The sequence below is a fragment of the Cynocephalus volans genome, chromosome 1 (assembly GCF_027409185.1).
Source record: "Cynocephalus volans isolate mCynVol1 chromosome 1, mCynVol1.pri, whole genome shotgun sequence".
In the NCBI taxonomy this organism is placed as follows: Eukaryota; Metazoa; Chordata; class Mammalia; order Dermoptera; family Cynocephalidae; genus Cynocephalus; species Cynocephalus volans.
Genome location: NC_084460.1, coordinates 120,717,980 through 121,870,871, shown reverse-complemented (window position 1 = coordinate 121,870,871; position 1,152,892 = coordinate 120,717,980). Strand labels below are relative to the sequence as shown.

General features: G+C 42.7%; 10 protein-coding genes, 2 non-coding genes and 3 pseudogenes across 27 annotated transcripts; 6 read left to right on the top strand and 9 right to left on the bottom strand.

Annotated features, from left to right (window-relative positions):
• Nucleotides 1–104,954: 104,954 nt before the first annotated feature.
• CCDC14 (coiled-coil domain containing 14) lies at nucleotides 104,955–138,679 on the bottom strand. Of its 3 annotated transcripts, none has more exons than XM_063105860.1 (13): nucleotides 138,571–138,679; nucleotides 132,127–132,182; nucleotides 131,737–131,809; nucleotides 131,231–131,300; nucleotides 131,018–131,140; nucleotides 125,724–125,960; nucleotides 125,519–125,613; nucleotides 123,967–124,234; nucleotides 121,494–121,635; nucleotides 114,013–114,095; nucleotides 111,471–111,689; nucleotides 111,263–111,395; nucleotides 104,955–105,945 (listed from the first exon to the last, which is right to left on the bottom strand). In XM_063105860.1, the coding sequence occupies exons 1-13, from the start codon at nucleotides 138,598–138,600 to the stop codon at nucleotides 105,012–105,014; spliced, it is 2,463 nt and encodes an 820-aa protein (XP_062961930.1). In that variant the 5' UTR covers nucleotides 138,601–138,679; the 3' UTR covers nucleotides 104,955–105,011. The 3 variants fall into 3 exon arrangements, with proteins under 3 accessions (XP_062961930.1, XP_062961928.1, XP_062961931.1); XM_063105858.1 differs by having other exon boundaries at nucleotides 138,095–138,659; XM_063105861.1 differs by having other exon boundaries at nucleotides 125,528–125,613; nucleotides 138,095–138,659.
• On the top strand, nucleotides 124,647–124,721 carry TRNAI-UAU (transfer RNA isoleucine (anticodon UAU)). The gene has a single exon. It is a non-coding gene; the product is annotated as a tRNA-Ile (tRNA).
• Nucleotides 138,680–145,634: 6,955 nt separating the features above from the next.
• Nucleotides 145,635–157,857, bottom strand: ROPN1 (rhophilin associated tail protein 1). The gene is made up of 5 exons (XM_063079916.1): nucleotides 157,742–157,857; nucleotides 154,349–154,466; nucleotides 152,869–153,030; nucleotides 146,232–146,407; nucleotides 145,635–145,701 (listed from the first exon to the last, which is right to left on the bottom strand). Exons 1-5 carry the CDS (start codon nucleotides 157,855–157,857, stop codon nucleotides 145,635–145,637), a joined length of 639 nt encoding a protein of 212 aa, XP_062935986.1.
• Nucleotides 157,858–218,334: 60,477 nt separating this feature from the next.
• Nucleotides 218,335–839,565, top strand: KALRN (kalirin RhoGEF kinase). 12 transcript variants are annotated; one of them, XM_063076704.1, is made up of 60 exons: nucleotides 218,335–218,407; nucleotides 400,194–400,268; nucleotides 407,174–407,288; nucleotides 433,263–433,455; nucleotides 436,690–437,202; nucleotides 465,467–465,589; nucleotides 491,865–492,056; nucleotides 495,835–495,966; nucleotides 499,185–499,415; nucleotides 513,847–513,969; nucleotides 542,304–542,495; nucleotides 559,941–560,149; nucleotides 563,475–563,649; nucleotides 574,691–574,886; nucleotides 590,218–590,384; nucleotides 597,457–597,576; nucleotides 604,406–604,624; nucleotides 607,678–607,827; nucleotides 610,375–610,489; nucleotides 613,918–614,033; nucleotides 614,541–614,663; nucleotides 622,587–622,769; nucleotides 623,989–624,107; nucleotides 626,794–626,860; nucleotides 627,412–627,521; nucleotides 639,871–639,940; nucleotides 642,340–642,429; nucleotides 646,053–646,145; nucleotides 650,536–650,647; nucleotides 652,499–652,689; nucleotides 653,107–653,208; nucleotides 654,438–654,580; nucleotides 657,552–657,654; nucleotides 717,307–717,553; nucleotides 770,708–770,991; nucleotides 772,205–772,306; nucleotides 775,588–775,683; nucleotides 784,634–784,764; nucleotides 788,293–788,359; nucleotides 790,428–790,531; nucleotides 790,719–790,788; nucleotides 791,136–791,222; nucleotides 792,123–792,215; nucleotides 792,972–793,022; nucleotides 793,906–793,983; nucleotides 796,996–797,181; nucleotides 797,557–797,728; nucleotides 801,449–801,687; nucleotides 806,168–806,421; nucleotides 809,860–809,983; nucleotides 811,106–811,165; nucleotides 824,612–824,639; nucleotides 825,148–825,319; nucleotides 826,898–827,019; nucleotides 827,692–827,823; nucleotides 829,338–829,502; nucleotides 831,312–831,390; nucleotides 834,465–834,665; nucleotides 837,764–837,902; nucleotides 838,478–839,564. In XM_063076704.1, exons 1-60 carry the CDS (start codon nucleotides 218,335–218,337, stop codon nucleotides 839,021–839,023), a joined length of 8,964 nt encoding a protein of 2,987 aa, XP_062932774.1. In that variant the 3' UTR covers nucleotides 839,024–839,564. The 12 variants fall into 12 exon arrangements, with proteins under 12 accessions (XP_062932774.1, XP_062932790.1, XP_062932781.1 ...); XM_063076707.1 differs by lacking the exon at nucleotides 218,335–218,407 and adding an exon at nucleotides 285,289–285,355 and having other exon boundaries at nucleotides 772,202–772,306; nucleotides 801,449–801,685; nucleotides 806,163–806,421; nucleotides 838,478–839,565; XM_063076720.1 differs by lacking the exons at nucleotides 717,307–717,553; nucleotides 770,708–770,991; nucleotides 772,205–772,306; ... (22 more) ...; nucleotides 837,764–837,902; nucleotides 838,478–839,564 and adding an exon at nucleotides 681,245–681,307 and having other exon boundaries at nucleotides 604,433–604,624.
• LOC134386628 (pancreatic progenitor cell differentiation and proliferation factor-like) lies at nucleotides 309,018–309,435 on the bottom strand. Its single transcript, XM_063108850.1, is given in 2 exon segments — nucleotides 309,018–309,265; nucleotides 309,303–309,435. Coding segments are annotated over 2 exon segments (381 nt in total).
• On the bottom strand, nucleotides 781,794–783,462 carry LOC134361768 (elongation factor 1-alpha 1-like; annotated as a pseudogene).
• A 7,468-nt stretch (nucleotides 839,566–847,033) lies between the features above and the next one.
• Nucleotides 847,034–859,559, top strand: UMPS (uridine monophosphate synthetase). 2 transcript variants are annotated; one of them, XM_063104132.1, is made up of 6 exons: nucleotides 847,034–847,211; nucleotides 849,594–849,747; nucleotides 851,730–852,401; nucleotides 854,055–854,230; nucleotides 855,839–855,953; nucleotides 858,977–859,559. In XM_063104132.1, exons 1-6 carry the CDS (start codon nucleotides 847,056–847,058, stop codon nucleotides 859,144–859,146), a joined length of 1,443 nt encoding a protein of 480 aa, XP_062960202.1. In that variant the 5' UTR covers nucleotides 847,034–847,055; the 3' UTR covers nucleotides 859,147–859,559. The 2 variants fall into 2 exon arrangements, with proteins under 2 accessions (XP_062960202.1, XP_062960207.1); XM_063104137.1 differs by lacking the exon at nucleotides 855,839–855,953 and having other exon boundaries at nucleotides 858,977–859,060.
• A 5,934-nt stretch (nucleotides 859,560–865,493) lies between these two features.
• LOC134386901 (fasciculation and elongation protein zeta-1-like) lies at nucleotides 865,494–875,747 on the bottom strand (annotated as a pseudogene).
• Nucleotides 875,748–889,201: 13,454 nt separating this feature from the next.
• ITGB5 (integrin subunit beta 5) lies at nucleotides 889,202–994,241 on the bottom strand. Of its 2 annotated transcripts, XM_063086906.1 has the most exons (15): nucleotides 994,161–994,241; nucleotides 980,947–981,032; nucleotides 971,514–971,718; nucleotides 962,907–963,156; nucleotides 957,351–957,519; nucleotides 939,624–939,785; nucleotides 938,089–938,184; nucleotides 936,299–936,388; nucleotides 928,414–928,548; nucleotides 921,136–921,565; nucleotides 898,564–898,786; nucleotides 894,452–894,552; nucleotides 891,795–891,914; nucleotides 890,355–890,521; nucleotides 889,202–889,691 (listed from the first exon to the last, which is right to left on the bottom strand). In XM_063086906.1, the coding sequence occupies exons 1-15, from the start codon at nucleotides 994,228–994,230 to the stop codon at nucleotides 889,596–889,598; spliced, it is 2,400 nt and encodes a 799-aa protein (XP_062942976.1). In that variant the 5' UTR covers nucleotides 994,231–994,241; the 3' UTR covers nucleotides 889,202–889,595. The 2 variants fall into 2 exon arrangements, with proteins under 2 accessions (XP_062942976.1, XP_062943061.1); XM_063086991.1 differs by lacking the exons at nucleotides 936,299–936,388; nucleotides 938,089–938,184; nucleotides 939,624–939,785.
• Nucleotides 973,489–974,707, bottom strand: LOC134370094 (alpha-enolase-like; annotated as a pseudogene).
• LOC134386812 (putative uncharacterized protein ASB16-AS1) lies at nucleotides 994,229–1,009,154 on the top strand. Its single transcript, XM_063108971.1, has 3 exons — nucleotides 994,229–994,581; nucleotides 994,707–994,875; nucleotides 1,009,098–1,009,154. The coding sequence occupies exons 1-3, from the start codon at nucleotides 994,229–994,231 to the stop codon at nucleotides 1,009,152–1,009,154; spliced, it is 579 nt and encodes a 192-aa protein (XP_062965041.1).
• Nucleotides 1,009,155–1,009,705: 551 nt separating this feature from the next.
• On the bottom strand, nucleotides 1,009,706–1,042,431 carry MUC13 (mucin 13, cell surface associated). Its single transcript, XM_063108872.1, has 10 exons — nucleotides 1,042,416–1,042,431; nucleotides 1,026,198–1,026,317; nucleotides 1,024,845–1,024,951; nucleotides 1,021,318–1,021,373; nucleotides 1,018,542–1,018,708; nucleotides 1,015,384–1,015,503; nucleotides 1,014,886–1,015,009; nucleotides 1,014,214–1,014,251; nucleotides 1,012,157–1,012,241; nucleotides 1,009,706–1,009,907 (listed from the first exon to the last, which is right to left on the bottom strand). Exons 1-10 carry the CDS (start codon nucleotides 1,042,429–1,042,431, stop codon nucleotides 1,009,706–1,009,708), a joined length of 1,035 nt encoding a protein of 344 aa, XP_062964942.1.
• Nucleotides 1,028,334–1,028,407, top strand: TRNAI-GAU (transfer RNA isoleucine (anticodon GAU)). The gene has a single exon. It is a non-coding gene; the product is annotated as a tRNA-Ile (tRNA).
• A 60-nt stretch (nucleotides 1,042,432–1,042,491) lies between the features above and the next one.
• LOC134386593 (NEDD8-conjugating enzyme UBE2F-like) lies at nucleotides 1,042,492–1,043,035 on the top strand. The gene is made up of 2 exons (XM_063108832.1): nucleotides 1,042,492–1,042,600; nucleotides 1,042,680–1,043,035. Exons 1-2 carry the CDS (start codon nucleotides 1,042,492–1,042,494, stop codon nucleotides 1,043,033–1,043,035), a joined length of 465 nt encoding a protein of 154 aa, XP_062964902.1.
• Nucleotides 1,043,036–1,058,393: 15,358 nt separating this feature from the next.
• On the bottom strand, nucleotides 1,058,394–1,134,075 carry HEG1 (heart development protein with EGF like domains 1). The gene is made up of 18 exons (XM_063108915.1): nucleotides 1,133,757–1,134,075; nucleotides 1,109,945–1,110,238; nucleotides 1,108,007–1,108,306; nucleotides 1,102,196–1,102,534; nucleotides 1,100,936–1,101,271; nucleotides 1,097,472–1,097,678; nucleotides 1,095,422–1,096,768; nucleotides 1,093,046–1,093,162; nucleotides 1,092,284–1,092,403; nucleotides 1,088,452–1,088,555; nucleotides 1,085,693–1,085,751; nucleotides 1,085,306–1,085,466; nucleotides 1,081,068–1,081,202; nucleotides 1,076,007–1,076,049; nucleotides 1,075,842–1,075,879; nucleotides 1,068,947–1,069,034; nucleotides 1,065,790–1,065,964; nucleotides 1,058,394–1,063,697 (listed from the first exon to the last, which is right to left on the bottom strand). The coding sequence occupies exons 1-18, from the start codon at nucleotides 1,134,073–1,134,075 to the stop codon at nucleotides 1,063,548–1,063,550; spliced, it is 4,332 nt and encodes a 1,443-aa protein (XP_062964985.1). The 3' UTR covers nucleotides 1,058,394–1,063,547.
• Between the last annotated feature and the right edge of the window lie 18,817 nt (nucleotides 1,134,076–1,152,892).

The window sequence follows — 1,152,892 nt, the reverse complement described above, 5'->3', positions numbered from 1 at the left end:
AAGGAGGCAGGCTAGGCAAGACTTTCTACCTTTGGGGACTAGATGGCCAAAAAGAATCTAAGGTTACAGAATGTCAGAGAAGGGGGAGCGTTTTAAGATTCTCCAGGCCAACTCCTCTGTTTGTGACTGAGGCCCAAAGAGGGTGAATCGCTTGCCAAAGGAGGCAGAGCAAAATGATGCCATCACTGGCGACAGTACCTCAAGCCCTGACTCCTGGTCCAGGGCCTGGGGGAACTGCACAAGGTATAAATGGGGCTGGCAAGGTCAGCTGGAACCAAGGGGCTGACATGAGAAGTAACAGATGACTATCCACTGTAGCCACATTCAACTCTTCCGTGAAGTTTAATTATTCTCAACTTTAAAAATGTTTCATTGTAAGACCTGGAAAATACCAATATGTAAAGATAACATGATATTTATTGAACACCCACTCTGTTTCAGACACTGTACAATACACTGGATACACTGTCTCATTTGTTTTAATCCTCAGAACAACCCCATGAAATAGGTTTAGACATCATTTTGCAAATGAGAAAGCTGAGCTCACACAGGTGAAATCACTTGCCCATTACACAGCTACTAAGTGGCAGACGTGAGAGTTGAATTCATTTATCAGGTTCTAGAGCTCTTTTGGCCATGCTACACAGCCTAAAGGAAAACATGTGGAAATATCCCTAATTTTATTGCACAGAATGGTGGTGCTTCTCCCTCCAATTTTGTTTCTACAAATATAGAAAAATGCATATTTTACATGCTTGAGAGCATACTATATATCAGTTGAAAAATAGGAATATTTTTCCCCATAAATTTTTTTAAAATAAGGGGAGAAAATTGCTTTTAATCAATTTTATTTTAAAATATTCCATCATACGGATATATGACTTATGTAACTATATTCCCATTGCTGGACATTTGGACAGTTTCTAAATCTTTTAATAAACATTGTGATGAGCCTATTTGTACCTAAATCTCCTGATGATTTCCTTAGGGTTGATTCCAAAATGAAATTATTACAGGTATGAACCTGAGTTCTTGGTTGCAAACAACAGAAACTGACTCTGGCTCTCATAAATAGAGAAGGGATTTGTTAGGAAGATGCGGGTTGGGGGTGCTTCCAAAATCCATAGAAAAGGCTAGAAAACCAGGCTGGAAAAACAGGCTGCAGTCAAGAGAAGCTGGGTGGTCAGACTCCAGTCAAAGTCATTGGACAACCACTGTCACCTGGAATACCTCCTAAGAAACACTGCTTCCAGGTTCCAAGTCCAGGAGGGAGACTTCCTTGGCTGGGACAACTCCAGATTGGGGAATACATTTTACTCACCATGAAACCCCTGGTACCTGACACATTGGAGGCATATGACAAACATCCGCTAATCTGAAGAGAAAGCCAATTCCTAGCTTTTGCTTTCCTGTTTATTTTCTTTGGATATTCAGTTACACTCTTTAGTCCCATGCTGTGAGTCAGGTAAACTGACACAAATAAACTGTGTTGTCTCTGGGGCATGTAATTAGTCTGCTTACATTTAACAATATCTAACAAAAATAAAACAGGGAAACACCTTTTGAAGTTCAAGTTAAAGTAACAAAGTGACTAGTTTTGTTTACAGCAGGGCACATCCCCTGCTTGACAAGCCCAGCTTTCTCTTTCACTGATAAGGTATTAGCTTTGCAAACAAAATGTCTTTCCCAATAGTAAGACTCACAGGCTCACTGCAGTAGGTAGCAATAAAAGCAAATACTTATGTAGCATTTACTATAAGTGAAGAACTGTTCTAAGCACTTTACAAACAATAAATAGCTCATTTGCTCCTCACAACAACACTATGAGACAGATAAGCTCATCATGCTTATTTTATGGACTAGAAACCTGAGGCACAGTGAGAAGAAGAAATTTGTGCAAGGGCACACATTTAGTAGGGGAGAACCGGCATTTGAGCCCAGGCATCCAGCGTTAGAGCCCGATGCATAACCACTGGGCCCTCTTGCCTTCCAGAGCTGTCAGAGTTGGCTGGTGGGAAGGGGATCTGCTGTTGTGACAAGGGAAAAAGCTGACACCTGCTACCACAGACATATACAATTAAGATTTTTCTGTATGTCAAAACATACAATCAATGACATTAAAAGATGGATAACAATCTGGGATAAAACATTTGCAACAAAAACAAAGGACTCAAATACATACAAGAACAAAGCAGCCTGACAGATAAATGGGCAGGGGTTATGAGTTGGACAGTCTACGTAAAACAAATGACCAGGAAACAAATGAACACTGCCTAGCCCCAGTAATAATCCAAGAGTGCAAATTACAAACAAGCTATTATTTTTTTAAACTAACCAAACTGACATTCAAAAATAGAGATAACATGTAATGCTGCCGAGACCATGGTGATGAGCATGCTCATACCCTCCGGGGGGGGGGGGGGGGGCGGTGAATTGGTACAATCTTTCTGAACGCAATTTGGCAAAGAGATTCTGAAAAAAAGCCCATCTCTTTTCCCAGTAATCCTGCATTCAGAAATATGTTATTGGGAAAGAATCAGAGATGCAGCCCAACTTTTATATATAAGAACACTAATTGCATTATTTATAGCAAAAGCTAATCATATAAAAAAAACCCAGTTACACATACAACAGTGAGAATTGGTTTAATACAGTAGAACATGAGGCAATTACATGAGTGTATATTTACAAAGAAAATAATGACATGAAAGTAATTATATACAAATTTTTAATTTTAAAAAATTTTATTACGGAAAATTTCAAACACACAGAAAAGTACAAAGAATGGTAAAATAAGCACCCCAAATACCAACCACCTAGGTTCAGTAACTAACATTTTGCCATATTTATATCAATGTGTTTATATGTGTGTTTGTAGAACCATTTCAAAGTAGTCATAACAATTTTAATGGCAAGAATGGGGATATACCTGAGCCACGGTGCGGGGGGGGCTGAGGGCCTCAGCCACGGCCCCCCGACACCCGCAGCCAGCCCAGCAGCGACCACTGAGCCTCCACAGGAAGTGCCACAGGCTCTCCTGAGCTGGGGCAGTGGGGAGCTGAGGGCTTCGCCATGCCCCCCCGACACATGCAACCAGCCCAACAACCACCACCAAGCTGCAGCAAGAAGGGCCCCAGGTTCCTGAGCTGGGACAGTGGGGGGCAAGGGCTTTTGCCACACACCCCTGACATCTGCACCCAGCCCAGCAATGATCAAGCCCCCGCTGGAAGCCCCCCCATCACCCCTGTGGGAATGAGGGGGGTGCCACAGGCCTCAATCCCACCCCTCCTCCTTCCTCCTTCTTCCATCACATTTCCTTCCCCTTTCCCCTCTCCCTCTCCCTCCCAACTGCTCTGCAACATCATAGATAGTAAAACAATAATATTAATAAAATTACCTTTTCTAAAAAAAAAAAAAAAAAAAGGAATGGGGATATATTCATTCACTCAGTTGAAATATATTTACTGAACATCTACCATGTGCCAAGCTAGATGCTAGGTATATAGTGGTGAGTCAATTACATGTGTGTGTTGTGTGCGTGTATGTGTTTGTGTAATGAGTGTGTTAATACAGGGGTAAGGAAGGAATGGGGCTCTTATATCCTGCAAAGCTAACCAGAACCACATCTCAGAGGGAACACTGTTCTCTCTGCCCTCCTCTGCTGACACTGAGAGGTGATGGATACACTCTCAGCCAGGGCTGGAGTGGAGGAGGGGGGCAGGTATCATAGGATCAGACTTTTGTGACCCTGCCACAAATCCAGGGGCACTGCCACTTTACAGCTGTGGGCTGGGTAAGATGCTTCCATTCTCTTGGCCTCAGTTCCCTTTTCTGTGAAATGGGAGTGATAATGGGAGGATTTGAATGACAGTTCAGCATAAAAGGCACTCAATAAGCAGTAGCTGTCAACATCATCATCATCATTCAGTTCCCAAAGGGAAGCCAGTCTCCCCACTCTGAAGACACAGACCCTTCCCCAAGAACAGCAAGAAGCCCAGGCCGGCCCATTATCTTCAGGTAAGGGTATGTGAGTGGGATTTCTGGATAACAGCAGCAGGAGATAGATGGCAGAATTCCCTGAGAAGGTGGGGAGGAGGGATTGAGGCCCACCAGCAGCTTCCTGCAGCACTGTCCTGTCCGCTCTAGCAGTGCCACTTAACAACAAGGTGTATGTGCCTGACATTGTGCTGGGCACCAATCTCACCCAATCCCAACAGTCCTGCAGGGCGGTTCTAATCATCCCCCTTTGACAAATGAGGACACTGAGCTCAGAAAGCCAACTATCTATGTTGTCCAAGATCACATTGCTAAGAAGTATAAACCAAATCAAGATCTGATTGCAAAGTCATATGCTGCTGGCTTCCTAGAGGCCCCCCCATGGCTAAGAGGAGGCACTTCCTGCCATCCCCAGTAATGGGAGATGCAATGAGCAGAGGCTTGGGAGTAGAGGAAGGGGGCAGGGAATGTGCCTCCCCCTTCTGCCCTCAAGCCTGCCTTGGAAGACACAAGACTCTTCTCCACCTCTGCTTTCAGGGGAGTTGGAAACTAGGAATGGTGAGATCAGGCTCAGGACCTTTTCTACAAATCCTCTTGATCAAAATCTCCTGAAGGCCCCAGATGCTCTCATAAAAAGGAAACTGCTCATTCCCAAGAACACAGAAGACAGGACTAGTCCATTCCTAGGAGAGGTCTGGTTTCAGGTTAGAAAAGGAATGGTTAATCAATACAGCAAGGAAACATCTAGTCCCCTGTAAGGTAGTTTCTAGGGGAGAATTACTCAGCTATCACACAGGCAGAACCACGGCCCAGTCCCAAGCTGGCCAGTCACACCAAATTGTTCCGCTCACCCTCAGCCAATCGCCCCGCCCACTGCCATCATCAGCATAAACAGATTCCTGCAACACTGACAATTAATGGTTACTGACATATTTGGAATGCTCTGTCAGAAAAAAATTAATAATAAATCAAACCAAACCATCCTTGTTCCCCTCTAATCCTTCATGAAACCTGGTGACCACATTCTAATCGAGAAAACCCGAGAGGCTGGGTGATTTATACAATAATTTTTCTATCAGCAGAACAACACTCAGTGGCTAGAATTAAGCACACCCTAGCTGGGGGATTCATTTAATACCAGTTAAACACAGATCAAAGGACAGAGAAGTAAGAGAAAGAAACAGGGGTGGGGGTCAAAAAGAGCACTGGTCCAAGAGCTGGAAAATCCCCCTCTCCTGAATGCTTGGGCCAAAGCCCACCTCCAAATAAGATTTTCACAAGTAACATAATTTGTTAGTCATTTGAAGTAGTACTGAGTTAATTTGATTTTCTTTTGATCAAAAGCTCTTGAAATTGTCTCTTGAACCTAGAAAAGAACACTTTCAACTATAGTCAAAAAAGAATACAACTCTGAGGCAAAAAGACTCAAAAAAAAAAAAAAAAAAGCCAAAAATCAGAGATCAAATTATATGGCAGAATAAGTTTAGAGAAACCAGTTGTCTCTTCCCTATCCAAAGTGTACACATTTTCAATGGTCATTGTCCTTAAGCACCCGATCAGTCTGCCAGGCATCCTGGAAATACCATACTTTCCCTACGGGGAGGGGCTCCCAAGCAGGCTCCACAGTCTGCTATGAATCTACCCCTAACCGGCACATATTAGAGGTGGCAAAACTACCCAAGTCTCAAGTGCAAATGCCCCAGGCACTGACAGCTCCACTCTCCCCACCTTAATCCTCTCTGCAATGCACTCAAATCCTGACAAATACCCTAACTGCTCCTAATCCCAGAATGAGCTGCTCCTCAGCTATGCCAGGCTGACTTATCGTGACCCACCGGAGCAAAGTGGGGCAGGGCCACACACCGGTGAATGGGACATATCTTACCTGGCCTCTTCCCTGGAAGCTCTCACATGAGTCAGGGCACGAGGCAGCCACGCTTCACCACTGTACTACAGAGATTCCTGTCCAAGGTCCGGCTGAGAATGCAGAGTGAAGGAGAGCTGAGATGCCACAGAGCCCAGGGCCAGACTGAAAAAGTTAAGGGGCTTTTGTTCTGACTCTGCTCGCAGATGTTGCAACTTGTCTTCCGCTGGGCAGCCAACTTTAACCGGTCTGGGAGAACTGTTGTTCTTATCCGCCCAGCTGGGGTGACCTTTGAAACCTCTGGCTGCCGGCTGCAGAGGCTCTCAATGGAGTCCTGAAGAAACCAGGGGTGGAAGCTCACAGGTTTTTACTTGTTTGGAGCCGCAAACTCTGAGTGTGGAGCCAAGGGAGGACCCTGTCAAGCAGAGAGCTGAGCCCTTGGATGGGCCGGGCACTCTCCCAACTGCACATCTGGCCTGGAACACCACTGCAACCCCTTGGCACATCTGGCCTGGGATTACCACCCAGGACTTACAAGACATTTGCCTCCTAAAATTCAGCTCTTTCTTCCTTAAGCTGAAGAAGCCCTGTTTATGATCCTTCGAATTGATTGAGAACTCTTGTGCTGTGATTCTCGTGAGGAATTGGGCTGAGATTTGAGACAGGTTCCACAGACTGTGTTCATGTCGAGCACAGCACCTTGCAGTACTGGTCCAGACCCCTGGAGAGCCTCAGGAGCTATACTTGGAGCACACCTCTAAAATGCAGTAGCAAGGTGATGCCCAATGCAGACCTTCCTTCACCTCCAGAGGAGAGAAGGTATTTTCATAGTTCCCCCCAAAATTGCTCATCCTATGCAACTCACACCTTGGGATAAACTGTAGACATCTGAACTGGATCATGTCTGATTCTTGAGGAGTTGATATTCTCCCAACACCTAGAAGACCTTTACCCTCTAGCTCAGCAGTTCTCAAACTCTTTGGTCTCAAAATAGGCCCCTTTATGCTTCTAAAAATTATTGAGGACACCAAAGAGCTTTTGTTTGTGAGCTATTGTTATTAATATTTATTGTATTGGAAATTAAAACTGGGAACTATTAATTCATTTAAAAACATCAATATTTGCCCATTATGTTAACATAAATAATACTTAAGAAAAAAAAAGTTTTCCAAAACAAAAAGTTTAGTAAGAGTTGTTCATTTTTTAAAATATCTTTAACATCTGGCTTAATAGAAAACAGCTAGATTTTCATATCTGCTTTTGTATCCAGTCTATTGTGACATCACAGTATTTGCAGCCACTGGAAAACTACACTGTATACTTAAGAATGAGTAAAAAAAAAAAAAAAAAAAAGCAAATGGCATCTTCTTACAAAAATAATTTGGACCTCAGGGACAAAAATAATCGAAAGAGTCTCAGGGATCCCTAGGGCACACTTTGAGAACTGCCACGTTAGCCTATCTCCCTACTCTCTCTGTTACCATCTACTTTCATTTCTGTCCTTAAAATACATAAGTGGAAAGGGAAAAGTAGTTTTATCGAGTAGTGGCGTGTCGCTTTAAAGGACAGGTGAGGAAGAAGGTGAATCAATACCTAACGTGATTCCATCTTTTCTTCCAAAGAGAATGGCTGGACACCACGGACCAGAGAGATGTGAAGCCTAAGACAAATACTGATGAAGAGAACACCTTTATGTCAACTAAGTCCTTGGCCAAGTCTGAATATACACCCCAGACTCTGGAAGATCTTGCACATGGAAATATTAGAATACTTTATGGCTAATAAAGAAGACATAAATTCAAAAACAATGCTGTTTAACACCGAGGAATGGAGGTGAATCCAGATCTAAGTTTTCTTTAGACAGAGGTCTCTGGTGGTGGGGAAGAGGACTGGAAAGTTATGTAGAACTGGACAGAGCCAAGAACAATGATTCAGACAAAAACACAAAAGGAGCATCTATCAAACCTGTGGATTGCACTAAGCAAATAGGAACAGCTAACATGTTGGATGTTAAATATAACCCTGAAAGATCAGCAAATGGACCAGAGTTTGAGAGGAAGTTTAAAAGAAAAACAATTTTTTAAAATTTCTATACTTTGGCTCAAAAACATACAAAAAAACACAATTGCCCAAGAACAAAATGGCTGATTAGAAATATGGAACACAGACTTTGGCCCCATTGAGATTATGCCGTGTCCCATGTTAGGAGTCAAGTCCTTTATGTTTTTTTGCCCTACACATCACAGTTGGCAGTCATGTTGGCATGTGGTCATTTGGTTTATATCTGTCTCCCCCACTGGAACATAAGCTATAGCTTACCAGATCACAGGTCCCATGTGTTTCACTTACCACTGTATCCCCAATGCCTAGAATATTGATAAGCACACAGTAAGGTCTCAATCAGCCCTGGTGGAATGCATAAATGGATAAAAATGGGTTAAAAAACATAAAAAGTCACTTCCAAACTATGACACCACTTAATTTTGTTGTACAAGGAATCTTGTGAGCATTAGAGAGATGTAAGGAAAGGTGCGGGTGAACAGATCACAATGATACCAAATCTACCTCTCTGGGGCCTACAGGTACTTGGCTCCAGACACATGGGTGCCAGTCCCAGCACTAAACCTGTCATGTAACTCTTGCATCCTTTCTACCCTTTGTTTCTTGGTCTTCCTGTCTGTGAAATGAGCATAATCACATCTTGCCCTGGCTACATTCTCTGGGTTTCTGGCTGGCATCCTTAAGTGACTTTGATCCAAGTCCCTAGGTTCCCAAGTGAAAGCATGCAAAACCAGCCCACTCTGTCCCCTACAGCTGGGTTCTTTCCTGAGCCACCAGGCAGCCACTCCCTTCACATGGCTTCCTGGGCCTTTCCTCTCGGAAAAACACATTAAAGGAGGGGCTAGGCTTCTTCAGGCAAACGAGCTGCCCACGTCAGCCAGGCCACATCACCAGAGCAGCAGACCATGGTGGGAGGAGCACGTCTGCTCAGCAACACAACCCCAAGTGCCCACATCTTTGGCAGAGAGTTATTTTTAAATCGTCTTAAAAGAGGACACAACACACACACACGCACACAGATCAAATCAAATAAACACACCCAACCGCACACACAGTGTGAATGAGTGAGGACTAGTCTCCTGGAGCTGCTCTCTTCCCGCTGGGATTCTTGCTTTATTGGGGACTTAATGAGAACAGGCTGAGAGAAGCTTTCCACAATAAAAGCCATATGAAAAAGAATCAAAGCCAGAACCAGAACCCTGATTATAACTAAATTAGCAAAATGCAATTCTAGCAACAATCCTAAAGTTCATGCCTTTCATTATTCGGTATCACCCTTATAAAAGTGAGTTTGGGGTAATGAGTGTGTTTGTTGAACTCCTACCATCACCATCCCCTTCTGAAACACCATGCCTCCTCCCTCCATTCTGCTAAGCAGAATTATGCCTGGTCGTTTAAACTGCAGGAGATGAGCAGTGTGAATACTCAGGTAGGGGCAGCCCCACCCCCCTCAGCCCACTGGAGCCCAGGAACAGCGCTCATGGTTTCCACCCAAGGACACCAGGTAGGGCAGAAGGACTGCTCTGTAGGCAGACAAGTTGCATTCTCCACTGCTAAACTGTGGGACCTGAGAAAAGTGACAATCTCTGAAAAGTCTTGGTTTATTCATCTGTAACATGGGACCACTACTAACACTCACTTATCTGCAGGACTGTTCTGAAAGTCAGCAGTGTGTATAAGCAGCAGCTCCGGCCTAGTCTCTGGCATAGAACAACAGTTCAATCCACAGCTGCTGCTACCATTAATATTGTTGCTGGTTTTTTATTATTTTAACATTTCTGTCAGAAGTTCAGAGGATAAAGGCAGCCCTGGTCAAGGAGGGGTCCACAGGAGAAACTGGGAGTTGGCACTGGAGAGTGCAATAGCTCAGGAGAGTCAGCAACTCCAGTGCTCATGACGGCTCCACCCCAACCAGCTCTGTGACCTTAAGAAAGTCCCTTCCTTGCTCTGGTCCTCTCTCCCTACCTGGCCTGAAGGGTCTCTCGGGACCCTTCCTGCCCTAGTGCACCTGTGTGTGTGTCTAGCACTATTGCTGGCTCTCTACAGGACACGTGGGCAGGTAGGAAAGGTTCTAGCAGGGAAGCCAAGCCCAGAGCAGGGACAAGATACTGTGGGACACTGGGAGAGCAGGCAAAGCCCTCCCTACCAGCAGAGACTTCTGCTTAGACCTAGAAGTCTTGCACGGTGTCCCATGCCAGGCAGCCAAGTCAGGCAGGTGCACCTGTGAGACACAGCACTGACCATGAAGACTCTGAGGATGGGACCAGTGCCAGGAACAGTCACCTTTGCAGTTACTCTAATCCCCAGTCTCTGGCCAGCTCCTAGATCGAGCCCTCTGATTCAATGAGGTCTGACCAAAGAAGGGCCAGGGCACACCCCAGGGAAAAAAAAGGAGAAAAATGACAACCAATAATAGTTACTGTTTTCTGAGCACTTGCTATGTATCTGGCATTGGACTAAGTTCTTAAGGTGACTTAGCCTACTTAATCCCTTACCAGAGTGGCAAATATCAACAGCAAAATTAATGGGGCAGGGCCCTGAAGAGTATTACTTGCTCATAAAATAAATGTAATATATTCCTTTTCTTTCAACCATTTCATTCTTCCTCCCCTCCCCCAATTCGGCCAGCATTTAGTAATTTGATTTATTATGAAACAGGAATCTTGGAGGGAAGAGCAGGTGGAAGTGCTAACAGGTAGGTTTAGGCAGCCCACAGCAGTAGGGTGGGCTGTTGGTGTTATAGTGTCAGAGGATTAAGGGGAGACCCAGAAAGAGGAAGGAGAGGGAATAAAGAGAAGGGTCACCTCTCTGTGCCAGGAGTATGTCCTGCCCCTCCCTCCTCTCAAACACTGGTTGTTAGTGTAGGTAAAGTAAAGATAAATTGGTCAAGATCCCTCAAGGGGTTCGGAATCTTGGCGAGCCTTTGATGTAAATGTGCATGAATGCCCAGGTGTTCCTTAGTTATTGTCTAATGTAATTGCGTATGTGTGCCCAGTTGTCCTGGGTTACGGACTTAAGTATAAAGGACAAGCAGCTGACACACAGAGCCCCCTACCCCCCAGGGGGGAGGGGGATCACTACTGCTGGAGGCTGTTGCTGCAAGCTGTTGCTGCCAGGGACCCCAGGACGCTCTGAGAGGCTGCTGCTGCAGCTGAGAATGCTGAGGACTGAGCTCATGCTGTCCGCCAACGGCTCCCAGGATCTTTCCCAATTACCTAGCTCACAACCTGCAATGTGAGGGGTCTGATCCTGGCATATGAGGAGTCTGGTGACCCAGCCAGGCATGTGAGGGGTCTGTGACCCAGTCTGTATCACCCTTCTGAAGGGTCTCTGAGCCCTAGCCCCACAGCTAGAAAGCCCACTTTGGAAAAGAAGGCCCAGGAAGGAAGAGACCCTCATGATTTTGCTGATCACACCTCTCCCTAGAGGGGGCTCCAGGCCAATTCTCTAGCTCCAGACTGGCATGTCCCATTCCTTCTTTCTGTGTGGGCCTGAGGCACATGCTGCTCCTCTGCTTTCTGCAGGGAGCTGACCCCAGGGGATGACGTGAAGGGACAGGTCCAGAGGGTACTGTGTTATGGGGGCCCTTAGATACTGAGGACATGGATGCAAGAGAACTTACCTAGGCCCAGCTCCTAAACGTGGCCCCTTCTCCTCTCCACATGGCTTAGCGGAGATGCCAGCATCCCATGGGCCTGTTTCTCCTGGGAAAACATTGGCTCTGTGGCTGGAATAATGCCTGGCTGACTGGAGGAGACAGAAGGAGGAGGCCACTTCTGTGGGCATCCTGCCCTTCCACGTGAGAGCCTCAGGCACTCAGCTGGAACAGGTTTTCCAAGGAGAAGGGGAGCAGAACACACTGCTGACTGAAGAGGCTGCAGCGATGGGGACGCTGGTGAGAGCCAAGGTGCATGAGAAGACGGTCACCAGCCACAGACTGTACACAGCTCCTGCTGGACCCCAGGCAGTTGCCTCATTACCGTGCTCTAGCACATCCATGGTTGGCTCAAGCTTCCCTTGCTGAGAGGCCTGGGGATGCTTTTCAGAATCTTCCATGTGACACAGAAAAGGGAAGTCAGGCACGAGCCAACCTGGCTTATCAACTCCTACAGGCTCTGGAATTTGAGAGGCAAGTTTGCAGTTGTTTTCTAATTATTCCCAGCAACACAATTTGCCTCCTCTCAACAAAGGCAAAGGCCTGGCAAACAGTGTTAAAGCTTTCTAGTTTTCCTTGCATGCTTGGCAGCATGGAGAGAAGAGGGCAAGTTCACAGACAGGGGAATGAGGAGGGGACCAAGAGTGGGTGTCTCCAACATGCCAGAGGAGGAAAGGTGTTAAAGCCAGGTGGGGTTTTCCCCATACAATTTTCAGGTTGGCTGCCTTTGCTAGAGAGAGAAAGGACCAATTTCTATTCCAGGGTCAAGTCCAGAACTGTATTATAAGCACAGGTGGGGTAACCACCACTCCCAGGTCAGTAGTAGTAATACACTGACAACCTAAAAGTAAGCTAGATGGCGACCACAAGGCTGTGGACTTCAGACATGCCTGGACTTGAATCCTGCCTCTGCCACTGAGTGGCTGGATAACCTTGGGTGATTTTCCTAACCTCTGTAAACCTCAATTTCCCCATCTGTAAATCTGCTTTCCAGGATTGTGTGATTAAAGGCAACTTCAAGTATTTAACACCAAGTAGATACTCAAAACACTCAATACATTGTAAATGCAATATGCAAAGTAATTTCTAGCAATGCTTGGAATATAGCAAGCACCCAACAAATGGTAACTATTTGATAACAGCCAATTATGATAAAAAATCAGAGGTATCACTTTTCACTTCAATGTTCTAGTTCATTTAAATACTGCTATAAACACTGCCCTATCTAATACAAAGAACTGATTAATTCTTGCCCTTAAATTGACTTATTTTTATATCAGTTACTTATAATTGACAATATGTATTGCTCTCATCCTCCCAAATTCTAGCTTACCGTTAGCACACTGGAAAGTGGCTGGCTTGCAGAATGTCAGGCTAGAGGGGAACATAAATCATCTAGTCCACTCCCTTATTTTACAGGAAACTAGGGCCTTAAGTGGATCAATGTATTCTTAAGGACCAGGGCAAGGATCTCTGAAGTTTGTAAGGCACAGAGAACGGGCCATGGTGATCCAAGCAGGTGAGCCCTACAGTACAGAGCTGATCCGGGGAGATGTGGGGCATGTATGAAAGAGCAAGAAACTCATTTGGTAAAGGGATGATCAGGGGAGTTCTGAGACATACAGTCATTGAATTGATTGAGACTAGTCTGTGGAGGGCCTAGAGGAGAGCAATGATCTTAGCTAATGTTACCAAAAGGGTATTTACTTAAAATGAACATCCAGCTACTGATTTAACAACTTAAGAAATGCTTTCCTATTCAAGATCTCACTTCAACTTCACAACACAGTGAGATACTTTATAACTATTTTATTGATGGAAAATTTGAAGTTCAAAGTCCAAATGACTCACATAAGGTCACATAGTTAACAAAGCAGGACTGGAATCCAGTCCATTTGAACTCCAAATCCTGGCTCAATTTGGTAGCATGCTCAGGAAGGTTTTATAAGGATGTTAAATCTTATTGTAATAAACACCATGCCCAAAAGGAAATTTCTACTATGACAAATTTATTGATATTCCTTTATATTTTATTGTCATAATATCTGACAAGGACAAATTTGACTAATGCAGTAGATCCCTTGCCCAAGGAAATCCCCATGTATTTGTCCTAAACAAATGGGTGACCTCATTTCAATCTGTCATGCTGGAGGAAGAGACCATGTATACTGGCTACTCTCTGGTGAATCTGTGCAAGGCTAACACTACCATCAGTAGACAGCCTCTCCCCACGCACAGCCATGTTCTCAGACTACATTTAGAGATCGCTGTCTTTCCATTCACAGGTCAGAAATCTTTGTGTTCTACCCCAAAGTGTCTGCCCTTCTCACGGCTCCCCTGGACTGCATCAGAACTGCCAGGAGGTGCCTTGGCAGAGTGACAAGCACTATGTTTCCACATGCCGTCCACCCCTGCTCTCAAGCCCTCCTGTGATATGAGGGCTCCTCCCCAGGACAGCCTCCCGCTGTGGGTGAGAAACAATGGCTTAGTGTTTCCTGGAAATTACCTGGGGTAGTGGAGGGCTGCCAACCCAACCCAGCCAGTTTTATCAGCCCAAGGGCCGAAGGGCAGGCTGAGACATAGCCCTGCTCCTCCTCCAGCCTTCCTCACTCTTCACTCCAGGGGGCCGCATCTTTCCCCTCCTTCTGCTAGTTCCACCCCCACCTAGCTCTGTCCAGCCCACCAAGGGCAGGAGCCCAGGGATCTCATCTCTCTGATGTTCCTTCTGGATTCTTTGGTACCTCCTCCTTTGCGGAGGAGACTCACTTTTTCTAGAAACTTGGAACCTCAGAGCTGGGCATGACCTTTGAAATGCTCCAATCCCACTTCTACCCTAGAGGGATGCAGCTGTGTGCCCTCTGGAGATATGTGAGGCCACCCCATCCTAAAACATCAACATTACTCAAAGATTGGGGGGAAGCATTTTCATATTAAAAACCAACACATTCACATTATTGTACAGACTGCCAACCGTAGCTCTTCCGATCAAGATGGCAGATTAGACAGTCGCCAGCATCACTCTCTCCCACAAATCAACTAATTTACAACTATAAAAAAGCAATGACAGCCAAGCTGGGGCCACTAGAGCTCAGGGGAAGAGGAGAAGAGACCTATGGAGTGCATGAAGGTGGGAGAAGCCACAATGAGAAAGAAAAAACCACTCCAACTGTTTTGAGCTCCAGCCACTTCCAGGCTGGAGCTGCTGAGCACACAGAGCAGGAGCTGGCAAAAAGCCACAGCTGTGCCTTTTGGATGAAGTTACTTGGAGGCAGCAGGGGAGAAGGCCTTGGTGGCCCCCAGGCCAGCAAGACCACTAATAGGGCTCCCGTGGACCCACATAGGAGTGAGGAGCCAGAACAACTGAAAAAAAGGAGCCACTCAGAGGCCGGTGAGTCATCGCAAGGGACAGGTGCACAGCCCGTCCCATGGGAAATGTTTGCAGCATAGGCGGTGGGGGAGATGTGTCCACTGGGAGAACAATGGGGCACAGCAAGGACAGCTGATCTGCCCCCCAATCAGAACACAACCATTCAGAGGAGACTGGACAGGAATACAGAATTGCATGGGGTGCAGTTTGATGAAAAGACTCAGGCCCAGATCAGAGCTTCTACCCAACCCAGGTGCACTGGATTTCACTAGACCCAGAAGTACCTACAAAGTCAACCATTAAAACCTGAGCTGCACAAAAAGCCTTCCCTGGGGAATCAGCAGCAAATCAGCAATTTAACTAAACCACACAGTTCAAGTAGTGGTCCCCACAGGAAGTTCCCCCATTTTAGAAGTAAGCAAAGGACAACAAATTAGTTCCAGCACAGAGTTTAATTGGTGGGAACAGCAACTAATCCAACACAGAACTGAAAGAAAAAACAGAGTACCCACAACCAGAGACAAAGTTTGATATTAACTAGTAAAGGTCTCATTTGACCAAAGAACACTTATAACACCTAGAAGGACCAGAAGTCCCCTGGGCTACCAAGCCAGAAAAGGGGGAGGGTCGGGGGCCTCAGCAATGCCCCCTGACACCCACACCATTCCCAAGGGGGAGGGCCTCAGGCCTCGTCCATGCCCCCACAACTCGTGCAACAAGCCCAGCGACAACCACCAAGCTGCCGCAAGAAGCACCCTGGGCTCTCCCAAGCTGGGGCGGTGGAGGGCCAAGTGCCTCGGCCACACCCCTCCGACACCTGCAGCCAACCTAGTGACAACCACCAAGCTGCAGCAAAAAGAGCCCCAGGTTCCCAAGCTGGGGTGGCCAGACGCAAGGGCTTTTGCCACACACCCCTGACATCTGCACCCAGCCTAGCAATGACCAAGCCACCACTGAAAGACCCCCAGTCTCCCCTATGGGAATGAGGGGGGTGCCACAGGCCTTAATCCCTCCCCTCCTCTTTCCTCCTTCTTCCATCTCATTTCCTTCCCGTTTCCCTTCTCCCCCTCCCTCCCAACTGCTCTGCAACAACATCCTAGAATGTAAAAAAATAATATTAATAAAAAAAAGAAATTAAAAAATTAAATAAATAAAAGATTGCCAACTGTAAGTAGATTTTCAAGTAAATATAGGATTTCAAAGAAATACTAAGCTTTCACAAGCTGCTTCAGGCTACACCCCAAGTCTCTACCCCTAGAATACATACATGCTCTTTCTCCCCCGCCTTTGGGGATGGCAATGTCAGAGAAGCTGGGGTCCAATCCAACCCTCCTGTTTTACAGAAAGGAAACCTAAGGTCCAGATGAGTGAAGTGACTGCAGTATCTATTGTCACTAATAAAAATAACTCATTTATTGAAAGCTTACTGGGATCTAGGTACTGTACTGAGGGTTTTACCTCAGTTCACTTTAATTTTCAAAGTGACTCTATAAGATGGGTATTACTTTCATTTTAAAGATAAAGGAAGGACTCAGAAGTTGAGCAATACAGTCCAGGCCTCAAAGCTAGTAAGTAGCAGCTAGTTTAGTATCAGCTGATTTGAACCCAGGTCTCTGACTCCAAGGTTCAGACAGTTGGTGACAATGTCACATTGTTAGAGATGCCCAGGACAGGAGCTGGGAGTGGACTGGTGTCCAGCATCCTGGTGTCTTGTCCCGGCTCTGCCACTTGATTACACTCACGTATAGAACTAAAAGAGACCATAGCTCAACTTCTCAGTCTATATATAAGAAAACTGAGGCCTAGGGAGAAGGGACTGGTAAGGCAGAGCCACCAAATTTCAGGGGCAGGATCTGCTAACAGTGTGGCCCTGGGGAAGTGTCCTAATCTCTCTGGGGTTAGACCTCTAATGTCCCTCCTGGATTTACAACATATAATGTCAGGTTCAGATCCTACCAGCCACTCTGTGAGCTTGTGTACCTGTGGGGCTGCTCACACACTTTGCTCTACAGACAGCAGCTCAAACTATCCTAAACCTTTTGCTGGTGAGCAGGACAGAGTATGCTAAGGGAACTGGCTTAACCATCCCAGTCACTGTGCTGTTGAGACCAGCTTGTCAGTCAGCTACTGATGAGCTAAGCCCTGTACACCGGGAAGTAGAATGTACACACAGTAGCCAAAAGCCACAGCCACAAGCATGCACACCCCTCTCAGCAAGGAAATTCCAGAAGTTCATTAATTCCTGTGGTTCGCATGTATACGAGTCTTTTTCCAGATCCCCACTTGTTAGGCCACTGAAGTTTGTCTAAAAGATCTACTTCACAGCTAGTCAAAAGCATTCTGAGAAGATGCGACTCTCTCCTGACTGCTTAGAACAGTTTACGTTATCGTGGTTCCTATACTGATCACTTGCGCCAATCAAGCCAGGTTTACCAGGTCTGCACTCTCAGCACAGCAGGAAGAACTAGGGCCTAAGGCTCAGAACACAGTCTGTCCACACGCCTGTCACTGTGTGTTTGCTGAGCACCCACAGTGCCCACTATGGGCATAAATAAGGTGAGAGGTTAAACAAAGTGTGACAACACTACATCTTCCCAATACAATCTACCTAGTGCTAAGGAAGAGCAAGGCCACACCCCTCCTCCTCTCGTCTGGAGCTGGTATCTGCCAAGCCTGGGACTCTCTGAGCCCCCATCTCAGGCTTGGGCCCAGTGCCTCAGTGCTCAGCCCACTGGACTTCATTTCTGACACTCAATAGAATAATTTCCACCACCCCCACCAAGGGGGAGCAACTGTGGAGCTGTGAGAGGACAGATTAGAGGACCTGGAGCTAAGGTCAAATACAAAATGAGGAAGTGATCATTGCCTTCAAGCACTCACCAAATACTCAAGCACCTGCTGTGCCAATCTAGATTGTGGGCTCCTGTGGGGACCAAACCAAACTCCATCCTGGTGAATTGGGAGGGAGAAATATCAGCATTATAGGATGAAGAGACAGGAGTTAGAGAAGGGAGACAAAGTTGACACTCAGAAAGCAGCCTTGGAATGGTCTGCACCCCTCACTTTGGCTCTGAGAAAGCCCCCTGGACATCAGGAACCCTCTACCTACTGGAGAAGAGGCAGACTTGAGAACAGAAAAGGGGGCCTATGGCCATCTATCTCCTCCCCAGCCCAGCCCCTCCACTTCCGCCCACACTCACCTGAGCAGATCTGCAGGTCTCCTCTAGCCTCAGCTCCCGAAAACTGAGCTGCCTCAAGTCCACACAGCCTTTACCTGGTGCTCTTGCCCTCAACTCTGCTCCCCTCACACTTAGTACTCCGGGATGGAGGCCACTCCTTCATGGGTTCATCTTTCTTCGTTTCTGGGCCCAAGAGAAAAACTGACTTCACTACTGATAACACCTGTTCCCTGTGGCATGGCTAAAACCAATGAGAGGAAGGTCAGAACCATCTTGCTTACACCAGTTTCAGTTTAAGCTTCACGGTGGTACTTTTTCACCCATTAAAAGGTCCTCCCCCGACCACTCTAGGAAGCTACAGTGTGGCATTAGCACACACCTGCTCAGGCATCCTCTCCACTGGCCTTTATAGCTGCTGTCAGATCTCCATGTGACCTGGCCACCAAGGCAGAGCGCTTCTCTGTGTGAGGCAATGCTTCCCCCTTGTCTCTTAATGAGAGATGCAAAAGAATACCCAGGTGCCACAGGTAATTTCTTGCTTCATACAGGCAAAGCCAAAGAGAGCTTGCCCCAACACTCACCACCTGAGCCCCTCAACCAAACAACAGGACAAAACAGCTACAAAAAACCTAGATATCTCTTTATCTGAACAATCCCTGAAGCACACACCTGTCCCTGTACAGTCAGCTGCACGCATCTGACATGTCAGTGGACTGGGAAGCCCTCTGAGCTGAGACTGTCTGCGAGGAGATGCTGCCCAAAAAAGGTCTTTTACCTCCTCTCCTGCAGTGCTCCCAAGATGTCCAGGCAGGCATGTTGGGGCACTCAGGGTCAGACCAGTCCTCCTTGGGCACGAAGGAGGGGGCCTCCTCCACAATCCCACCCCATTTTTCTTGCAAGCTGAACCTAGGCCTAGCTCCTAGGCTGGATCACTGAGAGGGAACCTGGCACTCTGCTCAGTGATGGGGTTCCCATCAAGCCTGCCCTGACAGAGACAACAGAATAGAAGGTAGATACCAAGAAGTAAACAGAGCCCATCCAGGCCACGTAACCAGCAGAGCAATTACCATCAACATCAGAATGTCTTCCTCCCTCCTTTTCAATAATTAGGGTGACCACATAACATATTATCCAAACCAGGAGTCTTGAGAATGGAAAGGGGTGCTATTAATACTTATGCTGGGACTGTCCAGGGGAACTGAGATGCATCTCTGGCCACACTAATCATTCTCACGGTCTCCTTAGATGCAAAGACGTCTTCTCTGGCCACCTTTGCCCTATTCTGAACAAACTCGTGCTTCACGTGCCTCAGTCCAGGCAACTGTGTTACCTCACTCACTGGGTTATATCTGGACGTGTTCTCGTATCTGTCCTTGCTCCTTTTCTAGACAGTGTCTTGGTTGCTGACTCTTTACATGATCTTTGAACTCATACCAGTTCCTTTGTTCCATCCTGTTTTGTCATTGCACATAAACAAAAAATACTAGCTGAAAGTTTGGTTGTAATGATTACAAATGACTTTTTTCCCCAAAATAAATACTATCATATATTCTTCCAGTCTTTTTTCTGTTTATGTACTTTTTAAAACAAAATTATGTATACATATTATCATTGTCTTCATCTTTCATGCTTTTCTTTGAGCTAAATCACAATCTTTTTCCTGGATATGGAATGCTCCTCATAAATCTTATTTTCAATGAGTATATATAATATTACATCAAGTGGATAAACTGTAACTTAATCATGTCCCTGGTATTCACCATTTAGGTTACTTCTAATTTCATTAAAACAAACAATACTGTAAGTCACAGTATCATGGACATAACTTTTCCTTTCATCTAGATTATTTCCCCAAGATATATTTCAAAAATTTCCATTGCTGAGTCAAAGTGCATGAAATTTTTATAGCTGTTGAACATGGATCTTCTTGATTTCTGTCAACCTTCCTGATGCTGACTCATGACACCCCAAATATTCTACTCTCCTTCCTCAGCTCCAGTGTGAGCTTGATCTCCTTGACCTGGTGCCAGGGCTCAGGTAAGGTCCAGGGATTCCCACACAGGTTGCAGAGCTGTGCCCTTGGATATCCAACCAAATTAGGCGAAGCTTGGGAAGTGAGGCAAGTACTGAGTAAAACAGGAAACATTCCAAACTCCAAGGGATCATGAAGTTCAAAACAACTGTTGTTATCAAGCAAAACATGAGGCCTTCTGCCCTCTCCTATATATTCCTGCCAGTGGGGGCAGCTCTGGAATGCCTCCCATGGTCTTTTCCACCCAGTGTAATCCTACTCTAACCTCAAGGTCCACTGCTTCTCTAAGGCCTTCCCAGCAGGACTTACGAGCTGCTAAAGCCCTACCCATGATATGGATTCACAAGCACCTATCCATGACAAAGTCCCCAGCGTCCCATGAAATGTAAGAAAAATGAGGACAAGGTGGGGAGTTTTTCATACAGCTCTATGTCTGCACTGCCAAGCTTTGGTGCAGGACCTTCAGCAAATTCTTTAATCCCCCTTAGTCTGCATCCTTACTTGTACCATCAGAGGATGGTAACTAACACTTGCCTCTATAGGGCATGAGGATTGCTCTTAACACAGTGCTTGGCACACTCCTTAAATGTGACCCAGTTGTAGTAGTACTGTAGTGCAACTGGGTGCTAAATAAACCAGCTATTATTAGGTGACTCTGTCAACATTTAACCAGGTGAAAAAGTCCACAGCCCAGAGAACCAAACCAAAATTGAAGATGCATTTGGCTGGCCAGAAAAGTTAAAGATATAAGAAGGAAATTTTCATTTGTACATAAAGGAGGAGAAAAAACTAGACAGACTTTCTCTTCCTTCTTAACCAATGCCAGTAATAGAAATATGGTGAAATGTTCTTGCCAAATCCAGGTTTCTCTAATGACGGGTACATACCAATCTCAACCACAAAAGGCCAAGCTGAGTTGGGAGCAGAATTGGGGGATAAACATACACAGTTCAGAAACCTTCCTGAAGTATGGACGCTCCACAGACAGATAATTTCCGCTGTCAAAGAGATCTTTGGATTTTAAGAAGTCTGAGGGAGGGTGGGGAGGAAAACAAAACACTGGCCACATCCAGTAGAAGCACAAAGGCCCAAATTTGCAGAAGTTGCTCTTAGTTCTGAGATTTAAATGGAATGCTGTGCAGATTTAATATCAGTGGTGCAGATAAAATAATGTCAGCAGACTGGATAATTAAAGCTTTTTGGCTCACTTCTTCACTCTCTCACTTTCTGGAGGGATGATGAGAGGGATAGGATATGGGTCCAATAAAACAAAAATTCCTCAGAGTTATAAGTGTATTTTTAGTTCCTCCTGACATCTGAGATAGCTGAGACATTATTTCAGGATCAGAGCCTTACCATGTCCTTTACACTGGGGTTAAGCATCATTCTCTAAAACCCTTTGATGAAAATGTAACTCTTTCAAAGATATGCACAGGCTAATTAAGACCACATCTGGGGCGATTTTAGCTTCCAACAGAGGCTGTTTCTGGCTGAGTGGAACAGATGCCATTGAGCCACCACTCCTGTTCCTTACAACCTCCCCAAATTCCTTTCCCTGCTTGCCCAGGATTTGTCCCTGGACCTGCATCTGGACCAGATCAGCTCAGGACTGGAGCTTCCTGAGACCAGGGAAGTGACCATGGGGCCACAGCCAGGTCAGCACAGAGCAGTGCTGGACCAAACCACCTATTCCAACCTGATTTTTAAAGCTTAGGCTACTTGACAAGGAAAGAGTGAACCACAGAACCACAGATACAGTTAAGAGACCACAGAGATCTGCTAATTCAACCTCCCATCCAGTAGAGGAATCCTGTTCTGTCCCAAACCGGGCAACAGTAGATCTGGTATGTGCATGGAGAATTGCTGGGGTATGGCCGAGCCATGAAGCTAGTGATTACAGGCTGGCAGTAGGGCTTGGTCAAGATCCTGGAAGTTCCCCCTGTGAAACAGAGCAGGCAGGCCTGAGAGTGCCAGGAGCTGCAGCTCTAGGGACACAGCTGAGACTAACTCCTCCAGGCCGCTTAGGGTGGGCCTGTAACAGTTTGGGTATGTTGTCCCTGACAAAGCTCATATGGAAATCTGATCCCCAATGGAAGTGATGGAGGTGTTTGGGTCATGGAGGTGGATCTGTCATGAATAGATTAATGCCCTCCCTGGGGTTGGGGGGGAGTGAGTTCTCCCTCCACTGGGTCCTGCGAGAGTTGGTTGTTTAAAGGACCCTGGCATCTCCCCCATCCCTCTTACTTCCTCTCTCGCCATATGTGATCTTGCACCCACCAGCTGCCTGCTGCTTTCCTCCATGAGTAGAAGCAGCCTGAGGCCTGTGCCAGATGCAGCTGTCCCAGAATTGTGAGTCAAACAAACCTCTTTTCTTAATAAATTACCCAGTTTCAGATATTCTGTTATACACAACAGAAACAGACTAATACAGGAAATCGTGGAGTCAGAGAAACCCCACCAAGGCCATACCTAGTAGAGCTGTAAGAGTGGGACTGCTGTGGAGACCCCAGACGTGTGGAGCTACCAGCATGCAACACCAACCCGTGATTGCTGAAGCATCACCTGAGACCAGGAAAGCCATAGAAGTGGAGCTGCCCGAGGACTTGGGAACCCGACCCCTGTACCAGCGTGCAGAGGAGGACATCAAACATGGAGTCAAGGTACTTGATGTGCAAGCTTTGAGATTCAATGCCTGCTCTGCTGGGTTTCAGACTTGCTTAGGACCTGTCACCCCTTTCTTTTGGCCTATTTCTCCCTTTTTGAATGGGAATATGTACCTTACGTTTGTCCCACCATTATACCTTGGAAGTAGATAACTTACTTTGAATTCATAGACAGGATTTTGAACTTTGGACTTTTGAGTTGAAACATGTTAAGACTTTGGGGATGGAATTAATGTATTTACCTGTGAGAAGGACATGAACTTTTTGGTGGAAAGCTGTGGATTGATTGAATTGTGTCTCCCAAAGTCCATATATTAGCCACTGTGACTGTTGAGGGTAGGAAATCCTATTATGGTAATAGGATTGAAGAGGTGATTAAATTGTTTAATGGTGGTCGTGAGCATGGTTCTGAGGACTTTAAAAGGAGAGCACGTGAGTGTCTGTCTCTCTCTGCTCCACCATTTTCTGCCATGTGAGACCCCTGCATTGCCGTAAAGCCACCACCAAGAAGACCCTCACCAGATGTGTTCCCTGGACTTTGGACTTCCCAGCCTGTGAAATTGTAAGCAATAAATTTTGTATTCTTTATAAATTACCCAGTTCCAAGCATTTTGTTACTAGCAACAGAAATGGACTAATACAGCCTAGATTCCCCAAAGGTAAGGCACACTCCTCACAACTGCAGGAACCCTCTCTGTGCATGTCTGACAGACAAGAAGGCCTGAGGCTCCAAGAGGGGACAGACGAAGGAGTTCAGGTCACTTTCTTAGCAGGGTCACTTCTCTTAGGAAAGGTCTAGAGCACCTCATTAGGGCCATTCCTCTATTGCTAAGCTCTTGTAGAGAGTAGGAACAGAGGTTCTTATTTTGGGGACCTTAACAGATCCCAGCCAGGACTCCCTGAAAGATAATCACTCAGAAAATCCTGTGAGAGGAAGTTCTCACGCTCACGAGTAGCCCATTCCCATACAATGTCAGGGGGTGCTGTTTACTAGGGAAATTATTTTTGCTGAGCTATGGTATGCCTCCCACTAACTGGACCCAATTCTGTCTCCTGCAGTATGCAGATTAAATTCTCTCTTCTAGAAAATCTACCTACAAATATTTGAAGACAGTCATCATTTATCCTTTAAACTTCTAAACACTCAGCACCTTCAATTATTCTTTCTTGGCATGGTTTCCAAACCCTTCCACATCCTCTGGGCACACACTAATTCAACTGTGACCCCCTGCTGTGACCCTGAGGACTGAAGAAAGAATACAACAGCACAGTGGTTAAGTTCACAGGTTTGAATCCCAGTTCTACTGTCCACTGGGCCTCACTTACTGTCCCTCATTTTCCTCAGCATCGTCTGATAATCTTAGTGGTGAGAATTAAATCAATCAACTCATGGAGAACTCTTAGAACTGTGTTTGGTACCTGATGAGCATCCAATTAACTTTTAGCTATTTCTTGGCACAGTGCTTAGCATATAAGAAGTACATAATACATACACAAATCTTCCAGCTGGATATTCCAGTTCCATTACTCACCAGCTTCCTTACTGTTAAAACAACAATAATACTACCACTGATCAAGATTGCTCTGGAGCTTTGATAAGTCAAGGAATGAGAAGACTCCTGCTCAGAGCTTGGTGCACAACAAGGATGAAATAAACATTACCTTCCTCTGTCTTTCCACTGATGCAAGAATTGGGAGACCATTCTCCATGGGTCTCTCACTGTCCTGCACATCTTGCAAGTGGAGGCACCGGCTGCCTTTGTACTAGACTCTCTTTTGAAGAATATTTGTAAAGGAAACAGCCTTGGAAGAGAAAAATAGTGTCTCCTCTGGATGCAGCAACGTGTAGGCACCCTTACTGTCCATTATAAAAGATTCGAGTTCCCTAAACTCAAGATTTCTCTCCATTGTGTGTGCAGGTGTCACCTGGCCACCTTTGTGTCAACCAGTGGGGTCTGGAGCTCGAAGAGCCAGTGCAGAAAAATGCAGATACTCTAGTTACTGTTATTGTTGTGAATTATAAAGTCCTTTATCTCTAACACACTAGTATCGCCTTCTGCCAGCATCTGTGAAACTGCAGCAGGTTAACTCCTCAGCTTGCAAGTAGGTGAAATCTCAGACCCTTCAACCTATAGAAAGGTAGTAGCAAAATACACTCCTTCTACCCAGTCTTTATATCACATCCTGTCCACGTGTAGCTGATTTTTTAAAAATTCTAAGTAAAGGATTTTTCCTTATTTATTTCCATATTTATTCATGCTGATTTTCATCTTCTTTGATTTTAGCCCAAAGTTCCATTCACTTGGGCCGGCCCCGTGGCTCACTCGGGAGAGTGTGGTGCTGATAACACCAAGGCCACGGGTTCGGATCCCATATAGGGATGGTCGGTTCACTCACTGGGTGAGCGTGGTGCTGACAAAGTTCCATTCACTTGAGATCCTTCTAAAGCGTTTTTTTCTTTTTTTGCAGCGGGGTGGGAAGACATCTTTTGAACTTGAAGATCCTCCTTTTAAGTTCCCTTGTCTGAGATGCACAGACCACTGTCTCTCCTCCCATTCCATTTATTCCTCCCACCAGACCTTATTTCTAAATCTAGATTCTCAACCACACTGTCAGACACCAGGTTTGTATTGTATAAAACTCCCAGCAAGTTTACACCTTCATTCAGTTTGTGGGCAAAAGAACTGCAGGTTCTACCACCATCCCAGTGTGCTCTTCTGCTCTCTCCTCACCCCTCACCAAGAGCTCTGAGTGGGCCTCTCACAGTAACAACTCCCTCCCCCCAAAAGGTGGGGATGCATGACCTGAAGGACACGACACGGCTAAAGGCCAGCAGGACACCAGCTCACACAGTTAGACAAAGGAGGTAAGAAGAACAGCTATGTCCTTCCAGGAAATCAGCCTAGACCCTCTAATGCTGTAACCACAGCAAGCCAAGAAAGACCCAAGAATGCATCTGTATGAATGGGGGCAGGGAAATGCAGGCACTGCCAGACTCACCTCGGGTGCTAGGACTAAAGGAGGGACACAGATAGGGTTTAATGTTATGAGATGCCCAATACAATTGCCACTCACCCCAGGCACCTGAGAGGGAGGCTGGTAATTACAAAATTGTCAGTAACTCCATATCTTCCTCATTTAGGAAGATATGGTAACCTTCTTACCATTTAGATGGTAATGAATTAATGAGACACATCTTCACTCTATCTCCTGCCACCACCACTACCACTGTTACTCATCTTTAGATCAAGGATCCATGTGCATGAATCTAGCTTGTAGACACCCACTGACCCTTCAGCTAAGCTACCAGTGCTTTGCATAGTTTTCTCCCTTGGGTACTTCCTTGCATTTTATGATTACCCTCCCTTCCCACTACAAAAAAATCTGCTGTTAAATTATAACTCATGATTCCTTTCAAAAATAAATAAAAATAAATAAGCCAATAAAACTCTTGAACTATAGTGCTTTGCAATTATTCGTCTTTTCAATATTTTGGGTTTTATTTTTAGATTTTACTGTCTAAAGATTTCTCACAATGTTTCTAAGCATGGCAGGGTATCCCAGACTTCAACATCTGGTCATAAGTTACTTGCGTAACTGCAGCATACTTTTCTTTTGAAAAATAATTAATCTGTGATGGTTTTAATGGATAGCAAATGAATAAAAACAGCTTTTACCTTAATAAAGTTTTAGCTAAGATTAGACTTTATCAGGCCCCTTGATCAAGGATTGCCTGGAAAAATTTAGTAATTAGGTTCCAAGAATAACTCCAGGGGATGGACCCTTGGCCTGTGGGCTTAATACCAGCTTAAACTTTGCAGGGCCAGGGGTCCACTCTCATCCCACACCCAGGTCTCCTTTGTGTTGTAGATGACTCTCAACTGCTGGTCCTGCCTTCCCAAGATGGCCTTCCATCTCTTCAAAGATCTCACAAGTGCTCCAACCAAACACTGTTCCTGTGCTTTCTATGATACTATGGGTTCTCTGGTATTACTATGTCCATGTAAGAGACAGGACAGGATCCAAATCTTATCCCAATCTCCTGATTGCCAGAAAACCTATCTCTCTCCCTATACAGATTAACTCCCAGTTTGCCCAACCTGGTAGGGGTCTGCTATGGTTTGAATGTGTCCCCCAAAGTTCATGTGTTGGAAACTTAATCCCCAATGCAACAGTGCTGAGAGGTGGGACCTTTAAGAGGTGATTAAGTCATGAGGGCTCTGCCCTTGTGAATAGATTAATATCATTATTGCGGGAGTCGGTTTGTTATTTCGGGAGTAGGTTTGTTATCGAAGTGAGTTTATCCCCCCCTTGCACCCTCGTGCTCTCTGGCTCTTCCACCTTACATCATGGGATGATGCAGTAAGAAGGCCCTTGCCAGATGCTGGCCCCTTGATCTTGAACATCCCAGCCTCCAGAGCTATGAGAAATAAATTTCTGTTCTTTATAAACTACTCAGTCTGTGGTATTCCGTTATAGCACACAAAGACTAAGACAGGGGTCTTCAAGGCTGTTTTACCACAGATACTGCCCCTAGTCAGAAACGGCAAGACCCTCAGGCCCAGGTATTCTTTCCCCATGGATACAGACTAATGAAACCTGGTCAAGGCAAGAGGCCTTGTCTGTCCCAAAGCACTATCCATACGATTCCTCCCCAGGCACAGGTCCCACCAGATTCTCTGTTCTTTGTAAGGACCTGAACTGGTGATTCTGAGCAATATACCTCTAAGGGAAGCTGGGACGGGCTCCTCTATTCTTCTCCAGCCACAGCAGGGGTCGCATATACTATGCAGAGAAGAAAGGTGAAGAATGCCACTGCTGCTTCAATCAATGGATGTCAAAGACCCTGCAGTGCCCCCTCTTCCTCAGGATGGAGCCATATGCCCACATTTAGGAGGCTGACAGTTTCTTCTGTCAGGAATCTGACACTTTCATGTTTCTTTTCTGTTCCTTCTATCTATCTTCTCCTCTGCTACCCAGTCCCTTCTACTCAAAGTTGGGATATCACCAGCTTCTTCTACCCAGGGTGAGACTAGTCCCGGCCCTTCCTCATCAGCACTGTCCCCACAGCTCTCTGATGGACAACTCCAAAAGTAGATCCTAGAAGGAAGTGTCAGTCACCTCAGGCCTCAACCTCATGCAGCAGAGTTTTTCGAAGGAGGACATTAAATTACAGATCTGTGTAAGTGTAAGCAGCAGAGTAACATCTTTCCTGACTTCTGTGAGTTTCCAGTCTAATGGGGGAAGACAAGACCCACCTACAAAACCAGGAAATTACCAAGAGAGCATTATTACTGGCTTGATAATGTGTTTAGTACCTCTCAGTTCACTGGCACAGTTAATCGCCCCTCCTTCTTAACAGACTTTCTCCCCTTGGTTTCTGAGATGCTGCACTCTCCTCTTTTTCCTCCTACATCCTCTCCCTGGCCTCTAAACGACTGGCATGCTCACTGCCAAGGTGATTACATCCAGTCCTGTGGTTTTATACACCATCTAGAGGCTAGTGATTCTCAAACACATTTCCTACCCCAACCTCTCCACTACCTCCAGAATTTTATATCCAACTGCCTACACTCCACATCGCCACTGGTTCATCTAACAAGACATAACAGGATCTCTCAATTTTCTCCGGCCAAATGTGCTCCTCCTACAGCATATCCCACCCAGGCTAAAGGCTCCACCATTCACCCAAATGCTCAGGCCTAGGCGTCACTCCTTGTTCCTCTCTCTCTCTCTCTCTCTCTCTCTCTCTCTCACTCCACTTCCCTTCCATCAGCACTCCCGCTGGTTCCACCTTCGCTCTCATCACTCCCCACCAGCTCCACCGCCACAAGCCACCCAACCATGCTTTCAGACCACAGCAGCATCTCCTCTCTGCATCCCCAGCCAAATCTTGACTCCCTAGTCTATTCCCATACCACAGTCAGATCATGATCCTCCCCATGTAGCACCCTCCAATGGTTGCCCATCACATGTAAAATAAAATCCAAACTCCTTACCATGGCCTATAAGCCCCACACCCACCCCCAGCTCCAAACTCTGCTGCTGTTGAGCTCTGCCTCACCCCTCCACTCTTGCCCTCACTGCTGGCCTGCTTGCTGTGCCTCCAACCGCACCAAGTTCACTCATGCCTCAAGGCCTTTGCAGTGGCCAGTTTCTCTGACTTGAACAGAGTTCTTCCTCCAGATCTTCTCAAGACCCACTTCTTTCTGTTCTCTGCCCACATATCACCTCCACAGAGAGGCTTTCCTGACTGCTTGACCATTCTACGTAAAATCACCCTCCATTCGATCCCTGCTGTCTCCCATGCTGCTGTTTTTCTTCACTGTACTTTAAAGGCACTGCTGGACATTACTGTCTTCATCTCCCACTGGAATGAAAGGTGCACAAGAACAGGGACTTTGCCTCACTCGTTGCTTAAGGAGTTCACATCTGGTAGAATGTCATGTCATGTTGACCACACTGACACGGGTTACATTCTTTTCTGCGGAAGGAGGCTGAATTTCTCATACAAACAACAGTATGAGAGATGGTTACAATACTGATCAAGGTCCTAATGCCCACCTTTTAAAGAGATATGATCAAACCCCATATTTTAATTACAAGTTATATATGAAGCAAAATAAAGCTCTCTAAACTACATGTGCTTTCATTAGAAAGAGAATGACAATCAAGCATATGTAAATATAATGTGATATGATACAGTATCACAATTCCTTGTTCAAAGTTATCATATCTAAAGCAGAATGAACATCTTCATTAAGGTCACAGAATTCAGATAAAAGATTTTCCATAGGCGTCTCTGAAACATATATAGAGGAGACTAAAGATCCCTTACTCTTGGGAGACATCTATCAAGAAATGCTTGTGTCTTTTTTTTTTTTTTTCTTTTTTCATAATATTTTTATTGTGCTAAGATACATATAACATAAAACTTGCCATCCTAACCATTTTTAAGTGTACAGTACAGTGGTATTAAATGCATCTATAATGTTGTTTGGACATCACCAACGTCAACCACAATAAATTTTTTATCTTGTAAAACCAAACCTCTATACCTGTTAAACAATAATTCCCCATTTTCCTGTCCCATCAGCCCCCAGCAATCATCATTCTATTTTCTGTCTCTATAATTTTGACTACTCTAAGTACATCATATAAGTGGAATCATTTTTTTTTTTCTCTTTTTAGACTGGATTATTTCAAGAGATGCTTGTGTCTTGCTAAGGGTTCTTGCACTGCTGTGAGCAGCCATCAGCTCAGACTCCAAGGGACTCCAAAGAAGGGCACAATGCTAGACCAACTCCACACAGCCCAGGCGCTCTAGGGCACTGCTCCCAGGGCTGCTTCCTCATCACCCGGGGAAAGGAGCACTGGCTGATTCCTGCAGGTCCCTTTGCCACTGGGTTTTATAAGTGAAGTTTTGCCTCACTTTCACTTACTTCCTTTCCTCACTGCAAATCTCCCTGTCACAAGCATAGAATTGGTGACTAAACAGAGAGGGCTTCTGGCACAGCCATCACCAGTACCCGAGGCGCTACCTTCATCCTGATTTCAGTCCAGGCAAACCTGCCTTTAAAATAAAGGGACTTGCATTAATGTCTCCATCCTTTGATCTTCTACATCTGCTGTTTCACGGTGTCGGAAAGCCTAAGGCTTTCTTTAAAGGAGCCATGCTTATACACACTGTGTTCTCTTTGCTCTAGTCTACCCCAAATCCTAAAATAAAGCCCCCCATCACAGCTACAGTGCTGTATTTTCTTTCAGGCAGTAATAGGATACTGCTTTTCCCTTTTATTGGCCACTTTAGAGTCCAATCTCACAGTCACTTTTTAAAAAATTCCTTCAATGTTATAGGATTTATTTCCTTAACAAAAGAGCAGAAGCTACATACTTAGTTTTGTCTTTGAAAGTAGTCTAAGAAGCTGTTCTCTCATGTTAATGATGAGGCCACAGTTCAAAGCAGTCTTAGAACTATGGGGGAAATAATCAGTGTTATTTTTTTAAAAATCACAAGCCACACTTACTTTTACTAATTCTTGACCCCCCTACCCCCGACCCCACCCTCGACCCCTATCCTTCTCACTTTCCTTGCTCCACTGGAATTGGTTCTGGCCCTGCCAGCCTCCTTTGCAGTGACAGTGAACAGACCCCACCCACCCACCTCAGGCTGACATTGGCTAAGGACCCCTGAAATATGGGCAGCAGAGGGAAACCACCTTCCTCACCAGCTAAAGCTATAGAAAGCAATGGAAACATCCCCCAAAATTATGCATATGAAATCATAAAAGATGACCCACAATTTTAAAATATCATTGAGAATATTTACCATTGTGTAGCTGTCCAAGGAAGGCAGCATCTTTGTTAAGCAGGCCCAGTCTACGTTCATTTTCACCAGGGACTTCTCACTGGCAGAATGAAGACGACTATGTCTGTGAAGCAGTGCCCATGGGAGCCCTCAGGAGCTGGAACAGCCCGGTCCCACGAGACTAGCTACAGTTACAGGTCCAGGTAAAACCGAGTTCTATCTGTGCTTCAACCCCATTGATGCCTGCTTGCTACAGAACCACGGAGTCAAAGGGGAAATCAAACCAAATGGAGTTAATCAGAGCAGCCTTGGAACAGCAGCACTAGGAGGTTGTCAGCCAGTTTGGAGGATGGGGTACCACAGTTTGGCAGTGTGAACAGTTTCTAGCAGAGGCCAGGGCGCCCAGCAGGCCTTTAACCTTATTTCCTGGCTGGTTCCAATGACAGTTCCCACTGACTTCACCAGTTCTAGAATCCTGACCGGCTAAGCCAAGGTCAACAGATAATGCTAAAGTATGCCGCCTTTGCCCAACCTGCCTGGACAACCGGCCAGGTGTCATCTCACCTTGGGGGCACCGGTCTCTCCTGGGCACCCAGGAAGACACACAGTTCCCCTCTCTGTAGCCTCCCCAGGGAGGACTGAGGAGGAAGGGTCAACAGCACAATTTAAACTCTCCCACTCACCAATGTCTTCTCTGCTGCTTGTTGTGGCAACCACACTAGGAGGACAGGAAAGTCTCCCTGGAGATCTGCTTCCCTCAACCAGGAAGCTCCTGAAGTTGTTCTGAACTGAGAAGAGCCACCTGGGTAGGAAGGAGGAAAAGGAAGCCAAATCAGAGACAGACATGCAAAATGGATGTGGGAGTGACTGGGAGGAGCACATCACCCCTGGATAGGTGGGGTGGAAACAGGGAAACATTCCAATGGTGACAATAATTGGCATTTGTTACTGGCGGGGGGGGGGGGGGGGGGGGTTATAGGTTAAGAGTTCAGGAACCAGAGTTACAAGGAGAACCAGAACGAGGTGCTTTCTTCCCCCACAGAGGACAGATGCAGGAGAATTGTGAAGGGCAGTGTTCAGGTTAGGTTGCAGGGCCTGGGGAGAGATGCTGGCAGGGGTGAGAGAGGAAGGCCGTGGGAGCCACCTCCCTGCAGGTGAGAAGCAGTGCAGATAGGTGGCTGTTAGTGCCTTCTGGAGGGAGCTGGCTCTTGGGCAATCAAGGGCCTGGCTTTGGTGACATGGCCAGGGGAAGAAGGGGCTGACAGGGCAGGAAGAAAATACACCCTGAGAGAGGACTGTCCTAAGAGACAAGTGACTCCCTTACCCTCACTGTCCCCAGAGCTGAGCCTTCCCCCAGAACCCACACAGAAGCCCACAGGGGCCACCCACTCAGCCTGGCCCACACTCCTGAAGTTCCATCTTCTCCCCTTCAGAAACCTATTTCCCTCTGAGGGCAAATCTCGCTTACTTCTTAAGAGAGATAAACACCTATAGTAAGTAGTAAATTCATTTTCCCAAAGGTACAAATGACATATTTCTGAGCCTTATATGGGCTACCCTTCAGAAGGTGTGTTGATTTATAAAGGTCAGTTTGCAAACCCAAAAGAAATCAAGTTCTCACAATGGCAATTTGCTATGATTTGAATGTTTGTGTCCCTCCAGCATTCATGTCTAAACGTAATCTCCAATGTAACAGTATTAAGAGATGGGGCTTGTAGGAGGTGATTAAGTCATGAGGTCAGAACCTTCATGAGTGGTATCAGCAACCTTATAAAAGGGCTGGAGGGAACTAGCTAGGCCCTTTTTTACCCTTCTGCCTTCTGTCATGTGAGGACACAGTAGAAAAGGCATCATCTCAGAGGCAGACAGCAGTCCTCACCAGACACCAAATTTGCTGGCACCTTGATCTTGGACTTCCCAGACCCCAGAACTGTGAAGAATAAATTTCTATTACTTATAAATACCCATTCTCAGGTATTTTGTGATAGCAACACAAATGGACTAAGACAGCATTTCAACAGGGAGACTTTTCAGATTGAAAGGTCATTACACGATCCCTTAGTAAATCACACAGGAGACATAAAGGGTTGAAACCCTCAGTTTAGGGTGCTGGTATCCCCCATACTTTTTTTTTTTTTTTGGCGGGGGGTAGTGGCTGGCTGGTGCAGGAAACTGAACCCTTACTTTGGTGTTACAAGGCCATGCTCTAACCAACTGAGCTAAGCAGCCAGCCCCTTATTTTTACCCCCCACACTTTGAGGTACACTTTGAAGAGGAGATAAGAGCAACTGTGCTGTCAGAGGAGAGGAGGGGCAGGATGGGGTGAAATTCGCACCCATTACAGTCCCATGGCTAAATGCTCTTTTCCATCTGGACAGGAGCATCAGCAGAAAGCTGACCCCAGGAACACCAGCCCTATGTGCACCCAGTTGCTCCCAATAATCTGTTTGGCCACAAGACCAAGTAGGAACTAAAGCAGAATGGATATTTCAATAAGAAATGGTCTCCACAGTTCTCACAGGCTAAATCAGGCAGTTCCAGCAGGGCTTCTCTTGACCTTGAAGAGAAAGGTCAAGCTCAGTCCATCTGCTGCCACTCTTCTCAGTGATTCTGCATCCCTGCTGAGGGCTCAGGGATACCTGTGGCCTCTTAGTTCCTTGACTCCATCTCCAGTGTGAGTATATGTGGTACCTCTTCCTCACCAGCCACCTTCCACTTTCTGCCAGCCACAGGAGCCTCCTCACCTGCCACTCCTCCTATCACCCTGCCCGGTGCCCACATGTGACCCCTGGGTGCTATGCCATTCCCACGCTTTTGCCCAGCTGATTAGGCCACTCCTGGCTATAATCATTTCACAACTCACCTGTACCATGGACACGTTATACCCCTCCTGCCCCTCAAAGGACTTGAAGTCACTCACAAGAAAACACAAAATTATTAGATTCGGGGAGGACTACTTAAGATGGTGCCACCCAAAGATACTCAAAAAAGTGGTTCCCACCCTATGAGACCTCCCCATAAAATAAAAAGACAAAGGAACTCCTAACTGCAACAGAACTCCATGCTATTGGTCTCCTCTGAAACCCTACTTTACATACTCAGGGAACCAATAATCATAAAACTAAAAATCACCTAATTAACGTAAGGCCTCAACAACTCCCACTGGATATTTCGTTTAACTCCTCATTAACATAACATAAGCTGTGGCCAATCAGAACAACAAAAGTCACCATAAGAAGAAATATAAGCCCGACCCCTGGCAGGGAGGGCGGACTAGGACTGGCACCTACGCCTCCACCATGCAGTCTGCATGGGGCCCCATGCTGCTGCCTGTGCAAATAAAGCCTTCCAAGCCTGATTTCTCATCTTGGTACCAGTCTTTGCTAATCGCTGACCTTTCAAAAATTAAGCTACTGATTATTTAAAAACGAAAACTGCATAATTGCTGATAACATATGCAAAATGGTTTTCTAAGAAAATTTTGCAACCCTATCAAGCATTACATCTATCCCTGAGTTCCCTGGTATCTATGGCAAAAAAAGGAAAGAGGATGGGTCACATTCTTCTCTTTGTCAGATGAGGACGCAAAGCCACTTCATCAGGAAACAGGGCCCTCCAGTGCTAACGTCCAAAAGATCTCTCTATAGAGAGAGGACTGAACATCACGATGGACAATTCCACCCAGAGGCTTTTCAGGAACATTCACCATTTGGTCACTTTTTAATAATGACATTTGGTAAAAGCAAGGAAAACATTAAAACACAACTTGGGATTTTTTTCAGGGATCTAAGGCATGGCTTGGGCAGGAGCTGCCTGACAGCTTAATACAACGTCTCTGTGGTTCTCAGTGGAGAGTTGTGCTATCCTCACCACCCATCCTGCAGGGGTGGACAAGGAGGCCATGGGAGTGTTTAGAGCAGGGGAGGTGTAGGGGCTGAGGAGGCACTGGGATGTGTGGTGGGATTACTGACTGTCATAATGACTTGAGGACAGGGGGAAGGGGGCTGAATGTCCTGTATCAAACAGAATGCACATAATAAAGAATTGTCTCGCCCAAAATGCTAATAGCACCCCTGCAGAGAAACACTGGAAGGGGAATCAGTAATTAGCATGATTCTTCTAATGCCTCCCCTTAAACATCAATTAAGCCTTCACAGGGAGTGACCACAAGAAAGTCTACTCTGGGAAATATGGATGAAGGGGAGCCAGGTTTCTGACGTCAGTTCTGTTGGTGGTAAAGTGCATACTGTCTTGTGAGCAGGAAGGAGTCTGACGGGTATTGTTGGCTGCACAGAGAGCTGGACAATGGTGAGCTACAGGCATGCCCATGGAAAGAAACACACCTCTCCTAATTTTTATTTCTTCATATGTCTAAGTGAGGACATAGCAGGGACATCAAAACTGCACATGAACATATCACAGGAGAAACTCTTTTAGTCTAGATCATTGGTTCCTGATCTGTACTCCCCAATTAGCATCATCTAGGAACTTGTTACAAATGCAAATTCTTGGGTCCTAACCCAGACCTGCTGAATCAGAAACTCTGGGGGCGGGGCCAAGCAACCTGTGTGTCAACAAGCCCTCCAGGTGCCTCTGATGCACGCTCAAACTTGAGAACCACTGGTTTACAAAGTCTAGGACTAAACATGGCAACCAATCACGAGATATTTTTGACATGCTACCTCATCCCTGCACAGAGTTTCTACAAGACTGAGAGAGGCAGGGGGAGGTTTGCACATGTCTGTTGCAGGCAGATGATCAGGGTTGGGGGCCTGAAGAGGGAAGACCAAAGTGATGAAAAATAGGGGCAAAGTGTAAATTATCAAGGGCCAATCTAAGTGTCAGGTTTGATTAACCATCCTAGAAGGATTTTGTTTTAATTTAATTTGTATTTCTCTTTGAATAGCCAATATATTCACATATGGTTCAAAACTGAAAAGACGCAAAAGGTATAGGGCGAAAGGCTTTCACTCACCACTCCTCCTAGATACCCAGTGCCAACTTCCCCTCCACAGAGTCAGCCATATCATTATGTCTTCTAGAGATATGTTATAAAAATAAGTATAAATCTCTATCCCCACATTTTCTTAAATACAAATGATAGTGTAGGGGCGAAAGGAGACTTCCCCTTCAGCCTCCTGAAGGTTCACTGAAAAAAAAACACTGATCATTGGGAAAAAAGACATAAATTTATTTGATCACAGTTTTATGAGACACAAGAGCCTTCAGAATAAAGACCCAAAGATACAGGGAAAACTGTCCATTTTTATGCTTAGGTTCTATGAAGCAGGAATGGCCATGCAGAAACATGATTAGACAAGAAAAGTATGCTCTAATGCTAACAGACTGAGTAGGGAAACCCAACAAGGCCTGTCTGTTCAGAGCCTTCTCGGCCTTTCCGCGTAGCATTCCTTCCTCCAGGGTATGAGGCTAGACCTTTTCTGGAATGGGGATCTTATGATCTACAGTCAGATAAGGTATGTCAGAAAATTTCTTTATGACCGCTCTACGACAGAAAGGAGGGTGGGATTAGAGTGTATTTTTAGCCCTTATGGCTGGCTTTGGGGAAGGGGTTCTGGTTTCTATGACCACCTTGGGGAAGGGGGATTCTAGTTTCTATGGCTGGCCTCAGGGGAGAATGAACTGAGGGACAGGAGGGCAGAAGGTCAGAGAAAGATTTTGCTTTTGAGGCTGCTTCTAAGGTCTTCAATTTGGTGTATCACTTTCCAAGCTCCAACTTTAACATATTACACACACTATTCTACCCCTTGCTTTTTTCACTTAACATATTTTGGGGGTTATGCCACAACAGAAACATCAAGAACCACCTAGCAGAGTTCTAAGAGTTTGAAACATACAACATCCAGGGCATGGGTATCTTCCCTGCAGAGAAGGAGCATCTGCTAGGCTACCACATGATGCTTGTGGATTTCTTAGTGAACCTCTTGCAAGAAAGCTGTTCTGAAATTCTCAGTTTGAACTCTCCACAGATCCTACTTGTATGATGTTTTGTAACAGAAGGAAGTAATACAGAAACTCTGAGCCAGGTCATTAAACTCTAACAGTAACACCACCAGATAACACCAACACCCAGTGGGTCAAACATCCTAGGACACACAGTGGAGAGGAGCTTGAACACCAGTGAGAACTCAAAGCAATGAGGTGACTTGGAGCATTTTATCTATAAGACGAATAACTACAAATCACTAGGAATTAGCAAAATACATGAAATGATAAAGAAGTGAACTGATTAAGAACATTTAGTACTTAGTAGAGCCAGTTTCAGACACTTAGAATCAACTATATAACACAGAATGAATTAATATGTAAAATCTCTATTCTTCCACCAGCTTCAGTTATAGTAACATTTCCCTCAGAATTATTTTGCTCTGTCTGTCCTTCAGCACCATCAGTGCTTCCACTTTAAGAAACTAGAAAAAGAGCAAATTAAATCCAAATCAATCAAAAGGAAGGGAACAATAAAAGCAGAAACCAATGAAACTGAAAAGAGAAAAAAAGAAAATCGATGAAACCAAAAGTTTGATCTTTGAAAAGATCAATAAAATTGATGAACCTGTAGCCAGGCTGATCAGGAATAAAAGACAACACAAATTATAAATCTCAGTACTGAAAGAGAGAATATTATTACAAATATTACAGACATTAAAAAGATAAATATTATAAATGATTCTATGCCCATAAATTTGACAACTTAGATAAAACAGACAAATTCCTTGAAAGACAAACTACCAAAACTCACACAAGAAGAAATAGATAACCTGAATTAAAGAAATTTTTTGAGGCCAACATCAGTTGATATGAAAATCAGATAAAGACATTACGAGGAAAGAAAACCACAGACCAATATTCTTCATGAATATAAACACCAAAATTCTCAACAAAATATTAGCAAATCAAAGTTAGCAATATATTTAAAAATACATTATCATCACGTGGGGTTTATCCTGGAAATGTAAAGCTGGTTCAATATTTGAAAATCAGTCAGTGTAATTCATAATATCAACTGACTAAAGAAAAAAATCTCCACAATCATTTAGTCAGAAACAAAAAAGAAAAGCATCTGACAAAATTTACTTTCCATTCATGGTTCTGGGAAACTGCTTTAGTTGGAATGCAAAAAATTGGGGTGCCTTGTTTTTAAAAAACACAAGCTTCATGAAAGACCCAGAAATTCTCTCATGACAAAGGTTTCAGGTGATGTTAAAAGACGGGGTGTGAGGGGACAGATACATGGTGGAGACTCCAATTATGTAATGGTATTACACTCATGATATGTTTTTCCAGAGAGCTGGTTACATGTAGGGAGATTTTTATTAAATAAAAGAAAAGCTTTAAATTATCAGACCTCTGGGCAAAGGCAGCTGCTTCCCACTTGAGGTGGTAGATTCTTAAAATCACAAGTGTTTAAAAGGTCCTTGACAACTATCTATCTGGGATGCTGTAGAGGGTCTCCTACCTTAGATGGGAATATGGACATGATGACATTGAAATTCTTTATAGTGCTAAGAAAGAATAAAAAAGAAAATCCAGTTAGCTTAACTAATGTTTACTAAGAGCCAGGTAAGGGATTATAAAATCAATCTACATTTTAAAAAATCATATTATCTTTATGTTGTTGACACTAATAATTTAGTAGAGGTGTATATATCTATAGCACACCCTGTGAAAACATTTATTTCTGTATATCTCTCTCTACCTGTTACTCACTCTAAAGAGACTGATAAACAATAGCTTAGTCCTTGCTCCATTAACATCTTCAGCCATTTGTTTTCTGCCAGTTCCTTTCTCTGTCTCCAAACATCCATTCTTAAAAAAAAGACCCTCAATTAGACCTACTGCTCTTTCCAGCTACCACTCTATTTCTAGCCTTCCTTTCCACTCACATGTTTTTCAGTGAGTCATCAACATCGCCCACCACAATTTCCTTTCTACCTACTGCCTCCTTAACCCCCAGCAATCAGCCCAGTTCTTTTATGCACCACCCACATGGTCAGAATGCTACAGGTCAGAGAGGCTGAGAGTGTCATTGGGAGGACACAACAATGCATTCAAGGAGCTAAGCAGACAAATCAACCTAAAGCATCTATATATCTACTAAGCAGAGACTGGAGACAGGGGTTGGAAAGGAGAACTGACACTTACTAGGTATTTTCTTATACACTGTTATGATAGATTGTCTCCCATGATGCCTTCAACATTTCTTCCATCCCTGTACACTCATGTCACTCCAACATGAACTGTATCAGAAAACACAATAAATATAAATGGACCAAATTCACTGGTTAAAAAGTAGATTATAGGGGCTGGCCCATGGCTCACTTGGGAGAGTGTGATGCTGATAACACTAAGGCCATGGGTTTGGATCCCTATATAGGGATGGCCGGTTAGCTCACTTAGGACAGCATGGTGCTAACAATACCAAGTCAAGGGTTAAGATCCCCTCACTAGACATCTTAAAAAAAAAAAAAGGTAGATTATGTATTATATAATATAATATATAATATCTATCTATATCTATATATTCCAGTTATATACTGTTTACAAGATGAACCTATAAAATGCAAAGGCACTGAAAGAAATGAATGGAAAAATATGCTAGGCAAAAACTAACCATAAGAGAATTGAAATAACTAAATTAATATCAGACAAGATAGACTTTAATATAATTACTCAGGAAAAAGAGTCAGGACATAATGATAACAGGAGTGAGATAAAGAGGTACAGAATATCCCTGGTATTGGTTTTAGGAACAGGGGTCCAGGAACTGCATCCCCAATATAACAGGTCAGAATCAGGCTAATTCTGCTCAACTTAATTCAGTCTCACAATTATTTGTGTAAAAACTCCAAAGTTTGTTACCACGGACAAAAAAGCTAGATGTAACACATATAGAACCCATAATTACAGAATACACATTATCCTTTACAAGCACATAAGAAATATTTTCAAAAATTAATCTCCAAGAGGCCATAATGGAAGTCTCAACAAATTCCAAAGAACCATATAGTTAATATCAATAGACAAGATCAACTTGTCTGTTGGTTTCCTCTGCCAATATGTGATCTCTCTGAAACTCCTCTAATCATTGTTGTACTTCTCTCTTTTGTCATTGTACATGGACTTTGTATCCATTCATTCATTTACTTAACACATTTTTATTAAAACTTAAATACCAGTCACTGATCTAAGCACAGGAGATACATTAATGAACAAAGCAAAAGACAAAGATACCTCCTTTGAGGAACTTGCATTCTACTGTCACCTCTATCACCAAACTGTAAGCACCTTAAGGCAGGGCCATGTCTAATGCAGATTTAGCTGACTCCCAGTGTGCTGTTGGGCCAGACACTATGTTGGCTCTGGCAAGGCAGAACCTATATACTCTAATACTGAAGACAAAGGGTTTGGTGGGGCTTAGGACACAGTCTTCGAATACTATGGGACATGGTTCATCAGGCAGGGACTTGGGACTAGCAGGAGTGACAGAATCTAGACACCCTTGACCACCCCCCTATTGGTAATTCAATAGCTCAAGTCTCAGCAGTCCACAGGTCAAAGAAGGCCAAAGACTAGAAATCAGACTGTCAAGGCAGAGATGTAAAGGCCAGATGCCAAAGTTACTAGAAGCAATGAAGTCAGGCAGATTAGAAGGAATAATCACGTCTCTCAATATGTTCTTGCAAATTGGGGTGCAGTTTAAAGAAGCCAGACGAGCCAAGTGACCAATGAAGTAACCACATCCCACAGGTCAGCTTGGTTGTAATGGCCCTTTTATACTTCTCTTACCAGGTAGGAAGGAACAGCCAGCCCTGAGGACATCTGAGCTAGGGAGCGGAACAAGAAGGAGAGTATGTGTAGTTTGCTGCAAAAAGATTCATGTTCTAACAGGAACAGGAGCAATGTGGCTGGCTTTACAGAGAACGCTGTTAAGTTCTAGAATGGTGAGCTGAACAGTGTACTCAAGAAAGAAAAGTGCCTGAAGAAAAGAAGCCTCCAGTTTCTGACACAGGTTTAAAGGAAGACTAGTTCCTTCTGCAGGGAGACACCCTTTCCAAAGGCCACATCGGTCCAGAGAGAAAAACCAAAACAAAAGCCCCACAGCAAGAGACAGGAAGGAAGGGAAGCTATTCAAACGTCCTGTCCCTCTCCTCCATGGCACACAATATCTGGGACCTCTACTGAAGAATTATGGCTCCAGAAGAATCCCTCTGACCTGGTGTTTTCTGGTGTTTAAGCTTCTGTTTGAGCACTGTCACTACAGCAACAAGGCTGGGATGCTCTGCTCTAAGTGAAGGGGCTTATCCCTTCAAATATGCTTCTTGAGTTAGCAACAAAGGAATTCACTGAACCTCAACTAATCTCATATTCTCCTGTGAGACCTCTCTCAAAAGGCACTTTGCCTCTTTGCTCCCACAAACCTCCCAGGTTTACTCTGTGATCAGCCAAAAACCACATTTACATAGTGATTTAGTTTACTTTCACACACAACAACTCGATCAAGTCCTGAGGTATCCTCTTGAGCCTCCCCCACACCTACTAAACAGAAACAAAGCAAGGACCTTGGTTTGTGGGAGGCTCCCCAGGAAGGCTAGCAGACATACCCGCCCCCCTTCCACCGCCCTGGCTGGAAGGGACAGAGGAAGGAGGGGTGGGAGGAGCAGGGCACCAACCCACATAATTTTTCTTTTCCAGAGGAAAGAATGTGCAGTGGCTGGTAGCCCTGGCAGGCCTGATGCCAGCCCCTGAAGCTGTGCTCAACCTGCCCCAGACTGGCTGTTCCATCTTGGCTCATATTCTACATCATTCCTAGTCCCAGCTCCTCTGAGAGTGGCAGCTGGCTCTGGGGAATTCATCCTCCTTGACTTCAGAGGGGCTTTCCTTAGTCATGAGTTCTTAGAATCAGCTCTTGCTTCCTATATTACAGGCCTATCTCTCATTAGTTTTATTACCTTGGAGAAGAAATTTAATCTGTCTAAGCCTGTTACCTCATCTGTAAGATGGGAGCAGTTGACCTATCCAGAGGGTTGTGATGAGAACTGAGGGACACAGGTATGTTCTACAGCTTAGTTCCCTCCTCCTCCAGCCCACCCTTCCCTCAGGGGTAGGCAGTCTCTAATCCTAACAAGGTCTATAAGCAAAGAGATGAAAAGATGCACCAAGTTCACCTTGACCCCTCTTTCCAGCTCCAGTGCCTTCTGTCACCAAAGCCATTTCTGGGCAATATGTGTAACTCTTCTCCACTGGTTTTCAAAACAAATGAAGACGGGAGGATGTTCAACCTCATTTGCCTTTATTATGGAGACAATGAGGTGAGAGCAAAGACCATCCTAGGGAGAAAATTTCTGGGCTCTAGTCCATTCTGCTCACTGAGTTCCTTATCCTCCCTGGCCTCCAGGTGCCTTACCTTACCGTGAAAGGGGGCTGAATAGGGTGCTCTATTAGGGTCCCTTCCAGCTCTAAAATCTCTGAATCTTAGGTGAGTATCAAGCAACCCATGAAGTTAAAATAAATCAGACTTTTCAGAGAGATTGGTTTTGGCCTCTAGGAGTGTTCTAAAACAGGGCAGAGAGATGTACAGGGCACAAAAATTAGAAGCATTAAACCCAGGAAATATTTGCCACAAAGACCTGTCAGGAGCAAATCCACCCCAAGGACAGAGGTCAGGGTGGAGAGTGCTGAGGGAGGGGATCGGGGGAAATAGCTGTAACAGCCATTGTTAAAAAATATAACCCACCCCTTTCCCCCTACTGTTTAAAGTAATGTTTTATTTGAGAATAACTTCAAGTTTTTAGAAAAGTTGCAAAGATGATACAGAGAGTCCCTATATATTCTTCACCGACTTTCCTCTAATGTCAACCTTCTACATTTCCATGGTACATTTGTCATAACTAAGAAATCAACATTACTATATTCTAAACTCCAGTCTTTATTTTGATTTCACCAGTTTTTCAATTAATGTTCTTTTTTCTGTTCCAGGATCCAATCCAGGATACCTCATTGCATTTAGGATAAAACACCTTTTAATGGTGAAAGATTTCTATCATAGACAAAACAGATCCTTAATAAGAACACCAGATACATTTGAGGATCTTTGTGAACCCTCTCTTCCCATTTCCATGCCCTTTCCTCCCTAAAGATAGCACCATCACAAAATCATTGTTTATCATTCCCAGGCATGTTTGTATAGATACTTAAAAAGACAGTATAAGCCTAAACTCTACATAGCATTGTTTTCCAGGCTTTATAACTCACATAAACACTATTCTTTTCATATCCTTCTGTAACTTGCTTCTTTCATTCAACCTTGTTTTTGAGATTGATCTCTTAAGAACCATAGCTTACTGCTGTATATAGTTTGCACAGTATTTCATTCTATGAGTACACTACTATTATTCATTCTCCTACTGATGGGAATTCAGACTATTTCCTATTTTTTTCCTTCAATGAACATTCTAACACATGTCTTCTGGTGTACACATAAAAGATTTTCCATCTAGGACTGAATTAAAGGGTATAACTGAATTGCTTCCTAAAGCTGCTGTACTGATTTATACTCCTTCCAGGAGTATGTAAGTCTGTTGTTCCACATCCTTATCCATACTTGAAAGTCCTTTTAACTTAGGAATTAATTTCTGGAGAACTGGCACATTTATAATGAGTCTTCCTGTTAATGAGCACAGCCTTTTTCTTCATTTATTAAGAATCTCTCAAAAAGCATTTGATAAAGTTCAGCACTCATTCATGACAAAGACCCTCTATAAGTTAGGTATAGAGGGAAAGTATCTCAACATAATTAAAGCAATATATGCCAAGCCCAGTGCCAATATCATCCTGAATGGGGAAAAGCTGAAAGCTTTTCCTTTAAGAACAGGCACTAGACAAGGATGCCCACTCTCACCACTCCTATTCAACATAGTGTTGGAAGTACTAGCCAGAGCAATCAGAGAAGAGAAGGAAATAAAGGGCATCCAGATTGGAAAAGATGAAGTCAAACTGTCCCTGTTTGCAGATGACATGATCCTATATATCGAACAGCCTAAAACCTCTACAAAAAAACTCTTGGAATTGATAAATGATTTCAGCACAGTAGCAGGATACAAAATCAACACACAAAAATCAGTAGCATTTCTTTTCTCCAATAGTCAACATGCAGAACGAGAAATCAAGAAAGCCTGCCCATTTACAATAGCCACCAAAAAAATAAAATACTTAGGAATTGAGTTAACCAAGGAGGTGAAAAATCTCTATAATGAGAACTACAAACCACTGCTGAGAGAAATTAGAGAGGATACAAGAAGATGGAAAGATATCCCATGCTCTTGGATTGGAAGAATCAACATAGTGAAAATGTCCATACTACCCAAAGTGATATACAAATTCAATGCAATCCCCATCAAAATTCCAAAGACATTTTTCTCAGAAATGGAAAAAACTATCCAGACATTTATATGGAACAATAAAAGACCACGCATAGCCAAAGCAATGCTGAGCAAAAAAAATAAAGCTGGAGGCATAACACTACCTGACTTTAAGCTATACTACAAAGCTATAATAACCAAAACAGTATGGTACTGGCATAAAAACAGACACACTGACCAATGGAATAGAATAGAGAATCCAGAAATCAACCCACACACTTACTGCCAGCTGATCTTTGACAAAGGCACCAAGCCTATTCAGTGGCGAAGGGACTGCCTCTTCAGCAAATGGTGCTGGGATAACTGGATATCCATATGCAGGAGAATGAAACTAGATCCATACCTCTCACCGTATACTAAAATCAACTCAAAATGGATTAAGGATTTAAATATACACCCTGAGACAATAAAACTTCTTAAAGAAAACATAGGAGAAACACTTCAGGAAATAGGACTGGGCACAGACTTCATGAATACGACCCCAAAAGCACGGGCAACCAAAGGAAAAATAAACAAATGGGATTATATCAAACTAAAAAGCTTCTGCACAGCAAAAGAAACAATTAACAGAGTTAAAAGACAACCAACAGAGTGGGAGAAAATATTTGCAAAATATACATCTGACAAAGGATTAATATCCAGAATATATAAGGAACTCAAACAACTTTACAAGAAGAAAACAAGCAACCCAATTAAAAAATGGGCAAAAGAGCTAAGTAGACATTTCTCTAAGGAAGATATACAAATGGCCAACAGACATATGAAAAAATGCTCAACATCACTCAGCATCCGGGAATGCAAATCAAAACCACATTGAGATACCATCTAACCCCAGTTAGGATGGCTAAAATCCAAAAGACTATGAACGATAAATGCTGGAGAGGCTGCGGAGAAAAAGGAACTCTCATACATTGTTGGTGGGACTGCAAAATGGTGCAGCCTCTATGGAAAATGGTATGGAGGTTCCTCAAACAATTGCAGATAGATCTACCATACGACCCAGCTATCCCACTGTTGGGAATATACCCAGAGGAATGGAAATCATCAAGTCGAAGGTATACCTGTTCCCCAATGTTCATCGCAGCACTCTTTACAATAGCCAAGAGTTGGAACCAGCCCAAATGCCCATCATCAGATGAGTGGATACGGAAAATGTGGTACATCTACACAATGGAATACTACTCAGCTATAAAAACGAATGAAATACTGCCATTTGCAACAACATGGATGGACCTTGAGAGAATTATATTAAGTGAAACAAGTCAGGCACAGAAAGAGAAATACCACATGTTCTCACTTATTGGAGGGAGCTAAAAATTAATATATAAATTCACACACACACACACACACACACACACACACACACACAAACCGGGGGGGGGGGGGGAGAAGATATAACAACCACAATTATTTGAAGTTGATACGACAAGCAAACAGAAAGGACATTGTTGGGGGGGGGAGGGAGAAGGGAGGGAGGTTTTGGTGATGGGGAGCAATAATCAGCCACAATGTATATCGACAAAATAAAATTAAAAAAAAAAAAAAGAATCTCTCTTTTTTTCTTTCCAATAATTGCTTGTAATGTTCTCCAAAAACATTCTTGTACATTTTTTGGTTAGATATACTTATGGGTATATTGAGGCTTTTGTTACTACAGGTAATCTGAAAACCCAAAATCCAAAATGCTCAAAACTCTGAAACTTTTTGAGCACCACCATGTTGCTCAAAGGAAATGCTCAGTGGAGCATTTCGTTTTTCAGATGTCTGGATTAGGGATAAGTATCTGCAAATATTCCAAAATCCAAAAAAACTTCTGGTCCCAAGCATTTTGGATTAGAGATACTCAACCTGTAGCAAAAATGGGATCTATTATCTATTAATTTTTCTAAATGGTTATTACTGGTGAATAGGATTTTGATATGTGGACATTGTGTCTAGGGAACTTGACAAGCTCTTATTCTATATTTTCCACGTAAGAACTCCATGAAAATCTTATTGTATAAAAATAGATATTTAAAAATTTCTTTTCAATACTCATATTGTTTTTCTTATTGCACTGACTAGAGCCTCCTGTACAATGCTGAACATGAATGGTGATAAAAGGCATTCTTGTGTTTTTCATGACTTTATTGAATGAAAGAGAGCCTAGAGTCTTATTGTTCAGGATAGCTTTTTGCTGTGCTATTTTGATAGATGCACTTTATCAAGTTAAGAGAGTTCCCTTCTAGTCTTAGTTTGCCAAGAAATTTGTCTCAATCATGAATGAGTACAATGACTAAATTCTGACTATTGCTTTTTCTGTCTAACAGATTATAGGTATTATTAATCTGTTAATATGGTTTATTACATTAACGTATGTTCTGATGTTGAATCATCCTTACCTTCCTTGCACAAACTCAGTCAGAATGTAAATATCTGAAATAGATTTGAAAATATTTCATTAGCACCTATGTTTGTAAATGAGATTGGTCTATAATTTTTCTTTGTTGTATTATTCTTGTCTGGTTTGCATATTTAAGTTAGACTATTGTTGCAAAAGTAGATAACATTTTAAAATTTTCTGTTCTTAAGCAGTTTGTACAACATTAGACTTATCTGCTTCTTAGAAGTTGAATAAAGTACAGACGTAAACCATCTAAGCTTGATATTTTTTGGCAAAGAAGTCTCTTGATTATCAGTTTACATTCTTTAATAGTTGTTATTTTATTGGAGTGTTCTGTATCTTTTGAAGTAGTTGTGGCAAATTACATTTGCTTAAAAAATTATCCATATCTTCTCCCAATCCAAATTCTGACATAAAAATTTCCAGCATATATAGTCTTTTTTAATATTTTCATATCTGTAGTTATATTTCCCTTTCATTCAAACTATTATTTGTGGCTCATTTTTGAATAGAAAAGAAAAAAAAAGTCTTACTAGGGATTTATCTATTTTATCACTTGGTTTTAGTCCTCCAAATTGTTTTCTATTTATTTCATTTGTCTTTTTGCCTTTGTTTCCTTCCTTCTACTTTCCCAAAGATTTTGTTCTTTTTCTAGCTTCTTGAGAAGGACATGTATAGTAGACAATAATAGTTCCCTACAAAATATTTATTCGCTCTTGTTCCTTACTAACATAACCCCTATTTAGCTTGGGAAGGCAATGTGCCACACTGAAAAATAAACTATACTTGCCAGGATTCCTTCCCCTTAGGAACTGCCATACAACCCAGTTTCAACCCATGACATATGAGCAGAAGTTACTGCACAGGGCTTCCATGAAAGTTGTTTAATAATAGGCAGGAGATTCACTTGGTATATGCCTCTTTCACAACCTGTCTTTTTTCTCCATCATGCTTAAAATGCAGATAAAAAGTTGGAAACAAAGCAGACATTTTGCAACCAAGAGGTAGCAAGCATGAGTATGAAAACTAAATTTAGATGAATAGAAAGTTAGAAGAGCCTGGAACCCTGATGGTGTCAGGGAGCCTCCATGGACTATCTACCTCCAAACTTCTTGTTATATTACAAATGTCAAATCTTTAGGTCATTTAAGCCATGGTCATTTAGATTCTCTTTTACACACAGCCAAATATAATCTTAAATAATACAATATAAACTTACATTTCATATTTTAAATTTTTAATAAATGCATTTAAGGACATAAATTTTCCTCAAAGAATAGCTTTAGCTGCATCTAATAAGAAATTAGCTATGCTGGCCCGGACAAGAAAGACCACCTAGCCAACCCACAGAATTATGATATAAATAAAAATGGCTATAATTTATGACTCTAAATTTTGGGGTGGTTTGTTAAACAGCAAAAGCAAACTAATACAGAAACTGATTTCGAGGGTGGGGTGCTGCCATAACAAAAACCTAAAACATGTGGTGTTGGCCTTGGAATGGGATGGTGGCTAGAAAAACAACAAAGAAACAATTGCAAAAGCTAGAACAATGGAGAGGAAACTGCTATCTTGGGATGGAAAAATAATTACTTGTGTTAGGTTGAGAACAACTGGTAAAACTGATGCTTGCAATAACTTGAGAGATTAAGAAATAAAAAGAAAGAACCCAATGAACTTCCAGTTACTGCTAAGTAAGTAGATCTGACAGAATTTTGAAAGATCTGTTGGGTGCTCTTAACAGAATATGATAAAGTATGGCAAGACAAAGATGAGCTAAAGAAGGAAATGTTCAGTTTACAACCAAATTTAGGTGAAATACAGAAGGCCCAGGATTTGCTGTACTGGAAAATAAAACAGTTTCACATGTCCAGTCCCCCATATTTGATAATCTTTGAGTCAAAGATTTTCCGAGTAAAAGGAGGCCTTAAGACTAAGAACAAATCAAGAGTAGGGCTGTATGACCATTTGTTAGGACTGCTGAAGGATTTAAGGAAGCGCCTAATACACTTTCTCAGCTAGACAAAAAAGCTTCTAAGAATCTTAAGGCAATGACAGAAGCTAGTCTCAAATTGCTGTGAATAATCTAGAAAAAAAAACCAATTGTGGGTATAGGTTTCATCAAATGAGTTGACTAAAGTCTGTTACAAAGAAAGCTCAACACATTTTTTTTAAAGTGTACCAGCAAAAGCATCATCAGCTTGGACTAGAAGAGACTAAAATTTATTAAACTGCTAAGAAATCTCTGGGCTCTCAACTATCTATGGGCAGGAAACCAGATGAAAAAGCAACTCAGCTGTTAATATGGGCCATTTCTTACGGAAAAGGAAAGATTTTTTAAGGGGGAGCAATAAGAGACTAGAGAACGGGGTCAAGAGCCTTGGAGAACAATGGACTGGGAAGTCACTCCCAGGGAGCAGAACAGAGCCCTAATCACGGGCTATGTTTTTCCCCTAGAGTAGGGAAACCTGGCAAAATTTTCCCAGGGGGAATTTTAGACTTGTTACAGATCAGTGACTGCTATTTTCCTTTTGTTCTTCCTCTTTTGGAAGGGAAGTGTCTATTCAAGTTATCCTGTCCCTGTCTCACCATTGTACATTGGGGTTGTAGGCAGTATATGACTTATTTTTAATTCTGGACCAAGAGGAGCCATATTCAAGGACCTATAGATAAGAAGCCTCATTCACATCCAGATATAAGATCATGAAACCACAGACTTCCAGCCCAATGTTATAAGTAGCATGACACAAAAAATCTGGGATGAGGATTAACATATTTTGCATGTGGGAGAAATGTGAACAACTTATGGCCAAAGAGCAGACTGTGGTATATTCCAAACACAGCCACAAATTCTTTTCCTCCTACCAAGAGGTGGAGTCATATTTCTCCACCTCTTGAATCTGAGCTTGGCCATGTGACATGCTTTGGCTAACGGGACATTAACAAATGAAACACAAGCAGAAGTTTGAAAAGTGTTTGCACAACAAGGCTTGCTCTCTTGCTGCACTTGGAAACCTGGGGCTTCCATGTGAACAGCCCCAAGGTAGCCCACTAGAAGATGAAAGGCAATATGGAAGAGAACTAAGGCATCCCAGCAGACAGACAGTCAACCTCCAGACATATGAGTGAGGCTATCCTAGACCATCTAGCCAGCCAAAACCTGACCATAGAAGTGTGATAGAGTCCAGTCAAGATTAGCTGAGTTGTCCTAGATTTAAAAAGCTGCCCAGCCAACCCAAAGAATTGGAAGGAAGCTAAATAAAATGATGTTTGTTTTAAGCCACTAATTTTAGAAGTGGTTTGCTATGCAGCAAAACTCAACTAATACAATAGATGACTATAGTTCTTTCTTACAAAGTCTATAATTATCATCCTTCTGACTCTGAATATGGCTTTGACATTTTCCTCCTGAATAGCCTGCCCCATCTTGCTATTGTTGCATCTTCCTTTTAATCATGTTTTTTAAACAACACACACTTACAAATTATTTGCATGGCCAGCAGCTAAATAAATATAAATATATTTTATCAACATTTGCATTCACCATGTTTTCTTACATTGTGCATCTTTTCTCATTGTTTAATTTTTTTCTTTCCAAGTATATCTTTTAATAGTTCTTTTAGGAGGGTCTATGCATTTATACTCTTGATCTTTGTTTTGCTCTCATTCTCCTAGGATAGTTTATCTAGGTTCAACACGTAGAAGTTACTCCTATGTCTTTTTACCACTCCTGCTGCTGCTAAAACATGTCAGTCTGTCATTTATTTATACATAATCCATATTTTTAAACTCTGATTTTCAGGTTGATCTTTTTTTCTCCCTTGATATTCTCAGTTTCACTACATCTAAATGTGGGCAAACTTTTATTTAACCTTCAAAGTATTAGGAGACACTTTTAATCTGAGAAATCATGTTTTTACTCAATTCTACAAAATTACTAGCCATTTATTTAAATATTGATTTTCTTTCATACCCTCTGTTCTCTCTTTCTGTAACTTTTATTGAAGAATGAAGTCTGTCATTCTTCTTCCATATCTCTAAACTGTCCTTTTGTGGTTTGGACACTTTATACTTCTGTGCTGAAACCAGGCTAAATTTCTCTGTACTATTTACCAAGCTGTTAACTCATGCTTCAATGGTTTGCAGTCTCCAGTGTATCCTATCTTGCATTTTTATTTCAATAACTATATTTTTCATTTATACATTAAAAATTTTTCTTGATATTATGTATATATATCTGATCTTGTTGTATTTACACTTTTTCCATAATTCCTTATTTTTAAATGAAAGTTATACTTTTTGCACATCTACTTTTTACAAAAAAGTCTTTTTCAGACTATTCTCTAAAACAAATTTCATTTGAGATAATTTCCTATTCTTATAGTTGATTCTGTTATCTATATTTCTTGATTTGTTATTTGCAATGCTGGACTTGCAAGCTCCTTTTCAGTATGTTCTTCTCATTTTGTTAATTTATTATTTTATTTTTTATTATTACTTTTTAATTTTTATGATTTTATTTATCTTATTATTTTTGTTGTTGCTGTTATTTTGTTATTTTTTTCTCCCTCGCCTCATTCCCATGTCTGCTTGATCCTCAGGGCCCCCAACCCAGAAGCAGGTTGGCTATCACCGCCCCATGGGAAGATTGGGAATACAGCAGACTCAGTGGCAGAACCAGCAGGCAGCTGGGCTCAATTCCTGGTAGTGAGGCTATGTACTTCTTCCTTGCTTTCCTTGACCTACAACCTCTGATTGTCATAGTCTCAATCAGCACATTGACAGCCCTCCTATCCTCCCATGTCCAGGCTTCTTTCATGAGTTAGAGAGCTCCTCTTCAGCCCTTGGCTTCAAACCTGACTCTGGTTTCTCAACTCCTGCAGAGCACTTTTTCTCTCAATATTTCATAGAAACCAAACTCTCTGTAGCTACTGCCTCCCTCCAACCCAGAGCACAGCAAACCAATAGCTTCAGCCCTGATTTCTTTTTTGCAATTCTCTTCTTTTATGATCCACAGAGATGGTTACTTTGTACCTGAGGCTGGTTATATTGTTTTTTGGTGGTTTGTTTTCCTCTTTCCTTTTGTACACCAGCCATAAGAGTTTGAAGCAGTGGTAGTTTTCAAAATATAAACAAAATGTAAATTATTAATCTGATCTTGCTTCCCAAAGTTGTAAGTGCCCCCAAAATGGAACTTAAAAAAAAGGAGATGGGAATCATTTGTGAATGTCAACCATTTCCAACTGGAACCAGAGAAGCATCATAACCTCACTAAAGCCTCTTGCTCCAAAAGACAAGCCTGATGACCAAGGCAAATAGACCCTGATCCTGCTCTCTACCACCATCACCTGTCCTAAAGATTTTTACATTTAAGCTATTCACTGATCAAGTCAACTAGAGCAGAGGACTTTGGTGAGAATTAAAAAAACTAATATAACCTTTCCCACTCATTTGAATGTAAAAATTTCAGGTAGAAAGAGTGGGATGGAAAGAGGAAACAGTGAATACTGTGATGTGTTATATCTCAAAACTACGAGTCCATTCTTTCCAGTACAGAAGATGGTACATTGGGGCCTGGGCAACTGAGTCTCCAGGGTTTGTGATGTTGTCCTGAATTACTGCACAAATAAAGAGACATAACTTAGGAGAACCTACAACACTTAAGTAGTTTCCTTTATCTTTTCCTAGAAAAGGACTCTTCCGTGCCTGTGAGCATGGAAGCAGAAAATTAGCTTTCGATTGGAACTTTTTCCTCTGTAACATACCACTACGACTCTCTCATCGTGTACCCACTGGGATCTTCCCAGAATTGGTCTCCCCAGGGCCCAGGTTGAATGAGACACATTAATCTCAGTGATAACCACCAGGGGGTTATTTTGTATGTGTGCTTATTTTTATTTTTGCCAAGTCTATCCTAACACAGCCAGTTTTTCATTTAGCTACACTACCCATTCAAATATTTATTGAGCACCTATTCACAACTACAACTCTTATTTAATGGGGACCTTCTTTATGCATTACAATGTATTTTACATACCTATTTAATCTTCATAACATCTAGGTCATGTTAAGTATACAATGTTATCTTCATTTTTCAATAGAGGAAACAAGCTCAGAGAAGTTCAGTGATTTCTGAAAGTCACACAGGCTGGAGTTTGAATTCAGGCATGACTCCAAAACCCATACTGTTTTTATTCTTGCAATCTGAGGACACCTGTTCTTTCATGTAAAGAAATGTGTGTCATGGGCTATGGCCCTAAGTTTTCCACCCTTGGGCAAAGCCAGCCTAATAGCTTCTGGTGGGCTGGTCATCCTGGCCTGTATGTATTCATTTTTCTCTTCCACCTCAACTCTTCCATTTGTGCTTCTAAGGCTTATGGCTGATGACTCTCAGCTACAGACATGATGCAGACAGAGGAACCAAGGACTTTTGGGTTCCCACTGGTACTAGATTCTGGGTCCTTTTCAGTGCCCTGAGGCTTGGTAGTTTTCTTGCTGCTGCTGCTGCTGCAGAGGCCCTAGGGAGCTGTCTGCTTGTTGAGCTTATTTTTATCACTTGCAATGGTGCCCAGATCCTGTGGTATTGTCCTTGGCCCTGAAGATGGTATGTTAAGCAGAAAAATGCAGAGTATAACTTGGGAAAACTGAGAGGTCTCCATAGTGGGACAGGCCATAAAGTACCCAAGAAAGTAAAGCTGGAGCTGGTTTTCCAGAAATGTGAACAGATGCTAACCTTTCACCCACTCCTTTTGTCTCAGGTAACTCCCTGGACAGCCTGAGATACCATAGGCTTCATTTCACCAAAATGCTTCTCCTCACCCATATTGAAACCTCTCTTCCAGCCAAACTGGCTTCACATAGCTTCCTTCAATGCTTCACTTGACCCTATGATATCGGCTGGACAGGGGATACCAGCTCCATTTTAGTAAGACGCAGAGATACTGAGGAATTAGCTAATTAGCAGCAGAGCTAGAACTAAAACACTGTCCTCCTGACCTAATCCAGTGCTCTTGTTGCTCAAACAAAGATGACATTATTTATCATCCTACCTCCAATCCAATCCTCACCTCTGTTAACACCTCTACAAGTGTTTTGGATCAGGGCCTCATTTGTCACTTGAATTACTCCAACAAACTTATTAGTCCCCCTATCTTCAACCCAGCCCACCAGCACCCTGTCTCCAAGTCTTTCTCCACTTCAACCAAGGGATCCTTCTAAAAAGCAAATCTGATGTTGTCACTTCCCCATGTAAAGTCTTTCCACGGTTCTGTACAGTCTGCAGGATGAAGTCCAAATTCTCCAGAACAGTGTGATGTGGCCTTTACCCAAGACTCTGGTCCCATCTAATGCCACATCCTCACATTCCCTGTGATCCACACAACTTCTCCCCTCTGTACCTTTTGCTGATCTACCTGGAACAGCTTCTTCCCACTTGATTTCCTGAAATATTCTTACCTATATCTGCGTGACCTGTGTTAAGCTAGGTTTTCCCAGAATGCCCTCTGCTCATCTTGTTTATAACACTCTTAAAGAAGCTTTCTTATATATCCCATCCATTTCTGTGAGTTATTTGAGGGCTGTTTACTGTTCATCTGGGTCCCCAGAATGCAAAATGCACTGTACGGTGGTAGGTTAAAAATGACATCTGGCTTAGGTCTAGGCTTCTGCCCTGCCTAATCCTTGTGTCCGTGCTTTATATGAAAGCTCAGGTTTGTCTCTCCCAAACCTTTAGGCATTTGATGCAGGTCTTCAGACAAAATCAACACAATCTCCAATTCACCCCTTTCTGATAGGCTTGCTAACACAATTATTGGAAATTCTGGTTGGAGAGTCCAGAGTAAGATTAAATCAATACGCACTGGCCACCTACTGTGTGCAAAGAACCCTTCTGTCTCCTCAAACTGAACAGAAATCCTAGAAGACAATGTGTGGAAAGGTCAAAGGGCATAGCCCTTTCACTAGTCAAAATACAGTGTTGATCAGTCACAACCCAATCCCCCCAAATCCCAAGTCCTATAACTAGCTATTTATGTACACATACAAATTTTATAACCATCTTTTCCAGATTTTACTATGAGACTATTTCTATAGTAGTTTAGAGTACAGCCTCTGCATCAAACTGCTTGGTTTCAAATCCTGGCTCTGCCATTTACTAGCTGTGTGTTATGAGTAAATCATAAAACTTCTCTCTTCCTTGGTTTTCTCATCTACAAAAGAGATAACAGTGCCTACACCTCATAGGATGTTGTAAGGATTAAACATCCTTACAAACATTTGAAATAATGCAGGCAAAGCACTTAGCATACTTGGCACATAGCAGCCACTCAATAAATGTTAGCTAGAGTAGAAACCCTTATAAGTAACCTCCACTTACCAGAATCACTTGTTTAGCCAACACTTTCCATTCCCCCTGTGCAAGATACTAACTGATGCCACACCATGCTGTAGGTTATTCTCTAGTTCTCTAGCTTACCTGCACATTTCTGCCCCTCCAGGTGAGTTGTATGCTTACCAAGTCAGCTGGCTTGTCCCAAAAACTGTTTATGACAATTTTATTTATTATTGAAATTGTACAACTAAAATTACACATAATTTAAATATTATATAAAGTGATTAAATATGAATATAAAGGATTTATTTCTGTAAAAATTAAATGATAAAGATTAATTGTTTGGACATACTACCCAAAGTGATATACAAATTCAATGCAATCCCCATCAAAATTCCAAAGACATTTTTCTCACAAATGGAAAAAACTATTCAGACATTTATATGGAACAATAAAAGACCACGAATAGCCAAAGCAATGCTCAGCAAAAAAAATAAAGCTGGAGGCATAACACTACCTGACTTTAAGCTATACTACAAAGCTATAATAACCAAAACAGTATGGTACTGGCATAAAAACAGACACACTGACCAATGGAATAGAATAGAGAATCCAGAAATCAACCCTCACACTTACTGCCATCTGATCTTTGACAAAGGCACCAAGCCTATTCACTGGGGAAGGGACTGCCTCTTCAGCAAGTGGTGTTGGGATAACTGGATATCGATATGCAGGAGAATGAAACTAGATCCATACCTCTCACCGTATACTAAAATCAACTCAAAATGGATTAAGGATTTAAATATACACCCTGAGACAATAAAACTTCTTAAAGAAAACATAGGGGAAACACTTCAGGAAATAGGACTGGGCACAGACTTCATGAATACGACCCCAAAAGCACGGGCAACCAAAGGAAAAATAAACAAATGGGATTATATCAAACTAAAAAGCTTCTGCACAGCAAAAGAAACAATTAAAAGAGTTAAAAGACAACCAACAGAGTGGGAGAAAATATTTGCAAAATATACATCTGACAAAGGATTAATATCCAGAATATATAAGGAACTCAAACAACTTTACAAGAAGAAAACAAGCAACCCAATTAAAAAATGGGCAAAAGAGCTAAGTAGGCATTTCTCTAAGGAAGATATCCAAATGGCCAACAGACATATGAAAAAATGCTCAACATCACTCAGCATCCGGGAAATGCAAATCAAAACCACATTGAGATACCATCTAACCCCAGTTAGGATGGCTAAAATCCAAAAGACTATGAACGATAAATGCTGGCGAGGCTGCGGAGAAAAAGGAACTCTCATACATTGTTGGTGGGACTGCAAAATGGTGCAGCCTCTATGGAAAATGGTATGGAGGTTCCTTAAACAATTGCAAATAGATCTACCATACGACCCAGCCATCCCACTGTTGGGAATATACCCAGAGGAATGGAAATCATCAAGTCGAAGGTATACCTGTTCCCCAATGTTCATCGCAGCACTCTTTACAATAGCCAAGAGTTGGAACCAGCCCAAATGCCCATCATCAGATGAGTGGATACGGAAAATGTGGTACATCTACACAATGGAATACTACTCAGCTATAAAAACGAATGAAATACTGCCATTTGCAACAACATGGATGGACCTTGAGAGAATTATATTAAGTGAAACAAGTCAGGCACAGAAAGAGAAATACCACATGTTCTCACTTATTGGAGGGAGCTAAACATTAATATATAAATTCACACACACACATACACACACACACACACAAATCGGGGGGGGGGAGGGAAGAAGATATAACAACCACAATTACTTGAAGTTGATACAACAAGCAAACAGAAAGGACATTGTTGGGGGGAGGGGGGGGAGGGAGAAGGGAGGGAGGTTTTGGTGATGGGGAGCATTAATCAGCTACAATGTATATCGACAAAATAAAATTTAAAAAAAAAAAAAAAAAAAACATTACTAAGTAGAAGAAGTCAGAAAAAAAAAAAAAAAAAAAGATTAATTGTTAAAAAATTACTGCTGAATTAGGTATGGATGTGACAACTGTGAAAAGTTGAGGGAAAAATTATGAAAACTAGGGGAGTTCATTCTGATGACTTTCAAAGTGCCTAAGTTCTACTCCACACTAAAAAGACTCAAAATGGAAAGTGTAGAAAATGCCTCACAGACATAGTGCAAACAAGAAAAATAACACAGATTCCCATTAGTGGATCCACAGGCAAAGAAAAGGTATTGGCCCCACGATGAAAGTTTGGCAACTAAATGTTAATATTATATATTTTAAGTTAACTGGTTAAGATATGTTTGTATGGAATTTTCATCAGCTTTTCAACTAGTCAATCAATCACTAGTCCTAATCACACCTTCAACACAGTCTATCCCTGATTGTATCACACTCCAAGTCCATGACAGGCTTAAATTCTTCCAAACATATGGTTACTAAAATAACACTGCTAAAGTCAATTGAGCCTGACTCAATCGTGTCACATGTCATCCACTTCCAAAAATCTAATCCATGTTCAAAAGGTGAAGCTGTGTCACAACATGAGATAGTAAAAGGACCATCCAAGTAACACTACCATATGAAGGGCTTCTATAGCTTGAAAAGAAAAAGACAAATAGTTTAACAGAAACATGAGCCAAGGACAAGAAGAGACAATTAACTCACAAATACCGAAAAAACATGGAAACATGCCCAACCTCACCAGAGGTAAGTACCAATTAACAATGAGATAGCATTTACCCATTACACATTGACAAAAGTTTAAATGACTGATATCATCTGGTTTTGGTAAGGTGTGGGCTACAAATTGTTGCCACTAATTTCCCCACTAGATAGTAGAAAGTGTTTATTTATCATGGGTCTTCAAAAAACTCATAGAGGGCTGCCCGGTTAGCTCAGTTTGTTAGACCGTGGTGTTATAACACCAAGGTCATGGGTTCGAGCCCCCATATCAGCCAGCTGTCGAAAAAAAAAATTCATGGAAAGATTTGTATAATCTTTTAATTTCATTTTTTACAACATTTTTGAACTGCTCTCGTACATATGTAATTTTTAAGTGATGAGTTCTTCAATATTATCAGATGCAGTAAGAAAAAGAAAAGCAAAACTCCCCTTCAGAAGGAAGGAAACTTTACTAAGCCTTCAACACAATTCTAAAATTAAAATTTCAAAAACATTTTGAGCAATAGCAGTATCACTGGAATAAGAACGTACTCTTTGAAGAGGACTATTTTGAAGGATATCGTGGACTTGGATGATGCGTCTGGTTAAGACACTCCAGCTCTGCAGACGGCAGGGCAGCGCTCCTGCCTGGCAGGCCCAGCGCAGGCAGGGCTGCAGACCAGAGGCCCAGGGGCAGCCACGCAGCCGAGCAGCCAGCATCCTCCTTCTCCTCCACTTGTGGTTCTTCCCCCACTCTGGGCGCAAGGCCTGCGTTGTTCTGGGGTGAGCAGTTTGCCTCTCACATTCTTTGATCAAGTCATTGCTATGTCTCCAACCTCGCTTGAAACAGACTTGCTGGTATTTGAGCCCTTAGGACACCCAGAACCTGCAATAAAATAAAGACCCGGCTTCTCTGGAGGATCACTGAGCCAAGGACATAGTGTTCCCTCTATACAATGAAATGCAGATATCCCAATAAAAGGCAAAATTCTTGACTTCGGAAGGTTGAATAGAATGGAAAAGAATTCCAGCTGGCTAAATTTATGGCACTGAAAAAAGCCCTGTCTGAGAATAATTCTTGTGTCTGAGCCCAAGATGCTGTCACCTCGCCATGGATTGTTAAAATACTCACTCACAGTATGCTCCCGTCCTCAAAGCTGTGTCCTGAGACAGTCTAAATTGGTCAATAAACATAGCAGTTCAGTCTTGCTGCCTCCTCTTCTGAAATCAAGAATACTTTTGCTGAACTAGTGCCAGGGCAAAATGTACAGGAGGCATATTTGGGTAAACACTGGATGGACACTGTGTGACTGCATGTTAAAATCATGAAAAAAATATCAATAATCCTCCTTCCTGCTCTATATTTGAAAGAGAATTGGCATAAAATACTAGCCAGTCAGGCTCCAAGGGCCTTCCAAGGTGGGTTCCGGAGCGAGACTGCTGGCCAGCTACGTGTCTGTGTAAATCTGCAGATTCCTTGTCTGAAGCATGGAGGTACTAACAGAGCTCACCTCATAGGGCCATCATAAGGGCAGCTGTATTAATACATTTACAGTGCTGTCTTCACAGCAGACACTCAAATGCAGGTTACTACTATTGGAAGGGAGAAGGTAGAGAATTGAAGAAGATGCTGAGGCCTGACTATCCACCACTGGTTTGACAGCCCATATAGAAGGCATTTATACATAGGCTCTGCCCAAGCTGTCTTTGCCCATTTCATGTTTTTGGCCATTTACATCTGGCACTTAGCATGCACCTCTGTGTGAGTGTGTTATCTCCCTAACTAGATCATGAGCTCCTAGCAGGCAGGAACGGTGTCCTAACCCGGCACAGAGTCTCATACCCAGCAGGCACTCAACAAATACTTGATTAACTCTGATTGCTGTCCACATGTGGAGTGGACTGGACTCAAAATATCAGTCCTACAAACTCCATTTTAACGTGCTTTTCTAGACGTGCAGCTAGATCTTTCAGGACATGTTCTTCAAAACCAGAGACAGATATGGGTTTCTGTGATTCATCTGGGCAACAACACACTACAGGGGTGTCCTCTGGGAGCTCTCTGCTCATGCTGAGCAGGTGCATCCTCCCTGCCCACTCCAGAGCTCCAGGTCTGTGGGGACCTCATCCAGAATATGTGCCAGCAGTCAGTGTCCTTCCTAAGGTAGTCTCTAAGGCCATGTTGGCTCAGCACCACTATCTGGGCTGCCTCCTGAGCCACTTGAGTATTTAAGAGGCCAGCTATAGTTCATGATCTTAGCTTCTTACTCTAACTTCATGGCCATCTGTTCTAAAACTGCCAAGTTATGCAATTTAAACTGGAGACTTCTGTGTCTCTGGAATTCATTTATTCATTCAGCAAGCTTTCCTGAGGCCCTACCGTATTCTAGGCCGTGACCACATTCTTAAATACTGAAACTTAAAATAACACGTCATTACTGAATATATGTGCCAGATACTATGCTAAGTGTCTTGAATCCATTATCTAATTTTATTCAGTGAGGTAGGTGTTACTGCCATTTTACAAATGAGAAAAAGTGAGGCACAGAAATGACATAACTTGCCTAAGATCACATAGTGAGCTGCAGGGCCTGGATTAGGACCTGCAACCAGGTTTGTCTGACATAGAGTAGGCACTCTAATCATGAAGCTTGCTGACTCACCCTGCCCCTACTTAATCTATTTCTCTTCTTTGGCTTTACGACTCTTGCTCATATCACACTTACCACATAGATTCAAAAGACCTAGACTAACTGGATCTCGCCTATTTCATGGGCTCTTCTGGACCAGGGTTAATGGGACAAGATACCAATCCCCTGACACTAAATGAAAAAGGTGAGGTCCAGGTTAGGCTTAAGGACATCCCCTTTCAGTAGCCCTTATCTCCCTCCTTCCTTTTTTAGCCATCCTCCCCACCTGTTCTTCCAAGTTCTTCCCTTTTTTCTATCTTCTCCCCAATGTACCCACTCAAGTATCTCCCCAACTCAACCCTAAACTGAACTCACCATCCTGCCTGACTTCTCTGCCAATGCTTTACACGAACTGCCTAGCACTCAAGTTGAAAACCTCAGAATCATCCACATGAAAAGGAATATACAGCACAGTAATTTAAAATATAGGTTCCGCATTCAGGCTGCCCCAGTTCAAATTCTGATTCTGTCTCTACCATTGTGATTATTTAATCTAGCTCTGCTAAGTTTCTTCATTTGCAATATGAGGATGAAAACAGTACCTAACAAAAAGGAAAGAGTTTTTGCAAGAAAGAGGGCTGGAACAATCAGATATCTACAAGGAGGAGAAAAGAACTTTGATTGTTACTTCACACCAGACCAAAAATTAATTTGAGATAAATGACAGATCTAAACATAAAAACTATAGCTATAACACTTCTAGATTAAAAACATAAGAGACTATCTTTGTAGACAAGTTACAAATTAGGAAAAATATTTGCAAATCACACATCTGACAAAGAACTGGTATTCAAAATAAAGAATTCCTACAACTCAATGATAAAATGACAAAAATTCAATTTTTTAAATGGACAAAATATTTGAATAACACTTCAGAAAGAAAGATATACAAATGGATAGGTACATGAAAAAGTGCTTAATATCAATAATCATTACAGAAATGCAAATTACAACCATAATGGCTAAAATTAGAAAGTCTAACAACACCAAATGAAATTTACTGCTTACAGTTTCAGAGGCTGGGAAGTCCAAAATCCAGGGAACACATGTGGTAAGGGTCTTGGTGGTAGTGACAGTGATGGCAGAGTAACACATTACAAAAATGGTGGAGCAGAGAGAGAGAAAAACTCTTCATGTTCTTTCCTTTTAAAGCCCTCAGAACCACACCCCTGACCACCATTATTAATCTGTTCACTGTGGCATGGTCCTACAATCTAATCACCTCTTCAAGACCTTTCAATTACCACAATAGGATTTCTTGCCCTCAACAGTTAGTAGTGAGGATTGAGTTTTAGGGGGACATTCAACCCAAGGTATAGTCAAACCAGATTACTGCTTATTCCCTAACACACCACATGCCTTCTATCTCCATACCCATGTCTCCCCACGGGAATCCATTCCTAATCTGAAGCTTCTAGCAGTTCAGAATATAAACAGAAGCTGGCTAGAAAACTTGAGCATTAATAGAGAGGAGTTTCAAGTCCTCCTATAGATACCCCACAGTGCTAAGCCAGCCACAGAAAACACCTGCTCCCTTTGTATATCCATCCACTCATTCTGTAAGTACTCATTATGTGCCAGATAATCTGCTAGGTTCTTCAAAAAAGATAAACATGGCAGATCCTGCCCTGAAGAAGGTCAATTAGTGAAGATGGAGGTAGAGGACAGTCATAGTTCACCATAAATTCTGGTCTGAAGGTGGCAGATTCACTGAAGGTTCACTCCAGATTGAGATTGGTGAGAACATGGTAAGATCCCTGTGGCAGTTGTAAAACGTGGCTTCAAAATCTTTGACACTCCTCCCATAAAGGTGGCGAGAAGGGCTATGTCCCCACCTTGAGTGTCAGGAGGCTTATGACTGCTTTGACCAATAGAGTATGACACCATGTGACTTCTGAGGCCAGGTAATAAGAGACCAGACAGCTTCCACCTGGCTCTCACAGAATGCCCCCTCTACAAATGCTCCCTCTGGGAACACTCCCCCTAGGAACTCAGCCGCCAAGCTGTGAGGAAGCCCAATCTACATGGAGAGGCCACACATAGGCATTTTGGCTACATGTGTCCCAGCAGAGCCCAGCCTTCAGGTCATCTCAGCCTAAGGGTCAGAAGGTAAGTGACGAAGCCTCCAGATGACTCCAACCCCTAGCCGTTTGAGTTACCTCAGCCACCCAGGTCTTCAAAAGCCATTCCCACCACATCCTGTTCAAATTCCTGACCCACAGAACTACTCAAGCATAATAAAATGATTGTTGTTTTATGCCCCTACGTTTGGGGGTGTTTTGTTACCAGCAATCAATAATTGGAACAATCCCTACAGGCACAGGTGCTGCTTATGGCAGGGCTCTGGGCAGTCTAGGCTGGGGGCTCAAGCTGACAAAGAGTGACACCCTTCAAAGATTACAATTGGTATGTCTCTTTAAATCCTATTTATAAAGTTTATAACAACTTCATTTATTCAACATTCAGCAAATACGTACTGAGTGCCTTATGTGACAGGCACTATTTTAGTATTGGATAAAAGTCCTTGCCCTCAAGGAGCTTACTGTTTACTGGAGAAAACAGGCAAAAAGTGAGACAAACAAGTAAAATATAAACTGTGTTGGATGAAGTTGAGTATAAGAAGAAAAAAAATAAAGCTGAGAGAGGGGACATGAAATATCAAGGGCGAGGTTGAAATTTTAGAGAGGGTGACCAAGAAAGGCCTCATGGAGAAGGTGACTTGAATAAAGTTCTGTTGGAAAGGCCTGAGAAGGGAAATACCAGACCCCACCTGGTTGTCCCCTCTTCAGCACCCTTTCCACATCAGTTGCTCGCACCCTGTCACCAGACACTCCTCAGGACAAGAGCAAAGAGCTTGGGCATCTCTGAAACATCAACTCTCAAATAAGAATTATGTGATGCCAAAGCAGGAAGGGACTTCAGAAGCTATCCAGTCCACATCTCTCAGTGGGGAAACTGAGGCTGTGGTGTTCCAGGTAGCCTAAGGTTGAACATGAGACCTGCATGTCTGCCCAGTCCCATGCTATTTCTATTGTTCTCCACTGGCTCCTAGGACACCCCTCTTCCTCAGTAACTAAGCTCTTTTTCCTTTGGCTGTAGAAGTACCTAATCCTCTGCCTTAGCCACTAGACATAGTTTCATGACAAATCCTTGGGGCAGGAAGGCAAAGAATAGAAGCAGCACTGGCCCTAGAAAACTGTCCAGCATTTCCATCAGTAGCGGCACTACCACTGCCCATAATATCTCCATCACCAATACCTCCACAGTGCAGTCTGTGATAAGGAAAAATGGACATTTTCTGTCTTCTCTTCCAACCCACACTGTTGTGGGCTGAATTGTGTCCCCCAAAAAGTCATGTTGAAGTCCTACCCCTGGTAGCTGTGAATGTGACCTTATTTGGACATAGGGTCTTTACAGATGTAATGAAGTTAAGACGAAGTCATACTGAATTAGGGTGGGTCCTAATCCAATGAGTGGTGTCCTTAAAAGAAGAAGAAAATTTGAACATAGACAAATGGAGAGAACACCATGTGAATATACTCAGAGACAGAGGGGAGAAACCCACATGAAGATGGACACAGAGATCAGGGTGATGCGTGTATAAGCCAAGGACTGACAAGGACTGCTGGCAACCGCCAGAAGCTGGAAGAGCCAAGGAAGTGTTCTCCCCTAGAGCCTTCAGAGAAAACATGACCCTGTTGACACTGTGATCTCAGACTTTTATCCTCTGGAGCTGTGACAGAATACATTTCTGTTGTTTTCAGCCACCCAGTCTGTGGTACCTTGTTACAGCAGCCCTAACAAACCAATATGCTCTCCTATATGAAAGTTCTGCAGCCACCCATGGTCTTCCTCCCTGCAATTCCAGGTGCAGAGCTCAAAAGCACCTCCCACCTGCCCCAACACCACTCCTTCATATCTACCTGCAGCGCACATGCAGAGACCTCCCACAGAGCCCTGCAAAGAGTGAGGTGAGAAGCCAGCTAATTCTAGTGGTTTTAGTATAGTTTGCTGACCAGCCTGGCCTGTGTCTTGCTTCAACACACCTTATTTTATAAGGTTTGGCTCCGAGCAGTCTAGGATCCGTTGGTCTTTCTGGAGGGTGTTTATTACCCTCATTAAGAATTCCTGGGCCGAGCCCGTGGCGCACTGGGGAGGGTGCGGCGCTGGGACCGCGGCGACGCTCCCGCGGCGGGTTCGGATCCTATATAGGAATGGCCAGTGCACTCACTGGCTGAGTGCCGATCACGAAAAAGACAAAAAAAAAAAAAAAAAAGAATTACTGATGGGCTGAGAGGCTGCAGAGAAGTACCACCCATGGGAGATGAACCACTCACTAATGGGCTGTTTGGCAATATAGAACAAAAGCAAAAAAAGAGGGTCATACCTTTTGACCTAGTAATGCTTTTCTTGGAATATAACCCAAGGAAATGATACAACAGAAAAAAATAAATCATTTGAACAAAGATAATCACAGCAGCATTACTAGTAACAGTGGAATAAAAACTGGAAACATTAATTGTGGAACAATTAAAAGAGAGTATCATAATAACACGTAACATCTTCTGAGCACTTTCTACGTGCCAGGGACCATGCCAAGCACTTTGCTTGTATTCTCTTGTTTAACCCTGACAAAAACCTTACCAGGTAGCTGTATTATCCCTGTTCCTTTTTAGATTAAAAAAAAAAAAACTCGTTCAAGTTCACACAGCAAGGAAGTAGCAAGTGACCATTATTTTATACCCTCTGCTTAGTTTGAGTAGTGACTTTACTGAGGACATCTGATCTGGGTAAGTTCCTTTTAACTTTCCTAAGCCTCAGGCCATCAACTATAAAATGGGAAGAAGAACAATCACATAGGATTGACAAAGATTAAGTGTAAAATGTATGAGAACAATTAAGTAAACTGTAAAGCATTCTCCAAAAGCAAAGTATGCACAGCCACTCCAAGGATAACTCTGAACATGTTATGTGGTAGTCCTACTAGTATCCTATTTTACCTGCCAAGTTGAATACTTAAAATTCTATCTTTTACGCAGCAGGGGTTAACATTTTTAACTAGGGGTGTTACAAGATGTTTTATTGTTGTTCTAAGGTAAAATAATACAAAATTATCTCACAATGACAAAATTGGAACTTTATCTAATTCCCAATCCTCAAAATGTATTATGAGATCTCTAGTAAAAGCATGATCTAATTGTTCCAGAAGGCAGTGAGGTCTTGGGCTGGGCTGGGTAGCCTAGAAGCATCAGTGTCCTTAACTCACTGACTTTCTGCGGGAAAGGCAGGGTCCTCATCCCCTAACAGCTGTGCCTAGGAGTCTGGAACCTTGGCAAGAGGAAAACGGAACCCCAAAACACAAAGAGGTGGTGGCGTTCTGAAGGCAATCAGAGATGCCTCTCCTCATTCCTCGCTTGCTGGGTGGTCATAAGGAGGGTTAATATTGTTGCCAGGTCCTTGAGGGCTAGCACCATTAAATCCCAGGCAATTGTACAATTGGTTCCACTATACAGGGATTGGTGCAGCCCCAAGCTCCCATCTCAGTGAACCTCACTGAATAACTAAAGACAGAAGGCCTAAACAACCCAGGACATCACACAGACCTGGTAGTCAGCTCTTCCTGCTGCAGAGTAAAATCAAAGACTTGGCCTTGAATCACTCATGCTCACCCTTCAGTCAAGAAATGTTTGAAGAGGGAGTAAGTGACCAGCACACACTCTCCACATCCTAGTCTGCTAATGGATGTTCCCATCATGTTTTCAATTTGTTTTGCACTTCTCCCTTCAGATCCCCCAGCCTAGGAGAGTGGGGGGTTTGATGTAATCCTCACAACGATAGGAGGTTGTGAGCATCTCCGTTGTATAAGTGATAGGAGTGAAGTTCAGAGTATTTAAATAATGTGCCCAGGTTCCCCATCTAATAAGTTTTGAGCTGAGATTTAAACCCAGGTCTATTAGCTCCAGACCCTTCCCACCAACCAAACATCCAGCCCTCCCAAATAATGAGGGCAAGTAGCTGAGATGGAGGACACAGTGTACCTGTCCAAACTCTGGTGTGCTGTGTCACCATGGCTCTATCTGGCCCACACTCCATAGACATGAAGGTCATTCAGGAGCCAGCTGAGCCTGGTCCCTCCTGCTCCGCCTCTTCCTACACACAGGCACACCCCTCTGAAAAGAGAACCACAGCCCTGAAAAGAGGTCAAGGCCTTTCAGACACCAGCACTAGGCTGGCATCTAGGGGCCTAAGTTCCTGGGCCTGGCAGCCACAGTGCCAACCACAACTCTCAGGAAAAGGAGAGAGTAATTAGAAAGCATTGCCCCAAAGACTAAACTTGAGTCATGCTTCCAAAATGGAAGATCAGTCTGGGGCCCACAGTGCCAGCATTTGAGCCCAACTCCTCCACATACCTCCATTTCCTCTAGGCTCCTGAGGGGACCCAAAAGGGAACTGCAGCAGAGGTGCCACCAAAGTACACAGTTGTTTCCATCCAGCCACAAGTGTGCACTAGCCAGCCACTATATGCTTAACGGAAGATAAGAGGTGGTTCTATGTGGCCCTGCCCCTGAGAAGCTCACTGCTAGGTGACAACACAAGCTGAGAAACAAAGACAGGGCCAGCACAGACCAGATGCTCTATACCAAGTGGAGTTTATCTTGGGAATACAACGTATCTAGTTCAACACTGAAAATCAATCAATGGAATTCACCATATTAATAGAATAAAGCAGGGATAGGCAAACTATGGCCCACAGGCCAAATCCAGCCTATTGTCTATCTTTCTAAATAAAGTTTTATCGAAACACATCCATGCACATTCATTTACATATTATCTTTGATTGCTTTCATGCTACAATGGCAGAGTTTAGTACTTTAACAGAGATGGTATAGCCTGCAAAGGTCACAATATTTACTATCTTGCTCTTTACAGAAAAAGTTTGCCCACCCCTGTTCTAAACTATTAGGAGAAAACCCTTTCATCCATAAAACTGCAGCAACTCCAACTCCCTTTGCTCTCTGTTCTACAGACCATGTTGGGAGGCAGATGGGCATTAGGGTCCTAGACTGTCAGGGCTGGAAGACCAGGCCACTGCTTCCCATGGAGAAAACAGTCTACTGTATGACTTGTGTTTTTCCTTCGCTCTGGTCCCAACCCCAGGCAGAAGCCTCGGGGCTCTCTAAAAGAATATGGCACAGGCTTTTACTAAAGTTCTTCTTAGAGGTAGGAGAGCTGATTCTATACTTCCATGTCCCCCTTCCCAACCCTGTTATCCCAGAAAAGGAGAACTCTGGAGATTGGTTATAAGAAGAAAGATCTCAAGTCAACGATCTAAGCATTCACTTTAGCAAACTAGAAAAGGAAGAGCAACTAAACCCATAACAAACAGAAGAAATAATAAAGATAAGAGAAAAAAACCAATGATACTGAAAACAGAAAAATAATAGAGAAAAATCAAGGAAACATGTAGCTGGTTCTTTGAAAGGAACAACAAAATTGACAAACTGCTAGCCAGACTAAGCAAGAGCAAAAGAGAAGATGCAAAGTATAAATATCAGCAATGAAAGAGGAGACCTCATTACAATTCCTAAAGACATAGAATGGATAAGTAAATATTATGAACACTTATATATGTTCTACTTTTTAGAACAGACAAATTACTCAAAAGACACAAACTACTGAAAATCACTCAAGAAGAAACAAATAATCTAAATAGTGATGTAGATACTAAAGAATCTAACTTCTTGTTAAAAACCATCTTACATAAAAACTTCAGGCTCAGATGGCTTCACTGCCAAATTCTACCAGAAATTTGAGGAATAAATAATAACAATTTTATACAAACTTCTCCAAAAAATAGAAGAGGAGGGAAGACTCTCAGCTCATATTGTAAGGCTACCAATACGCTAACACCAAAATCAGACAAGGGCATTACAAGAAAATAGACAGACGCACACACACAAAAAAAATTCAACAAAATGTTAGTAACCTGAATGCAGTAATATATAAAAAGATTAATAAATAATAAATTAATTAATAAATCAAGACCAAGTGGAGTTTACTCCAGGAATCTAAGGCTGGTTAAACATTCAAAAATCCATTACTGTACTTCAGCTTATCAATACACTAAAGCAGGGTCAGCAAACTATAGCTGTGTGAACTATGACCAGGCCAAATCCAATCTGCAGCCTGGTAAATAAAGGTTATTTTGGTAAATAAAGGTTAGTGAACACAGCCACACTCATTCATTTATCTATTTTGTCTACAGCTGCTTTCATGCCACAATGGCAGAGTTGAGTCACTGAGTAGAGGAGATTTATGAGATAGGAGTAGAGAGTTGAATTAAGGACCTTATGTTGAACATTACATATTGCACACAGGTAGTGATATTCAACTCTGTACCCCACAGATATGTATAATCAATCAACTATGTTACAATAAAATAAATATATAAATAAATAAAATATTTTTAAAAGCCCTTATGGCTCACAAAGCCTAAAGTATTTACTATCTGACTACCATGACTGTTTTGCACTCCCACAGCACTTCTAACACCAAATGTGTGGGTTTTTTCCCTCATACCAACCAGGTCTCTAACTCTCCAGACAACAAGTGGGTGCCCTACAATTTAACTCAATTCTGACACTGTCTCCCTGGAGTTAGTGTCCAGTCTCACAAGTTAAGGGCTCAGTACCACAAGACTGTCCCCACTTCTGATGCCACTTGCAAGTCCTGAGCCTCCTATATTTCTGTCTGACCAGGTAAAAGTCAGGGGTTGCCACAATCCCCTCCTTAGATTCAACAATTTGCTAGAATGGCTCACAGAACTCAGATACACTATTTATATGTACCAGTTTATTAGAAAGAATACAACTTAGGAACAGCCAAGTGGAAGAGATGCATAGGACAAAGTATGTAAGAAGGGGTGTGGAGCTTCTGTGCCCTCTCCAGGTGCACCACCTTGCCAGCATCTCAATGTGTTTACCAACCCAGAAGCTCTCCAAACACTTCATTTAGGAGTTTTTATGGAGGTTCCATTATGTAGAAATAATTGACTCAATCAATGGCCATTGGCAGTTAATCTTCAGACCCTTTCCCTACCTTGGACATTGGGGAGTGGGCTGAAAGTTCCAACTTTCTAAGCACATGATTGGTTCCTCTGACAACCAACCCCCATCCTGAAGCTATGTAGGGGCTCACCAAGCATCACCTCATCAGCTTAAATTCAGGTATGGTTGAAAGGGGCTTGTTATGAATAAAACCAAAGACACTCCTCTCACCCCATCACCATTTCCTATCACTCAGGAAATTCCTAGTGTTTTAGAAGCTCTGTGCCAGGAACCAGGGATGAAGACCAAATGTATATTTCTTATTATATCACAATATCACACTGACTCTTTACAAAACAGTTTGTCAACTCATGGACAAAAGAAAAAAAAATCAACTCAACAGATCCAAGAACTTGAAAAAAATCATTATCCATTCATAATTAAAAAAAAAACAAAAAAACAGCAAACTAAGAGTAGAAGGGAACTTCCTCAACCTGGTAAAAGACATCTACAAAGAACCTATAGCTAAGAACATACATAATGACATAGACTGAATGCCTGCCCCCTAAGATTGGAAATAAGGCAATGTTGTCTGATTACACCTTTCCTGTTCAACATTATTCTGGAGATCCTAACCAGCACAATAAGGCAAGAAGAACAAATAAAAGTCAAAAGAATTGGACTGGAAGAAATTAAACTGTCTTTATTCAAAGATGACATGATTATCTATGATTAAAATCTCAAAGAATCTACAAAAAAGTTACTATAACCAATAAGTGAGTTTAGAAAGGTAACAAGATAAAAGATCGATAAACAAAAATCAGTTGTTTAAAAAAATAAAAAAGCTCAGGAAAATAAGAGGCAGATAAGGGCCGAAAATTGGTTCTATATCCCAACCTCTTAAATTGTTTAAATCACGTATTTGTATTTGTTGGTTAACTACAAAAAATTAGATACAAATTATATTAGATTTCCAAATCCTGTAGGTAATATTTTGCTGCACTTTATTCTAACTTAAAAATTTTTTTAATCCATTAAAATAATCAACTAATTATATTTATAAATACTAGCAATAAGCAACTGAAAAGCAGAATTTTACTAAAAGCACCATTTAAAATTGTGCTAAAAACATGAAATCCATAGCTATAAATCTAACAAAATATGTTCAATATTTATATGCTAAAAACTACAAAATATTGATGAAGAAATGAAAGAAGACCTAAATAAGTAGAGAAATGCAGTTTATTTATGTACTGGAAGACCCAACATTGTTAAGATGTCAGTTCTTCCCAAACTGATCTATAGATTCAATGCCATACCAATCAAACTTCCACCAGAATTTTATGCAGAAGCCAACAAAACGATAGTAAAATTCACATGAAAGTCAAAAGTTGCAGAATAGCCAAAACAATTTTGAAAAGGGAGAACTAAGTTGAAGGACTCACACTTCCTTATTTAAAAACTTATGGTAATGCTACATAATCAAGACAGTGTGGTACTGCTGAAAGGATAAACACATAAATCAGTGGAACAGAATACTCAGAAATAGACCCACACATATATGCTCAACTGATTTACAACAAAGGTAAAAAGGCAATTCAATAAAGGAAAGATCTTTTTGCTACAGTACTAAAACAACTGGACATTCATATGCAAAAAAGAACCTCTATACTTTGCACCATGTACAAAAGTTAATTCAAAATGGATCAGAACTAAATGTAAAACTTAAAACTATAAAATATCTCAAAGAAAGCACTGGAGAAAATCATAATGATCTCATCTTTGGTAAATATTTCTCACACCAAAAGCATAACACATTTTTGAAAACTGATAAATTGGACTTATAAAAATCAAAGATTTCTGCTCTGCAATAACAGACATTAAGAGAATGAAAAGACAAGCCACAGACAGCAAGAAAAGATTTGCCAAACCTGCACCTGATGAAAGACTCAAGTCCAGAATATAAAAAGAACTCTCAAATCTCAATCACAAGGAAACAATCTAATAAAACCCAGGCAAAAAGACTTAAACACTTCACCACAGTCAATACATGCTTGGTAAATAAGTACAAAGATGCTCAATATCATTAGTCACTAAGGAAAATCAAATTAAAACCACAATATGATAAAACTATATTTATTAGAATGTCTAAATTCTTAAAAGTCTGCCAATACCAAGTGCTGAGAAGAATATGGAAACTATAAACCCCATGAAAGTTGTCAGAATCAAAACAGAGTCACTTGTGTTAAAGATCTGACAAAGGGAGCTAGGGAAGACCACAAAGAGAGGGTTCTCATGTAGGTATGTCTGACAACGAGAACTATCACAAAAGATTCTGCAAAAACCACAATCTTGCACAATGGCCACCGCAACCTTACGCAGAAAGTACTTCTGCATAGATGTCTATCCAGCAACTGCCTGTCCAACCTTGGACTGATGCCACTCTTGTTATTGATCTCTATAGCCAAGGGTAATTGATTCAAAACAATTTATGTAATCCTCCTCATTTTGCCTTTAAAAACTTCCCCTTGCTTCAAATTCTTTGAATATGCACATAGTTAATTATGGCACGTGTATTCCCATTGCAATGCTACTACCGAATAAATACTATTTTCTTTCAGTCTCCCTTTCTGTTTGTTATTTAGCTTGACAACCCTCATACATTGCCAATGCAAATGTAAAATGGTACAGCCACTTTGGAAAACAGTTTGGCATTTTATTATAATACACTTACCATATCACCAAATAATCCCACTCTAGGAATTTACCCAAGTGAAATGAAATCTACGCTTACATAAAAACCTGTATATAAATATTCAGTGAATTATTCATTATCACCTCAAACTGGAAACAACCCAAATGTCCTTCAACTAGTGAATAAACACGTTGTGATACAGCCATACAATGAAATAATACTTAGCAACAAGAAGGAATGGCCTACCCATATACCTGACAACATGGATGAATCTCAAACACATTATGCTAAGTGAAAGAAGGCAAACTAAAAAGGCTACATACCATATGACTCCACTATATGTCATTCTGAAAAAGGCAAAAACTTTGGGAGAGAAAACAGATCAGTGATTGCCAGGGTCTATGGGTGGTGGAAGGGTTGACTACAAAAGTGCATAGGGCAATTCTGGGGGGTGATGGAACTGTTCTGTATCTTGATTGTGGTGGTACTTATATGACTATATGTTTGTCAAAACTCAAAATTGTGCACTAAAATGGGTGAATTTTACTCTACATAAATTATACGTCAATTTTTTTTAAATGAGAAAGAAAAATGTCTTCAGAAAAATAACATGATGATGCAGTACTGAAAAGAAAAGTTCTTGTGTACATGAAAGAATGTCTATCATTTGTCAAGCAATGGAATCAAAAGGCAGTAGAAACTACCAAATTTACCAGAATTGAGCACACCTAGGAAAAGTTGGTGTGCCAGGTTCATGTGCAACAGATGATCAGTTGGATACTGAATATTTATTTTTTCAAAGCTTCCAGTTAACTTTCTGAAGATATTTAACTTTTAGCAATATTATTTACTTATAGAAAAACCAGAACTATAAGTTTAACCTAAAGAAAATACAGATAAAACCCTGGTAGACTTTAACATTCCTCAGAATTATCCTGTTAATCCTGAAGGTGCTGAAGGTGTCAAAGTTGTGGGCACATACAAAAATGGCCAAGGGAAGCAAAGACAATTAATAGTTCCATCTCAGGACCATAGATGCAGAAAGTCCAAATAAAACATTATAAAATCTAAGCCAGCAGGGGATTTTTTTTCAAAGTACACATTGTGACCAAGTGCATTCCCAGGAATGCAAGGATGGATCAACATTCAAAAATCATGAGCACAGATTACGAAAGACAGCATTTCATCTCGAAATCGTGTATAACTGATAGACAAAAACGGTTCAGAAGGATCTTTGTATTCTGATTGTGACAGTGATGAAGAAAGTGATGCATGCAATTGTATGAATAAGGGCATACTTTAACTTAGAAAATTTTCTAAAATTGTGTTTATTAAAGGAAGTGCCTTTTCCCCCAAGAAACTGTAAAATGATATGAATCTTACAGTCTATGGTAACTTGGAATCAAAAAAATTTGCTTTTACCACACAACTATTACTTTTATTTTTTCTCTTCAGCCAGCCTCAATTGATGTCTGTTAATTTTGAGGAATCCTTCCTAATACACAAATCCAAGAAATAATTACATAGTGAAAAATCAAATCTGGCTGATATCAGAATCACCTGGGGAGCTTTGTAAAAATAGAGATTCCCTAACCCCACTGATGGAGTCTGAGCTGGGGACTTGGGAGGCATGGATTATTTTTCAAACAAGGCTCTCAAAGGGATTTTGTGATCAGCCAGTTCTAGAATCACTGCTATGAGGAATATATCCCTTCCTTGAAATTTTTTCAATGTAGTTATAAACATAAGCTTTTAACATAAAAAAATTAAAAGATAAAAACATTCCATAATAATATGTTGCTTTTGGGCTGGCCCCATGGCTCACTCGGGAGAGTGCAGCTCTGGTAGCACCGAGGCTGCGGGTTCGGATCCTATATAGGGATGGCCGGTGTGTTCACTGGCTGAGCATGGTGCAGACAACGCTGTGCCGAGGGTTGTGATCCCCTCACCAGTCAAAAAAAAAAAAGTTGCTTTGCCTCATACAGATTTGTCACCTTTCTTCCCCTGGGTGACGGAGCCACAAAAATGATTACTCAAGGCCCATTTCTTCTGAGCAGTGAGACACCCCAAAGGGGCCAATCTCCCAGAACCCTTAAGAGAGAGGCATTATTTCTTGGGAAATTGACACTGAACTGGGGTTCTGTCTCAGTATTTATTCTCCAAGCCAGAAAGTTACAGAAAAGGAACATAGGTGAAGTTATGAGTTAAGTATAATTTAACAATAGAAACTGGTAACATCAGTGAAATAACAAAGTGACATTCCATAATGCAATTTGCAAAAGGTTAAGTGATCCACCAACAAAAGCTTGTTCTTAGCAAATACTGTGTTCTCCTACAGCAGATTCCTCAGTATTTTTACATAACAATAAAGCAACTTTCTTAACATATCAATCAGTAGGTTAACCTGCTCTCAAGGGCATCTGTCCTTGAGCCAGAACTTGGCTGTGTTACAATTCTATATCCACAACAGAGACTTTATGGGGAAAGTTTCCTGTCTTTTGCAAGGTTAACATTTCTATATGTAATTTTAAAAGGTTAGGTTATATGTGAAACTACGGGGCTTTGGAAACTAGGCCCTGTGAAATACATTTGCTTTATAAATGTTTATATACTCCATAATAATATATAACTTATCACTTTAAAAATAATTTTACAGGGACTAATTACAGAAGTTGAGCCTGAGGATGTCAGAAGCAGCCTCTGTTTGGGGTAGTGCCTTACAGGTGTTAGGAATTCATTTCCTGGACAAATATTTAAGGATAGATCTTGTCAGTCAAAAAGGCAAATGAAGAATATTCCAGCAGAGAATGAACTCATAGTCAAAGCCAGAGAGACAGGAAAGTATAAACTGGGTTGAGGGGCAAGTCTGGCTGGAGTAGGATCAGGGAGTGCTGGGTGGCTGCTGTGAGACTGGTGTGGAGGTCAGATTATGGAGGCCCTTGAACTTCAGGTTAAGGTTGTCCAATGAGAGATAGGGAGCCACCGAAGATCTTTAAAGGTGACACAGTCAGACTGTGCTTTAAGGTTTACAAAGCAATCAAGGGTATAATGTGTCCAGGCCACAGAGAGGCCATAGTTAATACTCCAAGTATGAGCTAGTGAAGGTCTGGTCTGGAGAAATAGTAAACTCCAGGGTTTCGTTGCCTGGGATAACCAGAATGCCCACAAGGGAGCAGCTGAGGCCCTAGGTGGCTGCCCAATTGCAATGAGAAGCCTGAGAACTCCCTAAAACACCACAGGCTGCAATGCAATTGGGTAAAATCAGTAGAATTGTGTTAACTCTATTATGCCCACCATGAGTCACTGCTATAAAGACAGAGAAGCATTTGGTAGTGATCAGAGGCAAGTTATAAGGTAAGGAACGTGTTCCTCCAAACTCTGTAGAACAACCTGCTGCCTCCTTATTAACATTAATTTCCACAAGGTTAGCAAATAAGTGACTACAAAAACATCACTCTATTGACACTAATAGGAAAATACCAAATGGGAACTAACCTTGAATAATGGTGAAGGTTAGGAATAGATCCATTTTAGGCATGTTCTATGAACAAACTCAGTACTTAGCTGAAAAGATGCAAAAGTAACAAGAGAAAAATTAGAATGAGGTTACACCTAACCCTATAGGAGACGTAGTTGAGGAACAGAGGTAAATTACTGGAAAGTGCCTTCTCGTGGAACAGCAGGTAGCAAATCCCTTGGAATCATTTTTTGAGGGTCTCTATTTACACCATTAGCCAGTCCTTCAAGCCTGATGTACCAAGCACTGGTGGCATGTCAGGCTATGAGTAAGGACACAAGATGAACCCCAGCCTTTGACTTCCAGGAGCTCATGACCTCATGGGACACCACCCCTTACTACTGCAGTACAAGTAAAGGTTACCAAGCACTTGTTCCTCTGTCCACAGCCTCACCAGTGAGTAGAGAGGGACTCCTCCAGCTGTGTGTGCATTTACAGATGCACACACAGAGACCTGGAGAGCTGAAGTCACATAGCAGGAGACAGTGCTGGAGCTAGGCACCAAGCCCTGGGCCTCTCCTGGTTTTTCAAACTGCATCTAGTCTATCCCTACAAAAGAAGAACAGCAAGGTTGCAGCGAAAAAGGAATTCATACATTGTTGGTGGGGCTGCAAAATGATGCAGCCTTTATAGAAAATGGTATGGAGGTTCCTCAAATAATTGCAGATAGATCTACCATATGACCCAGCTATCCCACTGCTGGGACTATACCCAGAGGAATGGAAATCATCATGTCAAAGGGATATCTGTACTCCATTGTTTACTACAGCTATATTTACAATAGCCAAGAGTTGGAACCAGCCCAAATGTCCATCATCTGATGAGTGGATATGGAAAATGTGGCATATCTGCACAATGGAATACTATCTGCTATAAAAAAGAATGAAATACTACCACTTGCAACAACATGGATGGACTTAGAGAAAATTATATTAAGTGAAACAAGTCAGGCACAGAAAGAGAAATACCACATGTTCTCACTTATTTGTGGGAGCTAAAAATCAATAAATAAATATACAAATAAACGGGGGTGGGGAAGAAGACATAACAATCACAACAATTCCTTGAACTTGTAAGTGAACAGATATGATGTTGATGGGGGCAGGGGGGAGAGAGAGGGAGGAAAGAGGAATTGGTAAAAGGACACAAAAATCAACTGCACTGTATATTGATAAATCAAAATATTTTTTAAAAATTAAAAGAACAGCATATCTTCCAGGGTAGGTGGGGACAGCCAGAGCCTCGAAATGTTCAGAAGAGTGATAATTCCTGTGAAGGAGGATGCATTCCAGAGCCAAGGATGACCTGGAATACAGTATTGGTCACAGGTACTGAGTCTGGATATTAAGTGTGAAGGGGGTTAGGACTTCAAGGGCGGGACCAAAGGCCCTGGAGGCAGACAAATGGCTTTGATCACAGAGCCAGGCCAGAGAAAGGAAGGGGCATTCACCCCTGTTCCCTACAGCACTCTCGATTAAAGAGGACAGCCATCAAAGACTCTAGAGAACCAGGTGGAGCAGATGATGGAACAAATTTGTATGCATTCCCCTGCCCTACGTCAGGCCATTCATCTTCCCACCCCCATCGCCATCCTCTGATGGGACAGATAGGGCAATAAGAACTTGGTGGCTGATTCTGGCTCTCCCACTTGGCTCTTTAGACCAGACTTTCCTCCTTAGTCCAATGCAAAGGGCAGGTGGACTTGTCTCCTCTAGTCCTAATGCCCTGCAAGTCCAGAACTAGGAAGTGAGCTACAAATAAATGAGGCATGAGGAGAGAACACAAAGCCCCAGAAACCCAAAATTCTCCTACAGAGCTGGGCTTTCACTCTGGCCACAGAAATGCATCTCATTACTTTTGATTCAGTATAAAATTAAAATAAGTCTGTTCCAGGAATATTCTGGGAAGCAGAGGGAAAACAAGTCCAGAATGAAACGCACCCCCAAAATAAATCTCAGGACAAGTGGACCTGCATGGTTGGGAGCTCCCCACAGGGCCCAAGGTGTCACACTAGGCTCCAGCAGAGGAGGAGCAGAGAGCCTTCCAAAACCACAGCCAACAGTTCCTGCCTTCTTCTCCTGTCAAATGCCCACTCACCCTTCCTCTTACTCACCTTTGAGGCCTTCCCCATCCATCACTCCAGCCCCTGAGTTTCTTGACATTCTTTAATTCTCTTAATTGAGTGTGTACCACAGAACTTGGAAATTACGTGTTGTCCCTGTTTTCTAATTACTTTATACGTTTTAGCTGTTTCCCCACATAAACCTAATCTCTTGGGCATACTACCTTTGTTTTATAATTTTCCACAGAGCTAGATGGAGAGTAGCTACATAATTAATGTTTGTTGGCTGATTTATCTGTCATTCCACAGACATGGAGAACACTACTCAATATGTATAGGAATAGCTATTCCTTATTTTGTGCCTACTATTTATATTCATATATTCATTTAATTTTTATAACCACCTTCATTGTCAAATGAGAAAACTGAAGTCAGCTCACAGAGGTTAATCTCCCAGCCAGTAAGTGAACAGAATGGATCTGAACCCAAGTTTAACACCAAAGATCACATTTTACCCTGCTGCTTCCTCCTGCCAGAAATCTAAAGGAGAGTTACTCTGTACTAGAAATCCTCAATCTCTGAGAACAAAAAAGATAAACAGCATCAACTATGGAAGCTCCAAATTGTAGGTGTTTGGTTCCCAAAAGATTATGAGAAACAATTTATAAGGTCCTGGGTTAACAAACCAGCAATAGATTTGAGGGCCCAGAGCAGAAAAAGAAAAATATCAAGAAGCAGATCTGAAAGAAAAGGAAATCCTCTCCTTAAGCCTTTTCTTTTGTCTCCAGAGGGGCTTTCTGTCTCCAGAGGGCTCTGCACTCAAGACCCAGGGAGGAGTGGAGGAGGGGTGAGTAGAAAGGGAGGGCATGGAAGTACCAACTGTAGGGGGATGGGGAAAACATCGGGAAATCTGAGAAGCCAGATTTACACAAAAATTCCTACAGCTCCCTAGTGAGGTGCCCGTTGTAAGCGTTCACCCACAGACACCGAGGGACAGTGAGCAAGAGGGCAATGAAAAGAAGGTGGTGTGACACCTGGAAATCCAGCCTCACCCTCAGACCTCCAGCTTCAAACAGGGAGCAAGTCTTACTGGCCCTCCTCCTGCCCCAGCCCCACTGGGCTGGCTGTCACAGTAAATGTCACAAGGGCTGCAACCCTGGCACACCAAATGTGTGCAACAAGGCAGGAGGGATGCACCTGCTGGTCTTTAGTGACAAATGCCCAGGTCCATCCACTTTGAGTTTGTAAGAAGAACTCCATTTGTTCAACCTGTTGACTTCAAACAAATGGAAAAGTTTGCAGACAAAACTCTAGAAAGAATTTCTAGAAAGAGAATTCATCTGCGCAGTTGCGCAGGAGGGAGAAGGGTGTGGCTTGTACAGCAGATTGCTGCTCAGCACCCTCACGTTTCTGTGCTTGCGGGGCAAGAGGCTGGGGGAACCAAGGAAAGGAACAGAAGTCACATGGCATGGGAGCTCATCGCAGTGACATTGCTCTGGCCTCACTCTGGATTACTGCTGGATGGCTCCTTGATTCCACGCCCCCACACGACCCTATAATCCCTGCTTAAAGCACAGCATCTACCTGTATGTTTTCCATGCAAATAGCCCTGCCTCATGTCCTCTGCATGCACCATCTGTTGGTCAGAGGAAAATGACTCAGTACTCAAGTTGGGTGAAGACAGTGTCTTCTGTTGGAAAAGGTCACTTTTAAGGGGTTTTCTCTAAATTTCACTACATTTGCAGAAAGGATAGAACAGGAAGCTTTTGAGAATGAACATGTGTGGGTTGGTTTGAATTGGGGGAGGGGCAGCTGGGTTTCCAAGTGATCTTGGCATATACGAGGGTACTTCAAAAATTTCATGGAAAAATAGAATTAAAAGGTAATATGAATCTTTCCAAGAACGTTTGGAAGACCCGTCATGTTTCCAGAATACCAAGAAATGTTCTCAGAAACATACTAAATAAGACTCCCCATATTCACAGGGACTCTGGACTCTTGTCCCCAAGCAGGACTGCATTCTCAAGTCCCTATCTTATAAATCTCTTAAAAGGCAAAGAGACAATAAATCAACTAGTTGTGCTGCACAGACTCTAGGCTTATCTTATATTTTGAGGATAAAAGCAAGGGGCCATTCTCATAGATACTGAGTTCATGGTGACCCCAGTGCATTCACAGTCCATGCTTCCGAGGCCAGTGAAGACCTCCCGGCCAAGATCAAGATCTCTCCTCCACCTTTGGCACTGCAAAGGCCTCTCTCCTCTCTGCACCATCTGGGGCCAGCCTCCTTCTCTGACAAGCCCTCTCAGCAGACTCCTCCATTACCTGCCAGGCAGTAGCAACTTCTCCATTGTGACTGCACCTGTCCATCTACTATACTCCAGGCAGCAGGTGGGTCCACCTGACTTTATCAATGAGACCAGGAACTTCTTAAGGGCCTAGTCTGTTCTATGTATGTTCCCTAAGATCTGGCTCCTGGGAAAACAGAATCCTGCTGAAGGGGTCAGCAAACATCACACAAAGAAAAACTACTCCAAGGCCCCAACTACCTTCCTCCTCAGCTAGCCAGTTACTGCACAAAGTAACTGAACAAGGAAGATGGACCAGTACAAATCCTTTTCCACTGTGGGATGGTTCTCCAAGATCATGCCTAGTTGTTTATGAGGACCAGCATCCTTTTGTATCAACAGTGAATGAAGGACATGCCTATACATCTTAGTGAAAAGGCTCTTGTGCATGTCCCCAGACTACCTACTACCTAATCCAGCATCCAGAGTCCAACTACTCCCTACCCAGGACCAACTGCTCAGGCTCCTACCTGCCCTGACTCAAGGATCTTGACCATTGAAGGTGGGAGACAAAAGGGCAACCTCACTCTGGGCACCAGCGGGGAGCGTTCCACACTGCCCTGGGGTGCTGTGGTGCCAGCAGCATCACTCTCCACAGTCCCCTCAGTGTGCAGGGCAGGGAAAGAGAGTAAAAGGATGACAGAAGAGAGAAGAGAAGGAGATCAAATATTTAGGAGAAAAGAGATAGTAGAAGGGAAGAGGGAAAGACAGAAAAACAAAAACATTTGTGCTAGAACCTGAATGTCTTTCAGAAACCCAATAAGGTTACCAGAAGTACCTATACTTCCCCCAGAGACCTGTGTTGCAGATACCTGAGGCTTTAAAATGTTGGGGGAGGGAGGTTCCCCAAACGGTCCTCTTAAGTCCCCCATTTGGAAATAATTTATTGACAAGTTGTGCATTTTGACAAAAAAAGGATTCCACTAGAGCAGAGAAGAACACAGCCCCTCTGGAAGGGGGATGCCCAAAGGCTAGGGAGTGGGGACATTGCAGATACTCTGCTTTTTGCACTTGGGGAGAGAAGGGTTGGTGAAAACCAGGGGCCTGAGGACTGGCATCATGTCCACTGCTCAGGTGTACCCCCTCCCCGCCCCCACCCAGCTCCCTGAATCACAATATCGAATTTTACTCCCTCTAGATCCCAATGGAGCTAGGTCGTTTCCCTTCGGTTAATGATGTAAAAGGTCTCCCCCCTCTTCCTCCGTCCCACACACACCAATTTTTTAAAAATCCTAGAAACCCTCTTCCGATCAGCCCATCTTCGCATCTGCAACAACACTCCTAGAAATTCAGTTCTTTGCGTTTTGAACGGTTTCACTTCCACAAATTCCAGGGAGGGGCTCTACCTCAACCACTGACAGCTCAAACTTTTTGGAAATTAGTTTACCCAAAACTTTCCAACCTCAATGGTTGTAAACAAGGTCCCTCAACAACTGCACCCCAGTTAAAGCGAAGGAGGCAGAGCGACGCAAGGGCCTTAGGTGAGGAGTACAGAGTAAGAACAAGTCTGCAAAGTCCGTGCCCCAGTTTCGCCTGGGGCGTCCAGCTGCCTTCACTGTCCTACCTTCGCAATCACATTTGGGCTGGGAGAGCCTTCACGTGGCACCCCCGCCCAGCGACAGTCCCCGAGTCCTCCTGCAAGGGGCTGGGGAGCTGGGAGAAGAGCCCGCTTCTCCTGCTTGGGGTCTCGTGGCGATTCGCACCCCTCAAATCAAAAGCACCCCTTTCGGATGATTCCTAGGGTCAATCGCATCACTGCCCCCAAGAACCTAACCTCCCCCAGAGAAAATGGGCTGCCTAGAGTCACTGGGGCGTCCCTGACACCCCAACTCCTCGCCACAACTAGGAGCCCCTCTCCAACAGGGTATTCTGTCGGCACCAGCCTTAGGAGAGTCCCGGCTCCCACCGCGACTCCCCACCCCTCGGAGACTTGTCTCCCAGTGGCCGCGGCAGGACAAAAGCGTGGGACCAGCTCACTCACCCGCGCGGCGAAGGCGGCCCGGGAGCCGAGGTACCCGCGCTCGGAGGGGGCGCACCGGCCACAGCGCGCAGCGCAGGCTCGGCGCTCGCTCTGCTCCCGGCTGCCGACCGGCGGAGAGTCCCGGACGGGGAGGGGCGGGCCGGGGCGAGGGTGAGCGACCCGGAGAGACAGCGAGCAAGTAGGAAAGCGATGAGCGAACGCCCGCGGGTGCGAGAGAGTGAGCGCGCGGCGCGCCGGGGTCCGGACTCAAACTGAGGACTACAATTCGCACGAGCTAATTTGCATGTCGTTTGCATAGCGCTCCGGGAATGGACCTGCGGCCTTTCTCGCCACGCCCATCCGCGCCCTTCCTCGGAGTCAGGAGCGGAGAATCCGCAGCCAAACCGAGAGCCAGACGCTGGTCCCCCTGGCCCTTGCTCCGCAGCGCTCCAATTCCTCCTCCCATGCGGGACTGGATATCGGTCAGCGTGGTTTTTTTCATTTTATTTTTGTATTTTCCCCTGGAATACCCTACATACAGGACAAAATAGTACCATCCAATGGAAAAAATGCAGCGCAAACCTTAATTTTCTTTCTCCTTGATGTATCTATCCAAAACAAGGTATCAAGATCTCCCCAAACTGATGCAGTTTGGTTTTTTGGACAAAGTGTAATGTAAAATTTAACTTGCTCACTTGCAAAATTAGAAATAAGTTACATGGGGCCGGCCCGTGGCTCACTTGGGAGAGTGCGGTGCTGATAACACCAAGGCCGTGGGTTCGGATCCCATATAGAGATGGCCGATTAGCTCATTGGGTGAGCGTGGTGCTGACAACACCAAATCAAGGGTTAAGATCCCCTTACCGGTCATCTTTTAAAAAAAAAAAGAAAGAAAGAAGTTACATCTAATTTTGTTCAACAAATGAAGAAAAACAAAATTATATAGGCAGGATAACATACTCCTTTAAAATGCAGGCTCTGGGGTTAAGACCCCTACCTCTTACTTCCTAGCTGCAAAACGTTGGGCAAGTTACTTAACATGTCTGATAGTCGGTTTTCTTATCTCTAAAACGGGGATAATCTAAGTCCTTCATAGGAACGGGAGGGCTCAATAAGATACAGCAGGCAATGCTCTTAATAGTAATATGCAGTTACTATTAGATCTTAAATGGGCAAGTACAATCTAAATCTATTTACTTGAGAGGCACCCAGACAGAAGTGAGGCAAAGAGAAGGGAGAGGAGCGGAAGAGGTTGTAGACGGCAAACAGAGATTACCACGACAGAAGAGACAGTCTCCAGAAGGATGAGACCAGTGTTTCCCACCCAACTCCAGGCTAACCAGGCCCAGCATTTCTGCAGCTTCTTTCTCCCCAGAAGATTCAACTGAATGCCTTCTTTGAAATGTCATCTTGGTGATGTTCTGCAGAGAGATAACGTGTTCAACTCAGTAATTTCTTGGAAGGAAAGGGGATTGGGGAGGAGAGAGAGAAAGAAAATGAGAATTATTAACGTGCAAAAGAAGCTAAGTGTGTACTGTTTTAGATCCGGTTCCGATACTAGCTTTGTGAGCTTGCATGAGACATTGGCTGTCTCTGGGCCTCAGTTTTCTAATCTGTCAAGTGAAGATGTCAGTGGAAGATTTGGAATATTCTCGATGGCATGTTTTTCACGGTTCCTCTAACATTTTCCTTTTGTTTTAATGATCGCTTGTTGGTTTGAAAGATACCTAAAGTTCTTTTTTTAAAAAAAAATAGGGTGTTTTTGGTTTTGGGTTGCCTTACATTTAGTTTGCACCCAATATGAAATATTTCATAGAGTTTCCTGATCTCTTCACTTGGACCCTCTTCCGCCTCCCTTTTTAAAACTGTTTACTTAGAGTTTTTTTTTTTTTTTAAATAATTTTTATTGTAAAATACAATATAAGCACAGAAAACAAATATATTGACTAGTGAATTATTATGAAAGAAACATCCTTATAATCACCACCCAGGTCAAGAAATAGAATTCTGCCAGCCACCCCAGAAGTCTCTCCAAGTGCCCCAGCCCAATCACAGACCCCTTTCTCCCTCCTCCCAAAAGTAACCACTAATCTGACTTTTACATAGTTACTTCCATTAATTTATTTACCAGTATTATCTCCCAAAGGTGCATCTTGCCCATTTTTAAAAAACTTGTTGTGCCTTTCAAGTCTTTTCCTTACTATTATCTGTTGAAGAACTTAAGCCCTTTGACCTGTGGAGTTTCCCACAGTCTGCGAATTGCACATTCATGGGGTAGTTCAGCTTGTTTCTCTGTCCTCTGTATTTACTGCAAATTGGCAGCTGATGTAGAGTCTTCATCAGAGTGAGGTTTGATACCTTCTGTAAGATTATTAGTGCTTGTGAGTTCTTTCATCAAGAGACACAAGATGTCTGGTTTTTTGCTCTTTTTTGAGGTTAGCAGCTGTTGATGATCAATTCTTAGATCCATAAACTAACTGAGGGTTTCAAAATAGCATTATTCTAATAATTTTGTTTTCATTTACTAGTTGAATAGGTTTATAAAAAGATGCTTCCCCTTATCTACTATTTGATTACCCTGAGACAAGATCATATAGAAAAGGCAGAATAAATACTTGCTTTTTTCATTTAATTTATCCAAGTTTCATGGTAATGAATGGGTTCTCATCCTCAGAAGTCGATTTATTAGATTCTTCATTAATACCATAAAATTATGAATTTAAATATATTTTATAGGTTCCAATCTACTACAATTCTAATTTTAATTAAATCTAAAATTGTCCTACCATTGGCCAGCAGGAGTCGCTTCAAAATGGCTCCAGGGTCCTTTTGGTAAGACTCTAGCAGTCTTTGATAGCTTCCTTGCTATCTGATATGACAAGATGTTCGAGGCATATTTTGTACATTTGCCACCTCAGACCTGGAATTAGCCATTTCTTTGAGAAGCCCTAGTTTCTTTCATTGATATTTCAAGATGACAATATGGGCACTAGTGGTGTTCATTAACACTAGGTTAGTAACTGTTTGTAGGACTTTTCACTAGAAAGAGCTACCATAGAATACTTCATGGGTTCATATAAATATTTTCTTTATGAGTTCATATTAATACTTCCAATTTAATTTCAGGACTATAGGTTTTTTACTTAACATTCTATATTACATCAGAATCTCCTTTCTTCCATGTAGAGAATTCTGGTTCTCAAAGATAAAGGGGATAATGAAATTAAAATATCTCAATTTACTAATTTGCTTTATTTCACATTAAACATATAATAATCTCAGAATTACAATATTAATACTACCACCACCAGTTATGATTCTCGAAAAATTATTTTTGCATATATTATCCATTTTATTATAATTATACTCTATGTAAATTGTCAGCTTTTATACCTTGCATACTATAATCTTTCCTATTTAACCCTCATTTAGTCTTAGTTCTATAGGTAAATACATACAAGGGTACTTCAGAAAGTTCATGGAAAAATAGAATTAAAAGATAATATAAATCATAAACTTTTTGAAGTAACCTCATATTTAATATTTACCATTAGTTCCTTATGTTTATGTATCTCTAGTCTAGTCATTATGGTTGTCTGAAAAACTGTCCACTAGTAGACTCCTTAGGAAGAGCTTTTGGAAATAATATGCCCTGAGTTCTTGTATGTTGCTTACAGTTTGTCTAGCCATTTACTACCATGTACTTGAAGGTAAATTTTGATGGTTATAAAATACTTGGTGTCTTGGTCTGTTTGGGCTGCTAAAATAAAATACCATAATCTGGGTGGCTTATAAATAATAAACATTTATTTCTCATAGTCTGGATCCTGGGAAGTCCAAGATCAAGGCACCAGCAGATTCCATATCTGGCAAGGTCTCTCTTTCTGGTTCATAGACAACACCTTCTCACTTTGCCTAGATGCCCAAAGAACTTTATCTTTTTCTTTAAAGTCCAATAATCTTACTAGAATGTCTTTTGATAATTCTGAGTTGATCTCTCCCAGGTACACAGTATTTTCTTTCAGAATGTAATTTCAGGTACACCTATATTTTTAATTTCAGGAAAGTTTTCTTCAATTATAGCTTTCGATATTTGTTCTGTTTTGCACTGCTTTAGATTGTTTCCCCAGGAAATTTATTATCTTTATGTTAGACATCTTTTGTCTATCTTCTATATCTGTCACTTTCTCTCAAATCTTTTTAATCTCTTTCTTTATTCCTTTTTGATTTTATAATTTTCCCTCCTTTTCACCTTTATTTCATTTAAGATTTTATTAGTTATGTTCATTTGCTCTTATGTTCCTTGTAGTTTAATCTTCATTTCTCAAATGCTTTTTTTTTTTAAAAAAAGATGACCAGTAAGGTGATCTTAACCCTTGACTTGGTGTTGTCAGCACCACGCTCAGCCAGTGAGCGAACCGGCCATCCCTATATGGGATCCGAACCCGGGGCCTTGGTGTTATCAGCACCGCACTCTCCCGAGTGAGCCACGGGCCGGCCCTCAAATGCTTTTTTAAAATTCTAATTTTTCCTTGAGTTCTCTTTCAATTTCTGAGATTCTCTAATTCTTATGAACATTGTTCTTTCATGTCTTATTGTCACTTTCTTAATGTCTATTAACTCTTCTTAAAAATTATAGCCTTGATTTGTTTTTTGAGCATATCTTTCTGACAGGTTTTCATTGTAAGTATGTTATTTTGATCCTTATTTACTTTTTTTATACTAACTTTGCATGAGTTGACCTCAGTATTTTTCTATTGATCGTTTTATGTGAATTTTGTTTTCCTGAACTTTCAGAAGGAGGTTTGATCCAGATAACTTTTATAACTTCACAAAGCTCCACCTTTTGTTGTTTCTGAGTAATGTTAAAAAAATATGACAGCTGAATTTCTGAGATTTCCCGGCTCTGTTCCCCTCATCCACTTTTATCTGGCTCTTCTTTTTCCTTCAACTCTATTTTCCCCGTCATGTTATTTCCTCCACTTTTTTTTTTATTGTGGCAAAATATACATAACCTAAAATTTACCATTTTACCCATTTTTAGGTGTACGACTCAGTGCCATTAAGTATGTTCACCATGTTATGTAACCATCACCACTATTTCCAGACCTTTTTAATCATCCCAAACAGAAACTCTATACCCATTAAGCAATACCTCCCAGGTTCCCTTTCCTCCATCCCCTCTATTCTACTTTCTGTCTCTAACAATTTGCCTATTCTAGATACTTCATATAAATGTAATCATACAATATTTGTCCTTTTGTGTCTGTCTGATTTCATTTAACATGTTTTCAAGGTTCATCTAAGTTGCAGTATCAAAACTTCATTCTTTTTTTATGGCTGAGTAATATTCATATATACCACATTTTGTTTATCTATTCATCTGTTGATGGACACTTGGGTTGTTTCCACCTTTTGGCTTTTGTGAATAATGCAAAACATGAATACTGTCATACTATTATCTGTTTGAGTACCCGTTTTCAATTCTTTTGGAAATTGCCAAGTCATATCCTAATTCTCTTCTTAACTTTTTGAGGAACCACCAAACTGTTTCCATAGTACTACTTTAGCGAGCGCGTTGGTGGTATAGTGGTGAGCATAGCTGCCTTCCATAGTACTACTTTACATTCTCACCAGCAATGCATAAGGACTCCAATTTCTCCACATCCTCCTTAACATTTATTATTTTCTTTTTTTAATAATAGCCATCTTAGCAGGTGTGAAGTGGTATCCCAATGTGGTTTTGATTTGCATTTCCCTGACTAAAAAGATGTTGAGCATCTTTTCATGTACTTTTCTGTATATCTCCTGTCCGTATGCCAGTATCACACTGTTTTGATTATTGTAGCTTTGTAGTAAGTTTTGGAATCAGGAAGTATGAGACCTCCAACCTTGTTCTTTTTCAAGATTGTTTGGGCTATCTGGGGCCCTTTGAGATTCCACACGGATTTTAGGATGGTTTTTTTCTGTTTTTGCAAAAACTATCATTGGGATTTTAATAGGGATTGCACTGAAACTATAGATCACTTTGGGTAGTATTGTCATCATAACAATATTCAGTCTTCCAATCCATGAACACAGGATGTCTTCTACTTATTTAGGTCTTCTTGAATTTCTTTTTAGCTATATTTTGTAGTTTTTAGTGCACAAGTTTTTCACCTCCTTGGTTAAATTTATTGCTAGGTATTCTTTTTTTAATGCTATTGAAAATGGAATTGTTTTCTTAATTTTCTTTTCAGATCGTTCATTGCTAATATACAGAAATACAACTGATTTGTGTGTGTGGGTTTTGCATCCTTTCCTATTATGTAAATTTTATTCCACTTCTAAAAATTTCTCCTTGGTCTGTAGTATTGTCCTGAAAAGGAGCCTTGGCTGGTCAGTTTTAAGAGTTAACGGGAGCTAAATTGCAGTGATCCCTCCAAACTTGGCTAGTGACTAGAGATTAAGAGGATATGCACAAAGTTCTAGAAATATATCAATGTACCTGAAAAATACCATTGTCCAAACACACAAACCTAGCATATGATATCTATGTCAAGACAAAATAAATCTGCTCCAGAGACAAACTTGTCTGTTCCCTTAGGTGTCCTGAAATAATACAAGTTAGCCCCACTGCCCCAAAGCAAGACACTAGTTGTAGAAAATATTCCTTTGTTTGATAAGGATGGGGTGCCTGTTTATTTTTACTGCCTTCCCAACAAGTTTAACCTGCAATCCCTGGCCTCCATCTGTGTACATCCTCTGTACCTCCTTCCTGTCTCTGGATCTTGACCTGGCCCCTTTCACTGCTAGGTCCTTGTTAGGAAAGCCAAAGGAGAAGGAATGGGAAGAAAGAAAAGGTAAAATATCACAATTTATCCATCTCTCATTAGTGTTGAATAATTTATAGCTCACCTTAGTTTGTGAATGTATTAAATCCACCTAGATCAGCATTAGTCGGTGTATTAGTCCATTTTTGTTGCTTATAACAAAGTACGCTGAACTGGGTGATTTATAAAGAAAATAAAATTTATTGCTTACAGTTTCTGAGGCTGAGAAGTCCAAAGTGCATCTGGTAGAGGCAGCAGGGACCCAGGGGTCTCACACTGTAAGATGGTGGAAGCAGAGAGAGAGAAAGACACAGACTCTCCTCTTCTTTTAAAGCCCTCAGAATCACACCCCGACCACCATTTTTAATCCATACACTACTGCATGGTCCTACAATCTAATCACCTCTTCAAGGTTCCACCTTTCAATTACCATAATAGGATTTCCCACCCTCTTAACAGTCACAGAGGGGGCTATGTTTCTAATACATAAAACTTGAGGGACACAATTCAAGCTCCGGTGAGTTTTGTGGGGACATAATTCAATCCACTACTGTGGGTTAAGGCTAAATCCTGCTGGTTCGGAAGTCTGGCTGCACAATGGACTCACGTGTGGAGCTTTTTAAAAACACTTATGCCTGGGTGTTACCCCCAGAAATTGATTTAATTTGTCTGGGATGGGCCTTGGAATGACTTTAAAAAAAAATTCCCCAGTAATTCTAACATTAGATGAGTTGAGTACTACTGATAGCCTAGGTGAAACCCCAGGCCAAAAAATAATAATAATAATAATTGCAAATTAGACAACCATGCTCCTGTTTGCTCATTTGTTCTATAGGCTAATTATTTGTTTAAAGACCAATACCTTGTGGAGAAAAGGGATCACTTGTACACCATTGGTGGAAATGTAAATCAGTATAGTCATTATGAAAAGCAGTGTGGAGGCTCCTCAAAAAATTAACAACAGAATTACCATATGATCCAGCAATCCAACTCCTAGGTATATATCCAAAGGAAATGAAATCAGTATCTCAGAGGGATATCTGCACTCCAGTGTTCATTGTAGCACTATTCACGATAGCCAAGATATGGAATCAACCTAAGTGTCCATCAATGGATGAATGGATAAAGAAAATGTGGCATATATACATAAAGGAATACTATCAGCCTCAAAAAAGGAAATTCTGTCATTTGCAACAACATGGATGAACCTGGAGGACATTATGTTAAGTGAGATAAGACAGGCACAGAAAAACAAATACCACATGATCTCACTCAAATGTAGAATCTTAAAAAGTTGAACTCATAGAAGCAGAGAGTTGAATGGTGCTTACCAGGGGCTGAGGGGTGGGGGGGTGTTGTGGGGAGCAGGATTGGGGAAATGTTGAAAGCAAAAAAAAAAAAAGAGAGAGAGAGAAAGACCAGTTTCTTGAGCAGAAGTAATAACATATGAAAATACAGACATAACAAACTCTCGAATATGATTTGTGGGTTTGTTCCTGTAAATTGATTTTGTGTACTTTGTTTTTTGGTGGCTGTCCAGTATGGAAATCCAAACTCTTGATCTTGGTGTCATAACACCATGCTCTAACCAACTGAGCTATCCAGCCAGCCCTTGATTTTCTGTACTTTGAATCCTATTATCCTATGCATTATCATTATATAATTGAAAAAGTTAAACTTTAGGAAAAATATTTGCCCTCAAGTCATGTGGGCAGGGGAAGGGAAAATGTATTACGTATCTAAGTACTAAGTCTTTACAGTTGTTATCCCTTTAGATCAGCACACACACAAAAATCCTGTAAAATAATTACCATTACTCCCCGCCCCCACTTAAAAGGTGATAAAATCATACAGCTGGTAAGTGATAGCACTGAGATTCCAACCATGGCCTCTTGTTACAAAGCCATTAATGAAACTATAATTCTAAATTCCAAAAACATTTAATTATTTTTTAACCATAAAAGTCATAAATTTTAATCACTAAAAAAAAAAAAGAAAAAGAACTGTAAAGGACGTGTAAAATAAAATGTATCCATTATCTCCCCCACAGCCACACCCTGCAATCCCCCAAGTAACCTCTGAGAATTTCTTGGGCATCTTTCAAAAAAGGACTGTTTTACTAGAATTATTACAATAATAATTCTAAAATTTAGCCCCAAAATTTTATTTTAAAGTTCCTATGGTTATTATTATGTTAGAAACAAGTTTACAGTCCAATCAGTGGTTTCAAGCTGCAGAACCCCAGGACTCCAGGGAAGTGATTGCGGTAGATGGAGTGGATATTGGGACAAGAACTCAGGTATCTCACTCCTTTCTTGTTCATTGAAGCTCTGCTTTTCTCTTTTTAAGATATTGGACTTCTGTGTAGGACTTTGCAGAAAATGTACTTTCAAATTTTTATTTATTTTTTTGACAATACAAATGAAGCATTTATTTATTTTCCCCTCTCCTAGTTGGTTTGCTTTATGCCAACTTTCTCCTTCTGAGGGGTTCTCATGCCTTCCTTTTTCTTTGAAGTGCATTGGTTAATATTTTATTTTTTTTAAAGATGACTGGTAAGGGGATCTTAACCCTTGACTTGGTGTTGTCAGCACCACATTCTCCCAAGTGAGCTAACCAGCCATCCCTATATAGGGATCCAAACCCGCAGCCTTGGTGTTATCAGCACCACACTCTCCCAAGTGAGCCAGGGGCTGGCCCTTGGTTATTCATTACAGATTTAACAAAGCCTTTGCAGAAAATTTAAATCCATTGTTTTAAATAGTCTGAAAGAATGGCAACAACAACTTAAATGAAATATGAACTCAAGTGATTACTTTCTATTATTTTACATTCTATCATCCCTCTCTCCATATTCTACTTATAATCTATAGGCTCTCTGTTTACTGCTGTCACCAACCCCCACCTCCATTCCAAACACATTGTTGAGGGTTATCTTTGAAATGACAGTGATATAGGATGGAGGGGCTGGGGAGTGGTGCTATAAAAACCCAGCACAGCAAAGACCACATTTATGAACAAAATGAGCACATACAAATCATGGCTGAGAAATCCATCAATTGTATAAAGCAAATTACGGAGCATTTTATAAGTTAGACCTCTGATTTATAGAAATTCTGTAAAGTCAATTTAATGCATAATGAGAATAGACAGCCAGATGATACCATCTACAAAAAAATCTAGTTTTGCAGAAGGAGAATAGAGGGTAGAGGGTAAGTCATATATTTCTACCTCAAATTTTTTGTGTGGAGAGAGTATAGTGGTAAGATCTTCTGAATCAACCACTTGGTTTGCATTGAAGCTTTGTCATTAACTAGCTGTGTGACCTTGGACAAGTGACTTAATTTCTTCTGGGACTTAATTTCGTAATTGTTAAAAAGGAAGTTGCAAACCAAATATACTGCAAAGCACATTAGCGGAGTATTTGACACAGAATAATTGTTCCACAAATGGTGACTATTTTTCTGTGGAGTATCATTACTCAATCATCCATGACAAACTCAATACTCTGGCCCCCAGTGGGCTAAAACTCCTTCCCTTATTCTGTGCTGCCTCCTATTTGGTAACCTCTACATATGTGGTCTTCATTCAGGGCCAGGTTGGAGAGACTCTGAACTGAGATGCAGGGTCCCAGGCCAAGGCTGACTTGAGGGGATGGCACCAGGAGAGGTGGTACAAACAAGGGAACCCACCGGTGAATGAAGGTTGAAGTGACAATACAGACTATTTACACCTGGCAGAACCTGATCAGGTACGAAGTGAAAAACTTAAGTTCAAATTTATAGCACTTGTGAATATCCAAATGTTTTCATTCACTTTTAACAGCTGTTTGTTAATGAAGTCAGAAGTTATTTTAATAAATAGTATTGTAAGTATAAACAGAAAGAACTCATTTATCAATTTTTCTCTTTAAGACATGTTTATTAGTTTAGCTTCTGAATTAAAAACTAAACAAAGGCTCTAACAGTACTTCTGTTGTAGAAAGCATTCATCTGTCAGTTTAGGTCGTCTTCGATAACTACTGTTCTTGGTATGTAAGAATGTGAAGTAAACCTTGAGTACTCCATCCTTGCTCTACTTCTTTCCTAACCGTCTCATCAACTCACATGGCTTTAGCTGCCACCAGTGATCTTCAAATGCAGATCTCTAGTCTCTCTCTTCTAGGCTCCAGAACCCCACCCAGCTACTGGACTTCTTCATCCGGATTTCAGGTTCACTATTGGCCTCTCCCCCTCATCACTGGTAAACTTGCTCAGCCTCCTGGCTCACGGGTTAACAACACTGACACCCATCCAGCTATCCAGGCCACAAATCTGGGTCCCCTCATTCCCTGTGCCTCATCAGTTGCTGCATTAGTCCGTTTCTGTTGCTTATAACAAAATACATGGAACTGGGTAATTTATAAACAACATGAAATTTATTGCTTATGGTTTCTGAGCCTGGGATGTCCGAAGTCCGGGGAACACATCTGGTGAGGGTCTTGGTGGTGACTTCAGTAACACAGGGTATCACACTGTAAAATAGTGGAGTAGAGAGAGCAAAGAGTAACCTCTTCATTCACTCTCTTTTTAAAGGCCTCAGAACCAGGCCCCTGACCACCATTATTAATCCATTCACTACTGCATGGTCCAATCCAATTACCTATTACTGAAAGGCGGAGCCTTTCAGTTACCGTAATAGGATTTCCCACCTTCTTAACAGTCACAGAGGGAGCTATGTTTCTAATACATAAAATTTGGGGGACACAATTCAAGCTTCAGTGAGTTTTGGAGGGACATAATTCAGTCTAATACAGTTGCCTATCAGATTTTCTACCTATGCAGATGGCAAATTCCTCTGCTCCCTCAGTTTTCACCACTTGCCTTAGCTGTCCCTTAGGCTGTTGTAACTAACCTTCCAACTGGGATTCCTGCCATCAGGCTCACTCCTCTAATCCACAACGCACACCACTTATTGACAGAATAATTTTCCTCAACATAAATCTGTTCATGGAAGTCTCCTCTGTAAACAACTGCAGTTCTAAACCAACCCCCTGATCTGTTTTCTGGGTTCTTCTCTAGCTACTCATCATAACATCAACTCCAGCCATGGTAGCACCTCACCATTCCCTGAACATGCTTTGCTAGTTCAGGACTCATTAGTCTTTGCCAAGCTCTAATGACCATTTATCTGTGAAACTGACCAAACCCCACCAGTCTGATTTTAATCTTTCTCTTCTGTGCTCCAGTAACATGTGCCTCATACTGAGTAATCTGTGTATCCCAGATGGACTGCAAGCCTTTGAGGTTGTCCTGGAAAAGACTGGGTCTGGCTTTCTACATATCCTAGCAATGGGCAGAGAGTTTGACCCAGTCAGTACACAAAGCGAGTGAATAAATATGTTTATTGTACTACTTATCTGTGGAAATTTAAAAAAAGGTATTAATTGCAAACAAAACAAAACAACCAAACAATATAGTAACAACAAAGCGGAATTTTTGAGAGAGAGAAAAAAAGAAATTCCAAAAATCCTTTTGGAAATTTTTGCTCTGGATTATCTCAGCATATTTTTATAATGGTCTCCTAAACATCTATCTACCCACTGGAAAAACCGGCTGATTAAGTTAAGAGACCTCACACATCAATAGAAGCCTGATATTAGAAGCTTAGCTAAAACAGCAATGTTCCAGATTTCTGTTCTTTGTAGGTCTTCCAGGGCTCATTTGGTCATTCACCCTACCTCTCAGCAAGACCATGCCTAAATGGTCTTAGAAAAGGTGCACATCCACTTTCCCTCCTGGTAATATGAGAGGGATTCTTTTTTTTTTTTTTTTTTTTTGGTCTTTTTTTGTGACCGGCCCTCAGCCAGTGAGTGCACCAGCCATTCCTATATAGGATCCGAACCCGCCGCGGGAGCGTCACTGCGCTCTCAGCTCCGCACTCTCCCAAGTGCACCACGGGCTCGGCCCATGAGAGGGAATCTTTAACTCTGTTATGATTTCCAGTGACTGGACATTCTGTCTGGAAAGTTCTTTCCTATGCTTATGTAATTATTTATGCTGCTAATAAAAATCTATTCATATTACAACAGTGAGAAAAATTCTAAATACTTAAAACAAAAATTGAATAAATTGAAAGTCATATCATCTTCCTGGAAGGAAATATTTAGTATAAGACTGTTAATTCTAGAAATTTTAATATATAAATTTAATGCACTTCCAACTGGATTTTTATTGGAATTAGATACAATGATTCTAAAGTTTATAAAGAGAAAGAATGACAACGAGTAGCTAGTAAAACTATAAAAAATATAAGAAGAGAGAGGGAGTGTGTAGGGGGACTTATATTTGTAGAACAAAATAAACAATTGATAATTGTATTACAGTAGTTATTAGAAATGTTTGCATGCCAAAGTGGTAGTTCAATGGGAAAAGATGAAGTTTTTTTTTTTAAGTGTGCAGACACAACTGCCTACCTATCTGAAAGAAAATAAACATGGTGAACTACCATCCTACACTAAATTCAAAAATAAATGCAAATGAATTAGAGATTTTTATGTAAAAAAATTGTTTTTAACTTGAAGTAAAACATCTAGGAGATTACATGTACAATCTATGGTTTGGGGAGACTTTCTTTACTAAGAACCAAGGAACTACAAAATAAAAAACAGGCATAATTGACCATAAGCAAATAACTATTTTGGGGTATGGCAAAAGGTACTATAAACAAAGTTAATAGCAATTAACATGTCTGAAAAAATGAGCTACTATAGTTACACAAAGGATTACTTTCTACAAAGCACCCTTAAAAATTGATGAGTTAATGACCAACAACTGAATAGAAAATTGTGTAAAAGATACAAACAATTAACTAATGAGTAGTGCCAAAAGGCTATGAATATGCTCAAAATCATTAGAAATCAGGGAAATAAAAATGAAAGTAAAAAATTGCTTGCAATCCACCCTCACACTGTCAAACAGAAAACCATCCATAGCAAAGCTTTCACTGATCAAACATGGGCCCATATAAGGATCAATAAAAATAATAACTGTAACAGACTGAAACACATCAAATAAGTTTAATCCATTACTTCACAGTAATACTAAAAAAACAAGTCATCATTGAAGGATGCCAGGGAATCAGTTCATTATTTTGAAAACTGGTAAACAATGGGAAAGAATCAAGCATTTATCTTGCCTTATATATATGAACTGTACTACTGGGTAACCAAACAGAGGTGAGGAACTTTTTCTTTATAGACACGTTCCACCTCATAAATGAAAAGGGTAAATTTAGATTATCACCATTTTGCATCCCTAATGAACTAATGGATGTGGACATGAGCATCAATGGTTGCTAACATCACAAAGGGGCAGACAACCAGACATTATGTGACTCTTGATGGAGGAACAGGCACTGCCTATGAATTGTTCTTGCCATAAAGGTCAAACCTGAATCTGATCAAGTCTTTACATTCTACTACCAATTTACAGGAAATAAAAATATTCCACTAACATATAAGGATTCAGTTTCCCTGGGCTTGGGTTTCAGAACATCCCTTTGGGTCTCCAGCCACTCTCTGAGGTCTCTGGTCCCCTCCTCTAGGCTCTCCCCTGGAGGAAAGTTACTGTTGCCAGTTAGACCTATTTTCAGCACCAGCGAGGGGAAAATGAGACCACAAGGGCCTGTTGTATGTAAATCCAGTGGCTGGGCATGCTCAATAGAGAGCACATATTCTTGAATATGCCTGGTGTATGTCATAGGGTCTGACCAATGAACATGCTCCAGGAAGGGACCCACTGAGCAGGTACAAGACTAAATGTTACATAACTGGGAGCCACCCCCTTAACTGAATATTAATTAAATAGAGAAAATATAAAAGCCAAATCCCAGCATAAGGTAGGGTTGTTGCTCACTTTCCCAGAGGCAACAAACACTTCTGGCTGAGGTGTGTATACTTTGTATCAAACTTACACTCCACAAGCAGCTGACAATTCTTTTGAGCCAGCCTGCATTTTGTACTGAACTTTAATTATGTTTTTCTTGCTTTTGTGTTAGACTCCATGTCTGTACTGAATTTAAACTTTTGTGTTAAACTTGGTTCGGGCCCTGCTCAGTCTCTGGAGCTATGCCGCACTCTCTCTGTGGAACCTATTTCTCATCTGTTAAACTTGTTCTCACTTTCTACTGTGACTCTGCCCTTGAATTCTTTGCTGAGGTGGAATCAGGAACCTGGTAAGAGGACTGTAATGAAGTAATGGATTGAGGTGGATTGAGGCTGATTGTCAGGCCCCCTGGACCTTACCTCCGACATCATTTCAACAAATAAATTGTATGGAAAAAAAAAAGATGACAGGAGAAACTGTAAATCAACAGAGACATAAAAGACTTTGATCAATTCCAATTTGTGGATCTTTATTTGAATCCTTATTCAAATAAAATGTAAACACTGTCTAAACACTGGCTAAATACTTAATGAATAATTATAGTTAACTTTTTAGATATTATAACATTGTGTTTATCTTGTACAGATACATTTATACTTATACCTATGGATGAAATATATGGTGTCTGAAACTTTCTTTAAAATAATATGAAACGGGGAAGTGAATGGGGCAGGATTGGCCATGGGTTGTTGGTTGTTGGGCTAGCTGATGGATACGTGGGTGTTCACTAGACTATTTGCCTGCTTTATGCATGTTTGAAATTCTCCATAGTAAAATGTATAAATTCTCTCTCTTGCACGCGCACACACGCGCGCGCGCGCGCGCCATAGCACCTATTGCTGATTGCTGGCAGTATATATGAAGAGAATTCTCACACATTGCTGGCAGAAATATTAAGTGTTACAACCTTTTCAGAAGACAATTTGGCAAGATCTGTCTTTAAAAATACATATATCTTTTGACCCAGCAATTCTACTCCTGGGACTCTATTCCTGAGAAATAGAAGTAGAAACACGTGAAGCCACATGAAAAGTACATTTACTGTGACACTGTTCATAGGGGACCCACAAACTGGGAACAAAGTAAATGCTCACAGCAGTAGATTTGGTAGACTAGCCCACTCTACCTCTAGTTAGCCCCTTTTCTTATGTATCTATTTTGCAGAGGCTAGAAAGCGAGACATACTTCCCAGTCTCCCTCAAAGTCAAAGTCCTAGATGCACTAGTGCAGATCTGACAGACACAATGTAGGTCTGGAGTCAAAAGTTCTGGTGGTACCTTCCTGATAGCCAAGTTGCAGGTAAGGTAGGGTGATTCTGGAGCCAGCAGCTGGAACAGCAGCTTTCCAAGTGTGACAGAGGTAGCACTTCCCTTGGGGAGCAGGTTCTGTAGGTCTGTTGTGGGCATGATTCCTGGAGGCCTAGCTTAGAGCCTGCTACTTGGGCCCCTCCAATGATTTTGTGAGTCTTGAATTTCCTATATTAAATCCCTTTCTACTTAAAATAACTACTTCCTGTTATATACAACTGAACAAAATGGTTAAATAAGTTGTGTATTTCATCTCTATATCATGAAATATTAAGCAGCCACTGAAAAGAATTAATTAGATCCATACCGGAATACTTGCTAGTCATCTGGAGGGATTTTTAGGAGATACACCTAAGTGAGAAAATAAAATATGGAAAAGTAGTAGAATATGATTCCATTTTTGTCAATTACAAGCTCCCTAAAGTCTTTATAAATACATGGATCTAGAAAGCTACCACTGCTGTGTGAGCGGGTGGCAGTGAGAGCAGGTGGTGATGGACCTGCATCACAGGTTGTAGCAGAAGTTTTCAATGTTTCTATTGAAACTTCCTTATCTCTACCTGCAAGAGGAGCCCCAGAGCCTCATCTCTGTAATAGCTATCATGTCCTGAGTTCTGGCCAGGATGGCAGAGTGAACGGTCCCCAGAGTCACTCTCTCCCACAGATCAACCAATTTACAACTATGGAAATGTAACATCAGCCAGGCTGGGGCTGCTGGAGCTCAGGGGAAGAGGAGGAGAGACCTACGGATTTCATGAAGGTGGGAGAAACCACGGTGGGAGAAGGAGGGGGCTGCTCTGAGTGTTTCGGGCCGCTTTAATGCCGGAGCTGCTGAGTGCACGGAGTGGGAGCCAGCAGAGGCTGCAGCTGTGCCCTTTGGATGGAGTTGCTTGGAGGCAGCAGGGGAGAAGAGGACTTTGGTGTGTCCCCCCAGCAGCAAGACCACTAATAGGGTTCCAGTGGACCCACAGAGGAGCAAGAAACCAGAACAGCTGAAAAAAGGGAGTCGTTCAGAGGCTGGTGAGTTAATGCAAGGGACTGGTGCAGGGCCTGTCCCTTGGGAAGTGTTTGGACCATGGGCAGTGGGGGAGACAGGCCCACTGGGAGAACACTGAGACACAGCAAGGACAGCCAATCCACCCTCCAATCAGCGCAGGACCATTCAGAGGAGGCTGGTTGGGAATGCAGAACTGCATGGGGTGCAGTTTGATGAAAAAACTCAGGCCCAGATCAGAGTTTCTACACAACCCACGTGCAGCAAGTATCTGGAGAGCCAGAAGTGCCTAAAAGGTCAACCATTAAACCCTGAGCTGCACAAAAAGCCTTCCCTAGGGAAGCCGCAGCAAAGCAGCAATTTAGGTCAAAAACACAGCACAAGTACTGGTTCCCGCAGGAAGTTACCCTGTGTTAGAAGTAAGCAAAGGACAAAAAATTAGTTCCAGCCCAGGCACACCACCAGTGCCTTAGGGCCTGCCAGGGGATATGAGGCATGGAGCCGGGGACAGGACCCCCACCCACAACCACTCACACCACCAGCGCCTTGGGGCCCACCCAGGAGCCCGAGGCTTGAAGCCAGGGACCGGACCCTACTCCTACATCCAGGCACACGGCCAGCACCTTGGGGCCCACCTAGGGGCTGGGGGCATGCAGCCAGAGACTGGACCCCCCTCCCACAACCAGGCACACCATGCCAGTGGGGGGAAGACTGAAATGGTAGAATATAGCTCACTGCTCTAAATAGTGAAGACCTACTTATTCAAATATGTATTTATTGACTTGCTCTAGTTTTTGTCTCATCTTCCACCACTCCATCTCCCCATCCTAAGACAGCAAGTCTAATGATGCTGACTGACCTAAAAAAAAAAAAAAAAAGGAAAAAAGATGAATTTTCTCTCCATCCATTGATGCTCTGAGTTTGAAAATTATTTCTTCATTCCTTTCTTCTTGCCAAACCACAAACAATTACCCTCCAAGCAGTTCTGTTCTACTTGTTTTGGAGCTGCTGACTTTTAAATATTTGATTCTAGTCTCCTACCCCACTCTGGGCCCAGAGTTCATAGCCAAGTACAGAATAATCCAGAAAGGATGGTAGAATGAAAATGTGTACCTTGGCTGTATGCTCTCTTCTGAGCAGCTGACATCATTCCTTTTTATCGATGTGAACAAATGTGTACACCTCCTGCTCCAAAGGGGACCAAGTTTTCCTCCTGGATAGTTTGTTATACTTCTGCATGTCTCCTTGAGATCTTGTCCAACAGGAATCTCAGATCCTTCTCCCCCTTCCTGTGCAATTTGTGAGTCAGGTAATTGAAAGAAGACCCTGGCAGCTTTATACAAGGTGGACATACTTTATTCTTCAGATGTGAGCTTCACAGACATGCTTTATTCCTCCAGGACAAGCTCAGGCTCTACTCCACTGACCCTCCATGCTCTGCCCTGCTCTGTGCTCTGCTGAACAGCGGTTCAGAGCAGTTATCTTTTTACTTTTATATACAATAGCAGCCACAAGCCAAGCATTACATAATTACAGCAATCATGCTGAATCAATAAATGGGCACACATACACAGTTACACTACTTTTATAACTTGTTTCTAGTGAATGTGCTGAATCTTGCCCATTTGTAACAGATATAAGGCGAGAGAGTCTGACTAAACTTTTCTACTCTCCTTACAGATCTCTATGTAGAAATGAGCCCTCTTAGACTCAGACTCAGCAGAAGATAGTGCTAAGGTCCTGGAAATGTCAGAACTCACCTTGAATGTCAGTATCAATGGGAGAAAAACCCATCTACTTTAAAACAAGTTTCAATAATGACTTTTGATGGAATTGGCCAAGTAACAGGTGGGAAAATTGTTTTACTAGCATTGCATACTTAGACACATGCTAGTAAGAGATTTTAAGAACACCATGTGCCTTTCATAAAGCACAAGTAAAATCTTAAGTGTCTAGTACAGTGCATACGTGCATAAACACAGACCAACTACCTATAATCAGTAATCATTATCATCTATTTAGTGCTTACAGCTCACAAAACATTTCCACACCTTATCTTATCTCTCATAACAAATCCCAGAGAGAATTCCTAACTATTAGATCACGCTGGTGGAAAGAGAATGGCATAGAGCTAAGTTCTGGTGACAGATTTGGGGCCCCAAGTGGTAATGAGATTTAGCTGTCATCAGAGAGACAACATAATAAAGTATACTGAGAATCACAATATGTTATTGAGGGTGTTAGGTTTATGGCGTTGAGCAAGTATCTTTAATATTTTTTGGTTTCAATTTCCATACTCTCATTTACTACTTCGATTCTTTATATTCTCTACATGCAGACCTGGCTTCAAGAACAAGCACTTTGATCTTGTCATAAATATGAGCTCTTCCTTCAGGGGCAGCTGAAACCACTTATTTGGTCAGAACCTCAGTCTTTCAGGAAATGCTCATCTCTAGCTAGACAGGACCCTCCGAGTTGCCCTAACATAATGCCACTCAGCACTAAGAATGACAATGTGAATATTATCTGAAAACTACCTACAGCCCTAATACAATCTGAGCATAATATGATGGCTAAGACAGCCAACTCAATCTTTGTCCATTTTAAAACAACTGTAACAAGATTACAGAAAACAATAATCTAACTGTCTTCTGCTTGATCAGATCATATCTAGAGTTCAATGCTCATTTCTGGATATAAACTTTAAGACAGTAGTCATTGACAAACTGGCAGACATCAGAAGAGGATAAGCAGGATGGTAAGGGGTCTTTAAATGTCGTCATAAGTCACAGACTGTGCCCTAAAGTTTTCAAGTACATTGCCTATATCTATCCCTCCCACAAATTGGTGAGATAAACTGGTAAGGTAGATTACTTTGCATTGATGACATGGTTAAAAATTGTCTGTCCTATCTCCCCTCCTAAATATTTTAAGAAAATCTGTGGCTTCTCCACAGCACAAACAATAGAGTGCAAATGTTTCCTAACACGTGAATTTTGCTTCAGAAGTTATTAATAGAAATAAAAAATAAAAGTTACAGGGAGGCTAATGCTAGGAACTTAGTTATGTGTAATAAAGCTATAAACAAGCTGTTTCATGAACTTAACCAACACCAAGAGAAAATCAAATGACACAGTGATTACCATTTGTCAGGGATTTAGTTAAGTCCAACAATAATTATTAAATGCCTATTACACAATAATCACCAACTGTCACAGGGGAGTTAAAGATGAATAAACTCTGGCCCCTCCCCTCAAGAAGCATACAGGGTAGAAAGGGCTGATGAGTAAAGTGATACATCCATCAGTAAAAGTACATACAAGGCACAGAAGTAGTCCTGTGGGTTTGAAGAATGAATAAGAATTTATCAGGAGGAGACCAGACACAAGGGTAGTCTAGGCAAAAGGAATACCCACGATGTGCTTAGGATCTTCCAGTAGTAATTATCACTATACAACAGATTCCTTCTTTGGGTATAACAGTGAGATAGATAACTTCTAAAGTCCTTTCAAAAACTCAGCTTTTAAACTCTCCATACATCTCTAAGATCTTACCATCTCTGGTAATTCTCTGGGAGGTACAGCTCAAGCCAACTGCTTTAAATAAAAATGTCCAGTTCTCTACAAGTGGTATATAAGCGTACTTCAAAAAGTTCATGGAAAAATAGAATTGAAAGATAATACGAATCTTTCCATGAACTTTGTGAAGTATCTTCACATTAAAACATCCAGAAAAGATAAGGGGTATTGCAGTGTGTTTGTAAGGTGTGCTATAGTCTTAGAACCCACTTGCTTAAGCAATGCTGAACAAAAGGAAACCTTTAAGGGGGTGTTAACTCACAAATCAAATCCAACTTTCCCTTGTGGTATTCTTAAATTCTGTACCCTTAAACACAATTGAGAAGGGGCCTCTTACTCTAATAATTAAAACTTAAGCCAACTCTGTCACTTTTTGTCCCCTTACCTTGCTTTGTTTTTCTTCACATCACTTATTACTATATGCCCCTTTACTGTGTCCCACTGTAATGTAAGCTCCTTGAGGACAGAGAATATCTGTTTTGATCATTGTTGTATTCTCGGAGCTTGTAACAGTAACTGGCACATAGTAGAGCTTTCATTTAACTTCATTCATTGAATGAATGAATGAGTCTTTACTGATAGGATCACCCCACAATGTGAGCACTAGATATATACTAGGTCAGGTACCTAGGTAGGCTTTGCAGTTCTGCCCTATTTTTCATGTAGTTGAAGTTGGCCTTTAAGCACTTGACATAAAATACCACCATTAGTGAAAAGTAAAGATTTCTGGGAGATTCACTAAAATCCAGGGGTGGCGGTAATAAGGGAAAGATATGTACCAATTACTTCTTTGGTTCTTTAGCCCTGCCCCTAGGATCTCTACACTTGATCAAACAGAATCAGATTCTTTCATCTTCAGTGGTGTTCATGAATACTAAATCCATTGTGAACAGCTTGTGTATTACCTCCACAGATCCAAGAAAGGACAGTAAAATAGTGACAAAATGCTGGAGGATGGTTCCTTCCCATTCAGCACCCAACATCTATCAGGAGATACTAAATTCACACTCTGGCACATCTGGAAAAGGCTCTGCGAGAGGACTGCGATTTGGAGCTAGACCGACCCTTCTGAGACTATGGTGAGGCAATTAGGCTGATTCAAGGTGTGATGATCTAGAGGGCTACTGAGAATGAGCACTCTTTCTCCCCTTTTTATCTCACTCTCCATTACCGGGACTGTCATCAAGACTTAACTGGGAACTTGTTAACTTGAAAGTTAACCAAGAACTTGTCAGCACCACGCTCACCAAAGTGAGCAAACCCGCCATCCCTATATAGGGATCCGAACCTGTGGCCTTGGTGTTATCAGCACCACACTCTCCCAAGTGAGCCATGGGCTGGCCCCCTAACCAAGAACTTGATTTTTTAATTTTAGACACTGCTCAGTGTGTCTCAAACTGATCAAATTGGAAAACTTGGAGTCATCTCTGATTTCTCCTTCTCTTTAATTTCCTATTAAGTCACCAAGCCTATTGAAAAATTTCCTTCAATTTGTCTCTCCTTTTTCACTATCATTGCCTAAGGATAATGAATTTATGTCTGGACTACTGCAACAGCTTTCTAAGTGGTCTCCAGTCTCTCCCTCCTCTAATCCTTCCTATTCACTGCCACTCTGTGAAATTTTAAGAACACCCAATTCCATCTGGTGAACCTCAATTAAAAAAAAAACCCACCACCAAAGATAACCAGACACTTCAGTGACTTCATTTTTAATGGATATTCCTCAGCCTGGAGCTCAAGACATTCCACAGCTAACCCTGACTCTTCTATGTTACCACCATTTATTATACCACTTCCTCCACCCCTGTATTTCAAGTCAGGTTGGCCTACCACCATCCTCTTAACATACCGTATTTAAACCAATCCCCACATTCTGATGATAGTGACTGTACATGGGGTAAACATCAGTTGTCAATTTCTCAGTTGTCAATTTCTTAAGATCACTTGTTTTTATAAGCTCCACAGTAACAATATATTCCAATAATAAATTTATTATTCATGCAATTTATTATTTCACACATAATATAAAACATTATTTCTCTAAGGAAACTTAAAATATACCTTCAATATAGCCAAGTTCTTCTATTCTTAAAAAGAAGCACTCACTTAAATTTTCTTCTGAATTCATTTCTCCAGAAGACCTGTCCTTAAGGCCTTCTGAAGTCTAGCTATGTTGGCATCTAATGCTGCAAGGCCATTTCTGAAGTCTTGTTCATCACGAGAAGTGAATGTTGAAAAAGAAGAGATGCTCCAGTCAGACATCAAGTCAGAATTTAAAAAACTACCATCAGAGACAGTATTGCCTTTCACTTGAATGCTGCTGCTGTGACAAGCTGCCTGGCTGTGACATACAGCCTGTTCCTCCGGATCCTCAGTGGCAGCAGGGATCTTACCAATGGCTTCCTTTATTTTCTTGAGGAGCTGTATGTCCTCCATGTCAGCAGTTCTGGAAAGTTTTTCAGGTGCATCTTCTGCTTCCTTTTTTGAAGAACAAACTACAGATGCACACAATTTATTTTCTTTTTCAGAGACAAAAAGTCCACTGTTGCTGACTAGCTGTGTTGCAGCTACATTTATCTGAGGCTGGGGGGATATTCTCTTAGAAAGCGGTGATTTCTTTTTGGAAGTGCTTCTAGCAAAAGGAATGTAAATTGTATTATCCAAATTACACTCATCTCCTATTAAAGTCATAGTTTCACTCTCATCAAAACCCGGTTTTGAAAGGGTAGAAATAATTCCAGGTGTGGACACTTCCTCCATGTCCTTAGTATTACTGTGCTGAGGGCCTTTGGAGAGCAGGACATTTTCATAAGGTCTGTCTGGCTCCATGGTTTCCTCATTTTTAATTATAGAGAGTGGCACTGAATGTGTAAAACTGTGATTTGTTTCTAACTTATTTAGATAGCTCATTATGGAAGTGTGAGCAGGGGAGGGGTCCTGTTGAAGTTGTTTATCATAAATGTTCAGAAGTGATTTGGTAAGGTTATTCCCAGGCTTGCTGCGAGTACTGTCCATACTAAGATCTGAGAGAAGCTTTGCCATACTTTTCTGTAAAGTTCTGTTAAGAAGAATTTAGCACACTAATTATTATTATTACTATTTTTACCTGTTTCTTTCATCCATTTATTTATAGCTCCATCTTTGGGATCTGAGTCAAGTGCCTGCTTCTTAACATGAAAACAAGCAACTAAAAGCACAAAATCATCAAATATGTTCTGGCAAGAGTAAATTAAAATAATGAATGATAAAAGATTTTGGTCTCCATCAAATCTACTATTATATCTAAAAATAGAGGCTCAGAAATATTTTTCTTTTAAGGTATGGAGATGCTTCATTCTTGAGCAACACTGGAAACTAAGCCAGAGTGAAAAATTAGCCTAATATAGTAGGCTAAGGTACAGAGCAAAATGGAAAATACACTACCCATTTGGTATGGATTAGAAATTAAGTTAATTTCCTCCATTCAAAACATACATACAAAGGACACTGGAACAATACTAGAAAAAAAAGGATGGTTAGAGAGAATTATCTGGCATAATTAAGTAAACGTAACAACTAGGTACCAGAAAACTGTGATGTAAGGAAAACCACATAGGATTTGAAGTTAGAAATGGAATCAAATCCTAGTGCCATTAGCTGTGATCTTGGGCAAGTCACTTAACCTTTCTGAATCTCAATTTCCTTAATTCTAAAATGAATAGACCTGCTTCAGAATTATAATGAAGATGAAATAAGATAAAATAATAAGATATAATGGTGAAGTGCTTAGCATAGTGTCAGCCTAAATATTTGTTGATGGCAGCTTTTACTGGTTGTCCCATTAAGACATTTTATACCAAACCTTTAGTCCATTTGCATTGAATCACATATGTTTTTACAAATCAATAACAAAAAGATAAACATAACAATTTAAACAAAGATACAAACAACATCTACACTTAAGAAAAAAATGCAACTAGCCAATAAGCATGTTGTAAATGTTCAAGTTTTAATCAGATAAATTCAAATTTTTAAAATGTCCTTTTTTTTTTTTTGCTTATCCAATTAACAGTAAAATAAGAATAATACCCATTTTTAGAGAAGCTTAGAGAGGCAGGTACTACTACTGGGAGTGTACACTCTTATCTCTTTTGGAGAGCAAACTGGCAATACAGAAGCCTTAAAGATTTGTATATTCCATACCCTTTTGGACCACAGAACTGAGAAAAGCTCCATTAGAAGGGTAAAAGGAATGGTTTCCTCTGTGTTGCCCATCTCCCAAGGTGGCCCAGCATCACACAGAAAGGACTCTCCTGGGCCCACAGTTTCTACAGTGGGAAGAGAGCTGCAGGTGGACATTCAGCTCTCCCAGCATTCTGGATGCTTCGCAGGAGGCCCACTTCTGTCTCGCTCCACTGTAAACACTGGGGGTTTTGACAGGGCACAATGAGATATCACCTCACACCTGTCAGAATGGCTATTATCAAAAAGATGAAAGATAACAAGTGTTGGTGAGGATGTGGAGAAAAGGGAATGCTTGTACATTTTTGGTGAAAATGTAAATTAGTACAGCCATTATGGAAAACAGTATGAAGGCTCCTCAAAAATCTATAAATTACAAATCTATAAATTATACAGGACACAGCTAAACACACTGATTTTTAATGCTTAGAGAATTGGCACATTTTCATAACAAGAAACTCAGGGTTCTTTCTAGGCTACTTATAAAAATATACTAATTTAAAAAACTATCAACAATTGTAAGAGTGTTCCTTAAAGCTATTAGAAGAATATTCACTACTATTTTCTGAAAATATATTAATTTTCCTCACATTTGAATGGTTTTATAACGTGTTGTAGTAAATTCTGAAAAAAAAATGATAAAGGTGTATTTCAAAATCACTGAAATTTGGAGAAGAAAGAGAAAGATGGCTTAGGATATTTGTCTAGACCTTGTATGTGTATCTTTCAGTCCCTTTATTCCTCCCCAAAAGTCTGAGAAAGGCATTCAGAAATTTAATGAAATCTCTCTTCTAAGAGATTATTTAAAAGACACATACAAAAAACATACACTTATCTGACTAAGATGTATGATTATAGGAAGAGGGATAGGGTAGATGAGCATACAGATTTATCTGTATTGCCAAATGCTGCTGCTTTACCCTCTAATGTTAAAAGTAAAATTAAAGTCATCACAGCAGCCCAGCTGTAGTACTAGAGTTGCTCCTAACTGATTGAATTGCATAGGGTGTCACCAAACATATTATAAATCACCAATGTGGATGAATTTAGATACAGTAAAGCTCAAAGACTATGTTTTTGTTTTATTTTTTAATTTAAAGAACAAAACAAAAATTGACATCAATAGGTATACTTACCATTTTGAAGCTGTTACTGAATCTTCAGAAAATGTAGGGGTAGTACTAAACTCTGCAGCACTGTGCTAAACCTTCCCACCATGTTTTTCCAATCATTTATAAGAATGCAGTTAATCTGAGTAACAGGTGAGCTAGTAGTCATGAGGCAGGATTTATGCCCAGCATAAAAAGAAAAAATGCTTACAAAATGGAAAACAACTAACAAGAAAAGTGGAGTGTAAAGAAAAGGAGAGCAAAAATTTGTATCTAATATTTTAGACATAGTCTTTTTTTAAATTTATTTTTTAGATATAGTCTTTTCTAAAGACAGGTAGTATACAAGAGTTGATAACCTTTTTTCAGTTCCTATACTTCTATGTTACGGTAAATGCTAAGAAAAGGAAGCCTCTAATTACAAGTGAACCCTACTTCTTTCCTCATAAACACTGGAAAAGGCAGACTATGTGTTATTTTGAAAAAATGAGCAGACACAAAGGTATCTTTTACAAAGGTAGAATTCCTCAATAATTGGTCATCTTCACTCGGAGACAAGCTGTCCACTTCAAAAAAGGAAGCAAAGCTAAAGAGGGAATTCAACCAGGTACCAGTCCAGGCATCAACTAGCTGTGAAAGTCAGGTAAGTTCTTTCATTTCTTGGGGCATCCATTTCTACTAATTTCTAGAATAGTTATACTATTACTTACTCTGAAAGGCTGTTGTTATGTTTTTGCTATCAACTTTCTTAGTAAATGCACTGCATATGTTGAATAGTATTTAGTAAAGATTATCATTAAAAAAAAAAGATGTATCTCTCTACATACATCAGTAAAGCACTAAAGTATGTTTTTTGCTTGATGATGTGGATATTTAGCAACTAAAATGATTAAATATTTTTATGTACATTTCACACACATATATTTGGAACATAATATATAATGAACGAATAGGCAAACGAATCCATCTACTCATTCATCTGTCTCCAGGGTAAAAAATGCTAAGGTTTATTTACACTAAATTAGGCATGAAGTTGTTACCAGAAATGAACTATTTTAGCAAAAGCCATGCCATGTGTGAGAGGGCAAGGAAAGAACTTGCCTGCCTCAGTTTCCCCACCTGTGAAAATGCAGACATTAAAATCTTCCTTCCATAGATGAAGACAAATAAAATAATAGATATGGGAAAGAGAGGACTTAGAAAAATATCAAAGTGATTTATACATAAATGATACTAGCTCGTGATTTCGTACCCATTAAGGAGCTAGATTTAACAGTATGAAAAAAAAAAGGTTGGTTCCAAGAAAAAAAGAAAACTACCAGGAAACTAACTAGATCCTCTGCTTCTTCATATTTTCTGCTTGGGGCTGAGAATCATAACTCTTAGAATGGGGAAGGAGATGCTTGCAATAATACCTAAGCAACCTTTCATGGCACTTGAGCATGCTGACTGGCTGTCCTTTTTTTCTTTTCCTCTCTTTTCTTTTCTAAATGAACCATATACCATATATACTTTTAAAAAGATGGTTTATTGAGATATAATTAATATACCATAAAATTAACCCCTTTTAAGAACACAATTTGGTAATTTTCAGTGTATTGATAGAGTTGTCCAAATGTCACTACTATCTAATTTCAGAGCATTTTCATCACCCCAAAAAGAAATTCTATACCCATTAGCAGTCACTCCCTTTTGCCACCCCCACTCGACCTCACCTCCTCTTCCCCCAGTCCCTGGCAATCACTAAACTACTTTGGATCTCTATGGATTTGCCTATTCTGGACATTTCATATAAATGGAATCATACAACATGTGGCCTTTTGTTACCGGCTTCTTTTAACGTAAATACTTGACACTAATAAAGTTCTCACCCCAAAATTACTCCTCAGAAAAGAGGAAATACTTTTCTTCAGAGACCTTACAAAGGCTTCCATAAGAAGAGACATTCTCTCTATTACTTCACTTTGAATAAGCCAACGTTTGGAAACTTTGCTTAAAGCCTATCAATTATAATTCTACATAGATATAAGAAATGTCTTTTGCTTTTTCCACCATTAAAACTAAATAATAAATTAAATAGTACATATGAGGGGTCTTCAAAAAGTTCGTGGAAAGATTTGCATTATCTTTTAATTCTATTTTTTCATGAACTTTTTGAAGTACCTTGTATATACTACTGTTCCATCTATTTCTCTAAAAGCTTACACTTCAAAATGGGGGGAGGTGAGAGTTTACAATTCAAAGTGCATCTTTTCTCTGGAAATAAAAGGGAGATTATTTTATATTAAGAACTGCTTTATATTTGAAACAATGAATTTCTAGGATCATTCAATGGCATGGTCAGATTGGATGATCTTCAGGCCTAAAATAACTGCTTTCTCTTCTAGGATTTTAAAAAGCAGTTGAAAGTTCAATTCTTAGAAAATGTCCCAAAAGACAACTGAACTTTGTAAGGGCATATCATATAAAAGCTAAGTGAAGTAATTTTATTTATTTCAGAGAAGACCTGATAGGATACGAAGGAATCTTAGAGGCTACTGCCAACTCCCTCATTTCACTGATAAAACGAAGAAAATGAGGCTCAAAGAGGTTAATGACTTACCCAAGATTATATGGCATGAGGGCTTACCATGCTAAGTACTTTTCATGAATTATTTCTTAGTCCCCCAACAACCCTATGCAAGTCCCCACTTTACAGTGAGGTTTAGACAGGTTAAATAACTTGCTTAAAGTTACTCAGCTAATACATGGCAGAGCTGGGATTCCATTCATTTCTCTCTGTCTTCAGAGCCAGAGAGCTAAACCATTTTGCTATACAAGTCTCCAGCTCCTCATCAGAGCCCTTTGCCTGGAATCAGATGGTTTAGAAAAGCATTTAGCCAGGTTTGGAATTTGTACACTAATTTAATTGGAACAGAAGAAAACATCATTAGAAATTAGCAAAAACACTGGCAAAATAAGAGAATGACATAAGGGAAAGAGAGCAGCTCTGACATAATTTTGAATTATAAACACATCTAATAAAAGAAAGGAAGTCAATTTTACCTGGTTAATTCTCTCAGTCGAGTCACCTCAGCATCACGCTGACGTAATGTTATTCCTAGTATCTGATTCTCCTTTTCAGCAGTTTCTAATTTAAACCGGGAGCTTTTCACATTGACTAAGGCTTCCTCCAATTCTAAAACAACCAAGAAGTTTCAGTTACTTTATTCTTTTTAAAAAATGTGACTATAACCACAGTCTAAATACATACCAATTTTTATTCTTGTTATCTCAATGTCAAATTGCTGTTTATTTTCAAGTATAGTTTGATCTTTGTCTTTAAATATGTTAGTAAATTTTTTGTTTTCCTCTTTCTGATTTTTAATCACTTTTAAGAGCTCTTCATTTTTATTCTGTAGCAATTCCTGGCTCTTTAGTGACTCTTGCAATTGATTTTGTAGTGATACATTCAATGACTGAAGAGAAAACACTGTAAAACAAAACAAATCAAATACTTGTTTCTCCAATTTTAAAAAGCACAAACCTGAAAAAGATTTGTTTTTAAAAAAGAAAGGCCTGGAACTTATTGGTTTTGCTTAACAATTACTATGTGCATAAATAGTTCTATCTATATACTACATGTGTTTTTAAAAATTGATTAGAAGTCGTGCCTTTCTTCTCCAATTGCTAGTTTGGGTATTACTTTTTTTTTTTTCCTTATTTAATGAAAAATAATACATGTACAAAGTTGAAAAATTCAAGCACCACAAAAATACCAATGATACCAAATGAGTCTCAATAAAGTCTCCCTCCACTCCACTTCCACTCTCCCCAGAGTCAATCTCTATTAATTTTGAAAATACTTTTGCATATAATAATTTTTACTTATATATACATATATATATATATATATATATACACACACACACATACACTCAAGGGCATTTCAAAAAGTTCATGGAAAAACATAATTAAAAGAGCACAAATCTTTCCATAAACTTTTTGATGACCCCTTATATATATTTAAACATAAAAGAATCATACTATCCCCACAGTTTCTGTGTTGTTTTTTTTTTAAAAGACTGTTATGTATCAGCCCACAAATCTATCACACTCTTTTTCATGGCCATAAAATTATGTATGTATTTGGCACCATTCATTTAGAAAATACAGCCTTGAGTGAATGCTTACTATGTGTGAAGCACTATATTAGAATCTGGATATACAGAGGTGAACAACATAGACACGGTGCCTACTCTCATGGAGCTAATAACAAGTAATTATAAATACTAATAAATGCTCCCAAAGAAACAATAAGATAAGACTGGCTGGTTAGCTTACTTGGGAAGAGTGTGATGCTGATAACACCAAGGTCAAGGGTTCGGGTCCCCATACTGGCCAGCCACCAAAAGAAAAAAGAAACAGTAAGATAAATAGAGAATAAAGACAGAGAAGCTACTTAGACCACTGATCTAATTGCCTTCTTGGTCTCCTCTCTCCCTCCTTCTCTCTACTCTCATCTTTTGTTCACAGTGGAACCAGAGTGATCTTTTCCTGAAATTACTTTGAGACAATGAACACATCTATGAAGTGCTCATTCTGTTGGGTGCTCATATGAGGGTACTTCAAAATGTTTGTGGAAAAATGGAATTAAAAGGTAATATGAATCCTTCCACAAACCTTTTGAAGATCCCTTATATTTTTCTTTGAAAATTGAAAAAAATTTCTGGGGACCTATTTTATTAATCTGTTCCCCAGTGGCATCTGGGTTTCTGTCAGGCTTAAGAAAACTCCCAAAAATACAAACAACAACAACAACAACAAATCATCTTTTCTTCTATTACTATTACAGTTTTTTTTCTTTATTAAACTCTGTGATACATAAGGACAATTTGGCAATATCTGTCAAAACTGCCACTGTATATAAGGGTACTTTAAAAGTTCATGGAAATATAGAATTAAACGATAATATGAATCTTTCCATGAACTTTTTGAAGATCCCTCGTTATACCCTTTGTCTCAGCAATTCGGCTATAAATCTATCCTATAAAAATGCTTACATATGTGCACAAAGACACATGTACAAGGATTTTCACTGTAGCACTGTTTGCGTTAGGAAAAAAGGCAAAAGTACCTAGATATCTACCAGCAGAGGACCTTAAATATATTACGGTAGAGTTGCATAAGCAGAATACCCAATTAGTTCTTAAGGAGAAAGAAGCATATTTATGAATTTTGATTTAACAAAAATGTTCACTATATATTAAGTAAATAAATGCAAGCTGCATAACAGTATATACAATGCAATCTTATTATTAAAAATGAAAAGGTACATATGTAGTTCTATTTGTGCCTGGCACATAATAGGTATTCAGTAAGTATTTGTGAAACAGATCAATTACACATGAACAGAAGATATGTAAAAGGAAAAATAGCCTTTTTCTTTTATATAGAGTGTGTATTATTTGGAAAATAGCATGGATCTTTTATTTTTGTGTTTCCCTTTTTTTTTTTTGGTGGTTGGCCAGTACAGGGATGATCAAACCCCTGACTTTAGTGTCAATCAGTAGTATCATGCTCTAACCAATTGAGCTAACTGGCTTGTTTCTGCATTATTTTAAATTTTAATAAAAAGCATTATTCCTATTTTTTTAAAGTTGATTAAAAAAAAAAAGAAAATCCACCTAGACAGAGTAATTAAGAAAGTTCATTCTTTATTAAAGAAAGTTTATTCTTTATCAATATTTCCAGAGCCATATAGAATTTAACATCAATATTTAAAGCTTTTTTTTTTTTTTTTTTTTTTTACCTACATTCAAGATTGCATTCCATAGTACCAGATGCCTTATGAGTTTTTTCTTGTTCTCTAAGTTTCTGGTTCAAAATTCTCAACTGCCTAAAGGAAATAATAAAGAATCATGAATGCAAAAATCCCAAGCCTATTTAACAATGTACATTTGACAGCCTATCAAAAAAAGACAAAACACAAACAGTGTTATCCACTAGCCACTAGAACTACAGAAATCCATCTCACCTTCAAAACAAAAGACAAAAACTAAACAAACAAAACAACAACAAAACCACACTACTGCTATCATTATGGGGCCTGACATAATTTCTAAAAGATTGCCTGGGACAGCAGAAAACCACCCCCCTCACCAGATAAAAGTTAACTTCTCTTTTTTTCTCTTTCTTTTCTTTTCAGTGCTTTCTTTGGTTTTTTCTGTCTTTCCTTTCCTATCTCCTCTTGCTCCTTTCTTCTGTCTTCTTTCCCTGTGTCTTCATTACTGCATATAATCACCTACTTTTTAAAAGATCTGTCATTACTATGAACTAGATTACCTGCAGGCACTGGCTTCCATCAGATATCTACTTGATGTCTGTCACATGCTGAAAAAATTGGAAAACACAAATCTATGCTTCTAATAATTAGATGGAGAAGTTAATGGACTTATTTAAGTAACAAGAATGTTAATAAGCAGCAAATTTACCCTACAGTGAACTTCACAATATATAGCTGCTTCACAAATAAGAACATACAAGTGTTTTCTTCTAAGTTACTGCTTAGAAAAAAAAAGTTATCTCCATTATCTTTCCAGAATTACTTACCTGAAAATATTTTGCAATAAAATATTTATTTTTGTTACTGAATCTAAAACAACAATACCCTACCTCACATTATTCACATGTATTACTTCTGGGTTGATAAAATGCTAAACATAAAATATACAAACAAACAAAACCCAACTCTACAAGTTGTAGGGGGAGATTTACATAATCTTGAAGTGGGGAGCACATTCCTAAGCAAAACTGAAAATTTATCAACCATCAAGGAAAAGCATGAAGTATTCACATCAAAATTTTAAACCTGCTCAATTAACAGCCTAGAAGAAAATACCTGTTACTAAAAAGGGTCCATATCATTTAAAGAGCTCCTACAGATCAGTAAGAAAGACAACCTAGCAGAAAGTGACAAAGGATAAGAATGAGCAATTCACATAAGAAATAGAAATGGCCTATAAGCATATTTTAAAAATGCCCAGGGCTGGCTGGTTAGCTCAGTTGGTCAGAGATAGTGTTACAGCACAAAGGTCAAGGGTTTGGATCCTCATACCAGCCAGCCACCAAAAAAATTTAAAAAGTCCAGTGTCACTAATATGAAGACCTGCAAATTTAAAACAAGATTTTTTAAGCCAGAGGATTGACAAAGATAAAAGGAAATAACGCTTGTTGGTGGTGATAATATAGGAAAATACAAAATACATTCTAGATACAAGTCCTTTATCAGATACATGTTTTGCAAATATTTTCTGTCTGTTGGTTACCTCTTCATTTGCAGTAATAGTATCTTTTGAAGATTAAAATTTTAAATTTTGATGAGGTCCAATTTATCCATTTTTTTCTTTTCTAGTTTATATTTTTTGTTTTATATTTAAGAAATCTTTCCTAACCCAAGGTTACTAAGATTTTCTCCTATGTTTTCTTCTAGAAGTTTTGTAGTTTTACCTTGTGGATTAAGATCTGTGATTCATTTCAAGAATTAATTATTATGTATGGTGTGAAATAAAGGTTGAGGTTCATTTTTTTAAAAATACGGCTCTCCAGCTGTTTCAGCACTATTTATTAAAAAGATTATTCTTTCCCCATTAAATTTTTTTGACATCTTTGTCAAAAATTAATTATCCATATGGGTGAGTTTGTTTCTGGACTCTATTCTGTTTCAATGATCAATTTGCCCACCTTTACACCAATGCAATAGTCTTGATTACTAAAACCTTATGTCTTGAAATTGAACAGTATCAACTTTGTTCTCCTTTCCCAAAGTTGTCTTGGTTATTTTTGGAGATTCTTTGAATTTCCATGTAAATTTTAGAATCAGCATTCAACAAAAAAGCCTGCTTGGGTTTTCAGTGGAATTATATAGAATCTATAGATCAATTTGTGGAGAACTGACATCTTAACAATATTAAGTCTTACATCTAAGGACCTGGTTTATCTCTCATTTATATACGTCTTCTTTAATTTCTCTCAGCAATAACTTGTAGTTTTCAGTGTATGGTCTTACACATCTTTTATCAAATTTTTGATGCTACTGTAAGCAGTACTGATTTTAAATTTATTTCAAATTGTTCAGAGTATACAGAAAGATAATTGCCTTTTGTATACTGATCTTGTATCATGCTAAGCTCACTTATTAATTCTAGTAGCTTTTTTTGTAGATTCCTTTGGATTTTCTGCAGACTATCACGTCATCTGTGAACAGACAGTTTTACTTCTCTCCTTTCCAATGTGGCTTGCTTTTATTTCTTTTTCTTGCCTTACAGCACTGGGAACCTCTAGCACAATGCTGAATAGAATAATCATTATCTGCTGGATATCATTTATACATTTTCTAGCACATATAGAGACAAAAAACAAATAGCTAAAAAGAACTTTTAAATAATGGGATAATATTACAAATACTATTTAAAAATATGATGTATTGAATTAAGGAAATAGGATATGAAAAATGTTGAGTTTGGAATTCATATTGTCAAGATTACTAACACATTCTATTCTATAACCACAATTTCCATAATTGTCTCAGTTCTATGTATGCACAGATTCGATATTCAGTTCTAGTCTACTCCTTTACTTGAATCCATTTCTTGGTTGACTGGACTTTGCCATTCAAGAGTTTTTGTTTCTTTCTTAAAGGAGTCCAAGGGTACTGTATTTCCTACGTTCTTGCATACCTGAGAATATGACTGCTGTCTTTATACTAAACTGACAGCTGGACCACATAAGAGATTCTTGGAGCATACTTTCTTTCCCTTAGAACTTTGTAAATGATGTTCTATTATCCTTTGGCAATGTGATCCGATATCACTAGGAGGGCTGAGGCCAGCCTAATAATTTTCTACTTCTACATGATTTTCTATTTCTTTTTAGTGTTTCTAAAAATTAATTTCTTTTGTCCTTAAGGTGTAGTAACTTTACCAGCACATATCTTGGTATTGATCATTTTGCATAGTTTTTCTGGGATCCTGTATGTCCTGTTGGTCTGCTGACACAGATCTCGAGATTAGTAAATGTCCCTTTGTTTATATATCTTTTAATATTGTATTTAACCCATTTGTTCTGTTTTCTTTTTCGGGAACACCAATTTTGCATCTCTTTTATTTCTTTTCTGTATGCAACGTATTCTTTTAAATAATTTTTAGATCATTCTTTTTCTATTTTGCTTTGTGTGATTTCTTCAAGCTTCTCTACCACCACGTGGTCATTTAATAAATACTTCATTAGAGTAAGTGCTAGGCACAATGCCCAGCACCAGAAATATAGCAGCAAACTAGAGATTAAAAATTCAGCCTTCTCAAATTCATAGAAAATGAAAGGAGAATAGAGCTTACCAGGGGCTGAGGGAAAGGAGAAGGGAGAATTATCGTTTAATTGGTACAGAATTGACATTAGGGATGAAAAAGTTTTGGGCATAGATAGTGGTACACAGCATTGTGAATGTATTTAATGCCACTTAAATATACACTGAAATGGTAAAGAGAAATATTATGTTACATATATTATACCACAATAAAAATAAATAACTTTTTAAAAAAAGGTTTGGTAAGAGAAACAAACTAAGGCTGGTAGGAGACACTGAACTAAAATTTAGTAGCAATTAAAACAAAGACTTGGCAGAAAAAAAAAAAAAATACAACAAAACAAAACAATTCAGCCTTCACATTGTTTAAGTTCTAGTGGACTATAAAATCCCTGACTTCATGTTTGTTTGTTTGTTGTTAATTATTTTGTTTCTAATAGGGCTTTTATTTTTGTAACTTTCTTTTCTCTTTTATTTTTCTGACTTACCTAACTCACGTTTCTTTTCCTTTTACTGTTTTTTTTCCCTTAATCTTTCTCTCCCTTTCTCTCAATCTTTCTCTCCCTCTAAGAGAGATTCTATTATCTCTAATTTCCTTTCGACTATGGGACACTTTCAGGTTTTCCTGGATAGTCTTTGGGTGATTTGTTTTGTGAGGTTTATTCTAGACCTACCCTGTTGTCAGTTTGTTTATTTTGAATGTTACACAAAGATCTCTCTTTCTATAAACTTTTTCTTCCCATGGTGTTTGTAATGTCACTCTTCTCTAGTTTTCCTGCTACTTCCCTTGTTGCTCCTTCTTAGCTTTCATAGGCTCCTCTTCTGTTCTTTCCTTACAAAGCTGTTATTCCCTAGCAATTCATGCCCTGTTGTGTTCATATTCTATGCCTTCTTGGTGAATTTACCACTTATATGCTGATAACAAATCACTTACTTTTAGTCACCACTGTCTCCAGTGCCTATAACAGTGCCAGACCTATATAGTAAAAGCTCAATAAAAACATGTTCAGTGTTTAACTCTCAAGTCTACATTTCTATCCTGGATCTTGTTCCTCTGCTCCAGATTTATATCCTATGTATCTCTAGATAATCTAAATGATACATTGAGCATGTCTAAATCTTAACTTACTGGCTCTTCCTTACCTCTCCTAACTCAAAAATAAAATGAAATAAAAAACAAACAAATCTATTCTTCCTCCAGTAGCTCTCATCTGAAGGAACTATGTTATCATCTGTCAGATTATAAAGATAGAAACCTGAATGCCATCCTTAATTCCTCCCCTTCACTACTATTTCATTCTTTTATTCTGCATGGGTACATAATGGTCTCATATTTGAGTATAAAATTAGGAAGTGGTCATGAATTCTAACTTTCCTTATAAATATTAAGGTATTCTCTAGTTCAATGGTTCTTAAGTGGAGGTAATACCCCCAACCCCCACAATCTCCATCCAGGAAATTTGGAAATGTGTTGAGGCTTTTGGTGGTCAAAATGAATGGGGCACTACAGACATTTAGTGGATGGGGACTAGGAAGGATAAACATTGGACAACTGTGTCAGAGTCTCATGTAAAAATTGTCCAGCCCAAATGCCAAAAATGCTAAGATGCCATAAAGCAACGCAATGTTTTTTTTTTTTTAAACCACAAATGGCAATAAACTCTAAGAAAGTCCTACAAGATCACTTTTCTGGCTAAAAAGAAACATGTAGTTTCTGATTGTCTAAACAGGAAAAAGGTTTTTTTAAAAAAAATGGAAAATGATAAAACGAACACTTTTAAATGAGACTATATGCATTTCAAGTTTTATTTGTAATGGAGATGATGATGCTTTTCAAATAAAGATTATCAAGTGGCACAAAAATTCCTACACCACTGCTGGGAACTTCATTTTGCTAAAAGAAGTGTATCTGACAAATTCTTCATTTTTCAGTAATTTCATCTTTTAGAAGGTCAAGTATACAACAGTGGTAATAAGATGCCATATAATCTTTGTCCTCTAAAGACAGACAGCCAAAAAGTTCTAATGCCAAGTCTGAAGACTTAGGTCAGACATCAAATTGATAACTTTTTAAAATATTAGAAATAAGCAGTAACCCATAAAATAGTAAAACTCATTTTCTTCAGTGGCTTATAAATTAGTTCCTAAGGCAATTCTAAAATGTTCCAAGGAAAGAAAATAAATATGAAGTACTGATATTTCCCATAGTGACAATGTTAAAATAGGAAATATATTGTGACTAAATTCTGATATATTTAAGAAACCAATTATTTGACTGTCATTCCTTTAAAAAATATGCTTGTTTTGAATGACTTACAGTATATTCTTTTGTTCCACAAAATACACCTAAATAGTAAAGTGTAAATAAGTCTCTACCTCCTAGCGGAGACAGTGTAGAAGTCTACAAGTTAAGATCATTGCACTCAAAAACCAAATTGCCTGGGTTTGAGTCTTGATTCCAAAACTTCTTAAATATGTGACTTTGGGCAAGTTACATAAACTCTTTGTCCCTTGGTTTTCCCATCTGTAAATAAGAATGCTATAACACCTACTTCATTGAGCTGCTGTGAGGATTTACAGAGATGACACATATAAAGGACATTAGCTTGGCACATAACAAGCATTCAATAAATGTTAGCAATATTTGTAGTTCATTATCATTACGATTATTTAGTCTTGTTTTGGTTTTGAAAAATTAATGCTGCTATAGGGATCCCTTAGGTTAGAATTGAAAACAATATTATTAGAATTTAAACACAGCAACCCCATTTTATATCATGTATCTAGAGACTAACGATCTTTAAAGAAATAATCCTAAGCAAGTATATCTCACTGGATATGCCTTTGCAGGCTCCAGATCTATACATTTAAGCTACTCTCCTATTTTACTGCTTTCCAGTCTCTTGAAAAATTTGTTCAGGTCCTTGCAAGTCCTATCTTGTACAATGTCTATCTTACGCAACTGAAACACTCTCTGAGGGCACATTCACACTGTGGAGTGCTGCAAAAGCACCTGAAAATATACTTCAATTCTCTGCAAAGTATGTTAATACACAGACACTGGAGTGTTGCCCTTGGTGGTCCTCACTGGAACATTCAAAGTTAAGATTAATCTGATCATACAAGTATGTGGGTGTTTTACTCTATATTTCAAAATGAGATGCCAGGTTTACATCTTTCCTAAACAAATTAAGAATATAATTCCAACAAGTTAAGATGACCAAAAGAAAAAATATCTAAGAATTTAAATGAGTTTTTTTCTCCTATGTCTAAGTGTGGTGGGGCTACTGGTGCTCACCCATATAAGGTTCTCTTTTCCTTCCTGGGTATATGGGGAAATTATACATCCCAGACCTCTATATTAGGCAGGGCCATGTGCCTTGTTTTAGAGTACAAAATATAAGTAGTAGTGAGACAGTCACTTCTGGGCCGGGACATGTGAGAATGCCCTGTTGCCAGTCATATCCATGTTCTCCTTCTCCTGGAAAACATACTGAGACAGTGGCTTCATAAGATGGAGGGAGCCTTGATCGTGAGTCATAGGATGAAAGACAGCCTCCAATGACCCATGCTGGTCTTGGCATGAGGGAGAAATAAACTTTTGCTGTGCTATGCCATTGAGATTTAGAAGTTTATTACTGCAGCATAACCTAGATTAGCTTGATAAATACACTAAAATAGTTCATTTTCCTGTCTACACACTACCAACCAAGCTATAACAGAGGTAAAAGAGATGGGAGAAACTATGTACTAGTGGGCAGAAGTAATGGCAGTTAGAGAATGCCAGAAATGTTTGGGAAATGGGGAAGAAAAAGAAGAAATAAGACAGCAAATCTATTTTCCTTATGGAGTCCTAGATATCTCATTTGCCACCTTTGTTCTGGCCATGGGACATCTTTGCATAGACAAAAATGGTCAAAGAGCAATTCTTACCTTCGTAACTGAGCATTTTCACTTCTTAATGGTTGCATGGCCAGTGCTATTTCAACTTCAATATCTGTGCTTACACTTACTGCTGGAAGCATAGATACACATGCCTCCACTTCTGTAATCAACCTCTGAATTTCTGAATCCTCTACCAAAGGCAAAAGAAATGAGTAAAATCAATATTGTAAATTGTTTTTGAAAAAGATTATTAGAATATATTACTAAAAAAGAAAGTCTTTCTAGATATGTACATATACTTGCTATAAATAAATTCAACTCAGTTATTTATGAATTTATTATACAAATCCCATTTTCCTCTTTCCTGCTGCCTGCATTTGCTTACTCAGAAGAACTATAAAGAAATTAAGTTCAGTAAACTAAAAAATCACTAACATAATAATCCTGTGATTTAAAATCAACAGAAGATTAATCTGTTATCTTATTATTATTACATTAGTGACTTTTTTCAGTTAAAGAGTCAAGTAGGAAGGTGGTTTACACATATCTCCTAGTATATACTTACCAAAGTACTATAGCGGACTCCTGTGATTGCTGTAAGGTTTCCTAAAATTGGTTACAGTATTAACATTTACAACACAACCTTTGATCCTGGCATAAGAAATAATTTACTTTAGGTGATTCATTTGGCAAAATATTGAATGAAGATCTGCTAAGTTTTCATTATTTAATTTTATAAAGCAGATTTAACACAACCAGCCACACCTCACTTGATGTGACATCAAAAGGAGTACCATTTTTGTTACTAATTGTGAAGAGTGGATATTTTTGGATATGGCAAACAGACATAGGTAGAAGGGAGATATTAGACCTTTTGTCCTTTTATTTTTGTCCCCTCATTCCCATTCAAATTTCTGTGGACTGAAAATATTTAAAATTATATATTAGCTGTTTGATATCCAAAAGAAGTTGAAAGCACATTCTAAATTATAAAAATTAATTCAATTCCACATTAACATTCTGATGAAAAGTACAAGCACATAGTAAACAACTGTGCCCAATTACTGAGCAATCTTCTACCAATGCTTTGTACAGTAGTTTTGCTCATGGGCTTTAGAGGTGGAGACTTTGGCTCCACCACTTTCTAGAAATATAACCTACTCAAACTACTTAACTCTCTGTCTCTTTTTTTTTACAATTAAAAGTGACAAAAATTGTATATATTTACTGTGTACATGTTGTTTTGAAATATATATACATGGTGGAATGGCTAAACCAAGCTAATTAACATATGCATTACCTCACATACTAATTTTTTTTTGCAGTGAGAACACAAAATCTCCTCTAAGCAATTTTCAATAATACAATACATTGTTAACTATAGTCACCATGTTGTACAATAGATCTCTTGAACTTATTCCTCTTACCTAACTGAAATTTTGTATCCTCTGACCAACATCTAAATTACTTAAATCTTGAAGCCTGGGTGTTTTCATAGTTAAATGGAGATAACAACAGTACCTCACAGGGCTGCTCAGAATATTAAATGAGATACTGTTCTCCAAGCCTCAGTTTCCTCATCTGTAAAATGGGGGCTGTAGTAGTACCTTATAGGGTTGCTGTAAGGATTAAATATGACAATGCATATAAAACACTTAGCACAGTGCTGAGCACATGATAAGTGTCCAATAAATGATAGCTATTATTATTATATTATTATTATTGTTACCATGATTTAAGTATTTGGTTATGAGAATGGTAATAAGTTGAAGGTCTGAAAATAGCTATTTTACTATACTAAACCTTTGGCTTAATGGTGCTATATTCCTATAGCATTTTAAGATTTTTTTTGTCAATTTGCAAATGTTAGGTATTCAATCATTCTACAATCAATTACTGTGTTTTCCAAGATAACAAATCTGTAATTCATTCTAAGCAAAAGCCATTATTTTAGAATATATATACAGAATGAAAACAAATGAATACAACCTGGCTCAAAGACATTTTTCTAGATTTAAGAAAAAAAATCCTAAAAATAAACTGAGAAGGGTATAAAAAGTTTTTGGTTACTTCTCAAAGTGAGATTTGTTAAACAATATAACAGTTGGTTATTAGGAACTCTGCATTTTTTCTAAATAGGAAAAATAGTCTATTCTAGGGAGTTAATCATCTCTAGGGGTCTTCTAATGACTAAAATTTTATCTCTACGAATTTTCTTTGGTTGAATCTTTTCGAGGTCCATTATTAAGCAGAATGAACACACACTTGCAAGTGAAAGACTGAATGTCTGATATTCACTAGCATGTTTCAAACCTACAGGAAACAAGAAGGGATCAAAGCCTCAAAAATTAAGAATACAACAGGCAGAGTTCATTTCCTTCTTAGCTTAAGACACAGTTCTATGGAAAATATCACAAACTCCATGTCAATTAGTCTAAATTTAAATGATGGATAAATAGTATGACACTACTATTAGTATAACACCATGCCACAGAAAATTATAAAGAAAGTACTCATCTACCTTGTTCTGCTACCAGGGCCTTCAGTTCCCCCAACAAATACTTTAAAGTTCTAACTTTTTCAGTAGTCTGGTTCAAATTTTTTGCCTTTTGTATATCCTTGACTATTTTTGCATCTCGCACATGTACATTTAAATCCTTTCCTTCACTTGTAGCCTCTCCAATTTGTTCTCTGGCGCATTTTTCTTCATTAGTGGCCAAGAAAGCTGGCAGTGATTGAGTGGGGCTTTGGTGTGTCTTGCTATCTGGATGAGTTTCTTTTCCATGAGACTGAAATAGACACATATATGTTTGAAAACACTTTAGTAGGTCTGCTTCCTTAGGAACTTCTAGTTGTGGTAGAATCCCATTACTAAGGCCCAGCTGCTAAAATGTTGGAATAGCTGATTTGTCAGTTTTGGGCAGGCTACGTGGAACTCTAGGACTGGTATTAGACAAATTTCTTAGAACATCAGTATAGTTCACAGGAATTGTTATACTTTGTGATATAAAATGGTTGTTACCATCAGTTTGAACTTTCTACAGAAAGGAAAAAAAAAAAAAAAAGTGAAGCCTTCAAAAGTGTGAGCACTCACTTATAGGCATTAATGATACCAAACATAAACCAGAGATATTAGAAACTAACTTTCTAGTATTAAAACCTAATTTTCTAATATTTTCAAATTAAGAGTATGCTAGGGCGGGCCAGTTAGCTCAGATGGTTAGAGCATGGTGTTTATAACACCAAAGTCAAGGGTTCAGATCCCCGTACTGGCCAGCTGCCAAGGAAAAAAGAAAAAAGGTGAGTAAGCTGGATTTCCCCTCAGCATAACAAAGATTCTATTTTTAAAAGTCTAATTAATTCACTTTCCAATATGGGACATTTTAAGGCCAGGACTAAAGTAGATTGTTAACAAATGCCACACCTGGTTTAAAGGCATCAAAAATTAGTCCACTTTGGGACAACAACAACAAACATTTTCACTTGGGAAATTGCATTTTAAGAAAATAAGCTCAAACATACAAAAAGCTTCCACACAAATATACTTACAGAAATATTACAGTAGTGAAAAACTGGCTATTAACTTAAATATCTAACCATAATGGAATAGTTACACACACTATGGTATATCCACAAAATACAGTATTAACCACTTATTAAAAATTCAAAAAAAGGTAAATATTAATAGAAAAACATGTCAAAATGTCAAGTAAAAAAAAAACAGTATATAAAACTGTATAGCATTTAATTATAACTCTATTTTTAAAAGAATCCAAACTTAACTAATAAAAACCAGAAAAAGAAACCTACACAGAGAATTCAATTATTGGAAAGCACTCTATCAGTTTGTTAACAGCAATTGTGCTTGGGTGGTGGGTATGGTTGATTTCTTTTTCTACTGATCTCTTTCCCTCTCTCTCTTTCATGATTGTTCTTTTCTAATTAAAAATAACTTGAAAAAATTGGTCTTTACATTGTAGTGCATTAAAATTCAATCAGTAAATTAAATATTCCCTAAGATGACAATTTCTATTAGCAAATAATTACTTCTGTAGTATACAAACTATACCCACGGAATGAACCTTTGGAGGGCAGGGTGGTGGCTGAGGTGACCAGACTGGGGTGGAGGTACATAAACCAGAACTAGAATGTGGAGTTGTCTGAGATTCTAAAAGATAAAAGAAAAAAAGTCATTCATATCTCATACTGCTTAAATAATAACTAAGCAATTTAATTAGAGCTTATATTCATACTTTTTAAAACATCATTCATACTAACCAGAACCAGACACAAATTGGCAAGGTACAGCAGGAATTCCATTAGGGCTGTTCTTTGAAGCCAAGTTATTCATCAGTGACATTTGAGTTTGTACATGCTCACAGAGGGCTTGATATATTATGGGTGAATACATTCTATCATGATCTTGCAATGGCCAATTCTGTGCTATGTCTGACGTGTCTCTTTCACTTCCAGCAGAAGCTTCATTATGTATCTGTTTCTTATTATCTGAAGATACTAATGTGGAAGAAGGAAAAAAAGTTCTTGAAATACGATTCTTCAAAAACTTTTACCATAAGATCTTAGGAGAAAAAAGGACTCTAAGAAGTAGTCTAACTCATCATTACACTTCACAGAAGGGCTTTAACCACGACCACCTTCCTAAAGAAAATCACCTCAAATTCTGTTTCAAAGAATCTAATGAATTAAGTTTCCCCAGACAAAAAATCATCTATATTAACTCTTTGAAATCCTATTTAAAGGCTATTTATAAAACCTTTCCTCAATTATAGCACTTAAGGGTGTTATATTTTCCCTAGAGTTCAATAAAACTCCTTTACCTTTCTCCTTATTCAGTTCATGCTCTCTGGGGAAAATTAAATAGGAAACACAGAATACTTTGTAATAATATAGTGTAAAAAAAAAAAAAATTCAGAGCTATAAAGTCAGTAAGAAAAGTGGACTTAATCTACACATTGGCCCCTCAAAAAAAAAAAAAAAATCTAAACCTGGCATTTAAAGTTTCCCAAAGCCTGACCACAACCTACTTTTCCAACTATCTTCCCATCACTCCCAATTCAAATTTTTCATTCCAGCCAGGCCAATTTAGACACCAAACAAGCCTTTCTCACCTTCCTGTAACATTGCTCATGATGAACCATGCCTTCCAATTCCATTTTACCAACTAACCAAGGCTCATCTGAAAATGTCCCCTCTTTCAAGCCTTTTCTGACCCAATCATTCCAGTCCAGTGACTGCTCTTCACCATCCCAGAGCAATATTGTCTATACAAATCATATACCACTGACATATTGCCCTATACTGCTTATCTTTATTCTCTTATCCCTCTGACTAAACTATACACTTCTTTAGGCAGGGCTGTATCTTATACTTAATTATTTTCTCTCACAGAGCCTGGTTTTCGTCGATATACAAAGTAGAAAGCAGTATTAATAAAACTAATGAATGAAAAACAACAAAGTTTTCTACATAGCACTACCCTATAGATTGGTATAAAAATTTGAATTCTATTTCGATGTCTAATAAGATTCCCCTTCCCAAATGTTTTTAAAACACTACTAACAGAAATAAGGATGTTCTGGTAGGTATAGGTTATCAGGGTACAAAATAAATTTAGAAAAATATATAGCTTTTAGTAGTACCTACCAAAGCTAACCATATATTCTATAACACAACAATTCTACTCTTAGGTAGTATATACGTAACAGAAATGAGTGCTTATGTCTACTAAAAGATGTGTATAACTGTTCACAGAAGCTTTATTTGCAGTAGCCAAAAACTGAAAACACCAAATAGCCACAAATATTAGAAATGGACAGACTGTGGTATACTCAGATGTTGGAATATTATACAGCAATTAAAAAAGAACAAAGTACTGATATATACAACTACCTGGATAAATTTAGCAGACATCAGGTTAAGTGAAAGATGTCAGACATAAGAATACATAGTGTTCAACTGCATTTATATGAAGTTCAAAAACAGGCAAAACTAGCAAATGGAGATAGGAGTCAGGAAAGTGGTTAGCAGAGATGAGGATCTAGGTGGTGGTGAGGTACTGAGCATATTTGTAAGATGCTAAAAGTGTTCTATATCTTAATCTGGGTGGGGACTATATAGGTATACACATATGCAAAATTTTATTGAGATTTACGTACTTTTAAAGTACTTAGGAAAATTATTCCTTACTTTCTTAAAAACTGAAAAATATTTAATTTTAAAAAATGGTATGAAATCCACCAAATATATAAAAATATAAGTTTACTGAAAATAAAAACATTGATAGAAGCATAAATCTTACATGTTAAAGCAAAAACAGAAAACGTTAAAGGCAGAATACATATTATAACCAGTGAAAATAGAAAAAAATTTTTAAAGAAAAAGACTGTTAATATTTGAGTATAAAAATGGTTGGAGATATTAGATGATTCCATTTTGACTTGGGGTATGCTTCCTTCTAGAATTATCTATTCCTATAAGTGTACTTTTCAGGCCTAAATATGAGCTTTAACACTTATTAGCTGAATAATCTTGGGCAAACTACTTAACTTCTTTTTACCTCCTCTTCCTCATTAGAAAAATGGTGATAATAATACCTACTTCATAAGACTGTTGTGAGAAGTAAATGAGATAATACTTATAAAGTTCTTAATGTCTAGCACACAGTAAAAGACCAATAAATGCTATATCGCCAAATAGCTGCAAACTCTTAAGATGGACAAGAAAATATTTCATATCCATAAATCTTGCTATATGATATTAATAATATATACCTATGAACATGTCCCCTCTGAGGTGATTAAAACCAAAAGCAATAATAGTCATATTCACTATCTGAACAGATGAACTGCCACAAAACTGGTTAATAGGGCTGGCTGGTTTAGTTGGTTAGAGCGTAGTGCTGATAACACCAAAGTCAAGGGTTTTGTCTGATCCCTGTGCCAGCCAGCCGCCAAAAAAAAAAGTTCATAAATTTCTGTAAAGCTAATATTATTTCTTATTGGAAAAACAATTTTACAATAAATCAAATAGAAAAGTACCCTCTAAATATTTTAGCTTTGAAACCTAAAATGATGGAGGGCAAGATTATAGTCCATGGCTGTCCAGCACATTGCTATCCTCTTGACTTCTGAGTCTCTCTTCTGCTCTTGGATTTCCTTTGGTCCCTTAAGAACTGTTTGGTTTTGAGGAGTTCTTGGATTTTACACTCACAGGTCCCAGGCATTGGCTGTCATTCACTTTCATTTCAAGGGGTAGTTTTGGCAGTCCCTGAGAAAGCTGACTTACAATATTATGCATCTGCCAGCAGATGTCATCATCCAACATAAATTAATAAATGCCAAACGTATTTCTTAAAAATCAAATCCTTAGAACATCATCCAACACAAATTAATAAACAACAAACATATTTCTTAAAAATCAAATGCTTAGAATTAAAATGACTTACATGACCTTTATATACATGACCTTTATAAACTCAGTCCATATGAAACTCTACCAATAATGTTGAATATTTGTATACAAGGTACAATAAAGTCTTAAAGCAAATTATCCAAGACAAGTTAGAAATCATAAATAGATATAAAAGGAAGACTGCATTTATATTTATATTACAATTTTAAAATAAAACAAACCAACAACAAAATGTGCCTGTTATGACAAATAAAGTATATCTTCTTGTTCTTATTAATTACACCAAAGCACCCTACATAAAAATTTTATCTAGCAGATCAAGGCGGCAATATGTTTAATTGATGTCAGTTGATAAATAGAATTCATGAAAGGGATGTATTCACCTATTCAGTCTACGGAACTTTTTCAGTCCTTGAATTTTAGCTGTTTGAATTTTAGTGTACAAGCACTGGCTGTTGCTTAAGATGGACAAGCATTGTATGACAGATAAGTTATTCCTGCCACCAAATATAGAACAAACATCTAGTACAGGTAAGAGCCAGTGGATGCCTATTATAACTTGAAATATAACAACATCTGGCCTGATGGGGGCAATCAATGCTCAAGGGATTCTGCCTGTGGTGGTTTATTTCCCCAAGATGAGGGTAGAAATATATGTATATGTTACTGACAGTAGAATCATGAAAGCATTCAACACAGTTATCAAATGTAAAAAGTTGCTTATTTAAAAAAAAAAAATTTTAATGTCAGAAGCTCTCTCAAGTAAGCTCAATACATTTCTGGATCTGCCTCTCTGCCTCCTTACTCCCAGAATGCATCAAAGTGGGCTTACCTGACTCCATACACATTTAATGATCAGTTAGGCTGCAGACAGAAAGTACATAAAGAGGCCATGCCCAGAAGACAATTAACACAAAATAGCAAGAAAATGTGTGTTTAGTTCATAGAAAGACTCGTATTATCTTTTAATTCTATTTTTCCACAAATTTTTTGAAGTACCCTTATAATTTATACAAAATGCATCTCAATCTGAATGGTAAATTTTCATCAGAAGTATTTGATCTGTATTTAGATTTAACAAAATTTGCAGTTGAAAAAGTAGATTCACACAAACATCCTTAAAAGTTTTATAACTGGATCAGTTTTCTAATTTAAATGTAAATTAATTAAAATTAAATAACATTAAAAATTCAGCTCCTTGGTAGCACTAGTCATATTTCCAGTGCCCAAGAGCTACATGTGGCTAGTGACTACCATCTTGAACAGTGCAGGTCAAGATAATATGAGGCTAATGTGATTACCCAAGATGGGTTAGGAAGGACTGAAGTAAGTTGTTTTGCCTGCCTTAGTTCTCTAACTCAGGACCATCTGGAACATCAACCTTGAGTCCTATGAATGCTCTACCTTCACTTTCTCAGTCTCTTTGCCTGGATCCTGATCTTTTAATATCCAGGGCTACTACCTTACATAGTTTTCTGACTTCACACCTTGCCTAAGCTGAAACTACGCATGCACTGCAGTGCTGACATTTCTTGCCCACCTGAACTGTGAAACTAGCTAGTCCAATTCTTGTCCACCTGAATTCCTACTGTGGACTTTTTCATTTCCATTTTGGGCTACATTGTTCTATAGACTTTCAAGAAATAACATAATCAAAACTTGCTTATTCTAAACTGATTGGTAAATTATTGTACTTAATTAAGTCAGCAAAGTTAACTGTGACGATGTAAGATTCCCTTGGCTACATTCATCATCAGTCAGTGGCAGGCTTTCTTTCCTTATCTATCCCATTTGGAATTTTACCTTCTTATGTACCATTTATCCTAACTGCAGCTCAACAAGTTGAGATCTCGAGCCAACTTATACACATACAATCATTTTTAAACAATTGCTATCTATAAGTAGGCACCTGAAATACAACCAATTTGTGATTACCTATGAGAACAAGTGACAGAGGAAACAAAGATAACTCTCTATACCTCCCAAATGTCATTCTGAGTTTGAACCTCTTTTCCTACAAAACACAGAAAGCAGTCTCTTTTTCTACAACATAATGAAAGACAACAGCATAATCCTGATAATTTATCAAAATCCCCAGAATTAAGGATTATCTTTAAATAAATAAGAGAAAAAATGCTTACATATTTCTTTCTGGATTACTAATGGAACAGTATGTTTTTCATGTCCTTTCTTTTTAGATCCATATCTTTTTCTTTCTAAAGGTCTGGGATTGTGTCTATTTTCTGAATGTGCTGTTTCTGAACCTATTAACAATTAAAACAAAAATTTGTTAACATTAAAAGTACTTAATTGAGAAAAGGTGATCAGAAAATAAGCATTCAAAAAAATAAAACCTGAATCTTCATTTCTCAAAATGTCCCACAGCAAAGACGCACAACCATCAAGTCCCTGTATGGTTTCAGTCTGCAAGGAGAAATTCACTTAGAATACATTTTTATACAAAATTTTAGTGAAGGTAAAAAAATATGTAGTTTTAAAATTTATTCACAAGCAATTTATTATTGGTAAAAACATATAAATACATATGTTTTTTTAAAAAGATGACCAGTAAGGGGATCTTAACCCTTGACTTGGTGTTGTCAGCACCACACTCTCCCAAGTGAGTTAACCGGCCATCCCTTTGTAGGAATCCAAACCTGTTGCCTTGGTGTTACCAGCACCACACTCTCCCAAGTGAGCCATGGGCTGGCCCTGGTAAAAACATACTTTAAAGCAACAGCTTTTATACTATCTTAGGGCAATTAATACTTTACCTTTGCATTTTATTCCCAATTCTTGCCTTTAACCTGAAAACTAATTAAAATAGACCGTGTATTATATTTATTCAGTTTAATCTTACCCGACTTTCGAAATCAGAATGGATGGGATTGCCAGAATCTTCATCAAAACGTGATATTTTTCTTAAGTGGGTCCTAGAAAACAAGCTCATTAATATTCTTCAAATAATACAAATATTTTTTCCCAAAATATATTAGTTTTCCAAAGAAGGTTAGACAAGAAAGCTTGTTTAACCATGTATAAGATAGATTTATATAGGATACTATGAAGACTGTAAAGACTGTTAAAACTGTAAAATGATTAACATGGGCAGATATGAAAAGTTACTACCCAGAGCTTGTGAAAGTAGAGGCCCATCTAATTCTCTGGGGTTGGCAAAAATGTAGTCCAGCCGAAAGACTTGAAAAATTTCTTGAGATTTCCTCAAGTTGTAAACTTTTTAAGTACTTACCCTTTCTTTCCATTTGTTAATTTAGCAGGTCCGGTGTGCCTTCCTGAAGGTAACACCTATGACATAATGCATTATATTATAGTAGATATACAAATATTTTTCTATTATACTTTCAATATGCTATCTTGACAAAACCTGAAATGTCATTTATTTTATTTATTTTATTTTTTCATATGCCCAAACTAAAACTTGGTACTGATCAAATAATAACTTCCCATCCCCTCTTTCCCCCTGCCCCTGGTGAGCACTATTCTATTTTCTACAAATTATTAGTGCAACAATACAGTATTTGTCCTTCTGTGACTGGCTTATTTCAATTAGCATTATGTATTCAAGCATCATCCGTGTTGTAGCATGTGTTAAAATTTTCTTTCCTTTTCAAGGTTGAATAATATCCCATTGCATGTACGTATCATGTTACTCATTGTTTACAAATGTGATATATCCTAAAAATCTACAATTATCATTTAACTCTTACACCGTAAATTTGTTCTATTTAGAATGTCAAGCAAGCAACACATGTATTTGTTCTGTAAGTATATTTAAGCTGAAAAGGAAATTGAGAGATTATTCTAAACAAGAAGTACTACAGTAAGTGTGGACTATACTCAATCCCTGAGTATATTCTACATTCCCCAATTTCTTCCAAACATAAAAGTTAATTCAAGATATAGGAAAGTGTTCATAACAATGGTTCCATTTATCCATGTCCTTTAGAATGCCTGACAAGACCAGTACATCAAAACTCTACCATTCCGCTTTATCTATATCTCATTCTCTCAATCTTTTTTTTTTAAACTCATATAGCAAGTTTTCTAAAAAAACATAAGTGGGCTACCTTTTGTGTAGAAAAAAGGAAAAAAATATGCATTTGCTTTTATATGCACCCAATATCTTGGGAGTTATGCAAGAAACAGTTAATTGTAGTTGCCTTTGGGGAGGGAAAGAGTATCTGGGGGACAGAACAAGGAGGATGACTTTGCATGGTACGCCTTTTTGGATCTTCATAACTTCATATTAGATAAATATAATCTCTATTCAAAATATAAGTTTAGAAAGACACAGGTTAAAGTCCCTAACTCCACCCCCTTAATTCTACCCTCCAGAAGTAGTTACTCGCTGTTGGCAGTTTCATTTATGATTTTTCCTGATGTTTACATATTTCATCCAAAGATACCTTTGAGCAGTAACTACCAAACTTTCTGAAATTATATAATATTCTATTATTTGTTTGAATATGTGCTCCTTCCTTCTAAGAGTGCTACTGAGAAAACATTTTTAAAACTGGGTTGATAAGAGATATACTTCTCTTTGAGATAACTTGGAATATGTCGAGGGTCACGAAGCTTCTCTTTGAGATAACTTGGAATATGTCGAGGGTCACGAAGCCAGCAGTGAGAACCTACATTGTAGGAAACAAGACCTTGTGCAATATATTTCCACCGGTCTCTGCATCACACTGTCAGGGTCATATTTGGTTTATCTATGTTGGTGTCTTGACTGGAGTCATAATAAAAATCCAAGTCATGGTGCTGCTACGCCCCAGATCAAGTCCAAAAACAACCACAATTTCTGTCTCTCAAAATTTTTTTTTAAAAAAGTATATAGATAAATGTATGGCATAATTGTAAGCTTATATATGATATTTCTCTGAAAAATATACATATAAGGCTCTATTACAGAAAATCTGGTAAATTACCCATGATAAAAGCACTCTGAAAGAGTAACTATTGTATTGGAACATTTTCTTCCAATTTGTTTTGTATTTTTTATTTTGAAATAATACCACAAAGAATTCCTGTAAACACTTCACCAAGATTCCACAAACCTTAACATTTTGCTTCATTTGCCATGTTCTCTCTCAATATATATATACACGGCATTGCTTTTTGTCTAAACCATTTCAGATTAAATTGCAGACCTAATACACCTTTACTCCTAAATATTTCCTAATAACAAGGCCATTCTCTAATATAACTACAGTTTAATCATCAAACTCAGGACATTAATATTGATGTAGTATTATAATCTAATCTACAGACCCTATTCACTTGTTGCCAATCATCCCAATACTGTCCTTTTATAGAACAACGATAAAAAACCCTCTGGTCCATGTCCAATCCAGGATCACATGTTACATTAAGTTGTCACAGCTCTTTAGTCTCCTTTAATCTGGAGCAGTTCCTCAGGCTGTCATTCATTTGTCTTTTATATCCTTGACATATTTAAAGAGTACAGGACAGTTATTTTGTAGAACATTCCTCTGGACATTTAGATTTGTCTGACATTTCCTCAGAATTACCCTTAGGTTATGCATTTTGGGCCAAAATACCATAAAAGATATGTTGTGTTCTCATACAAGTAGATGCATGATATCAGTTTGTCCCAATACTGGTGATACAAACTAGGCTTTTCACCGAAAGGCTACTACTTTCACCTTTGATATCATTAAGCATTTTGTGGGGAGATACTTTGAGACTATGCAGATATTCCAGTCACCAAACTTTAACCCAGTAGTTTTAGCATCCATTGATGATTCTTGCCTGAATCAATTGTTAGTCAAATGGTGATTTTCTAACTACATCATTCCTTTTACATTTATCAGCTGGCATTCAACTTTAGGGAAGCACTTTTCTTTCTTCCTTGTTTACTTTCTAGTAGACTCATTGATTTCTATTTTAGTCAGTGGGTTATGACCCATTATTATCACTTTCTATTTTGATGCTCAAATTGTCCCAGATTTAGTCAGGGGGAGTCCCTTCAAGTTGGTTCCTGTATCATTTAAATACGTTCCCATCATTTTTTGAGATGTTCCTTATTTTTTGCAACAAGTAATAACAAGCAGGTGCTCCAGGCTTTTTTTTTTTTTTTTTTATTGTCATAAGAATATTTAACATGAGATCTACCCTCTTAATACAGTATTGTTAACCATAGGCACAATGTTGTACAGCAGATCTCCAGAACTTACTCATACTACATAACTGAATCTTTATAGCAGTTGAATAGCAACTCCATTTCCCCCCACCCCCCAGCCTGACAACCTCCATTTTACTCTCTGCTTCTGAGTTTGACTATTTTAGATACCTCAGATTAGTGGAATCATGTACTATTTGTCCTTCTGTGACTAGCTTATTTCACTTAACATAATATCCTCAAGGTTTAGAAAAAAACACAATAAACAAAACAAAACATCCTCAAGGTTCATCCCTATTATTGCATATGGCAGCATTTTCTTCTTTTTTTAAGGCTGAATACTATTCTATTGTACGTATATACCATATTTTCTTTATCCATTCATCTCTAGATATTTAGGTTTCCACATCTTGGCTATTGAGAATAATGCTGCAATAAAAATGATAGCGCAAATATCTCTGAGATTTTTTTATTTCAATTATTTTGGATAAATACCCAAAAGTGGGATTGCTGGATCACATGATAGTTCTATTTTGAATTTTTTGAAGAAACTCCATACTGTTTTCCATAGTGGCTGCACGGTTTTATATTCTCACCAACAGTGCACAGGGTTCCAACTTCTCTACATCCTCAACAATAGTTGATTTTTTCTGATAAGCCATCCTAACAGGTGTTAGGTGATATTTCATTGTAGTTTTAATTTGCACTTCTCTAATTAGTAATGTTGAGCCTCTTTTCACATACTTGTTAGCCATCTGTAAGTTTTCAAATCCTTTGCTCATTTTTCAATTAGGTTTTTTATTTTCTTGCTTCTGAGTTGTAGGAATTCCTTACATGAGGACACATCAAAAAGTTCCTGGAAAGACTCCTATTATCTTTCACCCATTTTCTTTTTTTTTGGCAGCTGGACAGTACAGTGACCGAACCCTTGACCTTAGTTCACACTCTACCAGCCAACCAGATTCATATTATCTTTTAATTCTACTTTTCCACAAACTTTTTGAAGTACCTCTGTATATATTTTAGATATTAACTATCAGATATATGGCTTGAAAATATTTTGTCCCATTCTGTAAGTTGTCTTTTCACTGTTAATCATTTCCTTTGCTGTGCAGATGCTCTTTAGACTGAAGCATCCAGGCTGATCTTACAATTCCCCTGCCTCAGCCCTGGAGCTGGTCATTTCTCTAAGAAGCCATTCAATGGACAAGATTTAGGCATTACATCTGCTCTTTGCTAGTGAGGATGCCAATATTTTTTCATATGCATTTTTACTTAGTCATAATGCAATTTTATATCTTCTGTTTTTTTACTTTTAAATCTTTTTATGTATTAATATTCAAAAAATTTTAATAGTTGCATATTTCCTTCAGTGGAAGTAACATAATATACCCTTGGCTTGCTTCATATTTTTCACAATTGAAAAAACAAACCTGGAATAAACCTTTCTATATACTGAAAATAGACTTTTTCTGTTTAGGATTAAAAGCATAATTACTTGGTAAAAAGTTATTATCAGCTTAATGGTCCTTGAAACAAACTGCAAAACTGCTCTCCAAAAAAGTGTGTCCCAAATCACAATACAGGAGGGAGTCAGCTTGTTTTATCTCACACTTACCTCCACTGGGTATTATCATTAAACTTTTTATTTTGCTATTTGAGAATATAAGCATTTCTTCGTAGTCATATCTCCTACCAACCAGTGCAAGATAATATTACCCTTGTAGAATGATTTAGTGTACTAAAGCCTTTCATTTCCACTTAAACTGCACCCTGTGAGCTGTCATTATTTCTGTGAGGTGGGAACCTAAAGTTCAGAAGGGTGGCTTGTTCAAAGTATAGTATAATGTACTACTAAGTATAGTATAATGTTTAAAAAAAGAATGGACTCTGACACCAGCTATGTGAGTCTGAATCGTTTCCACAGCTAACCAGCTGTGTAACTGTTGGGAAATTATTTGAACTTTCCAACCCTGAATTAAAACACTGATGGTAACACATCTGCCTCATAATGCTATTGTAAAAATTAAATGAGTTATTATACATAATATATAAAATCACTTAGTAGCTGTCACACAGTAAGTAAATGTTAGTTGCTATTATCATCAAGATGGTAGCAAACTAAGTGTATTTAAGGGAACTAAATTTTGTTGCATGTCAGTGCCAACAATTTGACAGATGTTTTACCAAGTTCTCTCATTTAATCTCCCCAATTCTTTGAGACAGAATTTTGAATCTATTGGTACCTATTTTATAGCTAAGGGATAGGAGACTCGGAGAGGTAAAAAAAAAACAGTTTGTTTACCATCGCTACAACAGTAGTGGCATAATTGGAATCTGAATCTGCGGGTGACTATAAGTACAAAAACGACGTTTTTCTCTTTGCTGAATGCACATTGTCTGAGTTCATTCAACATAAGAGAGTTATAAAAGTGGGGCGGTCTGAAAGTATTCATGAAGAATGTTAGTCTCCAGCCAGGTCTTGAAAAAAAGTCTAAGGTTTACACTAATGAAGAAGACAGCTTTATAGGTGTGTTGATATGTGAAGGAAGGGGAAAAAAAGAGCTGCATATATTAAGGATAGAAAGATCACTCTAAGTAGGGAGTCTATGGTGAGAAATAGTTGATTCATTCCGTGAAAATCTACCATATGCCAGGTGCTGTCCTAGGCCTTGAAGATATACAGATAAAATAGTCTAGTAGCAGAGGCAGATAATTAGCAACGCCTTTCGCCTGAAAAGTGATTTGATAAAGGTTATTACAAGGTGCAAAACGGGGATTGAGGGGCACCCAACCAATAGAGAGGTGAGGGTGCTAGGCAAGCCTTCTAGAGATGGCCCTTCAGCTGAGGAACAGGAGATGCAAAGTAGCAATATCAGGCACAGAAGGGCATTCTGAGCAGAAGAGTGCAAAGGCATGGAAGCATAAGAGGGTGTGGAGCACCCAGGGGACTGCAGGGCAAACAGGTAAACAGTGCAGGACATGACTGGAATACAAGCGGGGGCTGAAAAGGATCAAAAATGGCCGTGTTGCCAGGCCAAAGAATGAGATTTACCTTGAAAAAGACGAGTCGGATTTTAAGCTGAATCATTTAGCTGCAACGAGGGGCAGGCATTTGAGAGGAGTAAAGCTAAAGGCAGAGACTCTAATCGGCAAACTTAAAAAAAAAAAAAACCACCAGCAATAGTGACGGAAGATTCGTAACAGCGGCGCTGGTGGAGGAGCTGGGAAGCTGGATTTGTTGCAACGATGCACTGAAGCTAGGAGACGTTAAGCCACTCGACCGAGCGGCGACGGCTGGGGCTCGCCCCGAAGCCAGCGCTCTGCAGGGTGACGACGATTTAAACGGACGGAGCGGCTGTGTGAGGACGGGAAGATTGTCTCCCCACTCCCCCTGTCCCAGCACTTTTAATGCCACCGCATTCTCTGTTTTTATTTTTTTCAAGCAGAGTTTTACACGCCTCCCGGGCCAAAATCCCTCTCAGTCCTTTTCCGGCCGCATAGTGCACCCCTCAGGTCCGCAGCCCTCACCTGGCCCGGTCGAGATCCGGACCTGACCATCTCCCGCAGCCTCAGAAAAGCCCAGACGTAGGGAAGAGAAGCCACACGGCAAAATGAATTAACGGCCGTGGATTCCCGGTCCTCCTTGGCCCGTCCCCCGAGCTTCCGCTTCCGGGAAGGAGCCCGCCGAACACCGCGCTTCATAGTACCGGCGCGCCGTCACGGCTTTTCTCCAGCTCCCGGCCCGGCGCTCTGGGCGTGCGCAATAGGCCCCTCCCGCTCCCGCGCTCGTCACACAAAGGCGGAGGGTGCAGAAGGCCGAAGAACGGGGCGGGGCCAGGAGCCTAGGCGCTAGGCTGGGCGGATCCCGGGCCCTGAACATTTGAAAGAACTGAGTTTGGAGTCCTGTTCAGAGGGCTTGTGATGGAGGACTGCTGGGGGGACCAGGTCCCGCCAGCGCCAGAGGAAGAGATTGGGGTAGAGACTGACGAGTTCTTGTCAGGAGGAATTGCGCTCGACTCTTGGGTGTTAGCTCTTCATTTTTAGTTCAGAGTTTTGTACGCCTTTTGAATGATTTTGTTCTTGATATTCAATAAAAATCAAACTTTGGGATTGTTATCTTTATATGACTCTGATGGCGGGTTCAAAATTGTTCACTGTGGCCACTGATCTTAGAACGGTGCCCATTAACTGCGACTATGGTTTTACTTCCATGGTACTTCTGTCTAGGGAGTTACTGTTAATGAAGAATGACAGTATTCTCACCATTGACATGCTGCACTAATTTTAATGGGGATTAGACATTGGTTATTAAGGCCTTTAGTTTTGGGTTAAATTTTAACTCAAATTGGGGAGAAATTAAATAACTCAGTTGATTCTATTTTTTAAAATAGGAAAAAGAACTACCTTTAAAAAGTCAGTTACAATTAATAGCAAAGTTCAGGAACTAAAATCTATTATAGATTACAATATATTACCAATATATTACACATTCCACCGATATATTACACATTCATACTGAGTGATTTTAGGAAACTGAGTATTTATTAGGTAAATTTAGTTTTGAGTTAGATTAAGCTGTGAAAACCTCTTCTTTCCTTCCCCATCCCCCTCATGAATTTTTAACATATTAAATTTGTAAGAAGGCCGGCCTGTGGCTCACTCGGTAGAGTGCGGTGCTGATAACACCAAGGCCACGGGTTCGGATCCTATATAGGGATGGCCGGTTAGCTCACTTGGGAGAGAGTGGGGCTGACAACACCAAGCCAAGGGTTGAGATCCCCTTACCGGTCATCTTTTAAAATAAATAAATAAATAAATAAATAAATAAAATAAAAATAAAAATAAACTTGTAAGAGCCCACAAGCAAATAGTCATAGATAATTAGCCTTAGAAGAGCCAGTTTGCAGCATACAGCTTTAAGCGTACTGCTAGCCATAAAGAAGTCTTTTTCTAACTTTGACTTACAGCATAGCTCATGGGAAATTGGTGCAGAATTTAGTGCCATACAGCTTGTGGGGACCAGATGACACCCGTGTTTCAAGGATAAGTTGAAGAGTTGCAGGACTGACCATGAAATAATGACTAGCGCAGAGTCTGCAAGGCTGCACTAGCAGCTACCTGATGGGAATAACCTTCCCCTCCCCTCCCTACACTTTTCCCTTTAAAAACCTTGCTGAGGCCCCTGAGCTTTTGAGACCATTTTAGTTTGGCTGTCTGCTCAGGCACCTGATAATAATCCTTCTATCAACATCAGACTTTCGAGTCTTTTGTTTTTGGTGAAAGGGCAGCCAAACTTGGTGCCTGTAACAATGTGAGATTCCAGAGTTTTTTCCTAAATAACTTGATTTTTTTAATTTTTATTGGTTTTTGTTAATTAATGCATGTTTATTTTAGAAAAGATAGATAAACAAAAAGAAAAAATCATCCATAATCCCACTACCCAGGGATTACCTCTCTTAACAGTTTGGTGCATTCCCTTCCATGTTTTTTCCACCCGTATATATGTATAACAATATGATATGATACATATTACTGTGACATGAGTGTTTTCTCTTAATATCTCATCAACATTGTTCCTCATTAATCTTCAATGATAAAATGGCTACCTGGTGTTCCATTATCCATTTCCCTACTGTTTAGAATTTTATGGCCCCCCCCTTTTTTTGGTTTGTTATTTGCTATTATAAAATAATGCTGCGGTGAACTGAGATCTGAAAATGAACTAGGTGGAGTGTGGAGAGAAGAGCATTCTAAACATGTGGAGACAGCATGATATAAAGTAAGAAGAATCGTGAGAGGGCCTGTGGCTGCCGTATAGACAGTGTGGTTGGAAATGTATGTAGGGGTCAGACTATACAGTCCCCATAGGCCACATTTGGGTTATTATCCTAAAGGTAATGGGAATGTGTAAAAGTTTAAGCAGGTAGCACCATGAACTGACTGGTGTTTCACAGTGATCGCTGGCTGTAGTGTAAGCGGGAGTCCGAAGTCTACAGTTTCTGGCCAAATCTAGTCTGCCGTCATTTTTTGGTACAGTCTGTGAGAAGTTTTTACATTTTCAAATTTTTTTTTTAAACTTAAAAACAATATTTTGTCACGTATGAAAATTACATGAAAATCATCTCAGTGTCATAAATAAAATTTTATTGGAGTACAATCATACTCATGTTTATTTATTGTCTGTGCTACAACTGCAGAATTGAGTAGTTGCAACAGAGACCCTATGGCCTGCAAAGTTGCCTTCCAGCTTTGGATTCAGTTTGGTCAGTAGAAAAGGAGGAGAGAGATTGGGGTACTCGACCCATCTCAGCACCAGTGGCCCTCTGCAACAACAGCTCTCAGGGGAGCCTCTGGGGCTCCAGTTCTCTCCAGGCTCCAGTAAAACATTTCCTCCCCTTATCCCTTCAGTTTTAGGGATGATAATGGTTTGCCAGTCCCTGGGTGCCTCAAGACCCCTTGTTGGTTTCCTTGTTCACACCTCTGTAAACCTTTTTAAAATTATCTTCAGAATCTCAGCTGAGTGTCTTCTGTTTCCTGCCGGGACCAAACTGATAGGAAGTCCGGATGAAATATGAGGAGGTGGGTGGAGATGGGGGAAGTGGGTGGGGATTATAAGGAGAGATGAAGAGGAGAGATTCAAGGGAAGCATAGGAAGTAAAATGGATAGGACATGGTAATAGATTTGGGAAGTAAGGCAAGGGGAAGGTATTTACGTTTACTATGAAAAAACTAGGAAGCCATTTTGGGACATGTTGAATTAGGGAGTGCCTTGGAGTCGTCCACGAGGAGATATCGGCTACTGGATATTTGAGTCTGGAGCTTGGCAAAGAGGTGTGGGCCACAGATGTACATTTCTGAGTTATCTGTGGCAACCGACGCCATAGGCTTCTGAGTTTGCTCTCAGCCTACTTCCTCAAGAAAGCCTTTCCTTCCACTTCTCTATCCTACCCCTGCAAACTAGGCCATTTGCCCCTGGACTATGATGTAATAGCACCATTTCTCACAATTATAATAGTGTGTTATGTAATGTTTGTCTTCCCAAGTAGAATTTAATCTCTATGAAAGAAGGGACCTTACCTTGTTCAGAGCAGTATACCCAGTGCCTAGCAGAATGCCTTGCTCATAGTAGGAATTTTAAAATCATTTGTTGGGTAAATAAATGAACCAACCATTGTTTGGCCTGCTTTGGTACATTGGGTCTGACAGCTAGCTGAATGCTTGAGACTCAGGATCACCCAGTACTACCCTTTTGAGCCTGATCTGGAGGTTTAGTCCCTCTAGTATCATGCACACAACTCTGCTTGGTCTATCCAGTCTTTTTTAATGCAGCACACTGGACCAATGACTTTTCCAATTGGCTCACCAATTGCAGGGCCCTGGTTATCCTGAAAGCTGGTGGGTTAACTAGGGATGGTAGGTCCCTAACCAAACAGCATCAAGGAGGGCTTGGAGCACAGAGAAAGATGGAATTGAGCCATAATCTTTGCATTTCCCACTGAAGCTTTAAATGTATCTGCAGTCTTCACTTTAATCAAAATAGCTTAATTTAGGAGAAAGAGAACCCACTTCTTTTTCTTTATAAAATCCTGACTTTATTGCTTCCTGAATGTTTTTCTTTTTAAGGGAGAAATACAAACCATATATTACAAGGGTCTCAGTTTGACAGCTTAATTGGGATCACGCGAGGATTCAGATATTGCTGATCATGATAGGAAGGCCAGTGGGATGGGTCTGTTGGCAGCAAGGATCAAGAGAGCCCCTTTGGAATGATCTCATGGCAAGGAAGAAATAGTTGTTTGGGGACAATGTGCCAGGTGTGTGGTTAGGTGTGTCTTTTGATAACAGCACAATGTCAGTCACTTACTGCCCTGCAGCCCCCATGGACTTGTGTTTGACCCAAGGAGAGAAACATTCATAGTGATTAAAATATCAGAAATTTGTTTTATTAAAATCTCTGTAAGGTATTCAAGCAGATCCTGTTGGCCACTTATTGTGAACACTTACGACTTCCTGCCTGAGAGACTTTTTTTCTGCAGCAAAAGGAGCAATACTTTTTTTCTGCCAGAAATGTAGAAAGTTAATGCCCCTGGAAGCAGCCCTCAGTCAACGACAAATGGGGATTTGGTGAGGAAGCAGCCCTTAGCCAACAATGGGTGAAGGGCTTTCTCACCCCTGAGACTGGAATAACTTTGAGACATGTTCTATACTGTCTCCCAGAGTTCCCCAGCAGTATTGAGGTCCAGGGGTAACTGGATGGATAATACATCCTTTATTGGCTTTCTTCCCATTACTATCTTATTCTTCCTACTCCCTTTTCACTGTTCCTGGGATTGCCTTCCAAATAAACCATTGGCACTTAAATCCCTGTCTCAGGGATTGTTTCTGGGGAGAAACCCCATACCTAGACAGGCATCGAGCATATATACAAGGTGGCACAGGTTTTTGGAGTTAGACCTGCACCCAAATTCTTTCTCATCAGTGACATTGAACAACAATTTCTCTGTTTCCTCATCTATAAAATGGGGATAATGACACTGACTTTGTAAAATCAGGTTGTAGAGAAAAATTTGAGAATGTGCGTAAAGTATTGTACAGAGTGGCTCACATATAGCAAGTGCTCAATAAATGTTGGCTAATATCATTAATATAGTATTTATAATATTGTTAATATGATATAGCCCAGGTGGAGGGCAAAGCCGTTCTCCACCTTTGGGCTCACTGCTGAAGCAGGCTGATTTGGCAGATGTGCTGAGGAGGCTGTGTCTCTGGTGAGCAGCTGTGGCTTAGCAATGCCAATAAATTAGAAGGAAGCACTGTGCAGTGAACCAGAGCAGGAGAGGAGGAAAACGGTGGACACCAAGTGGTGGCTTAGAAGAGGAACAATTGGCAGTGTGACAACAGTATTGCTGATTGTGCTTAGTCTCAATAAGCACAGATAGCTACGGTACCACAGATAACTGCATATCTGTGTCCAACAAACACTTCGATGGCTGGAATTTCATTAGCCTCACTCTTGAGGGATTATGCTCAGGGCTACTGAGATTTAGTTTCTGATTTCAATCTGTTTTCTCAAATGCACCAAAGACCCTTTTGCTTTTGTTATGTTTACGAACTTTATTATTTTAGTGTCTTTCAAATTGGGGCTGCCCTCTCTTCCCTCCTTCATGCTCTACTCCCAGGCAAGACCATATTTCAATTCTCTGGCCACAATGAAAGAAATTGAGAGACACCAAGAAACTGAGGTAGGCTAAAGGATTTTACTCATTTTCTAGTCCTGATTAATTACAGTGCCAGGTTTCAGTTGCAGTGCTTTAGCCTTTTCAAACAGCCTTAAGTCCTAGCGTGGATATAAATGATGGGCCGCTTTGGCTAGGAAGGCAGACAGCAGGCAGGATTAGTTGTTGCCCACCCCCTGCAGGTGCAGCCCAGTGACTGTGGGGGGAAGAATTTGTTTTACCTTTTTATTGTTTCACTCTAGGCAGAATTCAAGGGCCCAAAGTGACATCCAATCACAGCCTCCTTTTACTTTATTTAGACACTAATTCAAAAGAGTTAGCCCAATTTATGTGGAGAGATAAATGCATGCAAGCTAATATGATTTTTGAGCAAAAACAACTTTTAAGAGGGGATAGTATTTCAAATACGAGGGACTGATCCAGCGACCTCGGCATACCTGGCGTTAAGAATAATAATCACAGCCTGTTAATCTCATCTGCTTCCTTTGAAGAAGAAAAAGATTTTTAAGACCTTGTCAGATCATCTCAGGCTTATGCAAGGGATTTTGCCTAGAGGGTTCCATTATGCCTGTGTACAGTTTCAGAAAAATCTGTTGACACTGATATTTTAATAATGATTTCTGAACTACTCTGTTAGTACTTCTCATGGCTGCTGGCATTAAAGTGATTTATGTTCATGTCTGATCTTAGAGTTAGACTATGAGCTCCTTGAGGGCAGAATTCAGAAATGATTTGTTTGTATATGCCCAGAAGCCAGCATAGTTGCTGGCTAGGATTGCCAGGATTACTGAAAAACAACAACAACAAAACAACAAACTCTAAAAAATTTATTTGTTGTTTATCTGAAATTTAAATTTAACTAGATGCGCTAAATTTTATTTGGCAACCCTATTCCTGGCACATAGCTAACCTCAATAAACATCGGTAAGTAAATGAATGAATGACTTGCATAGTACCAACAAACGGAGAAATAAACTGGTAAAAACATTGATTGACCATGTAAAAGATACTCACCTAAATTACACCTAGCAATCACAAAATTGTCTGCTTAACATTCTACCTTTTCAAATCTGAAATTTTGGCTTTGACTTGAAATGTGTTTTCTGTCCATGCTTCCTTAGATATTTTACTCAGTGTCCATGAGGGAAGAATACTAATCTCCTAGTAACGTAGGTGTTTCATTCCAACAATTTTACATCTTAATTCCATACATTTCTGATTTCACATGTTTGCCTAATTGTTTATTAGTGTGTACCAGTTGTACAAGAAAACTGACTTTGGATGGTATGTGGGGATTCAGTCATTTTGAAGTATAATCATCTCTGTATCTTCTTTTAAATTGCCAAAATTGTGCTTTTACTCCAGCCGAATCCTGGGGTTTTGGGTAAAGTCATTTACCTTGATTAAACCATCGGGACCAATTCTGTTTGGAAAAATATATATCTGGGGTTAGTTCATTTAACAATTAGTCTTAAGAAAGACAATATATAAGCAACTCTCTCACTACCAACTAGTTCTGCCGCTGCTCCTGCCCCCATCCCCTTCTTTCTTTTTCTCTTCACCCTTGACTGCCTGCTCCTCCTCCTCCTCCACTAGTATTCTGCTAGTCAAAACCAAGCATGAGTCAGTCACCTGGAGGGCTTGCTAAGACTCAGGTTCCTGGGTCTCACCCCAGACTTCTTGATTCAGCAGGTCCAGAAGGCAGCCTGAGAGTTGGCATTTTAATCATGTTTCTAGGTAATGATGATGCTGGTCTCAGTAGCACTCCAAGAATCACTGTCCTATGCTATCCTTTACCTTCTCCTTGCCCTTCCCTTTCTGATAGTCTTTTATGTTCGTCACAATATTTCTCTGTTCCCAGAACAGAATAATATAGTAACTTCACTAGATCTCGGTTTGCTGGATTTGCTTTCCTGGTATTCTTTTACCCCCGCTTGGTAAAAGTTTACTTACATTTCCTGTTCAATGTAGTTCAGCATTCTGCTGACGTGTGAAGCTGAGATCTCCCCATCCACTTCAGCAATGTATGTGTAGAGAAACTGGAAGGTGCTGAAAGGCATCCGGGGAGGTCCACCATCACGGTCAGATGATAAAACTTCACACACTATCTTGAGAGTTTTGGCAACGGTCTATAAAGCAGCAAGATGAAATGAGGAGAAAGTCACTTTTTCAGGCTAGATTCCTGAGATCAGTTTAGAAAAAAAACCCCAAAATATTGCTCTCATAAAATGAAGTGGGAATGACTTACAATTCTAGAAAGCTTGAAATTTTAAAATTCAAATGTCACTTAATTCATTCTAAAAAAATATTGAGTATCTACTAGGTATCTTTTTTCTTTCTTTGTTGGAGGGCTACTTCCAAGGAATTAAGTTTATAAACTGCTGAATACTTTAATGTAGTTGTTACCTTAATCAGAATAACCTCACTAGAGGAGGGTAATTTATTTTGCATTCTATAAAATTAGGATGATTTCTTACTATTATTGTCCTCCAATCCTATCTCTGAAGAGTTGAGGTAATTAGTCTAGTGTACATACTTCAGCAAGATACTTGTCACAGTGCCACAGTAGGGAAGAAGGTAAGAGAAGGGTAATGTCCCTAGGAAGGTAGGAGTCCCAGATGCTGGGAATATGGTGCTGCACATCAAGATAAAACTCATTCTTCTAAAATATGTGGATCCATCTAAATAGAATCATCTCATACTTAATATTACGTAATACTAACCCTGTTGTTGCTGAGAAAAAATTGGTAAATGATGAGTGCCAGAAGTTTTGACAGAAAGGTTGCTACAGAAGTAAACACTCCTTATAATGGAACTTGAACATTACAGAATCATGTTCGGATCCTATGTCTTTAAATGAATCTGCCCTTTGCATAAATTTCACCAGTTGAAGAGTTGTGAAATGTTGGGATGAAGGAAAGGAATAATTCAAAGAAAGGACGGTTTAGCTCTGAATTAGCAGAAATGGGTGGGCATACACAGGCATACTTCATTCTATTGTGCTTCACTTTGTTGCACTTCACAGATTCTGTGTCTGTGCTTTTTACAAATTGAAGGTTTGTGGCAACCCTGTGTTGAGCAAGTCTATTGGCGCCATTTTTCCAACAGCATGTGCTCACTCTGTGTCTGTGTGTCACATTTTGGTAATTCTTGCAATATTTCAAACTGTTTCATAGTTATACCTGTTATGGTGGTCTGTGATCTTTGATGCTGCTACTGTAATTGTTTTGGCACACCACAATCAGCACCCATATAAGATGGTGAATTTGATAAATGTGTGTGTTCTGGCTGCCCCACCAACTGGCCATTCCCCCCATCTCTCTCCCTGTCCTTGGGCCTCCTTTTTCCCTGAAACATGGTAATATTGAAATTAGGCCAATTAATAATCCTACAATGGCCTCGAAGGGTTCAAGTGAAAGGAAGAGTCGCATATCTCTCTAAATCAAAAGCTGGAAATGATTAAGTTTAGTGAGGAAGGCATGTAGAAAAGCTGACAGAGGCCCAAAACTAGGCCTCTTGTGCTAGTTAGCCAAGTTGTGAATACAAAGAAAAAGTTCTTGAAGGAAATTAAAAGTGCTGCTCCAGTGACACACAAGTGATAAGAAAGTGAAGCAGCCTTATTGCTGATATGGAGAAAGTTTTAGTGGTCTGGATAGAACCAGCCACAATGTTCCCTTAAGCCAAAGCCTAATCCAGAGTAAGGCCCTACCTCTCTTCAATCCTTTGAGAGCTGAGAGAGGTGAGGAAGTTGCAGAAGGAAAATTTGAAGATAACAGAGGTTAGTTCATGAGGTTTAAGGAAAGATGCCATCTCCATAACATAAAAGTAAAAGGTGACGCAGCAAGTGTTGTTGGAGAAGCTGCAGCAGGTTATCTAGAAGATCTAATGTGTTAGTCCCTTTCTGTTGCCTATAACAGAATATCTAAAACTGGGTAATTTATAAAGGACTGAAATTTATTTCTGACGTTTTGTAGGCTAGGAAGTCCAAGGTCCAGGGAACACATCTGTTGAGGGCCTTCTTCTTGGTGGTGACTGTCTACAGTAACCCAAGGTGTCACTGGGCAAGAATGGCCTGAGCAACAAGCTAACCTTTTCACTGGCTCTCCTTATGAAGTCATCAGAACCATGCCTATGACAACCCATTAAACCATCAACCCATTACTCCATGAATGGATCAATCCATTCATGAAGGCACAATTCTCATGATCCAATCATCTCTTAAAAGCACCCACCTTCCACCACCATATTGGGGTACATTCAAACCACATCATCTAGTTAAGATAATTGATGAAGGTGGCTACACTAAACAACAGATTTTCAATGTAGATGAAACAGCCTTCTATTGGAAGAAGATGCCATCTAGAATCTGCACAGCTAGAGAAGTCAAGTCAATGCCTGGCTTCAAGGCTTCACAGAACAGACTCACTCTCTTGTTAGGGGCTAATGCAGCTGGTGACTTTAAGTTGAAGCAAATGCTCATTTACCATTCCGAAAACCCTAGAACCCTTAAGAATGAGGGTTCTCCACATATGCTCTATAAATACAACAACAAAGCCTGGATGACAGTGCATCTGTTTACAACATGGTTTACTAAATGTTTTAAGCCCTCTGTTGAGACCTACTGCTCAGAAAAAAGATTCCTTTCAAAATATTACTGTTCATTGACAATGCCTCTGGTAACCCAAGAGCTCTGATGAAGATGTACAAGGAGATTAGTTTTGTTTTCATGCCTGCTAACATAACACCCATTCTACAGTCATGGATAAAAGAAGAATTTCAACTTTCAAGTCTTGTTATTTAAAAAATAAATATTGTGGGCTGAGCCCGTGGCGCACTCGGGAGAGTGCAGCGCTGGGAGCGCAGCAACGCTCCCGCCGCAGGTTCAGATCCTATATAGGAATGGCCGGTGCACTCACTGGCTGAGTGCCGGTCAAGAAAAAGACAAAAAAAATAAAAAAAATAAAAAAATAAAAAATAAATATTGTAAGGTTATAGCTGCCATGCATAGTGATTCCTCTGATGGATCTGGGTGAAGTAAATTGAAAATCTTCTGGAAAAGATTCACCATTCTAGATGCTAATAATAACATTTGTGATAGGAAGAGGTCATAGGAAGAGGTCAAAATATCAACATTAATAGAAGTTTGGAAGAAATTTATTATTACCCTCATGGATGACATTTGAGTGGTTGAAGACTTCAGTGGAGGTAGTAACTGCAGATGTGGTGAAAATAGCAAGAGAACCAGAATTAGAAGTGAAGCCTGGAGATGTGACTGAATTTCTGTAATCTCATGACAAAACTTTAGCAGATGAGGAGTTGCTTCTAATGGATGAGCAAAGAAAGTGGTTTATTGAGGCGGAATCTACTCCTGGTGAAAATGTTGTGAACATTGTTCAAATGAACACAAAGGATTTGGAATATTACGTAAACTTAGTTGATAGAGTAGCAACAGGGTTTGCGTGGAGTGACTCCAATTTTGAAAGTTCTGCTGTGGATAAAATGCTATCAAACAGAACCACATGCTAAAGAGAAATCTTTCATTAAAGGAGGAGTCAATAGATGTGGCAAACTACATTGTTGTCTTATTTTAGGAAATTGCCACAGTCACGCCAGCCTTCAGCAGCCACCACCCTGATCAGTCAGCCATCAACATCGAGGCTAGACCCTCCACCAGCAAAAAGAGTAGAACTCACTGAAGGCTCGGATGATTGTCGGCATTTTTAGCAATAAAGTATTTTTTTATTTTATTTTTCACAAGTTGTTCTTTATAGTCTGGCCAGCAGGCTCCAAAATGAGATGTCATGATTTCAGTTAATAAAGTATTTTTTAAATAAGGTATGGACATGATTTTTTAAAGCATAAATGCTATTGCACACTTAGTAGACTATAGTGTAAACATAACTCTTATATGCACTGGGAAACCAAAAAATTCATGTGACTCATTTCCTTGTGATATTCATTTCATTGTGGTGATCTGGAACCAAACCTGTAATCTCTCTGAGATATGCCTGTACATCTTGGTGGTTTACTGAAACTGATGATGTACAGAACATCTTTACACACCTTCCAGGGATCAGTGAAAAATCAGTCCTGGTGAACTAGGCGTGGCTGCGTGAATGAACAGTAGCTGCTATGTCTCCCCACATGGCTGGCCAGATGAGACTCGATCTTCCTTGGCAGTTGATGTTTGCTGTTCTGCTCTCATCCTCTCCCTCAATAGAATGAGTGTCTAGATGGTGCTCCTTTAACTGTGGTGTGTGTTACCCAGGGGTGTACATCTGTATGTCAGGAGGTATAGGAGGATGTGAATAAATTTGGCCCATCTTCTGGAGTGACAGTTTTACTTGATGACAAATAATGTAAACACTATTTGCATTAATTAATTACTATTAATTTTGATTGAGTTAATATTTAAATATTGCATATTTACTTTTAACAAAAGTTGCTGTTTTATGGCTGGCTGGTTAGCTAAGTTAGTTAGAGCACAGTATTGTAACACCAAGGTCAAGGGATCATATCCCCCTACTGGCCAGCCGCCAAAAAAAAAAAAAAAAATGCTATTTTATGAAATAGAATCTTCAGTAATTTTAAAACTAATTTAAAAATAATAAAGCACATGACGTTAAAGAAATTTTGGGTTTGCAGCAGGTCACTTTCATTTACTCTCTCTTGCTACTGGGGCTCTCTTATGGAAAGCGTTGTGGAGCACTGCACATGGCATCATTCTAGAGGCTTCCACGTAATTCAAAGGGGGTGGGAGGGGGGGCAGACAGGAGGCTGTCAGGAGGATGGGAAGGTACGCATGTGAGATGAGGTCAGCATGAGAATTGTTTGGGGTGGATTTGCAAAAATGAGCGTGTGCACGGAACGTCATAATTCCTCATCCTCTCTGCTTCTCTCAAAACTCTGTTCCCCTTCTGCTTTTGTTCTGTTGCCCTTTTTCTTGGGGTGCTGTTATGAGCTGAATTGTTGCCCCCTCCCCCAAATTCATTTGTTGAAGCCCTAATGCCCAGAACCTGAGAATGTGATTGTATTTGGAGATAGGACCTTAAAAAGGTAATTAAGTTAAAATGAATCATTAGGGTGGGCCCTAATCCAATCTGGCTGGTGTCCTAGGGTCACCCCTTTCCCTATACACTCAACTGCCATTTCAGAGAAAAGGATGTGGTGAGGAGAAACCTGAGGGATTGGGCAGTTTATCTTTATGCAGCTTCAGTTATTGTATCAGACTAAAAAATTCCTGGATTGGATCAAGGGGTGGGGTAGATCAAGATCAGAATGAACTACAGATAAGATAAAAAGGCATGTTTCCCCCCCAAAACATCTTTGAATGTGGTGTGAATAAATTTGTAACCCTGTGAGAATTTAATAAAATGTGTCAATTTTTTACTTTCCCTTTTGTGATTTGCTCCAATCCTCGAGGCTTTTTTTTTTTTTTTTTTTTTTGTCCTTTTTGTGACCTGTAAGGGGATAGCAACCCTTGGCTTGGTGTCGTCCACACCGTGCTCAGCCAGTGAGCGCACCAGCCATCCCTATATAGGATCTGAACCCGCCAGCGCACTCTCCCGAGTGCGCCACGGGGCCGGCCCGAGGCTTTTTTAATAGAAGTGAGATCAGTCCTGATTGACAACTCACCTGCCTCTGCTGTGTTTTCCTGTCCTCTTTGGAGGATAGTAATGTATTCATTGTAAAATGTTGGTATAAAAGACAATGAAGAAAAAAACCCAATAACCACAAATGGCCTCTCCTTTCCTTCTCTCTAAAGAAGGATTATGATAAAGGTTGCACAGGAAACCCACAGTAAAGTTGGACTACAATATTTCTGCTAAATTTTCTCAGAAACAAAAGTGTCAAATATGTATTCCAAGCATATTTGAAAAGAAAGAACAAGATTGTGTTTAGATATGCTGAATGATTCATATATATATATATATATATATATATATATGAATATAAAAACTGGTTTCAGTATCTTTTTCTTCAACACAAGAAAATGGCTTTTTCAGTTGTCAAACAAGTCAAATTTGGAAAAGGCATGAATTTGTATGAAATCCTGGATCCATGGTTATATCATGACTGTAAGTCTAGAAATAGCCTCATTTCTTTTTTCTTGCTTCCTTATCTCTGATTTTTGCATACAATTATGTTTATTAAATAGGAGTTTTCTATAAGGCTGCACCTCTTTTTAAGTCTTTATTGGTATATCTTCTAGGTGTCTGGAACCTGCAAAGAAGCAAGTCTTATTCTAAAGCTGGCTCTTGGTCATCTCTAGCAATATGAATGGAGGCAGGGGAGTAGAGGGAAAATAAATCTGAGGGCAATGATTGAAATTCATAAATAGTCCAAAAGCCACACTTTCATCAACTCTCTCCAGAGCCTGATGATAATTTTTCCCTCTCTCTTCTCCTAACTCCTGCTTCTGGCTGATGAGCACAGAAATTACCTTAGTTCAAAAAAGAGAGGGAGGAGACAAGGAGAGGCATGCCCACCAGCAGCCCTGGAGAGTTGATTGTGTGTGCGGATGTACTGCCCTTCCAGGTCCAGAGAGAGATTTTACTTTAAGGAACAAAAAACAATAAAGCTAACTTACAACTCCGAGAGAGCTGCAAGCAAGAGCTAAAAACTTGAGCCACTCGATCTCCTCCGTGAAGCGACCCACATTCATCACACTATTAAACAGATCTGTCGGGAGGTTCAGCACCTTCCACATCTGGGCCAGCTCCTCCGCATGGATGATCAGTCTGCCACCAACCTGCAGGGCAGGAGACAGACATGACACAGAGGATGAGGGAGAGGATGAGAGAAGGCCTGAAAAACACCTCCCCAGACTGAGCCCCATGTTCTCCCAGCAACAGCAAGAGGCAGAGGGGGATGTTAGGGAGGTAAAAGAGGACTCTCATTGGCAGTTCTCTGTGCAAGGTCTAGTGAAGAGAATGCTGAAAAAGAATCTAATAATGTTTAAACTTCAGATTTCAGGATTATGGGAAAGATACACATTTTTATTACATTTTGGTTTTTTTCTGATGCTTTTATTATCTGCTGTTTTATTTCTAGGTTGTCTCTATATGGCAGATGGGACAGCCTGAAAACAAAACTAAGGGCAGACGACTTGCCTGAGACCGCTAATTAGTGGAGAAATGAGAACAAGACATTAGGTCTCTTGCTTCCAGACTCCACTGAGTTCTTTGCACTAGACCTCAAATGCACTCTTCATGCTTTCACAGGAATTATTTGGGTATACAAATGACCTCCAGGGGTTTGGTCTGAATGCCTAATGTTGCTTGATCCCAGGTACTTTAAAGCTCTGCCATGTTCACTGTACAAGGTACTTGGTGATTAAAAGGAGAAAGGGATAGTATGGCTGGCTGTTGGCCAACAGTGTGATAAGGGCACAGATGCCCCAATGAAGCACTCCAACACCTTTCCTGACTCTCAGATTCTAGTGAAATACTAAGCCTCTGGGGCCAGGGTAGTTGGACAGGGCAGCCCTGAATCACTCCAAACCTCTCTGTCCTGGATCCGAAAGCAGGACATGGTGGTGCTAATCCATATTTCCTGGGCATTGGCCAAACCATAATCTTTCTCAAGCCAGACCCTCCTCACCCATTCACAGGGCAGCTTCCAGGATGATGTGATTATGAAGAGAGTCAGAGTTTTCCCTAAAATCTAGGCTACGTCTGCACCTGGCATAGCCGGGGAACTACAATACACCCTTTCTCAGTCAGTGACTGGTGTTATATTATGGTCTTGATCAGAAAGAGAGACACCGTCAAGGGACTGTGGACCTGCACTTTTCTGAAGAGAAGGGATTAGTACTGCACTGAGCCCCTGAACATTCCGTTAGTTTCAGGGAAATCTGCAATGACCCCCTGACAACTTAGCCTGCAGCCTATTTCATGATTATCCCTGTTTCCCCAAGGAAGATTTACTTTCAGTACACGGTTTAGTATATTTTAGGGTGGTGCTATGTGGCCAGCTGACTGGCAGAGGGACAAGTGGGCTTTTGTCTGTACCCATCCAGCCTCAACATTGTCCCCACGTCACCTTTGATGCTGCAGTAGGGCCCTTACCCGAGAATGCAGGATCTTTAACAGCTCGGGGGTCAGCTCTGCCCAGTTGGACAAAGCAACTCGCTCAGACCTCTCTCTCGCTGGAGGAATCTCTCCACGGGACATGGCCCCAAAATAACTACAAGAAAAAAAGTTAGAATGGTGGGGGAGCATCCCATACTCCAGTGGCCTCTGGATGCTTTAAGAATCCTTCCCCCCCTTTTTTTTGAGGGCAGGGGGTACAGGAAAGAAAATTTAAGTGGCTTCTATGTGCCAGACACTGTGGTTAGTTCATTAACATACAGGAAAAGGCTGAATGTGTTACTTTCCACTTAAAGTATAGAGAAGGCTTAGGGAATACAAAGATTTGTTCCTCTCTAAGGATGAGGAATAACCAGCAAAAGTTTGGTATGCAATTCCCTTAAGCATAATGGGTCCAGGTATTTTTTTCAATCATTCATCCTAAGTGTTTTACACACACACACACACACACACACACACACACACACACACACACACACACGTACATCACAGGTTATGTATATATGTATCAGGTAGTGAGTGAGAATATGCAATCTTGGGAAGAGAAGTTGGAAGAGAACTAAAGTGACTTGCATCAAGAAAGGGGAGGAGACAGAGATGCTCCAGAGGCGAGTCAGGAAGGGTTTCTGGCTGGTGTCAGTGAGGTTTGGGGCTTCAACAGGGAAGGGAGAGAAGGTTGATAGGGTACCAGTGGAGGCTCAGGAGAGAATACAAGCCGAAGAAGGGTTTAAGACAGCCTTATATAATATGGTGTGTGTGCAGCAAAACCCTTTTCTATTTCCCTCAAAAATTTCAGTAAAAACTGTTTGCTCCCCAATGCTTTATGGACAGACTTTGTTTTCAGGCAATGTGGAAAAAATACTGAGTGCTGTTTCAGGATTGGCATCAGATGAAAGAGGCTGCCTGTACCAGGGGATGGACTGATCGGTTGACATGTGGGTCACCATGATATATGGCAGGGTCTGTCTCCATCACAAGCCTTGTTATTGACTATCCCTGAATGACAAACTTCTGCCTCTCCCTGCTTTGTTTCCCCCCATTACTTTCTCCAGATCGAGGTAGTACAGAAAGAATACAGAAGGAATTCCGTAAAAGCCCATTTTAGGGTCAGAGCCATACAATGATGGGGTTAACCATTGCCTGTCAATAAGCCACAGAGCAGTTCAGAGCTAAAGCTACATGGACTAAAACAATACTTCCAGTTACCCCTTGGAGGTCATCAGCAGGAAGGGCAGAAGAAAAATATAAACCGCCTTTAACAATGAGCATGAGAAATCTCTGCAGACACATCAGTGTTGGGTCAGGTGTGGGCACAGGGTGAAAACAGAAGTGGAGTGTGTCCTCAGCCTTCATAACCAGGCTTGAGTGATGTAAATGGGAGGGACGGAGACACACAGTCCCTCATTCTACAGAAGAGGCTGCCCAGATAATGAGTGACACTCAGCAGCAAGGTTTTCTGGCTTTTTAGCAGAATTGGTTAGAGAACATGGAAATGAGGCTGTAATGACAAATTTATTTCTCTGTGGGTTGTTGAGCTTCATTTGAAAGTGAACAATTCCATAGTTACACACATATATTGCAAATTTGTTTTGTCACAGATACCAACCACAGGACAAACAAGTATATGTCCTGCCTGGTAGGTGGTTTCTTCATTGACAACACATATGTAAGGAAATTCTCATTTGATAATCTAAATACGTATTTTGTCTTAGAAATACTTTGTGGGGTTTTATCCACTAAAATGCCTGTAGGTTTGTAAGTCACACAAAACCATCTGATAACGGCTTTTCCTGTCTGAATAGGATGGAGAATGCTCTTAGGTCATGCTCTCCTTTTTCGTTGTAGTTAAACTACAAACTGATTTTTCATGGCTGTCTGAAAAATTTATAGCACATGATACAATATGGGAGCAAGCAGGCTACAACAGTGGAATGTTTTCTTTCATAAATGTCAGGGACAATACCAAGAAAAGTCATTTGTCTTACTATAAAACAGCAGCACAAGAACAATAAAATGGGGTTTTAAACTATCGTATAGCATCAAACAATGTCTGTCTATGCCAAAAGGAATTAGTCTTCTGACATTAAAGTGCAGTCTTAGAGGTAATATATAAAATGTAGAATGGAAAACTACACAGGGCTCATTATGAGGCAAAGCAACCCCATTTATGTCTCTTTTTATGAGCACTACTGTCTTGTCATCTTTCCATTTATACAGGCTTCATCCTAGCCCAGCCCGGGAGCACGAGAGCACTGGCTCAGAGAGCACCGGCTCTGCAGGGTCCCTCTCATAGGTGTCCGCACCTTCTCTCCACCTCAGTACCCCACTCACGACCTCAGGCTGAGGGCATTCTCCCTCCCGCATCCCACTGCTCCCTCTCAACAGCCTCTCGTTCTCCTCCTTTCCCACTGAAACACTGCGAAGGACGTCATCATCCAACAGGACAAACAGCCTGGAAACGGTCCGGCAGGTCTAGTTAGTTCCCAACGCCTGCCCCCCAGCCCCGGCTCCTCAGTTGTAAGCCGGTCAGTGTGTAAGAAGCAATTCCATAGCGGAGAGGCTTTTTGTTTAGAGCTGCTTCAGTCTAGGCCAGCGCTACTGCCGTGTAAGCGCCACCCACGGAGCAGCCTCTGGAGGCCTCTCCTGAAAGAGGGTCCCTGTGTTACAGGCACACCGTCTCCAGCAGGGCATGACCTCTTTACGTTGCTTCGCCTCCTTTCTCCAGAATGCGATGTGTACTGCGTGAGCATCTTTATGTTGAGGGGAAAAAATCAGTTTAAAATTACAAAAATTTCCCCAATGACATGATACAAAGTGTCTTCGGTTGGGCACAAGAGTTTTGACAGCAGTGGAGTGGCCAGCTTGGACGGATCCCACCCAATCCACCCCAAGGCCATAGCGTCGCTCCCCCCACGTGCACTGCTGCCATCTAGTGGTGAGAGGGGAGAACGCGGTCCTGGTTGAAGCAAGGGAAGAAAGACAGGCTAAGTAAGCCCCAGCACAGATTCCCAGCCCTTCTTTCCACTGGGACCGAGGCGGGAGGGGGGAGAGGGGTACCGCTGGGGTGGGTGTGCGTGTGCTGGTGCGATGTGGTAATCTAATTCTTGCTGTTTGCCCCAGGACACTTGGGCTGTTACCCTGGCGTCCCACTGCTCGGTCTGGCTCGCTTAAGCGAGGGCATCCCAGCCTCGCCCGGTTTGGTGTCTGTGTCGATTTTAAAGCACCAAAGCAACGAGAGAGCTGAAAATCACAAAGGTTATGCTAATCATCCCGACTCCCTGGCTGCAGCCATGACAACCTCCTCAGTTTTCCACGACCCACTCTCCCCACCCCCACCCTCCGAGGGTCTGGAGGGGAGAGAGGAACCCGTACTCTGCAGCCCACTGGATGAGATCCTGCGGCTGGGTCCGAATGGCGGCTTTGGAAAACTGCTTCAGCAATTCTGGCAGCTCCGGCGGGATGCATATTTGCTTATCTGTCTGAGGCATCGATGGGTTCACCTATTCGCAGAAGAAAAAAATAAATAAAATGGGAATCCTCGAATCATAAGATGACAGCAATCCTGGGCAGGAGATCACCCAGCCTCTGACACTCTCAATTTTGAGGACTCCACCACCCCACAAGACAGATGCATTCTATTGTTACACAACTCCAAGTTAAAAAGCGGTTTTGTTGTAAATAATTGTAGAGATCAACAAGAAGTAAACAAAAATGTCTCCTAATTATATCACCCCGAAATACTGGATACATCCTTCCAGAATTTTTCCAATATAAATATGTATATGTTTGTATAAACAAAAAATGGGGTTATACAAAACAGTTTATTTATTCAACAGCATTTCATGAACATCTGTCCATGTCTCTCAACTCTTATTAGCTGGGTAAGAGTTGTAGCAAAATTCATTCTGTGGTTTGACAGTAGGTTATTTCTGAATAAAAATAATCATTAAACAGCCATTTGATGAACATCTCTGTTTGTAGCTGCTTGTTCTTATCTATTCTAATTGTAGGAAAGAAAACTTGTACATTTTCACTCAAAAAGTTCCAGGACAAATTGAAACAAAAAGTGAAAATCCATAAATGGTATACAATTCTATACACAAGTAAACAACAGATGAAAAGATTTTGTCTGCTTTTAGTAGAGAAAGGGACCGGCTAGATATGCTAATAAGCTTTACCTCTTTAAAACAAATCTCAGCAAACATACCTTTCAAATTGCTTTGCTGAGATTGCAATAAAGTGAGAGAAATCTTCAAGTGCCAAACTGAGTAAAGCAGAATCCGGAGTTGTGAGTAAATGAAGAAATTAGGGCTGACATGGAGGATAAATGTAGATGCCAGGAACTTGAAACTCTGAGATAAATGGCCAGGCAAGGAGGGAAAAAAACCAGGGCTTAGGCCCACAGAAAGCAAATGGCTGAAATAAAGGACTCTCCTTCTGGACTAAACTTGAGACCCTCTCCAAGGGACTACCCTCAGCGTGAAAAGGTGGGACAGAAAATATCTGGCTACAGGCAGGGGTAAACAACAAAGAAATCATCTCCATTGCTGCTTCTAGGTTGGGGGAGAAATAGCCCCCAAGAGTCTGCAGCCACAGGCTAGGTCTAAGTTTCAAATTTATATCAACACAAGCTTGGTTGGGAAGTCTCAAGACAAGAAACAAAAGTGGTCTTAGGTTGGTGGTGGTCCTCTACCTTTTACTTTATGTTCTTTTATTTGGAGCAAGGGGGGATATAGATAATGATTAACTTTAGACCTTATAAGAAGTCAAGTATGCATAAATTTTGCTATGAATACTTGACTCTTTACAAAGTATTATAAAAGTAATATTATAAAAGTAATATAACTGCCAATCCTGTAGAGAGGAGAAAAGGAAAACACACCACACAATAAAAATACCTTGATCAATCCAAAAGAAGGCAAGAAGGGAAGGGGGAAAAGCATAGCAAAAGGGGACAGAGAACATGATAGGAAATAATTCATACATATCAGTAATCATAGTAAACAGAAATGGTCTTATTATGTCAAGTGAAATAAGTCAAGCACAGAAAGATAAACACCGCATATTCTCACTCATATGTGGCAGGTGGAAAAAAAAGTTGAGCCTATAGAAACAGAGGGTAAAATTTTGGTTACTAGAGTCTAGGAGGGGAGGAGGGAGAGGGGATAGGGAGAGGTTGGTCAACAGATAAAAAATCACAGCTAGACAGAAAAATAAGTTCTAGTGGTCTACAGTAGTGCTAGGCATCAGTTGCTTTGCGTTGCTGCGCCCCCCATGGATTTGTCACCCCACTTCTCCTGGGTGACAGAGATGCAAAGGATTACTCAAAGTCCATCTCTACTGAGCAGTGAGAGGCCCCAAGTGGTTAATCTCCCTTTGGGTCGCTCAAGCTAGAGGCATCCCTTCCTTGGGAAATTAATGCTGAATTGGGGTTCTCTCCCCACATTTACTTTCCAGACCAGGAAGTTACAGGAAGACAACAAAGAAGGGGTTACAGTTTAACAATATAGGCTGGTAACTTTCAGTGAAACAAGCCAGATGACATTCCAGTAAGGCAATTAAGTGGTCCTATCAACAACAGTTTGATCTTAGCAAACATTCCTTCCTACAGCAATTTCTCAGTATCTTTACATAACAATCAGTAACTAGTCTGTCTTTGAGCCAGCAACCTGCTGTGCGCCAATTCTTATCTTGCAACAGAGACTTATACCCTGAGGGAAATCTCCAGTCCTCCGCAAGGTCAATATTTGAAACTGCAAGGCTTTGGAAAATCAGGCCCTGTGAAGTACATATGCTTTTTAGTATATTCCACATCTTTTAACATTAAACACTCAACTCAGAATCAACTATTTTACTGACCATTCCGGAGTTTCAACAATTGCTAATTATACCCAATTCACAGCAGCTGGAGTGATGCCAGCTGCAGCCGCCCTGAGATGATGACATCACCAGTCCTCACCTGAAGTAAATTGAAAGGACTTGCCATGCTAATTGATACTAACTTTGCTTTAACAAAACGCTTTTTTGTCTTAACTATGCCAACCTGATCTATAACTTGCTTTTTCTTTTAAATAAATAAAACGGGGGATATGTGGAATATACTATAAAGCATATGTACTTCACAGGGCCTGATTTTCCAAAGCCTTGCAGTTTCAAATATTGACCTTGCGGAGGACTGGAGATTTCCCTCAGGGTATAAGTCTCTGTTGCAAGATAAGGATTGTGGCACAGCAAGTTGCTGGCTCAAAGACAGACTAGTTACTGATTGTTATGTAAAGATACTGAGAAATTGCTGTAGGAAGGAATGTTTGCTAAGATCAAACTGTTGTTGATAGGACCACTTAATTGCCTTACTGGAATGTCACCTGGCTTGTTTCACTGAAAGTTACCAGCCTATATTGTTAAACTGTAACCCCACCTTTGTTGTCTTCCTGTAACTTCCTGGTCTGGAAAGTAAATGCGGGGAGAGAACCCCAATTCAGCATTAATTTCCCAAGGAAGGGATGCCTCTAGCTTGAGCGACCCAAAGGGAGATTAACCACTTCGGGGTCTCTCACTGCTCAGTAGAGATGGACTTTGAGTAATCCTTTGCATCTCTGTCACCCAGGAGAAGTGGGGTGACAAATCCGTGCAGGGAGAAGCAATGGCATCTATAATTAACAATAACTTACTGTATGTTCTCAAATGGCTAGAAGAGAGGAGCTCAGGTGCTCTCATCACAAAAAAATGTTAATTTTTTAAATGATGCATATGCTAATTACCCTGATTTGATCATCACACATTATACACATGTATTAAAATATAACTCTGCACCCCATAAATATGTACAACCAATATGTGTCAATTAAAAAATAAATAAATAAAAAGAAATGGTGTGAATGTGCCAGTAAAGATACGGAAATTATCAAACTGGATTTTAAAAAATCCAGGTATAGGCACATCTAAAAAACAAAGACGCAGAAAGACTGAAAGTAAAGGGATATAGATACCTGAAAGTTGATGTAAACGTACCAATACCAAACAAAAGAGACTTTAAGGCAAAATTCACTATCAGGAATAAAGAGGGTCACTTCATAATAATAAAAGCTTCGATTATTGAGAAGATAGCATGATTCTCAATGAGTATGTTATAGACATCACCATGGAGGAACCTCGCAATGCTGAGTAGAAAAGTAATTATTGTTTGGAGTTACATATCAATGTTGTAATACTATAATAAAGAGTAAGGGATGATAAACACAAATTCAGGATGGCAGTTACCCCTGGTGAGGGAAGAAGAGGGACGTCATCCAGGAGATGCAACAGGGGTCTCAACATTGTTAGGAATATTCTGTTTTAAGAGAACAGTTTGTTTCATTATTTTTATACCTGCATTTACATTACACATTTTATTTTGTATGTATAAAGTATTTCACAATTTAAAAAGTTCCTGTTACAAGTCATTTCGTATGACTTTTCAATCCATTTTATCTAGCAAAGGACAGTGCCTTATTTTGCTCATATTATCTGCATATATATTCTTTTATTACGGTAAAAATATAGAACCTAAAATTTAGTACTTTAACCATTCTTAAGGGTACAGTTCAGTGACATGAAGCACAGTCACACTGCTGTGCAACCGTCATCACCATCCATCTCCAGAACTTTTTCATCTTCCCCAGTTGAAACTCTGTACCCATTAAAAACTAACTCCTCACTCCTTCCTTCCCCTAGCCTTTGGCAAACACCATTCTGCTTTCTGTCTCTATAAATTTGATGATTCTAGGTAACTCGTATAAGTGGAATCATTAAACATTTGTCGTTTTGTACCTGGCTCATTTCACTTAGCATGAAGTCTTTAAGGTTCATCCATGTTATAACACGTGTCAGAATTTCCTTCCTTTTAAAGTTTGAGTAATATTCCATTAGATGTACCACATTTTCTCTATCCATTCCTTTGTCAATGGTCGTTTGAGTTGTTTTCACCTATTGTGAACAATGCTGCTATGAACATGGGTGTACAAATATCTTTTTGAGTCCCTGCTTTCAATTCTGTTGGTTTTTCTACCCAGAAGCGCAATTGCTGGATCACATAGTGATTGTATTTTAATTTTCTGAGGAACTGTTACTGTTTTTCACAGTGGCTGCACCAGTTTACTCTCTTTGTTTATTTTGACAGCACCCTTCATTGTTGTACAATTAATTGCTTGATTTCTATTCTGAAGGCTCAGATAAACTTATATAAATGAAAAGATGGCTCAACCCTAATTAAAGATGCTTCCATGACAATAACAACAACGATAACCCTCAGTCAGTACAGAGCAAACTTAAGCAAAGCCTTTACTTTATCCCATTGCCTTTTCTAACCACTGTTCTGTAGCTTCTTCATTTCTGGGCAAAGAATATCTAGAAAGTTCTCCATATCTATTGTCTTTTCTCAATGCTCAGTCCTTCTTTAACCCCTTGTCATTTTTTCTCCTCTCACTATTTTATTGTTCCCTTAAAAGTCATCAATTACATCTATTAACTTCTTATAAGTGCCAGTTACTGTGCAGTATTCTGTATACATTTTCTCATTTAATCCTTGAAATATCTCTATAAGGTAGATTATATTATCGTCATTTTACAGATGATGAAACTAAGAAAGAAGATGAAACCTTTGCAATGACGTATAACTAGCAAGTGACAGAGGCGGGAATTGAACACACACACAGTCTGATGTGGGAGGTGGCCTGGTAGACATGTCCCTTCTTGACACTTGCTCCTGCTTTGCTGGCATACACCTTTCTTGTGTTTCTGTTTTCCTTAACTCTGCTCTTCTGCCTCCTTCTATAACTCTTTTTTCCTCCTTCTTCCTGCTCGGCAAGAGTTAGCCGTCTTCCCCAAACTCAGTCTTCAGCATTCTGAGCTTGTACTCTTTCTGTTGCTCCTCTTGGCAAGCTCACATCCTCCTCACGGCTTCATCTATCACAAAACTGTGTTGATTGTGCTTGTTTGTTCATCTCTGACCTCTCTCCTCTGCTTTCAGTTCACACTTCCCATTGCCTCCAGGACACTTCTCCACTAGAATTTATTGTCCATCTCCCAACTAAGTCCCTCTCCCAAATTCTCTTCTGAACGTGGTGCAACTGTTCTCTCAGTCCTTTGGCCTCCAAGCCCGGGAGTGCAGCCTCCTAACAGGTCTCCCTGCCTCGGGTTACCCTCTGGTCTATCCCATCCAATGTGTCCAAGATCTATCTTCTATGCTGCTTTCAAGAGGTCAGAGAGACCTGCTTACAAAATAGCAATTGTGTCCTGACTCTCAAGGCTCTCCATGATTTATACATATCACTTTAAATGATACATTTTCTGCTACTATTTACCAACACAAATTTCCAAGACAGTCTATTCTAGCCACTTTCCAAGAAATGATATATCCAGAGTTTAACATTTTCTCACCTATTGTTAACAGTACTCAATCCTGCTTTTTTCTCTTTCCCTCAGCATGTTGCTAATTCTAGCTGGCCTATTTGAAGTGCCCTTGTTCTTTCATCTGTTCAAACCCACTACATCCCCAAGGTTCATCTCGAGTTCATACTGTACTGTGAGCCTTCCTAGAAAACTTGGGTATCATCAAATATTCTTTGTGGTACACATTGTATCATTTCATTTAATCCTATTCTGCCTCTTATAGCTCTCTAAAGCTGAGATCTCCACCAGTGGCCTTGGCAAGAACGGGTTACAGGTGTGCCATGAGAGACTGATGGTTGCAAACTTCATAGGGACGAAAAATTTACAACCATTTTACAACCATTCACAAATTTACGACAGCTGAAATTATATTTGGATACTTTTCGGCATAGTCAGTAAACTTCCAGATTTCAGTAATTATTGTTTCTGTGCTTAAGGTTTTATGCGTAACACCTGCTGCCAGAGATGCTTGTATAGGGCTTTCCCTTTCAACCAACCCCTTAAAAACATCCCCATAAGTCTGATTATTGCTTTAACTGCAATCTATTTATCAGTGATAATCTTTTGTTCATATGAGTTTCAAACACTTAGGTCTTCCTTTGATTTAATTTGCTCTTAATTTTCACATTACTTTTTCCCCAACAAAGAAGGTATATGATTTGTATTCATTATCATCATTATCATCATCATCATCACTTGTTCCCAATAAAACAATTGATTTTGATCATTTTTTAAAACTGTGACTTGATTTATGTATTTGTTTTGACTTTTGATGTTAATATCTAAAATCTGATACTTAATGTGCTTTCATAATGACTTATTGTTCGTTTATAAATAAAAAAACAATGTTTGCTTATAAAAACAAATAATAATTGAAGGTCAAGGGTTCAGATCCCTGTATTGGCCAACTACCAAAAAAAAAAAATAATAATAATAATGGAAAATTTAATTGATTCAGTAAAGGAGAGTGTAGTCCTTTAATATCTTATAAAAATTTTATGTTTTGTGGAAAATTCATAATTGTAATTTTTAAATAAAATAATAGTTCTGAAATTCTCCCTTTACTTACTAAATGCTTGATTTTTTCAAAAATTTTGTGATTGACTTAAAAATACTATTTAAAAAGGGAACCTAATTTTCTTTGAAAATTGGTTTGTTGTAGTCAAAAAGGCCAATAGTCTCCTTAAGTACTTTACGTATGTTATTTATTTTCCACCATAAAGAATAATTTAAAATTAAATATTAATAAATTTTATTAATATCTAATTATGGTTTAGTACTTCTTAGAGATTCACAAGACATACAGTAGTCAAAAATATAAATTTAAATCACATATTAGGTAATAAAGTGAGGATTATTTCAAATTTGTATTTGTTTGTTGCAAGGAAAATGGAGACAGACTGTTCAGGCTCCCTCACTTCATATACGGCTGAGCATGGCTCAGCCTGTCGGATGTAAATACGTTAACTGCACATGTGTGCCCAGGTGTGTTCCTTGGTTATCTGACTCTAGTATAAAAGACAATGGAGCTGATCTGCTGGGGCTGAGCTTTCCTGAACAAAGCATGTCAACTTTGCCAGCAGCTCCTAGGATCTTTTTCCAATTACCTAGCTCGTGATCTGCATATGAAGGTTCTGTGACCCAGTCTGCACAGGACAGGTTTGAAGGGTCTGTGACCCAGCCCGACATTTGCTGTGATCATTTTTTCTTTCCCTAAATATCTTATTTGCATGGAAAACTTATCAAATAAAAAAAATTATGCCAGGCCCTTCATAGAAAATATCTAATACTATACAGATAAACTGTCTCTTCTGAGAGTGATTCTTAACGTTTTTGACCTCAGGACTCCTTTACATTCTTAAAAATTATAGAGGACCCAAAAAGCTTTTGTCAATGTGGGTTATATCAATCAATATTTATCATTTTAGAAAATAAAACAGGAAAATTTAAATATTTATTTTTAAATAACAATAAATATTTTACATGTTAATATAAATACCACATTGTACATTCTTAAGAAAAATACAGTGAAAATGCATTTAATGTATTAGTATTATTACAAAAATAGTTTTAATCTCACAGACCCCTCCCTCTCCAAAATCTCAGGTACCTTCAGAAATCCCTGAAATCACACTTTGAAAACCACTGCTTTATGAAACTGTTTACAAAAGCATTTACAAGTACTCTACAGTAGTAGTTTACATCATACTGGGCTCAAGGAGCTAATTAAAAGATCACATAATTAAGAACTAAAGCCCAAATGCTTCCCACAATTGCAGAATCACTTATTTTACCAACCTTCCTGGGAAATGACCACATGTCTGGAACCAAATAAAGCAAAGAAAATAGAAAAAGGGCTACTTTGGAATAATTCTATTAGAAGATGCCCTGATAACACTCTCCACAAGACTAATGAATCACTGCATTCCCTTGCAGTGTGATGAATCTACAGATGTCAATACAGTGTTCAGTTAATAGCACTAGTTAGAATCCCTGGAGAGTGGTGCTTGGAAGAAAATTAACTGTTCTGCCAAAAAGTACCAAAACAAACTATTCAAGATGAAATGTTTGGAGTAGTAAGTAAATACTTTAAAACAATTGAGATTTTCTGTATATCATTCAAGCACAAGGGTTTCTGTGCTGGAGGGAAAGCTGTGATGACAGGATAGTATGAAGGCTCTAGATCATGTTTGTTCTCCATGTTGTGGACACTGAGGTACAAGTAAAACATTGTGTTGCTCACATAGACACTCTCATCTGTACAATAACTGCAGATGTGAATTCCACCTTAGAGGATACAATTTATAAAATCCAGACCACTTAGATTCCATTTATTTTCAACTGTATGGGAAGAAACATTCTCTTGCTGTTTCCGATCAAGAAACCTACCAAAGGAAAAGGTTTCCTTCTGGAGTTTGGAAGCAAAGAGAGGAATTGAAAAAGAAAATATCAATCTTTACATTGAGAGTTGTTGAGAATTTATTGACTTCAAAAACTGGCTTATTTGACACTTTTCAACACCAGAATGAACGTAATCAAAAATCACAAGGAGTGTATGAAAATATAATGTATACTAACAATGTTCATGGATTCATAGGAAAACTAAGGTTAGAAGTGAGAAATCTAACTGGTATTCTAACTTCAATCCTAAAGAAGACTAGTAGAAAAACATCTGCTAAATGTCAGATTACTTGGAAATAAATGACGTAAAAAAGCTCAAGGGTATTAGAAATCCATTCACATTAAAATAAAAATTTCAAAGAAAGGAGAGAACAAATTATCCAAATTCTGCTTAATGGTGAGTCAAGAGCTTCTGTCAATTAGAGAAAAAGCAATATATATCCTTCTCCCATTTGCTAAGACCCATCAGTGAGGCAAACTTTCTCACTGATGGTGACTACAAGAATTTGCAGAGAACATTCAAAATGTTTGATCAGGAGTTGCATGTGGTCATTTTAACACAAAACTTGGTATAAAGATAAAGCAAACTCTGATAAGAAAGTAAGCTTGATTTTTTTTTAAGTTAAAAATGTTTATTTGGAAGTTTTATTGAAATTAGGCATTTAATATCTTTACTATTACTCTGTATTTTACTTTTTACCATAATTATGTAATTAAAATATATTGGATTTTTTCAAAAGTCCTCTGTGAACCTCCAAAGTACCTTACCATTTACCCCACCGTGCTTTTTTTTTAAAGAAAATGTAATTTTATTAATTTTTTTTTTATTCGAGGATGTTTTTGTGGAGCAGTTGAAAGGGGAAAGGGGAAGGAAATGGGATGAAAGAAGGAGGAAGGAGGAGGGGTGGGATTGAGGCCAGTGGCACCCCCCTCATTCCCACAGGGGAGACCAGGGGGCTTCCAGCGATGGCTTGGTCATTGCTGGGCTGGGTGCAGATGTCAGGGGTGTGTGGCAAAAGCCCTCACTCCCCCACCATCCCAGCTCAGGAACCTGGGGCTCTTCTTGCTGTGGCTTGGTGGTTGTTACTGGGCTGGTTGTGGGTGTCGGGGGTGTGTGGCCAAGGCCCTCATCCCCTCCACTGCCCTGGCTAAGGAGAGCCCGGGGCACTTCCTGTGGTGGCTCAGTGGTTGCTGCTAGGCTGGCTGCATATGTTGGAGGTGTGTGGCCGAGGCCTGAGACCCCCCCACCACCCTGGCTGGGGAGAACCTGGGGTGCTTCCTGTGGCAGCTTGGTCATTGCTGGGAGGGCTGTGCATGTTGGGGGGTGTGGCTGAGGCCCCTGACCACCCACAATCAGGATTGGTTGCAGGTTTTGCGGGACATTGCTGAGATCCCTGGCCCTCCCCCCTTTCTTCCTTGGTAGCCCAGGGAACTTCCAGTCCTTCTAGGTGTTACAGGTGTTTTTTGGTGAAATGAGACCTTTACTAGTTAATATGAAACTTTGTCTCTGGTTGCAGGTACTTTTTTTTTTCTTTCAGTTCTGTGTTGGATTATTTGCTGTTCCCACTATTTAAACTCTGCACTGGAACTATTTTGTTGTCCTTTGCTTACTTCTACAATGGGGCAACTTCCTATGGGAATCAGTACTTGAGCTGTGTGGTTGAGCTAAATTGCTGCTTTGCTGCTGATTCCCCAGGGAAGGCTTTTTGTGCAGCTCATTTTAATGGTTGACTTTATAGGTACTTCTGGCTCTCAAGATGTCTGGTGCATCTGGGGTGTGTAGAAACTCTGGTCTGGGCCTGGGTCTTTTCATCAAACTGCACCCCGTGCAATTCTGTATTCTTGACCAGTCTCCTCTGAGTGGTCCTTTGCTGATTGGGGTGCAGATCAGCTGTCCTTGCTGTGCCCCAGTGTTCTCCCGGTGGGCCCATCTCCCCTACCACCCATTCTGCAAACACTTCCCATGGGACAGGCCGTGTGCCAGTCTCTTGCGATGACTCACCAGCTTCTTAGTGGCTCCTTTTTTTCAGTTGTTCTGGCTCCTCACTCCTTTGTGGGTCCACAGGAACCCTATTAGTGGTCTTGCTGGCCTGGGGGCTACCAAGGCCCTCTTCTCCCCTGACTCCTCCAAACAACTTCATCTGAAGGGCACAGCTGCAGCTTTTGCCAGTTCCTGCTCTGAGCACTCAGCAGCTCCAGCCTGGACACAGCCGAGGCTTGAAACGGCCAGAGCAGTTTTTTCTTTCTCTCATCATGGCTTCTCCCATCTTCATGCACTTTGTAGATCTCTCCTCCTCTTCCCCTGAGCTCTAGAAGCCCCAGCTTGGCTGTCATAGCTTTTTTATAGTTGTAAATTGGTTAATTTGTGGGAGAGAGTGATACTGGGGACCATCTATTCCGCCATCTTGACCAAAGTCTCCAGTGTGCTTTATAAGTATTTTTTATATGTGCCATGACATGCAAAAGGTTGGAGAAACTACTCTAAAGTCAAGTATCAAGTACTTCTGCTTAAAACTTTGAAGTTTTGTTTCAGTGTTTTAAGATGATGTTTTATAGAAGAAATTCTGGTGACTATTGAAATAATTTCTGGTAAAAGCTGAGATTTATGCTGTATGATTTAGAAATAATGTTCATTAGAAAGCAAACTGTAAAAATACTGGTTGTTAAAGGAACGATTAGCTTCTAACTTCCATTACTCAAGTAAAATATTGATAAGCCAGGGAGAAAGTTGGAGACAAATTAGCAAAACAGATAAATATCTTTTGATTGCAGAGAAATAGAGTTCACAGACTATCACACAGGCCAAGGACACCTGGTACTTTCTAAAGAAAATAGGAGACAAGAGAAGGAAATGGGAATATCCAAGTAACCACTGGCAGAAACTACCTTAACAGAGGAAGCATTGTAAGACAATGCAATTTTGCATTAGTTCATAAATAGACGGCTTGGTATTCCCTCATGAGAATTGAAGTTGCTTTCTGAGATTGGAAGAGGAAGGATTTTCTAATGTTTCTGGTCCCTATTAAATTTACAAAACCACAAAAGCATGAACAAATTTTGAGATGGTCATGTGATTCTAAGATTGAGATAAGCTGGATGAGTTTGAAAGAACCAGTATAAGCCTACTTAACATAAGCCTACTTATCATATCAAGTAGGCTCATATCAAGTTAGGCTTAATTGGCAATCACATTTTGACCTGGGTTATTCTTTAAGCCTTGCTTTATTTTTATTTTATAAAGCAATAACAACATAATAATACTATTTACAGTATCATCCTCTGTAGCACACTCCAATCCTGCATCACTTCTACTATCTAGGTCTTTCACTACTGTTTCTTCATTGGTCTTTGCCATTCCCTGACAACACTTAAATCTGTTTCTTAATTTCCAGCCTGCATCCCACCCAACTATTATTCTCACTCTCAGAAGATGAAGTCACTTTATACCTGAATGAGATCAAGGATGTCAGAATGAATTAACACTGCCATCCTCTTGCCAACCTCAACATATCTCTTTGATCTCCTATTCTTTCCTCTACGATTTGAGCTCTTCATTCTCATCCTGTCCAAGACCTGAGGAACCAGACTATGACAGTTATCCCTTCACTTTCTCCAGAAAATTTTGCCACCTCTCTGGCACCTTCTCCTCCATCAAATAGGCACAATCTGCCCTTCTCTTTAAAAATTGTTTTAATCTTATTACCTTTCCAATGATATAATTCTCTTTTCATTATCAGACTTCTCAGGTTCCCTAAGGACTGACTCCTTTTCCTCTCTACTTGATGCCTTTACTTCTTGGATCATTATAGTACCTTATAACAATTTAACTCAATATCCCTCACCCACACCCCTTGTACTATTGTTATTATTTGTTTCTACATATATTTGATTACTGTGGACATATGACATTATTGGTATTTTTTAAAAGCCAATATTAAATTATTTTGTTTATTTTTTCACCCTTATGTTCTCTTTTCCTGAAGGTCAATGTTTCTCTCCAGGGTCATTTTCCTTCAATCTAAAGAACTCTAATGTTTCTTATGGTACAGGTTTGCTGGGGAAGAAATCTCTCATAGTTTGTTTGTCTAAAATGTATTTGTTTTGCCTTCCTTTTTGAAGGATATATTCACTAAGTATAGAATTTCTAGTTTAGCAACATTTTCCTTTCAGCACTTTAAGTAATCCAATTGTCTTTTGGTTTCCACAGTTTGTTTAAAAAATGAGAAAAATGTCTTGTTGCTCCATTGGAGGTAATGTACCTTTTCCCTTCTTGTTTTTATGATTTTCTCTTTATTTTTAATTTTCAGCAATTTGATTAATTATGATGTGCTCAGACATAATACTCTTTCATTTATCCTGCTTGGGGTTCACTGAGCTTCTTGGATCTATAGGTTGATGTCTTTCATCAGTTTTGAAGTTATTGAGGATTACTTCTCTAAATATTGACTCTGTCCCCATTCTCTCTCTCCTTACCTTCTGAGGGTCTAATTATATGTATGTCAGGTCATATGTATGTTAGGTTTTTTCCATTGTTTTTCCATCCTTAATTCTGTTTGGATATTTTCTGTAGACCTGGCTTTGAGTTTACTAACTATGTCTCCTGCTGTCCAGGCTGCTTTTAAACCTATTCAATAAATTCTTAATTTGATGTTGTATTTCATGTTCTAGAATAGCTATTTGGATATTTTTATAGATACAATTTTTGTACTGAAACTATCTTATTTTTCAGCTATTTATTAATCTTTTCCCTTAATTTTCCTGAACATATTATTTTTAGTTATTCTAGTTATAGTCAATGTCTGATCATTCCAATAGTTGAATTTATCTGTGGCTGTCTTCTGTGATATCTATTTTTCTTCTTTATTACTAGAAACATTTTCCTGCTTTTTGTTTTGTTTTATTTTATTTGGTGTGTGTGTGTGTGTGTGTGTGTGTGTGTGTGTGTGTGTGTGTGTGTGGGTGGGTGGGTGGGTGTGTGTGTTTTGCATGCCCAGTATTTTAAAAATTGTATGTCAGACTGGGCCGACCCCGTGGCTCACTTGGGAGAGTGCGGTGCTGGGAGCGCAGCAGCGCTCCTGCCACAGGTTCGGATCCTATATAGGGATGGCCGGTTGGCTCACTGGCTGAGCGTGGTCACAAAAAAGGACAAAAAAAGAAAAAAAATTGTATGTCAGACATGCGTAAAAACTAAAGTGTGTTTGGGGCACTTTAAAGTCTAATCTGTCATGCCAGCACTGTTTGACTACTAAAATCCATGCTGGTTTCTCTTTCTCCCAGTAAAAACACTCTCTGCAAGGGCAAAGCATAATTCTCAGTCTATACCCAAAGTTGGCAAATGGCCTCAGGGAAGAAAATGGCTTATAACCATTAGTTCACCATGGAGGGGTTTCTCACCCTGCTGGAATTTCAATTAATCCAGTGTTTATTGCTTCTAAAGTTTTTTGATGTCTTTACAATGTTTTTAAAAATAATTTTTCTAGATTTTTTAAATTGATGTGGTAGGAGCCTTGAGCTACTTCAACCTCTGTATTCTAGCTGGGAGGTAGATGCCTACTTTTGTTGCTTTAACCAGAACTCTATGCTGATTTCTCTCAAATCTGCAATTATAAACTCTCAACCATGCTACAGTCCTATCCACTAGCTACTTACTGTAGAGTTCTCCTTTCCCATAAAATTATTCAAAACAGACTTCTTTTATTCTCTCAATTGCCTTGTCAGACCCATCATGGCCATTTTTCATTCATTCTTTTCTTTCATTCCCCACGTCAATCCCTGATGGATTTTTTTTAAAAAATCTTTAAGAAAATAAAAAGGAACACCCTTAAAAAATGATGGGTCTTAACTTGACTCAATATAGTTCAATATTTTCAATTTACAAATGAGAGAATCTCTGTAGAAAGAGGTTAAGTGATTGGCACAAGGTAACAGTCTATCTTGCAGCTGAATCAAGAACTTAGGTCTATTTCATTGCTTTTTCTACACTATGCCATAATGCCTCTCTCTGAATAAGGCAATCACACATCAAAGATTTTCTCTAGGACAACCTTAATTTTAAATATTATGTCCTACTGTCCCCATAAATCACTGAAATATCCTGGATATTCCTACTTGTATCATGAAAAGTTCATTTTTAGCAACTTGAAGTGGAACAAAAATTATTTGTCAGAGTATGTCCTAATTTTTTGTCCTAAAAATATGGTCACTATCTCTTTAACAATATTCTATACAGTTGCTAAAAATAGAAGGATGCCCAGGACAAGACAGGCTTAAGAGTAGTCATTGCACATTCATTACCTCATTTAATCCTTACAACAACCTATGGGTATGTAGGTTCTAATATTATAATCATTTTTCCAGTACCAAGAAGTTGAAGGTTAGTTTTGCCAAATAAAATGTTGGGTTTTTTTTTTTTTTTTTTTTTTTTTTTTTTTTTTTTTCTGATCAGTAAGGGGATCGCAACCCTCGGCAGGGTATTGTCTGCACCACACTCAGCCAGTGAGCGCATTGGCCATCCCTATATAGGATCTGAACCCGCAGCCTCAGTGCTACCAGCACCGCATTCTCCCAAGTGAGCCACGGGGCTGGCTCTTTTTGTGGATTTTTTTTGGTGGCTGGCCAGTATAGAGATCCAAACCCTTGACCTTGGTGTTACAACTAGTTAAAACTGCTTAACCATTTGTGTTATCACATCAGTCTCAAAAACCTTCAGTGGATCTTCACTTCTTATCAGAATGATGCTCTGTCTGGCTTTCAAGATGTTCACAATTTGTCTTATTCATATTAGCTTTGTTTCTTCAACTTTATTTCACAGAAGCCTGGATCTTTTTCTACCCTGAGCCAAAGCCATGGTCAAGCAGGCCAGCATTTGGATGCCAACAGTAATATTGCTCAGAGCAGTCCTACTTGACCTTGTCCTTTTTTGTGAGCAGTGGTTTTTGGCTCTGTTATTAGAAAATTTTCCAAACTAGCTTATACATCCTGAGAGTACCACCCTTGAAAGTCATGAATTCCACATGTTTAAAATTTAACAAGTAAACAGGAACCTCTTTTGATTTATCCTAACTTAGCCATGTTCATATTTCAAAGATTTCCCTCATGTTCACATCATGGTCCACAATCCCAGGGACACAGGACTTGTTTACAGACTGCCATGTTAACTGTGCTCCCTAAAGTTGTGCAATATGGTCCCTGATTTGGGGATCTGGTGGACACACTCAGGGTCACCTTAGTTTTGTCTTGTATCATACAAATGTATGAAAGTGTATCAAAGTATTCATCTTTAAAGATGGAAGTGTCAGAATACCCCACACCATTTTCATCCTTTTACTTGGCCTCCCTACCTCTGATTTCATTATAGCATTCTTATGATTCAGGGACTCAAAGCGTCACACAAGGGCTCTGGAAGTCCTATGATTCAGAGACTCAAAGTGACAAACAAGGGCTCTGGAAGGTGAATGTGCCATAGTTTTCAATATAAGATCAGGGCTGTGTTTCTCTTCTGTTTCCATAAAGATTCCTGATGATATCCAACACTGGTCTTTTTCAGCACAAAACGCAGGGCTGCCATCCTTCATAGCTCAGTGTGGCATAACACCCACAGGCCAGGTGAAGCTCTAGTGAAGCAGCACTCTTGACTGTAAGGCATGAGACCAGGATGCTGGTCCTGGGCCTACCTTTGACTAATTATGTGATCCTGGGAAAATCATTAAGCCAATAAAACTGATGTGTTTTACTGGAATTGTGCTTCATACTGAGATACAGAAGTAAATGTCACACACCCTGCCTTCATGGAGCTCACAGGCTAGTGGAAGAGATTGATAGGAAAATCAGTGATTAAAATAGGGTGTGATAACTGTCAAGAAGTCTGCACTAGATATAGGAGAACAGAGGAGAAATTCCCAGATGAGACATATAACTTATCCGGAGGCAGGAGAAGGTCAGAAAATACTTTCCAAAGAGTGGTGATATTTGAACTGAGACTTGGGGAAGCCTGGTTTGTTCACTGCTGCATTCCCAGCCCCACAGAATGGTGCCAGGTACAGGGTAGGTATTCAATAAACACCCATTCACTGATGAGAGTAAGGAGGGAATTCCATGGGGCTAGGAGGACTTAGATGTGGAAGTGTCAGAAATATGGTGAGTTCAGGGAACTGTGCGTAATTATGGAGTGCTAGAGTGGACAAACAGGGAGCGTTTGGGCCTAAGGCTGGAAATACAGCCCAGGACCAGATATAAAAGGCCTGGTATACCTGATAAGGCTTTTGAAATTTACCTTGAAGGTGTGGGAGCCACTAAAGGATTTAAGCATTAGAGTCACACTATCAGATTTTGATGTTAGCTTGGTGTGCCAGCTATGTATTGCCTCTCAGCTCCAAATCCACCCTGCATTGCCTCCTCAGCAAAAATGGAATTACATCTTCTATTTCTCCTTTGCCAGCTATCATAATGTCAAGCTTTGTCAGTACAGGGCACTGGAGAGACACTGGAGGAGGAAGGGATTTCTCTTGTGGGTTCAGGTGTGCTCCTCTTGCTAGGCTCCAGGAACTTGCAGCTAGTTTCTCCAGTGCTGGGATCCTGCAGTGCACAGCTGCTCCAGCATCTGGTTCATGCAGCATGTGGTCTCTTGAGCGCCCAACTGCTGTAGTCCAGGGTGGCCATCAGTGCCCAGAGGCTAGCAGCTTCTTCTGGCACCTCTCTTGGGAAGTTTTGTAGCAGAGTGCTGCCGGTGAGTCACCTTCTCAAGAATGGCTTCTATGGTATCCCAGAGAGTGGATTCTGCCTGCCTGGTACCTCAGCAATTTCTCTACCCTCCCATGTACTGTGGCCATACCCTCTGCAATAAGCTATGGGAAAGATCTCTTTCTTGGGCAATCTATCTCAAGGATAGTGATTATTCTTATATCTGTGATTCCTGCATAGGAATGAAGATACCTTAGGTTTCTCCTTACATCTTACTAGCCAATCCTCCATTACTCCAATCCTATTATCATTAAAAATTCCTTATATTGAACTTTCCTTTTTTAGAATTACTGTATTACTGATTTCTTTCTCTTTGTTGGACTCTGAAACACACATGGACTAACAACTGTGTAGATGGGCTGAAGGAAGTGGGGTGAAGCTTCAGGCAGGGAGCCTGGATAAGAGAATATGGCAGCACTTTTGGCAACAACTCTTGAGAGTTTCATTGCCTTGGGAAGTAGCTGTGATAGAAAAGGGAAAGGAGAGACAGGTATGTAGGAGATAAGATCAACAGCACTTGGTAACCACTGGGGGAGGAGGATAAGAAGAGAGAAGAGCCTGGTGTGACTACTAGTTTTCAAGTTTGGATGACTGGGTGCATGGTGGTAGTACCATTGTAGAAATGAACACTGAAGGAGGGTCAGGTTGAATTCTCCTCCCATGTTCCTATTTACACTCAGGAGTTCCACACACTTTTGAGTCACAGACTCAGAATCATAGACTGGTTGAGTTGGAGAGGCACCAAAGCCCAACTTTTCTGCCCTTAGGCAATACGGGCCATTTGTTCACATCAGATAAAAGAAATAGGGGAAAGGTCCATTCTATCTTAACATCATATGATTCCAGCATTTTGTAAAGTCCCTTTCTATTCTCAAAGCTCTTGGTACAGTAGGTCTTCTTCAATTATTTATTCCAGGGCTTACCCCACCCAACTCTTACAATTCAATAAATTTCCTCTTAAGTGAAACCTACATGATTCCCAATGTAGACTGGCGGGCCAACACATATTTGCTGAATGCTGAAGAATATAGGTCTTATCAAATATAGACTATAAGCTTGTTTCTGAGGTTTCTCCCTTGGTTTTATCGGCGTGGGCTAAACAGGGCTGCAGTTACATAAACAAAAGACTCCAGTTACATGATGAAAGGCTCCAGGCACCAGACTCTCAGAGGCAGTTTTTATGATCAGCTTTTGAAATCAAGGACCAGGCAACTGTACATCCTTGTTTGGGTTGAAATAGAAGGTTTTGGCCATGTGGTTTCTCTTACTTGGAATGTACTCTCCCCCTTTTCACAGGTTAATTCTTCTTCAGAGCTCAGCTCAACCTCCCCTGACCCCCCTGTCAGTTCTATACTCTTATCAGAGCATCACTTACCCACCTCTCCCCGGCAGCACTTAGCTCTAATCTTACATCATTTGTTTGATTCTTTATCCCCGAATAAGACTGTAAACTCCAGGGAAGGAATGGACAGTTTCTGCTCTCTATACACTTCCAAAGCCTAGCCCTGTGCTTGGAATTTAGCCAGAGTTCAAAAGATATTGGTAAAAGTGAATGAATGATAGCGGTTTAAAAAGTGCTAGTTTTGCCCATCGGTCCTCATGACAATCCCCTCAAAGGTATTCTTATATTCACGTTACAGATGAAAAAGCAGGGGTTTGGATGGGGGGCGGGGGGCAAGGGAGACTTTGATTCTGGGTTCTGCTGTTTCCAAATCAAAATCATAAAAAAGTAGTGCCATCCGCCTAACAATCCCCGCGCCTTGACCTTGCTCTGTGAACAAGGAGGGGCCCGTCGTGCAGGCCGGTCCCTCCGCTCGGAGCAGCCCTCAGCGCTCTGGGGGCGCTCCCCTCCCTCCACGTCCCCTCGGGGTGGCTACCTCAGGCTCGCTCCCAAACAGGCTGTGTGACTTCAGGCGACGCCTCGCTCCCGGCCTCAGGCGGGAGGTGTGGGGAGAGACCCAGTGCCTCGCACCCTGGGCAGGAGGAGAGCAGCAGAACTGGGCGCTGGGCGGCACCGGCCAGGACGCGCGGGAGCGGGGGCGCTCCGGGCTTTGTGAGCGCTGCGCCTTCGCCTGGCAACCCGCGCGCTGTGCGCTGCCTGGGCCCCGGCCCCGGGGCGCGACGTCACAGAGCCCCCGCTTGCCCGCCACCTCTGCTTCCCAGAGTCCCGCTGGAGCGCCGCGGACGGCCTGGCGGGCTAAGGACGGGGCTGGGGGCCTTAGGAAGCCGGCGGGAATGGGCAGCAATTGAGAGTGGGCTTTTGTAGGTTGGAGAGTGGAAGCGGAGGCGCTTCAAGTGATTTTCTGGCTTGTGGAAGGTGGGCAGGTGAGGAGAAGCCCTTGGGGATGATTGTAGCAAACGCTTCTTGCAGTGCCCTTTTTTGTGCTGGGACTGCTATAGGTACATTACACCAATTAATGTGTTTCATCCTTACTGCCACCCCAATGAGGCAAGTACTATTATCTGCATTTTTACAGAGGAGGAAACTGAGCAGAGAGTGGAGAAGTAACTTGCCCGAGAAAACAATCAGCAAGTGATTAGTCAGGATTCGAACCCAGGTTGCTGTGGTTCCAGATTCCTCACTCTTAACCTCTAGAATGCTAAGACAGGAGGATGGAGTTAAAGTGGAGAGGAACAGAGTCTGAGATGGTTGGGGACAACGGAAAAATAGAAAATATTCACGTGTCGCCGAGCCCGTGGCGCACTTGGTAGAGTGCTGCACTGGCGGCGCGGCGACGCTCCCGCCGCGGGTTCGGATCCTATATAGGACTGACCGGTGTACTCACTGGCTGAGTGCCGGTCACGAAAAAACGACAAAAAAAAAAAAAAAGAAAATATTCACGTGTAGAATGTGGTCACTGGGCTGGGGACACATTTACAAACATAACGGCGTCAAAGTCTCACAGTAACTCTGACAATAGGTATAATCTTCATTTTGTAAATAAGATACAGGCTCAAAACTTTGAAGAACTTGCCTGTGATCAAACAGCTGGCTCTAGAGCCAGATTTGACTCTAGGTCAAATCTGATTTCAAGATTTTTTTTTTAAGTGTCCAGGGAAGCAAGAAAAGCCCCTGTCTTTCTCTGCTGTACCCCTTGTCACTTCATACCCATTTTTAAGGGGCCCATTGCAGCATCCAATCTTTCAGTCCATTTACACAGCAGTGTGTATTAGTCTAAATCAATGAGTTAGTTCACCCAGGCCTTCAAAGGTTTCTCTAGTTGTGGGATGAAAGCTGTTGTCTCTCCTTAAAGCAATTTAAAGCATCAGTGAGCAAGAGGGGGAACCGCAGTTTTTGGTTTATGTATGCATCGGGCTTTTCACAGCCTGCTGTCATCCATTTGTAAAGGGCCAGCTCTGCTGGAATTTGTCAGAATCCTGCAGGTCCTTGCACACCTGGAGAATCCTGGATGATCTGGGGATGGCCATTAGCCCACAGGCAAGATCTGGAGATGAAAGAAATCTAGTCACTGGCTACCACGTGCCTTCCTGAGGCCTCTAAGGAGGTACTGCCAGATGTTGGCATAGACACCTGACCCACAGGGTGTGCTTTTGGATGGGATGGGGAGGCTGGAGGTTTGAGGGCTGCAGATTCATCTTTCAAGAGAAAAAGAATGTTTTGGCCACTAGGGTCTGTTCTGTGTATGCAAACGGGGAGAAGGCGTGCTGTACTCTCCCTGCTTTCATGCAGAGTAAATAATATGGACAAGAATGAATAATAATGATCTTAGTGCAGAAGAAGGGGTTTTTCAGGCAAAGCAATATCCAGCTGAAGATAGAAAGTGTAAAAATGGAGTTTTAGTGTGGCGGGTTAAACATAAGATAGGAATTTTATGATACTGTCTGACTGAGGTGGTCTGATGTCTGTCTGTAGGAAGCCAGGTTAGGGGGTAGTGGTCAGGTTATCCTTGATCTATCAGTCAATAAATATAGTAGGATATAGCAAAGAGAATATGACATTACAGGGAAACAATCATCACAAATTTCAGGAAGTTGCTTTCTTCTAAGGAGAAGCAGGGGTGTAGAAGAGGGAAGAGCACATAGATGGGATTGGTGGTGTCTAGCTCTTGGAGTCAGGGCTAAGTTCGTGGGTGTTCATTATGTTTCAGAACTTACATGGACTGTTTTATATGTTTCAAATATTACATAAAAATCTTAAGTAAATCCATCGAATAAGTCACACTGTTTCCCTCTGTTTTCTTGTGTAACTGACAATTGAACACTAGCATCATCCCTTCCAACTCCTTCCTTGCTTTACTATCACCACATACTACGTACTTTTAAAATTTTTATTAATTTGTCTATATTCTCTCATTGGAGTGCATGGGATTTTGTTTGTTTCATTCACTGCTCTATTTCTGGTATCTATAAGAAGACTGTGCACATAATGGGTACCATAAATTTTTTTTTTACTGAATAACGTTCTCCCTTTCTTCTCTCCTTCCACCCATCTTCCCCTTCCTTCTTTCCAAAAGACCCTCCTGAGAAATGATACTTCAGTGTCCATTCAGCATTGCGGGTTCAGCATCTTAGAGGCTAAAGTTATATCTGACCAAGTAATGACAGGTCTGGCACCAGAGGGTAGGAATCCTGACTGGCCTTAGTGCCACTATCATCCCATCTTCATTATAAATATCAACTGTCCCACACTAGCTATGAGCTCAGAAAGTAAGTTCCCTCTATCCTGTGTGGTTTATATTGTGGCTCACTTTCCTCAGATTGTAAGAGTGCCATTTCATAGTTGGAAACGAGAGTGACTCTGTCCTACTTGCTGCTTGGATCACGGTGCAGCTGGGAAAGAGCAGTGGTGATGGTTACACCATAGTCAGGACCTGGGCTCAGGTCTGGCTCATTTCTGGGATTTAGTCATGGGGTAGGGTTGTCAGTCTCCTCATGAAGCCGGTCCACCCTGTGTGTACATAAACTCCCTTCACATATGCATTAGTTTTCTTTTGCTGCATAGCAAATCACACAAACTTAGCAGCTTCAAACAACATAGATTTATATGATCTCAGTTTCCACAGTCAGGAATTCGGGTAAAGGCTCACTAGGTCTTTTGCTAAGGATCTTAGCAAGCTAAACGTCACTGCTGGGGCTGTGATCTCACATGAGGCTTAGGGTCCTCTTCTGAGGAGTTGTTGTCAGAATTCTCACTGTCAGTGTTCTCACTGGTTGTTGGCAGAATTTAGTTCCTTGCAGTCATAAGACTGAAGTCTCTGTTTTCTTACTGGCTATTGGCCAGGGATTGCTCTCAGCTCCTAGAAGCCACCCTGAAGTCCTAGTTACATGACCCTTTCACAGCAGTTCACAGCATGGCTGTTTGCTTTCTTCCAGGCCAGCAGAAACATCTGCTGTTGCTTCTTTTCTGTTTTAAAGGCTCCCCTGATTAGATCAGGCCCACTCAGAATAATCTCCCTTTTGATTAACTCAAAGTCAACTGATTAGGGACCTTAATTACATCTGAAGATTCCCTCTTGACACATAATTTTAATCATGGGAGTGAGAACCCATCATATTCACAGGTTTACCCACACTCAAATGGATGAGATTATACAGGGCATGTACACCAGGGCGTGAAAATCTTGGGGACTATTTTAGAATTCTGCCTACCATCATATGTCTCATTGTGAGGGAAAATAACAAGAAGATCCATCATCTCTCTGCAGAGAGAATCACTGAGGCAACAAGCACAGCTACACTCTGTGGTTCTGGATGCATCCTCTTCCTGCAACCTCTGTGTATAGCTTTTTCTTCAGAATCCTAGGACAGCAACTCCTAAAACCACTCACTTATAAAGAACAAACTGTTTATTCAACACAAGTGAAAATGTCCACCTAATCAAAGTCTACTTCTTTAAGGAGTTGATAATAATAATAATAATAATAATAATAATAAAAGGAGAACATTAGCCATTGGGTGGTGGGGTAGGGGATGTGAAGAAGGCTTCCCCCTTCTTGACACTTGTGTCTTCTGTGGCTGCTTTGATTCTCCTCGGACTGCCCCCAGCCTATATGGCACCTTTGCAAAAGGTTGTCCATTGGGGCAGGCATAGCCCCTTGGGCATATGGCCTGGCAAGTGGGGCAGGAGCTGGACTTCAGCCCACTCTAACCCCTCAGAAAACTGCCTGGTTTCCTGCCTCCAGAGCCTTCTACGTCTATCCCACATTATCCATCTTCTTTTTTTGTTTTTTTATTGAATCATAATTGATTACACATATTTTTGGGATTCAATGTTGACATGTTGATCAAATCAATATTACTAGTATATATAGTGTTACAAATCGTACTTATTCTTTATGCCCCTTGTCCAATCTCTCCCTATCTCCCTCTCCCTCCCCACTCCCACCATTGATAACCCTAGATTTCTTCTCTTCCTTTGAAAGAGTAATGGTTATTCTGTTGATTTTTTGCCTAGATGATCTGTCCAATGCTGAGAGGTGTGTTCAGGTCCCCCAATATTATCATAGAGCAGATGCTTCTTCTGTCACTCTGGAATGGGCTTTGTGGAGAGAGACATCCTCTACTTTTTTTTGGTCTCTGCTGGTGACTCTCTTTGTGTGAATGCACTCCAGTGGCTGGCAGACCATCTACTTGGTGGTTGTGATTTCTAGCCACTTTTGTGGCAGCCATGGTTATTGCGGTGGCTGTGGTGGGCCACCCACATGGAGGTGATATTTTTGGCATGCTCCTTGGTGCTGGGGGGTGTGCCTGGTTGGGGGTGTGCCTGGTTGTGGGTGGGTGGTCTCGTCCCTGGCTCCATGCCTCAGGTCCACTGGCTGGCCCCAAGGCACTGGCAGTGTGCCTGGGCCTGAACTAATTTTTTGTCCTTTGCTTACTTCTAAAATGGGGAAACTTCCCGTGGGAACCAGTACTTGGGCTGTGTGGTTGAGCTAAATTGCTGCTTTGCTGCTGTTTCCCTAGGGAAGTCTTTTTGTGCAGCTCAGGGTTTAATGGTTGACCTTATAGGTACTTCTGGCTCTCCAGAGACCCGGTGCACCTGGGTTATATAGAAACTCTGATCTGGGCCTGAGTCTTTTCATTAAACTGCACCCCATGCAATTCTGCATTCCTGACTAGTCTCCTCTGAGTGGTCCTGTGCTGATTGGGGGGCAGATCAGCTGTCTTTGCTGTGTCCCAGTGTTCTCCAGGTGGGCCCGTCTCCCCCACCACCCATGTTCCAAACACTTCCCATGGTATGGGCTGTGCACTGGTCCCTTGAGATGACTCACCAGCCTCTGAATGGCTCCATTTTTTCAGCTGTTCTGGCTCCTCACTCCTGTGTGGGTCCATGGGAGCCCTATTAGTGGTCTTGCTGTCCTGAGGGCCACCAAGGCCCTCTTCTCCCCTGATGCCTCCAAGTAACTCCATCTGAAGGGCACAGCTGCGGCTCCTGTTCTGAGTGCTCAGCAGCTCGAGCCTTAAAGCAGCCCCGGCATTAAACCCTCAGAGCAGCCTTTTCTTTCTCTCATCACGGCTTCTCCCCCTTCATGAACTCCGTAGGTCTCTCCTCCTCTTCCCCTGAGCTCCAGAAGCCTCAGCTTGGCTGTTGTTACATTTTTATAATTGTAAATTGGTTGATTTGTGTGAAAGAGTGACACTGGGGACTGTCTATTCCGCCATTTTGACCAGGACTCCCACATTATCCATCTTCTAAATATCCACAACACTCCCTATCTCTCCACACCCACCCACCCACCCCCCAAAAAAGAAAAGAAAGCCTCAGTTCTTGGTTTTCTCTACCTTCCCTTCATAAGAACTCCTATCCTCCTATGGATAGTACTTCTCTAGCCGCCCCTGTGTGGACGACTCAATTCTACACCTCTAGTCCCAGCCTCCCTCCTCAACTCAGTCCCTGTCTAAATGTGCTCTACTCCCTTCTAACAAGTTCACAAAAGATGCATCATCTTTCCCCAAGGCCAGCCTCAGACCCACTCTCCCTGCCTCTCCTCTCACAGTTTCACAGACTGTCTGCTCCTCATCTGCAGGGTCTGTGCTGTTTGTCCTTTTCTTGCCAGTCTCACTGCTCCACACTTGTCTAAGCCCTGAGCAGCTCATGTGTGTATTGTGTTTCAGCGGTTTTCTGATCATGGTCTCCTTTCTTTCCTTTCCCAGTGGTTCTCGACTTGGGGCAGTTTTGTACCCCCAGGGGACATTTGGCAATGTCTGATGACATTTTTGGTTATCACAACTGGGAGTGGGCTGCCATTAGCATATAGTGGGTAGAAGCCAGGGATGCTGCTAAACATCCTACAAAGTACAGGACAGTCCCCCAAACAATTATTCAACCCAAAATTTCAGCTGTGCTGAGATAGAGAAACTGTGACCTATGTTCATCCCTCCAAACTTCCTGAATGTTACAGTCTGACTCTTCTTAAGAAAATGCGTTTTGCATATATTGCCTCCTTGCCAAAAAAATATTTCCCATTTCCTATATGCACATGTCTACTTCTGCCTAAGATGACCTCCCCCTTCCTTTTCTATGCTGATAAATCTTCCTGTTGTCTTAAGGCCTGTAGCAAGATCTCCAGCCTCTGTGCTGGGCTAGTCTCCATTTGTCCCTCTAGGTGCATGCTCTGGTTTTCTCTGTCCTGTTCTGTGCCCCAGAATTGCATCTCCTGGGCTCCCTTGCTCTCCAGTATGTGGTTGGGATTGATCTATGGGAGGTATCAGCGGGTGTCCAGAGGTTGGGATTTTACTCCCCAACTCACAAACTGAGCTTTCTGCCTTGCCTGCAGCTCAGCTCCTGTCCAGGATCCCCTCTTCCATGGCACCAATCTCATGGGGCTCCAGTGACATCGTGCCTTCCCTTGCCCTTTCAGGCCTAGGGGTGGTAATGTCTTCCCATTGTTGCTAGTCCCTGAGTTCACCACTGTGATTAATTTGCTTAACTTCATCCATTCAGTAAATACTTCCTTAGTTAAACTCTCTTGAGTGTGCCATCTGCTTCCTGCTGGATCCTTAATGTCAGTCAGTCAGTTGAGGATTCTCTTCTCTTGGCTCCCTTGCAGAATTTACACTCAGGATCACTCTGTCATTCAGCATGTTACACCCTGATACTGCTGTGATCCATTTACATCTAGCATTTCGTGTGTCTCTCAATGACTTCACAAACTCCTGTAGTTATTTCTGGGTTATTTCATACATCATTTATGCTCTCGGCATAATACCATGCTCAATAAATGTTTATCAGTGAAAATTGTGATAAAATATATTGAAAAAATTACCTGATTTCATAAACAAAGTGAATTTAAATTAGTTGTTTTCTTCTGTGCCACAGTTATTTGAAGTGATTTGAACTCAGTAACTTTTCCATGGGCTTTGTGCCATGAGTATGGCTGCTAAGGTGCTTTGTTTTGCTTTCTTCCTGGTTCTTGATGGTATTCTATGTCTTTGTGGCTGCTAAATAAGGGACTTTAAGTAAGATTGGGGGTTTCTGTACTGGCTTCCTCCTTTGAAACCAATATTCTCTCCCTTCAATGCTCTTTGCTGTATTATTCTACTGCTAGCCTATAGGGAGCAAATGTTCTACTTGCGCCCTAAGTCTAAAGCTTGGTGCCGCATTGTGCCCAAACTTGTGCTTAATAAATGCCATTTTGTCCCACGATTCACTTCAGTGAGTTTTTACTTAAATATTTAATGATGTAGAAATTGGTGTAAGTGCCTCCTTAGGGAATCTTGGGAAAGTACAGGCATGTAATCAAATGGTTTGCAAATTGCACTTATTTATTTATAACTCTAATTTGAAAAGAAGAACCAGAGTTAGGAAAGGGGATGTTCACATTTCACAGAAACCTTATCTGAAGGAATGAGGGGAAGTCATTTCTAAGAAAAGACGGAAATGCCAAGTCATTTCCTAGAGTTACAGCTTCATATACTTCTGGTGTTGTAATGGTTATTTGTGTGGGCAATTAAAAAAGCTATTTCTTCTACTCTCTGCTAAATATGTCTCCATCTGCCTAATTCTGCCATGGAGTCTCAGTTTAAACTGTGGCTCTGGTTATTTTCACACCCAAGTTCTGTTTCCTCTGAACCAGAATGAAGAAGATGAACAGAGAGGAACCATGGGCATTTTGGTCCACGATCCACCTTGATGATTTCATGTAAGAGATTGGAAAATATGAAGCAGATTTAGGCTAGGTGACCTCCTCCATTAAAAATATAAAAACTTATGTTTTACAACTGTGTTGACAAAATGACAAATATATTAATATTATATATTATAACATTTTTGTGGACCCCTAAAAGTATCTTGGTCCCTAGGCACTGTGTCTCCTGTGCCTAAAAAATGAGTTGGCCCCGTGAATAAGCAATGGGAAAAGAAGGTAGTTTAACTCCTTTTTCAGTGTCTGAAGATACCTGGGATCCAATCTGTTCTCAATGCTGCCTAAATTGGGATGTTATGATCATAAATAAGGCAAATGAATGTTCTTCCTTTGAGAGGCTTAAGGGGCTTTGGAGGGATGGGCAGCTGTGGACCATAAGGCTTGGCCACCTCCCAGATATGGGCTGCTTGTCTCTTTACCTTGTCCTAAGGTGACATCACCTTCTTCAGATGACAGATGGTGTTACAGTCCCACCCCGGGAGGGCCCAGGGTGATCGTCCCACTTCACAGATGGGGAGCCTAAGGCATGGTGAAATGAACCTGGGTGTCTTGTTCTTCTGCAGTTGGTTCAGATTCTAATGCTTTGCCGCTTTCTCAGCAGCAGAAAGACGAAACATATTTAAAATATTTTCTTCTGACTGTAAAAGTGATCCTGGTTTATTATGAAATTTTGGAAAATATAAGAAGCTGACAGATTAAAACCACAACTCCTTTAATCCTATCTCCCAGAGCCACCCACTGTCCACTGGTTCATGAAGTTGTATAAATGGGCTGGCCAGTTAGCTCAGCTGGTTAGAGAACAACCTTATAACACCAAGATCAAAGGTTTGGTTCCCCATAGCAGCCAGCTATCAAATAAGTAAGTAAAGAGGTGAACCATACCACGGATGGAACAGGGCCTTTTGACCTCTCGGGAGCCATTAAATAAATAAATACATACATACATACATACATACATAGGTGAACCATACCACGGATGGAACAGGGCCATTTGAGCTCCCGGGAGCCAGCCCAGCAGAGCCTGCCATTGCTGCTGTTTCCGCCTGATGTCTCCCTCAGCTGTAAAATCGCTGGATTTTACTACAACACTCTCCCCTCAAGTGCTTATAAGCTACAATGTTAACTGAAAAAGGCAGATTACAAAATTTATATACAGTATGATCTCAGCTGTGAAGAAACACGCATAAAAGTTTGAGAAAGGCAATAGATAATTATATCAACAGTGGCATTAGTTGTTGCGTAGCCACAGAAGCTTATGTGTGGGTTAGGGAAAGCTTTTTGGGGGGACAGCAGCTTTTCAGCACCACATAAACCTTTCCTGAAAGGCAATTTCCTCATCTTCCTATAAATTACGTTGTTTCTGTTTATACTCCTTAGAAGAGGGCAAGAGGGGCGGTGATCGCTCCATGCCTAAACCCCAGACTTTTGGAGGTTGTTGTCCTTTCTCATCTCTTCCCTGTGCCCACCATGCAGCAGCAGTTTCTGCAGGCTCCTATTTATATTCGAGGCTGGCAGTGGGATTTCCCAGCTATCCTCTTCGTAAGATAATTCTATTCTCTACGTAAGAGCAAAGATAAAATTAAAGCTACGCATCATAGAGCAATCAAGGGGACTAACAACTCCATATTATTATGGAGAGGATGCTATTGAGCAAGGGCATTTTCTGCAAGCAGCCCCTTCTTACTGCTGCCACAAATGCAGAAGAGCGGCTCCTGGTGCCTGTGTAGCCGCTCCAGTCTGGCTCATTCCAAAGACACAGGGATCTGCAGACCAAATATCTTGTCTCCTTCAGTGGTCTGGTCCAGTGTCTTACATTGTTTGCCTTAGCTCTTACCTAAATCTGGCCTGTTAAGATATCCTCCCATGTCTGTTTTCCTTGATGAAGACAGAGAACAACTCATGCATTGCCATCTGAAAATCTTCCGGAGCCTGATGCTGGGCTTCTTCCAGTGGGTCTGTGCCCTGAATATAGACTAATACCAGGTTAAGAAACTTTGAATATAAATGGCACATTCAATAATTTAATTCAACAAATATTTGAGCACCTACTATGTGCCAAGCAGGAAAGAAATAGTCAAGAGGAACATAGACTGAACCAGAGCTCATCAGCATGTGCTATATCAGGTGCTGTTCAAATGTTCCAACTCTTCTTTTGGTTTTTAAAGTGAGCTTTGAAGTCACATAAACTTGGGTTGAATCCATTTTTTGCTACTTACTGCTTATGTTCCCAGGGTAAGCTGCTCACCTTCCTGAGTCTCAGTTTTGTTACCCACAAAGTAGGGATAATAATACCCATTCCAGAGATTACAGAATAAATAAAATCATTTAAGCAAAGCACAACTCCTAAAGTGGAAGGTACTCTGTAAATGTTGCTCCTTCATTTAGATTTTACAATGATTTGGTGATGGGAACCTCACAGATACTGGGTGTAATAAGACATTGGTTTTTAATTTTAAAATGTGAATTTTTACATGTATTGTTCACTTTGTGGGTATAATTCCAAATTATGTTCCTACGAAGTCAGTTTATGACTTATTTAATATGCCAGCGTTCATTCATTCACCCAACAAATACTTCTTCAGAATTTTTTATGGCACATCCAATGTATGTTTGGGGAATAAAAACCATCTTTAATATAAGCTTAGTCCAGACATGATCAGGAAAGGAAATCTTCTGGAAAGAAAATCCTGCATGGAAGGAGTTTCCAGGACAATGGGAGCTGGGCTCAGAGAAGCACAGCTGCCAAATGTTGGCAGAAAAAATCCTAATGAACGCCTGACTGCAGAAGAATCCTGGGAGCCTGGACTTGCCTCTCATTCTTGAATTGCGTTTATTCTGGGAACCAAGCAGAGTGCTGTGTCAATCTGCTATGAGAGAGGCAGAATTATAAATAGAATATGTGCTGGAAATAGGAAATGAGATGAAAGATGGCATTTTGGGCTTTCACGGCTTTCCCCCTCTTCAGCAGAGAGAGAAAAGCTATCCAGTTTTGGTGGAGGCAGGATATTCAGGAGCTATGTTCCAAGAGAAGTGGAAGGGAAGGTAGGAAGTGGAAAGTATGAAAGTGATGAAAAGTGGAGAGGTGGGAAGATTGAGTGAGATGTGAACAGCGAGGTGGGAAGGTGAGCTGGCCTCCTGGGCAGATGAGAGGAATTCAAAGAAAAGAACCCAGTGCTAGGACAAAGAGTGAAGGTTTACCCAGCTGCAGAGAAATATGAAATAGTGAGATAGTAATAAAACATAGTCAGAAAGAGAGTTTGGGTAGGAAAAGAATTAAAAAGCTTACGCCATAAAAGTGAAATGAGGTGGGATAATGACCATGAGATAAAAGATCCAAGTCTGATCAGTAGCATTCAAAAGTAGCTCCTTTTACCCTTTCCCCCAAAGCAGATCTTGGTCTTCAGCTCTCAAGATGAGTATCTTCAAAGATATTGTTGAATCCACAATGGGGTGTTCTTCCATCATGGGTGGGAAAGGGTATTCTAGTTGTGGTTGAGGGAGGCTGTAGTAGGAAAAAATCTTCGAGCTGGAGGTGGGTTCTAGTCCCAGCATTGCCATCAACTAGACATGTGACCTTGAACGAATCACCTGGCTAACCTCTGTGATTTGGGTTTGAATATAGACTCTGCCATGAACTGCTTGTTTGATCTTGGTCTATTTACTTTCCTTATCTAGACTTCATTTTCTTTATCCATGCAGTGATGGATTAAGACTCAGTGTCTTAAAAGCTGCTGCCTAGTGTAAAATTCTACCCTTTAATACTCAGATGAATACTCAGGGTGGGAGAGAATAGTAACCCCTAATTTAATTTGTTCTACAATAGGAAACAGCTCTCATAGAGGTCATCCAGCTTAGATGCTGATGAATTGATAGCTTTAAGTCCTAGTCTAGCTAGAGCTTGGCTCCCTTTTGTATGGCAGGGATCCATGCCTTTTACCATCTCTCTGTATTGCAGGGGTGCCAAGTCTCATTCTGCACTGCTTGAGTCGGGGAGCTCCAGCAGTGTTAGGCCATACAAGAGTTTTTAGCAGCTACCCACTTAGAATAAGGTGGGAAGGAGGCCTATAGGTGGCATAAAATGGAAGTTCCTCAAGGAATCCTTGAAGAAAACATTACAACAGCACTCTGCCAAGGAGATGAGATGCACCAGTTATTTTGTAAGTAGAAGGTATGGACTGTAGGTATGGTTCTGTTTTGTTGCCCCAAAGTGATCAGTCTTCCTGAGATGAAAACAAAGATTTGGGGAAGTCATAGCTCAGAGTACACCATAGCAAATCAATATTCAGAAGTGTACTGTGATGTGGTACTGCCCAAACTCATTAATCAGGAACAGCTTCATGGTATGTATAGGTACCTGCACTCTTTTACCTTATATATTACATCATCAATTCATCTTGATGCAGTAATGTGTTCTCCCATTGGTCCTTGACCTTTACTCAGGTTGTTTCATTGGCCAGAGTTCCCTTGAGGTCTGTATATAGATTATCCAACTTACCTATGAAGATTCTGCTGCTTCTACTCTGCCCTCCTGCTCATCTCTTCCTCACCCCCGAAAGTGCAAAACTCCATCCCCACGAGAAAGGTAACGTTGGATTTTATCAGCCTTTCTTACTTCGTCTGTTAGGAGAATCCTCAAATAGCTCAAGTAATCTGTCCAAATATATTACTGATTTTGCCACATCTTACACATTTTCAACAACAGGTGTGAATCCAGATACTGGGCCACTGGGTCACTGTTTGGGGAAAATAAGTCTTGGATGTTTGGAATCACTAGCCAAAGAGATAGGAGATTCACTGTTATATCAAGGATTGCAGACAGCACACTCCATATCTGGGGATGATGTGTGTCTTGGTCAGAAATCATCCTTGTGGGAAACCCAAGGCCATTACCAGTTGGCAGACTGTCCCCTTTGCTATAGGTGTTTTGTCACAGTGACAAAGTGTGTTTTGGACTACCATTGCCTCTTAGGGCAAACCCATCATAAAGACTTGTTGGTGACAGTGTCAGACTGACTATTGCTTAGGATGAAAGCTCAATGTGAGCAGGGCCTTGCTTCTCGAACTGCAGTCCTGGACAGGCAGCATCAGCATCTTCTGGAAGTTTGTCAGAAAAGCGGAGTCTCAGGCTCCATACCAGACCTACCGGATCAAAATGGCAATTGACAAGATTCCCAGGTGATTTGTATGCCCATTAAAGTTTAAGAAATACTGGGTTAGGATGATCCTTTTAAAAATAATGTAAATGTCTTTTCTAGAAGATGGTCATTAATTTTGTAATTAGAAGAGATTAATAAGATTACTTCTCACTTATCCCTTAGCTAAAATAAGCCAGAATGGAATTTTGGTTGAAAGGGAGAGAACATCACCAAACCCTTGATTCCTGATCCCTACTGTAACTTCAGCCCTTATCATGGGATCTGGCACATTGTAGGACTCAACATAGTTTTTGTTATTTGGCTGAACAACTGATTCTCAGTAAGAAGAAATATATGGTTTTGTGTTTCTCACTGTTTGCCATATGTTCAGGTGTGGTAGGCAGAATAACAGACCCCCAAATGTCCATATCCTAATTTCTAGAACCTGTGACTATGGTACCTCACATGGCAAAGGGGAATTAACATTACAGATAGAATTGGGTCACTAATTAGCTAATTTTAAGATAGGGAGATTATCCTGGATTATCCAGCTGGATCCAACACAAGGGTCCTGAAAAGTGGAAGAGGGAAGCAGAAGAGAAGGCCAGAGTCAGAGAAGGAAATGTGAACAGGACTAGACCTGCCCTGTTGGCTTTGAAGATGGAGGAAGAAGGCTATAAATTGAGTCATGTGAGTGACCTCAAGAAGCTGGAAAAGACGGAATAACTAATTCTCCCCCAGAGCCTTCAGAACAGTCCTGCCTTCATTTTAACCTAGTAAGACCCCTGTTGCACTTCTTACCAACAGAACTGTGATGACAAATTTGCGTTGTTTTATGCCACTAAGTTTGTGTTAATTTGTTATAGCAGCAATAGGAAACTAATACACTAGGGGAGTTAGTTCATTCATTTTGAATATGAAGAACAGATGAAACACATGAACTATGTCTCTTTCTAATTTTTTTCTTTTTTATATCTTTTGGAATTCAGGTGCACATGCTTGAGGTTATCCTGCTCCTCAGTTTATGGAATATTATCATCTATCCATGGAAGGACCTTTCTCTTTTTAAAAAGACTTTTAAATTTTATTATTTTTTTCCTTCATCTACCATTCCCAGTCCCACTGCCCTCCTCCCATAGGCATCCAATCTAATACATTAAAAATAGTCCTTCCAATCTATCCAACAGATGTTTATTTAGGTATATGAGCACCCTTACAAAAAGATACAAGGCAGCTTTGTGTGTGTGTTTGATACATAAATGGAATTGTTCTATAAATCTCATTCTGTTTTTGCTTTTTTCTCTTAACTCTGTTTTTTGAGATCAATCCAGGTTTCTAAATGGAAACATAGTTCATTATCCTGTTGTATACATGCACCATGTTTTACCTGTACATTCCTTAGAGATGGACACCTAAAGTCTCCCCCAATAGGGCAGCAGTGAAGCTCCTTAGGCACATCTCCCTGTTTTCCCTGGGAAGAAGTTCCCTGGATGTATACCCAGGAGTGGGCTTGATGGGTTTAAGGTACTCGATTTTCCTTCAGAATAGCTGCACCAGCAGTGGGGTAAGGGTCCTTTTTTCCTACCTCTTTGCCAATGCTTGGTAATATCTGGCCAAAAAAGCAATATAGCTATGGGCAACAGCTATGAAAAGAAGTACTGCATAGATGAGTTAGTGGAAATCATGCTGTGAATGCAGAATGGGCAGAGATAAGTTAGAAAATAATTCTTTGAGGAAGAGAGTCTTACAAAAAGTGGCAGATGTGGCTGGGAAGGGGAAAGCCCTCCCAGCAGGAAGGGCATGTGCGGGGCTCACGGGGGCCCTGACTGCTCACCACTGAGTGGCCCTTATGGGCAGGGAGATCACTCTTCTCCTGACTATAGCTATTTGACACTCAGTCCAGTCTGTTTCTATCTTCCTGCCCAAGGAAAGAGGTATTCTCTGAATTTCCCTTGGGATGTGAGGGGCTCTCTTGACTCTCCTTTCCAATTCCTTCTCTTCTTTAATTCCCTCTTTGCCACTTTGCAGATTTGTAAAATTTGATGCTTTGACAGATGCATACCCATGGGAAACCACCACAGTCAACACATAGAACTTTTATATCTGCTATTTACCTATTTACTTCTTGAGGGAAATGTGCATTGTTTTCTGTTTTGGGTTATTATCATTAAAGCTGCTATAAATGTCCATGTATAAGGTTTTGTGTGGATGTATGCTTTAATTCTCTTGGATAAATGCTTAGGAATTCAATGGCTGGGTCATAAGATAGGTGTATGTTTAACATTTTAAGAAACTGCCACACTCTTTTTCAAAGCGGCTGTACCATTTTACAAGGGGTCTTCAAAAAGTTCATGGAAAGATTCATATTGTCTTTTAATTCCATTTTTCCAAGAACTTTTTGAAGTATACTCATATTCTCAACAGCGTTGTAGGAGAGTTCCAGTTGTTTCCACATCCTTGTCAGTGGTTGGTATGGTCAGTCTATTTAATTTCTTGACATTCTAATGGGTGCATAATGGTATTTCACTGTGGTTTTAATTTGCATAATGACTAATGCTCAACAACTAATCATGTTGAGTATTTTTCATGTGCTAATTGTCCATTCATAGATCTTCTTTAGTGAAGAGTCTTTTCACATATTTTGCCCATTTTAAAATTGCATTGTTTGTGTCCTTGTTATTGAGTTGTAAGAGTTCTTTATATATTCCAGATATAAGTCCTTTGGCAGATATGTGAATTGCAAATATTGGCTTAACTTTTAATTTTATTTATTTATTTATTTTAGATAATTTATTATATGTACATGTGGGGTACAATGTTGATTTTCAATAATTGTGTACAATGTGTGATGGTTAGATCAGGATAGTTAGTTTATTGATCATTACAATACACAATCATTCTTTGTGTCCAGTGACCAACTCCTCATTAGCTCCCCTCTCCTTTTCGACCTCTAATTTTCTAAAACTTCATCATATTACTGTGATTGTTGTTTCTTTCTTTCTTTCTGACTGTCTCTCTTTATTGTTCATTTGTTTATTTATGGATTCACTGTTCTTGGATTGGAAGAATCAATGTAGTAAAAATGTCCATGCTACCCAAAGCCATCTACAGATTTAATGTGATCCCCATCAAAATACCAAGGACATTCTTCACAGAAATAGAAAAAGCAATCCTAACATTCATATGGAACAACAAAAGACCCTAAATAGCCAAAGCAATCCTGAGCAAAAAAAGTAAGGCCGGAGGCATTACACTTCCTGACTTCAAACTATATTATAAATCTATAGTAACAAAAACAGCATGGTACTGGCACAAAAACAGGCATGTGGACCAATGGAACAGAATAGAGAACCCAGAAATCAACCCATTTATTTACAGCCAACTGATCTTCAACAAAGGCACCAAGAACACACATTGGGGAAAAGACTGCCTGTTCAATAAATGTTGCTGGGAAAACTGGATATCCATTAGTAGAAGAATGATACTTGATCCTCACCTCTCACTGTATACCAAAATCAACTCAAAATGGATTAGAAGCTTTTAATTTTTAAACAGCGTCTTCCAAAGAACAACATTGAAAAATTTTGATTAAGTCCAATTTATCAACTTTTTGTTTCATTGTTCGTACTTTTTGAATAGCAAGAAATCTTTGCCTACACCCCACCCAAATTGTAAATATTTTCTCATATGTTTTCTTCTAGAAATTGTATAATTTTAGGTTTGACATCACTTGTGCATATTCTTAACTTCCTTCTTTGATCTCTGGGATCCTTGGGACCTGGGTCATTTCTGGAAGGGTCAGAAATATCTCTTTTTACCCATAACGGGAACAAACCTTAAAACATAGCTCAAGTCCTCAGATTAGATCATCAGCCATTTGGGCTCACAACTACATAAACATACAGAAGAAAACTTAAAAATTCCACTGAGTAGTTTTCTCCTACTTAAGTACTGTAATGTAGAATATGACTAGTTGTCCCACTGGGAACCTAAATGGGATTCATACCCTTCTGAAGAAAAGTGAGTGGGGATCCCAGGAGCTGATTTGGCTAGAAAAAGAGAGGTGTTCTTGCTCATGTACTTGGGGAGAAAAGGGGGATCAGGAGGGAGCAAGGTGTCTATCCTGTATATTTATCATGAGCTGGTTCTAGTGACTCAAGCAGAAACTGAAAAATGTGATTTCACAACTGAAATTGTGAGGCCAAGGAGCACTCACAGAGGTGTTACCTTGGCACCTGGGGGAAAGAGCCCTACAGATAGGAAGAAGACCCTTTTCCCCACTTTCCTCAGACTTGGCATGGCTGTAACAGGGAAACACTGGGGAGTTTAGAACCACTTTGGCACTGTGGGAATTTGCAACTCTGGTGTCTCCAAGAGCCACCAGCCTTGGCACAGACGTCAGTGTGGTTACAGAAAAAAGAAAAGAGATGAAAAACAAGAGACAGTTTCTTCAGCATATGAGAGACTCCCCTTGGGAACTCTCATAAATTCAGAAGCAGAGGCTACAGCCTAAATCTGGGTTATTGCCAATAACAAGACAGAAATGAGGCCTGGGTAAGCTTTAGGTACAGTTGCATTGGCAATGACTGGCCCAAGTAAGAGCTACTGATTACTTACAGCCACTAAGAGGGAGGACAGGCAGAAAAGGCAGGCAAGTCATATTCTCTGACTGTTGCAGCCACCAAAAAGTCAAGGGCTACAAGGGCACGAGCTATCTGAACTGTCATTCCTTGCAGGATCATACATGTACAGTCTAACCCATTGATTGTTATCCTTAGTGTTGTTCTGTGAAAATTTCTCGAAGAGATCTAACCAGTGTCAAATCTGGTGATATTTGAGAAGGTATTCTGATGTGAAAGTATTATCTCACAAATTATTCAGAAATTGCAAGAGAAAATGTATGCCAGATCAAATTTAGCATCATTAATAGTAGGGCAACTAGAGATTATATGCCAATCTTATGAGGTATACAACATCACCTATGAAGTATTCTTGCCAAAGGAGTTTAAACTGAATCTAATTAAGCTTCTAGGCCAGAACTGTCCAATAGCAATATAATGTGAGCCACATGTAATTTTAAATTTTCTAGTAGCCACCAAGGCACAGGCAACAAAAGAAAAAAAAAGATAAATTGTAATATATCAAGATTTAAATCTTCTGTGCATCAAAGGACATAATCAACAGAGAGAAAAGGCAATCTACAGAATGGGAGGAAATATTTGCAAATCAAAGGATGATCCTTCAAAAAGTTCATGGAAAAATAGAATTGAAAAATACTATGAACTTTCCATGAACTTTTTTGTAGTACTCACATATATCCGATAAGGGGTTGATACCCAGAATATAAAGAATTCCTACTACTCAACAACAACGAACAACCAGATTTTTAAAAAATAGGCAAAAGACTTGCATAGACGTTTATTCAAAGAAGATATACAAATGGTCAATAAGCACATGGAGAGATGCTTAACATTACTAATCATTAGGGAGATGCAAATTAAAACCACCATGAGATCTCACTCATTAGGATAGCTATCATAAAAAAAAAAAAGAAAGCGACAATAAGAATGGGTGAGATGTGGAAAAACTGGAACAGTTGTGCATTGCTGGTGGAAGCGTAAAATGTGCAGCTGCTGTGGAAAATGGTATGGCTATTCCTCACAAAAATTAAGTGTAGAATTACCATATGATCCAGCAATCCCACTTCTGGGCTTATACCCGGAGGAAGTGGAAGCAGGGACTCAAACAGATACTTGTACACCCATGTTTATAGCAGCATTGTTCACAATAGCCAAAAGGAGGAAGCAAACCAAGTGTCCATCAATGGATGAATAGATATGCAAAATGTAGTATATACATATAATGGAATATTATTCAGGCTTGAAAAGGAAGGAAATTCTGACACATGTTACAACGTGGGTGAACTTGAAGACATTATACTAAATGAAATAAGCCAGTCACAAGGGGACAAATACTGTATGATTTCACTAATGTGAGGTATCTAGAATTGTCAAATTTATAGAGACAGAGACTAGAGTGATGGTTGCTCAGGGCTGGGGGAAGTGGGTTTGGAGATGACTGGTGGTGATGGTTGCCCAACAATGTGAATGTACTGAATGCCATTGAACTGTACACTTAAAAATGGTTAAAATGGTTATTTTATGTTACATATATTTTATCACAGTGAAAACAGTTATAAAAAGCATTCTTGGAACAGTTGGGGTATTTGATATTCTGGAATTATTATTACCTTTCTTAGGTGCAATCATAGTATTGTGGTCACAAAAGTTGTATAAGAACAGGACAATGTCCTTATTCTTAGCAGATGCATTCTGAATTATTTGGGGATAAAGTGTCAAGATATCCAAGACTTACTTTTAAACGATTCAGCAATTTAAATATAACCAAGGAACGTAGCTCTTCACTGAGCTCGTCTTTGAAAGCTAAGTGCCTCTCTGTTAGGTGGCCTAGAGCACATGGCCTAGCCCATAGGCTTACCTGTGCCTCTCCTCGCTAAATGTGAACTTAAATTTGAGGACCTTCTTCATGGGACAAGACTCCCCCAAATGAAAGAACTGCAGCAAGCATGAGAGAAGAAAACACCCTCTTCAGAAATCTGACACCCTCTTCAGAAATCTGACACCCTCTTCAGAAATGCAGAGGGAAAAGAAAGAAAGGAGAGTGGCAGGGGAAGGGATACACACTTTACCAAGCAATGCCTACTCAATGTGTGAAATCTCTGCATTGAATTGGCATGACCTCTTCTTGAGGTACAGAGTGAGGCGTGGCACGTGGGGAGAAAGAAAGCTGGCTTGAGTTTCTTCTCTTCCCAGAAGCAGAGGGTGGATGGATCAAAACCCTTAGATAGTCAACATGTGATAGCCATCCTGCCCCTGCCCCCACTTTAGCACAGCCATGAAGGATGTGGGGGCCACTCTCTTTAGAGGAGATGCAAAAAGGAGAAGTCATAACTTGAAGAGGTCAGCATCAGGCACAGCATATTGTTGCCACCTTCCCTGAAGCTGTGTCCAGCAACAAAGACCTCAGGCAGAAAGAGAAGGAGATTTGAGTTGAAATGCTTAGAACTTGAAGGGAAAATTGTAAGCACCAATGATGACTTTCATTAAGGGCCAAAGAATTATGTAAAGTTAGTAAAAGAAGCACAACTTGCCCCAAGGAATCATCTACTCCTTGACCTTCCAAAAATGCTACCTTACCTTCTCTTTAACTCATTTTCCATAACCTGACAAAATAGAGATTCAAACCATAGGCATAATTCAGGTCCCGGAACTTGGAATACTGTGGAGACAAAGTGAGATCTCGTACACCTTCTCAAACAGCTGCTGAGAATCACTGTTGGCAATGAGAAACATTACTGGTGTGGAGCCAGAAAAATGTCTGACGGCCACTGCATCAGGGGGATGAGAAGGAGGTGGTCAGATGTGTCCTTGGCCCAGATATTTTCTTGACCCAGGACTATGAACTTAAGCTCATGTGCAGCATGGCAGGCACTACATCTCAAAAATACCTGAGACAGTTGTTCAGGGAATAGGGATACAATTAACTTCCTTCCAACTTAGACTTTCCCATCTGGAAATATGGAGAAAGCATGAGAGACACTGAAGAAGACCCGTATCCCTCACGCCGTACAATTTCAGTGTGTTCCAAACATCTTCCAACTGCCAGTATCTGCATCTTGGTGCTTGAGGACTTTATCTAAAACCCGGCATGGTCACCAAGCCTAGGATACATGGCAGTTAAGAAGTGCTAGAAAATTAACTGCCCTATCCCTCAGGAGCATCTTTCAACCAACGAATGATGGGAGATGATGTATAATATCCCAGAACCTCATCCCTTGGGTGGGTTAATTCTGAGGTATATGTTTTATACTGCTTCCCAGTTTCCCTGCGTGATTCAGCTGTAGTTGTCCACTGTGTAATTGGGTTAATAATTCACTTTTTGTTGGCTGTCTTCCCCTCCCTGACTCACTTCCTCACTCTCTTGCTGGCATTTCCTTAGATTATCTCCCAAAGAAACCACTTGTTCTCAGATCCTTGTTTCAGGGTCAGTTTCTGGAGCACCTCACTAAGACAATTCTCTAGTATTCTCTAGTATAGGTTAACATCATTAAACACACATTGCTGGAGAACTGCTGAATGAGAGAGAAAATTTCTTTTATTCCTCCCCCTTCTCCTTCAAGGAAGTGGGGGGAAGTTTGGGAATGGATGCATGTCTTTCAATCATGAATGTTTTGAAATGAGTTCTGGCCTCCTTCCTGGTGGCCGAAGTATCTACTCCTGCTCTTCTCTGTGAAGCTAGACTTCAGTGGGACTTTTACATCATCATGAGACCCAGCCATTGCCTGGCCTTTGCGGTCTCCAGACTGCTTTCCCACATGTTAACCCTCACAAAATCTCTAAGGATAGGTCTTATAAACCCTTATTTTATAGGTGAGGAATCTAAAGTTCAGAGGTTTTCCCAGTGTCACTTGGTGGTACATCTCTGCAAGCCAATTAGGATTTAAAGCAAGTTATACAAACAAGGGACTCTTATTTTCTCTATGTGGACTGAACTTTAAGTAAAGATTTAGTTAACATAGCAGACTTTTCCAAGACTTTGGGGTTTGAAAAGGTCATTGGACCAGTCCAGGAAAGAGGCGGAAGAGAACATATCAATTTTCAGAGTGTGATATGTGGAATTCTTCTAGATGATCTGTGAGTTGGGTCTGTCGTACCATAGTGGGTAGATGGCATCCTGGATAACATCAGGGCTTCCATAGCAAACTCAGGGTTTGATTTTTTTGCTCCACCACTTACAACCTGTGTGACTTTGGGTGAGTTACCTAAACAATCTGAACCTCAGTTTCCTCTTCTGTAAAACAGTGACAAGAATATTTCTCATGGGGCTGCTGTGAGGGTAAAATTAGATAAACCTAAAGCTCTTCACACGGAAGGTACCTGGCATGTAGTAGGAATGAAAAATAAAATATACCTATTATTAGTAGAATAGTATTCATAAGTTTTATTTTTTGCCTAAATTAATAATTAAAAAAGAAACTGACATCATTTTTGTTTTGCCGTACTAGAACCAGTGCTGTTTTCTAATGACTTCAGCTAGTAGCTTATTGTTGTTTTTTTCTTTTTGGTTTCATTTTGTGTAAAATAGGACTAAATGAGATAGGCCTTTGCAATTTTTTTCTTGCCAGCTAAACAGCACCCCATGCAGCCCCCCCCCTAAAAAAGGAACAAGTACAAATTGAGAACTTACAGAACTACAACACAGAAACCTGAGTGTTTCTCATTTCAGCCTTTCCTGGAAAAATTTGATGAAAAGCCTATGCCATGGTTTTAAATGGCATTAGGATGCCCATCTCCTGTCACTACCCCTAAGCTCCTGAACGTGATTTATATTTCCCTATTTTAAGCTAGTGCAGATTTATGAGACTTTAAACATCATGGTTGAAGTTATCGAAGGTTTAAATGGATTAAGTAGGTCCTGCAGCACCTGAAGGTTATAGGTTGTTTAAAAGATTTGTCAGCATTTCCATGTTAAAACCCACTTTTCAACGATTCTTATAGCCTGGGTCTGATTCTGTTTACTTTGGGCAGAGGAGTAAATTTTTAGGATTTTTTATAAATGGAAAAAAAATCCATCTTCGATTGCTTCTTGCTTTGTTTCTCGGGCTGTGTCTGTGCCCCTCACCTCTTCTTTCATGTCTGTCTATTTCTATCTTCTCTGGAGTTTCTCTTCTCTCTGCTCTTGTCCTCTCTCAAGTAGCTGATCTCTTAACGTTCCTCCATGTTCACGTATTCACAAACCCAGCCTCTGACCCATGAACCTTACAGCATCTGGAGAGAGCCTGACGCCTCCTTCCCTGCTCTTGGCTCCTTGCTGCCAGGGGAGGGCTGCGGTTGGTGGGAATGCCTTGTGGTGTGGGGTGACAGATCTCCATGTTTACACCAGAGGGAGCAGTGACTCCATGGCTGAGAGGGGCTGGCTAGACTCCAGGGGGTTCCAAATAGTGTCCATTCAAGGCAAAGTACACATAATTCCTAAGCAGTTAGGTTTAGGAGAAGCTGTATTGAGCGACCTTGAAAATAGGTTCAGGGCACAAGGTGGGCACACACACATTGTCTTATTCTACCAATGCTGGGAAGAGCCAACATTCTTCTCACTGCCAATAATTATGCTCATCAGCCTCCATGTCTTGCCTCTCAGGTTTCTTCCAAGTCCCAGCTCTGCCCACCCTGTCAAATCAGTGTGGGTGTAGGGAACATGAACTTATTTTAATATCAGACTGAACCAGCCATCAGTGGGAAGGAAATCAGAGAAGCCATTCCAAAGTCAAGTAAAAATAACTTTTGTGAGTGCATACTCTATGATTCCATTTATGTGAAACCCTAGACAAGACAAATCTAATCTATAGTGACAGAAAGCAGACTGATGGTTGCCTGGGGCCAAAATAGGGGCAGATTGAGATGTGGCACAAGAGAACTTTTCGGAAATGCTGGAAATATGCTATGTCTTGATTGTGGTGATAGGTGCACAGGTATATAAAATTGTAAAAGCTCATTAAAATGTAAAATTAAAATGGTTGTAAAGTATACCTTCATTGATAAGAATGTGTCTGCTGTGCACCAACACTCCTTTTTGTTTCCATTAGCACAGACAATAAAGAGATGAGTATAAATCTTATAATGCTTCCCGATCCATGGGTGGTTGTTCCACCAGCCTATGCCATGTATCCATACAGGGCATGGATAATCTGAAACAGTAGATCAAACACCTAATCAGTTATAATTGACTTCAGAATGTTTTCTGTGCATTTACATTCCCTGTATAACCTGACTGACGGGCAGGGGGGAGCAGGCAGCCAAGAAAAGTGGTAGAAGAAGCCAGATTAAATAATTACAAGGGAGAGAAAACAGAAGGGTGACTGACCACACAGATGATAAGAGTTGTTGACTTTGTAATGTGAACTGCGTATCGTATAAAAGTGCAGAGGGATTGGTGAGTGGGGCAGATGCTCATTAGAAGTCAAATCAACCGCACCGTACGGTCCTGGCATCTGTATAACAGGAGGTCTTCATCAACTCCATCTTTTCCATTATTTCTAATTAAAATTTTGATATTACTTAAGTCAGGCACAGTGCCCTATTCATTCTGGCATCCAAATAACCATTTTAAAGTTGGCTAGGGTCACCCAGAGGATGATGTAAATAGATCAAGAGATGGAGTTAAGATTTAGAACATTGGATATTTGTCCTTGCTGTGTGACCTTTAGAAAATAATTTGTTTTGTTTATTTATTTGTCCTTTATTCATTTATTTAATAAAATTATTGAGCACATACATTAAAGCAGGCAGTCTGCAAGACACTGGAGATACATTGCTCTAGGCTTTGCTTTCCTTATTTGTAAATGCTCATCTGGGATCCCTGCACCATCCTGACCAATGTGCCGGTGCTTGGTGTGGGTGGTGACGTGGTCAGGCTCTGAGACCCTCAGCACTGTGCCTCAGTGATAAGACTGCCTAGAAGGTATAACAAAGATAAGACTCCCCAACTTCTCTGGGCTGTATCTTTTCAAAGGGTAGTTAGCTCCAGGCCACTTAAGTATCTTTGCCATAAAAATTCCATGGAAATGAAATTAAGCATTTTAGTTTTGTTTGTTGAAAATCTGCCTTTAAAAAACCTTCTAAGGCGGTTTTAAAATTAATTCCTTATTGCTTCAAAGCACAAACTCACATATAGTTATAAATTAAGTTAACATTTGATCTAGTGCAGGGCTCTAGACCAAGGTTTTTGTCAAGCCTTTCTCTCTGATATGCAGTGTTTCCTGTCCCACCCACTCCCTCCCCGAGCAAAATTTAGAATCAATAGACACAAAATTGCTTCTTTTCTTGAAGTCCTCCTCACATTTATTCTCAAGCATTCAAGATCTACAGGTTCTTTTCAAGCATACAAGATCTGTTCTCCTCCAGATCCTCAAACCAACTCTCAGAAAAGAGCCTGATAGAGTGGGGTTTAAATTCTTCTCTGTCCATTTATAATGTGTGACCAAGGGAAAGTTCCCCAACTTCTTTGTGCCTCAGTTTCTTCATCTGAAAGTGGAGATAACAATATCTACTTTGAATTGTTGTGTGATTTAAAATAAGATAATAGATATGAAAATACCTAGCATGGTGCCTAGCAATAGTAGAAAACCAATGGTGACTGTTATTAAAGTCTAGCAGAGATGAAGGCTGGAGATTGAGGAGAAAAAGTTCCTCATAGAATAAGAAGTAGTCCACTGATTCTTGGAATGCAGGAACCAGGACCTTCAGCCTTTTTGTTGAATGGGTGGCTACTAGGGTAGTGGGTGGAGCGTGGAATAGGATCTTCAGGTTATTAAGCTAGGAAATATGTATTATCTATCTGGGAGGATCGGCATTCTAAGAGGTGAAAGTCATCCATATGTTCTTCACACGAGAATGAGGTTTTTTGTTGCTGTTTTTTTTTTAACCCAGCATCCAGCAATAGGAAAAATGTGTATGGAATGATGTTGGAGAAAAAGTCATTCCCCAGCCAGCTGTGATGGCCATATCAGCAGATGTCACAGTCAGATTACCTCCACATTCCCTCTCCAAAAGATTGACATCTCCTGGCCCTTTCCAAAGAAGGAACTGTTCCACCTAACAGGTCAAAATTAGTGTTACAAAGAGGGCTGAGACCCTGAAGATGGAGCATGCCTGCTGATCCAAGAACAACAGACAACTGGCTCAGGCTGTGATTAAAATTGGTTGAAATTCATAGTCAGCAGAACAATGACCACATTCATGAAATGAACTTCTGCTTACTCTCCTGTTCCAAAGTCCTTCATCTTCTCTTCACACAGACAGCCAACTGTGCTGTGAGATTTGTGGTGTTAGCACCTGGAAGTGTTGGATGGACTTGATTACCGTGTAATAAAATCTAACATGAATTATCTGAAAATATAGTTACAAGATGCAAACTTGTATGTAAATACTAGAAATCCCAAATAAAAACCCATTAGATTGTAGAGCTCCACACGAGCAGAGACCACATCTATTTTTTTGACTGCTTTATATCCACTGTAAAGCTTCTTGGGTAACTAATCACCCTGATTTGCCCCGGACTCTCCTGGTTTTAGCACTGAAAATTCCTGTGTCTCAAGAAACCCCTCAGTCACAGGCAACCTGAGATTGTTGGTCACCCCAGACTTGGCACATAATAGATGGCTGATAAATTTTTGTCAATCCAAAGAAATACATTAAATAAACCGTAGAAATGTACTGGGATTATGATGCAATAAATTAGATTAATTGGTATAAATAGAAGTCTACATCTAACAGATATTGATTTGAAGTTGAGTTTGGTGAAACCAGCATACTAGTTTGATGATATATAGGCCCAGATTTGGTCTTTTAATACCTTCTCGTTTCTGTACCTACTTATGACCTTAGTTTATGTATCTGGGCAATTAGTCAGCAACGGATTGCACAGTTTTAAAAGTGTCAAAACATGACTAGGATTTCTAAAGTCTATATGTTCCTAATGATTAAGTTTCCTACCCCATCTACATAGAAGCCAGATATTTGAATATGATCCGTAATATACACTTGGGAAGAGAGAAGCATTTATCCAATCAAAGAAATTCAGCAATCCTTTATTGAGTGACAGCTCTGGGCCCTGTGCTAGGTGCTCCACGGCATGTAAAATGAGTGAAATAGGGTCCTTGCCCTTCGCAGCTTTCAATCTGGGGTGGGGGTATGGTAAATAAACGTACACGAATATTTATGACATGAAGCAGACTGGATAAATGTATGCTATTTTAATGATTTTAATTGTGTCCCTTCTCACTCTCATGTTATCAAACACCTTGGATAAATGTATAAAAAAACACCACTTTCAAACCTGTACCCTCATGTCAATATTAGAAGATGTTGAAGGGCCGGCCCCGTGGCTCACTCGAGAGAGTGTGGCACTGGTAGTGCCAAGGCTGCAGGTTTGGATCCTATATAGGGATGGCGGGTGCGCTCACTGGCTGAGTGTGGTGCAGACAACACTGTGCCGAGGGTTGCAATCCCCTTACCAGTCAAAAAAAAAAAAAAAAGATGTTGAAAATGCTAAATGTATTTTCTTTTCCTGAAAATCACTTGTTGTTTATATTTAAATTTTATATTGTTATTCATATATTAATCAACTCCTTTATTCCCTTAGGTACCATACCATGTCAACCCTTTCATCATGAACAATTGTGATTTTAGTTTTGCTAAATACTAATCAAGAAAAGAAATGTATATACAGAAACACAGTACTAGTCAGAAATATACATATATATATATTTCTATGTATGTATTTCTGATTAGTATTTAACAATGCTAAAATCATTGTATTTTACACTCATACATCCTCCCCCCCTATATATTTCTCATCTGTAGCAGTGTTTTTGAAAGTCAGATTTACTCCATAGCTTTGTAATTTCTTTTGTATCTTGGGTCAGTTTTACTTTGGTCACTCTCTAAGCTACAGCTCTGAATAATTTTCCCATTGCTTGTCTCCACCCTTGGTTTCTTTCAGAGCAATAGTTTCTGAAGACAACTTTAGGCATAAAGAATAGTTGAAGAACCATGAAGAGCTTATTAGTATCAGGGGAAATTATAACATTGTTACTATTCTAAGTCAGGGGTCAGCAAACATTTTTTAAAGTTCCAATTAGTAAATATTTTCCACTTTGCAGGTCACATGATCTTTGCTACAACTATTCAACTCTACCCTGTAGCAGCCTTAGACACTAAGTAAACTAATGGGCATGGCTGTTGTATTAGTCCATTTCTGTTTATAACAAAATACTTGGTACTGGGTAATTTATAAAAAACCAAAATTTATCATTTACAGTTTTGCAGGCTGAGAAGTCCAAAGTCCAGGGAACACATCTGGTTAGGGTCTTCTTTGATGGTGGCTTTATAGCAACACAGGGGTCTCCCATGGCAGAAAATGTTGGAGCAGGGAGAGACTCTCATGTGATCTTCTTTTAAAGCCCTCCAAACCATCCCCCTGACCACCATTATTAGTCCATTCACTGCCGCATGGTCCTACAATCTAATCACCTCTTCAAGGACCCACCTTTCAATTACCATAATAGGATTTCCCACCCTCTCAACATTGTCACAGTAGGGGCCAAGTTTTCAATATCTAGAACTTTGGGGGATACAATTTGAGCTTCAATGAGTTTGGGAGGGACATTCAATCCACAGCATTCCACCCCTGGCCCCCCAAAACTCTTGTCCTTTTCACATACAAATACATTCATTTCATCCCAAAGTCTTATGCTTGTTTCAATCTCAAGGGTCCAAAGTCCAAAGTCCCATCTGTGAAAGTAAAACAAGTTATCTATTTCTGAGGTACAATGGTAAGACAAACAAAGGGTATATATTTCCATTCAAAAAGGGAGAAATAGGCCAAAAGAGAGGGGTCACAAATCCTAAGCAAGTCTGAAACCCAGCAGGGCAGGCATGAAATCTTACAGTTGGTGAATCATGTACCTTAACTCCATGTTCGACATCCTCTACATGCTGTTGTGAGGGTTGGGTCCTCAAGTCCTCTGGAAGCTCTGTGTCTATGGCTTTCTTGGTCTGAGGCCATGCTTCAGCTCTCACAGGCTGGCATTGCATGCTGGTAGCTCCACAATTCTGGGGTCTGTATGGTGGTCCTGCTCCCACAGCTTCACTAGGCATGGCCTTGGTGGGTTTTTTCTGTTGCAGCTCTGACCCCACATTTCCTCTTGGCATTGCTCTAGCAAAGCCTTTGTGTGGTGAATCTCCCCTATGACAGATCTCTTCCTGGGCCCCCAGGCTTTTCCATACATCCTTTGAAATCAGCTCTGACATTCTGTGAGTCTGCAGACCTAATACCACGTGGATGCCACAAACACTTCTGGCGTGTGTTTTCCAAAGCTTCAGGTCAAGCCACACCTGGGGCCAATTTAGCCATGGCTGGAGCAGCTGAAGCAGCTGGGGTGCTGGTGTAGGGAGCAGCATCCTGAGGTGGACCTGGGCAGCAAACCTGTGGAGGGCCCCTCATGCCTGTTCCCCAAGACCATTCTGTTTCCCTAGGCCTCTGGACCTGTAATGGAAGACACAGCCTCCAAGATTTCTGAAATGCCTTCAAGGTCTTCTTTGCCTTCTCTTGATAATCCCTTTGCTCTGTACTAATCTGCTCAGCAAACCCTCACTGGGCTGCACCATTGAATTGTTCTCCTGAAAATGCTCTCTGCTTCTCTACCACATGGCCAGTCTGCAAATTTTCTAAATCTTTATACTTGGCTTCCCTTTTAAATTCTGACTTTACGTCATGCCTTTGCCACCATAACTCAGTGTAGGCTGTTGCAAGTAGCTGTGCAGCTTCCTTAATGCTTTGCTGCTTAGAAATTTCTTCTGCCAAATACCCTCGATCTGCACCTTGAAGTTCCACATTCCATAAAACTTTTGGGCATGAACAGAATGCAGCCAAGTTCCTTGCCAATTCATAGTAAGAGTGATCTTTGCCCCAGTTTCCAATACATCTGTTCTCATTTACATCTGAGATCTTCTCAGAATGGCTTTACTGTCCATGTTTGCATAAGCATTCTGGTCAGCACCATTTAATCAGTCTCTAAAATGTTCCAAACTTTCCTCACCAGCATTTAGGCTTTTCCTAGACTATTCCTCCAAAAATTTCCAGCTTCTCCTCAACACCCAGTTCCAAAGATGCTTCCACATTTTCAATTATTTGTTATGAGCAATGCCCCACTCCCAGTACCAATTCTATGTGTTAGTCTGTTTCTGTTGCTCATAACAAAATACTTGGAACTTGGTAATTTATAATAAAATGAAATTTATTGCTTACAGTTTTGCAGGGTGGGAAGTCCTAGGTCCAGGGAACACATCTGGTGAGGGTCTTCTTTGATGGTGGCATTATAGCAACACAGGGGTCTCACATGGCAGAAAATAGCAGAGTGGAGAGAAAGAGAGACTTTCATGTGCTCTCCTTTTAATGCCCTCAGAACTATACCCCTAACCACCATTATTAGTCCATTCACAATGGCATTGTCCTACAATCTAGTCACCTCTTCAAGACCCCACCTTTCAATTACCGTGATACAATTTCCCACCCTCTCAATACTGTCACAGTGGGGGCCAAGTTTCCAATACCTGGAACTTTGCAGGGCATAATTTAAGCTTCAATGAGTTTGGGGGGACATTCAATCCATAGCACCTGTATTCCAATAAAACTTTATCTACAAGACCCTTGCTCTAAGTGAACAGCAGGAGGGGATTCTCTCCTTTGCTCTTTCTCTCTTTCTCTCTTTTCGTTTCCTATGTTGTTGTCTTATCACCATCTTTCTTTCACCTTTGTTTTTATTCCTTTTTCATCCTAACCTTTCTGTTTCTCACTTTCTTTCCACATCTTGATTTCTTTCTTGTCACTAGCCACTTGTGATGGAATCAGAAAGGAAGCTTTACTCTTCCTTGATGACAGGGAGGCTGCTGGGCTGACTGGATTGTATGTCTGGCCACTTCTTAAGCACGTGTAACTCTTTGTGGGTAGGTTAAGATATGTTTTAGTTTATTAGCTGTGGTATTCCTTCTGGCTTCCTTGGACCTGAATTTCTGAGATGACTAACAGGGTCTTTCTCTTAAATTGTCGGTGGAAACTGAGGTATATGTGAATGTTCTTTAGTCTTTTTTACTCCCATCTCTTCTGGGTAGGTGAAGGCTGATGGGGTGTGGTGTGGTGTCTATAAGAGCAACTTCCTCAGGATCTGTAGGAAATCCATATTACTTTACCACTTGCAGATTTCCCCTTTCAGGCAGGTTTTCAGTCACCACATGCTTCCCCCAAAGACAGGATGAGAGGGAATAGGCTTCAACTGCGGCAGGAAAGATTAAGAGTAGAGGTCAGGAAGAACTTTGGGGCTGTCACAACTGTACATCAAGCAAGGGGAAGTTTTGGCGTTCCCTTGGAATTGTTAAAAGAACAGGACAGATTACTTCCTATCCTCACTCCAAACAGAAAATAGTGTGACAAGGGAAACAGCTTTCTGTTAGAAATTTCCTGAGTAGTATGGGCTGAGGGCTGGGAATCAAGATTTGAGGCCCCAATATCTTCCACCAGCTTCCTCCATGCAGACCAATGTTCAGGACGCCAGCTGCTCACAGCAACAGGGGTGGCCACCCACCCTTGCAGTTTCTGAGTGACATTTGATAGTCTTCCAGCTTCAGAATTTTCTGTTGCTTTCTTTTTCTCTCTGCTATGTCTTTCCTCCAGCTTTTAAACTATGCGTAGCTAGCTCCATTTGGGAAAAAACAAAACAAAATAAACATTTGGAAACTTGACCATCCTGTGTAGCTACTGTCTTATTTTCTTTTCTCACTGCCAAACGTCGTGAGCAGCTGATTTCGCTCTGCTGCTTCCATTCCCTCAGCACACACTGGCTCCTGTCTTGCCTGCAGTAGAGCTCTATCCTCTGCTTTGCTTCTTCACCATATACTCTCTCCCACAGTCAGGTTCTACTCTCCTCTTTCTCAGTTGAAGTTCTCTTGTAACCTGCCACTTACCCAAATCCTGTTCCCATATCTCAATTCTCACTTCCCTGTGGCATCTGACATTTTTTTTACCCCTGTCTGCCTCCTGACACCCTCGTCTGGTCTTCCTGGCCAACATGTTCCTGTGACTTGTCTGTCTAGCCTATCTTTTCTTTCAGTCATTGGCTTTGCTTCTCCACCTTGTCTGGGGAGGCCAGTTGGCAAGCTGTAATAGAAATTCAAGATCACTGAGCTGAAGGCTGGGCTAGGATGGCATTAGAGGGAGAAGCGGGCAATGGATAACCTTTCAAAGGAGAACACTGGCTTAATGACAGCACGGGTGTAGGAAGCAGAGGACCGGGAGGACCCACCAAGTCTCTCAGGTTGCAGTAGGTGAAATTGGAGTGATGAAGTAAGGAAAGTGGGAAGAGGTGCCGGTTTTAAGGCAAATTTGATTTGAGTAGAAAGCAGGACATACAAGTGGATAATTCATCCAAAGAGGAAAGTTAATGGAAATGGATAGGAAACCTTTTATCTCATTTGCTCTTTCTGCTTCATCCAGCTCCTAGCTCTTTAATCAATATTTCCAGCTCCCAAGCTCTCTCCCAGAATCTATGTTGACAGTTCTAATTGCCATTTGGACATTACCACCTGTATGCACATCATCACTTCAGCCTCCTCAGGTAAGAGAGGAAATGTAGTTACAGGAAAACAGCATGGAAACTGGCCTAGGACTCATGAATTCTGGGGTCTCCTGTGTGACTTTGGGCAAGTCACTTTACTCTCTAATTTACAATATTCTCATTGATGAAATGAGGGATTAGATTAAGTATGATCTTACCTAATCCCTTTCCCATCTTTTCCAAGATTGGTTTCTCCTCTAGATATTTTTTTTCCTGTTAGTCATGCCACCATTCTCTTAGTTACCTGGCCGAGCCTAGGAGGCATCTTGGACTCCTGCTCACAACCCTTCTCTCTTTCCTGCCCACACCTGTTCCACTCTATATGCAAGCCATCAACACATGCTATTGCTTTTTCCTTCCTATTGCCTTCCATTGCTTTCCATTTCAGTCCTCAGCCACAGCATCATTCAGGTGCTTAGCACCTCCTCCTAAACTATGTCTGTGGACTCTGAATTCCTCCTTCCAGTCTTCTGGGCACATCTATGCTCCTAAAACACTTCTTCCATCCTGTCCTCTCCCTCCTTAAATCTTCAAAGAGAGGTGGAGAGGAGGTGTCTGTCAAGATTACTTGAGAACGTTTTCTAAATACGTGTACCTGCACATCTCTCTTCTTTCTTCCACCCTGACGCTCTTACGCACCCTTTGAAAAAGTTTCCCCAGGTGATGATTTTTCTCTCTCTCACCATTATGAAGAATCTACATTATGAAAATTTAAATGTTTAAATATTACATATATATTTTATAGGCCATGAAATCCCCTCGAGATAACTGGTATATCCTTGTAAGTAAATATAGCCTTACCCCATTTATTTTTTAAAAAAAATCTAAAACAGCTTTATTAAAGTATATTGGTAAATTGCATACATTTAAAGTGTAAAGTTTGATCAGTTTTGTCATAAGTATACACCAATAAAACCATCACCACAGTCAAGAACATATCCATCACCTCTAAAAGTTTTGTGTTCCCATTTGTAATCTTACCATTTTACCTCTCCCCTCCCAGTTCCTCACTCTGGTCATTTCCAGATAACCACTGATATGCTTTCTGTCAGTGTAGATTACTCTGTATTTCCTAGAATTTTATAAAAATGGAATCGTTTAGTACGTGCTTTTGTCTGACTTCTTCCACTCAGCATTATTATTTTCAGGTTCATGCAAAATCTAAGTAGTATTCCATTGTATGGATATATCATAATTTGTTTAATCACTTGATGGATTTTTGGATTGCTTCCTGTTTTTGGCTATTACAAATGATGTTGCTGTGAACATTTGTGTACAAGTCTTTGCATGGATATGTGCTTTTATTTCTTTTGGGTAAATACCAAGAGTTGAATGTCTGGGTCACATGGTAGGTACATGTTTCACTGGTTAAGAAACTGCTAAACTGTTTTTTTTTCAAATGTTTTGTTTTGTTTTTATTGCTTATGAATATTCATGGGCACAAAGCAAACTTTCACCACTCATGCCTAAGATGTGATGGTCAGATCCATACTGGCATGCTAAACTGTTTTCTGAAATAGTTGGACTATTTCACCATCCTCAGCCAAATTCTCACCACACTTGATATGTTCAGTCTTTCTAATTTTAGACATTCTAATAGATCATGGTATCTCATTGTGATTTTAACTTGCATTTCCTTAATGACTAATTTTCTCAAATGCTTATTTGCTATCTATATATCTGCTAAAGTAAATGTCTATTCAAATCTTTTGCCCAATTTTTTAAAAAATGAGGTCATTTGTTTTCTTATTATGAAAGTTTGAGAATTCCTTAAATATTCTGGACATAATCCTCCATCACATATGTGATTGTCAAATATTTTCTCCTGGTTCATGGCTTTTTTTTTTTTTTTTTTTTTTTTTGTTCTATTGACAGTGTCTTTTCAAGAGCAGAACTTCTTAATTTTGGTGAATTCAAATTGATCATTTCTTTAATTTTAGGAATTATGCTTTTGGTGTTATATTTAAGAAATCTTTGCCTACCCTATGGTCACAAAGATTTTCTTCAACGTCTTCTAGAGATTTTATAGTTTTAGGGTTTACATTTAGGTCTATGATCTATTTGGAGTTAATTTTTGTATATGGTATGAGATATGGATCTAAATTCATTTTTTTGCACAAGGATATTATGATAGGCAGAATAATGGTCCCCTCTCAAAGATGTCTGTGTCCTAGTCCCTATAACCTGTGAATATATTAGATTATATGAGCAATTAGGAATTAAGGTTGCAGATGGAATTTAGGTTGCTAATCAGTTGATCTCCAAATAGGTGGATTGCCCTGGATTTATCTGGGTAGGCCCAATGTAACCACAGGGCTCTTAAAAGTGGAAGACAAACTGAAAAGAGAACCAGGGAGATGGCAATGTGAGATGGACTTGGTCCAAAGTTGCTGGTTTTGAAGATAGAGGAAGGAAGACATAAGCCAAAAAATGCAGGTGGCCTCTAAAAGCCAAAAATAACAAAGAAGTGGTTGCTCCCCTAGATCTCCCAGAATCCCAGAAAGAACACATATCTGCTAATTCCTTGATTTTAGCTCAGTGAGACTCATTTTGGACTTCTGATTTTCAGACCTCTAAGATGATAAAATGTGTGTTGTTTTAAGCCACAAAGTTTGTGGTAATTTGTTAAAGAAGTCATAGAAAACTAATACAGATTTTCAGTTGTTCTAGCCCCATTTGTGAAAACTATTATTTTTACACAGAATTTCCTTGGATCTTTGTTGAAAATCAATTGATGATATACATATGGTTCTGTTTCTTTTCTTTTCTTTTTTTTTTTTTTTTACCTGTGTGACATTTCATGGGTACATCTAGAATTAGACTCAATGGCTGTGATATATGGGTCTGTTTCTATACTACATTCTACTCCATTGATCTGTTTGTCAATCTTTACACCAATACCACATTGTCTTGATTACTGTAACTTTTTAGTAAGTCTTGAAATTGGGTAGTGTAAGTCCTCCAACTTTCTTCTTTTTCTTAGTTGTTTTAGGTTTTCTAGTTCTTTGCATTGAATCAACTTACCAATTGCTACAAAAAAGCCTACTGGAATTTTGACTGGGAATGCATTGAACCGACAGATCAATTTGGGGAATATTGATGTCTTAAGAATTTGAGTTTTCTGATCCATGACACAGTGTCTCTTCAACCATGTATTACAGTTTACAGTGTATGGGTCTTACGTATTATTTTTATCAGATTAAGCCTTCTTAGTTCATATTTTTCCATGCTAATATAGTTATGTTTCTAAATTTCAAGTTCCAAACCTTCACTTCTAATGTATAAAAATACAATTTATTTTTTGTATTGGTCTTATATCCTGAAGTTTGCTAAACTCATTATTAGTTCTAGCAGTTTTTTTGATAGGGCTCATGGAATTACCTAAATAGCAATCATGTCATCTATGAATAAAGACAGTTCTATCTCTTCCTGTCTGGTCTGGATGCCTTTAACTTCTTTTTCTTATTGCTAGAACATCCAGTACAATGTTGAATAGGAGTGAGAGTGTGCACCCTTGCCTTGTTCTGATCTTAGGGGGAAAGCATTCAGTCTTTCACTACTAAGTATGATGTTAACTATAGGTTTTTTTGTAGATGTCCTTTATTAAGTTGAGAAAGCTCTTTCTATTCCTAGTTTGCTGAGACTTTTGGTCAGAAAAGGATGTTGGATTTTGTCAAATGCTTTCCTGTACCTATTTAGATGATCATATGGTTTTTCTTTTTAAATATGGTATACTAGTTTCCTAGGGCTACTGTAACAATGTACCACAAACTGGATGGCTTAAAATAATAGAAATTTATTCTATCACAGTTCTGGAGGCTAGAAGTCTGAAATCAAGATGTCAGCATGGCCAAACTTCCTCTGAGACTCTGGGTAGACTCTTTGCTTGCCTCTTCCTATCTTCTGGTGGTGGCTGTGAATCCTTGACATTCTTTGGTTTGCAGCTGCATCACTATGACCTCTGCCTCTGTCGTCACCTAGTGTTTTCCCTGTGAGTCTGTCTTCACATGGAGTTTTTTTCTTCTAATAAAGACACCAGTCATATTGGATTAACATCTACCCTAATGACCTCATAAAAGCTTGATTATATCTGCAAAAACCTTATTTTCAAATAAGGTCATATTCACAGATACCACGGGTTAGGACTTCAACATATCTTTTTTGGGGGACACAATTCAACCCATAACTTATGGTAAGTTATACTGATAGATTTTTCAAATGTTAAACCAACCTTGTATCCTTAGGATAAACCCACTTGGTCATGATGTATTTTTTTTTTTTAATAAACTATTGAATTTGATTTGCTAAAATTTTATTAAGAATTTTGTATTATATTCATAAAGGATAGTGCTGTATAATGGTTTTTTTTTTTTTTTTTCCCCCTTATATGGCCTTTGTTTAGTTTTGGCCTCAGAGTAATGCTGGACTCATAGAAATAGTTGGGAAATATTCTCTCCTCTTCACTTTTCTGGAAGAATTTTTGTTAAATTGGTATTATTTCTTCCTTAAATGTTTCATAGAATTTACCACGAAGCCATATAAATCGAGGTTTTTTTTGGGAAGCTTTTAAGCTATAAATTTAATTTATTTAATATATGTATTAATGAGGTTACCGGTTTCTTCTTGAGTGAACTTTAGTAGTTTGTGTCTTTTAAGGAATTTGACCATTTAATGTAAGTTGTGAAATGTATTGACATGAAGTTGCTCATAATATTCCCTTATTATTCTTTTTACATTTATGGAAGTCTGAGTGATGTCACCTCTTTCATTCCTGCTGATAGTAATTTGAGTTTTGTCCCTTATTTCCTGATCAGTCTGGCTAGAGGTTTATCAGTGTTATTGACCTTCTCAAAGAACTCACTTTGGTTTCATTGATTTTTCTCTTTTGTTTTCCTGTTACCTATTTCATTGCCTTCTCCTCTGATCTTTTTCTTCTTCTGCTTTGGTTTCATTTGCTCTTAAGGTAAAACAGGAGGCCACTGAATTCAGACCTTTCTTTCCAAAGGAGTATTTAGCACTATAAATTTCCTTCTAAGTACTGCTTTAGCTACATCCTAAAGATTTTTATATGATGTGTTTTCGTTTTTATCTGCTTTAAAATTCTTTCTAATATCCCTTTTGAATTCTGAGTTGACCATAGCATATTTAGAAGTGTTATTTAATTTCCAAATATTTGTGAGGTTTTCCAGATTTTTTTGTCATTGATATCTAATTTAATTCTATTGTGGTCAGAGAACATACTATGTATGTTAAAAAAACAGCTGAGGTATAATTTTTACACCACTTTGCATGATTTTAATCCTTTTAAATTTATTGAGACTTACTTGAAGTTGATACGACAAGCAAACAGAAAGGACATTGTTGGGGGGGGAGGAGGGAGGGAGGTTTTGGTGATGGGGAGCAATAATCAGCCACAATGTATATCGACAAAATAAAATTTAAAAAAAAAAGAGAAAAAAAATTTATTGAGACTTGCTTTATGGCTTAATATATGGTTTATCTTGATAAATGTTACCTGTGCACTTGAAAAAACATGAATTTGCTGTTATTTAGCATATTTTATAAATGTCAGTTAGGTTAAGTTGGTTGATAGCACTGTTCAAGTCATCCATGTCTTTACTGATGATTTGTCTCCTTACTCTATCAATTACTGAGCAACACAGATTTCAAACTCTTTGACTATACTGTAATTATGAATTTGTCTATTTTCCCTTGCTGTCTTAACCATTTTGCTTCATGTATTTTGAAGCTTTTTTATTAGGTGCAAACACTTTCAGGATTGTTATGTCCACTTGATGAATTGAAATGTGCCTTTTTATCCCTTTTAATATTCTTTGTCCTGAAATCTTTGTCTGATATTAATATAGCTATGAACATTTAACATTTTAATAGAAATTGCCAAATTTCCTCTCAAAAAAAGCCTGTGTCATTAAATAAGGTGTTCCCCTATTCTGGTCCACATCTATTGAGATTTTGATATGAACCTCTTTCTAAACATGTAATGTTTCTTCTGAATTGGGATAAGCTAACATCTTGCCAGGCCTCTGGTTCTGGCAGTAGTCAATAGCAGCTCTCCCATCATGTGCCTGTGTGTGTGTGTGTGTGTGTGTGTGTGTGTGTGTGTGTGTGTGTGCGTGTGCGTGTGCGTGTGCGTGCGCGCGCGCGCGCGCGCGCGCGCGCGCGCACAGACCAGGGGTTAGACATGGTGTTAAGGGGAGGGCGAGATTTAGAAAAGACAAATGAGAAGTATTTTCACTGGCAGGGAAGGTAGTAGGTAAGGGGGCATCTGGCTGCTTTAATCCAGCTCAAGATACCAGGGACAGGTGATTAAATCTCATGGCAGTGAATTTGTGATCTCAGAGTTACTACTGGGTCTCAGATATACCCAAGGTTGGAGACAGGTACTTTTTTTTTTTTTTATGGGTGAAAAATAGATAATTTGTGACATTCAGTAAAGAAAGTGATGAGTAAAAGGGAGCCAGAGAGTGTTCACTAAAAACTTTAACTCATTTTATTTGCTGCTAGGGTTACCCAGTTGGTGGATCTGGAAAAGTCTCAGGTGCTTTGGCCCCAAGAGAGGTGGAACCAAATAGGTTGCCAGAAACAAAGAGATCCAGGAAATTCTGGTTGATTGGTAGCAGGACATCAAGTTTAGACCAGCACTTGGTTTTTCTATTAGGTGTGTTTTAACATTAGGCCAGGCCACCACCTTTCCCTCTGCTTGGGTGAGGCTGCAGCAAATAAACATCACTCAACACATCACATTAAGTACTCAGGTCTAAATACCCTCTGTTTTGTGGCCTCTGCAGTCACTAGAACTATAAACAGACTACTGGCTAATTATTGTTTAATTATTGCTTAAAAACCGATTGGCACAATACAATCACTGCATTAATTACCCCATACAGCATCTGCTTTCTTTTTTGCCATCATCCCCATTCCTTCCCAGCCCCTCTCCCCACTTTAATTGAAATTCAGCTTGCTGTAACACCTCCTTTCTCCTAGCCAACTGGATCTCTCCATTCACACAAGGGAGAAGAACAAAACAGAGAAGGCCCCAGGGATTAGGGAGTTTTGACAGCTGTCCAAGAGGAGCGCTGAGATACCGGCCAAGTACGGAGGCAGGATAGAGACAAATGAGAGACAGGAGAGAGAGACAGAGGGAGGGAGAGAGATAGGCAGGGAGGCATCACAAGAGGAACAAACTGGACAAAGAGTCGCAGAAACAGGCAGAGATGTTTAAAGGGGTGCTGAAAGGGTGAAAAGGAAGAGAAAAGCTAAAAGGAAAGAGAAACTCTGGAAAGATGGTGAGGAAGATGCGAGAGGCTCAGGAGGGCAGTGAGGCAGGAGAGAGCTTGTCAGGACCGAGGGGAAGAAAGGCCAGCCTCTAGGGACAGGTCAGTCCAGCGTGGGGACCGGTGTGAAGATCTGAAGAAGGCGGGCAGGCAGCTTGGTGTCCCCATCACACACCTGGGGTGGGGTGGGGCGGAAGAGGTGGCCGCGGGGCTGGGAGGAGCACCGACAGCGCCGGGGGAGAGGCCGAGCGCGCAGAGCCGGGGCTCAGATCCCCGTGTGCCAGCCCGGTGTGCGCCCCGCGGCCCGGGACTCGCCCGGCGGCCCCGCCCCCTCCCCGGCCGACTCCTCGGCCGGGGCTTTTCCTGCGGGGCTCAGGAAGCCGGCCTAGCACCGCCACGAACAATAGCTCGGGGCTCGGGCTGGGCTCCCGCAGAGGCCGGCGCGGGGCCGCGGGGAAGGGAGGTGTCGGCGCCGTAGCGGGCCCTCCGCGAGCCCTCGGCCCGGGCCGGAGCTTCAGTTCAGCTCGGCGCTGCCCGGGTCATTGTTGGCCGGGACTGAGGGAGCGGGAGCCGGGGGAGGAGCCGGGGAGGCGGCGGCGGCGGCGGCGGGAGCCAGAGGGGGAGCCAGAGAGCGAGCGAGCGAGCGCGCGAGGGAGGGAGGTAGGGAGTGAGCGAGCGAGCGCGCGAGGGAGGAGGTAGGGAGACGGGGAGGGCGGGAGGGAGGAGGAAAAATAAAGAGGAGAGAGCGGAGCAGGGCTGAACAATAGAGACAAGCAGACGGGCGAGGAGGAGAGCCAGCTGCCGCTGCAGGGGGACAGCGGGCGCCCAGGCAGCCCGGACCCCGGCCCCGGGCCCCCGCCCCGGCCAGACAGCAGGCGGCCAGCGCCCCGAGGAAGGGGCAGCATGGGGGAGCCGGCGGCAGGCGCCCCCAGCCCGCCGCGCGCCTCCGCCTGAGGGAGGCTCGGCGTCCTCTGCCCCAGCCCCGCCGCCCCAGCGCTCGCCCTCGAAGCCCCGCGGCCGCCGCGCCCCGCGCCCTCCGCCCACCGGGCTCCGAGCAGCCCTCGGCTCTAGGCGTCGCCGGCCGCCGGCTGCCCGCGGACGCCCTCTCTCAGTCATGAACCCCCCGGAGGGGGCGGCGGAGGAAGGCGGAGCAGCCGACTCGGACGTGGACGCCTTTTTTCGGACAGGTAAGCTGGGCAGGGCGCCGGGGGCCGGGGCTGAGGGCTGCCGTCCTGACCGCGGCGTCTCGGACAAGTTTGGGGAAGGAGGGCTGTTGCCGAGGCGTGCGTGTTGGGGGGCAGTCCCCCCTCGTCGTCGGGGCAGGAGTTGCCGAGATTCCTGTTGTTACGGCGGTGCTGGTTGCGTTTGGGGCGGGCGTGGGGGCTGGGAGCTCGGCGCCCCTCGGCGCTCACCCCACTTGCGGGAGTCTTCTGGTGAGGCGGGAGGCGGTCCCCTCGGGCCGCCTGCTCCCGGAGCGCGGGGATGGGGCGATGTTGGATCACTTTGCAGCGCGCCGCTCCAGCTACCGGTGTCCCCGGCCCCTCCCTAAGCTCCCCCACCCCGGGCCTGTCAGCAGGACTCCCGGCCGCCCCTGGCCGGCACCCCTCCTCCCGGCCTGGGATCCGGGGCCCTTATGAGTGAAGAGGAGCAGTGGGCACCCGGAGACGCACAGGCTGCAGACTGACAGCCAGGAGTGGGGCGGACCGAGGTCGATCCTGCCTGGTGGGTGTGGGGAGCCAGCATCGCAGACTTGAGGGGCAGACCCGGCTCGGAGGGCGGTGGGCGCCTCGGACCTCCTCGTTCTCCTCCTGTTCTGGGAATGGGGGAGCTTTTCATAAGAACCACTCATTCCTGGAAGTGTGAGTTTGCGTCCCCCTCACACACACCCACCAAATCTTTGCTTGCCTGTGATGTGTAGAACCCTGAGATGTCTTTGCAGCTTTTGCGTCCCTGCCACCTCCCATGCCCCAGGTCTATAGCTCCTCCTGTTCCCTGGCTACACAGTCCCTTCCCTTGAACAGACACTGACCACTCTCCTCTCCCACCACCTGTGGCCCTGTTTCTCTGATGGCCGGGAATTCCCCCTCTCCCCTGTACCTGTGGCTTCCACCAGCTCTGTATGTGTAGCTACCCGTCTCCCCACGTGTCTGGAACCATTTTGTCTGGAATCTTTGTCCCAAGGATTCCAGCAAGTTATGGGGTCCCTGTGCATCTGCCCTCCCTTTCGGAAAGTTGGATTAGAGTACATGAACTGGTGGGGTCAGGGGTCAGGTTAGCTCTGGAGGCTCTCCGCACATCCATCTGTTTCCTAACCCCATTGCCTTGCCCTGGAGGTCATCTCTAGGGAAGGGGGTGGGGCACTTTGTTGGGGAGACTTGTGGCTTTGGAAGTAAAGACTTGATTGGTCCACATGTTCATTCTCTAGTTGGTGTGGAGAGGAAAGAGCTGGAGGGCAGGAGCTGATGCCAGGGCCTGAGGAAATCAGAGGGAGTCCCTGTCATTCTGTACGGCTTCTCAGGGCTCAGCCTCCCGTCCCTCCCTCCTTCCTCTCCCCCAGACATAAATTCTATATTCTCTCTCACAAATGTGCACTCACACTCTTTCTCTCCCCCCCCCCCAAAGCATGGATTCTAAAGAGGTGCCTGACCTCTTTATAACCTGGAATCTGGGGAAGAAGTTCTGGGGGCTAAGTGATACCCACAAACACCAACCAGGACGGCCCAGCTGAGCCCCCGTTGCCTCTCAGCTGGGGCAAAAGTCTGCATTTTATTAACTCTGGGGGAAAATCTTGAAATATGAGCCTTCCCACCTTCCCTTTCTGGATCCCACTTTCCTCTTTTGGCACCCACTTCTCCTTCTCCTTTCCTACCATCCAGGCACTAGGTCCTGTCCATTCTCTGTCCCAGGCCCCTGGAGCAGAGCTCAGTTTCTGGAGGCTTGCTTTTTTCTGACAAATGGGTTCTCACAGTGTTGATGGTGTTAATTGCCTATAGTGGTCCAATGTGTTACTTTTTCCGGGGCCTTTCAAAACACAACTTGTGGCTTACATTGTCTAGTCTTGGCTCAAATCACAGTAAATAGCAGACTGGGGTCAGTCTCCCATGGGACTCTTTTTGGGAATATTCTCCTTCCTTTTTGGGCAGCCCTGTAAACAGGGCTGATGTGCACTTAGAATCAGAGAGGTTAAATCCTTGATGCATAAGGCTGGAAATGACTGACAACCTGTAATAAGTTGCAAGAGGGAGTAGGTCTAGGACCACCACCTAACCTGCATGGACTTCTATGCTTTTTTTCCTTATCCTCACCCCATTTCCAGTCTCTATCCTAGGCTCTTGATGGGGATTCCTAAGCCTGGAAAAGCTGTGTTTCTGAACCTTCTCCCTTCTGGTTCCCCATCTCTATGAAACAGTAGTATGCCTGGTAGGCTGGATAGATTATACATTTGTTCAATTGAGCAATTGAGAAAACTTTAAATAAAATTTCAAAGTCCCTAGCACCAGGGTTACCCCCTTCTTTCTCATGGAAAATTTTGCATGCACACAGACCAGAGTGGCATCGCTTTGTCAAAACCCTGGCATACTATGCCTCTAATTAGGCATGTTTCAAATAATATGTCATTTTGGTTTCTCAGTTCTCTTCTGATTATTTTGATATTTCAGTTCTCCTGATTATGTAGATTTCCAAATCTCATTTCCCTGCATATGTATTGGTACGTACACACACACACACACACGCACACGCACACGCACACGCACACGCGCACACGCGCACACACACACACACACACGCACATATACCCACAGAGTACTACTCTTATAGAATGGTAGACTCCAGATCATCTTCCTGGGAATTCTCTGTTCCAAGCCTGAGAAAGTGTGTTACGATAGTTTTATTGATCATGGTTATAAGGCAGAGGAGGAACTCAGAACTGGGAATAGAAACTGATTGACCAGTCAATCAACAAGGATTTTTCAACTCACTAGTAGGAACCTTCTGCTATCCAGGATGCTGTGGACCACGAGAAAAATATTCAAAGTGATTGGTCTCTGCCCTCAAAGAACTTTTGGAAGATTGACAATTACTACTCAATTAAAGATTAATTAATTGCTAAGCGTTATGATGCTGTAGGTTAAAAAGTTGACAGAACAACAGAGGAGGTGGAATCTAGGTTGGTCCTTGAAGAGTGGGTGGAGAGTGGGAAATGGGGGGTTGGGGCATTGAGGAGTCTGGGCTGACAGGGTGGAAGGTGTAGGTTAGTGAGGAATGGGAAACAGGGTTGGATAAGTAGGGCAGGGCCAAATAGGGAGAGTCTTAAAAGCCCAAGAGAGGAGTTTGGATTTGATTCAGGGTTAATAAGGAGTCATTATAGGTTTTTGAGCAAGGGTACATCATGAAGAAAGTTGTGTTTGGAAAGGTTAATCCGGGAGTAATGTGATTGATAAAGTGGAGAAAAAAAAAGATGGAATCCAGGGAAAGGCAAAAATGATTCAGAGCTAAGGGGTGGGGATAGAGTTTGGTCTGGGTTGGTGACAGCAAAGATGCAGAGTCAGGGACAACTCAGAGAGAACATTTTTAGCGGTAGAAATGTGGGGATTTGTTGACAAACTAGTTATAGGAGAAGAAAATGAAGCACATGAGGAAACTGAAGTAGCTGGGTTGAGATCCTAGAGGACTGGCAGCATCCTAACTGATTGACATGGTGTGATTAAGGACAGGAGGTGGTTTTGCAGGGCAGATAATGATATTAGCTTTGGACATGAAGAATTAGAGGCAAATGAGGGACATGCAGGTGGAGTTGTATTGTCAGGAGTTGGAAATGTGGGACTCAGGACAGGAGGATGGGCAGGAAGTTAGGGCTGAGGATGCTGATTTGGAAGGCTAAATGCAGCTGAAGCTTTGTGAGTGCATCAGCTCTCAGAGGGAGGGAGCAGAGGAATAAGGGGAAGGGCTAAAGTTAGATTCTCCAGGAGAAACTCTTATTTCAGAAGCGGCAGCAAAGGAGACTTGATCCTGAAGACCCCAGGGAGTCAGCATGGGCTCTGATGTGATGACAGGCTGCAGACAGCTTGAGCAGGAGGAGTGCTGGGCCATGATAAAAAGAAGGCCCCTGCAAGCTCTTGGGAGCACAGGATTAGAAGAGGCATTCAGAGTGGGGATTTGGGGTGGTGAGTGGGAACCAATTACTTGCAGAGTTTATCAGTGAAAGGAGAAAGGTGTGTGCTGGTCAAAAAGGGATGTTAGTACAAGAAAACAAGTTTTTGTTTTCTGTCAGAACAGGTTTGCATGTGAAAGGGAGAGAGCCTGCAGGGAGGAAAAACTGAAGATGCTAGTATTAATGTTGAGGTAGATACCAGAAGTGGTGAGATAAGAGTAGGTTCCCTAACAAAAGTAAGAGCTTAGCTTTGGCGAGCAGAGGAGAAACCTCTTTCTTTAAGACTCAAGGGCAAAAAAAAAAAAAAAAAAAAAAGACTCAAGGGACAAAATTAAGAAGATAAATGAAGAGAGATTAATGTGGAAATATCCTCTACCTCTATCTTACTGTTGAGCTTTATTTAGTCCTTTGAATCCAGACATTTTTAACTGGTGTGTTTGCTCTTACTTGGGCTGAGACCAACCTAAACTCAACTCTTTCCAGCTCACCAAACTAGCTCTGTCTCTTCACTTGTTTAATTCTATAAGTGGTTTCTTAACTCTCCCAGTCATGATATTTAAAACCTTGGTGCTGTCTTTGAGGAATGTCTCTCCTGTAACAAACCCTGTTGGATTATCTTTCATAGTTAGCCTTTGCTGTTCATCCTCAGGGCCACTTCCCCAGGTCAGGCCCTCTTATGCCTCCCATGAGGCATTGTCCTCATTCTTATCCCTTGGAATCTGCTCCCTTTTCCCCACTCCAAATTGCACCTGCAGGCAGGTTACACTTCCTAAAGCACTAACTTCATCGCATCACTCCCTGGTTTATGAACCTATAGTGACTCCCTAGTACCTTCAGGGTCAAGTTCATACTTCACAGCTCAGCTCTAGCTAGGATGCTCTTCTCACTGTCCCAGGGCATCTCGACTCACATTCTCCTTCAATCATCTGCCCCTGCACCATCATTCTCCTAATTTAGCTTATTCTTTAAAACTTGAGGCCCACCTTCTGGGAGCTTTCACAGCTCACAATGACCAACTCTCTAAAACATTCACTCAACAGTTGTTTTCTCACTTCATCAGTGGTATTATATTGTTATTTGGCCCTTTCATACATGGAGGCCTTGTCTCCCTCATTGAAGTTATTTGTTCTTTGGAGCTAAGGAAAAAGATCTTTAAAAAGCTTGTGATTCATCAAAAAGAAAACCAAACCAAACCAAAACATACACACACACACAATACCTGCCCCAAACATAGATAAAGCAAACATGGCAGTTGTTGAATGTAGGTGATATTTTTGTATTCATTGTACGATTGCTTAAACTTTTCTCTCAAATAAAAACCCCATCCCACCTGGACAGAAGAACTGAGACTATGTCATCACATCCAGATCACAGAGAAGGGAGATTTTGGAAAAACAACCTATGTTAATTCTTTGAGTAAATTATAACCACCCAGTCTGCACATTGCCAGGCACCTAAAAACGGAGGGATCTCTTACCTCCTGAGCTTCTTTTTGCAGCAAGTTAAAAAATATCTCTTTTTAACATTATGTTTGATACTCCAGAATTTAAATATGATGCTTAATTCAATGCTTATTGTCCCTTCTTGATTTTTCTCCACTCCTACCCAACATGAATTGGGCTTTTGGTCACACCTTTTTCTAGGAAATTCTGGGGGAGTTTTGAGAGGACTGTGGTTCTGGAGAGGGAATGTTATTAATATTTCCAATATTCTATAGCCTAAATGGGCTATTTCTACATTAATATATTTTAGAACATGTTAATCCACACTTTTTTTTTGCTCTCTACTTATCTGAACGACTGGGCAAGTGACATTAACATCTGTGTTAGATGAGGGTTATAGTCTCCCAGCCCTTCCTTCTCTTATCGAGCTGTTGAGAGACTCAAATAAGATACTGTATGTGAAAAGTCTTTATAAGTTGTACAATGCTATCCAAATATATGTAGATAGTTCCTTCCAAATTGAACATTCTATTACTCTAAGAGATGCAGTCCTTCTCATTTTGGTTTCCCAAGGGGACTGGATGGGGCACCCTCTTACAACAGGTTAATCCACGAAAGTATAAAAATGCCAGCTCCCCAGCCCCTGCCCAGGCCCTGGGCCACATAACCTGATGCTATTTGGAGGAGCCCAGCAAAAAGGGAGTTCTTGCTTTTTTGCTTCTGCTGAGCTTCAGGTGGGTGCAGGGAATCAGTCCCTTCCTGCTCCTTTTCTGTCTGCATGCAGTTTAAACTCCTTCTGCCACTCCTTTGTGTGTAAATGACTGGCAGCAAAATAACTAAGAAATGACTGACAGCCACAGAGCTGTTGGATCAATAGAGCTGCTTAAAATCATGTCTGCCAAGGAGTGAGGGAACAGAAAGAATCAGCTGGAAGAACAGAGGAATTAATTCAGGGAAGTAAAGAGGAAATGGTTGGAGAACAAGCTTTGTTTCCTCCCTGTCTGCCCCATGGCACTATTAGAAAGGAAGTGGACACTAGCTAGAGAGCAGGGATACAAGAGATAAACAATTAGAAGAGTGAAAAATGCCAGATGAGCAGTTCACTTAAAGAAGTGGTTGCTCCTCTTCGAGTTGAGACTTGAAGGATAGATAGGATTTGGATGGGGAAGACAGAAAGTGTTGCATTCCCAGGTTGGAACGTCATTAGAATGTAGTGTGAACATTCATGGCATATTTGGGGGTGGTAAATAAATATTCCAGTTATGTGACTCAGAGGATGCAGGTAGAGGATCAATGGGAGAAGAGACTCAGAGAGGATGGTTGATTGGTTGCTTTCTTTGTCTAACATTTATCATAATGTTAGATAAAGACTCCTAGATCATAAAGGCTTTGAATGGAAGACCAATGAGTTTGGTCTTTCTGCAATTGTCTTTGGGGGAGCCACTAAAATTTCTGAATGGGGCATTGACATAATCAGGAAGATAAATCTGGAAGGCCTGTGATCATTGACATGATCAGGAAGATAAATCTGGAGGTCCCTTGGAGTCAGGGAGGAACTGCTAACCAGTGATGGATTGGGAGACCCTGGTGATAGGTTAGGAGGGTCTGAACCTGTGATGCCACAGTAGAAATGGAGAGGAGGGGATGGATATGAGGAACTTTGTGAAGGCTGAGTCTATAGGCACTGGCAACTTGGATGTAGAGGGGTCGAGGAAGAGGTAGGAATCCAAGATTACTCCAAAGTTTAGAGCCTGAGTGACTGGGAGGATGGAGTTACCCTTAATGAAAATAAGGAGTTGGGAAGAGGGGGAGCAGCTGTGGGGAGGCAGGAGAAGAGGGAGGCTCTGGAGAATTTGCTTTGGGACATGTTGCATTTAAGGTGTCATTGGAATAGCTAAGGGAGGTGTAGATTCAGTAGGCAGATAACGAAGGGAGTCTGGAGCTTTGGAGGGAGGCCAGAGCCGGAAATATGAATTTGGGAGATATCTGTAAGAAGTTGTGGCTGGAGCTATCAGAGCAGATGAGATAATAAATGAAAAGCGTATACAGACTTAAGGGCAGAGGGCCAAGGACAGAACTGTAGATTCAAGGGAATGGCTGGAGGAGAACCAGGAGGGAGCAATACTTGGAAAAAAACAGGTGATCAACAGGGTCTAACGTTGCAGGGAGGTTGAGGACGATAAGGACCGAGCAAACACCATTGGTTCTGGAAACTGGGAGATCGTTGGTAACCTTTGAAATAACAGTTTAAATTTTATATGCGTATGAGAGGTGGAATTCAAATTGCAAGGGGAATGGGGAGTGAGTGGATGGGGAGGAAGTGGTGGGAGTGCATATAGATGACTCTTTGCAAAGGTTTGGCTGTGAGGGAAGGTTAAAAATAGGTGGTTGGAGACGGGGAGCAGAGTGGAGGGGAGGCTTTTTTTAGGTAGGGAAGATATGTGAATTCCCAGGGGTGGGGAAGAGGGAGAAGGCAGGCATGAGGAAGAGAATGAATATTTAGGAAGAGAGGGAGCAATTGATACAGATGAAGGTCCTGGATGAGCCTGGAGGGGTGGATCTCAAGGTCAGCTGAGGGGTCAGCCTTGGGCCAGAGGAGGATGCTTCTTTTTCTGAGACTGTAGGGAAGGCAGACTTCAGTGAAGTAGCTGGCTGGCAAGACCTGAGAGCACAATGTGCCTGATTGACATCTCCAGGAGAGAGAGCATCACCTGACTGGAAGACTCAGGGGCTAATGGTGCCATGCTTGGGGAGGGTAGTACAAGCTGAGGGCAGCTGTGAAATGGGTGGGCTGGGTTGGCGTGGCCCTAGGAGACCACTGGGCAGGGAAGCTGAGAAGCAAGGCTAGCAGATCCAATGTTAGTAGAAATTTTAGAAGTGCTGGTGGCTTCCTTTTGCAGGCTGAGATGGGACTGCTTTAGGCTGTTGTGGGATCTGCATATAGAGCATACATCAGAAAGGCAAGTGCGGGAGGCAGTGAGTGAGATGAGGAGAGAGGGAGGGGAACTCAGGCAAGAAGGTATCTGGGCAGCCTCCTGGGGAAGGGTCCATACTTGGCCATCAAGGTACTATGTCTACCAGGGATGGGATCTGCTCATGAATTTGCAGTTTCCTTAATGCCTCTGGAAGTCCTAGAAGAAAGTAGAGCAGAGTAGAGATCATGGAGGAGCTTCTTTCCCCATTCTTCTCCATGAAGAGAAATCCCTCACACTAGAGGGAAGATGCCGTACTCTTTCTGTTGTCCCCAAAGCACTCCCTTCATCTTTCATTTTAGTGGCAAACGCAAGAACTGTCATCAAGTGAAAAATCCCATTTCATCAAAGTCTCCTCTGGGGCCTCATGTGGCCCTCCAGAGGTGTGGGGAGTAGGAATCTCGGGGCTGCTGGTACCTAAGGGTAGGCTATGGGGGCTGAGCTTATCTTCCCTAGAGAAGAGGAGGTGGGAGTTTCCTTAGGTGTGGACCAGTCCCAGAATCACAGAATCTTCAAACAGACAGGAACTTACTAGCTTGTGACTTTATGCAAGTTACGGACTCTCTGAGCTTTAGTTTTTTCATCTGTAAAATGAGTAAAAAACATCCTTGCCTCTCAGGATTGCTTGATATTTGTAGATATATATATATTGTGATAGTTGTATTCATATTATACATAGAAATGGGATTATATTACTAACAATATAATATGATTATATATAGTATATTACTACTATGACTATATTTCATATATAACATTATAATTATATTACTAGTTAGATGAATCCATTTATTTTCCAAATCATGAAAATTACGATGCTTCAAAAGGTTCTTATGATGCTTTTTCCCTCCCTCCCTCCTTCCCTCCTTCTCTCTCTCTCTCTTTCTTTCTTTCTTTTGAAATAGTGTAGAGCTAGTTAGGGATATGATTTTTAAACTTGCATTTATAATTATTCCAGGGCATGAAGGGCAGGGACTAGGGATGTGGATAAAATCTCCACCTTTTACACTCTTACCCTGCACCCAGGGACAATGAGCGTCTGTGGGGAGGGGGCATAGTATTGAGTTGGCAGCTGGACAGTGGGCCTAGAAGGGGACCTGGGAGACTGACAGATGGTTAATTGGATGTGACAAAAGGGGCCTGGGAAGAGGGGTCTGGGGCTCCTAAGGGGATTCATGTTTCTGACGACTTACTGTCCTGGAAAAGAGACTATGGGGAAAGGGAGGAGAGACTCCAGGAACAGTTGGGGAAAAAGATTGGCAGGACTCCATGTCAGGAGGGTGGCAATGGAAGAGCAGAACACCATTGCGAGTAACATCACAGCTTTAAGTCAAAGGGAGAGTGCAAGATTTGAAGTCTCTTCTCTGTACCCCAGTGCCTTGGCACACAACATGCTCAGATACTTGAATGTAAAGAGATACTTTAACCAATACTAGAACAGTACAATTTTCTACTCCTTCTTCATGATCCTAACCACTGAGTTTTGATAGTTAAATGTCATTACTTTTCATGAGAACTGGACAAAGAACTAATCAATTTTAGCAGAGTACTGGATTTCAGTGAGTGGATCTTTTCGTTTATTTTTACACTCATTTATTTGTGTTAAATACCAGCTGCGTACCTACTAAGTGACAGGCACTGGGGGTACACAGACAAGTTAAAAATAATCTTTCCCACAAGAAGGATAACAAGTCTATGAACTTGTCTTGCCTGACACATAAACAGATGATTGTAGTGTAGTATAATAAATGTCATAAAGAGGACTGCATACTGTATGATGAGAATGTAGAGGAAGGATCAATGACCTTACCTGGATGGGCATGGGGAGGATTCATTAAAGAGGGGATGCTTGGGCTGAAATGGATGAGGAAGTGGTGAAAATGAAGACAGTGAGTATAGACCACTATTCAAGAAGTTTGGTAATAAAAGGAGAAAAATAAGGTAGTAGCCAAAAGGACATTTTGGGTGTAACTGACAGTATTCTGTTTCTTGATCATAGGTGTGTTCCATTTGTGAAATTTTAGTGAGTTGTAGACTTGTATGTGCAATTTTATGCATGCATATACTTCAAGAAAAAATTTTAAAAGGTTATCAGGTCCAGTGAAGTTTTTTTTTTCTTTTTTGCCCCAAAGAGAGGAAAATCTTTGAATGTTTGAAAAATTAAATGAGGAGACAGTGGTAGAGACTGAAAGTGTTAAATGGTGGTATGTGTATGGGCAGGGTGCCAGGATGGGTTCCAGCTTACTCAAAAATCAGAAAAAGATGAGATTCCCAAGCAAAAATTATCTCTGGAGTGAATGGTCACCTCTTCTGTGACTGTGGGAAAAGATCAGGTGGTTTTCAGGTTGGATGCTAGCAATACTACTAAGCTGACCTCAATCTTCTTAGTGAATAGGTGCCAAGGTCATCTGCAGGCATTGAGAGAGGAGAGGAGACAGACTAGATCTGTTCCCTGGAGAATGACTGAGAATTTCATAAAGGAATGATATGTCCAGTTGAGTTCAGGGAGGTGCAAGTATACCAGGTTCTGCATCTTGCTCAGCCTGGAGGTTCCTGAGTGGGGGTGAAAACAGTCGACTCCTGAGTTCTTGGGTGGTGACTTGGACGAGATGTCTGGGGTGGGGATGAAGTATGTACCAGACCTGTTTGGACACTATCCTCTTCCCAAAACCTTATTGAACTTTGGTGGTTGTATGGCCTTTTTGAGGCTCTGCCTTGGGAAATGTTCGTGTCTGGTTTCCCCAAGTAGACTGTACACCCCTTTTGCTTTGGACTTGTTTGTATTCTTCTTAACACCCCGTTCAGTGCCTTGCAGATAATACTTACTCAATTAGTATTTGTTGGCCTGATTTTTTTTAAAAAAAGAGCTACTTACTTGTGTGTCGGCCACTTGAGAGTTTATACTGAAACACTGTTCCAAGGAAATGAATCATTTTTTTGTGGATAGGCAATTCTACTTAAACAAAAAAACCTATGAAATCAACATTAACTGTGAAATATAGTTATCTGGTGAATCTGGATTAATCAAAGGGAACCCCTATTATCACTTGCTTATAAATATTTACATATTTCATAGCTGGAAAAGTAAATAAAGATGCATTCTTCTTTTAGAAAAACCCAAATAGGAAAGTTCAAACATGCAAATGCATCAACTAATCAATATTGAGTGAGTGTCTGCCATGTGCCTAGTATTATGCCAGATACTAAGAGGGCTGCTGAAAATGGGTAACACATGGTCCTTGTCCTCAAAGAGTTTATGGCCTTGTTGGATTACGAAAAATTGGAGATCAATCAGAAAGGGAGTTTCATTCATTCATTGACTCATTTAATATGTATTTATTGTCTGTAAGTTCAAAGATAATTTAAATAAGTGGTGAAACGAAGTTTCATTTATAGAAATTCAGTTTTAGGTATATCTTCATAGAACACTTGCTTTTTATTTTGAAGTTCTTTTTATTACAAAGCATTATTATAATACCTGGTTCACTGTAGAGCATTTGGAAAATATGATGAATATAAAGGACAGAAAAGCTACTGTAATCCCATTACCCAGAGAGAAGCCCTGATTGCTAATTTGAAACATTTCCTTTTGGTCTTTTTTCCTATGTGTATTCTCTCCCTTGATCCATGGTTTATTTTTTGATTATTAAAGTTAAAAACAAAAGGGGGGGTAGACTTTTTCCTAAATGAAGCTATTTTTTCCACGTATTTTAAATGTATGATACACTAGTTTATCTATTGAGCAAAGTGAGACATTCACAGCCAATTAACTTTTATGTGGGGGTAATGTAGGAAGACAGAAGACCCATTGGTTGTTTGGGGAGGTAAAGACATTAACACTTACTGTTGTAAAAAATATTTATACAAAACAAAAGTACAGGATATATGGTCAAAAGTGAATAGTCTTTCTCCCTTCTCCTCCCTAACATTTAAATAAATTTAACAGATATACAAGGGTACTTCAAAAAGTTCATGGAAAGATTCATATTACCTTGTAAATCTATCTTTCCACAAACTTTTTGAAATATCCTTGTGTGTACCTGTTGCATATACAAGTTCATGTTTATACAAATGCATATCTTTCTTATTTTGTTTAACAAAAAAGAGGATCACGCTGTACCTGTTATTCTGCACCTTGCTTTTATTACTTTATAATTGTGGACATTTTTCCATGTCAGTACATATAGCTTTACCTCATTCATTTTAAGACTTGTGTTACATTCTCTTGTGTGGATGTGCCATATTTTATTTAACCATTCTCCTAAGGATAGACAGTTATAACCCAGATTTTCTGTGCACCAGTATTTGTTCTGGGACATTATTTGGTCCAAAGAGTAGCAGGAAGGGCCACTCATTTTTTTGATCCTTTTCAAAGGTGACTGTAGGACAACTGTAGGTTCAGGATGTTTTCTCTGCTTTCATCCTCCGGAGAGAGGGAGAACAGCCAGTTCCTGTTCTCTGAAGGATAACTTTCTGTATAATATTTAAGGACACTTTTGTTGGTGTTATTTAAATAAATGGTAGAGGCCATTCTTGGCCTCTTTTGCTGTGTGCTTTTTAGTGAATTAGAAGCCAGATTTGCTATCACAATTAGCCAAAAAAGCCACTTGCGTCGTATGGGCTTGAATGTAAGTTAATAACAATGCCACAGTTAGGTATGGAAGCGCTTTAAGTCGTGTGTGCTCAAGCCATTGTCTGTGCTTGACTGGAAGAATCCAAGGATGTGATTCAAGAGACCTTGGTTTCCAATTCTGTCCACCACTAAATAGCTCTGTGACTTGGCTACGCCAGTTAATATGCTCGTTTTTACAGATGGGACCTTTCTTTCCAAATCTGAAGAAAGAGGTAAACATACTTGCCCTGTCATAACTCATAGGAGTAGTATGAGATAAAGTGAGATAATAGAAGCAAAATGCTTTAGAAAAACAAAATAGTTGACTAAATGAAAAGGGATTTTGTCAGCTGCTTCCCTGAGGTCTCATTCAATTTTGAGTGTGGTTGAAAGCTGAGGTGGGGGACTTGGACGGGAGTGACAGACCATACTGCACTTGAGGACTGTACGTTTTTTCATGTCTGGTAGGAAGTTGGCAGCACTAGAGATGGAGTGAAACGTTTCATGATATGTTCCATTTGCTTTTGGAAAAGAGATGTGCGTACAAGAGTAGAAGAGTAGCTCATCTGTCTGCTCAGAACAGCTGAGGTTTTCTTTCTGATGGGTTACAGTGTAGTTCACTTGCACACTTCTTATTACTGAGATGTGCAAAGAAAATGTAGCTTTAAAATTTTTCTAAAGTGTAGCTAATCCGTGAGCCCACATCCCAATTTTGCTAGTTTATAGTACTGTACATCATTATTTTCTGGATTGGCCCCTTTGGGATGACTGTTTTAGGTAAATTTCTCAGTTGCTCATATTTTTCTCCCATTCCCCTACTTCTGTTCAGAATGGGATCCGGGTGCATGGAGGTGCTCATGTGAACTTATGTTCGTAATGGTGGGAGCAGCGGGAAAATGGTGCTTAGAGCCAAGGCGTGATGGTAGATTCCCCTAGTCTTTGCCTTGTGGGGGCTGGTTTGGTCTGACCCCGTGTGGGTGTTTGCAAAGGTATGGCTAGGCCTACCTTTCTTTTTGGAGTATTGTGCTGGTATCCAGCACTAAAATTCATGTCCTAACTATTTGCCACTGTGGTTCAAAGTTTCTATAGAGCCCCTCAGTTCTGCCTCCAGGCCTTTGTTTGGTTACCGACTCTGAGTACCATCACCAAGGAGCACAGAAATATGTGGATCCTCAGCCTGCTCACTGCAGCTGTGAGAAGACAGAGCCTCTGCAGCTGGCTCACCTAACTGGATCCCCACCTTGGCCAGTGCTGTGTTTTCATCTGCTCACCACCATCCTCTCCCCTCCCCACCACATTGATCATGGTATTTGATGGAAAGGTAGACAGTCTCCTAGAAGACTGTAGCACCTCAGGAGTGGCTTTATTGTTCTCAGGTGCTGTCACATCTATTGGGATATTTCTAAAGCTGTCCTCCTCAAACCCTGGATGGGCCTTGAGGTGGGTGTATATATAGTAGGAGGCTGAGACCCTGGTGTCTGTTCTAGACAGAATTTTCCCCATGTTCCCCAGATGCTTGAGGGGGAAGTCTTTCCCGCTTTTCCTTGTGGCAGGCATCTCCCCTGTTTAGGATCCTCAGTACTCTTTACCTCTGATTTAATTTCAGTGGTCAAGTCCACCCAAACTGGATCTTGATATGTTAATGGAAGCTTTAGTATTCAAGCTGCATACTAAAAAAATTCTATCCTGGGTGTCAACAGCTGAACATTGACGCTTTCTCTTTGCTTGCTGCTATAAGTATCCTAAACTTCCCGGAGGCAAATAGATGATTCTGGCAGAGTAAGGGGTAGGTTAAATATATGTAAGGACATGCAAAAAAAAGAAAGTACATTATACTTTAAAAAGTATTGCCCTAGTTAAAACAATAATTTTGGGGAACAGAGGCTTAGAGATGAGGCTTCTAAGATTACCTTCATTGAGATTCCATCTATATACATGTATGTGTTAGTGTGCATGTAAACACACAAGGGTGTGGTGATGTTGATTCTTCCAGCAAGTATTTAGTGAGCACTTGCTACATACCATTCACAGAAGGGTGTAAGGCACATCTGTGTCTTCAAGGAGCTCTCAGTCTTAGGAGGGGGATGGAGTGGAGATGGATTACACACAGAGCTGCACTGCTGAATCCTGCTTTCTGAGAGGTTGGCCTTTGGTTCTGGTAAATATGACTAGTGTTTGAGGTAGTAGCCTTCAATGGGTCTGGTTTCCCCCTTACCTTACAAGGATCTGCTTTCCAAGTCTCTTCAGCCTTCTACAAGGACCAGTTCCAGTTTTGCTTTTTTCAAATAAAGCTAATTCCTTTAACATCAGTCTAACTTTTCATGAACATATATGCTATAGAAAGGATGTGGTAAATAAGATCAGTTTTAATCAGTAATAAATAAATAGAAAAATGAAATCCAACTCAGGGCTGCTGCTCTGCTGCTTCTGTGGTAGTAGAGTTGTTTGTTTGCTGTTGTTTTTAATCAAAATTCTTTCACCTCTTTTAACACAGGAAAACTTTTGTATTTTATGCGCTGTTTTCTCTCCAGGGCTCTGGAGTTCAAATAGCACTAGAAACTATGAGCAGTATATCTAATTTAACTGGAAAAAATGAGAACTGTGTGTCCTGTGAAGGTGGCAGAAACTGGGAGACTGGCAAGCCAGGCCAGGCAAGTACAGAGCAGAAATAAAGCAGCAGCTAAGTGGGGTGTCACATGGTTGGGTTCTAGTGCAAAGAGCAGTGGGCTGGGCATCAGGAGAATGTGTTGATGTTGCTAAGCTTAGACAAGTCCCTTTCCCTCTCTGTGGCCAAAGAGAGAGTTGAGCTAGATAGCCTTGAATGCATCTTCCTTCTACAGCATTCTGAGCTAAATGGACAACAAGTGGAGAGCAGGGAAGCCAAGGGGGATAGGAATCAGGTGGTAATAGGTCTCAGGAACTTTATGCCCTGGTTCTCTGGAGACTTTTCACCCTTTGAGGCCTTCTGTTCTGCAGCTCGAGGATGCTTGGTCAGTCCTCTCATGCCAGGGCTCATAGGTGACCCAGCATCTTTGCTTGGTGAAGAGGGGCACTAATCCCCTTGGGGAGAATCACCCTAATGGTCAGCAAGTGGCCTCAAACTATTTTGGTCCTTAGAATCTTTTGAAAGAAAGGACACGTTTCTGGGATTTCTGGGCTTGTGTTGAAAAGCCTACACTTCCTTAGCCCATTCCTTTGGATCCCAAGTCCATACTTAGGGATGAGCCTAAACCCTTGGTAATGCTTTCATCAGGGACTGCCTCTGCTTTCTCTCCAAAGGTATGAGTAGGCCTAACTTATTGATCTTCCTGTCAGTCCATGTCCTTGAACTTTTCTTTTTTTTGAGTCAGATAGAGAAGATGGTGAAAAGCAATCCAAAAATCTTCTTTTCCTAGGGCATGTGGAAACCCAGCCCAACCCCATCATCTCAAAAGGAGAAACACGGTAATTGAACTGATGACTTGGCTTTCTTCTACATTTTCTTCCTCCCCAACTCCGTCTTCTTCCCCCTGCATTTTCTAGACTTTCAGAGAACTCAGGTTTTGGTAGAGGAAAACATAATAGATTTCTAAAAAGTACACTAGAGCATTCTAGGTATATGATAGGATTATACTAGTGGATAGCAGAGACATAAACAGGAGTGGTGGAGCCTATTTTGGCAGGTGTGGTGGTGGCCACAGAATGGGAGATGCTTGAATGGCATTTGGAAGATGGGCTCATTATCCAGAGTGACAGGGTGGGGAGGGTGATTCTGGGCAGAGGGAGATGGGTGGGCAAAGGCAGAGATGGAGAGTTAGAGGATTGTAGGGGGAGAGGGGCTAGAGATGCACATGTGAGATCTTGGATTTTATATTCCAGGATTTGGATTTTATATTCCTGGATTTCAATGTTATATTCTAGGATTTGGGTTTTATCTTGTAAGCAGTGTGTAGTTTTAAGGGGTTTTAAGTATTAAAGTGATGAAATAAAAATTATAATTTAAAAAGCCAGTGTTGAAAGGGGTAAAGTTGGGGATAGGAGTTCTAGTCAAGAAACTACTGAAACATAGTTGATGATACAGGAAATGTAATGGTGGGGGGAGTCTACAGGATTTAATGTCTTTTTGATGTGGTGGCTGAAGGAAAGTTTGAAGTCTCAGGTAGTTTCCAGGTTTTGGCTTAGGCTGCAGGTAAAGGGCGATGGTGCTTTCAGCAAGCATGGCATCACAGGGATCACATAGGAGTCATGGTAACATTTCACAAGCTACTATAGCTTTCTCCTGTAAAGGGGTTTTGCACTACTCCATTCTTCAAACTCTAAGCATTTTGAATACAAAACAAAACAAAAAAAGCAGTAGCTGATGGTTGGATAATTATATACTTAGATGACTTTTCCCACGAGGATGGTAAGTCTGTGTGCCTGTGTGTGCACATATATGCTGTGTGCATGCATGAGATATTATTGCTCATGCTTTGTATGCAAATGTGTGTGCTTCTTTTATTGTACTGCATTCTTGACACAGTATCATTTTTCAGTATTAAAATTCTGATCATCTCCCAGAAGTGCTCCCTTTAGGATCCATTTCTGCTTGGCTCTGTGTGTGCAAATATTCCAGTGAAATTGATTGCATGTGTCAAATTAATTTTTTCCCTTCCCAGGAAGACTGTCTGACATGTACAAAATGGGGAAATCCCCAGACCTCTAGCCAAGTGCAAAGCTAAGATAGAGGGTAAAGTTAGACTTGGGTCAAGAATTGGCCTAAATAACCCACAGAACCTGCACCTGGATATGTCCTTAAGCAAACCTTCCCAGCATGCTTTGTGACTGTTCCTAGGCAACAGGAAAACTCAAGGCTGAGCAGAGATGGCTGCGTATGAGAGGCTCGGGTTTTTTCAGCATCAGCTGCAGTACCACTTCCTCCTCTATGCTCCGTCTTCCTATAACTGCTTTATTCGAAAGGTTGCATAAGGCTTTGCAGGCTGAATATCCTCCTTTCCCATCCAACTGCTATGTCAACTTCACAGAGCTCTACTGTAGTTTTCCCTTTAGCCCCAGTCCTGACGTTTCCCTGTAAGCTTTGGCAGACCCTCAGAATATACTTCATAGGTCTTGCCCTAAGCAGGTACCCCCCCTAGCTTCATAATGCTCAATCAGCCAGCCTTACCACATTTTGCTTGACTCCAGACACCAGACCAGGGATCATCAGACTGTCTTTCCCACAGTTGGAACCATTGAACGACTGACCTGTGTACAGCAGGGTGGTCTAGATTATACTGTCCACTGATGAACTAATTTGTATCTTGACAATAGGAGCTTCGTGAGATGTATGATAAAGTCTTCCTGAAAATGGTTATGCATTCTCTTCCTATAATCTGAATTTCTGGAAGTCCTGATTAGCATTTATTCATCTTTGAATGTAGCACTCTGTATTCAACTTTGTGGATTGTGATTATCAGTAGTTCCAACCAAACTTTCTTTCTTTCTTTTTTTTTTTTTTTGTCTTTTTCGTGACTGGCACTCAGCCAGTGAGTGCACCGGCCAGTCCTATATAGGATCCGACATATAGGATCCGAACCTGCGATGGGAGCATCGCCGCGCTCCCAGCGCCGCACTCTCCCGAGTGCGCCATGGGCTCGGCCCCCAACCAAACTTTCTGTAGGAGTTTGTCATCCATAGTCTAGCTGAATACAGCTTTTTAGTGGGGGTTATGACACATAGCTTATTCAGTTAACTATTAACCTTCAGGACCTTTGGAACTTTTAAGAAGAAAGCTGGTGAATTCCTCATCCCAAGGTAAAATGCTAAACTTTCACAGTGTCTGGTGTAGTAATTACTTTTGGTGGGGGGAAGGGGGTTTGGATTCTATTTGCCCAAAACTTTCATATAAATCGATAACAGAATTAGATTCTGTAATGCATCACTTCTAGCAGGGGGCACTCATCGAACTTGGTTATACAATTTAATTCTCTGTAATTCCTGTAGAATATGATTGTAATGCCTGGTTTTTGAGCCAGGACAACTGTACTGCTGGAGGAATGCAGGGTTCACTGTTAGCCGGAATGTTTCCTTTTCCCTGTTCTTGATGTCACCAAACACGTCTCTTGAATCTAAAAGGAGGTCATCTAATTTATCCTCTCTACCCTGGCCCAGTTTCTCTTACAGCCATTCACTCTGTTCTATCTAGTTTGTTTTAAGGTATTTATTTGGTTTGTTATGCAGAGAGGTAATTCTTTGGGACATATTTTCAGACCACCTTCATTACTCCATTTAGCGTGACTCTAGGCATTGAATAAGGATGTTTATGATTTTTTCCCTTAGGTTTTGTTTTTTCCTGTGAGAAAGACCAAAGCAGCCCCTTGGATGAGGTCTTCTCTGACAGACCCACGGCTGAGCAAGTGATCATGTGCTACTTTAGGTTTCCTGGAGGCCTTAGAGCCACACAACTGTAGGCTTTGTAGGACCTGACTACTGAAATGGCACCATCAAATCCAAGCCTAAGTCTCTTTAGCATAGAAAGGCAATCCCTTTCCAACTCTGTGAAGCACTCTGGCGGATGCCATTTTTTCTATGCCAAGTCTTTCCCATTCTTATGTGTATTAGTCCATTTCTGTCACTTATAACAGAATACCTGAAAATGTGCCATTTATAAAGAACTGAAATTTATTTCTTACAGTTTTGGAGGCTGGGAAGACCAAAGTCCAGAGAACACATCTCTGCCTTCTTCCTGGTGGAGTGACTCTCTACAGCAACTCAGGGTATCACATGGTGAGAATGGGCTGAGCAAGAGAGCTGACCTTGTCACTCACTGCCCTTATAAAGCCATCAGAATCACTCATTACTCCATGAATGGATAGATCCATTCATGAGGGCACAGTCCTCACAATCTAATCACCTCTTAAAGGCCCCACCTTTCACATACCATAATTGGATTTCCCAACCTCTTAACATTGTTATGATGGAGATTAAGTTTCTGATACTTGAACTTTTGGGGGACCCATAGCATTATGCATTTGGTTCTGCATCCACGTATATGCCTTATTCATTCCTTCCAGGACCCTCAGTACTGAAGCTTTATCCTTTGGGATGTTTCCATTTCTGGACTGTTGGATTTAATTTGAGCTTTGCATATATCAGCTTGAATGGTGAGAGCCTTGTGAATTCCTGGAGAGACTTTGTGTAGGTTAAAAACAAAGGGGGCAATTTATCTCTTCAAGTGTCAGGACTTTTAACCTTACATTTTTAATTCTCTTGTTCAGGGTTGTTTAACTTTTTTGCCAGCCCTTTGTCTTGTAGGACATGTGAATGCTGCAGTTGGGGATTTACTTTTCAGGCATTACTCAGCTTTTGAAAGGGAATTTGTGTGTGTTTATCTTTATTTTGGTGGGGAGAGGGGATGAATCCCAAAAATATGATCAGTGGGAGTCTGCCCTTCTTTGGATGTCAGTAGGGACTTTCTCAAGTCTTCTGGCTGACTTGTGTAATCTGTGGCTACAGTGTGGTACAAAGGGACATGTCCCCAGTCTGGAGTAGGAGCCCTATTTGCTGCTCTCAGCCATGTGCTGGCTTCCTCTGTGATCTTGGGCAGACCACTGTACTCCTCTGGGCCTGATTTTCTTCACTGCAAAGTGAAGGCACTGAAATGGATGATTGCTGAGATTCCTTCAATCTCTAAGTCATTTTGAAAGTCGATGGGGTCTCCTTGGGATTGTACTTAGGAGAAAGTCCTCCTCTGCTTATCTCAACTCTCAGAATATTCCATTCTTATCAAGATTTTCTTATGCCTGGGAATTTCTGTTCTCAGACATGACACACAAACTTTACAATAAATGGCCACTGGCTAGTATCTGTCCCTAGCCATTAGAAATCCAGCAACAACAAATCCCCAGCCTTGCCAGTCTCTGGATGAGCTATACAGGATAAATTCAGAGCCAGTTACAGCATCTTTAGTTTATACATTTATTGGCCCTGCAAAATATTTATGGGCTTCCCAAGAAAGTGCAATCAACAGTTTTGGGGTAGCCATAATCTGTATATAACAACTACTCTTAAAAATGATTTGTTTCCTCTCCTGGTCTATAAAGAGGATTTTTTGAAAGGAGAAAAGTTTTGTTTGAATTTTCTCAGAATCTCCAAGTTCTTTAAATTGGATATTTGGCAAATATTTTTCCCCAGAGTTTTCCATCTTGGCTGGCCCTGCCGAATCTTTTCCCTCTCTCTTAGAGGGAGACTTAACTTTCATTGATTTATTCCTTACCTCATTTGGCTTTGTGAAGAGCAGGTGGGAAGGATGATCCTCAAACTGCTTCTTCCTCTGGATATTAAGCCTTCAGGACCACATCCTATTCTTTTTCTAAGAATTGCTCCCTTTATACCACCCTCTCTTCTGCTACTTTGCCTTCATGTATGAGTACATTATTCTGGAAGCTGGGCAGAGAGTCAGGAACTAGGATTGAGAAATCAGAAGCAAGGTTTTCAGGTCAAGAAATCCACAGAGTTTATGGAATGACCAAGAGTCAGAACCAGAGGAGGAAGCCAGGGTTCAGGAAGGTAGATAAAGGCCAAGAAGATGAAATGGTGAAAGGTCAGTGAAGGAAGGCAGTAAAAGATCCATTCAGCATCCAGGGTATCTGCAGAAGCCAAAGGAGCAGGAGGAGAGGGGGAAATGGATTTGCATGCCAGCTATAGAAGTTCTTATTGATTGAGGAACCTCCCTGCGTTGGCCCTGCCTGTAGAGGTGCAAGTGCCAACTCCAAAGCAGGAGGAGACTGGCACTGGTAGTGGAGCCCATCAAGAGTTCTTGGCTGAGGCACAGTTTTTGATGTCATCAACTACTATCCCTATACCTCTCTCTGGATTATATCATCCCCTAAGGCTCTTCTGTTTCTGCTGCTCATGGGCCCTCTGGCCTCTCCATTCAGTGAGTCTGCAAGTGTCCAGGTCTATACCCTAAGTCTGGGGTTTCAATTTGAAGGTTCAAACTATGTGACTACATTAAGAAAGTGAGACATTGGGCATCCAAATTCCCCACAAAATATTCTTTAGCCTGAGGTTCTTTATATATGTAATTTCCCCCCCCTCAATTCATGATAACAGAGCTACTGTATGTCTTTCTCTGTCTCTTTGGCTGATGCCACAAATCTTTGTGTTCCTGGGTCCTTGGGTTAACTCATTTTGATGTGTGGGCCAGATGCTCTACCTGGCCACAAATAAAACAGGTTGTAAACTGAAGAGGCCCATTTATCTTTGGCTTTTATTCTGTAACCAAGGGAGGCTCTAACTCTCTTCCAGTTACCTTTTTCTTCCTTCTCAGGCTTGAAAGTTTTGAAGCCAGATATCTCCCTTTGGTGCCAGAGAGCATCAGCCTTATCTGTGGCTTTGCTCAGCACTGCAGGCTTCATAGCCTTGACCCGCAATTGGATTGTTCTGGGAGTTTCTTATTGGAATTGACCCAGCCCAATTAAATCAGTGGGCTTCCCTCTAGTATCTGTCTTTCCACCCTTTACTCGTGGACTTAACATCTCTTTCAACCTTTTCCAAATTGGATCTTTCATCCTCCAGGCCAAAGAAGAAAGGGTCTGGATTTATTTTATATATATAAAACATCCAGGTTAAAGTTAGAATTTTGGAAGTAGCTTCTTTAAATGTAATGTGAGAAACATCGCTCTTCATTGATTGTTGATTTATACTTGGTTGGATCCAGCTCTGATTCCACTGAGTATGTGCCCCTTGTAATCGTCCTCCTTGTCCTCCCCTTCCAGAGACTTTCATTATATAAAACAAAGGAATTGTATAGTACAGAGGTCCCAAACTTTCTCAGTTCACAGTACCTTAGCATCTCAGTAATTTTTCCATGGCACCCTTAGGCCAAGCAAAATACTGAATAGTTCTGTTGATTAAGTAATTAGGTCCAAAAACTTAATAAGTACTTATGTTCTAACAGTCTAGTAACCATTTGAAAAAATAATGCACATAAATTGGAATAAAATTCTTTTTTCTTTTTTTCTTATTTTTTATTGACAAAAACTGAATATATTTATGGTATACAAATATGATGTTTTGAAATACATTTACATTGTAGAATGGCTAAATTAAACTAATTAACATACGTATTACTTCACACATTTATTTGTGGTGAGAATGCTTAAAATATACTCTTTTAGCAATTTTCAAGTATATAATATATTGTTATTAACTATAGTAACCATGTTGTACAATAGATCTCTTGAACTTATTCCTCCTGTTTAACTGAAATTTTGTATCATTTGACCAACATCTCCTCCCATCCCCCCAAGGAAAATATTTCTGTTTCATTCTTAACTAACCCCTGTTACTTACTAATGAGACATGTGTGCTTGTTGGGTACTGCACAACTTCTCAGATGTTGGAATCAGATTAGATATTGCTCCCCTCATTTCCTGTTCTATATTGATTTTCATGCTGTGCTTGCTTTTTATCATAGCAACTGCTTGAAATCTAGTTTTGCAAATATATGATGTCATTGAAAGGAATGAAGTACGATTTAATGTTGACACTGAGAACCATCTTGTGCTAGTAGCTCATGTAATGTTTGACAGATGCCAGGCCTTGATGTGTTTCCCTCAAAAATTTAAACATCCACAGAGCCCCTGTGAATTTACTGTGGTGCCCCAGGGTGCCTTGATGTATAGTTTGAGAACAATGGAGATAATGGAATAAATGTTGGGAAATCTTTTCTGGGGGTGATTTTAGTTTTTTTAATCACCTCACCCTAGTTGCCATTCTCTAGGTTGACAGACCTGAGAATTCCTCAGATTCCATGAGGCCTTGATTCTCAAGGGACTCTTTCTCTCCATTCTGCATTGGCTTTACCAACCATTTTTGAGGCTGACTGGTACTTATTAGAGTCTATGTCGGGGATTCCTTTTATAAGAAAGGGTTAGATTTTGCTTCCCCAAACATGAGATGAGGGGGAGTGAAAGCAGCTCAAAGTAGAATAGTTGGGGTGGGGCTGGATGTAAGCACCAGCTCCATAATTTGCAGGGCCCAGGTCAAAATGAAAATGTGAAGCCTCTTGTTCAAAAACAGGAAAAAAGTACTATTAATGGTGATTAATATAGAAAGTCTTTTCCTTTTTTCTACAGTCTCTCTCTCTTGACCTGTCATGGTATTTTTAATTTGCTATTTAATGTTGTGCTCCCTTAGCACAGGACACTGGGGGTCCAGTGCAAACCCTTATAGGTTCTGGGTTCCCCTCTCACCTTGTGAGTTGGTGCACATGGCCTACTGGCTGCTGTGTTCCCCTTCCCCCCCAGCTGCAGGATTGACCCCTGGCCAGCAGCAGATCAGTTGATCCAGGGAACTCCCCTTCCCATGGGCCCACTGCCTCAACCTAGAGGGAGATGACTTCCAGGATACTGCAAGTATGAGACATGCTAGCTACCTGGATTGCAGGTGAGCAAGAGGCTTGTCCCTGATGGGTTGCTGAGCATGCTGTGGTGCTGCCAGCCCTGGGGGAGGGATGGCTACCACTATGCCCTGCCTGGAGACACTGTGGGGTGTATGTGCCTGACCTCTACTTTTCCCATGTTTCTGTCCAGCCCCCTGCATGTGACCCCTCCATCAGGGATGGAGCCCAGATGGGCCCAAGGAGATGGGGGAATGGTTGGCTGAGAACCTGTCCTGGGTGGGTGGCTAGAGGTGGACTCTACATAAGCCTAGGTCCCAACCTCCCAGTACATGCTACATTGTTTGATCAGACTTCTCTTATAAAACACAGATTCAAAGATTAAATTATTAAGAATTTTGAGACAGGGACCACAGAGCATTAAATCCCAAATTCAGGGCCTTCTGAGTAGAGGGCCCTGCGCAATTACACACCTAGGATGCCAGCCCTGCTGATAGTGAGGCTTGCTAAGGGTAGGGTAGCAAATACCCAGACATGGCCAACTGCTCCTATCACAGACCATGCTGCCTTGGGGAGGCAGATACACTAGAAAATTCTACCTTCTGACTGATCAAGTTGAGTTCCCTGTGGTTGAAGAATTCACCAAACTGTGGTTCATTGGCTGCACTCACATCTCTGGTAATATTTGTAGTCAATTTGTATTGAATGCCCATCATGATGTGTGCTTTATCTGTAGTAACTCATTTAATTCTCATAATAACCCCATATTACAGATAAGAAAACTGAAGTTAAATGATTTGCTCCAAATCCCATGGCATTTAAGTGATGGAGTCGAGTGTTGAAGCCAGGCAATGTGGTGCCAGAGCCCACCTCTGAGCCAGGATGCGCTTCTCCTTCTGGGTGTCATCCAGCTTTTGTTCATAATAGTGGCAATAAATGCATCTTTATTTCCTAATTCCAAATAAAACCCTTTTGTTTGGTTCTACTATTTCCAGACAAGGACATTTATTTTTAATTTGAAGGTTTTCTTCCAAATAAAATAATCTAATTTTCTATGTATGTTTTCAAGAACAGTATGTGGCTACATCTTTTTAAATCTCCAATTTTCATCATCCCATCACACTTTTCATCATGGGTGTTTCAGTAACAGGGTCAAGGTTTGAGGTGAGTGAGCACCCCTGTTTTCAGGACCTCAACTCTTCTGGCTGTCAGCCAGTGATTAGTGGGCGGAGCCCAGAGGCAGTGAGTTCACTCACTTCACAAGGTGCAGCTGAGGACACCAGGAGTAGACTGCTTTCTGGGGCATTAGTGCTTGTTGTGAAGAAATAGACCATTTATTTAGAACAAGAGAAGAGCAGTTATTTTACTTTCTAAGACTTGCTACTCAAAGGGTGGAGCAGCATAGTCCTCACTTGGGAGTTTGTTAGAAATGCAGCATATCAGGCCCTTAACTTGCCGAATCAGATTCTGCATATTAAAAAGAGCCTCAAGCAATTCATTTGCACGTTAAAAAAACTGTTTTAAGAGTGTGTGTGTGTGTGTGTGTGTGCGCGTGTGCGTGCGTGCTTATTTTGTTTACTACTTTTATGGACAAAGGATCCTTTGTCAGTTAGGTTAAATATTCTGCCTTGGACTTGTGCGGCCTTAGGTAGGCAGCTAAACTCCTTTGGGCTTCGGTTTTTCTTCCGTCAAATGAAGAAGTTAGCCAGAAAATCTCTGAAGTCTATCCTGCTTCTGTGGTTTTTGTAAAAATCCCTAAGCAACAGAGCTTTGTAACAGTTTAGTGCTGCTATTTCAAGCCACCTTTGGGTATTTACACATTTTTAGCCCTGTCTGCTTTATCCTATACCCAACTGCTAAAACTCAGTCTTTCCCAGATTGTGACTTGTGCCATGCAGGGACATCATTAAAATGCAGATTCCTGGGCCCCAGCTTGGCCTTCCTGAATTGGAGTCTCTGGGGGTGGGTCCTAGAAATCCACATCTTTAACCTCTGCGTTATTGTAGGTGTTAAACTTTCCTGCTACTTTCCAAATGCAAAAGTCTCTTCTGGATCTGTTCTCTGATTGCTTTCTTTCTTTTCTTTTCTTTTTCTTTTTTTCTTTCTTTTTTTTTTTTTTTAACATCACACACTTCCTTGGTAGCTTAGAAAAATGGACCCACAATGGAAGAAAGGAGAGTGTTGGGATAGGAAGCTAATTTGGAAAGGGAGGTAATGAATTTGCAGTGACCTCTGGTGATTCAAATGCAGTTGTCTAGAAAACATTTCAGGCTGTGGGACTGAAGTTTACAGTAGAATACAGGGGTGAGCTATGGGTTTGGGGATGCTTGATGTAGGATGGGAACCCAGTCATCTCAGGGCATTGAGGGATATAAAGGAAAAAGAAGGAAATACATTTAATTGTAAGAAGATGTTTCTGAATAAAGCAGCAGAGTCTTGCCAGGAGTGGGAGTGTATGGGGAATGTGAAGAGAGAGCCGCATGGAGGACTTAAGACTTCAATTTGAGGACTGCTCAGAGTTAAAGTGGGGGAGGGAAAGAGGAGTCAAGAAGAAGAGCTTGGGGAGCAGGAGGAGAGCCAGGAGAGCACAAGTTGAGCACACCAGGAGAGAAGAGCGAGGAGGTGGTCAACAGTCAAATGCCAGAGACCCATCAATCTGTCTCCAGAAGGACTCATGCACTTGGAGTGGGGGTTCAGTGTCTTTAATTGTGTCATGCAGCCAGATTATGTGATTTAAGAGGGCATGGGGGGCGGCTTCCGGTCAAGATGGCAGAACAGACGGTTCCCAGTGTCACTCTCTCCCACAAATCAACCAATTTGCAACTATTAAAAAGCAACAGCAGCCAAGCTGGGGCTACTAGAGCTGCGGGGAAGAGGAAAAGAGACCTACGGAGGACATGAAGGCAGGAGAAGCCATGATGAGAGAAAGAAAGGACTGCTCTGACTATTTCAAATCCTGGCTGCTTCAAGGCTGGAGCTGGTGAGCACATGGAGCAGGAGCTGGCAAAAGCTGCATCTGTGCCCTTCATATAAAGTTGCTTGGAGGTGGCAGGGGAGAAGAGGGCCTTGGTGGCCCTCAGACCAGCAAGACCACACTAATAGGGTTCCTGTGGACCCACACAGGAGCGAGGAGCCACAACAACTGAAAAAAGGAGCCACTTAGAAGCCAGTGAGTCATCACAAGGGACTGGTACACAGCCCATCCCATGAGAAGTGTTTGGAGTGCAGGGAGTGGGGGAGATGGGCCCACCAGGGGAACATTGGGGCACAGCAAAGACAGCTGATCTGTCCCTGAATCAGCGCAGGACCACTCAGTATTGACTGGTGGGGAATATAGAACTGTAGGGGATGCAGTTTACTGAAAAGTCTCAGGCCCAGACCAGAGTTTCCACACAACTCAGGTGTACCAGAACTGACAAAACCCAGAAGTACATGCAAGGTCAACAATTAAAACCTGAGCTGCAGAAAAAGCCTTCCCCAGACAATCAGCAGCAAAGCAGCCATGTAGCTCAACCACAGGGCTCAAGTGCTGGTCCCCAAAGGAAGTTCTCCTTTTTTAGAGGTAAGCAAAGAACAACAAATTAGTTTCAGTGCAGAGTTTAAATGGTCGGAACAGTGAAATAACCCAACACAGAAGTGAAAGAAAAAACAAAATACCTAGAGACCAGAGACAAAGTTTGATATTAACTAGTACAGGTCTCACATCACCAAAGAACACCTATAAAACCTAGAAGGAGCAGAAGGCCCCTGGGCTCCCAAGTCAGGGAGGGAGAGGGCCAAGGGCCTGAGCCATGACCCCCGAATGTCTGCAGCCAGCCCAGTGATGACCACTGAGCTGCTGCAGGAAGTGCGCCGGGCTCCCGAGCTGGGGTGGTGGGGGGCTGAGAGCATCAGCCACACCCCCTTGACATCTGCAACCAGCTCAGCAATGACCACCAAGCCACTGCTGGAAGCCTACGGTTTCCCCTGCAGGAATGAGGGGGATGCCATGGGCCTCAACCATGCCCCCGTTCCTCCTTCTCCCACCCTATTTCCTTTCCCCTTCCCTTCTCCCCCCCCCGCCACAACTGCTCTGCAACATCTTAGAATGTAAAAAAAAAATAAATGAATAAATAAATAAAGTTAAAAAGAAAGAAACATCTTTCACCTAAACTCTTCTTGACACGTAAACCTCTAAATTTTGGAATGTTATTTAAAGAATATTAAATTTAAAAAAAAAGGCATAGGAAGAGAAAAGAGGAAGGGAGTGTTACAGGGCCTGTGATTGGGGTGATGGTGCTGTTGGCACTTTTGCAGGAGAGAACCAGTATGTCACTTTGAGGGGCCTGGCCTCCTCAGTGGGGGGTGAGTATTTGCCCTTGGTGCCCACACAGTGCTCACATGGTAGTGCCTGCAAAGTTGCCAGTTCGGGAAGGAAGGAATGTGGGTGTGATGCAGAAAGATGGTTGGGAAAGACACAAATATTGTCGGCCAGTTGGCAAACATTTGAAGTAGCAAGCTGGAGGCAAACAGATGTCCATATTTAACAAGATGTTAGGACATTTTGGAGGTAAGAAAGCCCTTCTCAGCCCACTTCAGGAGGGATTGGTAATTTTCTTCCTCACTTGAACTTTGTTGGCTACTTAACATAATTCAAACACACTGTGGCTATATTTGGCAGATGGTCAGCTTCTCTGGGGAGCTTGGATCATGGACACATCAGGTCAGTTTAATAGGCATTTCTCAAGGATGTGCCATATGTAAAGCACTGACTTTGGTTGGTGAGGATCAAAAACGGCTGGGCCAACCCTTCAGGAGTCATGGTTTAAAGGGATTGACTTAGAAAACTCTAACGAGAGGCAGACTTACATTCTCAATACACAACAGATGCAGATTTTCTGCATGTGTGTTGTTTTCTGGTTAATTTGGTTATCAAGTGAGCTAATGAGAAGCAGTTGGGTTCTTTTTTTTTTTAAAGTAAAGAAAAACATACACTCTTGCGCCATTAGACAGACAGAGGGTGGTTTTGGAAGAAGTGTTAGAATTCAGTTCATTTTGACTAACATTTGTTAAATGACTATGGTTTGATAGGACCTGTATTAAGGATTGAGGATACTGAGATAAACAAGACGTGATTTTGACCCCAAGGAGCTCGGAGTCTAGCAGGGGAAACAGCCAAGGAAACAGGTAATTACAGCTCATCCTGAGACATCCTGCAATTGGGCCATCGCTGGGATGCTAAGGAAGCATAAATAAGGGGACCAAACTCAGGAGGTGATTTTGATTAGGCCTTAGAGAACAAGTGGGAGTTTAAACTGCTGAGAGACTTAAAAATCAGTGAGATGATGTGATTCCTCTCTGGTAGCCTTTTAGAGGCAAGATGTGGTTTTGGTGCTTAGAGGTATGTAAGGGACTTTGAGCAGTAGCAGAATGGAGATGATGCCTTCTTCTCTGTGTTCTTCTTCCTCCACTTGTTTTTCTCCTTCATCAGAGAATTCTGAAGCGAGAATAATAAAAACAACAGTAATGACGACCCATTCCCCCTTTTTAACTCCCCACTGCATACACTGCCCATTCCAGGGGTGGGGAGAAAACCTAAAGGTTTTTGAGAGGGTGCCCAAATGACATCTGGCCAGTGTATGAGGATTAGCTGGGCACTGAAGAGAAGAACGTGGTGTGTATGTTAGGACTGCTTTTTGGTTTGGGATCTAGAATCTCAGAGGTGGCTACTTGTATCTGGGAGTGACCCAGCCTTGTTTCCTTTTCCACCTGATACCACTTGAGCAACACACACACACATTTTTTCCAGAGCAAGAGTGTCTAAGGCATAGACATGGACACATTTTGACAATTTCCTCCCCTCATGGTGAGACTACTTACTCCAAGAACACCTCCCATCTCTGTCTTTGGGAGCTCCTCCACTTTTTCCTCCTTCCTTGATTTGCTCCCAGTAGACATAAACAATGCCATGTCTTTTGAGTGTGGTTCACTTGTGTCTTTCATGTAGCCATGTGCTGCAGTGGGGCAGTAGGGAAATTAGGAAGGTGAGTCTTTTCCACTCAGGAAAGACCAGTTTGCACTAGATTCATACCAGAACTGAGTGGAAGTAGAACTTGAGTAAGAAAGAAGGTTTTACATTTTCAAAGACTATTTAAGAAAGAAAAGCATGGCAAGGAGCATATCGCATCTTGATGATGGGGTGGGTGCTGTTGTGGCTTTGGCAGCAGCATATGCTAAAACTGGAACAATTTGGACAAGATCAGCCTTGCTCTGTGCAAAAAGGATGTGCAAATTTATGAAGGGCTCCGTATTTTGGGGGAATAGTTATGGAAATTTGAATATAGGCTGGTTGCTAGAGTTTAAGAAATTATTGTTAATTTTGTTGGGTGTGATAATGGTATTGTGGCTAAGAATGCCCTCATATTTGAGATGCATATTGTAGTATTTACAGGTAAATGTCATGATGGCTGTAATTAACTTCAAAATAATTCAGCAGAAATGATGAAGCAAATATAGCAACAAGCTAATAATGGTTAAATCTAGGTTATGGGCATATGGGGACTAGCTATACCATTTTTTTTCTACTTTTCTGTATGATTAAAACATTTCAGAGTAAAATCATAATCATAATAAAGAGTGCAGGCTCTGGAGCCAGAGTGCATGGGCCCAAATCCTGGCACATGGTTTTTAAAACTCTGTGTGCTATTTTCTCTTCATTTAAATAGGATGGGATGTTAAAGGTTCCTACTGCATAGGGTTGTGTGAAGATTGAATTGTATAACATACAAAATGCTTAGATTGAGGTCTGGTACATGAATACTCAATAGTTGTTTTATTATTACAATTACTACTAAAAAGAAATCATCTCAAGTAGTTGAGAGGTCCAGCTTAGTCTGGGTCTGAGAGAGAACATAATTTTTCCTACAGCCAGACAGAGGCATGCAACTTGGATCATCTTCCAGTTTGTGGTGAGTCCAGGGGGACAGGGGCTTGATGGGAATCCAGGATCCCTGATGACACCCTTTTCCCTGGTTGGGCGGCTTGGATATTGTCAGGGAGAGGCTTGTGAGCAGGGTGAGGCTGCTGTGAGGCACGCAGCCACGTCGTCTCCAAGAAGAGATGTTGAGTCACCAGGTGAGGTAGTAGAGCAGATTAGACAATGACATGAACGTAGTGCTGTGCATCATGCACAGAACTGAGGTTTTTAGCCACTGTGATGCTTTTTTTCTTTTCAAATGGAACAGGAAAATTTGCAGGTAGACATGAAGAGGGCTGCAGAGAAAGGAGACAATTCAGCCTCTGTCTGGAAATTCAGCTGCACGAGAGAAAGTCCTGAATGTGTTGAGTTGCATAGTGCAGAGATTTTCAGAGTGAATCCATTGTTCAAAGACAGCGCTGGGGAGAAAATGGGTTCATTAGCTGTAGCAGTCAGGGTCCCAGTAGGAACAGATGGCCCAGCCATGCTGGGTAATCTGAGGAAGGTTTAATGAAGGGACTCTTTTCAAAGATAAGGGCAGGGACTGGTAGTGGGGAGGTTAGTTTCTCTAGACTTAAGGGATTGAGGGAAGAAAGTGGCTACCAGAACTTGGAGACACAGGGTCTAGGTGAGAGAGCTATCCTCAAAAGGAGCTGTGTCTTTGGGTCAATGGGTACAGCCAGACCATTAGGACCCCACAGCAAGATTGTGGGGAGGTAGAGGACACCCCAGCTTCACCCTCCTTGCTTCCTCTGATGTCTTGCCAAGGCTTTTTAATGGCTGAACTTGACAGGGTGCCAGACGGTGAGGGAGCCATGATGGTTCCATACAGGTCAGCTTCCCAGGCAGAGCAGGCTGGAGAAAGATGGAGGGGGTACGTAGAACAGGGTGGATGGAGAGTGATGGAGGGGCAAACAGGAGACATCTAGTCCACTAGGAGAATTTGAAGCTTTTAGGAAAAAAATGTTTTCCAACCTCCCTCTCAGTTACTTCCCCACTGCTGATATAGGAGCTGGGTGATCTCTACTCTACATAAGCTCCAGGGGCTTTATGTAAACACTGCTTTCTAAGGATGCAGTATTAGCTGTGGTGTGCAGGTTGGAAGCAGACTTTAAGTCCCAAAATGGGAGATCCAGAGGATCCAAGAGGGACATTAGAGATAATTTAGTCTATCTACTTCATTCCTTCAGATAAGAAAACTGAGTTCCCAAGAGGCAAAGTGATTAGTCAGTCCACAGCTTCTTAGTGGCAGAGCCAGAAAGAGGATGCTGATATTCTGGCTGTCAGTAAAACAATCTTTCCTGCAGGCCCTAGTCCTACTCTGACCTCAGACATGAAATTAGCACTTTTGTTTTCTTTCTACATCCCCGACCTTGACTGTTCTTTCCTACCCCACTCCACTAGCCCCTGTTGTGATGGGAAATTATCTGGATGCAATGCTGACCTTTAAGTGTACTTTACCCGTAGTTGACACCCTAAACAGAGGTCATGGAACTGAAAGCTCACAGCCAAATTAGGGTGCTCAGGTCACATGGTTTATTGAATCAATTTAAAACACACAGGAACCCCCCCCCCCCACAAAAATCCAAACAAACACGAGAAGAAAGACATGGAATAGATTTGTGCACTTAGGATAGGGTAAAAGTGGGTAGAAGGACCACATCCGTGACGTCTGTGTTGTATACAGGGTCATATGTCCTGTCTTTTCTTCTACCACGTCTGCCTTCCCCACTGACGTGGTTGTGGAAACCAGAATTGAGAGTGAGCGAGAGGGCACAGAAGGCAGAAGGTGCCTGTGCCCAACACATATTTGCTTTTTTCAGAGACATGCTGGGCCAGGTATGCCTGGCCAGGACAGTAGCTCACCAGTTAGCCTGATGAACAGCTATGGGTTCTGTGTGCATGGCTTGGGTGGAGGACTGGTGAGGCCTGAAGGGGGTCATCAATGAGCAGTCGATGTCTGGCATGAATGTTAGGTGTCTACTTGGTCCTTTCCTCCCTTCCTGGCTTCTCTACAACGCATGCATGCTGTGTGTATTTTATCTACGTCTAACTTATCTCATGAACTACTTGTTTACTTATTGCCAGTACTTAGTTTTATCTATCTTCCTTTTGTTTATTTCTCTTGTTTTCTATATAGAAGAATCGAACATTCTTCATTAATAGAGCAAAAACACATTATAGTCTCTGTATCTAGGCTGAAGGTTTACATTTTGTAATTTTGTACCTCAGTTTCTAAGCTTTGGAGATTAAACAAAACATTTGAGGCCACTTCTTTTCCTTCCAAAGATAAATGGAGCTACAGAGCCCTAAGTGACTTTTTTCCCATTGAAATTACCCACTTGCCCGTTTTCCTGGCTCTCAGATTTGTATAATTACATTATCTCCAATTAACTATGAGATATGAAGACACAGCTTAAGAGGCTCCTAACATAGTCTGCTAACTACCCACCTGCCTCCTGATGTACTGCTTGTGTCTTCTCAGGACCTGTGCTGGTAGCTCAGCTGGTTAGCAGTGGCATTAAGGAGGTCAAACCATGAGTCTGATCCCTACAGGGCCCAGCTATTTTTGCACAGAAGAAAAAGTGTACTCCCCTGGGTGCCTATTCTGAAAATTTCTTTATTAAAAGGGAAGGACGACAAAGTTTGGGTAGTGCAACTCAAACATTCCAGTTCTTGGATCGACACGGTCTTCCTTCTTGAAGGAAACTACCCACTCCATCTGCGGAACTCAAGTGTACTTGCATGGGCCCTTATCCTCCACCTGGTGTAAGCTGCATCTCCACAGGTGGCAGTTTCTGTGGCATCCTGCCAGGTTGCAGTGCAGAAGCACCCAGACTGCTTTGTGAAATTAGTACTAAAACCAAGAAGGTTGGTTTGGCCAGTGATAGCCCTGAATGCACTTACATTTTGAATCCCTAAGAGACTTTTTTGCTGAGTATGCCAGAGTGTGAGATTTCACTTTTAGAGTTCATCTAGTACTACCCCCATTTCCACCTAACGCATTTGATACCTGTGTTTAGCCCAGAGACACATATATGAGGCAACTAGAGAAAACCCCCCTTCCTCACCTGTGTCTATTACTAACGTAAAAACCCCACCCTGGCATGTCTGGAGATGATAGAGAATCCTGGTGGATTTTATATATTCATTGATTTACAGTCTTTCTCCAACAGTTGGATAATACTTATTGATAGTTGGGACATATCATTTTTACAAAAGGAAAAATAAATCATGGAGCTTGGAGGAGTTGGGGAGGGGTGAAGAGGAGCCCTCACTGAGTGATGGTCTGAGGAAGGAGCAGTGTGGCATCTCCCACTTCATGTATGAGGTAGCAATGTGACTTGAGATGTGAAAAGGGCCTCCAGGCCCTGGAGTGCCAGTGTTGAGACTGGGGACCACAGGTGTGAAGTGGGAGTCTGACCTCCTGCTTGGACTTTCAGGACATGAAAGTATAAATAACAACAAGGATGATAATCATCAATAATCATACCTACTATTTATTGAACAGCTTCCACATGTTTGGTATAAGGCTGAACATTTTCACAAATTTCTCATTTAATTTTTAAAATAAACTTTGTGGTCTCCATTTTTGAGGTAAAGAAACAGACTCAGAGAGGCTTGGAACTTGCCTAAAATCACACAGCTATTAAGTGTTAGAGCTAGGATTAGAACCAAGAAGTCTGTATGTCTACTTTCATCATTCATGTTTGATAGTTTGGATGTGTTGTCCCCCCAAAACTCATGTGAAAATCTGATCCCCAATGTAGCAGTGTTGGCAGCTGTTTGAGTCATGGGGGCAGATCCTGCATGAATGGATTAATGCTCTCCCTGGGGGGTGGGGGTAGTGAGTGGTTTCTGGCTCTGTTAGTTCCTGTGAGAGCTGGTCGTTTATAGGATCCTGTCACCTCCTCTCTCTCTGTCTTGCTTCCTTTTGCCATGTGATCAGCTTGTACCTGCTGGCTGCCTGCTTTCTACCGTGAGTAGAAACAGCCTGAGGCCCGTGCCAGATGCAGTTGTCCCAGAATCATGAGCTAAATAAACCTCTTTTCTTTATAAATTACTCAATTTCAGGTATTCTTTTATAGCAACACAAAAATGGACTGATACAATGTTCTTTTCATTGCACCAGCCTCGGGGAAAAATAAATTCATGGAAACCTAGGAGGAGGAGGAGGAAGGAATATTGAGGGAACATAGTTAAAGTGTCTGAGAGACTGTGGATTTTCTAGAGCTGTGTCTATGCATGTATCCCTCTATATGGTGGGCAGCCCAGGGACAGTGCTGTAGAGAAGCACACAGAATCTGCTGCTCCCCTTTTATTTATAGGAGGGAACAGGGCATGCTTGAGGAAAGCAGGAAGTTTGGATTTTTAGGTGTATAAGACAAAAACAGGAAAGCAAATTAGAGGTAAACTGGTAGTAAAGTGAGGGAGTCCATTGTACAATGGGGAGCCATCGAATATTTTTGAGTGAGGGAATGACGTGATAGAACTGCTTTGCTTTAGCAAAATTAATTTTTTTTTTTTTAAGCACTGTATAAAGTGGATTACAGTGTGGAATAGTGTAAGTGCTGTAAAAGTAGCACATACAGTTGAAGCTTGGAGGGGAGAGTGGTGAGTTTTTCCTGGGAGGGTTAGGGAGTGACATTTGGTTTAGGCCTGGAGGGATGAATTTGGAGAGTGATGAGGGGTTGTGGGGGGTGGGAGGGTATCTCTAGAGGAGATACTGGAAGAGCCTCTCTCATTAGGCTGCTGTGCAAATGGGCTAGACTAGCAGGCATGTATTTAGATACCATCTTGCTTCAAAAGGAATTATAGCAAATTATAAAAAATATGGAGTACAACAAGATAAAGAAAAATAATGACATGATGAAATAGGGGCAGAGGGAAAAAAGTGAGATGAAGATAGAATTAAGGTTAGTACAGTTAGGTGGACTTGAGTCCTATTTTCTGGGGACTTGCTCTCCAAGGCTTATGGACAGAGACCACTTTAGAATATAGCATGTGTGGAGTGAAGGCAGAGTCTGAAGAGGCTGTGGCAACACACATGTCAGCCCTGCGGGTAGCACCAAGAATAGCTGGATAAGCTTTTTTGGAGAGCAGGGATGAGGGCTGCTGTAGTGATGGAGTGGTCAGAGCCACACCTGTGTGTGCATGCATGCATGCATGCATGTGTATGAGAAACTTGCAGTCCTCAAAGACTCTGTTTTGAGTACCAAACTATATGACCCATGGTAAGAGGTCCAGGAAGCATCCAGATGTATAGTAACTGGGTCCTGCTGGAGTTCTCTCTATACTGGCTTGAGAACATACCGTGCTGAGTCTAGACTGCAAGACTTTGCTTCTGCTGGAAAGTTTGCTTGAATGTCCTTTCCATCCTAGCCATGGTCTATTCATAGTCTGTCCATTTTGTGAGGCTCTAACATGTCCCACTACATGTGGGAGAGAGGTCTTATATGATATCATTCTATTCCCATCTGTGATCTCCCTGAACACATTCAATTCAAAGATTTGTCATCACAAACCTCCTTTGATTATTGTTGTTCCATTTGCTAGGTCTTTTCTCTCCAGCTCCTGGAGGACAGCTGGGAAATTCTTTCCTAAGTCTTAGTGCCTATCCCAGTGTTGTTTATACAGTAGCAGCTAAATAAACATAAGCTTGACCTTCCCTTCCTCTGTGTCTTGCCTCGTGTGTGAATTTCTGTGGCTCTCTGCAGTGTGGGATAGTGAATAAAGCCCTCAACCAAGTCAGAAGATATTGGTTTTAGGATCGATCTGTCATTGACTTGGATCTGTCCTTTCTCCTTTCTAGGTCTCAGTTTTCCCACCTGTAAAATGAGAGGGTTGCACTGAATGATTGCTTTTATAAATAGAATAATTGTGGTTGAAATTGTCTTAATTAGGGATATTTTCTGCCTTGTCCTGCCCTCTCTTTTTTTATTATGTGCTGATGTCTGTCATTGAAGGGTTTCTATTCATGTTTAAAACTCATATTTAAGACTTGGGAGGGCAGCATTTCCATGCGAAAGGTGACCAGGAAGGGGAGGGAGGCAGCCTTGTGGCTGGCTGGATGACATGGGTGGCATGGTCATGCATTCATGCCTATTTAGGTGTGCTGGGATGCTTGGTGATCTGAGCCCAGTCAGATGTTACCTGGCAGGTGACTTTTCTAATAGTGCCATCCCTCTTAGGTGCCAAATTTGCTGGAAAGTCACCCATAATAAAAGCAGTCATTGACTAAGCACTTTCCAAATGTCATATCTAGTCCTCCTAAGAACTCAGAAGGGTAGTGATTACTCCCGTTTATAGCTAAGAAAACAGGCTCAGAGAGGTTAAGTGATTTGCCAGAAATTGTCAAAACCAAGGTGTCACTTAAGGCCATATGGCTCCAAAGCTTGGGCTCTTTTCATCAACATTGCCTTGCAACTTAGACTCAAAAGAAGAGAGCACAGAGACATCTGTCTTTTTTTTTCATTTGTGGTGCTATAACAAAATACTTGAAACTTGATAATTTATAAAGAACAGAAGTTTATTTCTCACAGTTCTGGAGGCTGGAAGTCCAAGATCAAAGTGTGGGTAGGTTTGTTATCTGGTGAGTGCTGTTCTCTGCTCCCAAGATGGCAACTTGAATGCTGCATCCTTCCAAGGGGAGGAATGCTGTGTCCTCAAATGGCAGAGGGCAAAAGGGCAAGCAAGCCTAATCCTATGTGAAGCCTCTTTTATAAGGACCTTAATTTTACCATGAGGGGAGGAGCCCTCAAAATCTAATCACCTCTTAAAGGCCTCGCCACTTAATACCATCACATTGGCCATTAAGTTTCAACATCTGAATTTTTCAGGGGATACATTCAAACCATAGCTCTTTTCATCAACAATGCCTTGCAACTCAAATCCAGAAGCAGGGAGCAGAAGGCATCCGTGCCACAACTGTGTAGGAAGGCAAGAATCTCCCAAATGGCAAGGTGTCTCCTATATTATTAGAATTTCCCTCAGATCAGTTTTTGAGGCAGAAGCCTTTCTGAAAAACCTCTTGAAGGTCTCTTCCAGCTTAAGGAATCTGAGATTTGAGGAAAAAGACATATTTCTATGCCAGGCTCCAAGTTTCTTTCTTCTAAGGACTAAAGCTGAGTGTTCTTCCGTGGGCTGTTGAGACACCAGAGAAGAAGAGGATATTGGCCAGGACTTACGTAGTGGAAGAGGAGCTGTTAACTTTTTAAGTTGTGGATATAAATTTTCTAAATACAACCTGGGAACATGTTACACTTCCTTTTGTAAGTCCTTGTAAAGACAGCAGCTTGATGCACTTCTTCCTGGACTTGTTCTGTTCCGATCTACTCCCTGAATCTACTCTCATTGTCTTTCTCTCTCCCTCTTTCCAATGAATGCTTGAAAGTGGTCTCTTCCTGTTGATAAAGCAAACAAATGTCTGCAACTTCACCTACTAAGTCAATTTATGCTATTGATGAGGTGCCCACTGCTAATAAATTTCTGTTCTACTCGCTAAATAACCATGAAATAAATAGAAGATGGGAATCATGGCCTGGGGGAATTTTGCCCCTAGAGGTTTTAGGGAGGTAACAGTGAAGCCCACCCTTATCACTCCCAAGGAACCTGGAAATAATAGAAATGAAGCTACCTCTGAGTGTTAAATTTGGTTCATCCATATATCCCACATGGATGTGATCTACTGTCTACAGCTGTGGACTGGGAGATGGCTGAAATGTGACTGTAATTTAGTAATATGTTCTTCAAAAAGTTGATGGAAAGATTCATATTATATTTTAATTCTATCTCTCCACAAACTTTTTGAAGAACTCTCATTTGAAACCTAATCAATTGCTCTGAGTGCAGTCTGGGGAAAGATTGTATAGAAGGTGATGGTCAGCCAGGGCACTTCTGAAAGGCAAGTTAAAGAAGTAGAAACTGATAGTGCCCATTCAGGCTCTGGCCACAGACTAGGTCCTTTGGTTATCAGCAGGTCCAGCCCTATTCTTGGGATGGGCACATCATCCCATCATGTCCTGCTGCCAATGAGCCATGATTTGTTCTGCAGATTCCCCTATCTTTGATTACATGCTCACTACTCAGCTTTCTGATGATGGCTTGGCTTCCACAGTACATCAGCCCACACTGATCATGCTGACCTGAGCACTCTAGGGTCCTGTGGCAGTTCTATTTTGTTGTTTTTGGAACCCAATAAATGAAGCTTCTGGCTAATGCATCAGCCACGTGAGCTTGGTTAGTGTGAATCTTCACCTAATGATAGATCTACTCTCAAAGTACTGACATAGTCTAGTTTCAGAGTTTATACTTTTATCGTGGTGGGCTAATCAAAGACAGTGTCATCTATGGAGCCTCTTGGAAGCAGTTAATGGCCCACTCCTGGTAAAACTGCAGGCTTGCTGCCTGTTTCTATGCAAACTTTACTCAAGAACAGGCAACAATGACATTGTTACATAGAAGGGACTTCACAATTTATAAAACAATATATAGACAGGTCTAAACAAATACTTCACAAGAAGACAATATAGGGAAAACTGAGAGCCAACGGGTTGTAGAACAGAGAGAGCTAGCATCAGTCACCTTCTTAAAAAAGTGTCCTTTTAAAAGCTACATTTATGATTGAGGAGAAAATCAAGAAAGGAATGGATCTTCTGTTTAGGAAGATGTTGTTAGTACTAGCAAATATTTATTGAGTACTTACTACGCACCAGTTACTGTACGAAGCTCTTTATAAGCATTACCACAACTGATCCCCAGAACTGCCTTTTGAAGTAGATAAACATTGTTATATCCGTTTGACAAATGAGGTTATTGAGCTCTGAGTTCATTCAACCAGTATTTAGGAGAGCCAGGATTTACATCTATGCATAAAGGCACTTTATTATATTAGAACAAGCTTTAGCAGGTGACACAACATAGAACTCTTTTGTTTCTGCCTTCAACAAGGCACTGACCTTAAGCCTAAAACGACACAGTGAGTTTCAAGGTCCCCTGATGCTATGGGATGACTGGTGGGGCGGGGGGAGTTGTGTTGCCCCCAGGTTTGAAGGAATAAATGGACTTGGGTAAGCAGAAATAGATGCTGAGAAAGTGTTACAGGGCCTCTTACCATGTTCGAGGCAGTAGGAGAAGCAGAATAGGTGGATAGGACAGATTAAAGGGGACAGTGGGGCCAGGTAGGGGATGTTGAGCTTACTCAGGTTTGCATTTGTACAGTCAGCTCCCTACTATATGCCCAAGATATAGATGCAATGACAAAAATTAATCTAAAGGAATAGCTAAATCCAATCATACTCTCTTGTTTTAGAATTCTTGGTTCATAGCATCAGATTGACTTTTCTATGAATGTCTGCCCTGGATTTATAAATCTGGAGTTCCATGTATTGAATGGGCACTGCAGGTGAAGGAAGAAGGGCTGGCCCATGGTGGGCCTGACTGGTAAGGGTTTAACCAAATGCAATGGACAATCTCCCTGATGGTCTAGCTGGAAGCATTTTCTATGAGTTAAACCTGGATTTGTTCCTATTTTCCAGGCATATGTTAGTTCTGGAGCCCACAATCATAAGGTCCAGGGAACAGAACCCAGAATTCATATTACTTGAGGAGAGGAGACTAGGGAAATATCATGAGGTAGATCCCATCACTCTGAAACTCAGTCACCTCTTTTACATCAACTCTTAGGAACTGAAAAGACCTTCCTATCATTTCTCTTCATCAACATTTCTTTTTCCTGCCTGGAAGAGTGCAGACCCATAGAATAGCTCACTGTTAATTCTCTCCTACAGATTATAAGAATGTTCTGTAAGACGAGTTCTAGTGTTGATGCCCATAAGAACCTTACTTTTTTATTTTTTAAGTTGAAGAAGGGTCAGTTTTTTTTTTTTTTTTAATTTTATTTTGTCGATATACATTGTAGCTGATTATTGCTCCCCATCACCAAAACCTCCCTCCCCCCCTCCCCCCCAACAATGTCCTTTCTGTTTGCTTGTTGTATCAACTTCAAATAATTGTGGTTGTTATATCTTCTTCCCCACCCCCCCCGGTTTGTGGGTGTGTGTGTGTATGTGTGTGTGTGAATTTATATATTAATTTTTAGCTCCCTCCAATAAGTGAGAACATGTGGTATTTCTCTTTCTGTGCCTGACTTGTTTCACTTAATATAATTCTCTCAAGGTCCATCCATGTTGTTGCAAATGGCAGTATTTCATTCGTTTTTATAGCTGAGTAGTATTCCATTGTGTAGATGTACCACATTTTCCGTATCCACTCATCTGATGATGGGCATTTGGGCTGGTTCCAACTCTTGGCTATTGTAAAGAGTGCTGCGATGAACATTGGGGAACAGGTATACCTTCGACTTGATGATTTCCATTCCTCTGGGTATATCCCAACAGTGGGATGGCTGGGTCGTATGGTAGATCTATTTGCAATTGTTTAAGGAACCTCCATACCATTTTCCACAGAGGCTGCACCATTTTGCAGTCCCACCAACAATGTATGAGAGTTCCTTTTTCTCCGCAGCCTCGCCAGCATTTATCGTTCATAGTCTTTTGGATTTTAGCCATCCTAACTGGGGTTAGATGGTATCTCAATGTGGTTTTGATTTGCATTTCCCGGATGCTGAGTGATGTTGAGCATTTTTTCATATGTCTGTTGGCCATTTGGATATCTTCCTTAGAGAAATGCCTACTTAGCTCTTTTGCCCATTTTTTAATTGGGTTGCTTGTTTTCTTCTTGTAAAGTTGTTTGAGTTCCTTGTATATTCTGGATATTAATCCTTTGTCAGATGTATATTTTGCAAATATTTTCTCCCACTCTGTTGGTTGTCTTTTAACTCTGTTAATTGTTTCTTTTGCTGTGCAGAAGCTTTTTAGTTTGATATAATCCCATTTGTTTATTTTTCCTTTGGTTGCCCGTGCTTTTGGGGTCGTATTCATGAAGTCTGTGCCCAGTCCTATTTCCTGAAGTGTTTCTCCTATGTTTTCTTTAAGAAGTTTTATTGTTTCAGGGTGTATATTTAAATCCTTAATCCATTTTGAGTTGATTTTAGTATACGGTGAGAGGTATGGATCTAGTTTCATTCTCCTGCATATCGATATCCAGTTATCCCAGCACCACTTGCTGAAGAGGCAGTCCCTTCCCCAGTGAATAGGCTTGGTGCCTTTGTCAAAGATCAGATGGCAGTAAGTGTGTGGGTTGATTTCTGGATTCTCTATTCTATTCCATTGGTCAGTGTGTCTGTTTTTATGCCAGTACCATACTGTTTTGGTTATTATAGCTTTGTAGTATAGCTTAAAGTCAGGTAGTGTTATGCCTCCAGCTTTATTTTTTTTGCTGAGCATTGCTTTGGCTATTCGTGGTCTTTTATTGTTCCATATAAATGTCTAAATAGTTTTTTCCATTTCTGAGAAAAATGTCTTTGGAATTTTGATGGGGATTGCATTGAATTTGTATATCACTTTGGGTAGTATGGACATTTTCACTATGTTGATTCTTCCAATCCAAGAGCATGGAATATCTTTCCATCTTCTTGTATCCTCTCTAATTTCTCTCAGCAGTGGTTTGTAGTTCTCATTATAGAGATTTTTCACCTCCTTGGTTAACTCAATTCCTAAGTATTTTATTTTTTTGGTGGCTATTGTAAATGGGCAGGCTTTCTTCATTTCTCGTTCTGCATGTTCACTATTGGAGAAAAGAAATGCTACTGATTTTTGTGTGTTGATTTTGTATCCTGCTACTGTGCTGAAATCATTTATCAAGTCCAACAGTTTTTTTGTAGAGGTTTTAGACTGTTCGATATATAGGATCATGTCATCTGCAAACAGGGACAGTTTGACTTCATCTTTTCCTATCTGGATGCCCTTTATTTCCTTCTCTTCATTGATTGCTCTGGCTAGTACTTCCAACACTATGTTGAATAGGAGTGGTGAGAGTGGGCATCCTTGTCTAGTTCCTGTTCTTAAAGGAAAAGCTTTCAGCTTTTCCCCATTCAGGATGATATTGGCAGTGGGTTTGGCATATATGGCTTTAATTATGTTGAGATACTTTCCCTCTATACCTAACTTATAGAGGGTCTTTGTCATGAATGAGTGCTGAACTTTATCAAATGCTTTTTCAGCATCTATAGAGATGATCATATGGTCCTTGTGTTTGAGTTTATTAATATGGTGTATCACATTTATTGATTTGCGTATGTTGAACCAACCTTGCATCCCTGGGATGAATCCCACTTGATCGTGATGAATAATTTTTCGTATGTGTTGCTGTATTCTGTTTGCTAGTATTTTAGTGAGGATTTTTGCATCTATATTCATCAAGGATATCGGCCTGTAGTTTTCTTTTTTGGTTATATCTTTACCTGGTTTTGGTATCAGGATGATGTTTGCTTCATAGAATGAGTTTGGGAGATTTGCGTCCGTTTCAATCTTTTGGAATAGTTTGTAAAGAATCAGTGTCAATTCCTCTTTGAATGTTTGGTAAAATTCTGCTGTGAATCCATCTGGTCCTGGGCTTTTCTTTGTTCAGAGCCTTCTGATAACAGCTTCAATCTCCTTTATTGTTATTGGTCTGTTCAAATTTTCTACGTCTTCACGGTTCAGTTTTGGGAGCTTGTGTGTGTCCAGAAATTTATCCATTTCCTCCAGATTTTCAAATTTGTTGGCGTATAGTTGTTTATAGTAGTCTCGAATGATTCCTTGTATTTCAGATGAATCAGTTGTAATATCGCCTTTTTCATTTCTAATTTTTGTTATTTGAGTCTTCTCTCTTCTTTTTTTTGTTAGCCATGCTAATGGTTTGTCAATTTTATTTATCTTTTCAAAAAACCAACTTTTTGATTCGTTGATCTTTTGAATTGTTTTTTGGTTTTCAATTTCATTCAGTTCTGCTCTGATCTTAATGATTTCTTTCCGTCTGCTAACTTTAGGATTGGATTGTTCTTGTTTTTCTAGTTCTTTAAGGTGAAGTGTTAGGTTGTTCACTTGCCATCTTTCCATTCTTCTGAAGTGAGCATTTAATGCAATAAATTTTCCCCTCAATACTACTTTTGCAGTATCCCACAGGTTTTGGTATGATGTATCATTGTTTTCATTAGTTTCAATAAACTTTTTGATTTCCTGCTTGATTTCTTCTTGGACCCATATGTCATTAAGTAGAATGCTGTTTAATTTCCATGTGTTTGTATAGTTTCCAGAGTTTTGTTTGTTATTAATTTCTAGTTTTAATCCATTGTGGTCTGAGAAGATACATGGGATAATTCCAATTTTTTTGAATTTATTGAGACTTGATTTGTGACCTAATATGTGATCTATCCTGGAGAATGATCCATGTGCTGATGAGAAGAATGAATATTCTGAGGTTGTTGGGTGGAATGTTCTGTAGATATCTGCCAATTCCAATTGGTCTAGAGTCTTGTTTAGATCTTGTGTTTCTCTACTGATTCTTTGCCTAGATGATCTGTCTAATATTGACAGTGGAGTGTTCAGGTCCCCTGCTATTATGGTATTAGTGTCTATTTTCTTCTTTAGGTCTAATAGAGTTTGTTTTATAAATCTGGCTGCTCCAACATTGGGTGCGTACATATTTATGATTGTTATGTCTTCTTGATGGATCAGTCCTTTTATCATTAAGTAGTGTCCCTCGTTGTCTCTTTTTATGGTTTTTAGTTTAAAGTCTATTTTGTCAGATATAAGAATAGCCACTCCAGCTCGTTTTTCTTTTCTGTTTGCATGGTAAATCTTTTTCCATCCTTTCACTCTTAGTCTGTGTGAATCTTTATGGGTGAGGTGGGTCTCTTGTAGGCAGCATATAGTTGGGTCCTGCTTTTTGATCCAGTCAGCCAGTCTGTGTCTTTTAATTGGGGAATTTAAGCCTTTAACATTAAGAGTTGTTATTGAAAGGTGTTGATTTATTCCTAGCATTTTATTGGTTGTTTGGTTGTCTTAGGTGTCTTTTGTTCCTTGCTTTCTGATTTACTGTTTGGTTTCTTTGTTTGTTGGTTCCTTAGGTTGTAGATAGTGTTTTTGTTAGCTTGTTTTCTCTTCATGAATGCCATTTTTATTGTACTAGCGGGTTTAGATTTTTCTTAGGTTTTTATGGCAGTGGTAGTTATTTTTCAGGAACCAAACCCAGTACTCCCTTGAGGATTTCTTGTAAGGGTGGTCGTGTGGTAGTGAACTCCCGCAGTTTTTGTTTGTCTGAGAAATATACTATTTGCCCCTCATTTCGGAAGGATAGCCTTGCAGGGTAGAGTATTCTTGGCTGGCAATCTTTGTCTTTTAGTATTTTGAAAATATCATCCCATTCCTTTCTAGCTTTTAGGGTTTGTGATGAAAAGTCTGATGTTAACCTGATTGGGGCTCCATTATAGGTGATTTGACGCTTCTCTCTTGCAGCTTTTAAGATTCTCTCTTTGTCTCTGAGTTTTGCCAATTTGACTATGACATGTCTTGGAGAAGGCCTTTTTGGGTTGAATACGTTTGGAGATCGTTGAGCTTCCTGGATCTGAAGATCTGTGATTTTTCCTATACCTGGGAAGTTTTCTGCCACTATTTTGTAGAATATGTTTTCAATGGAATCTCCATTTTCCTCCCCTTCTGGAATACCCATGACTCGGATATTTGAGCGCTTGAGGTTGTCTGATATCTCTCTCAGATTTTCTTCCATGTCCTTGATTCTTTTTTCTTTCTTTTTGTCTGCTTGTGTTATTTCAAACAGCCCATGAAGAAGGGTCAGTTTATTCTTTCATTTTGTTTCTGGCCTCCAAGTCAGTCCCTTAAAAAGTGTTTTCCATAATTATATCATTATTTAATTACAAAAAGTTTTTGCTATAGATTTTCTTTAGTTCACATTCATATTTACTCTTTCAAAAACTCATATACATGCTCTGCTCTTATAAGAACCATACTGTCTTTTCCTCGTATAGGTCATGCTTGCTTACATGCTTAGTAGGCCTGTTCTTAATATATATTCTTCCTACTTTTCTGGTATGAAAATGAGAATTCTCCCTGGATCCTTTCTTATGAAGGGAGGCTACTTGGGCACTCTGCCAGTTCTAGAGCATGAGTGACTTTGTAATCAGAGGTTATACCGTTTGGGCAACACCTCCACAGTTTCACCCCTAAATTCCTTTGGACTCTCAGGTGGGTGCCATATGGTGCTGGTGATTTATTTACACCTCATTTGTCAGTCAGGTTCCCGTGCACTCACTGCATTTTCAACCTTGCCCTCTCTCTTGTCCCTTGGGGAGGGCAAATTGGGAGGGAATTTTATTCTCAAGGACACCTCTTGAACTAGGAGCATCACCATCTGGTTCCACTGATTCTCCATCTTATCATCTGCTTTTGGTGGAACAAAATAACCTTTGTAAATGACCTTGGCTTTGGCATCCCTCAGTTTCATTTTTGGCCAGATTAATTTCCTGGGGGGTTGTTCCATTTTATGTGCCATTTCTTCTTCTACGGTCTCTATGAAATTTCTATCTAGTCATGCAGGGATGCTTTCTTCTTTGAGGGTCTGCTATTTTGGCCCTGGCTACACCTCATCTATCCTGGGATTCTAATACTGTATTTTAAAATAATGGACTTGTGCCTTTAAAAGCTTTTTTTTTTAAATCTCCCCATATCAACAATATTTCTTTCTCTGAAATTTGGCATTTGGGTAGAGGGTACAGCTTGAGAAAGCACTTGGAGGCAAGAACAGGACAGGCTGGGTGAGGGAAGCATTGTGTGCTCTTACTGAGAGGTCCTTTGGTGATGCAGATGGGGAGCTGAGCATGCTGTTGGGTCAGGGCAAACAGTTCCTGAGGCTTGTTCTCTGAATCTGGATCGGCATCCAGGTGTCCCAAGGCTGCCAGCCTTGTGAATGGACCCATTTCTGCAGAGTATCCTATGTGCAGGCTTCCCTTCCACATCCCATTTCCCAAAGGGCCAGGGAAGTGACTGACTTAAGCATACTGACTGGCCTGACATGCTTCCTGTGATAAGGCCAGAATCTCTGCAGAACAGACTAAATCTGAAGTGGCAGCAGGAGAAACTGATTTTAGACACAGGGGAGAATTTCCAAGGATCCCAACTGGGATGCTCAAGGAGAGGGCGGAACATCTTTGGAGATATTTAGAATATCTGTCTGTGTAAGCGGGAGATGCAGGCCCAGGCTAGCAAGGGTAGTGAGGGTTGGGCGGGAGGGACTTCCTGAAGCTTCTAGGCTGACGCTGCTGCTGATCAGGATCACTTCTCTGCTCCAGCAGCAAGTGCCTGACCAGGGTTGTTAAGCTAATTGTTAAATTAGAGTGGCTGGGGAAGCAAATTGCTTCATGATGGGGTTTCTCTGACTGTGTCCAAGGCTGATGTCATCTGGCCTTGTGCCTTATTGATGGTGCCCCATTAAGGGGGACAGCAGCTACTCAGCTCCAGCTGATTGACGCCAGGTAGGAATGTGGGTCCCATGTTGCCAGATCTTCCTGTTTCCAGAGGACTACAAATATGTACTTTATTTGTGAAACGGCCTGACTTTCAAATGCTGAAGCTAATTGAATTAAAAGATACTGTGTCGGTCAAACAAAGTTAATTTGCAGGATGAGTTTGGCCTGTGTGCCTCCAGTTTGCAACTTCTGAGTCTGGTCCAAACTCCAAGTTTTTCAGATGAGGAAACAGATCCAGAGAAGTTAAGCCTCTGGTCCGAGTTTATAGGGAGTCAGTGAGGAAGTCAGAATTACTAACTGGGGACTTTAACTTCTGTCTGGCACTCTTCCACTTCTTGGTGCTGGTTTGGGAGCAGGCATTCTCCGTGCTGGGGCAGGTCAGCCAGAGGGGAGTACACCTGAGTGGGCGTAATTGTATTATGCCTGTGTCACATTATTGCTACTTTGCTTTTGTGAGCTGGGGCTCAGGTGCTCCAAATGGTTAGGATGGCCAGGGGAATTCGGGAGCCTTTTGCAGGTAACAGCAATGCTTAGAGAGATGTGGAGAGTAAGAGGATTTAGGCTGCCCTTTGGTTTGGAGCTCCCACCCATTCATTCCTACCCTTTCCTGTGGAATGCACATATGGAGAGCCATTTCCAAAAATCCATTCTCCCAGTCACTTGGGTACAGACCTTGGGATCATCCTCTACTATCCCCACGCTTCCTCTGGAATTCCTCAGCTCCAAACTTCTTGCCAGTTCTGCTGCCACTCAGCCAGTTCATTGGGACTATTGCAGTGGGCTTCAAGCCTGACTGCTACCAATCCATTCTTCCCATTAGTATCTGATAAATCTTCCTAAGCACAACCTTTGACCTTGGCATGCTCCTGCTCTAAGTGGCCTTCTGTTGGATAAAGTAACAACTCCTTAACTTGGCATCTCAGGCTCCAAAGCACTATAGCATTGTTGCCATAGTCATCAGGCTGGCCTGGGTGTGCATCCCATCTCTGCCACTTATAAGCTGTGACACCTTAGGCAATTTTCTTGGCTTCTCTGAGCCTGTTTCCTTCTTTGTGACAGTAGGGTTACATAGAATTGTTTCAAGGAATAAATGAGATCATGAATGCAAAACACTTAGTCTGGCACATACTGACTAGTCAATTAAATTATTATTCAAGGACTTCCAGGCTCTGGCCCCAATATTACCTGTCCTATAGCCTTAGCTCCAGTCACTTGAACTACTTGCTGACCTCTGTGCCTTTGCCTCCATTTTTCCATTTTTTAATATCTATCTTTTTTTGGCATTCTTGTGTATACTTTGTATCATAGATATTTGTGTACTTCACTTCCTTATTCAATGTGTGCTCTTTGAGGGCAGGACACGGGTTTGACTCATCCTGTACCATACCTGGCATAAGAGATACTTACGAAGTGTTTGTGGAATGAATATTAACCTCAGTGAAACAGCTTCCTGGACTTTAGCTTCACATTAATTAGTTAATTGATAATACATATGTTTATAATAGTCTCATGGATATTTATTGGGTCTTAGTGCATTTATAGAATTCGTTGGTAAAAGCACTAAATATAGTCTAGGTCTTCATAGATCCTGCAGTGTAATGGGGAAACAGACTAGTAAAGTTGCCTTTAAAGTGTGTGTGGTAAGAATGGTGACAGGACAGGTGCAGGGCTGTGGTAGGAGAGGTGCAGGGTGCTACTGGGGAACATAGCAAAGGCAACAAGCATAGCCCTTATAGCCAGAGGGCTTCCTGGAAGAAGAAATGTTTCACCTGAGACCAGAAAGATGAGTAGGACCGTGAGTCAGGTACCTGGTTTATTATGATGAAACTGCTTTAAATTTCAGTTTTAAAAGTCTTGTTTTATTTGCATTCACTTGAAAGCTCTTACAGAAATACTTCTTGAATACCAGGTTTTCTGAAGTGATCTATAACCAGGCAATTTTTAACAGTTGAAGGTTTCTAGGGACTGGGACAAAGGTTGTTGATTGTATTCAAATTTTAAGCAACACCCAAGCCCACAGCTGTGGCTGGGGAAGGAAGTTTTTTCTTTAAGAGCAGGTGGGAGATTACTCTCTTCTATCTGGGAAAAGATAATCATATACTTTCATACTGTCGGGGTGGGGCCTATTCTGTTTTTGTTTGTTGCTTGTTTTGTGGCTTCAGCTGTGTAGATATAGGGCAGGAAAGCTGGAAGCAGGAAATGGCTGGGATGTTTCTCTGACCCTCCTGATAGTTCTTCTCCTTGGGCTGCGAAGAAAGATTGTAGTAGCAGACGTGGTCTACAGCTGCAGAGGAAGCAGAAGGGATTTTTTCATCAAGAGGAGACACAAGGATCAGGAACTGTACATAAGTCAGGAAACTTGACATTAGAGAGAGGAGGCCGCAGAAGATAAGGGGTCTCTGTAGACCCTGTACAAAAGAATTGTGTTAAGAGGAAAGCCAATGGATTAAAAATCATTGTGGTGGAATAATCAGAAAGATTATTAATTAAACCTACATGTTTCTTTCAAAGGGGCTTAATGCTTTCATTCTGTTTTTTTATTTTATTTTTATTTTTGAAAAATATTGGGAAACTGCTAATTTCTTTTTGACCACACCTAACATTTAGGACCCAGAGTCCAAGGCATCTACTGCCATCTGGTGGCAGAGTATACCACCTGTGGGATTTGGAGTTGATGGGGGTGTACAGTGATTGAAAATTGATTCTCTAGCCAAAATATGGAATCATAGAATATTGTAGTTGTTAAAGGGCTTATAGGTTACATAGTTTCACTTAAAATGAAATACAGTATCTTTTTCTATACAGTTTCTTACTTGAATACTTCCAATGACCAGCAGCTCATGGTCTTGCCTGACAGACGATTTTGTTGTCATTCATACTTATTATTTGTATCTTTCTTCTTTTTATTTATTTTTTAGTAGAAAATATTACTTGTATTTATTTGTTCTTGCTTTTACCTCTAGAAAAACCCATAATAAGTTTGCTGCTTCATCTACACAATAACCCTTCAAATATTTGAAGGAACTCCTTTGTCTCCCCATAGTCTTCTTGAGGTTGCACGGTTGCAGTTCCTTTAATCATTATTCTTATGTCATGCTTTTCAGAATTCCCATGGTCATTTCCTCTCATTGCTTTCTACTCTGTGATGCCCTGCTGTGAGAATTGGGTCCAACACAGTCCTCCAGACATAATCAGCTTTTGTGATCCCTGCTACATGCAGGCTATCCAAACACCAAACTTCTAATGTACCCTGTATAGTATGACTTAGCTTTTTGAGTCTTTCCACAATGCTGACTCCTCTTAGATTTGTAATTGAAAAACCAAGAATTTGTGCCCGCCCCCATTTTTTGAACTTTTTTAAAAACTAAAAGCAAAAGCCCACCAGTTAGCTCAGTTGGTTAAAGTGTGATACTGATAACACCAAGGTTCAGGGTTTGTTCCCTGGACTAACCAGCTGCCAAAAAACAAACAAACTAAAAGCAAGGCTTTAGTTTAAAAAGAAAATTTAATTACACAAGTTTAACACAAATCCATTCTGACTTTCAGATGCTATAGGTAATAAAGCCAAATTCCTTTTGAACTACACACCAACTTAGTTTCTCCGTAGAGGTAGATCCTGGTATTGTTATTAGGACTCCTTCCAGACCTTTCTATGTCTTTACATATATATCTGCAGAAATTTGTGCATGTGTGTGTGTGTTTATTGGAGGTTAACATATCATGCTTTACATGTCTTTTTGCAACTTTTCTTCATGTAACAATATGTCCTGGAAATCTAATGCACAGTATATTTTCTCAGTGTGGATATTCCACAGTTTTCTTAGCAATTCTTCTATTGTTGTTTCTGCTTTTAAAAAACCATTATAAACAGTGCTGTGGTGAACATTTGTGAACAAGCACATCTCCTTGTGTATATGCACCAGTGTTTCTATAGAGTAGATGTAAAAGACTGGGTGAGTGATATGTATATTTTTATTTTAAAAGGCAGATCTCAGACATAAAATTTGCCCTTGTTAGTTTTGACCTATTGTTCAAATCTGCTGAGATAATATTACATCTTGATTTTGGTCATCTATTATAGTGTGAAGCCCACTGTACAGGTTTTATATCATCTGCCCCTATTATAAGCATATCTTTGATCTCATCTTCTAAGGAAATGATTTTTTAAAAAGTCAAACACAATAGTCAAGAAAGGAGCTCTATGGCCACCACCAGAGACCTGCATCCCTCCAAATGCTCACTGTATTCTCCTAACAAACACTCTTTGGGCCATGCAGTTTATCTGCAGCGTTCATCCAACTATACTCTCATCCCATTCATTTTGCAAGATCTTATTTACAAGAATATCGTGGAAGATACTTGTCAAAGGCTTAGCAGAAATCTAGACACACATTCTCTGACATTCTCTTGCCCATCCTAGAGGGCCTGTCATGGAGGGAAATCAGGATGGTACACATTGCCCCAGGGCGAGTGTCATGTGAAATGGATCCTGGCAACACTTTAATGGGCAATATGTGTATGTATCTCCATGCAAGAGGGCATTCAGTCTCAAAGATATCAGGAAAAAATAAGCTGTCCACTCTCAGTTGCCCTTCATACCTATATGTTCCAGTCCAGATGGGAAACTGTGTCTGATGGCTGTGACACAGCTGCTTTAGTGTCAAGCTGAAGGGTTATATTTCCAGTGTATTCAGGCTAATTTGTCCTGCTCCTGACACCATGTACAGAGGGATATTCACACAGACACACCCACAGGCCCATGTACATGTATATGTGCATTGACAAATAGTCATCTCCACATTTTCTGTGTAAACATGATAAAAAAGACATTCTCTGAGTCACAGGTCTTACTGGCTTACTTTGCATTATCTGTAAGAAGAAAAGCAACGATGGGCAGATAATTTCTAGCTCACTTTTGGCTGGCTTTGAAATATGTTATAAGACATGCCACAGGTGACCCTCAAAACGGTAGTGATGGTGGGCCCTGAGTCCGGGGGTGGGTGGTGGAGGATGGAGGCAGTGCAACTCTCCCAGAATCCTCCTCCAAGACAGGTGAGCACTCACATGCTGCAGCTGCATAGGGCAGCTGTGCTCTGGAGTCCCCCTGCTTCCTGGGCTGGGGTTCGAGAGCACCACTGCCCTTCTGGAGGTGGCCAGTCTTGGACTTCTCATTGAGGAAAAGATCCCCTATTCCCTCATTTTTAGTGCAACCAGAATGGAAAACATAACCTCAAGTATCTATGATGTAATCTCCAAGGGAAAAGTTGCTTCAGGTTTTTCTTACTATAAGTAAAAATCCTGTTTCCTTTTTTTTCCTTCAGTGAGCCTGAGCTTTCAAAGGCTTCTGGCAAAGTTACAGGCAAGTAGATCTTCTTCAAAATCCCACAGCCGTCTTTTTCTGAGGGGGGAGTAAGTTGGTGGTGGTGCCAGTTCTGCTTCAGAAGAGAAAAGTAGAAGATATAACAAATACTTCTTTAACTCCTGATGTTTCTTTTTTGATAAGCTAGTAAGCAAAATAAACCTAGAGAACATAGTGAGGAATGCAGAAGGGAAGAAATGATACAAAATGAGTGAAGAGTTCTCCTTTTGCATTCTGCAATGTTGCTTTACTCTGGGCAAGGCACTATGTTACGTGCTTGATGCCCGACAGCAGGCATGAGGAGGGATATCAAGACACACAAACTATGAGTTCTATCTATAGGAGTTTACATTCTGATGGCGACAGTCTGCAGATGGCGTGGATACCATGACTTGACCAGTGTTTCTCTTGAAAGAGTTAGGTTGACACTTGGGTAAATAAACTACCCTTATAAAGAAGAGTCCACCTTTTGTTTTTTGTTCTACAGATGCATGGATCATAAGCAGAATCAAGGCTTCTGCTGCTTGGTTCAAGTTAAATAGACCCACCGTAGGCAAACCTGTATTCCCCCCTGAGAGCCACCCCTTCCTTCTGGCATCTGCTTGATCTCCTGCCTTAGGCAAGGCTACACCCATCTCTTTTTCTTGAGTTACTGCTAGAAGGCAGAAACTTTTCACATCAGACTGTGAGCTCTTGGACAGCAGCCTGGGTGTTCTGTTCCTTCGCATATTTTCAGGCATAGTCCAGGTGTGACACAGAGTAGGCACCTAGTAAATGCTCTTTGAATGAATGAAAGCTAAGCTGCTTTGACGATTTTCTACTCATTCATTCATTCATTCCTTCAGCACATATTTATTGAGAGACTTTTCTGTGCCAAGCACTAGGTACGCAGTAATAAACAGGATCTGGCTGGGGAGGCAGACATAGACAACTGGAATGTAATATGGTACTGAGAGAGTACAGGATGTGATGGGTGCATATGCAGGGATACCCAGCCTAGCTAAGTTGGCCAGGGAAGGCTTCCTGGAGACCTGGAAAATTAGCATAGATAGCTAGATGAAGGCAGGTGAGAAATGATGTTCGGAAGCTTAGGAAGAGCATATGCAATGGTCCAAAGGGAAGAGATGCATGGAAAGTGAAGGCTGGCCACATAATAATAATGATAGTCATAATCACAGTAGTCCCCCCTTATCCACAGTTTCAATTACTCACGCTCAACCACTGAGAATACGTGAGTACAGTACAATAAGGTATTTTGAAAAAGAGAGAGAACACATTTACATAAGTCTTATTACAGTATATTGTTCTATTTTATTATTAGCTATTGTTGTTAATCTCTTACTGTGCCTAATTTATAAATTAAACTTTATCATACATATGCACGTATAGAAAAGACATAGTACAGTATAAATTAGGTTCGGTATATCTGCAGTTTCAGGCATCCACTGGGAATCTTGGAACGTATCCCCTGCAGATAAGGGGGACTACTATATATTGTTGAGCCTGCTTTTGTCAGGCAGATGATGAGATCTTTCCTTTACTCAGTGGATGGTTTTGTTGTCCTGTCCTATGTGAACAGACTGTAGGGAGGATGCCAGCCAGTGAGAATGGACTTGGGGAAACAAAGTACAGTTTTACTATTTATAACCAATCACATTTTCCACTGTAGATTCCCATCCCTAAATAGGGAGGAGGAGAAGGGGAAATGATTTAAAGACTACTACCCAGAAACTGACCAACCTCTTCTAGTGCTTGGCCACTGGGTGTGGTTGTTGGGACTACAGGTTGTGAGGGATGGGCAAGGAAGAAGAATATTTTGGTTGATTGCCAACTTGGTCCCTAGGAAATGAGCCTGAAAAGGTTTCCTCCCAGTTTGGAGATGGTAATCCGACCCAAAGTCTTCAGTGCCCTCACAGGAATTGTGCAGCCCCTCCCTGTGGCAGGTCATGGTGACTGGGCTTTGGCCCCTGCCTTCCAAACTCCCATCCTTCCCCCAAGGCTCACATGACCTCTCCTTATGAACTCCTCTGGCTGCCACAGGCAGACCAGCATGGAGGGGCATCTTCAGCAGCTTTGTCCCCTGCCTGCTGCCGCTCGCTTGGGGAAAGCACACGAGCTACACATTGGTGTTTGGAAAAACTAATGCTTTCAATATGAGCTCCACAAAGTCTTAGCACGTCTGTCTCTCTCTCTCACACATGCTGAAAAGAAAAGAAACATGCTTAGACAATTACTCCCCAAGGGAGTCCAAGGACTGGCTTTGTTTATTGAGTGTTTTTAGTTACAACACGTGAAGTTCTGGGATTTTTTTAGCTTTGGATTTTTTCCTGTTTTTGGTTATGGTGATAGGGCAGATGAGTGAATTCCCAATTAATAGGGCACTTTGAAGTTTCAAAATTGTGAAAGACATGTTCTTACATGGGCAGAATTGCTGAGTCTTCAAGATAAGGAACTTGGTGAGACATGACAGATGGAACCCAGGCTCAGGGCTTACCTCAGGCCAGCATTGCATCCAGAAGTTGAGAGCATTCCATCTGCAGCTGTTTGGAGCCACATTTCTACCTGTGAGGGACCACTTCCTCTTCCTCAGACTCTCCACATCTCCATACTGTCTTCTGATAGATGCACCATGTAGTGACACAATCAGCCTTACCCTCCCTTCACCCTGTGCTGCCTCCCATCACCTTCAGCTCTCCCACCCAAAGCACAGCACGCTAAGTGGAGATGGTGGATTTTATTTATTTTTTTAGTGGTTAGATCAGTATAGTTAGCTTATTCATCATTACCATATGTAATCATTCTTTGTGTCCATTGACCAATTCCTCATTAGCTCCCTTCCTTCTCCACCTCTCTTCCCCTTTTCCACCTCTAGTTTTCTAAAAGTTCAGCGTATCGCTGTGATTGTTGTTTGTTTGTTTCTTTCTCTCTCTTTATTGTTCAATTGTTTATTTATGGTTTCAGCTCCCAGTTATGAGTGAGAACATGTATTTCTCTTTCTGTACCTGTGTTGTTTCACTTAGGATAATTTTCTCCAGGTTCATCCATGTTGTTGCAAATGGAAGAACTTCATTCCTTTTTATGGCTGAGTAGTATTCCATTGTGTGTATATACCACAATTTCCTTATCCCTTCATCCATCGATGGACATTTAGGTTGGTTCCATCACTTAGCTATTGTAAATAGAGCTGCAATAAACATTGGAGTGCAGGTATCCCTTCAACCTGATGTTTTCCAATCCTATGGATATATCCCCAGGAGTGGGATTGCTAGATAATATGGAAGTTCTATCTGTAGTTGTTTAAGGAACCTCCATACTGTTCTTCATAATGGCTGTACTAATTTAGAGATGGTGGATTTTAAAGTGTGAGTGTTAGAGACTCAGAGCCTTTTGTACCAGGGCAGGGATGGCTGACTCAAAAGCCCATGCGTCAGCCTCTTCCCACCTTGTCTTTGGCAGACGTCACTCATTGGATGGTGCCACGCTTTCCCTATCCATTCTGCTTGTGGCCTCAGAATCTTTAACAAAAAGCTGTGGACAGTCACTGCCCCTCGGTTGGAACTGGAACTTGAGATAAACATAGTTGCCATTGCTGACCAAAGTCCCTTAAGGTGTCTAAGTGGCCAATAAATGAATGGTCTGAGAAGAGTCGAGGTTCTTACTGAATGCTCATTAGCACTCACGAAGAGCCCATCAGACTCTTGTGGAAAGTAATGGATGTGGAACAAGTGGGATGAGTTGCATTTTCTTGTGATGTGACGATGGACTCCATATGCCGGCCACTTGAACAGGTGGATAAGTCTGGGGAGTTGGTTATTGCTGCCTGTGGATTCTCTGGAGACCATCTCACATTCCAGATCCTATGAGTAGTGAAGTAGAGAAGGAAATGGCTGCCCTGACCCTGAGGGAGTATTTTTCAGAAAAGATCTGAGCTACTACTTTAGTCAGCCTGAATACATGCTTTGAAAATTACCAAAGTAACAAATGCTTATGGTAAAAAAATTATAACAACATAAAATATTATAAAACACAATTCTCAGTTCTCTAACCACCTTCCCCCATCCCCCAGGGATAACCACTGTTAACATTTTGGTGTGTATCCTATCAGAACTCTTTTGCTATGCACGTTGAAATACATACTCATAGTGTGTTGTATATATTTATACATATCTGTTTTCACAAAAAAATGGGATAATACAAATTACTGTATTTCCAATTATTTTGCAGATTGTATTCTCACCCAACAATAGATCATGGAATTCTTTCATGTCACTACATATAAAACTGCTTGTCCTTGTCAATGATTTTCAAGTGTAATATATACAGTGTCATAATTTATCTTACTAGTTCCTCATTACTAGACATTTGTTACCTACAGTTTTTTTGTTTTTGTTTTGTTTTTGCTATTATAGAATACACTGCAATGTGTTTGTATTTCAGTAGGTGAGAGTCTTAGAAGTGGAATTGCTGGGTTGAAGGCTGTGCACTTTAGAATTGATGGGTACTGCCTAATTGATTTCTAAAAATATTATATCAGTTTACTCTCCTACCAGGTTACATGTTTTTTTGTTTGCCAGTCGAATAGGTAAATGGTGGCATGTTGTTGCTTTAATTTGTATTTCCCTGATCATTAATAGTGGTCAACAGCTTTTTACTTTTTATCAATCATTTGTATTTGTATCAATCATCTGCGAATTGCCTGTTCATAATCTTTATTTTTATACTGGAGTGTTAACATTTTCTTACTGGTTTTTAGGAGCTCTTTGTAAGTTAGAGATATTAACCTTTTGTATGACATATTGTTGCAAGTGTGGCAAATATTTGTCTCTTCGGTTATCTTTTAACATTGTGCATGTTTTTGCAATTCTGTCCATTCTTTTTTTTTTCTGTGAGGACTTGCAACATATGCAAGTATAATACACTCACAGAGTTCAAAAATTAATACAGTATAAAAAGGTCTTTACATGACCCCTCTACCTGTCTACCATGTCACTTTTCTCATAGATAATCATCAGTATTAGTTTCTCATGAATCCTTCCAGTGTTTCTTTTTGCAAATATAGGGTCTTCAAAAAGTTTGCGGAAAGATTTGTATTATCTTTTAACTCAATTTTTCCATAAACTTTTTGAAGTACTCTCATATAAGCAAATTGTAATCCATATTCATTTTATCCCTTTCTTATCAAAAGCAGGTAAATACTAACTACTGTTCTATGCCTTGCATTTTTAACCCTACAGCATGTCTTGAAAATTTTTTCGTATCAATTCATAGAAAGCCTCATTATTCTTTTAACAGCTGCATAGTATTCTGATATGTGGGCATATAATAATTTAGTGAACTTCAGACTTTTTCTTCTGTGTGCCCTAAAAGAATATTGAAAACTGTGTACCCCTTCACACATTTAAGTTAACATTTAACATTTTTTTTTTACCATAAGTTTGAGTGGTTGCAGATAATGTGTTTTCTAACATGTTGCATATTGTATATAGACTTTAAATATATTTTCTTCAAAATCCAGAAGCTTTATATGAATTGGAAAAGGCAAGTCTCATCATCAAAGCAAGCAGCCAGATCAGACATATTTACTTTCTGTCAGAAAAAGTCTGACTTCTTTTTACAATTCAAGCAAGCAGATTAATTAGACACTCTCTGCAACAACTCTGTCTTCAGAATTCTAATTCCAAGATTCCTAGTTAAATATCTGTGGTCCTGAGACTAACTGTGCTTTTTTCCTTCTAGATGAAATAAGGCACAATCCTTTTCAGTACTTCCTTGGTGATCTCATTCAAACTTGTGGCTTTACCTACTCTCCGGGCACCAATAACTCCCTGGTTCATTTATACCTTACACTTTAACAAGCCACCCCAAATCTTAATAGCTTAGAACAACATTTTATCATTTCTCATGATCATGAGGGCTGACCAAGCAGTTCTGCTTCGTGTGGTGTTTGTCAGGGTGCTGGGATGGCTGGAAGCTCCAAAATGTCCTTACAAACTTGGCTGGCAGTTGGTGCCAGGTGGGGGACTGGACTAGATGGGAGTCTCAACCAGCATCCTTGGTTCTTCTCCACATGGCCTTTTCATGTGACTTAGGCTTATCACAGCATGGCAGCTAGAATCCAAGAAAAGTTTTATTTATTCTTGACTCCACTTTCTTAAAATGCCTTTTAGAAAGTTAGGTGATACAGTACAAAGATCAAAATTCAAAAGGTTTATAAATGTCCATTGATGGATGATTGGATAAGGAAATTGTGGTATATATACACCATGGAATACTACTCTGCCATAAAAAAGAATGGAATTCTCTGCAACAACATGGATGAGCTTGGAGAAACGTGTTGAGTGAAATAAGCAAAGCACATAGTAATAAATACTGCATGTACTCACTTATAAGTGGGAGCTAAGAGATAAAGAAGGAAGGAAAGAAAGGCCACAGTGGTGTGTTGGACTTGCAGAGGGAGAGAGCATACCTAGGGATACGAAGTAGAGTGGGGGAAGGGGGAGGCGGAGGGAGGTTGGGGATAATTGGGTGGGGGAGACCAGGTACAATGGCAATTTGTGTAATGGGTATGCTGCCAGTATGGATCTGGCCTTCATATCTAGGACATGAGGGGGGACAGTTAGCCTTGTATCTCATGAATATTCATAACCAATAAAAAAATTGAAAAGGTTTAAAAAAAATCCAGTGAAAAGTAGTCCTTTCACTGCTGTTGTCCAGCTGCCTATTCTCCTTAGATGACTTGTGTATCCTTCCAAAGATGTTTTAAAAAATGCATATACAAGCCAATATGTTGAGTTTTGTGTATTGCTTGGGAAACTGTCCCACCCTAAGACTGTAAAATTTCTTCTTGAAGTTTTATAGTCCCCCGCTCCCTGCCCCTCGTGGATATCTTTAACTAGGCTTTATTGTGTGCATGGACTTTTAGGGATGCCAAATCGTTGCTGTTTAGTATGTGGATCCTCCAACCGGAGCTTCATAGACTATTCCATCTCCTCAGTGCTGAGGGTCATCAACATGGTTCCTAAGGACACAGTCAAAGGAATCTTCATAATTGAATCTCTCCGGCAACTTTCCAACCTATGTTAGGGCAGAAAGAGGAAGCCAGCTGAATTGGGGCAGTTGGACATTTTTTTTCCTTTAGTGAGCAGGGGTAGGTGGGTTCACAGAAACTAGAGGAGAGGTAAGCTCTAAGAATCTGCCCCCTCCTGCAGGGCAGGTAGGGAAGCCTGGGTGACTTGGAGTAGTGCCTTTTCCCTAACTCAGGACTTCATATGGGCTGGTTGGCTGTCCTCAGTGGCAAAACTGATGCTGTTTTTTAACTGGTTCATCTGTCTACTTAGGTCCCAGGAACTGAGGCTCGCAACCTGACCTGAGCTTGTTTTCTATTGTAGGAGAATGCACTAACCTTTATTAAGGATCCACTATCTATAAGGTATAGCGATTTGTATTTAAATATGTTATTTTGTTTTTTTCCTCATGAAAGTTCAAGTTTTATAGGATCAGCCTTATTGTCATCCAAAAGATGAAGAAACTGAGATTTAGGGAAGTTAAGTGATTTGCCCCAAGTTACTCAGCTAGAAAAAGATTTAGAATTTGAATCCAGTTGGTCTGATTCCAAAGTCTCGACCCTTTCCCAATACCCCGAAGGCTTGCAAATTACCAGTAGAGGTATAAAGAAGTAATAAAGAGATTTATAGAATTCATGGGACTCAATTATTTTTAAGAACCATAGCAGAATTCATTTGCTGAAAAGTAAAGTGATCTTTGTAACTGATTCTTTTATTCTTGAAAATAAGAGCCAGGGAAGAGAGAATTCACCTTGGCTAGTATGCAGCTCATTTCATTATCCAGCTTGGTGTGTATATGTGTGTAGGAGTCAGGGCATTCAGGTGAGTCAAATATTCTGATTTAATATGGTTTGCCCTATGGAACAGACACAGATGATAAATTTCCCAAAAAAGAAAAAATGAAAATACAGGAGGAAAAAAAAGTTTAGCTCTAGCTATATGCTAGCCAAAATTTAACATTTCTTTGATGATAGCAGTGGGCTCTTTTTGATCCTGTTGAACTTCACATTCAGTATTATCAACCCCCGTCCTCATAGTATGGTGCCTGCTTTTACTGGCAGACATGTCAAGGGGACTTTTTGGAAAAGTTCTTGGCATGGATGGAGAAAGGTGTGGGATGAAGAGAGAAGGGAGACATTCTCCACTGGAGGGTTCCACCTGGGCTGGGCTGAGGTTATGAGGTTTCAGCTGTGGTGACTGGCAACTTAAATTTTCCTGATTCTCCGATGGTTTGAGCTTAGGGGACTGAGAGGTGTGAGCAACACTGAAGAGAAACCAAACCTCCAAGGGTTCGATGTGCCCTCAGCTCATTGACTAACACCACTGCCTTTGATGGATGAAGAAGCTGCTCTTAGTGAAAGTGAGCAGAGGAGCCGCGTTGCTGGCTCTGAGGGAAATGTAGGAGGTGATTATGAACTCTCTGGACTGCCTAGGCCTCTTAGCTCAGATTCTCAGGTGGTCTCTCCAACTATTTGCTAGCTTTTTTTTCTTCAAGAAGAGCTACTTTATAATTTAGGTGCTCTGGGGAAAGGCATCAATCCAGGTGGTCATGTTCGAGTAGGAAATGGGGGATCAGGGAGTGAGTCAGGGAGGGTGGAAGAAGCACTAGCTCCTGTGAATTGCCTGACAAGGAAATGCCTATGAAGCTTAGGGAAGAGAGTCATGGATCCTGCTCCTTCACTGCAAATACCCCCCCCCCACCCCCCCCACCCCCCCCCACCCCCCCCCCCCCCACCCCCGCCACTGCTTACCTAAGGCCTAGGCTTCCACTTGCCTTCCTTTGGCCTAAGGCTTTATCTTTTGCCAAAACGTGAATATTTCCTGAGGGCCTAAATATTAAACTCTCATCATGAATACCTCAGAGGGGATGAGGTTATCATACTTTTCACAGGACTTAGTCCAGAGGGAAGGGGGCCCAGGATGGGTGAGCTTTAAAAGGCAGTGAAAGAGGGGAGGGGCCTGACCTTGGGGTGGGGCAGTGGGGGGTGTTGGGGTGTCAGGCTGTGGTTGGAGATTCAGTGCAATAAGGGGTTCTACTGACTGCGTGGGAAGGTAGAAATCCTCAGGGAAAGAGTAAAGGAAAGACTGAGTTTTCTCCATTTAACAACGTGGTTTGGTGCTTGGTGTAGTGAAAGGTTGTGTGAAGTCTTCTATCAGCTGGGCCTCCCTTGGCCAAGGAAGAGTTAAAGATCTCCCACAGGTCGGAGGTGAGCAAGGATGAAAGCTACACAGAAGCTGGGGCAAGGCAGGCTAATTAGCTCCCACCTTTTCCTCCTGCTGCCCGGCTTGATATTTGAGGTGACATTTAAAGCCGTTGTACAGGTGTGTGGTGGATCCACAGCACAACTAATGCTTTCTGGAGCCTGTGGAGAGATGAGGCTGATTTCTCAGCTTGCTGGCTGGCAGCTTCTCAACTCCTTCGTGTGCCCTCTACTGGACCTGGAGAGGAGGCGGAACCTCCTTTTACCTTCCAGGTGTGCCTTGTCTAATGGGGGACTCAGAATCTCCCTTCCTACTGTACTCAGCATGTGCAAGGAGATGAGGTACATTAAAATTTTTAAAAAATGGTGAAATGAAGTCAGTGCTGAGGGTAAGAGAGGGGAGCAGGGACAGAAGCAGGTAGATCTCCGTTTCAGAATCATCTGGGGAGCTTGTTAAAAATGCAGGCCTCTGGGAGTGAGGCCTAGTTATCTGCATGGATAACCAGCTCTAAGGTGATTCTGCTGACCATTAAACTTTGAGAACATCTGAGATAGAGAATGTGTGAGGTTAGCTGGAAAAGGCCTCTAGGGAGAGGTAGACTTGAATTTCAGTGTCTAGGTGATACTTGTTTCAGATCTTGTCCTCAGGTGTGGACCTAAGGAGCCTGTTCACCTGGGGACACCAGGCTCTCCTAGGAGAGACTGACAGGTGTCCTTTTCATCTCCTGAATGGTGTTGGTGAGAATGTTTTGCCACAGGCTTCACTTTACCGCTTGGGCACTAATTGCCAAGGGGACAGAACTGGTGTGGGAGGTTTCTGAGGATGGTGTCTGCTGGAGTGTTTGATTCATGTTGCAACAGAAGCACAGCTTGCTTGCAGTGCAAAATGGCAGCCTGGTGGAGTGCACTTCCTGGGTGGGGTGCGAGGAGAGCACCATGTCTGCGGACAGTCTTCACTCCCATTTGCAGTACCAGCAGCTCTGCTACCTCTTGTGTGGCCTCACTTGATAGATATTTCCATGTGTCCAAGGGCTGGCCAGTGCTGCTGAGGGAACAGTGGTCATTGTTATCTCAGCAGATGAGTGGGAAAGATTTGGGACATGATTGGTTCTCTTCTTCCTCAGTGCTGTTTGCCTTCTGCTCCACACACTTGTGCTTTATCTGACAAGGAACACAGCGTTTGCATGTTGGGGCAGATGGAGAGAGGAAGAAAGAACAGTGCCAAGGAAAGAAGAAGGAACATCGAAGAGAAAGGAACATGTCTGTGTTACGACATTGAGTGACTGGTGAACATCAGCCTCTGGAGTGGATGAGCTCTTGCTAGCCTGGAGACACTGCTTGCCCCTGGAGATCATGTCTCTGTGGCCAGCTGGGTGGGCTGGAGGAACCATGCCAACAGAAATGGCTGTGCTTTCTTTGACCATGATGAAAGGAGGAGCCACTGTGGAAGCATTGTTTAAGGCAAAACAACGACAACAACAAAAACCTAATAAGGCTCTGTCTTGGCCAATAAACTGTTCTTTCTAATTGCACTGCAGCTAACTGGCAATGTTGACAGTCTCTTGGAACATTTTATTCAACTTCTGGAGGGGCTGCTTTTAAAGTAAGGCTTATGAGGCTCTGTGGGAGTTGGAGAAATGAGCAGTGGTAGGCTGGGGAGTTCCAAGGAGCCCAGCTTGATGGGTTGAAGCCAGTCTTGAGTGAAACTCCAGGCTGAATGGGTTCACCCTGGGCCTGACCCAATGGGTAATGCTTATGTTCTTAGGTTCACTGTTTGCGGGGGAGGTGCTTGCACCCATATTGTTCTTTAACAGTCATTATTTCCTTTCTGTCTGAAAATGAGGCTGTGTGCCATGTCTTGCTCTTGATTACTAGAGGGAGGGGAACAGGGCCAGCTTCTTTCTTCAGGCCCAAGAATGGGACATGGACTAGTAGCATTAACACCATTAGATCACTTTAGTTTAAACAGCATACACATGGTCACTGGGACTTTCTGCCCCACAGTCAGATAATCTTCCCACAGCCCCTCTCTGTCTAGGGCTCCTGCCATGGTGGGAGCCTCCTGTTTCAGATTTCTCTGGAGTTATGTTAGAAAAAAGCTACTTTGGCATTCTTATGTGCAGATGCACTCTCTCTGCAGCCGTAAGCCAGGGCCAAAGAAAAAGATGAAAGGCTCTTAGTCAATAAGTGGCCGCAGCAGACCCTCTGCTCACCCTGTGAGGAGCCTCCCTCAGAACTCCTGCTGGGAAACAGCCATGTTTTCCCAGGTCCAACCCTACTATGAAGGCTTCCACTTCTTAGTGAAAGATGTCACAATTCCCCAGGGAACAATCCAGTGCCCCAGAAACTCTCTTAGGGAGGAGACAGATGGCACCTATTAGTCATTTGACCTTAAGCAAGTCATTTAACCTCTTGGAACGCGTTTTTTTCTTCTATAGATGAGAGAATGTGATTCCCATCCTATAGACCTTGCAGGGTTGTTAAAAGGCCTAGAGGAGGTGATGGATGTGAAAGTACTTGTGAACTACAAAGTACAGGCCACATGTGAGCAAAGGATTCTTGTTATTCACAAAAGGGGAGACTTCGGGTCACTTCTCTCTGGAGAGAGGAGGAGGGGTTTGCATTCTTGTGTTAACTACACACTGGAGTCTTGTCCATTTATGGTAATAAGAAAATAATGCTAACAGAGCCTGAAAGGGAGCTCCTTGGGTGGTGGTGTCTGCCAGTGCTTCCCTTTAAGAAGGAACCGCTAGACGGTGGTTCTGCTGGGGCAAGGGCAGGGGCAGGTGGCTAGGAATGGCAGCTCTGCTTGCTTTCTCCCTCTCCCTTCTAGGTCCTGCCCTCTGGACATGCCTCCTCCCCAGTCTGAATTCTTTAGAAATCTGTCTAAAGCATGTCTCATCTTGGAGGCCTGGGTCCCCAGGAGGAGCAGATGCTGAGGAAGGCCTGTGCCTGCCAGCTGCCTGATGGAGACCAGGAGGCCTGGGAGGCCAACATTTCTGTTAGGACAGTGAGAAGGTATTGCCAGTATGGCCCAGGCTGAGCAAGAGCTGTGATGGATGTGTGCATGGCTGCTGGGTAGTTTTTAGGTTTGAGAATAAGATTGTCCTAGACCTGGGGTTCCCTCAGGTTTCATTTCTGTGAGCAGGACTCCCAGTCACCTGGAGCATAGCACCTGGGTGGCCCACTGTAGCAGGGATTTTGAACAGGGCAAGGGCTGGGAAGGCCTTAGACATTGCTCAGGGACAGAGGCCCCCACAATGCATCCTTCTCTCTGCCATAAAAACAAAATTGTATGGGGTACCCAGACTCCTTTCCTTGTTTATTCATTGTTAGTGTTCACTTGAGTACTTGTGAAGTTCAGAGCCTTGTGTTAGGTGCTTTGGGAGACATGAAGTTGATTGAAAAGCAGATCCCAGCTTCATGGAGTTTATGGTCAAGTAAGAGAGAAAAGTCACATATGAAAGAGAAAGTGAAATGAAAAAAATGAAATATGAAGGAGGGAAGATTAGGGAAGGCTGCCCAGATTCTGTGCATTTGAGTTAAACGTTGGAATAATTAGGAGGATTTGGACATGATGAGGTGGAGGAGTGGGGAGGGCACGTGATGGGCAGGAAGAGCTGGAGCAAAGGCATGGAGGTAGAAACCATGGGATGTATGGACATGGGGAACTGAGAGTCTGGCAAGAGAAAGAGGACTTAGAAGGTAAGGGAGCACCTTCTATCTGCTGCTATCTACCAGGTGCTTATAAGAAACCTTATATTCTTCCTTTGCTTTGAGTCTCACAGTACCTCTGTGGGGCAAATATTGTTCTCTCCAGTTTACAGAGGAGGAAGCTGAGGTCTAGGGAGTTAAAGTAACTTGATCAGGGGCAGACAAGTATTAAGTAGTAGCCAGAATTGGAATCCTTGCCTGTGTGACTCCAGAGCCCACACTGTCTCTACTATAACAGAGGATCCATGAGGGACATAGGAAAAAGGATCTAGCCATCTTAGGCAAGGAGTACCTGTGGTCTCCACAGTGAGGCAGGAAGGCTCCCAGTCTTCTGGACTGGGCCTGAGGGTCCAGGATGGCTGATCTTCTGGCTTGCCACCACCCATCCTATTGGAGGAGCCACTGGCCTCTGGTGTGGGAGATGGGGAAGCCAGGATGGTAGGAGATACTGGAATGAAATTGAAATATGGTCTCGACTGTGGATTTTCATTCTGAGGACCACCTCAAACCTCACTTCTTTGCGAAAGCCCTTCCTGACTCCCTCCCCCGCATCTCTGACTTCCCCTTGGGTCCATGCAGGTTCAGTCTGCACACGGCGTGGTTCTGCACTTGTTCCTTTGTTGCTGTGAAACAGGCTCCCGGCACAGTCAGCTTCTGTGTGGGAGGACTGGTGGCTGTCCTTGCATCAGACATTTGCTTAGAGCAGGTTGCATGTGAGCCCAGCGTCAAGTGATTCCGGCCTCCTTGAGTCAGCGGTGGTGGAATGAGGCTCTGCCGAGGGGACTGGCTGTGAAGGATGAGTTCAGGGTGGGATGACGGACCGCTTCTGGGACCAGTGGTATCTCTGGTATCTCCGCTTGCTCCGGCTGCTGGATCGAGGTATCCTGAGTGTGTATATGCTCGTGTGTGTGTGTGTGTGTGTGTGTGTGTGTGTGTGTGTGAAAGAGAGAGACACACATAGAAAGACACAGCAGAGAGGGAAGTGGGGAGCAAGAAGAGAGAAGAAAGAATGCAGCTGAGGTGAGTAGAAAACCCATGGAAAGTAAAGAAAGGCTGTTTTTCTGGGGACATGGGAGATCCAGCTGGAAAATGGGAGCACAGGGCCATTTGGGGAACATCTGTATAACAGGGTCTTGATTTTTGCTGGGTTTTTCATTGAGCTCAATACTCCAGTCAAAGACAAGTTAAGCTTTGTCTTGCAGGGCTCTCAATAGAACACTCTGAGAAACAGTGCAGGAAGGAGAATGGTCCCTGCAGCAAGAAGCTGGGGTCAAAGAGACAGACTCAAACCTCAGTTCTGCCACCAACCAGCTTTGTGACCTTAGGCTGATTTATGTGTCTTTCTGAGCTTGTTTCCCCATCTGTAGAATGGGCATGGTAAGACCTATCTGCTAGGGTTGTTGTGGAGTTATTTGATTCATGCATGTGAAAAACATATGTCTGGTCTGCACAGTAGGTCCTTAGTAGCTACTAAGTTCTCCCTGCACACATCCCTTTTTCGATGATCTGTATATAGAGCCAGTACAGAATTTGCAGTCAGTGGAGAGGACAGGGAAAGGTAGTTTTATTCCTCAAGTTAGTCTGACCTTAATACATTTCACCATCAAATATTAATGTGATTAATATCTCCTGGTAATGTGACAAAAATCCAGATATTCTGTTGTAAGGAAAAGCCACTGTCAACTTTGTTTAGTAATTGATTTTTTTAAATGTTGAATGTTATTTTTAAAAGCTTTGACTTCTTTAAGAGGTTTTGGCAAGAATGAGATCAAACACCTGATGGAAAAGATGGTCCTGGAGAAGCCCTGGAAGTCAGTACCAGGTGGAAGCAGAGAGCTTTACAGAGCAGGTGAACCAGGGCCCTTATCAGGGGAGAAATCAAAGATGGAGGCAACCAAACCAGCACATAACAAAGAGCAGTCTCTTACTAACACCGAGAAACAGGACAGTGGGAGCCTGACTTGAGATGAGATGAGGGTGCTGAGGAGGGATCCAGAACTTCATACTGGTGGAGATCATGGACTGGGGAAGGGAGAGGAGACCACTAGATGTGAATCCCCCGTACCTGTGTGACCTCAGGCAGGTTACTTAACCTCTCTCTGCCTCTTTTCTTTCATTTGAAAAGAAGGGTGATGATGGTAATAGTCGTACCAATTCAGAGAGTTGCTGTAGGGGTTAAGTGAGAAACTACAAGTGAAATGCTTATCCCCTGTGCCTGGCATAAACAAAGTATCCCTTAAATGTTAGTTTTCATTACCAAGACAGTTGATTCTCACTCTCCTGCAAACATCCTGGGAAAGACAGGAACAGGTGGTATGTAATAACTAGTAGATGAGAAAAGTCCAATTAAGAATTGTTAGTGGCTTAGAGACAATTTATACTTATGTGAATTAAAACAAGACTCAAACTAATATGATACTAATTATAAGAAGAAACTAGATGGTAATGTATAAGCTATACTAATACTAATTTATTTTTAATTTTTAGAAAATGCTTGAATCTATGAATTGCAAACTTAGGTTTGAGTTCTGGCTCCATTGCTTTCTAAGTGCCCATGATAAATGGTTTATCCTCAGTTTGTTAATCTGAAAGATGGGAATATTAATAATAATAATAATGCCTACATCATAGAATTTGGGGAGAATTTATTGTTAGTGCATGTAAAATTATCAGGCACTCTTGGAAATGTCCCATTAATGGATTTGTGGATTGATAGATTAACCTGTTTTCCTGGATGGCAAAAGTTGGTTGCCAGAAATATAAGTTCTTCCATGCATGTTTGGTCATCATGTATAGCTGTAATTTGAAAATTTATGGTCTTTCATAAACAGTGTATCTACGGTTTTCTTTAACGTGAAGCTTTAGCAGCCCCTGACTGTGCATGGTGTCTGATTTCCAGGGTTTTGGGGGTTGGGTGTTAATTATGTTGCCCAGTTCTGGTTAATGAATTAATATTCATGGTATTACACATGGTATTACACATGTACATGTGTGTATACCCACATCCATATTCAAACAGAATTTTTGGATAGAGTAGCTTTCCTCTTGTTAACTAATGTTAGCTTAACATTGCATAAAAAATATCATGCTTTAAAGTGGTGTGTTTGACTTAGCTAGCTCATGGGAGATGCTCAATAAATATTTCTTGAATGAATGAATGAATAAATGAGTGAGTGAAAGATGAACCTACCCTTCTGGACAGTGAACAAAATTCTCTTAGATCTGATTTTTCTCTAGTGTAACAGAATTTAACTCCCTTCATCTGTTTTAGGATCTTATGTCATTTCATCCTCATCACTGTTGTGCCTTATGTCATCTTTAAAGTAACAGGCCTCAAGAAAGTAAGGAGGGAATAAGAAATGAGAAGTGGGAATGATGAGTTTAGCTCAGGAAATTGAAATAATCAACGAGCTGTGTGCTGGCCTGAGTCATTCACTTGGCTATGGACTGGAGGATAAATGAATCTGTGATTTGAGACACCTAGGAAGAGGGAAGAAATGTTAGAACACGTCCTGGAGCAGAAACAAACTACAAAGAAACAACAGTGTATGCTTGGTGGTTGCAGACTAATCTTTTGTCTCCCCCATCATTGTTTAGCTAAGGGTAAGGATTTAAAAAATAAAAAATTATTGTTTTCTAGGGCTGTACTTAAGTGTACACAAAGATTTATATGATAATGAACTGCCAGCTTGCTCAGACATTATTATTTTGATGATTTATTCTCATTAATAACAGATGTTGTTCTTGTGGTGTTTGTTACTGGGTGCTTGTCACCTCTGCTGGTTGTGTTTTGTGCTTATAGACGTTGACTAAAGAGATGGTTCTCATGATGGGGACTGTCCATCAAAAGAAAGGAACACATGCGGATAACAAACGTGAATTGTATAAAAGAGAAGTAACGTTGCTTTTTGTTGTTGAGTTTTGGTGTATCCATGTGGACCTGGCAAGTAAGGTGAGGGCTTACATTCCTTTGTTTACATGTAATTATTTTTTGGTAGTGAAAGGAGAAGAGTGAAGGACCGATGCTCTTTATTCATAGAGCATTAGGCAGTGTTTCCCAGCATGTGGCAATGTCTACCACTGGTAGTACTTGAGATGATTTTAGGTGGTTTACAGATGTCACTTGAGCTTCTCTTGCTTGTCACTGCCTGGCACAGTCTAGAAGACAGTCTGTTCTGCCCAGTGCCTGCTACTGCTGGGCTGTCTACCCTCTCCTCCCACCCCGTGCAGAGCAGGCACTCCTTAGCCCTATCTATCCCTCAGCTCTCCCTTCATCACCACCTTTAGCCTTCCTTTTACCTTTCCACCAGCTCTGCCTGGGCCTCAAACTCTGCCCTCCCTTAATTTCTGGCCCCAGATGTCTGCTCCTCCAGCCTCCCAGTTCCCTCAGCCCCTGCCCTTCATACCCTTCCTCTCTGTCCCTAGTACCCTTCAAGGCACAGCCTCACGCTACCTGTAACCCAACTTGCTGGTGTTCCTCTATCATTCTCCAATCCACCTTCAAGCTTCCATCCTTTCTCACCCTTATGCCAGGCCAACTTTGCCCTGTGGATCCTGGGTCTCCAGCCCTGCCCTCCACACCCCCCAGTCTTCCCTGCCCTCTAACTCTGAGTGCCTTTTCCTCTCAGGAGCCATCATCTTTTCTTCTTTTGCTCCTGCCTTTTTATATCACTTTGCCATTACTTCCAGTCCACTAGTTTCTTTTAAAAATAAATTTAAGTAAAAAATTGACTTAAAACAATATGAAGGAAATAACAGTATAGGAGGCATATGGGTATGGTGAAATTGGTGATAGAAGTACAAAAGTGACTGATGTTTAGAAAACTTAAGTGATATGTTGATTTTACAATATAGGTTTTAGGCTGCTAATTTCTTCTTGGTGCTTTGTCCACATTCCTGTAGTTACCACAAAGTGCTTTGGATTCTGGACCAGAAACCAACTGATTTTCACCTCTTGAATTATATACATTAGAATCATCTGAGAACTCTTAGAAAAAGCACCATGTCTAGTTCCTCTTTTCCAATCCCCGACCCTCCAGACAATTAAGTTAGAATGGCTGAAAGGGGGCTGGAAACTGGCATTATTAAGAGCTGTGCAGGTGAGTCTAATGGCAGCCGGGGCTTAGAACTGTTCCTTGCCATACTTTAATATGGATGACAGAGAGTAAACGCAAAAATGGTTCTTCAGCAAAATAACAAAACAAATGAGAAAATCAGTCACTATGTGAGAATAAACACTGGAGTAAACATAGGAGTGTACTAAGGAACAAAATGTAAAAGAACATGTCCTTTGGGTACAATTCAGGCAACTTAGAGAAACTTCAACTACAACCCTTTTCTATCACTACCTAACTAAACCTTGACTTTCCTTCATATTCCCAGGAAAAAAAATTAGTTATGCCCCAGGAGGTTGTCTGGCCCCAGCTTCCTTTGGGTTTATTGCTCTCAGTTCTGGTTGCCTAGGGTTTTGGAGATAGGGATGGTGGTTTTTCACTGCAGATGTCAAAAACCTTTCCTTACCTGCTTAGCATAACATATCAAGCAACAGGTGGGCACTGCCAATATTCTGCTAGAACTAGAGAAAGAAAAATCCCTTTTTTTCCTTTAGGATAGATGTGAGGTGAGAATAACTGTCCTCAAGCCTTCATGGTGTTGTACTCTTCTTTGGCTGAGAATCTACTTGGATTTTTTACTAAAGTTCATTTCTTCCTGACTGGCCATTCTCTGTTGTCTCAGCCTTCAAATCTCCCAAATATTCTAATCCAAATATTGATTCTGCCCAGGTGCAGTGCAGGATCACGAGGCAGCTGGACCTCATGGCCTGGGTTGTCAAGACACCCTAATCTTTGTGCATGCTTCCTCTTTGGTCTCATCCTTACCATGCCTGCAGCATTCTTCCTGGCCTTTGGTTTCCTGTCACTGACAGATGCTTGCCTTTGGCTTGCTGCTCAGTTATCTTCTCAGCTCTTGCCCCTGACTGGGTCAGACTTGGTATCTCTTCTTAGGCCATCTGTTTGTGACTTCTCCCTAGTCTGCCACAGACTCTGCCCACTTTGGTATGGCTTGCCCATTTCTTTTAACTGTTGCATATGTGTGCCCAGCATGATGTGTGGCTTCTTTGTGCCAACTGTTATGACTTGTTCCTTTCCTTCTATAGTCAGAGAAAAAAAGGAGAAATTTGTACCAGCATGTGCATAAAAAGTACATCTGGTGACCTCCTGTGCTGGGGTTTTTTAATTAGAAGAGTTTAGGTTGTAATCACCTTCCCATTTGAGCTGAATATTCATGTAATACATAAAGAAGTTACTTTAACTTGGCTTTTAAAGTCATAACTATCTATCTATTATAGTTATTTAATTGGCTTTTGGCACAAGATCACTTTCCTAAAGGGACCAGGCCTCTTGTCTAATAAACAGTTTGAACACAGGACCATTTGAAACACCAGCACAGGACAATTCCCTGTTGTTTCACACCAGAGTCTCCTGAGCAACCTTCACATTTTTTTGTGCTTCCTCTTGAAATGCCTGAAGCCTTCCCTTTTTACAGTTAATCCATATTCTTCCCCTTCCAAACCTCTTAACCCTTAAGTCCTCCAGAAAAATTTCCCCTGACTAATCATACCTGGTTCTGTTCAGAGACACATGGGCACTTAGGTGCAAGGCCAGTGTTCTGTGATTCTCAATGTACTTCTGTGGGTAGTGATAATGCACACCTCATGGGGTTGTTGTGAGCATTGGTGGAGTTAATATGAGTGACCAGTGTCTGGTACCAGTAAGTGCTCAGTAAGTGTGTGCTTGTCCTCCCAGATTTCTGAAGCTATTAGGGAGCCTCATTGCTTCTAGCGGGTCATTTCCCTCCATTGAGAGTGGAGCTTCCCTGGGGTCAGGACCTTGTCCCCATCATCCCTTTGTATTTTTACATAGGCACTTAGTTCAAGGTTATATCCTAATAGGAAAGCTAATAAGTAACTTTAGCTAACAGAGTATCTGAATGCTCCAGGGAACAGTGGACAATTATGGCATTGTTAAAGAGGAAAAAAGAAAACTGTAGTGATTTGATAATTCCAAATATCTTATCCCCTTTGGTTCTCATTATGCCTTTTTTAGATAGGTCACATCGAATTCATTTCACAGGTAGGAAACAGTCTCTTAGAAGTTAAGTACTTTGCAAAAGTCACAGAGCAGCTAAGGGAAAAGTCAAGATCTAGGACCCTGACTCCTATCTAGGATGGGTTGTCTCCTACACCTGCAGACGTATAGGTTGGGAGACCTGCATCCGTCTCTCTTTCCAGTGTGCATGTTAAACTGGGTGTCCAGCCACCTCTTCTGTCAGCAGATAGCAGAGTATATCACTGGTGTGTCTTGTCTAGTGTGAGATCATCAGACAAGATGTATCTAGGCCAAGTCCTGGGGGAAGGACACTGATAGCTGCTCTGTGAGGTCCTGGTGTGGTGTTTCCATTTGTGGGGTGGAGGTTGCCGTGATGTGAGAACAGTAAAGCAGCACTTCCCTGGGGATGGCATGGCCTCCCAGGGCCTGTTCTTTTGTTTGACATGTTCAGTGATTGCTGAAAACCGAGGGGCAGTGGGATAGCTGTGTCCCTGGATGGTCGGAAAGCCAGCTGGATTCCCAGCGTAAGTGATGGGTTTGCTCTTCACCTTGTGCATGGGGATGACTTGTTATCAACGAAACTGTCAAGGCAATAAAGATTGTTGCTATATTTAGTGGCAGTAGTAATAGTATCTACTAAAGGCCCAGGTGGAGCAGGGCACATTTAGGGGTAGGAGGTAGGATTTCTGCCTTCAGGGAGTTTACAATTCAAATTCCCAAAAGATTCCTGAAAGATCAAGAACCAACAGTCACTTCTCTCAGTCTCTGTTGGCCCCTCTATCAAATGAAGTATTATTATAAGAGGGATCTCTTCTAGCTCTAACATTTCATGGTTCCATGTGGACAATGCCTGCAACACCTACAAAATATATACCTACAACACCTTCAATATATCTGTGTGATGCCGCAGGTATTATTTCATGTTGAATTGCTAAATGAGTGCTATGAATTCACAAAAGGGAGAAATAATTCGATCTGGGTGAAGGGGGAATTGCTCATTCATTCAGCAAATATCTTCTGAGGACCTACTATGTGCTTTGCCCCATTCAAGGCTCTAGGAATAGAGTGCTGCAGAAGACAGTGTCCTTGTCTTCATGAAGCTTTATAGTATAATTGGGTAAATAGTCTAATTGGGGAAATAATAACATATAACATGAAAAATAATACAATGATAGGTAAAATAAAAAGAGAAGAACTGAAGTACTTAATTATGAGGATGGAAGTGAGAGAATACAGAGCATGCCTGGGGAATGATGACTAAACAGATACCTAGATAATCTGTATGGTAGGAGTTAAGGTTGGGGAGAGAGTTTGGGGCCACCTTGTGAAGATTCTTGCTTGCATGTCAGGTTAAGAACAAATGGTGGCAGAGTAGTCACATCCGGTTTTTAAAAAGTATTGAGCAATTCCAATGTACCAGGTAGCAGACTTGGTACTGGGAATGCAAAAAAAACATAAGGAGAAGCATAAGGTCTAAGGAGAGACTCAAATATACTAAAAAGTACTTTACAACAAAATTGCTAAGTTTAATTGCCTTAGCCTGTAGAGGATCACAGAGGACAGAATAACTGATTGCCTGGAGGAGTTGGAGAAGTAAGTCTTCTCAGAATGTCTTCTCAGATAGTTCAGCTTGGGGGTGCAGAATTAATAAGGGTTTGCTTGGTGAAGAAGGTGAGACCAAACATTCTAGTCAGTAAAGCATGGATAGAGGCACGAAGAGGGTTGAAGGAGATGGATAGCTAAAGAAGAGGGGGAGTTCAGTGTATCAGGAAGGCAAGGCACATGAGAGGGAGAAGGTCATGGGGAATTTCTGAGCACAAGAGCCTGGTGCTGGTAATATTCTTTAAAGATGAATCTGGGGCTGACCAATTAGCTCACTTGGTTGGAGTGTGGTGTTGGTAATACCAAGGTCAAGGTTTTGGTTCCCCATACCAACCAGCTGCAAAAAAAAAAAAAAAAAAAAAAAAAAAAAAAAAGGATCTGAGTACACAAGAAGGACTGGAGGAAAAGAAGAGTGGAAGTGAAGGATAGGTCAATGGAAAGTGAGGAAGAGAAGGACATGTGAGATAACGTCAGAGTAGCAGGAATTGCTTACTGTCCATATTAACAGGTGTTTGAAGCTTCTGTGCTTAGGTTTGACTGGAGCGTGGCAACAGTTACACTGAAGAGTCTGAAATGGAGAGTTGAATTGGGGGTGTTGGCAGGGGAATTTAGAAACTTTGACTTTTAGATCATCACCAGATGCCCAGTTTTTTTCATGTAGTTGAAGTATGTATGCGTTTTTAGGGAGCAGTTAGGGGAGGGGGTGCATGATTTTGAGTCATCTGCCTAGAAGTGCTAGTGAAACTGATATTAGCTCTGGGAAGACCGTATAGAGAGAAATGAGAGTGGTTTTTGGAAAGTGTTGACATAGGGAGACAGGATCAGAGAGATGACTATTCCTTAAGGGTAGGAGGAGAGCCAGGATACAATAATTTCATGGGAGTAGAGGAGAAGGGACACTTAGGGACCCCTGTGTGCAGGGAGATGGGGCAGTGTTGAGGGGTGTGATGACAGAAGGTATTGGTGACTACTTCCAGCATTGTTTCAGCATCTCGATGAGGAGAAACCAGATTGCAGTGGGAGGAAGTGGTGAAGATGAGGCAGCAGCAAGCACATATTGTCTGTTTGAGAAATATGTCAGAAAAGGCAAGGTAAAAATAGAATGGTGGCTGGTGGGACATTAGGGTCGAGTGATGGTTTTGTTAAAGAAGGGAAGCCTGAATGTTTTTGAGGCTGGGGGAAGAGACCAGTGGCAGAGGTTTGAAAATGATGAACAGAAATGTATTTATTAATCCATCCAATAAATATCCATTGAGAACTGACCGTATTCCAGGCACTATGCTATTTGCTGGCAATACAGCATGAATAAAGCATGAGGTCTTCATGAAGTTTACATTCTAGTGAGTGAGGCAGACAATACATAAGTCAAGCAACAGTTGAATTTATAATAATAGCTTGTAATAAGTGTTGTAAAGTGCAGCAATGGCCTGGAGGAGGTAGGAATGGGTTGAGTAAAGAGTGCAGATGGAAGTGGTAGACTGGAGGAGGGGGAATACTTCCTCTTTTGGAAGGAAGAAAGGAGGAGTGCTTAGAAAATGATTTTTAAGTGTAAAAAAGGAAAAATGAGAAAATGCAGTTTCAGATAGCCTTGATATTCTTAGCAAAAGAGCAGGCAATGTCATGGGCTGAGACTGGAGAGGTGGAATAGTTCCAGACCTTGAATAGGTCTTATCTGTTTCATTCAAACCTCCAACAACCCTATGACATAGAGGGTGTTATTGTCATTGTACAGATGAGATAACTTAGGGGACTCAGAGAGGACCCATGGTTAGAAAGTATAGGGACAAGGGGGAGGTCCCTTACCTGGATACTCTTACTGAACACATCTACAAGGGCTGGTTCAGGAGACCACTCCTCCTTCCTCCCTTCTTCTGTACAAAGCCCTTTGCTGGCCGTGTGGGAGACCTTGGAGAGCAGATGACATCTGCACATGGAAAATAAGAAAGAGTTGGAAGAGACTCTTTAAGAGATGAGGAAACTGAGGCCCAAACAGATGGTGACTTTACCTCCCAAAGTCATACAGTTAGTTATTGTCTGAGCCTAGATATAAAGCCAGAACAAAAAACTCCAAGTTGATGTCTCTTCCTATTATATTCCCCTGTGGTTTCAATCCAGTTCTACCCTTTTTACTGTGCTCAGTAGCCCTGAAGTAGCCATTGTATGTGGAAGAATGGGCAGACTGGAGAATTCATGGATTTGAGGGGTGTCTAGTTTATATTCAGCTTTCTATTTACGGCTCCAAGCAAAATTTCTAAGAACTTAAAAAGCAGGATTGTGTTTCTTTCTCCATCCTTCCATGTTATTATCATGAAAAATAAGTTAAGTGGAATTGGAAGTGGCTCTCCAGGGCTATTGCAGAATTGTGCTAGAAAGAATGCAGTCCAGGGTGAAGGCAGAGCAGTGTCTTCTTTACAAACCCAGGCTGGGAGGAAGAATTGACAGGGGGCTTTTAATCTACATTCATGCTAAGTGAAATCTGTAAGATGGGATAATGAGCTCCATATTTTATAGACTATTTTAAGCCTGTCTCAAAATAAAGTAAAGGGCTAGGGGTGGAGGAAAGACGTTAAGTCTTGGAGACAAAATGCCATGGCTTACTCATCAGTGTTTTCATTTTAATGATCCCAACCCCAGTGCAAGTCCCTCAGTGACACTGTAATGGAAACCACATTTTTTTTTCCTGTTGGAAATTTCAGGATGAACACAGCCAAATGCTTCGAGACATAATTAAGGTTACAAACTCCCATCCCTGGTAATATACAGACCTTTCACCCAGGGGGCTCAGCTAGAGACAGTGTGGTTGGAAAGCAGTTGAAATTACAGAGACATTTTTTCCACCAATCTCTGGCCCACCACAGCTTGTTTTCTAGGCCTTCCCTCCCTGTCTCTCTCCCTACCCCTTCTAATTAACCTCCGCTTCATCCTTGGAAGGGAATAAACCAACACATAAATAAATAAGAGCCCTGGTGTTGACTCCTTCCCTGACACAGGGAGAGAATCCCAGACAGATGCCGCTGTGTCTGCAGGAAGCTGGCCTGGGCTGACAGAGGCAGCACAAATGTAGAAGGCAGGGTAGCCAAGGGAGCCTACTGATAAATATGGGGTGCTGGGAGGGGGGACGTGAACAGTGTCATCACTAGGTGTGGAAGGAGATGGGGAGTGTTCTGCACATTGTAGGCTGGAAAATACAGCTCATAGGAAGGTCTTTAGGACCTAAGAGAGCAAGATAGCTCCTTCACCTATATTTGGACATGATGGTTTGAGAGCTCTCTCAGTTTGGGTCTCCTTTGCCTTGGCAAGCTTTCTGAACCTGCAAAGATCAAAGTTAAGAAACTTGGCATGACCAACTCGATTATATGGGCTTATATTTCCCCCTCTTAACCACATCTTGAACACCTGGAATATATAAGATAGTGGGAGACACTAGTATATATATATATGCACACACACTGTCTCTCTCTGTTTGGCCAGTTGCAGTCCAAATTTATCCTTGTAGGGAAGGTGTATTAGTCCGTTTCTGTTGTTTATAACAAAATACCTGGAACTGGGTATTTTATAAAGAAAACAAAATTTATTGTTTACAGTTTCTGAAGCTGGGAAAGTGCAGGGAACACATCTGGTGAGGATCTTGGTGGTGGCAATAGTGACCTGGAGGTCTCACATGGCAAAAAGTGGCAGGGCAGAGAGAGACTCACCTCTCATGTGCTGTTTTTTTAAAGCCCTCAGAACCACACCCCTGACCATCATTATTAATCCACTCACTATGGCATGGTTTGGTAATCTAATCATCTCTTCAAGTCCTTGCCTTTCAATGACCATAATAGGATTTCCCACCCTCAACAGGTAACAGTGGGAATTGTGCCTCAATGAGGTTGGGAAGAATCTAATCTACAGCAGAAGGCTCTAGTTAGTTAGCACAGGGAAAATAGAAAGGATGAAGATATTTGCCCATTAGCCACCTTGGTCCCATACTGTTTCCCTTGAGTTGGTGATTTTGGGATAGAACAGGATGAGACCCAATTGGGCACTCTGCTTGGTTCCTTAGAGATCATATCACTGGTAAATTTCTCTTCTCACCACCCTTGCCACCAAAGGGCAAGTAGTCATGTTAATATCTCTTTCAGGAAGGTGTTTTAATTAGTACATTCTTGATTCATCTAACTAGCAACTAGTTAAATATCTTTCTGAGTCACAGTTTCTTCATTCAGAGAATTAGGGTATTATCTATTGGGGTAGCCATTAGTGCCATTCACTAAATACTTGCAGCTCTCCACCTTGTGGGTACAGAGTAAGGTTGTACTTCCCTATACCTTTGGCCATGTGACTTGCTTTGGCCAATGAATTGTGAGAAGTGAGGTGTTTCATTTCTAAGTAGAAGCTTAAAAGCCAGTATACTATTTACTTCATTCTTCCACTGTTTCACTGATTGTGGAAGCTCTGTTGGGATAAATCCTCCATCAGTCTGGAACCCTGAGTGGCTGTGATGATCACAGCCCTCTTCTGGACTAAGCTGAACATGTAATATGAGCAAGAAATAATCATATTTTCTGTTAAGCTACTAAGATTTTGGGGTGGTTTGTATCTATAGCCTATCAAGCCTGCCTTGACTGATACTACCTCACCATTTTGAAAAAGATTTCCTGAGAATAATTTGAAGCCTAGAATGGTAACTTTCTCTTGCAATGATTTTCATTTTCTTTTGACAGGCTTTGTGAAGTATTGCACAAAATTGAAATGTATGTACAGTGCATACCACATTGTAGGCACTCAATAATTTGTGACTACTTTATTCTCACCATAAATATCATTTAGGATGCTTTAGGCTACAGGCAACTGAACTCAAACTCAAAATGGCTTAAACAATAAATACATTTCTTCTCCTTCTCCCTCCACCTCACTTCTCCTCTTCTGCTTCTCCTTCTCCTACTTCTCTTAGTAAGAAGTTCAGAAGTTGGGCAGTTAAATTAGAGGCTCAGCATCATCAATACAGTCTTATTTAGTCTGCTTGGGTTCATTATGTTTTGTACATGTAGAAAATGTTACAGTTCATCAGTTCATCAGTTTCGGAAGATTATCAGCCACTATCTCTGTTCTTTCCTTCTCTCCTTTTGGGATACTAACGGATTGTACATTAAAATTTCTCACTGTATCTTCTATATTTCTTAAAATTATTTTTCATAATTTTATTTATGATGTATTCTAGATAGTTTCCTTTGATTTATCTTCCAGTTTATTAATTCCCTATTCAGCTGTGTCTAATCTGCAATTTAATGTGTTCATTGGCTTCTTAACTTCAGTTACTGCATTTTTCAGTGCTAGAATTCCTATTTAATCCTTTTCCAAATCATCTTTCTTTTAATTTCCAGTTTCATTAAAATAAAATTCATGCTTGTTTATTTCTTTGAATATATTAAGCATATTTATTTTATAGTTTCTGTTTGATAATTCTAATATATTAAGTCTGTGTGAGTCTGTTTCTTTTTCTTTTTTCAGCTTTATTGAGATGTAATTGACAAATAAAAATTGAATAGACTTAGTATGTGTAACATATTGTTTGATATATGTATACATTGTGAAATGATTACCGAGGATGTAGGTCTGTTTCTGCGGTCTTATGTTCCTGGTGGTTCTTGATCATGGTCTATTTTTTCCTCATGTTTCTGGTTATCTTTGATTGTATCCTGGTCACCATTTTGAAAAAGATTTCATGAGAATAATTTGAAGCCTAGAATGGTAACTTTCTCTTGTAATGATTTTCATTTTCTTTTGACAGATCCCTGGTGATATTACCGATCAGTTTCCACCTTAATCCAAGCAGAATGCTTGAGATTCCTTGGACACAGGCTACAGGCAACTGCATTTCAAGTTTGCATGAGAGTTAGTTTATTTCTAGGCTATTTTCACCTTGAAGGTGGAGCTTTCCCCCTGGCAGGAAGCCTAATTTAGAGTGTGTATTGTTTATCAGAGTCTCCTCCTTGGGCAGGCCCTGAACTTTGATTTCTGCTCCCCTCACTCCTCCTCGCTGCCAGAAGCACAGCTTAGTTTTGCTACTGTCTATTGAAGATTGGCACATGCTTTCAGGGCAAAAGCTCTTTTGTGTTCTGAGCCTTCCTCTTTGGATTCTCAGCTTCTTCTATGTTTTGGCATAGTAATTCTTTGTTATTTTGTTTCTGTCTAGTGCTTTTAAGAAGATAAAAATAATCATGAACAGTTGTGCTTAGTGGGAGGATTGGTCCTAATCACCTAACCTGTCATTATAAGAAATGGAGATCCCAGGACTCCAATTCCTTGCATCTTTTTGTTCTACCATCCTTCTAGTCCCAAGATGGCTGCCATAATTCCATATGTCACATGCAAAACTGATAACAACTGAAAGAGCCTGTTTCTTCATGCATGTACTCACATAGGTCTCTTTAGGATCAAGAAAACCTTTCCCAGATATTCTTTAGGAGTCTTTTCCTCATGTTTTTAAGGACATAATAATTTCACCACCAATTTCTAAACAAGTCACTGGAAGGGGTCATAATTTCCATGATTGGTGTAATGTAATCAGCATTTACCCTGTGGGGCTGGAAGTTGTCTCTGCTTCCTCTGAAACATATGGATGCTTGATTTCTGAACAAAATATAGGTCTGTAAGTAAGGAAGAAGGGGGTAAATGGCCACTGGGTAGGCAACCAACTGTGTCTATGACACTCTGCTCAGCTAAGGTTAGAGATTAAAAAGTGTAGTCATGGTTCTTGCTCTACTTGGGGAACTACATGCTCTGAATGATGCAAAAAAAATGTAGAGCCAAACTTGACAGAAAGGATTCAGAAATACAGGGGAATCTTCCTTGAAAGCACACTTTGTAAATTAAAAACTATAAAAATTTGGGAGAGCCTTTGATCAAAATATAATAAATTCATTTAATCAAAAATATTCAAAAATAAAATATATAGCAGGAAGAATGGCTTTATTGTATTCACAAAACTTAATCCCATTACAAATCATTTCTTCTATAAATGCATATTGTATAAAACCTAATGCATCTGATGGAGTCATGGCTGTACTGGATGAGCCAGGTTCTTTCAAGTGTTTCTGGCAGAGGTAGGCTGCAGCTTGCAGAGAAAGGATCATATTAAGGGTTAAGTTCTTCCTAGACCTTGGAAACATGGGCATCACTTCTCCAGCAGGGCTGAAAGGCTGTCCTTGCTCTAATATACTTGCCCTTGGTACCTAGGAGCAGGGGCCACAGAAGGTGAGGTATGAGAATACAAAAACAGCCTTTCCTAAGTGCTGGCTTGCTTGCTCCCTGCCCTTCAGAAACCAGATGGACTTCACATCCTCCCTTTGGGAAAAGAGGCCCCAGAGAGGGGGAAATTTATTCCTGCAGTCTCCAGCTGGCCCCTCCATAGAATCCACCTGAGAAGGAGAAGTCCAATTCCTGAACACAAGTCTTCCACAGGTTTGGGATCCATCTTCTCTCCCTGTCTTTTCCATAACCTGTATCTATGGTTTGACCTCATCTTAGAAGTTCCCTTGCCACAGGTAGATAGCTTTTAGAAGTCCCTCAAAGAAGATGCCCAAGAAAGTTATGCCTAGAAGGTTGAAAGTGTACATAGGGTGATATTTTTGGTCATGGGCAGCTAAGTACAGCTGGGTTTGGGGGGAGGGTGGGGACAAGTGGGGTGAAAATGAATTGTGGGTTCTGTCCTCTTTTATCACCTCCATGCCATTTCATCCTTCAACCCTACCAGTTAAAACTATTGATTTGCATGACCAGGCTCCTTTAAAAACCAAAGAAAAAACTAAAACTTAATAAGATTTGGAAGTATCAAGCTCAGTGGCTAGGCTTATTTTGCTAATTGACTTGCTTTTTTAGGCAGTATGATGAATGGTTAAGTGTGAGGAAGCTTTGAAATCAAAATGGCCTGGTTTACCCATAATTCCACCACTTAGTTACATTGGGCATGTCAGTCAGCCTCTCTAAGCTTCAGTTTCCTCATCTATGAGATGCTGACAATATAATATTATATTTACCTCATAAGGTTATTGGAAGGATTAAGGATGTTACACATGTTAAATGCTCAATAAATGTTAGCTATTAATTCTTAACCTACGTCACCTAAAATCTAACTTTTGGATAAGAAGAGGATGGTGGAATGATCAAGAGCTGATGTGGGGCCTGGAGGCTTAGGAAGGCAGGCTTTGACAAGTTTAGGGAGACAGAACATGCATGTGAGGATCTGGGCTTTGAGAGTAAACAATCAAGAGTTGGGTTGTGGGGAGGGAGTCAAAGACCAACTTCCATTTGCTTTGAAGTTTGGCCGCAGGCACTGGGGGAAGACTGCAGCCTCCAGCTGTTCTGTGCACCTGATTGAGACTGGGATGTGTTTCCTGCAGGAGTGGTACCAGCAGGAGCTCTTTGAAGGCCCTGCCTCTTCACCTGGAGGCTGCTTGCCAGGTGGCCGAGTTGGCTGCCACTGAGGGGCAGTTTCCTGCTGGCTCAGCCATCAGGCTGAAGATGCTTTCTCTTTGCTTCCTTTTCCGTTAAGTAGATTTAGGGCTTGAATGACCCATCCCAGAATAATGGACACACTAATTGTCAGGAATTAGAAGGCTTCAGCATTGATAAATCTTCAGGCCCTGGGCAGAATCTTCTGAAATCTATTTTTATTGACCACTTCAGGACAGAAGGATCCATGGGCAGTGGTGAATGTCTGTATCAACCCAGAGATTTGGGGGCTGAGGCAACAGGGTCTTCAGAGGTGCTGGCAGGGTACAGAATAGACCCTGGGCAGAAATATTAAATAAAGGAGGAAAGTAAGAGAAATAGTTTCCTTCTTTAAATAGGAAAGGTGGCTGCAGTTTGCCACCTTCTTCAGAATCAAACAGAGGGGTGAGGGACCAGGCCTGCAGCAGCAGATGGAAAGGGGTGAAGTGTCAGAGGTAAAGAAGTATAGCATCAGTCTGCACAGTGGCCACTGTGGGCATTTGGATATGTCCTGGCCATTTCATCAGAGAGGAAAGCACCCATTGGTACCTGTTTGTATGATGAATTTAAATGGGAGGAAGGGGGAAGTGGATTTTGGGGAGACCAGGAGCTCTTTTTCCCAACTGTTCATCTCTAGCTAATGTCATGGGCTTGCATGTGAGCCCTGAGGAGAGGAGTGATGTGTAGAAGTTGAAGGAGCTGTTTTCATGAGGACTCTGTGTGACATAGGGGGATAGATGATGCTGATCTTGTGAACACAGAGTGGAGAAGAGGGAGTTAGCTCCTATCAGGGCTTGGTCCTAACTCCAGGAATTTAGGCTGTTTGGCATTTAAAGTGTTGGGATTGTGAGAGCCCTGGAGCCAGCACCCTGGGTTAGATTCTGGTGTCCTCATAGAGCCACCTTAGACTTCCTCCAGCAACAGCAGGCTGCCAGAGCAGGAGAGGAAGGACCCAGCAGGTGTGGCTGACAGAGGCTTTGTGAGCAGGGCTGTGCACAGGGCAGATGTGAGTAGGGCTCCTGGACTTAATGGGATGAAACTTTTCAGGGGTTGAGGTACCACATGAGAAAGAAAATCAGTCCAATTCCAGTGAAATTTGAATTGCCTCTTTTAATGGGGACTTCTTATCTGGTCAGGACTAGAAAACTCAAGTTACAGAAGAAACTTCTCAGCAATGAGGTAGTACTCCTTAATTTAAGAGATATTTATTGAATACCTACCCTCTGCAGGCACTATTATAGCATGATCAAGACAGGCAGAGTCTTTGTCTTCATGGGAATTACAGTGAAGAGAAAGGATTACTCAGTTGGAAAGTACCATCGGAACAGAGAAGAGGAAGAGAAGAATCTCAGCTCTGGACTTGGCCTTGAAAAGCCTTGACTAATGGGTAGAAGCTGGACTTGTGGAGATGGAGGAGAGGAACAGAGGAAAGGGAGAGTTTGGGAAATAGTCTATGTGGAGGATGTGTGTCTACACGGGTTGTGAGTGTGTATGAAGGGGATTTGGAATAATGAGACAGAAAGCTGGAAAGGTTGGCTGGGTGGGCTTTTGTGCTACACTAGAGATTTAGGATTTTATTTAGTAGTTTTAGTCTGTGGGCAGCTATTGGTAGATTTTGAGCGAGGAAATTAACTTGATCAATCCTTTCCTGTCCCTGGCTGAGGTCACTTAGCAGCACTGGTGTTAGGCAGGGCTGCAGGCCATGATTGTATCAGTATGTTCTCTTCCTGGCTTCTCATGGGAGCAGTCATAATTTTATTTTTACCCACATCTCTGTTTTGGGTGTGCATCAGATTAGCAGCTGTATGCCTCCAGTTGGAAGAGAGCTTCCGTTCAAAGTGCTGTATGGGTGGAGTCTTTCCGCCACTGTCCAAGCCCTGGTGCCCCTCCTGGGTGTTGATCTTGGCTGTGGAGGGTTTGTCCTTTGATTTAATGCTGCTTGTTTCCCCTACTTTTTCAGCTCCATCCTGGTACTGCTGAATGACCAGGGATACTGCTGAATGACAGTGCTCCTGCAGGGAGGTTGAGCAAGGGCAGATAGTGGTTTGGGTGTTAGCTAGGGACAGCAACTAATAAATGAGTGGTCAGTAATCTTGGGAATGTAGGTCTTTGCTTCAGCTAGATTTACTTCCATTTTATTATAAATACCAGAAGCTTCATAAATTTAAATTGGTTTTCAGAAATTCACCCTGGTTCCAGGAACATTTCTCAGTGTGGAAGACAGGATTGTCAACAAAGATGGGGGTGCATTTTTAAAAACAAGACCTTTTTATCAGGGCAAAGAATCAAATGTGGTGATGTAAAACTTCTCTTTTGTATCCAGATGAAGGGTATGGTGCAGATTTATCTTACAGCGACAATGATGTTTTAGAATATTCTTATGGTATTGTTAGCTTAGTTGGCCTGGATACAGTATTCATGAGGCCAAGCCTATGGCCCAGCTCTCCTCCTCTGGTGAACAGATAACTTCTCTCTGGTCATGATTAGAGACCATGTCTTCTGTTCCAGCTGGTAGTCTCTCAGTAGCAATTTATTAGTCATGCAAGGGCCAGCAAAAATAGCAGAGAAAGATAACAAAAATCTAGTCCTTCTCCTGGAAAAAGAAACTGAAGAATATGGCCTGTTGATAATGGTTGTATTGTAATTTATTTTTGGGGAGAGGGACATTAAGTATTTCCCATGTGCCAGGAACTGTCCTAGGTGCTTATCTCAATGCTTACAGTAGCATAGATCCTATTTTACAGATCAGGAAACTGAGGCTCAAGAAATTAAATGACTTGCCCAAATCATTCAGCTTGTATTATGGTATGTATAATTAGGATTCTAATCCAGCTTTTCTTATTCTAAACCTTGTGTTCTTTCCACTCCTCCATCTGAAAACTGTGATGAGAAAACCTTTACCCTAGACACCTGGAGGTAGAGTCAGGTGTTGGACTGTTCATTAACATCTTGGGGTCTCCTCTGGCCACCAAAGTATATATGGCTGTGAGCTTAGGCCACTTCTTGCTTTGAAGCAGTTACCTCTATCCCATTTGGAGTTCAAATTAACATCTGTTCATCACCAACTAGACCCCTGGAGACCTCTCTTGCTCTGTCTTCCAGCCCCCCAGTCCCCTGCCAAATTGGGGAAGTGACAGATGGAAGATCAAGTGGCAGATGGAAGATCAGATTTCAGACACTGCCGGCTTCAGTCTGATCTGCAACAGCTCAGAGAGAGAGGAGGGGACCTGGCTGGTGCGTGGACAAGAGTATTCTGAGGACCTGCTGCCCTGAGCTGAGGGTCTACGCTAGGAATTTATTTTATTGAAATGAAAAACAGTGGTGTTTTTTTCTTGAGCATATGGGAGGAGAAGAATCAGCAAATTATTTGATATTTAAATAACTAAAACATTTACTAAGAGTCATCTCTAGGGAAGACAATTGGTGTGATTTGAAAGGTGCTAGGAAAGTGCTCCCTGCCCAAACACTGGCAGTGCCTTGGCACCGCACCTCGAATGGTTCATTCATTTCTCTCATCTAATATCACTCAGTTGATCCTTTCCTTTTATCTGTGCTAAAATAATGCACCCTTGGGTTAATTTAAGATTTTTCCGGAAGAAGTAGAGGAACAGTAAGGCAGCGCATGTGGGGGTGGGGGTGGGTGGGTGGTGTCTAGAGTGAATGGAATGACTCAGACTTGGTGGGAGATATTTTGGGATGGCTTCCTGGAGGAGAGAAGTCCTTAACATGGTGTGGTGGCCAAGAGGGCTGTTGGCACGGTTCTTTCAGGAGCTGCGGATTGGGACATTCACTGAGTTACTGAACATTAGCTTTTAGTTTCTCGGATAATGGAATTAGGTCTCATAGTACAAGGTACAAAGCCATTATTAACTTATAAACCTTTATAATTACTTTTCAGAAGCCCTTTCTGCTTTAGCGTAGTAAATCTTTCTCACAGTGCCAGGGATTTAAAAATTTTAGAAATGACATTTAGTTAAAGCAAAGCAAAAAGGTAGAATCCCTTTGGGTTTCAAGCTGCCTTGGGAATCCACTCATCTCCCCTCCCAGACCTGTTCTGCCTTCTCTCAGGGATCACCCAGAAAGCCTCCTGGAGGGTGAGCATGGGGGCAAGCAGAGGAGAGTGCCTTCCCTTATGGTGACTGCTGAATTTTCCAAACTCCAGAAACGTTCCACAGGGAAGCAGGAGACACTTCCATCTGTACCAGGACCAGATTTCAGGGAGGCTGAGTGGTGGGGCTCTCACCTGGGGGACAGGACAGACAGACCACAGATGGAAGATAGCTCTGCCTGCCACTTGATGGGGGCTGTTCTTGGAGCTGAGGGGGTGGGGGTGGCTTTGACTGTTCTCCCTGGAAGTAAATAGAGAATGCTTTTCTTAGGATCTAGGGAACCTTTAGCAACTGAGTGAGGGTTATACCATCTCTGTGGGAGAGAGAATTTCTTGAGGAGGCTGCAAAGATGTATGTAAATGTGAAAGGTTTAAAAACACAACACACGTATATCCACAGAAACCCTCTGCTCGTGACATAGGCCCTGGGTATTACTAAGACTTCTGTTCATTTACATATGGGAGTAATGGGACATGTTTACTCAGGTAACATGTAAATGAGTCAGGCAGTAAGGATTAAATAAATAGTCAGTGAACTATAATAAAAGTACACAAATTTCATTTCTCATATTTTTCTAATGACTGTGTCTTACTTGAACATTTATTATATACCAGGTTTGTCCTAAACTGGAACTATATCTTCTCATTTAATTGTCGCAGTGCTGGGAGGTATAGTTATAGTTCTTTACACTTTAAAAAGTACATCCATCACCTCATTTGATTCTTCCAACAATGTATATTGCTCCATTTTATGAGTAGGAAGCAGCCAGATAAGTGACTGTCTTGAGACTATCTATCCATGAAGTAGTGACATTGGAACTTTAACTCAGGGCTCTTTATTCCACTCCCAGTCTCCTTTTCACCATCCTATAATGACAGCCCAGCTCTCTTTACACACAACTCTCCCTTGTTCTGTGGGGAGTTTCTCTGGGATTCTGTGTCTGGGAGAGGAATCTGAACAGGTAAGATTTTAAAGAATGTACTTGTATGTAGGGTTGAGATATGCAAGGTGAGAGGCAGCAGGGAGTGGAGACTGACTGGCAGGCCCTAGGGGATGTATCAGAGACAGTGCCACCGTGGCACAGATGTGGCACAGGCCTCTCATTAAGAGGGAGCTGGAGAGGAAAAACTCCCACTTTCGGGAAGAAAGGCTGTTTCCAATGTCTTCACATCTGTGAGGGGACTGATGATACGAAGACCCACTGATGAATGGGTAGAAGTTTTCAGACCCAAGAAGAAATTAAAATAAGTATTTAATTGGAAAAAATTATGCTGTGAATCATTAAGACAAACATAAATCTCATGAATAAGGTTTCTCTTATTTCTCTGAATCCCAATGAAATATTTATTGAGGAAAATGAAGTCAGCTCACTGTTTTGCATGACTAAATGCCATTGCTAGCTTCCAAGAGCAGCTTCTTCAGGATCTGTCCTGGATCACAAGGATAAGGAAGGAGTTAGGAATACTTCCAGACTGACCCAGCATGAGCGGGGATCACACTGCTCAGATCTGGTAAGATTGAAGCAAAGTCTAGCATTGTGTCTGTGATAGAAAAGGGGATTTGATTTTTGGTCATTTAATGTTGATTTTAAAGGTCCTAGGGTACTTTCTAATTTGGGGAGTGGGGAGGATGGGCTTCAGGGTATTCCCCTGAATTGTCAGGTGGTAAACTCAGAGGTATACTTTGAGTATGTCTAGAATGCAGAACTCTCTGATTCAGGTTAATGCCTTTGTAGGTGGCACACAGATTTTCTGATGCCATTCGTGGGCTACTGGCTGGGTGTGCTTTGCCAATGGTAGCAATTTGTTCATTGGTGGTATGGATGGTATTACTCACAGACACCTATGGGGATTGGGAGAGCATCGTCAATCCACCTGATCTCACCTAGGGTAGTAAAGCATATCGGCCCATCTCCCCAGAGTTTAGCTCCAGCTTGCTGATTTCCTTAGCTGTGGCTTGTCAGAGTAAACCTGGCTATTCCAGAAGATGGATTTCAAGAGAGTGAACCAAAAGACAGCAAGTATGGGTACATGGGGCAATGAGGATACCCAGGGTCTCTGGCCTTCCTGGACTGGTTTTGGCTGCAACTGTACCCCTGAAAGGGTGGGTGGCTCTGGCTCCTGAGTTCATGGTCTTTTGGGACAGGTCCTGTGTGGGTCATATGATGGATGTTTCCATGGGAGGTCTTGCTGTCCAAAGTCAGGCTTGCTGCTCCAATTTCATTCTGGTTTTCTTTTTGCAATGCACAGGTGGCTTAGATCAATCCCCATAGATGAAATATAACTTTATTCCTCCCTCACAAACACAGTGCTCTGGTCAGGGAGAAAGCTTAGCCAGCATGTTGGGGAGATTGTCACTTAGGACTGACCATATTGTTTTTCTTGGCCTTACACTTCCATTTTCTAAATCTAGAGTGCGATTAATAGTATTAGCATGGAAGAAGAACTCCCATTTCCAGCAGAATTGCTGAATTCAGCGTGTGTACTGAGAAAGAGCCATGTGCCTAGCACTGTGTTGGATACTCAAGAAAGTACAGAAATCTGTACAGAGAAATCCTTGCCTTTGAAGAAACTTATAACCTAGATAGGAAAATTATACATGTGTATATGTGCGTATATATGTATATGTGTGTGTGTATGTACACACACACATTTTTCCCCCATATAATTAGCTAACTGTTCATTCAACGTACATTTACTTGGCACCTTCTCTTAGAAGACCATAAAAGAAATCAGAAATGCTTTTACCCTTAAGCTGCCTAAAAAGACATGTTAATAATTATATTGTAAATTGGAGAGTAATATGAGTTCCAGGAAAATGCTATCTGTGAAAGACTGTGCTTGATACAGGGGTATAAGTATAAACACTACTTCTGTTAGTAGATCAGAGGATGGAACCATCAGACATGGATTTTTACTGTTTATATTATTCTGTCCCCAGAATCTAGCACAGTGTCTGGTACTCAGTAGATGCTCAATAAATAAATATTGAATGGATGAATGAATTTTTCTAGGTTGAAGTTATTAGAGAAAGTCTCATTGAAGAAGTCAAGCTCAAGTTAGATATTTATTTTTTGCTGTTGGCTGCTTGGAGTTTATTTTCCACTTGGTGCAAGGCAGTCTTGGGGTGTCAGGAAAGCTGGTGTTTGGCTTGGAGCATAGACAGTAGGGCTCTTTCCACTTCCTTTTTGGTGTTTGCTGTTTTGATATAAAAGAACCCACTGCTTCTTTGCTTGCTGCAGCCTGCTTAGTCTATGGCATGGGACTGGGATGGGCAGGAGGGGCTCTGATGGCCTAGCGCTCTGGAAGCCTGGGGCTCGTCAGGATGGGAGCCTGGCTCTGGCTCTGCTGGGCTGGTCCCTGAGCAGCATCCTTGTGGCTTCATGAGCCAGGCTACAAGTGATAATGTTGCTGGAGGCCTGGGGGGATTCCAAGTGCTCCGGGGACTCCAACACTGTGGCCATGAATGGGAGCATGGACTTCCCCAAAAAGAAGCTCGCCCACCAGTGACTGGGGTTGGCCTTGGGGAGACTCGTGTGGTGGGGGAGGACTTCCCAAAGGTATTCGGCACTTCCACAGGAGCCGTTGCTGGAAGCGGGACCCAGGTGGCACTGGTAGTAGTTGTGAGTGGCCATGAGCTAGCCGTTGGAGGGGATGGCTACCATGCCCTTGCTTGCGGGCTGCTGGGCGGTGGCGATCCCTTGAGAGCCTCAGTTTGCAATCACTGGTGGCGGGATGGAGACGGAGATGCTAGGCCAGGGAGCCCATTTGCAAAGGAGACCGTGGGAGGGGTTAAGTTAGATATTTAAAACGTGAAAGAATTTGGGTAGCAGTGGAGACAGCATTTCAAGTCTTTAAGGGGAGATCACTGCCACCCCCATAGCACTCTGGTATTTATTTCTCTTTCATGTTTGTAAAGTATTGCACAAGTCACCCACGAGCACTCAGCTATTTCTTACCTCCTTTAACAGACCATTAGGGAAGGGTTGACTCTAGGGCCCATGACACTTGGTTGTATGATAAAGTGCAAGAAATGGTGATTTATTTCTACTCAAAGCATTTTTATAGTTCTGCTTTATAGTTTATAGAGCCCTGTTGAAGGAGGCTGTGGATTGGAATTCTTCATAAGGCTATTAATTATTGAGTTTGCTTTGTTGGCAAACAAAGAAGCTGCTTATAAGTGTCAGCTGTGGAAGATGCAGAACGTTAGTATCAGTATAAGTGCTCCTAATCACAGGCAGACCTGTTAGTGGACACTCAGGGAAGAAGACAGGACACTGTCAGTCCATTGCTGCAAGGAAGATGGGCAATTAGTGGCCTTAGATGTCACATAGCATCATTCTCCCTTTGGTCTCCAGGGTGTCGTCTGTTGGGCAATAAGGGATTTTAGTTTTGACTGTAAAAACAAGTCCTGGTGAGAGAATTCTGAGCCTTTTGCTTGCCAGATGTTGAGGTGAGTGGTGCTAGGGAGTTTGACTACAGTGGTTGTGATGGAAGTTCTGCAGGTGATGGTATTAATGAGAAAGAAAATTCCTACTGTCATGGGAGGGATGTGATTTCTGGGCAGTGGGGTTGGATGTCCCAGTGCAGGAGCAGTGCTGGTGGAGGCTCAGCACCACTTGGCTGCTGTAATTGTGTCCCTCAGCAGGCTCTGAGGTCCTGATCTGTTCTTCTGTCTCATGGCTGGGAGTGTGCAAGGCCAGGCTGCAGGAGCCTTCTTGGTGGGCATCTTTATAAGGATGTGCGTGGAAGCTTGACTTCTGAGTGCATGTGGTAAAGCTTTGGGAGAGAGTCTGTGTTTAGGAACAAGGGGGACATTCATTGACATTTAAACTAAATCTTGCTGAGCCTGTAGAGGGGACACAGCCCTAGGTCAGATGCTGAAGTATAAGGAAGAGACATGGCCTCTGTACCAACAGTAGAAACAGGGTGCTTTACAATTTCCAAAAAGCTTTCACATGGATTATGTCATTTGAAATCCACAATAGCCTTCCGAATAGGTAGGACAAAGATTATCATCACCCTTTTACAGATGAGGAAACTGAATCTCACATAGGTGAACAGAGTTGCTCAAGATGCCCAGCTAGCAATGGTCCTTGAATCCAGGACCTTGGATTGTGAGTCTCCTGCTCTGTTCTGTTATTTCATATTGTCAGTTCCTAACAATGAGAACAGACAAATACATATGACATGACTCAGAGATGCTAATATCATGATGGCAGGAGTGTGTGAAGGGAAAGGGAGGCAAAAGGTCAGAGACAGTGTAGTAAATAAGCAGGAGCCTTAGGAGCTAGAGACCTTGAGCTGTCCTGCAAAGGAGAGGAGGCTGGGATGTGGTGGGCAGAGGGCTGCATGTGCTGTTCCTGGCAATGCTGGTAGACATTGTCATTCAGGCCCACTCTTCCTTGTTCCTGGCATTCGAGGGAGGATAGAGGAAATCCAGAGAAAACACAGACACCTCATTTTAACTTGGAACATAATCCCCCCTTCCTAGAATGCTGTTGACACAACTGCCCACAAAAACAAGATGATTTGGAATCAATTTTTTCTATTTCTTGCCTTTGATTTGCCTGTGAGCAGGGAAATACTTAGGAGAAGAGAAGAGGAGATGTCAAGATCTGGGTGACCCACAATTAGGCCATCAGCGCCTCTAGTCAACTAGGATCAGGTGTTTTCATTTGAGCAGGGGTAGCACCATGAGTCAGAGGCTCATCTTGGTTGGGTGTGGAGGAAAAGGAGGTAGCTACCAGCTTGTACCAAAAAACCGCACTAACATTCTCTTCAGACTCTAGGTTGCCCTTTAGCGACATCTCTTCTTCCTTCAAGATTTACCTTGATGTTCACTATAGAAATGTTGAATAAATGAAGATCATGGTTTTGGGAATTTCTGGCTAAGAATTAGAGACTTCCTTGCTTTTGCCAGGCCATGGATTAATGATTCTGTTCTCTCTCTGTTTAAAAAAATAAATCATGAATGAAAATTTCTGAACTTAAAAAGACAGGCCTCAGTAAGGAGGATTTTCAGCAAGTTTTCTTTATTTTTTCCTCAAAACTGTGTTAAGAAATAATCCAATATTACTCCAGATGTTTTCTCAGCCACTGTTGGTCAAATTTCTCTCCTTCAATCATTGAACTTTTTCTGAAATCTGAGCAAATATTTGAGACCCATTCCTGCTCCCTACCACTGCTCCATCTTAGTGGACAATAGAGGTTTATCTGTGGTCTCAGGACATCCCTGACCACTCCTCTTCTTTGAGGTGATTTGCCTCCCTGTTTTAAACCCAATATAGTGGGCGGGGATGACATCCAATCTTAGCTTTCCCTTTCAAATTTTGTGCACAAGGCCAGATTCTCCTAAGAGAGACACCAAGTTGCATGCTTGCAAGAATTTCTCATGATGTAACACAAGATGTAAAAGCTATTCCCATGCCATAACTTATGTAAATTTTCTTGTGGACATGGAATGGCCCAAGTCCTGCTGTACCATGCTCTCCAAGTGAATGTTTCATCTAGTCCATATGTTCAAGATGAAAGAATCATTGTCTCATTGGCAAATGTCCAAGAAAGCCCCCATCCTGCTTCCACAGGATTGTCCAAGAGTGCCTGGCACATTCTACCCTTTAATTATTCCCATTGATTGTGAACAGATGGGCACAATACTCTTTAAGTCATAGTAAAGTGACTTGTATTTGGCTATTATCCAAGCAAAATGAAAGAAGGTGCCGTTGTCCGTCTGGCTCAACTACAATATAGGATTCATAAAATAATGACCTCTGGTTTGATAATAACGAGTCCAAGGCTGCCAGAATGAGTGCTTCTATGGCAGCAGCTCAGAGGCCACCATTTGTAAATTTCAAATTGGTTACAGATTTGTGGGCTAAATTCGCCTTGTTGGTGGCTTCCTTTAATTTCTAACTCTATGGCCTCTCCATACGTTATCAACTTGTTAAATATCTGATAAGATTTCCCATTTTAATTTTATCCCAGGTTAGGATTACCTACCAATAGAGGAAGGCCCCAATTTACTCTAAATAGATGTTTCTGAGATTAATACTTCTGAACCTTAGAGTATGCATGACACACAGAGTGTGACCCCACAATACAACTCATTTTATTGTTGGACCGATCTAATTGTTAGTAAATTATTTTATGTAATTGAAATCTGACTTTCTCTAATTCAGGCACATGGATCTTAGTTCAACCCTCTAGATTAATACAGAGGTATACAATTTCATATCTACTTGAAGTCCCTCTTATAATTGAGGACAGCAGTTATTTCACTATCACAGTCTCTTTGGCAATGCATTATACTTTTTGGTTGGTCCATCTGTCTACTTAATTTTTTTCCTTCCTCTTATGCTTCGTTTACTTTATTACTCTTATTCTGCAGTTATATAGGGTTAACCTGTCTATTATTTAGTATCCTTTAAGAATTTATGTCTTTGTTTACAGTATGTTTTAATTTACTCAATTATTACTTCTCTTCATTCTTGTCTTCCCTCTATTAATATTTATTAAGTACTTTTGTGTGGATGGCAGGTCTATGGTGGGTGCTAGGGAGATAGCTATGACTCAGGCCAAATCCCTGCCCTTGAGAAGCACTTACCAATGTGTCATGCTCTTTCTTTTCTCAAGTTGCTCGTGTACCTATAGTCGTATTTATCAATGGAATAAGATCAGTTTATGAAAACAAAACCAGAAGACTGGGATGTTGAGACATAGATGATTTCAGCGAATGTTATGCCTGTTTAACTGGTGGCTGTTCCTCACCCCTTTCTTTGTCTGTTACTTTTTGTATACAGTTGACCCTCTATATCCAACTGCAGATCAAAAATATTTGAAAAAAATATAACAATATAACAATGCAAATAAAAACCAATACAGTATAACAATTTTTTACATACCATTTACATTGTATCATGTATTATAAGTAATCTAGAGATGATTTAAAGTATATGGGAGGATGTGTGTAGGTTATATGCAAATACTATGCTATTTTATATAACAAACTTGAGCATCACAGATTTTGTTATCTGCAGGAGGTCCCTGTAACCATTCCCCTGTGGATACAGAGTGGCAACTTTATTAAAAGATATGTTTCCCTGAAAAAAATTGGTTTCCTATAGATTATTTATATAACAAACTGATGAAGACAGAAGCCTTAATGAAATAAACTTTTGGGCTGAGAATGGAAGTCTCAGCCCAATCCTAGTTTACTGATTGGCAATTCAAAGGTGGTAGTTTTACTTTTACGGCATCCAGGGAGGAGGTATACCCTCTGAGTTGACAGTATAGGGAAGCCTCAAAACATGTACAAGAATGTTTGTAATGTTTGTATCAGCTTTATTCATAACGGCCCAAACTGGGAATGACCAAAATGTTTCCATCAACAGTAGAATGGATAAATACATTATATGTTGATATAGCAGAATGATATACAGCAGAGAGAAAGACACACTATTGGCACACTAACAGCATAGAGGAATCTTACAAACAGAAGGTTGAGCAAAAGAAGCCAGACATAAGAATACATATTGTAGTCTCCTATTTATATAAACAAGCAAACCTAATGTATGGGGTAGAGTTTAGAATAATGGTTATTCTTGACTGGAAGGGGTCTTGAGGGAGCCTTGCGGATAGTTGTAAATGTTCCAGATCTTGGTCTGGATGGTGATTATATTAGTGTATACATATCAGGGGTCTTCAAACAGTTCATGGAAAGATTCATAGTATCTTTCAACTCTATTTTCCCACAAACTTTTTGAAGTACCCTCTTATGCAAAAATTCACCCAGCTGTTCCCTTAAGAATTGCACATTTTACTGTATGCAAATTATGCTTTAATAAAAAAGCAAAGAAAAAGAAAAAGGAGATACTATTGAAGTGTGACACTGGATAATTTGCCATAGACCCCTGTATCTTCTGTTAACTGAAGGCTATCAGACAATATCCCTACAATTCTTCCCCTACAGCTTGTGAATTTTAGCTTCTTACTCCTGCTTCCCACTTGCTCTAGAAAGAGCTCAAGTCGTTGCTATTGTCTGTCGGCCCCGCTTGCCAGCTGTTTACTTATGGGTAAGTCTTTCAGGGAAGTATATAAAATAGGAATCTCAATCCCTCCTCTATCTTTGGCCCACCGGCTTTGGTGAACATAAAATTAGGTACAATCTATCAAAGAGTTTTGCAAAAAAAAAAAAAAAAAAAAAATTAAAAGGGCTACCCAAATACCAAGAATTAGTTTTGTACTGGATGAAATTGAAAGCAGCTACTGATTTGAATCATATTAGGTGCTATCAAGGACCGTGCTGTGATTTCAAATAATTGGGCAGTGATTTATGAATCATTTTGGTACTTGGCCTAGGGCAGTCAGTGGCAGCTGTGATATCAGTGCAGGAACACATGAGGTGACTTGTATATAGGGAAATATGGTGATTACAGAAGCAGCCCCTGCCAGGAGGACTTCAGGGTCCAGGTGACACACTGATCAGCATCAGGTATTCAGGATGATGATGCTTTTCAAGGTAGAGCCCTTGGACTAACGTGGCCAAGTGAATGGTGCTCTGTTGAGACAGCCGGGTCTAGTTCCGGTGCTTCCACCAAATGGCCTTGTGTTATGAGGCAATCCCTTTGCTTCTATCTGTAATTCCTATGTGTCTTCCCCACACAGCCAGTTCTCCATGATTATATGTGTGTTTTACGGTCAATTTTAAATTCTGAACTGGCTTCCTCTTTTCATGTGGCTGTTTCCTACCATTCTTAGTTTTTGTTTTCAGGAAATGTAAATTCGGTTTTGAACAAATCCTTAAGACTTATTTCTCTCAGAAGAAACAGGTGCTGGTAACAGACTGGATGCCATCCTTAAGATGGCAACTCTGCTGCCAAAAATCATGTTCTCTCCTAACAAACAATGTCTATTATTCTGCATTATTGATTATCCATCATTTTGATGACCCAGCATCTCCTTCTTCCATTAGTGCATATGACTGAGCACCACCTGAATTACACAACCATTTACCCATCCCTCCAGCCTCAGTCTACCTCATTGGAGCCCCAGCCTGACATACCTTGATGAGCAAAGCTGTGTATTGGTAATGCTCAGTTTTTGGCCACGTTTTCCTAAATGTTGTGTGGGCAGCTCAATCAGCACTTCTAGAGCCCAGCGTCCGACACTTGAGCCAGTGAGAACACTGATGTGAGGAGGAGAAACCCAGTGGGAGTCGCCAGTACTGGGAGGTGAGCACTGAGGTGCTGTAACACACACACACGCACGCACGCACGCACGCACGCACGCACGCACGCACACACGCACACACGCACACACGCACACACACACACACACACTTCTTGCCTGGCCTGAGATTTCAAAGGCTGAATGCAAATGAAGAGCCAAGGAGAAAATATCTTATTCTCCTCTGGCCGGCCTAGGCAGAGGTCTTATTTTGCACGTGGCAGGACTTGGGGAAGGAAAGGGGAAGAATGATGGGACCAGGAGAGTGTAACTTTGTGGTGTCTGGGAAGGAATCAGGGCCTCATAGCTAAGAGAATTGGGGAAAAGCTTTGTGGCACCTTTATTTTTCCTGTTCCTCCATGACTGTTTTGGCAGAGATTTTTCCTACTGTATCACATTCCAAAATCTTCCATGAGAGTTCTAGGGCTCAGAGGCAGAAGACTAGGCCAGGTCTTGGCCTCTAAAGACATTGTTTTTCCCCTGGCAGCCCCTGCCTCTTTGGAGAATTGTCCTGGTGCCTGCTGCTGGGGTGTCTAAAGTCTTCTCTGAGGTCAGACCCATTCTCTGTCCCCTCTCCCACCCTTATTTGGTGTGGGAGTTTGGTTTCTGAGGCACCTAGTAAATGATGGCATGGTTGGCTGCTTCATTGACAATGACCGAGTGAGGGGTACTCCCTTCAAAGTAGATGCCTTGAGTAAAGGGATCTAATGCCAGTGATGTCACCTCTGTTCTGACTGTGTGGGATCTGCATCCTGGGGATTGTTTTTCAGTCTGGTGGTGCTGTTTTTTTGTTTTGTTTTGTTTTTGATTTTTAATTTTTAAAAATTATTCATAATGGTGACAAAAATTTGAATGCTAATTTGGTTTTTGGAAACAGCCCAGCTTCATTTGGGAAAATCTAGGGAAGAGGGCACCAAATCTGGGCAATCTAAGTGATAGCATTTTAGTTAAAACAAAACAAAACAAAATCAAACACAAGATTTGCCTACAGAGTAATGATACAATGTACTTGTTTTTAATTTTTAAATGGCAGTGATTGATGTTCTCAAGAAGAGATCAAACAAATTTTTAGTGTGGGCTGGGGTGAGCATAGAGTCCCAGGAGATAGCCATGAAGGACAGGTCCCATTCCTATGTTGAATTCAGGAGGGGTTGCCTGTGGATCTGTGGCATTGTTTGGGCCCCAACCAGGGCACTCCCTCTGATTGCAGACTGACTCCTGTACCTTATGAGGAGAGAGGGGGTAGATGAATTTGGGGCTATTGCCAAGTCCCCTATAGTTCACATGTTGCTGGGGAGGGAGACTGAATAATGAAAGATTTGATCTTTCATTCTGATGCAGACTGAGCATCTACTATATACCAGGAATTTCCATAGTTCTCTCATGTAATTCTCAATAGTCCTGCAAGAGGTATGTTACACTTCCATTTTACAAATAAGAAAATGGGGGCACGGATGGTGAAACCACTTACTCTGATCTCCTCACTGCAGGCCCTTTCTCAGTTACCTGTACACCTTGTCAATCTTTCCACTTAGCACATTGCATTATGATGATTTGCCCACTCCTAGAGGTTCAAGTGGAATTGGTTTGGGATGGGGCCCAGGCTTTGGTATTGTTATTAAAGCTCCCCAAATGATTTTAATGTCTAGCTAGAACTGCTGGCTTAGATTGTGAGTTTTATTGTTTTTGTGGATCCCCAGAGCCTAAATCAGTGGTCCTTAAACTTGGCAGAATCACTTGGAGGGTTTGTGGCTCTATCCTCAGAGTTTTGGATTCAACAGGTCTTGGGTGGGCCCAAGAATTTGCATTTCTCATCACTTCCCAGGTGCTGCTGGTACTACTGGTCTGTGTACCCTACTATGAGAACCCCTGATCTCTTAGAACAAAAGAGTGGGCATTTAGTAAAAGTTGATTGTATTTCATTGAAGGCACTTCATAAATGATGACTGAATTTTGTGAAATTGCCATGGTTGTCCAGTAAGCGTGGAATCAGGATTTGAACCCTGGCCTACCAGGTAGCAAAGCCCACCCTCTTATCATGGCCCTAGGTCAGTTCTTGGGGGAGCCTGGGAGATAAAGTAGGGTAGGCCTGGTGTCTGCTTAACCTCTGGGAAGAGGGTAGAGTTTGTTGGTCTTAGAGTCTTCTCATAGGGAGAGACAATACCAGCTTCCTGCCGGAAAATCTAGTGGCTATTAGAGGCCCAGAAATTCTAGGTAGAAGTTCAAGGCAGCCAGGAGGTCCTGGACTCCTAACCCAGGACATAGATCCCTGGTACAGGATGTGGCCTGGGAAATGATGGTCGCAGGCAATTCCCTGAGTGTTTTTTTCAAAGCTGGTGACACCTTTGAAGTTACACCTTGTTTGTTCACCACAGGAAATTCGGAGACGCTAATGAGGGAAACATAGCTTAGTGATGCCAGAGGTGGGGAACAAGGTCCTGAGCCATCCTGGATGAGTCGGGGAAGGGGTTGGTGGGGAGTAGCAACTGAGAGAGTTTGGCCAACTGGAAAGAATGTTTCCTGCCACAGCAGGAGTGGTGCATTTAGGAAAGGAGGAAAAGGGCTATGTTGGTGAATACAGCAGAGGGTGTGGGGAAGTTGGATTCTCATTCAAAAGGGAAGCCAAGTTCTGGAGGGACGTACTTGGATGTACAGGAAACTTGAGTCACCTGTTTAGCTGAGCAATGAATTAAAACAATCTCCCTGAAACAAATATTCAACTTCAGGGCCCACTCTGTGCACAACACTATTCTAGATGCTGTGAGGCCACCAAAAAGTTAATTGATGATAAAATGCAGAGTGAGATAAGAGTGAAATGACTGGTGCAAACAGCAGGTCTTCAATAGTGGGAGGAAGAGTCCTGTTGGCTGTGTGGCTGGGGAAGGCTTTGAGCAGGGTGAATCCACAGGTCCTGGCAGGATGAGTGAGTGTGAGATTTACTATGCTAATGGAGTGAGCAAGGGTGTGGTGTGGGCTCCTGATAAGGGAATAGCTTGTTCTGTGTGCAGTGGGGTGTTTGTGGGGAGGAATGGTAAGGATGTGGGATGAAAAGGTAAATGAATTTAGACACCGTGTCCCAGATGGTTGTTCCATTTCTCTCTCAAAAGTGTGAGAGCTGGGACTGCTGGGGACAACCTTGAGGATACAGGCCTCCTGGCAGTGGGACTATTGGTATTGACTACTACTTAAAAGTGTTTCTCCAGGGAGTCCTCACTGGCATATTACATGTTGTTTTTACCCTTTCCAGAAATATTTGAGGTTGGAAGCAGAGAAGGAGAGCTCTCCCCTTTCAGAGAAGGGAATACCAAGGTCTAGAGAAGGGAAAGGGCTAAAATGATGCTCCGGGTGTGGGGTGGATGCAGGGGGATTACTAAGATGGCCATTTGACTGTAATGGTGTCTGCCAAGGGTGGGGTTGAAGGGCACAGTCTTCCCTGAACTGGACAGCTCTGGGACATGGATACTTGATCTTCAGTGTCTTTTGTGCAGTTTGTATTTTTGTGGGTCTGGGAAGAGGTGTGGAGAACAAGGGAGGCCAGAACAACCCTAGCTAGAGCCTAAGGCCCTGGATATTCCCAGTGGTCCCTAGCAGGCTGGTATCTCTTGGTTCACAGAGCCTGTCCTGGGTGCCATCTCCTGGCACTGTGGTTTCAGGAGTTCCCTCCCACAATTCATGCCACTTCACCCTCCTGCAGCCTTCTCTCTACCCTCTGCTCCCCTTTGGGCTTAATGGGAGCTGAGTATTAAATCACAACTATAAAATCCTCTCACTTTGCTGGATCACCCGTTAGACAGCAACTTAGCTGGTCTTCGGCAGGACTCACTCTTTTCCCCTCCCCCTGTCAAAACCACTTATGGCTCCTCCAACATTGAAGTCAACCAGACCTGACTAAAGGAGGGGCAAGGGGAAGGTGTCTGTGCTCTCTACTCCACCAGTGGTATCACCCACAAGTATTTATACCAAAGAAGAGCATTCTGTTGCCTTGACAACTTCCTTGCATGGGTCCTGGTGCTCAGAATAGCTGACAAATGTTGGTGTTTCATGCTCAATGGGCAGAGATGGAAGAGCAGGTCACAGTATGAATCTCAGTGATCAGTGCCAGGGCCAAAGATTAGAAGGATAACTGAGGCAAGATATAAGAAAGCCACTGCAGTCACAAAGGGTTCACTCAAGTTCTTCCCCTCTCCTGTCTTCTCTCCCTCCACCTTCCTCATGTATTCTCATATCCCCTTCTGTGAAGTTCCTAGGGCCTTTTGGTCCTCTTTTAATATCACTCGGTCACCAGCATGAACTAGTGCCTGTATGCACAGAGTGTTCCATTGGGTGCTGAAGGGAAGTGGGGGGCACAGAGGGAGGAAGAGTTAAGGCCCGAAGTATGACTCTCAGTTGGGGGAGAGCATGGTATTCATCTCCATAGTACTTCTGCTGGGGTAAAGGAAAGATATTAATGTGTGGGAGCCCAAAGGTTGGGAGTATGGTTTTCTCTGATATGTACCATGATACACACATACATGAACATGTAAAACAGATGTGAGGCAACAGGAGCAGTCCATTGGAAAGGTAATTGGTGGGGATCAGGGAGGCTGCTGTAGGGCCTGCAGCAGGAGGTTGAGGAAACTGGCTGGGGAGAACAGTCCCTTTGTGGCAGGGAAGGGCTTGCCTCTCAGGTTCCAGCCATGGGGCCTGGATCTTTTCCCTTTTCCTATGGTGATGTGGTCCTTTGTGAGAACTGTATCTCCTTGGATACAAAAGACCAAACTAATGAGGAGGCAAAGGGACTCTGAGGTTGACAACACTCCCTTTAAGTTCTCTGGAGAAAACATGCTGAGCAGGTGCTTGTGTGTCAGAGTCAGGGCAAAGACTCATATGTTGAGTAATGAAGCATCTTCAGAAACAGAGCAAAGTACTGTGCCTTTTGTGACTTCTTATGGCATGATCCTCTTGAGTCACACTTGGGCCAGCATTTTAATGAATTAACTTCCTTTATTCCATCTCAATTCATTACACACCAGCTATGTGCTAGGCCCTGTACATGCAGAGAGGAGAGAGGCAGAGCCTTAGGGCACAGTGAGGAGGAATGCAAGAGTGATCAGAGACATGGCAGGAAACCAGGGCACCTGGGGGTTCCCTCACACAGCTTTCAAGAAGGTGAGGGAATTAGTGCCAAATGCTGGGGAGTGAGTTAGAACCCTGGGGTCTGGATGTTAAGACATCGTTGTCATCTTTGAAGGAATAGTTCCAGGATGTGGAGGCAGAGGAAAGCCTAGGTGGGCAATAAGGGGGAATTTCTGCATCATCTGGAAGTGCTTCCTGATTTCTGACCTGAAGTCTCTCCTGGTGGACCTTGATCTCTCTTATTTTTCCTCCATGGGAGGTAGAGATGGCTTTTCTGTCCTGCTTTTGCAATTCTCTCTAGAGATGTCCCGCCCTCCCTAACTCCTATATTGTTCCCCAAAGGTCCCACATTTTCACATGGTAATTCCAGCCGGCAGGGTCACCTCTTCTGTGACCACTCTCATCTGGTGATCAGGGCTGATCCCCCGTGAAGCTGTGAAATTTGCTTTTCTAGGTCCCTTTGCCTCTCTGGTCTGTGATGCTTCATTAGCTTTCCCAAATAGAGCCAGTGATTTCAGCTCCAAAATGCACCCCTCCACCAAAAGCATCAAAACCCTTGCTCCCCAGGCCTGCTGTGGGGTGGGGTGAGAGGTAACTAATATTTAACTGATACCATCTTTATGCCCTGCACTATGCCAGGCATTTGACACTTGTCTTATTTACTCTTCAGAGAGGTTGGGTAGCTTGCCAACTGTGGTTCTTATCCAGGTTTTTCTGACTTCAAAATCTTATCCCTTGTCTCTATACCAAGATGCTGGATAAGGTCTCCTTTGATCCCCTGTCCCTGGCAAAGGCTAGAGGACACCTCACTAGAGCACAGAAGGGATTCCTGCTTGGAGAGGGAAGTAGACTTGATTCTTCTAGGCTTGACCCTGTTTGAAAACCTCACTTGCTCTGTGAATAGGAATGATTGTTGGCTCTGGGATTCCATTTCTGTTCTCTTTGCGATGTCTCTCACCGGGACATACAGTTCCCAACTCACGGAGAAGCTGTCCTGCCTTCCCTGGGGGCTTAAGGAGCAGGGTAGGGCTAGTCTCACCCTGGGTGATAGGTGACTCCACCCTCCCCCAGTGTCAGGTTTTCTTTTCCTGAGTTTGTGATTCATGATTACTTCATTCGGATATCCTAGAGGAACCTTAAACAGAATGTACAAAATGGAATAATCTACCTCATTACCACCTTCTCCTCAAATTTTATTTTTTGCTGGACTTCTCTAGTTCTGAATATGGTTTGAAGCTTGTGTTTACTTGGATTCCCCTTCTCCAGCTCCCAGTCACCAGGACTTGTCTGTTTGTCCTTGAAATACCCAGGGAACTAGCCCTTCTTTACCACCTTCGGTGCTGCCCCTAGTTCAGACTCTCTTCCCCCCATACCTACTAGTCCCTTTTGTGGCTCTCTCAGTGCTGCTGGTTTCTTTTACTTCAGCGCCTCTTTTAACCATGCCTTTCTAGGCTCAGCTGGTGGTTTTTCAAAGCTCTCTAGTCTTGCCCAATCCAGCTTTTCCATACTGTTTCCTACCAGCTCTCTCTCTCCCTCTGAATTCTTTAAGGCTCAGATCCAATCCTCTTCCTACCAGTTGCAAGCAACTGTTCCCCCCTTTAAACTGTACTATGATTTATTTTTATATGCCTTGTTTGGCATGTAAAAATATTTGTTTAGCATTTCACTAATTGTTAATTTTCACATTCTGTCTTCCTGGTAGCAAATTAATTCAGGGCAAAGACTGTTTTATATATGGTTATTTTTTCTGTAGCACTTAGCAAAATAAAGGGTGTTGTTAGTGACCACCTGGTTCTCATTCTTTCTGTTCCCCACATCCTCCTCAGTCACAGTTCGTCCTCACCCAAGGAATCTTCCTTATTAATCCTGGCTGTTTTTCAGGCTGCCAGTATCTTTACCCATACTGCTTCCTCCAGTCTTCCTCATAGCCCCTTTTTCTGTCCAAATCTCTCCCTCCTAGAGAGGCAGTGCAGGCCAGTGAAAAGTGCACAGGCTTTGGGGCCAGGTGGATCTGGGTTTGAATCTCAGATCTGCTGTATGGCTTTGAGTAACTTACTCAACCTCCCTGAGGCTTGACTTGAAAATGGGGAAACTATTCTTTATCATTAGGTAATTGTACATAACAGGCCCTCAGTAAGCACTAATCTCTCTCCCCAACTCCATTCTCAAACCCTCCCTCTTCCACGCAGCCTGTCCCTTGACTTCCACTTGATACTCAACTCTGCTCTCACTGAAATCCTGTAGCATTTATAGTGTCAAAGACACAGGGCATGTCAGAATTGAAAGGATTGCTTAGTTGAAGTCTCTCAATTCAGATCAGGCACCTGTGGCTCAGAGATGTGGCACAACTTGACACAGGCTGCCAGAATGGCCAAGTAGCTGAGTCAGGTCCAGCACTCAGACCTGGGTCCCAGGCAGGTATCCATCAGCACTGTGCTGTCCTCTTTGTACTGGCCAACAAGTGCGCTCCTTCAGCCCAGGGTTATCTCACCCCCAGGGCATCCTGTATAGTGCCGCATGAACATGGAAGACGTGCTTAATAAATGCTTTTTGGTCAACTGTTCTGTGCATGTTCACTTGGGTTCACTTGGATCCCCTTACTCCCCTGATGGGCTGTTCTGCTCAGCCTTTATGCTATTCTTTGTCTCATTTTGGTATTCAGTACAGGCCTGGTTATAATACCTGAAGGTTAATTTCAGGCCCAAGAACAAGGGATTTTCAGTAGTTCCCGGGGCTGTCCCCATGATATTCTGACTACCTCTGGAGAGTGTGCTTCTGTGGAGTGTCTGTTGGTGTGTGGCTCCGTGGGGAGAGGCCTGTGTGTGTAGCCTTGGTGCTCCCCGTATGCCACTTTGCCTCCACTCTGCACTCCTCCAGCCTCCCCTGTTCCATCTCCACCCTCCACCCACTCCCTGCACCGGTGCTGCTGCTCTCCCTGCTCTGGCTAAGAATAAATCATCATGGTTGCATAGCAACGAGTTTGGTTCCCTTAAACCTCCTCCTCCTCCTCCTCCTCCCACAAAAGTGCCTCAGCTCTGAATTTAAGGTAGTGTGTTGGGAGATGCCATTACCCCACAAATGCCTCTGAACCCCAGCACTGTTCCCCTATAGCTGCTAGCTTTATGAGGACAGACACCGTGACTGCTTTGTTCACTTTTCTATCCCTAGCACCTAGTACGGTTCTTAGTACTTGGCACATAGTGGGTGTTAAATGAATATCTACTGGAGGATGAATGAATGAATCATTTTCTCAGAATCTCCACAGTTGAGAGGTGCTTCTGGGAATGGGAAATGTTATTATGGACAATGGGATGGTGTATAATTCACCTCTCTTTGCTGGGTGCCTCCCTCCTCTCTTTCCCCAGCCACCTAAGAAGTTGATGAAGCAAGAGAAGGCACATATTTCTTTATATCTTACTGGATGATGAATATGTTTCCCTCTTTTTTTTCCTGAAAGTTGGTGGTTCTGGCAATCCACATGGTTTATTGAGTGCCGTGGGAGGTACCAGTCTAATAGGGCTTCATAATCCCTGCCTTGGAAAGCTCATAGTCTAAAGAGCTGGAGGAAGAGTACTCTTTTTGGTGACCAGAGTGTGAGAATTGCTTTCACGGGAAGAGGAACCTCTCTGAGCTTTGAAGTCACAAAGTTCTAGGTTTGAATCCCAGCTCTGCTGTTTGTAAGCTGTGTGATCCTGGATGGGTCCTTTAACTTAGCTCATGGGGTTGTAAGAATTGTATGAGGAAAATTGCGAATAGAGCCTGACAGAGTGCCAGGAAACAAAGGTGCCCAAATAGTGTTTTTCCTTTTCCTCTTTAAATGTAGAGACATAAACATACCACAAAATGCCTTTAATGCTCAGGATGGGATGTCATCAATAAGCAGGCAGGCAGGGAAAACAAATACAAGTAAACCGAGCAAACTTTAACAATTTTGATGTCTTAAAAGCTTTGAATGAAGACTAAAAAGTCTCTAATGTGTATTTGTTCAATAAATGAGTCTGTGGCTTCAAATTCTTTTTGAAAGTGGGACATATATCCTAAATAGATAAAAAAGAAAAATTTCATTTTAGAACAATAATCTGAAAAATTAGAAGCTATTAGATAAATAGGCAGGAAGGTGAGACCCAGGGAGTATCTGGGGGAGTGCTCTTCCTGGACCTAGTGTATTTCCCTTTCTTTTTCTTTTTCTTTTTCTAGCTAAATAAATAAGTGTTGGATATTACATCTGACTTCCCAGCTACTCTGTGTTCCAAACATCCCCACATAGCATCCCGAATTGACTCAGTGTGAGCCTTAAAGAGTGGGAGGTCCGGGGGTCCAGAGGGAGAACGACAAGTTCAGCTACTCCTCTGGGGTCGTGGAAACAGGTTGGAGAGGAGGCTGGGGAGAGGCCTCTGTTCTGCTAAAAACAGCAGCAGCAGCAGCAGCAGCAGCAGCAAAGGGAGCAGCCAGAGGTCATAAGCTGGCCCAGGCCCAGGCACACATTCCCAGGCACACATTCTTGGAGCTCAGCTAAGCTCCCCACCCCTTGGGATGGGATAGTGAACAGCACCTAATCCTGTGTCACCTGTGCCTGCACACAGCGGGCATCCAGCATCTCATCTCCCCTTGCCAGCCTGCACACCACTTCCTTCTTCTTCTTTCTGTTCACCCCCTTCACCTTCCCCTTCCTTATTGTCCTTCTTCAGCACTACTGCAGCAGCATCCATTTACTAGACTTTTCACAAACCAGTCACTTTGTACGCAGTATTCTTGGGCCTCTGTCCTCTGCAAGTCTGTTGTCTGAGATGGCATCTTGGACTCCTGGACCACCAGAAAAACAATCGAAAAGCAACCATTAAATAAACATGAAAGAGATGAGATAAAGTGTTCCCATCCTGTATGAGTTGAGGCCAGTGGTATTTGTGGGGTCTTCTGGGTGTGTATTTGAGAAAGCCTAGGAGTTTCCTGCTTGAAAAAAGTAAGGGTGAGCTACGTTAATGCTTTCCTAGGGACCAGTGTTCCAGGGGAGAAGCAAGCCCTCCTCTTATTGGCAAGAGGATGGAAGAGGGATGCTTGCTGGCTAGAGCTCAAACTGGGCCTTGAGAGAAGATGCAGAACAGCAAGAGGTGGGATGTCTGAGGAGCCAGGAGTCAAAATGATATTCACATTTGCCCCAGACTCATTCTTATCCACTGGTCCATTGACCAGTCCATTGACCAGTCCATTGATTCATTCATTCATCTACTCAACAAACATTTAAAGGAACTCTGCTTAGTACCAGTATGGATGGGAGGGTGTTCTAAATCAGTGGTTTTTCATTCTATCCACATATTGGAATTGCCTATGGAACCTGAAAAATATTGATGCTCAGTCTTCGCTGGAGACCAGTTACTTAAAAAGTCTTTGGGTCTGAGGTGCAGGGATGAGTATTTCTCTAAAATTTGCCAGGTGATTCCACTGTTCAGCCAGGGTAGACAGCCACTGGTGTAAATGATCCCTGAGGCTCCTTCCTGTGACACTGCCACTTACTGTCCCTGTTTGGACATGACTGCCCTTACCTTCTGAGTGATATGACCGGAGATGTGACTGTAGTCACTGCAACATAACCAGCATTCTATTTATACTTCACACACACATTTATTGAGCAGCTATAATGTGTCCAGCATTAGAGAGTCACAGAGACAAGACTAACAGTATCTCCAGAAAGTAAATACAAGCACTTCGTTTCCTTGTATGTTTATCTGGTGAGCCAGAAGCCAGCTTTTCTGATGAATGGGATTTTCTGCAATTTGTCCTGCCTTCTCCCTCAGTGGGAGAGAAACAGTGACTGTATCTGGTGCGTTTCAGTTAAATGGGGATGAAGCAGGTGGTGAAAAAGACACACACAGAAATAGATGGAATGCGGGCAAACAGGGAGGGATGCTAAAGGGACAAAATGTTCTCATCAGGCAGGTTTTCACAAAGGCACTATCAAATTGTCTAAATCACGAAAAAGAACAAGTAAATTATATGCCTGCTTACATATTTGGATTATCAGCAAGGAATTGAGCCCCCCTGAGGCATCTGGTCCTGGGCTAGACACAATGGATATGACCCTTGCACTTGGAGAGCATGCAGTCTAGCTGGAGAATTAAAATCAACATGCAAAAAATAGAGATCAGAAGTACTTGGTTGTGTTTTACTGACTGTAAGGCTGTTAGGAGCTTGCAGAAGGGAGGTGCTAGAGGCATGCTCCCTAAAGTGTGGTCTGTGGAACTGCTCTGCCCACTGTTTGCTGTCAGTCAGTAATGAGGAGTGCAGAAAGTGAAAGGAAGCATTGAGAAACTTTATGGTAATTTTCCAGAGTAATTTTGTTTCTGTTGAATCTAAAAATTAGAAAATTGGGGCTTATATTTTGTTTCAAAATTGTACTTCTCTCGTAATTATTATTATTTTTAAAATTGCACTTTACTAATATACTGGCCTATGACAGATTGGAATAAAAAAGGAAAAAGTCAAACTGGTCCTGCACTGCAGATGGTTGGAGAAACGCTGGACTGGAGTTAGCTGGAAATGTGAGATGTCCTGGCAAGCTGGAGAGGTACCACAAGGTGGGAAAAAGGCAGATGTTCTATCTGATATTGAAAAGAGAGGAAGAGTAGGTCCTGGAAACCTAGATCTTATTCATGCATGAGGCTCTAAGACCATGAACATTTGTTGAGTTTTTGGTGGATGCTGGAACTATACTATGTGCTTTATTTGCGTTATTTCATTAACACTAAGTGATAATAGTGCTTTTTACTGTCTCCATTTTGCAGAGGCTTGAAGAGGGCAAGTAACATGCTCAGTCTATCAGAGCTAGTGAGTGGTGGGCCTGCATTTCAAAGTCAGGTGTGCCAGACTCTTGATGATTTATAACTGTCACACGGCTCTAGAGTCTAACACCCCATGAAGCTCCTTCAGGTGTCAGGGAGCACAGGCAATAGGCTCTGCCCACCCAGAAATTCTAGAATATGTATGAGAAGGCACTGCAAATTCAGATCATGGAGTTCAGGCTTGTACTTACTGCTGTCTCCTAAGGAGGGGCAGAGTGTGGATCCTTATCTGATAGTTTTTACTCTCTCTTCTCCTGTGTGCTTATTTTCAGATTATTTGAGTAGGTGGACCGACCCTAGTTTGGGCCTTTTATTAGACTTTGAAATGTTCTGTCAGCAGCCTTTATCAGTGGCATCTCATCCATTCATTTTTTTAAAAAAACTTTTTATTGTGGAATAATTATCGATTTATAGGACATTACAAAGAAACATACAGGGAGGTCCTGTGTACCCTTCTCCCAGCATCCCCCACTGTTAAGATTTTGCACAACGGTAGTACAATATCAAAACTAGAAATTCAATATTAGTATAATTCACAGATTCACCCATCCATTTTTGCTCCCATATTCTGGGAACACATTTTTAAGAGAAGCATCAATAAGCCATAGTGTATTTGGAGGTGAGGGGAGTTTGTCTGGAAGCCAGGTCACATCCAGGAATTTTAGTGTGAGCTTCTTGTGTGTAGACACCATATGTAATTTTTTTTTTTTTTTGACTGGTGAGGGGATCGCAACCCCCAGCTCGGTGTGGTCCGCACCACGCTCAGTCAGTGAGTGCACCAGCCATCCCTATATAGGATCTGAACCCGCGGCCTCAGTGCTACCAGCGCCACACTCTCCTGAGTGAGCCACAGGGCCAGCCCGACACCATGTGTAATTTTGAGCTCTTGTTTTAGCACCTAAAGCAGTGTGAGGCACATAGTTGGTCCTCAACCAATGTTTTTTGGATTAAATGTTTAATTCAGAGCATAAAACGTGAACAAACATAATGGCTGCCTTCCACATTGCTGAGTGTCCAGTGTGGATATTTATCTATTCCCTATTGCTATAGAGGGCAGAGCTAATATTAGTGAATGGGGGAAGGACATAAGGGGAAACATCCCAGCCAGATATATGGGAGAACTTGAGCAATAACAGCAATAGTGCAGCAGGGAAGTAGCCAGTCCCCTACAGTGGAAGTGTTTAGTCAGTTGCAGACCATCAAGGATGCAGTGGAAATGATTTTTTGATACTAGGCCAGATGGCTTTACTGGAAATCTTTTCCATTTTCTTATTTCTGAGATTTTAAGGGTGTGCAGTCATAGGCAGAAATAGGACAATTGGGGAGGGGGCCAGTTTATGGGTAGGGGGTATTCATGCAGATTGAGGAAACAGCAAAATATTCTCGTGGAAGAACACCTGTAGATTTTGAAAAGACTGTGTTTGCTTTTTAAAAGGAAAGCCATTGGCAGCCAGATATAAAATCCCTTCTCTTAGCTTCTCTGTGTAATCTGTGGAATTTGTCCAGGGGAACATCTGGAATTAACCAGGAAATCACTTATCTTTTTGTTCTGGCAGCATCAGTCCTAGAGAAAATTGTAGAAGCTGGATTCTGACTACAGGTGATAAGTTTTTGTCATCTTAATCAATTATTGAAATTAAGAAGATTACTGCAGTTTCTATTCTAGGAAATGAAGCACACACTGAGTTAATCAGATCACTTCCAGGTGAAAAAGGAAAAAAAAAATAGGTCAAGGTTCTTAAATTAGGCCATCCGAGAGGGTTATTATATATTTATATATGATTATCCTGTAAGGTATGAATTTAAATGATTTATATTTTTATTTCATTCTAGCTGGCAAGGAAGATGTAAGCTATTCATGTTGTATGTTTTCAAAAGCTCACAAAAAGAAGACCTACCTTTTTTTTTTTTTTTAAGTTGGGGAGTAGTGATAGGAACTAAAATTTATTGCCTACCACGTTCCAAGAACTTTATATATATAATTTTATTGATTTCCACAATGATTTTGGTGAGTAGATATTATCATTGCTATTTTATGGCCAAAGAAACTGAAGCTCAGAGCAGATAAGTAAATTATTCTGGAGTACCCATCAAGTGACAAGTAGAGCTGGGATTCAAAGCTAGGTCTGTTGGACTCCAAAGCCAGTGCTCTTTATGCCGTTTAGTATTGGCAACATGCCATCTCTAGCAGAATCCAAAATTACTGTGTTTATGAATGGATTTCAGGACTGTATCTTATGTGTCTCAAACCCTTAGGTGTCAGTTCCCCGTCTGTAGGAAAGCCTGCCCAGATGGCAGATATCTCCACCACTGCTGATGACCTTTCTGTACTTAGAATCAGACTGATTCATTCAAACCATTGCTACACTCAACAGCTAATTGTCCCCAGTCCTGGCTCCTCCCTATCTCACCACCCCCCCATCCTGGGTACCTCCAATGATGCATGATCCCCAAGGTGAATACTGTCCTTGGACTGTGGCACAGTTTCCAGCTTGCCTGCTGCCCAATGTGTAATAATCCTAGCCTAATTTTTTTCAAGTCTCAGGATTGTGTTCTCATTCTCCTAGGTGGCTTGGAGAGAAGACAGGAGACCTCATGGTACAGGAGACAGAGCACTGTGCCAAATATGCTGTCTTTGCTATGCAGCTTACCAGCCATATGGCTTTAAAGAGTCTCTTAGCTGTGTGAGCCTCAGTTCTTTCACCAACGAAAGGGGAGACTAATAACTTCCTCTGTTTCCTTTTTTAGGGTTAGCATGAGACTCAGATGATATCAGTTATCTAGGAAATTTTGTAAACCATGAGGCATTATACAAATGGAAGAGACTGGTCCTGCCCCCTGGAAAAGCTTTCCCCCAGTGGGGGTGAAAGCCAGCACACATGTCAGGGTAGGGACACATCAACTCTTTCTGGCCAGCCAGGTTCTGTTTCCCTAGAGGCAGACTTGGTCTGTGTGTCCCCTTTTTCCCTAATAGCATGGCTGTGTTTCTTGGCTTAGATTATTGAGATAATTGCTCCCAATCTTCCCTTTCCAATAAGTGTGAAGCTGTTAGACCTTATTGTTAGACCTTATGACAGGCCACTGGCTGAAGCCTTCCAAAGATCTTGATTGGGTGGACTGTGTTCTGCTGAGCTTATGCTTGCTGGTTACGTAAATAGTAGGGTAGTTAATCTTCATTAGAGGGTATTAGCCAAGAAAAATTGTATTTTTAAAAACTCATATATTAACATGGGAAAAAAGTAAAAGTAAACCCAGCAAAATTGAGCACTTTTGATGTCCTGAAAGCTTCCACTGAAAACTAAAAAGCTTCTAATGTGTATTTGTTTAATAAATGAGACCATGGCTTCAAATTCTTTTTGAAAGTAGGGCATATATCCTAAATAAATATAAAAGCAAATTTTTATTTTAGGACAGAATAATCTGAACAATTAGAAACTGTCAATTTTGCTGTTATTTCATAGATTTGGATTCTCAAAGCAGTTTTCATGGAGTTTTTTTCCGCACATAGTTTATTCCTTAAATTTACTTTGTGTTTATATTTTCTTATGATAAACTTTTTTTTAACCGAAGTATAGCAAACATACAGAATAGTGCACAGATCCTAAGTGTACACCTTGATGAAGTTTTACACAGTGAACACACCTGATTAACCAGAACACAGATCAAGACACAGAACATTGCCAGCACCCCAGAACACTGCCCTTCCAGTGTCCCCTTCTGTTCACTAGCTTCTCAAGGGTAATCTGTATGGTGACTTCAGAATCAAAGATTAGTTTGCCTGTTTTAAAACCTTATATAAATGGAATCCTAGAGTACATGCTATTTTGTGTCTGTCCTTTTTTGTTCAACATTACGTATGTGAGATTAATCCATATTGTGTGTAGCAATTGTATGTCACTTTCATTGTTGTGTAATAGTCTATTGTATAAATATACCACAATTTGTCCATTTTACTGTACAAGGTATTTGTGTTGTTTCCACCTTGGGGCTATTATGAATAAAGCTGCTGTGAACACTCTTGTATATATTTATTGATGAATATATGTACCCAGTTTTGTGGAACATATACCCAAGAGGTATTACCAAGCTGTAGGACATAGGTATATTTAGCTTTAGTAAATACTGCCAAATACTTTTTCAAAGCAGTTGTGATGAGTGACACCTCCACCAGCAGGTAGGAGACTTCCTGTTGGTCCACATCTTTGCCAAATATTTGGTATTCATTTTAGCTCTTCTCCTAGGGATGTGGTAGTGTCACATTGTGGGTTTTATGTTTGTTTATTTGTTTATTTTTTTCATTTCCCTGATGACTAATGAAGTCAAGAACTTTTTCATATTTTTATCAGGCATTTGGATATCCTCTTTTGTAATATGAATCTTCGATTGTTTTGCTTCATCTTTGCTTGTTGAATTATCTGCCTTTTTCTATTGAATTGTGAGAGTTCCTTAAGTGTTCTGGATAATGAGTCCTTTGTGGAATATATGCATTGTGAATATCGTTTTCCAGTCTGTGTCTTGCCTCTTTATGTATATTAATGAACAGATATTATTAATTTTAATGTAGTCCAATTTATCAATTTTTTCCTATTATATTTAGTGCTTTTTGTGTCCTGTTTAGGAAATCTTTATCTAACCTAAGCTTTTTTTTTCTTTTACTAAAAGCTTTCTTGTTTTACTTTTCATGTTTGGATCAGTAATCCTTTTGGAAGTGCTTTTTGTGTATCTTGAGGGACAGATTTTTTTTCTTCTTCTTTTGCTATCAGTTGACTTAGAGATATTTTTCGAAACAACAAACCTTCCTTTCCCCACAGCATTGTAGTATTACCTTTGTCATAAATCAAGTGACTATACGTGTGGGTGTTTCCGTGCATTAAGTTTTAGACATGCTACCAAGTAATTGATACTAACTTGAGTTTGATTGTACTGAATGAGTGGCTAGTCTCTTGATACAGGCAGAGATGACTAAGAAAGGCCAGAGCCAGGACCAGAGGTCCAGAAAGTTTCCAGATATAAAATCTGTTGACCCACAGACTGTATTTAGATATGCTTCTCCAAATAAAGTGACTTAATAGAATCATTGTATGAATATGTAGACAGTTAACAAACTGTCCTCTCTATTTCAAGACAGATATACCATAAGAAATGGAATTTAAAGGAACGCACCTTCAAATTAAATATGATTTCTCACAAGATTCAACTGAAAGTGATTACTTTGTCTAATGCCAGTTCTTCTCACAATGAGGGAAAACTTTCTCTGAAAACAGCCTTGGCTTGTGCCCGTTTCTTGGACTTCATCATATCTGCCTGATCTGAGTGCTCAGAAATTAGATACCCAGAACATTTAATTTCTTGCTTATTTTAATTACTCTGTGGAGGACCTTTTGTTTGTGTCCAACTACTTCTAGCAATCTGAAATCTTTCAGATTTTCTACGATTTTAAGGCAGCTCAGACTGGGATGCTGCTAAGGTGGAGTTTCCTAAGACGGATAAGCACCCCTTTTCAAAATGCCCCACCCCACTTAAATTATGGAAGACATCGACTCCTTGGGAAAGCCATAATACATCCATATAATACAGCTCCTTTCCAGGAGTAGGATCCAGGGTAGCAGATGAAGTGGAATCCTCCCTCCTAGGGGACACGGATCTGGTCCAGCTACCTTTAAGTTTAGGGAGTTACCCTCTACCCCTGCTAGGGAATTAATCTTTTCTACATAACGCCATCTACTTGTTGGGGTCCCAGGTTCCCCTTGTGCCTGAGGACAGAAGATATAACACTGACATAGAGTTATGACTGTGGTATAATGTCCTCACAAGTGTCATGTCTTATTTCAATCAGGAAAGAGTCCTAGTCACTACAAGTCTTTGCTACCCCAGATGTTGCATAACTGATCTTGTCTACCCATTTGCTCTATGTGTACACAGTATGGCTAGAGATTTTATTTTGGCTCTTTAACTTCTGTTCTTTTAAAATAGGCATTTAAAAAAGACTCTTCTGTTTTATTTTATTTATTTATTTATTGTTAATCTCTGCACATTTAAAAACCATTGTATATAATGGAATCACAGACTTTCAGAACCCAGATATATTAGATATCATTAGTCCAGTCTTCTCATGACTAAATAATATTGTGAGATTTCTCTCCCTGAAGATATTTTTAAACATCTTTTACAATCACAGGAAGTCAGAGCTGGAAGAGAACTGAGGACCATGCTAAGCCAGCAATCTCATTCTACAGATGAGGAACAAAGTGATTGGATCACACACACAGTGGTGTGATAAGATCTTGGGTCTCCAGATCCCCATTCTGGGGGTCTTCTTGTGTAGACAAGGCTGCTTCTCACTTCCAATTTCACTTCATAATTGCTTTCCAAAGACAGCCAAGAGTTTCTCATGGAATCTGTGAATGTGCTTGTCGTGAAATATTAATCAGTGCCAAGATTTAAAGTAACAGAAATAGTCAAAATGTCTTTTGGGCAAGAGCCATAAATCCCAATGGGAGTGGGCTGGGATAAGTAGTTATGTTAATAAAACCTTTCCACATCAAAAGTGTGACTCAGATCCAATATATAAATACCATTAAGAAGTTACACACAGGGAATTTAATTTTAGTCCAAATAGATCATCTGTTTGTACCCCTTTCAGAAATAAAGGGGGTGGAAGTTGTTATGTCTTTCAGGTTACATTGATCACTGAAAAAAGGAAAACAGTCTGGAGGAGAGTCATTTTCTCTGTGGACTGCCATCCTGTCCACTATTTCTGACAAGGCTTGAACTTGCATTGCAATAGAGGAAAAGGTGGAAAGAGTGCCTTTCTCCCCTGTCCCTTAGCTGCTTTCAGGAAATCCCACCTCTGCCTCGTCTCCTGTGGGTGATTCTACCCCAGCTATTTCCTGAGGCCTGTTGCTCTGGCTGCTTGACAGCTGGGCAGTAGTGGCTATGATCAGGGGCCTGTGGGAGCCTCCCATGACAGTGCACAAAGCACTTAAAGGAGAAGGGAAACATAGGAGTCAGCTGTCCTCCTGCTCCCTGGAGCTCCCCTTTCCTGTTCATCTTTCTCCTACTATGGCCGGAGGTAAGAAAAGAGGCTCAGAGTTGTGCCTTGTGGACTTCAGAAATTAATCTGCCCTATGTGCTCTAGGCTTGTTCTTGCCCTCTTTGTGTCACCTCCATCTCTCCCTCTGCTCTTTAAGGTCCCAAGTAGGGATGTTTGTGGCCAAATGAGGAGGATGGAGAAGATGTGGAGGTGTGTTACAGCCTCCTCTGGGCTTGTGTCTGGTGACTGGAAGGAGTTGGATGGGAGCCTATGGGAGTGACAGCCCACCCCTCCAGGAAGTTCCTAGTCTAATGGAGAGATGGTAATCACTTGTCTGGTGGCCTCTGGTGTAAAGCAGTGCCTGAGCTGAGGGTTTCTTCATTACCTCTTGGATGCCAGTGCCAGTCATAGGATAGTGCAGCTGTGGGAAGAAGTGGGAACTGAGCTGAGATGGTGATTCTGTCCTCTCTGGACAGGCTGTTGTCCCCAAGAAGCATTCATGTGTTGATTTGCAAAGCACTGCGAAGCTCCTCTTTGTGTGTTTGAGGATTTTTGTGCAAAAGGGAGCTCCATTCCTGGAATTCACTGACAGCTCTCCCTGACATTCCCTCTGTGACTCATCACGTTAATGGGTAGGGAGGGTTGGAGGCCAGCCAGGGTACCTCTGCCCCCAGCCATGTTAGGATGGCTATATTGATTGCAGAGTCTGATGGAAGGTCATGACGATGGATGGGGATTCACTTGGTTTTCACAAGGCCGCTGATAGTGGAGAAATAAAGCTGTGGCCCTGCAGCCTGTCTTAACTGGGCTCCCAGCCAAGGCTTCCCTGCCAATCCCCAACACTCCCCAGTCTCCATCCTGCACACCCAACCAAATCTGGCTTCGCTGAACACCACTTAGTCAAACTCTCCAATTGCTTGGAAACTCTTAATGGGTTTTCTTGGCCTGGACTCAAGGTCCTACAGGATCAGGTATACTTCCACAGACAGTTGCCTTTACAACCTTATCACTGATTAAAGCCACCCTCTGCAGCAAAGCCCACTGTTTAGTCAGATGGGGTTTATTCACACTCTCCTAAAAATTCTAGGCTTATTTGTACCTCCATGCCTTTTCCCACGTTGCCCCCTGTGTCTTCTGAATTCACCTCCACCTGCTCAAATACAATCTTTCCTTGGGTACCCAGCTCATGCCATACCTCCCTGACCATCAGCCCATAGGGCTCTTTTTCTTTTTAATCTCCCTACCATTTTAAAAGTCACTTAGTCACATTTTTGCCTTCTCTGCTCCTCTAGCTATTCAACAGCCCATTTCTCTGATGTGTCCTAAGCCCCCCGAGGGCAGGACGCCCCATCCCCACCATAACTTCCAGTTCAGTGCTGGATGTAAGATGAGCACATACTGCTTCTTGGGTGAATGGGGACAGAAGGACACCTGAAATAAAAAACTCTTTCTGAACAATCCAGCATTATTTCTTTCTTGGCCCAGTGTTCATACACCCATTTCAAAGTGAGGTCTGGAGGTATTTAATGGTGAGGGGAAGGGGATGGAAGCAGGTGCTTCAGAAAGGTTTCTAACACAGCAGTGGTCAAAAGTGAGATTGAGAGGAAGCAGGTGCTAAAGGCAAAACAAACAAAACAAACCCAAACAAACCAAGAAATCTAATTTGACACACTTTGGAGATGAAAGGTGAGTGTACTGGGTTGAATAAATGTCCCCTGAAAGTATTTGACCTTATTTGGAAATAGGATCTTTGCAGATACAGTTAAGATGAAGTCATACTGGATTAGTGTGGGCCCCAATCTTCATAAGAAGAGCAGAGGATACACAGAGTAGAAGACCATGTCTTCCGGGTTAGCCTGGATGGGGGTGCCCACCAAGCCCTTGGGGCACCCTGAGCATGATGGGAAGCTGTGAGCAGAGCCATCCCCACAACGTGCAAGAAAGAGAAATCACATCAACACAGGAGCTCTTGGATACTCACATTTTTATGCAGAAGAAATCTGGTTAGAATGATCATCAGGAGTAGTGGAAGTGTGTGTGTGTGCAGGGACAAGGGTGGTGGAGAGAGTGCTGTGGTAGTTTTGTGAGAAAGTGGGTGGGATGTAGGTTTGCTTCAATGTGTGTGGAAGAAGAAGAGAGGAAGAGGAAGTGCTAAATGACCGAAATTGGTTTTTGCAATGAGTGTTGTGTAAGAAAACTGCCTCTTTTTCTGGGCCACCTCTGACTGTCAGATAGAATCCCTAAAGCAGAGGGTGGGACAAGAGACAGCCTGGCCTTTGGAAGATTTCCTTAGGCGTCACTCCAGAGCCTTCTTTCTCCTTGTCAGTGTCAGAGGTGGTGAGGGTGTAATGGGATGCGTACTGGGAGCCTCGCCTGATTCTACCCACTGTCAGCTGTTCTGTTTGAGCACATCTTTCCCCCATCTCTGAGCCTTGGTCTTCTTCCTTTTACAGGAGGCTTACACAGTTGATGTGACCATTGAGGGAGAACACTTTTAAACCTTAAAATGCTATATAATATTGTATCTTATAGTCCTCTTCAAGACTGAATAGGAAGATAGGTAGAGTCCTAATTCTTCGGAGTCTTAGGGAGGCTCACATATTGCATGAAAAATAATTCAGGTTTTGGTTTGGGAAGATGAAGAAGTTCTGGAGATGGACGGTGGTGATGGCTGCAAAGCAATGTGTTTGCACTTAATGCCACTGAACTGTACACTTAAGAATCATTAAAATGCTTAATTTTATGTTCTGTAAATTTTTCCACAATAAAAAACATCACAAGCCCCCCCCCCCCCCCAAGAAAAAAGTAATGCAGATACTGGGCAAAGCTGATGTTCAAGTAAATTCAACTTACACTGTATAGCAATTATAGAGTGATTATTAACATTTTGTGGTGAATGTTCATATATGCAGTCATTGTCAGGAATAAGACGCAGTTAACACAATATATTATTGTTATTACTTTTGCATATCTTTAGAAATTCCCTTGGGTGGGGGTAAATTAAAACGTAATAATTGAAATAGAAATGAACTGTAAGCTGTACTTAATACCATATGCTGTGAGATCACTTTGCCAGCTCTACCTCTGTCCTCAAGGTTGTTCTCCCTCCTTAGCGCTATTCTTTCTTCTTTCTTCCTTTCCTTTGTTCTTCCATTCTTTATCTCAGTAGATCAGGGTGGAAATGGATTTACATCTATAGCACAGTAACATGTGAGTCTCATGTGGCCTTGTGTATGTCACCAAAAATGTCCTGTGTTATCACGGACCCTGGTCCTCTGGCTGAGACTTTGCTCCTGGAAGTAAGATCTATTTGCATACCTCCCAGATCATTTTATTCTCTAGGCCTGTGGGCATCTACATCAAAGCCTTACAGGATCACCTCCCAATTTTCTCCTTTCTCTAGCTCTGAGCGGTTTTTGAAGATCAGAACCACACGCATAAATAGTACCTGACAGCCTCTCCATTTCTGGGGAGTTCCCAAGAGGCCGAAGGCCCAGAAAATAACTTAGAAAGGGGTTGAAAGATAGATACCTTTTAGATTAAGAAATTGTTTCATTTTAGCACAAAAATAAGATGTTTAAGGTTTGGTGTTCAAATATTGGGACGTTTATTGTACCTCTTCCAAATCAACCCTGAAAATGATGCAGAAGAGCAATGTTTAATGGAGAACTGCCCATGGTACCAGTTGATTTTGAGTCACACACAGAGGCAGGCACAGCTCTCAGATGTGACGGCTGCTTGTGTTTCTGACAGGCAGCTAGTTTCCTAAGAGGGGACTGGGGGTAGGAAAAATTCAGTGCCTTCCTTGTGGGCTCCTGCTTGTTGAATTTTACTCCACAGGTTGGAGGACAAGTTCCAGTCCTCTTCACTAGGCCTTAAAAGTCTGGGTGGAGTAGATGCTCACTGGAGCCAGTTGAGATTATAACACAAGGCGCTCACTGCCTTACATGGTCCAGAGACGCAGGAGTGAAAGTGTGGGAGTAGGAAAGAACTTGGAACTCAACTCCTTGAGGCCCTTCAGCGTGAGATTCACAGACAAAAAATGATGTCTCCTCGCTGAAAGGTAAGAGTTTAAATTTATCTGAACTCTGAATATTATAGTCTGTTTTAGCTCCAGTGGCATATTTCCATAATGTACTTTAATTATATTTGAATTCTCATGAATCCATGCTCTGAGGCAAAGTCAAACACACAGTTGTGGTCCTGAGGTGAGGTCCTCAGAGCTGGAATACTGCTTACTGCCCCCTGAAGGAGCTATTACCTGATTTATGTACAATGATAGTCTAGAACCTAGCGAGGCACTAACTACAGTCTTGTCTTTTTTGTCATTAGCAAAATGGAACCTACTTCTTGCACAAGGAAGCCCTTCCTCACTGTAGGTTATTCCAAGGGAGCAGAACAAGCGTGACTTCCAAATACCATCTAACAATATATGCATGCCTAAAGGAAATGAGGATGACTGAATGCATCTTCACGTGTGAAAAGTGTCTGCTGAATGTTAAACAACTTCATAAGTAAGAGGAGGTCTGTGATGGAGCTAATATCAGTACCTCCTTCTAGCACTCTAAATCCCCAATTCCTACTATTGCTGTTTCTGAAACTGCAGCATGATCACCAGGGCCACACAAGGACAGAATGCAAACCATCCAAAGTCCCCTGTATTCACAATAGTAACTTCACAGATAAGATAATGTTTGAAGATAAGAAAGGTTTTTTATTTTTGTTTTTAAAAGAAGCGTTATATTCTCTTGGCATGCTGGTCTGAGTGCCTGAAAGTGTACTGTGGCCAGAAGGTTTCGTGTGATTACCTGCCCCAGGCCTACAACATGCTCTTGGCCAACCTCTTGAGAGTGAGAACGTTGGACAGGAAACAGAAGCATCCATGAAGAGCAGGCAGCTGCTGCAGGACTTGCCAACAGATGGTTCGACACTCACACAGAGGGAAGGAACCATGGATTCCATAATAATGACACTTGAGCCAGCTTTTGTGTTTCCAGAAGTATTGAAAATAGAAGGGCACCCCCATGTGTGGAGTATGTGAAGTTTTACAGAGAAGAGGTTGTAAAGTATTTGTTTTGACAAATCACCTTGCAAGTAATGTGAAAGCAGTTTGGAGAAAAATGTCCTTGTCTAATGCTGCATTAGGGCATGCAATCCTATAGCCTAAATCTATTAAAAACATGAAAATATATTTTTTGTTGATGTTCTTTATAGATGTTTGTAAGCTGGACACACTCCAGAAAATAGGTAGGAGAGCCAAATAGGTTCTAAAACACATAATAGATTGTAGAATTGTATCTGAATAAAGAAGAAGAAACAATATAAAAGTAGAAGAAGAAATATGTTAAGTATTACAACAAGGCACTAAACTATTTTTGGATCTTAACTCAGGGATTAAAAAAATCAGATAAATCTATAAGAGACACTGAGAGTGCCAATAACACCAAGGTCAAATGTTCGGATCCCCATACTGGCCAGCCACCAGGGGGAAAAAAAAAGAAGACACCGAGAAGCTGTAGAAAAACTGGATAGTGTAGAGTAGTGATGTACTTTTGAGAGTTTAAGGCAAAATTAAATAAGTTATTCAAAAAAGAGCATCTCATCTGAGCATCTTAAAGAGCTGCAAAGTATAGTTTCACAGCTCGACAAGATAACCCAGTTCTGGAAGCCTTTATCCCTACTCCAGACAATGGTTGAGTTCTTGGTTTATTCTGAGAAGGTCCTGAAACAATTTCAGATGACTTATGGATAGAGAAAGCATACTGATGACTGAGCTGTTGAGCTTGGTCCCTTTAAAGTCAGAAGTGACCACCCCTGAGCTGGGTGGCCCTTGACTGTTGACCTCATATTTCTTACCTACAGGCTTGGTCTTGGCCAACTTTTAAGCTCTGTCTTCCTCCTCCTAAGTTTCCCTGTATATACACTTACTCTTGGGCCACCTGACTGATTTTTGATGCTTGAAGATTTTCTTCCACCTCTACATGACCATGACCATTCCTTGGCCAAGTCAATACTTCTTTTTACTCAGTTGAACATCTGCCTCCTGCTGGGGGATGTCATAGCTTTCATAGCTGACAAACAGTCCAGCTTGAATCCAACCTCTTTTGTGGTTATTCTGAGCAGAAAGAAGCACTGTCTTTTGGATATACTGCAAAACTCATACACTTAAAGGTACAAAGTCAGTTTCTATAGCTATTGCTGAATCCAGATTGGACAGCAGCCTTGGCTGAGGCATCCCTTACCTCTGTTTCGGATCAATTTAGCGGGCATTTAAAATCTCCGTGTACTTCCTCCAACTTGTCCAGACAAAAGTAAAGTGAAAGATTTCATGAAGAAATGGAGAAGAGCCACATTGTTGGCCATGGCTGCTGCATGAATTTTGGATCCAGGGCTCAAAGGTGGCAGTATAAATCCATATGGCACTACTGGCACATTTGCCTGGCACACCTTTAAAATAAGCAGCATATCTCAAGCCTTCAGTGTTGGAATGTATTTCCAAATATAGACTCAAAAAATCTTTAGGTGTTTGATTCTAGGGTAGAGCTGGGGATTCTGTCCTACAAATGCCTCATGCAGCATGCGAATGGACCCAGTCTTCTGTGTCTCTTCAAATTTTTCCATTTTCTGGAAGCTGGAAAAAGATGTGGGTCTACATCTTGAAATATGTGCCTTGAACAAGAATTAATGGTCTGTAGAAAACTTGTCTTATATTGAGCAAACTCTCAGTTTCTAGAAACCTATGGAAATATCAAAATAAAGCATCAGAAGAAGCAGTAACTATAGAGGTCATTATAGAGGTTATAGAAGGGTTAATCTGAAAAATAAAGTTCTGTGTGCCAAAAACTGTATGTAATTCGTTTGGATTTTTTTCCTCATCCTTTTCCTCTTTTATATTTTTTTCTAAAATTAAGTAATCTTTCACTATCTACTTCATATTGTGAAAAATGCCAAGTGCAGCAATTAAGATGGTTTTTCTTGTTTGAGTAATAGACAAGAAGCAGCATGGTTTGGTGAAAAGAGCTTCGATCTAGCTCTGCCTTTGCTGCTAACCCCAGGTAACCTTATCCTCGTCATGGTACCTCTCTGGGCTTCTCTTTTTATATCTGCAAAATGACGGGGCTCTCTGGGGTACCTTCTGGCTCTAAAATCCATCAACTCTGTGTTGCTGATACAGAGTTTCTAGGTTTGGAGTTTCTGGGTTTCTCATAAACTGTCATAAACTGAGTAGCCAGAGTTCAGGAGGATGGAAACTTACAACTCCATTTGTAACAATGTTCAAAACTTTTAAGTGCAAAGCAGGTAATTAATTTGTCATCATTGCCTGAATATATTATACTTTAAAATACTGTATTATAAAATACAATCTTTAGAAAAACAAATTTGTTATGGAAAATAAATAATTATTACTGCTTTTCTAAAATCCTTCAGGCCCCCTCGGTTATCACGCACAGTGGTAGTTATCAGCCCTGGCTGCACATTATCATCACCTAGAGAGTTTTTAAATATACCAGTGCCTGTTCTCTGAAGTTTTGGTCTAATTGGTCTAGTGTGGGGCCTGGGTACCAGTGTTTTTACGAGCTGAGGTTGAGAACTAGTGGTCTACAAAATACGTTCAATTCCCAAGGCTGGTGATTAAGGCTCTCCCGTGCATGGCTTGTACCTACCTGCCCTCCAAACTGACCACATGTGGTCCCCTCAAATGTGCCATCATGTTTCACATGTCATTTCACTTTCCACATCTTTCCACCTGCAGTTATAGTCTGGAATGCCATTGCCCCAAGAGGCTTGATCTTTCTTGACCCTCTGCCTGCAGTGCAGGTTTCTTTATTAGCATAGCTCCCATAATACTTTGTAATGGCCTGCTTTGTACTCATTCTTACTGTATTGTAAATATTTTATCCAAGATTGTATATATTTATATTGATAAATCTGATCGTATCTTTCTCATGCTTAACTCTCTCCTCTACCCTCCCAGCCAGATGCCTTTCCACTGAACTAAGGACAGCATTCACGCCGCTTACCTTAGCCTTTGAGGCCTACATCAACTGAACCTGGCTCTTTCTCAGACCTCCCCTCCTATCACTTCCCACTTGTTTACTTCACTACAGCTTACTCGCCTTCTGTTCCTGAAACATGCCATGCTTGTTCTCATCTCAGGGCCTTTGCATGTGCTGTTCCTCTGCCTGGGGTGTTCCCTCATCCTCTCATTTGCCTCTTTCCCAACATTCAGGCCCTTGATCAGATGTCATCTTCTCAAAGCAGCCCTTCCTAACCATCCTAAAGTAGCACATCCCCTATCCTACCATTCCACCATCATACTTCATGCTACTGCTGCTTTTGTGCTCTTTATAGGATTTGTACTATCTGTAGTGATATTGTTGTTTTGTACACATGACTTTTATAAGCTTCCTGTTACTGTAATACAAGTTTTATGACGATAGGGACTTTGTCTGTCTAGGAGGGGCTCAATAATGAATGAATGTTGGCTATAAGATGATGCTATGCCTAGTGTAGTTACTGGAAAGACGTTCAATAAGTATTTGATGAATGAATGACCATGTATCATAGACATCTCTTCTTAACAAACAGGATGACCAGAGATCTCCAAATAACAGTGATAAATACTAGGCTAATGTGCATTTACATTTTCAAAAATTTCTAGGTTAAAAACAGAGGAAACAAATATATTTTCATTTTTACAAGACAATTATTGTATGTTTCTCCATAATTTAAAAATCTGTATTTCTAGGACCCACACCAATGGGGGCTCCCTTTCTCCAGGGATCCATTCAGCAAATAACAAGGGGAAAGAGATTCCTCTGGAATGAATTTTGCCTAGAAGCCCTAAGTTTAAACTGATACCAATGCTCTAAGCTAATATGAGAGGAAAACAGATCTTTTTTCACCATCTGAATTTGGACAGGTGACAATGGAGAGGTGGAGCAAGAGTGTGAACACTGTGTCCTCTCAGGGCTCTGCATGAGCATCTGAGCCACAGCTCCCTTATCTCCTGCCATGCACTTTACCTCCATCCTGTGGGCCCTGTGAGATCATTAAGGAGGAGACTCTGGTTTCTCGTGGTGATGGTGACAGTTCTGATTTCTTCTCCCCAGCTTAGCTTTTGCCCAAGGATACCTAGAGGTAAGAATAATTAGGAAGGTTGTCAGAAACTTTGGGAGCAAGTATGGAATAGCATCGGACTCTCTAGAGAACGCAGGATGTGTCATGTATAACTTGAGGATAAGGGGGTAGCAAGCCTGTTTTTCCAACTGTAGAATGAAGGGGTTGAGTGAGATGGTCCTTAGCAGCTCCTCTGTTTCCAACCTGCTCAGTCTCTAAGAGTTATAGGCATTTCGTTATTGAAGTGATCAACATCCAAACCGTAGGCAAAAAGGTAACCCTGTTAGCCTTTTCATCACACAATTCTTTCAGTGCGTACACCAGATATACTCTGTGTAAAATTCCATGACTCTCTTTGGTCTGCAGGACACAATATAAGCAAATTGAGGTAGTAAGTTAGCATTACAGCAAGGTCTGGTTGGGATACTATAGAGCTGCATTGTCCCACACAGTAGCCACTAGCCACATGTGGCTCTTAACGTTAAAATTAGTTAAAATAAAATTTAAAATATTTAGCTTCTCAGTCATGTTTGCTGCATTTCAAATAATCCAAATGCATATATCTGCTCTGTCCAATACAGTTTCCAATTGGACAGAGCAGATATATGCATTTCTGTCATCAGAGAAAATTCTATTGAACATGACTGGTTTAGAGGGCACCCATGCCCTTAGGTGAGAGATGTATCTTAGGCCCTTTCTATATCTAAGGGTGAGTGATTCTGTGGCTTTGTATTGGGAAGATCATATTCCTGCTCTTTCTCTACTGAAATTCTTTTGGTCTCCAAAGGTGCTGAGGCTGGTGGAGAGGGTCAAAACAACTGCAGGGAGTTCCTGTCTGCTTGAGACATTGCCATTCACCTCAAGAGTTGCAGTGAGAATAAGAGATGAAATGAAGCTGAAAGCCCTTGCAAAGTTGAAGAGTTACATGAGTATAAGGCATGATGATTGTTAAGTGAATGCATTAGACACAAAGGCAACTTGGTGCTGGCCCCTCCTAGACTTCCACTCCTCCAAGCCAGTCAAAGTGAAGTTAGATTTGAAGCGGTGGGGTATGTTTGCCATTGGCAACTGCTTCTCTACTCTGTGTAAGCCCTGGGAACCTGGGTTACAGAGAATGTGGCAGTGTTTGGGGAAGAATAAGGAGTACTGGCTTCTGCTAGGATGAGTCATGTTTACCTTGGCTTTAAGGGAGCCCCCAGAGTGGTGGTGAGAGCTATAGGGAGGGCCTGGTTCAGGGACTCTGCCAGATTTGAAAATGGAGATGCCCACCGGGTCAGAGGCTTAGTGGTGCCACCTTCTTTCCCAGGTGAAGAGTCAGCTCGTAGGAAAGGTGGCTCTTTGTCTACCCTCTCTGCCTGTCTCCTGGTCCGCTTTCCCTCTGCTTCCTCTCAGGTCTTTTCATCATGGTGTTAGCTCCTGTTGTGACAATGTAGTATGTTAAATATTGCAGAAAAGCACCACTTTTGAAGAATGTGGACACATGCCTCTAGTTTGGATTAGGTCTCAGTGGGTCTCTGTTGGAAGAGGACTAGGAATGATTTGGAAGGTATCCCCATCTCTCATGGTCAGCATTGCCTCCAAGCACATGACACTGTGCTGGGAGCTAGAGGAACCAGTGACAGAGAAAGAACTCCATTCCTGGGTAGACAAACACCCAAATACAGGAAGGTATATTTAGAATACATACTAAGAAAGTGCAATTCTAAATGTTCACTCTTGGGTGGAAAATCATGGACTTTGAGCCTTAGACCTTGATCTAAATCCTACTTATTGACTGTGTTATCTTGGGCTTTATGAGCCTCTGTTTACTCATGTAAACTGAAAATAATAATGCCTTACTCACTGGGATGTTCTAGGAATGAACATGTATGTAAAGGGCCAAGTGGAAATCTTCATACTTTGAGGCATTTAAGAAAATTATTTCCTTTCCCTTTAAGGGGTCAGTGCTCTGATTTGTGTGGGAATAATGCAGCAACTTTGGAGAGTCCATGTTTAGAGACTGGGAGCCACTGCTTTGCTAAGCATGTTGACTCTCTGGGCTGTTCAAATGATAGAGTAGGGATGGGGTGGGTTTGGCTTACTGGGTTAGGGAGGTTCTCCCTACAGGAAGGCATCTGTCTCTCTTCAATCCTGAGCCAGTGATTGACGTTTTAGCAGCTTTAGCTTCTCCGTAGTTGCATAGGGGTTGATACTTGCGGGTGATCTGCAACTACCAGTGCCGTGGAATCCCAGGGATTGACAGAGGGGCAGTGTATATACTTTTAGGGGGAGGGGAGGAGAGTCCTCATGTCTCCCTGGCGTCTCATGTTCAGTGAAATGTTCTAATCAATGGTATTGATTGGTCTCTGACGGAGATTTAGTTCTATTAGTTCAGTTTCCCATTTCACTAGGGAATATGAGTGTATGTGTTTGTGAGAGAGAGACAGGAAGAAGTTATGATCAATGGTGAACAAAAGGGGAATAGATAAAGGAAGAGATGGTGGGCTGTTCTCTCTGGGACTCTCAGTTGGCCCTGGCTGTGGAAGTGGTGCCTTGCTGAAGTGGGGCTAAGGAAATTAGGATTAGGAGCATTGACTTGGTTAAAACTCAACCAAGAACATTTCAGAGTTTATTTCTGAGAAAATACTTTGGCCAAGCCTTAGTTAGCTGCCTGGTTGGTGTATAAATGTTCTTGGGAGGTGCGGTAAAAACAAAAACAAAAACGAACACCAAAATGGCACAGAGACCTAATCCAACGTTCTGGTCCCTTACCAGCCACATCAAGACTTCCAGATATGCCTTTATCCCAGGGAACCTTTAGCTTCTCCCTGGCATTTCACAAACTTTTCCCTGAAGGGATCTCTCTTCTCTGACTGTGATGGAGAGTGTCGAACCACTAGTAAGGAATGTTACATTTAGTTAACATCCAACTGTGTACCAAAGACAGTACTGGGCACTTTATTATGCCATTTTAATTTTCATAAGAACTGTGTGATCTATGCGTGTAAAACTCCAGTTTTACAGATTAAGAAACTGAGGCTCAAAGATGTGAAGCATCTTTTTCAGGGCCACACAGTTGGTAAATTGGTGGTGGTGCTGAATTTAGAACTTCATATCTGACTTTAGCAGGAGATTGTTTAGAGACCCTAAATGTCAGGTTAAGGAGTTTAGAATTTTTTCAAAAGGCAACAGGGATTTAGTCGTTGACTGTAACCAACAGCTTGATATATGAGAGAAGACATTTTGCTCTTGAGTACACACAGAGAAGTTATAGATCAATAAAAGTAAGCTCTAAACCTCTCCCATTTTTATGGGCACTTGGGCTTGATTCTTCTTTATGCAGCCAAAACTGTGTCCTGTCTGGCTCCAGTCTTGGGGTTTCTTGGAATCTGCAGAGTCTCAGGGCATGAGCAACACCAGCTGCATTGCCTGAGATATACTTTACAATCTTCCTCAGTTCCCACATTCTTTGTGCCACCCCTGTTCTCAGAAGTGACTGATCTATGTAAGGTGGTTTGGGAAATTGGGCTCCAGACTTTTTTACATATCGTTCATTTATTCATACTTCTGCCCACCAGCCACATGCTGTGTGGTGCCCAGCTCACATCTCACGTTTGGCTTTGTGTTGCCACTGTTTAGGAGCTTAGCTTATTGACATCTGCAGTACCATGAATTCATTGAGGGTAGAGTCCTCAACATATACTTCTTCAGTACCCTACACCTGCTAGCACAGTGTTGGGCCTGTAAGATATAGTGCATAAGTATATACAGAATGAAGGTGATTATTGGTGAGAACCTTCCATGAGAAGTCCTTCCTGGGGATGGCTTAGAACCAAAGAGAATTTTCAATTGAGTAGCTGGTGGGCACTGCTAAGAGGGGTAAGTGAGGGGAGTGTTCTCCAGAAGCAGAGGGAGGTTGTATCAGTTATCTGTTGCTGTGTAACAAAATACCCAAAGTTTAGTGGATTAAAACAACTGCTTATTTCTTTACTATTCTAGGGGTTGGGATTAGCTGGGTAGTTCTTCTGCTGGTCCTGCCTGGGTCCCTCATGTAGCTGCAGTCATTTGGCAGCTTGACTGGGGCTGGATGGTCTAAGATAGCTTCACTCACATGTCTGGCAGTTGGTGCTGGCTGTTAGCTGGGTTCTTCTCTTTGTTCATCTCTTTGTGGCATCTCATCCACTAGTGGAATGGACCGGGTTTCTTTACATGATGGCAGAAGTGTCCCAAGAGGGTGAGAGCAGAAGCTGCAGGACCTCTTGAAGTTGAGACCTAGAAGTCAAATAGCACCTGTCTGCTGTATTCTGTTGTTCTGAGCAAGTCACAGTCTAGTCCAGACTTGGGGTAGGAAAATAGATTCCACTTCTTGATGGGAAGAGAGGTGAAGCTACATTGTGAAGGAGTGTGCAAATAAGGACAGCAGGACTTGAAGTGGCCATCTTTGTAAACAACCTACCAGAAAAGGACCTCTGTTTTTCTGATCCTCCCTTAAATTTGGTCTAGGTAATGAATTGGGGTTTTTTTGTGGTTTTTTTTGGTTTTGTTTTTTGTGGCTGGCTGGTGTAGGAATAGAACCCTGGACCTTGGAATGATCAATACCACACTTTAACCAGCTCAGCTAACTGGTCAGCCCCTCCCTTCAGTTTGAACTGCATGTTCCCCGAGGAAGTCCTGCCTGTGGAGATCAAATTAGAATTTGGATTCTCAGGCAGATGGCTTAATAACTGCAAGCAGTTGCTGTCAAACTGCCTGAATAAAATCGTCTTCCTGGGGCTTCTGGGTAAGGCTTTGATGGGTGTCCTAAGCACTCCCTTCCCAAATCTTGTACTACCCCCATAGGTTTTTGGGTATTTGATGAGAAAGGTACCTTGGTGGAGTAGAAAAGCATGGGCTTGGGAGTCAGTTCAGCTTTAGTTCTGACTGGCTATGTGGCTTTGGGTAGGTAACTTGACTTCTCTAAATCTTATTTTCCTTATCCATAAAATGGGTCAATCTAATTTGCACGATTGATTCAAGGAGTCATTCATTCAGCAATGGGTGATGGTAATTAGAATCAACTCCAAGGGTAGCATGAGCTCAAGACCCCTCATTCAGAGCTCCTGAATAAAGCCCATCCCACACCTACCCCATTCCCTTTCACCTTACCATGACACACTGGCCAAGTAGGTCACGAATTTCTTCAGGTTTTTCTGTCTTATTCTGCTATGATTGGTGCCAGCAGGGAAGGTCAGGATGGGCTGGCCTTGCTTATCATGGCCTCCTGCAGGGAGGAAGAGAGGGGAGTTTAAGAAAATCAGCTAGAAAGTCTGTTCGAGATGACGAGAAATTCTGCTGCAGTGCTGGATGAAACTGCTGAAATGATGCACAGAGAATCTGGCCATTGGTCAGGCCGAGTGTGTGGGATTTAGAGGCAGAAGGCCCAGGCCTTGAGCCTTCTAGCTCTGCCATCTTGAAAAAGCCTTTTAACCTCTCTGAGCTCAGCCTTCCTTATCTGTTCAATAGGGATAAGAATTTTGTTTTGTGATTTGTTGTGAATAGGAGGAAAAAACTTGCCACGAGCCTAGCAGAGTTCCTGGAACATAGTGGGTGCACAGTAAATGGCAGCTTTGTGATTCTCCTCAGTACTCTCAGTGCTGTGCTCGCTGCATGTTGGGGCTCTGCAATCCACCGAAGTGATGGATAAGACCATTCCATGCTTTGAATGACTTACCCCCTGGGACTTGATAGCCATATTTCTGAAAAGTTGTGCTTATGTGAATTTTTATAAATTGAATCCTCTTTCTTCATTGGCTATCTGATTATTGATCTCAGTGAAGCATTTCAGCATTTCATTGAAAAGCAAATCTAATAGGAAAGAGCAGAGCTGCTACAATCAGCTTCCATCATCATTCTAGCCAGGAAACTGAGCTTTGGGAGATTAAGTAAATAACTTGTCTAAGGTCATACAAGTAGTTAGTGACAGAAGTGGGGTACCAGACTGCCTGATCCAGATGGGGGGGGGGATAAAGAAAGAGAAGAAAAACATACAGTAAATAGGCTAGAAGAAAATACATACAAAATATTATAGTTAATAATGGGGAATGGGGTGGGTTGAGACATTAGGTCATTTTATTTCCTGTCTGTTTTTCAAAACTTCTGTGATGAACATGTATTGCTTTTACAATGGCTAAATAAATTTGGTAAAGAAAAAGTAAATTTCAAAAGAGAAAAGTTGGGAGAGCAGAGCCTAAGTAGTAGATTGTGTCTAGATTATGCACCTCGGTGTCCCAGACTAGAAGGGAATGTAGTGGACAAAGGGCAGACAGAATTGAGAGTAGACATTGACCCTCTCTTAGACTTTGAGGATGGAACTACTTTGCAGAAGTGATTTGAAGTATTTAGGTTGATTTGCAGTATTGGGGGGGGGGAATGTAGGGAGTCAACAAACCATTGTATTTTAGTTTCTTCTACTTCATCTGTCTTTTGCCTTGGCCTCCTGACCTGGTGATAACTGGGGGAAAGGGGAGTAGGAGAGAAGGGACCAAGGTTTCCTGTCCTTTTGAATGGCTACCTGGAGAGATCAGGGCAAAACCTCAGAAATCCCTAGTAGGGCAGGGACGAAGATCCACTTCAAGAACCTTGGAAGAAAATATACAAAACTTGTTATTGTTGCTGTGAAATGCAAAATGCCATGCCACTTTTCATCTCCAAGCAGTTCCTTATGTTCCCACAGACTTTCTGTGGCAGTGAGGTGGGAACTTTTAAAAATACAGCATTTGTCCATTTTATGCACAAGGCTTACTTGCTTCTCAGTGGCTTCCAATCTCCCCTTGGGTTTGGACCCCTCTACCAGAAACTCCCAAGTCAGGCTTCCTTCTTGGAGGTAGCTGGGCCCTTCCACCACCCCCAGGATGTTAGGCCATTGGGCAAAGTGCCCAGAAATCCAGAATTGCAGCTGTCTCTTCAGAGAAGGCCATAAGTGCAGAATTCCCCTCAGGCCCCCATGCATGTGGCCTGAAGCTGAGTCTCTGCCAGCTCCTTCCCCCAACAGAGCAGGCCTGACCTGACCAGGCCCCCCTGTCAACAGAGGCTATCCAGAGAAGAAGGAGGAAGGGACAGCCTGAACATGTGTTGGAGTTTACAGCTGGTGTGCTCTGGGGACAGAGTCATGTGCAGAAATGGACATTGTTGCTGAGGTCTGTTCCAGAGCTGAGGCTCGCCTCACTAGTGGCCTTGTAAGATTGTTGTATGCCCTGATCTTCCCATTACAGGGGTAGGTATGGAAAAGCGGCTAATGGGACTTTGTACCAGGGTCCAGGGATGGACAGGAAGGATACATGGTTGGGAGCCAGATGCGGGCATCGGCTCATGAAGGGCCTGTGGGTTTGTGGCCAGAGACTCACCCACAAGGGTGTGGAGCCTGGAAGTTTCTTAGATTCCCCTCTTTGTCAAAGCTCTTCCTTTCTTGGTTTCAGCTCTTATAATCCTTGGCAGGGGAAGATGTTTGAGGATGGCTCAGGTCCAATGAGCTAGCCACCATCTTCAGAATTGAGAAAACAATAGCAAAATTTAGACCACAGAGGGGCTTCCTTTTCTGCCCAGTCAGTCTGTGTGAGGGATCTTGTGTTGTCCTCTCAAGAGAAGGGCAGGACCAGTGGTCCCGGGTCAGCTTGACTTCTGTTGTCATGTGGATGCTGAGGCAAGTTGTGGGGTCCTGCAGCTGGCAGGCACAGCCCAGTGTGCGTGTGCAGCCAGTGGAGGCTTCCATTCTGTGTTCCCCATGTGCCCTGTGTTGTGCACAGTGAGGCACATGGAATAACAACATACCAAGTTCTCTACCCTCAAGATGCTTGCAGAATATTTTGCATGTAAGACGTACACACCTGGAGGCACTAAGCTCCCAGCACAGATATGCACTGCTGAGCGTCCAGGCTGCTCTCCAAGCCCACCACAGATGTCGCCACCCTGCTCACATCTTTTAAATTTCAGCCTCTATTTTCTAGCTCTCCACTCTATGACCCTATGTGAGTATCCTGTTCAGCATGTAAAAAATTAAACTCAGTCTCTTCCCCCACAACACATTACCCTTCTTTCTCAAGACTTAAAACACTGAGTTTCTTCATGGTTTTCTCTCCCCCATGGCTACGTCATCTTAGTCTTTAGAGCCAGTAGCCCTTTATAACTTCCTGCCTGCCTCCATTCCTTTCCACCCATCACCACCTTTTTACATCATGTCTAGGGGCCTTCAAAAGCCTCCTAACCAGCCTCCCTGGTCCTGCATTGTTCCTTTCTAGCTCCCCCAGATCAATCTTTCTAAAACAGCAAATATCTTCAGTTACTCTTTACCTTTGAGAGCAATGACTTAACCCAGGGTCATATCAGCATCCCTGGGAGAAGATGGAATGGAATGATTGGATTTACCAGGGACCCGATCCTGAAGAAGCCCCCTCGTAGTATTTGGTGAAATGATCATTTTCATACTAAGTAATCCCCATATAGATTACCCACATTGTGATACCTTTATGATGACTTATAAAATCCTGGGCTGGTTTCTCTCTGCCACCCAATTGTGGCCATGGCCCCTGTTCTCCCCATCTGACTGGTGTGTGCTTAGGATTTCAACTCTTTGGGATATTAGCTAGAACCAAAGACCCCCAGGAGGGTAAAGCAGCTGCTGGTGCCAAAAGTCAGAGTATACATCACCAAGCCAAAGGTAACTGGTCCGAACCATGGAGGCAGGTGAGAATAAGAAGCTCGCAGTCCTGCCTCCAACTCAGGCTCAACCATCAACCATATCACCTGTGTGTAAGTCACTTTTCCAGTCTGGCCTCAGTTTGTAAAAGTCACTTTTCCAGTCTGGCCTACAGATGCAAAACAAGGTCCAATTCTGTGATCTGCTTGTCTGGAGTGTTCATACCACTGCTGTCCTCTATTTTCAAGGAAACTTGGAAGGTGACTGTATTTTCTAGCTGTAGATCATTTCTCTTCTTGCCTTATGACAAAAAGGCATTCTTGGAAAATGTGGTATATATACACAATGGAATACTATCCAGCCATAAAAAAGAATGACATTCTGCTATTAGCAGCAACATGGATGAGCTTGGAGGAAATTATGTTAAGTGAAATAAACCAGACACAGAGGGAAAAATACTGCATGTTCTAGCTCATAAGTGGAAGCTAAGAGAGAAAGAAGGATGGAAAGAAAGACCACAGTGGTGCATTGGACTTGCAGAGGGTGAGAACAGACCTAGGGTTGCTGGGAGTGGGGGTGGGGTGGGGAAGGGGGGTTGAGGAGAGGTGGCTAGGGGACACAGGGAATAACTACAATTTGAGGTGATAGGCATGCTGATAGTATCGATCTGATCATCACTGCTTGGGTACAGGTGCTGATGGTTAGCTCTGTGCTCTATGAATATGTATAATCAATAAAAATAAAAAAATAAAACAAAAAAACACAAAAAGGCATCCTTGGACCTTGGTTAAAAGGAAATATAGTGTTAGCGATGATAGGAAGGAACTCAGAGATCATCTGATTCAACCTCCCACCTGATGGGCACCCACAGTATTCATAAAGCAAAGGAGACAGCAGATTGATTTCCTGTCAGACTCCTGGGGCAGAGGCCCATTGGTTCTAAAGGCTCAGAGCACTTAGTAAAGATCACCTGACCTTCCCTGTGAAGAGGCAGACGCGGCTTCTCTCTTGTTAGAGGTGGACATGATGCGTGGGTGGGCACCACTGCCTGCAGCATGTGCACTAATGGGCTTCCTTTGTTCTCTCTCTCTTTCTTTCCATGGGACCTGAGAGTCTGAGGGCTTTGCTCTGTGTAGGATGGAGACCTCTGTGTGTCCTCTCTAGGGGAAGGCCAGCTACCTCCCATACACTCAGGACAAGGCCATTGCTTGGGGATTGTGGACTCAGGCACTGCTGTCGTCTCCCTGCAGCATTTTAAACACAACAAAAATCCAGGGTAACCTTGACCACAACCTATAGTCTAGTAAAAACACCAGGAATGGCAGTTAATTGAGAGCAGTATTAGAGGGTTGAGGATCCCAAATGGGTCAGAAACTTGGGAAGGGGACAAAAGGAGTCATTGAGAAGATGCTTGTGAAGTGCTGGCAAGGGCTGCGTTTGAAGTATATTGTAGATAATTGTATTTTAGTGGCCAGTAGCCCCAAAGTTTCTTCTTATCCTCCAGTTTTCCTGGTTTCCTAAGCCACATATTTTAGAGAGCATCCCTAATCTAATCCCTGTATCGCTGGGTAACAGGAGGACTTTACCACAGTTACTCGGTCCAAGGTCCAAGCCAGTGTTTCAGAAAGTGTAGTGTGGTCTGGACCACTTGCATCAGCACCCCTGGGGGACCCTTTCAACGGGCAGAGGCTTGGGCTCCACCTAGACTCACATGTCTGAGCAGTGGCATCCAAGTGCTTATCTGCAATAAAAGATGAGTACACATTTCAAAGCCCTCTTGTCAGGTCCAGAATATACCGCTTTATCAAAAAGGTGATGTTTAAGCAACACTAAGCAAGCAGTAAAAGTTAGATAATTCTTTCAGAGCAAACATTTTGAAGAAACGAATGCCCAAGATACATAGTTGTATCTTCCTTATTAAGCCACGGCTTACCCTTTATTGGTTTTCCCCTAACCATAATCCTGTACACAAACTTTAACCAGGATGATGCTGAGTTTGAGCCTGGGGTAACTGTGTGTGTGTGTGTGTGGAGGTGCGGGGGGGGGGGGGGTGTCCAGCCTTCCTTGGTTTCATAACTGTGCCTTTTCTCAGCTGCTGGCCTTGCCCATATCTTTCTCCACTAGGCTGTTCTGTTTCTCACCTGCCAAGGGAGGCTGTGGTGGCTTTTGGAAGGAGCATCCTTCTTTCTCTTTCTAGTGTTCCTGAGCTGTTCCAGACCCTGTGTCTCCAGCCCTCCAGCTCCTGCCTTGGAGGCTACAGAGTTTTCCGTGATTTGGGAACTATAAACTCTGGTTTTCCAGAGTTTCTCTGCCAGTCTACTTTTGTGCTGTAACATTGCCTTCCCCTAAGTTTCACCAAGAAAATTAGAATAATCTACTCCTCTCCCCTTTTCCTAATCTAGAAAAAGAGGGGGAGAAGGGTGTGCAGGGAAGTGGCAAGAAGGTCCTTGATGGCTCTTCAAAGAGACACAAGTTGTAATCTTGGCCCCATGTCTTTTAAGCTATGTGACTTTCAGCAAGTCATATAAACTCCCTAAGAATCAGTCTCTTCCTCTGTAAATGGTGGAGGTAGGTGAACTCCCTCATGGGACTTGTGAGGATTCACTATAACAGCACAAGAAATCTCCAGCTCAGTGCCCCTCACATATCAGTTACTCAATAAATATTGTCCTTCTGCCTCCCTGCCCTGCCCTCTCATTCACTCTCTGCTCTCTTTGCTGTCAGTTCTGCTCAGCCCCTTGCCCTTCTGTACACATCCCCTGGTCTCTCACCTCACAGCCTGTAGTGAACAACACTGTCCTCACTCTGTGCGTATCCATGACCCCTACAAGTGCTTTATGTCTAAAAATTTAATAACTCAGGTCTCAGAACTTTTCTAAAAATCGACACTTGTGCTTTTCTAAAAATCCACACTTATGCATTGTGGCTAAACATTCCCAGACTAGACCCCAAATAACTTAACTCACCACATATCATACATTTTCAGTGAGAAAAAAGGAGAGAACAACATTGTCTTAATAGTATGCATAGCAAAAACCACAGCAAAGAGAGGAGTTCTATTTTATCTGGAAAGCTGCTCATGATCAAATGCTGGTTATATTAAATTAGAGGATGAGGAGGTGGGAGATGGAAGCTTTTGACGGAGGTTCTGATGTTGACTTTGGGGTACTTTTTAGGGCTTTAAAGTTGCTGGCTTTGGTTCTTTTTTTAGCTCTAATTTACTTCAAAATACATGACTTTCCCTTTTTCCTGATGCAGGTGTAAATCCCTGGCACTGATCTTGCGTTTATCAGCCATGATTAGGACTTTTGGCCCTAAAATGGAATAAAGCAGGGAGGATAAAGTAGAGGAGAGGGAGAGGAAATCTTTTCCTAAAGTAGTTTGGAAAGAATTGGAAGTAAAGGAGGTAGGCAGAGAGAGAGAGAGAGAGGATGAATTAGAATGTGCAGTGCAAACACTGTTTATAGTGGGAAGTACTTCCTCAGAGGGAAACAGGAGCACAGCATCTTTCCTCTGATAGGGAGGAAAGGAAGTAGAAAAGAGAAACTAAGTCAAGCGGGAGAGTGAGTGTTCCCAACTATTTTAGGTACAGGGTACAGTGACCTTGTGGCAAATCATGGGTGTGGATCTTGTTAGCAGCCTAAGTTTGGATATTTCCATATTGGCTGTTAGCATCCCAGGAGTGCCTTTGTAGTGACTCTATCCTTTTGCAATAGGCAAAAATCAATCTGATGAAAATTATATACAAGATAAAATTATCGTAAGGGATTTAAATACAAATGTGGATGCTGGAAGATATTCGTCGGTCAGAAGTCAAAACAATGGGGTAGCAAATATTTGGGGGCTATTAGGGCAGTGTATTAGTTATCTATTGCTGTATAACAAATTACTCCAAAACTTAATGGCTTAAAACAACACACGTTTACTATCTCACAGTTTCTGTGGGTCAGGAATTCAGACATAGCCGACTGAGTTTTCTGCTTCATGGTCTCTCACGAGGCTGTAATCAAGGTGTTGTCCAGGGCTGGGGTCTCGTGTGAAGACTTGACTAGAGAAAGACCCACTTTTAAACTCACTCACGTGGTTGTTGGCGGTTCCTTAAGAGTTTTGGACTGAGGGCCTCTCCTTGGGCTTCTAGCCTCCAGAGCTGTGAGAAAACAAATTTCTGTTGTTTAAGCCACCCAGTTTGTAGGGTTTTTTTTTTTTTTTTTATGCCAGTCTGTATTAGTTTGTTTCTGTTGCTTATAACAAAATACCTGGAACGTGGTAATTTGTAAAGAAAAAATATTTATCACTTACAGTTTCAGAGGCTGAGAAGTCCAAAGTCCAAGAAACACATCTGATGAAGGCCTTGCTGGTAGCAATAGGGACACAGGGGTCTCACATGGCAGAATGGTGGAGCAGAGAGAGAGAGAGAGCTCCTCCTGTGCTCTCTGTTTAAAGCCCTTAGAACCATGCCCACAAACACCATTAAACCATCAACTTATTATTCCATTTACTACGGCATTGTCCTCACAATCTAATTACCTCTTCTAGGCCCCATCTTTAAATTACCATAATAGGATTTTCCACCTTCATAGCACTGTCACAGTCGGGGTTAAGTTTCTAGTACATGGACTTTGGGGGACACAGATTCAATCCATTACACAGTCCTAGCAAACTAGTATACAGGGCATCTTTGATTTAAAATGTTCATTAATTTTTCATATGTTTAATAAATACTTTCTTTTTTCAAGGAACTGTGGTGGCAGAGAGCCTTACCTGATTCTCCTACCCTCACTTCTGTAGCTGTATCATGTAGGTCTCAGTTGCAGCACTTAAGTTTATATTCCAGTTCTTTTATTTGTAGACCAGACACCTTAAAGACCAGAACTATGTATTTTGCCCCCCCTCCAGATTTTTTATCCTTAGCATCTGGCACATACTAGGCATCCAATAAATGGTTGTTGAATGAACAAATGAACAGATAGTAACTTGTTTATAGTAATAGTATGTCTGAGACTTGGGCAGATGGGTTAAGATGAGCCTGAAAGGAGGATTTTGAAGGGCACCTCTGTATGAGTGCATTAAGTGATGATGAGCTAGTCGGTATAGCTAGTAAACATCCATTATCCCATTCATGGAGTTTTAAAAAATGCTTCAACAAGCTACTAAAACTTGTTTCATGTTTAAGGTCAATACTTGTTTTCAGGATCCCTACTTACTTTAGACCCCTTCAATTTCTCTCCCTTCCTAGTTAGAAAAGAGACTCACTTGGGCTTCCCACCTCCATATTTTTCTCAAAGCTCTAATTAAAGCTCCAAATTGGGGGGCTTCTGGGCAGGGTCCTGTGCACTGTGATCCTCCCAGGATGAGGGCCTGCCCTCCTTGGCAAGTCTGTCTGGTGCTGTCTCTTGGGTTTGTTCCTTCCTGCTCCTTGGCCAGGTCTCATCACAGGATGCCCTTAGCCCAGGAGAGCCTTCCCTCTGCCTTGCCCTGGGGAGCTGCCCCATAAACCCACAAGGCAGGCTGGTGAGGGGAAGAAGAGGATCTGAGGAAGACCAGGGCAACCAGTGGCCCAGTGTCGGCTGAGAACACCTCTGTGTTTCCCCAGTACTCAGCTGGTTGTAGTGCCCCTCACTCCCCTTCTCTCAGCTGCCCCTGTACGTTCTCCTTGTCAAAGCCACTGGTGTACTCATTGTGACCTGGTTTATAAGCAGGTTCAGTGTAGCAGGCAGTTGTTGGGTGGTGCTGGTTGCTGGGAGATGGAGGGAGACCTGTGGGATCTGCCTCTGAGCCATGGGAATTGCCCTCAGAGCCAAGTTAGGAGCAGCAGAGGCAAAGTCTTGCACGTTAGAGTCATACTTTGGTGGTGACCTAGAATCAAGTTACCTGGCTTGAGGGCCCAGCTTATTTACCAAGTTTGCCTCATCAGAGGAAAAGATGTGTTCAGTGGAGGATAAGAACCTGAGGAAAAGTTCCTAAGGAGAAGATACAGGACTCCTTTGAGCAATAGCAGTCCCATTAGAATAATGCTGCCTCCCCAGGGGTCTCCCTCAAGGAGTGCAGCACTCACGGGTATTTTGTGCCCCTGGCCTCTTGAAGACATTTACCACAGTGGTTAGGTACATGGATTCTAGAGCTAGACTTCCTGGGTTCAGTTTTGGTTTTATTTCTCTTTTCTGTTCCTCAGTGTTCCCAGTTGTAAAATGGGGGTAATAGCAGCAATAAACTCCATAAGGTTATAGTAAGTTGATTAGAAGCATGCTTTGCAAAGAGTAACAGATATTATTTTAAAAGTTGTCTTAATGTGAGATTTTCTTTTATGGCAGGTTCTGGAGGATACAGCTCGTCTTATATACCTCTGAATCTACACAGTGCCGAACCAGAGCCTGTTGCATGTACGTCCCAGTAATTTACTAAATGAAATGCTGAGATCTCTGATAACTTCCTGCAGCTTATGTGTTCATTAGGCCAGGGCTGAGGCTAATAAACTTGTTCCTTTTTCCTTAGGAGTAAAACCCTCTCACAGTTCCATTAGAGAATCTCTCCATCCAGCTCGACACAACCCAAATTTCAACCATTAAAGTAGCTTATTCCTTTGTTGTAAGATGTTTTCCTCAAGAGGCCTTATCAGTTCTCCAAGCCTGAGTGTATCAGATTCCTCCTCAGTGGGGGTTTGACAGAGGTGACTGCAGAGAGAGCATAGGGACACTTATTCTACTGCAGGATTTGAGGGAGGGGTAGAAGATGGGAATGATGCTGAATGATGCTTTCAGGAAATGGCTGGCAATTTATTTGAAAGATGGATCTTGATGACTTGGCAGCATTGCCCAGAGCTCACCTTGGTAGGGGTAAGGGTATCTTTCCGAAAGACATGGCAATTAGGCTATGGAGCATGTGGATTGTGCTGTCTTTAAAGACAAATTCCTGCTTCCAGGCTGTGGGACAGTATCTGCTCTTTAAAGAAGTACATGTCTTACATTTGGAGATGCCCAGGTAACCCTCCTAATAAGTGGTACTCTCAAGAATAGAGTGAGAGGGAGGACGGGCTTCCATGTCAGACCTGCTGAATTTAGTATCTAAACAGAGTCTTCTCGGGCACACTGGTCATCCATCCAGACACAGGATGAGTGGGAAGGCAAGGCAAGGATCTTCAGCAGCTGTTCAGACTCTACAACACTGGCAGAAGTTCTTAAGCCTCTGATATGAAAGGGTACCTAGGCTCTCTTCCCCCAGAGATTTGGGTTCTGGGGTTGGGGGCAGAGATGAGGGAGGCCATGAATGGCAGAGTAATAAGCCAGGAGAAACCCAGTTGTTTCTGAAGATACCTCTAGCAAGGTACATATGGATTGATGGATAGATGAACTATAAATGGGCTAATTGGAGTGCCAAGATGGAGTTAAAGAAAGGTAACAGCCCAATTAAGTCTACACCATGGGGATAGATTTCTATTGTGTGTGATTATTAGAGAATTATAAGGTGGCAAGAGTTTTAAGATTTATATTTGAAGAGGGAAGAACTAAATGACTTTGTTCAAGGGCAAGTAGTATTTTGGAGCAGAGGAATATTAGGGAAAAGTCCTCAATATATATGTTTTCACCTGGTTCCTGTTCCCAGTAGGGTAGACAGACTGGAGGTCCTCAACCCTGACTGCAAATGGAATCTTCAGTCTCCAAAATGAAACAAAGCAACAAAACAAACAAAAACCCATGCTTGGGTGCCACCCAGAACCCTTAGTGAAACTCTCCAGGTTGGAGCCTGGGCATCATATTTTCATGAGAAGCCAGGGTTGAGCCCAAAGGGTTTAGAACAAATTTTTGCATACTCAAGAATCACCTGGGGCACTTTTTAAAAATGCAGATAGCTGGGACTCTCCTCTAGAGACTCTGTTTCAGTAGGTCTGGGTTAGGGGGAAGGAATCTGCATGTTTTAGAAGCTCTCCAGAATTCAGAGTCTGAGTAGAGATACTGGATTAGAGGATGTGGACATTCCAGACAGCAAGAAAACAGCCAGGAGGGGCCAAGGGTGGTGGAGGAGAAAAGCTCTGTAGGGAAAAGACATTTCTGAGAAGATTTCCCTTCAGCTGCTGTAGTTAATATTGTTATTCCATCAGCATGGCTGGTTCTGACAGAAATTGGTGTCTAGCACTTGAATTAGTCACTTAATTACATTTACCTTCAGCTTCTCTTGGATTATGCCAGCACAGGCAGTGGGTCTTGTAATCAAGGGTACGACAGAAAGAAGTACTTTGGACAGAGAGAGTGAGAGGCTCGAACAGGTGTTTCAGAGGGGAGGAGTGTGTGCTCTATTACCTGGTGTCAAGAACTGTTGAGTGTCAAGGTCTGAGGTTTTACTTATATGCAAGCTAACAACTTAGCCTGCTGCAGTTTTCATGGATGCTGGCAGAAGACATGAGACCCTGGGTCAGAGACAAAGAACTTAATTACTTGTGGCAAAGCAGGCAGCATGAGCTTCAGCATATTTGTATTGGTGCCCCTTACCCCAAGATCCACTGGGGCCCAGGTGGGTGCTGCACATGCAGTGGGTTTGCATCACAGCTGAGGAACCTTAAGCTTAGGAAACTCCAGTCTTTTAAAGCTGCTACAAGCTAATCTGCCCAACTTTTGTCCCAGAGGGAACATTGCCTTTATTATAATGGTCAGCAAACAAATCTGCCTTCTGTCTCAGAGGGAAACAGTATCTATATCTTCCAAGGCTATTCACCATACCAACATTCTTGAAAAAATAAACTGGAATCTGAAAAAAATAAGCTACCAAGATCTCTGCTTGTAAGATCTGCAGAAATGTGAGACTATGGAGAATTGTCTCCCAACACTTAACACCGACAGTCTCCTAGCAATGGAAGCTATCTTTGTCTTCTCACTATGTATCACATGCTCCAGGGAGGACTGAACGTACAGGTTAGCCTTCGGATGGAGTGGAGATTGTTCTGAGACACTAATCAAGTACCCATAGATATTGAAGTCTGAAAGTGTTGCTATTGTATGTGATGTCACCTCATGCCCTCATAGCATGCAATGGATTCCAGGAGTTTTTAAAAAGGGATGTGGAGGCAGGAGGTAGAAATGCTCCTCCCTGTGACTACCCAGCTCTTGACACTGGAAATGTCATATATGCAAGATTGTGTAAAAAGAAACATATAAGCAAGAGTATATATAACAAACTTTTAAACAGAGCTTTACAGTTCACAAAGTTCTATCCCAAACTGCCTCACTTGAATCCACATTATTTTCTCCATTTTCTGTACATAGGCATTGTGGAAATGTAGTAAATGAGACTAAGGTCAGATTCCACTGACTCCAGGAAGCAACTTTTGAACAGGGTTGGAAGGTGGCAAAAGGGTGAGATAAAGAAAAGAAGGGCAGGGAAGAGCAGATGGCATTAAGATAGGCAAAGAGTTGTACCAAAGCTCAGAAACTCTAACATTCAGGGAGCTTGGTATGTTTGACCTTCCTGCTTCTCCTTTGAACTCTTCCAGGGCCTTTGACTTTCTCCCCAGTAGGGCTATATGTCTGAGCCTGATCATTTCTCTCCAAGACTCTGTCTGCCCCTCTTTTCACTGTCACCAACCCTACCATTCACCCAGGGCACGTTACTTGGAGACAGTCCTACTTGAGGCTGGGGATTGACCAGATCTCTGAGGACTACCACAACACTGGCCAGGTTTTCCATTTATCTATTGCTGAACCGAAGACATAGTGGTGTGAGACAACAATCATTTTATTGTGCTCATGGTTTTGTGGGTCAAGAAGACAGGCATAGCACAGTGGGGGTGGTTTATCTCTGTTCCACAATTCCTGGGACCTCAGCTGGAGTGGCCCCAACCGTTGAGGATATCTAGGACAGGTATACTGGGGCCATGTGTCTGGGGCTTCAATTCTGCCTGTAGCTGTAATAGAGGCAGAGACAAAACCAAATGTTTTTCCTATTCTCACACAAACCTTCCAACACAGAATACTTGACCTCTGGTCACCAAAATTTGTGGGGATTTCTCCCCACCAGCAACTACTCAGTTCGGTTCTCCAGCAGACACCAACTTGGTGTCCTCAAATTCAACTTAATTCTGACACTATCTACAGATTAAGGGCTCAGTCCCACAAGCACCCCCAACTTCAGATGCCAGTCACAAGCCCTAGGTTGTGATCTGTGCTTCTGATCAACTGGCTAAAACTTGGTGTTACCGTGACCCTCTTTTTGGGTTTGATTGATTTGGTAGAGTAGCTCACAGAACTCAGGGAAACGCTTTACTTACATTTACCCACTTAATATAAAGGATGTTACAAAGGATACAGGTGAACATCCAGATGGAAGAGAGATATAGGGAAAGGCCTGTGGTAAGGGGTGAAGAGCTTCCATGCCCTCTCCTACCACACCAGCCTTCTGGAGCCTCCACATATTCCACTATTGAGAAGTGTCCTGAACCCTGTCCTTTTGGGTTTTTATGGAAGCTTAATTGCATAGACATGATTGATTACATCATCGTCCATTGGTGATCACCCTAACCTTCAGCCCCTCTCCTAGTCCCAACCCTAATCATGCCTTGGTATATCCAGTGACCAGCCCCCATCCTGAAGCTATCTAGGGGCCCCCAACCACCAGTCATCTTGTTAGTATACAAAAGATACTCTTATCACTCTGGGGATACCAATGGTTTTAGGAACTGTAGGTCAGTAAATGAGGACAAAGACCAGATATATATTTTACAGTATCGCAACTGCTTTCCTTTTTTTCCATCACATTGTATCTGCTGGGGCTGGAATGTCTAAGATGTTTTTTTCTTCATGTCTGCTGCCTGGGCTGGAACAGCTGGGCTGGCCAGACATCTTTCTTCATGTGATCTCTCCACATGGCTAACTTGGGCTTCCTCACAGCCTGGTTGGTTTCAGTGTAGTCAGACTTCCTATGTGGTGATTGGCTTTTCCCAATGTGAGTTTTAAGGACCCTGGGCAGAGGCTACAAGGCCTCAGAAGTCTGACAGTGTCCCTTCTACTGCATTCTATTGGTCAAGCAAGTCACTAAGTCCTACTCAGATTCAAGGGAATGGGAATTAGACTCTGTCTCTTAAATGGAGGACTAGCAAGCAATTTGTGGCCATCTTTAATATACCATAAAAGGTCTGGGCAGATCAAACCATATCTCCAAGTGCAGGACCTGGGAATCTGTGTTTAAAAAGTGATCCCAAGGGACTCTTGTCATCAGGAAAATTTGGGAAACTCTGGTTGTTATGGGATGAATTTTGTCCCCCTTAAAATTCATACGTTGAAGCCCTAATCCCCAATACCTCAGAATGTGACTGTATTTGGAGATAGGGCTTTTAAAGAGGTGATTAATTTAAAACGAGGCCATGAGAGTGGGCCCTAATCCAATATGACTGGATTCTTCTTCTTATAAGAAGAGGATATTGGACATACAGAGAAATACCAGGGATGTGTGTGCACAGAGGAAAGACCATGTAAGAACACAGCAAAAAGGTGGCCATCTGCAAACCAAGAAGAGAGGCCTCAAAAAACCCAAACCTGCTGATACCTTGATCTTGGACTTCTAGTCTACAGAACTGTGTGAAAATAAATCTCTGTTGTTTAGGCCACCCAGCCTCTGATATTTTGTTATGACAGCCCTAGCAAACGAATACACTAATATCAAGAGGTGACTGTTCAACTAGACATTGTGTTTGCCTTGAATTAATTGTACGTTTATAAAACTTATAGTCTCCAGAAAATTGCCAACATTTATACTTCTATTCTTTATTGACCTGACCTAGATGCTATTTGATATTTGCTCTATTTTTTACCCCTTTCATGCTGGTCCTGGGCCAGTTTGTCTTCCGATCCATCCTCCCAACTTCTCCTGCCTTGGCCTTCTTGTATGGTGCCAACCTCTGCAGACTGCACTTCCCAGGCACCATGACAGATGGCTCGTGGCTGAGTTTGGCCAGTGGAAGGCACTGGCAGGAGATTGAAGGGGTGGAAAGAAAGGAGAAGCTAGAGTATCTCTCCTTGCCCTCTCTTCCAAATTTGCAGGTTCCTACCTCCAGGGTGCGGTCCTGGTAATCTGTGGATTTTCCCTTCACCCCATTATCTGGATAACCAATATCTAGTATTGAATTCCCTCTGTTTTGACTCCTAGAGTGATTTTTGTTTTTCCGGTTAGACCCCGAATTATATACTTTTTAAATATTTTCTCCTAATTTAACTAACCACTCACACCTCTCTATTCCCAAGCTCACTCCCACTAACTCCATTCTACAAATAGAATCCAATTTACCATGCATTCTGGAATTTCTTTAAAGTGCAGTTTCTGGCATTTCTGAAAGAAAACTAAATGAAAAAGTAGCAGTCTTTCACAGTCCAACCTGCCAATGATACCCCTCTTTTACCTTTGGTATATTTCCTTCCAGTTCTTATTTTCCTTTTCTTTTCTTTTTTCTTTTTTTAGAAAATATGTTTCCCAAATGTTTTCATGCCATTTTTACATAGTTGAGCTAACAAACTGTATCTATTTTTGCATCCTGTTTCTTTTAGCTTGACATTTTATCATAAGCATTTTCCCATTTCTTTAGAACTCTTTATAAGCATCACTTTTAACTTGTGAAAGGGACCAAAAAAGCAGAATTAGGAAGGATTCTTACTTATGAAATTCTGTACTCCAAAAAGAGTGTGCCAACTAGGTTTGTATCTGTCTCTCTCAAACTAATTGCTCAACAGACATTCACTGAGTGTTTACAGGGGCTGTGGTGTAGTGGGAGAACTGAAATAAGTGACCTGGGAGCAGGAACTGGTTAGGAAGCCAGGAGGACACATATGAGGCAATTAGAGAGCAATAGAAGATTAAAAAAATCAATTGCTAGGTGGAGTACTCCTTACTATGGTGTAATAAAGAGAGATCAATATGAGCTGGACTAGTCCCCCAAAGTCTCTACCTGTGATGTGACCTGAATAGTGAGTGAACCATGGGCAGGATCCAGAAAGGTCTGGAGGAGAAAGAAGAAACTCAGTGGGAAGAAGGATATGGATTAGGGGTTTGGAGTCAGGCAGACTTGGGTCTTATTCCTGACACCATCATTGCAACTAGCCATATGATGATAGGCAAGTTAGGAGCCTCCCTAGACTTCAATTTCTTGGTGACAATGATCGTGCTACCTATTTCATGGAATGAAATACAGTATTCAAAAGTATTACAACCTTATTTCTTCCCACCAGGATTAAAAATTTCTCCCAGTGAGCATGGAAGTGAATAATCTTCATGTGAACACCTGCTGTGGTTGTTACCTGTAGTTAAAACTTCATCTCTGTGGTACTGAAAGTATACATGGCCTGCCCTACAAGAACAAGGGAAGTTAGTGTCTGAGTTGAATTTGGAGATGTATCTCCTGGTGCAGCCAAACCCAAGGGCACTGAGCCCTCCCCCAGAGCTCCTTGTATGCCAGATACTGCCAGATCCTTTGGGTCAATGTGGCTTCTCAGATTTCAGCCTGGCCCAGTTCCCTTTCTTGGTGGGCCCTTATCTGCAACTCCATGGGAAGAGAGTTGCATGTTGGGAAGAAGTAAGTATGCTTGCACATGTTTGAGGCCCCTGAGCTGGTAGATCTAAATGTCAGGAAGAGAGGGTAGTGAAGGTGGGGAAGGGGATATGAAGGAGTGATAAGCATGAGAACATATGTATGTAATTGCTGCAAATATTGCAGACTGGTGTAAATGTCTGTGGTCCCAAATATCTTTGGAGTCTGTTTGCAAAATTGGCTTATTACTACTAGCAGAAACTTGGGGAGAAGAATTAGTGAGGAGGTTAAGACTTAGGGAGAAACCACATACACACATTCTGAAGGTGTGAAGGCACTTTTACTGTAGCCCCGCATTAATGAACTTCTCTCCTGGAGCTTAGCCAAGCCAGGGAGGACTTGCCAGACCTCACATGGCTTCATTCCTCCTCCCACAGATGAACTTACCTTAAAACCTCTTATGTGACCTGCCCCTTGGGATGCTGCCTGCTCTAAACTGATAGGTTGCCCAGCTCCCATGTTAGAAGGGTCAAAGGTTGGAGCACGTAGGAGCATTTCATCAGTGGTGGGGATGGGGGTCCTGGAGAGCTGGTCCTGACTTTCTAAGAGTTGTAATAAAGCATGTCAACATTTGTAGCACCGCTTCCTGAGGCTCCCTTGTGTGGGCAGGGTGGGAGGATGGAAGAAATCTTTTCCTCCTCTTTCCAAGGGCCATGTAGAGTCACCAGTCTTGTCCAATCTGTCCTGAAAGGGGAAGGTCTTAAAATACAGAGGCTCACTGAATCACTGCCCCCGGATGCATTATTCCTGAGCATGGAATTGGCTCTGCGAGAGCCCATCTTTGCCTCCACTCTCATCTACCTCTTGACTCCATTGTTTGGATAACAATGAGGAGCCGAGTTTAGCAGCTGAGCATGTGGTGCTTTGTCCACGCTTCTGTACAAAAGGACAGCTGCTGAAGCCTGCAAAGGACTGCCTACCTGCCAGAAATCTAATTTCAGACACTTGCATCAAACTCATCTGCAATCTAGTGCCCTCTTATAATTATTTTGGTTCCTGTCAAAAGTGTTCTTTTGCCTTGGGAGGAGGAAGAACTCCATAGAACAGAGAGGGAGGGAACCAGGAACCTTTCTTTCATCAGCAGCTTTGTCCTCAGAGATTGGAACTGTCCCCAGACATCTACTCTGAATAATGGGAATAAATGGGAAAGGGTTCAGGGTGTTTTCCATGACCCCACTTGTCTTAACTGAGAACCCCTGGAATTGCCCCTCAGTGATGTCTGCACAATGTTCATGGTCCCTTCCTGATAAGTGTGGATGTGAGCAATCCCCAATTTTCTCATTTAATTCCTGGCCCCTAAGAGGTTGTCCATCTTGGACTGAGACAAGCTGCAGGTGGGGAGCTTGCCTTATATTGTTTTACTGTCTTCTTAGGTTCATTGCTCAGATACAGGTTGTTTTAAAGACCATTTGAGTATGTGAGGGCTCTGAAAAAAAGAAAGTTGCTCTTCCCTTGAGAGGTCTTGCTGCTGTTATTATCAATAATACTCATATTGATAATAATGGACACTGCTGCTGTCATTTCCTAGATATTGGACAGGCTCAAATCTTGGTTCACGGATAGAAAATAAGAGAGAGGAAGGGCAGGGTAGCAGTGAAAGCTGGGAATTTTTTATAAGCTCACATCAAAGAAATTCCTTAGGAGCACATTCTCCTTACAACTTTTTGGCTGTATTGCAGTTGGTCTTTCTCTTCTTCATTTGTGAGTGCTAAAATTCTATTCTTTTTGGCTGTTTATTTCTAAATCTTCATCTCATTTTCTTAATCATCTAAATACATACAAGTATAAAAATATATAAACATATATATATAAATATACGTATAACAAAAACAAAGCATACGTACCTTATAATATTTTTAAAACCTAAACATGTTGTTTGTAAACATCTTTCAATATTATTACATTTCTAGAAATTATTTTTAATGGCTCAATAGTAGCCTGTTTTTGGATGCATCTTAATAATGATGACATTTTTTGAATGGTTTCTTGCTCTGCAGTTATCTAGGGATATATCAAGTCCTGTGCTAAGTAACACTACTAGGAGGCATGTGATATCATTGTGCTCATTTACTGGGGAGGAAATGAAGACTTAAAGAATTTAAGTAAGTTTCTGAAGGTCACACAGTTCTTGAGTGGCAGAGCCAGGATTTAACCTAAGCATTCTGATTTCAGACCCCACACACTTAACAATTACACTATGCTACCACCACTTATTCAACTAATCTCTTAGTGTTAGACATTTAGGATTTTTTTTAAAAAAAGGGATTTGTAAATCCTTATGCTTTACTTCTTGCATACATGCATAATGATTTCCTTGACTAGATTTGCCTTATATTGTTTTACTGTCTTTGAAGTACATGGTATCCTGCAGACTTATAACATGTTAAGCTTTTTATCTGTATTTGATGTTACAGTTTTCTATTTGGTTTCCTGAACATCCATGATGCTGGGGGAAGATGTTCTCCAGACCCTGTAACCAAGACCAGTCCTCTTGTTTATCAAGGCTTTGTCTCTGTCCTGTGAAAGCAAGCCCTGCATTCTGGTTGTAAACAAACACCCAGAATTCAGTCTTCTCCTTCCTCTCAGTTGATCCTAAGCTGCTTTCACTTGATCTTGTCTCCTGGATTCCTGACTCTGCCCAACCATACCTTGACTTTGTCCCCAGTTTTGACACTTGCAGCTGCAGCACTCTTCCAGTGTGAGCGACATCTTTCTTGCACTTTTTCTGCCTGGTTCACACCCAGCCAGCCTCAGTGTTTCTAGTGGCCATCTTGTGAAGATAGTCTATTCTGATGTCGTATCCAAAGACCTGTTCCTTGCTTCAGCCCTTCACTGGGGACCTGACAAGGCAGGGCTTGTCCTCTGCCTGGACTCTAGCACCTGCACTGCCGTGCATAGGAAGGAGTTTATGAGGAGCCTTCTTATCTGTTTTTCTTGCTGTGCAGTTTATCTAGGAATGTTGTTTCCATCTGCCAGCTAATCCTCTTCATTCTTCAAAGATGCCCTCTGCATGTTCTTTTATCCCCACCTCCACCTTCAGCTGTTCTCTGACGTTTTCTATTAGAGTATTATCTACAGCTCTCTTCTGGTTCACACTCAGGTGACAGTTTCATGGACTCATCTCTACTCCCATATTCAGCTCTGCAAGCACTGTATGATTTGTAAAAAACAATACCACATTTATACAGGCCCAGAGAAATGGACACATAACAATGAGGTATTGCTTCTTTTTTTAGCTTGATTTCTGATTTTAGAATTAAAGGCTTGTGCTACATGGAGGGAGGGGAGTGGATTTTGGATGGCAAGGGGAGCTTTCCCTTGCTTACTCCTAAAGGCATAAGTCTCTAGGGTGTGGTGCTGGGAAGAGCAGGCATTGACCTTGAACAAGCCTGAGTTTGATTCCATGCTCTGTAACTCACTATTTGTGTACCACAGTCAAGTTCCTTAACTTCTTTAAGCCCAATTTTCTTCATCTGAAATGGGAATAATACCTACTTAGGAAGTTTATTGTGAAGATTAGATTTCCAGAAAATGCATGTCAAGTCCTTTGGCTTTCCACAGCTTGCCACACTGTAAGTGCTCAGTGTTTTTTTTATTAAAGCCTTCTGAGATGGGAGGGATCCAAGAGGCAATTTATGTTCTCACTGTTCCAAATGCTTCCCTGGGGGGAGGACAAGCTAGGAGTTGCCTGGCTGAGTTACCAGGGGCTTCTCCCAAGGAGGGCCGTGGTGCTAAAACAAAAGTGCATGACTTTCTCTGGACCAGGAGTTCTTATTCTGGGTCTATGTGTGGGCTTATTTGGAGGTTTATCCAGCTCCTATAACTACTTGGAAATTTTGTGGATATATGTATATGTGCAATTTCCTAGGACAAAAGTTCTGTGGCATTCATCTGATTCCTGAAGGGGTCATTGACTCTAGAGAGGTTAGGAACTGCTGCTCTCTCTTCCTCCATCAACAGTGGCTGTGGGCTACAGTGGGCAGCAGTGAGGGATCCAAGTCAGGAACCGGGAATGGACCATGGAGCCTTGGCTAGACTCAGGAAATACCAGGAAGCCAGAGGTCAGGATTGTGTGATGGATCAGTGCTAGGAGAGAGTCAGGAACATGATGGAACAAATACCAAGGGTCAAGGTAAGGCGTGGGGCAGACCTAAGGAAGTTAAGGAAAGACCTGAATGGCCAGAGACTTTGAAGCCTAGTTGGGGGCCCAGGGCAGAGCGTTGACACCACAGTGCATGCCTGGTATTCACTCCTGCTGCTCCCAGGCTAGGCTTCTTTCTATTTCCCTTCTTATCTTTGCCCCAAGAGTTGTGCCTGCCAGAGATCCAGAGCCCATTCTCTTTACCTTTTCATGCACCCCACCCTACCCCAGAAATGCAGAAAGACCACCCCCAAGATTTTTTCCCTAGATCTCTGGCTCCTTGGATTCTTGCATCCTAAGGAGTTTCTGAATTTGTGCTAAATGGCCCAAGTTCTACCCTTCCTGGGATCTGTGGAGTCCTAATTGGGCCCTCACAGGACTGACAAGCTGTTTTCTTTTTCTACTCTGGAGAGGGCAAAAAGAAATGTATGGACACTATACTAAGAAAGATTGATGTTTTGCATTCATTTATTCAAATAATTTTTAATAAGAACTTAGCATGTGCCAGGCACCAAGCCAGCTGTTGGAAAAACAGTATTGAATTAGACATAGTTCTTTTTTCTTAAGGAGCAAAGGATCTTGTACAGAAGTCAGAGCAGTGGCCAGGCAATTACCATGTGTGATATAAGTGCTCTATCTGAGGAGTATGTGGCTAGCCTGAGCAATATGAGCCTGTGCAGCAACAAGCATCAGAGGGTTGATTGTAGAAGTTCTAGAGAACTTCAAGATCTGTCTTGGCTGTTTGAGGTGGGCAGAATGAGGCAGATGGAAGAGATGACCCCTGGAAGGCACCTTCTGTTCTTGGATTTGGTTTTTTAGTACCTCTTATGGGTGAGCTTTGGGAGAGTGTCCTACCAAGATGCACATTCTGTTGGCAAGAGTAAGAGATTCTTGATCTTTTTCAACCTTTTATGGTATTTGCCAGATTCTCTATGACTGATCTTCTCTTTCTACATATATCAATATTTTAAAATAGGAAAGGACCATCGTAAACAGGAAGGGGGTGGGGATTTGGAGTACTAGCTGCAACAGTCAGATCTGCAGTATGATAAGAATGTCCAGTGGTGTAATGAGAAAAGCACTGTGTTGAGACTAGAGAATTGGGTTCAGAACCTGATTCTACCACTTATAAGCCATCAGACATTTGGCAAGTAAGTTAACTTCTGTGAGCCACTCCCTCTTTATCTGTAAAAGCAGGATAGTTTATTCCTGCTGTCTTAGTTGGTTCAGGCTGCTATAACGAAATATCATAGACTAAGTGGCTTATAAGTAATAAATATCTATTTCTCAAAGTCCTGGAGGCTGGAAAGTCCAAGATCAAGATGCCTGCAGATTCTGTGTCTGGTGAGGGCCTGTTCCTCATGGAATGCACCTTCTATGTAGCAGAAGGGGCAAGTGAGCTCTCTGGGGTCTCTTTTATAAGGGCACTAGTCCTATTTATGAGGGCTTCATCATCATGACTTCATCACCACCCAAAGATCCCACCTTCAAATACCATCACACTGGTGTGTTAGAATTTCAATGTATGAATTTTGGTGTGACACAAACATTCAGTCTATAGCATCTGCCTTAGAGAACTGTAGTGAAGAATACATGAGAAAATCTATGTAAAAGTGACTCAGCATATTAAATGGGAGGGGACACAACTGGGAGCCTGAGAGGCTTTTCTGAGTCTAGGATATATTTTTTCACAGCTCTTCAAATTTGAGGGAGCAGAGGATCAAGAGCCACTCCACACCATCTCTCTTGGGAGGGGGTAAGGGTCCTTTTGATATGTAAATCTGCACAGATACTGCAGGTTGGTGTACTTAATATCTATTCCAAAGACTTCCCTTTCCTTTCTTTATTATAAAGGGTAGAGAATGAAATACTTAAATTTCCAGCTTCCTTTGCCATTAAAGAAGACCATGTGACTCAATTCTAACTATTGATATGTCGGCACAAATCAACCGGAAGGTCTTCTCTTCCTAAGTAAAGATAAAGCCATCCAAAGAAAAAAGGTGTTTGCTCTTCACCTTCTTTCCTGGAATGGGAATATGATGCCAGGAGGTGCTGCAGCCACCTTGTGACAAGAGACAAAGGCCACAGATCAAGAAGATAGCCACCACTGAGACAGCCCTGGAATGCCAGCTCCAGACTTCTTGTTGCTTAAGACAAATAGGCCCCTTACTTATTTAAGCCATTATAGTAGGGCTTCCTGTGACTCTCAGCCAAATATAATTCTAACTAATGCAGGATTCTGCGGTCTGGGGAGTCCCAGCTGAACTCAGGCTCAGAGGGTGGTGGAGACACTGCATGGTGTAGGCCATCCTTTCCCAGCAGGAAGAACAATCGCTTTCCTTGACTCCGTCTGGCTGAGCTCCTGGTCACTCCAGTGTTTTGGCACTTCCCCTAGAGAACGAAAGCCTTGTGTATATTTTCTTTTTTTAAAAGACATTGCTAGTTTTCAGAACTTTTTCTTTCCTGAAGAAGAATCTTTTGGAAAAAAAGCACTTACAAAATCTTGGTGTATGGAGGCTCTGCTGAGGTCTGTGCAGGTTGATAGGTATGATGTCTTCTGTTCCAAAGCTCCCAGTGGAAAGGGAGATGTGTAGACTTGCCCCTGGACCTCCTAATCTGATGAAGGACACCAAACATAAACAAGTGATAGACGTGGAAGTGTTTGCTTTTTAAGAGTGTTTAACTTTTAAGGATATGTTAGTTAATTTGGTATCAATGAACTCTATGAATGCCGCCAAGGGAGTTGCTACAACGATGTGCTCTGTCTTGGAGAAGACAGAGCTGTTTTCTTCACTCCCTGACATGTTCTGATGGTGACTCGAGTTTCATTAATGTTGTATGTGCTGCCTCCAGGAACCTTTTACTTGGGCCGCATTCTCATCTCTAGTTAGGCTTGGCTCTTGGAGCTGTGACTGGGAACTGCTGGAACTGAAGCTCATGCAGTCAGCAGTCTGAGGCCAGCTGGAGCCTTGTGATGGGGCCAGACTAGGCCAGGTGCTGGAGCAGAGTGGGAAGCATTTCTTGTCACATCCAATCAGTCCCATCCCCTCCCTGTCTCATACCTCCCTTCGCTTGCAGGGGAAAACACGGAGGTTTCAGAGTCAGCTCAAATTGGAAGTATGAAAGTCCATGTGTTTGACATGTTTCATCTGCATGGAAGTGATCTGGAATTTGAAATTAGAAAAAACATCAGCATGAAGATCTGGAAAGTTTCCTCTTTGCATGGAGAAGTAGCAGCCACTCCATCCTAGTCCATTAACGAGAGGTCAGGCAACCTAATTTTTTTGGAACCCTTTCCTCCTCCTCCTCCTCCTGTCTTCTTTATCTTTCTTTCAGGCTACACTTTTCACAGACCCATCTACTTTTCCCCTCTTCATGAGCCTGCCTCCTCCACTTGTGGCATTTGTTTTTCTCTCCTGTGATTTTTTTCCTGGGAGGGATACGACTGGGCCCCCTCCCCCATACTTTTGCTTCATCACCTTTTCCTCCAGACACACCTCTGTTCCTCTCTGGTAGAAAAGTGCTGTCTCTTAATTACTGAGAACATTCTGGAGTCTCCAGAGGGCTCGATGCTGCTATGGTCCTCTGCTGCTGTCCTGCTGCTTGTCTGTCTGGCTGCATCTCATTTCCATTGTGTTGTGCCAGCAGCACTCTCCACTCTTAGCTTTGCTTGTTTCCTTCACTCCCTGACACATTATGGTGGTGGCTTGAGTTCCATTAATGTTTTATGTGCTGCCCCCAGGAACGTTGGTTGCATTACTCTGGGGAAGTTTCTCATCCTCCTCCTCCTCACTGCAGAACTCTGGGGCTAGAGAAATCGTTTTGTTTCCCAGAAACCTGGTGTCACCTGTCATCAAGCTTCCAATTAGCTGAAGTTCAATGCAGCAGTTTGGGGGTGCCTCCAAGACCAGGGAGCATCCTCCCAGACCAGGAAGGAAAAGTTCCCGGGGACAGTGACAGGCTGGCTCGTTATCCCTGAGCCGAGTGTCAGCCTTCTCATTAACCCATTCTTTTGAGCTCTTCCTTACAGCTTCTGGCCAAGACAAGTTTTATTTGATTGTGCCCATTTGGCAGGGCTGGAAATTAAGACCGAGGGAAACAAGAGGCTTGTTCAGGGTCATTCGGCTGAGGGCAGAGCCAAGCTAAAGCTGATATCCTGCTTTCTAACTGCTGGTGTAGTGATTAGCCTCTTCTGTCATCCTCAGAGCCTGCAAGAACCTGCGTAGGCTGCTGCTGGGGAAGGGGGGTGGGGGGGACTCAGGTAGCAGCTTCTGTAGCTTTGTATGCATTGGCTTTGGATGATTGTTTTCTTCCCAAAGCAGAAAGAAAAAGGAATAATAATAATAATAGCGTAATAACTAACAATGACTTCCTCCTCTATGCCAGGAATTGTGATAGGTGCTTTCCATCTTCCTACAGCCTAGCAATTTAGGAATATCCCCATTTTACAGGTGAGGATTCTGAGGCTCAGAGAATTTAAGTTACTTGCCTTCCAAATGTAGCTAATAAATGGCAATTAGTCTTCCTCCCTTATTCTCAGAGTACTGCTTGATCTAATTGCAACCTTTTCAAAAACTGGAATCCCTGTAGATCCTCTGTCCTAAGTGTTTTTCTGTTCTCTGGCTGTACTTGGTTCTGCCGGTCAATCCTACTTAGGTTTCTTTTTAAGATCCTTTGATTGTCATAATTATTTTTTTGCTCTTATGGTTTTATGAGTCTTTCAGTTTAGTTCTGGAAAACACACAATTTCTTAGACTCACTGAATGTAAATTAAATATAGACACCAGATTCCGTATTTTAAAAATTCTTCTCAACCAGATCTAATGATCAGCCAGGTTTGGTAACAATGGCTCTGGGCCACGAGTTAAAACACTGATTTATTTTTCACAGGGGGATTATTCTCCACATGTGGAATGTTTACTTAAGAAGAAAAAAAGCAAATGCAGGCTGACTGCCCCTAACCACTCCATAAGCTTTTATACTCCTTTCCCCAAATATCAGATCGGTGCATGCTCATCTGATTAAGATGCTCTTTGATTCAAGAAGGTAAATCTTGTGCAGTTGATCAAAGAAAAAATTCCAGTTATTTATCTTTGGCTTTGGAATGCATCATGTGATTTTTATCTCCTGCTTTGGATTATTGGTGTCACTGCATTAATGTGCTAACTGCACTTTAAGAAAAAAAAAAAATCCCTGTTGGGGCTTGTGATGCCTCCTTCATCCCTTAGTTTAAAACTAAATCTGTAAAATCTTTTCATAGCAGTTCTCCACACTAACCCAGAACTTAATGGCTTCCCCGCCTAAAACTGGTGTTGTCCTTCCTAATTATTTCTTATCAGCTTGTTAGGAGAACTCCTTGTGGAACTATCAGAAGCTTGTGCCGCGTTAAGGGAGACATACTTCTTTCTCAATCCTGTGTGCCTTTGTAACATTTGCCTTTACATTTGTAAATTTTTGTTTGCAAAGTCTGCAATGCAGGGGCTATTTTCTTCTACTTATTGTTCCTGAAATTTCAACAAAACACCATCAGGACAGTGTTGCTTTACCATACTGGTCCAAACAGAAAGGTGTAGTCAGTGATGTGCTGGTAATGTTTTCAAGGAGAAAGAAAGCCCTGATTGTAGTGTCTGTAGCATTTGCTGGTTTCCATTGTGTAAGTACTTCTATCATAGCAGATTTTCAAGCTTAACAACCAGCTGGCAGAAATCCTATAAATTATGGTTGGCCCTTGGGAACCAGAACAAGCAGCTCCAGCACATCCCCAGATGTAGTTAACTGTTTAAGGGAGCACTCCAACCAGGTATGGTGTCTCACACAAATGAAAATTATATCACAGCACCTACTTACCAATTGTGTGACCTTGAGCAAATCATTTCACTTCTGTATGCCTCAGTTTCCACATCTGTGAAGTGTAGATAATGATATCTATCTCAGGAAAGAGTGTGAGAGGAGATAATGAGTGAGGTAATTACTGTGATGGGCCTGGCATATGGTAGGTGTGAAGCAACTGATTATTTCCCTCTCCAACATGATGGAGACACAAAGTAGAGGACAGCAGAAGAGTCTGAAACTTCGGGTGCCATCTAAAAGGAAACACCTACTGGTGGTTGGAGATGCAGCTGGAGCTAGGCTGGGTGAGAGACAAGGCCAAGGATTTAGATTTGGGAATCAGAACAATAATACTTTATGTTCATATCACTCTTTAAAATTTAAAATTTAATTTTCATGTGTGTTGTTAGAGGAATGGCAGTGGATGGACTCCTTTGGGGAGAAGAATGGAGCTCCTGGCTAACCATTGGAAGTGGGTATCTAAGCCCTTCCAAGTGTTCCCCTCCCCCATGCCCATTGTTCTCTTTCTCTTTGAGTTTTCCTGCAGTTTTTGTACCCAGATCAGTGACATATCCTTATTGCTTTTAAAGAGACCATGTCTGCCCTTTATAGAATACATCAATACCAGACATAAGATTTTGAAATGGAGATGGAGAGTAATTTCTTCAGAGTCTCCACAGTTTGCCACCCTGATATATCACGAAAAATTACGTCAACAATGGTAGTGTTCTCTGATTATGGGTCAGCATAGGTCAACAGCTGTAATAACCTGAAAATATCAGGGATGACATAATAGAAGCTTATTTCTTGCTCATGTCACTGTCCACTACAGATGTTCCTTGCTGATGACAACCCAGGAGCTAACCTCCTTCTATTCAGGGACTCTCCTATCTATTATGGCGTTGGAGTCCTCTACTGGAGCCTTTGCATCCAGCCATCAGAAATTGGAGAGAGAGAGGGTGTGGAGGATACACATTTGGGATGATTTCATGGGCCAGTCCGGGAAGTGGCATATTCTGCTCACGTTCTATTGGCTAGAGGTTAGTCACATGGTTTCTCCTAACTGCAAGAGGCTGAGAAATGTCACAGAGTTGTGTGCTTTAGAAGAGGGAATGGGCTTGGTGGGCATCTGGCCAATCTCTGCCCCAACCTTACATGGATTGGTGGAAATAGTTACCACCATGGATATAGGTCAGTCCAGGTCACCAGAGAATACTTCCTGTGCTTAGCTCCTAGGTTTTCTTTGTAGTGTGGCATGTTGAGAAGTATAATTTCATTCCCACAGTTGAACTAAGATTTCATTTAGGTTGGATTTATAGTCGTTAGATTTACTGTTACATGAGTTCCCAAAACTTTCCAGGACTGGAGTGTTTTCCTGAGTGTACCACCTGGTTTCAGGTGACCACTTGAAGTTGGTAATAATGTTTACTATTGTGTTTATAATTACTATGTCATTAACAGTCAGTGGGGTAGAGAGTTTCATGGGATTTTTCATTTCAGTTTAGCTGCTTGTTGTCTGCCATACTTCAGACAGTCTTTTATGAGTTGTTTTATTCACTTCTTTACGTGAAGAAAACTGACTTCCCACCTCAAAACTAGGTTGGCATTGGCACGTTCGAAGGGGTTAGCAGAATGTGTGGCTGAGAGCCGAGGCCAACAGTGAGCAGTGAAATACATGCAATACAGTGGAGCGTCACAAAAGCAAGTTTCCTTCAGACCAGCATCATCATCCAAGGTGGGGGTTGGGGAGTTGGGCAGTCCTGTGAGAGGATTGTCACCAAAGTCCACAGATGGTGGGAGACACTTAGGGTCAGGTGAGCCTGTGGTCCTACACTATTGGGCCATCATTCAATTCCTGGCAGGCCCCCAGGGAATGACTGGGGACACAGGGACTAAGACATTCTTCCCTCCAGCCCCTGCCAGGAGAGGAGGATGGAAATGGATGGGCCAGGCCCTAGACAGGTAGGGCTTCAGAGCACAGTGCCAGCTGTGGGGTGCTAACTGCAGGGCTCAGCAGGAAACTGAAACCCAGTAGAAACCCAGTGGTCTGGCTGTCCTATTACTCCATAGAAATTCAGGGGCTGAGGCTTCATCCCAAGCACATCAAATACTGTGTCTGAGATGGCATCAAACATGGCTAGGTCCCAACCCTAGAGAAGGAAGCTCTGGATGTTCCTTGACCAGGGTGTTGGGAACCAGATGAGACAGATCCATGTGTATGAGCCTTTGTGTACCGGTTTTGGAATAGAATGGACCTGAGTCCAAATCCTAACTTCATCCTTTCCTATCTCTGTGACCTTGGGCAAATTATTTGATTTCTCTAATCCTCAGTTTTTCATCCATAAAATGTGAAAAATAATATATATTCCTTAGGGTAGTTGCAAGAGTTAAACATAAGATGTACAACACTTAGGGAGTCTGCATGTAGGCAGTAATACCTTTAATAAATTGTAACATCTACCACAGTGACCCACAAAAGCAGCAAGAACAAAAAAATAGCCTAGTGGGGCTTGGGAAGCTGAAAAACAGCCTAGTGGGAGCTGAAATTTTGGCTGTTGTGATGCTTGATTTATAAAACCTGCATTTTGTGAGGTTGGCCAACACCAGGTGGGTGTAGGTACCTTGGTTATGCCTGCTGCCTTTACCAGCTGGGCTTTCCACACATATGTTTAACTGGAAGGCTAGGCACATGCCTTCTCCCCAGTTAGGCATCTTTAAAACGGGAAGTAGTACTATTGAGTCAGCCTGCATCCTGGCCACTCAGCTTCTTTGGTACTTTCTATTTCCCAGCTTGAGGGCCTGCACTTTCTCCTGACAGCCTGCAGCATAATTATCACACATTGTCTTCTAACATGTATGTAACTAGAAGCACAAAGATCTCTAAAATGGTAGGAAGGGGCTTTTTCTGTACTGGCATTCAACCCCTAATGGCTGGAAGGTTGAACATAAATTGCTTTGACCTTGAACGTCAAGTGCCGTGAAGTCTGGAGGGCTGCCCACGCCTTGGCAAGGGGATGGCCTTCACTTTAAGACAAGTAGGATGAGTTATGAAAGAAAAGGGACTTCTTCAAGAAGCTCGATTTTTAAAGGCCTTATACAAAATGTTAACGGAAGGGCAGATAACTGGACTAAAGCCCGCGTGAGATGAGCTTATGAACAGCGATGATAGAGGAGGGTGTTTGTTCTCTGTTTGGGGAAGGTAGTCTATTGTAAAGGGAGAGGGAGAAAGCGAGGATGCAGGCCCATGTTCCTGCTTTCCACTGTCTCCAGCCAAGAGAATGTACTTCACATTGGAAAATGTAGAATAGATTATTCATATAAGAACCAATGGCCAAGAAAGTTGAAGGGATAGTAAAAGCCTTAAACTATGTCTTCAACAGTCATAGCCATGTTAACTACTATTGATTGTCTACCTACTTTGTGCCACACGGTCTCATTGTCTCTCTATGAGGTTGGTGTTCTTAGCCCCATTTTACATATGAGTCTATAAGACTCAGAGAGATCAAGCATGCTGGGTTCTCAGAGCTAGGGGGAATAGAGCCCAGGTTCAACTGTTCTGCCCACCTCTCCACACTGCTCTGCATCTCAGGCCTGCAGGAACTGCATCCTGCAGTGCAGAAGGAGCTTGCCTACGTGGTCACAGAGAAACCACTAAGAAATCACAGAGTAGGAATCTCTATAGGAAATTACCTAGAACTTGGGAAGACAGGAATGGGCAGATTCTGGAAACCATACACTTGCAAGCTTGATCTTATTACCTAGCAGAATTCTAGAATCTTAGCTTTCGCACTAACTGGCTGTATGACCTTGGGCAAATCTCATAATCCCTCTAGACTTCCTTTTCTTTGTCTCTGAAGTATGTACTTAATATCATCTCTAAGGCTCTTTCTAGTTCAAAGTATTTCATCCTAATATGTTCCTTTAATATGTTCTGACAGTTTTAGTGTTTCAGTCCTATCTCCATCAGATAACTCATTTTTGCTCTGTATCAAATGCCCCAGCCCTTCTTCAAAGGGTAAAGGGTTAAGAAGATGGAGTTTGGAGTGAAATAGTAGGTTCAAATCTCACTTCTTCTACCTACTAGTTAGATGACCTTAAGCAAATTATATAAGCCTCTATACCTCAGTTTCTCCTCTAAAATGCTGATCTTTCATATACTTTCATTTATTTTACAGGGTTGTTTTAGGGTTAAATGAAGTAATATGTATAAAACACTTAGCTTAGTGCCTAGAATATAATAAGAACCCAGTAAATGCTAGTTCCCATATTTTTACTGATTCTAGGATCCTCCTTTTCCTCCTCACATCTTGCCATCTCTGAAAGCAGGATGCATCTTATAGTTTATGATGTATAGTAGTTTAATTGGCAGCAATATTTTCTTAATGGCACATAAACTAATGATCCATTTCACAATTCCTTGAATATGGCATTTCCCCAGCATGATTCTCACCCATAAGTTTCTCTCTTCTCCTCTGGGATGCTCCCTTCTAATTTTGCAGGCCATTATCTCTTCTATAGCAAAGCAGAATTAGGTAATGGAAGAGCTGGGGAGGGGACAACCTTTGCTGCCATCTTGTCTGGCTTGTTTATTTTACTGTATTGAAAATGAAGGCCAGAGAGGAAGAGAGAAACAAGAGAAGGCCACAAGGAGAACTCAGTTCTTCAGATTCCTGGTGAAGCACTCTTTCCCACATCAGCAATGTTATTAGCATGGAACAATACCACAACTATGACTCAGTTGGTCTATAGATGCCTGGGCCACAGTCAGATGGTGAATGCTTCCAAATCTACATAGAGATTTTGATGGAAAGATTTTAATCCTAGAGCCCCAAAGCTGAAATGACTAGATTGTTGACTATTCTTCTCATTTGTACAAACACAGAATCATAAAATTTTAGAGTTGAAGATATGATTTTTCTCTGTGAGATCTATAATGTTCTCACCTTTGCAGTGGTCTGAATTTGCAAGGCATGCTCTCTGGAGGCAGCATATTTCCTCCCAGTTATTGTCTGCGATTTCAGCAGCTGACAGTATGTGGATGATTGTGTCTTAAATTGTGAATGGTTTCTGCAGTTTCACTGCTTCCTGGTTTGTACAGCTGAGCCCAGTGACAAATCAATCACACAGTCCAGATACTTCATTGATTCATTCATTCCACTCCATCACCTACCACTTACTGGACTCATGCCATCTACCAATCACAAGGTACACAAATAATCTCAGGTAATTCTCACAATAGCCTTATGAGGTTGATATTACTTACATTTCACGGATGGGAAAACTGAAGAACAGTGCTACTGTTACTTTTTTTTGAATTGGATATTGATGAATTTTCCAGGTGGAGAATAGGGGTAGGGAATTCCAAAGTAAGAGAGAACTTTATTGCTGTAAGAAAAATGTTTTAAAATTGAAATAGCAGAATGAATTATTTTACACTACAAGATGTGAATAAATCCAGAAATATACCCATAGCCTATAGAAAAGAAAGAGAATGTTCATTGTGTATCTTATGAGCTCTAAATGTTAATTGTATCAGTCACTCTTAACTGAGTGGGTAGGACTCAGAGTGGTTCTTTTCCTTGTCTCATGGATTGTTAGAACTTCCGGGTGTTGAAAATATCCAGGTGGCCTGATCTTTTTCTGGCCTCTGTAAGCAACTAATTTCTCTCCCCTTTGGTCTCATTTTAATGAATGATCCTTTATATTAAGGATATCTTTATTGGAGGCCTTATATCCATAAATTTCTTAAACTCATTTTTTTATGGGCAGAAATGTTCTTAATCAGGCTATTATTCAACATTTTGCATAGAGCAGGACAAGTGTAAACCTGTTTGCAAAGGGTTTCTTCCTTGACAGGAATATTCACACAGTATTTTGGGTGACTTCTTACCTTGCCACATGTTGGGCTGTGGGCTTCAAAAGCCATTGGGTGGGTTGGGTCCTTGCTATAGCACGGCAGCCTCAAGAACAATCACTTAGCTTTCTGTTGGCTTGATGGAGGAACACTATGAAGTAAGCATAGGTGCAAGTTTTCAAGTTTTCTCTGGAAAACATTGAGCCTCTTAGCTTTGTGAAGACTTTTTCCCATTTGGGAATCTGAAGATGTACCTTCTCATTTAGGCTCCTCTGCCTTCTGGCACAGCTAACTCACAGAGTGGTTAGGGCTCAAGGCTCAAGGGCACCTATATGAGGCTTGGCAAGTCAGTAATTAGTGGCTTTGGTTCCCACTGGGAAATTTGGTCAGATTTCAATAATGAATAACCATACTTTTTGAAAAAAAAGGTGAGGAGACAGAATCACTTATTTCTTTCCTAGGCTATGTGCTTAGACCAAAGAAGGCCATCCCTGTGGCTCCCTTGGATGGCAGACCTGTGTTTTGTGGACCCCCAGTCCTCGCTGGCTTAGTCACTTGTTGGTTGTATCAAGGGCTGTGTTTTCAATCATTCAGTCATTGGTTATGGGGGTACAGAGAACACTCCCAACACATCCCAAGGGAGAACTTGACACAGACCCTGCCCTCAAGGAAGTTAACCATTGGCAGGATATCTATCCATCTAAGTCAGTGCTGTCAGTCGAACTTTCTGTGATGATGGAAATGTTCTCAATCTGTGCTCCCCAATATGATAACCAGTAGCCACTTTAAGTGTAACTAATGTGACTGAGGAACTGAATTTTAAATTTTACTTAATTTTAATTAATTGAAATTGAAATAACCACACATAGCTAGTGGCAGATGCTAGATAGCAGAGCACTAAACTATCATCAACCCATAGTTGCATCTTAATATATATGCATCTGTAGTGGGGTACTCTTTAGACCACATGGCATGGAGCAGAAAATGCTTGACTGACAGACTCATCATGTTACTTTGAGCCCTTAACCCTCACAGGGTCTCAGTTTCTCTTTCTGTAAAGGAAGTACTAGTAGCTCCACAGAACTTTCTGACATCCAGTTGGTTTCAGCTCCTCTTGGATGTGGCATGTTTTGTCATAGCACAGGGCTCTGAGGGCGGTTGTTGCCTCTGCTGTTTGTAGCATGTCATGGGCTGTTTTTAAAGCCATTGGGCACATTTAGGAGTTCTTTCTGTATGAGGGTGGTGGGAGAAGGCAACAAGAGAAGGAGATGCTTTACTCTGGGATGCTAGTGAAGATATGCATGGTGGAGGCCTTGGCCCCATTCCCGGATGGCAGTCCATCTCTTTGTGTATTACAAGGGTTGTAAGGATGCATTCAGTTGTCAGAAGAGAAAGAGATTGGCAGAGATGGTAGGGCTCTACTGGGGCTGGCATTTGATGAAGAGCTAAGAGTGTCTTCCGAGGTTTGGTTCATCTGAGTGCCCTAGTGAGTGTGCTGAGACATTTATACTCACAGGGATACAGGGAGGTTTTGGTTATTTTGACATAGACCTCACCCCACTTGGGGAGCCAAGTTCCCTGTGTTCCCTGAGTGGGTATGAGAACATAGCCACAGCGTTACCTGGCATCTAGCCCCACGTGCCCTGAGGGCTAATGCCTGCCAAGAGTTCATTGTTACAATCAGCACGTTTATGTCCTTGTACCTGAGACACCAGAGTGGTACAGGTAGTGGTGAGATGACCCAGGCTTTCTCTGTTGTCACAGATGTAGAGGCCTGCTGCTCCCTTGAGGTTGGTGGGGGTGGGGATGGGAAGTTTTTAGCTACAGCTTAAAAGCACAGGCATACTTCAAGATCAGAAAGGCATAAAACCTGTAACTGCTTTCATAAAAAGACTACAATACAAGGCATTATAGCTAATACCTTACTTTTACATAGGGCTTTGCAGTTTTCAAACTGCTTTACCTTGAGTTTATTTAGTCCTTATTGGGGTAGTATTGAAATATCCACTTGAAGAAATTGAGGATAGAGAGGATAAGGAGCCTTCCCAAAATTGCTAAATTTGTATTAATTGAACCCAGATCATCTGATTCCAAGTTGGTCTTGTTTTTGTCACACTATGGGGCCAGGGAGTTCCATGAAGGGCACAGTCAAGAAGTATTGGGAGAAGATGTGCCACTAAGAGGTATGAGTCCGTATGATGTAGTAGATGAGGACTGCAGCAAACATCCAACTGGAATACAGAGCACAATAAGATGCTAGGCTGGGGTAACTGGGTTACTGTGCTGTTGAAAGAAGCTGCTGGCTGATCTCTCCCCAGCCCATGGGCCTGTGCCTTTTGTTTGTGAGCCAACCGTGGGACAAAGACAGAAACCTCAGTTGCAGCTTTAGAGGGTGGCAGCAACTCAGGAAGGAGGTTGCATGCCCTTCACTTCTACTGACTGAAAACTATAGGGCCATCTCTGGGACCGTCTAGACACCTCATGACTCTTGTGCCTGTTCTGGGAAAGCTTCCTGGAGGAAGGGGGACTGACAGCCCAGGTCAGATCCTTTATAGAGCCCTTATTCTGGGGATTAACCTCAAAGAGAAAATTACAGAGCATGCAAGTAAGTTGAAGAACAGAGAAAGAGAAGAAGGGCATGGAGATTAAGATATCAAAGAGGCAGAGGAGTGTAAAATCCAGAAAAGAGAAAGCAAAGACGTGGTTTAATATAGATTTGAATTTTGGGTGGGTCTTCATATGGTTTTAGTGTACTTTTATAACAGTATAATTTTAACATATGTTCATTGCAGAAAGTTTGAAAACTATAGAAAAGTGTAAAGAGGAAAATGAAATATCCCCATAATCCCACAACCCAGAAATATTTAGTTATTTGGGCTATCACATCAAATCGCTATTTCGGATTGATTTCAGAAGGTAAAAAATAAAAGTCTCAGCAATTTCATATGATTCAACCTAACACATAGTGCATGTATCATTAGTGTCCTAATTTTTACTTTACGTATTGTGAGTATTCTTATAAGAAATTAAAAATTACTCAAAAATAAAAATTTTAATGGCTGATTGGTATTCCATTTATGCCTATCTCAAATTTATTTCCCTTCTGTTGGACATTTAGGCTGTTTGCAGTTTGGGGCCACAATCAAAAGTGCTGCATGGAACCCCTTGTCTTCAAGTATTTGTCCTCATTATTTCTTAGCTACTTTGGATAGTCATCCAGAAGGGGAATTAGTAGGTCAGTGGTTATACACAGTATTATGATTGTGATCCACATTACCAAATTGCTTTCTGGAAAAGTTGCAGCAATTTTACTTGCACTAACAGGAGTATGGGCAGAGAGGGATAACAATGAACCCTTGCCAGCACTGAGGATTATTGCCTTTTCAAAGGTTTTGCTGATTTAATGGGTTTAAAAACATCTCATTGTTCAGTTTGCGTTTTTAAATTACTAATTAGGTTGACGACTTTTTCTTATGATTATTAGCCATTTTCCTTTCTTTTTTGAAAAGTGTATTTATATTCTTTGCTTTTCAATTTTATTGTTTTTCAAATAGGGAGTAGTATTAATCTTTTCTCTATCATATTTATTGTAAATGTTTCCCCAGTTATCATTTGCCTTTTGAATTTTGTTTATAATCTGATATATAGTTTAAAACTTTATATAGACAAAACCATTGATATTTTCCTTTCTGATTTCTTTCAAGGCTTTTGTGCCTAGTGAGCTCTTTCTCATTCAGGGATCAGCTAAATACTCATATTTTCTCCTAAGGGTTTTTTTTTTAATGTCATTTTTTAGGTTAGGTTTCTAATCTGTCTAAAATTTATTTTATTTTGGTGTATGGTATGAAGTTGTGAGGATTAACTTGATTTTTCTTTTCTAAATAGTTTTCCAGTGCCATTTATTGAAAACTGTATTTTTTCCCAATTGCTTTAGATTCTTCCCTTATCATATATTAGGTTTCAAAATATGTCAGATATGTATTAGGGTTATATTTCAGGCTCTATTCATTTATATGTTCTTGTGTCTGTGCCACCTTTTAATAATTGTAGTTTAAAAATATATATTTTAATATCCAATAGGGAAAGCCCAATCCATTATTCATTTTTTAAAAATGTTTAATTGTTTTCATCTATTTATTCTTCTAGATTAAAGTCTAGTTGAAAATCCCTTTGACACATAGTGGGTACTTAGAGATTCATTCAACAGATATGATATTCAAAGCTATGATATTTAGCTTTTAATCCAAAAACATGTTGGTATTATTTATTTTATTATACATACATCTTTTATGTCTTGCGTTCTAAAAGAATAAACTCTATTCACATATATGGCAAATCTTTAAATGACATTTAAAAATGGAATTTTCTTTTACAGCTCATTTGGACTTCAGTTTTTTTAGTCGTAAGACAACTTTATCTATGATGAATAGTAACCGATTTTTATTTGCCGCAGAATCACATCACAGGGTGAACAGCTGCGTAACACAGTTGTCCTATACTTTAAATAAGTTTGCTTTTACAATGCTGTTTGCAATGGTATCCACAACCTAGTTATTAAACTTTTAAAGTACATGAATATTTTACAAAGATCCTGTATATGAAGGGTTAATATACAAAACAGGGAATTTGCTCTTTTTTAATAATAAATAAGAAAAATTTAATAAATAAGAAAAATTTGACCTAGAAAAACATTAGAGAAACATTGACAAAACCAGCCACAATCCCACTTTCCAGAGATAACCACTGTTGTATACATGTATGTATGTGGTTTTTACACACATATGTGTGCACACCTAAACACAGACACCAGTATATATACTGTTGGGATAAAGTTGTACATACTCTTTTATAGTCTGTTTTTCCCACTTAGTAACATATCATGAAATTTCCCAAGACATTAGTTCTTTTTCTCATGGTTTATTTAACCAGTCCCCTGTGGTTGAATATTTAGATTGTTTCTGATTTTTCAGTGGTATAAAGCTCTGATAAGCCTCCATACTCCCTAATTTAACATTTTTCTGGATTATTATATGCTCTATGTTCTGACCACGTACACACATTCATCACAGAGGCAACCTCATTGCTCCCTGGTCATGGCAAAGCCTTCTCTTTTTCTGGGAGCTGGAAAAGAGCAAAGACGACCAGGTATCCCAGCCTCCTGGAACTCTTCTGCTCAGATTACCAGGAAAATTCTGAGTGTTGGAGAATTAATTGGAAATAGGTTTCAGAGAGCATGGGAATGAGAATCTTAATAACTTGGGGGCATTTATTGTACAGGTAGCAGGCAGATTTTAGGGTTTTACCCACCTGGGTTTGTATTACCACTCCCTTATGCCTCCACACCTAGCTCTGTGTGTTAAGGGCAACTTAACCTCTCTAGTTTTTCCTTCTCTGTGAACTCTCCATTTACAACAACATGACAACTCAAGGCCAACCAAGGAAAATACCCCCAGGAATCTTCTCAGGCCTTTCCCCAGGGGTCTCTGAAGGTTGCCTGCAGATAGATTTTGGGGCTTTCTCATCTCAGATGGTTACCCTGCTATCAGGATGTATTTTCAGTAGGCATGTTCTCAGAAACACCACCTGGCCCTGTAAATCTTTGTGTGGAACCCAGCCTCATAAGAGCAGGGGGAGAGGAGTGGGGAAAAGAAGGCATGAGGTCTTGTAGCTACAGGCACCAACCCAGAGACTGGCGGGGAGGATGCCTAGGGCCATGGCCTTTCTGGACACAAGAGGAGGGGCAAATGAGAGGTCAGCTGAGCAGCTGGTCTCCTTGTGGGAATAGGAGGCTTTCCTTTACATCTGGGGAACCTGGCTAGGGAAGCAGCAGTGGTTGAAGTGCTTGCCAAACAGCCCAGATTGGGTAGCAGAGGGGAACAGTAAAAATTCACAGGACCCACACAGAGGTGTGAGCAGTGTGGCTTACAGATGTGTAGTGGGAAGGTGAGGTGGCAGTTTTTAGCTGTTGATTTCTTAGTTTACTCTATTCACTTATTCATTTGCCTACTCGTTCATTCACATAATCAATACTTATTATTACTGAGTACCTACTGTGTGTCAGGCCCCATGCTGAAGATACCAACGTGAACAGGGAAGAGAGAAGGAGTATTATGTTTACTTAGTATCAGTTATGTATCTCCTACCATCAGGTTATCTCCCTTAATTATCACAACAGCCTGTGAAGTAGGTTTTGTTTCTTTCTTTCTTTTTTCTAAATCTCAGATGAGGAAACAGACCCAGAGAGGTTAAATTGTCCAAGGGCACACAGCTAATAAGTCCTGGAGCTGGGAGACAGTGTTGTGAGCTGTCTCTCAGGACGTTCCTGTCCTGGGATACTGTATCAGTCCATTTGTGTTGTTATAACAGAAATACCTGAGACTGGGTAATTTATAAAGAACAGAGGTTTATTTGGCTTATGATTCTGGGACAGCAGCATCTGTCACAGGCCTCAGGCTGCTTCTACTCATGGCGGAAAGTGGCAGGTACAAGCAGATCACATGGTGAGAAGAAGCAAGAGAGAGAGGAAGTGCCAGGGTCTTTTAAACAACCAGCTCTCACGGGAATTAATAGAGTGAGAACTTACTCATTACTTCCCCCACCTAGGGAGAGCACTAATCCATTCATGAGGGATCCGCCCTTGTGACTCAATCAGTTTCCAACACTGTCATGTTGGGTATCAAATTTCCACATGAGTTTTGGAGGGGACAACACACCCAAACTTCATCAGATACTTACCATCTTATGTGGAATATGGCAGCCAAATGGTTTGTTGAGCAAATAGTGGCCAGGCATGACCTACTGTGGTTGCCTGACTAGGAACACTCAAGAACCTCCTTCTTATCCTGTCATGACCCAGGCTCCAGTGAATCTTGTTACATAAGTTTGCAGACCCTCACTGCTGGCTCTAACCATGACCTAGAGTTGTTGATCTAGGATGGGTCTTGGGTCAGGTTGTCCTCCCTTTGCTAGCAGGTCTTCAATTTGGAAGGCTTCCAGGAAAGGCACTGCTTAAGTGTCTATGAAACTCACTTCATGTTTAGCCTTAGTTCTTCTAGGCCTCAGTAATTCCATAATGAGAGAGAACCACCTGTGATAAAGCTTATCCTTAGAGCACAGGATCCTGCACACAGCCTCCACATCCCACCATCCAGGTGAGGTGGCTCAGCTTCTTTTTATCTCCAAGCTAAGGAACCTAAATCATTTCAGTGTTATTTCTCTGCCATACCAATCACAGTACTGGGTCCCAGCTAAACCGTGAGTGTTAGAAAGCGGACCATGAAGGAGGCAGAGACTGGGTGATAGGATCTGGTGGCTAGAACCTGAGGTCTCATTTTGACTTTGCCTTAGACCAGTGTTCTCAACCATTTAGGGAGCCACAGACTTCTTTGAAAATATGATGAAAACCAGGCTTACACAGATTCTCTTTCAGAAAAATAGACACAAGGGACTTATTTGCAATGATTTGCATACAGTTTCATGAGGTTCGTGGCCCTCCTTCACCACATACATTTTTGAGGCAGGTTTTGGAGGCTGCTTCAGTTTACCAGGTGCTCAGGAATGTGTGCCTTAGCCTGTCCTCTGGTGAGCAGAGTTGGTGGTTACGTAGGCTACCCTCTGCAGATACCTGCCAGCTCCTCATTCTTTTCCATGATTCTGGGTAAAGATTTTAGCTTTGTGAGATATTCATATCCCCGCTAGTCTCCTATTTAGCACTCAAAATTGTTGAGCTTCTTTCTAAAGAGATAGCAGGCATCACTAGTGGACTCTCTCCTAATCTTAGCCATTTCCTAGTTTATGCTGGGTCCTAGTTATGCTAGGTTCATAGAGGAAGCTTTTTTGCCTATATCTGGCAAACATTAACTCATCTCTCTGTTACCCTGAAGTGGATCTAGGTCACGGGAAAAAACACACTGTGTCTTAGATACTCTCCTCTGTTCCCCTATGTCCACCAGACACCTCAATACTCACCACTGTTCTGTCCAATCCAGGACCTTTCTGATGATTTCTTAACCCTTTTCCTTTCCTTTAGCAACTGCCTGTTCACATTTTACATACTTTCTTACAGGTGGAGTTTTATTAACCGTTAGCGATTATCTGAGTATTTGTCCCCCATCTGTACCTCTGTATTATATTTCTTACATGATCTTGAAATTACCTGTTGATGTTCTGACTCTCCCCCTAAATTAAAAGTCTCTTAGGGTCTGGAACTCTATATTATCTTTGTATTCACAGTGACTGGAACTTTGTCTGGCATGTATGGTGTTCACTAAATATTTATTGAATTGATTTGGGTGTGTTTAGATATTTGAGGCAATAACTTAAGGAAAGATTCAAACATTGCTTAAAACTCTAAGAATCTTTCCATCACAAACCCATCCACTTCGGATATGCTTAGGCAGTTTATCCAAAAACCTAAACATTATATTGGGGGACATACAAGGTTCATGCTGTCTCATTTCCATTAGAGCTATGTGTGTTTGTGTGGGGGTATGTGCACAGACCTTTCTTGGTTGCTGCAATTGTTTGAAAACAATACCAAAACAAGCCTTTTTATTCTCTTCAGTAATCTCTTGTTATCTATGTCCCTCCAATGCTTCTTCGTATTTGTTTATCTCGCACATATCGTAATGTCTCTTTCATCTTTTTCTCTTTCTCATTTGTCTCACATACTCCAGGATAGCCTGGACAGCAGTCACTGTGAGTAACAATGACACAGTAGTTCAGGACCAAGGACAGCAGCACGTGTGTTCTTGAAGGGGGAGAAGGTGCTTTATGTTTGTTCAGCAATGCGACCTTTGGATGTGTCCCTTCTCACCTGTTGGGCTGCATGTAGTTCTGCAAACATGGTTATTACTTTGGCCCTAATTGTTCTATGTCTGTGATGGATCTGTGTCCAGTCTGTGCCCAGTATGTTCCTGTGGCCTTGCTTCCACTGATAGTCATGGTAGTGAGGCTGGGGCAGGAATTGCACAGTGGAATCAGAGAGTGGAGGTGGGAGCAGAGAGAAGCTCTGGGCTGGGGTGAGAAAGAGTGTTCCAGGGGCTGCCTATGAGGGCCTCCTGACCTGAGCTCAGCAGTCAGCCATTGCTGCTTTACTGCCACTCACACCTGAATTTCAGGCCACAGGGGTGGGGTTGGAGGGTAGGGGAACAGGGTACAGGCATCAGAGAGGTTCTGGGTCATTTGATGTTTAGAGGCCTGCCAGAGTGCCTTCCATAATGACAGAGCCCAAAGATGGCTTTCCAAATCAGCAGTTTCATCTTTAACTAAAGACTCTATGCCCTGAGTAAATTAAATACTATTGATGTTCACACTGGGGAAGAGGGAGGGGAACTGAGAGTATGGCTTGCAAACTTCTATAGCACACACCTTCTGCCTCTGAGCACCTCCGTAACTCTGTAAATATATTATAGTAGCAAATACACTGCTGATGTTCAACAGTCAACTCATATTCATCACTGACAGGCCAATGTTCTGTGTTACTTTGAGGATCCATCCAAGAGCAACACTCAATGTAACAAAAAAGACAACAAATCTACGACTATCACTACTACCCATGAGGTATGAGCTCTTTAAATAACCTGGTCAGTTAGGAAAGAATCAGTTTTTTTTTCTTTTATTAAAAGCGGTAGGTGTTTATAATTGGTCCTGAAGTGTCCATTTTCTTGTGTCTGTGTTACACTCAAGATGTCAACTTTCCTGGGGAGAGAGGGAGGGGAGCAAGTGAGCCTGTGTGTATTGCAGCTGAGATCTCAACTCGAGCTAATATTAAATCTTGTGAAGAATAAACAGAAATGGTTTGCTCATTAGCTGGGCTTACAGAGGTGTTACCCACATGTTTAAAGTGCTAATTATTAGTGATCTCTAATGGATCTAATTTAGCAAAGGCGAGTGTTACAAATTTCTGCTCTTCAAAAGTAGACCATTAGCCAGGGCTTTGTATCTAATATTGACTTTAGAAAGTTGAAATTGTCCACAAGTAGAGTTCACGTGGAAGCTTGAGAGAGGAAGAAAGGTGGAGATGGAGGTAGAAATAGGCACAGAGAGGGATCAGGGGAGGAAGAGGCACAGCAGTTACTAAGCATCTTTGATGTGGAAGGCACCGTGGCACTGTGGATGTACAAGAGTCCCTGGGTCACTCATTAAGCAGTAGCTGTGTACCAGGCTCTGGAAATACTGAGCTAAGTACCCAGACCTTGCCCTCAAGGAGCTAAGAGTCTAGTGAAGGAGCCAGATGCGACAGTGGGCATCAACAGCAAGGTACATGTTTCACGAGACTCAGAGAAGAAGAAACCAGCCCAGCCTGGTGGTGGTGGAGCAGTTAGGGAAGGCACTCTGGGAAGGTCCACAGCTCACTATAGTGCAGGGCAGAAAATGGTCACTTCATTCCTCTCAGCACACACTTCCTGCCTCAGTGGTAGTTGTTTTAAGGAGGAGGGCTCCAAGGAACATGTTTATAGTTGCTGGAGGAATTTTTCAACAGGCAGTTCCCTCAGTAGCTCATTAGTGTCTGGAAAGAGGAGACAAGAACATTCACCTTCATTTCAGCACACACGTGTTTGTGTGTGTGTCTTTTTCTCCAACTCTTTATTTCTTGCTTTCACTCCTTTTTGTTATTGTTTTCTCCCATTCTTGCACCTCTCTCCTTTTGTGTCAACAGGAAAAGAGGCGGGGGGGATGAGAGAAGGGAGAATGAGGGAATGAAGATCTTGCCTCTACCCACTAATAGGTTCCCTACCATCCCCAGTTACACTGACAGACAGTATCTTCTCCCAAGGGCCTTGCCCATCTGTTCCTTACACAGAGGGACCATTACTTTAAGTCTCTTTCCTTTATGATTTGGTTCCATATTAAATTTTCATGGCGTCTTACAGAAACTGCCAGGCTGCTACTGGCCTGACAGGCTCCCAGGAAGTAACTCACAAATATCCTTCCTGCCTCTGTTAGAACTTAGGGAGAAGATCAAAAGAGACAAAGTTCCAGTGCCCCCTGGCCCCCTATTCCACCACCAGCCTTAGCAGGGGCCATGGGTCCCAACCTCCCCTGTCCTCAAAGATAGAGCAGAATGTGACCTGGAGGTGGGGGTTAGAGGCTGCTGGGCCTGGCCCTGGCCAGGAACCACAGCCTTCCTCTGGGATCAGCCAGATTCCACCCAGCTCTGCCCCTTGCTGCAGCACAGACCCGGCTCTCTGAGTCTCTGAAGGCACTTTCAGCCACACCTTTGCTGACGCCTTGCCAGGAGTCTACCCTGTTGAGATTAGATCACAGAGCCTGCCTACCCCTCCATGCCCTCCTTTCTGTAACTCCCTAACTGCTTTTCTGTTCAGTTAGTAAACTCTCTTCACCTGCAGCACATGGTTTCTTGGCCCCTGCCTCTCTGCTGTGGCATGTGCTGCTTCCTACTATTTCTTGGCCCACCCCTTATCCAAAACTTCATTCAAAGATCATCTCCTCTGGGGAGCCTGTGCTGATGAATCACCTCCACTCACCACTCGTACACATTGTCTTCTTAGTACCTGTGTGTGCTCAGTTTCAGTATTTCTTGAGCCCCTTTTGTGTGACAGGCACTGTGCTAGGTGCTGGGGTAGAACAACAAGTGTGATATGGTCCCTACACTGAAGGCGTCAGGATCAACTAATGGGGAGTAAAATGAAAACACATAAATGCCATTCAAAAGTGATAGAGTATAAAATACAACTGGGGACAGTTCTACCTGATGGGGAGGTCAGGGGAACTGCACAGAGGAAATGATGGATTAGAGAGAGATTTAAGAGCTAGAATCAACAGGACCAGGCTACTGAATCAATAAGTGATGAAGGAGGGGGAGGAGTCTAGGATGCTTTCCAGGTTTATGTTTGGGTAACTGGCACTGATAATCAGGATATAATGGATATAGGATGGCCAGGTTGGGGGAAGGATGGAAGGATCTTTATTAGAATCTCAGAATCTTAACTTGTTTTTTACACAGAATCTGGTAGCTCCCTAGTGTCAGGGGAAATGGGGACTGGGTATTTTATTAGGCTAGAAACTCAGAGAACAGAAATTGGGTCTCCCCTCAAAGGGAGAGAATTGCCTGAGATGAATACTATGTTCTCAGATGTGGAGCTCCCCAGGTGGGGCACCTCTCCTTCCTCTGTTTCTTGTCCAGTATTTTTCAATGTTCAGGGCTTTGCACCTGAGGGTAAGGGTTCAGGTGGGATAAAGAGGCATAAACTTACTGGCTCCTCTGTCCTTCAGGGCCATCTCAGAGATGGCATCTTGATCTGTAAATATGATCAGTGACAGCATTCATGGTACTGAGAGCAGTTAGAGAAGGCAGAGCTCTGAGGGTATGGAAGAAGATGTGTTGTAAAATTAAAATATCTGATATATGAGAAAGTAGTTTAAGCTACCAAATTCTGAGCAGTTTGGGTCGGGAAGGTGTTATTCATGAATATTCCTGTCACCAAAAAATAAAACATGGTCCAGTCTCAGTGGCATGGAGGGGGGAAATTATTTGTCTCCCAGATAGCCCTTTTTATTTCAGAGCTGAATTTGAGCAATGGGTTACAGGGTAATGGCTGAATCTCTGGAACCTCTGGGCAGTGGTGAGAGGTCTTCCCATGGTGGGGGCACGAGAAGTGATGAGCAGTGCTAGGTCAGCTTCTAGAGGTCTTGTGCAGGCCAGGCTAAAGCATGCCTTTCTCTAGTTCTGCCTCTGAGGCAATTCTGGAATAGGAAGACATACTTCATTACAGAGATTCCCAGAATGTAATGTGTGTACGAATCATCTGGGTTTCTTGTTAAAATGTAGGTTCTGATTCCGTAGGTCTGGGATGTCACCTGAGATTCTGCATTTCTAGCAAGGTTCTAGGTGTTAGGTGATGCTTATTACTATGAGTAGCAAGGCTTTAGCACTCACCTTTAAAGAGCATTTCTTTTGAGCTCCCTTGCATCCTGTACAGCTGATGTCCTGTCTCTGATGATAGCTCATTCCCCTATTTTCCTACTTGTCTTATCTCTGTTTGGAAGCCCCCTGGAGAGTAGAATCCATTTCTTATTTGTCTTGGTGTCACCAAAGCCTAACACAAGACCTAGCACTTAATAAGTGCTCAATAAAGTACTGATGAAAGAATGACCCTGGGAATAGGAAAGTATCAGACTTAAACCCAAACCAAGGTCTGGCCAAATGAGCTCTTGGAACTCTCAATTGTAAGCCAGATCTCTTTTGTGCAGCACATTAGCCAGTGATTCAGTGCCACTTAGAGCAAGGCTCCCATGCTGGACACCACATGGACAGAGTAGAAAGAGGAGGCAGAAACATGGGCTTTGGAAATTTGCTGTCTTATTGGTAAAACAGGGCTCAGGACCACTTGAAGCAACATTAGAATACTTACACAGTAACTTCTACATAAGTGCAAGTGACTGAGAACCAAAAGGAAATAAAGAGCAATCCATGGGTACTCTGGCAGCTTGTACCTCCAAATGCTCAATAAATGCTCACTAGTTGTTTGTTTCTTCAGTTGTTGAAATCAGGATTGCTTTCTGAAGGAGGTTAGCATGGAGCACAAGGCACCCAGCTGCCCTGGGGGATTCATTGCTTCCCCAGACCCACAAAGCCACTGGCAGAGCCCATGGTACAATGGCCAGTCCTGCCACTGTCACGTGGGGTCACACGGAGGCTGGGAGCTGGAGTGAGGATGATTGGCATTTTCCAACATGGGCAGTGGTGACAAGGAAAATGTGAAGAGGAACAGGCAGCGGCAATGTGAGCGTAATGCATTTGGAACAAGGAGGAACAAAAGTGGACCTTGAAGACCCATGCTGGAGGATCCTGGGGAGATGGTGGTGGCAATTTTTACTTCCCTAATAGATGCAGAGCATTTCAACTTCGCTAATTAACGGAACAGCAGGTTTGTAATTCTGACAGCAGCAGGACACAAATGTGGTGGGATTAGCATGGAGCGCCAGTGAAGCGTGCCTTTGTCCTTAAGAGGAAGCACAACACCCACGTTGGGTCAGGTCCATGAGTATGCCCTCTGTTTTTTTTGTTTGTTTTTTTCCAGCAGTAACTCCAAGGTCTTAGGGGCTTTTATTTCTTTCTTCTCAGGCCTTTTTTAGAGGTAGCAAGGGGCCTACTGTTTCAATAGGCTTTTCTTTTAAAGGAGGAGAGTAGTCTGTGATTGGTCTAGAGTTTATAGCCTAATGGTGCTATCAAATATACCTTGTATTAGAAATAGCAATTGCAGTGTAAGCCTACTTCCTTCAAGGTGTGTTTGCCTCACAGAAGTTCTTCTATCACTGTTGTCCCATTTTGGCGATTTGGGCTAACTGCAAAATTGGATGACCTGTCCTGAGCATCACAATCCCGAAATTGATTCTGGGAAAAGAATGGGCTGGGAAGCCAGGGAAGAGTTGTTTTGTCTTCCCAAGGCCCACAGAATCTTGTTAGGGAATTTGTTCCTAATAAATTTGTTCCTTAATGAATAAATTTGTTTCCTTTCAAAGCATATTGATTTGATAATCTGAGGATCTTAAAGGCCAATAAATATGAAGAAAAGGTTCAGAAAGTCTCAGAGTATTAGATCTCAGTGGTACCTTGGAGATCATCTACTTAGATCACTAGTGCTTGGTGTGACAGATGAGGCTACTGACCTTGTGTAAGTCATTTTCGGAAGAGTTAACAGTTTATTTATTCATTTATTCTTTCATCAAATATTTATTGGACATTTACTATGAGTCTACCAAGACATGTACCTGATAGTGAAAACATGTTGCTATTTCATTGGTCCTGTTTGAGTTAGCATTCAATGAATTTACCCTTTTTTATATATATCAACAGCTGGTTTCACAAGGGCCCTGGGGGAATTGATATATAGTATCTTCAGCCAGTGCAAGTAGGTTTTACATGCAAGGTCACCGATTTCTAAGCTGCTGGGCTAATTAGTTTAGCTTTACTTGGTTTTACATAATACATACATTGTTGAAAAGTTATTTGTAATTCAATTTTTGGCAAATTAAAAACTAATTCAAACCACTAAGGAAACTTATTTAAAGAGACCCTGGAGCAAATCCTTTTATTTTTATGAAAAAATCTTGTTATTGTTATTGGAAATGATTATTCCTAGTTATGGATTTTGTAAATCTGGACACTTGAGGTTTTCTCATGGTGGGAACACAACAAGGCAGATAGCCCAGTAGTGGTCTGAACTGGGTAGGGAGGACTTTGGCCTGGTAGGTGGAAGCCCTAGGAATATTAGAAGAGCCCAACCCAAGATATTGACGTTTACCATGATTGCAAACTGCATGGACAAGCTGCACGCCTTCTCTCAGGTCGTGGACCCTGGAGGGGAGAAGGGAGAGGTGGGGCATGATGAGTGGGGTGTAAATGATGAGATCTGGAACTCCCCCTCTCCGTCTCCACAGATGGGAGCGGGACGGGGATAGGATGCGGAGTCTTTTGCTACCATTATAACAAATTTGAAACTCTTCCTTAAAGTCTGGGGGCTGTTTGTATACTTTAGGGCCCTCTTGTATACTTTAACAAAGTAGAGGAGGAGAGGAAGAGCAGCGGAAAGAATAGGACAGGAGTTTAGGAGAGAAGAGGGTTATGTGAATTCTTGTTATACAGTAAAATCTCCTTAGTTTTTGGGCCTTGCTATTTTTGAACTTGGAAATAATTTGGAAGAAGACAGGACTAAAATTTAACGTCTCATATTAAAATTTTTTCCTTTAAAAATTAATGTGCATAGTGATGTAGAAGAGAGTGTTTTAAAACTGATGTATGGGAAGATATATTTCACATATGAAAATAAGCAATTTTGAAGCAGAATCATCATTTTACTCTAACATTTCATGTGTTAAAGATGATTTTTGTGTCATTGGCAAAGCCTAATAGGACTCTTCCTTGCCAAGGAAGCTGAGCTGTCTCCTTGTTGCGTGAGGATGAGAAAAAACCTCTATGTATCCATTTGTAAATTCTATAATAATTTACATCAATCCTAATTAGTCTCTATTAGGGATATTTAGTTGTTGTTTTTCTGTGTGGAATATACAGTTAGAGCATGGATATCTGTGGAAACTAAGTCTAGAAAGTACAAAACCACGCTTTTAGTCTTTGAAGTTAGAGCTTTCATTTTTATGGTGTTACTTTTTTCTTCTATTGCCCACGGTCTTCTCAAAGTGAGCCTTGTTTCTGGTTCTCTGTCAATTAGTAAAAGAAAAGCAACTGATGAATGAAAAGGCTCACTGTCTTCATTTAGTGAAAAATGAAAAAGAAGAAATTAGGTGAAATGGTCAGAGGCCCTTTGGAAATATGCTTTAGGTCAGGGTATGACCTCTGACTGTGAAAACTGGCATTCAGGGGAACACATCTCTCTTCCTCCTTGGTTCAGTGTATATTGGCCCATTTTCTTCCCTGGGCCAGTGGTCTTAATACTGGGCTATTGCCAAAATTCCCAGGTGGGTCTCTTGAAATAGTCAGTGTTTAGAAATTGAGGGATTGAGTGAGACCTCCTGCCCAGCATGCTGCTCTTCTCCTGTAGATTGTTATATTTGGACCCCAAGGGTATAAGCCAAGTGGAGAAAGGCACTAGAAGGGGGTGTCCATGGTCTCTTGTTCTGTCTTACTGAGCTGATATAGAATTTGTCACCTTCTGGGGTCCATCTGTGTTGTGTCCCTGGTGATGATACACAACAGAGACCCTAGTTATAGCTCAAAGGGCTATGAGTATATGTGGTTCTCCCTGCAAGTCCCTGTAGGGTACTTGATTTAAATGACAGGGGTACAATGGGCTAGCCTGGGGTTTTGTGCAAGTGTGTGGTAGCTGTGTCCTCCCTTCCCACACAGCTCACACCAGGCTGGGCTGTCCTTTGCCTCCCAATCCTTCTGTTTCTCTAGGCACGTCTTTATTTTCCATTCTTTATGAGCCCCAGGCCCCTACCTCCAGCCCCCTAACAGGAACTAAACTAGATCCTAGAAAGGACTTTCCAACTGAGAAGGAAGATTTAAACAGAGAATGAGTTAAAGAAGGGAGTGCATTTCCTTCCCAGGAGGAAGGAAATTTGTTTCTCCCCACCTCCTGTCTATTGTGGACTGATGATGGTGGCATTGAGGTGGAGGAGGAAGGAGAGCAGAGAAGGGTATTGTCATCACCTTTGCTTCCAGCTGGAGGATTTTTGTCATTTACTTTTCCTATTTGTAAAATGAAGACTAATAGTTGCTGTGCCACTTAGAAGAAAGGCAAGAAGAATTATTCAGGGTGTTGTAATCCATCTTGATATCAATTAACTAATTCAACAGATATTTACTGAGTGCTTACTGTGTCTTAGTCTATTTTCTGTTGCTGTACCAGAACACCACAGACTGGGTAATTTAAAAAGAAAAGAAGTTTCTTTAGCTTATGGTTCTGGAGGCTGGGAAGTCCAAATGCTTGGTGCCATCATCTGGTGAGGGCCTTCTTGCTGTGTCATAATATGGTGGAGGCATCACATGGCAAGAGGGCAAGGGTGTGTGTGCCAGCTCAGGTCCATCTTCCTCTTCGTATAAAGCCACCAGTTCCATCATGGGGGCTTCATCCTGATAACCTTATCTGACCCTAATTACCTCCCAAAGGACCTCCAAATATCATCAACATATGAATTGGGGGATTAAGTTTCCAACACATGAAATTTGGGGGACACATTTACACCATAGCGCCTGACACCGTGCTAGGCACTAGGGGTACAAAAGTGTTTTTTTAAAAAAGCCCCATATCTTCAAGTTGTTCAAAGCAACAGGGCTATCATAGTTGCCCCCAGGGCAAGGAGTTTTGTACATGTGGTGGGGGGTGACTTGGACCGTCCTCTTCTTGAGAAGGACTAGGAGGGTTGAACCCCTGGTCACCCCTGTGGCCTGGCATCTTGTGGAAGTGTCCTTTCTGTTGTGGAACCTCTCCTGGTCCATCAGGGTGGGCTGAAGAGCCTGAGCAAGGCAGAATCTTCTGACTGATGATAAAATTGGGAGGCTGAGGGCAGGACCCAGCGATTCAGCCAGCTGGCCTCTTTTACCCTGATTCCTTTTGTTTCATTATCCTACAGGTTCTTTTCGGAATGATGGTTTGAAAGCTTCTGATGTCCTTCCCATCTTAAAGGAAAAAGTGGCCTTTGTGTCTGGTGAGTATTTGTGGGACTTTCCTTTGCAATGGTCCTAGGGAAGTCGTGTGTGTGCACACATGCATTCAGACACTTTGTGTGTTAGTGGGGTGGGGTGGGTGGAGTTATGCTGAGAGCAGCTGCTTCCTCTCTGCAGAGGCAGACAGGGAAAGGAGGGCTGTGGTCTCAGCTGGATGTTCTGGAGGTCACTCACCACCACAGGTGGGCTACCCACACATACTTTGCACACACCTTGCCCCTCCTCACCATGCCTGGCCTGGCAGGAGCCACTGAGGCCCCTGTGAGAGATCCTCCAGTAAGAAGAGTGTGTCCACTTCGTGCATTCTCTGAGGTTTTATGTCAGTTCATTTCTGAGTGGGTCATGGACAGGAGATTAAAAAAAAAAAATTGGCTCTTCCTTATTTCTCTTTTCTGGCAAAGGAAACTCAAGTGAGTGTTTATATTTTAGGGGTTTTGTTTTTGTTTTTTCTGAATAGTGACTTTCAAATATTTGTTCTTGACTTCTCTCTCCCACCCATCTTGTGCACCTGGATCTCTTAATGTCTATTTCAGTGGTTAGCAATCTACAGCCTGTGGGCCACCACCAGTTTTTGTAAATAAAGTTTTATTGGAACACAGCCATGTGCATTTGTTTAAGTAGTGTATTAGTTTCTCACTGATGCTATAACAAATTACTAAAAACTTGGTGGCTTACAACAGAAGTTTATTCTCTCAGTTCTGGAGGCCGGAAATCAGTTTCACTGGGCTGAAATCAAGATATGTGTCAGCAGGGCTATGCTTCCTCTAGAGGCTCTAGGGGAGAATTTGTTTCTTGCCTCTCCCAGCTTCTGGTGGCTACTGACATTCCTTGGCTTGTGGCCAAATCACTCTCAGCCCTGCTTCTGTGATTACCTTGCCTTCTCTTCTTTGTTTGTGTCAAATATCCTTCTCCCTCTCTATTTTAAGGATACCTGTGTCTGCATTTAGGGCCAAGTTGGATAATCTAAGCTAATGTCCCCATCTCAAGATGGCCAACATAATCATATTTGCAGTCTTTGCCATGTAAGATAACATTTATGATTTCTGGGGATTAGGACCTGATATGTTTGGGGGCCATTATTCAGCTTAATACAAGTAGTGTCTTGCTACAACAGCAGAGTTGAGTAGTTACAGCTGAGACCAAATGACCCACAACCCTAAAATATTTACTGTTTGGACCTTTAAGAAGAAGTTTAATGACCCCTGATGTAATTGAAGCCAATGACTGGCCAGAGCCCCTGGGGCAGCCATTCTCAAACAATAAGGTATACCCGAATCACTGTGTGCTGTTCCAGGAATCCACTTTAGGTCTCCTGGATCAGGGTCTCTGGCAGGACCTGAGGCTGGGGCTGGGGTAATGGCAATGTGAGAAGCAAAGGATCACATTTTGAGAAACACACCCAAGTGCTTATGCTTCCTGGACCAAGCCTTTTCTCGTATTTCTGGGTGATTTTTATTGTCTCCAAGGAGTGGCAGTAGAGTCACAGGACAATAGCCAGTACAGTCCCATTGTGCAGGGGTTCACTCCAGGGCACTGCTGGCCTGGCTGATGGGTGACAGCTAAAATGGAGGAACGGGAGAAGGGAAGAGGTTATGGGCAAGGGGAAAGCAAGCAGTACTAGTCTCCCACCTCATCAGAGGGAAGGCTAGCGACCAGTGATTCAGAGTGCAGGTGTGGGAGGGGAGGGCAGGCATGCAATGGGAATATTTAGGAGCCTTTGTAAAGTACTAAGTGCATTGTATATTATTACCATCATTATTATTAGTAGTAATAGTATTTTATTATTGTTTTTGCTGTTAGACAAGAGTGACTGGGAAACTGCCTTTCCCCATTACTGTTAGGCCCTTGTACCGAGAGTACTTCAAAAAGTTTGTGGAAAAATAGGATTAAAAGATATTACAAATATTTCCATGAACTTTTGGAAGTACCCCCATATATCTTGTTAGGTAGTGAGCCCTCTGTCACTGAGGATGGTGAAGCACAGGCTGAACAACCCCTTGGCAGGGTCATGTAGCAGTGATTGCAGTGTAGGTAGAGACATAGGTAAGACAACTTCCAAAGCCTTTATAAACTTGGATTCTGAGTTCTTGCTGAGCATGTGGGAAGACCTTGTAGGAGTCCACTGGACACTGCCAGGTCTTGACTTCTGCTGTTCCCCATAGCCCAAGATCCCACAGACATGGCCCACAGCCCTTTGGAGAGCCAGATCTGATCTGATCTCTTCCTCCTTCTTTTTTATGGCTTTTAGTTAACCTAATATCCACTGGTCCTGCTAATTGTCCTATTTCTCTAGGGCCTGACATTTCCTCTTCCTGTAGTGCTTTCCCCGCACCATCTGCCAATTTGAGCTACTCCTTTTCCTTCCTGAGTTGGTTCCCTCTTTGCCTCCTCTAGGAGGACCTCCTGGATTTAATGCATAGACTTTGAGCACCATCCTGTTTCACGTCAGTTTGGGGCATATGATTGCAGACACAGTACACTCTGACATGAGACCCTTGCTTGATGTTCATGGTTTATTTTTTCCCATGTGAATTCATTCAGAGCCCTGGGGTAGGGCCCAGCCAGCCCCTGATAAGACCTTCCAAAGTGGTAGGGAGTTGTCCTAATGGAGCTCATACAACAACGTGCCAGGAAAGCAGTCAGGGTTGAAGCAGGTAGAAACTTCCCTGAGCAGGATGATGGGGGTGTGCAGCTCACTCCCATGTGCTGATGTGAGCTGAGCAGCCTGGAATAGTCCTTGTTTATCTGCACCTGTGATGCCAGGAACTTCTGGGCATAGGAAACATTGCCCTTCTGTGCCTGGGAAGGACACTGAGGGTGCCAGGGAGATAATGACTGGCTGCCTCTAAAAAGTAACAAAAACAAACCAAAAAACACAACAAACCCTTATATCCTGAGCTTTTAAAAAACAAAAATAAAACACAAGGAAGAAACCAAGAACTGTGTAATGCAGTGTAACAACAGCATTTCTTACTGAGAAGAAAGTGCTGCAAGGAAGGTGGTAAGCCGAGAAACAGACTGTTAGCTGTCCGGCTCTCCCCTGCCAGCGCCCCATGCCCCAGCGATGGCCGGGTAAAAGGGTGAAAGGAAAGCTGTGCTGCCATGGGAATGTACATCTGGAATACCCCTGGGAAGCCCAACAGCTTCTGTGTGTGGGCCTGTGCCCATGTGTGAGATGGGATCTGTTGCTGTTCCTCAGGGAGCCTCATTGTCCGGCCCTGCCTGTCTCCCTCTGTCACTCACACCCACAGGCTCTATAGACCTCTCTGGCTTCCTTTGTGCTGCTCACACTTCCCACTTACGGCACCCTTGTCCCTTTTATCCAGCCTTTTCGTGCAGGGCCCATTTCTCCCCTATTATCTTCACGCACATATACACCCTCCTCTTGGCCACCTCCTGATGTTTCCCCTCTGTCTCCTTATCCCCCACCAACCTCATTCTCGGTTATTTTCAAGGAACCTCTGTGCTGCTGTGGCACAATCTTTGTACCTTGGACCCACATCTCTCAAAGTGTGTTCCATAGAACAGTCCCACAGATGAGCTCAACAGAGAAGAGGGGTTCTAATCTCCAATAAGTTTGGGAAATGCTGCATATTATAGCTCTCCTTGGAGATTTACATGTCCATTAAAGCACATTAACATTCTAAGGTTCTGCGAATTCCTGCAGCAAAGAACTTTATCTTTGTTTAATCTGGCATTTCCTGAACTATAGAATAACCTCATTCCCTTAAAAAATTATGTGTGTGTATATGTATCCAAGAACATCTTGCAGAACTATTGTTATATTGGCTTTAGCAGGGTCTTCTCATTCTTCATCTTGGCTTATTGTCCTCTGTGATTTCAGCATCCCTGTCAATTATCAGTCAAATCCTATAGCTTCATTGCTGTTCAGCCTCCTTGACACCAAAGTCCTCCACCTTTCTACTGTGGTCATGCACATCCAAAATCTTAATGCTTGATATGTCTGTCTGTGGCCTTAGTCTCCTATCTTTGACCCTTTCCAATATTGCCCTGTCAGTCAGGAGACGATGGATAGCAGAGGAACAAAACACATGCCTTTTCCTCTTCTTTGGGATCTTGTAATCCAGTAGGACATTTCCCACCCTTGCTGGGCCCTTCTCATTTACACCATGCATTAGCTCTATTCTGCCTTTACTCAAGTTGGAGCCTAGCACAGACACCATGGCCAAAGCTTTCAATAGAGCTTTCACTGTGCCCCAATACCCTGGCACCTACCCTGAAGCTCATATCGTACTCAGTCCTACAACGATGGGTCCTTTCCTCTCTCCTCAGTACTCTAGGCCTATCCTGACCCTGGACAGATGATTGCATCTCCTATTTTACCTATAAAACAGTGTTCCTCAGACAGGCTGGACTCCCTTCTCTCCATAACTTATCTTCTGCAGCCTGTCTCGGAGAAAGGGGCAGCCCCACTGCCCTGTGGCTGGACCCCTCCCCTTGCACCTGCTCTGAGCCTTGCTCCATCCATTGTCCCATACTTTCCAGCATGATTCTCTTCTACACTTGTTCTTCCTCTTCTTCCTATAATATTTCAAGGTGTTTTCCATTCAGAAAGATATATGGCTTCATCCTGCTGTCTCCTCTTGACTCCTTTTCCATACTTCCTGAAAGGAGGCTATTACACTTCCCCAGGCTTTCTCTCCTCACTCCTCTCCCTCCATCCAGAACCTTCTTTAGCTATCTGGAACCTTCCCAAGCCATGAGTCTGAAACTCGTGTCTCTATGGTCAGTACTGGCTCCAGGTTGGGAGGGACACTGCCAAGCAGCCCTCCAAGCTACCTAGTGAGCCTCAGGCAGTCAGACCCCTGGCTCCCCACGTTCTCCGGCTCTACTTGTAAGGTGTCCGTAGGAGGTGGGGAAGAAAACCAATGGCGGTGGTAAAAAAAAACCACTGGAGATTGAAAATGCTCAGTGTGAGGTCAAAGCTAGAGGGGAAGCTAGAGGTCAAAGCTTGAGAGTGTTGGAGGACCTCCCAGTTTTGGGGAAACCTTCTATTTAATCCTTCTGCTTCCCTTTTCTCATGTGGAAGGCTGTTGGGAGATGGGGACCATTTCCAAGGCAGATGAAATGGGGTGGTTATCACTACAAAGCACCAGGGCTGGTGGAATGGAAGGACTGGAGCTGGACATCAGGGCCCAACTCTGAGGTAAATTTATATAAATCTGCCCTTGGGGGGTGGGGGACAGGTGGTCATGGTGGTGGTGCTGAAACATTTACCTTCAGGGTCAAATCTCTCAGTGGCCTTGATCTTGTTTGATCCTTTTCTCCCTGAAGCCTCCTTATTTCCTTCTCAGGGTTGTCCTAGATTGATTTATCACTGGCTTCTGGACCCCACAATCAGAGGGAAACATTAATCACAGCTCACACTTGGGTGGGGCCCTGGAGGCTCTCTGCCTTCCTTGTGAGAGAGCCGTCCTCGGCAGTCTGAGCTTTAAGCTTCTTTTCTACAATTGTTGATTGCTGTGCCAACCCTTCCTCCCTCTTTCATTAGATCTCCTTGGGGTTCCCACCCTGGGGGATGTCGGGTGGGGAGTGGGGATTCTGTGATTGTGACACAGATGTTTTCTTTGTGTAACAGCCAGTGCCCTGTAGGGTCACAGTTATACCTTAGCTTCATCCCTATCTAATACTCCTGAGAAACTTGGTTCTGCTTTCCTAATCATAGTGTCCATTAGTAAATACATTTTAAAATCATGTAATAAATAGTGAATAAAAGGTTTAGAAAATAGAGGAAAGGAAAAACAACTGTCTAAAATCCTGGCCTTCCAATAACAACAGCGACCGTCACTTTAGCATACTCCTCCCAGCTTTTTCTAATGTGATATTTAGAAAACGTTTGTAATCCTAGTGCGTACATATGCATTCACAGTGATTAATACTTTGATTATCCTTAATTCCAGTAAGATTCTTGTGCTCCTCCAGCAGGAGTGACAGGTGGCATGCAGGCAGGTAGGCAGGGGTGGCTTCTTGGCTGTGTAAAAAAACACTTAACATCTTTTCTATGAGTCTAAAAACCTCCCAGCAATGCTGTCCCCAGATGGATGCTTTGAGGCCTTCTCACCAGGGTAGTCTGTTCATCATGAGCACTCCCACCTCACAGAGGTCTGCAAAGAGAAGTGAATTGGAGGTTAAACTTCCAAAGGACATAGAACTTTCAACCAGCTTGTTTTCTCAATAAGAACAGCTATCACCACCTTCGTTATCACTGAACATTTTTTTTTTTTTTTTTTTTGTGACCAGTAAGGGGATCGTAACCCTTGGCTTGGTGTCGCCCGTACCGCGCTCAGCCAGTGAGTGCACCAGCCATCCCTATATAGGATCCGAACCTGCGGCCTCTGCGCTCCCAGCGCTGCACTCACCCGAGTGAGCCACAGGGTCGGCCCATCACTGAACATTTGTAGAGAGCTTTAGTTTTCAAAGTGTTTCCCCGTGCACCATCTCAGCAGTCCTTGCAAAAACCCTGTAATGTGCTCACCATTATTTTCATCTGCCTTTTATTTATTTTTAATTTATTTTTTACATATTCCTTCAAATTTAATTCCATACAGGTAACAATGACAGTGTATATTATGGTGTGCTCAGTTTCAGCTTTACAGAAATGGCATCATACCTGAGGCACTCATCTGTGATTTCATGTCTTCTTTAAACATTATCATCTGCCTTTTATAGATGAGGCATCAGAGAAGTCAAAAGACTTCCCCAAGGTCACTCATGTTACCTGCATCCAGACTCCTCCCTGTCTTGTCCTAAGCAGTGACCAGATTTCCCTGAGCACCATGTTGCTGCCTGCTCATCTGTCACTCAGACAGAATTCTTTTTCCTTTGCAGCAGACTTTCTTAAACTCCCTCCTCTTCTTCCCCACAGGGGGCCGTGATAAGCGAGGCGGACCCATCCTGACCTTCCCTGCTCGCAGCAATCATGACAGAATAAGACAGGAAGACCTGCGGAAACTCGTCACGTATTTGGCCAGTGTGCCAAGGTAAGGTGAAAAGGAATGGCCTGCAGTGGAGGGATGTGGGAAGCTGGGCTGATGCCAGTGAGTTGAAATGATCCTCCATCCCTGACTGGGGCCTGGTTGTTTCTGTTCTTGGAGTGGATTCTAATTATTCCTGGAACATTATCACCCATTGTTTGCTTTATTCCCATCATTCCCATTGTTAATACAGGGATTCATGTGAATAGAGTGGGAGTGGGAAGTGGGAACTCTAGGCAGAGGTGAGGGTCCCAGGCCAAGAGCACCAGTCCTGGGCCTGGAGCAGGAGATGGTGTGGCCTGGGGAGGAGGAATGGAAAGCTACTGTTTACCTTAGGGAAATAGGAACTCTGGCTGATTCCACTCTGCCTTGAGTGATGAATTATTTTCAAAACATCTGGCTTGGGGCCGGCCCGATGGCTCACTCAGGAGAGTGTGGTGCTGACAACACCAAGGCCATGAGTTCGGATCCCATATAGGGATGGCCGGTTGGCTCACTTGGGAGAGTGTGGTGCTGACAACACCAAGTCAAGGGTTAAGATCCCCTTACAGGTCATCTTTAAAAGAAAACAAAAAACAAACATCTGGCTTGTGAATAGTGGAGTTTGAGGCAAATAACTTTACTTGTATTGCTCACCTAGAGGGGGCCCTTGGCTCAATCTAGGTCATGCATTTTCAGTGAGGGGTAATGTTGCCCACAAGGGGGGTAAAAATTGGTTCTTGGGGTAGCAAAAAAAAAAAATCTTACTCTTTTATGCATCAAGCCCAGATTTACATATAATATTGAGATACAGTATTTGTGTAATGTTAAAATTGCACTAGTGGGGTGATTAGGGGAAAAATAGTCTAAAAAGGCTCCTTTGGGGGAGGGCAATAATAAAGAAAAATGTGAGAATCACTGGTCCAGGTGGTGCTGGTCATGGAGGTGAGTGGTGGGAGACATGCCAAGGGCACAGTTTGTATCTTTTGAGAAGGGAGGGAAAGGCCTTTGCCTAGTCAGAGAATCATAGAATGTGGGAGTCAGAAGCGCCCTTAGGAGCAATCCAGGCAAATGCATGTCATGCTCTGCTTAGAGAACCGGCTCACAGGGGTCAGTGGCCCAGGTTGGCCTAGAACTCAGCCTTCCCAGCTCCAGCCCTGTGCTCACTCCTCATGCTTGCTCATGGCCAGTGAGGATGCTGCTTTCTGTCTCTTAGTGGGGCCAAAGCCTGTGAAGTGTTTTTTGTGGGAAATAAGAAGTGGTGCTTTCAGGACTTTCATTTCCTTGTGCATTTATGGGAGAATTAGTAAATTACAGAAGAGCTATATATACAGCTCTGCCTTTGCTGGGAGACCTGGGATGATTTTTGAACATATTAAGTTCTTAAAGCAGGTTTTGAGTGAGGGAAGCACTACATTTCAGAGAGCCATAGGGGAGATGAATGTAAAGGGATTGGCGATGGTGATTGGCAGGTGGTAAAGGGGATTTTAAGAGCAGTTGTCAAAGGCTTGGAAGGATGTTGCATGGAATGGCAAGTCCCGAAGAACTTCAAGCAAAGGCTGTGAACAAACAGATGCTGAAGAGTGTCTTTTTTTTTTTTAAAGATAGCTACTGGGGACAGAAAAAAAATAAAAGGTCTTAAGCTCCAATGAAAAGGATTTGGGTTATATTGGGAGAACAACTTCTAAACTTTGAGTGCATGAGACAATAAACTGAAGAATATAATAGAAGGGTTTTTTTGGGGGGGGTCTTTATAGAGAATAAATATTCGTATCTATCTCAGAGGCAAAGAGATGGACTAAATAACCTATGATTGATATAGGTAATTTGGCAAGAAGTTTTTAAAAGCACCTTTCCCAAGTATACTACTAATGGGCATAAAACCAGGCATTTTGTAAAGCAATTTACAAGTATTCATGGGGACCCATGATGACTCTCAGTTTCTTTTAGAGCCAGAAGAAATTTTGACCCCAGGGTATATGAAGGATACATTTTTCTTTCTTGCATGTTCATTATATGCCTGCAGCTAATGCATGCTCATCTTTTCTTTAGAATAAAAGGGGAAAGAGTTGAAAGAATACTTTTTTTCATTCTAACTTGTTAAGCAAAGATTGGGACAGAACAGATTGGAAGTAATTAAAACAAAAAAGATTTCTGCTGGGGTGAAGGGGAACAAAACCCAAGAGGGGCTTAGAGGAAGATAATGAAAAAGGAAAAACAATGCATTATCATTGGAGGAACATTCTAGATGCAGGCTCTCTGCTTCTCAGAGGGTGGTCACAAACAATGGGTCCTGTGCTCCTGAGAGCAGAGAAGGTTCTTCACAGATGCTGGCAGGTGACAGGAAACAGTCCTGTTGCCACCTTCAGCGGGATGAGTTGCTTCCTCCCTCCTGAGGGACCTGTTTTCACCAGGAATGTGAGTACCTGGCAGGCTGCAGAGTCTTCCAAGTAGTCGTGCACATGGGTTACTTCCTAATTCTGTTGGCCACAGTTCATACATGATGACTGCTGGAAACACATTTGGAACACAATTGTCCTAAAAGCAATGAAGTTTGGGTAGGAAAACTGAAGAACTTAGGGTCAGATACTATTTGCCACCCTTCTGTGTAGCCATGGTTTTGGGAGAGAAAGGCAACTATGAAAATGAATAGCTAGATTAGGTAGATGATACTGGTGAGAAGAAATTATTTATTCTGGGTCATGATCCAGGGTGCTAAAAAGTGTTTGCTACGGTCTGGTGTGATCAAGTCTGTAGGAGACATTTGATATTCATTTATTCATGCATTTACTCATTATGTATTTGACAAATATTTAGATCCTTTAGTAGATTGAAGATTCTTGGTGGGCAGGAACAGACACTTGAGAAAGTTAGGGAAAACCTGGTTAACTTCCCTACCAAATGCCAAACCACTAACAGTAAAGGCAGCCCTTTACTGCACTGGTATCACAGGAGATGAACCAGCCAGCAGGAGACAAATGAATAAGGACAAGCTAGTAATGGAAGAGGATACTAGAATCTAAGGAGCCAGCCAGATTGATAGTCATTTTTGGCATCATTCTAGAAGAGATGATTAAACAGATAGCAGTGATAATTTAGAAATGAAGAGGAAGAAATAGTCCCACTGCAGGCCAGGCCACATGTGGACTACTGCATGCAACTCTGCAACATTCAACTTGCCAGCCCCACTTAAGAACTACATAGACAAGTTAGAGTGCTGTCAGGGAAGCAGTACATTGAGGCACCCATAACGGTGTCTTTGCAGTTGATGGAATGAGGGATATTTTCTAGTGTGCATGAACGTGGAAGAAAAAAGTGATTCCTGACTTTAGGAGAGCTGCCCCAAAGACAAGGGAACAGGCATGGTCTTTGTTGCATCAATGGGTAGAAATTAGACATCAGGCTTAGAAGTAAAGAATTAACTTAGCCACTTGGGAGCTGTCCAGAAGCAATGCTGCTGCCCCCGGGGAACGTGAACTTCCTGTCACTGGAGACTGGATAACCCTCTGTTAGGGACGCTGTAGAAAGAGTTCCTCCACTGGGTTGGAGGTAGGATTAGATAATTTCTAAGAATCTTTTCTGTCCTGAATTCTAGGTTTCTGTGATATTGGAAAAAACATACATCATAAAATCCAGGACCTTTAAACAGTATTACCACACCCACCAACATACATACCCCCTTCTCAGACTCCCTAAGTAAGTTAAAGCCTGAGATTTCACTTGAGATTTTGTCTACTTCTTAACACCCAAGAGAATTGCTTTATAGCCCCCGTGAGTAGGAATTTGGGGGCATTACCTGGGACCAAGGATCATGCTGGAGTGTGACAGTTTGTATCAGTCCTGAGTTACTCTTTTGGGATCCATCCCAGCCTGAGATGTGTCCCTTCTAATTTCCCTGTCTTTCTCCTGATGAGTTTGGGCATCCATCTCCTGGGTCCTCTCCAGGCTTTCTATCATCTTGTTCTGAGAAATCATAGAATTTCAGGGTAGGAAGAGACCTTAAAGGTCTTCTAATTCGACTTCCCAACAAGTTCATTCATTCAATTCAACAAATATTTATTGAGTGCCTACTTTGAGCCAGGCCCTTTTTAGGAATCTTGATGAGTTCTCATGTTATCTCTTCTGATTGTCATCCATCCTACACTTACCTAGTTTTTTTGTCCTTATCGCTTTCTATCTGCTTGCAGTTACTTGTACAAGAAAGGCATTGAAAGGAAATGCTCAGATACGATCAGCTGATGAATGTTCCTAGCAACTGAGAAACAGGATAGAAAATCCAGCCTAAGGGTAAACAAGTGCCCAGGCATAGCTCACAGTGTGGATAATCTACCCACTGTGATTTGTGGGAGTTGACCAAATGCTTGAAATAGGAATTTCTAAGTACTACATCTAGTAAATAAATCCTGGGTTTTTATTGCATGGAATGCCTCCTCTTCATCATCACTGTTATCCTGCTTCGTCAAGATCATCTTTCTGCTACTCCTAAGGGCTTCAGTTGATGTATCTGCCACTTAATCTTCTCTTAACAGTGCTGCTGAGATACTGAGTGTTCTGCCAAGGAATGCAGGTGTCATCTTGGTAAGGAAAGATGACAGAAAATTAGGATGGCTATTCTGTAATGCCAATCAAACCAAGGTGCCTTTATTGGTGGCTTATTATTTGATAACATTTGCTGCTGTTTTACTGATTTCAGCAAAAGATAAATTGGGCTTATAGCCAGCACTGTCTTTGTGCAGTATCACCAGAAAATAGGAATAGGCAGAGGGAGCCAGAAAGACAGAAGAGAACGTAAAAACTGCAAGGGTTTCCTCCCACTATTTTCAGCATGAGAGAGCCCAAGCTATCCAAAGTGTCATCATCAAATGTGTTTTGTTGTGAGGGTCTGTTGGTGCCCTGCCCTTTGTTCTGAGATCTTCAAAGGAGCATGCAGACAGGAAGAGGAGGAATCAAGGTGGTGGAAGAGCCAGAAAATAGGATCAATGAGAACATTTAGGTCACATTGTTATTATTTACATTTGCCTAAGACATACCTTTTAAAATTCATTTTTAATTTATTTTGTGGCCTATATGTAGAGGGTTTATAATTTCTATCACAGTTTCCACATTTTACACACATTTCTAGCAATACCGGTTAAGTTTGTCTATTGTTAGCCATATGTAACACCAGTCCTGAAGAGCAAATAGTCTTCTATTATGCTACTAAGGAATGTAAAATCACAATAGTAAGTACCATTGTTAGTAATCACCTTCCTTAGAGTCCTACTGACCTCTGCAGCAAAGGGTGGAGAAGCATAGTATAGGTGGAAGACGCTGGGCTTCAGGTCCCAGCTCCACCATTTTGCAGTCGGGAAACACGTGGCCATGCAACCTGGATGATTTGAGAAGACTTTAGCTGAGGGACAATTTATGAAGATGTGGGCAGGGAACAGGGAAACCAGCAAGGTTTGTATTCCCAAGGTATCAGATGACTAGAAACAGCAGGGAGGGGAGACACACCAATTCTCAGCCTAAAGGGGCAAAGCTAGGAAAAGTTCTAAATCTGGAGAGAGGAGAGCTGTGTCCTCCAGGGGAAGATGTCACTAACTCATGGTGTCTGCGTCATGGGGGGCAGGGGAGTTGACTTTACTCTCCTCCCATTCTCTGATCTCCTGTTGTTGTTTGTCCTTGGCTGAATGCACCCAGAAGCCAGATGACAGGGAAGCCCACTGATAGTTCATATAGGTCAGCCCCCCAGGGCACTGGGTATTGGGGAAAAGATACAGAATGAATTTGAGCTGCAAATGGAAAATATTTGCACAGGGTGAGACCTTGGGCATATTATTTAACATTTGTGAATCCAATATTCTAATTTGTAATTTGGGAAAAGAATGTCTGTCTCACAATGGTACTGTGAAGAAATCATCTAGCAGTCTCTCTATAGCTCCAGGCACTCAGTAATTGTTAGTCTATCTTCTAAAGGAGCTTAGAATCATAGTAATAATAGCAAAATATTTATATGCACATACATATATAGCAATACTTGCTACATATGAAGGAATAGATGTAATGTACATGAAAGTTATGAAGCGTAAAAATATAATGAGCACTTGAGAGCCCACCCCTCAATTTGAGAAGCAGATCATTACCTCTACTCTTGATGCTACCTGGGGCTCCTTCCCCAGAAATAAGCTCTATCCTGAGTTTTATATTTATCCTTCTCTTGGTTTTTTTTTTTTTTTTGGTATAGTTTAACATGTTTTCGTAAATAGTATATTGTTTAATTTTGCTTGTTTTTGAGCTTTATAAAAATGGTGTTGTACAATAGTTAGTTTTCTGTGACTAGCTTTTTTGAACTATTGTGATATGCAACAACATGGATGAATCTTCAAACATAATTTTGAGTGAAAAAGAAGCTTAACTTTCAACTCTGAGGACTCATGATCAAATTATTAATAGAAGATTAATGAGGTACTAAAGTGTTTCTTGAGAAGTTTCTCTTAGTTAACCGAAATGAGGAAAATCAGTAATGATTACTTTTCTCAGTACTTTAGAATAGACATCATAATTGATATCAATATCAAAGAACAAGTAAAATTCCTTTCAACTTATTAATGATTGTTATTAAGTAAGATAAAGGATGTAAAGTTCTTACACAGTGTGAGGCAACAAGCATTAGTTTGCTTCTCCTTCTGTGGCCTGGATGAGTTGGGCATATACATAAATATGGGTAACAACCATATTTATGGGTGATAAACGCTGAAATGTAGAATTGAGCCCAGTGCTATGGACTCACAGTGTGTGGAACATCAGCATCATTGTTGACTGGGAATGGAAGACTTCAGAAGGGAGGAGCTCTCTGAGCAGAGGTAGGAAGCCTTAAGAGAATTTTGACAAAAGTACAAAGGGTAGGGATAGTCTAGCTAGAGAGAAAGGCTCAGAGAAATGCCAGGGGGTGGGCCAAGGGAGATTAGAGGGTGTTCAGATTAATTTCCAGAAACTCAGGATGGTGGAAGTATAGGGTCTTTTGGGGAGAGTGGCAGAGGATGGGGCAGAAAGGCATGTAAGAATTCCGTGGGTCCAGTTAAGTTTTACTGATAGGCAATAAAGAGCAGTGGGACAGCTTTTCAGTAGGAGAAAGATGGTTAATATTGCATTTTAGGAGATACTCTCTGGCAGCTGAGTGGAAGATGGAATCAGGAGAAGCCTAGGAAATGAGGAAGAAGTTTCAATAATATAAGTTAAAGATAACAATAACAGCTAACATTTAATGATCACTTACTAGATCGGTTCCAGGCACTGTTATATGTATTTTATATGCATTAACTTAATTCACAGACTTGTAGATGGGTAGTATTATTATTTCCATTTTACATATCAGGAAACTGAAGCTTAGAAAGGTTAGGTAACTCTTTTGTAGGTACACAGCCAGTATAATTTGGAGTAAAATGATCTAGCACCAGAGCCTGAGCTGAAGAGATGAGGAGGCCAGAGCAGAGTGGTGATGGAGTGGGGGGACCAATTTGGGGAGAGTGAAAAGGCGGACTGTGAAGGATGGGCTAAGACTGGATTGCAACAAGGGGACAATAGAAGGGTGTGATGGTGCGGGTGGAGGGTAGACAGTTGTATCAGTGGTGGGCAGGGACCACCTCTACTTCAAACCTACTTTTCCAAGGGTTCTCTTTGGAACCTAAGCATGAAGGTTGCTGCAGGTGGAAAATGCAGGTAGTGATTGCGTCAAACCTAGGCTTCTGCTGGTTAAGGCAGTAGCCATGGTGGCTGTGGATGTGAAGGACAGTGGAGGGGGTTGGAGGGTGCTGGTAGGGGGGCTTCAGAGTTCCTCCTCCAGGGGTTGGGGTTCAGGTTTAGATAAGTAGACTCTGCCCATTTATGCTCATCTGTGGATGATAGTCAGCTATGAATCAGTTACCAAATTACACCAAGAGCTGCAGGAAAAAAACAAAAGCATTTAAGACCATAGAAACTAAAGAGATGAATAAAAGACTGTAAGGTGCAGGGATCCTGACTGTAAAGCCTGGATTGGTGGGGGTGATCTCTCTTGTACTCTAGCGATGGTCATCCTGTTCATTTTCCTTGGATCTTGGTGTTTCTTTTACTCGGCTGCCTGCCTGTTTCTATCTTCTGCATTGCTCTGGCATCAGAACTACAATTCTGGAATTAGCAGTTAGCTAATATGCATTTTGAGGTTGATTCACTTCCATGGACATGCCACCACTGTAGGACTTGGCAGGTTTGTGTCTCTGCCTGTGAAAACAAACAGGTTGTGGGGAGTGGGGTAAGAGCCAGCCATGAAGCTTCAAATGCAGAGAGACAAACATTTGTGATTCCCTGGAGAACAATAACCAGGGCAATCAGGCGGAAACCAATTGGTCATGAAGTAACTATGAGAAGCAGCCCTGGTTATTCCAGGAACCAGTAAATGTCTTTAGGTGATAAATCAAGGACTCAGCGCTGGACAAAAGGATTCCTAATAAGAGGGGGTGTTGTTTCTGCTTCACGTGAGTCTTCAGTGTGTACTCTTGACTTAGTGGGAGTGGAACTGTGGACTAACAGAGAAGGAAAGAGTGGGCTCGATGAAAAATACTGACACCTGGAAAGTGTGGAGGGGATTTTAGCCCAGGAAGAACGAATCCTAGAACTCTCCTCTCTAGGAGAAGTATGTATGCTTGCTAGCAAATTTTCTCACCGACAAAATAGGTATAAAGTTATTACCAAACACAATGGTAGTGAGAATTACACAAGATAGCACATATAAAGTACTAAGCCTAGGACTTAGCACAGAGAAGGAGCTGGCAACAAGTGGCACTGTCTTTCCCTTGCCTTTCATGAAAGTAGGGACCTTATTTTGTCACTTTTTCTTCATTGTCCCTAGCACTGCTTTGTCAAAGTTAGGGTTAGGGTTGTGTTTAAGTTTAGGATTAGACCTAGTAGTAATAGTAGTTATAGCCACAGGGTCAGTAACACTTATTAGGCTTGTAAGAAACACTGAATAAATAGATATATGTGCCTAACATTGTGACAAAATCGTTGCCTATTTTTTTAAATTAGAAAAATAATTCCTTGTTGTAGAAAGTAAGTGCAGAAAAATATAAAGAACTTTTAAAAAAGCACTTGTAACTCTGTCACCTACAGGTAATTAATATATTGACATATTTCCTTTGTCTTTTTTAAGAGTTTTTTAAATCCAGAATTGAATCATATTGTTTATTCAATTTTGCTCCTTGCTTTTTTCCATTTAGCATTATACTGTAAGAATATTTTCATAACATTAAAAACTTTTCACATATAATAGCGTGTCTTGGGATGCATATATTAGTTAACCCTGTCATTAGACATCTAAGTCATTTTCAAAACTTTACTATTATAAATAAACCTCAGTAAACATCTCTGTGTATAAACCTTTGTCTGCATCTTTGGGATAGATTTGTGGCAATCATGGACATTTTTTTTTTTTTTAAGGCTGGTGAAACAACAAATTGCTTTCTAAATTTCCTGGGTTATATTTCCAGTTTGACTTACTTTAGAATTGCACTTCTTTATATTTCCCAAATTTATTTGCTCTTTATTTCTCAGGCACCACTGTGAAAACATTGTTATCACCTTCATCAAGAAACCCTAATTTAGGTCCATATATTATGCACCTATACTGGATCCTAGCTTTGGAAAGACTAAAGGAATTGGTCACGGGGTCTTCCCTTTGGAGTCTCCCAGGCTGGGATTCTTTTTACCTTCCTAAACTAATATGACCCCATAACAGTGACCACACATTAATATTAGGATCTGATATGAAATCTCGAAAAGGCTTGACTGTTTTTTTCCCTTGGTGAATCTTTAGTTTTGCCCATGATATGTTTCAGCTCCTTGGCTGGTTGCGCCGTCAGACCCCGGCTTGGTTCAAAGTGGTTGTTAACCTCCGCTGTGCTCAACTGAACTGGGGTCCTCATCTGCCTCCCATCGAGAAAGTTAGGCCTCTTTGGAACTTGTCTCTGGGTAGCAATGTTGAAGGAACCTCTAAAGCTTAGGTGAGGTCATTTTAATTTCTCTTTTAGGCTACTGGAGTCTATGGCTCACCAAACACAGGCTGATTAGGAAGCTGAAGTGTTTGGTGTCACCTTCATTGGGTAAACTTCAACATGTCAGGTGAAATAAGATCTGATGCATTCAGGTGTTTCTGAAGTTCATGCTAGGTAATCAGGGTGATTAAAATTTAGCTGGAATTCATTTGGCTGGAATGTTGGAAATAAGGGGGTTCCCTGAATGTGGATGCTGGAGACACAGCCTAGTACTGGGGGGAAAGGATGTGTTTTTCACTTGGTGAATTCCAGATTTGGGGCTGTTTCCCTCTCCACCGCTATATGATCATTTTCAGCATGTTTTGTATTTCTCTCTTCACCTGTCATTGGTTAGGTCTTATTATGTGCCCTTCACTGGTGTTTGGGGTTGTGTATGTTTTCAAGTATATCTTGGATTACTGACACTTCATGTTACGACACTTGAGTTTTGTAGAGAGACTACCTGTAGTGTATACACTTCTGGAAATTTAGGTAAGCTGCCACCAAGTCATAGAGTAACTCAGCTTACCTGCCCAAGAAGATATAGATAGGTTGTGTCAGAGACTCCAGATGGTAATATTCTGTTCTCTCCTCATTAAATCCTGAATTTTCCAGGCTTGACTTTTTAAAATTTTATTGAAACACTGAAATTTAAGTAACCAGTAAGCAATGATTATTTTTCCTCGACTACAAAATGGGTTTAATCCAATCTTTCTCAGAAGACTGTAGTAAGTGTTAAAATAATGTTTGTGAAAATGTTTAGCATAGATGTGCAATAATTGCCAGTTGAAACTGGGAATTTTATAATGATGCTATTTTGGGGAAAAAATTAAATGGCTAAATAATGTGGTGTGTCTATAATAATTCTTAACTTTCTTTTATAAAATCAAATATTTTTAAAAATTAAAATTAAAATCAAAACAAACAAAAAAAGAAAGCTTCCAATTGAGATGTAAAGTCACTGTGCTGCAAGTGTGCTTACCTCTCAGAATCCCACGGTCTCCCTCACCATTTTCATCAGCCACAGACACTGAAGATACAAGTCTTAATTTATCTTTTCAAACCTTCCCTTTCATACATTATTTCTTTTTCTTTGAACGTGGAAGGTGAGAACAAGAAAAACATCACCACCTAGAGCTTTTTGTTGCTAAGATTATAACTCTGGTAAATATTCTCGCCAGTTGCAGAAAATTTCTGTACCAGTTTGCCACTGTCACTTTCACTGAAAGAAAAAAGCCCCTTGCCTTCTCTATCCCATTTCATTTCTTCTTAGATTGCTTTAGAGAAAAAGATTTCTTCACAATTTTTTTTCTTAAAAGTTCAGCATTATATAAGCAGAGCTAATAATTTGAACAAAATTTGAAAAAGACTTTTGAACCTAGAAAACTCATTATATAGTGGGGAGGGGTCCTGTCTCTTCTGTGAGATCAGATTGTCCACAAGCTTTGTCCCTGACAGACGGTAAACCTCTTGACGGTAGGAACGGTGGGTTTTGTTCCTTGCCCCCGAGTTTGGAAGCACCACCTGCAAGTCGGCTGAATTCAGTTAGACTGGGAACTCCCCGAGGGGAAAGGGACATGAAGCATGGAGATGCATGCAGGGAATCAGGAGTGGACTCTGTCTCACCATGGAGGTGTATTTCTGTTTCTAAACTGAGCAAGTTTGACAGCCAGCCACATTTATCCCGGAACCCAGACAGGAGCACTTTGTCAGCCACGGTGACTCAGCGAGGACAAATCTTTTTCCGGATAATTTACTGACGTAATCCAAACGTGTGTCCTGATGGCCCTGGCCCTGCTTTCCTTTTCTCTCAGAGCCTCCCTCTACCTCCCACCCCCCATTTGTTCTAGGTCAAGCTGCCTTGGTTTTGAGAGCTACTCCAGAACACTAAATGGGCATATTTTTCTCCCTCCTGTCTCTCAGACTGTTTTGTCCTGAGCTGGAATGTTATCTGTTCCCATCACCAGTAATTCATGTACCAGATTTTGGCCTGGTGCCTGAGACAAGGCCTGAACCTAGTGCTGAGACGCTCTTCTCCCTGGTTCTCTGTGAGGAAGAGAATGTCCTCCATCTCCAGACCGTAGGCTGTTTTCATTTTGCAGGACATTTAGGCTTCAGAACTCACTTGCTGAAGAGAAACTCCCTGTTTTGGACTTGGAGGAAGGCAAGACATTCCTCTCCTTCACCCAGCCCTGACTGTGATAGAGTGTTCCATTAGGATGACTGCAGATCAGTCCAGATTTAATTGTGGATTAAATTACACAGGACAATTGCTTAGTTCCCACATATACACCAACTCAGAGGGAATGGTCAAATGATCCCCTGGCTGAAGTTGCAGACTAACAAGGCAGTGGGGAGGTGAGGGGTGGGGGCAGACCTGGCCCTCAGGAAGGCTTGTGGTCTGGTTGAAGTTCCAGTATCCACTGGAGAAGACAAAAACTAAATATTTTCAAGGCAGCAGTCAAACAAGCTTACCAGTTAAATGGACTTAACCGAGACAGTTTATTGGAGATAAAATCTGGTCTGGATTATAAAGGAAGGGGATGGATTAGAATCCTGAAGCTCAAGTCCGGAAAGGGTTATAGAGATCAGCAAGGCCAACTCCTTCCCTTTGAAAGGGTGGAGTCCTGTCCAGAGAGGTGTGGTGATGTGTCCAGGGCCACCCAGCTGACTAGTGGTGTTCCTGGGGCCAGAATGCCAGTCCTGGGCTCCCTGCAACTCTGCACTGCCCCCTGACTTGGACAGAGCCTGTTGGACAAGCAGCGTCCCCAGAGCAGCACCCATGGGGGTCAGGTCCTCCCCAGAGTCATGAACGGGAGATTCTTCCACCCACATGTGAGCTTTCAGAGCCTCTGAGCTGGCTTTGCATGGGGGGCAGCCTATGTGGTTCTGATTTGGAGCCTTTTGCATTGACCCTTCCTATTCTGTCCCATGTTCTGAACGTCCCCCACCCCCCTCCCAGTGTTCCTCCCCTGGCTCTCCTTGACCTCTCTTGCTGTTCCCAGGTTCCCACTAGTGTCTGAGCCACCATAGGGTTTTACCTCCACGTAAACCATGGGACCTCATCAGTCCCCTTTGCCAGGGCAACACTGGCTGGGTGTCAGAGGGAAAGCAGTTTAGCTGCCCTGCAGGAAATGGAGCTCCCGCAGTGTTTTGTGAAGGCCAGTGGGCATGGCCTAGAGGGTGACCTTCTGTGAGGTGTAGCGTTGTCTGTGTTGGTGGGAACGTGTGTGCATGTGCCTGTGTGTGCTTCAGGCAAAGAGTACTGGGCTCTCAAGAAGGAGCCAGTTACTTAAGGAGAAAGAGGAGGCGGGGAGGAGAGGAGGTATGTGCAGGCACTGAGAGCTGTTTCCTGGAGGAAACGTGTGGTTACTAACAAGGATTCCACCTGCCTTGCCAGGAAACCAGAGCTCGGATGGAGAGTGGGGGATCCCGTGAGAGGGTGGAGGGAGGTGAGGATGATGGAGTGGGCTGAGCCCAGGAGAGGTACTGCTCTGGCTCCTAGCCTGGTGGGAGGCAGCACACCAGCTAGGGGCAGCATAAAGCCACACTGTTGCAGCCTTTCTTGGTTCCCATCAGCTCTCTTCTTTTTAGAAGAACTCCATGTGTCTTATAGTTGGGTGACTGAGGCACTGTGCTTAGGTCACAACCTTTGCAACGTGGACTCTGTGTCTACTCACAGATGTTTGAGCAGTAATTATAATGGCAGGGGTTTTTTTTGGTTTTTGTTTTTTTTTTTAAGTTAAAAGATGAATTGTTTTTCACATAGCTGACTGTGGGGGAGGAGGGAGAAGGAACGGATGGAAAAGGCCAGAGGAGAGTGGCCCTGGGGTTTGTGTGAGGAGGGCCAGGGAAGTCGGGAGGGCTGTGTGGAGAGGTTGTTTTGTTTGTTCTTCCTTTCCCTCTGCTGCTTTGGTTTCCATTTCATTTCTGCTTCATGTTCTGAATGGCCCAGAAGGAAGGGATGCACAGTGAGGGAGGGTGGGAAATAGGACAGGAAGCTGCTGTCCTGAACTGGACACATCAATTTCCATCCAACCCCCACCTGATTCCACCTCTCTGCCACCTTCCCTGTCTGGCCAGCCAGCCCCAGACTTCTAGGAGCAATGATTCCAGTCCTTGCTGAGTTGCCAGCATCTTCTCTTAGCTAATAGTATCTCCTTCCAAATGCTGTGTCTCTAGACCACTTTGATTCAGCAAGTAGGTCTCTTCCTTTGGTTAGTGAAGTTGTGTTTTAGAGAATGTGAGGCTGTAAGAGGATCTTGCAGATTGACAAACACATCAGGATTTACATAGCTAACCCAGGCTGGCCTCTCCATGGGGTTCATCCTTTGGCGCTGTCTGCTTTTGCCCCAGTCCTGCTGTCACCCGTGCCATTCCTGGAACTCTTTAGAAGCATGCCCTTTTGACTATCTGCTGGATGGCAAATCTTTGTTCTTTCTGAGCAGACTTGATTTTTAGAAGTGTTTGTTAAAGGCAGCATTGAGGACAAGTCAATATATTGATGCAGTGGTCCCGCTGTGTGATTTTAGGCCACACAACCTGTCACTTTATTGACACACATGGGAATGCCAGTTGCAAACTTGGAGACTGAGTCTGTGCTATTTAATACTTCACCATGCCCTTACCAAGGGGGGAGTAAAAAGAATTGGCCACATCCCCACTCCTGACATTTGCAATTGGGTTTTTGTTGTTGCTGCTTAAACAGCCTTATTTGGGTGGAATTAGGTAGCAGACTTTAAAGAGGTAGAAAGTGCCACCTTCCTCATTTGGTCTCCAGTTAGGGTTTCCCTGGGACTCTGACTGGGGCAAGAGTTAAGTTTGCTTCTGGCACACTCAAGGGTGGGGAACTGGCAATGATAGTTTCTAGACCAGGAAACGGGCAAACAGATCTCTGTAACCTTACCATTAATAGCATTTAACTATCCCCACATTACAATCACCAGGGGAACTTTTATTAATTATTGAGTCTAATCCCAGACCAATTAGTCAAGAATCTCCCCACTTTACAGAGGAGGAATTGAGGTTTAGATTTAGGATAAACATCACGTTGCACCTCACCTACCCTGCAACAGCCCTGGTATCACAGGCCAGAGGTGCACAGGCAAAAAATATGTTGTTACATGGGTAGAAGAGACACCAATTCTTTGGAATAATAATGACCTGAGAAAGAGGACAGAGGGTGTCTTCCTAGGAAACCTCTGGATGAGTTAACATGGATCCTGAGGAGTCTTGATGACAGCTGAATAACATCTTGCCAGAAGCCAGTTGATGGTGGATAGTCACTGGTGACCCAGTGGAGAGAGGTGAATGATGGGCAAAGGGAGCCTCCCCCCAGTCTCCTGCCTTTCGGACATGCAGCCATCCAGGAGACCTCCCGTTGTGAAGGGTGAATTTGAGAACTGTCTGTGGGAGCAGACAGTCATTCACAATACAACATTCCCGAGAGTGGCTCATTTCTCTCTAAGGCACTGCCTCCTTCAATGTTCTTTTTACTACTTTTGATTATACCAATTAGAACGCTTAGAGCAGGTGCTAATGTGTCTGTAACACTTTTCTTTAACACCTGCTGATTTCTGGTGGTTAAGAAAGCGAGTGTGGTCTGGTTTGGGGCAATCGGCAGAGAACTGCTACCACTGTTCGGATAGCAATGAGGAGCAGAAGGCAGGTTAAGTAGATTGGGGCATGGGCAGATGTTCCAACAAATCTAGATCCCGCAGCCAGAGACTCCACATTCCAAGCGTGGTGTGAGAATTCCACAAATGGGTCATGAAATGATTTAAGGGAGACATGGGTACAGCACAGTTCTAAGGGAAAGTGTGAAGCAGATGACTTGTTTGGGGCTACTTTTCCTTCCTCCCTTTTCTTGTTTCTCTCAGCTCATGGTGAACAGTCTCCAGGTGTTAAAGGCTGTCCAGGCACCATGGGTAAGACTTCTCCAGATCATCTCTCCAAATCATCCTGAATGCTACTCCTGTAGGACCAGAGCTGTGTTGTGGCGGGGCCGTGCCACCCTCATTAAATGGGGAGTCCTTAACTTGCCTTGTCCTCCTGTCTGTTAACCACTCCTCAATGACCAGTCTAGCCCTCTAACCCAGTCTACTCTGTCTCTTTCCCTAGACAACTTAGTGAATAGGTCTGATTTGAAGGTTAATTTTGCTCCATTACTGCCAAAGCACTGGGCTTTCCTGAACCCCGCAGTATCATGCTGACACCCCCATACTGCTGACACCCCACAACTAGCATCAATTGAATCAGCCCTCAGCCACACACACCGAGGAGGTAAGCAAAAGCCCTGTCTCCTCAGCTGGTCTGCTCGAGTGGTGCTCATGGCACATCTCTGCTCCCCAACTACCATCAGCATAGAGCTATGTTATATTTATTCCAGCAGCTGTTTCAAGTGAGAATCTGCCAGACATTCATAGAAATGGGGTAAATCTCAGGTGGCATCACAGGAGCTGGATCAAAGGGGATCAGGCCATCTCTCTGCTGCCAGAGCACTGTGGCAACCATGAGCTGGAATGGTCCTCATTCCCTAGTCAGAGCTTTAATCTCACATAGGATACCCTGGGCCTCCAAGCCAGATGTCTGCTTCTTCAAGGGAGGATTTTTCTTCTTGTCAGTTCCAGAGTTCTCATGGTTTAATAAAAAACCTGGAGTAAAGCAGTTGACACCTGGATGTCTGGCCCAAATGGCCAAGACATAACCAAACTGTGTGACCTTGAGCAAATCACTTCCCTCCTCTGGAACTTGCTGTCCTCAGCTGTAACATGAGGCCTGGCAAAAACAAGCATTAAGATTTTTTTAAGCTCAAGTGTACTGTACCTCTATGAGGCAAGATAGCATGGTGGTATCATACAAAGATACTGGAGTCAAACAGACGTAGGTCCAAATCCTCATTTTACCCCTTCCTGGTGACTTTAAGCAACCTCTCTGAACCTCGGTTTTCTTAACTATAAGGTGGGATAATAATAGCAGCTACTTGTGAGTTTCATGTGTGGAATAAATAAGATAATGCATATAAAATGCTTAGCATACAGATGGCCTCATGTGCTGAGTAAAAGTTAGCTTTTATCATTAATATATGAATATATCCCGTTTTTTCCAAACAGCTGTTCCAAGTTTCAGTAGTTTGGCTCTCATTTTATATGTCTCTCCAGCTTGAAGTTTTCGGGTCCTCAAGATTGAGAGCTCTGCCCAGATATGGCTGCTGGTCTTCTGCTTCCTTACTGAACTACACTGTAGTAGAGATGCAGGCGGTGCACAGGCTTTTTTCCACCTCAGGGCCTTTTCTCACACTGTTCCCTCCACCTGAATTATTCTTTTAGTCTTCCTTTAACTAGTTCTCAGTTTAGGTTTCTAATTAAATGTTAGCTCCTCAAGTGGCCGGTCCCGACAACCTGATAAGTTCTTAAGACTTATCACCATAATTTATATATATTCTCTTTAGCTACTGTCTTGTGCCCATCTCTCCTTGTAGAATATAGCCTCATGTTTCTGTCTTGCCCACTCTTATATCCCTAGTGCCTAGTACTGGTCCAGCCACAAGTAAATAGTCAAAAATATTTGTTGGATGAATAAGTTAATGTGTTAATGGATAATATGATTGTATATATATGTGACACCTTATTGTTTATGAAGCAACTTCATGAGTAGATTCTCCTTTTGAAGCCATATAAATCTCTGTGAGGATGCAGATATTGGTCAGCCAGAGCTTGGCTGTAGTTACTTCATATATGACAGTTGTCAGGTGGGTAAGCACAGGATCATGGCAATGCATAGGAAGAGTCCTTATCCCATTGTGGATGGAATTAGGTGGGGAGCAAATGTATCAGTAAGAGAAGACTTCCTGGAAGAAGAAGTCTTATGAGTTGAGCTTTGAACTATGAGTAGAAGTTGTCCAGGCAAGGATGAGGTTGTGGCAGACACAAAGGCATAGAGGTATAAGAGAGCAAAGTCTAATACAAAATTGAAACTGGTAAAGGTGTTAAGAAAGGCATGGATAATATGTTGTCTCTTTTAGTGAGGGAGAGATCCCTCTGACAGAGGACATCAGGCAGGAAGGTAGGCAACATCAGAGAAGGAGAGGGGATAGCATTTGAATCCAACCTTTTGGTCAGATGATAATAGAAAGTATCCATGGTGACTCACTAATGTGGCCAGGATAGAATCCAGAGAAATGGTCTGGGCTTTGCTCTGGCAGGGACCTGGGGAGGATCTGAGGGAGCAGGGATCGGGAGGCAAGATGGGAGGAAGTGGCACGTGGTTCCCTGAGGCCAGACTATAACCCAGGGTGAAGCCCTGGCCTGTGGTTGCTAGGTGCTCAGCCCTGCTGTCCAGGTCCCAGAACAACCTGTAGCTTGAGACCAAGGTGAGACCATTGAGTCTTCTAATGTATGAATCAGGGCTGGGAGAATAATAACAGCTAAGACAGAGAAGGCAAATTCAAAAGCCAACAAGCAGATAGGTCATGTAAGTGTGTAAATGAGCTGGAGTGGTTTGAAAAGTGGAGGGTTTAAGTCTGCCTCGAAAGACAGGTGAAAGCATTACAAAAAACAACTATGCCCAATAAAGCCAGTTTTAGGGATTGGACTCAATAGTGGGCTGCTAAATTGTGATCTCTGCTAAGCATGGGAGGCCACCATGAATGAAAAAAGGTCAGTTGTGACATGGTTATTCATTTATTTCTCACATCCCCACCCACTGATGCCATCCACACTTGGATCCATTGGACCTGGAGCCAGCCCTCACATAGTCCACAGCCCAGTGGGACAAGAGGCAACTCTGGAGGCATCATATGTGGGTGGGCAAGACCTAAGAGGCACCTAGAGAAACACCCAGGACTTGCCCAGAAGTTTGAGACGAGGCTGCCAGGTCAGGTGTATAATAATTGGAAACTCCACAGCAATTTCACGGCAATTTAGAAGAGAGGGAAGCCCAGGAAAGCAGTTTTTCAGCAGTCACCTGATTGAGTACAATCAGCTACATTGAGGAGGGCAGCTGCCCAGCCCTTCAGGGAAAGCCTCTGTAGGTCAAGATAGGAGTTCAGTCTTCACAAAAAGAAGTGGAGTCATTTACTCCAATGGCAGAAATCCTTTCAAGCCTATGCTTGCAATAAATGACTCCATATGAAAAAGCGTGAGGCTATGGAGAGAGAAACTTGCAAACGTTTTTGATAGGCTCCTGTATAGTGTAGCTGTTGGTTCACTTTGCAAATGTTGTTCTGACTAATTTCTTTGTTACTCTGTCTTGATATAGTTGTATGTTACCTACTATTTATTAATGTGTTTCCTAATGTTTGATGTAAATGATATTCATTATTAAACTCTCACAAACCACACCTTAGAGAGTCTAAGTGTTGTTCCTGGATCACTGAGGGACACTCCCGGGCCTCATCCCAGACTGACTTGCATCAGGATATCTGGAAAGTGTCCCCCAAGTCAGTATTTTTTTTTCTGGTCCACACCACGCTCAGCCAGTGAGCACACCAGCCATCCTTACATAGGATCCGAACCCGTGGGCTCGGGCGCTCCCAGCACCACACTCTCCCAAGTGAGCCACGGGGGCCAGCCCCCAAGTCAGTATTTTTAAACAGGTATCCTAGGTGATAATGAAAGTCACTAAAGTTTGAGAAGGATTGGCATAAAGTGATGAAAATGCTTTTTTGAGATAACACAGGCTTGCTGAATGAAAACAGCCCCAGTGACATTTAACAAAAGAGTAAATGGTTTAGAACTGAGTACAAGAAACAGCTGATCAATCATCTGGTCATTCAGTATACGTTTATGACTTCTGGGCCCGGGAGCCCTGGAGAGTCGATGAAACAGTTCACAGCTCAGCTTGAAGGCACTGTAATTTATCACAAAGGGTGAGAGGCTGGCCAAGGGGGCCCAAGGGGGCCTAAACCCCAGATGCGAAGTAGTGGGGCAGGGGGATGGAGTGGTGGCTGCTGTCTCCCTCTCAAATAGGGGGTGGGTGTGAGAGTTGGGGAGGGGTCACTACCTTGCCCTTTCCCCTCTTGAGTGGGTTTAAAGGCCTGCTGCTCCAAACTTCACATTTCTGTGCTCCCAACCTCACCATACATAGTGCAAAAGTCTGCCTCTGGATATTTAATTTGACTAATAAATATCTTTTAAAAGGTAAGTCACCTAAAGGGAAGAGGAGGGCTGCCTGTTGGTTATATTCCAGTGCTAACTGGTTTGTTCAAACTGCCCCCATCTAAGCACACTGAGTGAGAGGAGAATAGGGCACCTGGGAGCCACTGTGGGGCTTCGGGTGACCAAAGAGCACTGTGCAGGCCCTGGCTGCTTCTGGAGTTGGAGAGATGGGACCAGGGGTGGGTGAGCATCACAAGCAGCCCCTGATGACTTAGACATTTCCTTCTAATCACTATAGAGATTGACTAGGAAGACTACTTCCCTGCTCCAACATTAGTTCTGGCTGTAGTACCTCAGCACCCCATGGGGCCATGGCCTCTTAGTTGCTAAATGCAATAGTTTTGGTCTCAGTTAATGACCTAACTTGGCAGCATTTGACACTGCGGTTCCTCCTTGAAATTTTGTCTTCCCTTATTTCTTTGACCTCACTCCTCTCTCCTAGTTCTCTCTAAACTCTGCATTTTTTCCTCAGGCTCATCTACTTTTCTTCTCCCATCTCATAAACATTGATATTCTCATCAATTCTATCCTTGACTCAGAGGATGGTTCTTTTCCTCTTCCTCCTTTCCACTGGGTGATTTCACCCACTTCTGTGTACATCAGCTCCCACCCATTCATGGATATTCATTCAGCAAATGTTATTGAACGTCTACTATGTGCCAAGTACTATGTGACTCCCACATTAAAATTTCCAGCCCATGTTTCTCTTTTAATCTGCAGACCATGTATCAAATTGCCTTCAGAATTTTGTATATGTATGAATATCATTTATATGCACATTATTATTCATAACACAATAATAAAAATAAATGTCTCAGGCTGTGTTTCTTGAGACAGGGATTTGGCAGCATCACACTCTCCTGAGTGAGCCATGGGCCGGCCCCATTTAGACAAGGATTTGGGTGGAAATGATTTAATAAGGGTGTGCTGTTCAAGAAGAACTTGTAAGGGAGTGAGAGAAACAGAGTTGGGAAAGGGGAAAGACCAAGCAAGGTCTTGGTATCACTGGGGGCTGGGGAGGCTATGGAGCATGCATCACACTCCAGAGTTCCTCCACCATGAGGTAAAGGGCCAGGCTTTGGCACACCTGTACACAAGAGGCACTGGCCAGCCTGGGGTGGGATATGACTGCCTAGGTTCTTGGAGAAGTGGTGCCCACAGCCACAGGTGAGTCTCCAGAGATGGCCACAGGCATAAGCTGATGGCTGCAACACTCACAGAACTGGAGGAAGGACACAGTGGTCAATCAGGGGGCTCTGCGTGGGGCACCAATGGCATTGCCTACAGCAGCTAAGACTTACATAGTACTGACATGTGTCTGGCACTATCATAAGTGCCTGATGATATTAACAAACTTAGCCTTTAAGACAACTTGTAATGTAGTTACTGTTATTATTCATGTTTTACAGTGTGCAAACTGAGGCACAGGGAGGTTAAAACTAACCTGCCCAAGTTTCCGTAACAGGTAGATAGATGATAGAGCCAGGATTCAGACCTAGGACATTTGGTTCTAGTTTCCACACCCTTAAGTGCTACCTCTACTTCCTCAGTGTATTGAGTCTTCATATGCACCAGGCACTGTATTAGGCACTGGAAATCCTCCAGTGAAATGATTATAAAAATTCCTGCCCTCATTGAGGTTACTTTCCAGCGAGGGAAGTTAGACAATAAATAAATAAAATGTATTATCCAGATGGTAGTAAGTGCTAAGGAGATAGATAAATCAGGGGAAAGGGATAGGGAGTGTCAGGTGACAGTTATTGTTTTTAAGAGGGTGATCCAAGGAAGACTTCATGGAGGAATCATTTTAGCAAGGACCCAAAGGAGGTGGGTTCTCTGCTTCTACTTTCACCATTCCTTTGGGCTGACCCCAGTTCACTCTCCTACTACACAATTGGAGAGCAGTCTTTCCACATCACCTGGTCATGTTCCTTCCCTGAATGACACCCTTCAGTGGTTCCTCATTGCTTTGGCATACAAGATGCATCCTGATTTGAAGTCTGCTTCCACTCCAGCCTCTTCTCTTGTAAGGTCTGATTCTAACTTTGCGATGCCAGGGGCAAGAGTACAAATGGAAACCCACATACCCTTTGTCTGAATATTTAAAATTAATGTGGCAAGCTAACAAACTATTAAATAAAACACATTCTGTCCTTCTACCTTGACAAATATATCTTCATAGCAACCTAGGAGGCCAACTTCAAATTTAGGTTTGTTGGATGACTCTGAGTTCCAAACCCAAACATGGCAGCATGGAGAGACTAGCTCCCAGCCAATGCTCTGCCTACCTTCCTGTCCACTGTCCAGCTCTGTCCTGCAGGACAGAGGGTCTCATGCACGCACGTGTAACCCCCAGCTCACACACCCATGTTCCAGCCACAGTCTTGCAAATAGTAGCCCTGTGCTACCCCTCAGCCTGTAGGTTCGCAGACTGGTGGTGTTACTTGCCCTTGGGGATTAGACCCTGAAAAGAGGTACCCATGGGCCCAGGAAGTATGCTAAGGGCCCTTTGGGCAGAGAGTTTTAGGGTTTCAGGTGCTAGGAGCTTGGTCTAGAAGGGGCAGAGGAGTGTGCTGCATGAACTCTATGTGGGCAAGTCTCCTTGGCCCCTGGGGGGAGGGTGTGGAAGAGGAGGGGCAGAGCCCAGAACAGTGCTCTCTAAAGCACTCAGAGCAGCCTCTCTCTCTTCACTGTCTGCCCTTACCCACATGAGCCAAAGTGAATTACCTGAACTTTCTCAATATGCCATGCTTTTTTGCTTCTGGGGTTTTGTGATTTCACATAGACTGAGAATGGACGTCATCTACTTGGACTCCTTGCCCTAATTTCCCGCATCTCCTGTGAGCTCCCTAACCTAATCTCCTCATTGCTGACCCCCAACTCCTGTCCCCAAACACAAAAATACCACACATAGTGTCAGTGTGGTGGGTTGTAGTATGCTATAGGGATCTGAGCATGGACTTTAAAGTCAATAGTCCTAGTTTTGAAATTTTGCTTAGCTACTTTACTAGTCGTGTGACCTTAGGGAAATTTTGTGCCTCAATTTCATCTTCTCTTACATGGAGATAACCTTATCCAGTTTATAAGGTTATTGTGAAGAAAAAACGAAATAACATATGGCAAGTGTCCAGCCTGAGTCCTGGCATAGAAAAAGCATGTGGTAAACAGTTCTTTGCCTCCCCAACTATGCCCTTTACTTGAAACCAAACACGCAAAGCACCTTGTAAGATTAGGTTGTCTTCACAGAAAGATGCCAATTAGATTAGTTCTCAGCATTCAGCCCCTAGGCCCCTTTCTCCAGAGCTAGTGAGAACTTCCTAGAGAATATTAGTACCTGATTTCTACTTTTAGTTGTGAGAAAAGATTAGTTAATAGGGTGTAACCTGCTACTGACTGTGCCACAGTTAGATGTGGGGATAGTCAACCTCCAGTTTTTGGTAGCAACACTGAATGTTTTTTGTTAGGGATGGAGATTTCTCATGTCAGTGTAATTATGGTAACAGGGATGGAGCCTGGGGAGCAGGAAAATAAGGAAGACTGTCATCTCAAAGGAAGGGCAAGACCCACAGTTATGTTGCAGTACCTGACATAATTGGGCATGCAACAAATGTGAGTCGAGCTAAAGTAATCTACACTCAGTGAGAAAAGACATTAAACTCCAACAGAAAGCTATTACACCCTAATACAGAAATGGATGGAAGAACTGATCAGGTAGTTCACAGAAGAAATACTTATGGGCCAATAAGCTATAGCCAGTAATCAAAGAAATGCAAATTTAAATGTAATGTAATGTTTTTCTTAGAAAATAGGCAAAAATTTTAAAAATTCAGTGACCAGTGCTGGTGAGGATACGGTGAGGAAGGTACTCTCATACATTGCGGGTGGAATGTAAGTTGATATACTTTTCTGAAAAGCAATAGTGAATGATCAAATAAGTTATGGCATAAATATAAGATAGACTATATATTATAAATGTAACAGTTTCAAAGAAATGTTAGATGAGGAAAAACTGTTACAGTGAAAAGTGGAACACTATATGATATGAAAAATATATGTACAAAAAAGATTGAAAAGTAACAGTCCACAGTATTGTAAGCTCCTACTATTAGCATCTCATGTAGAACTTTGAATATTTTAACTTTTCTATAATTAGCAGTTGTTCCTCTTATAATGGGAAAGAAATCCTGTGATTTAAGAAAAAGTCACATTGCCTTCAGACAGGAAGGCAGAGAAAATTATTCATGGAAGACCTTGCCCACTTGTTGATTCAATAAGTGTCAGAGAACAAGAGGCAACTCCTTTTCTTTAGGATGCAGGATTTGGGGAGAAACAAAGACTCAGTCTTCCATGCTGGAGAGAGCCCCTCACCTGGAGAGTTTTCTAACTGGGAGGCCTAAGTAAGCTGCCTTGTGCTTGAGACATACACACAGTCACAGGAGCTGTGGTCTCTTCACGGAGCTATGACATTTTCATCACTGGTTGAGATTTGAGAATGAAGTCTGAAAAGGGTTTTTTGTTTCCTTTTGTGATCTAAATCCTCCAACTGTGGCCTTATTGCCAGTAGCTGTAAGTGACTGAGATGTGGTAGGGCAATATCTAAGGGTCACGTCGCATGCATAGTGGTTTAAACAAGTACAATTTGAAAAGTGGGAAATTAAGTGAAAGACCCTAAGGAAATACTACACCAGTGTTTATATATAAAAAAATGTGAATTAACTAAAGTCTATTTTAAGTTGTAAAATAAATGGGTGTGTTACATAATCCAAAAATAGAGAAGGAAAGAACCCTAACTACCAAAACATAGACTTTCTTCCAAACTGAGATAACTATTTTCATATTCATTTTTTTTCTTTCTATTCTCAGGAGTTATGATCAAAGTTCAGTGTTTAAATAAACTTTACTATTTTATATGTTATATAGCAATATCTTGATTCACTTAGTGTGCTTATTTCTTGATTTTCGAGATAGTCACTGTCACTTCAACTGGCCTTGATTTCAAGAATTACCCACCCCATCCCTCCCTAGCATTCTGAAATGTGCATTTTCACACCCTGCTCTTATAATGTAAGCACATGAGACAACTGGATTGCATCCATTGTTCCAGTCAGTCCCACACATGGCTATCTCTGAATGATCAGCATGACTCAGCGACCTGATTTTTTAAAGCTGGCAATACATTTTGAGTTGCAAGTAATACATCTTAATACAATGGTGGCAAATACATGGTATCAGTACTTTGTTTACTTTCTCTAATCAAATGGCAGAATTGGCCTAGAGTCCTTTATTGGAAAGGATACTTTGGCCTAGTTTGAGTTCAGTGGTAAGGTGTTCTAGTGTCTGTCACTGATGTGGGCATAGGGAAGAGCAGCACTCCTGCCAAGAACTCTCCACCTCAGATTTAAGGGGGCGACAGGAGCCCTGTCTTTATAGAACATGATTCATTCTAGGAAAAAGAGAGGGAGACAAAAATTAAAAGAGAAATCAAATATAATTGTAAATATGCAAACAGTAAACAGCCCAACAGTTAACAATTGACTATTAGGAAGGCCAATTTATTTGCAAAGTGCTGGAAGAAGGCAGAATGCCAGTACTATTGGCCGGATGGAGTTGATCTAGAAGAGTTTTCTGAGGTAGTATGTTTTGGGTTGGGTTGGAAGGTGGCTAGGAGACCTGGTGTGAGGTTGGAAAGGCAGTCCAGGTCAAGGGGAATGCAGGTTTCTGGGTGCTTTTCGACTGTGTATTCCAAAGTCTCTGCTGCCCAGAGTGACCATGCCTGACATCTGACCTCCCCACAGTGAGGACGTGTGCAAACGTGGCTTCACCGTCATCATCGACATGCGGGGTTCCAAGTGGGACCTCATCAAGCCCCTCCTTAAAACGCTGCAGGAAGCCTTTCCAGCCGAGATTCATGTGGCCCTCATCATCAAACCTGACAACTTCTGGCAGAAACAGAAGACCAACTTTGGCAGCTCCAAATTCATTTTTGAGGTGAGCCAGACCTTTCTCTCTTAGCACCTCCTTTCTCTTCCCCTTCTGCAGCCCACATGTTTCTCACTTTCTCTTCTGCATCTACCCTACAATATACAACATGTCAAGAGCTGAGGTTTCAGGATTCCTTGGCCATTATGGCCTTACCAGTTAGAATCTGGGGAGGAATAAGAGGCTCAAGAGATTGTCCCAAATGCACAGCTTCATTAGACAATCCTATTTATTGTTGGTGGCTGTGTAAATTGGGACAACTGTTTCTGGGGGCAACTTTGCAATTTGTATCAAAAGCCTTAAAAAGAGTTTATATCTATTGATTTAGTAATTCTTCTAGGAAAATATTCTTAATACAATGACTAAACAAAACAAAAAGGTAAAAATCTAAGTAACCTACAAACAAAAAATGTCTACAAAGGTGTTCATCACAGTGTTTTTCACAGTAATATATATATGAGAGTACTTCAGAAAGTTCATGGAAAGATTCATGTTATCTTTTAATTCTATTTTTCCACAAACTGATGTACACATACACACACACACACATATGTACACATATATACATATATAATGCACATGTATATGTACATATACAGGTTGTATCCTATCCATTAATTTCAGTGATATTAATATATAAATTCTATGAAGCCATTAAAAGTCATATAATCATATTTAGAAAAATAGTATCATCAAAAAATTTTCATGATATATTGTTTAAAAAAAAGACAGGTTTTAAAACAGTATGGGCAGTGTAATCTGGAATTTGTTTTCCAAGTGTGTGTATGGAGAAGAAGACTAAGAGAGACACCTGAAAATGTTAGCAGTGGTTTTTTTGAAGTGGCTGGATTATGGATGAATTTTGTTCATATTTTTCTATTTTCTTTCAAGGATAATATATTACCTTCATAATCAGGGAAATCATGTTGTTTTTTTAATTGAATTTTCCAGAGGGCATGTGTCCTCTGAGAATTTTTAATGACAACACATCAGATTAAATCAATGACTTAAGCATCTTTGTCCTAACCAAATTTGAGCTGTTCTCTTTCTCAGAATTCTTGTCCTCATCTGCAAGGGGATGAAGTGTGTGTGTGTGTGTGTGTGTGTGTGTGTGTGTGTGTGTGTGTGTGTGTGTGTGTGTGTGTGTGTGTGTGTGTGTGTTGTAAAGGCAGAGCTGCTTTTAATCTTTTGGCAGCTTTCCATTCTAGACTTATGTCCCCCAGGGGCCAGGAGCACCTTTGTGGGGGGTAGTGGCTCCAGTAGACTGCGATTGAACACAATGACCTGACCACTTGATCCAGGCAGTTCTCACTCTGTGTAAATAACACACAAAAAATTGGCTTGGTATAAAAACTGTTAACTATCATAGTTTTCCAGAACCCTTACCGAATGTAGGAAAATACTTTTTATATTTTTGGTTTGTTTATACAAACGCAGTGACAGCAAGCCTGTAAATATATAAGTTGAAGAGACTGAAAAGGATCTTTCCAATGAGTCTTGAAGCTTTTGCTTCAGCATAGCTGCCCTTCAAGTCGCATTCCCTGCACCCCTTTCACTCTAAGTTGAGCAAGTTTGTCTATGCCTCCTATACAAAGAGATACAGGAGAGATAGCTGGGGGCCTCCCACTCAAAAGAATATTTATAAAGCAGTATCTTTAAAATAGCAAATTTAATACCTACTGCAGACTGAGGTGACAAATAATACAGGGATGAGTGTCCAGGCTTGTTCAATCCCAGGGACTTCCTGAAAGTGCTAATTTTGAGCCATGTTCAAAGGGGAAAGTGCTCTAGAATAGGAATTCTCAAAGTTTAATGCACATGAACTCCCTGGGAATCTTGTTAATGCAGATTACGACTCAGTAGGTCTACAGTAGGGCCTGCAATTCTGCATTTCTAACAAGCTCCTAGGTCATGCCAATGCTGCTTTGAGCAGAAGGTTATTAGGGGTTTGTAATGCTGGCTGCACATTAGAACATCTGGGGGGCCTTTAAAACTACTCATGCCCAAACTCAAGTTTAGGTCAATTAAATACAAATTTCTAAGGGTGGGGTTTGAGCATCAGTGCTTTTGCAAACTCCCCAAAGGATTCTAATGAGCAGCCAAGTTTGAGAACTACTGTTCCAGACCAGCCCTCCTGCCTGCCTATGGCAGCTGCTTCCTGTGTCTTAGGAAAGGATGGGAGGGAAAGGGAGAATAAGAGGGTATGCACAGAGAGTAGCAAGACACACAGAGACAAACTGCTTTGAAGGATTCAGGTAATGACGCAGTCTTCAGATCATTACAGCCTTCAGATCAATCCTGCACTAACAAGGATTGACAAGTACTCCATGCCGGGCACCCTGTGTGCTTTGCACAGACTGACACATTTTATCCCAGCAAGCCCTGTGAGAAGTGGGTTGTTATCTCCAATGTGCAGAGAAGGAGACTGAGCCTCTGAGCCTGCAATTAGTAGTATAGGGCTGGGACCTGAACCCAGATATTTCTTTGATAGCCTATCATTCTTCATGAGAGAGAAGAGAAGCCTGAGGCCCTATAGGAAGGAAAAGATGTCTGTTGATAAGCTGGTGTGGTTGCTGTACCATCATTTGCTGGAGAGGCATATTCTGCACTCTGCTCTCTAAGAGCTTGTAGGGGCCTCACAGAGAAAATTGAGGGCTCAGATTCCCTTTTGCCCAGCCCTGGTTCTGCTCACTGTACCACAGAGGAGCACCTGTGAACAGAGAAAGTCTTGGGATGGGGCTGGGGCTGGCCCAGGCTGAAGCAGAAAGATGCACTGAAATCCTTGCACCCCAGTATTGACCCACATTGCTTAATCCAACCACAATGATATCCTGGGTCCATGGGCCTTAGTTTTAAAGCTGTAGAAAACTGACCTCCAGGCATTGGGTAGGTTTTTCTTCCAGTTTCTGCTTCTAGCATCTGAATCCCTGTTGTGGTGGACTTGGGGTGGGGAGGAGGGAAGATTAAGGGAGCAGGGACCTAAAGACAATCTTTCCTTGGATGGTAAATGGCGGGTGGGTGTAGAGGCTTGCTGAAGCAGTCAGCAGTCTGTTAAAACTGCTGAGCCTGGCCGATTTGTGACTCCTGACCAGTGGGACTCATGGTCTCACACTTGCCCTTTCCTAGGCAGGCTGTGGTCATTCTCATGTGGACTTACCATATCCTCTCCCTCCTCCTGCCTATTTCTGCCCTGGTCTTTCTCTCACATAGCTGAGTCTCCCTCTCTGTGTCTGCCCCTCCCAGACGAGCATGGTGTCTGTGGAGGGCCTCACGAAGCTGGTGGACCCCTCCCAGCTGACAGAGGAGTTTGACGGCTCTCTGGACTACAACCACGAGGAGTGGATCGAGCTGCGGCTGTCTCTGGAGGAGTTTTTCAACAGCGCTGTGCACCTGCTCTCGCGCCTAGAGGACCTACAGGAGATGTTGGCCCGGAAGGAGTTTCCTGTGGACGTGGAGGGCTCTCGGCGGCTCATTGATGAGCATACACAGCTCAAGAAGAAGGTACTGAAGGCCCCTGTGGAGGAGCTGGACCGGGAGGGGCAGCGGCTGCTGCAGTGCATCCGCTGCAGTGATGGCTTCTCAGGGCGCAACTGCATTCCGGGCAGCGCTGACTTTCAGAGCCTGGTGCCCAAGATCACCAGCCTCCTGGACAAGCTGCACTCCACCCGGCAGCACCTGCACCAGATGTGGCACGTGCGCAAGCTCAAGCTGGACCAGTGTTTCCAGCTGCGGCTGTTTGAGCAGGATGCTGAGAAGGTAGGAAGGGAGGAGGCCACTCCTGAGCTGGGGTGGAGTGGGAGGCAGAGGTTTTAGGGAAACTGACAGAGGTTGCTAATCCAACTTCCTGATTTATGATGATAATATATTTGTGGAAAGCTTTTAAAAATGTGCCTAATAGTTTTAGTTGATATAAATTTATTGCAATCTTATATTTGCTCATCACTGTTTTCAAAACTTGACCTTATATAATGTTTATTATGTACTAGGCACAGTTCTAAGCAGTGTGTTTAAATTAACTAATTTTAATCCTCTTAAGAGTCCTAAGAGGTAGGTGTGATCATCATACTATCATGATCCCATTTTACAGATGAAGAAACTGAGAGTTTAAACAATCTGCTAAGCTTGGAAGTGCTCTGGCTCAATACTATGCTTTTACCCACTGTTGGACACTGCCCTTCTAAGTGCCTGCAGTGAGTGGTTCAAGCCGCTAAACAACAACAGCAGTACTATTAACAGCCACTGTAACATTAATCGGTGATTACTCTTCTGTGTATTTTACTGTTGACAAAGCACGTTCACATACAGTCTTATTTAATCTACGCAATCCTTTAATCCTTATGGAGAGGGTGGTGTGTGTCTCTCATGACATGTGGGGGAATGACAGTGGCAGAGCTGACATCTGAATCCAGTTTTTTTCTGTTTCCAAGTCCAGGGCTCTTCTTGGCATACCACTTCTTTCTGGAGTTTTCTCCTCAGCTGCTGAGCACTTTCTCGAGTAAGACACCATTTTTCCAGCAGTGAATTTTCAAAGATTTCTCCTTATCGGGGAAAAGTGAGATATGAGAAAATGAAAAAGAAAAATGGCATATAATGCCTCTTTGCTGAGGACACAAAAGTATCTTCTTTACATTCTCTTCAAGCTAAAGAGAAAGAAGAGAGTTTACTATTATATGCACTTTAAGAAGACTAAACTGGGCTCTCCTCCTATCAGTTTTCTGGGTGTAACTTATATTTAAATGCACAATACTGTTCTTAGGAATACCATGACATCTCTCAGTAACCGATTCATTTTACAAATAGCATCTGATAGAATAGTTTTGTGTCTTTTAAGAGCCCATATTGAAAATGTTTCTAGGTATTTTTAAGTGATGAAATCAAGATATAAAACTATGTAATTTACCACAATGTTGATAGTTTTGGTTTCTGAGGGCCAGGCTTATGGTTGATTTTAATTTCTCTTTATAAGTTTTTTGTGTTTTCTAATCTTTTATCATTTATAATCACAAGAAAATCAATATATGTAGTTTTTAAAGAATGCATATCCCTTTCTACAACAGAATTTTTGAATATCATTTAAGCAAGTTTTTGGATGAGACATGTAAAGGGGTTTCCCCTGATCTTCTTCAGGGCTCTTTGCCCAGTGGCTGGTAGTCTGGGTCTGACCCTGGCTTGGCCTGCTCAGGGAGGCAGCTTGGACTGTAAATCCCTACACTGCTTACCGGGTGATGAGATATCAGGTCAGGAGCCAGCTGCTCTGTGAAGCCAGACACAGGTACTTTGGTTCCTGTGGCCAGTGTTGGAAAGGTTTGGAACATCTTCTCTTAACTTGGGGTCTCTTCTGCTCTGGGACAGGGAATCTGCTTTGTAGGCCTGCTGCTTCTTTCAGTGAGCCAGGGACAGAAGGAGAGGAAGGGGACTAAGGTCTGCCTATGTGTATTTTAGAGTGTGGGGCACTTCACAGTATCCCTGAAGTTGAAGGATATGGGAAGCTTGTATAGGGCACAGATAGTGCCTGTCTCAAAACCAAAACAGTGTACCTCAGCCCTGGAAGTCCCCAGGTAGGGAAGGCTGCCCCTCTATAGCCAGCTAAGTTCCATTCAAGTAGGCAGTAATTGCTGCCCCACATATATCCTCTCAATTCATGCTCTCAACAATTGTATAGTATATTATTATTTCTATTTTACAGCTGCAGAAATGGAAACTCAGAGAGGTGAAGTGGCTTGCCCAAGATCACACTGTAGTTAGACAAGGCCACTATTTTAGTTTGTCTCCAAAGCCCACCCAAGCTCTTATCCAATAATCTTACTGTCCCTCTGCTCCCAGAACCTGCCCCATTGCTGTCAGTGAATCCCACCTGTTACCTCAGGTCCCCTGGCCCACGCCCTGAGGACCTTAGAGAAAATCTCAAATCTCACTTTCTAATACTCACTCAAGAACAGTGGCCCTTAACCTTTCTGTGGCATGGAGCCCTTTGGTCTGGTGAAGCCTATGGACTCCTTATCAGAATATTTGTAAATGTATAAAAAACATACATAAGGGCCGAGCCCGTGGCGCACTTGGTAGAGTGCTGCGCTGGGAGCGCGGCAACGCTCCCGCCGCGGGTTCGGATCCTATATAGGACTGACTGGTGCGCTCACTGGCTGAGTGCCGGTCACGAAAAAACGACAAAAAAAAAAAAAAAAAAAAAAAAAAAAAACATACATAAGCTTAGAAAGTAATTATTGAAATATAGTTACTAAATTTAAAAAAATAACAGTAATGTATGTACTTCTGTATTAACATGTTAAATAATAAGATGTACTTGAAGTCCAATACATAATTTTGATTATGGGATGAGGACAGAACAAGGATGTGGGAAGAGGGCAGCCCAGGAATATTTTGATATTGAGTCAGTGGTGGAAATGCTGCTCATGCTTGACCCAGCTGCTGCAGAAAATGTGCTGGGTGTGGGGTAGGGGAGAAAAACAGACCTTTTAAGTAGCGATGGGCATAAATGACATTTCAGGGCAAGAACCCTGATGTGGTTTGGAGATGTGTGTATTTCTCTTGGTGTCAAAGGCACTGGTATTGCTAACACTACTGTAGTTTGTTGCCTGCATTCATAATGGAAGGAAATGCTGTATTTCAATTAGAGGTTAGTGAAAATAAAGGCATATTTTTCCTCAAAGTACACAATACCTGAATTTGATCCATGGACTCTAAGCTTAGAATCCCTGTTCTGTGGTGTGCTCATGCCTTAAAAAGAAGTGTGGGTGTGGTTGTGTACGTGCATGTGCATGTGTGTGTATAGAGGGGTGCGGGAGAGAGGGAGAGAACATTAAAAACAACACAGAGGGAGTGAAAAGCTTGATGGGAAGAGGGCAGCCCAGGAATATTTTGATATTGAGTCAGTTGTAGAAATGCCGCTCAAGCTTGACCCAGCTGCCGCAGAAAATGTGCTGGGTGTGGGGCAGGGGAGAGAAACAGGCCTTTTAAGTTGTTTCAAGATTAATTTAAAATATCTGTGTAGAGCTAAGTGCCTCAGCCTTTGACTTATTTGGTGTTTCTGGAAAGGGTAAAGGAGGGTGATGGTTTGGAATAAGGGTTGTGTATGCAGATACACATCTAAACAAGGGTGTGAGGAAATAGTTACTGCGTAAGCCTCGTCTTAGCCCTCTTTCTGGCGGGAGGCTTGTCAGCAGAGGCTTCTAATTCCAGATCTGGGAAGCTCTTGGCAATCAGAGGAGTCTGGTGATCACTCAGCTTCTATTTTTGTAAAAAGGGTGGGTGCAGAGTCTCCCCTCTGGCCCTGTGGGGTGACAGCTTGTTCCCCAGGGCTTGAAATGGTTTGGTGCTCCCCATTTACCAACTGGCCTTGGGTGGGGGTGAAGCCATCCCTACAACCTTCCCCTGACTCTTGTGACGACACCCTGCATTTCCCATCTTGGAAGTGGGAGAGAGGAAGCCATGCTCTCCCAGTTAAACATGCAGGGAACAGAGACTGTGTTCCACAGATAATTCATAAAGCAGGTCACCCATTCATTTAATAATGAATGTTGAGCAGCTGTCATGAGCCTAAAACAAGGCACTTGGATAAAGAAGGGCAGGCCAGAATTTCAATCCTGCAGCAGCTCACCATCTAATAAAGGAGGTGGACACATAAACTCTTATTTTTAAAAAAATTTGCTTTTATTTTTTAAAAACAGACTTATTGAGGTATAATTGATATATAATAAATGGGACACGTTTAATGGATACAGTCTGATGAATTTGAACATGTGCACACAGCCATGAAGCCATTGCCATGATCAAGATAATAGACATATCCACTATCCAAAAGTTTCCTTGTTTCCCTTTGCATGTTTGTTAAATGTCTGCTGTGTGCCCTGCACTGTCCTAGGCACAGCTTCTGTGCTTGGGGAGTTTTTGGAGAACAGGGAATACTGTAGCTCAGGAATGACAGGAAAGCTTTAACGAGCAATTTGTGGGAGTCCTGGGTAATTCAGAGATGATTCAAGTAATGTATCGTATTAGAAGACGAAACACTGCTGCCTTGGCCCAGTGCCTTCTGGTCTATAACTAATGGTCATGTCCTCCACTGTGTTCACACAACATGGGCCAGGTCGCTCCTCATTAGCCTAGTGCAGACTGTGGCTCTCTGTGCAGGCTCATTTCACAGCTGTCTCTCCCTGCCTCCAGCTGCAAGGGATCCTGTGTGATGAAGATGTCTGCCCTGCAACCACATCCCATTGCCAAAGAGAAGGGATGGGCCTCTTCCCTGTTAGGGGGCCATATGTGGTATTAAAGGTCATTAAGTAGACTCATTGTAGATGTGCTTTCAAAAAAGGAAAGGGTGGGTGCTGCTCACTGTGGGGTCCTCCCTACATCCCCTCTTCTTGGGGGCCCGGGATGCCATCTTAGAATTGTAGAACTGGAAGGGATGGTGAGGTCAAAAAGCCTACCTCTTGCACGCTGTAGAAATCCTAGCCGTGTCATCTGATGACAGCCGTTACCAGTTCACAATGCCAGTTGATGTGCTGATGCCCATGATAAAAGTATCAGAAAGTACTGAAACACCATCTACCTTGTGAAGTGGGGAAGGCCTGCAGTCTTCAGTCTTTGTAGGGAAGGAGCAGTGCTTCAAAGAGCTCCGGTGCGTAACTAGACTTAACGGATTGAGAAATTATTGTCTTTTTCATTTCTGAATAAAGGAGGCCCCTTTTTCAGTCTTGTCCAAAGCTATTCTGGAAAGGAGGAGCATATTCCATTTTCCTGTGGGAGAGTCCCCAAAAGAGTGAGCAAAGCTGTCTAGTGAGGCTTCCAGTGTTGGAACCGTGATGATCATTAGTTTTTGCAGCATGTTGTATTTGTTTTATGTGTAAACATGTGCTAGGGGAGCGCCAAGACAAGATCTTTATCATCACACTTAAGAGGACAATTTGGTGCCCACCTCTCCCATGACCAAGGTATCTAGCCCAGATGAGAATCCGTCATCTGTTTCAAGTGCTCAGGGGAGACTGCCTGTGGCTGCCTGTGTCTGCCCTTACCACACCACCTAGAAGAAAGTTGCCCTTGGAGAACCTAATTTTTGAATGCCTTCCTGCATATTCGTTCTTGCGTGGTGAAATTCTATTCATATCCATTGGTGCCACACATGTCCTGCTGAAATAGAGCTGGGATGAGTGGGGCTTAGGATTTGTCCTGGGGTGCCACTTATCATATGTGAGACCCCAGGGACATCTTTAACCTCTGACCCCAATTATGTTACAACAAATCAAAGATAAAGAATTGGAACTAGCTTAGTTTCTTTTGACTTTTCTTCTGCTTCCACACTGCGCTGTTCTCACGCACAGTGCTATCCTTTCATGAAAACATCTTTCAACAGGAGAAGTGGGGTAGCCATGGTCATCTCAGTGGTAGCTGTGGTGGCAGCAGTGGAGGTGGCGGTGATAGAGAATAAACTTATCCTCATGATCTGACATATCAGAATCTCTAGAGTAGTATTATAAAGGCTCCCCCATGCTAGTCCAAATGTGCCTGCCATTCCTCCCCCTTTGAGATTACACTAAATAAATATCTAAGCCCTTTTATAGCTCAACAATTCTATAAAATTTAATTTTTGCTTTTTACTATTCATTCTGTCCTACATAACTACAGTAGGTTCTTCTCTTTTCAGGATTATTGCCTTGGGTGATTATGAAAAACAAGAAACTTTTCTCAGCAAATAAAACCATAATCTCTTGAGTTCCTGCTTTAAAAAAAAAACAAGCTGCCACCCAGGGTTGTTACAAGAATTAAATGGGATGATGAATGTAGAGGTGCCTGGCATGGTGCCTGGCCCAGCATATCTGCTCCCTGAACATCAGCTTCCCTTCCTTCTGCCTGTGCTGTTTCTGTCTTGATTTACTCTCCAGTCATCTGGTGCCTGCTGAGACCATGGAGAGTGTCATTGATGCTATCTTCCAAATGAACTTGCTCCAAATAATTTTCAATTATCCCTAATGGAACAAAATTAAGAATCGATTTTCGAGAGAACTTAGAATTTATGATGGGGTCCCCATGTGTCACCAGGCTGTACAGTGCCCCTGGGCAAGGCACAAGGAAGGAGCACATAGGTCAAATTGGGGTCATATCTGATGGGTCAGGGTGGGGGAGCCTCCACAGGGAAAACAATGTCTGTCCTTGAAGCAGCCACAGAAGAAAGTGATTCTTTCTAATGTCCCCATGCACCTCCTACAGCTAAGACACTCGTCACCTTCTGCTTTGCATTATAGCTAAGAGCATACTTGTATTCTCTTGCAGACTTGGGGCTAGAGATACTTCCTACAATCCATCCAAGGCATATGTCTGTGTACTTAGATGTTCTTAGAAGTCTTTGCAAACAAAATAAGGTTACTTTCATGTTAATCACAATGACAAAATATATATGGGGCACCACTGGGTAAAGGCATTCTGGTAGGCAAAAGGCCATTGTGCTAAGTTATGTGCTTATTGTGTTTTTGAGGTTGTATGTCCTGTTAGCCACATTAGCATTTCAGGACATCCCCAGGATGCCTCATCACTGGACAAAGTACCCACTGCTATTTCCTGCCGTCTCCCTCCAAGTTATAAACAGTTCTGATCACTCCCCAGAGCCCAAAGCAGGACCCAAAGCCTCATCCTGCCTGGGGTGACCAGCACCAGTGCGGCAGTTAAAGAGAAATCTCACTACCGTTCCTTCCATGCTGGAAACTGGCCCACTGTCTCCTTTCTCCCCCACACTTCCAACCTCCCGATGCCCCGTGACCAATGGTAAGCATGACTCCACAGTCATTTGTCAAAATGAAGTACCTCTGTAGTAATTACAATAAGTAATACTTCTTCGAATGTCAGTTTTCAAAGTGTTCTCACACCCATGACCTTAGAGATTTTCTGGTCCAGCCCTTCCTTTTACATAGAAAACTTGGACTTAGAGCAGAGACCCACCCAAACTCATCCAGGCAGCGGTTCATCATTTGAGTTTCCCATTTTCCTATGTGGTAGGCCAGGCAGGCATGTATACGAGCATCATTTTACAGACAGGGAAGCTGGTACTTGGTGAGGTTGAGAGGTTTGCCTGGGATAGAGCCAGGTCGGCAGCATTGGAAGGGAGGTCCTGTGCTCTGAGGGTTCCCCCTCCCCTCTACTCACACACAGCAGCAAACACACACATTGTACACATACTTTCACACACACACACACACACACACACACGCACACACCAGCAAACACACACCCTCTCTCTGGGAGGCTCCTGGCTGTGCAGGAGAGATGGTGGCATGTGCCAGCAACCTAGGAGGTGGCTAGAGAGGCTGGGGGTGGGATGGAGGATGGGGGTCACATGACCTGTGTCCTCACCACTCCTGCGGTAAAAGGACAGGCACTGGACAGACTTCCAGAGGGGCGTGCCAAATCTCTGTGTGATTCAATTGCCTGATCCCTTCATGTTGGGAGGGAGGCTTCAAAGAGCTGCGACCTTCAGGTCAGCCAGAAGGGCAAGGTCTTCACTGGGAGGGTTGTAATTTCCTGCTTTTTTTGGAAAAAGGCTCCAGTGCCCTCTTGTTCCTGCCCTCCCCATTCCTGCTGAGGACCCCTCCACCTCCTGTTGACTGAGCTCAGAGTGAGGAAGTGTGTCTGTGTCCTGCCCCCCTGACACAGAACACAGTGTTCTGTATTATTTCCAGCCTGCTGGTCCTGGGAATCTCGACTTACTTTTTCTCATTTCCTCCCCTTGAACATTAGAAACGTTAGATTCCAAAAATAATCCAAGTCACAATGTTCTGCAGGCTGCATGTGTGAATGTGTTTTCTCCCAAAGCTGTTTTTCTCCCTCTTACATCCTTTCTCCCTCTTCTTTCTTCCCGCTCCTGAATTTTCAGCCCCATTTGTATCCTGAGATTAGCAGACCTACATGAGGAGTGTGGGTGTGGATAACAGAATGGATGCAGAATGGGGAAGGAATGCTCAGGCATGAGGCTTGGCTGCCTTCCACAGTTTCTCAAGAGGCCTGGAAGGTGCTGAGACCTGAATTGCTGTGTGTGAAGATACCTATGCAGCTTCTACTTATTTATAGATCTCACAGTGACCCCATGGAACTGAGAACTCAGACACTACATTAACAGTACTTTACAGAATCCACATTGTCACACTGATTCTGTCTGCAGCAATTTAGGTGAGCTAGGAGAAGAAGGTTCAATTAGAGATGAAATGTGTGTGTACGAGGCACAGAGCAGTAACTAAGAAACATTCATTGATTCATTCATTCATCAACAGACATTGAATTTCTACCATGTACCAGGTTCTCTGCTAGGTGCTGCGGGCCACGTTCCTCTGTTCTTACTCCAGGCATGGGATGGGGGAAAGTACAAGGGAAATCAGGTTTAGTATGGATGCAATTCTTGAAACCTTATAAGAAACAGATGGCTTAGAAATAGTAACCCCTCCAGTGGTTAGAACCAGGGTGAGTTAAGATATCAAGGACCCTGTTGCTTACTAGGCTGGGGGTAGGGTTGGTTGGTGGTGGACGGGGGGTTAGTGTGTACGGGAGAGAGAGCAAGGAGGTGGTCCAAGAAAAAAAAAAACAAGCATGTCAGCTTTGCCCTAGTAGGGATAGTGGAGGAAATAATCTTAGGTGCCCTTTTTGAAGAATGAAGGACATTCAGGTATAATTTATAAAGTAAAACAAATTGAGTCTCTGGGGTTGGGAGCTTTTCCAGGGTTCCATTTTACTTTGAAGAACCCACTTTCCTTTTCTTTCCCTTCTGCCCTGCTCTCCCTCCACTTCCTTTCCCATTTCTGACCTCACACCTCTTCAGGCCTGTGCTTACCTCACATTTCTGATGCATCTGTTCTCTCTGAACTTGTTGCTCCACCACTCTTTCGCATTCCTGCCTCCTTCCTTGGCTGGAGCTAAGGAAGAGCTCCATGTGCAGTTCAGCCATCCCATGGAGGGCAGAGAGAGCACAGGCCAGAAGACCCAGCCAAAGCTTCTAGAAAGAACACTGGCTTTGGAATCAGAGAGACCTGGGTTTGAATCCCAGCCTGGCCGCCTGATAGCTGAGTGACTGTGGCCAGTTCACCCTCTCTGAGCATCAGTTATTTATCTGTAAGATGTAAATTTTATCTTATTGTATGGATTAACGAAAATGAAAATAAGGCACCTAATATGCCTGGGGCCCAGTGGGTGCTCCACAAATGGTAGGCTTGCAGAGGCAGACTTGTGCTGGCCCATGCGGATGAGTGGGACAAGGTGGGGAGAGATGCATGGGGAGGCTTTCTCGTGGGGCACGGGTGGGAACACAACCTCCTCCACAAGGAGGCCAAAGTAATTTCCTTGGAGGAAATGTGCCCCTGGCTGGAATCCCAGAAGGGTTCTTCTCCCATGTCACCCATTCCATGTTTACCAAGTAATCCTACTCTTTGCTCTTGTGCTCACCTCTTGCCCCTCCTTGGTAAGCCTTTTCTAGGATAGGAAAGGTACTGCTGCATGTATATATGAGGTAGTGAGAGAAGGCATGCCCTGTCCTGGTATAGAGAAAAGGGGGTGTTTCGTTTCTTGCACACAGATCAGGTGAACTGGCTTGTCCCACTTATAAGGTGCTTGTCCTGCCCTAGGGGAATTCCCTGGGGAGCTGACATTGTCATGAGGTGTCAAGAGGAGGTACACACCAGAAGGACCTAGAATGGGAAGTGGGACTAGACTTGGGCATTTAGCCCTTGTCACTGAGGACATCCTCTTCTATGCTTTGCACCATCCCTCCTTCTCACACTTTTATTCATGCTGACATCCCGCCTGCTTAGAATGCCTGTTAACACCGTCTCAGACAATTGAAGTCCTACCTAGCTGAAGTTCCAGCTCAGATACTGCTCTGCCCACTCTTCCCTCTTGGAGGTGGTTTTCCCTCTTCTGGGCATCTTCCTGCGGCCCTTATCCATCCCTCTCATATTGGCTCTGTTCCATCCCATCTGGTATCATGGCTATATGCTCAAAGGCCTCATTCCCCCAATTATATTGCAAGTTTCCGGAGGCCAGGGCCAGTGTCTTCAGTAACTCTGCCCGGAGGCACATAGTCCCAAATAAATAGTGGACCACGGCGTAGTCAGTACTCACCGGGCTGCCTGATGGAACATAACTTCTGTGACACTCTGAGCTGGCACAAGAGCACCACCTACTGCTGAGCTCTCACTGTTGGAAAACTAGGGTTTTAACAAGTTTCATCTTGCAATGAAGAGGGTGGTTTGGAGGCAGAATACCACTTCTGGTCCTTTTATACTAATCCACGTGGGAGCAGATGAGGTGAGAGTGGGAGTGGAAAGGGGACGGCAAACCCTGGAGACACTCTAAAGGAAAGCAAATGGGACCAGATGACTGACTGGATGTCAGTGAGGAAGAGAAGCTAAGGTAGCACCAAGGCCTCCATGTTATGATGGCAGCAGGACAGGAGTGGAAACAAATCCCAAAAATGTTTTGGGAGGAGGATAGATAGCTAAATGAAATTCAAAATTTAATTTCTTTTGAGGCACAGAAAAGTGAGAGAAGCAGTGATGAAGGTTACTTAAAACATTACCACGCATTAGCTGGTTCCTGCATTTCTGGCCTACTGTTAGGGACAGTGAGCACTATCTAAACACAGGAATTCACCTGAATCCTCTGAATAAGACTGTTAAAGGAATGGACAGCTCTGAGGAGTGATTGGGCTCTTCATTTGGTAAGTATCTTCCTGAGTTCTTCAGGGCATATTCTTACAGATGGAGTCTGGAAGCTTGAAACGTGACCAAACAGCTCCACATGTATGTGCCTAAGTCTGGCTTACTGCATGACCTTTTACCTGCCGGGGCTCCATTGATGAGGCTGCCACTGAAAGAGGGGAGAAGGTAATAGGGGGGTGCCTGGCCCACCTAGCACAGACCCTCCTAGCACCTCACTCACTCCTCCCACAGAGGGACTCAAAGGGAGGGCTGCTTCCTCAGCCTATGTGAGATTTTGTTCCCAGATGTGCAAGTGATTGACACAGCCGATTTTAGGATTCGTGGGAGGACTGGAAGAAAACATCCAACAGACACTCCATTTTTGCAGTAACAATAATAGTTACCATTTATTGAGTGTATCCTGTATGCCAGGAACAACCATTAGCTCATCTAAATTAACTTGCCAAAGGCCAGATCTCAGTCTATGCCTAAATTTAGCTCTGGGATAAAGTTGGGCACTATTTTCTCAGCTTGGATTAAATGGGGTTTGACCTCTTCAATTGTACATTTTGGGAAGAGAGTGAAGTACATTCTCTCGCTCTGTTCTGAAAATATTTTATCAGCAATTGTGGTTCAGATGGAAGGAATTTGGCTATTCGGAGTCAATATCCTGGGGCTGCCTGGGCTGACTCCTGGCTTGGCTGGTCCTGTTTCTTGTCTGCTTGACTTGCTGGCTCCTGGATGACCATTTCTTCCCTACAGGAACCCTCCTGTAGGTAATGCATGTGCTGCCAGTGCTGCAGGGTTTTTAGTCCATCCAGGCAAACAGACTGGAAATAAGACACACAAAAAACCTCTTATTTAAAGTCTGAAAATATTTATATTACTAATAGACTTGGTGAGACCTTTTGTTATACCACTTAGCATGAGGAAGGTGAGAGTGAGGAGAGTGGCCTTTTAAGGCTCAGCATGGGCATGTGCTTCTTCAGGCAGAGCCGAGCTGTGGCTCATCCCTCAAGAACAGTATGTGATTTTAGCATGAAGTTTTGCAGCCTGAGTTTCTCTAATCAGAAAGCAACTACTTTTTGCGATGGCCAGTTTATTCTGCTTGAACTCAGGGTAAGTGGAAAGGAACTAGCATGTGTTCCGCATCTGCTATGCATCATTTGCTATGCTTGGCACCTTTCATATATTATCTTCTTTATCTTCTTTGACCCAGACATTGAAGGGTTTATAAGAAAAAGGTGGGGAGGGAAAAAGAAAGAGTGGGATGTGAAGGCAGAGACCATCAGTTGGTGTGAAGTCTGGCATGTGCTAATTGATTTTGTTTTGTGAGCTCAGGGCTGGCTTGGACCTCCCCTTTGCAATAATGATGTTGGAAGGAGGATCTGGGGAGGACTGATAGCCAGCCTCAACCCACCCCATCCTCTTACCAGGTTCTTGACTCTGCCATAGGAAAGAATTCCAGAGCAGAGTCACTATAGAAAGTGAAAACAGGTTTAATGTAACAAATGAGAGACAGATTTCACAGAGCGAGTGTGGCCTAGCTCCTGAGACTGAGCAGGGTCCATACCAAGTTTAACAGAAAAGCAAGAAATACATGCTTAAAGTTTAGTACAGAGTGCAGGCTGGCTTAAGAGAGTGAGCAGCTGCTTGCTGAATGTAAGTTGGATACAAAAAGAAAGCATACACACCTAAGCCAGCAAAGTGTGGGTTGGCTCCAGGAAAGTGAGCAACAACGCCACCTTCTGCCAGGATTCGCTTCTATAGTTTTGCTATCTAATACATATTCATATTATTGAGTGAATATTCAACTAAGGGGGTGGTTCCCTTTTATGTAACATAGTCTTACACATGCTCAGTTGGTCTCTTTTTGGAGCATGTTCTTTGGTCAAATCCTATTACTTGCACTGAACATATTCAAGAATATTCTGTGCTCTTTAGCACCTCTAGTGGAAGGTCATTCAGAGGACAAACTCCCTTCCACTGAGCATGCTCAGCTACCAGGGTTATATAACCCCTTTCTACTGAGCATGCCCAGCCACGGGATTTGCATAAGCCAGCCCCTTATGGTCTCAATTTCCCCATGCTGATGCCAAAAATAGGTCTGACAAGCAACAGTAACTTTCCTCTAGGTGAGGGCCTAGAGGAGGAGTCTGAGAACTTAGGGAGTGTCTTGAAACCCAGAGGTGTGTCCTGTAACCTGAGCCCAGGGAAACTGAGCACCTCCTTTCTCAATAAGATAAATGCTTGTGTATCTGGGGTCCTCAGTGTAGAAACCCAGTTTGGAGTAAAAAGCAAATCTGAACCTACCACTCCCCTTGGGTGATTCCCCACTTCTGCTGAATAAAGACCCAATTCCTCTGCCTTGCATCCTTTCCCCCTTTACGGCCTGGCTTCTCTCTGTCTCTTATCCCTTCTCATCACCTCCTACTTTATGCTCTTGTTTAAGCCTCCAGGCCTTTGCTCAAGCTATTTCTTCTCATTAAGATACCCTTTCCATCCACACCTTCTTCAGTTGACTAAATTCTTTTGTCTTTCAAGTGTTGCTCAGGTGTTGCCACCTTCTGGAAGCCATCCATGCTTTTCCCTACCTGTACCTCTACCAGATTGAACCAAGTGCTCCTCTGCTGTCAGCTCAAAGTATACACCTTTCATAGTACTTTTCACATTTTATTAAAATTAACAGAATATTGAATGCATTGTCTCCCTCGCTAGACTGTGACCTTGATCTTTTATCACCAGTCTCTAATCCAATGTCTGGAATACAGTGACTGCTCAATAAGTGAATGAAATATCATGCTTAAACATCATGAACGTGTGACTATTTGTATCAGGATGCTTTTGGCAGCAAGAAATGGAAAACTGCACTTAAACTGGCTTAAATATCAAGGAAATATGTTATTTCAGATTTTAACTAGACATTCAGAGACAAGGTGAGCTTCAAGATTGATGTATCTGTGCAAGCCTGTCATCAGGAACCTAGGATCTTTCTGTCTCAGTGCTCTGCTGAGATCTCAGTTGTCTGCTGGGAGCTTCATACCAAGGCTATTTTCCTTCATGGTTATAAGATGACTGCCAGTGGTAACAGAGCAACATGCTTCATTGTTTCACCCAGTGAAGGGGGTTAGGGAGAGTGGGAGCGAGAAATGGCAGGAAGGAGGGAGAGAAAGAAACAGACAGACAGACACTGGTTTCTCTTTACCAGAAGCCCCAAGCAAATCTCTTCTTAATTAATTGTTTCATATTGGCTAAGACCTGCCCATCCCTGAACCCTGATCCAGTAAATAACAAGGGGACTAAAATTAGTATGATTGGTTTGAACAAATGATCTGGGGTGAAATGGCTGTTGTGGAGTCAGTGTTCAATATACTACTCTAGAGGGAGCTTTCTAGGGTCTATCATGTTCCATTTTCTCTCTCTTTTCCTCTGGGACTCTAATACTGCCTGTGTTATACCTATACTATCCAATAGGGTAGTCACTCACTAGCCACATGTGGCTAATTAAACTTCAATTTAAATTAATTAAAAATAAATAAAATTTAAAACTCAGTTTCTTAGTCACACTTGCCACTTTTCAAGTCTTCAACAGGCCCATGTACCTAGTGGCAGCCCTACTGGATAGCACAGATACAGAGCATGTCTATCATCAAAGGAAGTTTTATTGGACAGCACTTTACTAGACCTTGTAGCTATGTCTCGTATCTGTTCTGCTCTGTTCTGTACTTTCTATTTGCTTTTCTGTCTGTGTGTCAGTATGCTATTGTCTACTGATTTGTTTTCAAGTTCATTAATCCTATTTTCTGCTGTATCTATCCCACTATTAAACCTACCCAAGGAGTTCTTAAGTTCAGATATTGTATTTTGCAGTTCTAGAATGTCCATGTAATTCCTATTATAGATTCTAATTTTCTGTCACAGTGTTCCATCTTTAATCTGTTCTGTACCTTCACCCCTATTTTCTTTAAGATAAGATGTTAATCATAGTTATTTGGAGGGCCTTGTCTACTAATTCTCATCTGGATCATCTCTGGGTCTGCTTCTATTGACTATTTTATTTTTTAAATTATTAGTCACTTTCCCATATCTCTGCATACATAGAGTAATTTATATTGTATACTGGATATTGTAGATGATACATTGTAGAGGCTCTTGATTAGGTTTTCTTTCTCCAAATATTGTTAAGTGTTCTAGGATGAAGTTAAATTACCAGCAGATTGTCTTGATCCTGGTGAGCCTTGATTTAGGCTAGTTAGTTCTACTTCCATCTTTTCATTAATCCTGGGGTATAGCCCTTTTTCTTAGGATATGGCTCTTACTCCAAGAGACTTGTCTTTTGGGGATTCCAACTGAATGTCCAGATTGTTCATCAATGTTTCTTCACACTGTTTGAATTAGAACTCCCAGCATTTCCCCAGCACTGTGTGACTTCAAAACTTTCTGTTCAGCTCTTAATATACCTCACCTTTCATAGCTGTTTTCTGTTAGACTTTCCGAAGCCTTACCTTGCATATGCATAGCTTTGGGTTTGGCCAAGGACCTGAAGGAAATTTTAATGAAGATTTTTAGAGCTCCTTTTCTGCAGTTTCTTTCTCTCTAATCTCCTGTCACCCAAATCTCAGCCACTTTACCAGCCCTGAACTCTAGTCTCTATTTTTTATATGCATCAAGATTGTTGCTGCTCTCTGTACAGCTCCTATTTTTCTCTGCTCTACAGTTTGAAAAATACCTTCAGGGAGAAAGCTGGGGTGAATATGGGACTTACATTGTGTGTTTCCCTTCCTTCAAGGATCATCAGTCTATGTTGGTTGTTGACCAGTGCCTTCAAACTGTTTATAGATGGTAGGGTTAAGTCTCATACCAGCTACCTCATCATGGACAGATAATAAGTCTCCTCATGAACATTTAAAATAAAAAAGCAAGTAATCAGAATCACCTGGAGAGCTCATATTCAACCAGAATCTCAAGGATAGGGCCTAGGATGCTGTATTTTTTCAGAAAACATTTCAGATAATTCTGAATTAAGGCTGGGTTTATAAACTATTATGTTAGACACTAGAGAAATATGTTTACCAGGAAGAGAAGTCATAATGGGCTCATTTGGTCAAGGAAGGCATCTGGAGGAGGTGAGACTTCAATTTTGAAGAGTGGGAATAAGTTGGAGATTTGAGCTTAGAGCATTTCCTGGGGTTGGGAGGAAGATATGGGCACCAATATGGGGGTGGAATGAACATGGTATGGTATGTTTGCATTGTAGGAAATAAAGCAATTTGTCTGGAAAGGCTGCTTGGTGTAGGGTGGTGGTGTGAAATAATAGGGTAAGGCGGATTCAGAGCAGTCTGGGGGCGAGGCCTTGAAGGCCAAGCTAAGGAGATTGGATTTTGCTTGTAGATAACAGTAACAGTAGGTTGTTGGTTCTGGTTTTGGTTTTTTGACTGAGGGAATGACATTCTGAAAGCAGTACATTAGAGTAGTGAATCTGGTGGGGCAGATGACTTGGTATAAGGAACAGAATGGAGTCAGGGAGACCAGTAGTGAAACAATTGCAGTAATCAGGCAGGGGTGGGGACTGAGGGAGAGTAGCATGTAAATGGAAAGCAAAGGTTGTATTTCAGAGTTATTTGAGGAAAGAAAGAACAAGATGGGCTCTGGGGGGTGGGGTGAAGATGCGGGGAGTCAGGAGAAGGTAATAGTTTTGACATAGTAGTTTGAGATGTTGGCAGAACATCAGGAGGATATTCCTGTTGAGTCCATAGGAACCACGTGTTCATTGTGAATCCACAGATACCATGTGACTAGAAGAGGTCTGAGATTTAGGTGTTATTTGGGAGACAATTTAATAGTGGTTTAAAAGTATGGATTTTGGAGTCATGCAGACCTTGATTTGAGTCTTCAGTTTGCCACCCTGACTCCGTGACCTTGACCAATTTATTTAATCTCTCTGAATCTGTTTTTTCACCTAGAAAAATGTGGTGCTGATGGTATTATTACCTCATAGGGCTGTCATGAGGATTGAGATAACATGTGTAAAGCTCATTGTGCAGAGCTTGGCACCTATTTATTTTTGTCAGGTATCTGGGAAGTTGTGGTGAGAGGGCATCCTTGAACAGAGGAAATTGCATGGGATTTAGGTTCAGATGGACACTAGATTGTAAATTTATCTTCATCACTTACAAGCTGTGTGATCTTAGGCAATTTACTTCACCTCTTCATAGTGAATTTTTACCATGTTTAAAATGGAATTAACAGTACCTTCTTTATAGCATTATTTAAGAACTACTTGAGATAAATTGTGGAGGTGCTTGGCTCAGGGTTTGGCACATGAGATAGGAAACCCTGTTAGTATTGTTGAAGTTCTGAGCCTGGATGAATTTTCAAATGGGTAGGGTCTGATGCATGAAGGGTAGAGGGCTGAGGTCCACTTTTCAGACTGTCACAGTAAGGGTATGAGGGACACAAAGGGAAGCCATGGAGGGGCAGCCAGGGGAGTTTGAGCAAGTTTGGTTACATCAATGTAGGATTGGAGGATTGGTGAGCTTTCAAAATTAGGGTGTTCCTATTATTTTTGTCATGCTGAGAATTAGACATGATGTGTCAAGCAGGAGAGTTCAAGTGTGTGAAAGCACTGGCTCTCCTGAGAGAATCTGGTGTTGGGCAGAGACCTGTGAAAGCAGGGAGAGAAGCTCATCGTGTCTGTAGCCAGGTGGCCTGCCACTGAACGTGACCTAGTCTAGGGGGCCAGATGGGGTGGAGTATCAGAAAGGACTGCATATGATTCTGATGCAATATGTCTGCTCTCATGACTCCTATTTAACATAGTATTGGAAGTACTAACCAGAACAATCAGGCAAGAGAAGGAAATAAAAGGCATACAGATTGGAAAAGACAAAGTCAAACCATCCCTGTTTGCAGATGACATGATCCTATATGTTAGAAAAGCCTAAAGACTCTTCAAAAAAATCTTTTAGAGTTGATAAACAATTTCAGTAAAGTTGCAGGATACAAAATCAATATGCAAAAATCAGTAGCATTTTTATACTCCAGCAATGAACTAGCAGAAAAAGAAATCAAGAAAGCTAGCCCATTTATGATAGTCACCAAAAAGATAAAATACCTAGGAATAAAGTTAACAGAGAAGGTGAAAGATCTCTACAATGAGAACTGCAAATCACTGTTGAAATAAATGAAAGAGGACACAAAAAGATGGAAAGAAATCCCAGTGTCTTGGATGGGAAGAATTAACATTGTGAAAATGTCCGTAACACCCAAAGTGATCTACAGATTCAATGCAGTCCCCATCAAAATACCAATGACAATCTTCACTGAAACAGAAAAAACAATCCTAACATTCATATGGAACAGCAAAAGGCCCCAAATAGCCAAAGCAATACTGAGCAATAAATAAATAAATAAATAAGGCCGAAGGCATAACACTACCTGACTTTAAATTATACTACAAAGCTATAGTAACCAAAACAGTGTGGTACTGGTATAAAAACAGACACATGGATCACTGAAACAGAATAGAGAACCCAGGAATGAGCCCACGTACTTATATCCAACTGATCTTTAACAAAGGCACCAAGAACATACATTGGGGAAAAGACTGCCTCTTTGATAAATGGCACTGGGAACACTGTACATCCATCTGTAGAAGAATGAAACTAGATCCGTACCTTTCACCATATACCATAATGGGTTAAAGACTTAACTCTATGTCCTAAAACTATAAAACTCCTAAAAGAAAACATAGGGGAGACACTTCAGGAAGTACGACTGGGCAAGACTTTATGAATACAACCCCAAAAGCACAGGCAACAAAAGGAAAAATAAACAAATGGGATTATATCAAACTAAAAAGCTTCTGCACAGCAAAAGAAACAATTCACAGTAAAAAGACAACTTATAGAGTAGGAAAAAATATTTGCAAGTTATACTTCTGACAAAGGATTAATATCCAGAATATACAAGGAATTCAAACAACCTAACAGTGAAAAAACAAGTAACGTGATTAAAAAATGGACAAAGAAACTGAATAGGCATTTCTCAAAGGAAGATATACAAATGGCCAACAGACACATGAAAGATGCTCAGCGTCACTCAGCATCAGAGAAATGCAAATCAAAACCACATTGAGATATCATCTCACCCCAGTTAGATGGGCTATTATCAAAAAGACAGAGAATAACAAATGCTGGCAAGGACACAGAGAAAGGGGTACCCTCCTACTCTGTCGGTGGGACTGTAAATTGGTGCAGCCATTATGTTTGAGGAACCTCTATACGGTATACAGTATAGAGGTTCCCCAAACAACTACAGATAGAACTGCCATACGATCTGGGAATTTCACTGCTGGGTAGATATCCAAAGGAATGAAAATCATCATGGCAAAGGGATACCTACACCCCCGTGTTTATTGCAGATCTATTTACAATAGCCAAGAGTTGGAACTAACCTAAATATTCATTGTTGGATGACTGGATAAGGAAAATGTGTCATATTTACACAATAGAATACTACTCTGCCATACAAAAGAATGAAATACTGCCAATCACAGCAACATGGATGAACTTAGAGAAAATTATGTTAAGTGAAATAAGCCAGGTACAGAAAGAGAAATACCACATTCTTCACTTATAAGTGGGAGCTTAAAAAGCAAAAACAAAAACACATAGGAAAAGAAAGATACAACAATCATAATAATACACTTAACTTTCAAAAGAAGAGAACAGAACTGAAGTTACCAGATGTGGGAAAGCAGGGGTGGGGGGAAGCAGGAATTGGTAAAGGGCCATGAAAATTGATTACGTTGTACAATGTTGAATATACTAATTATCCTGATTTGAACATCAGATATTGCACACAGGTATTGATACTCAATGCTGTACTCCACAGATATGTGCAATCAACTATATTCTGATAAAAAAAATTAAAAAGAAGAAAAGCTCCAAAAAACCCCCAAAACCCAAACAAAAACAAAGGGAATGAGAACTGACAGAATAAAGAACTCAGAAACTAGGAGGTGGCTGGTTTTCATTTTGGGTGCAGACTTAGGAAAGTAGTAACGGCAGACCATATTACAAGGGCTTATAGAGGAAGTGAATGGAGAGAAAGCAAAAGTAGCAGGGTCAGAACACGTTTCTGAAAGTTTGGTGATAAAGGGAAGGAGTGGCCAAATGAAGCTCTGAGCTCATTTAAAAGTGTAGCATCAGGGTTAAGAACATCAACATTGGATGGAACTAGACCTCCTGGATCTGAATCTTAGCTCTGCCACTTATTAGCTGTGTGGCTTTAGGCAAGTTATTAAATTCTGTGTGCCTTAGTTTCATAATCTGTAAAATGGAAATGATAATATTGGGGATTAATACTGGGGAGATAATTGTGAGGTTATTCAGAGGACAAAGTAGGTTAATATGTGTAAAAAGTACTTAAAATAGTGTCTGGCACATAGAGAGCATTTAATAAATGTTAGTTGCTATGATTGTTGTTGCAATTATCATTATTGCTACTATGGAGAGAAATTGAAAATGAGAAAGGAGGATGGAGAAAGGGAAGACAAGGAGAGGCATAGTACTGTCATAGGTATAGTTTGACAGTACAGTTTGGCTCTAAAATATGGGTACAACACCCACCAGGGAATCTTCTTAGGCTCTACTTAACATTCAGTCTTAGGAGACTACCATGGGTCACTTTTGGCACTGAACTACTGAGAAAGATGTAAAATGGGAACTACAGCTTGCCAGCAGAGCAGTCCTTGCAGCAGTCCAGCTCACATGCAAGTAGACAAGATCCACGTTGGGCAGCTGCGGGAGCTGCCATGGCTTAAAAACTCCATGCCCCATGGGAGCCAATATTTCTTGTAACATCTCCATTGGCACAGCTTCTAGGGTCCCTGAAATGGACATGCCAGTTACAAGAGCCACCACACTCAGGGAAGTCTAAGGTATAGTGTCCCCATCAGGTATTTACAGTTCATTTATAGTTCCTCCCAATCCAGTTAAAATTGGCCAAGCAGGGGGTGTTTATACCATAAGAAACTTGATTCAGTAACATGTTGGCTCATACAGTCTTTATCCTTTTTCTGGGAAACAGAACTTGGATGTTAACTGAAGGTCAGATTACCATGCAATAGGAGAAAGAATTTGATTAACCCTTTGCTTACCGTGGGACTTTTGGCTGTTTCACAGAGAAATCAGGACTATTCTAGATTATGAGCAACATGTAAGGATGCTAGACCTGGGATTTGAGATTTAAGGAATTTGGGTATGAAAGATGTAAGAAATGTGCTAGGAATCTATAACATGTTTACAGGTCAGAGACACAGCCTGGTTGGTGAAATTTTTTGGCATCCTGGCAGATTACTAAGGATACAGTGATAGTGTCTCCCAGGTAACCAGGCTGAGCTATTCTCCCTACAGCAGACAGGATTTATGGCAAAGACAAAAATGCAAAAAAAATGCAAAAAAAAATCCTCTTTTATACAATATATGAAAGTATGCCAGCTGACATGCCAAAAACATAAAGTAAAACAGGCAGAGTCCAGGCCACCTTCTCTCCTTTAATAGATATTTATTACACCTACTGCCTATCAGGCCCATGACTCAGCTGCTTCCCCTGTCTGTAGATACCAGTGTAATGATGATTTCTTCAGAACCTTGAATCCCCCGTGGCCTGCTGGATTTGTAGGATGCAGAACAGGGGAGGTGTCAAACTCCTTATGGTGAGGAATTCTTGGGATCTGGAAGTTAGGTCCACATTTTGGGGTCCTTTATTTTTTCTCTCTCCTTTCATATTGCTTTGGAAAAGCAGGAAAGCTCAGTCCTAGGAGAGGGGATAATTGAAAACCAGGGTCGAAGGGTCTTAAGGGTCCTGGGCCAGAACACACTCATAAGGTCTGTGTGTTGCCCTGTTTGCCCAAGAACATGTGCTCTGGGGTCAGTCAGAGTTCCTGTGAAGGCAGAATTGTAAAGGAGGGGAAATTTACCTTTGGTTCCCATCTACTTCTACTTTTAGGGCCTCTCTCCTTCTGTCTAGGGCCCCTCTGACACCTCATTTTAAGATCTTATCCCTAGGTTGTGCTCACAAAGTGCCTTGCTTTCTTATTGAGCTGTTTCTATATCCAGGATAAACTAATTTCAGGAGGGATTTAAGGAAAAATTGCATTTTAATAGGTATCTCTTCTGAGTGAAAAACTGTCGAGAGACAAAGGGACTGAATCTCTAATAGTGAAAGAGTTGGGCTGTGGCAGAGAGAGTGGAGAAGAGGGAGTTTGGAAGCAAGGCAAGCGGAAGTGAGGTTCCTGGTCAGGCCAACCAAGGACTGCAGGAAGACACCTGTGCCCTCAGGCAGAGCCCTGAGGGCGTTAAAGGTCTCTGAGTGGTGTGTGGGCAAGTGCACCCAGGGGCCCCTGAGTGTGTGAAAGTGGAGGCGGTGGGGGAGGATAGATGAGTGTAGTGCCCCGTGGTTGCCCTGGGGATACATCTCTGGGTGGGCAGGCTGTGGAGTGTGTTTATATATAAGCTGCAGGTGTGATTCCCATTAGCCTATGGTGAATTTTTTTTCTTTTCAACGTATTTGTCTGGATACCATGGTAATTTTGAAGTTAAGTGAATCTCTGCTATTTTAAATTCACACCTTTCTTCTGTTTTGTGCTGTAAATGAAAACATTTAGGAAATACATGCAATAGAATATGCTCATTATATGGGTTTAAAAATCTATCAGGTACGTAGCACTTAATAAAGCATACTAATATCCATCATTTTATTTGAATCTCCCTGTTACCCTAAGCTTTAAATAGTGTAAATTGTTCCTCCCTGTTTTACAGATAAGAAACTGAGGTTCAGACCAATGTTAAAACTTATGAAAGTTTATACAGCAGAGTCTGTACTGATTTGAATTCTCTGTTGTTTTCACTCTAACATAAAATTTTATTTTGGAATTGACTAGACACCTAGTTTCCCAGATATAACAAGGTTCACCTGCAAGGAGGTTGTTCTCTCTGAGGCAAAAGCTTTTATGGATGGGTCATTGTAGTATACAAACAGGTTATAGGGGACATAGTTGAATGTGCATAGTTTGGCAAAGAAAATCCACTGGTTGTCTTCTGTGCTCTTAATCAGCTCATCAAGGCTGAATATGAACTCTCTAATACCAGTGGAATCTATAATTAGAGACAGTATAAAATACTAACAATAGATGGTAAGGTGGTTTGAAAGTTAAAACTCTAAATCAGATGGTATTGCTAAATTTGGCAAATGAAGGAAAATAAACACAAGAACCTTACCTAATCTCCTTGCTCTATGAAATAGTTTATGCTTCATTAAGAACAGAACAATCATAACCTTTTAGCTATCCCCATCTTTAAAAGAAGAAGGAGAAAAAAGTTTCTGTTTATTTTCCTAATTTGCATTTAAATAGATTCCTTTAACATTTACTATTTATTAAAAACCAGATTTGTTTATTTTCACTAAATTTTAGCTAACATAAATTACTTAGCTTAATTAAAACTAAAACACAAAAAGAAAAAACACCCCAAGTAGCTTATATGTAACATCTATCTTCTTAATGAGACAAAATTATGTTGGTTTCAGACAAAGAGATAAGATTTCATTATTTAGACATGAAATTTCCTCTTGGAGGAATTTTTTTGTTATATTACATTTTGTTGAACCTACCATTTGTAGCTTTTCAAAAAAGAAAGACATCAAAAAGTTTGAAACCACTGGAAGATATTTTCTTTCTTTCTTTCTTTTTTTTTTTTTTCTTTACATCATTGGAATCAGTCTAGTTCAAGTTTATTCCAGAGAGCCAAATTCACCTAGATCAAATCATAAAATATCCTAGCTGGAAGAGAGCTCAGAAGGGGTCCTTTTGTCTGGAGATTAGCAACCCTAGAGCCTAGGGCCAACTCATTCATTCATTCAAAGTATTTATTGAGAAAAGTAGAGCTGTTTGAATCAGCTGTCCACAGGCACCTGAACTTTCTCTTGATAGGGCAGGCAGTGGAGGAGGAGGAGGATGGGTATTGGTGAGTTAATGGCTTCATGTGGGAGACATCACCTTATCCCACTGGAGCACCACAGTGCCCTGGCATCTGCTGTTTGGAGGGTACCTGCACTGTGGAGCTCAGGCAGAGGAGTCTTATAGCCACATGAGCAGGAGGTAGGGCAGTGTCCCAAGAGTGTGGTTCAACAGGCACTCAGTGAATGTGGCATTGGGTAGAATGAATGGATCCTATGCCTTGGACTTCACTTCTTTGAACCTGTTTCCCCATCTGTGAAGTGGGCCTGATGATAGCAGCTCATGGGAGTGTTTTGAGCATGCAATCAGATGATGTGTGCAAATGGTCATTTTGAACTGGAAAGCACCCCAGACAAATGTCAGGGCTGAGACTAAGAAGCTTCCTTTCTCTGGCTATAAAACAATGCCAATTTTCTCACTGACATTCTTCTATTCAAAAAGTTGGAAATGTAAGTTATAGCAATGAATATACCTTCTGATCCAGGAGACTCAATAAAACTATTTTTCATTTTGAATGGAAAAAAATGTATCCCATAAGTTTCCAATTGAGTCTATTGTAAATCAGGTGCTTACCTCCATTCCCTTGCAAATGGGGAGAAGGCCAGAAATGAAGTGACTTGCCCATAGTCTAATGGCGAGTTAGTGACAGACCTAGGCCCGGAGCCAGCCCAGTCCTTATTCCACTTGACAGCACACACACGAGTACATGCACACACATACATGTGTGCACACACATACATGTGTGCACACACATACATGTGTGCACACACATACATGTGTGCACACACACATTCTGTCTCTGCAACCAGTTCCACTGAATGCAACAGAAATGACTGTGACCCTTGCAGACAGCCAGGATTGCAAGGGTGAGGGTTATATACAAGTAGGCAGCAAGTTTAGGCCCAGAGAATACTTGTGATTGTCCTTTAGGAAACAGGCATCTGAGAGAAACCCTGGTTCCTGATATCACATGGGACTATTTAGTCCACAGAGCAGGTCTTTTCTTGTCTGCCTGAGTGAGATGTGTGTCACTTCTTTGGTGCACTACCTCCAGCACAAGCTAAACTTTCCCAAAATGTGGGCTCCAAATGTGGAAACAGGTGGCATGGCATGGGAACAGACCTCACTGTGTAAGAAGCCAATTCAACCAGGTGCCCAATTCCTGCAACAGTCTCAACTCTCACTTGTCTTTTAACTCGCATTTGTGTTGCTTTCCACCCTAATTGGCCTGTGTTCATCTCTCCTTGCTCTGCAGTCCAGCAGGGACCTGGCACCAAGCAATCTAATCATTCTGGTGCTGGCACTTAACTCAGCTGCTTATTTGCATATCTAAAGAGTCGCTGAAATAAAATACAGGGAAGGTCAGTTCTCGGCCACTGAGATATCCAAGAAAGTATATAGAGTGAGTCTTTTCATCAAAAGTTCCAAGGACTTCAGGCATTTCAGATTTTCATTAACTTTATTGATTCTTCTGTCAATGAGGAAAAGAGATGAGAAATCATTTAAAAATGGGGTTGAGAGGCAGAATTTTAAAGAGCAAAAATTACAGAATGAGAATCTTCTAAACTCCTGGGCACCTGTCTTTTTTTCCTCCTTGTCCTTAATAATAATTGAAGAAAAAAATAATAAATAAAGCACTGACCAAGTGCCTGGGAACTGGCAACATGGGGCCAGTGGACACAGGATGCTGCTCGCAGCACAGACATTGACCTGGCCTCTGCAGGAGCCACAGCCTGAAGCAAATCCTCTGACTGCACTTGAAAGTGTTGAATGGTACTTTCTTCCTTTCCTTTAGTCAGTGTAGGTAGACAGAAGTGACCGAAGTAATTCAAAAGGGAGAATAATCCCTAAATCATGCATGTTTGCCTTCAGAAAGTGATGTTTTTATATTCAGCTGTGAGTTGTTTCAGCCCTGCTATCTCTCTCCTGACCTCCAGATACATAAGTCTAGCTGCCCACAGGACACCTCCGCTTGAAACTCTCATGACCCTCTCTAACTTAGCACATCTAAAATGGAACCCACCATTCCACCACCTTCAGCCATGCTTCTTACCCTCCTCTTTAGGCAGCACCTGTGGGGGTGGCACCTTTTATTACAAGGATCGGGGATGCCACACCAGAAATCTGGTTGTTCTCCTTGGGTCATCCTTGCCCTCTTCTCCTTCCGCTCTTCACCTCTTCCCAAGTCTTCCCACTCCTCAGACTCTACTCCCACTCCCCTAATCCAGGTTTCCAGTTCTCACCCCACCAGGATTACTGAAACAGTCTCCTAAGCATTCTCTCTGCTCCCTCTCTCCTTCTCCAGTCTACATCCCATGCTGCTATCAGAGCTCACTCCACTGCTTACTTAAAACCCTCCATCGACACCTTGCTGCTGACAGCACATGGTCCAAGTTCCCTAAGGCTGTGTACAGGGCTCTTCGTGGTTGGCCTGTCCCATCTACCTTCCCAGCCACATCTCTTCCTTGATGTCAGGCTCCAGAAGCACAGCTGAGGTGCTCTCAGGTCCCCTGGCACACTGGACTTCCCCCCAGTTCTGCCCCTCTGCTCCTCCACTTTTACCTGGAGTGTGTATCCCATTGGCCTTTGCCCAGCTATTCCTACCTGAGTCAAGGCTCAACTCAGGTGTCACCTCCTCTGGGAAGCCTTCTCTGCTCTTCACCCTCCCCACTCTATCAATGGCAGGTGAGATACCCTGCTGTGTGCTCCCCAGTAGCCCATACTGGCCTCTACTGATAGGTATATTTTTTCGAGTTGTAATTTTGATTGAGTTGTGTGCGGTACTAAGGTTGTATCTGCGTTCCTGTCAGCTTTCCATACTGGCCTTCAAGCCACTTCATCTCAAGAACCACATTTTAGTCTTTTTTGCCTCTGTGTTGCCTTGGACAGTGCCTGGCATATAGCAAATGTCCCATAGATGTTGACTAAATATAACTGAAAAAGTAAATTCACTCCTCTATTTCAAGGGAAATAATGGAACAAGGCTGTGGTTCTGCCTCCAGGAAAGCTGGCACAATTTTTGCAGCTTCTCTGCCTGTTCTTGTGCTCAGCTCCTCTCTGCAGGTGGGCTGCAGTCTTTAGTCCATCCCAAACTATGGAGCATCAGTCCCAAGGAGAGCAATCCTCTTCTCCAAATGTACCATTGCACACCTTTCCTGGCTATATCACTTGACTGCTCTGAGTGGAAAATTACAGAAAATCCAACTTCAATGGGATTGAATGATAAAGAGGATTTCTCAGCTTAGGTCCTAAGGTAGTCCAGAGAAAAGTGGAGATCAGGCAAGGCTCAGTCAGGTCTCTGCCTGTTTCCTGCAGTTGTCTTGGCTTCACCCTTTCTCTACCCATTGGCATTACCCTCAGGCTGCCAGAGGTATGGCATAATTTGAAGTCAGGGCCACACATTACAGTATCAGAGGAAGAGAAGCTGTATCTAAAGAACTAGGGTTCTGTTCTCTCCAGAAGTTTCTAGCAAACTTTCCCTCACACTTTATTGTACTGAATTGGATCACATTCTTTTACTGAGACAATCCTACTGGTTGGGAAATGGCATGCACTGATTGGCTTGGGTCCGGTGTCCTGAAGAGCAAGGAACCCCTTAGAGCTGGGGTTCTGGTGTGCAGGCTGCTGGGAGGAGGGGTGGATACCTAAATGAAAACCAGGGTATGGAGAAGAGGAGGAAAACGGCTCAATGCCCACCGTGCTAGCACCAAGCAGGACATACTCTCCCCTTAAAGTCTTCCTCTTCTGGTTCCTGGTGGGTTATAGCAGAAACCCTGGAATTGGAGGTTGTGGAATTACAAGAAAAGTTGTTTCAGTTCAGAATCAATTCAACAGTGTGTGTGTTTGGGCAGTGTGTAAGTGGGACAAGGGTGGGCAAGGATGCCCTAGTGCTTTCTATGAGGGTTTCTCTCTCTTACTAGTGCAGTTGGGAATAGATTAGGTCTCCTGGCTTGTCCCCTCAGGGTCCCTAAAGCAAACATGGGGCTTCTTTGAGGCTTTATAAAAGTTTTTTACAGAGGGGTAGTAGCTGGAGAGAGTTAACAGCTTCCTCTGCCTACTCCCTGATTATCTCAGTCTTTCTCTTTTCCCGTTAGGCTCTGTGGAACAACACCGCGGCTGCTGGTGGGTCCTTATTGTAAAAGCGAGGGCTGTCCTGGGAAACCAGGCTGTGGCCCACCCTGACTCTGAGAATGGTGACGATTCTCACCGGGCACCAGCAGGAGGGCTCCTCCCCGCCCTTCCAGTAGCTCTGAATGTTTTGCCCTGTTGGACCAATGACCCTTCTGATTACTCTGTCCCTTCTTGTCCCCTCCAGATGTTCGACTGGATAAGCCACAACAAGGAGTTATTCCTCCAGAGCCACACGGAGATTGGAGTCAGCTACCAGCACGCCCTAGACCTTCAGACGCAGCACAATCACTTTGCCATGAACTCCATGGTGAGCGCAGGGGCTGTTCTTAGCACCACCTCTGGGACAGGAGGGTAGGGGAGAGAGAACCGGGGGGGAGGAAGAGGGGCAGACCTGAGTAAGAGTAAGGAACTCTGAACATGTGGAACCTTTAGCATTCCATTTGCCACAATGGGGGCCTGTGCAGGGCACAAGGCCAGCCAGCTGTTTCTGCAGCAGATTATGTATGGCCCCATTTCTGCCTCTGGATGCTGCTTTACACCATCAAAGGAATGCACTTGGGGTACTTAGGAGGCATTAGCTCAGCACAAGACTAGAAGAAGGGCGAGTCACCAGTTCCACTCTGCTGACTTAACTGACGTTTTTCAGACCCTGGCATGTGTGAGTCACTGAGCTGAGATGGTGAGGGGCCTCAAGCTACGGCACATTGGAAATGGTTGAGTGAATTGGGGCTGTTTACACTAGGGAAGAGGAACCCTAAGGGACACATGATTGCTGCCTTCAAATATTTGAAGGGCTGTGTTGGAGAGAAGAGAATAGAATTGCTCTATATTGGTCTAGGGGGCAGAAATGTCCAGAGAATGGCAGAAATGTCCAGGGAAGCAGGATGTGGTTTGGGGGGTGGGGCTGGGGTGGGATGCAGCCAGAGTGAGTGAGCTCCCAATGATGGGGAGTTCAAGCAGATGCTGAGTTCAGAGAGGGCTATTTTGAGCTGAATGGCTATAAGGAATTTACTTTGCCTCTTTGCACTTCAGTTTCTTCATCTGTAAAATAGAAATAATAATTACTACCTTATGAAGTTGTTGTGAAGATTCAGTGAGTTAATTGTAAAACAATTGGAACTGTGCCTGGCACATAGTAAGTCATCAGTAAGTGCTGGTATTATGATAATGATGAGGATGTAGGAGTCTGGTTCAGAAGGTACCTGTGATCCCTCATAAACCTAACACTTTGGGATGCTATTTTTTCCACATGGTTACCCCAAAGCTTTATTTTGAAATCCTCCTTAATCCCATTCTGTCCCAAATGCCTTCTGCCTAAGTATGCCTTTGCATCTCTCTCTGCCCCCCTCTGCCAGCTCTTCCTTCTTGCACTGTTTGTCTAGAAGAATAGCTCCACCACTCCCCATATATCTGAAAATCAGACACTCCTTACCATTGCAGCTGGTGATGCTGGGTGTTGGATAAGTGTTAAAAACATAAACATGGAGGATCACAGAAGCTAAGAAGGAAGAGAATTTAATTTTCTATCAGGTTCTTAAAAATATGCTATGCACTGGAGTTAACACACTGAAAAAGAAATAATTATGGCCTCCAGTTGTGTAGTGTCTAGTTGGAGAGAGAAAAACATAGACAATCATGGTGTAGCTTGATATGTGCAATGATAGAGATATGCTGAGTTAACTAAGAATCTTAAAGTTCGGTGGTTTAAAACAACAGAGATATATTTCTTGCTCCTATAACACCCTCAACACTCGTTGGTAGCAGCTGTGCTCATCACAGTCACTCGGACTGGGCTGTTGAAGCAGCTCCCATCTCAGGTGCTAACAGTTGCCTTGCCAGACAAAGTATGTAGCTAGTACACATGCTGCTCTGAAACCTTTCTCCTAGAAGTAGCACATCAGCTCACATCTCATTGGCCAGTGCTGTCACACCACCACATCTCACTTCAAGTCATTGGGGATGTGCAGTCCTACCACATAGAGGGAAGGAGAGCGTGGGATGGTTGTGAACAGCCCTAATGACTAGCACAGAGAGCCATTGAAGGGTGTTGGGTAGAGATGAACATCATGAGATTTGCAAAGACAGATCACTCTGGCTGCAAGATAGAAGGCTGTGAGACCAGGCAGGGAAATCATCAACACTGATTGTGTTACCAATTTTGGCCACAACAGTCTTGTGTCTGCATCTAAATGTAAAGAGTCATTCCCTTCCAACCAGTCTCCTGTAAGTATTTCTCATCTCTGGCTCACTTTACTCACAGAGGAGCAAAGCAATTGATCACAGGTGATTAAGAAAGTGAACTCAAATCTAGTCAAGTTTGATTCTCTATTTTTCCTTGTAGATTTCCCCCAGTGAATTTTACAAATTCTGTTCCAGAGTCTTTATATCACTCAACCTCCTGGCCCTAAGGCAGACAAATTCATTTTAATAAGCAACAAAGACAAATATAATTAGGGAGGTAAACCTGCCACCAAGCCCCTTGAAACAACGAACCACAGAGCAAATAGAGCCTTTGGCTTTGAATTATCTGCACTCCTGCTCTTCTCTTGTCGTGTGGATAACTGAGAATTAATGGCCCATCGAAAACAAAACCTTTCCTGTGACAGATTTACTATTGAAATCTTCATTTTAAGACAAAAACAAGGGAGGACATTTACTGAAGGGAAGTATCTTCTGGAATTGGGAGAGAGGGAAGAAGAGATTTAATATACAACAGCCAATTAGTGTGTTCCAGCCCATCTTGTAGCCTCCCTCTGCTGTGAATGCGCACAGCACTCAGAGGGCTCTTTAGCCTGATTAGGCTGGATCTCTTCTCTGGCTGCAGTGTGAGAGAAGGGAAATCCCAGTGCTGTTTGATCAAATTGCCTGGGCACCTGTGCTTTATAAACACAGCTCAGTGCCTTTGTTAACCGGGAGGTTTACAGGTTTGTTATTAAAAGGAATTTCCTTCAGAGAGGATGTCAGCATCCCAAACAGGTGAAAGGATGGAATTACAGACTCCTTTTCTCTGGCCTGAGTGATGGATGTTGCTGCCAAGAAACAGATGAATGCAGATGGCGACTGCTTGAGCCCGGTGACTATAGGAATGATCATTTACTCAGGGGAAGTAGGAATATGAATTGTTCTGTAAATTGACTGAGGCATTTCTATTTCTGTTCTTGACAATTATACACACACATATATACATACACCTACACATCTGTACATGTAAATGTACATGTAACATACTTTGTTTTAAGCTACAGGTGAGTTCTTTGGTATTGAATCTTATTTTATGGCGGAAATAGGCCAGTGATTCCTTATTTTGGGGGGCGATCACAGATTCCTTTGAAATTTCATGAAAGTTGTGGGTCTTGTCCTCAGAGAAATGTCTACATGAACAAAATTTACACAGTTTCAGGAGATTCAAGGCAATCTTAAAGCCTCCCAACAACCTGTCCAATTTAAGATTCTCAGAACCTCATTATTTCTTTATTCATTCACTCAAATGTTAATTAAAGATCAGATGTTGTGCTGGATGTTGGACATATAGTGTAAACAAAACAGAGATGATCATGTCACATGGAGGGTCCAGTGGAGAGACAGATTTTAAATATATAATATCTCAAATAAATATTTAGTTACAAATCAGTAAGTCTTATGTTGGAAGAGTAAGGATTGTTATGACAGAGTGTAACAAAGGGGCCTAATTTAGATGGGGCAAATGGGAGTCATGTACATTTTTCAATCAACAGTCAGCATTGACCTAATGTTCATTATACATTCACTGATAGTAATTAATGGTCTGTGAATTAACTCTACAGTGTACCAAAGAATTTATAATTTAAAGAAGTCTTAGGTATATTATCTTATAAATGAAAATGATCAATTAATAACTTGCCTTTTAAAAAAATTTTATTTTCATGTGTATACTGTTTATATACTAGTTAAAGACCCAAGTTCAGCTAAGGTGATCATTACTGAGAGTATTAGTTTGCTAAGACTGCCATAACAGTACCAAAGACTGGTTGACTTGAACAATAGGAGTTTATTTGCTCACAGTTCTGGAGGCTTCAAGTCCAAGATCAGAGTGTCGGCTGGTTTGGTTTCTCTTGAGGCCTCTCTCCTTGGCTTACAGAAGGCTGCCTTCTTACTGTGCCCTACCATGGCCTTTTCTCTGTGAGCACACACCCCTGGTGTCTCTATTTATGTCCGAATCTCCTCTTTTTATAATGAAATCAGTCAGATTGGATTAGGGCCCACCCTTATGGCCTCATTTTAACTTGATTACCTCCTTAAAGACCCTATCTCCAAATACAGTCGCATTCTGAGGTATTGGGGGTTAAAGCTTCAACATAGGAATTTTGGGGGGATGCAATTCAGTTCATAACACAGACAGATAATTGCATATCATTACATAATGGAAGAAAAATCAGAAATTTCCTGTTTTATCTATGAATCGATACCAATAAAGGCCGTCAATTATTAACATACCAAAAGTGGGGAGTGATACCCTACTAAATATGATAGATGGGCAACTCTGAAAGAAAAAAGTTAAAATTGGTTGATCTTTAGACTTTTGTTGTAACGTGTTTTTGTGGGGTTTTTTTGCAGTTCCCACTGAGGAATTCTGTTCTTCTGATCTTTAGTGATAATAATAATAACTATTATAGTAACAACAACAACCCACCTGCTAAACCCAGTAGGAAAATATTCTCTGGCTTCTTACAGTGCCTCAGAAATCCAGGTTTCCTGAGCTCTCTGGGACTCTTGTCTTTCTTAACTCTGCCTTCTGTCCTGGAAGCCTTTCTCATAAATTCTCCTTCCTCTGAGTGTAGCCTTCTCCTGTGATAGGAGTGTAGGCAGATAGAAGTGATATGCACAGAACAGTTATGTAGCCATCCCTGTTCTTGTTCTTTGTGAGAAGACACTCATGAGAGTACATATAAACATGACTCAACCTTATTTACAATTTTAATTAGCTCATTCTTTGGGGAAAAAATAAATTGCTAATGGCTTCTGTCTAGAGTTTTAAAATATGAAATGATATTCATTTTCTATTATCACAACTGTGAGGATTCACATTTGTGGTAACAATGTGCAGCTGGTGGTAGGAGTCCTTTCTGCTGTGGCGTATTTGATAGCTGCTTTAATCCTATTAATTCACTCACCAGAGGCACATATTGCCACTCGATGGTGTGCAAATCAGACCAGTTGCAGCAAAACTTGTGGTGTTCTCTCTTTGTTTTCAGAGAAGGTTACAAATGGCAGCACCAAGGAAAAATCAGATCTGGTGCAAAAGAAATAAAGATTCTGAGGCAGGTGGTCTCCCAATCCCAATCTGAGAAAATTTGCCCTAGGTGCCTCTGTCAACTTTGATTCTTGGAAGTCCCAAACCATGATTCTATAGCATTTCCCCACCTCCAAACAGGCATCACTTCTTATAATGACAGGATTTCTAGATTTTGGTGTAAACACATACACACACACACACACACACACACATACTATTGTAATATTAAGTTACAGTGTTTGACCCTGCCATGGCTGCAAAGCCCCTTAGTAGACATAGAACCTATTAAAAGAGAGAAGAGATTGATCTTATCTGGTATGCATTAGTCTCTTTGTACAATTTTTTTTCAATAAATTGTGTAGGGAGCTTGCTAAAAATGCAGATTTTTTTTTTGTACTTCCACCCCAGTCCTGGAGAGTTATGATCTCTGGCATTGGGACCCCAGGGATCTGCATTTTTAGCAAGTTCCCCAGGTGATTTATATGTACACTGAAGTCACAGAACTGTTGTTCTGTGGAGATCTATATGTGCAAAATAGTCTGTTCTGAAATAAAACATCACAAGTTCTGCAAGACAGCCCACTTCTTACATGACAGCATGAAGAGCTCTGCGGATGTACTGTCCACTGAAACTAGTGAAAATTATTTTAAAACAACCATTTAAAGTCTCTGGAAATAGTCCTAAGTGCATACAGCAAATGAAGAAACATTTATTGAAAAAAATCTACTGAAACTCAGTAAGACCAGTGAGTCTGTGGTGTTTGAACCAAGACCTACTCTCTCCCTATATTCTCTTAGCTCAATAAGATGGAAACTCCACTCCAGAGTGCTGCAACCAAGAACAGAGAGTCCCCTTTCCCACGAGCTCTCAATTGAAGGACTACTTTCTCAGGTGGGGCATTTCTTATCTTGTTCCAAGCTACCTGTTGCAGAGGCTAAGTTCGGGGTGATTGTGGCCTAGAGGTGGGAACTCCCTTCTTCTGCCCAGCTGTCACTCATAGAACAGTGGCTCTACCATGGGTGCAGTGCTGCTGAGAATACTAGAACCCCAACTGCCCTTAGGCAGAGATGCCATCATGTTGGGTGAGGCAAGCCAAGAACAGCTAAAGCTACTCACCCCACTCCACTGAGCATCCACTCTTAAAGTGGGAATGTCACTTAGGAAAGCACATCATTCTCCCTAACCCCAGCTCTAGACCCACAGCTCAGATATTTTGTTTGGGATTAGAAACAAACTGTTAAACAGAGAGCTCCAAATCTTTCCCCAAAGGAACTGACTTCATTTGCAACAGAGAGTGGAGAAGTTCAAACCAACCACACTCTCAAAAATGCTCTTAGGGAGGGTCTGGTGAAAGGCAATTGGGAGAAGATCAGTAGATTCATTTGGAGATACGGGCTAAACTTTAGGCTGTTTTCCAGAGGGAATGGATAAAGAGATCTCTTGAGGCCAGAATAGACCTCAAGCACAGACCTCAGGAACTGTCCTTTTGAAGGGGCCCAAATTTGATTGGAAAGGTCTGTGGAGCAATTTATGCCCCAAGATATTGTTGAAAACAATAGAGCAATCAGCTGGCAATTTGTGGAATTTAACCTCTGAGTGTGGCCAGGGAAAGGGAAAGTCAAAGAGAACACTGCCAAACCATTGTCATCCCATGTGCCTTTGGGCATGCTCAAGGCTGCATCCCCTCATGAAGCAATATCAGAGGCTTCAGGGTGGGTGGCTGTGAGAGGTAGTCATAGACTTCACTAAAATAGCCAGTCACTAAACAAATATACATGTAAATAACATTAACAAGGCACACAAATGGGAGACCATACCCAGAGTTGCTGCAATATATTGTCTAAAATGTCTAGTTTCCAACAAAAAAGTTACAAGAAGACATGCAAAAAGAAATAAAAAGCACACACCAGAAAAAAACAGAAAACAACCAGTTAGGAGAAACTGCTTTATGAAAGCAACCAGATGTCAGATTTAACAAAGACTGCCAATTTCTCAATATAAATATGTTCAAAAAAATAAATGAAACCATAATTGAAGAAATAAAGGAAGGTATGATAATAATGTTCCATCAAACAGAGAATATCAGTAAAGAGATAGAAATTATTTTTTTAAAAAAAGAATTTCTGGAGCTTTAAAATACAATAATGGAAATGAAAAATTTTCTAGGTGGGCTCAACAGATTCAAACTAGCTGAAGAAAGAATTAGCAACTTTGAATATAAAATAATAGAAATTATTCAATATGAAGAATAGAAAAAATGAGGAAAAATGAACAGAACTTCAGAAAAATGTGGTACAACATTAACTGCACTAACTTATGCATGATGGTAGTATGAGAAGAAGAGGAGAGAGAGAAAGGAGCAGAAAAAAATTAGAAGAAATAATCACTGAAACCATCTCAAATTTATTGAAAAATATAAATCTACATGACCAGAAAACTCAAGGAATTCTAAGTAGGATAAATCCAATGAGATCCACAAACAGACACATCATAGTAAAGATACTGAAAGACAAAGACAAGGAGAAAATCTTGAAAACAGCAGGAGAAAAATGACTTGTCACTTACAAGGGAAGCTCAATAAAGTTAACAGCTGATTTCTCATCAGAAACAATGGAGGCCAGAAGGAAGTGGGATAACATCTACAAAGTGCTCAAAGGGAAAAACTGTGAGCCAAGAATCCTAAATCCCACAAAGCTATCTTTCAAAAATCAAGTTGAAATAAAGCTATTCCCAAATAAGTGAAAACAGAAAAAAATTGTTGACAGCAGATGCACCTTATGAGAAATAATAGAGGATGGCCTTAGGCTAAAAGCAGTTGACCCCAGACAGTAATTTGAATTCACACTAAAAGACAAAGAGCACTAGTAAAGGTGATTGCATAAATATAAAAGACAATAAATACATATTTCTTCTCTGTTCTTCTCTTAACTGATTACAGAAGCAATTGTATAAAATAATTTGTATATAATGTATTATTGGGCCTATAATATATGGAAATGTGTTTGCCAGTAACAGCACAAAGGAGGTGGGTGGGAGCAAGTATATACCGGGCTAAGAGAATTACTCTAGATGGTCACTTGAATCCACAGGAACAAATGAAGAGATCCAGAAATGATAAATAAGAAGGTGATATAACAAAAGCTATAAACATATAGCTCTTCTTTCTTGTCTCAGCTTCTTTAAAATATACAAAATTATAAAAAGTGATAATTATAAAAATCTAATGTTGGATTTGTAGTATTTATAGATGTAATATGTTTAAAAACAATATCATAGAAAGTGGAGAAAGGGAATAAAACTTTCTAGGAATAGCATTTTTATGTCTCACTGGGATTAAGTTAGTATAAATCAGAAGTTGATTTTGATAAGAGGTATATGGCAAACCCCAGAGCAATAGCTAAGTAAATAACTTTTAAAAATATTGAAAAAAAATCAATCAGTAAAGATATTAAAGTGCTACATTAGAAGATATTCATTTAATGCAAAAAAAAAAAAGCAATACAGGAGGAATTGAAGTATATACAAAAAGATGTGACATATAGAAAAAAGTAAAAATGGTCGACATAAATTCAACTATATCAATAACAATATTAAATGTGAAAGGATTAAACCGTCCAATCAAAGGTAGAGATTGTCAGAGTGGATTAAAGAAAACAAGATCCATTTGTATGTTGTCTACAGGAGGCACACTTAAGATTCAAAAATACCAGTAGATTGAAAGTAAAAGATTGGAAAAGATGTTTCATGCAATAAGCAACCACAGTAAATCCAGAGTGGCTACACTAATAACAGATTTTTAAATGGTGTTTTTTAAAAAGTCACTATAGATAACGAGGGACTTTTTTTATTTTTTATTTTTTGGCAGCTGGCCAGTACATGTATCTGAACCCTCAACCTTGGTGTTACAACACTGTGCTTTAACCACCTAGCTAGCCAGCCAGCCCCCCTTTTTTAATGATAAAAGGCTTACTCTATCAGGAAGATATAATAGAATATATGTCCCTAACAACAATTATCAAAATAAATGAAGCAAAAACGAACTGAAATGAAGGGAAAAATAGGTATTACAGTTGGAGACTTCAGTACTTCACTTTTAATAATGGATAAAACAACTTAGCAGAAGATCAATGAGGAAATAGAAGTCTTGAACAAAGAAATAGAAGATGATAATCCAAATTGACCTAACAGACATATATTGAACACTCTCCCCAGCAATATCAGACTATACGTTCTCCTCAAGGGCACGAAACATTGTCCAGAATAGACAATATGCTAGGCCATAAAAGAAACTTCAATAAATAAAAAGGATAGAAATAATATAAAGTATGTTCTCTGACCACAATGGAATGAAATTAGAAATCAATAACAGTTTGAATTTTGGAAATTCACAAATATGTAGAAATTAAATAACATGCCTAAATTCCGATGGATCAAAGAAGAAATAAAAAGGAAAATTGGAAAATACTTTGAGATGAATGAAAATGACGGGATGCAGCTAAAGCAGTGCTTAGAGAGAAATTTATAGCTGTAAATGCCTGTATTAAAAAAGAAAAAAGCCACTCTGATGAAGATGGCAGAATAGATGGTACCCAGCATCACCCTCTCCCATAATCAACCAAGTTACAACTGTTAAAAAGCAACAACTGCCAAGCCGGAGCCTCTAGAGCTTAGGGGAAGAGGAACAGAGACCGATGGAGTCCATGAAGGCAGCAAAAGCCACAATGAGAGAAAGAACTGCTCCAACCATTTTGAACCCTGACCACTTCAAGGCTGGCCCTGGTGAGCAAACAGAGCAAGAGCTGGCAAAAGCTGCTGCTGTGCCCTTTTTATGAAGTTGCTTGGAGGCTGCAGGGGAGAAGAGAGCATTGGTAGCCCCCGGGCCAGCAAGACCACTGACAGGGTTCCCATGGACCTACATAGGAGTGAGGGGCCACAACAACTGAAAAAAGGAGCCACTCACAGGGTAGTGAGTCATCACAAGGGACCGACACATGGCCCATCACATTGGAAGTGTTTGGAGTTCGTGGGGTAGGGGTGATTGACCCACTGGGGGAACGTGTGGCACAGCATGGACAGCTGATCTGCCCTCCAATCAGCAGAGGCCCACTCAGTGGAGACTGGTCAGGAATATAGAATTGCATGGGGTGTAGCTTGCTAAAACGACTCAGGCCTAGATCAGAGTTTCCATACAACCCAGGTGTACCAGACCTCACAAGACCTGGAAGTGCTCACAAGGTCAACAATTAAAACCTGAGCTGCACAAAAAGCCTTCCCCATAGCATCAGCAGCAAAGCAACAATTTAGCTCAACCACAGAGCTCAAGTACTTGTCCCCACAAGAAGTTTCCCCATTTTAGAAGTAAGTAAAGGACAACAAATTAGTTCCAGTGCAGAGTATAAGTGGTGAGAATAGCCAATAATCCAATACAGAACAGAAAGAAAAAATAATAAACCCATACATCAGAGACAAAGTTCTGATATTAACCAGTACAGGTCTAACACCACCAAAGAACACCTGTAAAACCTAGAAGGACCAGAAGCCCCCACGGGCTCCCAAGCCAGGACAGGGCCGGTGGCCAAGGGCCTCAGCCATGCCCCCCCCAACGTCTGTATCCAGACCAGTGGCGATCACTAAGATGCTGCCAGAAGTGTCCTGGGCTCCTGAACCGGGGCATTGGAGGGCCGAGGGCCTCAGCCATGCCCCCCGATGTCTGCATCCAGCCCAGTGATGACCATTGATCTGCCACTGGAAGCGTCCCAGGCACCCAGGATGGGGGGGGGTGGGCCTCAGGTCTCAGCCACACCCGCCCAAAGTCCACATCCAGCCCAACCACTACTGAGATGCTGCTGGAAGCCCCCTGGGCTCCCCTGCCAGAATGAGGGGGTGCTACGGGCCTTGACTATGCCCCCTCACTTCTCCTTCCTCCTCCCACCCTATCCCCCTCCCCCCCAACTGCTCCACAACATCTTAGAATGTAAAAATATAATAATAATAATTAATTAAAACAAAAGAGAAAAGTGGGCTGGCCAGTTAGTTCAGTTGGTTAGAGCATGGTGCTAATAACACCAAAGTCCAGGGTTCTATCCCTACCTATACTGTCCAGCTGCCAGAAAAAAAAAAAGAAAGAAAAATGTTTTCAAATTAATCACCTAAACTTCCACTTTAAGGCACTGTAAAAAAGATCAAACTAAACTGAAAGCAAACAGAAGGAAGCAAATAATAAAGATCAGAGGAGAAATTAATGAACTAGAGAATAGAAAAATATTAGAGAAATTCAATGAAACCAAAAGCTGGTTTTTTGAAAAGATCAACAAAATTGACAAATGTTTAGCTAGAATGATCAAGAAAAAAAAAATTAGACTCAGAAATGAAAGAGGAAACATTATTACCAACCTTAAAGAAATAAAAAAGAATTATAAAGTAATACTACAAACAATTGCAAGCCAATGAATTAGATAGATGAAATGTACAAATTCCTAGAAAAATACAAAGTACAAAACAGATTCAAGAAGAAATAGATAATTGGAACAGACATATAACAAAGAGATTGAATTAGTAATCAGAGAAATGCTTACAACGAAAAACCCAGGCCCAGATAGGTTTACCACTGAATTCTACCAAACATTTAAAGAATTAATACTAATTTTTATAAGCTTTTGCAAAAATAAAAAAGGACGTAATATTTCCAGCTCATCCTATGAGGCCGGAATTATCCTGATACCAAGACCAGACAAAACCATCACACAAGAAAAGAAAACTACAGACCAAAATCTCTTATGAATGTGGATGGAAAAATTCCCACCAAAATGCCATCAAACCAAATCCGGCAACATATAGAAAGAATTATACACCCTGACCAAGTGGGAATCATTCCAGGAATGTGAGTTTGGTTTAACATCAGTAGAATAAAACACAAAAAGCACATGATTGTCTCAGTAGACCCAGAAAAAGCATTTGACAAAATCCAACATTCTTTCATAATAAAAACACCCAACAAACTAGGAATAGAAGAGAACTTCCTCAACCTGATAAACGGTATCTACAAAAAACTTCACAGCTAATGTTATACTTAATGGTGAAAGACTGGATACTTCCCCCTGAATATCAGGAACAAGACAAGGACACTCTTGCCACTTCTATTCAATGTTGGAAGGTTTTGCCAGGGCAATTTTCAGTAAAAAATGAGTAAATAAAAGGCACCCAGATGGAAAGAAAGGAGTAAAGTTATCTCTACTTTCATAATATGATCTTGTGTATGGAAAATCATAAGACATTCAGTAAAAAACTATTAAAACTAGCAAATGAGTTCAGCAAGTTTGCAGGATACCAAATCAATATACAAAAATCAATTGTATTTCCATAACTTACGATGAGCAATCTGAAAAATTAAGAAAACAATTCCATTTATAATAGTATAAAAATGATAAAATACTTGGGAATAAATTTAACGAAAGAAGTATAAAAGTTATGCTTTGAAAACTACAAAGCATTGTTGAAAGAAGTAAAAAAAATACAAGCAAATGGAAAAACATCTTATGTTTATGGAGTAGAAGACTTAATATTGTTAAAATGACCATACTCCCAAAATTGACCTACAAATTTAGTATATATTTCTGTTAGAATCCCAGCCAGCTTATTTGTAGAGCTGACAAGCTGATTCTAAAATTCATATGGAGTTGCAAGGGACCCAGACTAGCCAAAGTAATCTCAAGAAAGAACAAAGTTGTATGAGTAATCTCATACTACCCAATTTCAAAACTTGCCACAAAGCAATAGTAACTAACAGTGTGGTATTGGCATGAGGAAACACATAAATCAATAGAATAGAATCAATAGAGTCCATAAATCCATGTGTCTTTGGTCAACTGACTTTTGACAAAGTACCAAAAATCACCTTTTTAGCAAATGGTGCAGGGACAATTGGATAGTCAAATGCGAAAGAATGAAGTTGGGCCCTTACCTTACACTGAATTAAAAATAGATAAATTGGACTTCAAAACTAAAAACTTTTATGTATCAAAAGATACAATCAAGAAAGTGAAAAGACATACCACAGAATGGGAGAAGATATTTGCAAATCATTTATCTGATAATAGACTTGTATCTGCAATTTATAAAGAACTCTTACAACTCAGTAATAAAAAGGCAGATAACCCAGTTAAAAATGGGCCAAAGGATCTAAATAGACATTTCTTCAAAGAAGATACACAAATGGTCAATAAGCACTTGAAAAGATGCTGGACATCATTAGTCATCAGGGAAATGTAAATTAAAGTCACAATGAGACACCACTTTACACCCAATTGGATGGACATTATCAAAAACTGTGATAATAACAAACGTTGACAAGGATGTGGAGAAGTGAAACCCTCATACATGGCCGGCAGAAGTAGGCAATGGGGTGGCCACTCTGAAAAACAGTCTGGAGCTCCTCGAACAGTTAAACATAAAGTTGCCATTTGACATTACTGATTCAGCTCCTAGGTATATACCCAAGAGAAATGAAAACATATGTCCACACAAAATGTTCATACATTGTACATAAATGTTTATGGCAACATTATTCATAATAGACAAAAGGTGGAAACAACCCAAATGACCATTAACTGATAGATATATAAACAAAATATGGTCTATAAATATAATGGAATATTATTGGTTAGGCCATAAAAAGAAATAAAGTGCTGATGCAGGCTACAATATGGATGAAAGAAGCCAGTTACAAAAGACCACATATTATATGATTCCATTTCTATGAAAAGTCCAGAACAGGCAAACCTATACAGACAGAAAGTAGATTAGTTGTTACTTAGGATTGTGATGGATCGGGGAGAGGGAGGTGATAGCTCAAAGGTACAGGGTTTCTTTCTGAGATGATGAAAATGTTCTAAAATTGTGGTGTTGATTGTACATGTCTGTATACTAAATATAATATACTGAAAACCGTGGAATTGTACACTTTAAAAGGTGAACTGTATAGTAAGTGAAAAGTTGTTTTTTTAAAAAAGTAGAAAGATAACAACTGGAGAGTGAGTGTTTTGTAAGTGGGTCCCCACTAGCCTTAAGATATAATCTTTTCAAGTGTTAAAGAGAATGGCCATGACAGAGTGTGGACACAACCCTGGTGGTGGTAGTGAAGCTGAGGAAGGAATCTGTGTGCACCACTCAGCATTCGCTCATCTGTGTATTCAGCAAACTTTTGCTGTTTGTATTCTGTGTGCTCTTTACTAGACACTGAGAGCAACAAGAGCCACAAGACACAAAGCTGTCTTCAAGAAGGTTGCAGTTCAGCCATCCTTAAGTTCATATACCTAATGTACTCACTAGAATTTTGCTCCCTAGAATGAATGTAAGCTCCCGAAGGCAGAGCTTTGTCCTTTTCATTTACAGCTGTATCCACAGGACCTGTAACAATGCCTGGCACCTAGTAGGTACCTAACAAATATTTAATAAATAAAGATATTAAGCATGTCACAGCATGTGTCACCAACCTTGAACAGAGTTTGGCAGCAAGGATGCAGAACTGGTAAGGCAGGGCCTTTACTTTTGAGGGAGCCCGTAGGGTGTTACCAGAGCAGAAGCAGAACTACCACTGGTGAGAGGGTGAATGAGAACGCTGGTTTCCACCAGGGATGGGCCTGGGAGACAGGAAAATTACAAGGTCCCACACTACATTCTTTTTTTTCTTTTTAAAGATGACTGGTAAGGGGATCTTAACCCTTGACTTGGTGTTGTCAGCTCCAGGCTCTCCCAAGTGAGCCAACCGGCCATCCCTATATAGGGATCCGAACCCGTGGCCTCAGTGTTATCAGCACCACACTCTCCCAAGTGAGCCACGGGCCGGCCCCCACCACAGTACATTCTTACCAGGATGCACACTAGTGTCTAGGACCTGCTGGACTGGATGATCTCTCACGTTCCACCTAATCCCAAGTGTCTTTGTTTCTGAGAGTCTTAATCCTAAAGATGGAAGTAAAACTACTAAAAAGTGCCCCTCCCTGACAAGAATAAATGTAATCCAGGGGTTGCTTTAATGCTGGGGTTCCTGAGGCAGGCCTTTTAGGGAAACCTGTGATGGCAAAGTGCTGCATATATCCCCAGCCAGACCTATTGTTACCAATCAAGTTGAATGGGACACAGTGCTCGTATCTCCACAAACCGCCTTGTGGGTAGAATTTCCCTTTTCTTCCAATTCAGTAGGAGGATTAGATTTTATTTTCTGATTTGCTCAGCATCCATTATGACCTTTGCTCTTGGCACCATTGTCAACATTAAACTAGACCCAAGAAGGAGAGAGGAGTGTGTTTTGACCTTAGCTTTGGTGAAGCTGATGCATGTGTCTAAGGCAGCAGGCCCCCACTCTGGCTGTCTGCTAGAGTCACCTGGGAGCTTTCTAAAAATACCGCATCTCAGCCCCACCACCCTCGATTCTGATTTAACTGTACTGTGATGGGACCCAGGGTTGAGAACCAGGTTGAGAATCACCACCAGTCTAGGATGAAGACAATAAGCAAATTGATGTTAGCCCTGGAGTCAAACTCTAAGGCTACTGAATAATCAGCCTGTGCAGTTGGAGGCTGAGGACTTCCCTCTGATGCCAGGAGTATCCAGGAAGAAACAGTGCCTGCCTGTCTTCACTTCCTACCCCTTGCTCCCCACCCCACCCTCTCCAGATGCCCTATTTGCCTTTCCCATAGTCTCTAATCAGCCATGCTGGGGGATTGGCCACTGTTCAAACAGGAAACACAGGGAAGCTCGTTGGCTTAGGCAGAGGCCTCTCAGTGTCACTGTAGTGCACAATGCTGGCTCCCATCCCTACTGCCCAGTCACCTGACCTGGCTCCCTTTGAAAGGCTTTTCTGAGCTGACCTGCAGGGCGTGGCTGATGACTCAGACTTCTGACTGGTGCTTGGCACTGGCCTGGCTCAGCCGTATCTCTTGATTGTTCACTCCTCCAGGCCCCAGATTTCCCTCTTCTCCCTCACTCCTGGTTCTCTGCCCATAGCTCTGCTACCTCTTTTCTGGCTTCAGTCCACCGCTCTCTGTGGCTCTCTGCCAGCACGTTCCTTGCCCCCAGGTCACCTGCTGTGCTCTCTCGGTGTTTGCCTGAGCCTTGTAGCTCAGTTTACCCACTCACTTAAACATACTCACTGAGAGCTACTGCCTGCTCTGTCTTATCTGTAGCTGCCAAGGAGTTGATTTTTCTGAAATTCAGCCAAACTTGACTCATTCCTCTTCTTTGAGGTCTCCTGGAGTCGAATGAAAGGCATGAAATGGTCTGTGAAACCTACTGCATCAGATGAGATAATATACGTGGAAGGTCTTAAACTGTAAGCAGGACACAAATACAAAGTGTAGATAATAATAAACAGTGGCAACGTTGTACATGCCATTCTGGGACATGGGTGGTGGCCAGCCAGGAGTACCAGCTGAGGTACAGAGATTGATCAAAGACATACAGGCGAGATATTTACAAATCATGAAATTCAAGAGGCATGAGAGGTCAGGGCCAGGTGGGCAGATGGAAGAGGAGCAGTACAAAAAGCAGAGGTTAGAGTTCACGACACAGCCAGAGGCCTGGAAATGAGGAAGAACTAAAGGATTTCCTTCAGCAAGTCCTTTCGGCTTTACCATCAAAATATATGCAGAATCTGGCTGCTTGTCACTGATTCCACAGCCACCACCCTGGTCCAAGCTGCCATCAGCTCCTGCTTGGACTAGTGCAGTAGCTCCTACTTGGTCTCCCTGCTTCTAAATTTGATCCCCTACAGTCCATTCTCAACAGCTTGAGTGACCCTGCCAAAATGTACAGTACATCACATCATGTCTCTCCTTTGCTCACAATGTTTTAATATCTTCATGTTGTTCTCAGGATAAAAGCTCAAATGCTTTACCATGGCTTACTGGACTCTACATGGTCTGAAACCCAGTTACCTCTTGCATTTCAGCCTCTACAACTTATTCATCTGCCCCAGTCACCCCAGGCTTCTTGCTGTTTCTTGACCCACCAAGGTCATTCCTGCCTCATGGCCTTTGCCCCTGGTGTTCCCTCTACCGGGAGCCCCTTCCCCCAGACAGCCACATGGTTTACTCTCTCACTTCGTTCAGGGCCAAACTCAGGTGTCACCCTCAGAGAAGCCTGTCCTGGCTTCTCTGTCTTATGTAACACTCCCCAACCCCATCCCGCTCTATCCTTTTCCAAGCTGTACTTTATACACTGAAATAAGAAATATATAGTAATATATATTAATATATAGTCTGACTCTTCTGCTAAAATGTAAGCTCTATGAACATAGGAAGTTTGTCTGTCTTATTTCCTACTTGCACAGTGTCTGGACTGTTGAATGAATGAGTGATTGAATAAACACAGGACAACAGATTTAAGACTCCAGCAATAAGGCAAGATATTAAGAGGGCAAAGATTTGCCTTAATTCTGAGCTTTCCTGTAATTCTGTGGAGTCAGGGATCCAGAGTCACTGGCTTTGGGTTTGCAGGTGGAGATTATTGCTCCAAGGAAGAAGAGGGCAAGAGGAGTCCACCTGCCAGTCTCCTGACCATTCTGGAGCTGGGTTATTCTGGAAATTCCAGGGGCAAGTCGAGAGTCTAATGGGGAGGCTTCAGAGATGGAGACATTTTTGTTGAATTCTCCCTCCAGGGGCCCTATTTTTCTGCAATATGATTTTTAGAATGTTTGGGAGAAATTTCTCTTCATCATCTCCTGTCTCCCCTGAGGGACATCATTGGCCAGCCCAACTGCTTCCACATTTGAGGCAAGATAAAACAGCATGTGGGTAGGAGCATGGGCACTAGCTGCTAAGCATAGCTCTGTATTTCCTTCCTACTTGTGTGACCTGAAGCAAGTTATTTAAATTTCTCAGAGCTTTACTACCTCGTCTGTGAACAGGGGAGAGTGACAGTGCCTTTTCCAGGGATGTTGTAAGGTTGAAATGCATCATGCACTTTAGGCACAACATTTGGTACAATGTTATGCTTGTCAAATGTTCAGATGTTGTTGTCAGGGTCAGGGCACTAGAAGAAATAGTTCTTTGGGGCAACTCCTCAGAGTTCCCAACTACAGAGTTGGTCAAACGTTGATGTGCATACCTATCACCTGGGACAATCTTGTTAAAATGCAGACTCTGATTTAGAAAGTTAGGGATGGCCCTGAGATTCTGCATTTCTAACCAGCTTCCAGGTGATGCTGGTGCCACAGACCAAGTTCTGAGTAGCCAGGCTCTATACCAGAAAGGGCTGGGGGATAAAATACTGCTGAATATATTCCCCTGAAGTCTTATAGCCTCTGATTTCAACCTTAAAAGCAGCCTAAAATGTTCCTAGTCATATTCCCCACTGGTGTCCCTGAATCTGATTTCAGCTGTTTCTACCCTTTCCTACCATTTCAATCCTGCATTGATACCCCATACAAAGACACTCACCACTCCAAGGAAGTTTCACTTAGAACTGAAAAAGGAGAGAGAAAGGGGCTTCTCTTGTTTTTAAACCCGTTCCTGGGTTTCCTGTGGCCTTTGGACATATGGCCAGGCACTTGTTTTCATGGCTGCTTAATGGTTTGTAAAGCAATTGCTGGAGGAAACATTGCTACAGCAAGCCAGGCCAAAGAGACAGAAGGACTCATGAGCCAATGTTATCTTTGCTGAGCACCAGGGCTATTCCTACTCCTTTCCTCTTTCCGCCCAACAGTGACAGATGGCTTCCACATGGTTTGACCTACTGTTTGGCCAGACTTGACCAGATAGTCATCAATCAGCTGCCCTATTTGGCATCCCCAGAGAGCACCCTGTGGTTTGTGGAAGGCAGAAGCTGGAGGTTTCCTTTAGAGCTCATCACGGCACATATTTTGTAGCATAGTTTCAAGCATGGACAGTTCTTACTCCAGATGTTGCTATCCCAATGTCCATATGTTTTGAGGTGAGATCAGCAGGTTTACATGGTAATGTTAAAGTAATTAATCATACACTAATGCTTTAACAGCTTTAGGACCCCAAATGGGTTTGATACTAGCAAAGATGTAAGTCATACATTATTAAGCTTGAGAAAGGAGGTGAGGCTGAGCTTTTTCCATTGCTTTGGCACAATCTCTTTATTTTCTTACTGATATTGAACATTACTCACAAAGCCTCTGAAAGCTGTATGGGAAAATCTCCAAATACTTCTCCTCATGGTTCTGAGTGTGACAAAATAAAAACTTAAATTAATGTAAGCTGCAGGGCATGAGGAAAAAGTATCAATGAGTAGAGGGGTTGTACAGAGTGGGAATCAGGAGGCTCATTCTACCTCTTTCTTTGTGACCTTGAACATGTCACTTGATTGACTTAACAAACATTTAAAGTATCTACTCGGTGGACTCAAGAAATGTCTGGCTTACTTTTATTTTCCTAACTGTAAAATGAGATTGTCACATGAACTTGGCTTCTAAAAAACTTTAAATAAAGTGGTTTTATATTCCTTTCCTTATAAAAGCAGTATTTGCTCATTTATTATTTGCTCATTAAAAACTGCCTATTTCACTATATGTAAATTGATTTTCACTTAAAAAAAAAAAAGCTTTACCAAAGTCAAATGGGGAAATTTGAGTAATTACAGCTTTGATGGTGTGTAACCTGGCCAAATCTATTAAAGATACATTAAAATAATTTTAAAAATTAAGATAAAAAATAACAAGTCTATTAAAATTAAAAATACTGGGCCGGCCCCGTGGCTCACTCGGGAGAGTGCGGCGCTGGTAGCACCGAGGCTGCTGTGGGTTCAGATCCTATATAGGGATGGCCAGTGTGGTCACTGGCTGAACATGGTGTAGACCACACTGTGCCGAGGGTTGCCATCCCCTTACTGGTCAAAAAATAAATAAATAAATAAATAAGAGCAACTTCTAGCATTATTTATGGCAGGAAATAAACTAGAAACAACCTTTGTGCCTCAATAACAAGAATGAGTTGTATAAAATTAGGAGGTTGAATGTAAATTCCTCTAAGCTTCATTGCTCGTAGAAATCTGATGTTTTTGATTATTAACTTCAGTGGGGAGGAAAGTCTCCTCTGTATAGTTTTAAGAACACTTTCCCCCTGATTATTAAAAAATACATATACCAAAATTATTTTTGAAAATAGTTTTTTATACATGAGAAAATAGAGATAAGAAAAAGACCCTAAAGGGAACCCTGATCTAAAATTTAGTTAATAATGATGTATCAATATTGGTTCATAATTGTAACAAATGTACCACACTAATGTAAGATGTTAATAATAGGAGAAACTGCGGGGAGGGAGTATGTGAACTGTCTCTATTTTCTGCTCTATTTTTCTGTAAACCTAAAATTGCTCTAAAATTAATGTCTATTACAAAATAAGAAAAAGACCCTAAAGAAAAGTTCCTACCATCACATATATCTGGTACAAAATAAGCATTCAATAACTGATGACATGTGTGTGTGCTCCCCTGGTGTGCACAGTGTTTTTTGCAGTCAAGGCAATACTGTTTATATATTTTGTATTTAGCTTTTTGATTTAACATTCACTTTTCATTTGACCCGAATGATTTTGCTGAGAACCTTGGCCCTCGGCTGGTTGTTTGCCCAACCTCCCTTCCTTGACTTCCAGATTTGGAGAGTCAAGGGCTCAAGGGCTTGTCGAGAGTACTGAGGGAGGGCCTCTAGAGAAAGTGACCCCTAGGTGGTAGCTATGCCTCACACCCTGTGATGATCTGACAGCAGATCACAGCTTTCATTTTCATAATAATGATTCAAAAGCTGTAGCCCTCTTAACTGGAATGAAATTGAGCCCTGTGCTCACATTCCTCTCAGAGATGAAATAGCTCTTTGGTGACTTCCCCCTGCCTCTCTGGAGGTGAAGACAAGTCATGTTGCTCCTAGACCACAGAGTGAAGGACTCTACACACAGCGTGGTGAGGAGGCTTCTGCCACCTTTTGCAATGTAGTCTGTGTGTTAAGACTTGTGTGAGGACAAGATTTTCCCACTTCTGGGTGCTCTGGATGTGACTAATACATGCCAAGGTAGTGGAGGCCTCAAGATGGCTGCCCCAAGAGACAAAGACCCCTATTTTTCCAACTGAAATGGCAGGATACTGTGCTGAAAGAGCATGGTTTGAAAAGTGAGTCACTGGCTGCTTCTGAATCTTCTGATCTCTCTGATTCAATGAAAAACTTGTAGATAATTCAGGGCACCAGACCCTTTACTCCCAGGGGAAGAGTGTCCACCAGCAAAGGGTGTATGGTATGTAGGGCCGTGGCCTGACAAGCAGCTCAGGTAGCTTTGATAGCTGTAGGACTGGGACATGTGTCAGGCTCCTATGGAAAGGGACTCTTCCCAGGGTTTGAGGGGGGAGGAGGGTTGTGGTGTACTCTGAAATACAAGGGGACTTCAGACTACTTATTTTGCCTCTTATTGGAATAGTTGAAAGAGTTTTCTTTTTCTTATACTTTTTACTTGTACATAACTTGGGGAATTAATGCCAGTCTGCTGGAACTGGATGAGGGAAAAGATATGACATTCAATGCATTATTGGTCATATGCCAGGCAACTGGCTGGATGCTTTATGTTATCAGTGTAACCCACAGAGAGAGTTTCTGATTCAGAGTGGGGACCTATGACCAGATGAGTGTAATGTTCACTTCTGGTTTTAGGAGTGAAGTGAATGGGATTCAAATAATACACTCTCTTGGCAATGATCTTTTCTTATAATCAGCCCCTGGCACAGAGCTTAAGGTTACTAAAATGATAGCTTGCATCAAATGATTATTTCTAGAAGAACTGGTATGTCCTTCTGAGTCTCTCCAATAAGAAACCTCTTTTAAAGAGAAAATTTAGCTGGGTTTCTTAATGGAAAGTTATCATTATCTTGCAAGCAATTTTGCATGTTTTTGTAGCCAGTGGGGATAAACCAGAAACCAGGTTCAAAGTGGGGAACCCTTTTGGCAGGGGTGAAAACTTTCATCAAGATTCTGCAAAGTAGTTCTTTCAGGAGAATGACTCTACTCCATCAATTTCAGTTAATCACAGCAGGAGAAATGGCCTCAGGAGAAGGGGCCCTCCATCCTGTAATCTCCAGTTAATGAATGTGGGAATGAAATAAGAAAGTGGATAATTTGTAGGTAACAAAAGTAGAAGCAGGGTGTGAATGTAGGGTGTTTCTGAGTTAGTGAGATTTTGCTGGAATTTAGTTCTTTTTCCTGTTTGTGACCTAAGTGATGGGAGGAGAGGCTTTGAGGGGTGGATGATAGTACAGACCATGCTGCAGGTGCATTGCATGCTTCAGGATAGATTGTCTTCACATCTTGGACTATGCTACACTTTGAATAATGAAAATAATGAAGATAGCAGCACTTCTTATGTGTGGGGGATCTAAATGTAACAAAGCAGTTTTGAGGTAAGGATTGAAGAATATATTCATCAAGCTAGAATTGTTAGTCAAGTTATTACCTTCTAGCCAGGGAAGCTGGTTAGTCTGGGCAGCTCAACTCAGGGCAAGGGGCTGAAGAGGAGATGGGGAGAAAAGCAACTGGCTTTTGGTCACCTGGAGGCTGAAGAACTCAGGGGATCCAGCTCCAGCTTGGCCTTCACAGTACAGGGCAGTGAGCAGAGACAGGATAAGGTGCTGAGACATGTGGACCAGTGAGGCGAGGCTATGTGTACCTCTGGGGTATGCAGCGCTACTCTTCTGGTCTCCTAGAACTGACACTAGTACTCAGAAATGGGATGTCTGAGATCATTTAGTTCAACTCCCTCATTTTACAGGTGAGGAAACTAAGGCACAGTGGAGTCAAGTGATATCTTAAGTGAGTGCCAGAGATAGGAGGACCAGAACTCATGTCTCTTGACTCCTGGCCTAGTGACTTTGATGTCCTTGACTGACGGATAGCTCTGCAGATGGGAAGACATTTAATGCTGGCAGAAAAAGATGGTAGAGCCAGGCAGATGGGAGAGGGTAGAGGGGGCAGTTGGTAGGAAATGGAAAGGCCAAAATATCCATTCCTGCTGGCCATGTCCCAAGGACAAACACAATTCCCAAATGTTCCTTAACAGAAGCATAAACAGTCACACAGAACCACACCATGGATTGACCAGAGACCGTGAAAGGTCATTTTTGCCTGACGACTAAGCACCCCTATCCATTCATATTCTTAATCCAGCTCTTTAACCTTGCTCTTTCCTTTTAAGTTGTTGGAGACCTTCGCTGCCCTTTCTCCCTTCTCATTTGTTGTGTGGTTATCATTGTACTCAGGAACAACTACAGTTTAGAATCTATCTGCTCATTTCTCTCATGTTCTAAGGTAAAGGAAAATAGAAATGAAGAGGATGAACTTGGGCAGTGTGACTGGCATGAAGTGTTTTGAAGTTCTGAAAAGGGGCTATGGGGAGGAGCAATGAGCAAATTCCTGAGTCATCGTCATAGTTATCCTTCTGTTGTGAGGGGTATTTCCTCTTCTTCTTTCGTGAAGCATAATCATTTGTTAGTTTTACTACGACATTTCTCTGCCCACTGATAAGGAAACATAACACCATTTACTGTGCTAGTCTCTAGACTGTTGGACATAAGCTATGGTCTTTGTTTCTTTTTTAGTTTTCATCTATGATCACAGTCTTAAGGGTTGAAGGGGACCTCGGAGGACTGCTAGCCTCCCTGCCCCTATCTGCCCTGGAAGCCCCTTCCCAACATCCTGCCAATGGCTCAGATCCCTTTCCTCTGAATCCCCACAGTGCATTGCTTCTACTTCTGTGTAAACACTTTATTTTGCTTCAAATTACAGTTATTTGAGGGCTTGTCTTAAGTCTCAGCTGTGAGTCCCTAGGGGTGGTGTGGGTGGGCAGGATTTCTGTCTCATGCCTCTTTGATCTCCCACAGCCCCCAACACAGAGCCTGGCCCACTCTCCATAAATATTTGAATGAGTGACGAGGTGTTAACAGTCTCCAGAGGCAGCCACAGTTGGACATCTCTAATAGCTAGAAAGTTCTTCCTAAAAGTAAGCAGAAATTTGCCTCCCTGTGTTCCCTGGATGGGAGAAAAATGTAAATAGGCCAAGATTACAGAGTGCTGGAGACAGGGTAATGCCCTCTTCTCATTGCTTTTCTTGCATCCCATCTGGCCAAAGAATGCAAGGCATTTCTCCAGGTCAGGAAAACACAGCACTCTAGAGAGATTTGGATAATTCCAGGATTTGAACCCAGTTTGGGATGACAGCTCTATCAGATGCTGTCAGTGTACCTCCCATATGCCCTCCACACACCCTAGGGGTCCTCTGCAGATGATTCCCAAACAAACTGACAGCTTCCTGCGTTTCTCTGCCATGTGCACTCTCTGACCTCAGGAGTGTGCTTGGCCTGTGTGTAGGTTAGGCTGGAAACTCCACGGACTTACCCCAGGAGGGACCTTCAACCAATGAGTGATTGTCTTAGTGCCTAAATAGCCTAGATTCCTCACCCATCGGTGGGACAGCTCAGAGGTGTGTTCTACAGTCTCTCGAAAGGTCTCAGGAGAGATCAAACCCTGGTCGCTCATAGCACCAAACCACTGATTAACACATCCTTTATTCATTTCCCTTCCTTTCTTCTTTGACTTTCCCTCTCCCTCACTATGCTTCATGGGAACAGGCCCAAGTAAACTATCTACCCCAAATGCTTGTCTCAGATCTGCTTTGGGGAGAACCCAAACTAAGATAATGATACAAGCAGAAAATTTGGGAGATTCTCAGTGTTATTCCCTTAGAAGCCAAAACTGTTAAAATCAGTACATACTTTTTGTTTCTCTTTCTCTCTTCTTTCCCTGTTTCTAAGTAGTTGGCTTTTCTGTCAGTTCTATAAATAGAGTTTAATTTTAAGTAGAATTTGTGTCCTGACTCATCAAACAGGGCTGATAATGACTCCTAAATCTTTGAAGGATAGTTACTGCACACCACAAGAGTCAGTAATGTTCTAGCTCTGTTAAGGAAATGCAGTATGTCAGGAAGGTCTCAGGCCAGGCTGAAAAAAGAGATGACACAAGGGGGTCATTAAACGTCAGGCTGGATTTGTGTTCAAGTACTTCACTTAACCTTTTAAACTTCCACAGAGACCTTTTAAATTAAGGGACACCTTATCAACCTGGTCCAGGTGTGGGATGAAGCACTTGGAGGTTGCGGATAGCTAAGATGAATGGGGACCATGAGGAAAGTGGGAGAGGAAAATAACCTTCACTAAACCTACCCAGTATTAATGAACCACACCTGACTTAATAGAAGCTGGAGAAAATGCTGTTGCTGAAGAGTATAATCATTTGAGATTTTTAACAAAGAATGAAGGTGTGTGAATAACCTGCCTCCTAGTCCTTCAGGCAGACATTTCATGATTCAGAAAAGTTCCCTGTGGATGCCTCAATATTACTTGATTGTTTTGACACCTCAGACAATTAATAGGAAGTAACATTTAAAAATAACCATGATCATTACTTCCTTATGTTTGTGGGGTTTTTTCTTTTGTCTTGTTCCTTCCTGGAGGGCTTTTTGCTGGTCTTGTAGGAAACAACACACATGTTCATGAATTTTTAATTGGCAAGCAAAGATGGGAATGAATGTAAACAAAACAGAAAATGAAAGGAGGCAGCGGGGCCAGGAGAGCTCCCTTTTGGGGCCAGGTGGGGAAATGTTCCTAAGTCAAGCAGGAAAAAGAAAGGGTTCCATAGGCCTTATTTTTAGCATGGACAAATGTGGCTTCAAATGCTCTCTTTATTTAAAGACTGAGTGATGACCAGTGCCTCAGCTCTTTTGGCAGGGGGGAGGAAGGTGGTAGAAAGTGAGGGAGTTTTTGCTCAGTGACAGGAAGATGTGGATTGACCGTGTCTCCTTTGCCCTCTCTGGTGAGTACCACTGCCCCATTGTAGGTAGCAATATTGTCCTTGGTGCAACTCTCTCTTGAGCAACAGAGATGTCTTTGCCTCCTTTAGCATGTGCCCTAGCTGAGCCACTGCTTCTAAAGAGTGCTCTTGCAAGTATCATGCTGTTCCCCTGGAATGACCTCCTAATGTGGCTGTGAGGATTGCAGAAGATTGTTCATGTAAAACCACTGCCTTGATGTGTATTAGTTGGCACAGATCTATGCTAGTTCCCCAGAATGAAAGGTCTTAGCTACTGTCCCTGCTGCCTGCCAGGATTTTATGTCACAGAAAAAGACTCCCCTTGTGCCAAGAACAGATGCACTAGTATGGCCTGTACCAGCCTCTCTCACACTTTTTGTTTTGGGTAGCTCCCTTACTCAAATATACATCCACCTCACTAAGCACTCACTTGTTTTTGCTTCCCAGAACGCCTATGTCAACATCAACCGCATCATGTCCGTGGCTTCCCGCCTCTCCGAGGCCGGCCATTATGCCTCGCAGCAAATCAAGCAGATCTCCACGCAGCTGGACCAGGAGTGGAAGAGCTTTGCTGCTGCCCTAGATGAACGCAGCACCATCCTCGCCATGTCTGCTGTGTTCCATCAGAAGGCTGAGCAGGTGAGGCCCGTGGATGTGCTGTGGCTGCTGTTGGTGGGCATGAGGGAGAGGAAGGGGAGGGCAGTTTGTGAGCACACACACTCCCTAAAGAGAGCCCCTCCTGTCTTCGTGAAACACTAAAGACCCTGCTGAATCGTTGCAACAAAAACTCATGTCCTACCACTTTCATGCCCCTGTGTACACAAAGAAATATTGGTAACTCTTGGTGGCTTTGCTTGTCATCTAAACAAGAGGAGACTCAGAGCCCGTTTACATTCTGCTTGGCAGTTTACTGTTAGGGGTGTGTGTTGAATGTCTGCTCAGTGTGCGTTCTCTGAGAACAGATCAAAGATGTGAAAGTAAAGGGATCACTGAGTGCTGAGAGCAGGGGAAAACTAATTTTACACAAAGCATTTGCTATGGATAATAATAATGTAATAATAATATAATGGGTAGAAATAATAATTACTTGTTGCCATTTACTAGTGGCCAGGCATTAGCCCGTGCCATTACTAACCCATTTTACAGAGAGGAGCACTGAAGCTCAGGTAGAGGAAGTGACCTGCCTACGATCCCATGATGTGTTGAAGCCTGGTTTGAACCAGCTCATGGAGAACCAGTTGTTAAATTTTCAGGAATTTTGTGAGCTGGTTATTAAACGTAGTCAAGGGTTAAAACTAAATTATATAAATTTATAATTAAAAGCAAAGGTAGTAAATGCTCAAAACTCATCACTGTCTGATCATTTTACTAAATTTTATTATCTATGTTCTTGAGGTTATTTTTATCTATTTTTTTCTATGGGAGAAATACTATACAATCGTGTGCTACTGATCATCTCTTCCCAACTCCACATTTAGTAATGTCATATAGGTAGCTAAAATATATCACGGTAGGAGTTTTACCTCATGGAGATCATCAAATGCTACAATCAGGACTTGATTTATTGTTTTATTGATCATTTAGAATCTTGAGAAAATGAGGGAGAAAATGTTAAAAAATGCAGACTAAAAAATGTTTCCTTCTGTAGCTATTGTGAATAGCACACAAAATCTGATATTCAAAAACTATTATTCGATTTAACAAAGTCATTTACATCATTGATAAGTAAGTGATGTTCTGGCCTAAGTCTGCAGGTGTTTTTCAGTTTTGTCTTACTCCCTTACTTAAGTGAAAATATCAGCCAGAGTTTGTGTTGTAAATATACAAATTTTTCAATTGCAACCATAGATTGTGGATACAAGAGTTCAATAACAACATCCTGTGACAATCAATTGCTATATGGACTTTTCAATAAACAGTATTGTATATGTTGTCATTCTTTGTAAATTGTGCATTGCAAGTCCTTTATATCAGTGAGATTTGTAATGCACTTATGTGTGTATACAAGAGTACTTCAAAAAGTTTGTGGAAAAATAGAATTAAAAGATAATATGAATCTCTCCATGAATTTTTTGAAATACCCCCTTACATAATATATGCATACATATACATACACACACACACATATATATTCATATACACACATCCATATATATGCTGGTTGTTAAATATTTGCTGATGCACCACTGCTAAAATCATACAATCTATGAGTAGCAGGGGTTTCAGCCTAGGTGAGTCCAACATTAAAGCCTGCAGTCTTAACCTCTAGATTTCTTTCTTTGTATCACATTTGGGTAACTCACAGGTAAAGGAGAGTGAGACACATGGTCATACCTTAAACCTCTCCCTCTGCTACCCACTCTAACATGGAAGGCTACATGGGATCATCGAAACAGTGTAGACTTTGAGGCCAGCAACGTGGGTTCTAATCCCAGCCCCACCGTTCATTAACTCTTAGGCAAGTCACCTCACCATTCTGACCCTGGTTCCTCATCTCTAATGTGGGGCTAATCCTAAATCTCATAGGGCTGTTGTCAGGCTCTAACATTAGAGATGGAATATGTAATGTGCCTAGTGGACTTACTAAATGGTAGACATTACTGCTGTGGTGTTTGCTCAGCATGCTATCCTGGTATCTTTTCATTTCCTCCACATGTGTCTATTTCCACCTGCAACCTCCCAAAGACTGAAATAAATACTGTAAGTAAATACTGTGTTATAAGTCAAGCACCCTACAGTTTGAGAGGGATCTAGCCGTATATATATTTTTTAAGGACAATGTTGGTAGTCACTGATAGTGACTGGTTCACTCCTTGGACCATGAGAATATTGATATCCAATCTCTTGTTCTCTCTTCAACCCTATCCCTTGCATACTTTATTCAAGGTTTATCTGGATTGGCAAGGAAGATTCAGTGGCTACCCTTTTTGTCTTTCTGGCCTTTTCTCCTTGAGCTGACCATTTTGTGGGATCTGCTAGAAGACTCCTGTTAGAGTATTTCAGAGAAATCCCAAGGACCTTGAAGAGGTGCTCCCCCTACGACTGACACAAGAATGTCAGGTTGCTTTCAGGTTCCTCTGTAAAGTAGTTATTAGTGGAACAAAGAAGCTTCTGAGATATCAGCAAGTACATGCAATCTGAAACAGGGTAATACTTGTCACTCTTCCAGAATTACTAAGAAATGGCCTCATGTGTTTAAAAAAAATACAGAATGAAAAATCAACCACAACAGCCAATAGGCCAGGGTCTGAAAGTTGACAGTGACATCAAGTTAGAACTCAGACAGTTGCAGAAGAAAACACTGCCAGAATTAAGAGTGACTGGGAAAGTTTACTTTTATTTCATGTTTCCTGACTTGGATTGTTTTGGATCGGAAGCAATTTTATTTGTACCTGTTTTTTAAATGTGATTTCCTCAGGTACTACCAGTCCTTCAGGGAAACTCATAAACCATGTTTCTTTTTAGCCGGGGGGAAAAATGATTCAAGGCTATTTTTTTCCATGCATTTATTTAAGCAGCTCTTTATTGTCCTCATATGAGCTGTTCTAGGCAATGGGATAAGAAGGTATTTAGGCAATTAATTTAAGTGGAGCTGTGAACCCAGGCAAGAGGAATCACAGACAGAACCATTCCAGATTGTTGGGTGAGAATTATTTGCATTTTAAAGGTGTATTTTTCCACCCAATAAATCTAAGTGATTTCAGTTAACTCTCCCTTTGTGCATAGAGACATAGTCTTCCACAGTTGTTACTTTTAATTTTTAAATAATTTGATGTCTGTCAAGATCTATGTCTATATATCACATCCAGGAGCCACTGCCAGTGTAGGTGCATCTAGTCTATTCTCTGTGCTGCTCCTCCCCTTCCTACCCCTTAGGGAACTGACCCACAGTGGCAGTCCTGTTGAGCGGTCCTCTCCATCCCTTGTGGGAATGGTGTCTGCAAGTTCCCTGGGGCTCCTGATGGTCCTGTATGAGGCATTCTTTGCTCCTCTTCACAATGCAGTATGCACGCTGTAAAGCTCAGGTCGTTACATTACATGCAGCCCTTCTCACATGCCTGTGAGTATGCACAGGGCACAAAGGCCTAATGTAGCCATGGAACGTAGTGAGCTGTTTCCACACCTGTACTTTACAGTCATGTGTGGGTATAGCCTGTTGAACATCCAGACAACTCACCCTGTCCCCTGCAGTTTCATAATAGTCATCTTTATGGAAACTAATCAGGTGCCTGACTTATTACTCGGGGTTAGTGTTTGCAGAATTAAAGAAAAAACTACGCTCTGCAGTGGTCTCTGAAGGCTCAGTGGTCTCAGAAGTCCTGATGTTTCTTCCCAAGGTACCTGACCCTCTCTACATAACTCATTCATTCCCTACCCCCAGTACTCCCACTCTGACCCACCCTGCATCTCCTTCCAGTTCCTGTCGGGAGTGGATGCCTGGTGCAAGATGTGCAGCGAAGGTGGCCTGCCATCTGAGATGCAGGACCTAGAGCTGGCGATTCACCACCATCAATCCTTGTACGAGCAGGTGACACAGGCCTACACAGAGGTGAGAAGGAGTAGGGCAAGCAGGGGTCTTGCACATGTCTGCATGTGAGTGGGCACCAAGAGCACAGGCCTCTGCACTGTGAAACAGCCTGGGTTGGACTAAGAAGAGGAGAGGCTGATTTTCTCTTTGGTGACATCTTTAGGAACCTTGAACTATTGTGTCTCTAGCCAGGAAGCAGAAAAAATTGGGACTATATTAGCAGGCACTGCCTTGGTACCCACACACATTCTCTCTCTCTCTCTCTCTCTCTCTCTCTCACGCACACACACCTACACACCTGCCTCACTTTATGTGTGAAGATTGGACTTTCTCTTCTGGGGCTAAGAATATAAGGAAACAGGGCCATATTCCTCTGGAATTTGCTTTCTGGTTGGTGAATGGGCATGTACAGACTAGCCCTGCCACCCCTTTATGAAGCATCTCACCAAAAAATGCTAATTTTCTCAGTAGAAGACCCAGAGGAAAACACAGGGGGAGGAGATGAGTGTTTGCAGGAGCAAGAAGCTGCCATGGATATGAAAGACAAACTAAAGGTCTCTTCCACTGAAAAACCAAAGGGGGGAGGGGGAGTACTGCAGAATTAAGAAGGGAACAAAACCTCCTGACTTCCTTTCAAAATGGAAAAGAATCATATAGGCTCATCTGTGTGGGCATTCACAAATAAGTGGGTTCACTAAATGGCTTGAATTCTGAGGGAGGCAGCCAAGGAGTGGAAAGAGATGGACCAATCAAGGAAGCTGGAAGAAGAGGGCAAAGTGAATTTACACCCAGCCCATGTGTTTCCTCTGAGGCAAGGCTAGTTAGAAGATTGTTTGTCAAAGTGCATTCCCAGACCACCTACATCAGTCTCATCCGAGGTGCTGGTAAAAGATGCAGATTCCTGGGTTCCAACCCATCCTGATTCAGAATGTCAAAAAGTAGGGTCTGGAGCCTACATTTAAATAATTATTACCCCAGATGAGCTTGATGCATACTGGTCTGAGAACCAGTGGCTTCTGGGTAAAGAGTAAGGGGCTTTGCCACAGTCACAACTGAGTTTGAATCCTGGCTCCCCTACTTGCTAGCTGTGTCACCTCAGTCAAGTTACTCAACCACTCTAAGTCTCAGTTTCTCAGCGGAATGAAGGTGGTTACGCCTGCCTCATAGGGTGGTGTTAGGGTTATAAAGATAATGTCTACAGTGCACTTGGCCCAGTGTCTTACAGTAATAAGTACTAAAAAATGGTAACAAACTTTGTCATTGTAGGAGGAACAGAGGAAGACTCGTGAGCCAAATCTGATCTCATCAGCTCTGATCCAAGTGGCCCAAGGCTTTGTCTCTTAGAACTGTGCCTCTCTACCCATGGGTCAAGAATCTCTAAATTGAACACCTTGTAAAATACAAAAATAGTGGATAGTTACATGTTTCATACTTGTGAGGTGTGGGTGTAATTATAAACACAGTGTTTCTCCCAAATTATTCTAAGACCCAAACGTGGTGAGACTTAGACATTCTCTACAAGCTCACTTCAGAGGTCAGGGGCTGTCGCTGTCTCTTACAGATGTGGAGACTGAGGCAGAGGACTGGAACTCATGTTGGCTTGGATTCCTAGGACTTGGCCTTCCATCTCTAACCACCCTGCCCTGCACATAGCATCCTGCCAAAGCCACCGTTTTCTCAGAATTCCCCGAAGAGAGCTCCTCTGGATTGGCCATGGGATATTTGTCTTATTCACATCTCTGGAGGGCATTACCTCTGCATTATTTATAAGCCACCTTCCTACCCCCTCCCCTGGCAATAAATTATGGGAGACAGGGATGGTGCGATTGGGTGGATGGTGGTGTTTCCTCTCCCGCCGCAGCCCACACACTGCCCCAACACTCCTCTTAGTAACCCGCCAGCACTGAGAGCATTTCTGTGGCCCCACAAGCAGGAGTCCCCGCTGCTTCTGTGTTCCTGGACTGCCAGTCCAGCTATTACCAGGGCCCGAGGTGGGGTTGGGAGGACGCGAGCCCAGCACACATCTCCCCATTCATATTCACGGGAGTGGGATGGAAGCACACCTCCTTCCCTACCTTGCTGGTGGGAAAAGACCATTTCAACTCCAAACCAACTGTGATTTAATTTTAACCAAATTAATTTGGGGTCTTAAAATTCCTATCAATTCTGCAGTCACCACTGTTTTAAGTGTGTTTTAAACTGGAAAGACATATACTCTACTGGGTACTCTGCCAAGCACTGGAGAGCCACAGGTGTCAACCATCTGATACCACTCTCCAGAATTATTGGTGCCCATGATTGTGCTAGGATTCAATGAAAGGAATGACAGGGAATGTCACCTCCACTACTCTCAGCACTGAGGGTAAGTGTTGGGGAACCCAGAGGCATGGATGGTGTGACCACAGTCTATAAGGGTCCCTGCCTTACTCTTCATGTTCTGGAAATATGGGATATTTACTGCTTTTCAGGAGAAACAAGGGGGTTATACAGAAAGTGCCAAATATAAAAATGGATAAAGATAAAAGAAAGAAAATGACAAGGAAATAAGATGGTAAGGAGAAATGAGGAGGAGGAGGAAGAGGATGAAGATGAAGATAAAATTGGTGGCCAATACTACATGCCAGGCCCTATTGTAAGCACTTCATTTGTGCTAACTCATTTAATCCTCACCACAGCTTTGTGAGCTATGTGCCATAATTATCCTTCTTTTACAGACAAGGAAACTGAGGCTGGAGGAGGTTAAGTAACTTGCCTCTGGTCACACATCTAGAAGTTTGGAGCCAGATAGAGGAAGTTGGGGAAGAAAGCACAGGAGAGGTTTATGGTGGTGATGCATATTTGACTTTGTTTTTGAAATGAAGTTTTGCTGCCTGACCTAGTCCATGAGTCATTCAAAATATTTATCCAGTGTCTACTATGTGCCAGGCACTGTTTTAGGCTTTGGGGAGAGAGCAGTGAGCAACGCAGAGACTCTGCCCTCATGGAGCTAAAATTCAAGAGGGGAGAGAGAGAGAGTCACACAGACAACTGGCCAGGGCTCCAGCAACTCCTCTCTCCCAGGGTTCTGGGACGTGCCACCCTCCTCTGGCTGTGACTGGGTGCATTCCTTGGTTGTGAAGGGTCTGGGGAGGACTGAGATGCCCACGCCTAATCAGGAACCTCCGGGCAGACTCCCTCTGACTCTCTGTGCCTTGCCTGCCACTCCGCTCCCTTGACTGGAATTTCTGTCCTTCCCGCAGGTCAGCCAGGATGGCAAAGCACTGCTGGACGTGCTGCAGCGTCCCCTGAGTCCTGGGAACTCCGAGTCCCTCACAGCCACAGCCAACTACTCCAAGGCAGTGCACCAGGTGCTGGACGTGGTACATGAGGTGCTGCACCACCAGCGGCGGCTCGAGAGCATCTGGCAGCACCGCAAGGTGCGGCTCCACCAGCGGCTGCAGCTCTGTGTCTTCCAGCAGGACGTGCAGCAGGTAATGGGCTCAGTTCCCACACATTGGCTTTCCCAGGAGGCAGACTGAGCTCCAGTCCCTGACCTAGGTGATCAGGCCTGGAAAAGCCCAGATTTATATAGGGAACATGGCAATTCAGCCCCCACCTGTACCCTGAAACCCCACAAAACAAAACAAAACAGAACACACTGGCCTTGTTAATTACATATTCTTGCCAAAGCAGCTTATAGACTGGGCCTTCTCACATGTGGTGCTGGAAAGGGAGACTCAGTCTCAGGAATAGCAATTGCTTACAGTCATATGACACATTTTTCTTTTGATGAGCTTGACCCTCACTCAGGCAGCGAGATTGCTAGACCACTCAGGGTTATGGAGGTTTAGCTGAGCACTGACAGGTTTGGACTCCACATAAAATGAACTGTTGACTCGATCAGGGATGCAGGTGGCTTGCCAGAATGGGGGTTCAGTGGGGTACAGAGCCCTTTAGAAGATTCCTTGACAAGGTTATACCCGGGAAACCAGATTTAAAACATGGGTTATTGTTCACTCTATGGTCCGTGATTAGAGGTGGTTTCTGGCTCTACCTGTCTTTTTGCATTATCATACCAGTCATGGCTTTTTCCTTGACCACAAATAATAAAAATATGGTTATGTTTCTGACCATAAAAGGACAGCCTTGTCACAAATCCCCTTTCAGATGAAATAACCCATTTTTTTTCCCTTGTACTTTCTCTGTTTCTGTCTCCTTGGGGACCTCTGGCAGCTTTGCTTGGAGGTCTGATATATGGGCTGGTTGGGAGCTGGGGACTGAGATCAAGGCTTGGTGTCATCTGTCTCTTAGTTCACTGGGGGAGGCAAGGGAGGGGCACTTGAGCTCAACCACCTGTTATCAGACTTTTCTGTGGCCCCCATGGAATTTCAGGATTATACATATAAAATAACAATTCCCTCTCCTTCCATTCTTCTGTAGTATTAAGCAGGTATAACCTCAAAGTGAAGTGAATATACATGGAAAATTGACAGCCAACTGTTCATGTCTCTGGAGTGTTTGTTCCCTTCACAGCTGTTATTGGGAGGGCCTGTGGTGCTGGGTGCCTGAGGGAGACAGGCAGGATGGAGGGAGACCAGGGCATCCTTATCATTGGCTGTGACACCTTTGGTGGCGGGGGGGGGGGGATGCCACACATCAATCCCAGGAGTGGAGGGGTCTTCAGGCATGTCCCCTTTCTTGGTCTGCCCTAACTCCCTCGCAGCACCCCTTCTGACTGGGGCATCGGCTGAGTCATTGGAGGTGACAACTTAGCCCCAGGCAAGATAGACACTGCTGACATGCTGGCCCCAGCTCTGACACCCTTGTGGGGCCTGCCGGGAATGGAGAAGCAAAAGAACTGGCTGCCTTCTCCTGCCATCTGGAGCTGTCCAGATAAATATATCATCCCTGAGCACAGGAGAGCATGGCAGCTAGTCCTTGATTGAGACAGTGAGGTGCCAGCCTCTGAAGGCACAAAAGAGGGGGGGTTACTGTTTCAGTGAACTCTCTGTGACTCACAGAGATCATCTGGGCAGCCTCCTTGTGCAAACTCCCTGGTGTCCTCTTCTCCCTCCTGTTGTTTTTACGGCTGTTGTACTAGTCTGGGCTCTGGATTGCTGCAGAGGGGCTGCGAGGCAGGCGGGTGAATGGCCTCCTCCCCAAGAGGAGGGTGACATTCCAGACTTGGTCTATGGGGAACTGCTGTTACCTGGCTTTTCTCTGGCCACCATGACACCTAAAACTAAAACTGAGAAAAAGTATAATAAAACTACACCTGTGGCTGTTCTACATCATGCTCTTAAAAATGAGAGCCTTTCTGGAATTAAGACCCTATCAATTCATCAGTTTGTTGGCACTGTGCAAAAGCAAGCAGAAGATTGTTGAGGTGGGTGTGATGGGGGCGTGGATGTTCCGTGAGAACTGAATTTTCCAGGATGATTAATTCCATTGTTTTTTTTTTTTCGGATATGTAAATATCACTACTGGGAGCACGATTTCATTCATCCATTGTCTCACTCACTATCTGACACTGAGACAGATGCAAGGAAAAATGAGGGCTACCAAACCTGCCTATTGGTCTCAATTGCTTATCTGACACCCAAACAAACATTAGTGCCTGTCAGGTGTCTGGTGTGCTGTTCCAAGTATTTACTGCCCAGGCAGAAGATTCAGGGACAAAACCTCAGTGCCTATAAAATATTGTGGTGCTCGTCAGTTATTCAGCAAGCTTGGGCCTTACTGCGGGTCCAGTGCTTCACTAGGGACTGGCAAGATGCCTGGTGAGTTAGAATGGCACATATACACACATCTGAACATATAAAGAACAAGTCTGCCAGAGCATGCCAGTTAGTGAGCAGGGCAATAAATAGAGTATTGATGGAACAGGTGTTGGCAGAAGTGTGAGTTAGTGGCTTGAAGGAGGAGAGAACTGATGGAACCATATAGTCTGGATCCAAGACTCCTGAGTGCATTTGGGATCCAGAGATGTTTGCTCAGTGGCCTGCATGGGAAACGTGTGAGCAAGCATCAGTGGCTAGGGCAATACAAAGTGGTGGATAAGAGTGTGGGCTCTGGAGTCAGACAGCCTGAGTGTAAATCCTATGTGGACATGTCTTGTCTGTGTGACCTTGGGCAAGTTGCTTCACCTCATGCTCCAGTTTCCTCACCTCTAAAGTAGGAACAAAAACAACAGTACCTGTCTCATCAGACCGAGTGAGACACGCGTAGAGTATGGTGCTTAGCACACAGTTCCTGCCTGGCACATACTAAATCTTCAATCAGTGGTAGCTGGGTTGGTAATCACATCCTCTTTGAGTGGTACTCGGGCGCCCCCTGGTGCTTGTGCTGTTGGGGACTCCCAGCCTGATTTTCCTGATTCTACAACAGCAACTGCTTCATGTGTTGACTGAGTTCCATTTCATTCAGTGATAAAATCTCAGAGCTGTCAAAGACCTGAAAGAGCATCCAGTCTAACTTACTATACGATTCAGGAAATTGAAGCTCAGAGATGTAAAGTAACTTGGCCATAACCACATAGCCACATAACCACGTAGTCTCAGTCTAGGTGTCCTGCAGAAAAGTCTCACAAGAGAGGAGCCAGGGAGACAGAGAACAAGAATGGGAAGAGAGAGAGGAGGCACACATGCAAACTTACACGGAGGGGTAAAGACAGACACACCGCCCCCTTTCCCCACAGAGGGAGGAGAGGGAGAGACAGAGACAGACAAAGGGTGAAGAGAAGGAATGGGAGAGAGAGATTTAAAGACAGAGGGCAGAGAAACAGACATAGCCCGGATGAGAAGAGAAAGAGAAGGAGGAAGTGGTGGGGGGAGACAAAAGAGAAAGAGACAGGGACTCCGGTTAGGGGAGGGAGAATGGGCCAGCCTCTGCCTGCCTGCCTTCTTGCCCCATTGCCATTTCTGGAGGTGGGCTTTGCCCAAGTAGGCATACTTTGGGCCCTTTAAGGGCCCAAATCAGAGTAAAGCAGAGATGTAAACCAAAGATAGACCCAGTGAAAAGGAGATTCCATTCATACGTCTGCAGTCAGAGATGGCCTGACACATCACCTCCGTGGTACCTTTCCCATTGGTCCCAACAGGTGAATTCTTAGCTTTTTCTTCCCTGCTGAGCTGGGGGATGATGGAAATAAGTCTTATGGGTGAAAATGGAATTTGGATTCATTAAGGTGAAGAAAGGCATGGATAGGGCCGGTCTGCTGTATTATTGCTAGTGGAATAATTTTCAGCACTATTATTTTTTTTAGCTTAGCGTAGGATAGTGTCAGCCAAAGAAAGCACTCCATAACAGCATCAGTCAATCTCCCTTCTGTCTTTTAATCTCTCCGAACTCCTCTGACTTCCCATGTGTATATAAGGGCTAATTCCAAGCCCAGATAGACCTGACTTGTGGTGGGAAGAACAAGGAGTAGATAGATTCTTGTTCTTTCTGAGAGATGCAAATTCAGTTCTGTTTTTTCTAGCCAGAGCAATTGTTTTCAGAGCGCCCCCTGCAGTCCGTCTTGTTCTACCTCCCCTTCTTGCTTGCCCTCTGTTTTTTGCAAGAATAAATCTTTAAAATGTTTTGGAAGACCTACTGTACAAAAGGCCCTGTGCTAGAAGTTTGAGGTCTCTGTCCTCAAGAGTAGACGCATACACCTGTGGGTATATTAATGGTAGCTAGCTGTCTGGGTCCAGGGCCAAAGAAGCAAAGCAACAAAGAGCTGGTTAGAGTCAGATCAGAGAGAGTTCCCTTGGGTTGTGTGAGATTTGTGCTGGTCCTTGGAGCACAGGAAGAAGACATGAGGATGGTGTTCTTGGGAAGGCCAGAAAGCAGAGTTACAGGCAAGGGTCAAGGATGAGGAAGTCTAACTGGATGTCCACTCCTGGTGGTGATAGTGGGAGATGAGGTTGGAAGGGGTTAGGAGTGGTCTTGGTTGTATGACTGTGGCAGTGACACATTTGAGGCTCCTATGTCTTCTCTTAAAAATGATGGTTTTTGTTTTCAAGCAGTCTAAGCTAGTGAGGGACAGTGATGGGAGAATTTATCTGGCTTAGTGACTTTGCATTCTGAATTAATAAAAATTAATATTAATTTAAAATCCATAATTCCCCTGTACTGCAAATGAATTTCACCTGCTTTTATAAGTCTTTCCCGAGCATCGTGTGGAAAATTATAGCTTCTACTATGTCAGCTCTTGCTTGCTAAAGAATGTCTGAAAGGAATTTGAGAGTAAATTTTTAAAAACTCCAGATAGTCAATCTTTTACTAGCTATAGTGACTATAGCCCCTTTATCACACTAAACCAGTTTGGTCATTGTAGAATCCAATTGACAGCTTTGCATAATAAAAGATGAGCACTTCACCTTGTTCTCAGAATGATTAGTTATAAAACAGAGAGCAGAATGACAGTGTGTCTCGAAACTAACTCTTCCTGTAAGGAAGAAAGACTTGGGGCATATTCTGTACCCAGCTAGATCAGGGAACACACTCATGGGAGAACCATCTTCAGAATTTGAAACAGACTGGTTACTTGGTAGGAAGGGGCTTCAAACATTAGAGGGATGGTTGGATTTCAATTCTGAGATGTTACTGAGATTAAATGTGTTTAAGAGATTGTTCAAAGCTCAGGATTCATCATCTTTGTGAATAAATGTGATTGAGCATCTAATCCCTTCCTGCCTTTTCTCATTTAATCTTCCCACACTATCAGGCAGATGATAGTGTGTGGTCCCCATCTTTCTGGTGAGGAAATTGAGGCCTAGAAAGGTTAGGTAAACTTACCCAAGGTTACACAGCTAGTGGCAGATCAGGGATTCAAACCCAAGTTCACATAAAATCAAACTCCATGTTCTTAGCCTCTCTGCTATGCCATAGACACTATAATGGGTGATGGAAATAAGAGAGACACAGCCCTTGCCTTTGAGGGGTTTATAATTTTGTGCTGGAATGTTACTGATCAAAAGACCGTGACAAATTACTTGGTCCCAAAGGATGAGACTTGCCCAACATCATATAGCTGTTGACAGCTGAGAGGGATGTTCAAACTGCCTGTCCATAAGATCCACAGAGACCTAGGCATACTCATACCCAAACACTGTTTTCCATATGTCCCATCATTTTAAAATTACTCTCTACAGCTATTTGTCTCCAACTCAAGTTTCCCTAAAACAGATTACTACCCATTCTCTTTTATTTTTCTCAGTCACAATTATGTTAACAGCATTGCTGCCGCTATTCTTTGTGACATATATTTTGAATAATTCCATTTGCCCATGGTAGTAATTAGCAGTTTTAAAGTTCTCAAGTTTGTTGATGGTGATAATCCAATCATTCAAATATTTTCAAGTAGATAATAGATGATTCTTTGGGCAGGGTGAGTGCCCAGAAAGAATGCAGGGTTGAGGCTCAGCTGAACTGGGAGAGGTCGGGAGGGGAGAAAGGGAGGGTTACTTTCTGATTGGAATGAAGATAGGGAAACATTTACATCTGCCTCTTTGGTGTCCCTGATCTTAGAGGGAGCACTCCGTCCCTCTCCCCCAAGGAGGAAGCTAGTACTGAAGACTGTGGGTTCCACTTCTCTCCATGCATTCCTTGGCCTCTGCAGGGTTGAGGAGTGAGGTAGAGGCTTACCTCTGGCATACTCACAGTCATCCTCCTGGGAGCTTAGGAACTTCTAGTTCCCTCTTCTTCCTGGTTCCTGTTTCCCACCCTATGCCCCACCCCTAGTGTTCTCTGCCTTAGTTCTCTACCTGCCTCTTTCCTTCACCAACACGGCCTTCCTTGGTGTTTAATTTGGTATTAACTTTGATTCTCTGAATGCAAACTCTGTCCTGAGTGAATAGTGGTCCTTCCATGGTGATCATCTTCTGAAGAAGGACCTGGGTGCCTCCATTTGTTAGGGGTATGAGGCTGGTGGGGCCTGGGGAGGTGGTGAGAGGAAGAAGTCCCTTCCCAGGAGTTACTGAGTCTCAGGGCTTTCTTGAACCACAGCAATTTTTAACATCTTTAATATCCTTAATTTTTCTTTATTATTATATTAATGAGTGACAAGATAGTCACCATCCAGTGTCACTTCTTTCTGATAACCCGTATGCTTAGCAAGTTCCTAACCTATCATGCTAATTTTGGAGCCTTTTATACCAAGCTTATTTATCCATTAGTAGTAAAAATAAATTATTACTAATGGGGAGTTATTGAAGGATTCTGAGCAGAGGAGACTTGGGACCAGAGGGATGGTTTGAGGGAATCTGGTGCCAGTGGGTGGGCTGGGTTGGAGTGTGAAGAATTTTGGAGCCACAGTCACAGTGTGTGGCCACAGAGCATGAACTAGGATGATTGGGCAAGTGTTATAGAAAATGAGGAAGGGATCCAATCAAGATGGCAGAATAGACGGTCCCCAGCATCACTCTCTCCCACTAATCAACCAAATTTACAACTATAAAAATGTAACATCAGCCAAGCCGGGGCCGCTGGAGCTCGGGAAGAGGAGGAGAGACCTACGGAGTTCATGAAAGCGGGAGAAACTACGATGAGAGAAAAAAAAAGCTTCTCTGAGCATTTTGGGTCGCGGCTGCTTTAAGGCTCGAGCTGATGAGCACATGGAGCAGGAGCCGGCAGAAGCCGCAGCTGTGCCCTTCAGATGGAGTTGCTTGGAGGTGGCAGGGGAGAAGAGGGCCTTGGCAGCTCCCAGGACAGCAAGACCACTAATAGGTGGGCCCACGCAGGAACGAGGAGCCAGAACAACTGAAAAAAGGGAGCCATTCAGAGGCCAGTGAGTCATCGTAAGGGGACGGTGCAGGGAAGTGTTTGCAGCACGGGTGGTGGGGGAGATGGGCCCACCAGGGGAACACTGGGGCACAGCAAGGACCGCTGATCTCCCCCCCAATCAGCACAGGACCACTCAAAGGAGACTGGTCAGGAATGCAGAATTGCATGGGGTGCAATTTGATGAAAAAACTCAGGCCCAGATCAGAGATTCTACAGAACACAGATCCACCGGGTCTCTGGAGAGCTGGAAGTACCTATAAGGTCAGCCATTAAACCCTGAGCTGCACAAAAAGCCTTCCCTAGGGAAATAGCAGCCAAGTAGCAATTTGAACAACCACACAGCTCAAGTACTGGTTCCCACAGGAAGTTCCCCCGTGTTAGAAGCAAAGGACAAAAAATTAGTTCTGGCCCAGGCACATCACCAGCACCTTGGGGCCTGCCTGGGAACCGGAGGTTTGGATCCGGGGACTGGACCCCACTCCCATCTCCAGGCAAACTGCACTAGTGTCTTGGGGCCAGCCTGGGGACCTGAAGCATGGAGAAGGGGACTGGACCCCCCCTCCCACAACCAGGCTCACCACGCCAGCAACTTGGAGCCTGCCCCCAGGGACCCGAGGCAAGGAGAAGGGGACCAGACCTCTCCCACAACCAGGCACAACATGCTAGCACCTCGGAGCCCACCCAGGGACCTGGGGCAAGGAGAAGGGGAATGGTCCTCTCTCCCACAACCAGGCACAACACGTCAGAGCTTCAGGGCCTGCTCAGGGACCCGAGGCTTGGAGAAGGGGACTGGACCCCCCCTCCCACAACCAGGCACACCACGCCAGCACCTTGGGGCCTGCCCGGGGACCCAAGGCAAGGAGAAGAGGAACGGACCTCTCTCCCACAACCAGGCACACTGAGCCAGAGCCTTGGAGCCCACCCAGGGACCTGGGGCAAGGAGAAGGGGCCTGGACCTGCCTCCCACAACCAGGCACAACATGCCAGCACCTCAGAGCCCACCCAGGGACCAGGGGAATGGAGAAGGGGAATGGTCCTCTCTCCCACAACTAGGCACACTGCACCAGTGCCTCAGGGTCTGCCCGGGGACCTGAGGCATGGAGAAGGGGAATGGACCTCTCTCCCAAAACTAGGCACACTGAACCAGTGCTTCAGGGCCTACCCGGGGACCCGGGACATGAAGAAGGGGACTGGACCCCTCTCCCACAACCAGGCACATAGCGCCAGCACCTTGGGGCCTGCCCAGCACCAGAAGCATGGAGAAGGGGACCAAACACATCCCACAACCAGACGTACCGCCAGTGCCGAGGAGCATGCCGAAAACATCACCTCCACATGGGTGGCCTACCACAACCACCACAATAACCATGGCTGCTGCAGAAGTGGCTAGATGCCACAGCCACCACGCAGATGGTCTGCCAACCACTGGAGTGCATTCACACAAGAAGAGTCACCAGCAGAGACAAAGGAAAAAAGAGGATGTCTCTTTCCACAAAACCCATTTCAGAGTGACAGAAGCAGCATCTGCTCTATGATAATATTGGGGAACCTGATCACATCTCTCAGCATTGGACAGATCATCTAGGCAACAAGTTAACAGAGTAACCATTATTCTTTCAGGGGAGAGAAGAAATCTAGGGCAATTAGAGGGGAGAGGGGGAGGGAATGGGGGAAGGGGAGAGATTGGACAAGGGGCATAAAGAATAATTACGATTTGTAACAATATATATGCTAGTAATATTGATTTAATCAACATATCTCAATGTCCAACCCCCAAAATATGTATAACCGATTTTGATTCAATAAATAAATTTTAAGAAAAAAAGAAAATGAGGAAGGTGTAACATGTGAATATGGAGCTGTATTTCTCAAAGAGTGGTCCTTGCACCTCTGGAGTGAAAATTATCTGGGCAGAGTGGAGGACTTGTTAAAAATGGATTATCAGTCCCTATTCCACACTGTTTGATTAAGAATCTGAGGATGAGGTGGTGCCTCTCTTTTACAGAGAGCCCCAGGTGATTCTTTCTTGTTCTAAAGTTCAGAACCACTGACTTAAGAGTTTCAAGCCTAGTGATGAGAAGGACAGTGACTCTATAAACAGGCTTCGAGGCACCAGGCTGAGCACATTCTCTCAGGGAGCTGCCAGTTGCCCCATCCTCAGCTCTGTTGGCAAAAGACAGATGCAGATTGGCTGGGGGTGGAGGGCCCAGGGTTAGGGGTGGCTGAGACCCTGGGACTTCTGCACTCTCAGCCGGCTTCTACGCAGCATTGGGCCTGTCAGGAGAAAGGATTGCAGCTCTCAGGGGAAGGAGAGGCTGTATACCTGCTAATGAGTTTCAGCTGAGCCCTCTCAGAAAAATGATGGCCTCTCCTGCCATAGCAAGACATTTATTTTGATCATACTTGCTCGAAAGAGGGGGCAGAAAATGAGTTGCTAGTAATTGGGCATTTCAAGAAGTGCCTGCATTCTCTCCATTCTCAGCCCTGGGTGGAACTGGCAGTGTAGGAGCCACTCCTGCAGAACTAGTGCTCCATGTGCTGTGAGAGGAGACAGAATTAAGAATTGGATGGACTCTCCTGGGTGCTCTCACATGTTGTATACTTGAGCCTTTAACAGAATAAAATGTGTAGCAAACACCTGATGTAAATGCCTCAGAAAAATGGCTGTCTAAACAGGGGTGGGGCTGGGGGCTGGGGGCTGGGAGGTAGGAATTGAGAGGGAAGAGTTCTTCAGTCACTTAAAACGTCTTGCTTGTTTTACCGTGGATTAAATTATGACACAACCTTAATAACTTATTTCAAACAAGATGACTTATGAGAAAGAGCCAGATGAGGGAATCAGGGAGTTGGGATTCTGATTCCACATATGTTTGCAAAACGTCTCCATTTCCTTTCATGGTTAGTGCCCTTTATCACACAAAAAGTTTTCAAATCGGATTTGATGAGTTCATTCAGCAAATGCTCTTTGAGAACACAGCAGTGAAACAAAGCCCCTGCCCACGTGGAGCTTACATTCAAGGAGTAGAGATAATACAACACCAAAACCAAACAAATATGTGATATGTTATAGAACAATAGCCAGTGATGAGGAGAGTAGAGAGCTGAATGCATAAGATGTGGGGGACATGTTTAAGAAGGAGGTTCCAAGCATGTGCAATAGGACCTACAAAGTCCTTAAGGCCAGAGTGATCTCCCATTAACTCAGTTGCATTCATGGCCATTACTCAGAGGTTAATAGTTCTCTTTCAAAGGACTTTTTCCTTTCTCCTTGGTAGCTAGAAAGGATTGTCTCCTGCCCTGAAAAGCATCCAGTCTTGATTGTATGCTGGTTGGAATAAACACAACTAGATGACAAAGAAAGGGGGTGATTAGGGAATTATGCATAATGGCTGCTAGATTGGCTCCCAAAGGTGGTTCAGGATGTGAGTATCTTTCTCAGAAAAGGTTGTTCTGGGAAAGGACTGATTTCTGGTTGAAAAGTTGGGGCAGGAGAAAGGATGAGGAGCTTTGCAAGTTGTTACAAGACTGTCTGCCTGCTGTAGCCGTGAAGAGTCTAGGCTTACCTGCACGATTTTTCTCAGTGACAGGGCAAAGTCGGGCCTCTTTCTGATGGGGGTGGGCAGGAGCCTCAGCCACGTGTGCACTTGACAGTTCATGGCTATAAACATCCATTGCTTATCTCCTGAGTGCAAGGTTCAGGCAGGGATGCTGCGTGGTAGGATAGAGGGAAGGGTAGGATACAATGGTGGGAACTCCATACTCCTTTCATTCCCCTGGGAACTAACTACTGTCAAGTGGGGCAGTGGAGAGGGTGGACTCACACAAAGAGAGAACTTTGAATGCAGACTGTCAGGCATGCTAAGAGAGGGTTACAGTGGGAGTGTGGAGCGGGAGATGTTCATCCCAGAGTTCTCTGCTGGAGGGATCAGTTTAAGTTCAGTTCAGTTAAACATAAATTAAGCAACTATTCTGTGCTGAGTGCAATGCTGTGTCCTGAGATTACAAGGAGGTCAGAGTTTAGTGGGAAAAATAGGATTGTGGGCAATAATTGTGGTTTGAACAGAAGCAAAGAAGAGTGACAGCCACCCCAGCCTGGATGGGTTATTAAGAAATAAAGGCTTTCCATAGCTAGTGATTTCCATAGCTAGTGGAGCTTACAGGATGAGTAGGAGGTAGTTTGGGAAGTGCGTACAGAGAAAAAAAGTCCAAGTGAAGGGAAAAATAATGAGAGCAAGACTCAGGGAGCTGGGAAGCAGCTCTTAGAGTGTTAAGTGGTAAGGCAGGAAATAATAAGTTGGGGTTGAGAGGGGGTGGGGCCTGCCACAAAGGACTTTGTATGTCAGTTAAGGGGCTGCTCAGAAACTATTCCCCAGTGAAAAGCCCTTACAATAGTGCACAGCCTAATTCCATTTAGGTCTGATGTTGTGTTTTTAAAATGGATTTGGTGTTCCTAATTTTTTGTCATTAGGATCCAGCTAGATTAACTATTTATAATTTATTTCTAAATCTTAGTGTATAAATTACTTCTTTGAAATTAAAGGCACATCTTGGCAGGATCAGATTGACAACTCTCATCTGGTGCTACTTCCCACTCAAGTTCAGAGGCACAACTGTCATTTATGAAAATCAGAGCATGAGTATGGAAAAACTAAATGGTGACAATATGACATCACAGAGCAATCACAGTTAAGTTTAAGTAAAAGCCTCTCAAATATGAAATAAATAGGTTTTTAAGTGGTGAAGTCATAGCTAATTAAGTAAACTAGGTGTCAGTAACTGAAAATGAATTGACATTTTAAAGAAAAATAACTTAAAAAGGAAACAAATTGCTTTCTTAGAAATGTTTAAAAATTATGAACTCACTTCCAGTGAGTCCAAAAACTGTGTATGAACTAGTGGATAAAAAAATATTTTACTTAAACCAGTTTGCTTTAGAATAACCAATTCTCTTAAAGCTGGAGATAAAAAATGAAATAAAGTAAAATTAATGAAAACACTGCCCAACAAGCAGGTCACACTTAATTGCTCAACACTAAATTTTTAAAAAATTATAATCTCAAAAATCTGACATAAATTCTAAAGCATTCAAGAAAGGCTACAGACAGATCTTTTGTATACAAAAATTACCCTCAAACCTCAATTCACTCTCAAAAGGGATTAGTAAAAGTTTACATATGCATAAAAATTCTAAAACTTCGCTGTACTTGGTACACAATATATGGGAGACTTTGTGACAAGAAATGTTTATCTTTGACCTTGCATGCTGAAGCTCATAACTCCTTTTTCAATACAGAATTGTGGGATCTAATTGGGATAAACCGAAATAAATATACACTCTCCTGAATTTTCTTGTTTGAAATTTTGCTATGAGTAATTCGAAAGAAACGTTAGGCTCTTCTAAGAAAGAAACATTTAGAGTTCCTTTCAGTGATGCCTTTCAGTGTTTGCAAAAGGTAAAAATCTAGTAGTGCTATAAATTCTTTTTACAGAAGTGCTTCCAGAATATTTATATATATATAGGCCGAATATAGTATATAAATTATTTAAAATCTCCATACCTAATGTTTAGATAAACATTCACTTTTGGAAAAAAATCTTTTTTTCTTCATTATAACAGACAATTATTGACCATCTGCCATCATTAAGTGGATATTTGTTAAGCCTCATTTTTATATTTATATGTACCTTTCTCTGAACTAACACCACCTTGGTGTGGACTTTGTGATACTGTCACTGAAGACTTTAGAGACTTCCATATTTTTCACATTGCAGGCATTAATTAATCCCAAATGCCAGAGGAAGTAAAGCCAAATGGTGAATTCTGTAGAGCCAGAACTCCCATGCCTGTAGTCCATGGAATGATTTGATCAGCCTCTGCTTGTGGCAGCACAATCCATGTAAGAAACAGAGGAGTGAATCAGAGCATCCTTTTAAACATCCCTAGTTTGTCTAAATCATTTCCCAAAAAGTCCTTCTAAAATCTGAGAAGGCTGGTACATCATTAATCAGATGTTTAGTTAAAGGTAGTATATAGTAGGAGTGGAGTGGACTCAGGTGAGTCTAGTCAAGATCAGTAACAGGTGTGTCTATACTATAATTCTGACTTAATTGTGGCCATTTGATTTATTGAGTTGCAACTCTACAGAGGCCAGAAGATGAACTGCTTCTCTTCTCCCAGGGATGCACATATTTTTGTTAGGCAATCTGTGAGAATGCAAAATGGGTGTTAGAGGCTTTAGTCCTTCCTGAATTTCGAGGCGTTTGCTAAGGGGTTTCAATTCCCCATCTCAAGTGCCCCTCAGGAAAACATATTTTCCCACTTTCTCAGCATTGCCTTATTTATCCCTCTACTGCCCCATCCACCTCTGTTCCAACTTCTCTGAACATCAAGGAAAATATCTTGAAGCCAAATTACTGGATCTTAAGCCTGGAAGAACATGGAGTCTCCACTTCTTCCCAAGAGAATCATAGACACTAAAGGCCTTAGGATGGGAAGACCTTAATTTGTTTGTTTGAGTGCTTGGTTGGTTGATGTTGGTTGGAGGAGAGAGGTGGAAATAAGCCAGAACAGGCTATTGTCCTAATGATCAGCTATCTTGCGCATCCAACTTGAGACTGACTACTCTGTACTTTACTTCCATGATTAGGAAGGGAGTCCAGGAGCATGATGAGACAGGATCCCCCTGACTGCTTGCCACTGCTGTGAGCATTTTTATGATGAAGTGAGAGATGAATGGTGAGGGCCAACATACTGCCTGATCTGCCGCCACTTAGTTTCCTGCCAATGTGTCTGATTTTGTGTGGTTGGGGTAGAGGAAGTTAGTGAGGGGGTTAAGCTGTGCTTGATGGTCCTTGTAGCTCACTTAAAATAATGGACTAATTAAGACTAAGAAAACTGAAAATGTAATGGGAGGATATTCTGGAGATCAAAGAGGGCTGAGTTGAATTTAGTTAAGGTTGGGACTGTTATATTGCCAATAACAGTAATGAAATCCCTTGTGTTCACAGTGGATTAAACATTTCTACCTGAACTGCTGCTTTCTGATTGAGTTTGGGGGTGGCATGGTACAGGTAGAACTCTAGCAGTTGCACATGTTATCACATGTTTTTCCTTCTGCTTTGAAGTCATTGTTTCTGCCTTCCTTCTCTGACCAGGTATTGGACTGGATTGAAAACCATGGCGAGGCCTTTCTCAGCAAACACACTGGGGTTGGGAAGTCCTTGCATCGAGCCCGGGCCCTGCAGAAGAGGCATGATGACTTTGAAGAGGTGGCTCAGGTGAGATGCTGTGTGTGTGTGTGTGTGTGTGTGTGTGTGTGTGTGTGTGTGTGTGTGTGTGTGTGTGTGTGTGTGTGTGTGTGTGTGTGTGTGTGTGTGTGTGTGTGTGTTAAAGAAGATCACGGCTATGGCTATGGCTTTGGTGTTTGGTAGGGCATGTTGGGTTGATAGCCTGGGCTGATAGCTGGGCTGCTTTCCTGCATGCAAGGAGACCTTTGTCTTCTCTTGGATTCTCAGGTGAGGTGGTAAATTGACCCCGAGTTTATAGTCTTCAAGAAAATCTTCCTACCAGCATGATCTAAAAATGCGTTGTCCACAAGGTGGTGCTGGTCGGAGGGAATGTCATTAGAACCGTTATCAACTCAAGGCTACTGCTTATGGTTGTCCCTGCTGGTAGGTAAATGCGAGCTGAAAATTAGCCCTACCTCTGCTTGCAAAGCTGTGTACCTTCAAAGACCTGGAGAGAGAGATGGCACCAGCCAGGCACCCATGTGGCTGAATGTATCCAGAGAATGTGCCTTGGTGTCATTTGCACAATATTTAGTCTACAATTTACACAATGTTTTAGTCTTTCAGCTGAGCTGTACACCTGACCCCAAAAAGGCACCATTTTCTAATTTGCACAAAGATGCTGTATGAGAGACCCTGGTCATTTGTCTAATGGTAGAATGATATAAAAGGGTATCTGTTCATAGTTTCCACCTCCAAAATTTTATTCTGATTCCATTATACCTCTCTATTGGGGAATTTTTAAAACAAATCCTGAAAATTTTCATCTTCAAGATGAAATACTGCTGTTCAATTATTTTGTCAGCTATGATCAGTTGCAATGGAAAATAAAACTCTTAAAGATAACACAGGGTGAATATCCACATGGGACAGAGGGGTGGATACTGCTGAAGCAGTGAGGATGACAGAGCTAGGTTTTTCCACATCACAGTATTAGCCAGGGCTGGCTCTGAGCCCACTGTGCTGCAGCCCTCGAGGTAGGTGCCACTCTGGGCTTTGTGCAGGGCCCCAGCCTTCACCCAGGAAGGGCACTATCCCCAGATAGCCATGCACTGTGGTGCAAAAAGAGAGAGCCCACCAAGAACCAAACAAGGACAGGAAAGTCATGGAGCATTACTACATCTCTAGGGGAGCTGCAAGTATGTGCTAAAAAGTAGAAACCCTGATGGGAACCAGAAAGACCATGTCAACAGTGGTCTGAACCCAGGGCATGTGACTGGATTGGGCCCAATCTGTGGGATTAGGAAAGCCTCATATGGAACCCTCATGCACTGCTGATGGGAATATAAAAATGGTATAGCCACTGAGGGAAACAGTCTGGAGGTTCCTCAAAAAAGTAAAAATAGAATTACCATATGATTCAGCAATTCCACTCTGGGAATAGTCCCAAAAGAATTGAAAGCAGGGACTCAAACGGGTATTTGTACACACACATTCACAATAGTCAAAAGGTAGAAGCAACATCCCTGTCCACTGATGGATGCATGGATACACAAAACATGGTACATTCATACAGTGGAATATCATTCAGCCTTGAAAAGGGAAGAAATTCTAACACACGCTACAACCTGGATAAACTTTGAGGACATTATGCTAAGTAAAATACACCAGCCACAAAAGGACAAATACTACATGATTCTGCTTATACCTAGAATACCTAGAAAGCCAAATTTATACAGAGAGAAAGTAGAATGGTGGTTGTCAGGGGCTCAGGGGAGGAGAGAATGGGCAGTTATTGTTTGATGGATACAGAGTGTCAGTTTTGTAAGATGAGTGCTGGAGATGGATGGTGGTCATGGTTATTCAACACTGAATGTATTTAATGCCACTGAACTGTATCCTTAAAAATGATTAAAATGGTAAATTTTATGATATGTCTATTTTACCACAATAAAAAAAAGAAAAAACCTCTTAGCCACATGAGGACCATCTGCAGAATGAGCCAGGCTTGGTCGATACAATATAGACACAGGTCCCAATATGCCTTCTGATGGACAAGTGTGGCACAGATCCAAAATATCTGGGTGACCAGGCTCCCTGAGTGCCTCTCCAGTCTGTTAGGGAGCAAAGTATGGGAGAGGCACACGTGTCCTCGGTCTGCCTAGAGTGTGGGCTGTGGTACCTGGGGTGGTCTGTTGGAGTAGAGCCATCTCGCAGCTGTAGTGCTTCTGCCTTTGGACTATCCTGTGGCTCAGCCCCTCCTCACTTAGGAAGGACATCCCCAAAGCCACTCATAGCCCTGACCCAACTCATTCTCCTTGCTCTTTTCCTGCTGTAGCCTCGTAGGCAATGCTGACCTTGATTACGGGCCCATGAGGGCTATTATTTTTGTGTGTTGTTACAACCAAACAAGTCTTGTGGCTACCCCAACCCCATTTCTCCCGACTGCTCCTCCACCTTGTCACTGATACCTGATTTTCCTTTCATATGGGACAATGCCTTTCTGTTGGCAGCAGAGACACATTAACTTAAATTCACACTAAAGAAAGAATGGATACATTTTTGAGAGCTTATCGTTCCATTTCATATTTTATCTCACACCAACGCTGAATGACAGGTAGTATTAGCCTTGTTTTATAGAAGACAGCACTGAGGCTCAGAAAGTTCTTCAGTGTGCTCAAGTCATCCAGCCTGTCAGTGGCTCTGCTAGGATTCAAACTCAGGTCTGTCAGATTCCAGAGTCATGTTCTTATCCTAACTCCATGCTGTTCCTCCTTATTGAGTGACATGTATTGAATTGTGTCCCCCAAGTTTTATGTATTAGAAGCTTGATCCCCACTCTGTCGAAGGTGGGAAATCTGTTATGGTAATTGAAAGGTAAGGCCTTGAAGAGGTGATTAGACTCTGAGGACCATGCCCTAATGAATGGGTTAATAATGATGGTCATGGACATGGTTCTGAGGGTTTAAAAAGGAGAGCATGTGAGAGTCTCTTGCTCTCTCTGCTCTGCCATTCTGCCATGTGAGACCCTTGCATCACTGTCAAGGAACACCCTCACCAGATGTGCTCCCTGGACTTTGGACTTCCCAGCCTCTGAAACTGTAAGCAATAAATTTGGTTTTCTTATGAATCACCCAATTTCAGGTATTTATGTTTTAAGCAACAGAAACAGACTAATACATTGTGGTATAGGAACTAGATATAAAATTCACTTCTGAGTGCCCGTTGCTCATGGTAAGTGCAGGTCAAAGAGCATGCATTGGAGGAATGGGAGATGCTGCTGTAGCCATCCTGTCTGACATCCTTTACAGCCTTTCTCTGGCCCTGCCAACAAGTAACCCACATTTTCCTCCCTCTGCTTTCTGATAAGGAAAGGCGTGTTTCCTCTGGAAAAGAGAACAGCAGATGTGGACTAGAAAGGGCACACTAGCAATCATGGAGTCATCTCATCTTCCTGTAAATATGCCTCTAGAGATGGATCTTGTAATCTGGAAATTAATCTTGTCCTCACTCTGGAGAAGCGAGTGGCCAATGGATCTGCCCAGCATTCTGAAATTTAGTCCATGCAAGAGACCCAACTCTGACCCAACGAAGGCAGATTGAGTACTATGTTCTGTGCAACATGATCCCTATGCTCAGGTAGTGAGAACAGGGGTGATTCAGGCAGGAAAGGGCTCTTCTTTTTCTCTTGCTTCTGCTTTTGATTAGGCAAAGGCCATTGGGAGAAGAGGAGTGGGTATACCCAGGAATCATAAAATTCTTGAGTTAGTCAGAAGAGCAACGACAGGAAGCCAAGCGTGAAAGCTCTTGTTCCTTGTTCTTTGGGGTTGCTGAATATGAGGCATTGTCAGAAAGGGTGTCACCCATGTTGCAGAGCAGGAGGCTGGGGTTTCCTTATGAGCAGTACTCTAGAGGGTCATGATTCAGTGAAGGGTCCAATTTCAACTTTATCATTTAGGATTCTTTGACTTGAAGCTGGTATGAGAATGGAATTCTAAGTACCCATTCTCTGTATTCAGGTTCAAAAAATTATCTTGAATCAAAGCATGAAGAGCTATTACATCTGTTACAGCTCCTGGAAATTTGCCCGTTTGTGGGAAATGGCAAGCCCTTAAGCAGAAAAAATGCCTACCATGGGAGAGATTGAGGCAGTGTAAGGTCTCTGAACAAATACGTCTCCACTCTTGGGATAGAGGCGTTGCCTGTGATTCTCACCACTGGCTACTCTTTGAGGTAGAGACATTTAAGGAAGCTATTAAAAAAGACATAAGTAGTAACTGTAAAGAATTAATATAGAAATTCATTATTTGTCATTAAACTTAAATTTTGTGTTTAACAGCTCTTGAACAAATTTTAAACACATTCTTCAAATATTTGAAGGAGATGAATTAAGTTCATCCTGTAGATGGCACTCTTTCAATAGCCAACATAGAAGCTGAGCTAACCAGGAAGAGGCACCACTGTCAAGACAGCTTCACTGGGTAGGCACCCTACATGAAGGTGTTGAGGGTCCAGTGCAGGGGATACACCAGGTGTCTGTGTCTACAGAAATTTCTGATCCAAGCTACTGAGGTTATATGTGGAATAGAAGACTTGGGCACTGGTGGGAACCCCTCCTGGTCTTGGTAAATACTTCACTCAAGTGGCCTATAATCTCACCAAATGACTCAGACGATAGAGTAGAACAGGTTTAAGAGACACTTATTATATTTTTTGTGGCACATAGGTGTCACTGGGAGTATAAACAAGTATAAGATGGAATTGCTAGTTGTTGCCCATAATAGTGTAGCTGTCAGGGGATAGATATGTTCATATCTGCCCAGGTGGTGGAATAGATGGGGTACTGTTATATTGTCCTGAAATACTTGCTATTACTTGATAGGAGAGTACTACAGTGCCTGTGGTTTAGATAGCAGCTGTGCCTGCTCTGTTAGTGGTCTGCTTTACGGCCTTATTATCTGAAATGCCAGACTTTTTATAAGCTTAGTTAAAAATTAGCAAGTATTTACATTTAAATATATATTACCTCAAGTCTTGAAGCACCAAATCACATTTAAGCAACTAAGCATGTTATCTATCATTAGTGTAACGTTTTCGAATGAACAGACAATTTAAAGAAAGATTTAAAGAAATTCAAGAACAGGCGCAATTAAGTGCTTCATTCAATAATCTCTGGTTAGTTGTTTCCCTATCTGACCCTTGTTTTTTTCTCAAACTTGACTAGAACACACGTTTTTAAAAAATCATTCTGAGTCTTGGGGTCAAACTAGGTGAAAATAGAGGGAAAGCATTTTAGTGGACCTATCAGTAACCTTGCCCACCAGCGATACTCCAAGTACTGTCAGTGGACTTACCATGGTAACAAGGGCAAATAGAATAATTTATAGAGATGGAAGCCTGTGCTGTCAGAGTTAGACAATAGACCTCATCAGATCCATGTCCCATCAAGTCTCTGTTGTGCATTGTGGGAAATTAAGGATATCCATGGTATCTGTCTTGAGGAACTCACAATCTAATGAAAAACATGTATCAAATATATTCTAACCTTGTAAGAAATCCCATAGTAAGAGGGGAGACATAATCTTTGCTTTTTTAGGGTTTCATGGAGCATTTCTAGTGAAAGCGAGTTCATCTATGGATCCAGTAAATACGCCTGCCTAGGGGATGGTATAGTGACCTTCAGACTAAGTTTCATCTTTCTCTTCCTGCCTGAGATGATGACCACTTAGAGCAGCTGCCAATGCAAGCAGAAGGAAAGGTGGGAGAGCTTAAATAGATGCTTTTTCACACTCCAGCTTCTTAGCAAGGATGAGAGGTTCTTAGGCAGATAAAATAGTAAGGAAAATGCAGAGAAATTAATGTCATGATGTAGGCAAGTGGAAGAATGTGAGGCAGTAGAGAAAGGAAGGACAGTCTTAACCTTTGGATCTTGCATGACTCTTTTCCTCTTGGGGTGGATTCAGACATTCCTTCATTGGAGCACTAGGGAGAAGTTGCTGGCATGAGCTGATGGGGGAGGGGTTCTGTGACCACTCTTAGTAAGAAGAAAGATGTTATATATGTTGTGGGTAATTGTAGCAAAGGGTTTTGAAGGTTACTTTGTGTAGATATGATGTGGAAAACGGGGTGGGTGAGGGGGGAGCCAATATCTAAGATACTATGGAGCACCTGCTATGGACCTCTTATCAAGCCAGTGAATTGTCCCCCACGTTTTCTGCTTCCTGAAGAGAACAAACGGCAAACTCAGAAGCAATCGGGACTGCATTCCTAATGATTTTAAAGTTCTGGGTAACAAACTGAAAGATTTGAAAGCACAGGTGGTGTTTCTATCTCATGTTCCATGTGATGGCAGTGACTGTGGAAAAAACAGGAGGCTTTGAGAAACAGATGTCTGCCTATGTAGATGATGTTTTTAAGAAGTTTTCTTAGCTATGTCCTACAGGGCCAGGATGATGGACTTCTAGCAAGGGGTAGAGTGAGTGTACCCTGTGAAGACTGGGAAGGATATGCATTGGCAGAGACCTTGCTGGTCTACATAGAAGGATTTTAGTGACTTGTAGTGCAAGGAGAAAATTATCCCAGTAAAGCCAAAACTGGATATGTCAGGCACCACACAGGTGACAGAAAGAAGCACTTTGTGAAGAAAATGCCCTTAGATCACCTTAGATTAAAACAAAAGTCAAGAATACAAATTGAAAACAATACTTATAGCCTCCTTTTTCTACAAACCAACTAAAGGAAAGTGTAACAAGTAGTACACTTAAACTTGTAACACAAGAAGATGAATATAATAATTATTCCTGAGACCTTATGGTATTGAGCTCATAACTATAAAATGGCATTAGAAGAAGATTCTTTGTTTAAAGGGCTTATTCTAATAGGAGGGGTGAGGGTGTATCAGGAAGCTTCACATCTACATGAAATCTTCAAACTTGTAAGCAATATGGAGAAATAATATGAAGACAAAAGGAACACCAAAAAATAAGCCATCATGTTACTGGAGAGGACCATAGTCTGCTCCATCAGATAAAGGATGCGGAAAATGTTATTCTGATATGATTTCAATTCTGGATCAAGGAAAACTATGGTGATGTTGGGAGACCTCAAATTTCCTGGAATCTCTTGGAAAATTTGTGACACTGTAAATAAAATCAATTAAGTTGGTGAGGACAAAGGGTTCTATGTGGTGGAAGGTGAATCATTGTAGGAAAGCTCAAAAAGTATAGGTTGTGTCTAAACTCTCAAGAACATTGACCTTTATTTATTTATTTATTTATTTTTGGCAGTTGGCCAGTACAGGCATCCAAACTCTTAACCTTAGTGTTATAAGGCTGCACTCTAATAACCCACAAGAAACTTGACCTTTAGATGCAATGGTTTAGGCTTTATTCTTAGAGCAGAGAGGAATGGTAAAGGTTTTTGAGGGATAATATAAATTGAAATACAGTCTCTAAACCAGAAAAATAAGAATTTCTGTATACTGTGGCTGTTTTAGATCACATGTGGAATACTGTGCCTAATTCTGGAAAATATATTTTCAAAAACTTATTGACAAAATATGCTACAATTAGAAGGCTGCCAGGATTGTGAGGTTGAAGTAACTGGCAATGTTTAGTTTCGAGTAATAAATGTTTTATGGAAGGCAGAGGTGGTGGGTTTGATAGTTAAAGGATTCCTGTAGAAGAGATAAGAATGAAAGGTATAGTGAGGCCAGTTTTAGCTTATTAATTCAGGTATAACTTCTAACCCATGGTTTGCTTTCTTGTGAGCCATGCAAAACCAGAATGAAATGCCTTGCAGTGTAGTGTGGTTCTTGTCACTGGAGGTTTTCCAATAGAGGCAACCTTTTTTTCTTAGGATTATACATCCTCAAGTCTTTCCCATCTTAAATAAATAAAAATAAAAGGCACCACGAACACTTTCTGTCAGCCCTACTTTCCGCTGTTTCCTTTCCCTTTGTAGCCCTAGTTCTTAAGAGTCTAAATTTGCCACCTCTACTTTCTTACCTCCTTGATGCCCTTTGACCCCTGCCATTGGGCTTTTGTCTCCTCTGGCCCACTGAAGTTTATCTTACTCTCCAACTGGACATTTTTGTTGTTAAATCCAAAGGACACTTTACAGCTCCTAATTGGCCTTTCTGAAGTATTTAGCCCTGACAACCACTTTCTTCTTTTTAAATTCTCTTCTCTCGACACTTCCTTCCATGACATGGTGCTGTCTTGGTTTCCTTATGCCTTCTAGCTGGTCCTTCTTTGACTCTTCTACCATTTCCCCAGGATTTGTTCCTCAGACCTTCTCTTCTCTCTTTACACACTTTCCCTGAGTGATTTGTACTCTTTCCCAGCCTCAGCTACCACCCCTACTCTGATGGCTCCCAAATCTATGTCTCATCTCTGATCTCACCCCTGAGCTCAGTATTCATAAACCCATTGGCTTTTTGGACATCCCCACTTAAATTTCTCAGAGAGTTCTTAAATTCTTTGTGTCCAAAATTTATTTTATCATCTCCTTCCACCCCTTCCAGATGTGCTGTTATGCCTATGTTTCTTATCCCAATGAAGGACACCAACCACCTGGTTGATTAAGCCAGAAACTTGGGAGTCATTCCTGACTCCTTCCTTGCTCCTACCCATCACTTAGTCCATTGCAAAGTCCTATTGATTCTACCCCTTTAAGATAACCCTTTCCTTCCATTTCTGTTTCTTCTACCTTAAATCAGAGTCTCATTATTTCTTGCTTAGATTACTGCAATATTCTGTTTTCCCTGACTCCAGTCATGATCTCCTTAAACCCATCCCCACACTGCCATAAGAGTGGTTTTCTTAAAGTGCACATCTTGTCATGCTACTCCATTGGTTATGGAACCCATAGATGGCTTCCCATCAGGATCAAGTTCAAAAACTTGATATCAATAAACCCTTTATTACCTGTCCACTGCTTTGTCTGGCTTTACCTTTTACCTCTCCTGTGTTCCCTCTATCTCACTCTATACTTCTGCCGTCCTGGAGTTTTCTTGAACATGCCATGCTCTCAGGTCTCAGTGCTGTTTCCTTAATTCTTCTCACCCCTTTAACTGACCAAACTCTGTTCATCTTTGAACATGAATCTCAAGTATCACCTCTTCCAGGAAGCCTTCAGTGGCCTCCTTGGTTTGGATTGGGTGCCCCTTTTCTAGGCACCTACTTACTCTGGTCACATCCCTATTATGAGATGTGTCATTATGGTTGTCATACAGTGTCAATATCAATTTTATGCTATTCTCACTACTTGGCTGGACTGTGATCTTCCTCAGAGCAGGAATTTTGCCTCATTAGTCCTTTTATCACAATGCCTAGCACGATGAGACATGCAATTGGTACCTGAAAAATATATGAGTGAGTGGTATAGAGGGGATTCCTTAGTTAGGTGGATATCAGGCCAGATGATCTCAGAGGTCTCTTTAAACTCTAAGAATAAGTGAAAGAGAGGCAGATTAGATGAATATTCATAAGAACACAGGCCCCATCACCATATAACCTGGCACCAAATTGAGTAGTACCATCCTGACAGGATCAGTGAGACCACACGGCACTAGGGTCAGCCTGGATGGCACCAGCCCAGGACCTGGCACCATGGAAGAAGCATCTTTTGAGCCAAATTCTGAATGAGTTCTTTGGACTTTTTTGTGGTTTTTAATTTAAAAAAATACTAAAAAATTATTTCAGGTGAGGTGATATCATCTGAAATCACTTTTGATGAGAGAAAACAGCAATCCTTACCATGCCCATTTTCCCCGCCCTCCCTAAGATTCCATGATTTTCCTAGCCAGGATCGTTACTGTCACACTGTTCCTGACTACCAGGGGAAGCTCTAACCCTCTCACTCTGTTAGCTGAAATGTGGGGAAGTCCTTTTTTCCTTTTAAAAACTCTCCTTTGTTATAGGGGAATAAGATTGGCCTTTTTCAAAGGGACCTTAAAGGCAACAACAAAACAAGAAGTAAATTAGACAGAAGTAGTATTCCGATATTGTATTGAGTTACTGATTTTGAGTCCAGAATAACTGATTTTGTCACCTACTTTTTTTGATTCAATATATTGTGTTCACTGATTGCCATTTTTTCTTCCTGTTCAGGTGATCCTGATAATAACAGCAATAAAGATAACAACAACACCCACTGAGTACTGTGTTGGGCACAATTCTAATTATTTTTCTTATGTTAACTCATTTAATCCTCACATCATCCCATGAATTAGGTATTTCTAATTTCCATTTTCAGATAATGAATCTGAGGCAAAGGGATTAAATAATTAGCTCAAGTTGACAGAGCTAGTAAGTGGTGGAGCTGGGATTCAAACCCTGGTAGTCTGGCTCCAGAGTCCAGGCTCTCAAACACCTTGCCATAGAGTCTCTTGATTCAAAAGATGAACCAAGATGTCTCTGGGATCAGCTTGGCAGGGTCCTAAGTTCCATCCCAGAACCAGTTCCTAATCTTCTTTCTGTGTACAGATCTGAGTCATCCTTCAGACAACTAGCTGCACTTTAGCACTGTGACCCCAGGACCACTGAGTGATGCTTTTTTCCCACCTTGTCTCTAAGATTTCCCTTAGACTACAGGGATACCTTCATGATCTTCCATAACATCTTTTTAATCCAAAAGGTCTGTGTGGCCCCCAGCCTTTGGGAATCCTGTGACTACCTTTCACCTTTCTCTGGCTCATCTGAAGCACATGTACAGTGGTTGTGGACAGCTGGCTCTGTGCTCTCTGCTGTCTGCTGGAGCTTGCCCTATTTAACAATTAACTTGACTAGTATCTAGCACAAAAAGGTGAACCACATTTGGCCGAGGCCAGGAAATTATTTCATCTCTTTCCTTTCAACTTTTGTTAAGGTCAAGCTATCACTAACTAAACTTCCTAGTTTCCAAAAATCCATCCCCTTTGATAGCTCCCTAAGCCCATTTGAAACGTCCCTCTCAGTTCTGATTTCCCATCTATTGGGACATATGGTATAGTGTAGAAAAACATAGCATTTGGGGTCAGTCTGTGCTTTCCATTTTTGGCCTTGGATCTGTGGCAGTCACTTAATTTCTGTGAGCCTCAGTGTCCTTCTCTCTAAAATGATAATGACACCTACCCTGAAGAGTGATGTGAGTGCTAGAAATAACATATGGAAAGTGCCTAGTAGAGAATTTGATTCATAGGAGATGCTCAATAAATGATAGCCCTATGGCAGCAAGTGGTGACCATGGTAATGCTGGTGGTTAGTGATGAAATATATCTAAGCTTTACTCCCTTCCAGGCTAAGTCATCGAGTACCATGCTGTCATCTCTCAAGACTCAGCTTGGTATCATCTTCTTAGCTATGTGGGAAAATAAGCTTGTCCTTTGAGAAGTCCAGGTGCCAAGGGGACAGATCAGCTACAGATACTGACAAACACCGTCCAAGGGTTAGGCATCATGGAAGAAATGGCCACCCAGTATGACCAGACAGAATCAAAGAAAGCCAAGAGCGTAATGGTGTATCCTGCCTGGAGGCTGGGGTGCTCAGTTGCTGGGCATCCAGGAGCCAGTGGTGTTCAGAGATCCAAGGTGGAGGATAGTTTGCATTGGGAAGGCTCTTAGCAGATAGCAGGGCTCCAGCCACGGGGCTGCCATTCAGAGGCAGGATTCCTGGGGCGCCAGGTAAGGAAATGGCTGGCTATTAGGAACAGGACAAAATGGTGGTTGTCTAAACTGGGCACCAGGGCAGCGCTGGATTGGCTGCTAGTGGGTTTTGATACAGAGGACCAGTCTATTGCTAAGATGTGTGATTTCATTTGATTTCTGGGCTGAAGCTGAGACGGCCATGGGGCTCCAGACAAAGAAGGAAGGAAAGAGAGTCTGTGAACTAAGTGAGAGCAGACTTTTCCTTCTAAAGGATTCTCTGAGTCAGTGGCCCTCCTCAGAGGGGTACCAAGTATATAACCATTAGAGTTTCACAATGTAGCAACATATTGACCTTGCACAGTGAGAGTAATGTACAGATGGGAGGAATAAAATTACTGTCTCTCAAAGAGCATTGGCACGATTTGGAAAGGAAAAAGGGAAAGCTGTTCCAAAAGAAAGCTTTCTTGTCTGCCCGGTATTGATTCTGAAAGCAAACCATTTATTACTGTGTCTTCCATTAATTAATTTCAACACAGGTCAACCTGCCCAGATTAGGAAAAACACAATCGACTTCCTTCCTCTTCCCTCTTTCTCTTGTTTCTGTGATGATTTGCCAGCAGGATGAGCCTCAGGAGGGTGCTTGCTGCTGTAGAAGCCAACATTTGTCTCAGCTGAAATTGAGGGGGAGCACATGATGAACCTGCATGCAAGGGAAGCTTTTGCACATTCCATAACCAAACTATTTTGCTGCATAAAAAGATTTTGAATAGTATAAGGTTTTAAACCTGCACTGTAAAGACAAACACAAGAATAAGTGATAACTGCCATTTATTGAAAACATATCATTGTGAGGAATATCTCATTTAATCCTTGAAACAATTCTATAGAGCTAATGTTAACATTTTCCTCACTTTTCAGATGATGAATCAGGACTACAGAGGGTTATCCCAGTGGAGGGGGCAAGAGCCAAATGTAGGCAGGCCAGTCTCAGAGCCCGTGCTTCTAGCATAGAGCAACTGAAGAAACTAGGCTTGTTCAACCCTCCTTTTTTTTTTTTTTGTGACTGGTAAGGGGATCGTAACCCCTGGCTTGGTGTTGCCCGCACCGCGCTCAGCCAGTGAGCGCACTGTTCATCCCTATATAGGATCCAAACCCGTAGCCTCGGCGCTCCCAGCACCGCACTCTCCCGAGTGAACCACGGGGTCGGCCCCAACCCTCCTTTTGATGCTTTTCTAAAGAATGTTTCTATTTTATTTATCTTTTTTATTTTTAATTACAAAGCTACACATTTTCAATATAGAAAATACAGACAAGCCAAAAGGAACAAAAATAACCCACCCACTTAGTTGTCTAACTGCCTAACAGTTGCTAATACTTGGTGTTTATTCTGCCAGCTATTTCTCTGTTTATGTGTATATGGGTAGGTTTGGTAACCAGCTTTTCTCTTTTAATGATATATCCATGGTAATAGCTACATATCTACAGTATCATTTTTCTTTGCTGGTGAAGTCTTTAATATTAAGACTTCTTATTCTTTCCCAGATTCTAGTAAGTTATAAACTATTAAAATCAGGTACAATTATGTGTAAAGAGAAGAAAAATAAGCATTGAAAACAGAGGGCTGGGTTAAGCCAAGCATTCAGAATCTTTTCCCAAGAGAAAGTGTCAGTGAATGGCAATTTACAAGTACTCTCTCAGCCCTTCCGGTTCCTCACTGAAGTGTGCATATATTAGAGGGCACTGAGGACCTTCTGAGTCTGTAAAACTGGCTGGGGTGGGGACTAGTGATTGTGGCAGCGGTGGCAGTGGGGAGGGCTTCAGCACAGTAGCATTTGTAGCCCCTCCCTGCCTTCTTCCCTCCCTCCCTCTTTCCCTCCCTTTTTTCCTTCATGCCTTTCTCATCTTCTCTTCAGAGATCCCTTCCTGAAATAAGGGCTCTCGTCAAGGTCCAGGTTGCAGCCCTTGGCTTTGGTCCAAGTTGGTTTCAGGTGGGCAGTGTTTTCCAGGACCCCTGAGACCTATGTGAGGCGAGTACTTCCTGGCTGTGGCATTCAGAGTGATGGAGACCTGAGGGAAAAGGCTTCAGGCAATATGTTATGTAAACCAAAAAATAAACACACCAAAAAGAATAACCAGTTAGACAGATCTGTGTCTTTTTTCTCTGCCAATGAGCAAATGAAGACATTTTCATGAACCAATTTTGTTTAGAATAAATTTTTAACAAGAGAAAAGCCCACTGCCAAGTTCTGACAGGAGGAATTATACGTCTGAGTTATTTCACCTGGAAAGGAAGCCAGCTTTCAGGCAGAGAGAACTTAACTCTTACGGCCTCCTGTAAAACCAGGGTTCATCCAGGCCTCATCAAGATTGGTGCCTTTGTCTTGGGGTGCACAAGGCAAATGTTCAGCTAGCCCAAGGCACTGCCATTTGGGTTTAAGTGGAGACTGGTGCAGCTGTCCCACTACATTTCAGGAGCCAACAACACAAAATATTGGCATCCTTAGCTGTAATTACATATCTCTGTGGTGTTTCACCTTTGGGCTATTTTATACCATGTATCTGTGCCTTGACAATGCCAAATATGGGTTGAAATAGTTCTGGTGAACTTTGGTCCACTACATGCCTAGAATTTGAAAATATTATTAAGCGAAGAAGGCAGTGAGAGAGTCTATAAGAAAGGAACTTCAAATCCATGTGATGGACATATTTTATTTTTTGTCTTCATGAGGCTTGGACTCTTACAGTCTTGGGGATTTCCAAGGTCAGTCTCATTTGCTTAAAAAATACAGCTAAAGAGGAAAGGGTTATTTGGATGCAGGCCTTGGGTCTGATCCACCTGCTGTAGCTATTACTTGGGTGAAAGTTTTAGAAGTTTATAAAGTTAGAAAGGTTCAAGGTTTGGGATTTACTCCAAAAAATTACATTCCATTGTGGCTCTAGGGTTCCAGATGACCTGGCACCACATGACCTGGCACCACATGACCTGGACACAGGATAATTTCCTAGATTCTTTTTGTCCTCACTCTACATCTACCATTAAAGGACACTTGAACAATTAGTGCCACAATCTCCCCATTAGCAAAATGGGAATTGCAGATTCTTCCTGCCTTCTTCCTTGTGGGAGGCAACAAGATCCAGAGAGAAGGATACAGGGATCGGAACATTTGAGTGGGAGAGCCAGAGCTACCTCACCTATATGTATAGGTCACTGAACCTCACCAAACCTCAGTTTCTACATCAATAAAATGGGAATAATATCTATTCTATCATAGTTGAAGTAGACATTAAGTAAGATAATGTACTTATAAACACTTTATGTCTAGAGCACAGAGCAAATGTAAATTATCATCATTATTATTCAGGGATACGGTGACAGTAGATGAGATCATGTCTGGAACACACTCAGAGAAGAGGAACTGAAGATACAGAAGAGACTGATGATACTGCCCCATACCGGGAGTTTCCCAAGAGAGGGAATGTGCTGACCAATCTCAAGAGTTTAACTGATCTCTTGACACCCTGGGCTTCTGTCACTGTTTGAGGGCCAGAGCTGGGAAACTTTCCACATTCTAAAGCTAAAGCTAATGATTTAATGAAAGAGGCTCTCCCTTGTTCTGGTGTTTATATAAGTTTAGTTCTGTGAGATTTGGGGGAAAAAAGTGTTGTAAATGGAAATGCATGATGTTTGTATTTAGAGTTCTCTTTCTGCTTATTTTAGACGCCCTTCTCATCAGAGAGAATTGGGGAGCTCTGCTCAGCAGTATGCAGTGTTGCCCCAGACCTTTGAGACAGCACTGGGGGTCTGCAGTGGTTCTTGCATCTACCTTTTGGGGGTTCTGTGAAATTATTCATGCCCTGCCAGATCCTGCCTGCTAGCCAGCTTGTTCTTATTCATTGTGTCGCCATCCACATAACCCCATTGCTTAATTTTCTTTTCCTAGTATTGAGGGTGGGTTTGTGTGGAATTACTTTCGGTTCTTGCCAGGCTTTCATGCCTATGAGGATTATGGGTATAGTCTGTGGTCATGGGAGATAGCTCTTGGCCCGTAAAAGTTAGGAACAGTTAAGAGCTCCAGATAATGTGGTGAATGATGGGATGCAAGCCTGAACCCCATAACCCTTCCCTGTCTTGTGATCTAGTCACCAGCTATTTGGATTCTGCCCTTTCCCTGGAGGGCCTTATGCGGGGAAAACTTTGACCTCTTGCAGCTTCTCTGCTCTGAGGAAATGCTCCGGTGGTTGAGTCTCTTCACTTAATCTCCTAAGGAAAGGAAACGGGAAGAACATGTTTTCCCTCGTTGGAAGTGGTGGTCCTGAGGTCTCAGAGGGCCCAGGGGCTTGGGCAGTAGTCTGTGGTGAACAGTCCTTTGGTGGATATGTGGTGTCTCTTCTGTTCCACAGCAAATGTCTCGAGCCAGCCCTGTTCAGGGTGGTGTACATGTGACCCCATTCTTGTGTAGGTCTCCATCTTCTTGTTCTCTGTTTCTTCTCTGCCTCCCTCACACCCCTCCCTACCGCTCTTCCACACCAGACAGCCGTTGTCTGGGGCTTGTCCCACAGTGAGGACCAGTGCTTCTCTGAGGAAAGGTGGGTTGTTCCTCCTGGAGGGCTGCTGGCCACTTCTGCTGTGCTTTTGCAGCAAGCTTTCCATCACAGGCCTGCTGGGAAGGGGAGCCCCAGCACTGAATCTCTTCATTCCTTACCATGGGAAACTCTCATGTCTTTCTGATTTCCAAATCTGTAATTTTGCCTTTGCCATTCCCTTGCTTGGCAGATTACTCTGGCTTCAAATGTTAGACTTCAAAATTGGCTCATCAAAGCCACCTCCTTCTGAAAACTTCTCCAGGCTCTCCATCTTGCCCTGGATCCTCCTTTACCTAGTATGCCCTCAACATTATATCACCAATTTGTACTACTGTCACACCTCATTTATTTCACATCCTTGGAGAATAAACTGTTCTACATAATTCAATTTTATTAAGACTTAACCCTAAGCGCCTCATGCAGAAATGTTTCCAATTTTGTTTTTATTGATGGTAAACTCTGAAATACTCCTTATGCTTTTCATGCTTATATTTAGAGCATTGTGAACATAATTCATCTTTTTTTGATGCCTCAGGTCTCGTAGCAATGTTCACTAATTCCAGTGGTGAGTAGAGACACCCCAGAGGCTAAGGTTGTCCTTTTCCCTGCACTGAGGGTCCCTCTAATTCTGCAGTATGGTTGTAGGGCTGGCCTGCATTCAGGGGGCCTGACCAGGTACTATAGCCCCTAGGACAGAACGTGTCACTCCCTGTGGGCCCCAGAGCAGCCCCGTGCCTAACAGCCACATTTCTCATCAATGATGATGATGATTTTAACAGTATACCTGGGAAAGGTGAAATGTAACTGAACTAGGTTTTCTAAAGCCATGCTGAGACTCCAGTCCCAGAGTGAACCAGAGAGACTGGAAGAAGGGGGATGATTCTTCTAGATCTGGCTCTCTCCTATTATCCCATTCACTTTTGCATCATTCTATCTTTGTTTTGCTAATTCTTACCTAAGGGCCTTAAGCATTTCAATCCACATCAGCTTGTCAGTTTCATACACGAAGCACCCAAGGATGGGGCCCTGCCTGTCTCTCTGTGCCACTGTCAGCTCTATGCCATGGGTGTTAAGGTTTTTGTTAGTTATATGGTAGAGATAGGGAAGCCTTTCAAACAAAACTTACAGCCCCACTTCAGATATGGGCTCTAGGGGCTGTTGTCCGAGAGCCTGCCTCACTTTTAAGTATTTTCAAATTTGACATGTATCTTACTTCTGATTGCTGAGGAAAACAACTCAGGGTCATGAGTAGCTGATGCTGGCATTGTGCCCAGGGAGAAAAATTTCTAGGATTTTATAGGTAATTATTTTAAACTAGGTCTTTTTTTGCATGTATGTCATACCAAAGTCATGTTTCTTCTATACTGTGATGAACAGTATCATAAAGTCCAAACTGAGAAAGGTGAAATGTCTGATGGGGCTACAGAGAGATTTTACCTGTTTTGTAGTTGTATATTTGCATATTTCATTGTGGTTGATCAAGCATTATTGTCTTCAGGATCCTCAGAACTAGGAAATGCATCCATCTTGAAGATAAATGTATTTGTAATGAAATTAATTTTATATCTAAATGTACTCACATTTCACCTATCAGTTGACCAAATTATATACTAAATCCATATCTTTCCCTCTTAAAATTTCTTTTTTTTTTTTTTTTGATATTTTTCAGATTTTGAACAAATTCCTGTTTGTTGTAATAACAAATGAAACATTGCAAAGATATGTAAATAAAAATGCTAATTATCCCTCCACTCCCTCTTCCCAAGGTAATCACAGTTATCTTGGACATCTTTCTTCTTTTTAAAAAGTTTTTAAAACTTTGGAAAAATTGACAGATAAACTTGTATGTATTTACCATGTGTAACATATTGTTTTGGAATATATATACATTGTGAATTGACTAAACCTAGCTAATTAACATATGTATTACCTCACATAGTTATTTTTGTGATGAGAACACTTTATATCACTCTCTCAGCATTTTTCAGGAATACAACATATTGTTAACTATAGTCACCATGTTGTACAATAGGTCTCTGGAACTGATCCCTGCTATCTAACTGCGGTTTTATATCCATTGACCTACATTTCCCCAGCCCTTCCCCCACTCAGCCACCCTGATAACCATCATTCTACTCAATACTTCTATGACATCAACTGTTTAAAATTCCGCGTATGTGTGAGATCATGTGGTATTTGTCTTTCTGTGCCTGGCTTATTTCACTTAACATAATGTCCTCCAGGTTCATCCGTGTTGTTGCAGGTGGCAGAATTTCTTTCTTTTTCATGGCTGGATAGTATTCCCTTATGTATATATGCCGTTTTTTCTTTATCTGTTCATCCACTGATGGATACTTACGGTGATTTCATATCTTGGCTATTGTGAATAATGCTGCAGTTAACATGGGAGTGCAGATATCTCTTCAACATACTGATTTCCTTTCCTTTGGAGATATATACCCAGTGATGGGAGCCTCCCTATTGTTTTTTAATAGCTGCACTAATTTACATTCCCACCAGCAGTCTTCACATCTTTCTTCTTACAAATACAAAAACAAGCAAACATATGTAAATACAAAATTTTCTGTTTATTTTTGGAACAGTTTCTAAAGAATGCCCTGCATTTAATCTTTATATTTTAAATGATTTTTCCATTTTCTTCTCTGATTATAAAATTAATATATGTTCACTATTGAATAATTATTAAACAAGGAAATAGTGGGAAAGAAAATTCATTCCTAATATTGCTAAGAGATAACCACTATTAATGTTTATTGGAAAATTTCCGTTCAGCACAACAGAATACTAAAAATGTTTGCTTGGGATCAAATGTGAATTCCAGATTGACATCCACCATTTACCAGCTATGTGAGCTTACTCAAGTTCTTTTACTTTCCAAGTTTTCTTCTCTGTAACATGGTATAATAACACAATCTGCCACATATAATAATGTTTGTAAGTGGACCGAAAACTGACAGTCATCATCAGTAGTAGTTTTTATGATGCGTAATAAAAGTAGAACCATACTTTGGTTTCTCCTAACTTCTTCATTTAATATTACATCAGAAACATTTCTTCAAGTCACTAAATATTCTTCAAATTCATAGTTGTAGTGACTGCATGATACTCTATCACGTGGATGTACACAATGTAGTGAACCATTCTCCTATTGTTGAACATTTTGGTCATTTCTAGTTTTTACTATTATCAACCACAGTTACTACATTTTAAGCTACTGAGAAAGTTTTAAATTTGTCACTGTCCTTAGTTCTTCTGAGTTTTTCTGACCTTCAGGACCATTACCATTCATTCACAGTCTCTACCATTTTAATGTGAAAGTCTAGGTTTCTCTCACCTCCAAATTTCAGCCCTAGGGCTTGCTGGTTAGTTCACTTGGTTAGAGTGTGGTGCTGTTAACACCAAAGTTAAGGGTTTGGATCCTCTTACTGGCCAGCCACAAGAAACAAAACAAAACAAAAAACAACAACAAAAAATTTCAGCCCAGGCTTTGAGCCCTGCCCTTAGGCGAGTAGTTTCAACAGTAGGTGAGTAGCTTCAGTTAGTCAACTGGGGAGCTTTTTAAACACATGGCTGCCAGAGGATCCCCCAGCTCTCTGCCCCAGCACATTCTGATTTAAGTAACCTGGACTTGGGCCTGGGCACTGCATTCTTCCTACAAGGTCTTTTCTCCACCCCACCTCCTCAGCCGTTCTGTGAGAACCATGGGGTTAGATGATTCCTTAAGGCTCCTGTCACCAGAAGGATTATCAGACAAACACTGTAAGATGAGAGAATTGCATGGTCTTCCTCAGTGGGGCTGCCTCTGTGGTCTTATGGTCTAAAACAGTGGTTCTCAACTGGAAGGCAGTTTTGTCTGGAGACATTTTTGGTTATCACATCTGGAGATACTGGCATTCTGTGGGTAGAGGCCAGAGATGCTGTTAAACATCCTACAGTGCACAGGACAGCCCCTGTATTTGTCTCCTAGGGCTACTATAACGAAGAATCACCAACTGGGTAGGCTTAAACAACAGAAACTTATTGTCTCACAATTCTGGAGGCCAGAAGCCCAAGAGCAAAGTGATAGCAGCGTTAGTTCCTTCTGAGGGCTGAGATGAGAATCTGTTCCAGGCCTCTCCCCTAGCTTCTGGTGGTTGCTGGCAGCTTTGGCATTCCTTGGCCTGTAGCTGCCTCACTCTAGCCTCGGCCTTCATGTCGTATGGCGCTCCCTCTGTGTGCCTGTATCTTAACATGTCATCTTTTTACATAAACACCAGTTATATTGCTTTATGAGCCTACCCTATTCTAGCATGGTCTCATTACATCTGTAACAACACTGTTTCCAGTTAAGGTCACAATCTAAGGTACCGGGGGTTAGAACTTCAACATATCTTTTGGGGAGGACAGAATTCAACCCATAAGAGCCCCTCCCCCAAACAAGCAGTTGTCCCGCCCAAAATGTTAATAGTGTTGTTGAGAAACGCTGTTCCACATAATCTGTGGATCAAACCCAGGGAGGTTAGCTAAGATAAAAAACAGGGACAGATAGTGGTATAGTCCGAATGTCTGTGTCTCCTCTAAATTCATATGTTGAAAACTAATCCCCAATGTGATGGTATTAGGAAGTGGAGCCTTTGGGAGATTTAGATCATAAGGGCAGAGCCCTCATGAATGAGATTAGTGCCCTTATAAAAGAGGCCCCAGAGAGCTAGTTGGTCTCTTCCACCATAAGAGGACACAGTGAAAAGGTGCTATCTGTGAATAAGGAATTGGGCCGTCACCAGACTCTGAACCTTCCCACACTGTGATCTTGAACCTCTCAGCCTCCAGAATTGTGAGTAATAAATTTCTGTTATTTATAAGCTACCCACTCAAAGGTATTTTTTTATGGCAGTGTGAACAGACTTAGGTAGGAAGAACCAAGTCTGGGAAGGTGGAAAGAGAGGGGAACATCATCATTAAGAGGGCCAATGACCACTGCTCCTAGGTCAGAGCTGAAGGCTCCCTACAGACCTATATAGATATGGGCATCCCTGGACCCACAGGGCTATTTGTGACCAAAACAGGGTGAGAGAACTTGAAGGAGCACTGTGCTAACAGGTGGAAGCAGTGTGGGTATCATCCAGTCCACACTGCACTGGATTAGGCACAGCCTTTTCCTCTCAGCCCCTGTGTGAATAGAACAGAAGAGAAAAATAAATCCAGGGGCCCCACAGTTTTCAGCAGTATTTTCAAGCAAACTGTCTTGTCTTTCCAAAGCCCTGCCTTTCCTCTCTCACGCCCACTGCCTCCCACTGACAGCCAAACATAGAATATGGAAAACAGCAACACTGCAAAGCTACATCTTTTGAGAGAGAACATTGCTTTGGGTACATTTCCCCCCATATCTCTTGAATTGCCAAACCTTGCAGCAAGTGGCTTTATCCTGTTCCGTGGGGATGCTGTCTCACCAACTGTTTGTTTCATTGCTTCAAGAATTGTAAGCGAGAATGAATTTCTACAGGGCCAGGGCCATGGGGCATTCTGTGTATCCACGTCTGAACACTTATATCTGTCTGCTTCACTTGTGAAATATTTTTGTCCACATTCTTCTGTCATAGCTATATGTTCACATTCACTATTTTGCTAGTTTTAGTAGAGGGATGGAAAGGAAGGAAGGGGAAGGGTGTCCAAAGGAGTAGAGGTTGTGTTATCAAATTCCGGGAGTGGTAGGTTGCTTTGCAGCTGCAATATGCATGCCAGCTGGCTACATCTGGGGCCTGCTCAGTGGGACTTCTCTCCACAGTCTTCAGAGCTTTGTGTTTCTGCATGGCACTCTCCTGGTTTTGATCTTCAAATTGCTAAGCTCTCTTTGCTCTCTGTTGCTCCCTCTGGTTTGTCCCAGGGTTGTCCCTCTGGCCTCTAGTCCCCTTCCTGCCTGCACTGTCTTCTTTGTGTTCCTGTCTAAGTGCCAGTGCTGGCTCTCCCAGGCCTTCTACTGCTCTCCATGTCCTGTAGGGTAGATGGGGAAGGGTCAGGGGAAAAGTCCTTCCCTGTTTTGCATTTCAGTCCCCTAAGAGTGGCCATATTTTCTGGAATCTGGGCTGGTCTTTTCTTATAGGCTGGACCTGGTGTTTTCTATTAGGTTATACCTTGTAACCTATATTGGCAACCTCTAGAATTGACCCTACCCTTTGGTCCAGAAGCAAAGTGTTTCATTGTTGTGGTTATTAAATAGATAACATGCCGACAGTTAATTCTTCTTATTTCTTTTGCTCTCTTGCCCGAGAGTGACTAAATATTTCAGGTTCCAGTCTACAGCCAAGAGCAAATGCATTGAGGTTCCTTTAAAACATAACTGTAAATGAAGAGGGTTGTTGGGGATTGGAAAGAAAGAAAAGGAATCAGTAAAAGGGAGAATAGCCCATCAAAGAACAACTATTATTCTTTCAGAATTTCTAGGCCTAGGTACATTCTGAAACATATAAGATTAGACTGTAGGAAAATTAAGCTGTATTTTTAAAAAATGTGGAGTTCTGAAAACATGCCATTTACAGATAAAGGTGCTGAAGAATTTTAGATATTAAGAGGAAACTATTCTCCAGCAAGTAGAAATGTATGTGAGAACGGACAGGGTGATGACTGCATATGTAAATATGACAAAGTTGATGTTTAGGTTCCCAGAGAAAATCTTAGCACCCAAACTATTTGTGTTGGGAGGTATTAGCATCTGCACTAGTTATTTTTGGTATCAATCCCAATTAGTAACCAAAGATTTGTACAGATAGTCTCCAACTTAAGGAGCATCTTGTTAGGACTATTCATTAGACACTCCTTACCTGGACATATAAATTTCCGTAATGGAGGCAACTATTTGTTCCATATTCAGGGCACCTAGGAAGATGTCCTTTCAGCAGATGTGATATGGTGTGTCAGTCCATGACTGGTCCCCAGAAGTAGTTTCCTCCCTTCCTTCCTACTTGGCTTGCCACCAAAGGCCACTTTGCCATTGCCAAAGTCCATCCCCTCCTCCCTTGCAAGAGCCAGCAGATAGAGAGTGTGTTCCTTGTGCTCCAGGATGAAAACTGAGAAGTATTTTCCTATATCACCTTTGTTGATTGATTGTAGGTGATGTGCCACATCAGTACTATATTTTAAACATATTATGTGCTCACCTAAATGTCTTTATTTTATCCTGGGGACCTAACCCCCATTTACATAAGAAATATACTCCTAGCACTAAATGGAACTGGAAAATTGGCTCACAAAGGAAATTTTGGATCACTACTCATTCTTAAGCTGGAGGATGCCTAAATTAGGAGATAAGGGAAACATCCATTTCAAAGTCTTACTGCTGACAAGCTGCTGACTGCAGAGTTTTTAGGCTGAGTGACTGCTGAAAGGAGAACACTGTGCCCACTAGGTACATTGATGAGTAGTTGAGATAGAAAAGATGAGGAAGAGAGGACTGTTTCGTTTAAGGAGAATGCAGTTTTCTCTGGAAGGCAACCAGTACACATTGGAAGTATGTTGCAAAAAATAAATAAAAGGCAGTTGCAATGTCATATTTTAAAAATCAAATTGTAAGATTGTAATGCAAAGTAATAGAGAAGCAAAACAGATGGAGATTTTATGTTGAGTTTTGGAGAAGCACATGCTTCAATGAAAAGTGCTTGAAGGTTACAATTAGAGAGATGTGGCTTGCCATTTTCTAGTTATATAACATTCTTCAAATAAGTTACTTTACCTCCCTGCACCTCAGTTCTCTCATTTGTTAAATGAAATTAATAATACCTATCTTATTATTGATCCCAAAGCTTAGAGATAATGTAGATAAAGAACCTAATAAAAATGCCTAGCACACTGTAGGTACCTAGTTAACTGATACTGCCTTCTTTGACCTGTGGATTATTTAGAAAAGTGTTATATAGTTTCCAATAATTTGGGGATTTTCCAGAGATATTTCTACTATTGATTTCTAATTTAATTACATCATAGAAAAAATATTTTGTATGACTTGCATCTCTTTAAATTTGTTGAGACTTGTTTTATGGCCCAGAATATGGTTTATCGTGGCAAATGTTCTGTGAGTGCTTGAAAAGAAAGTGCATTCTGCAGTTGTTGGGTGGAGTGTTCTTTAAATGTCAGTTAGGTCAAGTTTGTTGAGAAGGTTCAAATCTATGTTGTTACTAATTTCCTATCTACTTGTTTCACTACTTATTGAGACGGAGCCTTGAAATCTCTAACAATAAGTGTAGATTTATTTATTTCTCCTTGCAGATGTATCAGTTTTTGCTTCATATATTTTGAACCTTTGTTCGTAAGTACATAAATGTTTAGGATTATTATATCCTCTTGATGATTTGAACCCATGATCATTATGAGATGACCTTCTTTTTCTCTGGTAATATTATTTGCTCTGAAATGTACTGTGTTTGATATTAATGTAGTTACCTAGCTTTCTTTTGACTAGTGTTATCATACTCTATCTTTTTCTGTGTTTTGTTTTGTTTTACTTTAACCTCCTTGTGTCTTCATACTTAAAGTGCATTCCTTATAGACAGCATGTAGGTAGGACTTGATTTTTTATCCAATCTGACAATCTGTGCCTTTTCATTGTGGTATTCAGACAATTTACATTTAATGTGATTATCAGTATGATTAGGTTTAAACCCATCATCTTATTATTGTTTTATTTGTTTTACCTTTTCTTTGTTGCTTTTACCCTCCCTTTTTCTACCTTTTTGTATTAGGTGAATATTTTTTATTATTCCATTTTATCTCCTTTGTTGACTTATTAGCTATAACTTGTTATTGTAAAAGTTACACTAGGGTTTATAGTATTGTAACTTATCACAGTTTATCTTCAAGTGATATTATACAACTTTACATATAGTATAAGAACCTTACAATAGTGTACTTCCATTTCTCTCTTCCTGGACTTTATGCTATTGTTGTGATATATTCACTTATGCATGTGCTATAAACTCCACGCCACATTGTTATTTTTGTTTAAATAGTCAATTCTCATTCCTATCACTGTGTCTTGTTCATTCAACACACATTTAGTGTGCCTGTTGTGTGCCAGTCAGTGCCTCGCATGGGGGAACCAAGGATGAGTGAGACATGAAACCTGCATTTAGGGAGCTCGTAGACCAGTAGGGAAATACCAGGGAGACACATTGTTATTGGGGAACGTGTAATGATGGCTGTGGTATGGGATGAACATAGAGTACCCTGGGCACAAAGAGAGGAGAGTCCTGTCTGTGAGAAGCCTTCCTCCCCCTCTGCTAAATCCTACCCATCTTCAGGCCTCTGCCTACACTCTGATTAGAGACAGGGTAGTATAATGGTTTGGAGCTTGGGTTCTGTAGACAGACAACAGATTAAGGTTTTAACCCTGCTTCTGTTGTTTACCAGCCATGTGACCTTGACCAGGAATTTTTTGTACCTCAGTTTCGTCTGTAAAATGGGTCTGATGTCTACATCATCTTCATAGGGTTTTGTGAGGACTAAAGGAGATAATATGCATGAAAGCCTTTGGAATGGTCCTTGGCATGTGAAAAATATTCAGTAATTCTTGGCCATTCTTCCCACTTTTTACTTATTTTGTTTTCAGCACCTATATAATGTCAAGGAACTTTAACCTCTATTTATCTATTATTATGTTGCTTGCCACATTATATGTGTTGTCATGTTATTTCTGTCAAGAATAACTTTATTCTCCTTTGAGACAGAATACATTTTGTACATATCTGTACTCCTGAGATACTTACAGTGTTGGGCATGTATTAGAGTGACCAGCCATCTCAATTTTCCCAGGACTGAGGGGATTTCTGGGACACAGGACTTTCTGTGCTAACACCAGGAAAGTCCTAGAAAAACCAGGGTAAGTTGGTTACCTTAACATGCAGTAGGCACTTGTGTTTTGCTTTTTATTTATCTCATTGGTTCCAAACCTACCTTGTAAGCAAGCTTACTTTGGCTTTGACACAATTTTTTAGTTATTATCTAGAAAATATAAAGTCACAACCTCCGGGTTTCTTTGGGGCTTCCTGAGATTCCTTAGGGCTTAAGGTGAAAGATTTAAGGGATTCCTAAAAGAAACCTCTCCCCATCAGCTATGGGTACATTTAATAGAAATTGTGGATAACCCCATAAGAGCCTTTCTTAACCTGGTTCACAGCCCCAGATCTCTACCCCCGCCTGTCTCTACCCATCTCTCTTTGCATTTCTCTTATGACTCTGAATGACTTCCTTCATTTGCTTTCCAGAAGTGACATACCCTTCAACTCAGTGGCAAAGCTCTTTTCCTCACACAAGGCTGCTCCATTTGTCCATGAATTTCCCAGTTGAAGCCGAATGATTTTTTTTCCCTCTAAGCCTCATCTTGTCAGCATTGGGACAGTGTTTGCCTTGGGTGATTGCTCTTCAGGCAGCATTCCTGAAGGATCCCCTGGGGCCTCTCTGGGAATTCCCGAAAGCCAACACAAGTGTTTGCTAATGGCCGACCCATCTTCTCCAGGTTCCATGCCGGCACAATCAAGAGCCTGAGTCAATAGCCTCGGAAAGGTTTGACCCCAGTGGATTAGTTTCCTAGGGCTGTTGTAACAAAGCACCACAGACTGCATGACTTCAACAGCAGAAACTTATTTTCTCACAGTTCTCGAATCTAGAAGTCCAAGATAAAGCAGCGTTGGTTCTTTCTGAGGGATATGAGGGGAAATCTGCTCCATGCCTTTCTCTTAACTTCTGGTGGTTTGCTGGCAGTCTTTGGCATTCTTTGGCTTGTAGATACATCGCCCAATCTCTGCCGTTATCTTCACATGGTGTTCTGTCTGTGTGTGTGTCTATCTCTTTACATGTGTTTTTTTTATAAGGGCACCAGTCATGTAGGATTACGGGCCGTCCCTACTCCACTGTGATTTGATCTTAACATACCTAATAACAGCTGTAATGATCCTATTTCCAAATAAGGCCACATTCTGAGATGTTGGGGGATTAGGACTTGAACATGTGAATTTTGAGGGGCTGGATTCAGCCTATAACAACCAAGGTCTTTGGGTGAGCCCCCAAAACTCCATGGAGGCATGGAGGCCACATCTTTATGGGCAAAGCAAAGCACCATACAGTCATAGTTCATAAATCCATTTCAATATTCCACTCACTTTGTGTTTGGTACTGACTGCTTCTACTTTCAGATTCACATTGTCAACAGTAACCACTTATTCACTACTCTGTAGGGCATTGCACCGACTCTAAGAATATTAAGAAATATTCATACACCTTAGTCAACAGCTCCAACTCAGAATATATCAGGAGTTTGGGGGTTTTTTTTTTAAAGGGAAGCCTGCAGAGGAAAATTTGCATCCATGACATATAATGAAATAACTCTTAAAAGGCAGCGACTCCCATCCTGATGAATAATAATTACAAGTTGGTTGCCTTCTAAAATGCTCTGGAGGATACCACGGTGTGTACAGACAGAGAGTTGGAGGAGTGTGTGTGAATGCATGTGTGCGTGGGCATGCAGTAGCTTATGATAAACAAAATAACCAGACTCCTTCCCAACCTTCCTGCAGACATTAAGCCTTCCCTGGGAGTGCAGGGAATAGCCTGCATCTCCTCCCTCTGACTGTGGCCACTCCTTCTGCCCACTCCCTGGAGTTGCTGACCCCTTCCCCTCCAAAGAGACAGCTTTGTTCCAAAAGATAAACACTACTAGTTGCAGGCAATGCAAAGCAAGTCTCCCAGTTAGTGTTTTCCTGGTGCTCTCACATACAAGCACAGCCCCTTTCTGTGGATGCGCTATTTCTGGCTCTGGCAGTTGCAGCCAGAGATGTGAGGGCAACAATGGGTCTTCGCGGGGGTGGGGGATAGGGGAGTGGGTGGGTTATGGAGGTTCTTGCAGGTCTCCCTGCTTCATTCCAGGGAGGCTGAACCTCTGAGAAATCCCAGGGGCGGGTAAGGCACCTAGCTAACGCCTGCTTGGGGGAACAGCCAAGCAGGCTGCTAGCTCGCTGAGAGGCGGTGTGCCAGCCCCACACACAGCACTCGGTGCCAGATCAGGGAGCTGTCAGCTCAATGCCAGTGCCCCCCCGCTCCAGCTCTGGGGAGCCCCAGGGTGGGCAGCGGGAAGGCGGGAAGCTCCTCTCCTGACTGCAGGTTGACTTTGCTTCACTGTTGTTGCTGGCAGAATACATACACCAATGCGGACAAGCTCCTAGAAGCAGCGGAACAGTTGGCTCAGACGGGGGAATGTGACCCTGAGGAGATCTACAAGGCAGCTCGACATCTGGAGGTGCGCATCCAAGACTTTGTGCGCAGGGTAGAACAGCGAAAGCTTCTCCTGGACATGTCTGTCTCCTTCCACACTCACACCAAGGAGGTAAGGGGGTTGATGGCGAGAGGGCATTCAGTCCTGGCAGGGTCAGTAGGCTTCCTAGTAAAATGGCCCCAAAGTCTGACCAGGGTCCTGGGTGGCCTGGGGTTACTAGCCTCCTAACTTTGATGATATTAACAATTTGCTGCTGCTAACCTACATTTAGGTCTCTACCAAAATGGGGCAAAATTTCCTTTCATCATCTCTAATGAGGAAGGGGGCTGTGGAGGCAGGTGGTTTGGGGTCTGTTAGAGCATTCAGTCTGTAGCTGGAGAAATATAGGGGTCCCTGGTATAGAAGTAGTCACTGCAAGAGAAAATGTAAGATGGTTGCTGTTTTCTGTCAGAAATCAGAGTCCAGCAGAACTTTGATCAGGTATCTTTGCTATGAGCAAGGAGCATGAAGAGTTTGCAAACGTATTCTGTGTTTTTATATTATTTTTAAACAAGAGATTTAATCTTCTTAATGTGGTCAGGTCTGTGGCAGGGTGATATTAAAGTTGGTCCTCACCTTTCCTGAATGTGGAGTGACAGGTAGTGAACCAAGGGGGACCGAGATGCCCTTCTCAGAGGAGGAAACCAGCTGGGCTTAAATCCAGACTGAATCATTCACCACGTAGAGAAAGGAGAGGAGAGACTGGATTATGTTAAATTGCTGGCAAGGCAGAGGGATCCCATAGAGTGGAGAAGGGTTGCAAACCTGTGATTGCCTTTCATTTCTGAGTAACTTGGGGGACTCTGAAATTGAGTAAGTGACCAGAAGGGAGTCACATTTAGCATCTTCTGTAATAACACCCTTGGCAGATGAACTCATTAGGTGTATGCATGCTTGTGTTCCCCAGGAATTCGTTTTAATAGTGTATTAATGAAAGTTTGATTGCTGCTCAGGAAAAAAAAAAATAACCCTACTTAATTAGGTTGATTTTTGATATTGGGAATGCATTAAAAAGCCTGGTTGTTACTACTTCACAGAGTTTTCTGACATTTTGGGGGAATGAATGCAAATCATTGCGGCACCTATCAGAGAAGAACATGAAAAGATAATGTTTTCTAAACTGAGATTCCCCAGGCAGATGAAGGGCTGGCAAGCTCCCCAAAGCTGGCTCTGATTCCTCTCCATGGGACCCACAGCCACTCTCTGAGGAGTGTCTCTAAAGCAAGGGGATTAGCTTTAATCCAGGGCTTCCTGCATGGTTGTATGCTTGCTTGTGGCTTACCAGATTCTTAATGATGGTCTCTGTAACCAAAGGCATGTGTATTCCCTTTTAATTACAAGCTTGTGGATGATGGAATAGAGCATGAATGAACAGGAGTCATGCTCCTCATGAGGGCTGTGGGAGTGCCGGCTCCATGGGGAGGTGGTGGACAAGGTCAGTTTCCATGGAACTGCCATTCCCCAAGGAGTGACCACAGCTTCCAAGAACCTTTTCTAGCTACATCTCCCACCTTCTGTCTATGGTGCTGGTAGGCTGGGATTCTAGTCTAGATTCTGCTGCAAGAACCATATGAGCTTGTGCAAGTCACTGTCCCTGGCCCTGGGTTCTCTCATTTATAAAATTAGGCAGTTGGACTTGGTGTCCCAAAGGCACCTTACAATTCTAATATGAATCCAAGATTTCTTTCTTTTTTCTTCTCTTCTTCCTCTTCTTTATTTGATGTTGATAATAATAATTAATAATAATAGTAATTAAGTCTGAAATAGCATAGGCGATTTACCTAGCCTTAGATTTGGCTCATTATAAAAACCCAATATATATTAAATGTTTTTTTTTTTAATTGGGTTCCTGCTACTTGCCAGACTCTTGCATATATCATCTCATGTAATCCTCATGATAATCTTATGATATAGATTTTATTAAACATATTTTCAAACGGGGAAGCCTCAGAAAATAATTTGTCTAAGATTAGAGTTTCTCAGTATAGCTGAGATTTTACCTGTCTTCCTAAATACTACACTTGTACTCTTAATTGCTACATATTCTGTCCATTTTTTCCTTTTGTATTTCCTCTTTTCCTCTGATCTTCTTCCTTCTTCTTACTCTTCTTTTTTCTCTTTACATTTTAAACCCTATAGCAGGTAGGGTAGCAAGAGGGTAGATCTTGGCTGAGAAATGTAATTGTTGCCAGGGTTGGGGGTGTAGGAGACAGGAATAGTCAGGGCTGAAGTTATTAATCACTGTTTTCCTGGGTATCTCTCAGAACTGCTAAGCTTGGTTCTATTTGAACCTGAGACTTGTTTTCCCACTTGGACTCAGCTTATATAGTCACATTCATATTAAGTAGTACTAAGGGAGCAGTGTGATACTGGAGACAGGTGAAGAAAGAGAGAGGGAACTGAAATTTATTTAGAGCCTAATATGTGCTAGGCTGTCTAATCAATGGCCATGAGAACTGTCATTTTTTTACTCCAGTTTTATGAATGAGAAAACCAAGGTTTAGAGTTATTAATAATTTGCCCAGTGTTTTGTAGCTAGGATGCGGTAAGCATAGAAATTGATTCCAGGTCTTTCTGACTCCAAAGCCCATGCTTTTTCTCATTTGCCACTAAGACTTTCATATAAAGTCTAGTAAATAGAGACTTGGGGAGTTTTCTCCATCAAGGGATTCATTCAAACAGGAGACTGTCAAGAAATAGCATAGTCTCTTTCCCCTGTATCCCAAAATATGAGAGAAATTAGGAGCAGCTCTGCCTGGATACAAAGGGGTGTGTGCTTATCAGGATCTTTCTACTCAAGAGATCTGAAACTCTCAGATCATACCGATTTTAATTTTTTTTCAGGATGGAAAGAAAAGCACCATTTTGAATGGCTGCCACAGAGGAACTTTTCACAGGGGACCATGCAGCAGGACTTAGGATCTGCATGTTCCCTTACAGTCACCTTTCCACCCAAACGAGGCTGTATGAAACCTTCTTTAAATGATCTGCAAGGCAGGGTAGAGAATAAGACAAGTGTGCATATTTGGCCATGCAGTCACACAGACATATGTGTATATGTGTACACATGACCGTACATATATGTGTATGTATGCATACACATACATACATGCATACTAAGTACAGCAAGATCTTGGATGCCAGGTATGTCGATATCCAGCTCTAGTTGTTTACTGGGCATCCTGTGAGCCTTTGGCAGAATTATTTAATCTGTTACTTCATAATAATTATGAGGATGATTATTATAAAATAAAATAGTACAATACTAACACCCATTCTTTTTCCTAGTATGTGAATTCCCTCCCAGATTTTCCTTAGTGCATCTTTTTTTTTCCCTACACAATCCTGCTCAGCTTTTTTTTTTTTTTAACTGTGCCTTGTAGAACTGATTTTTAAATATTGATTATGCATATTCATGGGACACAAAGCTGACCATCACCACCAGTGTCCAAGATGTGATGGTCAGATCAATACTATCAGCATGCCCATTACCACAAATTGCAGTTATTCCCTATGTCCACCACCCACCCTCTCCCCTTCCCCCGCTCCACCCCTGGCAACACTAGGTATGCTCTCTCCCTCTGCAAGTCCAACACACCACTGTGGTCTTTCCTTCCTTCTTTATCTCTTAGCTACCACTTATGAGTGGGGACATGCAGTATTTTTCCTTCTGTGCCTGGCTTATTTCACTTAACATAATTTTCTCCAAGCTCATCCATGTTGCTGTGAATGGCAGAATTTCATTCTTTTTTATGGCTGAGTAGTATTCCATTGTGTGTGTGTGTGTGTGTGTGTGTGCGCGCGCCACATTTTCCTTACCATCAATGGACATTTAGATTGGTTCCATAATTACAATATTGGCTATTGTAAATAGAGCTGCAATGATCCTTAGTGCATCTTGAAAGTAGGGTTACTAAGGAACCTGAAGACTAAACTTAGGGATCATTTTTTCTTGAAATTCGTCCCTGGTGCTTCCAACTTCCACACCCAGACAGGACCAGAGCACCAGGTACCACCTCCATTGGTGATGCCAGGTGCTGAGCTGTGATTGTCCTTTCCTCACTAAATTGGGAGCACTTATATGTATATTATACATGTGGCTATAAATGTGTAGATATAAATGCTACTGTATATCCCTGCCACTATGTCTAAAGGTGCTGAATAAATATGGAATGAATGGGTTTACTTGACAATGTAAAACTAGTAGTCTCTCCTAAGAAAAAGAAAAGAAAAAAAGGAAGGAAAAAAGAGGGGGAAAGCCCATTTAACCACATCTTTCATCTACTCCAGTTCACTGACTTGAGCTCTACAGACAATATAAATAAAAGGGGTCAGGGTGAGGAATCTGAATTGCCAGCGGTAGCTTTCCCAGGACCTATATAGCAGGCAGAAATGGATTGTCAGGTGGGCAGAAGCGAGCATCCTTGAATGGTCTAATAGAAGAACTCCTGTGTTTTGAGTTTTCCATATTCTGTTTAATCCCTTTCAAGACTTGTCACTTCTCAACCTTGCTAAGTGTGGGTCCTGTTTGATCTTGGGTCTATTAACTCTTGACTGCTTCCTCGACTTTATAGGCAAACTTTTGGCTTTTTATTCAAGGCAGGATTAGTTGTCAAGTCTGTTAGGGAATTTTGAATTGCCCTGGTTGTTTTCCCTCTTATGGTGGATGGAAGGAAGATCATCTGCTCACCCTTGCTAGGTGGCCTTGGGTGTTGCTAATAAACACTGTTATAGATCTTTACTGTTTTGATATAGCTAGCTCCATCCTTCTTTCTATTTTTCCTCCTTTTTTCACTTTTTTCCTATAATAATTTGCCAAGTTTTTGCCTTAGTGCCAATGTGTAATAGAATGCTGTTGTAGGATGTAATTTTCATGGAAAGAAAGCCCCCTTTGTAGGAAATTTCTGAGTGTGAACTGAATATCTGTTTTCATAAATGACTTACTCTAGACTTTCTGTGATTCCCCTGCTGAAATTCATAATTTTACTTTTGCCCACGTTACACATTGGAAGGTTTACTCTAATTAGTATCCTCTGATTAGGAAACAAAAGAAAGATATAAAAAGAAAATCTCCAGCCTCATTTCTTCTGCAGATTGAAGAGTCTGCTTAATCCTATTGGCCTTGCTTTGTGAATTCTTTACTACCATAGGAGTCGGGAGGGTTAAAACCATGTAACCATTTAATCACAATGTCATACATAAAGATTATCTAAATGTTCCACATTTGGTGATGTGTTAACAAACCACACTCCATCTATATAGTGAAATATTACACAGTCATTATAAATCATATTGCCAAAGATCATTAAAAACATGAGGAAGCACCTATGGCATAATAAACAACTGTATATTCAGCATGACCACAATTTTGATTACACACATAGAATAAAGGCTAGAAATAAATATACCAAGAAGTTAAGAATGTTATGGGTGATTTAATTTTTTTTTTTTTTTGCATATTTTTCTCTTTTACAAGATTTCTTAAATGATATTTTCAATTTGTAATCAGGAAAAATCCTAATAAATGTTATATTTCAAAAACAAAACTTTTCATTTCTACTTAAAAGAGCTGCTCAATAAAGAGAGGTGACAACCACATACTTGGGACCTTCTTATGCGTCTAGAGCCTCAGTTATTAATACAAATTGTGCTGAACTTTCAAATATCTTCTTTTCCCCTGGAGCTGTGAGGGCATCTGGCTCTGTTTGCTGGTCTGGCAAGCTAGAGAGGGTGGAGGGAGTAGCATTGATCCAACTGCTCTGTTCTCTTTGTACAGGGACAAGGCATTTGTAGCAAGTGTCATTTGCTCTGCCAGATTGTTCACACAGAATTCTCTTTCCTTGCTGTGTTTCCATGGAAATAATGCAATTACTGGGCTTCCAAAATATCCATTTTAAGATATTTTTGTTGTAAGAATATGAAAGTCAAATTAACTAAGAAACATGGCCAAAGTAACCAACTCTTTATTAGACAGCTCAAGTAAATACCCACTTCCATTTGTTTCTCTCCTTGTGCAATCCTTCTCTCAGCATTTCCTGCTCAGATAGGTACACACACACACCACAAACACTCACATATACACCTGCTCATCTACCCACCCATCCTAGAATGAAAACTAAATCAGTCTTCAGAAGGGATGATGGCCTCAAGAACAAAACAGCTTTATCCATCCTCTATTTCAATTGCCAAACTATTGTGGTGTTTATTAAGAAATAAAAGCTGGTAGTTGATGCCAAAGAAAATGAGGGAGGGGGAGGCTCACCCTGTGGAAATGGCGCTCCTTCAACATGCCTGGGGGTCAGTCAGTTGTCTTAGCACAGTGGCTTCCAGAGCTGCACAAATGGAACAGCCAGTTGACAGGAGGAACTGGTGAAGCAAAATGACCTCTTTCCTTAATCACTTATCCATGAGCCTCATTAGTTTTACAGACCTCCTGGTTCCCTCCCTTGCTGCCTTTTTCAGTTGTCCTCTTCTTAGGCTGCCCCACTGTGCAAGCAGGATAGGGTCTGTGGGCTGGCCCTTCCTGAACTCACTGGTTTCACTATTAGGGCTAACCTTATATAGGGCATTGACAGGCTCCCTTAATTCTGCCACTGCCGAGGGGCAGAATCAAGAATTTAGAATTTCTGAGAGTTTCAAGATGGCGGCGGCTGAAGCGGCTGGCGCGGAATAGCTGAGGTGGAAAAGGTGGCCACTGGGCCTCAGGCAGCCGGGAAGCTTGTGTACCTTCCTCTGGCCATCTCTTAAGGGAGGACTGCTGCTGCTGGCCGGTCGTGGGGGCTCAACGCCACTTTGCCCCCGGCAGGAGAGGCTGCCTCATTTATAGGCAACAGCTTTGAAGTGTGGAGCAGGAAAAGAACTGATTCTTAGCTGCAAAAGCGAGTCTTGAAACAGGGAACACGGCACCAGGGCTGCTGTGGATGCAGCCAGGATCCCGGAGGCTGGGGCCGCACTGAAGGCGGCCAGCTGCCCTATTCAGGATTCGAGGTTTCAGGCCGGCATTAAAGAAGATTCCTGGGAGCGCCGGAGCGGCGCCGCGACTGAACAGCCCGAGGCGGCAGCGCCGAGAACACGGAAGGCAACAAACCAGAGACAGAGCGAGCGCCCGACCTGGCACAGCACTGTGAGTGATCCCTGGCACAGCTCTGTTCGGGGGGTGGATGCCCACGCGGCTCCCGCCTGCACCACCAGGCCACTCACTGCCCCGGTGCTGCCTCCATTTTCCCAGGTGCGGGCAGCTCCGCCCTGCTCGGCCATCACTGAGCCCATTTGCTTGGCCTGGCGCGGGGCTTTCCGGAGCCTGCGGGCCGACCTCCTCTCCCACTCCCTCCGCGGTTCTCTGGCGGGGCTGGGGGTGTGGGGCGTCCCGACCAGTGTTGGGAGGGCTAGGAAGTACGGGCGGGCCGACTGTCACTCCACCACACCCTGGACTCCGGCCCCGGTAAACTTCCTGTTACTGGGAGGCAGATACCATCTCTGCGACCACCAGTTTGGAAAAAAGCCAAACGAATTTCTGGTTGGGAATAGTGTGGTAGGAGAGTTCCCAGGTCCGCTTGAACCTGCTGGAGAGCAGGCTGCAGGCGGGCACTAGACTCGGTTTATACCGGGGGGATACAAAGGTGAACAAGACCCGAGAAAGATCTACACAGTGCTACAAAGGCACCCAGAGAGACCGGTCGTCTGTGCCTAGCAGAAACCTGGTAGACTTCCTGGGCGAGGCGGTGCTGAGCAGGGTCTTGAAGGCCCAGCTGATAGACGAGGGGTGCAGAAGACACACCCCAGCCCAGCACAGTGTGCACAGAGGGGGGAGACGTGCGGCCAGGGAGGCGGAGACTCGACAGAAACCACACACCCGGTGGGGTCGCCACTGCACGATCTAACAGCCTGGGCCAGAGCACACGGAACGGGGAGAAGTCCTGTACAGAAAGTGAAAGCTCAACAGAGATCACACACCCTGTGGTACGTGATCCACCAGCCCAGCAGAGTACAAGCTGACCAGAAAGGTGGATCCCCGGAGAAGCCCAAGACCCGAAGCAACCACACACACAAGACACTAGAGGCCAACTGAGCAGTCACGGCGGGAGCCATACCAAATTGGCAACCACAGCAACATCCTAGTTAGTCATTAGTCTCAAACTGGTGGACTGTGAAACGCCCTGCCACAATGAATAAACACCAAAAAAAAGACACCAGAAATACAAAAAATCAAGAAAGTACACCACCAAAAGTTAATGAATCTCATACTCTAGATCCTGTAGAACAAGAAGCCCTTGAAATAACTGACAAGGAATTTCGAGTGATAATTCTAAGGAAACTGAATGAGATACAAGAAAACTCAGCCAGACATCATGATGAAATGAGGAAAAGTATACAGGATCTGAAAGAGGAAATATACAAGGAAATCAATGTCCTGAAAAAAAATGTAGCAGAACTTGCTGAACTGAAGAAGTTATTCAGCGAAATAAAAAACACAACGGAGAGTTTAACCAGCAGGCTTGTAGAAGTTGAAGAGAGAACCTCTGAACTTGAAGATGGGCTGTTTGAAATAACACAAGCAGACAAAAAGAAAGAAAAAAGAATCAAGGACATGGAAGAAAATCTGAGAGAGATATCAGACAACCTCAAGTGCTCAAATATCCGAGTCATGGGTATTCCAGAAGGGGAGGAAAATGGAGATTCCATTGAAAACATATTCAACAAAATAGTGGCAGAAAACTTCGCAGGTATAGGAAAAATCACAGATCTTCAGATCCAGGAAGCTCAATGATCTCCAAACGTATTCAACCCAAAAAGGCCTTCTCCAAGACATGTCATAGTCAAATTGGCAAAACTCAGAGACAAAGAGAGAATCTTAAAAGCTGCAAGAGAGAAGCGTCAAATCACCTATAAGGGAGCCCCAATCAGGTTAACATCAGACTTTTCATCACAAACCCTAAAAGCTAGAAAGGAATGGGATGATATTTTCAAAATACTAAAAGACAAAAATTGCCAGCCAAGAATACTCTACCCTGCAAGGCTATCCTTCCGAAATGAGGGGCAAATAGTATATTTCTCAGACAAACAAAAACTGCGGGAGTTCACTACCACACGACCACCCTTACAAGAAATCCTCAAGGGAGTACTGGGTTTGGTTCCTGAAAAATAACTACCACTGCCATAAAAACCTAAGAAAAATCTAAACCCGCTAGTACAATAAAAATGGCATTCATGAAGAGAAAACAAGCTAACAAAAACACTATCTACAACCTAAGGAACCAACAAACAAAGAAACCAAACAGTAAATCAGAAAGCAAGGAACAAAAGACACCTAAGACAACCAAACAACCAATAAAATGCTAGGAATAAATCAACACCTTTCAATAACAACTCTTAATGTTAAAGGCTTAAATTCCCCAATTAAAAGACACAGACTGGCTGACTGGATCAAAAAGCAAGACCCAACTATATGCTGCCTACAAGAGACCCACCTCACCCATAAAGATTCACACAGACTAAGAGTGAAAGGATGGAAAAAGATTTACCATGCAAACAGAAAAGAAAAACGAGATGGAGTGGCTATTCTTATATCTGACAAAATAGACTTTAAACTAAAAACCATAAAAAGAGACAATGAGGGACACTACTTAATGATAAAAGGACTGATCCATCAAGAAGACATAACAATCATAAATATGTACGCACCCAATGTTGGAGCAGCCAGATTTATAAAACAAACTCTATTAGACCTAAAGAAGGAAATAGACACTAATACCATAATAGCAGGGGACCTGAACACTCCACTGTCAATATTAGACAGATCATCTAGGCAAAGAATCAGTAGAGAAACACAAGATCTAAACAAGACTCTAGACCAATTGGAATTGGCAGATATCTACAGAACATTCCACCCAACAACCTCAGAATATTCATTCTTCTCATCAGCACATGGATCATTCTCCAGGATAGATCACATATTAGGTCACAAATCAAGTCTCAAGAAATTCAAAAAAATTGGAATTATCCCATGTATCTTCTCAGACCACAATGGATTAAAACTAGAAATTAATAACAAACAAAACTCTGGAAACTATACAAACACATGGAAATTAAACAGCATTCTACTTAATGACATATGGGTCCAAGAAGAAATCAAGCAGGAAATCAAAAAGTTTATTGAAACTAATGAAAACAATGATACATCATACCAAAACCTGTGGGATACTGCAAAAGCAGTATTGAGGGGAAAGTTTATTGCATTAAATGCTCACTTCAGAAGAATGGAAAGATGGCAAGTGAACAACCTAACACTTCACCTTAAAGAACTAGAAAAACAAGAACAATCCAATCCTAAAGTTAGCAGACGGAAAGAAATCATTAAGATCAGAGCAGAACTGAATGAAATTGAAAACCAAAAAACAATTCAAGAGATCAACGAATCAAAAAGTTGGTTTTTTGAAAAGATAAATAAAATTGACAAACCATTAGCATGGCTAACAAAAAAAAGAAGAGAGAAGACTCAAATAACAAAAATTAGAAATGAAAAAGGCGATATTACAACTGATTCATCTGAAATACAAGGAATCATTCGAGACTACTATAAACAACTATACGCCAACAAATTTGAAAATCTGGAGGAAATGGATAAATTTCTGGACACACACAAGCTCCCAAAACTGAACCGTGAAGACGTAGAAAGTTTGAACAGACCAATAACAATAAAGGAGATTGAAGCTGTTATCAGAAGGCTCCCAACAAAGAAAAGCCCAGGACCAGATGGATTCACAGCAGAATTTTACCAAACATTCAAAGAGGAATTGACACCGATTCTTTACAAACTATTCCAAAAGATTGAAACGGACGCAAATCTCCCAAACTCATTCTATGAAGCAAACATCATCCTGATACCAAAACCAGGTAAAGATATAACCAAAAAAGAAAACTACAGGCCGATATCCTTGATGAATATAGATGCAAAAATCCTCACTAAAATACTAGCAAACAGAATACAGCAACACATACGAAAAATTATTCATCACGATCAAGTGGGATTCATCCCAGGGATGCAAGGTTGGTTCAACATACGCAAATCAATAAATGTGATACACCATATTAATAAACTCAAACACAAGGACCATATGATCATCTCTATAGATGCTGAAAAAGCATTTGATAAAATTCAGCACTCATTCATTACAAAGACCCTCTATAAGTTAGGTATAGAGGGAAAGTATCTCAACATAATTAAAGCCATATATGCCAAACCCACTGCCAATATCATCCTGAATGGGGAAAAGCTGAAAGCTTTTCCTTTAAGAACAGGCACTAGACAAGGATGCCCACTCTCACCACTCCTATTCAACATAGTGTTGGAAGTACTAGCCAGAGCAATCAGAGAAGAGAAGGAAATAAAGGGCATCCAGATTGGAAAAGATGAAGTCAAACTGTCCCTGTTTGCAGATGACATGATCCTATATATCGAAGAGCCTAAAACCTCTACAAAAAAACTGTTGGAATTGATAAATGATTTCAGCACAGTAGCAGGATACAAAATCAACACACAAAAATCAGTAGCATTTCTTTTCTCCAATAGTGAACATGCAGAAGGAGAAATCAAGAAAGCCTGCCCATTTACAATAGCCACCAAAAAAATAAAATACTTAGGAATTGAGTTAACCAAGGAGGTGAAAAATCTCTATAATGAGAACTACAAACCACTGCTGAGAGAAATTAGAGAGGATAAAAGAAGATGGAAAGATATTCCATGCTCTTGGATGGAAGAATCAACATAGTGAAAATGTCCATACTACCCAAAGTGATATACAAATTCAATGCAATCCCCATCAAAATTCCAAAGACATTTTTCTCAGAAATGGAAAAAACTATTCAGACATTTATATGGAACAATAAAAGACCACGAATAGCCAAAGCAATGCTCAGCAAAAAAAATAAAGCTGGAGGCATAACACTACCTGACTTTAAGCTATACTACAAAGCTATAATAACCAAAACAGTATGGTACTGGCATAAAAACAGACACACTGACCAATGGAATAGAATAGAGAATCCAGAAATCAACCCACACACTTACTGCCATCTGATCTTTGACAAAGGCACCAAGCCTATTCACTGGGGAAGGGACTGCCTCTTCAGCAAGTGGTGCTGGGATAACTGGATATCGATATGCAGGAGAATGAAACTAGATCCATACCTCTCACCGTATACTAAAATCAACTCAAAATGGATTAAGGATTTAAATATACACCCTGAGACAATAAAACTTCTTAAAGAAAACATAGGAGAAACACTTCAGGAAATAGGACTGGGCACAGACTTCATGAATACGACCCCAAAAGCACGGACAACCAAAGGAAAAATAAACAAATGGGATTATATCAAACTAAAAAGCTTCTGCACAGCAAAAGAAACAATTAAAAGAGTTAAAAGACAACCAACAGAGTGGGAGAAAATATTTGCAAAATACACATCTGACAAAGGATTAATATCCAGAATATATAAGGAACTCAAACAACTTTACAAGAAGAAAACAAGCAACCCAATTAAAAAATGGGCAAAAGAGCTAAGTAGGCATTTCTCTAAGGAAGATATCCAAATGGCCAACAGACATATGAAAAAATGCTCAACATCACTCAGCATCCGGGAAATGCAAATCAAAACCACACTGAGATACCATCTAATCCCAGTTAGGATGGCTAAAATCCAAAAGACTATGAACGATAAATGCTGGCGAGGCTGCGGAGAAAAAGGAACTCTCATACATTGTTGGTGGGACTGCAAAATGGTGCAGCCTCTATGGAAAATGGTATGGAGGTTCCTCAAACAATTGCAAATAGATCTACCATACGACCCAGCCATCCCACTGTTGGGAATATACCCAGAGGAATGGAAATCATCAAGTCGAAGGTATACCTGTTCCCCAATGTTCATCGCAGCACTCTTTACAATAGCCAAGAGTTGGAACCAGCCCAAATGCCCATCATCAGATGAGTGGATACGGAAAATGTGGTACATCTACACAATGGAATACTACTCAGCTATAAAAACGAATGAAATACTGCCATTTGCAACAACATGGATGGACCTTGAGAGAATTATATTAAGTGAAACAAGTCAGGCACAGAAAGAGAAATACCACATGTTCTCACTTATTGGTGGGAGCTAAAAATTAATATATAAATTCACACACACACATACACACACACACACACAAACCGGGGGGGGGGGGGAGAAGATATAACAACCACAATTATTTGAAGTTGATACAACAAGCAAACAGAAAGGACATTGTTGGGGGGGAGGGAGAAGGGAGGGAGGTTTTGGTGACGGGGAGCAATAATCAGCTACAATGTATATCGACAAAATAAAATTAAAAAAAAAAAAAAAAAAAAAAGAATTTAGAATTTCTCAAATTAGGCCCAGTCTTAGAGATACAGGTTTTTGGTCAAAACCGCATGTGTTTTATAAGAGAAAGAATGCACAAAGCCATCTAAGTGTATTCATGTGTATCAGCACAGAACAAGTAATCATTGCCAAGCAGAGAACAGGCCCCTAAAAGGATGGGTCACAGTACAGCTACATTTTAATAAAAAAGAGAGGGTCTGAGGGGTACGGGGAGAGTTTGGTTGACGGATACAAACTTACAGCTAGAGAATGATAAGTTCTAGTCTTCTATAGCACTGTTAAGTAACTATAGTTAATAATTTTTTGGTGGTTATAAGACATTCAGATTGTAGGAAAATTACAATCTAAGAAATGGAATATTGACCCTTACTCATGGTTTAGCAATACCAATGTTTATTTCTACCTACTTTAATGGTACGAAGTCTCAGAGGTGCTTAATCAAAATGATGAGCTTGCGATTTGTTTCCTGACACCAGGCAATGATTGTGTGCATGGGTTCTCATGGGATTTCAAGTGACTCCCTGCTGAAGCATTCCAGGTCTTAAATAATATCTTAACAATTGTCCTCAAACTGGTGCTAAACTTTCTGGACTTTGGGTGTCTTGGTGTCAAAGGCATGCCTGCAATTTTTCAGCTTAGAAAAGCATTTCTATCAGTGCCCTCTTCTTTACATCAACTTCTGAAGAGAAACCATAGCATGTTAGAGGTGGAAGACAAGCTACAGAAACCACACACACACACACACACACACACACACACACACACACACACACACACACACTTCATATTAAATATGAAGTAATTGAATAAGGTAATTTTCCTGAGATTACAGAGCTAGGTAGACAAGGGCAGAATCAAGAATTATCCCCAGTAAATTTCAGTTCCACCCAAGAACTCCTATCCCTCTCTTTTGTTGCTGTTGTCTTTCAACAGATGGAAAAATAGAGAAAGATGTCACTAACCCTTTGTCTCCAGTGCTGCAACCCCTTTCCCTATCTCTGAGTCAAATTCTCTTTGAATCACTAGCAATTTTTATTTGATGTTTTATCCTCCTGAAGGTAGAGAGGCTCCCTTCCTTTCCTATCGGGCTGGTAACCACCGGACAGAGCTGCATCTAGCGCTGTACTTTTTTCTCTTTTAGCTGATTTTCCTTAACAGTAGGTTCTAACTCTACCTCAGACAAGACATTTTTTATGATATGGTAAAATATATGAACAGAAATCTGAGACATGTTTCAATTTACTAATCAAAGAATATTTTGGGGGAGGACACACTTCTCTAGTAATACTGAGAAGTCTTTCTCCAGAAGCTTTATGTTTACAAAGCTGACACTTCATTTTCATTTGGCAATTTTTGTCTTTGTCCATACAATTTAGCTGCATGACACCAGGAGGAGGGAGTGTCATGAGTCATGGTGGGCTTCTTCAGAGGGGAAAGATGCTGACTTTCTGTCCTAGACCTGCACCAGAGGTGTTCAGGTTTCTATTAAAAACAGTAACGACGACAACAACAACAAAACCAAAACAAACAGACAAATAAAAACGACCAAGCTATGAAGCCATTAAATTAGCTCAAGGGTGGCACTGAGAACAACATTATTTTAAATAAAATAACGTCCTTAAGGTACCCAAAGCCTCTTTCCTCTTTCATTCTTGTCACAGTGAGTCCTGGCCTTACTCTAGTCTTCAGTCTCAATGCCTTCCCAGTGCCTGTCCTCTGTTGAGACTTAGAGTTTATTAATCTTCTCTTAAATCACCTATTTCATGTCCACTTCCATCTCTCTTTAAGTTTTTTTTTTTTTCCAGAAATATCTAAACTTTCTAGTCTTTAGCTTTTCTCAAATATCCTAGGACAAAGTTTCAGAATTAGAGAAGAGACCCAACTCATTCTGGTATCTTGAAGGACCGATGCCAGTGTTGATCTTCTACCAACTCCTGAATGAAGGAGTACTTCAAACTTCCTCTGCCTTCTAGCAGGAACTGGAGGTGGCTAGCATCAAAAATATCTTTAAATGTAACAATAGCTATCACTTATATAGCACTGACTATACATCAGCCACTCTCAATAAGTGAGAGAGATAGATGCACAAGCATCTCACTTATTTGTGTATACGCAAACATATCAACTTATTTGTAGTCTTTACAACAACTCTAAGGGGTAACTGCTATTATTATCCCCTTATTATTATGTAATATAAACTGTTGTTATTATTGTTTACTGGTAAGGAAAACCAAGGTGCAGAGAGGGTAGGTAACTTACCAAAGGTTAAGCTAATAATACATGGTTAGAACTAGGTTGAAACTCTAAACCACTATGTTATATTGCCTCTCTGTACAATAATTTTTAAGAGAGTCCGTCATCTCTTAACCAAAGACTTCAGCATATTGGGTAAATGGTTTTTCTCTAGACAAAACTACAGCTAGAGAGTGACATTAAGCTATAGTGACCAATATCCTGAACTTCTGGTTTTATACTGATTTGAAATAAGTACATTCATATTGTAGGAACATGTATCACAGCTTATATGGTCTGGAAAATTTGTGTTTTTATAATGAAATACTTATTTGCAAAGAAATAAACTGAACCAATTATAACCAGATTTTCAAGCTGATAAATGACAGGGACACTGAATAATAATAATTTGCATTTTCTAAAGCAATCAGCACAATTCTCTAGGCTTCTTAATAATGCTGTAAGTTTATTTGAAGCATTAATACTAATTCAGTTATTCAATCCTCGTAGTCTTTAAAGTGAGCAGGGCAAATCTTACTCTTCCCATTTTGTAGATCAGGAAACTCTGGCTCAAGAGGTTACTCACTGATACCAGAAGGACATTCTTTATAACTTCTTTACTCACTACTTTTGAGACTTATTAATCTTCTTGTTAACCCAGCCTCTTCTGCACATCTAGGGCTTCTCCTATATAAAGAACAAAGAATACCCCCCTTTATCCCTTACTGCAAAGGCCATACTGTGATCTACCATATTGAGAACCACCTAGATGAAATACTATTCTTGAGGTGGATATTTACTGTGTTTTAACATGGAAGACTTAAAGATGTTTGAACCAGAAATTAACTAACCATTTTATTTCATGCTTTCCTACAGCTTATTTTACACATGAAGTCATGGAGATCAAAGGGTATAGTGATTGTTCAAAGGCACCACAAATTATGGGAGAATCAGGGGCCAAAATCTACTCTAACTCCATCTATCAATTTTCTCTCTCTACTGGCTTCCTGGTAGAGCCCTGAGCTTATCTTTTCTACTAGCCAGGTGAAGACTCATGGTTTCAAAGCACACACAAGACTTATATTCCTCTTAATCATTTATGAAAATACTCAGTAAGAGTAGTCAAAAGTGGAGCCTTGTGGCAGGCCACTGGAAACCTATTTTTAGTATGAAGAACTATAAATTAATCAGTTTTCAATAATTCCATTCAGCTCCTCATCATTTCCAGTGCTCATTCTGTTCAAAACACTCTACTTAGCTCTTTTAAAGTTGACCAGTCATATCGTCCTGGTTACATATCATCATCTTGAATACCATGAGGAAATGTCTCATACTTCTATTGAGATTAAGATACACTACATCTTTAGCATTCACCTTTCTAGCCAACCAAGCAAATCTTCATTTGGTTCTTGCTGAGAACCTCATTCTTTTTTGCATATTTGTAATACCATGGTAAGTTTCTAGGAATCAATGTCTGTCTACCTGGAGGAAGTGCACAGACCCCTCCCTTTCCTCCTTTCTGAAATATAAAACAATACTAGTCTGTTCTAGTCTTCTGTTCTTCCTAGTCTCTCAAAGATGAGTGACCTCTTTGCTCTAAGAGCACATCTTCAGGTTTCCCTGAACCACAAGGAAATTAAGCCAAAGGTGGTTTCTGTCCTTAGGGAATGCCAACACTAATGGAGTAAACTTGGCAAAGACGGGTAATGAATATAAATATACAAACACAAACTGACTCATAGGTGTGCTGATGAGAAGGACAGTCTGACATTGCATTGACTGGTTGAGGGTAGGTTGGGTGACTCCAGCCCAGCTTTCTTGCCCTCCCTTCCATCCCTGGCTTCTCCAGTCTGCCCTGAATGGAGTCTCTGCTCTCTCCCCCCTCAGTTGTGGACATGGATGGAAGACCTTCAGAAGGAGATGCTGGAGGATGTCTGTGCAGACTCCGTGGATGCAGTCCAGGAACTGATCAAGCAGTTCCAGCAGCAGCAGACTGCCACTCTGGATGCTACACTCAATGTCATCAAGGAAGGCGAAGACCTTATCCAGCAGCTCAGGTCAGCGCCTCCCTCCCTGGGGGAGCCCAGCGAGGCCAGGTCAGCATGGGCAGTGCTTTCTGGTGGGAAGTGCCTCGGGCTAGATGTGAGATAAGTCATGTCCCAGTCTTGACTCAGCCACAGCCTGCTTTGTGGTCTTGTGTTTACTTCATCTGTAAGATATAAAAATGACTGCACCATACCCAGCTTGAGTCTAGAATGAAATAGTAAATGGAAGAGCTTTAATGTTTCAAAGCATTACTTGTCATTCAAAATGTTATTCAGCAATCAATAACACAAACACAACAAAAATTAACAAAATTCATCAAAAAAATAAATAACATCTTCATTAAGAATTATGGCATATTTGGTCATGTGCAGAAATAGACATTATGGAATGTAGTGTTATCTGGCATGTGTGTCTTGGGCTGAACTCTGAATTCTAGTGCCCCCATCAGCAAAACAGAGCCATTTTGTAGCTGTAGAGAATGTGTGATGTTGCTCCATCCAGCTCTCCATTACCCACTTATAGCCTTTCCTCCATTCCTTGCTGCCTAGAAAATAAAACTCCCTTTATATCAAACTAAACAAACATAACTAAGAAGGAAGATCCTGTGTATTTGTTTAGAATTACCTAACCATTGCCTCTTGTCTGTTGGCATCCATATCTAGTTCCCTGCCTCTGTCAAGGGTACCAGCTCCTCAGACAGAGTGTCATGAGGCCTTGAGCAAGCCCTCAGCAGCTAGCCCATGCCCAGGCACTATATGAATAGGATTTGATGGTGCTAATTATGCCTTCCCTCAGGGACTTGTTCCTTTACCACACTCACTGAATGCTGGGACTTCTGCCAGCTCAAGACAGAAATAATATCATCAACAAGTCCCTAACCAACCCTGGGGCCTAAGGAAATTACTTCAATTGGAGAGGGCTTTTCCCCCCAATACCAGTCATCCAATTAAATGAACAATGAAAAATCACCTTTAGAAGTCCCTGGCTTGTTTTTCTGTTGGAAATTAATAATTTCTATTCTAAATATGCACATGAGATGTTCTGAGTCCTCCTATTGCATACTAACAAGACAGCCTCCTTCCCTTCTTCCCCCAGTTCATCTTCATGAATATATAATATATGACAGTTTTGTCTGCCTACCTAGGAAACTCCACTGTCATTTGCTTCTGAAGGAAATTCTAAATAGTGGGCAGTTACTTAACTTCTCTGGGCCTCAGCTACTTGTGTAATTAAGGGTTCACTCTAGGAGCTCTGTCAGCTCTAGGATGTGATGGCTTCGTGTTATCTCTTCAAATACTTTCCACAAGCTTGGCAGGCTTCCCTCTCTGTGGAGATGGGCCTACGCAGAGGCCACTTGTTCCTGTCAACTGCCAACCTTGCACAGTGCCTGAGGGCATAAGGCACTTGGTGACAGTGAAGGCAGCATGTGGGTGATGCCTGTTCTACAAGTTTAAGTTCCATGGATTTTGCAAAGTACCATAAGCATGTGACCAAAAGCCAGGAGTGACTATTCGTTCCTCCACTAGCCTGACTCTGGCTTCGGCTCTGCTCCCTGATGTCTAGGCCAGTCTAAGAGAAAAAAAAGTAAATGGTACTTAATGTACATTGGCAGGATGCCTCACACACACCTGAAGCACATCTTCTGTGGGTCTCCATGATTCTTCTGACACTTATCGCTGGAGCACCTAAGGTGGTTTTTGCATCATCTCTGTCTAGGATTCCTAGTGAGTGTGACACTGACATAAATGCTGTACAAAATGATTGGAAATCATTCTCTTCCTTCTGGAAGCTGTGTGATGGAGAGAGACTGAGAGGAGCAGTCAGAGAGAACAATCATATCCTCCCAGCAGCAAAGTCCTCAAAAATGGATTGTACTGAGTACATCTCTTATGTACTTTTCATGACTGGGGGTGTCTGTGCTATAGTAGGTAGAAACTGTGCTTGTTTTGTGCCCCAACAGGCCTGGGTGAGGAGGTAGGAATTGGGAGCTCCAAATGATAAGGACAGAGGTGCTTGACAAACTGGCCTTATGCTGTCTTCCAAAACAGTGCAAGCTCAGATGCCTTCTTCTTCTGAGACAAACACAGGCTAAAAGTACCTGGCTTTCAAAAAGCTTGCTGAGACCGTTCAAAACTAATGATTTTCTTTTTGTCCCCTGACTTCTTAAATTGTATAAGAAACCAAGATGTCGCAAGATAATGAATGTACCAGTTTATTTCAGGTTTTTGGACTCTAGCTTGCTCAAGACCCTGTAAAATCTAAAATTCTTAACCTCCATAGTTCTCCTATTATAATGATCTCTTTGGAAGCTTCACTTCTACCTCATTTCTCTGAGAAAGTCAATTTGTTTATCTCTTGGTTTCCCTCTCCATGTGTCACCCCTCCCTCCCTACACTACTTTTGTATAGACTCTCGCTGCTCAGAAAGCACACACCCTGTGCCATCGACCTGACTGTTCATCTGTTTCTTCAAGCCCCCAAATGAAAACTCATCCTCTTTGAAACCTTTGTTGGTCGTCCCATCCTTCTATGATCTAGCCTTTACTCTCCCAAGTTGAGCCTGCGCCCCAGTCAGTACTTGACACTTTACGTCTGTCCTTTCAGGGTTAATAATCATTTATACAGCATGTTACTGGTCACAGTTCACATGCACTGTCTTAGTTAACAGCAAACTGTGAAATAGGGCAGGGATTATTAGGTCTACTTTACAGATGAAGCAGTTGGGGCTCAGGGAGGTGATTTCCTAGTGCCACCAGCCCATATATGTCAGAGGAGAGACCTAATCCAGGTTTGCAGATCCTAGATGCCATGCTTTCCTAACTACAGCTTGAAGCCTCTTTAATAACACCAGCCCATAGCTTTGATATTGCAGTGTAAAGTGGATGAATAGTTTTGGCTGCCATGATGTCATCTTATTTTAACAACCCTGTGTGGTAAAACTAGGAGGGTTTTTTTTTTCTTTATGCCTTTAATTTGTCTACACTCGATGTATAGTGATATGTGTACACCTGTGTACTAAAACTGTACCTGTTAAGCTACACATGTGCATAGAACTGTTCCATTTCTCTAATATTTTATGCTTTGTTGATCCCTTTCCCATGCATTATTTCATTTGATCCCTTTCACAGTGCTGTCTGAGGAATAGGAGAGCAGCTAGTCTTGGAAATACAGAGTTGTGAACCTAAAAGAGGATGCATATATCTTTGGGTCCCCTAGTGTCAAGCTCACAGTAGGAGTTTGATAAATATTTGTTAATTGAATAACTCAACTAATTCATATTCACCTTGCTCAGGTGAGGAAGGCCCCCCTCCTCCTCAGTCAGTTTTAACATGGCAAGGCCTCCCCCTCCCTTCCTTCTCTCCCTGCTCTGCCACAGGGACTCAGCTGTGTCCAACAACAAGACGCCCCACAGTAGCTCCATCAGCCACATCGAGTCGGTCCTGCAGCAGCTAGACGACGCCCAGGTGCAGATGGAGGAGCTGTTCCATGAGCGGAAGATCAAGCTGGACATCTTCCTGCAGCTGCGCATCTTTGAGCAGTATACCATTGAGGTAGCGGTGGGGGGCAGGAGGGGAGCTGGGCATGGGGCGAGGAGAGTGCTTCCTGACCAACAGCACTGTCCCAGGGAATTAGAGGGGGGTATGCATCCAGGATGCCCTTTTAGAACTCAAGAAATTCACATTGCATGATGATACATTCCTTCCAGTCCCTCTCATCCCATCGCCAAGCAGAGCCCCTCTGTCGTACTTTCTGTCGTTGGATTACTTCACTGAAGTTTTTTGTTGCTGTTCATTGACTCTTACTTGGTACTTTGGTTCCTGAAAGACCATGGAATTGGTTGTTTAGTCGCCAAAGTAGAGTAATTGAGTTCAGTAGCTTCATGAGTGGGTAGGTGTTAAAATTATGTGGCCTCCTCAGCTCGTGAATATAGATCAGGGATTAGATGAAGTCACAGCAGCCAAGAAGCCAGGAAGGGTGCCCTGTATCTTCAGTTTGATTTCTGCCTATTAAGAAAGTAAGTCTATGCCAAGGCCATTTGTTGTTTCATTTCATAGACTCTTTGGTTCATTTTTGGAAGGTCAGAATCATATGTTCTGGTTTATTTATGTCCCCTTTATGATACCATTTAACAATGTCTGCCCCACAAAATATCTACCTCTTATTATTTTCTTCTTTGAAACAGTAACTAAAGCCAGGCCAATAGGGTTTCTGGGCTATGAAGAGTATCCAACATATAAGTACTTTTTCTTTTTCAGGAATGGTAAAGAGTTAAATTAAAGGCACTGTCCTCTCTTTGCTCCTGACTGGTATGGTAGGAGGGAAAGCCATTCTCCATCCACCATTTCTTTCTAACTTTGTTTTGCATTCCAGCTATCTCCCTCAAGTTAGAGCTGCTGGGTTTCTGCGATTGATCTTCCCAACAATATCTATAGAAGTTTCCATGAAACTGGTCTGGAAGGAAAATGATTTTTTTTTCCCCAAAACAAATAATTTATTTTATGAAATTTATTTGGAAAACATTTGATTGCCTATTTTATATCAAATACAATGTTAAAAATAAGAGATACAGTTCCTGCCCTTAAAGTCAGACTGGTAAGGAAGACAAACAAGTAAAAATAATAATAATTCAGTGAGATATATATATATATACACACACACACAAATATATATATATGAGGGTATTTCAAAAAGTTCATGGAAAGATTATTTTATTTTAAAAGATTAGGTTATCTTTTAATTCTACTTTTCCATGAACTTTTTGAAGTACCTGCTTACAAATAAAAATAAACACAGATGTTATGGGAACATAAGGATTATTACTGGAGCTAGTCATCTTTCCTCAGCACCCATACTCTCCCCTCTTAGAGAAAAATGATTATTTTTTACTGTTGAAATCTCCAATATCACAATCCTAATCCAGCTCAGGACTAGAAGACTGTCTTGGCAACAGCTGCCCTTTTCTTCAGTCCTAGGACCAAAAATGTTTATATTGAGAATCTGAAATGTAAAAGAAAAGCAATCCTAAAGGTAATCATCTTCCTATTGCTTACTTTTTTATGATCTTTCTCTTCTCATAAGCACACCTCTACACCTGCCTCCCTGGGAGCCCTTGTAATTTGTTGCTTAAGGATTTCTTGTTCTAAAAGGTGCTTCCTGGACAGTCTCTGGAACAAAGGGAAAGATCAGTCTTTAAATCTAGATCTTAATAGCCTTCCAACTGATGCCATATATTTCATTTATTTTGAATCTAAACTCAAAAGGATTTCAGGTGGCAAGTATTAAAACATATTTTGAATGAACAATTAAAATGCCAGTGGTAAAATAAAGATATTGACATGCAGTGAAGAATAAATGTGGTGAACTTCTTAAACATGGGATGACAAAAGTACTAGAGGGAGGAGAGAGAAAGGGTGTGAGTCATCAGTCTTTAGTAACTGGGAGTGAGACTCACAAAAGTCAATAGTTGCGTTAAAATGTAGGCCCCAGGCACTCTCACAGTTCTTTCTTAGCTCCATTTTGCCTACCAGGAGTAAATATATACAAGGGGAAATGATGTTAGCTGGTGTGGTGATTTTGCTGTTGTTTTCTTTCCTTACTGTCCTGTCATTCCAGGTCCATATAAAAAAATGCTTAGGGGGGAGGAAACAATCCGAGAGTTCAGATTATTTGATTAGATGGCTGTGGTTGAGAGGTTAGAGTTGCTGGTTTAGTTCTAGAATGGGTCAGTTAACTTCACTTTGACATGGACTGCACCCCTGACATCAGCTGGGGGCATCAGTAGGGTGTATTTGCCTGTAGTGATCTGGGTAAATCCAGTTCTGTCCTGAAAAACAATCCAAAGCATGTGCAGAAAATATCCTTTAAAAAATATGTGTGTAACTCAAATACTTTAAAATTGGATTCTATTTAAATATCGGAGTGGAGGAACTATATATTTTAATTGCAGGACTTGCAATTAAAAATTCCCTTCCCTCCCCAAATACTGCATAACAACTTGGACAACTTGGTATGTAATAGAGCAAAAGTGGGGGGATGATGTGACGGCCTACTAAAACAAGGGAGATAAAAATATTGATTTGATTCTGCATTCTTTGGGGTAGGCTGTGACATCCAGGTTTTAGAGGGATCTTGTTCCCCATTTTGGGGGAGGTTCAAAGTTTGGGGAAAATGCGTATTATCTTAGAAATGGAAATCCTCCAAACCTGTGGAAATACTCTGCTTCAAGTCAGATTGTCAGATGTTATTTTTGAGGGTGATGATTTTTCAAATACCAACTATGTGTCACTGTGGAGATGAAGAGCAAAATTCTAGAAAAGCTTCAGAGTGTGAAACTAAGAATGGTTTCTGAAATGAGAGGTGTGTCAGAGCTGACATAAGCCAGTGCAGGATATGTGATTGCAGAACCTACAACTGTGGTTCCTTTCCTAAAGGAAGGCATTTGATGAACATACTCTGAATTCCCAGGGATTACTGAGAACCAGAGCAGGCCTGCTACCCTGACATCTAGGAAATCTAAGTGTGGCTCCTTAACCATATCACTGATGGCTGAGATGAGCTCATTAATTTAAAAATTAGGATAGCACGTGAGTTGCTGCACTGGTCTCCTTTTACTGAATAATAACGGTGTATATGGCTCCCACATTATAACCTGGAATGAGATCATAGGGCATTTCCACTTAAAGTGAAACTTATCCCAGATTTGTTGGACAGATGTTCAAAAACAGGACTGCAGTTGCATTCCTGACATATCTTCTTGGACTTTCTAGAGACTAGATAAAGTGATCTATGATGGAACATGATGTTCTATGAAGTTTTTTTCCTGAAGGTTCAGCCTGCCTCTATGAAAGACATTTATATGAACTGGTTTTGATAGAAGAGACACTTCACAAAATTCTAATAATGTTTATTTTGTGATGATAATAATATAGGTGATTTTTTCCTTGTTTTTGATGCTTTCTTGCATTTCCAAGTTTTCTACCACTAGAGTGATCAGAAAGAAATAAGAAGTATTAGAAACAATAGGCCAGTGGTCTGCAAAATTTTAAAATTACACACTCTTTCAATGAAATATTTTTGAACTTGCAACCCCCTACATATGCATATTTATTATTTTTTTATAAGTTATAAAAATGTTTTATTACTGGCTAAAAATTTTGAAACTCAATACACCCTTTGGGTAAAGTTTAGCTTTTTTTATTAGAAGTTGTGGTTCCATCCCTGGAGGACATCACCCACCTCTACCAGAATATCTCCAGAGCCCAGAAGTTGGGGGGCATAGGAGAGCGGGGAGAAAAGAGGGAGCTCAGGATCTCCCTAATGTGTTGAGCCAAAATCTCCACCTTTTACACTTTGGCCCTTGTTCTGCTCTCTAGAAAACAAACAACCCAGAACAAATCTGTTCCCTCTTTTATTTGGAAGCCTTATAAATATTTGAAAATGTTTATCATAAGCCTCTTTTCCTTTATCTGAAAAACCATGTGATTGACTTATTTCTGTAGTCCCCTCTGACTCTAAAATTTCTGTGACTATTTCTCTTTGTTGTCAGCCCTTCTCTATGGTGCATATCCCCACTTTATTCACCTCTTTCTGAATAGGGCATGGTCACCCTCACTAACTCCTGTTGTCACCTCCTGCTGAAGGGGCTCACATGCACCCACATTGCACATGTCATGTTGAAGACACTGGGACTTTCCTGGTGCAGCCCAGGAGATAGGTGCCTTTGCAGTGACTTTATCACCTGTCTTGTCCAGGCTTTGCTCACTTAAAAGCCCCTGTTTGTTTTTTCAAGTAAGTGCTTCCCACACACTGACTTTTTAAAAAAACTTGAATGTCAGTTTTTATATTTTCCATCTCAGATGTTACTCTTTTATTTTTATTTTTTGCACAGTTCTTCAGCCTATGAAAATAGATTTATATTTAGTTCATTATCACTATCAATGCTATGGCTGTTTGCAATATTGGCCGGGGCAGGCAGGACCCTATGGAGCTTCAGCGGAGGTTCTCCACTGACACAGCCATCAGCCTGCACGGTCACCATCGGCTGTGAATCACCTAAAGGCACCATCATTAGTCCAATTTCATCACTTTTTCTTCCATAGAAACAAAGTAAGGCTCTGCAAAGCCTTGCTGTTCTCCATGTTTGTAACATGCCAAATCCACCAACACAGTAACTATATCAAGATAAAGAAAATAAGTTCTGACATCATCTTTGTGGATTCTTTCTAGTGATCATGGTAGCATTTTCTAAATGTACCCCAGATCCTTTGAGGAGGAAATCTGGAATAAATACAATGAAGTAAACCAAATTCCTCACAAAATATATATTTGATAGTCCCTTCTAGACCTTTTGTCAAATTAATTTCAGACTCATTGGGAGATTTTCCCTACCATCTTTTTTTTTTTCTAATCAGGATTATTCACACAGCTTTAGTTTTCTGTCAAGTCACCTGTTTTTAGTAAATTATCAAAGATCCCTGATGAAAACTGTTAGATCACTCTGTAATGAGGTAAGTCTGGGGCTGTGGGCCTGACTCAGGTGACATTATCAAGATTCATACTCTCTCTGCTCCTTCTTTCTGGTAAAGATGCAGTAGAAGGGAGCAGATGTAAGCTACAGCACTAGGTATTTAGCTTACGTGGGAAAAAAAGATCCCAACACTCAAGCATTGGTAGGTATTAGAATGGGTGAACAATATATGTTGTGAGAGCTCTTCAAAAAAAGGGGAGATTTTTTGAAAATGGAATAGAGCTCCAGAAGTCTCAGATCAATAAGAGGCAAAGGCATGCACAAAATTACTACTCAAGATCCCTTTCAACCCTATTAAATGACAAAGTCATGATTATATCAAATACCACAGTTTTAATTGTGATGATAGTGAAGAAAAGAAAATGAAATGGCCATAAAAATTATCCAATTATCCAAATTATCCAATTGGAATAGAAATTAAGTAATTGAACATTGGAACTCATCAATTACAGCATTTCGCAATATGTTCTTATATTATTTTGCAAAAATTAAAAACTACTAAAAAAAAAAATTAAAAACTACTGAGCAGACTCATTACTCCCAAGTCCTTTTGCTTTTCTAGAAAATCCTTGCAGTATCCCCAAAGGTCTTTATATAGCTATATAAATAAATATTTTAACTCTTCATACAGATTATACATATTTCTAGAACAGAGGGAAGTGCTATGATAACTTTAAAATAATCTGTTTTAGAATTCACCAATCTCATCCTTTTTAAATTTGATTCACAGGAAAGAACTTAACCCTGTATTCAACAAGAATTGTAAATGACTGTGATAATTTAGTTTATTTTCATTTCACAGTGGTAACCTACATCAACACATTATAAATAAAATAGCTCTTCCTATGCAATGAGATGACTCTTCAGCTACAGTATGTCTTTTCCTATCAGTCAGCACTCGTAGGCCAGTAGAGAATATTTAGCTTCTACTTTTCTCATCTTGATAAAAATAATGACATCATAAAACAGAAGGGTGTTCTTTTTGCAATTGACAGCCCATGCATGTCAGTAGCATCCCATCACAATGAAATGCCAAGTTAGTTGGAATGAGATTGAACCTTAATATATGGAACGTATGTAGTGTTGATTAAATATATTATCACCTTTGCTGAGAGGCAGTATTGCTGTGATCAAGTGGGAAGAATTTTGAATTAGACTGCTTAGGTTTGGTTTGAAACGTGTTTCACCAGCTTTACAAATTGTGTGACCTTAGGCAAGTTACTTATGCTCTTGAAGCCTCAGTTTTCGCATCTGAGAAATGGGGATGAGATAATATTTCCCAGCCCATACAGTTGTTGTGAGAATTTAATGAGTTAACACCTACAATGTTTTTAGCAAAGTTCCTAGCACTTAATCAGTGCTTAATACATTATAGTCAGTATTGTTGTTGTTATTCACAATACATTCTCTTATATATGTGTGAGTATATTTACTTCCAGATTTTAAGCAGTTAAACATCTCATCTTATTCTTCCCCATTGTTTCTCTCCTAATTTGCTAGAGTCATATTAGGAGATCCCTGAGTGTTCAGGAAGAGCACCTGCTGTGGCAACCAAAGGCTTCTGCTCTTGCCATTCAGAGGACCTGCCTATGCAGGGAGCAGGTCACACTTCTGTCTGCTGCAGCCTTAGTCCCTCTGTTTACACCCCAGTACCAGATTGCAGATGTGTCTTCTATCCATGAAAAGGCCACTGGGGAACCAGAGAATTCTAGATAGGTTATCATTATCTTTATACTAAGCAATCTGACAGAGTCAATTAAAAAGAAAAAAAAAAAAAAAAAAAGAACAAACAAACAAAAATACCATACTAGTGGAAGGCAATGCGTTTTCTTGCAAGAGTAAATTATGCCTGGTGTTTATGTAAGGCCACAAACACACAATTAATTTACTGATCTTGTCAAAGAATACATCATTAATTTAAAAGGTTCATTTGAAGTGAGGAAAACTGAGGGGTCTTTGTTGTTTTGTTTTTTAAGAAGAAAACAGGAAGAGTAAAACTGGTACTTCTCAAATAATAAAAAGAAGGATATCCTCAGAAATCAATTCTTGGAGCAAACTTATTGCTGTAACACTGTGGTTAAGAGCACCGGACTTAGTAGTTGAAAGCTTGGCTCTGCCACCACCAGCTCTGAGGCCACAGGAAAAGCTATCTGACTTGTGCTTTTGTTCTCTTCTAGAGCTAGTAGAGGATTAAATAAAGGAAAGTTAGTCAAATGATTAACGCACTGTCTATCCCATAGTAAATGTACAATACAAGGTAAAAGGTCTTTTTCAACATATCACCATCATCATGATTATTATCAGCATCTAAAAAGGATCTGAAGTAAAGGACTACATGGTGAGATTTCCAACTTTGCAGGTAATAATGAAGAGCTAAGTTAATGGAAATCGACCATAGGAAATGGGAAGAAAAGGAGCAGGTGAGTTTTGATTCAGGCAGGTACAGAATAAAAACATTTGGGGAAGAGGGGCTAAAGTCTTCTCTACACATAAATACTGAGGAAGACCCAGAAAATGGGAGAAGCCAATGGAGAGGCCTCCCTGAGAAGAGGGCGCAAGGTGGCTGCTAAACCAGCTCCCATGGGTCAATTTTTGGCAGCAGAATATTAGATTCAGTGAATCTCATCTAGCAGGAAATTCTTGGGCTTTCATTTCCCACTGCATTTTACCCTTTCTAAAGCTCCTTTTCTGATTTCCCTTATTGCTGTGTCTCTAGAGTAGGCAATTGTTAGAAAAGAAATATTGCCAATGTATCTCTAAAAGAGGTCATCATATCCTAACACTCCAATTAATTCAGGAGAGTGAGGGAGACAGGTCACCAGAGCCAAGAGGGGTGTTTGGTGATGAGAGTGGAGGAAGGGGAAGAGGAGAGAATATAGAAACACCAGATATAGAATTCTGGACATATTTCACATTCTGTTTAGATTCAAATTCCCAAGATACCAGACCTCTGAGCCTCACTGTCTCAATCCTACTCTGCCTCTCTCACCAGGACCCTCGACGCTTTCCACTCTGCAGGTTCCTGGCCTCGGGGCCCCTTCTGGGGTCTTCTGCAGCAAACAGATCCTTCGTAGACTCAGTTTCATAGAAACAAAACAAAAGATAAAATTGAAAGAAAAGACAGGCTCATCCTTTCATACTTGTTGTCTTAGTTTTATTCTAATTTCCCTTAGTTCGTAGTAGGCAAGGAGACGGACTGAAAATTGTGGGTTGAGCTTTTTTCAATATATTATCTGATGAAGGACTTATATCCAGAATATATTTAGAACTCTTCATATCTACAATCAAAAGATAATTAGCCAAGTTTCTAAAAGATGAGCAATAGACTCAAAAGGACACTTTATAAAAGTAGATATACAAATGGCCAATAAGCATATGAAAATGTGCTTACCATCCTTAGTCATCAGGGAAATACAGCTTAAAACCATAATGAGATATCACTTCACATCCACTGGCATGGCTAAAATTAAAAAGACTGATAATGCCAAATGATGGTATGGATGTAGAGCAACTGGAAATTTAATATATTGCTATTGAGAATGTAAAATGTTAAAATCACTTTGAAAAACTCTGACAGTTTCTTATAAAGTTAAACATACACCTGTCCTATGACCCTTCAATTCCACTCATAGATAATTACTTGAGAGCAATGAAAACCTATGTCCACAGAAAGACTTGTATGAGAACTTTCATGTCAGCCTTATTCGTAATGAACAAACACTGCAAACAACCCAAAAGCTAATCAGTGGGAAAATGGATAAACAAATTGTGGTATATCTATACAGTGGAATACTACTCAGCTGTAGCAAGGAATGAACTACTGATACACACCACAACATGGATGAATCTTAAATACAACAAAATGTTGAACAAAAGAAGCCAGGCGTTAAAAAAAACCACGTGATTTCATTCACATGAAATCCAAGAACAGACAAAACCACATCTATGATGGTAGAAATGAGAAAGTGGTACCTGGTTGGGGGTTGAGGGGGCAGGAACTGACTATAAAGGGGCATGAGTAGACTCCCTAAGGTGATGGAAAGATTCTGTATTTTGGTTTTGGTGATGGTTAGCTACACGGGCATATAAAATTGTCAAGATTCATAGAACTGAATGTTTCAAATGTCTATTTTATTATATGTAAATTATACTTCAATTTTTAAAATACAAGAAGGAGAAAGATATTTATAGACATAGTCCTATAAAGACTATAAAGGCCTATTTATCCTATAAATTATTTCTTATAAAATGGCTTTCTTATTCTCCTCAGTTTAACCCCTTTCTCTAGTTAGATAATAAAGTACTTTTGAAAGATGGGGCTACAACAAAAACCGGTTTTACTTGCCAACCTGCTGGTTCCCAGATCCCCCAAGGACTCCCCATGATAAGTAGATACTGGTTTTTCCTGCTGAGCTTAGTGGATCCCTGAGTTGACCTGAGAAGACGTGGGGGCATGAAGTGAGAACCTAGGACAGTGAGGGTGGTATTTTTACAGTTCCCCCATTTCTGTTTCAAAGAGAGCAACTATACTTTCATCTGTTTCTGTTTTGCTTGAAGAAAGGTCTTACTGTTAGACAAAAAGAGGAATCCTGTGACCCAGACAACAGTCCCCTCTGCAGGACTGCTTGGCTTTTCCATCCCGGTGTGCATGGACCCAGCACAGGACACACGAGTGCCTTTCCAGTAGCCTCCGTCTGGTCTTCTATTTCCCTTTGTTCCTGGTGCTGCTCAAGTTTGGTAACTGGGAAGGTTATGCCACATGCTAGCTGGGATGAGACTGGCATAATAAAAACCACCAAGCCAGCTCCCAGGAATATGTGCTTAGACTGCCTGGTTGTACTGCAAATGTGTGAACTGGAGTAAGACTTTCATTTCCTCTCCTTGGAAAAAGAGGATGGCAGTATGAAGGTATTTCAGAAAGTTCGTGGAAAATTAGGATTGAAAGATAATGCAAAAATCTTTCCATGAACTTTTTGAAGTACCCTTGTACCCATGCTGTTGCCTTCACAGAGCCGTTGTGGGGGTTGCATGAGATAAGGGATCTGAAAACCATGTTTTAAAAAGTATTAATTTTGATTCACATAGATGGCCTTATTATCTAAGTCACAACTTCTGAGTTCCTACTCTGTGGATGATTATAGAGGTTGTAAAGGAAGTGTAGAATTTAGTCTCTATTTGCAGAGGACTGAGAGTAGACCAGGTGAAGTCATGTGAGTTAAGGTATAGAGTAATAAGCAATTAGCAAGTTCATATTAGGGCACTGTTTCCATTCATTACATGCTTCGGTCTTCATTAGAACTATTAATGCCTTTCAACTGATTTTAATCTGCTTGAATTTCTAGAGGTCTGCTATAGATTTACAACCTTGTTTAGTTACTATTTCCACGTATCAGCCTTTGAAATAGAGGGAGAGAATCCTGCATGATGGAACATAGGAACCACATCAGGACCCGCAGGTTTTATGTACACCAGCTCTTTAACTGATTGTGTAACCTTGAGCCATTCCCTGGGCTTCTCTATTCCACAGTGTTTGTTTCTGAAGTAGACACACTACTTAATTTCTGAGGACATTTCCAGTTACAAAGTTTTTTAGAGCCCCAGTTGTGGGATAGTGGACAAAGTCTTTGTTGTCAGTTGAAGAACTGAGCTATGTCAGCTTTGCTTTGCCCCTCTCTAGGAGAGAGGATTTTGGGTAAATCACTCTATCTGTCTGCCAGCTTATCTTCTATAAGTGGACCTGGACATCTCCACCATGCCTGCCTCACAGGGTCATCGTGAGGATCTAATGGGAAGGGGTATGAAAAAACCTTATAAACCATAATTCATGATATAAACATTTGCTGCTGTTTGTTTGCTGTTGCTATAGACACAGAAACAGAAAACAGTTTTAAAGCCATGTATGAGTATATGTGGGTGCATGACAATGTTGCTTAAATATCGTCTAAGGGTCAAAGAGATGTGAAGCAGAGACTCATCTGAGGGTTGGGTTGGAATCGGTGGGCATCAACCTAGCAGTCTCTGGTGGACCCAGCGAGCTTGTACTCATGATAGTGGTTCCCTCACAGGTGACAGCAGAGTTAGATGCCTGGAATGAAGACTTGCTGCGGCAGATGAATGACTTCAACACAGAGGATCTGACTCTGGCAGAGCAGCGGCTGCAGCGCCACACAGAGCGCAAGCTAGCCATGAACAACATGACCTTTGAGGTCATCCAGCAGGGCCAAGACCTGCACCAGTACATTATGGAGGTCCAGGCCTCAGGTAGGCGATCTCCCTCGTTCTCCTGGCCTGGAAATGATGAAAACAAGAGTGCCAGCTTGCCGCCCGTGAGCACTTCCATTTTGTTTATTCATTGTATCCCCACAGGTGCAAAGAATAGAGATTTTTACCCCCATTTTAAAGAAGCAGCTGAAGCCATGAGAGCTGAAATAGATTGTCCAAGGTTGCCTAGTGAGGCTGTGGTAAAGATGGGAATAGAGCCAGGGTCTTCTGGTGCTATGGGGAGAATGGGAGAACCAATGATGGAAATTAGCACAGATTTTTAAAAAATGGTGGCCTGGACAAACAAATCAAAAGCAGTCAGACATCCATGCAAATTGTATTCTAAAGTGTAGCTGTCTCCTACTCCACCTCCACTCTCCCTAGCAACCCCCAACACACATTCTCCTGCACTGTCCTCCACTTGCAGGCTGTCTCATCTCCTGCTCATGCTTCTCAGAGTCTTCAATTTTTTATCAGTGGTCTGTGAGTGACTGTAAGCAGTGCTGATAAAAATTTATGGCAAGATCATATAATTTTATAACTTCTCAGAAAAACATGGCTGAATTTCCCATATTTAACTTCTTTTCCTGCTCAAGATTTATTCAAAATTTATCCAACAATCACATGAGCCCTTTCTGTTAAACCTACCTCTCTCCAAAACAGCCCTTGATGTTAGACCTGGAGAGAGCCATAGTGACCCCCGAGTACAACTAGCCCAGAAGAAAAGAAGTCACTTTTCTGGTCCAGTACCAGTGGACTGCTGGAACCCAAGTCTCCTACCACCCAACCCATCCCATTGCCCTCCCACCAGGTCCTTGTTGGCTCTTGGTCCTTACTCTCCGGGATGAAGCAGACAGGAGCTGAGGCTATCAACTCTTTAAAACACAGTTGGGCCATGTGTCTGCTGATGATGAAGGATGTTAATTAAAATCATGAAATTGTCAAGGGGACCTTAGCAATCATGCTGAACTTTAGGGTACTGTGTTTCTTCTGATGACCTGAAAGAGTAAATACCAGCATTCAAAGGAACTTCACTTCTAACCAAAAGAGGGTCAGTCTAGTAAATTCTGTTCACTTTTGTCAGCATAATCTTACTTGAATTTTCATTCGTGTTGTGACCAGACTGCCTCTGAGAACCAGTCCTGGTTACAGGTATGCAGCCCGTGCTCCACACTGCCCCAGGATGGCCCACTTACCTTGTAGTCTTTCTGGGGATTTTTTAAAAAATGACAATGCTCTGACCCCATGCCCTGATATTCTGATTAAATTACCATCGAATGGGACCTGGGCAATAGCAAAAAGCTTCTCAGGAGATTCAACTGTGCTGCCAGGGCTGAGAACCACTGCTTTTTATCACGATAATTAAATCATAACAGCTGTCATCTATAGAATGACCTACTCGTGGCTCTGAAAGTGTGGTGTCACACTGAAGAAAAATCAGTAGTGTCAGCATCACCTGAGAACTTGTTTGAAATGCAAGTTCAAGGACCCTTTCCTAGAATCTATCATATCAGTTTCTGGGGTGGAGCCCAGCAGTCTGTGCTTCAATAAGCCCTCCAGTTGATTCTGGTGCACCTGATCTAGGACCTTGCTACTCAGTGTGGGCCCTGGACCAGCAGACTTGGCATCACTCGGGAGCTGGTTAGAAATGCAGAATCACTGGCTTTATGTTAGACTTGTAAATGTGAATCTTCATGTTAACAAAATCTGCAGGTAAATCATATATATATTAAAGTTTGTGAAGCAGTGCTTCTAGGACACTTCTAGACTGTACCTTTTCAGGGTCTTATTAGGGAAAGTGGGAAACTGTAATCCTTTCTCTGTGATTGAGAAACTTATCTGGACTCAGGGTTTAGCCCTAGGACTTACCTGCACAGTGCTCACTGTAGCTGGTTATCCAGACAAGACTGGAAACCATGAGAGAACGCAGACTCAGTGCCTAGCTAGGAGAGAGGCTGGGCAGAGGAGTGATGCAAGAATGCTCACCCTTCATCCTTCAGAATTGATGTGTCTAGCAGGAGAAAGAGCTGTGTCTACCTGGAAACCTGCAGCACTTGTTACCAGGGTGCTGACATGACCTTGGGCAAGCTAACCTCTGTCCCAAGAGCCAAGTATCCATGGTAACAGAAAGACTGCTGGAAGTTGGCTCTCTCTGAGGACTGCTTGTGACTGGGGGTTGGCTGTGCTTGGTGTCCACCTAAATGATGAGGGCTGAGAGGGTGAAAACACCCCCAGGCGGGTGAGCTGCCTGCCCCCACAATATCCTGTTCTAGAAATGAGCTTTGTCAAAGAGATTTAATTGGCTTCTTCAGCCCTGTCTGCTGAGGCTGGCTGTTGCCTGCTCCTACCACACCTAGCTATGCAGTCTGGCATAACCCATGAGGCTTCAAAGGGCATGAATCCAGGGGTTTCAGGAAAGCTCATTCCATTTGTGGCTGAATGCCTTGTCCTGCAGAGGAGGCATCTAGCTCATCTCTAGGGTTTGAGAAGGGGAGGGCAAAATTACACCAGAGCTGGAGGGTGGGAGTGAGGGTTGGACCCATGGTGGGCCTCACCCTACTGATGGCCAAGGAATGCAGGACTTTGGAGACACAGGACTGAGGCAGTAAATGGCTTGGGCACTCACAATGTCTATCTAATGAGCTATATGTGGACTAAAGGTAAAATAAATTGTCTTAGACAGTTAGCAAAATTAAGATCTTTGTTGGTATTTAGTCCTCTATGCTAAATTAATTGAGGGCTTATGCTTTGATTTTATAGTAGTAAATGGAACTATGGAGTTTCCATATGCTTATTTTCAAGTTTGAAGTTTATAACATTGAGCCAGGTTCTACTAAATCTCTCTGGTGTGCTAACAGTTCTAACCAAAGCAAAAGCCTTTGCTTAAGTCAACATCAACCTTAGGAATAGAAGTAAATAGGAACAGTTTCTTAACTTGCTCATTGTTCTTTCCCCACTATGGCATTACCTGTTTGAGCCTCAAGTTGGGAGGTGGTATGTTTTGCTGGAGAGAGTTCTAGCAAACATTCTGACTTTGGAAGTCTCTTTTCTTTCTGTTTAGACCTTGGTTTCTTCTGTCTAGTGTGGCAAGTGGGCCTTGATTCCTGTAGTCCCCTCCAGTTCTCACTTTCCATAATTCAGCCTTATCGCCCTCACTGGCTGTGCCATAGGTCTTCTCTCCAATGAAGTCTGGCCACCTGGCTGTTACCCTTGACTTTAGGAGTAAGACAAGAGCTGTGCATCCTATGGATATGTTGCTTTTGTGTTTTAATCAAAGCATTAAGTTCTCTCTTTATGCATGGTTTTTAAGTGAAAAAAATTTGAAGTCTGCGGCTGCGATGCTTAAAATTTACTGTGCCTGAGAAGAACCCAGCTTCAGCATTTAAAAATAAATAAATAAAGTTTTGTGGGGATCACTTTTCTCCTTGAGCATAAAGGTTAGAGTATAAATATAAGGGGAAATCCTGGGTTGAATTCCCAGCCACCTCATATTACCTGGGTGTCCTTGAGCATGTTGTCCAATCTCTCTAAGCCTCCCCTTCCTCTGAAGAATGGTGATCATACAAATACCTACCACATAGGGTCATTGTGAGGATGCAATGTGTGACATGTGAGCATGGAAAGGGCTCAATGAAGCTTGACAACTGTTATATTTTATACTCATTTTAGCACAACTAATCAGGATCCAATTGTGCCAAAATATGAGTATGAAATATAATCAAGAATGAACATCAGTGTGGGTGGAACAGATGTAGGTAAAAATAATGGACCACAAATAATTTTACTTGCACTGAAAAAGGAAAGCAAATGTTAAAGGCCTGTGTTTCTTTAAAGTGGAAGCTACTCTGGGGTCAGTAGGAATGTGGGCCTGGTGGGCTGAGTGGAGGGGAAGAGAACCTTAATGTAAAATAATAGTTCTCAACCTGGAATATTTAGAATTACCTAGAGAACTTCTTAAAAATACCAGTGTCTGAGCTGCACCCCTCAGGGAGTGTTACTTAATTGGTCAAAAGTGGGCCCAGATTTTTTTTAACTTCCCGGGTGATTTTAAGGTACAGCCAGCATTAAGAACAGTGATCTAAAAACCTGATTAAAGGACTTTGTAATTTCTGAACCGGGTGTTATACAGAGGGAGTGACACAGAAGTAGGAATGGAGAGGGGAGGAGGGAAGAAAAAAGAAGATGTGCTGTATCTGAGGCAGACACAGATAGTTAAAGAACACACAAAAAGTGGAAAACACATGTTACAAGGATGAGCAGTAGGGCCAGAAATGCCTAAGTCTTACCCTAGGTCACAGCCACCTCTCTTCTTGAGGAAATTAAAGTGGTACCCCCGACCTGGCAGCAACAGAAAGCAAAGTAACATTTATTCTTATCAGCTGTGGCCTTGAGCCCTGAATAAACACCAGTGCAGAACATTTTAGTAACTGAGCATAGCAAAAGGAATACCTCTGTTTCACCCAGTTGCTGGCCATTGTGCCATCTTATCCAGTGGTCCACAATCTTGGTCCCATGTTGAAATAACTCCAGGAACTTTAAGGCTTAAATGGCTGGGTTCCAGCCACGGAGACTCTGATATTACTGGTCTGGGATATGGCCAGGACATGGTGATTTTTTTTAAAGTTCTCCAGATGAATCTAATGTGAACCAGGGTTGATAGCACTGGTCTAATAGCATTTAAATCACCATAGTTTCTAATAATATACACTGAGCAAGTACATAACACTCGACAGTAAGATTTTACATTTATGTTTTATACAAACCATTCAGTAGTCCCTGTAATCAAAAATGATTCATTACATTTTTTCCAAGGGAAAGGGAAAAGTGGGAAAATGAATATTTGGAGCCTACTAGATGCCAGGCACTGTATATACTGTATCTCACTTAGTCCTCACAACATCCCTGAGAAGTAGTTTTTGTGATTCCCATTTTACTGCTGAAGAAACCCAAACTCAGAGAGGGTAAGGAGCCCAGAGTGTCACTGTTAATAGGTTTCAGAGCATAGATTCAAACCTAAACCTGTTCTTCCCCAAAGCTCTCAGCTGCTTTTCACCACAGCACAGGACTTCAGCTCTTCCCTATTGAGGTCCATTTGTTAATTGCTCAGGCATTTACTGGGTAAAATGAGTGAAGCATTGTGCTAGGACCTACAGAGGCAGAGATGAATAAGATAGACGTGGCCCAGGCATTGGGAAGCCTATGTTTCTGTGAGAACGTGGACAAGTTAATAAGGAACCAGCCTCAATGGAAGCATTCTGATGGGGGGATGGGCACAGGACATTGTGGGGAACATCAGAAAGAAACCTCAATACTTTAAAGAGACCGACAAACTATTTCATTACGAATATATTACACTACTGGATGGAAAGAACAAACATATCTTTTTGCACTTCTGAGAGCCCCTAAGTCAATGATTAGATTGAGAGCAGTAATGTCAACACAAGCAAACTCTTACTATAGATTGACCAATACTTACCAGCGATGGGTTTTGACTGGGACTCACGTCAATGTGTTTGGGGGCAGTGGAAGAGAGTGAGGTGTTTCCTATTCTTCTAGATGCGGCTGCAGTAAGTCTTCATGTTCCTCCCTTTTACTTCATCCACAACATGATGTATTGTTGGAGAGTGCAGAGGTGCTGTAGTCATTGTCTTCATCCATTTTGTTTCCTCTGTTCATCTCACTTAAAACAACATCAAGCAAGATAGATGAAAATGCAGGGCCTGAGTCTCAGAGAAGGCTGGGTACCTATTGTGGGTGATGTCCTAAGCAGGTAGCTGGCTTCTTTGATGAGTTACCAGGCTTAGAGAGCCCATTTATGTGCAGTGTGGCAGGGGTGAGCCATGAGCTTCACATAGAAAGACACTTTGCCCAAGCCCAGAATACTAAACACTAGAAACATGTGCAGAATGAAGATGAGCTGGAATAAATCTGCCCTGTGACTAGACGTGAGGAAGAGCTTTGACTTCTGCAGATGGATCTTGAATTACATTTCCAAAAAGTAAACATAGGGGTTAGAGGTCATCCCACTATGCCAAGCAGAGGTAGACATTTTTGTATTCTGACTCTTTATTTCAGTCAGGGAGATGCTCTACCTCATCCCCTTGGTAATTGAAAATAGTAACTAGAGGGAGTTGGCTGCCAAAAGAACAAGCAGTTCTTTTCTGTCTCCCACAGATATTTCAGGAGCTGGGACTTGGAATTATGCAACTGACAAAAAATAAACATGAAAAGATACTGAAATTATTACCATGTAACACTAAAAAAAAAAAAGTTCCCACTCTCCCATATTGTCCTTATATGAAACACTATTTTTGCCTCCAGAAATGAATTTCCTTTAGCATATACAGACTTTCCTTACTCCTCCAAATATATGTTGCAGGTGTGTTGGTGGTGGTGAATTTCTGACAGTATGAGTCAGAGTGATGGGGAAGTCTGCCAAAGGGGATTTACTTTTTTAGGTGGCCATATGTTGAGATTGGTGGGCTCCTTTTGTTTTGATCCCCATGGAAGTAAACTACCCTTTGGTGTCTTATCTGCTGGCCTTCTGAGTCTGAACCCCATTGTCAGTTGGGACTCTATTCTTCAGACAAGGTGTCGGCATCAGGACTACAGCTGCATTGCGTAATAGATTATAGGATGAGGAGCTGGGGAAAGATGTGGACAGAACTAAAAAGCTTAGAGCCAGGTGAAGTCAGAGATCAGAATAGGCAAGCAATCCAGAGTTATAATTTTCCCAAAGCTAAGTATCTGGAGCAAGGCTGAATCAGAAAATGGTAGAAAATCAGAATCAAGAGGGCTGCGGCGATTGGCGCGGAGTAGCTGAGGTGGAAAAGGTGGCCACTGGGCCTTAGGCAGCCGGGAAACTTGTGGACCTTCCTCTTGCCGTCTCTTAAGGGAGGACCGCTGCTGGTGGCCGGTCGTGGGGGCTGACCGCCACTTTGCCCTTGGCAGGAGAGGCTGCCTCTTTTACAGGCAACAGCTTTGAAGTATGGAGCAGGAAAAGAACTGTTTCTTAGCTGCAAAAGCGAGTCTCTAAACAGGGAACACGGCGCCGGGCTGCTGTTGATGCAGCCAGGATCCCGGAGGCCGGGGCCGCGCTGAAGGCAGCCAGCTGCCCTATTCAGGATTCGAGGTTTCAGGCTGGCATAAAAGAAGATTCCTGGGAGCGCCCGAGCCGCGCCGTGGGACCGAGTGAGCACCCCGAGGTGGCGGCGGCGGCTGAAAACAGGGACAGCGACGACGCAGAGGCAGAGAGGGAGCCGCCCGGCCCCGCACAGCCCCGTGAGTGACCCCTGGCCCGGCCCTGCTTTGGGGGCAGGCGCCCGCCCGGCTTCCGCCTGCCCCACCGGACCACTCACCAGCCCCGGGGCTGCCTCCATTTTCTCAGGTGGTGGGGGCTCTGGCCCGGCTCGGCCAAGCCTGTCCTCCTCGCCCGGCTTGGCTCCTCACTGAGCCTTCCCACTTGCTTGCCCCGGTGCGGGGCTTCCCGGGGCCTGTGGGCCGGCCTCCCCTCCCACTCCCTCCGCGGTTCTCTGGCGGGGCTGGTGGCGTGGGTTGTCCCCGGCCAGCGTCGGGAGGGCAAGGAAGTGCGGGCTGGGCTGACTGTCACTCCACCGCACCCTGGGCTCCGGCCCCCGGTAAACTTCCTGTTACCGGGAGGCAGATACCATCTCTGTGGCCACCACTTCGGAAAAACACCTAACCGGTTTCTGGTTAGGAATAGTGTGGTCGGAGAGTTCCCGAGTTCACTTGAACCTGCCGGAGAGCTGACTGCGGGCGGGCACCGGAGTCTGTCCACGCCGGGGGGATTCAAAGGTGAACCGTGTGCTACGGGCTCCTCCCCTGAGGAGCTCACGCTCTGGTGTGGGAGATAAGACAAGTACACAAATAACCACGATACCAGTAGGAAGGTGATAAGTCCCGAGAAAGATCTACACAGTGCTACAAAGGCACCCAGAGCGACCGGTCGTCTGCGCCTAGCAGAAACCTGGTAGACTTACTGGGCGAGGCGGTGCTGAGCAGGGTCTTGAAGGCCCAGCTGATAGACGAGGGCTGCAGAAGACATGTCCCAGCCCAGCCCAGTGCACACAGAGTGGGGAGATGTCCAGCTAGGGAGGCGGAGACTCGACAGAAACCACACACCCAGTGGGGCCGCCACTGCGTGATCCAGCAGCCCGGGCCAGAGTGCACCGAACAGGGAGAAGTCCTGCACGGGAAGTGGAAGCTCAGCAGAGATCACACACCCTGTGGTACGTGATCCAGCAGCCCAGCAGAGTCCAAGCTGACCAGAGAGGTGGCTCCCCGGAGAGGCCCAAGACCCGAGGCAACCACACACACAAGGCACTAGAGGGCAACTGAGCAGTCACGGAGGTAGCCATACCAAATTGGCAACCACAGCAACATAGTAGTTAGTCAATAGTCTCAAATCGGTGGACTGTGAAACCCCCTGCCACAATGAATAAACATCAAAAAAAAGATACCAGAAATACAAAAAATCAAGAAAGTACACCACCAAAAGTTAATAAATCTCAAACTCTAGATCCTATAGAACAAGAAGCCCTTGAAATGACTGGCAAGGAATTTCGAGTGATAATTCTAAGGAAACTGAATGAGATACAAGAAAACTCAGCTAGACATCAAGATGAAACGAGGAAAAGTATACAGGACCTGAAAGAGGAAATGTACAAGGAAATCAATGTCCTGAAAAAAAATGTAGCAGAACTTGCCGAACTGAAGAAGTTACTCAGCGAAATAAAAAACACAACGGAGAGTTTAACCAGCAGGCTTGTCGAAGTTGAAGAGAGAACCTCTGAACTTGAAGATGGGCTGATTGAAATAACACAAGCAGACAAAAAAAAAAAAGAAAGAAAAAAGAATCAAAGACATTGAAGAAAATCTGAGAGAGATATCAGACAACCTTAAGCACTCAAATATCTGAGTCATGGGTATTCCAGCAGGAGAGGAAAATGGAGATTCCATTGAAAACATATTCAACAAAATAGTGGCAGAAAACTTCCCAGGTATAGGAAAAATCACAGATCTTCAGATCCAGGAAGCTCAACGATCTCCAAACGTACTCAACCCAAAAAGGCCTTCTCCAAGACCTGTTATAGTCAAATTGGCAAAACTCAGAGACAAAGAGAGAATCTTAAAAGCTGCAAGAGAGAAGCGTCAAATCACCTATAAGGGAGCCCCAATCAGGCTAACATCAGACTTTTCATCACAAACCCTAAAAGCTAGAAAGGAATGGGATGATATATTCAAAATACTAAAAGACAAAGATTGCCAGCCAAGAATACTTTACCCTGCAAAGCTATCCTTCTGAAAAAAAGGGCAAATAGTATATTTCTCAGACAAACAAAAACTGCAGGAGTTCACTACCACACGACCACCCTTATAAGAAATCCTCAAGGGAGTACTGGGTTAGGTTCCTGAAAAATAACTACCACTGCCATAAAAACCCAAGAAAAATCAAAACCCACTAGTATAATAAAAATGGCATTCATGAAGAGAAAACAAACAAAAACGCTATCTACAACCTAAGGAACCAACAAACAAAGAAACCAAACAGTAAACCAAACAGTAAAGCAAGGAACAAAAGACACCTAAGACAACCAAACAACCAATAAAATGCTAGGAATAAATCAACACCTTTCAATAACAACTCTTAATGTAAAAGGCTTAAATTCCCCAATCAAAAGACACAGGCTGGCTGATTGGATTAAAAAGGAGGACCCAACTATATGCTGCCTGCAAGAGACCCACCTCACCCATAAAGATTCACATAGACTAAGAGTGAAAGGATGGAAAAAGATTTACTATGCAAACAGAAAAGAAAAACAAGCTGGAGTAGCTATTCTTATATCGGACAAAATAGACTTTAAACTAAAAACCATAAAAAGAGACAATGAGGGACACTACTTAAGGATAAAAGGATTGATCCATCAAGAAGACATAGCAGTAATAAATATGTACGCACCCAATGTTGGAGCAGCCAGATTTATAAAACAAACTCTATTAGACCTAAAGAAGGAAATAGACACTAATACCATAATAGCAGGGGACCTGAACACCCCACTGTCAATATTAGACAGATCATCTAGGCAAAGAATCAGTAGAGAAACACAAGATCTAAACAATACTCTAGACTAATTGGAATTGGCAGATATCTACAGAACATTCCATCCAACAACCTCAGAATATTCATTCTTCTCATCAGCACATGGATCATTCTCCAGGATAGATCACATATTAGGTCACAAATCAAGTCTCAATAAATTCAAAAAAATTGGAATTATCCCATGTATTTTCTCAGACCACAATGGATTAAAACTAGAAATTAATAACAAACGAAACTCTGGAAACTATACAAACACATGGAAATTAAACAGCATTCTACTTAATGACATATGGGTCCAAGAAGAAATCAAGCAGGAAATCAAAAAATTTATTGAAACTAATGAAAATAATGATACATCATACCAAAACCTGTGGGATACTGCAAAAGCAGTATTAAGGGGGAAATTTATTGCATTAAATGCTCACCTCAGAAGAATGGAAAGATGGCAAGTGAACAACCTAACACTTCACCTTAAAGAACAACTAGAAAAACAAGAACAATCCAAACCTAAAGTTAGCAGACGGAAAGAAATCATTAAGATCAGAGCAGAACTGAATGAAATTGAAACCCAAAAAACAATACAAAAGATCAATAAATCAAAAAGTTGGTTTTTTGAAAAGATTAATAAAATTGACAAACCATTAGCATGGCTAACAAGAAAAAGAAGATAGAAGATTCAAATAACAAAAATTAGAAATGAAAACGGCGATATTACAACTGATTCATCTGAAATACAAGGAATCATTCGAGACTACTATAAACAACTATACGCCAACAAATTTGAAAATCTGGAGGAAATGGATAAATTTCTGGACACACACAAGCTCCCAAAACTGAACCGTGAAGATGTAGAAAATCTGAACAGACCAATAACAATAAAGGAGATTGAAGCTGTTATCAGAAGGCTCCCAACAAAGAAAAGCCCAGGACCAGATGGATTCACAGCAGAATTTTACCAAACATTCAAAGAGGAATTTACACCGATTCTTTACAAACTATTCCAAAAGATTGAAATGGATGCAAATCTCCCAAACTCATTCTATGAAGCAAACATCATCCTGATACCAAAACCAGGTAAAGATATAACCAAAAAAGAAAACTACAGGCCGATATCCTTGATGAATATAGATGCAAAAATCCTCACTAAAATACTAGCAAACAGAATACAGCAACACATATGTAAAATTATTCACCACGATCAAGTGGGATTCATCCCAGGGATGCAAGGTTGGTTCAACATACACAAATCAATAAATGTGATACACCATATCAATAAACTCAAACACAAGGACCATATGATCATCTCTATAGATGCTGAAAAAGCATTTGATAAAGTTCAGCACTCATTCATGACAAAGACCCCCTATAAGTTAGGTATAGAGGGAAAGTATTTCAACATAATTAAAGCCATATATGCCAAACCCACTGCCAATATCATCCTGAATGGGGAAAAGCTGAAAGCTTTTCCTTTAAGAACAGTAACTAAACAAGGATGCCCACTCTCACCACTCCTATTCAATATAGTGTTGGAATTACCAGCCAGAGCAATCAGAGAAGAGAAGTAAATAAAGGGCATCCAGATAGGAAAAGATGAAGTCAAACTGTCCCTGTTTGAAGATGACATCATCCTATATAGCGAAAAGCCTAAAACCTCTACAAAAACCTCTTGGAATTGATAAATGTTTTCAGCACAGTAGCAGGATACAAAATCAACACACAAAAATCAGTAGCATTTCTTTTCTCCAATAGTGAATATACAGAACAAGAAATCAAGAAAGCCTGCCCATTTACAATAGCCACCAAAAAAATAAAACAGTTAGGAATTGAGTTAACCAACGATGTGAAAATTCTCTATAATGAGAACTACAAACCACTGCTGAGAGAAATTAGAGAGGATACAAGAAGATGGAAAGATATCCCATGCTCTTGGATTAGAACAATCAACATAGTGAAAATGTCCATACTACCCAAAGTGATATACAAATTCAATGCAATCCCCATCAAAAATCCAAAGACATTTTTCTCAGAAATGGAAAGAACTATCTAGACATTTATATGGAATAATAAAAGAGCACGCATAGCCAAAGCAATGCTGAGCAAAAAAAATAAAGCTGGAGGCATAACACTACCTGACTTTAAGCTATACTACAAAGCTATAATAACCAAAACAGTATGGTACTGGCATAAAAACAGACACACCGATCAATGGAATAGAATAGAGAATCCAGAAATCAACCCACACACTTACTGCCATCTGATCTTTGACAAAGGCACCAAGCCTATTCACTGGGGAAGGGACTGCCTCTTCAGCAAATGGTGCTGGGATAACTGGATATCGATATGCAGGAGAATGAAACTAGACCCATACCTCTCACCATATACTAAAATCAACTCAAAATGGATTAAGGATTTAAATATACACCCTGAAACAATAAAACTTCTTAAAGAAAACATAGGAGAAACACTTCAGGAAATAGGACTGGACACAGACTTCATGAATACAACCCCAAAAGCACAGGCAACCAAAGGAAAAATAAACAAATGAGATTATATCAAACTAAAAACCTTCTGCACAGCAAAAGAAACAATTAAGAGAGTTAAAAGACAACCAACAGAGTGGGAGAAAATATTTGCAAAATATACATCTGACAAAGGATTAATATCCAGAATATATAAGGAACTCAAACAACTTTACAAGAAGAAAACAAGCAACCCAATTAAAAAATGGGCAAAAGAGCTAAGTAGGCATTTCTCTAAGGAAGATATACAAATGGCCAACAGACATATGAAAAAATTCTCAACATCACTCAGCATCTGGGAAATGCAAATCAAAACCACAGTGAGATACCATCTAACCCCAGTTAGGATGGCTAAAATCCAAAAGACTCTGAACGATAAATGCTGGCGAGGTTGCAGAGAAAAAGGAACTCTCATCCATTGTTGGTGGGACTGCAAAATGGTGCAGCCTCTATGGAAAATGGTATGGAGGTTCCTCAAACAATTGCAGATAGATCTACCATACGACCCAGCTATCCCACTGTTGGGAATATACCCAGAGGAATGGAAATCATCAAGTCGAAGGTATACCTGTTCCCCAATGTTCATCGCAGCACTCTTTACAATAGCCAAGAGTTGGAACCAGCCCAAATGTCCATCTTCGGATGAGTGGATACGAAAAATGTGGTACATCTACACAATGGAATACTACTCAGCTATAAAAACGAATGAAATACTGCCTTTTTTTTTTTTTTTTTTGTCTTTTTGTGACCGGCCGCACCGCGCTCAGCCAATGAGCGCACCGGCCATCCTTATATAGGATCTGAACCCGCTGGCTGGAGCACTGCTGCGCTCCTAGTGCCGCACTCTCCCGAGTGCACCACGGGCCGGCCCGAAATACTGCCATTTGCAACAATATGGATGGACCTTGAGAGAATTATATTAAGTGAAACAAGTCAGGCACAGAAAGAGAAATACCACATGTTCTCACTTATTGGTGGGAGCTAAAAATTAATATATAAATTCACACACACACACACAAAAAAAAAAAACCAGGGGAGGGGGGGAAGAAGATATAACAACCACAATTACTTGAAGTTGATACGACAAGCAAAGAGAAAGGACATTGTTGGGGGGGGAGGGAGGAGCGAGGGAGGTTTTGGTAAGGGGCAACAATAATCAACCACAATGTATATCGACAAAATAAAATAAAAATAAATAAATAAATAATCTTTTAAAAAAAAAAAGAATCAAGAAACAATTTTCATCAAGTCAGACTGATAGAGACCAGGAGAGCATGAATGTAAGAAGGCAGAAAATTGAAAGTATAAGGTAAGAATCAGGAAAGCCAGGGAACTAAGGAGCAGTGATCTATATTTATTGTGTATATATTACACAATAAATATATGTATTTGACAGATGCTTTACATGCATTATCTCATTTAATCCTCCCAATGGGTTTAGGAGTTAAGTAGCTTATAAAGTAGGTAGGTAGGTACAATCCTATTTTACATATGAGAAAAATGAAGCTTCTGAGAGCTTAGGTAACTTACCCCAGATCAGGATTCTATTCAGGAATGGTCCCAAAGCTAGTACACTTCCCAAGTCGTCTTAGAGAGCTAAATAAGGAATCAAATTCAAGTCACTAGCAGACAGAAGGACTTTGATAACTAAGGCAGCCCTTTTGCTGTGTCTCAGAATTTGTTAATGACCCTTCCTGAAGCAGAAATCTATCTGAGGAAGGCTACCTTGAGGCTGCTGGTGAAAATGTACAAATAGAACTGGTGTGGAGAAGAGAGTAGGAATGTGTGTATATGCACTCGTGTATGGGGAGAGGCATATAGAAAAAGTGAAACAAGGAATAGAGCCACTGCTTCTGGTTGGCAGATATTGCCTCAAGGCTCCTATTATAGGGCAGATGGTTGACAGTTTATTAATGCTGGGTGGTACATTCATAACCATTGGGAAGGGACACTTGCCAGTGACTGACTAGGCTTACTAATGTCTTTGAATCAGTAGAAGAATGAGAAAACCCTCCTTGTGTGGGCACAACTTTAATGTGATGGTTTTTCTAAGTGGATTAGCACTTAATATCCCTGTGGTATTGCTAGGGTATGTTTATTGGATATGTTTGAGAGCTAGCATGTATTTCTAAGAAGTTCTTTTTCAGGGGACCTAAGTAGTGGGCGAATAAAATCACCACTGCCCAGATAGTCTCATCGGAGTGGATTTACCAACCAATGATAAATTATATCTAACCAGCTAAAAGAGAGTGTATCTTTGGCAGAAGTTCCTGAGACAGGATCTTTTTAATTTTTGTTTTGCATTTTCCAATATGATCCAGAAGCTTGCTGGTGAATATTCTGGGTGTTGGCGAATCCCCCAGCAGGGACTGCCAGGTGCTGTCTTGTCTAGGGATGGAATTTCAGAGAACCACCTCTCTCTCTAATTCCATTTGATAATAAGGAGTTGATCATCTGCTGAAAAGTAATTCCCAGGCAAAGAATCACTTAATCTGAAAGAGATGACATAGTTTGAACATCCCAGACAAGGGCCCGTTATGGTGATCTGTCCAGTTTCACAGAAGGATATGTCGAGGTGGGGAGAGTGCTGATATTGGGTATTTCCAAATTCCAGTTTTCCTATGCATATTGAAGGAAATGCCATCTTCACAGTACTATTTGGTTTTTAATTGTTTACATTTTTTTAAATCAGGAATTGAGTTAATCTGTGAAAAAGACATTGATCTGGCAGCCCAGGTGCAAGAGCTACTGGAGTTTCTCCATGAGAAGCAGCATGAATTGGAGCTCAATGCGGAACAGACCCACAAGCGGCTAGAGCAGTGCCTCCAATTGCGACACCTCCAGGCTGAGGTCAAACAGGTGAGCCTGGCCCTTCCACCTCCAGCCCAGACTACTCAGCCACCTGAGCCTAGCCTCGGACTTGCCTCTGCTATGAGTGTACAGAGCCACAGTTGTACCTCTTCAAGAAACCAGAACTTAGAGACTAGGTAAGTTAAGGACTAGTTTTATTAGTTTCTGAAAGCTCAGCTGCTATAACAAATAGACGCAGTGGTACAGTGGCTCAAACTACAGATGCATTATTTGTCTCCCATATAACAATCTAAGGAGAGCATTTTAGAGCTTTTCCAAATTGTCCTCAATCACTGAATCTATTCTCTTTCTATTCTCAGTTCTGTCATGCAGTCCATGGGAAGTACATATCCTTTATCAACAAACATGTTAAGCCTTTAGAGCCAGGTTGATTAATTTGGGGCACCTGTGTGCCTAGTAAGCACCTGACACATAGTTGATAGTCAATAAGTGAAAGCAATTACCATCATTATTTCCCAATGTGTGTGTGGTTCTTATAGGAAAATTTTCTGGATGTATTAAAGTTGATTTAAAAAAAAAAAGAGACATTCATTATACTAGGCATTTTATCGAAGGACATACCAGATCTCTGGGTATCTCTAAGAACATACACACAGTGGTCAATGTCACATTTTAAAAATATTACATACTTATATGATGAACAGACTAAGTGGTGATTATCATAAGCCTAATGAATGGGGATTTATTTCAAGAAGTAAAAATACAATAATAGTTCTATTTATTGAGTGTTATGGGACTGTTACACACATCTTGATCAATGCTCACAACTGCTCTCTGAAGTAGATATTATTTCCGTCTTACAGATGAGGCTGCTGAAGTTTAGAAAGGTCACCAGGCAATGGTCACACTGAGGAAAGAACACACCACCACCCTCCACAGGTGTAGGAGGGCTTCCCGGCAGAGTGGGCACCGCACCACTTCAGTGGTCACTCCTTTCTGCTCCACACTCTCCCAAGCAATCCTAATGCCTTGCTTCCTCTAGGCAGAGTCCCACCCAAACTATGCTAAGTAGAGAAACATCTTCCTCTTTTAAACAGTTTTTTTCTTATGTACAGTGGCTGCTGGAGCTTTTAGATGTAAGTCTATTAATTTAGCATGAGGGACAAAAATGACATATCTAACTATTGCTTGATCCCTTATATTAGGGGTATTTCTTGCTAATGCCTATGTCTTAATTTTTATATTGTTACTTATTATAATGGGCAAAATGATCCTCTCCACTCTCCTTCTCTTCCAGTGAACGCCCTGCTAGAGCCCATATACATGCTGTGCTAAAGATTTATATTCAGCACAGATGAAATCACTGAGCCCTGGGCAAGCCAGATCACAGTGCTGCCATCCAGATTGTTTTCTGCTTGATTACACTGGGATCACACCTCAATCTCCAGAGAGAAATGTTATTCATGGAGACGTGGTGAAAATCCTAGCAGGCCCAGAGCAGTAATAAGTATACAAATTCTGAAATTTAGTAGTACTTTCTTTTCATATCAGAAGTATTTTCTCATTTATGATCTCTTTTTTAAAAAACTGGCCCATGGGGAAAAGTGGTGTTATGCTTCCTTTACAAATGAGAAAACTTAGGTACCATAGGATTAGTGCTCCCAGGGGCCTCTAGACTACTTAGCTAAAACTTAAGCCCAGGCCTCCTAAGTCCATGGTTCTACCATTTGCCTCTACTGGGCCTCACTCCTATCATGGGGTTCCAAGAGAAGTAGAAGTAAGCCCTCCAGCAGAACAAAGTCTGAGGTTTTCCTGTCCTTGGCAGCACCATGTCTGAGAAGACAAGTGCAGGCACGGCCTTCATTTAATGGAGAAGGTGACACCTCCTTGAGGTCAGCACCTGCCTGGAGTCATCAGGGCTCCAGCAGGTCATTGGGATCCACCCTTGCTATTCATACTTGGTTATTTCTATGAGTGGAAAGTGACAGGAATGACCATCTGAACAAAACAGGTAACAGGAAAATCATTCTTTGAAATGATTATATATATAGTTTTGCTTTTGTTCCTGGGTTTTTAATTTTATTTATTTTTTTCTCCAGCATCAATAGTAGAGTCAACTCCCTAATTATGTTTTTATTGGCTGATATTAAAATGGAACTGAATTTTCATTCTTCAAGTATACATCCTGTATAGGATGGAGGCTGGGATGATGATAGGTAATTTGTGAAATGGGAAAATAGATTGTCTATATATAAATAATCCAGAGTTGACTAATATCTATATACATTCCCATTCATCATTTCATGAGTTGGAGGACAAAAGAATTCTTCTGTGGGGGTGGGAAAATGCCTTCTCCTTACTATGGTGAGAATGATACACAATGGAATTGTAGTTCGATGCTGTACAAGGTTGCTCAAGTCAGACTCTTAAGAAATCTAGAAAGGCCTTTGCAGAGGGCAGCGGCCCTTCAAGGTACCCAGGGACTGCTGCTTGGTTAAGCCACCATGGCTCATTAGGCAGACTTGTTTTCCTTGTCAATGTAGGCTCTTTCTTTAGGAAGTCATCCGGTCCAGTTTCAGAGAAGGCATTTGTGCTTGATGGAAATTGGTGGAGCAGGAAATATTGATTTGGAAGTTGTTGACACTTGGAAAAAAGGAGTTAATATAGATGTCAGTATTGATCAGTGAGGCTAAATTTAGACACTAGCTTGAGAGTTTCCCTTTTGAATATACTCTCAAAAAAGAAAAGAAAAAGAACACTTCAATTGAAATGCCATTAATGGGACAGAAAGGTAGAGGGCAGTAATGTATTATGATGCAGCTATGTCTTCAGAGCTCATAGATTAAAGGTTTAGATTTGATTGTGTGGACATCATAACCTTAAGTGTAGCTCTACCAGAATTATATTAAACTAAGCTTTGAAGAGTGAGGAAGAAACAGACATTAGACTGAAAATAATTTTCAAGTGTTCGGAACAAATGCTATTGACAAATGCAACTGAATTTCTTTCTCTGGGATTACTTAGGACTTTACATCTAAGATAGATAAGCCCAAACACCTCTGGAGAAATGGTAGACCTTGAAGGGAAACCACTCCCCTGATTACAGTCCATGGTCTAGATCCTTAGACCACCTAGATGTCCTCTTAGATTATTCTCTAGACCCCACAGAATGCTATCATTTCTTCCAGGGAAATTATCACTTTTGTAAAGATGACCTCATATCTGTTAGATAAATCAGGAAGATTTGAAAAACCTACTTAATGGGCATAAACTAAATGAATTTCCATATGTATTCCTGCAAAGCAGTGCATTTAGCAGAAAATAAGCTAAAATGGATTTGTAAGATGTTGGATCTCTAAACTATGGGGAGAGAAATCATACTTATTTGACTATTAAAGACATTGGCTTACTTTGCTTCTTTGGACCAAATGCTGGCCGAAATTTTCATGTGATCAAGATGGACATTCAAAACAAAGGAGAAAATATTAGCTCGTTTTCACCCTCCTACAGAGAATACTGTGTTCAGTTCTGTTGACTGTATATAAAATTTAGAAAGGAGTTTGAGTAGATCCAGAAGAGGGGCAACCCTAGGGACAACTACCATTATTTTGTTTCAAAATGGAGATAATTAAGAGGACACATAGTCACAGTCTATAAAATTAAAGGATGAACACATATAATCTCATAGATCATGGATTTTTAGAACTAAGGAACACTAGAAATACAATAGGCTCCCTGCTACCATCTGAGCAGCTAATGATTTTTCCCATAGCTAGAATTTAAGAAATAATTGTGCCTTGTGATAAGTTATCTGCAGTAGCAGTCCTTAGCGTCAGTTGCCTTGAGTGAAACCTCACAGCTTCATTAGGGATAACTTCGAGAACACAGCCATCTACAGGCAGCTTCCCCAGCCTACATGGTTACAAGGCTCAGCTTGCCCAGCCTAATGGCATCATCATTTGAGACATCCAGATCCATTCTTCTCCTGACTTGGACTTATCTGAGCTCCCTTGACCTGAGGAAGCAATAGATCTCTGTTTTTGGTTCCCCCTGCAAGCTCAGACTTAGCTGAATCCTTGGCCTAGCTCTTAAATTGCCAAGTAGCAGTATTCTTTCAGTCCCTCATTTCAATTTAACTGATTTTCTCAGGTATCCTGTGGATGTAGGGGCACTCTGAATTTTGAAAGAAATATAGAATTTTAGAGCTGGAAATGGCCTTTAAAGATCATCTAACCTATTAGGTAAATTGTTGTCTAAGGTGATTGATCCATGTAAAATGTTTATTTTATGGTTTGAAAAATACTTTTACATTAATTATTTCATTTTATCTTTATCCTGTGCCTTAGGCAAGGAAAATGTTCACATTTTATAGCTGAGAAAACTGAGCCTTAGCGAGACTAAATGATGTTTCCGTGATCACGGTTCGAGAGTAGTAAAACTAACATTTTCTCGTTTTAATTATGATATTTCTTCTGCTACCTTGCACACATTTGGATGCTCACAGGAAAACAAATAGCCAGTTTTATGAACCAGGAAGAGAAAACATCCCAATAATAGAAAATTATACCAACAAGGGTTGTCAGTGATCAGAGTACAAAGAATAATGATGACAAAACAGCTAAGGAACATATATCACATCAGGATATGCCAATAAGCTCATAGAACTTCTGAAATCAAGCTTAATATTCTTAAATTTTTAATTTTCTCATTGGGTGAGGTATAAATGAAGAATCACAGTATTACCTAGCTTTTCTCCAAGCTAAAATTCACCACCAACACCACCATCATCATCATACTGTATGTTTTATAGTGTGTCACAGCAACCCTGTAATGCAGAAAGGGAAGGTACAATTGTCCTTATTTTACATATGAGAAAACTGAGGCTCAGATGGGGTAAGTGATTTTGCTGGGTAAGTTACAAAGCCAGGTAGTCTGACTTCAAAATTTATGCTTTTTCTGTACTATGCCATTTCTGCTTCCAGGATTGACTCATTCATAGAGATCAATCCCACCCTGGATCTAAGCCATGGACATAAACTACCATGCATTTTTATCTTCCTAAAATCAAATGTCCCACTTTAAAGTCCTAAAATGCCTTTATAAAGTGCATTTCAGAAATAAAAATAAACAAGGATATGGTGTAATTTAATAAAAGAAGTAGGGACTGAACCCATGATATTTCTAAATTGAAAGGCTGGTAAGTGGTGATTCCCACCACCATAGCTATAACTGATATTTTCAACTGACTGAAACTGGAGAGAAAAATATTCTAGCAAGACTCAGGATGCCCAGAGGGAGTCAGATGTCCTGCAAGCATTGATTTGTGTTGCACGTGAAGAAAAAGTTTCTCTGACACCCTCAAATGAATCTGCAAACCAATCAAAATGCAATGAATCATTGCAGAGGAACATAGTGCAAAATATACATTGTGAGCTCCATTTTCCAAAGAGATGAAGCATTTGGGCATGCAATCTATGAATGCATGTACCCGAACTTACAGGCAGCTTTTTGAAATTATTAGCACCTCTAGCCAGCCATCCATAGTTCACTAATGACAACAGAGATTTCACACATACACTCTGAGCAGTTATTTCCCACAACTAATTGCTCTACAGATTGGCATCTCATCCACAATCTGCCAGACTGGCCATGAATTAACATCTCAATCCAAATAGCCCAACTTCAGTGGAATTTATGCCGCAGTGTTGTCTATGCACAATAAGGCATCAGTCATTTTCTGCCCAGGGATGAAATTTGAGAGATGCCTGTGAGAGTTATGGAGCAGGAGACCTACGCTTAGTGTTTTCTAATTATTCAACATGAGGAGGTTGAGGGAGAAAAAAATCTGAAAGCAAATGTGAAACAGATTGTGGTATCTTCTCCTTTGGCATGAGGTAACAAATGGACAGTATTTACTGATCTTGAAATTTCAGAATACTTATTTCCTTTCCAAGCAAATTTTCAGACTTCCTTAAAAAAAAAAAAGGCAACGTTCTGGTGACTAGACATCAGGTAGATTTTCAGAGACTAACTCTTCCACTCTTCCAGTTGGGTTATTTGCACTGATTCTATTAGCTGGATAATTGTCCCATCTCCATTTCATCTAGGACTGTCTAGACAGTGTTGGCTGTTTCTTCTTCTATCCTAATATTCCATAGCTGAGTTTTCTTTCCCCCAGTACTCATTATGGTCACCTTAAAATTGTATTCAGCATAGCCATAGCCTCTAAATAATTTAAGTCAATTATAGCTTACTCTCCCTTTTTCTGGTGATTCAGTGTATGGATTGTTCACGCTGTTTTGCTTCTTTTCTTTTTCCTTCTTCCATCCTTTGGGCTATTAACCCACCAAAGCTCAAACCTGTCTACTCTTGGCTATTTTGCAGGGTACTAGAGGTTGGACCCATTGCTTAGGTGTGACTTGGGTATTCTCTATTGCTTTCAAAACATTACTACAAAACAGCACATTCGTTGTATGCAAGGTACTGTGCTAGGCACTATGTGCAATTAAAATATGACTAATATATTGCCCCAGACTTCAGGAAGTTTACATTCTAAGGGGGACATGAAATGCAGGTTGAAATAACTAAACAAGGCGATCTGTGGTGAGTGCCATTGAGGTGGTACATATGAAATAGGATCATTGTCCTGGATGAGGAAGAGATTGTTTCCAATGGGAGTGATCAGGTATGGAAGATTTTGAGACGTTGTTGTTATTTGAACTGGGCCTTTTAAAAAAGAAAAAGATACCAACAGAAGGCATTTATTTATTTATATTATCCTATGTTCCAGAAGAAACTTTAGACATATGTACAATACAATCAGATTAAGCAATGTTTGAATTAAGTGGGTGAGGAAATTGGGGAAGGAGGGGTGTTGAGGGGAAGAAATAATATATGAAGCTAATAATGAAGTTGGTACATAGAATAAGTACCTTATGGCACAAGGTGCTAGGTCAGACTGGGGAGATGATCATTTTAATTATCCATACCCTTCCTGTCCTCCATCTAACAAAGGATAAGAGATAGCGAGCTCTCTGACTGAAGTACCCATCAGAGAAGCCAACAGCTCTGGGGAAGCTGTGGAAGGCCATTCACCTGTGTGCTTGTCCCAACTCCCTAGGTCCTGGGATGGATCCGCAATGGAGAATCAATGCTCAACGCTAGCCTGGTCAATGCCAGCTCTTTGTCCGAAGCAGAGCAGCTGCAGCGGGAGCACGAGCAGTTCCAGCTGGCCATCGAGGTAACACCCAAATCTGGTTGCACTGTCCTCCCTACCCCTTTCTGCTCTGCGTCTCACGCAGGACGATTCTCCAAGGGGTGGGAGTACCTTCAGGTGGTGAAGCCCTTACTCTTCTTAGTGAAATGGTCCAGGGAGCCGCCCTGTTACCCGGGAATTGATAGGGAAGCAAATGCAGGAGTTCATCCCCCCAAGGAAGCCTGCTATTAGAAGAAAAATATTCTTGACACTGCAGATGACAATATTTTTTGCTCATTGGTACCTTCAACCTTTAAGGCCCCTGGTACATTGAGTTTTTTACACATTCTAGACTATGTACCCTGTGAGAAATGTAAAGCTAAAAGGTTAGAAGTTGCTTCCAGTTTAAGATCACTCTGAACTGAGAATAAACAAGTCCAAAAGTCATAGACAAGTGAGGATCCTACTTTTAAACATTTGATTTTCATGTAACATTTAGATGCTGTTATCAGAGTCTGCCTTTTAACACGAACACTGAGCATTGGACCAGATGGCACCAGATAGTTTACCTCACTGAAAGTAGTTATTCCATGATGCTGATAGAAGTCATATTTAAAGAATAAACTGCAACCAGAAGAAGTTCACCAACTGGGACTTTTTAAAAGCCTATTTTAAAATAAAACTCCACTTATGATAATCTAATATAAATTTTGTCTTGTTTTAAATAATTCCTTTAATTATCCTTTCTACTAGGGCATTCTCCTCCCCAAAGACACAAACTGATTGCTTTAGAGTGGTGCAGGAAAAAGAGTAGGAAATGGGACATGGGAACTATATTAAAAATAAAAAAGTTTAGTAACAATGGGAAAAGAGATAAGGGGTGAAAACGTGAAAAACATTACTTGTGGTTCAGTGTAGAATTCAACTCACTTTAGAATTTGTAAGAAAGAAATGCAAAAGCGTATTATCTTCTACTAAAAAAAAAAATTAATGAAAATTTTCCACAGCAATGATGGAAAAATAATAAAATTTTAACTCTGTGCCCGTAAGTATGTCTTTTTATACAGTAACCAACTGATTGCTAGCCATTTTAAAACTAGTATTGATTGAATTAAGCCATTTAATTTTCCAGAAACCATCCTGGATATGTAAACATAGCATTAAGATGCTTGATATCTTCTTAGGAACCATTACTAGTACTAGAAGTACTGTCTTGGATTTGAGATGTAAAAATAAACTGTATATTGCACACATAGTATGAGCAAATTATTTTCTAAGGGGGAATTAACCAGAGAAAATAAGTTTTGTTATCATCAGCTGTTTCTTTTGCTGTTTGTTGACACACCCATTATATAACAGTGTTAGGATCTGTTCACTGTAAAGAAAAGTCAGGATTGGGGTTATAATCAAGAGCTAGGTACACAGCAATCAAGCTCCCATAGGCATGGGCAACAATGAAGAAAACAAGGGTTGGACCATCAGACTGGAGGCATGGCACGAAGCTGCGAGGGATGCTAGGCAAGGAGAAGACAGCTCTTGGCCATACCTCCTCTATATTCATCTTGAAGAAGAAGGTTTACGTGTCCTATCAGGTCATCAAACTGCCAGTCCTTTAGTCAAATGTTGGGCAAGTAAGAGCAACCGTCATGACATGCTTGAGCATCTCAGTGAGCTGGTGGGAAAGGGTGGGTAAGTGCACTCATGGTGCTATGGACCGACTACATTCCACATGACTGCATATGCAGTATGTATTATTTTATCTTAGATGCCATTGCATCCTTACAGAATAGAGGCTCAGTAAGCATAAAATGTCTCTTAATCAGTTCTGCGTTTCTGTATGGGTACAACTTAATCAAATATTCCTGGAATTGATGTTGAGATACAGGCCACTCTAGGGTTTGTGTCTACAGTCTCAAGAGGGCATGGCAGAGAAGATAGGATTTCTGGGAGATCTTGGGAGTGGAAGGTAGGTAGGGTCTGCATCATGGCTAGAATAGAAGAGAATAGAACCAGAATTTCAACATAGGTTCCTTCTCCAGGTGGCCTGTGCTTCTCTCTAAATGTGTCAGTTTAGAACAGGTTCTGCATGTGTCAGGGAGGACTTAAGAAATTTTAAAAGGAGTGTGAGTAGTCGGGTTAGGCTTAGCCTGTTTTAACAGTGTTACTGGAGACCTTTGCAATGATTGCTGATGGTGAGCATAATTTGACTTCTTGGAACCTAAGAAAGAGCCCTGGGTTCCATAAGGGAAAATGAAATAGCTGTAGGTAGGAAAGCATATAATTTATTGTTTAAAATGAGACACTTTTAGTTAGGATGGCTAAAATCCAAAAGACTATGAACGATAAATGCTGGCGAGGCTGCGGAGAAAAAGGAACTCTCATACATTGTTGGTGGGACTGCAAAATGGTGCAGCCTCTATGGAAAATGGTATGGAGGTTCCTTAAACAATTGCAAATAGATCTACCATACGACCCAGCCATCCCACTGTTGGGAATATACCCAGAGGAATGGAAATCATCAAGTCGAAGGTATACCTGTTCCCCAATGTTCATCGCAGCACTCTTTACAATAGCCAAGAGTTGGAACCAGCCCAAATGCCCATCATCAGATGAGTGGATACGGAAAATGTGGTACATCTACACAATGGAATACTACTCAGCTATAAAAACGAATGAAATACTGCCATTTGCAACAACATGGATGGACCTTGAGAGAATTATATTAAGTGAAACAAGTCAGTCACAGAAAGAGAAATACCACATGTTCTCACTTATTGGTGGGAGCTAAAAATTAATATATAAATTCACACACACACATACACACATACACACACAAACCGGGGGGGGGGGGAAGAAGATATAACAACCACAATTATTTGAAGTTGATACAACAAACAAACAGAAAGGACATGGTTGGGGGGAGGGGGGGAGGGAGAAGGGAGGGAGGTTTTGGTGATTGGGAGCATTAATCAGCTACAATGTATATCGACAAAATAAAATTTAAAAAAAAAAAAAAAAAAAAAAAAAAAAAAAAAAAAAGAATTCAGGAGGAAAAAAAAAAATAAATAAAAAAAAATAAATAAAAAAAAAGAAAAAAAAAAAAAGAAAAAAAAAAAAAAAGAAAAGAAAATAAAATGAGACACTTTTGATAGTTGAAGAGGAAATTACTAATAACTAATCCAGAAAAAATAGGCATATACTGGAACTGTCATGGGCAATCCAGGAGGTATGCTAACCCTACCTTGGGTGGCCTTATTAGGTTGAAGGTTTTGGTCTCCCCGAGAAAGGCCAGAAATTTTACCTGAAGTATCCTTGGTTTCAGGAAAACTTCCTCAGAGCCATTCAAAATGGAGAGCAATACATGGCTCCTAGAAGCAATATAGCTTCATCAAGCAAACCTAGATTATTATCTGCTAGTATCCAAGATGTGGCTGATGAGTCTTCAGGAACCGTGAACTTTACAGAGACAAGCTCAATTTTAAAATCCATTTTTATATGAAATCTTCTTATGCATTTTAATCATAAGCGTTATGCCAGAAAAAGTTGTTAAAACTGGATAATAAATTTAATTGATTCAGTTCAATTTTCATCTGTGTATTCCTACTAAATGTTAATGTCCTTGATATCTGTGTCTTAAAGATATAGCACTCAATAGGACTAGATAATGGGCACTAGAAATAAATGCAACGTAGTGACTTAGGCTTAGCAAAGCAAAGATTGTGTCATATGGATGAGAGTTTATCATTTAGGAAATTAAAAGGGGGAGGGGTTCCCAGGACTATCAGATGATAATGAGTTTCAGAGTCAGGAAGAAAGTTTATCACACGGCATAAATCATAGGAAAATCAAGTTACTCCTCCACTCTCAAAGAAAAAGACATAATAATGGGTTTATGATGACAATTATATGCTGTTTCATATATTGAGGAGAGGCCAGATAATTATCATAATCACTAATGTTCATTTGGCAAACCCTTCCTTGGAATGAGAGTCCGTAAAAACTGTTCTGATTGCTAGAGATAAAATGATGTAGTGTGATAAAGTAGAAAGAATGTAGGTTTGGGAATATCAAACCCGAGTCTTATTCCTGGTTTTACATTTTCCTTGGTTGTACATTTTTGGACAAGTCACTTAACCAGCTGAGCCTCAGTTTCTTAATCTGTGAAATGGGAATAATAATATCCTCCTTGAAGTAGTGTTAGGAGAACTAGAAAATATATGCATAAGCACAGTGCCCAGTACAGAGTGTAGCCTTGGATAAATAAATGACAGCTATTTAACTGATTTTTCAAACTGTCCTTGCCTTAAGAGTTTCACAGTCTAAGGAAGGAGAATCAGCCAAGAGTTAGATGGGTGACATAGGAGTTCAGAAGAAGGTAGTTTTCATTGAGTCCCAGGCTGTCCAAAAAGGCCTCACTGAAGGAGGGTAGACTTGAGCTGAGCCTCAAAAGAAAGCTGAAACGTAGGTGGAGAGAGACTTTGTGGTATTCATTAAAGGCAGGAAGAATGAAGGTAGCAAAAACAGGAAAGTTTATGGTGTTTTCAAAGGGTTTTTGTAGGAAAGTAGCAGGTGATAATGTTATACAAGTAGTTTGGGACCACATTGTGAGGGGCTTTTTAATTATAGCTTTCAAAGTTTGGACTTAATTTCATAGCAGTGAGGAAACCACTGAAGGCTTTTGAATCGAGAGAAGGGAGTGATACTTACAGCATAAAATGGGACTTTTAGAGCTGAAAGAGATGTTAGAAGTTGCTTAATGCAAGCACTTCCCACTACAGAGAATTAAATGGATCTGTCAGAAATGCAAAGGATGGATTAGAAATGGGAGGCAAGGAGGCTAGTTAGGGGACCACCACAGCAGTCTATATATACAGTGGGGAGGGCTGGAGTGGAATTGGGGAGTGGGGAGTAGCAGTCAAGAATGATGTCAAGATTGCAATCCTGGGTGGCAGGGAGAAGGGGAGCACCAACTGAAGTGGCAGGTTGCCACTGGAAAACTGTTTTGAAGAAAGGAGGAGTTTCCTTTCAGCTGTGGAACTTGAGGAGCTGTCTGGGAGGAGGCGGAGGCTCTCACAGAGTGGTAAAGGCTGCCTGGCTTTCCTGGTGAGGGCCCCTCCTCTCTGGAGGAAGATCCCTTGTTTTATTGAAAGTGTGTCTTTGAAGCAAGTGAGTGTGGAGTAGACAGCTAGATGAGCTGAATCAGTGCTGCTCACTAGGGTGAGAGGTGTGCAGGCAGCTCACCCTTGTACCCGAAGACAGCTGAAGAGGGAGATCAGACGTCAGTCAAGAGACAAGGCTTGGGGGTCATCTGCAGAGAGGAGATAATAGAAGCCAAGGAAATAGATGAGAGCCATGCAGAGGAGAGTTAAACACAAGAACTGACCTTGGCACCTCTACGATTAGGAGACAGGAAAAGAAAGTGGTCTGATAAGTAAAAGAGAAAGAAAACCTGGGATTTGTAGTGGATCATTTCTGCCCACGAGTTTACTTTCTCCAGCTGCATTCGGCAATTAGGAACCCGAATGCCGCTACAGTCATCAGGAATGAGGGCTGACTCGGTGGAAAGGCCAGGGAGTGAAGGAGTCTAGGTTACCAGAGGTGCTACCATAGCTATCACTGACTGCAGATGCAGCAGAGAGCAAAGAGAAGCCAAAAGGAAGTCGGTAGACTGGGGAAAATAAATAGGAGTGTGTAGACTGCAATCTGGGATGAGAGTGAAGGGCTTGTGTGGTGGAATCAGGGAGGTACAGGTGAAAGAATGAGGGAGGTTGCACTTGGACACAGGGAGTGCTGAATGGATTAGCTCTTGGGAACTGTCTCACAACTGCTGCCTGAGAAGAAGGGCAGATATTACTTCTGGAGTAAGTTACTGGGCTTCTAGCTGTCTCTTTTCACTGCCAGCTGAACTATTCTTTCCTAAAAGTGCAAATGCCAAACTAATACTACACCATTAGGCTAGAACAATCCCAGCAGTTGAGGTTGGAATGATATTAGCTCTTTCAAGTCCATTGGGCTCTAACATTCTCATTTGGATCATCTACATCAGAACTTTATTTTAGTAAATTTTAACCCCATTTGGTTCTTTCTCGGCCACCCAGTCCTCCAGCCCAGCCTTCCCACCTCCTACTGTTAATGTAAACTCACAGAATGCAAAACACATTTAGCCTGAATCAGAAAGCACTAAGAAAATAAATCTTCTACAAGTATGTGTGTGTGTATAATATATATATATTTCCCTTAAAGGCAAATGTAAATAATATGGGGATTATGTGTTGAGCTGAATTATCTACTATACTGCTCTGCTCCCTTGGTGAAGAAACAAGAGGATTATGTGAGAAGTTACTCTTTAGCTTTATTAACCTGCCAAATTTATTCTTCTACTGGAATCCTTTTCAACTGATTATTAATGTTAAAATGATAGCTGAGATTTATATTAAATAGAGAGTTTCTTTAATGTGCTATATTTACTTGGTCTGTAATGGGACTGCAACAGTAACCTCCTTTGAAAACTCTATAATGAATAGCTTTATGACTAGATTTTTAAAGGAATTTAATTTGTGGACAAGTCAGAGAGAGGACGTAGACACAACTTCTGTTTCTCTACTACAGAACCTGAAATGTCCTTAAAATCCAGAGTGATGAAAGTAGGAAAAAAGGAGTTAGGGTCCTGAGAGATTAGTTAATGAAAATGTGTGATATTTGTTTTTAAAATATGCTTTAAAAACAATAATGTGTTAATTGTCATGACAAAATGGATCAGTCATTTAAAGCTCTTTAACTTTTCTGCATCTTTCCACTCACGCCTCACTCCACCCCCTCCCATACCACACCTGGGTTGTTCCCACGGACCTCTCTCTCCTTCCCTTGTGCCCAGTCCCTCTTTCATGCCACTTCCTTGCAGAAGACGCACCAGAGTGCCCTGCAGGTGCAGCAGAAGGCCGAGGCGCTGCTCCAGGCTGGCCACTATGATGCCGATGCCATCCGGGAATGTGCTGAGAAGGTGGCCCTCCACTGGCAGCAGCTCATGCTGAAGATGGAAGACCGTCTAAAACTGGTCAATGCCTCTGTGGCCTTTTACAAAACTTCTGAACAGGTGAGGGAAAGGGCTGTGGAACATGTGGGGCTGAGGCTGACAAAAGTCTGTTTCCTTCCTCCCACTGCAAATGTGCAGCACCAACGTCTGCAAGAAGCCAGTCATCCCAGTACCAATCTTTGAGAATAGAAGAATGGTTTGTGGAAACATGACAATTGGCTTCCTTATAATCCTTTCCATAAGAGCAGTGGACCTCATGATTTGTTTCTCATAAATTTCTTAAATTCATCATATCTATATGGAGGTGCTGAAGTAGAAATTGGGTGTATGCTGAGTGCTAGATTTGAGCAGTGTATAAGTTAGCTATTACCACAATAATGCAATGTAATGAACCACCTCAAAACTCAGTGATATTAAAAAAATACACATTTACTTTTTACTTAAGTATCTGGGGTTCAGTTGATCTTGGTTAAGCTTGATAGAACTAGGCTCCATGCTGAAGATTGGGTCTACAACTGTTCTCATGTGTCTCATACTCCTTGACCAGTAACTACTTGAGGCATATGATTAAAGGCAGGAGTGCAAGAGCCTAAATCTACTGTGTAAGTGCATTTTAAGACTTTGTCTATGTCACATTCTCTAACATCCCATTAGCCAAGCCAACATCAATGAGGCAACACTGCCTCCTATGAAGGCTGGGAGAGGAGAATGAATATTTGCTAAACAATAATTTTATCTACCACAATTAGGCATTATGCACCGCTTGAAAAACATATGGCTCTTTCATTCATGCGGCTCCCAGTTAGATTGAGGAAACATGACAGGCTCTGTGTCATTGGGCAACTCTGAGCCCAACTGGTAAGTTAGTGCAGCTGTGGGAGGAAAGGCAGGAGGCACGTACAGCAGGGCCATGAGGATGCAGATGCATTTCCATTACCTCTATACAGCTGTATGCACAAGGACCAAGAGGATTTTTTTTTAAAGTGATTTGGGTGCTGTTAGTGAATTCTTTTTATGAAATAGAGGTATAAAGCAGAAGTAATTATTTTTTGACGTAAAATTGTTCCCTTATTTGAATTGCTCCCTGGTAGAAATAGATCAGAGAAACATTCCCCTCTGGGTGACTTACAGGGACCATGGGAAAGTCTACCTAGGTGCAAATATAACATGCCCATCAGAGGGCCCTGCAACCAGCCTTGTGGTCTCCACACCTTCTCCCAGTCCTTTCTGTTATTTTGGAGGGATGATGCCTTTGATGGCCATGGAAGTGGGAGCAGCAGACTAAGATGATAAAGGGCTTCCCCAGTTCATTCATAGATTTACACAACCCCAATCAAATCCCAGAAGGCTTTTTTGTAGAAATTGATACACCAATTCTAAGATTTATGTGTAAATAAAATGCAAATGCAGAGAACCTAGAATAGCCAAAACAATCTTGAAAAGGAAGAATGAAACTGGAGGAGTTATTCTACCTGATTTAAAGACTTCCTCTGTAGCTATAGTGACCAACATAGATATTACCAGTGTATGAATAGCCACAATGGAACAAAATAAAGGTTATAGAAGTACATCCACATAAAGCAATTCAGTGAGTGAAGGAAAGTCTGTTCAACAAATGGTGCTAGACAACTGAATATCCATATGGGGAAAAAATGAGGCTTACTCCCTTAATTTGAGATGGTTAAGAAGACCAGAGCACTGGAGTAAGAGTCAGGAAATTTGACCATGAACTGACCTCATTTGAAGGTTACTGTACTTTCTGGATTTCTGTTTCCTCACCTGTTAAATTAAAGGATTTATATTTAATAATCTTTTCATTTCCTCTAACTCACAAAATGGTTGGTTCTAAGTCCAGTTTTATCATCGGATAGATAGCAAGTACTCTTTTTCTTATATTTTTTGCATGTCTATAATCTATTTTACCTCGAGACAGGAGCCTGCCTGCACATTTTTATACCTTGCATGAACAGAGGAGTAATGTTCAAGATGGGGCTAGAGAAGTCACCTAGAGTTCAGGGACAGAATTTCTCATGACATGGGAAGCATGTCTGGCTATGAGGTGTTCTGTCCAGGATATCTCTGAGCTCATATTTCAGTTCAATTCATAACTCAGTGGACATCCTATCCAAAGACACATCCTTCATCAAAAGGGATGACTTTTTCAGAGGGGACCAAGGGACAGGTATAGCTTCTCTCCCCTGCTGCCATATCTAAGCAAGAAATCAAAGTCTATTGAAGGAAAGTAAAGGAACAGGAGTTTCTATTTTCTGCATCCTCCCTTAGGCCCTCATACTAGGCTGACTTGGATCTCTCTCACTGTGGGACCCAACCTAACTTTCCCTCCAAACTCCCTTCAAAATGCTTCTGCTTTCTTCTGAGTTCATTTATAAAGGTCACTTAGGATGGCCTCTCAGCATGTTTAGAACTGAAATCATTCTTAACTGTCTTTCAAGTTGACCCAAATTGTTATCCCTCTTATGGAAATGTTCATTTTGCAATAGAGGACCTGAATATGTCGTTGCTTTATGGTAGGACTTTGAGACGTTTTTGCTGGGATATTTTTCCCCAAGGGAGGAAAAAGATGATATTCTTTTATGGGCCATAAATCTCATAACATTGGCAATCTTCTTTACCTCTGCTTGAGGCTGCTTTACCGTGAGACAAGTACAGATGATTGGGCAAGTTAAGTAACTTCCCCAAACCTCATTTCTGGTTTTACCTAATTCACAGAGTTATTGTGAGGTTAGAACAGTATAGTATATATAAAACACTTTGAAGCCCAAAAAGTACTAGTCTTTCTTCCTTTCTTAGTGTATGTACTATTCCCTGGGGATGTCATCAACCCTCATAGCTTCAGCCTTCAACCATTGACTATACATGTTCCAAAATCCATACCTCTGGTCATTATCTGTCTCCCTAGCTCCAGACACAGGATTCTCACTACTTCCTGGACTTCTGTTAGTTGTCCCAGGGGCACTGCACACTTTAAATCTATAAATTGAACTTTGAATAAAAAAATGTCATCTGTGTAGGGTTCTGTAAGCTGAAGTTCCTCAGAGAATACTTCCCAACTATATATAATTTACTGAGTCTTTTCCTCCATGATTCATTAGGTGTGTAGTGTCCTGGAGAGCTTAGAGCAAGAATACCGGAGAGATGAGGACTGGTGTGGTGGACGAGATAAACTGGGACCAGCTGCCGAGATCGACCACGTCATTCCACTCATCAGCAAGCATTTGGAACAAAAGGAGGCCTTTCTTAAGGTTAGAGCATGTTTTCATACAAGGTCTCAGACTCCAGCCTTGTTCTTTCATCTGCCTTTTCTCTCTCTTTCTCTTCCTCCCTCTCTCTCTGTCACACACACGCACGCACGCACGCACGCACGCACGCACGCATACACACACCACACACAGCTTCATATGTGGCTCCCACCCTCCTGTGTTTTCCTAGCCTCTAATCTAAAGTGGGGAAGGGGTTGCAGATATTGACTGGTTAATTTGAAGCTTTGAAAGGTTATACTTTAAACATTGTTTCTCCCTTAGCACTTTTTGTATGATTAGGCAATTAGAATACACCAGTAGTACTGCTGCCATGTTTGAATATCCTGTTGTTGAGAAAAATGAGGGTAATTCAAAAAGTCAATGGAAAAATAGAATTAAAAAATAATGCAAATACAAATTAAAAATTAATACAAATCTTTCCACTAACTTTTAGAAGTACCCTCATACATGCTTTAATTCAGTTATGTTTGGTTTATAAAATTTTTTTTGATTGAAAAACATAAGCCTATATATAAAACACTATTATAATAAATCTTTTATAAATGGATGATGTAAAATTTAGGGCAAGAATTAAATAATGAAATAAATTTAGACACTGTACTTATCAATCTAGCAATTATCAAATACCAATAAATGTAACACTGTTTATTCCTCTGTGTTAAGATAGAAATACCTTATCTGCTTTTTTTTTTTTTGATGGAGCCCTAGCGGGCCAGCGAGGCAGTCCTGCTCTGCACAGGCTTTCAGCTGGTGTGGGAAGTCCTCAGGAGCCTCCTTCCTCCAGCCTTTGATCCTCTCTCTGACAGAGTCTTCTGTGCGCAAGCTTATCGAAAGGCTCCATTTGCTCCCAGATTTCTTGCTTTCATGTCCTGCTTCCTCTCAAGTTTCTGAAAGTACAGAAGAGAATTTTTATACCCTGCAATTAACTGCCTTTCTTATATTAGGGATTTTCTCTACTTGACCACCTCTTTGAGTTTTACTTTTATTCTTTTTTTTAAGATGGCCTCCCCCCGCCCTCCTCCCATCTATCTTGTATCTGCACCTGTATTAGTCAGAACTGTTGGTAATCAGCTTTTACTAATAAGATTGAAAGAAATTCTTCTGTAGAGGGCTTAAGATGATTTTAAAACTGAAAGATGATTTTTCCTATTACAAAACAAAGTTTAAAACAAAACAATTTAAGTAGAGCATATTAAGGATTCAAAATAGGGGTATAAAGATATTCTTCATAAAGTTAAAAGAAAGCGTTTATTTTGAAGAAGAATAAAGAAAACACTCTGGTCTGAAGTTTTCAGTATGTCCCAAAAACCATAGCGAGAAACTCCCTATCACTGTGGGAATTATATGCCCAACAGATAGAATATTGAGCTGTCCATTTATATGTGTTAGTTGATCCATTTTAGATTCTTTAGCTTTAGACCACCATCAGGCTGTCAGATCCATAAGCATCCGAGTTCATGGACACACCTGCAGGCTTTTACCAGAGATCCCAGAAGCCTTTGTTGCTGATTTTTTATATAATTATATAAATATATAATTTATATTTATAATATACTAATGCTATAATTAGATAATAATTTTTAATTATATAATTTGTAAGATCAGAGGCTAAGCATAAAATTTTTAAACTTAATGGTTTTGTCTAGAGATAATTTAATTCTGAAAACTGTGGATGAAAAATTAGTATACTAGCATGTATTAGTTTTACAACCAGAAAAAAGCCAGCTTTTAAAAGAAATCTGGAAAATATATTGGCTTGAGAGAAACTAGAAACACTCTCTCAGTAGACCTAGATTCCAGTTCTGAATTGCTTCCTGATTCTTGCTCTCTCTGGGCCTGTCTTGTCCATCAATTCGACAAGGAGAATGTGACCTGTCCTCTTTGGCCCCACAGGTGATGTGAGTCTTAAAGAAAGTAGTATAATGGCTCTTATTCCTTTACGTAGATTGGTATTTCCCAACAGTATGATGCTTATAAGTGTTATTTAGGTGACGGGGGCTTGATAGACAAATATGTTTGAAAGATGTTGGTAATTTCCATTTAGATTTGGAATGCACGATTAATAGTGCATTTACCAAATTTACTTGCTCAAGTCTAAGTCAAACTAATGTTAAAGTGGGTTTAAATTCCTTGCGCTTACACTTGTGGTCACATAAGAGGCATTCTGGTGGCAGAAGAAAACCAGCCTGAGAGTGAACTTCAGTAATGCCAAATCAACATATAGGTAATCAAGGGATGGTTGGTTTCTGATTTTTATCTGAGATGGAAAGGGGAGAGGCACAGGGAGTAATTCTTTACTTGACAAAAGGAAGGCTCAGAAGGGTAAGCCTCCTAAATTGGAATTGGAGCTTCCATGAACCAGAAGTGACCTCCAGAGCTCTGCCCCCCCCCCAATTCCTCCAGGATTCTCATCGTCTCACTGTTAAGTCCTCAAGCCTCCCAAAAAGAGGAAGGAGGGCACCCCTTTTCTGTGTCTCAGATCCCTTCCACCCACTGAGGACAGGATCCTCACGCCTTTGTCTCCCGCAGGCCTGCACGCTGGCACGGCGGAATGCTGAGGTGTTTCTCAAGTACATCCACAGGAATAACGTCAGCATGCCCAGTGTCGCCAGCCACACTCGGGGACCCGAGCAGCAAGTGAAAGGTCAGTGCGAGACCTGACATGCTTCAGGGCACTTCAGCAGTATGGACTAGACACTGCTTACTTAGTCTTCATGCGATCCCAAATTTCCTGATTCTTCTCTTTAGAGAAGAAAAAGTATGATGTGGGATGGCGTGGGCAGCGGTGATTCATGGTCACTTTTTTAGCGTGCATCAAAATTTGGAATGGAAAAATGAGGATAAAGTTTTCCCAAGATTTTTCATTTATCTTAGAGTCCAGGGCAGTGCTGCCTAATACAGTTTTCTGAAATGATATCTACACTGTGCAATGTGGTAGCTACTAGTCGCATGTGTCTTTTGATCACTTGAAATGTGGCTAGTGTAACTGAGGAACTAAATTTTTACTTTTATTTAGTACTAACTAATTTAAATGTAAAAAGCCAAATGTGGTCTGTGGCTAACATTTTGAACAGCCCTGGGAATAAGACGCAGACTGAGAATCATAAAACCAAGTTCTAATACTGGAATTGTCACTTATTGCTTAAGCTTTTAAAACTTTAGGTTTTTTATTTTAAAATGAGAGCAGTGTCTAGACTCTTCCTACTCAAAATGTGGTCCTCAGACCAGAAGCATTGACATTACTTGAGAGCTTGTACGAAACACAGAATCTCAAGCCCCACCCAAACCTATTGAGTCAGAGCCCGTATTTTGCAAGAACCCCATCCCTCCATCCCACTAACCAAGTGGTTTGTGTACATAAAATATAGATAAGTTCTATTCTAGATAACTTTTAGTATCTCTCTGAATTCTATAAAGTCTGTAATTATATGAAAAAATACATAACCTTTAAAAATTGCTTATTATCTGACCACATTAAGCTTACATTATCTGTGAAATTTCTCTGACCATGCAAAAATTAGCCTTTGAGTGGGCGAAGAGTTTAACAAATGTCATCTTGACAGGGTGCAGAAATATAACCCTGGAAACTGAGGCTAGGGAGGGAACAAAACTGATCTGGAGTGAGGGCTGGGGTAGCTTAGAGCTACTGCATGGCGCTGGCTAAGTCTGCTTTAGGAAGGGTTTCCCTCCCTGCTCAGAGAGCTCAAGAGTTGGGAAGATCAGAGGCCACTGGAAAGAATTAAACTTAGGAATCAAAGTTCCCTACAGAGAAGAAGGAGGCAGGATTCCTTTTCCAGATGTGCTGTTCTGTTTGGAGTCCTGGGACCCTTTGGGTGGCTGGCATTGTCACCCTCTCCTTCTAGCACATTTCAAAGATTATGATCTGACTTCCAAATGCAGGTGGCAGCTTAGGTGAGGCCAGCTGCCTGCTGAGAGTCCACACATCCCACCTACACCTTAGTGTGCTGAAGAGTGGCAGGCACCCAGAGAGAGCAGGAGATGTCTACATCTTCTTGGGGACAATGGCAGGTGATTGCCCATGTGAAAGCTTTAAAGAAGGAGGAAAAAGGAAATCTGAAACTCTTTAGGATTTTGGTATGATCTGGGTTGATTCTCTCAGCCACACCATAGAGGGAGCTGCAGTGAGCAAAGCTCTGACTAGGGGACATAACAACCAAAGGAAACAGGTTCTTACTCCTTCCTTGCCCAACAGAAGCTTCCACCTGAGCAAGGACTTACAATCCCTTCTATGTCACTTTCCGCTGCTGCCTGGACCCAGAGCCAGTGCCACATATTTTAGGCTTTTGTTATGGGAGCAACTATTGATGTATAACAACTGAATTCAGTGGTATCCAGCTGTAAGCTTTTATTGTTCAAGTTATTGTACTGTGCGCTGGCTGGGGAGCAGCTATCATGGCTGGGCTCAGCAGTGCAGCTGAGCTGCAGGCTATGAGCTGGCTGGCTTGGTTCCTTCACTGTAGGTAGGTCTCTTGTCTGCTCCATGTGTATTCATTCTGGGATCTGGGTTGAAGGAGCAACTGTTACCCAGGAGAAGTTTTTATAGTAGTGATGGCAGGGCTGCGAGGGGCAAGATCAAGTCCACAAGCTCATTTCAAGCCCCTGCTTGTGTCATATCTGTTAACAATCCATTTGCCAAAGCAAGCCGTACGGCTGAGCCAGAGGTCAGTTAGGGGTAAGGAAGTACACTTTGCCTCTTTGGGAAGACACTAAAAAGTTTCAAGATATAAGGAGGGGTGAATAATTGGGACCCATAAAAGCTGTCAGCGTAAGGATGAAAAAACAGATTCTACCTTTAGAGCCAGCCTCTGGGGGGGATTAAAAGTACATAAAATTAACAAAAACTTCTACATACAAGCACTGCAATTTGGGCTGTGCCATCTTTGTAAAGCATGGTAACTTGTGCTTTACAGCCCCAGTAACCTGAGCAACCAAGGTGGCTGTAGTCTCAGGCTCTGAAGTCAGACAGACCTGGCCTAAATCCGAGCTCTACCCCTTCCTATCTGAATGACCCTGAGCAAGTTACCTATCCTCTCTAAGCCCCAGTTTCCTTATCTGTAAAATGGAATAATAATGGCAAATGCATCATGGGATATTGTGAAAACATGTACCTACCACATGGTGAGTGCTTAATAAATATTAATTATTCATATCATTATTATTGTGTATTTTATTGATATCTAATAAATTAGGAAGCATGTAGACATAATAGAAAATAAATTTGATTGCTTCAAGCACAGAAGATACTATATAAAACACTTAAGAAATCTATCCACGTAGCCAACTACTCCTGGAACAACAGAAGTAGTGAGGGAAAAATAGGGACTGAATACCTACATGGCCCACTTGTGGTGCTACATGTCTCATGTATATCCTCCCATTTAACATCATCAGCGGTAATGTGAGAACAGCTTTCAGCTATTCTTCTGATCCTGTCCAAGACAACATGGACATTTGGGTCTAAAAACAACTTGCAGACCTGATCCCAAAGCAGCTTCCCTGTGCCCACTGTTTAGAAGTTTTAAACTGAGGTTCTGCTGTTCAAGTGCTATGAGCACAACCTCTCATACAAGGCCAAGAATGTGGTTCAGGACATGGGCTCTCCCTACAGTTACACCAGCCCTTGCTCTGCTGTTCATCTCCTGCCCCTCATCTAGCAACTCCTCAAGAATGACTAAGATTTCTGTCAAAGCCCATCTATGTTCATTAGGCTCTAGGGGCCCATTGAGTTAGTTGCTATTTTTAGGGATTGACATTTCCCAAGATTTCTTACAACCAAGGATTAGCTTTGGTGTGAAGAGAGTCATTCTTACATTCTTCTCCCCTTAATTGATGGAACCCTCATCAACAGGCTCTCATTCTAAACCCCACTATTTGCTCTCTTCTGGGAAATTCTCTCTGCCCACCTTTTTCTCCCTTTCCTCTGATGATGGATTAGTACTATGGGAGGCTTCAAAGACAGTTTACCTGACACTTGGGCCGTGGGGCTGCAGTGGTTGGTGGGATTTTCTCAGAGTCCTGCTGTGACCAGCGTGCATCTCCTCTGCCCCACAGCCATCCTGAGTGAGCTCTTACAGAGGGAGAATCGCGTCCTGCACTTCTGGACCTTGAAAAAGCGGCGGTTAGACCAGTGCCAGCAATATGTGGTGTTTGAACGCAGTGCTAAACAGGTATGTCCAGAGCTTTCCCCATATTTGCCTCAGTTCTGGGGAATATACAGAGGCCCAGATGAGCAAGGCTTGTCTACACAGTCCAGAAGAGGGCCACAGCAGCAGACAGAGTAAAGATGGGAGATGGGATGAAAAGAGGAAAGAGAACAGGCTGTCTCTTGTCAGTATTTCAGCATTATCAAGCACTCTATTCTGAGTTTGGTATGAGGAGGTAGGAGGAGATGCTGGGGTACTCAGTATGCCCCTTAATTCATGGATGCTATTAAACCTGTCCTAAAAGAGTCCCCAGTCTACTAGAGGAGACCCTTCCCTTTGCTGGTGGGATGTTCCGAGTCAGGGGAGGGCTCATTCATAAAAACAGCTGCAGAGCTACATACCAATTGAATCATGTCACCATTTCCTGGGTCTATCACGTTGTCCCAAACCATAAGCCTTTGTCACAGGATGGCATGTTTTCCTATGAACAGCTGCCTTTTAGGGAACTGAGTGGGTTGTTTCCTCCCACAGGCATTAGACTGGATTCAAGAAACAGGTGAATATTACCTCTCAACACATACCTCCACTGGGGAGACCACAGAAGAGACTCAGGAACTGCTGAAAGAATATGGGGAATTCAGGGTGCCTGCCAAGGTAGGAAGCATCCCAAACTTCTCCCCAAATCCCCTGGCGCTCCCCCATGCTGGTCAATTTCACACTACAGAACAGGAGCAGCCTCTGTAAGCAGAAATGCTTGGCAGAAGCATGTTTAGGATTGTCTCCTTTGAAACCTGAGTATCCAAAATATTGCAGCTGCTGGGCAGAGCAATTATGTGCAGGAAGCCAACTGCTGTGCACTGTGCTTCTGGAAGCCCATCTTCATGCTCCAGGTTCCGGAATCAGCTATACTCTTTCAGACCAAAAATGAAAAAGTGTGTATTCATGTAAAAATGTGCATGTATGTGCAAACATCTGCATGTATCCACATATTCTGGAAATTTGAATGGCTTGGGAAGTCCACTTTATGGGAAGAGCTAATGACTATGGGTAGGTTCACAAAGTAGGTAAGTTTTTAAAAATTTTCTGAGTTATTTCCATCTGGCCTCAGACCTGCTAATGTACCAGCTGGGTCTCTGAGGAGTAAAACATGCACAAGTGAATGTACCTCACTCTCTCACACCCCATTCACATTTAAGGGGCTGTAATGCTAGAATGGGAGGAAATCTGATTTTTATCTCTTTTCACAGGCAGGATTTGTTCTGAGGACCCTTAGTTCCAAATGAAAATCTCTGTCTGAGCTCCCTCTTTGTATTGTCTTATCCCCCATACTGGGCTCCTTGCTATGAAGGAACCTTTCTTGACATCACTTCCACACATTTCCAGGTTGAGAGCTGCCTTATAGGAGTCAAGGTGGTGGTGGTGGGGGGGACATATTAATGCCCCATCCTATTTAGAGATCCCTCTGACACTACAGCAAATGTTCCTTTAGTTCAGTGTGACCAAATCAGGCCTTTCACCTCATTCCTGAGCTGATATTTCAGAAGTGGTTATCCACATTAAGAATCCTCTGCTGTGTCTCTCAACACTGGGAAGCCTTCTCCTGCATCCTGGTGAGCTTTGGGGCCTTTTCCCCCAGTGTGAAAAGCTGTGAGTTCAGATAGGAGACTCATTTCAATGCCAGCTAGAGCAAACAGTACAAAGAAGGTGGCAGATGCACAGAACCCTTTTCAAATCCAAATGAGAGTGGCTTTTGAATTAACCAGTTTGAGCTATCTGCCCCTCTCCAAATAGTGTCAATAATGAACCAACAGGCTGAATGTTATCAGACCCGTGGACGTTCCTCCTTACCTAGGATGGATCACAGCAGATACCCAGAACTTATTAGGATCAGAATCTGTCTGTAACCAAAGTGGAAATGTGAAGAATTATTCAGTCAGTTTAATTCATCCTTCCTTTACAACCTGTTTCAGATGTTTCTCCTCTTTTCCGTTCACGACGCTACCACCCTAAGCTGTAGCAGCTTCCTGATTGGCATACTTGCTTTTGGCCTTTCCTTCCTTCCAATCCATCCTCCTCTTCGTTACTGATCATCTTTAAAACACTACTTTGTTCACATTACCATCCAGCTCAAAAACTTTAATGATTCTCCAATGCCTTCAGGCACAACTTCTATACCTGCACCACCCTCCCTTCCCAGCTTATCTTCAATTTTTCTTTTAGGCAAGTTTTGTGCTCCAGCTGAGTGGGTGTATTTTCTTACCTCTAAGAGATACATCATACACTTTTTTGCCACAGTACTTTTCCCATATCATTTCTCTGCCTAGAATATCCTTCCCTTTCCTCTAGTTTGTGCTTTTTTAAAAGGAGCCCACTTTTCCACTCCAGTGCTGCCTCTTCTGTGATCCTGCCTGCATGCCAGGATATGATCTAGCCCCTCTCTGCACTGCAGCTCTTTTCTGTGTAACACTTCAGGCACGTGGCCTGCGCTGTCTGTTCTCTACTAGTCTGTGTGCAGTGCTATCTCCCATATGATCCAGCAAGATCATGAAAGACAAGAATCACACTTTATTCATCTTGTATTCCTTATGTTACTTGACTGCATCCTGTGCATTGAAGGGAGGCCACGAACACTGGTGAACCTAAAGGAAATAGGAAGGTTGGGTAGATTTCAACACCCCCCCCCCATTTATATTTAATATGATTCCTCCATTCTTCTGCTTTTGGCTCTCTGTGTTCTCTCTCTCCCTCACAACTTAACTGTTTCTGTTAACGGGATATCATTCTCCTATCTATCATGTTAGAAATCTCAGGGTTATTTGTATCAGAATATCTACAGTATAACAAATTCACCTGAGGAGCTCCTGACAAAAGGCAACAGCCTCCTGCCCCACCCTAGTTTCACTTCCCAGAGGCAAACCTCTTTTAACCAGCCATCTTTGGTTTTAATCTTTATAACCAATAAGATGAATTTGAAATGGAAACCAAATTGACCTTATACCACAATAGAGTAAATATGGTGGTCCTCATGATTGAACAGGGCAATAGAGTATGTTGAATTATTATACTCTGCCCCAAAGAAATGGGTCAAGTGCAAGAAACACTGAATATAGAAAGGTAATTTCTATATAAAAATCCACAAATGTAAGAGTAAAAACAAGATAAAGTTTGGGTGAAGATAAGACAAAAACAAATTTTTCACGTTGTGATGTGCCTATAGACAATCCAATTAAAAGAATACAAATAATGTTTTCCTCTTGTGGGTTTCAAAATTTATAAGGGGTCAAGACATGTGGTGATAGGAAAGCTTAATCATCTTGACATCTGGAAGAACTTTGTTTCTTCTAAAAGCAAAACATTTTTTTAGATTCTTTTGTTTTTCATTTTTTACACTTCAGTAGTTTTTAGTGTATTATTCACCAGGTTGTGCAGTCATTGCCACTAATTAGTTCCAGGACATTTTTATTACCCCAGAAAGAAACCCATACACATTAGCAGTCACTTCTCATTCTCCCCTTCCCTCAGCCCCTGGTAACCACTAATCTATTTTCTCTCTATCTAGATTTGCCTGTTCTGGACATTTCACATAAATGGATCATACAATATGTGGTCTTTTGTGACTGGCTTCTTTCCCTTAGCATAGTGTTTTCAGGATTCATCTATGTTATAGCATCAGCATTTCATTTCTTTTTATGGCTGAATATTCCATTGTATTTATATACCACTTTTATTTACCATTCATCAGTTGATGGACATTTGGATTGTTTCCAGTTTTTGGCTATTATGAGTAATGTTACTATGAATATTCAAGTGCAAATTTTGGTGTAAACATATGTTTTCAGTTCTCTTAATTGTATACATGGGAGTGGAATGGCTGGCTTATATGGTGCCTTGTTTTAGTCTGGTTTATGCTGCTGTGACATGATACTACAGACTGGGTAATTTAAAATGAATAGAAATTTATCTGGCTCTCAGTTCTGGAGGCTGGGAAGTCCAAGAGCATGGCACCAGCACCTGGAGAGGGCCTTTGTGCTGTGTCTTCCCATGGCAGAAGGTGAAGGGCAAGGGAGTGCATGAGACAGAGAGAGGACGGAAGCCAAACTTCTCCTTTCGTCAGGAACCCACTCCTGTGGTAATTAACCACTTCCACGATACCAGCATTAATCCATTTAGCAGTTTCACTTTTTAATACCATAACAATGGCAATTAAATTTCAACATGAATTTTGAAGGGGACATTCAAACCATAGCACAACTCTTTGTTTAACTTTTTGAGAAATTCCCAAATTGGTTTTCAAAGTGGCTACACCATTTTACATTCTCACCAGCAAGGTACGAGGGTTCCAATTTCTCCACATCCTCGCCAATGCTTGCTGTTGTCTTTTTTATATAGCCATCCTAGGGGTGTGAAGTGACATCCATTGTGGTTTTGATATGCATTTAACAAAGTGTTGAAAAAATACTTTTTTATACAGGTAATTTTATCCCTAAAAGTGAAAGAAGCCATGAGAGAAACTGGACTTAACTCTTCTTAACAAAAGAGAATTAAGCAGTAATGAATGTGATTGGAGCCTCAGCTGAACTACATTATGTCTTCTTGGAATTCAAATAGCAAAGAAAGGGAGGGAACACTGGGGTTGTCAGGTACCTTAGACTGAGAAAAGCAGAATCTAAACAGTTCAGAGAAAAGATGATCATGATTCTGTTTCCAAGACTCTTAAGGGGAATATAACTCATATGTGGTGGAAATTTTAGAAAGATTTAGTTTTTCATATATAATGATAAATAATCCCCTGTGGAATGAATATAAAGATATATCTTAAGAAACCTGTTCACCTACACAAAGGGCTCAATAAGCTCATATCTACAAAAAATACATGCAATAAATACAAGGAATATTAGTAATGAAGGGAAAATATGGAAGATTATAATGAGATTGTAAGAATAATATCAAAAAAGCTAAATCCTAAAGACTTGTAAAATGTGCTAAAATCACCAGAAGGTCTTTCTAAAAATTTTATTCAGAGTATGGCTCATTGATCAGGAGAAGATGGTATAATATTAACTGAGCAAAGAAAAAAATGAAGGAAGATGGGGGGAGAGAGATAGGGGGAGAGGAAGGAAGGAAGAGGTACGGAGGGAAGAAAAATAGAATTATTGAACCCCTCTTTATTTAACCTGTCTTTTCCAACAGATTACATAGGATTCAAAATGGAAAGAGCAGAGCACATATTAGGGGACAGCTGAAGCCCAAAATAAGTGAGAGGTCAGTTCTAGATTTCCAGACCCAGATGAATTATCCCCAAAGTCTCCCTTTTGTTCACAAAATCATGTCCAAAGTGAACCTATCATTCAAGAACTGCTACAGTCTGACTCCCACTTTATTAATCTATATAAATTACTTTCTTTGGTGGCAAGATTTGAGTTTCAAGCTGGCTGAAGTTATGAAAGGGAAAAGATATTAGATGGCTATGCATGGAAATAAAGAAGATAAAAGCCATATGGCTGGACTCACAGGAACCCAGAAAAAGCCGAATGACTCAGCCCTGTGGGAAGAACAAGAGATACAGTATCATCTCACCTCTGGGTTTGAAACCTGGGATGTGACCTGAGACCGATAGCAGCTCAAGCACCCAGATTAGCTGGTCATCTCAGAGTAGGGGATCAGGGATCTCTATAGTGTTCCACCATGACTGTGATTCAGCTTCCCTTTTCTTCTTCCTCTGTTTTCACTTCTACTCTGCAACCGACCACCCAGACCGCTGTTACTGCTGTTCAGATCCCCAGAAAAGCAACCTCAATTGACCCAGCATATTGCTACTGTTTGTTTAGACAGAGCTTTTAGGCCAGGAGACCTCAGAAGCCACTGGCCACAATTGATGGGCTGCCCTTGTGGGACAAGTTTTTACCTCTGATCTCATCAGCTGTGGCCAGGCATGTGGCCTGTCACAAGGTGCCACCACAGTCACCCATATATAAGAAACCATTTCAGACTGTTCTCAGTGGAGACCAGGTCCATGGTTGGTGTCTCAGTGGGCTTGTCCAGTTTTTGGACAAAATTTATCATCTCATTCTTCCCAATATAAACCCTCAACTCTTGCTGGTCTGGCTTTTCTCACTTCCAGACAAAAGATCTGCTCATTCATGCATTCATTCATCCCTTCGGCATTTATGGTATACTTACTGTTTTCTAGACCCTGGAGATATGGAAATGAATAAGAAATAATACCTTTTAGGAATGTGATCTAAGGAAGGGGACACATGAATAGCTGTATGTGATACAGCTACTTTAGAGGCACACATGTGGCACTGTAGGAACACTGGGAAGGGCACTCATCTCGTGGGAAGAAAGGAGATGGAAGAGGGCCTTACATTGAGAGTTGGATGAGTAGGAGCCACTTATCACAGCGGGAGAACATGGGGTATTCAACATGTCTGCATTTTAGGGGCATGGGGAGCCATGGAGATGGGGGCTGCTGTAAAGGTGGATGAGCCACATGGTGAAGGCCTTGTCAGCACTGCTCATTTTACTGTCGATTTGCTTTCTCAGGCTCCACGCACACGTGGAATACTCTTGGTCACAAACCATTCTCCTTGTTGACTCTGAATCACAGTTTTGCTGCTTCAGGATATAATTTTCTCTGATAGAGATGCCCTGGTAGAGCTGCTGCCATGAGCTGGCCAGGATCCCATCTCATAGGTGAAGCCACCTTACCAAGAGCAGAGAATATGTATTCCTAAAACTTTTAATGAATTTTTTATGATAGCAAAAATTAATCTCTGATTTGAGAGTAAACCTAAGAAAACCATTTTCAGAAAGAAAAAAAACAAAAAGCTAAAAAACCACATGTTATAAAGCATTCTTAGGATACCGGGTATCTTTTCTTAAGCAATTTCCAGTGCTGTTGCTCTTTGCCTCTTCATGGCTGAGGTGATACTTCTGCTGCCCTCACACCCACCTCCTTAACACCAAAGCTCTTATGGCCCCTTGTCTCCTGCTCTGGGCACCAGCCTACTGCCCTGAGATAGAAGCGGCTTGGATGTGTTGAGTGAGCTGCTAAGAGCTGGACCTCTAACCTTTCTGGCCATGTGGCAGGCAAAGCACTCTGCTCACCTCTCTGAAGCCCTATTTCTCTGGCATTTCTTAGGAGGGGCTGTAGATGAGCCTAGAAAGGTGGAGTGAGGGTATAAGGATGACAGAATAAAGAAACAAAGGCTCTTCTGTCTTTTCCACTGCTGCTCTGGTGATTTTCTGCTTTAGTTTCCCTCAGTTTATCTAGATAATTAGAAATCTAGATTGTAGCATGGTCCAAATCTTGGACCTGCCTTCCTTCAGTCCAAAAAATAACTTTGTTTCTTAGAACACTATTTAAATATTCTTTTCTTTCCCTTAAAACCTATCAGACTTCCCTAATAGATTTTAGAGTTTGAAAATCCAAACTCAAGTAGCAGGTGTTTGTTTCAATCTCCCTTTCATTTCCATATCTTACCCAACTTAGTCCCTCCTCCCACATGAGACCTTTTCTATCCGTGTCAGCCCGCCTTCATTTTTCCCATTTTAAAATTCTGCAGTGTTAACTATACATACTTCTCATTTTGACATTCAATTACATAATGCCTTGAGTTATTTAATCTTGTCCCCTGTAGAGATTATAGACTGTTTGGGAGAAATGAACTTCTATTTTCAAACCTGTCCCTACAGGCCTCTATATAGTGCTATGGACAGAGTAGGTGTTGAACAGACTCTTGCTAGGAGTGAAATTAGCCCCCGACACATGTCAGAGTCCCACCTTACTTAGCCCTGTAATAGATACCAACCTCATTAACCCTTTTCTCTCTCTCTCTAATGGAAACTAAAGACCAGATCCTGGTGGTGCAAGGGACAGAGTTTACTCTTAAATCTGGTAGTTGCGTTTCTTTAGATCCTGGTATGTACCAACTTACGTGGTGTTTAGAGCTGAATTCAGGCTGGTACAGTGAAGGGAGAGAACTAGGAATGAAGGATCAGAAGCAAGCAGGCTGCCACTGGTAGTATGAGCATGGACCAGCCCTAAGCCTCTCTAAGCTTCAGTTTTTTTCATCTGTGGTTCAAAGAGACCCATACCACCTCCCTTGACTTACTTCCTAAGGATACTTTAAGATTCAAATGAATCCCAGATGCAATGTTAACATACTCTGTAAACTGGTAAAGCACTGTATTAATGTAAACGATTTTTCCATCAAGAATAATAATAACAGCTAACACTGATGGCTTACTGAGTTCCTCCTGTGGTTGCTGTGAGTGCTTACTGCGTTCCAGGTACTGTTGTAAGCATTCGACGTCACAGCTCATTTAATGCTCCCAGCAGCCCCACAGTGTAGGTACTATCATGGTCTCTATTTTGCGGATGAAGGAAATGAGGCACAGAAGGTATAGATAATTTGCTCAAGATCTTCCAGCTTGTAAGTGACAGAGCTGGGATATAAACCCAGGCGATCTGGCTATCAGGTATCTATGGCTGCTGTAAAGAGGAAAAGGGACTTGGGTGAAGGGGCATGAGAACAAATGTAATCTAGTAACTTCCGACCATCTTTTGGGCAGCAAACAAAGGAGAAGGTGAAGCTTCTGATTCAGCTGGCCGATAGTTTTGTGGAAAAAGGCCACATTCATGCCACAGAGATAAGGAAGTGGGTGACCACAGTGGACAAACACTATAGAGACTTCTCCTTGAGGATGGGGAAGTACCGGTACTCCCTGGAAAAAGCCTTAGGAGTCAACACAGAGGTAGGTATAGGGTACTGCTCACTGGGGTGCCCTCCTCCCCACCTTCCTTGGCACCCCCGCCCTCATCACCACAGAAGAAAAGAGCATTTCCAGAGCAATCCTCTGAGCTGTTGACCCCTAGAGCACTTGCCTTGTGCGGTTTTATAGTGGAAGGGATGGATCTTGCTGATCCTTCAGCTCCCTATGGTTAGTGCTCCATATATTGCAAAATTGGCTGGCCAGGAGTGGGGCCCAGGGCTGCACAGAGTCCTTCTTTGTGTACTCTGAGGACTAAACCCCTTATTTTGTCTTTATCAGTACCATCTTCCACCCAATTATGTTAATCAGCAAATGGTTAGAGTCCCGGTATGTATAATAGTGCTCTTGCCAGAATAAGGGATGCAGTTTGTGCAAAGACTATTTGACGTTTGAACTGAAATGAGGGACTGTTTGCCATGACGCCCAGGAAGACTGCCTTTTAATCTCTTCTTTGTAATAGGGGTCAGTAACCTATGAATTAAGAGCTAAATACAGCCCGGCAGTTTAATCCTAGGATTTCTAATTCTTAAATCTTTAAATAGGCTCATGCTCTGAAGCAGAGCAGCCTAGAGAGTGAAGTGGTCAAACCTCTAAAAGATGAGGCAGTTAACGTCTCCCCCAGGCTTCAGTCTGTGAGGTTTTTTTTCTAGGAGGTTCTATCATATATGAATACCAAACGGTGGTTGAAATAAGCAAGGATTATCAATTAGAAAGTTGTCATTGTTCTGTCATTTAGCTTCCTATTTCCAAGAGAAATTGCTTGTTTAAATAAAAATGTTTGGTTTAGTTATTTTCCTTTAACAAATGAAAGGTTTTTTAATGTCTTTATGTGTTTGTTTCACATCTGTTTTAATGAGTAAGAATCAATCTTGGACTAATTTATGTGTGTGTGTTTAGATTTAATCAGCACCGAAGGCCTCAGGGAAATAGACACACGGTTATCAAATGTGTTCATTGTTTTTTTCTCATTGTGGATATTAGACTTAAACACTTGACCTGAACATTTTATATCTTTCTTATTTGAAAAAAAAAGACCCTATGCAGAAGAATGCTTGTGGGTGGGAGTTTGTAGGATCCCTCACCTTTTCATGCCTCTTCATTATCTTTCTCTATTTTTCTTTTTTTACCACCTTCCTCAACTTGGGTGAGTTGCTTTCCCAGTGCATCCCCAGTGTGACCTCTGTGATACCTCTATGTGTAGGATAACAAGGACCTGGAGCTGGACATCATCCCAGCCAGCCTTTCAGATCGTGAAGTCAAGCTACGGGACGCCAACCATGAAGTCAATGAAGAGAAGCGGAAGTCAGCTCGGAAGAAAGAGTATGTGTTGGGAGCTCCCGCCGCCGCTAGCGGGCTCCTCATGCCTCTGCTTGGTCTTCACTGCCACCTACCCCTTTTGATAGCTTAAAATGTCCTCACGACCACCTACAGAGGTTGGAAGGGACAGACATGATGCTTCCATTGAGAATATGGGTTCACTCTGTGGACTTTTAAATCTTTCCTGTCTGTCCTTCACCTGAGTTCCCTTCATGTATCAGTAACTTCCTAGAGGAAACCTTTCTCTTGGATCATCAAATTTCACTTCACAGTCTCAGAACTCAACATGGACCAAACCACATATATTCTCCTCCAAATTTAGTTCTCCTTTCTGATTTCCTAATTCTCATCAGTGGTGTCACTGTCCTATTTTCCCAGCCTTGAAGCTGTGAGACAAGCTTTGACTTACCTCATTTCTATATCAATCCTTTCTTCAAAGTTTCTCTTGTCTCTAACACTTTTTTCCCATCCACTCAGACTTTTGTTTATGGTTGTCATTATCATAAGTCTGGATTATTTACAAAAATTTCCCCTAGCCTTCCTCTGCCAGCCTTTGCCCAGTTCATCTGCATGGTGATGCCGGGTTTACCTATTTGAGGTAGCATTTTATCATTACTAAAGCAATACTCTTCCCACTACCACCACCTACATTTTTTGTGTGCTAAACATTATATAAACTGCCTTATGCATGTTTTATTTTATTATCTTCCTGTCACTTCTCTTAAATAGTTATGATTATTCCCATTTTACCTATAAGAAATAAGACTTAGAAAAAGCTAAGCAACTTTCCCCAAACCACACAGATAGGTAGTAATGGAGCCAGAATTTAAACCAGCACTGACTCTTCACCACTTTTCACATGGGAGAAAAAGAACAATGCTAGAAAACTCAAAGCAGTCAAAGACGGCTTTTCAAAGCCCATCAGTTTATGTTTCTTCTCATCTTCCTAGTTTCATAGCAATCTACAGATCTTTTAATCACTGAATGCTTACCAAGCACATACCATGTACTAGGCACTTTGCTTACATGATCTTTTTTAATCCTTGCAGTAATCCTGTATGATCAGCTGTTTTATAAGTAAGGAGTCTGAGGCTTTGAGAAGCAAGTCTTACCTTTAGTAAATGACAGGCATAATTTAATTTCTATTCATCTGACTTCAAAGCTCATATACTTTCCACTCTACCAATAGAGTAAGAATAGGAAGATAGCGGCTAATTAACTTTTGCAAAAGAGAATTTTTTGAATCAATACTTTAATTTTAATAGAAAGGCCACTGCAAGAACAATGTATTACTTTAAGGAAAATCCCAGAAAGGTAAATAAAGCTCTAGGAAAAGATGCTGATTATTTAATATTTCTTGTGAAATTTACAGCAGGGAACACTTGGGGGACAATATTTCTCAAAATTTTCATGTAATAGGATACCTGGAAATAGGGGTTCTCACTATGAACTACATGAAAAACTTATATTTAAAATGTAAGATAAATGTATACATATCTGATTGGTGCTAAATTAAATATTATATGTCAGCTAGCAAACACCATTTCTAATAAAAATTTATGGAGAAAAAAATGAAGTAGATACACTACAATGAAGCCATGCATCATAAGTTTAACAATTGCGCAAGTACATTGTTATTTAGGGTCCCAAGGAGGAACGGAGCCTTCTCCTTGAAGATGTATAGCACAGACTTCTCTTTAGGGGAGGATGAAGAACAGTCACTTAACATTGTTAATTTATGCTGTGGTTATGATTGCATGTTCAACTTTAAGCACATCAGTTTGATGTAAACGAGTACCATTAGAAATAGTGTCTAAATAGTTGAGGGTAATCGAGGTCAGAGGTCCGCAAAGGTAGGCCAAATTTTACCCACTGACTGTTTTATATAGTCTATAAGCTAAAAATTATTTTTTTATATTTTTAACTTGTCGAGAAAAACAAAAGAATAATATTTCATGACATATGAAAATCAGATGAAATTCAAATTTTAGTGTCCATAAATAGTTTTATTGGAACACAGCCACAGTGACTATTTTTTTCTATACGTTATCTATTGCTCCTTTCACACTACAACAGCAAAGTTGAATGGATGTGACAGAGACTGAATGGCCAACAGATATTTACTATTTCTTTACAGAAGAAGTTGCTAATCCCTGATCTCAGTAGTGTGTTGGGCGTCTTTTTCTGGCTGTGAAACCTGGTTTAACTTATGGTACTGGGAACAGTTTTGGTGTAAGTCTGCAAACTCTACTGAACAGAAATCATCATTCTGGGAGCTGTAAGAGAAATGTAGGAAGCTGAAATTCAGGCGCTCTAGTTGGTGAGATCTAATATGAATGGTCTTCCATGCTTGTGCACATGTGCGTGCACACACATGCAATTGAGAGCACATGCATATCAGCACAGAATCACAGAGTGCTAGAACCTGGGTGGAAAAGGGAGAATGTAGAACTAGCTGAGCCCAAACTTATTAAAGGGATACAGAGCAAATGATCAGGGTGAGAGTGACTTATAACAAGATACTAATAGGAAAGAGAAAGAGTTTTGAAGAAAGGAAAAGACATATGTTGGTAAAGTAGAAAAATAGGACGTTCAAGAATGTCATAAATGCTGGGGTGGGGAAATGGAGTTTGAAGGAAGGGAGGCATTATATCTGTAGCCAACTAAAAGCTCCTTTGTTTCCTTCTAGATTCATCATGGCTGAGCTACTTCAGACAGAGAAGGCTTATGTAAGGGACTTACACGAGTGCTTAGAGGTGAGTCTTGCAGTAATAAGTTCACAGCTATATTAGAAAAGTGACATCCTTGCCAGCGTCAAGTCTCAAGAGGAGCTCAGTGCTCTTTGTCTCTTCCCAGAGAGTAATGAATAAAAAATCCAACCAGAGGAAATCTTTCTCCCAGAATCAACAGTAATTGCATGGGAGTGTAAAGTGCTTTTGAAAATTCTCAGACTGGAACTAGACCCAGCAAAAAAAAAAAAAAAAAAAAAAAGTCATTCTAATTCAAAATAAAAACCATGACACAGTCAGTGGACTTAAATGGGTCTGAAAATCTGCATCCTTCCCACCCACACACAGACACACTCACATCCACACACATTTAATAATAAGATGACTGTGAAGTTTGTACTCTTGCTAAGGTTCAGGATGATGGAAAATTCCAGTTTTATTTCTCCCTTGTGCTTATTTAACACCTCACTTTTTAGACCCTGCCTGCAATCCCAGTCAAGTCCTGCCCCGCAAGTTTGAGGGCCTGTTTATTTTGTCTGTACTTCATGGCCAGTGATGAAACTGTTGCTGTCTTACAGACCTACCTGTGGGAAATGACCAGTGGTGTGGAGGAGATCCCCCCTGGGATCCTTAATAAAGAGCATATCATCTTTGGCAACATCCAGGAGATCTACGATTTTCATAACAAGTAGGTTGGTGGAGGGTTTCAGCAGAGCACACTTAGGGCCCTAAATACCAGACAATAGGGCTTCCTGACAGGTGGATCAAAGCCAGCTGGTAAATCTTACCTGGTAAAGTCTTACCTGGTTAATTTTCTGAGGCTCTTGTTGTCAGACTTCTTTCTTACTTACCCCTCTTTTCCTACAATTATCCAGAACTTCTACTGGAGAGGGAAATCAAGTATTCAGCATTGTCCCTACCCATTCTCCTCAGGGACCTAACTGGAAGCATCCTTGTCTACCCCATCAGGATGATTACTAGATTTTGAGGAAATAAAAGTAGCTTCTCCTCATTAAATCATGTGGGAAATCCTGACATTAAAATTCATCCAAGGCTGACCATTCTACCTTGTGGTCTTTGGGTTTCAAGTTCCATTGATGTTTTCTCTCAACCTAAATACTTCTTTCATCCCCACCTGTCCCATCATCCCCATCCACAGCCAAACAACAATGACAACGATAAATAGATCATCAAAATACCCAGTAGAATGCATTTCTCGACAGCTTATAGGGGAGATCATCAATCGACACTCTATGTTTTATTGAAATAAGTAGAATCATAGAGCCTTAAAACCTTACAACTCATTTTTTCCAGCTCCCAACTCGATTTAAGAATCTTTTCCACAGCATACAAAACAAGATTCTGTTCTGTTGCTACCTTAGAATCAGCAAGACCACTGGTGTGATTAGTTACAAAACCAACCAGCAGAAATAAATCAGTTTGCAAAACACAAATAGAGGGAATTTCACGACACAGGGAAGCATATTGGCATAAAGTCTTAGAGCTCTCTCAGGACCCTGCCGCAGGAAAGCACTAAATCAGGCTAGTCAAGGCTTTGGCTGAGTTAAGTAGGCATGCTGGAGATAGAACAGCCACCTCCATGCAGTTCCTGAGGAGGCCAGGTGTAGCGGCCCCCTGAAGCAAGAGTCTAGAACAGCACTGTCCAGTGGAGATTTCTGCAGTGATGGAAATGTTCTATATCCACACTGTCCAATACAGTAGCCACTAGATATATGTGGCTGTTGAACCCTTGAAATGTGGCTAGTGCTGCTGAGGAACTGAATTTTTCATTTTAATAAATGTAGATTTAAGTACCCACAAGTGGCGTATGGCTACCACATTGGACAGCCCAGATCTAGAAAGTGAGACTTCAGTATGGCCCTGTGCTGAGAATGACCAAGAGGCAAACAAGGATTGAGTGTAAAAGGATCCTGGGCTCTAAATGATCTGAATAAGGGATAGAAAGCCACTCCTCTCATCAGCTCATGATCAATCCCTGTTATATCAGTAAATGGCATCAGTTTAAAGAGAACATAAAATATGTAGCTTCCATGACATGCAAACTTTGCCAGACTATTAAAGCAGTGAGCTCTAGGAGGAAAAAAACTTCTGACTTTCTGGAATACTTAATAAATATCCTAGTCTTTTTTTTAATCAAAATTTTAACATTCCCCATTTGGTTTGACTGGAAATCTCTAGACATAGAGATTGCCTATCATAAATAAAACCATTCTTGACTGCTGATCCCAAATTTCATCATCCGAGCCCAGCTCAGTGTCATCCCATTCCCCCAAGCTATCTAAGAAGACATCAGACTGGCAAATGGTAAGTCATGTGACTTTACTTTTCTCACTTATGGTCTCTGGGATTTAGCCAACACGTCTCACTTTCCCCATATTCTTACCAAATTGACTATAGAAATCTGAAAATCACAATGTGCACTTCCTGTGAGCCCTACCTTTGCCAAATCAAATTTATAAGGGGAAAGAATGTTTATTTCAAAATTGGCCAATTGTAACTAAATATCTAGCACAACTAAGCCTCTTATTCTTGTTTTGAGATATCACTCTAGTAAGCCATGGTAAACAGTTCTATAATTTATTAAATGGCTGGAAGTCTACTCCCAGTTACAAAATAGAGTTCTAAGAAACCCTTAAAAAAATCAAACCACATAGAATACTGCATTCTGCAAATAGAAGAATAAATTCAACTATCAAGAACACAGCTACCCAGCTTATGAAGTATATATTCCATATGAAGAAATGAGAAAATAAAAACAAGCCTGTGAGCAACCAAAAGAGATGTCACAAAGATTAAGTTCTTGTCTTTTCACAGACACACGTTTCTGTTCCCCCAACAGCCACTTTACCTCTTGGTAATATAGTTTCTGAGCCCACAGCAATTTAGAAGTAGCAAATGACATGCTTGCTTCAGCAGCACAGGTACTAGAAGCAGGAAATAAGAATCAAGAACTTGAGTAGTTAGATACCAGTAGCAGAAAGTAAGACCAGACAGGAAAGAAGACAAATAAACTGCCAAACAAATAGGCAATAGGACCAGAAAAATCATAGTGGTCAGGGGTTGGTGCAAATCATCCAATATCCCATTATAGCACCCAACACAGCTACTGTATTTCAGTAGAGCATAATAATTGATATTAGTACCCTGAATCATTAAAATATTTTGCATTAAAAGCAAGGAACACTGTAATGCATTTAGAAAGCTATCAACCAAAAAAAGTTTGTTTTAAATTATCCACAATTTAAGGGAATATCCAAGAAAATCAAGCTGTATATTAATTTCCTACAAAATCTGGGAGCATAGGCTTTACTGTATTTGTACTGTATGCTTTCTACTTAACGCCATGCAAATTTTGATTAATGGAGAAGGTATAACACCTATAAAATCTCTAATAAATAAGAGATAAAATGGCAACTAAACCAACTTAGAAAATGCAGGAACTGTGAACTCCATAAAGGACCACGTCTTTCACTGCATAACCCAGTGTAATCTTTTGTTTATGAAAGTTTCAAGACAAGGAAACCAGTTAGGTGTGGTTTTTTTCCACCTTCACTACTGGAACATTCTAGACCAGCAAAATACTTGAACTTCTGAACGAAGGAGTTTCTTGGAGTTTCTTAATGGGAGGACCATACAATTATCTTAATACCTATTTATTCTCCAGGAATACTTCTCTGAAATGGCCACTTTTTAACATGAAAATATCAAAACGTTCTTTTTAACCTCAATTGTTTGTATGTTTCCAAAGCTGCAATTAAGTAGTATTTAACAGAGAAACATACTCCTCTCATTTGTGGTGTATAACTCAGGTTATCTGCCTATGCTCCAGAGAGAGTATAGGAGATAGGGGAGGGAGGAATATTGGGAGATTGAGAGAGAGAGGGATTGAGATTGACATTACTGGTAACCTAACTAACTGAGTCACTAGGAAATTGGTACCTAAGACCATGGGTTATATAGTGAATATGTTACATATCTCAACTAGTTAGTATTGATCCTTCTAAATGGTGTCACTGTGAAAAATGGCAACCAAGATTAGTTTGTGTGTGCGTCTGTCTGTCTCAAGGACCTTTGCCTTCATAGGCATTGAATGGAGAAATTCTGAAGTATCAAAACTCCTATAAAAAACAATTCAATATGTGGAATTTAATACCTACAAACAGCAGTGGGTTTTTTGGGGGGTTTTTTTTGACTGGTAAGGGGATCACAACCCTCGGCTCAGTGTCGTCTGCCCCACGCTCAGCCAGTGAGCGCACCGGCCATCCCTATATAGGATCTGAACCTGCTGCCTCAGTGCTACCAGCGCTGCACTCTCCCGAGTGAGCCACGGGGCCGGCCCCAAACAGCAGTGGTTTTAACACAAATTGGAGGTTGAAGTGAAATGATACTTAGTTTTGCCCTCTACTCTCCCCATTTTTCACTACATCTGTTTTCTGCAGAACTAAATGTAAAGATCATGAAATGTATTTATCTCCACAAGACTTGGGCCCATTTCTATTGCATTTCACTAAGCATTCCTGGAGCATTCAGACAATGAGAGTATATTCCATACATAGGTCCCCCAAACAGTAATGGTTTTGTTTTTGCAGTCTCCCCACTTTGCCTAACCTACAACTTGTATTCGAGAAAATACTTTGTTTTCAGTTTGCTGTGATTGTTAGATTTGCAGCTTTGGTAAAGACAGCTTTTCATTCAAAATACTCATCACCTTCAGTTAAATATGAACTTTACTTCTTCTTTTAGTTATTTTGAAGTATGGTCGTACATGAACCTGAGCAATAACATTGTAGTAAAATCTCTACTATCAGGACCCAGAGGGTCCTCTCAACCATCCAGTTCAACCCTCTGCATTTATGGATAAGGAGACTGGCCCAGAGAGGAGCCAGCGACTTGCCCAGTGTGTGACACTCTTCCCCAATTTCCTTCAGGGGCAGGTATCAGATTCTAGGGGTTGGTCTCCCAACTTCAGTGCTCTCTCCCCTTTCCCCACTCCACAGATCCCCAACAGTAGCCGCTAAATCTGGCTGGTTTGATTCATAGCTAATCAGCTCCCATGTGGATCCCCAAATTTGAGGAACATTTCCACCTATTTCTTCCACAACTCTGTTATTCAGGTCCCACACCCCTACAATAATTACCAAAAATAACTTCATTTTCAGTAAAGGTTGGAAAGGCAATTAGCAGACCAACAGCCAAGGCTAGACACCCCTCTTGCACACTTCCTCCCTCTGGCCTGTCTGGAAGCTATGAAATTTGGCCTTGGCCTCTAGCCACTGCTGGCATTCCCTGCCCAAGGCTGAGGGAGCATGGCTAGAGCTGTGTGGGACTGAGCTGGGAGCACTGGCCAGGCCAGAGTCAGGCAGGAGCTCGGGGTGTGCACAGCAAGGGTGGGGGAAGTGGGAAGACTCTGGCGAATGACTGATGGAGCCAGGGCCATGTTTCAGTCATCTTCCCAGAGTTCCTTCTTCAAGCCAGACCTGTGCTAGTATGGAGATGAAGCTGGTACCCCATGATGAATCAGACCCAAGCTCTACCATCTGCATTCTGAGAATGAAGGACCTGTGATAGGGGTGGAGGCAGTTCAGAGGAGCAAACAGTCTCCATTGGAGTAATAGGGCATGGAGAGGGGGCATTTGAGATAAAATTTAAATAAGGGGTGTGACTTTCACAAGCAGAGGTGGCTTCCTTGATGATGGAGGACAGTGAACTAAGGCCCTCCAAGAAAGGAGAGTGGTGGAGTCTCAGGAGGCTGAAAGAGGAGGTGGGAGGAGTTTGTGAGCCTGGGCCCTAGGTCCTGGGGGCAGGGAGAGGTCCCGCTAGCATGCTCACAGTTAGACTGTCTTTTCACATCCATGTCTGTGAGATTGAGTGGGGTAAAGGAGGTGGTGGGTGGAAGTATTGAGTGTCAGAAATGGGGGGGAGGGTAGAAGAAAGGAGGAAAGTAAGGTGGGAAAATGGGGTAAAATACCTAGAGGATAAGTGAGAGAGAACAGTGAAGTGGAATAGGGGATAGAAAGAGATAGGGAAGGATGGGAAAGGGAGAGAGGAAGGAAGGTAAGAAGAGAGGGAGGGAGGAAGGGAATAGTGAGGGGATGGATAGGTAGGTAGGTAGATTGATCTAGAAAGAAAGGGGTGCATAGGGGAAAGGAATAGGGAGAGGGAAAAAGATGGATAGAGACCTATACCTCCCTGGGGCTACTGTCCTATTGTAGGCAGGAGAATGAGCAAGGTGGTGTTTTTCAGGCTTTTTTTTTTTTTTTTTTATCATGAACCAAAGAAAAAGATTATACATATGTCCTGATGTACACATGCTTATGTATAATAGGGAAATTAAATTTTACAAAATAATATCCTCACTAATTGTGATGCACTGTGATATTTTTTGTATCTCTTCCTCCTCTTCCTTTTTTAATGCCTGTTGCCACTCATAAATTAATTTACAACCCCGTGAAACACAATGGGTTGATTTACCGCTGCACAGTGAGGTGCTGGCTCCCCCAGGTGGTGAGATAAACGATGTGCAGCTCACAGCCCGAGCGCCGCCTTTTCCTCCCCCTCTGCCTCTACTACCCCTTCTCAGCACACATACCCTTGCTTAAAATGTACAAATTCTATGATTTCTGTGCTGCTCCCCCTACTCCAAATGCCTTTGGTATTAGTTTTATCCCGTTTGCAGAAAATCACAGAATTTCTAAATGTAAAAGCCTAGAAGAAATCTTTAAAGATAATCTAGTTCCATTCCCTTGTTTTACGGAGAATGGAATTTACAAAGGTTTGTGACCTGCCCAAACCAATTAGTGATTCAGCCAAAGAATCCAGCTTTCATTTACTCATCATTCAAATGTTAAGGAAAGAGGAGACAGAAGACCTGTTGTGATTTTTCTTGGGCCTCAAACCCACTCTCAAAGGGATAACTAGATAACTGCAGGCCTTACATAAGCCATCAGAGGGACCCCGTAACAATGTTGCCATGGTCTTGAAGTTATTACTGTTGTTTGTGTTTTCAGTGAGCTGTCATCATTGAGGCTGATTGTAGACATCCGGGAATACCCCAAGCAAAACAAAGTCTAAACATTTAATTTTGATGTGTCATGGTAATGTTAATTTTAGTTTTACATGCCAACTTCTTAGCATCCATGCCTAAACAGCACCTTAGTGGATATGAATAACGTTAAATGTAAGACTAATTTTTATTTTATTTTAACATTAGACTTGGTATATATATCTATGCAGGTAAGTTTTTATTCATCTGATCACATAAATTTGACAAGTAAATACTGGCAAAGCACATTCAACAGGTAGCAGTGCGGCCAGGTACACTTTGCTGCTTGAGGTTGGAGGCTGAGGGAATGCGCTGAGCCCTGCATATCTTTCTCTTCGTCTTTAACCTGGGCTAAAGTTTCTGGCATGAAATGAAGGAACAGAGCCAGGTGACGCCCATGGCTCAGGCTGGGTAATCAAACTGTTGGAACTGTTCCATGAATATAATCTAGCACCTTCCTTCCCCTAAGTACAAATTACTCTCCGTTAGTTTAATATCTGCTCCAGAATGCTAAACAGCTGTCTTAGCCCATGCAATCTAGAGTCTGTTCTGTTCTAAGCTCTGAATCTGTCTGGTCATTAATGGATTCTTCAGAAATAATCTCTAGCTCCACTTGTATGAAAGCAGTAACCCAGCCCTGCTTTGATCATTAGGCAATGTCTTAGACTTCCCGCAAATAAATGAGCTTGATACCTTTTTCTCCACTCTCTCTCCAATTTAATTTTTTTATGTAGCTCCTCATCATTCCTCTTTTACCCCTTGCCACAGCCACCTCCGTCCCCTTCTCACCGCCTCTGGCATTCCAATAAGCATGTGCATACACATACAAGGTCATCAAATGGATATTCCCCTTTAGATGCAGATTATACTTTCAATGTAAATGTCTTTGTGCTGGACAAGATTGTGAGCCCCTCAATGAAGGATACACTTTTCCAGAAGCAAATTTGCTAATGGAGAGAATAACAAAATGATTCAGGTACCTTTGGAATGGTGCTGTTTCCATAATATTTAATGACAAAACCAGAAAGCTTTTCATCAGTAAATGCTAGAGGTTTAATTTCCCGAGATTCTCTGTGAAGCCAGAGGGAAGCATTTTCCTGGTAAAGTAACTGCCGAATATATTGCATCATAATAATTTAATAGAGTAATGGCATTGCTTAGATCTTGACATTTCTTTAAAATTTTTATTTATTTCTGAAAGGACTCCAGACATTCACACAAACACTTAAACTACTTGCTTTGCTCGTTCTTCCACAATTTATTACATATAATTATTGAAATGGTGAGAGCCAAGATGTTTCTGTAGAACAGCTGAGGTGAAATGTTCCATCATTTCTGGAGAGTGTTGTGAGCTATTGTGCTTTAATTGAAACTCATCCTGTCTCTCTGAAGTAGGTGAAATGATACTGATCAGACTTATATAATCCATTGTCTTCATCAGCTTTGAATTGAAAAGCAAAATAGAGTTTAATATTGCCACTTACCTTCAACGATTACAATGAGATGGTAGTGAATATCTTTCTCAAAGTTATGAGTTGATATGCCTGGCACAAGCTAAATTGTTTTTTAATTTCTTAGCCTTTTTCCCCCTAAATTAAATCATGTAGAGTCAAGGCAGGGTTTGTCATCTGGAAGCACACTGGAATCTAGGGCATTTGCCTTCAAGTGCCCATCTGTGGACTAGATGCATTGGAATTGCCCCAGAAGATTTTCCAAACAGTGCTGATGCTCAGATTGCAATACCAGAGGACAGTGCACAGCTAGGTGTGGGGACCACTAACTAGGATTTTCAAAGAGTGTTCCTTGAGACAAAGTCTGATACTTTCCCCAAAAGTATTGCACTCACAAAGAAGTTTGGGAAGCACTGCATGCTGTAGCTACCTCAGAGATTTACAACATACCTCATCATATTAGAGGATTTTGGAAGTCCTACAGTAAAGAAACTAGTTTAGCCCAGCATTTCCCAAACTTAAATAATAGGTGAACTTGGAATCCAACTTTTGCATAATACCCAATCAATATTTTCCCAAGATATGATTTAGGGGAAGACAGTTTGCTATAGATTTTCTCAACAGGTGCTTGGTGGGAGACCCCGCTAGGTATAAGTTTCCAGGATTGGAGAAGAGTGTGAGATATATATGTTTATCAAAGAGAAAATGAGCTTATTAAGATTCAGAAGCACTTTTTCTGAAGAACTACTCTATATAGTGCTTACTGTGTTTCAGCACTGGGTTGGGTTCTTTTTACCTATGTGGCTTTATTAAATCCTCACAACAACCCTACAAAGTTGTTAAAGATGAAGAAAATGGGGCTTTGGAAGACCCATTCACAGCTATGGCCAAGTGTGAACAGTGGTTCTTCAATTTGTGCTTCTTTGTGGGAAGAAAGGAAAATGAGTCCTGGGATCCATACAAGAGTGAGATAGTGGCAGCTGCTGTTCAAACCTTCATTTTATAGAAAGGTGTTAGTTATAGAAATTAAAAGCTATGCATTCAACTCAAGTTACGGTGTTTTTGTTTCCTGAGAATTTTCAAACTGAGCATCTTCCCATGGGTTTTTGGTAGCTGCTATCACACAAAAAATCAGGGTATTGCTCTGATTAAATTACTAGGATTTTCAGTAAAATTGCTAGCACTATCTTCATCTGGATCAATTATCAGTTCTGTAGGTATGATTACCATTGTTTGCTTTAAATTAATCTAAGTGACCAGGACAATGACCTTGGGTCAAGAGTCAAGACTCCTCCTGAGTCTTCATGAGTGTCCTTGCAACTTCTGAAACAAAAATACAATTTTATATCCTGCATGGAATGTCATGATCCAGACGACTTCTCTGACCGCCTTAAAGAAGGCCCTATGTATCAAGGAGTCAGAGTTTAGGGGATTGGAATGAGAATAATAACACTCCTATGGATTAGGAGATCCTGATATTGGGGAACTGGAGGTTTCCTACCAGCTGAGAACATTTATCCCAGTTTCCCGGGCCTCCAGATTCTCCCCTTTCTCCTCTTTATCTCATTCCAAGCTCTCTCTTCCTCCTAAGTCCTCCTTTCTTTAACACCCTTCTCCTCCACCAGTCCTTGCCCTAGAATAGTGCATCAGATTTTCTTCCCCCACCTGCCAAGCTATTCCAGCACCCACCCTCGGGTCTTGTTCAGTTCATCGCGGCTCAGGGCTGGATTTCCATTCACTGTCTTTGCTGAGATTTATATTGAAGGCCAACATGAGAAATGATCATGTAAAGAATGTTGCAGCACCTTCTGGAAAACTACTTCTGAAGACACTGTTCATTGTGTTATTTAATGTTCCTTGTGACAAAGGGCCGGCCACATAGTATCTTTTAGAATTCAGTTCCAGAGATTAAAAAATAATATATATATAAACATGAGTATACTTGTGTACATATGTATGCACACCTCTATATACACACACAGACATATAGGTATATCTATATGTGTGTATATATGGTAATGAGCCAGATTGCTTCTCCTTGCAACAAAAAAAATATGTTTCCCTTTGGGTCTTGAACTAAGTTTGATCCTCAATTATGACATTATTATATAGTACTTTTTCCTATTTCTATTTTAGAAGTCATAATAAATACATATTAGATGTATCACCTACAGTCCTTTTAAAAGCAGCAATAAATATGACACTTTACTGATTTTGAGCACTATGTATTTGCATTTCTAAGCCCAAATTGCATTATAATTGCTCCTGTTCCATGATCCAGGTCAGGATGCTATAAAATTCACATGTTAGGAGAAAGGTGATTATCACTAAATGGGTACTACTAGGAGTCTCCCAAATTTTCTAAATGACTTTTTTCTTATTACTAAAGCAATGCCCATTTATTGTAGAAAAAGTTAAGTTGCAGGTAGACAAACAAAATCAACTATGATCCCTCCTATCATTATTAGCATTTTTGCTTACCAAGTAGGATTTGCTGAATATTTTTTAATTGCACATATATATTTTTTAGACTCCAAAATAACATCTTTCTGTGTCATTGAAAGAGGAACACAAGTAACACGTATATAAAATTCATAACTACTTGTAATTAATTATAAGATACTGTCAAAACATGTGGACAGCAGAAGCCAGGTAGAGTAAGTCAAATCAGTAAAATTAATTTTTCCCATGATATAAGTAAGTAGTAGAATAATACAGCATCACTTTGTATCTTTTAATTCAATTTTTGAAAGTAATATATTCATGTGACTTTAAAATCAAAATTAAATAGAAAAGTAAACATTGAGAAGTCTCGCCCACCACTGTCTTCCACCTTGTTCCTTCACCTGCTTCCCTATGGCAATGACATTAGTTTCTTACACGGAAAATAAAAATATGTATTCCATGCTTACACAAAAGGTATTATATACATTCTTCTGCCATCTGTGTGGAGGTTGTGACATCTAGCCACTTTCACAGCACCCATGGTTATTGTGGTGGCTGTGGTGGGCCACCCACATGGAGGTGATGTTTTGGGCATGCTCCTTGGTGCTGGTGGTGTGCCTTGTTGTGGGAGGGATGTCCATTCCCCTTCTTCATGCCTTGGGTCCTCAGGTGGGCCCCAAGGCACTGGTGTGGTGTGCCTGGTTGTGGGAGGGGGGGTCCAGTCCCTGGCTCCATGCCCCGGGCTGGGCCCCTGGCCGGGCCCCAAGGTGCTGGTAGTGTGAGTGGTTGTGGGCTGGGGTCCATTTCCCAGCTCCATGCCTCGTGTGCCTCAGCGGGCCCCAGGCGCTGGTGGTGTGCCTGTGCCGGAACTAATTTTTTGTCCTTTGCTTACTTCTAAAATGGGGGAATTTCCTGTGGAAACCAGTACTTGAGCTGTGTGGTTGAGCTAAATTGCTGCTTTGCTGCTGTTTCCCTAGGGAAGGCTTTTTGTGCAGCTCAGGGTTTAATGGTTGACCTTATAGGTACTTCCAGCTCTCCAGAGACCTAGTGGATCTGGGTTGTGTAGAAACTCTGGTCTGGGCCTGAGTTTTTTCAGCAAACTACACCCCATGCAATTCTACATTCCTGACCAGTCTCCTCTGCGTGGTCCTGCACTGATTGGGGGGTGGATCAGCTGTCCTTGCTGTGTCCCAGTGTTCCCCTGGTGGGCCCGTCTCCCCCACAACCCGTGCTCCAATCACTTCCCATGAGATGGGCCGTGCGCTGGTCCCTTGCGATGACTCACTGGCCTCTGAATGGCTCCCCTGTTTGAACTGTTCTGGCTCCTCACTCCTGCATGGGTCCATGGGAACCCTATTAGTGGTCTTGCTGTCCTGGGGGCCACCAAGGCCCTCTTCTCCCCTGCCACCTCCAAGTAACTCCATCTGAAGTGCACAGCTGCGGCTTCTGCCGGCTCCTGCTCCATGCGCTCAGCAGTTGCAGCCTTAAAACAGCTGCGGCCCCAAACACTCCAAGCAGTTTTTTCTTTCTCTCATCGTAGTTTCTCCTGCCTTCATGAACTCCATAGATCTCTCCTCCTCCTCCCCTGAGCTCCAGCGGCCCCAGCTTGGCTGATGTCACATTTTTATAGTTGTAAATTGGTTGATTTGCGGGGAAGAGTGATGCTGGGGACCGTCTATTCTGCCATCTTGACCAGAACTCACTATTTTTGTTCTTTTTGATATCTCTATATTTTTTAATTTTCAATGTGCTCCAGTTACTTGTGTAAAAATATAAAGTTGCTAAGAAAATGAAAGCTCTGACACAAGTATAATGTTTCGTTGTTTACTTTCACCCCAAGAACTGTGAATTGCTGGGGAAAGAATATTATTTTAAGTAGCACTAGTTAATCAATTAATATGTATTTTAATGAAATTAGTTCCAACATAATAAAAACTGCACCTCACTACGTATCACTTAGAGAGTGGAAAAGCCACATATAAATAATTGAGAGTTTTCGGCTATGTTGGTCTTGGTATAATCCTCTGCGCGGTCACCTGTCCAGAGGTGTCTGATTCAGCCTTTCTCTCCCCTTGAAGCATCTTCCTCAAAGAGCTGGAGAAGTACGAGCAGCTGCCTGAGGATGTGGGACACTGCTTTGTGACCTGGGTAAGCCACGTGAAATCCTTCTCCCACTGTCTGTGCTTCCAGAAGCGCACATGACACGACTATTTGGTGCCTGACCCAAGGATTGGTGTCACTGCCAGTCTCACACAGGACCAGGGGCTGCAGAGAGGAGCATAAGTAGCTCTGAGAGAAGCAGTCTTTCCTGAGGAGCAGAGCCTCCCTTGGAAAAGTCCTTAGAAATTGTGTTCTGGTTCCGTCCTAAGTTAATTAAGAACTTTCCAAAACTGTGAGATCAGGATTGTGGAACAAGATCCTCTGCCACCCTTGGTAGAGGAATGACACCAGCTCAGTCACTTAGTTATTTTTGCAGGATGTTGATTAGGGAATTAGAACTTTTGGAAGCCACCTAACCATTGGTTACATTTTCTTCCTAAATTGGGAAAAACAGACTCCTTGGGTATTTGTCCCTATTCAGATCTACAAGATGAGTGTCTACTCAGCCTTTTTCTTGGTGCTATTGTCATGGGCCAAGTAAATGGGCTGACTATATAAACTGAAATAGTCTTTATTAGCATCTCCACTCCACATTATTCTGAGCTCAGGCTCATATATGAGTGCCAAGATCTCTACGGAGGTCCACTTAGGACACTGAGTGCAACCACACTTGTAACTCTTTTCTCAGGATCAGGAGTTCCACTATTTAATAATTTCCTAATTACAACTGCCACTCAGAATGGGCTAATTACTTTTCAAATGTCTTCATAATTCAGAGAGTTGTTGCTCTCACCAGCCCTGTGGAGTAGGCAGGACTATGGTTATGTTTTAGGCTTTAAAGACAGGAACATCTCAGATGAGATAGGAGGTTGACTAGTCCACTGACGTGTTAAATAAATATCACAGTCAGTCTCACAACTCAAGACCTGACTCCCAGACAAGCTTTCTTTTCATGAAATCTTAATGTTTGCTTCCTGGCATGCTCTTAGCCTTATTTCTTCAGGAAATCTCAGACTACCATCTTATTTTTTCTAATATATGTTCTACCTCTAAATACAGGAGCCAATGCACAGCTTATTTTAATGCTGATAAATAATTTATGATCCATCATTACACAGCCAACATAGAGCAAAACAATATTGACCATTAAGTAAAGGGATTTTTTTGGGGGGGAGGCATCTTATTTCATGCAACTTGTGGGTTTTCTTTACAATCAACTTAGTAAGTATAATTTATCAGCATCTTTTAGGGTTGATGAATGAATGCCTTCTAGGTAGTATACAGCTTCTAAAATTGGTTTTAAAAAACTTTCGGTGATTGCGTAAAATACGCACCTTTTGCCAAGAATTATCCCAAGGTGACTTTCGTAATCCTAATCCTAATCCTTTCATAATCCTAATACGTGAGAGTAGTGCAGTAGTGAAGGGTAGAAGGAATTGTTTGTAATGTATTAAAAGGCAATAGTTAAGACTAAGCCTGAAGTCAGATTGCCTGTGTTCTACCACTTTCTAACTGTGGAAATGGAAAGTCACTTAACCAGTCTGTGCCACTGTTTTTTCATCTGTAAGATGGGATAATATAATAGAACTCACTGCATAGGGATCACATGAGGACTTCATGAGTTATTAGGTGTAAAGAACTTAGAACAGTGAAGTCTGCTGTAATGAGAACATATTTAGGCAGCTCTGTCAGAAGAGGATATCCCAAATGTCCTATTGGCAGCATTTCACCAATGGGAAAAGTGCTTGGTGGCCAAAATATACACATCTTTCCTAGTGAAAAGTGTGTAGCACTAACCTAGAGTGTCCTGAGAGATAGAGAAAATGGATTTTCTCCCAGCCAGCCATAAGATTATCGACTTGAGGTAACAATCTGGTTAGGAATCATTGTTCAGACCCTGCCCCATGTGGTCGCCTGCTTCCTTTCCCCCGACATTGCTTCTGGGAAGTTGGGGGTGACTGCATACCTGCTTCTCTTGCTCTCCAAACTCCCCCCAGTGGAGATGTTTGCAGAACAAGCAGATCTACCTCTGAGATCATATTTCACTTTCATTCTTCATTTTTGTATTTAGAGCAAATGCTGTGCTTTTTCAAGGTGGATAGCACAATTGTAGGTAATCCAAAAAAGGGGATAATCTCTAAATAGATCCTGTCCAACTTCAGAATACATTATGAAATGTGAGTTGGTTTTTCTGTTTCTTTCTAGCACAGACTAGTATTAAAATGAACTCACTTTCAGCAAGCTTTCTCTACCTGCCAACAGGAACAAAGTATCCCAAAGCCTGCTAGAGGATCATGGGCTGGATAGCACAGAACGTTTGCCACAGAAAATTCAGGCACCGATATCTGAGGGTTTAACTGTACAGCCCTTGCTGGGCCTTTCAGGCACAGTGGACAGAAGGGAGCAACTAATGGATGCTTATCTATTATTGTCTCTGTTCTTTTCAGGCAGACAAATTTCAGATGTATGTCACCTACTGTAAAAACAAGCCTGATTCCAACCAGCTGATCCTGGAGCATGCAGGAACCTTCTTTGATGTAAGCTGTGGTTTTCCATTCTTGAGCAATCGATGAGCGAGTGCAAATGCTTCCCTGCTTTGGGATAATGGGGGTCTAGCTCTCCTCTGCTTCTTATTTTTCTTTACTGGCCATTCCAAACCTTTATCCCATGGATAAAGCATGGAGCAGAACAAAAGCAGTGTTTGTTTGTCTTGTTTTACCCCATCCCATCTCAACTGCTGTGATTTTGGACAAGGCAGATTGGTCTCAATGCCTCAACTCCGAACCGAACTAGCCATAAATTTCATGTTCAGAGGAAGCCTACCATGATGCGGCTGTTGGTTGAGATGTTTCACTTGCGCTTCATCTACAGCTCCCTCAAACCACAAACGCAGTGGTTTTCAAAATGTGGTCCTTGAACCAGCCGCATCAGCATCACCTGACAACTTGTTAGAAATGCAGATTCTTGGACCCCACTTCAGATCTGTTGAATCGGAATCTCCAAGATGGGGTCCAACAATCTGGATTTTAAGGAAGCCTCTGGTTGACTCTGATGCCCACCCAAGTTTGAGAATAACTTCTCTAGTGCAGTTGTTTCAACCCTGTCTACACAGTGGAATCACCTGGGGAGCTTTGAAAAATACTGATTCCGGGGATTCTGATGTGATTGGCCTTAATATGGTCTGGGTGTTAGGATTTTTTAGTTTCTGACAAGTGATGTGCAGCCAGGGCTGAACACTTCTGCTGTAATGGAAGCCAAGAGGAATGACGGCTGATATACCTCCTCAGAGCCTTTGGTTTGGAAATGAGGACACAACCCTGTTGGTGAATGATGGGATAACTCTGTTTAGTGCCAGTCTTCACTGTAGGATTCAAGATGAGCAAGAGGGAAAGATGAAATTAGGATAAAAGGAAAGTTTGGTGAGAGACAGACTGTAGCAATGATGGCCATTCTAGAGTCATATCAGAGGGACAGAAACTTGAAATTCAGAACATTTTAAAGACTATCATTCTGTCTTTCTGCCTACCTGCTTTCATTCTTCCCGTAAATGTTTGGATGCCTACTGTATCCAAGATAGTGTGCTAGCCCCCATGGAAAATCCAGAGGCATTTTTAACATGACTTCTGTACTCAAATTTACAAAATAAACCTTCTCTGAGCATCTTTCTAGCCTGGCACGGCCAGAACAGAAATGAGTCTACAAGTATCTTGTTGCTTCGTGAAGGAATGACTGAACGGGAGAAAGACAGGGAAAAAGTGTACATGATTTTTTTTTTAATGAAGCATTAATATGGAAATGGTCCTAGGTGTCCCAAGTTGGAATTTGGGGGGTTTGATTTGGTAAAACAGAAGAGCCCAAGAGAAGGGCTTCTCTAACCTGATATCAGAATTAATTAGGTATCATATTGAATGCTCCACTGTTATCCTTGATTGATAATGTATTTCTCTTAAGATGTTCCTGGTTGGTTATTCATCAACAGTATCCAGAAGGGCCTTTTTGAAGTTTGAAATACACTGTACCCTGTCTTCCACTTAGCATTTTTCTGACATTCGCATCTTATGCTCTGAGCATGCCTCACGCTCTTCTTTTCCTTATGTTTGCTCACACTGTTCTCATTGCCTGGGATGAACACACACACACACACACACACACACACACACTCTCTCTCTCTCTCTCTCTCTCTCTCTCTCTCTCTCTCTCTCTCTCTCTCACTCACTCACTCTTCAGAAGGCTTTCTATCCTTTAAAGGTCAAATGCTGTTTTCTGCGTGAATCTTTCCCTTTCTCTCTGAGTGTACTGTGCTTTGTATCTCTGTTATAGCATTTGTAACAATTTGCTTTTTGGCAGGTGAACAGTGCCCCTTTCTGTTACACTCACCTCCCTCCACCTGTGAGCCCTTGAGGCCTAATGGTATGCCTGATTCATATCTGTTTATATCTCAGGGCCAGGAGCTAAATTGTATTTTTCTTTAGTCCTATCTTTCTCACATTCCTGTTTCTAGCCAATTTTTCAACTTTGACCAATAAGTTAGATATACCCCAAATTTCCCACTCTACCCCGCGTTTCCAACATAGTGCTTAATGAGCCTCTACATTATGTGTGAAGGCCCATGGAAGCCAGAAAGCAAGTCCAGTAAGAGTTCATCAGGTCTGGCCTGTAGGTGGAGCAGGAGAACAGTAAACTCTCTGGGTTGTTCCCAAAGCTTTCCAGAAAGCAAAATCTTTGTAACTTATTTCCATTCTATCAGAAGGGTTTCCCTAAGTTCTAGGCTTAGGAACCATCTGCTTTAGGCCCTCTTTCTGTAAAAGAGATAACCCCTTTAAAAAGGCAGTCTCCTAATATCCATTACTGTAAAGTGAACAGAAAATTAAAGTCACATGATCCAGAGTTTTTGAGCCTGACGTGAGAACAATATGGGAGTGATGTCTGCTGCCCTGTTGATTCCTAAGCTTGGTTTGGCTGATCCAGCTCCTGGGGCAGCCCCTCACTGCCCCACATGTAGCCTTGCCAGAGCTGGGTGTCTTGTCAGAGACGGAAGACTGTTGGAGGTACATTCCTGCCTGTGCTCTCTTGCCAAAGCCCACAAATAAACTCACAAGGTCCGTTTGCCTGAAGAGAATCCACCTGCCAGCTGTTCTGCCCATCATCCTTGAACAAGTCTTGCTGTGGCTATACACCTCCACGACCGCTATGATCCCAATAACCTCTCTCAGTTCTCATTGGCTGCAGCACACCCACTATTGTCCCTTGTTGTTCTCTAGTTTACATGTGTTAAGTATTCCCAGCTAGACAGTAAGCTTTTTGAGGTCAGGGACTAAAATGTGCCCTTCCTTAACCTTCATAAGCCCTAGACTTTGGGGAATAGGGGATCATTTTGAAGACAGAATAGAAAGTAGATTAAAAGGAGATACTAGAGGCATGAACAGTGGCTGGAGACGAAGTCCTTCACCTGGGCATGAGAAACAAAGGTGATATCTATGGAAATGTAGAGGAAAGATTTGTCACCAGATATTACAGAGGGGCGATGACTAAAAATGACTATGGTTTCCAGCTCAGGAGTCCTGAAGAATGAGGGAGTTGCTATTGATCACTATTAAAACATTCTTGAGAAATACAGTGATGACATTAAGTTGGGATGTGTTAAAGAGGAGGGATGGTAAGAGAGAGATGTCCTTATGCTATTTTAAGGAGATGGAGGGCAGGTAAAGACTCACCAGGACTCATCAGAATAGAAACAAGAGGCTCATCCTCTGCCTTCCCTTTACTCTCACCTTCCCTCTGTCCCTCTTTCATTTCCCCCATCTTTGGGTGTATTTCCTTTCACTCCCACTTCTTTATCTCTCCTTTACCCTTCTTTGTGTTATTGACTTCATCACCGTCTTTTTCTACTTTTATCTTTCTCCATTTCTGCTTAATTTCTCTCTCTTTCACAAATCTTTCTTCCCTAAAACTTCTCCCTTTTTGTCTCCTATTTTCTCTGTATATATGTGTCTTGGCCCTCCTGTATCTCTTTCTACTCCCCTCTCCCTGTCTGAGAACGTTTTCTCATAATTGTCTACCTTCTTCTCTTGTCTCCTCTCTTCTCTCCCCTTCCTGTCCCCTCCCAAAACACACATGCACTTGCCTCCTGATCTAATGGTACCTGTTCCCATCCCTGTAGGAGATACAGCAGCGGCATGGTCTGGCCAACTCCATTTCTTCCTACCTAATTAAGCCTGTGCAGAGGATCACGAAGTACCAGCTGCTCCTGAAGGTACCTCCCTCCCCTTCTCTATCAGCTCCGCTGCACCACTGCCCAGGGTGAGGGAGTCCCAGCTTTGCCCCTAAGGATGGGAAAGCTTCTACCTGAAGACCTTTCTTCTACTTACAGCAAAACTCCAGCAATAAGCCCACACTGGCATTGCTGGCTTGTGGGGTGGAAAAAGGAGAAATGGGAGTAGGAATAAGTGTGACTATTTTCACATCTACCCATCACCACACAACTTTTAGCAATTGCCACCTCAGGCACCGGCTGGCTCTTAGAGGCTCTCTTGTACCTCCTTCCTGGAGCAGGTTCCTCCTGGTAGCCCCTGCTTTTGGTGGAATCAAAGGTCAGCTTCTTAAGAGCAGTGCCAGTTTTCATGGGCAGTAGGGGCTAGGGTGGCACCTGCCATTGCCTTAATCTCTGCATTTGTCAAGACTATGCAGTTTTTGAGGGAACATAGTCAAAGGACACATATTAAAACACAATGTCACTCTTGTATTGTTGGAGCCCATATGTTAGTTCTTCTGGAGCCAACCAGGAGATTTGGATTTTCTTTCAAAATCTTTTCTTTAAAAATTAAATAATTAAATTATGCAAAACACTAAGTAATTTGGTTGATCCTCTCATATAAGGATACACTGACACTGAAAATATGGCATTTCCCCAGAAAGCCTGGTAAATTGATATAGGCAGTTAGATAATCCCCATCTATATTAATTCCTAAAATGTAAGGGTGGAGTTTTCCCTCATTTTGAATATTTTGCTGGTTGCTCCTCTAATGCAAAGGATAATGGAATAGTGGAGGACATGTTATAAATAGTGCAGTTTCAGAGAAAATCTGATGGAATTCAGCTTGTGTTTAGAGATGCCTGTAGAATTTTACACATCCTAGCTTCACTGAACCTGAAAACCAATCTGGTTTCAAATCTAGGGCTTCAGTCACACTGGAGTGTGCCCACCAGTGTGGGGTCTTCCTGGCTTAGCACTTGTGGTTCCATGATGAGAGGACGGGGGGCAGTGGTCGGGGATGGGGGGCAGGGAGTGTATGCTGTGGTCATTTCTTCTGTCCTGTGGGTCAGGGTAGGGCCATGCACCATCATTCCCCTTCAGCCGGCTTCCTGCAAAACTTCTCCTTCCCTGTCTCCAAGAAGGACTGCATCTGCTTCCAGGACTCAAGTCATCCAACCCTGCAGAAATGGCTTAGAGAGTTACAACTGGGCATCATGCCCTCAGCCTTTATTGAGGACTAGTGTGGGAAGTGACAATGTGCGGAACATCTCATTTGTTTTGCCAAACAATTTTTGCTTCTTTATTTTTTGAAGTTTCTTATATAAAAACTCACGGAAATTCTCATAAGATCTTGAGGTGGGTGGGGGAGAGTGGGAGATGGGGGACAGGCTTCTCTCCTGAAAACTTGGCATTCTTTCTACCTTTAAACTGCAAGTGCTTTAGGCAATTCTTTGCCTTGGACTATGAGAAAGTTAGCATAGAATTTAGTGGCTACTTACAGTAGATCCTCTCCTTGGGTAAGTTGTCTCCAAGTACTAACCAGGCCCGACCCTGCTTAGCTTCTGAAATCAGACAAGATCAGGTGCACTCAGGGTGGTATGGCAGTAGACTCCTTGGCCAAGTTTTCTGTGTATAATTATCTTCTCCTTCCCTACCTCACATAGTGCTTGACCCTTCTAAATTATTTTTCTTGTGCTAATAGACTTTTTAAATTTTATTTTCATGGTTTTTAGTTTATGTATTTCAAAGCCTTTTAAGGAATTGGTGGGGTTGTGAATTAAGAAAGATACAAAACAATGCTGGGTCACAAATCCACACTGCCATTGTCTGAGGTCAGTTACAATACAGTTCTAAGAGAAATATAGCTTTTCTCCTCTCCCCTTTAATCTTGTAAGGCTCAAGATAGTATTAATTATGAGAAGGACAGGGGCGGGGAGGGAGAGGGCACTGTGGGAGTGGAGGACAAAATAAGCTACCCTGTGTTTTGCTCCAGCCAGATGGAAGAGTGGGCTCTGGGCCTTCATTCTGGAATTTGGTGTTTTAGGAAGAGGTTGCCTTTGCAGGTAACTGTGAAGTGAAAAAACAAAGCAACAGGAATTTGATTGTGGGGGTGGAGGGTGTTGTTAAATTATTGAAAAAAAGAGATCATTTTGGCCTCTTTTAAATGGGCTGGTGGCAGAGTTCCTGCTGAGTAAAAGAAAAATAGTTTGTTGAGCTTTTACTATAAATAAATAATATGAGATTTATTTTCTCCTTAAAGACAATTTTATTCCAAATAAATTGATATTTAATTGTCAGTGTCCTCTGGAGTTCATCATTTTAGGTGCTGCATGGAAGTAGAAACTATATGTCAGTTAGAGTGTTCAGTCTTCTTCTTGTAAATCTACTACTGCTGTCCTTTTGGAGCCTAAATTAAATATGGAGACTTCTCCTTATCATAAACTATAGCAAGGATCCAAGAAAATTTATTGGCTCTGCTGATATATGGGTATTACTTTGGGGGATTAAACTAATTGATATTTTCTGTTGCACACTGAAGCATATATCTTCCTTCTCTCATGTTCTGCCTCAGGAGTTCCTTTGATGATGTATGAGAACAAGGTTGGAGGATTACAATTAGGAAAGGGGTGGGGGGATCCGAGAACTTCAGGTTGGCAAAAGGAAATACAGCTTTCCGAGCACGATGACATTATACTGACTGCAACCAAGGACAGAGCTGAGAACTGATCACTTCTACCTCCCAAACATGTGCTCTGGGCAGTTCACCTCTCCTTTGGACACTAAAAGCCCCTTATTTATATGGGAATGTATCCAAGATAACACAAAGGATTGGATTTTCATGTCAGACTCTCACTAATCAAATATATGATAAAGTATAAGGATTTACTAATAATTTCAAGGATACAAATAATCCCAAGCCAGAGATGAAACATGGAAAAGTCACCAGTGCAGCTCCAAGTCCTGTCTTATATCATCAGAATGTGCTCTGGCCCAGATTAACATGGAAGGTTTCAAAGTGAAGTAGGTTGAATTGGGTCACTTACCCTGAAGAGAGTCATTTTGGTATGTACTGACTTTTTACTTAAATAATTGCGTAGCTTATGTGACACTTTCCAGAGAGCCATACCCCTAAAGCCAGGTTTGCTTGCCATCAGAAGTCCTAGACAGGCCAGATATATCCTGTTAAAAGCATTTCATAGATAAGTACCATTAGTTTGCCAGGAAGTCTGTCATTAACATATTCACAAGATTTGATCTAGTGAACTACTTTCTTTCCTGGAAGTGCAACCCTACCCAACCACCCATCCTTTAACCCGTCAAAGAGTATGGATTGCGGATCGGTTGCTTAACTGTTTTCTTACCAGTGTCACAGTGAACAAGATACAGTAACCCTGATAGGAAAAATGAAAAGCCAGCATTCTTCTGGTTTGGGTAAAACTCATTCTAAATGTTCTTATGATTCCTGAGATAGCTAGAAGTGATCTTTTCTCCATCAACCAGATACTATACATCTTTTATGGGGATGGTTATGGCTGAATCTTCATGACATGCTCCCAAGCTCCTCAGGAAGTAAAAGAGAGACTGGATATGCTCCAGGAAGTCTCTGTGTGATAGAGAATATGTGGGAGACGGGGTTGTTGTGGTGGGTGAACTGCTAGACTTGGATTCAGGAGACCTGGAGGTAAGCCCCTGCCTGGCCTCCATTGAGTTACATAAACTGGGGAAAACCACTTCATCCATCCTAATCACAGTTTCCTCACCTGGCAGTGGAAGGATCAGTCTAAAATTTTATCTGTTGGACCCAGGTTAGATTCATATGATCCAAAAATCTTTTATAACTACGGAGTGTTATTAACTTATAATGTCTCTAGCCTCAGGTTGCCCTCAGTAGCATGGAATCAGTAGTAGAGGCTTGTAAATAAAAGTGCTGTTAGCAATAGGTATGCAGTGATAGACAAGTGCTTTGTGTTCTGTAGCACACCCTTCATCTTCTCTTTATTTTTCTCTTTATTCTCTCTATTGTGATTCTGCAATACCGCACCTCTGTTCATGTGTTTGCCAGAGGTGGTGTTTCCTTCTCCAGGAAGGCAGTTCAGAGACAGATGGTGCCCTAGTTGCTGACTTATAGTTCCAGCCATTTGGGAGTTGGGTTGGATTGAGTTAGTGTGGACTAGATTGGGTTGAGGAAACCAGTCTGGGAGAAAAATAGTGGTTAAATTCTTTAGCGTTAACCCTCCACCACCCCCACCCCACTCCACTTTCTTTATAGCTCAGAGGGAACCAATCCAGAGAGAGAAGCTGGTGTATAATTTCCTTAGTAGGTTAGGTGGTGGAAGGGCTGCAAAGCTGGGGGAAATGGTCCTAATTGTGTCTTGACTTTTTTCCCCAGGAACTTTTAACTTGCTGTGAAGAAGGGAAAGGGGAGCTCAAAGATGGCCTGGAGGTGATGCTCAGTGTCCCAAAGAAAGCCAATGATGCCATGCACGTCAGCATGCTGGAAGGTAGCTGTCCTCCCAGCCCTGGGGAGGCCTCCTCTATTCCTAACAGCAGGGAGCATGCGTCATGGGAGGGAAGCAGCATGAAGTCAGGCAAGGGGCAAGGTGGCAAGAAAGCGGAAATGGCAAGTTGTTACACAGGTCCTTGGCATGTGAGAGGACCTCCACAGGGACCAACTTGGCTAACCCTCTGCCTCCAGTAGGACTAGGCCTAAGCCATTTAAGGAATGTGGACATCTTGCTGCCAATGAGATAGTCCAGAACAGGCCATCATCCTGACTGAATATGCTACCGCCCGTAGCCATTCTGGTAACTACATAGCATTTGCATTGCTTTTATTATTAGAATATGTAGAAATCCTGTTTATACACACACACACACACACACACACACACACACACACACACACAATCTTCAGCCTTATGCCCTTTTTTTTATTGTGGTAAAATATACATAACATAAATTTACCATTGTAACCATTTTTAAGGGTATAGCTCAATAGTATTAAGTACATTCCCATTCTTATGCAACCAGCCTTTTGTCCTTCCTAGCATGTTAGAAAAGCCCAGCCAGATAACCCTGATAGGACTTCAGCGAGCTGGAACTATGTTCTTGGGATCCAGAAACTTCATAGAGTAAGGCTCCAATAGAGTGGTCTTAACACCGCAAAACAAAAGGGCAGAGCAGCCATACTGGGGTGGAATTTGTTAGGTAAGTTAGCATTCCAGTCTGGGCTGGCAAATAAATGCTCAGGGAAATAAGTATAGTCTGTTGCAAATATGTAAGCATGTGGGCTATTTTTTTCTCTTCTGGGCTCCATCCCGCCTTGCTTCCCCACCATCACCATTGCCACCATTTAAGAGACTTGGTCTGGTCTCAGTACTTCCTGAACTACCCTTAGTACAGGAAGCCTCAATTCTTAGAGCAAAGGATCCTCGTTATCTTCCCCATACTGAGCAGGAACCATCTGAATGTATTCCTGTTGTCACAATTTCTCCACCCCTGTCTTTTGCTGTTTGTACCTGTGTCCCCACTCCCCACTGGGCATCCTCTTCTGTAAGTACCCTGCTCTTCCAGCTTGTCCCTGACCTGTGTTCTGGACCCAGCTATTCCAAGTATGGTCTGTGGAGCCATAGCAGCAGCACCTGGGAGCTTGCCAGAAGGGCAAATTCATGAAGGTGGTGGACTTCACCCCATACCTGCTGAATCAGAATCTCTTGGGAGATGGGGGTGGAAAGGAATCTGTGAATCTGTGTTTTCACAAACTCTTCAGGTGATTCTTATGCACACTAAAGTGTGAGAGCCTCTCTTAAAGACTTTAAAGTGACATAAATATAAATGCTTGAAGCCTTGTGCACCACACTATACAGGAGCAGAGGGAAAAGTCCTAAGAATGGAATGTAAGAAAGAAGGGAATGACAAATAAAGTGGAGCCAAGGACACTGGATCAGGCTGTGTTTGACCTCAGCCCCACTCAGAGCTCTGAGTTGGGAACATCTGGGGAGCTGTGGAGAAAGGAACTGTGGGATTTGCCCTTGCAGTAGGTCCCAGGCTTACAGAGGATGGGAGGAGGCGAGGTTGCATAGGACATTTACAGGAAATTCCACTGATATATATAGGAAATGTATATAGGAAACACAGTATGGGAAGCAGGCAGGGGAGACCAAAGTGCAGTCCTATAGAAACATCTGTTTAAGTGTTCAGGGGTGTCTGGAGTCAGCAGAGAGAGAAAAACCTTGTGGGGGAGCCGAGGGCTAACAATTAGGAAGGCCTTTCTCCAAGAGGGGAGTGGAACTTGGCCCCTCTGAATGTGTGATGGTAGAGAAACTCCACAGTGTGGAAATGGGTGTTTTTCAGGGTTCGATGAGAACTTGGACGTGCAGGGGGAGTTGATTCTCCAGGATGCCTTTCAAGTTTGGGACCCGAAGTCACTGATCCGGAAGGGGCGGGAGCGGCACTTGTTCCTCTTTGAAATCTCCTTGGTTTTTAGCAAGGAGATCAAAGACTCTTCAGGACACACGAAATATGTTTACAAGAACAAGCTACTGGTAGGTGGGGCAGGCGGGATAAATCAAGACTCCTGCTTTCATAGGACCCTTGGGCAGGAAGGGATCTTGGTGCACTCAGCTCATCTCTTCCCCTGCCTCACACCAAACCACCCAGACAAATGAAAGTGTCTATTTGGAAAGCTCCCACCCTCACCTCCCACTCTGCATTTGAGAGTTCACAGTTCTTTTTTGCTTTTCCCTCTTCACCTTCCCTCCCTTGAACCTGCTAATCAGGCACTTGCCTGAAGGTCCTTCCATCCTGGGTAGATGAACAAAATATCCAGTCTGTTTAAGTTTGATTGACAGAAGCCCCTCCCTCGGTCCTCTCCTCTTTGTTGCCTTTCCCTTCCCACCCCAGCCCTAAGTCTCCCCACTGCCCCTCCTTCCCCGCCTCTCACAGGCATTTCCTGTCTACAGACCTCAGAGCTGGGTGTGACTGAGCACGTGGAGGGCGATCCCTGCAAATTCGCCTTGTGGTCTGGGCGCACCCCATCCTCAGACAATAAAACAGTGCTGAAAGTAAGTGCTGCTGTCTGCTGGGCACAAGACCAGGGTTGGGATGTTGTGGGGACGGGGGTCATAGAGATGTGATGCCTAAAAGCTGGGGCCTCCACTGAGCATCACATGGGTATTGAGAAGCAAATTCCAATATGAAGGTAGACCCCGAAGCTCAAAGATGAACGGTCTCCTCAAGTCCATGCATTTGCATGACCACAGAGGGAAGAAGGCAGAGAGTGGCCTGTTGGGCTTCCTCAGCAAGGCCCACTTAAACTATGTTCTGCCCGTATGCCCCCTTCAAGTGGCAAGAACAACAATTGACCCTTTGACAAAAGGCACGTTGATTTGCTTCACATTCATTCAACATTTTTTCCTGAACCCCTTCTGTGTATAGGTATTCTGCTCTGGGAACTTACTTTCTAGAAGCCCTAGTAAATCACACTAGCATGGGAACTATACTGATCTAGAGAAGTGTCAAAAGGGGCCTTTCCCCAGAGGACAGCCTTAAGGAGTCACTTCACCTCTCCAGGGGGCAGCCTGGGAGAGAGTCAGTGCTTGTGGTAAGCCTAGCCTGACTCAGCAGGGATCATGCAGGCAGAACCCCCACCAGCCATTTGCTTTCAGGGAAGTGCCTGTCACCAAGGAAAGATGGTCCAACCCTGACAAAAGCTTCCCACTGTTCATGCTACATTACCAGCATAGCTGCAACGTGTCATGAGACAAAATTCCCTGAAAAAAAATTCCACAAAAACAAGTGGGATATTCATGGAATGATAGCAGTGACTTGCTAAAACCCCAGGACTGACTTCCAGTCAGTGCTAGCCTGTGTAGCCATGCTAGGTGTTGAATGCCCTGACTATATCCATACTGGGTGGTGAGTAGACACTGCCTTCCCATGCCCCCTGCTGCCCCTTCCGGTACCCCCAGACCTCCCCAGGATCTAGCAACTCAAGTGCTAATTCCTAGCCCAGTGGGGCCTCCAGATAGTGCTCCAGCCCCAGGGCAGATATCAGGATTGGTCAGTGCCTTTTTTCTAGGAGTTGGAGAAACGCATCCCTGGGATTGAAGAGGCACAAGTATAAAGTGTGAAATAAACTCCCCAAACAGTTGGTATCCTTGAAAATCACAGATGACAAAAAAAAAAAAAAAAAAAGAAAATCACAGATGAAACCTACAGGAGGAGGGCTGAGACTGTTCTGGCAGGGTGGAGGGAGCTGGGGTTCTGAATTTTTCTCCCTGTGGCACTTCAGGCCTCCAACATCGAAACCAAGCAGGAGTGGATCAAGAACATTCGAGAGGTGATTCAAGAAAGGATCATTCACCTGAAAGGAGCTCTAAAAGAGCCAATTCAGCTCCCCAAAACACCAGCCAAACAGAGGAACAATAGTAAGAGGTAACAGCGTCTCTCTCCAGCACTGCCTGCCTCACGTGCTTCCGGGAGTGGGAGTGAGTGACCCTTTGCCTCTGAAGGGGTGATGCACTCTGCAGGTGGCACCCTCTCCAGGAAGGTCCTTGAGTTCCACCTAACATGAGTTATCTCATCTTTAAGCATCTCACCAATTGCTGTCAATTAAATTCAGCAGGGCTTCACTGAGCATCTTTTATGTGATAAACACTCCTAGGTGCTACAAGATAAGAGGAAGTGTGAGATGAGTTGCTTCCCTCAAGAACCATGTAAGAGTCATGTCTCACACATGGAATAGTTAGGCAAGAAGAGCCAGTATCATCCGCAGGGATAATAAATGCTATAAGAATTCAAAGAAAGGGGACTGTAGATGAGCCCTAGAGTGGAGTGTCTGGAGAAAGCCTTGGGAAGGAAATGAGCCCTGAGTAGAGAGCTCTCTGGAATGGTTAGACAGCAAAAGGGCTTTGTGTACTCTAATGCATGGGTGGTATGGTGGGGTTATCATCGCGGCCCTTACTACAACTACCGCAGAGTCCTCACCTTCATTCACCTGATATAAGCAGTGTCATTGGGCAAAAGAGGACCTATTTCTTGTATCTTTCTGGACCCTTCTGAATCCCCGTTTCCTCTAAACCAGTGGATGACTTCTTAAGCATTTCTCAAGACTCCCTGTAACATCCACACTTACAATCTCTCTTTTGGAGGGCACTTCAGAAGAAAGTATACAAAAACTTTTTGAAAAAAATTACAGCAAGAACAGAGTTCTGGGGTCATGGTCACTGGTGGTAACAGGTTCTCCTCTCCTCCCCTATTCATGAATGGGATAGATCCAGAGGATTTAGTTGACCCTTTGGCACCAGCCAGGATAATCAAGATGGGGAGCCAGCATGGGGCCTACAAAGTAGCAGCATTAGTCCTGAGTGAGGTGATAGCCAAAGAACGGTGTGAACAAGGTAGAGATACCTCCATGGGGCAGAAGCCCCAAGACCTGCGTGGCCAGGATAAGGTCACCTTCTCAGTGCTGGAAGGACAAATTATGACAGTATTTGAGGAGGAATCATTTTCATTTCAGTCACCATTTTCAGAGTCCAACTAAGGGGTAGACTTATTTTAGCACTGGAGACAGACCCTGCTTCAGGGAGCCTCTATTTTAATAAAGAAGATACAAAGGAAATAGTAATAAGGAACTGATTGTGCAGGGCTGTGGTGAGAGAGGACACTCAGGTGAGGTCGGCTAGGTTAGGAAAGGGTGAGCATTTCTAGAAGATGGGAAGGGCATATCTTGGAAATGCGCCCCACATTTTCTCTTGTCCTGTGATGTGAGGGTGGGAAACCTTACAGATTCTACAGAGAATAGCCAGGCAATCTTTAGTTTCATTAGGGTGGCTCCCTGGATAGAGGGACAGAGTTTATGGGGGTGTGTATTGGCTTGAGGAATACCACCCACACTCCTGGATGGGCTCACTACATCCCCCAGACCTGGCTTCATCTGGAGTGGACGAGAAGGACCCACAATGGGCCAGAATAGCAGGAAACAGGAAGTACAGCCAACTCTCAACTATCTACAAATGGTGGGAGCCGTGGTTCAGATAATTCAAAACAACAGATGATCAAAAAGTCCTTTATTTTTGGTTTTGAAATGCATCACATAATTTCTTTTTACAGCAGATTTTTCTTCCTACAAATGTGTGGCTTATGTTATTAAAATAAGTTGGCATTTCTCAAGCCCACAAGTGGTGGTGAAAGAGCAGTCAACTTAGAAATGTTCTGGATGGGAGAAAATACTTTTTATGACAAGTAGACACTGTACACATGCACACACATGTCAACATACACTCCCACATACACCACATGATAATTGTTTTGACTCTGTGAAGTGGACTCATTATTTGTGGCATTTTGCCCACATGATAAGATTCTCAGGTATTGAGTTCCCCATCCCCTCATGCCATCACTTCTCCACAAGCAGCATCGGGGTGAAAGCATGCATGGGAAGAGCTGTCATTTTCTGTCATCCAACCCCTGCTCCCCATCTCCCCTGATTTTTCCTGACGTAGACCACTCGGCCTTCAGCAGTTCCCAGGCACCCAGTCCTTCTTGGCCCTGACTATGGGCTCAGTACAGGCTTGGGGCACAGTTCTAACGCTACAGAGTAGAAAGAACATGTGAGCAGGACAGCCATGAGGTCCAGGGGCCCAGGAAAAGGTCCAAGTGCTAGGAGTGCACTCAGGAGACTATCTTACCAGACAGCCAGGAGCACAGCTGGCTCAAATACTGCTGTGAAATCCATGACTGTTCTCCAGTCTATGAGAAAATGCCTTGGTCTTCCGTGTTGATGAGAAATCGTCAAAAATAAGCATGAGATCAAAAAGACCCACCAAAATGAAGGCAACAACTCCTCCTCCATAAGAGTTGAGAGTCCAATGTCAGCAACTTCCCAAAAATAATCTCCCTTGGAAAATGTATCCCCCATTTTCTTGAGCAGAAGAAACACAAGTCAAAAAACTATCAGTTCTATTTTCTTTGTAGGTCAGCTATAAACTAACCCCACCCTAGTAACAACATGCAGAAAAAGTATTTGAATACCCTGAACTCTAGGATTAGAGTGGAAATGACCCAGTCAGCTGGGAGTAGAAGCCCGGGTTCTGAGTAGGATATACATCTTCCTACTGCCTGTTATAGATCCATTCTCTGTAGCATGGGCTGGAGGAGTTATGGGGAAGGGGTCATTTTGCATTCGGTTAACAAGATCGTGATTATGTGTTTACTAAGTACAAGAGGTGATATCACTGAAAATCACATAGGGCTGCTCCCTTTAGCAGGATCATCTTAGACAAATCCCTGCCAGAAAGTGCTGAGGCGCTGCTCTGCCAACCCAGCTGGAAATCCTTGTGTGCTCTAAACCCACAGTCGTTCCCCCCACCCCCACCCCTGTTTTTTTTTTCTCTTCTTCCTGTAGGGATGGAGTGGAGGATGTTGACAGCCAGGGAGATGGAAGTAGCCAGCCAGACACCATCTCCATTGCCTCCAGGACCTCTCAGAACACAGTGGACAGTGACAAGGTAGGACAGAGCCCCAGCCTTCCTTCCCCCAAGACTTCTTGTTGGCTTCACAACCCCTGGAGAGGTGCCCCAGAGGAGTTTCTCCTACTATGGATCCTAACCTCAGGAGCCAGTTGTCTCTTTATGTCCACCAAAGGGGAAAGGACAGGGCTGGAGGAGACATGTCACAGCACCAAGATCTTGTCTGTCAGGACAGAAGACTGTGCTGGTCAGTCTGACTGCTCATGTTGGAAGAGTTTAACAGCAGTGGAGAGGGTGAATAGAGAGAGAGTCTAAGTTTCTTCTCTTTCTGAGATGCCCCTCCTGGGCTGCTCAGACTGCTCTGCCTTCTGGGAGGATGGATCTCAGGGATGCTGACATTGAGATAGTTTCCTGAGACCTTAGTGGCTGTGATTGACTCATATTTATAATGATTTGAATGGGGCTCATCTCTAAGTTAGATCAAGACTAGTGGTTTGGGAAATGGCCACAGAGATGCTGCTTTGTAGGGGCCTCTTAACCAAATGGACTCTAGTGGAAATGATGCCTTCTTCTTGCCAGATTAAAGGGGTTTAGTTCCCGAGGGACAGGAGGACCAGGAAGTGAAGGATGAAGGATATAGTATTCTTATGCAATAGCCTGGGCACTTGTTCTCTTACATCTTGGAGCCAAGTAAGTGAGAGTTAGGGGTCCTGATAGGGATCAAAAGAAAGGAGACTGTAGCAAAGACTCTGTGTATTTGCTCAAGCTAGGTGACAAATGCAACTGTCAGAGTTTGCAGCAGGGGGAAGAAAGGGTCCATGTCCAAGCCTACTCTCATTTGCTTATTCCAGGATCCAAAGAGTATGAGATGATCTTTTGCTACGTATTAGTGATTTTATGTATGAAGCTGAGTTTTCAAAGACTATTTGGCCCTAGTTTATCCAGACCTAGTATTTTGGCCTGCTCCTTCAGCCTCAGGCAATAGGCTGTGTCCTTCATTTTTGTTTTCTAAGTTATAGGTTTTTTGGTTTGGGTTTTTTTTTTTTTTAAGAATATCTGCATTCATTCGGATTTTTCCTAATTTTTTCCTTACTGGGGAAAAATGCCACTAAGACCTTAGCCGTGGGGACTATGCCCCAAATCTCCTGAGATTATGGCATCAAATCACCCTAATTATGCATTAGACATTCAAGTAATTTTATCTGACAGTTGCCTTCTAGTTTTTAAGCCTTTTTGACTATCAGAGTAGATGGAAAATTAGCTTTTTTCCACTTGTAAAAACATACAAAGATACGGCTCAAATGACATGACTTAAAAAATACAAAGAAAACTATTTCTGCAATTTCCTGTCTTCTCTGATCTGCTGTCTAGAAATATTAACCTAGAACAGCCTATGAATGAAAGTGTACTTTTTCAAACAGTCAGTAGGTGGTAAGTCAAGTGTGACATTTCCCATGTTCAGACACAGACTATGAGTTTCATGGTGCAGGGGATTCATTCCTTCCAGTGACTAATCTGTCTTTCCAGCAGACCTGACTTAGGCACAGACACCTATATTTCAGCCATTTGTCTTAGGAAGACCTCAGCTCCAGTGTGAGGCTGGATTAGATCACCTCTGCCAACATACGGTTCATTATTAATGAGGGTTCCTGGTACTTCTACTTTAATCTGCAAGTAAGGAAACTGATACTCAGAGAGACTAAGTGACTTGCCCAAGGAAATTCTAGTGATTAGTGGAAAAGCAGGAACTAGAACGCAGCTATCCTGATTCACTGTTATGTTTTCCCCACTCTAAAAGTCAAAGCATTGAGCTCTCGATGTTAAGATTAACTCAGCTGGACAGTCTTTCTGCACATTTTAGAAAAACAGCAGCCACACATCATATTTGCGTAAAAGCACCCACCATGTGCTGAGCTTTGTGCTGGATACTGTGGAGAGATGTGGACTGTCTGTTGAGTGTGAATCCCTCTTTTTGTAATTTTTTGTTTCCTGTCTGTCTCTATAGCCAGGTCATGGAGCCCTTATAAGGGCAGGCCCGTGTTTGTCTGTTTTGCTGCTGTACTTCTGGCACATAGCACACATAGATGCTCAGGAGATACTTGTAGAATGAATGAACAGAGGGGACATCGTGCATGGTCCCAGGGAACTCCAGGATTAAGAGGCAGCTGAAATCAGTGCTCTGAAAGTAGCCACCGTATAAACATTGTATTCTTAAATATGCTATAGGAGTTAAGAAGTTTCCTTACCTCCATGCAGAAAACTTTATTAAGCCTTTTAGGAACATTAACCCCAAACTACTTTTATTAAGCCTTTTAGGAACATTAACCCCAAACTACTATCAGGATAGCTGGCCTTAGGGGACATGAGCAGAAGTTCAGGAGACGATGAGAGATTTTCTGTTCCATACACAAAACTGGGAAAATCACTTAGAAATATCCACATTTCAAAATAAAATAGAGAGAGGCCTGTCTATGACAGTGCACCGTAACTTAGAGCTTTCTTACCCTTGTACCACAGGACACTGGTAACAGGAAGGCTGCATGTCCATAACCTGCACTTTCTCTCCCTGGTGAAGTGTTTCATTGGTAACATTTATAAATGTTTATAAATGTTATCAGCAGTGTCAAATTGTCCCCTCAATATACTAGAAGGCCAGGGATCCCTGGTTTCCAAGTGGTCAGGTGGACAGACTCTGGAGAAGAGAAAGATGGAGTGGATGGATTCAGGTAGACACAAGGGCGGCTGGGGGAAGGGAAGGGGCAGAGGACCTCACAGAGATCAGGGTCATTTTAACAATGGGTTTCTAGAAAAGTACCCCAGTACTCCTAATCCAGAAGAACAACAGTAATGGTGGCACTGTTGGGCTAGGGGGATGAGGAAAGTGTAACAATTAAAGGACTATGATACACTGACCTGAGGAGCTGTGTGGGGCCCAGGGAACCTCCCCAGTCACTTCTTGTGTATTTTGTATGCTGTGCTGTGGTGAAAGGAGTTTGGACACACCTGGCTTCACATCCCAGCTCAGACACTTACTCTCGATATCTGTTACTGTGCCATAGTTTCCCTGTCTGTGAATACCCACCATACTAAGTCATTGAGAAGATTAAATAAAATATGTTTACGTGGTAACTATTAGACATTCAGTAAAGGTTACTTCCCACCCTTACTAGAGGGGACGCCAAGGTTTAGATAGTAGGAATAATAGTGCACAGTTATTTAGCAGACTGTGAGGATCTTTGAAAAATCTTGAGTAGAGTTCTGCCCTCTGGTTCCATTTATTATTCATTTATTAACTAATTGTCAACAGGTCTTTCTCTATATTACACCTAAAGTGATGTAGCTTCAATTCATCTGTCTGTAAACAGAATACCTTTACTCTCTGTTCTATCTGCTAGCCCTTAGAATCTAAGACTTGGATATTTGTTTTTAGCATTGGCTTGTGGGTTATTTTATTATTTAATGTGTTTAATCTGTTAATATCAGGTATTAATTTTAATGCTCAAATTGTACTGTATCTGGCCTGTGGAAGCCTTTTAAGGCTTTGGGTGTTTGGAGATGTTTGTCATATCTTTTCTCTTAACCATCTCTGTTTAGGTTAGAAGTCCTCAGTTTCTCCAGCTGTTCCTTATATTAATATATTTTCAGACCCTTCTGCATCCTGGTTGCCTTCCTCTGAATTTACTCCAGTGTGTAATTTCTATATAGAATGGGGTATCTAGAATGGTACACATTACTGCAGATGTGATCTAACCAATGTGAGCACAGCTCCTTGTTCTAGGGCTACTATGTACTGGGTCCTCCTTATGATGGTACACCATGTATAGTGCAAGGATACTTCAAAAAGCTCATGGAAGAATAGAATTTAAAGATAATATGAATCTTTCCACAAACTTTTTGAAGTACCCTTGTGTATATGTCCCATGTTGGCTCATAAAATCTCCATGCCTTTTTCTTGGATTTCCCTTATTTGGGCAGGTGTCTTAGTAACCTTATATCTATTAGATTTTCTTTTATTCAGTTTCATCTCAGGATTCCGGCATGTATTGAATATAAATTATCTTGTCCAGTGTGTTAGCTGTATCTCCCAGCATTATTGGATAAATGTACCTCCTGTGGCTTCATCCAACTTCTTGCTAAAAAGGCAAGTTGAGGACAGAAGACTAGTGCTCAACCCCACTCCTCATTTCTTGGCCAGGGTTTGGCACCTGAAAACCTCCTTGTCTACCTTTTCGTTAAGATCTCCAGAGAAGCGAACTCAACCACTTTTCTTTATAGTAGAGAAGCTGGACTGTTTGCTTATGCTATAAAGCCTTCCATGATGAGAAAACAGTCTAATGTTCTTAATTCTGCATTCAACACTGGCAAAGCCAATGCGGGTGCCTCGGTAAATGGTGTTAATATCTTTCCCAGAGCTGCTTTTGTTCAACCTTCAAATGGGTCTGCGTAAGTATATTCTCCCTTAGATCTGTCCAGTGCAAAAGTGTTATCTCCCTGACTGCAAACCAGTGAGCTTCCTTTCTTCCCTAGTGGTCTGAGCTCCTCCCTGTTCTGTCCAGGAATTCATAGGACTCTGGGCAGGACATTCCACTGTAAAGTCTTTTGCCTATATGTGTATTACTAAATGATGGGGCTTTATGACTACACTTCAAAATATTCAGAATTATAGAACTCTAATCAAGCAAGGCTGAATAATGAAGTGGCAGCAAAGAAGTATCTTGTTGTTTAACATGATGGATATCTGCCAGATAATTTCCAGCTAATGGTACAAAAGCGGTCATGCACTGCAATGGTCCCAGTGCATGTATCTACCATTTAGGCTAGGCATGCTAGAAACATTCGACTAATGCTTATTGAATTGAATGTTACAGACCCATCCTAGTAGGAGTATTCTGCATCCAAAAGTCACTGTGAATTTCTTGGCATGTCCAGGCTGGCTGAAGACTGGAAAATTTAAGTGCATTTGAGTTGCAGGTGCTCTTTTCTGCAATAAAATAAAATAAATTATAAGGGAAAGAACATTGCTGGAACATCCCAGCATCCCAGGGCCAATGTGTAGTGTGCATGAGGAACTTCAGTAACAAGCTAATGTGACCTGAGATATGAAGTGGGCTGATAATGGTGCTCTGCTGAAGGGGGCTGGGGAAATGCCTGGAGAATTCTGGAGGTTTCAGGATCTAACTCATGGTTTTTAAACTGAATTGTCAAATCACTGTCAAAATCATGACTAAGATTTTGTTTTACTGATTGGGAAGGAAGGCTCAGGTCAGAGAGGGTAAGGGCCCAATTAAGAGGAAAGTCAAAGGATTTCTGCAGTGTCACTGCTGCTTTGATAAAGGGCCATAGTGTATGCCTATAACAAGGGGCAGGGCAGCCTGGCTGCAAGAGCTCCCTGAGAGTAGACTTGTAAAGCCTTACCTGGTTCATCAGAACCTGACAATCCTAGCGCCTGCACACTTGGAGCACGTAGCAGGCCACTGGGTGCGAGAGCGGTAGTCAGAGAAAGGGCCCAGTCCCTGCATTGGTGAGGGCCTGGCCCCTGCACTGGTGTATTTCCAGCCTCCTAATTATTGCACTGTGTTGAGGCCCTCCTTGCTCTACGGCAGATGATGTTCTCCATGCTGGGAGTACAGCAGTGAATGAGAAAAGACCCTGCCATCTCCAGCTGACCTCCTGGTAGGCAGGAAGGGTGGACAACCAGGAAGAGAAAGGATGGCATCCCTGGTTGTCTGCTAATAACATCAGAGATAAACAGGTTTCTTGGGTTTTTTTCTAAGAAAAAGTGGGCTAATGCTGCAATTGAAAGGACTTGACATTGTATAATGTTGAATATACTAATTATCCTGATTGAGCATCACTGTTGCACACAGGTATTGATATTCAACTCTGCACCCCACAGATATGTACAATCAACTATATTACAATAAAAAAAAGAAAGAAAAGAGAAAGAAAGGACTTGAATTAGATGTAAGAAGTTATTTTCCTCATAGGGATTAATGTTAATGGGGCACAGATGGCCGAGGGGAAAACAGAATGTCTTCACTTACATGTGTTCATATATAGAAAAAACAGCCCCATAGAAATAGGATGGAGACTTGAAGGAGGGCATCCTAGGTCTGATTCCCTAGAAGCAGAGTCTGTGACTGAGATTCCTGTGCGTGTGATTTATTGAGGATGTGCTCTCCAGGAGGAAAAGAGGGGAGGGAAGCAGGGTCCAGTGGGAAAGGAGAAAGGGCAAATATGCATAAGGTTTCAGCTGGAGCCCAGTGGTCTGATCCCTCCCAGAGTTGCAGAGAAGAATTGCACTGAGTTTGCCCCACCTGGAGGCAAGGGGGCTTGCCTTTTGTGTCAGCCATGAGCTGTGAGCAGTCAACAGGCACAAGAGCTGGGGCATGGGTGCACTGGCAGGACAGGGGATCGGGTGGGGTGGCAAAATCATCTACTGCAGGGAGGAAAGGCAATGTGGTTTTGAGATCAGCTATGGGTTCAATCCCCGGCTGTGTACCAACCAGCTGTATGACCTAATCCTTTTGTACATCCATATCCCCATTTGTACAATGAAAGCAGTGATTTCTACTTCCCAGGATTTTGAAGGACTGGCTGAGATCCGATATGAAAGAGTGTCTGGAGCACAGGAGACCGGCAGGAGGTCACTGTCCAGATGACTGCAGGGCACTCCTGTGTGAAAAAATAGGCAATGTGCTCCCTAGGGTTTTAAGGGGCTGTGGACCACTGTGTTTTGCCACTGAAGAGAAAAACCAAACACCTAAAAATGTGGAGACTGGGCAGAGTCAGGACTGATTAAAAATCTTATCAGTTCACACTAGGTAATATTTTTCACTTGACAAATTCTTAAAAACCTTCGGTGCGGTCCACTCGAGGTTGGGTCTCCAGCATGTCATTGTGACAATGTGTTGCTTAGCTGTGGTCCCTATTGCACCAGCCACTGGAGATCCAGCCCATTAAATGCTCTTTACTAAAGGCAGAAAGTGATGTGACGGGGCTCTAGGAAAGATTCCTCAGCGCTTCTGCTATTCTGCCGCTTGTCTCAGTGGAGCTTGAGAGTCCTTAAAATGTGTCTTTGTAAGGAGAGATTATACTGCCTCCCATTTAATAACAAAACACTTTCTAACCCTTAAGTAAATACCTGAAAAGAGTATATAATTGCCCTTCCTGTTAACAGGTCTCGGAGTGGATATATCTGAATCTAAATTTGGACTTTATAACCTATGTAATCTTGAGTCTCAGTCACACCCCACACCTGACAAGATCTTATCAGTTCACATTAGGTAATATTTTTGCTGTATAAATCCTAGATAGGAGCATTTTGATTTTTCTCAAGGACTTGGTAGTCACTGCAAAGTAGGAAAGATGCCATCTCCACTTTAAAATTTAAGCCCAAAATGTGATTTTTTTTTTTTTTTTTTTTTTTTTTTTTTTTAGTTTTCTTAATAATTCAAGTCTAGGAGTCTAGGACTAGGTTTGAAAATAACTTTTTTGTTAGTATACTTCCTTTGTTACTTTTATCTGTGGTAGGCAGGTGGCTGGAGGAGGGGGAGATGGCAGCAGTGGGCACCAAAAAACAGAGGATTCCATGGCCCTCAGGATACCTGAAGCTCCCTCTTTATGGCTGCTCTATCACCTCCCAAAGCACAGCTCCATCTTTTCTTCAGTGACGTTTGACACAGTATAAATGTGCTGGCTTTTCAGAACCAATTGATAAAATGTGAAAGGTTGAGGTCACAGGCTTTCCTCTAAATGAAAAGTTCCTCAAATAAATGATTGACTTCCAGCTGTTGCTTACCACTAAAGGGTATGAAATACACTTTGCTACAAAATACAACCTAGGTTCATGGGGCAAAATCTCTCATGATGTCATTATTTTACTTAATATTTTGATTTATATTCCATAGCCTGAAAACCTCCCTTGAAAAACCTGTCATTAAAATTGCCAATCATCTGAAAAAGCAAATGCATTTCATAAACTGCTGCAGCCAATGAGTAGTTTGCTAAACGCCTTGGAAGTGCTCTCATGGTGCTCAGAGTACTTGGGCCTGCACAAAGTGTCTTTGTTTCAGGTGGCAGTGTTATATAAGTATCTGTTACAGAAATAGGGAAACTGGAAAAGTGTATCTGTGTATGATAGCTGCAAGGGTGACAGAGGCCAGATTTGATTTAGGGTGAGTTTGGAATTTGGAATCACAGAATTTTAGGGAAGAAAGGAACTCAAGAGATCATCTAGCCCTCTTCCTTCATCCTGTTTAAAAGGAACTAAGTGACTTGCTCAGACTCACATTGCCAGTTAATGGCATACCTAAGACTCAAACTTAACTCAGTCTCCTACCTGTTAAATTGGATTAAAAACAGTGCTTTTATAGTAACTCTGATAGTTCAGCTTGATGATCCATGCAGCAGAAAACAGACACATTGTTAACCCCCTCTCCAATTGTCCCTGCAGTAAACCCCACCCTGCCCCAGCAAATCTATAGCAACCCAAAGTAAATTACAACATGGTTGGTACAGTCAGTCCAGTCTAGTGTCTCAGGCTGGCATGTGCAAATGTTAGTACCTATCACAGTTTCCTCAATACCAAGTACTTGTGACTCACATCATGGCCTTGGTGGGGGTGTGATTCTGCCCCAGAGTCTTCCAGCCTCTCAAGAAAATTCCAGTTGGACTCTGAGAGCTTGGCAGAGAGCACTGGGCTTTGGCAAGGCTGATTTCTGCTTCGGAGCTGCCTGCAAGAAGATAGTTTCCAGAACCAGCTGAGCCTTGCCGCATCCCAGCACAAATTGAAATTCTATATTATTGGTAAAATTTTGTTGGAAGGAGAAAGCAAATCTGAGAGCAAGCCAAGATGTTAAAGTGGATTAGCTGGCGACAGTCCAAGGAAAACAAGACCCAAGTGAGTACACCTGCAGCCCGCCTGGTTCTGCTGGGGAGAAGGGGTGTGAGAGGGAGATGGCAGAGAAGGAGTTAGGGAGGGGAGAGCAAGGGTTGGAGAGGATGGGAGAGAAATGGAAGCTTTCAGGGCAAGGATTGTACTGGAATATTTGCACAGACCTCTTGGTGTATCACTTACTTTTTTCTTCTATGTCAGTTAAAGAGAAAAAGTTATTTTTGTACTGAATAAAATGACTGAATCCACTTTGTCAGAGCCAATGGTGGGGGAGACAAGCCATGGAAAATAATGTTCTTCAGAAGTTGAGCTCCTGGATGACTACAAGTGACATTAGGAGTATGGTACCTGGAGGTATGAAAATTAACTCTCTTAGAAACTTCAAGCAGAAATTTTGCTAGACAGGAGCGTCTGGAGCCAGAGCAGTCTAGAATAGATGGTACAGGCTGAAGGTGGCTTTGAAGCTGTGGTTCTGCTCAAGCTGGATCTCCCTTTACCTATGTGTGCTATGGTATACAACATGACATATGTTATCTGTGGCTCTAATATAGAATTCTTGAAAAAGCTTGTTGAGTAAACAAGTAGGGAAATATTACCCTGTTTCTTAACATCGAGCTTAGATTGAAAATTCTTGCTTGGGTTTTACCTGCCTGGCAGTTTAGTGTTGCTTCTTCACTTCGGTGGCTACTGCCAACCTGTCTGCTGTGACCAATGTGGTAGATGGATTATGGGGATAGGTAGGTTTAAGGATGTGTGGCATTGGAGTGAGGTGGCGCCACCAGATTGCTGGAAAGCAGGGCTTTATCAAGAGAAACAAGTTTGCATGTCCTCCGCGGTGGCTTCCTACAGGGAGCAAAAGAGAGGATGTGATTTTTGGCTCAGGGCTTCTTCCAGGAGCAATAAGTAGCAGATGCCAGCTGAGGGGAACAGCCTGCCTCTGCCTGGATAACTCTTCTTTTTGAGAGAAAACTGCCAGAAGAAGGTATAGAACTGTGCAGATTGAACCCATTACAGATGTCCGCTTGTATTTCCAACCAGACCCTGGCCCCACCGCTAATCAGTCTTATAATTCTTCTCCCACCATGTTCCATGTGGATATGCCCTGGTCTTGTTGGAGCAGTCATTTCCTGGTATCAGGGTTGTTAGTCAGTTTTCAGTCTCTGCAATTTGAAGGGGCTTAAAGTTGAGTCTCACAAGTTCAGAATTTTCATGTACTCTTTCTTTTTTTGATGCTCTAATTGGTTCCATTTGAAATTGCTAATTGTAGGGAAATGTATACGTTAACTAGAATTTCAGGAAAGGTGTTCCTCCAGTCTGCATTGTCCTTCATAATACCAATTATGAAATGCTTTGAGAATGTTCCTATATACATTGTTCACTGCTCTGTGTCAACTGCAAGGGCTTATACATCTATCTGAATTTTATGATGTACTGAGGGAAAAAACAAAAACATAAAAAAACAGGCTTTTTTACTAGGTCTGTATCCCATCTCCTGCTAGCTGGTGTCCTCTCAACTGCAGGAATGGGGTTTTAAAAGTTTCACTTACTGTTTGCTGTTTCTCACTTACACAGGGAAAATAATGAGCAATAGAGGATATTAAAAATTCATTGTCTCTTCTTTTCCTTGGGATTTTGATGTATGCTATCTTTTTATCTCATTTATTAATTCATTAACCATTTACTGAGCTTCTACTATGTGCCAGGCACTATTCTAGACACAGAGGATATGGCAGTGAACAAAATAGACAAAAGACCTTGGTTGCCTGCTTAGACCTTTAGACCTTTCTCTGCTGTGCTGATATTAGCCTAACTATGCTCAATTTTGAGACATTTGAAATTGTTAAAAAAAAAATGGAGTAGGGTGCAGTTCGTTACAGGGAGGTACTACAAATCATGGACTCTGAAATCTTTAACACAGAGTCTAACTCATCTCGCCTCCCCACCCCACTTCACCCCACCACCCCCAAAATAAGAACAGTCACAATTTTTATGCCTCTTTCCACATAGGCTATTAAAGGGGAACCTTTACTGCATTTAAGAGAAATTTCTTTTAAAATCCCCAAACAGAAATATTTTTAGGGTATGCTCTCTAACATTCAAATTTAAGACAGTACTGCTAACAAAGGAACATGAAGTCCAAACCACTGAATTTGTTGTGATATTTAGAAGTCAAACTACTAGGAACTACCACTAACACATAACCAAGCAGAAAAACCTGTTAACAGAAGAATGAAATTCATTAGAGGCAGAATAGAAAATTATTTAAAATATATTTGTATACTGAATTCATTCTTTTATTCAACAAAATTTTACTGTCTACTGATGACCAGATACCATGGAGATTAAGAATATATAAATATAATCTCTGGTCCTTGTCTATAGTCTCCTGAGTTCACACTCCAAGTATCTTGTATGTGATGATAGAGTGGCTATGTACGTCGCAGGTATTTATGAAATGAGACAGTTGCACTTAATACTTCCTTTATACCAGTTGCTAAGCGTCAGAGAAGTTACACAAATGAATGTGTCAGATGAGTTACATATTTCCCACACAATATGTTACATTTTATACCAGAAAGATACCTACCTTGAAAGACAAATTTAGCCTGGGAACCAGAGAAGCCTTTTACAGCAGAAGTGAAATGGGAGCTGGGCCTTGAAGTTTATCTTCCTATTTCTACTTCTTTGTATCAGTTTTGGCCCCAAAATAATTATTCTAGTCATGGACAATATGTAAAAGAGCAGTGCCACAGATAAATCTGAATCAAAAGATGTATTTTGTTTTGATGTAGAATTAGACTTTTAAAAAAAAAAATGGACTGTTAGCTCTGTTCATGAGAACTTAGAATCTTTAGCAAAACCTTCTTATACTTCCTTAACCTGTTTTCCTTAAAGATATGCATTCAAGATTTTTTAATGAATTTTTGAAGCAGTAATACAGTAAAAAATGTAGGTATTCTTCTAGAGAAATTCTTAAAAAATGTAAAAGCTCTTTCACACACTTATCTATTCTTTTAAAACAATTTTAAACAAGAAATACTAGTTTACACTTTTTCTCATGTAACAAGTCTGGGTAATCATTTCATAGCAGGATGTAGATCTGCTTTATTCTTTTTGATGGCTACATGGTCCATTACTTATAGTACCATAATTTGTTTAACTCATCCCCTATTGACAGGCATATGGGATGTTTCCAGTCTTTTGCCATTACTAACAAGGCTGTGATTAATATCTTTATACAGATGTAGTTTCTCACACTTGTGAGTATATTAACAGGATAACTTCTTGGAAGTAGAATTACTGAATCAAAGGGATTATGCATTTTTAATTTTGGTAGACATGTCAAATAACTCTCTACAGATATTTCACCAATCCCCTGCAGCTATGTATGTGAATGCCAGTTTCCCCTCAGCCTTGCAATTTAATGTACCATCAATATTTTTTATCTTTTCCAATCTGATATCAGATACTTTTAAAATAATTCTTATTCATTATTGCTCTTGTGTGCTTTATTTAGTTGCTAATGTTGCCACTGTATATGGCAGTGGCAACATTATTTTCTATTATTTTTATTGAAATGTACAGTATTTAATCTATACTATTACCTAAATGAGAGTATGGGATGGTCTGATTAACTGTTATTTATAATCTTATTTCTATGCATAAAATGTATTCCTAATTATAAACATCTGATTTCAAAATGTAAAATATATGTTCTGAAATGCACAAACAGAACTGAACAATTTAATGGATATCTATAAAGTAAACATACATGCAACAGCGATGCAGGTCATAAACTAGAACACTGCCATCTTTCCAGATTCCCCATTTGTGCCCCACCCTGGGTCACAACCCTGTGCTTCTTCCCTGGAGTAACTACTCTCCTGATATTCATAATTATAACATCATCATTACTTTTCTTTATAATTTCACCTCCTATGTAAATGTCCCTAAACAACATAGTTTCAGTGTGGCTGTTTCTAATAAAACAAACAGATCATATTATGTATATTCTTTCATGTCTTCCTTCTGTTGCTTAACACTTATTTTTATAAGATTCATCCATGCTGATATGTATAGTTGTTCATTCATTTTCATTGTTGTGTAGTATTCCATTATATAGATATACTAAAATTTATTTACCCATTCTGTGCATGTGATGTTTGACACTATTGTGAACAATGCTTCTACGAATATTCTTGTATAGCTATCCCTGTGCACACGTACTTGAGTTTCTCTAGGAGTAAAACTGCTAGGTGATAGGATGTATATGTGTGTCTTCAACTTTACTAGCTGGTGTCAACTCTTTTTCAAAGTGCTGGTACCAAATTTACACTCCTACCAGTATATATGAGATTTTTCCATTGCTCTTCATCCTTGCCAATACTTGGTATTGTTAGACTTCGAAATTTTGCAGATCTGGTGGGTATGTAGTGATATATGCTTATCGTTTTAATTTGTATCTCCTTGATTACTAATAGGATTGAACATCTTTTCATATCTGTATTGGGCCTTTGGATTTTCTCTTTTATAACATCCCTGGTTTAAGCCTTTTGACTATATATCTAGTGGGTTGATTTTTTCTTATTCATTTTTAGGAGTTTTTATATTCTGGATATCAGTCCTTTGTTGGTTATACACGTAAATATCTGTTTTCACTCTGTGGCTAATCTTTTTATTCTCTTTGTGTCTTGATAAATGTATAATTTGGCATTTTGAAGGCAATGCATTGGTAAGTTAGAGGCTCATGTGATATGACATATGAGGCATTTCTTACATTTAGTATTTTAATATGTGATTCGCCATTTTTTCCTCCACAGAATAGTATACCAACATGGAAACTTAATATATAATGCAGGTTTCTGTTAATCCCTAGGTATACCTCTGTTTTAATGAAAGAATAAAAATTAGTTGACTTTTAGAAATGTATCTGTTACATTTTACTCTGTACATTATGTAACAGGTACAAAAGTTAAAGCAATAAAATATGTTAGAAAAACATGATAAATACATTGGATTTGGAACACAGCTGTCTGACAAACAGATCTAAGACCCAGAAAGGAAATCTTTACATAGCAAAACTAAATATCTATGCTCACAGGAAAGCCTCCCAACTCTTAATTTTATATGTAATCCTTACAATCTTGGTCGTCTCATTACTCAGCCCACAAAAGAATTAGAAGAGGAGAAAGTTGCTTCTCTATGGCCACACTTAGAGCCACAAAGGCTGAGTTAGAGACTGCAAGGAAAGACATAGAAAAGCCATGAAAGCAAAAGCTGATAGAGGAATTAAAACTCCAACAGTTTGGCTCCATCCATGAAGGTAGCAAGAGTGCTCTGTGACAGGGCATGTTCGGAGGACATCTCCTTGGTTGGCACTGTGCCATAATTGTTACTCATGCTGATAATTGTAAGGGTTAGCAGAAGGGGAAATTATGTTCAGTGTGGTCTTTTTAAGAAGTTAAGTACATAAAAATGTTCATAAAAATGGGTAAAAGGGCGGGAGGGGAGAAGTGTTAGTGTTTACCTTTAGTTATCCAGAAAAGATTATCCTGACAGGCATGTTGCCCAAGGGTTCTGAAGAGCTGAGGTTATGCTGACTGTGGTTTACATTAGTGGAATGATTTGTAAAAGTGAAACGCAACTTTTCTCCAGCCTAGGGATTGACTCCAAATTCCTTTGGCATTTATTCAGCATCTGTGTAATCCACCCTAGTCCAAGCCACTGTCCTATCACACATGGCCTATGAAAGAAGCCTACTAACTGGTCTCCAGGCCTTCACTCGTATCTTCCCAATCTCTTTGTACTCTTCAGCCAATATGATCTTAAAATGCAAGCTCTCCACCTCACTCTATGGTTCAAGCCCTTCTAAAGTGTCTCTTTGCTCTTAGGATGAATATCAGAATCCTCAAAGCAACCTGTGATAATTGGATGATCTGGACCTTGTCCACTTCTCTGGCCTCCCTAGAGCCACTCTTCCTCATCTTTCCAGCCTCGTACATGGGCCCAGGCCCTTTGCACATGCTGTTTCCTTTGCCTGGAAAATGCTTTTTCTCCCACATGCCACAGTCGACCCCTTTTGCCCTCTCTTCTCTCACATCTCAGCCTATCATGACATTCTCCCCAATTTGTATCTCTCACAGCACACTGTTCTATTTTTCTCTTGGTAGCTATCCTCATTAGTAATTATATAAGTATTTGTGTGGTTATGTGATTGCCTCCTCCCCCAGACTTTAAGTCCAGAGGGCAGAGATGTCTGTTTTCTACCCTCGCTGCATCACCAAATCTAACAAAGTGCTGACTGATAGAAGATATTTGGTAAATATTTGTAAAATGAATAAATGAAGAACAAAGAAGCACAAAGTAATGTGTTTGGCACTGTGCACAAGAAAGAGATCTAGAAATTGGAACCAAATATAATTAAGAAAACCAAAGCTTCTAGTTTGGGAAGAGCAGAGAAGGTTTGGCATTAAACTTTACTAAATGGATGGAATTTATCCAGGCAGGATTAGTGTTGGGAGTGAGGAAGAAGGTATTCCAAATGGATCAAACAGCAAGAGCAAGGAAAAGGAGAAAATATATATATATATAGGATAAGCCTGGGGCATGGAGAGTAAGTGTGCCTGGTTGAAGTTCAGCGTATGTGAGTTGAGTTGAGGGAAATAAGACTGGAATGATTGGTTGGGTCACATCATGGCAGACATCGTTCAAAGGACTTTAGACTTTCTTGAGTAGCACCCAAGAAACAGGGTTTTTTAAGCATGATGATTATAGAATTACTTTTATCTTCGCCTTAATGCATCACTGTTCTTTTATTTTCTTATTCTTTCTCTAGTCCCAGAGCCTATTGGTAGCCTGTCCACAATACTCTGAACCTCACCTTCATACCCACCTTCAGTATATCAATTCAACACCTCTTATCTTTCTCATATTGTCAGACACCTCCTTTTCCTCTGCCATCTAGCTCTTAGTTACGATCTCATACTTCCAATGAGAACTGCACTTGGACTTCAACTCCTGATCTTTCTCTCTTTAGCACTCCCTCCACCTTCAACAATTGTTTTTGTTGCTTCAGTTCTGATGACCATGACCAAAAATTTCAAGACTATATTTCTGAAGTGACTTTACTCATAATGGCAGTTTTATATTCACTTATTCATTAATTCACCACATTTTTTCTGAGCACCTACTACATGCCAGGCACTGTTGCAGGTTGGAGATGCAGCAGTGGAACAAAACAGGCCAGTCTCCACCTTTATGAACACTCTATTCTACTGAGGAACCAGATGACCAGCAAGCAGATAAATGGTCAAATGGCAACTTATTGAGCAGTGACTAGATGTTTCCAATTAATGTTGTGCTTTTCCTCAGTCTCAGTGACAGAAACATTTTCTTTCAAACCAGTGACCTGATTTGACTTCCCTTTTTGGGGCAGAAGCAACATCATTTCCCTAGACACCGCGGTTTGTGTACACAGATTCATTTTTGGCATATTGTCTGATAGCCAGCCTATTGCCAAGTCCTGAGCATGATTCCCTCAAAGTTTCTGGCACACCACTCATAAATAGCCTCCCTGCTCTCTGGGATTTTGCTCCTGCATTTTATCTTCTCTATTGACACCAGATTCATCTCCCCAAACCATTTTTTCCCAATGTTTCACTTATCTGTTAAAAGCCTATAGTAGCACATTTACTTAGGATAAAGTACAGGCCCATCTCCAAAGACATTTACGTGGTTTTTTTCTCCTACATATGATCCTTTAGAGACTCTTTCTGTTACACACACTTTATTGCACATACATTAGATTGAATCATATGAAACTTCTACTTTTGTGGATCCAAAATGGTCGAATAGTGATCATTTATATGTTTCAACCTAACCGTCCTTATAAATTAATTGGTTGCCTGTATGTTTTTCTCCCACATTACGTTGTGACTTCCTTGATGATCATGTCTTGGTCTTAATGATGCCTATATCTTTCCTGTCTACTACAGCATCTGGCACATGGTAAATGATGGTGCTAAAATGCCCCCACCCATGCCATGCTTTGCTCCTGCTGCTTCCATCTCCTATAATGCCCACTGACTTTGCCTAATCACATCCGACCCACCCTTGCTGCCAGCCTGACACATGCTCCCTGTTTCTGGAAATGCTCACTGCTTCTCCATAGTAATCTGTACTCCCCCTCCTGCCCCGCTGAGCCACTTACACCAATATTGACCCCCTAAAATCAAATATAATTTTTTAATATTCAGAGCATATGTATATTTTACTTTGTATATGCCATATTGCTTAGTATAAAGATGCACTCTTGGCAATGAATTGAACGATCTCTCTTCCAAGCCCATGTCTTTCACCCTGGAATCCAGTTCCATATTTCCAACTGCCTGTGGCATAATTGTGCTTGGATGACTCAGTACACTCTACTCAACAGAACTGAGACCACATTCATCATGTACCATCTCCTCCATGTGCTCCTTTTCTAAGACTGCCCCCCACCCCGGTACACACAGCTTTACCTTCAAGCCCTCATGGCTCTCTTCATTGGCTATCCTCTGTCTAAAATACCTTTCCATGGGAACTTTGCAGTGATTGCACATTCTTCAGCCTGGCTTTGTATTTTAAAATAATATGTAAAGTTTGTCCCAGGGAGCTTCAAGAGGAGAAACATATCTCCCAAACCATGTGAGCATTTTCTAGGATCCAGAGCCTCTTGATAAGCAGACCGCTTCCCTCTGGTTCTGCCCCTCCCCTGGGTCCTGTGCCATCTGCAGACCTCTCCTCTCATGTATATTTTCTAGTAAATGTGTACGTATCTTCACTAAAAGATAATGATCTTTCAACCCATAATCTCCTTTGTCTATCAACCTATACCACATCACTGTGTCTCCAAAATCATTTCTCTGTTCTGATAAGTTTCTGACTTCAAGAAGAATGTTGTTGGAACACATCCTCTTTGTTATTAGAATTACTACCAGAGTCCCATCCTTCAGCACTTTTTGAGACAGCATCTTCTTCCAGTTTGCTCTTGTTTCCCGCAGGTTAGTTTTTATCTCAGCAACTGAATCACAAGATCTGTGAAGACAAGGCTCATGTTTGATACCTTGTGCTGTCTGCAGCACACTGAGGTAGAGGTAGGCATTCACAGAAAGCACTCACAAATAATTGTTTGAAAGATATGTTTTATGTGTATATATTCTATTTGTGTATATTTATAAATTTGTGTGTGTTTCTGAATGTGTTTCCCTATACTGTCTAAGAAGTATTCATCTATGTGGTTTGGGAAGCAAGAATATCTTGGATATTTTCCCTGGCCATCATGCCCATGACATTATAAACTAGTAAGTCATGTCCTCCAAAAGCTTGTGATTGTTGCCTGAGCTGTAGCCTGGTGTTACTTTCTTTCCCACCTGCTTTCCTTTTCTCTGTCAATGTGAAAGACTAATTTTGCTGTTAAACATAAAAGGGGAATGTGTATGTGCACATGTGTGTGTGTATTTGTGCTAACATATGCATATATATATATATATATACACACATACATATGTATGTACACATATATATGCATATATGAAGGAAATATGCCAGAATGTAAATTGTGGTTATTTCTGGTTGGTGGCTTTTTGCAGTTCTCCATGATAAGACATATTACTTTTATTAACCAAAAAAACCTAACAGATGCTATTGTTTAAAGGACAGGAAGGGACAAGATTTTTAGCTGGTTGCTGAGGTCCACCCTCTGCATGATCCAAGAGTGAGGAGGCAGTGTTCCAGTAGGGAACAGCATGGTCCACTTCTCTGTATTTCGGGATTCAAGAAAGTGACCCGAGAGTCAAGTTTGGACTGACTTGCAAGATGGGCCAAGGTTATGAGCTGAGGAACTGGCAACTTTGTTTGCTCGTGAAGGTCAGGAGCCTTGGACTGTGAAAGAAAACAGAAGAAAATCCAGGGCATGGAGGACTGCGGGGTAGGAAGAGAATGATAAGTTCTTTGGAGTTTTCCCCATCAGCCATTTAGAGACACGAAAAAGGTGAGGAAAACCTTGAAAACAGACTTTGGAGGTCATGAAGAGATTTCACGAAGAAGTATGTAGTGGAAGAGAGAGAAAGCACACGTGCTTCAAGTTTGGTTTCAACCCAGTGTGGTTCCAGAGGGAGGAGTTTTCAGAGTGACTCAGGGTGGGGACACCGGACCCCGGGTCAGGAAGGCACAGAGAACACCCATTAAGAAAACCAGTTGCCACTGCGTGGATGACAAGGTTTCAGATAGGAAGCAGCTCATCAGTAGATCACGACAGCTGTCCCTCCTCCCCCTCTCCCAACACACACTCTAATGACAGAAGGAAAGTTTTCTGGTAAAGAGGCTGTTTTTAACCTTTTTGAACTTGAAACAAATTACATAAAACAAATATTTTTGGGCATGTCTTCTCCTTCACTGCCTAGATTGAGAGTTCTCTCAGAGTGTTCCCTGAGCAAAAGGAGAAATGGAAAGAGGAAAAACAGGGAGATTGAATATTACTGGCTGTGGCTGATTTCTGTGCACAGGGTTGTGTTCTGGAGGTGGGCAGCACCTGGCCTTTCTCTCAGGAGGCAGCATAGCAGGTGGACATAATTCTGCACCACCTCTGAGGCCTTCCTGCTCATTATTACGCTGCTTAGCCAGCTCACTAACCTCTCCCAGAAGTCAGGATGAAGAGCCCTGGGGTCAGCGTGAGCAGCAAACCTAGACATCTAGACTCAAAATGAGACCCATCAGGCAGAGTAGGAAGCATGGAAGAATAAACAGAAAGATCACCGAAATCAGTCCTTGAAAAGAGCTTTCCTGAAAATATGTTTCGTAGTGTTTATGTCTTCTCTCTATGCAATATTCAATATTTTTACTACTGTGTATCTCACTTTTTTATTCTGATGGCTACATCAAGGAAAATTTCCAGTCTGGCCTCAGGTTTAAAACTTGAGATGGAGAAAAGCTCTTTTAAACCAATTAATGTGGTATTTGCAGGTTTCCCTGTGTAATGGAAGAACACAAACAGAGCCCATAAAGTCCCACCAAGGACAAAATCCCCCACCCCATCTAATGGGAGATATAGTTCTCTCCCTAAGAAGTCACTGCGATAATCAGGCAGGCAGAGAAAAGCACAACAGTTGCCTGAAGGAAAGCCATCCAGAGCCTGAACAACTGACAGTAACGACTGCGTTTCTTCCTGAACTCCTAATGTGAGCCTGGCACTCTACCTAACATCTCTCATTTCATCCTCACGACAATCCTTCAAGGTGAGTATCATTATCCTCATTTTGCAGATGAGGAAAATGTCACTCCGAGAGGTTAAATAACTTACCTAGGGTCACACAACCAGAAAGTGGCAGAGCTGAGATTTGAACCCAGGTCTTTCTTATATACTCCTTGCACACTGCCTTCCACTGGTCAAAAACACACAAAGCAATATTTTGGCTTAAATAGTGTAAATTCTATCATATCCCCCTCCCGATCAACTGAAAGAGACAAACCTAAATTTAAAAAACAAGAACATTCCATGTTCCATGTACCATCTGTGTCAATCACTCACTGTTTCCTGTGCCTTGCAGAGCATGGCATGAGTCAGGAATTTTGAGGAAGCTGTTCATTATGTCTTAGCCATGGGAATAGTAATTCAGGCACATCCCTGCTTTAGTGCTTTTCTAATCCATGAGACAGAAGCACTGGAAACACACAGTTAACTGGAGATACATTTAAAAATCTATTGCAAAACAGCTGCCCCAAATTCTTTGTGGAACAAGAAAGTATATAATATAATAAATTTATTCCTCATCTGTGGATTTTTTTTTAAATCAGTTGATGCACAGTGAGTACAGAACATCTCTCTATAGCTCAGAAAGCTCTTTTTATGAGTCTAGTGTTAGAATGGGGCCTACAGTATATTGAATAAACAGCATTTATATAAAGGGGTCTGTACTTTAATAGGGGAAGATGGGGGAAATCTCAACATAGCTCCCCCAAAAAAAGAATGCTGGGGAAGTCTGGTTAATGAAGGCCACTTTCCTATGAAGTGGGTCTCAATGATTCTTTCACCACTTGGAAAATGCCAAAGACAAGTGTTTCTGGACGATGTGTGCTGGAAGATATGAAAATGCAGTTGAAATGCTGCAAAACTCAGATTTTTCAATGATGGAGTGGTTGAACATTGAAAAGGCTTCTGCACTAAGGTTTCCAAACCAGATAACCTTAGAATTACCAGGCAAATATTTTAAAAAGCTCATCCCAAGCCCTACCAAGGCCTGCAGAAATGAGGTAGAAAGTCAAAGGCATAGTTGATTAGGTATGGAATGTATGAAGGTACTTCAAAAAGTTCATGAAAGATTCACATTATCTTTTAATTCTGTTTTTCCACAAACATTCTGAAGTATCCTTGTATGTATAAATTCTAAGCTAAGAGCTTCTTTCTACATAAGAAAGACCATTAGCATTCCAAAATAATAATAATAATAATGGTCTCTTTTTCACATTTCCACTTAACCTCTCTCCACTAATCCATGCCCTAGGCCAGATTTTTAAAAAATCATCTCAATGAGGTTATGAGTAGCTGTCATTTTAAAAGTTAAGAGCTATGCATTGGTTTTAAGTACCATTTTAAAGTACCAAATGGGCAGTATAAAATAATGGCTTCCTGTGTAAATGTGTATGTATTTTCCAAGGGTTTTAGGGAACTCTAAAGTGTTCATTTTCCTACGTGGATTTATTTCCTAGGTGTCTCATACATAAAACTACCATCAGACAGATTTGTTGGTGCACAACTTGAAGTTTAAAAGAAGAGAAATTTCCTTTAACAACTAATGGATATACATAATGAAGTGACCCCACCCACTTCAAGTTAGATCCTCAAGGATAAGGTAGATCCTTACATGAGGGATGATTTCTTTCCAAAATCTTTGGAATTGACAAACATGCAAAGGTACAAATAACATTTAGCAGATGGATTCTCCTTTAGAAGAGGTAACATACACAGTGGTTAAGGACAGCTTCAGATCAATTAACCTCGGTTCAGATCTCACCCTCTCCACTTGCCAGCTGTATGATTCTGGGCAGCACTTCTCCAGGCCTCAGTCTGCAGAATGCGGGTAATGGTATTACCCACCCACCTCATAAGGTTGTGGTGCAGATGATGTGAAATGATGCAGGTAAAACACTCAGTACTTTGTGTGGCATGTAGTAAGCATTCAATAAATATTAGCTATTAACAATAATGACAATAAAAATATTTTTTAAAGCTGTTCTCTTCAGAATTTTAACAACTGTATAAAAAAAGAATGTCAAATTCAGCATTGATAGAACTATTAAATTCTGCCACTAAAATAAATTCTACAGACCTTATAGAACGTCTGTAAACTAACCTGGTAATGACAGTGAATTATGTTGTGGGGGAGTAGCTAATCATGCCACCTCCCATGTTAGTGTTAATGTGACATTACGCAATGAAAATTGTGATTTAAAATTCTGGAGCCGCTTTTGCTCTGGTAAAGGTGAGTTCAGTAGGCACACCAGTACCTTTACCGTGGGTTACTTCACAAATGTGTGTGTACAGCTCCCGCTTTCTTCAGAATCTCCTCTCCCTCTGAATCCTAGGAATCCCCTATCTTCCCAGAAACTCAGGGTAACTCCCATTTCAACTTGATGCTGAAGTGTTTTCTCTTACTTCACAAACAGTTTTTGCCAGGCTGGCATTCTTACTAAGAGAGTTTCAGACTGTTTTTCTCATTTCTGTATGACAAGTGTGATGGAGCCTTTGATGTCATGGAGCTGAGCCGCAGTCAAATGTGAGATCCTACTCTTTAATGTAGCCTGAACTTTTCTCTTGGCTAAAAGCCATTGCTATTTAGATGATTTCACTCCTCCAGTGGCACTGGAAGTTGACTTTCTTGCAAGGGCCATTTTTCTTAAAGAAACGATGGTTTCATCACTTCCTGTGTCCAGTGGAGCTGGTGTCAACCACACTGGAATACGGAAGCTGGGTCTCTAGCGTGGCTCCCCAACTCAGTCTCACTCACTCAATAATTTGCTCCCTTGGCCAGCCCTGCTGTCTGCCAGAACCAACCGCATGCCTTGGGAGAGTTATAGATTCCCACATATCATAAACCCAGAAATCAAGAATTTTAAGACCCTTACTGCCAAAGATCTACTACATAAACGGACAGACTTTTCTCATGTGTTTTTCCCTGAGTGAATGTCATAGTGAGACTTGTTCATAGGGTATAGGGACCCTAAAAGAATATAAACAACAAAACAAACAAAAGTATGAAATAAACACTAATGATCACTGCCACTAGGACCTCATATTTAATGCATCTCTATTTATATTATTCCTGACTCTACTCCTGCTCATGTGTCTGGAATGTTGAGAAGCCACTGCAAGACTGGTCTACGAGGGTCTGATGGAATGAAAGTATATGGATTTGCATTCTGCAAAGTTAGCAAAAGTGGCCAGTCAGTGATCCTCATCTGGATTCTGGACCTGGTTAGTTTCTTCTGAACCTTCAGACACATGCTCTGCTTCCCCATATCTTCTTCTAAAAAAAATGATTGTGTATTTGCCAGGTTGCACTCTTTGCACTGGGTTACTAGAAATACAGTAGGTTATACTGATGATTTAACTCTGTTTTCTGCAAAGGGCTATGGGATCTCATGCAGATTTTTGCAAAGTCATATGCAAATCACAGAGCCCAGCCCTTTTCTTAACAGGATGGCAACCTTGTTCCTCGGTGGCACCTGGGACCCGGAGATCCTTTCTCCACTTACGTTTAGCGCGCAGCCTGGGACTTGTCCCTGCAGCTCACCGGGTTAGCCGTGGCACCGTTGGGACCTCCCACCAGGACTCCAATCACCCACCTTTCTTGAGACTGCTCTGGCAGGGCTGATGTGGGGTGCAGCCTTTGCTCAGAGGGCAACATGTTCCAAGCAAATCTGCCCACCTGGGCCATGGGCTCACCCCTCGGGGCTCCCTGCTTCTCTACTGGGTGCAATTTGAGGTTGCTGAGCTTCTCTCCAAAATCTAAAATGGTGGGGCAGTAGGGATCTGTGAGAGGCCCCATGGCCCCATGTACTTCCCCAGCTCCCAGTCTGAACACCAGGTACCCCCAGGCCCTTGCTGCCCTAGAGGTCTGCAACATTAGTGGACAGGCTAATTAGAGGGATGCACTTGTCCCTGGAGTTTTTCTCCAGGTTCTCCAGTAGCCCCCAATCTGCAAAAACCCATCATTCTGACCTAGCTTATCTCCCAACATCATGAGAAAGAGTGAGGAAGAAGAAGAGATGGTTTATGGTAGAGAAGATGAGGATTAACTTTAGCCTTTCCCAAACTTCCACAGCAACCATTTCCCCAACACATTTTCTATTTGCTTTAGCCTACTCAGGTTTTGTCATGTTTTTCTAGCTCCTCTCCAATCTCACTCCCTCCTCAGGTCTTTGGTTCAAAGACCACGCTTCTAGCCTCCATTTGCTTCAAATTATCCCACTGGAGGTTGGGTGGGATGTGCAAGAAGATATAAATAAAACAAACTGGCCACATGTTGACAATTGTTGAAACTAGATGATGGATACATGGCGTTCATTATACCATTCTCTCCACTTTTGTATATGTTTGCAATTTTTCATAATAAAAAAAATTTTTTTTTAAACCTTCAGCTTCCAAGACACTCAAGAGAGAGTCCCAACCCCTAACACAGTTTCATGGGAACTCCACACCAAGGCAAGAGGCAGAGATATAATTCCATTTCATATATACACTTTCCAATTTTAAGGCCCACTGCTTTATTTTCAATAGACTAAACCTGATTTCTAAAAGGTCCTAAAGTTGGGCTTACTTCCCTGGCTTGGTTACGGGGGAGGGCAGGGTAAAGGGTCCCTTAAAAGTTTACACTTCCATGTACCTCACAATCTGATTGTGAGGATGTGACTCGTTCAGTGTTCTGAACTTTGCGAAGGAAATGTGCTCTCAATGCAAAGTGTCATTCTCTGGAATTGCACCTGGCTCAGGAAAGGACTGTCTTTGTACTTGAATTTAAATCCAATGGAGAACTTTACTATGGGCATTTGCATGACTGAGAATTGCTGCTGTCTTTTTTCCGTATGTCACTTTCTTGAATGTGTTCTAATAAAATGATTCTAAAGCAGGCTGTTGATATACAGTGATTTATAAATACTTTCTGTTGAGTACTGAGGCCCTTAATTCTCTGCCAAGAATCCACCCCATCCCATTTCCCAGAAAGATCTGTCAAGGTGGGGACAGATGCAACGGGCGTGCGTCTGGCATGGTGGCGGCACCACTGCAATTGCAGTCACTAATAGGAATCATGTCAACCACAGCAACTATGTCTCCTGGTTGCCTAGCAACAGGATTTGTTTTCCAGAGTAAAGATGATCAAATGTAGAAGATGAGTGTGGTGGGGGGAAGACAGAGGGGGCAGGGCAGGAATAGGAGTATAATTCACTCTCCCAGGGAGGGAGGGAGGGAGCAGGGTGGAAGGAGAGACAAAAGCAGCCAGAGAGAGGCAGGCAAAGCTCAGACTTGCTCTGCTCAGTGATAGGTCTCAGCACCTTCAAATGATAATCATCTGTTAAATTTTATTTACAAAATTGGACCTTTGGGTATCAAGCCATAGCCAATTGCAAAGCTCAAAATCTCACTAGGCAAACTGGAAGCAAAAGGAGAAAATATATATTTTCAAAGGTAGATATTTTGAGAAGCACTTTTTATCCCAAACTTTATGTCTCTTCAGCCAAAACTGGCCAGGGAACTCCCATGAGCAAGTAACAAACTGAGGTCAATTCTTTGGGAAAGGACTTACTCTTAGAAACCTCCTAGCTTAAAGACTTCGTAAAGGGGAAGGGATGGCAGAACCAGACAGGGAGGCTTCCGTTTACTGAGCACCTTTCCTACACCACATACTGGGGAAGCACTTGATAAACGCCTTTAATTTTCACAGCCGTCCCAAGAGGCAGGCAGTGCTGTCTTCGTTTTCCAGATGAAGAAGCTGAAGCTGAGAGAAGTAGATAACTTGTACAAATGCATACCGTTAGAAAATAGCAGATCTGTGATTCAATTTTAGGTCTCTCATCCCCAGATTCATGCTTTTCCAAACCATTAGGCTGATGGCATGGGTGCCCAGCCAGGGCTCTCCCTTGTACACCTCCCACAGTTGTTTACACCAGTGAACTGTGCCACTGCTGTCTGCCCTCGGGGGCAACCCAGCATCCTGCTCTTCCTTGTGTGGTTGGGGACCCCTGCCAGGCCAGGGTCTTGCGTACCCACATACCTGTGACTTGGTTGTGTAGAGCACAGGCTGATGAGGCCAAAACCACCATTTGGTTTTCATGGGGATTTGTTTACTCAGCAAATATTTATTGAGTGCCTCCAAGTTCTGGGCATTATGAAGTAGGTGAGCAAACAGTCCCAGTTCTCATGGAGCTCACCAGTAGAGGAGACAGACATTAATAAGTAACACATGAATGGATATGTGATTACAACTGGAAGGGGCCTTGGAGATCATTGAGATTAGCAGGTGAAACTGACACCTAGAATGCTGTTTGCCCAAGCAATTTGCCCAGGACCATATAGCAAATTAGCGGTAGAATAAGGACTAGAATTCAAACCTCTGATTTTTATTCTTAGGCAACTTTTTCCCCCTACTATTCCACACTATATTCTGTTGCATACCCATAGACTCCCCCAGCCAGCCATAGAAACATATTGATCAATCAGGACACTATTCTCATTCATAGGAAAAACCAGACAGTACATTTTGAAATGATAACCAAATAGCATAGAGTGAACTAAATCTGTGGGGGTGGCATTTATCAAAGCCTTGTTTGCAGAGTTATCTCCGAGCCAAAGCAGGGGCAGAGAGAGGCAAGGCTCTCATGCTGTAGCAATACTGCCTAATAAAGATGTTTACAGGTGTTTCAGTGTTCTGGTCTGACCGCAATATTTCTCATCTCCCAGATTCAGCAGTCACTCATTCACTCATTAAATTAACAAATATTTATTGAGTGCCTACTAAGTGCCACGCACTGTTCTCAGAGCTGGGAATGCAGCAGTAAACAAAACAGACTACCTCATGGAGCGTACATTCTAGCTGGGCAAGATAGACAACAAATAAAACAAATAAGTATACAACATAGCATATCGGAAAATGATAAATGCTACAAAGAAAAATCCATCAAGAAAGGAAGGTAGGGAGTGTTAGAGGTAGGGATGCATTTTTAAGTAGGGTGGTTGGGAAAAAGACCTCCCTGAGAAAGTGAGGTACTGGTCATCATTTTATATATGTACATATACACATACATACTTATATAATATATAGAGACATATGTGAATGAATTGACAGTGCATTTAACATGGTTCAACGTGTCACTTTGAGCCCAGCTCTGAATAGCCAGCTGTATAGTGTAATTTGGAAAGTCCCACAAGCCACATCACACCTCCTTCAGAAAAAAATAAAAAGACTTCTCATGGCATGTTCCAGGGCCTATTTCCTAGCTTTCCCTTTTCTCCTATGGACTAAAGCAGTGATCCCCAAACCTGAGTGTCCATCAGAATCACCTGAAGGGCTTTTGTCAGAACACAGATTTCTGGTCCCCAATACCAGAGTTTGTGATTCAGTAGGTCTGAGGTGAACACACAAATCTGCATTTCTAACAAATTCCCAGGTGAGGCTGTTAGTGTTTGTCAAGGTACCACACTTAGAACCACTAAGTTATAGCTGGAAGCTCTCTATTAAAATGAAACTATTATTGAAAAAGGATGCATCCATTCATTAGAATGTGTGGACATTACCAAGGTAGTTATCTTTAAAGAGCAGAATCCTTAAGAAATGGTACTTTTTAATTTTTTTAAACTAGGGTAAGTTTCAGAAATCACAGCCCAAGACCCCAACATTGAAGAGCTAGGGCAAGAGACGTGTCTTGAAAAGGAGGTGCCAACAATATTTGTTTGTCAATGCTTTGCATTTTCATAACATGCAATTCTTTCACAAGCCCTTTTTATAAGCCCAGTACTTTCTCTTGACCAGTTAACTTATTAGATAGATAGAACAGGTGCCATTATTATATTTTATAGATAAGAAAATTGAGACACAAAGAGATTATATGACCTCTCTTAGGCTATCAAGTCTGAGAACCCCAGTTGCCTTATTCCTGGCCCAGTGTCCTTTCTCCATTAGTGTCCTTCGTAATACTAGCTGTAGCATTCTCCTGGGGCATCTACCCCCAGGTCATTAAAATTGAGGACATGTAGTAGCTCTTTGCCTTTTGCTCTGTTCAGAATCCCACATGCCGCAAGTAGATTATCCATATAAGTGATTAACTGTGATTAACTTAGGCAAATCCTAAGCCCTACGTGAATTTCCTCTGTCATAAACACATTTCTTCTCCAACCAAGTATTGTACAGAGAAAATGCTAACTCGTTTTATTATTAGCCTGAGCTAGAAATAATCATTATGAAAGCAAACCTGCTGGGGGGAAAATACACATAATACTTTCCAAAGGCAAGTAGAAATGACATTTTGATTATGTGTACCATCGCTTCCATTCCATTAGTAGAGATAATTGAAAGTTTTCTGTATCACTAAAGCATCCAGCAAAATGAGAGTAGATTTTGTTAAATCTCGTGGCTAGTGAATCACATTTTCTGGTGTTTAAATATACTTCCTCCTCCTCAAATGGAAATGAAGAATAAAATCCTCCTTCTCAGTACTTGCCCCTCTGGTCATTCTCTCCACTCCTGTACTGATTGCTCATGGTACGAGAATGAGGTCTTCCATTGAATCTGAAGGATGGTGACCCTGTGGGCCTCAAGGAGCTGTCTCCCTTCAGCTTCTATACTGTCTTTGACCATCCAGGAGCCCAAGGTGTTAGAAGTTTAATTTCTAAGACTGCCCTCATCTGTCTCCCAAACATTGATATTGTGACATCTTCTTCTTCCCATACTGCCATTGGGACCAATCATTTATTCAATAAACATTTACTAAGCACTTACTGTGTATCAGAAACTGTAAGAGCCACTGAACAGGCTACAAAAATGAGTTAGAAATAATCCTACCCTCAAAGAACATGGCGTATAATAGAACCACTCTCTAAATCACACAGAATAATTAACATTCAGGTATATTACAGATGTGGATTGTAGTCCCATGTGAGCTGCTCCCCATTTTCATCCTCTGTACTCAACTGTATGTGCAAAAAAAGCAATGATGAGTCATTTCAGATTCCACATAAAATAGGCACCATTAGGAAAGAAAATATACCTGGGGAGCAGAAAAGTGGGATGAGGAAGGGGGACCAGTCTGGAGTTCTGAGTACAGACAGAGATAGGTATGTATCAGCAGCCCAAAAACATGGTAATGAGGGAGCAGTATAGGATCTAGTATCTGCTATAGCTATTCTAAATGTGGACCATGGAAATTGAATGTATGGGGGTCATAAAGCTTGGATGATTAGAAATTCCATATTGATCAAAGATCCAGTATGAATGTGTTTTTGTTTAGACTCCAAAATGTGCTATGAAAATGATATTCCTTTAAAATAGTTCATGGCCACTACAACACAGGGACTGAGCATATAAGAAAACAGGTTGAGTTGGGGGAGAGAGTGGGATGCAGAGGATTCAATTGTCTGGGTCAGTGTTAGAGAATCCATGAGAAGAGATTCAGACCATAATCCAACAATGTGTGTGCATGTGTGCGTGTGTATTTGTATACACAAATACATATGCACAGGAAAGGTGTTGAAGGCCGGTGATAAGGATTTTATGAGAATGTGAGTCCTTGGAATAAATTGCAAATTCATCATCCAGAAAGGAACGCAAGTTTAGAAAGCCAAAACTGCAGTCAGAAGTTAAGGATAACATTGTAGGTCTGGTGACCGAGTGGCTCAAGGAACACCACTCATACATCTTTCTCCTATTTACATTGGGCCACAGCAGTTTAAAGGGGCTGTAGAGGCTCTGACACAGTCTTCTTTAGGTTGGGCTTTGTGAATAGTGGAATCCCAAGTCAGGGAATCAGGGTAGTTATGCAGCTGGTTCTCAGATCTGTCCTCTGAAACCTATTTCTACCAGTTCTACAAATCTATCCTGGCCCTGGAGAGAGTTTACTCAGCACAGGTGCTATATCCAAGCTTACTAATGACTTTAAAAGGTGCCAGTGGCATGATGATACAGCCAGGCCTACCATAGTAGGTAGGTCGGTGTGGATATGGATAGTGGTAGCTATGGGGAGAATTTGGACAGTTCAGACATAGCAGTGATGGGGGAGGGGGTTTCTATGTATCTGCTTTTGAATTTGTGGAATGGTAGAATAAGGAATTTTGTTCTATTTATAGTAAACATTTCCAGGGATTCTCTTGTCTGTGAATGGTGACCTTTTAATGGGCCTTATACCCAAGCGTAATGTAGAGTTTTTAGATTTGGCTATGCTGAATTTTGCTGGGTAGTTGTTAGGGCACCCATCAGGGTAAAAGGAAGTACTGGGGTGGAGGTGGGGATTAAAACATAGTTGATGTAGAAGCAGAGTTTAGATTTTATTGGTGTGGCACTCTCACTCTGAGAGTAACCCATAAGTATGGCACTCTAGGTGTTTCTTTGGTGTCTCATATGTATAAGGACTTGCATAGGCATCTTGGCCCTGAGTAGAGCAAGTTGTTGATAAAATTGATTTACACAGTTGAGTTCCTCCAAGGCCAGCTGGAAATTATCAGTAGAAATAGGATGCTTTATACTCCTCAAACTCTTCCTGTGTTTTCATTTGGTATTGAAGGTGCTGACATACTGCCTTATTTTTTGGTATTTCTGGAACTATCCAACCAACAGACTTGTTGGAGAGCCATAGATATAAGCCTCAAAGCCAGACCATCACAAATGATATAGCTGCAAAGGGATATAGAGCATGCAGGAGATGAGGGAAGGGGTGAGAGGAGGACCTGAGTTCTGGTGACTGACACAATCAGGGATACAAAGTATAATGAAATTATTCCAGATGGTCTCAAGGCAGACCATGGTAATGAGGCTGTAAGTTCTGGAGGAGAAGGAGGGGAGACAGTCTTGTTAGAAGCACACACAAGATTTAAGAAATCTCTCTTCTTTACTCCCCACAAAAAGCATGAATACTTGGGTAGGAGCAGTTTTACCTAGGAGCAGGTAGGAGCTCTTGGGTAAGATGGCCTCTACCCATCTTCATGCCTCCACTGGAGCCAAAAGGATACCCAGGAATGTGCCCCAGAAGTCAAGTGGGAAGCTTAGACTACTTCCCCAGCCTCTATCAGGAGTCAAGGGGAGCCTGTCCTGACATTAGCCTATGTTGGAGGAACCTGGATTCCATTCAAAGTGATGTAGACCTCACCTATGGTGTGCTTAAACATCCCTCAAGTTCATATGCTGAGATTCTTCAAAATAAACCAAGGTTTGGTCCAAGTTTTCTATGAATCTGGAAGCAAGAGCTCATAGAATACACTATTCATAAATCTGGACACTTAAAGGGGCATTGCAGATTCTGAGAAGTGGGATTCAGTATGTGTTTTGTCCTTAATAGGTTTAAAATATTAATTCCTTTGGTTACTTTCTTTGATTCCCAAAAGACTGCAGGGCCCCTCCAGTCTAACTTGGTAAAGGTTCAGCAGCAGCAGGAAGCATAGTTTCCAAGAATACCACCCCAGTCACCAGTGCAAAGACTGTTTGCCTTATTACAAACAGGACAAGGCCCCAAGAGACCCAGTGAAGAGATGCAGGAATACATGCTAGAGTCTTGGGATAGTAATTCATATAGAATCTATTCTTTGGGCCCAAGTAATAGATATGCTCAACCTAGGTCTGAGTCCCTGACAGCAGAAAGGTGGGTGTAAGTGTGAATGTAGCTTCCCATGTCCTCTCCCCAAATCCCACTTGGGCCTCATTAAACTTATGTGGCAGACTTGAGAGTTAAAGGACAATCTGGCTCTCTCCTCCCAGCTGCATCAGTTGGCCCTCAGGAGACAAACTTTTGAGGTTGAAGCCAAATGAGAGGCGAGTTTGGGGGACCAGCACACTCAGTTACCCCCTCCTATTCATTTTGTAATAGCTGCCATTAATACTAAGCCTTATTTCTAGAGAGATACATTGCAAGACTAAGTCCAGGAGGTTGTCTGCCATAGCTGCATAGAAAAATTAGTCTCAAATGGCATTGGTTAGCCCCTCCAGATAAGGGCTGCAAGGGGCAAGCTCATTCCAGCTCAGGTCTTGTTACAGGAGCCAAGTGTTACTAATGGCAAATAAAATCACATTCTCCATGTGGTTATGAGAAATCAAATGTGACATTTGGTTACTTTCTGTTTTCTTGGATCTACACGTATGTTCAGAAGCGGCAGTTCTACTCTTACCTGGTTTGGGTCAACCATCTTTTGTCCTGTCTTGATAAAATCTAATTTTGAACATGACTCAGACTTCATCTATAGATAGCAAAAACTTTTGACTTACAAGTAGGTATAGATCATTAGTTGGATGGAGAACCAGTATAGTTTTATAGGATCCATGTCAAATCATACTAGTAACTGAACTGGTTATTGCTATAGAGTGAGTTCCAAGAGGGCAGGGATTCTTGTCTGCTTTTTTCACTGCTGTATCCCCGGTACTAGTGATACTAGGTACTGCAAGTACAATTGCATAGGATGTAGAGCAAGTATGATCTCCTTAGTGTGCAGAAATATATAGAGAAATATTCTCTATCTGTTGTGTGACCAGACTGGTAGGTGAGTACATCTGTTGCATCACTGAGGAGTAGGAAGGAGTACTGCAGAATGTCATACTTGGCAAAAACAAGGAGCATGCTGCTTGAGTTCCAGATATTGCAAGAGTAGAAGACAGATACTTGATCTGACAGGCAAAACTAAAATGAGTTCTTAAATGTGCTACTTGATTTCTGGGGCTCTGTGGATCATTTCTAATTAAGAATGGAAAATGAGATCATCGAAAAAAGGAAGAGCACCAAGGGCCAGGAGCAATGAACAGGAGAATAAACCCAGCAGAGCATATACCAAAAAAAAAAAAGAAAGAAAGAAAGAAAGAAAGAAATAACTGCTCTGAGAAGTCAAACTTGAAAAAATATCTTTCACTGGTTGGGTTTGCTTCACTGAGTTGGTTGCCAATGAGAAGGATTAAAGTTCCAAAGACAATGTTGATTGAAAATGCACTTCTCTCTGCCCTACCCTACCTCCATGCTCATGATTCTCATTAAACATTCCTGAAACTCCAGGAACTGAAAATGTGAGAATCAATCCATCTGTTGTGAGTCAGCCCAAGACATGGTCAACAGTGGGTTCTGATGCCAATTACTGACAGCAAGTGATTCTGGCCTACAGCTTGATTTTATTGAGGGTTAGGCCTGTACAAAAAGTATACAAAAGCAATATGAAATATGATCCTTAACTGGAAGAATTGAATCGTCCATTTGGGAGAGAAGACTATGAGCACTCAGAGAATAAAATTCACGCTGTGTAGGATAAGAATAGCTATTGCATTAGCCCGAAAGTTCCAAAAGCTAGAATGATCTCTCCTCCCTCTGTAGGATGAGTCATAGCATTTAATCTCCAGATTGTTTTAAAAAATAGTAGTAGAAACACCAACAATAATTAAATCCAGTAAGTGTGGCAAAGTTGCATTCAATTTGTATTTGTCTTACTATGGCTCCATTATCTTCTCCCCCTTTCTTAACTTCATCTTCCCTGCCACTCCTTCACCATTCCTGGACTCCTACCAATATTCATCCCTAAGACAATTCCATCCAGAGAAGAGAACAAAAGCAAACATGTCTGTCAAGATAAGCTTGGTTATGCTGTGGTAACAAACAGTTCTAAAAATATTAGTGGCTTAAAACCACAAGGACTTTGTACCTAAGTGTAAATATGACCCATATGCCATGTTGCTCCTATTGTAAGTAACACTTCAAGATTGCATGACCTTGCTCTAAAAATCACATGGTTATTCCATTATTAAGTAGCTTTTGGTACCACTAGAAATCCAGGGCAAATTCTAATGTCACGTTCAAAATTCTAAGCCATGTTCATATTGTCTGAAAACAGAGAGTTTTGCAAGAAAATATAGCACTGCAATGGTATAGAAAGAACACTGGGTTGGAATCAGGAAATTTGGTTTTGATCCTAATTCTGCTATTGACCAACTATATGAGCTTTAAAAAGTATTTTATCCAAATCATCTATCTTGTCATAACCCGTTTCCTCATCTATAAAATTGGAAAGTAATAGGAACTGATCTTTAAACTTCCTTCTTGTTTAAACATTATATTTTTCTACTACTGGCTTAGTTGTAACGCATAAGTCCATGACTTTTAACAGGAAAAATCAACAAACACACATCCTGAGTAATGTATAATTGGGAAAAAATCGTATTTATATATAAAGGATAACCTAATTTCATATATAATTATTATCTGTACTGATGAAAGAGACATAGGTACTGAAAAACAGTAATTTTTTAAAATTTAGCTTTGAATAGGATAGACATTCCCATTCTAAAAAGGAGAAATAGTAAAAAAGAAAGGGATACAAAAAATAAATAAATAAAATAAAATTTAGCTTTGAAATATAGGTTAAAAGGCTCTCAGAAATTAACATATATGGTCCATTTTCTCATTCATTTATTCATCCATTCATTTAAAAATGCATTGGGCATCTACCATGTAATCAGCTGGGTTAAATGAGCAGAGAGGGACAAGGGAATTGAAGTTATTGGCAAGAGCATTGCTGAAATAATGGGTCATGGCATCTAAGCTACATAAGAGAGTGAGGAAGGGAGAGTCTTGATGGATACAGAGAAAGTAAAGGGCTTCATGAACTGGAGGTCCCAGTGGTGTAACGAAAGGTCATAGTATGAGTAACTGAATAAGCAAGTTGGAAGGAGAGGAAGTTGTGGTAGGAAGAAAGATGTGAGACATCTTCTTCTGATCAAGATAGAGAAGCAAGAACCAGATTTACTTCCCTGCCTAAAAAAATTCTTTAAAATGGGCAAAATCTAAGAAATTACAATTTTCAAGGCACGGGACATCAAGACAAGGACAGTGTGATCCTTGAAGGACAGGATACAAAAGCGAACCCCGTGAATATCCCAGTTTACTGCTTTGAGTTTCCAGCTTTCAGTACAGGGAGTGCTATAGTGCCTGTTCCCACTTTCCAGACTGAAAAAACCCTCAAACTCATGGGGTATCAGGTAGAGTACTCAGAAGGGTCGTACCTTAGTAGTGGGGAATAGTAAACCCTAGACTAAACATGGCTCTGGTTCTGCCTGTAAGACTTAAAGGGTCAGACTGTTTCCAGGTAACTTAACTGCAACACAGAAAAACTCAAGAATATTTATAGGAATATGAAAATATTAAACATGCTGGGCCCTCCTAATTAGCTCTATGATATTCCTCTCACCCTCTGTCTTGTCAACGAGATATGGTTCTTTGATCCAAGCTGCTTTTGAATTTACTGTTCTCCCCTGTTCAGAATAAAAAAACCATGGAGATTAAAAAACATTTCCAACCTTGCTCTGTCTACCTTCACAAGCCGCTATTGTCTGTATCAGTTAGGGTTGAAGGCCAGGCTACATATAAAAGAAAAGCCCCAATAACACTGGCTTAAATAAAACAAGTTTATTTTTCTCTCACATAACAGACACCTCAAGGTAAACAGTCTAGGGCTGGTAAAGAAGATCCAGAAAGTCATCAGGTACCAGGCTCCTTCTAGCTTATTCTGCACCATTCCAAGGTTGTAGTCTAATTCTCATAGTCCAGGATGGAAGCTGTTCCTGGGAACAGGTTGGGAGAGAGGGCAGAAGTGTCATCCCCCATATTAAGGAGACTAGTTGCAACCAACACTAAGGGTTACATCCCATTGACCAAAACTTGATAATGTGGCTACACTAGCTGCAAGGCCACCTGGGAAAGTAGTCTTTTACTGGGTAGTAATGTGGGCCCCACCTCAAAAATTATGAGTCTTTGTTACTAAGAAAAATTACTAAAACATTATAAATCTTTATTACTGAGGGCAGAATGGACTTTGGGAGGCACCTGGAAATCTTTGCTATAGTATTTGTTATCGGAAAAATAACTAATGGCGATCCATTGTGCATCTCTCTAATCAATCCCCTCTTCCACATTCTGTACTTATTTTGTACAGAAAAGGTATTACTTATTTGTACAGAAGAATACTGATGTGTAGCAAACGTATCCTTGAGACTCGCCTCTCCTAACTTGTTCCATGTATCATAAAGGAGCATTGCATTTTCCCCTCTCAACATTAAATATATATTTTAAACAGATTAATTTTTAAAGAACTATGAGGCATTTTCCTCAAAATTGATGATGGCACAATGAAAAGTTCAAAGTTATAAGCCAATAAAAGGCATGTAACATATACCCTCTACCTATTTCCAAAAGGATTTGAGAGAGTTTAAACACTACAGAAGATAGGAGATTTTAAAGGTAAGCAAAAGAGAGTCCATATGAAGGAAGCAGAGGGTATAGAAGTTTCAAAAATATGATGAAGCAAAGTACAGAACTTTCCATTTACTCCAGAAAATTCCAATCAACAAAAATTGAAAATGTACTCTATATGAGAAATTTTTTAAAAACACACAGGCTGTACTGTTAAGACACTTTCAATTCAGTGAAAGACACAGGAATGTAGACAAATATCATCCAGGGCAAAAGTGTGCTGTAATAGAGGTGCAAGAGCATTCTGCTAGAGTGCAAAGATAGGGAGAAGTCACTTGGAACTGCTGGAGCTGTTCCGTGAAGGGACTCGTCGGGGAGCCCACATGTGAGCTGGGCTTGAAGGTAGAAAAGGATTTCCAGAAGGTGCCAAGTGTGGTTTGAGAGAGGTAGGCAGAGCCTATTCCAGACTGAGAAAATGTCATAAACAAAAGCTAAGTAGCTGGGAAATGTTGGGCATGTTTGGGAATCACCAAGTGTAGGTATGACTTGGAGCACAGCGTCGGTGTTGGCAGCAGATGAGTTGGAAGGATTGAGAAGCCTTCAGTTATGTGACCTGGCTCTCTAGGCAGCAGAGAAGTAGGAGAAAGAAAGAAGGTAGGCGTGTTTGCATTTTATGACCTCTACTTTCTCAGAAAGTAGTGAGCAAGCCTACTGCTGATGACATGTTTGTTAGTTTATAAAGAATGTAAAGGCTTAGAAGAGGATAATATGAGGAATCAAAAAAGAAACAAAGGGGTTGTGAGAACCTGAGAGTCCCCACTGAGGTGTTGGAAGTGAATCTGTCTTCACATTCTGACAGCAAGAGCAAAAGGGCAAACATGTAAGGTTAAATGACATTTTGGCTTTTGACAATACAAGTATATATATCATGATGCAAAAACACACGTGTCTGCCCTCATTACTGCCTTCCTTCAGCATGGTGAGATGATTTTGAATGACGTTGTTGTAGAAACCAAGGAAGATGACATTGAATAGCTGAAGTGTGTGTGTGTGTGTGTGTGTGTGTGTGTGTGTGTGTGTGTTTGTGTGTGTGTTTGTGTGAGAGGGGGGAGGAGGGAGAGAGAGGTTGTGAGAACAAGAAACGGGGAGGAGAGAGGAACGCTATTTGTCACTTAGCTAAGTTGTTAAGAAATGATACTGGGTAGTAGTTTTTGGTCAGGGGACCAGGATATGTGTGCATGTTATGGATAAGCTGACTGACATTTGAGATAAGTTCTTAAAGCAATGCTGAATATTCTGGGGCACAGTGACACTAAAAGTAGAGAAGAGAATTTTCCATAAAGAAACTTTTAGTAAGAGAAATTTAAACAAGAATTAAGAGATGTTATCTGGTGGAGCAAAAAGGAGACAGAACTTTCTTCTCATTTCTTTCAGAAGAACATTGTAATGTCAAAGGTAAATTTGGAGATTTGAGTAGAACACCTTTCAAAATGAAAACCCTGTAGCAGAACAAATGGTGGGGCCACAAAAGGCCACAGAACTCAGGGTGGCTGGAGCAGTTCACCCACCACACTCATGCTGAGTCCACGGCATCTCTACCATGTGATTCTGCAAAGTTAGAGCTCAAGAATGCTTTTAGATCTCTTTGTTCAAGTGCCCGATGCTCTCATTTTATAGATGAGGAAATAGGTCCAAAGAGATCCAGTAGCTTGCTCAAGATCACCGTCCATGTTGGGTCAGAACTGGATGGCCTTCCAGACTCTAGACTTCTAGCCTAGTACTCTCCCCACCATCTCCACTGTGCTGTCACAGGGTGTCCTGAGGGCTGCTGGAGTCCACTGTGAGAGTACAACTGAGGACTGTGCAGGTCCTGACAGCTGGGCACATCACTCCCAGAGAAAGATGCATTTGTGGAGACATGACCTGTAGCCTGCCAGATGAAGGGAAGCCGAGGAAAGCAGTCAGATAGGGATTTCAGGAAATATTCTAAAATGGTTTTAGAGGATTTTAGAAAAATCTACTTACTGCCCTGTTTCATGGGTATTAAAATGCAGTGCAAACCTCCCTCCTGCATTTAGGCTTTCTGTGCCTTCTGGGGACTGAGAGATTGTCTCTCTAAAATGCATTGATCCTCTGAGGGAAATAGACCACAATGTTCCAAATCCTCCCCTACCTGAGGGAGAGAAGGCTGGAAACTTTAAAACATTGAATATTGTTCCATTAGGAATGATGAGCATGACAGTAATTATATGAATAACTTTTCCACCAGCTGACCATCTATCTTGCTGAGACCGTATGCACCTGCAATCCCCCCAGCAGGCAGCAAGCCTTAGGGCTTGGTGTGAAGCAGAACTAGAGAACGCAGACACTTTGCCCACAGGTTTAGTGAGGTGCTGAATAAAGAAGTGAGTGTGACCACTGGTGTTTTTAGAGGAAAACCTGAAAGAAAAAAGCTGGACAAACCTTAGGTTTCCCAGATTCTTTTAAAAGCAAGTAAGTTCATATTCTTGAAAGATGGAATTTAATTGGCTCAGTCCATCTTTCTGCCCCAGGCCATGTCATTTGTCACTGGTCAGCCTTTAAGGTAGCTTTCCATGGGCTAGGTGCCCACCCTAGTCCAATCACCTGCAGGCACTGGATGGACTGGAATTATGTGAAAGAAGGTGTCGCTGCCTGAGGCCTGCCCTATCAGCAGCTATAAGCCACAAGCTTCTCATAGAAGGGGTTGTAGTATGTCAGGCAGTGCCCTTGGCCTGATTAGTACAATGTGTAGTCAAAGTAAAATGAGTAAATCACTAGGGAGGCAGCTAAAAGTAATGGAAAGTAGAATTTAGCAACAGAAAGTTTGTGATGCATTTCTGGAACTTAATAGCTATGTAGACTTTGGGCAAGTTACCCAAATTCTCTGAGTCTCAACTTGCGATCTGTAAAATGGGGATTTGTCAGGTTTAAATGAAATAATATACATGAAAACACTTTGTCAACCATGAAGCACCACATCTGTGTAAAGGATATTACCTCCCTAATTCCCTCCTAAGCATAAAATTTTCCATTTGTGGGATTTTTGTGTTTCCCTTTCTAGGCTGGACATCATCTCCCTGCATGAAGCTTGCACCTCTGGGTTCAGATGTTGACTTCCTTCTTATCTGAATCTGCAGACATAGTCCAGAGAGATCGAGTTTGTTACTTTTTACACATAGCTGACCCAAACTACATCATTCCTATAGTGTTTTGTTCATAAAGCATAGGGTATTAGAGCTGGCTCTCCTTAGAGAACCTCCTTTAGTTGCAGATGAGGAACTAAGTCTTAGGTTAATTGACTTTCTCAATGTCAGCGGTAGAACCAGAACAGAACTCTTTCAGTTACCTATTGCTACATAATGAATTACATCAAAACTTAGAGACTTAAAACAAGGTAACAAACATTTATTATCTAGTAGATTCTGTCGGTTAGGATTCCAAAATTGGCTTAGCCTGGTGGTTCTGGCTCAGCATTTCTCATGAGGTTGCAGTCAAAATGCCAGTTGGGGCAACAATCATCTGAAGGTTTGATTGGGGCTAGAAGATCTACTCCCAAGATGGCTTCTTCACATGGATGTTGGCAGGAGGCCTCAGTTCCTTTCCTTGTGGACCTCACTCTAGGGTTGCTTAAGTGTCCACATGACCTGGCAGCTGGCTTCCCCCAAAGCAAGTGATCCAGGACAGAACAAGAAGGAAGTTATAATGCCTTTTATCTCTTAGCCTCAAAGGTCACACACCAACACTTCCACCATAATCTACTCACTAGAAATGGTCAATAACTCCAGCCCACACTCAAATGCAGGCAGGGGAATTTAATCCCACCAACCATTCAAGGGTAAAATACCAAAGAATTTGTGGACATATTTTTAAAGCACCACAGAAGGTTTCTTTTAATAGAGTTTCCATAAGAGATCAGCTCTTTTTTTCCAGTTATTTGATGAAAGGTAATTCTCATTCAGAAGTAATTAATAGAAGGGAAATTAATTTATGAGGATACCTTCTCAGGAGAGTATTAAGAAAATGCCTGTTGCAAACAAAAGAGTAAAACAATGAGAGAAAGGTATAGAAAAAAGAAAGCCAAAGGGGGAAAAAACAAGCAAGGCTATATTGGATTCTGACTTCTGTGGACAGAGTTTTCTTTCAATTCAGGAAACACTGAGTGAACAGATGTTAGGTAAAGCATGTCTAGAGGCAGGGGTTTGAAGATACAGAGCCTCTGGGGACCCCAAATCTAGTTGAAGAGCATGAGTCACATATGTGTGGACTCACACATAAATAACAAGGTAGCTTATGTTAAATGTTGTAATAAAGGTACCTATAATGTGCATTGGCAGCATGTAGGAAAGAAACAATCCTAAAATAATTGTGGGGTTTCGGAAAGCTTTACAAAAGATCTGCAAAGCAGCCCACCATCCCACATGCACACAGGCACTTCCATACCCTTTCTCCTTGCTTTATTTTTCCCTTCAACACTTATCACTGTCTAACATTTTGCTTATTTTGACTACTTATCTTGTTTACTGCCTGCCTCTCCCTCAAGAATGCAAACTCCATGAGGGCAGAAGTATTTATTTTGTTCGGTGCTTATCCCCAGCCCCTAGAGGAGAGCCTGGCACATAATATACATGCCATAAGAACGAGGATATTTCAAAAAGTTCATGGAAAGATCATATTATCTTTTAACCCTGTTTTTCCACGAACTTTTTGAAGTACCTTCATATTTGTCCAACGAATAAATAGATAATTAATCAGTTAGTAAGGAAATTGAGCTCAACCCTAACTAAGGGAGCAGGACAACTCAGCAGGTGGGGACTGGGAAAAAGGGTACTCCAGGCAGAAGCGACAGCTAGCCGAAGGTGCTTAGATGTCCAGGGCCTGGCCATCTGTGTGGATAGGCCTATAAATAGTAGGTTGCTGTGGCAGAAGGCAAGATCAGAGAGGCAGGTCGTAGAAGATGTTTGTGAGGAGTTTAGGATTTTATTATGCTCAAAGAGGATCCACTTAAGTTTTAGGGCCAGAAGTCACATCTGTGCTTTTTCTCTATGTTCTTGCTGTATTTAAGTACATACAACACTAAAAATAAAATATATACATAAAAATTTAAAAATAAAAGAAGAATTTACAACACTAGGAGGGTCCCTACGGTGCTTATACTGCCTAACTTTTGATTTGCTGCTCATTGACCAATAATCCTAACTCTTTTGCTGTAGCAGCTAGCTTTTTGTTCTTTATTTTCTCTTTCTTATACTGGACGGGTAAAACTCTGTAAATATTGGGGTCTCTTATGTTCTTCCTTTGTTGGTGAGTCTGAGATCAACATTAGGCCCTGGGAAATTCGGTGGCATTTGTGGCACATGTGACACAGTAGTTTTATGCTTAGGGAATTAATCATGAATTTCTTGCTATAATTTTCAGCTGCCCTGATATGGGTGCCTGTTTTTTCTTAAGCCCCATGTGCTGAGATTAAAAAAAAAAAAAAAATCCACCTTGCAGCTGCTAGCAGCAGCTGTGTGGAAGTGTGGGAACCTCACAGAGACACAAGGCTATTCTGGAAACCCAGTGGGTGAGGGACCTCTGCTTCCTGCCATTTTCCAGAAAAGCAGCAGCCCCTGGCTGGGTTCCCAGAGGCTGGGCCCCGCCTGCTGTGAGGAGACTATCCCACCTTAATCGTGGATGTGGCATTTAATCTCTGCTCACCTGTCACTGTTGAGATCCTGGCTGAGACTTCATGCCACGTCCCTACCATGATGGATCTTCTTCGATGCCCCAGAGAGTCCAGACCTTTCTAAAAGAACGTTATTTTAGATAACAGTGGCAACTGTCTTAACTCTAAAATCTCTCAGCCCAAGATCAGAACACAGCCCCACCCACACCTGACTTGAAAATGACATACATTATGGTTGAGAAGGCAGAGACCACACACAGGAGAGTTTTTGTCCTGAATTGTCTCCTTTGTTCCATTTTCCTTCATGTAAGCAGGAGAAGCAACCAGAAAGGCTGGAGAGTGCAACTTATCATGGGAAAGGGAAGGCCACCCTCACAGAGAGCACTCATCAGCGACTAATGCACTTTTTAAAAAATGAGTCCTGAGGTATTTAAGATTTAAAACCATTTTTAAAAGAAGATAACCACCTTTGTTGTTCTTTTCATTGACAACTCTCTGTTACTTCATCATCAGAGTGCGTAGGGATCGAAAGGCAGTGGTGATTTTAAGCAATGACTTCACTTGGGCTCCAGTGGAGAAGAGGATTGCTGTGGCATTTAGAGCGGGGTGAGAAAGGGGGAGTGCAAAAGCAGAATGCCTCCTTCACCATGGAAACCTTGTTGCCCGATGATACCGGGGGATGGTCCTAGAGCTTGTCCTGAAAGGATGTCTTGTAAGTCCCAGAGCCTAGTGAAGCCTTTCTCAGGCAGATAGGAAGCAGGTGGAGGAGGTTTGTGGAAATGCAGTTCAGGAAGACGTTAGCAGTGAGGGAGCTGCAAGAATGTGGAGACATCCTTGCCCAAATATGCCAGGAATACATGTCCATGGGCTTGGGACAGGCATCTGGGGATTGCATTCTATCCTGGCTGTGGATCCAGAGGCAGGGGTACTCATATGGCTTAGCTGAATGAATGAATGCATAATGAATGAAGAACTTGAGGCCTGCCTTAAAGGAGAACCACCTGAGTCGTCTCTTACTTTTAGAAACCAAATTGGTTTGAAGTTGACCAAGACCTTCAAGAAAGGGTGGTCAAAGCACTGGAAGAGTGGCACCTCTTTGTATCTGGGGTGAGAGATGACCATCTCTCTATTGGAATCTAGTACATTACTGCTAGCTGAAGTCCCAGGAGAGCAGGAAGGGGAAAAGGGTATCTGATGGTCACAAGGTGGCCCTCTACGGTGACGCTAATCATAGATGTGCTCTCCCACTTGTATACTGAACTTTTCAGCTTGAGCAAAGGCTCCCTGTTTTTTCTTTGGTATATACCAAACATGTTTTTTTGTTTGTTTGTTTGTTTTAAAAAAAGATGACCGGTAAGGGGATCTTAACCCTTGACTTGGTGTTATCAGCAGCACACTCTCTCCCAAGTGAGCCACGGGCCGGCCCTCAAACATGTTTTGAGGTTGACACAACTAATCATCTCCCTAAGAGCTCATGAAGTCAGGGCCAAGGAGCCTTCCCAAAGGTGTAATCCCCAGGTTTTATATAACTTGCCCAAGTACCTCCCCAGTTTGTCTTTTCCTAAGGTTATGAAGAAATCTGCTCCCCACCTAAGTGCTGCCACCAGGAACTCTTAGCTAGGGTGGTAGGTGTTCCCAAAGGTCTTAGACTTCTGTCACCAAGTCCTCGCTCCCTTCCTTTGTTTTTCTGTCCAGGACGTATTTCAAGTCAAGCTGGCCCTTTCTAGCTACTGAACGTCTAACTACAGGGAAAGGGGCACAAGAAAGAAAGAATTATAAAATTTTAAAAGATATCTAAATATACTTTTCTCTGCTTTCTCTGAAACTCTGTGGCTGCCCTTGATCCATATTTGGTATGGCTGATTTTTGCTTGAAGGAGAGCGAAATTCCCCTCTCTCCCCAGTTCTTGGATGGTCTGCAATCTTGACTTTGCATTTTGCCATAGCTGTTGACTCTAGCCCAAATGTGCTAATTGGACCTACAGTTTAATTAATTTTCTACACCACCTAGCCCCATCCTCCTACCAGTGTCAGAAGGAAGGCACAACTATCCAATTCTTCTGAACCCTCACTGCTTAGCACTGAGCTGTTCAGCAGGACAGGGGTATAGATGGTATAGAAAGGAGTATTCTATGTCCCCACATGACTCAACAGTCACACCAAATGATAATAACAACAACAGCCATTAAGTGGGTATCAAGTGTTCACATGCATTATAATCTTTAATGGAAATAGCATCCCTATTGAGTTGGTATTTATTCCAATATTTTTAATAAGGAAATGAAGCTTAGAGAGAGAAATTGTTGTACCTTTAACACTTCCAAGATAAAGGCAGTGGTAGAACTTGGATTCAAAGTCAGGACTGCTTATTTCAAAACCCAAACTATAAGTCACCATGCTGTCTTCCAGCGAGCTCCTAGCCTCACTGATTCCCTCAACCACCCCTACCACCAACTGAACACAGCCTATGGGTTAGAAATATTGACATATTTTTAATAGGAAAAAAACCTCAAAGAGTCAAAAATTATGAAGAACTACTGTGAGCCTCTTACCTGTTAGTAAGTGCTGTGTTGTGGCGCGCACGCACGCGCGCACACACACACACACACACGCACACACACAGTCCTTTTGACTGCTACCAAACATGGAGTTCTGGGATGCCCCATTGTTGAAACAATGCCATAGAATAAGAGAAAATTGATAAAACTAATGGGCCACTGTAAAAATTACTACTGTTCAGTAATTAAGCCAAATAGCCAGGGAATATAGTGTTTTATAATATATACATATACACAAACCATCTAAAATGAAGAATATGTCCTTCTCACTGCTTAAGAGTTAAAATGTATAGGATAGATAAAGTTAGTCCCAGGAAGGGGAAATCCCAATGTAGAGACCACTGTCAAAGAATATAAGAGATGTGGGGAATTGAGAGTTGTACTTGACTTCCAAAGGTGGGGAAGACAGGGTCTGGAGAAGAAAAGGGAAACTATCTGAGTTGGAATGTTGCCCATCCACAGAAGTCCAGAAGCAGGAATGACCAGAATATATTGGAGACACCATCAAGAGACCACTCAGAGAAAATATATGGACAAGTAGTGGAAGTTGAACAAGTGAGTGGGGAAGTATAATGAAGGGCTTAGAATGGCAGGACGAGGCTGGTAGGATTTGAAGGGGCAGACACAGCAGAGTCTGTGTATATTTGAAATAAGAGAGGGTTATGATGAGGATGAAAAGTGGAGGAGAGTGGAGCTGATGAGGAGACACCTACAGAAATGCAGAGGTGGGTGATGAGGGCCTGGGTTAGCCTGGGGGCTGTGTCTAAAAGACAAAAGGAAGATTGTTAATCACTTGGTAGACTAGGTGGCAGATCAGATATAAGGGGTAGAGAAAACTCTCAACTGACTGTAGTTTGTCCAAAAATATTTCAAGATTTGGATGGGCAGGTGGTTCATCTACTGGCCTGTAGTGGAGGGAGCAGGGAAGGAGGAGGAAGACGCCTGACGTGCAGGGTGATGGAAAGGCGCACTGGCTGAGGGCCCGCCAGACTGGGCCCTGCTGCTAACTCATTTTGTGATCAGATCCCACAACTTGTCCTGGTCTCTGCTTTCTCATTTCTAAAGCTAGGAATTCCACCCAGGGAAGATTTTTGAGCACCTACTGTGTACCACCTTCTATATGCAATTGTCTGTCTTGTGTTTCCCCTGTGGGCTGGTGGTGTGCCCCAGCAGGATAGGGGACTCTACCGGACCAATCTGCTGTTCAAGCAACCCAAGTGCATTCTGCTCCTTTAGTAAATCCTAGCTTTGGCTTTCCTCTAGCGGCCACTTAGTGCCATTAGAACTGTGCCTTTGTTCTTTCTGTCCCTGGAGAGCTGGTCTGAATTGAAAGTTGGGAAGTTAAGATGGAGCCAGATCATAAACCATGCACACAGTCAAGGGGACTATAGCAGGCGGTGCCCAGAGGGCATGTCATGATAGTTGGTAACCAGGCAGAGCATCAGGGAGGCAGTGTAAGAAAGGCAGGGATGGAGATGGCCTTATGGTGATGGAGCTGAGCAGGCCTGCTGGCACAGGCAAGAAGCAGATGCTTCCAGATCCCATTGGCTTATAGCTAAGCGAGAGTAAAGATATCACAGTCAGGGGAGGGCTCAGAAGCTAATAACATAAACAGCTTTGAGGAGACACAACCATGGCAGTATCAAGTGGAGCAGTCACTAAGGCAACACTGGAAAGAGGAAATCACTTTCTGGGGCCCCTATTCCTCCACCCTGGGCCAGTACCCACATTTCTCCTCTTGTCATACTTGGCATTCTTGTGTGATGTGTGTTCCCCAACAGTCTGTAAGTGTGGCGAGGGTGGGGACATCGTGGATGTCCTCCTCACTGCTCTGAGCCCCATATCTGGTACAGTGGCTGGCCAGTGAGCAAGGAAACTGGAGTCACTAGACTTGGAGTCCTGGCTTTATGGTTTGCTATCGTGTGACCCTTAGCAACCACCTGCACCTCTCTGAGCCTTGGTTTCCTCATCTATAAAATCAGAGGATAATGCCAACCTTATGAGGATCAGATAATGTCTACAAAAGAGTTTATAAACTGTAAAGGGCCATACAAATGTTAATGACTATCTTATTCTGCCTGAAGAAGAGAACTTAACAAGATGTCCACTGAATTTCTTCTGGCCTGGGAGACAGTGACTAGGGGTATTAGCTCAGCCTGGGCCCTCTCCCGAACTCCAGTCCAGGCAGACGTGCTGCCAGTGCTCCATGATCCAACAATAATTTCCTGGCCATCCACAGGGGAGCTTGGACTCTTTCCAGAGATATTTTGCCAAGTTTCTGTGTGACTAGATACCTTGACCTCTCTGCCCTATGACCTAAGTGTGAGCATGTTATCTACCCTAATTTGGCAACCAGTTCCAAGAATTCTCTTCCCAGTATGATTATGATCTGTTGTTTCTCTAGGGGGGCAGGTGTAGGAAGAGGAGAAGGTCACATCCATGGCCCTACAAAAGGAAATTGTAGTTTAACTTATACCCTAAACCTTTTAACCCTGGACTTGAGAATATACAGTTGCTTTTAATTTTTTTCCAGCCTGACAGTTCATCTCAATATGTGTCATTAAGGGTGGTTTGGAACTGGATTTCTACACCCTAGACATAAGATATCAGTGCAGGAAAACACGCCTTGGGTACATGCAAGTTATGCTTACTGGATAAACAATAGGTAACAGTTTTTGATCTTGTAATGTGTGTCAAGGTTTGCTTGTGTAAATTTTATGTAATCCTTGCAATAACTCTGTATGGTAGGAATTCTTTTGATCCCCATTTTATAGATAAGGAACATGAGCCAAAAGGAAGCTAATTCACTTGCTCAAGGTTACACAGATAATAACAATGGAGACATGCAAACCTGAGCAGTCTGACTCAAGACCCAATAACCCACAAAATGGGAAATGGTTACCCACATCTGACTAATTGAGGTTTGATAACATTTTGCACTTTTGTGAAAATCATCTCTGGTCTTTGGCCTGGTTTCCTCTGAAGTCTACCTTTCCAGTGTTGCACAATCTACACAGTGAACAATTTGCAGGAATGCCTGGGAACATTCAGAGAAGCCCACAACTTCTCATCTTGCTCTAACTGGGGAATTGCTCTTTTTAATCTCAGGTTTCTCCCAGCCACCTCTCCTCCCTCTTCTGCAGGTAACCTTGGGGTTTTTAGAGCTATTCCCATGGTATATTGTAGGAAAATGCCTTCCTGCCCAGGCACAATCAGAACAACAGTATAGACAGCCTCAGTTAAGAGATGTCCCCCACTCCCCAACCTTGGCAGGCCAGTTACCTCCAGACTAAGGGTCAGTGTTGCAGGGGCACAAGTTCATTGCCTGGTTGTTAATCCTCCTGGCCCCATCTCTATTGACAGTTTGTGTGGGTTCCCAGGGGCAATGAGATAAAGACAGGAGAGAGAGGAAACAACTGTTGCTAGTACTGCTTTTTTTTTTTTTCCCCCAGGGTGGGGAAGGCTCTGCCCTTCTCACCCATGCTAAAGTCAGCATCTAGTCTAGATGTTCTCTGAAGCCTGGGTAGGGAGTACAGAGATAAGGAGCAGACAGATTTCTGTATCAGTTTGTGTTTCCCTCCTCCCTGCAGGAGAGCTCTAACTGGCATTTGATAAATTCTTCTTGTTGAATGAACAAGTGAAGGACATTAAGTTAAGCCAACTCTAAAACCCTGTAACTTCCACCCTTGATGTTAATTATGCCCATGAATAGCACAGAGCCAAATCTCATTCCTCCTAGAATGGATCTTTTTCCATCTGTTAGAAGCCTACAGCATAGTGTCTCTGAGCTCTGTCCTAGTTCCTGCCTCGTTCTCCATTCTTATCTGTCACTTGAATGAACACACCGAAGCATACCTTTCACGTTTTCACATGGCACGGCTGGGCAGAATCACTACTGTGATTAATGGGAGAACCAAGAGCACCATGCCTTTTAGCCAGATAATTTAACTGAGCAGTGATAAACAGAAGATTGTCTGAGTTAAAATCCTTAGGAGCCTACGTGCAGAAAGGGGAGGAGCTGGCTTGAGAAGCCCCTGTAAAGTTAGATGGGGACTTCTAGTAGGCTACATGCTCAATAGAAGCTAATAGCATGACTTGACCAAAAGGCTCTCAGACCACACTGATATAGTGGGCAGGTTATATAGTGGGCAGTGAGCACCTGACTAGTCTGTGATGAGCAAACCACATCCAAAGGATCAGATTCAGCTCTGGGTGCCATCAATTAGGAGAGACAGTGACACACTAACATTTATCCAGAAAAATAGAAGAATATGCTAAAAACATTGAAACCACACATTGTAGAGCCATTTAAAGAAACATTTCGGAAAAGAGAAGACCTAGGGAATTCATGTTCTAGTTTTCACATATGTGAAGCTCTATGGAAGAAAGATTTCTTCCCATTACCCTAGAGGGCAGACTAAGGACAGTGGATAGAAATTACAAAAATTACGGGCCGGCCCGTGGCTCACTCGGGAGAGTGCGGTGCTGATAACACCAAGGCCCCGGGTTCGGATCCCATATACGGATGGCCGGTTCGCTCACTGGCTGAGTGTGGTGCTGACAACACCAAGTCAAGGGTTAAGATCCCCTTACCGGTCATCTTTTAAAAAAAAAAGAAAAGAAATTACAAAAATTTGTTTTAAAAAAAGGTTCTGAAAGCTGCAGCCCTCCACTAGAAGAAAACAGCTTCATGAAGTAGAGTTAGACATTTCAGAAAGGGCCCTGCCTTGAGTACATTAGCTGCCTCTCCTAGCTTGTGTCCTCTGCAGCTTTGTCAAGCATGACTTTGAAAGTCCTCTTTCCACGCTGACACTGATTCATATATCAATACATTAGGTGCAAGCACGGACCTAGGGCCTTGCGACATTCTCCTAGATTGATTTAATCATTAATCTAGCAAGGTTTACTGAAAGGGTTGAAAACATGTCTGGTCCTGGGTCTGCTACCCAATAGCTTGAAGTCTTTAGTTTCTCCACTTGTGAGTTAAAAGGGTTGGATAATCTCTGACTTAACTCATTTACTTACTCACTAATTCACTTGTTCATTCAATAAATATTCATTATCTACTGTCTTCCAGACACTGTTTTAGAAAAGTCACTTCTTTTTTCAGGGATTCATTTTCCTCATCTGTGAAATAAGGGAATTGGATTAGAGGAACCAATAGGCCATGAATCTACCTGAAAATACCATCATCTCAGCCCACATTTCATTGTTTTGGCTAAAAGGTTGTCATGTCAGGCTCAGGTGAATGCTCCACTAAAATAAAAAACTATTTTGTAGTTGAGGCATTTCTCAAATTTGTCCACTAACTTATTTTTTAAAGGAAATGTAGGGATCAGTTTTAATTTGCATATATCAAAGGCATGGCACATTAAGAGAAACAAAAAAGAGAGTAAAAGGAAAAATTGAGAGGATAGCATATACTAATCATAATAGTTAATAATTATTGAATATTTATTGAAGCAAACTTTGGAGATGTTTAAAGTCTGAAAATGCCTTTAGTGTATCCTCTCTCTACTGATGGTTTACCTGGGTATAGAATTCTAGATTGAAAATAATTCTTATATAGAGTTTTAAAGGCATTTCTCCATTATCTTTATGTTATAATGTTGCCATTGGAATATGCTATCATGGTTCTTGATTTGTTGGATTTTACCTGATTTTTTTCCTCCACTCTAAAAGCTTTTAGAATGTCGTTTTTACTGCCAATATGTCCTAATGTCATGCTTTAGAATGGATTGTTTTTAAATTCATCACACCAGGCACTTGGGACATTGTATCAATTTAGCAATTCCTACCCTTCAATCCTGGGAATTTTTCTTTACAATTTATTCCTTTTCATTCTGTCTTTCTAGAACTTGTTGGATCAATTCTCTAATTTTCCTGTATTTTCTCTTTTATTTTCTTTTCTCAGTGTTCTTGTTCTACTTTCTGGAGATTTTCTTTGACATTATCTTCTAACCCATCTGTGAAATGTTTCATTTAAACCACCATATGTTTAATTTTTACAAGCTCTTTTTCATTCTTTAATTTTTTTCCCTTTATGTAGCAGCTTGATCTTTTTTCATCGATACAATATCCTCTCTTATCTCTCTGAGAATACTTTAGTATTGTTGAAGTTTTATTGTCCTGCTTACATTTCGTTTCCTCTGAGTTTCTGGTCCTTTGTTTATTTTGGTCTCTGTTAGAGAAGCTTTTCTGAAAAGTCTGGTGATCTGTAGCTGAATATTCATATTTATGAATGAGCCATAAAAAGACTTGACTGGATATTCTCTGTCAGGGGAGAAACTTATTGACTGAAAGGTCTTACATGTGTTCTCTTGTGTCGTTGTTGAGGAGATCTGGCAGGGCACTGGAGGTTTTTGGACAGGAAGGGATCTCTAAATGCCAGTATTTGAGTACATGAACGTCTTTTGGTTTCTCCAATGAGTGATCCTCAAATCTGCCTAAAATGTTGATATTCCGGGAGCAGAGAGACGGGCATGGTGGCCATCTCCCCATTCTGCATATAGGCCTTCATTGAATTTCACCTTTTCAGGAAAGAGCACACAGGATAGAGGAGTAATCAGGGACGCTTTACAGACTTTAACCCATCTCCCTGTTTTAGCCCCACGCATACGCTCAGTGCTGCCTGGTACTTCCACTTCCCGAGCCTGTCGGAGGGTTGTGCAGACCTCATTGGCAAGAACCCGCATCTCATCTCCTCCCTGCTATCAAGTCAGATAGCAGTCTTGCATCTGCTTTCTGTCATTCCAGAAAAATACGGACTTCTCTTATCCACTATTACCTCCCATTTTCTTTGTTCTTGTGGGTTTATATCTCCACTTCTTATGTCATCGTTGTCAGATTTAGGAATTAGTGGAGATATAGCCAAATGATTAAAGAACAAGGTAATTTTTTCGAAAGGAGGCTCAGAACAAATAAACTGTCTCAGTGGAAGACACTGAGAGGAATAGGTGTACAGCCAACGAGAGTATTATTGAAGAGAGAGACCTCACCGGCACTGTAGCTCCACATCTCAATTACATATCAGCCACATATTCATGGAATTTATTCAGTCGTGCCTCCAACAGGTATTTATTGCTCACCTGCTTTGTGCCAGGAATCACTCTAGACTTGGAAGATATGACCATGACAAAGACAGAGAATGCTTCTGCTGTCCTGGATGTTATGTTCTGATGTGGAATATGAACAACAAATAAGTTGACAAATAAACAAGAGAATGCATTAACAATAAGTGCTCAAGAAAATTAAATAGGGCTGTGTGTTAGAAAGTGAATATAGAAACTACTCCATTCACATAATATTAAAAACTGGAAGGGGCCCTGTTGTCCAGTTTCCTCATCTTAACAATGAGGAAATTCAGATATGGAGAGGGGAGGGGATTTTCCAATGTCACACATGGGTAAAACCAGCTCCCACACAAGGCCTCCTGATTCCCACTCCTGCATTCTTCCCATTATCAATTACTGTGCAATTCATGAGACCTGCAAGACCATGGGAAACAACTAAACCATATAGCTCCTTCAGTTGCAGTCAGCAGCAGCCCAGCTCTGTTGAACAAAGATAAAGCAAATTGTAAGCTTTAGACTCTTAATTGGATCTGGCAGCTCCATGGGCTACCATCATGCAAATTGAAGAAATCTCAGAGTTCCACAACAATAATCCTAAATGCCCAGACATCCAGACATTGCTTTACACATCTGCTTCAAAAATTATAATTAATTCAAGATAAAAGCACAGCACTAAACTCGTGTAAAGGGACCTAGTTTCTGGAGAGCTCATCCGAGTTTTAAAGGAGTGTGGAGGTTTAGTAGGGGAAGATTTTGAAGCTTCTACACTGAGGCATCAGCAACAGCTGAGGGCTTTCCCGAAGGTTCCGTAGTGGTCCTGCAGCAAAACAGAATTATCCATTCATCGCCTCTTTTTTCCCCTCAAAGTATTATGCCTCCTTGGAATATCTATATTTTTTTCTCATTGCATTTGTTGATTTATTTTAGAGGTTGTTATTGTTGATGTTATTGTTACTTTTATTATAAAATAACCCTTATGTGGGCAATACTGCAAATTAGCAAGGAGGCGGGAAGTCACCCAGAGTCCACCACCCAACAAAACCAACGTTAACATTTTCACGAATTGCCTCCCCGTTTGTTTCCTACGGTTGTCATGTTGTGGATGACGTTCTTCACAGAGTTCTATGTGTAACTGGACATCCTGTGCTTTTTCTTATTTGTTACTTTATGTGAGGTAAGCAATTTTTATGCTACTGCAAAGCTTTATAAATATATAAGGGCTGCATAATCAATCATTCACTCAGTGGAGGTATCGTAATTACTTAACCATTCCTTTCCTGTTGTGTTTTCATATTTTAGTTTTAGGAGTTTTTCTCATGTTATTGTTGTAAAATTTTCCTCATTTAAAAAAATGAAGTTAGGAATATTTTCATGCTTAAAGCCGTATAACTACGGCTGCATGTTACTCGCATGCTGCATCTTATCTTTTTGCAGTTGGAAGGGAATCATAATACTGTGCCTTGAGGCATTTCATGGTAAGTAGTGTTACCTAATTAAAAATGAAATTACTCTCTGATAGTGGAATTCCAGGAATTAGCAGCAAGTGCTGGGAGTTTTAGGGGGAGGAGAAAAAGACAGTTTTTGCACAGGAGTTGGCAGGACATCTTGGTGCCCTTGAAACTGTGCCAAGCAGACATGCTCCAACTTTATATTTTTCTGCAGACAGCTCTGGCCTCCTTTGTGACCACTCACACATGTACATTAACTCACATGAACTCTGTGCCTTGCTCTGGCTAAGAGTTGTAGAGGAATAAGGAGGAAGTTAGTGGGCAGGCAGCCAGGAGAGGAGGAGGAGGTCTGACTTACCTGATACCACTCTTGAGCATCTGACACTACCCCTCTGTCAGAGTGTCAGCTCCAAGCGCTTGGCGAAGCAGTGTCAGAAACTGGTACAGTTATCCGACAGCTCAGGTGGCAGGTATTGGGGGCAGTTATCAGACTCATGGGAAAGGGGGCCTTCTTCACATGGAAGCTTCCAGGAAAGCAGTGCAGAATGAAAAAACAAGAATGAATCCTCATTTTCCATAACAGAATCCTGGGTCCCACCGTCCCTTTGCTTTTAATAGGAAAAGCATGTGCTGACTTGGAGGACTTTTAAAGGCATCTGGGTCACCTTCCCTTGACAGCCTTAGGTCGGTTCTTCTAGTTGGCCAGACTCCATTAAGATTATTAAAAGGGGGGGGGGGAATCGACTCATTTACATAATAATTTATATGCATATATACAGTTGGTGCAGTCTGTTCCTAAACAACATGCCATCACAATTGATTTCTTTTTTTTATTTCTTCTCTACTCCTTTCTCCCCAAATTTAAATGATAATTAGTTAATTAACACCTCCAGAACTTATATTTTAGATTTTTAGAGAGCTGTTGCTGCTCAAGGCACTGTCCTAGGTGCTTTAAAATTATCTCATTCGATCTTTAATACGACCTATGAAGTAGATACTGTTATTATCCCCATCCCACATATGAGGAAACTGAGACAAAGAGGTTAAATAACTTGTCCTTGGTCACTCAGCTGGTGAGGGGCTCCAGAGTCATGCCCTAACTACTAGGCTGTGCTGCCTCTGGTGAATTGGGTGCACACACACAGGCGCCCAAAGCTGAGGCTCTGAAATGACAACAGTAGAATGCTGGATGGGGTATTGCCCTAGCTCTCCAAATGCCGTTAGAAAACCATCAGGAAATAATTGTGTTCTTTTTCCATAACACGAGGAAGCTCATAGGGACAATCTAGCTCATACTGTTTATACAAGAAAGAGCTTCAGTTAATCTCAAAATACTAACCAAGCGAAAATAGACCTAAATGAAAGTCATTGTTTCTGGTGAATGTGTGTAAGAACTTTGAAAATGCACATGGGTAGCGGTCCATGCAGGAAAGAAGGCGACACAGCTGTCCCTGAGGAGCAGGAGGAAGGTGAGGAGTAAAGAGCTCCCTCTACCCCCCTGGGAAGCATCACAGATGGTGGAGGAAGCCAAGTCTGCCCAGAGACTGGTCGACAGGGGAACATGCCCCACTGGGAATATCCAGGACCCAAGAGAGAGAAAGACTGGGAAAGTAAAGGCAAGGAGTTAGATGTGACTCGGCAGCAGGCAGTTGTAGGAAATCCAAGTAGACAATTAGCATCAAAAAAGTTTAGCAGACCTTAGGCAGGGTGCTAGGGAACTGGGCAGAGAAAATATGCGAGAAGTTCCCAGGAAGGGGGCCAAGACTCAGGCAGAAAAGGCCAGAGGGGGACTCAATGCTGGAGTTGGGGATACAGTGAAGGGGATAAATGGAAGAAGATTCCAGAGGTACAAGGTCAGGGAAGACTCAGAAACACATCTGACTTCATGCTAAGATTCTGAGCTACCACCTCAACTCCCAACATTTCCCTGCGTAGGAAAAAGTTTGGTCTTAGAATATGGAGTAGGATTGAATTAACTAATAGTTTGAAAGTTAAGCATCCATAACAGGTGGTAAAAATATGTACAATGAAATATGATATGGCCTCTGTGTTTTGAACGGGGCGTGATAGGGTTTCCTGGTGCCCAGGGAGTCACATCTGACACTGCAGTGGTGAAGGATGGGTGCCTCCCTCCACACCCCCTGGTTTCAGCCAGAGGACGCCTGTTAAATGCAAACACTGTGCATTGAGAGAATAGACCCAAGTGAGCACCATTGAAGAGACAAAACAAGACTTCTGGGTGGATGACCTTAGAGAGATCAGGGACCCTGCCAAAGGAGAGAAAAGTCGAGTTCTTACATTTAGGTGGGTAAAGAGCGTCTGCCCTGCAGGGTCTGCTCTGCAGGGTCTGCTTTTCTCTTTAAAAACATTTAAAGGAAGAGAGGAGCTGCGTATGGGTCTGTGGTTTTCGAGGACTGGCATAACTAAGCTCAATAGTGAGTAGAAAGACATTTAACGTGAGGGGACAGTCAGCGAGTTACCTGTGCATAAAATCTACCTGGGACGACTTGAAGGTGAAATCCATGGGTGAGAAGGGTGAGGCTGAGCCTTGTGCAATATCTGTGGACAGATCACTGGCAGCAGGACGAGGAGCAAGGGAGTTAAAGCCTGCAAAGGGGCCAGAGGCACCGAGGAAAGTATGAAGGGAATCAGAGTTTACAGCCATGAAAGTGAGAGAATGGACAGGGGAGGGGAGGAAAGAGGCCTCGAAGTGAGAACAGAAATCGATGAGGGAGAAGGCACACTCAGGAGTAAGCGGGTGTTCAAGGAATTGACAATTGAAAAAAAATGTCACCTTTAAAATGTCAGTATGTGGGAGATGAAGAGGAAATTGAGACAGGGGCTTCTATGCTGGCTCAGCTGCAAATGGTTCTCTCCAGGGAGGGATCAGGAGGTCAGAAGACAAAGCCAGCAGGGAGGCAAGGAGGATATATGGGGGATGGTCGTCCAGCTCCTCGTTTATGTCTCAGTGGTTAATAAGTCAGCAGGGGAAACTGAGAGGCAAGCTGTATGGTGCATCAGCCCATGTGGAGTGACTTTTGGGAAGGAAAGCTCTGCCAGAAAAAGAAAAATTAGAAAATATAAAGGGGTCATCTCTGAAAAGAAAATGTGAAATACAAAGCCAAATGCGAGGAATATTCTGCAGGTCTAATAGGGAAAAGTAAAAAACGAAGATGCTGAGAAATACAAAATAAAAATCTAGCAATTTGCAAGGGAGGACATTAAAACAGTTCTTAATAGGCTTTGGGTAAGAAAAGATCTAGGACAAAACAGAGATGTCTTTTGCAACATTTTTCTGCAACAGGATAAAACTGATTTAAATTCTTGGGACCAGAGACTTAGAGAGATAAATGGGGGCTTTCTAAATGTGCCACTGAAAAGGATTAAGAGATGAGGCGGCAAGGGGGAAGAAACAAGGAAAGTGGGATGCCTTCACTGGTTTTTTTGAAATGGGAAAAGGAAGAAGAAAAAATAATGATCCCTGGGCTTTGTGAAACTGGAGACCTGCTGACATACACTGAGGACCAGACCTGGACAGAAAGAAAAACGAATACATGCATTTCCAAGAAACTGATAGTTTAGTATCAGTGAGGGAATTCGGATTTTATTGGTTAATGAGGGGCACGATCTGTTTAATTAACTTTCATTAGGTGGGACTCATCACAGTCAAGGAAAGGCTTAAAACATGATGCATGGTAGAATCACACTTAAGGATTATAAGTAAAAGTCTCTTCAGTGTGCCCAGACCCCTCAGAGGTCTTTGGCCCTTTGCCCTCAGCCTCTACCCTACTGGAAGGGGCTCTTGGGACTTTGTGATGCTGATTCCAGTCTTGGGTTCCCTGAGGCAGTGCTTCTCAGGTGTGAGCCTCAAATCCCCTGGGCATCTTGCTCTAGGGAGAGGATGGGAGGAATTGTTTCAGGGGCAGCCCTACCTGACCACTGACTCATCCATTTCTCCAGACCAACTCCCTTGGCAGCCACTCTGGAATTCCCTTCTTGCCATGGGTGGATACCTGGTGTAGTAAATCAGTTTAACGAAGCCATTGAGGTGAGGTGAATATTCATCCTGTATTTGAACCATAATGTGTTTTTTGGCTGGATCTAAAGCTTGAGCGTGGTTATCTATTAGGTGTGATAAATTGCCCTTTGGTCATCTTTCTGCTGCCTCCTTTTGCCTGTCTGGACTGGGCAGCCTACAGAAGGCAAACACCGCCATCTACTGGTATGTCCAGGCTTTCCTCTGGGAAATGGATCTTGAATTGTAGAGACACAGAACCCTGGCTCTTTATCCTCTTTTACCCCACCCCCACCCCCACCCCCATTCCACCCTTTTACCCTCCACACTGCCCAGATCTGGTTGTAACTTGCCCTGGGGGCAGTGGACCTTGTATCTGAGTGGCACACTGGGCTGTTTGCAACCAGAGCCTCAGGCACGCTCTGGTCTGCCTCAACAATCTGCAAAAGGGCCTCACCCATCCCAGGACTCAACCACTGTTGCCCTGAAAGGGCTGCAAGTTGCATCTCCAGCCATGTGTGTGTTGATCACCTGGGAAAGAACCCGCAGTACCTGGTGTTGTAAAGGAAGAGCTCCACGGAGGCGTAGAAGCTCAGCTATAGAAATTCTCAGTGTTAGGAGGAACTTTCGTGGTCATCTAGACCAGTGTTCTACAAAGAGTTCAATAGTGGGAGGTGGAATCAAGTTAATGGGGTGTCACTAGCAATTGAGGAAAAAAATGAAATAGGATGTCCATGTGAAACATGTGTTTCAATGATATATCTATTCATATGTAGTGTACACTGGTCAAAATATAAAAGGTATTTCTTACAGAGGATTACAATCCAAAAAGTTTAAGAGACCTGACATAGGCCAAGCAAAGGACCAGTAGCTTCGGCCACAACATCCTTCTCTAAATGACGTTTTGGGGAAGATAGCACCAGGAGAGTGCGGGAGTGGGAGCTGTGCATTTAATAGGACCAAGAAAGTTAAATGGAACAAATGAGCCAATAGCATGTTTTTTTCTTATTCTGTCGCTTTCCACCTTCCACCTTCTGTCCTGCAGATTTCCCTTCCTGATCTAATCCTGATAGCAGTACTGTGCCCAACCATGGGAATGTGGTTAGCACAGACTTCCTGCTCTGTGATTGGGGTGATGCATATTGCCAGCATCATTCTGATGTGTCATTTTAACCTTTTCAAGCCCACTTTGATGTTTGAGTCCCTTTAATGGAAATTTCTCAGAGTCCTAAAAGCTGAACTTTTGATCCTGGTGGAACTGTTGATTTCCTACTCATTGTGACATTCAGTGTGCTTACCATTCGGCAGAAGCTTCCCGGAATGTGTGCGAAATAGCTAGACAACATATTTGGACTAGTGTATTAATGTAGCTGCTGGTGCAGACAGTTCAGATCCTGAAGGCTGAAATCAGAGATGCACAGACTGAAGTCGCTTTCCCTGGAGGTAGTACAGGGGCTTTCCCTCTGAACCGCTGTGTGGGGTGAACATCAAGGATAACAGGCTGGGGAGCTGGGCCTCTCAGCCTCCTCATTCCTTCCCTCCCCTGCCTCCCACTCTGCCCTAAGTGCAGTTGCTGTTCCAGGAGCGAGACTATGCTTCATTCTGTGAGACAAACTAATAACCTAATGGGTACTCGTGGAGCTATGAGGCCAGAGGAGGGGGGGGAAAGTGGGGCCAAACCCCCAGGTGAAAAAGTGAAAACTCTCAACGTTCAGCTAGTAGGGGTTGTTCCTGTCTCCAGGGTCTCTCAGCCTGTTTTAGTGGTTCTGCCCTAGGATCAGTGCAGTAGGGAAGTTCAGGCCTGGAGAAGGTGGTGTGGCATGCTAGGGGCAGGCGTGTATTCCTAAATAAGATGTGGCCCCTCTTCTTCCCTTCCTGTTCTTTGCCCTGGTCTCCAGCAGCTGGGCCACTGTGAAGCAACTCTGTTCCCTCCCAGATAGACCACATTTTGCTTCTGCCTTTGGGTGGAAGCCCCATTCTTTTTTGAATACTTACAGCCTCTGTTTTAGGCTGCTGGCCCCAGTGAGGGGTGGGGATAGAGGATGTCTCAGGGGTCAGAAGGAAGGGGGTGTCTCTTCCATTATTCCCAGAAATCAAGTAGAATCAGGTGAGAGTGCGTGAGTTAGCAATACAGGCCACCACAGAGTCTGAGGGCTGGCAGTGGGGGCCAGGAGGGCAAGGGGTGGAGCCCAGGGAAGGACTAAAGGGACATAGGGAAGGGGTTCAAGGCATAATTAGCTAGAAGCTTGGCAAAGGAACAATGAAAAGAACTCTAATAAAGCAAGAAGGAATTAGAATCACAGCCTGGTTCTGGGCAGGCACACTGTGGCTGCAACTAGGACGTCGGAGTGATTGAATGGTGCTGTGCTAATTACTTTTTTTCTTGTTTCCTTTCCTCTTCCCAATCCTCTTTTCCATCTTCTGCCTTTTCTCTGCCCTGATTCCCATCTTCCTCCTCTCCTCTGCTCTCACACGTCCTTGGTCCCCTCCCTCTCTTGCCCGCTGTCTCCCGTACTCTCCCCTCCTTCCTCCATGCCCTCACGTTCTCCTGCCCACTGCCACACAGCTCTCTGGCGGATGTGAACTGACTGTGGTCCTCCAGGACTTCAGCGCGGGCCACAGCAGCGAGCTGACCATCCAGGTGGGGCAGACAGTGGAGCTGCTGGAGCGGCCCAGCGAGCGGCCCGGCTGGTGTCTGGTCCGCACCACAGAACGGAGTCCCCCTCAGGAGGGCCTGGTCCCCAGCAGCGCCCTGTGCATCTCCCATTCCCGAAGCAGCGTGGAGATGGACTGCTTCTTCCCCTTGGTGAAAGGTAGGGAGAACAAGGGGAAGGAGACATGGGCCAGGAAGGGACGCTGGCCCTGACTCTAAATGAAGAGCAGCATGGAACTGACCTGTCTCATTAACCCATTTGCACCTGGTGGGATTTCTCTGGGATCTGGTTGTGAAGAGAGTGGGTTAGGAACTTGAAGAGAAAGAGCTACCAAGTAGCTGTGTGATTTGGGGAAAGTCATTTAACCTTTGAGTCAGTTTCAACCTTAAAATGAAGGTCGAAGGAGGTGCCTTGCTTTCCCATTGTATCACACCACATTCAGAAAAGTCTTCTTCTACCTGTGGCCAAGGATGGCCTAGACACCTCCTTTCTCCATTGACCCACTGTCCCCTCCACAGCAAATGCTGGCTCTCTGCTGCCCACCAAGTACTTATGCTGACACACAGGCATGCAGCAGACCCAGAAACAAGCCATGACTGAGTCTGGTTTGACCTGCCCCTCAGCCCTGCTGGGGTTTGAGACCCACAACTCATTCATATGCCCTTAACAGATGAATTATTCTGGCCTTGGCTTCTAATAATGTAAGCTCTGTGTTCCCTCTGCATGCTTGTTCACCTTTTCTCACACAGGGTGACTAAATTACATAGAACAGTGATTCTACAAGGTCTCTAGATTAGCAGCATCTGCGTCCCCAGAAAATTTGTTGGAAATGCAAATACTTAGACCTCCTGGGTCAGAAGCTAGGGTGGGCCAGCAGTCTGTGTTTTAACAAGCCCTCAGGTGACTCTGATGCACGCTCACATGTGAGAACCATGACTTCAAAAGTCAGGATTGGCAGGGGCCTTGACGTCATGCATTTTACATTGAGGAAACTGAGGCTCAGAGGGCAACACAGAGCCAGGTATTAGTTCTGATCTTATTTTTGTAACTGGTCAGATTATCTGCATCAGGGATGCCTTCTATGCAGACCTGTGCTATCTGTTTATGAAAAGGAAGATGGAAGGGACCTTGTTTTGTCAGGAGGCAGGGACAAGGGTCACCATGGAGACCTGTGCAGACTTCTTGAGAGTTACTATGGGCTTATTAAACGTTTGAAACATTCCTGTCTCTGGAATTCCATCTGGTCTAGCTCTGAAGCCTGCCTTCCTCCTTTTCTTCCAATAGATGGCGGTAGCCAGCTGCATCATTGTACTGGCCGACGCTTCCATTCAGCCTCCTAGGCTTTGCCCACCAGGAGAAAAATGCTAAAACTGTCCCCCTGATTCTCCCCCTCTGACACACCTGAGCCCCATTCCCAGTTTATCCATTGCCTGCTTTACTGCCTTTTCTCTGAGGAGTAAGGAGGGATGTGTGAGGAAGTTGTGTGGGAATTTGTAATTGCAGCCACAGCTTCTCAGACCTTGGAAGTAGCCAACTGGAAGGGAAGAGGAAAATCAGAGAAACTCAGGAATACAGTTCTGTTTGAAGTCTCACCAAGGGGAAAGTGGGGTACACAAAGGGTAGATTACTGTGAGGGTAAATGAGGTAATAGATAAAAAATACAACGGCATCTGGCTCTTGGTGTACCTTAGTTGTCATGGTAAGTTATAGTTATTATACCACTTGTCATGGATTCTCCAGCAAAATAACTACAAACTCCCACAAGTCCAGACACCCCATCAACAGAGACAGAACCGAGGATAGCAGTGCATTTGCTGAGAAAGGCCAACTTTCCATACATCCTCAGGAGGGGCTTAGCTTCAAGGGAAGACTTGAGACTTCCTGACTAAAACCTCTTGTAGCCCATGGCTGGGTAAAATTTGTATCCTCTCCCCGCCTAGCTGGGCCTGCTACATGTGCAACTCGGCAGGAATAAATGGAGAATCGGAGAGCATTGTGAGAGTGGATCTGTGATCCAGAGGCAGGAGGCAGAAGCATTCAGGGTAAGAACTCCAGAGAGGGGCATTCTTTCTACCACAGGACAGATTAGTGGAGATTTAACTAAAAATGGGAGCTGAGGACCAGGAATGGCAAATAGAGGCAAGAGAGAAAGCAGAGGGGGAGGCTGTCATAGAACTTTCCAGCTAACTCCACCAATCAGCATGGCTTCTTAAAGGTACCACCACCCACTTCCTTGGCTCTTTTTATTTACAGGTTTATTCCTCTCCCCAGGCATAGGCCAATTATACTGGGCCTTAAAATGACAACCCGTGAGCTCTCACTGTCCTCTCACCCATGTGGGCTTTGAATATGGACATGCCCAACTCCCAGCGGTGAGAACCTAAGTCTATTCTCCACAAAGCATTTCTTATCCCTTAACAAGACCCCATTTGAAAGTGTGTGCACTCAGGCATGTGCCCCAGCTGAAAAACACCTCCCTCTCCAGAACCTGCCCGGAGAGTTGGCCTCTTAGCAGAGACCCGATATTCTGTTCCTTCTCCCATTCCAGCTGGCTGCCTCCTGGCAAAAGGGCCTTTTCTTCTCTTAGCAGTGACTTGTCTCAGTAGGCACTATACCTTATAAGTTATACACAGCTAGACTGAGAATAAAACGTTCTTCTAGAGATTGTGGAATAGGAAAGGATGGCTTCACCTGGTTCATGGAGATCAGAATCAATTTATTTTTCAGTTCCTAGAGGGGAACCTGTCCTCTTAATGTTTGCAGAGAGCACCAAGTCAGCACTGCACGGGCTGTGAGAGGCAGGGAATATCCCTCCATGTGATGTGCTAAGTGCTATGTGAGTGATCAGGCCACGACTGTCAGCCCCAGAAATGGGGCAGAAAGACCACAGAATGTTAGCACGAAAGAGAGAACTTGAAGAACCACTAGAACAAAGTTCTTACTCTTAGCTGCACATTAGAATCATCTGGCAGCTTTCCAAAATGACAGTGCCCAGGCCCCACCTAGAATAGCTGGTATCAGAATCTCCAGGGTGGGGCCTGAGGATCAGTATTTCTTAAATGCTCCATAGGTGAGTCTAAATTACAGCCAGCATTGAGTCCCATAGCACTGGCCCAGTCTCCTCTCTTCCAGGGTGACTCTCAGGCACAGGAAAGTAAGGAAACCTCCTCAAAGTCATGGGGAGAGTTTGTGGCAGAGCAAGAGCAGACCAGGGCTCCCAGCTTCTCACCCCACACTCTGTACACACACACTCTGTTTGTTGGGCTTCCGGCGGCTCTATCCTCTCTGCTCTTCCCCTCCTGTGCTTTCTCTGGGGCAGTGGGTGGTTGTTTCCTTCTGATGTGTTTGCAGCATGACGCATGATGGGGTTGTTGAAAAAGAGCGGAGCTGTGTGACAAAGTTGGGTGGGGCCTGCCTTTCCTATTACTTTACTGCCACCCTGACATCTTAGGGCTTCTCACTGGGGTTGGCCCTCTGGAATCTAGTCATTCATTTTCATAATCCCCTCTCACTTTCTCAGCAGCAAGTGGTAGAGGACAGCACCTCCCAAGGGACAAAGACTTTGTAGCAGTAGTTTCCAGCCCTAGATGCATCAAAGAACCGCCTGGAGGAGATTTTTTAAAATACTGATGATTCACACCCCACCCCAGACCAATTAATTCAGAGCCACCAAGGGCCTGGGCATTAATATATTTTTAAGTTCCCTGGTGATTCTGATGTTCCACGAGGGTAGAGAACCACTGCTTTATGGGTTCAGCACCCCCAGTATGTCAAGCTTAGGAGATACTTAAAGATGCATTGAAAGGAGTTAAGGGTTAATATACAGATTATATGAAGAACTCTTGCAGCTCTACCACAAAGAAAGCCAAACAAATGGATTAAAAAATAGGCAAAGGACTTGAGTAGATGTTTCTCCAAAGAAGGTACACAAATGGCCAATAAGTACCTGAAAAGATACTCAACGTCACTAGTCATTAGAGAAACGCAAATCAAAATTGCAGTGAGATACCACTTCACACACATTAGGATGGCTGTTATTTAACACACACACACACACACACACACACACACACACACACAGAGAGAGAGAAAATAACAGGTGTTGATGAGTATCTGTAGAAACTGGAACCCTTGTGCACTGCTGGTGGGAGTGTAAAATGGTGCAGATGCTGTGGAAAACAGTGTGAGATTCCTCAAAAGAATTAAAAATAGAATTACCATATAATCCAGCAATTTCATTTCTGGGTATATATCCAAAAGAATTGAAAGCAGGGACACAAACATATCTGGAAACCCCTGTGCATAGCAGCAATATTCACAATAACCAAAAGGTGTAAGCAACCCAAATGTCAATTAACAGATGAATAGATAAACAAAATGTGGTATATACATACAATGGAATATTAACTCAGCCTTAAAAAGGAAGGAGGCCTGGCGGGTTAGTTCTGTTGATTAGAGTGTGATGTTATAACACTAAGGTCAAGGGTTCTGATCCCCATTCTAGCCAGCCACCAAAAAAAAGGGGGGGAGGAGGAAGGAAAATCTGACGCATGCTACAACGTGGATAAGCCTTGAGGATATTATGTTAAGTGAAGTAAGCCAGTCACAAAAGGACAAATACTATATGATCCCACTTATATGAGATACCTTGAGTAGTCAACTTTTAAAGAGGCAGAAAGTAGAATGGTGATTGCCAGGGGTTGGGGGGTAGGGTGGGGAATTAGTGACTTACGGATACAGAGTTTCAGATTTGCAAGAGGAAAAAGTTCTGGAGATGGACGGTGGTGATGATTGCACAACAGTGTGAATATATTTAATGCCACTGAACTGTACATTTAAAAATGGTTAAGATGGTTAAAAAAAAAAAAAAAAAGTGTTGGTTCTGGGTTCTTCTGCTCCAGGCTCCAAAAACCAAAGTCTAGATTCTTTTCTACCCAACTATATGAGACATCTGTGTTCCTTCTTTTTTTTTTTTTTTTTTTTTTTTTGTGCACTTTCTTCCTTGACTAGGGCTGAGGGTCTAAAGAAGCTATAAGAAAATGAATGCCTCTTTGCTTAGTGAAACCATGCCCCGGGCTTCCAAAGTGGGCCCTGGCAGCATATGTCCTGGAGGAGAGGGGCAGGGGCCCACAGCAGCCCTGGCTTGTTTATGGAAGTTCCTCTCCCTTGGGGTCCTGATGATTCCTGATGTTATCACCTGGCTGGCCTCAGGAACACTTTACTCAGGCCGTGGAAGGTGGTATAGAAAGATGGAGAAAGCTTGGGCTCTGGAAGCCAATACCACCAACAGCCTGGGAATGCTAAGCAAGTCTGTGATACTGTTGACATATTAAATTTGTAGTCAATTCACAAAATGCATAACATGTATTGAGCCTTATTATGAGCCAGGTTCTGGGTAAATGCTTTAGTACTAATAACAATAATATTTTCCTCATTTTGCAGGCAAAGAAACTGAGTCTTAGAGAGATTATTTAACTTGCTCAAAGCCACATAGCTTACAAGTGGTGGACCTGGATTTGAACCCTGCTCTGTCCATTTCTCAAGGGCACTTTACCACTATGCTCTATGCCCTTCCAAGTCTGAAGGCATTTGAGATGGGTACTTTAGTTTATCTTTCCATCTGACTAGGCTCCCCTTTATTAACCAGTCTAGCTGAATGAGGATTTAAGGAACATTTACCCCATTACAAACAGTCATACATACCATCTTCTCCCTCTCCCTCCCACCTCTATCCCAAAAGCACCACTCCATAGAGGTAGTACCAGCAGTCAGAGACACATTTTGTTCTGTGGGTGCTTTGCTTGCTAATAAGATCCTAATGTCCCTGGCTGGGGCAGAACGACTCTGAGCAGCACTCTGGACAGCAGGCTGAGCTTGGTCCAGTTCTGATAGGGGCCAGCTAACCCCTGGAGCTGGTGTAGCCTGTCCAACAGGCTTTCTGCAGGATGGGAGCTCCCTGTACTTTCTGTTGCTGGGAGCCAAAACACCAAAAGGTTCAGACTTCCTGCCTTTCCTGTCCCCTCTGCTAAAAGTTTCCTCTGCCTACCAAGACAGTCCTCCAAAAGTCTCTTTCCCCACCTCTTACTTTTCAGTATAATTGTGCATTAGGAGCAACTAATCTCAAATTTTTGGTTTACTCCATAATGCCTAACATGGCTTTACCATGAGAAGCTAAAAAATATTGGAGGATGAATATTCCCCAAACTTTCCCTTTCAGGTATGAAGTGATACTTTACAAACTACACCTTGCTGATCTACAATTCCACTTTATTTGTACAAAATTGTATCTATAATGGACCAGATGTGAGGTAGCCACTTTGAAATGCAGAATTCACTTCCTCATGGAAGCAGAATTATACGTGGGAGTATGATGAATGAACAGGTTTCCACGCTAGCCTATAGCATTTTATTTCATAACAACATAGTTGAATTACAGTATGTTTGTGATGAAAACTAGTGGTAAGATGTTTTTAAAAATCACAGTACTGTTGGATGAGAATAACTAAAACCAAAGAATAATGCATTTGAATAGGAAATGTTGTGATTAAATTGAATGCTGACACTTCTTGAAGAAAAAAAGTATGTTTAAAGATGATGGAGATGTATTGGTAGAGATTCTCTAAAAGGAGCTCCTAGTCATTTTTTAGAATTATAAAAAGGATTGAAACTTTCTCTTTTTATAATTGGATAAAGATGCTCTTTGATTAGATTTAATTTCATTTCAGAGCATTGGCTTTTTTGGACTCTTGGAGTTGAAAAGCAGCTGAAAGGTTTCTGTTTCACTCTGTCCCCTCGTACAGGTAACCCTTTCTACACTGTTCCTGACAGGTGGTCAGCCAAGCCTTCCTTGAGCATTCCCAAGGACTAGGAGCAAATTACTTCTAGAGAAAGGCTGTTGGATTTTTGTGCAATTCTTTTTTTTTTAAAAAAGATGACCGGTAAGGGGATCTTAACCCTTGACTTGGTGTTGTCAGCACCACGCTCACCCAGTGAGCTAACCGGCCATCCCTATATAGGATCCGAACCCGTGGCCCTGGTGTTATCAGCACCGCACTCTCCCGAGTGAGCCACAGGCTGGCCCTGTGCAATTCTAATTGTTAGAAAATTCCTCATACATAGCACTGAAATCCAGACACATCCTGCTCATTCCTCCCCCTATTCTCCCCTCCCCAATCCCCCAATTTAAGTCCACCAGTGCTGCTTCTTAATCTCCCTCTCCTTCTGATCTTTATCTAGAACAAAGTAATATGATTTGCATATAAAATGTTAGACACTTCTTTCCTAACGTATGAGAGCCTAGCAATTTCTCTATACATCCTTTTGGTAAATGCTTTAGAACAGAACAAAACGTTATAAATGAAATTCAACAATCCTAACTTGTTTAAAGTGATTATTTGTGTTTGTGGATTAATTGTCCTTTTAAACACCCTTGGATTTAGGAACTTCCACCATCTAGCTTTACCCTCAGACATTGGTCTCTCACTCACAAACCCTAATTTCATGTCCTCTCTGGGCACAGGGGTCAGAGACAAGTACCTTCCACTCTGAAGCTCTCTGCAGGCTGGTCTTTTTTCCTGGTTATTCCCTACAGTCATTCATATTGCTGTTTGTTCTAAAATAGCATTTTTTATTACTCTTCACTTATGTCTTCCTAAATTACTACTAGGATCCCTTCCACTTCTAAAAGTGTCTGCTTTCTTCTCTTCACATCGGGTAAGTACCTTTGGTAATGTAAAGTGATCAACTTACGCATCGTACGTTTAATGCATTCAAGCAAAGCATAAATATCTTCATTTTGAGGTCCAAGTTATTAGGTTGGACCATGTGAAATTTCCATTTTTGTAGTCAAAAATGGTTGAATATCAGCAGTTTTAAATTGTTCAGCCTAACAATGTTATAACCTACTGTCTTTTCCGTAGGAGGGTACTGGCACATCTTTGTGGAAGCAGGGGAGGATTCGGTTCTCAGGGAGTCAGATGGGCCAGGAAGAGGACCGGATGTGGAATGATAAGCCACTTATTTTGAGTGGAAGGTCACTTAATCTTCTTGGGTTTAGTTTCCACATCTATGCAGAGGGAAGCTGACAAAAATGCCTGTCTCACAGAGTTGCTGGGAGGCACATGAGTGCAAAGTTAAGTAAAAGTGCTTTTTATTTATTTATTTTTTTGACCGGTAAGGGGATCGCAACCCTTGGCATGATGTTGTCCGCACCACACTCAGCCAGTGAATGCACCAGCTATCCCTATATAGGATCTGAACCCGCGGCCTCAGCGCTACCAGTGCCGCAATCTCCCGAGTGAACCATGGGGCCGGCCTGTAAAAGTGCTTTTTAAACTGTAAGGTTGATCTGTTGTTATGGGGACAGGCTTATTGTTTAGAGTAAAACAAAGGTGACCTGAGGCTTTACCTTGGTGTATAGTGGTATGCCATAAGAAGAGACAATGAGAGGTACTGAAGTAAATAAGAGTCTTGGGGTGGGAGACCCAAGTCGGAATCCTGGCTTTGCCACTGACTAGTTGATGACCTTGGGTAGGATACTTAAAATCAATAAAATGCCTCTCATGAGGTATTGCTCCCAGCCCAGATGTGCCACCCCAGAGGCAGTCAATTTACGTTGACTTCCCTGTCTGCCCTTTGTTCCAGTTCTATAGAACTCTATAGGGCTGAGTCTAGGGTGTCTCCAGCTTGAATCCTCTCCAGGGCTGTTCGAGGGGTCAAGGTTCTGTTTCTAGTTTCATCCATGGGTTTTTCAGAGGCCCCAACTTTATCTCCAGTCTGTACCTCATCAGTTTCTATTCCTGTACTCCCCTAGGCAAAAAACTTTCTTTTTTGCCTTCTACCCAGAGGATTGAGATCATCTATGGTATAATTGAGCTGAAAATTCAAGTGTTTCCTGGCTTGCACCTCTGGCACCTCTCAATGACCTATTCTCTTTTGTGATTAATTTCGGTCTGTGAAGGTAACATGCAGACCATGCCATCCTGGAGATGGGCTGAGCTGTGTGGTGAAGGGCCATGCTGAGACTGAGTGTTGGGGTGCATATGAGGTGACACTCTTCAAGGAAGAGTAGAACAAAGGAGAGTTTTGTGAAAACTCCCTTTCTTATTTCATTTTTAACTGTCCATGTTAGGATGGGCAAAAAATGGCTCGATAGCTATTGACCAACAGGCTGGGAGCCCTCCCAGGATGCAATTTCAGGAAGAGGGAGATTTTGGTGCCATCTGATACACACCTTTTTTTTTTCCTTTTCAAGAATAAGGGAGCAGCAAGGTTAATTGGAAAGAGTGCCCCAGGCCTGCTTTGTTCTGGTTGAGATGTCCTACCTATAGCTACCATCCATCTGACATTTTTTAGGACTTTAAAGGGTTGGGAATCAAAGCGTCAAAGCATGTCAGGCCAGGCCACATCCTTCTCTAAACACCTCAGTGTGGCAGTGCCTCCAGGTAGAACTGAAGCAGGAGGAGGATCTGGGCTGTCAAGGGAAAGAGCTGGTTTCTCTGGGGCCCTCTGTAGGGGTCCTGCATTTTTCCTTTTTGTAGCCAGCCTGCTGTGACTTAGTTTATGCCCAATGCCAATTTCAACAGCATGTTTTCAGGCCTACAGGTGCCCACATAAATCTGTGAAGTCTACACGATGATGATGCCCCTTAATCATCCAGAGGGGAAGGATGGAGGTGCCTGAATGTGATCCTTGTTCCTTAGAGCCTCATGAGCCAGCTAATGGAGCTGAGAGCTAGAATGAGAGCCCCAGTATTTGATTGCAGAGAAGAAAGGTGGCTACTGATGGCACTTTCTGAGGACAAGCTGGAGGTGATGGAAAGGAGGTCACCTCAGCAAACAGAATGTTCCCCAAGGAGAAAATAGTGCAATTTTTTCTTACTTAGAGTTAAGTAAGCTGAAACCACTTCCCCTGAAAGGACACTGGGACCCAGGAACCACATGCACTGAATATGGCTTGGGAGAAGAGGGGGTGGGGGCGGTGGTCTGGACTGCTGGGGCTGTGCACACCGCATCTGCTCAGGGAAGGTTATAGGTGGAAGGTCCTTAATGGCCATGAGGGGCAGCTCTTGCAGGCCACAGTTGAGGAGCTCTCAGCAGTGGATTCTGATGCAACTGGGCAAGACAGAGGAGACAGGACCCTCCTTTCGCCACTTCACTGCCTTCCCGGTGTTGCTTGTACCTTGAGAGCAACTCCTCATAGACAGTCTGTGTAGTGCTGAAGCTGCAGCCTTAACCCCAAGCCTGCAAACACGCACGAGGAGTCTTTTGGTTACAACTATTGCCAGTTTTAATATGAGCCCTCTGCCCTCTAGGCAGTCATTGAACAGCTTGCCCCTTTCTGGCTCTTTGCCATGTGGCAGGACTGGGTTTTCTAGTTTCCCTACCATGGTCCACCAGCCTCAGCCAGACACTCTGATTCTGATATTGTGCGCACTTGCTTTATCTTCCACATGGCCCTGTAGGCTAGAGGAAGTGTGGATGCCCACCTTTGTATGCAGGTGGGCAAATAGCTGATTACCATTGCTGGCTCCCAGCTGCAGGGAGGAAGGCTGGGCTGAAGACCCTCCTCAGCTCAAAATGTTCCAGTGTCTCCTGTCTCACTTTGAGTAAAAAAAAAAAAAAAGTCCTTTCTGTGACTGCAAAAGGCTCTGCAGGACCTGTCCCAGAGTCTGTTCTCTGACTTCATCTCCTATGTATTTGTTTTCTGTTGCTTCTGTAACAAATTACCACAAACTTGGTGGCTTCAAACAACACAAATTTATTATCTTATAGTCCTGTAGGTTAGAAGTACAACACAGGTCTCAATGGGCTAAAATCAAGGTGTCAGGAGGCAGGGCTGCATTCCTTTTCAGAGGCTCTAGGAGAAAAGCTATTTCTTGCCTTTTCTAGCTTCACGAAGCCACCAGCATTCCTTAGCTGTTTCCTTCCTCCCTCTTCAAAACCCGCAGTGTTGCATCTCTCTGTAAGATAACATATTTTCAGGTTCTGGGATTAGATGTGGACATCTTTGGGGGAGCCATTATTTTGCCTGTCATTCTCCTGACCAGCCGGCCTGAGCTCTTCACCAATCAAGCCATGCATGCTCTCGCCTCAGGGCCTGACCTTTTGTGCCCTCTGCCTGGAACACTGGAGATATTTTAGATCCTCAGATACCTGGATGGCTTGCTGCCACACTTCCGTCATGTCTGTCTGAATGTCTCCTGATTAGACAGGTCTCCTCCCACCCACTCCCATCACACTGTATACTCCCTTCCCTGTTTTATTTTTCTTCACTGCATTTACCACTGTTTGACATACGTGTTAATATTCCCCTCCAAATTTTCCACACAAATACAAGGATTTTGTCTCTTTTGTCCATTGTTCTATCTCCAGCAGCTAGAACAGTGGCTAACATATAAGAAATTCTCAGTAAATATTTATAGGAAGGAAGGAAGGACCGTGTATCAGGGACCCCTGCAGAGTTCTTGTGTGAAGGCCAGGCTCAGCATGTTCTCCGTCCCCTAAGAACTATAGAGGAATCCGGCTTAAGATTTAGTAGGAGGGTCTGAGGATGAGAATAGGGAATAATGTTTTGTTTTGTTTTTTAATTTTACACTTGAAACCTAGTTGATTATACATATTTATGGGGTACAGTTGACTATCAGTATTTGTGTATAATATATGATGATCAAATCAGTATTATTAGCACGTTCATCACTACAAATCTTTTCTTTTTTTTTTTTTTTTTTTTTTTTTTAAAGATGACCGGTAAGGGGATCTTAACCCTTGACTTGGTGTTGTCAGCACCACGCTCAGCCAGTGAGCGAACTGGCCATCCGTATATGGGATCCGAACCCGGGGCCTTGGTGTTATCAACACCGCACTCTACCGAGTGAGCCACGGGCCGGCACAACTACAAATCTTTTGTTGTTGTTGTTGTTGTTGTTGTTGTTTTGTCTTTTTGTGACTGGCTGCACCACGCTCAGCCAGTGAGCTCACCAGCCATCCTTATATAGGATCCGAACCCGCGGCGGGAGCACTTGCTGCGCTCCCAGCGCCACACTCTCCCGAGTGCGCCACGGGGTCGGCCCCCATCACTACAAATCTTAATTATTCTTTGCGTCCATTACCCAATTTCTCCCTAACCCCCTCCCCCTCCCCCTTTCCCGCCTCTAGTGTTCATAGACCTGTTCTTTCCTTCTGAAAGTTCAATGTATTGTTGTGGCTGTTCATTCTCTCTCTCTCTCTCTCTCTCTCTCTCTCTCTCTCTCTCTCTCTCTCTCTCTCAGTTCCTACTTATGAGTGAGGACATGCAGTACTTCTCTTTCTGTGTCTGGCTTATTTCACTTAACATAATTTTCTCCATGCTCATCCATGTTGCTGTGAATGGCAGGATTTCATTCTTTTTTATGGCTGAATAGTATTCCATTGTGTGTATGTACCACATTTTCCTTTTTTTTTTTTAATTGAAACATAGTTGACTGTTCTTATCTGTGGGGTACAGAGTTGAATATCAATACCTGTGTGCAATATGTGGTTCTCAAATCAGGATAATTAGTATATTCAACATTATACAATGTAATCATTTTTTTTGTGGCCCTTTACCAAGGGAATAGTGTCTGACATGAGTTCTGACTGAGAAATCCTGTTTCCTGGGAAGTCTTCTCTGGGGACATATGAGCCAAGCTTCTCTCATTTATTTGGAATGGTTGAAGGATGGGCAGATCTTCATCCACACCCTGTTATTGGCAGTTCAACATTCTTTCTATTATTGGAAATCTTCAGTAAACTGAACTCAGTTATATCAAGGCAAAATCCACTCTCCATTTAATGTATCAGAAACCTCTTCATTGCACCATGTAACTCTACATGCTGCTGCAGCTGCTACTTCTCCCATGGGAGGGAAGGTGGCGTTGACAGTCGGAAATAAAATGCCATCCCTTGTAGTGGACACCTGGCAATCGTTAACTTACCTAAATCGAAACTCAGTCAAAGTGAGAGACTGGCACTTCTTACTGCCCTACTTTGGGAACACTTTGACCTACTTAGAGGTAAATGTTTTTGGAAATGGATAAAACCTGGAGTGGTTTGTTTTTAGCAACTCCAGCTGCTGTCTTTCACTTTGATAAATAGTCTCCTCCTGAGCTCAGGCCAGCTCAGCACAGTCTCCAGGAGCCTGTCTTTGCTGCTGGCAGCTTTTCCTCTCTGTTCCCAAAGAAGAACATGAATGTTGGTCACTCTGGGGAGACAACCGGGTCCTCTATATAATCCCACAGTCTTCATCAGTATTGCTGGACCACCTCCTACCTTGGGCCTGGTTCAGACCAGAGGGTGATCAGTGACACTTCCTTCTTGAAAAAAGAAGGTGAATGACAGGATGAGCTAGGGCCTAATTCTCTTGAGGACAAGTGAGACAGCCAGAAAGAGGCAGATAGGTGTCAGGAAGGGCATGTGCAGAGGAACACATTTACAGGTCAGTATTTGAACACATATGGGATGAGCTCAGCGATGACTCGGTCACTAGAGTCTGGGAACAGTCACCAGGGAGATGGTGGTACCACACGGCCAGCAATGGTAGGGTGGTTAGACCACACTAAACAGAATTAAGAGATTACTGTGCATAATGCTGGCAATCATGCTTTTTCTGTAGACATTACTATTGAAATAACATGTACCACCTGGGAATAGTTACCCACGTGGACCTTACACAATTTTGAAAAAAATATTTGGAGTTCAAATTAAATATAGAAGCAATATACACATTGCACCTCCTTTCTCTAATCTCAAGTGTTTCTTGTCACTGATGACAATTGTTTCAGTTCTTCTTTTTCACATAAAGAAGAAACCTCTACCTTATGTCCTGATCTATCTCCAGTTTCCTTTTCCTTTTTCTTTCTTTGGTGGCTGGCTCAGTACGGGGATGTGAACCCTTGACCTTGGTGTTACCAAAACCACACTCTAACCAACTGAGCTAACCGGCCAGCCCAGTTTCCTTTTTCTGCCTCAGAAAATTGAACCAACTTCTCCTAGAAGTCACCTGTTGTTCTTTGTCTTTGCTCAAGGAACATGTCTTATTCAATTTATATTTCCCATTTAAATTCCTATATACAGGTTAGCTTAGTGACTTACAGATAGTAGATTTTCAAAAGCCAATTATGTGTTGAATGAATGATCAGTACTTAGCAAGAATCTTAGCGTTTTAAGCCACAGCCACAGATGGAGGCCAGGACCGTGTAATTTGGGAAAAATTATCAACTACCCTGGTATCAGCAATCATGCTGTTCATAAGTCAGAAACCTACGCAGGGCAGATGAGAATTAAAGAACATGCAGTTAGCAGCCAGAGAGCATAACAGGCAGTGGAAGAATGGATTGAGTTCGAGAAAGTAAAAACGTTTGTGTCCAGGTGCTTTCTAAACTCTATCTACCAAGCAGGAACTCATCCCAGAGTGTGGTGGCCTTGACTTGCATGGTCAGTGGTTCTCAGCCCTGACTTCACATCAAAATTCTTTGCAAAGCTTTCTAAAAACTACAGACACAAAGACAGACTTAACATGAATGTGAAAGAAAAGTGAATCAATGGTGTCAGATATTTGACCAAGTTTATGAGTTGAGGGATTTAAGAAAACAGGTGCGTAGATCATCTAGCCTCCATCTAGTTAATCTTAAGTTAATGTTTTCAAGACAATTTAGAAGGGATGGTGAAGGGCGATAGTGGAAACGTGCCTGATGGGTTCATTTTGTAGAGTCAGGACCACTTTATGGTCTACTGGGACTCTGGTTCCTGAAGTAAGAGCTGGGTCTTCCTCAAACATCAAACTCAAGCCTATTTCTGCAAGATGATATCATCAGCTTCTTGCAGAGGACTGTGACAGAAAAGTGATCCAGTGTCACCTGAACACAAAGGCCCAGAAGGAAGGTTTAAAAAAGGAACTGGTTACTCACCTAACAGCTTTGAAGCATCTTTGAATTCCTATCAGAATATTCCAAAAGTGTTGAAAGTGGTGGAGTGGATATGTAGACTAAATATTGACTTTGGTACCCTAGCACCCATGTTGACAAGCAAATAAAGTTAACTTCTAGAAGGGCTGAGGTAACAGGGCATTTTTTGGTCTGGACTTGCAAGAAAAACAAAATAGGTGTTGTCTTTGGCGATATGGAAGAGGGAACTAAACAATAGTACTGGTTGCCACGGGTCAGAACTGGAACCCAGGATAACTACGTGAAGATTAAGGATCCTGTGGTAATTCAAGCTAGCAAGATGAGATTGTATGTGTTACAGAGAGCATCAGAGGCACATTTCCTGCTTGACAATGAGATTCTTATGCAATTCTTTCCAGGAGAGGCCACCAGGGATATAGCGGTAGTAGAACTAGAGGGTAGATTTTGACTTTACATTCTGCTGCTCCTTCATCTATGGGGTGAGGCTTTTTAGAGTTTCTCTGTGTTAAATCATTAAAGCTTCATCATGGTTCATTCATTGTTTCCTCAAATGGAAAAAGAGGACCCTACTTTATAAGGGTTTTATTTTTGTGTGTGTGCTAATATATGGAGAATACTGAGGAAAGTGCTTGGTATATATAAATGCTCAATAAATGTTAGCTATTGTTACTCATTAAGTCATGCTACTATCATTTACTAGGTATCTACTGTGTCCCAGTCATGTGGCAGATGCCTTGACACACAGATAAAAGGCATACATCTAAGCATGTTTCAAACTGGGAAAGGAAGCCCCTACCCCTGGTAACTCCTAAACACCTTGTCCCTTGACTGTCTTTCTTCCAGGTGGGAATTGCTTACCTGGGCAATCAAGCTTCTGTTTTTTATTCCTCTCACAAACTTCCCTTTTTTTTTTTTTTTTTTTTTTTAGGATGCATGGGCCATCTTTATGAGCGTTATATGTTTTCAGCAGGCCCTTTCTCTTTAGAGCTGAACACAAAGGAATGGGAGAGACATTCTGTGAGTGATAAACACACTGATTCTTGTAAAGTCCAGTGGATGTGGTGCAGGTTGGCTACAGGGGGTCTGTGCAAAGCAAGCTTGGCCTTGAAACATGAAAAAGATTGAGTAGAAGAAAAGGATAGGGATAGGGATACAAGTACAAGAATGACAGATCCACTGGGCATGTTTTGGGGAATGGGGAATGGAAGTCCTCCACTATAAGTAAGGTGTTCGGAGTTTCTCTGTGGATATTCATTCATGTGGAATTACTAAACATGACCTCTGTAACAGGATGGTGTGTCTATCCATGAATATGTCTTCTTAAATTCTGTTAGCAATACTGTAACACAGGAATTCTTTCTCTTTTTTAAAAAAATAAATAAAATAAGGAAACTGAAGGTAAGAAAAGTGAGGTGACTTGCCCACTGGTAGGCAGCAAAACTGAGCTTTGAACTTTGGTTTTATGATTGCAAACCCAGAGTGCTTTTGCACAACATCATTACGTTTAGGGTGCCAATTAAGTGAGGCACTATTATTACGAATCGTAGCAAGCATTAAAAGAAGGAAAGAAAAAGGTTGCGTAAAGGTCTTTTCAACAGAGGGGAGGCTGCAGGGAAGGAAAAGGTGAGCCTGTTAGGGAGAAAAGGCATTACTGAGTCTGGAACTTTCTAAATCTGCTCCTCTCCCATCTCTTTGGCCTCATTCAGTTGCATATTTTAAGCCAAAGCTGGTTATGGTGTCCTCTGAAGGGAGGTAGTTGTACATAACCTGTTTCGTGCCGGGGGCTCTGTGTCCGCCCATGCTCCCAGCACTTGCCCCGTGCCCGCAGCCACCGGCAGTGTAGCTTTGAGGCTCTGTGCCGGGGCTGGCCGGGTCTCAGGCAAACAGCAGGACCTCGGAACTCCGCCCCCCTTAGGCCCTCCCTCCCCGCCGGGCCCCTCCCCTGCTCCCCAAGGTGGCTCTGGCTCCCAGTAAGTCAGAGCGGCGGCCGCCGTGCGGGGACAGGACAGCCGGGAGGGCGGAGGCTGGCTCCCGGGCGGCGTTGGCGCCGAAGCTTCCTGCCCGCTGCTCTCTCACCCCGGCTGGCGCCCAGGGCCATGCGGGAGCGCTGAGGCGGCGCGGCAGCATGAAGGGAGGCGACCGCGCTTACACCCGAGGTCCCTCTCTGGGCTGGCTCTTTGCTAAGTGCTGCTGTTGCTTCCCGTGCAGGGGTGAGTGGCTGTCGGCGATGGCGGGGCTGAGCGCGAGGGAGGGAGGGACGGGTGAGGGGAGGCCGCTGGGCTCGGGGACATGCGGGCGGAGAACGGGCGGGCGCACCCGGGGAGAGTTTGCTCTGAGCCGCGTGCGGTTCGCGGTTCGCGGTTCGCGGGCAGAACGCGCGCGCTCGCCTCTCCCCGGTGAGATTCTGACTTGGATGCGGAGCTGCGCTTTGGGAACTCAGTTAGTTGCCATCGACTTTGGGTGTTAGGGCGCCTGCCGGGGGTGGGGTGCGGATGCGGGGGAGTGGGAAGGGGGTCTCAGAGTTGCCCGTGTCCCTGAAGTGGCGGAGGGCACTTCATTGCTCATTTACATGTGGATCTCAGTTGCGGGATTAACATGACTCCTGACTATAGGAATGTATTTGTCACTTGTCTCTACACCAGGAACTATTTTTGCCAAGTGACAATTTTCTTATGGGACTGGAGCGCGCTTTTCTCTGGGCTTTCGCAGGCCAGCGTGGATTTGCAGCCCTGAGCCGGAGCTTGGCTCGTTAATTAACCAAGAAGTCTCTTTGTACCCAATTAGGACTGTATTTAATTATTCCGCTAATTTTAATGTTGTTGAGGAGACTTGCAGGAAGCAACCAATTTGCCCCAGAGCAGCCTGCAAAACAGGAGGGTGAGAAGTATCACAGAGGGAGGGTTATCAACTCATAGCCTCTCCTGAAAAGGAAATCAGGACCTTCCCAGACGGAGTTAGCAGATGTTCCTAAGGCTGTTCTTGCCACATTAACACTTCATCTTGGACAGTGGGGCAAGAAAGACTGTTTTTGTGTGGTTAGAAGTGAGAATATAGCCTCTTACTTATTTGCTTGTTTAAAAAGCTTTTCCTGTTGGGCCTCTTGCCTCCAACCCCATTTACAATGTCCTAGTCCCCTATCCCATCCTCTACGCAGAATCCTGGTGGAACTTTCTGGCCGTGTTACTGGTGAATAAACTTCATCCCAGTGACCGTTCACCATTCTCTGTGCCACACACACAACATAGCCCTAACAAATTCTCCATCCTGAGCAGATTTAAGGTTGCAAAAGTTAATTAAATCTGAAGGATCTCTCTCCAAATAATTAAAGTTCATAATCCCAGCATTAGATTGCCTCAATATCTGCATTTAATTAGAACAGCCTGGAACTGCGTGGTATCGAGCTCTAAAAGCCAGAATTCAGATGGAGAAGGAATCTGAAGGGCCAGGAACCCACCAAGCCTAGTTCAGAAATATTTAAAATCAAGGCTGGCAATTGAAGGAAAGGGGTATTAAAGAGAGGAGGGAGCAGGAAGTAACCAAAAGGAACCTGAGTGGGTGGGTTGGCTCTGAAGTCTGCGCTGCTTTTGCCGTGAAGGGCTTCCAAGCAGGATTTCTTGGGAGTCCGTTTCCTGTCAAAGGCAGAATGCGGGGCTTTGGGCGGCGCTTGTCTGAAGACCCTGCAGCTGCCTCCTTGAGTCCTGATGTGTGGCAGCCCTGGCTTCCTGATGGTGTCATTCTCCCAGGGTCTTGCCAGCTCTTGCTTTGTTCGTGAACCGCCCTGGCCATCCCACCATGCTGGGTGCAGAGGAGGGTGGGGAGCTGGCTTAGGGAGCCTTCTGGGCCACCTGCTGCCTGCAGATTGGGAAAGGTGGCTGCTGGCTCTGTGGCAAGGAGAGGGGGCTTGCGAGGTGGGAGCCAGGGCTGGAGGAGACCACCAACCCTCAGCTGAAGATGGAGGGAAGCCAAAGTCCCAAGCAACAAAAGCGGCTTCAAAGGGAAAAGAAGGATCACAAGGTGGGTGTCTCCTCGCCTCTGGCTTTACTTTTTGCTCTTTCCTAGATCCGAAGTATATGGCGATGGAAAACCCAGGCTCAAATCTGAGGAAGATGTTGGGGGATGCAGGTTAGCCATCCTCCAAAGAGAATTCTTGGCTGTGGCTGGTCAGGGTGATTGTGGCTAAGGTGTTGTTGGGGCACTGCGTTGGGGCTCCCTCAGTGCAGCTCTCGCAGGAGAGAGAGATGGGAGTCTCCACTCAGCCTGTAGGCCTCAATTTGGAAGCAGATTGAAACGATAAGCTCTGTCTTGAACTTGAGTACTTCGCCCAGAGCCCTGGAACTCTAATGGACGAGGCTTGCCCAGTTGCCACACAGAAGGGCTCAGGGAGTGTCTGAGAGGCTGTGGGAGTGGAGGGTGTCCATAGTAAGAAACCATCTGCCTCCCTTTTTGTTAAACCAGTTTCTCTGGTCTTACAGACTTGTGACAATTGCAAGGCAGCCTCCCTGCTCACCTTTTTAAGTAAAGGCAGCTGGTTATTTGGTTTCTATCCCTTCTTCTTGGAGAACTTGATGCTCCTGCTCCTTGAGTGGCTTCACTCTGAAGCCAATGGGTCAGAACCCCTGCTGTGTTCCAGAGTCACAGGCCTGGCCTCCCTGGCTTCCAATCATTCAGGATTCAAAAGATACCTCCTTGTAAAGCCCGAGGAAAAGGACAAAAGTAAAAGAAACCAGGAGGAAGTAGGATGCTCTGGTTGGTTTTGACTGGAAGCTAAGTGAGCCATAGTGGAATTTTCCTGGAGAATCCTAAGTGATTGTCATTGTTATCACTAGGGTAAGAGTCAAGGATTTAGTGACAGTACCTGTGTGGTCTTTAAATGTCCCATTTGAGAAAAATGTAGATGAATTTAGTTGAGCTTGTCTTTTCATTTGTAAAATGTGAGGAAGGTGATTGTCTCATGATTTTCCCTTCCATTTTTTTTGGTTCCTACTGAGTACGGGTATAGTAAAGGTGTTTGATGGAAGATGATCTGTCTTCCCTACCTTGAAATTGGTGTTGAAGGGCAGAAAAACTGAAAACCAAGGGTAGAAAGGAAATCAAGATCAGGTGAGAAGGAAAAAAGAAAACTACATTTATAACTGCCTTTCTGAAAGTGAAAAACAACCAGAAGTGAGATAATGGCATGCATGTGTTTGAAGGGTGATAAATCATTGTCACACCCTGCAGGGAGTTTTGGGATTGCTTTGGCTAGTTACTGTCCTTTAAGCCTGAAGAAGTAGGTCAGTTCTGTATACTTGTTTAGGTCCCTCCAAGTTTTTTTAAAAAGCTTGTTTCAGAGTGGCAAAAAGGATTTCAAATCACCTTGAAGTTGCTAAGTTATGTGTTGCAGTGGAATTTGTGACTTCTTAGATCAAGGAAACTAGGGATTTTTCTGACCTTTCTAGGTGGAAGCCAGTTTTAGAGCCTTTAATTTTCTAGTCAACTTGTAATTAAGTTTGAGTATGTGGACAGAAGTCCCTTCTTGAAAGCCTTTCCTGATTACCATCCTCCTCGGCTTCTCCACAGCATGCATGGGATTTATTTATACTTGTTTATTGCTGTGTCAGTGTCCTCGCATCCCGAGCCCATTGCCATCATGTCTTCCGATTTAGACTGAGACAGTTCAGCAGTCTGAGCACCTCTGAGGTGAAGAGAGGAAGGGGTGGTGATCTACCCAACTGCAATCAGGTCACTGGGGAGGTGCTGGGATCACAGTCCCATGGTTCTTTCACAGCATGGGTAGTAGAGTTCCTGCTTGACTCTGACATCATGGGATGTGGGAAAAGGTTGTGTGGGTTCACAGGGTATCCAAAGTCATCCTCATCTATAATTTTCCTCTTTTTTTTTTTCTACCGTATCCCAGAATCCCTAACCAGGAGCTTTATGACTTGATGCGAATATCTCTTCCTTGGTCCTTAGAATTAACACAGCTCATTTTATAAACTGAATTTAATGTGTGAAACCATGACACCAAGTTCCTTCAGAAAGGTGTTGGTAACCTCAAAGAGGAACCCAGTAACATTCGCTATTGTTTACTTTAATTCACCACCCAAGGGACAAAATCTTTGGGATCTTCTTCATGCATATCTTTTTATTTTTTCATCTCCCAGAAAGTGCCTTTACCCTGGTGAAAATTTTATCAGCCATTTTGCATGTATGTTTTTCTAATATATCTCTTGGTTTTCTTTGTCTTCCTGGGATATTCCCTAGTTTGGGGAGAAGTGCCACACATACATACTGTCCTCAACCCAAAACCTATTCTTCTCTTCCTTGACCTAGTGAATAGTAACAGGGGTATCAATTATCACCTGGGTAACAGTACTGACTGCCTATCATAACATAGCCTAGTAGAAATGGGATGTATGATTTTGGTGGGCTGAGGGGGGATTGAGAACAGAAACAATATCCATCCTCTGGTACAGCTGCGTGTCCAATAATCACTGCTAATCCTGTAGGCATGTTGCCCCAATGATTCCATGGGCTTTAGGTTCGTAAGTCCTACCTTGGGATAAAAATTCAGACCGTCTATCTGTTTTTTAATGCAAAAATAATTTAAAAGTAAAAAACCATTGGGGGGTTTTACTCCTGAGCCCATATGACGCTGTAAGCATGCCTTACTCTGGAGTAGTATTCATTGTATTCTATTTCATGATGTTCCTCTCGGGCATCTTGAGACTGTTCTCTTCTGCCCTAAAAATATGATCCGTCTCTTTGAAGTGCTGCTCCTCTTCCGGTGAGTGGGTGGCTACACATTCTGGCCCCCCTGTAGACCTAACCCCAGGCTTTTTCTGCAGGAGGGCCCTAGGGAAGACATGGGTTTGAAACCTGAGGGGGGGTCTTCTCAAGCAGAAGGGGCTAACTCATGGAAAGTAAGAACCGGAAGAACCCCAGGGATCATGCAATCACAGCTCCTCTTATACAGGAGGGAACAGATCCAGAGACTTAGTAGCAGGGTCAGAACTAGAATCCTTTTCCGGTGTTCTTTCCTTGACTCCATTATTCCTGGTCATGTGGTTTCTCTTACTCTGAACAGAGGTAGGGCTGACCCAGCTGAGAAGGGTAGAGACAGTTCCCATGCTGACATAGGGCAACACAGCTACAGGCTTAGCAGTGATTGTTGGTATGAACTGTGGAACGATCTATTGTTCTTGGGGGACTGCAGTGCCTGGAGTCATTTGGAATTGGACTTGTGTGGTCTGCTTTGAGGGACTCTCCTGACCAAGACTACAGAAGGCAGAGACTGTCACATCCCTGTCTTACCCAGAGCAGCTTATACACATCGTTCTTAGTAAATATCTCTTTATGTTTTTCTCTCTACTTCAGTTTAATTCAGAAGGTCCCTTTTTTCCCCTTCTTTCTTGTCCCTGTTCTTGAAGTATACCCTTTCAAGGTCATTCCATCTTTGAATGTCACTGTTTTTTATATAGCACACAGTGTTTTGGTTTGTCTGGCAAATGTTTAGATGCTGACTGCATGCCAGCCCTGTGCTAGGTACCTGGGGAGTGGATGGGAATTCATAATGGTGTTTACCCTATTGGGCTGTTGTGAGGATTAGTTAAGATAATGCATATAAAGGTCTTAGCATAGTACCAGGCATATAAAGTACTTTTAAAAGGTTAGCTATTAATGATAAGAGTAATTACAATACTACACACAGATGCCATCCCCAGAGGACTCCCAGCTAAATATTTGCAGGTTCAATAGGTGGTAACGCTGTAAATTTAAGTTCCTTAGCAATTTAATGGTCTTGTCTCAAACCACTGTCAACTGTGCCTCAATGCTGTGGAGTTGTTGCTGTGGGGGAAGAAAGCTTGTGATTTAGAAGTGTGGTGGGAATTTTCTTTTTTAAAAATTTAATTAAACCAATAAAAAACCACAAAACACTTCTGCTGTTATAATCATTGTTACATAAAAGAAGATTCAACAGAAGTTACTCGCAAGAAACCTAGGGATCCCCAAATTATTCTTCTCCAAGGGGAACACAGGGTACAAGAATTGGAGAATAGCTATACCATTTTTGAAGTTCAGATCCTGAAAACCTACATTATATTAAAAAAAGAGACCAACCACTTTTTCTTGCCTGCCTCTTGACTTTGGCTAGCAATATAATTAGAAACATTTTCCTGTTCACTGTAGCCTACATTTATTGCACATCCTCTATGCATGAGGCTTTGTTGGTTCTTCAGGCTGTTTCTGACTAGATAAAAACCACAACCTCCTGTCCAGAGGCCGTTATTCCAGCCCGTGAGGTTCTGGACATTTCTCTGAGGTTTGGCTACTATCTTCTGTATCCCTTGTAGATGAGGGACATGGGCGGCTTGGCTCCCTGCCTGGTCTATTTAGTGACTAATGGAGCATGTGTCTTTTGCATCTTTTGATGTTGGCAGAACCTTCTGTATTATAGTTCCTGGAGAGAAGGGAGCCCTGGTTACCCCTGTGTGGCAGTGAGCAGGCTGCCAGGTGGCTTTTGCCAAGTAAAAGACCAAGGATCAGAGTTACTGAACGGGTTGTTCCACATTCTTCTTGCCCTCTTGGTGACCACAGTGAGGAAACTGTCAAATTGAAAGGAAGGGAAATCCCTTCTGCTGCTAGGGTGAAGCAGTACCTTGTAAAACGTTTCTGTTTCCAGGTGTCTGCTCTTCCCTGGGGTGGAATTAGTTGTGGGCCTGTGTTTCTTCTCTTATGGCACCTGGTATGTAATAGGCTCCCAGGACGATCTCAGTTTCTCCCTCCCTCCATTAGGATCTTAATATTGCTACCATGGAGAAAGGGATATTGTCTTTCCCCTCCAAAGGGGAACCATGCCTTGCTGTTGAAAACAATTGCTATTATTCCGTGTCTGCCATAGATTTTGCGTCCTAGCTTTATACCTGTATGGTGCTCCTCTTATCTCTCTACCCACTGACAGAATGACTTAGAGCAGAAATTCTCAAAGCATGATCACCCAGGACCAGATTGGACATGCAGATTCCTGGGCCCATTGACCCAGAAACTCCAGGATGGGATCTAGCTGTGTTCTAACAAGCCCCCCAGGTGGTTCTGATGCATGCTCAAGTTTGAGAACCACTGACTTAGGGATGCCGACTTGGAGGGAAGACATAGATTTTCTCTCAGGCTTTTCTTTTTCTTTTTTGGTTCTTTTCTTTCTCTTTCCTCTCTCCCTCTTCCCCTAGCTTCCGCCTCCCTTCCCCCAGCTTCAGCAAAAGCATTCTGTAACAGAAGGCTTCCTGCTCCCCTGGGGAATTCTTGTTTTGAGAAATTGTGGAGGCCCCTTTGCTGTTCACTTTCACCAGGGTAGGGGTGGGGGTGGGAATAGGAATTAGGAATTGGGAATAATCTGTGTCTTCCGTGAGCTCATCAACGCAAGGGTCGAGTAAGGGGAGTTTGTTGCATCTTTTTTCTCACTTAAGAATACTTTGCTTTTATTTTGTTTTCCTCATTACTCTTTTTTTTTTTTTTTTTTTTTAAGCCAGTCAAATTTAGCAGTGGGGGATTGTATACCAACTTTAGTGACACTAATTTGTCATTACTCTTTAACTATACTCACTACAGAAAAAAATCAAGTTAGGCAAACAAAAAGGCCAACACAGCATACCGCTAACTACCAAGAGACAACCATTACTTAACCACGTTTTATATCCTATACTGTATGTCGACCCCTTTTTTCATAAATAGGTTCATATTTTATATACTGCTTTATAACTTGCTTTCACTTAATCTTCTGAACATCTTTCCATGTAGATGCATTTCCAGTATTTTTTTGATGGCTGTAAAGTGTTTCATTGCAGACAAGACTTGAACTTGATTACAGTTAGTATTAGTTTAATATAATGGTTAAAAGTTTAGAGGGAAGGTATGAGGAAGAGACCTGGGTTAGGAAATAGGACTGTCCAGGATCGGACTGTGTAGAGAGACTGATTCCTGTCCAGGGGTTTACATATCTTCATTCCTATTCCTGCCTTTTCTTTCTGCAGGATGTGTGATTTGCCCCACTTTTACCTCTCTTCCTCAGGAGATCAATTGCACCGTGGATACAGCTGCAGGGTTTACCCCACCCCTCTTTTTTCTCAGTTACGTGGTATTGGAAATCTTCTCACTCTGGAGCCTTGAGCAGGTCAAGGGATTTTTCCTTTTCTTTTTTTGAGACATACTTTGAGAGATAGGCTATTTAAAAATATTATGACTACTGGCAAAGAGAGCGTTGATTAATTCTTTTGTGTAGAAAAATCATACATAAATGGGTGAAATTTGAAAATGCAGATAAAGGTAAAATTCCATCACCTGGAGTTAACCAGTATTATCACTTTGAATATATTCTTTCAGTCTTTTTTCTTTTCCATTTTTTTTTTTTAAGAAATATAGCAGTGTTACAGACTTTTTTCACTTAAGATATTAAACAACCTCTACAACATTTTAATGGACGTATTTGGTGGTATGCTGAAGCCAGCTCAGCTCAGACAGGGATTGTTAAATATTCAGGATTTCAAGAACAGATTATTCAACCACTGGTAGCTTAAGATCAGCCAAGACAGAAGTATTTATACCATGGAAGTCACCAGACACCACAAATCCAGGATTTTGTTTTATTCAGAGAGCTAGTTTTATCAGCATACCACCAGATGCACATTTTATCATGTGTAAGTATGATTTGTTTTTATCAATCAATCTCCCTTTTTTTTAGGTTGTTTCTGACTTTTGTTATTACAGGTAATACTATAATGACCATTCTTATGGTTGAGTCTTAGCACACAACCATAATTACTTCCTTAGGATTAATCCTGGAAATGGCGTTCCTGAATCAAAGGACATCTAGAATTTCAGAACTTATTTGTTCCCAATTACCCCCAGTTTCACACTCTTTGAAAGGAAGAGTATTCTGTGTTTTATTTTAAAAGGATTTATGAAAAACATCCTCTGGGACCAGGAATTTCATGTCTCTCCTACTGTTTACTTCTGTTTACATTTTCTGAATTAATTTAATTCTTTTTATATAAGGAAATAATTTGGCTGAGAGTATGATGAGATAATGCTTGGATTCTGTGACTATATGCTGATATGTAGGGTGTAAAAAATATATTTTGTGGTTGTTCTGTATTGAGAGGCAATATATCATAATGATTAAGAGTTTGGACTCAAGAGCCTGAATGAATTTGAATCCCAGCTCTGCTACTTCTCTGTGGGATCTATTCATGGGGTTTTTGTAAGGCTTACATGAGTTGACGTATGTAAATCACTTAGACCTGGTAAGTGCTAGGTAAGTGTTGGATTATTATTATTATTAATGAGTACATAGAAGTTTCTGTGGATCTGTGCCAACATTCAAATGATTTCATTAGTTCTTTAATCATAAATGGAAATGCTCCAAAGTCCTACCTTATTGCTGGCTAAAATAATTATGCAGAAGCTGATGGGAGCGCAGTGGCCTGGAGTGATTTGGGAGGACTTCCCAGGGGCTGCAGGGTTCTCCCTATGCACTAAAGGGCAGGAAGGGGTTTTCAAAGGGCTGAGGATCTAGTGTGAGCAAAGCAGCAGGGACATTCAGGGGACCACAGAGGAAAGCAGGTTAGACCTGCCTTCTAGAGCTGCCCTGTCCAGTTGCTACTAGATGTATGTGGCTCTTGAGGACCTGAAATGAAGCTAGTCCAAACCGAGACAGGCTGTAAGTATAGATTACACACCAGATTTCAAAACCTAATACAAAATAATAAAGTAAAGCATCTCAATTTTTATATTGATTACATGTTGAAATGATAATACTTTGGAGATATTGGGTTAAATGCAATATATTAAAACTAATTTCACCTGTTTTTACTTTGTAATAGAAATTAGTGAAATGATATCCTATCTGTGATAAATTGCTTATATCTGTGTAGAGAAAACAGTGAATTGTAGAATGGTCCTGCTCTTTTATTTGGGAGACGGGGAAGGTGGAAGGACTGGATCAAGTCTGAGGGGAGACCCAGATCCTTGGAAGGAATCTAGGAGGCCCCAGTGAACTGGAAATTACTCTCAGGTTCCTGAACTCTATCTTAGCCATCTGCTCTTAGAAATCTGTCCCACAGTGGCCATTTGCATCTGGTGTTTACAAATGTCCAGAGGGATTCTGGATGAACTTCTACTACTCTGAAGGCTCAAGTCCATCTGAAATAACAGCTTGATTCCCACAACCTAGAGCTCAGAGCTAGGTCCAACTGGTCCTGATGAAATCAGTGTCTGCCCCACTGGCCTGGGGTCACCAAGCAAGGCCAGGAGACTTTCTTGAGAAATCCCCAGGGGTTTCCTGTGACCCTCCAGACCAGATGGAAGGCCAAGGTTGATCTGAAGCCAGGTCTGAGTAGCCAGTGGGATTCAATATAATCAGGGTCTCATGAAGCCATCCCAGAGGCCCAGCAAGGTCTATGGCTGCCAGAGTATTCTGGGGCCTTATCTGAGGTCTCCTGACTCCTGGTCAGTGATGACTCCTCCGAGGATGGGGGGATAATCAGAAATCAAAATGTAACAAAGCACTGCCCTCATAAATTTACAGTATAGAGGAGACTGTAGATAGACCTCTCTCTCTCTGTCTCACATGTACACGGACACATACAGGAGGCTCTGAGACTATCTAGTGGTGTTGGTGAGGAGGGATTTAGTTTGGGCAAGAGGGATCCCGTCTGAGGAAGTGACAGATATGTCAGTACCTTTCTTCTGGCCCCCAAGTGGGTATTGTTTGTATTCTGGCCAAGTTTCAAGAGTCTTTCCAAAGTTTTTGCTAAATATTATGAGAGGACATCAGGGAAGTAGATGGAGTTCACCTTTTTGGCACCTTACATGAAGCTGGCTTGCTTCAAGAGCTCACGTGCCATTCTTTGGTCTAAAAGCATCTGAGGAACCTTCCTAATTCGTGACCTGAGTCCCTGTGGAGATGTCATCTTGTGACCTGAGCCCCTTCCTAGATATCTTGATGCTGGTATCCAGATTTCCATTCACCATGACCCACCTTGGTCTTTCCTCTCTGCCCTGGTTTCTGTTCTGAGGCACTCCATCCACAGCAATATGTCACTAATCATGACGTGATGACAGGTTTCGGCTGAGTCCTAGTGGCCTCTCTGGGCAATATTTTATGGTGATTTTTTTGTTTTTTGTTTGTTTGTTTGTTTGTTTTTGGTGGCTGGTGGGTGCAGGGAACCAAATGCTTGACCTTGGTGTTACAAGGCTGTGCTCTAAGCAATGAGCTAACTGGCCAGCCCCCTGGGCCGTATTGTAGACTTGCTTCTCTAACTTGTACTCAGTGGCCTCTGTGATCTTTTCCAATTCCCACTCCACAAAGGAATTTAAAACCAGAGATAATCCTGTTTGTTTACTTGGATTCTGCTTGGAAGCAGAAGAGCTCAGTAACCTTTTAAGTTTTTTTTCAGCCTTTCTAAGTTCCCGTTTCTTTGTGCTTTGGTTTAAAAATTTTGCCCCCTTCCCGATTTAACTTACAGCCTAACCACCAAATAGTGCTTCCATACCAGAGGGTCTATGGCTATCCTCACACAGTCATTTTCCCAGCTCCTTCCCAGCGAGGTGGTCAGGTCTAAATTTAACTATTACCCTTCTGCCAACATGTGCAAGCCAGGGCTGTAAGAGCAGCAGCAGAGCTGGACTGTTCTTGGGGGGAAGGGGTGTAGGTGGTAGAAGAGAAGGTGGGCAAGACCTCCCAATAGCTAGAGCAGCCCTGGGAGGAGAAGAAGAGTTCAGGGTGGGGAGAAGTATAGTCACCCTAGCTTGGTGGGTCCCTACAAAGCTTGGTGGGTCCCTTGGAGAAAGTTGGTCAAATTCTCCACCCTCTCAGTTTCCACCCACTGTACAGTATCAGTGACATAATTCACCTGGATTTGTAATTACCATGGCTCCTTGCCAAGCATTATGCCACAATTATATGCTCACCCTTGTCTCTTATTCCAGTCACCGATTCCAGGTTTATGAGGTATAATCTGCACTTTGTGTTACATTGATTTCAGCTCTTGTGCAGTTTGCCTGGCTTGCATCTTTATTTGGTTGGTATCTTTTTCTGTATCAATGGGTTCGTGTCTTAAAGACAGGACAAGTGGAAGTATTTGTAACTCTGTTTGTGAAATGGGTTTGCCAAGTCAGATACTAAAAATATGTAACTGCAAACTGTTGAAACTGATTTCGTTTGTAAAATTTAGCTCATTGTGGTTTAGTCCCACCTCCAGTTTATAGTTATGATTAACATCCTATATTATGAAATTCATATATATGACATTATATACATGTTACATTATATATATATATGGCATTTCTAGAGTGGCATCAGATTATGACTCAAATAGAACAATATTTTTCTGTTTGATCTCTGATAAACAATTTGGAAGTAGTCTAGAGGCAGGTTTGGAGAGGCTGCCTTGAGTGTATGTATCATTCCAAAATGCCCTAACTCTGCATTGAGAGGAGAACCAGATTATAAAGCTTCTAGAGCCAGGGTTCTAGCAGGATCTGAAAATGCCAGGTTAGTATCATAAACAGGGACTTGACTAAGAAGGAACATGGACCAGTTGGCTCTCTTGAGCTCATCCATTATTTTCTGTAAATAAACTAGAGCTTTTTGTGGCTGATTCTCTTTTTAGTTCGGGTCTCTAAGGGCAGAGCATGGGTTAGGGAGGGTCACCCTGAGTTCCCTACCTGGCATCAGAGCTTGTTGCATTTGTCTATTTAACTTCTTTACGCCAAGTTCTTCATCTGCGTACTTGGGAAATGTAGGTATCTAGCCCTAGGATAGTTGTGAGGATTCAAATGAAGAAGTGCACGTGTATCACTTAGTATAGTTCTTGGCTCCCTGGCACATAGTACGCACTCTATAAATGCTAGCTTGGAAACAATAACATTCTTCTCATTATCAGACATTTCTCTAACTTATAGGGCAGTAGTTTCAAACGAGCCATTAAGTGGGATGGGGGGAGATTAGTGAATATTTTTCAAAGCTTGCAAGGGAAACAGACTTCTAATATAGGCCTCAAACTATTGGCCTTTTGCCCAGTTTTTGAGCTCTGCGAGTGTCCTTGCTCAAGACAAGTTGCTGATATAGTGAATCCTATGGCTGATTCAGGGTGACAGTTTTTTGTTAACAAAGAGATAAAAGGTCTCCTCCTGACTCCGAGAGGCCGGTGTGTTGGCTTCTTAAGCAATTCTTCAGGTCACTACTAAGGACATTTACATGTTTTATTAGTTTTAGTATGTGCCATCATCCTGTATTCATGTTCAAAGTTGGTCATCTTGGATATGTTCTTTTAATGACTACAGTTATCTTCTGTGCTCTGATAAATATCTGATCTGCCATTTATAGCTCAGAAATTTCTATTCTGTCATCAGCATCCAGTCACTGCGTGGGGCCCACATGGTGCTCTCCTGGAGGCAAAAGCCTAAAAGACACTATTTTCCAAGTAAAATACCCTTAACACTCTGGCTGCCAAGCCTGGAACCTCCATGAACTTGGGGAGCTCAAAGATCAGGAGTCTTTTCTGCTCAAGCACAAGGGACCCCTGGGGATCCTCTGGGACTGTCCATGTGGAATCTGGGGATGAGAGCAGGCCTGAGGGATGAGGCCCTTCTTGTACTTAGTAACCGTATTTATCACTTTGAGATAAAAACCAAAGAAGCTTGACATTTTGGTTAAATGTACTGTTGGTTAGATTTATAATTTACATTAGGATTTCTGCGATAAGTAAATAATTTACTTATAGACCTTCATGTTCAGTGGGAAGGAGGAAGTCAGAAGTCCGCCAGATTGACTTTCCTTGAGGCTGTCTACCCTGAGTCTGGTCATGTGCCCATCCTTGAATTAACGCCTATGGTCCAGGGAATGAAATATTCCAGTGATTGTAGGACGCGCCTGTGGGGGTGGTGATTGAACAGAGACAGGGTTTCAACTCACGAAGCTATGAAATCTAGGGTGCTCTTATGAAGAGAAATGGGTGCCTGGGAGGCTGCCAGCAGATGTCCTCTATGTTGTGTCAACCTAGGACCTGTGTTCTAGTGAGGGATCTAGTGATGAGCTTAGTAACTGAAATCTCTCTGCCTCTCCGGTTATGTGTGCTCAGAGGACAGAACAAGGGGCTCTTCCAGAGAAGTGAGGAGGATGTGTTCAGGTGAGGCCTTGTGAAGAGGTGACACGGTGGCTGGGTCTTGAAGGGTTGGAGAGGATATTCTTCATCTATGAAGTTAGTTAAAGGACATAGCACAAGGAAGGACTTAGAGGCCTTGATGGGAATGGGGTATCTATAGAAATTATGAATAAATAGCAGTTTATGGTGGGTCACTATACATCTTAGGTCTTCAGCTTTTGGGAGTCAGCCTACGCGTTTCACAGATGAGAAGACTGAGGCTCAGAGAGATTAAACTATTTTCCTAAGAGCATGTGGATAATAAATTGAGTCCTGGTTTCTTCTCACCCTATCGCCCAACTTAATCCTAATCCTTGTGTCAAATTTTTTTTTTTTAATTACTGCAATGCAATCTAGTACAGTTTCACATTGGGTTAGCACTTCCAGAAGCAGCTCTCTCTTGTGGGGTATTCCTTTTATTTGTGTATGTAAACCCTGTGCCACCAAAGCTCGTAACATAAGCATTGCCTGGCATACACACACACACTTTTATACCCTAAATAGCAGAGGCCTAGAATTGTTTGTCTACTTTTGCCAACATCTGACTGTGATTATCTTTAACCGCAGTCACACTTGTTTGTCTCTTAAAATAGTATTGACTCTCCTGAGGAGGCTGTTTTTAGTTGTCACAGCCCTCCCAGAACTCTGTCTTCCACTTGCTTTCTCCTGCTAGCCTTGCAGCCCGTGATTAAGTCATTTAATTTCCCTGCTCCCTTGTGTCAGCACTCCTGAATCCGTCCTTGGGATTCACAGCCCTCTCTCCTAATGAGAGTATTGGACTTCACCTCCTGGAGCCCACCTGTTGACTCAGGTAACTGAAGCATAGCTTTCCCTGAGATGTGCCAGTCTTCCTTTCTTTCTCTGGTCTATGGCTCTGCCCATAGACCAAGCCCATATGCGGGTGTTGACTTCCCCAGAGGAGAGTGGCTTAAAGGCCAAGCCGTGTCTGGCCTGTGGGGATGGACTGAGCCAATTTTTGAAATGGAGTAGCCCTCCCTTCCAGCATGGATACTAAAAATGTGCATCCTTGCTTTGGGGTTCTGTCTCAGAGGAAGTCAGTATTCCCATATGCTAGTCTATTTGGTTCTTTTGCCTTAAAGTAAAAATTGCCTCCTTTTGACTTTGAACCTGATGGGGTAAAAGAGGAGAATGAAGAAAGGATTTTTACCGTAGAATTTCTGTCTATGCCCTCTCCCCTCTCTAGTGTAACACATCACACCAAGCTAAGAAAAACTGCCGCCAGATGGAGCCTGGTGGTCTTGCTTGAGAAGATCTTGTTCAGCCGTCACTAGGACAAAGGAAATCAACTTACACACAGGATTCTGTGTTGTGTGCTTCGGACTTGGATTCTATTAATAAGAGATCCCTTTTCTGAAACAACTGGGGTGACACATGGGTGGCAGACTAAAAAACCTGACAAAGTAAAAACTCTGAACAAATAGATGTTCAGTATTGAGTTTTCATTTTTCACGTTTGCTCTGTGATTTGAGCAGTGTGTTCTCCAGAGTGAAGGCATGGAGGTCACCCATTGAGCCCTGGCAGGAGCCATTGCTGGTGCCACTGTTGGACTATATTGCTCTTCCCAAACCACAAAGGCCATTTCTATATAACCTTGTGATAGTAGAATTGAAAGTTAAGGAGCTTAATGGTGGAAAATAGGTTTGGGAGATGAAGGTTCCAGATGAGCTCATGAAAGCCTTATAAATATCTTTATGACCCTTACAATAAATTATCCCACTAAAGAGAATAACAGTGAATACTGCAATTCTCATTCTGTTGGGTTAGAAATAGTTCAGACGTTTTCCTAACTCAAAATTTGAACTAGATATATTTTTAAGTTCCTTTTTTTGTGTAGAGATAATAGGTGCATTAAGATACTTTCATCCCCCTGTGGTCCTTCATCCTAATGGCATCCAAAACTGTGTAAGAGTATAGACTTTGGAGCCCCACAGATCTGCCTCGAATATTGACTCTGTCATTTACCAGCTCTGTGATCTGCCATAAAGGACTTAACTTCTTGATGTCACATTCTCATTAGTAAAATAGGAATAATAATAGCACCTGTGTATGTGGAGTGTTGCAAATATTACGTGAAAAAGGCAGTGACATGCTTAGCATGTATGGAATGTTGTATGTTCTTACTTATGGATAGCATATGAAAGGTAAGCATAGATAATGATGGTTACACAACATTGTGAATGTACTTAATTGCCATTGAATTGTGCCTATAAAAGTGGTTAAAATGGGAAATTTTATGTTATATATATTTTGTCACAATTTTTAAAATCTTAAAATTTATACCAAAAAAGGTAAGTGTGTATGTGAAAGACAACAATTTATTAATTCATAAAAGATTGAAAGGAAGTTTACCAAAACATGCTACATGGAAAGATTTTGAGTAATTTTTAAATTTTTGTATTGAAAGTTTTTTGATTTTCTAAAATTCCTACAGTAAAGATTACTTTTATAACTAGAAAAAAATTGTTATAATAAAAGCGTAAATGAACAAAAGCATAGCTAAGTAAAACAATGACAGGTCACCCCCTCTTTCAAGCAAGCCCCAGGGGTCCCCATTCATCTCCACCTGCCCTGGTGTTTCTCAGGGCTGATGGAGGCAGGGTCACAATTACAACCCTTTCCTGTCCTGGCCCCACACTGACCCCTACCTTAGTCAGCTGTCTACCATGGCCACAGTCACTGGAGGAATCGCGTGGGACAGTCCAGATGGTTCCTTGTGGCCCTATCCTCTGAGCTACAGTGACTGTTAAGTGCCATGTCAGTTTTTGACTCCTGATTATAGAGTTTCAGTACCTCAGGTTCTTTTGGTGTCATGTGTTTAATAAAGATGCATGTGCACCTAGTGGTGTTTTTAAGCCCCTTTGCTTCACCCATGACAGTGATTTGTCGGAACACCCAGGAGCTGAGTGACAGTTGGATCTTCCTCTGTCACCACCCCTTCCATTACACATGAATGAGATCCCCTCTCCCCCAGACACACACCAAAGTGTTATTCTTGCCACAGCTTCTAGCGTCTCTCCCAAGGTGGAGACTTATTGGGAAGCCTACTTTTTGTTAACCACCTCATTTTTAAAAATCTTAAAATTATAACAAAAATCATCTCAATTCCCTGCTGACTTTTTCTGATGATCCCCATCATGAATGATTTAAAGATTTGACTTAACATATTCATGCATTTGCTCAGCAAATATATATTGAGCCTAAATATACTGAAAATTAAATTCACCATTGTAGAAAACTCATAGAGAAATAAAATCACATTGATTAGAGTTTGTACACAAAGGGAATTATGCTTTAGAGTAATTACTATATTGTCCCAGTTTGGGTCATTCCTAGGTTCTTAAACTTTGGCCTTAAGTGGTATTTTAGACTGGAGTGTCTCCTCTCTTGGATGGGGGGTCCTCGGGGGTGACCAGTGGTGCACTAGAGCTGCCCAAGAGCCAGAGCCCGAGATCCCTCATGTGTCTGGCAAGCTCAGTGCTCCTGCAGCTCAGTGCATCTGGGTTGTGAAGATGCCTGGGTTATGAGATGTGTGGCCAGGCTTCTTCTTAATCCTTTCCCATAGCCCTGTCTCTCTAAAAATTCCATAAGTTTGATTTATAAAATATGGGAAGTTTAAAAGACATATAAGGCAGAGGTCCTTTGAAGTTTCTACTTTAAGATATTTTTCCTAACATAAAAGTAAGCTAAATTATATCTCCAAATCACATTATACATAAAAACCAATTCCACATGGATTTCAGGCAAATGTAATAGACACCATAAGGGAAGATAATACAAATGACAGACTAGGAGAAAACACTTGCAACCTACATAATAGATAAAAGATTAATATCCAGAATGTATAAAGACTTCTTATAAATCAATAAGAAGAAAGCCAGCAGCCCAATAGAAAATGGGCAAAAGTTATGAAGAAGCAAACCTTTTTTAAAAAGTCAATACACTTTTAAAAGATAATATCAGTAGTAATCAGAAAATGAAAATAAAAGCAGTAAGATTATTTTTCATCCCTCATATTGGCAAAGTTATTGGTAAGAGGGTGGAGAAATGATACACTGGTGTGAATATAAATTGATATAGTCTTTCGGGAGGGCCATTTGGCAGAGTGTGTGAAAATTGAAAATGTGTATGTCTTTTGACCCATCAATACCACTTCTTGGACCACATACTCTCAAGAAGGTCTCCATTTGTCTCAGGATGTTCAAATGACAATTTCTGTAGTAGCAAACAAGATGGGTTGGTAGCATTATTTTCGATAGGGGATTTGCTGTGGTATCATTTCACTGGAGTAGTATATAACCATCTAAAACAACAGAAAAGAAAATACAGGCATAGGAAGATCTCCCACTTGTTAAGTGGAAAAAAATGCATATAGAACCATTCAGCTATATGGTATGAACAGCTTTGTGCAAGAACAAACGATGTGTTTCTGTGGGTGAATGCCTGCAAAATGGTCTGAGAGGTACACACCAGACAGCTGTAGTTACTTCTAGGCAGGAGAATGAAATTGGGATGTGCAGGAATAACTGAGAAAACATTGGAGAGAAATGGACTTTTTACTCTATAATCTTCTAAGGTATTGTATGAAATTTCATGTATTTATGTATGATATACTTTTTAAAATAATATGTATTTGTAGCAGATAATTTGGAAAATATAGGAAGAAATAAGGAAAAGATATCACCTGTAATCCTAGAGACTTCAACTTTAGTTACTCATCTCTCTGTCTCTTTTTCCTATGTGTACATTTTGGGGGGGGGCACGTGTGTGTGTGTGTATTAGCATAGCTGGTTCAGTTTTAATACTTGATATTTTATCTTGCTTTTTTTACTTAATGTTATCTAAGCATTTCCCTACAGTTTTACAAATTTATAGTCTCTCATGCAACCTTTAAATTTTTATTATAAATGTGTACACTTCGAGGCTCTAGAATAGATGATAGGTTTTTCAAGGGCCATGTGGAGCAGAAAACCTAGATACTGAGCTCTAGTCCTGTCTTCCCAGTAGGAGTGGTGGTAAGTGGAGGGCATCTGAGCCAAGGCCCAAGGACGCAAGGACTAGTTTCTGGAAGTCAGTGGAAACCATACAGCATCCTCTCCTCGTGATCAGCAGATCCTATGTTTTTACTTCTCCCCAGGTTCTGACTCTGGCTTCCGGGAGCTGCTTTCTCTGTTGCAGGCCTGCCTGAGGGTTGGGGCCGAAGGACAGGACTTGAAATGTTGGCCCTCCCCTGCAGTCATGTCATCTGAAAGTCCACGTAGAATACATATTTGAATTTTCTGTATATCTGAATTTTAAAGGTGAAAGAGCTGGTAGAGATGATCTAGAGTTGCTCTTCCATTTGACAGATTAGTGGATTGAAAACCAGCAAGATTGGGATTTATCTAAGATGATGCAGCAAGTTAGTAGGAAAGCTAGAAAACACACCTGGGGTTCTTGGTGTGGCCCAGTGCTCTTTTTACTATACTACACTTTCCTTCTCTTAGGGAGTTGGGAGCCTGGGGCCTGGCCTAGTACTGAAGGTACTGTGAAAGGTTGCCTAGAGCCCTGAGACTTAGCCAAAGGGTCAATGGGATGAATAAGTACCATCCAGGCCTGAGTTTTAGTTCATTCATTCAACAAATATCCTGCTTTACACAAACATGCATGTGTGCATGCACACGCACAGATGGGGTACAATGTTCTAAAGTGTTAAAGGGATAGCTATCACAGTATGGTAGGAAACAAAAACTTTTAGTTTCCTTCTGTTTTTTTCCTGTAATGACTATGTATTACTTTTGAAATCTTGACTTTTTTTTAAGTCCTCCTGTTTGTCTAAGTATTTCTATTTACTGAGGTCAGGAAGTACTTCCTAACTTTGGAGTAAGAAATGGGTGGGAAATGTTATGAATCAGATAAATCCTGTCTTCCATGTAAGCCTGGTAGTTCTGGGTCTCCAGCTTGAGTTTGTGCACATCCTAAGTGTGTCATGCAATTCATGCATTCACGCTTGTCATGCATGCATGTGAGTGTGTATGTGTGTTTGCACTATTTACAATCTGCTTCTGCATCTGTGACTGATGAGCAGCAGGTTATAAAAGGGAGTAAGCGGTAGCAAACTGCTGGGAAGAAGGACTTGTATTCTCCCTTTGCTGCTGTCCTGTGAAGGAGAATGAGAGAGAGAGAGAACACATTCAAGCAGATGACTCAAAGCACAGCAGTCTGGTGCTGAGGATAAAGCCTGGATGTCTTGCAAGCCTGAGGCCCTGTGAGCATTGCTGTAGTACAACACAGTACTGTTTATTGTAATTCAACAGTCGTTATTGTCGTTGCTGTTTATTGTCACATAGTAACATTTTACTATTGCTGTTAAGTATTGTTACCTCAGAGGTGAGTGGTAGTTATCCCCATTTTATAGATGAGGAAACTGAGGTTCAGAAAGATTAAGAGGTGGAGCTAGAACTCAAATCCAAAGGTCATCTCACTCTACCACTTGGCTTCTGTATTCATTCATGTGCACATAAACAGGCAACATGTGTCCTTTTTGTTCACTTAATATTTAGAACATATTTACTGAGGACGTTCTATGAAATCTTTTTTCCCCAACAAATGTTTATTGACTGTTTTAGTTCTGTGTCAGGCACTCTTTTAGGTGCTAGAAGCACAGAAATGAATAAAAGCAGACAAAAAAAAAAATCCCTGCATTCTTGGAGCTTATGTTCTATCAAGAGGAGTAGGAGAGACAAATAATAAGTAACTCCTATGGTAGGTATTTAAAAATAAGGTATATTAATAGAAAAAAATTGAGGTTCAGTAATGCCAATAAATCAGGAGATAATTGCCATGAGAAGGTAGTTTATTACTCACAGTTCAAAGAGGAGGGGGCATATTATACTGGGTCATAAGAGAAAACACTGAGGTTAGTTGCAGACAGAGAAAGAGAAAGAGCTAGTAGGCTGAAGCCTTTAAGAGGTGAGGCAGGGTAAGCAGGTTAGGATTGGCTAGTTTGAATAATTTAAGAGAGCTCTGGGGTGTAAGGGACTGCCCCTAGTTATCTGGTACCTGGCCTTGGGGTGATTGAGACAGATGGATAGCAGTCCCAAAAGTGAGAGCCTGGGTCAAGAAGGCAGTTGGAGGTATGGACTCTGGATTGATGGGTTTGCAGTCTATAACTAGGAGTTAGCAAACCCTGGGAGGGCTGTCCCTCCAGGGTCAGCAAGGCCCCAGATACCAAAGCAAAGAATACAGGAAATCAAAAGGCCTGCTTAATAGAGTTGGCTAGATGGTGATAAACACTACAGGGAAAGGGAATATAACATGGCAACATGGAGGGGTGGGGTGTTGCAGATTTATAAAGGGTAGTCAGGGAAGGCTGTATGGGGAAGGCAGCATTTCAATAATGACCTGAAGGAAGAGAGGGAATAAGCCATGTGGGATCTGGGAAGAACTTTCCTGGCAGAGATAAGCCAGATCAGAGGTGGCAGCCTATCTCATTGATAATGTCACCTAAAGCTATATCAATATGCCTTAAACCATAGCAGGAAGAATTAAGCTGAGACATCACGTTACATGTAGGAGTCAGAAACATGAGCTGATAGAAGAGAGGAACGATGGCCTTATGTATGTGAGCTGAACGTGGAGTGTTTTGTTCAAAGACCAGATCTGAACATACTGATTGTTCCTCTTCATTCTCCTTTAGTAAGATGTTTCTCCCCAAACCCTTTACTCTTTACTAGAAGAAAAGGTGGTTCTTGGTGGAAAAGTTATCCTAATTCAGGAGAAATTACAACATGGAACAGTCAGAAATTAAAGATTGTCAGTTGAAGTAAGTCATATCTCATCACCTGGGCCATACCCCGACCCTTTTAAAACACTCCAGTGACTTCCCATTGCATTTAGGATAAAGTTCCAATGTCCTGCCATGGCCTGCAAGGCTCTTTTGCACTTCATTTCATGTCCTTTCACCCACCAGTTGCACTCCAGCCACAACAATGTCCTTGTCCTTCAGGTAACTTGAATATCCCAAACTCATTTCTGCCTTAGGATCGTTGCACAATCTGTGCCCTTGGCAGGAAGCCTTATCACTGTCTTCACTGGCTGGTTCCTTCCTGTCATTCAGATCTCAGTTTAAATATCTCTTCTCAAAGAGACTGTCACCAGCTAGTCATTCTGAAAAAGTCATCTAGGCCCTCTACATCCCATTAGCCAGTTTAATTCTCTAAATACTGTTCAACACTATTAGAAATTTTGCTAATTCATTTATTAGTTTATTATCTGACTCCACCCCCACCTCAACTAGAATGTCAGCTTCCTAACGTCAGCGACTTTGTCTCCTATGTTGCTGTAGTCTAGTGTCAGGAAAAGTACCTGGCACATAGAAGGCACTCAATTGAATAAATGAATAATAACATAATATATTCAAATATAACATATCACATAAATTGAGCCTATGGGACCCAGCACTTAAGTAATAAAAGAACCATCATAAAGGGGGCAGGTCTAGGCAGCCTTCTGGGAAAGGAATATTATTGTGGAAATATTCTAATTGTGTATTTCCTCTGCAGAGGACATCTTTGGTGACATTCCAATCACTGCTGATCGTGAAGCCGGGGGTTCTAACAATAGTGAAGAAGAGATGGCCTTGCCACCACTGGGTAGGCAAGGCAAAATAGCAACCCTTGGGCCTTTGGCCCCAGATGTGTAGTATTTGGCAGCAGAGCATTTAGATCCTTTTTAAAAATATGAATATGAATGTCTTTAGCAGACTTGCACACTCCATTTTGGCACAGGCCATACTTCTCCTGATTGTTCAGTATCTAACTTCTCATGTTTACCTTACCTGTTGGTCCCTGAAGACATCTGAGCTTTTGCCCTAGGTGAACAAGTGCCCCATTTCTTAGCAGCCCAGTGGGTACTTTGGGTTTTTTTCCTGATGGAAGGGAAATTAAAGTACTGCTGGTAAGTCTCAGGAACTGGCTCATGGCTACAGGGAAGGTGTCAGCTTATACCTAAGAGCAGGGGATGCTTCCTAAAGGGAGTTTCTGGTCCCAATTGTGCAAATCACCTACATTTTATAATTGGGAAGTGACCTTTGCAGGGTCTTGAGATATCTTCCTAATTCATCCTCTCTGGCCAGCCCTTCTTGTGCCCAAGACTTATTACTTGGTAGAACAGGTAAGTAACCTAATTCAGTGTTTTCTAAACTAGAAGCCAGCATTTGAACTTCTAAGGTTCTCACTGATCTGTTCTCTCATCACCTACTTGCCATTTCTCCCACCTTGACCACTATTAAATTTGACTTGCAAGACTGAAAATGCCTCACTGTGTACCAGTATCTTAGAATCCTACTCCCTTTCTTCAGCCTGTGGCCTGTTCCACTGGTCAGCTCCCATGTTCAAGAGCCACCAGTGTGAACTTTTAGAAGTAGAGAGTAGAATTGTGATCTCTAGAGGCTGGGAAGGGGAGAGCGGGGAGAGAGAGAAGTTGGTTAGTGGACACAGTATCACAGCTAGATCGGGAAAATAAGTTCTGGTGATGTATATAGTATTCTAGGCATCTATAATTAATAGTAATTTTTTGTATGTTCTTAAATGGCTAGAAGAGAGGAGCTCAAATGTTCTCATCACAAAGATATGACATATTTGGTGATGGTGAATATGCTAACTGCCCTACTTTGACCATCACACATTGTACTCATGTATTGAAATATAACTCTTTATGCCATAAACGTGTACAATCGATACATTTTAATTAAAAAAAATTCCTTATAAAAAATTTTTTTAAAAGAGCAATGAGTATTATTTGTCATGATGATCTTTATTTATTAGTAACATTAGTAACACTTTGTAAGTAGTTAACAGAGCCAGCCAGAATTTTATGCCTCCCCCAAACCTCCAACATCATTTTCAGTGACAATTTCAAGATCTGTAGAAGAGACTCATGGTTTGAATATAAACCTGATCCCAGACTAGTTTCAGAATCCCCATTTAAGAATGTGTGTTTCGGGCCGAGCCCGTGGCGCACTTGGTAGAGTGCTGCGCTGGCAGTGCGGCGACGCTCCCGCCGCGGGTTCGGATCCTATATAGGACTGACCGGCGCACTCACTGGCTGAGTGCCGGTCACGAAAAAACGACAAAAAAAAAAAAAAAAAAAAAAAAAAATGTGTGTTTCATGTGGAAACTTAAACTTGTCAGATTTATTTTATGCCCATGAGGCTAAATATCAACTTTAAATAGCATGTTAAAGGACAACTTATGATAAAATTGTAACAAAATCTAGTTCTAGCCTTTAGCATAATCACCACTTTCATTATACATTGTTTAGTTTGTTTTCAGTGGGTGGAAAGTTATTCTCTCGTATTTGTGACGAAGAAATTGTTTTATGAATGGAATTAAGTATTTTACATAGGGATTATGTTCAAACATCAACTTACAGTTAATTTGTCATATATGCCCAAGATTAGGCAAGCCAAAATTGTACCGGAATTTTAAAACACTAAGGTTAAGCGAGTATGCAATTTCACTTGGCTTTTAGAACATTGTTGCCAGTGACAGACACTACCTTAACCAGGGGATCAAAGTTAACATCACTAGAATCGAATCAAATCGATATTATGTGTCTCCTGATATGATGCGTCATATTGAGGGACTAGCAAAAATGCAAGCCTTAAATTTAATCATGCGGAAACATCTGGCAAATCCAAATTGAAAGGCATTCTACAAAATAGCTACCCCATACTTATAAAAGACGTACAAATCATGGAAGACAGGCTGTTTTTCTATAAAGTACATTATTGGAATAATTAGCAACATTTGCATAGAGTCTCAATATTAAATTTTTTATTTTGCTCATTGTACTGTTGAGAGAATGTCCCTGTTTTAAGAAAATGTACACTGAAGTATTTAGGGATAAATGGGAATCTTCCCTGTAGCTTATTCGCAGTTCAGAAAAAGAAAGAAGAAAAAGCAAGTGGCAATATGTTAACATTTGGGGAATCTGGGCAAAGCGTGTGTAGGAATTCTTTGTATTAGTCTTGCAAGTTTTCTCCAACTCTGAAATTATGTTGAAAAAAAAAGTTTTAAAGAACTGATGCCAGTGGGTTCATCCGTGTGAATCCCATCTCCAGGTCGGCCAGGCCCTGGGTTCTCCTAGCCACGTGTTCCCTTAGTGTTGAATCTGTGCCCCGGTAGGAAGGAGGCCAGAGAGGAGAACCCAGGGGCACTCCTGATGAAGAGCACAGAGTTGAGGAACTCTTAGGATGAGACATTGATCTTGGTGGGAGTTTCAGACTGAACTCAGTCTTGTTGGTCTGCTGCTTTTTTCCAAGCCCCAGGTAGTGAGGACCTAGAAGAAATCCTCTTGGCACATGTGCTTGGGAGAGGAAGGGCCAGATTAAGACTGAGGAGTCTCAATTGTTCAATCCAAGAGACCATAAACCTTCACACACAAAAAATGTAGTTACTAAAAAAGGGCACTGAAAACAGTCCTTGACCTCCAACCACCTGCTGCTTCTTCCAGATTTGTAGTATCCTCCTCTTTCTTCTTCCCTGAGGGCCCCTAGGAGAATTTCCATCGCAACATTTTCAGTTAAGTAGCATTTAATTACAGTCTTGAACTTTCCAGAGTCACCCTATTTAACTCTTCTCCTAAGACTCTATAATTAAGCCTGTTTGGTTAAGGTTACTACTGAAGGGCACATTAGAAGTTGAATCCAGGTCAGGCTTCCCACTGGCATCTGGACAGACTTTGGTGTGATAGTGCATAAGCCTAAAATAACTGGACTGGACTGTAACTTATCTCCTACTTTGATGTTCATAACAGGTTTTGAGCTTGGCTGACAACCCTGGTCTGGGTACCATCTCCAGGAGTCATTCACCTTTTGTATTCTAGACTTTGGTGGAATAATAGCAAAGATCAATGCTAACCACACTGGTTTCTACAAATATTAATAGAAGTTTTGTAAATGCTTTATATTCCCTCTTGGAGTCATCATCTATATTAACATATTAAAGGTCTGAGAAGTCCTGCAGTAGAGAAACAGGTAGCTTTTTTTAACCCATCTTACTTGATTGGACAACACAATTAGAACATCTTAAGGAACATAGGAAACACTAGCCTATATTGATAATTACATTGTTAAGTTTAAGAGTGAGTACCTCACCAACACTGACTTCTTAGAGGTCTCTGAGAAAGTACTCAGACTCCAGTGATTTAACTTTTTTCATACTTAGCTATCCATCACTAGCCATTTAATGACCAAAGAATTTGTGCTGGGGATACAAAGCTGGAGGATCCCTTTGTCCTCAAGGACTGTCCTTAGGGAGATAAAATACGTTTATGTATTTATCAGTGCCAAATGAATGGCACAAAGTAATCTAAGAGAGAAAGGAAAACATGCTGGGCCTAGTTGTCTAAGAAGTCTTAGACAAGCCGAGAGGCTGAAAGGCAGTATGAGGAATGGGGAATGCAACACGGTTGGTGCAGTGAACTGAACAGTTAGACTGCAGTGGAGGATTCATATAGAATAGTGATTTTCAAACTTTGGCATGCATCAGAATTACTTGGAGGGCTTCTTAAAATACAGAATGCTGGGCCACCCCCACAGTTTCTGATCCACTAACTCTGGAATAGGGCCCAAGAATTTGCATTTCTAACAAGTTCCCAGGTGATACTGATATTGCTGGTCTGGGGCCCACAGTTTGAAAACCTTGGATTATCAAAGAATGGAAGCTCATAGAGCTGGAAGAGTGAGCTTAGGCCTGACCATGGAGTAGCCTAAACGGCAGCCTGACCAGGTAGATTTTATTGATCAAGTTTGAAACAGTGACTTGAACAAAGCAATACAGTTGTTCTGGTTGCAGAGATATGTCAAATGGATAAGAGAAAAAGACTAGATGCAGAGAGACCAATTTGGAGGCTGATATGTAGTTAAAGTGAGTGGATTTACAAGATCCAAATTACAGCAGTGACAGTGGGGATGGAAAGAAAATATCAGTGCAGAAATCTCTGTGAATGAAAAATCCACTGGGAGGAGAGAAAAAATTAGCCTTGGTCATTCTGTGGGAGAGTCTTCAGTTACCTGCAGTCATTTGTATAATGTTTTTTGAGACTTTGTGGTTATTACAGGGGTTGAACTCATTTATGTTCATACTATCTGAAAAGAAAAGGGGGAAATGTTACTATGTAAATTAGTAGGGTAAACGGTGATTTAGGGAGTTCACTTAGGGCTTGTTTGAAGGCCTATGATACACCCTGGACTCAGGAGTGGTCCTGTTTCACCAGGGAAATTTGGCTTATCTGTCAGATATGAAGCTCAAGAAAGTGGATGTGGAGAGATAAAGCCAGAGGAAGATGCCCACCCCAGTCTTGGACCTTGGCAGGTGCCGTGGGTCATAGTAAGAGGACCTTCCTTGTTTTATGACATCTTTATAGATGAATGCAGATTTCAGGCAATATCAGTTCCTACTTACCCACTAATTCTTGTTGCCCTGTCACTTGAAAATAGAAACCATTTTTTGTTTGTTTGTTTTTAAATAAATTTTATTATGTATACTTAGAGTACACAACATGATGTTATAGGATACATATACATAGTAAAAAAAAAAAGCTTACTATAGTGAAGCAGTTAACATAGCCATCACCTCACATAGTTACCCTTTTTGTGTGTGTGGCAAGAGCAGCTAAAATCTACTCATTTAGCAGAAATCCCAACTATAGTACAATTTTATTAACTGTAGTGCTCATGATGTGCATTAGATCTCTAGATTCATTCATCCTACATATTTCCTGCTTTGTATCCTCTGACCTACATCTCCCATTTCCCCCCACCCCTGATAACTACTGTTTTATTCTCTATCTCTGTATATTTGACATTTTTTTCCCCTTAGATTTCACATGTAAGTGACATTGTGCAATATTTTTCTTTCTGTGTCTGGCTTATTTCACTTAGCATAATGTCTTCCAGGTTTGTTCATGTTGTTGCATATGGCAGGATCTCCTTCTTTAAGGCTGAATAATATTCTGTTGTTTACATATACCACAGTTTCCTTATCTATTTTTCTGTCCACAGACACTTAGATTGTTTCCATATCTTGGTTATTGTGACTGATGTTGCAATGAACATGGGAGTACAGATATCTTTAGGACGTGGTGATTTCATTTCCTTTGGGTATATACCCAGCAGAGGGATTGCTGGGTCATATGGTAGTTCTATTTTTAATTTCTTTAGTAACTTCCATACTGTTTTCCATAACTGCTGCACCAATCTATATTCCCACCAACTGTGTGCAAGGGTTCCCTTTTCTCCATACCTGTGCCAATATTGTTATCTCTTGTTTTTCTGATAATAGCCATCCCAATGGATGTGAGATGATATCTCATGGTGAAACCATTTTTTACAATAAAAATTCTGTATTTAAGTTTCATACTAATATGGTATGTTCTTTCTCCAGTCTTAATTTGTGAAGTTTCATGATACTCTTCTCGTAGTTATGTTTTGTACAGTTCAGAAGTTTCTTGGGAGAGTTTTCTACTCCACAATTTGGAAGAAATGTGTGTTCCCTCTCCAGAGACTGTGGCTAAGAGTAGGAGGATGAAATGGGTGTATAGAGTGAAATAATATTTAGAATATTTACTCTTGGAAGAACAGCAGAGCTGCTTTCACTGACTTTTGCCTGATCTGATGTGTCAAGCTTCAGAACCCACCACTGGTAGAATAGAGAAAAAGAATTTTCTAGCCCTGAACTTCAAAGGCAACTGGACAGGGTAACAATTCTAGTGAGTAGGTGTCCCAACATGTCACAGCAATGACCTTGTGTTTTTACGACCTGTTTATCTGGGGGCAGGGGTAGGGTTTGGTGTGCTTTGAGTGCCCTTCTCCGTCTGTCTCTGGCTCAGAGAGGAGATTACTTAGGGGAAACTGAGGCCAAGGAGAGCCCAAGGACAAGCAGTTGGGAACTTTTACCCTCTGCTTCCAATGGCCTCCGGATGGGAGTCAAACTGTGGGGCCAGGGGCTAGTGAAGAGAGTAAGACAGCACCGAGGGAGCTCTGGACTGAATTAGAACAGAGTTCAGGGGACTTCAAGATTGAAGCTAGAGGTGCTGACTTTTCACCCCTGTGGAGATTATTTTGTCCTTTTGGAGAAGATCTTTCTTTTAAGGGCTGTCCCAGTGGGCTCTGAAGATGAAAAGGATTCCTGCCCTGTGTGGAGGCCACTGGGTTTGGAATCATTTCTGTGGCTGGGATCTCTGTTCACGTTCTGCCAGGACAGGAATAGCAGTGTAGGGAAAGGAAGGGGGCTGATAAGTAGAAATGAACTAAGATATAGCCCAATACCAAGTGCTTTTAAGGTTCAGAGTTGTTGTTGCTTTTGTACTTTTAGTTTAATGGAAAAAATCGGACATAGGTGTTATAGATCTATAGGGATTTAGATGTGCAGAATTTATAAAAACACAAAATTACATCTGAGTAAAGTAGTGAGATAAAGAATGATGGGTTGGTAAGGACTCATTGGAGAAGAGATTCCTGAAATAAATATAAAAGCAATGGCATAAGAAGCAGGAGGCAGAGGCTTGTGCTATGCATTTGAGATTTGAGTGTGACTAAGACATGGGAGGAGTATCCTGAGCCAGGGTGTGTTTGCCATGTTTGGTCTACAGTTCTGCTAGGAGTAGTTGCAAGGGCAACAAGTTCCCTAGTGTTAAGAAACAATGTTTCTACCCCTCTCCCATTTCCTACTGCTGTCACCATAGCTGCTTTCTTCATTCACCACCACCAAGTGGCCCAGGCACCATAATGGCCAACCTGATGGTTTGCTGGGATGCCAGCTGTGCCAGGAACTGATGGCCTCAGGATCTCAGCAGAGTATGCAGCCAGGAGCTTGGCTTTCACAAGCGTTGTGCTAAAAGACCTTCTGGTGTCATTTTTGTATGCCATGCAGGACATTAATATTTACTGTGGGTCTTGTGCTGGCCATGCTTACAAACAAACATGGATTTATCTGTTACCCAGAGAATTTTCACCCTTGGCTTTCTCATCATGTGCACTTCTCTAGATGTGCAATTTACAGCATGAAAAAAAAAAGTATATATGCATATGATACTAATATAATTTTTATATTAGGCAAATTCTTTCTAGAAAGCCAAAGGAAACAGGAAAATTTTACAAACAGATGTATTGATGCTTTGGCCTTATACAGCTCAAGCCATGGAGAGCAATAAGGATGAGTTTACAATTATTCCTGTTACATTGGAGCTCGAGTGAGACAAAAGAACAGGAGGTTAAAGGACCTTTCTGTAAATATTAGTGGATATCAGGAGTCTTTGTGGTTTCTTCTGATTTCAGCCATTAGAGTCAAAGTTTCCAATACAGTATTATGATGACTACCAGGGGGACATTTGGAGACCCATTGACCATCTAGATAAAACAGATATGGTTAATATAGAACTACTAGACGTCATATCTTTTAGTAATTACATGATCCATTATGTGGAAAATATGCCTTTGGGATGTGATTGAATACTATCTCTAAGAATATATAGAACTCCAGAAGAATGGATTGAAAATGAGTCTTTTTTTTTTTTTTTTTTTTTTTTTTTTTTTTTGAGTTGTGCCACTCAAGCCAGCGTAGAGAATGGTGGGCCACTTTATGCGTCTGGGGCACTCATGGCCCACTGAGCCTTGGCTGCCACCTGCAACATATATGTACTTTCTAGGGTCCCAGCCTAACCCTTTCAAGGACATTGTTCCTGGTCTTTGGGGGATACTAAAGCCACAAAACTTATAGAACTGTCTTCTCTGTCTGGGCGGTATAGTCCTTCTTTACTTTCAAATAACTTTGAGGTCATTGGAAATAAGGCTAAATCAGTATTTTTTGATTGCAAAAATAGATGACAGTACTGTGGATGCAGCCATAAAGCATTTGTCAGATTCTGAATTTGTACTCTTTGATGACATTTGCACAATGAATTCTGCTTTCAGAATAGTTTTGCAAATTTTACACTGGACCAAAAAGGGTAGGAACTGTTTTTTTTAGGTGTAACATAAAAGTGAAATAGTATGGGTTGAAACTTTTTAAACAGGAAATTGAATTTCTAAATGAGTTGTATTGGATATAACAAATTTCTAGGATATTTAATTACTACCCTTGTGTGTACAAGTATCTTCTGTCTTGGTTGTTAATGAAGGGCTACTCAAGTAAAAGATGACAATGTTTGACATAGACAATGGACTTGTTTTGATATGTTTATGAGCAAGCTCTCTTGGGCTTTATTCCAATTTTCATCTTCAGGTGAAACAGACAGCAGAAATTCATCTCCTGTGCTGCCTGAAAACATTCTGCTGTGATTAAAATACCTGAAATCAGTGAGTTGTTACCCCAGAGCTTAGGCTAATAACATTGACATGTTTATTCCACTCCAGGATGGAATCCGAGACCCTAACCTCAACACTTTTTCAGTTGCCTCATCATGAAGTCCATCAGAAGCTCCCATTCTGAAGGATACTCCTGTACACAAGGAGGCAGATGTCATCTCCAGGGTATCACCAGTGCTGCTTAAACTTCCAAATGGTGAGGGAGGGGGACAATTTCCTGGTAGCCAAAGGGTGTGGCTACCTTATTCTAGGAGGAGATTTCAGGCATCGGTCCTATCATTTCTTACTGGAAGTGGGGAGAGAGAATGATGCAGGATGGCAACTGTGGACGCATTAAGCTTTCCTTTACTTTCATGAGGCATAGACGTTTGAAGCTAAAAATGGCCTTAAAGTATCTAGTCTAGCTTGTAGAAGAACACAGAGACAGAATGAAGGAACACAGAATAAAATCATAGTCATGTAATTAGGAGAGGGTTTTATGGTGTTATTTCTATTTAGCAAATACTTAGATCGTACTTCCTATGGATCTAGACGTTGTTCTAAGCACTTTACAAATACTAACTGGATGACAATAGGGGGAAACGATTGGTCTTTCAAATTTTGCATTTGTGAATCTCAAAGCCAGGCTATGATTTGCCATTGGATGAGAAGCTTGGACATTTGTCTGTCTTGCCTGGCAACACAGGGTACAGTTAATGTGTCTGGGTGTCTAGTTCTACTGACACAAACATGCTGATAAACCTGAGTTTTGAAGGCTTGGATTCAGCAGAGCCACATGGTATCACAGGGGCCTGGTGAATGAAGTCTGCGGCTTATCAGCAAAAAGATAGCAAAGGGGCCCTACTTCTAGTACCAGTGCTTCAGAGATGTTTATCACCCAGTCTTCTGAGAACAGGAGTTTGACCCATACCAAACACTTCAGAAATAATGTAACACACCTAAGACCACAGCCAGCAAGGAATGCTCTGAGATAACTTTACAACTTTGTCCTTAAAGGAACGCCAACCAAGTCAGTTGATCTCCAAACATTCCCTGAGCAAAGCAGCCCTGTAGGTTATCCTTCATACCTGGGAACTTTAGAAGCTTAATTTTTATGCTTTTAAATGCAAATACTCTGCTGCTGTTTTCCAAAGTATGTGCAAAACTCTAGCAATATCTGAGAAAGTCCCAGCAGGGTCAAGGCTCAGCAAGCCTCAGCTTGGTGCCCACCAGCAAAGCCAGCTGTAGAGGCTGGAGATAGCTCTCTATTGGCAAAAGCGTTCATTCACCTTATTTCAGGATTTTATTTTTTTCTCCATTGGCTACATCTAAGCCAGAGGGCCTCCAAGGACAGATTAGACCTCCATTCTAGGTCTAGGGCAAAGTCTTTATAGGAAAAGGTGACTGAGTCTTTGAGTAGGTGTGAAAAGCCACTGTAATAATTTGTTTAAACATCTAATCATGTGTTTGGTGTAAATATCAGTATGAAAACTGGCACAGTCAGGGGGCCTCTGGGAGGGGAGGGAGGTAGAACTGGTCTGGTATTTTCCCAAGACCACATTTTGGTCAGGTATTCTTCCAAGACCACGTTGGTGATGAGAAGCCATGGCATACATAGAGACAACTCACCTTTGATTTGTCATACAGACATTAATGGTAGCACCTCATGCTTTGAAATGTCTCACATTCATTCCTTTGTATTGCTTGTGCACAGCTTTAGCATGGCCTTCTGGATTCCGATACCTCCTTCCCAGGGCTGTGCTATATATAGTTGCCAGATTCATTTTTTTAAAAAGACAACCTTTTTATCATGTCGTTTTCCAGTAGAGTCTCACAATAACGTTCATACTCCTTCGGTTTATTATTGAATGTCCTCACTAATCTTTCTATCCAGTTTCTTCTTCTCCATTAATCTTTATTTCATCCAAAGGATCTGTTATGGAGTGGGCTTATTTTTCAGTTTTCCTGCCTCTGTGCTTTTGTACCTGCTATCTCCCCCATTTGGAATTCCTTCCTCCTCCTCTGCTATGGAATTCCTTCCTTCTTCTCTGCTATTCAGATACATCCCATCCATTAAAGGTTTTCAGACATATCCCGCCTATACTGATCTGACCCTCCTCTGAACTCTGCTTGCTTATCGTCTAGAGTCGATGCCAGCCCTGGCAATTAATCACATACTGCCTTGTGCATTTGTCTTTAGTTTGTGTGCTCTGTCCTGCTTGTTCATCTTCTCTTTCCCTGCCTCTCTCTGCTACTGTGTGTGAATATATGTGTGTGGCTAAACAAGAGTTCTGTAAAAATAAAATCTGTCTTACATGTCTTTAGATCATACTATCTAACGGGTGCTCTGTGACATTGTTATGGTTAGTAATTTTTGCTTAAGGTCTTGATTTGTGTGCTGATGCTCCTGTGTTGCTAACAACTTTTGGAAGTCTTGGGACCCTAGCTTTCTCAACACTAGTAGAGCCAAGAACAGCATCCCTGAGCAGTACAAGCTAGGAAAACGTCTGAAGTGAGCTTAAAGGGCTTTCTTTTGAATAACTCAAAGCTATTCTATAAAGCCAGGGTAGATGGATTCTAATGCTGATCTCCTGAGAGTTTAATGTATATTCAGATGTCAAGGCTTTGGGGGAAATTAAATCAGGTTTGCCCAGTGTGCTTTTGCTGCATACCCACATCTACCATGTGCATTTTCTAGCCCCGCTGCTCCACCACAATAGTATGGCTTCATCTAAACTTGCTCTTCCTCCAGCGACATCTTTAGCCCCTCATTCAGAGGGAATCCGGAGAACTGGGCATGGCACAGACATTAAGGTCCCTGTAGTGTAGTTTAGTGCTCAAGGCTAGCTGTTTGGAGTTCATATCTCACCGTGCCCCTTTGAGCTGTATGTCCTTAGGCAAATTGACTAGTTTCTCTAAGTCTGCAGTTTCTTCTTCTGGAAAAGAGGATAATAATAGAACCTAGCTCATGGGGTTGTTGAAAATGAAATAAGATAGTCCATGTAAAATGCTTAGGCTATTGCAAATAAATTAGAACACTGAAAATAGTCAATGGCATATAGCTTATAAAGAATATGCCAATATCTTCCATTTAAAAAAACAAAACAAAACAAACTCTCTTGATCTCCAGTCACTATCCCTTTAACACAAAATAAGAATTCTCCATACTCCATGTCTTGTTCCTCTCTCCCATTCTCTTGCGCCCTCTCTAATCAGGCTTTGTCCCTCTCCATTCCACTACAGCTGCTTTTTTCAAAGTCACCAATGACTTCCATGTTGCTGAGTTTAAGACTTAATTCTTAGGTCAACTCTCTTGACCCATCAAACCGCATTTGACACAGATGACGTCTCCCTCCTCCATCAACATTTTCTGCAGACAGTCTCTGGGACACGCCACTCTCCTGGTTATCCTCCCACCTCACTGGCTCTTCCTTGTCCTCACATCTCCCTGCTTCTGGCTTGGTCCTTGGACTTCTTCTTTATTCACATTTGTGCCCCTTAATGATCTCACCCAGCTTCATGGTTTCCAACATCACCTCTACACCAACTCCTCAGTGACCTCCAACTCACCAGAACTTTCTCCTCTGAGCTCCAAACTTGATATCAAGCTGGTGCTATTCAATTTCTCCTCTCAGATATCGAATGGCCATTTCAGAGATGTCTAAAACTGAACTCCTATCTTCCATCCCCCTAGTCTCCTCCTCCATAGTCTTCCCCATCTCAGGAACCCTAATCCTAATAGTTGTTCAGGCCAAAAACCTGAGTTATCCTTGACTCCTCTTTTTTTTCATATTCCATGTACAGTCTGTCAGCAAATCCTACTGGCCCTCTGTCAAAACATATCTAGAATCTGATCATTCTAACAACCACTGCTACCACCTTACGCCAGGCCACCAACATCCCTCCCCTGAAATGGCGCAGTAGCCTCCTAACCAGTCTCCATTTTTCCACTTGCCCTCAATATAGAAACCAGAATGACCTTTTAAAACGTTAAGTCATGGGCCGGCCCTGTGGCGCACTCCCGCCGCGGGTTCGGATCCTATATAGGAATGGCCGGTGAGCTCACTGGCTGAGCGCAGTGCGGGCGACACCTCGCCAAGGGTTGCGATCCCCTTACCAGTCACAAAAGTACAAAAAAATAAAAATAAAAAATAAATAAATAAAATGTTAAGTCACTTTGTGTCACTCTGGCTTAAGAGTGTTCCAATGGGTTTTCAACTCCTGGTAAAAGCCAAAGGCATAATGCTGGCCCACCAAGCCCCAGCCCCCTGCTGGCTTTCTGATCTCCTTTCTTACTGCTCTCCCCCTTGCTTACTCCACTGAAGCCCCCCCAGGCACACCTTTGTATTCACTCTTCTGCCCACCTAGAATGCCCTTCACCAGACAGCCACATGGTTCACCCCTCATACCATTAGGTCTTTGTTCAAATGTTACAATGTAGACTTTCCCCAACCAGCTGTTTAATTCGCACCCCCTGTTCCCACCCCAGCATTCTCTGTTCCCTACCTTGTTTTTCAGTATAGCACTTTTGTCATACTTGACATTTTACTTATTTTCATTTTACTATTTTGTCGTTGTTATAGTCTTGGTGGGCCAGAATATAAACTCCATGAAGGCAGGAGTCTTTGTCTTCTGCCCACCCCTATATTTGCCACACCTGGAATGGTACCTCACATTGAAAACTGAATGAGTGTCGGCTATGACTGCTCTTCTAGAGAGGATTTTCTTGACGCGGGTCTGCAGCCGGCCTTGACGTTCTGCCTTGTGTCTGAGAGTCCTGAGTGTGGAGCTGTCTTCCTCCCTGTCGGCAGTCTCACCTGCCTTACCTGCCTCTGACGTGGCTGCATCTGTCTGTTCGTTTTCCTCAGATGCGTACTCACATTCCTCCAGTGAAAATGGAGGCAAGTCCGAGTCGGTGGCCAACCTGCAGGCTCAGCCCTCCCTGAACTCCATCCACAGCTCCCCCGGCCCCAAGCGCTCTACCAACACCCTTAAGAAGTGGCTGACGAGTCCTGTGCGTCGACTCAACAGTGGGAAAGCAGATGGAAACATCAAAAAGCAGAAGAAAGTGCGTGATGGTCGGAAGAGCTTCGACCTGGGATCTCCCAAGCCTGGGGATGAGACGACCCCTCAGGGGGACAGCGCTGATGAGGTACTCACACGGGGGCCCCCAGCCTTTCATTGTGAAGGACCTACTGACATGCCCCTGTCCACAGGTTTTGTAAACTGGTCAGTCTCTGATCTCCAGTAGTTTGTTGTCTTGAGCCAAGTAATTTGAGTTCTTCTTATTCTCAGGACCTTGGCCAGTTTGATTTGTGACCAGTTCAGAGACTGACTAGCACCTAGAATATCCAGCAGACAGAAACCAAGTTTTGCCAGATTTGGAGTAAGCTGGGCCTGAGGGGAGTCAATTGGTCATCTAGTTCCTACCTCTCTTGAGGACTACATCAAAACCAGCTAGACCTGTTTAGACTAAGAATGAAAGAACGGAGACCATTTTCATTGAAAATAGAATACTGTGCTGGGAGATTATAGCTATTTTCAAGTATCCTGAGCAGTGCCACGTATAGAAGGGAGTAGACAATTCCAGGTTGCTCCAGAGGTGAGAACTACGATTTACAGATGAAGGTTATAATAAGGCAAGGTTTCAGTGATGAAATGTGCCTTCCTGAAAACTAATGGACACCCATGCTAGAAGTGTTTGGGAGACCATGTGACCTCACATAACAGTGAGAGAGATCCAAGAAGTTAGGCTGTATGATCTCTGAAATCTCATAAAAAGGTGAGATTCTGTAATTAAAATATAGTGGATAGGTTTTGGTTGGGGGAATGAGATACCTGTTTTATCTGGCAAACTAACCTATTCTAATCACTGCTGTGGCTAAGAAATTCTCCCTTATATGTAACCAGACTCTGTCTTGTTGTAGTTGTATGCCCTATGGCATTTTTCTTGCTGGAAATGGCAGTAGAGCCTGGTGACATATGGACTGCGGTTTAATAGCCCTTCAAAATTTAAAAAAATTAGACTTTCTCTGACCACTCTTTTATCTTTCTCTTTTCCTGGCTTTTCAATAAGATATATTGGGGGTTTTTTGTTTGTTTTTTTTGTTTGGTTTTTTGGGGAGTTTGTATATGTGTGTATTTTCCCCATTTGGACCTCACTATCCTTTGAGATAAGCAGGTGCATCCATATGACAGAGGAGGAAACTGCAGCTGAACAGATAGGGGTGTGTTGAGAGAGGAATCTTCCTCTCGTTGAGAGAGGAATCTTCCTCTCGTTTTGCTTTTCTAAACATCAAGTCCTGAACCTTGAGCATCTTTAACCATGCAAAACAGTAACTAATGATGCTCTTTTGTTCTAGAAGAGCAAGAAAGGTTGGGGTGAAGATGAGCCAGATGAAGAGTCACACACCCCCCTCCCTCCGCCTATGAAGATCTTTGACAATGACCCGACACAGGATGAGATGGTAGGACTTCTCCACCTTCTCACGTGAGGGCAGCATGGAATTCATGCATCTTCACTTTCTGTGTGTCATGGGGGTAATGCTCTCTCCCATGTTATCTCTTACCCCACATGAATCAATGGCAGTAGAGACTCTGTCTGTATTTGGTAGGTATCCCCACCCCCAACCCTGGAGCAGTGTAGAGTGTGTATGTAGAATTCTCAAAATGGAAATCTGCCTGGTATCTCGTCTTGCCTTCTAGATAAAGGGTAATGTCTCTGTCTTTGGAAGCAGCAGATCCTAAAAGGAACTATTTGTCTCAAATGGGAATCTGCAGTGGTTCCAGGTTGCAACCATCTTGTTACACTCGACTGTACAACCTACATTTTGGTTATTTTCCGTATAATCAATTCTAAAATCTAAACAATGGTAATTTCCAGTCAAGCCCAGTGCTGTTGAAACTTTGCAATCACAGCATGAGGGATAGAAATACTGCTAAGGGGAGGTTGTTGTCAAGGAGGGCAAACCTAATACGCCAAGTTGCCCAGCTTGTTTGTTTTGCGCAATTCCCTGGCACACTGGCATGCAGAGGCTTCCTGGAATCTGAAATGTCGAAGTCCACTGTGCCTCTGATCACCCAGTGATGATGATCCCGATTGTTCTGGAGGATTGCTTTAATTGTGATCCTGATTGTTTTCGGGCTGCTTTAATTGTGTTCTCTGTCACTTAGTTTCCTTAAAGCCACGCTTTCACTTCCTTGTGTTTTTCTTCCCTCCTCTTAATTGTTGCTGATCCTCTTAGGCTCTGGCGGTGGAAGTGGTGGTTTCAGCTTTTCATTGTGCTTTCCATTTGCTTTTCAGAGTGTCTTTTGGTGGTTATGGTGGTGGTTGCTTGCAGCAGTGTGCAGCCTCCTTCAAGGTGGTGGGCCAGCATCTCTAGGCAGGAAACAAACCCTTCTAACACTGCCTAGGATGCTTATCAAAGAGTGCTGTCTGCAAATGCTTCAGCATTTCTGGTGACATTCCAGTTCCTATTTTAATTCTCTCTGCTTTGCATTTGAATTGTTAACCTGCAGACATTAATTGAGGTCTTCCTCTGTGTTAGGCTAGAGGGACAGAGTGTAAGGACAGGACTATGACTGAGATGTGCTTGGCCGCCCCCTATGACTCACCTATGAGAAGTGCATGGTTGTGGCCCTTCCTGAGGTGATGTCGGTGTCCTGGTCTCCAAGGCCAACTGTCTGACTCTGGGCCATTGAGAAGAGTGGTAGGAAGCAGGGCATTATGCCTATCCTGGTTTCCCAGAGGCAGAAACACCTGTGCATCACCTCAGGATGAGAATGAGAACCAGCCTGCTGTGTTCCCAGCAGCTGACCCTTGTAAAATGTTCTATAAACAGTGGCAGTGTCTGTGGGGAGCAGGCACTCAAGTCGCATTATCTGCGCACTGCCCTCCACCTGGAGGAGCCAGCTTGCATAAGGTAAAGAAAAGTCATGAACCCTCTCCATCTAATTCCCTCCAGCACAGTTTGTTTGGGGAAAATGGATGTTATGTTGTTTCTGGATAATTTTTAACTGAGAATGCTGATTTACCCCCAGACGTTTGTGTAGCCCTTTTCTTAGCCAGAAACAGGGCAGATGGCAACAGTCCCTTCACAGACACATTAACCTACCTCAGTCCTGCTTGTTTGATTTCTGTGCATTTGTTTTCCTGTAAAATATGGGAGCAGGATGAGCCTCAGAACTTCTAGCAAGTAGAGTTGGATTTAGTAAAACTATTTTTACAACAGTGAAAAAGGAATTTTTAAAAGTTCACCCATTATAATGATATGTGATTAAATACATTTCCTAAAATCTTATTAATTTTACCTTTATAACTATAATTTTAATAGCTGGAGAATATTTTACTTATTTGATGTTCCATAATTTGCTTGACCAGCCCCTGTTTGAGCTGTGCTGACGGGGTGTTCTCAGTCTTTGCTAGGCTAGATAATACTACCACAGATCACAGTATACATATGACGTTAGTTTCTTTGACTTCCGTCCTTGGAATAAATTCTCAGGAGTAGTATTACTAGATCAAAAAGGTGCTAATTTGGTTTTCCAAGTAGACTTAAGCTTTTCTGCATTACCCAAGAGAAGAAAAAGAGCATTGTATCTTAATTACATATTTGATTTCTTCCCCCCATCTCAGAAGCAAAGATATAAGTAACTCAGCTTAGACAAGATGCTGTCTTTTTGAAAGTCTTCCCCTGACCTAAGGGACAAACTTGAAGCCTGAGCAAGGCTGGGACATTCAACTTTCAGTACCCACAATCATTACTGCTGAAGACTGAAGGAGCCTGTGTCCTGGCCCTGGGAACACCATTGCCCTCTGCCCTGATATGCTGGGGAGAAAAGCACACGCATGTGTGCAGGGTTAACTACTTCTCCCTCAATGTCTTCTCGTGTAGAGGAAGGAAAAAAAAATAAACAAAAAATCCCACCGTACTTCAGTGAGCAGGAATCCCTAAACCCCAAACAGCCACGTGGATGAGTCCTTATTGTAAGTGCAAGGAAAAGAGAGACACAGTGAGGCCCTTTAGTCGAGCCTTCCTTTACTGTAAACAAGTCCCTGGTCACTCCAGCATGTGGCACAGAACTCTTGCTAAAGCCTTTTATTACTTTCTAGTGTTACAGTTCAAGACCCTTACCAGAATCAGCTGTTTTGTGGAGAAGTAGGAATAGTGGCAGAAAGAGGGAGAGAGGGGCAGGGGGAGAATATGGGGAGGGATGTCTGGCTAGCTAGTCTCTTAAGTGCTGTGCCCCTAGCATTTTTGCTTGACACACGGTGAAGATCTATATCTAAGGCTATAATAAAGCAAGAATAATTTCTCTTCTTTGGACACACTTGACGCTAAGATTACTGACTCCTTTCATACTCTGGAAGAGCTACGAGCAGCCGTGTAGTGGCCAAAGTCCTGTTTGACCTCAAAGCAAGTTGCCCCTGCCCTGTCACTGTCAGTAGGTGCAGTCCTTGCTTACTGACCTCCCAGGAACTTGGCGATCCCTCCTCTCAGCTCCTCGGAGGCCTGTCTGTGTAGAGCCTGGCCCCACCCATGCTTTGCTGCTTGCCAGAATTCCAGGTCAGGTGGGCCTCTCCCACACCCACACTACCCCTCTCTCCCTTTGTCATCTCTTCCCTCTGAACATAGAGCTTTGCTTCCCTTGCCTGCCTTAAGCTTTGGACTCTCTGTTTTGCCTCCTAATTGCTGTTCCTCATTCCTTTGCTAATCTGCTTTTTCCTTTGCTGCCCGATGTCTTGCAGTCCTCCTCTTTGCTAGCAGCCCGGCAGGCTTCCACTGAAGTACCTACTGCTGCAGACCTTGTCAGTGCAATAGAAAAGTTGGTCAAAAGCAAGCTGGTAAGTGGGGGTTCTGGAGGTAGTTCTGTGTGTGTCTCACCTCCAAGCAGCTCCCAGGCCTTGCATCTATCTGCGGTGTTCTCCTTTGCACCTATGCTCACTCCTGTAGGATTGTTTCCACAAATGATGGTTTCTAAAAAGCTGTACCTCAAAGTCCTTTTTGGCTTTGTTTGGGAATGGGCATGGGGAATTAATTAACAGGGTCTTTGAGGGTTGCGATGTTGATGAAAGGTGAAAAGAATCTGAGACAAACCAGCCTTGCTGTAAGCCTGATCCACTGGTCCACAGGCGAGTGGCATCCGGCCAGTGACCGATGTGTGTCCAGTAAGCCCTGTTAGTGCACTGTGCTTTTGAGACACAAAACATGGATTGGATCTTTGAAAGCACCAGGTAATTTTATTTGGGGACCTTACATAGCCTTCTAGGTTGTAGGGTCTTGCAAAAGAAGACTACTGATTATAAAGGGGAACAGGCAGAAGTGCACGGATACTTCACCACAGGAAGTTAAGGGAGCCGGTGCACATCCCCATATCATGGCGGTAAGAGCTGAACATGAGCCACGGACAACTGATCTAGCCTGTGACTTTCTCATGGGCCAATCAGACCACTGGAGGGAACGATGATGAGTCTGATTTGGTTTGGGATTTTGGCATAATACTGGTGAAAGAGCTCCTTTTTGGGTAGCTCCTTAGGATGAAACTGTTTCTGCACTCCCCTGTTTTTACACTTAAGTATTCACTGTAGGATGACCATTTAAAGCCTTTTCCTTTAAGGGGCCAGCCCGTGGCTCACTTGGGAGAGTGTGGTGCTGACAACACCAAGGCAACGTGTTCGGATCCCTATATAGGGATGGCCGGTTAGCTCACTTGGGAGAGTGTGGTGCTGACAACACCAAGTCAAGGGTTAAGATCTCCTTACCGGTCATCCTTTAAAAAAAAATAAAAATAAAAATAAAATGAAGCCTTTTCCTTTCTTTCGCTCTTATCTGTGTCACCCAATTGGCTTTTCCTGCAGTCCTCTTCAGGATAAATGTCTGTGCTTCCGCCAGGCTTCTATTGGAAAGTCTTGTTAATCAATGCCATTTAAACCCTTCTCCACTTGGCCCAGGAATTAGAGGAAAACGATGGATGTTGTCTAGGGAAAGTTGGCTGATAGTTTTGATTGCAATAACTACCTTTTCAGATATCCCAGCATATAGTGTACAAATGAAATTTAACACATATGATTGTATTCTTTTTCTTCTAAACTTTCCTTCCTAATTAAAAAAGAAAATAGCTGGTGTTTTTATTTACTAGTGTCAAACTCATTTTTCTGCTGTCTCCCTGTTCTACCAATAGGAGTTAAGTGCTCTCGTGGGCACTACATGACTTTTCAAAGGACCTCTCTCTGACCACTCTTCACTTGCTCTCATTTACCTTTTCACTCTGACCCACACACCTCCCTCATTCTCCAAATACCATTAAAAAAATTTTTTTTTCTTAAAACCATCCTTTCTTTTACATTTTCTCTTTTACCACCTGAGCTGAGGCCCTGATGTCATGCGTAGACTATTGCAGTAGCCATTGCTTGCGTGATCTTCACCCACCCAATTTGCCTCCACACCTTGCTCTCCTGTAGGTCTTCAACAGGAAGACCTCTCTCCTTGGTGAGGGCCTACTGCCTCCCTCTTGCCTACATAAGCAGTGGTCTCCAATAGTCTCCAATGTGGGGTTGCCTTCAGGTACAAAAACAGCTTATTAGGGTACAGTAAGAAAATACTAGAATCTCTTTATCTCATTAATTTAAAATGCTTTCATGTATGTCTTGTTTTTTACATAATGATAGTACAGTAGAACAGACAAATAATTTATTAAAAGGTTACATGTTTTGGGGGTATATGACCAAAATTGTGTTTACCGACAGAGATATATTATCAAAGTTTGGAAATCACTGACCTATAGATAAGTCCACACTTACCCAGTATTCTAATATTCTGTAGCCTGTTCTCTAACCTACATTTCCAACATTGACTTACTCTGGTTGGTGAACTCTGCTACAACCGAATTGTTTTCCTCACAATCCCCAGACACGCACTTGATTTTCCTCCTTTCAAGTTTTTGTTCATATCACCCCACTTCTCTGGAACATTCTTCCTCATATTTTTGCTTATTTAGAGCATAGTGGTCCTTCAGGATCACTCAAATCCCATCTCTCCACAAAGGCTTCCCTGACCAGCCAAGGGCAAATTTCCTCTGAAATCCCACAGTAATTATGAAAGCCACTTGCTGCCTGGGACAGCTCTTAGATGGCCCTGTTGTATTATTTGCTAAAATATCTAATGTTTTCATTTGCAGTTTACCTTCCCAGCTAGATGATGAGTCATTTAGGACCTTTTTTCCCTCCGTTAGTGTGTAGGAGTTTTTTACACTTAATGCTTTCTTCGTGAACACTGGTTTGCAAAAATCTGTATTTGTTTATATTTTGGATTACCTTTTTCCTACCGCTGCTGAACTTTGCACTTTTGAGAGTCTCGTTAGGCCTCTAGTTTGTGTGATCAGTGAGTCTGGTGTTAAACATGTGAATGACAATATTGAGAAGTCCCATGAGAGCAAGTTTCCCAGAGAAGAGGGAATGTGGGATGGCACTGGAGTAGATTGGCCCTGTAACAGGCTCTCAATAAATGTCTATTGAATAAATGTCCTTTCTGTGGTATGTTTACCATAATAAGGGCTTTAAGTTTTTTCACCAATAACTACTTCTTGAGGACCTATAGTGAGCCCAGAATTATAGAGATTTCTTTGGCTTAACATTAAAACCAAGCCCATATCACAAACTGTGACCCTAATGGAGTGAATGAGCAGTGATTTGATTTCTTAGAATCTTTTCACCAAAATTCGATTCTTTGTCCTTCCCTCTACTTTCTCCTTCTTCCCATCAATCACTCGGTGGGGTAGCAACCGAGCAGTGATAAGTTGAGAATCTCAGCCACGTTGGAGAACACTAGGTTGCATTGTCACCTCTGAGACTCTCATTCCTACTCCTCATCAGATCTTTAGTTTAGAAGAAGAAAAGTTCTAGAGCCCTTAAAAGTTCTGGAGTGTTTATTCGACTAAGTGCAACAGTGTGATGGCTGCCAGAATAGCCAGTGTTATCACAGAGTTGGTTAATGAAAGTACAATGTACAGATCAAGAGAAGTGATGGTCCCATTGTACTCAGAGCTGTTCAGACCACAACTGTCATGAGCTGTGTGTGAGTAATGCATTGTATTCTAAATGTAACATTCTAAAATATTCCTGAACAAACTGGGAGTGCCCTGGAGGAGGTAACCAGGACTGCGTGGTCCATGTCATTTGAAGGAAAGTTGAAGAAACTCAGATTAAGCATGAGGAGAAGTTAGGAGAAGACATGTGAGAGCTGTCTTCCAATAACTGAAGTGCTGCCTTGGGAATGAAGTGTTGGTTTGACTGTTGCTCCAGGTAGCAGAACCTAGACCTGTGGGTGGGAGTTATCTTAGTTCAGTATGATGAAAAACTAATAAAGTCCTTTCTGATTTACAGAGTCTGATTCCATTTTACAGGAGCATCTGGTATGCTTGGATTTTTATCTAGAGCTTAGAGTCTTTCTACTTTCTCTATTGGTTGCTCAAGTGATGGCACCAAATTCTGTACTTGGAATTCATTTGGCCTCCTAGCTCTGCCTGCAGGCCATGAGATCCCCTGTGTCCCTGTGTCCCAAAGCTGCCCCTGGTGCTTTACGTTCACATGGTCATTGTTGCACCAAGGCTTCTGCCTTGGTGAGTTGTGATCTCCGCTGCACAAGAACTGCTGTTAGGGAACAAAGGCAGGCTTATGAGGCTCACCTGCACTGCACATAAAACCACTGAAGATGCCCCTTGGTGAGTCCTTCTGGACATTAATGGGCCCTTCAAAGTTCTCGCCTGCAGCCTTGTTCTTTAATCAGCGCTTTTGTTTACCCAGAGAAGATGCTCATCACCTCCCCGCAAACAGAGCTAACATTTTTTCTAGTGTTTGTATTAAGGTATTGAGGAATAAGGACTCTCCCACCTTTCCCTGTGTGATTTTCTAGACCTGTGGACCACTTTTTCTAGACAGTGAGTGTGTTAGGAATTGGAAGACCTAGATTTTAGTCCAGACTCTATTTACTGTATAGCCTGGGGAAATCTACTTAGTCTCCTTGGCCTCTCTCTATCCCAGTTATCAATGACAATGACTCTTTCTACCTGATTCTAATCTCAAGAGAGCCATGATAATGGTTGAGTAGGTGTGAACATGCCATGTAAACTGATAGGCAAGCATCTACAGATGTTGTCTTAGCCACCTCAGCTGCCTTGTGAAGGGCAGGGATGGGACTGTGTCATCTTATCTTCTGTAATTTAGGAGCGTGCTGGGCATGTAGAAACTAAAGCTGATAGATTGGTGGTTGGGTGAATGTTACAGGGTAATAGCTTAATGTCTGTATGATTTGGTTTTATTCCTCAAATTTGAGAAACAAAAGTTTCCTGGCCCTGTGAGAATCTAGTGTGTCTCTGCACTGTAGTTCCGGAGCCCCGGTATTCTACTCCCTTCCTGGCATGAAAGATTGAACCATAGAGGTAGAAAAGAAAGCCCCTCTCTGAGTTCTTATCATCAGGTGACACACCAGAATCGTTCACTGGGCTCAGTGTGGTGCCAAGGGACCCTGGCTAATAATCCTCTGCCTTTAGGGAAGGGTCTGGCCAGGACTAAGCTCTTATTGAGTCTACCTGATGGCCTGGCATCCTGAAAATGTGCCCTACCTGCTTCAGCAAGACTTCCCAGCATCTAGTTCTCCTGCTCTTATAGGATTTACCTCCCTGAGCCAGGCTTGTGGGTTCAGCCACGTTCAGCCATAGAAGAATCTGGCTGGGGCCAGACTGTGTTTGTGTGTGTGCTTTCCTTGGCTGGGGCCCAGTATCCCAACTCTAGCACAGGTAGCTAGGTCTTCAGAGAGAATCACTCTTGAATTATTACAAGCATTATAGCCAACCCCATCCATCATTTGAGATAGAATACACAGCATGTAGCTTAGCCAAACCCTTTATTTCCCTCTTCTTCTGTTCTCACTGCTTCCATCCAAGAGAGTCCTTCCTCCCCGAGAGATGACTTGGGCTTCTTTGCTCATAGAGCAGGTCCAGGCAGGTGGAGGTGGAATGTATTTCCCTGTGGGACACTTTGGAATCCTCAGATATCCTTCATTCTGTAGAAGGGTTGAGAATAGACCATGCCAAGCGGGATGTTCCACAGGGGCACCTTGTAAGCAGAGATGGAGGCCTGTTTCCTGGGCCTTCCAGTCACCACTCACCAGCCAACAGGCTTCAGAACAAAGGCTGTGACAAGACAGTGGGAAAGGAGGAGGGAAGTAAAAGGCATGTAATCAGATCAGTCACCGGCTGGGTCCATCTGTGAGAGGAGTCTGTCACTGGTGGTGGCACCAGAGGACGTGTCATTGGAAAGCCTGCCTGTCTTCTGGCTGGTCAGGCCTCAGCACCAGACACTCTTATTTCCTTAATAACATGTTACAGATCCTGTATCTATAAATTTAGCTAAACCTTTCTTGACCTTTCTATATTTTTAGCCTATACTGCAGCTCTAGATATAACAACTTCCATGGTTGATAACTTGTTCTGTAAATACCTTTATGTCAAGTTAAAGGAAATTCTCTCTCAAGCATGAAGACCCTGTCCTTTTAATTCTAATTTCTAGAGTTGATAAGAAATTTGTATTTGTCCCTTGGCACATTTTGGCAATTTGAGGGGGCGTGGGGCAGGGAGAAGGTTGATATGTCTTCTCGCATTAAGTTTTTCAGTCTCAAGTCTTACTATTCTCTATCCTTTCTCACATAATGGCCCATAAGGCACCTGGTTCGCATTTTATTTCGTTTTTCCCCTGGACCTTTCTTTTTTACCTCTATTTTGCCTATATTGAAATACAGCAACTGTGAGAATTTGTGACAGATACTACAAATGCAGATCATTTAACACCAGGCTGAAGCCTTTTGTTCCCACTACTTTTTTTTTTTTTTTTTTCTCATTAAACTCTGTTTTAATGGGTCTCAAAATTCTGTGACAGATTTTTGGTCAAGTTGTTTCCATTAAAAAGTGCTGATTTTTTAAAAACTAATAACTTAAAACTGCCACACACACACAAAAAAAATGGTCCACAAAACATTCTCCTTTCCTTCTGAAGGTTTTACGATGCGATGCATTGTTATCATTAACCAGTCTTTTACTATTAAACTTAAATGGCCAATTGTGATAAACAGTTCTGAGACCGTTCTTCCACCACTGATTAAGACTGGGGTGGCAGGTATTAGGGATAATATTCACTTAGCCTTCTGAGCTTTCTGGGCAGACTTGGTGACCTTGCCAGCTCCAGCAGCCTTCTCGTCCACTGCTTTGATGACACCCACAGCAACTGTCTGTCTCATATCACGAACAGCAAAACGACCCAGAGGAGGATAGTCAGAGAAGCTTTCAACACACATGGGCTTGCCAGGAACCATATCAACGATGGCAGCATCACCAGATTTCAAGAATTTAGGGCCATCTTCCAGCTTCTTACCAGAACGCCGATCGATCTTTTCCTTCAGCTCAGCAAACTTGCAAGCAATGTGAGCTGTGTGACAATCCAGTACAGGGGCATAACCAGCACTGATTTGGCCTGGATGGTTCAGGATAATCACCTGAGCAGTGAAGCCAGCTGCTTCCATTAGTGGGTCATTTTTGCTGTCACCAGCAACATTGCCGCGACGAACATCTTTGACAGACACGTTCTTAACATTGAAGCCCACATTGTCTCCAGGAAGAGCTTCACTCAAAGCTTCATGGTGAACTTCAACAGACTTTACTTCAGTTGTAACATTGACTGGAGCAAAGGTGACCACCATGCCAGGTTTGAGAGCACCAGTCTCTACTCGGCCCACAGGGACAGTAGCAATACCACCAATTTTGTAGACATCCTGGAGGGGCAGACGCAAGGGTTTGTCAGTTGGACGAGTTGGTGGCAAGATGCAATCCAGAGCTTCAAGCAGTGTAGTTCCACTGGCATTGCCATCTTTACGGGTGACTTTCCATCCTTTAAACCAAGGCATATTAGCGCTTGGCTCCAGCATGTTGTCACCATTCCAACCAGAAATTGGCACAAATGCTACTGTGTCAGGGTTGTAGCCAATTTTCTTAATGTAGGTGCTGACTTCCTTAACAATTTCCTCATATCTCTTTTGGCTGTAGGGTGGCTCAGTAGAATCCATTTTGTTAACACCGACAATCAGTTGTTTCACACCCAGTGTGTAAGCCAGAAGAGCATGCTCACGGGTCTGCCCATTCTTGGAAATACCAGCTTCAAACTCACCAACACCAGCAGCAACAATCAGGACAGCACAGTCAGCCTGTGATGTGCCTGTAATCATGTTTTTGATAAAGTCTCTGTGTCCTGGGGCATCGATAATAGTCACATAATATTTGCTGGTCTCAAATTTCCACAGGGAGATGTCAATGGTGATACCACGCTCACGTTCAGCTTTCTTTATCCAAGACCCAGGCATACTTGAAGGAGCCCTTTCCCATCTCAGCAGCCTCCTTCTCAAACTTTTCAATAGTTCTTTTGTTGATCCCACCACATTTGTAGATCAGATGGCCAGTAGTAGTGGACTTGCCCGAATCTACGTGTCCAATGACGACGATGTTAATATGAGTCTTTTCCTTTCCCATTTTGGCTTTGACTTAGCGGTGGTTTTCACAACACCTGTATTCTGGCGGCAAACCCGTTGTGAAAAAAGTCCCCACTACTTTTTTGGATGGTGCTTTATGATCTTTGTGACTTTATCCCTAGGGCTAATGTTTTCAAAGACTACTAAGTGAAACTTTCCTTTTAGCCTCAATGTCTCTTGTGGACAGGCATTTTGTAAGAATAATTTGGATTAGTCTCCCATATTTGCTTTACAGTTACCTACCTTGACCTTGGCCTCTAGTCTTACTATTTATCCACATTGCTTCTGCCAATTTGCGTAATGAAATGCTAAGTGTCACTGTGGTCCATCTCTCTGGGCACTTGTAAAAATGTTAAGATTGACTTCATTTTGAGTACCTTATGGTTAAGTTTCATTCGCTGGGGTGGGGTGTGGAGAACCTCACCATTGTAGAGCCTTTGTAACTTTTCAAAGGGGACGTACAGCTGTCTCTGTCTTTCCTTAGAAATGTGTAGTGAGGAAAGATCTGATTTGAAAATTGAGAAAAACTGAAGTATAGAACAATTTTAGCTGTCTCATGTAAGATCACTCAGTGACTAGCAGACAGATTAGAATTTAGGTTCTTTTACACTTAGCTCCTACTAGAGAACCGTATTAATCCTTTTAACTTGTATTCTCAATCCTGCAGCACCTGAACTAAAAGAAATGAAAAGGATTAATAAATAAAAGAAAGCCCTTGATAAATAACCTTAGCAAAGATGTTTTTAGAAAAGGTATCTCTTTTGACTTCTTGTCTACATCTCATTCACCTCTTCAGAAGAATTGTAGCTGATTTAACAAAACATGATTTTACCAAACTAGTTCTCTTATCACTACCCTCCCCTTATCAATTTGCATATGGTGGCCTTACAACTGATTTTCTTTTCTAACTGCTTATTTGGTGTAGAATTGCAATGATTAGCTTTATCTCTAGAGCTCTTACCAGGAGATAAGTCACTTTGACAGTTTCATTATGTCAGAACAATTGGCAGCACATGAATGCCAAGCACGAGAATGCAGCAGCTCTGCTGCAGGAGGATGGAAGTCTCTGGTCTCCTAGTGCTTCACTGTGGTTTGGTGAGAACAGCCTTGGCTACTGATTTTCCAAGTTGGCTGTGGCTAGGCTGAGGGGGGAGGGGGACACAGGGCTTCCAAATGACTTTTCAGTGTTTACTTCTCTTAGGCTGTTTATTCTTCTCTTTTCAGAGTCTAGAAGGAGGATCATACCGGGGGAGCTTGAAAGACCCCACAGGCTGCCTGAATGAGGGGATGACCCCACCCACAGCTCCTAGAAACCTGGAGGAAGAACAAAAAGCCAAGGCCCTGAGAGGCAGGATGTAAGTGGCTACCTCAGATCCCACCCAGGTGCATGCATGTGTACGGTGGACAGTGAGCAAGGGTTGGGGGAGAGTCAGAGAGGGAGTCCCCACACTGTGTTTCCACTGGTATCTCTCATTCTGAGTAAAGGTGGCCCAGATCTGTGCAGTGTAGCACTGAGGAACAATGCGCTACTTTGGCACTGACTTGAAGATGTTTAGGCTGAAATATATTCTGTGCATTAGCAGCTATTATTGACAAAGTGTGGTTATAACCAAGATCTGTTAGAAATTTAAAACATGTTGATAAAAGGAAAACAACAAAGTTTAAGAAACTATGGGACTATCACTAGGAGTATGTAGAATCAGAGAATCCCTAACCATGGCAGAAAATCTGGTAGAGGTCACCTGAGGAAACATTTGCCCAGTCATTTAGGAATCTTTATGTTCCCTTTGTCTTGATTTTATAATTTGTACACTGCTGTCTAATTTCTAGACCATAGGAAAATGATGTATAGAAGAGGCTGTTGTGCCAAGAGGCAGGTCTCATCTCTGCTCCTTCTCCACAGGTTTTAATTTTATGTCCGTTTGTGGTTTTAGTTCAAAGAGAATCTCCTCCCCATTTTGAATGGTTAATGGTAAAATACAATGCACATTGCAGTCTATTTCACAAAAACCAATATGTTATGTAAGGTTTGAATTATCTACCCTGATATGAACAGTCACTTAAAGTCATTGTCATGATACGGCATGATATTGTCAGATTTTGCTACAACAGGCAACAAATGTGGGCTTCCTCTTCTACCCTCTTTACCCATCTGTTCACCCTCCTTTCATTCTCCCCAGACCCACCACCTCTCCACATCCTGAGCTATCCTGAAAATCCAGCTGTTAGTATGTCTCATTTCTCTTGCTGTATGTCATCCTGTTTTGCTCTGCTGTACTTTATGGCCATGATGAAAGAGAGGATGTATAGGAGTTCAATTGTAAACCCTGTGTGAACCTGGTGGCTGATGGAGAGAGAGAACCGAAACTCCATTTGGAATATGTCAGTAGGATATCAAAGTGTTAAATGAGATCTCTATAGAGAAAAGATGAAAACGAATATTCATTGGTCCAGGAGAAGAAAAAAGTTGAGAATGGACTTAGTTGTCTGCAAGTTTCAGTCACTCATTCATTCAACCAAGTATTTGTTGAACACCTAGTATATACCATCAGTGGGATACATCAGTGAATAAGACACACAAGAACAACAAAAGAAGTCTTTGCTCTCATGGCAAGTTTACATTATAGTAGGAGAAATCAGACAATAAGCAAAATAAATTATGTAGTATGTTGGAAGCTGGAAAAAGAAAAAAAGAGAGTAGTGTAAGGGAGTGTGGGAGTATGGATGAGGACATATTGCTGTTTTAAGTGGTTCTGGCATTTGCACAAAGACCAGAAAGAGGTAAGGAATTAGCCATTAAGGAAAAGCGTTCTTGGCAGAGGGAACAGCCAGTGCAAAGGCTCTCAGGGATTTTCTGTGGAGGATCAGCCATTTCCTACCACTGTGAAAGAGAGAAGTTAGAAGCGAGTCTAACCTATAGCTGAAGAGTTGGACCAAAGAATAACACTAATTTGTAAATACGTTTTACTAATAAGAATTGAACATGAAAAAATATATTATAAATTCAGTTTATTTGGCAATTAAACATGCACTGCCTAGCGATGTATGTAATTTAAATCTTTGATGTAACTTTTCAGAATGTCTTTTAATGTGTCATCATCTCCCCAGGTGCTTCACCCCTTCAAGAGAAGAGCTGCTAGGTCCACCTAGTACAATCCTCTGCCCTGGAGGCTGAAAAGCCTAATACAGCCCCCGTCTGTCAGCAAATAGATTAGGATAAAAATATCGCATGGAGACAGCATGCTGAACTTCATCTCCAGAGGGCCCTCCCAGCCCAGAATTCCCACTCGATCTTTCCTGTGGGTTTTCTTTTACCCACTTTCTTCCGAGCAGTAGCTTAGGCCATGCAAAAGATATATTTAAATGCATTCATTAGCCTTGCCAGTTCCTTCCTGTGGCCTAAAACCCGTGCATCTGTGTTAGAGAGAGGGAGCAGCTAGAAAGTGCTGGGCACACTGATAAAGAAGCCTGTGTTCCTTTGCTTCTTCCCATTGCCCCGAAGGACCAGGCCTAGGGATCTGGTGGCTTGTCAGCGCTGTGCAGAACAGGAATTTCAGATGCATTGTTTCCTGGGTCCCAAATGGTTACAACCCTTGTGCTGGGGCCCCTCTTTGACATCTTAGAACTTTATCCCTTCTGCCACTCGGGCCAAAAATGCAGTTGTGTGGCTGCAGGCACAACTCTTTCAAATAAGATAAGAGTCCACCTCCAGTAGGACACACAACACCCATCCTGCCCTTTTGCACAAACATAAGCACTTGATGTTTAGCTCTTCACTGTCTGGACAGAAGAAAGAAAGAGGAGTGTTTGGGTTGGAGGCTTTAGGGACTCCAGAGAGCCAGTCTGCCTAGTTTACCAGACAGTGGGCTACTGTGAAAGCATACAGTCTTTGGACTTTTGTACAACTGGGTTCAAATCCCACCTCTGCTACTCACTTTGTAATCTTGGACAAGTTACCTGACCTTTCTGTCTCAGTGTTTTCATTTATACAAAATAGGACTTTACAATACCCGCCTTCTTATAGGCATGGGAAAACCCAGATGAAGTAACTGGCACATAGTAAGTGCTCTAAGAGGTAGAAATAATTGACAAGAAAGAAACCAAGAAAGCAAATGTCCTTGAAGTTGTTAAATCCTGCATCCTGGACAAGGATTGCTGCATTCAGAGTTGTGATTATGGAATGTCTGCAGTCAATCTTTCTGGCCTTGCCTAGAGATTTTCCGGGCCAGTTACCACGGATACCTATCTGAATAATTGTAGCTTCCATATCTTAAAAGCTTCACTTGATATAAGTGCCTCTGAGGCCTTAAAAGAGCTGGCTGGTTAGCTCAGTTGGTTAGAGCACAGTCCTGTAACACCAAGGTCGTGGGTTTGGATCCCCATACTGGCCAGCTGCCAAAAAAAAAAAAAAGCAAGGTTGATTATCAAACAAATGTCTTTCTCCTCTTGTTAAGTGAAGAATGAAGCTGAAACAAAGGAATAAACGTCTCCTGTTAATCACTTGGCCTCAAGGCTTTCATAACTCAGTTCTGCCAAAGTGGTTGTCATCTTTCTGCCCTGTGTCTATACAATTATCCAGTTATAAGTGAAGGAGAAAGACGCAAAAAGAATAGAAAGAAGAATGCTCGTGATGAGGGCCATTCCTTGTCTGACTAGTGTGTGTCATCTGGGGAAAGCCCTCTCTGGCCTTGGTGCCCTCAGTTCTTAAGTGGGGGCCCCTTGTAAAGAGAGCATCAGTAAGCACCTTTCTGGGGTGCTAAGTGTGGGTCTGTTTGGTGGTCTTGTCATAAAAGTACCAAAGTAACTTTCCTGTGAACTTAAGTGTGGAGATTTCGTGCTTATCAATGAAGAGGAACCCTCATTGTTCTTAATCTCCTGCTCAGGTTTGTCCTGAATGAGCTGGTACAGACAGAGAAAGACTATGTCAAGGATCTGGGGATTGTGGTGGAGGTGAGTAGATGGCTCAGGGTGGGTCTGTGGTCATCCAGCCAGGAGCATACTGGACCCTACCTAGGCTGAGGTGTTTTAACTTGATGGTTATATGTATTTTACTCTGTCTGAGTATTTGCAGAAATGGAAATTAAAATGATAATAAATCAAATAGAATATGTAGGCAATTTTTTCTTTTCCCCTTGAAATATTATGAGATATTTAGAGGGAGGTAGGGGCCCAAGTGTTACAGAATTTGGGGAAGCCTTTGATTAGAGCTGAGTCCATTTCACTTTGTTTTAGGTAACCAAGTCTTAAGAGCTTTTCTTTGGTATTTAACCATATGGACATATATTCTTCGAGATATGAGCAACCATGAGCACAAGGCAGGTCACGTTTAGTGGAATCTTGGGGATTATATGTTTCTTTAGATTTTTATGGAGAGTGTTATAGCTGCCAAGAAGACAAATAAAAAAACCACCAATAAGCAAGACCAACAGGTCCACTGTTAGAGTCAACTTGTTAATAAGTAAAATAGCTCTATCTCCATAGGGATTCACTTTAGAAGTACTTAGACACTTGGGGCCGGCCCCATGGTTCACTCAGGAGAGTGCGGTTCTGGTAGCGCCGAGGCCGCGGGTTCGGATCCTATATAAGGATGGCCGGTGCGCTCACTGGCTGAGTGTGGTGCAGATCACACCGTGCCAAGGGTTGCTATCCCCTTACCGGTCAGAAAAAAAAAAAAAATACTTAGACACTTGGATGAAAAGCCTAAGAAAGTATATTAGCCCATTTCTGTTGCTTATAACAAAATACATGGAACTGGGTAATTTAAGAAAATGAAATTTATTGCTTACAGCTTCAGAGGTGGAGAAGTCCAAAGTCCAAGGAACACAGCTGGTGAAGGCCTTGGAGGTGGTGACAGTGACCCAAGGGTCTCACATGGCAGAAAATGGTGGAGCAGAGAGAGAGGGAGAGACACTAACCTCCTCATTCACTCTCCTTTTAAAACCCTCCAAACCATACCCAAGACCACCATTTTTAATCCATTCACTATGGCATGGTCCCACAATCCAATCACCTCTTCAAGGCCCCACCTTTCAATTACCCTAATAGGATTTCCCACCATCTTAATAGTCACAGTGGGGTCCAAATTTCTAATACATAAACTTGGGAGGCACAAACCAAGCTTCAATGAGTTTGGAGGGGGGACATTCAATCCACTACAGAAAGTAACTGGATAATTTAGATGGCTTAAAGCCCTATTGCTAATCATCTTAAAAGAAAGAATATGAAGTCTAAAAATTGAATGCCTAATGTCTAAAGTGCCTGTTGGTTTCTTACATTTGGCATGTGAGTCCCCATCCTATGAAATCTGCTGACTTAGGGTTTTGTATTTGCTTATCCCGAGCCTTGGATAAGCAGACTAATCTGGCACATAGAGGATAGGAACTGTAACTTACTGAAAGTTATTTTCATCTTCAAAGGGGGATGGGGACAAGAAGGGATACATCAGCCTCTATATGCAACTCAGCCCAGGAGTAGAGGATTTGGGAATCGGCAGATTGAGAGACTGAAATCAAGGGAAGTCACATCAGTGGTATGATTATAAGACAAGCCATATAACATAAGGGTGCCTTGGTTTTTTCATCTGTCAGATGGGAATAAATCCTTCCTGTACAACTTCAAAGCTGATTTTAAAGCTGAAATGAGATTATATATGATTATATATATGATTGCATTTTACAGAGTCTAAAGTATTAACATACTAAGACTTACTTCTAGGCCAGATGTGTCTAGTTCCGAGCCTCCAAAGATAACAATGAACTTAGATTGGAAGACGGGAGGACAAATGATTGTTTTCTTCTTTGTTCTGCTTTCTTAAGGGGACTGGAGACAAAGAAAGGGACCCAGAAACTTCATAAAAGTTTTGTCTGTCACTCTGCACAAGGGCGAAGTCCTGGTTGAACAGTGAGAAACTCCAGAAGCACGTGCTCTGAAACTCACGTGGAGAGTGTGGGCTTACAGGAGTGCTGCGTGGGGCCTTCTTGTGAAAGCTCTCTGCTAACCATTGCCTCTGCTGCTACAGGGCTTCATGAAGAGAATAGAAGAAAAGGGTGTTCCTGAGGATATGCGAGGAAAGGATAAAATCGTGTTTGGAAATATTCACCAGATTTATGACTGGCACAAGGAGTAAGTGCTAATGCTGCTCTGAGGATCGGGCTGTCATGGGAATCCAGGACTCCCGAGTTCCCTTCCTGTATCTGACCTAAGGGGTAGGGGTTTGGGGGAAGAGTCTTCTGTCATTTATCTCATCATTGAGAGATAAGACAGTTCTGAATAACGCGGCTTCCTCCTCTTCTCCCCTCTCTCCTTTTAGTTTTTTCCTGGCTGAACTGGAAAAATGTATCCAGGAGCAAGACAGATTGGCACAGCTCTTTATCAAGCATGTGAGTGTCTCCCTTCACCTTCCACCCCCCTCACTCCCCCGCCCCTGTCTGGGTTCATTTACATTCATTTAGAAATTCCTTCTCTCATTTGCTCTTCCTTGACTGGCCTTCTTTCTCATTTCTCTGAGTTTTTGTTGTTTTTCTTAACCTTCTTGGCAATTGGGAAGGTGGGCTCTTGCCTACCATATTTCCTTTTATATCCTCGATGTTGAACCACCAGTGCATCCTTGAGCATGGTTGGGCCATGTCTTTTCCTTCTCTCTGTGTGTAGACCAGCGCAGCACTCTGAGAGGGAGCGAAAGGTGCAGATGCCTGACTGCCCACGTGTCCCTCCCTCTGCTTTTCAGGAGCGGAAGCTGCACATCTATGTGTGGTACTGCCAGAACAAGCCACGCTCAGAGTACATCGTTGCTGAGTACGATGCCTACTTTGAGGTAACGCACCTCAGGCTTTGCCGAATCAGAGTGCAGGGGGACTCAGGCCAGGACAGCCAGGTTCAGAAATACCAGACGTCATCCCTCCACAGGTGACCCCCACACAGCACCGCTGACCCCTTCATGATAGGAACAGCTGCTTCAGCAGAGCCATTAGATTCTTAGCTAACTTCTAATGAGCACCTTTGCTTGACAGGAGCTGAGGGCCCAGTCTGTGGACTGCTTTGAGAAGCCTCCTTTCACAGAATGATTCTGTAACACAGAGGATGTTTTAGAAGCTCTGGTCCTTCTTAAGTGATCCCAGAGCAGATTGTGCCCACACTCTTCCTTACCAGTCCCCCTGGGAATGCTTGCTGAGGACCCTCCTCTTGGTTGAGGGGTTTGCAGTCACTTCATAGTCTCCACTTCTGCTCCCTGAGGTTCTGTCAAGCACCTCACGGTGGGTGTTCTGCCCCACCAGGAAGGATTTATTTTATTGGTGGAGAGGCAACACCATCACTTGGAGAGATCCCTCAGCTGAGTGTTTGGAGATCTGAGTTTGGGGCTCTGTAGGCCTGTTACATCCTAGGAGCAGGCCTTCTTTCCCGACTTTGCCCTGGAGCAGTTGAGAGAACCTAGTACCCGTCCCAGCTTGACCCCAGAACTGGGGTGAGGACCAAGGTGTGGAAGTGGTTGCTGGGAGGGCATGGCAGGAAGGCAAGAAGGTGATGGTGGTGTGTGTTAACATGCTGTTCATAACAAAGGACCAGTTGTGTAGGCAGTTCCACCTCTCGCTTGGTTTGAAGATTATTAAACTTTATTGGAAAACATGAAGACCTGTCTTCTGTGTCTTGGAACCCTGATCCAGAGTACCCCATTCTTTGGTTCCTTTTTTTCTAACACAGCTGCTTTGTGTTTCAGGAGGTAAAACAGGAGATAAATCAAAGGCTGACACTTAGCGACTTCCTTATCAAGCCCATTCAGAGAATAACAAAATACCAGTTGCTCCTCAAGGTAAGAAGCAGGGAGCCTGGCCAGGGCTGGAGAAGGGTCCCCTCAGGCTCAGAGCTGGTGAGCAGTGGAGCTCAGGTCCTATCTCCTCCACACTGTCCCAAGAGTTGTGAACTGGTGGGGACACATGTCAGCTCTTCTCTCATTAGCTGGCTCCTCCGTCAGCTTTGCCCCCAGATAAATTGCACGGCTGGAGTTCCCACCCTTAATGTTGTTACTTGGTTTTCTTTTTTCAATTCACTTTCTTACTTTGTCACAGTCACTGATTTGATACCTTTAAAAAACAAAAAATAGTAAGAGCATAAAATTAGAATGGAATGCAAGAAAGAAAGAAAGGGAAAGGCAAGGCTCTGGAAACCTTAGATGAGTAATACCTAAAACGTGGTCATATTTTACTTTAAGTAATGGCTTAACTTGATTGATCTTATGGAAATATGAGGTTAAATGGAAGAGAGAGGCTTCACTTTCCGCTCTCCCATCCTTTCTTGTCCTAATCCTCCTTTTTTTCCTCTCGCCCTCTCACCTCCCTTCTCCCACAGCTGTGAAACCTTGAATATCCTGGGAGTTTCTCTATGTTATGTTTAACATGATTCATAATTTTGTTTCTCTGCTACTACAAACTATTGCCACCTCTGCTGAGATGGAAGGTCTTCAGGGTGTTATTGCATTTTGTTGATACGTTTTTTTATAGCTCTCTGACTATTTTACTAACTGATTTCACCCCTTCCCACCCCCTTCCCTGCTTCCCCTACTTGCTAGGACTTCCTGAGATACAGTGAGAAGGCTGGTTTGGAGTGTTCAGATATCGAGGTGAGTTTTCTGCTTGTAATGCTAGCTGTTCTCAGGGACCATATTGGGTGTCTGTCTCTAAAGGGAAAAAGATTGTCTCAGGAGGACCGAGAGTCCAAGCGACTCCTCTCAGTAAGAGGACTGTCTGAGGACTACGCAGCAGGATGAGGAATGGCAAGTGTTAATGAATACAGAGTGTTTTCTAGAACTCGAGAATTCTGTCTGGGCCTAGACCAGAGCTTAATCCTACTGATGTTCTCTGTGCAGCTCCTGGTGACATGTAGTGGGAAAAAGGTGGTATTTTACCCATTTAACATCCTTCAGAAATTAGGTGTAGATTGCAGAGATTCAATATGCAATTTTACCCATGAATCCAAGTACTCTTTGAAAATAACAAATAAAGTATTCCATTTTCAGTCCCCCCAGCCCCGAGGATTACCCTCTGAGTGAAGTCTTTTGAGACAACGTCACCATGGAGATTATTTTAAGCCAGAAAGGTTACAGACCATTCTGGCAGGTTACTTTAGGCTAAAAGCTCTAGTGTTTCACAAGCCAGGCTAAGCTGTTGCTTGGGCAGCCAGGACACAACAGAGAAAAGAAAGAAAATATGAGCAGGAAAGGGAATTGGTGTACAAAAGCAGGAAGGTAGGGAAAGGATGGGCTGAGTAGCATTCCCCCAACATGTGACACTAATTGACATAGAGCCCCTGTGCTAATGACCAGCACCCCCCTCAAGAACAGAAAATGTCACACTCCTCTGAGCATGGACAGCAGGGACCAGTGTCTTTTCCTAGAATAAAGGACCTTCAAGGAGGTGAGGTCCCCATCTCCCAGTTCTGAATTGCCGTGAGCTTCCTGCCCAGTGCTGTTCCTCCTTCTGACTGACTACTTTTCTTTCCCACAGAAAGCAGTGGAGTTAATGTGCCTTGTTCCCAAACGCTGCAATGACATGATGAATCTGGGACGCCTGCAGGGCTTTGAGGTGAGCTCTTAAGAAAATATTTCTAAGCCCTCTCTCTCCTGGGTACCGGGAGTCCAGACTGTTGACACCTCTTACCTTTGAAGTCCTGTGTCCTGCCTCCTCTGCTTCCTCCACTCGCCATCTACACCCTTGTGCCCAGGCCCCTCTGGTCCACAGCCCTAGAACATGCATCTGTTTAGAAAGTCTGGCGATTGGGCAGTCATAGGAAGTTACGGAGCAGTTTTGGCCAAACTGGAATCAGAATTCCAAGGGGATTGGAAAAACCCAATGTTCTTTATAACCATGTGCACCTGGCAATGACCTCTCCCCTGTTCTTTCTTAAGAAATGCTGGGAATGTTAGGGACAGCAGGACTATGTGATGGAAGTGGAACCTAAGCAGGGAAACAGAGCACTTTGTTTTTTGAGAGAGTGGTTCTAATAAACAGGTCTATCCAGTGACTGGCTTTTTAGTTAAATGAACATTTAAAGCTCTGAAACATCACAGTACCCAGTTCTGTTCTTTGAAGAGAAGAATTAAGTCTTTAGGGAAATAGATGTCCCAAGGATTTCAGTTTAAGTGAATATATTAGTTTGCTAGGGCCACCATAACAGAGTATCATGAACTGGGTGGCTTAAACAGCAGAAATGTATTGTCTCACAGTTCTGGAGGCTGAAAGTCTGAAAGTCTGAAATCAAAGTGTTGTCAGGGGCAGTTGCTTCTGAGGGCTGTGAGGGAGGGATCTGTTCCAGGCTCCCTCCTTGACTTGTGCATGGCTTTCTTCATGTTCGTGTGGTGGGTATCTCCCTGTATCTTCACATCACCTTTCCTCCTATGCATCTCTGTGTCCAAATTTCCCCTTTTTATAAGGTCATCAGTCATGTTCTATTAGGGCTCACTCTGATGACCTCACTTTAACTTGATCACCTGGAAAGACCCTATCTCTCAAGAAGGTCATGTTCCAAGGTACTGGGGGCAACAGTTCAGCATATGAATTGTTGGGGCATGGGGCATAATTCAGCTCATAACAGTGAACCTCTGAAGAGCAAATTGACTTTCCTAATATAAACTTAATAAATAACTGTTATTAGTTTATATCCAAATTTTATAAGGTAACTAAACCTAATCTGTTTTGAATATTAATGTGATAAAAATTGGAACTGACACAATTTTGTTTTGGCAGCTGGCCAGTAAGGGGAAGTAAACCCTTGACCTTGGTGCTATAAGGCCACACTCTAACCCATGAGCCAACCAGCCAGCCCCTGATACAATTATTGACTGGCACCTAGTAGTTGTTGATCCCCTTAGACAAAGATGTGGATCTTGTAATCCTGTTTCCCAGTAATCCCTTAACCTAAGATTTCATAAGATTTCATTAGATTTCATTATTGCTTTTTAGAGAAAAGGGATTCCTGGAAGTTGAGATGATTAAGAAAGTAATGGCTTTTTCCCCCTGGCTAAACTGGAGTAGATATAAGGTAGACTGGTGTTATGAGTGAATTTAGGAGATGCTATCTTCAGGTTTGGGTTCATGAGCTGGATTCAGGACATTCTTGAGCCAAGTTCTCTTGCCCTCCTTGCCCTCCAGCCCATCCTGGGTGTCTCTGTCTGGTTCGTGGACGGTCTTCGTTGCTGTTCATTTTTCGTGGGTTCCTAGTTCTCCAAGGCAGACATTAGCATAACCAGGGTTACTCAGTAGAAATATTCTCTGAGTTCTCACATGGTTTTTCTTTAGTCATACTGGGTTTCTTCAGTCATAACACTCTTTTTTTTGGTGTTATGCCAAGTCTGAGGCTATTCTGAACAAAGCAAGTAACCCCTTTTGCTCTTCAACCTTGAAGTCCCCATGGTTTCTGAACAGAGGTCTGACTTGGCTTCCTCTGGGTCTCTGGAGTAACTGACTCTGACAGGAGGAATGTCGCTTGTGCTGTCCAACCCAAGTTGGACTTCACAGAAACCATTTTGTGCATGTGCGTGTGTGTCCACATAAGCCCACGCACAGGAGTGTGGAATTGTTTCCTCTTTTAAATCAAGCACCACTGTCTCCTGTTTTCATCGAGCTGCAGAGAATCTGTTTTGCATCCCTTCAGCTAATTGGCAAGGACAGTGAACGTACGTCTATTCCCTAAGTCCATGCCTTTAGGCCTGGGAGAAGTTAGACCCCCCTTATTTTAATTCCCTCCCTTTCAAGTCCTCTGGCTTTCCTTTTAGTGTTGGCCGGGCTGCCGTCCACAATCATGTTCTTTTGTAATATTAGTAGAGCTTTCAGATCTTTCCTGGCTAGCTGGTCGCTGGCTTAATATTAACTTTGGACTAGGGTCGAGATAAGCCTGTTTGCCTGCTGACCTTGGCAGTAAGGAGCCATGATCCAAGCAGAGGGCAGGCGTTTCTCGGGAACACAAAAGAAAAATGACCTCTGTGCTGGGTAATGTTTGGAATAAGGCATCACGTGAAAGGAATGGCCTACACTTGCACTAAACAGCAAAAGTCACCAGAGTAGAATTCAGAGGAAGTCTCTGACTGCTGCCTCAGATGTCAGGGTCTTCCTGTTGCAGAGCAATTGAAAGACCAAGGCGCTCTCATAGCTTCTATGAAGACTTGCTGGGTTGAGCCCTATTCCCTTTGAAGATAAAAAGATGTCTCTGAAAACCTCATTAGAAACTGGCAAACTAGGCACTAAGTGTCACCTACTTTCTGTTCTCTTTCTAATAAAAAACAGGAAGGGCCAGGACAATTTCTGGACCTCTTTTTAGCTAATAATTTCACTTTCCTTCCTTCTGGCATTTTCCTGGAGCTATGTCTTAGTGGTTCCATGGCCTTTCCCCTTCCTTCAGGGCCTTTGTGTGAACAGGAAAGTGGTCACCGTCTGCCCCTGGGTGGGTGGATGGATCCTAATTCAGTCTCTGACTAGAACCCTGAGGCTTTTGGTGTCAGGTCTTTCTGTGTCTCCAGTGGGGAAGGGTCTGTGGACTGAGAGGGCTGTGTCCGACTCCCCATTTGTCAAGTGCGTCATCCCGGCCCCTCTTCCCACCAGGGCACCCTGACCGCTCAGGGGAAGCTGCTGCAACAGGACACATTCTACGTGATTGAGCTGGATGCAGGCATGCAGTCCCGGACCAAGGAGAGGCGTGTATTCCTCTTCGAGCAGATTGTCATCTTCAGTGAACTGCTCAGGAAGGGATCCCTCACCCCAGGCTACATGTTCAAAAGGAGCATCAAGGTGAGGATCCCAGTGGGGAGTAGAGGGACAAGGAAGAGCCAAGTTCTTGGGAGCTGCTTCCCTGAGACAAGACACTGGAGTGGTGAGGATCCAAAACCTTGAAGATCTTTTAGCCTAATAACCTCAGATGGTGGAGGTTGCATGAAAAACAGTCACTGTCTGTGAGAAGAAGTGACAGGCCAAATCCAATCTCCAGCATGATCCTGCAGGTCCCCAGGATAATGTCCTTCACCCAAAGACAGAAACCAGAGGACCTGTTAGGTCCAGGGCAAAATTTGTAAACCTCTCCTGAAATAAAAACTTTGAGGAACAGTAATATGTTGCTGATTTTTATTAAAAATTCAGTACGAAAAGCATCAACTTATTTTCTTCCAGATGAATTACTTGGTCCTGGAGGAGAACGTGGATGATGACCCCTGCAAGTTTGCACTCCTGAATAGGGAGACTTCTGAGAGGGTCATTCTGCAAGCTGCGAATGCTGACATCCAGCAGGCCTGGGTGCAGGACATCAATCAAGTCTTAGAAACACAGCGAGACTTTTTAAATGGTATGTACTGGGCCTGGTTTCTAGCAAGGCCATTTCAGGGGACCCACACGTCTGAGCTTCCTTGGGTCTAGGTTCAGGGTGAGTTATGAGCCCAGAACACATTTTATATGGAATCCAACTTTGTAGTTTTCAGAAGCACTTTAGGATGCTTCTGACCCGAAATACACAAGTGGAACACAAGGGGCATGAAAAAGAAACCCCATCTTTTTCATAGAAGTGATATTCTCTTATCAGACATAGGGTACATGCCTGTGGCCACCACTACTAGCTGGTAATAATTTGGGCAGAAGTCTGAGATGGGCACATTCTCTTTGTTTTAGGAGCCAGTTGTCAATGATACACATTTGCCCACTTGGTTATTAATGGCTGGTCCTCTCAGCTTCTCTAGTGTTATCTAGAGATAACTGGGAGTTTGGCAGGTCAGTTCACATCCCTCCCCTACTCCCAACAGTGTGAAGTCCTAGATACGCTACTTCACTAGCTGACCTTACCCCTTTCAAATGAGGGGATATTGCTAACTCTAAATTTCAGTAATACCTTGAAATTTCCCAGAACAAATTGGTGATTACACAGAGAATGTATCTGTCTTTGAGCCCTGCGGGAGTCCCCTAATGGGTGGAGTGAAGTGGAGTTGCTACCTTGTTTATGTTTCTTTATTTTTCCCCCTGCTGAGATTTTCTTCACATTGAGCTTGTCATGTGAAAGGAAGCATAGAGTTTTAAACCAGGGCCATTCTGCTGAGTTGGTGAGCTCAGAAGTCTCTTGAGCCCAGATGGAGCTGGAAGTTGAAGTCAAAATGTAACCAGTAACAAAGTAAACGTGGAAACTTAGCAGGCACATATGCCTGGATGTGTACACAGACACACGCATGTATGCAGGACCACCATCAGTTATACCACCTCTTCTTGCCTGTCCTGGGACCTCTACTTATATGGCTGTATGTGATCACACATGTACATGCACGTGTACACACACACACACACACACACACACAGGCCCACCTTAGATGTGTCACTTCTTGCCAGTACTAGGATCTGGACTATCAAATGATGCAGGTAGAACGCTTGCTGATGTGTAGCATAGAACTGAATGCTGTGAGCAAAGATAAAAGGTGATGTACTGGTTGAGGACCTTGGGCAAGTCACGACATTCCTCTAGGCCTCACCTGCCTTGTTATGTGAAAAAAGTATTTGGGCTAGATGTACTCTGCCATGTGGATAGTGCTATGGTGTGCTGGCGGTGCCAGCGCAGGACAGCATGGCACACCTCCCTACAGTATCAGCTTTACTGCATAGTAAGGGACTTAACACAATGCCTTTATTTCAAAACAAATAAAAAGATCATGTATCAGGATGCCATGACTTTTTAAGATAGAACATGAGACTTCAAAAGAATTTTGCACTTAAGAGTATTTTGGGGCTATGCCCATGAGCCCCAGCTGTAGAAAAGTTTAGTGGAATAAAAGCTGAACTAAACGATCTTTAGGGATCTTTTTGTGTTTTTGTTTTTGTGCTTTTTTGCTGGCTGGGGATGGTGGTATGGGGATCCTAACCCTTGACCTTGGTGTTAGGGTTCCTTTTCATTCTGAAAAGCCTAAGATTAAATACCAGCCCAGTTCTGAGGGATGATAATGAAAGTAATATATAGTTTATGATTTCTGCATATAGAACTTAGAGTTAACATTTTTGTTGATTAAATAATTTTATGCAAAAATATGTGCATATATGAAATATATCCATTTAAATTGCATTCTGTTAATTAGGATTTCTGATAGAGTCTAAGCTGGAATGAGGACTTTAAGTTCATCAATTCAGAACAAAAGAAAAATGAGGTATGACAATAAGTTAAAACCAGAAACAATTTAAGAAATAATAATGGCTCCCATATATTGAGTCCTTATTCTGTGCCAGGCACTCTAATAAGTATTTCACATATTTTTTTCCTACTTTTTTCAGGGGAGGAAAAGGAGGCTCAGAGGTTAAGAAATTTGTCTGAGGTCACAAAGACAGGAGGTGATAGAACAAAGGACTTGAACCCAGCACTGTAGGACTTGAAATTAGGCTCTTAGCCACAAAACTGCAGTATACTTGCTAGTGATGGGCACATATTTATCTATGAGCTCCCTAGCAAACAAAGCAAAGAAAGAAACAGTATCAGGCATAAGACACCGTATCCATCAGCCAAAAACAAACCCTGTCAGAGATGCACAGCTTTCTTGATCCTGAGACCCACGTTATGCAAATTGAGGCTGGTGAAAGAATGCAGGCGCTCTGTGTAGCTTACTTATTTAAGAAGGTATACTTGTTTCCAAATGCTTTAGCACAGTTACTGTACACAATCTGGTCATATCCCAATTCCATACAATGGGTGTTGATTCATAGCCAGTTTGATAAAGCTACTCATAACTCTTTGCTATGTACTTAAAATTTGGAACTGCATTTCTTTAGGCATAGACAATGATTAGAGTTGGTTCCAAGAGACCTTTCTCCTAATTATAGTGAATATGGAGATATTACTGAACTAGATTATCATTACCTAAATATTTAATGCTCACAGACAGCTCCCCAGGGAGAGAGGCTGAGCTCTAGAAGGCCTGTCATATGCTTTGACATGCTCAAGAGACAAGGATGTGGTGATGGACCAGGGCCAGGCTTTAACTTAGACATGTGCAGGCATCTAGAGTCAATCTTTCCCTCTTGAGACCACAAATAGAAAGGGAGAATGACCCTATGTTGAGTCCTATTGAAGTACGAACATATCACTATTGAAATCTCCTTACAATTGAAAGTTCTCTGGGCCCCAGCTGTTGACCCACTTAAGTAGTTGTTATAGCAAAAGCTGATAAAAACAACATATTGGGCCAACCTTTGAAGTCCTTCCTACAGACTTTGACCTCTGTGGCATTTGCCTGGCTGTTCTTTATTACTCAGACCTTGGAACTTTGATATCTTTAACTCAGTAAAACAAAGCTTGCATCCTTACCTTCAAATCAGCTTGTTCTCCTGTCTTCTGAGTTCTGCTGACTGCCATCCTCCCAGCCGCCAGGCCTGAGCCATCATTCTTGCCTCGCTTTTCCCATCTAGGCTGTCAGAGCCTCACCGCTCTCCACACTTGCCACGCTGTACCCTCTCCACGTTCTCCGGCCCTGCCCTCCTCTTGCTCTGAGTTAGACAAGAAACCTTTTGTTGCTTACTCTCCTAACCACTACGAGGTTAATGTTCCTCAAATGTGGCTCTGATGATTGAATTTGAATTCAAAACTTTGAAGTTCATTTAATCTAGTCACTTTCCATGATCTTCAGGATGAAGTCCAGACTCATCAGCCTGGCTTCCTAGATCTTTCATGCCATGCAGCCTCCCTTACCTGTCTCCTCTTTGTCCACGGAGAACCATGGCCCTAGGCCCCAGGTAATCTGACCACATCCTATTCCCCAAACACACTTCACATGTGCTTCCTTCCTGCAGAGTCTCAGTGTCAGAGTTGACAGCCAGCCCCTTCTGATGCTCTTTATTATCCACCACACACATGCACATACAGAACCGTTTTGTTTTTGTATTTTCGTTATTTAGGTTGGTGTCTTAGTTCTCACACTTCCTTAAAAACAAAGGTAGTGTCTTCCTCACATTATGCCTACCACAAATCCTTGTACCCAATAGGCCTCCAAATCCTTGTGGGATTCCCAAAGCTCAGAGTAACCAACTGTCTGCCTTTATCCTGCAGCACTACAGTCACCCATTGAGTATCAGCGGAAAGAAAGGAGCACAGCTGTGATGAGGTCCCAACCTGCCAGGGCTCCCCAAGCCAGCCCCAGGCCCTACTCCTCCATCCCTGTGGGCTCTGAGAAGCCCCCAAAGGGCTCCAGCTATAACCCGCCTCTGCCACCCTTAAAGATATCTACCTCCAATGGCAGTCCAGGGTTTGACTACCACCAGCCTGGGGACAAGTTTGAGGCCAGCAACGTAAGTGACAACTCATTACTTCCACCATTAGAGATCACTTTGCGAAGTACCATCTTTTTATCCTGATTATTTTAGTAGGAACTTAATACAGTCTCATCTCAGTGATTTCTCTTTCTTCCCCTGTAACTTGACTGAGTTAGAGCAGTTCCCTCTGACTCACACACTCTGTGTTAAAGGGCCATTCTCATCTACAGAAACTCTATACAAATATAAGGTATTATTGTGATGGCAATCATGAAAACACGTGATTCATACCGAACAGAGTAGTTGTGGTGTGGGTCATCTAAAAGCCACAACTCTAGCGCCTGGCATCTTAAAAGGAGATTGCCCTTTCTGCTGAAGATCTGTCTCCAGCTCCTGCAGTGCCTCACCATCCACTGGCTGATGTGCAAGAGGAAGCTGGTCATCAACATCTGAATGGGGGAAGCCAGTCTTGGATTAAATGTTTATTGTGGGTAATCCACAATTCAAACATCTCCATGAGGCTAGTTGTAGACTTAACCATAGACCTAGTCTACACAGCTGTTTGACCCTACAAGGTAGGAACAAGAGAGATATGGGGAAACTGCTAGGTTAAGAATCAGGCAATCTAGTCGCTATTCCAAATTCTGTAATTCACTTGCTCTAGAAACTTAGCAGCTTAATCAATCTCATTAGGCCTCAATTTTCTCTAGAACTTAATGAGTCTCTGAATAGGAACACTTAGATTTTTGACCTATATGTTCTGATTTTATAGTTTTATTCTTTTTTCCCAAATTATTAGTTGGTATTGATTTTGTTAAAATTAATTATTAACGCCCAAGTTCAATTCTGTGTTAAAGTAACTGTTACCAAACTACGAGGTTACTTCAAAAAGTTCATGGAAAGGTTTGTACTATCAGGTCAGTCCCTGCTGCCCAGAGAGGTCTGAGAGCCACCAAACCCACACACCCTGAGCCAGCTGTGCCAGGACTGGCAGGCACCATCGACCCTCGGCCCAGGCTAATTCCTGCTGCGCAGAATTGGCTGTCCCATCAGGATCCAGGCCAGACACCAGGGTTGAACAAGTGGACTGTGATACACCATGCCACAATGACAATCAAGGGAAAGATACCAGAAATATGAAATTCAAGATAGTACGTCACCACCAAAGGAAAATAATAACTCTCAAGCTCTAGATCCTATAGAACAGGAAGTCCTTGAAATGGCAGACAAGGATTTTAGAGCAACAATTCTAAGGAAACTAAATGAGATACAAGAAAACTCAGTTAGACAACATAATGAAACGAGAAAAAATATACAGGACCTAAAAGAAGAAATGTACAAGGAAATCAATGCCCTGAAAAAGAATGTAGCAGAGCTTGTGGAGCTGAAGGATTCATTCAACAAAATAAAAAATACAGCAGAGAGTCTAACCAGCAGGCTAGAACAAGCAGAAGAGAGAATTTCTGACCTTGAAGATAGGCTGTTTGAATTAACACAGGCAGACCAGAAAAACGAATTTTAAAAATTGAAGAAAATCTAAGAGAGATAACAGACAACCTTAAGCGCTCAGATATCTAAATCATGGGTATTCCAGAAGGGGAGGAAAAAGGAAATGGCATTGAAAAGATATTCGAAAAAATAATAGAAAACTTCCCAGGTATAGGGAAAGTCATAGATCTTCAGATTCAGGAGGCCCAAAGATCCCCAACTCTTAGAGTTGATAAATGACATATGATTTCAACAAAGTTGCAGGATTCAAAATCAACACACAAAAATCAGTACCATTTCTATATTCCAACAGCGAACATGCAGAAAAAGAAATCAAGAAAGCTAGCCCATTTACAATAGTCACCAAAAAAATAAAATACTTAGGAATAAAGTTAACCAAAGATGTGAAAAATCTCTATGAAGAGAACTACAAACCACTGTTGAGAGAAATTAAAGAGGACACAAGAAGATGGAAAGATATCCCATGCTCTTGGATCAGAAGAATTAACATTGTGAAAATGTCCATATTACCCAAAGTTATCTACAGATTCAATGCAATCCCCATCAAAATTCCAATGACATTTTTCTCAGAAATGGATAAAGCTATCCAGACAATTAAATGGAATAACAAAAGACCATGCATAGCCTAAGCAATCCTGAGCAAAAAAATAAAGCTGGAGGTATTACACTACCTGACTTTAAACTATATTATAAAGCTATAATAACCAAAACAGCATGGTACTGGCATAAAAACATACACAGGGATCAATGGAATAGAATAGAGAATCCAGAAATCAACCCATACACCTACAGCCATCTGATCTTTGACAAAGGCACCAAGTCTATACACTGGGAAAGAGACTGCCTCTTCAGCAAATTGTGCTGGGAAAACTGGATATCAATATGCAGAAGAATGAAACTAGATCCATACCTCTCACCATATACCAAAATCAACTCAAAATGGATTAAAGAATTAAGTATACATCCTGAAACAATAAAAATCTTTAAAGAAAACATAGGGGAAACACTCCAGGAAGTAGGAATGGATACAGACTTCATGAATATGAACCCAAAAGCACAGGCAACTAAAGGAAAAATAAACAAATGGGATTATATCAAACTAAAAAGCTTCCACACAGCAAAAGAAACAATCAATAGAGTGAAAAGACAAGCAACAGAGTGAGATAAAATATTTGCAAAATATACATCTGGCAAAGGATTAATATCCAGAATATACAAGGAACTCAAACAACTTTACAGCAAAAAATCCAAATAACCCAATTAAGAAATGGGCAAAGGAGCTGAATAGGCATTACTCAAAGGAAGATACACAAATGGCCAACAGACACATGAAAAAATGCTCAGCATCGGGGAAATGCAAATTGAGACCACTTTGAGATACCATCTCACTCCAGTCAGGATGGCTAATATCAAAATGACTGAGATTGATAAGTGCTGGAGAGGTTGCAGAGAAAAAGGAACTCTCATGTACTGTTGGTGGGACTGCAAGATGGTGTAGCCTTTATGGAAAATGGTATGGAGGTTCCTCAAACAATTACAGATAGATCTACCATATGACCCAGCTATTCCACTGCTGGGAATATTCCCAGAGTAATGGAAATCATCATGCCAAAGGGATACCTGTACTCCAGTGTTTATTGCAGCTCTATTTACAATAGCCAAGAGTTGTAACCAGCCCAAATGTCCATCATCAGATGAGTAGATAAGGAAACTGTGGTATATCTACACAATAGAAATCTACCCAGCTATAAAAAAGAATGAAATACTACCATTCACAACAACATGGATGGACTTAGAGAAAATTATATTAAGTGAAACAAGTCAGGCACAGAAAGAGAAATAAATACCACATGTTCTCACTTATTTGTGGGAGCTAAAAATAAATAAATAAACACACAAACAAATAAAGTGTGTGGGGGGAAGAAGACACAACCACAACAATTCCTTGAACATGTTAAGACAAGTGAACAGATATGATGTGGTGGAGGAGCGGGGGGTGGGAGGAGGAATGGGTAAAAGGTCATGAAAATCAACTACAATGTGTACTGAGAAGTTAAATAAATAGGTGAATTGTAAAAAAATAAAAATCAAAGAGAAGGATTAAAACTTGGATAGTAACTATAAAAAAAAAGATTCGTACTATTTTTTCATGAACTTTTTGAAGTATGCTCTTATTTCATCATGTCACCTGGAAATGATTTTCTTCCTTAAAAACCCCTGTCCTTGTGAATAAGTTGAAGTCACTTTGGCATCTTGTCAAACATATTGAAGAATTTCTAGCTCTCTCTGTGCTCTGTGAGGCAGCCAGGCCTCCTTGGGAGTTATAGGTCTGTCAAGAAGCAGCTGCCCTGGTGTAGACACACATGAAAAGGTCACTAGGCAGCATCTCTCCAGTTAATTAGTGTGGGTAGTTGGGGAGGGATGAGAGGGGACTACAGGAGTTCTCTTCCTACACAGAGTTGGGTCAGGCTAGGTCATGGCCTTGCCTTTGAATTAGGCAGAGATGTCATTCTTACTCCTGTCTCAAGGAGGGTCAAAATGTTGAGTAAGACCAACGCTTTTTCAAAAGGAAAAAAATATATCAAAGGATCTGTGTTCTTTCTATTGGAGGATTGTGACCCCTGACCTGACCTTTGCCCTGACCTCATTCTGCCCAGGTGCTTATGTATGTATCCCTGTGCCAGTGTCAGGTTCTTCCTTCCACTAGTAAGAGGATGCTGGCAGGATGGTGCCTGCTAGGACAGGGCTTCCAGGTCAAAGGTGTGTTTATACCTTTACCTGGGCTGGAGCGGTATCTCTACCTCTTCACCCTTGTTTATAATACTGTATGAAACACTGCTATTAAAAAAGACTTTCAGAGCATGTTTATGAATATGAAGAAAGTGTTCTGCCTGCTATTTACCCTGCTTGTGAGAGATTTGCCCTTTAACCAGGCAGTAGGGTGCAGAGCAAGCCTGTGAATCAGCCTCCTTGTGTTTGTGTCCCCCTCACCCTTGTCCCCTAACAGAACGACCTGGGAGGCTGCAATGGGACCTCGTCCATGGCTGTGATCAAAGATTACTATGCACTGAAGGAGAATGAAATCTGTGTGAGCCAAGGTGAGGTGGTCCAGGTCCTTGCCGTCAACCAGCAGAACATGTGCCTGGTGTTCCAGCCTGCCAGCGACCATTCCCCCGCAGCTGAGGGCTGGGTCCCGGGCAGTATTCTGGCGCCCCTCACCAAAGCCACGGCAGCAGCAGAAAATAGTGACGGGAGCATCAAGTAAGTGCCTCGTTGGCTTCCCCGGGAGAGGAGTATGTGGATTAAAAAAATTCAAAAGCAAACAAAAGAACACAAACATGCAAACACATATAGGGAATTTTTGCTGCTTATTCTCAACAGTGCCACTGGAACCAATGTTCAAGTGCTGGAACCACACGCAGCATGGGGCACCCAGGCTGGATTGTTCCGGTTTTTTTGTTGGTGGTGGTTGCAGTGGTTTTTCTTTCCTTTTCATTTATATTTTCTGTTCATTTTTTCCCTTTTTATTTCCCCCACTTGTTAAGAAAAGAACCTACTGAAACCCTAGGTGACAAAAGGCATGCCTTCCGTTGCTACATTTGACCCACCACAGGACTCACTGGACTGGACTTCTATTTATATTGTATTAAGTTACTGATTTATATATATTTTTTGATTGACACCAAAAAATTACCTTAGCACAAATGCCATACCTGTATAGGTCAGAGGCCTGCTGCTTCTCCCAAGGAGAGAGGGAACTTTTTGGTTGTCTGTGGCAATTCGTCTGTACAGATTGTAACAGTTTTTTGGTTTTTTTTTTTTTTTTTTTTTTTTTAAATTTCCGCCCTCCCCTGTCACTTTAATATATGTTCATGGTAATTTGTAAGATATTTCTTTTCCTTATTTTGGTTGTGAAGACCCTTCCAAACACATTCCTGTATAAAGTATTTTGCACTATTTAAAGAAACCCATATGGATGAAGTCAGGTTGTGCAATATAATGGAGAGTCACAATGTTCATCATTGTACCTGTAATGTAACTAATAATTTTAAATGTACTATTTTAAATATGTAAAATAAATTTTCACCATGAGCATGTTTTAATGAAGTTAAGGACTAGTTGACCCTTTTTCCCCCATTTCACTATTCTTGGACTTTTAAATGTGCAAACGATTCTTCTCCACCACCACCCCCTTCCTTCCTTTCTGTATTTTAGGAGTTGGTTGAATGCATTGGCAGCTTTTTCCTACACAAAACATGCCTTTGTTGCTAAAGCTCCGACCCTAGCCTTCCCTTCTACACTGTAGCCCCTGTTGGTTTCCTCTAACCTCTGGGTGAGGAATGATGCAGATTAGATGCCATCCAGTGGGTTCCCCGCGACTGGGCACCCCTGAGGCCCTGCCGTGCATTACTGACTAGAGCAGCAGGCAGCGCCTGGCTTCCGTCCCCTTCTGCTTTCTGTGCCACGTGGCTGTCCGTGGGAAGGCATGAGGGGCTCCCACGATATCTGAGCGGCAGCACCAGCAGAACTGCGGTGCTTTGCTCCTCTCTCGAGGTTGGTGCTTTGTTTTTGGTACTTTTTAGGAAGCCTGGGGAATAAAGGCCCTCAAAGCACTGAAGTTCTTAATCAAGGGCCTTGCAGAGCTAACTCGTAATGATTCATACTCTTATTATCCAGGCACCAAGCGTTGCTTCCTCTCCACATTTGGGTCTGTTGGTCACTTATTCTTACCTTCCATGGGACAGAAGGGAGGAGGGGTGACAGGCTGGGCAAAAGAGAACAGATTGAAATGCAAAGTGGTCATTGTGGTTCCTTGTCAGCCGCTCTTGCACAAGGGTTGGTGGGGGTGGAGGAGAGCAGGTGACCAATAGTGCTGTCAGTATTTATCAGTGAAGGACATTCACCACACCCTCCCCATGGCCCTCTATGACCACAGGGGTCAGAATTGGTTGTGATGCCTACAGCAGAAACGTCACTGGAACCCTATGTCCACATCGGTCCCCAGGTTTGTGGCCAAGAGATGGAAGCTCCCCAAACCATGATAATGAGTTCTTCTGGGAAGAAGATGAAATTGAGCCTTTCCTGCCACTTGTACTACTGAGTCTTCCTTCTGAACATTATTTTTAACATTTCTACTTTCTCATCAAGCATACTGAATAATACAGAGGGTTGTAATAAACATAGGCACACACATCTGCACACACGCACACATACCCTTTGTGCTGTCTGCCCTGGGAGTTTTTTCAGCAGGGACCTCCTTGACTCAAGATGTTCTCAGAAGGAGCCAGGGCATGTATCTGGGGGTAAAGATATGAGATAAAAGTCTGAAGATCACAGGGTATATCATCTAAGCTTAACTTCCATGACAGCTCTCCTTTAGATGCAACAGTTGGAGCAAGGTGCTGGTGTGAGGGCATCCTAGAGAGCCTGCCCAGTCAGGAGGTACAAGACAAGGTCTGGCCTTTTGAAGGACGCCACTTTCCCAAAAGATTCAAGAACATGACTCCGAATGCTTTTTTCTACTTAGAAGATTCATTGTTGAGCCTGTGTGTTAGGGGATAAGTATTTTGGGAACGATTTCCTTAGGATATCCTAAAAATCCTGACGTGTGGAGTGTCGTGGAGGAGATGCTATATATTTTGGAGCATCTTCCTTCCTCCTAAATCTCATATGCCTCTCTTCCCTAATAAAGGCCCTTTTCATGGAGCCTCGTCTGTACAGGCTTATACTTGACAAGCAGACACTGAAGGGAAGCCAGTCTCCAGCCTCACTTATTCCAGACGATGACTGGAACTTCATCCAAACCCTGTGACACATCTGAAGTTGAGGATGCCTGCTCAGGGTCACTGATGCTGTTCGTGACTTGTCTTTTGGTGTCTTTGTCTTTGAGTCCCGATATATGAGGAACTCAAGAGCTCTGCTCTGGTATTCTCTTTATGGGTCTGTGAAGAAGTAGCTGCCAAACCCCTTGTGGGAATAAAGAAGTCAGGATGGAATGGAAGCCATTGCCTCTCTCACCCCCCGGGGAGCACGTATTGGTCTTGTTCCAACAGGGCCAACCCTAGCACCTTCGTAGTGCCTGACAGAGCGCTATATTCACAAACACTGGCTGCTGTAGAAGACATAGACCGAGAAACCCTTTGCGCTAAAATATCCAGGTAAAGAGTGTTTGTTGAGTCAAATGCCCCAGAAAATCCTGTCCTACAGTGTTTGGTAGTGGCTGTGCCCAAACACAGATAATGAGGTGGAAACCTCAAAATCATCCCTTGGAGTCTTTATATCTGCTCCTGAGAAAGTGCCGGAGGCTTAGGCACTACAGAATATACTTCCTTTGCCTTACATTGTGCCCTTCACCCCCGTTTCTCCCCCATTCACCATATCCTTCACAAGGGAAATTCCCCAGTCCTGTAAGACATCATCAATATGATTTTAAAAACCTCCACACTCATATTTTCTTCAAATGCTGCACATCAACGTTGCACATCTGTCAGGAGGGGTCAGAGTTCGTCCTCGCTCACGTCCAGTTGGAGGTGAGGTCAGCCTCCAGCCACCACGGGAGCTGGTGCGCAGGTTTGGGGCCTCTGAAGCCAGGGCTTGACTGGACCACCTCATTGCTGACTACCCGAGGGTAGTGAGCCCGCCCACACCTCACTCTGCCCTGACCTGCCATTTTGATTGGTGCATTTTTTGGTACAACAGGAAGTCATGTTCATGGCATACTCTACGCATGAGAAAGCGGGCAGAAGTGGAGAACACGGGTAAAAATGAAGCCACAGGGCCTCGTAAACCCAAGGATATTCTGGGCAACAAAGTCTCTGTTAAAGTGAGTAAGGTATTCCAGAGCTGTGTCCCCCACCTCTCATCTACTCCCACCCTGCAGCATTCTCACAAGGCAATGTGGGTGGATGGGGATTTTTTTTTCCCAGTGCAGGGACCAGAGGGGAAGTAGTTTAGCAGGATTTTGCATGCAAGATCAATTTATTTTTTATTTTTTATTTCTCCTGGCAACTTCAATTCAAGTAAGTACCTCTTTTTTTTTTTCTTTTATACCTTTGTCTTTATACTGTGCAGATATTTTACAGCAAAATTATCTGCAGTATCCTCTTAGAAATGCAAGATGCTTGATTCATATTAAATTTCTCAGAGCTGCCCATTTAGTTTCCTGGGTTTTGAGAATACATGCAGGTTAAAGGGATTAGGGGTGCCCTGTGAAGGACTGGGGAACTTAAGGGCACTGTGTCCTTGGTAAAGTTTCATTTCTTTTCCCCAGAGTTCAGACAACATCAACTTTAGGCCACGTTACTTGCCTCTCTCTATGCTCAGGCATGGTAGGGAGGCACATTGGTGAAGCCCAAGTTATTTCTTTATAATAATCCATCTATTGCTTTGAACTCACTGATTCTAAGCTTGGCAGACACTTGTTTTTTCCCTTCTTGAAACAGTATCATCTGCTTTCTTTAAGTTGGGCTCTCTGAAAAAGACCTGCCTCTGGACAGTGGAAATAAGGCACTAATTATTTAATTTTGTTATAATGAATGATTATCCACCTGGCACTTTGGTTTCCTTCCTGAGCAAAGTAAGAACAACTGAAACCCTTGCTAATGTCCTTTTTGGGGAAAAGAAATTGTCCTCCCTCCTTCACCCTCATCTGGGAAGTCCAGCCTCACAGAAGACAGCAGTCTGATTCTGCAGCGCTCATGCTTCATTTGGTTGCTTTGTCGCTGTTTCCCATGACATAAGCAGTGTACACGTCCCAGCCCACTCCCCCTGAACACAGCATGCTGTTGCCCGTGGCGATTTGCACCCCTGCCTAGAAGCACCTGGTTTTTTCTCTGCCCAATTTCCCATTGCCCGTGCTTCCCTGAAGTTCTCCTGTCTCTCTCACAAGAGCTACCGTGTTCTAACTGTGTTCTCTTTCTTCCCCTTCCTCATGCTGCCAATCAAGGAGACGAACAGTTCCGAGGAGTCAGAGTGTGATGATCTTGACCCTAATACTAGCATGGAGGTAGAAGCAGCTATTGTTGTCCTGTTTCCTACAATGATTGCCTTTTTAAATGTGTTCTGTAACAGTGACCTCGCTAAAGCAACCAGCCATTCAAGGCTAAATTGTGATATTAGGGCATCCCTGGGTGTCCCATCCCAACTAAAGGAAAACAAACAAAACAACTTAAGTCAGCTCAATTTTGGTAGAAAATTCTACCTAGGTATGTTTTTGAAAACAAAAACTTGTAGTTCTCTTGAATGCTTGCTTAATGTTTTCTTCTTTGGGAGCCATTTGGTTTTATGTAAAAAAAAAAAAAAATCCAACTTCATTATTTGAAACTTGGAACACATTTTTTCATGGAAAACAGCACTATTAATAATGGTGGTTCCCAGCTAAAAGACAAGAATCCGTTTAGTGCATGGTTTCTCCCTCTTTTGTCTTCTCTTCCTTCCTTTTTCCTCTTTTTCTTTCTCCCTTTATGCTCTTCATATTCTTCTTCTACTGGGATCTATTCTTCCCTAAATGCTCCAACTAAATCATGCGTTAAGTATGGTTTTGTGGGTGACCTGGCATCTAGTGAGATGGGATTGGAGCAACTCCAGAGCACACCTTGCCCAGTCCCCAGTGCTCATGGGCAGTGGCTGTTCCCACCGTATGCAGGAAAAGCCTTGGGGACAGCCTTCCTCCCATAGCTTTGGCAGAGGTCTCTAGAGATGGTGAGACTGAAACAGTGCACAGGAGACCTTTCTCACACTCCAGGTCTGCAGGCACGTGGGAGTGGAACCAGCATCTCTACCAATAAGAACATCCAATCCACTTCCAGCTCCTTCTTGTCTACTGGGTTCTAGAAACATGACTCCTACATGGTTTGCCACCGAGCAACAACCATCATAAATTTAAAAACCCTTGAGAATTGGAGCAAACACAGAGCTGGCTTTCCTTGCCACTCCATCTTTCAGAATAAATTGTAATATTTTTCTCCAAATCTGTGCCTCTGTCCCAGTAACAGATAAATATTTTAAAATTTCCTCTAAGTGCAAAATAGAGACTATTTTTTTAAAAAAATATTTTTATTTGTATAAGCCCTAAACTTTTCACTTAACTAGATGGACTTTTATTATTCTTATTCTAATTTGACCTAATCCCAAAGCAGTTCTCCACCATATTATGACAACTACCACAAAACCCGAGAGAGACTATGAGGCCTAACAAGTCAGCTGTGGAAGGAGCCAGCTGAGTTGAATTGGGCCAGAGGCAAGTGGTTGAAAACAGGAGTTCTGCCAGGATAAAATAGTCCCCTGTGGAGGTGGGTATGCCACAGAGCTAAATCCGGCAGGTGTGGGTCAATACAGTACTCCACTGTGGGAGGAAGTGGATATGGCATTTGTAGCATAAATGTATCTTAGAAAATGAGGAAGCCAGAGAAAATTTCTGGCTCTGCTTTCCTTGCATTTCATAGGATAGGCACCTGCTCCTGTGGAGCCCACACCTGTCAGCTTGTAGATGCCTGTTGGCACTTGTATCTCCAGGCCTAAGTGTTGCTGGCATGTACTGAAGATGTCAGCTGCAAGTAGAGGAAGGCCAGACAGAGGTAGGGGGGAAACCATGTTTCTGTGTTCCAGAAGACAATTTGGGACCTTGTCCAGCTCTCATGGACATGGGGGAGAGGAATGACTTTCCCACTCTGTAAAGTAAGAGGTGGGCATAAAGGGACATGGGACCAGCCAAGCAACACACACTGAGAAAGTTAACTGATGTAATCAGATGCTCCATTCTGCGTTTAGATAAGAAAAAGCACGCATGCATGCCCATACACACCACACACATCTTAGCCCTGCTTTGTGAGCACATTTTTAAGGTTCTTATTCATCGAAGGCTTGTAGTCCGTGGGCTAAGTGAGATGGGTCCCCAGGAGATGCTGTGGGGTGTGTAAGCAAAGACATTAGAATGTTCATGCTGAACAGAGGAAAGCCAAAAATTGTGTCGATGTATGTCCAAAAAGTTTTCAAATACAACAGTTGAGGCACAAGGTCTCCTTTAGGCAGAAATTTCAATTAACTGGAACCCTGAAGTGGGTATGTAGTTGGAAGTAGCAAATATTCTGGTTAATCCAAGGTTCTGTAGTAAAGGTGTATGCAGCCCTTGTATATTCCATGTGGCCAATTCTAAGCTTCAGTGAGCTCTTCTGAATGTGTTGCTAGCTTGAATGAACTCTGAGTCCATGTACAGAGGCACTGCTCATTTAGTATTTCCAGACACAAATAACAAATATGATACAGGAACTCAACCTGTTCAACATGAGTTGAGGATTTTCTCAAGAGATACATAAGTAGAACTTTACTGCCATGTACATTGTACAGGAAGAAACCGGCCGGGAGTGCACACTGAAGAGAGCTAGAGCTTAAAGACCCAACTTGAAGACCTCTTGAAGGCCTCCTGCTGATAAATTGATCCTGGGGCATTGTTCCCAGATCCAGCGTGGCCCCCAACCTTACCCTTGTCTTCTGAACTGGAAGCTGCAGTAGGTGTTGCCTCTTTGGGAGTGTGTCCTGGGCTCTTAGTGAGCTGAGCTGCAACTCCCCTAGCCTGTGAGGGAGCCTCTGTTCCTGGAACCTGGAACCCAGCTGACGTCTGGCACCATGGCCTGTGTGTCTGCTCTGTGCGAGGTCTCCAGATGTTAAGCCCTGCCCTGCTGACCACCCTTGACCTGAGGCCGGCATGTCCATTCCAGTCCTAGCTGTCATCTCCTGCCTCCATGGGGTGGTGGTACCAAAACATTCTCTCCTTTTTCTCAACTGGTGGACTGAAGGGTTCCTTTAAGGGCACTTTCCTGGGGTTTTTATTTACACGCTGCTTGCTACCCTTAGGGCTGGCATATGTGCCACTATTTGGGGGAGAGTTACAGGTACATCCTTGAATGCTGATTTAGAGGGAAACAGCACCTTGAATCCTAGGAATCTGATTTACAAAGCTTTCCAAAAACACTCAATTAGGTAAAGGGAGGTCACTCTGCTCTAATGTTTACATCCTCTTCCTTCCCCAGCTTGTGAATATTCTCAAGTATAGCCCCCACTCCCCACTCCTGCTACCACCAGCCACACCCCCAGCTACTGCAAGATTGGCTCTTAGTCTATGCAGTCCCTTTGTGGCCTAGCCTCCTGCCGATCTGCAACCAAACCCCATGGAGAACTGTTCTAAGACGGACAAGTGTCTGTCCGGGGTTCAGCTTACTTCTTTACTCTGCACTCATAAACTTTGGGAGTGGGAATGAAAGGGGTCATTATATGTAAGAGAAATATTACAAAGCAAGCGGAAAATCAAACACTAGGGTGCCTTGGGAACAAGTTAATATTAACTCATTTTTTCCAGGACAGCTTAGACTGCTGATTGCCTTTTACCATGGTGGTAGGCTGGGAACCACATGCCCACCTGCTGGCTTCCTCAGTCCCACCCATGCCCCAGAGTATGTGCTGACACTCAGGCTGGAGCCAGTTCTTTAGTGTCTGGGGTCAGCATCTGCCCTCTTTTAGCCAATGCCCATCTCTAAGAAGCATGGATCCTTCCTGGGCTCTACTGGATTTCCCTCAGGACCCAGGCTGGGCAGGTCCCCATATCCATACCACCTCTGAGATGTCGTCTAAGGACTGTGTCAGTGCTTGCATTTCTGTACCTGCCCCCCAGCCCCAGTATTGCCACCTGCCTAGGTCACACAAGGGAGTTGAAAGGCCTAAACCAGCCTCCCAGACTGGGGCCTTTGTCTCCAAGGATAAGGATTCTCAGCTCAGCATTTATGTCAAGCCCAATTAATTACATGCATTTTAATCTTTTAAAAGCCCAATACCACTTTCAGCAGAGAAGGTCAATCCATCAGAGTAAGAGGTTATCATGATTCCAGAAAGACTAGATCTCCGCTCCAGTCGTTCAGCACACTGCTGGCCTCATCCACAACACAGACTAAGTATAGGCATTGCCCTTGGTCCTACCCAGCTCAGGGAGTTAAGAACAGGGTTGGCATCTTGTGGAAGAGGGTTCTGGAAGGTGAAAGAAAAATAGCACCTGGAAAGGTGAAGCTAATTTTGGAGGAAATTTCCAATCGGGGTAAGAATCATAGACTTTCAGAGTCAATAGAATGTTGGAAATCTTTAGTTAGCCCCATCCCTTCATTTATTTTTTTAATTTGGTATTGTAGTAAAGTATACATAACATAAAATTTACCATTTTAACCATTTTTAAGTGTGTGATTCAGCAGCATTAAGTACCTTCGCAGTGTTGTGCAACTGTCATCAGTGTCCATTTCCAGAATGTTTTTATCATTCCAAACAGGAACTCTGTGCCCACTAAACAATAACTCCCTGTTCTCCTCCCTTCCCCCAGACCCTTCACTATTGAAAGAGGAAACTGAGGCACAGGAAGTTGTGCTTTTCTGTTTGAAAACTAGGCGGTACCCTGAGGCAGTTTCTGGTTTTCCCTGGTCATTGTTCCCCCACCTACACCATCCTGTGGCTGCTTGGAGCACCCTGTGTCCAAGTTGGTTTTAATCTAAAACACAGATCCCAGCAGACAAGAAGACCTATCTTCTAGTGCCAGTTTTTCTGTGTGAATGTGTTATTCAATTTTCCAGCTCAACAAAGAGGAATATAAATCCTGCCCGTCCTGGCTTTCCAAGACTGAAGTATAATTTAAACAAAAATCACACAAAGCCTGTAGTATCCGATGGAAAGAATACAGGAACAGGAGTCAGAAAACCTGGAGTCCGGTCCAGATGCTGTCAGCTGTGTGACCTTCGCCAGTTAGCCTCTCTGAGCCTCAGGTTTCTCAGTGGGAGGCTGCACAGCTCCAAGTGCACAGGTGTTTATATGGCAATGTGTAACCCTTTGAGCACCATGCAGATCTAAGCTATGGCATCAAAGGACTTTGCTCACAAGCATTTCTGACTCTGAAAACAATGAGACCTGGCAGAAAAGGAAGTGGAAGATTCTGTACCTTGCCCTGAAGCTTGCTTTCAGGAGGGTGTGGCAGGAATGCCTGAGCAGATGTCCTCCCAAGACCCAACTGGAGTGTCCATTCCAGCTCTGAGAAGGGTTTGAGTGGCAAGAGCTGACACTTCTTTCTTTCCCCAAACTCACAATTTTCTGGCCCCAGCTCTCACATCTTCAAAGAGCCAGCCTGCTGCTCCCACCTCAGCTGCTCTGGCCTCCATGTCCCAGATTCAGAGCTTCAGATTAACCTGGCCAGAGAGATTGAAGAAAACGTTTACGCTCCTTGTCAGATGATCGACCTCCTGGTATTGTCAGTTTGTTTCCACCAATGCCTGTTTCTGCATTTTATAGAAAGAATTTTTTTATGAAAAGAACTCTTTGGAAGAAAAGAAAGTGAAGTGCTGCATTCCTCTTGTTTCATTTTTACAAAATATTTTCTTTGTAATCTATCTGATGGGTTTGACTTGGAGACGCTTCCTGCCTAGCTTTGTTCTGACTCTCATGCAGACTGATCTATATTCCACCACTGAGAGAAGAGAGCTCCGCTTGTGTTGAGAAGGGAGCTCAGCTTGTGCTGGAGCTGGTGTTCTCTCTCCTGAGAGAATTATAAGATCTTCCAATGCATACTCACATCTATTATGCTTTTTGTTCTTTACAACCACCCTGTGAAGTAAGTAGGGTGGAGTTTCTCATGCTCCAGGAGGAAACAGGTTCAGGGAGGTCAGGTCAGACAGCCAGTATAAGTAGGTCTTGATTGTAGTGCTTCGAGAGGCTGAACTTGGCATGTGGAGGAGCTCTGCTCACTAAGGCTCAGGCCCTCTCTTATTGCACATCTGATTTATAGGAGGAGAATTTCTTCCTCAACAACTTTTTAAATCCCTTGACTGTTGGAGTAATTGCTTGGCCTTACCCACACCCTTTCCCAATGACTCAGGAGCCCAGCCGTAGCAGCCAAGAAAGGAAGTCCAATTACATGAGTTGAAAATGTCTGAACTGGTTTCCCAGGCCAACTCAGTCACTCGGCACACCCTCAGTCATGCGTGTCCTGAGGCACCTTCACCCTAGTCTGCAGGCCTAGCCCATTTCATTTTTCTTGTACACTAATGAGATTAGGAGGTGCCATGGACCCAAGAGAAGTTGCTCTAAGAGCCTGCTACTAGAAGAGCAAAGGCCAATCCCATGCTGTCAAGGTTCACCTGTAGGCTCATTCAATGTGAGTTAGTTATTTCCATTTAACACAATTTGATTAACAGAAGGCATTACAGTGAGTACTATGGAGGGCCAAGAAATTACATAAGATTGGGTCCTTGCTCAAGAAACATACAGTGGAGGGAGGCAGGCTTGATTAAATGTCTATGTTACATAGCAGACTTTAAAACTTGCTCTAGAGCTGGCCAGTTAGCTTAGTTGATTAGAGCACAGCCTTATAACACCAAGGTCATGGGTTTAGATCCCCATAGCAACCGCCAAAAAAAAAGTTGCTCTAATAGTCATGGAGAGAGACTGGTTAATTCTGCCTGGAGCCATCCATTCATTCATTCAGTGGATATTTATGCACCCACTCAGGGCTCACAATATTGGGCTCACAATAATAGTAGCTAGTTCTTAGTAGTCTTTCCTAGGTAACAGGCTCTGTGCTGAGTCCTTTCCTCCCAACAGCATCATGACATAAGTACTCTTCTCATTATTCCTATTTTATAGATGAGAAAACAGGCACAGAGAGGTTGAGTAACTTCCCCAAGCTTGTGTATTCCTAGGCAGCCTGTCCCCCAGCAAGTCTTATGAGTGTGGTCATTGACTTCACATGATGGCAGTGTATGGGTCGATGGACTGATATAAACCACCTTAGAGAAGGGTAAAGAGTGAGGAAAGAGCATGAACAAAGGCCCTGAGGTGTGAAGGCTCTTAGCACATTTTAAGAAGGTGTGTGTTCTGCGTACCTGGGGCATAGGTATGTGGGAAGAGCTGTAGGAGATAAAGCCTGGTAGAGGGGTTGAGACCAGACTGCAAAGTCCTGGAGCAACTTGCTAGGAAGCCAGGACTTGATCTGCGGACAGCTAGGAGCAGGAGGAGGTTTTTAAGCACAGTAATAGGATTCATTCTGTGCTTTAGGAAGATAACTGGCACCTTTGTAAACAATGCTGGGGCAGGCAGACCTGTTGGAAGTTGAAAAATACCTGAGGGGCAGACAGGAAAAAGAGAGCTAGTGAAAGGCTGAGGAGGAGCAGGGAAGAAGTAGAAATGAAAGCAGCTGAGTACAGACAGGAGGCCAGGGAACGGGTGTCACTTGTGGACTCCAAAGGAACGCAAATCAACCTTCCACTCCCACACGCCCTCAGAGCAAATTTTAACCTGTTGTGGCTCCAAAGACTGGGAGGTTGTGTCACCCAGTGAAAGAAGGTTGGAGGGTTGGGTATAATCAGGGCCAAATGTTTAAGGGATGAGACCCCAAAATACTCAGCCATAAAAACTTTATCCAAAGTCAAGATCCAAGTGATGAACCTCCTTTTTGTTCCTTTCCCATCAACTGCACTGTGAGACAGGTGACAGATTTTTTTCATGATTCTGTTAAAAGTCATATTTTCATCCTTTTTATTTTCGAGGACACACTAAATGTTCTCTACCAAAAAACCAAGGGCTGGGGGAGAGGGATTTGGACTATAAATATGCATAAAACAATTAATGTGCTTGACACATGGACATATATAGAGACCTGTACCCAACAATTAGTGGTTATACATTCTTCTCAAAAACACATGGAGCTTTTTACAAAAATTGATCATGTACGAATCATGAAGCAAATCTCGACAAAAACCAAGGGATCAATATGTAGACCAAGTTCTCCAGCCACGATGCAGTTAAGTTAGAAATCAGTAACAAAAAGATAATTTTTTAAAATCTCATATTTGGAAAAAACATTTTCATTATAACTGGGTCAAAGAAAAAATCATAGTTGAAGAAAAAATACTTAGAACTGAATGATAATGAAAATACTGGGGGAGTAAGGAACTAGTTCGAAGAGACAATTCTGTTGCTGTCTGGGATTATGTTGCATTTACATTTTTTATTGAAGCTTGTTTTATGTTCATTTAGAAGTGAGCAAAGGTAGGAATATTTTCTAAAAATTTTAAAAATCATGCCTGGTTTGGCCAGACTGAAAACATGAAGAGCTATACCTCCAAACCAGAAATCATACCTAAATTTTTAGAAATTATTTTTCTTATGTCTGTTCATTTTATTGCCAATTTTCATCATCTAAAATACCTTTCCTTCCTGCTCTGATTCACATGAAACAAGCATAAAAGAAACAGAAAGAAGAGGCGGGGTATAGAAATTTTGGTTCATTCAAGGTAGCTCTGAGTTTAGGACATTTGATTTGAGTTTCTTTTGACCGTTTTTATTCCTTCAGAATTCTCAGGTATGCAGTTTTGAACTAAGTTTTGTGACTGGTGATGAAGGGTTTGTAAAAAAAATTAGGTAGGGGGATTTTTCTGCTGGATTCAGTGGACACCTGGTTTTTGAGACCAAATTTCATCCTGTTAAGTCACAGTCAGTCTTGGCAAGAAAAATGGACTCAAGATTTCCTCAAAGCTCAGCATATGTTATTCAGTGCTGGTTGGTTTTACCTGTAACTCTTTCCTCTCACCTCACTGACCTCCCATTTTGAAAAAAAAATCAAGAAAACAATTGGATTTCTCTCCAGAAAGAAGAAACTTAAGTTGCTGATGGACCACATTGTGCTGGTTCTTGTGTCTGGGAGGAAGCACTGCCACCTGCCGCCCTCTGCTGTTCAAATAAAACCAGATTCCTAAGTAGCTCTTCCCCACACTGTCTATCCCAGCCTTGTCCTCTTGGGCTTTGCCTGGCATCCTCCAGAGAGAGAACATGTGTGTTTTATATGAACAGTGTCATCTTTTTCTCCGCTACCACTTCTATTTCAGATTCCAGTTCTCTCCTCCTGCCCATCTGTTTCTAAAGAAGGAAAACATTAGGTTTCAAGAAACATGTGCAGCTTATGATTAACCCCTCAGGTCCCAGGCCCACACCTCAGTGTGTTAGTGCACACACTAACAATGATCACTAGATAAGGTGGTCAGGAGACCTAAATCCTAGTCTACTGTTTGAGGGACCTCAGTTAATTTGATTCAACCAATATTTGATCTGCTGTGTTCTAGATGCTATGTTAAACACCATGACTGAAAGTACATAAAACATGAGAAAGGGTAACTATCTTCAAAAGGCTCACAAGCCTGGTAGGGCAAATACAATGTGGGTAAGACGTTACGATACATGGCAAGTCATGATCAGAGCCACAGAGATACCGGCCCATAGAAAAGTGCCAGGGAGGAAGATCACTATTGGCTAAATCTCAGACACTGACTGATGAGATTCCTGAGCAAATCACACTCCCAATTAAAGGAAATGAGAAGACACTCCAAGTTCATAGCAAGATATTCTCTCAGCTCCCCTCCCCCAAGTTAGGATCCCACCACTGTAAGTTTTCATTGATTGGACAAATAGCAATGGGGCACTTACATGACAGGCATTGTGCTAGGCTCGGAGGCAATAGTAGTGAACAAAACAACATGGTCCTTGTCCTCATGGGCCTTGTAGTCCGTAGGGAGCCACAGACAAATCCAGAGGTGATTAGGCTACTGTGTGAGAAGGGTGTTAAGACTGTCTTCTGGTTCACACTCGGATTTGCTTCAAAACAGAGAGAAAATGAGGGAGGAATCTTCTATGGGCATGACCCAGAGTCAAAGTTAGAAAAAACGTTAGCATGGATCTTGCCCAGGCCCTTGTCCTTGCTGGAGGAACTTAAAGAGGAGGATTCAGTAGAAGTGGGATGGAAAGAAAGGTGGGGCACAAAGCTAAGCCGGTAGGCCTTTGACATTGATGACAAGGTTTCACAATGCTCTTCCCAAACCTCTCCCACTGCGCCGAATGCTAGATGGAAAGAGCACTGGGTGAAAACTCAAGCGCTCTCAGACGCGGTCCTCAGTCACTCTACGATCTTGCACTTCACTTCCCTACCTCATCTAGGAGATGGGGATCGATAACACTTGCTCTGTACATCCTCCAGGGTTTTGGAGGAGCAAATGAAGGAGTTTGTGAATAGTGTATGCCAGCTGTATAATGGTACACAAATCAGTGATGTTATTACCATTATCAGCAACACCTTGTGCCTAACTGGGCTCTCCTCACCTGGGCCAGCCAACAGGCAGAGGAACCAAGACTGGTGACTTCCACAAGTCCCTTCCAGAGGGAGAACCCGCGATTAATCCTTATTGGCAACCTTCCTTGCCAATGTCTCTGCTAGTCTACACCCAAATTAGGAATATTTGCTTTTTAAATAGGGTGTGTGTTTAATAATATACTTAACACAGTTGGGGTTATGTGATGAGAAAGAGGAAATATGGCAAGACCTCCTTTCAGCACTTACAAAAATACTGCCACCGTGCAGGTTTAGGAAGCCCCACTTAAAATTATATAATATCTGAACCTGCTGCTTCTTGTGTCTTCCATTTGTCATTTGTCTCCTCTGTAAGACTCCTGGCTTGGACCAAGTGTCTTGCTCCCTTGTGGATTCCCATCATGATGGAAAATAAAGGCCACGAACAAAGCTGGCAGCATTTCCAAATTGTCTCTATCCTAGGGTCCTTCTGATTGAGTGGGGGTGGGGTGGTGGGGAGAGGGGAGTGCGCCATGTTTGTTGAAGGCTGGTCATTAACATCTCTCAGACACTGCATCAAATGCAAATGTCATTTCATTCCATCTTCCCCACTAGGTTGTTGGCCCACTGAGGCTGGTGAGCATGTCTGCCTCGCTCCTGGCCTAGTCACCACCACCTGACCAAGGGTCAGCTCAATAACTCTTCATCAAATAAATTGAGTTCTTACATCAGCTAACCCTTCCAGGTGGGCATTATTATCGCTAATTCACAGATAAAATTAAGGCAGTTGCTTAAAAGTGTTGTCCAAGGCAAAAGAGTATGTCTGGCCTAGGGTCTGGACACTGTGTGCTCTGTCTGCTGCCACGGTTTGCACTCTCTTCTGTCCAGCCTGCTGCTGAGAACCTCCCCTCTCCAAGGCTATGGATTATATTGTTTTTAATCATTTTTCAAAAAGTTTGCATTCTGTGTTTGCAAACAGGTTGTAGTCAAATATTATTAGTCATATACCAAGAACTAATTATTTCATAGACCTTTTGATCCTAGTTTGAGACGAACTAGTCCTAAATGCTTGGGAGAACTGAAATGAGGTCAAAGGTCAAATATGTATTCACCAACATGTATTAAATGCCCATTAAGCAGCAGACCTTGGGCTAGGGCCCTAAGATACAAAGGTGAATAACAAATGCTTCCTGTCCTTGAAGAGCTTACAGTCTAATAGGTCTGACTGTGCCTTTTTTTTTTTCCTTTAAAAAAAATTATTACAAAAGTGAAATGTGCTGACTGCAGAATATTTGGAAACCCATCCTTAATCCCACCACCCTGAGATAACCACTGTTACTGTTTAGAAAACATTCTCAGCCTCATTTTCTTTTTACTGTCAAGTGACTGATTTGGATGTCATTCTCCCTGCCTTGCCTGAGCCTGGATGATAAATGTATGGCTTCCCCAGCACCCCCTACAGGTGATGCAGTTCTGCTTACCGTGTCTACTAACTGCTCACTGTCTACTAACCCTCCCCTACCATGGCCCAGAACCTTTTCACATAAAGCAGTCTCTTAGGTGTGAGAAAAGCAGTAGCTTTTACCAAATGCCCGCATGCATCCCCCATCCCACCCCAGAAAAGCCCCAGAGACAAGGAGTTTGTTTTTCTGAGCTCAGTACCCTTGGATGGAGGGGAACTTTCAGCAGCATTCCTCAAACCAGGCTACAGGTAATTCACCTGAGAGGAATTTCAAAAATTCTGATGCCCAGACCCCACTTCACACCAGAATCTCTAGGCATGAGGCCCGGGAATTGTCCCTTTTGTGTCTGGGATTAAGAACCACTGATTTAAAGGAAAGCTGAGCAGTGGTATGAGTGGCCTTTTGAGACTGGCAGAGGGTACTTCAGTGGCCAGAATCGGGACACTCAGCCCAGAACTTGGCACTGCAACAGTTTTCTGCAGCCCACTTTGTGAAAAACACGGGTGGTATAAACAGGCAGTTGGTTTGCAAAGAGGAACCCAAAGAAGGAAATAGCATCTTTGTTCCAAAGGGCTCATGTGGATCCCTCTGCAAGGGAAAACACACAGAAGCCATGCATGTTCATATAAGATGTAGGTAAGAGGGAGATAAACGTGAAGGCCCAGGTGGGCTATTTCATAAGGCACATGAGTTTTCTGGCTTCATTATGAGGGAAAGAAGAACTGCAAAATAAACTGAGATAAATCTCTTTAATAATAGGCTGCTCAGTAGAAGGAAGATGATTAGAATTAGCTAATCATTATTTAAATAGGTACTGAGTACTTATTTGTCAAGCATGGTGCTATGCACTTGACATACTTGATTTCATTTATTCTTGGTGATAGCACTTTGCACTAGGTATTATTTATCCCCATTTTATAATGGAGGCAATTGATGCTAATCAATTTGAAGTAATTAGCATAAAATCACATTAAATAAAACAGGTGACCCCAGCCTCTCTGACTCCAAAGCCCATGCTATTTTCACCATGCCAGGTCTTATGACCTAGACTTGAGTGATCAGAGGTAACACAAAGTGACCACCCTCTCAAGGAGAGGTAACTTTCCAGAATGGCTAGTTGGCTAGGACATTTTCCCTTCTGCAAAAGATCCAGGGTGTGACTGGGACAAGTCACTTAGTCAGCCTAAGTCCTCATTTTTTACCTATGCAGCAGAAAGGGCTAGAACGGTTAGGTCAGCAGTTTCCAAGTTGCCCTATGAAGGTCCAGGCTACAGGAGGTCATGCTGGGGTCAGGATGGACATCCTGGACTTCTCTTGTTCCCCTTCAACTGGGGAAGCTCTGCATTTAGCCACTTGAAGAGAAGCTTCCCCTGCTTGGGGAGGAGGAAGTAGAGGGAGAACATCTGGAAGGAAACCACTGGGTTAATTCATTTCGGTGACCCTTCCAGTTGGAAAAGTCTCAGGTCCTCTGTTTTTGAAAATTTACGACGGTAGGAAGTATTAGTGTCATAGCATTGTTTAGGAAGTACTGAATGGGAGGAGAGTGGGATTTTATACATGGGAAGGGAAAGAGAGCAGCCAAGGAGAGAGAGGACAGAAAGACCAGCCACAGGGGCCATACACCACCAGCAGAGAAAGTAAACAACTAGATTAGACAGGAAAGTAAACCGAGTGCCCTTTGTTGTGAGGCGTTTTGTTACTGTGCAGTGATACAGTCCCAACAAAGAGAGGTTGGGCTCCAGGCCTCATCTCCCTAAATTGTGCTTTCTTTTTACTCAACAGGGTAAAAGTCTCTTGTTCTGTTTTAGTAGTTTAGAATTCAAGCAATTTTCTGTTTCTTTGTGTTTTTCAGATCTTAAATCCAAATTTCATCCAAGAAGGTGAGTTAAAAAGCGATGGAATTGGGAATGTGGGGATTGGCTAAATAAATTATGGTAAATCTAGCATTAAGATACAGCCTGTAAACAATAGTGATATAGTTCTCTACTTATGGACAAGGAAAGATGTGTGTACGATAAACTGTCAGGTGAAAAGACTACAGCTTGCAATGTGTACAAGTATAATGGGATTCAATTTTGGTAAGAAGATGTGTGTTTATATAAATCCTGAAAGGAAACACACCAGAATGTTCACAGTAGTTGTCTCTGGATCATGACACCACGGAGCTTTTGCTTCTTCTTGTTTAGTATTTCATAGTTTTTCTACAATAAACATTTATTACTTTTAAATACTTTTAAAGGGACACAGATGACACAACAGTGTTGTGCTGAGGATTATTTGAATCTTTACACAATGTGGGTGGGAAATGAGAGTGTTGTGTTTTAAAAAATGGCTGTTTTATTCCAAGTTTGTTCTGAATGACGTGAATGTATGTCGGTTTGATCACAGTGGCCCCAGAATTCCTTGTGCCCTTAGTGGATGTGACCTGCTTGCTTGGGGACACAGTGATACTGCAGTGCAAAGCCTGTGGGCGGCCGAAGCCCATCATCACCTGGAAGGGTCCAGACCAGAACATCCTCGACACTGACAACAGCTCAGCCACATACACTGTCTCCTCCTGGTAAGCTGATTGCCCCATCAGCACCACTGGGGTGCCGCTTCTCTTCTGGTTGCTAGTCTCTCCAAGAGAATAGCTGCCCTGGCACCTATTCTGGATCAAACACTTGGCCTTGATTAGGAGACAGATTGAGTCAAAAACCACAGGTGGCTCAGTCTCACAGGACAGCTCTCAGAGCTGCGAGCTTTAGGTTCACTGCAGCCAGCTGCTCAGCCTGGTGAATGAACCCTGGGTCAGCACCACACACTTCACACATCACTCAGCACCATGTAGAGATACCTGGGACCAATAAGAACAGTTCGTAAAGACTGCGTTCTGGACCCTCATTAAACAAGTAAAGAAAAACATAAACCTTTATATGCCGGGTCAAGCATGAGCTGTAGTTTGGAAGGGCTTTTAGAGTCACTGCCTTACACTCACCCTGTTAGATGATCTTTCCCTAAGGCTCCCCAGCTTCATCTCTATGTCAGAAGAGGTAGAGCAAAACTGTGGTCCTCAAATCTGCACATCCTGGTGTATGTTTGTGCCCTTCAGGATGCTGTGAAACAGTGAAATATTTAATTCTTTACCTAAAAACAAACAAACAAAAAAGACTCATTCCAAAATGTGCAACAGAACATCAAGCTGTAAGCATGCTTCCACACAAGAAGGCCGTGAAACAGAACTTGGTTCTTGGCTGACTGCCTCACTGTCATTCTGTTAACATGTATTGCTACTAATTATGAGCTTTATTGTGTGCTTCTGCTTACGGTGGACAAGCGGTAGCAAGCCCTAAATGCTTAAGAAACGCTTATGGAAGAAACACCTAGAATCAAGAAATTTTCAGTCATTGACTTAATTTGTGTGCATGTGAAATGGAAAAAGACCACCATTCCCTGGTATTCCCAGCAGAGACTCCCTGGCCAGGTCATAAAATATCTGTGGGCCCGAGGAGCTTAGTGCGAGAGTCAGTGCTTGGTGAGGGTCATTAGGAGCAACAGAACATGTCACGACCACTGGAGAGGGAGTGGGGCTGACTGTGACTTCTGTACTTAACCCTTTCAGAGCCCTTAGGATGTCTCTGGCACAACTGGGGAAGTTATTTAGGTGGAGGAATTTACCCTCTCTTAACTCACTTACTTACTTTGAGAGTCCCATATGTAGAATTTGAAATATGTGAATGTTTTCATTCTTTAGTCTTTCCATTTTCTTGTACCATTCATTATTGATCTGTGAGACAAGATATTTTAGGACAAAATTGCTAGTGGTAATAATACTAATAGGAATGCGGACCAGTACTTGTATAAGACTGTTCATATTTCAAACCATATTCTAATTCTTATCTCATTTTATTCCTTAGTCTATCCCTCATTTATAAAAAAAAAACTTGAGAGATAGGTAGGGCTAGAAATTATTCCCCATTATAAGGAGATGGGGACATAGAGAGGCAAGGGGATCACTCATGGTGTGTAGGTAGGTAATAGAACAGGGAGTAGACTTTGGGCCTCAACTCAGCACACCATGTGCCAACCCTATGGGGTTTTACCCACCAGTCAGTTGTCTCATTACTGGATCTGAGGGATATCCTTTTAATGTCTCTAGTGATTCTGGGGAAATCACCCTGAAGATCTGCAATCTGATGCCCCAAGACAGTGGGATTTATACCTGCATAGCAACAAATGACCATGGGACCACATCAACGTCTGCTACAGTTAAAGTGCAAGGTACAGTTTCTTTGTTAGTCAAACTTTTTATAATACATCTTCTAAATATTTACTTTTTTAATTGTTATAAAAATACACAACATAAAATGTGCCATCTTAACCATTTTTAAGTGTACGGTTCAGTGGCATTTAAGCACATTCACATTTCGTGCTACCACATTTCGTGATTCTTCCCGAACTGAAACTCCATCCACACCCACTAAACAATAACTCCCCGCTCCCCCCTTCCCACAGCCCCTGGCCACCACCATTCTACTTTCTGTGTCTATGAATTTGTGTTAGTCAAACATTTTAAGTGATCATTACAAGGGTTCCCTGAGAGCCGGGGAAGAAAAAACCCATTGTGAAAATTTCAAAATCAAGATCTAGCAAACGGGAAGAGAGCAAATCTTTGCTTAGAGCTCTCTGTAGCCTTCCATAAACCTTCTGCACAGTTCTCTGACCTAACTTTATCTCCAGTGTGCAGTATTTAGCCTAAGGAAGAACTTCAGATAGCAAGAGTTGTCTCCAAGTCTCCCTCAGTCCTAACGAAATGTATGCCACTTGATGCAGGAGGTCATAGAAAACATTTGAGACACAGGTTAGGTAACGTTTCCTAGATGACATTCCACGTTGGTAGAAAATGCCAAGGTCTGCAGAAGTAGCACTTGATCCTGATTTCTGTCTCCGTAGGTGTTCCAGCAGCCCCCAACCGCCCCATTGCCCAGGAGAGAAGCTGCACCTCCGTAATTCTCCGCTGGCTGCCCCCGTCCAGCACGGGCAACTGCACTATTTCTGGTTACACCGTGGAGTACAGAGAGGAAGGTGCGCCATCTCCTCCTGCTCTTCTTTTTCTGTCTTCTCTTCCTCTCAGGGAGATCCTTCAGAGTTATAAACCTGTTATCCTCCTCGTCTTTCAGAAGCTGTTCCATCTTGTGTCTTTCAACTCAGCACAGGGGCCTGAATGCCAGACTACAGCCACCTTCTGATCTCAAACATCAAGCAGCTGTTTTTGCTAAGATGATGTAAACCTCCCTGACATGTATATGACCTAGGGCAGGTTTCAAAGTGCCTTTCTGCACATTTCCCTACTTAACATGCTCAATCACTGAGGATGATCGGGCCCATTTTACAAATGAGGAAGCTAAGGTTTCTCATTAGTGGTTCTCTCACTAGAACCCTGCTCTCTAGTTTGCTAATTTGTGATCTTTCTCCCAGAGTAATAACTGGGGTAGTATGATCAGAGCTCTATCCCCCGGCCCCTAGATAAAATTAAGAGTATACACACACACACACACACACTCTCATAGGTGTTTGTATATTTTTTAATTGTGTAGTTTAAAATTCTGCAATTTAAACTTTTAAAATTTGTTACATTTACATGCTACAAGTGCATGTATTTTTTTTTAGCATTTACAAACGGCTGAGCCGGTCTACTAGTTATCAAGAATTAGTTAAAATAAGAAGCTGCCAGATAGTTCTAATTGTTAATAACACATCTCTGAACCACATTATGAATCACACAATTGAATTAAAAGCAACTACATGACCCCTCCAAACCAAAATCATCCATTTTACTCTACTTTCCATTACTCGTTTTATTTTAACTCTTCTTCTCTTTCATCAAACAGGCCCCCTGCAGTTATAAAACTGCTTATTTCTGCATCTTTCTTAAGCCATCCGCTCTTGTGTTTCCCAGGTCAGCACAACGAACATTTCACAAAGTTCATACTTTAGCATTATTCAGTCATACTTCATCTCATGACTATGTTCTCTTGGGTACATTGTTTAATCTTTCTGAGGCTCTTTTTCTTCATCTGTAAGGTAAAGTTAATGCTCCCTACCTCGTGTGGTTTCTGTGGACTTAAGTGAGAAAGTTAAACGAGAGAACTATGTTGAAGACACTTTCCACAGTAATTTACACATACTTGGTACTCAGTACTGTACATGTTAATTTCCATTTTGTTTCAATTTCCAAATGCATATTTTCTCTCATTGTTTAACTTATAATATAGTCTTCCAGCCTTATTACAAATGTATCACATGATCCTCTGTAAATTCTGGATTATCTATGTCTTTTCACTCTCACATTTACACATTTGAGAATGAACAGAATCTACAGGCCAACTTCTTATGCACTCTTCACCGTTTATTCAGTCATTTATGAAATCGAACCCAAACCTGCCACTGTTGGCCCACAGGCTTTCAGAGCCTGGCACAGTGACCACAATTGTCCCTTGAATTGAATGTGTCAATTTTCCTTACTTTGTTTGCCGAAAGTCTTTGAAACAATGTTGCTTTGGCTTGTTCTCTTTCCCTCTCCTCGGAAACTGCACCAGGTTCCCAGGTCTGGCAGCAGTCAGTAGCTTCTACCTTGGACACTTATCTCGTCATTGAAGACCTTAGTCCTGGGTGTCCTTATCAGTTCAGAGTCAGCGCCAGTAACCCCTGGGGAATCAGCCTTCCTAGCGAGCCCTCAGAGTTCGTGCGACTTCCGGAATACGGTGAGTCCCAGCCAGGACCAGGACCCCGGCAGTGGAGGCCAGGCACCCAGCCAGCACTGGCTGCTCCTTGACAGGTCAGGCCATCATGCAAGAGGTGCCTGGAGCTGCTTGCTCAGTCAAGCAACATTTTAGAGGCCTGAAGATGTGTCCTTAAAGTGTGACTACAAGTATCTTGGAGCAAATGTTAGGTCTGCCACCCATGCTAACCCTGGGCCTGCCAAGTTCCCTAGGGGACCAGGTGTGTCTCCAGGAACACAGAGGTACAGGCAGGAGGCAGGAGTCACATGGATGCCATCCACCCCTCTTCTGAGACAAAATACAAAGCCTACTCTCACCTGAGCATCTCCGCCAGACAGAAACATACCTCATAGCATAGGGACAGCCCCACTGACCAGCTTCAAATGGGGAGAGAAAGTGACCTTGTTGAAGGATTTAACTATGAAATGAATATTTGATAGTTTCTTTGCCCCCAACCCTCCCAGAATTTATTTTTTCAACATGGATATATTTTTATGTAGATTTGTTGCAAAACAAAATGTTTGTGGAAAAATAAAATTGAAAGATAATACAAATCTTTCCATGAACTTTTTGAAATACCCTTGTACATATAACTAGCTAAATACAAGTATTTTACAAACATGGTGCTTATTTTGCCCACCTATTCACCTTGATCCCAGGGATGTTTTTAAAAGAGGACACTTGCTAGCCTAAAGAAATCTGCAGATAGTGACATTTCGGGCACTGCAAGAGAGTGGTCTGTGTGTGTTAGGGAGGTCTCTGCACTTAAAAGACAATGGGTCTGTGGCTCTTTGAGTTGAGGCAGTCTCCAGAGGGGCTTTGGAAACCCTTTGGGGCTTTGGGCTACGCCCCTCCCCCCAGTTGAATCCAGAAATGCTCTCCAGCCTGCCTCCATGCCAGCCCAGTCAGTTCCCTCCCAGTGACTTTAACTTTGTCCCATGGGCCTGTGACTCACTGGGAACCTTGGCCCTGAGTCTGTTTCCTCAGAATTCAATATGGACAAGCCACTATTAGCCCTGGCCAGACTGTACTCTGGGAAGGCTGAGGTGACCAGCTCTGGGGTCAGAAGAGCCGTGCTGCTGACCTGGTTCCTCTCCTCCCCAAGCCACTAACTCAGTCCCAGATGTCCACTGTTCATGTTTTGCTGCTTGTGAGCTTTGGTCTCCAGCAGACAACACAAATACATATTGGTGTGCATGTTCATGCGTGTGTGTATGTACATCATTGCCAGGGAATTGACAAATCATGCAAGGTAATGCAGCCCAAGAGTCTACTCAGGCATATACTGTGGGTTAGGTCAAATCATTCAATATACTGGATAAGCTCATTAGTGCCTGAGAACAGTGGGGGCAAGAAAGAGAAGTTTTAAAATGTTCTTTTTTTTTTCTCTTTTCTTGACTTTGTAAGTTTTCTCCTATTCGCTCTACCTCTTCCCTAAAGCCATGACTTTCACTGGCTATTTTAGGCCTTCAGAGTATTTTTCACCTTCCCTTTTTTTTAAAAAAACAAATTTCTATTTTAAAATATCCAGAAGTTACATTTCTGGTTTTCCCGAGCTTTCCCTTTGTTTTAGTAGGCAGCAGAGGTGGTCTGACTCTGCCATGTCAGTTCCCCTTAGATGATATTTTTAAAAATAACATTCCAGAGAATCATGGCCTTTTCCCATGGAGTTAGAGTCCATATTTAGTCATGAGAATTGCGTTGGGGTAATGCTGAAGTTCTTCTGTTAACCTTTTCTTTTCTCTTATATGACATCCTCAGTATCATAAATGAATTCTCTCTTTTCCAAAGATGCTGCTGCTGATGGTGCCACCATTTCATGGAAGGAAAACTTTGATTCTGCTTATACTGAACTGAATGAAATTGGACGGTAAGGACACAGTTTTGTGTTCCTTCCCTAATGACTCTTAGCAACATCACAACAGAGTGACTAGTTTTTGTTGTTTGTTTCTTTCTTTTATAGATGCATTCTCTCTATAGTAAGAAAACAACTAGGGTATTTATGTGGTTCCCTACCATTCTCACTTCTTAACTTGGATGCTTCACTCGTCAACTCTCAGCCTTTTTTCTTTTCTTACATAAGAATTTAAGGCTCAAAAGTTTCTTCAGAGTACAAATTGTAGCTATATTTCCCAAGTTTTGATATGTGGCATTTTCATTATCTTTTAGTTCTATGTATTTTTTCTTAAACTGTGATTTTTTTCTTTGACCCAGTTATAATGGAAAAAATGTTTTAACCTGTATGAGGTTTTTAAATGTATGAGATTTTTAAAAATTATCTTTTTAGAGAAAGAGAAGGAAAAGAAAAGAAGAAAAAGAAGAAAAAAATTATCTTTTTGTTACTGATTTTTAACTTAATTGCATTGTGATTAGAGAACTTAGTCTATATGATATTGATTCCTTGATTTTTGTTGGGACTTGATTTATGAGTAGTACATGGTCAATTTTTGTGAAAAGTTCCATGTGTTCTTGAGAAGAATGTATAATCACTAATTGTTAGATATAGGTCTCTATATATGTTCATGTGTCAAGCACATTATTGCTCTATGGGTATTTCTAGTCCAAATCCTCCCGGACAACACACACACCCCTTTCCTCTCTCTCTCTCTCTCTCTCTCTCTCTCTCTCTCTCTCTCTCTCTCTCTCTCTCTCTCTCTGTCACTCAGTGTCTCAGTTACAGAACATTTAGTGTGCCTCAAAAATAAAAAGGATAAAAATATGACTTTCAACAGAATAGTAATTTAAAAGTTCATCACCATGCCCACAAAATAGTTGATGGGAAAGGAACAAAAAGGGTTCATCCCAGAGCATTTGTCTGCAGGTGGTCTGGGTGAGAAAATGTGGGCTGATCTTACAAATTGCTCACCCACCCTGGATGTATAAATAAAAGAGCACCCCCTAACAGTTGGGCTTTCGTATCATCTCCGTCTCTGATTGGCATCTCTCAAGGAAGCATACAATTTCCTAAGTTGGGTGGTTGTGACAGAGTTTGTAGATAGAGCCAAAATATTCACTATTTCTGTTGTTAGGCAGGAGTCACAATGCAATTCACTGTACCTTTCATCAAAAACAAACTTTAGCTCTTGAGTAGAAAAACACACTCAGATTCTCCCACTATAACTCTCACAACATGCTTCTGACATCATATGTGTGGGGTTTTTGTCCCACCAGCAAGCAAGCAATCAATTCTGCAGTGGACACCAACAGGGCGTGCTCTAATTCAGATAAATTCTGATACTATCTACCTGGAGATAGATTCAGATCCCACAGGTTGAGCGCTCCGTCCCCAAGACTGCCCCCACCACGATGGGGCCGTCACAAGTCCAGGTCCTGGAACTTCTGACCGATCAGATATCAATCAGGGTCCCCACAAACCTCTCCTCAGGTTCAGATGACTTGCTAAGTGGCTCACAGAACTCAGGAAAACACTTTCTTATACTTCCTGGTTTATTAAAATGATATGACAAAGGATACAGATGAAGAGATGCACAGGGCAAGGAATGGGGGAGGGGCACAGAGCTTCCATGACCTCCCTGGGCATTGCTCCCTCCAGGAACTTCCATGTGTTCAGCTGTCTGGAAGCTCTCTGAACCCTGTCCTTTTGGGGTTTTATGGAAACTTCATTACATAGGCATGATTGAAGCATGGACAACCATGTAGAAATATAATTGGAGAAAAAGGGTATGATCTAACATTAACAGACTGGGTGAGGAAACCCATCAATGGGTTCTTCTTGGCCTCTCTGTGCAGCATTCCTTCCTCCTGGCTATGGGGCAAGACCCCTTCTGGAATGGAGGTCTTATGACCTACAATCTAAGGAAGGTCAGAGAATTTCCTGCCTCGGGAAGAAAAAGGAGCAGATGAAAGGAGGACAGGAGAAGGTCAGAGAGAGAGACTGTTTTCTGAGGCCTGCCTCTGAAGCCTAAGGAGTTCCAGCATTATAACAAAAAAACAAGGGTTATGAGAATTATGAGCTAGGAAAAGTGGACAAAAACCAGTATATGTGTGTGTGTGTGTGTGTGTGTATATACACATACAAGGTTACTTCAAAAAAATTCATGGAAAGACAACTACAAAGTAATACAAATCTTTCCATGAACTTTTTGAAGACCCCTTGTGTATCAAAATATCACAACTCTATTCCCTGTCTTCTTTGGGTAGCAAAACAGAGGGAAAAAAGGCCAAAGGAAGTTTATGTGACTGTTTACTCCTCTGCTCTTTTACTTCCTTCTACGGGGCTGTAACAGCATCTGGGAACCATTCTGTCTATTTCAGGAGTGGGTAATTTTGTTAGATGTGATAATGGCAGGGTGGTTATACATTTTTTAATGTCCTTGTCAATTACAGATGCAAACTGAAGTATTTATGAGTGAAATTACATATCTGGCTTTGCTTAAAATACTTCAGAGAAAAAAACGGGGGATGGGAAAGGGATAGATAAAACAAAATTGTTAAATGTTGATAATTATTAAAGCTGGATGCACAGGAGATCTATTCTGCTTTTCTCTTTACTTTTGTGTATATTAGAAATTTTCCATAATAAAAAGATAATGAACAAAATAAAATGAAAAACTGGCCTCTTTAAAAATGTTTTTTAAATTATCATTAAGTAGAATTCCTCCTTCTTTAACGTTGCTGTTGTTATTGTTGCATTTTATAGAAATATGTTCTACTTAGAAAACTGAACCTGTGGTTGATGTTCAAAGTGATAGGGAAATATATTGACTAAAAAATGATATTAGTTAGCTTTTTGCATCTTAAAGAACCCTAAAATGCTAAGGAAGGAAAAACAGGTTTTCTGGATGACATTATAATTTAAAATATAGGAGAGTAGGATTCCTAACAAAATGTGACTGTCTGACCACTTCATGCAAAACTTTACACATTCCTGGGTAAAATAAAACCTAGTTCATTGGAAAATGCTTTCTTCCTTTTGTTTTCCAGAGGCCGTTTCTCCATAGTAAAGAAATGCATTCACAAAGCCACCCGCAAGGATGTGGCTGTGAAATTCGTTAGCAAAAAAATGAAGAAGAAAGAGCAGGCTGCCCACGAGGCCGCCCTCCTGCAGCACCTGCAGCACCCGCAGTACATCACTCTCCACGACACCTATGAGTCCCCCACATCCTACATCCTGATTTTGGAATTGTAAGTACTGGTGTCATCTCTCTAAGGTGGTTCCCACCTGCTTGGGTTATTTATTGCCCACCATTAATGGAAAAGAAGGTTGTATTTTTTTTTACAATGTATTATAGTTTACGAAGTGCTACATGTAACATGCACTCTCTCCCCCAACTTGTATACGTGTTATTCCATTTTGTAGATTAGAAAATCAAGGACAAAGAAGATCCTTAAAACGAAGAGATGTGGAAGCTGGGACTTGAACTCACACCCCTCACTCCAATTTTCATTTTCTTTGTTATAGACTCTTGGATGGCTAGGAGTTTAGGAAGAGCTTATTGACAGTAGGCAGATTGAGGGTTGATGGGGTGGAGTTGAAATGAGAGGGCTTTGTGCATCAGCTTCCCACCATGGTATCCCCAGTCTACTGCCCAAGGAATTCCTTTTAGGGTGGAACCTTACCTCCAAAACATTCCACTCATTCCAGATTTTCTAGGGACTTAGGCAACCAAATACTTGGTCTCCAGAACAGATCAAATAGAACATTAAAGTTACATTCTCCCCACTGTTACCCCAAGCTAAGAACAGAGATCATGCTCTGTGGTTTCTTACAGAGACTAAAGAGAACAGAATCTTTTCAGAAGTAGTAGAGATAACACAGAAATGGCTGCTGGCCTGGACAGGAGACAGACGTGTCCACACAGACCAGTGCTGCGTATGGCTTCATGGGAGCCCACATTTCATAGAGATGAACCTGCATTTTCAGCCTTTCAGCTGTCATTTTTCATCTTGCTCTTGTGTGCTTGTCAATCTAGGTGTGTGGGTAAGGGGTCTTTGAAGCAGTAACTTGTGATAAATTTATTTAAGACGAAAAAGAAAGCAAAAATAAAAACATCTTTAGCCACATTTTTAAGTCAATTGAAAAGAAACAAGAGGAGGCAAAATCAGCACTGTTAGGATGTGTAATCCTTTCATGAAATTTAACTTTACCTGGCTGTGTAGTAGTTGGTAGTTTGTCACTTTGGACTTAGCAAACAGATTTAACAGTCTTTAAGAGCCTAACCTATTTGTTGGGAACTTCCTCATTCAAAAGGCATATTCCATTGACAGTGAACCATCCTTGTTTACAAGTGACAACATTTATGCTTGAGTTCCAATAAAGGGCATTGTCACTTTGTACCAGGATGGTTCAGCAGACCCAGAACTTTTGCCCCTTCCGACATGCCTACTACTGTTCCAAGAGAAGGTGTCGACGATCAGGCTGCCACAGAACATGGAAAGAAGCTGTTCTTGGAATGAAGAATCTAGACTCATGTCCCAGTTGTGTGATTTGGAACAGAATACTTAGTTTCCTGGACCACAGGGTCCTCACCTGTGAAGACTAAAGAATTCCTCCAACTTCCCCGAGATGTGGCAGGAATTAAGTTATATGGAAGCTAGGTTGAATTAGTTTAGCAAGCATTTACTGAGCACTTGCTATGCGCCAACCACTGTGCAGACCAGGGCTGAGTTGGGGGGAACAAGGTGAAAAGATACGGTTCTTGCCCTTTAGGAGTTATAAGTCCTAATGAGGAAGACCAATAGTTAAATGGATGATTTCATTATATCATGGTAAATATTAAGAAAGAAATGCCTGCATTGGAGAGGGTTCCTGTGAGAATATAGAAAGGTGCTCAGTCGGACTTGAGGTTAGGGGAAAATCTGTGGAGATGCAATGCCTGAGCTAAACCATGTGCTGAATCTTGGTTACAATCTGACTGTGGGTCTCCCCTTTGGTGTCACCAGAATTGCTTGTAGAGCTTTTCTCTACCAGGCAACTAAGATGCTGATTCCCCAGTCTAGGGTGGGATGTGGGCTTCTGCATTATTCAAAAGCTCTAAGGTTGAACTTGGGAACTGAGGCTTTCTACTCTTGGTTGATTGCTGTTGTTAATTTCTCCCTTAATTGCTCCAAGAAGTTCAGGGGGATGCATTTAATATGCCCCACTGGTAGTACTCCACTCTAACTATTCTTACCCCACCCCCAGCAGGGTCAGACGAAGGCAAAGGAGGCCTTTGTTGTTTCTAGCCTCTGCTCCTGTCAAGGAAAATAAGAAGAGACCAGCGGGAAGTAACAAGCTAGAGGAGAGAATGGAAACTTGGGCGGGGGGGGGGGGGGGGGGGGGGGGGGGGGGGGGGGGGGGGGTGGTGTTCAGCTGTGATCAAAAGTAGTTTCTGACCCTGCATCAAGCTCCTTTACCTGGGCATTTCCTTGGGATGTGCCTTTAACAGCCCAATGTACCTTAAAGAACAATTGACATTTGGTCACTCCTTCCTGTGAGAGAGCACAGGGTGCCTGAAAACAGCTACCATTTACTGAGCACTTACTTACGTTACCAATTATGCTTAAAGGCCTCATTTTCTCTCTACTCTTGCACAATCCTCATAATGAAGTAGGTATTATTCTATTGCTGCTGTTGTTATTATTTCCACTTTAAAGATGGTGCGCTTCCGGGAAGCCAAAACACAGGGAGTTTAAATGACTTGCCCCCAGCAGGTAGGTGACAGAACCAGAATCAAATCCGGGTCTGGCTGGCTCCATGTACCATGCTCTCAGTCACATACCTTAAGATTGCAAAGTTTCCCAGAAGGAAAGGACTCAAAAAGGGATCAAGAATGCCAAGGACAAACTTTGGCTACTTTCTATTTTCCCCAACTAAAAATTTACAGATAAAAGTAGTTTGCAAAACACACATGGAGCTGTGTGCAGACACTAGGTTCTGGTTAATCAGAATATTGCTTATGTCTCTCTCAATGAAGGCTTTCTTTATTTTGCAATCTAACCTCTCAAAGGGATGTCAGACCTTTCTTCTTATGAGCAATTTTAAAAGTTAACAAAAACAGAATACTTCTTAAACAGGTTATACAGATTTCTTTCCTGAAGCGCACTACATTTGTAAATATTTATTTTAGTTCTGAACATTACACTAACTTTGGGTTCTAACTAAAATATGCATGTGCTGCAACACTGATCTTCATTTATAACAGGAAATAAGAAAGATCTTAGAGATCTCACAGGTGTGTACATGTGTTATCTCTCTGTTTCTTCAGAAACATATTTTCTTTGCCTTTTCTCCCTATTTTCAGGATGGATGATGGCCGGCTCTTAGACTACCTAATGAATCACGATGAGCTGATGGAGGAAAAAGTAGCTTTCTACATCCGAGACATCATGGAAGCCCTGCAGTACCTTCACAACTGCAGGGTTGCACATTTGGACATAAAGGTAATAAGAAATAGCAACCCTTGCAGGGAAACAGCTAAGTCCAACTGACCAGTCATTACCCTTGAGCAATGTCAATTTGAATTCATTTTATTTATTTAGATTAGAAATCTATGACTGTTAAACAGAAACTAAGTAGTCAGACAATTTAAGTGCTCTATCCAGGAATTAATGAGAACATACCAGAGTCACAAAATGACAGCTGGGGTGAGAGAAGGAAGGGAAGCTTTAACTATCTAGTCTAACTTTATGGAAGAAAGCAAATAAATGTTACCTTCTCTTTTATGCTGCTCAGAAAGAAGCCCCTGTTCTCCAAAATGAGAAATTTATCCTTTTCTTGATTCAATGCAGAAGCAAAGGGTAGTTAAGAAGACTGAAGTGCCACCCAAACTCAGAATTTAGTGAGTTCAAACTCATAGTTAGCAGCCTCCTATGCGCTTTGAATAGGGAATTTCCCATACACTGGAGGCTCTGTCAGAGAAGAGCAGAACTGTGATTGAACTAACGGAGCCCTACTGTAGTCAAAACAGGGAACTGAACTTGCCTTCTCTTCTCTCTGCCTCTCTGGATCTCCGCAGCCTGAAAACTTGCTCATTGACCTACGAATTCCGGTGCCTCGAGTGAAGCTTATCGACTTGGAGGATGCCGTCCAGATCTCAGGTCACTTCCACATCCACCATCTGCTGGGGAATCCTGAGTTTGCTGCCCCAGAAGTGATCCAGGGCATCCCTGTCTCTCTGGGCACAGACATCTGGAGCATTGGGGTTCTGACATACGTCATGCTGAGTGGGGTCTCCCCTTTCTTGGATGAGAGCAAAGAGGAGACGTGTATCAATGTCTGCAGGGTGGATTTCAGCTTCCCACATGAATATTTCTGTGGTGTGAGCAATGCCGCCAGAGATTTTATCAATGTGATCTTACAGGAAGACTTCCGGAGACGGCCCACGGCAGCCACTTGCCTGCAGCATCCATGGCTGCAGCCCCACAATGGCAGCTACTCCAAGATCCCCCTGGATACCTCCCGCCTGGCGTGCTTCATAGAGCGCCGCAAGCACCAGAATGACGTCCGGCCAATTCCCAACGTCAAGAGCTACATTGTCAATCGGGTGAACCAAGGGACATAGCCCTCTCCCAGCCTGTGAGGTTTCACGTAGAAATGCAGTGTGAACCAAAGCAAGACTGAATGTGTCTGTACATAATTCTGTCCATTTTTTCACTCCACGTGGTTCTCTGGATTGAGAGGTGTACCTCTAAAAGCTTGTCAGTGGTTATTCAGGGTCTGAGCAGCAGTAAAAGTCACCCTACATCCAGGGACTTTCCAAAAGGTCATTCTGAAGAAATGAAGATGCAAAGAGTCACAGAAAGAGTTAAAAAGAAGGGCAAGGATAACAAGAATATAAGCTGTTATAATATTTTAACTGTATGTTCCAGAATGAGTGGTTTACTGGGCAAATCTTAAGCTCACTATAGTAAGTATAAAAGGTTTCTGCCTTTGCCGAAATTTTAAGCAAAAATTCTATTTAATAGACATGTCATGTATATCAACTATTCTGGTTTAGATGACTTAGATATAGTTTCTTAATAGGATGCATATACACATACAGTATAACATATCCCATTCAGGTTCCAGAGTTTTATAATATAGAGATATATATGAAATCATAAGTAAGTAACTTTGAGTGCTACAGTTAAGACAGTAATTTATTTATTGAAGCATTACGTTGTTTTGACTAAGCACAATTAGATGACAATTTTTTAGAGCATTTTATAAATCTTGTATAGAAATCTTTTACCAGAACCTGTGCATTAAGAGAAAGCAATGTTACCCTTTTCAATCTGTGAATGGGAAGATTTTTCTCTTAGTCACAGATTAATTCTCTTAGTCAAGATAAATTCTGTATATGAAATGCTACCCCCGAATTCACTGGCAGCTCTGAGTTAATCTGGCAGGAAAGCCTGCCAGGAAATAAGTCTAAATACAGTAAGAGTTGTGGGACTATTTTTATGTCTACACCTGGTTTGAAATAGGTAAATGAATATAACAGGTTCATACAAAAGGGCAAATAGAAACCTTTCCTATAGTTCCTATGAACAACGTACCAACACTTTCTGATTTCTTCTACAGCTGTAGAATACAGTCTTCAGAAAGCTGGCTTGCTTTATTTCTATACCCTTATTGTAGGTAAGGGGTGCTTACCAAAAGGAGGCAGCCATATAGGCCTTTTAAATGCCTGGTCCTAAGTGCTTTTGGAAGCCATGGAGCAAAACCTGATACATCACCCTAACAGAGCATTGAGTTTTAACTGAGATTGCAACACCTGTCACCACTCAGCCACCAATATTTCTCTGGACTAAAAGGACTAATTGTATTAATTGCTGATTTCTGGTGTATATTCTCCATACAGGATTATTATTAACTGCTCTTTTTCCCTCTGATGGGAAAAATATTAAACCTGGGCATTTCATGGTTTTTTCTTTGTTTCTTTTGGGGAGGGAGGGGTGCAGTTTTTTCTTTTTGGGTTTGTTCATGATCTACCCTTTGTTTTCTAGAATGTGTTTTGAAAATTGCTGTTTTGCAAATAATATTTTTAAAATGTAACTCAAGTGTTTGTTCAAATCAGGCTTGATGGCATCACTTCTCTCCTATAATAGGATTGAGGAAATTAAAATCATGCAGCATAGACATGCAAGCAGGGAGTTCATAAAGGAAAAATAGAACTACAAGCCCATTTAAATGAAAAAGAAATGGTAGAACTAAGCCTGAACTTTAATATATATAAACACTTATTCCCACAGTGGAAATGTAGAATTAAAAATACTCATCATTATTTTCTTCATCCACCCTCCACCTCATCCCATCCAAGATTACAGATCAATAAATTAATAGAAAGTACAAGCAATAAGACTAGGTAGCACTTAGTATTTTGGGGATTAACCAAATATGTGGAAACCGACTCTGACTGTATTAGTTTCCTAGTTTTTGAGCGGCCCTGTGTCATCAGGCCTCACTCTCTCAGAGCTCTCCCTTGACTAACCCTTCATATTCTTCATTTAAACTTATAGGTATATATAGAAATACTATATGACACAATATTTTAAAATTTAAAATATATTTACTAAAAGCCCTTTTAGTAAACTTGTCTTTATTATGGCATAATCCATTATGGCATGAAAGAAGAAAGTCTGGTCCATAGGGTTTGTCATGGGATAGATTGCAGGCTCTGAGGATCCCAAATATCCATAGAATATGGCTTGGCAAGTTCTTTTCTGCCCACTGTGGATGACTTGAATACAGACTCCCCTGCTGAGGCATTTTGCATTTTTATGACAGGCTGCTTCTGCGTGAGAGGGCAGGGCCTTAGGACAATGGTGTACAGACTAGGGCAGGAGGGCATTATGGACACCATGTTGTAGGGAGGGCAGCTGACAAAATGTTAGAACCAAAGCTTTTGTGTCAGCTTTTACATCAGAGTTGGGATGATCCAGATGTGGGGTTGCATGGCATCTCCCCCAAGTACACCTGTTGGGGGAGTGAGAAGACACAAGAGGAGGGACATAGAAATGAAAAGTAGTGTGCTTTTGTTAACTGGAGCCAAAGTACAATCATTAGAGTAGAATGAACTTAATAGAGGCCCTAAGAGAAAACGGGCATATTTTATATAGTGCGATAACTGAGAAAACTAATAGGGAGCCTCCCTGTCTGCAAAGCTCCTGGTCCCTTCCAGCAGGGATAAGATAGTGGTCTTGGTTCAAGATTTCTCTGTTGCAAGATAGAAATACTCATAACAAGGAATCCTAGAAGTTGCTTGCTTTGTGGACACTGTGGTGAGGGGAGAAGAATCAGGGACCACTCTCTTGTACCTGTTTTAGCAAAAGATTTATTACTGGGTAGTAGAGAAGAGTAGAAAGAAGTCTCTTTCTACTATAATTATGGCAGTTCTTAGTGGGAAAGAACTTCCAGCTGAAGCAGAAAAACAAATGGTTAAAGCCACAAGTTTTGCTTGGTTTATGTTCCTTGCACAGGGTTTTGGGATTTTTTGTTTTATTTTTTGAGATGGGATGCAGAAGGAAGGAAAAGATCAGGGACAACCCATAATAACTTTTAAGAAGTATAATGATTTCCTGCATCTTTTACATTTGTTTCAATCAAATAGGTTTATATCCACTTATAGCTGAATGTGGTAAAATTTTTAAGAAAAAAATGTGTAATGTTGGAGGTGTCCTTCAGGTCTCTCTCAGCCATAAACAGTCTAAGGAGGAGTAGAGGAAGCTGGGGAGAAAGCTGGATTCACCACTTCGTGGTTCACAAAGTCTTTATCAATAGTAGTGCCTTTCAGAGGGGAGGATGGAGATAAAGAAGTTCATTGCATTTAGACTTACTGATATTGCAGCATTTTTTCCTTATTTTAAAATATCTTTTAAATAAAAACATCTGAATATAGGGTGGGAACAGGAATTCTTGAGTTTCAACCTCAGCTATTCCTGATTCATTTTTTCTTACAGAAAGTCTTTGGTTTTTTTTCTACCCCAAATGTGCTCATTGGTAAAATGGGAATTGCGGGGAAGAGGAAATAGAGAAGGGAGGACATTAATCTCATAGGAATGTTGAGAAATAATCTTAGTTGAGATGTCTATAAAATACTTTGATTTTTAAAAAGTGCTACACACTGCCAGTGCTAAGAATTTTATTGATAGTAACTTTGAACATTCCAGGTTTTCAATACTCATGTCTTTGGATACCATTTACAAACTCATGAGATTAAATTCTGTAAATTGCTTTTAATTGGAAGTACTAGGTGTTCTTTGTCTAAATGTTATTTGATCTTAACCTATAATTTCGATCATTTCAGAACTTGTCTACAGAAAAGGGTTAGGAGAGCTGATGAAATCTTATGTCCATAAACTGTTTTCTCCAGTATTTCTTAACAGCAGGCACAAAAAGTAAGATGCCCTCCAAAGCAACCACTACCTTCTCTTCTAAAGCTTTATGCTCTGGAAAAATGGACAGAGAAGAACCCAAACAGCCGCTTTTTCTTACTGGGAGGGCAGAAGTGAGAATAAAATATCTTCCCATATCACAATTCATTTCTTCAGAGTCTCACAGGAATATGTTATAAGAGGCAAATTAAATGCAGGTGTAGAAGTGAATTGGACTGTTGGTTTGTGGAGGGAAAGCTTTGGTTCTTTTTTTGTTAGATGGTTAGGTCTTTTAGGAGTAGCATACAAGTATTTGCTGTCCCATAGCCTCCTTGATTTAGTGCCCGTGAGTTAGTTACTACTTTTTTCTTGCCTATGTGGAAGAACATAGAAATTTAGATTTGTGAGAATATGAGAGAGCAACTATGATATAAACTAAATGGTGGTCATTTCTTTGCATTAACTAAAACTGTGTCCCATGCATTTGATAGAAGAGGAAATATTTTGAACATAAGGGATCTCTGTAGTAGGGCAGAAGTGCAAACTCACCACATCCTTATTCAGGGTGGCCAGTGAATGGTACTGGATGAATTTTGAGGAAGGTAGACCTCATTCCTTTCTCTCCTGGGTAGCATCTCTGTAGAGTCTGGGTTAGGCAAACACAGTATGTGAGCTTTCAGTGGATTTATTTGTAAAACTGCATCATGATTTTTCTTCACTACTTAAAATGTAGGGATCAATTGGGAGTGAATGCTTAACCCCAGGGTGGGCTTACAAAAGATAGAGCTCACGTATTCTCCATCAAGAAAAGGAAAGCTACTGTGTTAATATTTATTTTTTAAAACCAATATGGCTCTCAGTTGTTTCATTAATTCTAGGGGGTTAAAAAGGGCTGACATTTGTCCATATCACTTGATATTTTTAATAGGAAATATTATTCACATGAAAAATTTATACAGAAATAGTAGAACATGGAAATATCTTAGGGTCATGTTTTCTATGAAAAGCACTTCTTCCTCATTTTCAATACATATAGAAGTTAGAGGAGAGGAAAAAGCAATCACTCTAAGACATGTTTTCACCTCTAAGGGACATTTACAAAAAGCCTGAAGGCAGGACTCATAGCTGATTTCCTGTCAGCTGTTTGCTGGGAGATTCTAAAAAGTGGTCAGATTTAGTTTTTATTCAAATGATGGAGAGAACGGTTTAGTCAGATAACTGTTGTTTGAGATAGTGAGGTTAGCTGAGAAAGGGAGAGCGGTGGAGAAAGTACGATAACAATTCTTGGAATGCCAGCTCTAGGAGGCTCGATTTAACCCAGCGAACTTGCTAGCCCGGGAGAGCCAGTGTAGTAGTTCTGTCAATACCTGAATTCACGTTCTGGAGTATTATGGAGACTGTTACCAAGACCTCAAAGACTGTGGCTATGAATTTGAAGTTAACAAACATACATCTTCTCTTACTAACTTAAGCCATATCTATCATCTATGTGTTTGCTTTTTTTGATCCTGGTGCTTTTACTTCTGTTTCTGCCAAACTTCAGCCTACTCTATGGGGAAGGTGAGTAAAATGAGTAGTCGGGACAAATACAAAGACTGTGAAAAAAGTAAATGTACTCTTCAGGATGAGATCCTATTAAGAGAACAGCAGTGATCAAAGTGCAAACTGTTGGAAAATATGGATATATGTACATCTGTACATGTATATAGTGTATAATATGTATGTGTATGTTATTGCTCATATGCAGAAATCTATCCATTTGCAGACATCCCAGGTGGGTCAATTTTTCTATTGGAAAACCATTTACGGCCATTCAAAACCACTAGGGATAATTTGTGGAGACAAATTCTACTCATTTGGGAATTAATTTGCTGTCTTTTGAAGTCCACAAAGCCAAACTAACAAAGCATGAAACACAGTGGGCCATCACTTAGGTTATTCTTTTTACCTGGACTCAGAAGTATCTTTATATTTGAATCATTAGTAGTTGGTTTGCAAACAGCATTGGCACCTCTTGGTTTTGAGTGACTGGGTGCAGCCCCCAAGTCTTTTGAGAATTTGGGGTGGGCCATTCTGGCCATTCAGAAAAAGGGCCTTATCCATAAGTGGACAGGTTTCCCCATAGGGACCATTACACATATACATATAAATACATACTTCCATCAGGCTTGTAACAATTGATTTAAAACCACTCCACAGTATTGATAAATATCTCTATATTTTCAAGGTGCAGAAGAATTCCACAGCCTTAATTATTTCAGTGTCTTGCTGGTCTGCCTTAAGTGTATCTTCTGGTTTGGGTTGTTTCATTATTTCTAAATTTTTCTGCAGTTGTTCATTTTGTATGCACACAATGTCGTTTTGTAAAGGTAGGTTGTAAATATTTTATTTATAAGTCAAAATCACTCATGTGTAATGTTGTAAAGTGATGACCTGCTGTCTTGTTATTATTACTGCAGTAAATGTTATAAGTTATGGATGAAACTTCAAAATGTACATTTCACATGTTATGCATTCCTATAAATATACTATACTAAAGATACTATTTCTGGTTGTCTTTTTTTTTTTTTCCCTAACTAAAACCTTTGTTCAAAGAAAAGAGTAATTTTTTCTTTCTTCCCCCAAATGTATGAAAGCCCTTGACAAGGTAAAAATATCACATTATTATTACTTTTTGCCCAGCATTTAGAAAGAAAACAACAATTTTGTGCCCTATTATTTTAAGGGGTTTCTCTATCCAAAAATGCCAAGGAAGCTTCTGGTATATTGTTAACTTCTTTCTGGTATTTCATGTGATAATGTTGTTAGAATGTTGGCAGGCCATATGGGCTGGATCTCACACATTTATGCATCCTGGTGCAGACTCCAGGAATCTGGATTAGCCTATGCAGACATGATCAGGCTTTGAAAGTCTGCATTTGCCACCCAAGTGCAAATGAGGCTGATTATAATACACTGTCAATTGGCCAGAGTGTTAGAGATTAAAGCATTTCGATTAGCTTACTTTGCCAATAAGTACAAAAATGTTTTAACATTTGGCTTCTATTTCATCAAGATTTTACTGCATTTATTTGTAATAAGAAACAATTGTCAAATCCATAAGTTCACAGTGGTGTGTCGAACTTGCAGAGGGAGAGGACAGACCTAGGGTTGCTAGGCCAGGGCTGGGTGGGGGACACCGGGAATAATTGCAATGTGAGGTGGTGGGCATGCTGATAGCATTGATTTGCTCACCACATCTTGGGCACAGGTGCTGATGGTCAGCTCTTGCCCCATGAATATGTCTAATCAATAATAATAATAATAATAAAAAGCATGGGTTTTTCACATTGGCCAGTCAGCACAATCTCTTCAGAGAATATATAGACATGAAGAACACAGAAAGAAATGAAATCAGAATCAGTTTCATGAACTAGAATAATGAGCCCTATGGTTTTAAGGGTTACTTTCCTTAAACTAGGATAGATAAGTATTGCCTTCTCCACCTGATGGAGAACTTTTCCACTATAAGGGATTTATTTGTAAAGACCAGATGTTTCGATATTCGGACTGGCTGTCAATATTATCCTCATGGATAACCGTGATAGGGCTCAATCATCCTCCTCTAACTCTCCTTCCTCTTTTCCTTATCTGCTGTACACCTATTACTGCCAAGCACCTGTTGTAGTTTAACAGAAATAAACACAGCCCCTCCTCCAGGACGTAGACTGCCCACAGAAGAAGCAATGAACAAGTACCTGCTAAGATCATATTCCTGTGTGCAAATTGCTACGAAATTGTCACGTGCCAGATGCTATAAAGTTAATAAAAGAATTGAGTATATGTCCCTGTCTTCGAGAATTTTTGCTCTATTTGGTGAAAGGTAGGGAGGAAAGCAGTGGCTGATAACTGGCAAATTGTGGCATGCTGGATCAAAGGGTAGAGATAATTGGAACTAGTCAAGAGGAGGGTGAGCTATAAACAATGAGCAGGATTTACTCAAACTCTCCTGAGAAGCTGCTCTTCACCGTCCTGGAGTCAATCTAGCTGTTCGTGGCTTCAAACCCCAGCGATCCTATCCAGAGGAATCCACTGAAGCACACACCCTGGCGCTGAGCTCGCCAGCACCCCTCCGCTCCAGCTACCCGGCCCGAGAGGCCGGAAAGGGGCGCGGAAGGGGCGGGGCGCCGCGGGTGACGTCATCGGGCGCCGCGGGCCCGGCGCGACTTGGAGTTTGCCTCCAACTGGGAGCGCGCGACGATGGCGGCCGCCGGGGCAGCTTTAGAGCCGTTGGTGACGGGTCTGTACGACGTGCAGGCTTTCAAGTTTGGCAACTTCGTGCTGAAGAGCGGGCTCTCCTCCCCAGTCTACATCGATCTGCGGGGCATCGTGTCTCGACCGCGTCTTCTGACCCAGGTGCCAGCCCAGGAAGGGGAAGCACAGGGCTAGCTGGGTGGCGGGAAGGGGGACCAGGAGATGAAAGGGGGTGACAGGAGTTGGGCCGTGGTCGAGAGCAAAAGAGCCAAGCAGGCAGACAGGCAGGCCCTACTGTCGGCTTGGGGAGTAGGCGTGACAAGCACAGAGGCCAGGGGTTGTCGGGCTCTTTGGGAATTTAGACAGTAACTTATTTGACAGACCAGCTCTGACACGTGCTTTTGCAAGAATTGGGAAATCCAGCTTGGGGCCCTGTCTGACACAGAAGTACTTGAATGAGTTGTGTGTATTTAACGCCCAGAAAAATTACTCATGGAGAAGAAAGGAAAAGGTGGACAGGCGGAGAATTTAGCAGCTGGTCAAATATTTGGAAGGGCGGTTGCTTTGAAAGGTGCATTCGATTTTGCAATGTGTGGCCAGGAGCAAGAATTAAAGCCAGAAGGCAGACATTTCAGTGAGGCAGCTTTTTGATCAGATTAGAAAGTCCTAGCACAGTGCTTCTCAAACTTTAAGTATCTATGAATCCCCTGGGAATTTTGTTAAAATGCAGAATCCGGTTCAGTAGCTCTGAGGCAGGGCCTGAGATTATGCATTCCTAACAAACTGCCAGCCGAAACAGCAGACCACACTTTGAATAGAAGGGTCTAAATGTGTTCTCCAATAGAGTTGCTGCTAGCCACGTGTGAATATTGAGCACTATGAATTTTTAAATTTAAATTGTTGTATGTGCCTAGTGGCTACCATATTGGACATTTCCATCATCGCAGAAAGTTCTGTCTAGAAGACATATGTAAGTTCTCTCCACCCACTTAAGGGCTTATATATATATATATTGGGCACCCACTTTGTGTGGTTATTGTAAGAAGGATTGAAACACTGGTTGAGGTGGGTTGGACTATTAACTTCTCACCTTCCAGAATATTGCTATGGTATATCTCATCAGTGTAGAGAAAGTGAGTTACTAAGGATTCTAATGAAAAATGGGTTTAACATGTCTTCAGCTAATAAATGACTAAAATTTACTTTTTGTTGCTGGATCATGTTGTGTGTGTGATTTTTGGTAGTTAACTGGGTAGGAGTTCAAAACATTGAGAGACCTGCATACAACAAAACTCCTTTTCACATCAACTTATTTATATGAATAGGGTTTCTCAGTATTTACACCCCCAAAAAGCACTAGAATTTATGCTAAACTCTGACTTCCTAGTAATAAGCAATATTTCACTACAGTATATGTATACATTAGTGCATAATTGTACATAATTGGAGGGAAAAGGTGCCATTCATCTATTTCCAAAATAATCTGTTTTTATGTTTCTGTCAAAATTTTACGTTTTAATTAACTATATGCTCATAATAATTGTAATGATAATACAGAATAAGTTAACACTTAGAGACTTATGGTCAGAGGAAATTTTTTCTTAATTTACAATTTTAAATTTCAATTTACATACATAATTTTTATACATACAGAGAAGTATGATAGAAGGATCAGTAAAAGCTTTTCAAACATACATATGTATTGCGTTAGAATAAAATTCTATGGACACAGTAGAGTGCAAATATGAGTTTTTAAAAAATGTGAAAATTTTCCAACTTTCACAGTCCAGCATTTTCACTTTTTTTTTTTTTAATGGGGATAATGGGTGTCACATCATTAAAGCATTTGGATTCCAAGTATATTCGTTAAAGAGAGTGATATGAGTGATATAATATGTTAATATTTCTAGTACTGGAAATTACATCCTTTGCAACTTAAAAATATTTATAGATTTTTAAATATTTAGAAGTGCAGGAGTAAAAATTTTAAAAGACCTCTGATCCTGTTCATGAAGCAACTCTGAGTGATTGTTTCTTTTCTTTTCTTTTTCTTTTTCCTTTTTTTTTTTTTTTTAAATAAGGTGGTGTTGGGTGGAAAGATGCATTCTAGCATTAAAATGTGATGATTTATGTGGAAAAGGAGATCATAAAATAGCATTTCACACAATAGGCTCTATATTTATGAAACTTCTTAATTGAAGACTTCTTTCAGGAAATATAACTAATAGATGATAGTTTTAGGTACTCAAAGCACTAAGGGAAAGTAGGAAGTCTGAGGATAATCCTTAGTCTTTGGGGTCAACATCATGATCTTCCCCAGAGCAGACCCTGAGTCTAGCAAGTAGGTTCATTCTTGTGTTTTTATATTTATATTTGTATACTGGGATTTATGGAGAGAGTAATTTAGTAAAAAGGTACTTATTTTTTTTCTCGATCAGGTTTGAGACTAACCCCCACTGGATTTAATGTTATGTTGTTATGTGATTTATACACCATTTAAAATAGTAATAATAATAGATAGTTTATATGTTCATTTTCTTACAGGTTGCAGATATTTTATTCCAAACTGCCCAAAATGCGGGGATCAGTTTTGATACTGTGTGCGGAGTACCTTACACAGCTTTGCCATTGGCTACAGTTATCTGTTCAACCAATCAAATTCCAATGCTTATTAGAAGGAAGGAAACAAAGGATTATGGTAAAATAAAAGTAGCATAAGCACTAAGTTATTATGTAACCTGATACTGTTAGAATTTTTTCTTCTTCCATACACTGAGGTTTTAACAGAGTCATCTTAAATATTCTTTATAGGTCCTTAAAGTTGTTATTGCCTGTGGGATGTGTTAACTCTTGCCATAAATCACCTTTCTTCCCTTTAGAGTCTGGGGGGTGAAATGCTTTGTATTGATTAGGCAATGAAAAAAAATTGCTTTTTTAATGCACTGTATCTATGAACCCCTAACATTTTTACCAGCCTTTCCCTCATCAGCAGAATGTTCTAAGAACACATACTTTCCCAGTATATTTGTATTTAAACTGCGTGAAGAGTAATGCATGAATAAAATTACTCTCATAAAGCAATATAAACACCTCATGGAGGTATTTTGTGGGTCCATGGCAATAGATTATCAGGTGGGCTTGCTTTAAAACCTGAAACTCTATCCAAAAATATTGGAACTGACTTCATATTTAATGATATTAAGGAATTAATGGGCTTTCTTGCTTGTTTTGTTTTATGTTGGTGTGGTCATGTTTTGTTACATATTTTCAGAAAGAGTCCTTATGTTTTACAGATGCCTTCTAAAAATTTTTGTGATAAAATCATATGATGTCAGGGATTTGCTTCTAAAAATTATGGGGGGAGGGAATGCATAGGGATATAGATGAAACAAGCTTGACTGTGAGTTGTTAGGTGGTGGTGTTCTGTGTTTGTGGGTGTTCATTATACTATTTTGTCTACTGTTATTTGTTTGAAATTGGCATTATAAAGAAAATAAGAAAAATATTTAGTTGACTTTTGCTGCTTAAAGGTATAACGTTAGATATTTTTGAGCTAAAAAAATTATGTACATGAATCCCTGCTTATAAAGAAACTATTTCTATTTTCTCATTAAATGTTTTTAAAAATATTTCTAGAATGAAATAGTTTATTTTTTAACATACCTATAAGTACTTGCAGTATTGTGTTCTAGTCTAAGCTGATTCAGTTAAATTTGCCAATTCTTTGCGGTACTGGAGGTGTGTGGAAGATCTGAGAGAAAAGGAGTGAGAAAAGTCAAAGATGATACCTGCAGTAAAGCTCAAAAAATAGGCAAAATGCCTACCAGTTCTATTTCTGTTCAAAATAAGACAAATTGGCAGTGGAAAATATAAAAATGAGTCTCTAAAAAAAAAATCTATAAAATCTACAGCCTGAGTTATTTACATTTTTATAGATTATCTGAAAATAATCTGTAGTGGGACTTGGGGTAGAGAAATATATTTAGTCACATTACATTATGTAATTCATAAGATGGTAATAATGGGTCTAAATGGTTGCTGAATAATTTCCCTTCTGAATTTATATCTTCAAAAAGCCAATTGTTTGGCTGATCTTGTGGGATGAACTTATAATAGTTTGTTAATGGAAAAAGGAATGATTTCATTGACAATATTGGGTTATTTTGCATTTCATAACTTTCCTTGATCTAAGTGTTTTTTCTTTAAGATCCCCATATTTGAAAATTTGATCATAAAACACATTGAGTGGTGTTTATTTACACTGCAAAATAATTTACTAGTTTTACTGCAAATATTCTGTATATGTAACTGGCAATTTTGGGATAGATAGACACTGAACAAAACAGTCATCATGGCACTTTGAAGATTTATCAGAAATAAAGATAAAGTGGCTGCAAAGTAGATTATCAGAAAATAAGATTTAGATCATCTACCTGTTCATAAGTATATGCCAAATTTATACTGCAAGATACATCTTGAGTTGGCTGAAACACACACACACACACACACACACACACACACACACACACACACACACACACACACACACACACACACACACACACACACACACACACACACACACACACACACACACACACACACACACACACACACACACACACACACACATATATATTTTTTTTTTAATTGGAATCAACAGCATTTTTTCTTTTCTAGGTACTAAACGTCTTGTAGAAGGAGCTGTTAATCCAGGAGAAACCTGTTTAATCATTGAAGATGTTGTCACCAGTGGATCTAGTATTTTGGAAACTGTTGAGGTCCTTCAGAAGGAGGGCTTGAAGGTCACCGATGCCATAGTGCTCTTGGACAGAGAACAGGGAGGCAAGGACAAGTTGCAGGCGCACGGGATCCGTCTCCACTCAGTGTGTACATTGTCCAACATTCTGGAGATTCTCCAGCAGCAGAAAAAAATTGATGCTGAGATGGTCAAGAGAGTGAAGAGATTTATTCAGGAGAATGTTTTTGTGGAAGCTAATCAGAATGGTTCTCTCCCTTTGGTGAAGAAAGTACCCAAAGAACTCAGCTTTGGTGTACGTGCAGAGCTGCCCAGGATCCACCCCATTGCATCGAAGCTTCTCAGGCTTATGCAAAAGAAGGAGACCAATCTATGTCTATCTGCTGATGTTTCAGAGGCCAGAGAGCTGTTGCAGCTGGCAGATGCTTTAGGACCCAGCATCTGCATGCTCAAGACTCATGTGGATATTCTGGACGATTTTACTCTGGATGTGATGAGGGAGCTAACAACTCTGGCAAAACGCCATGAGTTCTTACTGTTTGAAGACCGGAAGTTTGCAGATATAGGAAACACAGTAAAAAAGCAGTATGAAGGTAAGTATGTTATTCAAGAATCTGCAAGAATCAGAAATCTAGCTTAAACTGGCTGAAGAAAGAAAGGAAATGTTTTGGCTCACATAACTGAAAGTCCAGCCATAGAGCAAGCTGTCAAGTGTGGTTGGATCCAGGAGGTGAAGTGATGTCTTCTGAACTTGCTTTTCTCTCCATCTCCCAGCTCTGCTTTCTTCTCTGTTGACTTCTTTTTCAGGTAGGCACACTCCAAGTGCCTACCCCAAACCAGTCACTCTGGCCTAGGGTTTAGAACACCTTCATCAGTTGACCTGGGTAATATGCCTCCTCCTGCAAATGTGAAGTTGTTAACTCCATTTAAACTTCTTGAACTGAGAACTGGGCAGGAGTATTTCCCCTAAAGAAAATGGGTGTGCTGATACCAGAGGAAGGGTGCATGGGTTCTGGACAGGTTCAGTGACAGATATTGGCCCTGGCTGAACATGGTGAGTTTTGAATGAAAATTGCAGAGAATAGGAAACAATGAAAAAGTAGTATAAAATGATAAGATTTCATTTCAGCAGAAAAAGATCTGTTGATGTACATCCTTTTTTAATTTTAAAGTCAAGTAGGACTCAAAATAGTGCAAGTGTTGGTTGAAAGAAATGCTTAGTTTTACTACCCATTCTTCTATGCAATTTTCTATCACGTTTTTACAAAGATGTGATCATACTATGTATTATCTAATGCTTTTTTTACTTAACCTTCTAACATATTTGGTCATGTTATTTAACACTTATCATAGGCATCTTTGAGATAATTTTTCTTAAAGTAAGGCATGCATATTCTTAAGCTATTTCTTTAGAATAGGTTTGTCTATAAGTGACTTCCTTCATGTGCTTAAGATGTCCTACCATTATCACTTTGCTTAGCTTAGTTTAGCTTATTGACTGATGTTAGAGTTATATAAACTTTCTTCAGGTTTGCATATAATTTTTTCAAAAAATCAGGGTTTTTACTGTCAGCTGTTGAAATTAAAATAGCTAAGGAGAGCTAAGGAACACATAGAGATATTGAGAGAGAGCAAAGTTGGTGAGAGATCCTTGCAGAGTAAAAATTTGTTATCTTCAAGAAGAACTCAAGAATGTTGATATTCGGGCCGGCCCATGGCTCACTCGGGAGAGTGTGGTGCTGAGAACACCAAGGCCCCGGGTTCGGATCCCATATACGGATGGCCGGTTCGCTCACTGGCTGAGCGTGGTGCTCACAACACCAAGTCAAGGGTTAAGATCCCCTTACCGGTCATCTTTAAAAAAAAAAAAAAAAAAAAGAATGTTGATATTCTTAGCCTCAGTAAATGCCTCTCTTCACTGGAGTCCATTTTGAACTGCATGAGCTTTCTTGGTCACAGCTTCAGCCCGCAAGGGAAAAGTCTTATCAGTGTTCCTGATAAACCAGGTATAGAACTTGCAAGAATTTTTTTCATTGTGATCTCTCACCCAGCTGACAGGTGGACTGACAACATTTTCACACATGGAACTATGGGTTCACTGACAATCACTAAAGTTTTTGAAGTGTTTGACTCTTTTTTTGACATGTTACTAGGAGATTATTTCATACTGTAGTTGGCTGGTATAGCAAAAATTTAGAGGTTGTGTTTGAAAACTGGCAAATATCTTTTTTTCCACTTCGTCTTAGGTGGTGTCTTTAAAATAGCTTCCTGGGCAGATCTAGTAAATGCTCACGTGGTGCCAGGCTCCGGAGTTGTGAAAGGCCTGCGAGAGGTGGGCCTGCCTTTGCATCGGGGGTGCCTGCTCATTGCAGAAATGAGCTCTGCTGGCTCCCTGGCCACAGGGAGTTACACTGCAGCAGCGGTAAGTGACGGACGGACTGGGGCAAGATGCGGCCAGCGCTGTCAGGCTGCATGCTAGAGGGCAAGAACATATCTTAATTTGGGGTCTATTGAACCTCTGTCCCCCAAAATTCAGCTGTTGTTAGTGTGACAGTATATTAAGACTAGTTGGATAGAGTCCCTTGATAGTTAATAGCACTTTATGTCTTGTAGTAGACACTTAAGGGATTTGAATTGTACTGAGAAAAACATTGAGACACAGATAGGTAGTCAAATGAACATCTACCTTTACCTACCTGGCTTTTAAGATAGTTGTCTTTCTCATTTCATGAGTTGAAAGTGAGGCTGAGAAGACCTTCCCAGAAGTGCATTTTCTCAGAATCTCCTGAGGCCTGTGGAGGTGCACACTCTCATGACAGCAGCCCATGTGCAGTGGCTTTCTTTTATTCTGTCTTTTATATTAGTTGGTATTGTATGGGAAAAGCTCTAAACTAGAGTCCAGATGCATTGTTTCCTCCAATAACTAAATCCTCCATTATTAAATGTTCCTATAACACCATACATGTTATGCCTGTCCCCGCACCATCGCCAGCCCTGCACTACAAAATAAAGTATGAGATGGCTAATTATCTAGTTAAAAAGTTCCTCTTCACATTTTCCTGTGGGTAAATTTCATGGTTGGATAGTCACCTAGAAGGATGGATAAATCACCTATACAGATATTTTAAAGAATATATTACTTTAAAAAATTGCCATGGAAATTTTTATTTTTTCATATTATTTCAAAGACTGTATGTGGAGATGTTAAGAGCTCACGTGGTCCTAGGGTCAGGTTCTAACCCCACCCCTGAATTGACATAAATGTCTGATTTCCCAAGTCTCACAAGCAGAGGGGTCATGAGTCATTGCTAATATTTGGCACTCTTTGAGTCTGGGTCTGGCTGAAGGACAAGACATCACTTTGTTGTGGTAGCACTTGGTGGCAAGAATGTAACAATGTGAGTCTCAGGGAAGAGCCAAATCCGAAAGCCAGGCAGACTTTCTAAAGAGACTTTTATAAATGTGAGGTAATAGTATAGAAATTGGGGAGACCAGTTAGTAGCAAATATTAAAGAAGTGGGAAAGCAGTGGAGGTGAGAGAGGTTTCTTTAGCTCTTGACAACATAGCTGTTTTTATATTATGGCTCCCTTTGGATATAAGCACCCTGGGTTGATAGGCAGTAAGCCTTGAATGTGAATTAATACCATTATAATGTGTTCTGGAGTACTCACCTCAAATCCTTTTTGGGAGCAGGTGGGCCACCAAGCATTATTACAAATGAGTAGTTATGCAGCATCTTAACTTTAGATGCACATAGTATAAGATTTTTGATGTTTTTAAGTATGGTTAGTTCGGGTGGTGGGAAAGGGTCATTTCAGGATCTTAATGAAACAAATATGTTTCATTATCATGATTCATTTTTAAGATGACCTGTTTCAGATACATTTGTATATAACAGGAAATGAGAGAGGCATCCATAATAACAGCAAAGTTTCTGACTTGTTATTAGAGTGGTTTTTTGCTTTCATAGAACATTATTTTGTGTGATTAACTGTTTTCTTGTAATATGTCCTATTATATTCCATTTAGATTAGAATGGCTGAAGAGCATTCTGAATTTGTGGTTGGTTTTATTTCTGGCTCCCGAGTAAGCATGAAGCCAGAATTTCTTCACTTGACTCCAGGAGTTCAATTAGAAGCAGGAGGTAAATCCATTCATTAGTCATGCCTCTTTCCAAAACACTTCTTTACCCATGTCAGGCAAAATAAAACTTTGCATGTTATTAAAAAGTTGCTAAAGAGAAGCCTTCTTAGTCTAGAACCATGATGAATGAGGCCTTGGGCCTGGTGATACTGACCTGGATTTGCAAAACAACTTGCAGTCTAATTTTAGGATAAAGATTCAGAAAGTGACTTTTTGTTGAAATATGCCCAGAAAATTGATATTTTATGTTTGTGTTTCCCAGATAGTGTTCTGAATATGCTGCCCAAAGAAGGTATTCTATGTTTAAGGAATTTGGAAAGCCCTAGGCTAAACAAAACTAAATGTTTGTTTCTTTGCTAGAGGACTTTGCAGATTCTTTGATGTGTTAATGTCTATTACAAATCTTTAGTTTGGATAACTATGATTCTGTCATGTTCCCCAAACTCATTCAAACATGTAATACTTTCAGCAGTCTGACAAATGTAGTTGTATTGGCTAAAAAGCAGTGCCAATTTTCTCATTGATAGTCTGTTATTCAATAAAGAGTAATCTAGGTTATAAAAATATGCATATTTGAATGTAATATGGGACTCATTAAAACTGCTTTGGTTTTGAATAAGGAAGAAATGATAACCTGGAAACATGTTATTTTTCCTCTGTTGGTTATTGCGCAAGAACGGTTGCTCATCACAGTCACTGGAGTTTACTCTGTCCCACCTTCCATCTCTTTCCTTCCTTATGGGTTAGACTTAAGAAGTTGAGGATTGGAACTGGGACCATTAGGGTTCTCAGTTTGCAAAAGCTATTTTAAATGAAAATAACTATGCTTATCACCCCTCAGCAGAATTTATCAAGTTGACAGCTCTGATTTTCTGTTTTTACCATTGCAAATTTCAAAAGACACCTTTAAAAATATTAAGAGAAAAGTAGATTTCATACTAGTCATTCTTACATAACTCATACCCACCTCTTCTTCACACCATTCTTTCCCTAGTCCAGTTTCCTTTTCTAGAGATAATCACATAACTGGTGTGATGTGTATTCTTCCGGACCTTTGGCTTTGCATGTGCTAACATGCACACGGTTTGGAGAGCTTTTCGTATATGTGCAACTATATTTACCTCATTTGTTTTACTACTTTGTAGTGTTTCCTAGTTACAATTGCACCATAATGCATTTAACCATTCCCCTGTGGTTGCATTTAGATTGTTTTCAAACCAGGAACATTCTTGTACATATTTTTGTACATGTAGTGTTTCTTGAATACTCTTGGACTAGACCAAAAGCTCCTAAAGAAACGTGTATCCCCTAGGACTGTGCAAATGTTGAAGGAATGGACAATAGGCTATATAGAGACAGATGAAAGAGTGTGTCTGAGACTGGGAAGATAAACTGATGTTGAAGGGCCAGCCCGTGGCTCACTCAGGAGAGTGTGGTGCTGATAACACCAAGGCCGCGGGTTCGGATCCTATATACGGATGGCCGGTTCGCTCACTGGCTGAGCGTGGTGTTGACAACACCAAGTCAAGGGTTAAGATCCCCTTACTGGTCATCTTTTTAAAAACAAAAAAAACTGACGTTGAGGTTTATAACATCAAGCAGGGTATGAGTTTCTTTTTAAATCAAATACTAGAACTAGTAGATACCCATTAATTTTGAAGGAACTAATTATTTTATATAGATAATATTAGCATACTTAAGAAAAAGAAGGAACTGTCTTTTTGTTTTTTTGGTTTGTTTTGTTTTTAATTAAATATTTTTAAACAGAAAACATACAAGAAGTTAATCAGGAAGAAAACTAAACTAACAGGCTGATGAGAATTCAAATAAATGGATTAATGGGTAGTCGATGTACCCCAAAGAATAAAGAATGAATAGGCCTCAGAAGAACGACTTGCCTACGTAAGGCTTTGTGATAGCTGCCTTAATATTCAATAACTCTTGGAATTTTTTAAACTCTACATTTGTGCTAAATGTTTTATGAGTCAGATAGATTTGTGTTTCTGGCCCTTCCATTTGGCAGCCATGTATCTTTGGACAAGTCATTTCACTTCTTTTAGCCTCATTTTCTTGATCTGTGAAATGAGGATAACAGTATCGACCTCATAGGATAGTTGAGAGGTTTCAGTGAGATAATGTGTAAAGCACTTAAACAATGTCTTGGCACAGAGTAAGCACTCTGTACTTGTCATCTGTTAGTGTTATTTATAAATCCCCACAATTCTTTGACTAGATAATACAGTTAGGATATAGGCTTTTAGGGATATTTAAAGCATCTTGGATTTGAAAGATAAGCCATTTAATAGAATGTTTCTAGAACAGCAGAATTTAATAACGAAAAAACAAAAATTAAGGATTAGGGTTTGTGATAGTCTGTGTGACCACTTAATGGGGTTGTGGCAGAAAGGTTCATGTGTAGGGCTGGCCCGTGGCTCACTCGGGAGAGTGCGGTGCTGATAACACCAAGGCCACGTGTTCGGATCCCTATATAAGGACGGCCGGTTAGCTCTCATGGGAGTGCATGGTGCTGACAGCACCAAGTCAAGGGTTAAGATCCCCTTACTGGTCATCTTTAAAAAAAAAAAAAGAAAGAAAGAAAGGTTCATATGTATGGTAGTGGTCAGGTTAGATGCTTGGGAGGACTTTCCCAACAGTGCATCATGATGATTGAGATGGATACTAAAATTTTCTTCAATGTGAGGCCAATGTTTATTTTTTGGTATCGTATTAAACCTTTCTTGGCAACACAGATTTATTTCTTTGTTTTTTAATATTGTTGAACTATAAATGCTTTAGAAGTAGACATTGAAAAGAAGTTGGTTAGCATCTTTCTCTCTGTGAGGGTTTTTGCTGATCCAGTGAGTCTCTTCAGCTCCTCTTTTTACCTCTCTGCTGTACAAGAGGGGAATGGAAAGCAGATGCATATTTTTTATTTAAAGCTGATTAGATATTTTTCAGAGAAGTCGTGTGACAAGTTTTCTGATTTTCATATTATGTTAAACAGTAGCTTTTGTGTTTTTGCAGGGGATAATCTTGGCCAACAGTACAATAGCCCACAAGAAGTTATCGGCAAGCGAGGTTCTGATATCATCATTGTAGGTCGGGGCATAATATCAGCAGCTAATCGTTTGGAAGCAGCCAAGATGTACCGAAAAGCTGCATGGGAAGCTTATTTGAGTAGACTTGATGTTTGAGTGCCTCAGATACATTTTTGTGAAGGCACTGAAGATAACATGATCTCCTGAACGCCACTGGCTTGTAATAACAAGCAGTCTTTAATATCACTTGGGTTCTTCCACAGGGCTTGTATGCGAATGACTTCTGAAGTTATTGTGCTCTTTACGAAATATTGAATGGTTTGTAATCACTGCATTGTTACTATAATAAGTTCATTTTCAAGCTTGTTTTTATGGATTCTGATGTTTATTAGGCAACCACAGTCCTGTCTGTGTTAGGGGTTTCCACATTCAAGGATCACTCCTATCTCTAGATAGAACAAGACTGCTTTTTTATTTTAATTGCAATGACACATAAATTTTAGGACATCAAGAGGCTGCAACGAGTACAGCATCTCTTCTGTTCATTATTCTCTGCCTAAAGTATTGCCCAAATAATATCTAAATATTAGCCATTCTCCTCCTTTCACTTAAAAGTGACAGTCCAGGTTTCCAAATGGTGCTGGTTCCCAGAGAGAGCAAGGTGGAGAAGGGGAAAATGAGTGTAGCTGATCTCCTAAGCTAATATATTGCCATCACTGCAGCAAATGCAGAGGGGCCGGGGTGAGGGTTTAGCTCACCTCTTCCCCTCGGAAGCAATTGTGGACCTGCGGTGAAGCTCAGCCACAGCTTCCTTTTGTCTTATTTGGATTACAGATGGACAAGCTGCTCCTTCATTAATTTAGAAAGAAAGTATCAGGAAGTCTAAGATTACATTTGCAGGTTTGCTTAAGGATCCCACATAGTTGTCCCAACTGTTGTTTATACTAGAGAGGGAAGTCAGCCTTCACTAGCTCTGCAAGAGAGCTGACGTGATCAACAGTTGTGGGTGTCTGCTGCAGTGGGGCTGGGGACATTGTGCCCCCCTTCCCACATGTGGCATAAGCAGTTAGGCAGCCCTCTCCCCACTCTGGTCCCGAATGCACTAGTTCTCACAGAAATTCCTGAGTTTCGGGATGACTGGTGGCCCCTTCCCTGTTCTCCAATACTAATATAGATCTTCCCCATTTTTATATTCTTTTGTACATTCAGGATGCATCTTGGAGGGAGGAGAGTGAAGGGTGGGCCAGGTGACTGTTTTGAAATGCCCCCCTCTGCATGTTCAGCGTGGTGTTTGAGCAGGGCCAGGGTGGCTATGGTGCTGGAGGGCCATCACGATTCTGATTCCACCAGCATGCTCACACTGCCCCTCCTCATCTGATCGCACCTGCAGGCAGCGGCCGGTCAGGACGCTTGCCATTTCCCCACACTGTCGGCTGTTTCCACTCCTGACTGCCCAGTCTTCTCTCTAGTGACTCAAAGGAAAGCTTGGGACTTCTGCTGGGGTTTGTATTATGTTCCTCTAGAAGTTTCTACTTCAAGAGCTTCTGCTATAAAGAGCTTCAGGTCCTCTGTGCTGCATCTCCAGAGAAATTCCTTCTGTGGGAAGGGGACAAATTCTCAAGGAATAAGAAGGCATGGCCCTCAAGGCCACTCTGGAGGAGCCGAAAGTCATGAAGAAGAGGAGGAGAATCTAATAAAGACTTGTAGGAATCTCTGGGCTGGCTTCAAAGTCTTGGCCTGAGGCTGAGAGACCTCGGAGTGATGTGCTGAGTCTTGGTGCCTGCTTCACGGGCTTTCTAGGTCAGTGGTCTCCCACTTTAGATGCACCAGAACCACCTGGAGTCTTGTTACAGCTTATGCTGGGCCCCACCCCCAGTGTTGCTGACTGGGCTGGGACGATGGGGCTTGAAAATTTGCAGTTCTAACAAGTTCCCAGGTGATATTGAGGTCTTCAGTGCAGGGACCAGACTTGAGTACCACTGCACTAAATAGTCACATTTTTGGCTCTGCAGCGAGACAGCCTCGTCTCCTGCTGAAAGTCATGTGTTCCTGTCCTTCCTTCAGACGTGTGGGCTCCTGCTGCCTGCAGGATACTGGAGTTGTTGACGCTCACCCAAGACCCCTGCTAGCTAACTTGAGGGGAAATCAGAAGAGCCTCAAAGAAGCATCGGGCCCCTGCCACTTATTTAAAGTGCAGATTCCTGTACCCAATACCATCAGAGAGTCTGCTTTAACAGGTTTGGGGTTAAAGGCCTGGGCATCTGCATTTCTAATGGGTGCCCCAGGTGATTTTTGATGTTTCTTAAGGATGAGCCCTGTGCTGTGCTACAGGCCTCTTATCTAAGCAAAAGCCCAAACAGCCTGGAGTCATAAAACTTTGGAGCACAAATTGATTCAAAGAGAAGAATTTGGGCTTTGGGGCTATGAGTGTGCTGTTCTTTAACACAGAAATATTTTGGAGGCATTAGATAGTTCTGCCCTTTGTCAAGGAATATTTAGAATATGAGCTCTGGATATTATATCACCTGGTCCTAGTGGGGAAAACAGGAATGGTCCCCACAGGTGGCTGAGAGTATCTGTATGACTAATGCGGTGGAGAACTCCATACCTGTCCTCATGCACTACTCCAGACATTTTGTAGAGCATAAACCTGTAGATTTTTAGTGCTGGAAGAAACCATCAGGTCCAGCTCCCCTTATTTTAGGGCTACAAAAGTGTAGACCTGGAGTAGTGAAGGGATCTACACACCACGGATCCCTAGTCATTCAGCTAGCCCACGCCCACCCAGGCCTGGAGTCACCCTCACTCTGCTGATATGAGTCAGCTCTGTAGGAAAAGCTGCTAATGTAGCCCCAGGGCCTGCAGCCCATCTGAAAAAGCACTGGATGGTGAGATGGTAGCCTGAGGATGTTCTTCACATTCTTTCTTCTCAACTCCCCTTCACCTGACTCTACTGAACAAAATGGCTGCTGGGACCAACACACAGGCAAGGCCTGGAGCTGTCCACACGAGCACAGGCTCTGCCAGGATATCCAAAGAGGAGGACTGGTGTAGGGCATTGTATCCTTTATGTTAGGTAGGAGGGAGGAATAGTAGTAGGGAGGCTCAGACTTTGGGAGGAGCACTGGTGTGTGCACGTGTGCACCTCAGAGGGCAACCTGGGTCTTCCTGACTGGAGGAACTGAGATGCCTCAGTAGAGGATGGGGAACATCCTGGTTGGTAGAATGCTGGCCCATAGATGCAGTCTGCGGGCCTTCTAGCAACTGTGGGGTTGCTATTGCATGAGGGTCCATGCCCCCTCTCAAGGTATACAGACCAGGGGTAGGCAAAGTAAATAAATGGAAGGAAGAAAAGAAGGAAATCCAGCAATCAAGAGAAGGAAGCCAACACCTGTAACAGGTGTACACTCCATGGGAGAGCAGAGATTTCCCATGTTGTGCTCATTGCTGTATTCTCAGCACCTGGATTGGGGCCCAGCAAATGTCTCTGAATGAATGGATGGGCATGTGGCTCCTAATGAACGTGTGCTACCAGAGGAAATACAACTTCATCCACAAAGACCAAAATAAAAAGACAACACAATGTTTTGTTTTGGGGAACTAAAATAAAAATTTGTTCTGTAGGTCAAGATGGTGGAATAGATGGTCCCCAGTGTCACTCTCTCCCACGAATCAACCAATTTACAACTATAAAAAAGCACCAACAGCCAAGCTGGGGCCACTAGAGCTCAGGAGAAGAGGAGGAGAGACCTATAGAGCACATGAAGGTGGGAGAAGCCACGATGAGAGAAAGAAAAAACTGCTCTGGCTGTTTCCAGGCTGGAGCTGCTGAGCACATGGAGCAGGAGCTGGCAAAAGCTGTAGCTGTGCCCTTTGTATGAAGTTGCTTGGAGGCCGCAGGGGAAAAGAGGGCCTTGGTGGCCCCACTAGTAGGGTTCCCGTGGGCCCACATAGGAGTGAGGAGCCAGAACAACTGAAAAAAAGGAGCCACTCAGAGGCTGGTGAGTCATCACAAGGGACCGGAGCACGACCCATCCCATGGGAAGTGTTTGGAACACAGACAGTGGCCAGGTGAAAACGGGGGCACAGCAAAGACAGTTGATCTGCCCCCAATCAGCATAGGACCACTCAGAGGAGACTGGTCAGGAATGTAGAATTGCATGGGGTGCAGATTGATGAAAAGACTCAGGCCCAGAGCAGTTTCTACACAAACCAGGTGTACAAATTTCTCTAGACCTGGAAGTTTCCATAAAGTCAACCATTAAAACCTGAGCTGCACATCCGGGAAATGCAAATCAAAACCACACTGAGATACCATCTAACCCCAGTTAGGATGGCTAAAATCCAAAAGACTCTGAACGATAAATCCTGGCGAGGTTGCGGAGAAAAAGGAACTCTCATACATTGTTGGTGGGACTGCAAAATGGTGCAGCCTCTATGGAAAATGGTATGGAGGTTCTTCAAACAATTGCAGATAGATCTACCATACGACCCAGCTATCCCACTGTTGGGAATATACCCAGAGGAATGGAAATCATCAAGTCAAAGGTATACCTGTTCCCCAATGTTCATCGCAGCACTCTTTACAATAGCCAAGAGTTGGAACCAGCCCAAATGTCCATCATCAGATGAGTGGATATGGAAAATGTGGTACATCTACACAATGGAATATACTACTCAGCTATAAAAACGAATGAAATACTGCCATTTGCAACAACATGGATGGACCTTGAGAGAATTATATTAAGTGAAACAAATCAGGCACAGAAAGAGAAATACCACATGTTCTCACTTATTGGTGGGAGCGAAAAATTAATATATAAATTCACACACACACACACACACACACACACACACACACACAAAACGGGGGGGGGGAAGAAGATATAACAACCACAATTACTTGAAGTTGATACGACAAGCAAACAGAAAGGACATTGTTGGGGGGGAGGGAGAAAGGAGGGAGGTTTTGGTGATGGGGAGCAATAATCAGCCAAAATGTATATTGACAAAATGAAATTTAAAAAAAACAAAAAACAAAAAAAACCTGAGCTGCACAAAAAGCATTACCTAGGGAATCAGCAGCAAAGCAGCAAGTTAGCTCAACCACACAGCTCAAGTACTGGTCCCCACAGGAAGTTCCCCCATTTTAGAAGTAAGCAAAGGACAACAAATTAGTTCCAGTGCAGAGTTTAAGTGGTGGGAACAGCAAATAATCCAACAAAGAGCTGGAAAAAAAACAAAGTACCCACAACCAGAGACAAAGTTTGATATTAACTAGTAAAGGTCTCATTTCACCAAAGAACACCTATAACACCTAGAAGGACTGGAAGTCCCCCGGGCTACCAAGCCAGAAAGTGGGGAAGGCTGGGGGCCTCAGCATGACCCCTGACACCTGCAACCAGTCCCGAGGGTGGGGGCTGAGGGCCTCAGCCACACAACCCTGACATGCGCAACCACCCCAGTAACCACCACTGAGCCACCGCAGGAAGTGCCCTAGGTTCTGCCCTAGCCAGAGTGGTGGGGGGCTGAGGGCCTTCATCATGCCTCCCTGACACATGCAACCAGTCCAATGACAACCACCAAGCAGCCATGGGAGGTGCCCCTGGCTCTCCCAAGCCAGGGCGGTGGGCTCGGTCCCCCCTGCACCGTGAGCAACCAGCCCAGTGATGACCACTGAGCCTCAGCAAGAAGGGCCTCAGGTTCCCAAGCTGAGGTGGTGGGGGGTGAGGGTTTTTGCCACACCCTCTGACATCTGCACCCAGCCCATCAATGACCAAGCCACTGCTGGAAGCCCCCTGGTCTCCCCTGTGGGAATGAGGGGGGTGCCACAGGCCTCAATCCCGCCCCTCCTCCTTCCTCCTTCTTCCTTCCCATTTCCTTCTTTCCCCTTTCCCCCTCCCTCTCAACTGCTCTGCAACATCATAGAATGTAAAAACATTTTTTTAATTAATAAAAAAATAGGGGCCGGCCCACAGCTAACTTGGGATCCCAAGTGTGCTCCCTGGACTTTGGACTGAGCCTCTGAAACTGTGAGCAGTAAATTTTGTTTTCTTTATAAATCACCCAGTTCTGTGTATTTGTTATAAGCAACAGAAACAGACTAATACAATGTCCGTGCATGTACTATATTCTTTCCCCATCCAATTAAGAAGTACTGATTGAACACAGGAACTGAACCAGACATACATTGTCCCAGTCACTATGGAACTTAGTTTCTATTTTTTTTTTTTAATTAAATGAAGGTTTATTTCAAAATTAGTCTTAGAGTGTAAGCTGTTTTTGAGGGCTGGAGCCAGACTACATAATGAGCAGTGAAAATGTCTGCCTTCCCCCGACACAGGTGGAGAGAAGGCCGTGTCACCAGCCCTCCCCCCCGCATCATGCATCCAGTGATTGATCACTAGCACCAGAAGCCAACAACAAAGGACCAAATGCATCTGCTCATGTTTAATCCAGGTTAAGTTATACACATTTAAATACCTGTCAGAGGTTACGTGCTATCATGCAGTCCCTGTGATTGAGTGACTCTTGCTCAGTGACCTCCCACAGCAAGGCTGTTCCAAAGGGCAGTTAGGAGAGAGCCCTTTTAGAATGTAGTCTATTAGCAAAGTAGGCACCTTCTCATTATCCCCCTTCATGGCAAAGAGAATGTTTGTCAGCATCTGCAAGTCTTCCACTGAGGGAGGAGAGGCTTTCTTCCTGTAAGGGATGACTGTGTTCAATTCTGCTTGTCAGTTCCTGAGGAGCCAAAGGTCTGGCAGATGCCACTTTTCAGAGTGTTGGCGATGCCTTCCATGCTGAAGTGCTTGAGAGGCACCTGGTTTCCCTTCTATATTCAGCTGCTCTGTTGGCTCAGCCCCTTCTCTTTCCTCCTCTTTTTCATAAGTTCCCGCAGCTCCTTCGGCTTGTTCTGAACCTCAATAAGCACTGCAATGAAGGAGTTATTCGCTTCCTTCTCAAAATCCAGCTAGTCCCGGCAGGCCATCTGTTGCACCAGCCCCTCCAAGAAGTCACGGTTGGCACCTTCCACCTGGTCCAGCAGCTTGGTCAGCACAGACCCAAACATGTCCCTCACCCCTTCATAGGACAAGTTGCTGTCAAAGGTTTGTCAGGGCGTGCATTGTAGAGGATTCTTAAAGCAAATGTACTTCATAGGGCCTGTTTTCAAAAGCCTTGCAGTTTCAAGACTCTAGACCAATTGGAATTGGCAGATATCTACAGAACATTCCATCCAACAACCTCAGAATATTCATTCTTCTCATCAGCACATGGATCATTCTCCAGGATAGATCACATATTAGGTCACAAATCAAGTCTCAATAAATTCAAAAAAATTGGAATTATCCCATGTATCTTCTCAGACCACAATGGATTAAAACTAGAAATTAATAACAAACAAAACTCTGGAAACTATACAAACACATGGAAATTAAACAGCATTCTACTTAATGACATATGGGTCCAAGAAGAAATCAAGCAGGAAATCAAAAAGTTTATTGAAACTAATGAAAACAATGATACATCATACCAAAACCTGTGGGATACTGCAAAAGCAATATTGAGGGGAAAATTTATTGCATTAAATGCTCACTTCAGAAGAATGGAAAGATGGCAAGTGAACAACCTAACACTTCACCTTAAAGAACTAGAAAAACAAGAACAATCCAATCCTAAAGTTAGCAGACGGAAAGAAATCATTAAGATCAGAGCAGAACTGAATGAAATTGAAAACCAAAAAACAATTCAAAAGATCAACGAATCAAAAAGTTGGTTTTTTGAAAAGATAAATAAAATTGACAAACCATTAGCATGGCTAACAAAAAAAAGAAGAGAGAAGACTCAAATAACAAAAATTAGAAATGAAAAAGGCGATATGACAACTGATTCATCTGAAATACAAGGAATCATTCGAGACTACTATAAACAACTATACGCCAACAAATTTGAAAATCTGGAGGAAATGGATAAATTTCTGGACACACACAAGCTCCCAAAACTGAACCGTGAAGACGTAGAAAGTTTGAACAGACCAATAACAATAAAGGAGATTGAAGCTGTTATCAGAAGGCTCCCAACAAAGAAAAGCCCAGGACCAGATGGATTCACAGCAGAATTTTACCAAACATTCAAAGAGGAATTGACACCGATTCTTTACAAACTATTCCAAAAGATTGAAACGGACGCAAATCTCCCAAACTCATTCTATGAAGCAAACATCATCCTGATACCAAAACCAGGTAAAGATATAACCAAAAAAGAAAACTACAGGCCGATATCCTTGATGAATATAGATGCAAAAATCCTCACTAAAATACTAGCAAACAGAATACAGCAACACATACGAAAAATTATTCATCACGATCAAGTGGGATTCATCCCAGGGATGCAAGGTTGGTTCAACATACGCAAATCAATAAATGTGATACACCATATTAATAAACTCAAACACAAGGACCATATGATCATCTCTATAGATGCTGAAAAAGCATTTGATAAAGTTCAGCACACATTCATGACAAAGACCCTCTATAAGTTAGGTATAGAGGGAAAGTATCTCAACATAATTAAAGCCATATATGACAAACCCACTGCCAATATCATCCTGAATGGGGAAAAGCTGAAAGCTTTTCCTTTAAGAACAGGCACTAGACAAGGATGCCCACTCTCACCACTCCTATTCAACATAGTGTTGGAAGTACTAGCCAGAGCAATCAGAGAAGAGAAGGAAATAAAGGGCATCCAGATTGGAAAAGATGTAGTCAAACTGTCCCTGTTTGCAGATGACATGATCCTATATATCGAACAGCCTAAAACCTCTACAAAAAAACTCTTGGAATTGATCAATGATTTCAGCACAGTAGCAGGATACAAAATCAACACACAAAAATCAGTAGCATTTCTTTTCTCCAATAGTGAACATGCAGAAGGAGAAATCAAGAAAGCCTGCCCATTTACAATAGCCACCAAAAAAATAAAATACTTAGGAATTGAGTTAACCAAGGAGGTGAAAAATCTCTATAATGAGAACTACAAACCACTGCTGAGAGAAATTAGAGAGGATACAAGAAGATGGAAAGATATCCCATGCTCTTGGATTGGAAGAATCAACATAGTGAAAATGTCCATACTACCCAAAGTGATATACAAATTCAATGCAATCCCCATCAAAATTCCAAAGACATTTTTCTCAGAAATGGAAAAAACTATCCAGACATTTATATGGAACAATAAAAGACCACGCATAGCCAAAGCAATGCTCAGCCAAAAAAATAAAGCTGGAGGCATAACACTACCTGACTTTAAGCTATACTACAAAGCTATAATAACCAAAACAGTATGGTACTGGCATAAAAACAGACACACTGACCAATGGAATAGAATAGAGAATCCAGAAATCAACCCACACACTTACTGCCATCTGATCTTTGACAAAGGCACCAAGCCTATTCACTGGGGAAGGGACTGCCTCTTCAGCAAGTGGTGCTGGGATAACTGGATATCGATATGCAGGAGAATGAAACTAGATCCATACCTCTCACCGTATATTAAAATCAACTCAAAATGGATTAAGGATTTAAATATACACCCTGAGACAATAAAACTTCTTAAAGAAAACATAGGAGAAACACTTCAGGAAATAGGACTGGGCACAGACTTCATGAATACGACCCCAAAAGCACGGGCAACCAAAGGAAAAATAAACAAATGGGATTATATCAAACTAAAAAGCTTCTGCACAGCAAAAGAAACAATTAAAAGAGTTAAAAGACAACCAACAGAGTGGGAGAAAATATTTGCAAAATATACATCTGACAAAGGATTAATATCCAGAATATATGAGGAACTCAAACAACTTTACAAGAAGAAAACAAGCAACCCAATTAAAAAATGGGCAAAAGAGCTAAGTAGGCATTTCTCTAAGGAAGATATCCAAATGGCCAACAGACATATGAAAAAATGCTCAACATCACTCAGCATCCGGGAAATGCAAATCAAAACCACATTGAGATACCATCTAACCCCAGTTAGGATGGCTAAAATCCAAAAGACTATGAACGATAAATGCTGGCGAGGCTGCGGAGAAAAAGGAACTCTCATACATTGTTGGTGGGACTGCAAAATGGTGCAGCCTCTATGGAAAATGGTATGGAGGTTCCTTAAACAATTGCAAATAGATCTACCATACGACCCAGCCATCCCACTGTTGGGAATATACCCAGAGGAATGGAAATCATCAAGTCGAAGGTATACCTGTTCCCCAATGTTCATCGCAGCACTCTTTACAATAGCCAAGAGTTGGAACCAGCCCAAATGCCCATCATCAGATGAGTGGATACGGAAAATGTGGTACATCTACACAATGGAATACTACTCAGCTATAAAAACGAATGAAATACTGCCATTTGCAACAACATGGATGGACCTTGAGAGAATTATATTAAGTGAAACAAGTCAGGCACAGAAAGAGAAATACCACATGTTCTCACTTATTGGAGGGAGCTAAAAATTAATATATAAATTCACACACACACATACACACACACACACACATACCGGGGGGGGGGGGAAGAAGATATAACAACCACAATTATTTGAAGTTGATACAACAAGCAAACAGAAAGGACATTGTTGGGGGGGAGGGGGGGAGGGAGAAGGGAGGGAGGTTTTGGTGATGGGGAGCAATAATCAGCTACAATGTATATCGACAAAATAAAATTAAAAAAAAAATAAAAAAAATAAAAAAATAAAAATAAAAATAAAAATATATAAAAAAAAAAAAAAAAAAAAAAAAGCCTTGCAGTTTCAAATATTGACCTTGCAGAGGAGAGGAAATTTTCCTCAGGCTATAAAGTCTCTGGTGTAAGATAAAGATTTGTGGCATAGCAAGGTTGCTGGCTCAAAGACAGACTAGTCACTGATTAATGTGTAAAGATACTGGAAAATTGCTGGAGAGAAGGAATGTTTGCTAAGATCAAGCTTTTGTTAATAGATCACTTAATTGTCTAAGGGAATGTTATCTGACTTGTTTTACTGAAAGTTACCAGCCTATATTGTTAAACTATAACCCCACCTATGTCTTCCTGTAACTTCCTGGTCTGGAAAATAAATGCAGGAAGAGAACCCTGATTTGGGGCTAATTTCCCAAGGAAGGGATGCCTCTTGCTTGAGGGTTCTGGCAGGAGATTAACCACTTCAGGGTCTCTCACTGCTCGGAAGAGATGGGCTTTGAGTAATCCTTTGCATCTCCATCACCCAGGGGAAGTGGGGTGACAAATCCATGGGGGGCAAAGCAACAAAATGGTGCCCCTTGTGAGGACGTTCTCCAGGGATCAGAGACTGACCTGCCAAGCACTGGAGACGAATAGGACATCCAATTCATCCTGGCAAGGGAGTCCCTAGTAAGGGAGATGCATCCCAGTAAGGGAATCACAGGTGGCTTTTGATTAGTGACTGCACGCCTGCAGCAGGTCAAAGTTAGGTCTTTTCAACCCTGAAGATATTTTTTCCTTCTCTTTACTCTTAAAATATGGATAATTCGTTAAGGAAAGGGGAGACTGAACATACATACAACTCCAATGTCTCTTTAAAGCAGCAGGCTGTAAGTAACTGAATGGCAACTTGTAAAACTGTTAGTGAATATTAGACAACTATGTCCTTGATACCTCAAGGAAGGGAGCCTTAACATAAAAATTTGGGAACAAATTGGTCACGGGTTAATTATGCAATGGGTCTCATTAAGGCTTCCCACCTAGCTACTAGGAATCTATGTCAAGTCGCTCTGAGACCTATCCAAGACCTTAACAAAAAACTAAGAAATGTTTATGTCACCAAAAAAGGATAAAACTTAATCTTTGCCAGTGACTAAGAAAACTTTAAATTGGACAATCTAAAGTAAAAGAAGTTAATATTTCTTTAAAGTGTTGGTATTGTTTGAGCATGTTTTTCTTTCTTATCTGCACGATGCTTCTCTCCTCTCTTAAAAGCAGTGGTTCTTTTCTTAACTGCATGTGCTACTCTTTTTCTCTGAAGACTCTGGAGTTTTATGAAGAAAAGCAGCCATGGCGCCAACCAGATCCCTTTTGGGTCTACTGCTCTTCTCCTAAAAACCTCAAGAGTCAAATGGTTTCATGTCTGATTGTTGGCTCAGCTCTTGAGCTCAGTAAGCCGTTTGAGAAACAAAAACTAACCTAAAATTTACCTGTTTAACTAGATGGTCTCAAATTTTCTGGCGTCTTAAACAGACTTCTAAATTCTCTTCTAGTCTCATCTATGTATTTCTTCACAAAATCCTATGGTAGAATTCTATGCAATTTTCTTAAAAGGAAGAAAATCTTCTCTGCATCTTCTTGAAAAGGTTTGCATACTTTGCTTTACAATGTAAATTTGTTATCTTGCTTTCTTTAAGGCAGGGCGAGGCCTCACCAATAAGTCTTTTTGGAAAAACACAATATAATCCTGACTGTCCTTTTTACTAGTGAGCTTTTTATTACATCTTGAACAAAACCTATAAGATCCTTGTTTGTTCTTGTTGTTTACATCTGCATATATGCGTGTGAAAGCTGTATGTTATGTCTATATGTGTCTGTTTGTGTAATCCTGTTATGTGCAAGGTACCAAATTGGCTTATAATTAATGCGTGCTCCTTAAATAAATAAGTATGCTTTTCAAGTTCACGTGACTTAAATCTTCCAAAGTTTTAATAAATATATTTTCAAAATTTGATTCAAACCTTTTACCTAAATTTGTCTCTAGGTCAATATGCCTCCTTGTTATCTCAGCTCTGCCTCCTGGCCATGCTGGGAGAAACAATATCTTTTATGTATATACCACCCTCTGTCTTAAGCTCCACATGACTCCAAATGCCACATGGAAACCCAGGATCTGAGATGGCTAATGAAAAGAAATCTATGCCAAATGTCACGTAGGCCCTAGTTAGCATTTACTGAGAAGGGTATAGATCTGTACACCAAGTTTTTGGCTGGGAAACCATAAATATGTATTTGGTAAATATAGCTAAAACTCAAACTGGGCTTTGTGTAATTTGCTCTGATAAATGGACGCCTATTTATTAACCTGAATGTATAAAAATGTTCTTATCAGCACACATCATTGCCTGGGTTTACTAACCAAACAGGATTACTAGAAGTCTTTTCACTTGACTGCTGTTAATACAAAATTGTAAAAGGTTTTCTTTGACCCTTAGATAACTGGTTTAAAAAACTTATTTCATGATAAGTTCCTGGTGCTCCCTGCCTTTAAAACCCTTTGTCACTTTGGCTTTATTTTTTGTAGTAATTTGTGATCTTATTCAACTAAATGTTTTAAGCCTTTTGTTACTTGACAAAACTTTCCAAAACTAAAAGCCCAACCTTTTTGGTTTAGAATAACTTTGACAAATTCCAAGGGCCCTGGAATTTCTCAAAGGATATATGAAAGATGTATCAAAACTAATTGGCTTATTTAATAAATTAGACTATATGGGAAAGCATTGTGAGTACTAAAGGTGTTATGGATATCTGTTCCGAAATCTTGTAAGGTTCTTAAACATCTGTGTCTTGATATAAATGCTACCGGTTATAATCCTGGTTTAATTATAATTTTAAAATGTTATGTTTTCAAATATTTCATGAAAAAACTCTGATAGGTACAGTTTCCGACCAACTTTGAGTTCATAGCTTTAAACTAAAGTTCCAAAATTCTAATGAAAAAACTGATGGGTTTGTGAAATTGTTCACTAAGTTCAAAACAACAAAAGTTAATTGGTAAATTAATTTAAAAGAATTATGGGTTTCTACAATTTTCTTATTTTAAAACACTGCTGATGTTTTGTTTTCCAAACATAAGAAAACTCTCTCTCTCTCTTAAGTTATCTATAACTAACAACAGTTTGGTAAAATGTCATTTAAAACAGAAGCAAAAGTATTTGTTTTCTCCCTATTTGATCCCCCCCAAATTTAATAACTTTAAGTATCCTTATAATTATTATGGCAATGTGGCTATTTTTATAAGTTCAATGAAAATTAACTCTCTCTCTCTTTATAACAGGATATAATTTAGAACTTTGGATATAAGATAGCATGTCTCATTTCCAAGTGGCTGATCTCTCTTTCATGTTGCTGAAATTTGGCCTAACTGCTGCTTCATCCTGCTGTTCATCTTTCTCCCTGACATGGGACAGACAGGTCTTCACCTGGAAAACAGCAATCCCAGCAGTGTGGGACTTATACAAAGAAAAGTAAGACCTTTTCAATCAAGATATTGATCATCAATGCTTTTATGAGGTATGCCTTGATCATAAAGGGGGAAATAACATCTTCTCTACAAAAGCAGTTCTCTAAATTTTCTTGGCCTTAAAGAGGACGTTTGTAACTTGGATGAGACATCCTGTTCTTAAACAAAAGACTTGTGATTGATCAAAAATTTTACAAAAGACTAGATGCTCTTAAAGCAGTAATGTCCTGGACATTTTAACATTAACAAACTCTCTGGACTCAGAATGAACTATTATATGGAGCAGAATCCTTTTCCAGAGTTTCAACAATTGGTAATTACACCCAATCCACAGCACCTGGAGTGATGCTGCTTCAGCCGCCCTGAGAGATGATGACATCATCAGTCCTCACCAGAAGTAAATTAAAAGGACTTGCCATGCTAAATGAAACCAACTTTGCTTTAAATGCTTTTGTCTTAACTGTGCCAACCTGATCTATAGCTTTTGCTTTTTCTTTTAAATAAATAAAATGGGGGGAGATGTAGAGGATTCTTAAAGCAAATGTACTTCACAGGGCCTGGTTTTCCAAAGCCTTACAGTTTCAAATATTGACCTTGCAGAGGACAGGAAATTTTCCTCAGGCTATAAAGTCTCTGGTGTAAGATAAAGATCTGTGACACAGCAAGGTTGCTGGTTCAAGGACAGACTAGTTACTGATTGATATGTGTAGATATGGAAAATTGCTGGAGGGAGAAAGAATGTTTGCTAGATCAAGCTTTTGGTGGTGGATCATTTAATTGTCTAATGGAATGTCATCTGGCTTGTTTCACTGAAAGTTACCAGCCTATATTGTTAAACTATAATCCCACCTATGTTCTCTTCCTGTAACTTCCTGGTCTGGAAAATAAATGCAGGAAGAGAACCCCAATTTGGGGTTAATTTCCCAAGGAAGGGATGCCTCTCGCTGGAGGGTTCCGGGGAAGTTCACCACTTCAGGGCTTCTCACTGCTCAGAAGAGATGGGCTTTGAATAATCCATTGTGGCTCCGTCACCCAGGGGAAGTGGGGTGACAAATCCATGGGGGGCAAAGCAAGACTGCATCTCCTGCAGAAGGACCGAGGCTGCCTGGGGGGAGGTCTCTCCTCCATCCTCTTCTGCCAGAACCTCCTCTTCCTCCTGAGGGTCTGGGAGTTCTGCACCATTTCCTCAGTCTCCTCAATTACCTGAACTGCTGTGAGCACAGGCTTCTCACTGATACCTGGATCATTTTCACTCTTCTCATTGAACTCTTCTTTCTTCCCATGGGCCTCAGTGTCAGACCTGTTGCCATTCAGAGCCTCAATGTTTGGGTCTCTCCAGTCTTCTGAGAGTGAAGGGATGTAATCATCTGCCAGAGTATCTCAAACTGCCTCATCCTGAAGGGCCTCCTCCTCCTCCTGGGTCTGTAACTGGTTCTTCACGGGAGCTAGGTTTTTGGTCTTGGCCTTGTAGTTCCGAAAGCAGACACCGAGCTTCTCATCAATTCATTCACAAGGTCCCCCATGGACTTGAAGCTGACTATTTCAGAAGAAAAATTCTCAAGCTTCAAGAGGGAGGGGACCTCTAGATGGTGGGGAGATAAGCCATAGAAACACAGTGGCTTCTCCTCCCAGTCCTCCAAGCAGCAGGGACAAAGTTCCTCAAACTCTTCATCTAAAATCACCAGTGGGGCCTCTATTCTAGCACAGCAATAGAACAATGGCAGCTTTCAGGACTCCTTTACAGTTTTGGAGGCTGGGAAGTCCATACTCCAGGGACACATCTGGTGAAGGTCTTCCTTGGTGGTGGCTTCAGCAACACTGGGTGTCACATTGTGAGATGGTAGATGCAGAGAAAGAGAGTAGAACTTAATTTCTAAACTAAACTTTAGAAAGGACTTCCCTACTATGGTAAGAGACATCAGCCACTCTTTCCTTCCTATCTGTTACATCTCAGGAGACCTGTTCCATTGCTACCAGGATTCAATAGGTGGTACCAAACCTGAAGTGGTAGACTGTATTATTGTCCCCAGTTCTTCTCCCTCCCTGAATCCATATACTTTACCACATGGCAGTTCCTCCCATTTGGGGTAGAGAATATTTCCCCACACCACTGATGTTGGCCTTTGCCATGTGACTTACTTTGGCCAGTGGAATGTGGGTGGAAGTCACATGGTACAAATCCTGAGCCCAAAATCATGTGTTTCTGCTCACCTCTCTGTGACTTCTGCCACATCCATGCAAAGAACATGTACTGGTTGGCCCCTGGTCCCAGAAGAATGAGAGAACTGTAGAGCAGAGCCCACTCCAGCCTCCCACAGCCCAGTGCACAGGTGCAGCTGGCTGATCTGTAAGCCTGTGAACATGACACTAAATGCTTCCTACTGTAGGCTGTGGAATTCCAGCGTGGTTTGTTGTGCAGCGATATCTAAGGAAATGCACTTGACGATGTGCTGCAGCTCCCCCAGATCCAGCCTGGGTACCACGAAGACAAAATCTGTATTCCACCAAGAACCAGTCAGCATTCCTTCAGCCTTCCCACCCCTCACCTGGGGCTGCTTTTAGTGATCTCTTTAACAAAACGGCTGTTTGGATCTCATGTGAATCCTCTATGTCAACACAGTGAACCCAGGATCAGTCAGTGAAAATGACAACAGGTCACCCCACACTCTCTGCAGTTTGATTCCTTTGTCCCTTAACAGGAGAATATGATGTCATGTCATCAATGCTAAGAAGAAATACCTTTTTGAAGGAATCTGGTATTTAAAAAAAAAAAGCATGGGGTAAAGCAGGACTTGGAGTTCTTTACATTTATTTTCTAGTTAATACTGCTTTATTGGATGCTGATTTTATTTTTGATTACAGGATATGGGTGCCACTTTTTTCTTTTTTAGATCTTAGGGCCTTTAAAATTCATAATCTGGCCTTGAATGAATTAATTTTTTTTTTTTTTTTTGCCCTGCAATCCCTTTGTTTTCCCCACAGCCCTTCCAAGTTCATACTTGGCCTTTGTGCCACAGGAAAGGGAGGCCACAGTAGAAATACAAAGAGAAACAAAATTATCAGAATGTTTTTTGACTTTAAAGTTCAAGGTTTTGGCATAAGCCCTGGTGTGGAGGAGCACTGCCTAGCCTTCCCGCCAAGGGGAGAAAAGTCTTCCTCTGGACTGGAGAGAGTGGGAGGCAGAGGGATCCTAAGAGCCAGACTCTGGGATGGGCTCTTGCCGCCTGTGGCTGAACCCTGGCGGGGAGGAAATAGACTCCAAGGTAAGTGCAAGTCACTGACAGATCACTCAGGTGTGTGCCTCGCTGTTGTAGGAGGGGCCCGGGAAAGCAGCGCAGGTCCAGAGATGCCCACCCCAGCTTGGAGCACAGCAGTGGGTGCAGAGGCCGTGTATATCTGGGGCAGGGCCCGAGGTGGCCTGTGTTTCCTGTGACTCCACAGTGACATGACCAAGAAGCCAAATCTTTCTGTGTCCATGAAAAGGACATGGGAGTTGGCTGAAAAACAGATCTGGTGGACCTGAGAGTCCTCAGCCATCATGTAAGGACATTTCAGTGGAAAGTGGAATGGGTCATACAACCAAGGTTCTGATGAGGACAACGATGTCAGCAGGTGTCACTGTGCACAGATAGTTCCATGTGGCCCTGCCTCTAATGTCCGAACACTGTCCTTAGCAGCCCTGCAGTGTAGGTGTGGGGAGGGTCCTGAAATGATTGTGTTTAACAAGACATGCTGCCCTGTTCACCTGGAGCCTAGTGTCTTAGTCTGTTTTTGTTGCTTATAACAAAATACACTAAACTGGGTGATTTATAAAGAAGATAAAATTTATTGCTCACAGTTTCTGAGGCTGGGAAGTCCAAAGTCCATCTGGTGGTGGCAACAGTGATCCAGGGGTCTCACATTGCAAGATGGTGGAAGCAGAGAGCAGAGAGAGAGACGGACTCTCCTCTTCTTTTAAAGCCCTCAGAACCATGCCCCTGACCACCATTATTAATCCATTCCCTATGGCATGGCCCCATAATCTAATCACCTCTTCAAGGTTCCACCTTTCAATTACCATAATAGGATCTCCCACCCTCTTAGCAGTCATAGTGGAGGCTAAGTTTCTAATACATAAAACTAGGTGGACACAATTCAAGCTTCAGGGAGTTTTGGGGGACATAATTCAATCCACTACACCTAGTAACATGTTTTCTGCCATCACTTAAATAGACACTTGAAGCAGAGATGAGGTCGAGGTTAAAAAAATAAATAGGAGGGAACACGGTGCCAGGGCTGCTGTGGATGCAGACAGGATCCCGGAGGCCGGGGCCGCGCTGAAGGCAGCCAGCTGCCCTATTCAGGATTCGAGGTTTCAGGCCGGCATTAAAGAAGATTCCTGGGAGCGCCCGAGCCACGCTGAGAATGAACAGCCCGAGGCAGCAGCGGCTGAGAACGGGAAAGGCGGCAAACCAGAGGCAGAGTGAGCGCCCGACCTCGCACAGCACTGTGAGTGACCCCTGGCCAAGCCCTGTTCGGGGGGCTGACGCCTACCCGGCTCCCGCCTGCATCACCAGGCCACTCACCGCCCCGGGGCTGCCTCCATTTTCCCAGGTGCTGGCAGCTCTGCCTGGCTCGGCCGTCACTGAGCCTTCCCACTTGCATGGCCGGCGCGGGGCTTTCCGGACCCTGCGGGCCGGCCTCCCCTCCCACTCCCTCCGCGGTTCTCTGGTGGGGCTGGTGGCGTGGGGCGTCTCCGGCCAGTGTCGGGAGGGCAAGGAAGTACGGGCGGGCCGACTATCATTCCACTACACCCTGGACTCCAGCCCCCAGTAAACTTCCTGTTGCTGGGAGGCAGATACCATCTCTGCGGCCACCAGTTCGGAAAAAAGCCTAACCAATTTCTGGTTGGGAACAGTGTGGCAAGAGAGTTCCCAGGTCCACTTGAACTTGCCGGAGAGCTGGCTGCAGGTGGGCGCTAGATTCAGTCTATGCCGGGGGGAGACAAAGGTGAACAAGTCCCGAGAAAGATCTACACAGTGCTACAAAGGCACCCAGAGCGACCGGTCGTCTGTGCCTACCAGAAACCTGGCAGACTTCCTGAGCGAGGCGGTGCCGAGCAGGGTCTTGAAGGCCCAGCTGATAGACGAGGGTTGCAGAAGACACGCCCCAGCCCAGCACAGTGCGCACAGAGTGGGGAGACGTGCGGCCAGGGAGGCAGAGACTCGACAGAAACCACACACCCTGTGGGGTCGCCACTGCACGATCCAACAGCCTGGGCCAGAGCACACGGAACGGGGAGAAGTCCTGCACAGGAAGTGAAAGCTCAACAGAGATCACACACCCTATGGTACGTGATCCACCAGCCCAGCAGAGTCCAAGCTGACCAGAAAGGTGGCTCCCCAGAGAAGCCCAAGACCCGAGGCAACCACACACACAAGGCACTAGAGGCCAACTGAGCAGTCACGGAGGGAGCCATACGAAATTGGCAACCGCAGCAACATCCTAGTTAGTCATTAGTCTCAAACCGGTGGACTGTGAAACCCCCTGCCACAATGAATAAACACCAAAACAAAAGATACGAGAAATACAAAAAATCAAGAAAGTACACCACCAAAAGTTAATAAATCTCAAGCTCTAGATCCTATAGAACAAGAAGCCCTTGAAATGACTGACAAGGAATTTCGAGCGATAATTCTAAGGAAACTGAATGAGATACAAGAAAACTCAGCTAGACATCATGATGAAGTGAGGAAAAGTATACAGGATCTGAAAGAGGAAATGTACAAGGAAATCAATGTCCTGAAAAAAAATGTAGTAGAACTTGCTGAACTGAAGAAGTTATTCAGTGAAATAAAAAACACAACGGAGAGTTTAAACAGCAGGCTTGTTGAAGTTGAAGAGAGAACCTCTGAACTTGAAGGTGGGCTGTTTGAAATAACACAAGCAGACAAAAAGAAAGAAAAAAGAATCAAGGACATTGAAGAAAATCAGAGAGAGATATCAGACAACCTTAAGCGCTCAAATATCCGAGTCATGGGTATTCCAGAAGGGGAGGAAAATGGAGATTCATATAAAAAACATATTCAACAAAATAGTGGCAGAAAACTTCCCAGGTATAGGAAAAATCACAGATCTTCAGATCCAGGAAGCTCAATGATCTCCAAACGTATTCAACCCAAAAAGGCCTTCTCCAAGACATGTCATAGTCAAATTGGCAAAACTCAGAGACAAAGAGAGAATCTTAAAAGCTGCAAGAGAGAAGCGTCAAATCACCTATAAGGGAGCCCCAATCAGGCTAACATCAGACTTTTCATCACAAACCCTAAAAGCTAGAAAGGAATGGGATGAGATTTTCAAAATACTAAAAGACAAAGATTGCCAGCCAAGAATACTCTACCCTGCAAGGCTATCCTTCTGAAATGAAGGGCAAATAGTATATTTCTCAGACAAACAAAAACTGTGGGAGTTCACTACCACACGACCACCCTTACAAGAAATCCTCAAGGGAGTACTGGGTTTGGTTCCTGAAAAATAACTACCACTGCCATAAAAACCCAAGAAAAATCAATACCCACTAGTATAATAAAAATGGCATTCATGAAGAGAAAACAAGCAAACAAAAACGCTATCTACAACCTAAGAACCAACAAACACAGAAACCAAACAGTAAATCAGAAAGCAAGGAACAAAAGACACCTAAGACTACCAAACAACCAATAAAATGCTAGGAATAAATCAACACCTTTCAATAACAACTCTTAATGTAAAAGGCTTAAATTCCCCAATCAAAAGACACAGACTGGCTGACTGGATCAAAAAGGAGGACCCAACTATATGCTGCCTACAAGAGACCTACCTCACCTATAAAGATTCACACAGACTAAGAGTGAAAGGATGGAAAAAGATTTACCATGCAAACAGAAAAGAAAAATGAGCTGGAGTAGCTATTCTTATATCTGACAAAATAGACTTTAAACTAAAAACCATAAAAAGAGACAACGAGGGACACTACTTAATGATAAAAGGACTGATCCATCAAGAAGACATAACAATCATAAATATGTACGCACCCAATGTTGGAGCAGCCAGATTTATAAAACAAACTCTATTAGACTTAAAGAAGGAAATAGACACTAATACCATAATAGCAGGGGACCTGAACACCCCACTGTCAATATTAGACAGATCATCTAGGCAAAGAATCAATAGAGAAACACAAGATCTGAACAAGACTCTAGACCAATTGGAATTGGCAGATATCTACAGAACATTCCACCCAACAACCTCAGAATATTCATTCTTCTCATCAGCACATGGATCATTCTCCAGGATAGATCACATATTAGGTCACAAATCAAGTCTCAATAAATTCAAAAAAAATTGGAATTATCCCATGTATCTTCTCAGACCACAATGGATTAAAACTAGAAATTAATAACAAACGAAACTCTGGAAACTATACAAACACATGGAAATTAAACAGCATTCTACTTAATGACATATGGGTCCAAGAAGAAATCAAGCAGGAAATCAAAAAATTTCTTGAAACTAATGAAAACAATGATACATCATACCAAAACCTGTGGGATACTGCAAAAGCCGTATTGAGGGGAAAATTTATTGCATTAAATGCTCACTTCAGAAGAATGGAAAGATGGCAAGTGAACAACCTAACACTTCACCTTAAAGAACTAGAAAAACAAGAACAATCCAATCCTAAAGTTAGCAGACGGAAAGAAATCATTAAGATCCGAGCAGAACCGAATGAAATTGAAAACCAAAAAACAATTCAAAAGATCAATGAATCAAAAAGTTGGTTTTTTGAAAAGATAAATAAAATTGACAAACCATTAGCATGGCTAACAAAAAAAAGAAGAGAGAAGACTCAAATAACAAAAATTAGAAATGAAAAAGGCGATATGACAACTGATTCATCTGAAATACAAGGAATCATTCGAGACTACTATAAACAACTATACGCCAACAAATTTGAAAATCTGGAGGAAATGGATGAATTTCTGGACACACACAAGCTCCCAAAACTGAACCATGAAGATGTAGAAAATTTGAACAGACCAATAACAATAAAAGAGATTGAAGCTGTTATCAGAAGGCTCCCAACAAAGAAAAGCCCAGGACCAGATGGATTCACAGCAGAATTTTACCAAACATTCAAAGAGGAATTGACACCGATTCTTTACAAACTATTCCAAAAGATTGAAACGGACGCAAATCTCCCAAACTCATTCTATGAAGCAAACATCATCCTGATACCAAAACCAGGTAAAGATATAACCAAAAAAGAAAACTACAGGCTGATATCCTTGATGAATATAGATGCAAAAATCCTCACTAAAATACTAGCAAACAGAATACAGCAACACATACATAAAATTATTCATCACGATCAAGTGGGATTCATCCCAGGGATGCAAAGTTGGTTCAACATACGCAAATCAATAAATGTGATACACCATATTAATAAACTCAAACACAAGGACCATATGATCATCTCTATAGATGCTGAAAAAGCATTTGATAAAGTACAGCACTCATTCATGACAAAGACCCTCTATAAGTTAGGTATAGAGGGAAAGTATCTCAACATAATTAAAGCCATATATGACAAACCCACTGCCAATATCATCCTGAATGGGGAAAAGCTGAAAGCTTTTCCTTTAAGAACAGGAACTAGACAAGGATGCCCACTCTCACCACTCCTATTCAACATAGTGCTGGAAGTACTAGCCAGAGCAATCAGAGAAGAGAAGGAAATAAAAGGCATCCAGATTGGAAAAGATGAAGTCAAACTGTCCCTGTTTGCAGATGACATGATCCTATATATCGAACAGCCTAAAACCTCTACAAAAAAACTGTTGGAATTGATAAATGATTTCAGCACAGTAGCAGGATACAAAATCAACACATAAAAATCAGTAGCATTTCTTTTCTCCAATAGTGAACATGCAGAAGGAGAAATCAAGAAAGCCTGCCCATTTACAATAGCCACCAAAAAGATAAAATACTTAGGAATTGAGTTAACCAAGGATGTGAAAAATCTCTATAATGAGAACTACAAACCACTGCTGAGAGAAGTTAGAGAGGATACAAGAAGGTGGAAAGATATCCCATGCTCTTGGATTGGAAGAATCAACATAGTGAAAATGTCCATACTACCCAAAGTGATATACAAATTCAATGCAATCCCCATCAAAATTCCAAAGACATTTTTCTCAGAAATGGAAAAAACTATCCAGACATTTATATGGAACAATAAAAGACCACGCATAGCCAAAGCAATGCTCAGCAAAAAAAATAAAGCTGGAGGCATAACACTACCTGACTTTAAGCTATACTACAAAGCTATAATAACCAAAACAGTATGTTACTGGCATAAAAACAGACACACTGACCAATGGAATAGAATAGAGAATCCAGAAATCAACCCACACACTTACTTCCATCTGATCTTCGACAAAGGCACCAAGCCTATTCACTGGGGAAGGGACTGCCTCTTCAGCAAATGGTGCTGGGATACCTGGATATCAATATGCAGGAGAATGAAACTAGATCCATACCTCTCACCATATACTAAAATCAACTCAAAATGGATTAAGGATTTAAATATACACCCTGAAACAATAAAACTTCTTAAAGAAAACATAGGAGAAACACTTCAGGAAATAGGACTAGACACAGACTTCATGAATACGACCCCAAAAGCACGGGCAACGAAAGGAAAAATAAACAAATGGGATTATATCAAACTAAAAAGCTTCTGCACAGCAAAAGAAACAATTAACAGAGTTAAAAGACAACCAACAGAGTGGGAGAAAATATTTGCAAAATATACATCTGACAAAGGATTAATATCCAGAATATATAAGGAACTCAAACAACTTTACAAGAAGAAAACAAGCAACCCAATTAAAAAATGGGCAAGGGAGCTAAGTAGGCATTTCTCTAAGGAAGATATCCAAATGGCCAACAGACATATGAAAAAATGCTCAACATCACTCAGCATCCGGGAAATGCAAATCAAAACCACATTGAGATACCATCTCACCCCAGTTAGGATGGCTAAAATCCAAAAGACTCTGAACGATAAATGCTGGTGAGGTTGCGGAGAAAAAGGAACTCTCATACACTGTTGGTGGGACTGCAAAATGGTGCAACCTCTATGGAAAATGGTATGGAGGTTCCTCAAACAATTGCAGATAGATCTACCATACGACCCAGCTATCCCACTGTTGGGAATATACCCAGAGGAATGGAAATCATCAAGTCGAAGGTATACCTGTTCCCCAAATGTTCATCGCAGCACTCTTTACAATAGCCAAGAGTTGGAACCAGCCCAAATGTCCATCATCAGATGAGTGGATACGGAAAATGTGGTACATCTACACAATGGAATACTACTCAGCTATAAAAACGAATGAAATACTGCCATTTGCAACAACATGGATGGACCTTGAGAGAATTATATTAAGTGAAACAAGTCAGGCACAGAAAGAGAAATACCACATGTTCTCACTTATTGGTGGGAGCTAAAAATTAATATATAAATTCACACACACACACACACACACACAAAACGGGGGGGGGGGGGAGAAGATATAACAACCACAATTACTCGAAGTTGATACGACAAGCAAACAGAAAGGACATTGTTGGGGGGGAGGGGGAGAGGGAGAAGGGAGGGAGGTTTTGGTGATGGGGAGCAATAATCAGCCACAATGTATATCGACAAAATAAAATTAAAAAAAATAATAATAAAATAAATAAATAAATAGAAGGATTTTTTTCTTGCAACCTGAGTAGACGGCCTAAAAATTCATATTTGCCTCAGGGAATTTGCTTGGGGAAGAACCGCATTATTAGTCTTTGGTCTCCTTCCCTCCCTCTTCTTTTTCCTTCCCTCACGCCCACCGTCTTGCTGCCCCTCTGATTCCCCCAAACCCCAGTGGTCTCCTCTTGGGCTGTAGCATCCCCCTTCCTCACTTCTGTGCCTTCATGCCCTTTTAAAGTCCAGTTCCATCCCATAGGGGATGTCTCCCAACTTAGATCAAGCCTATACTCCTGGTGGCTTGTGCTGAAAAGAGCCCGTAAGAAAAGGTGCTGGGTGGGAGGGAACCTCCAGCATCCCTGGCCTCCCCTGCTCACCCAGGTGCCGCCCACACAACCCTCAGCTGACTGAGCACTCTGTTCTGTGTATCTTTTTAAAAATAGTTGTCTTTTGATCATGGGTCAGGGCGTGAATGGCCACCAGCACACTGTCAGCTCATGCTGTGGTGCCAGCTGGCCTGGCAGCAGAAACAAGACAGAGCCACGCCAGGGCACCATGTGTGTCTCCTCCATGTAAAGGAGTCTTTAAAGTATTGAGTTTTTGTGCCAGGAATCAGAACATTTGTGCCAGTTGTCATCTTCCTTCATTTTTTTAAATAGAAAAGTTCCTTGAACTGCGCTTGGATTTTTGGTTAACGTGTGTGTGCCAGAGACTGCTCAGGTCATGAGGACTAGGGAGAAAGATACAGGAAGAGGGAGAGACAATTGATGAACTCTATTACTCTGCACACAGAGGCCCTTGGTTTTATGTCAGGAGAGATGCATGCCACCAAGGCAGAGGCTCAGAGGACTCCCTAATCCTACCGCGGAGCTTGTATTTGTGAAGAAGTCGTGCTGCACAGGACACTAGAGGGATGCCCGGTTGGGGGCTCACTTACTAACCCTCACTTGAGGCACGACGAACCTCAATTTCCTCCTTTGTAAAATGGAGAAATACTTTCCCTGAATACCACCTGGGCAACTGTGAGGATGAAATGAGGAGAGGCGTTTGCTTTAGTCTCAGGAGTCTGGTATTCCGTGAGGCTGAGAACAGCGAAGCTTTAATAGGTGAGCCTTCCCGGGTGTTTTTGCAATCAAACCAAGATGACAAGCCTGAGAAATAGGCTCAGGCCCCAGACTTTTTAGCATCTTCCCTGTGACCTATTTATAAGCATTATTCTGACAAGGGATCTGTAGTGTTCTCCAGAATGCCAAAGTGGCCCATGGCACAAAAGAGCTAAGAACGCCTACCCTAGGTCACAGGGCTGTGGCCCTGATGCTTGCTTCCTACAGTTTTTGCAACAAGAATTTGAGGCACCTTAAAATGAAGACGTCATGCCGCAGGCCATCGTGGGAGGATCGGGAAGCATATGTGGAGGGGGAGGCAGCGAGAGGAAGGGCGGGGGCTGTGGAGGGGGCGAGGACAAGGAATCCCTGGAAGAACCCGGGTCCTTCTCTCTCGCCCCGATCAGGGCTGCCTCTGGTACACTAAATGCTTTTAGTTGCATTGAGTTCCCAGATTCCCAACAATGAAGGCACCAAACAGGCCAGATTATACAGATTTTACAGATGAAAAGAAGTATCAGTCACGGGGGGAGATGGACTCCCTGGCATTAAACTCCAAGAGAAGTGAATCGGATATGAAGACCTTCCCATTGTGAAGCTGGCCTGGTAGGGACTGTCCTTCCTGCCCCCCACGAGTCCCTCCCACAGCAGCAAGCTCTGCCATAGGAGCTGGGGGCTGAGAAGGCCCCTCTGTCACGCACAGCACCGCAATTGCCTACCTGCCTGTCTCTCTCTTGTTCTCCGCACTCCAGCTCCACATCCTCAGCCCGAGGGTCCGAATGAGTCAGGTCCTGACTAAGAAGCCTGCAGCCCCTGAGGTGAGGAGAAGAGGAAGCCAGGTGGGAGAGACAACTCACGGTGTGTCCTCAGCCAGCTGACCCTGCAGAGGAGGGCCGGATGCCATCCACAGCCAGGGTGGAAGCCACACCTACCGGAGTGCCACTGCCACACGCCGCCTTCCATGCCCTGCTTGCATCTCCAGTGCCGCTGGCCAGACCCCAGACAGCCCCACAGGTCCAGCTCTTCCCTCTGCCAAAGTTCCGTCCATGCTGCCTGCACAGTCACCCTCTACATCTTCCCCCTCTCCCCTGCCCCTCCGCCAGTCACAAAGCCCAGCAGTAGCTGTCTTAGCTTGGGCCACCAAACCAAAATACCGCAGACCAGGGACTTAACAGGAATTTATTTTCTCACAGGTCTGGAGGCTGGAAGTTCATGATCAAGGTGTTGGCATCTATGGTGTCTCCTGAGGCCTCTCTCGGCTTGCAGACGCTGCCTTCTCGCTGTGCCCCTACAGGGCCTTTCCTCGGTGTGTCCCTTGTGTCTCTTCCTCTTCTTATAAGTGCACCAGTTATACTGGATTGGGGTGCCGCTCTATGACCTCATTTAACCTTAATTCTTTCTGTAAAGGCCCTATCTCCAAATACCATCGCATTAGGGTTTAGGGCTTCAACATATGAATGTGAGGGGGGATACAATTCAGTCTGTAGCAGCAGCTGAGCGTACAAGGCTGTCCCCATTAGCAGTAGGAGACAGGCAAGCTGGAAGTCGTTCTGAGAGCATAGGGAGCCATGCAGTTAGAAGGGGACACGCCAACAGAGAAAGACCTTCTAGCCACCTCTCCCTCTGTTTGCGCTTACCTGAAACCCACCCCAAGAGTTTCCCAATAATCACCTCAAGTTTTGACCCTAATTAAATAGAAAAAGCACATTTCTTCCCTGGAAGAGGTGGCCAGTGGTTACTTTAGTTTGATGACATACCAGTCAACCAAGGTGAATAAGAATTCGCTGTCCTAGAAAGAATGGATAATCCCAATTTGGTTAAAACTATACATAATGTGTGTATAGAAAAAAGACTAAGTCATACACAAAAGGTCAAGAATAGTTGCCTCTGAGTGGAGTGATTCTAAGAGATTTCCACTTTATGATTTTCTTTATGTCCCACCTTTTCCATTTAGCATTTTGCAATTAGAAAAAGTCATTCAAGGGCAGAGCCCGTGGCGCACTTGGTAGAGTGCTGCGCTGGCAGCGCGGCGACGCTCCCGCCGCGGGTTTGGATCCTATATAGGACTGACCGGTGCACTCACTAGCTGAGTGCCGGTCACGAAAAAACGACAAAAAAAAAAAAAAAAAAGAAAAAGTCATTCAAATCATTTAATAAAAATTATAAGAATAATTATATTTGGAAAATAATAATATATTTGGAAATCCATATGAAGATCAACATCAATTGATTACAAGGTAAACAGCTCTCCCTTCTCTTCAACAAACATAGCACTTTTTAATCTTTCTAGACACCTACCAGAAAAGAATGTTTCCAGAGCCCGCCAGGTGCTCCTTGCAGGGCCACACAGCCCAATGGCAGTCCTTTCCCTTCGCATTAGAAGGCTCCCTCTTGCCTGTGTATTTCCACAGCTGGGAACAGACAGGAAGGGCAGTGTCAGCCTGGCTGGAGAGAGCTTCACAGCCCACCTCAAGCTCCTGGCAAGGAGGGGGTGGGACCGTGGCTGCACGGCTACTAGAGAAAGAAAATTTCCAAAGGTCCATTTTGATAGAAATATTTTAATATTATAAAACAACAGCTGGGATGTAAAATGATGCATTTGGAATAGATGGTCTTTGTGGTCATTTTTGGCTCACTGGATAACGTTAAAAAATAGGAAATCATACTGGATCTGAATCTCAGGAGTCAGGTCTCCAAACGGCTTGTCCCAACAGCTTCCAGCAGGGGGCAGCAGGACACTGTGATCTGCGACACCCCTCACTTCCATGTCAGGTGGAAACCGGGCACAAACCACCCTGCGTCTGCCACTCAGGAATGTCGCTCCCATTACAGAGCTGCGTGCGTATAGAAAATGAGACTTTGAACAAGTTAGTGGCTTGTCTCCAGAAAAACCCAAAGTTTCCTCCAAAATAATCTGTTTTTCCCAATTTAGAAAGTCTCAAAGCCACCATTTTATTTGCATTCAGCTTTATTCCAAAAAAAGGATTTAAGACTGTCACCAAATGATGAGGTCTGTTTTGTCCTATTTACACGAAATGAAGAATCTGCTCCTACTTGCCCCAGGAAATAAGCCCTATTTACTGACAGGCATTTGTCTTAGTGTTTACTGAGATGGGGAATTTGATCCAAGATTGAGAACAGACTAGTTTGAAGTGATGACAATAACAAAAACTGACTTGTGAAAGAGCAAGCGTCAGGAGGCTGGCCTCTGGCTGGTTGTGGGCCCCGGGTCTTAGTGCCAGTTTGTCATTACTTGGCCTCCTTGCACGTGGGCAAGCCACTTCCTCTCTCTGAGAATCCGTTTCCTCTTCTATAAATAAGGGGACAGGGTCAGACAACCTCTGGGGTCCCTTCCGTCTCAGAGCCTGGGAACCTAAGGGCACTTCATGACCCTGCAGGAGAAAAAGCTGAAGTGAGTTTTGACTTTGGGCCTGGATGAGACATTGTAGCTTGGCAGGGGTGGCACTGGAAGGGAACTGTTACTGGTAACAATGTGTAAGGAGTGACTTTGTGTGGAAACCACAGCTCAACCTTCCCTCATCTGTACAATCTATTTCCAGCCTCAGCACCTCAGAACAGGGGAGGGAAGCTAGAGGGGTGTTTTTCACCATTTCTAGCATGGAACTCCAAGCAGATGCTGGGAGGGTCCAAAGGCACCTGCTCAGTGCTCCCTGGACCACTCCGACTGCCCCGAGCACCTTGTGGAGCCCTGTCTGACAAGTCCTGGTCTGGAGCACTGGCCTGGCTCATGTCTGGTCCTTGAGGGAGTACATGGCCACTTCAGTCCCCACGGGGGCACCATTCAAGACCACTCAGAACAGAACACACACGTCGTAGAGAGTATCAGGCAAACACAAACATTTTTGGTTTCAATCTTTACTTTCAATCTCAAACAATCTCTTTCCTTTTCATTACAAAAATACTAAACAAATATGAACAGTTTGCCCTCATGGTTTCAGGGGAAAAATATATATGGACAGGAGGAAGACTGACATTTGCAAACTATGCACCTTCAAACAGGCATCTCAACAATCCCGTCACCAACACTCACGCATGAGGCACAGACATTAAGCAGGCAATTCTCAGTGATCAGAACTACGCCATAAATGCATGATCTTTTTATTTCATATAAAAATGATCGACACAAAGAAAGCCAGACTGTATGTTGATTTTACACACTCTGACCCTTCCCACTGGCCTTGCTGCCTGGCCAGGCTGGCGGCCCCACCTTCCTGGAAGGGAGAGGCAGCCCAGCATCTCAGCAGTCCACTGAGACAACAAGCTGGATGTGGCAGGAAAGCCGAGAGCACCCAGGTCTCCTTGCTTTTCCCGGGCTCGGAGGGGCCAGCCCAGTAGGCGCTGGGATCCTGGCCCAGGCTCACTGGAAGATCTTCTCTGTGCTGGCCTAGCTAGGGAGCGTGAGCAAGGCGAGAAGCTGGCCCAGGCATTTCAGTCTGATTTTTTTCCTTAGTCCCCCTCTGCCCCTCTAGGAGGAGAGATCAGTCCACTGTGCCATTGTAGGATTTGTTGAACTTGTTGAAGGTGAAGTCAACAGTGTGTGTGGAGATGGGCTTTCTGTACAGAGGGTTTGAAGCCTGCAGGACACAGAAGGGAAGAGGACACGTGTTAGGTCACTCACCCAAACCAAGACCCCCTCTAGGTCAGTCCTCAGGAAGGCACCAGGAAGAATGTGCAGATGGGAAGTGACAGCCTTGGGCTCAGGACTGATTCTGCCTCACTCCACGTCCCTTGAAAGTCCCTTGCCTTCTCTGAGCTTTCACGCTTCATGTCTGAAATGAGGGATTGGGTCTGATGGTCTCTGAGGTCCCTTCCAACTTCAACAGAAACTAACTCTGGGGATTGGAAGGGCACTTACTCCATGCTGATCCTTCAGGAGCTTGCAGTTTGCTTCGGGAGACAAGACTTACACATATGAGTACTGTAACAGACTAGAGACAATGGAGCTCCTTCCCTGTGGGTCAGACTCTTCCTGCCGAAGCTCGCACCTCTGCCCCGCCTCCTCCCACCTGCCCTCGACTCCCTCGACTCCCTCGACCTGGGCCCTGAGCAGGGCTTTGCAACAATTCCCACCAGGGCTGTGCAATTCCCACCATCCAGAACTGGGCACAGCCCTTCAGGTGTTAGTTCTTTGTTTTTAATGCCAAAGATACTAGTGGGCCTTTACCGCTAACACAGTTGAACTCAACCACGCCTCTGGGCTTGAAGTCTTTTCTACTTCTGATTTCCCACTGCCTTACCATTTCGTAGCGGGCCCTGGATCGCTCACTTTGGAACTTTGCAAACTCTCGCCGGTCATGGATGGTGACAAGCAGCTTCCAGATGGCCAAGAGCGCAATCCCAACCAGGAGAATGCTGCCGACCACAGCCAGGAGGATGGTCATGGCGTTGGGGGCGGTGCCACACTCTGGAGGGACCAGGAGGCACGTACAATGAGCAGAGGCAGCAGCACCCCCACTCCCTCCCACCCAACCTCAGGCCTGTCTGAGATAGAAGGTGCGCCCCTCCCCAAGGCCGTTGCCTCTGCTCTCTCTTCCATTCTTACGTTGCATCTGGGAGACTTGTGGGAGGGGGAAGGACAGGAAGGTTTCCGCAACATGCAGAAAGTGAAAGAGTCAAAGAGAAATGGTGGCTGTCCCAAGGTCATACAGCAGATTGATGGCAAAGCCTAGATGAGCCCTGGTGTGCGGCTGTACTTCCCTGAACGGGCAGCACCTGTGCCCAGCCTGGCCCAGGCTGCCCTAGTCTCCAGGTGGGATGCTGGCCCAGGCTTGGCTTTCACATAAATGGCTCCAGGAGCAGACTGGGCAGGCAGGAGGCAGCCTGAGCCACTTCCACCAGGACTGGGCTGGGGCCAGCCAGCATCTGTAAGCCCTTTGTGTGGAGCCTCTCGGTGCAAACGTGCTTATTTTCAAAGGAGCGCAAAGGCAGCTCTTGGAAACAAAGCCTCCTGCTCACAGGCACTTATCCTGGGACAGTCCCACACCTCCCTCTGCCTCTGGCCCAGGAAAGCAATGTTACGTGGTTTGGCCCAATTTGGAAAAGAGTATGCAATGCTGTGAACAGAGCAAATCTTTTTCTACTCCCTCACTCCAGAAGAATGAAAGGGCAGTGCTAGAAATCCCAATTACTCCAAGGCAAAGCCTGTTCGTCCCTGGGCCCAAAGCATGAGGCAGAACGGTGGTATTTGGATTAAATCTTGACCTCCTCAGTGGCCCAGGGAGCCAAGTACGGCAGCAGGCAGGAATGTTTAGCCCAGCACTCCATCTGTCCTTCCTGGGATCCACACAAGGAAGGGCAGCACCCTGGCAGGGCCTGGGGTGTGCTGGAAGCTCCCTGCCTGGATGAGGCCCGTCCCTGCAGGATACGGCAGTTCCTCGCTCCCCTCAGCTGCCCCAGTGAGGTGTGTTCTCACCCCTGTGCTCTGATTCCTCCAAGATGAGTCCCTCCCCCGGGGCAGGGCCCTATCCTCCTATAACCCTCACTGCCCAACTGTGCCCCCAGAGTTCTGCCCAGCAGTGGGTCCCCAGCTCACTACTGCCTTTCTTCTAAACTCTAAGAGGGGGTAGCGGTGGCCCCAGTCTTGACCCCCACAAGGAACTGTATCTCTCGGCTATCTGGTATTTACAAATCAGGACCCAAGGTCGGCCGTGGGCCAGAGCCTCAGGGTCCCCACCCACCTGGCTGCCTGAGCACCGTCAGGTTGGACTTGCCGCTGGGCAGCTCTGAGTAGGTGAACATCATGACGCAGTCCTTGGCAGTTTTGTAGAAGCAAAGCACAGCCTCCTGGTCATCTTTCACTAGAAGAAAGTCAAGCAGAAACGTCCTGAGCATCCGTCTGAGCAACCAAGAGGTGCTGATGGTCAGGCAGGGAGCTGAGCACCTTAGAGGAGGAAGGAGTGGGGGTGGGGGTGGGGTAGAGTGTCTTAAAGGGAGGCTAGGCCTTCACACATGACTTCAGTGTTCTCACGTCGAGAACGCAGGCCAGGGCTGAGTTTAGATTGCTTTGGTGACACGTGGAACACAGAAGATCTTCAAGCCTCTGAAGCATTTGCTGAGGTTATGTGAAATAAAAGAAGGCTTTAGTAGGTGAGGTAGGGGTGGGGGTGGGGCGTGGAATAGGCCATGGAAATTAAAAGGATGAAGAAAAGAGCCATTCCAATCCCCTGGAGGCCTGAGTGAGAGTCCACACTTGGGAACGAGCCCAGTGCATCTGGGCTGAGAGCAGCAGCTCCTTCCTGCCACGTAAATCAAAAAGGCACAGGGTGATGAGGACATTTGGATGAGACTGGTCCCCACAGGGGTGCCACAGCCTGAGATCAAGTGAGCCAGTGCTGGAGGTCAGGCCACTGCCCAGCCCTACCCCAGACACCACCTGGCCTCGCCCCTTCAGGTAAAGAGGCCCCTTCCTCAGCTGCCACAACTCTTCCCTGTCTCCACGTCCCGTCCAGGCATTATCTGCATTCCAAGGCGTAAGGAAAATGGACAAATAGTCACTTGCATCTGAGTTGAGCATGTCAGCTTTGCCAACGGCTCCCAGGATCTTTCCAATACTTAGCTCGCAACCTACATATGAGGGGCCTGTGACCCAGTCTGCAGAACGGGTTTGAAGGGTCTATGACCCAGTCTGTACAACAGGCTTGAAGGGTCTGTGAGCCCTAGCCGGACACAAGGCTTCCCCGGGAGAGGGACAGGAGATTGGCTCTTCAAAGGGAAAGGAGCCAGGGGAACGTGTGGAGGGTGTGAAGGACGGCCAAGCAGTCCTGAGTAACAGCTGAAGCTTAGTACCATGACGCGAACTGCTTTCCAGCTCCTCCAGCTCAACCTTGTTGGCTCAAAGGAGTTTTAACCTGGGAGAAGATAAATTAGTGTGGTTTTCAAACATGAAGGCCTGGACTTCTCTCAGGCCTTTAATCATAGCCTGGGCTGGGTGACTGTGTGTTTGCATATGAAAAATAATCTAGGAGATGGAAGGAAAGGGCAGATGATGAATTAGAACATAAACTCTCTGCCGATCCATCTCATTGGGCTGGATTGGGGAGCAGAGGTGCATGCACAAGGACCGAGTGACTCAGTCGGTGGGCCGCAGGAAGGAAACTTTTCTGACCATGTGTGCCTTGTTAGGGGGCAACTGGCCCAGGTCTGCAAGCAGTAAGCCAGGCCGTCAGCAGTGAGGCAGAAGCAGGGGCAGGAGGCTGGGACTGTGAGAAGCTGGACTACGGAGGACCCACGCCCCACTGCCTGCCCACGAGAAGCACACACCACACCTAGCAGATCTGGGTGCTCACAAGTGTGTGCGGGATGGACACAGGACTCAACACACTCAGAGCCATGCCCTGGCCAAGCGGTCAGTCACAACCAGGGAGCAAGGAGGTCTACAAAAGAGGTAAGTCTGAGTACGGTGGACAGGCGGCTGGGGGCCAGGAGTGTGCAGAAGCTACATGGAGGTCAAGTGCAGGGGGGGGCCTGCCCAAAAGAGGAGCCTTCAATGCAGGTTCCCTTTCAAGCTACATAGTCTTTGTTATGTTTACCATTTAAACTACTTTAAAGTATACAATCATTAGTTTTAGTAAACTCACAATGTTGGATAACCATTCCAGAACATTTCCATCACCCCCAAAAGAAATCTGTACCTGTTAGCACTCAATCCCAGTTTCCCCTCTCCCCAGCCCTTGGCCACCACTATTCTACCTTCTGTCTCGATGGCTTTACCTATTTTGGACATTTCATATACATAGAATCATATATGTTCTTTTATAATGTTTTCATGGCTCATCCACGTTGTAGCATGTGTCAGTACTTCATTCTTTTTAACGGCCAAATTAATATTTCATTGTATGGATCTACCACATTTTGTTTACCATTCATGAGTTGATGGACATTTGGGTTGTTCCAACCTTTGACTATTACGGATAGTGCTGCTATGAACACTTGTGTACAGGTCTGTTTGTTTGTTTTGCTGGCTGGCCAGTACAGGGATGGAACCCTGGACCTTGGTGTTATCAGCACCACTCTCTAACCGAGCTAACTGGCCAGTCCGTGTATAGGTTTTTGTGTGAACATATGGACCCAGTTTTCTTGGGTATATACTTTGGAGTGCAATTGCTGGGTTGTATGGTGATTCTATGTTGAACTTTTTGGGAACTGCCAGACTGTTTTCCCAAAGCACCATTTCATACCCCACCTGCAGAGTGGGAGGTTCCCCCACAGCATCCTTCTGGGGAGCAGCAGTCGTGCTGAGGGAGCCTGGGCTGTGCTTCCCAGCTCTGGGCTAAACCCACCTTCCTCCCTAGGAGGAGAAAACCTCTAGGTGTCTGCCAAGACCAGGCACACTTACCGATGGAGTCCACCCGTGTGATCACCTCGTCCTTGCACACGTGTTGGCAGGTCTGGTTGTCAGGTTTCCCTGAGTGAAGCAGCAAGCACTCGACGCAATCTCTTTGGAAAAGAGGAAATAACGGTGGTTGTCAGATGCTGTGTGACAGTTCCACACATGTCACTGAGCTCCCAACAATGCAGGTCCCTGGAGGCTTTCACTCCTTCCCTCTGCAGATGTCCGCCCTCAGGGAATGTTTCTGCTCTGCTCTCTTGTTATGCAGGGAAGCCCGCGGGCTTGCACATGTGAGTTTAGAGGCTTGTCTGGTCTATAGCCAACCTGCAAGCTGTAGACCTTTCAAATTCTGACACCAGGAGCCAAATCCATCTGCACTGTGGTACATAAGAGGCCTGGTTGAGGAGTTTTCTCCCAGCCAGAGGTTTCTGGGTGATAGATACTATATTCCTGCCCTGGGAGGGGTCCTCACACTCCCACGGCCAGTGCTTGATGCCCCCTCATTGCCCAGGATCCCACCCAGTCATCACCAGGGCTGGGCTCTCAACCCTCTTGCTTGCGAGACTCTCCAGGGGCTTTCAAGAGAAAATACCAATGCCTGGGCCCAAACATACCCCTGGAATCTGCCTCTCTGGGGCCGGGCTTCCTGGCGATTCTAACACACAGCGAGGGCTGAGAACCTGAGAAGTCTGGGCCCCAGCCCCCTTCTCCCTCCCAGACACAGCCTGCCTGCCAGGGTCCCGAAGGGCCCTGCTGTCCACTTACCTGTTGCTGGGTCTACACTAGACTTTGGTACAGGCTATAGGGTGATGGCTCCCACCCAGGGAACCCACATTTATACAGGGGCATTCTCTAGAAAATGGATGAGGAGCCAAAAAGAGACACTCTGAGTCCCTCTCCTCTCACCTCACGCTGAGATGTAAACCAGACGATGTATGAAAATGCTCAATTAAATGGCTATGATTATACTTGACACAGTCAAACCCATTCCAGACATTCTCCCTACATCATCAGTTCTGTCAGGAGAAGCCGCCTCCTGAGGACACAGCGCGGGGAGCTGAGCTTTGGCGAAGGGACTGTGGAAGGAAGGAAGGGACCCTGACTCGACTGAGGGCTAGAGCTGAGCGTACACAGGAAGGTGAGAAGTGAACTCCGGGGAGGACTGGGTTGGGGCAAAGCCACCCACTGACGGCTTGCTCTTGGGAACTCTGATGCACTGGTGCTCAGTGGTCTGCAAGGAGGGGACAGCCCCCAAGAGAGTCCTCTAGGAACTGGGTTAAGACTCGAGAGCCGGTGTGCTGGGAAGGTCCCCAAGTCCCTGCAGCCTTGCCCCGGCACCAGAGTACACAGAGTATGGGGGGGACCTCAGAGAGCCTCAGCTGCATGGGGGACAGTTGCCCTGCTCACCCTTCAGGTTGTGGGGACCAAAGAGGCTGTGTGTCTGCAAAGCTCTCTGGCAAAAACATAGAGGGATATATAGCCCCAAAGCGTTGCCTTGATGATCTGTTTAAGCCCTTGGAATTAAGAGTCCGGCTACTAAGACATTTCCAGTACAGGAGATGCAAGGTGGAATACTGGAGCTGGATGGGAGTTTGGAGATCATTTCATTAGGTCCCCCGTAGTTCAGAGAGGAGCGAAATGGGGCCCGAGGGCAGTCGAACAGAGCTGGGCCCTGCACCCAGGTGCCCTGCCTCTCAGACAAGCCCCTCCCCAAGTCCCCACACACTGAACACTAAGAAGGAACGGGCAAGTGACTACATGATAAAGAGAAAGTGAACAAGGCTTTCTTAAGAAAGAGGGTTCTAACATGCTTAAGAATTCAACCATCCCAGAATTGGCCACAAAACTCCACTCTCCTGGTACTGACTTCATGGAAACAGTCTGGGGTTAGAAACAAGTTGGTAACAATCTCACTTCCCCGGACAGAACCCAGAGGGCAAGCAGCTGAGGCTTGGCTGGGCGCCAGGAAGGGGTGGCTCTCGCTCTGGTCTCTCATTTTCGCTGAGCCGGGTGGCCCCTCCGCCAGCCTCCTGGACCAGCATATGGCAAAGAGGATGGCTGCTTCCAGTCCCAGCTGGGACGTACCCTGCCCTCCCTCTGCCCTGTTGTCATTAAACCACAGCTCCAGGCCACTTCCAGGAAACAAGCCCTAACTGTCCATGTGGACACATCAGTCTAAATTATGCTCCAAGTGCTGGTTGCAGTCCTGTATTAAAATAAGTCTGGCCTTTCAAAAAGAAGTCGCTGAGATGGTTTTGTGCAGAGGGCCTGTAAATTGAAATCAGCTGGGGCTGAGTGTGAACTCACCCACAGTGAAGGGTGTGTTTGACTAGTTCTAGAAAGAAGTGGAGATTGGTTGCCCTGAAACCCCAGGAAAAAAAGGACACAGGACATTCAAAACCTGGTAGCTCTCAATGAAAAAAGTAGAAAAACAGCCTGATATAAGTCACTGTCAAAATGACTTGTTTTTTTAAAAAAAAAAAAAGTTCCAACTAGACTATGAAAGAGACAGAGGGTCAGAGTGGCCCAGACACAGATAAGAAGGAACAGTGGGCCCTTTACGGCATCTCTTTGCTCTCCTGGCTCCTTCGGTATTGCATAATGGGTCTTCAAGGAAATAAATGCTTTAAACATTTCAAGCTAGGGTTATTTGCCCCTGGGGCCTTTTAACTGACCTAAAGCCAATCCTACATTGCCCTGCGGCTCCACAGGAGGGGAAGACTGAGGGCCTTATCTGCTTTGATTGTTTCCATGTGTGTTATCCTAGCTTGGCCCCCTCGCCCCATTAGCCTCGTGTGCCCCCAGGTCTGGGAGAATATATTTAAAAAGGGTGGGTGGTGGGTGTTGTGGGTGGAGGCGCCTCCCTCAGACACAAGACGTTGACAATGGCTGAGATTCCACGCTCAGGTGGCCACAGCTATTTGGGCTACAGATCCAGGATCCTAACCTCACCCCAGGTTGCTTCTATTTGGAATTCTGTTATTTCTCCACTCCTAGCAGGTCTAAAATGGATCTGTTTTTCTTCTCCCTTACTCTCCCCATCCCCTCCAATTAAACAAAATAAAACCTGGCCCTGTCTGTCTTGCTCTCATCTGCAGCCAGCTTTCAGTTACCCACGCCTGGATCCTTGGTGGCAAGTGTCCAGGCAGGAGTTCTGCTACCCAGAACGTTTCTGAGCATGGACTGACCAGCAGCCACTGCAGGCCCAGGGAGCATGAGCTCATTATCAGCCCAAGCCAAACATTTGGAAGGGAAGTCTGCCAAAAGAAAATCGCACCCTTGCGTTCCCCAGCCCAAGAGACACGACGCTTGTGTTACTACTTGTTTCTGATCGTCTGTGTCCTGCCCCCCTCCTGCCCGGCTCCTCGCCACGGATAACGACAACACAGCTGTTTCTCCAGCAAATTTCAAGAGCAGTGTCACTTTTGCTGTCCAGACGGCACCGTTCAGTAACTCCCTCTCGTTCGTGCTCGCTCAGGGAGGATGAGGGGCAGAGAGCAGCAGCGGGCAGAGGCTACGTGAGCCCCCGTGAGCCAGAGAGGGCCGGAGCTGCATCTAGACAATCCCTGCATTCAGCCGCAGCGTGGTACAAATGGAGCAGAAAATTCAAAAGCCCTTGCCATTGTTTCGGGCATGGCTTATCTAGGTCGGGGGACTTCCTATCCAATTTACCCTTTGATTATGTTTGGTTTAAAGCAGTATTTCCCATAAGGGTGTTCTGTGAAACACTGGGAGATGTCAATGGGGGCATCAAATTCATCTGAAAAAAGTTATATACTGTATTTTCTTTTGAAAATACACAACAATATACTAAGGCTCTAAGAAGGCATTATTTTTGGTACTAACATCAGGTTAATTTCATTTAACTCAGTGATCCCATAATTCCTAAACTTGTTTAGCAACAGAATAGTGGTCTTGTTTTTTTGTTGTTCTGTTTTGTTTTTCTTACAAAATCCCCATTGAAACAGTGTTTCAAAGCCTCTATTTTTAGTTACTGTTATTAAGAGTTTTGCTCCCCAGCAAGGCTGGGTGGGTGGGAGATGCAGGAGATGGGGGGTGAAGGTCGCCTGCCCTGAGGGCTGCCCTGGGAGAGCCGCTGTGGGGTGGGGGGTGGTCACCTCTTGGTGCTGCAGGCATCCGGGCAGGTGGGGCACTTCTCACATGTCTCCCCAAAGGCTCCTGGCTCTGTGCACTGGCACTGCCCACAGACGCAGTGCCCACGGTCGCTGCAGATCTGGCCGTCCCTGGCCCGGCATGTGCTGATGTCAGTCGAGCAGTTACAGTTGTCACCGATGTAACCTACGTGGCACTTGCATTCTCCACAGTGACACTCGCCATGGCCTAAAAGGACACACGTGGCACATCAGGGTCTTTCTGACTTTACTCATGAACACATAATCAGCCAGTGCCCACCATATGCCAGGCCCGGGGGATCCAGCAGAGCAGGTGACACTGACTCCACCCTTGGAGCCTGCCTGTGGAGACAGATGGAGAGGCCCAGTGCTGCCGTGGACGCGCCACAGACTCTGCAGCTGTGTGTCCTGGCAGGGCCTGCCTGGTGTTCCAGGTTGGTCCAGAACTTGGCCAAGTCGAGCCACAGGGCCAGGACTCAGGAGAGCTTCTTCCTGCCTCGGTTGTATGAATAATGGCCCCCAAATATGTTCACTTCCTGATCCCCAGAACCTGTGAAGGGTGACTTATATGGCAAAAGAGACACTGCAGATATGATTAAGGATTTTTTTTTTTTTTTTTTTTTTTTTTTTAAAGATGACCGGTAAGGAGATCTCAACCTTTGACTTGGTGGTGTCAGCACCACGCTCAGCCAGTGAGCAAACCGGCCATCCCTATATGGGATCCGAACCCGTGGCCTTGGTGTTATCAGCACCACACTCTCCTGAGTGACAGGCCGGCCCTGATTAAGGATAATGACATGGGGATTCTCCTGGGTTGTCCAGATGGGCCCTAAATGCAATCCCAAAGGTCATTGTGAGAGGTGAGAGAGGGAGACTTGACTATAGAAGAAGAAGGCAATAGGACAACAGATGCTCCGCTGCTGGCTTTGAAGACAGAGGAAGAGGCCACAGGCCTGGGAATGTGAGGAATGCAGCTCTGGAAGCTGGAAAGGCGAGGAGAGGAAGCAATTCTCCCCTGGAGCCTCTAGAGGGAGTGTGGCTCTGCCTGCACCTTGACCTCCACACTGTAAGAGGAGAAATCTGTGTTGCTTTAAGCCACTACATTTGTGGTAATTTGTTAACAGCTACAATAGAAAACGAGCACAGTTGTCCTCCCTCAGTCCTAGTGAGGTGGTGAATTCTTGCTCTGGCCTTGGGACCCGCAGCCCAGAAAGGGATGATTTAGGAGCAGATGCTGAGAGGAAAACAGGAGCACAGCTAACACGTAACGCTGCTTTCTATATGTGTGCGTCACGTGCTGCTTCAAGTGCTTCGCCTATATAAACGCGATTAACTCTTACAGGAGCCCGGTGAGGGAAGTATTATTATTGTCCTAATTATACGAGTGGGGAAACAGACACAGAAAGACAAGCAACCGTGGAAGATCATACAGCTGGTGGCAGCAGAGCCAGGACATGAGCCCACGGAGTCTGGCTCCAGGACTCACTTCCTCCTGCGAGGGTTCCCCGACCACAAGGATCTGCTGAGGAGCACCTGGCTCTCCCTTGCAGGAGGGGCCTTTCCACAGCCTGTAGTGGGAAGGGCCGGTCATTATGGGCAGGAGTGTCACTCGACCGTGTGTGTGTGCCAGATGGTGAAAAGCATGGACAGTGCCATCTAACAAGGGGCTGAGGGCCTGACAGTAGGTTCTTGATGTTCCACCCTATCAGAGGCAAACAGTGCTACACAAGACAATTTTTAAAAAATCTACTTTGTACTATTTTTGCAGCGTATTTTCCTTCTTAATGCCATTTTGCTAAGACTGATTCTAATAAAACCACAAGGGTGCATTGACTGAGCACCTACCCATAAACTGGTGAGAGACTGGAGAGGTAGGGGAGAGGGGAGTTCTATAAAGGTGGTGGTGGGGTGTCTTTACATTTTACTTCCACACCTGAGTCAGCCAGTTGTCCTGGTAGTTGGATTGCAGCACCTTCCCTGTGACCAGTGAGTGTGACCCACTGTTGGGAAAATGGAATAATTTAATCAGGTCCCCACACCTGCCCGTCTGGTTGGGGGTGGTGCAGTGCATTCTTTGTAAGCATATTGTGTGTGGGGGTGGAGTTAGTGCACATGCGCGGTGCCACGACTTGGCTGGCATCTGCCTCAGGCATCCGGCACACGTGGCCATATTCTCAAACCTATGGCTTCCAAGGACCTGTTTGCTGGTTACCTAGCTCATAGACCTGCGTGTGAGGGTTCTGGTGACCCAGCCTGGAACAGGCTTGAGGGGTCTCTGAGCTCCAGACCCAGCCCTAGCTTGACAATTGGCCCAGTCGGCAGGATTACGGGCAAGCAGAAGAGCGCTACACACACATATAGGTCAGGACCTAACTCTGGAGAACCTCTCCACCTGCCACTTCCTGCTCCTGCTTCCCCCAGCTCTGTCACGCCTAGACTGCAGGGGCAGGAGACCATCTGGAGCAGCCAGGCCTCCATCCGTGAGGGACAGGAGGGCCCTCCCTTTCCAAGGCGGTGCCGAGGCATGCAGCAAGCCCTGCGGGAGAGTGAGGAAAGCCAGACCCGGGCGCGGGAGGCTGTGGAGTGCAGTTCTAACTGCTCGGAAACTGGCATGGGACGTGTGAGCCACAGGAGGGAGCAGTGCCCCACTGCTCAAGGGTTACCCGGTGGAGGGGTGGGGGGAGGCCTGCCCTGCCTCCTTCTCTCCACCAGCCTGCAAACAGCACCAGTTTGGAGCCGTGGCAGCAGGAAACCCCCACAGGAAGTCTTCACCAATGAAATGGATCCAATCTGCACACCTCCCTCATGCTCTGGCCTCAGGGACTATGCTGGGCAAGAGTCTGGTTTAAATAAAAGGTCTCACTGTTGGGGGGTAACTCCCCCCTTCCCTAACACTTTATTAGGAACATTTCCAAACCTGCAGCAAAGTTGAAAGGATTGTGCAGTGAGCATCCACATACCTGCCACCCCGTTCTACCACTGGCCTGCTACGTGTCACTTATCACCATCCATCTATCCATCCACGCATGTCTTCAAAAAGTGCATTTCAGGGTGAGTTGCGGACACAAGTGCACTTCAGGGGTAGGTTTTTAATTTGGTTATGGCACTCTCCAATGGCTGGTACGTCACACCACCCCATAAAGCAAAAATACAAAAAGTAAAAGGCACGCTCAGTGTCGTATTTACAAGCAACAAAGACGGTGTTCAGGCCAGGCTGGAGGGACCGTTTTGCTTGAGATGGCGAGTGTTGTTTTCTTTCCTGCTCTGTTTTTGGCAGCAATACAAAATTATCCGAATATAACCTGACACAATATTCCGATGTGTCAAAGATTTGGAGAGGCAGTATATTACTTTGTTGAAGGTCTCAGGTTTGGGGTGAAGTGTGTGTATTAGAGCGGGAACTTGCTTCCCATGTGACTAGAATCTACGTGAAAGGACTGCTCACTGCAGAGTGACAGCAAACCAGGCAGAGGTGCCTGTTACTACTTCCCACCATGACGGCTGAGTGGCAAATAAACCCAGCTGCTTTGGGTACATCTGACACTTTGCAGGCCTAAGAGCTGCAAAACCCAACTCAAGGTCAATGCAGTTGATTCTGCCCCAAATCCAGGGTTCAAGGAGCAAGAAGTTAGGAGTCAAGGGTAGGAGAGAGAGTGGGAGCAGATGATTCACCAGAGGTCACTGTGGTTTTTTGGAGATAGACAGACCCCACCACCAAGGATGCAAGCAGTTCCTGAAAGCATCCTACAACCAGGACATGGTAAGAAAGCAACAGTGTGCAGAGATCCTGTGGCGTGGACACAGCAGAACAGCTGGGCCCAAGTTGGGGTTGGAGGAGTGAGCAAGGAGGAGCAGCCAAGTGGCTGTGGGACATCAGAAAACCCTTACCTCCATGGCCAGAAGCCTCCAATATTTGATGACTCCAAAGCAAAGTCTCACAAGCCAAACTAGGGAAGAAGCCCCAGGCTCCATATTTGGTGAAACTGCTGAAGCCATGAGAATTCTTATCTTTAGTGACTCACAATAGTCCCAGTGAGGTTTATATGAAGTAGTTCATTGCTTTTCAAAGACAGCTAAAAGCAGCTATGGCAAAGATGTGGCCTGTGCCACTGTGGCCTCTTCACCCTTGTGGCAGACACTGCTGTCTAATCACAGGATTCTTTTAAAGGGAGCCTGGGCTTGGCCTCAGAATCCTTAACACAGTACTCCACGTAGGCTCTACAACTGGTGGGAACTGACCCACAAGACAACTACGTGCCATCATGGTTTAAAGCTTCCAAGTCCCCTTTAGAAAGCACGACCCACAGAGAGTGTCAAAAACTACATGGGTCTGGCCACATTTCATTCCAATCCAAATGTCTCAGACCCTGCAGTTGGACCTCAGCCTGCCTTTCCCTCAACCTGCATGCTCAGAGATTTCCCACATCTTCTGGTCAGCCCTGGCCTCTCCTAACGCTCTAGGAGGAACACAAATTGTTAAAATGACAAGGGTCATTTGGCCCTGTCCCAAGGATCAATAACCTATCAATCACCAGTCATCGGGTCTGGGGACACCATCGTGATAACGCCCAGAGGACCTAAGCAAGGACTCTTCATCAAAACAAAGCTAATTTTGGGGCCGGCCCGTGGCTCACTCGGGAGAGTGCGGTGCTGATAACACCAAGGCCCCGGGTTCGGATCCCATATACGGATGGCCGGTTCGCTCACTGGCTGAGCGTGGTGCTGACAACACCAAGTCAAGGGTTAAGATCCCCTTACCGGTCATCTTTAAAAAAAAAAAAAAAAAAAAAAAAAAAAAAAAAAAAAACTAATTTAGAATGCTTTTTTGGCAAAGTGAGTTGAATTTAACGATGCCCATTTATATTGTGCAGACATAAAAATATTTTCATGACACATAGGGATATAGAAGGGCATGTGAAAGCACTGTGTAAGATGTGAACTGCTCCACGTGCAAGTTATTACTAGTACTACCTTTGTTAGAATGATTGATAGCTAAATGGACAGGAAGTTGTAAATGTGCCTATTTATACAGTGTCAGCTCTACAGAATTCAGCAGCTTTCCATCAGCAGAACAGTGTGCGGGCTGTGGGCCAAGACACAGCCCCCCACCTCCTCTTATAAAATCTAGTGCCAGCTATTCAGAAGGAGGGGCAGGCTGTGAAGAAGCTGCCAGAAAGGAGGGAGGGGAACTGTGGCCTGGAAGCCAAAGGAGCCGGGACAGGAAGCCCCAGCACCAACGCTCTCTAGAGGTCCTGAAGGGCAAATCCCACAGCGGCTGTGGGGTTCCCTGCAGACTAGTGAGGGGGAGCTGGTGGAGCCCTGAGGACACAGAGTCCAGCCTGTAGGGAGGGGAGGCAGCGCCACAGCGAGCGCAGGCAACTCCCGCGGGAATCTGGGACACGATGAGATGGGGAGGAAAGAGGACGGGCGTTTTGCAGACAGGATACATTTGGGCATTCTTCTGATTAAAGACAAAGATGCAAGAGAAAGTTTTTTTTGGTGGGGGGAGTGGAAGGATCAAGGGAACGGCCAACTCTGAAAAGGTCCCAGCAGAGACGTAGCGGCAGAAAGGCAGAGGACCAGCTGGGGGTGAGGGGTGCGCCACCGTGAGATGCTGACGTTGAGGTTCCAGCAGCGGAGGAGCTCGGGTAACAGGGTGAGCAGCAACGTGAGAAGCTGAGGGGTGGCTGGAACTAAGTCCAAACCCTGCCTCCACCATGCTGTGTCCCCTTGGGCAAGCCCCTACACCTCTCTGATGATCATTTCCTCTTCTGCAGTGAGGATAATGTCTCCCCTGCAGCAATGTGGTCAGAGACAGAACTGCTGCAAGTAAAGCCCCTATCGTAGGCTGTGGCACACGGAGCACCGGGAAAGGGGAGCTAGAACTTCTGTGAATGCCATGGAGCCGGGCACACAAGGAACTCGGAGACCAACATATGGGACAGCTCCTCCACAGGGGAACGCAAAGTGCCCAGGATGGCAGGACTTGGGCAGAGGGGAGGAGCGTGAAGCAGGTACCCAGGTCATGCAAGGGGAGCCAGGAGGTTAGTAAGTGACAAAAAAAGTTGAGGGATGGCATAACCTCAAAAGAGGGGAGGGAGTCAAGGGGGGTGAAGAGCTGAAGGCATCACTGAGTAGCGAGGAGCCCCCAGGCTCCCCTCTCCCCCACCCCATGCTCTCAGGGACCACCTTTTCAGGAATGGGTGATGGGGAACAGAGCCGGGATACAAGGAAACACTTGGAAAATGGGGCAGTGGAGTGTAGCAGTTAGCACCTGCATTCTGGAATCAGATCACCTGTTGGCCTCCCGAATCTGTTTTTTTACCAGCAGTAACTGGTGTTTAAACTGCGGTATCTTGGTTTCCTCATTTTTAAATGGGGCTAATAAAAATGCCTCCCTCATAGGGTTGTGTGTGAGTTAAGTCACTTAACCTGTATAAAGCACTTAGAACAGTGTTTGGCATACAGTAAGTGCTCAATAAATGCTAGCTATCTTCATCATTGCTGTTGCTATACGGGGGGTGAGGGAGGGGGAGCAGATCTTCCTGGAGGATGGGCAGGGGAAGCACTTTTTGTCAGCTTGGATCAAAGACTTCCAGACACCCAGGACAGAGTACCACGGCCACCTGCAGCACCCAGGGCCAGATGCAGCTGCTCGGCCAAGGCCAGCCCGAGAGCCTTGGTGGGAGGTTGACACTACGAAGGCCCCCTGAGGCATGCCGGAGGACAGCTGGGAATACAACTTTGAATCAGTGAAACAGGAATGTGACCCAAGGCAGCCATGGGGTGACCTCAGAGGACTAGCTGGAGGGCAAGGAGGCTGGAGGAGGGAAGGGGTCAGCCTGGCGCAGGGCAGAAATGAGAAACGGTCCTCTCCTGCATGTCCTCACCTGCTTAGGAGCAAGGGGTCACCACCAGGCAGACGTCGGGCCCTCAGGGTACAAATCATCTCTCCACAGCTGGTTCAAAAACAGTTTCCACTGAGCTCTGGAATGCACTGTGGCTTGCCCAGCTTCCCTCAGAGCTTCCGCCCCATCCAGGATCCATTCTGGCTCACAGAAGGCCAAGGAGGGAGGAAGGGCGCATCTCCTTCTCTCTTCCACGGCCCTGTCTTCCTCTCCCTCTCCGCCCCGACTCAGTTTCTGCTCCTCACAGCCCCCAGGGCCCCTCCCACTCCCTCAGTGCTCTGCCTGCCCCAGTCTTCCCTTGTCCCCTCTCAGCGGGCCACCATGTACACAGGAAGCAGGTAAAAGAAACAGAAGCGTGCGTGCCGGGAGGCTTTGCCCATTTGAGGTGATTTCCATATTACCCCAAGTCGGGTCTTGTGTGTGTTCTAGACATCTCTGGGTGAGACCCTGGGCCCGGCTTCTGGAACTCTCCAACAGTTGTCATAAGAACAGCAAAAAACCAACTCAGCAGCTTTATGTGCTTCGAGTCACTGGTGTTTGTGTGACTCAGAGGCCCTGTGATGCTGCTGGGCCAGGGGCCACTGGATGGGATCACACGGCTCTGTCCTCTGTGCCTGTGGAGTACACGGCAGAGGCGCCTCAGTGACACAGACATCCCTGGTGCTCACACGCTAGGCCAGCACATGGTCCTCTCTGTGGCACGAAAGCCAGCCACGGGCTGGGCTTTCTGTGGCCAGACATGTGCGTAAGCTTCTAAGCCTCCGTCTGGGGCTTTGAACAGGAAGGGGAAATCCCTCCTAAGAAGTGCTATTCCTGGCTCTTTGTTGACAAGCAGGATCGAGTTATGTAACGGACCCTCTCCATGTCCTCATGTGTCCCTGCTCGGCCAGGGCTACCCTGTGTTCTCAGGGTGTCTCTGAGTCTGGTCCCCACGGGAATGTGCCAACCCACCATTTTGCCTTTCCCCTCTATGCACTGGCCGTGGTTCCAGAAAAAGTAAAGAGCAGAGATTTCTGAAGTGCACAGGACATATTCCCAGCTCCTTCACAAGGAATCTCAGCTTGCTCCAGACACCTCCAGCAACAATAAATGAGAGAAATTGTTCTTGAAAAGTTTTGTTCTTGCTGTCAGTTTCCTGAGACTATAAACACAGCATTACTTCGCCAAGGGCGAGTTACTGATTAGAGAACTTACCAACCAAGGGCTGTTCCTCTCACAAAGAAAGCACAGTACTCCCTTGCTTAAAAGCAACCCTGCAACTCAGCTCTAGCAGAAAGTCTAGAGCTGCTAAGCCTCTGCTCAGCTCGGTTCTGTCCTCGCCACTCTGCTCTGCTGCTCCTTGGATGGCTCAGCTGGGGAAGCATCTCTGAACCAGTGCTACTGTGCAATCTCACCACCTACTTGCTGGCTCTGGGCAGCAGTCCAGTTCCCTCACCAATAAAAGAGGGATAGTGCCTTGTCTGTCTTATAGGGTAGGGGAAATTCTTTGTAAGTGTGCAGTGAGAAATGTATGGTTTACTTTAATGTTTCCACTGAGACATCAAGCCATTAAAATCTCTTAATAATAGTAAAATTTTATACATTCTTAAAATAGGCCAGGCATTGTTCTAAGCACTTTACACGGATTATCTCATTAGTCCTCCCAATAATCCTTTGGTGGGTACAGTTATTACCCTAATTTTCACAGATGTGGAAAATGAGGCACAGAAAGGCCAAGTAAGTTATCCAGTCACACAGCAGGAGAGTAGCTTGACTGGGATTTGAACTACATTTACTTGACTCTGGAGCCCAGACTCCTACTACATAGCACTGCCTCTCCAGTACAATCCAGTCGTGATTAAGTGATTGAAAAAATAAAATTAAAACAACATGTAGGATAAATGCTTAAGGCGATGCAGGGTATGATGTAATAAAAACTATGCAAAAGCCCCATCCACAAGCCTACACTATTTTATCAGTGGTCAGTAAATCATGCTGGGCCCCCATTATCTGTAAAATAAGAGCGACAGACTGGATGAGCCCTACAGTCCCTCCTCTGCTGATATAAAACTGCTGACATGCTACTGTTCAGAGCAGGGTGAGTTCTGCAAAGCCCGGGGAGCTAGAACAAGCCCCAGGTGAGGCTACAGGTTTTGTAATAGTAGAGAGAGGGCATTTGGGGTATAAAAATTAGCATGAGTTCCGAGGTAGATCTGTGAGGATGAATAGAGCAGGGAGCCTGGCAGGGAGGTATTTGAATGGGAAATGAGAGAGATACTGGAATAGGAAAGCTGGCACTAGACATGGGCTTGTTGTACGTATGGGCTCGTTGTATGTGTGGGTGGGGAAAAGGCGGGGTGGGTGGGCAGGTGGTGAGTAGGTGGGTGAGAGGGTGGATGGGTGGGTGGATGGATGGATGGATGGGTGGACGGAAGGGAGGGAGGGAGGATGGATTGTGGGGGAAAGGGGATCTGAGAGCTGCGTTGAGAAGCTTGAGTTTATCCTTAGGCCCTAATCAGCCTGACAATAAACTCCTATCATGTGACAGAGTTGAGCCTCCCTTGGGCCCTGCAGCAGTCTCTGCTGATTTCTCATTCTGTGGTCTGTCCCTTCCTCCACCTCAGTTTCTATGTGGCTTCCTCAATCATTCTTCTAAGGTGTAAACCATGCAATGCTACTCTTTTACTTAAAATCCTTCGATGGCTCCTCATCACCTGAAATACAGCTTCCACAGTTACACTTTGTGCACAACATACAAGGCCTCTCACGGCCCGACACCCCAGCCTACCTCTCGAGTCTCTTCACCTGCTCCCTGTTTCTCCAGGTACCCCAGGTTCTAGCCATTTCACACCACTCACAGCCTCTGACAGGCACTGCACGTGAGCAGATTTTTGTTTTGAAGCAATCACTTTGGCTGTAGTGTGGAGAGCAGACAGACTAGGTCATGGTGGTAGAGAGGGAGAAAAGATGGATTTCAAGGAAATATAGGAGGCCAACGGATACGGCTTGGCGGCACGTGGAACGCAGGAGTTGAGGAGAAGGTGAGATAAAGGATGATTCCAGGTTTGCACAGCTTGTGGCTTGCACGGCTGGATGAGTGGTAGGTAGGAAAATCAGGAGAGAACCATGCCTGGGAGGAAGAACACGAGTTCAGTTTGGGACATACCGAGATTGAGGTGCTTTGAAGATATCAAGTGGAGACGTCAAGAAAGCAAGTGGCTAAACACGGCTCAGAAGCAAGTCTGAGCAATTGAGCGACATGAAGAGTAGCTGAAGATCTGGGCACAGACGGGATCCCCTGAGAGAGTGCGGGGTGAGGACATGGCTAGGCCCAAGCCTTGAACAGCCCCAACACCGAGTGGGTGGCTTGAGAAGGATCCTACAAAGGCGACTACGAAGTTGTGACTGAGAGTGGGACGAGAGCCTTTCAGGGCACGGTCTACTCTGTCAGCCATGGCTGGCAAGTCCAGTAGGATGAGGGCTGAAAGCCGTGACATTTATCAAGACAAGGTCTTGGGGACCTGGGAAGACCCATTTTGGTGGAGTCACAGGGCCAAATCCAAATTGGACTGAGTAAAGGGCGGAGTGGGAGGTGACAGTGAGAGCAGACAGCTGTTGTGAGAAGCATGGCTGCGAACGCGGAGGAAAGAGGAGCTGGCAGCGGGCGTGCGGGGTTGGTGGGAAGCCTTTTCTTTTCTATTCTTTTATTTTCCTTTCCTTTCTTCTCTTCTCTTTTTTTAAATTTTTCTTTAAAAAAATGATTAAACAGCCCTAGGCATATTCAAAAGCTGACCAGAAGACATAGGTAAGAGGGAGAGTGTAGATAAGCCATCACTTGTCACACTGATAGGCTCGTTTCCTTGTCTGCCTCATCTCAACAGCTTACAACCCACACAAAATCAAAGTGTGTTTTGTTTTTGTGTGCCCAGTGACTAGCATGGCGTCAGGCACGCAGAAGATGCTCAGAACACGTGTCGGTTGTTGATGGCTGTGAACATCGTCAGGGGAGACCTCCAATGCTGGAAATTAGAAAAAGAACAGAAATCCACAGATGATACCTGTGGAACTTAAATGCGATTTTAGACATTTTGCACTCCCTACTGTTCTTGTACATTGTTCAGATTTCTCCAGCAAAAGGCTCTTCAGAGATGCAATGATGTGCCTTTAGTCTCAGGGCCAGCTGCTCCTCTGTCCTTGGCTCTGTCCCTAACAGAGTCAACTGATGGTGTTTCCCAACAGGCAGTGCCCTGACAAGCCCCTAGCCCTTTCCCTTCATCTGCTGGACCACATGTTGCATCAGGATCTGGCAGCAAAATATGACCATCACAAAAAAATAAGGGGATGTTGCTTTCAGCTGAGCTTCTTCAAATCTCAGCACCACTTTTTGAGATGACAGCACTGGCTAGAAAGCAAAGACACCATCGTCAATGGCAACAGAGCCCTTGCAAAGGAAGTCTTTCTCATTTCTCACAGTGCTGATGCCCAGCTTCCAAGTCCCTCTCATTACTAGTGCATTTCACATGAGGGCCCAGGGAAAAGACTTGGTTTCTGGCTCAACTCTATCAGTCACAGAGAGATTAAGGCAATGGAGGGAAGATGGAAAAATCCCGTGTTATTTAGTGAACTCCCCTTTTGAGTTTCAAAGAAGTATGAAAAACAGCTGGCTGAAATGAACCGTAGTCCTCTTCTAGAACCTGGAGAATGCTGACTCAGAAAAAAAAACAGAAGGCTGTAGCCAAGAGAAATAGAGGTACCTCAGGTCAACACCTCGGGTTTGGCTTAACCTGCCCGACCTGTCTGGCAGGCATTTCTGGGGAAACGTCAACCACATCTGGAAAGTGTGAATTTACCCTCTCCTTGGTCACTGCAACAGGATGAAAGGTTTACTATTTTCAAACTGGAAAACTGTCATGCTGTTGTGGTTGGTTAACAGTTGCTGTATTTCACCCCAAGTTGGCCACTGTTCAGAGACTAGTGTGGCTCTCTCAATGGACAGAGTTGGTTTGGAATGTCACATGTCTAGGCTGCCAGGAAGCTTGGCTGCCAGGAGCTCAGCCAAGACATGGGATGGCAGCTGCCCGGAAAAGAGCAGCCCCGTAGGGTTAGGGGAGGTAGATTTTTCTTGGGTCAAGGCTTTAGGTCAACATCAGTGGAGAGTGTGGCTTGCATGCCACTCTTCTCAGCCACAGCCTCCCCAACGTGGGTAGGACCAGGAACAGCACATCAGTCTCTGGTATAGGAATAACAGATGAGATCTGTTATCAAATGAGATCATTCATGTCAAGAGCATTTTACAAATTAGCATATGCTAACAGGTTCATTTAAGGAAAGTGGGCTCAGCATAATCAATAACAGCCAGACACCCACTGAATACTAAGAGGAACACTTTGTGACTTTCATCAAATAATAGTCATAAAATGATGGTACCTCAGCCAGCCCCTTGGTCTATGTGTGTCCTTCAGGCCTGGTCTGTTGTGTCTGACATATCCTTACGTAACCCAGAGGAACTCGCTTAGGAAAACAGAGACTAAATCTTTCCTAAAATTTTGACCAAGATAAAGAGCACTTATGAGGTAAGACTTGGAGAATGTGAGCTAAATGCTAGGGTGGTGACAGGGAGTACAGAGCTGGTAATTCAGAGACTTGGAAAGGGTTTCCAACTAATCAAAATAAGTCAACTCAGGTAGAAATGAGATATTTACTTGCAAAAGGCAGTGCAAGTTTCTCCTGGTATGAATTTATGAACAAGAATCACGGGAGCTTTAGTCCAGATTCTGGGCCTCAGTTTCAGCAAATGTAAATAGTTAAAACAGGTAATATACAGCTGACTCACTGTACAGGGTTGGCACTATTAGGAAAGGCATAATAGGATGCAAATAAGTCCTCCAGTTTAGTGCTTTCTTATGAACAGTGCCAAATACTAACAAGTTAATCTGTTTGTTTCCAAAGAAATGACCTCAGAATAGTAAAAAAAAAAAAAAATGGCATTACATTAGATCTTCCTTGCATTACTACAACATTTGCTTATTGCTAAAGGCCAATTTTGTGATGTCAAGTAACATATCAACCTGGGAAGCATATGTCTTTATCTTAGGGACAGTTGAGCTCCCCGATGGACTCTGGGGGGAGGTAGTTGTGGGATGGGTTGAGGGCAACAGTCAGAGCTTAGGAAGGTGCCCTGGAAAGAGGAAGGAAAACTTCCAGCAGGCCAGACTCACAGCAACTTCTAGACTGACAGCAATATTTGGATCTGGGTGGAGCTCTTAGGTCAGTGTTCTGAGAGGCATGGACTCTCACCCAAAGGAAAACAGGGCTCCATCCAATCCTGCCCCACCCTGCCAGAGGCACTCAGCAGCAGAGGCTGATTATCAACTATGTTAAGTATCCAAAATCAAGACCAAACTCGAAGTGCCAGTTCAACCCCAAAGAATGGAACAAAAGGAGCCTTAAGAATAACTATTTCAGCCACCAGAGGTCTCTCATAGTTTTGAATTTAAGAATGGAAAATTTTCTGTTATCCTATATTATCAAAAAGCTAATACCACTCAAACCTACATGACTAAGATCTTATCTGTGGCATTCTCAAGGTCTTCCTAAGATTTTCCTTTGCTTTTTATATTTATTTATTTCCTTCACAAGCCAAACCTCAAGACTTTGGAAGTTCCAGTCAAGATGGTGGAATAGACGGTCCCCAGCATCACTCTCTCCCACAAATCAACCAATTTCCGATTATAAAAGTGTAACATCAGCCAAGCTGGGGCCTTTGGAGCTCAGGTGAAGAGGAAGAGAGACCTATGGGAACTCATGAAGGTGGGAGAAACCACGATGAGAGTTTCTGCTCTCAGCGTTTCAGGCTGGAGCACATGGAGCAGGAGCCGGCAGAAGCCGCAGCTGTGCCTTTTAGATGGAGTTACTAGGAGGCGGAAAGGGAGAAGAGGACTTTGGTGGCCCCCAGGACACCAAGACCACTAATAGGGTTCCTGTGGACCCACGCAGGAGTGAGGAGCCAGAACAGCTGACAAAGGGGAGCCACTCAGAGGCTGGTAAGTCAGTGCAAGGGACCAGCGCAGGGTCCATCCCATGGGAAGTGTTTGGAGTATGGGCAGTGGGGGAGACAGGACCACTGGGAGAACACTGGGACACAGCAAGGACAGCCGACCTGCCCCCCAATCAGCACAGGACCACTCAGATGAGACTGGTCGGGAATGCAAAATTGCATGGGGTGCAGTTTGATGAAAAAACTCAGGCCCAGATCAGAGTTTCTACACAACCCAGGTGCACTGAGTATCTGGATTGCCAGAATTGCCTATAAGGTCAACCATTGAACCCTGAGCTGCACAAAAAGCCTTCCCTAGGGAAACAGCAGCAAAGCAGCAATTTAATTCAACCACAGCTCAAGTACTGGTTCCCACAGGAAGTTCCCCCATATCAGAAGTAAGCAAAGGACAAAAAATTAGTTCCGACCCAGGCACACCACCAATGCCTTGGGGCCCACCAGGGGACATGAGGCATGGAGCCAGGGACAGGACTCCCACCCAAAACCACTCACACCGCCAACACCTCAGGGACTTGCCCAGGAACCTGAGGATTGGAGCCAGAGACTGGACCCCATTCCCACATCCAGGCACACCACCAATGCAGGTCTAGCAGCCAGGGACCGGACCCCCTTCCCACAACCAGGCACACCGTGACAGCGCCTTAGGGCCCCACTTGGGGGCCTGAGGCATGGAGAAGGGGACCAGACCCCGCTCTCACAACCAGACACCCCATGCCAGCTCTTTGGGGCCCACCCAGGGACCCAGGGTAAGGAGCCGGGGATCAGACTCTCTCCACAACCAGGCATACCACCAGCACCAAGAAGCATGCCAAAAACATCACCTCCATGTGGGTGGCCCACCACAGCCACCACAATAACCATGGCTGCTGCGAAGGCAGCTTGATGCCACAACCACCATGCAGCCACTGGAGTGCATTGACACAAGGAGAGTCACCAGCAGAGATAAAGAAAGGAAGGAGGCTGTCTCTCTCCACAGAGCCCATTTCAGCGTGACAGAAGAAGCATCTGCTCTATAATAGTATTGGGGGACCTGATCAGACCTCTCAGCATTGGACAGATCATTTAGGCAGCAAATCAACAGAGTAACCATTGTTCTTTCAGAAGGAGAGAAGAAATCTAGGGTAATTAGAGGTGGGTGGGGGAAGGGAAAGGGGATGGGGAGGGATTGGACAAGGGGCATAAAGAATAATTATTATTTCTAACAATATATATGCTAGTAATATTGATTTGACCAACATATCTCAATGCTGAACGCCCAAAATACGTATGATTCAACAAAAATTTTTTAAAAAAATCGTGAAAGGGGAGAAAAATGTCTGAGAAAAATAGAATCTAAGATTGGGATTTATCTAAGTAATTCTTTTATATTTCATAAATTATATTCCTTAAGTGAAAGGTTTTCATATGTGGTTATTACTGGGAAGGTCATGATTTTAAGTCTCTTGTTCATTTTGTCCGGGTTAACATAAATTATTGTATATTTTTGTTGAGATACGGTTTACTCTTGTTAATAAAAGTCATCTAAAATGAAAGCAAACAAACAAAAAAACAAACCTCATGACCTTAAGGATCAGGCCTGACGTTCAAAGGCACACACGGAACCCGCATCACAGCGTCTCCTGTTTGCATACTTCCTCTTCTAAGTAGAGAGAGGAGGACAGTGAGGAGAGATCCAATGCTTAGACCATTCCCTTTTCAGAATCCCTAGTGAACTGTTGCTTAAGATGTTTCTGGAAGCAGGATCTGAGCGGTGAGCAAGGGCAGTGAGAAGCTCCATTCCCAGAGCTAGGCTGAGAGCACGGAGCATGGCAGGTTCTCAGAATGCTCCCCCACACCCTGTTTCTTTTCTTTCAGGATCTCAGGTCAGTCTGGATGGTGAAGGCAGAAGCTTAAGATGATTCATACTCCTATTCCTCAAACCCAGAAACTTTGTGAGAAGAAGTGGAAAATTCCAAAGGCAAAAAAATTTAGAAATTAATTCAAGACTACAAGCAACTTCATCTCTCTATCCCTGGCACCCGGCACAACACTTGGCGTAGGGGAAACGTTCAATGAACTCTTGTTGAATGAGACGGTTGCAGTGATCTGCCTAAAACAAAATGCCCCTCAGTGAGAGATCATTGTTTCCGTGTCCATGGCTGTACCGTCTAAGATCAGAAATGCTCTGGTTTTCCCAAAGAGCATTCTCCAGCCACAAGCTGCAAGAGGCCTCTGACTCCAGAGATGGGCAACCAGCTCACTTGGTTCACGTGACTAGTCTAAGAGGCACATTGTTTCATTATACGATCAAGCCCTACATTTTGGTAGGTTTTTGCCTTTCAAATGAACTTGAGCAATGGCTGAATACAGATGGAATTCTTAGAGGATTTCTGCTCTTGGGAGGCCTGTGGAGAACTTCCTGGAAGCAGCCCATTGTGATGCCAGGAACGCTCCCGAGGCTGGGGCAGCAGAATTTATTCAATAGCCCTGGTGGTGAGGCAGCTTTACAGGCATTGTCCTATTTGATCCCATGAAAATCCCCTGGGGTAGTTCTCTTCTCTTTATTTGACAGTTAAGAAAAATGAGGCTCAGGTTGAGTGAAAATCCAAGGTCACAGGCACAAAAGGTGGTGCCAGCTTATCAGCACCACACTCTCCCGAGTGAGCCACGGGCCGGCCCAGTGGTGCCAGCTTAGAATCCAGGTCTGTATCAGTCCAAAACCATTTGCTTTCCATTACAGCAGGATGCCTCCGAGGGCTCTTGCAGTATCCTGCGAAGAGCATGAGGAGAACCATCTCTGTGCTGTTAACGCCACGGTCTTTGGCAACTTTGCCTGTGTTATCTCTATGATGGTGAGGAACATGCAGTGTCCCCCACCACCCTGGTAAGTGGTGTCCTGTGGAAGTATCTATTCCAATTACAGGTGTATCTTTCCTCATAATGATAGTTATCAAAGACTCCTATAACACATTCTGTTCTCAGAGCTCCCTACTCTGAGTACTCCAGAATGGAAGAGGACTCTCCTAGCCTTCGCCGTTGTGTGTATAGTTAGGATTTATATAATAATACCAGATGAGGGAAATCGCTTCAAGGGTTCCTGATGTTCTGACTGAGGGATTATTTTGGGAGAGAGGGGCCCCTGCTCTGGAAGATATAGATACATATACGCACATACCTTTGCCACTTTGTATTTGCCAATAGCATCCGGGTAAACGTCAACAAACTGAGAAGAGATTAATACATATAAAACAAACCTGAAGATTTTTCTAGGTGTTCCTACCTGAGGCGCATAGTGGTGGCAAGCCCACCAAGAGGCTCCTTTCCTAGAAATTAAATATGTCCAATTTTGGTTCATTCAAAAGGTACTTTTGGAGGCCTCTGCCATGGAAGACACATTCAAGAGGGTCCTGTAACAAGCCGTTTATGAAATATGCTAACTGCAATTCAGTGACAGAAGGTGCAGCAGTGACCAGAGCCCTGGGAATGGCTATTGGGCTACTGATTCTGAGTGCAAAAATTACATTTCTCAAGAAAACAATATAAATTTGGTGAAAAAACATACTTGGATTACTGTTACCATGAGAGGTGTTTCATTTGGCAAGAATCAAGAAGCCTTGAACTAGGGCTTAATCTCAGGAGTACCTTTAACTGCAGAGGTTTAACAGAACTTTGTTAAATCTGCTGGGAACTGTCAGCCCAGACCCAGAACCTGTGTTTGGATGCTAGCTCTGGCCTACTAGGTCACTCGTGTCACACTTCTTTATGTTTGGGAAAGAACAGATGCCCCTTGACCTCTAATTGCCTACCACATAACAGAGGTGATATACATATATATATGCTAATATGTTAATTAAGGTCTCATATATATGTGTGTGTATGTGTGTGTATATGTGTGTGTGTATATATATATATATATATATATACTTAGATATACTTTTGAGATCTCACAGTCATGAGACCAAAGAGGTTCTGTTCAAAATTCTATATCCTATTTTACTGAAATTTTCACATTATATAAAACCAAGTAGTAGACTGACTATTAGCAAATTATTCAATATGCTCCAGTGCAGTCATCTTAGGTACAAAGGCTGCTGAAAGCATACAGTTTAAGATTGATCTCAACAGTTTACCACAAGGGTAACTCAAATTCCAGGAAATGCACTGTTTGGACACAGAAACCAACAAAGAACAACAAAATTTGAGCAAGAATCTTTTACTACATTAAAAACAACTAAACAGAACATGTCCTACTTCTCATATTCTGTTAGTAAAGGAACTTTGAAGAGTCAACACTTTATGAGACTCCAAAGAATAGAAACTCTCACAAGGGGCCCTAGAGGTCCCCTTACATGCAGAGAAAGTCTGTGGACAGAACCATTTTCTAGGTTATGCTGCTTCTAGAAACCAGTGGGAGACACCAGGGCCCCAGTGCACACACATTCCCATGACAATGTATCACAAAAGTAATGACAGACTTGTCCAATTGCTTCCAGACCCTAACTCTGATTTGCTTCACTACTCATTTTTATGACAGACAACATATTCCAAGCCTGTAATCTCTTGGATTCTCCCCTCGGTCCTGTCTTTGGTAGGGGCAAGGACTACAAGCCTCTTTCTGGATGGAAAGACAGAGAAGTGGAAGGAGTTTCTCTGGGGTGTTTCCATCAATTCCAGCCCTGGCTCTGCCTCAGCCACTTCAAGTGCACCCCTCGGCCGCCTCTGAAGACACACCATAACCACACAATCCCCTTCCAGGCCACACTGCAGGGGTAGGGGTGAGAAAAACAGAGAGAATGCTGAAGTCAGCTGCCTGAGAGTGCCTGAGTCAGCATCTTCAAAAGCAGAGCAGTGGTTGGGAAACAGCCTTCTCTCCCACAAAAACCCCAAGTATAACAGCAACCCAAGAGCTCAAAACCAATGTGCACAATTCCAGTGGGGGCCTTAAGCTGACCACGGGTGCCAAGGAATCAAGGGCTGGAGTGCTCCCCACCCATTCATAGCTGCCCCCTGAAAGAGCCGTAGGGTTTGAGAGACCAGGAGTTGCTGGGAGCCTCAATGTTGTGCAAGGAGCCACTGCATGAACGTGGGTTATCAAGTCCTGCCTGGAGCTGGGCTCAGTTTTAAGTCTTTCCTAAATTATCAAATACAACAATGACCTCATCCAGAAACTAATTTTTCCAGGAAGACTTGGACAGCTTCACGTTTCAACTAGCTGTTGCTTTTAAATTGAAGAGGTGGAGGAGGCTAGTTGGGGCTGCAAGAGAAAGAGGCAAAATGTTCTAATCAATGATATACTAAAGTAATTCAACTTCAAGTGCTTCTTAGGATATATTATATGAAGAAAATTAAGATACAAAATTATATGCACCCATAAATATACACAACACTTAGAAAAAACTTTAGAAGAAAGTTTTTTCTTCCAAAAAAGCCTCTTAAAATGGCCTCTTAAAATATGAGTAATGAAATTACAGACAGTTATTAAAAAAATTTATTTCTATTCTTCAGAATATTCTAGACCTAACTTCCCTGGATTTTTCAAGTTTTCCTTAATGCATGTGTATGGCTTTTCTGATGAGGGAAAAACAAAAAACATTCCATCTCAGCCATCCCAGGGAAGTAGTGACTTTGGAGCATGGCTCATCTGGGAGCTTCCAGGACTTGGCGAACTCCTGGTTTCTCTGCCCCATGACATGTGAGTTACCCAATACCACAGAATTGTACAGGGTGAAGGGAAGAGCAAGAGAAAGAGCCCCGGGGGCTTTTGGATATGAGGTCTGGTAGAATTCTGAAATGCAAGGTTAACTGAGGAGAACTGTGGGTTCTGGTGGTTGAACAAAAAAGCTGTGGGTTCACTGAGTGACAGAATATTCCTGTTTCCCAAAGGACGAGTTTTCCCTACTGAAGCCCACTCAGGCCTCGTCTCCCACTCACCCTGCACCTCCCAGGCTCTGTGCTCTACTCAGAGAAATGGCACGTCTTAGCGGAGGACAGATAAGGAGGCCCCTGCAGGTACTGCCCTGTTCCCCACCGAGTGCCAGGCCAGACCTGTCTTCTCCTTCAATTTTCAACCTAACACAGGAATAAGTGGTGGTGGCCCATCTTTAGAGATGGGAAAACCAAAAGTCCAAGACAACTGAGGTTGCAGGCTAATAAATTGTGGAGATGGAGTTTGCACATGTCATCTGACTTGGAAGCCCTTGCTCCCAGGCAACATGGGCACAAGCAGTCCTCTGGAGCAAAGTGATCAGAGGCTTATTTCTGGCTCTGGAAGGGAAAGGAGGGACAGTTCTGTGACGTTTGCTAACACCTCTTTAAAAGAAAAACCTTGGTATAAATTGATTACGGACACTGCTGGGCTTCTTGGAGCTTCTGTTGTGGCTGCTAAGGGGAACAGAAACTACATCCTGCCATGTTGCAGTCCCTTAGGCTAGCCTGGGGACTCACAGGGGAAGGCCCCTCCCACACACCAGGCACCAGCTGCAGCTCCCAGAGGGTGTGGCACTGACTTGTAAGGGAACCAGCACTGGGCGAGTCCTCCTTTTGTGCCAGGCAATGTGCTAGGTGCTTTACACATGTTCTCTTACTCCTCACAACAACTCTACACCCAAAGTCCCACAAGCAGCATCTGCAGTCATGGGATTTAGGCTCAGGCCTGCCTGTTACTGAGCCCATGCTTTTTTATGCCAACTCAGAACCAGCCAGCCAATACCAATCTATCATCACTTAGTTCCATGTTTGGTACATCAAATCCTAATTTTTCCAACTAATTTTCTCTCCTATGACATTCATGTATCCTGTACTTTCTGGGGTGATTGCAATTTTGACTACTGTGGCCCCCCAGCACCATGAATGTACTCATGCTTGTCTCACAGGAAGGTCTGCTCCAGCAAGCCTCTCTTGCTAACCCATGTTCACACAACTCTCAACACTTGCTTGTCACCTGGGGGGCGGCTGCTCCTCCCACAGTGACACATTGTTCACATGTTCCCACCTGCTCACATGCACCTCATCTTCCCAGGTAATCCCTGAGTTCCTTTCAAATCCACCCTTCCCACTTGGAAGACCAATCTCAAGGAGGGAATTCTAGAAACTGCAGAATGAATGATTTGTAGAAGAAACTACAGCCCTGCCTAAAATTGTTCTGCTCATTATCTTTGCAGGTGGCATGGTGTTGGATGGAATAGGCCTTTTGAGACACAATTTTAAAATATCTCATCAGAATGCAACTCCAGAATGGAAACTGCCAACTTGTAATTTAACTGTACTTAATGTAAAGTCCTGTGCTTGGATTTGAAAAACTAACTGCTCAAACACAACGCAATAAAAACTTGGCTTGGCCATTGTTCATTCAAAAAGTTAAAAACCTCAAATGTTTGATAGTAAAATTAAAGAGTGTAATGTGACTATTTAACAGAAAAGTGAATGTATCATTGGGATGTACCAGTGCAAGTGCAGCATCCAGATCAAGGGAAGCAAATGCTTGGCTGACTCTGGCATTGTCTAGAATGACAACATGCTCAATTCTGTGACATACACTTAACAAGTGATCCAGCCCTCAGAGCAGGAAGAGACTTAGGGTGTCTAGCCTGGATAAGAAGAGAGAACAGAGAAACACAAAGAAGCTTTTAGATGTTTGACAGGTTGTCATGTAGGAGAGGGACTCTAGAGTGTGAACCACTGGGTGGAAGTTACTGAGAAACAAGCTTCTGTTCAACATAAAGAGGAACTTCTAAACTATGCAGGTGACAGGTGGAATAATGGCCCCCAAAGATGTCCATGTCCTAATCCCTGGAACACATGACTATCCCACCTTCCATGGTAACAGGAACTTTGCAGATGTGATTAAGATCCTTGGGAAGGGAAGATTTTCCTGGGTTATCCTTGTGGGCCCAATGTAATCACAAGGGTCCGTATAAGAGGGAGCATCCGAGAAAGAGAGATGGCAACAGAAGCAGAGGTCAGAGTCAGAGAAAGATCTGAGGATGTTGCACGGCTGGCTTTGAAAATAGAGGAGGGAGCCACAAGCCAAAGAACACGCATGGGCAGCCTCTAGAAGCTGGAAAAGGTGAGGAAAAGGATTTTCTCCTAGAGCTTCTAGAAGGAATACAACCTTGCTGATACTTTGATTTTGGCCAAATAAGATCCATTTCAGACTTCTGGTCTTCAGAGCTGTGATGGGATAAATTTGTACTGTTTTAAGCCACTAAGTTTGTGTTGATCTGTTAGAGCAGCAGTAAGGGACGGATATAGTTTCTAACAAGGGGGTGGCTATTACCAGCCCCAACGAGCTCTCTGTCCTGGGAGGCGGTCAAGAAGAGGCTGAACACTTCCACCTGTCAGGAATGCCATGCAGGTGAGTCCCGCGTTAATCGGGAGGTTAATGGCCCACGGGGAGACCCCCAACTCTGAGAGTCCTCATGATATGGCAGTCCTTCTCCTGCCCTTGAAATTGACATGTTGGTCCCTACCACCATGACTGTGGTGGGCAAAGCTTGTCCCTGGTCTTCTGGGACAGCCGTGGTTGTGACACTTTCCACCACCACCCTGAGGAAAAGACAGGCTCTGGGGAGATGTCCTAACAGCACCTGGGCCTGGGTCTGGCTCATGGCAAGAGTGCTTGCCAGGGACACATACCTGAGCAGAGGACTCCCTTGTTCCTGGCACAGGAGAAGTTGTCACACTCACAGAAAGGCCCGTAGATCTTGCCGAACTCGCTCTCAAAGCAGGAGCACTGGTTGCAGCTGCACTGGCCACGCCCGCTGCACAGAGGCTTGCCCTCTGCCTCCCGGCACAGGTTCTGGTACACGCTCTGGTTCTCCCCCTCCTGGCACTCACACCTGGTGCCCAGGTGGCTGGGGTTGCACTCGCACAAGCCGCAGACGTAAGTGCCATTCCCACTGCACCTGGCACTGTTGGGCTCCAGCCCCGCACTGCAGCCACATGTGCAGTTGTAGGCAACCCCCACCTGCAGGCTGTCCCGGAATCCCACCGGCCTCAGGGCAAACGCATGCTCCGTGTGCCTGCCAGGGCAGCTTCTGGCCTCCACCGACACCTCAAAGGACGCCTGGGCAGAAGGAAGAGAGGAAACATGGTGGCCACAGTGAGGCAGGGCCTCCTTATCACCCAGGGACCACCAAGCACAGCTCCCCTGAGACCCTCGGTGGAGAGCTGCGGCCAACTCCAGCCCTCTCCAGGCGCACGGCTAGAGCCACTGCGTGGCCCAAGCTGGAGGAGACCTCAGAATCACATGGTTGTGCACTTTATGGAGAAGAGAATATTCAGGTGTGCTAACATTTGACATGCATTGTGCTTGGTTCTTTAACATCCATTAATGACCTCTTCTCCTCCTCACGACCCTAAGGAAATGGTTTCTACAGAAAGGTACAAGAATCCACTCAAGTTCACACAGTCCTTGTTCTCCCCTTTCTTTTCACTTCTATTCTATCCTCTCCCACCCCACTGCAGTGCACCTCTCCCCCGCCCATTTTAAGTCATTCATTCAACAGATATTTTCTGGGCACTGCTCTGTGTCAGGTGCCGGGGTGGTGAGTGCCGCCCGCCCCTCTGTGGAGAGGGTCCCTTCCCACTGGAGAAGGGATAAGCTGACCCTTGAGGGCTCGTTGCAGACACACCTGCAGCCCCCGTGGCTTCTGTGGGTGGTTCTCACAGATGCGTCCTTCACGATCAGCCACAGCCCTGAGGTCTTATGCAACAGTCATCACCTGATGAGATGCACCATGCAGGTGGACATTTTTTTCTTTTGAAACAAAACCTGTTAGGAAGTGTTTCCAACTCTGGAGCTTCTCATGGGTTGCCGTGGAAACAGGCAGCAAGGTGGACCTGGCTGGGTGGCAGATGGTGGTGCGGGAGAGACGCCCGCCAGCCACCCACAGGGCTGGGATGTGAGGAAAGCGAGGATGACGAAAAACAGTGCGACACCCCCCCCCCAACACTCCACTGGAGAAAAGAGCCACATGGGGGCCGAGCCACCCAGCAGGGCCCCGGGAGCAGGGCACTGTAAGTCCCACGGAAATGCAGACAGATGCTGCCCGCCTGAGGAAGCGCCGTCGCTAGTGCTTCTCCCAGAGTGGGGCAGAGCCCCTTCAGACAGGCTGGCCCACGCCACAGACCGACTCACTGCCTCTGGGCCCAGATGTCTCTTTTTTCAAAGGGTTCCTCAGATCACTCTGAAGCTCAGAATGGGTTAGGAACCACTTTTAGTTATTACTATTCTTAATTCTATTATTTCGGTTGGAATAAAGCTAGTTTTTTAAAGTCATTAATACTTTACTGGGCACTTTTCAGGTAATAATGTTTATTTTTTGAGAACACTGGAAATATGTTTCTATAGATCGCTATCACTTTGAGATCTTTACTACTTTCAAAAGGCCTCCCCCTCAGATTCTGTGACATCTAGGGACACCCTGCATGGGGTGGGGACATGGGGTACTGAACAGGAGGACAGACCCAGCAATCTAAGTCCTGGAGAAACCCTGCTCGGCAGCAAGAGGACTTGACAACAGACACCCAAGACTCAGCTGGAGGCTCAGCAGGAGAGGCTTTTGGACAGTTAAGCTGAGGACAGTGACCAGGAGCCCAGGGGAAGAAGACACTGGGGGGAACCGAGCCAGCTGCAGACAGTCTGGACAAGCCCCCACTCACCCTCCATCTCTGTGTGGGTGGAGGAGAAGGCAAAGGAGAGAGATTGACAAAAGCAAGTTCACGGATAAGTTCCAAGGCCTTGAGGTACAGGGAGGCTCTCAAGGTAAGGAAACAAGATGGGGATGCACCTGGGCACTGGGTTGTGCTAATGTCAACACTAATGGTTACCAGTTGCCGAATGCCTACTATGCACAGGCACTGTGCTGGGCATTTCCACAAGCATCTCTTCTACACACCCTAGAAAGAAGTGTCCTTATTTTACCATGGAGAAAAAGGGGTTGGTGGGATCCATGAACTCGGCCATGGTCACACAGCCGGTGGGGGGTGGGCCAGGCTTAGAACTCAACACATCACCTCCTGGAAGCGGGTGACAAGGTAGACACCCAGTGTTCAGATCTGGGTGCACAGGGAGAGCCGGCCTGACTTACTTCAAGGACCATGTGATGGTGACTCCCAAAGTGGTGGCCAAATACTTCTCCAAACCTTCCTGCCTTGGGCTGGGAATGATCTGAGCCTGCAGCTGGGAAGGGATGGAGGCTGAGCCTGACCAAAGGCACCCATGGGGCCATCAGGAATGTAGAGGCCTTCGAGAGGCCAACACCGTCCTCACTTCTGAGGCCCAGAGAGAAACAGTGACTTGCTGGAAGCTACCACCTCTTAGGGATACAACTTGCTGGATTTGTTTAACGAAAAGCTTTGCCCCACAAAGGCCTCTGTGCGTCAGAAATGGAATAAACTACAAAAGAATACTTGGACCAAGAGCCAAAGGCATTTAATTATCAAAAGACTGTGGGGAGTGTCCATCCCCCATGGAAACCTGCCCGTGTCAAGGGATAAAGTAAGGAAAGAGGGAGTTAAATCTCCTGAGTCTTGCTGGTGTGTCTGTGTTTGCCTGGGAGCAAGTGAAGAGGTTAGGGAGCCCCTGGGTCAGGGCTGGCACCCGGATCACCAGGACGTAGAGATGCTCAGGCACCGCCTGCCTGGCCAGGCAAGCAAGCAAGTCCCGGCGGCCTTCCCCAGCTGAGGCCTCGGTCCAGTCCAGCTGTATCTGTCTGGCCCCATGCGGCCTGGCATGCAGCCGTTCCCTGATACCCAGACAACGGCTCTATTTCAGCCACTGGGTCTCGGCTCCTGCTGGGCCCAAGAATGCTATAAAAAGCACTTTGGGAACAAGTAATTCTGCTCACTTACCCCTCCTTTCAGAGAGTCCATTTTCCCTACTGGATTAGGAGAGGATCCAGAGAGGCTGGAAGGTAACTGGACTGAGGCTTCCTGCTTCTCTGCCCTGATTACTGAGGACTCCGACTGACCCCGAGTACTCCCCAGCTCCTGAGGCTTTCCATTTCCCTGTTCAAAGATTCCAGAGAAAGGTCCCAGACACAGCACCCCTCCTGCCCAGTCTTATTATACCCTCATTGGGATGTCCCTGGTTCCCCTGAAGGGCTGTGGGCCCCCTGCCCCAAACCCACAAAACCCAAGGCTGTGCAGATGCCAAATCCACTCAGATGTCAACGAAACAAAGAGCTGGGATGGGCACAGGGTACAGAGCCACAGAGGAGTGGACAGGAGCAGGGAGTGCCATGGGAAGCCCGTGACAGGGGCTCACTGAGTCCTTTGTACTGGGCATTAGCCTAGCTGCACAGCCAGCCACTTGCATACTGATTTGTCAAAGGCAGTAACTGAGAAAGCCAAGTCCTGGTGGTTGGGACTATTCCATCAGCCCTCACCGGTGTTAGGACCAGGGGAGGAAAATTAGGGAAACAAGTAAAATCACTGGAGAACAGAGCCTCATTGGATTTGAGGCTTTCAAGGTTTTATTTAAGAAGAATTTCTCTTTGAAGACATCCTTTTCCCTCACCCCCTACCCCCTCACCTGCTTCTTGCTAGATGGATGTCTTAACCTAGAGAACACAGGGTAGTCACAGAACCACTGCCTCTGGTTGGACGTGACCACAGAGCTGCTGCCTGCCCTCCACCACCCAGCAGGAAGCTGTAATTACAAGGAAGTGAGAGCCACCTGGCTGCCACTTAACCCAGCTGTCCCAAGGCTGCCTAGTCATGGGCTGTGTCCTCATCCATGGGACAGATCCTGAGACACTGGATGGCATGAACCTTGCCTGCTTTTCCTAATTGCTCTTCTCCAGGCGAGTCCCTAGCCCTTCTGCTGTGCCCCACACTCTTGCTTACACCCGAGCCATTCTCTGACTTGTCCATAGCCCTCCCAACTTGTCACACCAAAGAATGGAACCCATCCACCAAGTAATGGCCAAACCCCTTAGCTTGGCATGTGTGCCTACCAGTGTGACCCGAGCCAGCCCCTCTCCCCTCAGTCCCCAACCCCCTCCTTTGACCACCATGGCCATCACCCTCTGCTGCCTTATTACCCTTGCAAACGGGTGATGCTTTCACCAGAGCAGACTCACCTTGCTGCTCTGCACAGGCCATGCCCATAATTGGACCACCCCACCCTCCCTTCCTATGTCTGGAAATCTCCTACTCATGCTCCGACCTCAGCTCAAGCAGCACCCCTCTGCGATGCCAGGCCCTTCTCCCTGGACTCCCACAGTGCCATGCCCAGCTGTTATCAGGGTGCTCGTCACCCTCCATGGGGCTGACTCATTTGCATGTTTATTTCTTCCACCACACTCTGAACCCCTGACCTGTCTGCTTCCTTCTTACACTCTGAGTGAAAACAGTATTTGGCATATAAATACTTATTGAACATGAGTGGATTTCAACACAGTCACTGGCAAGTTCTGAAATCTATGTCCTTGGGACCAATGTCCAGAGGGAAATACCCACATGCTCGTAGCACAGCTGGTTACTGAGGCCCAACTGGAAACTCTTTGGAGAAAGGCAGTTACACCTGAGAGGAGGGATGGAAAGTTTCTCTTCTTGGGCCAGGGTTAAGAAAATCAGACTTGGCTGGCCAGTTAGCTCAGTTGGTTAAAGTGCAGTCAGTTGGTTAGAGACTAAGGTCAAGGGTGCAGATCTCTGTACCAGCCAGCTGACCCCCCAAAAAGAAAATCAGACTGGTCCCAGCTGGAAGTGTATCCCTTCTGTCTCAGGGCTCAGGGGAAGTGACAGACCCCTCTCCTTCATCATAAAGGTGTTGTGGAAAAGCCCCCCGCTGCCCCCGCCACCAGGTCTGGTTCTGTGGGGGTGTGACTGTGGAGCTACATGCCATCCCTGCCCACTGAAGGCCTGTGCTTATGTAATGCTCTGCTGCTGCTGCTGTCTTGAAATTCTTAATAATTTTTGAGCATGGACCCATGAACTATGTAGCCAGTTCTGTGCCCCTGCCTCAGAGGCCCTCATGGCCTGTGTGGACCTTGTGAGCAGCATCCTGTCCATCTCTGACAAGCAGAGTGGCCACTGCTCTGTGCCAGCCTGTCTTCCTCCACAGAAAACAAATATCCCAAGGCCCTTGCATAGAGCCCCTGGCCATGTGACTGTGGTCCTTGGACAGCAAGACATAGCACTGGGCCAATGAGAAGAAGCGAGCCAGCAAGGGAGGCTTGCCCGAGGGCCCGCTGCTGCTGGGACAGGCTACAGCCCATCAGATCCCAGAGGAAGAGCTGTGGTCGGTGTGGGGAGAAGCACCCTTCTCCTTTACTACTATTTCAAATGCTCTAAAATCATCCTGCTATAGTAGAGATTTTTTTACTTTTGTGAAAAATTGCCATTTAAAATCTTTTCCTGATTTCTGGACAATGTCTCCCTATCTTTCTGAGGTATCTCAGCAAAAACCAAAATGTGTACACTGGAGCCTGCACACAAGGGCAACGACATCTGCGTCCGCTTCTTTGAAGCTTTCACTTCTGAAGCACAGAGACGAGGAGAAAGCGTGGGCTGCGGCATCGGGGCTGCGGGTGCGCGCTGCCAGTGGGACTTCTGGGGAGGTTTTTGGGCCCCAGTTTGAACTTCAGTTTTGGGCATGTAAAATGGGGAAGTAACAGCTACCTTACAAAGCTGCTGTAGGAAGCAGAGAAAGTAGCCATCAGGCCCCTACCACAGTACCGGGAGCATCAAATGGTAACTAACATGACTCCCTCTGTAACAGGCAGGCAATGACTGGCAAGTGACTCGGTTCGGAGTGGAATGACTATGGTTTGGGTGGTGAGTCCACCGCTTACTAGCTGGGTAAGCTCGGGCAGGCCCCTCACACCCCCAAGTCTCAGGCAGCCCATCGGCAGTGAGCATAGCGCTGGGCTCCCCACCTAAGCCGCAGGCTGTGTAGACCACATGTGATAAAAGCGCTCAGTAAACTGTGTTCTCCCTGAGGAGGCTCCTGTTCATCATCACATCTTGTTCTGATACGAGTCCTTTGAGATGGGTATGGCAGGAGCGAATCATGGGCACCAAGAGGCCACGTAAGGGTGGTGTGGGGGGGCTGGCTTCAGAACCAGAAAGCCCTGGCTTTGAACTTGCACTTGGTATTCACTGGATGTGCACCTTGGGCAATTAGTTCTTCTTGCCTCAGTTTTTCTCATCTGTAAACATGAGTCACAATGTCTTCCGTACTGGGAACTAGGCGGGGAACACAGAGCTATTCACACTGCTTACTTTGTTTCCCTCCTTCCCGGGACTAACTGCATTGTCCCCTTGGGTGCCATGAGGAACACCAATAGACTTGTACTGTTTTTCCCTTTTTCACTTAAAGCAGCATAAATTGGCATCGGTTCCTTGCATCCAAAAAGAGTTCCGACTTCATGCTCTTATTGTCAGCAAACATACCAGTTCCTTTGACCTTCCTGGTTTCTAGACAATTCGTTGTGATAGTGGCTTGTCACTTTTCCTCTTGAAAAAAGAAGTGAACACAGAACTCCAGTTGCAGTCCAACCCACACAAAGAAGATTGGAAGCATTATCTCTGGGGTTTCGCAATACTTCTATTAACACAATCTCAATTGGCATTACTTTTTTTTTCTTTTTAAAGCAACACTTTATTCTCACTGAGCCTCTGATCCATTAGAACCTGCCAGATGTTTTTCTTTTACTATCAAACCAACTTTCCCATATCCTATTAATATTCTGAACTAAATATAAGATACTAACCCTGATGATTTCAAGCCAGATCAATTTTGAAAAAATATTTTTAAATCTTGGTTTTCCTGCTTTATGAGATCAACTGTTTTCTCCAGCTTTGTGACCTCGCCACATTTGATAAGCAGGTCTTCCGTGAGTTCAATCCAAACCAACGGTAAAAACAGACAGACAAGAGACACATAAACCGGGGGTGAGAACTTACTGTGTCCCCGATCTTCAGGCCCTCACACTTCCTCTGACCAGGATAGGATACACCATCTTGGCAGGTGGCAGTGAAGAAGAGATTAAGATCCTCAGGCTGATCCCAGACTGACAGCTCCACTTTAGACCGGATACTCTGAAGGAACAGAAAAAATGGAGCCCAACCACTTAGTCAAGGCTACCGCTGGGGTGCTCCCCACACTGGTTTTCTGATGCACAAGTGGCTTCCTCTAACTCAGGAGTTCCACGCCAAGGAAGGAGCCAGTGGGCTTGGTTCCCTGCCTCTCCGTCATCTTTTTTCTTCTCTCCATACCCACACACCCTCTTGCTAGACCTGGCTTGATGTTTCCCTCTGTGAGCTTAGCGAGGTTGATAACGGTCCACCTGCCATTTGCTATTTTTATCTTCTGCAAGGTGCACACTCCATCCCCTGCTCACCTCCTCATCCCCACCCTCAGCTTCAGAGATGCAGTGCCTCAAATCTTGCCATGTGCTCTCCCATCTTTGGGCCTTCATAAGTGCCCAGGATAACGTTCCTTTGCCCAATGGCTCTTTCCTCCTCTCTTCCCCTGGCTGGCTCCTTCGCATCCTTCAAGAGCAGGTCAGTGGGCCCTTTCTCCACGTATCCACCCCCATCATCCTTCTCCCTCACGCCTGTGCTCACCAGGTCAGGTCCACATTCATGAGTCTGAAACTACATTAGGAAGCACAATTTGGGGGTAATGCTATAACACTGCTTTTCATACTTGAAATAAACATTTACTTTTTAAAAAACTACAAAAAAAAAAAAAAAAGAACATTATGAGATAATCCAATCTTATATGTGGATTTTGTTCCCAAGATAGTGAATGAAACAAAAGTCAAGTCAAAATTACCCATCAGAGCAGAAAAAATAAAAGACTGAAAACATCAAGGGTTGGAAAGGATGTGGAGCAACTGGGGCTCTCACTCCTGCTGGTGAGGATGTAAATTGGTACAAACCTTTAGAAAACCATTAGGCACCATCTACTAAAGCTTAGGCCAACCTCAGACCTTTGCATTTACCCTAGGATTATACACAACAGAAATATACATGTCACCAAAAGACATGGACAAGAATCTTCACAGCAACACTGTTTGTAATAGCAGGAATCAGGAAACTACTCAAATGCCTATGCACAGCAGAATAAATTTTTTAAAAAGCGGTATGTTCACAGAGTAGAATACCACCCCATAATGAGAATGAACAAAGTACATACATTGATGAACCTCACAAATATAACACTGCCCGAAAGAAGCCAGACACAAAGGCATACATATTGTATGACTCTATTTATATGAAATGCAGAAGCAAGCAAAACTAATGGTTACCCTCAGGGCACAGAGATTGAAGAGAGCATGACAGGGACTTCTTGGAGCCGGTGATCTGTGTTTTTGACCAGGGTGCTGGATCCTCTGAGATATTTAGTGTGTGGAAAATTTGTGCAATTTTCTATATGTCTGTTAGCTTTAAAAAATGCCCTTGAAAATCTCCGAAGAGATGCCACTTTGGAGACTGAAGCCAAATGAAGTCATTGGCTTACATTTATGGGCCATATTTTACCAAAAATTAAAAATCAAGCATCTTTTTAACACTAAACACACTCAGTATAGCAGGATGTATGTACTCTGAGTGACACACAGAACCTAAGATCAGAGGCCCGTCTCCTTTCTCAGGTGCACTGTAGCGAGCGTGGTCATTGAACAGAACAGCAGGCAGAACTGCCTCTTGCTCTCATGAGTTTTCTTTTTCTCTTTTTTTGCTGAGCATGTAGTGCGAAGCTTGAATAAAAGAAATATGCAGTTTTCCCAACAAATTAACAGTTTGTTAGAAACACTCTGTAAAAAATAGTCTCCCCCTTTGCAGCAAGTTGTCTAAGTGCCTCTACACTCTAAAAATACTATCCCCCTTTTAAATCCACTTCCTCTTGGAAATGCCAGCCTTAACTGGCCAACGGTCACAAAAGTACCACTCAACACACACAGCACTATGCTGCTGAATGTGAGTCATTATTCACAGACCTGTCTTCCCCACTGCACTGCGAATTCCAAGGGCCATATCATATATCTGTCCAGGACTTAGCACAAGCTCTTTCTTGTTGAATGAGTGGACAGATGGCAGGATGGATGTTTCAATAACAGCTATGCTAAGGTACTCAGGCCCAGTAGATGAAACTTAAAATTTATTTTTTTAAGAAATGGTAAATTGTAAAAAATAGATTTTTAACTGTAAATAAGTATGAGGATGAGATAAAAGTTTATCATAAAAGAGCTAGGTGGATTGGAGCTATGTTAAAAAAAAATTATTTGCAAATAGTCATTTGCAATATGGGGTCCTAGGGTTCAGGAGCAAAACATCAGAAGGAAGCATCGGCACCCCCCACCAAAATCTGCCTAAGCTGCTGCCTGGGAGAGTCAGTGGAGGACTGGGTAGAAGGAGGAAGAGCACTCACTGGGGACGTGGACTCCTAGTCTATGAATCATAACTACAATGGGTTAGAAATTGAACCCTATGCTCAACTCAGGCCGTAGACCCCAGAGCCTTGTGTTCTGATCTGGAGGTTGTATTATTCCTGCTCCCCGCAGCATCTCTGAAATCAGAAACTCCTAAGTTGTTACAGGTGGCAGGAACTGTGGAGATGATTCAATTCCAACCTCTCATTTATGGAAGCAGGAAGTGAGGCCAAAGTAAAGGCCCTGTCCAGGGTCACTCAGCTGGCAGAGGCAGGCAGGACCAGAAGCAGGCCTTCTCCACCCCACTTCTGTGCTCCTTCTAATCCCCACTGACTCTCTGACTTTGGCAAATGTGGATCATCAGGTTGTACCCTGGTTGTAAGAGTCAGTCTCCCCGCAGACTATGAGCTGCTGGAAGGCAGGACTGTGTTTTGTACACTGTCTTACTGCCAAGCGGTAGCATGATGCCTGCCACACACTAGACTGTGAGAGCATAGCAGAAGAACAGAACCACAGGTGGTGCAGTTCTTCCTCATGAAGACTCCTGAAATTCAGTGAACTCCTACTACGTTCATCCCTGAAGACAATTCCTTACTCCTCATCGTAGGAAAAGGAAACAATGTCAAGAATGTCAGAAGTTTAAAGGCTATTAAATATTCGGTCAGGCTGGGTCACATCTGCAATTGCTTTAAGTCAGGCCAGCTGTGGAATGGGTGGGAGCAGACTTTATGGCAACAACAAAAAGAGAAACATGTGCTCTGCTGGGGAAAAATACACCACGGCCTCTGATGTCACCCTCTGCATGCAACTCTGGTGGCTTCCAGCTCCTTCTGTTCTTCCCCACTCTGAAAAGAGGCCTTGTGATTTCTTTTGGAGTCCTACCTCCCCTTTCTCAATGGGACACGATGCTGATGTCCTCCGTGTGTGGTCCCAGGGTCCTACCATCAAGCTCTGGAAGAGAACCTCTCACCAGCACCTACCATACAGCAAAGCACCACATCACCAAATGCCCTGGGGAGGACCTGGTTTCTAACAATGAAGAATTTGGCACAGCCAGAAAACATTAATAGTTGATTTCAAACTATGAACGATGTGTACAACAGACCTGATTCTTCAAGACATAAAATTAAACATACCCTTTCCATTCTGCTCTCCTCAGCCTGACAAAATACCATAGCCACTTCATCTGTTACGTATGCTCTAACCAAGATCTTTTCAGAATGTCCCCACAGAGAGTTTGCCAGTCCTCTAGGGGAGGTGAAAGTCAACACCCACACTTAGTCATGTGTTGCATGACTCACGAAATCTACCACAAACTGCTCAGACCATCAGGTGCCAGAGAAATGCAAACAGCTGGGACTGGACCCTGGCCAGATAGAAGAGCAGGTAAAAGGATAACCAGAGTAATGGGAGCCTCTACCACTGGCCAAGCTCACCCCCCACTCCAGAGGCCATGCTAGGCTCAAGTCCAGGACAGTGCAAGGGGTGGAAGCCCAGCCTTGGGCCTTTCTGCTGGCCAGAAAGACAGCAGCAAGTAGGATGGGTACGCTGAAGAACAAACTGTTTTTCCTACTCTCACACATCACTCAAACAACACTTCTGACACCAGATTGGCAGGGAGGTCGGGGGGGGCCCCCCCACACATCAAGCAGTTCTGCATGGACACCAGATGTCCTCTAATTCAATTCAATTCAATCCTGACACTATCTACCAGGAGACAAGGTCAGATCCCACTGATTAAAGGCTCAGTCCCACCCCCTACCCCGAGACACCAATAGGTTGTCATCTATACTTCTGACCAGCCACCTGTAAACTGGGGTTCTCACAGAACTCAGGGAAACACTTCAGTTGCATTTACTGGTATATTAATAAAGGATACAGATGAACAGCTAGATGAAGTAATACACAGGGCAAGGCATGTGGAAGGGGCATGGTGCTTCTGTGCCCTTCCCCGGTGTACCACCCTCCAGGCACCTCCAAGTGTTCAGCAATCCAGAAGCTCTCCAAACCTAGTCCTTTGGGTTTTAATGGAAGCTTCATTGCATAGACATCATTGACTAAATCACTGGCCCCTGGTGATCAACATAATCTTCAGTCCCTCTCCCCTCCCACAATGTCAGGAGTAGGAGGAAAGTCCTAACACTCTAATCATGTGGTTGGTTCTCCTGGTAACCAGCCTCCACCCTGAGGCTACCCAGGAGCCCACCAAGAGCTGCCTCATTAGAACCAAAGATGCTCCTATCACCAAGGAAACTCCAAATGTCTTAGGAATCCTGTGTCAGGAACCAGGATCAAAGCTCAAATATAACAAAAGATTCTCTTAGCACCCCTATCTACTAGGGTTTTAGCAGCTTTATGTCAGAAACTGGGGACAGAGACTGAGACATATAGTTCTTGCTATAGCACAGTATCGCAAGCACCACCCTCAACATGGCTTCAACCAACTAGACTTTGCTCCAAATACCTTGCAGTTTCACATTTCTATGTTTATTTCTTTGAAATCTTGACTGAAGGGAGGGGCGGAAGTAGGGAATCACCAAGGGTCACAACTTTTTAGAGTGATGGACATGTTCAATATCTTAATGGTGGTGATGCTTTTACAGGTGTACACGTGTCAAAACTTATCAGAGTATACACTTTAAATCTGTACAGTTTGTTGTATGTTAATTGTATCTCCATCAAGCTTTCAAAAAAATTCCACTGAATTTGAATAGTTATCGTTAATAGTATTCTAGTAATTGCTCGTTTTTAAAAGACTTGAGTTTCAAATGATCATTCATAAGCTGTATACTTCATTTCATGACATGTTTTCTTACAGGAACCAGTTTAACTCAGGATCAAGCTATAGCACTAGTTCCCACAGTCTCTCAGGGCATCCACCCCAGGTTCCAAATGCAGCTCCAGCCTGGAAAGATTGTTTTAGAGAAAAGTCATCCCTGGCCCCAACTCCTCAGCAGGAGAACGTTCCCCATCCTCCCCTGACCTCTGTCTACCCCACAGAGAATGTTTCCCCTTCTCACCCCCAAGCCTCTCCCCCACCCCCGCCCTCCCAGTCCTTGGATTTCCATTAAGAAAATTAATACATATGTAATGAATCCTGCTCAGGGCCAATGCCCCATATCTCAGAGAACATACACCACTATGCTTTTATGTTTGCAGCAGTCCCCCTGACGGGCATGGACAGACAGAAGCACTGGGCCACAAAAAAACACCAGCTGAGCAGAGGGCATCCCGGCCAGCTTAACAGCACTGCACATCACCATGTTCTCCTTTACTGACGCCATGCGAGCACAGAGCTGGTCCTTCACCAGGAAATGCTCTTGGGGGAGCCCCGGAGGCCTGTCAGCTGCCAGGGGGTTCTGAACTTGGGAGATGACTTCCTCCCCAGAAGCCCAGAAGAATGTCCTCACACCACTCCAAGAACCCAAGATGAGGCTGCTCTTCAGCCATTTCTTCCCCAAAGGCCCCGACTCAGCAGGAGGCGAGCTGTGGTCACCCCACCTGTGAGAGCAGGCCCAGCACCATCTCCCCTCTGCCCCGTGGGGTCTCCAGGCTCTGGCATCCTCAGAGGGAAGGGGGGAGCCGCACAGGGCAGGGGCTCCAGCTCTTGCCTCTATTCCTTTAGCTCAGTGTCCATAGCGGGAGACCCGGAGGTGCACAGTGAGGAGCAGGCCTCGGAAAGAGGGTGACCTTGGGCAGGCCGGCCCCTCCCACCCACGCATGCTTTCTTAGACGTTCCCCGGGTATGCTACATTTCAGCAGATCTCTGTGCCCGCATAACCGAGCACACATGTTCTCCCTCTTCCCGAAACGCAAACCAAATTACTGTGGAAATCTGAAAACCACTAAAGTATAAGTTAGTTTGGAAACCCTGTCTCATGGGGCTATGGTGAGGATTTAAAGTCCAGATATCAGAAAAGAGGATGTTGGTATGTGTCGAGTGGGATAGGAGGGAAGACAGAAGTCTTTAGTTTCTCGGCACAGGAAGTTCCAGGAGTGAGGGGGTATCAGAATCCGTGAGAGGAAGAGGACCCCTAATTACAACAGAGGATGGGGCAGCAGGGGTGGGGGAGGAAGAGAGGGAAAACTAGCCAAAAATCCTCACTGCTGCCCAGAACTTGCTGCCTTTACGACACCAAGGCTCTGGGAGACTAAGTACAGGGCAGGCCACACCCCAACCTCTGTCCCCCAGGGGCAAAGGCATTCATTACCTAGTGGCTCTTCGTCTAGCTAAGCAGTACTTTGTACTGAAAACAGGGCCACATCAGCAGGGGGACAAAGTCAACACTAGACAAGGCAGGGTTCCAAATACCCATTAGTAAATCAGCCACTGTTGGGAAAGCAAGATGATTTTTCTCACAGATATGTGACACCATACTGATTAGTTAGGTTCCCAGGTTAGCCTACAAAAGTCTATTTTACATAAGTTTAATTAAGACTCATAGTGTTACTTAAACCATACAGTCTATGTATGACTTTGTTTGAACAGGAAGAGGCACTCTGAATTCCAGTTTGGGAATCTTGCTCCTTGGGGGATGGGGGTGTGTGGAAGCCACAACCACACTGGGGCCAGCAGGAACGGGATGGCAGGGGGCACGCACTTTCTAGCACGAGACACTGCCTGCCGTCTTCCCAAGAGAAGGTAGGCCTGAGTCAAGTACTTCTTGGGTGTCGTGAACTGAGGCAAAGGAGGACAGGAAGGAGAAACCTTTGGGAAGTGATACCTTGGGCGATTGGCTTGGGATGTGGAAGTGACTCCTCAACTGCGTCTATGGGCACTTGCACTTACTATGTCAGAGCCAAGTTCACAGGCTGAGTTACAGCAGCACGGAATTTAACAGGCCCACTCAGGGATTTGACTACAATCAGATCCTAAGTACGTAAGCAAAATGCCAATTGTGTTCTCCTTGGATTCTTCCCGCCCATGTTAGTCTGCAGCTTTCCACTTAGCCCCACGAACTTGAGGAATCCCAGTGTCCCGGCCACTGTGAGCGAGGTGGCGTGTACACTTCTCAGTCCTTCTAGCTGGCGGCTGGGCTAGCTGATGCCCTGCTCACCTCACACAGGGACCACCACGGCAGCATCCGCCCGGGCACTTGGGTGGGTGGAGAGCACCAGCACCCCCATGCGAGGCATCAGACCTGATGCGTCAGAGCCACCTGCCTGAGTGTGACTCAAACATTCAGCTGATGATGAGAGAGCCAAGATCACAGAGGCCAGGGGGAGAGGGACATACCAAGCAGGGTGGCTTTCTCCGCCCCGACCCTGAGTGAAGGCAGGCATCAAACTCCAGGGGACAGGGGAGCAGAGCCGCATACGCCAGCAGGTGCGCTGCCCACCTGGACCCACTCAGCACCCAGGGCCTCAGTGGAAAGAGGATCGAGGTGGTTGTGGGGAAAAAGTCAGTGACTTACACTGTATGCATTGATAATCAGTTGAATAATATTTTTGGAGTCTCCATGTAAAATCTCCACTGTTGTTCCAGGTATCAGGGCTGTAAAATTCTTGAAAAAAAAAAGAAAAGAAAGAAAAGAAATAAGCCCATTTTGCCCTTCCATACTGTCAAATAGTGAACACTGCTATCTGAGCTAGAATTGTAAGGGGCCCTGCCTGTGTCTGGCCACTCTCTTGCACTGTAAACTGAGAAGAGCTGGCACGGGGGTGCAGAGTTGTTGCAGTAGGCTGAGGAGTATCTAGCCCTGCAGATCTAAGAGCAAAGGGACTAACCAGATCTGTTCCTAAAGTATGATGCCTTGGAGACCCCTCGCCTCTGGCGTGTAAGGAATGGTCCATCCTGAAAGGTCAACGTGTCCTTGAGGATTTTTTGCCATCCCTGCCCTGGTCTGCACAGGTATTCCCAGGTTCAACTTCAGGGATGCACTCAACAGTTCAGCAGGACTGAAAGGGCAACTAAAATGCAGCCTCTTTCTTAATAGGGAGCTGAGACAGGAACAGCGGATTACTCCCGAGGACCTCCGGATTACTCTGAGCGAGGTCCCGTGGCAAAATGGGCAGCCATGAAGTCCTTTCCTTCCTTCTTTCATTTCTACTAACTCCCAAGTACGTCACTCATAACAGCGACAGAAACACCCACTGCCCCCCGCCTGCCATGGGCTGGCTGGGCCTCCTCCTGGAACATGGTCTACTTGGTCCTGAGGAAGGATGGCTTAAGCCATGGTGGATTTCCTCCCTCGTGAAACATCTGGCAGCCCAGTACAGTCTGTGCAATTGATCCCTCTAGAAATGCTATTTGCAAATGGATAGGCTTTAACCTGCTATCTTCTACTAAACAAAAAAGAAAAATAATCTTCTTCCCTTGTTTTCATCTTCTAAAACTGATTCAGACTAAAGAAGATAAAGAACTCAAGAAGATATAGTGCATTGTATCAGTGATAATCTCAGGCAGGAGCAACAGAAAAACAGACAAAGGTGCTTTTGTGGGTGTTGAAGAGCTGTGAGGAGAGGGAACCAGGGCTGCCTGCTCTGAGGGCGGCAGTGGAAAGGGTTCGGATTCAGTTCTCACGGTCTCTCAGTTTAAAGGACGGAGGATGTGAGCCGGGCTTTCTGTTCACCTTACGTGAGCACTTGTACAACTCACAGATTTCTAGTTTAAAACGGGACTCATCTGTGATTGTGGGAAAGAGCAGGTTCACAAGGGGAGTTTATAATGATGGTCCATGGGACGATCTGGAAAAGTCTCTTTAGACAGAACAGATTCATACACAAACTGCTGTGTTTACTCAGGACATTTATTGCTTTCTCTGGGAATTCCTGCCCTGGAATAACTCACTGGTCTCCCATACTCTGTGCACTAAGACATAAAACTCCGGAATACTGGAATTAGTGACATAGCCTGCTTAGATACCTTACTTTTCTTTCTTTATATTTTTATTTTATATTTTTCTTTCCCATTAGAGTACGCCCCTGTGTTTCCATTTCATCATCTGAAAAATGGGAATTCATACTATTTTCAGTTTTTCTTGCAATCAAATGAGATATGGTAAGTTTAATTCCCTGCAAAGGTATTATCTGCTATCTGAATACTTGTTTCCTTAAAACTACTATTTTCCACTAGGTCAGGCAGGGCTGTGAACACCCCTCACCGCCCCCCACTTCAACACACCCTACCTTCTACTCTCCCATTCATGGGGTCGGCTTAGCCTCCAAACCAGTCACCATCCTCCCTCCCTCTCTCCCAGCGTACCTTGTAGAGCATATAATGGTTTTTCGTCACTGCAAAGATGAGGTTGATGTTGTTCTCTGCCAACTTCTCTCCAAGCAAGGCAAGGGATGGATAGTCCTAGAGCCAAGGCGAAAGTCAGGGTTGTGCCATCTCTGACAGGCTGGGATGCCAGCACTGGCTCCAGCACACGCAGCAGCACAGCACTTGCCATGAGAAGCTTTCCCTTGGTGGTCCCTTAAAGCCCCTTAATAACCAAGCCCCACCGGAAGCTCCTGACCTGAGGAACTGTGTAGAGGAGACCCTCAGTGAAAGGATCCTTTGGGCCCCACCAAACTAGATTCCCTCCTCCTACGCCAGAGTGGAGGGTGGTGAGGGGGCTTCCACCCTGGTCTGAATCTCCATCCTGTCAGCAGCGGTGGGGAACCGTGGGGAGGCCCTGAACAGCCACTTCCTCCCACCTGCTGTCATCACATGCTATCTTTCCTCTCTCCCTAAGACGTTTCCTTGCCCAATGTTCCTTTCCCTATGCCCCATGGTTAGGCCTGCCGGCGTCCACCACAGGTCCTGCTCAGTCCTGCTCAGTCCTGCTCATGGCTGAGAAGGGCAGAGGCGGCTGCTGATGTCTGGACTAAGTTAGGCCATGGGGTAGGGAGTGGGTGGGGTGCAGACTGAGGAGGGAGGGAGGAGGCTGAGCGGCAGCTTGACAGTGTCCTTAAGGATTTTAAGGGCTAACGATGGGTACAAGGATCCTATACACATCCTTTTTCCAGACTCCATTATTCCTGGATAAATGGAAAGCCTGGGTATTGCCCACCTCTTGAAACTGGAGAAAATGGACTTGTTAAGGAAAGAACATTAGAAAGAATTTCTCACTGGACAGACACCAGAATGGATCTGGGAAAGAAGAGGATGCAAATTGGGGGGGGGGGCGGGGAATTGTATAGTAAATGTGGCAAGACCTTGATAATTGTTGGGTCTAGGTGAAAGGTATACAGAGGTTCATTTTACAGGTCTATTATTATATGTGTTTGAAATTTTCTATGAATCTTTTTAAATTACATAGTTGTGGCCACAGACTATTGGGAGTGGAAGGTCCCTGGGGCCCCTATTCCATTTAGGATGCCTGCTGCCTACTCCTGACACTGAAAGCAAACTCACCACCTCCAGGATCCCATTTCTACAAGTCAGGAGGTCTTGCCCTATAACTTCTATCCCAGTTGTGACCTCTGCAAGGACATAGCCCCCCACCCTCCTTTAAGATCACCTCTCCCCTATGAGATCTACCCTGTCTCCTCCGGGTCGTCTCTTCCCTCAACTAAACACTCCCCATTTAGGTGCACAGTGGCAGAAAGATAAACCAGCCTCAGAAACCCCTGAGAAATGTCCTAAGTTAATGAAGAGTTCTGGGAACCCAGCTGGAGAAGATGGAATAATGAAACCCAATCCCAAGAATGGATCAGAAAGTCAGTGAGTACTGAGGGTCAGAGGAAGCTTCCAGAGGCTGGGCGAGCCCTCAGACCACAGGCAGGTTCACAAGGGAAGTCCCTGGCCCTCACCATCTGGTTGGATGCTGTGTACTCATTGGCCTCGTTCAGGTGGCACTGGCCGTCGTGCGGCTGCACCAGGCCCCCCAGTTTTCCATCCAGTGCGATGTGGGGCACGTCGTCCGTTGTGAACACCAGCAAGTGCAGTGCATCCTTTCGCCAGCCGATCTTCTCCTGCAGGACAAAGGTGGAGAGTACAACAGACTTCCTGCCCAAGCCTGCCCCTGGGCATCTGGCAGGGCACTGGCCTGTCCCAGGGGTCACACACTGAGTCAGAGGCATTCCCCTTGTTGTGTGTACCTGGGGCACACTCATAAAACCACTGGGGAGAGATCCAGAGAGGCTCGGAAGAGACAACCCGGACTGGAGCCTAGATGCAGAGATGAATCTGCAAGCCTTTGCCTGTACAGGCCCCTGCACCTGGAACTTCTCCCTCCAGCCCTTCACCCTCTCCCCACTCCTTTCAGTGACACCCGAGGGCTGCTCCTCCTCATGCTCCCCATTTCAGCTGCACCTGTTATTCCTTCCCCAGAACAACCTTTAACCCACCCCAACCCCCCACCAACACACTCTGGCTGGCTGGGCTTGTCTAAGATGATGGTTAAGTGAACACTTCAGCCCCACATCAAACATGAATCTCTCAGAATGGAGCGCTCAAGTGACCAATAGATGGATCTGTCCTTTGGGGACTTGGTAAAACCTGCTACCTACTCAGGCAGATGTAAATCACTCCAATCACTAATTGAATCACTTTGGTGTTTAAAGTCAATCAGATCAGCTCTTTTTTTCTTTTACTGCTTCCCTGTAGGGAATTTATCCAGTCTTCAGACTTAGGCACAGCTAAATGCGGTTTGTATTGCAAGGAAAGGACTCCATTTTTTCATATTCAGCCACTGTGGCCCCAACACTACACAAAAACACTCCCAGTTATTATTAGGAGCAGCTAGACGCTGATACAGAGCAACAAAATGGGATACGGTCACCTTCTTACTAACAGCGAAAGGGCATCCCGGAATGTGATTGTAGCAGGATGAATATATGAAGGATTTAAACATTGCTAAGTGTTACCTACACTTGCATATTTGATATTGAAATAAGAGACTGGATTCACAGACCCTACAAGCTAAAAGCTATTGCTCTCTTATGGCAGATGAGGGGTCGAGGGTACCATCCTCTCTTATTTATAGTCATAATGATGAATGAAACAGTCTAAAGAGCTATAATATTTTCTCACTTGCTCCAGAAGCAGCATGGAAATAAAATAAATAAATAAACTGCAAAAAGTCAGAGCAACACGAGGGAGAAAAGGGGTCCCCTGGGGTCTTGGACTGTATCCCCTGTGGATAAGGGGGGACTACTGTAAATACAATGTCAGTGGAAGCTGAAAAGATGAGGAGATGGAGAGAAAGACTTCTCAGCATAGAAAAAACTTAAGCTGAGCTGGGAAGATGAGGAGGACACTTCAAGGAAGCTGGAAGAAGAAACCAGGAGGGAGAAGGCAGAGGCAGTGGGGGCGTTCTAGGTATTAGCAAAAGCCTGGAAGGGAAAGGAACACAGTGAGGAGGGCAGGCATGAACTTAGAAGGTCCCTTACAGCAATGAAATGCTAGGCCATGTCGAAACTATTTATGTGTAGTAGTCGGGACAGTGGTTCCCTTTGGTGGCAGCATTGGAAGCGCTCACGGGAGGCTTCCAGGGTGCTGCTAAAGCTGTTTCTTGACCTGATTTTTTCAACTTGTGAACATTTATCGAGATGTACTCATATATAGTTTTCTTTGTGCACATTATATTTTGATAAAGAGTTTAAAACTTTTGAATGAATAAAGCAATGCATTACAAGCCACACAGTGTGGAAGGGAGGGGGCGAGATGCTTGGGAGATAAAGCACAATCAGGAGAGAGTGTAAACCAGCAGGGTTTTTTGCAGGAAAATGTGGATCTGTTAACCACAAGGACGCGGCCATGTGCTAAACACCTGAGCAAAAAAGTAGAAGACAAACCTTTAATTCAACAAATTGTATTAAGAGCCTTAAAGAAAATCAGTGACCTAAATAAATGGATAGAGATATCATTTTCATGATTGGAAGAGTCAATATGTTGAGATGTCATTTCTCCACAAATTGATTTATAGATTTGACACAATCACAATCAAAAGCCCAGAAGTCCTTTTTGAAAGAATGTCAAGCTGATTCTAAAATTTATACGGAATTGTCAACAAATGGAGACTAGCCAAACAATTTTGAAAAAGAACAAAGTTGGAGGACTCACTATCTAAGGTCAAAATTTATTACAAAGCTATAGTAAACAAGACAGTGTGGTATTGAAAGGTTAGACACATAAATGTGTGGAACGGGACAGAGTAACCACACATAGGCCCACACTTATACAGTCAATCCAACAAAGGATACTGAAATAACTGGACATCCATATACAAAAACATGAGGTCCAACCCATACCTCTCACCATATACAAAAATGAACTCAAAGTGGATCACAGACCAAAATGCAGACCTAAGGCTGTAAAACTTCTGAGGTAAACTTAGCAGAAAACCTTTGTGACTCTGGTATAGGCAAAGATTTCTTAGATAAGATAATCCACTGGATAAAAAACCGATAAGTTGTACTTCATCAAAATTAAAAACTTCTGCTCTTTGAAAGACACTGTTAAAATGAAATGACAAGGCAGGGACTGGAAGAAAATACTTGCAAAAAAAAAAAAATCCGATAAAATCATTTGTATCCAGAATATAAAAGAACTCTCATAGGTCAATAGTGAATAAATAAACAACCAAATTTAAAAAGTGGTCAAAAGATTTGAATAGACAATTCACCAGAGAAGAGATATGCATTGGAATAAGCACATGAAAAGACCCTTGACATCGTAAGTCATTAAGAGAATGCACATTAAAATCACAGAGAGACAGCCATTAGACAGCTATTGGAATGGCACACCAACCAACAACCCTGGCAATACCAAGTGCTGGTAAGGATGTGGAACAACTGGAACTCTCACAATTGCTGGTCGGAATACAGTATGTTTCAGCCACTTTGGAAAACTTCTTGGCAGATTCTTATAAAGTTAAACATACACTTACTATCAATCCAGCAATCTCACTCTTTGGTATTTACCGAAGAGAAATGAAAATGTATGCTCATATAAAAATCTCTATGCAAATATTTATAACAACTTTATTCATAATCGCCAAAAACTAGAAACAACCCAAATGTCCATCACATAGCGAATAGACAAGACACATTGTAGCTCATTCATACAACAGAATACTACTCAGCAATAAAAAGGAACAGACTACGGATACACACAGCACCATTGATGAATCTCAAAAGCATTATGTTAAGTGAAAAAAGTCTGACTCAAAAGTCAACATACGGTCTAATTCCATTCATATGGTACTCAGAAAAAGACAAAAATACAGAGACAGAAAACTGATTAGTGACTGCCAAAGGCTGTGTGTAAAGGGAGAAGATAAAAAAGGTACACTAGGAAACTTTCTAGGGTGAGGGGAATCACCCATATTTTAATTGTGGGGATGGCTATTAGACTTTCCACCTAGAAAGTATAAATTTAACTTTATGTAAATTATCCTTCATAAACATAACTTTAAAAAAAACCCAAAAACCCTTTAAGAAGTATATATCTTTTGACCCAGTGATTCTACTTCAGGGGAATTTATCCACAAGAAGTATTCTGAAATATCCACAACAGTATTCTCACTAATAGTGAGAAAAGGGAAAGACATGAACATGCTGCTATATGGGAATGGGTAAGGAAACTGAGACATCTCCTCTACAGCCATTACAAATCGTGTTCACTAAAAAGTATGAAATTGTGCATAAACATGTATAATAAAAGTGAAAACAAAGAATACAGCACCACACATAGTGTGATTACAAACTGTAAGAAACAAGCATAACTCTCTATTAAAACTAGAACAAGAGATGGGCTGAGCCCGTGGCGCACTCTCAGTGCGGCGCTGGGAGTGCAGTGACGCTCCCGCCGCGGGTTCAGATCCTATATAGGAATGGCTGGTGCGCTCACTGGCTGAGTGCCGGTCATGAAAAAGACAAAAAAAAAAAAAAAAAAAAAAACTAGAACAAGAAAGATTGAAAAAAAATCACCACAATGTGTTTAAGGGTGGGGTTGACATTGTGGGTAATCTCTTTTTCTTTTTCCCATTAGTTTCCAAACTGTCTTTAGTAAGCAAGTACTAGTTTTCAACACTGGGCTTTGAATGCCGGCTCTATCATTTAACTTTTTCAGTCTCCATTTCTTCCATGCTGGCTTCTCAAGGGTCTTTTTGAGGACACCAAGGAGGATGGCACCAAGGAGAGAGAACAACATGGAACTTGAATTTTTTTGCCTCCTCTAATTATCTATGTGGCTTTAATCATTTAACACCTCAAAAGCTTTTTTCTTGTCAGTAAAACAGAAATAATAATACTTAACATTTATCAAGCACTTCCATCATTCCATTTAACCTTCACTACAACCCCGTGCGGTAGGTAATACACTGTCATCTTATAGATGAGCAACCTGGTGGTCAGAGAGATTCCCTAGCCAGCCCACTCAATGAGCAAGGGCCAGGGAAGCCATATTTAGATGACCCGTCTCTTACCCATGAAGCTAAAGTACCCAGCCACATAGGGAGAGGCGGCTGTGCGTGTGTTTAATAAATGAGAGAATTCATGAAAGAGCCTGGTGCATGGTAAGCTCTCAACCAATGACGGTGGGATCCAAAATAAATGTTTATGGAATGGAAGGCTGCAACTGAAAAGTGGCACAACATAATAATAATAATTCTGTTTTCTCTGAAGTGGGCCCTTGTTATGTAAATGGTGTTCACAAACTTGGCCCAGAGGCCGGCCTTCAGCGATGAGTCAGGACATGCTTACTGGTTTACCCAGGCTTTCAGGCTTGGAGATTTTAAGTGGTGACTCCACAGAGTATTTACATTAGAAATAACTTCCCTTACTAAATGTTTGGCTGGCAGAGCTTTCTGTTTTGAAGGCTTAAGTGTTATATTCCATTTTGGGGCAGGGAGCAATAGTGAGAAAGTGGGTTTAAAAAAAAAAAAAAAAGGAAAACACTGAACTACAAAATGGAATACGGCATGGAAGCCAGATGACATGAGCTCTGGAACAGAGGAGTCTGAGTTCAGATCTCTGCTTTGCTCCAACTGTGGGACCCTGAGTCCATCCCTTCACCTCTCCCAGACTCCTTTCTTCATTAGTGAAAAGGAGAGAAGCCTGTTTTGCAGGGCTGGTGTTAGGTTTTAGATATAATGTGCTAAAAAGTACTTAGCACATAAAAGGGACCAGAAAGATAATCTGTAATTACTATTCTAGGACCAGTAATAATTTTAACATCTCTTACTACTTGATGTGTGAACCTACATAACTGTTACAGGGCATATGAATTATTGCATACCAAATAGTTTAAAAGACTTGCATTAATTAAAAATTGCAATGAAATTCTACCACATGCCTTTAAAATGGCTAAATTTAAAAAGAATGACCACACCAAATATTGATGATGTATAGAAACTGGAACCCTCAAACACTGCTAGCAGGAACGTAAAACATTTACTTGGGAAAACAGTTGGACCAGTTCTTAAAAAGTTTAACAACTACCATATAACCCAGCCATCCCACTCCTAGGTATTGACCCAAGAGAAATGAAAGCACAGGTTCATATGAAGACATGAACATTTATAGCAACTCTCTTGTAACAGGAAAAATGAGAAACAACCCAAATGTCCATCAACAGGTGAATGGATAAATATACTGTGGTACATCTATGCAATGGAATACTACTCAGTACAAAAGGAATAAATGGATACACTCAACAGCATGGATGAATCTCAAAATAATTGTGCTAAATAAATCAGGCAAAAAAGAGTATATACTGTATACATAAAATTTTAGCAAATGAAGTCTAATGTGTACTGACAGGAAGCAAATTTGTGGTTACCTGGGATAAGGGGAACAGGAGGTATATTAGTCCGTTTTGTGTTGCTATAATAGAATACCTCAGACTGGGTAACTTATAAAGGTTTATTTGGCTCACGATTCTGGGACAGCTGCATCTGGCACGGGCCTCAGGCTGCTTCTACTCATGGTGGAAAGTGGCAGGCAGCCAGCGGGTACAAGCAGATCACATGGCGAGAGGAAGCAAGAGAGGGGAGGGGGAAATGCCAGGGTCCTATAAACAACCAGCTCTCGCAGGAACTAATAGAGCGAGAACTCATTAAATACTCACCCCCAACCCAGGGAGAGTGTTAATCCATTCATGACGGATCCGCCCCCATGACTCAAACAGCTCCCAACACTGCCACACTGGGGATCAGACTTCCACATGAGTTCTGGGGTGACAGCACATCCAAAGTTTATCGGGAGGGGTGAGGAAGAAATGACAAAGAGGCACAAATACACTTTTGGGGGTGAAAAATGTTCTTTATCTTGATTGTGGTGATGGTTTCACACAGGTGTATATATATATCAAAATTTGTCAGACTGTACACTTCTGATATGTGTAGTTTATTGTATATCAATTATACTTCAATAAAGTTTTTTTTTGTTTAAAAGAAGCTTCTTTTCACAGAATGTCATTTAAACACAATAAATTACATGAATATACTGATTGTCAGTAACATGCTGGGAATAACACTTAGAAATATTCTTTTATTCAGCAGTAATATCCACACAGAGGTTATGTGCGTGGGCTCAAGTGTCTTTCAAATCTGGGTTCAGCCCCACGTCTGTCTCATCTCATCTTTGTGACCTTGGGCAAGTTACTTAATTTTTCCCAGCCTCAACTTCCTCATCAATAAGAGGGATATAATAATAGTACCAATAAAACAGGACTGTTGAAAGAATTAAGCAGAAGGATACACACGGAGTATCTAGCTCAGCATGTGGTATGTAGTAAACCGTCAATAATTGACAGTCACTGTCACCAGCATTCCCATGGTGTTGAAAAGCTGTTACTTATGTCTATAACTCAGAAGCGCACAATCTTATCTTTGGATTGTAGGGTTATGGGTGATGTTTATCTCCATTTTCTACATTTTTATATTGAATATATTCTCTTTTTATAAAAAATAACTTTTTAAAAGAAAAAGATGACCTATTTATTTAGCTAAACTTTTCTCCAGGTCTCTGAGTAAAAACAAAGAATAAACAAAACCGATTTCATTAAACATGACAGAGGTCAGCCCTCAGATGAAAATGTCAGGGGTGGGTGGGACGGAAGCGTGCTGGACTCAGAAGCAAGAAATCCAGCCTCTGGCCAAGGCTGCGATTCACTTAACTTCGTTTGCTGGTAAAATCTGTGTCACACTGACCATAAGATCTGTTTCGACCTTCAAACACCCAGGGAGACAGGTAACAAGACGTCCCTCCTCCTTTCTTCCCAGGAACTCACAGTGTCTGGACCTGTGGCCTGAGGGAGCTTTCAGCCAGTCCCCTCCTCTCCATCCTAAATAAACTGGCCTCCCCTCTGATCTCACTGTCCCAAAGGAAGGAGCAATCCTCCTTCTTAGAGCAAACACAGCCCTGCAAACCCCACCCTCTTTGGAGAATTTGTTCCATCAGTCAATCTCTCCTTAGAGCCTAAAACTATGCTCATGGCCCACTTATCATAACCCTTCTCTTGACCCTGCTACTCCACCACACTCTCACCTCCCCTCTATCTCTTTCTAAAGACTAGCAGATTTACTGACTTTCTTTTCTCCTCTCAGTTCCTAATAATCTGACTTCACTCTCTGTCATCCATAAAAAAGGGAAGCAGGAATCAAGATGGAAGACCAGCCCTTCCCAGTCTTTGAGAAAATAAATAAAAATTGGCTCCTCCCAAGAGTGAAGACAGACTTGCTGGCTTGTGCACTTGCTGGCTTGGCCCCAGAGAGTGCAGGGACCAGGGAGAGAGAAACAAATGGTTAGGGAGTAGATGACTTGTTTCCCTAGTTTGAGAACACGAGCCTCCAGCCCTTGGGGCAATTTGCGTTCTTGGGGTTGGAAAGAGTCACCCTCAGAGGCTGCAAGTTCTGACAAAGGAGGAAGGTCACTCAAAGGACCAAGAACAGGCTTCCCTGTTCTTCCTATCTCCTTCCCACCTCCACAGTCTGTCCCTGGGTCCCTTGGAACAGCTCCCCCACGCCACCTGGGCTTTTACCCACATGGTAAGATGGCTCCTTGGGATGCCAACGGGAGCCAGGAAGAGATTTTCTAGACCCGGCTCAAAATAAGCTGTTCTCAGCAAACAAAAGGATCATATATGACAGAGTTCATTGTCACAGTGGCCAGACACAGCTGCAGCTTAGAGGGGCACTGTTGGGAAACATAGAAGACAGGCTCGCAGGGGGCTGCTACAGGACAAAAACACCCAAGGTGTCACTAGACAGAAAACCAGACTTAGAGAAAACAGGGAGCACCTGCGGTTTGGGAGGAAACCCAGAGGCTCTCGTCCAACCTCCCACCCAGGGCCAAGACCTGCTGTCTGCACCCCACCATGTGAGTGCAGGGCCCCCCCACACTCACTGCTGTATCTGGCAGCTGCTCCACTGCTGAGTAGCTCTCCTTGTTAGAAAATTCTTCCTTTTGTTGGACTCGACTCCAACCTGCTTCCCTGGGGCTACCCTAGTACAGCCCTTGGAACAGGCAGAAGGGTCCATTCCTCTTCTATAATGATATCTGAGGTCAGCTAACTTCTTCCCAGGGTGTCTCTCCTCAGAGTATGTGATTTCCATGTCCAGGACCATCCACTCGCCCCCCTCTACTCTCTTGCTGTCAACACCTGTCTTAAACACAGCTTCCAGAGGCAGACACGGCTCCCTGGATGTGGCCTGACCTGTGCAGAGGAAAGCAGGGCTGGACAGTGGTCTGCAGGGCTCTAAATGGCCCCGGAGCACATGGCCTGTGTTGGGCAGCTGAATCTTCTGACTGGCTCACCTTAAGCCTACAGGTCCCCAGATCCATCTCAGAGTAACTGTTTATAGACGTGGACCACGGGGGAGCATGGCAAGTGACACAGGCAGGCACAAGGGCAGCCTGCAGGAGAGTGCAGGGGAGGCCTGGACCACTGGTTCCTGGAGTCTGAGAAAAGCCAGTGTCCCACTCAGCTGTCCTAGGAAACACAGGTGGGTGCCTGCCTGAATGTGGGCTGGCTCAATGACCTTGGCTTGCTTGTGTGGAGACAACACTCATAATATTCTCTCTGGAAAACAGTGTCCAAACACAAGGGAGTCCTAGAATAAAGATGCCATCCCAGGAAGCTGTTTCAGTAAGGGCAGAAACATTAGCTTTCAACCAGATTCTCTGATCTTGAGGTCAATATAATTAAACTTAGCAGTCACCCAAAGGAAAGGGTCCTCAAGTCAGGTATCAACAGCCCACGGGCCCCAGTTGTCACTGAAGAGTCACCAGGCACATGCTGCCTCTCTGCTGAAAAAGATCCACCCTGTGAAAAGCAGTGTCTTGCCACAGCGCTATCTGTGAGAGCCAGAGAGCAGAGCCGATGGTTCTGAGACACCCTCTATGGTTTTTTTTTTTTTTTGTCGTTTTTTCGTGACCGGCACTCAGCCAGTGAGTGCACCAGTCATTCTTATATAGGATTCGAACCCGCGGCGGGAGCGTTATCGCGCTCCCAGCGCAGCACTCTACCAAGTGCGCCACGGGCTCGGCCCAGACACCCTCTATGTTAGGAAGCAGAAGGCAGATGTCAAGGCTTCCGTTTTACAGAGAGGGAAGCCGAGGGCAACGATAAGCAGGCTCACTCAAAATGCCAGGCTCTGTTGGCATGCTGACCTTGGGACAGCCCTAGTGTTCTCCCTGGAAAACCCTGAGGGCTGTCAGAGTCACATTGTAAGTCTTTCTGATAAACAGGAAACTCTTAGCTGAGGAGAAAAGTGGCATATGCGACTGTCTTCTCCTGGGACTGGGTCACATGGGCAACTGTGGTGGTTCCTTAGACTAGGACTTTGCTCTCTTTGAGGCACACCCCTCTCCCACCCCTCTGCTCCTGTGTGACTTCAAAAGACGAAGACAATCTAATGTCAAGGTTAAGCATACCAGCAGGTGGGTAGTTTCCACCTCTGGCTCTGCCATTTCTAGCTGTAAGACCTTCAAGAAGTTACTCACCCTTTCTAGGCTTGTTTCCTCTTTAAAAGGAGACAGTAAAACCACCTTCAAAGAAGTAAGTGAAATAAGCCCTGTTAAGTGGTTGGCACAGAGCCTGGCAAAAGCATTTGGCTAATGGTGATCAATAGTCTCATTAGCATCAGAGCCTCACAGGGAAGCAAAGAAACCAGCGTGACCCCGTGAAGGACAGGAATGCTGTAACTGAACCACTGGGTCTTAAGCAGCCAGTCCCTCCCTAGAGTCTGCACTTGGCTGGACCTCAGATCTTGAGCACACACCAGTGTTCCAGAGACAGGAGTCTGGCCATCTCAACCATGCATCCCTCACAATACCTAACAGGCATCTTGCACACTGTACGTACTCAACAAGTTGTCAAAAGTAATAATAAAACACTCGGTATGCTAACCCTTCAGGCAAGCAGTAAGTAAGAGGACAGGTTTCAGGGAGGAAATGAGCAAGGAAAGGGGCTGACTCGGCCAGCTGGTGGACAGATCCCACAGTAGATCTGAGTGTGGGGACCACAGAGTCTTAATTCCAACTTGACTTCCTGAATCATTCTGACATTCGAGCATATTTCCATCACTTATAACAATAAACATGTTCTCATTAGTCATTTGTTTTTCCTGCTTCCATCCATACTTTGCAATGAAATCTCTCTTTAAAAAATCTATTCTGTGGTTAAACTCAGTGAGGCCAAAAGCATAGTGTTCCTTTCCTTGGGAAAAATAAATCTTGGCCTGTGACTCAGGATACAGACATTCATCTTGAGCCCAAACCCCAACAATGTGCAGCAGAACATTTCTAATGTGGACTCTGTGATGGAGTCCAATGTGCACTGGAGAAAATTTTGAAATGGATAAGATTGAACCATATGAATTTTCTATTTTTATAGAGAAAATATCAAAATGCAAATCAAGTATCATTGATAGTGAAAGGTCAATAATTTCATATGGTTCAACTAATGTTTACAAACAGGTTGATTTATTTACCCTGTAGTGGTTCTGCAGGCTCAAATCAAATCCCTGAGATCACCACTCAGTTGTAAAATATTACCAAGTAACTTCTGGTTCAGCTTCAGTGGATGTGTATGAAGCCCTGTACATGACGTGGGCGCAGCCTGGTGTAACGGTGGATGAGCACGGGCCTGGGAGGACCTGTATGCTCCTGTTCAGAAGCATAAAGTCACCTATGAGAACAAAGCATTTGTTTGCTCTCCAGATGTTTAACAAGGACCTGTGATGTGCAAGGCAGTGAACTTGGTGCTGGGATATACAGTCCTGAGAGAAGAGATGCGATCTCTGCCTTCAGGGAGTTTACCATCTCAAAGGGGAGGAAGACCTCATTCAAGTAACAGCTCAACTAGAAATAAAATAATAACTGGGATAGAAGTGAGCCTGGGCCTGGAGCTGAGGGGTCCTGACCTAGCCAGGATGATCCATCAGGAAGACTTCCCTAATAAACAGACAAGTAAGCTGAGGCCTGAAAGGTAAGTAGGCACAGATTAGACATTTAAACAAATGCAGGTTTGGAGGGAAGAAAGGAGGGATGAACAGGTAAAGCACATGGGACTTTTATGGCAGAGAAACTACTCTGTATGATTCTATAATGGTGGATACATGTCATTATACATTTGTTAAAATCCATAGAATGTACAACACCAAGATTGAACCCTAACGTAGACCACGGACTTTGGTTGATGATGCTGTGTCAACACTGATTCATTGATTGTAACCAAGGTGCCACACTGATGCGGGATATTGCTGGTGGGGGTGGCTGTGTGTGTGGTAGGTGGGGGAGGTTGTAGGAACTCTCTATACTTGCCACTCAACTTGGCTGTGAATGTAAAACTGCTCTAAAAAATAAAGTCTATTCATAAAAAAAGAAAAGAAAAGAAAGAAAAGCAGGAATACAGGGGAGGAGTAGTCCAAGCAGAGGAAACAGGGCAGCATGTGCAAACGACCTTGCATGAATCAGAGGAACTGACTCAAAGTCACCGCAGCTGGAACAGAGGGTACGGGTGGGGACTGGGGAGAGAGAGGTGGCAGAAGAGGTCAGGAATCAATCCTTGCCTCTTTTCCTCTTTGCTAAGTGGACATTTCAGGCAAGAAGGAGCCCCTGACTTGAAATGAAAAACTGACGTTCTCGCCAGGTATGGAAATACAGCCAGCCTCAGTGATTGAGGGGCCTCCTAACCCATCCCCAGGATGATTTTTCCCTGCCATGGTCATTGAAGGGGCCGCCCACATGTGCAGACACCTTCTAAGGCAGAGGCAGAAGGCAGGCATGTAGCTGGCTTACATTAGAGGGTAAAAAGAGACCCAAACTCTCACACGCGCCCTATCGACGAGACTAGGTTGTAGTTCAGCCAGGTCTCTCCCCCCATCTCAGAACAGCAACCATCAGCAGGGCGGTGAAGCCCAAAGCACAGCTCATGGGCAGATGGCAGAACAAGGAACCATGGGGCCACAGACCTGAGATATAACCTCACAGACCAAACCAGTGGAGTGATTCAAACATGTGCATTAAACCACAACCATCTGTCAAATAGAAAGCCAAGGGGTACCTTTACCACATCTGACAAGGACACCACAGAGCAGAAGGTGTGCACACACAGCCTCAAGGGAATCCGGTACTTTAATGGTGTTACCCAAGATGCTGCAGCTGAGAAAGAGCAAGCAGCTTGGTGTTGGATTGAGCCCCAGAAACCTGTGGTGTGATCTGCAGATCTGCCAGCAGAAGCAGCTCACACATGCTGAGACAGATAACCCAGACGGCCAGAAAAGAGGGCATGTGGAGGAGACCTTTCAGGTGGCACAAAGGTGCTGGGGTGGGGGTGAGGGGACTCCCTTCCTTGAGGAAAGAAACGTAATTTCCTACATTTCTCAACTCATGCATGAAAAAATGACACAAGCCTGAGGTCTAAAAGAAATCAGGCAACAAGACAAAAGAAACCAAATCAACTCTGCAAAGACTGGGAGGGAGGATGTACAGAGGAAGCCCTTGTAGCTGGCCTCACTCTGGGACTGGGGAATTTCCACCCTTTACAGGTATCTGTAGCAGCCCCTGCTGAGCCTGAGGCTCAAGCTAGAACCAGGAGAGAAAGGAAAAAAGCAAAAGCAAGGGTTCTGCACCAACAGGGGATGGGGCTGTGACCAAGTCCCTTGTGAGAAGTAGCACTGGCTGGCATGGCTGGAAGGCACCCTGGAGCTCCTCCCCTCCACACACACACCCCACCCTATCCCTGCATTTCCCAGGTCAGGAAGGTCAACCGGCCTTCAGGGAGCCAGGTGGCAACAGAAGAGGCAGAGCTTGCAACAGGACAACACCCCTCACTCTGCACTGCACTGTCACTACTTCCCAAAGTGCCAGTCACTGCGTCCCACAAAGAGCTCGGGCTTTAAAATCAACCAGACCTGGTTCAAACCCTGGGTCTACTCCTTACCAAGAATACACGTAATTAATTAATAGTGTGCAAATATTTTCTCCCATCCTGTAGGTTGTCTTTTTGCTCCTTTTATTGTTTCTTTTGCTGTGCAGAAGCTTTAATCCCTGTGACACTGTTTCCTCACGTGCAGAATGGAAACAACCACCACCCATACACTGTAGGACCCTTATAAGAATCAAGATAATGTATACAAAGCATCTGGTACATGGATGATGGTCAAGCAAGGGTAGTGATTATTTCATTTCCTAGTGGTCCACAGAATTTGTATGCCTGCAGAATGTCTTGCCCATATGAAGCTGCCCCACTACCCTCTGGGACTGTGATCTCTATTTTAAATTAGGATGTTCTCACCAGCAAAGGAGTAAAGAACTCAGTCCAAACCAAAAAATTGTATTCAACACATAAACTTACTTTGTTTGCTTTAAGACTTATTCATCCACATATTTCTGAGAGGACATAACTGCTTTAAAAATTTTACATACTATGCAAAATTAGAGAATTGGGATTAAAACATAAAGTCTGTCTAAAGGATGCAAAGGATAAATACTAGGGCACTAGATGCTGAGGCAAACACGGAAATGTGCTGGGTTGCACAGATCCTGTTTTCTGGCTGTCCAGAGACAGCAGCCCACAGAACCCCGTGCAGTCAGGATGTACCTGTACCATTTCAGAATAAACAACTTAGAGACAACTTCTAGCAAGTCCTGGGAGAACAATATAAGTGGTAATGGAAGAAACCATTATTCTGACCAAGAAAAAAGTAAAAACAGGTTCAATCATAGGCTTCTGGGTAAAGATAAGAAATTAAGGGCAGTGGCATTCTCTAACTCCAACCCAGCCAGGTACAATACATTGGAAAAAGTTCCTGCATTGATGAGAGAGGTATCCCTTGGTTGTAGATGCTGTTAAATTGCCTCTCACAGCAATGTGAACTGCTGGGGGAAAACAAAGCAACTCAAGACTTCAACTCAGGGTCCTTATCCTGAATACAATCCTAAACAGAAACAGGGGTTTTTTGTTTGTTTGTTTGTGGCTGGCCGGTACAGGGATCTGAACCCTCAATCTTGGTGTTACAATACTGGGCTTTAGCCAAGTGAGCCAACCAGCCAGCCCAGTAACTCCTTCTTTGTGCAAAGCACAGCTTTCCAAGAAATACAGACCAGGCCATAGAGGTGGGATTGAAAGTCAACCACATACAATTCAATGCCCCTAAATCCCACAAGTTGATAACTAACAGTCCATCCCAGGGAAACCAGGGTGAGAATAAAACCAGAACAAAGAGCTCCCTGAGGCGCTGCGGATAGGCCTGTTATCAGCTCCATCTCTGGGGACACAGAGTCAGAGGAAACAGAGCGTGCACCGCTGCAGGGGGACTACCGGGCCAGCTCTAGCCCTTATGAGACGTACAGCCAGTTGCACCAGATTCCAGGCCCTCTCCCTCTGTTACATTCAGTTTGCAGGATTAAGTGGAAGGGCTTTTAACCTGGGTAGATCAGGAGGAGACAGAAAACAAAGTGAAGAATGTTGAGGATTTCAAAGGATAAGGTAGTTGGGAATACAATGAAACAAGACTGGCCACAAGCTGGTAATTGTTAAAGGTAAGCGATGGATACACAGGGTTTATGGATACACAGGGTTTAATTCCATCATTCTCTCTACTTTTGTGTGTTTGAAGTTTTACAAAATGAAAAAAAAAGTCATACATATTCATTGAAAAATGTAGGTAAATACAAAATTAAAAAACACCAACATATAATCAATTACGTTTCAATTCAAAAAATAAATTTAAAAAAAGAATAAAATTTAAATACTACAGAAAAAAAATTGAAAATAACAATAAAAGTCAAGTAAAAATTAAGTGCTTCATGCAACAGGAGTCTGATAGGAAGGTAACATCATCTTTAAAAGAAATTTTTTTTTATTAAAAACTGAATATTCATTTAAAAAAAACAAGAAAAAATAAAAAGCACATATAATCCTCTCACCCAAGACAACTACTGTTATCATTTTAGCCTATTTCCAGTCTTTTCCATAATATTTTTCTTTCCTGTCTGCAAAACAGGATCACATTGTCCATACTGTTTGATACTTTCCATCCTTATCTTAGGTATTATTCACATCATTAAATATTTTTAATGGTATGATTATTGCACAGTCTTTCATTAAAAGATAGTCCATAATCTATTTCCAATTTTTTGTTACTATAAGTAAGGCTGTGGTGAACCAGGAAGGGTGAAATTTATTATAAATAGGTGATCTCAAGTGAGAGAAAAATGGCTTGATGCATACCTGAACATAAATGACAGCATAAAGGAAAAGAAAAGATGAAGAGAAAAGTTGGTGGCTCATAGACTGCATAATTCTAAGCAATTATTAACTTCCCAGGTATTCCCTGCTGCAAAAGCCACGGTGGGGAATAAGGCTGACATGTGTTCAAAAAGTACCTGCCAGTCAACAATAACTCACTAGGTTCAGACAGTGAGTTTAGGAAACCTGCCATCATCTCTGAAATGCTTGATTGAGTCTTGACACACTGAGTTTTCAAAGGGTAGAATATTTTACTTGTCTGGGACAGCACAGGAAGGTTATTTTCCCTGAACCTTAAAGAGGCTCTCCCTCCCCCCGAAAAAAGAAAATCCACAAAATCATCAAGGTGGGGAGCTGGTGGAGATCCTGTCTTCACTGCACTTTTTGTTCCCTGCCAAGAAGTAGAATTTGGTTGAATATTTGTGAAGACAAACACCTCCTACGTCAATATCTGAATGTTAGTCATTCAGATATATCTCCTCTCTAAATCAAACTCATAACTGACTATTTTGTGAAGCATGTGAAAGATTCAGAGCCGAACACGTTCCAGCTGTGTTCCATTTGGCTTTCTCAGACTGCTAAGAACATCAGTGACCTCTGAATCAAACCACTTGGCTCTGGCCAGCACTGGGAAGAGGTCACTCTGCAGCCCTCCTGGACTGGAAGCCCTGCTACCTTCCTCCCCCGGACGGGCCCACAGACTCCATCATGGCAGAACCGCAGTGGCACCAAGAATAGGACGGCAGGAGACTGTGCTGCTTCCTTTACACTTCCCTTCCCCGTATCCATCTCTGTCTACCATTTTGGCTTTTTATTTTAGAATAGACAACTGCGGCTTTCTTCTCATCCTGTCAAGGATTGAGTAGAGAAAAAAAGCGAGTTGGTGACACACTGGACCTGAGCTCTCTGAGGTCAGAAACTATGTAAGTGGGCAATTAAGTGCTTATCTCTGAGTAAGTGAATAGCAGTTGTCATAGGCAGCCTCTCTAAACTGAGTTCTCACCTCTTACCCTGACCTTACAAACAGACGTCTATAAAACACCCCTATTGCTAAATCCTGAATTTTCAAGAAAGCATGTAGCAATTATGCCTACTCTATGATGACCACTATAGAAAAATGCTAAATGTATGCACAAAGACTAGAAAGATAAAAATTTTTAAAGTATGAGTTGTGGTAAGTAATTCAAGAGTAATTTTTATTTTTCTCTTTTGTTGATGTTGGGTTGTTTTGACAAAAGAGGATTATTATAAGAATAAGTTATTACCAACATTCCATTTACATATTTTGCTGAGATTGGAACCTCTCAAAGCATGAACTCATTTCTGTCCCATGTCTATGTCTTCCTTCTGGATTCATATACCACCGAGAAGATGGAGAGAAACAAATAAATGGAAACGCAACGAAAGGTGTCATGCAATTCTCTTTTTTTCAGCTGGATTCCCTAATACAGCAATCTCTAAGGTTTACCAAAATTGGGCCAGAAAGCTCTACAAGCTCCTATGCATATGGCTTGACCTTTACTTTTTTCCCCTGAAAAGAAGCAAAATAGCCAAATGTATAAACACAGAACAGCTGTCTTCTGGCAAAGGCAGTATCCCACTGCACAGAGCCACACCCTGACACAGACACGCATCAGCCCAATCCATCCTGAGCTCCAGCTGATTTTATTGCTGTAGATTTCCCTGAGTTTCCACTGAGCTCACCCCCTGATGTAAGAATGGACAGGAGCCACAGGCTGGGCACCTCAAAACCTGCAATCCCCCGCATAAGTGCCAACATCCAAACTGATGCTTTCCACCTCGGGTGCAGGGACAGGACCAGAAAGGAAAGTCACCTTGCAGACAGCCGCCTGGAGCACTGCATCAAAGCCCCCCTCGGGGGCATCACGGTTCCGGGACACCCTCTGTTTCCGAACTTCCTCGTTGAAGCTGTCAACTCTGTCTGTGAGAGGCAGCAGATGGCGGAACCCAAAGGATGGGACACAGTTTGGAAATAACTTGTAACTAGAAAGAAAGAAGAGAAGAGTCACTTTTCCATCACTGTCTCTAAATCTTAACCAACTGTTCTGTGCATACACGGACTGCCCAAGGGACACCAACAAATATTTACCTGGCACCTACCACATGCCCCTGGGACAGGCACAGCAGGCAGAGTACAGATAAATAACACAGTCCCTACTCTCCAAACATCAAGCCCTAAACTGCAGGCAAGTTGTAAGTGAATGGCCCAGACGAGTGGCTCAAAGGAACGAGAGTAATAGCAGGCTGTGCACCTGGAGGGAGGCTGGACATGGGCCTTGAAGGGTACAGAGGACCAGGGTGTGGGCAGGCGCTAGCAGAGCAGAGGGGAAATGCTTGTGGGCTGAGGAGGGTGGGCAGTGTCCACGAGGGCAATGTATGCAGAGTTACTCTATGAAACCAGCCTCTCACACAAACTTTGCTGCTGCCGTGTGACAAAGGATCACATAACCTCTTCACATTAACCCACTCAGTGACCACCGGATGTGCTGGCCCATGAACAAATGCGAAATAGAACAGGAATATTCCAGTGATAAACTATCAGCTCTCCTAGATGTAATAGAAATCATAGAGAAGGACATGTGCAAGAGCCCTGTGGCAGGAGGGAGCACAGGGAGCCCAAGCACCGAGGAGGACCAGGGGCTGCAGTGCAGAGTCAGGCTGAGGTTGGGCAAAGGGAGGCAGGGGAGGAGCTGGATCAGACCGTGCAGGGTCTATGGCCATGCTAGGGAAGCCTCTCTCTCAGAACAAAAGATGAAAAACAAGCCCTGACAGAGAGGCCTAGGGGGAAGGCTTTGTAATCCAATTCAAGCTGAGTGCAGGGGAAGGGAAACAGGCTTAGCAACTGCTAGGAGGACCCTGCCTTAACTGCCACCAAGAAGCTGCCTCACCAGGGCAGGTCTGTGCAGGCTCCCCTCCTCTGCAAAGAAGCAATCTCTGGCTCTCTAAGGGGCATTACATTTCCCTTCAGGGCCACAGTCCCTGCTCCATCCACCATAGTCATAGCAATGCAGCAGCATCCCTTGCAGCAAGCCAACTCTGGACAGAAACAGCCTACTTCCATAGTGGCCACAGTTCTCTCCAGACAGATGGCAGCAGCTAGAGGTGTTCCCCACCTGCTTTTTCTTTGTCCTTCTCCTTCTCCTTTCCCCAAATCTTCATGAACACCTTGTGCTTGGACAGGTCAGACTCTTTAACCCATGCCTCGGACCAATCACACTTTTCACGACCTCCACATTTAGTCATAAAAAGAATGGTCATGAAAATTACACTCCAGGTAGAAGGAGGAACTGAGGTCCCATCTGTAGCTATTTGACAAATGGATAGGCCCAGAAGGAAATAAATATATCCAAACTTCTCGCTGCCTTGTCTCTCTTCCTCCAAGCGCCTGCACTCTTCTGTATTGCCCTGGTCCATGATTTAGGACTTCAAGTGCATGTCTATATTCACAGTTGGTCAGGTTGGTTGTGGAAAGGGAGGAGGGAATCCAAAGAATAATTGTTGGATAATAAGAAAATCAGAAAAGCTGTGAAAAGCTCATCGAAAGCTCAGCACTTTTTACCTCTTCCATTTTGCTCCTTCAAACAGCAATAAGCAGATATATTTTTGTTGTGCAGAATTACTGTTAAGTCAATTAGGAACAGGAAAATGTGTTTGCCAGACAGGAGCCTTCATTGCAGAGAACTTACTATAACCAAATCAGAGTTACTTCTGAGAAGAAAACAGCTTTGTCAGATGAACCCCGGGAATGTCTCCATTGTCACTAGACTAGGATGTTGCCTAGTTATCCAATTTAAGCCCTGGAAGAGCTGAGTGGCCTGAAGATCTGGTTGTTTTGGGGTCTCATGCCAGGAGACTATCCCACCCCTACCTTGTGTCTGTGCTGTAGGACCCCAGATTAGGGCCATGCATAGGGAGTTACTAAATTAAGGATAATTAACCAGAAAGATAAAAAATAAAATATATATGGTTAAAGAGCTGGGGAGTGTGTATATGTGTAAAAAAGTAAATTCAATTTGAAGATACTAGATCTAGGCAAGTTGAGAAGACCATACTTCAGGATATTATTATGGATTGAGCTGACATGGAAAGGCTTCCTTCTTACTCTAAATATACACAACTGCCAGGTAAAATATAATTTTAAGAAATTTTAATATATAGCCAAGACTGGAAGCTTTAAAGGGTACCAGAAATGAAGAGAAACCATTCAACAAGTGAATGGACTTCAGACAATAGGTGAGAAGTGAGCAGGAGCTCATGCCAAGAAGCTCCCGATGTGTCAGAACTTGGGCTGCAGCAGAATCTGCCAGAACAGTTGATGAGCCTCAGGCCTGTACAGGGCTGAGCACTGGAATAGGGCTCTGCATAAAGCTGAGCACTACGAAGAGCTGTCATGCCACTAAAACCAGAAGTGGAAAAATTCCAGCTACTGGCCTAGGAAAGAAGCAAGGAAGTTTACCATCTGCTCCAGGCCACAGGCGAGATGAATCACCCATAAAAATTGTAACTCCAGACTTAAGCAATCAGAATTCACCACTTTTATGGTGGAGGAACCCCCCTAACTGATAAATTAACAGGAAAATTAGTCCTACAGTGAAACATGGAGGTTCCCCCTGCAGCAAATGTAAAACTGCTCTGCAGGGATGCCAGCAACCCAGAGCATGCGATCCTCGGATGGAAAACCACCTCTGAGGAAGATGAGCTAATGAGGAAGTTATGAGTCCCATGAGAAGCAAACCGTGAAGGAATGTTAGCAAATCCAACCCACCAAAGGATCCACAAATCGAGAAACAGAGAGAACAGAATGATTTGAAACACTTTAAGAATGTTTTTAAGATATTTAAAACATTCAAAGAGAGGAAGGAATAGAAACCAAAAGCCAGACAGGATATTATTAGAAAAACAAAAAACAAAACAGAAGGCTCTGAAAAAATATGGTTTGAAAAAAAGAATGGTATAAAAAAGAACCAAATAAAAATTATGAAAATGAAAAATATAGTCACTGAAATTAAAAAATGAAATTTCAGTGTATGAATTAAACAGCTGAAGAACAAAATGGTAAAATGGAACAAGTTTCTACTTCCTGTGCAGCTAAGAGAAAGAAAGAGGCAGAAATTATGGAAGAAAAAATTTAAAACATGAAGTTTAGAATGAGAAATGCCAACTGACACATAAAAGTGTCAGAAAAAAATGGAGAGTATAGGAGAGAGGAAAAATCAGAGAAATAATATCCGCAAATTTTCAAGAATAAAGATGTGCTCTCAGATGAAAAAGCAGACCAAGTGCTAAGCAACGTAAATAAAAGTAAAATCCAACCTACACACATGGAGTACATATCACTGTAGAATATGAAAAGCACAGGACAATATTAAAAAGCACCAGAAAAAAGGAAAACAATTAGACAGACAGCAGATTTCATATCAGCCACAAGAGATGCCAGAAGACAAAAGAATAATACCTTCAAGGTGGTGAAGGAATACTATGACTTCCTGGAAGAAATATACAAAAGGTAAGAAAAAAATACAAATAATGAAGAACAAAATGTATCATCTCACTTGCAAATATTTATACATGATATGTATTTCAACGACAGCCCAATACCTCTAACAAAAGAAAAGGTGTTCAGAACTGGAAATAACAAGCCAGATTAATCCTTCAAATCCTGTATCATTGATATCATGTGACTCTTCCCAGTGAAATGATTCCTATTACTCAGGATAGCAATTATACTGTCTTTAATCTGATGATTAAATTACTCTATGCCTTTTTTCTTCCCATGGCAGCCCTGCTGCTACTTACTGCAGATTTGGCATTTCTCCTACATTCAAAGATGGGAAGGACTGAGTCTAGGATTTTGATCCTTTAGCAGAAACATATGGAGCAGAAGGATGAGGGACACACCTCAGGAAAGCCCCATGCATACTGGCTCTTTTCTCTGAGATGTCCTGCACAGGTGGTTATATCACCTCTCCTGACTTTCCCATCTCCCCCAAACTTCCTGGAGGCTGCTGTTGCTGCTCCCACCACCACAGAAGAGAAAAATCTAACTGAAAAAAAAAATCTAAAAAAAAATCTAACTGTGCAATTGGAGCTTGAAAAGAACTCTGTGGTTTTCCCTCTCCACATTAGCTGGGAAAAAAAGATAGTTAGACAAGGATCACAAACAACCATCAACTGAGCCCAGGCACGAAGTGCCAACAAGTGAAACAGGTCAGCTGCAAGACAAGAGGAAGGGGTAGGGACTGTGGCAGCCAAGCAACCTATGGTACAAGCCCAGCTTTACTAGACTTGGTAGTTTTTCCAGAAAACCTAGAAATCGTGGTTATTCTCGATTAAATCTTTTGTTGGTTCCTGGGTGCCATTAAAACAGAAAGACCAACAAAACACATGTACAGGCTGGATCAGACACAGGAACAGCCACATTACAACCCCAGGCTTGTGTTGTTCTCTCCAAGGAGCAGTGGGGATCTCCCAGGAGACGCTGGGAGATAAACTTCAGGCTACTGACTGAGCTAGCAGTGACTCCTCACTGTACTGCCAAGCTCAGAGAACAGAGATTTACATAACTTAAGCCTGATGTTTCCTTCAAAACTCCCATTCTTCACTGGATTTCCTGTCTCACACACAGCTTTTCAGTGTGCCTTGTACTCACTGTCAAGAATTTTACTGTCTGCAACTGGTTCTGCCCTTCCGGGGCTTAGAGAATGAGCTCTAAATAAGTAGTGGCTAATAATCTCGAATATTCAAATGCTAAGCACCCCGGCTGGTCCTTGATCCTCGGCCAGCTTCCAATCTAATATCTTAGTAAGTGGATGGGCCTTGGAAGAATGAAAGTGGAGACACACCCCGTCTGTCTGGAGACAGGGCCCAGTGAGGGCAGAGGTGGAAAGCAGCAGACAGAATCACTATTCCAGATGAATTGAAAAAAATTTTGGTTAAGATGCTATTGCTTCTCGGAAATAGCAAAACTCCAACAAGAGGACATTGGGGACCAGGACTCGGCAGAAAAAAGCCTTACAGACAGGATCAATGTGAGAATAATGCCAGTGGACACCTGTGGCCAGGAGGAAGCTAAACCCAGCAAATGACAACACCTAGCATCTCTTCATGGTTAAAGAACTTAGAGTCTCATTCGTATTTAAAACTTTTTCTTATCTTACTATGTTTCCACTATTGTGTGTGTTCCCAACCCCTGGGCAAGATCTAAGTCAGCTCTTAGGAGAGGAGCAAAAGGATGGGGAAGGACTCAGAACACACGCCACCAGCTCATTACCACCTCGCCCCAGTCACCCAGCCTGACGCAGAGCTGCGGGCTGTTGAGGCTCCCATCCCCTACCCTTAGGTACCCAACAGAAGGACAGCTTGTCACTTACCCAATGCATGGATTGGTCTGGTATCTTGGTGCCGTATAGGAGAAAGGGGAAATGTCCTTGTCAACAAAAGACCCGAACCCCAAGCGGAAGTTGCTGGTGAGCTTCCTCATCTCCTCAGCAAGCTTGGTGCCTAGGTTCCGGATGTTGTCCAAGTCATCCTTCATGGACAGGGAGAGGTCCATCAGGTAGTACAAGTCCACGGGGTAATCCTCCACCTGGCGAACCTGCAGCTGGAAGGCAGTCTTGTCGCCTGTGCCAACAGAGAGGTCACGTGTGTTAGAGTCCATGCATCTTGCTGGGGCTGAAGGGACAGACTTTGCTTTCAAAGCTGGTCCACCCCTTACTCTTCTCTAGTGACTGTGTGCCTCCCAGAAGAAACAATTCTCTTGGAAGTTTTCTTCAAAGTGACTGAAGGGAATATGGTGCTCATGACGAAGCCCTAGGTTCTCTTTCTCAAACACTTGGCCCAGCAGTTCTAAGGAAACTCTTTAATAACTAGGCTCCTTAGTGGTGTCTGTCTTCTCAGCAAAGAGGACCCTTGGGTAATTGGTGGGCAATGAGCCAGACAATCCCATGGATGCAAACTAGGTGGAGAGTGGCCCACCAGCCACACACCAACTCCAGAGAAAGCCCCAGCCGAGATGGGAATGCATGTGGGAAACAGAAAGCAGGGAAATTTACACAAGATGGATATGGACTTGAGTGAGTAAGAACTGGGTGGGAAAAAGAGAGATGTACAAGCCAAGGGAGGACAGGGAAACAAAGACAGATACTTAAAACACCCCAAAGGGCAAAACATTTATCTTGTGCCATGTCACCTGTTTCTATTTCTATTTTTCTAGCCATTTACCAGTCAATAGTAGTTAGTTCTTGGGCATATATGACATTTTGGGACATAAGAGACATAACTCATTAACATCAGAAATTATGTATACAAGGAAGAAGGATTCCAAATTTATCTTCATCAAAAAAAGAAAGAAAAGAAGAAAAGTAAAGAAAGAGAAAAGAAAAAGACACCACTAGATTTGTCTATCAGCTACAAGAAAGAGAAAATGATTTTTGGTTCTACAATAAAATAAACAACACACAGAGGAAAGGGGAATTAATTTGGAGGAAGAGAACAAAGAGAAGAGCCAGTGCTGGGAGTTGCGGCCTTTGCTATCTCACCCTGCAGGGTTTACAGAGAGGTCCCAGTCAGGGCAATAACTGAGGGACCCACACCAGGATAATGATCCTAAATCATTTCATAATTTCAAAAAACAAACTGCTCAGAACCAACTTCAAGGCTCAACTCATTCCAGGTAATTCTATCTGCCTTGGGATTATTAGACTTTCAGGAGCTCCAAGAGATATCCTACTTATCTCCGAGTAGAACTGTCCATGCACATTTGAATTCTGGAAATACTCTTTGCATGTTCAGAGGTGCAATAGCAAAGGCGGGCTGCCCAAGGGTCCACTCCTGACCTGCTGGCAGCCACATCTCAGAGCAACCAATCTTTCACCTCAAGCTGACAACCAGCAAGCCAAGCGTTCCTAAATGTACACAATAGGACACTCAATCCTCTATGCTCCATCTCCTCCTCTCACTCCAAACAAGGCATATTTCACTAACTACACCATGCAGAAACAAACGATCAAAAGATTTTACTTAGTTCAAGTTCCGCTCTGTCCCTTGGCTAGGGATGCAACCTGAGTCTCAGCTGCCTTAAATATAAAGTGGAAATAACAACAATAACGCTCACAGCATTGATTACGGCTGTGATGCTCTCATGTGGGCGAGAAGCGCTGTATAAGCAGTAAGGGCTTGCACAAAGGAGGTATGATTGTTATAATTACTATTTGCAGCCAGAAGCAGCTCTGAGCCTGCTTCCCCCAACTTGTCTTTGTGTGTACCGTTCTAGCTGCCTCAAGATTGATGTAGTTTGAGTTGCCTGTTGGTATGAGCCTATTTTTAAAAACCATCAGCCTGACTCAGAAGAATGTTAAAGATTTCTCCCAGAATGGATTCCAGACTGCTGCAGTGTCCCTCTCTGGCTCCCATCAGGCAGACAGAGCAGGTCCCTCCACAGGGCACACTGGATGCCACATCACAATGGGGGAAGGGTAGGGAAAAGCGATATGTCAGGGGAAGGGAAACCCCTCCTTTGCCCTTGCATGAGCAGACAACAGATGGACAGAGCCTGCAATTATATCTGCTCTGCCCAACTCCATGGCCTCTTTGCAGGGTCTTCCGCATTTGGTGCCACCTGCTCACCTTGCCCCCAATTTCCCAGAGACACCTTCTTTTATCCAGGATCTACCTTTTTGTGGATTACGAGCAATTAGCAGATGGGCACTTTAGGACCAGGAAAAGGGAAATTGGCTTGGATTCAGGGAAGCTGAGAAGCACCCATAGAACAGATGTGGGACTAGGCTTGGAAATGGGAGAGTTGGGCTCAAATCCAGAGCTAGTCACCAAGGATTCAGGAAACCTCAGGATCCTTTAAACTTGCTGCTCAGTATCTGCAGCAGTAAAGTGGGGAGGATATTAATTATTGTGGGAATTAAAGGAGATTATGTGTATAAACATCACATAAATGTTCCTACACAAGGAAAACTTTGGCTTCAGTTCCCCCCATAAGTCAATTATTAAAGCAATTTCCTGTGGGGATAAAAAGAGAGACAATTCTGGTAGAAACTTGAGTTTGAATGGCTACAGCCATGGGCATATAAATTTAACTCCAAATTTTCCAGATATGAAGGCAAAAAGGAAAATAAGATACGATAGGTCCCTTTGTATGCAAAGAGGGTACCTTATTTGGATGTGAGAAATCTCTAAGCATTAAATTCTAAGAAAAAATGATTACTAAGAAAACACACACACACAAACACGCATGCATGCACACCTTCCCATAAGGAGGCTACAAATGTTAAAAAGAAATATTTCTCCCAGTTTTCCAGAAAGGGAGTGATGTAAGAATGAGAGTAGGATTTATTGCAACCTCTAATATGCTTGATTTTAAATGCCACAAACTCCTGAATGGGCCTTGGCATAATGGAATGTTCTGTCAGCAGATTTTGGAGGACCACATTCCTGGTCAGATTCTTGTTGGTGTTAAGCTGCCAGTGCACCAACTCCCAGCAAGGGCCTCTCCAAGGTCAGCAGACTGATGAGAAGCCATTCCTGCCCGTGACTGCACTCTGCTGAGAGAAGGTCTGGGGCACATTTCCCAGCTTTGGGTTCACTTCCAGAACCACACACACTTAGACACCCTCCTCCACTCCACCCATGCTGCTCTCCTGCACCTCTGGGGACTTTAAACCCGTGTCCATCTCCCATGTGTCCAGCAGGGTGTGGCACCCTTCTCACCTTCACTGCTATGGCTTGGTCTGTGCCTGCCTCTGGTGACACCATCCCGGCCCATGGGTCCCACCATCGTCCCCTCTCCCTCCCACCCCACATAGGATTCCTCCAGGCTCATCTCCCCCTGCGGCTGCACCCCTTCTCTCTGGAGCACAGGATCCCCACCTCAGGACCAGCAGCAGGATCAGAGAAACAGGTAAAGCAAACTCAAAGAGAAGCCAGTCATCAGGCATCTGTGAGAATGAAGCTACTCTTGAAAGAGCCCTTCTCATGTCCTTCTGGTTTTTCCTTTTTCCAAAGCAACCAGCAGCAACAGTTTTTTGCTCAGAATTCCTGCCATGCTCAGTTCCTAAGTATAGATTCTCCCACTGTAATCAGGTATCGACTAGTATTCCACCTGAAATGTATTTTTAAAGCTTTCTTCTTTCTGCCCTCCCTTTAATAAAAAGTAAAAAGTTAGCTTTTTCCTTCGGGACATGTATCAGGTGACAAACATTTCTAAAGAGTGGATAGAGAATTCCCACAAGAACTTTTATGATTGGTTTTTGTTCAAGTGTTAAGACAAAGTCATTCCTCAGCAGATAAGGCTTTTGCCATCCCAAAATAAATGTGAGTGGTTTTTGATTCCCTAGAATTCCCCTTCTGTGTTAGAAATTGAAAGCAAAAAGGGAAACATAGAAATCAACTATACTCATATTATAACAGGACTACAGCTGAACAGGGAATTAGGGCCCTAGTGCACACCTTGTAAGACAAACATACAGCTACTCTGTTCAGTACAGCAGAAGGTAATCAGTATCCCAGAATTAAATCCAGATCTAGAACCCAAGAATTGCCTCACTGGTGTAGAACAAGGCTGCCAGGCTGCACTGCACCCCATTCCCCACCTCAGAATTCTGACTCTTGGTCTGGCTGGTTTGCTCAGTTGGTTAGTGCACAGCCTTGCAACACCAAGGTCATGGGTTCTGATCCCCATACTGGCCAGTCACACAAAGAAAGAAATCACCAAGAATTCTGACTCTTGATGGATGGAACCAAGGAACAAGTCATCTGAAGAGACGGTCGGCCTCCACAGGGTCTGCCTGCAAGCACCAGGGTTCTACATTTCTAGCGTCCTATTAAATAACCCCTTATTCATCCCTCATCAAAAGGCCTTCTTCATCTTTTTAAGCATGTACACTGTCAGTATGGGTAGCAACTTTATTGCAGAAGCAATAACTAAACCAGGTAACTGGCACCTCCAAAGCAGAACCTGGAAGGAGATGGGAGAAAAAACCATAAGTAGGGGCTGGCAGGAAACCCACATCAAAAGTGGCCAATCACCTGCAGTTTAGTTAATAGTATGGTACCAAATGTCAATCTCCTGGTTTTCATAACATACTCTGCTTATGTAAGATTTTATCATTGGAGACAGCTCAGAGGGGTACATAGGAAATCTCTGTGTTATTTTGCAGCTTCTTGTGAGTCTAAAATTATTTCAAAATAAAAAGCTTAAAATTTTAAAAAAGCTACCAAACCACAGGTCATTTTTTTAAAGAGGCTAAGGGATCGAGGCAAATTAAAGACTTTAATAAACCTTTCTAACTGCCCCAGTGTTTCAAAACCTCCTCTAGCTTTGACCATCTCAATAAACTTTACTTTAAAGTTTATGTCCTTTCTTAAGGATTTTGTCCTTTGTTAAGGAATTTTTTAAGGTTCTTATCCTGACATATAGTTTCCAGTACTGAAACAAAATGGAAAACATGATCCTGTGTTTATATAAAATCTTGCTTAAAGTTTGGCATTTCTTCAAAAAGTTAAACACAGAATTACCATATGACCCAGCAATTCCACTCCTAGCTATATACCCCAGATTATTGAAAACATATGTTCCTGCAAAAGCTCGTACATGAATGTTCATAGCAGCTTTAGTCATAATTGCCCAAAAGTGGAAACAGCCCAAATGTCCATCAACTAAAATATGGTATATTTACACATACACAATGGAATATTATTTGGCCACAAAAGGAATAAAGTACATGCTGCAACGTGGATGAACCTTGAAAACATTTTGCTAAGTGGGAAAAGAAAAAAAAACCCAGATATAAATGGCCATATATTGTATGACTTATAGGAAATGTCCAGAATAGGCAAAACCATAGAGATAAAAAGTAGATTAGTGGTTGTCAGGGGCTGAACGGGGAGGAGGGAGGAAAAGCAGGATCGGGAGTAACTGTTAATGGGTATGGGGTTTCTTTTTGGAGCAACGAAAATGTTCTGGAATTAGATAGTGGTGATGACTGTACAGCCTTGCAAATATACTAAGACCCACTGCATTGTACCCCTTAAAATGGTGAGTTTTATGGTATGAGAATTATCTTTCAATTTTTAAAAAAAGAAAAATAAAGCAAAAAAATCCTGCTGAAAGTAGAGGAATTTTTTTATCTGTTTTTTTCCTCCCCCAGACTTACCCTGGAACAGTAACTCTGCCTGCACATTGTCTTCCATATTATGCTGAGACTTGTTCTTGATTAGTGTGGTATAAGGCTGGCAAAGTGTTACATTTCACTCAACAAATACTTATTCTGAGGTATGGGGGTGGGGCAAGGGAGGAGACAGAAAAGCATTTCTAAAAATATATAATAGAAAATCCAGTTCCTACATACCTGAAAGCTCTCCCCAGAGTTCGGCAGAAATTACCCTGAGGTAAGTATGCATTTGGTAAACTGAAAATTTTGCTAACTGCAACATGTCATTCTCTCCTCCCCCCAAATAGGTATCTGGGGTTTGCCTGTACTTCTCTTTATAAATATTAAAAATTATATTTTCATATTTTTAAGAGGCAGCATTGGTTTCAAGTGCTACTATATTTGGGAAACATATTCACAATGGTTCTAGGCCTTTAGGAATCCACATTTTCACCAAATCTCCCAGTCTTCATCTCTACAGACTGAAACATCCTTATGGTTCCGGTGTGTCTTCATAAGGCAGCTAGCCCCTCCATCACCTGGACTTCCCAGTGACGGGCTCCCCACAGCTGCACCTGCCTCAGGACAGAGCCGCACACAGCACCCACATCATGGTTTGTATAAACACAGGATCATGTTTTCCATTTTATTTCCAATACTGGAAACTGTATTCCTAACGCTTAGCAGGAGATGTGACTACACCAAATAACATTGATTTCTTTTTCTTTAATTGAGCATACAGGGAGTATTATGCATAAAAACATACTGTGCATAAACTTGCCGCAGCTTGAATCACTTTAACTCCTCTATGGGGGCTGTTTTAAAAGCCAGTTGACAAGTCAAACTAAACAACAGTCTCTCTGCTCATAGTCACACTTTAATTTTGATGTTAAAAACTGGAATTATTAAAATAGTGACATCTTTGATTTTGTGCGACATCCAACTCTTTCCTAATCTACATCTACCCTAAGGAATGAAGATTTGCCACCATGAAGGATGTTTCTTCAAGAGAACACCACACTGTCTGAGAGCTATTCTAGATGAGGAGTTCTGAAAATACAAGTTAAAAACCTCCTCAGTAATGACTCTGAAACTATAAACTCTTCTACAGGTGTGAATTTCAGTCCTTGTTTTCAAAGATTATTCAGTGAAAACAGTAAACAAATATAAAGACATTATAAGTATATAAAATGCAAATACATGGGAATAAAGACAGAGGATAGAGTAAAAATGAAAATATTGTGTTAAAGTGGATGATTTTTGAAGGATTTCCTTTAAGTTACTGTTATACCGTTATTACAATAAAAAGGAAGATACAGCATTAACATTAGCTGATAACCATTCTCATGAAACTCCAGAATGTTTCAGTATCTCAATAGTCCACAATTCCTACATCCCCTTCTAGGTCAAACTGCTTCGCTGTCCCAGAGACTGTCTTCACCTAAGATGATTTATTTTTCCCCAAAGGACTTTACCAAACATCAGCCCGTATCAAGGCTCAGCTGACTTTTTACTGCCCTCTCACAATTTTGTAAGGTTCCCTTCCTTTTCTCTCTCAGCTTGATATGTCACCAAACAAAAAGGTTGAGTGTCATTTACAGTGAGAAGATCTGCAAAAACCCTAACTTCAGTTAATTCCAGCACTGAGCCCTTGGTGGGCAACCCAGTAGTTTGGGCTTCTCTACCCAGCAGGGCCTAAGTACACCCCTGGTTTGTTTCTTATTTTCAAGACAGTTGAAATAGACAAAATACAACATTTCTCAAATATATGATGACTCCGAGCTCTTTCTAAAAAGTCCATGGTGCTGAACCATACGATAATGACACCAGCAGCAGCAACAACGAGCCTTATTGAGGGCTCACCATGTGCTGCGTCCATCTTTGGGTTTCCTCATGTGTGAAACGACAGCTACCTTATGATAGATCAATTGTTTGGCACACAGTAGGTATGCAAAAACTGTTAGTTTCCTTACATCATGATCAACCCTAGGGCTCGCAGGGGTGCCAGAGTCACAGAACAAATTCTACTCTAAAAGTTTGTCCCTTCAGAATGCCACAGACTCTAATGGAATTTCTTGACAAGAAAAAAATACTTCTTCCTAAAAGTAGCACTGGCCCTGAGTGACTTGCATTGACTAGGGAGTAAATCTATCAGTATCCTCCTAGAAAAAACAACAGCATCAATCACAATAGCCAAAAGGTGGAAACAACCCAAACATCCATTGACAGATGAACGGATAAACAAAATGTGGTATAACATACAATGGAATATTATTCAGCCTTAAAAAGGAATGAAGTTCTGATACATCCTCTGATATGGATGAACCTTGAGCACACGGAGCTAAGTGAAGGAAGCCAAAGACCAAAGGACAAATATCAGGTCATTCCATTTATAGGAGTTACCTAGAGTAGCCAAAGTCATAGAGGCTGACAGTAGAATACAGGTTACCAGGAGCTAGGGGAAGGCAAATCAGGAGTTAGTGTCTAATGGGTACATATTTTCCATTTGGGATGATGAAAAAGTTCTGAAAAAGGATAGTGGTGATGATTACACAGCATGGTGAATGTACTTGATGCCACTGAACTGTATGCCTAGAAATGGTCAAAATGGTAAATATGATGGTATATATACTTTACCACAATTTCAGAAAGTAGCCAAGATGTCCACAGTGGCCTTGTGCTCTGCTTCCTGGGGTCTGAGACTCACCAAACCATCCCCTTCTCCTGGCTCTGACCCCAGCCTGGCTTGGATCATTCCCATTATAAACACGTCTACCTCCTTAGGGGCTGTGCCGAGCCATCCTACAGGCAACTCACCGGGCCGGAGACTCAAGGCAATCTCCTGCGGCGTCATCTGAATGACATCTGAGCCCACGGAGCTGGAGCCCTTGCTGCTGAGAGGTAGGCTCCGCAGGACACGGGTGCTGCTGGCTGGACTCTCGATCTCGCCTCCGCAGCCATTTCTGACGAGGTTTGCCCTCAAGTCACACCGGGAGGTGACTGACCGTGGGCTGCCGAAGTCCTAGGCAGGGAAACAGAGGAACAGAGCAGGAGGCAGTCAGGGTGGCCCCCCAAAATATCTCAGGTCATAGACTCATTGCCATGTGGTTCACTTCAAGCTCTCTACATTCCATTTTCATTGAAACTGGAGAAAATGATAATCCCTATTCCAAATGCCTCACTGAGTATTGCAAGGACTAATTGAGGTCCTAGATGTGAAAGCATTTTGCAAACTGTAAACACATAGTAAAAATATTTGGTTTCATGTTATTTTTGATGGTCAAAATGCTTCTACCTGCCTACACAATTAGCAAGGGAAAGAAACTGAAGTGGTCAAAAGTTGTACAGCTAAATTTTTTTTAAAAGATGGTAAGTGGGTGAGAAGTCCTCATTCAGGCAGTCAAGAATAAACTTTTGAGCTCTTCATGCACCAACTTTTGCAGGCATTGGACACTGCACGACCATCTGGCAGTATACGTCCACCCAGCAATCTGCTCCTAAAAGTTTATCACAAAAAGATAATTGAAAGAAAGGGGAAATGTTATAATAAGATACATACTGCAGTATTATTTATAATATCGTAATCTTACAAACTTGTAAGCCTAAATCCCTAAACCATAAGAAAATTACGGTACATCACTTTAATAGATGGTATAGTCATTATAAATAATTATAAAGATTAAGCAGAAATTTCAAAACTTTTATACTATGAAAAAAATAGAATTGTATCTGTGTTAGGATTTAAAAAAAATAATGAAGTGTTATAGTAGAAAGACTAAAATATTTTTGTTTTTATCTTTATTGTTGTTTGCATGATAAAGACACATTCATAAGAAAAAATCTTTATTTCTTTAAATTGGACTTGGGAGAAAGCTGGACAGCAGAATGACCCAACTTAATCTGGGGCACCAGGAGTTTGAAGCATTAATTTTTTAATGAAATAATATACTTTGTTATAAAATATGGAGTCTCTAAGTATCGATCATTTCCAGCAAAGTGGTGTCTGATGGCAAAGCAAGCCCAGGCTTCTCTCTGAACACCCTTACGCTGACAGATGTGGAAAATCAGATCCCCTCATCCAGCTGGCTGGATGCCAGTCTGTACTGGACTGCATAGTCCTCATAACGGCTGGAGGAGTTGGCACACTGATCTCTTCCTCTCCCTCTGTAACACTTTGCAAGAACGCCTCAGATGAGTCAGTGTCCCTTGACTGCTGTTACAAGCCTGACTGCTAGCGGAGGTACGAAAAGCAAAGGGACTCACCGTTCACCAAGGTCTCAGATGTCCCAGGACTAGTCAATGTCCTTTAGAATCTTTGCAAAATTCAAGACCAAAAAGTCAAGAAGACTTTGTGGTATCTTTAAGTAAGTAAAACCAGATGTATCGTCCCTAGGCCTACATGGAAGTTTTTTTTTATGTGTTTTCTGGGTTTTTTAGATAACTGAATGATTTTTTTTTTATTTTGTGCATTAAAACCCTGGGGATCTTGCCTGTCAACAACCTTGGGGACCACACCGTAAGTATAAGTGGCTCCACAAACACCTGTGGAACAAGGTTAGAAAAATGATTATTCTGAGCCTAGATTTCAAAGCTAGGGTTTCCAAACCGGATTCCAGCTGGTCAAGCTTGGCTCTGATGTAGCAGTCCTAATGAAGCAGTAAGAAAAGCATAGGGATGGAGTTAACTACCTGAGGGCCCTGTAAGTATTGGTTTGCTGTCTTGAGCTGTCTGAAACAGAGGGCCAATTATCTGTCCAGAGCTTGAGGGGATCAGGGGCTCGCCTGCCCAGAGTTTACTCAGCTAGAGAATTTCTGAATTTCTTATTGGCAAACTGAACCTTGCTGCCCAGCTTCTCCACTTCTGAGGAGCTGATTGTACTTGGCCCAGTTCTGATTGTCAGGGCGCACCTGTCCTGATCAATCCAGTGCAGAGCCCCCACAAAGTTGGCAATGAAAGTATCCTCAGTCTCCTCTGAGCAATGGGAACCCCTGACACCCCTCCCACTGGTCTGGGCCAACTTACATACCAGAACAGACAGGTCACAGAGCCAATCTGCTTCACTTCAGCAGGAGGCAGTTGCATCATTCCTCTTCCACAGCCTCGGCAGCTCACTTTGGGTTGGTCACTGAGATCATCCTCTAGTACCAGGAAACCTGCACTAGCGAACTTCACCCGAGCTTCCCAGCCATCCTGCTTGAAGGGGTTTTAATAGACACTACCAGTCCTTGACTTACACAGGGCCATACCTGCTGGGATCGTCAGGAGACTTCAAGTTCAGATCATCCTTCCCAGACCTGAAGAACTCTGAAGTAGCCAGGTCCATGCCAATTACAACCTTAGTACTGTAGCTGGCTTCCCCAACTGTGTTCTTTAGTAACTCTAAGGCTTCTTTATTTTCTAGGACGTTAGGAGCAAAACCCTCTTCATGCCCCTCATTGGTAGCAGCTTTCCCACATTTCTCCTTAATAACATTCTTCAGGTTGTAATAAACCTCAGCTTCAATGCACATGACTTCCCTGAAGTTTGCTGCACCAACACCAAAGACCATGGACTCCTCTGCTGTCACCTGGCTGCCAGTGTGAGAACCACTACTGATTACCTTAAAGCTGCAACTTGCAGGGTAACTTTCAGAAGTGCCGACTAAGTACAGGGGAGTCCCCTTCTCAGCAGCTCCAGTTTTACAAACAGGAAGGGACACCCTAGTATGCCACATGGACCAAATTAAGATTTATTCTCATTGCCATCCATCTCTATCATGTCAAAGTTCAGTCTCTTGCTGCTCAGGGCAGGTCCAATGGTTTTATTGATGTGCTTGATGGCTTCTGAGACATATTTACCTATATACAGAATCTTGTCATTGTCCCAGAGCTCCAGGCCCTCAGAGCCACCTGTTGAGGAATTACTGGGCACTGCAGGTCTGAAGAACCTTTTGAGAGTAAGGCAGCTATCTCAACAGTGGGATTCCTCTAACAGTTGAAGAGCTCTCTGGCATGGAGTCTGAAAATAGCCATGACTCATTTCTACCCATAGATTCTTGTTGCCCAAGAAAGGGACAGAGAGTGCTGCAGACCCCAACAGTGAGGGTTAACCCACAAGCCCAGGAGCTTCTCCTCTATTCCCCTGAGCAACTTTCTAGATATTTTAATTTTGAACAAAGACAGATACATATTTAAGGAGAGGAAACCAAAACCACAGAGACTAGGAGCCCATCTTGTGATGGTTACAACCTTCCAGGCACACATTATAAATCAAGAAAATGTCTTAATACCTATATTTCTAAGATCCAGATTCAATGAATACAGGTGCCTCAAATTATAAACCCTTGGAGAAAAGGAAGCCTCATGATTAAGAAAATCCTCCTCGCATGTATGGCATTCTGACATCTAACGTTCTAAGAGCTTCAGATCCCTAAGGCCTGACACCGGGATCCTCTGCCACGTGTCAGAATATAGCAAGTCCAAAGGGAAGGGGCCTTGGACGCATCACCTGGTGTGAGCCCCTCACTTCTACAGGGAGGAATGAAAGGTCCACATGCCTAAATTCACCCAAGAAGCTTGAGTTTGTCTGGCCCTGGCTTCCTAGACCCACATTTGGTGCTCTTTGCAGCATCTCCTCCCAACTCAGCCAAGGCCACTGCTGAATTCTACAGCAGGAAATTAACTCCGGGCCCACAAATTCCATCCCTCTGAATGTAGTACTTTTTTGCTGCCCCAAATGCAGAGATCTTCTCACCACTCATAAAACTTGAGGGATAAATATCCTCTTAATGCACAGAAACAGTATGGAAGGGCCCCAACCTCTCTGTAAGCAGGGGTCGGGGGAGGACTTCATCTCAACACGGAGAAATGGGAACTAGCTTCAGGATGGGCTTCTAATGGGCCACAGCATGACTCCTTGCTGGTGCTCCCAGTTTCATCTGGAAGAGGTTTCAGTGCCTGAAGAAGTGTCTATCCTTGGAGGACTCATAAAGGATAACTACATTACAAGCAAGTTAGTTACCAAGAGAAGCAACAGAAAGGAAACGGGGACTTCGTACTAGTTCATTTCTGTTGCTTATGACAAAGTACATGAAACTGGGTGATTTGTAACAAAATTTATTGCTTACATTTTCTGAGGCTAGAAAGTCCAAAGTCCAGGGAACACATCTCAGGTGAGAGCCTTGATGGTGGCAATAGTGATGGCGGAGTATCACACTATGAAATGATGCAGAGAGAGCAAAGACTAACCTCCTCATTCACTCTCTTTTTAAAGCCCTCAGAACGCACCCCTGACCACTATTATTCATCCATTCACTAGGGCATGGTCTTACAATCTAATCACCTCTTCAAGGCTCCACCTTTCAACTGCGATAATAAGATTTCCTATCCTCAGCAGTTACAGTGGGAATTAAGCTTCAAATATATGAACTTTGGGGACACAATTCAATCAGTCCACAGCATTCCACCCTGGCCCCTAAAGTTCATATGCTTCTCAGAAGTAAATTACATTCATTCTATCCCCAAAGTCTTAACTTATTTCAGCTCAAAAGGTTCAAAGTCCCATCTGTGAAATCAATACAAATTATCTACTGCCAAAGTACAATGGTGGGATGAGCATAGGGTACATATTCCCATTCAAAAAGGGAGAAATAAGCCAAAAGAAAGGGGTAACAGGTCCCAAACAAGTCCGAAACCCAGCAGGGCAGGCATTAAAGTTCAAAACTGACAAATCATGTGCCTTGATTCCATGTTCAACATCCTCTGCATGCTGGTGCAGGGGTCGGGTCCACAAGTCCTTGGGCAGCTCAACTCCTATGGCTTTCCTGGTCTCAGGTGATGCTTCAGCTCTCGCAGGCTGGCATTGCACGCTGGTAGCTCCACAGGTCTGGGGTCTCCATGGTGGTCCCACTCTCATGGCTCCACTAGGCATGACACTGTTGGGGGGTTATCTGCTGCAACTCTGACCCCACATTTCCACTAAGCATTGCTCTAGGAAAGACTCTATGTGGTGAATCTGCCCCTGCAACAGATCTCTTCCTGAGCCCCCAAAATTTTCCACACATCCTTTGAAATTGGGGTGGAGGCTCCCAAGCCTCTACAGCTCTAGCATTCCGTGAGCCTGCAGACCTAACACCACGTGGATGCTGCCAAGGCTTCCAGCTTGTATTTTCCAAAGCTGCAGGTCCAGCCACACCTGGGGCCAATTTAGCCACAGCTGGAGCAGCCAAGGCAGCTGGGGTGCTGGTGCTGGAAGCTGCTTCCCGAGGTGATTCTGGGCAGCAAGCCCATGGAGGGTGCCTCAGGCCTGTTCCCTGAGACCATTTTGTCTCCCTAGGTCTTTGGGCCTGAAATGGAAGGGTTGGCCCCAGAGGCTTCTGTACTGCCTCCAGAGCCTATTCCCCTTCTCTTAATTATCACTTTCTTTTGTACTAATCTTCTTAGCACCACTGTATTTTTCTTCTGAAAATGCTCTCGGCTTCTCTACCATATGACACAGCCAGGCTGCAAATTTTCTAAATCTTTACGCTCTGCTTCCCTTTTAAATTCTGTCTTTATGTCATGCCTTTGCTGCCATAACTCAGTGTAAACTATTACAAGCAGCCATGCAGCTTCCTGAATGTCTTGCTGCCTAGAAATTTCTTCAGCCAAATACTCTGGTTCACAACTCTTAAGTTCCAATTTCCACAAAGTCCTAAGGCATGGACACAATGCAGCCAACTTTCTTGCCAGTTCATAGCAAGGTTGATCTTTGCCCCAGTTTCCAAAATCTCCTTCTCATTTACATCTAAGATCTCCTCAGTGTGGCCTTTACTGTCCATATTTCTATCAACATTCTGCTCACCACCATTTAAACAGTCTCTAAAAAGTTCAAAATCTTCCCTGGTTTTCTTGTCTTCTAGACTCCCATCTGCAGCTAGGCTTTTTCTAGCCTGTTCCTCCAAATTCATCCAGCCTCCTCAACACCCATTTTCAAAGCTGTTTCCACATTTTCAAGTATTTGTTATAAGCAACACCCCATTCCTGGTACCAATTTTCTGTATAAGTCCATTTCTGATGCTTATAACCAAATACCTAAAATTGGGTGATTTATAAGAAAACAAAATTTATTTCTTACGTTTTATGAGGCTAGGAAGTTCAAAGTCCAGGGAATATATCTGGTGAAAGCCAGCTGTTTCTTGTGTGTTTTATACTGTGCTATACAAACAGTACCATAAGCATTCAAGCTGGCTGAGAAGCAGGGGGCCGAGGCTGGCTAGGACAGCCCAAGTGTGTCATGAAGGACAAGAGGAAGGGCAGCGTGGACAGGTGAGAACAGGCAATAGCCCACACACCCTGCTCTTAGAGTAGGGAAAAGTCTGGCCACTCTGGTCATGGAGGGCAGAGGGTAAGTCTGAAGCCCCCAGGAAAACTACGGTTAGAAAACAAAGTAATACAGGCTGACTCAAACACAACACCCATGAGAGAAACAGAAACAGGAGGGGTGGGATCAGCTTACAAGGGGTGCTAAATGCAGAAGTAAGGAGTCCCCCATGCCCACCTGAAGTGAAATAAGGAAGTCTTTATCGGATGTAGAGCAGGGGATCCCCATGGAGTGTATTCTGGGATTAATCCACAGTGGTATGCAGAGACAGGCAGGCTGACCAGAATCCACAGGAACATGCTGTATAGGGACCTGGCCCTCCTTGGCTATTTACTCAGTGCCAGCTCTCAATATACTCACACACCTTATGCTCTCAGCAGATACCTTACTGCTCTGACGATGTTCCAGGATGCATGGTTAAGAAGTCATCCAGCCACGCTTATTCTGTCTGGCCAAGGGGCAAGGGTTGATCAAAACCATTTCTGAACTCTCCAAACCCAGCTCCCTGAAACACACTCATGCCCTGGGGAAAGTTCACTCTCAGAGAAGATGGAAAGCTGCATTCTAGTGCAGGGATCATAGGAAGTGCTATAAGCACAGAGGAAGCCCAGTGGGCTAGACGGGGAAGACAAGTGTGGGTGGGGACAATAACACACTCCTGGAGACAACTTTATTCACTGTCGACATCGGGAAGTCAGACTTGTGGAAGTACCAGCACAAGAAAGGCAGAAACGTAAAACAGACAATGGACCCTGGCTTCCGGATCTTACTGCCCACATTTCACTAGAAAATATCCATGAATAACAGCAGCTGGTAGCTAGATAACTCATTCCGCCATTCAGGAGGCTGTTACTTAGCAGTCCCATTCACAAGCCCTCTCACGCACTGATCTCATTTTATACTCCCGATAACGCTGGAGGGCGAGGATTGTCATTGTCACTTTCCACGTCAAGAAATTAAGAGAAAATTATGGCAAAGCTGAGGTTTAAACTTTAGTTTTCTAACTTCGCGTCTTGTTAATAGGCCTCTTTTATCAAATATGAATTCCTGCCAGATTCTTGGCTGGATACTAGATATACCAAGATGAATAAGACCACTTAGTTTCTCATGGAGATGATGATTTAGTTGGTAACAGACAAGAAAACAAATTAACACAATAAGATATTATAGCTGCTCTGGAAGGAGTACAGAGTATAGGGAGACAAAGAGGTAGACATGGCCAACATGCACCAGACACACAATAAATCTCCATCCAGTGAAATCCTTCAAACAACAATTGTTGAGCAACTACTATGTGCTAGGCACCATTCTGGGTGCTGGAGATACAGCGATGAAGAAAACAGATAAAAACCCTACCCCTAACATTCTGGTAGAGGGAACTTACATTCTCATCAAACAGATGAATAGACAGACAGACAGACAGACAGATGGATGCATGGATAGATGGACAGATGGATAGATGAACGGTCGAACAGACAGGTGTGTCTGAGGGAAAACCGTGGAAGTCTTCATAGAGTAGATGAGGCTTGAACTGATTCTTAAAAACTGGAAGACCAGGTGCTGGTCAAAAGGAGGGGAAAGGCAGGAAGGCCCTCCAGGGAGAAGGAACAGCAGAGGGAAAGCCATGAGGATGCGCATCAGGTGGGGCTCTTTGGGGATCTTCAGGTAGTTCCCTCTGGCTCAAGTGCTGGGGGCGGGTGGGGATGACGGTGAGGAGGAAGGCAGGGCCCACAGAGCTTGGATCTGTCCTGCAGGTCATTGGGAACCAAAGTGAGGTTTTAAAGAAGGTTCATAACAAAGATACTACAATTAAGCACAAACATAATTAAGGGTTTACGTATGTGAGAGATTCCTCTCAAAAAGTAACTTGGTTAGTAATTTTACTCCCTACAGGAAACATTCTAGAGAGTTCACATGGTAAGAGGCAGTAGAGCCTAGAGGAAAGAGCTTGGGCTCAGAAGTCCAAGCAGCCAGATTCAAAACCAGACCTCACATGAGTCACTTTTCCTTTCAGATTTTCATCAATGAAATAGAAGTACTACCACTCCCCCGACAGAGCTGTTGTGAAGATTAGAGAGCAAGTGTGCAGCATCTAGGGGGTCCCCACGTGATCATAGGTTAACGAGATACCAGACCTCCGAGGCTGCCATGATGGAGAATAACCCTGGCCTCCCAGGGGCCATCTCTTCTCCCCCTGACACGGACCTCACTCTGAATTGCAAAAATTGAGCAAGTCCTGGTCTCTTACAAATAGCCTTAATGGTGCACTCGTGCAGGAGAGTTTGCGCTCCATGGTTCTAACAGTAGTTTAGAAAACTGACCCTGAAATTTCCTTCAAGAAGTTTATAAATTCATCATTTCCTTATTAGCCTACGAAGCCCTGATATTTGCATTGCTTTATGATATCTATATGCCTAACATGGCCCCAAACTTATATCCCTTCCTATAGGGCTGAAAGAAACAGCAGCCATTATTTTTAAATAATGTCATCCCATGAAGGCCAATTCCTAATATTCATTCTCAAATAAGCCACACTAAGATGACCAGCATCCACCGACATGCCACCCACCCAGGCATGTTTTGAATTGTTATGCAACAAACTCACTGCACAAGCTCAGTTTTTTTGGAGTTCTTATACCAAAGATCAGAAAACTTTAGAAAAGAGTTCTAAATGGTTCTCACACAAAAGGCAAGGAAAGCCTTTTTTCCCTAAAACAGGATTAACATTCAACACTAACTTATTTCATAAACTCGGAGTTTTCATCGCCCTGGGTGGAAGTCGAAGAGGCAGCTGGCAGAATCTGCACACACTTTTCACATACAGTGAATTTGTGTGCTGTGGTATAGCACTCCTCCCCGGCCCTGTCCCACAACACTCATTCCCCTCTTCCTCCCCTTCCCCTCCACATACCTCTTTGGAGCACCAGGCACATTTGGGGTGGATTAGCAGACATTCTTCACATGAGGTGGCACTTCCACTAGTGCATATGTTAAGACCTTCAAAGCAAGATAAAGGTGTACCAATTAGTTACTGGCTACTAGCCTTACTGATGAGGCCTTTAAATGGACAGAGGTTGGGGGGAAATTACTTCCTTCTTTAACAGGCGTGCTCTCTGAGGCTGAAGGGCACAGATCCCAATGCTAACTGTAGGTTAAGGCTCATTTGCTGAGGCTAACCATTGAGTTTTTGAAGCATCTACCAAGCATGCACACTTGTGTTAGCAACTCCCATTTCATCTGCTGGGCCCACTTGGATTCCCAACTGTTTCCCTCATAACTCATTGAAGGAGAACAAGGTCCCTTTACACTTAGTCCCTCCAGAATGACAAAAAAGGAAAGGGGGGGGGACCAACAGATGTTTACTCAGGCATAAAAAGGAAAATCATAAATCGGATACTATCACATCAAAATCCACAGTGTACTGAAAGAAGCCAGCATACCCTTTAAAGAAGAATGCATCCTAGGAATACAATATTGGGTTAGGAATGGATGAAGGAAATCCATTGATTCATATCTATTAATTGGTCAAATAGGAAAAACCATATCATTGCCTCAGTAGGTAATGAAAAGGCTTTTGCTAAAATTCAAAACCCATCCCTGATAAAAAAATCAGAAGCTAAGATTAGAAGGAAACTGCCTTATCATTGTAAAGGTTACTTATTTCACATCCAGGCCAGTCCTCCCTCTTTAACCACATTAGTCTGGGGAGAGATCTCCCGAGGCAGGCTCAACTGTGGTGTGAGTTTAAGTCCATTGCCCTCTCCCTGCGCCCCCCCATCCCCACCCCTCCTACTCACCCACCCACTCCACCAACAGCACCGGTGTCCTCGGTGAAATTTATCATCCCTTTCTTTTCCTTTCTCTCTAAAACACCTACAACATATTACTTTTGACCAAGAGCAGACCTTGTTGATCATTTATTTTCCCTCTGAATGCATATGACTCTATTTGGTCCTCACAGCACTAAAAGACCCAGTGGTCTCTCCTGATTGTTGCCATGAATGTAAACAGAAAGGAAGGCAGGCACGCTGGATGGATGGAAACAAGAAAATCCCTAGGGCTACCAGCCCTAGAAAGAGGGTTCAGATCTTAGGAAAAAAAGAGTCAAAAAGATTTTTTAAAAAGAAAGAGTAAAGAAGAAAATATAGAGAAGTGGGAGATTGTTCCCTAGTTCTATTAAATACCATAAAAAACATTTATTATAAAACAGTAGCATTTCTATATACTAACAATGAACTATCTGAAAAAGAAATCAAGAAATTAATCCCATTTACAATAGCATCAAAAAACACAAACAACCAACGTAGGAATAAACATAAGCAAGGAGGGGAAAGATCTGGATGCTAAAAACTATAAAACATTTATTAAAAAAAATTGAAGACTCCCCCAAATTAAAAGATATCCTGCATTCATAGTTTGGAAGAATTAACATAGTTAAAATGTCCATGATATCCAAAGCAAGCTACAGATTCAGTGCAATCCCTATCAAGATTCCAATGGCATTTTTCCACAGAAATAGAAAAAACAATGCCAAATTCATATAGAACCACAAAAGACTACAAATAGCCAAATATACTTGAGCAACAAGTATAAAGCTAAAGGCATAACACTACCTGGTTTCAAAATATACTACAAAGCTATGGTAATCAAAACAGTATGGTACTGGCATGAAAACAGACATATAGCCAATGGAACAGAATAGAGAGACAAGAAATTAATCCATACATTTACGGTCACCTGATTTTCAACAAAGGTACCAAGAACACACAACTGGGGAAAGACTGGTCTCTTCAATAAACAGTGTTGGTACAACTGAACATCCACATGCAGTATAATGAAATTGGATCTTTATATCACACCGTATACAAAAATAAATTCAATCCACACGAAAGACTTAAAAGTAAGACCTGAAACTATAAAACTACCAGATAAAAAATAGGGATAAAGCTTCTCAACATTGGTCTGGACAATGATATCTGTGCCCCAAAAGCACAGGCAACAAATCACAAATAGACATATGGGATTGTATCAAGCTAAAAAGCTTCTGCAGAGCAATGGAAACAATGAATAGAATGAAGAGACAAATCACAGACTGGGAGAAAATATTTGCAAACCATACGTCTGATAAGGGATTAATATCCAAAGTACATAAGGAACTCAAATAATGCAATAGTATGAAAACAAATAACCTAATTAAAAAATGGGTAAAGGACCTAAATAGACACTTCCCAAAAGACGACATACAAATGGCCAGCAGATATATAAAAAAATGTTCCACATCACTTATCACCAGGGAAGTGCAAATTAAAACTACAATGAGCTATTGTTTCATACCTGTTAAAATCGCTGTTATCAAAAAGACAAAAGATGGGCCGACCCCGTGGCTCACTCGGGAGAGTGCAGCGCTGGGAGCGCAGTGGCGCTGGGAGCTCCGAGGCCACGGGTTCGGATCCTATATAGGGAAGGCTGGTGCGCTCACTGGCTGAGCGCGGTGCGGACGGCACCAAGCCAAGGGTTACAATCCCCTTACCAGTCACAAAAAATAAATAAATAAATAAAAAGACAAAAGATAACAGTGTTGGCGAGGATGTGGAGAAAAGGGAATGCTTGTAGCTGTTGGTGGGAATGTAAATTAGTACAGCCATTATGGAAATAGTATGGAAGTTCCTCAATAAGTTAAAAATAGAACTATAATATGATCAAGCATTCTACTTCTGGATATATACCCAAAGGAAATGAAGTCAGTATGTCAAAGAGATAGCTGCACTCCATGTTCACTGCAACACTATGCACAATAGCCAAGATATGGAATCAACCTAAATGTTTACAGATGGATGAATGGATAAAGAAAATGTGGTATATACATACAATGGAATATTACTCAGCCTTAAAAAATGAAGGAAATCCTGTCACTAGCAACAATAAGGATGAACCTGGAGGACATTATGCTAAGTACAATAAACCAGGCACAGAAAGACAAATATCACATGATCTCACACATATGTGGAATCTAAAAAAGTTGAACTCACAGAAGCAGAGAGTAGAATGGTGATTGCCAGAAGCTGGTAGAGGTTGGGTAGGGAATGGGAAGATGTTGGTCAAGAGTATAAAGTTTTAGTTAGATGGGATGAGTAAGTTCTGGAAATCTATTGTACAGTATGGTTAATAACATATTGCATACTTGAAAACTGCTAAAAGAGATCTTAAATGCTCTCAACACGCACAAAAAGATAACTATGTAAGGTGATGGATATGTTAACTAGCTTGATTGCAATAATCATTTCAATATATACATATATCAAAACATCACATTGTATACTGTAATATATAAAATTTTTATTTGTGAATTATACCTCCAGAAAGCTAAACAAATAAAATAAAAATTTAAAAAGTAAAAGAGAAGAACTGCTAAAATAAGGGGAAAAAAAGACATCTTGATGCTATAACATTTCTCTAATTTGCTAACTTTAACCTCCTGTTTTTCCTTTGTCACTAGTTGTAAAAACACAGAGAAACAGTAAATGGCAAAGGAGCTGACTGTGCAGTATTGGGGTGAGGTGAGGCTGGGCTAAGAAGTTGCATTGTGTCACCCCAAGGGACATTATTAGGAAGAAATACCCATTGGGATAAAAACGGTAGCTGAGACACAAGGGAAGGGAAAAACAGGCAGGACCTGGGATGCTGGAAAGAAAAGAAGGGTGGCTCTGGGAGCCCACAGGGGAGAGAACAATGGTTTCCATCAGATGGAAGCCCCAGCCCTGAACCCTGGGTCCCTTGTTCCCCCCAGTGGTTGCCCTCTTGGGTGTCATCTACCCCACACCCAGGGAGCTGGGGGCCCCAATGCAGGTATTCCTCAGACAGTGCCTCACTGCCAGGCCTGCAGCAGGAGCTCCTGGTGCATTTGGGACCCAGCCACCACGTATGGCCTCACTTCAGCAGGAAGAGCCATCCCAGGTCCACATATGATCAAGAAGGTCTTGGAACACAATCCACCGGGAGCTGGGCCTGCCTGCCTCCTGCTCTCACTGACAGCCTCCTTTCTAATTTAAAAATGAATCCAAACTTACAGTCAAGATGGCAGCATAGATGGTCCCCAGCGGCACTCTCTCCAACAACAAAGCAACCAATTTACAACTATAAAAAAGCAATGACAGGCAAGCTGGGGCCACTAGACCTCAGAGGAGGAGAGACCTACAGAGTGCATGAGGGTGAGAGAACCCAAAATATGAGAAAGAAAAAACTGCTCCAACCATTTCGAATCCTAGCTGCTTCCAGGCTGGAACTGCTGAGCTCATGGAGCTGGAGCTGGCAAAAGCCACAGCTGTGCCCTTCAGAGGAAGTTGCATGGAGGCAGCAGGGGAGAAGAGGGTCTTGGTGGCCCCCAAACCAGCAAGATCACTAATAGGGTTCCTGTGGACCCACAGAGCAGTGAGGAGACACAATAACTGAAACAAAGGAGCCATTCAGAGGCCGGTGAATCATTGCAAGGGACCAGAGCACAGCCCATCCCATCAGAAGTGACTGGGGCACAGGTGGGGGTGGGGGAGACAGGCCCACCAAGGGAATACCTGCACTGGGGCACAGCAAGGACAGCTGATCAGCCCCCCAATCAGCATAAGACCACTCAGAGGAGACTGGTCAGGAATGCAGAATTGCATGGGGTGCAGTTTGATGAAAAGACTCAGGCCCAGACTACAGTTTCTACACAACCCAGGTGCACCAGAATTCTGTAGACCCAGAAGTACCTATAAGTCAACCATTAAAACCCAAGCTGCACAAAAAGACTTCCCTAGGGAATTAGCAGCAAAGCAGCAAGTTAGCTCAACTACACAGCTCAAGTACTGGTCCCCACAGGAAGTTCCTCCATTTTAGAAGTAAGCAAAGGACAACAAATTAGTTCCAGCACAGAGTTTAAGTGGTGGGAACAGCAAATAATCCAACACAGAACTGAAAGAAAAAACAAAGTATCCACAACCAGAGACAAAGTTTGATATTAACTAGTAAAGGTCTCATTTCACCAAAGAACACCTATAACACCTAGAAGGACCAGAAGTCCAATGGGGTACCAAGCCAGAAAATGGGGAGGGCTGGGGGCCTCAGCCATGCCCCCTGACACCCAAACCAGTCCCGAGGGTGGGGGCCTTGGGCCTCAGCCACAACCCCAATACGTGCAACCACCCCAGTGATGACCACTGAGCCACTGCAGGAAGCGCCCCAGGCTCTCCTGAGCTGGGGTAGTGGGGGGCCAAGTGCCTCAGCCACACCCTCCCAACATGTGCAACCAGCCCAGCAACAACCACCAAGCTGCAGCAAAAAGGGCCCCAGGTTCCCGAGCTGGGGTGGTGGGGGACAAGGGCTTTGGTCACACACACCCGACATCTGCACCCAGCCCAGCAATGACCAAGCCACCACTGGAAGCCCCCTGGTCTCCCCTGTGGGAATGTGGGGGTGCCACAGGCCTCAATCCTACCCCTCCTCCTTCCATCACATTTCCTTCCCCTTTCTCTTCTCCCCCTCCCTCCCAACTGCTCCATAACATCATAGAATGTAAAAACAAACATTAATAAAAAAAAGTTTTTAAACCAAAAAAGACAACAAAAAAATAAAATGAATCCACTCAGTGGTTTTCATATAGGCACGTAAGACTTTAAAAATGGGTGTGTGCAGGAAAGTTTCAAAATGCCAGTTCCAGATTTTGGTCAAATCTCCTTGCCAGTCAGAAACCACTAAATGAGGTAGAGTAAGTCAAATCTAGAATGAAAGTTACTTTCCTCCTCCTCTCCCCAACCTTATCAATTCAAACTCAGGCCCTTGTGGCATATCATTACCTTGGATGTATAAAATCATTTCCATAAAATCATGGAATTGTAGCACCTTGAAGCTAGAATTGTTTTAAGACGAGCTAGTCAAGTTGCCACACTTTATAAGTGAAAATGTGAGAAGACAAAAATGACTTGAAACAAGGAGTTCTGTCTACAAGGATGTTAGAAGGGGTCCCGGTCAGCAAGATGCCTCCCTGGTGGTCCTTGCACCATTCCTAGATGCAGGGACAGTGTGACCACTGAGCTCCAGCGTCCTCTGGAGAAGATCTCTAACAGCCCCTCAGTCAGAAAGGAATTTGAGGTGGGAAGCCTTGTTATGACTCTGCTCAAAGCCGCATAAACTCATGAACAACACTTTCGAATTACCAGAGCCTGAGCACTGGGAACTTGGGCTGGGGGTCCAGGGCTCAGGGAAATAAGAGCTCCTCAGTTCTGAACTGCCCCCGACCAGACTGGGCTCTAGTCTTCTGTCTATGAGCCTAAAAGACCTTGGAGACAATACTGAAGAGGCTCAAAGGACGTGACAGACACCTGGTATGAAAACACATTGAACTGTAAAATATTTAAGTCTTTCCCTATTATTTCTATTATTATTAAATATTCACATGCAACAGTAAGGTAATTTTTCTGCACTCAAAATGACTGCCCTAAATTTAGGTTGCTGTTGGGACAAATTCAAATTCAAGAAACCCTGCACTAAGCATGTCCTAAGCAATGAGCCAGGACAGATGAATGACCTAGGCCCTGCTCCCCAGGAACTCACAGTGTGCCAGGTAGCAGACAAGACCTTGTATGCTGATACCCATGACAGTGTCAGAGTTATTCCCCTTGGCATCTCTCCTCTCTCCACCTATTAATATTTCAGAGAGTTTGGATTTGGTGGATGAGTCACTCAGCACCAGCAGACATTTTGAAAAGGAAGGAAACAATAATAAAAAGCTAAACACAAATGTCAGAGTGTTGTGTCTAGGTCACAGAAACAGGCGCTAGTGGCCCAGACAATGGCAACATCTTATCTTGGTTGCTGTTTGCATAATGACCATTCCCAGCTCAACTTCAACTCCCTATAGCACTTTTGCTTAATGTCTCTGAAACCTGGGGTTTACTGAGAACTATAACCTAAAGTATGCCCCCCTTCCGAAATTCACTGACTCACTCCTCTTTCATCAATCATATCCAGGCAGCCAGCCACCATGTCATCCCTTCAAGATGTCTGAGATGCCCAGGCCCTGCAGTCTACATTCCTACAGTAGCCTCGTGGCTGGCCTCCCTCCATCTAGCCTCTCCCCACTTCTGTCCACCCCACGCGTCCAAGGTTAGACAACTACTGAAGCATAGATCCAGCAGTTGGAATTTCCTGATCCAAAATATTCAGTGGGATTACAGCAGTGAGTACGGAAGTGGGTGCTAAGCTGGAATGGCCTTTCTGGCTTGAAGGTGGCAAGACACTGGAGTGCTTCTCCTCAAGCCCTCAACTATGCCCCACACATTTGTCACACAATAGACAAAAGAGTTCCAGTACAGAATCTAGCAACTGAATAGTCGTGTCTAAATGTTATCATGAAATGCAAATATGCCCTAAGAAGTTTCTATCTCAGTCAGTTTGCTTCTTAGACTGCCTTTCTGAAAACTCGTCATCTGCAGAACACCCAACAATATCAGCTTTACAGATATGACTTCTATTTTTAAAACACCAATTCATATAAGAGAACATCATACTGCTATAAAAAAGAATGAGCATGCCCTCTGTATATTGATATGAAGCTTACCCCAATACATTGACAAGTTAAAAATAAAAAGCAAGATGCAGAACAGTGTGTTTAGTGCTGCCTTTGAATAAAATGGAAGAGGAATATTTATAACATATGCATAGAAACACTCTGGATACATAAGAAACCTAAGAGGGATAATCTGGGTAGGAAAGGAAGTCAGAAAAATGTCCCAAGCTAAGTGACAACAAGAAAGGGAGACTTCTAACTATATACTAGTTACACTTTTAAAAATGATGTGAATACTCATATATTACTCAATCAAAAGTTAATTTTTAAATAGGCAATTGATTAACTCAAAGGTCTTCCTCCAAAAACCTGTAACTCCATCTAATCATGGGAAAAAACATCAGACAAATCCCAATAGGGGTAACAGTCTACAAAATATCCAGTACTCCTCAACTGTCGAGGTTTTCAGAAACAAGAAAAAGACTGAAAAATTGTCACAGCCAGGAAGAACCTAAGGAGACATGACAACTCAATGTAATGCGATATCCTGAATGGGATCCCAGAACAGAAAAAGGACATTAGGTAAAAAGTAAAGAAATCTGAATAACTGATGGACTTCAGTTAATAATAACATATCGATATGGTTCATTAATTGTAATAAATGTATGATGTTAATGTAAGATGTTAATAATAGGCAAAACTGGGTGTGGGGTATATAGGGGTTCTCTGTACTATCTTCTCAATTTTTCTGTAATTCTACAACTGTTCTAAACTTTTAGAAAGTTTTTTAAGGGCATTGAAACCATGGGGGAAGGGACAGGATTAACTGAGTACCAAGCTTTGTGGTTGTGTCAGGGACCTAAAGGTAAACGAAACCGGGGCAGTTCCTCAGGCAGCACGTGAGACCCACTGCAGTCCCCAGTCCCTCTAAGAGAATGTGCTATGAGAGCAGGGGATGGAGGGGACAATTCTTCTCCACCCAAGGGATGCAGGGAAGGAGAGGACATTTGGGCTGGAATTACAGAATGAGGAGAGGATATCCTGGGCATGAAAGATGAAAGAACTTGTTTTGTCACTTACTGGCTATGTGACTTTGGGCAATTCACTTAACCCTTCCAGGCCTCAGCTTCCTCATGCAAATAATTCAGGGGGTGGACCCAAGGGCCTCTACAGTCATTCCAGCTCAAAAAACCTTGATGCCTTCCAAGGGGGTCTCTCTTCCCCATAGTATTTCTTCCTAATAAGCTACAGTCTCTGACTTCAAAGTTAGTTGTAGACGGCAGCATTCCCAGCTCCTCCTCTCAATTACCAGGACACATGTTCACCCATTATTCATTCACAAATATGCATGAGGCACTGCTCTAGGGACGGAAGCTACAGTAATGAATAAACCCGACAAAAGTCCCTGTACTCAGGAGCTTACACACTGGTTGGAGACGGACAATGAACAAGTAAGTGGGTAACTACATGGCGATAGGAGCTAAGGAGAAAAATCACGGGAGGAAAGGAAAGAGGAAGAAGGCAGGGACGAGGTTGCCGCTTTGGGTGGGAGCGGCCAGGGACAACTTGGCTGAGCAGCAGACACACAGAACGGGCCAGCAGGGTGGAGGCCAGCCATGCAGGTGTCTGGTAGGAGAGTCTTCCAGGCAGAGGGAAGGGCCTGCAGCGGGGGCGCAGCTGGCGTGCTGGAAGGATGGTGTTGCTGGAAGGAAGTACGCCAGGGGGAAATGGTGAGAGAAAGCCAGGGAAGTGGAGGCAGAGTTCAGAGTCCTGGCCACTGGAAGTTTTTAAACAGAGTGACATGGTCTGACTTGAGTTTTAACAGGGTCACTCTAAGTGAGAGTTGAGAATGACTAAGGGAACAAGTGCAGAAATAGGTCCCAGCTCCGTAAGAGACAAACAACCACCTCTGAAAAGCTCTGGCAGGGGGAGAGATCGATCCAACACAAGGCGGCAGGCCACACTACAGCCCTCAAAGCCTCAGCCACCAGGGAGGATCCAACTTACTACCCTGTGGCCCAGGAATCAAACCCTGCATTCAGCGGAAGCAAGAAGAAGCCTCACAAATAGGCGCCTGTAAATAAAGCATTCCTTTACATTTACAAAGGCCATTAATCCCATTCCGACTGGAAAAAAGGAAGACAAACCAGGGCAGTGGGCTTTCTAAAGCCCTCAGCCCCAGCCAACTGAAAATACCTGTGAAAAGAGACGCCATACCATTAACCTAGCTGCACACTGCCATGTGAAAGGAGCCCTATTATTTAGGTACTGTGTAATTGTCCCACAATACTGATATCATTAAAACTTTGTAGAATATTTCCACAACCAAACCGAAGAAGAAAAAGTAGTTACCAGGGCAGGCAGGCACAAAGGGCTTTTTGCCAAACTACTTAGATATTTTAATTCTCTGTTGCCTCAGTAGCTAAATAAGCATGGAGAACAAGCAGGAGAGGAATACTAATCAGAGCTAATTAGACCCTGCCCTCCTATGCCTCAATCCCCTTTATAAAAAGCCCCAACTCATGGATGATGGAGTTAAAATGTAAATCCGTAGGTAAACAGCAGCGTGCAAACCAAGCCCATGTTTACATTTCATTGTCCTGTCTCTTCTAAACCCATGTCTGGTTACCTGAAGAGAGCTGTAAACTCAGCCAAATTCCGACAGCCCCACACAGACCATGGAAAATTTAGTTGGGGGGCAGAGAGAGAAAGGGGTGCAGGGGTTGCTGCCAACTGAGTCCACTGAATAAAATAAAGGGCTCTCTTAGATTTAGAGCATTCTAATCTGCAGGGCATTCACTAGATCATTTAATTGCTTTAAAAAAAAAAAGCTATGATATTAAACAGGACTCCAGTCATGCAGCGGATCAAAACCATGTTCCTCCCTCATCTTAGAGAGCAAGGGCCACGAAGACCTCACCCCAGTGAGACCCCTCTCTGGTTTTGTGGGAAGATCATGTGCTGGGTCCTGTCTGGAGACTCTCGGCCATGGGAGAATAAGAAGAGCAAGAGATAAGCTTGGCACAGGGGGTGGGTTGTCAGCTGGCCAGGGACTTGTCTGAAGTGATCCCCTGAAACTTAAGGCCAGTTTCCTGCTGCATTCAGTACAGAGATGAAAGTGTGGTGAAAGCAATAGAGGGAGCAACTTGGCCACTGGTCCAGGGACACCCAGGCAGGCATGACCCTGAAGGTCACCTCTTTCTTTTCTCTGGCTAACTAAAGTTTTTCTTTCAAAACATGTTTCTGGTAGTAAGACAGAAACAAGCTCTGGATAAAGTACCTGCAATGCTTCAAGAAAAAAAGAAAAGGGAAAGGCAAGAAGAGAAAAGAAAAAAATCATGTTTGAAGTTGGCTCAGCAACTTTGGGAAATCAGGAGAAATCACACAAACGTGAGTCTGCCCCTTCTATACCTGAGAAGCTCCAAGGCACAAAGAGGGAGGTAGCCAAGTCTGGAGGCTGGTCACCCTGCTTGCTCTACCACCCTGCTGACCCCTGGGGGCTGGCTTGGCTCTAAGAAATGGCAGAAGATAAACCTATGGTCATAGAGTTGGGCAATGGGAAAGGGTACCCTGAAAGAGTTGGAAATAAACCACCAGGGCTCAATGCTTTCCCTCACCTAAGCTGAGTCATGGAGGTCAAAGGGCACTGGACCAAAAAGTCATGGTCCTGGTCCACCACTCCCAACCTAAGGGGTGGGGGGAGGGAAGTGGGCAAGTAACTTCACCCTCCTGGCCCCATCTAAAAAATGGAGATTATTGTGAGAATACACAATGAAAAAGAGAAATCTCCATGCAAATAGTAAATAATGTATTTTCCAAATTCTTGGCAACTGTAAATATTTGAGTTTTTATTAGAATCAGAGAATGTCAAACTGGAAAGGAACTTAGAAGCCATCTCCTTTAGCAGTTCCCAAACTTTTGGATTTCACAGAACACTAAGATTTAAAAACAAAACAAAAGAAACAAACAGAAAAAAAGAGAAGCGGAAATTAATACAGGATTGCCAGATTGTTTTTCATTTTGCCAAAAGTAAAAACTACCATCTATCATCACTAAAAAGTACTTAAAAACTTTTCCCACCAAACAATAAAAAGGGGATAACTTCAAACTAAAGGACAGTCCTTGTAAAGCAGGGGGCCGTTGACAACAACGTACTATGCTCCCACGAGCGATGCAGCCTGCATCTCCTTTTTGCATTTCCCTGGGGACGCATAAAAACATCAGTGATGGGCACCGGTTGCCAGATGAGTGTTCGGAACCCACTGATCGACTCCAAGCTCTGGAGTGATTCTTTTCCCATCAAAGAAACCTTGCTACAGTATTAAGTTTGAATTAGGACCTGAACGACGTTTTTGTTTGCTCAGACCCCTCCTCCGCTCTCCAGATGTAAACCTCCAACTTCTTCATGTAAATGAGACACCGTAGGAGGAACAGCCCTCTCCTCGGGCAGCCAGGCAACCACTTGGCTCACAAGAGCAACCAAGTATCTCCGGCTTGAAAGTGAATAGAGGACCCCACACAATTATTTCCTAAGGGAAAGGAAGAAAGGAGAAAGTCTGGAGCTTCCTGCATTCGAGGGTGAGGGGACGGAGGAGGATGGGAGAAGTTAGCGCCAAATAGCGCGTCCTGCCCCTGGGGACTCCTGACGGCCAGGTCCAGCCCTCTCCCGAATCCGAAAACGTAAAGCAGGTAACTGTGGGCTCCTCACGCAGCCGCCAGCCATGGCAGTGTCTGCTTAAGGCGACCTCGTGGCGACTGCCCTCCGCTCCAGAACGCTCCACAGCTAGGGGAGTGCGAGGCTCGGAGTGTTTTTAAACCGCGGGATAAAGCCAGGCAGAAGGACTCGGACGGGGAAATCCCAGGTGGGGCCGAGGCGTGGGACGCGGATCTCCCCTCGGGTTGCAGTGGCCTGAGGGAGAGAGCGGAGGGGCAACATCCTTAAAGGAAGGAGGTTGGCCTAGGCACAGAGCACCTCTGGGATTCGCTCTGGGGTCCTGGGCCCCGCGCCGTTCCAAGAGACAAGCCCCCCGGACGCAGTCGCCGTAGCCCCAAGCTTTGGCTCCAGGCAAGTCTAGGGGTCTCGCGCCTTCCGCTGCCCTTCGCTTCCCCGGTACGGGGGCACGGCTGCATCCCTCCGCGCCTCCCAGCAGCCCGCCTGCCCCCGGCCGGCCACAAGGGCCGCTTTGTGCTCGCGAGTGGAGAACCCCGGCCCCAAAGCAGGGCTGGCGGCGGCCCTCCCTGCGCCCCGTGCGCGGGCGCTCGCGGGCTGGGTCAGCAGACTGGCCCGGCTGTTTACACAGGAAGGGAAGGCTCCTCCTCAGCCCCCCCGGGGAGGGGGGAGGGCAGGAGACCGACGACTGCCCCGCAGGGCGGCTGCGGGCTGTGCGCTCCGAGTGGCGTACGCAGTTCGCAAGCGCCGGCCAGGCTCTAGCCCCGCGGCTAGCCCACCTGGGAGTGCCCCGAAGGCGCCCTCCATCCGCAGGCAGCGCCTCCCGCGCGGCCCCTCCAAGACGCCTGCGGGCGGCTGGATGCGCGTCGAAGTTTCTTCCTGCACAGTTGGCTAAGCGGCGCCCGGCGCGGCTTACCTGGGAGCCGGGGCACAAGCGCGCAGAGCCCGAGGAGGCAGGCGTAGAGGGGCGCCGGGGCTCGCGGCATGGTGGGGCGCCCGGCCTCAGCGGCGGCGCGGGTGGCAAACTCCGCGGGGGCGGGCGGCCGGGGCCGGAGCGCTGGGGCCGAGGGCCGGGGTCGGCAGCCGCATGCTCCGCGCGCAGCTCGGGCTCACTGCGCCCGGGCCGGAGACGGTGGCGGCTGCGCTGGCCCGCACCCCGCCGCCACCATCCCTCCCGCAGCGCTTGCAGCCGAGTCCTGGGGCCGCCGCTGTCCTGGCTGTCCGGCCGATCGGGACGCCTGGAGTGTCGCCGCTCAGGATGGCCCGGGCTGGCGCTCCGGACAGGGGAGGAACTGGCTCCGCGCGGGGGCCCTGACTTGGGCTCCGGGACGCGCCCCGTGCTGAGGCTTCCCCGCGCGCCGGCACACTCTGCTCTTCGCCTCCGCCCCTTCCCTTCCTCCCTCCAGCCCGCCAGGCTCCACTTTCCTCTGCTCCTTTCTCCTCCCCTTCTCTCCCCTGCCAGGCCCCCGCCCGGCCGCCACTCGGTCAGTTTACGGCGGGGCGGGGCGGGGCGAGCTCCGGGCCGGGCCGGCTCCGCCCTGCTCGGCGACCCGCCAGGGACGTGGAGGCCGGACGGCGCCCAGGTGGAAGTTCTTTCTGGCGCACTTGGGGGCGGGGAGTTCGAGACAACGGTTAGGGGCTCGCTCGGGTTTCTTAGCAGCCTGTGGCTAACGGGAAGGGGACGGGGCCCGCTCCTTCAGGCGATCCGAGATTACTTGGGCCAAAGGCGGTTGCTAGATTTCAGGAGGGAGAGCAGGTACCGTGGGATCGTGCCGTGGCCGCCTCGTCCTCCCAAAGTCTCACGGCCAGCCCGGCCCTCGCCCGAGGTGGGACGCAGGCGCCCGCGCGTGCAGCCCCAAGACAACGCTCCGAATGGGGAAGGGAGGGCACGTGGGGTGTCACGGCCCACTTTTCACTTACTAACGTTTTGTCCCTTTCGAGGATTCGAGGCTGGCCATTATGCCGCTGTTCTTCGTTCTCCTTACCTTGAAACACTGGCGGTTTCATTGACCAAACTGATCAATTCAAAAGCAGATGCTCAGGCGTTCACTTTATCACGTAACGTCTGAGCTGGATCTGAAATTGCCAATAAGGGGGGGGTGGGGGTAGGGGACTTCCTCAGACAGCTCGTGCTGAGGACCCCGTGGGCTGGGTTTGGCTTGGCCATGACGAATAGGTTGAGACTGGAATGGTTTATAGGCAAGAGAAGGAAGTAATGTAGAATGAAGTAATAACAGGATATCTAACAGGTACAGAGGGCACCTTGCTAGCCAGGTACTGTTCTAAATGCTTTACCCATATTAACTCATTTAATCCTCCCAACAACCCTACTGTTATCAAGATGAGGAAACTGAGGGGCAGAGGGGTTAACTCGCTGGAGGAAGTGACAACTGGGGTGCCCTGTCCAAAAGTTCAGAATGGCTTGACTAAAACCAGCAGCAGTAAGGAGTAAGGAGCAGAGTGGCCTCACCTTTACAAGTCAGGAACCAACGGGAAGGATGGCTCAGAGGGCCAGATGGGGACCATCCTAACTGCCCAGCTTAAGGAACTTGGATCTTAACCTTTAGTTCTGCCCTCCCCACCTTCCAAACTCTACCAATGCCCAAGGAAGTAAACGTATTACTGTAGTATAGTGTGCCTGGGGGCAAAGATAAAGCCGTCTATAGCAAGCTCCAAATGTCACTGAAGGCCAGCATTTCACCCTGAAACTGCATGCAAACATCACTGTATTCTGTAATATCCTCAGGTTTGGTCTGATATAAAAGTCATGCTTACCCCCAAATATTTAACAGTAAAATTGGTGTTGCAGAAGATGCCCCAGGTTTATCTTGGGACTGCCTGCCTCTCAGGGCAGTGGCATTGGAGCTACCCTTATCCCAGCTTGAGAGGTAGTAATTATAAATAATGAATGGGAAGCGAGTGAAGAAGTTTGAACTGGGAGATGTCATGTGCCAAGTGCAGATTTAAAAAGATTCATCTGGCAGGGATGTGTAGGGTGGATTAAATGGACAGAGAGCTGAGTACTGGACACTGGGTAAATACTGCAATAATAAGTACAATAATAACTTGCATTTATCAAGCATTCTCTAAGTTTAAGCCCTGTAATGTCGGGTCTCCTGTGGATCACCTTCCTTGTCCCGATTCAGGTGCTTCACTAGCTGTTGAAATATTCCACTTTGTCTCAAACCCAGCAGATCACCATTTACCTGGACCGCACCTAGCAAGTGCTGCAATCAAACCCGCCCCTGTTCCCATTCTCCTCCTCCCCCTCCTGTCCCACCTGGTGGTTCCCTGAGTTCTCAACCTGTCCAGACCTGCCATAAGCCACTGAATCCTGAGTGATCCATGCTCCATTATTTTAAAACTGGTTTGGAGATGCCTCTTCTAATTCCTCTGTGCTTTTGCTTTCTGGCTTGTGCCTTTCTTCCGAAGAGCCCTTCATTCTTTTTATTAAACTAGGGAATGAAGGTGCCCTTCAAACACTTTGACTTCCTCCTACTCAGTAAATTCACCGTGCACAGATGGCTCCCCTCAGGCCGGGGGACAAGGCCATACTTGCCCACAGCCACTGAAATAGTTTCCTTTGTGGCTACCTCAGGAACATCCCATGTCTTATCACTGCTGAGCTTCTGGATCCGAAGGAGGCTGCTGGGTGGATTGGTTTTACTTTGGGGGTTTAAGCTGAAAATTTTTATGTTTCTCGTTGTTAGTTTTAAAATATGGTTAGTTGCTCAAGAATTAAATCTAGAATTACCATACAATCAAAAAACTCCAGTTCTGTGTATATACCAAAAACAATTGAAAGCAGGGACTCAAACAGATTCTTGTACATCTATGTTCATAGCAGCGTTATTCACAATAGCCAAAAGATGGAAACAACCCCAGTGTTCATCAACAGATGAATGGAAAACAAATGTGGTATATACATACAAGGGGCTGTTATTCAGCCTTAAAAAGGAATAAAATTCAGGCACATGCTACTACATGCCTGGATGAACCTTGAAAACATCATGCTACATGAAATAGACCAGACACAAAAGAACAAATACTGTATGATTCCACTTATATGAGGTACCTAGAATAGACAAAATCATAGAGACAGAAAGTAGAATAGAGGTTACAGGGGCTGGGGGGAGGGGAGAATGGGGAGTTATTAATTAACAGGCACAAGGTTTCAGTTTGGGATAATGGAAAAGTTCTGGAAATAGACAGTAATGGTGGTTGCACAACACAGTGAACAAACTTAATGCCACTGAAGGGTACACTTAAAATTGTTAAAATAGTAAATCTTATGTTACATATATTTTACCAATAAAAGAAAGTTAAAAGTCAGACTAGTTAAAAAATTCATTTCACAATTCAGATCTACATGCTAACTTACTCCCACAGTGAGGCGTCAGATTGTACAATTCAATTTATAATCCAGGTCAAAAATATTTTCCTAATACATAGCGGCGATTTAATATGCAGGGGGAAAAAGAATTCCAAAGGGAAAACAACAGTTTTACAATATTCACCTTAGTTTAGGTAGTGTGCTTCCTTTACCCTGCTTTTAATGGTCATGCCTAGGATTTGTCACAGTGCAAGAAATGAATGACCCCAGGACAGAGGACAGTACTGGAAAATTCTTTTGTAGAGACTGACAGGCCTATGGAACATGTACACAATTTTCATTAATGTTAAGTGTAACTTTTTACTTGAAAAATAACAAATTATATTCTTTTTTATAGGAAAATATCCTGCCATAGGTTTTCTCTCCCTGTGTACCATGATCCTGATTAGGAAAAAATAATCCCCATACCAGCTCTCAGAGTTTACAGCCAATACAAGACTGCTGAGGACAGACCTGGAAGCAGCATCTGTCCAATAGATGAACCCAGGAGATGAGCAGATGACAAGCCCGGGAGCACACTGTTAGTGAAAATAGCCAATTATGTTAACTGGCATATGATAGATCCTTGTAATTTTTGTTTGTTTGTTTTTAGGTTAAGCATGCACATTGTGGTTATGCCAAATGTGAGGTGGATGGAATTTCACATTGAACGATAGAGATGTTGACTTGATGGAGATGTTCAATGCAGAGAAAAGTGTTTCTATTTGGGTTGTTGCTTTTAAGGTGCAAACAGCTGTAAGTTACAGAAGTGCCATATTTCCCTGAAGCTGTTAAGAAGCACACACAAGTGTTTTAATCTTATTTATGGAGTGGCTAACACACCTTTGGTAAATAAAGCTTGTGTTTTCAACCTCTCTGATCATATAATCATCAATTGTGAAAATAATAATTATACCTTTCTGAGAGCAAATTTTTAAAGGTTAGTTTTGAAAATATTTTTAGGATTAAATATGCCAGAGAGAATGTATATTTTCCGCCTTTCATAAACTGAAATATTTTAAAACAATATCTATTAATAAAATTACAGTAAGGGTTGTGATCTTTTTCAGTTAATTTTGTCATATTTATTTCTTTTTAGAAAAGTTTTCTTTAAAATTGTCAATAGGGCTTAGACCCAAAAGAAACTCTGCCAGAGTCTTTCTCTAAATGCCCTTCTTCCACTCTAGCAAAGCAATCACAATTTGTTTCTTTTTCCTGGACGTTATCTCACAGCATCTAAAGGCCATAGGTTCTTTTCCAGTTATTTCAGTAAAAAGTACAACGAGTGAATACAAGTGCATATACACACATTTTAAGTCAATCATGTTTAGAGACTGCTTGAGTAAATAGTAGGAATAAAAGAGTGGGCAGGAGAAGGGAAATGGACACAGGATAGGTATGGTCCATACAAATGGGGCCTGAGGAGAAATGCCATAGGAATTTCTATGAAATGCCACAGCCACAGGCAATGACGGAGATACCTGAAGACCAGAAGAAAGAAGCCAGTCCATGGGTTGCTCCTAGAAGCTGAGCCAGCATTCTCCCTTGGCCACTTCAGCACCGTTTTCTTTCTAATTCTCCTTTCCACCTACACTCCAGTTCTCTCCTTCCTTACCCTTCTCCCCTTATTTCTTGCCTCTCTTCTTTACCTTGTCTTAGATATACCAGCAGCCCTTAAGACAGTGCTTAGCTAGTGATTCAGCAGCCTTTCAAAAGGTGGGACAAGCTTCTGACCTCTACCCTTCTGGGGGGCCGTGTTTGGGGTAGAGGGATGAGTCTGAGCAGCTCCTCAAAGACCAGGTCTGCAAGAAGCCAAGGGTCAGCCATCAGTCACAGCCTGGAACCCAACTTTGGCCTATCTGCAGGGGCTGCTGCCCTTTTTGTAGAATATTGCCCCTCATATTCCATTGCCAGTGGAGGAAAACTAGAAATCTGGGCCCCGAATGAGAAGAATTGAGTTCCAGTCCTCCATACCACCAACTAGCTGAGCAACCATGCAACTGCCTGCCACTCTCTGGACCTCAGTTTGCTCATCTGGAAGGTGAAGGGTCTGGTCCCTGCCAGAGCTGGCTCTATAATTACTACTTGTAAATAAAAGTAAATATAAGTGCCTGTTTGGCACTTGGCAGCAGGCTCTGGTTTACATAACCTGATATACCAACTAAAAATTGTTCTTTGGAAAATTGCTGACTTTAAATAGAGGAAGTAATGCCTGTTTGAACGTGTTCTGTATGTGGAAAGACTGTGAGGGCCAGTCTTGTGGGTGGACTCTGAAAATGATCACCTCTCCTCTTTAAAGGATGTCCCAAGGGTCCTCCATCAGCTCCGTAGCTAATACACTCCTACTATTTAATCATCGATCACAGCAAATTCTTTTTTCCATGTAACCCGAGATCCTTTGACAGTTTCCCCTTCTCCCAGCTTCAGTGGAGATTGCTCACTGTCCCCTCCAACATTTTAGAGACCATAAAATAAAACATGGTAACTGCAGCGCCCACTAGAGGTTCTTCGTAGGTTCAGCTACACATTTAGACTCACAGCCTACAAGAGACCACACTTGGCTTTAGTCAACTCAGAAATATGCAGGGAGGAGCCATATCTGGCCTGCATGGGAACATCAAGAGTTCATCTCATATGAGCTCTGGTCTCAGTTGAGCATAGCAGTCAGCTCAGGTGCAAGGAGGTGAGATCCACATTGGAGCCTCCCTGGTTTAGAAGCCAATATGTTTTGTAATAACTCAATGGATATAGTTTCCAGGTTCCTTATGAAAGACAAGCACAGTTCAAAGAGTCCACACTCAGAGAGGCCCAAAACATGGTGCCCCACAAAGTAGTTCATATAACTCAGCAGTGTAAAACATGTGTTATTCTCCCCATTTAGACCCAGGGGCTCAGAAAAGTGATAATACATAATAGAGCCAAGATCTCCTGACTCCAAGATCTACTGTTCTACTATTCCATAGCTGCCTCCTTTTGAATGGAATATCTGATCATTAGTGTGACTTAACATGAGTGTATTTAAAAGAAATATAATATCCTAGTATTTTCTAAAATACAATACCATTTCTCATCTAATAGTTGGTCTTATTTGTGATTATTTCAGAAAATATTTATGTGAGGGTTAAATTAGTAAATACATCTGAAGATACCTGGCACGTAGTGGGCATTTAATAAATATTAATTGAATCTGTCTTGTATTTCCTAAATTGGAAAGTGGACCCAAATGATTTCTTAGAGCCACAGCTTTGACCACTAGTCTTCTTAGTCATGTAATACAGGTAGCCCCTCCAGGGCCACAGCAGGCCTTTTGTTACACGGGGCTCCATGCTTTATAGCTGTCCTTATGGCATTCATTCCTAAACCGCAATTAAATCTTCACTGACAGCAAACAGTGCCTTTCAACCTTAAATCAATGGGCAAAAATGTAAGCTGTGGGGATTTCTGGTTCCCAAACTAGGTTATCCAAATCACTGTTTTCCAAGTGCAGCTAAAGGACAGAGCCAAGCCAGACCCAAGGCAGGGTGCTCACAAGCCGTAACTTGAGCTAGCTGGGCTCTCTCTTTCCAGAGAGACCTCAAAGGGCACCTGAAAGTTAACTCTACACCAGAAGACAGGGCTTGAGTAAGTGCCTCACTAATTATGGTTGTTGAGCCTTTAATTTTAAAAAGCACGCAGGGCATATACCTGTTATAACCAAAAGATCAGTAGACCAGGAATCAGATGATTGTGCAACTCATAGGGCCATTCACAGCCTGGCCCCTACTCCCAGCTTCACATTCTCACTTTTGCATGTTGTGTTTCATCTCTATAGAGGGCCCTACCCCTGATCTTTTCTGACTGGTAAACTCTTACTTGTCCTTTGATACCCAGCTCAAATGTAGCCTCCTTCGTGAAGCCTTCCAGAACTATCATCAACAGAATGTTTTCCTCCCTGTTCCGAAAGGACTTAGTCCTTACCTCCATTAAAAGAGTTGAAGTTGGAGTTATTCACTTATTGCACAACTATTCTCTCGCTTCATTCTCCACTCCCTGAGAGTGGGCACTTTAAAAGTATTTGTGGATCGACTCATTTATTTAACGAATATTTATTGAGTGTATACCATGCGCCAGATACTGTTCTAGGATTAGGGATGGAATAGTGATATTTATGCTGAGTCTCAAAGGATGAGAGCATTTTGTGAGGTGGAGGGAGGAAGAGGAACAGAGACCAGAGGGCCATGTGCAGAGCACTCACGCCCTCGTCTTCCTGGACAAGTAGCTCTGCTGTATTTCTCTGTTTCTCTTCGCGTGTCAGGTATGGTTACATGACTGGGTTTGAAGCCAGTGTGATGTGGGGGGAAATGAGGTGTGTTGGTACCAGACACGACCCGTAAAAAATCTCTCTTGCAAGATCCTCCAAGCTTTTTTTTTTTTTTATTGGATTGTTGCAGAGGAGTAGTGGTCTTGAGAACACAACAGGAAGGAGCCTGAATCACCACTCTGAGGGGGCCGGGGTGCTTATCAGCAAGATATATGAGCAAGAATAGACATCACTTGATTCTAATATACAGGTGGGTCTACTGTCCAAATGTCTATTTGTATTGACACTTTGAGGTTTTTTGACTTTTTAAAACTTGAGGCTGATTAATAACAGGAAATTTTTTTAAAGATTAGTTAATAATAACAGATGCTCTATTACAGAATGAGAATTGTGTACCATTTAGAGAGTATTGTTTAAGTTAATACTCTTCACTAAGAAAATGCTAAAGACCCTCATTCAGGGCTAACTATGAGATGCTTTTTTTTTTTTTTTTTTAGCCCTAATTCTACTGATTTGCTTCCATATTCCAGGAGATTCTTTGCTCTAGGATGTCGCTTCATTGAAATAGGGCTTGCATTCTTACCTAAAATAAATTTTGTTGAGGACTTTCTATGTAGCGGAGAAATATGACAGAGGGTTTTCCCTCAGGTAGCCCATGTGCAGCAGAGGGGCTGGCAGATAAAGGTAGCACAAAGGATGGCTGGGCCATTCAGTATCAGCCCAACAGGGGATTCATTTTTTAGCTTGGACCCAGTTGGGAGGTTGTTTCCACCAAAAAGGAAAGAATCTTCAAAGATTCCTCCCATCCCCACACAAGGGCAGGACACCACAGCTGATCAGAGAATGGAGAACCTTTGCATCAGGGAGAGAGAGAATGAGAGAGAGGGAGAGGAGCTGGAGGGCCCCCCAAACAGAGGGAAGCCATACCTGGGGTGATAAGTAACGAGCAGCAGGCACGCTGCAGATGATTTTAGGTGAATTACTTTAGTGGAGAGAATACTTTATGAAATTTGAACCATGACATAAGTAAAGAAAGAATTTTTCACTTTTGGTGATAAAGGCCCATTAACCCGTGAGATAAAGCCTGTGTCTCATCACCACTCACTCTATCTGCATCCGACACCAAGGCCTAGTAAATACAAGACACTCTCAGTTACAAATAAACGTCTCATTGTCCCTCTGACCATTGAGATATCCTACCTGTTAGGCCTCATGGCTAGCTTGACATCAGCACAGCCAGGTTAAGCAGCCCCCCCCCCCTTCCCTTTTCTGCTCCGGGAACTGAGCAGCAAAATTCCTCTCCCGGGAAGGGGTCAACGTGACCATTATGATCAAAGGAGCGTCTTGTGGGCTGCGTAGGCCACAATCTGGTTTAGTCTCCCCTCCACGTTGGTGGAATAAAGCTTTTTGGCTGAAATAGCACCTGGCTCGGGTCTCTCTCTCCCTTTTCTCTGTCTTGCCGAACCTAACACTACCTATGTTGATATCTTGGCATTAAATGATAGAGAGGTAGGCTCTGGAGTTGGACTGCCTGGGCTGTCCAGCTGTGCCACTCATTAGCTATGTGACTTTGGACACGTTACTTGCCTCTCTTTCCCCAACTATTGAATGAGGGTAATATAATAATAGTACCTACTTCATCATTATTGTGAGAGTTCAGGGGTTGATACACGTGAGGCACAAGAATTGTATCTGGCATACAGTGAGTGCTCCACAACATATTAACTATTGCTGCTGTTTTTCAAACTGGCTTTCTCATTTGGAAGCAGCAGAGAATTCCCTTATTGGCCCACGTGTCATGATTGTGGGTTCAGAAAACATGTTGTTCCCAGGCCTGCAGGAATATGAGGCCTTCGATGGTTTGCCCCAAGCTTCTATCTTGAATAAAAGCACCACATTACACAGCCCAGAGGGTGAAGAGACTCCCATCTATGCTCCAGGGCTCTCCCCAGACTCATTCTCTAACCTTGTGTGGGTTCTCAATTAGTGCCACACCAAAATTCTCAGAGAACTCTCGGGTAAACCCAGCCAGACCTTGCTTACCTCATAAAAGCTGGTGAGAGACAGAAACCTCCCACTGTGGTATTGTTTTTTATCTTAACTGGAGAATTTTTCAGTGAAGATTAATTTATCTCCTCTTTTATTTTGTAATAATCGCCACTAAATAATACGTTGATTATCTGAAAAATCGTACCAAATTCTATGCCCCATGAATATGACATTAACATTACTCCAGTACTTACGGTTATGTATCCCAGGACCAATAAAGGGGACAATGTGCGATCTCTACTGATCCAGTAAAAATGATGCAAGTATTTCAACAGGAGTGAACTGAGTAACGTTCATGTTTCCCTGGCACAAGAATAAAGAGAACAAGAAAATGTCAGGGGAGAAATTATTTAGCATTGGTACATTTAAAGTTCACGATTTCTAACAGGCGTTATACAGCGCAGCCCCACCGGAAGTTGTTTCCTACAAGCCACAGGAGACAGCGCCACCTACTGGCCGCAGAATTTGCCCGGCGGCTGGGTAGGGGCGACAGGTCCGTGGTTCAGGGGCAAGACTGCCCAAAAGATTTGTCTCAGGCGGTTCTGGTGTTGATGCCACCTGGATGCCTGAGCACCTTCTCCATAAGGGGGCTTGGAGCCCACTGAGGCTTCTCGTGCATAACGGACTCTTGGTTTCTCGACTGTCAGGGGAAGGAATGGAAAATGACGAGACCTCAGGCTTGCCACAAGGAGTCAGGTCACTGATCTAATGAGGTGGTTCTGAGACTCCACGGCAGGGTAGAATCACTTGGAAGCTTAAGCACTCCCCATGCTCAGGCCTTCCCTAGCCGGATGAATCGCTCTGGGATGGGCCCCAGGCATCAGTGATATTTGTATCTCCTCAGGTGATTCCAGTGTGCACCCAAGACCTGCTGTCCGGGCCCATCCCTGGCTGGGCTCATCCAAAGCTGACCTCAGAGGACCATCAGCCTCATGCAGAGATCCAGCAGAATGACATGTACTACATGTTCCTTTTCTGTCTTAGGGCTGTGCCTAGGCTGGAAGCCCCTACATAGTAATCCACTCCCTACTTTGAAAAAGAAACCCAGCTTTATTGAGGGATAATTGACATGTAATAAACTGTACAATCTGACAAGTTTTGACATATGTATATGACCATGAGACCATTGTACAATCAAGATAATGAACATATTCTTCAAGACTGAGCTGGAAGAGTCCTGTTTTATACTCCTGTTTCACAGTTATTACTCATTCTGTGCCAGGCAATGTGCTGGGTGAGAAGGAAAGATTCAGCATGCACAACCTTCTCCCTGGGAAACCTGGTGACAGGACCCAGTTAGGATATGGGGAAAGTGATACTTCTACTTGAGAGTGCTGGGGGAAGAAGGGAAGGATTAGGAAAAGCTAGCCAGAGGAGATGATGGTTTAGCTGATCTAGACAGATGGAGGTATTTATTAAGTGCTATGGTCTAAATGTTTGCGTCCCCCCATCATTCATATATTAAGTCCTAATACCCAATATAATAGTATGAGGAGGTGGGGCCTTTGGGAGGTGATGAAGTCTTGAGGGTGGAACCCTCAAGAATGGGATCGGTGTCCGTATAAAAGAGACTCCAGAGAAATCCCTTGACCCTTCCAACATGTGAGGTTACAGAAGATGACTGTCTGTGAGGAAATGGGTCCTCACCAGATACCAAATCTGCTGGCACCTTGATCTTGGACTTCCCAGCCTCCAGAACTAGGAGAAATAAATTTCTGGTTTTTATAAGCCACATAGTCTATGGTAGTTTGTTACAGCAGCCTGAACAGACTAAGACATTAGGCAGTTGAAGGAAAGGGGCATTCCAAGTGGAGGGGAAGCATGAGCAAAGGAATGGAGCTATGGAGAGGTGGCATGTTAGGGAACAGCAGGTGTGGCCAGAGTGCTGGCACACCGCGGGGAAGGGCATGAGGCAAGGCTGGAGCACTCAGCGGCAGCAGCCTGAGGACCAGGAGTGACGTGCCACAGGAGTCTGGCTTCATTCTATGAGCTCTGTTCTCTCAGTGGAGAACCCCTGAAAGCCTTAAGCAAGGGAGTGTCACAATCAGATATGCATCTTAAAAAGTTCACTCTCTACCCCCCAGATTATGTATAATCAATCATGCTTCAATGAAAAAAAAAAGTTCACTCTGACAGCCTTCCAAGGTTACAGGACAATCAGAAAACCTTTGCAAAGGTACCAGGGAGCAGAAACAAATGAATTATAGGCCATATTGTAGAAGAATCAAAAACAACTTTGAATGTAAAACCTATTTTCATAAATATTACACATACCATGTTTAGAACTTTTTTTTCTTTTCTCTAGCCTTTGACTCAGGAGAGAACACTATTTTATCTCAAACAATAGCAATGAAAGTCTCTGAAGAACGGCCTGTGAAGCCCAGGATTTGTATAGCTAAGGACCTTAGAGAAGTGACAAGAGCTGGCGTGCTCTAGCTCAGAGGGGCACCGGGGAGGTGGGGCTCTTTAGAAGGGAGGTTCAAATAGCCTACTGCTAGTACCAAACTCAGAATCTTCTTCAAATATAAAGGAGGTTAACATGAAGGTCAGGAATAAAGTCTGTGATGACAAGTTACGGCAGCCAATTTTAAGTTATGTAGACATTAACTCTGCTGCTGTTAACTGATTGATTGATGGCTAAGTCTTCACAATGGACATTAATAGTTCATAAGAGCATGTTTCTTTTATTCACTGCCTACCCTTGAGAATACAAGAGTAAACATAAGTGATAAGAGTGCGGATGCTTTCGGCTATAAATAACAGGAAAAAAAATACTCAAACTGGTCTCTCTCTCAGCAGAAGAAACTCCAAAGCCTTCAGGTATGGTTTGATCAAGGCTCCAGCTTCATCTCTCTGTGGTTCTCTCAGCTCTGCCCTCCTCTGTGTGTCAGCTTTGTTCTCAGCAAAACTGAAGCAGTTCAAGGCAGCACATCTTCAAGCCCACTCTCCAGAAGGAGAAAGAGTTTCTCTTCTTCCCAGCCTCCTACCAAAGCTCAGGCTTTGCCCTAATTGCATCCAGTTATGCCTCAGGCTCACTCTCAAGTCAATCACTGTGGCAAGGAGGGATTCCACTAACTGACTTGGGCCAACTGGGGCCAGCCCCTGGAGCTGGGAGTAGGATCAGTTCCACCCAAAATGCATGACTGCTTCATCATTGGGGGAGAGGGGTGAGGGTGGGATATACATGGGGGGAGCAGCCCCGAATGCCTACTGCATGTTAAAGAATTATCTTGAGTAACCCAACAGCCCCTAATGAGGTTGGCAGATGTCAATCACTCCAGTTTGCCATCTGTCATGTTTGCTATTTAAAATGAGACTTCATCGCCAAAAGCCCCAAACACAAGAAAGGACATCATTTACCAAGGACACTTTATTGTGTTACCTTTTATAATTAACAGTCAAGAAAAACAATAATAGCAACAAATAAAAATTACTTGTAAAGGAACCAAACATCAGACATAAACAAGGACACCATAACATTTAAAAAAGCCTGTCCTGCTGTGGTTGCCCCCATTCTTACGTACGTGTGTGTGTTGGTGGCCACAGCTAAGCCTCTATCACCAGGGGAGGCTGAGGCCCCGGTGCAGTACTCCAGAGCCTGCATCACAAGGCAGGACATCTGGACTCCTGAGCACAAGCTCCCTTTCTCACCCTCAGCCAAACAGAGTGTCTCCAATTCCAAAGTGACCTAAAGCTCTTGCTCCTGGGTTTTTTGTTTTTACACCTCTTTGTAGACTCCAGGGCATAGATTAGAGCAAGGGCCATTTGCCCATCAGGGAGGGGAATCCAAGGAAGACGGTGGGTCCTGGTGCCTCCACCCTCATTCATCCTCCCGGCCCAGCTTCCTTTGCCTCTCTCCCTCCTATCCCCAGTCCTGTTTTTTCCCCCTGCCCCTCCCACTGACTAGCATTTCAAAAACTCTAGAATGCACCTTATGGTGGACATTTCTAGTCCAGGCTTTCTTTTTTTGTTTGTTGGTTTTTTTTTTTTTTTTATGTGACCGGTAAGGGGATTGTAACCCTTGGCTTGGTGTCGCCTGCACCGCGCTCAGCCAGTGAGCGCACCGGTCATCCCTATATAGGATCCGAACCCGAGGTGGGAGCGCCTCTGCGCTCCCAGTGCTGCACTCTCCCGAGTGAGCCGCGGGGTCAGCCCTAGTCCAGGCTTTCTAATTAACCACAAGAAGTTCCTGGATTTCTGGTCAGGCCTCCTGAAAAAGCTGAGAAACGTCTCTTTCCTGTCTTCTTGAAGTGAGGCCAGGTCCCAAACTCCTGACAGTTCAAGGGCAGCCAAAATCCCTCCACTGGAGGGAAAGAAGTCAGATCTCTATTTTAATTTGTCAGAGAGTGAGCCTGAGGCCCTTAAAAGATGGTATCTATCTCCTCATCCCCTGGGACCTCCACAACCGATGTGTAAGAGTGTCCCACTAGAATTAGGTCACTTATCTGTAGATCATCAACTCAAGAGGAATGTTCTCTCAGGAGTGAACAGTGCCGGGCAGATTTCCTCTAGACTGGAAATGGTTATTGGTGCTGTATAGGAAAAAACCCTAACCATTGTCTTAGCACTTCGTACTTATTGGAGAAAATCAACTATCTTACAAGTACTAATAGCATCTATGTGCATTTGATTTAATAGACACTTATTTAGCATGCAAGCTGTTTTCATTGCAAACATTCACAGCTTCCGTTCAGAGAGGCTGGCAGATGTCAGATGCAAGAGGAACGTCGGAGGCCAGATCTTCACCCGTGCTCAGTTCTTCATCAGTCTTTTTAAACACTCAAAATAACAGCTTGTGTATTGGGTTGGGGACCATGGAGGCTTCCAAATTTTTACCATTCTAGACACACACAGAGAGAGAAGACTGTTAGACAAGAAATACTCTAACAGAAATATATGAGAAAATTTAGACTCGTAAGATATTAACGTTACTTTAGTTAACATTGTTTGCCTTCTTCAGCTTTCTCCCCATTCTTCCATCTTTATCATTTCCCCCCTCGCCTCTCTTCCATCCCCGTCTCCGCCCTGGCCCGCTTTGTCCTCTTCCTTCACCATCTTCCCTTCCTTCCATCTCAGTCACTTTGTCACTCTTTCCCCCGAAGAGTCGCCTCTGACAGTCTTCCTCCTTTCAGCATTTCATTCGAATCACGCTGAGCAGTGCCAGCTGTGATTATCCAACACAAATCTAACGGGTACAGGCTATTCTCCTGGAAAGCCATCCCAGCGGAGATACGTAAAATCTTAGCAGCCTCACTTGCCCATCTCTTTAGAAATTGAGTTCCTTGAGATTTGTGGGAGGGGAGGAGAGAGATGCCTGTCCACAGCCCAGCTGGAAAGGATCCCACAGAACCATGTTTACATTCAACATCCTTCCCTGGGCCTGACCCAAGACCTGTGTCCTTAAATGGCCTGGGAATGATTATCACAGTCACAGGAGTCATATCCATAGAAGCTGGTAATTTAAAGGGACCTTAAGGACATCTAAATGAAGCTGCTCTTCTTACAGATGAGGAAATAGAAGGCAAGAAAAATTAAGTGGTGTGTCTGAAGTTACACAGATGGTCAGCCCTGGGGGCCAAGTCATGGCTATTCACTACAAAGCAAGCTTCCTCCTTGATCTTTCTCTTTCCATTAAGAAGAAAGCAAGCCAGCCAGGGGCAGCCAAGGGTTGGGGAAGACACACTAGCTGAGGTTCCTACTCTGTCCTGGGGCATGTCACTCTGCCAAACAGAAACCCCTCCTAATAGTCAGGGAAAGGTGCACCTCTTTGGTTTGTGTAGGGATTTTGTGGCCGATTGTCTTCAGAGGCAGCTATCCTAATTTTAGGGAAGATGTTCCCGTCTGCTCCTAGATTGCTGAAGCCTGTCTGCTGCAGTCTTAGATTTTGAAAGTCTTCCTCAATCAAGTTCTGTTCTTCGATATTCTTCCTTTTGTTCTTTGATCTGTAATTAGTAACAGGGATTATTAGGACCAGACGATGGCAGAAAGTTTCCTGAAGTAAATGTTAGTGTTCTTTTTTTAAAAATGTTTTTAAATTTTGAAATAACTTCAAATTTACATGTAAGTCACCTACATATAATATATATTATAGAGTTCTCACACACCCATCGCCCAGATTCCCCAATCATTCACATTTCCGAACCAATGAAGAATAAGTTGCTGACCCGATGCCCCATTACCCATAATACTTTATTATTTTATTCAGTGTAGAGTCCCTAAGTTTAAGGACGGTCTCCTCCTAAGCTCCATCTAACTACAAAACCAGGAAGTTCATACTGATCCAACATTGCCATCTAATTCCACTGGCCTCACTCAGATTTTGCTAATAATGTTAATATTCTTAAGTGTGCTTTTGAATTACTTCTGTAAATAATAATAGAAGTCAAAGAGAAAAGATTATTTGCGATACAATTTTTCATTCAAGCAAAGTCAGCATATCTAGAAGCACCTCAGCGAGTAAAGTGAGTTCAAGGTACAAAGGTCTTGAAAGGAGAAATAGAGTTTCTGGGAAACTCTACTGTGCCCCTCAAGGATCTCAAGAGTAAGTATTCAAAACCAAGTGGAAGTGCTTGCAGGTAAGGGAGACCCTTCCTTCCTTCCTGGCCCACAGGCCATGGTCCTGGTCCCGATCCTGCATTGCCCTGGACTGTGGGAGTGGGGAGAGGGACCAGCATGTCTATGAGGCACACAGGAACACTCCCAGTCACCCCTGCCTCAGTCACACTGGGATTGTCACTCGCCCTGTGACTCTGATGGCCAGCCTAACCCACAACAGAGTTCCTGCCCTTTGATAACGGTCTTGAATACTCTTGTCTAAACTGGCTGAGGAGAGGTTTCCCTTCCTTTTGAAAGGGGCAAGAAAATGATAATTCTTGGTGTGTTCTCAAGAATCATGAATCTGTAACTGTGCTAAGAGCAAAGCTGTGTCTGCAGCAGAACAGAGGAACTAAGATGCATGCTGTCACAGGGTCACAAGGTTCTAGAAAACTCCTGAGGACCCAGAAGACAGGGCAGTCAGCCAGGCCTCCCAAGAAAAGAGGAGACAGCCTTGCTCCAGAATCAGGAATGTTCTGGCTCTCTTCCTGGAGAAGGGAAAGTCAGAGACGATGTGGGTGCTCACGTTTCCAGTTCCTAGCGTTGCCTCCTTATAATTAAGTCTCTGGGAAGAGTAAATATCAAAATGAAATAAAAGAAAAAAAAGAAGAAATAAAACATGTTAGGAACCTAAAATCTGTTTATCCTCTTACATCATAGTGGAAAAACACCTATTTTGCCAAAACATCAGATATGAGCTAAATGTTAGAAAAAAAGTAGTTTGTTTTTATCAAAGTAGATCCCCACTTGGCACATTTAGAGTGGAAAAGAGATAATAGCATTCTCCTTTCTGTTAATGGAGGAAACTTTAGCATATCTAAATATTTTTGAATAAATTGAATGGACCCTACTCTTCCTCCCTTAAGAGAAGAGAATTTAAGCCACCGAGCTGAGGGATTGGCCACTTAGCCCAATTGTTTAGAGTGCCACCTTGTAACACAAAGGTCAAGGGTTCATGATTCCCACACCAGCCAGCTGCTAAAAGAAAGAAAAAGAAAAAGAAAAAGACACCAAGCTGAGGAATAGTCATCCTCAGAGATAAAGTTCCTATTTTTTTAAAAAACACAGGGGCGCTCAGTTGAAGTTGATGTGAAGTGACCATGTGCAGCAGAGGCCTGGACAGGGGAAGGACCTGATGAAAATTATATTTCACAACATCAATGGAGTTAAATTCTATTAACAAAGAGTATTTAATGACATAAGAAAATGGTTGCTATGTCATATTATGGTGTTAAACAAAAATAAATCTCAAAAAAATGTTAAAAACACAAAAGATAGAAAATTATGTATATGATATCACTTAAACAGATAGAAAAATATCTGGAAGGATATATGCCAAACTGTTAATTGCTTCAGGGTGGTGGGTTTTGTGCATGGTTTTTTATCCTCATCCTTTACGTACTTCTCTATTTTCTAGATATTCTTCCATGATCATGTATAGCTTATATAATCAGAAGAAAATTAACTGGTATTAGAGAGGCTTCCTCTTATTTCCCTGCTCTTGTCCAGGAGTGAATAGGTGTATACGTGTGTTTGGGAACTAGAGTGTCATGCCAGTGGCACTGTGCCCCAGGAAAGGGGCACTTCCATCCCATACCTTGCTGAGAAGATCAATGCAATTGCCATGCTGAGAATGAGGACGCTAGCAATGGTGCCCACGATAGTGAGGATCAGCTGAAATTCTGAAAGGGAAAAGAAAAGAGTAGGAACAGCCTCCACTAAGCTGGCCCCCAGCTGTCTACTGCACAGGTCCATGTGTTCCGAGCAACTCCTAGCTGTGAGGATGATCGGGCTCTGGTCCCTGACCCCTCCAAGGCCAGTTTGGCTAGGTGGCTCATTTCATTTAGTACCTCCTGCTGTAGACTGGATGCTCGCCCAAACTCGCTGAAGCTTAAATCCTCACTGTCACTACTGAGGGTGGGAAATCCTACTATGGTCATTGAAAGGTGGGCCCTCGAATAGGTGATTAGATTGTAGTGACCATGCCCTAGTGAATGGATTAAAAATGGTGGTCAGGGGCTTGGTTCTGAGGGCTTTAAAAGAAGAGCACATGAGAGTTTTGTCTTCCTCTGCTCCACCGTTTTCTACCATGTGAGACCCCTGCATTGCTATAAAGCCACCACCAAAGAAGGCCCTCACCATAAGTGTTCCCTGGACTCTGGACCTTCCAGCCTCGGAAACTGTAAGAAATAAATTTCATCTTCTTACAAATTACCCAGTTCTGTTTTTTTTGCTATAAGCAACAGAAATGGACTAATATACCCCCCAAACTGTGTCTTCATAACTCAATCAAAGACACAGTCTTGCCAGATAAAAGACAATAAATTCGAAGGAGGCTGATGGCAGCAGAGTCTTCCCGGGCTTTGCGGGGAGTGGGATCTCAGCCGAGGTCCACACCTCCCTCCTCACCTCTGTTGCCTTTGCCTGCTCTCCACACCTCACCTCACTGATAAGCTAGGGGAACTAGGCCAGAGGTAAATTTGGCACTCACAGAGGAGCCAGGTAATGGAGGTTCGTTACCACCCATTCTCCTCCTCTGTCTAGCACTGTTGACACTTGAAATGTGGCTACGAGATGACCTGCAAGTGTAACACACACTGGATTCCAAACAGTATTAAAAATGGTGACGTATAGTTCGTTAATAATTCTTATACTGATTACATGTTGAAGTGATATTTTAGACATATTAGGTCAAATAAAATGGTATTAAAATCAAAATCACCTATTTCTTTTTAGTTTTAAAAATTTATTTAAAAATTTTAGAATGTAAGAGGAAACATGTAGCCCACATTATATTTCTATCAGACAGCACTGCTCTGGGCCTCTTTGTCTTTTCCTGCTACATGACTGTCACAAACAACCACCTCCAATCTGGATTCATTGGGCCATAGATCATTAAGTCTGGGAAAGACCTTGAAGGTAATGTGGTCCAAACCTCCCATTTTATAGGTGCAGAAAGCCCAGAAGGAAAAAATGATTTAGCAAATCCTTCTTTACAACAAAATACAACAGAAATTGAGAGCATCTCTCATTACTATCTTCATGGCTGGCGGGAAGGCAGACACATATTTCCTTTATCTTGGATCATTGATCTTTGGTTCATTATGCAAATTTTAAAATATAAAATAATTTAAAATTTAAGGTTAGTATTGTCCCAATCTAGTGTGGGTGGGACATAGGAGGGAACCAAGCAATTGAATTTGCAACAACACATCCCAAACCAGTACATAGCTCTGAGGCAAAAAGATTTAAGTATTTATGTGTCTGGTTTCTAGGTCTGCTGTTCCACACCCACCAAAATTTTTGGAATGTACTGGCCTTTTATCCTTTCTAGTAGCAGAAAATGCATGTTTAAGCTAATATAGGAAATCAGTATAATGCCAGGACGCCCTTCTCTGGTCTGGAGCAAGTGCAGAGGCACCAGCCCACCCCTCGGGCTGCCTTCTATTGTTTTCTGTGGCAGAGGTGCTGCTGCCTGTAACCTAAGCGTGGGCATGGGATGGCCTGACCCAGAAGACCAACTGCAAGCTAAGTTTGTCTCCCTGTGTGGAGGAAGCCAGAGACTTTGGGAGACTGGACAGGATTTTAAATGTGGTCACTTTATTTCTCAAATGTTTAATAACTTGCTTATAATAGCAAGACTTTGATACTCACGGTCTTTACAGTTGACTCCGCTGTAGCCAAATGCACACCTGAAATACAGGGAGCAATACGAAACCGTGTTAAAGAGCCCCCTGGGGGGAGCATGTCAGGGTTCTTCCTTTCCACCCTCCTCTTCCTTCCATTTTCCCTTGCTCCTCCTTCTCTTTCTCACGTCTTCCTTACGCTCCCATTCTTCCACGGGGGCACCTTCCACGGGGCTCTGAAAGGTTGAGAGCTATGCAATCCTATGTGGTCTCATGCTGCAAACAGAACACTCCATCCTCTGAGCTCCAGGAGGATCCAGCAATCCAGGTGAGGCTAACCCGAGAGGCATGGAGTGTCGCAGGGCCTCCCAGGCTGGGACACCATATGCCTCTGCCTCTTATTTGCTGTCCAGTGAGCTGGAGCATGTTATTTACATTCAGCTTCCATTTTCTCACCTGACAGTGGGGAACTAACATTCCTGACAGTGTTGCTGTGCAAGAGGCACTACCTATTGTGTTCCTGGCACATAGAGGATGCTCAAAACCTCCTGATGGTGATGATGGTGATGACCATGCTCTATACCCAGCAGCCTATGCCAGCTTACCAACATCTGACCCCCAACCCATATGTCCATTGCCAGCTCCATCCTTTCTGCTGAGCTCCAGCTATGGCAAGGTAAAAAGGAGTGATTTCTCTTACTCTTGACAGGTCCCATTAGTATCATTCCAGTAGCCTGGTTGGCACATGCACTCTGGCTCACCGTCCTGCAGTAAGCATTGTTTGTGATCTCCATTGCAGGTGTCGGGACACGTTACACTGGAAGCTTCAAAACAGTGATTTCTGGGTAATTTTCAGAAACAACCTCTTCAACCCCCAAATGACATGTGACATAATACAATTTTTTCATATTGCCTTTTTCTAGGATAAAACAGGGTGCTCACTGGCTCCACACATGACACCCTCCCACCCCCCCACACACACCCTACCCCCACCACCTGAAGTGAAGCTGCACATGGGCACCTCACCAGCTCCTAGCCAAGGTCCCAGTCCTGGTCAATATGTCTAAAGCCAAAGTTCACTTCACTCAGACTCTGAATGCATGTGGGAATTCAAGCAGTAACATTTGTCATTTAGCAAATGCAAAAGGAGAGAAAGTAGGAGTTGTGAAGAATATTTGTTAGCAGGTGGAACACTCACCGACACATAAAGCGATCTGTGGGTTAGGTCTTTCCAGCCCAGTCTGGCAGGTACATCCTAGGCCATTGTCACAGTTATCTCCATCGTCTTCACAACCATAATAATCACACCGACTAGTCACTGAGAGGCACAAATAATTTTAAAATATATTCAGTAAGACAATATGGATAACTACTTTTGAAAGCACTTTACTCCATTGTTGTTGTACTTTGTCTTTTAATAAGTTTTGAGATTTAACAAACAAAAATCTGGGATTCTGAAATCCAGCTCCACAGTCCTCTCTTCAATGACTATTTCCTTGTATTATTTACCTCAAGTTAATTCAATCCAGTGCAGTGCAATTATGTTCAAGTTTAAAATCTCTTTTGCACCTAGCTCTGTGCTAGGTTCCACAAGGGACACAGTAGCCATTATCCCTTTTGGTACCCATATTTGTAACGTTACATCTTTGAACCCATAGAACGTTATACCAAACAACTCACGGTTCAGCCCTTTTAGGCTTTGTGGTCTAGACTTTACCAAGTGCGCCACGGGCTCGGCCCTGTGGTCTAGACTTTAAATACAATGGGAATTCAGTGGCTCAAGTAGGTAAAGCTGACTGGTGGAGGAGGTGCGAATTGAGCTGAGACTAAAAAGATAGGGAAGATTTGAACAGTCAAATCTTGTAGCCAAGGCAATTACTAAGGATAGTCAAAATGAGAGACTTGCACAGGAATCCCAACTTTATCTTGAAGAATGCACTAGTTGGGTTCAGCTGGCAACCACTCTGACTGGTCATTGCCCATGCTGGTAGGGACCCTCAACTTCCTCATACTTGCTGTAAGTCTCATCTAGCAAAAGCAAGGTGTGTGATAAGGTCCAGGGGACAGACATTTTGACTACATCAATTGCTACTCTGGACCAAATTATGGTCGGAAAGAGAGATTGACTGGCAGTAGAAGTGATAGGGCCCACAGGAGACAAGGACCAAGTGATAGCCAGAGAGAGGAGTATAGGGCATGGACAGATGCAGACTAAAGACTTTGAGAGAATAAATACTAAACTGTTCAGGAAGGAAAAGGCGTAATTTCATGACATGAGACTCTGGAAGATGACAATAATTCAAGAAGGTGAGAATTTTTGAAAATGTAATTCTAACTGTGCAGCTGCAAAAATGAGTCGTAAGAAAAGATAGGAGTAATATAAAAACTGGTGTCATTTGCACAGGAAGCTTTCAAATGAGAGGAATAAATAAAATATGGAAAGAAGTTCCCATAACCAAAAATGGAATGTTTAAAATGCATCAGAGAGGACCGGCCCATGGCTCACTCGGGAGAGTGTGGTGCTAATAACACCAAGGCCACGGGTTCAGATCCCATATAGGGATGGCCGGTTGGCTCACTGGGTGAGCGTGGTGCTGACAACACCAAGTCAAGGGTTAAGATCTCCTTGCCGGTCATCTTTTAAAAGAAATAAAAATAAAAAATAAAATAAAATAAAATAAAATGCATCAGAGAGAGTCTAGAGCCCCAGATAAGCTCAGACTTGCCACAAACAAAATCCAAAATAACAACAAACCGACAACAGAGAACAAAAGGGTCACAATGAAAAATGAGCAAATGAATGGAGGGGTGTGTGAGTGTGTGTCTTCCATGCTCTGATGCACCCACGGAAAGACCAGGCCTGATTGGCGTGAAGGTGATGACAGGTGACGTGAGAACAACAGAATGATGCCACAACAATTTTTCTCCAGTCTCTTCTGCCGGGAAATCACACTTTGATGGAAAAGAGCTGAATGAATGTTGTTAAAAGGCAATCGAAGCCCAAGGAGGAGGTGCAGCACACAGGAGCCTCCATATTTTCTGATAGAATTTAACACATTTTATCCCAGGGCATCTGCAGTCCAGGTCCTGAGATATCAGTGAGACTCTTTGTAAAATCCTGAAGAAAGAAAAAGGTGCTGGAAAACTATAAATGAGCAGAATTTGTTTTCAACAAGAGAAATAAGTTTCACAAACTAGGCCAGGGAGTATACAATCATTAAAAAGAAAAAATGTAAGAGACTAAGGAAGGAGACTTAGAAAGAGCAAAAGGAAGGATGAGACAGGCACGAGGGGGATTGGGAAAATGGTGGGTGGAGGCCCAGGGAGAAAGGGATTTCAAGAAGGGAAGGACACCAATGCCAAATGCTACAGAAAAGTCAAATAAATTGTGGCTCAACAGAGGCCTTTGCATTTGGCAATCAGAAATGAGAACCAGTTGCATAACACATCCATCAGGGCTGGTCCTAAGAGGTAACCACCAAGGCCAGGAACTTCTGATGACTGCTGTGGTGGGTTGACTGCAGTAATGGCATTAATTCTTTTATGCCTTCCTGGACCCATGCCCTTCCACACTGCGCTTGCTCGTGTGAATTGCTTTAGCCACTAGGACAGTTGTAAATGTGATATAAGCAGTCTTGAGAAACACTTGTGCATTGAATCTTACCTCTTGCTCTTGAAACCTTTTAGACTAGCTGCTGGAGGATGAGAGACCACATGGAGCAGAGAAAAGCCATCCAGCTGAGCCGTCATAGACCAGGCAGCCCCCAGCCAACCCAGCAGCTAATGGCAGATGCTTGAGTGAGCCCAGCAGAGGACAGTCAAGCTTGGCCTAGATCAGCAGAACTGTTCAGTTGAGCCTGGACCAAATTGTGGCCCACAGAATTTTGGAGTTGCAATAAATAAATGGTGATTGTTTTAGGACACTAAGTTTTGGGGTGGTTTGTAACACAGCAAACACAGATTGTTACAACTACACTTTGGGCTTGCATGTCAGCCTAAAGGGAGAAACAGTATGGGTAAAAATATCTATAATTATCTGGAAAGCTATAACTTGGTGTAAATCCCTCTTAATTCTCCTTTCTTCATCTTTCCCTGTCCAGAGATGAATTGTCTGGACATTCACACTTCCCAAAACAGTAATAAACTGGCCAGTTTGATGACTTGGGAGATGGCTGGAAAGGAGTACAAGGCAAGTGAGAGTGGAAAGGGAGGAAGAATGGACTGGTTAAAATGAAATTTGGAGACATCTGTCGATTCAATTATGTAGTTCTTGTCCCTTTTCACAGATAATGGAAAGGCTTACGAAAAGGCAGGCAAGTGTTTAGGTAAACTTTGATGAAATTATTTAATACTTACTAGTATATGTAAGTGATGTAATATTACTTGAGACATTTTTAATTGCTTCATTAATTGCGTCAGACACAGTCATCTCATTTGCGCTCGTACTTTGTGCAAGAATGTTTACTACTGATACAGTGACAACGTCACCAGCACGCACTTCAGATCTCGCTGATGAAGATGTGCTAAAAACAAAATGAATTCGCTTAATGAATTGAACTGAAGCCTCAAAAAACAAGTCTTCTAACCTCCCAGATTCCTGAATCTCCCAGCCCTTGTCACAATCCACTGTCAAGTCTTCACAATTGGGGTCCACATATGAAGGCCAGGGGCTGCAAAAAGATGGCAATTTAGAGGCCCAGAAATCTCTATTCAACGTGCATTCAGAGGAAACCTCTGGTGAAAACAATGTCCTGTTGGAGGGCATTTAGGAAGATTCTGGATAATCACTTTTGGGTAAATTGTGGATAAACATTTTTAGGATCTAGGAGCCTGAAGCTAACCAGAAGTAGAACAAGCAACATCTGAAATAAAATAGGTCTCCTGCTGAGCTGTTAAATCTCAAACTGGTGATTTGAAAGGGACACAGGGGCATCCCTTCTTTTATTCAGGAGGCAAGATGTTACACCTGCGAAAGGAAACAATGCAGCCACTTAGCGTCAACAAGCACTAGAGCACTAGGCATGGAGTTAAAAGGTCTAGACTCAAGCTTGCCAGTAAGTATCTTTTGTGCCCCAAGACCAGTCATAGCTTCTCAGAGCCTGAGTTTCTTCCTCTCTCCAAAGAGAGGTTTGGGAGAGAGAAATTCTGAAGATCCTTCTAATCCCAGCATTTGTACAGTAGGAAGAGAGCTTGGGTATTCAGAGAAAGATAGCATTGGGCTGGAGCCTAAGAACTGCCTTCCTAGGTGACCCAGGGCCATTCGCCCTACAATGGCCCCTGAGCTGGGGGATGTAGTTCCCCTCCGTGACCCAGAGGTTTGACTCCAAACACTCTGGGCTCCCTTTTAGTAATTCCTTAAGAATAAAAGGAGTGCCACAGTTTTGGGGACCTTCCCAAATGACCGTGTGGGACCAACTTTCCATAATAATGCAGGAACCGTATTCTGAAAAGGAAACAGACTGGCACTGAAATAGATTATGTGCCAGGCTGGGAATCTTCCAAATGTTATCTCATTTTGGGAAAATTGTGGATAATCATTTAGGATCTAGGAGCCTGGAGCTAAGCTGAAGTAGAACAAGTAACATGAGAAATAGTAAATTGTTCCTTTCTGAAGGACAGCAAGAGTAGGCCTCCTGCTGAGCTGTTAAATCTCAGACTCCTGCTTTGAGAGGGAGAGAGGGGTGTATGTTCCTCCCTGTGTGCGGAGAGAGCAGAGACCAACGGCACACAGCCTGGTCACACCCAGAAGGGGCCCGGGAGTCAGCAGGCAGCTTTATTATTATTATTATTATTATTTTTTTTTTTTTTTTGTCTTTTTCGTGACCGGTACTCAGCCAGTGAGCACACCGGCCATTCCTATATAGGATCCGAACCCGCGGCGGGAGCGTCGCTGCGCTCCCAGCGCCGCACTCTCCCGAGTGCGCCACGGGCTCAGCCCCAGCAGGCAGCTTTAGAGCGCGCATGGGAACCTTCCAAATGTTCTCTCATTTACCCATCACAAGGCTACAGGGGAGTTGAGCAGATTACCCCACGTCTACAGATGAGATGACAAAGGTTCAGAGAGGTTAGAACCCTGCCCTGCCACGCAGCAAGAAGGGCCAAGGCCAGGATTCGGGGTGACTCCACTGCACCTCACCATTGCTATTTTATCCAGTCGTCCCCTATGTGTGAACTGGCTGTTGTCCACCAAACCAAACCTAACCCCAGAGATAATTCATAGCCCTCCAGCAGCTGTCCTTTGTATACCTCCAGCTGCAGAGCCCCTGCGTGTGGTCCCCGCCCCTGACCTGCACATGCCATGCCTCCCACCTGCCAATCAGACTCACCCCTCATTCAAGACCAAGCTCACAACTCACCACCTCTAGGAGCCTTCTCTGAAAGTTTTACCATGCATGTACTTTATCTTGTTCCACAAAGGATTTGACGTAGCTTATAAGGATAAATACAACGGTAAAACATAAATTCTATATCAGGGCTGCTGTTTCTACATAGCTGCACTCCTCTTAGAACATTCTTTCCTCAGCCTGAGTCCTTGTGCAGTAATAAGCTTCAGGGAAGGCTGAGATGAAATTGCTAACTTTTTGAGAATCTTCTACTCTTTATGTCCAACACTCGGCACTTGTCATTGCACATTGAAGTACTCAATAAATGCTTGTTCTTGCTGCACTATTCCCACCACTGGCCCTTCAGGAGCTGGGTGTGTGATCTGGATGTTCTTGTCCACCTCCCTCCCCCACACGAGGGAAGAGATGACTGTGAGCCATTCCTTCTCCCCCTGACCCCCTGGAACGCAATTCCAGGGTTGCCTAGGTGAGATCTGAAGCCAAAGAATCAAAACAAATACGCTGACCCAGATGATGCCCAGGACCACGGGTACAAGCTGCTGGGCAGCCACTCAGAGGCAGCAGCTTGCCTTCCCCAGGCCAGGCCCTGCCATGCAGGCCAGAGAGGGTGACATCAGAGGCAGGCAGGGCATACAGTCCCCTCTGCAGTGCTGACGGGTCACTTCTTCTTGACTTTTGACTTGCCACAAGAGGGCCTTAGTGTCACATGGGGAACTCAAGAGAAGACCAGAAGTTAGGCAAACACACACCTCACTTCCAAGTACCCTACTGGTCCATAGCCAACTTACCTCACTTTAAGGATTACAGTCTGTCCATAATCATATTCTCTAAGTGCATATTCAAACTGTGAGGAGAACAGATTTAATAACAAGTTGAAAAAGTAAATTTTAAAAGTGACACTCTAGGTTTTAACATAAATTTCTAAACTTATGTTTATAAATACAAATAGTTCATCACAACAAATTATTTATTCTTGACATGCACTCTAACACCTTTCAGTAATCTTTGCTGAGTCTAAGTCAGAGTTATCCAGGAAAAATATGGAAATCTATAACACTCAGCCAAATCAATTACTATACTCTTAAAACTAAGGTAATTAATTTACCTTTGCCTTAAATTTTGCATATTCATTAGTTTTATCTATACGTGTGCTTCACGCAATTATCAGTTTACCCAAAGAACATTTATTTCATTGCCTACCCTACCAAGGCATTATGCTGGGGAACTTAGAGATTACAAAGGTGGGCAGACCCAGCCCTGTGAGCAAGTGGCAGGTGGGGGGGCCACACCATGAACTTGTGAGAAGTAAGTGCCATAGAGAGACATGAGCTACCATGGAAGTTCAAAGAAACTACCTTCCAGTTGCAGAAAACCAGAGAGGGTTTCATAAAGGAGATGGGCCGTAAAGCATTTCAATAGGTAGTGCCAGGACAGGGCATGTAAGAAGGAACAGCGCACACTGATGCTAAAGAGGCGCTATGGTTCCAAAGGGAGCAGACTTTATTAGGAAGGACACCTACAGTCACATTTCTCCATTAGCTTTTGCGTAGTGGAACATCTCTGAACCTCGCTTTTCTCACTGGAAAACTTGAGATAGCAGTAATTCTCTCCACTTGTGGCTATAATGTGTACAAAATGAGATGAAATATATGACTCATGGCTTCGTGAGCTGTAAGGCTCTCCATCACAGGCAGATCTTACCAGGCTTGGGTTGTGTTCTAAGAACAAAGACACCTCTAGATCCTTATGTGGAGGTGGGACCTCTGGCAGGGAGGAGGTGGAGGCGGGTTGGGGTCTCAATTAGAACCTAAGTTCTTTGATACGAAGAACAGGGGTTTCTCTTTCTTATGACATCCCCCCTTCCCACTCATCTCATCCCTATCCCCACCCCACACCACTTAGCACAGGGAAGTCCCCAGGAAATACTCAACAAATACTGGTTCAATGATGACTGGATGGATTAAATGTGAAAAATATAATCACTACTTTGGACAGGTGTTTTCCTTTCTTTGGGCATGAGTCTCCACTCTTACTTATTAGATAGGTGTTGAACTGGATTGGTGCAACTCTTTCGTCATCCATAGCTTTTTATTATTTTTCTCCCCACGGGGACCCCACATTTTAAAAGATTGTGTGTAGCAACCAGTAGCATTAAAAAAATATTAAATTTAAAGAGAAATGTCTCTTTAATTCTAGTCAAGTTTGAATAAATCTGATGCTCTAGTTAGTCTGGTTAGCTTCATTTCTAGGATATGTCCAGATTCCTTTATAATCTTTTAAATATTAGCAATAGCTGGTATTTCTGTAAACCATTAGGATCCAGGAATTCCGCTTAGGAAAAAATTTGCTAGATGACCTCAAAGGTCCCTTCCAGCTCCTCTCATGACCACTGCCCATACAGTTTTCTTAATCCCAAAGAAGAGGTTGAGAAATGAGCATCTAGCGTAGGAGAAAGTGTTTCCTTTTCTTGTTTGCTCCCAGGTCACCCTTGAGGATGTTGAGTGTACATCTCTCAATCTGAAGGGCTGCGAGGTTGGACAAGAAGGCAGGAACTATCCATATGGGCCTGCCCAGCCTCCTTGCACAACAGAGCCAGCAGTGAGGAGAAAGAGAAACAGCTCTGTGGTCAGGCAGGTCGGGGTTCAAATCCCAACCTCCTCACTCATCAGCTGGGTGACCTTCAGTCAGTTACTTAACTTTCCTGATCCTCAATTGCCTCATCTGTAAAATGGGCACAGTAGTACGCTCTCTCCCATAGGGCTGTTTTGAGAATCAGAAATATTACACATAAAATGCTAAGCACAGCATCCAACAGACAAACTCCAAATCCCTAGATGGACTGTCCATTTGGATCCATCTGGGTAGAAAATGGACCCTAGGAGAATTCTCAGGGCCTGAGCTGGGACTGCCTCACAAAATCCGCTAGGAGGACCTTGAAGAAAGTAAGTTGTCTCTATTTTCCTAACTCTATACCAGGGGTTGCAAGGGAATTTTGGCATATCCCTTTTGGATTAAAAATCTCTCAGAAACTATAAGAAGGCTCCATCCCTTCACTGGTTCCCCCAGAAACATCAAGCCTTGACTGAGATTAGATTTCTAAACTGATCTCTGAAGATCAGGGCATAAGGTCTGTAACTGGAGGGATCTTTCATGACACTCATACCCAAAGCCAAGTTTGGGGAATGTAGCGGCCACAGTGACCAGTGCTGAGGAAAGCCATACTAGGCAATTCAGGAGGTCTCTGGAAGTAGGAACATGTTGGTGTTGCTGACTTCAATGTGCTGAATATCATTCAAGCTGGCGAATTTGGATGCAGATCCAAGACAAGAGGACAAGTCATTGCCAGCTGGGCCCTCATGCAGAAGTGACACGGCAAGGGGGTGAGAGCAAGCCCTGTGATCCACAGCCACAGGCTTTACCCTAGCATCTCCAGGTACCGGCTGTGCAGTCAGGAGCACCGGCTCTCTGCAATGTATAAAATCATTTCTATCATTTTTTTATTACATTTTACTGGTTCTACCAACAAAACTCTTTTGTAGCCATAGAATTCCGAATTGAAAGACACTGTAGACTTTAGTTTTTAAGTGTTTCTCCACCTAGAGTTCTAAGACATATTTAAGGTTAATATTTTTTCCTTTAAAACTAAACTTTGAGAAACACTGGCAGGATGCTCTCTGAGAGTGCTTCCAGGCCTGGCATCTGTGATTCCAGAACGAAGCCATCCATCGCTCTCAGGCTGACACACTTGCCCTCAGCAATCCATGTGAAATGAAATTATTAGGCATTTCAACATTTTTGACAATGGCAAAAAAAAAAGGTAAAAAATGTTAATTCAGATGTAGTTCTCCTAGACATTAAAAAAAGCCAGACCAGTATGGAAATGCACACAAATTTGAACGTAAAAAAGAAAAAACATCTTTAAATTTTTTTCTCTTCCACTCTGTGAAAATCATTCCTTTTATAACATCATTATATTTATCTGTCTATTTAAAATTATTATTAGCTTATATAACAATGGGCAGGGCATGGATGGAGCAAGGTTCCAAAGGCCCTTTGTCATGCCAGGTTCTATGCCTCTAGGTGTAAGACCAAGGGCAGGTCCGAGGGTCCCAGTGGAGGGACTTGGGCATCAGGGAAGCAGTGCCTTGAGGGGGTCGGGGTAGCTGCTGTTTACCAACAGTAAGGTGCATTTCACTGTCTGAACAGCTGGTACAACTGCACCAGCACGTACCACCAGAAGACCAGTCCTACACTCTGCAACTCAGCGTTAGAACAAAGAATACTTACACAGAAAGGAAAGTTAGAAAATACTTACAAATTCAGTAATTGCATTATGTAATTCTTGATAGGCCTTAGAATTTTCATTATCCAAGTCAGATGTTTCTAGTCCTATTACACTAATTTCTCCAGGGAATATCTTTCCTGAAAGGCAAACAGAATCTTTCTGAACTATTTAATGTAAAGAGAGTCATTTCCATTTTGTTGAAAAAATAGATTATTTTTTAAAAGTCTCCACATTATATGATAACTCTATAGGAAGCCTGGAAATATAAAAAATGTTAATCATAATCTCACCCAATCTAGCCAAACATTTTCATTTTGGTATATTTCTCTCACTTCTTTCCTTCCATTCACAGTCTACATTGTTTTAATTCCAAGTTTATATCATGTGCCTTTTCTTACTTATTATTACATAAGAATTTTTCCAAATCACTGCCTAATCTTCATAACTATCATTTCTGAAGGATGCATAATAGTTTATGAAGAATATGTCCCTCTCAGTGATGTAATCGTTTTCTGCTCTTGGGTTTAGCACTTTTAATTATTTAAGAAAAAAAAAATGTTACAATAAACACCTTCATGCATAAGCTTTTTTTCTGTATTTGAGATCGTTTACTTAAATTCCCAGAAATTAGATTATTAGTGCTAAAAATATGAACATTTTTGGCTTTTTGTATATCCCTAACCCCTGTGGGCAATACAATGTATTTGTTTTCTATACGATTGGTCTGATCTGGCAAGTGGGGATAGTTCTCATTTGCAAAACAGTAAAAAACATATAACTCAGACAGTCAGGCCTTGGACCTTCATAGCACCCAGGTGATCTAACCAAAAAAGCATCATGCCAGGGATGCATTGATTTGCTCCTAAAGTCCATTTCTAGAGCTGAGAGGCTCTTATGTCTCTAAAAGTAGGGTTTGCTGTTAGGGAGCAGGCAAATCCTGTGACAGAGAACTGACCACATTCTCAGGCCTGTCTGACTGTGTGGTCTCAGGCACATCACCTTATTCTGCCTCAGTGTCCCCATGTAACAGCACTTTGTAAACAAATACTTTGTCTTAGTGTAGTCTTTCTTGTTTTTCAGGGTTTTGGCACCTGTTATGCTCATTTTGTCCCCATAGCACCATTCCCTTGAACAGGTGGAGTGAAGGGATGCCTACAGCCCAGACCTTCATCACCTCAGGACAAATCTGACTTGGTCCACATCCTCTCCTACCAGGTTTCACTGGGACAAAGGCAGGAGCCTTTTTCTACTTTCTGGCCTTTGTGGCAGCCAAATTTCTTAAGCTCTAGTTGTCTGGAATCTCTTTCTGCCATCATTTTAAGTTTTCTATTCCACTCTAGGTATGAGATACAGAGCTCTGCTGTGGTTATCACTGCGACTCACCTATCATACATGTGATATTGTAGTAGTATCCTTGTGAACACAGGCAGAAATATTTGTCATGCAGCAGAATGCATGCAGAATTACCTCCACAGGGATAACGTTGGCAGATATTGCTGGGACCTTAGATGGAATACAAAGAGATTAAAAATTCACAGAAATGACAACAAATAACACCTGGAAACATAGATTTTAATCCTCATGCCTCCTTCCTGGGCACTTTCCAGTCCTTGGTTGTGTTACTCCACAGCACACCCAAGGAAGAGCTAGAAACAAATACCTTCTTTTTTATGTGTCTAAGGAGTCTGTTGCTGAAATTCTGGCGCCAAGAGCTTGTCAACAGTAAAGGTCAAAGACAGGTGGACAAGGGCCTGCTCCGAGAAAGAGATTGCAGTATTCTAATTCCAAGGAATCAGGAATTTTCAAACCTCAAGGATCCTTCAGAACCTTGATGCCTGGGCCCCTAAACACTAGGTACGGCTTCCCAAACCATTTTAGAAAAAGCGTCATGTTTTGTAGGAAGGTATAAATAATTGTGTTACAGAGAGGGACAGACAAGAAGCTCCAAAAAGAAACTAGATGTCATATTCTGGTAAGCATCCATGGCATACAGATCCATGAAGAAAGAAAAAGGATAGTAAAGGAGAGAATGTGGATTCACCCAGTGAAAATTCTCAGAGGAGGCCCTGAGGAGACACTCCAGCCCTGGGCTTTCTGAGTGGAAAACTTGAACAAATGGTGAGAATGATATTGCAATGGCTTCCACACCACTGGCCAAGACTCAGGCCAGGCAGGGTGCAGTGCCTCTCCTCTCTCTGGAGAACCGATGGGATCTGAGGAGGGAAGATAGGTCAGTGGCCAAATGGTGATCTTGGCTGACCGTTTTCTTATCTCTGTCAAATGAAATGATTCTGAGCTTTGGTTTCAGAATAGCTTAAGTGTTTAACAACCTTCAGAGCTGTCTTGAAAGTCTTTCGAATCTATGGGTAGAAATTGTTGATTTTTTAAAAAGCTATATATAAGGTACAATGCACTTATGTATAGTTTATATATAAGGTACAATACATTCTCCTTTTTTATTAAAAAAAGGTGGGAAGAATACATCCAAACACGTATGCTTGTATTTGCATAGATTGTCTCTGGAGGGAGACACAAACTGACCACTGGGAAGGAAATTAGGAGTCCGGGTCCTAGGGGGTTAGGATAAGAGGGAGATTCGATTTTTATTACATATACTTTTGCCCCATTTGAGCTGATTTTTCCATAATCATGGGCCTAATTTGCTTTTATTAAAAAATAAAATAGTGCTGGTGAGAACGTGGAGCAACAGGAACTTTCATTCATTGCTGGTGGGCAGGCAAAATGGTACAGCCACTTGGGAAGACAGTTTGTCAGTTTCTTACAAAACTAAACATGCTCTTATCATACGATCCAGCAATCACTCTCCTTGGCATTTACTTCAAAAGGAGTTGAAAACTTACGTTGACATAAAAACATGCAGCAGATGTTAATAGCAGCTCTGTTCACAATTGCCAAAACTTGGAAACAACCAAAATGTCCTTTGGTAGGTGAATGAATAAACTAACTGTGGTACATCCAGACAATGGAATGTTATTGAGCACTAAAAAGAAATGAGCTATCAAGCCATGAAAAGACATGGAGGAAATGCATATCACTAAGGCAAAGAAGCCAATCTCAAGAGGTTACATGCTGTTTGATTTCAACCATATGACATTCTGGAAACGGCAAAACTATGGAGACAGTAGAAAGGTCAGTGGTCGCCAAGGGTTAGAGGGGAGGGAGGGATGAAAGGTCAGAGCACAGAGGATTTTTAGGGCAGTGAAACATTATACAAATGTGTAATGTCCAAATTCATAAAATGTACAACACCAAGAGTGAACCTTAATGTAAACTACGGTCTTTAGGTGATAATGCTGTGTCAGTGTAGGTTCATCAGTTGTAACAAATGTGCCTCTCTGGTGGAGGCTGTTCATAATGCAGGTGTGGAGGCAGGGGGTAAGTGTGTGGGAAACCTCTGTACCTTTCTCTTGATTTAGCTGTGAACCTAAAACTGCTGTAAAAAAAGAAAGACTATTAAAAATTGTTTTTTTAAAAAAAGGGGGAAAAACGTCTGGCCAGGGCCAGTTAGCTCAGTTGGTTAGAGCATGGTGCTGATAACACCAAGGTCAAGGGTTCGATCCCTTTACTGGCCAGCTACCAAAAAAAGAGTAAAATAAATTTTTAAATAATTTTAAAAACAGGGAAAAAATAGACTATACGGGACAAAAGGAGGCATGGTACAGTATCGTCATGAACAACAGTAAGGGTCATGCCTCTGCAAGGTGTGAACCAATATTTTAAGTAAATTAAATGGCTTTAAAAAAAAAAATGCCTCAGCCACATTGCAAGGACGATTTGGAAAATCCTAGGGAAGGACTAGAACGCAGCTCCTCTCTGGCGACACCAGATGAATAGCTCTTGGTGTGCTTTCTCTCTAACAATGAAGGACACACTTGTTAGCTTGTTCTGTAGCTAGGAATTGATTAAGTCACAAGATGTTACTGCTGGAAGGGATCTGGGTGGCTATTTAGTTCAGTCACACCTATTATAGATACATAAGTTGAAGTCAAGAGAGAAATAGTTGGCCCCATGCCCCACAGTTAGTGGTAAAAAGACTGCCTTACTCTGAGAGAACGTCTGAGGAAACAGAAATGGCTAAGAAATGCTCTTTCCCAATTCCAGCAGAGCAGAATGTATAGTTGTGTCCCATTTGACCTAACCTTCAGAGTGGTCCCTCCAAATATGAAAGATTGGGGGATAGGGTCTTAGATACAGGCTCTAGGCTCTCTTTGCCTAGATCCATTTTCTAGATCTGTCAAAGAACATTGGGGAAGCTATGAGAAGTAAGTGTAGGGAGACATCAACTTGCCCTTTAACCCTGGGCAAGTCACTGCCCTTGTTAGGCCTCAGTTTCCCCATCTGAGAATGACAGGGTTTATCTAGACTCTTCAGACTCTAAAGTTTGAAGATTCTTCAGGGCCAGGGGTTGGCAAACTATGGCTTATGAGCCATTTCTGACCAAGTTGCTTGAGCACTGCTATTGCTTGGCTTTTTATCCCTTAGGCTCACATTCCATGACTTGACTCAAATTCTAGACTGTGATCAGCCAACATCTCAACTTCAGGGTGGAACTGACTACTTCCTTAGGTAGACCAGGGAGCTAGACCAATTGGGACCTGAGAGTCAGGGCTTATTTGGACCTGGTCTTCCCAGAGAAGCGGAAACTATTTCTAAAAATTCCCTAAGGAGAGGAAAGCTGTAGAGAGAGCTTTCATAAAGTTCAAGCTTATCAAAATATTCCAAAAAATATCACCAAAAATATTGAGGTAGAATGGGTGGAAGAGAAAAGAGAACAGAATGGGTAATATTTTAGGGTTCCTACCATCACTGCTAGCCTTTGTAATTCAGATTTTAATTCCACGGTTCACATCCGAGGAAACCTTGGGTCTGTTTATACCCATTTCCCTATCCCACTGGAACATACCTTCTTACCGTCTTCCACAATGTCATGCACCTGCACTGAGGAGTCTTTTAGGGAAGCACTTTCTTACCTGTGGTAGCAGTGTTTCGTCTGCTGGTCTCTGATGAGCTTGTGCTCTTGGAAGTCTCTGCTGGTACAGGTCTCAAAGGAGTAGTCTCTGAGAAATCATTTTTTGTGGTCAACATTTCACTGCTATCTTGTGTGATTAGAGGAGAAGCAGTTGGGCCTGATACATCACCTTTAGATGAAGTGCTGGTGACTGTAGTTAGTGAACGTGTATTTGTGATTGATTCATTTTCTGTAGGAGTCTCTGCTGGTACAGGTCTCAAAGGAGTAGTCTCTGAGAAACCATTTTTTGTGGTCAACAATGTACTGCTGTCTTGTGTGATTAGAGGAGAAGCAGTTGGGCCTGATACATCACCTGTAGATGAAGTGCTGGTGACTGTATTTAATGATGTATTTGTGATGGATTCATTTTCTGTAGAAGTCTCTCCTGGTACAGGTCTCAAAGGAGTAGTCTCTGAGAAACCATTTTTTGTGGTCAACAATGCACCGCTATCTTGTGTGGTTAGAGGAGAAGCAGTTGGGCCTGATACATCACCTTTAGATGAAGTGCTGGTGACTGTATTTAATGAACGTGTATTTGTGATTGATTCATTTTCTGTAGGAGTGGGCGTAGTAGCTCTGGAGAGACTACTTGGATTAATTATTGGGGAAGAAGATGGAGTAGTTGTTGGGAAAGAAGCTGTGGTCATTGCGGTGTAGGTATTTTCGGGGGAACTAGTTTCAGTAGTTGTGTTGTTAAAAGCTGCAGTCATTGTGGAAGTATTCGTTTCAGTCAATGTGAGAGGACCAGTTTCAGTCAATGCGGGAGAACTAGTTGCAGTATCTATGGTTGAATCGGCAACAGTTGTACTGCTTTGGCTGTTGGCTGCAGGAACAAAGATACCAAATTTGAGAAGACAGCACATTGAATAAATAATGGCAGTTACTATTACTTAATACTAATAAATACCCAACTCATTCTTTCCTAGGAAAATGAACATATATGACTACTTCTAAACACACAAAAAACCCACAATAAATAAAATTAAAAATGAAACAGATAAAACTGGAAAAATTGTTATTGAAAAATATGACAAACAATTAATTTTTTTAAGATTAGTACCAAGAATTAATATCATTTATGCCTGTAGTTGCAGAACTGTCAATCTGGGTTTAATATTCCTCACAGTCCTTGTGAGGACAGTTGAAAATGCCACAAGGCGGCGCTCCTGCTCCCCAGATGTGCTCTCCTTTTGTCTTTCTACACTTGAAGGTGACTGCCCTGTTTTTCCATGACGTGGCATTTTCCCTGTGGATAGATTGAGGGTGGAAAGTGGTGGGGGGGAGATAGTTTAAAGAACGAGAATGATGAAATAAAAACACCTCATTCAGTGTTTATTAAATTTCTTCAAAAATTGTTTCTAGTAGTGTTTGCTCATTAACAATTCTAGACACACAGACTTTTTAAAGAGTAAGATGAATAAATGATCTTTGCCCTAGGGGCTATGGTGGACATCCAAGGTGCATTTTCACAACTCTTAGGAATGCCTGGACACATGGAGTCGTAAACTTCTAGTGATCAAGTGATCTATTTTCCAGAATCCTTAATTGTATAAGAACTCTGGCTTTGACAATAGGTTAAAGAAAAAGTTTTAGTGAGAAAGCAATTCCTAAAGCCTAGGGTACGGAGAACTGCTGTTGCTACCTGAACCCCCATGGGTCTGTGAGCCCTTCTAGGGCAGAGCCTGGCTCTTCCCTTTGAACAGGGCTTGGCTATCACAGTCACTCAGAAGTGCTGAAGAGATAAGCAATTGCTCTTCCAGGGGCAAGAAAGGAGTCCACCAGCTGGCAGTGTCGGTGGCTATGACTCCTATTCCTGTTCTCATTCGTCGGGTACTTACACCGTGCCTGACAGTACCTGTGAAACAGACACGAGTGTCCACATGTGCTAGAAGAGCCCACCAGTACTCTGAGGGATTAGGGATTTGCCCATAGGCAAAGCCAGGTCTGTGTAATGCCAATGTCTTAAGTATGACTTGGTTAGGGAGTGTGGAAAGGCCATCCATTTAATGAAAAAGCCAAAAAGTCCTGAAGGAGAGAACGCAGAAAGAGCAAATAGAGAAAATCAGGCACTAGAATGAAAGCAGTGGAAGTAGAAGTCATGGAGCAGCAGCAAGAGTGGCCAGGGACTGTTGCTTGCCATGGGAGCTCTGCACAGAGGGAAAGGGCCTGGCAGGCTGTGGGTGCAGACAGCCCTGACGACCCCAGACTTCGAATATGCACAAAACTAACTGGGACTTCTTAAGAGGTTTTTGCAGGTCTTTGGGATAATAACAAGGAGTTTTGGACTTGGTTTGTTTACTTTGGTTTCAAATTTCTGTTTTTTAGGGAGATTGCATTCAAGAATGCTCAAAATAGTTTTAATAAAGGAGACGCATTCCAAGCTGATAGCTATTCATCACTGTGAATAGCTACGATATGTTTTCTTTTTAATTAAAACATAAACGTGTATGTGTGTTTAAGTGTGTTTTCTCTGAGGGTTGTATGGATATCAGTAAAGATATCCTAGAGCTGAGATACTGGGCTTACATTATCTAGTAAAAATACTCAAAAGGAATTATAAAATAATCTATTCTGTTCAATCTATAGCTAACGGAAATATATTAAGCCATCAGCATCATAAAAATGGCTTTAATTTTTTAAATTCCTCAGGTCCTGGAGCTTCTGAACAACAAAAGGAGAGTCCAACGTCTGTGGGGGTACAAACTATAGGCCTGAATCGGGAAAATTCTTCCCTGAGCTGGCTCCTCTCTGGAGAATTCTCTGTGACTACCACCCCTGTCTGGGGAACATCTGTAGCTACTCTATTCAAAGCCAGCAGAAGGCCACAATAACACGCCTTTCTTCCAGATCCAAATTCTTTGATATTACGAGATGCTGGTTCCCAAAAGTACCCATCAGATTCTGTGGGACAAAGCAACCCTAATCTCTCAAAGAAAGCAAACACAACCTGGAAAGTTTATGCCCGTTAAAGGGACCTTGAATGTTACCTGCACACCTTTTCACTTTTTTATTTATGAAGGGGTTATTGCAGCCCATTTAAAGGTGTATAAGATACTCTTCCTGCCCATGGTTGCTAAGAATCTGAGACAGAACTCATTGAAATAGAATTTCTTACACACACCTGCAAAACCTTTAACATTCCATTGAAAAAGAAACTTTTTTTCAAAAACAGAAAAAAAAAACTGCTTAGAAGACACCAATTGTCAATAGTAGCATATCTGGGAGCGGGCTGCTAGCATGGGGTAGGTGGGTGGGAGGGCAGATTAGATGCTCACTTTTTATTTTATACACATCTGTATTGCTTGGATATGTTACAATGGGTCTGCATTACTTGTTTAACTTTTTTAAACAAAGAAGAGCAAAACAAAACCAAAGTTTAAAAAATGGATACAAGTATAGACAATGACAAAAAGCGTTCAGGGTAATCATCTATTGAGCCCTTATTGTATGCCAGGCAGTGTCCCCTCCATGTTGCACACTGTCCCATTTAATTCTCCCAGTCACGCTTCAGTGTAGGGATTTCCCCTCTATTATTACATAAGGGGGAACCGAGGGTCAGAGACATGCCCCAGCTGACAAGTGGCGGCACAGCATTTGAATCCCTGCCTGCCCTGCTCCAACGCATGCGCTCTGTCCCCCTCACTCTGCAAAGCTCTTTGCCCTTCCCCTGGGTTCTCTGGGCCAAGAAACGTCCTCTCCAGCCCCGTAGGGTACCTTGACACTCAGTGATTCCTGATGCCCGGTCTCTATCCATCTCCCCAGCACCCCCCCCCGCACCCCCAGCCAAGTTCTCCCTTCTGCCGCCCTTCTTTTCTTCTATTTGACAGAAATCAAGCCTTTTCCAACAGTGGCTCCTGAAAGTCATACAAACCTTACCAATTCTTAACTTGGATCTGAAGGCTTGGCCATGACATCTGCCCCTAGGTTGGATAAGGGACATCCGGGCAGTCCTGCCCCTCCAGAGAGGACAGTCTTCCTCAACTTTCCCCCTATTAGGATCTTGAAACCTGCTCTCAAAAAATCAAATCCTGATGTCTCCCATTTCAGTTCACTGAAATGGGTTCACTTTGTCTTCACGTCGCTGCCTTATCAAATACTTTATCCCTTTCTGCACACAGCCTTTCTGCACACAGCTTCTAGATTTCAACTCCTAAACCCTCACCTCTCAGATACACAGACGACCTTTTCACCCACACACACCCCAGGAACCCTTCCTAACTCAGAAGAGGAGGTACACATCTCAAGTGTAATCAACATTACGATTATTCCTTTTGGTCTAGCATCCTCCAATTTAAGTACAGGCTTTTTCCTGGGGTCAGCTCCCTGATTATCATGGGGAGAGATCCAGAATGCTATGGTAGGGCACTGGGCCCTTGGAATCTACTAAGTCTTTCTGAGCTGGTCTCAGGAACTGCCAAAGACAAACCCCTGGTTTGCTGAACCCCAAAGTCTTAAACCATAGACCTATTTTGCTACTGCTCTATCTTCTCCATCACAGACTTAAATACCTGTGTCTTTGAGCTGAGTTGGAGGAGAAACTTCATTTACAAAATGGCCCACATATTGGGCTATGAAAATTGGGAGCTGTGAAAATTGGCAAACATGATTAGAAGAATTAAAATTGAAAATGTTCCTCACCTGAGACTGTGAAAAGGAGAACGAGAAGAGAGAGCTGAGGGAAGGCTTTCATTTTAGCTCTTCTTGCTTGGTAATCTAAGGAGGAAATGGTTTCCCTCCCCAACTACCTTTATTTAAACTCTTTCAGGTACAAAGTCCAGTCATTAACTGACGTCAAACCAGCCAAAGGCAATTAGTTAGGATTTGGTCATATACCCTAGGTCTCTTCAGAGTTTTTGAGATACAAAAGGTGAACCTGGCCCTATGGATTATTTTTCTGACTCAAAGGCCAAAATAACTCAGGACGTTTCAGACATCCTTACAAGGTTAGTGGTGCATGAGTCTGATCAATCTTTTTATATCCCAAACGGCTTAAAGCTACCACTTTTTTGGAGGTCGCCATTCTGTAAACAGTAACATAGTCTGTGCTCTGCCCACCCCCATTTGAGGGCAGGAAATCCAGTTTCCTGCAGCTGTAGTTCTGAGAACCCCTGAAGAGGACTCACTTGTTTCCTCAACTGTTTGTTGCTTGACCTTTGTCACCTTTCATGGTGGACCACCATTCTGGGCCTCTCTGATGGTCACTTCTGGCAACGTTGTGATCACATCTCTGAGTCTTTCCACATCTCACTCTACCTAGACACAGCCCCCCAGTAATGCTCCCAAACACTGTTAACATCAAATTGGAGCATTTAACTCAACTTTAATGAAGGCTTATGGGTGACTGGTCAAGGAGGGGAAAATACAGTGTAGCCATTCACATCTATTCTTTTTAAAGCATCTGTTCAAACAATTCGCTCATTTTAAAAATGAATTGGTTGTCTTCTTGTTTTGGGGTTATAAGGGTTCTTTATATATGTATTGCAAATATTTTCTTCCCTTGCTGCCATTTACATGGCATCTTCAACTTACTGCATTCACTTTATAAAAGGCTAACCAGGAACCTAGGACAATTGAAAAAGTGGCCTGATGTCATGTAATTAGCTGCAGGATCTCAAATGTAGGGTCTTAAATCCTGTCTCCTAAACTAGGAAGAGCTTACTGCCCTATCATGTGTTGGGTTCCAGATGTCGAGGGGGTAGTGCCCACAGTGCTCTATCCCCATCTGCTTACGCCATCACAGCACAAGTGTCAATATTTACCATGGCTTTCTACACCCCTTCTCTGCTGAGCATGAGAAGGGTGATCAAGAAGGGATGGAGTCCTGCCAACCACCTCACTTTCTTTTGTGTGTGTGTGTGTGTGTGTGTGTGTGGCTGGCCAGTATGGGGACCTGAACCCTTGACTTTGGTATTACAAGGCTAAGCTCTAACCTATTGAGCTAGCGGGCCAGCCCCACCTCACTTTCTAACTCTTCTCTGACCTTATCTGGAAGAATAGGAGCAACAAGAAAGTCAGGCAGTCCTGAAAGTACCAATGAACAATCACTGTTATGCCCCCTGCTAACTCAATCCACACCGGACTTCCACATTCCAGGATTCAGAGACAGTGGAAACAGAGCTTCTCATTAGGGGAAGTGCCCCTTCCTCATCGCCGGTGTTTCCTTCCCTGGGGAGGGAGCTCAGTTCCTGCCACGCTCCTGGCCACTCTTTACATCTGTATTCATTATGCCCTGCGTGAGGGGTAGTGAGTTAGTTCAGAAAAATAAACCGGGAACACTCACCGCAGATCCTGTATTTTTCCTTTGGGGAGAGAACATGGATTCAGGACTGTGGTACCTGGGAAGATGAGGATTCAGTATTAAAAAGCCTTAAGCCACACTCTCCAAAATAAGCTCCTTAATAAAAGTGATAGTTTGCTTCCATCTGTCATATTCTCTGACTTAACTTCTCACATGATTCACGTGGGCAGGAAAAAGGGGTGATATTGATTAGAACAAACCAGCTATATTCTGGATATTTTTCTGTAAGAACACAGACTCCATTTTCCCACAGAAACAATGTTATATGTAGATGTCTTTGTCAAACAGTCAGCTAAAAAGAGCTAGGTTGACCCAGCTGGACACAGCAGAAACATTCCTCAGTGGTGACCTTATCAATGACTCTATTGACTATGAAGAGTCATTAACAGATATGCCCATTAATCTAAAGCAATATCTGAATATTTAGACAGAATGTAAAGAGAAGAGAGCTACATCAAAGCCATTTAGGACTGGAATTTAATATGTCAAGAGCCCCTCTTTAGCTGCTTTGATTCTACAGCATGGCAGTACCATGATAAGGCCCTAGAGGGTCATTAATAACCTAAAATCTCAATCAAGATTAAATAACTAGATGCACAGAATTTTTCTGTCCGTAGACTCAAATGCTGTAATACATTTTAAGCCCTTACCTGCTTCTCACTAATTCTAGCCCCTGGATAGAGGTATGAGAATAGCCATCCTCATCAATACTATGTATCGATATCCTATTTAGATAATAGATGAAGCTGACCAGCATTCTCCTCTCTAATTTAGGAAGCCATTCCCAAAGAAATGCTTTGTGGAAAAGCAATGTTCCCAACTCAAATGTTTAATTGATGACATTTTGATAGAACCATTTCCAATCGTGGCATTCTTATCTACTGCAATTAACATTTTAGCAGATGGTTACTTTACATGAATTAAGTTCAGGTGGCTGTTCCACTGACACCAGATGATGAGGTGTTTGTGTACACCATCAGGTACTGACGATGAAGCTGAACAAGACACTGAAGGTCTCTACTCTCCTGGAGCTTCCAGAAAACAAGTAATTAAATAAAGTGATTTCGGAGAGTGATAAATCCTATGAAGAAAATAAAACAATGATTTCCTGAGCACTAACGGGATAGTGACTCGTGAGGTTGAAAGTGCTACTTTGAGTAGGATGGATAGCAAAACTTTCTCGTGGGACCTGATATCTGAAATGAGACCTGATATTGAGAAGGAGCGTGCCATTCAAACATCATGAGAAGAGCATTCCTGGCAAGTGCAAAGGCCCTGGGGCTAGAACAAGTTTGGTGTGTTTGAGGAGCACCTGGATTTAGGAGTAGGATGGAAGGAAGTGATCTCAGAGAGGCAAACTGAAGCCTGATCCCACAGTCTTACAGGCTGTGAAAGGGAGTGTGGGTTTTATTCTAAGTTCAATAACAGGACACCATAGGAACATTTAAGCGGAAGAATGATCAGGGAGGTCTTCCATGGTGCCTTATCTAAAAGCTGCTCTCCCCACCTGCCTAACCAGCTCCAGTTTGTTTCCTCAGTAGTCTACATCACGATATTAAATTCTGTTGTCTCTTTGTTGATTTAGGCATCGGTTGCCTATCGTCCATGAAAGTTTCCCTGCCCTGTTCACTTCTCTGTCCCTGCCACCTGGAACAGCTGGCACATAGCAGGTGCTCAGTAAATACTCATGGAATAAAGGAATGGATGGATGAATGTAGTCCAATTTGTTCTAGGTGCAAGGGAGCAGGGAATGCAAAGTCCTAAGTCTTCAGACTCAGTGCATTTGGATAATTTATTTTCCAACTTGGTTGTCGTGAGCAAATTATTCACAAAAGAGAAGATAGAATTAGTAAATAAATACGTAGGGAAAATATTCAACTTTTTACTCGTATTAAAGGCATGTTACTACTGAAACAAAAATGAGATAATATTTACATCTTTTAAACATGTGCACATTGAGGGCTGGCGGTTAGCTCAGTTGGTTAGAGCACTGTCTTATAACACTAAGGTTATGGGTTGTAGCCTCGTCTGGCCAGCCACCCCCCAAAAAATGTGTCCATTGATAATATTCAACTATGGTGAGGATTCAAATAATTTAATATGCTTACAATTGCTACATTGCTTCAAAAGATAATTTGGGGAACAGGTATTACGAGACATAAAAATGTTCTTACTGTTTGGCTGAGAAATTTACTTCTGGGAACTTATCCTAAGGAATAATTTCAAATGATGAGAAAATTATATGTACAAATACTTTTTTTTCAGTATTACATACAGTATAAAAAATTTAAAATAACTTTAAATGTTTGACAACAGAGGTTTAAATCTGGTGGCTGGTCCTTGATGAGAGGCATGACCATATCACACAAAGTAAGACGCTGAAGACCACATGCAGCAGTGAGGGGAAGTGCTTATTCTATTATGGTTCTGTATTAGTTTGTATCTATTGCTTATAACAAAATACCTGGAACTGGATAACTTATAAGAAAACAAAATGTATTGCTTACAGTTTCAGAGGCTGGGAAGCCCAAAGCCCAGGGAACAAGACTGGTAAGGGCTTTCTTGAGTGGTGGCTTTACAGCAATGTGGGGTGTCACCTGGTGAGAATGGTGGAGCAGAGAGAGACTCTCATGTGGTCTCCTTTTAAAGCCCTCTGAACCATGCCCATGACCATTATTAATCCACTCACACACAATCTAATCACCTCTTCAAGGTCCCAGCATTATAGGATTTCCCACCCTCAACGCTGTCACAGTTAAGGACCAACCCTCAACACATTAAACTTAGGAGGGACACAATTCAATCCACTGTAAATACTATGTGAGAAAGGCAGGATTCTTGTTATATCTCTAATTTTATACAAAATGTGCTTCTATAAAGATAAGTGCTAAAAGGAAACCCAGCCAAATGAATATATTTGATTTGTTGGGTGGCAGGACTGTGACTGGGCTCTCTTATGCCTATTTCCTTTTCTCACATACCCAGTGTAAAGAGCTTCAGAGGAAGTATCGAATACCAACATATAGAATTATTTTTTTCTTTTTTTTTTGGCAGCTGGCCAGTCCAGGGATCTGAACCCGTGACCTTCGTGTTATAAGGCTGCGCTCTGACCAGCTGAGTTAACCAGCCAGCCCTATATATAGACTTTTAATCAGTGGAGAAGTGTTCCAAAACACCTTGGCCTTCCAAAGGAGGAGGCATTGGCTTTTTGAGTCTTGGCTTGTAAAATTTTACAATTGCTTATCTACCCAACCCACTGAGTTTAGTCAGCTCCAAAAAAAAAAAAAAAAAAAAAAAACATTTCTCACTATATGGATGTCTTAATTGCATTTCGTTATCTCTCTTCTGCAATTAAACTCTTGGAGACGTTCTGTAAAGGGGCTTTCCACAGGAAGTAATATGACTTCCTCCTCCACGCACCAAGTGGAATTATGGGAGGTTGGGCTGAGGTCATAAATCTCTCTTGTGGGGCCCACAAATTGTAACTAGGCTCTCCTTGTAGAGGAAGCGAGTGGTTCTAGAGTTTATAACACTGACCCTCAGGGAGGCTGGCACTGGGCCTGGGCTTGTTGCTCTTTGAGAAGAAACTGGAAAACAGCAGGTGGGAATAGGTGTGCATCTGCTTGGGGGTTGCAGACGTTTCTGTTTGTACCTGTCAGCCTTCCCTGGTCCAGTTATTCCAAAAATGAGAGATGATGCAACTAGGACAGTGGTTCTCAAAAGGTGTCCCCAGACCTGCAGCACCAACATGACTTGGGTATTTTTTCTAGAAATGCATATTCTCAGGCCCCAAACCAGCCCTACTAAATCAGGAGTCTGTGTGTTTTAACAAAACTCCAGGTGACTCTGCTAATGCTCAGGCTTGAGAACCACTGCACTCATGGCACTGGATGAGCTGAAGTGTCCGTGGACATACATTAGATAACATCGATTCACTTAGAGGACAAAAGTTATGCCTTTTCAGATTTATTTCAGCTATTCTGATTAAGCAAGGAGAAAATATCATTTATTGCTAGTATATCTTTAACTGTTCCCTGATACTTGAATATTTCTCTTTATAAGGAGGAGAGATCAAGCCTCAGGCACATTCTTTGGTAATCAAAGACATCCACCTAGAATCTGAGAACACTTTATTTTTATTGCATTTATTTATAGTTACTATGTATTGATGGCAAAGGAAACTAGTTTTGTTAATTTGAGGTGGTGATGTATGCGTGAAGTTTACTTTAACAGAAAATTCATTTAGTTCTTAAAAAATGAGTCAATTTCAAGAAAACTATTATATAAGAAAAAGTAAAGATGATACATGGATTGTCAAGAATCCTGAGGGTGGTACAAATCTGAGTGAAGTCTGGAAAACATGGTGCTGGGACACTTTGTAGGGTGAATGGCAAGTGTAGGAGCGGGGGAAGCTAATGGGTAAATTAACTAAAAAAGCAGTATAAATTTTCAACAACATGAAAAATGTTACATTGGACTAGTAAAAGAAAATGAATGAAGCCAGAGCTAGAGCTGCACTCTGAACAATTTTCTGATTAACTTTAATGTGATAAAAGCCCCTTCCTGAAAAGTACCGCCCTCCCGACAGCTGTCAGTCTTGGGAGAACACAATGATATTTAAGTAGACACTCGTTGCTTGAACTCAATTTGCAACTATCCCAATGATCTTTAAACAGACATTCTTTTTTTTATTATTGTTGTTCCATGTCACACATACATTGCCTCTTCCAAGAGAAAATCTTTAATTTAGCATTCTCAGGAACCTTTTTCTTTATGGCAAATTTGAAATAAAATTTTGGCACGTGCTCATAAGCAATTCCCTGAGAGGTTGCTTTAGCACTAGGAATCAATTAGATACCATGATGCTGAGGTTATTGAACTGGCAAAGATGAGAATGACCAGGCTTGCTATCAGCAATGGAGTGTGAGAAATAGGCCTCATAATCAGGGTATTTACACAGCCTTTGGGGGGTTGGGAAATTTGGCAATACATATGTATCACTGACCTTTAAAAATGGATGTATCCCTTGACCCAGCAATTTCATTCTAGGAATTTATCCTAAGGAAATAGCCAGACATATGCTTAAAGACATGTATAAAATGTAACATTGTTGTTTTTCTTAGAAAAAAAATTTAAACTCTATAAATGTCTAATAGTTGGGGCTTGGGTCAAGACAAATTTGGTGAGTTCATGAGAGGAATATTGTGTAGTAATTAAAACTCAGCTTATAGCTGATAGCAAAAGAAGTTTTCAACAATACCGTATTTTACTAATTGCAAATAAACTACAAAACAATATATAGGGTGAGATATTATACTTTGGTCCCACCCAGCCAGTGTTGAGTTTAGATTCCTTCCTCCATTTATCAAATACTTTAGAGCATCTGTGAGTGACAGACACTTCTAGGCTCAGGGGATATGGCAATGAACTAGAGACAGCATTCCTGTGATAATAACTGTGTGACATGCTATGAAGGACACATTCAGGGTATGGTGGGAGCATGTATAACAGGAAAACCTCACCTTGAAACACTCTCTGCAGTCAGCATCTTGCAAGCACAACACCCAGCAGAGGTGAGTATACAGTAGGCACTCAATAAATAGCCTTTGATTGACTGACTTTCTTTGAAGGTGAATGTCCTGATCCCAGCACCACCCTGGTCAACCGCTGCCATGCAGGTCAGGACCAGAAACCACCCCTCCCTTTACCCTCCTGCTGGGCCTGACTCCCTAGTGAGACTCCTCCTTTCTTTATGGAGACTCCTCTCCCAGGGCTCCTGGTTTCTGCCTTGCAACTTAGCCTCAGTCAAGCAATATTTGCATTTACCTTAATACCATTTGCAGAATTCAAGTCACCTCCCTTCCCCAGAAAACTCCTTTAATGTCTCTGTAAGTCAGGGAAGGGAGGGTGGGAGGTGGGAGGTGGGGCTGGGGCAATACTGTCTACAGAACTTCTCTCCAGAAAGGATCGTGCCTTAGTTCCTGCTGGGTACGTAATCTGCCCTGTAAATATTTGCAGTCCTTTGAAAAACATCCTCACATCTTCCAATAATGCCTTCTTAAGAAATGGTTGTGAAATGAAAAGCTAATTACTAATGGGGCATAAGCTCTGGGATTCTTTTCTCCCCCGGGAAAAACTTAAAATTTCAGTGGAAATACCCTGAGGCTCTTGCAGGGCTGGGCTCCCAGTGTGGCTTTCCTACATGGACAGTAAGAAGGGTAGTTTTTCCCAATGTCCCATCTCAGAGTATTAAAAGTGAGTTGAGTGGTCCCACCGCCCAGGCCGGGCATGGTGTTGGGCGCCAGATCCCCCTCGCCTGTCTCCGGGTGCCCAGGGTAAAGGTAGCAGTAATGCTAACACCAGCAAGCAAACTGAAGTGGGGTGATAGTCTTAAAAGGTACCAGGCAGCAGCCACAACACCTGACTCCACTCAGAGGATTTCCGTGAGAGAAAAGTCGCTACCTTGAAACTAATTTATCTTGGACCTGTTAAGTGCATTTTCCTGATCCAAACAAGCTTCATTGCTTTCAGCTAGCTGTAACCCTAGATGGGGGTTACTGCAAGGGTGGAAAATTTCAGTTTGAAACTGAAGTTCCCGATGCATACAACTTGGTGCCTCCCAAAGTAAAGAGCTTGACCAGGCTCTGGCACCCCAACATCACAGAGACGGCGGGACTATGCCTAAGCTTACTGAGAGCATGTTTGATTGATGGCACTGGCTGGGCTCCCATGAGAACATTAAAAGACGTTGTTTGGGGATTAAACTCTTTACATACTGATCTTTTGAATTTTGATGGTCCACTGAATATTGAAGCTGAGGAGCATCATTTGCAGGACAAGGTGGACTTCCGGAATAAAGTGGAAAACAACAGCTTGTGGTGGGCCACATTCTAAAAGGGGGGAAGTTGCAGGCCCAGGACTACTGTTTACCTGCGGGGGCGCGCCTGGCGTCCTCCCACAGACCCAGAAGGAGAAGGAGCCGACAGGATTATCCCTGGTGTTGGGACCGAGGGATCTCGGGGAAAAGTGAGCCTGCTGCCCGCCAACCCAGCCCCGTGAAAGAGACTCTCAGACGCGGCAGGGGTTCTGTCAGGGCAGTTCCACTTTATTGTCGTTACACTGCAATTTATATAAGCAAGCAAGTAGGGGCTTTCCAAGAACTAACCAATCAATGAAAGGATCACGCGGGCATGCATTTTGTACTAACATGTTGAGCATAGCGATCACGCAGGGTTCACGAGGGCGGAAATACTGGAGGACCCATAAAAACCTTTTGGAGCTATCTTGGGTTACGCCTCCCCTACTTCCCGTGGGCGCCATCTTCATCCTCCACCCATAGGCACCATGTAGCTCACAGATAATGTTGGCTCCTAAAAATGGGCCCAGCATTTACTGTTTGTCTCTAATGTGAAACAGCAAAAGATCGCCCCCCACACCTCGCTCCTCACATTCCCTCCCAATCCCACTGGATTGTCCCAGTCCCGTGACCATATTGTCCTGAAGAAGACCATCTTCAGAACTGCCCACAGTAGATGGAGAATTCAACACAAATACTGCAAGAAAATGTGTTTGGGCTTTTGAAGAGTTGCCTGCTTACCTCAACATGTTTGCTTTTCTGAAGCTGTACTGTATAGGCTGCTGGGAAAATTCTTGAGAAGTTCTAATGAACTCAAAATTGAGGCTAGAGTTTGCTTACCCTTTTCCTGAACAAAATTGGTTCACTGCACAAGTGGTGCTAATGATATGTTCAGTGTAACTCGCAGATTGGCAATAAGAAACACACTACAAACTGTGATTGGATGCAAATTCTCTTAGCTTCTTCCATGGATGTTGGCCCACCTAGATGTTGTGAAGCTTCTCAGAAGGCATAGAGTCATTCACTGTAGATCTCTTACTGAAATGCATGTTTTATTTAATAGCAGACAGAAAGATATTGGGTCAATCAACTATCGAAGATGAATACAAAGAAAATACAAAAGATACATTATTCATTTCATCCAAATGCAACAAAAATCTGGCTCTTAAAAATCAGCTCTTGAGTTTGGGTCCTGATGTGACAAGGACATCAGAGCTCTTGAAACTAGATCTGGATGGTAAAAATAAAAGCAAACAAACAAAAAGGCAATGAGTCCTTTCTCACAAGCTGACCAGAGGAAACTGGCTGGAGCACGGACCATCGGATGGTTGGTATTTCTGCACTGGTTGTGTGATCGTGAGCCAGTAGCTACTTATCCGAGCATCAGAACCTCACTATCATGAGAGACAGGAGAAATATCTTGGGAATAAGTCCAAGCAATGTGTGATGCCATTGAGACGGTATCTGGGGCCTCCTCCTGAAATTGCTGTGGTTTGGGGCCCTGTCTGGCAGTAAGCCTTCTGGGCCTCAGAGGACCAGGAATCAGCAGCAGCATATAGCCGTACTCAGTCAGGTTAATGCACCTCCGAGGAAGAGCCCTGAAGAGCGGCAAGTGGATTTACTCAGCATTTCAACATCTGAACCAGTGAAATCAAATGCAAGATAGACATTTGTCCGGTTTCATAAATAAATAAATAAATAAGGTGAACGGAATACCACTTCATAGTCACTAGAATAGCTATCAAAAAAAGATAATTGCAAGCGTTGGCAAGGATGTGGAGCAATTAGAACTTCATATACTTCTAATGGGAATGTAAAATGGTGCAGCCAACAGTACGGCAGTCTCTCAAAAAGTTAGACATAGACCATTTGACCCAGCAATTCCATTCCTAAGTGCAAACTGAAGAGAAATGAAAATATGTTCACACAAAACATACATGAATATTCATAGCAGCATCATTCATAATAGTTTATCGACTGACAGAAAAACAAAATGTGGTATATCCATACAATGCAATACAGATGCTGCTTGACTTACAAGGGGGTTACATCCTGATAAATCTGTCGTAAGTTGAAAATATTGTTTAAGTAAAAAATGCACTTAATACAACTAACCTACTGAACATTTAAGCTTAGTCTGCCCTACCTTAAGCATGCTCAGAACACTTACATTAGCCTACAGTTGAGCCAAATCATCTAACACAAACTAATTTTATGATAAATCGTTGAATACCTCATGTAACTTATTAAATACTATACTGAAAGTGAAAAGCAGAATGGTTGTATGCGTACCATCATAAGGGCAAAAAATTGTAAGTCAAACCATTGCAAGTTGGGGACTGTCTGTATTATTCAACTATAAAAACGAATGAAGTACTGATACATGCTACAACATGAATGAATCTGGAAGATATAATGCTAACTGAAATGAGCCATAAACAAAAGACCACATATTATATGATTTCATTTATATCAATGTCTAGAAAAGGCAAATTTATTTTTATTTTTTATTGTAACATAGTTGATTATACATATCTGTTGGGTACAGAATTGAATATCATTACCTGCGTATAATATGGTGATGCACGAATCAAGATAATTAGTATATTCAGCCTTAATGAACTTGGCCTTGTTGGGAAGGGAGGGACAGTAACCCAAACCCCTGTCTACCAGACACAAATGACTCTTCTCTTGCTTCTAGAGTTTAAAGTACATTATGTGCTTTCTTGTTGTCTTTGAGAATAAAGTAAAAACATATCTTCAGATGTAATGGGTTTGTGTAGTATCTCATTTACCATGTCTTGTAAACATCAGAGAAGATTTGATCAACATATTAGAGATGGAATATTACTCAGCTTTCAAAAATTGCAATTAAGCTCCTGCTTAGGTTGTTTTAATTTTTTGTAGCACATTAAAAATAATTTATGAATAAAATAAACTAATTTTTTTGTGTTTATTTTCTAACAGGAATGAGACTTTTAGGTCTATTGAGGAAGATCTTGCATACTTTTTTGTGGCCCGTTACCCTCCCTCTCCCTCCCCACTTTCCCACCTCTGGTAACCTCAGTTCTGTTCTCTCCTTTTAAAAGTTCAGTGTATTACTGTGATTGTTGTATCTTTCTTTATTTTTTCTTTTTTATTTATTTGTTTATTTTTTAGCTCCCACTTATGAGTGAGGACATGTGGTATTTCTCTTTCTGTGCCTAGCTTATTTCACTTAACATGATTTTCCCTAAGTTATCCATGTTGCTGCAAGTGGCAGAATTTCATTCTTTTTAATGGCAGAGTAGTATTCCATTGTGTATATAAACCACATTCTCCCTATCCAGTTGTCTGACAATGGACATTTAGGTTGGTTCCAACCCTTGCCTATTGTGAATAGAGCTGCAATAAACATGGGGGTGCAGGTATCCCCTCAACATGATGATTTCCATTCCTTTGGGTGTATAGCCAGAAGTAGGATTGCTGGATCATATGGCAGTTCTATCTGCAGTTGTCTGAGGAACCTCCATACTGTTTTCCATAATGGCTGCACTAATTTACAGTCTCACCGACAGTGTAGGAGTGTTCCCCTTTCTCCTCATCCTTGCCAGCATTTCTTATTCTCTGTCTTTTTGATAACAGGCAGTCTAACTGGGGTGAAATGATATCTCCGTGTGGTTTTGATTTGCATTTCCCTAATGCTGAGTGATGTTGAGCATTTTTTCATGTGACTGCCGTTTGTCTTCCTTTCAGAAATGCCTGTTCAGCTCTTTCACCCATTTTCTAATTGGGTTATATGTTTTCTACTATCAAGTTGTTTAAGTTCCTTGTATATTCTGGATATTAATCCTTTGTTGGATACATAGTTTGCAAATATTTTCTCCCAATCTGTAGGTTGTCTTTTGCTCTGTTAATTGTTTCTTTTGATTAAGCTTTTTAGTTTGATATAATCCCATTTGCTTATTTTTCCTTTTGTTGCTTGTACTTTTGGGGTCATATTCATAAAGTCTTTGCCCTGTCCTACTTCCCAAAGTGTTTCCCCTATATTTTCTTTTAGGAGTTTTATAGTTTCCAGTCTTATATTTAGGTCTTTAATCCATTTTGAGTTGATTTGGGTATATGGTGAGAGGTACGGGTCTAGTTTAATTCTTCTGCATATGGATGTCCAGTTTTCCCAGCATTTCCCAAATTTATTGAAGAGGCAGCCTTTTCCCTAATATATGTTCTTGGTGCCTTCTGGAAGATCAGTTGACTGTAAGGTTATTGTGGGTTGATTTCTGGGTTCTCATTCTGTTCCATTGGTCCAAGTGTCTGTTTTTATGCCAGTACCATGTTGTTTTGGTTACTACAGCTTTGTAGTATAATTTGAAGTCAGGTAGTGTACAGCTTCTTTTTTTTTTTTTTTTTTTTCCTCTCTCAGGATTGCTTTGGCTGTTCAGGGTCTTTTGTTGCTCCATATGAATGTTAGGATTGTTTTTTATACTTCTGTAAAGAATGTCATTGTTGGGGATTACATTGAATCTGAAGGTCACTTTAGGTTGTATGGGCATTTTCACAATGTTAATTCTTCCAATCCAAGAGCGTGGAATGTCTTTCCATCTTTTTGTATCCTCTTCAATTTCTTTCAGCAGTGATTTGTAGTTCTTGTTGTAGAGATCTTTGATGTCCTTGGTTAAATTTAATCCTAGTTTTTTGTGTGTATGGTTTTTTTATGTTTGTGTGATGACTATTGTAAATGGGCTAGCTTTCTTGATTTCTTTTTCTGCTAGTTTGTTGTTGGAGTATTAAAATGCTACTGATTTTTTGTGTTGCTTTTTGTATTCTGCAACTTTACTGAAGTCATTTATCTACTCTAGGAGTTTTTTAGGCTTTTCTATATATAGGAACATGTCATGTGCAAACAGGGACAATTTGACTTCATTTTTTCCAATCTGAATGCCCTTTGTTTCTTTCTCTTGCCTGATTGCTCTGGCTAGCACTCCCAATACTATTTTAAATAGGAGTGATGAGACTGGGCAATCTTGTCTTGTTCCTGTTCTTAAGGGAAAAGCTGAAAGCCATTATCATTCAGGATGATATTTGCTGTGGACTTTTCGTATATGGCTTTTTTTTGTGTTGAGATACTTTCCTTCTATACTTACTTTTCTGAGAGTCTTTATCGTGAAGGGATGTTGAATTTTGTCAAATGCCTTTTCTGCCTCTATTGAGATAATCGTATGGTTTTTGTCCTTGATTTTGTTGATATGATGTATCACATTTATTGACTTGCATATGTTGAACCATCCTTGCATCCCCAGCATGAATCCCACTTGATCGTGGTGTATAATTTTTTGATGTGTTGCTGCAGTCTATTTGCTAATATTTTATTGAGGATTTTTGCATTTATGTTCATCAAATATATTGGTCTATACTTGTTTTCTTTTTTTCCTTGTATCTTTGTCTGGTTTTGATATCAAGGTGATGCTGGCCTTATAAAATGAGTTTGGGAGAATAACCTCTGTTTCAATTTTTTGGAATAGTTTGAAGAGAATCGGTATTACTTCCTCTTTAAATGTTTGGTAAAATTCAGCAGTAAAGCCATCCATTCCTGGGCTTTTCTTTGTTGGGAGACTGCTGATTACTGCTTCAGTCTCATTGCTTGTTATTAGTATTTTCAGGTTTTCTGTTTCTTCTTGGTTCAGTCTTGGTAGTTTGTATGTGTCCAGAAATTTACCTATTTCCTCCAGGTTTTCAAATTTGTTGGCATATAGTTGCTTATAGAAGTCTCTAATGATTCTTTGTATTTCTGTAGTATTGGTTGTAACATCTTTTTCATTTCTAATTTGTGTTATTTGGGTCTTCTTTCTTCTTTTTTCAGTTAGCCTAGCTAACGGTTTGTCTATTTTGTTTTTCTTCTTGAAAAACCAACTTTTTGTTTCATTGACCTTTTATATTGTTTTGGGTTTTGAGCTCATTTAGTTATGCTCTGATCTTAATTATTTCTTTCTGTCTACTAATTTTGGGATTGGATTGTTCTTGTTTTTCTAGTTATTTGAGGTATAGTGTTAGGTTGCTTATTGGAAATCTTTCTATCATTTAGATGTAAGCATTTATTGCAGTAAACTTCCCTCTTAATACTGCTTTGGCAGTGTCCCACAGGTTTTGCTATGATGTCTTTATTTTCATTACTTTCCAGAAATTTTTTGATTTCCTGTTAAATTTTTTCTTGGACCCATAGATTGTTCAGGAGCATGTTGTTTAATTTCCATGTGTTTGCACAGTTTCCAGAATTTTGCTTGTTATTGATTTCTAGTTTTAATTCATTGTGGTCTGAGAAGACACTTGAAATGATTTCAATTTTTTTAAACTTGTTGAGGCTTGATATGTGATGTAACATGTGGTCTATTGAGATTATTCAATGCATTGATGAGAAGAATGTATATTCTGTAGTTGTTGGATGAAATGTTCTGTAGATATCTGCCAAGTCCAATTCATCTAAAGTGTGGTTTAAATCCTGTGTTTTTCTGCTGATTTGTTGCCTAGATGATTTGTCCAATGGTGACAGATGGGTGTTCAGGTACCCAGCTATTATTGTATCTGGATCTATCTCTTTCTTTAGGTCTAACAGTATTTGCTTTATATATCTGGGTGTTCCAATGTTGGATGCATATATGTATTTAGGACTGTTATGTCTTCTTGCTGGATAGGTCCCTTTATCATTATTATAATGGCCTTGTCTCTTTTTATAGTTTTTGGTTTAAAGTCTATCAGAATAAGCAAATTTATAGAGACAAAAGTATGTTACAGTTGCCTGGGGATGGGGGGATGGGAGAGAATTGGGGTATGATGGCTAAGAAGTACAGGTTTCTTGTTGGGATGATGAAAATATTCTAAAATTAACTGTGGTAATGATTGTGGTAATACATTGAATTTAAATGGGTGAATTGTATGGTTATGTGAATTATATCTCAATAAAGTTGTTAACCAAAAAATGGAGCATTTTTTAAAAAGTGAGCTGGGATTGATTAGGTGGAAACCCCTTCAGGGAAATTTTAGAGAAAACTGTCTTAAAGGAAATTTTTACTCAGACTAAACCTCCCTCTGCTATACCTAACCTTTTGCAATGACCACATAAAATGGATTTTGAAATAAGGAAATTTCAAAAATTTTTCTCTGCACTTGCATTGAGGCCCCCAAAGCAGTTGTTGGAACTATAGTTTAAGTTCATAAAATATGTTTGCTGCAAATTTGTGTGGGAAGAGATACCTTGCTTCTCACCTTAATTTTTGACTACATGGGGAGTATAGAAAGCCGCTTCACATTACCACTGTATAAAATTAGCATTTAAGTGATGTTTTGCCTTATAATTCTAAGTTGAATTTCACTAAGAAGCATTATCAAACCTTCAGCAAAAAATTATTTCAAAAGCCATTCAGTGTTTTATAATAGTGGTTCAGAGTGGTTCTTCTCACTCAGAAAAAATTTTATCTCAGCCCTGTGCTCAAAAACTTGCAATAAAACTTTACCACTGCTAAGCCATCAAACTGCTATATAGTAGGGTAAGTGTGGATATTAAGCTTTTATATCTGACAAAACTTCACGGGACCAATGATGGTTAAGTTCACTAAGAGTGAATGAAGTTCACTGTTGACACTACTGGTTCGGTAACACATGCTATATTCAAATATTTTCAGTAAAATACTTGCTCATGAATGATACAGTGAATAATCATAAGATTTAAATGCCTCCTATTTTCACAAGCTTTGTATACAAGTTCAAGTACAAGCTTTTCTGCTCCAACATATTCCTACCACTGTCAGTTGTAACACATTTTAGAGGATTCCACTTCAGTTTATGCTGAACCAGTGTTTTCTCAACTTCTTTGAAAATTTTCTTTTTAAAAAACAAAACCCATAGTTTTATTAAATTTACATATCATAAAATTCACCCCTTTAAAGTGTGTAATTTCATTTTGAAAATATTCTTGCCTATTGTTGTTCCATGGAGGCTACTCATAGAGACCAATTATTTAGTCACTTCAAACTTGTCCTTGACTCCTTGAATAAACAACAACTGAGTAGTATTGGTAACAACTGTCAACTCATCAACATCCAAGGGAAACCACTCAAAATAATTTGCCCTGTTTTAAAATCAACTATTGATACTAGTCCCAGTGCTCTCAACTCTCTGAGCAACTATTCTTACAAAACAGTCTTAAACAAATTTTGAATAGTCTTGAACAAGTTTCTTTCCTCTGGACACATTTCTATGGCTGCTGCAGTAAAACTTGATTTAATCAACTCATCCCTAAATGGCTCTCCTTGCTTGGCTAACAAATGAGCCACTTAGAAACTTGCTTTGGTTCAAGCCTCATTTTGTTGTTTAATTTTGTGAAGAAATTTGGCTGTGGTGGGGATATTCCATTTAAAATTTTCTGGTTTTTACTGATGGTTGCTTTCCTGTCAGAAATGTTGTGATATGTGCATAGCAAGGTAATATTAACATAACCTATTATTTTATCCCACCTATACAAACATTGCATAATACACAAAATGCATTGCTATCTAATTTAATAACAAAATAATTTAAACACCACACCTCCAAATCATCCATGCTGTTACTTAAAAGCATGACATTTGAAATCCATTTTTCTCTTCGTTTTGTTTTGACATGAAGAGTGTGTACTGGTAAAAAAAAGAAAAGAAAATGTTATGGTATGGCCATGCACATAGCATTTGAAACATTGTAGAATTATAACTGAGTAATGAGCTGAGCATCTGTGTGAAGGGATGAGAGCATCACATATAATCTCTGTCATGACTATTCAACTCTGCTATTATAGCATGAAAGCAGCTATAGACAATATGCAAACAAATGAGTGTGGCTGTGTTCCAATAAAACTTTCTTTATGGACACTAAAATTTGGATTCTATATAATTTTCACATTTTATAAAATACGATTCTTTTTATTTTTTCATTGAAAATGTAAAAATTGCTCTTAGCTTATGGGTCCTACAAAAACAGGCAGCTGGCTGAATCTAACTCATGGGATGTATTTTGCCAACCCCTGATCTAGAGGCTATCAGCTCAGTGGGGATAGCCCTCCCTCGCCAACATAAGAGCTCGTCCCTGCCCAAAAGCATCCTGAAGATTGACAGAGGAATGGATGCTCACTTTTAAACTTCTCCAATGATCACAAGACTTGACCTCCCTGAGGATGTCACAAACCACCATCTTCCAAAGCTGTTTCCTAGTTTTGGTTGACTATCACTAGACATTGATTGTCTCCTTTAACTCAACTCTGAGAAGTCAGTTCTATTGACAAAAATTGGGTCACAGAGAAGTTAAGTAACAAGGGGATATGGGGCAGATCTGGGATTGAGTTCAGATTTCAGAGGTCATGCTCTACTCGCCACACCACACTGTTTCTATTTCTTCCAGACACTTGTCTGTGCCTCCTTCACATTCCTGCCCATGTTCTTCAACCAGGTCTTCTCACAGAATCACTTGTGATTCCTGCCTCCATTGTGGAGTTCTGCCTTGTTGGTTAATGTAGGTGGGCTTGCTGGCCTGCCCTCTCCCATACACTTCCATAGCTCACATGCTTTTGTGACACATACTTTCGATGACAACATGTGCCCTGGAAAGCATAATAAACTGCATGTCTAGACCCTGGACTCTTCCTCCAGTTCTGTGAACTTGCTATACAACCTTGGGAAATCTTTCCCCACATCTGATCTTCAGTTTCCATCTGTAAAATAGGAGTGGGGCTTGAATAATTCCATTATTTCCTGGAGCTGACCAGTTAGCTCAATTGGTTACAGCGTGGTGCTGATAACACCAAGGTCCAGGGTTCAATCCATATATTGGCCAGCCAAAAAAAACAAAACAAAGCAAAAAACACTATTTCCTGAAATCCTTTCCAGTATTAACCTTTCATAAGTCAACTGATTTCCTATCATGTTTTATTACCCATATATTGCCACACCCCTTTATAATAAGACTTACGGAAAGTCATTACAGCTGAGAGGCCAGAGAGGCATGGACCCTTAACCTTGCTTTAGGGATATCATACAATAGTCTATTAATAAACATAGCACCCCTGAAATGCCAACTGGTTGGCCTATTCACAAGGACATTTAAGAATAATTGAACAAAGAGGCCAACTTGATTTTCAGCCAAATGCACAAACTAAACAGCGTAGAGAATGGGGTATTATGGAATGAGGACAGGCTGAAATGAAAGGCAGTTTACAAATATATGTTAAGCATATGCTATGTGTTAACATAAGGGAGTATGGGTTGATATCAAACAAATAGATAAATAAGACTGAGGTCTCTGCTCTTGAGGAGTCCACAGTGTAGTGGGTGATGGCCAAGGAGATCATAATAGAAATTTAGGAATAATAGAAATTCAGAAATCAATAGCACTGGAGTCAGTGAGCCTTTTGACCTACCTGCCACTATAAAGAAGTAGGCTTAGAAAACTTGCTTTATTGAGCTGTCTATCAGTCAGGGGACAAGGGGCCTCAGGGAACATCAATGACCTCAAAGTTCCATTGTTACTGAAAGTTAACCTGACTTAGTTCTTTGGATACAAGAATAATGTTGGGGGACAAGAGAGCGAGTAGGATGTAAGCCTCTCATTATAATGTGATTCTCAACTTGTTTCATAGTTTAGGAAGTTGTCGGGAATAAGATAAAAAAGAACTATGGCAGTATGTGAAACTGGTTACATAAATTGTGACACTCGGGTCACAGTTCAGTTGATTCACATCGAGAACTACGAAATGTTTTACATTTAACAAATACTCACATAGCACTTATACACGCAAAACATTGTTGTGTTTGATAAATATTAACTCATTGAATTCTCGTGACAACTCTAAGAGGTAGATTCCATGATTATTAATATGAGGAAACTGAAGCACAGAGATGAAAAATAATGTGCGCAGGGTCACAGGGCTAGTGAGTGGGGATGTGCACCCAGGAAGTCTGCGTGGATAGCCAGCGGCATGTGCCCTCGCCCACTGACTCATCGGCCTCCGCCCTCCCCACCACCTCTGCAAGGATGGCTGCAGAGAAGCTACTGAGGTGAGCAGGAAGCTCTTTTTCCTCCCTCACACATTTTTCAAGTGTCTCTGGGAAGGTTGTTAGGGCTGTCGAGGCCTCACCCTAGGACCCAGACCAGAAGAATTCTGCGTCTCCTGCACTGGTGCCCCTCAGCACCGGGAGCCCACCCTTGTTCTCTCCTGCATAGCTTTGCTCACATCTGTCCTGTAGCTCTAACCTAAATCCACGTCCTCCACCCCTCCTTCCAAGCTCCTTGCCCCTCCCAAGAGGACTCTCTTTCAAGCAGGGGGACATAAGTTAGTTGAAAGTAGGGAGGAATGTTCCACCAGTTGGAGTTCCTAAGATATGCAGCAGGCTTCCTCGGAGCTAATGAGCTCCCTGTTTCTGGGGCATCTACTCAGATGAGAGGGAATTTAAGCTTTTTTATTTAAGCTTTTTTTTTTTTTTAGGGTGGTTGAGATAGATAATGGCTACAATCTCTTCCAAACCTGAGATTTTGAAATTCTGTATTTTTTCTACATTTTATGTTCCTGGGTGTTATTTTAATTCATGTTTAATATTTTTAAAGCCAAAGGTCTCTATCCAGTGTCCTGAAACATCTCTCTTCTCCATTGGGTCTCCCTTCAGTACTTTAGTACTGATGTTTATCACAGAGAAGGATGCTGCTGGGACACATGCACTTCCTCTAGAGAGGTTTCCCTGTACCTTCTTTCTATAGTCACCGTCTTCATAAATCCTTAATGTCTTACATCCTTTCATGCTAACGGTCAATTTAATGTATTGTCTTTTTTATCCTGTCTAGGTCAATGCCAACTGCTGACAAATCTGCCTTCCAGCACCACACATCATTGATTTGCAAGAAGCTGAATCATACACTTTTATCATTAAAGGACTTCCTTAAAGTCCAGGCTTCAGAAGAAGTTGGTCCAGAGGGCAGACAAGTTGAAAGCACAGACTTAAGAGTCAGACAGATCTAAGCATAACTCAAGAGTCAACTGAGTGTCTGGCAAATTATTCGGCCTTCTGGAGCTTCAGTTTATGCACCTATGATATAGAGATAATGACTATCTTCCAGTTTTTGCAACTATAGTTATATTTTACTGGATATTTTATATATTTTAATTTTCGAATATTTTTCTATTATAAAATAATTTTTAAGTCATATATTGCAAAGAAAATTTGAAAATAAAAAAGGAGGGAAATAAACCAATAATCCTTCCATCCTCATATTGTTGGTGTATTTATTTTCAAGCTTTTATCCTGCCATTTTTCTTATTTCTTAGTATTAAATATTTAAAATATTTATTATAAAAATTCCAAGAATACAGAAATATGAAAAGCGAAAGCTCCCCCATTGCTTCAGTCCTTAACCCTGACACCCCGGGGTAACCCTTCAGCAAGATACCCAATCTGTCTGACCTTCAGATTTCCTCATTTATAACATGGAGATTACGATACCCAATGTGGGTACGGCTGCGAGGATGAAATATAAAGCTGCACGCAAGATGCTTGGCCCCGTCGGTGGTCTCCCTCCCTCTCCACTGTAAGAGTTAACGTTTTTCATCCCATATGTCTGTCTGCACTCTCTCCTTTGTCAATCATCTATTGCGTCCGTTGCAGCAGTTCGCTTTTAAATGCTGAGTGGTATTCCATTGCATAGCTGTTCCACAGTTCCTCATGTGAAGGGCTTTCTAGTGTATCTTCAAAGTATTTTCTTCACAAATGAGTGCTTGAGCTCTGCTGCAGATCTTTCTAAGGGTTCCTGTGCAGTTAATATGTCATAGCTACATACTTACCCACCTCCAGCCAGCCATCAGCCTGCAGCTACTAGAAGGGCTAGACCTCAAGACCTTTCATTTTAATATATTTATTTTGTTGGATGATTCATCTACCTACTTACTCATTCTTTGCTTTAGTGAATGCCTGCTAGGTTCCAGGACTGAGCTTATCATGTTTAACAGGACAGTGTTGGTTTCTATCCCTACAGAGTTTACAATTTTGAGCCCATTAACCCCTTCATGATATGGGAAGCAGGTTGGAGAAGGAGTGAAGGGGAAATGAGAACACTTTGATAAGTCCAAGATCTTTGGGGCAGTTACTAATGAATCAGCATCGGCATGACATATCAATTCTGCAGCTGTCCTTCCTTCTTTCGACAGGAGGGCCTTATTGAAGAGAAACAATATATGTTGTTTCTTCATAGTTTACAAAGTGTTTTCATATGAATTCTCCCTTTTAATCCTCACAACTCTGCGAGGCAATTGTTATTATCCCCACTTTACTGATCAGGACACTGAGGCTCAGAGAACTGGGCAGACTCTTAGGCCTGACATCACGATCTGGGAAAAACAGCCACGGAACTCTTGGAGAGTGTCTTGCATCAGGTGATCATGCTGCAAGTTTTTATGAGGCCAATAAACATCCATAAAAATACCCTCACTCCTGGCACCTTTCTTATCTTTCTGATATGAACTTGCTGCTCACTGTGCCAGATGGCTGCCACTATCCAGTTCTGGGAATTAAAAGCTACCACAGCTGTTAAAGATCCAATATGGGAGGACCTTGACTTGTATGACCCATATATCGTATCCCTTACCTTTTGTTTCTTCCCAAGCAACGGGGAAATGGTTCACTGTGCATTGTGAAAGCCCTTTAAGTCCAAGAATCTAAAAATACTTTCTAGATCTTTACTTGCTGCCAAGTCAAATCCTGAGGTAGAGGCTCATTGCCAGGTCACAGGCACAAGCAGGACAAGCACTCAGGCCAGCTGATGCTGTATAGCAGAAGCTCCTTCCATTTTAGGTTCAAAACAATTACCGGGGTGCAGCTTATTCACTGCTAATAGCCAAGACATGGAAACCTAGGTGTCCATCAACAGATGAGTGGATAAAGAAATTATGTTATACACGCACAGTGGATACTATTCAGCATTAAAAAAGGAGATACTGCCACTTGTGACAACACGGACAACACAGAACTGAGAGAATGTTGTGTTGAGTGAAATAAGCCAGGCATAGAAGGACAGATACTGTATGATCTCACTTATATGTGGAATAGAAAAAAAAGTTGAATGCATAGAAACAGAGAGTAGAACAGTGGGAAGGGAAGGAAATGGGGAGAAGCAGGTAAAAGAGAACAAGCTTGCAGTTATGCAGGATGAATAAATCCAGAGATCCAATGTACAGCATGAGTACTATAGTTAATGATAAGGGCTGGCTGGTTAGCTCAGCTGGTTAGAGCGTGGTGTTATAACACAAGGTCAAGGGTTCACGTCCCCATAGCAGCCAGCCGTCCAAACAAACTGTATTGTATCCTTAAAATTTGCTGAAAGAGTAGATTTTATGTGCTCTTACTACACACACATACAAAAGGGTAACTAAATGAGATAATGAATGTTAATTTGACTATCGTAACCATTTCACTATATATATATAAAAACATTCTGTTGTACACCTTAAATATGTACAATTTAAAAAGTAAAATAAACCAATTACCAGGAAGAGAAGGTCTGGAAATAATGTGATATTTATGATGTTTGCTGAGCTGGGCAGGAACAAGCAAGCAGTCAGTACTGGATTTCTGTTATGACCTCGGTTGGGGACTGTTAACTGGTGGGCTGGAAAAGCTGAGTGGGAGGAGCTGGGTCAGGAGAGGAGAGAGCTGCTGGTCATTTCCATTCAGAAATGCTTGCTGGGCTGAACTCTGATCTAATCTGCCAAAAGGTCACCTTCATGCCCCAAGCTGCCATTACTGGCCTTCCCTAGTGCCAAGGTTTTTGCCAAAAAACATAGGAGAGGCTCATCCATCCCTGCCATGAAAGGCATCCAAGGAGGCAATTAACTAACGAACATATATCTAGCCAGGCAGCCACTTTCCTTGGCCACCATAAACGTAAGGGTCACGGCCCACTGTCTTAAAGTTCCACAGATCCTCTCCGCCAGAGCACAGATAGGCTTATTTTTCCTTCTCCTCCACGATGTGAAGAGTTGGCATGGAAATGTAGTGGGAGGCATTCAGGAGGAAATTCTCAGTGTCTGAATTGGTCACTTGTGCTCTGCAATTCACAGAAAGAAAAGTAAAGAAAAGCAGGTGTTACGTCCAATTTAGGCTTTTTATCATTTAGGTCTGTCTGTCTATCCATCAGTCCATCATCCATCCATCATCAAAAGTGTATTTCCTCACTATTTGGCACTGAGCATACAGAAGTGACTCAGTTCCTACATTTGCCATGCAGGAGTTCACTGTACAGTTTCTTTATTTTAACGCTGCCCTCACGAGAAGTAACTGGTTGTACTCTGGTCTGGTTTGCTTGCTATTAAGAGAAAAACACACAACGAAAATGATATTAATTTTATTGCATCATTTTACTGACTATAACGCCAGACTTTAAGTGGATATAAGTATAAAAATAACTGAATTCTTACAAATAATACTTTGCTGCTACAGTACTGAATAATCAGTGGAGGTTGCAATTATAATACAACTTTAAATAACATTCTTATAATGGATTTAACACAATCAACCAGGGGCTAAGGTTTAAAGGTTTACAAAGAGAAATCCAGGACAATGTGAAAACTCAAAGTTCATTTTCCAGCTACATGCTTCACTTAACTGTAAATCCAGCAACACAAACATTAACAAAACGCACAGAACTCATGAGGAAACAATCATCTTCTTTTCACAACAGGCCAAGGTAATATAGAAAGATAAGTGAGTTGGATTAGTTTCCCAGGCAGACTGATTCATCCTGTCCCTGTCCTGTCCCATATTCCCTACCCAAGAGCACCACTGAAGTGCATTAGATGCATCCAAAAAAAGATAAAACTAGAATCTAATATGCAAATTCTTTGAAAAGTTCTCTTTGAAGTGCCAGGGGACACAGCCGGTTTAGGACCTGTCTTTTTAGACCTAAGTGGTCCCCTTTGGTTTCACAGGCTTTTCCATAAGCAGTTTACACCAGATATGATGGAGTGTAACACAACTGAAGATACTTCAGTACACAAATTAATTGGCATTTAATATTTTAATGTTCCTACTATTTTAACCAGTTTCCTTCTTTGGGGATTTGAGAAAAGAAAAAGAAAAAAAGAACACATAGCATAAAAAACCATATCTCAGGGGGGAGAGGGAGGAGCGAAAGGAGGAATTGGTAAAGGGACACAAAAATCAACCACATTGTATATTGATAAATCAAAATAAACCAAACCAAACCAAACCATATCCGTTTCCAAAAACACACGAGAACCTCAGGATGATGCTTTGTCAAGAAGAAATGAACTGTCTCTTTTGATCCCCACAAAAGCTTTCAGGTAGAAAAAATATCTCTGATATTAAGGGTAGTTTTAAATAAAATACAAAATACTGAACTTTGTATTCTTCCTCTCTCCAAGGAAGTACTTACTCTAGTCTCAAAACCAGTGTATTTTAGAACTAGGGGTCAAAACCCTAGTTCTGGATGTGTCAGGCTACGCTTAGCCAGGGGCAAGTGGACTGGACAGCTCTGCTTCTTCAGGCACAGCTAAGCAGGTTACAGGGTGCCTGGGAACATGGCTTAATGCGGGCACCAAAAGCCATGTGCGAGGGATGACGCTAATGTACGTGCTTGCTCTGGGAACTTTCACATCTGAATAGACCATCCTTCAAAGACCATACAGCCTTGTATTCCAAAGATGCTGACTTCTCCTTTTGGCCAACTTTAACAGTCATCTCTTCAAGAACTCAATAGTCACATCTTAGTTTTTGACCTCGAATGCTATCAGCCAGCTCGACTGCACCATCCATTCAGTAATTTTGGTTCCAAATGACTTAGCTGCTTCTGAAAATAAACTTCCCCTCAAAGCAGGAAGATCTGTCAGCATTTAAGACATTCAAATGAATATGTTCCCTACTCTGAAAATGGTTTGCAAAAATACACTTCCAATACGTGGGAGTCGTGGCCTTACTATGAGAGCAAGGCCAGGCAGCCCTCAGATGGATGCATAAGTGTGCTTGTCAAAAACCCGGGACCATCATATTACACTTCCTACAGCCAAAGCCATGTACCAATGTGCCTCTTGCTGAGCACAAGCCAGCCACTATTTTCTTAATGATAACCACAAATGTCCAAGAAATATATGAGGGTACTTCAAAAAGTTTGTGGAAACAAAGAATTAAAAGACAATACAAATCTTTCCACGAACTTCTTGAAGTACCCTTGTATGTAAAAATCAACCTGTAAAGATATTTTCAAAAGGGCATTCAACATTTTTTTTGCACTTCATGTTATCAGTTTGGATACTGCTTAATAATATTAAGGTTCTAAAAAAAAAACAAAAAACTTATTAAGCCCATTCTCTCTTTCCTTCTTTGACATTTAAAGTACACTGGATGGTGAGATGTCTGCCAGGAAGGTGGGGCAGGCAGACACAGTGGAAAGAATGACAGGGTGAGTCTGGCAGCCTGGGGTTTGCATCCTCTACAAGCAAGTTCTTTATCCTCTCCGAAGGTTTCTCTATCTGAGAAATGGCACTCTCACACCCACCTCACAAGGGTGGTGTGAGGAGCCTTGCCATGGTAAGAACACAAGAGATGTTAGTTTTTTCTCCTAAAGAAACAGACTCCAGCGCCCTGGCCTGGCTCATGGGGCATAGAGGAAAAGAAAATGGAAATAAGACTCTCTGGAGCTTAAAACCACTGATGCCATGAAGCCAGCCAGTGCCCCCTGCTCTGAGTCAGTATGCTACACACACAGGTTCCTTTTGCTTTTCTCCTCCCTACAAAGTTTAAGTGTTTCATAGGCAGTTAAGCATTACTCTTCCCTTTCCTTCTCCCCAACTTCCTCTAGCTCTGGGGTCCCACTTCAGGGCTACGGCATTTCTGTGCACGTGAATTGCACATTCCACATGCAAGGCTGACACTGAGCACTTGTGCCCAAGCTGAGAGATTCCGCGTGTCAGGTGTGCATCTGGCCGTGCGTGCTCTGCAGTGCACGAACCGCTGCCGCCCTGCCGATGTTTCCTCCAGGCCCAGGCAGGACCCCTCTGGAGATACAGCCCCTCAGAACCAGTGAACACAGCCTATCCCTGCCTCGCCCAGGGCGGGCAGCAAGCACTGGGTGACATTCAGGCTCCTCTCATGCCTTCTTAGAACCTCATGCTCTGGAGATGCCTCTTCACAAGCCTCCTGGAAATCGCAGATACAGTGTGAACTTAACCTTGCAGGGTGCCTCCTTTTTTCACAGTGAAAAAAAAAACCAACAAAATAAAACACTCTTAATCCACTCCATATAGACAAAACCCAAGAACAGGAAAGCGTTCTTGGAACTCACTCTTTTCTGGACTTTGTGATTCTTCCTAAGAATGTTTTTGGGAGAGAACACTTCATTGTGTGGAGCTGAAAGCTTCTGGCAGTGAAGTACACACCTGGGCATAGTCTCCCTCTGTGGCTCTTCCACAACTGTGGGTCCTGGGGATGAGCAGGGATGTGGAGCAAGAAGCCAGGAAGTTGGCCCCTCACAAAGGATCCAACCTGTGGGCTCAGGCGAGCTTCATGCAGGAGCCAGGAGCTCTCCAGTTAAGACATGTGGCAGCGAGGCAGTAAGGGCCATTTGGTTCCACAGAGAGATAGATGCAAGACCCAAGATTTCAAAAAGATGATGCTTTGAAATTTTCAGTTTGCATCCACTGACAAAAACAGAACTTTTCCTATATTTATCTCATGAGATGAATGCAGTTTAACTACTAAAGGCATCACACCTGACTAGTGTTCCTGCTCTAGCAGTGTGATGGTGAGTTGTGGAGACCACAGGACACAGGAGTTCACACTTAGAACCGTTAGGACAAGGGTTACATAAGAATAAGGATTACACAGGTTTTGAAGATTAGAGAACCCTGAAGAAACAACCATGCCCAGGGCAGAATGGTCCCCAACGGCTGCACCATTTTCAGAAATGTGTATCCCACTGAGCTCCCAGCTTCAGGGTGGGAAAAATTCTTTTACCTCTGTGTTTGCTTTGCTTCATTCAAAACCAGGATGTTCCAAAAGCAGATGAATAAACACAGTTCCACAGGGAGCAGTTAAAGACACTGAGCACTGGGTATACCTCCCTCGCAGACCCATGTCACAGGCACAATAAATAAGACACGTAGAATTTCCTTTCCAAAAGCAAACTCTCAGATCTCTAACTGGCCAGAAGTCTCTAGTTCTCTAATGCTGACTTGAATTATAAACGCATTTCTGGAGGGCACTACACAGTAGCATAGAGAGGTGCAAATGACTGGGTGAGAGAACATAAGTTATTTTCTCAATGAATAAATAGCTTTGAGTGGTTGAAAGTTTACACTGAGTGTGAGGACGAGATGATGGATACAAAGATGCTGCACCAGCAGGTGAATAAACCTACCTGTGGCTCCATCCTCGCTCCCTATTCTTCTCAGGAATCCACATGGCTTCCCAAAGCACTGGCAATGCAGAAAATCTAATTTGCCAATCAGCCCGTTCCTCTAGCCACATTCAGCTGCAGGGACTACGTCACGCTGCTTTTCCTAGAGTGGTGAAATACTGGCTCAGACCCAACCTGTGTTCAGCCTTCCATTTCTACTCCCTGCGCAGCAGCCTCTGGCCTCAGCAATCGTGGTCAGAGTCCCAGGCCCCATGCCATGCCCACAGGGATGAAAAGTGCCCCACTGCCTGCAGGCCATCCCCCAGTTCTGCCTGCTGGGCCTCACTATGGGGCAGCTGGATGCCTCTAACTAAAACTAAACGTAAGTTGTTTTGCCCTGATTCAGACTTGTTTGAAAAAGTGAGATTTAACTGCAAAGGGGGGGAAAACATGTTAAATAAATGTGTCAAACAAATTGGAGTCATGTGCTGGGCTTCACAGGTCTCAATTCCTCATTTTGGGGCTGGCTTGGAAACTGTAGCATGAGACAACCTAGAAACATGATAACACTGTACATTCAGCTGCAGCGTCTTCAGACCTTAGTGGTATGTTCCTCATCATCTGTTGTTTAGCACGTAAGCAACAGGCAGGAAAATGACTAACGAGCCCGTACTTTGCTGCAAATTCATCACCAAATTGTGGCCTACAGATGTGTTTCAGGTAAAGAAGGCTTCTTTCTGGAACAGTCTTGACATAAATCCCAAAGTAAACCTCCATACCCAATTTACTAAAGTGCAAACTAAGGGAAAACTGGGTCTTTGCAATGATACCTACTGGTCTGCCTTGGCTAAGAGTCACCCCTAGTGCCAGTGCCATGTTGCAGTCACTCAGAGAGACTCTCTTGGTACTGGTCCACGTTCACGTTCACAGTAACAGCAAAGGTGCCAAATAAGCAGCCTGTGGTCCACATCCATGTGTCTCCTTCCACTGTGGTCATACCCCTCATTCCTGTCCCCCTTTCAGCCTGCCACTCAAGTGTGGCTCCAACAAGTCCTGGGAGCAGCCAGTGTGTGGTGCCCCTTCCTGGGGCAGTCCCTCTGAGCGACAGAGACCCCAGGTGACTGGCTCAGAGCAATGGTCTCTCCATCTCTCCTGGGCTTAAAAGTAATCTCTTCTCCTGCTCTCGTCACTGATGAAAGATGGGTTATACTGTCCAGGGAAAATGCAGGAATGTCGTGATCCCGGCAATCCAGTGTAGGCCAGGTACAGTCCATTTCGTTCAAGTTCAGGATTCCTTACATTTGTGGGCTGGTTGCCAAAAAAAAAAGAAGGAAAGTCCATTTATTATTCTTGGGTTTAAGTGTTAAAATAACAAAAAAGAGAGAACGCTACATTTAATAAGATAGAGGCAGCTATAAATAGCAGAGCAATGGGCCAGCCTGTGGCTCACTTGGGTGAGCGTGGTGCTGACAACACCAAGTCAAGGGTTAGGATCCCCTAACTGGTCATCTTCTAATAAATAAACAAACAAACAAATAAATAAATAAATAGCAGAGCAAGATCTGATCCAGAAGTCAGGACCCTCACAGGTCCATCCCTCCAGGAAACTTGAGAAAGTTTTGCCCTGCTTTTAAAAGGGGATTTAAAAAAACATTAATCGAGGGCAGCCCAGTGATTTCAGACCAATGTAGGAAAATACCTGGGTTTGTCCTTTATGATGTGGTTCTACTGATTATCTTTTTAAAAAAGTGTTTGCTAAGTCTTTATTTTTTTAAACTGAGTATTATCTTAATTTTTTACAAGTATCTTTCTCTGTGGAGCACAGCTGGCTTTAAATCCTCCCTGGCATTTAGCAGAGGGCAATTGGCAGGTATGCGGGAGCTGACTTTGCAAGGTCTTACGACCACCTTGTTGGAAGTGGAGCTAGAACCTCAAACCAGGAGCCCCACATTGATTCTCAGGTGTCTCTGAACAAATACCGGTTTAGTGGGTCCTGAGCTATCTATTTGATCTGCAAAAACAGTTCCCTGGGAATAACAGGGGCTACTTGGAGGAGGCCCTCATAGTAGCACCAGAGGTAAATCTTTCACGGCATAAAACACTAGAGACTGTGAGAATCACCTGGACCACACCTGAGCACACGGTGAGGAACAGCTCATCCACTCAGGTGACAGCTTCAGGCTGTAAGCTCAGGCTCTGCTTCTACAGACTGCCCAGCCTACTATTTTTGAAATGAAGATGGGGTTCATTTAAGTTCTTGACTACATCTATTTACGGCAACTCTGTAGCTGACACCATGGAAATATGCAGTGAAGTTACTGCACCCTGCTGGGGCTGAGGAGTCCCCAGCAAAGAATGTGAGTTTGCAGGCAAACCCCTGCTTAGTTACAGCTTCAGTTAGTAAATATGGAAAAAAGCAAAGCCCTGTCAGAAATATCAATCAAAACGTTTTCACTAGAGCTAAGTCAGTGTCTACGTTTACCTTTCTCCTTATTTCTTTTTGTCCTTTCACCAGATTCAAAGTTTTCAGAGTCCATTGAAACAAAGAACTCCTTAGCATCAACAAACACCCTCCTACCCAAAGTCTGCATCCTCATGGTTAATTCCCATAGCAACCAGAGCGAGTGTGGTTTCTGTAACAAGACTGTCTAGTGCCGTTAAGCCCCCATGTTTTCTACACCTCAAATAGCTCCACATGGCATGAGAAGTCACCTGTCATCTGTTTATTTTTCAGCTCAGATATGCCATTTGCATTTACTTTACGGCTGACAGTGTAATGGGAAGCGAACTGGGCAGTGAGCGCATGGGAATATGACATGGGCTAACTTCACTGTGGGGCAGAAGAAGGAAGGGTTCGAGGTAGTCTCCTGTCTTTCCAAATGATGCAGTCCAGGACCGGACACAGCAAATTACTAAAGACCTACGGAGTATCTAATCTTCTAAACCTCTGACACAGGCTTGTTGAGGATGACATTGAATTGTTCTCTTTAAATCTTTTTCCAGTCCCCCAGTTTTAACTACCTAACTACATGAGGCAAAGCCTGGTGGACAAGAGATGAAAATGAAAGGGCCAAAGCCTATGTCCAAATTCCTTCTCTGCCTTTCAGTTTCCATTCCTACGACTTAAGCAAGCTCAGTAACAAGAGGGTTATTGCTACAACCCCGTAAAAGTAATGTGCTCTATGGAAATACCCTTCGTGTTTCAATATCAAAACTGATAAACACCATGCAAATAGAACATAAAGAAAGGGATATTAAAATATGTAAATAAGAGGCCCACGGCGACCATTCTCTTCAACCCTTATCTAGCTGTAATGCTTTTACTCAAACAAAACAGAAGCCCTTTGCTTCTCAGAGGAAACTGGAGCCCTGAGGTTGCCCTGGGCACAGGAATACACACCGAGTAGTACACATCAGTCATCTGGAGGAGGTTTTTGGTACTTCCATTCTCATGCATTTCAATAGCTTCTCGGCCCCATTCTTGAGAACGAGGATTCTTGGGGTACTCAGCATATGGGGACATTTGGAAATCTCCGCTTTTGAAGATGAGTTTGCTTATGTCATTTTTATTCTTTCTGTGGGGTAAAAAAAAATTGAAAAGTTCAATGAATAAATTCTGTGAAAGCACCAACTATTATTTTGCAGTGTAAATTAGACCCAAAGCTACCATTATGTTTCCTTGTAGCTACCCACTGAGGAGTGTTAACTATTGGTGTTATTGTTTTTAGTATTTGCCTAAAACAAGTAAAAATGCAATTAGGTACAAAAAAAGATGCAAAAAGTCTTCCAACCCAAAAAGGTCAGATTACCAGGGGCAGAGAGGACAAGGACAGCTGTGATGGAGCAGACTTAGACTCTTCTGGGAACAGAGACCACTGTATCTTGGGGTGGCCAGGGAAATGCAAACCATAAATTCACAGAACACTGGAGCCAGAAGGGCCCTCAGAATTCTAGTCCAATGGCCCCAACCTGCTTGAGCATCAGAATTCACATGGGAAGAGTGTGGGTCTCACCAGGTTTAATGAATCAGGAGCTCTGGGGTTGGGGCAGCTCTGGTTCAATGAAGAGCCCTGAGTGTCCCCTGAGTCACCTTTTGCTGATTAGCAAAGCTGGGACTAGAATTCAGGCCTCCCAACTCCCCAGCCAGTGCTCTTTCTACCACATGAAGTTACTTCACAAATCATAAAAATGGAATAGTTTACAAGAAAGCCCACCTGTTTATATACCTGTACATATATTCTCATTTCAGCAGGTCTGAGAAAACCTATTTGGGAGATTTCACAGACTGTAAATTGTTAGGATATGTGTTCTTCACCTGTCTCTAGGATCATAATTTTAAATTATATTTGCCCTGGGTAAAATAACCGGAAGTTTCTTCCTTGTACCTCATTTACCTATAAGTTATCTTGGGGTGGCACTAAATGATTGGTCATAAGACCAAATGCCCAGCATGCAGCTTAGGCGCTGGCCCTCTGTACAAGTTCAGAATGGACCTGCCACTGTGCTGCTCCCAGATGGGTCGGGTATCAGGTCTCAAACAATGACTTACTTGTTCATAACTGCCTTCCCTTCTCAGTATCTAAGAGACACAGGCTCCTTCCCAAATGGCTATACCACTGTACAGAACGTGGAGCAAATATGAGGCTTATATCCCCTTGAGAACTCAGGTTTCGTCCTTCTAGATAACTGCTCCTAGTCTCATACCCAGAAGTTTTCTTCTACTCATATGGTTTGTCTTTGATGATCTGATAGCAATTTGGTGAATAACAGGCAAAGGCTATATTGTAAGGCCTGCATTCCTGAGTGAGCAGTTAAGAGCAAATTGCTCTCAAGGCCTTACTGGAGATAGAGGCTATCTTAAAATGTCCTTCATGTCAATGGGAGAAAAGATAACTTGATATTTTGGTAGGTTCCTTCCATCTGTTATGTCCAGATAATTCCTACCATTTATTATCTAATCGAGGTTGTTATTTTCCGTATCTGAATAGAAAATCACAAGGAAGGGGGATCGCTTCCCTTCTTTCTCTTCCTTTTCCAAAACGAAAGAAAAAAAAACCCAAAAGTAAAAACCCAATAAGCCATACCTACTGGCTTCCAGGAAGCCTAGAGCCAAGTTTACTGCTCATCCCACAATGCTGCTGTCACCTCTCTACTGCTAAAGTGTTTCAGGCAATCCCTTTCACCACTCTCTGTCTGCTTCTCTCTCTACATATATACTGTATAGCTTCCCTGACATAATTCATATACCATACAATTCACCTATTTAATGGTTTTTAGCATATTCAGTTATGCAACCATCATCACAATCAATTTTAGAAGTTTCATCATGCCAAAAATAAATCCCATAACCCTTAGACATCACTCCCCAATTCTCCTTCTCCACCACCCAGTCCTAGGCTACCACTGATTTACTTTCTGTCTCTATTAGATTTGCCTATTTTAGACAACTCATATAAATGGAATCACACAATAGGTGGTCTTTTGTGACTGGCTTATTTCACTTAGCGTAACATTTTCAAGGTTCATCCATGTTACAGCATCTATCAGTACTTCATTCATTTTTATGGCTGAATAATATTCCATTGTGTGGACATACTACATTTTGTTTATCCGTTCTTTAGTTGATAGACATTGGGGTTGTTTTCACCTTTTGGTTATCATGAATAATGTTGCTATGAACATTCATGTATAAGTTTTTGCGTGGATATACATGTTTTCGTTTCTCTCGGGTATATGAGGATAGTTCAAAAAAATCATGGAAAAATGGAATTAAAAGATATATATGAATCTTTCCATGAACTTTTTGAAGACCCCTCGTACACCTAAAAGTGGAAGTTCTGGGTCAATGATAACTTTGTTCTTAAATTTCACACTTTTTCAAAATGGCTGTACCATTTTACAATCCCACCAGTAGCACGAGAGTTCTAATTTTTCTTCATCCTTATCAATACTTGTTATTTTCTGTTTTTTTGGTGGTTGTTTTTTTTTAATGGCCATCCTAGTGGGTGTGAAGTGGTATCTCACTGTGGTTTTGATTTGCATTTCCCTGATGACTAACGATGTCAAGCATCCTTCAGGTGCTTACTGGTCTTTTGTGCATCTTCTATTCAAGCCTTTTGTCCATTTTTAAATTGGGTTGTCTTTTTATTATTGAGTTGTAAGTGTTCTTTCTATATTCCAGATAACAAGTCCCTTATTAGACATACGATTTGCAAATATTTTCTCCCATTCTGTGGGCTGTCTTTTCACTTTCTTGATAGTGTCCTTTGGAGCGCAAAAGTTCAATTTTGATGAAGTCCAATTTATATCTTTTTTCTTTTGTTGCTTGTGCTTTTGGATGTTCTTTTTTAATAAAGAAAATAAAGTCCTACATACTCTCCACCTCTTTCCCAACAGGCACCAACTATCATGAATTTCCCATCCTCCCTTTTACTAACAGTTTAGTCACATGCTATCATTTAGTATTATAAACACCTCAAGCATTCTTTGAAAGAGTAAAAACTGACCCTTGCATAGCACAAAGACACAGGATTGGAATTTGACCTTTCATTACTTACCTGCAACAGGTAACTATCAGTGCAATGCCTAGGATAAGGAGAAGCCCACCTCCTGCTGCTGCAATCACCACAGTGATGAGCTGATAGGCTAAACATGTTAAAGAAACAAACAAAAAAGGTGGATTGGTAGGAGGTAATGAAGGAAAGAGTGAATACAATACTAAAGACTGGTCTCCCCTCTGATCCCACAGCCACCACCATCCTGACTCAGCTGGTGACCTCACCTTCTTCTTCCTGATCTCTGCAAGGGATCCTCATGGCTATCTCTATATTTTCTCTGTACTGAGAAGAGTTCCCCCCTTTTTAGCCACTCCTGGAATGGAGACTCCTCAACTCTACCTGCAGACCAGCCCCTGATGACATTTTTACCATCAATGGTAAAAAGAGAAAAAAAAAGGTGAATAATGAGTTTTTCCGTAACATAATGTGTCCCATTTTAGTAGCTGTTCTATAAACTAAAATTCTGTCCTTCTTACTTTTTTCTGTCACTAAAGATGGGTGCCTTTTATCATGTGTAAATTAAGCCTTGGTGAATTTGATTTTTAAAAAAGTAATGAAAACAGAATCTTTTCTTCGCCACTTCCCACCCTTTGGTGTTAATTATTGTTTGATTTTTTTGAATTGATGGTGATGAAACTGGGCCCCCATAAGGATTTTTCTTAAAAGCTTTTCTTTTCTTCCTCATGCTCATTTACATAGCCTCTGTATACTTAAGGGTTAAGAATCCGAGCTGAGTTTCCCTACCATTTCTCCCACTTTCCTAATCAAACTTTGTGAACAAAGGAACTCCAAAGAGAGGCCAAGCTGATTATTAACCTATGTTCTCGCTTAAAGAAAATTGCATTATATGTGTACATTAGTCAAGGGTTGAGATTATTGTCTTTAGTTTTTCCTTAGGAAACACCACCAACCACAGGCTCCATGATGCCAGAGACCCTGACATATGATGCAACCCACCTGCTAATCATGACCCCCCCCAGCCTCCTTGCACGCACCTGCATTCCTTCCCTCCCTTTAAAGCCTTAAACTTTAGCCAGTCTTGGAAGCAGGCTGACACTGTTCTCCCGTTCTCCTGGCTGTAATAAAATCCTCCTTCCTCGCACACTGATTGGCTCTCGGTGCACGGAGCAACTGAACTCAACTAGATCTTTACTGCTTGGTTACAGTGGATAGTAGACATAACAATTCTTGATTCAGTTTTAGGTTCTCACTTGATAAATAGCACAGGTACCTGATTACTACAAAAAAACATCAGTTTTAAGATATACAGGAAACAAAGCCAAACCATGGCATGAACTCATTCTCTCCCTTACCACCTGACAGTATTCGGAAGTTTCTCTTTTAACAAAAGTGAAGACAGACAAATCTCTAGAATGTATCTACTTTCTGCATCTCCACCAACACCGTCATAAGCTACCATCATCTTGCCCTGACAAGTGCCCCCCAACTCATTTGCCTGTGCCCAGGCTTGTCCACACATTAGAAAAAGCAAATCTGATCATGCCATTTCCCTGCTTTAAAAAAACTTCAGAGGCTTCCTTTGTTCCTAAAGACCAAAATCTAGCTCCTACTTCTCTCTCCACACCAAGTTAAATGTTCTCACTTCCAGCAAAATAAGCAAGCATCCATTTAGAAGTGACCCTTGCAAGTGGTTGCAGTAATAGTAGGTACCTCTTTGAAATAGCAGTTTTGTGTAAAAAGAGACACAGATGATGTAGACCAGTGCTTCCTGAACTGTCTGCAGTCAAGGACCAGTTTTTGTTTGTTTGTTCCTCTGGATAGTCTTTTTAAATAAACAAAGTCCCATTTTTTCCCCTTGTCGTCGCCCACAGGTATCATGAACCTCCCCTTCTTTTTTAAAAGAGTTGACTGTGGACTGATACGTTTGTAAAACACAATAAAACTATTTTTTAAGGCCCCATGCTTGGATGTCACAGCCATTTCAAATTAATATGAGGGTTTCTGAGTGTTTACTCTCCATTTTGGGGTTATCTTTTCACAGCCTGTGTGTGAACATACCCAGTAATGACTGCCCTCCACTATGACAATTTCCCATATGATCCTGTCACTTTCTCCCGAGGCTTCTTTCCCATCTGCCTCACCAAACAGTCTTTCCTCATAGGAAGATCAAATAAACAGCAGTATTTCTCTCTGCCCAAGCCCGTTTCCCTTCTATTCTGACATGAAGAAAAGGCCAGTCAAGATGGCCTACTTTTAGCTGAATGAGACTTCCAGCTGACTTCTGGATCATTAATGATATCTCCTTCCTCCTAGGCAGTTTAGTGCCATCTTCCTAGATGTTTGTTCTTGGTGACTCCTGCCAACACGCAGCATTTCCACTGGTCTGAATCATTCTATAGGCCAATTCAATGACAGGGTGAACAATTATACACCTGCCACCCGACTGTGGGTTGTAGTGAAAAGGCAATGTGGAATGATCTTTAAGTGGAATGTTCTGGTTTCACTGGAAGAGAACTGTAAATGATCTAAATCCTTGCTGGCCATGTGGAGGCTAGTGGCAAAGAGTCTCCACTGAAGAGACACAGAACCTTTGAATGGAAAGGATGACTTACAAAAAGGACATGTGGTGAATAGGAAAGAGGGATGGATAACAATGCCTGTGGCCAGAAAAAAGTAATCTAGAAAAATTATACGAGTTCTGTAATCAAAAAGTGACAATAACCTTAAAACAGAAAAATGGCTTACAGGAAGGGATTTTTTTAAAGTAGTTTTACCTTTAAAACAGATTTTTAAAAGATAGTAAGAGAGGAATGGTTAAGTAAATTATAGTATGTCCACAGAGTAGAATTCCATAGAACTATCAAATGTGACATAAAATTACGTAAATGAAAATATTTCATAGGTTTAAAAGTAGGTTACAAAACATTTCCAGTAAGATCCAATTTCTGTTAAAAAGATACATATCTCTTGAAAGATAACTAATACCAGTTCTTCTCAAACTTTAATATGCACACAAATCTGCATATAAACCAAGTCTATGGATCTGGTTAAAATTCGGATTCTGAATCAGTAGGTCTGGAGTGGGGACGCCTGAAATTCTGCCTTTCCAGAAAGCTCCTGATGGCCCTATGGACCACACTTACAGCAAGGAAACAGGATGCTTAATGGGTGATGAGATTGTTTACTTTAGTTCTCTTCTTCCCTTAATTTATATCTATTTTCTAATTAACTTGGGTTAAAAAAAAAAAAAAGGAAAATTAGTGCATATGCATTCTTTTATGGTATGGAAAAACAAAATTAAATTATTTTAAAAAGAAAAAAAGTAAAGCAAACCAAAGTATCATGGGAGATATTATAGCACTGTGAGAAGGAATCAACATAAATGTAAAAAAAGCAGCAGAGGACACCTGCATGACTAAGAAAAGGGTGGAGGGACGTAGGGAAGAGAGGGACACGTCTGATAACAAATTTGTGAAAGAATTCTGGGGCCATTTGACAAATGGTATAAGAAAAAAGAACTGTTGGAATCTGGGGTATGAACAGAGATACATTTTGCACGGACAGAAAATAAAAAGAGTAGTGATAAGACAGATACAGACCTGAGCTGTCCAGGGGTGGGTGGCCCTGCCTCAGCCAGGTCAGCCAGGCTGTACTTCCTCAGGGACTAAAGACTGGAGAGGAGGGCTTGTCTTGCCCTTTCCAGTTCGAAGAACATTCTCTATGAAGAATGAGGACTAATATCTGGGCACATCTAGAAAGCTAACTGAAACTTTTAGAAGGGCAGGATACAGGCTATGTCCATCATACACTGGAGTTGATGACTGTGAGGAACGCAGGAGTGAGGGAATCTCAGGACCATGTGGTTTGCTGGATAAAGTTGTCCCCCTATTTCACCGGACTTGGGTGGAGTGTGTGTCCCAAGAAGCCTGCATGGAGAATAAGCATTTCTTGCCTATGAAAAATCCAGCCCAAGTCATAGTCACGGGGAAGGCACTTAGTATCTTTGGTGGCAAACGTGGAAGTAACGGTGGCAGATGGTCAGAGTCCTGCTATTTGGCACAAAATGCTGAGTGATGAGTCACAGATTCCCAAGGTGTTAGCACTATAGATGGGGAAGAAATTCAGGAATTTTTGACTCCTTAACCAACACCCCAGGCTAGGCCCAAACGTCACACAAAGAGGCAGGTGATAAATGCCATTTATTATCAGCCACTATTGATTGCTTTGCAACACAAAAACTAATAAACATACCAAAATCATAAAGTGATATGCACACACCATCAGAGAATTAACAGAAGTTATCATACTTTAATGATAAAGCTACCAGCTGCAAAAGATAGCCCTGAGCTAACCATCCAGGCAGGTGTCTGCCCTCTGCTGGACATAACAGTGGCAACTTGGACAAATGGGGAGGAAAAGGAAGTCTCGGGGATCAGTGCACAATCCTGGCTACTTCCAGAACTCCACAAACATAATAGGAAGGTCTTGACTCTTTCCCAACATAAGAACTTATAGAATAGTCAAGGGATGTAGGGATATAGCATTTCCAGACATATATAGTACTCAATGATCTCATGAGAAAAAAAAAAATTGCCAGTGACACTTAGAACAATGCCCTGCAGCTCACGTCCCTTTCCTTCAGCCCTTTATAGACTTGTCTTCCCTTTATGGGTCACTCTCCCATTTGCTGAGCAATATGAAGCATTTTCTAGTAAAATGTATTCAGGAAGCTGCTAGACCAAAGCAGGTTTAAAGTACTGGCTCATTCTGTGAGCGGCCTGTCAGGGCGGTGAGCTCGGGAGGATCAGCAGATGGCATCTCTCAGCTTCTGCTCCCTGACTCACCCCCCCAGCACACGCTGAGGAGAGCAGAGCCAGCCACGTCTCCACACTCCTTTCCTGTCTCACTCTCTCTTCTTCAGCCATCCCCTGGGGTGGTGTTCAAATAAGTTTCTTGATGTGATGCAACTCTGCTGCACCTGGAACCTTCCTCCCTCCCTCACACTATTCTTAATCCATCTGCCATGAAATTATCTAATCCTCTCTGTTTCCAATACTTTTAATACCTTAGGATAAAGTTTGCAGGCTTGTGGTGCAACCACTACTGTTAGCCATAAAACCATCTCTTCTGAAAGACTGTGCCATTTAGTTCTAGTATTCCAGCATTTGGGGAATAAGCCTCAAACATCTTAAATTTTTGTCTGATTATTCAGCTTCCTTTTTCCACATTGAAAAGTTCTATGTTTTCTTCAGTCTCCTTTTGTGTGCAGGCTACTTTATTCGCTGACCGATTTAAGAGCTCTCTGTGGCTCGGTTCTAGTTTTGAGTGAGGAATGAGAATGACATGAGAAAGTGAACATACGTAATTCTGTATCCCCGAACCCAGTTGAGAAACTGGCTTGTCAAAATAGTAATTTTTAGAAAAGGACACGTACTATCCAGACCGTTTTATGTAAGCCAAATCTCTAAAAACCTCAAGCCTCCCTACCCTTTTAAGTGCTGACACTTAAAAAGAATTTTGACTACTTTTTAATTTTTAAAAAGTTGAAAATATGATCGCTTCCTTGTCTTATGAAACCAAGTACAGCAAACACCGTTTGGAGTGTGGATGACTCGTGGTCATCGTGATGAATGTCATATGGTTTGGCAGCAGCAGGTTGCTACTTTAAAATAAATAAATATACATTAGTTCCACAAGCTCGTCCCTCTCTATTCATATGACTCTAAATATATTTGCTGCTAGAAGTGCTCTCCTAGTCTTTCTCTTAAGCTCTCTAGTGTATCCACTTGCTAGTTTGCAGTCAGGGTAAATCATGACCAAAGTCATCAGTAACCCTAAATGGATATGAAATTTCATGTCTCTAGACTCTGGTCTGAGAGTGGTTCCACGTTGGGTAAACCAAGAGAATTTCATGTCAGTTTTATACTCAGTATTGAATTTGTTTTATTTTATTATTTTTATTTTTTAGTTATGCTCGAAGTCTAATAATGAAACTTTCTAATAGAAAAGCTTTATGAACAAAGAAAATACCATTGAAGACATAAAATGTAAGGTTTAGTTTATATTGGGGAACAGAAACACACACATTTTGCCAGTCTTCTCCCCCAGAGCTGACTCAGGTGTGAGACGCACCATGCATAGTCACCACCACGCTCGCTGCTTTGCATTCCACCCTCTACGTCAGCTTGCAGCACATTACTCCGAGTCTGTTTCTAGCCCGGACCTTGGCCAGGACTATACTCGGAGTCCCTAAACCACCCCCACATTCTCCTCTTTCAGTGTATCCTCCTCATTGCAGCCTGACTTGTTTTCCCTTAATCCTGCTCTAAGACTTTTGCCAGCTCCCCAGTGGTTACTGATTACAGTCTAAACTTCTCAGCCTGGTGATCAAACACCCCCAACAGTTCAGTCCCCATATTGTTTGCCAGCCTAATCCTCCAGTTTTCACCTAGGTCTTTTTCTGTACCACAGTCACACCCACTTACAAACTGTCTCCAGAAAAGCAGGGGCCCATGGCTGCCTCAAGACCTTTAAGTTTTTCCCTCTGCCTGGGATGTCCTTCTCCCCCTATATCTGCAACTCAAAGTCTCCCCAAAACTCCTTCCAATTCCATCCTCTCCAAGAAGTGCTCATGATGTGCTTCCATTCTCCTTCGGGCATGGTCCCTGCCCCGCTGCCTCACACCTCATGCCTGATTTATCATATTACCACGTGGCACAGTTGGGGCTATGTAAAAATGTTCATCTCCTCTCCCAGACCTTGAGCCCCTGGAAAGCACCAGGCAAGCCATTCTCCTTGCTTTCCCCATGCCACCCAGCACAGGACCCAAGGAGACAGTGTATTTGGCAGGAAAAGGGAGGGGATTGGCACCCCGTGCACGAACAACAGTGCCAGGCCCCCGCCCAAGCACGCCTCCCTGCTTTCTTATACTTACGGTTCCCACAGTTGAGACCACCAAGGCCGAATGGGCAACTGCAAGTGAACAAAGTGAAAAGAACAAGAATTAGCTTCAAATCTCAAAAGAAATGAGGCAGTTTACCTAAGTAATTTCTATAAGATTTGTAACAAATTCACCAGAATAAGTAAATATGGAGCCTACCTCATACAGGTTTCATTTTCAAGCCTATATCCATCTTCACATGCTGAAAGAGAAAAGGAAAACCCATGAAGGTGTCTATTTACCTCTCTTGGCCCAAATACACAGTTAATTAAACTCCAGCCGCCCTAAAGTCCACAAGAATATTCTAGAACCAGAAGGCTGTAAATAGTTTTAGAATTATTTATAACCTGACCTAAATACTGTTGCCAGCTCAACTCTTAACCTTATCAAGAAACTTTTCTTAACCTCTTTGTGACTCTCAGTTTCCCACTTATAAGAAGAGTATAATAATAATATCTACCTCATAGTTTCCTGGAGGGGATTAAGTAAAATAAGGCATACAAATAGCTTAGCATTGGCCTGGCATATAGTAACCACAAAATAAACGTTTGTAGTTGTAATTATTATTCAATAAATGAACATCCCCTCTGTATGTATATATGTATCCTTGCATATACACAAAGACAAATGTTTCACCTTCTTTAATGCAAGTCAAACCTCAAACCTGACATTGGCCCCATTGGCCTTCTTCCATGAGGAGGTGGAAGCTGTGGGAGACATCCCCTGAGGCACGATGCTGGTGGGTGGTCTAGTTTTCATAAGAGAATGCTCACCCTATAGTCTGTCCAGGGGATTCTGGACATATCTAGACATGCCCTAATCTGCACCTCACACAAGAACATAACTTTGAACCCTCTGGCAGAGCTGCTCATAGAATGCTGCTTCTCTAAAGGGCCTGTGGCCCAGCCATTCCCCTGAATCAGCAGTTCCTGAATTTATTTGATCACAGAATACTTTCAACACTACAATAAGACAACAGAACACCATGAGTTATAATGCATGCATGCATGAAAGCAGACAATGAAAAATGACCTCATAGACAAATTCCTTGATGCAAGGAATGATAAAAACTTGAATGATGATTAATGAACAGTATACACTGCATAAAAGATCTCAGATAAGAGAAGGTATAGAGCATAGAGCTATAATCCCTGAGTGGATAGCAGACAGGCTAATGGCAAGGTGTGAGTGCCAAGAGCATGCATGGCTGGGGGTGGGCTGGGGGCATGCCCTGCAGGCTGGGTCCAGAGTCTCTCACAGACTTCCCGGCATCCTCCCCTACAGATTAGAGCATGATAAAATTATGTAAATGCGTTCGATATTCTTCCTCCTCCTACTTCTTTAATGTTAAAACCTAAATGTTTCTGGCATCTATTTTATTGTCCTAGATCATCTATTAACATATCATTAGAGTTTTGTGGGACAGTTTGGAAAACAATGTTCTAAATAATCTGTAATTTATCTTGCAGTAGATCATTAGAGAGCTGTGAGCCCGGTCTGCACTGTTTTGGCTCCACAGAATCACTTTTCCTGAGCTACATTCCCTTGTATTAAGGGCTGTTGATTACAAGAAGCAGCCACGAGAAAGTCCCTATGGTATTTATTGCAGGAAGTCACCAACCATGTTGCCACAATACCACTCAGTAACCTCTTGATGATGATGCCCCAGAGAAATTTCTCTCGGGCTCCAGTGCCTAGAAAGATGGGAACGCTACTGAACAACTACACCTTCTTTTATGGACCCCAACTCTTTTCAAGATCATGTTTCTCTCTTTGCCTCAGTGTCCAGGAAGCTCAGAACTTGAATGAGTGCCCTACCTTTAGCAAGCATGCAGGAATTTATGGTGTATCCTTTCTGTATATTCATTTTCCTTCTGGCTTCAACAAAATAGTTTATTTCCCCTTCAACCTGATTTATTTTTTAAATATTTTAAAATCTTATTTTATTACCTGAATTTTTGTTAGGTGCTTACAATTCTTTATGCAACAAAGTAAAGCATAATCCTATCTCATTTAGGAAAGGAGTAATGAGGCACCATCTCCCAATCTTTGATACCTTTGAGTTCTCCGCTGGGCTTACTTGGGCAGAACCTTCTCTTAGAAACAGGCTGAGTGCTCCTGCCTCTCCCCAGCAGGTGTGGAAAGCACAGTGCCCTGGCAGTCCTCCTCCTGCTGCATGCTCTGCCTCCAGCTACAGCAGGGCCGTGGGACTGGGGAGACCACCCAGGGATGGTCCATGGCTCAGCCTGCAGGGCAGCTACACAGGGACTGCTTGCTTCTCCAGTGACTCGTCCCTAGCCATCTTGGCACCAAGGCAGGCTGATGTCATACCAGTCATTCTATTCTAAACACTTCTTCCCGGAAATGTTTTTATGTCAAATCTACCCACCCAACATCAGCCCTCATCTGCTGGGTGGGAGCGCTCTAGTCCTTGGCTTTCATCCAGCCAGACATAAGGCCCATCTGCTGTCCTGCCTGCGAGCTGATGGGTTGGCTATTTTCATTTAGCTTCAGAAGTAGCCTGACTCCCTGATGCAATGATATTTCTCTATTTCAAATGGGCTCATTCAATCATTCATCAAAGGTTAAGTGCTACTGGGTGCCTAGCACTGTTCCAGGGGCTCCTGGGGAAAACCTTGTCAGTAAGGCACTTCTATGCTCCTTAGGATCCAGCTTCTCATCTCACATGCCCCCCAGAAAGACTCTGACCACAGAGCACCCAAGAGGAAATGAATATGGCAACAGCTAGTATACACCTTCAAACTGGGCTTCCCCTACTGCTATGGGACACTAACAAATACAAGACTTCTGACTTAAAAAAAATAAGTAAATCGTGGAATCTTAAAAGCTTTTGTTTCCTTGCAGGAAACTAAGTCAAGACATGACAATCTTTTCCTATAGATATGTGCTGCCTTATCATTCATTCATTCATTCAATAGACATTCATTGAACCCCACAATGTGCTAAGCCCTATTCTAGACACAGTTCTGGCTCTCAGGGCACTAGCAGTCTGGTGAGAGAAAGAGACATGCAAACAGACTGTTAGAATTCATGATGGTGCCTGCATGAGAGGAAGAGGCACCTATAGGAAGGGCACCTACTTTAATTTTATATGTAACTTCTTTTACAAAAGACATTGTAAAGACATTTTATGTGAGACACTAATAAGCATGCATACATGCATATGTGTGTGTGTACACAACAGAGAACAACATAGAGACTTGTTAATGTATAGCTTGAATTGCAATGATTTAGAAAAAAAGGCACAACACCTTTCTTCTCTATTTATATGAAAGATTGAGCCCTGCTTTAAGGTGTCCAAAAGGGATATCATTTTAAATATCGCTGTGCTCCAGCACCAATGGCCAGAAGATGTCACTGCTAACTCATCAGAACCCAGCCGACAGGGCTATGGCCGAAGAACCTTCAGAATCCTTTCACTAGAGACCTGATTGCTACAAATACTGCCAAGAAGAGCCTTCACAGGGCCTCAGCAACAAGCCCAAAAGTTAATCAAGGTTTCTTTATGCTGTTCCTTGGGTCATTACTTGGTAAACACAAGGCTGCTGGTGCCTATGTCACTGCACTTGGTAAATCTTTGATAGCCCTGCTATTGCTAATTCTAGCCTGCAAATGACACAATTATGAAATCAGTGACTTGGAAATAGAGAGAAGTAGTTCAGGCCAGCCAGAAGCAAAGGTGGCAGGGCTGTTCTTAGAGCACCGCTCACAGGTGCCACCATGCCTGCATGCCCTCACTTCTGCCCACTTTATGTCCCCTTCTGCCAGCTGCACAGCACCCGAGTATGCATAGATTTTAGCACAGTCACCTTCCCACATGAAGTTGGGCTCAACTCCCTATTTCTAAGAAGGGCAAGGAACACTTTGCATTAAATCAGATAAGACTGACTTAGGCAGCATTATCTCTCTGTAGCAAAGTGGCAGTCTGGCACAGCGCTGCGAAATGCTGCTGAGAAATGCTGAGTCCCAGTCATGCATCAGGACTGAAGCCCAACACATTTGGCCCTCCTCTTCAAAACCCATCACAGGTCCTGCCTGGAGAGCTGAGGACATGTACTTTAAAAGAAGTTTGTACTTAAACGTAACAAAGTCAGAGAGTCTGAAGTGAGGATGAGAGTGCTTCCCCAAAACGTATTTTTATCGTCTTTCGATGAAACAAGTCTTCTAATGGAAGTCCTGACAGAAATAAGTGGCATGTCACCATGCCCCAGTATGTGTTTTTCACTCAGATCCCAGTATATCTGTCACCAGCAAGATGGTGCCTTGCTACTCCTTTCCTAAATGAGGTATTGACTGAGGAGGAAAACTGTGCCATCCACATTCCAGCAGAGGCAGTGCTTCAAATCACAGGACAGCTTTCATATTGCCAGCTTTTCTTGTCAGCACGAATTGCAGCAGCAGTCTTTTATAAGTCAGGGCACACAGTGCTCTGGACCTGAATTAATTTTATTTTAAAGCACTATTCTTGGACTACACTCACTGAGCAGTCTTTATCTCAAACTGAATGAATTTAAGCCTCACCTAAAACGTTAGCAAAATTAGATTTCTGCTCTGAAACACTTCATGAAACTTTAAAACTACAACTCATTCATTCATCAACAACCTGAGCAAAATACACAAGCAAATGCTTATGGCTTACAAAGTAACTTTATATACACTGCCTTCTTTAACTCTTAGAATATTCAATGAAGTATCGTTACACCCATTTCACAGAAGAGGAAACTGAGGCTCAAAGAAACAAAGTGATCTGCCCAAGACAGTACAGGACCAGTCAAGCCAAGTTGGGCTCTGACTCAGGTCTTCTGTGTGTGCAATCTGCTGAGCCACAGCTGCCTCTGAAAGATACAGGCCTGACTCCATGCATGTATTTCCACTTTAAAAGATTAGCAGACAATAGAGAAAGCTTTGGGGATTAAAACAATAATTTTTCTAACTTCCTCTAAATGAAAAAGGAGAAAAGGCATTGCTACCACAGGCATTCCATTCTTTTTTCTTTTCCTTTGAATTTGACTGGACAGGCCAGCATGCACCAGTCAGAGATAATGCTATTATTCTAAGGAGATAATGTATTTAATCCTGCTGTGAACAAAACAACAAGAACTAGTCACCCTCAGTTTAGAAGAGTCACACCTAGAGCAGAGAGAGCACCAGACAGATTCCCAGGACAGGGCACAGAACTGCCGGCGAACCTGAGGCTACCTCGGCAGGAGTGATCCATCTTGTTGAACTGAAAGTAGCCCGACTTGCACTGGCACAGTGCGACACCGTCCAGGTCAGTGCAGATAGAGGTCTCTTTGTCACACTCGGGACTCTTTCGCTTGCACAAGCTGCCCGCTGGAATGGAAAAACAAGACAGTGAAACAAAACAAAAGCTCCTCCACTTCCAACCTTAAGATGCATGAACTTTCTATGTCAAGAGGCTCTGAGAACGGTTTTCTAAAAAGTCTCCACGGAGCAACACTCCTCTCACAGCTCCATGCTACACTACCTTCTGCCACTCCTTCCCTGTGTCAGCCCCAGACCTATTTACTAAAGGTTCATGAGCATTCCCCACTGAAAACACCCTCACAGCATGCCACGGACACGGAAGCCAAACTGGGAAGAAACAGTGCAGTCCCCTCCTCCGGTGCCTGCTGCAAATATAACCCTCAATGGTGTGGTGCCTTTTGTACCTTCATACTAAAGGACTGCAAGGGGAGAATCTGCAGTGAATGTGACCATGTTGTTAGGAAGCTAAGAGACTTAAACCAAAAACAGCCAGCGCTGGTCAGACCTGTCTCAAGCAGAAGGATGTCTCAGTGCTGTGTGTCTGCATGGCCTCAAGGGACGCAGCACTAGTCCTTGTGGCAGGGTAGTTTGCTGCCCTAACAGTGTGCTGCCTAACAGAGACTTATTACAAGGAGAGGCATGGAAGATAATCTGCTTGCCCAGGGCTGCAGTGTAATTATGTTTATCTGGCTTTTTTCCCCCTATATTGATGGTTTCTTGAGGCTTATTCATCTCTGGGTCTTCAGTGCCTTGCACAGAGACTGGTTGTCAGTTACCAGGCCACCACCAAGAGAAACGGAGGTGGGCAGAGAAGAAGCCCATCTCTCAGGCTTGCTCCCTCATTCACTTTAGGGCCTTATTTCATAGATGACAAAGAATCGGTTCATTATATCAAAAAGCATTCATTGTTGGACATGTGCCCCTCTATGAGGCTGTATACAGCAGACACAACGAGGGTGCATTTTACCATGTAAGACAGGCTCAACAAAAAGGACATGTGTAAATGGAGTATACAGACAGAGGAACGAAAACATGAAACCAACCGGAGAGTTAATAATAATTTATTTACACCCAGGTACAGGGCAGTACGAGGCAGATTTGTGCTGCTGTTGCTGCTGGAGGCATACGCTGTGTGGTGAGGAATGGCCGCAATTTTCCAAGCACAGTCTCCCTTCTCCCACCATAGAGAAGACACCAGCATATTCAGAAACCAGGTACCAGCTCTTAACAATGCAAAACTGCCCCTGCCCAGCAGACTCGTGATGTGAGCTGACACCCAGGCTGGACAGCCCACACGGAGGTCCAGGTACCTGCCCCCTCTTGTGAGTTCTGAGAGTTCAGGCCTGGTGGAGGTGAGTTTAGGACACAACTTCAATCCTTAACACTGAATTTCCTGTCTTTATCAGTGGAAGCTGGCATGCTATATCAGAACCCCATTTGTGTGTGCAATAGAATTTCCTTTGTTTATTGTAAAAAGTTTGTATTTAACGGGTAAAGATTAAAAATGGAAAATCTTACCAGGCAAACACTGCAAAGCTGGCACCAGGGAGGTGCTAAACTTCCACAATCCCTCATTTGAACTCTTTGAAGGCTTTGCCAGTCCTCAAGCCTTAGTATAAAGAAATACCTCCAGGGCAGAAAGTTGTCCAGGCTGGCACTAGCCTTGTCCAGAGGCCAGCCTGAGTTGCCCAGCCTGATTACATATTTTCTGGAAGCCAATGTCATGTTGCCTTCTATCCTGCCCATTAATCCAGCCTTCCGGCAAATATTAATCGTCCTGCTGAAGCAACCCTTCCCTCACAGAAGCAGATTCACATGAAAGCAGAGAAAGCAGGCCTTGCCCCTGCAATGGAGGAATTGTTATCCTACAAGTTCTCAAAGAACACCTTATCATAAATCCATCAGATAGAACCATTTACAGTCCCATTTTCATTTTAAGCCTGGCGATGTGATTTTTCTACATTCACAATTCACATGGTCTTTCCTGGGCATTACATCTGCCAAAACAGACAATGAGAACTTAAGTAAATCTAAGGCTGAGACATTCCATGGGGGATTTCCAAAGACTCTAAACTTCTGGAGACAATGAGAGCTGAAATTCTTTGTAAAGCAAGGAAGTGGACATTTTGTGAACCGAAGGGAGAAAACACTCTACTTTCCAATGGCAGTGTCCAGCGTAGCCCAGTGCTGACCATGTGCTGGCAACAGCTAGACATCAGAACCTGACAACTGCTGCTAGTCAGGCCCACCTCTCTGTCTCTCAGAAAGGGGAGCAAAAGACCATGCTGCGTTTGCTGGCAAAACCTGGAGAAGATCTGGAAGGAAAATAGGGAAGCGAGACTGGGAGGAAAAACAGGGAAGTAAGCCTGTTTTCAGTCAATATGCAGGACTGTCTTTGTTCTCAAGGGCTCTGAAAGGACAGGTAAAGAATGGGGACCTGGGCAAGGAAGCAAGGACAACAGCTTTCCCATAAGCCACAGCTAAGTAGCCTGAAGAATGGGGACCAGAGAGTGGGCAGTTCTGCTATATGCAGGCTCTTACACATCCAAATATCTGATCATTTGATTTGCAAGACACAAATGCATTTACTGGGGACAAAAAAGGTAACCTGGTACAATCAATGCTGACCACATGGAAAGTACTCTATAAATATTTATAGAAATATTTAGTAAATTGAAGGTATCTACCTCACTGGGTAGGAAAAATTGGTACCCTTGGTATCCTTGGCAAGAGAAACAAAACTGTAAAACCAAGGTGCCTCAAGGTTTCAAGCACGATGTGATGAAGCATGAACTTTCAAACTAATATCCCAATCCACAGCAACTTCAACTCCAGAAAGCTTAGACTTTTTTCTTTCAAATTAGTATCTAGCCCTTAAGTGGGCAAACTGTCAGCACTTATCCCAGAGTAAAAGGCTAACTACTTGACTCCCAAGTTCTGTAACATGAAGGCCCACTCAGGAAAGCTCTCTGGACCAGCAGTCACAAAACCCTGACTCACTAGGAATGTCCCAGATCTACCAGCAGATAGAGCGCCAAAACCCAATACCTCCAACTTGCATCTAGCATCTGGATACCAGATGAGGAGGTTTAGACTAGATTCTACATCCTTTGCCCCCCCTAATTGTGTAGTAAAATGAGCTAACCAGAGCCCACTTTGATCACGTATGAAGCAGCAACTGGGACAGGTCCCCTTTGCGAGAAGCACTTTTGATTCCAAAACAGTTTTCCCAGAGGCAAACCCAAATCTGCCTTCCAAACTTGTCTCTAAAGCCTTTCTTCGCTTGCCTCACCTGTGATGTGCTGTAGAAGCTTTTGAGAAAACAGACAAAGCAAGAACGAGAAAAGGAAAATCACCATAATCACCATAAAGGAAAAGCACCACTGTGAGCATTCTGGCCTGCGTTCTTTTGATCTTGTTTCTGTGCATATATAATTTAATAACAAAAAACAAATAAGACAGGTAATACTGCATGTGATTTTTTACTTAATAGTATATCATGATGAAGGTTTCTGGGTCATTGACAAGTATGTACATTCTACGTGTGAGTTTTTTTTCTCCCGAGAGAGAGCAGGAACTTTTCAAGGCAAAGAAGAGTGATTTCTGCTTTGGTACCCAGAAGGTTTCTGGGTCATTGACAAGTATGTACATTCTTTTTTTTTTTTTTTTTATTTATTTATTTATTTATTTATTTATTTTTTGAATTATCTTTTTTTTTTTTTTTTTAAATTTTATTTTGTCGATATACATCGTGGCTGATTATTGCTCCCCATCACCAAAACCTCCCTCCCTTCTCCCTCCCCCCCTCGACAAGTATGTACATTCTATGTGTGAGTTTTTTTTCTCCCCAGAGAGAGCAGGAACTTTTCAAGGCAAAGAAGAGTGATTTCTGCTTTGGTACATTGGTTCCTACAACCCTCTTCTTCCCACACCAACACTGAATAGAAGAAATAAAAGGGGGCACATGCCAAGGACCATGTGCCTTCATGGCTGTGTGTGTACAGGACTCTCTGTGTGTATGTGTGTGAAAGCCTTTTGCTTAACAGCCATTTCAGAGATAGGCTCTGTGATGAGCTTTCCTGGGCTTGAGCCCTGAATGTCTTATGTTTCTATCCTAGGTCTGTGCCTAATGGTGTGGCCAGGGTCCTCTCAGAGGGCCACTCTCTTACCTCTAAAGATCCGCCTCTGAGATCCCAAGAACTGGCAGACTTCAGCAGAGGACCTGCAGGAGTTGACACATTGCTGTATCCCGTCGGCCAGGTCAAACAACGTCACATTGGAGGCCAGAGAAAAGGTGGTTTGCAGTGAGATGGCCACCACACTGGACTCCCTACAGGCAAAGTTTGTGGTTTTTCAATTGTCCTAAATTGACAGGTGGGCCCCAGGGCTTTTGTAAAATGAGTATCATTCTCCAGCAAGGGAATGGGTGAGCATGAAGGTCCAGTGACCTTGGCCCTGGGTCAAAACAGGGCCCAGTTTTGTTGCTATCGCCCATGTTAGAACAACCTCCCCTTCCTGCAGTCTGGTTCACAAGCAAATGTAACTCTGTTACTTACCTAGAGGCATGAACTGTGGATCGGATATAACCAGGTAACGTTGAAAAACACACATTTAACTGAAAGGAAGAAGAAGTCTGTCATTAACTGTGAGTTAGACAGAAGCCTTGGACCTAGAACCAATTTCCTATTATCAGGATAAAATAGGCATTTTCCAGCCATCAAGTGATCAACAGGCAGCTTTACACAGAAGTCGTGTCCTTTTTTTGTTGCCCTCTTAAATGTCCTTCTGTTGTTCTACGAGTACAAAGGGAGAGAGGCAGATAGTAAATCAGTGGGGAAAATCTTGGCAGGAAATGATGTTCAGAATAGCACCCTTGGATGCAAAACATCTTCAAAGGAGCAGTTCTCTTCTAGGACCCAGGGTTTCAAAAAACTCAGAAGCAACTGTTTATTTGGAATTTGCATAGTGAACGAGCTTCACTGAACAGGCTCAGCTCCTTTCAATTACCCCAGGTCTGATGAGCCCTACACACACCCTCATAATCTACAATGAGTTAACCTGACTCAAAGATAGGTCTTCTTCACAAAGGCTCTCCATGGGAAACTGCATTAGATGGGTCCGGAGCCTTTTTGTTGAGAGCAAATTAAGAGCTACTCTCCTTGTGTTTGCCTTGTGCCCTCAGAGACAGCAGAAAATCCCTCTACAGCATAAAGTATCATGCCTGCTTCCTTGCTCTGCTCCATAAAAGGGGCTAGAGATTCCTTTTATGGAGCAGAGGGTTTCAATACCTTGTCCAATGCAGACCCATCTGTCTTCAAAGCCCGTGTGTCAGAGACATCCCACTCTTCAGAAGATGGAGTCAAACAGGGATGTTACCCAACCCTTTCTGGCTTTGTATGACACTGCTCTGTAGCTTAATAGTAATGATTTATTGCTATTGTTTTATTATTGACTTTCTCCCCCTGGTATTGGTGAACAGAATGACATCTTGGGAAGGACCATTTGAGTGGCTTCCCCCGTCACTACTTTAATCTTCACTATTTCTTAGTGCAGGTGTATCACATCACCAATAAATTATATGTTGATACTGAGCAAAAAAACCCTCCAAGTCAGATAAGTCACTGAGCACTGTGTAATATGAAGGACTGCTCCTCTGCCCAGGGTTCTAAACCCCTGTACCATCTTGGAAGGAAATATCTACCTACAGCACAACAAAGAAGCAGCTGTGGAGTGACAAGAACACAGGTGTAGGGTTAGTAGACATGCAACGTAGTAAAGAATTAACCCTTGCCCAGTGAGAGATCAGGCCTTTGCCCTTGGCGCAAAGTTAATCTCTAAACCCTTCAAATGTCCTGCCTGATAAAAAATATCTTTGTTTAGCTGGGGTCTCTGAACCACGCCAGAAAGTCTAACAACGTGATTTATCATGGGGATTTGGCTATCACGGTATCAGCTCAATAAGGGACTAGAGACTGAGTCAGTTGTATGGAAAGTCAACCATGTTTACATGACAGTGCCCCAGTAAAGGCTCTAGACTCTAAGGCTCACCAAGGTGAGTTTCCATGGTTGGCAATACTCCATGCATATTGTCACACACTGTTGCCAAGAGTAGTTACCACTGTCTGTGACTCCACCGAAGAGGACAATTGGAAGGTCCACATTTGGAACCCTCCTAGACTCTGCACCACGCTGTCGCTTCCCCTGGCTGATTTTACCCTGTAGTCTTTCCCAGTAATTAACCATAACTGTGAGTATAACAGTTTTCAGTAAGTTCTGTGAGTCCTTCTAGTGAGTTATTGAAACTGAGGGTGGTCTTGGGGATCCCTGAACTCACGATTGGTATCAGAAGTGAGGGTGGTCTAATAGGCTATTCCCCAACTTTGTACCTGCTGTTTGTGAACTCAAGCAATGTCTTTAACTTCCAGAGCCTCCCAGTTTTCCATCTGCAAAGGTGTTGGCAATAGCTCTTACAGGAGTGAGCCATCTGGCATAGTCCCTGTCTCAGAGTAGATGCTCAGCAGATACAAAATGGAATTGGAATCTGTATTTTATACAAATAAAATCCACAGCCCTATAAAAACATATAATTTTGGATAATATAATAACTCTTACCCATAAAGAACAAGTAAACTTGAAGTCAGAAATCAATTAATCTCTAAAACTTATTTTAATTACAAATTCCAATTTCTGAACACCAAATCTCTGACTGGGATAGCAGTTGAGAAGCAAAATGTATTATCTGAGCCTCATTTTCAATTCTTCTTTCTTACTCTGTTTTTCTTTTCTTAATGTTTCAGATAAAAAGTAGGCAAAGAGAGAAAGAAGCAGAAGCAAAGGCCCCTAGATAATCTACACAGTGAGTTCTCAAACCCTAGATAACCAGGATTTACTGTTATGACTTTGAGATTCCCTTGAGGAAAAGGAGTATCATTCCCCCCAAGCTCCAAAGCACAGGGAGAAAGTCACACAGCATGTCAACAGCAGATGCACAGTAGGACTTTCTGGGTCTCTCTTCTTCACCAACAGCCTTTATTGGTGCATGTCATCTATGTCTGTGACTACAAGTTTCCACGTGGAAAAGAAACACCAGGACACAAAGAATGCACATGAGGACACATTTAAGTTAACACTTCTACTGGGCACCACTAGTTCTCCATATTTCTGTTCTATTTCCAGGAGGCTTTTATTTTACCATTAAGTTTCCCTTTCAAATATAGTAGAAGTGAAGAGCCAGGAGATACAGCTGACCAACTCTGAATGAAATCTGTTCTGGAAAACAAAGGACTAGCATGAAGATGTCTTTCAGGAAACTTACTGTTTTAGTGATGTCATTTTCAACTTCATGTAGGTCTGAATGTTTCTCCACGGTAGTATTAAAAAAAGTTTTCTTTAATTTGAACTCTGTCACGAAGGTTCTAACTGAAAATGAAAACATAACCTGTTACACCACACAACGGATTGACCTATGCAAGGCTGTGTGCTTATAAGCCTCTGGGGTAACCAACTTTACTCCCTGCAGTGGATAGAATGTTCCCCCAAACTCACTGAAGCTTAATCCCTGCTGTAACTGTGGAGAGTGGGAAATCCTATTATGATAATTGAAAGGCAGAGACTCAAAGAGGTGATTAAATTGATGGTTTAATGGTGGCTGTGGGCATGGTTCTGAGGGCTTTAAAAGGAAAGCTCATGAGGAACTGTCTCTCTCTGCTCCACCATATTCGCCGTGTGATACCCTGAGTTGCTGTAGTCATCAGAACAAGACCCTCACCAGATGTGTTCCCTGGCCTTTGGACTTCCCAGCCTCTGAAACTGTAAGCAATAAATTACATTTTCTTATAAGTCACCCAGTTTCAGGTATTGTGTTATAAGCAACAGAAACGGACTAATACACTCCCCTCACAGGACAATCTCTGTGTGTTTCTTTCTCCCCAAGGGTGGACACTGCCTCTCCCTCTTCTAGGTTCCTCTCTAGCAAAGTGAGCATCTACTGAGCTGAGCTTAAGGCTTAGACTGAGTAAACCTCTGGGTGAGAGACTCCAAGAAGTCCTTTGTGTGTCTGCAAGGGCTGCTGAGAGACAACAGCCTTCTTCCTGACATCCCTCTAACGGCCTTCCACATAAAAGACGTTCAGAAAAGCTATGACAAAGAAGAGTGAGCTGGTCTAAACAACGTAAGTAAAAGATGAGGGATGGAGATGTGCTAGATATTAAAAATGCTCGTCTGGCTCATAAGGCTTTAGGTAGAGGAAAGCTCTTGCTCCCTGAGGTCTTTAACCAGGGTAAGCCCTCAACTTCTCATTATAGCTACCCCTATCCAACCCCCTGTTCCTCTTGCTCAAAAGAAATACCTGTCTTCTCATTGACAAACGAAGCTTTCAGAGGTCAGGTAACTTCCCAAGAAAGATCAGCCAGATCCCAAGGGCCAAAGTTAGCATTCAAACTCATGTGTGTCCATCTTCAGAGTTCTTCTTTTCCTACTCTACTCTCCGCCTCCTGAGGAGTCTGACGGTCTGAGGACAGCCAAGGGGCTTCCAAAAAAGATGTCAAACATTTGTAGTGGGCCTGTACTCCAGGCAGTTGTCAGACTCCATGATCATAAGCCACATAATGAAAACAGCTCATCTTCAAGACACTGTTGAGTTCAGAAATGAAAGAAAGCAGCCCCATTTTTGAGACCCATTTCACTCATAAAATCAAATTCTAGTTAATACCAATTTGAGCTGATTGGGCCTGAGGGGAACTTACAAATGGGCAGGCAACCAAAAACTGGTACAGCCTGCTTTATATCTGGCTCTTCTTCCCTTACTTTACATGAAATTCTTATCTTTCCCTCTGGACAGAAGAAAAATAACCCAAAACACAGAAGCCCATGAAGCTGCTCTTGCACAGAAAGCTTGCATGCTGAATTAAGAAAAAGGCCCACAAATGAGCCAGGGAAAACATTTAACATCTCATACTTACTGTCTAAAGCTCTTAATCCTTATTTAACATCTTTTTGCTTGTTCTACAGCTCAGTGAAGCCAGCTGCTTAGGACTCTTTCTGAGCAGCAGGGAGCTCTTTGAAAACATTCTTGGCCAAATGAACGCATTTCAGCATGCTCTAATTTGCATGTTCCTCTGATGTTTATGAACAATGAAACTAAATGACTTGAAAAGGAAAAGAAGATTGAACTGCTCTCCTCCCGATCCCTGCTACCTATGGAGAAACACAAGCTTCCAGAACAGTCGCTCCATGCCTTCATCTTCATACCTCACATTTCTAGGCTTATACCTAAAACCTCCGTATTGAAATACACATACTGTAAATGTTAGGTACACAGAGCTCTTCTGAACTATGACCGTAAACGTGGCCTCTGCTTTTAGGGTGAATATGAAGATTCATCAGTCTCCTCCCAAACCCTGCACTCTTTCCAGGCTGGGTTTTTTGAAGAAATTTACACCTTCAAGCCTGCAGATATATCATTCGGCTTGAAGTCGAATTTTTACTTCAAATTTAACTGATTTCCCTATGTTATCTAAATGATTTTTTTTTGGAAGGAACCATATTATTACTTCGTGCTCAGAGTGGTTTATTGTTTTCATTGCTTTCAATTCCGGTTCATGAGTTTGAAGAGTAACGTTAACTGATACCTCCCATCTGGATAGCACTTTACCATTTTCAAAGCTTGCTCAAATGCATTATTTTATTTGACCTTCACAATAACCCTGAGTGGGAAGCAGAGCAGATGGTAATCTGATTTTACAGACGAGAAAATTGAGGCTCAGGAGTCGTGTGCTACTGTAGGTGGTGGCCCTGGAGGTGGACGCCAGGCATGTGACTCCTGGGCAAGAATACTCACCATAATGCTTCAAAACAAAATCATTTCCATCTTCTCCATTCTTAAACCCAAAACTCCTGGCTTATTTCTTATAGAATGTGGCTAAATGGAATAGGTTACCCATATGCAAATAAATTATCAGAATAAGAGAAATTCTTGATTTTGACTAATGTCGATATTTCTAGATACTTCTTTTTAAAATAATGCTTTGACTCAATCCTTGCATTTTAAATAATTTTCAAAATTCTACTGTTATTTTAGTAGAGTACCAACCTCCTTAAAAAGTCCCTTCAACCTACAGGTAATAGGAATTCATATGGATAACACTTTCAAAGGACACCAACATTTCCTCTTTCAAAAAGTATTTACTGAGCACTTTTTGTGTGTTTATCCTACTGGGCGATTTAAGATGATTCAAAGATGAGTTATTTTATCTGCCAGTTCCCTTATCCAGCTTAGAAACTCTGCACTTTTCCTTTCTAATTTCCTCAGCAGGTTACGTATTAAACTCGGTATTCTAGCAAGGGTTATACCCTGTATGTAGGAAAGCTCTTACGATTAACACATTACTGTGTAGCAGAAAGAACTGTGTGCTGGGAACTAGGCCTCTCTTCAACCAGTTACAGAAGCTTGGCCATTTAGTACCTTATCAGGACCTTAGTTTTCATTTAGTTTGATTCTTTGCTTTTTAATCTGTAAAACAGAGATTATATTTAAAATCAGCCACCTTCATAAATCTATCAAATTAGGAAAGAAAATATGACAAATTGTATGGTACAATTACAGCAGCTTTGTCAAAATGTATCTGCCTATGGACAAGAACAAGATGACCTTTTTTTTTTAATGAAAAGAATGAGTGAATGTGATAGGACAATTAGGATTTTATTTTCTCTTTTCTTCCCCTAAAATGTTTTTTTAACTATGTAGTCAGAATATCTTTCTGATATTTTTTCCCTAGCTGCAGGGTGGAATAGTTAAGCAAATGTTATGAACAAATGATAGCATATTATGCAGTTATTAAGTTGTTCATATAATATTTTTAATATAAATAGAAAAATATTTAAGATATAGAGTTTGTACATATATCATATGATTTCAACTATGTAAAAACATAAGGCACATCAAAAATATTACAAAGTAAAGTGCTGTATCTCTGAATGTTGGGATATTAGGCAATGTCTTCCACTTCCTTCTATCTTCCATAAGTTTATACCTTGGACAAATATTGGTTTTGATTAGGAAGAAAAACAGAAAATGTGACTTTGTAAAATATATTGTGGTATGGAATATAAGATGTTATGTATAGTCCAACATGGACTAACTCTCTTACCCAAATTGCATATTCCTTTTTCTAACTGGTACCCAACTGGGCATTTGCAGATAAAGGATCCCTGAGTATTGTTGCACACGGCCAGGGGTGGGCAGGGGTTTGAGAGGCACTCGTTCACATCTGCAGAGGACAAAAAACAAGACCATATGGAATCTGTTGCAGACAGCAAAATAATAATCCAGTACATTAAGAACCTTTTCAGGGCCAAATGGTACTCAGTGAGGTAGGGACCCAAAAGTGAGTAGGAAACTACCCTTGTCCTCGAGGGGCTGATCATCTATTGAGGGTGGAGGCAGCCATATAAACAATTAACTACAAATATAAAGCAGGATTTGGATGGACAGAGAAAATAACAGATTTTGATGGAGGGAAGAATTAAGGATGGTTCCAAATAACATCTGGACTAAGATTGGAAGGATTTTAATAAACAGATTTGGGAGGGGGGCAGATTTTAGGCTGAGACACTAGCATGGTAATGTCCAGGGGCAGAAACACATAGGGGTCTTTTAGGAGCTGTAGGTGGTCTGGTGTGGAAGGAGTGTAGGGAGCCTGCAGAACGGAACCAGATCAGGAAGACTGTTGGCGCCACACTACAGTACCTGACGTTATCCCGCACAAAACACACAAGCATACTAACTCACAGGTAAGCAGGGTATTCATTTTAAAATCTTCTTCCTCTCCATTTTGGAGGGAAAAGGAGTTTATTGAATAACCCAGTGTGACACTGGAGTGTAGACCACTGGACATTGCTTTTTCTCTTACCCACACTGCAGTCATCCCCTTGCCAGGAAGGTGAGCACACGCATCGATGGCCGTGACTGCTGGGGTCCACAATGCATTCTCCACCATGAAGACAAGGGTTTGTAGCACAGCTGTTGACTAAAAACACATTCCAGAATAATGCAGTTAACCACACAGGAAATATAAAGTCAGCTCTAGGTAAATATTTAATTATCCCAGCTAATATTTGATTCTTGCTTATTTCTGTTTACTTGACCTGAAAGGCCACACTACTAAAGTAGAATGGGTTCTCAAGAGGTGCAGAAGATGGGTACAGAGAGACTGGGCACAGGTCCTAGTTTGTGTCTGTATATAAATGTTAGACAATTGGATCTCTAAACACAAGAATTGGCTCAAATCAGTTGCTGCTTAAGGCCACTCAGTTCAGGCTTGACGATTATATTGCCTTTGTGATACTTAGAAAATTCAGTGACAATTTAAAACACGTTAAGGGAAAAGGATTCCTGATCAAATCATCTTTCCTGCTGTAAGATTTACTCAGGGTATGTGTTTGTGCGTTCGTGTGTGTGTGAGCGCACGCGCATGCACACCCTGTCTTTTCCCTTCGACTTTATCAAAACCATAGTATTCTTATATGTATACTCAATTATGATTCAATTAAAAAAAACCATAGTATTCTTTATCCAAAAATTTCCAAATTTAACTGGGCCTCCACATATTGTGTGTCATTTAGGAAATGATCAGAGTCGAGCACTACAATGTCCTCTGTCTTTACATAACATAAAAATGGACCCTACCTGAATTAATCTCGGCCCTCAGGACACAGACTTCAGTGTCAACTTGGACTCCCAGCCCCCAACGGTAGTGACCACAGTTCTCTGTTTGGCTCTGTATAACTGGCACTGTCACACTTCAGTTATGCAGTAACTGCTTCATAAAGGTTTCTGACATAGAAAAGCTGAAATCTACAACATAACTGCATCGTCTACAAGGAGGAAATCAGTGGTAGAATGAGAAAAAGAGGGTGCAAGTCAAGAGTTCTCACTCCAAAAGAAGAAACCTAAAAACAGACAGGCTAACCTTAAAGATGGTGTTCCTATTATTCATTTCTACTTTAAATATTTCCTAAAATCACATATATGAACACAGCACCTATATAACCAAACACTGCATCCGTGAACACTGGCACAAAAAATATATTAACAGCTACTGAAATCTGCTCCTAATGTTCACCTATAGTCTTGTAATGGCTACGATCAACTTTAAGGGCGGTTTGTGAACTACGTTCCATCTGGTATTGGAAATGAAGCCTGTGAGTCCTGAAGCAGGGCTTCCAAACTTCCCTGGGGAAGGAGCCACCTTTCCTCTCCCAGAGGTTCTCAGATCACTGTACAAAGGAGGCACCATGGCACTGGCAGTGGGGGGTGGTTCAGGACCCTCTGGCCCCAGGTTGACTGTGGCTGACTAGTTGGAACTGTGTCACTCACTGAGCTCCCTGCTCTGGTCTCTACAAAGCTTCTCTCTTCTTTCTCCTTAAGATGCCAGTCTCCACTTCACCCCTTCACCAATAGCAGTTTTACTTTCCTGGGTCTGGACAAGCCAAAAGTGCAATTTTGAACATGACATCAAATGATATATCATCCTACTTCCTTCTACCTCTCCTTAAATGACAAAGAATCATTAGGATGGCATTATTCTCCTCGGACCAGCAACTTCAATATGTTTATAACAACAACCTTAAGTGCAACGTGAATGAAGAAGGCCTGGTTATGCAGTCCCTGTGGGAAAAGGCTAGTTCGTCATCTTTTTGTATATATGTCCCCCACCCCCATTTACTAACTAGCAACTTAATCTTCAGGAAACGAAGGAGTTTGGGCTTCCCTGATCACAAGAAGCCCTCTGAACCCAAGAAGCTCTCTGAACCCAAGGGGAGCCAGCTGACTGACTCAGCGCTCCGGGCTCTGATCTGGGAGCAGGCACCCAACTCACTCCCTGTCTCCGATAAGGCACCTAAAGCTTCTTTACCACAGTTTCTCCACCCTCCAATCCTGCATCACAGCCTGTTCTGACCTCAGAAGAGTTAGAGGCATGCTTGAAAAGCTCTTGCAACAGGACATTAAGAGTGACAAGTGCACTATCTACCAATGTCACACATGGCCAATGCACCGTCTCCTCTTGCTTCAGGAAGAATTATGTAACTCAGGGTGAGAAAATTAGGTCCACCGTGACCTTATTTTATGCTTTAAATGCATCCATGGGAAGCATATGAGGTCACATAACAGACACTATTTCAAATACCAGCCATTTCCACACATTTACATGAGCCCCGAGCCCCAAGCAGCTCTCAGTGCTCGACAGAGCCCAGCAGTCAATGTGTGCTTGTGAGATGTGTTTTACCTGAGGAGGGGGATGACAATGCTGTTGGTGACTGTGTGCTGCTCTGAGTAGCCAAGGCAGTAGACTTAGGAGCCAACACTTCAGTCATGGGAACATCTGTGGTTTGGGGAGGAGATGTTCTGAAGAAATGTGAAGCTGGGCTGTACTCTTCTGTAACACCAAGCCTTGTGGTCAGTTCTTTTGCTGATGTGGGTACGCTGGTTGGAGGGATCAATTGGGTGGTAGCATCTGTATGCACTGGGTTCCTTTTTGTGGTGACAACACCTTCTGTTGAGATTTGTGGCACTAGAATTTCAAGATGGGTGAGCAAGAGTTGTTCTCCAGCTGTAGTCTGTACAGCTACAGGGCCAGTGGTCAGAGCTACTGTGCTTGGCAGGGTGCCAGGAGTGGTGATGGGTGGATGAGAGGTTTCAAGAGTGGTGGCTGTCAAAGCTGGAAACATTTGGTCTAAGCTCGTGCTCCCGGCTGGAAGGGTTTGCTTGGTGGAGGACTCTGTTAGGGCTGGGGGCAAAGGGACCCCTGAAGGAGAGCTCAGTGTTTCAGCTTTGGTAGACTCTGTGAGCAGAGACACCAAGCTCGGTGACTCTGACTCTGTAATGATTTTCTCTTGGTGTGGGGTGCTCTGGTTCTTAGGGTCCGCTGTTTGACTACTCTGGTGCTCTGCCACAGACGATGCCACTGTCGATGTGTGAACTGAAGTCACAGGTGTCTCCCTCACCCCGGGCAGGACTGTGGTAGAAGATGAACGGGGTGAGGCTGTTTGTGGGACAGGTAGTGGGGCAGGGGTAGATGCCATCACGGATATGGGTACAGACGATGGTGAGGAAGGCAAAGGCGCATAGGCCTCAGAGGTGGACTTCAGGGGATGCGCAGACGTCCTGGTGGATGGTAAGGTTGGTGAGAACAACTGGTGAGACTGTGACACTGAGGGCAGCGGCAAAGGGGGCCCCGAAGAAGAAGAGTCACCAACAGACCCAGCATCAGCATCCAGAAGAACCAAAGTATGTGGCATATTAATGGTAGACGTGTAGGACGGAAGGGTGGACGTCTGTGGAACCAGTGACTCGGTGGAAGGCTGTGTGTATTCCCCATCCAAGGATGAGATGTTACTTCTTTCAGTCTGAGCATGAGAAGAGGAAAAATAGTCTGAATGCGAAGAGTCTGAGACATTAATATGAGAGGTCGAGTTCTCCTGGACATCCGAGGAGGAACTGTTATCCGTAATGGACAGTAACGCCCGTTCTCCTTTAGTGAAAGTAGATGAAAGGTAGGTGTGATCAGTGTGGCCACTGGAAGTCCTTTGTTCAAGATCTGTGCCACTCACTTGACTGTTGCTAATTCCAGTGACTGCAAATGGAAAAGCCAAAGTTAGTTCAACTAAACATATAAGAAACCTCTGAAACACACACTACAATATAGGCTTTCAGTGCCCTGTCCATGAACTCAAGGGGGTGAAACACCTTCTTTGGACAGGTGGTTTTTGATGGTGAACACTCTGAACAGAGACAGTACGGGAAGGCAGGAAGGCTCAGTGTCTGCTCTGAGTGGATTTACCTCCTGGGAGGACTAGTGGTGGCAGTAGTGAGAACAGTAATAAAAGAGAATAATAATAACAGTAATAAAAGAGACCAGGGGACTAAAAGTACGGGGCAGTTCCAAATTTCCTCCACATGCCTTTTTTGATAAAAGCAAATTGGTATCTGAAAAGCTCTTAAGACCCCAGATAGAATCACTGTTATGTCTAAATGGGAAAAGGAAAACCCTCCCAATTTTCCATTCTGTGTAATGAGACATTTCTTCTCCAGCAGATTGGACTTAGCCACAAAGTGGCAGGTCACCTTCATGTCTGGCTTCCCTGCCCCGCACACGCTGTCCCAAATGCCTCAGGCAAGCGTGTGGCCGATGGGACGGGGAGAACTCAGAAAGTTCTCTCCATAAAGGGCTTGTGAGGTACTTTCTGGGTGGACAGCCGACTGAACCATCCTAGGACCGTAAGGAAAGTGTCAGATGAGCTGAGGAACCAGGAGAGGCCTCTGCAAAGACACAGCACCTCCAAGGGCGGGTGCGGCAGCCAGGCCGGTGTGGTCGGTGGCTCCGGTGCGCTGAGGGGCACGCTCTGCTTCCCGGGGCACCGTTGCTGCAGGGCTCCCCATCTCCCCGGAGGTCGTGCTGGCATTGCCGATGGGGACAGACCGCCCCGTACGCTCTCCGCTTCCGGTGACGGTGGCCGAGGTGTGCGGCCTGCTCTCTTCCACGGCTGCAGAGAGAAGGAAAAGGGGCGGCCAGCCAGTAAGTGTGGGCGACAGTGACAGTGACAGCGGTGCACACTCCCGCTGCTCCTGGTCGTTAGCCGAGCTGTGCGCTGCATCTGCCCAGTGGCCTGGATTTGTGGGAAGGCTCATTACTTCGGCCAGTAGGATCAGTACTGGATTTCTGCTTGGTGATACACAAGACACAGAGTTTATGTCAGGGAAATTGGTGGCTGCGGGGAAAGTCAACGGTGGGCAAAAGACTAACAACCCTCTTGGGGCTTCAGACATTGGGACAAGGCCGTCCCTCCTGTTGGGACCAGCGGTACGTGAATTGCCACAGGGCCTGCCATTCTATAGAGTTAGTACACCACCCTCAGAGGTGACAGGTGGGCTCGGTTTTTGTTTTAATTTTTAAAATGCATTTGTTTTATTTTATTGATGGGGATGGAATAGGGAAGGTGACACATGAATATTCTTTTCCTCCTTTTAGGGTATATTCATATGTTTTATGCTATAGACCTAAAGTCCCTAGAACTGTCTTAAATTATTACATTAGATTATCAAATAAACATTTCTTTTCAGAAATGATGAAAATGAGGCCCAATTCTTCTTGGCCTAAATACTTCATAGTCTGCTGCCTCTATGAGAAAAGAGACTCTTTTCCTGGTTCTCATTCCCATTGCCAGCCCAGACTAGCCCTTGACACCCCCATGGGCACACTTTGATGGAAAGCAGATGGAAAGCTGAGAATTAGGTAATTCATCTCAGGATAGGTTTGAATTAACTGAGAGACAGGAATGAGCATGGCAGCATGACACACAGTGACCTAGAGCAGCACTGAGAAGGCCAGGACCAGGGTGAGATGTGACTCAGCTAGGCTGAGGGCCTCGAGAGATCCATCAACCAGGAGAGGGCAGAGAGCAGAGTGCATCTGAGCACGATTTCTCTGGGCAAAGAGAAAAAGGCCTTGAATGGGGATATTTTAAATACTCTATGTTAAATGAAATCTATGCAAATAACCAAAGTGAGGAGTCATGGCCTGAAACAGAGGGGCTGAATCTGAACCCAGAAAAAGAAACAAACTGAGAACTCTGGAAAGCTGGATTGCAGAATCATCCAGCTTTGGGTGATTCAGAGGAAACGAGATGAAGCACTGTGTTAACCTCCAGCGAGATGGTTTCAGGTATGAGGCTACTATTATCATATCTTATCATTTTACAGCTTTTGATAATTGAACCCCAAGATCTGATCACACTGAAATCACCTTTTCCGCATGAGTCAACTGAGCCTTAATTGCAGAGAGGAAGGGTTCTGAAGAGATGTAAAAGGGAAAGGCTACAGAACCTAAGATCCTGGTTTGAGCAGGTAAAAATCCTAAGCACCACAGTGGTGAGGGTGGAAAATGATCCTTTTTGTTTAGGAAATACATAATGTGTTTTCCATGCACAAACAGCATAAAAAAGTATAAATATCCTCCACCCATATGTATGGTATTCTTTCATTATAAGCATATACTTTTCCACGTCACACGAGTAGTAATAAACACCGATTTTTCTCATTAATTAGGATCTCATATGGGGGAAATGGAGCTGCTATTATCAGTGGTGGAGAGTTAAGAATTTAACCCTATTAAAAGTTGAAATGATAAGTTAATGCATTTTTGCTTTAGTCAGCATACACTTTACATTGAAAAGACTGCTGAGAACTGTTCTTAAACATTACCCAAAAGAAAAGTTTTTCCAAATTGGTAAATTGAACTTCATCAAAATTAAAAATTTTTGTGCTACAAATTATACTATTAAGAAAGTGACGGGCCGAGCCCGTGGCGCACTCGGGAGAGTGCGGCGCTGGGAGTGCAGCGACGCTCCCGCCGCGGGTTCGGATCCTATATAGGAATGGCCGGTGCACTCACTGGCTGAGTGCCGGTCACGAAAAAGACAAAAAAAAAAAAAGAAAGAAAGTGAAGACAACCCAAGAATAGGAGAAAGTGTCTACAAATTATATATCTGATAAAAGACTAGTGTCCAGAATATAAAAAGAACTCTTACAACTCAATAATAAAAAGACAAATAACTCAATTTAAAAATAGTCAAAAGATGTGAATAGACATTTTCAAAGAATATATACAAATGGCCAATAAGCACATGAAAAGATGCTTAACATCATTAAGCTGGGAAATGCAAGTCAAAACCACAGTAAGACACCCTTCACACCCACCAGGATGGCTATAATAAAAAAGACGGACAGTAACAAGTGTTGAAGATGCGGAGACATTGGAACACTTGTACATTACTGATGGGAATATAAAGTGGTGCAGCCCCTTTGGAAAACAGTTTGGCATTCTTCAAAAGGTTAAAAATAGAGCTACCATACATCCTGGCAATTCCAAGAGAACTGAAAACATATGTCCACATAAAAACTTGTACCTGAATGTTCACAGCAGCATTATTCATAATAGCCAGAAGCTGGAAACAACACAAACATCTACCAATTGATGAAAGGATAAAAAAAATGCAGTAGACATACCAGGGATTATTATTCAGCCATAAAAAGAAATGAAGTACTGATACATGATACAGCATGGATGAACCCTGAAAACATTATGTTAAGTGAAAGACACAAAAGGCACACACATTGTATGATTCCATTTATAGGAAATGTCTAGAATAGGCAAATCCACAGAGATAGAAAGTAAAGTAGTGGCTGCCAGCAGCTGGGGGGAGGGCAGAATGGGAAATGATGGCTGAAGAATATAGGGTTTCTTTTTGGGGTAATTAAAATGTTCTAGAATTAGTACCGATGGTTGCACAACAATGTGAATGCTGTATACTAGAAAACACTGAATTGTATGGAATGTGAATTTTATCTCAAGCTATTTAAAAGAAAAGGGAGAATTTCTTTTGATAAATGCCCAGACCTGGAGTGAACAACCACTCACAAGAAGTTCACCCTCTGAAAGCTCTGTGATTGAGACAGGTATGGGGGTATGGGGTGGGCTACGGGGAATGGGAGGACATGGACAGAGACGTCCCTCAGCTGCATGTGGGAAGAGAAGGTAGGACCAATGGGTTCTTGGAGATGTACCAGGAAAGAATTGGGGATATCTGTATCAACCAGCTGGAACAATGGCCTGGGAATAATGAAACTAGAGGGGTCTAAGGAGTTACTTCCTTAGGCATGGCTTTAATATACCACAGAAGATCATAAGCATGGTAAGCCCCTCTCCCCTCCGTGTGGTACAGTTATGCAAAATGAAACTCACTCGAACGTTCTCCACGTGGTGCTGAGGAATCTAGGCTTTCTGAGGAAGATGTAGACAAAGACTCTGAGTGACTTTTATCACCCAATGCTGTGTTATTTCCTCCGGACTGTCGAGCAGAGTTCAAAAACTGGGTCAAAACCGAAGCATTCACAACTTCAGAATACAAAGCAGAACTTCCTGTCACATCTGCAAATGTCTTGTTGTTGGTTAAGAACCAGCGTGCTGTGCTCTCTCCACTGCTGATGGATGGGACTGACCTAGATACAGTCTCAGTCTGAGACACAGAACTTCCATTTTCTGCCTCAGAGCCGCTGGTGAGCGGATGTCCTCCAAAGGCTGTCAGGTATCAGGTAGAAAAAAATGCTATCACAAGGATATCCATGAAAGAGAGCCCGCAACAACTAAGAAGTGAGTCCTCTCTATGGAAAGATTCCCTCTGCCAAGGAATCTCGTACAATACTTACTAATGTATAACCTGACATGCACTATCATATTCTAAATAATTATTTCAAAACTTTTGGGTATCAGCAAGATAACAATATTAAAATAAAAGTTGGTGAAAGGGACCTTTTAAACAACATGTGCAGGTACAGGCTTGAGTGTTTTATCCTATTTCCCATATAAAATGGTCAAGAAAATCAGTGTGTCATTATGCCCAACAAACATGATGTGCGTAAATAAAGTGCATAGTCAGAGCACTTTTCTAAAACAGTTCTAATATTAATAAAGATTATTCTAATTCCAAAGTACTATGTAGAAAATAAATAAATAAAGTACAAAGAGTAAACAAACCATGAATTTGGGAACTGTATTTTTATCTGCATATTTGTTTGTAAAGATGATTTGTACACAAAATAACTGAAGCTAGTTTTAAAAAGCAAGCCAGCTCTCACTTTGAAGACAATGCTATAGAGTGAATAGAAGATGGAACCAACCAACCATAAGAGCCCCGAGGCGCAGGTCTCAACTCTGCTGAGTGAGCTAAATGGCCGTGTATCCATTACTGAAACCCTCTGAGCCTTAGTTTCCTCCTCTGTAAAAAGCAGGAGGAATAACACCTGTCCAACTAACTTCACAATGTTCTCATAAGGATGAAAATCAAAATGTAATAATATGTTATACCAGATAAAGGAGCTGGTGCCATCAAAGAGCACACTTGTACTTTTCTTTGGAGACTGTAAATGGTCTTGAAGAGATCCAGCAAGAAAATTCAACTATTTATAATACTCCTAATAGATCCAGTAAAGATGGATTACTTACTTGGGGAATCATTTTGCCAGTGTAAAGAAGTAATTCCAAGTTCACTGTCAGTGGATGGCTCCATGAATTCCCCATCCTCTGGAGTTCCAGTTACTCTGCTGTTTCTTCTCAATTCCACCGCAGAAGGTGAAGAAGGGACTGAGACTGAAGTTGTGGCAACTTTGGAGTGTTCAGGGAAACCCTCTGTCTCGTTTATAGGTTCCAGACTGACAGTTAGAGACTGAAGCATCCTTGCGACACCATCGGTGAACGTGGTGGCAACACGCGTACTCTCTGTCTGATTGACTGAGGGGCTTTGGAGATCAGTAGAGTTGTTGAGCTCCTCCATGCCTTCAGAAGCTAAAACAAAAAAAGGTATGATTCAAAACTCCTCAGGGGTTTAAGAAAATCATGGATGTATTTAAGTACAATAGTTTTATTACATTTGGGTAGATAAATCTAACTGCTATGGACCTAATATATATTCAATCATTTGTGTGTGTTTACACACACATGTGCAACCAGGACACACTCCTTCACTCTCTCCTCACTAGCTCTAATTCTCAGAGAGCTAAGTGGAGAAGCAGGGAAGATCCACCATGCACAAAGAAAGGCTCAAGCTAAGAAGAAGATAAAAGAAAGCAAGGCAAATACATTATTTGCCTTGGTTTTTATAGAAGATGAAAACTTCTACTGCTCAATTCCACATTACAGCTTAAACAGAACACACCACTGTGATGACGTTTTTCTTGTTGTTCTGTTTTGTTTTAGCAGTGTAACCCTTTTGTTTAAATGCTATTATAGATTAAAATCCAATGCATAAAGTGAATAAAAGTGGGGCCGCCACAGGGTGCCCAATTCCCAGGTCACCACTGAGGAGGTCTAGGGTTCTGCAGAACACAGCTGGGACACCACTGGCCTAGAACAAAAATCCCTAGCCTTGTCACCATCAAGGGATCTTTATTATTCCCCACCTCACGACCATCATAAACTTTATGTTTTGGAAGGCTATTAACCAAACTGCATTTATTAAGTAACAGAACTTCTAATCAGCAGGAGATACTCATTATTACCCCATGATTTGATCTAATTCCATCCAAAAACAAACAGACTTCATTATTGTAGTTAGCCTCATTCAGCATTAGAGACCAGCTCTCAAACCTACATACTACCCCAATGGGCCCCTAAGAGATCAAGGACTCCAGGCTGGGAAGTTTTTCTGATCAATAGATGGCAGCCATTAGATAATTGTCATGAACCTCAAGAACTATATACATCATTGGTCAAAATATGTAGTCTGCTCCACAGAGGTATGGTGGCTTGAGGATGGCTTCCTTCCACAAAGAACTTTCCAAAGGATACCCTGAGAACTGGCCTCCAGAAGAATAATTAAAATTATCATTCCAAACAGGAATACACTGCAGGAAAGCTTGGTGAGCAGGAAGAAACATGGAGGGCAAAACCAAAGGCAAGAAAAGAGTGTGCTTTTTACTCCTTTTAAGATAAAAATAATACAAAGTACTCTACGCCTATATAATGAAAGGCTTCAAGCTGTCAATTAGGATCTAGAAAAGGGGGAAAGGAAGTGTCATTATACACAGTTCCTTGAAGACTAGTCCTATGTGCTGTTGTAACCAAAAGCACAAATAAATTTCAGATATCGTGAGAGAAAAAGAGAGCGCACAAGAAATAAAAGGTTCCTCGTACTCTCGTACAAAACCATCAAACCAGCTATACCAAGAACATAGCCCGCAGCTGTGGCCGCTGCACTTCAACGAACACAAAATAAAGATGCAGACAATCCATAAAACCAGTCACCGAAGCAAAGGAATAGAAACACCCAGACAGAAAAAGAGTCCTAACCTACCGAAACCTACCTCTACTTAAAAACAAAAAACAAAACAAAACAAACAAGCAAACAGAAAACACTTTAGCATAAAAAAAGGAAAGCGTAATATAAATATGCCTCAAATGTTCACTCAACCACTTCGCTTGGCAGGCCTAACTTCATTCGAGTTATCCTCTCTATCCACCAAATTACAGCCCCATCAGATTGCTGGATTTTCTTTCAAAACACTTTTATTCCCAATAAACTGCATTATTTCATCCATTCATGTTCCCAGCAAAACACCATGGCAATAATACTGGATTCAGCCTGAATAACCCAGGCCTGTCTGCCTCTGGTGGTTTTAGCAAATCGATGGCCACAGAAATATAATCACAGAAGTCGCAAATGCTGAAAGTCATGAAGGGAAAATGCTGTTTTCCCTGCCCTGGGGGCTCTGCAGAACACTGCTGCCTCATCACATCGTCTCAGCATTTTCATCATTATAAAAGGCTACCATTTACTTACCAATTACGATGTGCCAGGCGTTGTGCTTAGTACTTTACATATTAATTTCATCCTCATGGTAAAGCTATGAAATGTGTATAAATACTTCTGTACAATTGGTGCCTCTCAATAAAAAGAGGAAATGTTTAGTCAAACTAATCTACAACCACCACTTGTATTACTAAATAGGCACCTGCTAAATAACTCTGGAGGGAAATTTACCATGATTCTAATCAACAGGCCAGCATTATTGATTATTAAATAATTGCCGTTCCTTGCTCATTTCTACCCTTGAAGCAGCCATTCAAAAAAGGGAAGACCATCCGTCCGGGAGCAGAAACAAGCCACGTTCCTAGTGTCTATAATAGGACATGGAAAGAATGCCTGTTCATCTGGTAAAAGTATCTGGGTCACTCTCTAGTCACAGCACAAAATACTGGGACCTCAGGCATACATCAGAATGCTCAACCTTGACTTGACTGCTATCCGGTACTTGCCAAGTACAGCTGAAGCAGCTGATATTTGAGAAAGATATTCTAAATCTACAATCTTCTGAGTTATTTATGCTCTCTCCCTTTACAAAGTGGAATTACCGCAGAGCAATTTACCTGGGCCACATTAGCTCAGCTACCCACAGAAATATTTTCATAAGTTGAGATCCATTATTACACCCGCAGCTCCTATTGAAAATTTATATAAAATTTAAGAACATGAGCAAAATTTCAATAAAACAGCAATCGAAGGCATTTTCCATTATGATCCTCAGCATTGCTTACGTAAATAATCCTCTTAGAATGTACTGCCCCCAAAACACTTCTGCCCACGGATGAAACTGTATGCTTACTTTATCTGGCAACCATCGCATGCCCCACCCGGTTTCCCTTTGTGCCCTGGTTTCCAGGAAGCTCAGTACTAAATTTAGTGCTCAATTGTAGCCACTCTCACACAATTCAACATACATATATCTCTTTCCACCTCCAAAGAGAGCTTTTTCCCCCTCTTTATTGCTTAGTTTACTTCTTCCCCAGTGATCGAATAGTACATGGTCATTACAGAAAATACGGAAAGTATAGATAGATATAAAGCAGCAAAAGATGTAAAGCTGCAAGAAAAATAATTTCAAATGATTTCTGATCTTTTTTTAAAAATCGGATCCCATTGCCTGGGCCTACACCTGCTTTAATACTGGAAGGCATACAATTTAGTTTTGGAAGTAGGTAACTCCTGGCTATCTCAGCCTCAGAAGAGGTGGTGCTGCACAGGTGTTTCCATGTGGCTGAGTGAAGAGCGAAAAGAGGCAGAGAATACAAAGGCTCAATGTCGTGTGGAATGACAGATGCTGAAACTAGAAAGGATCTTTTGGATCATGTGGTCTAATCCCTTCATGTTTCAAATAAGGAGCCCCATCCTCCCATGGCAGGCTCCTAGCTCATCATCCTCACGCTCACCTAGTAAGGAGCATCACTAATCTGACTGATCTAAGTGCAGGGCGGGGTCACATTTCCTAGTGGACAGACAGAATGGCCAGGTGTCAAAAGGCACAAGCCCGTGCTGCACTCCCTTTTCACTTCTGTTTTCCACAGAGCTGGCCAACAGGCCGAGTCAACTTGGGGTCTACCTGTGGCATGTTCTGTGGGCTCTCTCTCAGCACTCTTGCCCAAGTGCCTAGAGCTCCCGTATCATGTAGTCAGAGGGGACAGTAAAATCTCAAGAGTTAGATTCAAGGGGAGGGAAGAAGTACACCAGAGCTTTGTTTAGTGGGGTAGCAGGTGCTAGCCCAGCTTTAGAAATAAAGCAGAACTTTGTTTCCCATGTGGCTTCAGGTCCTTATGCATGTGTCCTCTGCATCCCCACAGAGAGGATGGGAGATTGGCAGGCTGGATTCAGACATTCTGGGATGCCTGGCAATAACCCCATTGAATAGCACCAGTGCCCTCTCTAATATCTAGGAGGGTGAGGGGACGCTCCCCAGAACAGAACACCCAGGTCACTAAAAAGGAAGAGAAATACACAGTAAAACACTCAAGGAATATGAAAGGTATGGTGGAACTCTCCAACAACTAAAATATAAGGTTCTAAAAGGATAAATGCTGAAAGAATTTTATTTTAGGGTTAAAAAACATAGGTGAATACAGAGTCAAGTCCAGTAAAGTTGGAAACATAGGCTGATTTTCAAATATACCACAGTAGTGGGTTGAATTTCAATTATAAATATTAAATGACCCTGACCAGAATCAAAGTGTAGCTTCCTAGAAAATGCTTCCTCTCCACTGCTTAGTAAAGCTGATGTAAATCACTGAACCACAGAACTTTGGAGCTAAAAACGATGGCAGCTTTTATCCAATCCAACCAATGTTTATGAATAATCTTAAAAAGCAATCTTCTAAAAACATGAGTCATAAATTATATCTAAACCCAGTCTGCAGGAAACTGTATACAGAGTATATGGAAGAGGATTTAGCTGCTTTAAATAGGCATTCCAGAAAGGACTTCTGGATTCAGTTTTTGCTTTGATGACATAAACCCAAACTCCTAGCCTTGCAAAGTACCTCCAAAAACCTCTGACCTACAAAAACTTTGAAATGGCAATTTGTGAAGCAACCCTACCTCTATTTCCCAAGAATATTTCCAGCCCTCTGTCCCACTCCCTGTGGCATGAGGACGAAAACACAAGCAGCACCCACAGACTCTGAATAAAACCTCAGAGAAGAGAAAAGATGGGCAAAGCTTCCGATATTCTCTTTGCCCCAGGGCAGGATGTGGCCTGTGAGGGTATTTGGGCACATGCTAATCCCCATTTCTTATCAGCTGCACCTTGTTCTGGGGTGGTAGGGAACCTAAGAGAATGCATAGCCACAACCTGCGTCCTCAAGATGATTACAGTCTCTCTGGGCAGAGAGGCGTCAGCTGACCTGGTATGACAAAATGTATAGCACAGAGGAAATAGAATACGTGTGCTGAGACTTAACTTACAGTAGGAAGTGGAATGGCAGAGTGAGAGAGACTCCACAGACACAGTTACTAATATCACGCCCTGCAAACACCTGCACTGTGTGGTTTTTTTTCAAAATGGTGCCTAAAAAATGTATACCCATGTTTTATTTGCCATTGAGGGAAATGTTTTTACAATCATGAAGAAATAAAAATCTAACTCCTAATCAAATGGTCCAATGCTCACCAAAACAATAACACTGAGTCTCTGTTGTTCATGTGTAAGGAAAGGGGGAGGTGAACAGAAAGGCCTAGAGCAGCCACAATCCAACTCTTCTTTTCTTCCTTATACAACTAAAGAGAATATATTTTAAACATGAACTTCAATACTCAGATAAACTATGTAGGTTGTACTTCTACCCCAAATGCTTGGCATTAGAAGAATGGCATTTTTGCTTAATGTCTTTTCCCCTCAGCCCTACTATGAGTGTGTAACTAGCTAGCTATACACATCCATGTGCCTGTTTTGAGTGACTTCAGCATGCTAAGCTGGGGATAGGAGTACTCACGGGAGAAAAGGTCTGATGGAGGGGAGTAAGCCGGTGTCCTGGAGAAAGGCAGCACAGAGAGCTCTGGTCGCGAGGAATCTCTCTTCCTGGAGAGCAAGGTCGGTTCTCCCATTTCCAAAGCAGGAAGAGAGGGGTGGCTGGAAGTGGAAGTGGTGGCCACTTGGATGTGCGCAGTCAGTTCCTCTGGGAGCCCCTTCCTGCTCTGCAGTGAGTCCTGGGATGGCCCCCTCCCCATTTGAGAAGGGGCGATTCTTCCTTCTGGCCCTGCACTGCTGGACAGCAGGTGAAGCCTCTCCAGGGCTGAAAGCAGACAGCAACAATTAAAATCCCACCCACAGACTTCCAAATGTCTTCATACTAATGGGGTCAACTCTGACTTCTATAAAATATATAGACGTGAGAAGTGATTAGGAGCAATAATTCACTTTACAAAAAATGAAGTCCTGAAAGAGAGACCACAAACCAAGACAAAGACTATTTTCAGATCTCACAAAGACTTAGCATTGTGTGGTAAAATGATCAGAAAAGGGGCACACTGCAGCTAAGTATCAGGCGATATGGAATGGGAGATCAGTGTTCCAGAATTTACTTGAATTCAACATGAACGAAGTTCCTAATATTTGGATGACAACAAAATGAGGCAGTATCATGTGAGAGTTTCTAAGCTCTGCAGCCATCGCTCACAGATGGAACACAAAACACTTCCGTGCGTATTTACAGAAGGGGTCCTCCGACCAGACCTGTCACTAGGACATGAAAACACTGAGTCACCTTCAACGGCTTCATCCTCTACTTTCAGGCCATCTCCACGTCCTATCAACTTTACTTTCTGAAGTCTCTTTACCAGTCCCTTCTTCTTTATCCCTGTGGCCACCAGGCCAAATCTCAGCAATTGGTATCTGGATTTCTGTGTCTGCCTGGGTGGTCCCCTTGACTCCAGGTTCCCTCCATCCTTCTACCCCCGTTCCAGACATCTTGGACCAGCCTGCCAGGCGGATCCTCCCCAAATTCACTTCAGTCATCTCACTCCTGTGTTCAAAAACCTTCAGTGACTCTTCCCACCACACCAAATCTAAACTGCCTGGTTTTCAAAGTCCTCCATGACTGTCCCTAACCCCATCCGCACACCTGTCCTACCTGCTCCTGCTCTCTTCCATGAGCAACTTACACCCTCCCCAAGGGAGGCCGGTGGCCTGGCCACCCCACAAAGAGGCCACACCTGTCCTTCTCTCCTCTGTACCTTCATTCACATTTTCCAGGCATTCCACTCCTCAGCTGCCCCTGCCACTTCACTTAGATACATGGACTTAGGCTCAAATCCAGCTCTAAACTGTTAACTGTCTGACCTGCACATGTTATGTTAGTTAACTTCTCTGAGCTTCGGTTTCTAAATTTCTATAATGAGTAACATGATCTCACAGGCTTGCTATAAAGATTGAGAGAACAGAAATGTTGGTGTGTAGCAGGTATCTAATCAGTGTTAGTTTTCTTTGTCTTCTCTTCCTCAGTCCAGTCTTACCCACTGAGTCCCAGTCCCTTCTTGAAATCCTTTGCTAAAAATGGCAAGCCACCAAGCTGTGCAGACTGGAGCAAGAACAACCATTTGAGCCCCATTCACACAAACAAAACCTAAGCCCGGCTTTCTCTCCCAGCCATGCCTCCCACCAGACCTGGTGCCTCTGAGATGATAGCGTGTAGCAGGATCCCTGGAGGAGGGATGAGGTTTGGACATAGAATGTAGATGCCACAGGATTGGCCGGGTTGCTCAGCAAATCTGTACTTACCATAGATGGGGCCTGAGTCTCAGGGCTGATGCATTCCAGCCCAGGACCCTTGGATGGGCACAGTGGCTCAGAATGGGGCTGGGGGGTGGCAGAAATTTTGTTTTCCAGGACTGGACATGCATGAATGAAATGAGCACCACCGGCACAAACTTACCTAAGGTGCCGCTCTGGGAGGTCAGAGCTGTTGCTGTCTGAGACGAGTGCCCCACAGGTGAAATGGTGAAGTTTGTTCTGCCTGAAGGCTCGTTCCTTCCTCCAGTATTTGCTGTTTCAGTTAACACAGAGAGGGTTTCCGGAGCATCCGAAGAAGCGTGGTTCCTGCTAGAGGTCTGAACCATCACGCCCTCTTTGGAGGCCACTGATGAAAGGTCCTCTTGATTTCGATAGAAGGTAATGTTTTCTGTGTGGGGTTCAGTGTTACTTTCTGGCCAGTGGTTCCTTACAGTAGCTGAAATAATAAGAAAATGCATCAGGGAAAACTTGCTGGCTTCTGGAAAAAAAGTAAACCTTCAGAAATGACACCATAAGATACACCAGTAGAGAAATGGATTCAAGTAGAATAATTTCACCTTTTTCTTCCATATTAATTATTCTTGCAATCCAGTGGAAGAAATTATGAAGCAACAATATAATATAGGATAAATTTTATAGTGCATGGGATAAATGATGGAAATTGATAGAGATCAAGATGGGGCTTCGGAAAGAGCACGTGAACTTCTAGCACCCAGGCAGACTCAGAGGGGGGCCTCTGAGGAGGAAGGTCAGATGAGAGCAAAGGGCAGAAAGCACCTCATAAGCGCCAAGTTTGTAAATATGCCTTGTGGGGTGGTAGGAAGGCAAAAGCTGGCAGCTCTTAATCCTGACACCTATTCTGGCAGGCAGGAGGTGGGACATGTGCAATTCTAGTAAAACATGTGAAGGATTTGACAACTAAAATTTTGTAATGTAAACAGGTTTGATGCAGTAATTTCATTTTCTTTGCTTTTATCCAAAGGAAATATTCAAGAATGTGGACAAAGATTTATCTGCATAGATGTTCATTACTGCATTATTTACAATAACAAAAGGAAGAAAGAGAGAAAGAGAGAGAGAGAGAGAACCTAAAAATCCTACACCTGGAGAGCAATTAAATCAGTTACAGTATGTCCATATGAAAGGACACTATGTGGTCATTAAAATGATGCTATATATAAAATAAAGAAAGACATTCTACAGATATTATTGAGTAAAAACAGCAGGCTTCAAGATAGAATTTAGAGTACGATCTCATTTTGTAAAAATAAATTAATAATAATAATAGCATATGTGTGTGTGCCAAACTCTGACGTAAACATTAATTCATTTAATCCTTGCACAAAGTCAGAGATTGGTGCTCTTATTCTCCCTATTTTACATAGCAGGCAAAGGAGGAATGGGGGAGGCCACGTCCCTCGCCCAAGTTACATGGTCAAAAGGAGGAGAGCCAGGACTTCACCAGGCAGCCTGCTCCAAACCCATGCCCCCAACCTTTCAGCTGCGCTCAGGAGTGCTGAGGAAATGTGGATCATGAGTATGGACTGTTACTTGAAGTTTGTAGATTAGAAATGATTTATATTCGTCATAAAATATATTTAAATAATTTACTTCCATAGCACCCAAGATGATGGCAAAGAGGGTATTAGTTAAAGACATTCTGAGGATGAATTTAAAGTTGGTGGTAAAATTGGGCACAGAAGGAATCATTTGTAGTATCAAATGTCATTTGTCAAGGCAGAAGGTTCAGAGTCCAAGCAGGTGGATGGGACATCCAAGTCCAATCCAAGAAAGCTGCCCCGTTAGTCTGGAGAACTCTGTGCCCAGCCCAGCCACATCTCGGAAGCCAAAGGTGGACTGCTGCTGGTAATGCCGGGTCCCTCAAGGATAACACCAAAAAGCACAGAGCATGCTGTGAACACTGTCCTTTCCCTGAACATCCAAACTAAAATGGAAGCAGATATGAAACATATGTACTAACTAGGGGACACTGAGTTTAATGAGTTTCTGGAGACGGCAAGGGGGAGGTCAAGGACAATTTGAAGTTATTGCTGATTTGCATGACTCCTTGAAAATCCCATTCTTATTTTCCCATTTGTGAATGGTATTTCTCTTTCCACTTAGGACTGGGGGCAGTGGGCACTGCTGAGAAACCTCCATGGGGATGGATGAATCGCTTCTGTCTATATGAGTCAGGCAAAAATGACAAACCATCTGACAAATCTGTAGAAGCTGCAGGAAAAACCTACTGTTTGTATCTAAATAACACACACACACTCACACTCACACACACACAGAAGGAATGTTACCTTTTAGATGAGCACTGCCCAGAAGATAAACAAAGTGAGACACAAACACAATCTTCCTGTGTAACTTTAAATTTGGGGGTAGCAACATTTTAAAAATAAAAAAAAGATAAAATTGATTTTAAGAAATATTTTATTTCATTCAACATATCCAATATATCATCATTTCAATATGGAATTGATATAAAAATATTGAGGTATTTTATATACTTTTTTTGGTATTAAACCTTTAAAGTCCGGTGAGTATTTTATTAGCATCATTTCAAGAGCTCAATAGCCACGTGTGGCTAGTTGCTACCTTGCTAGACAGTGCAGTTCTAGATCCATGGTTCTCACCATTTTCCCGGCTCTGGTCCACTCCTACCAGAAGCAGTGGCTCACTCATTTGGCATTGGGAGGGTGGTAATTATAAAAACTTCCAAAAGAGATTCTGACAAGATTTCCTAAAGGAATCATTTCCTCTCCAAATCCCTTGAGAATTACTGTTTTTATGCCGCCTATTCTGTTTCCTGTAGGTGATAATTAACAGAGGCTTCCTGGATGGGGAGGGAAGTTGCCCAGGCATCTGGGTTCCTCTGGGGCTCAGCCCCAGACAGGCAAGGCCCACACTCAGTTAGAAATGGGATGTGGAGGGGTGTTTCCAGGGCAGCTACAAAGTCCATAAGTTGAACTTGAGACCCTGGGGTTATGGACAGCAGGGACCCGTGCGGCACGCTGCCTTTGTTCTTCCTACTGAGCTGCAAAGGCAAGCTGCCATCCCGGGAGGAGGTTAAAGGGTTTGAGAATGCTTCCTCTATCCTCTTGGTTTACTGGGCACAATGAGAAATTATTCTCAAATGATGCCAGAAAAAAGCAATTGTGGGGAGGCAAAAGGGACTCGAAACCCATGCCCCAAGGCTGGCAAGCCATGAGCAAAGGGAAGGTAATGAACTTAACTCTACAATAGCCTGAAGACAAATGTGAGACTGGCCGTGGGTGAGTGTGGCCAGACCTTTGAGGAAGCAGCAATGTCCCCTTCTTCAGGGGACAGGAGTAAAAGTCCCAAACCACAGTCAGCTCAAGCAATCCCACTGTAGCCTCCAGGAGGAAAAGAATGGCCACATGGCTCACACTGAACCATGCTCTCTCCCTGGACGGTTGACTAAACATGTAAGAAAGAAAAAATGCACACTATAAACAAAACTAAAAGGCAGACAATAGTCCTGCAGTATCCTCAATAAACCTGCGACTATAAATAACTAAAAATGCTGAATAAAATTTTAAAAAAATTTTTTTTCTAAATGTACTGCTGAGCTGGGAAGAATCAAATCTTCTGAGGCCAAAAATAAACCACAAGCAGGAATTCAGAGAGGTGAGCTAACACTGAAGCTAGCAGCTGCCTTGGGGCATCTGCTCAACATTTGTGACCTTGAACTTCTGTTCTGATGGCCATGGGGATGTAGGAGATGGGAGACAAAACTCTCCCATCTCGGGTATAAGGCAAATAGAAACAAACCAGCCCTGCAGAAGGGAATCACAAGGAAACCTGACTTTCAATATTGGTTTTAGGTGAAAGAAAAAATAAACCCACCCGAGAATTTGTAACCACAAAGCCAGCCCTCATGTGGGTGTGCAGGACAAATTCACATTACCTGTGTGGTCTAGAACTCAAGCTGAGGATGTACTTAAAAGTGATCCTGAACCTTGTAAAAATACTAACAACCACTGAATTACATACTTTAAAAGCATTTACTTTACATTATGTAAATTATATCTTAAACACACACATCCTATTAATAAAGTGGGTGGTGGTGATCCTGATGGATAGTGCCTCCATATACCTGTTAGAAACAAATACTAATGCTCTCTAGATAAACAAATCTTCAACCAAATTTTTATAATTTATTGATAAAATTCTAAGGAATAAGAAATCACAGTCAAAAATCACAAAATATACTAAGAAACAAGGCATCCATGAGCAGAACTCAGCAAATTAGATAAGCAAAGACTTCAAATATTGGAATTATCAAAGGATATAAGTATTACAAAGAATATAAGTATATAAAACTACATTAGAAGAAATAAGAGGAAAATAGACTATAAATAATGACCAAAAATATTTTAAAGAAACCTAAATGGAATTTCTAGAAATGAAAAAATACAATTGAAATTAAGAAACTCAACAGCAGGTTAGATGTGGCTGAACTGAGGATTAAGAATTAGAATATAGATGACAAGAGAATATCCAAAATGAGATTAATAGAAAATGTGAAAAAGAAGTTAAGAGATAGGGAAGATAGAGTGAGAAAGTCCAACACACATCCAACTGGAGTCCTAGGAGGAGAAGAGAGAGGAAGGAGAAGTGGCAATATTCAAAAAAGGTAATGACTAAGAATTTTTCAGAACTGATTAAAAGCTTAAGTCCTCAGACTAAGTAAGCCCAACAAATCCTTAGGAGCTAGATAAAAGAAATATGTACCCATATCATAGTGAAATTGAAGAAAACCACAGACTAAGACAAGGTCTTAAAAGCAACCAGAGGGAAAAAATGACAAATCACCTGTAGAAGATGACAATCAGACTAACAACCGATTTCTCAACAGCAACAATGGAACCCAAAAGTCAGTGAATAAATATTTTAAGTGTGCTGAGAGAAAAAACCTGAAATTGTATACTCAGCAAAACTACCTTTTAAAAACATCTTGAGACTATCAAAGGCAAATATTTCAGTTAAAATTGAGTTTACCAACCATCTCCACTAAAGAAAATTATAGAGGATTTATTTCAAGCAGAAGAAAAACAATCTTAGATGAAAGATATCAGATGCAAGAAGATATAATGAGCAAATAAAAAGATAAATATGTGCATAAATCTAAAGAAACATTGAATTTATGAATTAATAACAATAATTTCTCATTTGTGGGATTAATAAAACAAGATGAAGCAAATCCTGGATAATGATAGCACATAAGTCTGGAGGTCAACAATTAGAATCACATTGTACAGAAGAGTACTTTGAATTATGTAAAAAATGCATTTAAGTTACCTCAAGCTGACCCTAAGGAATAGAAATACATAGGATCTTTCACTTCCAAACTGGTAGAGCTTGGAATAATATAAAATTTCCACAGAAAGCAATCAATGAATATTGCCTAAAACCAAAACAAAAATCAATAAACAGCAATATTAGCATGTTAGAGATATGAACAAAATTACTACAGGAATCAGTCAAAAGGGTTGAAAGTGGTTGATTCTGGGGAACAGAAGATGATGCTGGTCAGGGCGAGCAGGGTTTTTATAATAGCCTTATAAAATCTATTTGATCTTCAAACTATATTTAAGTTTGATAAAAATAAAAACTAAATTTTTAAAAAGTTGATTAATAAGCAGGGGTAAATATCTGAAGTGCATGATAAAAGTTTAGTGTCAATAATATGGGAAGAACTTTTTCAAATCCCTGAGATGTACATCTCATAGACAAAGAACATGAATGTGCAATTCACAAGAGGAAATATGTAAGTGGAGAATACATGAAAGTATTGTTGGAAAGCAAAGAAATGCAAACTCAAACTAAAAAGACCTTTTAAATTATTTATTTTTTATTTAGTTTTTCCTATCAAGTTGGTGAAGATTTAAAAATAATATCTAATATCAACGCAGGTACAGAAAATGAACATTTTCATAAAATGTTAGTAAGAATGTAGTTGACACAGTCTCTCTGATGAGAAATTTAGCAATCCATTGCAAAAGCCTTAAAAATAGACATATATTTTGACTCAGAAATTTTATTTCTGGAAAACAATCCTGACAAAATTATTAAGGAAGTTCACAAAGTTTTAGGTGTAAGGAAGTTTATCACAGCATTGACTATAATAACAAAAATTGGAAACAACCTAAATTTCTGCAATAAGGAGTTGGTTAACTTAATTATGAGACAACATTTTGAAGGACTAACAAAATATATTATTAATATAGTTTTAGTTACGTATTATGCTCACCTTACAGTCTCAAGTGCAAACATAAATTACAAAATTGTATGTACTTTATGGTCTCATGTTATTAAAAACATATCTACTAAAAAATGTGTCTCCTAAGAAAGAGAACAAAAATGGATGGTACCTTGCTAAAAGGACCCCAGGTCTGGAGACATGGAGAAGCCACTCTGTAATGGGCTTTCTTTGGTCCCCAGACTATACCCTAAGGTAGGTAAAGTCTGTAGACTTTAAATATAAAGTTAGCTCATGCAACTTGCTGATAATGAGGCATGTAGGTTGGGGCTCCAGTGGTGTTTCTGAAGCATAAGCATGTGAGTGGCTTCTGGCTGCACAGCTGAAGGACCGATAGGTTTACCCATGTCTGGGCTGCTCGGCCCTAGATGCCTAGCCACTCTCAGAACCAGTCACGGCCATAACCAGTGGCCTGATCAAAGAGAGGTGCCGATAACCAGCTGTCCAGAGCAGCTAGAGAGTAGACCACACACCCCTGGTCAGTGCTGCCACTGCTGAGCCTTGCTGACCTCAGAGACCTCAGAGACCTGCTGGCTGTGGTTACACCTCCACCTCTTCTCCTTAGTCCATGAGTACCACAGTTGCCTGCATTAGTGAGAAACTATTACCTCCAGTGTCCCTCTTCACCTAGGGATTTTTCCCTTTCTTCCCCCAGGAATACAGGAGATAACATTTAAAAATTGCTATTTTACCTACACCTTGTGAAATTGTGTTCTCTGTGTAAAGGTCCTCTCACCTAGAAGGAAATGAACCTGCTTCCGGCACCGTGCTTGGACCTAGAAATTCAGTTCTCAATAAGAGGCAGCAGGGATCAACATACTGTGGTTAAAGTCAGTCTGTCTGGGTTAGACTTCTGGATCTAACCCCTAAATGCCTTACAATCTTAGACGAGATACGTAATTTCTCCGTGCCTCAGGTTCCCTCTGTAAAATGGGGACTATAACAGTACCTACCTCACAGGGCTGTTGTTGATTAATAGACTATATACATGTATGAGCTTAGAACAGTACCTGGTACTTAGTAAGTTCTATATATGTGATGGCTACTAAACGGATTTAGGGTTATCAACTTTTAACAAACAGATTTGGGGATGACCTTAGCAGGCACTGCTAATCAATCACGGCTCAGTCTTCTAATCCTTCTTCAGGCAACGGATCAGAGCTGGTACAGAGCTGGCCCGGGCTCCCAGGCCCTCTTGGAAGCTAGGAATCCATTCTGATTAAAGGACTGAGGCCAGCCTAGTGGCAGCTGGAGCAGCTCGTGCCTCACTGAGTTCTGCTCCAAGACACTTCTCCTAGGAGGTACTGGGAGAACTTAGGAGGCACAGGTTGAGAACTGGGACCACCTCCAGCATGACAAACCCCTGATGTCACTGGCCCCAGGTTCCCAAAGAACAATATCCCACTGCCCCCTGTTTAACTCTGGATGCCCCTCTACTCCTTTTACTGCCTATGAACTCTTCCTTAGAAAAGGGATTAACAAACCACGCAGGGCGAGGCAGGCAGGACCCCCAGCACACTCCCACTGCCACCTGAGGTCATGTTTGATTGTGCGCTTTACACTATTCCATGTTGTATCTCAAGGAGAATGACAGGTTGAATGCTAAAATATTTATTGAAGTCCAAAGACAAAACCTTTCTGAAGCCCTGAGTTATCTAGGGTGGGTGAATTTTGTTGGTGGTGTGACTCCCTATCCAGCACCTGGGTGAACCCTGAGGAGAGGAATTTGGAGTAAAGTGGACAGGAATTCACAGAGACCTTCCACAGCAGGGAAAGCTAGAAGGGAAACTCCTCTTATTCTGGGTGGAAAAGAGAGACGGCCCTGGGGAAATGGAAAGGAGAAGAGATGACTCCAATCGCAGGGGCTGGTCCAGATGGGGAGAGAGGAGAAGAGGCTGCGCCCAGCAGACATCCACGGGAATCCTCCGGGGCGGGAGGGGGTGGCCCGCAGACTTGGCGGCGGCTGGCACTGCTCACCTCCCCCAGGCCAGCTCCCCAGATGATCAGAGACGATTGTTCAAACCACACTCACATTCCATGGCAACTGAGCCACACCGGCCAACCTCATATTGGAGATTAAATGTCCCATTTCTCAGGTTATCTTTTGAGCTGGAAATACCATCCTTCCCTCTGCATTACGCCCCCTGTGTCAGGCCATAACTTTCCTTCATACCATGAATGGAGATGAAATTAAGAAGAGAGTTTTATTGCTTTGCCTGTTTTTTTCCCCCCCAGGTTGACAACTTCACTTGTGTAGTGCCTTAATGTTCCAGAACATCTGTTTGTGAACCAGCATCATCAGGGATGCTAGCACAGCCCGGGAACAAGATTTCCTAATTAGCAGCTGCTACAGTCAACTCCTCGCCACCCCCACCCCACCCCCCAGTGATTTGGGGTTTTTCAACTTGCATTGTCCCTGAGCAGCGGAGTGGGAGTGTACAGGGAGTGTGCCGTGTCATCAAAGAGGCAATTTCCTCCCAGGGGCCCACTCCTCCCCTCCTCCTTCCCCACTTCTCGCCAGCCACTGCTACAGTGGGCCAAATGTCAAGTGCTGCCAGCCAGACGCTTGTATTTCTGGGGGACACAGTTGAAGAACAAGCCCTTTAGTTTCATTTCCCTCCATCTGGATTCAGATTTCACTAATATCTATTCCGTACTTACCACGTGCTAATCATTTTCACGTGCATTATATCATTTAATGCTCATGACAGCCCTGTCAAGTGGGTACTACTGTCTTCATACAGCACACGGGGAAACTGAGGGGAGCAAGATTAAGCGATGTTCCAGGTCATGTGCTCAACAGCAGCAGAGACAGAGTCTGAACCTAGGTCTCAATCCATCACACTCCAGCTTATTCTGTGAGGCTTTAAGGCGCTGGCCAGAACAGCAGAGCCAAAAAAAGTCCCACTGGCCTTCAAACCTCAGCCTTAAACATAACTGCACTGACCTTGTTTCTCCTTAAGAGGAATGAAATGGTGCCTATCACACAGGCTTTGGACTCAGACAGACTTGGTTTAACAGCTGCACATTACTTAGCTGGAAAACTGAGCAAGAGGACTTCTAAATCAGCATCTAACTCAGATGATTTTTATGCATAATGAAAAAAAGGTAATAAAGAGTAGAGCCAGAATGGAGACCAAGTAGACAAGAAAAGTCTATTTTTGAAATGTGAGGTTTGGGGTGATGTCATAACTTCCAAGTGAAAATGTCTGGTAGGGGGTTAAAGATTCAGGACTGTCTATTAGGGGGAAGGACAGGAGATGGCATGTGAAGGGAAAATCAAGGATCAAGGACTAATGTAAGGGAAAACTTGAATTTGGAGGGAGTAGAAAAGACAATAACAGAGACACAGATAACAAGGGAAGGATAGGATGATTAAAAGTAGGAGCCAGCAAAGAGGAAGGTGGTAAGTGCTGAAGGCAGCAGGGAGAGGCTTGCGAAAAGGCCGTGGATTAGTCAGTAGAAGTCCCCAGGCCTTCCAGGGGGTTGCTTGGTAGAGGAAAGATGAAGGTCACGATGCTAGAATGAAGGCTCATGAGGGAGGTTCTGCAACAGTGAGATGCTGATCCCCAGCTGCGGTATTTTCTGTTCCTGTCTCCCCGTTAGCTTTCCTGGGATCCTCAACTTGAGAGACCCTCTCTGGAGAACTGTGGAGTTGGTGCCTGGAATCTACATTGTTGTTGATAGCAAAAATAGATTCTTATACCTAGGAGAGTAGGTTTCTTTATAATTTTTAAAGATTTTCCTACAATTCAATTGCTCACACAGGGAGGGGAGAAAAGAAACTTCAAAAAAAAAAGAGAGAAAGAGAGAGAACCTTGTAGCCTCTTCCATTTTTAATTCCCTCTTAGTAAGATGGATGGCCACAGACTAAAGAGGAGCACAACACTGTTCACGGGTACTTTCCAGGAGAATGAAATTACGCTTCTATTCTCAGGTATCAAATTAAGAAATCCAACACATTTTACCATCTGCAAAACACTTTAGGTTCCCCAAATTATCTTTTTAGCTCCTGATGTTCTGAGAGGCAGGCAGGAGGTTAATTCTTGCCCTATTTTGGAGAAGAGAAGACCAAGGCTCAGTACTGATGTCGCCTGCCCAGGTTAACACAGAAAACAGGACTGGAGCCCAGCTCTTTGATCCCAGTGTCTTTCCTAATTAACCACACTCAAATGAAAACCAGTGAGGACTGAGAGAAGCTCAGCCAGCTCCTCCTAAATTAATTTATGGTGCATGGCACACTTCACTAGCTAACACCCATACTGTTTTGTGTCATTCATTCTGGCCAAAGTTGACTGGGTTGTCTTTCACGTCCTCTCCAAGGGGAGGCCCCATCGGGGGGCCATAGCAACCAACTAGTCTGACCCTCAGATGACAGGACTGAGGCCCACGAAGGGGAGTAATAGTTCCAAATCATCAATACAGCCAGCAGGTGGCATTTTTGAATTAAAAATATTTACTTTCACACCCATTAGGATGGCTATTATTAAAAAAGGAAAATAAGCATTGGCAAGGATGTGGAGAAACTGGAACCCTCGCACGTTGCTGGTGGGAAGGTAAAATGGCGCTGCTGCTGTGGAAAGCATCACAGCAGTTCCTCAGAAACTTAAACATAGAGTTACCATATGATCTAGCAATTCTACTTCTGGATATAGATCCAAAAGAATTGAAAGCAGGGACTCAAAGAGGTATTTGTACATCCATGTTCACAGCAGCATCATTCACAACAGCCAAAAGTTGAAAGCATCCTGTGTCCCTCCGTAGAGGAATGGACAAACAAAATGTGGTGTATACATACAATGGAATATTATTCAGCCTTAAAAATAAGTGAAATCCTAACACACGCTACAACATGGGCGAACCCTGAAAACATTACAGTAAGTGAAATAAGCCAGACACAAAAGGACTAATACTGTATGACTCCACTTACAGGAGCTACCTAGAACAGGCAAAATCACAGAGACAGAAAGTAGAAGAGGCTGGAAGGGGCTGGGGGAAGGGAGGCATGGGGAGTTACTACTCAATGAGCTTCTATTTGGGATGACGAAAAATTTCTGGAAGCATGATGGTGATGGTTGTAACACTGTGACTGTATGTGACGAGGTAGATTGATTTAACTTATGCCATTTTTACTGTTTGAAAAGTGTTCTTGTTTGAAAACTTCCCCCAACACCTGTGGTAAAAATTGAAGGCTAAAAATTGTCCTGTACTTAGAAAAATTTTAAATTCTGCCTGCCTTTGCTGTTTCCCACCTATGCTGTCCCTGACTGATAAAACCAAGAGCTGTATCCAGATGTACCTAGACAACCTAAGGAGGAAACCGCCCTGTGGAAGTTTTTGCCGTCCCTAAGTGATTAACTGGCTTATCTTGGCTTCTGTAACGAGCTTGCACTAGGCCTCGCCAAACACCCTCCATCCTCACACCAGGAGGGAATATGTGTGACTATATGATAACTTTAACTATGGGACTATATGATTTTTTTGCCTGTGTAACTATGTGCCTTTAAAAGACCGCTTAAACTTAGACTCGGGGCTGTTCTCTTACCAGAGTATCTGGAGAGACAGTTGCTGGCCGGCTAATAAAGACCCCCTTTTTAATTTCTCAATTGGGTGTTCTGGTTCCTTTTCCATGTGACAGCCTCACAACATGTACTCAAAATTGTACAAAATTGTACACTTAAAAATGATTAAAATTGTAGATTTTATGTTATATTTTACCACAATAAAAAAATATATATATTTACTGAGTACCAACTGTGGACAAGACAATGCGAGGGGTAGAAGGATAAATCAGATATGGAACCTGCCTCAAGGAGCTTACTGCTTCCAAGAGAGCCGAATGATGCCTCTGGGGTGTGAGAAGTTGCCCAGAGAGGCAGAGACTGTGCCCTGGAGTTTGGAAGGCTGGGACCAGAAACCACCCTCCCTTCCATGGCTGCCTGGCCCTTCCTTATGGGCTTCCCCCTAGGAATCCTCCAAATGAGGGGGATTTCAGGTCGATGGCCAGTGGTGGGATATTCTGGGACAGGCAGGAACTTTGGGGTGTGGGGAGAAGGTGGCTGTAATCTCCCCAGAACGGCAGCCGCCTACTCAGCTTGGCCACTCTGGGTTGTGTTTTGAAAAACTGCTGCGGATGTAATGATTTTGGGTGGAGGACGTTTGGGAGCCAAATGAGTTGTGAACAAAAGACTCAGCCCTCGATCTGGACAGTCCAGGGCTCTCAGGGAGTTTCATTTCCTTCCTTGTTCTCACCCTAAAAGGAGCACCCTAACAAAAATCACACACATTGAGAAGCCTTTGGACTTGAGGTCTGCTGATCAGATTTTAAAAGAGCTTCCCTGCGACAGCTCTAGTGATGGAAAGTACATAGTTACAAGGCATGTGATCCTCCCCACCCTGTGACGGTGTGGGCTTTTGCTCAGCTGAGCATCCTCTCTGGGAGAAAGACAGATCTGCAGGATGGAGCCCAGACCCAGGGGAGGGGCTGGCCTGGAGCTCCTGAGTCTGGGGTCAGCCTTCCAGAAACAGAACTGGCCCTGAGGTGGCCTCGGGAGCCCTAAGGAGTGATGCAGCCTACTGAGGCAAGACTGAAGGATGAGGGACCTTGATGTGACCTCAAGCTCTTTACTTTAAAAATAATTCTCCAGGTTTAAAAAAAAAAAAAGGCCTTGAGGAAATGCCTGAGGGTCAAAGGTCAGAAGATTCCCATTCAGTTAAATAAGCGAACAAAAGGCTTTCTGCGGGGGTGGGGGTTGGGGGGGTCCACCTTGTTTCCAGGGGCACCCACGTTGCTGCCTCCATTTTCTTTGCCCCTCCCATCCCTTGAAAAGGAAACACGGAGTAGCGTGACTGAGGAGGAGGCTTGTTAGGCAAGGGGCAGTTCTGAGAAAGAGGCCGGGACAGCAGCCCCTGTCACGCTGGGAGGCGCAGGCCCAGGGCGCAGGCCTTGCCTGCAGCTCTGTGTTGTCACCGTAGCATTCGCTCACACCCAGAGAGGAAGCCGGGTGGCAGGACTCCACCAAAGGAGACCTGCCAGGTTAGCGAAACAATAAAAAGGCAAGGAAAAACATCCTGGTTCCGAGGAGGAAGAGGGGGGACGGGAGGGGCAGGAAGAAGCAGGCCTGCTCCTAGTCCTGGGCCTCAAACACTCCCCCGCGTGCGCTGCCAGCTGCTTTCACGACCTCTGCAGTTAATTTATTCTACAGACCTTTGTGAAGTGGCCCAGGACTCTGAGGAAATCATAGAAACGCAATTTGTCTGGAGCGTTTACGACCATTAGAAACGGGACACAGTAGGATGGTGTCTCAGCCCAAAGGGCTCTGAGGCCTGGGCGGGAGGGGGTAGCGGCCTTCCGGCTCCCACGGGGTGGTGCTCACCTGGGGCTGAATGAGTAAAGTCTAGTTAAAGACAGAAACCAAAAGTTTGCTACTATGCTGTTAAAATTAAGACTGGGTAACTTAACACTCATTCAAATAAAACCAATATTTTAAAAAATCAGTGTATACCATAGCCAATTAAGACAAAGAGATTTTAAAATAGAGGGAGAAGAAAAGAAGGGGGCTGAAAAGAGAAATGAAACAAAAAGGAGAAACTTACAAAAGGAGGGAGAAATAAAGCCAGGGAATTACCAAAATAGACAGAACAGAGCTGGGCAATGATTATCATTATTGTTACGATTGCAGCCAAAACGTATGAAGCATCTGCTCCGTGCCTGGCACTGCGCTAAGCATTGACAGGGACTGCCTCTGAGGTAGTCCCATTATTATCCCTGCTTTTCTGATAAGGAAACCGATAAGTGTGAGATTAAGTAATTTGCCCAAGGTTACATAGCAAATAGTAAAATTTGACTCAAACCCAGGTCTGACTTCAAAAACACAGAAACAGAGAAAAAATGAAGGATAAAAAGGAAAGAGCAGGGTTGGCTGGTTAGCTCAGTTGGTCAGAATGTGGTGTTATCACACCAGCATCAAGGGCTCACAGCCCCGTACAGTGCAGACGCCAAGAAAGAAAAAAAGGAGCGAGCGAGCAAAATTCAGACAGAGAGCTTCAGAGAAATGGTACTGTGCCCTGAACGAGAAAGCCAGCGAAGACAGAGCTGGGCGTCCTCCCACGGGTCCCCAGGATGCCTCACCAAGACACCGGGATCCAGATTGCAGTTTCATGACACAAATGGCGCTACTGCATCTTGACAGCCAACGCAGCGCACTGTCCAGATGGAATTCAGTGCTCTGGGAGGACTCAGAAGAAAGGAGGAAGAGAGGATGGGAGGAAGGAAGGGAGGGAAGAGCCAGTGGTGACCACATGTGAGCAAGGAAAGGTAAGAAAAGGCAAGAGACACAGATGATTGAGGGTCTATGTGCCAACGGGTGATGAACGGGACCGTTAACAGGCAGGAAGGTCAGGTTTGGGGGAGGTAAGGGGTGGAACGTCTGCATTTATAATGGTCACCTGTTGGTTTACAGTGAGTGCAGAGAATGTGTGTGAGCGTCCGGCAGATGCTGAAGGCACATAACCAGAGTACTCAAGAGAGGAAAGTAGTTCTGGCAAGCACCCACCCAGAGTGAACAGGTAAAGCCACACTCTGTCGTCCCTCCACAACGCTGTCCTGCCGTCCTCTCTACCTGGAATATCTTACTCCCTTGGCCTTGGCCTTCTGGCAAAATCTGATCCGTTTCTCACAACCAGCTGAGAGACCACCACTTCCTAATAGCCTTCCCCAGAGAGAACTCTCTCCCCCTGGATGACCATTTTATCTTGTTATACGATTCTAACTTATTTGATCACATTCCTAAGTCTCTTACGAGAGACTGTAGCTCGTCGGAGGTGCTCTGTAAGTGTTCACTGAGGTGGAAGGCCAAGGGCAGAACTGTGAAGAACGTCCCAGGTGGTGGGAGGGAGAAGAGACGGGAAAGAGTGCGTCATGGCAACCACAGACAGGTGAGAAGACAAAGAGAGGATTGAAAAAGGCCACTGCGATTTCCTGGAAATGTTCTCCCTTTCTCCATCTCCTCTACATCCTTCCACTCACCCTTCCATGCCTACCTTCTTCACGAATCCCCGCCTCACTCAGAGTAATAATAATCCTGATGAGTTCCCGGAAGTGACCGTGACTAACATGTATACAGCACGTGTGCATGTTACAAGGCAAGTCCACCTTGATCAACTCATTTCATCCTTACAACAACACTGTTGACCATTTCACAGATATGGAAGCTGGTACAGAGATTAAATAACTCCCAAGGTCATGGTCAGTTCACTATACTATGACAAAAATCACTTGCTATGTCTACATTTACAAGTGTCTTCACAGCCATAATTATATTTGCTCCTCCTCAAAAGCCTTGAGCAGGATAGACATAATATCCCCATTTTTAACACGAGGAAATTAAGACCTAGAGACATTGGGCAGCTTCCCAGTGCCACAGAGCTGGAAAGTGGAACCAAAAGTGGATTGGGACCAAAAGTCCTCTGACCTCCATCACAGCTCTTGAGTGGCCACTGGCGTGTCTCGTCCCTAAGGCTGCAAGCAGCACTCCATTACCACAGGCATGACTATACTATAAACAATTCCTAACAAACCACAAGAATTCACCTACCCAAATGAGGACCAGAGAGATCCCATTAAGACAGCACTTACTCCAACAATGCTATTATCACTCAAACCACTTTCTAAAATTTGCTAATCTTCAATAGCACCTACAGAATATTCTCTTCAGTTTCCTGAATAATGATAGATTTTCATGCCTTGATTATGGATTTGGATTACTTTGGAAACAGACAAAAATTCAAAGCCCAATCTGACAAATGATGCAGGAGATAGAGACGGGTGAGCCCATTCTAGATGCAGTTGGAGGTCTGACTCCAACACCAAGGAAACACCGGTGAGTTGCTTGTGTGGCCCACTCAGTCTCTGAAGGTGGCTCCTGACTCCTTCAAACACTTTTGAAGCATGTGTCGATAACCCCTAAAAGTTCTGATCTGAAGGAGAATACTCACTGACCACAGAGGTCCAAGTATGACTGATCTCCAAAGGCATATTATTTTGTAGTCACACCTCACATACTGTTTTTAGTCAGTCCTAATTGCTTCATGTGTATTCATCTGGTGTCCTCAGAGGATCCTAGGTGAGGGCTATTGCACCTGGTTTTTCTGACTTCACATCTTCAAATCTGGCTCTTTCCTCTCTGTGTTAGAAGCTAAGGATGGAGAGAGAATTCGGGGGATACCAAGAGGTGAGGTTGGCAGGGGTGCAGGGTGGGGGAGAACCAGGTAACACAGGTCCTTAGAACATAGACTTGAGCCCTTTACATTCAGAACTTGTCCCCTGTCCAGTAAGACGCCTGGAGGGTAAGGTGGCAATGGGAATGGGGGATTATCATCAACAGAACGATCAGTCTAAATAGGAACTGGTTTCAGTAGCATCATTGTTGCTAGTATTTACAGAGCTCACCTGCCCAGGCACTAAGCAATCTGCGTTACAGGGGTTATATGGCACTCACATTCTGAGTAGTTCTTTCTATGAATAGCCCTTTGGGCAGATGAGAAACTGACAACACAGAGAGGCTGAATAACCTACAAAGGTCCCACAGCTGGCAAGTGGCACTGCTGTGGCCTGAACCAAGGCTGACTAACCCCCAAGCCAGGACCTCCCCAGGTCTCTGACTGCAAAGCCAGCAGGGCTCTCCTCCACACCCTGGCAAAAGATGATCCAGAAAAAGTCTCACCACATGGCAGCACTAAATGTCATGGTGGCCTGAGAGGTTTTAGGAGTAAAACTCATCCCCATATTGAAGCCACCCAGGGAAGGAAAATGGAGTGGTTTTTAACACTGGTCTAACATGTGACAACCAGTAGTCACAGCCTTGCACAAGAAACATCCCTCCAGGTTACAACCAGGCATCCCTCTCCTGCACTCTTGCTTCTCCTTCCTCCAATTTGACTGACTACTTTGGTTCCAAGGATGGACCTGGCAGGGCCACCCGGAGTGCCTGACCTTGGCCTCTGCCCTCTTCTTTTTACCCACCTTCCTCCCTGGTCTGCATCTCCCAACTTATCAAGACACTGAGGAGAAATGTGTCAACTTATCAAATCCATCTCTTTGCCTCCAGAAGCCCAGCTCCTTCCCTGTGCAGAGAGATGGGGGCTTCTGTTATTCATACTACCATACTGCAGGTAGGCGTCTTCCTGCACTCCTGAGAACTCCAGTGAGGTCAGTCCTCAAGTACCCCCATTAGCCCCAGGAACTGGGAACACAGCCTTGCCTGCCTGCCATCCCATCTGACCAATGAGCTTTCCTCAAAAACTTTTACATGATAGGAGAGCCAAATAGTACCATGGAGTTCAAGTACCCCAGAGCTAATACATACAGCAAAGAGAATGTGTCCATTTTTGACAGACCCTGTAGATTTAGCAGATGGTCTTTCCAGCTCCTTAAGAGATCTTACAACCAGAGCACTACACCACCTGCACCAAGTGGTGGCATGGGCCCTGCTGCAGTACCCTCCATGGTACCTAGAAGAAAATCTGAGCTACTTACCATGGTTCTCACAGCCCCTATGTGACCCAGGCCTTCACCATGGCCTTCTCTCTTTCCAACCCTGAGACAAGGAAATCTCAGTCCAGCCTTAGGGAATTTACTCTGGCTGTTCCCTCTGCCTGGAAGGCTCTTTCTGCTGCGGGCAGGGGGACACACCAAGTGCCAAGTCTCCAAGACAGGAATGAGTTTGCCACATATAAAAAACTGTCTGGTATGGGTAGCAAGTGGGGAGTCGAGCAAGAAGAGGCTAGAGAGGTGGCAGGCTCAGATCCTGCAGACCTTGTACTCCAACGCACGGGGCTTGGATTTTATTCTAAGTACAATGCAAAGCTCTTGGAGGGTTTTAAGCCCGAGAATGAGGTGACCTGAATTACATTTTAAGAAGATCACTCTGGCTTCTGCAAGCATGGATTAGAGGGAGAGCATGAGTGGATGCAAGGAAAACAGAAAGGATGAAGAGGGCAGATTTATGATGTGTTTTGGAAACAGAATCAACTGGAATTGCCAAAAAAAAAAAAAAAGGATGCAGAGGGAGAAAGAAGGAAAGAAAAGGAGGGTGGCTTCTAGGCTTCTGGTTTAAATAACTAGGTGGATGGTGTTGCCAATTCCTGACATGGAAGAGTCGGGAGGTGACAACAGGTTTAGGAGGTTAAAACCAAAACTTCTGGCTCTCTCTGGTTTTCCTCTTTCATTTCACTGTCCAGCGTTGTTGCCACAGGGAGGTCAATGTCTTCTGTCTTTCATGCTGACCATACTGCAGGTAGGCGTCTTCCTGCATTCCTGAGATCTCCACTACACAGCTCAGAACCCAACCAAATGGCCTCTCCCCCATCTCCCTTTTCCTTTTAACTTGGATGATGCCCGGATGGGAGGACAATCCAGGCAGAAACATGTTAAATGATGTGTCTCTTCACAGACCACCGCATTTTATGCATAAACTGTGTACTATATTCAAATCAGTTGTCAATCCACAGCCAGCCTCCAAACCGACTCCATCTCTCATGGTGTCTTCACGCTGGCCTGGCACCTGGGCTGTCGCCTCTTCCTTCCCATCGTCTCCACTGGGTGCCCTCCGCCCGGTCAGAGCTGGCTTTCTCTTCCCCTGTAGCTGCAACTACTGCCCCGCCAGGCTGAATGTGTCCCTGGCTTCTCTCTAGTTCAGTTCCACATTCTCAGCTGTCTGCAGAATACTTCCACTGGGACCTGCCACAGTCTTTGCAATGAAAAGCTGAAACTGAAGTAGCCTCTTTCAAGCAGCCCCTCTCCACTCTCCTCAGTCATCCCCACAGCCAAGGTTGATGTTTGGGCTCCGACAAGACAGCATGCTCTCTGGGACCTTTAGCTGGCACCACTCTTGTCACACGTTCTAAGGCCTCAGTAAATATTTCCTGATCTACAAATCAGTCAAATGGGTCACAAATAGAGACATCTGCCACACTCCAACAAAAGAAGAGGGAAAAGACAGGATAGAAACATCTTTGTTTCTTTCTGTCTATGCAAGACGAACGGTGAGTGGGTAGAGGAAGGCGTAGACATTAAAAAGAAAGCAATTTCACAGCATCTGAGTGGGGCACCATTTAACCTCTCCTCCTACTGAACAGGTCTTCCTAATAACTATTTCACTATACCTGCTACTGCTCCATGTTCCCAGGAGAGAGCCCGCAAAAAAAGTCACCAATTCATTCCAGTTTGGTTGATAATTAATATAGCTACCTATGGCATCAATAACCTACGGACTGGCATCTAAGTAGGGCATAATTCACAACATCTGTATAAAATACCGTTTTATATGTGTATAAAGACTTGTAGTCTCGTCTGCAGCAGTTGCCAAAAAAACCTATTTTGGGGGGTCTCTACTCTGCAGGTTGTCACTATTATGACTGCCATCTCCTCACATCTTCCCCCATCCTAATCCTGGTCTCTAACTTCTACACAAAAGGCAAAAAGCAAGGGACCAAGGAAGGGAGGAAGAAGGGATGAGCTGGAGACGATCTTAGAGATCTAGGACACCTGTTGCCCCATTTTACACATGAGAAAACTCACTTTGTAATATTGTGAAATGAGCAAATGGATTTGGTCAAAATCTATTTAAATCCTGCCCCCTCCATTTACCATGTGATCTAACTTCTCCAGGCTTCAGTTTCCACGACAGTAGAGGGGAAATAATACCCCTAGCAGGATTGTTTTGAGGGTTAAAGGGATAAGGAATGAAAAAGCGTTGAGCACACATAGGTGCTCAAAGGCTAGGGAGTCAAAGAGGAAGCAAAACTAGTGTCCTTTTTGGTCACCTTCCTAGGATTCTTCAAATAGAGGGACATTTATCACAGCCAAAACCTCCTGTTCATACAAAAAGGATGCTGGGGACAGAGAGAAGCTTCTGAAGAAGGCAGTAAGTAACTAACAAAACTGCAACTGCCATCTGTTCCTTTTCTTTCTGGGTGTCTCGGGACAAGAACAAGTTAAGTCCAAGAACACTGTTTTCAGCCAGCTGGGCAGGGCTGCTGGAAGGCAAGAGGGGATCACTGCGAGGGCAGAGGCTCCTTCCCCAACTCTCCAGGACAAGGACACAGTAACTGCCCAGCTGGGCATCAGACACATTTCACTCCCCCTCTAACCACACCACTCAGCCCTCGGGCAGAAAATATCAGTTCGGCACTTGCATACACACTGAGGGAAGCCATAAAAGGGCTCTTGCAAGATTGAAAGGATGTGGCTTTTCAACACACACGCACCACAGAGAGGCCCTTTCCCCGTACCCCTCCCTCTATTTGGGGCACCCTCCATCAAAGCAAGCAGGCTTCTGAGGAGTCCCCAGCACCACCATCCCTCAGCCTCAGCCAGGAAAGAAGGAGCCACATTCCTGGAGGAAAGCCACTTTCCCTTCCCTGAGGGGCTGCCTCTTGCCCAGCCTGGGTCTTCACTGCACCTTGTAATGGTTCTCCCTGCAGCCAAGTTAAATGACGAATTTGGCCACAAAGTCAGAGCAATTCAGGCGACAGCTATTTAACAGCTCAGAAGGGGCTGGGCTCAAAGCACTTCCTTTACTCTAGGGAGCTGCATTTTTCTAAGATTATTATTCCTTGGACTAACTGCTGAGCTACTCAGCGTCATTTCCCCTTTGGGTGGGAAAGTTCTGTCCTTCTGCATTGATTTTCATTATGATTTAAGCCTTTTTTTCCCCTTTCAGCTGTAGATTTCACAATTAAAGCATGGCTTATGGATTGCAAAATGAAGGCATATAAACTTAGCACTTAGCTTAGAACTGTGGTTTGGAAGTCCTGAGTGGTAGAAAAACACACGCAGAAAAAGAAAGCCTCTAGGTCTCAGCATCCTACTAGCATTGGCTGAAATACCAGAAATGAACGTCAGCTAAACAGCCAGCAGGGTGAAAGGTGGGCACAAAAGCTTAACGATAGCTACACAAACAGGGGCTGTTCTTCAGGGACTTACAGTCTAATACGGGCAAACAACCCACATATGGAAGGCAAATGCAGTTACTTGACAGTGAGAACCTTGAACTCTGCCAGGAGGAGGAGAAGGGTCAGAAATGGCCCATGGGGAAGAAAAGGACATTCTGGTCCCTGAGGCTGAAAACAGTGTATCAGTGTATTTAAAAGCCCAAGCTACAAGGGCCAGGCACTGACCATCAGCACCCCCATAGTGAGAAGGGGCTGCAGCAGCTTCCCCAACAATCAAATGAAGCACATCATTTGTAAGACTCAGGGCTCGTTATCAGCAGGAGCGAGCACCTGCCCATACACAAAAACAGTGATGCAGAGCCTGGATGACCATCTGTCAGGGGTGCTGGAGAGGGCAGACATCTGCATGTGACACAGTGTGGACTACAGGACCTCTGGAGGCCCTTTTAGTGTCAGGACTTTGCTGCTCTGTGAAATAAGTGATCATGCTTAGTGATACATGGTGGCCTATCAAAAAAGGCCAAAGAAAATCATCAGAGGTTATTAGAAAATTCGGACTCACTGAAATTACCTAACATTGGTTTTCTTGTTCGCTGTTCCTTTCTTAGCCCAAACTGACATTGTTTGAACCACTAGCAGAAAACAAGTAGCTTCCAGCAGTTTTCAACAGGTAATTAGGCAGTCTTTGTGGGGGCACCAAGAGACCAGAAGGGACCCCCCCCCCAGGAAAGAGAAGGTTTTGACTATTCTGGCTTCTCCCCAGCTGCTTCCTGAGACCCTCACACATGCATTCCTCTCAATGGCTCATGTACTCGAAGCCCCCATCACTCTTACCTCCCCAAAGGAATCAACCTGGGAAGGCTGGAAAGCCAAGACTAGCAGTGTTACCTACCATACCTGTGAGGAAAGCTTGGGTCACTCAAGGACACAATTCTTACCTGCTGAATCCCCTAACCCAGTTGCCTGCACTGTCCATCTTTATGTAATACCTATCTCTCCGTGATCTGTAAGGATTCCCAGCAGTAAGAGAAGGAAGGAGACTCCCATGCCAGTCTCATCCAGCCAGAGCCCCTGCAAGTCAGCATCCTTCCCACCTATCCCATAACAACAAGTTCGGGGGGCCCTCAGCTAAGAATGCCTGAGTACCAGCCAAAGAAACCTTCCCTCAGTTCCCAGCGTCTCCTCTGAAACGTCTCTAAGTCTCTGCACTCCACTTTCTATTCAGAAAAACTCACAAAATAACGTAGTGTTTCTTGGTTACTTTTCTAGTTCTAGAAAATCAGGAAATATTCTTTCTCTATTATGCTCTTGACTCCTTCCAGTGGAACTTAACAAAACAATGTATGTTGTAAGTATTCTCAAGTCAGAGTCACTCTGGGATATGTCTCCTGTAAGTCTTTCGAAGCTTCTTTCTCCTCTCCCTTTAATTCCTGTTCCTCAGTTTCTCAATCTTATGCCAGTGATTGAGAAATTCATAAGGGCAAGGCATTTTCCAATGATGGGAGTACTATTGAATATGAAGTTGAATTTTACCCAGAAACTTGATTTTTTAAAAAATTTTTCTTATTTAATTCTAAGAAGCACCCCTAAGTTGGATGAAGCAAACTAAATACATACACCAGAAAGTTTGTGTGATATGAGAAACTCAATTGAATTGTCAATTAGGCAGATAATATCTCAACCTTCACCTAAATTCCAAATTAATGTCCAGAATTGCAAGCAACCTAGCTTCTCCAGGATCAGCGAGAGTGCATGCCCTGTGTCACTCACCGGAAAGCAAAGGCTAACACCACCACGTTGCTGACTTTGTTCAAAGCACTTTCCATTTATTTTTACTTTCATTTTGTTACATCATCACTAGGAGGCTAGGGGGAACAGGATTACTTCCATTTCACAGATGGAGACAGTGAGATCAAAAGGGACAACATTCTCAAGGTCAACATGGTGTTATGGTTAGAATTCCACTCAGTCGTTGGCATTTTCTTCCAGACCAAAAGAAGAAACTGGACACACAAAGGCAGCAGGGAGAGGAGGTCAGTTCCCTTTCTCTGACTGGGACAGGCAGGGACTACATATGGAGCAGCAGCTCACTGGGAAAGGAAAGGGAAGGGAAAAGGCTCAGGCACAGTCCTGTATCAGCGTTTGCCTTGCAGGGGTTCAACCTTGCAACACTCCCTTCCAGTTCCTCTGCTTTCAGAGTTGACCAGTGGAGCGTTTTGTTTCAAACTACATCCTTTGTCCATTACAATATCCTCAGTGCTAGAACCCTTAACAGATCAGTTATTTATATCTGAAAGTCAGGCTCTGTACCTGGAGAGGCCAGTTTTGCATCCATACGGAAAAAAATAGCATTGGGGAACGGCCTGCCGGATGTTATCACCTCCGAGGTAGGAGAGGTGCTTTGGAAGGTCTTTTCTCTTTTTTGTTGGAGGGTGGGTGGGTAGAGAGAAATACAGGGTACCTCATGGGAGATAAGTTTTCTTCCAAAGGTGGGGGGACAACAGGATGGTCACACACTGCCAGTCCAGCCCCCGGCGAAAGCGTCCTTCCCCGCCAGCCACCCGCACGGTACCAGGCGCGCGGGACAGGCGGAGCGCCCACCCGGGCCGCGCACGCCGGGGGGCCTGGGGCTGGGGCTGCAGTCGCAGAGCGCGCCCACGGCCCCCAGCCAGGGCTCGCTCGGCGCGGGTCCTCGGTTCTCACTCACCCGCGCTGCCGCCTCGGGGGACCGGGCCGGAGGGTCCCCACCGTGTCGCGCCGCCTAGCCCGTCGGCCGTCAGGCTGGGGTCGGGGGACGCGGGCCCGCGACGCTCCGGGGGCCGCGTGGGCGGCGGTGGCGGCTGCAGCTCGCGCTCCGGGCCGCGCTCGGGCGGCCGCGCCAGCCCCCCGCCGGCTAAGGGCGCCCGGCTCGCCGCGCGGCTGTCCGGGGAGGGTGGCTGGCCCCGCGTCCCGGGGGCCCCCGGCAGCGGCAGCAGCAGCAGCAGCAGGAGTGGCGGCGGCCACCGCGAGGCGCCCGGCGAGGCCATGGTGGCGGCGCCCGCCCGCGCTCACATGCCCGGCGCGCGGGGCGGCCGCGGGGCGGGCGCGGGTGCGAGGGAGGCGGGCGGCGGGGCCGTGCGGGGCCCGGGAAGTGAGCGGAGTGAGGCTGCGAGCGCGCTCCCCGCCTCAAAAGTTGTGGGGAGCGGCGGGAGGGCGGCGGGGAGGCGGCCCGCGGCGCCGCTACATGCTAATTAGCCCGGGCGGGTCGCGGGCGGGCGGGCGGCTCCTCCTCGGGTTGACATCACCGGCCCCGCGCGGCAGCCCGGGGGCGGGGGGAGGGCAGGAAGGGGGCGGGGGCCGCGCGCCCGGACAGCGGCCGGCCTGGGACGGCGGGCTGAGGTCAACAGAGCCACGGCGCTACTCTTGTCATAGGCACACGCCCCACAGCAGTGCTTTGCGCGTTGGAGAAAAATGAGAAAAACCCGGTCTTCCGAATAAGGAACCACTTTCCCAGCTCTTAAAACTCACACTACGTCGGTGAAAAGCAGGTCCTGGGTAATGCGGTTAGCACTAACTAAATTATACCAAGTGCTTTCATATGAGAGAGAAGTGGAACCTGGTCCCCCGCTCCCCATCCCCCGCTGCCACTGTCCTTACCGATTTGAAGTGCTGCTCCCACCCCCTTCTCCAGGCCCCCAGGGCTGGTGCAGAGCTGCTTTTGCCAAGCCTGACATCTCACCCTCTGGCCAGTGCGAGAATCCTCATATTCCCCTGTGCTCTATAAGCCTGGACTCCGTTCCCATCCCACCACTGCCTTTGGCTCACACCAGAGTTCTGCAGAGATGTCACCGCCAGGACACCCAAACAGGCCGCAGGGAAAAGAAAACTGTGAACTCAGGCACTGTTAGGGCAAACTCATAATCAGGAAAAGGACAGCAAATTGCAAATTAAACAAAATGATGCACAGAGATCACTGAATTTCAAATGGAAACTTTCAGGGGAAATATTCAAAGACAGCATAAACAAATTTTCTTGGTGAATAAATTTCCATTTATGTCCATATTCCCTCCCCTCCCAGTAAATAAATACCAAAATGTCTAAATTTTAGGACAAGCCTCTTCATTTGTCAGTGAAGAAAGAGGGGCTCAAATGGGAAAATATTGCTCAAGATTCTGAAGCTAGACCCAAAGATTAAGTGACTTATCTGTGAATGACCGTGTGAAGTCATTAATTCTGGTCCCCTAATTCAGAATTTGCAATAATTCAGACAATGTCTCTGTTGAAATGAATACTGGAGCTCCTTGGGGATCTTGTCAGTTCTCTTGGGGACCTCTTCTGACTACCAAATCCTCATGACAATAGGAGTACAGACTTCACCTTCAGGCCTGTCTCTCCATCCTATTTTTCTGCTCCTCTGTCTCTGTCTGCAAATCTCTTTGACTCCCCTCCAGGGGAATGAGCAAATCATGGTGTCCAGGGCAGCTGCATATGGGCCTAGGCCCACTTTCTGGAGACTCAATACAAGTGAGTCATTTGGAAGAAAACATAAAGGATGCTGTATATAAACAAGCTCGCCTTAAATAAGGGAGTGAGGCGTGAAGATTTGGTTTTATTTTGTTTTCAAAGAACCACAAAACAAACCCAACTTTCCAGGGCTCTCACAAGGGATTTCCTGGTCTCTCCAAGGAAGTACCAAACAATAATCCCCCCGTAAGTAACTTGGTTTGCTCTCATGGCTCCAGCTCAACTTCTCTGGACGCTGCTCTCACATTAACAGGCAGGACTACACAGCTGCTCAGACCAAGCCAGACAAGCGCCAGCAGGCCAAGATGCTGCGCTAAGAGGTTCTGGTCACTGCCGCTCCCTTCCTTCCACAGAGAACATTTCACACTGCACAAGTTGCCCTACTAAGCAACCAGGAAGGTTTAAGAGTTTAATCACCCTTACAGTCTTCTTGTGTGGATCTGGAGATCCCACTAGAGAATCTGCCTTTCCTACCAAGGCCCAAGCTGCAAACATGCACCTGCCACCTGCCCCTCCCCTTAAACACAACAGGTTTATCTCTCTATAATGTTTTCTCTGCTTTCTAAGAGAAATGACCAAGTTCAGAGTAACCCTGCCAGCTGGGTAGGGCTTAACCATTGGATTACAAGGGGGAGACACAAGCAGAAACTGGAAAGATTGATCACAGTGTAAATGGATCCCAGCACTTTCTCATGTCTTCCTAGGCCAGAACAAAAGAAAATAGCAGGGAGTTGGGGGCAGCATAGAACCTTGGAAAGCTTAGTAGACTTAGTTTTAGAGCCTTTGCTTGTTTTTTTGACTTTACCACTATTTAATTGTGTGATCTGGGCTTCAGTTTCCTCATCTGTAAAACAAAGATTAGATAATTGCCAAGGAGTGCTCTAGCTCTGATGTCTTAGGGTTCAGTAAAGATCTTCTGGCACAGTAGTAAGGAGGTATGAAACAGGTGTCTAGGGACATTTGTAGTTTTTCCTCGCCAGGGATGTGAAAATCTAGACAAGATTCTTCGTCATCTCAGATGGCTTAGAAGAGGTCCTATCTGGAGCCAGGAGGATAAATCAGCTAACTTCTCAGATCCATTCCAGACCTGGGAGTCTGTTGATCTAGAATGAAACAGGTGGGAAGCCAGCTCAGACCACATTCCAGGGCTGAGTGAGTTAGGAGTCAGGCATTCCTAACCTCTCCAGGGCTGGGAGTGGGGGGACTCCAAAATGTTTGACAATGAAATCATCAGGAAGCCTGGTGTCTCTGCCACCCGATATGTGTGTAGTCAGAGCTTTTGTGGGGGCTCTTCTGCCTCTGTTTGTGTTAGGTTAAGCTTAGGGTAGCCTGTATCACAAATAGGCCCCCCAAATGCAGTAGCTTAACACCATAGATAATTAATTCTTGCTCACTTAACAGCATTAGACACTGATGCTCAGTGAGGCGGCTTCTCCAGACAATCTTTTGGGGATCCAAACGACAGTGGCCCTGTCATTCTCTAGTGCATGGCTTCCAAAGTTGCCCCGGGAATTGGCATCCCAATCAGCGAGAGGTGAAAAGAACGTGAAGGTATGAGCATGGGAGGTTTTGATGGGTCAGGCCTGGGTGTGGCCCACCTCCCTTTCTCTCACAATCCACTGGGGGAAACACAGTCACATGGCTCACCAATCTGCAAAGGAGGCTGGGAAATGTAGTCTAGCCAAATAAGTAAAGAAAGGGAGAAGAGATTTGGGTAGACCACTAACAATCTCTGCCCAACTGCTTGATATCAGTAGGGCAGGGAAAGGAAAGGAGATTCATCTCTCTGGCCCCAGTTTCCCTCATTGTACAATGTTGTTAGATCAGATGACCTGTCAGGACCCACCCATCCACTTTAACATTCCGTGGTTCGATGATGCAATGAAATGTCCTTTCACACTAAAGTAGACAGGCCGCTGCAGGGCACAGTGAGCTTGAGGAGCCCTCCTCTGTGGATTGGTCTGACTGATGGACCCGACAGAGAAGGCCTTGGGTTCACTCCAAGTTCTGTTCCTAAGCTGTTCTCATTCTATGGCTGAGTCAAGAGATCTCTGTTGACCTCAGTCTCCCCAACTGTCCAGCAGAGAAAAAAATCATTACCCTTCTCCGCCTCCCGGGGTTGGTCTGAGGATATGATGAGATCACTGTTCAGAAGGCAGTGGGAGCTCTTCTGAATAAAGTGCTCTGCATGATGCTCTTATTGGAGCCAGAGCCTCTTCTCACATTGCATTCTGAACAGGCCCCAAAGTGTGCCCAGCACCTGAGGATCGTGCCCCTGCAGGATTTGTGGCAATGTGGGCTACAGCGGTGGCTGCAGAGCAGTGTCCCAGGGACACTCAAGACTCTGGTGACGGGGCTCCTGAAGGCTGACAGATCAGTCAACAGACACTTGGATTAAGCCTCACCTGGAGGCAGATGAGCTGGGCCCAGGCATCACCATCCCCTCTGTGGAGTCTGGCCTGCTCCTCTTTTATGTGCTCATCACCTTCTCATGTGCTTGTCTCTTCCCACCCCCAGCCGAGGAGGTGCTTTCTGGGAAGTTCTATGTCTTACTCATCTTTGTATCCTCAGAACCCAACATAGTACCTTCTTTCTTTAATTTAGTCATTCAACAAATATTTACTAAGTGACTACTCTGTACCTGGCACTGTGCTGGATGTTGGATGAGTCTCTGACCTCATAGAGCTTAAAGATTTAGAGAAAACAGACAGTAATCAAAAGAACATAAATATAAACTCATCACTGTGGAAGTGCACTCTCGCAAAGCACTCAGGAGAGTGTGTTGAGTTTCCCTTTGGACATGAGATTGAATCACGATCTGAAAGCTGTGTAAGCTGTTACCCAGGCGAAGGAGGGTGGGGAGAATATGTGAAAATGCCCTGAGGCAGGAAGAATTGGGAAAAATGTAAAGGACTGGAAGAAAACCAAGGTGGCTGGAGCACAGAGTGAAGACGAGTGTTGGAAGGAGATGAGACTGGAGACCGAGGGCAACCAGGTCAGGCAGACCCTAACAGTCCTGTTTAAGAATTTTTGCTTTATTTTAAGAGTTTAGAGAAGTCGTTGTAAAGCTTTAAGTAAGGAAGGTGGGGTACAGTGGGGCTGGAGAGGAGGAGCTTAATGGGTGGGGAATGATTTGCAACTGGATATCATCATTCTAATTATGAAAGAGTAATGATTTAGGAAGAAACAAGAACTGATGCTTGGACTCTCAGAGTCCAAGTGAGAAATGATACTTCTTGGACAAGGGCAATAGAAGTGAGCTCAGAGGAGAACATGGATTTCAGAGATTATAGGAGGTGAAATCCACAAGATATGTTGAAGATATATGATATAGAGAACGAGGGAGAGAGAGAAGCCAGGATTTTCTGAGCTTCTGGCTTGCACGATTGGGTGGAGAGTGGTACCATTCACAAGAGGAGGCAACAGTGGACAAGAACTAGGACTTTGAGAGACCAAGATCATTGACCTGGTTTTGGACTTGGGTCTGGGGTGACTTCAAGACATCCAAGTGGTAATGGCAAGTATGCATTTGAATCTGCAGACTTGGAGCTGAGAGGAGAGGTCCAAGTTTGAGGTCTAGATGTGAGTACAAGGGGCTGAGATCACATAGGGAAGATAGCACTTAGCACTGAAAATGAGCGCTGAGGAATACAACATGTCATGGCTGGGGAGAGGAGGCTGAGCCAGGAAGGAGACTGGACGAGAGCCATGGAGAGGCAGGAGGACACCCAGAAGGTTACGTCACCAGGGCAGAGGGAAGGAGGGCGTGGTGAACAGTGTGTAATGCTGCCGAAGGTCAAGTAAGGTGAAGACTGAAAATATCCATTGGTTTTAGCAACATAAGTCACCAGTGACCATGACAAGAACCATTTTGGAGGAGTGACTGGAGCAGAAGCCACATGGAGAGCTTTGGGAGGAGTGAGAGGTGAAGAAGCTGAGCTGGTCGAGAGAACTTCTCAAGAGGGCTTGCCTTTGAAGGGGAGGGTGAGTTAGGACAGTAACTACAGGCAGTCAGGAGCACAGGAGGTTTTGCTTTTAGTGGGGGATCGGAACACAGAAAGGATCTATTTAGGAGGGAGAACGTCAAGGGTCTCAGAGAAAAGATAGTTGCAGGACGAGGTTTCTGAGAAGAGGAGGGTGGAAGCCATGGCCCAGGTGGAGGGACAGGCCTTGGGAGGAGGGAAAGAGGAGAGTGCGGCACAGCAAAGGGGTCTGGATTTCTGTCTGCGGACTTCAGTTTTCTTTGTACCATAGGATACTGGGCTATTTGCTGAGGGTGGAGGGACTGAAGGGGCAGGGCCTGCGGGATTTGAAATTTTGAGGAACACAAATATATTCATCTCCTAGGGCTGCCATAACAAAGTACCACAAACTCAGTGGCTTAAAACAACAGAAACTTAGCCTCTCGCAGTTCTGGAAGCTGGAATTTGGCAATCAAGGTGTGGGCAGGGCTGTGCTCCCTCTGGAGGCTCTGGGAGAGAATGCCTCCTCACCTCTCCCTAGTGGCTGGCAGTCCTGCTTCCGTCCTCACGTGGCCTTCTTCCCGCTGTGTGTGTCCGTGTCTTCACATGGCCTTCCTATATGGACACCAGTCATTGGATTTCAGGCCCACTATAATCCATTTTAACTTGATTACATCTGCGAAGACCCTATTTTCAAATAAGCTCCCATTCACAGATGCCAGGAGCGGTTAGGACTTGCACATATCTTTTGGGGGGATACAATTCTCTCCACTACAATGATGAAGTTTAGAAATAGTTGTAGGGAGAGAAATGTCCTAGAATGCCCAGCTCTCTCATGGGCCCACCAAGACTGGTGAAAACAGACGAGTAGTGGAGAGTATCCTGCAGCATCTGCTGTTCCAGACTCGCTCTTCTCTGCTGACCTGCAGCATCCAGCATCCTTGGCCGGAGCTGGGGCACCTCAGCCCACTCACACTGCAGGGGAGATTCCCCTCCCACCAGGAACAAAGACTTCTGACCTCTCCTGACTCCTACTCCCTTCCCATCTCAGTCTCCACCTAGGAGACCATTAAGTGGTTTTCTCTGTCCAGAGATCCATGAAGAACCCCTGCAGACAGAAGCCGCAGAGCTGGCCCGACAGCGGTGTTGTAACAGACGAGACAGAATTCCAGTACTCCATGAAGCACTTGCTACATCTGCACTGTTTTATTTAGAGCTCCAGAAAGCAAGTTGCCTTGAGATTTTGACCAAAGAACTAAAGGAATAAATGCATCTCCTTATTTTTGACCCCCCAGGGAAGAAGCTGTATTGTCCCCTTTCTGGAACATCAGGAATGGTCTCATTTTGTCCAGGCTGAGTTGGGCTGCTCGCTGGACCCCAGGCCTATGTTGGAAGCCCTTGCTGCTCTCCACCCACCAGTGCTGGGCTCCAGGGTGTTTGCCCTGCAGCGCCGAGGGGAGAATGTAAACACCGCAATCCCTCTGGAAAGGCTGGGGCCTCCTCCAAGGAGGAAGGGTTGCTCACGGCTTGGCTAGGCTCCCAAGCATCATGTACAGCAACCCTGAGCTCCAACTTACACAGCTTGGGGTGGGTCCTCAAATGACCTTCTGCTTCTTGTCTGCCCATCAGAGAGAGAGAGGACCATTCCATTCCAAACAACATTCCTCCGATAAAATCGGTTACACACTGTAAATGTCAAGGAGCCGGGAACATTCTCCTGCACAACAGGATCCTGATAAAGCAGTCTTATTTTGCAAAGCCTTCCAGCATGAAACATCCTCCCCAGAGCAGGCAGGGAAATTCCTGAGATGCCACAGCACTGGCAATGTGGCCAGGGCCCCAGGGAAGGAGCAGAGAGCCCAGGGGTATGGTTCCCATTGTGGGCAGAGAGACCTAGGTTTTCAGTCATCTTTTCCTCCAATCCTTCAGTCAACAAATATTTGTTGAACACTTCCCAAGTGCCAGGCCCTGACAGAGTCACTGGGAACGTAGTGAGACCATGTGACGGCAACGCTCCCTGTACTTTTCAAAAGCAGCGATAACTCCCTCTCCTGTCACAGGCCAGGTCACCACAGGTGCAATTGTCTGCGCCTTCATCACCAAACCAGCCCCTGAGGCTTGTCTCCTGTGGTAGTTTCATCCTCCTCTGCACCCTGCAGGGCCCCTTCTGTGGGCTCCTCTGAGTGTCATTCTGCTCGAAGCATCTCCTCCGAGGGCGAGGGCGTTTCTGGGTGTCTCCACCTTCACCTTTCTCCAGGTCTCACTTTGTGTCACTGAGCGCCTCCTGGCCACCCACTCCTCTGCCTCTCCTTTAGTCTTTCTTTTCCTCACTATTTATGCCTTTCTTCCATTCAACTCATCCCCAACTTTTTCTCCTTCCCTTTCCTGTTTCTTCTTCTTAATGGACTGTTTGCTCAGAACTGAATATGTTTTTTTATGTTTGTAGAGTATACTTTCACATTCTCTGGTTTTTATTTTTAAAATTGGCTGAAGAATATTTGCACTTTTCTGTGTTGTCTGAATTTTTTATGAGAGCATGTGTGACTATTTAAAGCTTTTCATTGCAACGTGACGCCCGTGGGGACAGTGCACACTCGGGGAGCCACACCATGGCTGAGCTTCACTCGCCTGTGCGCCTGCGCAGCTGCATCTTACACAGCCAGGTGCTCACGCTCCCTTCCAGGTGTTCTCCCTTCCAGGTGTTCTCCTCCACACAGGTCACCCCTACCCGGACTTCCTTCAGCCCAGATTAGTGGGTTTTTTTGATAAAATACAAAATGCCTGGTTTTGTGTTTTATGTAAGTGGAATGCTGTGACACGGACTCTTGTGTCTAGTTTCTCCTGCTCAACGTTCTGATAGTGCCTCCAGCCACGCTGTGTGTGCGGTTGTAGACTCTGCCTTCTCCTTGCTAGATTAGCCATTGTGAGGCTATCCACAATTTACTTCCCTTTGTGTTGTTAAGGGACACTGGGGTGGTCTCCATTTGCAGCTATTACCAATAGTGCTGCTATTAACATTCATGTGCGTGTCTTTTGATGGCACGTGTTACTATCATAATCTGGAAAAAAAAGAAAGAAAAGAAAACCATTTCCATTTGGAATGATGGAGGTGGCCAAGGGGGATGTTTTCATAAAAGGGCTCTGGAGTAGGAGACAGAACTCATGAGTCCTTGTTCTGGCTTCTCTATTCTCTGTTTCTACAACTTTGAGCTAATACATTAACCTCTGGGAGTCTCTGTTTTCTCATCTGCAAAATAACAGCATTAATACCTGCCATGGGTATAAGTATTCCTTACTGGGTAACAATGACAATCAAATAAGATGATAGCTATGAGAAAAAATTGGAAATCAAAGTTGTGCAAAAAATAAGGTATGGTTATTATTTCTCTTGTTATAGAAAAAAATTAATAGCAACATTGTAGGGCCCTTGATTTCTCTGTTTTAAAATTTTGAACCTGTGGCTTTCATTAAACAAAAGATTCTCCAGTCTCTGACCCACTGTGGACAACAAAAGAAAAATATCTCAAAATGTCCTGTCTCCAAAGGTCTATGTTTCACATGAGCAAGTGGGACCATGTGGCCTGTACCATCTTTTGCCCCTTTCGAGTGGTCTTTGCCTCATAGCATTTGGGGGCTCCTGGTCTAGGTGAGCAACAGAAAAACCCACTGACTGTTTGAACTGAAGGGACCTCAGGGGCAGGTCCAGTCCCCTGGAGGGGAGGGATGTACCCACAGAGGATGCACACACAGAAGGCCAGGACTGGACTTGTCCACTACCTTACACTGTCCCCCCTGGTAAGGAGAGGGTCAGGCCAGAGTGTGGGACAGGAAATAAGCTCCATGACTGTTGATCATCAGAGCAAATCTAAGACTTTTCACTCTCCACCAGCATGGGGTCATTTGTTGATTTAAGGAAGCTGTTGCTGTCCCCACAGTGGTGAAGACAGGGTGGCATCCACCACACACTTCCATCCAAGTTCCTCCTCCCATCCAACCAAACAAACCTGTGCTCTGAGGCTCACACTCTGGGGTGTTGTTTCCTCAGTCCTAGCCAGGATGGTTTGTATAAGGGAAAACCTCGAGCAACCAGCCCATAGGTTGCTTTGTCCTTCCCACTTCAGTCTCCAGATCTGCATCCCATTAGGTGGTTTTCTCTGCCCAGAGATCCATGAAGAACCCCTGCAGACAGAAGCAGGAGAGCTGGCCCGACAGCACCAGGGTTGTAACAGAAGGGACAGAATTACAGCCCTCCGTGAAGTATTTGCTACATCTGCACTGTTTTGTTCAGAGCTCCAGGACACTGGCAGCTGTGCTTGATGCTCTGGGGTGGAAAGCCACAGAGTCCCTGTTCCTGTCTGGGTGAGGAGACAAGTGTGGTCTGAACAACAAAGAGCAGTTGGGAAGGATCTGCATGCAAGAGGGCTGAGGATGAACAGCCCATGCAGGAGGGGTGATGAAGAAGGACTCCTGGCAGCCTCCTGAGGAGGTGGGGAAATGAAGGAGAGCCTGGAAAACTGGGCATTGGACCAGTGATGCGCGACCAGAATTGCTGGGGGAGCTTTTACAAGATACTAGCACCTGGAACCCATCTACTAAATCAGAATCTCCGGCTGTGGCCTGGGCATCAGGATTGTTTAAAAACTCCCAGGTGGTTCTAACGTGCAGCCACAGTGGAAAACCACTGCCTTAAACTTAATTCCGTAGGAAATGGAGACCGCATGTAAGCTCTCACTCAGCAGGAGAGGGATGACATTGCTCAGCAGACATTACTGAGCACGTACTGTGTACCAGCAAGCACTGTGCTAGGCTCTGGCTACACAAAGATGAGGAAGATATATACAGACCCTGTCCTTGACTAGGCAACAGATTAGGAGAAAAGACAGATCCATAAATACATATAATGTAAGTTATTTTACATAAGTATGAACCAAGTGCTCTAAGAACATTAAGATTTGCTGGGGAAAGCTTTCTTAGAGAGGTGACAGCAGAACTCCTTCCTAAAGAATGTTTAGGAGTCTCCCAGGCAAACAAAGGAGAGCATTCCAGGTGGAAGCAACAGTACTACACAGGCGCTGAGTCCTGCAGAGACCCAGCATGAGCAGCATAATATGGGGAGCGTTGGGAGAGGAGGCTGGAAAGAACGGTGAAGGCCAATGCCAAGGGCCTGGGTTCTATTGAGCTCTCAGTAGTTGAAAAATGAGGTAGAGGGCAGATTAGAAAAGAGAGAGGGAGGTAAGGAGACCAGTTAGGAGCCACTGCAGTATTTCAGATGTGAGATAATGAAGGCCCAGATCAAGGAATTGACAGTGGGAATGAGGAAGGGAGCAACCCAAGAGGTATTTCCAAAAAAGGCAATGGAATTTGGTAACAGAATGGGGAAAAAGAGAGAGAGAGGCAGAGATGGGCCCACAGTAACTAATTTGAGAGCGTAGGATAGCAGGATAACACAGTGTTAGCAAAGATGGTTATCAAAGAAGGTGCTGGGTAGATTGCTTAAATTTCATTTAACTCTCAGATGATCCAAGAGGAGATGTATCCAAAGGGCTAGCTGGAGAGCAGAAGTTGAATTGTAGAAGGTGAGGAAGAAAAACTTAAGGAGAGAGAGTGGAATATCCAGGTATGAACCGTATATACCAGGCACCCAGCAGGGTACTGAAAACCACCAGGATGGCAACTGGCATCGGGCACAGGTGTGCATTTGCCAGCATTGGCCTGTGTGTGGGTGGAGATGGAAGGAAGAAGGGGATACAAGAGTGCTGTATCCACAATGCGCAAAAGCAGGCATCGCACAAAGGGGGAGATTTGCCTTTAGAGAGGACAGGCATTTCTTAATGGAGATGGAGATATCTGGGAAAATTAATTCCCAAGGCCCTGGATCCTTTCTAAAAAGCACAGATCAAAATCCTCTAAAGCAGGGCTCAGGAAACTTTTTCTATAAAGTGCCAAAAAATGAATATTTTAGGCTTTGTGGGGTTTATGGTCTCTTTCTGCCACAGCAACTATGGAACTATGCCATTGTAGCCTGAAAGCAGCCATGAACAATACATAAATAAATTAGCATGTTGTGGGAGGAGCTTGAAAATGTGTGTTCCTAAGCCCCATCCAAGAAAATCTGATTCAGTAGGTCTGGGAAGGACCCAGGAATCTGCATTTTAGCAAGAATCCCAGGTGATCTTTTATGTCAGTGAGCTGAGGACCACACTTTCAGAAATAAGGCTTAACTTCCTCACTCCTGAATTCAGTGTATGAGGGAACAGTGAGATCCCCAAATTTCTTCCTGGAACTGCAGCCATAGAGAAGGGCCTGCCTCTATCTCTCACGCGTCCTCCTCATTGCTCATGAGAAAAAGATAATCTGAAGTTGGGTGTCTTGGGGTAATTCTAAAATAGACATGAGGATTTTCCAAGGCACTGGGTTTACCCAGAAAAGTAAAACATTGCTCTCAAGAGGAGCCGAGCCAGTGTTTTCAGCCAATAAGAAAATCTTATGGGTAACTACTCTTCTCAGAACACTTTGATTGAACCATCCAAGTGCAGCCTAACCCAAGCTCAGTTTCCTCTTTTCAACCAAGAGGTCTGAGCCCAATTCCTGCTTCATCCTAGAACACTGCTTCTAGCACCTACAAACTGAGCTTCAGGCTACTGGGGAGGCAATTGCTGTCATCTAGCATCACAGTTTCTGAATCAGGCAAAATAGCTTTGTATACTTAGACATTCAATAAATACTTACTGAGCGAGCGACTGAACCAATCCATGAGGTGTTGGATGGGTTGACAGGGCACATGGAATACTTAAATCCATAAATTGAGATGATTTCTTACAGAAGGTACACCTCTACTACTGCAGGTTTTTCAATTGGTTGGGCAAAAAAGACCAACACAGATCATGAATAAATGACAGCATATGAACCACAATGACGAAGCAACTTGCTACACACACACACACACGTACACACGTACACACGTACGCATGCATGCATATATCTAAATAAATGCTATTTCTTCAAAATCAGCATCTTGGAAGGCCTTACAGAATTATTTCAATGACACTACAAATGGGATCTCATCTTTGGAATTTGCCTCAAGAGTTAGTTTATTTTATGGTCACACTTCATTTTTTGGTCCAAAGAAGATGATTTAGTTTGATTGGACTTGGTTCCAAATGATTTCTGGTGCTTCCAGAAATCAAATGAACTCTTAAAGGATAAAAACTTACCATTCGGGCCGAGCCCGTGGCGCACTCGGTAGAGTGCTGCGCTGGGAGTGCGGCGACGCTCCCGCCGCGGGTTCGGATCCTATATAGGAATGACCGGTGCACTCACTGGCTGAGTGCTGGTCACGAAAAAAAAAAAAAAAAAAACGACAAAAAAAAAACTTACCATTCATTAGAATATTCAAAAGCTCTGAAGAGAGTACTGAAAATGAAATTCCAAGCCTGATTTGAAGAATGGCAGAATTGTTGGATCAAGTGTGTGATTTATTACAGGAAACAGCTCTGGAGGCATGAACCCACTCAGGGTAGATCAGGAGATGCACTCACTTGCCATCAATAAAGAACTTAATCCAGCTATTCTCATCCTGCAGCACAGTGGCAGGCACTGGCCAGATGCCCACCAAATCTGGTTCCTCTTCTTCCTGAGCACACAGCTGGCCTGTATTTCCCTGTCTTTTAATTACATAGACTACGTCTCTACTTCTGGCCAACTGAATGCGAGAGGAAGTGATACGAGCCCTTTCAGCCCTGGCCCCTAATACCTCCTTGGGATCTTCCATGTATCCCTCTCTTCTCTTACCTGCCAGTTGGATGCTGAGAATTCAGGGTAAGACCCTGAGGGCATAGAAGATGCTCAAGCTACTAAACTAAAAAAGCCTCGGTCCTGAATGACACTGTAATGTCATTTAACTGAATGACAGTGTAAAGCAGAGTTCCCCACCCCCTTCTAACTTGTATTAGACTGTAACATGAGCTGGAAATAAATTTATAGTGTCAAGTCACTGAGATTTGGGGGCTGTTTGTTATAGCTGCTAGCCCATCCTGACTCATACAAAAACAGAGTCCCATGTGAGCAGCAGTGCAAATCGACACTGCCATTTGAAACATTTGCCCTTGTGACTTTCAGGCTGGGGTTCATTTCTAAAACCAGTGTCATTTTTTCCATCATCAGCCTCTTGATACATACGGTATATGCCACATCTCACAGGTCAGCACTCTTTGAGCTCTCCTGCTGGCTGCTGGGGGATGGCTGCTAATCCTTAGAAATGCCACCTGCCCTCAGGGCTTCCCAAAGGGAGTCTGATGTATACCACATGGCCCATATTTTAAGCCAGGCTTCGCATTTGGTGAGTCCAGCTTTTCTAATATAGTGCCTTCTCTAACAGAAACAGAAAAGTACAGACACACACTGGTGTAATTTTTAACAAAACAAAACAGAAAAAAACCGTGGCACATCATTATTTTAGAGACTCCCATTTGGAGAACAACTCTGCCTCTTTTTAGAAGGTGGCTGTGGCCTCCTTCACCTCAATGGATGGTGGTGAGTATTCATCCTCCTCTCACCCCCAGCCCACTGGAGCTGGGGAGCAGGGAGAGGGTGCCAGCCTTGATGCTGCGAAATGGGCTGCGTTCCCAGGAGCACAGCCAACTGGGGACCCCTGAGGCTGGTGGGTCTTTCTTGCCATCTGCTTTGCCTTTCACTTGAATGTGACCTTCTCCCCGAGAAGATCACCTCATCAAGAGTCAGGGGCTCAGCCTCCACTTCCTGCCTCAAGCTGATAAACTGGCATCTATTTCTGCTTATGAGCCTCCACAAAGGAGCCCAGGTACATCTCCAAGATTCAGGGATGCTGAGCAGTGTTTAGTGAGTACAGATTTCTGCAATTCTCCTGCCTCAGAGAAGTCCAGTAGTGTGAATAATCCCCAGCCCCTGCAACCACCACAGCTGATCTCGCCTCTTGGCGTCTATGTGGTCCTCAAGGCAATAAGACACAGAAAGGAGTGAGTTGTTTGATCTAGAGTGAGCTTTGCTTCAAAAGAACTAGAGAGTGGGGTAGATTTTTGGTGTTCAAGTAAAGTTTCCAAGGCTCAGGTAAGGGAAGGGAGTATAGGACAGTGGCCAAATGAATTTGATAGGCCCAGGGGGTGGGCTGGGGACAGGGGGAAGGGCAGAGCGGAGATGGCAAACTCTGACTTGGGTGTGCAGGTCCCGGCTATTGGCTCGTGAAGGTGTCCCACTGTGTCTGTGGCTGGCAATATACAGCGTGGCCTACTGAGGCAGGAGGACTCCACTCTGCTCTGAAATTGCAGGCTAGCAAGCACCAAGAAGCACTGCGGTTCTCATGGTTTTGGTGGTTTTTTCCTTTCTGTGTTGCCCACAGTAAGTTTCACAGAATCAGCAAAGTGGTAAGAGAATATTCTTAAGATACTCCCCCGCACTCTCTACCCACACCCCCTTTTATCTCCTTGAAAAAATGTGAGTCTCATTTTATTTCGTACTCACAGCTCCATGTGGAGGCACGTAGCAATTCTAATTCCCATTTTACAGAGAAGGAAACCAAGGCTGAGGAGATTAAGAAGGCTGCCCGAGGTCACAGAGCTAGTAGCGGGTAGAGCCAGGGTTCAAACAGATTTTTCTTCCTCAAATGCCATGAATGTGCAACTGCACCAAACTCCCTCTCAAGTGAGCCCCCTTGATGGAGTTTGGATGTGTTGTCCCCTCCAAAACTCATGTGGAAATTTGATCCCCAATGTGGCAGTGTTGGAAACTGATTGAGTCATGGGGGCGGATCCCTCACGAATGGATTAATGCTTTCCATGGGGGAGGGGGGATTAATGAGTGAGTTCTCGCTCTATTAGTTCCCGTGAGAGCTCCTTGCTTTAAAAGACCCTGGCACTTTCTCTCTCTTGCTTCCTCTCTCTTGCTTCCTCTCGCCATGTGATCTGTTTGTACCCGCCGGCTGCCTGCCACTTTCTGCCATGAGTAGAAGCAACCTGAGGCCCATGCCAGATGCAGCTGTCCCAGAATCGTAAGCCAAATAAACCTCTTTTCCTTATAAGTTACCCAGTCTCAGGTATTTCTGTTATAGCAACACAAAACGGACTGAAACACCCCTTAAAAGTAAAAGGTAGGGAGAAGAGCTGTTAGGCTGAATGTAAGCCTGCTTTTGTTGGAGTGAGCAGGACTGAAGCCATGTTGGGACATGAAACTGCATAGGCTGTAGGCAAATTTTAAAAAGACAGTTTTTTTCTTGGCATGCATTTCTCTGAGTTTACTCTTTTCCCATGGTTACTTGATATTTCGAACCTTGGTGATAGGGCAAGAGAACATTATTTACCTGAATGTGAAGTTGTTTTCCAGCCAGCCTGAAGCTGCAGACTCGCACATACTACCCAGACCCTGAGATAAGGATGGGAGCAGAAACCAGATGGAGCCTTGGTGAGACCCTGCACCTGCAACCCTGCATGAAGCCCTCACTGTGCATATGCCCCCCTTCTGCTTTCCATTTCCCATGTTCTATTCCCTCAGCCCCCTCTTTAAAAACCCCTCAGTAAGCCTGAGTCTTTGAGATGGCTTTAGTCTGGCCATTCTCCTTCAGGTTTACTGGACAGATGGGTTAGCCTAACATCTCTCCTCAGGTCACTGGTATACCTGAATAAAAGCTAACTTCCATTTTTGCCAGTGTTTGACTTTTCTGTTTATTTTTTGTCTGGGGGCAGGCAGCGGGACCTGTGAGTTTGGTAACAATTTTGGGGAGCCTCAGCCAGGAGCTGAGTGGCCCCTGTAATGCTTTCTTTTGCTTGGGTCCTCCTGCCTCTTTTGTCTTTGCACACTTCTTTCTCTTGGTTCAGAAGCCTGCCATATTCCCTAACCAAACTGGTTCCAAACCCACTTTCCCCAAGAAGTCTCCTGGATTTCTTCTTCACCCCTTGTCTCCTCAGCACTGGTGACTTCATCTTGCAGCATGTCACTTGGCTGCATGCTGCATGCTCTGTAGTCAGGCTCCAGCCACTTCCTGTGTGCAGCTCCATGCCTCCCCCAGCTCCTCAGCCCACAACTCAGGTGTAGTAGGCAGAATGGGGCCCCTCCAAAGACAGCCAGGACTGTGAGCACATCACTTACATGGTAAAAGGGACTGTGCAGATGTGATTAGGTTAAGGATCTTGAGGTGGAAAATTATGCTGAATTATCCTGGCGGGCCTGATCTATTCACAAGGGTCCTTAAAAGCAGAAGAGGGAGGCAGGAAAGTCAAAGAAGGAGATGTGAGGGCAGGAGCAGAGGGTGGGGTAAACATGACGGCTGATTGCTGGCTTTGAAGATGGGAGGGGCCATGGCCAAAGAATGTGGGCAGCCTCTAGAAGTTGGAAGAAGGAGACCGATTCTCCCCTACAGCCTCCAGAAGCAGCCCTGCAAACGCCTTGATTTTAGTCCGGTGAGACCCATTTCAGACTTCTGGCCTCTAGAACTATAATAAAACACATTATGCTGTTTAAGCCACTGAATGTGTGTGATGTGTCACAGTGGCATAGGAAAGTGATGCCTCAGGATTGCGTGTTCTCTTGGCTTTGTTCCTGCCTGCACGCCACCCCCCAACCCACTCCCACGGGCTTCAGTAGTCAGTGCTTAGCATACAGTGGGGACTCTGGGAACCGCAGATGCCAGTCGCAGCCCCTCCAGAGGTCTGGCTGGTTGCTCAGCCTCGGCTCCCGCTTGTCTAATCTCAGTGTGGGAACCCCCACTGGCCCTCCCTCTGCACACTCCAGTGTGGCCAGGAGAGCAGAAGCACCCATAAGGCGGAGAGCAGATCTGAAGCTGGATTCCTCCTGAGCCTAGACCATGTGAATCGACCTTTTAAATAAAGCCCTAGAAAGTGGTGAGGATGGATTTTTACTCTCATTCTTCAGGCTTTCCTCCCCATTCTCCCAGCACACAGGGTGGTGGACATGCCCCTTCAGGACCCAACCTTGCACACCTTTCCCTACTTCTCTTGCCTCCTGCTGCCTCATCCTGTGTGCTCCTGAAATCCTGAACCACCCTCAGCCCCCACTCACCATTTCTCCTCTCCTTGCCTCTGAGCACACAGTCCCTTTGGTTTGGAATGCCCTGGCCCTCCTCTCTGCCCAGCTGAGTGCATGGGCACGGGTCATTTATCTCCTCCGTCGGGTAACCCTCCCCGACCACCATCAGAGTGGGTTAGAGGCTCCCCTGCCCAGCCACAGACCCTGCATCTGCCTCCGTCACTGCCCTCACTGCTCCTGGGGCCCCTTCTTCAGTTCTCAACTCTCCTCCTCTGCCCATGCAAAGGATGGAGATACCACCCAAATTCCCTTTGACAGAGACAGAGGGAACACTTCTGCCCCCTCCCCATCCTTGTCATCCTGTATTTGCTCCTCTCCATGGAGGGGAGAGTCCAATCTAATTGGCTGGAACTTAGGCCACGTTGCATTGGTAGGCAGGGCCCCGAGCTGAAAGGTAAGGTGTGACACCACACAATCTCTGCCAGTCTATTACTGGGTGACCAGGCCAGCTGGTTATTCTCTGTCTTGGTTCCAGCTCCTCATCCAAGGGTCTTTGGGGCCTATGAAATCTCAGAAGGAAGAAAATTAGACACTCGAGGACTTGTCTCATGCTTCTGACCTAAGTTGCATTTTCCACTACAGCTCTTAACAAAAGATTTGCACTCTTGTCCTGGTATTAATACATAAAATGGCACACTCTTTCCATCCTTAAACATACTCCCTCAGTCAGAAACCTGGAAAGAAGGAAGAATGACGAGATCCTGAACTCAAACTCCCACACTGGTTTATAATTGTTTGTGCAGGATGCACCCTATTGTATAGATTGGAGGACTCGTTAGCATGACTCTCAGGGACATCTGAGAAAATGACCTCTGTTCTGGTCCCAGCCCTGAGCTTAAGAATGCTGTGGGATTGGGCTATGCTCACCCTGAAAGTCTGAGGGTGGTGGCTGAGGAGTTCCTTTATACCTGAATGGCCTGTGATTATATTTTTGCATCATAAAGCTCTGAGATTGGTGAGGTGGGGTGGTTTCAGGCACCTGTCTACGAAGTTGTGTGTACAGTTGCTCCAGCCATGGATGAATGGGTGGATGGGTAGATGGGCAGGTCAATGGGTGAGTAGATGGGTAGATATATGCGTGGATCACTGGGTGAGTGGGTAGATGAGTGGATGAATCATTGGATGGATCAATCGATAAAAAACTTGGCCTGAAGGGGGATATCCATGGTCCCAGAAGGCCCAATACATTTTCATTCATTCAGACATTATCACCTAGAAGTGGGCACTCCTTGGTAAAACTTTTAGGCTAGGAATCTGCCCCTTAGAAAGTGTTGCTAGTCTCACTGCCATATATACTATCTGTACT

What these genes read in the sequence shown, in the direction of transcription:
- UMPS (XM_063104132.1), top strand. Translation starts at nt 847,056, where the DNA reads ATGGCGGCCGCCGGGGCAGCTTTAGAGCCGTTGGTGACGGGTCTGTAC. An exon ending in GAAGGAAACAAAGGATTATG is followed by an intron (nt 849,748 to 851,729) that starts GTAAAATAAAAG and finishes TTTCTTTTCTAG; the next exon opens with GTACTAAACGTCTTGTAGAA. An exon ending in GGAGTTACACTGCAGCAGCG is followed by an intron (nt 854,231 to 855,838) that starts GTAAGTGACGGA and finishes TATTCCATTTAG; the next exon opens with ATTAGAATGGCTGAAGAGCA.
- LOC134386593 (XM_063108832.1), top strand. Translation starts at nt 1,042,492, where the DNA reads ATGCTAACACCAGCAAGCAAACTGAAGTGGGGTGATAGTCTTAAAAGG. An exon ending in TTCCGTGAGAGAAAAGTCGC is followed by an intron (nt 1,042,601 to 1,042,679) that starts TACCTTGAAACT and finishes TTCAGCTAGCTG; the next exon opens with TAACCCTAGATGGGGGTTAC.
- ROPN1 (XM_063079916.1), bottom strand. Translation starts at nt 157,857, where the DNA reads ATGCCTCAGACAGATAAGCAAATATGCATCCCGCCGGAGCTGCCAGAA. An exon ending in CTTGCAGCTCTCTCGGAGTT is followed by an intron (nt 146,408 to 152,868) that starts GTAAGTTAGCTT and finishes GCTGCTTTATAG; the next exon opens with ACCGTTGCCAAAACTCTCAA. An exon ending in AACTACATTGAACAGGAAAT is followed by an intron (nt 145,702 to 146,231) that starts GTAAGTAAACTT and finishes TTTTCCAAACAG; the next exon opens with AATTGGTCCCGATGGTTTAA.
- LOC134386812 (XM_063108971.1), top strand. Translation starts at nt 994,229, where the DNA reads ATGGTGGGGCGCCCGGCCTCAGCGGCGGCGCGGGTGGCAAACTCCGCG. An exon ending in TGGGCTCCGGGACGCGCCCC is followed by an intron (nt 994,582 to 994,706) that starts GTGCTGAGGCTT and finishes CTCCCCTGCCAG; the next exon opens with GCCCCCGCCCGGCCGCCACT. An exon ending in GCGGGGAGTTCGAGACAACG is followed by an intron (nt 994,876 to 1,009,097) that starts GTTAGGGGCTCG and finishes TCCTCCTTTCAG; the next exon opens with CATTTCATTCGAATCACGCT.
- MUC13 (XM_063108872.1), bottom strand. An exon ending in ACAGATCGCTTTATGTGTCG is followed by an intron (nt 1,015,010 to 1,015,383) that starts GTGAGTGTTCCA and finishes ACTGTTTTGAAG; the next exon opens with CTTCCAGTGTAACGTGTCCC. An exon ending in ACTAATGGGACCTGTCAAGA is followed by an intron (nt 1,014,252 to 1,014,885) that starts GTAAGAGAAATC and finishes CCTGTATTTCAG; the next exon opens with GTGTGCATTTGGCTACAGCG.
- CCDC14 (XM_063105858.1), bottom strand. Translation starts at nt 138,130, where the DNA reads ATGATTCAGCTTAAAATCCGACTCGTCTTTTTCAAG. An exon ending in TTAACAAATGGAAAGAAAGG is followed by an intron (nt 131,810 to 132,126) that starts GTAAGTACTTAA and finishes CTTGTTTTCTAG; the next exon opens with GACCCACTTAAGAAAAATAT. An exon ending in CGACTGAGAGAATTAACCAG is followed by an intron (nt 105,946 to 111,262) that starts GTAAAATTGACT and finishes TCTTCTTAACAG; the next exon opens with AACTTTACAGAAAAGTATGG.
- ITGB5 (XM_063086906.1), bottom strand. Translation starts at nt 994,230, where the DNA reads ATGCCGCGAGCCCCGGCGCCCCTCTACGCCTGCCTCCTCGGGCTCTGC. An exon ending in GCTTGTGCCCCGGCTCCCAG is followed by an intron (nt 981,033 to 994,160) that starts GTAAGCCGCGCC and finishes CTTGCTTTGAAG; the next exon opens with GTCTTAACATATGCACTAGT. An exon ending in ACACAGCATCCAACCAGATG is followed by an intron (nt 938,185 to 939,623) that starts GTGAGGGCCAGG and finishes CCTTGGCTCTAG; the next exon opens with GACTATCCATCCCTTGCCTT.
- HEG1 (XM_063108915.1), bottom strand. Translation starts at nt 1,134,075, where the DNA reads ATGGCCTCGCCGGGCGCCTCGCGGTGGCCGCCGCCACTCCTGCTGCTG. An exon ending in CTGGCAAAATGATTCCCCAA is followed by an intron (nt 1,101,272 to 1,102,195) that starts GTAAGTAATCCA and finishes GATACCTGACAG; the next exon opens with CCTTTGGAGGACATCCGCTC. An exon ending in GATGGATCACTCCTGCCGAG is followed by an intron (nt 1,076,050 to 1,081,067) that starts GTAGCCTCAGGT and finishes TTTCTCTTTCAG; the next exon opens with CATGTGAAGATGGATATAGG.
- KALRN (XM_063076707.1), top strand. Translation starts at nt 285,289, where the DNA reads ATGACGGACCGCTTCTGGGACCAGTGGTATCTCTGGTATCTCCGCTTG. An exon ending in TATTTGGCCAGTGTGCCAAG is followed by an intron (nt 407,289 to 433,262) that starts GTAAGGTGAAAA and finishes ACCTCCCCACAG; the next exon opens with TGAGGACGTGTGCAAACGTG. An exon ending in ACAATAAAACAGTGCTGAAA is followed by an intron (nt 653,209 to 654,437) that starts GTAAGTGCTGCT and finishes GTGGCACTTCAG; the next exon opens with GCCTCCAACATCGAAACCAA.